This window comes from Neovison vison, chromosome 2 (assembly GCF_020171115.1).
Source record: "Neovison vison isolate M4711 chromosome 2, ASM_NN_V1, whole genome shotgun sequence".
Taxonomy (NCBI): Eukaryota; Metazoa; Chordata; class Mammalia; order Carnivora; family Mustelidae; genus Neogale; species Neogale vison.
Genome location: NC_058092.1, coordinates 187,477,984 through 188,445,043, shown reverse-complemented (window position 1 = coordinate 188,445,043; position 967,060 = coordinate 187,477,984). Strand labels below are relative to the sequence as shown.

The 967,060-nt window shown below is 39.1% G+C and overlaps 11 protein-coding genes, 4 non-coding genes and 4 pseudogenes across 64 annotated transcripts; 11 read left to right on the top strand and 8 right to left on the bottom strand.

The window, feature by feature from the left end:
- Positions 1–44,276: 44,276 nt before the first annotated feature.
- On the bottom strand, positions 44,277–44,719 carry LOC122898917 (annotated as a pseudogene).
- Positions 44,720–50,248: 5,529 nt separating this feature from the next.
- Positions 50,249–605,297, bottom strand: ADK (adenosine kinase). Of its 3 annotated transcripts, none has more exons than XM_044239870.1 (11): positions 605,165–605,296; positions 567,197–567,271; positions 533,256–533,309; positions 421,313–421,391; positions 343,622–343,794; positions 333,453–333,561; positions 228,021–228,191; positions 159,398–159,433; positions 150,146–150,260; positions 91,499–91,585; positions 50,249–51,072 (listed from the first exon to the last, which is right to left on the bottom strand). In XM_044239870.1, exons 1-11 carry the CDS (start codon positions 605,227–605,229, stop codon positions 50,948–50,950), a joined length of 1,089 nt encoding a protein of 362 aa, XP_044095805.1. In that variant the 5' UTR covers positions 605,230–605,296; the 3' UTR covers positions 50,249–50,947. The 3 variants fall into 3 exon arrangements, with proteins under 3 accessions (XP_044095805.1, XP_044095806.1, XP_044095807.1); XM_044239871.1 differs by lacking the exon at positions 605,165–605,296 and adding an exon at positions 582,172–582,332; XM_044239872.1 differs by lacking the exon at positions 567,197–567,271 and having other exon boundaries at positions 605,165–605,297.
- LOC122901640 lies at positions 141,103–141,179 on the top strand. The gene has a single exon (XR_006383630.1). It is a non-coding gene; the product is annotated as a small nucleolar RNA U2-19 (small nucleolar RNA).
- On the top strand, positions 141,338–141,406 carry LOC122901639. Its single transcript, XR_006383629.1, has one exon. It is a non-coding gene; the product is annotated as a small nucleolar RNA U2-30 (small nucleolar RNA).
- Positions 268,975–269,107, top strand: LOC122901605. Its single transcript, XR_006383597.1, has one exon. It is a non-coding gene; the product is annotated as a small nucleolar RNA SNORA70 (small nucleolar RNA).
- Positions 378,867–378,935, top strand: LOC122901661. Its single transcript, XR_006383649.1, has one exon. It is a non-coding gene; the product is annotated as a small nucleolar RNA SNORD2 (small nucleolar RNA).
- Positions 410,723–410,987, top strand: LOC122898535 (annotated as a pseudogene).
- A 358-nt stretch (positions 605,298–605,655) lies between the features above and the next one.
- On the top strand, positions 605,656–627,682 carry AP3M1 (adaptor related protein complex 3 subunit mu 1). Its single transcript, XM_044239869.1, has 9 exons — positions 605,656–605,730; positions 615,323–615,598; positions 616,265–616,436; positions 619,703–619,840; positions 621,221–621,306; positions 622,294–622,427; positions 623,483–623,690; positions 624,932–625,076; positions 625,556–627,682. Exons 2-9 carry the CDS (start codon positions 615,326–615,328, stop codon positions 625,654–625,656), a joined length of 1,257 nt encoding a protein of 418 aa, XP_044095804.1. The 5' UTR covers positions 605,656–605,730; positions 615,323–615,325; the 3' UTR covers positions 625,657–627,682.
- A 1,271-nt stretch (positions 627,683–628,953) lies between these two features.
- Positions 628,954–746,370, bottom strand: VCL (vinculin). Of its 2 annotated transcripts, XM_044239868.1 has the most exons (22): positions 746,088–746,370; positions 706,730–706,800; positions 678,006–678,156; positions 677,711–677,819; positions 675,914–676,036; positions 673,099–673,259; positions 664,601–664,691; positions 663,626–663,773; positions 659,578–659,731; positions 658,731–658,906; positions 654,243–654,433; positions 652,437–652,636; positions 650,966–651,094; positions 646,415–646,564; positions 644,272–644,380; positions 642,863–643,165; positions 641,262–641,386; positions 639,758–639,943; positions 636,466–636,669; positions 634,258–634,461; positions 633,757–633,861; positions 628,954–631,064 (listed from the first exon to the last, which is right to left on the bottom strand). In XM_044239868.1, the coding sequence occupies exons 1-22, from the start codon at positions 746,253–746,255 to the stop codon at positions 630,918–630,920; spliced, it is 3,405 nt and encodes a 1,134-aa protein (XP_044095803.1). In that variant the 5' UTR covers positions 746,256–746,370; the 3' UTR covers positions 628,954–630,917. The 2 variants fall into 2 exon arrangements, with proteins under 2 accessions (XP_044095803.1, XP_044095802.1); XM_044239867.1 differs by lacking the exon at positions 636,466–636,669.
- LOC122900813 lies at positions 692,129–693,360 on the top strand (annotated as a pseudogene).
- Positions 746,371–766,840: 20,470 nt separating the features above from the next.
- LOC122900810 lies at positions 766,841–770,035 on the top strand (annotated as a pseudogene).
- Positions 770,036–816,597: 46,562 nt separating this feature from the next.
- On the bottom strand, positions 816,598–822,287 carry PLAU (plasminogen activator, urokinase). Its single transcript, XM_044239865.1, has 11 exons — positions 822,173–822,287; positions 821,762–821,849; positions 821,238–821,271; positions 820,980–821,087; positions 820,477–820,651; positions 820,202–820,293; positions 819,812–820,028; positions 819,447–819,595; positions 818,739–818,879; positions 818,239–818,387; positions 816,598–817,551 (listed from the first exon to the last, which is right to left on the bottom strand). The coding sequence occupies exons 2-11, from the start codon at positions 821,816–821,818 to the stop codon at positions 817,375–817,377; spliced, it is 1,299 nt and encodes a 432-aa protein (XP_044095800.1). The 5' UTR covers positions 821,819–821,849; positions 822,173–822,287; the 3' UTR covers positions 816,598–817,374.
- A 29,379-nt stretch (positions 822,288–851,666) lies between these two features.
- CAMK2G (calcium/calmodulin dependent protein kinase II gamma) lies at positions 851,667–905,625 on the top strand. Of its 38 annotated transcripts, XM_044239830.1 has the most exons (23): positions 851,671–851,829; positions 853,195–853,289; positions 864,220–864,279; positions 871,325–871,379; positions 872,262–872,327; positions 875,059–875,131; positions 875,276–875,378; positions 875,816–875,899; positions 876,528–876,622; positions 877,203–877,325; positions 880,371–880,454; positions 880,690–880,732; positions 883,268–883,330; positions 885,222–885,265; positions 892,456–892,488; positions 894,670–894,738; positions 895,891–895,935; positions 897,516–897,564; positions 898,772–898,885; positions 900,916–900,991; positions 901,319–901,413; positions 902,891–903,135; positions 903,583–905,625. In XM_044239830.1, exons 1-22 carry the CDS (start codon positions 851,765–851,767, stop codon positions 903,121–903,123), a joined length of 1,767 nt encoding a protein of 588 aa, XP_044095765.1. In that variant the 5' UTR covers positions 851,671–851,764; the 3' UTR covers positions 903,124–903,135; positions 903,583–905,625. The 38 variants fall into 38 exon arrangements, with proteins under 38 accessions (XP_044095761.1, XP_044095760.1, XP_044095764.1 ...); XM_044239835.1 differs by lacking the exon at positions 892,456–892,488; XM_044239839.1 differs by lacking the exon at positions 894,670–894,738.
- Positions 905,626–906,265: 640 nt separating this feature from the next.
- Positions 906,266–914,365, top strand: NDST2 (N-deacetylase and N-sulfotransferase 2). 3 transcript variants are annotated; one of them, XM_044239823.1, is made up of 15 exons: positions 906,266–906,372; positions 907,024–907,161; positions 908,622–909,963; positions 910,156–910,243; positions 910,559–910,713; positions 910,899–911,084; positions 911,353–911,481; positions 911,614–911,796; positions 911,891–911,987; positions 912,363–912,486; positions 912,613–912,787; positions 913,030–913,149; positions 913,261–913,370; positions 913,542–913,644; positions 913,741–914,365. In XM_044239823.1, the coding sequence occupies exons 3-15, from the start codon at positions 908,959–908,961 to the stop codon at positions 913,864–913,866; spliced, it is 2,601 nt and encodes an 866-aa protein (XP_044095758.1). In that variant the 5' UTR covers positions 906,266–906,372; positions 907,024–907,161; positions 908,622–908,958; the 3' UTR covers positions 913,867–914,365. The 3 variants fall into 3 exon arrangements, with proteins under 3 accessions (XP_044095758.1, XP_044095757.1, XP_044095759.1); XM_044239822.1 differs by having other exon boundaries at positions 912,979–913,149; XM_044239824.1 differs by lacking the exons at positions 906,266–906,372; positions 907,024–907,161; positions 913,741–914,365 and having other exon boundaries at positions 907,168–909,963; positions 912,979–913,149; positions 913,261–913,333; positions 913,542–913,603.
- Positions 914,366–914,488: 123 nt separating this feature from the next.
- ZSWIM8 (zinc finger SWIM-type containing 8) lies at positions 914,489–928,699 on the bottom strand. Of its 4 annotated transcripts, none has more exons than XM_044239820.1 (26): positions 928,222–928,699; positions 925,977–926,130; positions 925,637–925,731; positions 925,281–925,453; positions 924,997–925,104; positions 924,800–924,881; positions 924,545–924,665; positions 924,109–924,310; positions 923,814–923,989; positions 922,453–923,446; positions 921,558–921,689; positions 921,245–921,424; positions 920,955–921,138; positions 920,646–920,744; positions 919,929–920,053; positions 918,978–919,218; positions 918,721–918,879; positions 918,394–918,622; positions 917,933–918,222; positions 917,553–917,776; positions 916,505–916,993; positions 916,096–916,279; positions 915,816–915,992; positions 915,522–915,641; positions 915,087–915,197; positions 914,489–914,966 (listed from the first exon to the last, which is right to left on the bottom strand). In XM_044239820.1, the coding sequence occupies exons 1-26, from the start codon at positions 928,427–928,429 to the stop codon at positions 914,506–914,508; spliced, it is 5,718 nt and encodes a 1,905-aa protein (XP_044095755.1). In that variant the 5' UTR covers positions 928,430–928,699; the 3' UTR covers positions 914,489–914,505. The 4 variants fall into 4 exon arrangements, with proteins under 4 accessions (XP_044095755.1, XP_044095752.1, XP_044095756.1 ...); XM_044239817.1 differs by having other exon boundaries at positions 916,120–916,279; positions 928,222–928,483; XM_044239821.1 differs by having other exon boundaries at positions 914,665–914,966; positions 915,087–915,265; positions 916,120–916,279; positions 928,222–928,697.
- Positions 928,700–930,774: 2,075 nt separating this feature from the next.
- Positions 930,775–932,064, bottom strand: CHCHD1 (coiled-coil-helix-coiled-coil-helix domain containing 1). Its single transcript, XM_044239816.1, has 3 exons — positions 931,897–932,064; positions 931,652–931,770; positions 930,775–931,070 (listed from the first exon to the last, which is right to left on the bottom strand). Exons 1-3 carry the CDS (start codon positions 932,018–932,020, stop codon positions 930,960–930,962), a joined length of 354 nt encoding a protein of 117 aa, XP_044095751.1. The 5' UTR covers positions 932,021–932,064; the 3' UTR covers positions 930,775–930,959.
- A 21-nt stretch (positions 932,065–932,085) lies between these two features.
- On the top strand, positions 932,086–933,825 carry LOC122900800 (chromobox protein homolog 3-like). The gene has a single exon (XM_044239815.1). The coding sequence runs from the start codon at positions 933,065–933,067 to the stop codon at positions 933,614–933,616; it is 552 nt and encodes a 183-aa protein (XP_044095750.1). The 5' UTR covers positions 932,086–933,064; the 3' UTR covers positions 933,617–933,825.
- A 1,975-nt stretch (positions 933,826–935,800) lies between these two features.
- Positions 935,801–941,603, bottom strand: FUT11 (fucosyltransferase 11). Of its 2 annotated transcripts, XR_006383310.1 has the most exons (4): positions 940,882–941,603; positions 940,128–940,753; positions 937,855–938,371; positions 935,801–937,610 (listed from the first exon to the last, which is right to left on the bottom strand). XR_006383310.1 is itself a non-coding variant. In XM_044239813.1 (3 exons), the coding sequence occupies exons 1-3, from the start codon at positions 941,587–941,589 to the stop codon at positions 938,224–938,226; spliced, it is 1,482 nt and encodes a 493-aa protein (XP_044095748.1). In that variant the 5' UTR covers positions 941,590–941,603; the 3' UTR covers positions 935,801–938,223. The 2 variants fall into 2 exon arrangements, 1 of the variants encoding a protein (XP_044095748.1); XM_044239813.1 differs by having other exon boundaries at positions 935,801–938,371.
- Positions 941,604–942,792: 1,189 nt separating this feature from the next.
- Positions 942,793–964,941, bottom strand: SEC24C (SEC24 homolog C, COPII coat complex component). 4 transcript variants are annotated; one of them, XM_044239809.1, is made up of 24 exons: positions 964,843–964,941; positions 962,908–963,107; positions 960,709–960,844; positions 953,523–953,698; positions 952,940–953,311; positions 952,293–952,429; positions 951,004–951,072; positions 949,584–949,695; positions 949,134–949,261; positions 947,810–947,948; positions 947,483–947,598; positions 947,186–947,310; positions 946,845–947,036; positions 946,542–946,635; positions 946,215–946,331; positions 945,688–945,858; positions 945,079–945,175; positions 944,831–944,976; positions 944,468–944,606; positions 944,219–944,337; positions 943,945–944,124; positions 943,513–943,704; positions 943,191–943,280; positions 942,793–943,045 (listed from the first exon to the last, which is right to left on the bottom strand). In XM_044239809.1, the coding sequence occupies exons 2-24, from the start codon at positions 963,077–963,079 to the stop codon at positions 942,905–942,907; spliced, it is 3,360 nt and encodes a 1,119-aa protein (XP_044095744.1). In that variant the 5' UTR covers positions 963,080–963,107; positions 964,843–964,941; the 3' UTR covers positions 942,793–942,904. The 4 variants fall into 4 exon arrangements, with proteins under 4 accessions (XP_044095744.1, XP_044095746.1, XP_044095745.1 ...); XM_044239811.1 differs by lacking the exon at positions 964,843–964,941 and adding an exon at positions 964,401–964,681; XM_044239810.1 differs by lacking the exon at positions 964,843–964,941 and adding an exon at positions 963,203–964,381.
- Positions 964,942–967,060: the final 2,119 nt, after the last annotated feature.

Below are 967,060 nucleotides of genomic sequence, written 5' to 3'. Positions count from 1 at the left end.
GAGAGTGGTGCCTGGGTGGCTCAGTCAGGTAAGCATCTGCCTTGGGCTAGGGTCATGATGCCGGCAGGGGCGGGGGTGGGGGGGGGTGGGGGGGGGGTCTCGGCATCCAGCCCCACAGTTGTCTTCTGGCTCCCTGTTCAGCAGGGAGTGTGCTTCTCCCTGCGCCCCTCCCTCTACTCGTGCTTTCTCTCTCTCTCAAATAAGTTAATAAATCTTTTAAAAAATGAATATATTTAAAAAGGGAAAAATATCTTCTTGGATTATTGACCAAAGGACATGATCAGGTGATTAGAAGAAAAGCTCAAACCACAAATAAATGTGCGGAAACGTGTTTGGCTTTACCGGGGATAGAAAAATGCAAATTGAAACCACAGAGAGATATTTTAAGGTCCAGGGAGGCTAGGCAGCAAACGAAACTTCACACACACTGTGCCCATATAAAGTGGGACATGGTCTTTGCAGAGCAACTTGGCAAGAACTAATAACATTAAAGAGACAAATACCCCATAATCCCATAATTTTTCTAGAAAAATTCTCCCACATCAGCTCAAGAGACAAATAAAAAATTGCCCACTGTATCATTATCTATAATAAAAATGGAGATAATTTAATAGGGAGTGAAAAAACAAGTGCATAAGTGTATATCCTACAGTAGAACACCACGCAAAAGTTAAAATGAATGAACTAGATGTTAACAACAAATACCAAATACATGAATCAACATTTAATTTTTTAAATATTTTATTATTTGTCTGAGAGAAATAGAGCACGAACTGAAGGGAGGGGCAGAAGCAGACTCCCCACAGAGCAGGGAGCCTGACTTGGGCCTCCATCCCAGGACTCCAGGATAATGACCTGAGTTGAAGGCAGAGGCGCAACAGACTGAGCCACCCAGGAGCCCTGAATCAACATCTTAAAATAAAAGTCAGATCATCACATCGCTGCTCTGCTCCAAATGCTTCAATGGCTCCCCATTTCACAAGGAAAGAAATATCTTCACAATGACCTATAAGCTTCTCTGTGATTGGCATCCTCCATCCCGTCTATTACTTTTCTTTCTTTCTTTTTTTTTTTTAAGATTTTATTTATTTACTTGACAGGCAGAGAGCACAAGTAGGCAGAGAGGCAGGCAGAGAGGAAGGGAAGCAGGCTCCCTGCTGAGCAGAGAGCCTGATGCGGGGCTTGATCCCATCATGACCTGAGCCCAAGGCAGAAGCTTTAACCCACTGAGCCACCCAAGCACCTCACTTTTCTTTTTTTTTCAAAAATTTTTTAAAAATATTTTATTTATTTATTTGACAGACAGAGATCACAAGTAGGCAGAGAGACAGGCAGAGAGAGGGGGAAGCAGGTTCCCTGCAGAGGAGAGAGCCCAATGTGGGGTTCGATCCCAGGACCCTAGAACCATGACCTGAGCCAAAGGCAGAGGTTTAACCCACTGAGCTACCCACGTGCCCTGACCGTCTTAGTTTTCTGACATTACCTGGAATGTGTTCCATGCCTCCCTCCTTCACCCCATCAAGCCTCGACTCAGATGGCGTCTTTAATGTGAGGCACACCCCAATCCCTCAGTTTAATGTATAGTTACAATGACAAATTACAGTAAAATATGCCTCTCGCCCCGATGTTCAAGCCCACCAGCCCTGTTGTACTTTTCCTTTCTCTCTAGCATGATCTCCTTTTAAATATATGAATCACATATAATATTGTGTGTTTACTTCCCATCTTCCACTAGTAGAATGTAAGTTGCATGAGGGCAGAAATCTTTGTCAGCATTGTTTACTGCTATAGCCCAGACTCCAAGAATGAATGAACACGGCTAAATCTCAAAATTGTATTAACCAATAAAATCATGATGTGGATGGATACTGATGGTATGATATCATCTTCATAAACTTTTAAGATCTGTAAAACAACACTGCATATTGTTTATATATGCATACATATAGTAAAAGTATAAAAATGAGGCAATTATAAATTTAGGATAGTAATTATGTCTCATTTGGGGAGTGAGGGGCATGGATTACCATTGATTTGTAATGTTTTGTCTTAAAAAATTGATCTGAGGGCCACCTGGGTGGTTCAGTTGGTTAAGGCGCTGCTTTCAGCTCAGGTCATGATCCCAGTGTCCTGGGATTGAGTCCCATGTCAGGATCCTTGCTCCCCAGGGAGCCTGCTTCTCCTTCTGCCTACCTCTCTCTCTCTCTCTGAGACAAATGAATAAAAAAATTTTTAAAAATTGATGCGAGACAAATATGACAAAATCTTGACACTTGGCAAAGCTGAGAAAACAGCTTTAGTGTTTTCTTTGCATAGCCTTGAAATATTCCGTAACTTGACAAGAAAAAAATAACAAATGGATTCAAAAAAGTTAGGTTAGCCAGACTCACCTAGACAAGGACAAAAGCTTGGAGAGAAGCTGTGCCACCAGGAAATCACTGCAGTTCCTTTAGCTAAGACCATCCTATTCTGAAAGGAAGCTATCAGCCCTGAAATACTGAGCCACTGAAGGCCACTAAGCACTGGCAAGGATGTGGAGTGACTGACACTCACACACACTGGAAAACTCTCTGTCAGCATTATTACAGCTGAACAGAGGATGTCCAATGATGTAGCAACTCTACTCTCAAGGATGTAACTTAACAGACTTAACAAGACATCAAAAGACATGTACAAGAATATTCATAGCTGCATCATTCATATAATCACCATGTACTGGAAACAACCCAAATGTCCACCACGAGAACAGATATATATGGGGCGCCTGGGTAACTCAGTTGCTTAAGCATCTGCCTTCCACTCCTGTCATGATCTCGTGGTCCTGGGATCGAGTCCTACAACTCCACATTGGGCTCCCTGCTCAACAGGGAGCCTGCTTCTCCCTCTCCCCCTGCCCCTCCACCCTGTTCATGCTCTTTCTCTCACATAAATAAATAAAGTCTTAAAAAAAAAAAAAGGAGAAAGAGAGAGAACAGATATATAAACTGCACTGTATTCATATTGGAGTACTTGCAGGAATGAAAATTAACTCCAGTCTGTAGAGCACCACAGGTAATGTTGAATCCAAAAAGCCAGATACAAAATAAATATATGCTGGATGACTTCATTTATATATGGTTAAAACTCAGCAAAACGAAAACCAGGGTGTTAGAAACCATGAAACTGTTAGTTTGGAGAGGAGGGAGGAGGTAGTAGGTAGGAGGAGTCACAGAGGGTTGGTGCTTACTGGAAACAGGAATGTTGGATTTCTTGGAGGGGTGGCTCCAATGTTAGGTTCACTTTGTTTTAAGATTTTATTTTGTTTTATTTTTTTTTAAGATTTTACTTATTTATTTGACAGAGAGAGAGAGAGAGAGACAGTGAGAGAGGAAATACAAGCAGGGGGAGTCAAGAGGGAGAAGCAGGCTTCCTACCGAGCAGGGAGCCCCTATGCAGGGCTGATCCCAGGACCCTGGGATCATGACCTGAGCCAACGGTAGACGCTTAACAACTGAGCCAAGATTTTATTTTTTAACAACTGCCCCAAGATTTTATTTTTTAAGTAATCTCTACACCCAGTGTGGGGTTCCAACTCACAACTCCGAGATCAAGAATCACATGTTCTTCTTAGCCAGCCAGGTGCCCCATGAATATGATTTAGTTTATAAGGGAGAGAAAGTGCAAGCCACATTATTTGGTTTTTCCATTCTTTGCAAGTTATTCCCTTTCTTTCCTTTTTTTTTTTTTTAAGTGATCTTTGTTCATTTGTTTTTAAGTAGGCTCCACATCCTACGTGGGGCTTGAACCCATGACCCTGAGATCAAGAGTGACATGCTTTACAGTCTGAGCCCGCTTGGCACCCCCTCATTGAAAGTTCTTCATTCATTAACTCAACAGCTATTTATAGACTACCTCCCCTGTCTGAGCTCTCTGCTACACGGAGGATCTACAATGATGAACAAATTCGGACATGGTCCTTGGGTTTGTGGGGCCTACAGACTCATGCTGTAGGCAGCACTAAGGAACCATTCACATAAAGAACACTACTGCTTTACACTATATACATAAACTGGCTGTTGGTTTTGATGGAGAATGCTTTATAAAGAGAGTGTGCAAATTTTTGGTGTGAACATATATTTTCATTTTTCTTACTTTCTTCCTAGGAATGGCTATTTCATATGGCAGCTCTATCATTAACCTTTGGAGGATCTGCCAGACTGTTCTGTAAAGTGGCTGCATTATTACCTTCCCATCAACACTCTACAAGAGTTTTAACTTCACGTTCTTGCCAATATTTGTTATTATGTTTTTTTATTATTATGATAGCCACAATAGTGGGTGTGAGGTGGTATCTGATTTTGGTTTTGATTCACATTTCCATGATGGCTGATGATGTTAAGCATCTTTTCATGTGCTTAATTGGCCATCTATAAAACTTTTTTTTAATTTTGAGAAATATCTATTCATATCTTTTCTCACTTTTAATTAGGTTATCTTTTTGTTATTAAGTTAGCAATATTTTGAGCAGTGTACCATGTTGCACTTCTTTGTTAATTATATTTCTAAATATTTTGTTCTTTTTGAACAAAATTATAAGTTGTAAATTTAATTGTTTCCTTAAGTTCATTTTTTGGATTGGTCAATGTCAATGTATAGAAATACAATTGATTTTGGTATATTGATCTTGTATCCTGCAACCTTTCTGAACTTGTTTATTAGTAATAATAGTTTTTTTGTGGACTCCACAGGATTTCTGTATACAAGATCTTATTACCTGTGAAAGAGATAGTCTTCTTTCTTTTCAAATCTGGATGCCTTTTATTTCCTTTCTTGGCTGGTTGTCCTGGCTACATCCTCCACCACAATGTTGAATACAAGTGCAAGAATGGACATCTTTGTCTTGTTCCTAATGTGTGAGGGAAAGCTTTCAAACTCATTATTAAGTGTGCTGTTAGCCGAGAGTTTTTCACTGATGCCCTTTATCAGAGTGAGGAAGTTCTTAGTTTGGTGAGTGTTTGGATCATGAACAAATGGTGAATGCTGTCATAACTTTTTTTTTTTTAAGATTTTATTTATTTATTTGACAGAGTTCACAAGTAGGCAGAGAGACGGGGGCGGGAGGAAGCAGACTCCCTGCTGAGCAGAGAGCCCGATGTGGGGCTCGATCCCAGGACCCTGGGCTCATGACCTGAGACGAAGGCAGAGGTCTAACCCATTGAGCCACCCGGGCGCCCTGCTGTCATAACTTTTTCTGCATCTATTGAGTTTATTTGTTTCTGGTCTTTTGTTCTATAAATAGATGAGTTACATTAATTTTTGTATGTTAAACCAACCTTGGATTGCTGGGATAAATCCTACGTGGTTGTGGAGTATAATCCTTTTGATATGTCACTAAATTTGGTTTGCTATGTTGTGTGTGTATTGTTGAGGATTTTGAATCTATATTCTTATGGGATTTTGGTTTGTAGTTTTCTTTATGTTGGTTTTGGGATGAGGGTAATATTGATATCACAGAATGAGTTTGGAAATAATCCCTCCTCTTCTGTTTCTTAAAAGACTTTGTGAAGGATTGGTGGTAATTATTTAAAGATATGATAGAATTCACCAGTGAAGCCATCTGGTCCTGGACTTTGCTCTGTCAGAAAGTTTTTGATGACTGATTTGGTCTTTTTACTTATTATGGACCTATTCAAATTCTCTATTTCTACTTGAATAGTTTCAGTGGTTTATTCTTTCTAGGAATTTGTTGATTTCATTGAGTTTGCCTGATTTGTTACCATAAAATTTTTCAAAGAACGCTTTTTTGGATACAATGAGCAATTCATTCTTGATTTTAATAATTAGAATATTGTTTCTTTTTTTTCTCTAATAGTCTAGCTAAATGTTTGTCAATTTCATTGATCTTTTCAAAGAACCAAATTTTGAGTTGTTAATATATTCAGTTTTTCTATTCTCTAATTCACTTATTTCTGCTCTGAATTTTATTATTTCTTTCCTTCTATTTGTATAGAGTTTAGTTTTGCTCTTCTTTTTCTCATTTCTTCAGGTGAAAGTTTAAGTTATTAAGTTGAGATCTTTCTTCTTTTTAATATAGGTACTTAAGGCCATATATTTCCTCCTAAGTATTGCTTGCATTGCATTCCATAAGTTTTGGTATGTTGGGTTTTCATTTTCATTCATCTCAAAGTATTTTGTAATTTCCCCTGTGACTTCTTTGACCCATGGGTTGTTTAAGAATATATTGTATAATTTCAACATATTTGTGAATTTCCCAAATTGCCTTCTGTTATAGATTTGTACTTTCATTTCATTGTGATCAGAGGCATATTTGTATGATTGAAAAAATCTCATGGCCTCACAGATGGTCTATCCTGGAAAATACTCCATGTGCACTTGAGAAAAAAGTGTCTTCTGCTGTTGTTAGTGTATTCTATAGATGTCTGTTAGTTGGTTTATAGTGTTGTTCAATTTTTCTATTTACTAGTTGATCTTCTATCTAGTTATCCCACCCGCTATTGAAAATAGGATATTAAGCCTTCCAATCCACTATTTTAGTGAATTGCCCATTTCTGGCTTCAGTTCTGTTTTTGCTTCATATATTTTGGGGCTTTGTTACACCTATATGTAATCCATAGATCTATACTTATTGTTTTGTCTTTTTAGTGTATTGGCCATTTCATAATTATATCATCTTCTTTGTCTGTAACTACTCTTATTATAAAGTACATTTTGTCTGATACTTCCATAGACATCCCAGCTCTTACGGTTACTGTTTCCATGGCATGTATTTTTCCACCTCTTTGCTTTTAACCCACCTGTGTCTTTGAATCTAAAATGTGTCTCTTTTAGGGGTGACTGATTAGGTTGGTTGGAAGCGGATGTGACTCTTGATCTCAAGTTCGAGCCCCACATTCAGTGTAGAGATTCCTTAAATAAATAAATAAATAAATAGATTTTGAAAAGTTAAAAGGAATAGGGGCACATATTCTTAACCAGTTCGTTAAGCTTCTGATTATAGCTCAGGTCATGATGATCTCAGGGTCCTGGGATTGAGCCCCATGTGGGGCTCTGCCCTCAGCGGGGAGTCTGCTTCTCCCCCTCCCTCTTTCTGTGCCCCTCCCTCGGCTCATGTTCTCTCGCTCTCATATAAATTAATCAAATATTTTTTTGAAAAGTTAAAAAAATAAAATGTGTCTCTTGGAGACAAAATATAGTAATAAATAAAGTATAAAAATATACTTTTTATTTTTTCTAAAATCCTTACCTATTGTTTGGAATGTTCACTCCATTTACATTTAATTTAATTACTAATAATGTAGTGTTTATATCTGTCATTTTGCTATTTGTTTGCTACCTGCCTTAAGTCCTTTTTATTCCTCTATTCCTCCATTCCTACTTTCTTTTTTCTTATGTATTTTCTAGTGTAGCATTTTAATTTCATTGTTGTTTCTTTCACTATGTTTTTTCTGTATCATTGTCTTTTGGGTCATTGTTGTTCCTTGGGAATGGCAGTTCACATCTTAAAGATGTCTTTATTGGGGCGCCTGGGTGGCTCAGTGGGTTAAGCCGCTGCCTTCGGCTCAGGTCATGATCTCGGGGTCCTGGGATCGAGTCCCGCGTCGGGCTCTCTGCTCAGCAGGGAGCCTGCTTCCTTCTCTCTCTGCCTGCCTCTCTGCCTACTTGTGATCTCTGTCTGTCAAATAAATAAATAAAATCTTTAAAAAAAAAAAAAGATGTCTTTATTTACTTGAGAGAGAGAGAAAGACTGTGTGTGTGCCTGATGTGGGGGGAGGGCAGAGAGAGAATCCCCAAGCAGACTCCCCTCTGTGCAGGGAGCCTGATGCAAGGTTTAATCCCCAGACTCTGAGATCAGGATTTGAGCTGAAAAAGCTGAAATCAAGAGTCCTTAGCTGAGCCACCCAGGGACCCCTGCAGTTCGCATCTTAAATGAATGAACCTCATCCCATCCTGGGACAGAAAAAAGTGCCCAGCTGGCCCAAGGCATCTATCTCTGCTCAGGGTTTCCCAGACTTTACAATGGGGTATCAGTATTATTGTCTTATCATTAGCTGAGCTGTACTATTATTTGTGAAAAGCTTTATTTAAATGAATTGCTCTTTTACTTAAATGTAGTCAAAACAAGTGTTTTTTAAAGATTTTATTTGCTTGAGAGAGAGCGAGTGAACACGTGAGTGTGGGGGGAGGGGCAGAGGGCTAGGGAGAGTCTTAAGCAGACTCTGTTATGATCACAGAGCCAGACCCAGGGCTCCATCTCAGGACACAGAGATCACGACCTGAGCCGCGGAAACCAATGGTCAGATGCTTAACTGATTGCGCCACCCACGTGCCCCATGACAGAAGTTTTATATCGATATCATAAGTAGAGAAGCCCATATCACTTGCCTTCATTCATTTAAATATACATATTAATGTTTATTAATTTAAAAAAAAAGATTCCTTTGTGTATTACCTGAAGTGACCTTGGGTACCATACTTTGGGAAACACCACTTCTCGTTCAGCACTCTTCCAATTCTATACACTGCCCGTTTACTTGGCCTGTGGGATTTGTGATCTCTCCCTATCATTTGCCTTCCTAAGGGCAGAGATGCTGTGTCCTATAGAAGACAAAAAAATTATTTGGTTTAATTTGAATTTTATCTGGGCTCCTCTCAGGATGGTGCAGCAGAGCCCATCAGGCGTCGATGCTCGACTGTGTACCCCGGCGTCCTTCATCATTCCCACTCACCGCATCCCCGTGGTGTCCACTCCCGGGTGAAGCTGCCATGACCTGCCTCTAAGTACAAGGCATTAGATTTTAGTGATTTGTAAATCTGATTTCCCAAAAAGGTGAAGATAACGACCTGCGTGAATACTTAGACCCACCAGGACAAAGAACCAGGTCATTATCACACACCACGCCATGGTCTTCCAATAGCCTGGGATTGGTTTTTACGCTAAGGAACCTGAAGTATCTCTAAACATGCTGGGAGAAATTTTTTTTTTTTGGAGAAGTTATTTTTTTGTAGAATGTCTTCCACAATTATATCATTGCTACTGATTTGTAATTTCCATTATATACAAGTTTGCTGAGAGGTTCATAACTCTGCTTTAAGTTTCCATAAAGCGCCTTTTTGGCAGGTAGGTTGTGGAATTGGATGCAAATCCTCTCTCTAAATTAAGTGAAAACTTGTTAAGTCACTTTATTTAGATCAAGGAGGGATTTTGATTTATTTTTGGAGAGGGTACAGATAGTTTTTGATCCTGCCACTTCCTACAGCTATAGAAGGCTGTTTTACAAGGAGAAACTGGGAAGGTTTGCCTTGGGTCACATTTAAGTACTGCTGGAAAGTGAAGGCTCTTTTCCTACTTGGATGCTGAGGGACAGAGTTGCCAGGTGACAGGGAGCTAGAAACTGGTTCCTTTGGGCTCTGTTGGGGGTGAACCCACACCTGCCTGCAGGTGTGTCTTCCTCCTGCAGGTGAGGCCCCCTACTGTCTTACCCCCAGCTCTGCCCCTCCTGCCTGGCTGTGATCACCGCAGTTTAGTTCTGTGATGACGTGGCCCCAAGTGTGAGCAGGCCGGGGCAGGCCTCCAGGCTCCCATATCTTTGGTCCCAACCTCCTGCAGAATTTGATTAGAAGAATCAACAAGCCCCTGGGGGGCTTAGTTGGTTGAGGGAACAGCTCTTAATTTCCCCTCATGATCTCAGGGTTCTGTGATCAAGCCCCATGTCAGGCTCTGCGCTCATGGCGTGATGGGGGTTGGAGGGGTCTGATGAAATTCTCTCTCCTCCCTTTCTCTTTCCCTCTGTCTCCCCAACTCTCACACTCTTTCTCTCAAATAAATAAACTTCTAAAAAAAAACATTAAAAAGAAAAAGAAGAATTTTAGGGGCCCTTGTGAGAGGGATGGGTTCTCTGGCCAATCCAAGTGTCTGGTGAGTTACCCAGTATCGCAAACTGATAAGTGACTGTGGCAAATAAATCAGTCACTCACTTCAAAACATAAAGTCTAAAAAGTCCATCCAGATTCTTGGAAAGAATATTAGTCACCAGTTTTTCTTTAAGGGCTGCAGTGAAGTCAATGGTAAAGTGGTTTTTGGCTTCTCTTGCATAGGTCTTCTCAAGGGGGTGTGAAGGGGGAAGGAAGGTGCCTTGTGACACCTTCTGTTTGCATTTGTTCCTTTGAGCATTTTTGTTTCTCAGTGACAGCAGCTCGGTGACTGCACGGAGAACAGCAGAGGCTGTGCCTTCAGTCTGAGTCATTCCCATGTGCTCACAGTTTCATGGTCACACAGAATAACTCCTATGAAGACGAATTCACTCTCCACTGTTAGCGTACCAGTGATTCCTGCTTCTAACGCTAGATGTTAACATCCTATATGGTGGGGAGGCTGCAGCGGCCTGGGCTGGGGCCGTCCATCATTCTGTTTGACCTACCTGGAAAGTCATCTGTGTTTTTAACTGCCTCTCTCAAATGCCAGATCATCTAGGTTTCACTTTGTGCGTTCCTCCTTGAGCATCCCTCACTCCTCCCACGTGCCAGGCTGCGTGCACCTTGAAAATAGGACCTGTGTCATCTCATGTCCTGAATTCACCCTGACCACCTGGAGGAGATGACTACATGATTCATTGAATTCAATCAAATTGCATCTCTTTTTCTTATATTTTCTATCCACTTCACCGCCCCTCTCCCCCATTAGAACTCTTAGCTTCGGTCTCCCACTAGTTTCTGGATGTACTTTCTATGCATCCAAGTCTTCATTCATTGAACATCTTTGTGTGCCTTCCAAGTATCAGCACTGGACTGGGCACTGGGGAGGTCACAGGAAGCCAGACACTGTCTCAAGTGCCAAGAAGCCCCAGTCTATGGGGAGGGGGCAGGAAAGGGGGAAGGCCACCGTGTGAGGGAGGCCACTGAGGCAGTTTCTGGAAGTCAGGGAGACCTTCCAGGGCTGCGATGTCTAGCCTGAGATCCCTGGCATTTGGTTGTGCATTCCCTCTGCTTAGAGGGACTCTCTACAACTCCTGAGAGCAAATCCATATGGTTCTCTCTCCTCCAAACCCTCTTCTTGAGGGTGGTCTCCTCTCCCAGTTTTCAAGATGGTTGCCCTCTGGGTCCTCTGCCATCCTGCTCTGTCTTTCTCAGGATCCACTGGTCTTGGCGAGGTCTTGTTCTCCACCTTCTCTCCATTCTTCCTGGTTGGGCCTTCATTCGGAGGAGGATGATTTCTCAACCCAAGTCTCCAAACCCTTCTTCTCGGCCGAAATACATGGCTTCCTGCCTGCTGGGTCCAGCCTGTTATAGACGTGCCGTTATAGCCTCCAACTCTGGCCCTTCAAGAACAGAACATGGTGTTTTTCTTCTGAGAAAGTCAGGTGATCGTGGTTATTCTCTAAAGTTTTAGGCTGGACGCAGGGAGCAGGCAGGGTGTGGCTTGCTTTTATTTTTTTATGTAACTGAGTCAACCCTTGTCATGTTCTCTCCCAATGAGACACATTCTTTTGGGACAAATATAAGCATACCATTTTATTATTTGTCTCTATTCATAGGTAAGCATTTGTACCTAGCTCATAGCCTACTTCTCAGATGTGGCACAGTCCTCCCGAGTGGCCGCTGTGGCCTGAGCTCCCACCGGCTGGGTTTGCTTGTGGCCACTGGTCTGAACACCAGTTGGTGCCGCTAGTTTTGGTGGGGGTAGGGGGGTGGGGGCTGGGGGTTATTCCTACTAATCACAAAATACTTCCAGCTCTCTGCCTTTGCAAGACGTGGTCGAATTGCATTTCTCAGCCCCCTAGCAGCGGGTGGGGCCCTGTAGGTAACTGGTAGCTCTGGAGACCCCCAGGAGATTCCGTGGGGCTGAGGTGTGAGTCCCTTTGCGTGCTGACTGGCAATGTTTGCAATGACAGCTGCTTCTCCAGCCTAGGCCCTGCAAGGGGGGAGACATGGGGCAGTGGCTCCTAGCTGCTCATGATAGACACGAGCTCAAGTGAGAACGGAACTTTGTTGGCAGGAACCACAGAGGCTTGGGTTGTTTGCAATGCATCTTTAAATTGACCAGGCTCCTCCTAGTGTGAAATGAAGTGCTATGTAGTGCCTTTCATGCTTCAAGCATGCAACCTTCGATCTTTATAATAGCTGACATATCCATTTCCATGAACTTTGTGGATAAAATCCCCCAAAGCAGTAGGCTTCTGTCTGTCTCTCTAAACAAAGGTTGAAAATATATACACGTTCATAGCATTTTACGCAAACCTAACCTGTGTCCAATAGGACTCTGGAGCGCGCTGATGAGTCAGTAAGATGGGCTGGGCCCACACTTAGCGGCCAAGCTGCCCTAACTAGCTGCCCCAGCCACCTGCCACATGCCCGTCTGCTGTTCAGCGTTGACTATGTGTCTGCGGGACCCGGCGGGTGGTGGCTGCCTCTGGTTCCTTCCTTTCCACTGTCACTCACCTTGACAAGTGAGAAGTGGTGTTTCCACTGGTGTCAACCCCTCTAGTCTTTCTCATCGCTGTTCTAATGTGACACCAGGGTTTCAAGTTAGAAGTGCCCCTTATGGTCCTACACCTACTTCTTGAACCCCAGGACAGAGAAAGGGAAACCAGGTGGAACTACCCCTAAAGGGCAGAGGACAACCCGCCACACCCAGGGTCCAGCCAAGGTCAGTCCTTGCAGATTCTACCATAGACCTCATTCCCTCCGCTTCAAACGCTGCTCCAATCTCTAACCCCAATGTGGACTCGAACTCACAACCCTTGGATCAAGAGTTGTACGCTCTACTGACTGAGCCAGCCAGGCGCCCTGAACATAGATTCTTAATAAAGAAGCTAATGTTGCATCGGAAAGAGGCAGAAGAGAGCATCTTCAGCCAGATCTTCTGACTCCATGATTTCATTGGGGCCCACTAGATCAGGAGACATTCTGCAGGCAAGTGCTGATGGTGGCCATGGCCAACTAGTCCATCTTTTGAAGCTTCTCCATTTCACACCGATTTCCTTCATTCTCTAGAGCATTTAGAATAGAAGAGAACCTCCATACACAGTCTATCCAGGTTTAGGTTGACCCTCCTCTAAAGCTTGAATCTTTCCTACATGATTCTGAATAAATTTTAGTCCTGTCTCTCTTGGGTACATCCAAGGTAAGAAGAAAGACATTGCTTTTTAACTAATAAGTTTGGTAGTGGATGACTTATTAGCAATGGCAACAACAGCAACCACTATGTTTTGGGCCCTTACATCGGGGTCAGATGTATCTTTTCCTTTTAATTCTTACAACCCATCTTCGGAGATTGTTATTGTTAGTCCATTTCACAGAGAAGCACAGAGAACGTACCCGCTCGAAGTCACACTATTATTTTAACAGTGTGGATCTAGGTTCAAACTCCAGGCCCATCAGACCACAAAACCTGTGTTCTTACTAAGCACAGTTCCTTTCCAAATGCACAGTTATGACAGAAAACTGATTTGAGGTTCTCTTCCCGTCTCTGGGCACACAGAAGGACTACGTTTCCTAGAACTTTTTGGTTAGGTGGGACAGAGGTACTATTTCTAGCCCGGAACTTCTAGGCTGAGGCATCTGAGAGCAGGTGTGAGTTCTCCACTTTCTCTTTTCCCTGTTGCAGTAACCCTAGAGGCAATGAGATAGAGGGCCTCTGACATGAGAGGTGCCTCTATCCCTACGGGCCTGCATTTAATTTGCATGAGCAGGATGCGATGTGTTAAGCCTCTGAGAATTTAAGGTTGGTTTGTTCTTGTAGTGTCGACTTTCCCATCCTGAGCATTAAAGCTGCATGTTATAATTGCCTCCCTTTATTTTTCTTTTGATTGGAATTCTGCCTTCTAGACCAGGATCTGCCACAGAATGTCAGTTCCTGGCACCTGCTATCTCGTTTTATTTGTGTTCGTCTCCTATGATCTCATGGCACTGTGTAGTTAGGATCCTCTTAGTAGATCAGAGATTATGTTTTATATTTCTTCTTTATGCTGACGCTCTAGGCACAAAATTAGTGTGGAAGCAATGCTAGTTAACTATTAAATCTATAATACCCAGAAAAAGACTATTTGTATTTATTCTGGTTTATACAAGTCACTGTTCATTAGACTTTTAAGTTCAGTTGAGGACACTATTCTATTTATAAGTCTAGAATATTTTAGCAATTTCTTTTAAGGAACTTTTAAATAATAATTTGCTCCCATTTGCAGATTCAGCTAAATACTTTCAACCATTTAAAACTGCATTTATAAATGTATTATATTCTATTTCCTTTTAAAAGTACTTCAATTGTCTGACAAACCCTCCCTAAGTACCTAAGTAATTTTTATAAACCAAATACATTAAACATACAGCTATGGTGAACCTAATTTCTCTGAAAATGTCTTCTTATTATCTGTAAACTTGGTAAAATGTCTACTTAAAAATCATAAATGTAAATCAATTATCCAATTGCATGGGTTTTTCTTTAAGATTTTATTTATTTATTTGAGAGAGAGAGAGACAGTGAGAGAGGGAACCCAAGCAGGGGAGTGGGAGAGGGAGAAGCAGGCTTCTGGCTGAGCAGGGAGCCTGATGTGGGACTTGATCCCAGGACTCTGGGATCATGACCTGAGCCAAAGGCAGATGCTTAATGACTGAGCTACCCAGGAGCTCAGCGATTACATGTTTTTGATACAAATACAAATTTATATAAAATTTGAAAGGTATGAAGACCTTTCTCTAAACCATTTGAGAGTAAGTTGCTAATCTGATGCCCCATTACCTCTGAGTATTTTAGTGTGTGCTTTCCTACAGACAAGGACATTCTCCTATATAACCATAACATAGCTGTTCAAATCAGGAAATTGACATTGATACATCACTATTGTTAACCCTCAGACCCCATTCAAGTTTTGTCTCTAGTCCCAATGATGTCCTTTAGAGCAAAGGGGTCCTGTTCAACATCTTGTGTTCCAGTAGTTGTCATTGTCTTTGTTCTCCTTCAGTCTGGAACCATTTCTTAGCCTGTCTTTGACTTCCATGTCCTTGGTATTTTTGAAGCTTGTAGGCCAATTATTTTGCAGAATATTTCCTGGTTTGGATATATCTGATCCTCATGGTAGGTTCAGGCTATGTATCTTGGGCAGGAATATCATAGAAGCAACGTTGTGTTCTTCCTACTGCATTCTATAGATTGGTGTGTGATCTCTGCTTTTCTTGTTACTTTTTATCATGTTCACTTTGATTACTTGATTAAGGTGGTGTCTTCACTGTAAACTTAATCTGTAGTCCTTCTGTAACTTTTTTTTTTAAAGATTGTATTTATTTATTTGATAGACCGAGATCACAAATAGGCAGAGAGGCAGGCAGAGAGAGAGGAAGGGAAGCCGGTTCCCTGCAGAGCAGAGAGCCCAATGCAGGGCTCAATCCCAGGACCCCGGGATCATGACCTGAGCCAAAGGCAGAGGCTCTAACCCACTGAGCCACCCAGGTGCCCCATCCTTCTGTAACTTAACAGTATTTCGAAGCTATGCAAATATCCTGCTTTTGTCAAAGTTTTTATAAAACCCTTTATTTGTTTATTTATGCCTGTATGTTTCCTTGTTCAATGGGTTATAATCCATTACTACTCTTCTTGGTTTTAATTGTCATAGTATCTCTAATCAACCTGGCTTGTTCAATTTGACATGCCGCTGTAATTTTTTTGAGCATTCCTTGCTTCATGACCTGATAAGATGTTTCAGGTTTATATTGCACCTTCCCTGCCCTAGTTCTAGAGTCATCCATTTCTCCAAGGAGCCATGGAAAATAGTATTCAGAAGCCAGGACCTACCCTTCCAGGTAGGCTCATTGCCGTCGGGGTAATGCTGCTCCCAGTCCTTCCATTGGACAGGAAACAGAGAGAAAATTGCCTTCCATTGCCCTTCCTATGTTTACTTATTTGTTCAATAGCTATGTATTGATTAATCAATCAATGTCCCACCTGACCTGCTACCCTCTTTCCCCTGCTCACACTCTCTCCTCTGAGCCTCCCCCTGCACAGATCTCTTCCTCATCCCTCTTGGGATCGGATGCTCTGCCCTATCTGCTGCAGTTCCTGAGTCTTTCTGGAGATCCAGCACATTCTTGTCCGAGGTCCTTCTGCTCTACAAAGTTGTTGCAAACACTGAATTAGTGAATACCCAGACTTTGCTCCTAAGGGAAATACAGAGTTAGGTTCCTCAGGGCCTCTGGCCACATTTTTGTCAACTAATCAATACATACCTTGTTTTATGGACATTTTTTATTATTGAAGACATCTTACTTAATTAATAAGATATTGTTGATTCATTAACATTCATCTCACAGCCAACAGCACTATAACCCACGCCTGAACGAAGCTTATCTACCACACATATGTGCTCCATAAGGCACATCACGACCTTCTTGCATTTGGGAAAAGCAGACAGAACTTCAGGACTATACTTGGAGGCCATCTTAAACAGTGAAATCAGCAATAAATAGAACAAAAAATGTGAAACAGGCAGCACTAAGCAGACCAAGAAAAGGACAGTGTTATTTACAGTAGGAGAGCTGAAACAGCAAGGCAGGGCGTTGCCTTGTTCGGCCTCAGCTGGGGAGGGGTTCCTGGGGTGTCTCAAATTTTTTGCCGCTCTGTGTCTGTCTGTGAATGACTGCAAAAGCACCAGGAGTATTGATTTTGAGGTTACAAATGCATTTCAGTTGGTAGGTGAATTTGCAAATACGAGATCCACAAATAATGAGGACTGACTCCGGATCTATTTCTCTCTGCGTCACCTAATGGCTTTCTTTGGACAGACAGGGAAGGGGAGGGAAGGGAAGGAAGGGGAAGAGATTGACTACACCTTTGAAATGACAGTCACAAGGCTGAGACATTACACTAACAGGCCAAATTCCCTTCAGCATGGTAAGTACATAAAAAACTGAGGAAGAACAGACATCTTAACCTGAACATATTAATACTATGAGTTTTCTTCTTTCAACATTTGCATACTTAATTCTAACATAATTATCCATTAAGGGAATTATATTATCTCACACAATTTCTGGAGTTGTCTTCATGTATCATTTTCGAGATGGCTGCATTGACTCAAGGTTGCAAAAGTGCCGGGGAAATGGGCTGTTGAGGGAATTCTTGCCAGGGACCTTGACAGGATTCAAGGGAATCCATACATGCCTGAACCACTTGCCCAAGATCACAAGAGCCGGCTGTGCCGTCTACGATCCGGGCCCTTGTTAGCCGTTTGAAATTGGCCATCTTGGGTGTATTTACACCATGGAGATCAGCAAAGGCTACAAGTCGGGGCTTTTTCAGAGAACCTGGTTGTTAAATCTTAACCAGCATACCACCCCCAAGAGCCCGATTTATACTTGCTGTACCATTGACTCTTATTGCCCAAAAAGGGAATGCTCACAAGGCCAGAGACCTTCTAACCTCTACTCGCAGAAGGCTTCAACCCTTGTATTGCTTGTTTAGATACTGCATTTCTTTGGCTCTTAAGATACGTGACCTCAACTCTAAAGATTTAAATCTGATGGAGACCTAGAGCGCCTGGTTGCCTCAGTTGGGAGAGCTTGTGACTGCTGGTCTCCCAGGGTCATAAGTTCGAGCCCCATGTCGGGTGCAGAGATTACTAAAAATAAACAAACAAATAAACTTAAAAAAAAAAAACCTGGATAAATTTGATGGGTTCTTGCATTCTTTTGTCTTCTTAGGAACACAGCTCTTATACTACGGAATCAAAAATCTGACTGAGGTTAGGCCCTCTTTCTCAGCTTTGTCCGGTTCAGTGATGACCTTAAAGGTGATTCTATGTCCCCCCCATCCCCACCCCCCAACCTGATGTGCCTCCTCCTGCAGGGGCCAGCCCAGAGTCTTTTTCCTCATGTCTTTTTCCCTGTGTAAGATCCAGATCCAAGCTCCTTTTGCAGATGAGCCTCCTGGCTTCAGAGCTTGGGGTGCAGGTCCCCCCCTGCCCTGCCTGCCGGTCTCTGCCATCTCCAGCTCCTTCAACACCTGGCACCAGCATGTGGACAAAGAACTCATGCTGTTTGCTGATCCTGGGGACTCGGGCTGTAAAATTGTAGGCCAAGTTGTTAAACTCAGAGGCAGGTAGACAGCCAAACAGGGCCCTGGCTGCCCGGCATCTGGCTTTTGGCAGACAGAGCGGTTTCTCCATCTGCAGGGGCCTTGGTGTGGCCTTTCCCTCCAGGAGGCGATGCCAGTATAATTTATTGGGCCATAATTGTTGAAAGGAATAGTCCTTCAGGCCATTCATTCAGGCCAAAAATGTTTCTTTATGGAGCAGTCTCAGTGTTCTCAGCCTTGTGCTATGTGGAGTGTGTGCGCGTGCGCGTGTGTGTGCTTGTGTGTGTGTTTGTGAGTGTGCGTGTGAGTGTGTTCAGAGGAGAGATGCAGACCAAGATGCAGTCCCTCTTCTGTGATTTACCAGTTGAGCAACAATAGAAAACAGAATACGCTAAATATAAGGGCATCTAGAGCATGTGACTCAATCTCGGAGTTGTGAGTTTGAGCCCCCACATTGGGGGTAGAGGTTACTTACAAAGAAAATCTTTAAAAATAAATAAACAAGGTGGCTCTGTGGCACAACGGATAGCACATTGAACTTCTAAAAATAAACAAATAAAATGAAGATCTTTCATCCTCCTTCCCTTTCTCCCTTCCTTTCTTTCTTTTCTTAAAGCTTTTATATATCTATTCGACAGAGAGACACAGCGAGAGAGGGAACAGAAGCAGGGGGAGTGGGAGAGGGAGAAGCAGGCTTCCCGCTGAACAGGGAGCCCGTTGTGAGGCTCGATCCCAGGATCCTGAGATCATGACCTGAGCCAAAAGCAGACGCTTAATGACTGAGCCACCCAGGCGTCCGGAAGGTATTTCTTTCTTTCTTTTTTTTTTTAAATTTTATTTATTTATATGACAGACACAGAGAGAGAGGGAACACAAGCATCAGGAGAGGGAGAGGGAGAAGCAGGCTTCCTGCTGAGCAGGGAGCCTGATGTGGGGCTTGACCCCAGGACCCTGGGATCATGACCTGAGCCGAAGGCAGACGTTTAACCATCTGAGTCACCCAGGTGCCCCCTGAAGGTATTTCTTAAAAGGAAACGAAGAATATGCGAAATGCCAAATATGCAGTAGAAACTGAAAACACTAAAGAATTTCAAAGGAAACACTTTTCATCCCCATGATGAACAGCCTTCACAGGGTTGGTTGGAGGGACGGATAGGATTTGGTCAGTGAAGAGCAAAGTGAGAGAGCACCTCACTAGGAGAAAGAGCTCCCAGGATGGGAGTGGAGGCGGCAACTTGTAGACATGCAGTTCCCGAGATTGTGGCTCCTGGGGCAGGTTCTCCCGAGAGAAGATCTCAAGACGTGGCAGAGGCCACATGGGAGAGGACCTCAAATAACAGGCAAAGGAATTTAAACTCCATTCAGTAGGAAACAAAAACCCTCGCCTAAAGTTTTTTTTTTTTTTTAAAGGTTTTATATATTTATTTGAGAAAGGGAGAGAGCACATAAGTGGGGGAAGGGGAAGGGGAAGAAGGAGAGGGAGAAGCAGACTCCTTGCTGAGCACAGTGCCCAATGCGGGGCCTCATTGCAGGACCCGGAGATCATGACCTGAGCTAAAGTCAGACGCCTAACCGACTGGGCCACCCAAGCGTCCCTCACCAAAAGATTTTAAGGAAAGATTGTCAAATGAAGTCAAAATTAGGATTTCTGTTCTTACCGTTGGTGGTATTTTCTCTAAGAGGAGCTTTGGCGATGTTCGGAGGTTGCCAGGCTGAGGAGGTCATGACTGAAGGAAGAAAGACGGGTTTCCAAGAACATCTCTTCTGCACTCACTGGGCTATTCTTGCCTGGTCACCATCTGCAGCAGATATAAGAGATAATACTGTGGTCCATAATATTAATGACAAGCATAAACAATAAGAATAAGTAAAATTTACTGATTAATTTCTATGTGCTAGATCCTAAGCTAAGCACTCTACTATGATTTTGTAAAATACTTATAACAACTGTATGAAGTGGATACTATTATTATTTCCATTTTACAGATGAGAAAATGAAAGCACAGAGAAGTGAAGGGATTTCCCCAAGGTCACACAGACTGGAAGTGACAGTGGGAAGATAAGAACCCAGCACTGTCTGAGCTCTGCCCTCCTACACTGTATAAATTCTCTTCTGAGATGAGTCGCTTTCTCTATGGAGCCATCCCTAGGATATGGAGGCAAGATTGTGAATGGAGGGCTGAAATTCAACCCAAGCAGGTGTTTTAGCAAGTGGTGGACAGACCACATCAGAGGGTGACAGAGAGGGAATTCGGATTGCCTTGGAAGGTGGTTTCTAGGGCACTTTCCAGGTTTTGACCACTGTCCTCACAGTTCAATTAGCTTAAAGATGAATGAATGGGTGAATGAATGACTTGATTGCTAACTGGTGGCCCAAAGGATATCTATTCTACAGATACTTTTGTCCCACATGCTGTTAAAGAAACACATAGAGCCAATGTTTTGAAATCAAATGATTTTTTAAAAAAATCCAGCGTTCTCAATTCTCTTATGCAATTTGGATATCTGGCATGAGTACATTTGCATTTCTGCAGAGCAATACTCAGCTGGGGGAAGCAGCAGCTGTCCCCCCAGCCCCGCCCAGGCCAAGGGGCTTTATTCCCTGTTCACAGAGTCCACGGCCTTCACACAGAGTGTGACTTACACCAGCCTCGTTGATCCATTTATGTCACCTCCTTGGTCTCTATAGGTATTTGATTTTGAAACCCTGTTGACAGATGCCGCCCTAAATAATCACAGGTGAAGTGAAAATGGGAGGAATAGCAAGAAAATGGATAACATCGAGCTCCAGGAAGATTTAATCAATAGATGTCTATCTAGCAAAAGTTTAATCGAGAGAAATGTAAAGTCTTATAACTGTCCATTAAATCAAGTGCTCTAGTGGGGACACGGGAAGATGGCTTAACAGTAATAAAATGATAAAAATCCGCACAAGTTTTAGTGGATGAAAACCTCAATGTGAGTCAACGGTATGATGTAAGTGTCAAAAAAGCTGTGACTTTAGGCTATGTTAACAGAAGTATATGGCCAATGTTTGGCTGCCTCATAACAGGGATTAGAGGTGTACTGCATAGCCTCCCGGGAAGAGTACAAATTAATTTCACAGGGTGGAGGCTGACGGAGGCCTGATATTGACATGGTGGAAGGAAGCTGCCCAGAGCTGCCCAGAGACAGAATAGCTGCCCAGGAGGAGGTCCGTCCCCTGGAAATAGAGCGTTCAAGTGTGAACAGGACGACTGCTTGGCAAAAATCTGGAGTGGCAGACGGGAGCGATCAGAGGATAACTGGTCTCAGAGAACGTCTGGTCCATCTTGACCCTCACCTTCCATGATTCCATGTGCTAGAAGTCTCTTTGGAGAAAGGGAAATGAATAGGAACCTCTTTGAGCCCTTTCATGTGTGAGAGCTACACCTAAGGCACTAGTTTGGCAGAAAGCTCTGGTTACCTGTGAAAGCATTTGGTAAGATCATAGACAGTTGAGGCCTCCCTGACTTAGGATCATCACCCGGCAGGCCCACCGTGGTGTTTCAGATGGGAGCTGGGCTGAAGATGGCATTTTGCCACCTCCTAGGTTTGTGGGATGATCAAACTTGCCACGGAGACAGGGTGCACATTGGGGAGACACTTAGACATTGAGGAATTAAGTGACAGCCACTGTATACAAACAACTTGCTAGTTTTCAGGGGTCCCTGTGCAGCGTCAAACCAGATCTGGAAGTTTGCTCCCCGGCAACCCTTGGTAACCAGTGGGTTAACAGTGGGTCAACAGTAGGTCTGTTGTATCGAATGCCCATGGTTGTGGCACACAAGAGAAGATGCTGAGCAGCGGGAAAGAACGTGGGCTCCGGAGTCGACGGCCAGGGTTCAAATCCTGCTCCAGGTTATCCCTGTGTAAAAGGTGGATAATCACACCCATATACAAGGTATGACATAAAGTGTTTTTAACCTAGGAAACGATCAACAGAAATTAACCAAAGACTTGTCTTTTTTTTAATGACTATTTTGAAGACTGGCCTGTTTTTCTTGTTTCCATCCTGCTGTGCTTCGTCTGTGAGGCCGCTTGGATTTCAGCAGCTGTGGCCCCTTAGAGAAAACGTGTGCTGAGGAGCCCAGCTGGAGGGAATAGAAGACATGAGCTGCAGTTATGGGCAGGATCAACCCGCCGTTCACACCGAGAGATCATCACTGGTAATCTTAAAAGGAAGCTCCTGAGGTGCCTGGTAGAGCCTGCGACTTTTGACCTCTGGGGTAGAGCTTATGAGAAAAAAAATATTTCAAATAAAAACTTCAAAAATTAAACAAAGAAATAAAAGGAAGTTCCTTATTTGCCATCTACCTCAGGATCTCCTATAAGAGGCTCTGTGGGAGGAATTTCTGTCACCAGCTCGTCAAAGTACCACCTGCGGGTCCTCAAAATGCCAAGCACACACACCCTGACTGGGGCCTTTTTGCTTATTGGTTCTTCTTCCTGAAACTCTCTTGCCTCAGATATGTGCATGACTCAGTCTGTTTCTTCATTCAAATATTGCCTTGTTGGAGGAAACATCCCTGAGCAGCATATCTAGAATAGCATCTTTCCCCTCCTCCCGATTTCTCTCTCTTGCCCTGAACACCACCTGACATGTGATGTAATTAGTTATTATCTCTGTTGCCTCTCTGAATGGGTGATCTGTGAGAGCAGGGACTGGTCCTAGACAGATTCCCTTTCCCCAGGGCCTGGAAACTGCTGGTGAACATTTTTGGGTTGGGTACATTACTATGACTTCCTGGGTGACTTTATTGCTTCCCAGAAAACCTCAACCCCAAACCATCCTGAGTTTACTCTGAGTAATGGGTCTGTGGCCAAATAGCACTTCCTGGAGAGAGAGCGCTACCACCACCCCCCTCCCCAATACTGGCAGGGGCCTGTTTTGCGATTGGCTTCTCTACCTTTTGCTTTCCTGCTGCTGCGGAAGGTAAACAGTAACAGCAAGAAGGGGAGCAGGAGCAGGGGCTCCCGGAAGAAAGAGACACTTATTCCAATAAAGGGGAAAGCAGGACAAAGCGCCCTATTTGTATGGAGCCATGCAGAGTAATCCCTGGAAATGGTGAGCACTTACCAGTCCTGTCTTTCAATGGTCCAATTGTCTGGCATCCCAGAGGTGTTAAAGCTTGTTTAGAGATGGGCTTTCACACTCGAGCAAGGCAAGAGTCTACTTCTGAGGGTGCCGCTGAAGGTAGACCTTTAATATGTCTCATCTGTATACGGCCGTCGCATTTGATTCACATGGAAGATCATGTTTACTCCTTTGGCCCTGAAAGGGCTGATCCTGCCGAAGCAATTACTCACCGCGGCTCACGAGCGGTCGAAACCCGGATTTCAAAGCCGTGTTTGGCGGTAGGAAGAGTCAATTGGCTTGGAGGGTTTTTGTGTGTGTGTGTGTAACATTTGGCCTTGTTGGGCAGGGGGAGCTTTGGGGGCTGACAGTTCAAGGAGTTTCTTCTTCTTCTTCTTTTTAAAGATTTTATTTATTTATTTGACAGAGATCACAAGTAGGCAGAGAGGCAGGCAGAGAGAGAGAGAGGAGGAAGCAGGCTCCCTGCCAAGCAGAGAGCTCGATGCAGGGCCTGATCCCAGGACCCTGAGATCATGACCTGAGCTGAAGGCAGAGTCTTAACCCACTGAGCCACTCAGGCTCCCCAAGGAGTATCTTCTGATAGAAAGTCGTCTGAGGGATATGGCCATGGATCTCAAATGAGGAGACATTTCTGGATTTCTATAAATACAATTATGTTTTGCATGATATTGATTCAAAAAATCTAACTGATTCAAGTAAACAGCTCCCAGAGTGGGGGAGTGAGGGCTGAAAAACAACATTTAGATTTTAGTAAGCTGATTAATTCAGCAATCAGCCGTATTTTGTATTCTGTATTTGTCCTTCGTAATATGCTGCGTCTGTGGCATTTGTCCTCGTCACCAGAGCTGGCCATGAGCTCGTTCTGGCCACACAGAATGGACAGAGGAGTCGGCCTCTCCTTAAATATAGGGGATGGAAATGTGGTGAGAGTATGTGTTTGGTGACTCCTGGTGTATTCAATGCCCATGAAAAATGGCCGAGGCCCAGACAGAAGATAGGCAGAGAGCACGGCCTTTTATTAAGGACCTTCAAGCATGTCATAAACCAACTCTGGTACAAGCGTACACATACCTATTTCCATCTCTGTGCTACTTCCCCTGCCTTACTCAGTAAGATAGTGAGTCATTAAATGGCGGAGTCGATGAGTCATTCCCCTGGGTCTAGAAAGTGCCTGGTACAGGGTGCTCAATAAGGATTGTTGAACAGAGTTGATGGGTCACAAAACAGAATTTCAGAAATGGAAGGACTTCAGAGATCATCTAGGCCAAGAACCTGATTTCATAGAGGAGGTGAGAGAATTTGCCTAACAACCCGAAGCCTGACAGCCACTGATGAGCAGGGCTCTTGCTTCCTTGCCAGACCTTTTTTGAAAAACGTGCTAAATGTGGCCTTGGCATTTGTGAAACAGCTTTCAGGGGTGTGTGTGTGTGTGTGTGTGTGTGTGTGTAGTGTGGCAGCCAGAGCAGGGGTCTCCTTCTTCCCTAGGAGGTAAGCCTGGGGTTTTCCTGGGTGACCCAGCACCAGGCTCTCCAGGGCACTGTGAAGCTAGTGAAAAATGCTCATGGGGACGTGAGGCCAGGTCACCCAACCACAATAAAACACTCCCCAGTGGCAAATAATTTATTTGAGACAGCAAAAGAAGGAACATAAGCAGTGGGAGTGAGAGAGGGAGAGGGAGAAGCAGTTTTCCCCCCTCTGAGCAGGGAGCCCAATGCGGGGCTCGATTCCAGGACCCCAGGATCATGACTGGATCGGAAGGCAGATGCTTAACTGACTGAACCAACCAGGCACCCCTTCCCCTACCAAGTGGCGAAGAGTTTAAACCTACGGTAGTGCTTAGCACACACGAGGTGCTCAGAAAGTACTTACTAAGTCAGCCAGCTACTAAGGTGTTTTGAGGTGGACCATGTAGAAAAGGCTATAGAATCCCAGCATAAAAATAGAAAGAAAACATACACTTTAACAGAACATTTATACCTAAATGAAACTTCTCTTCCAAAGAATTCACGTTTCGAGGCTATATACATTTATTTCAATGTGCTGCTACTGTTCAAAACTTTTGAAAGCTCTCTTTTTGGCATTTCCTCCTGAGTTCTCTAATTAAGTCATGTGAAACCAATGTCAAAAAGGAGAAAAGGGGGAGGGCACCTGGCTGGCTCAGTTGGTACAGTATGTCCCCCTTGGTCTCGGGGTTGTGAGTTTGAGCTCCATATTGGATGTGGAGATCACTTACAATAAAATCTTTAAAGAAAATGTGATAAAATAAAACTAGTGTCCTTTACTTTATAGTCACATTTTCTTTTTGACCTAAACATAAGTTTCTTAGTCAGCCCTCCTGTCATAGTCATCATATTTTACTTATTAAGAGATGTCAATTAAAAGGCTTTTGTATGCTAGCATTATGGACTTCAAGATTTAGAATCCAATCATACTACGTATATGAGCAGTGACTACTCACTGTCACTGTGTTTATAAGCACTTCATAGAAAATGATTTATTTACTCCCCACAACAATTTTATTTAATTTTAAACATTTATTTATTTAAGAGAGGGAGACAGAGTGCACGTGTGTATGTGCTCAAGTGAGGGGAGGGGTGGTGGGCCAGGGAGAGGGGAAGAATCTCAGACAGACCCCTGCAGAGTTCAGAGCCCAACATGGGGCTGGATTTCACAACCCTGAGCCCATGACCTGAACTAAAATCAAGAATCAGGCACTCAGCCCACCGACCCTCCCAGGCACCCTTCCTCACAACAACTTTAAAAGGTAGGTATGAAAACTGAAGTTGAGAGAGGTTAAACAGATTGCCTCCTGACACAAAACTTGGAAGATATAGGTTTTGAATATAGGTCTGACTCCCAGCCCAGTGGCCTGAACATTCTGGTCATTACCAAGTCAAAACTTATTCTTCAATGTGATTTTTTTAAAAAGATTTTATTTATTTATTTTTCAGAGAAAGAGAGAGAGAGAGAGCGTGCACAAGCAGGGCAAGCTGCAGGCAGAGGCAGAGGAAGAAGCAGGATCCTCACTGAGCCAGGAGTCTGATGCGGGACTCAATCCCAGGACCCTGGGTCCATGACCTAAGCTGAAGGCAGATGCTTAACTGACTGAGCCACCCAGGCTTCCCTCAACAAGATTTTCAAGGGCTCTGAGGTATTCCAGCATATACTTGACTACAACTTACCAAAGCAGCTTTCTATTACAGAACATTTAAACTATTTCCATTAAGAGTATTTTAAGAACCCCTGAAACAAATAGTACATTATATGTTAATTAAAAAAATAACACCACTGATAATACCACCCCCAAAAAGACTATTTTAAGGAATTCCATAATGAATATCCTTGGACATAAATCTTTACATACATTGTTTGATCTTTACTTTAGAAAAAAAATTCTAGAGAGCAGTATTTTCAGGTTGTATTTTTTTTTCTTTAAGACTTTATTTATTCATTTGACAGAGAGAGAGATCACAAGTAGGCAAGGAGGCAGGCAGAGAGAGAGGAGAAAGCAGGCCCTCCGCGGAGTAGAGGGCCCAATGCGGGGCTTGATCCCAAGACCCTGGGATCATGACCCGACCCAAAGGCAAGGGCTTTAACCCACTGAGCCACCCAGGCGCCCCTCCAGATTGTATTTTTAAAGGCTTTTAACCACCTTCTACAGCATATGAAGTCCTGGCTTCCCACTATTTATATTATTATTATTTAAATCATTGCCGGTCTGGGAGGTATAAAAGGGAACTTATTTTGATTTGTATTTTCATGTTTATTAGTGAAGATAAACATTTCTTTTTTCCATTATTATTCTTTTTTGAATTGCCGTTTGTTCATTTTATCTAAAAGGTTGTATGTCTTTTTACTTCTGCTTTGCAAGACTGTTTGTCAAATTAAAGATAATAAGCCTTTGTCTATCATATTGCCAATATGTTACCCCTGCTTGTGGTTTGCCTTTTCATTTAAAAATATCAAACATATATTTTAAAATTTTATATAGACAAGTCTATGCATCTTTTATAATTTTTTAAAGATTTAAAAATTATTTTTAAATAATCTCTACAACCAGCATGGGGCTCAAACTTACAACTCTGATCAAGATTTACATGCTCTACCTACTGAGCCAGCCAAGTGCCCCCTTTTATGATTTTTGCTTTAGGTACTCTCCTTTGACAAACTTTTATGACTCACAGTTATATAAACACTTTCTATATACTCTAGTTATTTTAAGGGTTTTTTAAAAATTATTTTTTTAAGATTTTATTTATTTATTTGATAGACAGAGATTCAAGTAGGCAGAGAGGCAGGCAGAGAGAAAGGAGGAAGCAGTCTCCCTGCTGAGCAAAGAGCCCAATGTGGGGCTCAACCCCAGGACCCTGGAATCATGACCCGAGCTGAAGGGAGAGGCTTTAAAGCACTGAGCCACCCAGGCGCCCCTATTTTTTTTTTTTAAATAACTCATCAGGGTGCCTGGGTGGCAAAGTCAGTGACTCTTGGTTTTGGCTCAGGCTATGATATCAGGGTCATGTGGTCGAACCCCCGATCGGGCTCCACACTCAGTACAGAATCTGCTTTAGACTTTCACTCCTTCTCGCTATGCCCCTCTCCCTTAAAACCAGTCAATCAATCTTTTATTTTTTTAAAGATTTTTTAAAAAATTTATTTATTTGACAGGCAGAGATCACAAGTAGGCAGAGAGGCAGGCAGAGAGAGAAGAAGAAGCAGGCTCCCCGCTGAGCAGAGAGCCCGATGTGGGGCTCGATCCCAGGACCCCGAGATCATGACCTGAGCCGAAGGCAGCGGCTTTAACCCACTGAGCCACCCAGGCGCCCCTCAATCAATCTTTTAAAAAAAATAACTCATCTATTTGGAGTTTTACCTTGATGATTGACATGTAGTAGGAACTTAAGCTTAATTCTTCGCAACAGAAACCAAGTTCCCCAGCACTATCTGCTAGTGTGTTTTCCCCCCTGATTTTTTTCATTGAGATATTATTGACATATAACATCATATTAATTTCAGGTGTCAACATAATGGTTTGATATTTGTATATTGTGAAACAATCACTGCAATAAGTCTAGTTAACTTCTGTCACCATAGTTACAAATTATTATTAATTTTTTATGATGAGAACTTTTAAGATCTACTCTCTGAGCAACTTTCAAATATGCAATACAGTGTTATCAACTATAGTCACCATGCTGTATATTATATGACTTATGTATTTTATAACTGGAAGTTCATACCTTTTGACGGCATTCATCTATTTCACCCTCTGATTTTAAATGCTACTTTCATCATATCCTAAATACCTGTATATATTTGGGTCTGTTGGAAAGTTTTAAATTTTATTTTACAGATCTATGCCAAATCTTGATGTTTTAATTACTCTGCCTTTTTTTTTAAAGATTTTATTTATTTATTTGACAGACAGAGATCACAAGTAGGCAGAGAGGCAGGCAGAGAGAGAGAGGGAGGAGGAAGCAGGCTCCCTGCTGAGCAGAGAGCTGGATGCGGGGCTCCATCCCAGGACCCTGAGATCATGACCTGAACTGAAGACAGTGGTTCTAACCCACTGAGCCACCCAGGCACCCCAATTACTCTACCTTTAGGATAGGCTTTAATACTTAAAATATCCTCTCATATTCCCCCCCCCCCAAATTCATTGACTCACCTCTTCCAAAATCTCTTGGATTTTAATGGGAACAGCATTACATTTATAAATTAGTTTGAGAAGAAGTGACATCTTTATAGTATTGCATTTTCTTATCCATGGATGTGAAATGTCTCTCATGTTTTTTGTTTTTTTGTTTTTTGATAGGCAGAGATCACAAGTAGGCAGAGAGGCAGGCAGAGAGAGAGGAGGAGCAGGCTCCCGGCAGAGGAGAGAGCCTGATGCGGGGCTGGATCCCAGGACCCTGGGATCATGACCCAAGCTGAAGGCAGAGGCTTTAACCCACGGAGCCACCCAGGCGCCCCGTCATGCATTTATCTTTTTAAAAAATATTACATGTTTTAGTCTTTGTTTTCAGGATCATTTTGGAAATATCTCTTGCCAACTTAAAATTGTATATATTTAAGGTGGGTGGCTTGATGATTTGATACAGATATCCACTGTGAAATGATCACCACAATGAAGGTAATGAACATACATATCATTTCACATAGTTAACTTTTTTCTTTTCTTTTCTTTTTGTGATGAGAACATTTAGGATTTACCACCCTCTTGGCAAATTTCAAGTATAAAATACAGTATTCTTTTAAAGATTATATTTATTTATTTATTTGAGATAGAGAGAGAGAGAGCGAGAGAGCGAGCTTGAGCACAAGCAGGGCAAGAGACAGAGGTAGAGGGAGAAGCAGACTTTCCCCATGAGCAAGGAGCCTGATGTGGGACTCAGAGGGGGGTGGCGAAGCAGGCTCCCCACTGAGCAGATATATATATATATATATATATATATATATATATATATATTTAAGATAGAATTATCAATGTATAATTTATACATAATAAGTTTACCCATTTAAAGTATACAGTTTGGGGACCCTGGAATCATGGCCGGAGCCTAGGCCAGATGCTTAACCAACAGAGCCACCCAGGTGCCCTGTGATATAATATTTTTAACTATAGTTACATTGTTATACATATATTTATCTTCTTTTATGTACCTTGGTAAAATTTTGCTCTTTCCTTCAAATATATTTTAAATACATTTTGTTTATTCCTGGGTGAAACACATACACACAGACACACAGACACATATATACACATATATGCATTTTTATATACTTACATAGAATTGCTATAATTGCTATTTGAATGGGATTTTTCTTCTCATTTTACTTTCAAATGGATTATTGATAGTGAATATTCATTTAATCATCCAGCAAAGACTTATTGTTTATTGTGTGCTAGTCATTATGTTGGATGCCAGGACAATGCTATGTACCAAACAGACACTGTATATAGTATTAATAAATTCTAGAATATTGATCATCCTTGCATTTCTGGGCCAAGCCCTGGTTGGTAATGGAATAATATTAATATACTGATGGGTTAGATTTAGTAGTATTTCATTTAGGATGTAATTTTATTAATTCTATATAAATAACAAGTGAGACTAGTCTGGTCTAGCCTATGTGTGTGTATGTTTTTATGTTAGCTTTGTAAAATAAATTGGAAACCTCCCCATTATATCTATACTGTATATCACATTGGAATTAAATGTCTCATTCTTATTCCTTGACAATCACATAAATCATTAGGTTCAAGCTGGAAGACTAAACTTGGGAAAAGGCCCCATGTTTCCTGAGTCTTGGACCTTTGAAGAATTTATGGAAACAAGACAGAATGAAGATTTATACAGCATTAAGTCAGATGGCAAGAAATGCATTTCATGTTTTGGTCCTGCCCCTTCTCTAAGGAACACTGGACTTATATGTGGACTTCTTGGAAGGACTGGCTTTTTTTCCGGGGAGGACACCAAGTATGCCCCCATTCTAGAGCTTTCCAATACTCTTGGTTGGTGCCACACTGGACTGAGGACTGGAGACAGGGGTGATCAATTGGCTTGGTATGAAGTGAGTAGAAAACGCCAGTGACAGCAAGAGGGGGCAGAAAGCAGCACCAATGGGGTCCCTTTCTTGTAGAGCCTCCCCACAGAAACTAAACCACAGACATGAGACATGAATAAAAGTCCAGTGTCTCCCACTTCTTGTCTTTATCCTCTGCATCTTTCTGAATTTGTACAGCTGTAGCTAAGTCTATCAGGCCAGTTCCATGCCTGCTGCAGAGTCCAATGTCAGAGCCAACTTGCGAGCCAAAAGTCCGAGTTCTGTGATACGATAGGATCCCTCTCATAATATTGGTATTGAATGTGTTGTCCAATGTTAAAATTTAAGCACCACTCCCCTTGCCTTCCCTGACAAAGAATTTTTAACTGCACAGGATTCCTAAATCTTTTCCTGATATCTTCTGTATTGGCTTTTTCTACTGCCATGTAACAAATTGGCAGAGTTGAGAAGCTTGAAACAATACACATCTTACAGTTCTGTAGTCCTTGGTCTGGTGGTACTTCCCTTCAGATTTCAAAATGCCCAAATCCAGCATCTTGGGGGTGCTTTTTTCCTTACTGGAGGCTCTGGGGAAGAATCCTCTAACAAGTTCATTCTGGTAGACAGTCAAATTCACTTCCTTGTGTTTGGAGGGCTGAAGTCCCCATTTCCTTTCTGGCAGTCAGCTTTGAGCCCTGGAGCCCCTCTGAGCTCCTTAAGGTTTCCTGGATTCCTTCTCACATCCTTCTACATTTTCCAAGCCAGCAATGGTGCACTGAGTCCGTCCCATGCTTCAAATCTGCCTAACTTCCCTTTTGGCCTCATCTCTGCTACTTCCTGCTGGAGAAAGTTCTCTGCTTTTATTTTTTTTTTTTATTTTTTATTTTTTTTTTAAGTTCTCTGCTTTTAAAGGCTCACCCAGATCATCCAGAATCATGTCCTTATTTTAAAGTCGGTAACCTTAATCACATCTGCAAGGTCTTTTTTGCCATGTTATATAATATGCTCTCAGTTTTCAGGGATTAGGGTTTGCACTCTGTGCGACAGTTATACTTAAAAAAGCTTTCATTTCTTTATTTTCTATACAGGATATTTTAGGATCATCTTTTCCCCTGAAAAGGAAGACAGTTCCTTCCTTTTGGAAAAAATAAACTGCCAGTCATCATCATGCCCAAAACTCACACCGACATCATGTTTCAGTTTATGACCATAAAGTTATTTGATTCTCAGGTCAAACTCAGTAAAATTCATTTGGTGGATTGAAAGATTTGAGACAGCCAAATATTGACACACCATTAGGTGGCACTTGATTAGAAAGCTTGCTTCTGCCTGAACTTTCCCAAGGCAGCAATCTGACAAGATGGAAAGAAAACTCTCATGTAAATGGAGCAGAGCGGGGATGGCATCCTTAGTCATTACATGAAAATCGCTAAAGACAAAAACTATCCAAGACTTGAAAGTAATTTGTACATTCAAGCTAACTTGAGAGAGCCTAATTATGACTTAGCAAATGTAAACAGGTTATTTAAAATCTTTTACACATGATAATTTTAATAAATCCTGGGGTCAAAAAATCACCTCTAATAATTTTTATTGGCTGCAACACTTCTCTTATGTTAATAATGAGCAAATTTCCATGGAGTGTTTATAATAAGCAGGGAAGGCATATAATGAGCCCTACGATGTCCTACTTACTCTGGCCCATATTTTGTACCAAGCTGTGTTTCTCTGAAACGATACTGTACAACAAAAATATAATTCCAGCCATACATGTAATTTTTAAGAGTTTTTTTGAAACGTAATTTACATGCCATTACTATATGTCATTTATATATGAGATATGCAAGATATAGATAGTAAGCTATATATTGAAGGTTTTTTGGTTTTGCTTTTGCACAGGACTAGCCACTTGTGCCAGCGCCATTTGTTGAAAAACTATCCTTTCTCCACCAAATTACTTTTGGATTTTAACAAAAATCAGTTGCCAGAGAATTAAAATTTCAGAAATAAATCCATACAGTTATATCCACTTGTTTTTTGACAAGAGTGCCAAGACAATTTACTCAGGAGAAAATGGGCTTTTCAATTAAATCGTGCTGAAGCAACTGGATACTGACATACAAAAAATGAAGTTGGGCCTCTACCTCACTACCGTCCAAACAAATTGACTCAAATAACTTGTAGACTTAAATATAAGAGGTGAAACTATAAAACAGTTAGAAGCAAATTAAGAAGTATTTATGACCTTGGGTGAGGCAATGGATTCTTGGATATGACACCAAAAGCACAGTGATAAATGGATAAAAAAATAGATAAACTAGGGTCATCAAAATTAGAAACTTTTGTGCTACAAATAATACCACCAAGGAAGTGAAAAAACAACCTAAAAAAGGGGAGGAAATATTTGAGGATAATATATCTGTAAAGGAATCCATCTGGATTATATAGAAAACACTTACAACTTAATAGTGACGAGACAAATAACACAATTTTTAAAAAATGAACTATAAGGGCACCTAGCTGTCTCAGTCGGAAGAGCTATGGCTCTTGATCCTGGGTTTGTGAGCCTGATGTTGGGTATAGAAATGACATAAATAAGTAGACTTAAGAAAAGTGAATTAAAGATTTGAAAATACATTCATCCCAAGAAGATGAAAGCTGAAAGCACACAAAAAGAAGTTCAACATCATTAGTCATTTGGGAATGCAAATCAAAACCATAATGAGATACCACTTGACATCTACTAGGATGGCTATAACAGCAACAAGACCCAAAGCAACAACAGCCAGAAAATAAAAATATTGTTGAGGGTGTGGAGAGATTGGAGATCTTGTACATTTCTGGGAGGAATGTAAAGTGGTTTGGCTACTATAGAAAACAGTTTGGTGGTTTCTCAAAAAGAAATTGGACAATTACCAGATGACCCTGCAATTCCACTCCCAAGTATATACCCAAAAGATTGAAAACCGAGACTTAAACAGATACTTGTATGATAATAATCATTGTAGCATTTTCCACAATAGCCAAAGGTGGGAAAATATTCAAATGTCCATCAAGAGATTAATAGATAGGGACACCTTGTTGGCTCAGTCGATTGGGTGTCTACCTTCGCTCAGGTCATGATTCTGGAATCCTGGGGTACTGGGATTGAGTTCTGCATCGGGCTCCTTGTTCAGTGAAGGGCCTGCTTCTCCCTCTGCCTGTGGCTCCCCTGCTTGTGCTCTCAATCTCTTTCTCTGACCGAAAAAAAAAAAAAAGAGAGAGAGAGAGAGAGAGAGAGAGCAAGAGCGAGAGAGATATGAATGGCTAAACAAAATGTGTTATATAAACACAGTGGAATAGTATTCAGCCATAAAAGGGAGTGACATTCTGATACAGGCTGTATATACCGTGGATAAACTTTGAAAACATTATGCTAAGTCAAAGAAGCCAGAAATAAAAAGAAATAATGTATGATTCCACTTATATGAAATACCTAGAAGTTAATAGCAATAAAAAGTAGATGACAGGTGTCCAGGGATGGAATTGTATTGCTTAATGGGTACAGAGTTTCTACTTGGAGTGATGGTAAATTTTGGAAATAGATAATGGTCATGGTCACACAACATTGTGAATGTAATTAGATCTGCTAAGTTGTATACTTGAAATGGTATCCTTCATGTTATATGTATTTTACCACCACACACACAAAACATAATGAGATACCACTTCACATTCACTAGAATGGATATAATCAAACAGATAAGGGATAACAAGTATTGGCAAGGATGTGTAGAAATTGGACTCTTAATACACTTCTGGTGGGAATGTAAAACTGTGGCTGTTTTGGAAAACAGTTTTTCAGTTCCTTGAAAAGTAAAACACAGAGTTTACATATGATTCAACAATTCCATTCCTGTATATCTCTCCAAGAGAAATGAAAACATATGTCCACATAAAATTTTGTACACAGATGTCCATAGCAGCATTCCTCATAGTAGCCAAAAAGTGGGAACAACCTCAGTGTCTTTCAACTGATGAGTGAATAAATTAAATGTGCTGTATCTTTATGACATAATATTATTTGGCAACTGGAAGGAGTGGAGGGCTGGGGCATGCTGCAATATAGATGAACCTTGAAAACATGCTAAGTAAAGAAGCTAGTCATAGAAGACCAAGGTGTGTATCATTCTGTTTACCATATGCTGAGAATAAGCAAGTCTGGAGAGAAAGAAAGAAGATTAGGGTTGCTTAGGGTCGAAGGGAGTGGTAATAGGGGAAATGGGGATTGGCTGCTAATAACTACAGGGTTTCTTCCTGGGGGGACAAAAATGATCTGTAGATTGCAGTGATTGTTGTACAACCCTGTGAACTAGCTAAAACATATTGAATTGTACTCATTTGAATGGGTAAGTAATATGGTTTGTAAATTATGTCTTATAAAGCTGTTAAAGAATCACATGTCATTTGTATGTGTCATTTGTATTTCCGAACCCCATTCTGTTCCGTTTGTCTCTCTTGAAGCAGAAATCACACTGTTTTACTTACTGTGGCTTTATAATATATCTGGAATCAGATAATGTAAACCCCTAACTTTGATCTTCTTTTTCATCTATAGATCAATTTGGGGACAAGTGGTCTCTTCACATTGCTGAGTCTTTTGACCTGTGGAGAAGGTAAATCTTTTTATTTATTTATACCTTCTTTAATTTGTCTTGGCAGAATTTTGTAGTTTCCAGTGTAGAGGACTTTCACATATTTTATCGGATTTATCCCTAAATATTTCATATTTTAAAAAAATAACTTTTTGATGATTTTTAAAAGATTTTACCCATTTATTTGACAGAGAGTGAGAGAAAAAGAGAGAGAGAGAGAACACATGCAAGGGAACAATAGAGGCTGCCGCAGAGGGAGAGGGAGAAGCAGGCTCCCCACTGAGCAGGGGGCCTGATGTGGGGCTTGATCCCAGGACCCTGACATTATGACCTGAGCCAAAAACCAAGAGTTGCTTAACTGACTTCATGAGTCACCCAGGAGCCCTGAGGAAGTTCCTTTCTATTCTAAGTTTGCTGAGAGGTGTTTCTTGTGTGTCCAGAATCAGGAATAGGTACTGGATTTTATCAAATGTTTTTTTCTTCTATGTCTATTTAGATGATCATATTTTTAAATAGTTTGTTAATACGGTGAATTACATTGATTGTATTCCTATGATAAACCTCACTTGGTTATAATGTACTAATCTTTTAAAATATTGTTGGATTCAATTTGCTGAAAAATTTTTTTGAATTTTTAAAATCAATGTTCATGAGGGATACTAGTTTGTTATTTGTTTTCAATGTCATTCTCTGCTTTTGGCAGTAGCCTCACAGAAAGAGTTGGGAAGAAGTCTGCTGTCTTCATTTTTTTTTTTTTTTGGAAGAATATATGCAGAATTGTATTCTTTCTTTTCACCTGTTTGATAGAATTCATGAGGGAAGCCATATAGGCCTGGGGTTTTCTTTGTGTGAAGGTTTTTTTAGACTACAAATTCAATTTCTCTAACATATAGATGGCGATTCATGTAATGTTTTTATTTGTTTCAAAGTAATTTTTATTGAGGTATCATTCACAAATCATAAAATTCACCTTTTAAAGTGTAAAATTCAGTGATTTTTTTTAAAAAATATATTCAGTTTGTGCAACCACTCCTGTTTCCTAATTCCAGAATATTACCATCACCCCAAGAAGAAATTCTATAACCATGAGCTCCCCGTTCCTCTATTTTCCCAGTCCCTGGAAACCACCAATCTATTCTCTGGCTTTATGATTCAGATTATTACCAATTTAATTTCAATAGTATCTAAAACTTTTGCTCCTATGTAGCTTTGTCCTCTTTTCTTTATTTTTATTTTCTATGTTATTCTCACAAACTATATCTTTACACATTGCATGCCCATCAACATATACACACACACACACATATATATATATATAATTATTGCTTTATGTAGTTATCTCTCTCTTTTTTAATGAAAACAGAGTTTATTGTATAGTGTAATGGATAGAGTATAGCAGACACAGTGTCTGGGAGACTTGGAAAGGAGAATACTGTGAGTCTAGTCTCTCTGCCATGTGGGGTTAGGGATTTATATTGGAAAGGGGTCCAGAATCCATATTCCTTCAGGAATTCAGGGTAGGGTATAGTTCAATCAAAGGCAAGTGTCTAGTGAATAAAAGGTGTCATTTCATAAACCACTGATATTCATAAATTACTGGTATTGATGTCAGCATTTTCCCAGGTTGGTTTGAAGCTAACATTCTAGAACATGTTTGGGATCTGGTTCTTAGATGTCATCAGGAGCTTATTGGTCTTTTGGAGTAGCAACTTGAGATCTTCCTCAGGTTCACAGGTATAGGTGGATGTTTCTTCTGTGGGATCCTGAGGCACCTGACTGGCTCAGTCAGCAGAGAGATTCCCAACCTCTGGGTTGTGAGTTCAAGCCCCATGCTGGGTGAAGAGATTACTTAAAAATAAAACCTGCTGGCTGTTTGTCAGAAGTCCCAAGGATTTCTTAGCTGCAGCAGTGTCTAGGACGAGTAACGTCCAGTGAGTTAAAACATCTTGCCAACCATGCCAACTGTCAGGGAGGAAGATCTTCCTCTGCCCTGTGGTCCTTATAGCTGGATTTAGAATCAAATTGATATGAGACAGATTAACAGGAGAAAATCAAATTTAATAGGCATAGCTACAAGGAATCCACACAGACATGAAATTCCGTATACAGTTATCTTTTAAATCTGATTGGATAAATTACAATAAAAATACGTGATTTTAAAAAATACTTACCCATGAATTTACCCAGTATTCTTTATTTCTTTGTGTGGATTCAAGCTATTGGCTAGTGTCCTTTCATTTCAGCCTGAAGGACACAGTATATCTTTCAGGGCAGGTCAGCCAGCAATGAACACTCTAAACTTTTGTTTATCCATGAGTATCTCAATTTCACCTCCAATTTTGAAGGATAGTTTTGCTAGAGTCCTGGCTAATTTTGTTTTTCTGTCAGCACTTTGAATATGTTATCCATAGCTTTTTAAATTTTTAATATTTATTTTTTTAGAGCAATTTTAGGTTCACAGCAAAATTAAATAGAAAGTACAGGGAATTACCATATACCCCTGCCTCCCCTCCATGGCCAGCCTCCCCTACTATGAATAGTCCACACAAGAGTGGTACATATTCACAACTGATGAGCCTACATTGACATGTCATTGTCACCCAAGTCTATATTTTACATTAGAGCTCACTCTTGGTGTGGTACATTCTAAGGATTTGAACAAGTATAAATGACATGTATCCATTATTATAGTATCATACAGAATAGTTTCACCTTCCTAAATATGCTCTGCTCTGCTTATTCATCCCACCCCCCCTTCAACCTTTGGTGACCACTGATCTTTTTTTTTTTACGTTTTATTTGTATTTAAGTAAGCCTTACCCCCAACGTGCGGCTGGAACTTACGACCTTGAGATAAAGAGTTGCATGCTCTTCTGACTGAGTTAGCAGAGCACCCCTGGCAACCATGAATCTTTTTATATTTGCCTTAGTTTTGTCTTTTCCAAAATGTCATATAAATGGAATCATATAGTTTGTAGCCTTTTGGGGTTGGTTTCTTTCACTTAGTAATATACATTTAAGCTTCTTATATATCTTCTCATGGCTTGATAGTTTCTTCCTTTTTAGCACGAATATTATTCCATTGTCTGGATGTACCACAGTTTGTTTTTTCATCCACCTATTGAAGGACATCTTGGTTGGTTCTGACTTTTGGCAATTGCGAATAAAGCTGCTATAAACATCCGTGTGTAGGTTTTAGTGTGGACATAAGTTTTCACTTTTTTGAGGTGGATACCAAGGTGTGTGATTGCTGGATCAATATGGTAAGAGCACGTTTAGTTTTGTAAGAAACGGCCAAACTATCTTCAAAAGTGGTTGCACTATTTTGTATTCCTACCAGCAATGAATGAGAGTTCCCATTGCTCCAAATCCTCAATAGCATTTGGTGGTGTTGGTGTTCTGGGTTTTGGTCTTTTTTAAGACTTTATTTATTTGACAGAGAGAACACAGCGAAAGGGGGAAAACAAGCAGGGGGAGTGAGAGAGGGAGAAGCAGGCTTCCTGCTGAGCAGGGAGCCCAATGTGAGGCTCAATCCCAGGACCCTGGGAACATGACCTGAGCTGAAGACAGTGACTTAACCGACTGAGACACCCAGGTGCCCCAGTTTTGACCTTTTAAACTGGTATGAAGTTGTTTTAATTTATAATTCTCTCGTGTGACATTGAACTTCTTTTCATATAATTAATTTTCTTTTTTTTTTTCATATAATTAATTTTCATTTGTATAACTTGTTCGGTGAGATGTCTGTTAAGGTCTTTGGCCCATTTTTAATCAAGGTGTTTTCTTATTGTTGAATTTTAAGAGTTCTTTGTATATTTTTGGATAACAATCCTTTATCAGATATATTTTTTGCAAATATTTGCTCCTAATCTGTGGCTTGTATTCTCAGTTTCCTGACCCATTATCTTTTGGTTTTCCTGATTTCTGATGAGAAATCAGTTGTTAATCTTATTGAGGATTCCTGGTATGTGAGAGTCTCTTCTTTTTTTGCTGCTTTCAGGATTTTTTTTTGTCTGTCTTTTTTTTTTTTTTAATTAATTTATTTATTTGACAGAGAGTGAGAGAGAGCACAAGCAGGCAGAGCAGCAGTCAGAGGGAGAGGGAGAAGCAGGCACCCCGCCAAGCAACGAGCCCGACATGGGGTTCGATCCTAGGACCCTGGGATCATGACCCGAGCCAAAGGCAGTCGCCCAACCAACTGAGCCACCCAGGCACCCCTGGTCTGTCTTTTGACAGTTTGACTTAATATGTTTGATTGTCAGTCTCTTTGAGTTTATCCTACTTGGAGTTTTTTGATCTTACTGGGTGTGTAGATTTATGTTTGCCATCAAATTTGAGATTTCAACCATCATTTCTTCAAATATTCTTTCTCTCTTTTCTCCCCTTCTGCAATTCCTATTATGCGTTTGGTGGTATACTTGATGGTATACCATGGGTCTTCATTTGTCTTCTTATTCTTTCTGCTCCTCAGATTAGATAATCTCAGTTCACCTATCTTCAAGGTCTCTGATTCTTTCTGCTGCCTACTCAAATCTGTTGTTGAGTGAATACATTTGAGTTATTGCAATTTTCAACTTCTTTTTTAAAAAAGATTTTATGGTTAAGTAATCTCTACACCCAGTGTGGGGCTCAAACTCACAATCCCAAGATCAAGGGTCACATACTCTATTGGCTGAGCCTGCCAGGTGCCCTATTTAATTCCTTTTTATATTTTCTATATCCTCATTGATATTCTCTATTTGGCAAGACATGATGCTTTCCTTTAGATGTGTTTTCTTTCAGCTGTTTCAACATAGTTAAACTGGCTGATTTAAAGTCTTTTTCTAGTAAGCCCAATGTCTGGGCTTCCTCAGAGACAGTTTTATTTTGGTTGCTTGCTATACTTTCTTCTTTCTTGCATTCCTCTGAGTGTGGGAGATGGGATTAAGTCTACGTAAAATGCAATGAGGCTCACTCTTCTCAAGATGCAGCCATTTAAAAATTTGATTATAGTTGAAGGATGCAGCCATTTTTCTTAAAAAAGTGCTCCCCAGAAAGGGGAACCCTCCTTCATTGGTGGGAATGCAAGCTGGTGCAGCCACTCTGGAAAACAGCATGGCAGTTCCTCAAAAAATTGAAAATAGAGCTACCCTACGACCCAGCAATCGCACTACTGGGTATTTACCCTAAAGATACAAATGTAGTGATCTGAAGGGGTACATGCACCCAAATGTTTATAGCAGCAATGTCCACAATAGTCAAACTATGGAAAGAACCTAGATGTCCATCAACAGACGAATGGATAAAGAAGATGTGGTGTATATATACAATGCACTGCTATGCAGCCATCAAAAGAAATGAAATCTTGCCATTTGCAACAATGTGGATGGAACTAGAAGGTATTATGATGAGTGAAATAAGGCAATCAGAGAAAGACAATTATCATATGATCTCCCTGAGATGAGGAATTTGAGAGGCAACGTGGGGGGCTTGGAGGGTAGAAAAAGAATAAACGAAACGAGATGGGATTGGGAAGGAGACAAACCATAAGAGACCCTTAATCTCACAAAACAAACTGAGGGTTGCCGGTGGGTGGGGTGTATGGAGAGGGTGGTTGCGTTAGGGACATTAGGAGGGTATGTGCTATGGTGAGTGCTGTGAAGTGTGTAAACCTGGTGATTCACAGACCTGTACCTCTGGGGCTAATAATATGTTATATGTTAATTTAAAAAAAAGTGTTCCCAAGTTCCTTCAAGTTTTTTATTACTGTCCAGAATTCTGAAAAATTCTGTGATTCTCACAGTTTTTGCTAGTTTTTAGTTGCTCTTATAGAGAAGTGGTCTTTTGGCATTCCTTACTTGGTTATTTTCACTGATGCCTCTCTTCTAAATCTTTAAAATCGGCTTGTGTTATACTTGCAGTCCTACTCTTCCAACTTGCCACATTTCAAGGGCCCAATAGCCACATGGGGCTAGTAGTTAACACACTGGATAGTCTAGGTGTATAAGAATATATTCATCATAGTTATTTAAAAAATATAAATGAGAAACAAGGTCTCTAATCTAATTGCTTTCTCGTACCTGAGACAGAATTGATTTCATGGCAAGGTAAGTATTCTATGAACCATAGGTGGCAAATAATAATAACCACTACCTCTTAAGTACTTAATACCAGATAACGTTTGAAGACTTACATGTATTAGTGCTTTTATTCTTTACAAGAAGCTAATGGGGTAGGTATTATTGTGCTTTAAAGAAGCAGAAAACAAAATACCAATAAGCAACTTACCCAATGTCTCACCACTAAAAGTGGTAGAGTCAGGATTCAAACCTCGAAAGTCTGGTTTAAGCCCATGCTGTTAACCACCACTCTATGCTACTTAGCAGACCTAAAAGAAGGAATTCAGAGAAACTTATTTTGACCAAAGGAGAACAGGGTGGGGAAGAAATGCCCTTATACAGAATATGAGAAAAATATTCTTGGATTTTATAATAAAGTCCAAAACACACTTGCAAGGAAAAAACCTCACATTTTTATTGAGTGCTATCTACCAGCACCTAGCACATTACTTGACACTTAAGAAGCAATGAATGTTTGTTGAATGAATGAATGACTCCTGCATATTTATACATTGTGGTAGTTTTTATTTTATTTTATTTTTTTAAGATTTTATTTGTTTGACAGATAGAGATCACACGTAGGCAGAGAGGCAGGCAGAGAGAGAGGAGGAAGCAGGCTCCTTGCTGAGCAGAAAGCCTGATGTGGGGCTCGATCCCAGGACCCTGGGATCATGACCTGAGCCAAAGGCAGAGGCTTTAACCCACTGAGCCACCCAGGCGCCTCACACTGAGCTAGTTTTTTAAAAATGTCTCGCAGGAAGTCATTTTAAAGAGCGGAAACTGAAGCTCAGCCTGGTGTAATAATTTTCCCCCTTAGTTGCTAGCTGGTGCAGGGATTAGATTAGAGCCCAGTTCTCAAATTGTAGTTTCACTATAGCTTTTTCTGGCCTGAGAAAGTATGAAAAAGTTACAAGGGATAAAAGCTTGCACCATGTCACACAATCATGCTTCATTTATATGCACATAGATTGTGGTTGTGATGGGGAGAGAAGGTGGTCCAGCTATGATGCCTACCCTTTTCTTTGAGAATGAGGATAAATAGGAAAGAAAAGAAGGTTCCAGTGTGGAGAATGTGATCAGAAAAATAGGCAGATGATATAAACAATTATCACTGTCCTGGGCATCTAAAGCCCCTGGTGATTTTGCCATTTCCGTCTTTAACTCACCACAGGGATCTGCAGAAATGGGAGAGGCCTTCACTGAGCAAACATTTATTCAGCATTCACTATATAGCAGTGGATAGTCCTACCTTAGGAGAAGGCATGTACATCAGTAAACAATTATATATTATGATTGTATAAGCTACGGTAAGGTACATATAAGGAAATATGCAATGTATTTAAGAGAAAAAGGACAGAGCAGCAATTAACCTGGGGGTGGTTTTAGAGAAAACCTTATTTAAAGGACCTGACTTTTGGGCTGGATCTACAACTGAGTTGCTGCAGAAGGAAAACAGTAATCCAGAAAGAGGCATGAGCACAGTTTTATGTTTGGGCAGGAGTCAGTGTTACAGAGAGAGATGGCATTAGGAAGGCTGTTCAAGTGGTTAAATGGTGGATGGTCAGGGAGTTTAAACAGGCTTGTGGGGCTGGATGCTTCTTGACACTGAAGAGAGCAGAAGGTTCTGAACAGATGAGGTAGACAACTGAAATACTTACCACCCTTCTGGATCCATGCAACCATTCTGTTTTTCACTTTCACTACAGTGTTCAAACGTTACATGAGATATCCAACTTTATTACAAAGTATGCTTTGTGTTAGATGATTTTGCCCAAGTCTAGGCTAAAGTAGGTGTCCTGAGGAGTACACTGAAGGTGGGCTAGGCTAAGCTATGATGTTCAGTAGGTTAGGTTTATTGCATGCATTTTCGACTTACAGTATTTTCAATTTCTGAGGAGTTCATTTGGATGTAATTCCATGTTAAGTGGAGGAAGATCTGTGTATGATTTTGCATTATGTACTGTTTTATCTTCTTCCTGAGGTGCTATTGATCAAGTTTAATAGGCTTTCCTAAATACTTTACATTTTTTCCAATGTTAGGAAAAATTTCAGCCATATGGAAATGTTGAGAAGCAAACATCCATTTACTACCTAGATTCCACAATTCATATTTTGCTGTATTTGCTATCTATCTATTCATCCCTCTTTCCATGAATCTTATTTTTTGATGCACTTCACTGTAAGTTGAAGACATCAATGCACTCATCTCTGTTGGCATGCATATCATTAACGACAGTTCGCTATTTGCTTAGGGTTCTTTGTGTGTGTGATTAAATAATCATGGAACTTATGTAGTACATTCTCTGAGGTTTTGTTTTTTTTTTAAGATTTTATTTATTTATTCGACAGAGCGAGATCGCAAGTAGGCAGGGAATCAGGCAGAGAGAGGGAGGAAGCAGGCTCGCTGCTGAGCAGAGAGCCCGATGTGGGACTCGAGCCCAGGACCCTGGGATCATGACCTGAGCTGAAGGCAGAGGCCTTAACCCACTAAGCCACCCAGGCGCCCCTATTCTCTGTTTTGATGAATACATACATCCCCTATTATGACATAAAACATCACTGTCCGCTTACAAATTTCCCTCATTTCCCCTCCCAGTTTCTACTTCTCTCTCCCACAAAGTCAATCCTTGGTCTAATTTACTCACTATAGGTCGGTTTTGCCTGTTCTAGAACTTTATATGGAATCATATAGTCTGTGCTCTTTTTTTTTTTTTTTTTTTGAAGCCTGGCTGTTCTTTATTGCCTTTCCCTTGGGCTGAGGGAGGAACCAGCACACAATCCTTCTGGAGACCCAGGCCCCACAGCAGGACCAGGGGGTGAGGGGCTGGACCGACAGGAAGCCCTGCTCCAGAGTCTGGGTTGGAGAGAAATTCTCCTATGCCTTGATTGTCTTGAGGCTTGGAAGGGCCTGGCTAGTAGTGACCAGGGGGCCAAGGTGAAGCTTGTGCTGACTGGTGAAATCTTTGGCTCACATGGTCCAGTAGGTGTAGATGAGTGTCAGGAGGAGGAAGATGGCCACAGAGAGCAGCGTGTTTTTCCGGTTCTCCGTAGTTGGAGGCTTTGTTCATCAGGCTGTTTTTCTCCTTCTCCAGAGACTTCCTGGCCTCTGGGCTCAGCTCTGCCCCACAGAGCCTGGAGTTCACAGCCTCCAGGTCTCTCCGACACTGTGACAGCTTCTCCTCCAGTCCATCGATCTCCAGAGCGACGCCCAGATTCTCCCGCTTCTTTTTGGTCATGTTACTCTCCTCGATCCCCCAGTCATTATTGGACGCCTAGTCTGTGCTCTTTCATGTCTGCCTTCTTTCACTCAGTAAAATCTTTTTGAGATTGATCCATGTTGTTTCATCAGTAGCTAATTTCTTTCTTTTGCTGAGTATTATCCCATTGTTTGAATACACCAGTTTTTATCTGTTCTCCTGCTGTTGGACAACTACCCTCTTTCCAGTTTCTGGCAACAATGAATAAAACTGCTATAAATAGTCTAATACAAGTCTTTTTGTGGACATATGCTTTCATTTCTCTTGGGTAAATACCAGAGTGGAATGGCTGGCTGAAAGAATAGGTGTGTTTAATTTTATAAGAAACTTCCAGGCCTTTTTCCAAAATGGTTGTTCCATTTTACACTTCCACTAGTGATGTTGCTTCACATCCTAACATTTGGTGTTGTCATTTAAATTTTAGTCATTCTAGTACAGAGCTAACTCACTGAAATTTTAATGTTCATTTCTCTACGACTATGATACTGAGTACTTTATTGTGTGCTTATTGGCCATTCATATATTTTCTTTTGGAGATCATCTGTCTTTTCAATGTTGACTTGTAGGGGTTTTTGATCTATTCTAAATATAAGTTCTTTGTCAAAGTATATGTACAGTGTATATTTTATCTTGGCCTGTGGCTTGTTTATTCATATTCTTAATGGTGTCTTGATGAATAAGAAATTAAAAATTTTTTGGAATTCAGCTTACCAATATTTTTTCCTTTGTGGTCAGTGCTTTCAAAGCCCTCTCCAAGAAACTTTTGCCTACCCCCAAGCCGTGAAAATATTCTCATATATCTTCTTCTAAAACCATAATAATTTTGGTTTTTATTTATGGGCATGATCCATCTCTAACTTTTATTATGGTATGAGGTAAGGTTCATTTTCTTCTCATATAGATATCAAATTGTTACAGCATTGTCTATTGAAAAGACTTTCCTTTCCCCATGTGTTGCTTTGGTACCTTTGTAAAATATCAAACTACTTTGTATTTAGTTTATCTAACCATTTATAAAATTTTTTTTAAAAGATTTTACTTATTTGACACAGAGAAATCACAAGTAGGCAGAGAGGCAGGCAGAGAGAGAGAGAGAGGAGGAAGCAGGCTCCCTGTGGAGCAGAGAGCCCGACGCGGGGTTCGCTCCCAGGACCCTGGGATCATGACCCGAGCCGAAGGCAGAGGCTTTAACCCACTGAGCCACCCAGGCGCCCCTTTTTATAAAATGTTTTTACATATTTATTTTCTTAACATTTTCTCACTGGGAGTAGATAAGTTTTCTTCATTTTACAGTTGACAAAACTAAGGCTCAGAGTAGTTCAAGAACTTGTCCGAGGAGATACAAAGCTGGGCCTAGAACATAGAACTACTATTGAATCATTAAAAAAAAAGTTTACATTTTAAACCTGTTGTATCTAATGGAAATATTACCAAATGGACAGTTTTTCTGAAGGTGAGATAGTTAACAGAAATGATTAAGTGCAATTTCAACATTGGTGGTAGTTTTAAACTGTCAGCCAAACACATGCCTCCTTTGTAGCCTTATGTATGTCTACCTTATGCATCTTTGTTTTCAAAGGGTAAAAAACTATAATGCTTGCTTTGCAGAATTTGGTAAGAATAACAGCTTTTACCTCTGCCTTTTGTTCAGGTCATGATCCCATGGTCCTGGGATCGAGCCCCGCATCAGGCTCTCTGCTCAGCAGGAGTCTGCTTCCTCCTCTCTTTCTCTCTCTGTCTGCCTCTCTGTCTGCTTGTGATATCTGTCAAATACATAAATAAGATCTTTAAAAAAATAGCTTTTAGCTAAAGTTCCTTGGACTTTAAGATAAGGAATGTATTTCCCTCACTGATCCAAAAAAAAAAAAAAGTCTTACTCTTTTTTATCAGAAAAATAAAGCAGTATTTAAAGGTACATATCATGAAGTCCAGTCTAGTGGTACATGATCAATAGTTTTGAAATAAGGAAGTTTCTCATCAGAAAGAATAGAAAGGCTTACTAGTGTCCCTGCTACTTAAGACATTCTGTAGTACTTTTAATATGATAAAGATACCCTAGTGCTCAAACTAATTGTTCTTGAGAGACAAAGCTATAGGACTTACACTTCCTGATTTCAAAACTTACTCAAAGTTCCAATAATTGAAACAGTATGAACTGGTACAAGACAGACATATAGTCCAATGGAATGGAACTGAGAGTCCAGAAACTGAACCTTACACTTATGGCCAACTGATTTTTTTTTTTTTTTAAAGATGTCATTTATTTATTTATTTATTTATTTATTTATTTGACAGAAAGAGACACAGTGAGAGAGGGAACCCAAGCAGGGGGAGTTGGAGAGGGAGAAGCAGGATTCCCACTGAGCAGGGAGCCCGATGTGGGACTTAATTCCAGGACCCTGGGATCATGACCTTAGCCAAAGGCGGACGCTTAATGAGTGAGCCACCCAGGTGCCCCATAGCCAGCTGAGTTTTGACAAAGGTGCCAGACAATTTAATGATGGAGAAAGTAGTCTTTTCAATAAGGTGCTGGGATAACTGGGATATCCACATGCAAGAAAATTAATTTACCTCACATATATATAAGAATAAACAAAATGGATCAAAGATTTAAATGTAACTAGAAAAATCTCTGTCAGGCTCTGTGCTCAACGCAGAGTCTGCTTTGGATTCTCTCCACCCCCCTTCTCTCTCTCTCAAGTAAATAAATAAAATTGTTTAAAAATTGTTTAAAAAAAAGAGAGCACCTGGGTGATTCAGTCAGTTAAGCACCAACTCCTGGTTCTGGCTCAGGTTGTAATCTTGTTGTCATGGGATTGAGCTCAAATAAATGAATAAAATCTTTTAAAAAATGTTTAAAAAAGAAAAAAAAAGATTTAAATGTAAGAGTCAAAACTAGAAAACTTTTAGAAGAAAACACCAGTGTTATTCTTTGTGATCTTGGATTAGGCAAATGATTTCTTAGATATGAAACCAATAGCACAAATAACAAAATAAAAAATAAACAAATTGGACTTCATACAAATTAAAAACATTTGTGCTTCAAGGAACACCACCAAGAAAGTAAAAACAACCCAGAGAATGGAAGAACAAATTTATAAATCATATACCTGATGAGACGTATCTAGAATATATAAAAGAACTCTTAGAACTCAATAATGAAAGGACAAATCACTCATTAAAGAATGGGCAAGGGAGGGGCACCTGGGTGGCTCAGTAGGTTGAGTGTCTGACTCTAAGTTTAGGCTCAGGTCATGATCTTGGGGTTGTGAAATTAAGCCCTGTGTGGGGCTCCATGCTCAGTGTGGAGTCTGCTTAAGATTCTTTCTCTCCCTCTGCTCCTCCCCCAGCTTGTATGCTCTCACTCTCTCTAAAATAAACAAATTATTTTTTAAAAAAGATTTTATTTATTTATTTGAGAGAGCATGCAAGTGAGAGAGATCACAGAGAGAGATGGAGAGGGAGAAGCAGACTTACCCCTGAGCTGACAGCCCAATGTGGGGCTCAATCCCAGGACCCCGAGGTCATGACCTGAGTTGAAGGCAGACACTTACCCAACTGAGCCAACAGGCACCGCTAAAATAAATAAATCTTTAAAAAGATAAAAATAGGGTGCCTGGGTGGCTCAGTGGGTTAAGCCTCTACCTTTGGCTTGGGTCATGATCTCAGGGTCCTGGGATCGAGCTCCGCATCGGGCTCTCTGCTCAGCAGGGAGCCTGCTTCCCTCTCTCTCTCTCTCTGCCTGCCTCTCTGCCTACTTGTGATCTCTGTCTATGAAATAAATAAAATCTTAAAAAAAAAAGATAAGTATAATAAAAATGGGCAAGGGATATGAATGGACTTTTCTCCACAGAAAAAATACAAATGGTCAATAACCACATAAAAAAGATGCTCAGTGGGCACCTGGGTGGCTCAGTGGGTTAAGCCTCTACCTTCGGCTCAGGTCATGATCTCGGGGTCCTGGGATCGAGTCCCGCATCGGGCTCTCTGCTCAGCAGGGAGCCTGCTTCCTCCTCTCTCTCTGCCTCTCTGCCTACTTGTGATTTCTCTCTGTCAAATAAATAAATAAAATCTTAAAAAAAAAAAAGATGCTCAGTATCATTAGTCAGTGAGGAAATGCAAATCAAAACCATAATGAAATATCACTTCATATCCACCAAAACCACTACAATCAGATAATAGCAAGCACTGGGGATGGTGTGGAGAAATTGAACCCTCAAACCTTGTGGTGAGAAAGTAAAATGGTGCAGTCTCTTTAGAAAACATTTGGAGTTTCTCAAAAAACTTTAACATTGAGTTACCATGTCACTTAGCACTTCCCTCCTAGATATATACATCAAAGAACTGAAAACATATCCACATAAAAAACTTGTACATGAATGCTCAAAGCAACACTATTCATAATAGCCAAAAACGTGCTAACAACCCCAAAATCTATCAACCTATGAATGGATAAATAGAATCTGGCATATCTATACAATATTATTTGGCAAATAAAAAAAGTACTGATATATGCTCTAAGATGGGCAAATCTTGAAAACATGCTAAGTGAAAGAAGCCAGATACAAAAGAACACATGTTATATGACTCCATTTTTATGCATGTCCAGAATAGGCAAATCGATAAAGACAGAAAATAGATTAGTTGTTGCTAGGGGATGGGGGGTGTGGTTAACTGGGAGATGCAGTATTTCTTTTTGGGGTGATTAAAAATAATGATGGATATACAATTTCGTGAATATACTAAAAAAACCCAGCAAATTGTATGAATTATATCGCAATTAAAAAAAGAAAAAGACAAGCAAGTATAGTATACCTTAAAGTTTCCCAAAACATAATAAACAAAAACCTGAACCGTTTTCTATGGTTTGAATTCAGTTTTATAAATGTTACCTTTTCCTTTTCTTTTTTTTTTTTAAGATTTTATTTTTTGATTGATCTGAGAGAGAGAGAGAGAGCACGTGTGTAAATGGTGGGAGGAGCAGAGGAAGACAGAGAATAGGGGTAAGTATCTCAAGCAGGCTCTGTGCACGGAGCCTGATGCAGGGCTCCAGGCCAGGCTCGATCTCACCACCCTGAGCTGAAGCCAACAGTCGGACGCTTAACTGACTAAGCCACCCAGGCGCCCCACCTTTTAATTCTTTAACAATAATAATCATAATGATAAAAGTAGCAGGTGCTTATTAAGCACTTACTAGGCATGTAGCATGCATTTTATACTTGGTATTCTCTCAAATCATCCCAATGATCTTGTAGATGGAATTATTATCACATTTTATGGAAAGGAAATTGAAGATAAAAGAGGCTGAGTAATTTGCGCAAGGTTATACGAAGGTAATTAAGTCTGACTCCAGAGGTTCTATTATGCAATTCCGTTTTAAAACAGTGACTTATTGGTCTCAAATACTAAGTTATTTTTCAATGTGTTATGTTCTTTCTATCACCAGCAATAAATTAGGTATCATTGTGGGGCCTAATATTAAAAAATGATCTTACTTCCTTAGTTTATTGAGTACAGAACAAAGACAGAAAAAATTCCCCATATGACAAGTTTTTATTTGTATCAAATCACAGAGTACCATAGGTAAATATAAGATTATAATTTGAATGTTGTAATATAACATAATTTGGCAAATTATTTAATTATCCAAAGTTTATTACACGTTTGAGTATGTGCGAAAGAGATTATCTGGCATAACTTGGCAAGATATATATTTCTGTACCTTATTTGACCATTTATCATTTATACGTGGTACACATATATGTATATATGCATATACACACATACATATATACATACACACACTCCTAAATTAAATATACTTGTATAAAAGCTGAAGATTGATGTGTTAGAATTAATTCCTGTTTAAAAATCTATTATATTAAATTGCATCTGCATTCAAAGCAGAAATGTAAAAAAACTGATCAATTTGCTAAATATGCATGAATTTACAAAGTAACTGAAAATGAAATAAAAATTTCCATTGAAATGTTATATTCCTGTCTAATCAACATTTAAGTGGCACTATCAAACTACGGAAATAGACATTATTCTTTTAGGTTGTTGAGAGAATAAAGATTCTACTGAGCATTACTGTATTCCCTAAATTAAGAATGAATATTATTATGGTAGGAAAAGATGGCAGATAATTTTCTTCTTTATTAATATGGGAATTCTCAGGAAGCAATCAAGGCAGTGACTATACTCCTGGGCTTGGGTTTCCTGCGCTTCTATCAGTGGAAGTCTGGCTTCTCAGGAAACGTGCAGCCAGTCCGCCTAATTATGACGCTTGCAGCATAGTGGCCAGCACGGATGCATTCAGCCAGGGGCTTGTCAGAGACCAGCTGAGACAGAAAACCTGGAACACAGACAAAAGGGAAGAAAGTGAGTATTGCGTAACAGCATGAGAAAGGTCATTTTGGGTCAGGCCAAAAATCAGTCCATGTACTTATTCCTCTCTTCAGTGTTGATAGTTAAGCGTTAAACCTCAAGACTTAGAAAGTTCTTGCACCATACATCATGAGCTTCCCTCAATACATCTTTTAAAGAGCTCAAGTTGGGATATAACAACTCACCATCCAGGCATTTCTAGTCTTTGTACACCTAAAGCATCATCACGCTTTCCTTTAGTTTTGAGATTAAGATGTGAGTAATTAGTACTGGCTAAAGAATATTATGTTGGGTTTTTACAGCTGAGAAGGAGGTATTAGTTATCCCTCTCTCCGTCTCTCTGGATTCCTCATGTGTTGTTATTCCTAGCACACTGCTTTTGGACAAAATTCTATCATCTGGATGTCTCTCCAAGTACAGATTTGAGAGTTGAAGAATTACAAAGTACCTTACGTCTCCCTTTTACTCCCAGAAGCAACAGTGAAATGATTTCTATACTCAAACACCATGGACCAACTTGACATTTAAAATAAATAAAGTAGATAAAGTAGAAAACGGTATTGAGGACTTCGGTTTCTGACCAAGATGAAATAAAAGGAACCACAATTACCCTTCCTCCAGAAACAACTAAAATAAGGACAAAATAAATGAAACAAAAATTTTCAAATACTGTAAAAGATCCATGAAAAGAAGGGAAACAAATGGGATAAACAGTAAAATTGCTCTAGTTTACCTCCTAGAGAGTTACCAGGCTACAACACAAGGAGCAACAACTTAGGCAGAGCTTAACAGTCTCACTGAGTTGAAGAGATGGATTTGGGAGTCCGAGTAGGACGAAATTAAACATGTAGGCAGAATGATCAGCAAAAAAGAGAGAGAAGACTTAAGTTACCAGTACTGGGAATAAGAGCAGTAATGTCACTATAGAATCTACATTCACTGAAAGAATAATAAAGAGGGGCGCCTGGGTGGCTCAGTGGGTTAAGCCTCTGGTCATGATCTCAGGGTCATGGGATCCAGTTCTGCATTGGGCTCTCAGCTCAGTGGGGAGCCTGCTGCCCCTTGTCTCTCTGCCTGCCTCTCTTCCTCCTTATGATCTCTCTCTCTCTGTGTCAAATAAATAGATAAAATCTTAAAAAAAAAAGAACAATAAAGAAACACTAAGTGATCTCTCTCTATGTCAAATAAATAAATAAAATCTTTAAAAAATTATTTATTTATTTGACAGACAGAGAAATCACAAGTAGGCAGAGAGGCAGTCAGAGAGAGAGGAGGAAACAGGCTTCCTGCTGAGCAGAGAGCCCGATGTGGGGCTTGATCCCAGGACCCTGGGATCATTACCTGAGCTGAATGCAGAGGCTTTAACCCACTGAGCCACCCAGGTGCCCCAAATAAATAAAATCTTTAAAAAAAAAAGAATAATAAAGAAACATTAACAACTTCATGCCAATAGATTTGGCAAGTTAGAGGAACTGGACAAATTCCTGCAAAGACACAAAATATGAAAGCTCAAGCTCAGGAAGAAATAGATAACCTGATTAGCTTTGTATCTATTAAATATATTGATTTTTACAGTTAAAAAGCTTCCCATAAAGACAATTCCAGGTCCAGGTGGTGTCACTGGTGAATTCTACCCAATATTTAAGCAGTAAAAATAATATCAATGCTATACAATAGCCTTTTCAAAAAGCTGAAAACTGAAAATACTTCCTAACTTATTCCTTGAGGCCAGCATTACTCTGATACCAAAATAAAAAAAGGATGCAAATACTTTAAAGAAAATTTTAGCAAATCCAATCCAATAGTACATTTTAAAGGATAACAAATTATTATCAGGTGGGGTTTATTCTAGGAATGCAAGGTTGGTTTAACATTCAAAAATTAATCAGTGTAATTTAGCATCACTAACAAAACCACAAGATCACCTAATGCAAGAAGAAAAGCATCTGACAAAATTCAACATACATATCTAATAACAACTTTAAGCAACCTAGGAATAGAAGGGAGCTTCCTCAACCTGATAAAGGGCACTTATAAAACTTAGAGTTAAAATTATTCTTAATGGTGGATGATGGAATGTTTACCCCTTAAGATCAAGAACAAGACAAAAATGTTCATTCTTAAACGCTGTACTGGACACTTTAGCCAGTGCAATAAGGCAAACAATAGAAATAAATAAAAGGTATCAAGTGCTCACCTTGGTTGATTCCAATATTTATGTGGAAATGCAAAAGACTAAGATTAGTCAAACATACCTTTGAAAAACAAGACTACCTGAGTTAAAACTTATTATAGAACTAAAATAATCAAGACACTATGCTATTGGCATAAAGAAAAACAAATAGATCAATGTAACCAAAGAGTTCAGAAATAAATCTACTTCTATATCATCAATTGATTTTTGACAAAAGTATCAAAGCAATCTATGGAGAAAAGATAATCTTTTAAACAAATGGTCTTAGAACAGCTGGATGGCATATTTGAAACAAAACAAAACAAAACAAAACAAAACAAAACAACAACAAAAAAACCCCTACCCAAACCACAATACAATAACAAAACCACTTCAACCCTTACCCCATATCATCTACAGAAATTAACTTGAAATGGATCACAGACCTAAATGTAAGAGCTAAAACTATAAACTTCTGAGAAGTAAATAGAAAATCTTAGTGATTTTGAATTTGTCAAAAATCTCTTAAGTAAGACATAAAAACACAAACTTTTACCAAGGAAAAAATAACTGGACTTTGCCAAATTAACTAAATCTACACCTCAATAATAAGAAACAACCCAATCAAAAATGGTTTCAAAAAAGCTGAACTAACATTTTAGCAAAGAAGATAAACAAATGCCAAATAAGCTCAGGAAAAGATGTTCAATGCCATTACTCATCAGAGAAATGCAAATTAAAGCCACAGGTAGATACTACTACTAACCCATTAGAATGGCTAAAATAAAAAAACTGACCATAATAAGTGTTGACAAGGATCTGGGTCATTTGGAACTCTCCTATGCTAGTAATGGGAATATAAAATGATAGTACCACTTTGAAAACTGTATGTCAGTGTCTTAAAAAGTCAAACATACCTTTACCATATGATCCAGTCATTCTATTTCTACATGTTAAACTCAAGGTAAATGAAAGCATATATTCACATCAAAGATTTATAGTGAATGTTCACAGCAGCTTTATTTATAATAAATCACTGGAAATGATCCAAATGTGGATGAGAAGAGGAAGGAAGCCAGGATTACAAAAGAGCGTGGGAGTAGTATATATGTCTACAGTGTATATGTCTACAGTGATGGTTTCATGGATGTACGGATGCCTATGTTAACATCTGCACAACTGTATACTTTAAATATATGCAGTTTATTCTTTATCAGTTATAGTAAAATAAAACTGTAAAATTTAAAAAAAAGGGGAAAAAAGTGTTGTAGTTACAAAGAAGACAGTTCAAGAGCAGAAGAATCTAGGGCTACTTTTCCTCTAGGGGAACATGAGCTGCTTAGCAGTACTCAAATACTCAGAAGAACAGATAACGAGAAACTGTTCTGTAGCTGGACTTCCAGGCTATTCCCTAGGCCCGGGCAGCCTGCGGGGGGTGCAGATTAATTGAGAAGCTGTGGTATAATGACCTGTAGAGAGCATTAGAAGAGATTTATGTCCTTTCTTCTTTACTATTCTGACCACACAAGCTTTTTCGCTGTCAGATTTGGGGAATGCTCTGTACCTAACCTAGTAAAATAAGTATTCCCAACCAAAGAATAAAATTAATTTGGTTAATGGAGTGATATATTTTGAAGACCTTTACTTATAATGTGAAATCACTCCCTCAAGAGGTTTAGCAAGAGTATTTTATCATTGAGTTTTCAGGTAACAGTCAAAGGTCAATATTAACTTTCAGCCAAACTGTGAAACTAAAATGCTCAGCCCACACAGTGAATGGAGCAGACACCAAATTCAGAGTCAGATCAGCTTACAATGGAAACACGTCTATGAGAAGCCTTATATGCAACATCTGTTTTCCTCATTCCTTCTGGTATGATCTTTGTGAGAAAAAGAAAAGCTTATGTTTATGAAATATTTCTGTGAAGCACAAGCACCAGCATCCTCTTTCTAAGAGAAGAGCTAGCTGATGTCTGAAGTGAAGTACTCAGAAGAGACATTTGCTTTGACAAGTGGAAAGCCTGAATGCAAAAAAAAGCTAAGTAAGACCTTTGCCCCAGGTGAATAACAGTTTTCAATAATGTATTCTGAGAAACCGACTGAGACAAACTACAGATGTTACATAATCAATTGTAAGTGGAACCTTCATCAAGTAGGGGATGTGAATCTTAAAAGTTTCCATAAAATGCTTTAAACAAAGGGAGCTTATATTTTAAGAATCACAGGGAATCCTATTGTAACATGAATAAACATTCTAAGATAATATTTTATTATATAAAAGATATATAACCTAGCTACCATTTTAAGTGTGCAATTCATGATATTAATATCATTTTGCTAAGTTGTGTAATTGTCACTTTTATCAATTTCCAGAACTTTTTCATTGCTTCAACGGAAACTCCATATTCTTTAAACAATAACTCTCTACTCCTCTACACTTCTGGCCTCTGGCAACTGCTACTCTACTTTCTGTCTTTAGGAATTTGCCTATTCTAGGTACCTCATATGAGTAAGATCACATAATATTTGTCCTTTTATGTCTGGCTTAGTTGACACACTGTAATGTTTCTCAATATAATTTTTAAATTAGAATTTTTAATTCCTAGCTGACCTAAAATGTATTTTAAATAAAATGCTTTATTTGGAAATAATTCCAAATTCATAGAAAAGTTGTGAGAATAAAAATGTGAAAAAATCCACATATCCTTTACCTAGATGGGCTTATCTTTAATGTTTTGCTTCTTTGGTGCACATCGACTCTCTTTTTTTTACAGGTTTTTGCTATATTTGAGAGCAAGTTGCATTTATCATGCTTCTTTACCTTTAAATACATCCATGTTTCCTTCCTGAGGATAAGGCTATTCTCTTATATAACCACAGTCATTAACTTCAGTCACACTGTTAGAATACCATTATCTAATTTTACTCTCCATATCCTAGTTTTGTCAATGATCCAATAATGTTCTTTTCTTTTAAGGAGTCATTTTTATCTTTAAGTAATCTCTACACCCAACATGGGGTTCAAACTCACAATCCCGAGATTAAAAGTTGCATGCTTTACTGCCTGAGCCAGATAGGCATTTGCAAATGATGTTCTTATAGCAATTTTTTCCTTCCAGGATAGAATCTACTGTAGGATTTGTTATGATTTTGGTCTTCTGTACTTTTGAACATTTCCTCAGACTTTCTTTGGCTTTTGTGACAGGGACTTTTTTTTTTTTTTTTTTTTTTTGTGACAAGGACATTTTTGAAGCATATAGTCTTCCCCTAGTTCCTATTTAACAGAATGATTCTCATTTGGGTTTGTCTGATATTTCCTCATGATTTAACTCAGATTATGCATTTCTGGCCAGAATACTAAAATAATTACATTGTGTCCTTCTCAGGGTATCACATTTAGAGGCACATTATGCCCAATTGCTAGTCACTGGTGATGTTCATCTTATTACCTGGTTATAGTTTCCAATGCTTTGCAGTCACAAAGACAGCTACAATGGATAACCTTTTGGATATATATCTTTGTGTTGCTGATGGGTGATACATCTTCAGGATAAATTTCTAGAAGTAGAATTTTGGGGCCAAAGAGTAGATACATAAATAATTTTATTAGATATTGCCAAATCCCCTTTCATAGAAGTTGAATGACTTTGTATTTCCACTAGTAAAGTTTAAGAGTGCTCATTTCCCCACAACCTCACCAACAGAGTGTACTGTCAAGCTTTTGAATTTTTGCCAATGAAGGTTAGGAATTATATCTCAATATAATTTTAATTTGCATTTTCTTATTATGAGTGAGACTACATATTTTATATGTTAAAGAACAAATCTGGTTTGTTCTTATCTTTCACCTACTCTTCTAAAAGATTTTTGGTCTTCCTCTATTTTTAAAAGTTATTTGTATTTGGGGGATATTATTCTTTTTTTTTTTTTTTTTTTTAATTTTTCAATTTATTTTCAGAAAAACAGTATTCATTATTTTTTCACCACACCCAGTGCTCCATGCAAGCTGTGCCCTCTATAATACCCACCACCTGGTACCCCAACCTCCCACCCCCCCGCCACTGCAAACCCCTCAGATTGTTTTTCAGAGTCCATAGTCTCTCATGGTTCATCTCCCCTTCCAATTTACCCAAAAGCACATACCCTCCCCAATGTCCATAACCCTACCCCCCTTCTCCCAACCCCCCTCCCCCCAGCAACCCACAGTTTGTTTCGTGAGATTAAGAGTCACTTATGGTTTGTCTCCCTCCCTATCCCATCTTGTTTCATGGATTCTTCTCCTACCCACTTAAGCCCCCATGTTGCATCACCACTTCCTCATATCAGGGAGATCATATGATAGTTGTCTTTCTCCGCTTGACTTATTTCGCTAAGCATGATACGCTCTAGTTCCATCCATGTTGTCGCAAATGGCAAGATTTCGTTTTTTTGATGGCTGCATAGTATTCCATTGTGTATATATACCACATCTTCTTTAGCCATTCATCTGTTGATGGACATCTAGGTTCTTTCCATAGTTTGGCTATTGTGGACATTGCTGCTATAAACATTCGGGTGCACGTGCCCCTTTGGATCACTACGTTTGTATCTTTAGGGTAAATTCCCAGTAGTGCAATTGCTGGGTCGTAGGGCAGTTCTATTTTCAACATTTTGAGGAACCTCCATGCTGTTTTCCAGAGTGGTTGCACCAGCTTGCATTCCCACCAACAGTGTAGGAGGGTTCCCCTTTCTCCGCATCCTCGCCAGCATCTGTCATTTCCTGACTTGTTGATTTTAGCCATTCTGACTGGTGTGAGGTGATATCTCATTGTGGTTTTGATTTGTATTTCCCTGATGCCGAGTGATATGGAGCACTTTTTCATGTGTCTGTTGGCCATCTGGATGTCTTCTTTGCAGAAACGTCTGTTCATATCCTCTGCCCATTTCTTGATTGGATTATTTGTTCTTTGGGTGTTGAGTTTGTTAAGTTCTTTATAGATTTTGGACACTAGTCCTTTATCTGATATGTCGTTTGCAAATATCTTCTCCCATTCTGTCAGTTGTCTTTTGGTTTTGTTAACTGTTTCCTTTGCTGTGCAAAAGCTTTTGATTTTGATGAAATCCCAAAAGTTCATTTTTGCCTTTGCTTCCCTTGCCTTTGGCGATGTTCCTAGGAAGATGTTGCTGCGGCTGAGGTCGAAGAGGTTGCTGCCTGTGTTCTCCTCAAGGATTTTGATGGATTCCTTTCTCACATTGAGGTCCTTAATCCATTTTGAATCTATTTTTGTGTGTGGTGTAAGGAAATGGTTCAATTTCATTTTTCTGCACGTGGCTGTCCAATTTTCCCAACACCATTTATTGAAGAGGCTGTCTTTTTTCCATTGGACATTCTTTCCTGCTTTGTCGAAGATTAGTTGACCATAGAGTTGAGGGTCTATTTCTGGGCTCTCTATTCTGTTCCATTGGTCTATGTGTCTGTTTTTGTGCCAGTACCATGCTGTCTTGATGATGACAGCTTTGTAATAAAGCTTGAAGTCCGGAATTGTGATGCCACCAACTTTGGCTTTGTTTTTCAATATCCCTTTGGCTATTCGAGGTCTTTTCTGGTTCCATATAAATTTTAAAATTATTTGTTCCATTTCTTTGAAAAAGATGGATGGTACTTTGATAGGAATTGCATTAAATGTGTAGATCGCTTTAGGTAGCATAGACATTTTCACAATATTTATTCTTCCAATCCAGGAGCATGGAACATTTTTCCATTTCTTTGTGTCTTCCTCAATTTCTTTCATGAGTACTTTATAGTTTTCTGAGTATAGATTCTTAGCCTCTTTGGTTAGGTTTATTCCTAGGTATCTTATGGTTTGGGGAGCAATTGTAAATGGGATTGACTCCTTAATTTCTCTTTCTTCTGTCTTGTTGTTGGTGTAGAGAAATGCAACTGATTTCTGTGCATTGATCTTATATCCTGACACTTTACTGAATTCCTGTACAAGTTCTAGCAGTTTTGGAGTGGAGTCTTTTGGGTTTTCCACATAGAGTATCATATCATCTGCGAAGAGTGATAATTTGACTTCTTCTTGGCCGATTTGGATGCCTTTAATTTCCTTTTGTTGTCTGATTGCTGAGGCTAGGACTTCTAGTACTATGTTGAATAGCAGTGGTGATAATGGACATCCCTGCCGTGTTCCTGACCTTAGTGGAAAAGCTTTCAGTTTTTCTCCATTGAGAATGATATTTGCAGTGGGTTTTTCATAGATGGCTTTGATGATATTGAGGTATGTGCCCTCTATCCCTACACTTTGAAGGGTTTTGATCAGGAAGGGATGCTGTACTTTGTCAAATGCTTTTTCAGCATCTATTGAGAGTATCATATGGTTCTTGTTCTTTCTTTTATTGATGTGTTGTATCACATTGACTGATTTGCGGATGTTGAACCAACCTTGCAGCCCTGGGATAAATCCCACTTGGTCGTGGTGAATAATCCTTTTAATGTACTGTTGAATCCTATTGGCTAGTATTTTGGTGAGAATTTTTGCATCTGTGTTCATCAAGGATATTGGTCTATAGCTCTCTTTTTTGATGGGATCCTTGTCTGGTTTTGGGATCAAGGTGATGCTGGCCTCATAAAATGAGTTTGGGAGTTTTCCTTCCATTTCTATTTTTTGGAACAGTTTCAGGAGAATAGGAATTAGTTCTTCTTTAAATGTTTGGTAGAATTCCCCCGGGAAGCCATCTGGCCCTGGGCTTTTGTTTGTTTGGAGATTTTTAATGACTGTTTCAATCTCCTTACTGGTTATGGGTCTGTTCAGGCTTTCCATTTCTTCCTGGTTCAATTTTGGTAGTTTATATGTTTCTAAGAATGCATCCATTTCTTCCAGATTGTCAAATTTGTTGGCGTAGAGTTGCTCATAGTATGTTCTTATAATAGTTTGTATTTCTTTGGTGTTAGTTGTGATCTCTCCTCTTTCATTCATGATTTTATTTATTTGGGTCCTTTCTCTTTTCTTTTTGATAAGTCTGGCCAAGGGTTTATCAATTTTATTAATTCTTTCAAAGAACCAGCTCCTAGTTTGGTTGATTTGTTCTATTGTTTTTTTGGTTTCTATTTCATTGATTTCTGCTCTGATCTTTATGATTTCTCTTCTCCTGCTGGGCTTAGGGTTTCTTTCTTGTTCTTTCTCCAGCTCCTTTAGGTGTAGGGTCAGGTTGTGTACCTGAGACCTTTCTTGTTTCTTGAGAAAAGCTTGTACCGCTATATATTTTCCTCTCAGGACTGCCTTTGTTGTGTCCCACAGATTTTGAACCGTTGTATTTTCATTATCATTTGTTTCCATGATTTTTTTCAATTCTTCTTTAATTTCCCGGTTGACCCATTCATTCTTTAGAAGGATGCTGTTTAGTCTCCATGTATTTGTGTTCTTTCCAAACTTCCTCTTGTGGTTGAGTTCTAGCTTCAGAGCATTGTGGTCTGAAAATATGCAGGGAATGATCCCAATCTTTTGATACCGGTTGAGTTCTGATTTAGGACCGAGGATGTGATCTATTCTGGAGAATGTTCCATGTGCACTAGAGAAGAATGTGTATTCTGTTGCTTTGGGATGAAATGTTCTGAATATATCTGTGATGTCCATCTCATCCAGTGTATCATTTAAGGCCTTTATTTCCCTGTTGTTCTTTTGCTTGGATGATCTGTCCATTTCAGTGAGGGGAGTGTTAAAGTCCCCTACTATTATTGTATTATTGTTGATGTGTTTCTTTGATTTTGTTATTAATTGGTTTATATAGTTTGCTGCGCCCACGTTGGGGGCATAGATATTTACAATTGTTAGATCTTCTTGTTGGACAGACCCTTTGAGTATGATATAGTGTCCTTCCTCATCTCTTATTATAGTCTTTCGCTTAAAATCTAATTGATCTGATATAAGGATTGCCACTCCTGCTTTTTTCTGATGTCCATTAGCATGGTAAATTCTTTTCCACCCCCTCACTTTAAGTCTGGAGGTGTCTTCGGGTTTAAAATGAGTTTCTTGGAGGCAACATATAGATGGGTTTTGTTTTTTTATCCATTCTGATACCCTGTGTCTTTTGATTGGGGCATTTAGCCCATTAACATTCAGGGTAACTATTGAGAGATATGATTTTAGTGCCATTGTATTGCCTGTAAGGTGACTGTTACTGTATATTGTCTCTGTTCCTTTCTGATCTACCACTTGTAGGCTCTCTCTTTGCTTAGAGGACCCCTTTCAGTATTTCCTGTAGAGCTGGTTTGGTGTTTGCAAATTCTTTCAGTTTTTGTTTGTCCTGGAAGCTTTTAATCTCTCCTTCTATTTTCAATGATAGCCTAGCTGGATATAGTATTCTTGGCTGCATGTTTTTCTCGTTTAGTGCTCTGAAAATATCATGCCAGCTCTTTCTGGCCTGCCAGGTCTCTGTGGATAAGTCAGCTGCCAATCTAATACTTTTACCATTGTATGTTACAGACTTCTTTTCCCGGGCTGCTTTCAGGATTTTCTCTTTGTCACTAAGGCTTGTAAATTTTACTATTAGGTGACGGGGTGTGGGCCTATTCTTATTGATTTTGAGGGGCGTTCTCTGAACCTCCTGAATTTTGATGCTCGTTCCCTTTGCCATATTGGGGAAATTCTCCCCAATAATTCTCTCCAGTATACCTTCTGCTCCCCTCTCTCTTTCTTCTTCTTCTGGAATCCCAATTATTCTAATGTTGTTTCGTCTTATGGTGTCACTTATCTCTCGAATTCTCCCCTCATGGTCCAGTAGCTGTTTGTCCCTCTTTTGCTCAGCTTCTTTATTCTCTGTCATTTGGTCTTCTATATCGCTAATTCTTTCTTCTGCCTCATTTATCCTAGCAGTGAGAGCCTCCATTTTTGATTGAACTTCATTAATAGCTTTTTTGATTTCAACTTGGTTAGATTTTAGTTCTTTTATTTCTCCAGAAAGGGCTTTTATATCTCTGGAGAGGGTTTCTCTAATATCTTCCATGCCTTTTTCAAGCCCGGCTATAACCTTGAGAATTGTCATTTTGAACTCTAGATCTGACATATTACCAATGTTTGTATTGATTAGGTCCCTAGCCTTCGGTACTGCCTCTTGTTCTTTTTTTTGTTGTGAATTTTTCCGCCTTGTCATTTTGTCCAGCTAAGAGTATATGAAGGAGCAAGTAAAATACTAAAAGGGTGGCAACAATCCCAGGAAAATATGCTTTAACCAAATCAGAAGAGATCCCAAATCGTGAGGGGGGAGAAATCTCCTCTGATTGGGATCTCCTTTGATTGGGATCTCCCAATCTCTTTTGATTGGGATCACCCAATCTCTTCTGATTGGGATCTCTTCTGATTTGGGGATAAAAAGAGGTTCAAAAAGAAAGAAAGAAAAAAAGAAAAAAAGAATTAAAAAAAAGAGATTGAATTAAAAATTCAATCAAGAATTTAAAGAAGAATTAAGAAAAAAAAAGATTGAAGAGATTAGGATCTCTTCTGATTTGGGGATAAAAAGAGGTTCAAAAACAAAGAAAGAAAAAAAAGAATTAAAAAAAAGAAAATGAACAAAGAAAAGTATAAAAAGAAAAATATATATATATTAGATAATTTAGTTAAAAAACGTTAAAAAAGAAAAGGGTAAAAGTTATAAAAAATTTTAGCAGAAGAAGAGAAAAAAAAATGAAAAAGAAAAAAAATTAAATTAACTGCAAGACTAAAAAATCACAGGCAGAAAGCCATGAGTTCCGTGGTTTGTTTTGTCCTCCTCTGGAATTCTGCTGCTCTCTCCTTGGTATTGAAACTGCACTCCTTGGTAGGTGAACTTGGTCTTGCCTGGATTTCTTGTTGATCTTCTGGGGGAGGGGCCTGTTGTAGTGATTCTCAAGTGTCTTTGCCCCAGGCGGAATTACACCGCCCTTACCAGGGGCTGGGCTGAGTGATCTGTTCGGCTTTGCTTTCAGGAGCTTTTGTTCCCTGAGCGCTTTCCGTAGAGTTCCGGAGGACGGGAATACAAATGGCGGCCTCCTGGTTTCCGGCCCGGAGGAGCCGAGAGCCCGGGGCCCCGCTCCCCTGTGCGCCCTCAGCGAACAGCTCCTAGTAACTCGCGTCTGCCTAACCTCCAGCCGCGCTCCGAGCTCACGGAGCTTGCGACCGGTTCAAGGCAACTCAGAGCTGCGAGCTCACTGTCGGCTCTGTCTCTGCAGCCGGCTTTCCCGTTCCAATATCCGCAAGTTCTGCAACACTCAGACGCCCCCGATCCTTCTGTGACCCCGCGGGACCTGGGGTCACGCCGACCCCGCGTGGGCTTTGCCCCGGTTTAGCCTCCGGAGCGATGTCCCTCAGCGGAGCAGACTTTTAAAAGTCCTGATTTTGTGCTCCGTTGCTCCGCCGCTTGCCGGGAGCCGGCCCCTCCCCCCGGGGTCTATCTTCCCGTCGCTTTGGATTCACTTCTCCGCCAGTCCTACCTTTCAGAAAGTGGTTGTTTTTCTGTTTCTAGAATTGCTGTTCTTCTACTCTTCGATCTGCCGATGGATTTGTAGGTGTTTGCAATCTTTAGATAAGCTCTCTAGCTGATCTCCTGCTAGCTGAGGTAGTCTCAGCCTGCTACTTCTCCGCCATCTTGACTCCTCCCTCTGGGGGATATTATTCTAATGAAGTTTTTTTTTTAGGTAGGGAAAATATCAACAGTAGCAATTTGCTATTAATATATACAAATACTACGTCAGCAAGGAAACAAAGTGATTATTCATATCTTCTTCACTGAATGTGGTGAATTTTAAAAAGTATGGTTGGCACACACTATAACAGATAAATATGGCTTGCAGATATATATCAAAAAAGAAGTTTGCTCTCTTTTAGTAAAGATTTTGGGTCTGTCAGGAATTCAACAAGAAAAATCTTAAATGACTGGCTTGGAATGTGTGCTCAACATGAAAAAGTCGCTTTGGAGCCCTTTTTGTTGGTCCTTTTTCCCTGGTTCCTATGGTCCTCATCAGTATATTATTTTTCAAACAAAGGCTAAATTCTACATATATGCCTTCCCAACATAGTCAAAAGAACAGGAGGCATAACACTGGAGAACAAGAATCATCAACAAAGGCTGCCAATCAGGAACTCATAAGAGTGAATGATTTAGCTTTTCTGGTTGTCATAAAATAAGAAAGCCATGCCACACAGATTTTTGTGAACTTGCAAGAATTGAGGGTTTTTTGTTTCTTTTGTTGTTGTTGTTTGTTTTGATCACTAATTCAATTCATTGCTAGTAATCTGTTCAAATTTTTTATTTCTTCCTGATTCAGTCTTGGAAAGTACCATGTTTTCAGGAATTTATCCATTTATTCTAGATTGTCCACTTGGCATGTAAGTCTTCATAATATTCTCTTTTGAACCTTTGTATTTCTGCGGTGTTGGTTGTTATTTTTCCTTCATTTCTGATTTTATTAATGTGGGTCTTCTTTTTTTTGCTGAGTCTACAAGTTTATTAGTTTTATTGATCTTTTCGAAGAACAAACTTCTGATTTCATTGATCTATTCATTTTTTTAAATGTTCTATTTTTAAAGTTTCTGTTTCATTTATTTCTACTCTAATCTTTATTATTTCCTTCCTTCTACTGGCTTTGGGCTTTGTTCTTTATTTTGTACCTTCTTTAGGTATAAGGTTAGGTTGTTTATTTGAAATTTTTCTCTTCTTGGTTTTGAGGTAGGCCTGTATTGCTATAATCTTCCCTATTAAAACAGCTTTTGCTGCATCTCAAAGATTTTGGACAATTGTGTTTTCATTTTCATTTGTACCATGTATTTTTTTATTTCCTCTTTGATTTCTTGGTTTACTCATTCATTGCTTAGTAGCCTGTTATTTAGGCTCCATATATTTGTGTTCTTTCCAGATTTTTTTCTTGTATTTTAATAAAGAAAAGATAAACAGAAAGGAGTCCAAACATAACACTAAAAAAAGCCATCAAACTATAAGGAAAGAGAGCAAGAAAAGGAGAAAGGAACAGAAAGAACTATAAAAATAACCAGAATACAAGTAACAAAATGGCAAAAAGTACATACCTATCACAGTAATTACTTTAAATGTAAATGGACTAAATCCTCTAATCTAGACAGGGTGACTGAATGGATGAAAAAATAAGATGTATGTATATGCTGCCAACAAGACACTCACTTCAGACATAAAAACATAGGCAGATTGGAAGTGAAAGGATAGAAAAATACTTGCCATGCAAATGGAAGCAAAAACAAAGTTGGGGTAACAATACTTTCATTGGACAAAATAGACTTCCTTAATTTATTTATTTATCTATCTATCTTTTTTTTTTTTTTAAAGATTTTATTTATTTATTTGTCAGAGAGAGAGCGAGCGAGAGCGAGCACAGGCAGACAGAGTGGCAGGTAGAGTCAGAGGGAGAAGCAGGCTCTCTGCGGAGCAAGGAGCCCGATGTGGGACTCGATCCCAGGACGCTGGGCTGAAGGCAGCTGCTTAACCAACTGAGCCACCCAGGCGTCCCAATATCTATCTATCTTTTAAGTAGGGTCCATGCCCAGCATAGAGCACAATGTGGGGCTTGAATTTATGACCCTGAGATCAAGACCTGAGTTGAGATCAAGAGTCAGACACTTAACTGACTGAGCCATCCATGGGCAAAACAGACTTTAAAACAAAGACTATAACAAGAGGCAGAGAAAGATACTACATAAAGGAAACAATTCAACAAGAAGATATAACAATCATAAATATCTATGCACCCAAAACAGGAGCATCTAAATACATAAAGCAACTATTAATAGACACAAAGGAAGAAAGTGATAGTGATATAGTAAGTGTAGGGGACTTTAACATCTCACTTACATCAATGGATAGACCATCCAGACAGAAAAATCAACAAGGAAACAGTGGCTTTGCATGACACATTGGGCCAGATGGACATAACATCTATACAGAACATTCCATCCAAACATAGAAGAATATACATTCTTTTCAAGTGCACATGTAACATTCTCCAGAATAGATCACGTTAGGTCACAAAACAAGTCTCAATAATACAAAAAGATCAAAATCATATCAAATGGAAGAATGAAATTTAATAGTTCACCTTTTACAAGTGTTAGCATCTTGTATTATTCTCAAATTGCTTCTCCAACGATACTGTGTAAGTATATATCAGTGATTATCTCTTTCTTACACAGTTCCCAAAGCCTTTTAATGTTCAGTAGACTATAATATGTATATGAAGAGTAAAGCATTTGAAACCATTTTTTAGAATTTATATAATTTTCTTTAAAAATCACAATTTATGCTAAATTTAGTTCTTATACATATAGATAGTACAGTACTTTGTTTTACCTGACAATATAGACAGATGTATATGTGTTTGAAGTAGTTTTTAAGCCATATAATTTAAAGGTCAGAGAAAACTAACAATGTAGAATAATACCTTAGGTACAAGACTTGAAGCAATAGTGGCTGCCATGGTCATGTATATTACACTTTCTTTTTTTTTTTTTTTTTTAAAGATTTTATCTATTTATTTGACAGACAGAGATCACGAGTAGGCAGAGAGGGAGGCAGAGAGAGAGAGAGAAAGGGAAGCAGGCTCCCTGCTGAGCAGGGAGCCTGATGCGGGGCTCGATCCCAGGACCCTGAGATCATGACCCGAGCCAAAGGCGGAGGCTCAAGCCACTGAGCCACCCAGGCGCCCCTATTACACTTTCAATGACCACTCCTTAGAACTTCACTTAGAGCCTATTTAGTTCAAGAAAGCAAGTGAAAAAATTTTTTTTTCCTGATTGTAAAAGTAATAACCAATAAATGTAGAAAAAGTAGAAAAAAGTAGCATAATAGTAAAATTAAGAAATAAACACACACAGTCCCATTATTTAAAAAAAAGGTATTATTTAATATAGCATGGAGATCCTAAAAAGAGAAATAAGACTAAGAAAAAAATTAAAAAGTGTAAAAATAAAATAAACTTGTTATTTTCAGTTAAGAGGACTGTATATAGAAAACTCCAAATACGGGCACCTGGGTGGCTCAGTTGGCTAAGCATCCCGACTCTTCACCTTGGGTCCTGATCTCAGGGTCATGGGACTGAGCCCCACATTGGGCTCTGGGCTCAGCACAGAGTCTGCTTGAAATTCTCTCTCTTTCTCCCTCACCCTAATAAATTAAAAAAAAAAAAAAGAAAAAAGAAAAGAAAACCCTAGATAATCTATAAATTGTTGGACTTAAGGGACTTTGGAAAGATTGCTGGATATAAGAGAAATACACAAAAGTCAATTATTCATATATAATCACCAATTAGTCATATATTTTTATATATCACAAAAGAAAAGAAATTTGAAAAAAGATACAAAAGCAACATAAATTATATCAGTTTCTAATGAACACAATTATAAATCCTTATCAAGCAACACTACAAAGGACCTCAACACAGAGATATGCCAGGTTCTTTGATAAGAAGATTCATTAATACAAAATCAAAGTCTCAACAAGGTTTTAGGGAACTGACAAGCTGATCCTAAAATCTATGAAAAACAGAGAGTCAAGAATAGCCCAAAATTCCTACCAAAGAAAAACAAGGGAGAAAGATCAGATCCAGCACTTATTATAAAACTATAATAATAAATACAGTGTAGTATTGGCACAGGTATAAATAAACAGTGCAAAGGAAAAGAAGAGATAGTTCTGAAACGAGCCTGTGCAAATGTGGAAACTTGAGGTTCAATGGAATTAGCATTGTGAATACATGGGGAAAGGATGGTTCATTAGAAAACAGTGTTTAGGTAATTGATTTTTTGATTAAAAAATAAAATTTCTTTATTCCAAATTTTAAAAACTCAGATGTATCAAGGAATTAAATGTTAATGGCAAAGCTGTAGGACTTTTAGAAGAAAATAAAGAATATACTAATATTGTAGAGGTAAGATCTTAATAAGATACAAAAAGCACATAATAACTCTAAAGTGAAATACTAAAAAAAAAATCGACTACTCTAGGGGCACCTGGGTGGCTCATTCATTACACGTTTGCCTTCGGCTTGGGTCACGATCCCAGGGTCCTGGGATCCAGCCCTGCATTGCGCTCCCTGCTCAGCAGGGAGCCTGCTTCTCCCTCTCCCATTCCCCCTGCTTGTGTTCCCCCTCTTGCTGTGTCTTTCTCTGTCAAATAAATAAGTCTTTAAAAAAAAAATTAGGGGCACCTGGGTGGCTCAGTGGGTTGAGCCTCTTGCCTTTGGCTCAGATCAGGGTCTCAGGTTCCTGGGATCGAGTCCCTCATTGGGCTCTGGCTCAGTGGGGAGCCTGCTTCCGCCTCACTCTCTGCCTGCCTCTCTGCCTACTTGTGATCTCTCTGTCAAATATATAAATAAAATCTTTTAAAAAAAATCAATCAATTTGAAGAGGGGAGTGGTTAAATCCATGGAATGGAATAATACAAAGCAGTTAGCCAGAAGAGGTAGATCTTTATGTGTTGCTATGAAACAATGTCCAAGATATGATTAAATGAAAGATCAAGGGTATAGGCCAATAAGCACAGTATATAGTATTCTCATTTGATAAAAACTGGGATATTAATACATACACAAACTTGTATATAGGCCAGATATTTCTGGATGGATTTAATAGAAATTAGCAAAGAAAGCTGCCTCAAAGAGGGGAATTAAAGGATTGGGGTAGGACCAATGTTTACTTTTCATTGTATCTATTACTTCTACTATATATGTATATATCCTTTTTGTACTGTTGTATTTTTTACTTATTTTATTATTTCTGCAATAAAAAGTGTATTACTTTCCCATATTTTTAAATATTCCTAGAGACCATACTTTTTAAATGTGGATATAACATAATTGACTCAATAGTATTGGATATTTAGGTTGTTTCTATTTTTTTTTTTTACTATAAATAACACTGTGATGAGTATCTTTATAAAATTTTTTTTCTTTATAAAATTCTTTTTTTTTTTTTTTAAAGATTTTATTTATTTATTTGAGAGAGAGACAGTGAGAGAGAGCATGAGCGAGGAGAAGGTCAGAGAGCGAAGCAGACTCCCCATGGAGCTGGGAGCCTGATGTGGGACTCGATCTCGGGACTCCGGGATCATGACCTGAGCCGAAGGCAGTCGTCCAACCAACTGAGCCACCCAGGCGCCCCTCTTTATAAAATTCTTATGGCATTAACCATTGTGCACATTTTTCATTTCCTTAGGAAAAATGTCTTTAAGGGTAATTAATAATTTTTCAGGCTTTACATATTATTGCCAGATTTCTTTTCAAAAAGATCTTATTAGTGTACATTCTCAATAGCATTCTTGCTATTAAAAAATTCTGTTTGATAATTTGAAAAGTTAAAGGCAGAATCTTAATTTAGTCATTTGTTATTAGGGATAGTGAAAACTTTTTTGTTTATATGCTGACTAGCCATTTGTATTTTTTTTTTAAGATTTTATTTATTTATTTGACAGAGAGAGACACAGCGAGAGAGGAACACAAGCAGGGGGAATGGGAGAGGGAGAAGCAGGCTCCCTGCTGAGCAGGGAGGGAGCCTGATGCAGGGCTCAATCCCTGGACCCTGGGATCATGACCCAAGCTGAAGGCAGATACTTAAGGACTGAGACACCCAGGCACCCCCATTTGTATTTCTTTTTTTTTTTTTTTTCCAATTTATTTATTTTCAGAAAAACAGTATTCATTATTTTTTCACCACACCCAGTGCTCCATGCAAGCTGTGCCCTCTGTAATACCCACAACCTGGTACCCCACCCTCCCACCCCCCCCGCCACTTCAAACCCCTCAGATTATTTTTCAGAGTCCATAGTCTCTCATGGTTCATCTCCCCTTCCAATTTACCCAAAAGCACATACCCTCCCCAATGTCCATAACCCTACCCCCCTTCTTCCAACCCCCCTCCTCCCAGCAACCCACAGTTTGTTTCGTGAGATTAAGAGTCACTTAAGGTTTGTCTCCCTCCCTATCCCATCTTGTTTCATGGATTCTTCTCCTACCCACTTAAGCCCCCATGTTGCATCACCACTCCCTCATATCAGGGAGATCATATGATAGTTGTCTTTCTCCGCTTGACTTATTTCGCTAAGCATGATACGTTCTAGTTCCATCCATGTTGTCGCAAATGGCAAGATTTCGTTTCTTTTGATGGCTGCATAGTATTCCATTGTGTATATATACCACATCTTCTTTAGCCATTCATCTGTTGATGGACATCTAGGTTCTTTCCATAGTTTGGCTATTGTGGACATTGCTGCTATAAACATTCGGGTGCACGTGCCCCTTTGGATCACTACGTTTGTATCTTTAGGGTAAATTCCCAGTAGTGCAATTGCTGGGTCATAGGGCAGTTCTATTTCTTTTTAAAAAGTGAAGACAACTTCTACCCATTTTTTCATTGGAATACCTCTCTCCCTTTTTTCTTTTTTTAAAGATTTAATTTATTTATTTGACAGAGATCACAAGTAGGCAGAGAAGCAGGCAGAGAGAGAGAGAAGGAAGCAGGCTCCCCGCTGAGGAGAGAGCCTGATGCGGGGCTTGATCCCAGGACCCTGGGATCATGACCTGAGCTGAAAGCAGAGGCTTTAACCCACTGAGCCACCCAGGTACCCCTACCTCTCTCTCTTTATTGATTTTTAAGAGACATTCCCAGTTTGTTTACTATATATATATTGCAAATACTTTTCCTTACTTTGTCATTTGTCTTTTATTTTTATTGTGATATAGATTTACCTTTTCTTTAATAAATTTTCCACTGAATTTAGGCTGAGAAAGGTCTTCCAACCATGAGATCAGATAAATATTAGACTACCTTTTCTTTTAGTTCATTTGTGGTCATTTAACTCTATTCCATCTGGAAATTCTTTGGGTATGATGATTGATAGAGACCAACCTTTGTTTTTTCTGAAAAGTTGTATTTTTGTTCCACTACCATGCCTTAAGTACTTCATCCTGTTCCAGTTGTTTTAAACATTTTATTTGGAAATAATTTTAGATTCTCAGAAGAACTGCAAAGATAGTACAGAGTGCTATTGTACCTATCTTACATGTGTTTTCTTCCATTTTAGTCTTTTGTCAGATCCATGTAATACACTTTAGAAACTTTTTTTTTTGGAGAGGCAAAGAAAGCATGTGCATAAATGGGGTTGGTTGAATGGAGGGAGCAGAGGGACAGAGAGAGAATCTTAAGCAGGCTCTACATTCAGCATGGTGCCTGATGAGAGGCTCGATCTCATGACTTGAGCTAAAATCAAGAGTCAGATGCTTAATTGATAGACCACCCAGGCACCCCACACTTTAGAAACATTTTTATTCGAAATAGTAAAAAGGCAAAAATTTTATGTGTGTCTAAAAAGACAACATTATCATTTCCAGATTTCAAAGATGATTTTTTATTTGTTCTCATCTTCTAAATATTCTATAATAAGCAATATTACTTTTATAAAAAAAAGCCAATAAATGTTATTTTAAACAATAACATGGGGATATTTAACTATTCAGATAAATAGTTAAGAATAGCTCATTCAAGAGTTTCAGCTAAGTGATGCCTTTATGCCTTTAGAGTTTTCCACTTATGCCTTTAGAGTTCATTAATAATTACAGCCACTTGGGAACAGAGATTACCACAAGTAAATCAGTATAGTATCAGCATAAGCATAATAAAATTGGTCACTCTTAGAAGATTCCTCAAGAACATAAAGATCTTTACTACTTTCTGTATCCTTACACATAGGGAAACTAAATCTGTGTGAGAGTAAAGTTATCTTAGAAAGTTTCTGAGGAAACTTTAGCCCAGTCTTTCTTCTCCAAATGAAGTCTTCATCTATAGAAACTATAAGCCAAGTAAATCAGTCTGTATCTTTTGAAATGGAAATTCAAGGACCAATGCTTCCCTAGAAGGGATTGCTGGGAAAATTCCTGACAGAATTAAGCAGAAAGGATCACTGTACTTGGATAGAGTGGCTATTATGTGATATCAATGAAAACAAGCTTTTTGGTAAAAACTGTGATGTCACTGGCCATAAGACACTCGGCACCATAGGACACCACAGCTGATGAAGCTGAGATACACAGGGCATATACATATACCGAAGATGTGAGTAAAACGAGATAGGTGGAACAAGTTTTTCCACTTTGGTATTTAAAAAAAATAATAAACTATTTTTGGGAGCATTTTTAAGTTTACAGAAAAATTAAATGGAAAGTACAGTGTTCTTTTAGATCCTCTCATCCCCTCAACCTTCAGTATCTCCTATTGTTAACACCTTGTATTGTTATGGTACATTTGTTACAAATGACAAGCCAATATTGATTCATTTTTCTTTTTTCTTTTTAAGAGAGAGAGTGGAAGTGCCCACAAGTTGAGGAGGGAGAGGCAGAGGGAAAGGGAAAGAGAGAATCTTAAGCAGGATCCACCCTCAGTATGGAGCCCCATGCAGGCCTGATATCATGACCTGAGACCTGGGCCACAATCCAGAGTCAGATGCTTAACCGATTGAGCCACTCACGTGCCCCAATAATGACTCATTATAAACAACTAAAGTCCATGGTTTATATTAGGGCTCATTTTTTGTGTTGTTCATTCTATAAGACTTGAAAAATGTTTAATGATCGGTTTTCTACCAGTAGAGTATCATACAATATAGTTTTGCTACCTTAAAAAATCCCTGTAATCCACCCATTTATGTCTCCATATCCCCCTCCCCAAGTCCTTGTCAACCACTGATATTTTTGCTGTGTCCACAGTTTTGCTTTTCCCAGAATATTATATAGTTGGAATCATACAGTGTATAGCCTTTTCATGATTCACCTCTTTAATTTAGTGCTGTGTTTTTAAGTTTCCTCTGTATCTTTTCATGGCTTGATAGCTCACTTCTTTTTGTGGTTGAATAGTATCCCATTGTATGGATGTGCCACAGTTTGTTTATCCAGTCACCTACTGAAGGACATCTTGCTTCCAAGTTTTGTCAATTAAATTGCTTAAGGCTGCTATCAATACCCATGTGCACCCATTTCAACATGGACATAAGTTTTCAGTTTATTTGGGTAAATACCAAGGAGTATGATTGCTGGATCGTATGGTAGGAGGCTGTTTTGTAAGAAATTGCCAAACTGTTTTCCAAGGTGGTTATACCGTTTTGCATTCTCAGTAGTAACAAATGGGAGTTCCTGCTGCTGCTCATCTTTGCTACATGGGCCATACATATGACCTCAAGAAGTTGGTAAAATGATATGACTGAAAGAATCGTTTTTCCATTAAAAAAAAAAAAGTCTTAATATTTACTTAAAAAGAAAAACCTCCTCAAATAAAATGGACTGTTTAAAAGTACATGCATTGAACCAAACTCACTAATCTATTCCACTGTTTGGTAAAGTTATTTACTTTATTGTATGTTTTTGTCTTCAGAAAGCTATATGGTGGGGAGCCTGGGTGGCTCAGTGAGTTAAGCCTCTGCCTTCGGCTCAGGTCATGATCTCAGGGCACTGGGATCAAGCCCTGCATTGGGCTCTCTGCTCAGCAGGGTGCCTGCTTCCCCTCTTTCTCTGCCTGTCTCTCTGCCTACTTGTGATCTCGCTCTCTCTGTCAAATAAATAAATAAAATCTTAAAAAAAAAAAAAGAAAAAAGAAAGCTACATGGTGCACTTCAGATTCTGTTGGTACTTTCTAAGGCTTTGGCTCAGATCCTTGAGGACTGGGTCAATGATCTAATGAATCATTTGAATTCCTGACTGTTTCAATACTATGATTTCCCTACTGTCTCCATCCCTTGCCCGACCCCAGCTCATTCATTTAAGTTATCAATGTTCTTTATACATGAGTAATATCAAACTACACACTGTATAGTAGTGACAAGTTAATTACATAGTTATTAAGAGATAATGTGGGAGTAGTAACATAAGTTATCATGTAATTTACCTTTGTTCTTTGAGACATTACCATGTAATTAAAGCAAACCTGATATAATATTTTACAGAAACTAACAGTGCTGAACTCTATATTCCCCCTTATCCTTCTCCCTGTAAAAAATATGCTCTCAGTCTTTTCTGGGTCAATTTGATTTTTCAATTCTTTGTTTTCCACCTTTCTTAGATATCTACACTTTAGTGATGATTGATGTGCTTTCTTAAACTGGCCTGCTATATTTTCTAGATCAATAGTTACCAGATACATGCTGCCACAGGGCACATGGGAGAGTCAACTTAATGGCTGTATTTTTTTTTTTAAGGCTGTATTTTATTACATGTAGCTGCTTTAATAGAATAAGATACATACTAAAACTTTGACTAACAGAATCCTCAATTTATTAGACTCATGCTACTACCATTCCTATACTTGATGTTTTATTATAAGAAGCAACTGAAAAAGAAAAACCCAGAATGCCATCAAAAATATTTTGATTTATTCAGTCAACAGCTTTTGAATGCCTACCATTACTAGATATCATGATTCAAAGATGGGTAAAATATGTTTGTCTTAGAAAATTTTATAGTTTTAGGAGAGAAAGCTATATAAATACTTTAAAAACAATACTAGCAGAAGTGTGAAGTATGAACTTACTAGGAAAGAGATTGTTGGCAGAGAGACCAATTTGGAACTTAGTGCAACATTTTAGGAGTGGTTCTCAAAGTGTGTCTCTGGATCACCTAAGTCCCACCCTAGACCTACCGAATTAGAAACTGGATAGGGCGCAGCAATTGTCAATTGCTGGGACAATTTAACAAGCCTTGCAAGTGATCCTGATGCATGCTCAAGTTTAAGAACCACTGTTCTAGGTGGTAGATAATAAGGAGAGGAAGGAGAAAAAACAGGTTTAATGATCTGATGTGGGTGCTGATGAAAAGTGAAGCAGGCAAGGACAATTCTGTGACTTAAGGCTGAGGTAACTGTATGGACAATGGACTATGGGGTATGTCCCAGAGTCAGTTCATGTCAGGTGCTCTTCACCTTCTTACTGCTTTCTCTGGGGAGGATTACTTTGAACTCCACTCCCACCTGTCAGTGGAGGAATACCAGCAAAATCCTAGGTAGGACAGGACAGAGGTATTGTTATTTGATGCACTGGACACTCATGGGGCATTTTGGCAAAGCAAATTTAGAGATCTACAGAGTAATTTCAATATATTCTGTGAAATCTTTTTTTTTTTTTTAAAGATTTTATTTATTTATTCATTTGTCAGAGAGAGAGAGAGAACATGTGCACAAGTGGGCAGAGTGGCAGGCAGAGGCTGAGAGAGAAGCAGGCTCCCTGCTGAGCAAGGAGCCAATACAGGACTCAATCCCTGGACCCAAGGATCATGACCTGAGCCGAAGGCAGCGGCTTAACCAACTGAGCCACCCAGGCATCCCTATTCTGTGAAATCTTGAGTGAAGCCTCTGATCTGTAAGCTACTGCCTATTAGCAGGAACTGATTTACAGATTTACAATCTTGGGAATTAGTTTTCTTACTTGTATTATAAATACTTAGGACAGTTGATATTAGATGTTGTCTTCTTTCCTAACACATGTATACTCTCCATATTTACCTCTATTTTAAAAAATATTTATTTATTTTTAACTTTTTTTAAAAAAAGATTTTATTTATTTGACAGGGATCACAAGTAGGCGGAGCGGCAGGCAGAGAGAGAGGAGGAAGCAGGCGAGGTGGAAGCAGGCTCCCTGCTGTGCAGAGAGCCCGATGCGGGGCTCGATCCTAAGACCCTGAGATCATGACCTGAGCCGAAAGCAGAGGCTCAATCCACTGAGCCACCCAAGTGCCCCACTTCTATTTTTTTTTTTTAAAGTAATCTCTATGTGTAATGTGGGGCTCAAACTCATGAGCTGCCCTGAGATCAAGAGTCACATGCTCTATGGATTGAGCCAGCCAGGCGCCCCTTCTTATTTACTTCTATTTTAAGTAACAGTAAGAAAAAGTTAGTAGTGATGAGTCTCTCTGTCACTGGATTAGTTACATAACATGTTAGCATGGGTTAATCTTTTTTTTAATTAAAAAAGTTTTTTTTTTTTAGCATGGGTTAATCTTTTTTTTTTTTTAAAGATTTTATTTATTTATTTGACAGAGAGAGATCACAAGTAGGCAGAGAGGCAGGCAGAGAGAGAGAGAGAGAGAGAGAGAGAGGAAAGCAGGCTCTCCGCTCAGCAGAGAGCCCGATGCGGGACTTGATCCCAGGACCCTGGGATCATGACCTGAGCCGAAGGCAGCAGCTTAACCCACTGAGCCACCCAGGCGCCCTTTTTTTTTTTTTTTTAAAGATTTGCATGGGTTAATCTTAAATCAAGGTGACCTGATACTAAAGTATGGCCTACTTTGCTATTTCCTGACCCATTCCACACCTTCTGACAAAATCCTTTAATAACCAGTTTGTTAGATACATTGACTAGAATGGTTTTTATTTGATGGTAGGGTGCAAATTTGCTTGCAGCTGGCCATGTGATTGATTGACTAACTGATACAACTATTTACTGGGTGTTTACTCTATTCCAGGCACTCTGTTGGGTCCTAGGGATACAATGGTGAATAAGACATATAGAGTCCCTGTGGGGCCCTGGGTGGCTCAGTGGGTTAAGCCTCTGCCTTCAGCTCAGGTTATGATCTCAGGGTCCTGGAATCAAGCCCCGCATCGGGCTCTCTGCTCAGCAAGGAGCCTGTTTCCCCTTCTCTCTCTGCCTGCTGCTCTGCCTACTTGTGCTCTGTCTCTCTCTGTCAAATAAATAAATTAAAAAAAAAAAAGACGTATGGAGTCCCTGTTCTCTTGAAGCTTATATTTTAATAAGGGAGATAAAAAAAAATCCCAAGTAATAAGTTAGTAATTAAGATAACCAAGATAATAAATAAGTAAATAAGGTAATTCTAGAGAGTGTTAAGTGCTATTAAGGAAAATAACTGTGTGTAGCAGTAGAAAATAAAAGTGAAGGGACCCATATTAGACAGGTTAATTAGTGAAGAGGTGACTTTTTTTTTAATATTTTATTTATTTGACAGAGAGAGAGAGAGAGATCACAAGTAGGCAGAGAGGCAGGCAGAGAGAGGGGGAAGCAGGCTCCCCACCAAGCAGAGAGCCCCATGCAGGGCTCGATCCCAGGACCCCGAGATCATGACCCAAGCCGAAGGCAGAGGCTTAACCCACTGAGCCACCCAGGTGCCCCTGAAGAGGTGACTTTTAAGTTGAAACTGAGAAATAGAAAGAGACAGCCATGTAAAGAGGGTAAGACAATTCTAGGCTAAGGGAGCTCCATGTGCAAAGTGGATAGAAGACCTAAAAGAAGAAGACCAATATAGCCAGAGCATGTAAGGAAAGCTGAGCGTAGCATGAAATACAGAGTCATGGATAGCAGATCATATAGATTCTTTCAGGTCACTCCAGGAGTTTAGATTTTTAGTGTAAGTTCAACTAGAAGCCACTGGAGCAAGGAAGTGAAGTAATTCAGTTTCTTCCTCAAATAGTTATTTTGGCTATTGTATAGAAAGTGGAATGGAGAGGGGCGCCTGGGTGACTCAGTGGGTTAAGCCGCTGCCTTTGGCTCAGGTCATGATCTCGGGGTCCTGGGATCGAGCCCTGCATCGGGCTCTCTGCTTGGCGGGGAGCCTGCTTCCCCCTCTCTGCCTGCCTCTCTGCCTACTTGTGATCTCTGTCTGTCAAATAAATTTAAAAAAAAAAAAAGTGGAATGGAGAGTAAGAAAGAGTGAAAGTATGAAGATTAGTTAGGAGCCACTATAGTAAGTAGAAAACAGGCTTGGCCTAAAGTGTTGGGAAGAAAGTGGATGGATTTGGGGTAAGATCATTTGAGAAGAATTCACTGAAGGTATGGATAGATGGAAAGGAATGCATCACTTGTGTACTGTTGGGAATGTAAACTTTGCAAAACAGTATCGAGGTTCCTCAAAAAGTTACCAGTAGAACCATCCTACAATCTAACAATTGCATTACTAAGTATTTACCCCAAACATACAAAAACATGAATCCAAAGAGATACCTGTGCTCCAATGTTTATAGCAGCATTAATTACAATAGCCAAATGTGGAAGCAGCTCAAGTCTACATCAACAGATGAATAAAGATGTGGTATGTATATATACACAAAAATGGAATATTACCCAGGCATAAATAAGAATGATACCTTGCCATTTGCAACGGTGTGGACAGAGCTACAGAGTATAATGCTAAACAAAGTAAGTCAGAGAAAGACAAATACTATATGATCACTCACATGTGGAATTTAAGAAACAAAACAAATGAGCAAAGGGAGGAAAAAAGAGAGAGAGAGACAAACCAAGAAACAGACTCTTAATTATAAAGAACAAACTAATGGTTACCAGAGGGGAGTGGGGTGGAGCGCTAGGTAAAACAGATAAGGATTGAGGAGGACATTTGTGATGAGCACTGGGTGATGTATGGGATTGTTGAATCACTACACTGTACACCTGAAACTAAGATAAAACTATATGTTAACTATATTGGAATTAAAATAAAAACTTAATAAAAAATTGAATCCTAGGTTTCCAGCTTGAGATTCAGGATATTTGATGTTCCATGTATTGTGTGATAGATGCATTGTGCTGTAGGGAACACTTTTAGGACAATAAGTATGAGAAAAATGATGTAGACAGGCATACAAACATACACATTGACAGAACTCATCCATCCAACCATTACCCTTTTAAGAAAAATCACCTCCTCTCTAGTATTGCTGAGGGGTTTGGTTGATAGATTTTGTGCATGTAAATCAATCCTTCCTCCTAACTGAACCAAGGAGAGGGCATCTGACCAAAGAGCAAATAATTACGGTTCTGCCAGTGTCCTATTTATGCGTTGCGCCAAAACTAAGCTAACTTAGTGTTAGCTAGGGGATAGCAAAGAAAGACCAGCAAGTTGATGGTGAGATAGAGGAAGCCCACATGCAATGGCAGCTGAGTAACATTACTGTGTAAGCACAGGAGTGAAGAGCCATGAATACCTGCTCTTCAGGTCTCTAGAACTGATTTGAGTCTAGAATTACCACCTGGCTCCGCTCTCAGTAAAAACCTGTCCAGTTTTGGCTCCTGTTTGAGATTCCTTTTATTACAGGCAGCACGTAATGAGGCTTTATGATGCTTTACACACATTATGTAATTTAACTTTCATGATAACCCAAGTGAGGTAGGTGCTCGTTATTGTCATTTTTACAGATAAGGAAACTAAGGCTTCGGAAACATTAACTAACTTGTCCATAGTCCTACAACTAGTTAATGGCAGTACAAGGACTCAAACCTGTATTTTATGACCCACTGTCTTAATCACTATGTTACAATGTCTTCCTTAATGCTTGTGTGTTTCCTTAAAAAAATTCCTTATCCTGAGCTAAATGAAATGCATTTCTGTTCCTTTTGTTCAAAGGAGTCAGATAAAACAATGCCTTAAAGCTGATGTATGGCTGCCTACTGTATCTTGCCCTCCCTTCCATGCCAGCAAGCTCCCTCACACAGTTGTCATTCTTAAGAAGATTGAATAGAACAAAATATATCACTGTATAGTGAGGATTTTGAACTGTAAAAAATAGGATGATATGTTATAATCAAAAGTCCATATCCTTTCATTTCCTTCTGTCTTTGAATACTTTAATATACAATAAAGATACAAATATAAATGTGAAGGGGAACCTGGCTGACTCAGTTGGTAGAGCATGCAACTCTGGATCTTGGGGTCATGAGTTCAAGCCCATGTTGGCCCTAGAGCTTACTTAATAAATAAGTAAATACAGGGGCGCCTGGGGCGCCTGGGTGGCTCAGTGGGTTAAAGCCTCTGCCTTTGGCTCAGGTCATGGTCCCAGGGTCCTGGGATCGAGCCCCACATTGGGCTCTCTGCTCAGTGGGGAACCTGCTTCCTCCTCTCTCTCTTTACCTGCCTCTCCGCCTACTTGTGATCTCTGTCAAATAAATAAAATCTAAATAAAATAAAATAAAATAAGTAAATACAACTGTGAGAAGCCAATTTCCTCCTCTATCTTCTGAAAAATTAAAAGAAAGAGCTCTGGTGGTGCGCTCTATAACAAAACTTCATAATCTACTATTTCATGCTTAAAGACTTAATTAACTCAAGGGCAGAATTTGGCTTCTAGCTACATAGCATTTCAAAGGCAAAGAACCACAGCTCTCAGGGATGCCTGGGAGGCTCAGTTGGTTAAGCAACTGCCTTGGGCTCAGGTCATGATCCCTAGGTCCTGGGATAAAGCCCTACGTTGGGCTCCCTGCTCAGTGGGGAGCCTGCTTCTCCCTCTACCTGCTATTCCCCCTTCTATGCCCCCCCCGACAAATAAATAAAATCTTAAAACAAAAACAAAAACAAAACTGCACCCGCCCCAATATCTTTCACTGTCCTTTTTTATTTTATTTTATTTATTTATTTGACAGAGAGAAATCACAAGTAGGCAGAGAGGCAGGCAGAGAGAGAGAGAGGGAAGCAGGCTCCCTGCTGAGCAGAGAGCCCGATGCGGGACTCAATCCCAGGACTCTGAGATCATGGCCTGAGCCGAAGGCAGCGGCTTAAACCACTGAGCCACCCAGGCGCTCCTTTCACTGTCCTTTTTGACAGAGTCTGTTGCTTTTACGTTTTAGAAGAGGTTGTCCCTCAGATTATCATTATTTTTCTTAGTCATTTAAGCAGACTGGGACAGAGGTACCAGAGGTCATGAGAAGTTTACTACAGTGCAGTGAATAAATGATTACAGCTGAGAGGAAGACTAATTTTAAATCTAATGGTCAAACTCATTTTAAATAAGTTTTCAATTTTGTGTTCATCATCCCAGGTGAGTGATTTTTTTTTTTTTTGACTCTGATGTTTTTCTAGCCATTTGCAAGAGGGCAGGTTAGTGTGTTCATATGAATACCTTCCATCAAATTTAATAGCTTGTTCAGTTTCTATAGAAGGTAAGTAATCCCTCAATCTGACCTTTTCTTTTACACAGATGTGCATCAACTTTTATCTTTAAGATGATGACTAACTTATAGCAGCTAGAATATTTTAGATTCTTCTTTAATGAAGAATAGTATTTAGGAACAAGGGTGGCAGTGACAGTTTTATGTGTCTAGGTCATGTTGTGCAACAAAAACACTGAATTTTAATAAAGATTTTAACAGGGTATTTTTTCTACAATAACATGTGTTTTAAATATTTTATAATTGCTTTACTACTTCTTTAAAATTGTTTGCAGAAAAATCACATACTTCTTCTGTTGATATGAGTATAGATCACTGTCCCTTTACATTGTGTTCTGGTGTTAGTCTAATTACTAGACTGAGGAAAAGTCTGGAAAACCTTTACCCACTAAATTCATATATTTAACAAGTCACAACCTTGAAGTCTTGCTCTACCTGAAAGCACTGTTAAAAGTGCTTGGCTATTATTACTGGAGGAAATTTTTAATAAAAGCTAATTAAGCTACAAAACTCCCAAGCGGTTAACTGATTTTAGGGGCTAAATTTCTGGTACTTCTAATTATCCTCTGATGGCTTTACTTAGTGTTTCACAACCATGACAGATGACAATGAAAAGCTGCAGTGAAATTCATCCACCCTGACACCGTGCTAAGCACCGGTTTCTCCCTCTCCAAGTTAAATCAATACTCTGTTTGAGTAAACACATTTACAGCTTTATTAGGATGTCTTGCTTGTTCTGTAACAGCTACTTGAAGCTGTGGTAACAAATCGACTCAACTCAGTTAAACCTAGAGAGCTGGGTAAGAGGCCCATCGATAAGGTTGTTATAAAAATAAACTGCAGGAGATCAGAAAGCTGGAGCAAACAGTCTGGTAAATGTCAATATTTTCCTTTACAGAGGATGACAAAAACAGTGAGATCATGTGGAAAGTCTTTCTTTTCCCCCCTTAAAAATGTTTCTTGTTTCAACTGGATAAGAGCATTTCTACTTTTTATACACAAGTCTTCTGAATGACATTTTTGCTTCCTAATTCCCATGTGTATCCAGAACAGGAAACTGATGTAAATATTTGGTTTTTCCCCTGCCATGTCAGATTCTTTATTTTCCTTCATATTGAGAGGCTTATTTTGGTCGTTGGTGACTTTGAAAAATGACCTCATTCAAGTTATCTGGAGCACCTGGGTGGCTCTTACCATCTTTTTATTAATTAAACAAAACTTCTGTCATCTATGTTTGGGAGGTCATTGCCATGTAGTATTTACTCTTAATATCTGTGAGACCTGATGTTGTACTTTCCAAATTAGGCCTTCCTTATTTATGTATTTAACAAGACCAGTGTTAGCTTCAGACAGGCCACACAACATCCTGACTAGCCATAGTACATAAAAACGTCTGTTACCTCTTAGGAGCTAGCTTCCAGAGTGCCGATAGCCCTACCAAACAAGAACTTGTATACCCTCTTTTAGATGTTCACAGGTTGCTCAAAGGACTAACATCTGCAGGAAATTCCCACTTCAGTTTGGCTAGCTTAGCCTACCCAGATGTGACAAAGCAGTGGTTTCCCCCAGTGGAAAAGTGCTCTACATGTAAACTCTTTTTCTTTCATTTTCTACGTGGTGTTGTTAGTAAACTTTTGTTTTGTTATGGCTTGACTTCATGTTGACTACCAACTAGTCATGAACTCAAGTAACAAGTTATGACTCATATGCTAGAAAACCCAGATTCTTCTGGAAAAAGAAAGTCAACAAATGTTACATTTTGAAGTAACTTAAAAAGCTACTTTGCCTGCCAGGGTAAGGTCTGACTTAGTAGATTTTTGCATAACGAAAACCAAAGCCCAAGTGGCGTCAGATGCTGCAGTGACTGACATGGACAGGAAGTCAATTCAGAGCAAAGGCTCCTTTGCAATAGCTCAGCACCACACATCCTCCCACAAAGTGAGCAACTGAGCAGCACGGTATAACCTATAGGAAAATGGCCAGTGCTATAGCTATGAGGATAACTTACTTCCTTTCTCTGGTGACTGAAAATGGAAATCTGTCAAATTCTATCAACATGGCATGGGATACTGCATATGAATTAAAAAACCCCTCCAGATCCCAAAACTTTTATTTATTTATTTATTTTTAAAGATTTCATTTATTTATTTGACAGACGAAGATCACAAGCAGGCAGAGAAGCAGGCAGAGAGAGAGGAGGAAGCAGGCTCACTGCTGAGCAGAGAGCCCGATGTGGGGCTCGATCCCAGGACCCTGGGACCATGACCTGAGCCGGAGGCGGAGGCTTTAACCCACTGAGCCACCCAGGCGCCCCCAAATCTCAAAACTTTTAAATGGCTCCAATTCAGGAAAGACTCTAAAGAGGACCACGAAACGGTGTATTTTACTCATAGACGTAAGTTGTCCTTCTGCCCCAACCCCTTTCAAAATACTGCTTTAAAGATCATTCCTCCTCATGAAACAGAAATGTACAAGATCAGGTTAGAATTTGAATTTTCAACCTAAAGTGTGATCTCTTGATGTGGTTCCCAAAATATAAGTATAGCATATGCTTCTGTTTATAAATGAAGTCAAACATCTTGGATACCCACATGCCAAGAAAAAGTACATCAAAGTCTTCTACCCATTTGGGATATTGACTCTTGACCTATGTATTTCCAAGAAGACTATATAATAGATTGCTTAACAGACACAACTTTCATTTGGGTTATTAACATGTATAATTACTGGACCATGAATTAATGAGTCAGGAGATCTGGCTCCTAGTATTGCATATTTGCAATTAACTCCCTTTCTTTGGGACTCACTTTCCTCATCCATCAAATAGAGACTGCTGAACAGATCATGGTTTTCATACTCAACATTGCCTATTCCAGGGAGTTATTTTATGAGCCACCAAATAAAATGTAGATGAGGCCAAATGAGGATTTGTTTAATCTCATTTCATTCTGATTCAGATAAGACCTCATTTGAACCATAGTTTCATGACTAAAAACTGTTTAAAAACCTGAAAACCAGAAAATATAATTTTTAAAAATACTCCCTTCCAGAAATGTCTGGGTGACTCAGTCAGTTAACTGTCTGACTTTGGTTCAGGTGTTGATCCCTGGCTCAGTGGTGATTCCTGCCTTCTGGGTCCTGAGATCAAGCCCCGCATTGGGTTCCTTGCTTGGCAGGGAGCCTGCTTCTTCCTCTGCCTGCCATTCCCCACTGCTTGTGCTCTCTCTTTCTCTCTGACAAGTAAATAAATAAAATCTTAAAAAAATATATTCCTTTTCAACACTAACATATTAAATAATACAGTTTAAAGCAAAAGGACTCATCAGGACAAGGTCATAGATGCTAGAATAAGGAGATGATAGCAAGTTTATTTATGCCTTAATTCATAAGCAAGATAACTAGTACTGTTATTATTTAACTCTATTGAAAAACTGTTATTTGACCAATTGACAATTCCTCAAAGCAGGGTGGTTCTAAAATTTTAAAAGCGTTTGATGAAAGAAACTGGCTTTTAATTTGCCATCTATTTCATGGACTAGAAATAAAATAAACATATCTCATCTCTATAAAATATCAATGTTATCTGCATAATTAAAAGAAAAATAAATTAAGAGCCTGTGTTCATACCACAGACTTGGGAATTCATATATCTGAAGTGAGAATAGTTGTAAATTTAGTAATTGTGTAGCTAATTTTTGTTTTATTCAGACCTACTGATAGTAAATAGCTTTATAATACCAGAGGTTATGTTTTATATACATTTTCATATAAGAAGTTTGGCAAGTTTTGTTTTTGTTTTTGTTTTTAAGTTTTTTAATTTTTAAATTTTTTGGCAAGTTGTTTCTAATGACTTATTTACCACAACTAAGACTTCTGTTAGGTCCCTGGGTTAGCTAGGGTATGCATCAGCACTATGAACGTGATTTTATTTACTTTGGTTTTGTTAATTACAAAGCTGATAAGTGATATATTGTGCCAAATTCAAACATAAATGAGACAAGACTTAAAACTGAATACATTTAGCTTCATGAAAACTTAGTATATTGCTCCTACCTTTTTTCATCTTGGTATTGGCTGATAGAATCTGTTGGGTCATAGGCATCAGTCTATGGATGAGTGTTTAGAAAATCATTTTGCTAATTTTTCCTCCCTTGGAGGGGAAGATAAGATGATATACTAATAGAGCAGAGTATAACAAACTAACCAGAGGTTAGAACTCTGGGGTCAAACTTCGAGTATGAAACCAGGTTTTTGCTGTGATTTTAGACATACTTAATCTCTTGTACCTCTGAGACTAGTGGAACTCCAGCTGGGCCTAGGCCCAGTTGCCAATCAACAGATTTGTGGAGCTAAGTAAATGGTGGTTGTTTTAGGTCACAAAGTTTTGGGGGTAGTTTGTTTATGTATACCACTAATACATGTTGTATGAATCAGACAGATAGGGTAGGTAAAATTGACCAAATCCATGTAATAGCAGCTGGGGCCACTAATGAATTTAAGTTAGTTCCATTTGATGCACAATTATTCTAGACCAGGAAAACTGATACACATATATTTTACCATGTCACGATTCTAAGAAAATTAACTTTGCTTATGATATTTCCTCTGGTTCTCTGCCACTAAATATAATCTTATAAAATCAATATTGTTTTCCTGGAATAAATATTTCTTAGTAATCTTCAAATATAGGAAACTTAGGCTCATATTTGAGCTTCAGGTTCTGATAGTCTACATGGCTCAAACTATCTTTGTCTTATCCAAACCTCCAGAAGACAAAGTCCTCTGAATTCCATTATCTATTTATAATTGCCTCTATGTGGAGGTCATCCAGGATACTGAATCTTTGAGGAAACATTCATGTTTGTGAGAGATTCCAGACTTTACAACTTAAAATCATCCCGTATTCCATTTGAACTAAAGTTATTTCTCTTTTTTGTCATGGCTTGAGAAGCATCATTACCTCTTTTAACCAACAAAGGCTTAAATAATCTTAGGAAATGTTCTTGAAATTTATTCCTGGTCCCACATCAGCTTTTCTAAATATTTGGAGGTTAACACTAGAATAGCATGTCATGAAGTGTTCTATGAGTGTGCAAGGTGTGAATCTTCTCTCCACTTCTATGAACTTGAGCTGCTGTCTTTGATGAATTTCATATTCCTAATGATGAAGTCAATTTCATACCTAATTTGATAGTTTTAAGGAAAATTACTGCTTAAGAATAAAATACCAAAGATATCCTACTTAAGACAGGAACAGGTATTATTGTTAAGATACAAGGAAAAGTATTATTGTTTCCTTGGGTATGGATGTGGGTAGGAGTATCCAGTTCTCATCGTGGTTACCATTAGATAAATTCTCTGCATACAGAGGTCCTATGAAAGTTCTGATTTTTGAGTGAATTAGTGTGAGAAACAGCATATTTAAGTTATTTCCTAGTTTTCTGAGTTGGACAGCTAAGAAGAGAGGTGGTACAGAAAAACATCACAACAATTCTGTACCACTTCTTTGCAGAGCACAATTTAGTAGCAAATAAGAAGAATGGGAGAGTAAGCTACACATGTTTTGGGAACATACAAGCAAACAAGGTGAGACTAGAAAATACAGAGATAATTTAGAGAATCCCCATGACTCTCTGCAGTATAGCCATATGCTATAAGAGAAGGAAATAGCATCCTTGTTTTAGAAACTTAAGTCTTTTTTCCTTAACCAAAATGTTTTGAAAATGAATTAGAAAGTAAAATCAATGCTTCTTCTTATTAGATGGGAACCAGGATAATTATTTACATTGGGATTGCTAAGTGGCTTTAATAGTCATGTGTATGCTGTAGGTATTATCTTTTAGCGTATTACATTTTCCCTGCTAAACCTGTCATAAGAAACTGAAAAAGTATTAGAGGTAGCACAGTTACGTTACTGTCATTCAAAAGAAACTGTTCTAAGCTATCTATGGCTCTTAACCACGTTTAAAGAAGCTTTTTTAATCCTAAGAATGTTGGTCTTTGGGTGAGGTCTTCAGTCTTTTATCTGAGAGCTATATATATGTGCTTGGGTATAATCTGTCAAAGGCGTACTCACTTTTAGTCTAAATATGATTTGTAGGTCTAGTCCATATTCCTACAGCTGCCATGAAACATACAACTAAATCATATTAGATTAACACAGGCTGGTATTGACAGCCCACTGGGAACATATTGATTAGGTCCTCTTTCATGTTATTTGTTATGATTTTTCTTCTCAGTTTCATTTACTGGGAAGACACAGGGGAAGAGATTTCACCAGGAACAATGACAGTGCCTGTCACAAAATGTTCTCAATGTTTCCATTTGTTACTATGGCAGTGACAAAGAGGGTTCCAAATGAAAAGGCAGACCTGCTGTGACAAAGCACAGCAGGACAACAGGAAGAAATTTTCTCCTGACCTGGGAAATTAGGAAATCACACTTAGAGATTACAGAATTGTCTCCATTTCCAAGGGTACAATCGTAGCACTTGGGCTTTTGAGGGAGCATGTGAAAAGGGTAGTTCCATCAGGCCTGGCTACGGACAAATAAAGGGCAAATGTTACAGAGTGCTTAAGATCTCCAAATAGAACAAGGAGGCATGCTTGCAGAGGCTAGAGGGAATTGTCACTGTTACTGAACCCCTGAGATGGAACTATGAATTTAGTTTACGTACATTTGGGTACTCATTTTAAAATTATACATGAAAATCTATGAGGTACTATAGTTATATATCTTTTACATGGCTAATAAGAACACATGGCACTCTGGTACTAGGATATGTAATTAGCACATGATAGATGAAGTGATGCTTTACCCAAGAACTTGAAACGGGGACTGGAATACTGTTACGCAAAGTCACAAAAGACAGAAATATTCTTAAGCCAGCAAAACGTAAAAAGTAATAGGAGGAATAGATTATCTAAAGATAGAATGTGTCAATCGGAGAGGAGATATGTTAATCAGGCAATAAAATAGACCAAAGAAAAATAAACTACATAATAAATGCAAAAGTTGCCATTGCCTCTTCATTCATGTTCAAGGTAGAGAAGAATGTTTCAATAGCTGGAGTATTTCTAATCCTAGTAGGAAGGCTTTCTTCCCTAGTGTAGAGATGGAAGTAGGGGTTTTTAACCAATGAATTTTTTTAGTACTCCCAACTGATAAAACCATCTCTATTGTAAGATGGGATGCATTAGCCTGGTGCTATTAAATGGTTGATTCATACAGCTCCTTGTATTTAGATTCCATGCTGACCCAGCAAGTTTATGATCTGTCTTTCTGTATCTCTGTAATGCAATCAATTCTACTGCTTAGCAAAAAAGCTCCTGGTTCAAACTCACCAGGGACTATAGTCCTTCGATTATTTTCCCTTTCCCTTTTTTTTTCCTGCAACAGTCTTACCCTAGAGTCCTTAGAATCCTATCAGATAACAAAAGCTCCTGTTCAATACATGAAATCATCTATTCAGATAACAGAAAGATTCTCTTTGGCAAAACCCAGCTTTTGTTAGTAAGGCTGGTCTGTGGCTCTCTGCCCTAATGATGAGATTGCCCTATAAGTTTAGGGAAGCAATACAGTGCAGTAAGAGCACTGACTCTGAAGCCAGACTGCCTGGATTGAATCTTGGCTCCGCTACTCTCTAGTTATGAGACTTACTGGAAGTTACCTAATCCCTCTGTGTCTCAGTTGTCTCATCAGTAAAATGGGGTTATTAATAGCCTACTGTAGGGTCTTCTGGGTGTCTCAGTCGGTTGAGTCCTAACTCTTGATTTCAACTCAGGTCGTGATCTGAGGGTCATGACATTGAGCCCTGCTTTGGGCTTGGACTCGGTGGAGTCAGCTTCTCTCCCTCTCCTTTTGCCCCTCCCCCCTGCTCGTGCACACATGCTTACTCTCTCTCAAAGAAATAAATAAATCTTAAAAAAAAAAAAAGCCCTACTTCAGTGAGCTTTTATGAACATTAAATGAGTTACTATATGTAAAATGCTGAAGATGCTTACTGGCTAGTAAGTGCTACATAAATGTTTTCTATTGCTATACTGTATAGCTTGACTTACACAGAATGTGCTAAACATGCCAACATAAGTATTTCAATGCTAAAATGACATTAGAGTGTTCATGTCATTGCATGACTCAGTCTTTCAGGATCTGATTATCCTGGAAACTGATCAGAGTAGGGTTAAAGTGAGAAAAACGGCTATCAGTAAAGCCCTGCCTACTGTCAGCCTGCCTTCCACTTTCTCTATAGTGATTTCAACAGCATGTAGTAAAACCTAGTGTTTGGATCCAAGGTATGATGAAAGTGAATTAAGTGAGGAAGCTGCCAACATATTACACAAGGGGTTGACAAATTAGAGCCTGAGGGCCAAATTCAGCCTGTGGCCTGTTTCTGTATAACTGGAGAGTTACAAAAGGTTTTATGTTTTTAGAATGTTATAAAAAACCTAAACTAATAGCAAGCAAGCACACAAACAAACAAAACAAGAATAATATGCAATACAGCTTGTACAGGAATTGCAAACCTAAAATATTCACTATCTGGCCCTTTACAAAAAAAAAAAAAAAAAAAAAAAAAAGCATGTGGCTCCCTGTTCCATACTCTTCCCTTACTACTTACTTCACTGTACCCTGACAATAAATACATAGGCATAGAGTGAGATAAAAAAAAAGAGACTGAAAATCCTATAACAGAGAGCCCAAGTGCTTTGGTGAGGTAGTTCATTTATTATCCTCACCACAATACAAATGGGTAGCTAGCTATTCCACTTCAGTACCTAAGAATGACTTCTCTCTCCCTCAGAAAGTCCATACATTCTTACCTAGTATTGGGAACATTATAGGTAGTTCGATGTTCGTAAAGGAATCTGTTTTTACAGGGCTATGTAGCCCAGGATCCAGGTCGTGACTAATTAGGTCACCATCGTATTTATGATGGCTTCACAATGTACCCTACTAAACATTAAAAAAAAAAAAACAAACCAGAATATTTACTGTTTTAAATATTTGAAGTACTTAAATAATGCACACACAAGTGGTAAGTTTAAAGGTTAGGTACCAAGATTCCTGATTTAATCAATTTTATACAAGAAATCCATAGTGTAGGGGCTGGGAGGGGGAAAAAAAAAGAAATCCATAGTGTTTCCTTAATGTATTACAGAATTTAGTCCAATTCTGGATAAGATATTTTTAGCCTACATGGATTTATAGGTCTGAAGAAATACAGCTTAGGAAAAATAGCTAGAAAACATTCTAATAGATGAGGAGGCCTTTTAGAACAAAGACACAAAAGATACAAGCATGACAGTAAAGTAGAATGTTATCTGTGGTATGTACTCTTTCCAAAGACTGGGGCATGAGGCATGCGATGAGTCTACTGGTTAACAGCTCATTGAAGAGTAGGCATGAAGTTTCAAAGAAGGAAATATGAGAAAGTTCTGTTGGTGAAAAAGATCCTTAAGACAAATGAGTATCTATATTTGAAACAATACTATGTTAAAACTATCAGATAATTTAAATTTCCCATGGCTCAAATTATCTTCCAAGGAAAGAAGGATAATCAATAGTCAATTCTATTTGCCTTTGTTCCTTGTTCAACTCAATGTTGTAAGAAATAAAGAGAGATCAAGAGGGACTCTTCTGGATTATCATTCGGGAATCTAAAGCTTTTTAGGGACCACTATCTAGCTTAACTACACTTAACTAGAAGTGGTTTAGACATATCAAAAGAACTTTTGAACCAGATTTTAGATCAATCTGATTCATCAAGCCAAGAATCTTCCAACTGTCTTCATCTTAGAATACTTGTTCTAAAAATGACTTAGTTCTTACAAATTGTGCCATTTTAACTAACCCTGGACCAGAAAAAAATTTAACCCTTCCTAGTACATTTATGTACACTTAATTATTGCATTAGAAACAGATGTTTTAATCAAATGATACAATCTGAAGACATCATCCTTAGTTAATATTCACCACAACTTCTTTTAAAGAACAACAATGTGTCCACATTTAAGCCTGAAGGCCCAAGAATATACTATATACTGTACTTGATACAGCTTGTTTATGCAATATCCTCCTAGACACAACTAAACTTGTGAAAATGACTGGGGTACAGCACAACTGCAAATTATCTTTGAGCCCAAAATAAGTATTTTTCCTATAGTAAAATATCTTCATAATACAGCAATAGCAGCATATGAAAACAACATTAGGAGTTAATTATTTAAAAGATGAAATTATTAAATTCATAAATCTTGGCTATGTAGTAGAGGCAAGGGTTAAAGGAAATGTTTAACTTATAAGTATGAAATAAATGAATCCTTACCTCCCACAAATGCATCTCCAGCTCCATTGGTATCAACAATTTCTTTCTGGTCTTGATCCAAGACAGCAAAAGCGGTGACTTCACTTTCTGCAAGTAGAGCCAAAGAAAGGCAGACTGACGTGTCTTTGTAACACTCAATACAGAAACTCACCTAGTAAAGTCTGAAGCTCCTTCATCATTCATCATTCAAAGAGAGAAACAGCATGAGTTCCATACTCTGTACATGAGTACTTAGGAATTAGGGTACAAAGTCATCTGTAAACAATGCTTTTTTGGGGTAATTTTCAGCACACAGACACTGTATGTGTTTTGTTAGAGTTTATACCTAGATAGATCACATATTGTGGGGATCACATATTGTGGGAATGACTGTAAACCACAGCAGTACATTTTTGGACAGTATAAATACTTGAAAAGAAACTATGAGGCAAAGAAAGTGTTTGTAAGAACAGGATCTCTAATAAAGCTTCCAGCCTGACTGCATTCTTGGCAGTGAAATCTTGGATACAGTTAAAAAGCTGTAAATTTAAAATATATAAATAACAAGTCTTGGGTGTTTCTCTACAGAAAATCACAATGGCAAAATAAAAACATAACTACTATTCTGTTATAATTCTTTATGCCAATGTTAAGAATTACTGATTTTACTTGGCTATTACAAAAAACTGAATCCAGTTACTTTTTACAAAGGAGTCACTATTTCCTTTACACTATCTGTCAACTAGCAAGAGGGAAAGCCATTTACAACAAAAGGGACAGTGCAATGGGTTCTTGTCTTATAGCAGTCTGGACCAGGGTGGTTGTTTTGACTATAAAGTAGCCTAATACAGTCCTTTAAGCTTGGCACATGACAGTGGAATGGAGTTATCTGTGATGAAATCTGGCCATCTGCAAAAGATTGGACAGTGCTTTTTATTGGTGGCTGGAACTTCTGAAATCACAAATTTGTATCCATCATGGGGACAGATGTGGCCAAAACTTGTAAACTTCAGTCTCACCTAAGATCGAGAGAGAGGGAAAAGGAGATACTGAGCACTGTAGGGTCTTAATAAAGAACCTAACAATCTCAAAGAGCATATTCTGTCCTTTGTTACCTGGTACTAATGGATATTTTCAACAGAGATAAGCATAGATATGATAATGAAAAAAAAATCCTACTGGAAAGATTCACATTCAAGAAGAGGATTCTTCACTTAGTGATCCCTTTTGACTATATGACTGTAGATGCTAAGAAGACTTCATATCAGAAACATCTATTTAAACTCCTTAAGTGGGGCACCTGGGTGGCTCAGTGGTAAGTTAAAGCCTCTGCCTTCAGCTCAGGTCATGATCTCAGGGTCCTGGGATCCAGCCTCTCATCGTGTTCTCTTCTCAGCAGGGAGCCTGCTTCACCCTCTCTCTCTGCCTGCCTCTCTGCCTACTTGTGATCTCTGTCAAATAAATAAATAAATAAATAATCTTAAAAAAAATTAATAAACTTCTTAAGTAACAAACTTTCCACACTTTGTAACACCAGGACCTACATGGTAGTTAGCAGGATTTTGATTAATTGGAAGTTAAGGCATAAATATCCAGGATTAAATTTTCTAGGGAGTATGCAGTACACACTGCTACACAGGAAAAAAAAAAAAAGTAACCAGACTTTACTAGAAGTAATTAAAAAAGGGCTACCGTCTGATTTAGGAAAAAGGACTATATCATAAATATTTATAAAGAAATCTGATTTTATTACTTCCAAATACAAGTCATACTATAAAGAGAATTAACAACTATAAAGTCAGAACAAACAGCCACTAAATAAGTAAAATGAGCTAAGTTAATGACGCTATTTACCATTTATAATAGGGTTACATTATGTAATAATAAAATATGTCTATAAAACACTTTAGGTAACGTAAGTGTTAATTTTAGGATTAATTACTGGATTATAGATTTGAAAAATAATTACATACAAATGGTAAGTAAGCCATAATTAGATATAATTCCTTGAGTTCTTTGTTCAAAAAAATCATGGATTTTTTGTGGGGTAAATCTTTATTCATGAATAGAACCTAATTCAAAATGGAAGAGATTAGTTTGAACTTTGTTCTTGAGAATCATCACTTCTTGGTCTAAACTACTGCAAATTCTAAATGAATGCAGTTTTCTGGATATACGAGTATATTCTTGGGGTGTTTTATCCTTAGGTGACATAAAAGTTCAATTTCTTGTAATATAAAGAATTATTTTTCATCTTTTCTACTTTTTTTTTAATGTTCAACTAGCCAACATCATTAGTTTTTGATGTAGTGTTCAATGATTAATTAGTTGTGTATAATACCCAGTGCTCATCATTACATGTGCCCTCCTTAATACCCATTGCTGGGTCACCCTCTCCTCCACCCCCTCCCTCTGTAACCCTCAGTTTGGTTCCCAAAGTCCAGAGTCTCTCATGGTTTATCTCCCTCTCTGATTTCTTCCCATTCAGTTTTCCTCCTACCCCCATGGTCCTCCATGCTATTCCTTATGTTCCATATATGGGTGAAACCTTATGATAATTGTCTTTCTCTGCTTGAGTTATTTCACTCAGCATAATCCCTTCCAGTTCCATCCATGTTGATGTAAATTGTGCATAATCATCCCTTCTGATGGCTGAGTAATATTCCAATTGTATACATGAACTACATCATCTTTACCCATATATCTGTTGAAGGGCATCTCAGTGCTCCTTCCAGAGTTTGGCTATTGTGGACATCTTTCCAATTTATTAATGCAAATAAATATATAAGAATTTCAAGACTATACTTTTGTAGCAACATGGACGGGACTGGAAGAGATTATGCTGAGTGAAATAAGTCAAGCAGAGAGAGTCAATTATCGTTGGTTTCACTTATTTGTGGAGCATAACAAATAGCATGGAGGACAAGGGGAGATGGAGAGGAGAAGGGAGTTGGGGGAAATTGGAAGGGGAGGTGAACCATGAGAGACTATGGACTCTGAAAAACAACCTGAGGGTCTTGAAGGGGTGGGGGGTGGGAGGATGGGGTACCAGGTGGTGGGTATCATAGAGGGCACAGATTGCATGGAGCACTGGGTGTGGTGCAAAAATAATGAATACTGTTATGCGGAAAATAAAAAATAAATAAAAAAAAGACTATATGAGAGCTGTCATGAATTGGTATGCATACAGTCCAGTCTCTATTATCTTCTATATCTAGAGTTATATTATGAGAGCTCCTTTCAAAATAATGACCCTGAAAGTTTGCAAGATCCTGAAATGTGTTCTAAATTATTGAAGGATTAAATAATATTTAGTAATATTTAAGTTCAGTTACATTGCTGGAACTTTTTTTTTTTAAGACTTTATTCATTTATTTGACATAGATCACAAGGAGGCAGAGAGGCAGGCAGAGAGAGAGAGGGGGGAGGCAGGCTCCCCACTGAGCAGAGAACACAATGAGGGGCTGGATCCTAGGACCCTATGATCATGACCTGAGCCGAAGGCAGAGGCTTAACCCACTGAGCCACCCAGGCGCCCTGGAACTTCTGATTTTTTTGAAATGAAATGACTAAGTCAATTTATAGAGCTATTTATTTATTTATTTAAAAGATTTTATTTATTTATTTGACAGACAAAGATCACAAGTAGACAGAGAGGCAGGCAGAGAGAGAGGAAGAAGCAGGCTCCCTGCTGAGCACAGAGCCCAGTGTAGGACTCGATCCCAGGACCCTGAGACCATGACCTGAGCCTAAGGCAGAAGCTTAACCCACTGAGCCACCCAGGCGCCCCTAATTTATAGAGCTATTTAAAACCCCCCACATGGGGCACCTGGGTGGCTCAGCTGGTTAAGCATCTGACTCCTGATTTCGGTTCAGGTCATGATCTTGGGTTGTGAGATCCAGCCCCACATTGTCTGTCTCCACTCTCAGCATGGAGTCTGTTTGAGATTCTTTCTCTCCTCCCCTCCCCCATGTTCTCTCTCACTCAAATAAATAAGTAAATCTTAGAAAAAAAAAACAACCCACACACAAACCCACACAACTAATTTCACTAGCATAACCTATCCCACAGCCTTCTAGACAATTTTTTTGTATGAACAGATGAAATACCTCACTAAATCTGAAGATACACTCATAGGCATGAATCTTATTCAGCCATTGAGGCCCAGAACACTCACTTGGACCTCATTTTCTTAGGTGTGAAATGGGCCTGGAGTAGCTGTGGGAAGAAGTAGCAAAAATAGCTTTATTAGTTGTAGAAAAATGACATTCTGATCAAATGCTTCTAAATAAGAGTTTAAGATAAGTTAGAGCCTTTTATTCTGGTGATTTATTCATTCCATAACTGAAAGTCTATATGTCCTATTCCCTTTCACCCATTTTGCTAATCCCCCTATCTCACTTCCCCTCTGGCAACCATCAGTTTGTTCTCTGTATTTGTAAGTCTGGTTCCGCTTTTTGTTTTTTTATTCATTTGTTTTGTTTTCAGATTCCACATATAAGTGAAATCATATGGTATTTCTCTTTCTCTGACTTCTTTCACTTAGCACAATACCCTCTAGGTCCATCTATGGTGTTGCAAATAGCCAAAATCTCATTCTTTTTATGGTTCCATAATATTCCAGTACACACACACACACTATGTCTTTATCCATTCATCTGTAAGTGGACCCTTGGGTTGCTTTCATATCTTGGCAATTATGAATATAGTTCATGGTACTGGAATAGTGTTGTATGGTGACAGATGGCAGTTACATTTGTGGTGAGTGTAGCACAATACAGAGCTGTGGAATCACTCTGTTGTACACCTGAAACTAATGTAACACTGTGTGTCAATGATACTCAGATAAAAAGTTTTTGAAAAGTGAAGTGTATAATGTGGGGAATATTACTAATACTATATGGAATTACTAATAAAAAGAATTAGTGACTTTTTTTAGACCTTATGATCTTTTTTTGTTGTTCAAGTTTTTTTTTTTTTTTAAAGATTTTATTTATTTATTTGACAGACAAAGAACACAAGTAGGCAGAGAGGCAGGCAGAGGGAAAGAGGGAAGCAGGCTCCCCGCTGAGCAGAGAGCCTGATGTGGGGCTTAAACCCAGGACAATGGGATCATGACCTAGCTGAAGGCAGAGGCTTTAACCTACTAAGCCACCCAGGTGCCCTTCATTCATTGTTAAAGATTTTATTTTTAAGTAATCGTTACACTCAATGTGGGGTTGTAGTCACAACCTAGAGGACAAGTCGCAGGCTGTACTGACTGAGCAGCCAGGAACCCTAAGTGATTTTTTATATCTTAAAACAACAAAAAAAAGGTAAGTCAGAACCATTATTTCTCAAATCTTTCCAAACTTTTTGTTAAGTGAGAAGAGAAAGGATTGGTAATACTTATTATTCATATTTTCCAGTTTTCTATAAAACCACAAAATCACGAGCTTCCTTAAGCAGACAGGAGATAAAAAAGAACAATTCCGTTGATACCAGAGTTGCTTGGTATCGTTGATTAGATAAGATCCGCAGGGCACCTTCATCAAGAACAATGAAATTTAGCTTACTTAATAACTTACTTTTCACTTTACTATGATGTAAGTTTCACTACCTAACTTAGAAGGGCAGTCTGTGTAGAGTCAAACATCCTCACATGTGTGTAATGTTATGTCAATTATGGAAAAACATCAAGTCCGTACAATATCTAACTGAAAAAATGGTAAAAAAAATTCAGTCACTCAATGCCAAACAACCAGATTAAATGCTTCTGTAGCCTTACCACTACTAAATTAACTATGTATTTTAGCACTGTATACCTATAACCCCATGATAATTAATATCCTGAGAAAACTTTGTTCAAAATATGTTAAAATGCCATGTTTTGTCACTACTTTTTTTTTTTGACATCACCTCTAAAGTGTAGGAAAGATGGATAGCAGGATGAGGTATTTTCAACCTCAAGATAGACTGTAGTCACCATGTCTGCCCCTGCCTCTGATTGAGCATCACTAGGCTTGGAAAAGACAGAAAAGTGATGGCAAAATCTTCACCACAAAGCGAGAAGTATGACTAGGTAAGAAACAGAACTCTTGAGATTGTTAAAAGAGGCTTCTCTACTTTGGCCATTTCTTATAATGAAGTATTTTCCAGAGTGTTAATGTTTTTGTTTGCTTGTTTTTTTTTTTTAACCCTTTATTTGGAATTAATTTTAAACTAACAGGAAAGTTTGATGAAAAATACAGAGAACTCCCATTTAACATTTATCTGGATTTACCAGTTTTTAACATTTTGCCAAAATTTTTTACATCAATCCTTCCATATATATGTGCATATTATTATTTATTCTTTCAGGCCATATGAGCGTTAAGTTGGTTATATCATTCCCTTTACTTCTTAATAATTCAGTGTATATTTCTAAGAAAAAGGATCATCTTTTAGGTAACCATGATACAGTTGATAAATTTAAAAACTTAATATTCACACCAGTCAGAATGGCTAAAATCAATAAGTCAGGAAATGACAGATGCTGGCGAGGATGCGGAGAAAGGGGAACCCTCCTACGCTGTTGGTGGGAATGCAAGCTGGTGCAACCACTCTGGAAAACAGCATGGAGGTTCCTCAAAATGTTGAAAATAGAACTGCCCTATGACCCAGCAATTGCACTACTGGGTATTTACCCTAAAGATACAAACGTAGTGATCCAAAGGGGCACGTGCACCCGAATGTTTATAGCAGCAATGTCCACAATAGCCAAACTATGGAAAGAACCTAGATGTCCATCAACAGATGAATGGCTAAAGAAGATGTGGTATATATACACAATGGAATACTATGCAGCCATCAAAAGAAACGAAATCTTGCCATTTGCGACAACATGGATGGAACTAGAGCGTATCATGCTTAGCGAAATAAGTCAAGTGGAGAAAGACAACTATCATATGATCTCCCTGATATGAGGAAGTGGTGATGCTACATGGGGGCTTAAGTGGGTAGGAGAAGAATCAATGAAACAAGATGGGATTGGGAGGGAGACAAACCATAAGTGACTCAATCTCACAAAACAAACTGAGGGTTGCTGGAGGGAGGGGGGTTGGGAGAAGGGGGGTGGGGTTATGGACATTGGGGAGGGTAGGTGCTTTGGTGAGTGCTGTGAAGTGTGTAAACCTGGCGATTCACAGACCTGTAGCCCTGGGGATAAAAATACATGTGTATAAAAAATAAAAAAATTTAATAAAAAAATAAAAACTTAATATTATTATTTTATCTAATCTATATTCCATATTCCAATTTTATTTTATTTATTTATTTTTAAGGATTTTATTTATTTATTTGAGAAGAGAGAGTGAGAAAGAGAATGAGAGGGGAGAAGGTCAGAGGGAGAAGCAGACTCCCCATGGAGCTGGGAGCCTGATGTGGGACTCGATCCCGGGACTCTGGGATCATGACCTGAGCCGGAAGGCAGTTGCTTAACCAACTGAGCCACCCAGGCAGCCAATATTCCAATTTTATTAATTGTTCTAGTATCTTTTACAGTTTTTTTCCACCCACTACACGATCCAGTCCAGAATCACATATTATTTTAGTTGTGTTTGTTTTTAATTTAACCTTTTGAATAGGTAATGCATACATATAGCTAAAAAATACAAATTTATTAAAAAGTATCCTATAAAAAAAGTCTTTCTCACTTCTTATCTCCTATTCAACCAGTTTCTAATCCTACTGCTTTCTAACCTGATTATCACTGTTACCGCTTTTCTGTATATCCTTCTAGGATTTCTCTTGCATATACAAAAGTAAACACACTTTTCTTTTTTCTTTTTCTTTTTTCAAAAGATTTATTTATTAGAGAGAGAGAGTGAGTGAGTGGGAGACAGAGAGAGAATCTGAAGTAGACTCTGTGCTAAGTGCAGAGCTGGATGTGGGGTTCAATGCCACAACTGCAAGATCATGACCAGAGCCGAAACCATCAGTCAAACCAAGAGTCGAGACTTAACTGACTGAGCTACCCAGGCGCTCCACCTTTTTAAATTCTTAAACAAAAAGGTATCTTTCCATGCAGGCTGCTCTGGACCATGTTTTTTCACTTGGAAATCTTTCTGTGTTGGTAAGCAGGGAATGTCTGCATTTTTATTGCTGCATAATAGTCCACTGTATGGATATACTGTAATTTATTTAAGCAGTCCTTTATTGATGGACTTCTAGGCTGTTGTTTTCAGTCTTCTGTTATTACACAAAACATTCCAAAGCACTAATGTTTTTAAGTAGACCTTAAATTTAATTATTTTACTTAAAAACCAAGTCAATTATTTCATTCCTAATTTTATAGGGACCTGACAGAAGAAAACCAAACTATTATACAAAGAGCATGAAATATTCCTGTGTCAAAGAATAGGAAAAACGTGAGGATCCAGGAAATGCTTTTCTTTTCATTAGGATACACATACCAGGATATGAGCAAAGACACCCTGTTCAGACTGCCCTAATAAACAGGGTAATGAAACAGATGACAAATTTTACTAATAATAGAGATTTATAGAACAATCCTAATTAACAAGGACTTTTGGGGAATGAAGAGCTCTGGGTTAATTTAATTTTCTGGTTAACTAAAGAAAAAGCAGAAAGTCTTTTTAGTTAGAAATCTTTCTAAATGTATTAATATAATAACATACCATGACATCCCTGCTTTAATTAGTTTAGTTTATTGAACTGAATGAAATTTTTCTTTGATAATAGAGAAACGTACAGCACATGTTAATGTCATTATTCTGAACATCAATTCCTATTGTAGCTCCAAAGGTGTAAGTGCTTTCATGAAAGGCAGGATAAATAGAATGGTTAGAAGAACACTGGATTAGGACTCAAAAGACCCACGGTTTTAGTCTGGTTTTGATTCAGCTACTTTATTCAACAAATGCTTATTAAGAGCTTATCATGTGTCAGGCACTCAGAGACTGGGAATATAGATGTGAATAGGACAGACAAAAACCTTGCTCTCATGGGACCTACATTCTCGTGAGCATAGACAGTATACAAGTAACAACAACAACAAAAATGAACAAGATAATTGGAGATAATAATAAATGTCACAAGAAAAACAAAACAGGATGATTTGATTAAGTATGACTGAGGAGGTGAATTCATTTCGATGGGTTACTTCTTTGCTGAGGAGGTGATGTCTAAATTGAGACTTCAGTAGCAAGGAGCCAGCCATGTGAAGATCCAGGTGCAGAATACACAAGAGCAAAGGCTCTGGGCTGGCAACAAGCATAGTGAAGTTAAGCCTGTTCAGGGTTAAGAAGGCCACTCTAACTAAAGTGTAGTGAGTGTGGGGAGATCAAGAGTGTGTGTGTGCATGTGTTATGTGGGGAGGGGGTTGGAAGAATTTCATTCTATGTAAAATGGGAAACCACTGAATGGTTTTAATTTTTTAAAAAGATTTATTTATTTATTTTAGAGAGAGGGAGCATGCATGTGGGTGCGCAATGGGGTGGAAGGTAAGGGGCAGAGGGAGAGAGTGAAAAAGTCTCAAGTATATTCTGCTGAATGCAGAGCCTGATCTGGGGCTGGATATTAGGATCCTGAGATTGTGATCCTGAGATCACGACCTGAACTGAAATCAAGAGCTGACACTTAACTATGCCACAGGCACCCACCATGGTAAGGTTTTAAGCAGGTGAGTGACATGATCCTATATTTGATTTAAAAAGATTATCTGGCAGGGACAGAATGGTGGGGGGTTTGGAGTAGAGTCAATGATGCTACTTTTTAAGACCTTGCACAAGTAACTACGCAACCTACCCAAGTTTAACTATACTTAGAAGATGAGAGGAATGCATGGGTGGCTTAGTTGGTTAAGCTTGGGACTCTTGATTTCAGCTCAGGTCATGATCTCAGGGTCATGAGATTGAGCCCCATGTTGGGCTCTGTGCTCAACCAGGAGTCTGCTTAAGATTCTCTTTCTACCTCTACCCCTCCCCCTACTTGCATACACGTGTACTCGCTCACTCTCTCAAATAAATAAATTTTTTAAAAAAGGAAAATGATAATACTCATTCTAGCTATTTCCTGTGGCTCTTACATGGATTAAGTATTAACATTATGAAAGCACCCTTTCAAATATAAAGTACTATACAAGTTTTTTAAATTCTTCAATACGGTTTAACACTTTTCTCCATTTCTGTGTATCACAACACAAAGATTTTGCTTCTTGGGATCTCTTATAGAGAGAGGCTATGTCCCCCCATCCCATTTATGTGTTTGTAGGTGTAAATGTAATACATGTTGGTATACACTGGTACATAATTTTATAAAGTGTTCTTAGGAGCTTATTTTCTTCAATCAGGTAACACTTATTTGTAAGCACTTGCCATGCGCTCCTTATACTCTGCTAGATCCTTTGGGGGAGATATGGGAGAAATAGCAAGACATCATCTATCTTCTTTTTTTTTATTTTTTATTTATTTATTTGATAGAGATAACAAGTAGGCAGAGAGGCAGGCAGAGAGAGAGGAGGAGGAAGCAGGCTCCCTGCTGAGCAGAGAGCCCGATGTGGGGCTCGATCCCAAGACCCTGAGATCACGACCTGAGCTGAAGGCAGAGGCTTAACCCTCTGAGCCACCCAGGTGCCCCGACATCATCTATCTTCTGAAATAATTTATAATCTAGACAGAAAGAGAAATCTAGCACATGTGAAAGAATTTGTGAATATCATACAATGTAATATTTATTATAACTGCAACAGGAGTTCAAAGAAGGAAAGAAACAATGTGAGTTTAATTGACTGGAGATGGTTTCATGGAGAAGACTGAACTTAAGCTAGGTTTTGAAGATGTGGATAGTGAAGAGGAGAGGAAATAAAGGTATATATATTCCAGGAGGCACAAAGAAAGACACAAGTTTAAATGTAAGGTAAGGAAAGAAATAATGCAAGATGGGTGGGGTCCAGCCATCTCAAGGAAGACAAATGTTTAGATTTAATACATCAAACAATGGGATGCAACTGTAGTTTCTGAGCTAGCAAAGTGACACTGAAATGCTTACTGTGCACCAAGTGCTTTATATGCTTCCTATCATGTATCGTTCACTGCAATCCCACGGGTTAGGTAGTATTGACCTAACTTTATAAATGAAGACACTGAGGCTCACAGAGGTTGTCAACTGCTCAGGGTCCTGTGGCAAAGAATTTTCGGGCCTCCCCCTAAAAAAAATGAGAGAATAAGATGGGATTCCAAAGTTACCATTTGAGCAATGTTGCTATCATTTTTTCTGAAAAAAGGGTGATCATGGAAAAAAACCCCAAGATTTTGATTAAGCAGTATGCAGCAGTTATCTGACATTTAAATTCCCATTCTAAGCCTTGTACTGGTAACTAAATTTGACCAAATTAAGTAGATAAATACTCCACAGAGGACAGAGGCAATATAATACTGTATTAAGAATATATCAGACTGCTTGGGTTCATATTCCCAATTACTAGTAAATTCCCATTTACTAGCTCATAACCAAATCAAACTCTTTATGCCTCAATTTTCTCATGTGCAAGTAGGGACAACAACAGTAATTATCTCATAGCGTTTCTGTGAGGCTAAATCTGTTAATAAATAGAGAACATTTAGAGCAAAAGTTGGCACATAGTTAGCATTTAATGAATAAATGGACAAGAATATTATTAATTTTAGAATAAGACTCTTGGGTATAGGGGATTGAGATCACACTTGAAAATTGCTGCTACTGAAGGCATGGTTTTGATATGGAACACTACTATCGTTGTTTGCAGTAAAGCCTCCCAGTTTGTTCATGTTTTCTTTGAATTTTCTACAAATTTTTCAAGTAAATGTCAGTTAAAATCTTCAGTGCTGAATATAGACAGGTAAGAGAGTAGAAGAGTGTTTGCTTTGAATATGAGAATAGTTTTCCATAGAAAAGTAACTGAAGTGGAGCCTGGGTGGCTTAGTTGGCTAAACATTCGACTTCTGGTTTCAGCTCAGGTCATGACCTCATGGGTTGTGAGATGGAGCTCTGCATGGGGTTCCATACTCACCTGGACATCTGCGTGAAGATTCTCTCTCTCTGTCCCTACTCCCACTCATGTACAAGCGCCTGCTCTCTCTCTCTAAAGTAAATAAATAAATCTTTAAAAAAACATTAGAAAAGTGACTACAGCCAAAACACAATGATAAATGATACCTTTAATATGTTCACTACATGAAGCATATCTCTTTAACTTTACATTAAGCAGTTCATTCAAACTGTTCTCTCTCTGTTTTTTTCTATGCACTTGCTCCATTCTCATATCTATAAAAACTGGCTTCCTCTGTGGCTTAGCTCGTATGTCACTGGTCATCTATGGACTGTCTAACCTTGTTGAGATTCCTAGCCCTGATTCAATCAGTTGTGCCCAGGGGAAGCAACTAGGATTCATGGCACAAACCTTGCCTACTTAGGTAAGAAGGCATACAGAAAGGCAATTTGACTGATGATCTTTAGTACCCAGAACTATGCTTTGTGCATTGTAGGTGCACAATTTGTTGAATGAAGAGACTGACTTTTCATGAGTAAAAATATGATCATGCTATTCTGTTACAAACTCTTTGATGGTCTCTAGTGAAGTCTTAACTCTAGGACATGAATCTAGCCTACTGTTTAAACCTTATCTTTCATCATTTCCTGAGCTGTGTCTGTTTCTTTGTCATGCTCATAATTTTTCAAACATGTCACGCTTTTCAAAATACCTACGTACATACATACCTGCTTTATTACTCAAATCATCTTTCACTATTCATTCCAAATCTCAGTTAGGTTGTCTTCTTGGATGCAGTTTCTGACTTCTCAAGGTCTTGCTTATAAGCAGAGCTAATGGCTTCCTCTTTTATGCCATCATTTATAACCTTCACGTATCTCTAAGAAAGGACTTATCATATTTATAGTTTTACTTTATTTACAATCATTTTTCTCTACTAAAATATGAGCTCCTTGTAGGTAGGAATCACGACTTAATCATAGTTCTAGGATGCAGTAAGTGCTCAAAGACAGTTATTGCTGAATGATTATTTCTACTAGATTTTAATTTCCTTAAGACTGGTCTCTTTTCAGATGTTGGTGAGGATCTGGAGAAAGGGGAACCCTCCTACACTGTTGGTGGGAATGTAAGCTGGTGCAGCCACTCTGGAAAACAGTATGGAGGTTCCTCAGGAAGTTGGAAATAGAGCTAGCCTATGACCCAGAAATTGCACTAATGGGTATTTACCCCAAAGATACAAATGTAGTGATCTGAAGGGGCATGTGCACCCCAATGTTTGCAGTAGTAGTGTCCACAATAGCCAAACTATGGAAAGAGTCCAGATGTGCATCGATAGGTGAATGGACAAAGAAGGTGTGGTATACACACAAACACACTCACACTGGAATACTACACAGTCATCAAAAAACACAAAATCGGGGCGCCTGGGTGGCTCAGTGGGTTAAGCCTCTGCCTTCGGCTCAGGTCATGATCCCAGGGTCCTGGGATTGAGCCCCACATCGGGCTCCCTGCTGAGCAGAGAGCCTGCTTCCTCCTCTCTCTCTGCCTGCTTCTCTGCCTACCTATGATCTGTCAAATAAATAAATAAAATCTTTAAAAAAAAACACAAAATCTTACCATTTGCAATGGCATGGATGGAAATAAAGGGTATTGTGCTAAGTGAGATAAGTCAATCAGAGAAAGAAAATTATCATAAGATCTCTATGATATGAGGAATCTGAGTGGCAGGGTGGGGGTTGTGGGGGGTAGGGAGAGAAACCATAAGAGACTCTTAATCTGAGGAAACGAACTGAGGGTTGCTGGAGGGCTGGGGAAAGGGATAGGGTGGCTGGGTTATAGACACTTACACATCAGTGTAAGACTGATGATTCACAGACCTGTACCCTTGAAGCAAATAATACATTATATGTTAATTAAAAAAATTTTTAAAAATAAATATATTTTTTAAAAAGACTGGTCTCTTTTTCATGTAGTAGAGTATGAACTCATGATGTATTTTCTGAATGATTTTTGAATAAGTGGTACCTAATTATAACATACTTCTCTAGGTTAGTTTATTAAACCAAGTAAACTAAAGGTTATAGTTGTCCATGATCCTGTGTTTTAGAGTTATGAGGATTAATCTAGCATTCTAAATGCTTATATGAAAAGAAATCATGGGGCTCCTGGGTGGCTCAGTGGGTTAAGCCGCTGCCTTCGGCTCGGGTCATGATCTCAGGGTCCTGGGATCGAGTCCCGCATTGGGCTCTCTGCTCAGCGGGGAGCCTGCTTTCCTCTCTCTCTCTCTGCCTGCCTCTCCGTCTACTTGTGATTTCTCTCTGTCAAATAAATAAATAAAATCTTAAAAAAAAAAAGAAATCATAAAAGTACTTGAAAATCAGAGGGTAATATGCTATTTCAATAGTGAATAAATTCCACCTTGTGTAACTTGTCCTAAAAATCTTTCCAGATCTAACTGTGCTAAACACATCCTGGAGAAATAATAAAAATATATGATTGGCACCTTCAAGCAAGTTGCTTTCCATAATTCAGGAATGAAGGCACTTTTATGTATCTTTTTATGATTCAATAAACCTAGGTTCAGATCCTGTTTAAAGATAGAAGGTTCTGATACAGGGACTTGGAGTTAACTTTTAGATTGCATCAAACCAGTGTAATCAAATCGATCATAGTGACAAGGGTAGGGTTCACCTCGTGAAGATACCATATAAGTCCAACCAACATCTGTATGTATACGATTCTTCCTTATAAATAAATCATAGGCTGTTAAAACTAGAGCAGGAATAAGCATTTGTTACATAATTTGGACCAAGGCCATGGTTATGAAAAACGAGTGACCAAACATCAAACGTTTTCTTAAATTTTTTGTGTGTGGTTTAGTCCTAATCACTGCAGTAGGAGGATACAGGACATTACTGATATTCTAAATGTACCCCTTCTTAATGTCGTGTATTTCCTTCAGGTACAATAGTGAAGATTTTCAAAACGATATGCATATGCAAAGCTGTTCTCTTTTATTAAAGAAAAAGCGATCTATGCCACTACTTCTAATCATGGACTTCCTATTAGTAAGATTTCTGTCTGAATTGTTGACAGTGGCAATGGCAAATGTTTATGAAGTTTATGAAGGAAAAGTTGCATCAGATATGACGGGACCAGTGCCTCCTTTTTTCTTTTCATAGACTAGAAGAAATCTTAGAGCAAGAAAGCAATGCTGAAATATCACTGACATTTTAGTGCAATCTGGTTTGCAGGAATGATAATGCTTCAAGGTAGTGTCATAGATTTATGCTGAAAGAAAAAAATTTTTAAAAATATTTATTTATTTATTTGACAGACAGAGAGAGAGAGAGACAGTGAGACAGGGAACACAAGCAGGGAAGTGGGAGAGAGAGAAGCAGACTTCCCGCTGACGAGGGACCCAGATGCAAGGCTTGATCCCAGGACCCTGGGATTGTCGCCGGAGCTGAAAGCAGACGCTCAACGACTGAGCCACCCAGGTGCCCCAAGAAAAAGGTTTTTAAAATACTCTATACTGTACAATAAGGTTAACATTCCCCAAAGTATGAGGTCAATTTCAATGGATGCGCTGACAAACATGGATAAAAGTTATAAGAACTATCGTCCACTACACTAAATTGGAATCACAGATAACTTGACTACTTGCAGTATAGTGATAAACACCAGTAAACAACCATTTTACCCAATTTAAACAGAATACTTTTTTTTATTGAGTCATTTGCCCATCTCTCTTGCACTTAAAAGTAGATTAAAATGTGTAAACGTATGGTTAATTACCTGTTTAAAAAAAACCCTTCTCAAGTACCATATTTTACAATGCTTTTAAAGGTTGGTTGTATTTTTGCAGCCTCAGATATTTAACAGTTGCAGGAACAGTTTAAGGATCATACTCATGCCCATCAGGAGCTTAAGAAGAATGGCATAGTCCTATTTATTAAAATGATAAAGACCCCATGTCAAAGCAGGCTGGTGTTTGTCATCTAAACACTGTGCCAATTACAGCAATTCCTCTCAGAATTGGTCCCACTAATGATCCTTAGCTGGCGCTTCCATTTCCCTCCACAAGGTATCATTTTAAATATCTTCCTAAGTCACCAAATAATTCCCACCCTTAGAGAGAAGAGACGCTGTTAGGTGTCATAACTTTGCCAGTTATGTTGAACTACTAACAGTTCTTCCATCAAACAATACCAGAATCAGTATCTTTGTTTCTGAGACTGGAAGAAGGTGGCAGACAATTCAATATAGCAACACCACATTGCCTAGCTATTATATCACATAGCTATTTATACTTTAGTCTCTGTAAATGGTACCTGTTAGACTTGGCCTATTTTTAGAAAGACAATACTATTTATACTTCCTCAGATGACCCAGAGACAAGAGACAAATTGGTCAAGCTATAGCAGTTAGTGCAGTAAGGCTGGTGTCATTAATTTTGTGGTATGTGAAGTTTTAATGTTGGTTACATCTGGACAGAAGAAATTTGTGCTGTGCCAGTTACTTCTTTGAATAGACAAAGTCCTGTACCCCCAAAGAAGTAAAAGAAGCAACAACAGGGGCACCTGGGTGGCACAGTAGGTTAAAGCCTCTGCCTTCAGCTCGGGTCATGATCCCAGGGTCCTGGGATCGAGCCCAGCATCGGCCCCTCTACTCGGCGGGGGGCCTGCTTCCTCCTCTTTCTCTGCCTGCCTCTCTGCCTACTTGTGATCTCTGTCTGTCAAATAAATAAAAATAAAATCTTAAAAAAAAAAAAAAGAAGAAGAAACAACAGCCTTACAGGTCAGACATCCATTTGTTCATTCTTTTCCTTTTTATTTTCTTTGAGTGGTGTAGCGATGGAGTGAGAGAGAAAAACAGAGAGAGAGAGAGCAAGCAAGCATGAGTAGAGGTGAGGGGCAAAGGGAGAGGGTGAGAGAGAATCTCAAGCAGGTTCCACACCCAGTGTAGAGCCCAATGCAGGGCTTGATCTCATGACCCTGAGTCAAAACCAAGAGTAGCATGCTTAACCAACTGAGTTACCTAGGTGGCCCATTTGTTCATCTATTTTAATACCTCATTTTATTTTATTTTTTTATTATGTTATGTTAGTAGAAAATATTTAGGAAAATGTTCTATGTGAGCTGTAATATATAATGGAAGTATCAGCAATTACTTTTTATTTTACTATAGTATTAGCCAGTAAGGAAAGGGAAAAAACTCCATATTCTGATTAGCTCATTCTGAAAGTCTAGAATTTGAATGTCTAAGGATAAGGTCCACATTTTCTGATAGTGATGGCAGTACCTAAATACTCTGAAAGTGAAGGAAACATATAGTTGACCACAGAGGTGGCTTCTACTCCCTTAAAGCCAGGTATCTTGGTTTTAAACACATGGAGATAGATACAACTTTGAGCCCTTCAGGGAATCATGTGCTCAAGCTTTCATGTTCCTTACAGCATATATGTGGCTGGAAAATATGAAGATGTGAACATTCTATCTAGCATATTCCAACACTAGGAAGCCATTCTAGATATGGGATAACTCTTCTTTCTTGATTATACATTCATGGGTTTAGTGGGAAGAAACGGGACAACTATTGAAAGCTAGAAGAGGGGTACCTCTTGTAAGGTAGCTCAGTCCCTTAAGCATGTGTCTTGAGCTCAGGTCATGATCTCAGGTTGGGCTCCCTGCTCAGCGGGGAGCCTGCTTTTCTTTCTCCCTCTGTGATCTCTCTTGCTCTCACTCTCTCTCAAATAAATAAATAATTTTTTTTTCAAAGAAAACTAGAAGAAAGTCCATCATTTTAGCTACGCAGTAAATACTCAGTGATTGATGAGTGCCAATAGAATTTAAAAGACTTCTAAGCTAGCAATCAAGAACATTTTCTAATAAACTAATTTTTATAATCTTTTTTATTTTTTTTTGAAAGAGAGAGCACAAGTGGGAAGGGGCAGAGGGAGAAGGAGAGAGAATTTAAGTAGGTTCCAAGCTCAGTGTGGAGCGTGATGTAGGGTTCAATCCCATGACCTGAGCCAAAATTAAGAGCTGGATGGTCAACCAACTGCGCTACACAGGCACCTGTAATTTTTATACAGTATTTTATAACAAAGGAGAAAAAACTTCTGTATTCATTAGATATTTTCTTAGAGGATACTATAGGGATTACAACTAACATTCTAAATATATAACAATCTAGTTGGAATTGATACCGACTTAGCTTCAATAGCATACAAAACCTTTCTTCCTATACAGCTCTTTCCCTGCTTCTGTTGGTGTTATAAATGACATCTTTATACATGTGTGCCAATTAATATATACATAAAATTATCATTCAATGTATCTGTCTTTTAAATCATGTATGAAATAGAAGAGTTAAAAACCAAAAATACATTAATACTGGCTATTTTTAAGAAGAATTTATTTATTTATTTGAGAGAGACAGAGCACAAGGAGAAGAGCAGCAGAGGGAGAAGCAGGCTCCCTGCTGAGGGGCTGGGTCCCAGGACCTTGGGATCATGACCTGAGCTGAAGGCAGATGCTTAACCAACTGAGCCACGCAGGCATCCCACATTAATACTGGCTGTTACATTTACCAATGTACTTACCTTTGCAGAGTTCCTTCTTTCTTCTTATGGTTATGAGTGACTGTCTAGCATCTATTCATTTCAGCCTGAAGGATTCCCTTCAGTATTTCTCATAGAACAGGTCTGTGAGACCCGAACTCCTAGTACTGAACTCCTTTAGCTTTCGTTTAACTGGAAATGTCTTAATTTTTTCCTTCACTTCTGATTGACAGTTTTATCAGATATAGAACTTGTGTATTCTTAAGCCCATTTTTTCAGATGTTAAATTGCAAATAAAATATCAAAAAAGCGAATTCACCAAGTAGATTCTCCATTATTTATAATGCATTTTAATATGTTGAAGGCCCTAGAAGATAAAATTGTAGTGTGGCCAAAGCTCAGTGTTGAGCTCAAGATAGGGAAGATTTTCAAAAACTAGTTGCTGATTGTACTTTGGTAATTAAATATATGAACCTATGATCCTTTTAGGCTCACCTAATTAGTATCAAATGAGTTTAATTAATTATAGCTATAAATTAAATGCATAGAGTTTGCCTCATCTCAAAATAATTACATGTGCACTGTAATGTGAATTATGGAACATTAATTTGTAGTTTATCGATTATTCCCTAAACAAAGACTGGGACTCATTAGGACAAAGTTATTATCATAGCTGTTTTGATAAATAACTCCTAAAAAGGTTTCCTGAAAAATATCTGCGTATAAGTTCTTTAAAGGAAAGGTGTACATGTATCAGAATTGGTACTGCACGGACATATATTACAAAGCCGCAGCCTAGAAAAATGTGCTCTCTGAAGTATTCAGGTGAGAGGCATAAATATGTATATGTAGGTTTATAAAATCTCCACCTTCATTCTGCATGGAGCTAGAAAATTTTCAAGTTTATAGTAAAGGCTGTAATTACTTCAAGAGTCTTTTAGCACAATGCTAAGTAATTACAAGTCAAACTATTACCTCTAACAAACCAGTTCTTAGCAACCCTCAGATAGAGGAAATGACAGGTTAAGGATCATGTTAAAAAAGCTTCTGCTATGTTCTTTATACCCAAAAACCACAAAAAAGGGGCCCCAAACTCTATCTCCCTTTACTCTTTGGATACTTTACTATAGCAGTGCTTTCTTCCCTTCTTTATGTGAGCTTTAAAAAAAATCTGAGAGGGGAAGAAAAATTTCCCACTAGAAAATGAATGGAATTATTAAAGGCATAAATACAGACTAATCAGGTAGAGAAAATATTCTAATTCTAGACTTTTTTTTTTTTAAAGGAAATGACTATGTTGATCACTTGGGAAGAAACAGCTTAGTTCCAATGGGGCTCACTCAATTTAAGATATTTTAATTTTTTATAAGGAAAAGGAATCTGAATCACCAATTAAAATATTTCAAATGCAATTTCATGAACAGGCCTCAGTTTTAGATAAAATAAATTTAAATAAAAATATGAGATTTTCCTGTTTAAATGAGACAAGTTTTTCAGAATAGCCCCTTGCTTTATTTGCTTTAAATATACCCACTGTTTTTCATATTTTCCTATTCCTGGTCAATTGTGAGACAACTCCCACTGATCATATCAATAACTTACTGCACTGATATTATTTCCCTTCATTTTTCTTGGAGATATTTTGCACTGTGTGCAAAAAAGGGACTCTGCTTACACACAGTCTAAAGAATGCACTTGGCTGCTTATGGTAAATGTGACATTTTTCTAGTTAGGGGTAGTGGCATTATCAGGCTTCAGAAAAGCAATAGAGATAATGGCTGAATAGGTACATTAAGCCTTTATTCTGCCATTTGGAAATTTCTAACTTTGGCCACCATAGCTTTTTTCTTGCTGTATTTGTAATTTTCTGCCATTTTCTCCCTTTAAATATAGAGGCTGAGGGGGAAGACCTCAGCATAATAATCATGTTTTAATTCGGCCCCATTCTGGCCTAAAGCAAACATCTCATTACTTGTGATTAATTCTAAAGAATATAACCTACTCTCAGGTTCAATGGGTCTGTGTTTGAATGTAACTACTGGCTTCCTCATTTTTCGTTGCCTTTCTTTCTTTTCTCTGTGTTAACTTAATCCCAAGAGTGACTGAGGAATCATAAACTGCCATTCCCCCGCTACACAAAATATCTGTATTATGCAATTCACATTTCAAGGGACTTACATTATTAGTCTTGAATCATGTGTTCAAATTTAGACTTCTGTAAAAAATGACAAGATGCATGAGAGCACTGTAATCTAGGCAACCATAATTATACAATTATTGATGAAGTTCCTGTTGATAAACAATGCAAACATTAGGAAATACTATTTTGCAATTAAATGATGAAGAAAGCTGTTTATTGCCTTCTATTCTATCCTCTGTTAATAAGACTGAAGTTGCAGATGTTCATGTATGCTGCATTGATGTTAAATGGTGCATGATGCTCTAGGTGGTTCCCATAACCTTGCTTTGTCTACTATGAACTGACTCAATTGATATGATAATAGAGAAAAGAGCTGGGCTGAACTGGCACAATTTGCATAGCCTTGAAATTTGCTATTATTGGACAGCCAACTGCTCCTAAAAGTTCTTGTTCAGTTGTCATTGACAACAATATGTTAGACAAACAATATTTTGAAATTAACCACTCAGGTGGGGGCATCACTTATTGAAGTTTTTATCCCATCAAACAAGATACTCATCAATGCACTTCTAAAGCCAACAATGGGAATTTTGTGATCTTCTTTGGGATCAATTACTATTAGATTTAGTACAAAGAGAGCAGACAACATTCAGGGGTCACAAAACAGTGGTAGCACTTGCTGCTTTTTGACATAGGAATTATATTTGGAGCATATCTCTTTCCCTTTCACAGAACCTATATTTCCACCTCATCATTAAATAAATATTATATTTTAGATAAATAATAAAATCTTCAGTGTTGCTTAATATTGCATTTACTCATGAAAAAAACCTATTATATGTAACACTTCACACACGAATAGCAGGAATTGCTCTGATCCATGAAAATGACACAGTAGAAAACCTCAAACACTGAAGCACATCTCAATATATTCCAAAAACATTTTGAACAAGTACTAGGAGAATAGCTAGAAAAGTACTACAATTTTAAGGGAGAACTCTGAGTTTACAATTTATGGGCATATATAATCAATGAAAGGGTAGGAGACAGGAAATGTACCTTTGATGGGTAGGCAATTAAAACAATTAGGAGAAGAGAGAAAAATTCCAAATAAATGAGAATAATGTAATTTAGAGTTAAAACAAACAAAATTGATTAAAAATCCTAGTAAAGGTAATATGGAAAATTGAGTGCTCATTAAAACACAATATAAAATGGAAAACACAACTGGGCCACTCTATAATACCTAGAGGTCAATATTTAAGATTTAACTGCCCAAAGAGCAAATTCCTATATGACCGGTTGGATAAGAGATGGGATAAAGGAATTTAGAGAAATACCAGGTGAAAGAAACTGCACACACAGAATTAATGTTTTAAAAAAGGGCCTAGAGTGGTTTTTAAAACAAACCCAATTCTTTAGCTTAATTCAAGGTTTAAACAATAGTTTGTTCTGATGTTTTGTTTTCAGTTGGTTTAAATACTAAATTACAATAAGACTTTCATTCTAAGCACTAGTTTTAAAATAAGACTAGGATATATATATAAACCTGTAAAGGAGAATGGAGACAATGTACATTGTATTCACTGTCCCCCCCCCCTTACTGGGCTTATCCCTGTGGGAGAACCATAAAATTTATACTTCCTATCTGATCAATATCAGGCCTGGCCATGTAACTTGCTTCAGCTAATGAAATGTAAGGGGAAGTGATGCTAGAACTGTAACTACTATGTAGTTCTTTCATCTTTCCACCTTTAATACAACTAGCATATTCTGGACTGGGCTGTGCCTCAGTTTTGGTCCTAGGATAAATACAACGTGGAGCAGTGCCTCAGCTAACTCAGTGTAGAACAAGGATGCAACAGAAAAATAAATACCTATTATTGAAAGTCATTCAGATTTGGAGGGTTATTTGTTAGGCTACTACCTTACCCTAACGTGGTTAATAAACATATAAAAAAGGCAGCACTGTGGCTTTTAATCCAAACAGAATTAAAAATTATGAGATGAAGGTTACAGAGTAAATACTTATTTGAATAGTGACTTCCCTTTGTCTGAACCAAGTATAAAATCAGACCGAACATTCAAGAAGTGCTCTTTTTTTTTAAAAAAAGATTTATTTATTTATTTATTTGACAGACAGAGATCACAAGTAGGCAGAGAGGCCTGCTGAGAGAGAGGAGGAAGCAGGCTCCCCGCTGAGCAGAGAGCCCGATGTGGGGCTCGATGCCAGGACCCTGGGTTCATGACCTGAGCTGAAGGCAGAGGCCTTAACCCACTGAGCCACCCAGGCACCCCTCAAGAAGTGCTCTTAAAGAGTACTGGGATGAATGTGGTACAGGTAAGATGTGTATATGAGGATGTCCTGGTAAGACATCCTGATCCTGTTTCCTAAGTATCCCAGAAGGCTAGAGAAGTATTAATATTAATTTAAGTAGGTCCTAGGGGCTTTTGATAATGGCAGACTATATAACTTAGACTAACTGTCTCAAGAAGAACAATTAGAACATCTGAATAAAATGTATTTTAAAAATGTCCTTGAAGGCATTGAAGGCCTAATAAAAGAGTGAAGAATTAATACAATGGGATCTCAAAGAAGATAGGGCCCAGAGAGGAGTCTGGTGTTTGGTACTGCTAGGAAGACAGAATTTGGAATCTAGACCCTGTCAAGAGAAATGGACTTTGTAAAATCTCTTTATGCAAGGAAACCGAGAGGGCTGCACCTATGATTAAGGGTGAACAGGAGGTAGACAGGCATAGGCAATGAACCACACCTTAGTTTCCAATTGTGAATTCTTAAACTTACATCAAGATGATTCTAGAGTGCCAGTGTTTCTGCAACTACCAAAAGCAATCATGAATCATCCTATGCTTTACATTATTTCTGCAAATTATTTTCCAAATATACTGTTTTGCTCACAACAAAAAATGAGTAGTAAATAAATAGTAAGTAAGGAGGCAAGGAAGGACAGTATAACCAGTAGAAATTATATAATAGAAAGTAGTCCCAAATAGTTACAGATATTGAATTTATCAAAGAGAAACTTTGAAATAACTATGCTTATTGAACTTTAGCAGAGGACTATAAAGTATAAAAAATTGAAGTTAAGAATGAATAGGTTTAAATGGAAACTGAAGATAAGAATTTAGTGGATAAATTCAACAGAAACTCAGACACAGCTTAGAAAAGAATTAGTGAACTGGAAGAGAGATCAGAAGAAAATATCCAGAATGCAGCACAGCCAAGATGGGTAATATATATTCTACATAGTTTCTGAAAGTGGAATTAGGACAAATGGACAGAAATGTTAAAATAAATTCTGATCAACAGAAGGAAACACTTTCTAACAATTTGGGGTTTATAAAACTGAAATGAATAGATCTGTTAGGTACTGAGTATTTTATTTTATTTTAAAAATTTTATTTATTTATTTGACAGAGAGAGCGAGAGATCACAAGTAGGCAGAGAGGCAGGCAAAGGGGGAGGGGGAAGCGTGCTCCCTGCTGAGCAGAGAGCCTGATGCAGGGCTCAATCCCAGGACCCTGAGACCACGACCCGAGCTAAAGGCAGAGGCTCAACCCACTGAGCCACCCAGGCACCCCGGTACTGAGTATTTTAAAGAGGATTCTTGAATGATTTGGGAATATGATATGATGTCTATGCTCTTTTCAAGACTTTAGGTTTTTGTAAGAATTCAGAAACTTTATTAATTAAATGGAAGTATCTTATGAGATATATTTGGAAAAGTATAGTATGATCCTATATATGTAAAATTATGTAATCTGTGCATGAAAGCCCTCAGTAAAAAGATGTCTGGAAGGATAATCACTAAATTGTTAACATTTGCTATCTCTGAGTGGGAGAATTTCAGTGGATATTTTATTCATGGTCTTATGTTGAGGAAGTTATTGGTAGTCATGAGATCAGAGGATTGCAACTAAGACTGTTACATTAGAGTAGGTATTCTCAAATTTTTCAGTTCTAGGACTCTTTTTACACTCCTAAAAATTGAGAACCTCAAATAGCTTTTGTTTATGCGAGTTATATTTATCAATATTTACTGTGTTAGAAATTTAAAAAGATGTTATTACTAAACCAATTACACTTCAACATATTTCTATATATATAGAAACAATATATTCCAAACAAAAAAATGTGAAAGAGTGGTATTTACATTTTTGCTGATCTCTTTAATGTCTGGTTTAATAAAAGGCAGCTGGGTTTTCATATCTGTTTTAGTATTCAATTTGTTGCTATATCATACATTATGTAGTCTCTGGAAAACACTACTGAAATTGAGAGTCAAAAAAGGCAAATATCTTAATATTATTGTGAAATAGATTTGACTTCATAGGCAAGACAACTTGAAGGAGTCTCAGAGACTCTAATGGGTCCATACTTGGAAAACTGCTGCGTTAACATAAGGGTTATTGCTGTCACCATGCTGAGAGGGTAGACCTGCTTACGTGGATAAGCTGTATGGACAAGAGTATGTCAGTTCTGCTGGGTTTACAGCTGAGTTTAGTAAGGAGTAGGCCAGTAAAGAATTAATGCTCTGCAACTTAAAAAGTAAAGATCCCAAACAGTGCTGAGATGAAAGCAAGCTGGCAAATAAGAGTATTTTAGACTTCTCTAGGCAGATAAAGTGTCACTGTGTTGATCCCTTCATGTAATAATAGGCCTGGATTAATGATCCCAACCCATGGTTGCTTTGTTGTTAGAGCAAACAGAAGTAAAGTCTGATATAAGTGCAGTAGACAAAGTAGATTAGTCGAGGCCTGAGGTGGGAGAACTAACAAAGTTCTCCAAAGTGAAGACAGACTGATTTCCATGTTTGAATCCTGGTAACTTAAGACCAAGACATGAACCCAACCCAAGACAGATGGAGATCTGAAGTCGGTCTAGCATGGAGTCGCTTCTTTCTGAAACACGCATGCACACGCACACACACACACACGCACACACAATCTGAAGCTCACATTATCATGAAAGGCATGATTTAGCTGATTTGATCAGAAACAAAATTAACAGGCATTGAACTCTGGTCCTACTAGGCTCAAAGAATTTTGAAGACTTAAAAGAATTATTAAGTGTTGTAGACACCATTATTCTTCCTTAATTGAGAAAGCTCTGGGTTCCTCAATTGCAGAGAATTTAATGTAACAGTTTGGTGACAGGATATTTTTATCCTTTTCCCATGGTGTTAGACCCTGATAATGAAATATCATTTTATATTTCACTAATCCTTAAAAAGAAAATGAAGGGAAGAATGGTGCCACAGAAATAAGATTTACAGCCTTATTTACATCCCCCAAAGAAGTCTTTTAATTACATTTCCATTATTTTAATATCAAGACCAGGGGTTGTCCAATGGTGGCCTGGGGGCCAATCTGGTTAGTGCCTATTTTTTAAGTAAAGTTTTATTGGAACACATCTACACCCATTTGTTTACATGTATTGTTACATATGTAACAATATGTAAACAATATGTAAAAGAATTATTAAGTGTTATTCAATTCAGTTCAATTTGTTGCTATATCATGCAGTATGTAGTTACATATGTAACAATACATGTAAACATGCTACAAAAACAGAGTTGACAATTGTGACTGAGATTGTCAGTACTGCAAAGCTGAAGATATTTACTGTTTGGCCCTTTACAGAAAAGTTCAGACTCCTGATCTAGATATATAGTCCATTAGGACTGTAAGATACATTTGAGATTTTCTAGTCAGTCCTTTCATTTTACAGCTGAATAAAATGAAGGCCAGAGAATCGAAAAAGCAGCCCAGTGAGCACACAGAAGACAAATGGAAGCACCCTAACACATGGGATTTCTTCTTTGCTATTTTCTAGCCTACTCTTTCCACACCAGGAAAGCTCTGCCTACAGCAAGAGTCCTGCGGAGTCTCTTAAAAGCCACATATGGTCTTGGCACAGAAATCGTTTTTTCAACACCTGGGTAACCAGGCTGTTTGGGTCCCGGGAGTGCAGCAGTGCCCTCAGCATCAGTTCTAGCCAACCCCCGAGGAGTTAGATCTGAGAGAGAGCCACTTTCAACGCCCTGCCTCATTAGTCCCTGCTGCCACCAATCTAGCTCAAAGAAAATTGATCCTTCCCTCATGCCTGCTGCACCAAGGCCAGTCTTGGGAAAGAGGTTTTGTTCATAGAGGATTTGTTAATTAAGTCATCACGGTACTAATGAAACCCCAGAGCTTCAGCCACTAAGTTGTCTATGTTACTTTAGGGTAGCTAAATTTGTTAATTAAAAGGAGTATGTTCTTTTAAAAATGACTAATAATTAAAAAAATAAAATAAAAATAAGCTATGGAAAACACATAGTATTTATCATCTTACCGCCTACCATAATCATTCTTGCTATTTTGCTGGTAATGGTAATTCTATATTCTGATTTTTTTATACTTATAGAAAAGTCCTTCTTAAGTTTTGAGTTAATGAAGTTTCACAAAATGAATGAACCCACTGTTTTGGTTTATTTTTTCATCTAACATACATGTAGTCTCAAACTGCTGCATTATTTTTAGTGGTAGTATCAATAAATAACATAGTTTACCCATTATATTAAAGTTTCTTTTAATTTTTACTATTATATGTGAAAATGACACAACTATATTTTCATTTGTATTTGCTCTCATATTTTTAGTTATTTAGATTAAATTCCATGTTACTATAAAAAAGGGTATAAATACTTTCACTATTTATACTCTAGGAATATTATATTGACTGACATCTGACCACACTCCAAGCATCATACAGCAAATTCTTTTGAAAGTCTCTTGTGTCACATATCCCAATTTGAACTTCTTTATTAAGTCATAGCCAAGATATTATCAGAAAGCCATTAAGGGCGCCTGGGTGGCTCAGTGGGTTAAAGCCTCTGCCTTCGGCTCAGGTCATGATCTCAGGGTCCTGGGATCCAGTCCCATATCGGGCTCTCTGCTCAGCGGGGAGCCTGCTTCCTCCTCTCTCTCTGCCTGCCTCTCTGCCTACTTGTGATCTGTCAAATAAATAAATAAATAAAAATCTTTAAAAAAAAAAAGAAAGCCATTAATAGTCTGATTCTCAAAGGAAAGCTCATTCATAAAGCAAAAGTGTACAAAGGTTAGAAGAAAGTTTTATTAAAAGTATTTATTATGAAAAAAAAAGTATTTATTATGATCCAGGGCACCTGAAACACTGATCATTCTGCGTCTCTCACAAGAAAAAAATATTCAAACTAATGTGATATTGATGTATTCTAAATGCTGCTTAAAAGTTCAGTTTAATGGGATGCCTGGATGGCTCAGTTGGTTAAGTGTCTACCTTGGCTTAGGTCATGATCCGGGGGTCCTGGGATGGAGTCCCGCATCAGGCTCCCTGCTTGATGGGGAGCCTGCTTCTCCCTCTCCCTCTGCCCCTCAGCCCCACTTATGCTCTCTCTCAAATAGATAAATTTCAAAAAAAAAAAAAGAAGCCAATTTAACATCCATTCCATAGATACCGACTCTCAAGAAAAATAATCACCAGAATCAGCATAGATTCACAAACATACATACACAAATGTACAGTTTAATAAAGTATATTATTTTAAGACTAATTAAAAATCACTATACTCATTATAACTTAGGTAGCCTAGGATTCTTCAAGTTGTGTATATGTATTTAAAAATGGCTAACTTTTTTGTATGGATAATGGTGCACGACTAAAAAAATATTGTATCTGACTATTCTAAAATTAAATTAATTTCTTTTATTAATAGTTTTATTGGGGCACCTGGGTGGCTCAGTGGGTTAAAGCCTCTGCCTTCGGCTCAGGTCATGATCCCAGGGTCCTGGGATCGAGCCCCGTGTCAGACTCTCTGTTCAGCAGGGACCCTGCTGTCCCTTCCTCTCTCTCTGCCTGCCTGTGATCTCTGTCTGTCAAATAAATGAATAAAATCTTAAAAAATTTTAAAAAAAGTTTTATTGAGGTATGACCGACATACAATAGATGGTGCATATTTGAAGTGTACAATGTGATAAGTTTGAATATGTATACATCCATTCAACTATCACCACAACCAAGATAATGAACATATCCATCACTTCTAAAAATTTTTTTGTGCTTCTTAGTAAACCCCCACCTCCTTCTGCCCTCCAGGCCCCAAGAACCATTCATCTGGATCCACAGTATCAAAGTTTGATTTGAATTTTTAATCAATTACTCTATAATGATTCAGGTAATGCTGCCTATACTCAGTGGGGTTTTTCTTCATAAATGGATATGTAATTTGAACAACAGAGGTTACTTTCTATGAAAATTTCTGAGCTACAGATTCATTGGACCAATAGCAGCTTTAAGCATTCTGCTAAGTGCTGGTCTTCTGTGGAGATTGCCAGTCTTGTCATATATTAACACATAATTAGAGACTTCCAGCATTAGCTGATAATTGGTGGTTCTTGAAACAACAGTATTTTAAAACAAATGAAAGAGGAATTAATTTGATTATTTAAAACCAAACCTTTGGAACATTCATAGCAATTCTGTTTCTTCTTCAGTTATCCTACATGTATTTCAAGATTTCTTTCCTCTGTGGTAAGAAAAATATTCTTCAGATAATTTTTCTTTCCTCTTATGGTTTATAATTATTTCGGTGGTCAACTGGCATAGTAATCAATTCTAGGTTGCTGGTTGACTGTGAGAACCTACGTGAGTATTAGATATTCGACATTCATTGATTTACTGTTCCTCTTCACACATACTTAAAAAAGACCTAGATATTTTATGACCGCTCATATGAAAACTATCTATACACTGTAATTCCTATTTCTTTGTATTATCATCATCTTTCCAGTCACTTAAATTCAAAATCTTCGGATCACTTTTGTTTCCTTACATAGTCACTAAATCCTATTAAGACTTCTTTCATGATGTCTTTTTGCCTTTAGTAATGTGATCCTTCTTTATCTTTTTAGCTTCCTGTACCTATGCTTAGCTTGCATTGCAGGCATATGAAATATGTCCTCCAGTGCATGATGCCTGACTCTTCTTTGCCTCTGCCTTGGCATCCATTGTTTCTTTTGTGTTGATATTTTTGGGGGGAGGGGTCTTTTTCACTTGTCAAGCCTCAAACACCCATCTAATGTTAAATCTTGTATAAAGCACTTCTTAGAGTCCTCCATGCAATTAATTGTTCCTTCTTCTCAGGTCTCTAACACTTTAAGCATTCATCTACTATAGCTCTTACTACAACAAAATTGTGATTATTTCTTTACACATGTCTATTTCACATATTATGAATTCCCTGGGGGTAGATACCACCACATTTAAAGTACACTACCAGTGCCTGGAATACAGTAGGCCCTTAATCCCTATATGCAGGTTAAATAAATTCTTTTTACCATTCTAATTCAAATCCCTATTGGTGCAGGTCCAAGTTGTTGCTTCCAAAGAGGTCTGCCTGATGATAACCTCTGCTTCTTTCAGGTGATTTTTTATACTAGCATGGAATTTTATCTCCTAAACTGCTGTTTTGGATATTGTTTCTCTGCTCAAAGCCCTTTAATAACTTCCCACATCCTTTCAAATCAGACCCAACTCCTTAATCAAGCATTTAAAATCTCAGTGCAATCCAACCCCAAGTTCTCTCTCCCTCTCTCTTTTTGCTTTATTACCTACTAATTTTCCTTACAAAAACCCTATACTAGTCATATAGACATACTTATATTTTCTGGAACATCTTTCAGTCTATTTTTGCTAGATTATTCTTTAAAAAATAGGTTCTCTATTGTTTGTATCCACTTTGAAAGCAGACTTTTCATTGAGGTATAACACCTATGTAGAAAAGTGTACAAATTGGAAGCCTGATCCTGAAGTACTGACTCAGATTAAATGGAGAGAAAGAAGGTTCTACCCATCCCTAATGAATCCAGCATACAGACAACATGTAGCTAAATGCAACCACACTAGTGGTCACTAAAAAGGCCAAGAGAAGAGCTGCCAGCAGAGTCTAGCCTTGACTGCAGAATTGTGAAAAAATAAAACTGCTATTGTTTTTAAGCTACTAATTTGTGGGGTGATTTTTTTTATGTTGAAATACTCTCTTCTTGCAAAACCAATTCCCTCCAAGGGTATCCTGACTTCTATTTTATATATATATATATATATATATATATATATATATATATATATAATATAAAATACAAAAAATATATATATATATTCCGACTTTATATAAACAGAATCACATGGTATGTAATTTTTGTTTATATGAAAAGGCCTTTATTTTACCTTCCTCCTTGAAAAATTTTGTTGGGTATAGAATTCTGAGTTGGTGGATTTCTTTCAGCGCTTTAAAGATTTTATTTTTAAGTAATCTCCATGGTGAATGTGGAACTTGAATTTACAACCCCGTGATCAAGGATTGCATGCTCTACTGACTGAGCTAACCAGACACCCCAACTTTCAGCACTTTAAAGATGTTGTTCCATGCTCTTTTTTTTTTTTTTTAAAAAGATTTTATTTATTTATTTGGCAGAGAGAGATCACAAGCAGGCAGAGAGGCAGGCAGAGAGAGAGAGAAGGAAGCAGGCTCCCGGCCGAGCAGAGAGCCCGATGCGGGGCTCGATCCCAGGACCCTGGGATCATGACCCGAGCCGAAGGCAGCGGCCCAACCCACTGAGCCACCCAGGCGCCCCTGTTCCATGCTCTTTTGACCAACATTGTTTCTGATAAGAAATCTATAATTGTTCATATAATTTCCCCATCGTATTAGTGTTCTATTTTGCTCTAGCATTCCAATAGCTTTTTATCTTTTGGTTTGGTAGTTTGATTATAATATGTCTAGTTTTGGTTTTCTTTGTATTTATTCTGTTTGTGGCTCACTGAATGTCCTGAATCTACAAGTTCACATCTCTGATCAGAATTGGAAAACTTTCAGACCTTATTTTATCAACTATTTCTCCTGCTCCATTCTCCCTCTCTTTTCCTTCTGGGACTCCACTTATACACACATTAAGCCCTCTGATATTGCCCCACAGGTTACAGAAGCTCTTTTATTGTTTCAGTTTTTTCTTTGTTTTTCACACCTTTGCTCTTCACACATTATCTCTATAGCTCTATTTTCTTCTTCTTCTCCTTTTTTTTTCTATAGCTCTATTTTCAAGCTTGCTGGCTCTCCTGTCATCTCTGAACTGTTGAAAGAGCACCTATTAAATTTTTTATTTCAGAGACTGTACTTCTCATTTCTAGAATTTCCATTTTTAAGTTTCTATTTCTCTGCTGAGATTTTCTAATTGCTCATTCACATGAGCAAATTTCCTTTTACATCTTAGAGTACAGTTAAAATAATTATTTTTAAATTGTGTGCTAACTCCAACATTAAAGTCATTTCTGAGTTGGTCTCTACTGATTTTTTTTTAATCTTTTGAGGTTTTCTCTTTTAAAATTTTCATAAAGTTGACACACAATATTATACTAGTTTCCCACAAGTATAGCTACCATCTGCTATTACACAACACTATTAGAATATCAGTGAGTATACTCTCTGTGCTGCATCTTTTATTCCTGTGACTTAATCATTCTGTAACTGGAAGGCTGTATCTTCGACTCCCTTTCACCCATTTGCCCATTCCTCTACTCCCTTCCCTTTTGGCAACCATTAGTTTGTTCTCTGTATTTATAGGTCTAATTCTGTCCCTCCTTTTTTTTTTTTTTCTGATTCTGCTTTTTTGTTATTCATTCATTTGTTTTGTTTTTTAGATTCTACATGAGTAAAATCATATAGTATTTGTCTTTCTCAGTCTGACTTATTTCACAGAGCATAATCTCTACCAGGTCATGTTGTCACAAATGACACAATCCCATCCTTTTTATGGCTGTGTAATATTCCACTGTGTGTATGTGTGTTTGTGTGTGTGTACTACATCTCACTTGTCTATCAACGGACACATAGGCTGCCTGCCTCTGTATCTTGTCTATTGTAAATAATGCCAAGACTGGGGCGCCTGCATGGCTCAGTCAGTTAAGTGTCTGTCCTTGGCTCAGGTCATGATCTGGGGGTCCTGGGATAGAGTCCTGCATTGGGCTCCCTGCTCAGCCGGAAGCCTGCTTCTCCCTCTGCCTGCCACTCCTCCTGCTTGTGTGCATGTGCACGCTCTCTCTCTCTCTGACAAATAAATAAGTAAAAATCTTAAAAAAAATAATGCCAAAGCTGCAATGAACAAAGGACTGCATATGGTTTTTTGAATTAGTGTTTTCATTTTCTTTGGGTAGATAACTAGTTCCACTATTTTCTTTTGTTCTTCGTTGTGCATTTTTCTTTGTATGTCTTATAATTTTAGATTGTATCCTGAATATTGTAAATGACGTGTTGTGGAATAGGGGTTGGCAAACTACAGCCAGTTATCTGACTTGTGCAAATCAGGCAAGTTATCTGACTTGTGAATGAAGTTTTAGTGGAATATAGTCATGCCCATTTGTGCATGTACTGTCTATAGATGCTTATGCATTATAATGGCATAGTTGAGTAGTTGTAACAGAGACCACTTGGCCTCTAAGTCTAAAATATTTAATCTTTAACCCTTTAAGAAAAAGTCGGTTGACCTCTGTTGTAGAGACCAGTCAACTGTGTTTTCATGAAGAGGGTTATTTATTTATTTCTTTCATAAAGTAGATAGTTAATCTTTGCTAGACTCAAATTCTAACCTGTCAGACTGTATGTTTTCTATCAAGTTTTAGGCATGCCACTTAATGCCAACTTGGGCTTGCCTTAGAGATAAAAGCCACGAAAAGAAGAAATGTATGATCATTCCCTTGCTTCAAATATTGATTCTCCTTCAATTTCTGCCTAATTTTCATTATTTACTAGTGTTCTCAGGTCATTGCTTTTATAATATTTTGTTCAGCATTATAATTGCTTCCTTGAAGAAAGAATGGTCTAAAAGGAACTATTTTTACTCTAAGTTGGAAGTCAGGATTCACTCTTTCAGGTTTGATTTTGAGCAACATTATGTTTGTTATATTCATTTATAATGTTAAGTGTAGTGGTAATTCATTCAATCACTTTTCATTACATGTTCCACTGTATTAATATATCAGTTATTTATCCATTTACTATTTAGTGACATTTGTATTGTTTCTAATTATTTTGGTCATTACAAATAGTACTGCTCTATTTGTTACAGCAAAAGGTTAGAAATAACCAAGATATACATAGGAAGATTAGTAAAATAAATAGTGCATTAATGAAATAGAATATTATGTAGGCCTAAAAACATGGAATGATCTCCAAGATATACTAACTGCAAAAGCAAGGTGTGGAAAAATATGCATCATTGACTTCCAACAGAAGCACTGGTTGACTCTGGGAAAATAAATGAATAGATGAGGCAAAGATTAAGAAGAAAAATTTCATGCTTTGTAAATGTATCATACATTAAAACAAATTTATAGAAAAGCACAAATATATTAAGTATATCTTCCCATGTTAATAAAACACTTTTATGACTAATCATTTCCCATATATGGATATGTTGATGAATTCTCTATGGTTGAATATTTAGACTAGAATGAGCAAGATCTCTGTGAAGTTATATGGAGAAATTTCCTGGATATGTTACAAAGTGAAAAAAAGCAAAGTACAAAAGAGTACCAACAGAGTGCCATCTTTCAAATAAAAAGGAAATAAAATATTCATGTATCTGTTCATTTGGGCATAAACAAATTTTGGAATTTGTCTATCAAATGTCTATCAAATGTCTATCAACTGTTGATGGATAAAGAGAATAAGGTATAATTTATGTAATGGGTAGAACAGTGTCCCCCTAAAATTCATGTCTACCTGGAACCTCAGAACATGAACTTATTTAAAAATAAGGTAGATATAATTGTGTACATAATGAATTAAGAGTATCCTTATAATAAGAGGCAAGGACATACAAAGATACAGCTATAAGCCAAGGAATACTAACAATTGATTGCTAAGAAAGGCTAAGGACTGAATGCTGAGAGCCACCAGAAGCTAGGAAGATACAAAGAACTCTTTCCTATAGACTTCAGAGGGAACTAAGTCCTGTGATATCTTTATTACTCTAAATGCTGATATCTAGAGACTTTTAGCCTTTAGAACTGTGAGAGAATAAATTTATGTTTTTAAGTCACCTAATTTGTAGCAATTTGTTATAATAAGGAAATTATTATGCCATGCAATGGAATATTACATGGCAATAAAAAGGAATGAATCATTGATACACACTATAAAATGGATGAACCTTGAAGACATTGTACCAAATGAAAGAAGCTTGTACAGATTCCATTTTTGTGGAGTTCCAGAATAGGCATATGCACAGAGACAGATTATTGGTTGCAAAGGACTGGCAGAATTAATAGAAACCGAGGACAGAGTTTCTTTTAGGGTGATAAAAATGTTCTAAAATTGACTGTGGTGTAGTTGCACAACTCTGTGCAACTCTATACCAAAAAACTGAATTATACATTTTAAATGAGTAAACTATATGGTATGTGAATTATATTTCAATAAAATGGTTTGGGGGAAAAATAAGATGAAATATAGGAAGGATAAATCAGAAATGAATGAATTCACTTACCTTCCAAGAGGTAAGTGGAAAAAGGATAAAAGATAAAAGAATGCGAAATGGGAATGGAGAAGGGGTTTGGGGAGAGGTACAATTCACTGAGTATAGATTTATAAATACCATGGTATCTGTAGAGCATGGTAACTTTCTACATACCATTTAAAAAGTTAAAATTAACCATGGGGGGAAATGCTGTTGTGTTATATTGGAGTGGGCAATATCAGGATGAACTCAATTTAAAATACACACACACACACACACACACACACAGATAAGAATAGATATAGACAAGTAGATATAGAAATAGAGATGCTTGCATATTTTCATGTATTTCTTAATTCCATCTACAAAGAAGCCTAGGAGAAAAAAACAAGCCAGGAGCAAGGAAAACAGCTAGTGCCAATAAAAGGAATGAGAATTTTGAGAAATGCCTGATTCCATGTTTGGGGCAGGAAAACTTGGAGGATCTTGTGTCAGAATAGAAAGAAGTCAAATTTGATGGCAATATGTCAAAAGGGTATAAGAGCCATCCTGAAGACACTTCCAATGGTCAAATCTAGGACAATGTGAGCAAAAAAATTAAAAATGATAGCACGGAATTGTAATCATAGAATAAAATGAATATTCCACAAGTCCATATTGATATGAATAAGTATATGAATAAACAAATAAATGGGCAAAAGAGAAAGCTCTTCCTGATAATATAATTCTAATTTATAATATATAGGGAATAATTAAAAATAGACAATCATTATTTGGCTAACACCCCAGTAATAATTATTTTTCTTTCTTTCTTTCCTTTTTTTTTTTTAGAGAGAGAGTGAATGCACATGTGAGCGGGGAAAGGGCAGAGGGACAGGGAGAGAGAATCTTAAGCAGCCTTAAGGCTGAGTGCGGAGCCTAATGCAGGGCTCAATCTCACAACCCTGAGATCATGACCTAAGCTGAAATAAGGAAATCAAAAGTTGGATGCTTAACTTACTGAGTAACCCAGGTGCCCCCACAGAATAATTATTACTGATTAATCAATGGATGACAAAATTGACGGCAAAAGTATGACAAGACCAAAAAAGAAAAAAAAAAGATGAAAGACCATAATCTCAAAGTATTTCCCCATAAGATATTTATGGAGAAATATGAGAGGCACCACCTTAGCCAAGTGATCAAAATTAACATCATCACTAAATGAGGCATATTGGTATTATAAGTGTCCTGATATGATATGCTAAGAGCATGATATAATTTCTGTGGTATTCTTGCCTAAATTTATAACCTGAATTTAGTCAAACCCAAACTGAGAGACCCTATACAAAATAACAGGGTAGCACTCTTCAGAAGTGTCAAAGTTATGGAAGACAAAGGTAAAACTGAAGAACTATGCCAGAGTGTCAAGAGAATAAGAGAAATTGACTGACTACTAATGATGCAGTGTGGGGTCCTGGATTGTATTGTAGACCAGAAAAACGACATTAGTGAGAGAACTGGTAACATCTGAATAAGGTATATAGCTTTATGAACAGTACTCTGTCAATACTAATTTCCTGGTTTTGGTAAGTACTATGGTTATATAAAATGTTAGTGTTTAGGAAAGCTGGGTGAAGGATATATAGAAGGTCGTTACTATTTTTGCAATCTCTCTGCTGTAAAATGAGAAGTTAAAAATATTAAAAATTTAAGATCAGTGCTGTTATGAATATCCTTGTATATAAATCTTTGTGCATATGCTAAATTATTCCATAGGATTAATTCCTGTAACTAAAATTACTGAGTCAAAGGATATGCATATTTTAAAGGCTTTTGATATGTATTCTCAAGCTGTCATCCAGGAAAGCTGTACAAAATTTCTTCCACCAGCAAGCAGTGGGTCTCAATTATTTTTCAAATTTCCAAGATGTACCAGATGATCTCTAAGGTCATTTCTAGTTCTTATCTGCATCAAAACCTCACTTACGCTGCACAAACCGGTTTGCATGTCACTTAAAAAAATATACTGTTTTAGTGATCACTAGTGTAAAGTGAACTCATGCTTGCATTATTTCTATAGTCCATTTCTTGGTAAAATTCAAATAATGTTTTCTATACATAGTTTTCTAGTATATTTCTCACCTGCTTTCTTTAAGTCTAAGCTCTCTGAAGAAGGGCCATATACCTTTGTTTTCAATACTACCACAGCATAGTATATATGCTACATACTGCAGTGGTTCAGTTTAGCATTTCAGGAGTTAAGCTGCAACTTGCTGCTTCTTCTTCTTCTTCTTCTTTTTTTTTAATTCTGAAAATTTAAAACTTTTTCATTAGAGTATAACATAAAGATGTAAAGATACACAAGTCCTAAGTTGCAGCTTGCTTCTTGCCACAGACACGTTCAGATACCTTTTCAGCCGATATTTCAAGTCCTGTATTGTTTGCGTGAGGTCCTTCCTCATTTTGTCCTCCTTATACCTTTCCTGGGTCCTTATAATTCAGGCTGTACATGCAGAGCTAGGTACCCCAACTTTAAACTAGTCCCAACAAGGGCAGGATATGTGTCAAGAGTAGGGCATGGAATTACTTTAGACTTTGAGATGTAAACTGTGGTAGCCCAACTGGAACCACAAAGCTTTTGTTTTACTTTAATAAACTATCTTCTGCACTAATCAATCCTGAGAACCGGTCTGGGCTTCAGTCTAGATTGTCTATCCTTAGCCCTGAATGATTATCCTTCCTAACATCCTAGGCTCCACTTTCTAAAAACTAAAGTGCTTGCTAGCTTCCGGTAACCCTTCCTTTTAGAAGACCAGCACAGCTCCTTCTGTGTAAGAAGGGACTTCTCTGAATGATACTGTGTGCCTCCTGAGAAAGAACTTTTTTCCTTTTTCCACTACCACTCCTAGCTCACATAATATGTCGGTGTGTTCATACCAGAATTGCTGAGGCTGCTGTACCTTGGAGTCTTCACTTAAAATTACTTAATGTCAGATTTGCTACCAGCTCCTGTGTCCAGACGCTTTATCTCAACATCTGCCTTACCCACATTAAGTTTTTTCCCAGTCCCTGCTGACTCTGCTTTCCTGACCTTCCTATTTAACCAATTCACTATGCCTCCATCCTGAACCATTAATCTAACTTGCTATAATCTACCTTATCACAGCTTTGGCTTGTAAACTATAGAAACAGCACAAAAGGTCAACACCTGACACCTTTTTGATTGGCATGATTCATCTGGAGAAAAATTATCTCCCCCATAGGATCTATTTAATATTTCCATTTTCCTCTGTTTAGCTAAAATTCAGAATAACTCAAAGGGAAAAGCTAGGTGTGCTCTGAAGCTAAATTGAAACCACCAAATAATACACAGGAACACACGGAAAACTGAGCTGTAAACAGATCCCAGATGAAATGTCAGTACTGTCAATGGTGACAAATGCCTTTATGCTTTATAGATAAGCTTACAAGTGGCATGCTGGGTTGGGATGTTGCTATCATGTGTCAAAGACACCTAATGACCCCCATTATGATCCACTTCATATGCTGACATACCAACGAGCAGATTTGTAAAAATTTACTGCAGCTGAATGTTCACTTAAGCTTTAATATACATATTAAACATATATTAACATATCCATATAATAGGTAATATAAACTAATATATTAATATATTTAACAAATATATTGCATATAATAAGCATTTATTTATCTTTTTCCTCTAAATGGTTCCTTGTACTTATAAAACACCCAATAAAAAAAATCTAAACATAAATATCCTTTATAGAGTAATGTGAAGATAGAAATGTATAAATCTAAGACTATTTCCGAACAAAGCTTTTTTGGTTACCTTTTGTATCATATTCTCAAAGTAGCTATAGCCAAGGCTCTAAAAAGCTTAAATCTATATGGATTTGCTATAATGGCTTAAGGTTTAAATGCTTTAACAGATTCCAGAATAGCTGACTGCAAAACTATTTATTTGATCATAACAAAGAGCACTGCTATTCTTATTTCATAGTAATCATGTTATGATCTGTAATTTATGATGGAAATATAATGGTTAATCCTACTGCAAGTCACAGAAATTCAAGGCCATGGTTTACTTTCTAGGACTCATGGGCATATTCAGATTAGCCAGCAGTTCAGACAGAAATATGAACCTTGCCAGTGATCCAAGTAACTGTTTCATGGAACTAGACCTTTTGTCTAGGCCTCCATTCATTGTTCTCATCCAATCTTTCTTAAGATCTAGATATATTCTAGGTATTTAAGCAACATCTAGAAAGAATAAGACCATTTTAAAAGTTTCTTCATTAAAATGTGAGTCACAGAAGGAACAGTGTTCTCTAGAAAATGCAACAACAAAGATTTCTATGAAAAGTATCACAAAAAATCCACTTTGAATCATAGAATATAACGACATCATACAGCTTGTAAATGTAGACTCTTTAGTGAGGACATATTCCTACTACTCTCAATTTTAGGTAGCTCTATCATTCACTTATTAAACCCTAAACCAGGAATATCTCTTGGAAATGGAGACATTTCTCTAGTGTTACCTGTTGCTTCTAAATAGATTTTAAAATGGGGTGAACATAGTTTATTTAATTTTAACATTATTTTGAACTTCTATTTCTAGCTTCCAGTGCTTATTATCAGAATTTCTATAATTTTACTAAGAGCTATATTATCTCCTAATTTAGTGTCAACTATAAATTTTATTAATGGGTTATTACTCTTTTTCCTTAATCTAAGGAAAAAAAACCACTTACTAAAGCCAGTCCAGCAGCATTTCTTTTAGAAAGCACTTTACTATGAACTGTCTCCATGACTGAATTCATTACCCTTTTGCATTAGTCTTTGTTTATCATCTTTAAACCAAACCAATCTTTATTAATTTTCTAAGGCATTTTCCCTAGTGCTCTTACCATGATTTATACATAGCTCTTTTTCTCTACAATTTTCTTAACCCTATCAAATTTGTCTCACTCTAACCCCATGGGTTTGTCATTTCTAATACCTTTTAGAGGGATTACTGCAGCTTTTATTCTTTGGTATTTAATTAAAAAAAAAGATCTTCATGTTTAGTATTTGTTGATCCCTCTGAAACAGGGCTTTATAAACAAATAGAAGTGCATTATGAGAAACTGATTGCAAGATGTTTCTTAGCCCAAATGATCTCTTCCTTCTCTGTACGCACTTTAAGAATTTATTTATTTATTTTACAGAAAGGAAGGGAGAGAGAGAGAGAGAGAGGGCACCTGGGTGGCTCAGTCAGTTAAGTGTCTGCATTCAGCTTAGGTCATGATCCCAGTGCACTGGGAACAAATCCCGCATTGTGCTCCCTGCTTCTCTCTCTCCCTCTGCCTGCTGCTCCCCCTGCTTGTGCTCTCTCTTTCTCAAATAAATAAATAAAATCTTTAAACATAAAAGAGAGACTGGGGAGAGTGAGAATGAGTAGGAAAGGGGGAGAAGGAGAGAAGCAGACTCCACGCTTAGTGTGGAGCTCAGTCTCATGACCCTGAGATCATGACCTGAGCCAAAATCAAAGAGTCGGATGCTTAACCCACTCAGCCACCCAGGCGTCCCACTCTGTTTCTACTTTAAGCACTTAATCATGTACTGCCCAGCAAAGCATTCAAAGGCCTATCACAAATAACCATTCATGCTTCCCCACAAGTCTCTTCCTAACATTTGATATTCTCTGTGATACATTATACCCTTTAAGGACTCTTTGATTTTTACCTTATTATTCCATTAATTTACATTCTTTTATAATCTCAGCTTGCCAAAAATGAACCACATTCTTCAAAGCCTGGTTAAACCATCACTTTCTTTGTGGAACTTCCCCCAATTCCTTGTGCCTTCTATACTATAAAGGGCAGTTCATTAAAGTCATATACTACTTTTCATAATTGTATATAGGTTATGTCTCTCCTAGATTTTAAGAAATGGAGTTTTGTCTTATTTATCTTTTTTTTTTAAGATTTTATTTATTTATCAGATAGAGATCACAAGTAGGCAGAGAGGCAGGCAGAGAGAGAGGGAAGCTTGAGCAGAGAGCCTGATGCGGGGCTCGGTCCCAGAACCCCGGGATCATGACCTGAGCCAAAGGCAGAGGCTTTAATCCACTGAGCCACCCAGGCGACCTTTATTTATCTTTTTTTTTTTCCAAAGATTTATATGTTTTGTTTTTTTTTTAAGATTTCATTTATTTATTTGACAGACAGGGATCACAAGTAGGCAGAGAGGCAGGCAGGTAGAGAGGAGGAAGGAGGCTCCCCGCTTAGCAGAGAGCCCGATGTGGGGCTCGATCCCAGGACGCTGGGATCATGACCTGAGCTGAAGGCAGAGGCTTTAATCAACTGAGCTACCCAGGCACCTCCTTATTTATCTTTTTAACCGCAATTCCTCACACATAGTAGGCACTCAATAAAACCATACTTATTTGTATTCATTTGTACTGTTATTTTACTGTTTTATGTATTGGTATCTTGCCTCTCTGACCTGTCCTGTTAGAGATTCTCAGATTTCTTTTATTTTTTTTTTCAAAGATTTTACTTATTTATCTGACAGACAGAGATCACAAGATGGCAGAGAGGCAGGCAGAGAGGCAGGGCGGGGTAGGGGGGAAGAGCAGGCTCCCCGCTGAGCAGAGAGCCGGATGTGGGGCTCGATCCAAGGACCCTGAGATCATGACCTGAGCCAAAGGCAGACGCTAAACCCACTCAGCCAACCCTCAAATTTCTTTAAGTTCTATATTACCTGGCATATCCTTAGCACATAATCAAGAATCTTGGATTTGGAAAAAATGTTAGATACAGTACAGCCCCAAATCTCAACCAATACAAGGATTCATTTTACTAAATACCTTTGTTTAACTATCTCTAATAAGGAGCATGACCATATGGACTGGTTTGCTCAGGACAGCCCTAGTATAATTAATGGCACACTCGTTCACTCTCAAAACTATCTGAGTTTTGTTAAGTTTTATGGTCATCTTAATAATGAAAAACTGCTTACTTCCTCACAAGTGGTAAACAGGTGCATAGTCCTAATTATTGTATCTTTTGAATTCTGAACCATGTAGATGTACTGCCTATTCACAGAACACTTTAAAAAATTTCCCCTTTGTTATAGGTAGGTAAGGGTAGAGTTCTAGGACTAAGTGAAATAATTAAGAGTGCAGGCAAAATTTAATATGATAAATAAATCAGGGGCACCATGGTGGCCCAGTCAGTTAAGTATCTGACTTGAATTTGGCTCAGGTCATGATCTCAGGGTCATGAGATTGAGCCCTGTGTTGGGCTCCATGCTGGTGTGGAGCATGATTAAGATTCTCTCTCTCCCTCTCCTCTGAATTGCATGTGCAGGCATGTTCTCTCTCTCTCTCTCTCTCTCTCTATATATATATATCTATATATAGATATATATATAGATATATATATATATTCTCTCTCTCTCTATATATATATATATGAGATAAATAAATTGAATGGGAGCTAAGTGCAAAATGATTAATTTGACAAAAAACTAGGACATTTTCTTGAGACTTTAGATTGCTTATTAAAACAGAAAGGCACTGAATAGAAGAACTTAAAATAGCTTAATAGAAGCAGAGAAAAGCTAAATAAGCTTCATGGGCCAAGATTAAACAACAGGGGAAAATCCTTAGGAATAGTGGCTTCTATTTTGGCAACTTCAAAGGTCAATGAATATAAAAAATGATGTATGCTTCTAAAGAAGTTTAATTAAGATAAACTGTCTTGGCCAAGGTTTAAAGGAATAAGGCAATAAAAAGTCTTCATTTAAGTATAGTTTTACTATCCAATGAGCAACACTTTATTCCTTTTAACCTAAGAAAATTTTAACTGTTAAATTATCTGAATCAGATTTTTCTGCTACACCTCCAGACTTTTATCTGAGCCAAAAACACACATGTCATGTTTCAGCCAAAATAAAATTCTGCCGCCAAGCTGTAATGCTCTGAAAAATGAATTTTAGAGTCTAACTACATTTTAAAAGAATCACTCATTGGGTACAAACAATAATTATTCTGAAAAACATTTGGTAATATACTTCTTAGACAAATATCCATTTGTAATGTATTTTCAAGCGCTCTTAAGAAATTGATTATTTGGAGTTTTAAAATAAGATGGAAACACTCTCTAAGAATCATTTAAGTTAACGTATACATATATATCTATAAAAGTGTAGGTAAATACAGCTCTCATCAAGATATCCATTCACATATACATAATGCAATTATAAGATATGTATACACACCTCCACATGAGAATGTTTTAATCAACTCTAAAAAATTCTATCTAAAGAATTTAAATCTTTATTATTAATATTCTATATTAATAAATTAATATCTAAAGTCTTAAAATTTGAGATTATTTGGCTGAAGCTCTGAGAAAAACAGTTAATCAAATATCTACCAGATCATATATGTACATTTTCTTGAGTCAAAAGGTCTCTGGATGTATATCTATGAGAAGATTTATCCTACTAAAATCTATTGGTATTGATCTAGTGGTTAAATGTAATGAAGAAGCAGAAAGTGATCCGTCAAATATACAGTCTCAGTTACAGTATAAGCCAGGCTTTTCCCAAGTGATATTTTGGGCCAGATAATTCTTTGTTGTGGATGGCTGTCTTGTACATTACAGGATTTTTTAATGTCATCTTTGGCCTCTATCCACTAGATGCCAGTTGAATTCCCTCATTCTCTACTGCCCACCCAGCTGTGACAACCAAAAGGGAGGAGAAAAATTGCTCCTGGCTGAGAATCACTGCTGTAAATAAGTGAGTCAATGTGGTATAGAACAGATTAGACTATACTGGGGTTCAAGAGGTTGGATTCTGCTACAGTTTTTGGCTCTAACTTTGGGATCTTACATAAATCACTGCACCCAGCCATTCTCAAAGGAGGTTATGGATGCTGGTATTGCTAAATCATTTAAGAACCTTCTAAAACAGATAAATTCACTTAACTTTGTTGGGCCATATATTTTTCTATTTTGTAATTAAAAATATTGACTAAGAACTTTGATTTGGCTCTAATGCCATAGCTGGTGATAAACCACTTCCTATACAACTTCCCATACAGCTAGAAAAGCTGTAAAAATAAAAGAACAATAAAGGGGGTATGAGGACGCTGTCAAGGTAGCCAAGACTTGATAAGATCAGATCCCTGGGAGTAGAAAGAGCTAGGCTGACATTTTAAAAGTTGATCTTCCCCTCAGGGCATTTGCAGATTTTTGGTGCTTGGTTAGATGTTGAGAATCTAGGAAGAGGGCTTTTAATAAGAGGTAGAGAAGCCAATAGAGCTTTTGACAATCTCCAGGGTTGCTGAGACAAAAATTGAATTTTGGGGCTGCCAAGGCAGTTAGAATTGAGGTGTCCTGTTCTTGAAGAGAAGGAAACATAGTGGAGTAAGCCTGACACTCAGGGTCTTCTCCTTTGAGGTATTTGTTAAATTTGTAATGTTACAGAACAAGAAGGCAAGACAGTAAGCAAAGGATCTCTAAAAGGCAGAGTAGTATTTTAGCAGTCATATGGTACCAAAGACAACCTATGAAGGAGTATGGACCCTAGTAAACACTGTAGGACCCTACTAAATACTGTAGGATTTCAGCTGACATTTCAGGGGAGCTATAGCATATGAGTGGAGACAAATTAGAAGCCTTACAAAAACTGTAACCCAACCTTGAGCTGGTTCAGTCCTCAACAGAAATGCTATAATTTAGCATGGACAGTATTTAGCATTTAATGAAAATGTATCAGGCAAGCCAAGATACAAGGCTGTCCCAAATGAAGTAAAAAAACCAGAATCAAAGATGACTGAGATATTATAATTTTTGGACATGCAATTTATTATTACTGTGATTAACATGTTCAAAAAATAAATGACAAGGTAGACAATTATAGCAAAGAACTGACAACAGTAAAAAAGAATCAATACAAGAAATAAAAAATGTGACTACTGAAATGATGAACTCAATAGATGTGCTGAAATGCAGATGGGACAAAGTAGAAGAGAGGGTGGGAAGAGAGGGTAGTGAACTAAATGCCAGGTCAGTACAAACATATAAGCTGAAACTTAAGGAGAAAAATGATAGAAATTACAAAAAAGATCATAAAAGACATACAGGACACAATAAAAAGGCCTAAGAAATGAGCAACTGGTGTCCCAAATGGAAAGAGAGGAATGCAATATCTAAAGAGATGATGGCTGGAAAATGTCCAAAACTGGTAGGAGTCTTCGATCACAGATTCAGGAATTACTAAACCCCAAGAAAAACCAGAAACAAGAAAAACCAGAATCAAGTCCAACGTTAAAGTCAAAATCAAAATTCTAGAAAAATTCTAAAAAGCAGACAAAGAAAATAGAAATATATCCAAAGAAGCGAGACTTCTTGACAAAAATAAGAGAATCCAAAGATTATGGAAGGTCATCATTAAAAAATATAACTTCCAATGTAGAGTTCTGTGTTTACGGAAGGCAAAATAAAAGATATCTGTAGGGGCACCTGGGTGGCTCAGTGGGTTAAGCCTCTGCCTTGGGCTCAGGTCATGATCTCAGAGTCCTGGGATCGAGCCCCACATCAGGCTTTCTGCTCAGCAGGGAGCCTGCTTCTCCCACTCTCTCTCTGCCAAATACATAAATAAAATCTTAGAAAAATATATCTGTAGGGGTACCTGGTGGCTTAGTTGGTTAAGCATCTCACTCTAGTTCAGCTCAGGTCATGATCTCAGGGTTGTAAGACTGAGCTCTGTGTTGCACTCTGTGCAGGATGTGGAGCCTGCTTGGGATTCCCTCTCTCTCCTTCTGCATGCCACCCCAACCTCCACACTCGCCCCCACCCCTCTTTCTCAAAAAGACACAAAACACAAAAAACAAAAAAACCTGCAAACAAAAACTACAAGAATTCACACACTGATTGAAAACTAAAACAAGCTGTGTAGGCTGAAAAATGATAAAATAATTCACAATTATCCAGATGAAAACATGGAAATGAAGGAAGAGGAGAAAAACAATGCAAAGAGTAAAATTCAACCGCACAAAATGATAACAGTATTCTGTCAGTACAAGGCATTAAAATGTAGAATTAAGGTGACTGATAACAATTATACAAAAAGTTGGAAGTCTTAATGGAATTAAAATATTCTAAGATCCCACCATTGTTTGAGAAGTGGCAAACCTTATAGTTTATATTTGACTTTAATATGTCAAGGATATATTTTGTAATCTTTAGGGCAAACTTCAAAAGGATATACAACTGCCAAGCAAACAGAAAAGGAAATGATAATAAAAAATACTTGTTCAATCCAGAAAAAAAAAAAAAAACAGGAAAGAAGAAAAAAAAGAAGATAAACATGTGGCAAACAGGAAAAAAAAGTAAGATGTGAGATAGGAATCCAATTATATGAGTAATATATATTGAATATAAATAGACTCCAATCAAAGACAGAATGAATTAAAGAAACAATAAAAGTACATTTCAAGTACAAAAAAATCTTGTATTTAAGAACACAGGTCAAAAGTAAAAGGATGGAAAAACAATGCAAACACTAAAATAACATAAAGATGGCATAGTTATACTAATAATAGACACAAAAGATATTCAGGCAAGCACCATTAGAGGTAAAAAAGAATATTTCCAAATGATAAAAGGTTCAGTCCATCAGGAAGATAAAAGAATTCTAAACTTATAACATGTAAGTTATATACAAGTACATTTAACTTACACATGAAAGATAGCTTCAAAATATATAAAGCAAAATTGGATAGAACGAAAAGGAGAGAGATAAAAATCCCAATCATAGCAGGATACTTTAATAAATATCTCTCAATAACTGATTAAAAAAGCAGACAAAAACCAAATAAGAGTATAAATGATCTAGACAACAAACTCAGCAAACATGACTTTAGTGTATATATTAAGACTATGTTTAAGAATGTCAGCACAGTAAAGAAAAAGAATGTCAGCATATACACTGTTTCAAATGCACAAAGAACGTGAATAGAATTGACCATATGATATTCAATAAGACAAAATTATAACAAATTTTGAAGAACTAAAATCATTTGGCATACTTGACCACAATGAAATGAAACCAAGTAACAGAAACAAAGAGATAATTAGAAAATCTCCAAATATATTCCAGGTATTTAAAAATTAAGCAAAACTTCCTAAGTAACTTACAGATTAAAGAAGAAATCACAAAAGGAATTAAAAAATGTCTGAACTAAAAATAATGAAAATAGACACACCAAAATTTAGAAATTAAATATGCAGAAAATAGAATAAAGAGGAAAGTATCAAAAATTTTAAAAATAAAGAAAAACATTCAATGGAGAGAATTAACAAAGTCAGAGTTGGTTCTTTTCTTTTTTAAAAAATTTTATTTATTTGGGAGAGTGAGTGAGAGAAAGAGAGCACAAGCAGACTCCATGGTGAGCAGGGAGTCCAACAAGGGGTTCGATCTCCAGACCCTGGGATATAACCTGAGCCGAAGGCACATGCTTAACCAACTGAGCCACCCAGGCACCCCAGTTCTTTATAAGACTAATAGTTAAATCTTGTCATGACCATGAAAATGTGCTTCTCAGATGAGCCAAGTGGAGCTATGCTTTGAAATTCACCACTGCATTCATATGGAGGCCATGCTTCCCCTGAGCACAATAGAAATAGCATGGAGTGTGGGATGTGTGGGACTCCTTTGAATAATTTTAGCCTGAGGACTTCTCTCTGGCTTTGTCAAAACTTAATTATATTGCAATCTATGCCTCTTCCTGCCTAACCTTCTTTCAGTTCTGCTCTTCATCATAGGAGTCATACCTGTACTACAGTCAGAGAGGTCTGTCTCCTTGTTTCCTCTGGCTCCTAACTTATCTTCCATTACAGGTGTTTCCTTCAATAAATCTCTTGAATGTCTAACCTCGTTTTGGCATCCATTTTTTTGAAAATCCAATTAGCATAAACTTATATGAAGCATAATCAAGGAAAATGGAAAGGGCATATATTTAATTTTAAAATTAGGAATTCAAAAAGGAACATCACTATAGATCCTATAGTAATTAAGATGATGAGAGAATATTAGAAATAATTTTATGTTAATAAATTTGAATATTTAGGTGAAATAGACAAATTCCGAGAGAAATACAACCTATCAAAACTGACACAGGAAGAAATAGAAAAAATCAGACATTCTTATTCAATTAAAGAAGAATCTGTAATTAAAAGCTATCCAACAAAGTATTCTCTAGGCCCACATATTTTGATGGGTGAGCTCTTTCAAATATTTATGTAAAGAAAAAAGAACCGCAAGCATGGGGCGCCTGGGTGGCTCAGTGGGTTACGGCCTCTGCCTTTGGCTCAGGTCATGATCCCAGGGTCCTGGGATCAAGTCCTGCATCAGGATTTCTGCTCACCGGGGAGCCTGCTTCCACCCGCCCCCCACTCCTGCCTGCTGCTCTGCCTACTTGTGATCTCTGTCAAATAAATAAATAAAATCTTAAAAAAAAAAAAAAAAGAAAAAAAGAACCTTAAGCTTATAAAACTCTCCCAGAACAGAAAAAGGGCCCTTCCTAATTCACTTTATAAGGTCATCATAATGTTCTTACCCAAACTAACAAGTATGTTACAAAAAAAGGAAAATTAAGAAACAAACCCTTTCATAACAACACTGCAAGTATCTGAGAAAAACATAATCCGATCAAATCCAATGGTATATTAAAAGAATATCATGACAATATTGGAACTATCCCAAGAACACAAAGGTGGTCTACCATTCCAAAATCAAGCTGTAATTCACACATTAAAAAGGTAATGTCTAATAGATGCAGGAAAGTTATTTGATAAAATTCAAGATCCTTTCATGAGTAAAAACATCTTAACATCATCAACAACAAAACTCTCTGCAAACTATTACTGAAAGGAAACTTCTTTACTCTGTTAAGGAGGATCTATAAAGGGAATGCAGCAAACTTTATCCTTTCTGATAAAATACTGAAGGTTTTCCACAGGAAACTGGGAATGAGACAAAGACACTTATATAATCACTTCAATTATACTCATATTCATTGTTTTTCACTGTGCTAATAGTGCAGTAGAAAAATAAAAAAATAAATACAAAGACTGGGAAAGAAGAAATGAAACCATCATTATTCACAGATGATATCATTATATACATAGAAAATCCAAAAGAATCAATAGACATATTATTATAATTGATAAGTGGAAACAATGTCATTATAAAAAATTTATACACCAGTGAAACACAAACAGAAACTGAAACTAAAAGGATGCCATTTAAAAATGGATAGCATCATTCCCAGAGATCTGCTCTTACTGAAATGGATCAATATGAAAATAGATAAATTTGTGCATAAAATACCTTCCAGTCTATCTGATGTGTATCTCTGTAGTTCTGAGAAGCAAAAGTATTTAAAACAATAAGGGCTTGTATCTGGAGTTGTGACAGTGCGTGTGCATCTGTGTGTATAAAGGTGACAGCGGGTAACTGAGGACTTGTTGATGGATGATGAGATTGGGTGGGTGGATATGTATGTGTATGAAACACTCATCAGTTCTGAGCAATGACAGAAAGGTTTTCTACTGACCTTTATAACTATGAAGGCTTCTACAGTTGATCTGAGCTCAGAATTAAAAAAAAAAAAAAAGAATAGTACCAAAAAACAAATAATAAGTGGAACGCCTGGCTGGCTCAGTTGGTAGAGCACGTGACACTTGATCTCAAGGTCATGAATTCAAGCCCCATGTTAGGCATAGAGGTCACTTAAAAAATACAAAAAACAAATAATAAGAGTCTTATAAAAAAGTTATATATGAGGCCATTATACTGAAAAAAACTAACATTTTGAGAAAAATTAAAGACCACCTAAATTAACAGAGAAATATATTCTATGAATTGGAAGACACAGTATTGTAAAGATGTTAATTCTTTCCAAACTGGTTCACAGATTCAATATAAAAATTCAATTCAATAAAATTCTAGTAAGAATAAAAAATTTCAGGGGGGCAACAACAATCTGATTCTAAAATTTATGTGGAAATGCAAAGAGCCAAGAAAAGTCAGGACAATCTTGAAAAACAAAGTTGGAAGTCTGGCATTACCAAATAAAAAGACTAATTATAAGTTAAGTAATTAAGAGAATGTAAACTGGTTATAATAAAGAAAACAATGGAATAGAATAGATACTCTAAAAAAGACACACAGATATAAGGTAATGTGAAATGTGACAAACATGTCAATTTACTGCAGTAAGGGAAAGATGTTCCTTTTAATAAATGATGATGGGTCAATTGGTTATTCATATGGGTAAGAGAAATGAATTATCCCTTTATCCCATACCATACATAAAAATTCTAATTCCAGAAGAACCTGTGAATCCAGATGAAAAGAGTAATGTAAAAACTTTAGGGGAAAAAAAGAGAACAGGAAAATCTCTCAATGAGCTAAGGATATGCAAAGATTTTCTTTAAAAGAATATGTAAAATACTATCCATAAGGGGGAAAACATTATTAACTGGACTATATTAAATATGAAAAGCTTTATTTATCAAAAGATACCCCAAGAGAATGAAAAGGCAAGCCACAAGGTAAGAGAATATATTTGCATTACATTTATCTAGCAAAATACTTGTAAGCATACTGCAAAAAGAATTATACATCAAGATGACAATCTAATATGGGCAAAAGAAAGGAACTTTACAAAAGAAGTTATCTAAATTCTAATAAGCAGATGAAAAGGTGTCTCACCTCATTAAATTGGGGAAATTCTAATGAAAATACAATGAGAAGCTAGAGCATACTCACCAGAATAGCTTAAAATAAAAAAAACATGGATGGCAGAAAATGGGGATGAAAATGAGGAAAAATAGAAGCCATTCTATGTACTACTGGTGGGTATAAATTGGTACCACCACTTCAGAAAACTAGAATTGAAAAATGGAACTCTTCTGTTGTGTAACTATGGTGGCGGCTGCATGATCTTACGCATTTGTTAGAGCACGCAGAACAGAGACACCGTGAGGGGTAAACTCTACTTACTAAAAACCCAACCTAGATATGAAAGAAAATCAAAATGGAATACAAACTTAACTGTACCACAATGAATAATGTAACCACACTGAAGTGGATGGAAGAAAAGAACTAACCTGAAGTGACTTTGGATAACAGTATTTTTGACCAGACATCAGAGGGCTAAAGACAAAAAGAACAATAAACAAATATATACTCTAGGAAGTAAATATGTTTTGCATAAGGGTGTGGGTAAGTAATTTAAAACTGGCTTAGGATCGAACAAATAAGTAAATATATTTTAGATAATGGGAGCCAGAACTTTCAATGTCAGAGGAAGAAGTTAAACGGAAGGAAAGGGTGTAGGCTAGAATGAACTCTTGTTGAATTGGAATCAAAGGTATCAGCAGTTTCAACTCATGGAATTCAAATATATAGAGAGATAGATATGGAAATATAGATGGATATGTATGCATGAGTTATTATACGTACATATATTGCCAATCTATTTGCTAAGAGGGTCCCAAAGCAATGATTCTCAATTAGCAAGGAGCATGTCTAGCACCCAGATCTGGGTTTCTAAATACCATTTGCTAATTAAGGGAACCAGAGTTACTTGAAGAAGTGGTTGATTCCAGGACTAAAGCAGGGAAAATACAAGGAACTAAAGCAACATAGTTTGTCAAAAATAAGATAATGCTCAAAAAAGGATGGAGACAGAGCAAGATAAAACATCTATATACTGGGTGATTCTATTTCAAGAAAAGGCAGAGCTAATTGTTAGTAATAGAAACCAAAATAATAAGGGCTTCTAAGTGCTACAAGTGTTCTACCTTGATCTGGTGACACAGGTGTGTTCACTTAATAAAAAGTAGTACTAACTTCATATGCATAAAACTTAAAAACAGTGTAAGATGTCCTATATTTTGATTATGGTGATTATTTAGTGAAATATATGTGTATTTTATATAGATACATATATATAATCTATACCTCAATAAATCTGACTGAAAGTCCCACCAAAATAATGTTATAACAGGATTAACATTTGCCTAGGTTAGTCTCCCAGGGCTTGGTCTCTCTAGGGCTGGGTCTGAGATCACTAAACTATACAAACAATGCCCCAAAGATATTCCTTTGTCAGGAATGTGACAGTTCCACATATGTTATTCTAAAGTATTTTTGACCTCTTGGTTAACTAAAGGACTTTGTCTTTTGTGGTTACAAAGATCTAAAAATGGAACATGACTTAATAACTTAGTTGTTTATATTCCTGGTTAAGAAATATGCATTCTTCAAAATTCAAAGGACCTTTTTCTGTGAATGTCCTATATAGCCATTCTGAAAGAATGCTACTTAATTTGTTCTTTCCACACCATCACCAACCTACGCCAACAAGATCATCATTTAAATGTTTTGGTTGTAGTATAGATAACATTTTCAAAATGACTTATAGCAATATTTTCTAGGAGTAGGAGTTGTGATGATGTGCTGACATTTCTCTTCCAGCTGCTGAAGTTGTTTTTCTTTAGAGTTTGCATTTTCTATTCCACACTCTCCGTACTTTATGTCTACCAGAAATGCAAAGCACATTGACCTTTTCCTATAGAGTAATGTAGAGCACTGAGTACTATCAAAGAACCTAACACTTTACTAGCAAATGGGGTAACAAGTTTCTTTAAGTTCTCATGACCTTGAAGACATGAAGACAAGAAACTTCAATAACTCCACTTACTTATAAAGTAATGAAGAAGGGAACTATGTTGTGATTATCTTAAATTATAAGCAAATCAAATGCGGTTATTATTTAAAATAATATATGTAGATTGCTAGTAATAGATGAGTACTTGACAATTTGTGATTTATCAGGAAGAGAGAAGCATTCACCAAGACTTACTGAAGTACTAGATGCTTAGCTGCTAAAAGGTTCTATTTCTATTGTCCCACAAAATCATAGACTTGAGGCAACCTTATCAAATCACCTAATCCAATGGTTTTTAAGGCAAGAGATGGAGGACAGACAGCATTGCTATATTACCTAGGGGATCTTTTCAACAAATACACAACCCTACACTTCCTAACCCCCACTCTATAACCCCCATTCTCATACATCTTCTTGAGGATGTATATTCTAATACTTTTCACAGGAATGTATCTGGTTGAATTGGACATACTTCCATGGAGGCAGGACTATATTTACTAAATGTCCACTAGGTGACTCTGATATGGCAGCCCCTATCTTCCAGTAGAAAAACTAATGACCTAATCTGTTTTCTCCTGTTGGGCAAAATTATAATTCAAATAGCCCAGAAAGAATTCTGAAAGTATTCAGAAAAATCTACAATTTATTCTTTAGTGGACCTATTTCATTGTGTTACAATGAACCAAAGTGTGAAATGCATTATTTTCAATTTAGAATAAAAATCTTTTTGCTTTTTCCAATTTTTAGGGGCATATTTACTATAGAAACTTGGAGAAATGTAAACTTTCTGCAAAGACATATATATCTGTGTACGTGCCTGCATGTATGTAAATATTCATGCACATAAAATATTTATTTTTACAATTGTTAATATAATAAGGTATTAATATATGAAGACCTCACTAGTAGGTACTATCTGGTAGGTAATAAAAATCTTTAGTCTTAGTTTTTCTACATTTATAGATACAGGAATGACTTCCTTGACCTGACTCTCATGCTACCTAATAGGTTCATTCAATATTTATTAAAAGGATCCAAAAGTACAGAATCATATTTTCTTTCCTGTCATCATTCCTGGCTTCTTACTCTTATTACATTCCAGTGTTCCTTGCCACCCCCCTCTAGTACCCCAGAAAAGCTTAAAACTCAATTAACCTGCAAGCAATGAGACAATGATTGATATGTGACAAAACCTCTAGGATAGATGGATATACATTACTAGACTGACTGAAAAAAAAAAAGGTGTTAAAGACTTTAGAGTCACAATTTAGCAAAGAGGAATTCAAAGGCGGAACTACATACAAAATAACAGAAAGTAGTTTATGGACACCATATCTCAAAAGGAGAAAGGTCTCTAGAATTATATACCAAGAAAACTGATTTTGTTACATTACTGCTAAATGCCAAAAACTTAGCAATGATCATTTAAAAATATTCTATAGTATGAGGTTTAAGGAACAATGATTCCTAATTAGTGTTTTAATAAGTGTGTTAGCACTGCCTTGTGCCATTCTGGGATGTCACTTATGGTAAATTAAGGGACACTTTCCCTCCCTGTCTTCCATTAGTATTTTAATGCTAGGAGGTGGGAAAAAGCTGATCCATATTCAAGAGCAAAGGAGGAAAAACAATAACAAATTGGCATCTCTTCTGTGAATTGCCCCACAGGCCAAGCATTTTTATGTTCTTAATCATTATTAAATGACTTAACATGACACCCAGAGCCTGGCGAATGATTGCATCCTGACATGAGAACGAATTACAAATGAAATGAAAGATCAAGCCGTATTAGAGGATTGCCTCTGGGAAATGAAAATCTTTAATTCTCTTTTATTATTGACATTTATTTGGCTGCCATGAATAACAACATAGCAAAGAGATTCAGCTATGCTTGTGCACTGAATAGCTTATCCCAGGGCTCAAAACTGCATTAACATTTATCATGTTTGCTTTTGTAGCTGACACCACTGAACAGATTCTCTATCCATCTTGTATTTATCATGCATTGCAGATATAGTGCATCCTCTAATTTAAGTTCATTTTCATAGAGTAGGAAGAGCAAAGATTAGCCAATGTCTTTCCTCAAATAAATTCCTGCTATTAAGTGTTCCTAAGACTGGTTTAATAGATTTAATAAAAAACAAAATGAGTTGACAAAGAAATTGAGTTACAGGAAGGGCGGGGGGAATTTTAAAGGTTTCAACTTCGGGGAAATTTGCAAATTCACAATGAGGAAGACACTTGTATGACATGTATATCTGGAATATATAAAGCCTTAAAATAAATGTCTCCATAAAGAGCAACCAAATAGCATTTTATGAATCTGCAGGCTGTACTACAGTTCCTATAAGATAAGAAGTCTGCATGTTTTTCACTTTTCCAAACACTGTGTATTGCTAAGACAGGAACAGGCCACGTACTATAGGAAGACAGCAATCCAGATAGTTATTATCAATTCAGGGATATCTTTTCATGACATTTCTTTTCCCTCTTGCAAAATTAACATGCGGCTTTTTCTGTCATTACAATAAAAGATTATATGGTACCTGATGCCTTTGCTCATATGATCCTCTTCCATAATATGACTGGATTGCCCTCCTTTCTTTAAATCCTTCCTAGAATTCAAGGCTCAGCAAGGATATGAATGTGTCTTGGGAAAATCACTTAGTATCTCTGATTCTTTTTTTTTTTTTTTTTTAAAGTTTCATTTATTTTAGAGAGTGAGAGAGTGTGAGCACGAGCATGGGGAGGGGCAGAAGGAGAGGAAGAGAATCTCAAGCAGACTCCCCACTGAGCCAGAGCCAGATGAGGGGCTTGGTCCCTCAACCCTGATATCATGATCCAGGGAGAAACCAAGAGCTGAACTCTCAACTGACTGAGCCACCCAGGTACTCCCATATCTCTGATTCTTGATTGAAAATTATTTTTTAGTTTTCTGTCTTTCTGTTTAATAATTTTAATCATGGAAAATCTAAAACATATACACAAGTAGAAGTAATAACATAATGACCACCCCTTGTACATCCATCACCCAGCTCTACAATTACTAACTCATGATGAATCTCATTTTATCTCTAACCCCACTTCACTATTTGTCACTCACTGAATTATTATGCAATAAATATTTTTGGAAGTAAGTCTTTGAATCTTGCTTTTGACAATTCTAAAGTAAGAAAGTTGTAATGAATTAATTCTAAGGTTCTTTCTCTCCAAAATTTAACAATAATTTCTTCTTTGACCCTTTTTCAGGCTTATAGATTTAATTCAACAAAAATTTACTTCATAGTCATTATAACATCTTTCTTCAGGCTTAATCAGTTGATCTCCTTCTCTGAGTCAATATAACCCATACAGTTAGTATCAATAATCAAGAAGTATAATTATACTTCTTTGTATTTATATTTTTATGTATATTAGTTTTATTTCCCAGTTAGATGTTTAAGGCTCATATCTTAAATTTCTGTTTAGCAGTGTACTAAAAAAACCCACAAAGGTAATTAATTGCTACTGTTTATAATAATTAATATTAACTGATGGGTTTTAATCTTAATGGTTTAGACAGAATTAACAGGTTTGTATTTGGGGGCACCTGGGTGGCTCAGTGGGTTAAAGCCTCTGCCTTCAGCTCAGGTCATGATCTCGGGGTCCTGGGATTGAGTCCCACATTGGGCTCTCTGCTCAGCAGGGAGCCTGCTTCCCCCTCTCTCTGTCTGCCTCTCTGCTTACCTGTGATCTCTCTCTGTCAAATAAATAAATAAAATCTTGGGGCGCCTGGGTGGCTCAGTGGGTTAAGCCTCTGCCTTCGGCTCAGGTCATGATCCCGGGGTCCTGGGATAGAGCCCTGCATCAGGCTGTCTGCTCAGCAGGGAGCCTGCTTCCCTTCCTCTCTCTCTGCCTGCCTCTCTGCCTACTCGTGATCTCTCTCTGTCAAATAAATAAATAAAAATCTTAAAATAAATAAATAAATAAAATCTTTTAAAAAAAAACAGGTTTGTATTTGGCTTTAATAGTAGATAGCATCATACTGAAAATATTAATCATTTAACCAATAAAATGTTTGTTTGCTAGATAAAATTCCTATTCTATTTCTGTGTAAGAAAATAGATGACTGAGTAAAAACAGAAGTGAGGTTTTCTTCTTAAAATTGAAAGCTGAGGAAGTAACTTATCTCTGGATTTTATTTGTTTATAATTAGATAAATTTATTTAAGTTAAGCATAGGAATTTGCTAAGTAAATTTTTTTTTCAGGAAAGACATTACTAGACTGACAGTATCTCCAAAATATCAGAGCAAATAAACTAAATCAAAGTGGATTTATTCAACTGAATTTTAATAAATTACCTTCTTGAAAATGAAATCTTCTTTACTGAGATAGAAGGTAAGTTTATTTACTAAGATAAAAACACTACAAAAGGTACATTTTCACAGAAATAGAACAAACAACACTAAAACTTATATAGAACCAGAAAAGACCCTTAATAGTAAAAGCAACCTTGAGAAAGAACAAGGCTGGAGGCATCACGCTTCCTGATTTCAAACTATATTACAAAGAGATAGCAATCAGATCAGTATGGTACTGGCATAAAAATAGACACCTGGAAAGGATGGCATCTTCAATGAGTGGTGCTGGGAAAGCTGTCACATGCAAAAGAATGAAACTGGATCGTTATTATGGATGCCCAACACGCACATGAAAAGATGATTAACAGTAGTAATCATGAGGGAAATGTAAATCAAAACCACAGTGAGACATCACCTCACACCTGTTAGGATGCCTATTATCAAAAAGATAAGAAATAAATGTAGGTGAGGACATGGAGAAAAGGGAACACTTGTGCACTGCTGGTGGGACTCTAACTTGGTATGGAAGTTCCTCAAAAAATTAAAAATAGAGGGGCACCTGGGTGGCTCAGTGGGTTAAAGCCTCTGCCTTTGGCTCAGGTCATGATCCCAGGGTCCTAGGATAGAGCCCCACATCGGGCTCTCTGCTTGGCAGGGAGCTTGCTTCCTCCTCTCTCTCTCTGCCTGCCTCTTTGCCTACTTGTGATCTCTGTCTGTCAAATAAATAAATAAAATCTTAAAAAAAAAATTAAAAATAGAACTACCATATGATCCACAATTCCATTTGTGTGTATTTATCTGAAAGAAACAAGAACACTAACTCAAAAAGATATCTACACCCCTCATGTTCATTGCAACATCATTTATAATAGCTAAGACAATAGCTAAGTGTCCCTTGATGGATGAATGGGAAATGTGTTGTGTGTGTGTGTGTGTGTGTGTGTGTGTGTACGATAGAATATATCCAGTCATAAAGGAGAAGAAAATTCTGTCATTCAAACAATATGGATGAATCCCGAGTGCATTATACTAAGTGAAATAATTCAGAGACAGAAAGACAAATACTGTATGATCTTACTGGTATGTGGAAACAAAAAAAAAAAAAAAAAAGCAAAATTGAACTTATAAATACAAGGAACAGATTGGTGGTTGCCAGATGCAGGGGCTGGGGTGGGGAAAGCAAAATGCATGAAGGTGGTAAAAAAAAAGAAAAAGAAAAGTTGCTGTTTTCAAATAAATTATAAAGAATACAGAATTCTGTCATAAATGACTAATCTTCATTATACTGGGCTTTGCACATAATTTCCACACGTACCTGTAGCCATTATAGTATCTTCTCTCCCTTGGGTGAAGATCACGATTCGCTGCCTCTTCTGGTTCACCTTTGGCAGAGCCTGTGTCTTTCTGGCTATCTCTTTAATGTCTTCAGTCTATTAATAAAGAGGAGGAAAAAGTTCTCATAACAGTACAATAAAACAAAAGTTACTAGTAGATTAAGGATTTAGCTCGTCATGTTCAAAATCAGAGGGATACACACCCCCATTATTCAAAACAGGAGGGATACACACCTCTATTATAAGAGTTGTTCTTTTTAAATTTTAACCATATACAAAAGTAAATAGTACAAGGGCCTCCAAAGAACCCACCATCAAGTTGCAATAATTTAAAATAAAATAAATTTTATGTAATCTATAGTCTCACCCACTTGCCTTTACATTATTTTGAAGCAAATTCCAGATACAATATAATGTTACTTGTAAATGTTTTATTATGTACCCCTGAAAGGTAAGGACTTAAACATAACCACGTAACTATTATATTTTTTAAAATTAACAATAATTTCTCAATACAGCAAATAGCCAATTTTCAAATTTCCAATTAAAGAGACAGTTGTAAAAAAAAAAAGAGGTGGAGAGATATTTAATTATTTTAGAGGTTTGTAGAATTATGCTGACTCTGGAATTAATGTCGTTAAAATGCCAAATCTTTCAAAGAACTAAAACGAGAGAAGGAGATGCTGTTTCAAAAAGATAAAGTTAAAAAAACCTACAAATTAATTCTAGAAACCTGATGCTATTTTTCATATCACATACCTCATGAAGTTTTACATCATAAATGTTTTGACTTGAAATCTAAATCTTGAGCTATCATCAGTAGGATGTTTAGAGTCATGTTTTCAACAATGTTAGGTAATTTAAAAATTCATGTCTGAATTCAGTGGGTCTCTAATCCATCTATAGTTTGGGCTTTATTGGTACTCTATCACTGTGCAATTTCAAACAGTTATGGGGAGAGACATACCAGAGGAGAAATATATCTGAGTGGAATCAAGAAAGTTCAATTAGAATATATAGGACAGAAAAATTTAGGTACTCAAGGTAGACAAATCATAATGGTTACAGAGAACATCAGGAACTATGACATTTTTAAAGGTATGAAAATCTTTAGTGAAATATTTGTATGTTGTTTATTCACTACATACTTAAGAAATTCCAGATGATACATGAAGCTAAGCTTCTTTTACACCTAACATGATAATTCCAGACAACCTCTGTTTCTAAAAAGAACAGCCATGTGTGGTAAGACAATGCTGCTGACCTTTCAAATACACTGACTATTTCACTTTTGGTTGCTTATTTTAGAACAAAACTAAGCCTGAAGTCTGATAATATAAGAAAAGAAATTTCCTCAGTTTTGGGGGAACGACTATTAGAAATGACTAGTAACAGCTGAAAGGACCAAAAAAAAAAAAAAATCAGAAAAAGCCACATAATTACAATGTTTTTGTGCTCTCAAATAAATGTATACACTTAATTAGAATGACTGACATATATTCTCCCAATCTCCTTACCACACTTAGGTTTTACAACTGTCGGAGTTCTGCTTATGATCGAGTAGATTCATATTTAATAAAGATAAAGGGGTAAATCCCAGAAACACATTCACATTATCATCTTGGGAGCAGAATGCCATCTATGCAATGTTTTTAAAATAGAGGTCTTTCTTCAGTGTGGTATAAGGAGTAAATTAAGAATGAGAATCTAGGGACGCCTGGGTGGCTCAGTTGGTTAAGCAGCTGCCTTCGGCTCAGGTCATGATCCCAGGGTCCTGGGATCGAGTCCCACATCAGGCTCCTTGCTCGGCAGGGAGCCTGCTTCTCCCTCTGACTCTGCCTGCCTCTCTGTCTGCCTGTGCTCACTCGTTCTCTCTCCCTCTGTCTCTGACAAATAAATAAATAAAATTCTTAAAAAAAAAAAAAAAAGAATGAGAATCTATGGTTGTCTTCTACCATGCCAGTAGGAAGATATATGTATTTTTTATGGGGTTTTTTTTTGGTAACCTATGTCTCAAATGAAATCTTATGTCTCAAATGAAATCTTATAAAAATGGCAATTCAAGATTGAAATAAACTTTCCAAATATAAAACACAAATCTTTACAAGATGGTCAAACTTTATTCTAATTGTATCCATGTCCACAGTTCATAAAAAACTACTCTGTCACTCTGGGATCACGGTCAGTGAAGACCAAATCTAAGTTTCTTACTATGTCTTTGTTTTGGCCTCAATTGTTGATGCCCAGAATCTAGTATGAAAACTTCTCTTTAAGCCTCAATTTTGTCTTTTCAAAGCTAAATATTTCTAGTTCTGCAGCTACCTCGACCTCCCTGTAGATTCTTCTCCTTAATACTTGGGCTAACATCTTAGCAGAATTATGAAATTACAAGGGACTTCAGAGAGTGACACACCTTGAAATTACAAGGGACTTCAGAGAGGGACTTCAAGATTTGTGCATCTTGTGAGCAAGTAAATAAACCTTTGTGAGGCTCATTTCCTCATCTACAAAACTAAGTAAATATTTATATTAAAAGACATTGGGTGGGGAGTGCCTGAGGGGTACAGTCAGTTGAGCATCTCACTCTTGGTTTCAGCTCAGGTTGTGATCTCAGGGTCATGGGATCAAGCACTGCCTCGGGTTCTGTGCTCAGAGTGGGAGTCTGCTTTAAGACTCTCTCTCCCTCTCCCTTTGCCCCTCCCCCCTGGATGCTCTCCCTCTCTCTGTTTGTCTCTCTCAAATAAAATCTTTAAGAAAAATGATGTTGGGGGGGGCGCCTGGGTGGCTCAGTGGGTTAAAGCCTCTGCCTTTGGTTCAGGTCATGATCCCAGGGTCCTGGGATGGAGCCCTGCTGGGATGGAGCCCCACATCGGGCTCTCTGCTCAGCAGGAAGCCTGCTTCCTCCTCTCTCTCTCTCTCTCTCTCTCTCTGCCTGCCTCTCTGCCTACTTGTGATCTGTCAAATAAATAAATAAAATATTAAAAAAAAAAAAAGAAAAATGATGTTGGGGGAGAAATATGCCCAAATAGTGGGCAGAAGTTTCAAGAGAATCTAGATATTTGCATAGTATCTCTCTTAAGATACTTCTCATTACAGGTTAGTAGGTGAAATATTTGCACAGTCCTAAATATCACCCCCAAGATATTTATTAAATACAATGAGAAAATAGTAACTTTATAAAAAATAAACTGGCAAACATCACCTAAACCCAGTAATGAAAGTGAACATCACCAACATTAAGACAATGGGACATCATGCACATCCCCAATATGATGCACTGAGAAAGGCAAATCACTTCTGCGGTATTTCTGGCAAAATGTGTAACTTCAACTTAATTAACAGAAAATATCAGAGAAACTCAAATTAAGGGGCATTTATAAAATGATTGGCAAGTACTCTTCAAAAGGCTCAAGAACATGAACTAGGAAAGAATGAGAAACTGTCACAGATAGAAAGAGACAAAGGAGACATGACAAATAAATGCAGTTTGTTTTCCTGGATTAGATTCTCAAACAGAAAAATGAGTTAAGGAGAAACTGGTGAAATCTGAATAAAGACTGTAGTTCAGTTATTGGTAGCATACTAATGTTAACTTCCTTGTTTTGATCATTATACTTTCCTTCCTTTAAGATGTTACATTAGGGAAAGCTGAGTGTACTATTTTTGCGAATTTCCTAAGTCTAAATTATTTCAAAATAAAAACTTGAAAATAATTGTTGTGAGGATGAAAGAAGATGTGGTAAGTGAAAGACCTTAATGCAATATTTAGCACATGCTACATACTTAGTAAGTATTAATTTCTTTCCTCTAATGACCATCATTTTAATACTCTCCAAAACTGACATATCCTGAGGTTGCCCCAAAATCTCTAGAAGGGGCCTCAAGAGTTTTGAGTATTGGGAATTCAATTATGGTATCTAATAAGGGAGGAGAGAAAATGAAAAAGGGGGAAGGAGTAGAAGAAAGCTCATACAATTTAGCTATAAGCAATGGATATAGCTCTGAAGTGCTCACTAAATCTAACATCTACAGGCAGTAGATATTATTCTCATATCCTCATTTTGTAGGTGAGTAAACTGAGTCACAGGGTAAGAAGCTTCCTAAGGTCATAAATACACTAAGTGGTGGAACCAGGGCTAGCACCCATGAAGTCGGACTCCAGAAATTACACTCTTAACCAATATTCTATGCTAGTCACAGATCGTACTGCCTTTTGAATTCCGGCAGTGTGGTTTCTGTTGTTATCACAAAACTATAGCATGTTCAACTGAAATAATTTTTCTGCCACATGTACAAGTCATTACTGATCTTGTATTTAAGTTTGCTATTTTTTCCTCTTAATTATTCTGGCTTGTATTTTACCCTAGTGATTTTCAATTTTTGACTTCCAAGATATTTCTCATTTTCCAAGGTCATTTGGAAATCTAATCTCCTCCTCCAATATGTTAGGATGTGAGTAAGAAAGAAGTGTAGTATATAAAGAGTACGAGACTTAAAGAGCTGGCTCTGGTTCTGGCTCCATGATATATTAGTGTGACCTTGAACAAGACACGTAGCCTGTTTTATTGTCTGTTGAACTGTTACAGCAATACATGCCCTACCTAACCCCAAAAGGTTTGTGTGAACATTAAATGTATTAATCACATGTTGAAAAAGGTTTTATAAACTGTGAGGTATTTTATAAATGTTAAATTATGCTTTTATTGTTACTGCTGATAACACACTTAAATTTAGCATTGTCTTCCAAATTAAAGAATACACTCTCTTCATTCCATTTTTAACAAGCTGATGATACAAATGTTAATACTGTCATAATCTACCTACTCCTATAGAATACCAATTGCAGTGTTCCCACACATTGCCTCACTTATCCATATCACATTCTTTTGTTTTCCAAATAGAAACTCCTATAATAATTATGGTGTTCACTTGACGCGTCAGTCTCGAGTCTTATCTCCTACTACCTCCTCCTCGCTTACTTCATTCCAGTCATACTGGCCTTCTGTCAGTTCTTGGAGTACACAGCACATTATGCTCTTTCCCCTTTGGGAGCCTGTGTACTCCTGTTCCCTCTGTTTGAAATTTGTTTCCCTGTTGTTTGTTTGTCTTGCTTTTGTCTGTCAATGCTAGATATCCACATTTTTCAAGTTTTACTTTCCTCAGAGAGTCATTCCATGACTATTGTATCTAAAAAAATAGGAACCTCTCCCACGTTTTCTTTCACAGTTCACTCTCTGATCATTTCTTTCTTGTCTTCAGGGTCTATCAAAGTGTTAGGCACAGAGTTAGCACTCAGTAAATATTTATTGAATGAAAAGTGACTAAATGAAGAGAATTAATAGACTACCTTTCTCTTTCTGTTACTTTAAAAACTGTCCTCTTTTGGGACTCAGTCACCTAGAAAAGCAGCATTGTACTCTCTTAGCCAGCAGAACCTAACCTAGTGTCTTATTTCTAGAAACTCTGGGTGATCATTCATTGTATTCTTTGTATTTGTGAGGAACACAAGAACCTTAGAAAAATCCTGGGAGAATTCTTTGGGAATAAATACCTCCTGAATACTCTGTGGACCTTCTCTCCAGTGTTGATCAATGGGATTTTCTGTGATGATGGATATGTTCTACATCTGTACCGTCTACTATGGTAGTCCCTAGCTACATAGGCTATAGAGCAGACTTGAAATGTGCCTATAGAGATTTAGAAACTGAATTTTAAATTTTATTTAGTTTTAATTAATTTGAATTTAAATAGCCATATATGGCTAATGGATGCCATACTGGATAACACAATTCAATACTTTCTTGTCTCAGTGGTAGAAGATGATAGAGTCATCAATGGTCAGAGAAATATTACAAGTCTGAGATTGTCTGGATGGAGTCAGGGTCTGTGGGGGAAAGGTTGGAAAAAGGAAAAGGATTGTTTTGTTTCCTCTGTGGTGAGAAATAATATATGTTAGAGATGTAAAATAAAATAAAAATTTGTTGCTTGGAGTAAACTGAATGAATGACCCCGTAGAGAAGGTATGACTTATCCTCATCATTTGGCATAGATTCCATTGCACAAAGAACGAAAATACAAAGAATACTGTATTTAGGTTTTGGAGGGATTTTCTTTATTTAATTTATTTTTTATCTTTTTTTCTTTACTTAAATCAGTTTTCAATACAGCTTTTAGAAGGTTTCATAATGAAACATATTTTTAAGTACCTTAACATATTTTTAAGTACCTTATTTTTATTTAGGTTCTACGAATACAAACCTTTAATCGCATCAGTTCAAGATAAAGTAGATTTAAAAACACACTGCAGTCTGAACTGACTTTCCAGAATAAAAAAAGGCCTCATGAAACTTTTTACCTCAAGAATTGTCATTTTAAATTCTTAGCAGGTCTGTCATTTAAATCAGGCAGTATGCAATTTTCTATCATATATATATATATATATCCTCTCTCTTTTGCTTTGTGCTCTGCCCAGCTCCAGTTTTTATCTCATTCTCCAGTGCCCTCCTAAGCTCCTCTTCCTACTAAAAATTGCTCAATTCATTTTAAAGATTAAAGATTTTTTTTAAAGAAAGATTATCTAAAATTTGCAGAGAAGCTAACCAGACTATCATAAACAATGCTACTGAAGATATTTCCTGATGAATAAACACTGTTTATTTTTAGAGGCATTTGGACTGGTCTGTTAACAGACATATCACTAGTGGCAATACTCAGTGGCTTTGGGAACTGATTAGGATTTATAATAGAAAATAAGAGTAGGACAGCAGAGCTGGTGGAAAGAAAGAAAATGCTCACCTTTCTTTTTAATCTTTTCATTTCTTTCCTCATTCATGCCCCAATTTAGAGGTAAAATTAAGGTTGAGAGGGATAAAATGCAGATCTTGACTAGTTTGTCACAGTAGACCTGCGAGCACTGACACATTTCTATATGTATTAAACTGTAAAGATAAAGTGATTTATTCTTATTTGATTCTTTAAAAACACCAAGTTTCAAACCTAGGCTTTCCTCTTACTATCTAATGGACTAAAGAAACTTTTATGACATTTTAAAATAACTGAATTCCCCTAGATAGCATTCCATATGTGGTTTATATTTAATAACAAAAATATTCTACTCACGGCTGTTATATATTTTGCAATGCTTATAGTATTTTAGGGAACCCATGAAGGGACACATCAAGACATGGTGTGTTTTACCTAATCTAACGTATCACTGTCAGCATCACCAACAGAGTAGTTTTGCTATGTTAGAAGGTAATAAGATATACTATTATAAACATCATCATGTTTATATGCTGTAATCAATTATGGCAGATTTATGGTTTTAAAAAAAACACTTCTAGGTGTCAGCAAATAAGAACCAATGGAAAGGTTAATATGGTGCAGATAGTAGAGAGTAGAAAAAGTAGTTTGTCCCTAAGATTGAATTTAAAGCTAATATATTCAAAGCATGTAGCTCAAGTGGGCAATAAAAGTATGAATTTGGGTTTGATAAACTATTTAAAAATTATTATCTGCAGGCACTACAGAGTCATGATCATTTGTTACGCAACATGTTATATTTCTAAGCATATACAAAACCAGTTATTTTCCAGAACTAAAATACATTTTTTAATGTTAGCACTGAAAACAAGCTACAAATTTACATTCAACAGGCTATCTATGGAGAATATTGATATAACAAAAGAGAATACTGATTGTTAATATTAAAACTTACCATTAGTGAAACTTTAACTTAAAACATTTACTTACATTTTCATGATCAAAACATTTGAATTGAATATTACCCTGAGTATATTTACTTGTGAATACCAATTGCCAGTTTGGGAAATTACAAAGTGAAACTTAAATTAGATTCAATAAATTCTTGGAAATTTTTATTCCTTCTACATGTGACTCAACCCTATATTTATAAGAATATAATAAAACAAAAAAAGAAAACTCCCAAGCAGCTATCATAGTTCTAATAATCAAGTATTTTGAGGCAAGCTTTTCTGCACTGATAGGGTTTTTTCATAGAATACGTATACCATAAGCTATTGTCTTTCTCCAAGAAGAGGAAGCTTTACATCTGGTTGTCAAGTCCTATGACATGGGTAACGTGCACATGTATTACTTTGTTGCTCGATAATGAATCTGCCTTTAGTACATTTAAATAATAGCTCCCTCACAAATTCATACAACACTTTGAAGAGTTCAAAGTGAGCTTACTGATAGATCTAATCAATGCTCACAGCTTCTCTGGATGGTAGACAATACTGAGCATGTAAATAAAGAGTTTCTATATTCCAGCTCTAGACACTTTAATTTTTAAAATTACTACCATGCAACATTCTAAGTTGCTGTACAGAACACAGCATTCTACATAGTTCTGGCTCATAAATATGATGCTTATAAACTTATAAACTCAGTTTATGAATTCACTGTCAGTTAATCTGGGTTCAGATTAAAGCCAGTGTTTTCTAACAATTACCTAGAAGATGAATATTTTATAGATAAAAACATGGTCTTGTCTGGTATCCTGATTTTGCCAACAACCACCACATGGAGTTTTGAATCTTGACAACTAATATTTCCACTAGGAAAACAGAATTAAGACTTGGAAATTAAAGCCAATTATTGATATTTGGTTTCAGAAAATTTATATGTTTTATGCTATCAAAAAAGAAAGAGAGAGAGCGAGAGAGAGATGGGGAAAAAAAGATTAAAGCAGGAAGTTTATATGAGCAGGATTTAAATTAATCAGTTCATAACAACTGTTAAGTATAACCTTTTGGAAATTAATTTGCATAATGATAATCTACATGTGGTAGGGGTGAAATTATTTAAATAACATTATATTTCACTATTTAGTCTTGCTCCACCACTGCTTTAGCAGTGAATCCTTATGAAATGTAATACAGCTAATGAGGTAGCTTTTTAACTGAACAAACTGACAGGCCCCATATCTGCAGAGGCAGCTTGAAACCGTGCCCAACCTCTTGGCTTCCCAAGAGGCTTTTCAAAATTCAATAAATAACATCTGTAGGCGATGTTGGGTGCAGACCTAGCAGAGTGCGTCATAACACTGTGCTGGCAGAACAAAGAAACCATGACGACTGCCAAGTTTCCATGGCAACTGCTGCGAGGCTCTGAGAGTATAATAGCACATCAATCACTGTCCAAAAGAACTTCATTATCAGCTAGAAAAAACCTTTAGGATCTGTTTAGTGTGCAATTGTGGGTTAACTCACCTCAAAGCCTTGCTCTCTAGCAAAAGTGGCAGCTTCCTGAAATAAAAAAAAAAAAAAGAAAAGAACAGTTAATTATAAAGTGCTAGGTAATGAAGAAATAATCCATTTTGAAATTCATTCAAATAGTCTTCTTTTTACACAATTATCTCAATATACCCACACAGTTCAATTTTTATTCTTACACCAAAAAAGATTTCTTTTTTTCCTTGGCATGAAAAAAAAAGGCAGCATAATGTCAACACACTTCACAAGTTGGAATAAAGAAGATGTAGTACATGTTTTTACTGTAGCTGTCACAGTGAGTTCAGGTGTTTTGACCCCAGCAAAGAAAGACAATCATTTGAAACCTAAGGAACATATTGGTGGTTGTGTTTTTAATTGAAACAATGCCTTTCAGAAAGTACTTCCGCAAAGAAGAATGTCTGCTAATAAATGTACAGATTCAGAGACTCACCATTTGCAACCCCTAATGAAATTAATTCAGGCAAGGATCATCAATGGATGCTAAATTTCTTGGATAAAAGGATGACAGGAAGCTGGGTATTTCTTGAAATCAAAGTATCACAGATTATATGCTGGTCACGGGGAGCAAAGTATAACTTTATAATGGAAGGATCAAGCTGTCATCACCTTAACCCAGTGATCAATCTTAGCATTTTTCATCATTAATAGTGGAATCACCAAATATTCTGTGCCTTCCATTATGATGCCATTAAAAGGACATAGCACTACCCATAAAGTTTACTGGCCATATTTTTAACATTAATTAATCAAAACTTCAATTCAATAACTGCAGTCTACAGGAAATATAGAGGATAGGAGAACAAGTTAAATGATACAATGAGAAAGTAAATGGACAAATCCATAAAGTAGGGACATCCTACAGGACAAATAGTGTGGTCTCTCCAGTAAATCAAGGTCATAAGAACTTGGGGAGGGGAAAAATGACCAAGAGCAATGTACACACCTTAATTGAATCTTGTTTTTAACAAACCATTCAAGAAAGGCATTTTTCAGACAATTACAGAAATTTGACTATGAAATGGGATTGAGATAACATTAGGAATTATTATTTGATAAGTTAAATGTGCTTAATTTTAGAGGTTTCTTCTGAAATATTTAGGGATAAAATGGCATAATATATGTAATTTACTTTAGAATATTAAAAAAATTAAAGTGAAGTAAAAATGTCAAAATGTTATCAACTATTAAATCTAGATGAAATCTAGATTTATCTAGATTTATCACTGAAATTTTCAATATATCATCATACCATTTGTTAGCATTGTCTTTGTTTGATGCTCATTTCAAATTTGTATTTTGTTGCCTTTTTTCCAATCTAAGTTTTTCATGGAGCTAATTGTTCAAAAATGTCACTTTTTGGGATATTTTCTATTTTCTACCTTTTCTTCCTCACTGAGGTTATTCAGAATTATCAAGTCATATTTGGAAGTTGTTTTTCTGGGGGAAAAAATCTAGATGTATTTAGTATTTCTACTTGTCTGTTTGAAAACTTTTATAGCACATAGTCTTCCTCTCCCCAATTTCTCTTTCATATAATATCAGGGTAACAAAGGTTGAACATTTAAAAAAAGTTAAAAATTTAAAAAAAAAAGATTTTATTTATTCATTTGACAGAGACCACAAGTAGGTAGAGAGGCAGAGAAAGAGGGGGAAGCAGGCTCCCCACTGAGCAGAGAGCCCGATGTGGGGCTCGATCTCAGGACCCTAAGATCATGACCTGAGCCGAAGGCAGAGGCTCAACCCACTGAGCCATCCAGGCACCTCCCAAAAAGTTAAAATTTTTATTTTTATTTTGTTTTTAAAATATTTTATCTATTTATTAGAGAGAGAGAAATAGAAAGTGTGACAGGGGGAGGGTTAGAGGGGAAGAGAGAATTTCAAGCAGACTACATGCTGAGTGTGGAGCATGATGTGGGGCTGGATTGTACAACCCTGAGATCACAATTTGAGTGGGAATCAAGAGTCAGACCCTTAACCAACTGAGCCACCAGGCACGCCTAGTTAAAAGTTTTAAATTCACAGTGTTTCTAGGTTCCTAAATATCTTAAGGGCACAATCTGATGAACATTTCTATATCTACTAATGCTCTTTAAACAGGCCATCAAAATGACAAAAACACATCTGTGTAACCAAATCCTTTCCCTTTCTGTACTCTCTGCATATACTTTAATTTTAGGACTGATAGAGAAAATAGAAGCAATATTACTTTTCAACTCAACTTCCCTCTTGAAAATGAAAAAAAAAAAATACTGCAGACAACTGTCAAGAGCCTCTACATCTTAACTTACATTCCTCCAAAATTATCTTTGCCAAGAGATATTAATAGAAGGATGGGATTTGAGCCTGAGTAGTGAGCAGATCCAACTCAACTGAAACGACTGCCGCACCAAACCATGTAAGGCAGAAAGTAAGTCAGTGTCTCCAGCACAAATTTGGGTACTATCTACATGTTAAGGAAAACACTGGGAAAAAGAAGTATGTATGCACTTATGGTCCAATATACTAATGACATAAAGATTTAAAGACCCATTGTGAGGGCTTGAAAGGGTTGAAATGGATGACTACAGCTAAACGCTGAAGTTAATAGAAGGAGATAAGCCGAAAGTACAATTTCTAGGCTGTTCACTAGAGAAGCATAAGGCTGATCAAGTTAGCCTTGGTGATGTAGATTAATGAAAAATTGAATTATGATCTTAACAATTGGTACAAGCAAGGTTGGCCTCTTTGATAATTTACTTACAATATAACTTGATATACCAGATAGTCAATAATACTTGCTGGCCTGGATGTCAAGGAAAAGGACAAGTTTCAAAAGACATCAACATAATATTTTTCCAAATTGTCCAATCCAAGAATTAACCAAGCTAATTCTTACATCAGAAAGAGAACTGAAAAGCTCTGCTACAACTGCTTATTTATACAGAGCTTCATCAGAGGCATGAAAGATGCCCAGAGAACTAGAACACAAAATTAATATGAAGAAGCTGTATGGCTAAAACTGCACTAAGACATAAAAAACTCAAAATTCAACATATAGTAGTTAAAATGCCTTTTTAATGTCCAGTTTTGCTTACAGATATAAAAAGCAATTAATTGTGCTCTGTTGTGGTACAGTGGAACTGACTAATTGTAAGAAGACACATATATAAACGTCAGATCATTATTCTTTAAGGAAACCAGGCTCTAGGACATTTCCACATCTGTAAACTATTTGAAGCGCCAACATATTTCTGATTGAGGAAGGACATGCTGAAGAAAAGTCAACTCAATTTTTTATCTTAGCGCCCCCTCACACAGGTTTGCTGAGCTGTGCCCTATCACTGAAAAGCTAAGCTCTTGTTCCATAGCTTAAAAAGATCTTATCTCCTGACTTCCTCCCACCTTCTTTTGATGTTGAGCTGGTGCCCCCAGTCACTCCATTAGAGAAGGCAGCTGGCTCACATCACTGCAGACTTTCCCACAGCTAACCTCTGATCTGAAGGTGTTTGTAGATACAATGATGGAACAACATTTATTTTTCCCTCCCAGCAAAACAAATAATAAAACAACACAGGGGAACAGTTTGACCTAGGAAGAATTTTAACCAGAATTTTAGTCCTCAGATTCACCGCATGGAGGGACAAAAAGAAAACACATTAGATCTTGGGAGCGGGGAAGGAAAAAAGGGCATGGATGGTGGGCAAAAGCGTAAGGCAGGTTCCAAATATCAGGGTTAATTCCAAGTAAGCTGATCATACTAAATTGAAAAGGACTTTTTAGTGTGTCTTTGCAGTAAAAGTGAGAAAAGAAAACAAGCACGTCCCCATCTGTGCTGCCCCAGGGCGCCACGTACTGAGTTCACAAATCTAATGAAGCAGTCAGGTTAAAATCCAACCGCAGAGTGGATGTGACGTGTGGAGAACAGCTAGGGTTAGAATAGAGAAGCAGGGCGGTTCCTAATGCAGGTGATTATCCATGTGATAATCATTATATTTACAGGCTTTCCATTTTAGATCTGACATCAAAAATCACAAAGGAGGAGGGATTAAGGAAATAAACAACCGACAGAGGCTTTCCTGCTCCCCTGAGAGTGTAGCACTTTCATTCATGCATGACAAGCAACAAAAGAAAACCAAACAGGCCAGAAAGAGTATTTCTGAGAAAGCTGGATTTCACATTAACACTTCTTTCCATTTTGATAACTTTCACTATTATGCAGTTTCCCAGACAGGTCACATTTTCAGAATTAGTTCCCATTGTTGTCTATGCTCTAATACAGTATCATTTTTGGTTTACAATGAATGATACTCACATAATATGTCTTTTACAACAACAGTAAAGTCATTTTTTCCTTCCTGGAATTGAGTGTTGTGAATAAAATGACATATAATTAAACTCTCAGACTCTCATCTACATCACGTTATTTAGGATTTGCAGTAGGCTTGCTGCTTCATTGACCAGGCTAAAAGGGTGCTAGTGAAACAACCACCAAGTAGGGGTTTTGAGGTTTAAAAAAAAAAAGAAGAAGCTGAAATTCATGGGTAATGAAAACTATGGAATACTTCCATTATGAACTATTTAAAGGGATTAGCAAGCCACTATTAGAAAGCACAATCCTCAGGTTATACAGAAAGAAAGGAGAAACTCAGGTGCACGTTTGTGAGTATCAAAGAGCTATTTCCTTTATATTCATTTGAGGAGAAAACTGTTTTCTCTGCAGTTTGTCTGATAACACCTCAGTTTTAATTTATAAAGTAGAATGATCTCTAATCAATATTAAACTAAAATCATAAGTTGTGTTATGGTTTATTATTATTTATTTATTTGACACAGAGAGAGAGATCATAAGTAGGCAGAGAGAGAGGGGAAGCAGGCTCCCGGCTGAGCAGAAAGCCTGATGTGGGGCTCGATCCCAGGACCCTGAGATCATGACCTGAGCCGAAGGCAGAGGTTTAACCCACTGAGCCACCTAGCGTCCCTATTCTTATTTATTCTTATTTCAGTTCCAATTGTTACTAGTTATACGGAAATACAAATGATTTCTCTATATTGGCCTTGTACCCTCTGACTTTGTGAAATGTATTTCTTAGTTGTAGGAACTATTATTTTGCTTCTTTAAAGGAAGGTAGTTTTCTATGGTCCTATTAAACATACCACAAAGTTATTCTGAGAAGTTAGCAAATGCCTTTAAAAACAGTATTTACCTCTCTTCTCTCCAGGGTGATTTGAAGGGTATGACTACTAACTACCACGACTACCATAGCTCGTAATACTTGCCCGTGCACTTCCTGCTCTGCACTTGAAGGCACTGAACCCAGTTAGAACCATTATCTGCTTGCTAACATTACCACTCTATTTTTGATCTCAGATATGAAGGGTCCTGGTATAGGCTGAAACTTCATGGAATGAAACAAAAAGGAGAAGATCCAACTCAGGACCAAAGAAAGGTAACTTCTGACGATTATCCACAGAAAGCAGCTCATCTATCCAAACAAACTGCTTTGTTGCTCCAAAGCATGGAGGAAGTGGAAAATTCACTGGGAGGCTTGCCATGGTCCTCACTCAAGTAACAGGAGTCCAGAGCTTTGGGAAAAGCCATGGGTGTACAGAGCCACCAAATCAGTAATGTTGGTTTTACTTTGTTACCTCTCTATTCAACAAATATTCATCACCTATGTATAGTTTCAAGCTAACAGATACTATTAACCTAGAAGTATATCACCACTATAGCTACTGCAGATCTTACAATGGTATTAGACTTTGATTCAATAATATTTGAAACAATACTGTAAATCCTAAATGGTGTGGTATAGGTGAGAGTCTATAACACATAGTCTTCTGTGTCTAAGAATGTTGTTAAGAGTCTAAGAATATTATCTTTCTATATATAAAATTCACATATTTGTATACACATTTAGATGTATAATGCTCTCTTTGAGTGGCCTTAAGTGTAAGACAGTACTGTTCAGGAGGCCAAATGCAAAGAGTACAGGGGCAGGGGTACCTGACTGGCTTAGGTGGTGAAGCAGGTGACTCTTGATCTTGGGATTGTGAGTTCAATTCCCACATTGGGTATAGAAATTACTAAAAAAAAAAAAAAAAAAACTACAAGAAATTTTTAAAAAGGGAGAGAGTGCAGGGTTTAGAACCAGAAGTCCTATACTAAGGGTATAGTTTTACAGCAATCTTGAGCAAGTCACTTAGTATTATCAGTTTATATCAATAAAATTGATGCCAATAGTATCTGTTGCATTAGATTGTTGCTAGGAATAAATGGAATATTTAATGGGAACCTCACAGGTAAAATAATTTTGCCTATTGAATTCAGGTTCTTGATAAGATCTCAGGATAGTTCAAACAAGTTCCAGGGCATCCAAAGGACATTCAATGATTTGTCTTATCTCTGCATCATATTGTAGTAGATAGCCTCCAGATTGGCTTCCAATGATCCCCTGACTGCTCACACTCAAACTTTTGTATAATTCCCTCCCCTTGAGTGTGGGGTGAACCTAATGACTTGCTTCTAAAAATATATGACAAAAGTGATGGGATGCCTTGTTTATTCTTTTGCTCACATGCTCTCTCTGAGCTCCTGTTCTAAAGGAAAGCTGTCACCTATGGCCCATGGCTAACAACTGGTGAGGATCTGAGGTTTGGCAAGAGACACATGAGTAATAATGGAAGTGGATTCTCCCCCAGTAGTGATATGATTGCAGCCTTCTGAGGAATTCCAAGTTAGAGGCACCAAGCTAAGCTATGTTTGGAATCACCATCCACATTTTATATATGAGAATCCTAAGACTTAGCGAGGTTAAGTAACACATCCCAATTAGGATAATTAAGATTATGTTGGTCCTTACAAAAATTCTCACAAAAATCAACTCCAAGTAAGTGTGGTCAACAGATCAATCACAGGGTGAGCAAATTATGAAAAGATAATTTAGTTACATATACTATCTAAATGCCTTTGTGTAACTGATTATGGTTAATAATTTCTTCTACACAGATAACCAGTGTATATTATCTTTTATATAAAATTTGTTTTTTAGCATCAAGTGTCATTTCAATTAACAATGTCTTTCATTATTCTGAAGCAATGATTACCTTACTGAGAATAAAGTAAGATATTTAAGTAGTGCCAGATCCTTGGGTGAGAAAAATATTATTGAATCAAAGTCTAACACCATTATAAGGTCTGAGACAGCTGTTAGCAGTGATACACTTCTAAGTCATGCTGATATTTAATAATAAATAACTACCTGCTGTTTATTTCTTTTCATACAATATATCATAAAGACTTATGTTGCTTAAGCTTTTATATATTTCCTCATGCTGTCCTTCAGACTAAGAATTACCTTTTCTTTATGCTATCTAAAAAATCATTTATATACTTTTTATGACACTGAATGAATGTTATATTATTTTTAATACACTAGTTTTGATGAGGAAAAGTTTTAATTTGAAAATAAAGTAAATGAAGGGTAGAGAAAAATCTGTAAGTAAATTATGTGTCTGAGAACTGCTTTCTAAAATAAATTTTATCACAAAAATTTCTGTACTGGGTTTTCCAAGGAATATAACACACAACTTTTTGGGGATTTTCAACCTGTGCTCTGACATTTATTACCATATGCTTCCTGTCTGCAGAATGCTGAATAGAAATATTATTTAACATTTATTGAGTGCCAAAAACTCAGTGGGGCAAAGAATAAGCTATAAAGACATTCATGGCCCCTATCCAATAGATTTATAATAAAAGTTACATAGACAGTATATAAATTATACCTCAATAAACATGACTGGGGTAAAAAAACACACACACACATTAGGCAGCCAAAACATAAGCCAACAAAATTAAGTTTAGCTTAGGACATACCTAACCCTTTCACAAAGTGATTTATTAGTTGATGAGTCTATTACAGCAAGGAAAGTTGTTCATTCCCACCTTTAAGTATATTTAATGGTGGTAACTAAAGGAAAACAAAGTTAGGAAAAACACTTCAACAAAATTTGATTGATTAGCTATTTTGGTAACTTCTAGACTAGCTCAGATTTTTCAGATACTGAAGAAAGAGGAGAGATGATAGCATAAGAAAAATCTCAGACCTCTTATTGGGCTTTTTACTGGATATTTCATTTCCATTTTTAATGAGACAACACATGCTTGGCACAAAGGAAACACTCAACAAATGTCTATTATTTTCCTTATCTGATTTGATCCTCATAAAAATCCCATAAAATAGGTTTCTCATATCACAGATGAATATCTGAAGATTTGGAGAAATTAAAGTATGTCCAAGACCAAACAGCAGTAATTGTTACAGGTAGCACTTGGATCTGAGCCTCCTAGATGGTTTGTGCTGATGTTCTACTGATGAACTCTTTCAGCTCTAGTATGTCTAAAAAAGGCTTTGTTTTGGTTTTGTTGTTTTGGAAAAATATTTTTGCTGGGTATAGAATTCTAGGTCATTAATTTTTTTTTCATTCGGTGCTCTATACTTGCATTGTTTCAGATGCTAAGATTGCTGTCATTCTAGTCTTTGTTTCTCTGAATATAATGTGTTTTTTAAAAAAATCAAACTTCCTGCTTTTAAGATGTCATCACTGATTTCATTCCATTATGTTTCTTGGTATGGTTTTCTCCTTATTTTTTTTCTGCTTGTGATTTGTTGAACTTTGGATTTGTGGGTTTATAGTTTTCATCAAATTTAGAGCAATTATGACCTCAAATATATTTTCCTTCACTCTCCTCTTTCCTAAGACTCCAAATATGTATTAGATTCAAGTATGTATTAGATCACCTGATATTGTCCCACAGCTCATTCATGCATGGTTTATAGTTTTTCAAAGACTCTTTTTTCCCTCTCTCAGTGTTTAAGTTCAAACAGCTTCTGCTGCTATGTCTTAAAGATCACTAATTACTGTTTTTTAAATTAACATATAATGTATTATTTGTTTCAGGGATACAGGTCTGTGATTCATCAGTCTTACACAATTCACAGCACTTACCACAACACATACTCTCCCCAATGTCCATCACCTAGCCACCTTATCCCTCCCATGGCAGCTCCCCTCCAGCAACCCTCAGTTTGTTTCCTGAGATTAAGAGTCTCTTACGGTTTGTCTCCCTCTCTGCTTTTTTTGTTTCATTTTTCCCACCCTTCTCCTTGATCATCAGTCTTATTTCTCCAATTCCTCTTATCAGTGAGATCATATGATAATTGTCTTTCCTGATTGACATATTTCGCTTAGCATAATACCCTCTAGTTCCATCCATGTCATTGCAAATGCAAGATTTCATTTTTTGATGGCTACAAAATATTCCATTTATATATATACCACATCTTCTTTAACCATTCATGTTTATTCCTAGGTATTTTATGGTTTTGAGAGCAATTGTAAATGAGATCAACTCCTTAATTTCTTTTTCTTCTGTCTTATTGTTGGTGTATAGAAATGTAACTTATTTCTGTACATTGATTTTATATCCAGCCACTTTACTGAATATCTGTATGAGTTCTAGTAGTTTTGGGGTGGAGTCTTTTGGGTTTTCCACCTAAAGTATCATATCATATGGAAAGAGTGAGAGTTTGACTTTTTGTTTGATGATTTGGATGCCTTTTATTTCTTTTTTGTTGTCTGATTGCTGACTTCAGTACTATGTTGAATAAGCAGTGGTGATAGTGGACATCCCTGCTTTGTTCCTGACCTTAGGGGAAAAGCTCACACTTTTTCTCCATTGAGAATGATATTCGCTGTGGGTTTTTCATACATGGTTTTTATGATATTGGGGTATGTACCCTCCATCCCTACACTGTGAAGAGTTTTGATTAAGAAAGGATGCTGTACCTTGTCAAATGCTTTTTCTGCATCTATTGAGAGTGTCATATGGTTCTTGTTCTTTCTTTCATTAATGTATTGTATCGCATTGATTGATTTGCAGATGTTGACCCAAATTTGCAGCCCAGGAATAAATCCCACTTGGTCATAGTGAATAATCCTTTTAATAGACTATTGGATCTTATTGGAAGTTCTTCCATTTCCATGTTTTGGAACAGTTTCAGGAGAATAGGTATTAATTCTTTAAATGTTTGGTAGAATTCCCCTGGAAAGCCACCTGACCCTGGGCTCTTGTTTATTGGGAGATTTTTGATGACTGCTTCAATTTCCTTACTGATTATGAGTCTGTTCAGGTTTTCTATTTCTTCCTGTTTCAGTTTTGTAGTTTTTATGTCTCTAGGAATGCATCCATTTCTTCCAGATTGTCAAATTTGCTGGCATATAGTTGGTCATAATATGTTCTTAAAATTGTTTGTATTTCCTTGGTGTTGGTTTTGATCTCTCCCCTTTCATTCATGATTTTATTCATCTGGGTCCTTTCTCTTTTCTTTTTGTTAACTCTGGTGTGGGGTTTATCAATCTTATTAATTCTTTCACAGAACAAGCTCCTAGTTTAGTTGATCTGTTCTACTGTTCTTTTGGTTTCTATTTCATTGATTTCTGCTCTAATCTTTAGTATTTCTCTTCTCCTGCAGGGTTTGGGCCTTTATTTGCTGTTCTTTCTCAAGCTCCTTTAGGTGTAGGTGTATTTGAGACCTTCCTCGTTTCTTGAGAAAGGCTTGTATTGCTATACACTTTCCTCTTAGGACTGCCTTTGCTGCATCTTGAAAGATTTTAAACAATTGTGTTTCATTTTCATTTGCTTCCATGAATTCTTTTAAATTCTTCTTTAATTTCCTGGTTCACCCAATCATTCTTTAGTAGGATGCTCTTTAGCCTCCATGTATTTGGGTTCTTTCCAACTTTTGTCCTGTGACTGAGTTCTAGTTTCAAAGCATTGTGGTCTGAAAATATGCAGGGAATGATCCTAATCTTTTGGCACCAGTTGAACCTGATCTGTGACCCAGAATGTGATCTATTCTGGAGAATGTTCCATGTGTACTAGAGAAGAATGTGTATTCTCTTGTTTTGGGATGGAATGTTCTGAATAATCTATGAAGTCCATCTGGTCCAGTGTGTCATATAAAGTCTTTATTTCCATGTTGATCTTTTGCTTAAATGATCTGTCCATTTCAGTGAAGGGGGTGTTGAAGTCCCCAACTATTATTGTATTATTGTCAATGTGTTTCTTTGATTTTGTTACTAATTGACTTATATAATTGGCTGCTCCCTTGTTAGGGGCATAGATATTTGCAATTATTAGATCTTCTTATTAAATAGACCCTTTAAGTATGATATAGTATCTTTCCTCATCTCTTATTATAGTCTTTGGTTTAAAATCCAAGTTGTGTGATACAAGCATTGCCACCCAGCTTTCCTTTGATGTCCATTAGCATGGTAAACTGTCCCCCCCAACCTCATTTTAAATCTGGAGGTGTCTTTGGGTCTAAATTGAGGCTCTTGCAGACAGTGTATCAATGGGTATTATTATTATTATTATTTTTATCCAATCTGATACCCTGTGTTTTTTGATTGTGGCATTTAGCCCATTTACATTCAGGGTAAATACTGAAAGATATGAATTTAGTGCCATTGTATTGCCTATAAGGTGACTGTTACTGTATAGTGTCTCTGTTCCTTTCTGGTGTATGTTACTTTTAGGTTCTTTCTTTGCTTAGAGAACCCTTTTCAATATTTCCTGTAGGGTTGGTTGGGTGTTTGCAAATTCTTTTAGTTTTTGTTTGTTCTGGAAACTTTTTATCTCTCCTATTCTCAGTGACAGACTAGCTGAATATGGTATTCTTGGTTACATATTTTTCTTGTATAGTGCTCTGAATATATCATGCCAGTCCTTTCTGGCCTAGCCAGGTCTCTGTGGATAGGTGTGCTGCCAATGTAATGTTTCTACTGTTGTTACAGACTACTTTACAGACTACTTGTCCCAAGCTGCTCTTTGTCTTGAGACTTATAAGTTTTACTATTAGATAATGGGGTGATGACCTATTTTTATTGAATTTGAGGGGGATTCTCTGTGCCTCCTGGGTTTTGATGCCTGTGTCCTTCCCCAAATTATGGAAGTTCTCCACTATAATTTGCTCAAATAAACCTTCTGTCCCCCTCTCTCTTTCTTCTGGGATCCCAATTATTCTAATTTTGTTTTGTCTTATGGTATCACTTATCTCTCAAATTCTCCCTTTGTGATCTGGTAGTTGTTAATCTCTCTTTTTCTCCATCATTTGGTCTTCTATATCACAATTTCTCTAGAGAGAAATTTATCCTAGCAATTAGAGCCTCCATTTTTTATTGCACTTCATTAATAGCCTTTTTGATTTTGACTTGGTTATATTTTTCCAGAAAGGGATTCTCTAGTATCTTCTATGCTTTTTTAAAGTCCCTTTAGTATCTTTATTATCATCATTCTGAACTCTAGTTCCGACATCTAACTAATGTCTATTTGTATTAGGTCCTTGGCAGTTAGTACTGCCTCTTGTTCTGTCCTCCTGTTGAGCTTGTAGGTGTTCAGAATGGTTTGATAACTGCCTGGCTGAATTTCTGGGACCAGATGAAATTCAGGTCTCCTACTCCTCTGCCATCTTGCTCCTTCCACTATTTTTTTTTTTTCTTCTCCAATGTCTGTTTTCATCTAGTGCATCCTCTTCTCTCTAAGTTCAACCTTTTTTATGTCTCTTCTTAACAGGCTTAGGCTTTCCTTCACCTTCTTGAAATACAGAATATATTTAGAAATTTTAATCCTTGTCATATAGTTGTACCATCTGTGCCATTTAGAAACCCATTTCTATTGATTGATGTTTGTTCCTCATTTTGGGTTGTATTTTCCTGCATCTTTGCATGCTTAATAATTTTGACTGGATGCTGGACATTATGAATTTTGTGTTTTTGGATGCTGGATTTTTGGTATTACTTTACACATTTTTGAGGCTTATTCTGAAATTCAGTTAGGTTACTTGGAAACAGTTTGGTCCTTTCTAGATTTATATTTAAGCTTTGGCAGGTGAAATGACAGCAGCCTTTAATCTAGAGCAATTTGGTACCCTACAGATGTATTATCTTTTTGAGTATTAAATAAAATATCCCAGTTATTAGAGAAAGATTTCTCCACCCTGGCTCTTGGGGACATATACCAGTATTAGCCTATTAAACTTGGGGGAATGTTCTGTCTGCTTCTTTCCAATGTTTTCATCCTTTACCTTGAATACTATCCTCATACACATGCTGACCAGTATTCAGCTGAAGACTGCAAGGAAACCCTTGCAGATATAAAGTATGTGTACTTTGTCTCTTTGCAACTTTCTTCTCTGGTACTCTTTCCTGTAAATTCTAGCCATCTTGGCCTCCTTTAGTTCTTACCTTGGTTTCAGTTCAGTTGGACCCCTGGGTTTGGGTCCCCCCCTTTCCTACGCTATAGATTAGAAACTCTGTTTAAACAGAATGCTATGACAATTGCAGTATTCTCTCACTTGTTACCTTCTCTAAGGGATCACTGTCCTGTGCTGCCTGTTGTCTAACCTCTGGAGACTGTTGTTTTGTTTATTTTGTCTGGTTCTACATTGTTTAAGGAGAGAAGATAAATCTGGTCTCTTACTCAATTATTCCAGCAGAAGTTCAATGTAGGTCCATCTTAAAGTACAGATCCTAAAATGTCCTGGTAAGTTCAACAAATTGGGACTTCTCTACTTAATGGTTAAAAAAGCTTATGACCAAACCAAAGACAAAACAGATTGATCATTTATCTTAAGCATCTCATATACGGCTTTTTGCATCTTGTTGTACAAAGGATACAGTTCCTATATTTAGATCTGCTGCCCTAAATTGTAAACACTCTACTTTATCAATAATCTATATTTGAAACCGTTTGAAGAATAACTCTAGTTCTAAACCCTTTTTTACTTACATATCCTATATAATTGTCACCTTCTTGCTTTTTATCTTACGAAGTAGAAAGCCCCAGATAGGTAGTAACATCTTTCCTTTTTAAAAAATTGGGCGCCTGGGTGGCTCAGTGGGTTAAGCCGCTGCCTTCGGCTCGGGTCATGATCTCAGGGTCCTGGGATCGAGTCCTGCATCGGGCTCTCTGCTCAGCAGGGAGCTTGCTTCCCTCTCTCTCTCTCTGCCTGTCTCTCTGCCTACTTGTGATCTCTCTCTGTCAAATAAATAAATAAAATCTTTAAAAAAAAAAAATTTGTTCCCTGATCCCCTCTTTCAACTAATAGAGAGAGCTTTATTATAATGTAGGATCAACACATTATGCCAGGGTCAACAGCCTGCAAAACAACTCAAACCATTGCCTGTTTTTATGAGTAAAGTTTTACTGGAACACAGCAATGTTCATTCATATACATATTATCTATTATTGCTTTCATGTTACCACAGCAGAGTTAACTAGTTCAATAGAGACCACACTAACTGGACTTCTACAGAAAAAGTTTGCTGTCCCCTGAATTATGCTATTAGTAGGATATTTGTATGATTCAAAAAAGATTTTTTTTTTTTTAATTAAGTTACCAATGAAGAATTGAAGGCCCTATGGAAAGCAGACTCCAGCTTATTAGCCTTGAGAAAAGTAAAATATGTATCTTTTGATGGATCTTATTTCTTTCATTCACTGACAAAAAAAATTAATCAATCAAAAACCTAAATCACTTATGTTTAAAAAAAGGACAGTAAAAGTCAGATAAATAACCAATTCTTATGAGTTTAGATACATACATATGCAGGACAACAAGAAAGGCATTATAAAAAAAAAGAAAGAAAGAAAGAAAGAAAAAAAGAAAAAAAGAAAGAAAGGCATTATGGACCAGTGCTAAGTATTAGACAAAGGGAAGATCTCAGATGGGGAGAGATTAGCATTCTTGTTAGCCACCTAATGATTCCTTTCTCTTAGTTTAAAAGTGTACTAATATCCTTTATATTTTCCATATTCCAAGCATGATTCTTCCCAAGTTGTCAAGGTGTGATACCCCTCCACTATAAAGCTTATCCCCTGGGGCAAATCTAATGTCCCAACTTATTCTAGTCTGGAAGTTGTACAAAACTAACTTTTAGAAACTAAGGTAAAAAACAAAATGAAAACATTATACAAAACACAGAAGTGGATATCTGCACAGGGCAGAGTTGTTTTTATAAACACTTCTGTGAGCAAAATGGAAAGGTGTGAGATATGGCAGAGGAATATGGATGTTACAGAGACCACCAGTTTCTAGTTGTTTTGACTCTTAAGCCCAGACCTATCACAAAAATTCCCTTATTTCTTAGGTCTCTTGGTCTTCTGAGGAAGAAGAGAGAATATTAATATTTATAGCCTATGAAGTTACTGGACTAAGTAAAAAAGGGAATATATAGGACTACAGTGTGATTTAATAACATAACAAAATGTAGTAAAAACAAAAAAGCATTTAGTCCCCTATCTCTAGTAGAAAAAATCCAAACAAACAGAAATTTCTTCCCAGGTCTGAATTTTAACCTATGGATATGTATATAAAATGCCACTTGCAAATATCACCAATAACCACTATTATTTTCTTTCTTTTTGCTAGCTAATGATAATTATATACAGAGTATATTATAATGCTTCTTTAGAAAAAGTCCAACATATAAACAAACTTAAAATTTACACAACAGCAAAAAAGGAGAAAAAGATACACAATGGACAGTGGGAAGTAGCAAGGATAGCAATGAAAGTAATGATCAACACAGGTATCTTCAGAGAAAAGAAAAGAAGTCAAAGAAAAAATCCAATGTACATGAAGAAGAAATTAGCCAAATGTTCAAGTCAGGCTATTAAAAAAAAAAAATCAAAGAAAAATGGTAAAAAACACCCAACAGAGCACGTAGCAGGGTACTCAATAAATGTCAGATAGAAGGTGTGATTTAACCTATCCTCGCTGTATGAAAGAGAAATAAGTTTAAACAGATACTGGATATTTCTGAAAAGCTCATTATTGCATTTGATAATGAAATGGGAGCCAATCATTTAAGTCTAAAAACTAGAATGCAAAAAATGTCTATATTTCTACCTCTTGTCAGAATCTGAGAGAACATATTATCCAACCTTTGAGCTCGCCTGTGGAGTTCTGGAGTCTCCATGACAAAGGATGGGTTTTCACTGGGTATCAACAACACATGGGTAATTGAAGGTAATACAGCACAGAACTACTAACAAAATACTGGCATTTTTATTGCACTAAATGTTATAAAGTGATTGGACTAACAGACGGGATTTGTTAACAGCAATTTTGACTTATTGTACCTTGTATTACATGTATTTGCATCCCTCTACATCCATTTCAGAGACTGTGTTCTCACCAAACTTAGCTTTCCCTCTTGACTTTTTTGAATAGGACTTAATTGCTTTTCTTGAGGGAAGAAGTATTTCTGCACAGTGTAAAATTTAGGAATAATTTTTAAAAATAAAATGAGTACTCACTTCCTTCTATTCTTTTAGACATTTAGTTTTAATCTCCAAATTTCTTTGCATCACCAACTACTCTTCATTTCTTGAGTAAATATTTTCCCTCCTTCGGATCTTTGGACAATTTTCCCCAACTTACTCCTGTATATTCAAGCTCTTTTTTTTTTTTTAAAGAATTTATTTTATTTATTTGACAGAGATCACAAGTTGGCAGAGAGGTAGACAGAGAGGCAGGCGGGGGAAGCAGGATTCCCATTTAGCAGAGAGCGTGATGCGGGGCTCGATACAAGAACCCTGGGATCATGACCTGAGCCGACGGCAGAGGTTTAACCCACTGAGCCACATAGGTGCCCCACCTTAGCTCTTTCGTTTGGATTTCCCAATTCCAATGGGTAACTTAATAGATGAGAAATGAGACTTACTGATATTTTAGAGTTTGAATTTTCTACTCTGTCGAAGAAATTCTCCTTCTTTTCTGTTGTATATCTTTTTTCCTCCTTTTTTTTTTTTTAAGATTTATTTATTTTAGAAAGAGAGAGAGGATATATAGATAGTGGGGGGAGTGGAAGAGGGAGAGAGACTCTCCAGCAGACTCCTGCCTAATGGAGAGCCTGAGGCAGGGCTTGATCTCATCACCCTGAGATCATAACGAAGCTAAGTCAAGAGTTGGAGGCTTAACTGACTTAGCTACTCAGACTCTTCTTTCCTTTCTTCTTTCATCTTTCTGTTGCTTATCATCTTCCTCATTTGTTAAATTTCCTAAAGACAGTCTTTCTCTAGACTTCAGTTACCAATTTTCTGATCTGTTTTCTCTTTACATTTTTTGGGAGGGTAATTTCCTCTATTATTATTATTTTTTTTTATATCATCATCATACATCCTGTCTCACTTCCAGAGTCCCTTTTATACTTTCTCTTTGCATCTGATAGCTTCGAAGTTGTGCCAAGTACATTTATAAGCATAAGGCCTATAGCATCTGTAACCTTCTTTCCGTTCCTACCAAAACAACCCTAGGTCAGGCCTATACTACCTCTTGCCTACATTATATAGTCACTTAACCAGTCTTTGGTACCTGTCACCCTCAGCATGAATGTATCCTTGCACATGACCATTAGATTCACCTTCCTAAATAACAACTTTGATTAGCCTTTGCCCAAAATGCTACCTATTGCTTACTGATAAAAGTTCTAGTTTCACAGCCTGACTTTCAAAGGTCCTCCATAAGTGCCCCTACTTTTCCTTTCTAGCCTGATCTTTTACTATTCCCTTATACATGTACCAGATGCCACTCAAACTAGAATACTTGCTATTCTCTAAACATGCCCCAGGCTTTTTCGCCTTCATTCTACTTTGCACATGTAGGCACTAAATGAATTAGAATACCCTTCAACCACCCTTGTCAAAATCCCACCAATCCCTCCAGGGTTAGTTCAACCATCTTCTGCTTAGTGGAAGCCTTCCTGAATTGTTCATGGTCTCTCCTTTCCTATCTCTACAAGTGGCTTTCTGCATTGCAGAAGAGTTTTACTCAATCTGCAAAGGTTTCTCTTACGGCAATTACATGCAGACCAGAAACAGATATTTGTACAGACAGTTTATCTCTCCTACTAGATTATAAATTCTTAGTGCAGAAACTCTTTCTTACTTTGTATCCTCAAAGCATCTAACATATTGCTCTGCACAGAATAGGTAATAAATCCTTGTTGATTTACCAAATGATAAAGATAAAGCACATGTTCACATTAAGCAAAGAAGAAATACTTTGGCAATAGATTTATACTGACTTGATTTCTTATGTTCATACTTTATTTTTGGGACCAGAGTTCACGGACTTAGTGCTGTGTATATGCCTCTATTATGCTATTTCTTGCACTGCATCATAATTTATTTACATGGTCTATTTTCTCCCCTAGTTTATGAGCTTCATGAACTGGGTTTTATATCTTATCTTAGAACTTTGCCTTGCAGAGAGTGTAATTAAATAAATGTGCACTGGAATGAGTTAAACTGATCAAAAGAATGTTTTTTAAAATGGCCAAGATTTTTGTATGTATGGGTACTGAGATTTTCAAGAATGAGATTTATGATTTGGTGAAATATTTAATAAATTGCTGATCTGCTGTGTTTTGTGAGAGTATTTAAGCAAACTATATCTTGGTCACATCTGCAGTCCTGCCCCGGAAAGTTACCATAAAGGATGTTGGCATTTGCCTCACTACCAAGTAATATACAAATATACAGGGTGATTGTTTTTCCCAAGAGAATATTTTTCTGAATTTTAAAATTATAATTATATTTTCAAAGACATATAGAGTCCAGACATCACTGGCAGATACTGGGTATCAAAGAATACAATACAAGGATAAGTGTCAAAAGATTTACAATAGAAGCAACAAAAATAGCATAAAACAAACCAACAAGTTAACTAAACAAAAACCACAAAACACCCTACATACAGATTAAATAACAGGGGTAAATAGTAAACACAATTCAGTTTGAGGACTTGGTAAGTTACCAACTAAGCACTTTTATGACAAGCTACTATTTTTTTTAAAGATTTTATTTATTTATTTGTCAGAGAGAGAGAGAGAGAGGGAGAAAGAGAGTGAGCACAGGTAGAGTGGCAGGCAGAGGCAGAGGGAGAAGCAGGCTCCCTGCTGAGCAAGAAGCCTGAAGTGGGACTCGATCCCAGGACACTGGGATCATGACCTAAGCCGAAGGCAGCCGCTTAACCAACTGAGCCACCCAGGCGTCCCAACATTTTATTTTACTTTCTTGACCTCAAAGATAATTAGAAAATTTACAGCATGTGGGATAAAAACAGAAGTCTAAATGGGCTTACAATCAGCAAGAAGTCATTATGGTACACTTCACAATTTTAAAATGAAGTCTTTCTTTTTTTTTAACAAATAAATACTCATATATATATTTGTAGGGCTTTTCTCACTTGTGATGATCTGGGTGGATTTTTGATGATCTGTTGTAAGAATAAAAGGGGGTAGCAATTAGGTATCTTCCATCGGTTTCAAGAACTTTAGCAACCAATGAACATAGTCAATCCCACTTATCGCATGGTTATATGGCACTCTGCTAGACTCATCTGATTAACCAAAAATAATAATTAAGATGGATGCAAAAACTGAAGTCAGAGTATAGCAGGTTGCAATTGAAATTGAAAGAAAAGAAAATAAAAGAAGGCTTTATGGCAGAAGGGAAATATTTTTTAAAGTAAACCCTACTTGGGGCGCCTGGGGGGCTCAGTGGGTTAAGCCGCTGCCTTCGGCTCAGGTCATGATCTCAGGGTCCTGGGATCAAATCCTGCATCGGGCTCTCTCTCAGCAGGGAGCCTGCTTCTCTCTCTCTCTCTGCCTGCCTCTCCATCTACTTGTGATTTCTCTCTGTCAAATAAATAAATAAAATCTTAAAAAAAAAAATAAAGTAAACCCTACTCCCAACATGGGGCTTGAACTCACAGCCCCAGCATCAAGAATTGCATGCTCTAATGACTGCAGCAGCCAGATGCCCCAGAATTTGATAAAAATGTAGAAAGAAAGGTAAACATTTAGGTGACTATGTAATAAGGAAGGACACAAAGGTATGAAAAATGAAAGGTGTATTCTGTGAACAGCAAGTGGTCCAATTAGGCTGGATCATAAGGGATGAGCAGAGGAGGAGAAGGCACTACAATTTGAAAGATAGAGTTACTCTTTAATAAATTAAGATAATGGCTTTATTAATTTATTTAACAATGGGCTAGGTGGATGGAGAAGGTGAGAGGTACTAAAGTGTTTGAGGAGGTAAATGGCATAATTAGGACTAGATTTTAGAAAGATGAGCTTACTTAGCAGCATTATGCAGACTGGATATAAAAAGGAAGACAAATGAAGATTCTTAAATGGCAAATCAGAAAACAGATGACTAATACAAAATACTTTAACTCGAAGAATAAAGTATAGAAATGACAAGTTCTGGGCCACTTGGGTGGCTCAGGTGGTTAAAACTCTCACTCTTGGTTTTGGCTTCAGTCATGATCTCAGGGTTGTGAGATGGAGCCCCACTTTGGGCTCCATGCTCAGTGTGGAGTAGGGTAAAGATTCTTTTTCTATTCTCCTCTGCTCATCCCCCTGCTCATATGTTCTCTCTTTCTCTCTCTAAATAAAACCTTTAAAAAATTAAAAGAAATGGCAAGTTCTACGATACATACAATATAATGAATTTTAGGTAAACAATAAGCTGTTTTCCATGTTCAAAAAATAATGGTATAAAAACAGTCCCAGAATTGGAATAAAGAAAATTGATATCCAGTTCTTGCTTTGCCTCTTACTTTACGTCTCATGTGACTTTGGGCAAGACACAAATTGCCTTTCTCAGATTCCTCAACTTGAAAATGAAAGGCTTATAATACTTTCTCAAGTTCTTCTCATTCTAGAATTCAATGACCATAAAAATGATTTTTTGGAAGGACCTTAATAACCAGACAACCTCCTATCAGGGAGGATTTCATAAGCAAAAGTCCAGTGACTTCGACTGGCCTAAATCAGTGAGTAGATTTAAGTCTCTGTCATTTTCTACTGCTTTTATCTCTTTGCAAAAGGTGAAGTAACTTTTTAGAAGACAGGAAAAGATTCATTCCTTCTTTAAATACCAAAATTCAAGAAACCTTTCGCCTTATTCATGGATACTTAAACCCTTGCCAAGAAAAACAAATTGTAAAATGTGGAGGTTGGAAAATGTGAATCATCACTGGTATTAAAACCTACATTTAATAATTTCATTGCAGTTTCAAACTACTGCTGAATCCCATTAGGTTTTTAAACATAAATTCAATAAGAATTTATGATTTTATAAATGGCATTTAAATGTATTCAGAAGTAGAAACAAGAACCATCTGATGGAGTAGTGATTGTGGTTAAAACGAAAAGAAGGAGAAAATAAAGACATAAGGAGGCCAGAAGGTGAAGGAGAGGAAGGAAATAGAAAGTAACGAATCTACGGTTAGAGTTAGGCAAATGCTTATAAATTTATCTTTTGTGTTATGCATTTTCTTATTTGATGAGATTCTGAATTAATACTACAATAAAAGATGAGGCACCTGTCATTTAAGAAGCAGAAATTATTTCAGGAGAACTTTGTGCCAAGTTCTTGAGGATTTTCAGAACATATGGAAATATGCACCACATGACTGAAAATAACAATTTGGCCTTTATTCCACATCCAATTTGGATTTTACTTAACCATCTTCTAAAATTTTTATTCCATCTTAATTTTATCATATTCATTAATCTGAAAACTAGAATTGCAAGTGGGGCCTTATAATATTGTTACTCTTCCTAAAATGAGGTTTATGTCTTATTTTTGATATGCCCACTTGTTTAAAAGATCACCAGTGTCATCGGCAGTAATCCTGAATTGTTAAAATCTTTAACTCTCTTAATTCAGTTGTAGGGAATAGTTTTGCAAATATTGTTTCATCAACTCAACAATACTTATTAAGGATACATTAATGTTCCTGGAGCATTGCTGGAGCTAGACGAAATTCTAAGACCTGTAATTTGATTTTCCAGTCTGTAACTCCTCTTTTCTCAATCTTTTTACTATCACCTGACCTTCAGACTTCCAGGGCTTTAAAACCATATTTTAAAAGGGGCGCCTGGGTGGCTCAGTGGGTTAAGCTGCTGCCTTCAGCTCAGGTCATGATCTCAGGGTCCTGGGATCGAGTCCCGCATGGGGCTCTCTGCTCAGCAGGGGGCCTGCTTCCCTTCCCCTCTCTCTGCCTGCCTCTCTGCCTACTGTGATCTCTCTCTTGTCAAATAAATAAATAAAATCTTAAAAAAAAAAAATTTAGGGCCCCACAAGGTCTATATACTTTTTCTGTTCATGCTACTAAGCAATTTTCTTAGGGCCCTCAAGGACGGAATAGGGAAGGAAAAGAGTAAAATGTCAATCTCTTAAAAAAAAAAAAAGAGCTTATTTATTTATTGATTTGAGAGAGAATCTCAAGCAGATTCTGTGCTGAGCATGGAGTTCAACACAGGGCTCGATCCCACGACCCTGAGATCATGACCTGAGCTGAAATCAAGAGCTGGTCACTTAACTGAGTCACCCAGACACCTCATAAAATGTCAGTCTTGAAGGGCAACAGAATATACCAAACACAGGAAGTTATATTTAAGCTACCATGGCTACCAACCTTGGCCAAGATTCTCACATTCCAGGAAGCAGCAGAGCCACTAGACTTGAAGGGCTAACAGTGGGTCTCTCAGTAGAGCCAATGGGGACAGAAGATACGGTGGTGGGTGGGTTGGGGGGGTGTTTTAATTTCTAAGAACCTTGAGGGGGTGAAGGAAAGTACCCCAGTAATGACTAATATTTAATTTTCCAAGAAAGGAATTTAAAATTGTATTTCATTTAATTCAAGGAAAATAAGATTAAAGTGATTTGGACTGTGTGTGGGGGTCATGTGAGATTAAGGAGCAAGAATACAGCAAATACACACACACACACACACAAAAGCTACAATAAACAAAACTTATATTTGATCAAATACATGGTAGTATAGTGTACAAAAGTTGATAAATATATACTAACATGGTGAAGAACTCAAGAGTTCAAAAAAAAAAAAAAGGAATAGGTTTAGTCAGGAAAAGTTCATCAGAGAGAAAAGGATTTCTGTGTTGGACCTTGAAAGAACATCTTGGGAAGAAAAACACTGAAAGCATAAAAGCAGAAACTATTACAGGATGCTAAGGAAATCACAAGACTAGGACACATGGGCCATCAAAAAGAATAGATGAAATACCATTAGTTTTTAGGTTTTGAAAATTAAAGGTAGAATGTAATATATTTTCTTTTTTTTCAAGTGGCCTTCCTCCATATCTTGATGGACTCATTTAATTTAAATGGTCTTTTCTGGGAGATTTCAGAGATTCTGACTTTTGATTCTAAGCAAAGAACTATTAGAAGCCAAAGATATAAACAGCAGAGAGATGCTTGGGGAAGTTTATACGTGAAATAGGTTTTTTTTCTAGACATAATTGTTAGGCAATTACTGTACAACAGTATTCACTAAAAGTAGTAGCTTTCAAGGTTTCTTGACAGCAACCACAGTAAAATATTCACTTTACTGTGCAATGTGCCATACACAAACATATGTATACATGCATTTATATAAATGTACATCCTTGTATCTTTTATACTTATTTCACTCAGAACTGCTAATTTTGTTCCTTAAAGTAAAAGTAACTACATCATTTACAAAGTAACATGGGCCTTTGAAATTTGGACTTGATAAAGTTCAATTTTATAGTGACTAGAACATAGTATGTACTCAATATATTAATCTATCCTTTCACTTAATAAGCACCCACTATGTGCCAGGGACTGTTAAGAAACAGTGATCTAGTAATATTAAGAGGGGTGTTTAAAACAGTATTTTAAGGTTGGTTGTGGTGCAGATAAAGGAATCTCTACGAGAATGATAGTTGAGGCTTAAAGAAAGAGTAGGAGTTAACTGGGTGAATAATACTGAATAATGGGGTAAAAATAGGTCAAGGCAGAGGGAAGAGCATTTGCAAAGAGACTGTGAGAGGACAGGAGAAAGAGTTCAATGGTTTTTAAAACTGAAAATAGGCCAGTGTGGCAGCAGAATAGTTAGTGGAGAGACAGTGTTATGGATTCTGAATTTTGTTCTCAGTGAAAAAACAAAATAAAGCAAATACCCATAACACAATATAACCAAACAAAGAAAAAATGGTATTTGTTCAATGTAAAACTAAATCCAGAAACCAAATTTAATTTTGCCCTTGACCTGGTTTGCAAGGACAGTTTTAAAGTTATAGAGCATAAAATATAATGCAAGTGTACTTGACACAAAGAACACTGATTTAATTTCTTGCCAAAGCAGGCATTTATTGAAAGCACATGTACTACACTAAAAAGGATCCTAAAATTTTATGTGCCACATTTGATAAGGGATCTAATTTATATTCTGGCATTTAGCTGGAAGCCTGGATTAGTGATGCAGTAACATAATAAGGACCTAATTTTCTCTGTTCTTTTATAGATATGTCATATTCACTTGGTCACTGGCAATTCCAATTAGCACAAACTGATGCACTAATTTCAAACAAAGGTTAAAGGTCATGAACAAGGAGAGTAAGACCGTCTCTAAAGAAAATGAAACAAATTGCTAATCAGTGGAAATGGATTTGCACCCATTCCAATATACTCTAGTCCCTGAATCCATCCCCAAATCAGAACTTGTTATGGCTTTTCTACCTGTTCTACTTACCCAAGTTCTATACAAAGACCCCTATAGGCATATATTTTTTAGAAGTCTATATTCCTTTAAAAATGTCATATACACCTTAGTTATTCAAAAAGTATTTATTAAGTATGTATTATGTGAAGGCAGTTGGCCATAAAGTCATGAATCATATCCTTATATTTCATCTATAATGCTATTTTCCACAATTAATGCTGCTGGTGATTCCCTGTCTTACTTTCCTCATAGACCATCTTGCTCACTGTTTTATCAGGAGAAGTGCTTGGCATGTAGAAGCCAATAAAGTATTTTTTGAATTAATAAATGATTTTAAGGGAACTTTAATGGTGAAAAGTTTGTGTAAATGCTCAAGAACACCAGATATGACTAAGCACCAAAAACCCTTCCAACTAAATGTCACTTCAACTTAACTCTAGACCATAATATCAGAAAGCATACTTTAGAAATCCATTATAAAAAATGATAAGGTAAAGTTGGGAGGCAAGGCAATGGAGAAACCGTAAAACTGTGCCAGTAATCCTCACAACACCTTTTAGAACATGTTTGGACCCTCCAGAGAGTATAAGATTCATTCTGATAAAAGCCATGTCTACAAAATTCATTAAATATCCAGATTTTCAGTTTTTGCAACCTAAGAAACATATTTCTGCAAATATCTCTCATATACAATTGTAATATGAAGAAGCAAGTAGTTTAATTGAACTGAAAATGGAGTACTTTCAGTCCCACCTACTTTCTTAGGTAATTCTTATAGGGCCTCAGGTGAAAGACTAAGTCAACTAAAATATCTTCCTAAATGAGGTATTTCCTTTTGTGGTATTAATAAACAAAAATCAAGTTGACAGCCTTTATGGGCTTCAGATTTTACAACTATAAAATGAAGGGATAGATTCAGACAGCCTCTTAAGGAGACCCTTCTAAGTTCTAAATCTTGCTTTTGGCCAATAATGAAGTTTATTTTTGGAGTGTGACTGGGGTTCCGGTAGTATGATTATATTATATGAAAATATTTGTGGAGTTACCATTTGTGGGGGAAAGTATTTTTTATGAATTATGATCAAGAAAGGAATTATTTAAATGATGTCCAAAGGATTATGATGTTTTTTTTTTTATTAATGTCTGAACTTGGGTTAGGATGAACCATCTTCCCCAGTTAGTCAATCGAGTGCTAACCTAGTTGCTGTAATGATGGAATTTTGCAAATGTAATTAGAGTCCCTAATCAGTTGACTTTAAGTTAATCAAAGGGAGATTATCCCAGGTGGGCCTGACTTAATTGGCTGAGCCTTGTAAAAGAGAACTTAGGCTTTCCCTGAGCGAGATATTAACCAGCTTATATACACAGGGTTTCAACCTATTTATGATCTTCCTTTCCTGAAAGGATTTTGGGTTGATTTTGCTAGCCTCCAGAACTACATATGCCAATTCCTTGTAACAAATTTCTGTATGTACTGGTTCTGCCTCTCTGTTTTAACTCTGATTCATATAATGATGCTTTATAAATTATAAACAGGGAACACCTCACAATATTTAAACATTTCCAATCAATTTCAATAAAGTGAGTGAAGCCGAGAAGCAGACACATGTATATTGGGCAGATGAAGTCTAGATTCAGAAGAACCTCTGAGGTGTTCAACGGTTACCTTTGATGCCCTATCCTCAGATTCAAAATGTTCGTCTTTGCCTCTTACCTCAGACCACTAGTCTTCTCATTGTCTCTTACCTTCCCTATTCAAAACTGAGATGAGGAAAGCCTCTTAAACTTATTCACACTGTGGTGTTAATACTTGGCAACATTTAGAATGCTAAAATTTCCAAGGTACATCAACTTTAATAGAGTAAAAGCTTTAACACAAAGGAGTACCTTGGCAAGTAGTGGAAAAAGCAGACTTAAAATTCATAAACTCTCAGATGACTATGTATTCTGCCTACCTGTAAACTGGCCATGTTCAGGTTTTTTTTTTTTTTTTCTTTTTTGATGATATCCTTTTAAGAAAAAATACCATTTCATTAAAATTAAAGTTTGACTGACACACAATGTTACACTAGTTTCAGGTGTATAATATAGTGATTCAATAAGCCTATACTTGATGCTATGTTCACTACAAGTATACTTACCATCTATTACCACAGAGTGCTACTACAATATCATTGACTACATTCCCTATGCTGTACTGTTTAGTTCATATTTGACTTATCTGTGGGATCTAAAACAAAACAAAACAAAACAACAAATGAATAAAAAAAACAAACAAAAAGCAGAAACAGACCCATAAATACAGAGAACTGATGACTGCCAGAGGGGAGGGAGTGGGGAATGGGCAAATGGGTGAAAGGGAGTGGGAGATACAGGCTTTTTAAGATTTTTTCATTCTACATTCTAGGAATTACTGTAGCCAAAGCTTCCACACCAGTAACATTTCCTTAGCAGATAATACTGGTCTAGAAGAGACAGACAGTTTTTTCTATCATTTTATTATGGTTTTGGGAAGGGGTCTTTATACATCATTGGATAATTATAATTTATTTTATCATAACCATAACTACTTGTTATATGTAGCTTTTTACTTTTCTTTTACATGTTATGTGTTATTTTCACTTTACATTAATATTCAAAAGTAGCTGTTAATAATTCTAGAGAATTTGGTCATGTTATGTGTTAATTTGCTCTACTGCAATATTCAGAAGTACCTGCTAACCATTCTAGAGAATCTGACCTGTTACTATGCTCAAATATTGTTGCAAATATGATTACATCCTGACTGTACATAGAGTATTAACCCATTATTGAACAGACACCTCATATACTAGAGGACTCAGATGGTTAGATTCTATAAACAAGTGAATGAATACGTACATGAGACTCAAATGAAATGTACAATTCAATATTAGTCAAAAAGGGCTAGAAGCTATAAAAAAAGACTAATAAATCTAAATCTATATATAAATTTAAAACCTCCATATACCAGAAAGCACCGAAAATAAAGACACAAGATGAACTGGAAGGAATATTTACAAGTCAACTAGGAATTTTTTCTAGTGAACAAAGAAAAGGAAACATACACGAAAAAAGTTAGTAAGGAAAAAACTGAACTGTCCCAAAGAAAGACGACAAAGAATTAAGGAGAGAACAGAAGATGAAAATACAAATGGCTTAGAAACATGAAAAGATGTGAAACTTCAACAATAACTGTAGAGATACAAATTAAAATGATGAGATGTCATTTAAAATTTATCATTTCAGCAAAGCTTAAATTGGGGATAAGATTTGGTAAGAAACTCAGGGCAATAAGGAAAATTTAAAATTTAAAATATTCATTTCCTAAGAATCAGCAGTTATAGTTCTAGAAATTGAGCCTATACAAAAATTTACATAAAAGTATACAGACATATATTAACATAGCACTATTAACAGTAACAAAAAATTAGAAAACATCCCAATAGCCTTCAATAGGAGAATAAACTATGGTATAGTCATATAATAATACAACTACTATAAAAAATAAGGAAGATAAAGTCTTTATTAACAAGAATAGCAGTTTAAGTTGTTAGAAAAAAGCTGTAAGGCAGAAGTATAGCATGCTCTTAAATGTTTTTAGTACTTCTTATAATAAAAAATAACCTGGAAGGGCATACCCCAAACTAAGAGATTACCTTACTATGAGATGTGGTGGTATTACAAAAGAGTTTCTTTTCTGTATTACCTATTTCTATAGTGTACCATCTTCTTTCTTTTTGGAAAGTCTTATTTATTTTTAATTTAATTATTTTTTTAGATTTTATTTAAATTCGAATTTGTTAACATACAGCATATTATTAGTTTCAGGGGTAGAATTCAGTGATTCATCAGTTGCATATAACACCCAGTGCTTACTACATCAAGGGCTCTCCTTAATGCCATCACCCAATTGCCCCATTCTCCGAGTCACCACCCCTCCAGCAACCCTCAGTTTATTCCCTATAGTTAAGAGTCTCTTATGGTTGGGTTTCCTCTCTGTTTTTATCTTATGTTATTTTTCCTTTCCTACCCTATGTTCTTCAGTGTAGTATACCATTTTTTTTAAAAAGATTTTATTCATTTATTTGACAGAGAGATTACAAGTAGGCAGAGAGACAGGCAGAGAGAGAGAGGAGGAAGCAGGCTCCCCGCTGAGCAGAGAGCCCGACGCGGGACTCAATCCCAGGGCCCTGAGATCATGACCTGAGCCGAAGGAAGCGGCCCAACCCACTGAGCCACCCAGGTGCCCCATTTTTTAATAATGACCAAGAAAAAAAAAATAAGGTTCAAGTACAAGATTATAATGACATATCTGGTCACTTGTTCTACTTTTAGTAAATTATCTGGATAAAAAGTACCCATATTAGATAAGTTTTTTTTTTTAAGTTTTATTTATTTGAGAGAGAGAGAGAGACTGAGTGCGCGTGCATGCACACACACGCACACGCAAGCAGGGGGAGGGGCAGGAGAAGGACAGAGAGAATCCTCAAGTGGACTCCCTGTTGAGTATAGAGTCTGACTCAGAGCTCAATTCATGATCTGAGCTGAAATCAAGAGTCCAACACTTAACCATCAGAGCCAACCAGGGGCACCTACATAGTTTATGTAATACTAAATCACATGTTTTTCAAATTATAAAAGGGGATGAAAAAGCAAACACAAATATTAAACAATCAACATATATCCTCCATTAGTGGTAGCCAGCCAGCCAGATACATATGCCTATTTAGCTGCTGCTGCTGCTTCTACTTCTTCTTCTTTTTAAAGATTTAATTTATTTATCTGAGAGAGAAAGTTCGAACAGGGTGAAGGGGAGAGGGAGAAGCAGACTCCCTGCTGAGCAGGGAGCCTGATATGGAACTGGATTCGGAACTCTGGGATCATGAACTAAGCCAAAGGCAGACACTTAATGGACTGAGCCACCCAGGTACCCAGGCACCCTATTTAGCTTCTTAAATTTACTAATTTGTGTGTGAAGACCTGTGATTCACATTTTACAAAATTTAGTCAAGAGTATAAGGTAATGAAGAAATAAAGCAATGGAGTCCTCCACTATCTGTAGCGTAGCTGTTTCTAGTAGTTTCAGTACACAATATTTAAAAAATTCAATTTATAGTTCTAGTGACAACAGGTGTAGTACAACTGGCAGCTCAAATTGAAATTTATTTCCTAACTTTATTCCAGTGCTTATTTTATATATGTTAAAAATAGTTACAGAGTAGCATCATTCACTAACATGTCAAAGCACTTGGACTATTTCAAGCAAATATATAAGATGCACAGTAATAGGGGTATGTATCCTCCTGTTTTATTTCTTGAGGTCTGACAGTCTACTACATACTCTAAAAGAATGCAAGAGTATGGCAGAAGTGGAGAGACCTGACAGCATCTATCACAGAAATCTGCAGTCCTTTTCTATCGATATACTGCTGTGTAACCTATGCTTAAATCTTACAGAGCAATAATGGTCCTAAAAGGGAACTAATAGCACATTTCCAACTGTGCCTGGCATCCTCCTCTCCTCAAATTCTCAAAAGAATCCTATTTTTTAAAAACTTGATACATAAAAGGAAACAGTAGGAGAAAAGCTAAGATTGGTTAAGGATTGGTCAATAAGACAGAGAAAATGTTTCCATCAATGGTATATATGCCCCTCCCATCTAATCTCCTGAGTGGTACTGATATTCCAGTAGAAGATATTTGGTTAAATATATAATAGCAGAGTCCCTGCTGGTCAAAGCTAGTAAAGCTGTCCTTTTAGCTCAGTGGCAAAGAATATATACCATATAGTACAAGAAAGGTTGGAGACTTGATGTGTACTCTTGCCAATTGCTTTTTACTTTAAAAGCTTTCTAAATCAATGACAAGCTATCTGCACTGAGAAGGGTATGGAATAGCCTCAAGTTGTATATGCAGTCCTTATGTAGAAAATAAGCATGGCTCATATGGCATATTGCTGTTCTCTATTTTAGAACTAGCACAGGAACCATGTGATGTGTTCATTGCTATGGTAACTACATTTCAGTAGTGAACAGGAGAGCAAGCGGGCATGTAAAACATGTATAAGTTGTCAATATTTAAGTAATTGCTGTCCTGGAGCTGCGATAACTTAAATTTCCTTACTGCAAGACTTATTAAAATAAAATTCCACCCCTTACATTTTTTTAAATGAGGTTAATAAGCCTTCAATCCCCATAATACCTTCCCCATTCAAGAAAACAAATGCATAATGTCTTTCAGACAGGGTTTCAGTTGCTTCATGGAGAATTACTGTTATTGTTATCAGAGATCTACGCTTCTACACAAGTATGTGCAGTGTACTGTATGATATAAAGATGAAGGGAGCCTCAGCCTGGTCAACAGAAAAACAGTGCTCTGCCTATCTTCTCTAGGACTTTGAATCTACTGTTAGGACCAACTCAGTCAAGCAGTCAAGTTTTTAGGTTGATTTAGGGGGGAAAATCTCTGATTTGACATTAGAGTTATTTCACTTCTTTGTCTTTTCTCACCAGAGCAACCTAGAAAGAAGATCCTCCAAAGACCTGATTATCTTTGATTACCTTTAGATCAGTCTTTGGCTTTTAATGAGATACTTATAATACCGTAATTTTAAACCTTCTGTATGATGCCAATTAAGAACAGAAATCATACCAAGCTTCTCTCACAATCCTCTCTCTCTCCTCCAGTCCCTCCCTCTCTCCCTCTCTTTTGATCCATGATTCTGATCTGTGGAACAGCAAAAGGGATTTCACACCATGACTTAAAAAAAAGTTAATTATTTATATGAATTAAAAATGTAATGAGGAATGCCTAGGTGGCTCAGTCAGTTGAGTGTCAGACTCCTGGTTTCATCTAGAATCACGATCTCAGGACTGTGAGATCAAGCCCCAAGTTGGAGATGAACCTCCAGTGTGGAGCCTGCTTGGGATTCTCTCTCTCCCTCTGCCCCCGGCCCTGACTCATGCATGCTCTCTCTCTCTCTCTCTCTCAAGAATAAACATAAACCAAAAAGTCAGCCCCAATACAAATTATATTAAAAAGTTAAATTTATACCAAATTTCATATTATCTTAAGCCTGTGGTTACATTAATAAAGGCTAACCACAATGACTTTAATACTATGGTTATGTGGGCGCCTGGGTAGTACAGTCAGTTAAGTGCCTGCCTTTGGTTCAGGTCATGATCCTAGGGGCCTAGGATCTAGCCCCCATCAGGCTCCTTGATCAGTGGGGAGCCTGCTTCTCCCTCTCCTTCCACCCTTCTCCACTGCTCATACTCTCTCTCTTACTCTCTTTCTCTATCTCAAATAAATAAAATCTTTTAAAAAGTACAATGGATATGAATAAAAATAATCTATATCTGTATGTACACAAAATTACATTTTTATGTAAATATTGGGGGTTATTTTATAAAGGACCACATTCTGTGAGAAATAAAACATTGTTTCACTACAATAAATATTAATATCAAAATGGACTATTAAAAAACCCATCAAAATTATGGTTATTTTTTATAGTGAATGACAATGTTATAACTTGGTATTAACTTTGCCCTGCAACTTTTTGTTACAACTTTCAAATTTAGAAAATACAGTAGCATTTTATTGGAACATGGAGGAAAATCACACTAATGTGTGATAAAGAACATTATATTTACAGTCAATGTAATTTATACATATAATTATTTATATAGAAATTTAGCTGAAAAGATAAGTTTCTATAAAAAAAAGAGTAACTCATACTTTGTGCTGTTTCAGCAGTAAGAATAATTTCTTCAAACTCATTGGTTCAGTGGCACCATATGGGGCACGCCGATCTTCAGATACCAAAAATGTCTCCAAGATACATTTCATTCTAGTGTGTTAAAACTTCCTACCCTGCAGCTGTCATTATAACTATATAATTCATACCCTCCTATAAAAATGCAAATCATATAGCTTACTAGGGTTATAGGAATAGAAGGAATTTCTAATGGTATCTATATTTCCAAGTCATAATTACAACCCTTTCTTAGAAGCAGTCCACATATGTGAAGTCACTGATAATTTTGCTGGTTTAACAAGTGGGGTCAAAGGATGAGAAAGGAAATGTGACCAAAAAAAAAAACCCATTTCAACAACAGAAAATTATGTAGCAATGTAAATTAGTAAACTTTAGCTACATACAGCAACATGGATCAATCACAGAAATCTTATTATTGAAGGGAAAGAGCAATACCATAATACACCACTTCTATGAAGCTAAAAGAGAAGCACATAAAATATTGTAAAAAAAATATATGCATACATACACACATACATGTACATATGCAAGGGATAGATATATACACATGAGGAAATGAAAATACAAAAGTCAGACCAGGCATTAGCTCTGCAAGGGATTGCTAAAAGCTTTAAATACTTCAAATGAATTGGGAGGCAGAGGCATCTGCTTTGTAGCATGTGTTACTTATATTCTTTGATACATATCAAATATTTCATTATAAAGAAAAAAGAAAAAATATAAGAGAAGAGAAAAAAGAGTTCATCAATGTATAATTACTTTTTCATGGTCAGAACATTATAGTTCACATTTTACCACAAGAAATGGTAAGAGAACAGAGTGCAAGAGCCTACTTGGGAAATCACCTTTTTCCCTCAATATACATTTATATGCAAGAAGGCAAAATATTCACCTTTTTCCACAGGTAATCTTTAGTAAATTGTTTAAATAACCCTCTTATAATTTATATGCCATATATAAGTATATAAAAATAGCATTAAATAAAATTGTTTTCTTTGTCTAAAGACAGAGAAGCAGGATTTATTTTTCTTATAAAAAATGGTGAGACATTAATAGAGTTGCTTGGTTGGCTTGAAATTGGCTATTACTTATAACATTTTGTATTTTCTTGTTATTGAGGTATAATAAAGATATAAAGTGATGCACAGATCTTAAATGTTCACCCCAAACAAGACACAGAACGTTTCCATCATCCCAGAAAGTTCTCAACTGTCTCTCACTAGTCAAACCCTATGCCTCCTTAACAGAGAAGAAATACCATCTGACTTCTATCATAGATTGTTTACATGGAATAAAGGACACAAATATTCTTTTGTGTATGACTCTTTTGCTCAACATAATGTTTTCTGAAATTTATCCTTGTGGCTGGGGATATCAGTAGCTCATTCCTTTTTATTTTGTAGTAGTGTATTATAATATGAATATACTATAATTTGCTGAAAAATTATTCTGTTGATGGACATTTTGTGTTTCCTGCTATGAATATTTTTATGTAAGTCTTTTTGTGGACATATGATTTTGCTCTTCCTGGGTCATAGGGCAAATGTATGATGAACTTTATAAATCAAACAAAGTAACTCCTGAATATTTTTCCAAATTTGCAAAGAATGAGAGCTCCAGTTGTTCTATATCCTTGCCAACACTTGGTAGTTCTATTAACTGAAACCACTCAAGTGGGTAGGCAATGGTATCTTCACTGTGGTGTTACTTTGTATTTCCCTCATGATTAATGATGTTGAGCCCCTTTTCATGTGCTCATTGGCCATTACATTATTCCTTTTTTTGAAGTGTCCAAATTATTTTGCCCCATTTTTTAAAAATTGTGCTGTTTGCCACCTTACTGATTTGCAGGAATTATTTATATATTCTCCATATAATCTTTTGTCAGATATATGAATTGTAAATGTTTGCTTTTCATCGGTGGTTGGCTTATTTGTCATCTTAGTAGTGTCCTTTTTTAAAAAGTAGCTTTATTAAAGTATCAATTTACACTCTACAAAGATACAGTATCAAAAGTATCAATTTACACTCTACAAAGGTACAGTATGAAGGAGGTTAGGGACCCATGTTCAAGGGTCAACTGTGCTAATATTGGCAAGCAGGTATTATTTATATTATATTATTTATATTACCAAGAATATAAAGTCCTTAAGAACTGATTGTTATCCTGATTCCCTACTACTATGCCAAGGCAACACAAATTTACTGTGTCTCTATTCCAATCTATTAGCCACAATGTGGCCATGTCAAAGCACAGAGCTTGTGATGCTACCACCACTGCTCAAAAGCTACCAGTATCTTCCTTTTGTTGCTGCAAGCAGGAAAAGACCATGGAAGAGCAGTTATGAGGCTATCACAATAATCTTGGAAAGCGATGACAGCATGAGGAACCAGAAGGAAGGCAAGACAAGTGGTAAGAAGTAGTCAGATTTTCAATGAATATTGAAGCCAGATTCAAAAGCAACTGCTTTGATTAAAGTTAATATGTGATAATGGTTATCAAAGCTCCCTGACTGACAATCACTAGACATTCATCCTTGACCTACAATTGCCACTCAAGGTCTATAAACTAAGAATGACTTCTAAACACCATAAACTTCTTCAAGATGCTCAAAGAATCAAGAAATAATCTCTTGGATGTATATGGTATATCTACTGCTATCAAAAGCTCCATCATAATTTCAGTGAGTCAACATATAATTGTTATATACATGAAACTACAGGTAATAAAAATAAATCATAAATCTAAACACCTTTTTGCCTATTCTAATCTCTCCTTCCTCAAAGAATACGTAATCTACCAAATCATGTATATATTAAAATGAAAAACCAAAGCTGTGTAAGAACCAAGTGTGATAGCCTAAAGAGTATTCTATAACCTCAGGGGGAAAATTAGTGAATGAATGAAGATTTCATAGAAGAAACTGGATCTATCCCTTATGATACAACATAACCCTATCCTCACTTAGGTTTTTAAGAATATATGCATATTTTATGTGATTTCAGAACAAAGTACTTCCCTCTCATAATATGTGTGTTTGTAATTATAAATTAGTAAGTGGCTTAATTAAAAAATGTTTGTCACTCTCACTAGACTCTAAAATCCATGAGGGTGGAGGGTAGAAATCTAAAATCTAAAAAATGTTTGTTACCCTCACTAGACTCTAAAATCCATGTCTATCCTTGTTCATCAAAGTAGCCCCAATATCTGATACATGGTAGAAACTTAGCAAATCATTATATTTCCAAATCTGTCTGCCAGGTATTCCAAACTCATGAAAATTTGATTCTTATCAACTGATATACAACTGTCCCAAAAGGCCTGATTTTATTCTAGTGCAAATTCATTCATTCATTCTTTCTTTCTTTCATTCAGAAAATATTTACTGAGTATCTACAGTGTGCAGGCACTGTTTAAAAGGGGTTGGGGATGTAGCAGCAAATGAGACACAAAGTCTTTATCCCTATGAACTACACTTCATAGAAACTATTCTCACTCTTGCTTCAGTGGCATTCTCAAGCCATTCATTCTTTTTTTTTTTTTTAAAGATTTTATTTATTTTATTTAACAGATAGAGATCACAAGTAGGCAGAGAGGCAGGCAGGGAGAGAGGGAGGAGGAAGCAGGCTCCCCGCTGAGCAGAGAGCCCGATGCGGGGCTCGATCCCAGGACCCTGGGACCAGGGCCTGAGCCGAAGGCAGAGGCTTTAACCCACTGAGCCACCCAGGCGCCCCTCAAGCCATTCATTCTATGAAACATTGTCATCACTTCCTTCCATCACGATCATGATGTTTTCCTGACCACTCAATTCTCCAGTAGGGTCAACAAATACAAAATACATAGCTAAAATTGAATTTCAGATAAGCAATGAATAATTTTTAGTGGCTATTCCTTGTGTGTTCCATCTGAAATTCAAAATTAAAAGGATATCCTGTATCTCCATTTCCTAAATCGGGCAACCTCATTATCTAGTAACTTCCCCCTGTTTCCAAATTTCCATTCTAATTATATTCAGAATCATAGAGATTAACATTTAATTATTGTCTTCTGTAGGATTTTTGTTATATTGCTAAATGTTGCAAGCACTTAACAAACACTTGATAGATGTATTCAGAAATTTAAATTACAATGAAGATTTATTTATAAGACATTCTTTACAGCTGTATTAGTAATACTAAAAAAAATGACAAACTGTAAAAATGTCCAAGACCAATAAAAGTAAAAAACATATAGCCACCCAAAATAACTGAAAGAGCAATTAATGACACTAGAAAATGCTCAAAATATAATACTAAATGAGAAAAGGGATATAAGTGTTTTTTAAAGATTTTATTTATTTATTTGACAGAGAGAGAGAGAGCATAAGTAAGCAGAGCAGCAGGCAGAGGGAAAGGGAAAAGCAGGCTTTCCACTGAGCAGGGAGCCCAATGGGCTCAATCCAAGGAGCCTGGGATCATGACCTGAGCCGAAGGCAGCCGCTTAATCGACTGAGCTACCCAGGTGTCCCAAGGATATAAAATTATAATAATGGAAATAATTTTAATTTCTTGAAATTTTGCATATACAGAACAGTTGGCTCTACTTATTAAGCATGCCAGTGTCATGAAAGAGTGAGAGATGACCAAGGAATTGTTCCAGATTAAAGGAAAACAAGACCTATGATATGTAAAGGCAATGTATGTTCCTGGATTGGATTTTGAAGAAGGAAAACAAAATTGCTAGCAAGGGCATTCTTTGGAGAACTAGAAACATTTGACTATGTACTGAGATTAGGTGTACATATGCAGAGAGAGGGAGCACTCAAAGCATAGGGGAGAAATGTTAATTGTCTTCTTACAACTCTTCTCTAAGTTGGAAATAATTTCAAACTAAACAGCTTAAAAATACATATGGATGGGGCACCTGGGTGGCTTAGTGGGTTAAGCCTCTGCCTTCGGCTCAGGTCATGATCACAGGGTCCTGGGATCGAGCCTTACATCGGGCTCTCTGCTCAGCATGGAGCCTGCTTCTCCCTCTCTCTCTTTCTGCCTCTCTGCCTACCTGTGATCTCTCTCCATCAAATAAATTTAAAATAAAAATACATATGGAAAAAGCACCTTAAGAAAACACATGAAAAATTTTAAGTCTTTAATGTTGGTCAACATGATGAATGTTGATTTTAATTTTTTTTGCATGTTTCTATATTTTTCATTTTCTATAATAAACATGATTATTATAGCTGAAATTTTAAAAAATCATTTAAAGCTACTTTGATGAAATATTTAATTCACAATTCATTAATTTGTCAAGTTTATCTATTTTGGTGTCCCATGTTGAAATTTTATAAACCTCCACGATTCTAAATATTTTATTAAATGATCATTATAAAATAAACTACAGGATTCAATATAATCTCAATTATTTTCCTAAGAATTAGAGGTACCAAAAAATGAGTGTCAAAACAGTTTGTTCATCTACTAATATAAATCTACTCTTACTCCACTATCCAGAACATTCTATTTACTTATAATATAGGTAGTTTTTAAAAATACAGGTAATTTTTAAAGGCTCTAACTTGAAATTGATCTAGGTACAAGCAGCCTTTTCAAAATATTCCCTGTACTCATGTTACTTACAGAGACAAAGGCAATCTGAAAACTAAAATCAGCAATGTCTTGAGAATATTTTTCCATTGCTTACAAAAAAAAAAAGAAGAAGAAACACTAATCCTGAGATTAGTTAACAGAAATCTGAAAATATCTAAAGAAATAGAGATGAGAATATATCTAGAAAAGGCTAACCTCTGCCTATGCCCTTGCCACACAGTAATTAATGCATTAAAATCACATTTTTAAAGGCAACCCTGTCTTACAGATTTTCTACTTCTTTCATTTGTTATTTGAAAAACAGTACCAAGTACCATTCAGTTGTGATAATGTTGCTTGGTAAATTTAAATCTTTTTCACCCATTTTGTAGCTGCCGAAATGTCCTCAACAGTAAGCAATAATTCTGCTAATTTATTTTGCAGTGTTCCTTGTGGTGCATTTCTAATCCACATAACAAGAAATATAAACTCTGACTTTAGCATAACAAAGCTGAAGTCAGATTATCAAGGAGTAAATAATGTTTCTCCTAGAAGAGGTAGGAATTGAAGAGGTCATTTCTGAATTAAAGCCATGCTGAGAGAAAGAAAATATGTATTTCCTCATATGGTGAGAAATTAATTGTCTATAACCTATCAACCCAAGTTGGCTTGATGTTATAAATAAAAGAATTCTACCTTAATTTGAATAAATGATTGCTAATATCCACCCTATTAACTAATGTCTTCATGTTTAATATTAGTTTTATTCAGATTAATTACTGAAAAAATGCAGTGCCTCTCAAAAAGAATAATTCATTATTGCTTATAAATAGCTCATATAGCTCAAAAGGAATAGTAGTTTAACATTAAGCAACAGTGGGATGCCTGGGTGGCTCAGCTGGTAAAGCACCTGCCTTCAGCTCAGGCCATGATCCCAGGGTCCTGGGATTGAGTCCTACATTGGGCTCCCTGCTTAGCGGGGAGCTTGCTTCTCCCTCTGCCTGCCACTTTCCCTGCTTGTGTGCACGGCACTCTTTCTCTCTCTCCCTCTCTGACAAATAAATAAATAAAATCTAAAAAAAAAAAAAAAAAGGAAAGAATAAAGAACAAAACCCATTAAACAACAGAAATGGAAATACCATATCGTTAAGCTTGAAAATATCTAACACAAATCCTATGAGCAATCATATTTCTGAATGCATATTAGAACACCCTTCCAAGGAAAAGGAATTAAAAATAGGAGGAACCAATCAGCTCTTGAATATAGGAAACAAAGATAGATTTAAGTCTTCTGTTATTTAGGTAGCAAAATTTGACAACTGGGAGCTAAAGTACTACTCCCCTAGCCTTCTCTACATTACAGATTAAAGCAGAGAGGAAGAGAGCTGACAAAATGCTTTTGGTGGAAACCAGAGTCCCTGAGCTTGTTAAATCAGTACAGGGTTACCACAAGACTTAGACCTTTTAAACTATTTACATTAGCTCGGACCCCTAAGTTGTACCTGAACTTAATGCAGATTCCTAATTTGAAAAAAGCTGAGCAGAGAGACTGTGATAAGTAACGGACTACATATAATAGCAGTGCTAAGATTCTTAAGATATTTTAGAATACCTAGTACAGAATACCATGCCTGACACAGAATATGCTCTCAATAGACTCTGTTCAAATTGAAGGACATGAAATCACTAAGAGAATACCTTAAATTAATAGGAAGAAACTAGAAGTTCAACTCTATTCCTTTCAAAATCTATCACCCAATAATTCTGTGTTTATATTGATGGCTTTAGCAAAGCACACAATTTGGGTATTACAAAAATTGTGAAAGATATTCTTTCATACTTCTGTCTATGCTCAAGATCATATAGATTCTACTTCATTTGCACTGTATTCTGCAGTAACAGAAATAAAAGAGAATATCACTGACTTGTTTTTATTTTTGTATTTCTGAAATCGTATTAACATGTTTTACTTAACACTGACAAAACTAGAGTATGCTTATTATCATTTTTCGGTGAGAAAATTAAGGGCTAGAGAAGTTAAATGGATCTGTCATTGCCACACCGCTTAATCTGCTAAGATTAGATGTTCCACTGACTCCCAGACTTGTACTCTAATAACTATATCGTATTGGAGAGGTCATCTGTCAATATCTATACCCATTAGTTCCTAGAGGAAGAGGCTAAATGGAAATGATATAAAAACTGGGAAATCTATTTGTTCATACTTGAACTCAGGTCCAATGTAGATGAGCAAGCCCAGGATACCTTGCTTCATGACATCCTTCTGATTTTGAAAAAGTGACAACTGAAAGAAATATATAAATCGTAGTCACAAATAGTAATTATCTTTCGTGGTATTTAAAGAAAATGTTGTCATCCTTGACTTTTCCTTTCTTTTTGTAGGATTTTATTTATTTATTTGAGAAAGAGAGAGAGAGAGCACATGTTGGGGGAGGGGAAGAAGGAGAGGAACAAGCAGACTCCCTGCTGAGAGGGGAGCCTGATGTAAGGCTCCATCCCAGAATCCTGATATCATGACCTGAAACAAAGTCAGATGCTTAACCAACTGAGCCACCCATGAGCCCCCTTGACTTTTCCTTTCAATCTATTAGTAAATCCTGTTGGTTCCATCTTCAAAATATATCCAGACTTAATTCTCATTCCTGTTGCCACTGTCACCTTGTCTAAACTTCTGTGATCTTTTGCTTAGATTACTGGTATAACCTAACAATGAGTCTCTTTGCTTTTGCCTGTGCCCCTTTCTAGTGTAGTCTTTCTTACTAAAGTATCAGATTAGGAAGGTAGGTATTTTTGTGTTTTGATTCCAAGATTTTAGCACATAAGAGTCACTAAAAAGTAATTAATTAATAAACATAGCAGTCAGAATAATCCCTTTAAGAGGTAAATCTTACCACTTTACTCCCCTGTTTAAAACCACATCTATTTCCCTCCTGTCTAAATAAAAGTTAAAGTCCTTTAATGGATCTCCAACACCCTGGCTAATCTAGCACCCCACACAGTTTAAACTCATCTCTTTCCTTTCTAGCCACACTGGTCTCACTGAAATCCATTTATTGTCCATCTGCCTGGAATGCTCTTCCCTTGGACATATGTCCTCTAGACCTCTGCTCAAACACTATGTTTTCAGTAAGAAGTGCTTTGATCATCCTACACATGTTTTAGATACATTTTCTTAGTGTCTCAAATAATTATTTTTTAAAACATGAGTACAACACTACTGTCCACGATTTAAAAAAATTAACAGTATTTCCTTAGTAGCGACAAATAATCCAATCACTGTTCGTATTTCCCCCGTTGCCTTGTACATTTTTCTGTTTTGTTTTGTTTTTTCAGTTTGTTCAGCTGGGATTGGGACACAGAGTCTATGCTTCGTCATTGGTTGACAAATCTGTTAGGTTTCTTATAACCTATACATTTCTCTCTTCCTCTTTTAAAATGGTGAGTTATTTGTCCTGTAGAATGTCTCTGTCTTGAATACATCTCTGTCATGTTATTTATCATGCTTCTCTGCCTCTTATATTTACCATTATGTTATAAAGTTTATAGATAAAGGTTTATTTTTGTTTTTCCCCAAGACTTACATTAAGTGGTATTGTACAGTTTTAAGAGATGGTGCATAATGACTGAATAGGTTAAAATTTCTATATATAATGAAAGCATGTCAGAAAGACTGCTCACAAAATAGACTAAACTTGTAATTTACTATTTCAAAACAATTTAAAAGGTTAAGAAAATGATACAAGCCATGAAAAAAAGTTAGAATGAGAAAAATGCAGAAATGAAGTAACAGAATTTAGTAAAGAATTACAATTCTTTTTAAAAAGAATTTAAAAAATGAAGAGTAAACTAGAATGGACAAAATTAAATAAAAATTTTTGTTTTAAGAGAAAAAGAAGACATAAAGAGAAAATTTAAAAACAGAAATACATGAAGGAAGGCCTAAAAATTCTTGAGTAAAAGAAACAAATATTGAAGCCAGGCAAAGAAGATCCAGCATATGGATAAAAAGAGTGCCCAAAAAAAGAAAACCAAAGCAAGAAAACACAGCAAATACCAAAAGCTATATTTTAAGAAAATTGTCCTGAAAACAAACAACAAAACAACATTTAAAACTATGTAGTGAAAAAGCATGCACACTCTGTTTCTGAGAATTTAGATCCAGAATGAACAACACACCAAGACATGCTCTACTGAAATTAAAGAAAGAGCGAAGTGACTTATAAGGGGAAAATCAGATTATCAGACTGTGACAGCAAAGGAATGGAAGCAATATGTTTAAAACACAGAAGGAAAAAATGAGGCAAGAATTTTATATCCACCAAGACTAAAGTTTATGTAGAAAAACTACAAACTATTAGCAACATGAGACAACTCTAGGAATATTTTTCCCATGAGGCCTTCCTGAGGAAACCACTATATAATAAGCTTCATATCCAAACTTTTAAAGAAACATCAACACAGAATAAGAGGCAGTAATGAAATATATAGTTACTTAAAGAACTAAGAATAAATAAGAATTTAACAGTGAGAGAATAACACATAATGACTATATACTCTAAAAACGTAGTGTAACTTGTAAAAATGGGAGAAAACATAGAGATCACAAGCAAAAAAATTAAAAATATTTTTGGTAACCACATTGGTAGTGATGGCATTAAGAATATTATTATGAGACTGTTGTATATGTTCAATAGCATAAAGTAAATGAGTAAGTATGTGGATTTCTACATCTATCATGTCCTGTGTTTTAAAGAACCAGGATTCTTAGTGTGGAAAAAAAAGGGAATAAAATATACACTATAGAAGTTAGGTAAAAGCCCTGTAGCCTGAAAGTTGAACTGGAAGCAAAAGCACAAATTCATGGGTTAGCTATGTTAAAAAACGAAATACACATACAGATATATACATTTATAAATATGTGTGTGTGCATGTGCATATGTAACACCCATATTTCCTAGCTCTGTCCATAGAAGAGGACTACAACAATAAAGAATATTCAAAAAATTTTTTTTAAAAATTGATTTTTAAAAATTCTAGTATAATTAACATACAGTGTTGTATTAGTTTCAGGTGTACAATACAAAGTGATTGAACAATTCTACACATTACTCAGCACTCATTACAATAAGTATACCCTTAATTCTCTTCATTGTTTCATCTACTCCTCCACCCACCTCCTCTCTGGTAACCACAAGTTTGTTCTCTGTACTTCAGTCTGGTTTTTGTTTGTCTTTTCTTCTTTGTTCATTTATTTTGTTTCTTAAATTCCACATGAGTTAGATAATATGGTATTTGTCTTTCTTTGACTTATTTCACTTAGCATTATACCTTTAGATCCATCCATCTTGTTGTAAATAGCAAGATTTCATTTTTTAAATGGTTGAATAATATTCCATTGTGTGTATACTCACACAAGCACACACACACAATACTTCTTCATCCATTCATCTATTGATGGACACTTGGGCTGTTTCTATTTTGGCTATTGTAAACAATGGTGCAAAAACCATAAGGCTGGATATACTGCTTTTTAGTGTTTTCATATTCTTTGGGTAAATACCCCGTAGAATGATTACTGGATCATACAGTAGTTCCATATTCAATTTTTAAGGAATCTTTATGTTTTCTATCGTGGCTGCACCACTTTGCATTCCCATCAACAGTGCATGAGGGTTCTTTTTTCTCCACATCTTTGCTAACACGTTGTTGTTTTTTTTAAGATTTTATTTATTTATTTGACAGGCAGATATCATAAGTAGGCAGAGAGGCAGGCAGAGAGAGGAGGAAGCAGGCTCCCTGCTGAGCAGAGAGCCTGATATAGGGCTCGATCCCAGGACTCTGGGATCATGACCTGAGCTGAAGGCAGAGGCTTTAACCCACTGAGCCACTCAGGAGCCCCACACATGTTGTTTCTTGTATTTCATTTTAGCCATTCTGACAGGTATGAGTTGTATAGTATAGTTTTGATTTGCATTTCCTTGATGATGAGTGATGTTGAGCATCTTTTCATGTATCTATTGGCCATCTGTATGATTTCTTTGGAGAAATTTCTGTTCTTGTCTTCTACCCATTTCTAATAGCATTATTTGGGTTTGTGTGTGTGTGTGTGTGTGTTAAGTTTTATCAGTTCTTTATACATTTTGCACACTCACCCCTTATCGATATGTCATTTGCAAATGTCTTCTCTCGTTCAGTAGGTAGCCTTTTAGTTTTGTTGATTGTTTCCTTTGTGGTGCAGAAGCTTTTTATTTTGATGTAGTCCCAATAATTTATTTTTGCTTTTGTTTCCCCTGCCTCAGGAGACACATCTAGAATAATGTTGCCATAGCCAATGTCCAAGAAATTACTGCCTCTGCTCTTTTCTGGGATTTTTACAGTTTCAGGTCTCACATTTAGGTCATTAATCCATTTTTAGTTTATTTTTGTGTATGGTGTAAGAGAAGTGGTCAATTTCATTATTTTGCATGCAGCTGTCCTGTTTTTCCAACACCATTTGTTGAAGAGACTTTTTCCTGTTTCATATTCTTGCATCCTTTTTTTTTGTAGATTAATTGACCATTTATTTATTTATTTATAAGATTTATTTATTTATTTATTTATTTATTTGACAGACAGAGATCACAAGTAGGCAGAGAGGCAGGCAGAGAGAGAGGAGGAAGCAGGCTTCCTGTCGAGCAGAGAGCCTGATGCGGGGCTTGATCCCAGGACCCTGAGATCATGACTGGAGCCGAAGGCCGAGGCTTTAACCCACTGAGCCACCGAGGTGCCCCTTAATTGACCATTTAATTGTATGTTTATTTCAGTGCTTTCTATTCTTTTTTCTAACTTTATTTAAATTCTATTAATTAATATATAGTATATCATTAGTTTCAGAGGGAGAGTTCAATTACTCATCAGCTGCAAACAACATCCAGAGCTCATTACATCACATGTCCTCCTTAATGGCCATGACCCAGTTATCCCATGTCCCTACCCACCTCCCCTCCAGCAACCATTAGTTTGTTTCCCCCTCTGATTTCATCTTATTTTATTTTTCCCTCCCTTCCTCTATGATCCTGTTTTGTTTCTTAAATTCCATATGAATGAAATAATATATCTTTTTCTGTTTCTGTATTTTCTGTTGTTTTGCTTGCACCATACCCTCTAGTTTCCTCGCCATCCTTGCATCCTCACCAACATTTATTGTTTCTTGACTGGTTAATTTTAGCCCTTCTGTCTGGTGTTGTGCTTTCTATTCTGTTGCACTGATCTATGCGTCTGTTTTTGTGCCAGTACTATACTCTTTTGATTACTACAGTTTTGGAGTATATCTTGAATTCTGGGATTGTCATAGTTCTAATTTTGTTCCTCTTTTTCAAAATTGCTTTGTCTATTTGGGGTCTTTTTGGTTCCACATGAATTTTAGAATTATTTGTTCTAGTTCTGTGAAAAACACTGTTGGGTAATCTCATAGGGATTGCATTAAGCCTGTAGATTGTTTTGGGCAATATGAACATTTTATTAATACTTGTTCTCCCAATCTATTGAGTATGGAATATCTTTCCATTTCTTTGTGTCATCTTGAATTTCTTTCATCTATGTTTTATAGTTTTCAGAGTACAGGTCTTTTACCTCTTTGGTTAAGATTATTCTAGGTATTTTATTATTTTTGGTGCAGTTGAAAATGGTATTGTTTTCTTAATTCAATAAAGAAACAATCTTGTAGCAAGGAGTATCCCTACAACCCACACTGTGGGCTCAAAATAAACTTTCTTACAAATTTCTCAGCTTTCATTATTTATCTCTGTCATTTCAAATTTCGTGTATGTGCACTTGATTATGTGATTTTGTACTTCCTTACCCCAATTATAGAGCTTGTGCAAATGATAATCTATTCAGTATATCCTTAATGTGGTATAATAAAGAATGTATCTGCTCCTTGTCCTAGGTTCCTGGCAGAATTCAAAAACCCTTGAAATTCCCACCACCAGTGTAAGAGGTTTCCCCTTTCTCCACATCCTCACCAGTATTTGTTGTTCCCTGTCTTGTTAATTTTAGCCATTCTAACTGGTGTAAGGTGCTATCTCACTATGGTTTTGATTTGTATTTCCTGATGGCAAGTGATGATCAGCATTTTTTCCTGTCCACTGGCCTTTCATATGTCTTCTTTGCAGAAATGTTTGTTCATGTCTTCTGCCCATTTCTTGACTGGATTATTTATTTCTTGGGTTTTGAGTTTGAGAAGTTCTATATAGATTTTGGATACCAGCCCTTTACCTGCTAACGTCATTTGCAAATATCTTCTCTCATTTCGTAGACTGCCTTTTCATTTTGTTGACTGTATCCTTTGCCATGCAGAAGATTTTTTTTTTTTTAAGATTTTATTTATTTGTCAAAGAGAGAGAGAGGGAGAGCGAGCGAGCACAGGTAGACAGAATGGCAGGCAGAGGCAGAGGGAGAAGCAGGCTCCCCGCCAAGCAAGGAGCCCAATGTGGGACTCGATCCCAGGACGCTGGGATCATGACCTGAGCCGAAGGCAGCTGCTTAACCAACTGAGCCACCCAGGCGTCCCTGGAAGATTTTTATCTTAATGAAGTCCCCATAGTTCATTTTTGCTTTTGTTTCCCTTGACTTTAGAGACATGCCTTGCAAGAAGTTGCTGCGGCCGATGTTGAAGAGGTTACTGTTGGTGTTCTCCTCTAGGATTTGATGGATTCCTGTCTCCTATTTAGGTCTTTCATCCATTTTGAGTTTATCTTTGTGTATGGTGTAAGAGAATGGTCCAGTTTCATTCTTCTGCATGTGGCTGTCCAATTTTTCCAGGACATTTATTAAAGAGACTGTCTTTTTTCCACTAGATATTCTTTTTTGCTTTGTCAAAGATTAATTGACCACAGAATTGAGGGTCCATTTCTAGGCCCTCTATTCTGGTCTATCAATCTATGTGTCTGTTTTTGTGCAAGTACCATACTATCTTAATGATCACAGCTTCGTAATATAGCTTGAAGTCAGGCATTGTAATGACCCCAGCTTTGGTTTTATTTTTCGACATTCCTTTGGCTATTTGGGGTCTTCTCGGTTCCATACAAATTTTAAGGTGAACCCCTTTACACTGTTGGTGGAAAGGCAAGCTGGTACGGCCACTCTGGAAAACAGTATAGAGGCTCCTCAAAAACTTAAAAACAGAACTCCCTGAAAAACAGTATGGAGGTTCCTTGGAAGTGAAAAATAGCCCTACCCTATGACTCAGCAATTGCACTACTGGGTATTTACCCCAAAGATACAGATGTAGTGGAAAGGGGCACATGCACGCCAATGTTCATAGAAGTAATATTCACAACAGCCAAACTGTGGAAGGAGCCAAGATATCTTTCAACGGATGAATAGTTAAAAAAGATGTGGTCCATATATACAATGGAATATTACTCAGCTATCAAAAAGGATGAACTCTTACCATTTACATCAACGTGGATGGAACTGGAGGGTATTATGCTATCTGAAATAAGTTCATCAGAGAAAGATAATTATCACATGGTTTCACTCACATATGGAATATAAGGAAAAGGACAGAGGATCATAGGGACAAGAGGGAAAACTGAATGGGAAGAAATCAGAGAGGGAGACGAACCATGAGAGAGTTTTAACTCTGTGAAACAAACAGGGTTGCAGAAAGGGAGGTGGGTGGGGGGATGGGGTAACTGGGTGATGGGTATTAGGGAGGGCATGTGATGTGATGAGTACTGGGTGTTGTACGCAACTGATCAATCACTGAACATTCACAAAAAATTGATGAGGGTGCCTGGGTGGCTCAGTCAGTTAAGCATCTGCCTTTCGCTCAGGTCATGATTCCAGGATCCTGGGATGGTGCCCCAAATCAGGCTCCCTGCTCATCTGGAAGCCTGCTTTTCCCTCTCCCTCTGCCACTGCCCCCTGCTTGTGATCTCTCTCTTTCTCTATGTCAAATGAATAAATAAAATCTTAAAAAAAAAACAACCCCAAAAAACGAAAACAAGCCCTGGAAATTTTCTGACTGACGAGTGTGTCTTTCTTATGAAGTGACTCATTGTGGGTCCCTACATAGCTTCATGATTGGGCTGGAACTTCAGGTCCCCTCATCCTCCAAATATGGGCAAACCAGAGTTTAATGATATGGCCAATGATGTAATCAATCATACCTATGTAATGAAACTACAATAAAAATTCTGGACACTAAGGATTAGTGGAGGCTCCTGGTGGGCAAACACACTGATGTGATAGGAAGGTGATACGCCTTGAGTATAATGGGAGAAGCCACAGAAACTCTTAAGATCCTCAAAGATCCTTCCCTATGCATCTCAGCATCTGGCTGTTTCTGAGTTGTATCTTTAAAATAAAGCTGTAATTTTAAGTATAGTGCCTTCCTGGATTCTGTGAGTCATCTGGGTGAATTATTAAACCTGAGAGGGTTGTGGGAATCCCTGAACTTGTAGCCAAGTTGGTCAGAAGTGCAGGTGGCCAAAGTTCAGCTGGAATTTTAAGTAGGGGCCGACTTATGAAGAATTGAGCTCTTAAACCCATATAAGTCTGATGCTAAATCTGGGTAGTTACTGTCAGAATTGAATTGCAGCCCACCCTACTGCTGTGGGAAGAAAACTAAGGTTAAAAAGTAATGATCAAGGAAAGGCAAAGTACACAAGCATGCATTGTGCATATTGTCACCTAGTGTTAGTGCCTAGAGGGCAAGAAAAATGTATGCATTCTTAAAATATAAAAATGACAGGGCTCAGTATTCTTCAGTTTTACTTGATACATATCTACAAAATATTTCTTCACACTGTTTCAAGAGTTATGAATTTTAGGGCTGCCATTCAAATTCAAGAGCCAACCTAATAGCCCATGTAATGTACAATGTTCTATTTTATGAAGGGAAAAGAAAAGTATGAATCAGCAGTGAAAAGAACATTTAAGTTTATTTAATTACAGGTTAATTTTAATTTTGCATAGTTTTAGTTTTATGTTACATAGAATACATAAAACTGTCAAAACAAGGGTCAATATTTTATTCTAAAAATATTTTAAATGTTGTCAAATATAAAGTGGTTATAAAATTTAGCTTGATAGATTCAGATTTAAGATAAAATCTTAGATCTTTCAAGATCAAAGTAGTGATTAAAGGGGTGCCTTGGTGGCTCAGTGGGTTAAGCCTCTGCCTTCGGCTCAGGTCATGATCTCAGGGTCCTGGGATGGACCCTTGCATTGGGCTCTCTACTCAGCAGGGAGCCTGCTTCCCCCCCACCCCCCTGCCTACTTGTGATCACTCTCTCTCTCTCTGTCAAATAAATAAATAAATAAAATCTTAAAAAAAAAAAGGAAAAGAAGTGATTAAGTAGCAGCATAAATATTTGTAAAGATAACTATTCTCTGTAATTTGCAAAGATTCAAACTCTCCTTACAAAGGAAAAAATTCTTTCACTTATTTATTAAATATTTAATAATTATATATATATATATTAGGCAATAGGACTCTAATTAAGAATGAAAGTGTACTGTGAAGGAACACATTCTACTGTAAAATAAAACCCATTAAGATGTCATTACTAAACAATGTAAGTCATACAGTGACACACAAAATATTACAGAATCACATTTTAAAGAAGACTAGGTGAGTAATGGTGGAGTGGGTAGAGAAGGAGGGGCAAAGGTGTGAAGGAGGTAATATATGAACTGAGGGTTGGTTTTTTTTTTTTTTTTTAAGATTTTATTTTTAAGTAATCTCTACACACAGAGTGGGGCTTCAACTCACAATCCCAAGATCAAGAGTCCCATGTTCTACTGATTGAGCCTGCCAGGCACTTGAGTATATGAACTGAATTTCAATGGATACGTAGAAGCTTACCAGATACAATTGAAGAGGAATGAGGATTAAGACAGAAGGAACGGCATATAAAAGGACATGAAGCCAAAAGTGACCACCCTGTATTCTGGAAAGTTATGTAGTGCAGGAGAAAGAGGAGCTTTATAGGAGAGAAGTAAGAGATTAAGATAAAAATAAAGGACCAGAAAACAAAACTAAAGAGTATATAATGGATATATAATGAATGGAGTATATAATGAATGAATGGGATTCACTCATATTCATCTACTGTTTTTAAACAAGCAAAAATGAAATGAGTCTTTAAAGTCTATACCTTAAAGAATATCACTTTTTATTTCTTGAATTATTTTTACTGTGTTAAAATGAATTAGCTAACTCATGTTAGTCTTAGTTGTTTAATTACTGCAGCAACTAAAAAAAATTTTTCTAAGTAAGCTCTCTGCCCAACATGGGACTTGAACTCATGACTCTGAGATCAAAGATAACATGTTCTATCGACTGAGCCATTGAAATAAAACTAGATATTTTACCCTTTTAATGAATTCTTATTAGATGGCAATGTCTTATAAACATATGATAACTAAACATTAAAATAACTCCATTAGAAATAGGCATTCACATGCATAGCTGTTGGGAATGAAAATAGTTGTAACTCTTTTGGAGAGCAATTTGGCAATATCTAACAAAACCACATACACACTTATCCTTTGACGCAGCAGTCCCACTTGTAGGGATTTACTCTGGAAAAGAAAAAAAAAAAAACCCCACCTCTAATAACATGAAAATATGAGTGCATAAAGTTATTCAATTAAAGATTGCTTTTAACTGCAAAATACTGGGAACAACCTGAATGCCCACATACAAGAGAGCGACTGAATAAACTCTGGTACATTCACACAGTGAAGTACAAAGCAGCTATTAAGAAAAGTGAGGACGGATTCTCTGAGCTGTTATGGAATGATTCCCAAGATATAATTAACAACAACAAATAAGAGCTAAATGCAAAGAGAACCTGCAGTACACCACATTTCATGTAATAAAGAAGGGATATAAGAAAATAAGAAAATACACATGTTCCTTCTAATTTATGCTAAAAGAAATACAGGAATGTAAGCCAGAAACTAATGAGATTACCCACAGGGCAGAGAGTAGGTGGGAAGATTGGGAGGAGGAAAGAAGGAGATGAGAAATGTCCTCGGGAGTGAGGAAGCTTTTTGTACAATTCTGGTGTTTAAAACCATATAAATGTTCCACATACTTAAAAAGATTTACAGAATTTTGGAGAATCCTAATAGAATGCAAATAATAGTAAATGAATCTAACTGTAATTAAGTATCATAACCACCCTCAGGGACTGGGGGAAAAAAAAGAACTAACCTAAGTCACCTAAAAAGAAGTACTTTGACTAATATACTCTAAAGCTAAAGACAAAAGAGCTATACACAAACAGTGAGGTCTAGTTCATAAATCTTTCACAGTAAGTATTAGTTATCTATTATTGTATGAGAAATTGCTCCAAAACTTAGTAGCTCTAAACAACAAACACTTATCTCACAGATTCCATAGATAAGGAATCCAGGGCTGGCTTAGCTTTGGTGCCTCTTAATCAAGGTCTTTCCAAAGTCTTCCACCATGGCATGGGCCAGGCTTGCAGTCATCACATGTTTAAAGGAGCATGTGCTTCAAACCTCATTCATATGGCTGTTGGTAGCTGTCAAGTCCTCCCTGGCTACTGACTGGGGACATCAGCTCCTTGCTATGTGAGTCTGCTTTTCGAGTTACTCAAAACATGGCAGTTTGCTTTCCCCAGAGTGAGAGTTCTAAGAGTGAGAACAAGAGAAGGAAAATGAGACAGAAATCACAGTACTTTTGTAACATAATTTTGGAAATGACCTATTATCACTTTTGCCATTGTCTTTTTGTTACAAGTCGCTCTACGTAGTCCCACGGGCAAGGAGAGGAGATAGGCTGCCTATCACAGTCTGTCTTCTAGCCCACAATTCATGTCCCTTCTACATGCAAAAATATACTCACCTTCTCCCAAGGGCAGTTTTGCAATTCTGAAACTACTTTATATATACTTTAGATCTGAGCAAATAAGTCATTAAATTGTAGATAATGAAAGCCAGGTTTCTTACTGCCAAAGAAAGGAAATATAAATAAGGAAAAGAAGAAAGGCTAGCTTTAACCCTCTGTGCTGTTGGACTGCAATCTCAGGTATTATTATTATTACTATTTTTTAAAGAGATTTTATTTATTTATTTGACACAGAGAGAGATCACAAGTAGGCAGAGAGACTGAGGAAGCAGGCTCCCCGCCGAACAGAGAGCTGAACGTTGGCCTCGATCCCAGGATCCCGAGATCATGACCTGAGCCGAAGGCAGAGGCTTTAACCCACTGAGCCACCCAGGTGCCCCAATCTGAGGTACTATTATGGTGTCATTTTTTTCCTTTTTTTTTTTTTTTAAATTTAAATTCAATTAGCAAACATATCATTAGTTTCTGGTGTAGTGTTCAATGACTCATTAGTTGTGGGTAACATCCAGTGCTCATCATATCACATGCCCAGGAGTCAAGACTCTTTCATGGTTTGTTTCTCTCTCTGATTTCTTCCCATTCAGCTTTCCCTCCCTTCCCATGATCTTCTGTGCTATTTCTTATATTCATGTTTTTTTTTAAATATAAATAGAGCGGGACGCCTGGGTGGCTCAGTTGGTTGGACGACTGCCTTCGGCTCAGGGCGTGATCCTGGAGTCCCAGGATCGAGTCCCGCATCGGGCTCCCAGCTACATGGGAAGTCTGCTTCGCTCTCTGACCTTCTCCTCGCTCATGCTCTCTCTCACTGTCTCTCTCTCTCAAATAAATAAATAAATAATCTTTAAAAATAAATAAATAAATAAATAAATAAATATAAATAGAGCTACAGACAGGCAGATAGATACAGATGTGTATATTCATATATACGTATTTCTTAGATCTGTTTGTTGAGAATTAAAGACAACCAACCAGTAGCACTGAACACATCTAGTTTTCAGCTCTTGGTTTCTTAATGTCAGTTGCTAATAAATCAGTCTCCAAGGAACCAGGACTCTACAAAGAAACGGATGATTCCAGAGCTGAGACAAAGAAAATATAAAATGAACTTGGAATGAACTGTGGTACAAGAAAGTAAAGTGCTCAGAAATTAATGAGGGTACATCAAAAGAACAGAGGAGCCAACATGAAGAAGCTCCCAGTGCCCAAATCCAGACAACTGGAGAAACAAAAGAATGACTGCAATGGATTATAACCCATAGAATAAGATAAATATCCCTAAATTATAAGTTAAGAAATTAATAACTGGGGGAGAAGGTACAGCACAGAAAAATCACCTTACACGAAAAAAAATCATGATTTGGCAATACCACAATGATTACTAGAGGCAAGAATCATCAGATAGATGCTAAAAGTAGTGAGTAAAATATAATGAAAGAACAAAATATTTACATAGCCTTATGTATTTTCCAGTAGGATACTTATTAAATTACAAAAGGAAAAATAACTTTAAAGTACATAAACCGGGTCAACATCTCCTTAACCAAGTGATCAAAATTAATGTGATCAGTAATGAGAAATGTAGAAATCTTGATACATAGTATGAAAAAAGACGCAACAACATTTCCGAGATATTCTTGCCAAAAAAAGCATTAGTTAGAGGAAATATTAGTCAATCCTACATTGAGGGACATTCCATAAAATAACTGGCCAGTATTCTTCAAAAGTGTCATGGTTGCAAAAGACAAAAAAAAAAAACAAAAAAACAAAAAACCCAAGGGGTATTCTAGATTAAAGAGACCAAGGAAACATTAAATGCAATCTAGGATTCTAGGTTGGGTCTGATTGAGGAAAAAAACAGTAGGAATTTTCCAGATACGATCATTTTATATAACTACTGTAGAATCATCGACGTTCAGAAATGACTGTTGATTAAATACTATTACTAATTTACAGAACTTATTTAAATTTTGCTAATTATCCTCCTAACATCAAAGAGGAAAGGCACAGAAAAAATTTAAGCTGAGTCAAAACCCAGATTTTCTGATTAAAGTCCAGGGTTCCTTCAATTGTCATATAAATTTAGTTTTTATGTATAAGGATAAGTCATTTTCATTTAATAATTTCAATAAGACATTTAAGAATGAATTAAATAAGAACTTTCAATATTTACTCATTACCTTTAAATCATGGCATACTAGACAGATGATATTATAATTGTCAAAAATTTTTAATATAGTAACTGAAATAATCAAATATACAATAAGACTATTGAAATACTGAGTAACATGGTATGTATGGCATTAGATAAAATATGATGATCTCCAAAGCAATTTAAGCTATTTCAGATTACTGGCTTTTTTACTAATAATGGACGGTAGTCTGGAATGACTTAAAAACCGTCCTCTTTGGAGAGGCAATGGAGTTGGTAAGGGGGCAGAGAGAAAGGAAGCAAGAAAGAAGGGTATACTGGTGGGGATCAGGAGAGAAAAGGAGAAAAAGAGTTAAGTAGATGGGAAGGAGGGAGATGTAAATCACATAGTTACAAAGCCTTTGGCTCTTTCTGAATCCTTCCAATAGCATATCTTTACAACATGCTACTGACATTAGGAATCCCCCTTGTGCTACAGTGAATCTTTCTTTCCCCAGACCAGGAAAATATACCAGAAAGACCCTAAGGAGAAAGTTAAATCCAGGAACTAAACAATGATCTTATGGTGCCACAGTCCTGTCTTAATTGAAATTTCATTATCCTCAGCAGGAGATATAAATATGTCAGAATTTTATAAGAACACCATAAGTTTTTATTTATTTTTTGAAGGGGTTACGTATCTTCTCTGAAAACATCTCTTTCTACCTTCCTTGATTGATCTTATAACAACCGTGGATTTTGTCTATATCAAAAGCTCCTGTCATTGCTTTCAGCAAAAAAAGAGGAATGGCATGATCTGTATGAACAGTCTCAGGAAGGTGACTTCCACTTTTCTGTGGAAGAAACAAGGCACTTCTGTATACCTACAAGGGTAGCATTAACATTAACATTTTAGATTACCCACATTCATGATGGGAATACCTTGAAACAAGGGAAAAAAAGACCATCTCTTCTATTGTCAGAATATGGATCTGGTGAGAGGCTGGCTCTCTGCAAATGTTTGAAAATCATGTGTCTTAAGGACTTAGATTTGACAAAAAGATATAAAAATTAAAAAAAGAAATTCTCTTAGAATATACATAGACTTGAGAGACAAAGAACTTCCAAAAATTAAAAATAATAACTTTACAAAGAACAGAAAGTTTCCTAACCAAAGAAATTATCTGAGTGAAGATGCATTCATGTGTAGCACTTATCATATTTGGCACACATATTTTATACATTTACATAGATTTTCATATTGAAGTAGCAAATATCTTCTATTTTATAGATGTACCAAAACTGACAAGATAAAAAAAAAAACGTTTATCAAGGTTAATTACAATTAAAAGTTGCTTTTAAGTTATTAACTGTTGTCACTTAAAGAATCATCAATGGCTATTAGATTAAAATTGACTTAGCAATGTAAACAATAAATACCAATAAAATCCCTACCCCACCCACCAAATGGGTAAACAGAACAGAAAAATCTAACCTATTCCATCTGGTTTGGTAAAAATATTTTAAGAGTTTACTTATAAGGAGACACAGTCATTAGTCAGGTTTAGAAAACATGGGCTCAAATACCTAAAGCCAATTTTACATTTCTTTCAAAATGTCCTGACACATTCTTCCAAAGTAGAATTCCTGGTTTTGGCTGTGTATCACTGTCCTAACGAGATTGAAGAGCTACTCAACAACACCACAACCACATCAACAAAATGCAGAATTATGATCACTGTTTAATGACTCATTCTTTGATAACATAGATACATTTTTTAAAAAGTCAAATCATCACTTAGGAAAGAGTAATTTTAGTTTTCCTGGTCTTTATTAGAGATTTTTAATATGGCAAATCCTATGTAGGGTCAAGAGTTTTAAAATGGACTTCCCTGCAAGACAATGTATAAATAAAATGGGAAAATTGCCAGCAAAAGGACTGATGAAGTAGAGTAATATATAATCTTTATAAATACAAATCATCTGTGAGATTCAAAATACTAGGTATATGAGAGTGAGTTTTATCTAAAATGTTATCATTCTTAATCTGTTTGAAATAATTAAACTGAATTCTTCTGCCTGATTTTCAAGCTGTATTTTATTATTTAAACTATCTTAAAGTGCATTGTATGGGTGACGTGACGTTTCACAGTGGAATTAAGTGGTAATTCTTGACAAAGCAGTTATTATCATGAGATAATTGACCTTATTTGAGAGTTAAGCATCCTGAGGCAAAGTTGAGTGTACTTAATCCTGGCAGGTTAATTATCTAGTGATTATGGAGCCTTGAAAGGTATTACCCTTAAGAACCATTTGCAAAATGACACTATTCAAAAAAAACTTCTTAATTTAATAAAAATGAAAAACAATAATAATCAAGTTCTTTAGTCATGTATTGCTAGATAATGACTACAGAGCAGCTTGCATTAGCAGGCATCAATGGATATAATTACCTGCATGTAGAAAGTTCTTTATTAAGCTGATTACACATGGTTCCAGCTAACAAATGTCTGTTGCTGAAGGGAAATATTTTAAACTTTGACAAGGTCAAAAAATAAAAGAAAAATACAATATCACATTTAATGAAGTTCTATACTAGAGTAATTTCAAAACTATCCTAACAAGAAATTGTTAAATTCAGGCATGCTGTTTAAAAGTACAAAATGCAACATAACAGGGCACCAAAACATTTTGAGGTAAAGAGAAATGTATCTATGCATTTCTGAATGTCAGTTAAAAGTAAACCACACAAATCAAAATCACAAAGAGATGTTACTTCACATCCATTAGGATGGCTACTGTCAAAAAAAGGGGAAAATTCTAAGTGTTAGGAAGGATACAGAAAAATTGGAACTACTATGCTTTGCTGGTGGAAATGGAAATGGGGCAGCTGTGGTGGAAAAGAATTTGGTGGTTCCTCAAAAAGTTAAACACAGAATTATTATCATACAATCTGCCAATTCCACTTCTAGGTAAATACCTCAAAGTCCTGAAAGCAGGTACTCGAACACATGCTTGTACAGCAGTATTCATAGCAGCATTATTCACAAAAACCAAAAGGCAAAAATAAACTGAATGTCTATTAACAGATGACTGAATAAACAAAGACAAAAGTCTGATATATGTTATATGGATAAACACGGAAAACATCAAGTAAAGGTGAAATAACACAAACAGATAATCGTTGTATGATCCTACTAAAAAGAGGAACCTAGAATAGGCAAATTTAGAGATAATATAATAGTGGTTATCAGATATGTGGGGGAATTGTTTAATATGTACAGAGCTTCTGCTTGGGATGATGAAAGGTTCTGAAAATGGATAGTGATGCTGGTTGCACAACAGTGTGGGTGTATTTAATGCTACTGAATTGTACACTTAAAAATGGTAAATTTTCGGGGCTCCTGGGTGGCTCAGTGGGTTAAAGCCTTTGGCTCAGGTCATGATCCCAAGGTCCTGGGATGGAGCCCTGCATGGGGCTCTCTGCTCAGCGGGGAGCCTGCTTCCCTTCCTCTCTCTCTGCCTGCTTCTCTGCCTGCTTGTGTCTACTACTACTGTTCAATGGATAAATAAAATCTTTTTAAAAAAATGGTAAATTTTCTGTAGTGTGCTTTTTACGACAATGAAAGAAAAGAAAGAAAAAAGTAAATTTTATCACTTAATAACTATACTTTGTTTTTAGCATGTTAATGCAGCAATGGATTCCTGTGGACACTTCTACTTTGTGTCTGGATTGCCTAACCAAATATTTTCAGACATTCCCTGGAGAAGAACATCAATTTCCTTGCACAAATCAGATAAAAGAAATAGGATGAGACATCGGAAAAAAGTAGCCTGAAAGGTACTACAGTTGAGCCCGTAACATTAACAATGAAAAAAGAATAGTTACCTAAAATTAAATATGGTAGGCATTTTTTTTTAGGTTTCAGAACAAGGGCTTTGCTGATTTAGAATAAAATTGGTCAGTGCTACTGAATATTAGAATATGTGAGAAAATGAATCCTTAGGTTTTTAAAAAAAACATTTTAAGCTCTAAGAAAAAAATTAAGAATCATTTAGTATTTCTATATAATCCCCTTACTTTACACATCAGGAAATTAAAGGAATTGTAGTTGACTAATAAATCAACAAGTTGGTTAAAATAAGGAAAAATCTATATATGTTATTTATTTATAACTATATATCATTTACTAATATTTAAAGTAGGGTTAAAACTTTGCATGTGTATCTGCTGACTGATATTCTAGAATCTTTCTTATAGAACCAAACCCGTAATTCATAGTTTCTGATTTCCAGTTTAAGTTTCTTCAAACCAGAGTGAAAATTTGTAGACATTTATAAAGCTACTCCTGAGTGGTACATATTTACAGCTTTTTGCTTAATATTTTATAATTTTCATGCCATTGTCTAATTCAAGAGCCACTTTTTAAAACAATTTATCTTTATTGAATTTTGTACCCTGATTTAACTCATTAAGCAAGTCCTCATTTCATTTGTACTCACATTTTAACAGATTATATAATAACTAAATAATAATAAGGACAAGCTGTATTAAAAATGTTTATGGGCAAATAAATTGACTTGACTTTTTATAAACAAAGAACATTGTGGGAAGAGAAGGAAGGTGGCCTACCAAAGAATAGCCTAATACTCACAAGTTTTCCCTCATTTACCTGTAACTACTTATTGTTTTATCAAGGGAATGATGTGTGCGTGTTATCTCAGCAAGCTAGTTAAGTAAAATTTAAGTGGAGGAATAAGATCAGCATTCCTAACAACACCATCAGTACCACCTAACATACACTGAGTACTTTCTATAAGTAAAGCTGAAACTTTAAATGCGTTAGAAAGCTAGCCACAGATTGTGTATATTAAATAATTTTTTAATGATTTTATTTATTTACTTGAGAGAGAGAGAACATGGGTGTGCAAGAGCACAGACTGGGGTGGGCGAAAGGGAGACTCCCCACTGAGCAGGGAACCTGACGCTAGGCTCAACTTGCTTCCAGGGCCCCCGGGATCATGACCTGAGCTGAGGGCAGGTACTTAACAGACTGAGCCACTCAGGTGCCCCTAAATGATGGTTTTTCTGGAAAACATTTGTAACTTTAAAGCATTACTCAGTGGTGGGGTATAATAATTTTTAACAGTCTAGGAGATTAAAACCCAAGACTATCAAAGCACTTCTCCTTTGGCTTGATAATACCATTGAAATACAATTTTTCATAGAAATTTTTCATAGAAATAACAAATTTGATACAGGGTCAATAAAAAAATTAATTGGTACTTAATTCATTTTGACAGTGATTCTTTGGAACTTATTATGTGAGTGACTTGATTAATTTTTGCTACTTTTAAATTTCTATAATAGAACCACACAGCATATATTTTTTAAAAATTCCGATATAATTTTTGAGACATAGTTATTATATTATAATCTGCACAAATTCAAAGTGAATAAGTAGATAGGTATTGACACATGGATCAAGTCCTGAAACCATAACCACAATCAAGGTAAGGAACATATCCATTACTTCCAACATTTTTCTAACGTCTGTTTGTGTGATCATTGCCTCACAGTACATATCTATCCCTAGGCAACCATGGATCTACTGTCACTAGGGATTAGTTTCAACTTTCTAGAATTTAATTTAAATAGAATCAAACAGAGTGTACTTTTGCCTGGCATCTCATCTTTCATTCAGCATATATATTCTAAGATTCATCTATGTAGGTGCATGTATAAATAGTTCACTTCTTTAATAGTTGAGTAGTATTCTACTGTATGGATACCTAACAATTTGTTTATCCAGTCACCAGTTGATGGACATTTGGGTTCTTTCCAGACATTTGATATTACAATTAAAACTGCTATGAGCATTTGTGTATGTCTTTGTATGAACATACACATTCATTTCTCTTGGGTAAACACCTACAAGGGAATAGCAAGGTCATATGGTGGTTGTGTAGATAACTTTCTAAGAAACTGGAGAACTATTTTCAAAGCATTTGTACTATATTGTATTCTCACTAGCTGCATATGACAGTTCTAACTCTATACTTTGCCAATATTTGCCCGGGTCACCCTTTTTAATTTGGGACACTCAACAAACTAATACAGTTGTATGGACTGAAGTTTGCTTTTTTGGATATGGATATTCAATTGCATGACGGATATGGATATTCAAAAAAGCATGGTTTGTTAAAAGGACTCTTCGGGCACCTGGGTGGCTTAGTCGGTTAAGTGTCTGCCTTCGGCTCAGGTCATGACCCCAGGGTCCTGGGATCCAGCCCCATATTGGGCTCCTTACTCATCAGGAAGTCTGCTTCTCCCACTCCCTCTGTTTGTGTTCCCTCTCTCACTGTGCTACTCTCTGTTAAATAAATAAAATCTTAAAGAAAAAAAAAAAAACCTATTCCCCATGGAATGACCCCTGAAACATTCTTGAAAACTCAATTATGGGTCTATTTATGGACGATCCCTTCTGTTACATGATCTATTTGTCTATCTTTAGGCCCATGACACATTGTATAGCTTTATATTAAGTCTTGAAATCATGTAGTAGTAAAGGTCCTCTGATTTTTTTTTTCTTCAAAGTTGGCCTGGCTAGTCTAGTCTAGTCCAGAACTTTTCCATATGAATTTTAGAATAAGTTTGATGACTTCTACTGAAAAAAACTGCTGGGATTTTGATTAAATTATGTAAATACACCAATTTGAGAACTGACACTTAACAGTCTTAAAAACCCATGAACATGCTATTTCTTTCCATTTAATTCTTCTTTCGTTTTCTCAACAGGTTTTGTAGTGTTTAGTATATATATACACTTTGCATATCTTTTCTTAGATTTATTCCAAATATGTCATACATTTTTATGATATCAGAAATAACATTTTTATTTTTTATTTATTTTTTAGTTTTATTTAAATAATCTCTACACCCATGTGGGGCTTGAACTCACAACCCTGAGATGAAGAGTAACATGCTCCTCCAACTGAGTCAGCCAGGAGCCCTGATATCAGAAACAGTATCATAAAAAATTAATGAATGAATTATTATTTATTGATTTCTCTCAGGGAGACGCTTGACTCACTGAGCCACCCAGGAGTCCCAGAAATAGTATTTTTAAATATCAGTTTCTGAGTGTTTGCTGTTAATGTATAGAAGTAAAACTGGGGGACGCCTGGGTGGCTCAGTTGGTTAAGTGGCTGCCTTCAGCTTGGGTCATGATCCCAGCGTCCTGGGACCGAGTCCCACATCGGGCTCCTTGCTCGGCAGGGAGCCTGCTTCTCTCTCTGTCTCTGCCTGCCATTCTGTCTGCCTGTGCTCGCTCTCGCTCTCTCTGACAAATAAATAAAATATTTAAAAAAAAAAAAAAAGTAGTAAAATTGGTTTTTGTATGTTTATCTTGTCTCCCACAACCTTGCTAAACTCCCTTTTAGTTGTAATAGCTTTCTGCAGATTTTATAGAATTAAAAAAAAAAACACAATAATGGTGTTTGATAACATAATTTTACTTTTTCTACTCTAATCTGGATTTTTTTATCCCTTACTGGAACTGCACATTGTTGAATAGAAGCTGAGAGTTTTGTTTTGTTTCTGATCTTGTAAGGAAAATATTCAGTCTTTCATCACTAAGTATGATGTTAGCTGTATATTATTTGTGAATGTCCTTTGTTGGACTGAAATAGTTTTCTATTACTATTTTGAAGGCTTTTATCAGGAGAGGATGCTGATTTCATCAAATCTGTCTTTATTCAGAAGATTATGTTTTCTTAGTTTTATTAAGGTGGATTATATTGATTGATTTCTGCATTCCTGGTCATGGTGATTATCCTTTCTATATACTGTTGCATTTGATTTGCTAAAATTATCTTAAGAGTTTTTGCATTTATTTTTATAAGGAATATTAGTCTGTAGCTTCTTAATTCTTTGTTCGATTTTTGGTACTACTTCTTCTTCTCTTCAATAGTTTGGGATAGTTTATATTGAACTGTTACTATTTCTTCCTTAAATTTGTGCCAGAATTCAACACAGCAGCAATCTGGTGCTTGGACTTCCTTTGTGGGAAAGGTTTAAAGTAAAAATTCAATTTCTTTAATAGGTAACCTGAATAACCCTATTTCTATTTCTTCTTGAGTGTGCTTTGGTACTGTATGTTTTTCAAGGAATTTAGCCATTACATACAGGCTGTCAATTATACTGGAATAACATCGTTAGGAGAAGAACCACAGTATCTTCTACTCTAGTCTAATTTGCCCCATTAGCATTCTGAGTACTCTATCTGGAGCCCTGTGAATTATGAGGTCATTCACTCTGGCTCACAGAACAAGAATGATTACAGGTTCCACATGCACTCTGAACATTACTCCCTCTAATCTTTTCAGGTGGTTCTCAGCCTTCAATGGTTTCCTGACAAATGTGCACTGATTAGTTCTCAGCTGAAGATTTGGGTGGGACTCTGCAAATCTGTGTTCTCTGTCTATGTAGCTCTTTTCTCTCTGGTACTCTGACTTGCAAACTCCAGTTGTCCAGCTGTTAGATTTCCTGAATTTTTAGCTCCCATCTCCTCAGTTCAAAAGAGACTACAGGGGCGCCTGGGTGGCTCAGTGGGTTAAAGCCTCTGCTTTCGGCTCAGGTCATGATCCCAGGGTCCTGGGATCGAGCCCCACATTGGGCTCTCTGCTCAGCAGGGAGCCTGCTTCCTCCTCTCTCTCTGCCTCTCTGCCTACTTGTGATCTCTCTCTGTCAAGTAAATAAATAAAATCTTAAAAAAAAAAAAAAAAGAGACTACAAAGAGGGTCTCCCCCTTTGTGCTGTGGCCTGACAAAGGGAGAGATCCCAGGACCTGGGATCACGACATGAGCCAAAGGCAGATGCTTAAAGGACGGAGCCAACCAGGCGCCCCAATAAGCACAGATTTGATTTTTGTTTGGGGGGTGAGGGGCAGAAAGAAACATAAAACCATCATATATGTTTTCTCCTAGGAATATATTTTACACTTCATTGCATTTTAAGATTTTATTTATTTATGTATTTGTCAGAGAGAGAGAGAGAGAGCACAAGCAGGCAGAGAGAGAAGCAGGCTCCCTGCTGAGCAAGGAGCCCAATGTGGGACTTGATCCCAGGACCCTGGGATCATGACCTGAGCCGAAGGCAGTGACCTAACCAACTGAACCACCCAGCCATCCCTCCATTGTATTTTAGACATAAAATGTCCCTTCTTCTCATGGACCTAAAGAGAGTAAATGATTTAGTAAATGATTACTAAAGTATTCAAGGAGAACAACGAGAGATGAGACTAAAGAAAACAATGCCACAGTTGCTTTTTATATTCAATATACAATCATTTACATTTATCCTTATTAAATTTCACCACTCAACTGATATTTCCAGTGTATTCAAGTTTTCAAAAGTCTCATTTTGACATTCAGCTTACTTGATATTTGTTAAAGTATTGAATTATTTGCGTTCTCTGCATTTGCATTATCTGCAAATACAGCTTTATCTGAATCACTGATAGCTGAGCAAAGCTCAGAGTAAACACTGAAGCATAGCACTACAAAACTATTTATTTATCAGCAGAAGTTTTGAGACTGGTTCAACAAAATACCAAATACATCTAACTGCCCTGTATCTAATATTTATTATCTTATAATCCATATCATGACGGATGGTCTCAAATATACTATACATCCCTTGTTTAATGGTCTGCCATAATAGGTACTACATATCTACTGAAACGAATTCAAATGAATACTAATTACACCAACAAAGTAAAAAGCTATCCTGACATGACTTATAGCTTATAATTTTACATCTTTCTCTTCTAAGTGGGGAAAAATGATTTCTTTAATTATCTATACTATATATAGATTATAAGTAGATTATAATAGCATAATATCTTTACTATTCTATAAGTCCTAGTCTAACTTTACTGGTTTGTAGAATCAATCATTTCAACAGTGTGGCAAAATATATACAAGACAAAATTTTACCATTTTAAGTGTTCAATTCAGTGACATTAAGTACATTCATAATGTTGTGCAACCATTACCATTATCCATTTCCAGACTTTTTGTGTTATCCCAAATAGAAGCTTTGTACCCATTAAGCATAACTGCCAATTCCCCCTTTCCTGCAGGGCCTAGTAACCATTATTTGACTGTCTGTCTCTATGAATTTAACTATTCTAGGCACCTCATGTAAGTGGAGTCCTTATAGGAAACTCCAGGAGTTGTGTATGGCTTATTTCACTTAACATAATATTTGCAAAATTCATTCATCTTGTATTATGTATCAGGGTTTCATTTCTTTTTAAGGCTGAATAATATTTAATTTTACATATGTACCAAATTTTATCTATTCATTTGGCTATTGGAAATAATGCTGCCATAAATATTGGTGTGCAAGTATTTGAGTCCCTGCTTTCAGGACTTCTGGATATATACCAATTAGGAGAACTGCTGGATGATATGGTAATAATTGTTTGACATTTTGAGGAACCACTAAATTGTTTTCCACAGCAGGAGCACCATTTTACCTTCCAATCACCAATGCAAAAGGGTTTCAATTTCACAACCTCCTTGGCAATACTTTTTTTCCCCTCTAAATTTTTGAAAACCACCATCCTAAGGTGTATCAAGTGGTATCTCATTTTGGTTTTTAAATGTATTTCAGTAATGGTTAGTGATGGTAAGCATCTTTTCATGTGCTTATTAGCCAATTATATATCTTCTTTGGAGAAATGTTTATGGAAGGCTTTTGACAATTTATGAACTGGGTTGTTTCCTTATTGAGATATATATTCTGGATGTTAATCCCTTACCAGATACATCATTTGCAAATACTTCCTCTCACTCCATGGGCTTTCTTTCTTTCTTTCTTCTTTAAAATATTTTAATAATTTATTTGAGAGACCATGAGAGAGGAGAAGGTCAGAGGGAGAAGCAGACTCCCCATGGAGCTGGGAGCCCGATGTGGGCCTCAATCCTGGGATTCCGGGATCATGACTTGAGCTGAAGGCAGTTGCTTAACCTACTGAGCCACCCAGGTACCCACTCCATGGCCTTTCAATTTATTATTTTTTTAAAGTTTTATTTAAATTCCCATCAGTTACATACAGTATAATACTAGTTTCACGTGTGCACTATATAGTGATTCAACACTTCATAGTGGCCTCATAGAATGAATTGGAAATTTTCCTTCCTTTTTGCTTTTTTGAATAGTTTGAGAAGAATAGGTATTAATTTTTCATTAGCTTTTATTTTTTTTTAAAGATTTTATTTATTTATTTGACAGAGAGAGAGAGAGAGAATGAATGAGAGTACAAGCAGGAGAAGGAACAGAGGGAAAACCAGGCTCCCCACCGAGCAGGGAGCCTTAAGTGGGGCTTGATCCCAGACCCAAGGATCATGCCCTGAGCTAAATGCAGACACTTAACTACTGAGCCACTTAGGCGCGCCTTAACTTTTCTTTAAATATTTAGTAAAATTTGCCTGTGAAGCCATCAGGTCCTGGACTTCTGTTTGTTGGATGTTTTTTGTTTGTTTTTTTTTAAAAAGATTTTATTTATTTTTTGACAAAGATCACAAGTAGGCAGACAGGCAAGAAGAGAGAGAGGAGGAAGCAGGCTCCCTGCTGAGCAGAGGGCCCAATGTGGGGCTTGATCCCGAAGGCAGAGGCTTTAACCCACTGAGCCACCGAGGCGCCCCTGTTGGAAGTTTTTTGATTACTAAAGCAGTTTCCTTGCTTGTTATGGGTCTGTTCAAGTCTTCTATTTCTTCCTGTTTCAGTTTGTTAGTTTATATGTTTCTAAGAATTTATCCCCTTCTTTAAGTTTGTTCAATTTGTTGGCATATAGTTTTTCATCATATTCTAATTGTTTGTATTTCTTGTGGTGTTGGCTGTTATTTTTCCTCATTTGTGGTTTTATTTATTCATGTCCTTTCTCTTTCCTTTTTGATAAGCTTGGCTAGAGGTTTATCAATTTTATTAATTTTTTCCAAAGAACCAGCTCCTGATCTGTTCTTTTTTTGTTTTGTTTTTTAGTTTCTATATCATTTAATTCTCTTCTAACCTTTATTATTTCCTTCCTTCTGCTGGCTTTAAGCTTTACTTTTTTGATAGTGTCCTTTGATGCACAAAAGTTTTTAATATTGATCAAGTCCAATTATTTTTTCTTGTTCTTGCTGAGCATTTGGAGTTTTTTTTTTTTTTAAAGTGAAGATCATTTTGGTATCATCAGCATTTTCTGCAAACCTAATAATCTGTACCTCTATTTTTTTCTATTCTTCTAAATCTATGCCAAACTTCTAGAATTATTCTCTGGTTCTATACATGCTTTCCACCATTTTTTACAAGTGTTTAGGAGATGTGAACTTTTTTTTTTAGATTTTTCAAATTTATCTTGAGAGAAAGCACGTGTGCACACACAAGTAGGGGGAGGGGCGGAGGGAGAGGGAAAATCTGCAGCAGACTGTGCTGAACGTGGTGCCCCATTTGGGCTCTATCTCACAACCCGGAGATCATGACCTGAGCTGAAACCATGAGTCAGATACTTAACAGACTGAGCCATGCACACACTCAAATGTGAACTCTAATTAAAGAATTTTCTGTGTGTTCTGTAATGTTTTGTTTTTAAGGCTCCTCCCCATTTTCTTCCTAATTGTGGTCATTTCATATTATAAAGTCACAGCTGAAGTTTTGACGGTATTCAATTCTCTCAAGTTATCTCTAATTCTAAAGTCTCATTCTCTGGAATGATACTTATCTTTTTAAAAAAGTTTTAAAAATTTGTGGGTTTTTTTTTTTAAGATTTTATTTATTTATTTGACAGAGAGAGACACAGCGAGAGAGGGAGCACAAGCAGAGAAAGTGGGAGAGGGAGAAGCAGGCTTCCCACTGAGCAGGCAGCCTGATGGGGGGCTCGATCCCAGGACCCCAGGATCATGAACTGAGCCGAAGCCAGACGCTTAACGACTGAGCCACCCAGGTGCCCCCCAAATTTGTCTTTTTAAAGTTCAGAGCATATTTTTAAGTATTGCTGTTTGATGTTTCCTGACTACAAAGAACTCTGAGTTCAAATATCAACTTCTCCTAAGGATTCTTAGACCACCATACTGATGACCAATTCTTTTATGTTATTTTAAAAGGTCAGATTAGCACTTTTACTAGTTATTTCCTTTTTCCTTCAGAAAATAAAACCAGCAATAAAGGAAATGTGAAATGTAGATTTTAATCAAATGAGACTTCCAGCAGATACTCAGTAGTTCAAGGCCATTACCACTATTTCTTGCCATTATGTCAGTTTGTAAATCATCAAGAATGTAGCATTTCCTTCAAAGTGTCTTTGAAGATATTCATACCATATTATTTCTACAAATCACCAAGGTGATCTCATAAATTATGTTGAGGTCAAATTTATGTTATTCTATTCAGACAACACAGTTATCTTATTTGGATTCAAAATCTGTGAGTATAATCAAACTGTGTTATAATGATATAATTTGAATCAAAATGGACTTCTGGGAGAGTACGTGTTCACTTTACACATAAAGACGCTAAGATTCATGAAAGTTAAGTGATACTGCTAAAGTCACAAAAAGATATACTGAAGTATTTTTTTTTCTGTTTCACGGATGTTTAATGTCTACAGGTTAAACAGAAGCTATAAATACTATGTGAGCAAAAAAAATTACTTTCCACTAATTTAGAATAAAAGAAAGTATAATCTTGGTAAAAATGAAAAGCTGTGAAAAAGTTTTAACAAACCCCATTTTATCACCTTCAAATATAACATGCAAATATTAGCAAAAATGATATTAATAAAAAAATTTAATACCAATTATAATACACCAATATCTACTCAAAATTTAGACTCACACTTTTTATAAATAGTTAAATTCATAAAACATTAATTTTAGACCAAATGCCTCTTACCTTATTAATCCATGAAAATTTCAGGGGAAAAAATTTAACTGGTCAGAAGACAATTCAGTTGATATGAAAGGATAAGGTGACAGGTTGATTGAAAAGGGTGACAGAAATGACTTTTTTCTTAATTGTAGTCATGGCTACATGTCAGGCATGCATTTGCAAAAGCTCACAGAAATGTACATTAAAGAGTTAATTTTACTCTATGCAAATTATAAACCTCAATAATCTAACCTTTTAAAAGACCAATTTTTTTTTTTTAATTTTATTTATTTATTTGACAGAGAGAGATCACAAGCAGACAGAGAGGCAGGCAGAGAGAGAGAGAAGGAAGCAGGCTCCCGGCTGAGCAGAGAGCCCGACGCGGGGCTCGATCCCAGGACCCTGGGATCATGACCTGAGCCGAAGGCAGCGGCTTAACCCACTGAGCCACCCAGGCGCCCCAATTTTTTTAATTTGAAAGAAAGGTAGTATATACTGAAGGAAATACGAAAAATACTGAATTAGAGGTCCAAAGTGAGGCAGCTTTGTTGTGTAATTTTCAATTATATTTATGCTAATATTTCAGTTTTTATCTCTAAACTTACACATAAACCAAAAAAAAACCCTCCAACCCCCCCTAAAAAAAAAACAGAAAAAGACCACTTATTTTTTTTTTAAAGTAACTCACCGTCTCATTTCCAAAAAGTATGTCAATATAAGGCATAACTTTCATCAATGACTCCTTGTAGAACTGACTAATAAATGGTGCAGACAAATTCAAAGTGAAAATTCTGTTGTTTTCAGAAGCATGTTTAGCCACTTTTAATACCGACTCTGGAGAAACTGTAAGAAAAAAGCCCTGGATAAAGAAAAAAAGGAGAGGAAATTAAAAATGCCATCTCCACAGAGTCATTCTTGGTCGGAATAAAAGATGCCTATAAAAAATACAAACATCTATAGAATACAAACTTTAAAATACAATTATAAAATGCAAGGGAGAAAACAGCAGCAGCATTTGATTAGAAGAAAAATCTATCATATGAGTACAATATACTTGGTATGTGCCATTATGCTAGAGTATAACACATTACTTATTTCATATTAGATTTGTATACTCAACACTGAAAGAATTCTGGGAATCCACATAAGAAAAAATATTTCAAAGGTCTCATTTAAGACAATAATTACATTTAAATTACGGAAACAGTAATGAAGTCAGATTGGATCTTTTTATCTTCTTATAAATAGTTTGGATTCTTAAAAGGGACATACTTACTATATATTAAAAAATGAAATTAGTTTAGAAATGAAATTAGTTCACTAAAATCATAGCTTGTTAACTTATGCCTAAAATGAATTCTTTAGAAAGATTCTGAGTTGAAATCTTCAAATAATGAGAAAATAATTCAGTGATAATAAAAAAATATTAATTAAAATTTTATGTCAGGAAAGGTGTATTTAAAATGCTATTTATCTATATCTTAAAAGTGTTAATAAAAGCCTTTTAAAAATAGATTTATGCCTTCTAGATAAAAGTATAAGCAAGGACATGGATGCTTACATAGGAAATTGATTTGAATGGTGCACAAGAGAATGAAGGAATACACAAAGAGCAAAAGAAGATAAAGTCGGAAAGGACAGTTAAGTCAAAAATGCAAAAGGCTTTGAGTGGCAGGTGAGGAGTTGATTAGGTGGGGTGAGAACACATGATGGGTAATGAAGATTTCTTTGAAAGAAAGGAATAAAAACCTTATATAAAAATTTAAAGGAAAGTTAATTTAGACAACAAAAATTCAACAACAGTCAAAAGCAGAAAAGAAAAACATAAAGTAGAGAACAAGAGGAAGGCACATGAGGACAGTAAGTGATGACAGAAATCCAGCAGGGAAAGTTTTAAGAAGATATTTAAATGTACCCAATGCTATCAATGGATAGAGAAAGAATGAGCAAAACCCACTGGATTTGATGATTAAGAGAAAGTACTTATGGGATAAAGGTAAAACAAACAAAAAAGTCAGCTGTTAAAGAATGAAAGAATGGTGAGAAAGTAGGGGTAAAGATTATAAATTATTTTGGAAGATTTATCAATGAAAAATAAGACTCATCTGAAATTTACTGAGCAATTATTGTGTTCCAGGCAATACACTAAAAAGCTTTATGTATATTAACCCAGTTGTTATCATTTTCCTTATACCAAACCTATGAGGTAGATACTGTTATTCTCATTTTTATGATGATAAGGGCAAAATGTCCCCCCCCCCCCAGTTCATACAGTTTATATTGTGATGGAGCTTAGATTCAAATGACGAGATATAATGCCCCTAGTTTGAATAGGTAACTGAAAAGAGAAGAGAAGAAAGATATTTTACTGGGGGAGAGGAGTGGAAGAGTTGTTTTTACGAACAATGCTAAGTTGGAGTATTTTTTTATCTTTAACAAGAAGGATCTACTGCAGAAAGAGAAGAATGAAGAAGCAAGACAGGGAGGAGGATTAGAAAGAACAAGGAACCAGAAAAGTTCGGGCAGTGGAAAGAAGCAGGAAAGAAGAGTTAGCTTATAAATGGAAGAAATAACCTTGAAAATGTAAAGGAAATGTCTTTTAAAATGGTAAAAAGGGCTATTGAAATATTCAACTACAACTACAACTGAGGGACTACCACTTCTAACATGTAAACTTTAAAAATTTTAAAAAGAAAAAAACATTTTTTCCTATTACTTTCAAATTGAATATTAAAAGAATATTTTAAAAAATTATGAGGTAGGAGTCATGTATACTTGGACTTGCAGGGCTTATTGCCCTTATGAATTCTGAGATTAAGAGAGAATTCTACAGTACAACTGTTTCTTATTGCTAATGAAATTCTAATAAAAATGTTTCCTTATTATAATAGCATAATATTTTCTCATTATTTAAAAATCTCTTTTTTTTTTTTTTAAAGATTTTATTTATTTATTTGTCAGAGAGAGAGGGAGAGAGAGCGAGCACAGGCAGACAGAGAGGCAGGCAATTCTTTACCAATTTTCAAGTGTTCTAAAAGGTAACAGGTCTTAGTCTTAGGTAACATTATTTTTTAAATGTTTTCACCTTACTTTTTTAACCAACCACCACGTCACTTGCAAACTATGAACATCCAAGCTGTTTCCTTTGCTATTTTTGTCACTTGGAGAATTAAAATGAACAGTTTATATAGCATCTTGTCTCCATAGTAATATGTATGTACTTGCTTTTTAGTCTTTCATTTAATGAGGAGCGTTTAAAGCTAACCTCCCTCCCATTTCTCCCCAAAGTGTTCCAGCATGAAATAAAAACCTCCCAGAGCTAGCATTCTGCCAGCTGTGGATTAACCACAGACAGCCATAGAATGGTCTACACAAATAGTAACCTGGTCAAATAATTAGGCTTCTCACCAACTTTGGACTGAAAATTTGATCTGTGCTAAAATACATCTGATTGTAATTTAAGGTACTGAACAGTATGCCCCTGGAGTCCAAATTTGGCCTCATTCCAAATGTGTGTATGTGTGTTTTACTTTAAAAATGCAACATAAGAGTATTGTGATGTGGACAATATAACTTCCATTTTGTCAGTTTTACAAAGAATATATAAAAACTATCAGCTTTTAAATGAGGAAAATTCACAATTTAAATTAATTCTATTTTTGAATAGTTTCTTGTTTTACTTTAAGTAAATATTTAGTATTTAAACAATTTAGGATTTGTGTTCCGTTATAGTGCAAAGACTTAAAATGGATGCCAACCATAATTTTTCTTCCTAGATTTATATCCTTTGCTAGGCCACATGTTCTAGACTGTATTATCACCAACATAATAACAGTGCCATTATACATTTTTTTTTAAAGTGTCAGGTTTGTAATAAAAACAGGCCAATAGTTTATATGGCTATAGTTTAGAAAAATACTCTATATAATCAACAAATTTTTGTGGTTTTTCTAATTAGGGATTTCAGTCTATATAACAGTTAATCCTATGACTCTTTGTCCATTTGAGCACCCCAAAACAAAGCAGATTCTAACATTTAAGAGATCCAACAATATTAATCAGTATTGGGAGTGAGGCAAGACAATTTTATCTATTAAAATGATAAATAAAACAGAACAAGAAGGTAGGAATAGGAGTGATGGGGAAAGACTAAGGCAGAGCCAAAGAACCATTTTTGCATAGCCAGACTTAATGCTTAGAAATCTCAGATACACGTGTTTGAACTGCACAGGTCCACTTATGCATGGATTTTTTGGGAAAAATGCAGCACAGACCTATAAATGTATTTTCTCTTCCTTATAATTTTCTTAATAACATTTTCTTTTCTCTAGCTTACTTTATTCTAATACGTATTTAATAGACTGTTTATGTTATTGGTAAGGCTTCTGGGCAACAGTAGTTAACTACAATCAGTAGTTAAGTTTTGGGTGAGTCAAAAGTTATATGCACATTTTTGACTGTGCAGGGTGCTGGCACCCCTAACCCCTGTGTTCTTCATGAATCAACAGTATATAAATTTGTCGCCCTATTACTCTAAGGGTTTTTTAGTGTAGTAGTTTGATTTTTTAAAAGATTTATTCATTAATTTATTTGACAGAAAGAAAGAGAGAGAGGGAGTATGAGCACAGGCAAGGGGAGAGGGAGAAACAGGCTCCCCGCTGAGCAGGGACCATGCGGGGTTTGATTCCAGACCCTGGGGGATCATGTCCCAAATGCAGACACTTAACTAACTGAGACACCCAGGCGCTCCTCTTGGTGTAGTTTAAACGCTACACAGGAGGATGTAAGAAATTAAACTGTTTAATATACTAAAGGATAAGAAAAGGAATTGTTCTTGTTCTTTACCAGTATTTACTTCAATTCAGGAAAATGCTTTGGGGTTCTTTTTAATTGTCCCTACCTAAGAGTACAAATCCTTTCGGGGCGCCTGGGTGGCTCAGTGGGTTAAAAGCCTTTGCCTTCAGACCAGGTCATGATCCCGGAGTCCTGGGATCAAATCCCACATTGGGCTCTCTGCTCTGCGGAGAGCCTGCTTCCTCCTCTCTCTCTGCCTGCGTCTCTGCCTACTTGTGATCTCTGTCAAATTTAAAAAAAAAAAAAAAAAAAGAGCACAAATCCTTTTTATTATTTCCATTAACAATTATCTAAAGAATAGAGGTGCGTGTGTATGCAAACATGCTCATATACATTGTAAATTCTAGGGATTTTTGGAACTATAAAAATAAAAGCAGACAAAAGACCACTAAAAATGTCTACAGTAAATAATGCACAGGGTTAATATGTTTAGACTATAAAGAGCTTTAAAAAGAGATGAAAAATTAAACAAACATGAGGACACCAATAGATAAATGAGCCAAGAACATGAAAATGCATTCCATTAAAAGTGAAAAAGAAATACCCATTAAAAGTGAGAAAGAAGAAGCAAATAAATATACAGACAACTATTCCTTCCTAGCAATGAAAGAAACAACATGGTGAATAAAGTTTCCTCAGTGTTGAAGAAAGGTTGGCAAAATTCATACATTAATACGTCGGTGTGAGTGCAAGTGACACTATTTCTCAGAAAATAATTTGAAAATACACATGAGGAACCACAAACAAATTCATACTCCTTGATCCAATAATTCTATTTTATGAGTCTACTTTAGGGGAATAATCTAAAATATGGGAAATTACTCATTCATGAACATATCAGTATATTATTTGTTTTACTCAAAACCTGGAAACAATGTAAATATTTAATGATTGACTATTTCTAATTTTTTTAAAGATTTTATTTATTTATTTGACAGAGATCACAAGTACACAGAGAGGCAGGTAGAGAGAGGGGGAAGCAGGCTCCCTGCTGAGCAGAAAGCCTGATGCGGGGCTCCATCCCAGGCCACAGAGATCATGACCTGAGCCGAAGGCAGAGGCTTAACCCACTGAGCCACCTAGGTGCCCGACTGGCTATTTCTTAACAGGCATGAAAGAACTGGCATATTCCTTCTACTTTTCCACTCTAAACCTGGCTGTTGATTGTTTAAAATGTGGCTAGGTTAAAAAAAAAAAAAAATGACGAGTCCAACTGAAGATCTGAATTTCAAATTTTGTTTAATTTTAATTTAAATATAAAAAGACATGTAGCTAATGAGTACGTGCAATGTGCTCTAGCCAGTGTGACTACGGAATCCGATTTTAATTTAATTTATTTAAGTGTAGAAATAGAAGCTCTGGATAATATTTTTCTGCTAAACATAATTTTGTTGCTTTGGTAGGGCTACAGTTAATTTTGATCATTGAAAACTGAGTGACGGAACTGATTGCTGTAAATTTAAATAGATACCAATTTTAAAGGCTTAGTATGAACAAAAGATTGTCAAAAATATAATAATTTTATATAATTACATGTTGAAATAAAAAATTTTAGATATATTAAGTTAAATAAAACATTATTAACATTAATTTTACCTGTTTCTTTTTACTTTTTCAATGTGGCTACTAGAAAGTTTTTAACTATATGTGATTTATATTTCTACTGGACATTGATGCTCTAGAGAATACTTTGAAAAATTTTTAAATTATGATTATGGGAAAATTATGATTATGAAAACTAAGTAGAAAACATTTATACCACATAAATGTTATATGAAGGATAAAGCATACAAACACTGTGTACAAAATATGGTTATAAACTACACTAAGTCAAAAAGAAAAAACTGAAAGAGAATACACTCAGAGTAAAATGGTTAAATGTGACTAGAAAAGTTACGGATAATTTTAATTTTTCAAATTTTGGTGATGCCATTAAATTCTCTTCTGATAAAAATTATTTAAAAGACAAATTATTTTGTTACTTATAGTAAATTTCTACAGAAACAGATGTTTATAAACGGAGAGACGCTTACTTCAAGAAACAAGAGTCAGAACAGATAAACAGCTGAGAGTAAGTCTATTTTACTTCTATAAGTAGATGGCAGAAAAAGGAAAAAACTAAATATGAGACTGGTAGATTTGGTAAACCTAAATCACTACTTACAATAGCAAAAGAGAAAATTAAGAAGGAAGTGTGGTAACAGAAAAATATTAAGCCAACTAAAGAGTGCCCCCAAACCCAGACTACCAATGATGAGAGGGCTGAGAGTTCCGGATGTTGTGTCTGAAGACATACCACTGTTGTCTGTTCTAAAGAATATACTTAGTCTGTTTTCCATAGCATGAGGAAGGTGCCATAGTAATACCTTTCAGAGAACGAGGTTGAAAGAATGAACAAATGAGAAGCCAAAAAACAAATACAACAACCAAATAGCATGTTTTCTTCTTAATAGGATCTACATGTTTTGTAAATCTCCCAGAGAGTGTGAAATATATTTCCTTATAGGAGAGGGAGGATCAAATATGAATTATGACAAAGCATAGTTCCTATGTGCTTGTAAATACTTACTTTGACAACAGCAAGATAATGTATAAATTGTTTATAATTACAATGTTATGATATGCACTACTTCATACCAATGACAGCAATAGAATCACTAAAAGAAAAGAGCCAGAACAAATGCATTAGCAAATACCTAGATTGAATATAATGTAACAATGGAATGAAGTAATTTACCTAGGCTCTCCCACCTATGTGGCTTCCTTTTGGAAGCATCAATGAAATCACTCATTCTACATATATTTTAGTCTTTTTAGGGATTAAAATACCTGCAATCTTAACTATTCTATGAATGCACAAGTTAGCTTTTCTTCCTTCTGAAATAATCCCCTGAAAAAGCATGTAATAGGAGGCAGCAAGACATAGTGGGAAGAAGATAGGTTTTAGAGGGACATACATAGGATATTAATCACAGCTTTCTGGAAGTAAAAGGCAGTGTCAGGCATCCTGCAAGTCCATTTCTAGGGGAAAAGATAAGGCAAATGTGGTAAATTCACACTATTATATAGAGATTAAAAGCAATAAACTAGAAATATATACACGAGATTGGACAAGCTATATAGTTCATACTTTTATATATTGTGTATAATGTAAACATGCACCTAAAAAAATGATACACTTTTCAAGGATATAAAACTCATATCAAACACATTAGCGTTCCCATGGTGTGAAGAGGAATGGGATTAAGGATCAGGAATGATAGGAAAAATAAAATAATAGGAAAGGAGCCATGTCTAAGCCAGATGAAAATAATCTCACAGGATTTATTCAATTCTCAGCACCAGAGAGTTTAAACAAACCAGTATACTTACTTACTTGCTTGCTTGCTTATTTATAACCATATTATACTCAACATGGGGCTTGAAATCATGACCCTGAGACTAAGAATTGCTGTTCTACCGACTAAACCAGCCGGATACCCCAACAACATATTTCTTTTCAACAGTTTTGCCAATCTGACTACTATTTAACTGTGCTTTGGGGTTATGTAACCTCCCTAGGCCTCACCTCATTGTTCTCATCTGAAAATTGGGAATGGTAATACCTATCAATGTCATCGTAATAACTAAATGAGTGCTTAATACAATGTTTGTCATGTTATATGCACCTCACATGTTTCCATTTTATTATTACTATTTCTATAGTAATATGAAGAGCATTAGAAAGTTCTGTTTTGTTTTCGCATGATGGTGAGTTCTGCAGTTATAACTCTTAGTTACAATACTGAACAAAAGTATGCTCTTTAACATCGATATACAGTTTGGTATTTCCTTTGAAATATAAATACATAAAATCCATCATTCCCTTTCCAAAAGCTTTGCCTCCTCTCTTTCCTTGATTTAATCATCCTATATCCTGCTGACAGATTAATCACCCTAATCACTCTTCTTTTCCTAGCAAATTAAATCCAAATGCCTCACACCCAAGCATTCAAAACTCTCCACAAAATACTCCAATTTCCACATTAAACCAGCTGCAACCTCCATTACTCTACAACATATGTCCTTGCTTCAATCATACAGAATGATTTGCTTCTACCAAAATGAGCCTTCTGAGTCTTTATGTTGTTCTATCAGAAATATCCACTACCTCTACCTGTTGGAATTTTACCCCTCCATCAAGGCCCATTTAAATCTAAATTTAAATATGAATTTCATCCCACAAAGACTTAACTACATTCCCACCAAGATGTACTCATTCCTCTTTGAACATCCTTAATATGTAATATGAATTTCATTTTATTTTTAAACAACTTGCATTTGCCTTATCTCCTTTACCCTGACTGTAAGTAACCTTAAAGGCCAGTGTATTTTTAAAAATGTTTGCTCCAGTACAAAGCACAGTGTGTACAATATACAGATAATTTAAAAATACTGGTTAAATTTTTATTGGGAGTCTATCTAGATTCCCACATAACTGAAATGCTATTTTGAAAAAAAGAAAAGGAAAAAGAACTGCTGAATTTTCACATGTTATGAGTATATTCATTTCAGAGTTGGACAACTCTTTGGTTCATTTTTTTAAAAGATTTTATTCATTTATTTGACAGCGAGAGAAACAGTGAGAGAGAGAGAGAGAGAACACAAGCAGGGGGAGTGGGAGAGGAAGACGTAGGCGTCCTGCTAAGCAGGGAGCCTGATGCAGGGCTCAATCCCAGGACCCTGGGATCATGACCCGAGCCAACGACAGACAATTAATGACTGAGCCACCCAGGCACCCCGCAATTCTTTAGCTCAGAGGATCTGAAACTTTGTCAGTTCCCAGCACCCTTAGGGTATAAGTAATTTTCTTTTCATGGTGCTGTAAGATAGGCCTAACAGTTCTGGTTTTTTGTTTGCTTGTTTGTTTTTAATGTTCAAATAACCTAAGTACGGATAATCCTAACTACTTAACAGCTGGTTTGAGAAAATAATACCTATAAAATTTACAAAACATTTTTTACTTAAAAAATAACCACAATACTAGGAGAAGAATCCATGAAACAAGATGGGATAGGGAGGGAGACAAACCATAAGTGACTCTTAATCTCACGAAACAAACTGTGGGTTGCTGGGGGGAGGGGGGTTGGGAGAAGGGGGGTAGGGTTATGGACATTGGGGAGGGTATGTGCTTTTGGGTAACTTGGAAGGGGAGATGAACCATGAGAGACTATGGACTCTGAAAAACAATCTGAGGGGTTTGAAGTGGCGGGGGGCGTGGGAGGTTGGGGTACCAGGTGGTGGGTATTATAGAGGGCACAGCTTGCATGGAGCACTGGGTGTGGTGAAAAAAATAATGAATACTGTTTTTCTGAAAATAAATAAATTGGAAAAAAAAACAGGAAAAAAAAATAACCACAATACTTATTAACGGGATATATGTACAACTCCTTAAACCCTTGGATTGAAATTGAATAGTGTAGCCCTCATTTCCTGTTCTACCCTGATATTCAGGAGGTACTTGTTTTTTTAAACCATGGCAACCAATCCCAAAACAGGATATCATCCTAAGGAAGGAAAGGAATGTATCACTATCTAATGTTGTAATTGTGTATTACTCTGACATAAAATATTCTATAGCATTCTTGTGAATTTACTGCAGTACCCTGGGGTGTCTCATTGCATAGTTTGGGAACTACGGATTTCGTTGAAGAAAATACCTTGATGAGTACTTTTATTTGAAAGAGCTGAAGTTCTTCTTGGGTATGATTCAAAGTATTGAGAAAATGGAAATAATTTACTCTACACAAGAGAAGTAAATCTGAGTGTAAGGATAGCATTCTGGGGAGCAAAGATAAGAGGATTTTATAGAAATGGACCCTGACTAGATGATGGCTGTGGGGTACCCCGAAAATAAAATACAACCAATGAAAACATGCCTGTGGCTGGGATGCCCTAACAACTTTTGTAATGATGATACCTAGTAACCAATTTTCATTTGTTTTCTAACCTACATAGTGTTATAATCCCTCTCTGCTAACTTAAACCTTCCATAAAAATTAGTTCTTCACCTTCAAAATATGTGTAAATAATTTTTAATTTTATGCTCAATTAAGTTTGAATTTAAGTATTATTTAATTAATTTAATTATTTATTAATTTAATCTAATTATTTGAATTTAATTATTATTATTTTTGTCCTTAAATTCAGAGTTTAATGTCCAATAAATTTTTATAAAATATTTTATTTATTTACTTGAGAGAGAGCAGAATGAGAGAGAGAAAGAACACAGAAACAAGCTGAGAGGGTCAGAGGGAGAGGGAGAAGCAGACTCCCAGCTGAGCAGGGAGCCTGACCCAGGGCTCAATCCCAGGACCCTGGGATCATAACCGAGCTGAAGACAGACTTTTAACTGACTGAGCCACGCAGGTGCCCATATCCAATCAATTTTTAACTCTGTAGTAACTCTTACAACTATGCTATCTTTCTCATTAATAGAACATTAGTACTAACTTCCCATAAATAAACCCTCATTACTTTATAAACACTACTGCAACAGTTTCTTGTTTTGGCAAAATTCCTTTGCTCAAAGACCTTAAATGGTTCATTTCCTAATAATACATTTAAGTTCCTGACAGGGCATTCAAAATCCTCTAATCTGTCTTTCTTATATTACCTCTGATAATTCACCTTCATGAAACTCTTATTCTGATCACATGGGCCTTCTAGGTAGCCTAAGTAGAAATCCTATATTTTCCTATATACTTTCATTTGCTGGTGATATTTATTCACTCTCTAGAATCTGTTTTTAACTTCCACTTAGTCAACAAAATTAAGGGCTGGCAAATGTTTTCTGTTGAAGGCCCAGTAGAAAATACTTTAGGTTGGTGGGGCGTATGACTTCTACTGCAATACTCAACTCTCCTATTGTACCACTAAAGCGGTTATAGACAATACATAAAAGACTGAGGGTAGTTGTGTTTGAATAAAACTTTATTCACAGTAACAGCCAGTGGGTGAAATCTGGTCTAAGGGTCATACTTTATGGACTCTTGAACTAAAGGAAAAGAAAGAAATACATACTACTAAGTAGAAATGAAAACAACCACTAAGATAAAAAGAAAGTTGGTAGAGAATATTAGCAGGAAATCCAATGTTGGGCAATAATGAGATTTAGCTTCCTCTTAATAATAAACAGTGAAGAAAATGAAGGTTAAAGTAGGTTTAGAGAGAGAATGAAATCATAATTACATTTCCTAATGTCCTATCTTGAATTGAGGACATCTGTTTTCTGAAGCTAGCACTAAGACAATACAAGTTGCTCACATCGGAGTGTGACACCCAATTTCAATAGGATACTGATACCCTGTTTTGATAGTTGTTGCTACTCGTCTCCACCCCTCAGTCCCACTCAGTGCTTCTCCCTAGAAGTAGAGGAAGTGGTGGAATGTGTTAATAAGGCTAACCAATGTTTTTGAAGACAATTTTTGAATTTTTAAAACAAGTCATCATTGGAGTGCCTGGTTGGCTCAGCCGGCAGAGCATGAGACTCTTGATCTTGGGATCATGAGTTCAAGTCCCATGTTGGGCATAGAGATTACTTAAGAAAATAAACAAACGAATCACAATCATGGCAGAAGGTTGGGGTTCACAAACCAGGCAACTTCGACTACAATTAAAATACAGGGTGGCACTCTCACCACTCTTGTTCAACATAGTATTAGAAGTCCTAGCAACAGCAATCAGACAACAAAGAGAAATAAAGGTATCCAAATTGGCAATGAAGAAATCAAACTCTTCCAGAAAGGAGTGCTCTTTCAATTCAAACTTTGGTCTGCTTCTTGGCAAATTACTAAAATAAACACTGCTATTCTTGCTTTTTAAAAGAGTAAGTGGCACAAATGAGCTATCTTTATCTTGATTTTTATGTAGAAGTAAAAACTGGAGTAGTACGTCCCCCTAAAATGTAAAAAACAGCAACAGATAATGTAGTAGCATGTTATAGTTTAAAAAGAGAAATGACTAGACTAGAAAGTCTAGCCTAGGTTTTAGACAAGCTACTTTGAAACACTTGTGCAATATATTTAATCTTGATGAGCTTTGGTTTCTTCTATTACAATAGACAAAAGGTTGGCTGGATGATCTGCAGTGGCCCTTCCATCTCAAAAATAACAGAATTCAGGATGTGGCTGTCTCAGTCAGTACAGCATGCAACTCTTGATATTGGCATTGTGAGTTCAAGCCACACACTGGGTACAGAGTTAAATAAATAAAGAGGACATTAAAAAAAAATAAACAAACTCAAGTTTAAAATTAACAACTGTTAACTAAGGTGAAATTCATATAACATAAAATTAACCATTTTTATTTACCTTTTTAAAAGATTTATTTATTATTAGAGAGAGAGAGAGAGAGTGAGAATATGTTGGGGTAGGAGGAGAAGAGTAGGCAAAGAGGGAGAATGAATCTCAAGCAGACTCCTTGCTGAGAGCAGAGCCCAACTCAGAGCTTGATCCTATGACCCTGAGAGCATGACCTGAGCCAAAATCAAGAGTTGACACTTAGGGCGCCTGGGTGGCTCAGTGGGTTAAGCCGCTGCCTTCAGCTCAGGTCATGATCTCAGGGTCCTGGGATCGAGTCCCGCATCGGGCTCTCTGCTCAGCAGGGAGCCTGCTTCCCTCTCTCTCTGCCTGCCTCTCCATCTACTTGTGATTTCTCTCTGTCAAATAATTAAATAAAATCTTTAAAAAAAAAAAAAAAAAGAGTTGACACTTAACCAACTGAGTCACCCAGGTGCCCCCAAATTAATCATTTTAAAGTGAACAATTCAATGTCATTTAGTATATTAACAGTGTTGTACAACTAAGTTTTGAAACATTTTCATCATGCCCAAGAAGAAACCCCTACTCATTAAAAAGTTACTCCTAGCCACTGGCAACTGTTAATCTGTTTTTTGTTTCTATGGATTTATGTATTCTGGGTTTTCATATATCATACATTATATGATCTTTTATATCTGGCTTCTTTCACTTAGCATAACATTTCTGAAGTTCATTCATGTTGTAGTATGTTGTATATTTATTACTTTTTTTGGCTGAATAATATTCCATTGCAAAGATATCTCAAAATGTATTTATCTATCTATCTGATTAGGGACATTTGGCCTGCTTCCATAACTCATTTTTTACCACAATAATTTTAGAAGCAATAAATAATATACATGTACATATCAAAAGTGTACTTCAAAGACAGGAAAGAGCTAAACAGTCAATAAATGCACTTATGCTGACCCTGACATCTTCTCCTTTGTGCTGCCAGTATGTCAAAAGGAAAGGATTGCTTTTAGACTTGAATAATTTCTTTATTGCTGAAGCCAACTCTGATTGCTACCTGATTTGTATACAACCACTCACAACAGTAGCACAAGAAGTAAAAAAGATATAGATAACTCATGACACTAGCTATGAAAACTTTATGATACTGAAAGTTTGTATGTTAATGAAATCTTATTTTTCAGATCATATATTACTTAGACATTGTCTTCTGGCTATTACTAAGTTATATGATTTGTTACAGTTCTTAAGATAAGTGACTAAAATACATTTTTAATACTGATATAGGACAGTAGTTTTCTTTCTTTTTTTAAAAAGAATTTATTTATTTATTTGACAGAGAAGGAGAGAACATGAGCAGAGAAGCAGCAGAGGGAGAGGGTGAAGCAGGCTCCCAGTTAAGCAGGGAGCCCAATGTGGTGCTTGATCCCAGGACCCTGAGATCATAACCTGAGCTAAAGGCAGCCAACCACTTAACTGACTGAACCAACCAGGCGCCCCCAGGACAGTAGTTTTCAAAGTGTAATTCCTGAATCAGCAGATTCTTACCACTAGGAACATGGTAAAAATGAAAAACAGGTCCCAACCCAGACCTATGCAATCAGAACCTGTGGGTCTGTTTTCACAAGCCCTTCAGGTGATTTTCATTCATGTTAAAATATGAAAAACACAGATCTAGAACAATATAAAAGAGCCATTCATTATCCTTAAGACTCTTATCCAACATAGAGAAACTAAAAAACTTTACGAAAATGGCAAAAGAGGACCCACTAAAAATATAAAACCTGTCTGTAGTGGAAGAAAAATAGGTTGTAGCTTTTATTTCTAAGAGGTAACTCTAATATTGTCTAGATTAAAAAATTAGGATTAATTCAAGATATGTTTCCTGATACCAGGGAAACAAAAGCAAAAATAAACTACTGGGAACTCATCAAATTAAAAAGTTTCTGCTCAGAAAAGGAAATAACAAAACTAAAAGACAACCTACTGAATGGGAGAAGATAATTGCAAATGACATATCTGATAAGGGGTTAGCATCCAAAATATATAAAGAATTGATACAACTCAATACCAAAAAAACCCTCAAATAATACAATTAAAAAATGGGCAGAAGACATGAATAGACATTTCTCCGAAGAAGACATACAGTTGACCAACAGACAAATGAAAAGATGCTCAACATCACTCATCATTAGGGAATTGCAAATCAAAACCATAATGAGATATCACCGCACACCTGTCAGGATGTCTAAAATCAAAACCACAAGAAATAAGTGCTGGTGAGGATGTAGAAAAAAATAACCCAATATACACTGTTGGTGGGAAAGCAAACTGCCGCAGCCACTGTAGAAAACACTATGGAGGGTACTCAAAAAATTAAAAACAGAACAACTGTATGATCCAATAATTATATTACTGGATATTTACTTAAGGAATATGAAAAATGTAATTTAAAATGATATATGCAAGTTTATAGCATATGTTTATAGCAGCATTATTTATATTAGCCAAATTACAGAAGCAGCCCAAGTGTCTGATGACAGATGAATGGATAAAGATGTGGCATATATACACAATGGAATATTATTCAGCCATAAAAAAGAATGAAATCTCACCATTTGCAAGAACATGGATGGACCTAGAAGTATGTTAGGCAGAATAAATCAGTCTCAGAAAAACAAATAACATATGATTTCACTCATATGTAGAATTTAAGAAACAAAACAAAGGGGAAAAAAAAGAAACAAACCCCAAAACAGACTCATAATTATACAGAACAATCATATGGTTATCAGAGGGGAGCTGAGTGGAAGGATGGGTAAAAGTGAAGGGGATTAAGAGTACACTTATCTTAATTAAAAAAATTTTTTAAAAAAGAGTACACTTATCTTGATAAGGACTGAGTAATATACAGAACTGTTGAATCACTGTATTATACACCTGAAACTAATATAACACTTTATGTTAACTATAGTATAATTAAAATAATTTTTACCAAAATTAGTTTACCTATAACTATGACACTGGTCTGAGCTCAGTCACTCTACTATTATTTTGTCCATTTATTGGATTTCCAAGTTGTTTCTCTTGAAAAGAGGGTTCTGCAGTTAAAATATTTAAAATTAAACCTTAAAGGGGTGCCTGGGTGACTCAGTGGGTTAAGCCTCTGCCTTTGGCTCAGGTCATGATCTCAGGGTCCTGGGATCAAGCCCTGCATTGGGCTCTCTGCTCAGCAGGAGGCCTGTTTCCCCTCTTTCTCTGCCTGTCTCTCTGCCTACTTGTAATTTCTCTCTCTGTCAAATAAGTAAATAAAATCTTAAAAAACAAAACAAAACAAAAACAAAAAACAAAAAACCTTAGAGAGATTGGTGTACTTGTCCAAGGTCATACAACTAATGATTTGAGGAGGCACTAGAATTCTAGTATACTACGTCATATATTTGCTTATTTGTTTATATTCACTCATGTCATGTTCTATAAATAATGAGACAACTTAAAAAAATAAAAGATCAAGGAAAATAAAACTCAGATTAGGTTAAGTTTGGGGGTAAAATGAAATACACAGCACAGAACTCTTGAATTCATTCTGAACCTAGTTCTAAGTTTCTTGATAACCAAAGCAAAAAGTAAGACATCCAGTTATCTGGCTTTCATTCTTAAAGAGATGAAAAATAACATTTTTGTATGAGAAAAATTTTTTTAAAGATTTTGTTTGAGCAGGGGAGCAACAGGGAGAGGGACAGGAAAAGCAGGGAGTGCAACATGGGGCTCCATCCCAGGACTCTGGGTTTATGACCTGAGCCAAAGGCAGATGCTTAACTGACTGAGCCAGGCACCCTGAGATACATTTGGTTTTAAAACATACTTCTTATAAGGTGCATAACATATAGAACACTAATTAATATAGAAGACTGTGCTGTCTGCAACAACTTCTCAATAGCTAGTTCTGTCTATTTATTGTAACATTCTTCAGTGAAAGACTATAGCCTTGATATCAACACAACTCAGTGAAAGCAATGCAGGGGGGAGAAAAGACCAAGTAAATAGTTCTCTGATGTCTAAGCATAAAATCTGGAGTTTTTAGAGTAAGGATAGACTCTATGTTCCTTACTTAATCCTCTCTCAATATCAATTCTCCAAAGCAGGGTGGGAAAACAGTTGAAGAGTAGACAATTTGAGGCTGTACTTTCTCTAAGAGTCTTCTTCTCATTTGGTACATATTCCGTAACACCAGGCCACCCACTCTATTATATAAAGAATAATCAAATTATTTGTCATGGAAATCTGCTCAGTGGTAAAATCCTTATGATTTATATTAGGTAAATGTCAATATAAGAAGATATACATTACTGTTCTGTAATACAATTTGCTCAAAGATACTTTCACCAACTATTCTAGGTAGTGCTACAATGTACTCAAACTTGTCACTTTTATATGGCTTTATTTATTTTTAAACATAGCGCTCATCACTATCTAATGTTACATTATACATTCACTTATTTATTTTATTTGTTCTTTCTACTATTGGAATGTAGTATCTAACTGGGCAAGAACATCTGTTTTATTCATTATTGCATCCCTAGAGCAATGCCTGGAAAGTAGTTAGAAAAATATTTAAAGATTTTTTTTTGAATGAATGAGTTTACTTAGACTGCAGAGAGGGGCGGAAAAAGAGATGGTATAAAGTTAAAACATACTAATCTGAGAACAACAGTTAGCTGAAGCAATGGCTGCTACCTATGTCTTATCTCTCTCCAAGACCATATGGAACAATGATAGAAAAATAAATCTACAAAAAACACGCCCTCAGCATAACTTGAGGACAAAGACAATGCCCAAACATCAAAATAACTACAACTGAAAAAGGAAAAACCACCAAGTTCTGTTGTAAGATCACTTGCATTCATGTCTCACCACCACACTATCATGAGGCCTTGTGGAGGGCAAAGGTATTTTGAGTAAAACTGTTGGGTAAAGAGAATTTGGTAACTGGGCCTAAGGTCAAACTAAAACTATTGTCAGAAAGATAATATCCAGAAGCGCCTGGGTGGCTCAGTGGTTAAGCCTCTGTCTTCAGCTCAGATCATGGTCTCAGGGTCCTGGGATTGAGCCCCTCCATGGAGGGAGCCGGCTTCCCTCTCTGTCTTTGCCGGCCTCTCTGCCTACCTGTGATCTCTTTCTCTCTGTATCTAAATAGATCCAAGGAGGAAATTAAAAGTATATTACTTTGAAGGGATAGTCTTTAAAATGTACATTTTCTGAGGAAGGAAAAAAAAGGCAAAAAAAGAAGCCTCTTTGGCAACTGAACAATGAAGATGAAAAGAAGGAAATGGAAGTTTTAAGAGTTTTGAAAGAGAACACAAAGTTGGAGAACTCACAATCTTTAACCTATCCCAGAAGAAAAACACAACAAAAACAACTGCTATCTCCACTCCACAAAACAAATCCACCAAAGAATCTTCACTTTGATATACTAATGGAAGAGGGTACTGTTTTTACTAGGAATCGTTTAAAGACCATAATACACCCCCCCCACCACCTCCACATATACATACACACTGAACAAGAGAAAGAGTAACAGATAGCTACCAAGCATCAGAAATGAAAATCAATACTTATCAAGTGAAGAAACTCCATCAAGGAAAATAAATCTGAGGCAGAAGAAAATAACAAGGCAATACCACAAATGGAATGAAATATAGTCAAACAAGCATCTGAAGATATGAAAACCCTTCATGAATCTGAAATTCCAAAATTAAGAACAGAAATAAACAAAACAACTGAAAGAGAGTTTACTGAATTCAGCAAAGAGAAAGGAAGACAGAGATAAAATCAGTTCAGAATAAACTACAGGGTGCCCAAAGAAGAATAAACTCAAATGAAAATTTAATAAGGGACACTGAAGAATGGCAGGAAACTAAAAGAGAATGAAAATGAGATAATTAGAAAGAAAAAAAGAGTCAGAGAATAATAATGGAATATAAGATGGAATATGGATATCCCATATTCCAAATTCCAAATATGGATATTCCATTATTCCAAATAATGGAATAATGGAATATATGACATGGTAAAGAGAAACAATATTCATACTGTTTGAGTACCTCCCTAGTAGAGGGGGACAAAGTTAATATTTAAAACTAATACCCCCCCCCAAATTTTAAGAAATAAGACTTGAATCTAAACACTGAAAGGGCTCACTGGATACCGGGAAAATGAACCCCTAATGAGCAACTTGTAGATGTTATCAGAGTGAAACTATTACAGATTAAGAATAAAAACCAAACCTCCAGGAACAACAGTCAAATAATGTATAAAGGCGGAATAATTTGACTGGTATTAGACTTTTCAAAACCAACATATGACCAAGAAACAAATGAGCAGCAAATTTTTAAAAATTCAAAGAAAGAAAAAGTAAACTAAAGATTTTTATATCCAGACAAGTTTTCCTTTAAATACAATGACTAGAAAAATAGATTTCAATACATAGAATTTAGGTAATTCCTGTGCCCATGAGTTGTTTTGAGGAATCTATCAGAGGAGGAGTTTTGAAATGATGGTAAACATTTAAAAATATATACATTTACATCTATGGCTAAAATAAAAATAGAGGTAAGGGTAAAAGAGTAAAGTACAAATTTTATATGTTAGGAAAAGAAGAAATAATGTAAGTAACTAAAAGTAAATGTAACTAAAAATGATACAGAAGGCAACAGAATAAAATAAAGGGCTGTTGTATACACAATAGATGAGAGTTAAAGCATACCAACCCAAATACACCAGACAGTATGAAAGATTAAGTAAAATAACAGGACACTTAGAAAAGGTCAAGTAAGTGTAAGCAAGGGGCCTGGGTGGCTCAGTAAGTTGAGCAGTTACCTTCAGCTCAGGTCATGATCCCAAGCTCCTGGGATTGAGTCCCGTGTTGGGCTCCCCGCTCAGTGGGGAACCTGCTTCTCCTTCTCCCTCCGCCCCTCCTCTCTACACACTCTTTCTCTTTCTCTTTCTTTTTTCTCTAATAAGTAAATATAATCTATTTTTAAAAGGTTTAAGTATAAAGGTAACCACTAAAACAAAAATATAAACCTTTCTCAATAAACACAGACCACTTTTTTTTAAATTTAAAAACAAAATCGTGTTTTTCATAAGCAAACTTGTTGAATGAACTGAGAACATTCAAAAAGCCATTTCTCGGGGCGCCTGGGTGGCTCAGTGGGTTAAAGCCTCTGCCTTCGGCTCAGGTCATGATCCCAGGGTCCTGGGATCGAGCCCCACATCGGGCTCTCTGCTGGGCAAGGAGCCTGCTTCCCTTCCTCTCTCTGCCTCTCTCCGCCTACTTGTGATCTCTCTCTCTATCAAATAAATAAATAAAATCCTTTAAAAAAAAAAGTCATTTCTCTTGTCTTTAAGAAGGACTGTATTTGCTCCGCGAGCAACAATACTACTGTTACTGGCAAATAGTAGGTGATTAACGAATGTATAAGAAATGAGACTCTTCATGTTTGGCCAAATGTTGGCAGTACGTTATTTTTATTTAGAAATGCTGCTAAAAGAAATGCCATAATTTGCTCTAATCAAATGGAATATTACCTATCTCAGACCATAAAATATTACTGATTCTTAAATACTTATATAAATGGATTACATTATTTATTCATTTATTATAACTTCATTTATTATAACTAAAATCATCAGATGTTTCAAGCTAAAGAAGATTTTGGGATCATTTTCTTGAATCCCACCAGGAGAAAACCAGCAAACATCAACCAACTGACTTGCCCAAGGATCAAAAACAAAATAAAAACAAAGAAGTATGTTTCTAGGCAGAGATGAAAGGTATTGAAATCTTTGGCCTTTTGGATTATTTTGAATAGGAGATTGAAGTTGGAATACTGGATCAAAGATTTATATTTCTCTAGCATTATGGAAATAACTGAAACCATTAAAGCTTAAGTTAGGCTCTGAAGCTTTGTTCTAATTGTGGCAGTGTATTCTGGAGATCATATGCTGCATTGGGATATAATATGGTACCATCTAGAAATAAAGAAAGAATGTAAAAAGACAAAAGATTACATTTTCAACTGCAATTTTCTTCTGTATAATTAAATTTGTGGCTGCTGGTAAATCCCTGGCAATATTTTGTGGGTTAACATAGTTCTATGTTATCATTAATTACATAATATATACCATATGTTGAACCTATTTAGAGTAAGTATTTAAGTATCTTTATAGAACCACACTGATAAAATCAATATTGCAATGAATGCATAAAGAAGTTTTTATTTTCTCAAACATTTTTATCTAATTTAGAAAATCTCTTTTAAAGCATGCTTATTTTTTTTACTTACTGAAATATTTTCCAAAATCAGAATTAAAAAAAGGAGAAATTTGAAAAGAAAGAAAGAATAAAGGGAAGGAGTTTTAAGAATATAGAGTATGATTGGCAAAATGATTCATTTTCAGAACTATTGGTTAAATGCCCTAATGTTTTCAAAAATACAGGCTCAAATATTTTACTAAGTTAAAAATGATGTGGGTTATTTGTGATTTAACAAACTTATAAAACTCAAATCATTTTACATGGTTTTATAGAATTTCTTAAAAAAGCATTTCAAACCCCCCTATATTATTCCCACTTACACAAGACTTTTCTCTACCTGACATTTAGTGGTTTCAGTAAATTAGATCGTGTCTTAGGTCTAAAAAAATTCTATGCATTCCATTTTAACTAGATAAAATGGAAATTGGTTTAATTCTGTGAGTTAGCATTTAGTAGTTATACAAAGAACTTAGGTTGATCCATCACACTGTGATCCAACTGGAGAATAATCAGAAAATTATCCCATCCTGCTCTGAGTCTGGCATAGTAACAGCAGCATTTTTAGATCTAGATATATCCCTATTTCAAAAAATGCTATCAAACCAGGGTGCAGAGGGAAATGATTTCATAACATCAGAATTTAATTCAAATTTAAACATTCCAAAGATTTTTTTCTCATATATGTACATAAACACACACACACACACACAGTCTAGTCCACTGAATATACTATATACTAAGGGTATCTGCACCCTTCCTCAAGTCATTATCTCAGCTGAGAATAAGTCTCCTTTCCTCACTTCTCTAATCTCTACCAAAAATTGATGACCTTCCTTTACTGATATAAATTTGCTGAATTTCTCTGAGTAGTATTATTTTATGCTTATCAGACAAGCTTTCTCCTAAGTATATTCCAATGTGTCTTTTGACTTGATATCTACCTTTTATATTGTAGAACTCAATATGATTGAGAGGATGATTAAGCATATAAGCAAAGTGTTCTTTTTTATTTATTTTTTTAGAGAGAAAAATGAAGTGAGAGGAGGCAGAGAGGAGGAGGAAGAGAGAGAATCCCAAGCAGTCTCCATGCCCAGTGTGAGTTTGACACAGGATTCGATCTCACGACACTGAGACTGACCCAAACCAAAATCAAGAGCTGGATGCCCAACTGACTGAACGACCCAGGTGGCCCACATGTAAGGAAAATATTCTATATGAACTTTCTTGCTATAAAATATGTAATTATCTTCTCTGTGATTCAAACTTTTACACTGTAAACTCAGTGGCAGTTCAGTCTTACACTGTTACTTATTAAAGATCCAGGTAATAAGATCAAGAACTGTACCAAGAGGGATGCCTGGGTGGCTCAGTTGGTTAAGCAGCTGCCTTCGGCTCAGGTCATGATCCCAGAGTCCTGGGATGGAGTCCCACATCGGGCTCCTTGCTCGGCAGGGAGCCTGCTTCTCCCTCTGCCTCTGCCTGCCTCTCTGTCTGTCTGTGCTCGCTCTCTCTCCCTCTCTCTCTGACAAATAAATAAATAAAATCTTTAAGAAAAAAAAAAAAGAACTGTACCAAGAGCAGCAGCTATACTCTTTAGAGTATTATATGTGCCAGGCTCCTTTCTAAGGGCTCCAAATATATTAACTCATTTAATCATTACTAAAACCTTAAGTGATAGGTACTATTATTACCCTATTTGATATATTTTAAAATTAAAATACGATTAACAAAAAAATACGATTAACATACAATGATATGTTTGTTTCAGGTGAACAGTATAATGATTCACCAATTCTATACATTATGAGGTGTTCATTAAGGTAAGCTTGTGTGTGTGTGTGTGTGTGTTAAGAGAAATGTACTCTTGATACCCTGTATTTCCACCCCTCCTTCCTTGCCACGCCTCTGGAAGCCATCAGTTTGTCTTTGGTACTTAAGAGTGTTTTTCTTGTTTCTTTTTTTCTTTTATTTATTTTGTTTCTTAAATTTCACATGTGAGTGAAATCATACAGGATATATCTTTTATGGACATATTTCACATAAGCACTGTAACTCTAGGTCCATCCACATTGCTGCACATGAAAGTATCTCACTCTTTTTTATGGTCGAGTAATATTCCATCACACACACACCCCTCATTTCTTCTTTATCTATTCATCTATGGATGGATGGTTGGGTTGTTTCCTTATCTTGGCTATTGTAAATAATGCTGCAATACACACAGGGGAATGTATATAATTTTGAATTGGTCTTTTTGTAGTCTTTGGGTAAATATCCAATAGTGTGATTACTGGACATATGCTGGTTCTACTTTAAAGTTTTTGAGGAAACTCCATACTGTTTTTGATTGGGGCTATGCCAGTTTATATTCCCAATGGGGCATGAGGATTCTCCTTTCTCCACACCTTTGCCAAGATTTGTTGTTTCTTGTGTTTTTTATTTTAGCCATTGTGACAGTGTTAAGTATCTCATTGTAGTTTTGATTTGCATTTCCCTGATGATGAGTGATGTTGATTGTCTTTTCATGTGTCCGTCGTCCACCTGTTTATCTTCTTTCAAAAAAGTGCCTGTTTAGGTCCTCTGCCCATTTTGGTGTTGAGTTATATAAAGTCTTTATACATAACCTCTTACTGAATACATCATTTACAAATATCTTCTATTCAGTGGGTTGTCTTTTGTTGTGTTGACGGTTTCCTTTGTTGTACAAAAGCTTTTTCTTTTGGTATAGTTCCAATAGTTTAATTTTGCCTTTGTTTCACTCACCTGAGGAGACCTATCTAGAAAAATATTTCTATAGCTGGCATCAAAGAAATCACTGCCTATTTTCTAACTGAATAAATATTTTCAGAAAATTTCATCCAAAAACAGTAGAATACACATTCTTTTCAAGTGTGGGAATCTTCTCCAAAACAGATCAAATGTTACAAAGAACAAGTCTCAATAAATTAAAAAACACTAAAACCATACCATACATATTTTAAGACCACAATGGTATGAAACTAGAAATCAATCACAAGGAAATATCTGGAAAGAACACAAACTCATGGGGGTTAAATAACATACTACTAAACAATGAATAGGTCAACCAAGAAATCAAAGAGGAAATGAAAAATACATGGAGACAATTTAAAATGAAAACACAATGGTCCAAAATCTTTGGGATACAGCAAAAGCTGTTCAAAAAGGGAAGATTATGGCAATAGAGGCCTACCTCAAGAAACAAGAAAAATTTCAAACAATCTAACCTTACACATAAAGGATAGAAAAAGAACAAATAAAGTCCAAAGCCAATAGAAGGAAGAAAACAATAAAGATTAGAGTGGAAATAAATGAAATAGAGATCAAAAACACAATAGAACAGATCAATGAAGCCGGGAGCTGGTTCTTTGAAAGGAACCAATAAAATTGATAAACTTCTATCTAGACTTACTAAAAGAGAGAGAGAGAAATCAAATAAATAAAATCAGAAATGAAGGAGGAGAAATAACAACCAATACCACAGAAATACAAAGGATTTTAAGAGAATATTATGAAAAATTATATCCTAATTAGATAACCTAAAGGAATGGCTAAATTCCTAGAAACATGTAATATCTCAAAGCTGAATCAGGAATAAATAGAAAATTTGAACAGACCAATTACTAGCAATAATATTGAATCAGTAATCAAAAAACTCAGCACCCCCCAAACTAAAGTCCATGTCCAGACAGCTTCACAGGTGAATTTTACAAAACATTTAAAGAAGAGTTAATACTTATTCATGTCAAACTATTCCAAAAATAGAAGAGAAAGGAAAACTCCAAATTCATTCTACAAGGCCAGCCCTACCCTAATACCAAAAACAGATAATGACACTACAAAAAAAGAAAACTACCGGCCAATATCTCTGATGAACACAGACCCAAAAGTCCTTAACAAAATATTAGCAAGCTGAATCCCAAAGTACTTTAAAAAGAATCATTCACCAATATCAAGTGGGATTTATTCCACAAATATAAGTGTGGTTCAGTATTTATAAGTCTACCAATGTGATACATCACATTAACAAGCCAAAGGATAAAAACTGTATGATCATTTAGGTAGACGCAGAAAAAGCATTTGACAAAGTACAACATCCACTTATAATAAAAACTCCTAGTAAAGTATGTTTAGCAGGAACATACCTTAACATAATAAAGGCCATATGAGAAAAATTCACAACTAAAATTGTACTCAATGGTAAAAAACAGAGAGCTTTTTCTATAAAATTAAGAACATGACAGGGATGTCCACTCTATTTTCATTCAACACTGTACCAGAAGTCCTAGCACAACAATAAGACAAGAAAAAGAAACAACAGACATTCAGATGGTAAGGAAGAAGTAAAACTTTCACTATTTGCAAATGAACTGATACTATACATAAAAATACCCAAAAGACTCCTTCAAGAAAACTACTAGGACTGATATATAAATTCAGTAAAGTCATGGGATAGAAAATTAATATATAGAAATGTGTTGCATTTCTATACCCTAATGATGAAGCAGTAGAAAGAAATTAAGAAAACAATCTTATTTACAATTAGACCAAAAATAATAAAATAACTGGCAATAAACTTAATCAAGATGGTAAAAGACCTGTATTCCAAAAACCATAAAATACTGAAGAAAGAAACTGAAGATGACACAAATAAATGGAAAGACATTCCATACTCATGGATTGGAAGAACTAATATTGTTAAAACAACCTTAATACCCAAAGAAATCCACAGACTTAACGCAATTCCTATCAAAATTCCCACAATATTTTTCACATAATAAGAACAAATAATATGAAACTTTGTATGGAACCACAAAAGACCCTGAAAGGCCAAAGTAAGCTTGAGAAAGAAGAACAAATGTGAAGGTAGCACAATCCCAGATTCCAATACATAATACAAAGCTAGAATAATAAAAACAGTGTGGTACCTGCATAAAAATGACACACAGATCAGTAGAACAGAATAGAGAGCCCAGAAATAAACCCATGTTTATATGGTCAATATACAATGGGAAAAGTTTACAAATGATGCTCAGAAAACTGGACAGCTACATGCAAAAGAATAAAATTGGACCATTTTCTGTAACACACATAAAAACAAACTCCAAATAAATTAAAGACCTAAATGTGAGACCTAAAACCATAAAACTAGAAAATACCCCCATCTATTTGATACTTGAGGGGCGAGGCTCAGATATGTCAAATGACTCATCTAAGATCACATATTTGCTAAGTGGTAGAATCAGGCTATAAATCTAGACTGTCTTAGCCTATAAGATTAGCCATGTTGTTATTTTTCTTTTTTTTTTTTTAAAGATTTTATTTATTTATTTGACAGAGAGAAATCACAAGTAGATGGAGAGGCAGGCAGAGAGAGAGAGGGGAAGCAGGCTCCCTGCTGAGCAGAGAGCCCGATGCGGGACTCGATCCCAGGACCCTGAGATCATGACCTGAGACAAAGGCAGCGGCTTAACCCACTGAGCCACCCAGGTGCCCCCCTTTTTTTTTTTTTAAAGATTTTATTTATTTATTTGACAGATAGAAATCACAAGTAGATGGAGAGGCAGGCAGAGAGAGAGAGGGGAGCCATGCTGTTATTTTTCTAACAACTATTCCTTCCTAAACTGAAGCATAAATTCACACAAGAGAATAATCTTTTTTTTTTTAAAGATTTTATTTTTTATTTGACACAGAGAGAGAGAGAGAGATCACAAGTAAGCAGAGCAGCAGGCAGAGAGAGAGAGAGGAGGATGCAGGCTCCCTGCTGAGCAGAGAGCTTGATGTGGGGCTCTATCCCAGGGCCCTGGGATCATGACCTGAGCTGAAGGCAGAGGCTTGACCCACTGAGCGACCCAGGTGCCCCCAAGAGAATATTCTTAATAGCCAATAATACATTTAGCATGTGCAAAAACTAGGTTCAAATCAGTTTAATTACTATAAAATACTATAAAAATGGCTTACTATAAAATATTTACACCTAACCCTTTCCTAAATCAAACTGCATTATTTTCAAGAATATTATTTATTTTGAGGGCTTTTAATTTTTCATCAAGCTATGATAATCAATCTTTACAAAACCACTTTAAAACTATAAGGCAACAATTTGAGATGCATGGACGGGCCTGGAGGATATTATGCTAAGTGAAATGTTAGACTGAGAAAGACAAGATGATTTTACTCATACGTGGAAACTACAAAAAAAACAAATGAATAAACAAACAAAAAGCAGAGTCAGAACTGTAAGTATAGTGGAGTGCTGACTGCCAGAGGGAGGACAGATGGGCCAAATGGGTGAAGGGGATGGGAGATACAGGCTTCCAGTTATGGAATGACTAAGTCACGAGAATAATAAAAGTACAGCACAAAGAATATAGTTAATGACATTGTAATAGTGCTGCATGGTGAAGGATGATAGCTACACTTGTGAGAGTAATATAGTATAAAGTTGTCAAATCACTATGTTATTATACACCTGAAATTAATATAACATTGTGTATCAATTATACTTTAAAAATTTTAAAAAGTATAAAAAAAAAGAATACAAGGCAACAATAGGGCTCTTCTAAAACTGCAAAACTAATCCTGGTTAGGAAGCATTCTGAATAAGGGGTTCCACACAATAAAAAAAGATCCAATGGCAGCCATGACATAAGGCACAACTTGATAAGCTTAAATATAATAAATAGTGCATCACAGATTTGTGAAGTGTGAATACTTATCAGGAATAAAAAGTGTTTGTTGCTCCTGAGAAACATAATAACAAGGATGCATTATCAAGGGCATAGCCTGTGCTGGCAGGATTACATTTGTTATTTCTAATTTCATCCAAACCCTGAGAGGGAAAATTTATTATTTCATGTTACAGATAAAGAAACTAAGAACCAGAATGGTTAAATAACTACCTTCTGACAAGTAGCTAGTAAGTACATGACTGAACTGGGACCTAAACTCAGGTCTAACCTCAAAGGCCATAATCCTCATCACTCTGTGTCTCTCAAGGCAATATATTTTCATTAAAGGAATATACACATATTTACAATAAAGTTTTAAAAACTTACTGAAAGCAGCTTCTGTTTAAAATTAATTAATGATGTACATTAATTTCAACACACTAATCAAAATGGAAGACTGGGATCTGTGGATGCACACCCACAGATTTCTGATTTCCTACTCTCTTCCACTATCTACCGTAGCACCACTATCACAATGTCTTTATTACTTTTTTATCATTTATTGCTCTTTATATAGAGGCAATTAACTTCTTCCATCTTGCTTGTCTTTTTTTAAAGATTTACTTATTTGAGAGAGAGACAGAGAGAGTGGGAGGAAGGAATAGAGGGAGAGAATTTCAAGCAGACTCTCTGCTGAGAGCAGAGTCAGACATGGGGCCCAATATCACCACCCATGAAATCATGACCTGTGCCAAGACCAAGAGTCAGACACTTGATCATCTGAGCCACCCAGGGATGCTCATCTTGTTTCTCTTTAAGATGCTCTTAAATACTAATGATTCTTTTAATTTCCCAAAACATTTAAGAATCCATTTGTCAATTTACACATAGACAAAGTGCTACTTAGGATTTTCACCAGAATTCCACTGAATCTACAGATCAGACTGAGAAGTGATATTACATCTTTACAAGATTGAGTCTTTTAACTCATTATTATCTTAAAAATGTTTGTTTATTGGGGTGCCTGGGTGGCTCAGCGGGTTGAGCCTCTGCCTTCAGCTCGGGTCGTGGTCTTGGGGTCCTGGGATCGAGCCCTGTATCGGGCTCTTTGCTCAGCAGGGAGCCTGCTTCCTCCTCTCTCTCTCTGCCTGCCTCTCTGCCTACTTGTGATCTCTCTCTCTGTCAAATAAATAAAATTTTAGAAAAAAAAAAAGTTTGTTTATTTAAGTCTTCTTTATGTTTATAATTTTTTTTTTTTTTTTTTACAGAGCTCTTATACAGAGCTCATGATATATCAGATACAATTAGTGCCCGAAAGTAACAAAATTTACTGGGCTGTAGTGAATTCTTATCTTTGACCTTAACAAATAATGAAATAGTGTTTTCCAAAGTATTTTTTTTTCCAAAGTATTTAAGAGTTACTAAATTTAATCCTGGGCAGCATTTGGAAGTGTTAAACTTTTAAACAGTCTTTTCCTTTATGTTTTTGGTGTCCTGCTCGAGAAATCATCCCTTATCACCAAAGTCTTACACAGATATTCCTCAATGTTACCTTCAAGAAGCTCTTTTACTTTAACTTATATATTTAGATTTATAGTTCACTTGAAATTGCTTTTTGTGTGTGATATACAACAGAAATTGTTTTGTTCATTTTTCTTTAAAAGTAATTATCCAGCACTACTAGTTGAATTACCAACTATTTCTTCACTGTGGTTGCACTGCTATTTCATAAACCAAGTTACTATGTATGAGGGGTGTGTCTTTGTCCTCACCAACTATTTCAATAGTCTGTCTACCACTGTGCCAATAGCACATTGTCTAAATAACATAACTGTAAAATATTTGCACATATGGTAGTATATCTCCCACCCTACCTTTACTGTGCTTCTTTAGGAGTTTCATAATTATTTTGGCTTTTTGCCATTCCACGGAAACTTATGGTAAAGGTCCCAAAAATCTTATTTGCATGTTTATTGGAATGGCATTGGCTTTATGGCTATGCATTGGAAGAACTGAAACTTTAAATGACATTACATTTTTTACTTTATGAAAGTATTATAAGAATGACTGTTTTGATATCAGACTTAAGATTTAGTAACCAAAAATAAGAGCAGTTCATCAATAGCTGAAAGTCACTAGAAACTATGGCAAATTTTCCCTAGATATCACCAAAGTTTAAAGAAAAGTAAACATGATATAACATTCTTGAGGATAATCACAAGAAAACATAAAGTTATTTTACATTTGTGTTACAGCATTCAGACCATTAAATAAAATAATGCATATTTATGATAAGGAAAAATTCTCCTAGTATGGAACACATTCCTAACCCCTTCCTTATATGAACTTCCTATAAAATGGTTTAGAAAAAAACACACCTTCTTCATTCACAGAAAAATCAAAAGGGGACCAGCTGTACACGGATAAAAGAAAAAGTAAACTCTTAAAATAAATGACACATGAAAGACATATATATATACACATATTTACTTTTATAAAATATATAAAAATTCATAACAGAATACAAATAGACAAATTTCATGAAGCAAAGATCCCTATTAATCAGAGATATGAAGCCATGGAGAAGAAATAATGATAGGCATTAACAAGGGATATATACTGGGTTCAAAGAGAAATGTAAAAGAAAAAAAACTAGAATAGAAACAGACAAAAAACATTAGTTAACAATGTAGTAAATGAAATAGAGGCAGGATGGGGTGGGTAGAGTAAGCAAAATGATTTGGGAATTAATGAAAGTAACAAAATAACTTGGTAAGAAATTAGCAGAAAACCATTGAGAATATTTAGGGCAGTGAAAATACTATGTATGACACTATAACGATAAATACATGCCAGTATACATTTGTCTAAATCCACTGAATATACAACATGAAGAGTGAACCCTATCGTAAACTATGGACTTTTGGTTATTATGATGTGTCTATGTAGGTCCATCATTGTGATAAATTGTGATAAATGTGATAAATTATGATAAATGAGCAACTCTGCTGGAAGATGTGGATAATGGGGGAGGCTATACTTGTGTGAGGGCAGGCGTATGTGGGAAATCTCTGTAGTTTCCTCTGAATTTTGATGTCAACCTATAAGAAAATATGTAAAATAAAAAAGTGCAGAATTTACAAAAAAAAACTATAGACATAAAACAAGTAAATCTATAAGAATGATATTCCTAAATTAGAGTAATAAAATAGATCACAAAAAAGTTGAAAATGTACTAGAAGATAACTGTATTCACCTTAAATGAAATTTCTATTCATAACCTTTCAATAAGCAAAAATAACAAGTAAAGCAAATAAAATAATTCATTACCATTTCTTTCAGCTTTAGTAAGGGAAAGAATTCGGGGAAGAAATGAAGAAAAAGATTAAACTACTGCAGAAATAAATGACAAAATGTTCAAGAGAGATTACATTCATATGAAAATATAATACCAGACACTGAAGAAATTAAGGCAAACAACAAAGAGAATAAATTGAGATAAGAAAGAAAAAGGACCAGAGAGAAAGAGGATGAAATCGAAGACAGGCAAAAAAGATCCAACATATGCACACTTGTAGTACCAAGAAATATAAAACAACTGGATAGAAATAATATTTCAAATATCAGAAAAATTTCCAAAATGAAAGAAAATTGAATCATTATATTTAAAAGACTTAAGACTGTGTACTGAGGGAAACTGACCACAAATAATAAAATGTGAGGCATATCCTGGTAAAATTATTAGACTTTAATGACAAAATATTCTCAGAGCCTCTAAACAAAAAGATACAATTATTCATTAGGCCAGTATAAGAATTCTCAAAAGCTATATATAAAAGAAGAGCTACTATGTAAGAGAAGATAATACTAGAGCAATAATTTTATGAAATAAAGTCAAAGATTTTGTATCCAGCCAAACTGTTCTTCAAATATAAAAGTTATAGGAAACTTATAGAAAACAGGGAATAGTATCTACATGTGCTCCCTTCCTGAGTAATCTATTAGAAGGTAAGTTTCATCCAGGTAAGAGATGATTGGGGAAAACTCCAAGGACTGTTAATGAGGATTTACTAAGTGTAATTACAGAACTATAATTATAAATTAAAAGGATGGGAGGAAGGATCATTTATATATATTATATACTCTGAGAAAACAGAAATAATGTAATGTAATTTAAAAACTGAGAGAAGGGAGAAAGAAGTAGAGGAACACTAGTGACTACTGTATAGGTAATAAGTGGGGATTAAAGGATGTCATTTAAAACTGGTAGACCAGATTGCAAACTGTTAAGAAAAAAAGAGGAATAAGGAACTATAAAAGGAATAACTAAAAGTTCATTATAGAAAAGATACACAAACCTTTCAAAATAAAAACAGCACAGAAACACACCACATGGAGAGAAAAACTGCATACACAATACATTCAGTAACTACCAATAGATAGCATGACAGAGTTGAAGCTAAATAGTGGCTTATTAAAAGAAAATAATTTTTTCCTTCTCTTTTCTTCTTTCTTTCTTTCGAGAGAGAAAGCATGCACATATGTGGGATGGGGGCAGGGCAGAGGGCAAAGGGGAGAGAGAAACTTAAGCAGCCTCCATGCCCAGCTGGAGCTCTTATCTCACATGACCTGAGCCTAAATAAAGAATTGGACGCTTAACTGACTGAGCCACCCAGGTGTCCCTGAAGGAAAATAATTTTCAAATTTCCTCAGGAAGAAAAAGCAAACTTTCTGCTATATAGCAAAGACACACAAACAGAGTGATTCAAAGTAGCTAGAAGAGACAAAGATAAACCAGGCCAATGGGAACAACAATTAACAACAACAACAACAACAAAACCCTGAAGTTGCAATCCTTTTACAAAGATATGAGAAAACTCTGCTGAAACAAAACCTACATCTATAGCTGGAAAGAACGTAACATGGACATGTAACAGTTAAGAACCAGGCATACCCTAGTAAAGGTAAGAAATTCAAATGACAAAAAGAAGAGTTTGGTGAACCAACAAAAAGATCAAGTAATTTATAAGGATGGAGGATGGGACAGAATCAGTCTATTCTCATAAACTCAACAAATATTTATAAGGTATATACTAAGGAGTGAGTACTAACCTAGACTCTCAGAATTCAGCAGTTAACAAATCAGACCAAATCCCTTGATTATTGATTTGGCATTTGGTTGGATAAAGACAGACACAAAGAAATAAAACAAGGATTATATCTATTAGGTGGTAAGAAAGTGAAGCTAGAGAAGAGAACAGAGTTACCAATGAGGAGGAAAGAAATATATGTGAGTGCTCAGACTATTCAAAGCATCACATAAAGCCACAAGATAATGAAGCAATGGAAATCATCTCAAGGAAAATCTAGCAAAGAATTTTATATCTGACTGAAGTGTCAATTAAGTGTAAGTGAAATAATAAAATGATTGAACGTAAAATACCTTGAGGTATATAATTTCCGTGTGGTTTTTTGAGAAAGTCCCTGAGAATAAATTTAGCAAAACAGAGATGAAGTGACTTAGCTATTATAAACGTCTTGACAATGAATGTTTTTAACTGTTAAGAAAAAGACCAAAAATTGTGAGTGGGTCAGAGTGGTTATTCTTATAGAACAGAATGTAAATGTTATAAAGTAGGGCAATAAAGATATATATAAAATACAGTAGTTGAGAGAGGAAGGTGAGAGAGTATGAGATTTCCTTATCTTTTATAGCCTGGGGTCAAAGAGATTCTGAAAAGCTGATAAATCATGTAATTGCAGTTCTAAGTATATGGAGAAGTACAAAGGGAAAGAAACGTTTTGTAAGAAAAAGGAATGAATTCTTCATAAGAATCTATAGTTATCACCTTACACCAGTTAGAATGGCCAAAATTAACAAAACAGGAAACAACATGTGTTGGAGAGGATGTGGAGAAAGGGGAACCCTCTTCCACTGTTGGTGGGAATGCAAGTTGGTGCAGCCTCTTTGGAGAACAGTGTGGAGATTCCTCAAGAAATTAAAAATAGAGCTTCCCTATGACCCTGCTATTGCACTCCTGGGTATTTACCCCAAAGACACAGATGTCGTGAAAAGAAGGGCCATCTGTACCCCAATGTTTATAGCAGCAATGGCCACAGTCGCCAAACTATGGAAAGAACCAAGATGCCCTTCAACGGATGAATGGATAAGGAAGATGTGGTCCATATACACTATGGAGTATTATGCCTCCATCAGAAAGGATGAATACCCAACTTTTGTAGCAACATGGACGGGACTGGAAGAGATTATGCTGAGTGAAATAAGTCAAGCAGAGAGAGTCAATTATCATATGGTTTCACTTATTTGTGGAGCATAACAAATAGCATGGAGGACAAGGGGCGTTAGAGAGGAGTAGGGAATTTGGGTAAATTGGAAGGGGAGGTGAACCATGAGAGACTATGGACTCTGAAAAACAGTCTGAGGGGTTTGAAGTGGCAGGGGGGTGGGAGGTTGGGGTACCAAGTGGTGGGTATTATAGAGGGCACGGCTTGCATGGAGCACTGGGTGTGGTGAAAAAATAATGAATAATGTTTTTCTGAAAATAAATAAATTGGAAAAAAAACAGGAACATGAAATAAATATAAATAGAAACAAAAAAAAATGATTTCTAGAAACCAGAAAAAAAATCTATAGTTTAATATCTTAAAAAGCTTTATTTTATATAAAGTTACAAATCTAAAGGTAAGTATTAGAATAAAAACACAAGCCTTATAAATTATTGGAAGAAACGCAAACATGTACCAAAGGAAGGGGAGAGCACTGCAAAAGGCAAAAACAAAAACCTCTTATAAAACAGAAAGTATAATAAAAAAATGACAGAATTCAGCCCACCAAAATATATTTTACGTAATAAACATGGATTCTTGATTCATACAGCATGAATGAATCTGAAATGCATTTAGCTATGAGAAAGAAGACAGCTCCAATAGGCTACATATTATACGATGATTCTATTTAAATGACACTGTAGAAAATACAAAACCAGAGATGAAAAACTAATTGCTTCCCCAGGATTGTGGATGGGATAGAGATTATCTCTAAAGGAGCCATACTCTTGAATTTTTAGGGTAGTAGTATGGCTCTGCACAGGTATATCTGTGACTATTTGTTAAAACGCAAGAGAACTGTATGTCAAAATGAGTTACTTAAAGGGAATGAAAATGTTAAAATATCAATTAGGATACTGGAAAAACCTAGGATGGAATGCCAACTGTGATAAGTTAACCTAACTATACAACATATGTATGATACAGTCTTATTGAAGGTGGTAGGAAAGGAGTTAAATTGAACAAAAAGTATTCTGTTTAGATATTATAAGCCTAAAGACAAAAAAAACCAACAACCCACCTGTGTATCAACACTGTAATTTGTGAATTTGTTTATCAAAGGAGTATGAAAATAGCAATTTTGAAACTACTTTGCAGGTATACTAGGGTTGAACAAGTTAAGTAAATATATATCAATGAGTACCACCTTTCTCATTATCAGAGAAAAAGGTTACAAATAAGCAAAAAGAAATGCCACACACACACATACACACACACACAGACACACAGGAAATAAATAAACTATGTGCACAATACATGAGCAAATACACAAATATGTTTCCTAGATCTATTTGCTGAGGGAACTCAGAAGCAATGACAACTAGTAGCAAACCTAATATCCAGATATTGGTTTTAAAATATCATTCTTCAATAAATGGAACCAGGGCTCCTTGGAATAACAAAGACTTTGAGGTATGGCAAGTACCAAAAGGTAAAGAAGTGTTAAAAAGGGTAGGAGGTACACAACAGGATACAGAAGCCAGCCTGAAAGAGCTACCAATAGCCAAAGCCTGTACCTGAGCAATAAAATTAGTGGGATACTGGATTATAACCCCCCAAACTAAATAAACATCCATTATCCATATTGATGTATTTTTCCAGTTTTATTTAGATATAATTGATATATAATACTGTGTAAGATTAAGTTGCATGACATGATTTAACATATATATTATGAAATTACTATAAATAAGGCTAGTTAATACAAATATCACCTCATAGTTACCTTTTTTAAAGTCTAGTTAAAACATATAAAGGTGGATAATGGGTACACAGGGGTTGAATATGTTATTCTGTGTACTTTTATGATTTCACATTTTCCATAATAAAATTGTTTAAAAGACTATAGGCTTTTAGAACTGGAAGAGACTTTAAAAATAATCTATTATTCTTCCAATTATAAGAGAAGTATAGGTCCAGAACATTTATTAAACCTGAATATCAGCAGCAAAACTATGACTAATATTTCAAACCTGATTTGCCATCTAGTGCTCTACCTAATACACAATACAGACTCCTTCAGTAAAGATCTATCTATGAACATAGAATATATATCATAAATTTTACTCCTGCCTCTATAGCTAGCTAAAATATTAAAAGCCATTCCATTAACAATTATCATTAAAAATCAACATGGCATGGGGGCATGTAGGTGGCTCAGTGCTTAAGCCTTTGCCTTCAGCTCAGTTCATGATCCTCGGGGTCCTGGGATCAAGCCCCGGGATGGGCTCTCTGCTCAGCAGGCAGCCTGCTTCCCTCTCTCTCCCTGCCTGCCTCTCTGCCTACTTGTGATTTCTTTCTCTGTCAAATAAATAAATAAATAAAATCTTAACAACAACAACAACAATATGACAGCAATGTCATATTTGTAAGGATCACTAGTTTTGAAGGTTTGAAGAACATAACTTTATTAAAATTGTGTTGAATTGTACACAATTCATACTGTACACCTGAAATTAATATCTCAGTGTATGTTAACTAAGTGGAATTTAAATAAAACCTAAAAAAAAAAAAAGTAAACTAAAGGCCATAAAAAAAAAAGTAAATAACCTTTTGGTTCATTTTTACTTGAGTTTCACACCTTAAAAGAAACATCAAAAATATTCCAAAGACATCCCTACTGAGTGACCTCAAAAATAAGAATGGCAATAAGTCAGTTAAGGCACAGCCTTTGTCTGAGAAGGTGAGGGGAGGCTCTCTTTAACAGTCATAACTGTACATCTATCTACTTTCCTAAGGGCCTTTTAATAACACTAGCTATAATACCACCTTCTCCCTCTCCCCAGCCAGAATCATTGACCACCTGGGACCCTTGAATAGAAACAGTACTGAATGGAAAAGGGCACTTGAGAAGAGAAGTATAGTTGTACTTTAACAGTGTAATAAAATACAAAAAGTTAAGAGGAGGAAATTGCCTATACAGTGTAGTGAGAACTAATGAGGAAATGTGGTATAAAGGAAAAAAGATGGGGTAGTACCTGAGCTTGAAACTGGCTGTCAGAGACTAATGAGGTATATGACCTCTATCTAGTTCCATAAAGATGACTGTTACCTTATTTAATCGAAATAAACTGGGACTACAAACTCAGCTCTCATGCAAAAATAAATTTTTATATAAATTGTTTAACATATAATTGTAAATAAAAATGAATAATGAGAATACTGTGATTACAAAATATTTGTTATAAAAAAATCAAATAGAGAAAAAGAGTGAAAAGTTATCTATAACCTACTTCCTAGAGATAAAAATGCATAGTTTTACTATCGATTTTTAACTACCATAAAAAAGAAAAATTTAATATATTATTATTCTATGAAATTTATTCCAATGCAGCACTGAATGTAGTAAGTAAAAAAAAAAAATTGCCTCATTCCCTTGGATTCTAAGTATTAATGACACAATCTAGATTGTGAAGACACAATGAAAGCCCTGGAGAAATATATAATCCATAACCTCAGGTTAAAATTGCTGTGACTTTACATACTATCAACTCAAGATAGAGGTGTCCAGAAATGGTAGTTCATTGTTTTTCACTGCACTAAGTCTCAAGTATGTAGTAACTCAGTTTCTTTGATACAGACTTACAACAGTGATATAGTGTTAGGTTATTCAGAAGGTGAAGGGACCAGTAAAAGTACCCATGAATTTTATTTTAATGCTTAAAGATAGCCACTGTTCTTTCTTTGAGGTCATTTACCTTCACTGTAATAGTATGGTAGATAAAGTAAATGGAAAAAAAAAAAAACGTGGATAATTACATTGCTGGATCAATCAATAATTTATACTTACAAAAGATAAAATTTTGATGTATATATCTTCCTCCTATATTATCTCCTATATTATACTTGTATATTATACATATAGAAACTATATTATACTATCTAAAATTAATCATCTCAAAAAATATATGTACATACAGAGTAATACAGCCATATATATTCATTTATCATTTTACTCTTCTTGGGAAGATCTGCAATTTCGTAAATTAGTTTCTTTATCTAGATTTGTTAAATTGGATTGAGGATTTTATTTATTGCATGTAAATAGTACTAAATCACTAGATGTCTCATGTAACATATTAAATGAAGATATGACATTTCAGCTAATGAAGCAAAGGCATTTATCTTGAAATTTTCTTGCTATAGAAAGAGAAACCTTTAAATGTGGCCTTAAGTTTGTAAAAATCAGCAACTTTAATCTATCCACTTTCTTTTGACCTTTACACTCAACCTCAAAAAAATGTTCAGCAACATAAATTCGATCTCAAAAGACTGCTGCAGATCTCATTTTCTGCTGTTTTTCCATTAGGTATTTATGGGACTTGCTAGTGTTACAAGGGACTAGTAAAACGCCAAAGTAATCCTGCAGTTCCTGTGTATGAATTCAGCTTTTCCCTTTGAGATGATAACTTTTTTTTCCCTTGCCAAGGTCTTTTCAGAATTGAGTATAAAACTAAGACTATAGGTGTAATGTTCTTTTTTAAGAGGTAGGATAGGTGAGTCCAGACAAGGCAGAGGGAAGAACATTAACCAGGGTTAGCAGTTAAACTATTGAAACAAAATAATTTTTTCAAGCCATTAAGGTAGCTTGTTACACATTTGTACTAATTGAAATCACAGCATGATTACATAGGACAGAAACTGAATCCAATGAATTTTGAAGTTTGAAGATCTCAGCTGTGTGCATGCCTTCTCTTAACTACACAGGAAACCAGCTGCTTCCATTTATGAACTGCATTGAACACATGTGCGCCAGTATAGCCATGACATAACACGTAACACTATACTTTCAAATAAGTTTGCCAAGAAGGGGGAGGGTGTACAAATATGTTAGTGAGGCAGAAAACATTATATATGCTTTTTAAAAATGTTAGTAAGGAAAGAAAAGAACTTCAAGTTGTGTTTCTATTAATGTGCTTCATAATTCATTTTAAGTAATGAAATCAATGAACTTAACGAAATTGGTTCACTCATTATAAATATAGAAGTGTATCAAAGTCTAAGTCCAAATCAAGTCTGAGACAAAGAGAAATATTTAATTAGTCAATCCTATCACTCATTACAGACAAGGGACTATATTAGCTATAAGATACTGGGCTATGAGACTAAAACTCTCCATAATTTATATAAAACTAGACCAAATTCTGCCCATTTCCCTCATCTCAGTTAACAGAAGTTCCATCTTATTTCCTTCTCAAATACCTTACTTCCAATCCAACAGGAAATTCTTTTATACCTAGTTGCAAATTATAATCTATTCACTCTTTCTATCACCTTCATTGCTAATAACCTAATCCAGTCTACCATATCTCTCACTTGGATTATTCTAATGTTCTCTAAATTGATTTCCCTACTTCGATATTTTTTAAAGATTTTATTTATTTATTTGACAGAGAGAGAGATAACAAGAGAGGGGACACTAGCAGGGGAAGTGGGAAAAAGAGAAGCAGGCTTCCTGCCAAGCAGGGAGCTGGATGCAGGGCTTGATCCCAGGACCCTAAGATCATGACCTGAACTGAAGGCAGATGCTTAACGACTAAAGCCACCAGGAGCAAATATCCTATTCTCTTTTTCTTTCTTTCTTCTTTTTTTTTTTTTTTTAAGATTTTCATTTATTTGACACAAAGAAAGAGATTACGCATAAGCTGGGGAGCAGCAAACAGAGGGAAAGGGAGAAGTGACTCCCCGCGGAGCAGGGAGCCCAGGGAGCCCAATGCTGGGCTCAATCCCAGGACCCTGAGATCATGACCTGTGCAGAAGGCAGATGCTTAACGTACTGAGCCACCAGGTACCCCGAGTTCCCCACTTTTTCATTTGCCCCATTCAGTTCTTTGTCCACATGGCAACCAGAATAACCTTACTAAAATATGTCAGGTTATTTTTCCTCTCTACACAAAGCTCTCTGAACTCTTTTTTATTTCATTCAGAGTAAAAACATCATGTCTTCAGAATGGCCTATAAAGTCTTATTCAACATCCCCCTCAACCTTTTCCTTCTTTAATTACATCTCCTGCTACTTTTCCCATTGCTCACTCCACTCCAGTCATATCAGCCTCCTTGTTTCCTTTTCATCTGTTTTGTTTCAAGTTGTTATTTAAATTCTACTTAGTTAACACATAGTGTAATATTGGCTTCAGGAAGCCTCCTTGTTTCTTAAATATGCTATGATCCTGGCATAGAGACTTTCTACTTGCTATTTATTCCCTGTGTCTGAATTCTCCCTAATATGTGCATGACTGGATCCTTTAATGTCTTCAAATTTTTACCGGACTGTTACCTTTTTGGGTAAGACTTTCCCCTCATAGTCTTATTTGAAAGGGTAACCCCTCTCTCCAAGCCCCAGCACTCCTTAGCCTCCTTTTCTGTTTTATTTTCCTCTATAGTTCTTATTACCATATAATATACTATATATATATTTTAAAGTCTTTACTCACTAAAATGTTAGTTCCCTGGGGGTAGTAATTTTTAATGTTTCTGGTCACTCCTATATTTTCAACACATAGAAAAGTACCAGGCACAAAGCAAACCTTTAATAGAAATCAATTACATATACAAAACATTTAATTACATTTTTAAAAAGATTTATATATTTATTTGAGAGAGCATGCACGCAAGTGTACAAGCAGGGGAGGGGGAGGGGAGAGAGAGAATCCTCAAGCAGACTCATGGAGCCTAATGCAGGACCAATCCCACACCCCTGAGGTCCCAGCTGAAATCAAAAGTCAGATGTTTAATTGACGGAACCACTCATGTCCCCCTCCCTTTTAAGAGAGAAACAATGCATGTGTGACGGGTAAGAAGAGAGCAGAGGGAGAGACAGTGAGAGAATCTTAAGCAGGTTCTACACCTGATTCGACAGATCGATCTCTTAACTTCAAGATCATGACCCGAGCTGAAACCAAGAGTCAGACTGAGCCACACTGGTGCCCCTGCGAGAACAATAAAATATGTCAGAATGGATGCTAAACAGTTGACTAGGTTCATTTAATACCTAAGATCACGGCAGATGTTAGCCAAGCTATTAAAGCTAAATTCAGGAATGGCAACGAACTATCCTGTAATTTCATTTTGAAGTCAATGGCTCATCATGACTAACCTATAAGACTCTACCTGATGTCTCTGCAGCCAATTAAGCCGACTGTGCTCTTGTCTCTGGCGGCCCAGTGTGCCATGGCTGCAAACAGTAGCCTCCTCGGTAGTGTATGCAGCCTGTTGATTGTATGGGTTTCCCTAAGGGACCTTGGAGACAGCCCTTTTGGTGGATGCTGGGGTCTGACCTCATGGCTATCTCCAATTTAGGCTGCAGACAGGTATGCGGGGTGCCTTTGGAAAGCCCCAGGGCACAGTAGCCAGGGTCCACATTGGCCAAGTCATCATGTCCATCCGTACCAAGCTGCAGAACAAGGAGCATGTGATTGAGGCCCTACGCAGGGCCAAGTTCAAGTTCCTTGGCCACCAGAAGATCCACATCTCCAAGAAGTGGGGCTTTACTAAGTTCAATGCGGATGAATTTGAAGACATGGTGGCTGAAAAGCGGCTTATCCCAGATGGCTGTGGGGTCAAATACATCCCTAACCGTGGTCCCTTGGACAAATGGAGGGCTCTGCACTCATGAGAACCTTAGCACTAGCCCTTCCCGTCCTATTTTTGCCCACCAATAAATCCAACTTCCTGTCCTCCCCCCAAAAAAGACTCTATCTGATGTTGAAAAAACAAAAAATATGTGGATCTTTGAAATTAGATATGAAACATATATTAGTTATTGAATGATTTTCTGAAACTTTAGTAGTTGGTTTTAGGAGAAAATGTAGTCTCTACATTTTTTAAAACTTTCTTTCCTATACTTTTTTTCTCTACAGGTTGATCTACAGTATTTTACAACAGCTCTTTAAATGTATTCTTAAAAAAAGGTTATATTTTTTGTGGGAACACCATGATAAATGAGTTTTTCCTTAATATGCTATATAATTTCTAATTTTTCCAAATTGTTAAAAACATTTTCAGGTTTCCTATAATAGGTCAATAATTTAAAAAATATATTAATGACATAAAACTATTTAAAGCAATGTTATATGCAAATTTGCTGGTGCTTAGAATCTGCAGTTCTAGTATAGAAACAAAACAAATAAACAAAAAGACACACAACAAAGAGATTAGACTGTTCTCAAAACCTGTAAGGCATTTGTATAAGATTTAAAACAGACATGCTTTTAAAGTCAAGAACTTTCAAATGCAACAGTTAATCCACATAATAATTCAACAACCAAGATAGGCTCAAAGTTCTAACAGATACCATATGCAACCTGTAATAAAACCTGAGTTAAGATATTTCAAGCAACAGGATAATTTCATTTTCCATTTTAAGTACCCATTTATTTTTAGTTAACAGGCTATGATATAGCACATGAAAATGATGTAATTACTGTATAATAAAACCCTAGTACAGATAAGATATTTTATTATTAGTTGGGAAGCTAAGACTTGGGGAGCAATATTTGAGAAACATTTTTCTATGGTTGCTACAGATAATGCATACTGAATTTACTATTAATTGGGAAAAGTTGTGAAGTCTAGGAACCGTTAAATTTAGCTAAGAAAGCTGATGAAACAGCAGGAGAGTTATATTTGCCTTGAAAATGTATGTGTTCCAAATCATCATCCACTATATTGAGCACCTCCTGTAAGTAAAGCTGTGTCAGTCTTAAAGGGAATACATGCTTGTAAGATGTTCTACCACTGCAGTGGTAATTACCAAAAAATAAAAATAAAAATAAGAAAAAGAAAGCACTGAGATACAGAAGGGTCAACGATATACTTAAAATATTCCACATTTTAAACTGGAAGGAAACAATTAAATGAAATACAAACAGAATTGTCAGGACTTCTCTCTTTTCCAACATACAGAATCTAAATCTTTGTCCTGACAATTGTCACAGAGGGTTACATAAGCCATTCAGACTAGGAAGGTGAGAAAAGTTTTAAAATATAATTAGTGTGCAGATAAAATCAGATGTTAGCTGAGTAAAGGAAGAAGTATATTTACTGTTTTTTGCTAACAGTTTTTAAGACAAAGGAACAAGTGTCTGGCAGCTGAACCAAGAAAAGTTGGGAACTTAAACAGCATTGTTAAAAGGAAATACCATTTTCTATTTCTGGCTTCTCAAGTTTATAGTTGGTTTACTCTAAGGACTTATTCTAAGTATTCCTCAGTTTAATCACAGAAGATGTTCTGTAAATTTAAAGACAGAAAACTGGCAACCCTCATCAGCAGTATTTCAATATTACAATAGTGTCTTTTATTAGAAACTCAGTACTCCTAATTCATTCATCTGCTAGACAGAACTTCCTGGCTAAGAGTCCATTGTGATGACATAATTTCTGACAAAGCCATTCTCAGTAAAATGGAGACTACCAGGACTAATCATTAGAGTTTTACTTTAAATGTTTTGTTAAGCTGTTTGTAATTAATGGAATAAAGGGAACACTTCACTAGAATATACACAGCACATCATGTCACCCTGAAGGAGTAACTTCATAGAGCAAAAGTCACAAACAGACAAAGATCTTGTTTTCATGTTTTTAAGGGACAACTATGCTTATCTCCCACAGTGTTTGCAGCAGAGTGTGTAAATTGTACATAGTAAGGATAAGAAAAACAGGATAATCTGCCACTCTGAGATGGAAACAGTTACATCGAATACAAAATTCTAAGAAATTTTAGGCACAACTGAGTATCTTTGAATAGGAATCTCTCCATTATCTGCATTATAGAAAAATCAAATAGAATTAATGAACATCTGAAAAAACTACAATCTTTATAACATTCATGTAACTTTGTTTTAGCAACAATACTGTACATGTGAGGTAAATAAAAATCCACCCACAAATTGGATATACAAATGTCCGAAATTTCACAATTGCAAAGTAGAAGCATAAACACAACAAATGAAATAAGCTCCATCCTCCCTACTACCCCCAACAATCAAAATGACCTCGTGTGTGTGTGTGTGTGTTACTACCACATAGCTTATGTCAAAAGGACCTTTTGGTACACAGAGGTATCACAAGGCCTTTTTTGTTTTTCCCTCAAAACCTGCTTTATCTGGGGTAAGCTTGAGAGAATAATGTTCAAAGAGTGCTCAATAGCAGGTGTTCTTTCACAGTATTTTCCCCTTGGGGTAGAAGAACGGTTAGGTAGCCACAGAGAGAAATGAGCTTCCAAAACCAAATCTCTTTCTAATTTGAAATTTGAAAACAAAACAGACTGTCTTGTATTTCTTAAAGTGTTAAGTGTAATTATGGGGAGAAATAGTCTTAGAGGGACTAAAAGCAAGAAGTGCTCATGGGGGTGGGGGTGTGGGTGGGAACATATTTAGATTTATTTTTCTTTTTATATCATTGGGAGACAAGAAAGAATCAATAAAGGTTGGCATGGCAATTAAGCAAGGAGGGAAAAAAAAACCTAACTGCCTTATTTTAGCAGTAAAAATGCATGACTCCTCACTACAGAAAGCTGACTTTTTGTATGGGTATTTTCTAAACTCTGTCTAAACCCTACTGTCCTCTGAGATATAAAAAGATATTTTATGGGAAAAGGGTTTTGTTCCCCAGGAAAGAAATCTGTTCAATTTTTGCCTGTCTTCACATTTGCCAGCTAATTTGGAAATGAAACTCTTCTCATATAATATAATTTGGGGAAAAACTACATTTCTCTATATGTTAAGGTAGGGGATATATGTGCATATTTAAAGAAAAAATCTTTTAATCAAATTCTTTTTAATTATTTCATGTTCTTTCCCATATTAAAACCTAACTGACCAAAAGAACTCTATGGTTAGGGAAGAAAACTAGATGGTCTGTGGGCTAGTCCCAAAAGGTGAGGACATGAGTAATTCTAAAAGCAGCATGGGAAAGAAAGATACTTATTGTTGCTTTTTTTGGCAGCGGAGACAAGCAGAAGCTTGTAGTAGAGTGTAATGTGTAGAATGTCCATACCAAACTGGATCTTACCAGAAGTATGGAGCAATAATAAAATTTTCAAAGCCAAACTGAATGAGAATATACAACTTTTCTTTGGAATAGGTTTCAGAGTATCCACACCTGAATGACAGAAAAGGGGTGTGAGTGGGAACATTAGGGATCTGGGGAATAACTCTAACCTTAAGATTTCTTAATCATCCATTTAAAAAAAAATCATGGAAATACTACATTAAAATGTTCTCATGCAAAATTAAAAAAAATTACTCAGTAAATTGAATGACAGACTGATACTGGAATACTGGCTCAGATCATTAATGTTATTCTCTTGGCAAAACAAGCAAACTGTTTTTGATTTGCTGTTTTCTTAATTGACCTAATCCCCAGCCTTTGAAACTGGCTTGAAAAATATCAGGAGTACGACACATCTTCTTGAATGTAAAATTGGGAGTAATGCTTTGTACATAGTTCTGTTTCAGTGAACTATAAAGAACTGTCATTATACTGAGTAAACTACTAGTCAAATGTGTTATTTCTTTTATATACAGATTGTCTTTTTATTGGGATCCAGCCTCTTGTTGGCACTCCTTTGACTTAACTTTGGAATAAATATATATAAAATTTAACATCCACTCTGGCAAATAACAAAAATACCTTCATAGCAAACATTTGGTGAGCATTTCTGTGAGCCATGCACTGTTCTGACAACTTAAACATGTTACCTCATTTTATCATTATGAGGTAGGTATTATTACCTTCCCCTTTTTGCAGATAAAGAAAGTGAGGCTCAGAAGTTAATTTTCCAATCACACAGCTAGTAAGTACTGAATCTTGATTCTGTGTCCTGATAGTTTTAACTCCAAGATATACCCTCTCAATCAATACAATATTCTTGTCTTAAAATAGCAGAAAGTTAAGTTTCTAATAAATATTATTTTTGTACATATTTTAAAGGAAAAAATAAAATATTAGGGATGTTTCTATAATTGATTTACATCTCATAAACTCATTGTAGTAACTCAAAACCTCCCCCAAGTTGCCTCCAATGTGTTCTACTGATGGTTTCTTCAATAATCAAGTACACTAATGAAACAAATTGAATCAAGTACTATAATTGAAACTATGCCATTAATAAACACTAGGAAAACAAGTCTAATAAACACTTTTTTTAAATGGGGAAAGAATAAAGAAATGGCACCAATGATTCCCAGTAAGTATAAGTTAAACCAAATGATTATTATCTAATCAATGCTGTAGCAGTCCCAAAGACTTAGGTGGTCTTCATTTAACATTATTACTTCTGATGTGCTAAAGAAAGGTCCATTCACTGAAAAAGTTAAGAAATCAAACATATGGGCATCTGCTACCTATGAGAACATTTTAAGGTATTAATAAAACTCAAATTTACAAAGTGTTTGCCTCTCTAAAAAAATTATATATATGTGTATATATTATATATATATGTTTTTAAAGTTTTTTGGCAATTACTAAATAATTTTTAGATTCAATTCTTGTCATTGTTTTCCAAATTCATTATGGCTTCTATCATGAATATCCGTAAGTTTAAAACAGGTCTAATAAAACAAAGTCAAAAATTTCATTAGTCCTTTAAAAATTGTGTTAATTAAAATATTATTAAGTTATTAAATTACAATTTTATGAGTTGTTACTTTTTATGAAATCTATCAATGAAATGGTTGTTTCAATTCTTCTTTCTAGAATTTTATAGGTTGGGGAGGGGAGAGAAATGAGAAGAAAAGGAAATAATTATAAAATGATGAAGTAATTTTTAAAAGCAAAATCACTGAAAGACCACTAATAACTTCAAGTGAAATGCCATATAAAAGCTTTTAATTGCCTTAAATTTGTGAAAAACTACCCAGGAGATCAACAAATTCACATCAATGAACTGCATTATACTAATAAGAGACCCCTGGCCTCTAGCCAGAGAGAACAAACAAAACGAACCATTCTCACATGGCTGCAAATTATCCAAAAGGAAGAGAAAGAGACAGTCAAAGTAACATGTTTGCACGGTGGGAAAAAGATCAAATATTGATCAGTCCAAGCTGAGGTAATTAGAGCCATAGTCAAGGAGATGAGAAGCATGTTCTTAGTCCTAAGAATTGCATCATAAATGTTGAGCAAATTAGTTGTTCACCAGGACTACTGGACTGTCCTTAAAAAAAAAAAAAAAAAATCCATGAAACATCTGTATGGTTCCAGGTGGTCATACTTTTAAAATTTAATAACTTCTTGACCCTTTAAGAAATCATTTCATTTGTGTGCTTTGCAGAAAGATTTATAAGATTTGCTTGAATTTTATCTCTGTTACCATGAGACTAATCACTTGCCCATATGTTAAATCATGGTTTGTCAAATAATCAGAAAGTAAAATAACTGCAAAATGAAGACAACTTAAAATCACTACATCTACATACATCTATAAAGTATGAAGCTTATATAATTTTAAAAAATTTTTATTATAGTGAAACCTAGGCATTTTCCCTTTTTTGTGAGGATATTATCACTATCATTGTTGAAAACTTCAATGGTTATCATAATCTTAAAAAAAAAAAAAGGGAAAAATTCTTTAGAGTCTATGGCAAGAAGTAAACCAGAAATTTGTCTATTACTTGCTTCAAATGAACTTTTTCATTTAAGAGCATTGTAATTATAACCACCTAAGTGCACAAGGCAGTTAAAATCAATTATCTGTATGAAAAATTTGTGGTCAGAGGGGTGTCTGGAAGGCTCAGTCTGACCCTTGATTTCAGCTCAGGTCAAGATTTCGGAGTCGTGAGATCAAGACACCTCCCCCCTGCCCCCGCCACTGGGTCAGGCTCTGTGCTCAACACAGAGTTGCTTGAGATTCTCTCTCTCCCTTTCCTTCTGCTCCTCCCCTCACTCAAGCTCTCTCTCTCTTCCAAAATAAACAAAATCTTTAAAAAAAAATTTGTGGTCAGTCATGACATAAACTAGAATGACAATGTCCATCCAGAATCAACTTGCCATGAAAGATTATTCTCAGAAACACCAGAGTAAGTCATATTACTGGGCACCTGGGTGGCTCAGTTGGTAAAGCATCTGCCCTCAGCTCAGGTCATGATCCCAGGGTCCTGGGACGGAGTCCTACATTGGGCTCCCTGCTCAGCAGGGATCTGCCTCTCCCTCTCCTTCTGCCTACCACTCCCTTGCTTATACTCTCTGTTAAATAAATAAATAAAAATCTTAAAAAAAAAAAAGTCTTATTACTATTTGTAGTAATATGAAGCTCTCATTTATAAAATTTCCTGACATATATCCAAAGGATTGTTCCTATATCTATTTATAAATTCATGGTTTTATAAAGTTGAAATACACGTAAAGCTTATAAATCTAACCTTATTTCTCCCTACCACATTCATGTGTGTTGATGAATTACAGACTAATTTTTAAAATTCTGTAACAAATAGCAAATCACTAACAGTTCTTAAGAAGGCAGTACCACAAAACTTTTTTTTTTTAACCCCTAAATTCAGTATTTCAGAAGCAGTCAATAAGTGGGATGAACAGGAGCACCTGGGTGGCTCAGCTGTTAAGTGTCTGCATTTGGCTCAGGTTCATGATCCCAGAATCCTGGGATTGAGACCCACATTGGAGCCTGCTTCTCCCTTTCCCTCTTCCCCTGCTTGTGCTCCCTCTCCTGCTGTCTCTCTGCCAAATAAATAAAAACAATCTTAAAAATAAAAAAAGTGGAAAGAATGCCTAATTCCACATTCGAGGTAATGACATAATTCATATGCAGATAAAATTTAGGTAAATCTGAACATTTTAAATTCATTTATCTAAAATATATCTTTCATGTTTTCTTATCAACCAAGTCTATTTTGTTAATTGCAAAGTCACTAAAATACTATTTGTTCAAAATAAGGTATATTTTTCTTTTAATCATGCATGATTATCTGTAAATTAATTTTTGTGTAACACACCATATCTACACTATGAACAATTAATTATAGCTGGTCCTCTATGAACAAGCAAAGAGACAATTGAGATATTTAATCAATACACTGGTTCTGATCAAGTTCTTCCATGCTTCTTTTCACAAAATACCAAATACAGAAAAAAGTAAATAAATATTAATATAATCATTATTTTATATTGAGTTATGTTAATATTCTTCCAAGGAATCATGTATTTTTCCCCCCTTTCACACTTTCTAGCATTTTACTCCTTCATTTTAGGATAGTTTTGTTCTATCATTACTTCTTAGTAAAAAGAGAATGAATTACATCTATTTGTGCCATATTCTTAATCCCGGTGAAGCTTTCACAGATGGAATACTTAGTCACCTTAGTAGCTTTGCTATATATTAGCCCTCCCATTCCCATCTTTCTTTTCTGAAATGCTGGAAAAAGTGGATCAGAATATGTGATGAAAATGAACTGCTAATCTAGATGTCACCTCAGAAAAATAGGTTTCATTTCTAAATTTTTCATCACATTTCAAAGAATAGATATACTCATCTTTCATCATTAGCATTTTTCACCATATCCATAATCATGTGATAAAAGCTACCAGTACTCCCCAAGAAAGAGTGCAGTTAGCCAATTGTTCCACAGGAACACTAAATTTATCGTCTCTTTGGGAAAAAGTGAAAAAGTAAATACACTGCTCTGCATTTTGTTACTTAGTTTTCAGATAAACTTTACTGGGTGAAAACAGATAATAAAGCAGTGTTTATCCTTCTAGTAATAAAATCCATCAAAGTAAGATATCCTGTGTTCCCTTCCATTCGCCGCAAGGGAATGTCTGCATCTTATGGGTTGGTATTGTAAAATTAGGCTCAATTGAAAAAAAAAATAATAAAATATGTAGACCTATTACTTAACTTTTACATAAAAATCCCAGGAAAAACTAATTTAACTATGAAAGAAAAAAAAAAAGGCAGTACAGCCATAGTTCTTACAAATTTTAAAAGCACAATAAAGAGAAAGGATATCCAGTTGTTTTTCCTTTGACATTTTTCTAATACCTAGTTAGAAGTGGAAACACAGTGGGAAATGAAGCAATTTCTGTGTATTAACAGACCACTGACCTACAAATGAGATAGGAAGGTAAAAAGATAGCACAGTTAATTAATCTCCAAACTATTTATTTCATAAACCTTTAATCCCCAAACAAATATTTATACTCAGTAGGATACAACTACAGCAGCTTTCCTTTATATTCAACTGCTTTGCCTTGTTCCACAGAAAAGTTATAAAGATGTCTTGTTCATTGAAAAATACCAAACCAGAGAAATTTTATAATGCTTTAAGACAAAATAATTGAACATAAACTTTAAATACATAAAAGGAGGAATACTGAAAAAAAAATCAGCTTACTATTCTCCAATTACATGATATTTTTCAATTACATCTCCAGTATTTTGGTTTCCTTTAGTTTCAAAGGAGACGTATTACAAAACTAAGTTTAGATTTCTTCTGTATACTGTTTTCAGTGGATTTAACAAGCAATATTTATTAAGGATCTTTTAAATGCAAAGCAATAAAGCACTATGATGAGATCCAAAATTACATAATAATTTGCCCTCAGAGGGTTCACATTCTTATGAAGGAAGATGTGTCAGAGGATGGCTTTCTTCAATTTAGGAATTGGGGCTGTATTGATTCTTAACTAAGTTAAATACAGTGCTGTGATTTCAAGTATAGTCACTCTGAATGCATATGGTAGATCACACGGTAACAGACAGGTCTGAAGTTATCCTTTTATTCATTATTCAGTCCACTTAAACAACAAACAATTGCTGAACATTTTGTTTTCTAGGTATTGTGTCAGGCCAGGGTGATACAAAGAAAGCTAACATACAATACCAGCTTTCAGAAAGCTCACAGTCTAGCTATACTCTTGATATTATCATCTTTTTATCCTCTTAGTCACCAAACGTGTTCCCACCTCAGTCTATGCTTAATCACACACTGGAACAGATCATTCCTTTTCTGTCAAATCAACTATAGTTAGGATTCAAGTTTTACCTCTTCTATGAATCCTTAAAATGGTTTCAGGCAGTGTTTGAGTGAACTAAGATTTAAGATTTGGGGGGAAAAAAACCCTAAAGATACCCTGTTTCCTTTTATTTACTTATTTTTAAAGATTTTATTTATTTATTTGGTGAGTGGGGTGAGGGGTAGAGGAAGAAGCAGACTCCCCATTAAGCAGGGAGCCCAATGCAGCATCCAATCTCAGGACTCGGATCATGACCCAAGCAGAAGGCAGACACTTAACCGACTGAGCCACCCAGGTGCCTCCCTCTATTTCCTTTTAAAATCTCAGCAGAATATACTAGGTATGAATAATGGATTCTTAAAAAATTAGGAGGTGAAAAAATCCAACATCATATAACACGCAAAATACCTAAAAACAAAGACCAAATACACCAAACTTGCTGTTTCTTTCACAGAAATGTATCTATCCTCTGTGATGTTTTTGATAGGACAACTTGATTAGGCTACAAACTCTAGTTAGTCAATCAAATACTAACTTAGGTGTTACTCTGAAGGTATTTCTCAGATATAGTTAAAAACCCTTATCAGCTGACATCTAGTAAAGGACTATCCTTGATAACCTGGAAGGGCAGAGTGAATCAGTTGGAAGGCCTTAAAATCATAGTCAAGGTTTCCCTGACAGAATAAATTCTACCTATCTATATCAGAGTGTTTTGGCTGCCGCCTATGGAGTTTGAGCCTGCTGGTGATCTCCAAAGTGATCTTTGTGCTGGTGTCACTAAGAAAGAGGACATGGTTTTACGTAGACGTTGCTTAATATCCTAGAGCAAGACAAGAGGTCAAGCAAGTCTATATGGAAGAGGAGGTGACATAAAAGGAGTATTTGTCATATGCCAGATCATATATCATCACACACACACACACACACACACACACACACACACACAGCAGAATCAGCTATTTTTAAAGTTCCAATTTCTTCATTTGCACTGTAGAGTCTTAGAAGGAAATGATGCCCTAACAATATAAAGAATCATTCTTTGGGCACTTATGATGCTAGACCATTTTATTAAGCATTTAGTGGTATTTTTAATGACATTTTTAAAAAAGATGTATTTATTTGAGAGTGAGAGAGAGCATGTGCACATACACACACCCACGAGTGGGGAGAAGCAGAGAGAGAGAATCTTAAGGAGACTCCCTGCTGAGTGCAGAGCCCCATGCAGGGCTTGATTTCATGACCCTGAGATCATGACCTGAGCCAAAAACAAGAGTCAGACTGGATGCTTAACTGATTGATCCACCCAGGCGCCCCTTGACTTTTTAGAACCTTTTGAGGTAAGTACTATTAGAATCTCCATTTTATAAATGAGGGAATTATGGTGGGAAATTGATATAGGGTAGTAGGATATTAGTCAAAACTTAAGAATCATCTCAATTCAGTGTCCTGGGAGTAGTCCATAGCCAATTTACTTTGTTCTGGGGAATAGGAGAATGGAGGGATATTTAAGTAAATACAGCAAATATTATAGCTGCTAATTTAAAGATCAGTGTGAACATAATAAAGGATGCATGCCAGAGGGTATTACTGGAAAGGTAGATTTGAAATGCTTTCAGTAAAGCATTACAAAAATAAAAATCAGGGATACCTGGGTGGCTCAGTCCGCTAAGCGTCTGCCTTCAGCTCAGGCTCAGGTCATGATCCCAAGATTGTGGGATCGAGTCCTGCATCATCAGGCTCAGTCTGCTTCTACCTCTGCCTGCTGCTCCCCTTGCTGTGCTTTCTCTCTCTAGCAAATAAATAAATAAAATCTAAAAAAAAAAAAAAAAAAAAAGAAAAGAAAAGAAGAAAAAGAAAGAAATTACCCAAAACTTAGTGCAAAGCAAACACCATTTTCTATCACACTCACAGATTGTGTAGGTCAGGGACTGAGATGGAATGGTTTATCTGGTTTTGTGGGACAGAGCTTTCTGGGTCTTGAGGTCCAGTTTTCAGATTAAGAGAAGTCACACCCTAGCCTCACTCTCACCAGTGCGTCAAGCTGGAGCCAAAAAGGGATGAGACTTAAAAAGATAATAATAAAATTAAATTAAAATAAAATAAAACCCCAAAGTTTCCTCAGTATAAATCAGTAAGTGAGGGAGCATATGAGTGGCTCAGAGGGTTAAGCAAAAAACTCTTGGTTTCAGCTCAGGTTGTGGTCTCAGGCTCATGGGCCTTGCAACTGTTCCACACTTGGAGGGGAGTCTGCCTGAGATTTATTCCCCCTCTCTCTCTGCCCTTACTGTGGCTCACAGTCTCACTCCTCCCCAAAATAAATATGTAAGTAAGCAAGTAAATAAATAAATAATTATCAGTGAGTGAGGCTCACAGTCTCTCTCTAAAATAAACAAATAAATATCAGTCAGTGAGGAATATGGGTTGCTTTAAGACTAACCATATGTGCTTTGGTTTATAAAATCAAGGTAGGTTTGCTTAAAATCATTGTAATACATAAACTAGAGCAAATACAGTTGAAACAAGTTTATAACTGTCTCAACATATTTCAAAGCTCCAACATTAACAAGAAACAGGAGACTATTCGAAGATCGTTGTCTTCCTTTTTTTTTTTTTAAAGATTTTATTTATTTATTTGACAGACAGAGATCACAAGTAGGCAGAGAGGCAGGCAGAGAGAGAGGAAGGGAAACAGGCACCCTGCTGAGCAGAGAGTCTGCGGGGTTTGATTCCAGGGCCCTGGGATCATGACCTGAGCTAAAGGCAGCGGCTTTAACCCACTGAGCCACCCAGCTCCTGTCTTCCATGTTTTATTCTGTTTATGTACCTGGAAACCACAAGCATAAAGGGTTAAATGCAAACATAAAATTACCCACCCTCTCACTACTATTCTTCCAAATTACAGTCTCATATCACACTCCTTCTTAAAAGGATTTTATGGTTCCCAACTGCTTACGGTATTTATACTTCTAAGCATGGAATATAAGGAATATAAGAATATAATTCTGACATTTTTACTTTTCTACCATTATCTGCTACCATTCTTCCACATGAAACCTAGCCTTAGTATCTCACAATCTGTTCCACAGGAGAGGTTAGTAAGTTCTCTTTGAAAAAAGCTTGAGTGGCAAATAGATTTTTAAAAGCTGCATATAATATCTCCCTCTGGGAAATTAAAAATGAACATCAGCCTATTAAGGGGAGGGGGCAGGTTGGAAGGATTTAAGAAAATTAGTAAATTACACAAGGGTTATGCAATTAGTGGCAGAACCCCCCCCCCACCAAGTTCAAGTAATTAGAATAAGGAGATAAATTATCCGTCTTAAATCAGTACAAAAGGAGAAGCTGGAGCCCTTTAAAGACATACCCCCCACTTTAGCATTTACCTGACAGAATCTATTCCCAAATTATTTACTGGGTTTTGGCTAACCTACCATTTAAGTGTAATAAAAAATATGTTTAGGCTGCATGCTTCAATTAATTCAAAATCACTACTAAAGTAACAAATCAAAATACTAGATAACGTTTATTTATGTAATCATATTTAAACACCTCTTTTTAAAAAAAGGTAGTGAAGTTTTAAAAATGAAAGAAGTTCATTGAGTGAATTGCAATCCCTGAGAGAGATGAGAGCAGTTATAACTCTTTCATTTATACTTGACATTTTCCATTAGCCTTTCTTAGAATTCTCAGTAAACAATTACTTGCACTCACTTTATGATTTAGGTAAGGCTCAACAGCCACTTCCTCTAAATAAGGAAACCAAGGTTAAGAGAGGTTAAATGCCTCAGAGCAGATCAGAGGTGGAACTAGCTATATAACTGTGGGGTTCTCAGGAAATAATTTATTCTTTCCTTCAAGCAGGTGTAAACATACTAAGACATGTGATAGTATGGACATTCCAAGAAGCTTCTTTTACATTTCAACCATTTTCTTTCACTCAAAGGCACTGAAAAAGTATTGTGTGATAATAGAAAAATATATAAAAAGAATGAATATGAAATCAAGTTATAAACAAATATAGGAATTATTACTATGGTCAGCAGGACTTTATTCTTTATTAAATAAAAACTACATAGCTGCTTAGTTAACTGGAAAATTCTTCATTTAAAGAACGAATAGTAAGAAACATAAGGTGTTAATGAAATTGTATTTACATTAATGATATTCACATCACACTTGTTATTAACATGTTAATCACTAAGTACTCAAGATTTGTCAAGCCAGGAGCAGCTGATTTTAACAGAAGATCTTTTCAGCTGAGGCTCTTTATAACCATCTGTAAATTTCATGTCAGAATATGGAAAGAAAAAAATTAAAAAAAAAACTACTAAGTGTATAAAAACTAATTGTGCATGTAATGAATTAATTCTTTATGAAAATACTGAACAATCTATTTACAGCCCACTATTTATATTTATTTTTCTAAATTAGTGATTATGACATTAAAATATAAATTCTACCAGAATGTTTACTTTCAATGTCTTTCTTTTCTAACCTATATCTTTAATCTTCTGAGTGTATGTGCACTATAATTAGATGTTGTGAAAATTATTATACTGCTACAGGAAATGGATTTTGTGATTTCTGGCAAGAAATTCAGCAATCAGACAAATGAAGCGTTAGAGGAAAAGAACTATTTTTTTTAATGAAAAAATAATGGCTCAAGGTATTAATCACCACCACCCCTAAACTCAGTACTGGACGCTGAAGAAAAAGAATCTAAACCCCTTAAGGCTGAATTAAGAAGGAATGGTTATTTAAAAGACAAAACCTTCTTTATTCCACATTATAAATTATATGTTTATACTACAGTCATAGGAGAGATGTTGCCCTAAGAGAAGCTGCCTTAGAGGATACTTCCTATGTCTCTCATTGTTTTCCATGTCAGCTTACTGAGGTAAGAAAGAACATTTTCATTTTTAGCAGGGAAGACTAGAAAGCAAAGGAAAGATGTTTTACTCTTTATTTTTTTTTTTAAAGATTTTATTTATTTATTTGACAGACAGAGATCACAAGTAGACAGAGAGGCAGGCAGAGAGAGAGAGAGAGGGAAGCAGGCTCCCTGCTGAGCAGAGAGCCCGATGCGGAACTCGATCCCAGGACCCTGAGATCATGACCTGAGCCGAAGGCAGCGGCTTAACCCACTGAGCCACCCAGGCGCCCTGTTTTACTCTTTAAAGCTTCTTATCAGTTATATGACCAGGATTAAAGAGAATATAAGTGAGTCTACTAATCCCCAAATATGTGTTCATCACAAAATGGATATGCCCCATTAACAGTATGAAACCTCAGATAGAATTTACTATCAAGACAGAGACTTCTCTTCCTCTGCTTTCTCTGCTTCCTACCTAATTAATGCTTTAATTTAGCTACATGTAAGTGTTAACCATTTAGAGAGTACTCTGGAAAATTAACCCACATTTGTACATTGGGGTTAATTCCTGTGGGGAAACAAATTTTAAACTCAAATAACTAAATTACAAATAAACTTTGGGTATGTTGTTCATTTGTTCACACTGGATGATCTGATGAAGTGCCCTAAAGATAATCATGTTTATTGGCTGGTCAGTTGCATATACCTCAAATGGAGAGGTAAGTGATAGGTGATGTATAAATTTCTGCTATCAATTCCTGCTTACTGGATTACCAAGTTTCGTTTCATTCTAAATACTGTAATATATTTAAACAATAAGGACTGTGGTGAAATGAATAAGTTAACAACACCATGATGTATGATAAAAATAACAAAATAGCAGCAATAATACTTTTACATTACAAATTTCTTCAAGGTGTCCCTCTCTAAATTTATGCTTCTAATATTACAAATAAATATACTTCTAAATATTAATTCTTTGTTCTTAGGTATGCCAAGCAGTCTAAGTAGTCTAAAAGTTCTGTAACATCATCTTTTCTTATAACAAATTTATTGAGATCTAATTCACATACCATATAATGCACACATTTAAAGTGCACAATTCAGTGATTTTTCATGTATTCACAGAAATGAATACATGTGATCATCACACCAGTCCTACTCTTTGGATATTATGAATAATGCTGCTATGAACATTCATGTACAAATTTTTTTTGTAGATACAGGCTTTCATTTCTCTTGGGCATACACCTAGAAGTGAAATTGCTGGGTCTTATGTAATTTTATATTCAGCCTTTTGGGGAACTGCAGACATACCTACCAGCAGTGTACAAGGGTGCCACTTTCTCCACATTCTTGTCAGCACTTGTTATTATTTGTCTTTTGTTTATAGCCATCTCGGAGTATGAAGTTGAATTGCATTCTAGTTTTGATTTGCTCTTCTCTAACAGCTAGAGATGCTGAGCATTTTTTCATGTGCTCACCTCTGTTTTGTACATGTTTGAGAAAGTGGATTTAAGAACGTGAGTTTGTAAGGACAGAATCAGTACAAAGGTGATAATATTACAGTTGTTACCTTTGACAGCTTACCTGAGGAAACCCTCACATACACTAAGTAAGCATTTACCACTCTTCATTTATATTGTAATAGATCTTATCCTTCCTGAGAAATTGGTAATTCGTAAATACAGAACCCTTGTTTTCTTCAGGTTGGTGCCTGCCACATTACTAACAGGATACTCAGAGCAGGCAGTCTCAATGAATGATGTTTAATACATTTAATGTCTGATCTCATATTACTTTCACAAATCCCTAAGATAGAATGGACTGGTAGTATTCAATCCCCTTTAGAAAAATAATGATCATAAATAATTATGCTTTAGATTAATGAGACATTATGAAACTCCAAATTTCCTAATCCCAAGGTTAGTACTCTGTACGCCCTTGATTAGGCAAGAGACTCTTCATGTTCAGATGATCCAAGTTTTAAAGTATTCATATCCATGATAAAGCAATGCCAGGTTTTTTTGTTTTTTTTTTTAAGGTTTATTTATTGATTTGTCAGTAACAGCGGGCAGAGGGAGAAGCAGGCTTCCCACAGAGAAAGGAGCCCAATGAGGGATTCAATCTTGGGACTCTGGGATCACGACCTGAGCTGAAGGCAGACCTTATCTGACTGAGCCACCACTTATCAGAAGGAGCCACCAAGGCATGCCAGTGCTGTTTTTTGTTTTTGTTTTTTAAGATTTTATTTATTTATTTATTTGTCAGAGAGAGAGAGAGAGAGAGAGAGTGAGCACAGGCAGAGAGGCAGACAGAGGCAGAGGGAGAAGCAGGCCCCCCGCTGAGCAGGGAGCCTGATATGGGACTCAATCCCAGGATGCTGGGATCATGACCTCGGCCGAAGGCAGCTGCTTAACCAACTGAGCCACCCAGGTGTCCCTGTTTTTGTTTTTTTGAAGTAGGTTTCATGCCCCGGGTAGAACCCATTGTGGAGCTTCAACTCATGACCCTGAGACTAAGACCCGCGCTGAGACCAAAAGTCAGATACTTAACTGAATGAGCCACTCAGGTAACCCTAAAGCAATGTCTTTATTTTGGTTTATGAACATGAATAAGTACTTCACATATATTAAATTAAAAAATGCCATCTCATTAAAATATGATAAACTTAATCTTATTATGAAATAACTGATCAATGCAGTCTTTTGTTCTTCACAAGAGGCAAAACTGGGGAATCCTGGTTTACTTTGATGAACCTGTAACAAGGGCTTGAATTTCAGTCCCAAACCTACAATTTATGAGTTGGGTAAACTTGACCAAATTATTTAACTTCTCTGAGCTTTACTTCCTGCATTTTTCACATGGAAAACAGAATTTAATTCAAAGAGCTCTTGTGGGAACCAAGTATGTAATGTACTAGCATGTAGCAAGCCTGTATTGCAATAAACTATCATTGTTCAAGAAAATATCGCATATATATATAATGTGAAATCCGTTTCCAGATAAGAAAATTCTTTCACCTATAACAAGCCAGTAGGATTAATCTAAATATCTTAGCTTGATGGGGAAGCTAAGTATCTTAGCTTCATGGGGAAATCTCTTGAACAGAGATGGGAAAGAGATGAACCTGTATCGTCTGAATTACATATTATTTGCATATATTACATATTCAAGTTAGTCAACAAGACAAATAACAAAACTGCTTTAATTATTTAATTATTAAAAGAAATAATCATGCTATGAATAAGTTATTTCTATACTATGTGACCTAATAACATGGGTCACTAATACCAAATGTATATGTTTATAGGAAATTATACATTTTTATATATTGAAATTCAGCCATGTTGATTTGTTAAGCAAATATGTGATTATTTCAAATTGGGATTTAATTTGAACATTAAATGAACATACAATGGTTTAACACTAGAGATTTGATTTTGTGTGATATACTTTGTATATTTGCTTGATTTATTGCATATTACACAGTTTATAAACATGAAAACCATATTTACTGATATAAGTAAACATTTTTAATATAAAGACAAACTTTCTTTTGGAAGCCAAGACAGATTATAATCCATTAATATATCTTTCAACAAAAAGGATGAAATCTTCCACTGGTTAGGCTGATAAACTCTTTCATGTCAAAACTAAGCCTCTTTATCATGATAACCCAGAATAATGGTCGGCTGCTCTAGGCACTTTATCTACTTTACAGATGAAAAATCAGCTCTACTTTCATGGAATTAGATTAATGCCATAACAGGAAATACTTCTGGCGCTGAACTTGCTTCATGCCTTCAAAGCTGCCTGTAAATTTAAAGTACTTCCTGAATTCAAAAGATAAGACAGGAGAAGGAAAAAGAAAAACAGTATGGTGACCCTTTTACTGAAGGAAAATATTGCTTCCTGAAAAAAGCTGTTGAAAGCTACTTGCTAAGGGCATTATGCTCTAGAAAGCCTAGGGCAAGTCTGTTTTAGTTGAACATGGGGATTCTGGTTATATATCAGACAGTTGTAATAAATCTGCTCTTTCTATAATCCTTTTTGATAAACTTTTTTCAAGTCATCGTGGTGAAAGCTGAAGTAATAACTTTCTCAGCTTATAGAGCATAGAAAATTGCTCACTATTTTACATATAACATTTTATAAAGGATTACAGTTTAACACACTTGGAAAAATGCTGACCCCAAGCTCTAGAATTAAATTTTGGTTCAGACATGTACCAAAGGTAGCAAATCCAGTTAATACTTATTGACAGTCTACTTAACATTAAAAAAAAAAAAAAAAGAGGAAGGATTATATGGAATGAATATAATAACACAAATGATTATATGATCTAAAACAGAAGGGAGAAAGGAGGAAATTGGACAACAAAAACAACACAGTAGGACCACAATGAAAACAACAAAGAAAAACAAAAGAAATAGAACTATCTATTTACCCATCCAGCTGCTTACAATGTGCTCAGCACTGTGGAGTGTACAAAAAGAAAAGCATCAGGGAGCTGGGTGGCTCAGTATGTTAAGCTTCTGCTTTTGGTTCAGGTCATGATCCCTGGGTCCCAGGATCGAGCCCTGCATCAGGTTCCCTGCTCAATGGGCCTGCTTCTCCCTCTTCCTCTGCCCCTACCCTCTGCTTGTGGTCTCTCCCAATAAATAAAATTAAAAAAAAAAAAAAAAAGAAAAAGAAAAAAGAAAAGTATCTATAAATGCATACTGAATGTACATTAAATACTGGGCACTACACTAAGTTCTACAGGTTATGTGGTTATTAAGATAGGCAAGGACTTACTTTATACATTTTCCTGTAGCTAACATTAGAGGAGGGACTAGACAAAGTAATACCAAATGAGATAACTCAATAAAGGCAACTAGCACGGTAGCTGAGTTGGTTGAAAGTGAACAGTGGGGGCACCTGGGTTGCTCAGTTGTTAAATGTCTGCCTTCGGCTCAGGTCATGATCCCAGGGTTCTGGGATTGAGCCCCGTATCAGGCTCCCTAATTGGCATGAGGCCTGCTTCCCCCCTCCCACTCTCCCTGCTTCTGTTCCCTCTCTGCTGTGTCTCTCTCTGTCAAAAAAATAAATAAAATATTAAAAAAAAAAAGAAAGTGAACAATGACAATAGTTCATAGAAAGCAGGACAAGCAATTTTAGATAGGTGACCAGAAAAAGTCTTGCTAAAAGGATGATACTTGAGTTAGAATCCGAAGGATTTCAATGAGTCAGCCCTCAGAACACTTGGGTCAGAAGAGTGAAGGACTTGAGAAGGAAAAGATTTTGGACGTTTAAGGAATGGTCAATGAGAGAAGGAATAGAATAAGATGATATGACTTGTAAGAAGAAGGCATAAGATATTTATGATTTTATATATAACATTGCATGAAGTATAGACTTTATTCTGTGAGCAACCAGCAGCTATGCAAGGGATTTTTTTTTTTTAAGATTTTATTTATTTATTTGACAGAGAGAGATCACAAGTAGGCAGAGAGGCAGGCAGAGAGAGAGGAGGAAGCAGGCTCCCTGCTGAGCAGAGAGCCTGATGCGGGACTCGATCCCAGGACCCTGAGATCATGACCTGAGCTGAAGGCAGCGGCTTAACCTACTGAGCCACCCAGGCGCCCCCTATGCAAGGGATTTTAACACGAAAGCATATTATGATGATTTGCATTTTTAAAAGATCATTCCAATGATTCTGTGGAGAATAGCCTGGAAGAGTTAAAAGTAAAAGAGTGGAGACCAGTTAATACAGTAGGCCAAGAGTAAAATAATAATGTCTCATAATAAAATAATTACTGATAATGGGCGCCTGGGTGGCTCAGTGGGTTAAGCCGCTGCCTTCGGCTCAGGTCATGATCTCAGGGTCCTGGGATCGAATCCCGCATAGGGCTCTCTGCTCAGCAGGGAGCCTGCTTCCTCTTCTCTCTCTCTGCCTGCCTCTCTGCCTACTTGTGATCTCTCTCTGTCAAATAAATAAATAAAATCTTTAAAATAAAATAATTACTGATAAAAGAATTAACAAATTCTAGATATACTTTAAAGATGGAGACTTCCTGAAGGAAAAAGGATAATCAAGGATGACTCCTATGATTTGACCAGTCCTGAGCCTTAGAGTGGTACCATGTACAGAGATGTATTAGACATAAAGCTGACCAGGATCAAGAGTGAACATCAAAATAATACACTACTAAACAATGAATGGGTCAACGAAGAAATCAAAGAAGAAATTAAAAAATTACATGGAAACAATGAAAATACAACAGCCCAAAATATTTGGGATGCAGCAAAGGTGATTCTAAGAGTAAGTTTATAGCAATACAGGTTTACCTCAAGAATCAAGAAAATCCTCAAATAAACAACCTAACCTTACATATAAAGGGGCTAAAAAAAGAACAAACAAAACCCCAAACCAGCAAAAGGAAGGAAAAGCAGAGCAGAAATAAATGATATAGAAACTAAAAAATTATAGAACAAATCAATGAAAGCAGGAGCTGGTACTTTGAAAACATCAACAAAATTGATAAACTTATAGTCAGACTTATTAAAAACAAGAAAACAAAAAGGAAGACTCTAACAAAATCACAAAAGAAAGAGGAGAAATAACAACCCACACCACAGAAATACAAAGGATTTTAAGAATATATTATGAAAAATTATATACAAACAAATTGGAAAACCTAGAAGAAATGGAGAAATTCCCAGAAATATAACCAAAATTGAAGCAGGAAGAAATAGAAAATTTGAACAGGCTGATTACCAGCAATGAAATTGAATCGGTAATCAAAAACTCCCAACAAACAAAAGTCCAGGACCAGATGGGCATCATGGGTGAATGCTACTAAACACTTAAAGGAGACTTAATATGTATTCATGTCAAACTATTCCAAAAAGCAGAAGAGAAAGGAAAACTTCCAAATTCGTTGTATGAGGCCAGCATTACCCTGATACCAAAACCAGACAGACTCCATTAAAAAAGAGAACTACAAGCCAGTATCTCTGATGAACACAGATGCCAAAGTTCTCAACAAAATTCTGAGAAACTGAGTCCATAAGTACATTAAAGAAAAATCATTTGCCATGATCAAGTCGGATTTATGCCCAGGATGCAAGCGTGGTTCAATATTCATGAATCAATCAATGTAATATATCATCTCAATGAGAGAAAGGATAAAAATCATATGATCAATTCAATAGATGCATAAAAAGCATTTAATATATTATATGAAAAAAACCCTCAGCAAAGTAGGTTTAGAGGGAACATGACTTCTGTGAAAAACCCACACTGAACATCATACATGACAAAAGTTGAGAGCTTTTCTCCTAATGTCAGGAACAAGAAAAGGATGTCCACTCTCACCACTTTTATTCAACATAGTACTGGAAGTCCTGGCCACAGCAAACAGAAAACAAAAAGAAAGAAAAGGTATCCAAATTGGTAAGGAAAAAGTAAAACTTTCACTATTTGCAGATGACATGATACCATATACAGAAAACACAAAAGACTCCACCAAGAAACTACCAGAATAAATGAATTCAGTAAAATCACAGGATATAAAACCGTTGTACAGAAATCTGTTGCATTTCTATACACTAATAAAGAAGCAGCAGGAGAAATTAAGAAAACAACTCCATTTAAAATTACACCAAAAATAATAAAACATCTAGAAATAAAGAAGTGGAAGATCTGTATTTCTGAAAACTATAAAAACACTGATGAAATAAACTGAAAATGATATAAAGAAATGAAAGACATTCCATACTTGTGGATTGGAAAAACATATAATAAATGTCTATGCTACTCAAAGCAACCTCGAGATTTAATGTAATCTCGATCAAAATAGCAACAGCATTTTTCACAGAGCTAGAACCTGAAATTAGTAGAGAACCACAAAAGACCCCAAACAGCCAGAGCAATCATGAAAAAAGAAAAATAAAACTAAAAGTATCAAATCCCAAACTTCAAGTTATATAACAAACCTGCATTGATCAAAACAGTATGGTACTGGCACAAAAACAGACACACAGATCAACAGAATAGGATTAAAAAAACCTCATAAATAAACCCACAATTACAAGGTCAATTAATCTTTGACAAAGGAGGCAAGAATATGTAATGGAAAAAAGACAATCTCTTAAACAAATGGTGTTGGGAAAACTGGACAGCCACATGCAAAAGAATGAAACTGGGCCACTTTCTTACACCATACACAAATATAAATCAAAATGGAATAAAAAACTATATGCCAGACCTGAAATGTAAAAATCTCAGAAGAGAGAACAGGTAATAATTTCTCTGACTCTGGCCATAGCAACTTTTTTCTGGATATGTCTCCAGAGGCAAGGGAAATAAATCAAAAATAAAAATTTGGGATTATACCAAAATAAAAAGCTTCTACACAGGAAAGGAAACAACAGAACTGAAAGGCAAAAATCATTTCTGTGTAATGGGAAAAGATATCTGCAAATGATATATCTGATAAGAGGCTAGTATCCAAAATACATAAAGAACTGAGACAACTCAACACCAAAAAACAACAAGAAAAAACAAAAAAACAAAAAACAAAATAACCCCCCCAAAATCAAATTAAAAACTGGGCAGACGACATGAATAGACATTTCTTCAAAGAAGACATCCAGATGGCCAATGGACACATGAAAAGATGCTCAACATCACTCATCATCAAGGAAATGCAAATCAAAACTATAATGAGATATCATCTCACACCTGTCATAATGGCTAAAATCAAAACCAAAAGAAACAACAAGTGTTGATGAGGGTGTGGAGAAAAAGAAACCCTCTTGGCACTATTGGTGGGAATGCAAACTGGTGAGCCACCATGGTAAACTGTATGGAGGTTTCTCAAAAACCTTAAGAAGAGAACTACCACATGATCCAATAATTGCACAACTGGGTATTTACCCCCTAAATATAAAAACTCTAATCCAAAGGGATACATGCATCCCTACATTTACTATATCATTGTTTATAATAGCTAAATTATGGAAGGAGTCCAAGTGTCCATCAATAGGTGAATGGATAGATGAATGGATAAAGAATGGTATATATGTACATGGTATATATGTTATTCAGCCATAAAAAAGAATGAAATCATGCTGTCTTGATGATGACAGCTTTGTAATAAAGCTTGAAGTCCGGAATTGTCATGGTACTGGCACAAAAACAGACACATAGACCAATGGAACAGAATAGAGAGCCCAGAAATAGACCCTCAACTCTATGGTCAACTAATCTTCGACAAAGCAGGAAAGAATGTCCAATGGAAAAAAGACAGCCTCTTCAATAAATGGTGTTGGGAAAATTGGACAGCCACGTGCAGAAAAATGAAATTGGACCATTTCCTTACACCACACACAAAAATAGATTCAAAATGGATGAAGGACCTCAACGTGAGAAAGGAATCCATCAAAATCCTTGAGGAGAACACAGGCAGCAACCTCTTCGACCTCAGCCGCAGCAACATCTTCCTAGGAACATCGCCAAAGGCAAGGGAAGCAAAGGCAAAAATGAACTTTTGGGATTTCATCAAAATCAAAAGATTTTGCACAGCAAAGGAAACAGTTAACAAAACCAAAAGACAACTGACAGAATGGGAGAAGATATTTGCAAACAACATTTCAGATAAGGGACTAGTGTCCAAAATCTATAAAGAACTTAACAAACTCAACACCCAAAGAACAAATAATCCAATCAAGAAATGGGCAGAGGACATGAACAGACGTTTCTGCAAAGAAGACATCCAGATGGCCAACAGACACATGAAAAAGTGCTCCATATCACTCGGCATCAGGGAAATACAAATCAAAACCACAATGAGATATCACCTCACACCAGTCAGAATGGCTAAAATCAACAAGTCAGGAAATGACAGATGCTGGCGAGGATGCGGAGAAAGGGGAACCCTCCTACACTGCTGGTGGGAATGCAAGCTGGTGCAACCACTCTGGAAAACAGCATTTTGAGGTTCCTCAAAATGTTGAAAATAGAACTGCCCTATGACCCAGCAATTGCACTACTGGGAATTTACCCTAAAGATAAAAACGTAGTGATCCAAAGGGGCACGTGCACCCGAATGTTTATAGCAGCAATGTCCACAATAGCCAAACTATGGAAAGAACCTAGATGTCCATCAACAGATGAATGGATCAAGAAGATGTGGTATATATACACAATGGAATACTATGCAGCCATCAAAAGAAACGAAATCTTGCCATTTGCGACAACATGGATGGAACTAGAGCGTATCATGCTTAGCGAAATAAGTCAAGCGGAGAAAGACAACTATCATATGATCTCCCTGATATGAGGAAGTGGTGATGCAACATGGAGGCTTAAGTGGGTAGGAGAAGAATCCATGAAACAAGATGGGATAGGGAGGGAGAAAACCATAAGTGACTCTTAATCTCACGAAACAAACTGTGGGTTGCTGGGAGGAGGGGGGTTGGGAGAAGGGGGGTAGGGTTATGGACATTGGGGAGGGTATGTGCTTTTGGGTAAATTGGAAGGGGAGATGAACCATGAGAGACTATGGACTCTGAAAAACAATCTGAGGGGTTTGAAGTGGCGGGGGGGTGGGAGGTTGCGGTACCAGGTGGTGGATATTATAGAGGGCACAGCTTGCATGGAGCACTGGGTGTGGTGAAAAAATAATGAATACTGTTTTTCTGAAAATAAATAAATTGGAAAAAAAAAAGAATGAAATCTTGCCATTGTAATGACATGAATGGATCTAAAGAGTATAATGCCAAGTGAAATACAACACTCAAAGAAAGATACAATATGATTTTACTCACATGTGGAATTTAAGAAGCAGAACAAATGAAGAAAGGAAAAAGAGAAAGAGAGAGGCAAACCAAGAAATTATTAACTATAGTGAACAAATTGATGTTTACCAGAGGGAAGGTGTATGGGGGAATGGGTAAAATAGATGATGGGGATTAAAGAGTAGGCTTACCATGATGAGCACTGAGTAATATACAGAATTGCTAAATCACTGTATTGTACCCCTGAAACTAATATAACACTGTATGTGAACTACACTGGAATTAAAATTAAAAAATTTTAAGAAAGTGCACAATAAGACTGTTTGCATATAATCAAGTAACCAGTTGGACATTATATTTGGAGATCAGAAAAGAGGTTTGCACCAAAACATATATTTGGAAACCATTACCTTATGAATGGTATTTATAGCCATTAGTGAGGTTCAGATCAAATACAATAATGCATAAATAAAAGAGAAAATTTCTGAATGTGTAAAATTTTTCAATTTATTGGTCCAAATTTCTTCCTGAAACTATTTACTTTTTAGACATTTTTTTCATTTCTAATATTGCCAATTTCTTTTTCTTTCTTCATTTGATTAATCTTACCAGTACTTTGTCTATATGATTAATCTCTTTAAAAAATATTTTACTTATTTATTTGAGAGAGAGAAAAAGAGAGAGTGAGTATGAGTGGGATGGGGAGGGGCAGAAGGAGAGAGTGAAGCAAACTCCCCTCTGAGCAGGGAGCCCCATATGGGGGTCAATCCTAGGACACTGGGATCATGACCTGAGCCAAAGGCAGACACTTAACTGACTGAGTCATCCAGTGGTTGATTTGATTAATCCTATTTGATTAGCCTTATTTAAAAAGCTAGATTTTATTTTATTTTTTTAAGTTTAAATTCAATCAGTCAACATATAGTAAGTACATCATTAATTTCAGATGTAGAGTTCAGTAATTCATCAGTTGCATATAACACCCAGTACTCATCACATCCCGTGCACTCCTTAATGCCCATTATCAGGTTACCCCATTACCCCACCCACCTCCCCTCTAGCAACCCTCTTTTTTCCCCAGGGTTAAGAGTCTCTCATGGTTTGTCTCCCTCTCTGATTTCTTCCCATTCCATTTTCCCTCCCTTCCCCTAAATCCTCTGTTTTGTTTCTTATATTCCCTCATATGAGTGAAACCATGTGATAATTGTCTTTCTCTGATTGACTTATTTTGCTCAGCATAATACCCTACAGTTCCATCCACATTGATGTAAATGGTAAGATTTCATCTTTTTTGATGGCTGTGTAATATTCCATTGTGTATGTGTGTACACACACACACACCACATCTTCTTTATCCATTCATCAGTTGAAGGACATCTCAGCTCTTCCTGCAGTTTGGCTATGTGGACATTGCTGCTATAAACACTGGGGTGTAGGTGCCCCTTTAGATCATTACATTTGTATCTTTGGGGTAAATACCTAGTAGTGCTGGGTCATAGGGAAGCTCTTATTTTTAACTTTTTGAGGAACCTTCTGTTTTCCAGAGTGGCTACACCACCTTGCATTCCCACCAACAGTGTAGGAGGGTTCCCCTTTCTCTGCATCCTTGCCAACATCTGTTGTTTCCTGATTTGTTAATTTTAGCCATTCTGACTGGTGTGAGTATCTCATTGTAGTTTTGATCAGTATTTCCCTGCTGCTTGGTGATGTTGAGCATTTTCATGTGTCTCTTGTTCATTTGTATGTCTTCCTAGGAAAAATGTCTGTTCATGTCTTCTGCCCATTTCTTGACTGGATTATTTGTTTTCTGGGTGTTGAGTTTGGTAAGTTCTTTATAGATTTTGGACAATAGCCCTTTATCTGATAAAACATTTGTGAATATCTTTTCCCATTCTGTAGGCTGCCTTTTAGTTTTGTCAACTGTTTCCTCTGCTGTGCAGAATCTTTTTATCTTGATGAAATCCCAATAGTTCATTTTTGCTTTTGCTTCCCTTGCCTTAAAAAGCTAGGTTTTGATTTAAGTCTCCCAGTCTCATTTTCTACTTCACTACTTTCTATATACAAAATCATAGAGCAATACGATGATACTAAGAGCAATAATCCCATTCATGAGGGCTCTGCCTTCAAGATCTAATTACCTTTTAAAGACCTTAACTCCAAATATGATAATACTAGGGATTAGACCTCAGCAAATGAATTTTGGTGGGACACAGTTTTACTTCTTACTTTCTTACCTAGAAGTCTTTCATTTTTCTTGATTAATTGCTACAGCTAGAACTTCTAGTACAATGTAGAATAGAAATTTGCTTAGCTCCAGATCCAGAAGATTCTCTCCCACATCTTTTTCTAAAAGTTTTATAGTTTTTATTTTACATTTAAGTCTGTGATGTATTTTGATTTGATTCTGTATTAAGTATGAGGTTTAGGTCAAGGTTCATTTTTTTTGCTGATGGATGTCCAATTCCTGAAGCAGCATTTTGGAAAAGACATCCTTCCTGCATTGAATTGGTTTTCTACCTTTGTCAAAAATCAGCTGAGCATATTTGTATGGGTTCTTTAATAATTTATTTTTGTTATTTTCTCATTGGTTGGCCTAAGACTTATAATATACATCTTATCATAATCTATTTCAGATTTATATAAACTTGATTCCAGTAAGATATAGAAACTTTATTCCTATATAGCACTATTCCCTCCTCTCTTGTGTTACTATTATTACACATATTGTCTACATGTTACAATATACATTAAGTCTATATGAATTGCTATTACATATTATTGTATAAAGTTTTATGGATTTTAGAGAAGAAAGGAGGGAAATTATGTGTTTATAGAGTTTGTTGACCATTTCTTCCTGTGGGTTCAGGTCACCATCTAATGTAATTTTCTTACTTCAATACAGCTTTGTTGTCACCCACCTCCTTAGTGCTGTTATTGTTATACATATTACATTCTGATATGTTATAGAGATAAGAATACAACTTTAGGGGGCCTGGGTGGGTCAGTTGTTAAGTGTCTGTCTTAGGCTCAGGTCATGATCCCAGGATCCTGGGATTGAGCCACACATTGGGCTCCCTGCTTGGCGGGAGTCCTGCTTCTCCCTCTCCCACTCCCTCTGCTTCAGGTCCCTCTCTCACTGTCTCTCTCTGTGTCAAATAAATAAATAAAATCTTCTAAAAAAAGAATACAACTTTATATACTATATAAAATTTATCACCCCAAAAGTTTATACATTTTAATATATATATATAGATATATATATTTGTATGAACTTGCCTTTAAATGATTTGAGGAAAATATGCAATGTCTTTCATTATTACCTTTATTAGTACACTTTGTTTTATTGTGTATAAATGAGAATTGTTATCTGTTGTCACTTCCAGCTTGAAAAATTCTCTAGCCATTTTTTGTAAGGCAGATCTGCTAACAACAAATTCTTTAAATTTGCTTATTTAGGAAAGTATTTTGCCTTCATTTTTTAGATCTTTCTGCTGGACGAAGATTATTTATTGATGAATTTTTTCTCTCTGCACTTTAAATATGTCATCTCACTGCCTTTTGGTCTTAACTGATTCCGATGAGATGTGAGCTAAAAATCTTATTGGCGTTCCTTTTACATGATGGCTTTTTCTTCTTTGCTGCTTTCACGATTCCCTCTGTTGTCTTTCAAAAATTTGACTATTATGTGTCTTGCACTTATCCTACTTGGTATTCATTGAGCTTCTGAGATGTGTAGATTAATGTTTTTCAATAAGTTTGGTAAGTCTTCAGCCATTATTTTCCTCAAACATTTTTCTGTCCTTATTTCCAGACTCATAGTAGATATAGTATAGAACTAGGAATGAATATATTTCCAACCTCTCACCATGTGGTCATGGATAAGACACTTAAAATTTGTTGTCTCATTTCTTTACAAGTAAATGTAATGAATTATACCAGTTATATTCCACATAACTGACCAGATTCCTTTGAAGATCAAATTAAATGGTATAGATACCTAGAGATGTTCTAGAGCACACATAAAATATTGACTAAGTGTACATTTTTTTCTCAAGGATAAAGCATTTATCTATATGCCTTTGATCTAATTCTATCCATTAGTTATCATTTTTCCATATTGTATCATTACACTCCTCTGTTCTATCGTATCTTTTTCAAGATATTACAACTGCCAATCTCTTTTGTCTTTAAGTGAAACTACCCTCTCACCAGCACTCATTAACTTCATGCAATCTGGTAAGTCTCATTGTCTCTCTGGTGTAGTACTTCTCAAACTCTCTGTGGCAAAGGACAAATTGGTTATTTTAACCCATTCCAACCTGGACCCATATATGGTGTTTCTGTGTATGACTCATGTACAGATTATGCCACAAGAAGCTCATCACAGGTGTTTTCCACCACTGTAGCTGTCCATTTCCTGCTCAATGAGGAATCCAATGATCATGCACCTGGATGTTGGGGGCAATGTCAACTTGCTAAGAAGTTTCTAAATACTTACTCTCAATTTCTATATTTAACTAACTGCAGACTGGAATCAAATCTTTCCCAGACCATACTTTGGCCTAGTGATTTTTTTTTTTAACTATCACCAGTGGTATAATCAAGGTCTACTACTGAGTTTACTCAGTGATGAACTCTTATCTTTCATAGCTATCATTCTATATCCTCTGTTGGTTTTAATTTTTCTTCTTCATTTAGGAAACATCCCTTGAGGTATTGCTTTTGGTATTCTTCTTCCTATATTCTTTCTCTTGATAATCTCAATACTCTAGAAGCTTTGCCAAATCCACCATTATAGCGGACACCCAAATCTTTGCGTTCAACTGTGATGTACTTCCCAAGAGCCAGAGTTATATTTTAGATTACCTATGGGTAATTTGGCATTTCCATTTCAACATGTCCTAAAATAAACTCATTATATATCTCACAGTGATTTCTTCCTCTAGATTTAACAGAGCCATATTCTCTCAACTTATCCAAGACCATAACCTCTAACTTGTTTTAGTCTGCCACCCACATTCTTTTCCAAAAGCTCTTGCATTCTTTCCTTTCTTACTGATATCTTAGTTAACATCCTTATCTCTCTTGCCTTGACCTAGACTAAAGTAACACTTTTCTAATTAGGGTTCCTCTAAGTCATTTGTCTCAACGCAGGTCAGGTTAATTTAGCCAGCACAGTTCTGATCTTACTACTTCTTACTTACTTACTACTACTCAAAAACTTTAAAAAAAACTTCATTGCTTTAACACTCTATGATATAGCAGTAATTTCAAATTTTACCACTAATTTACATAAATAAGTTTTTTTTTAAAGATTTTATTTATTTATTTGACAGACAGAGATCACAGGTAGGCAGAGAGGCAGGCAGAGAGAGAGAGGAGGAAGGAGGCTCCATGCTGAGCAGAGAGCCCAATACGGGACTCAATCCCAGGACCCTGGGATCAAGTCCCGAGCCGAAGGCAGAGGCTTTAACCCACTGAGCCACCCAGGCACCCCCATAAATAAATTTGACAAGCAACAACTTCCTTAACATACCAAGCAATTGCAAACATCAGTAAATAGTTATTGAATCAATAACTTAAATGATGAAAACATTTAGATTCAAAATAATTTAGATTAAAAATCACTCTCTATACTGTTTATATGATTATATGCTTTTATATTACTATTCTTTTTACCAAAACCATCCATAACCAATGCTATTTTCACATGTCTAATATTGCTGCTGGTTTTACTTTTGGATGAACTACATTCTAGCCTCCTGCTGTTTCTGAGAAATGCATTAAAGCAGGTCACGTGGTTTTCCTCATGTCAACAAATGATGGCTCAATTAGGCAGATAAGTATCTACAGCCCTCAGCAGAATCTTCAGTCCATTCTCAGCAGTTTAGAAAAGCACTCTGGTTAGCATTAGAGCTAAGGAAAGGAACACTTGTAATTCTTTAAGCATTCAATTAAATTTTTAAATTCAAGACTGGCTATTGAATGTTTCCAAACACAAACAGTGTGGAAGTAGACTTTCATCATGAATGAGCACTCTAAAATCTGATGTGTATGTAAATTTCTTAATGAAATAGATTATGACATTTCTGATTCACTGTTTGCAGTATAAACACTTATGGATGATCCATTTTGCTAATTTACTCATCAACACAATAATTCTATGTTGGATTGCTAATTAATGGGCAGTGTTTGCTCGCAATGAAGCAAAGGGCTTCCAACTAAAAAACACATGGAACTCCTGGTGAGTCACCTTGTTGAATAAAGCCTTACAGTTAATGAAAGGAAATCTCAAGATTGCAGAGTACAAATGAAAATTAGGAAGCAGAAAAGGTCCCAGAGTAGTCAAACACCAAAATATTTAGTCCTTGACTTATTTACTCCTTTTTTCCTTTTTTCATAAGGATGGATTTATTTATTTACTTATTTATTCATTCATTCATTCATTTAATTTTTGAAGAGCATGAGCAAGGGGAGGGACAGAGGGAGAAGGAGAAAGAAACTCAAGCCGACTTCGTGCTGAGCTCAGAGCCCAACATGGGGCTTGATCTCATGACCTTGAGATAATGACCTGAGTTGAAATCAAGAGTTGGATCCTTAACTGAGTTACGCAGGTGCACCTACTTACTCTTTTCTAAAAATGATACCTACCTAATAAGATTTCTCACACTCTAAAAAAGTAGAAATAAAAAAAGAAGGTTGTTAATGATGATACACAGCAGGTCCAAAAGTGGTAAAATTATTACAAATATCTATATGCATTTAAAAGACATCAAGGTTTGGAGTCAACTAAAATAAAAGGAAATAAATGTACCATAGAAGAGACCCATATAAAAGTCCAACAAATAACAGATAATGTAAATAAACTTAAGACATGAAGAAGAACTGATTATATTCATGGAATTGATGAAAGAAGACTACAAATTTGAAACATTTTTATATAGCTACATCGATACTAAAAGAATACAATGTAGAGATAGTTCCACTCAATATTTTTTTAAAAGATTTTATTTATTTGTGTGTGTGTGTGAGAGAGAAGCAGCAGGGAACAGCAGGCAGAGGGAGAAGCAAGCTTCTTGCAGAACAAGTAGCCTGATGTAGGACTTGATCCTTGGACACTTGGATCATGACCTGAGCTGAAGGCAGATGCTTAACCAACTGAGCACTTAATATTTTAAGATACACTACTGTCCTTGACAATTCTGGATGAATATCACTAAAAGAAGTTTTAATAATACTAATAGCAGTGTTAAATTTATCCAAATGAAAAAAATTGCCTATAGTTATTTATCACTGTTGTTAGTAAAAGGATGCAATGTGAGACATCCCTCAAAGACATGGAAATAAAGGGGTGCCTCACTGGCTCAGTTTGAAGAGCATGTGACTTTTGATCTCGGGGTCATGAGTTCAAGCCCCACACTGAGTGTAGAGATTACGTAAGTAAACTTCAAAAAAAAGTAAAAACAAAAAAAAATGAAATAAGAAATACTAATACCATCTTTTAGTCAATCATAACACAACAAAATAGGATGAGATATGCAATATGGCCTGTTTGAATATATTCAGAAATCTAGAGAAAAGATTATGCTGAGGTTAGCAGTGGCATTAATGTTGACAGGTTATGAAAGGGGGACAAAGGCAACGGTTAAATACTACTTGTTAAAAACGAGCTCAGGAAGACTTGATCAATGGACATTTGTTTTTTAGGTTCCTAAGGATGAGATACATGTAACATATTTAGATGGTATTAATTTATTCAAGTCCTCTTATTCTGACTCCATAGAGAAAATATTTAGCTTCCAACTTAAATTTATCTACAGAAAGACAATGTGCAGATTAAGCAGACACAAACATTTGGGTTTGTGTGATAATTATATTTTCTACTATGAATGAATAAGGTGACCTACTGGTTTTCACATACAATTCTGACTTGGTAAACTGGATCATCCTTCTTCCTCTCCTTCTCTCATATCCAACAATCAACCCATCAAAAAATTTTGTGAGATCTACTTCACAGTATATCCAAAAACTGTTCCATCTTTAATACCTCCACCAGTAGTGTAAGCTGCCACCATGTATTATGTGGACTATTATAACAGCCCCTAATTGTTTTCCCTTGCCCAAGCGTGATCTATTTTTCTATACAGCAGGTGCAGTGACTGTAAAATATAATTAAGAATATGCCACTCCTTTACGCAAACTCCTCAATGGTTGCCCCTTTTACTATAGGAAAATTTAAAACCTTATATATCTCATAGATCTGACTCACATCTGCCTTTCAGAGCTCATCTCCTTCCATTTTCTTGTTTTGTGCCTCACTGTCCTCCTTCCTGTGTCGCAAATACTCCAGGCATATTCCTACTTCAAGGCACTTGCTCCCTCTGCCTAAATCATGCTTTCCCCAAATAGCTACATGACTTTTTCCCTCACTTACTTTAGGTCTCTGCTCAATGTCACCTGAGCAGCAAGCCACTCTCTATTTACTGAGTGATGGTAGAATGTGATGGATGACACTTAGAGGCATATCAGAGATACGACAACAAATATAAACAAATGTTTACAGCAGCTTATTTGTAATAGTCTCAAACAAGAAACAACCTAGGGGTCCTTTCATGAACGAATACTTAAATTGCGGCACTTCCATACCATGGAATACTATTTATTAATAAAAAGGAACGTGGTGGGTATTATAGAGGGCACAGCTTGCATGGAGCACTGGGTGTGGTGAAAAAATAATGAATACTGTTTTTCTGAAAATAAATAAATTGGGAAAAAAAAAAAAAACAAAAAAAACAAAAAAAACAAAAGGAACGGACCACTGATACATGGAACCATCTGGATAAATCTCCAGAGGATTAGGGTGAGTAAAAAAAAAAGCCAGTCTCAAAAGGTGACATACTACATGATTCCATCTACACAACATTCTTAAAATGACAAAGTTACGTAAATGGAAGATGGATTAGTGGTTGCCAGGGAATGTGCTGGGGGATGGGTGGCCTAGGGGTAGAAGGGAAAAGGATATAGCTATAAAGGGGCAACATGAGTAATATGGACTGGATGTTTGTTTCCCTCCAAATTTATATATTGAAGTTCTAATCTCCAATATGATGTTTTTGAAGGTGGGAGTCTTTGAAAGTAATTAGGTCCTAAGAGTAGGTCCTCGTGAATGGGATTAGTACCCTTATAAGAAGGGCAAGAGAGATTAACATTTCTCTCTACTATGTAGGACTGCAGTAAAAAGACAGTCCTCTGCAAGCTAGGAAGAGAACCCTTATCAGAACTCAACCATGTGGGGCGCCTGGGTGGCTCAGTGAGTTAAGCCTCTGCTTTTGGTTCGGGTCATGGTCTCAGGGTCCTGGGATTGAGCCCCACATTGGGCTCTCTGCTCAGCAGGGAGCCTGCTTCCCCCCCTTACCCTGCCACTCCCACCCCCTGCCTCTGCCTACTTGTGATCTCTCTTTGTCAAATTAAAGAAAAAAAAATTATTAAAAAAAAAAAAAAAAAAAAAAAACCTCAACCATGTTACCCCCCTGATCTAGGACATCCCAACCCTGAGTACTGTGAGAGACAAACTTACATTGTTTCAACTACATCATTTACAAAACTTCTCTGTATTATTTGTTATAACAGCATGTGAATCTTCAATTATCTCAAAATGAAAATTTTGTTAAAAGAAAAAATGGTGGTGCCTGGGCAGCTTAGTCAGTTAAGAACCTGCCTTCAGCTTAGGTCATGATCTTAGGGTCCTGAGATCGAGTCCCACGTCAGGCTCCCTGCTCAGCAAGGAGTCTGCTTCTCCCTCCCCCTCTATCCATCTCCCACTCATGCTCTCACTCTTTCTCAAATAAGTAATTTTTTTAACCTAAAAAAAAAGAAAAAAAGGAAAAAGAGACTGGACACCAGAGGTGTCCCAGTGGTTTCAAATCTTGGGTTGGCAGATTACCAGCTTTGAGACATGAAGCACGTTAACTAACATCTGCATGCCTCTGTTTCTTCATCTATGAAACGGAGGTAGAAATAGTAGTGCCTACTACCCTCATAAGGTTATTAGAAGTAAATTAATTAATATATTTAAAAGTCTTAGAATGGTATGTAGCACAGAGTAAGTGCTATATAAATATCTATTATCCGTAACAATTCTTAACTGACTATTCTAACAATAGTCAGAAAATGCTGACTATTTATTCTCCGTTGAAATATGATTATTATTCACAACTGTATTCTTAATTCCTAAAATAACCTGGTACATGATAAACATTTAATAAACATTTGTTGAAGGAACAAATGAAAGCTCGTGAGATAAGTGCTGATAGTATACTGATAAAATCACTCTTCTAAATCTCCAAGTTTAAGAACACCTCTAATCAAACTTTCTTTTTATATTTGCAAAATTGATTATGGTTTGTAACAAAAATTTTTCCTGTATATTAGAGTTCCTTCTTTTCATAAAAATTTTCTTGGCTTAAAATACATTAATATTACACTCAACATGATTGAAAGAGCTGACAGGTATATTTTTAATCTCTCCTTTCCCTACTTCTACCACAGATATGAATTATGGTAATAAGGACACTTGTCTGAAGAATTTGCAGTTATCTTCAAATAATTCTAATCATATTTCACATGCATATAAAAACAGTTCATATGGAAAGAACACAGATATTTTATTGGAAGATACAATTATATACACACAACTATGTATAAACTACATGTGTATATATTAACTATAATATGCATAGGAACTATATATAGACAACTACATATTGAACTACTATCATGTGTTAAATCTGAAGGTGATTTTAGGTAACATAATTTAGTACTATAAGAGGCATTTAGTCAATGTAATAAGACATTTCATAATTAACACAAAATCAGTTTCCTAAATAAATAGTTTAAAAAATGTTTTCCTAGAAAAGTAGGTGGAAGAAGGGTGGACCAAGATAGTGGCATAGGAAGACTGTGAATTCACCTCTTCCCATGGACACACTGAATCTACATATGGAACTACATACAGCATATACATATAGAAAAATCCCATCTGAAAAAGGCCTGAAAACTAGCTGTAGAGCTTTTTTTTTTTGCAACAAGTGGTAAAGGGACACACTGAAACAGATAGGAGATGCACAGATGCAGCCTCATCAAAAACCCCATCCCTGATGTGGCAACCAATGATTGAGAGGCATCTCAAAAACAGAATTTCTTTGATAAACAAATGAGTTTGTGCCCCATAGCAGGCACCCCAATGCCTGACCTGCAGAGGAGAGATAAGTCCCCAAAATATCTGGCTTTGACAACCACTGGGGTTCACGTCTAGGAGACTCAAAGGGCAATAAAGGAACTTAGATGCTTTTCTTAAAGGGCTTTTCTGCACACTGACCTGCCCTGTGGCCACTGCAACATAGTAGTTTGAAAGTATGTAGGCTATATGTAAAGGAGATTCATTTTGCCAATCTCAGAGTGTCTGCTGGAGGGGCAGGGGCTTGTTGGGACTCTCTCCAGGATGGAAGCTCTGGTAGGTACCATTTTTGTGCTTTTCCTCTACAATGGCAGTGTCAGCAGTACATCCTGGCCCTATGCTTTCCTATAGACTAAGAAAGCAAGCAGGTGAGTGCAAGCCCTCACTTTATTGTTGCCTCACTGAAATTAGCAGGCATGAGCAGACCACACAGAGGACACTCCTTGAACACTTGGCTGTGGTGGCCAGGGAAGCTTGAGCTCCTGGGTTCCAAAGGACTGTAACAATCAGTTACAGTATAAGAAAGTATGAGAGACAGTTTTTGGCAGGCTACCACACCCAGGGCACTACTCAGGCAACAGACTGAAACACATCCCAATCTTTCTGTGAGAAAGGCTTATTTACTTGTCCTCGAGTTTCAGCCTGAGGGGCAAGCTTCCGTTTTGCCACACATCTAGATGCTTTGGAGGTAGTCTCAGGGAAAATAGGCCAGGGGTTCCCATCTTTGAACTGTCTCTTGGCTTACTGGTACCTCCCCAGAAGAAGATTCTCCATTCATCTAAAGCCACAGGTTTTTTTGCAACTGTCACCCAAGGGACACCTCCAGATAACTTGTTCTGGAGGCCAGCAGGGTTTGTGACTAGGGTGCCAAAGGACTGTATATTATTGCATACTTTAAAAGCTGCTGCCTTTATTACCAAGTTTTATACCAAATATTTGGAAGGATGGTACTAAATCTAAAAGCTGCTGCCTGAGGGTCTGGCTTCCAACCTAGGTACTGACTGAGATCCCCCCCTTCTGAACACTGACAGGTGTTGGCACAACCTCAATGACTGGGACTTATCAAGAATAAGTAAGGTAGGTTACACAATCACAAAGTCTTGAGAGACAACCATAAGCTAGGGAAAAGCTCAAAAGTAAGTTACACCTCATAGAGGAAATCATTCCTTCAAGACCGGGAGAGGCAGCTATTTTAGCTAACACATAGAAACTAACAGAGAGTCAACTAAATGAGGAAACCTAGGACTATGTTTCACAATACAGAACTAGAGAAAATCTCAGGGGAAAAAAACAACCTTAATGATAGGGAGATAAGTAATTTACCCAATAAAAAGTTCAAAGTAGGGCGCCTGGGTGGCTCAGTGGGTTAAGCCTCTGCTTTCAGCTCAGGTCATGATCTCAGGGTCCTGGGATCGAGTCCCGCATCAGGCTCTCTGCTCAGCAGGGAGCCTGCTTCCTCCTCTCTCTCTCTCTGCCTGCCTCTCTGCCTATTTGTGATCTCTCTCTCTGTCAAATAAATAAATAAAGAATATTTAAAAAAAAAAAAAGTTCAAAGTAATGGCCATAAAGATGATCACTGACCTTGGGAGAAGCATGAATGAACACAGTGGTAACTTCAACAAAGAGACAGAAAATATAAGAAAGTATGAAACAAAATTTACAGAGCTGATGAGTACAATAATGAAGCTGAAGAATAAACTAGAAGAAGTAAAAGAAAAGATCAGTGATCTAAAAGACAGGGCAGTAGAACTCACCCAGAGTACCAGAAAGAAAAAAAAAATTTAAAAAGTGAGGATAGCTTAAGGGAGATATTGAATGGAATGTCATTTGCATTTTAGAGTTCCCAAAAGGAGAAGAGAGAAAAAAGGGGCAGAAAATTTATTGAAAACATAATGGCTAAAAATATCCCTAACCTGGGGCAGGAAACTGATGTCCAGATCCCAAAGTCCAAGGAGTTGCAAATAAGAAACCAAAGAAACCCATACCAAGACACATTCTAATTAAAATGTCAAAAGTTACAGATAAAGAGAGAATCTTAAAGACAAAAAGACAAAAACAACTTGTTATGCGCAATGAAACCCCCCTAAGACTATATGGAGACTGTTCAATAGAAATTTTGCAGACCAGAGGGAGTAGTAAGAGATATGCATAGTGCTGATGGGAAAAAAACTTCCAACCCAGAATACTTTACATTCAGAATTGAAGGTAAGATAGTTTTCAAAACAAGCAAAAGCTAAAGGAGTTCACTACCACTAAATTGGTATTACAAGAAATGTTAAAGGGACTTCTTTAAGCTGAATGGAAAGGATTAATTAGTAAAAAGAAAATATACAAAAGTAGAAATCTAACTGGTAAGTGTAAATACACAGTAAGGCAGGGGATTAATCATTTATAAAGCTATTACGAAGGATAAAATACAAAAGTAGTAAAAATAACCATAACTACAATAATCAGTTCAGGGATACACAAAATAAACAGATGTAATATGTGACATTGGAATCATAAAATGTTGGGGGAGAGAGAAATAAAAATGTAGAGCTCTAGAATGCATTCAAACTTAACATGTTATCAAATTAAAAGAAACTAATATAAATAAATACAAATAATAAATATAAATAAATAATATATATTTTATGTGTATTATATATTATATTTAATATATATTTTATATGTTATATATGTATATGTGTATATACACATACACATACACACACACAGGCTATTATATGTGAGCCTTGTGGTAACCACAAAGCAAAATCCTGTAGTGGGTACATAAAATATAATATAAAGGAATCTAAGCATAACACGTAGAAGTGGTTGAAGAAAGTCATCACCAGAAGAGATGATAACAAGAGAATAAAGGAATACAAAGGAACTGCAAAACATCCAGAAAACAATTAACAAAATGGTAGTAAGAACATACTTTTAAATGTAAATGGACTAAATTCACCAATCAAAAGACAAAGAGTGGCTGAATGGATTTAAAAAGAAAAAAACAACACATCTATATGCTACTTACAACATACTTACCTAAGATGTAAGGACACATAAACTGAAAATAAAGGGATGGAAAAAAATGTGTTCCATGTTAATAGAAATCAAAAGACAACTACGGTAGCTATAATTTTATCAGACAAAACAGGCTTTAAAACAAAGAATATAAGACAAAGAAAGGCATTACATAATTAAAAAGGGGTCAATACAACAAGAGGATAGAACAGTTGTAAATATTTATGCACCCAACACAGGAGCACCTGAATACAAAAATCAAGTATTAACAGACCATTAGGGAGAAATGGGCAGCAATACATTGGGGAACTTTAATACCTCACTTAAATCAATTGATCTTAAATCAAAAAGATCTTTCACACTGAAAATCATTAAGGAAACATCAGCCTTAAATGACAGACCAGATGGACATAACAGATATACACAGAACATTTCATGCAAAAGCAGCAGAATACATATTCTTTTCAAGTGCACATAGACTATTCTCTAGGATAGATTATATGTTAGGCCACAATACAAGTCTCAATCAATTTATGAACATTGAAATCACATCACACATGTATTCTGACCACAATGCTGTAAGACAAGAAAACTAGAAAAATCACAAACATGTGGAAATTAAACAATACACTACTGAATAACCAATGGATCAACAAAGAAATCAAAGGAGAAATCAAATAATGCCTGCAGACAAATGAAAATGGAAATACAACTTCCAAAATCTAAAGAATGAAAGAAGAGCAGTTCTTAGAAGGAAGTTCACAGTTCTACTTCTCGAATCAATAAAAATACCAAATAATCTAACTTCACGCCTGAAAGAATAGAAAAAGATGACAAATGAGCTCAAAGTTCATAGAAGGAAGGAAATAACAAAGATCAAAGTGGAAGTAAATGAAACAGATGAGGGGTGCCTGGTTGGATCAGTTGGTGGGGCATGTGACTCTTGATCTTAGGGTTGTAAGCCCAAGCCCCACATTGCACGTAGAGATAATTTAAAAAAAAAAAAAATAAAGAAACAGATGAAAAGGATAATAGAAAATATGAATGAAACGAAAAGATAGTTCTTTGAAAAGCTAAACAAGACTACCGTTAGCTAGAGAATTCAAATAAAAGTGGAAACTAAAGATGAGTCTACAACTGAAACCACAGAAATCAAAAGGATCACAAGAAACTACTGTGAACAATTATAAGCTAACAAATCGGAAGTAGGAAAAAAAAATGGATAAATTCTTAAGAACATTTAATTTTCCAAGACTGAATCATGAAGAAATGGAACATCTAAATAGACCATTACTAGTAAGGAGAATGAATCAGTAGTCAAAAACCTGCCATCAAACAAAAGTCTAAAGCCAGAGGGCTTCACTGATGACTTTTACCAAATATTTAAAGAAGATTTAATACCTATCCTTCTCAAACTTAAAAAAAAAAAAAAGGAGGTGGGAAAAAATACTTCAAAACTCTTTTTATGGGGCCAGCATTACCCTGACACCAAAACCAGATAAGACCACCATAAGAGAAGAATTACAGTCCAATATTCTTGAGAACGTAGATGCAAATATCCTCAATGAAATACTAGCAAATGAAATTCAACATGGCACTCAAAGGATCATACATCACGATTAAGTGGCTTTTATTCTGGGGATGCAAATATGGTTAAACATCTACAAATCGTTAAACATGACACACACTAACAAAATAAAGGATAAAAATCACACAATCATCTCAACAAGTACAGGAAAAGCATGTGACATTATTCAACACCATTTATGATAATAAAAACTCTTATAACAGTGGGTATAGACAGAATGTACATCCATACAGTAAAGAGTAAAAACTTTTATAACAGTGGGTATAGACAGAACGTACATCCATACAGTACATCTATACATCCATCCATATGACAAGCCCACAGTTATCATACCTAATGATGAAATGCTGAAAGCTTTTGCTATAATATCAGAAACAAGACAAAGACATACACTCTCACCACTTTTATTCTATAGTGTTGAAAATCCTAGCCAGAGATATTAGGCAAGAAAAAGAAATAAAAGGCATCCAAATCCAAAAGGAAGAAGTAAATCTCTTATTATTTACAGGTAACATATTTTATATAGAAATCCTAATGATTCCACCCAAAACTGTTAAAATTTAAAAATTCAGTCAAGATGGAGGATAAAATATCAATATATAACAATCTGATTTCTATACAGTAACAACAAAGAGAAATTCATTACATATTTACAGATACCCCTAACATAATCCATCCACCACAGTGTTCTTTCCCGTATTCTCCCACTTCATACTGTCTGTCCTTTTTCCACAATGAGAACACAGGCCCCTAATGATATCAACTCATTTACTCACATGCTCAAAAAGTTTCAGAATTAGTTTGCCCATACCGCTAACATAAATGAATGTAGTAAATAGATTTGTTTTTGTAATAATAAAAAAAAAACCCAGGATTTGTTTTTGTAATAATTCTCTCCTTTGCTACTCTGGCCCAAACTGAAGATCTATATAGTCCAACATTGTGCTCATAAAAATTACTTGGATAAGTCCTCCCTTCTCCTTTCCCTTCATTTTTATCTTCACTGTGACTATAGTATTCATTTCACTTTTGCCAATTAAGTTCATTTGTTTCAGTGTGCTTACAGTTTTAGGTCCCATTTCCTACTGATAACATTTTTACTTAAACTTTTGAATATGTATGATATTAATACACTATTGTCATTACCAAAAAATATACCCCCAAGAAGTTTCATGCCCTCCCACATCTTTTCCACTGCATTTTCTTTTCTACCACATGAAATTACTCATTTTGTTATATTCTGTTTTACCCTCCTGCAAATATGCATGTCTTACTTTTCGTTTTTCTTAAATAAAAGGTAACACTATAAATGCTCTTTTGTGCTTTCCTTTTGTGAACTAACATTTCTTGGAAATCATTCCATAGTGGTCTACTGTAGTACCATAGTTTATTCAACCAATCTCCTCATTGGTCATTTATATAGTTTCTAGTATTTTGCAAGTATTAATATGCTGCAATGAAAAATCTTAGGAAAATTATTTTTATATGCTAAAAAGATTCCTGGATTAAATTAATTCTCATGTGTGTAGACTTTTATTTTTACTTTCATGTGTAACTGGTGTGGGGGATATAGTGGAGGAATATTTAATGACATGAGTAAACATTCATTAAATATTAAGAAATAAAAATCATATGAAATAGACAATATGATGCAAATTGTAAAAAACTAAAAAAGACAAGTATTCACAAATATAAACATGTATGATGGGACTGTGGGGGATTTTAACATTCTCTTCATTTTTCTATTTCTGAAGTTTAACGTAATCATCATGTATTATGTTTATAAATAAAAAACAATAAATTATACTTGAAAACAGGAAGAAGGAATTCCATTTCTGACAGTAAAGCTGATTAAGTACCATAACACAGTCGTTTTGCTAAAAACAACAAATGATAAGTTAAAAACTGAAATCAAAAGAATCTTTTTTTGTTTTAAATCGATTTCTTGGTTGACAGAGAATACCCAGAAAGCCAAAACAAAGTAAAATGGAAATCTACAACTCAACACCCAAAGAACAAATAATCCAATCAAGAAATGGGCAGAGGACATGAACAGACGTTTCTGCAAAGAAGACATCCAGATGGCCAACAGACACATGAAAAAGTGCTCCATATCACTCGGCATCAGGGAAATACAAATCAAAACCACAATGAGATATCACCTCACACCAGTCAGAATGGCTAAAATCAACAAGTCAGGAAATGACAGATGCTGGCGAGGATGCGGAGAAAGGGGAACCCTCCTACACTGTTGGTGGGAATGCAAGCTGGTGCAACCACTCTGGAAAACAGCATTTTGAGGTTCCTCAAAATGTTGAAAATAGAACTGCCCTATGACCCAGCAATTGCACTACTGGGAATTTACCCTAAAGATACAAACGTAGTGATCCAAAGGGGCACGTGCACCCGAATGTTTATAGCAGCAATGTCCACAATAGCCAAACTATGGAAAGAACCTAGATGTCCATCAACAGATGAATGGATCAAGAAGATGTGGTATATATACACAATGGAATACTATGCAGCCATCAAAAGAAACGAAATCTTGCCATTTGCGACAACATGGATGGAATTAGAGCGTATCATGCTTAGCGAAATAAGTCAAATGGAGAAAGACAACTATCATATGATCTCCCTGATATGAGGAAGTGGTGATGCAACATGGTGGCTTAAGTGGGTAGGAGAAGAATAAATGAAACAAGATGGGATAGGGAGGGAGACAAACCATAAGTGACTCTTAATCTCACGAAACAAACTGTGGGTTGCTGGGGGGAGGGGGGTTGGGAGAAGGGGGGTAGGGTTATGGACATTGGGGAGGGTATGTGCTTTTGGGTAAATTGGAAGGGGAGGTGAACCATGAGAGACTATGGACTCTGAAAAACAATCTGAGGGGTTTGAAGTGGCAGGGGGGTGGGAGGTTGGGGTACCAGGTGGTGGGTATTATAGAGGGCACAGCTTGCATGGAGCACTGGGTGTGGTGAAAAAATAATGAATACTGTTTTTCTGAAAATAAATAAATTGGAAAAAAAAAAAAAAAGGAAATCTAGGGAGGTAAGCAAACACTCAAATGTCTTTTATTCAGGGGATATGGCCAACCCATGAACTGAGCTTCAGTTTTCACAGCCATGTAGAGAGAACTGGCAGTGGTTGCTGGAGCCAGCTTGTGAAAGCTAACTATACATATCTTTACCCAAATTCATGTTCAGTAACTTCACATTGGTAGCTTGAAATCAGCCATGATATAAAATTCAAAAATATTAAAAATAAGGACTTTTTTTCCCCTTTTCAGAGAACCAGTTTTAAAATACTTACCAGCATACTACAGAGCCCAAGATTGAGGAGTGAAATCCTAGGTACACTAAACATAGGGAATCTAACTGGAGATCTATAAAGCTGCATGCCTAGTAGAACTCAGTAGAACTACACCTACCCCACAGAAAGAATCAGCAAGGAAAGTCACCTGTTTCAAAGTTGGGTGGAGGTAAAAATGTCTTCCCTGAAAATTTAACCAGAAGCCCACTCTCATGAAAGTTTATGGATCTAGAACTCACCCTACCTATGCAGCCCACAGAACATTAAGCCTAAAATTTATTCCACTGTTTCCAGGTTGACAGTAACCCCAGGCTCTTGGCAGATTCAAATGCAAATCCTCTCTTTGGAAACATATCTTCATGTCAGCCTCGGAAATTATCACAAATAATGAACATGAGCTCACACACAAAAAGTGAAGCAGCTTGAAGTAAGAGCTAGCAGAAACAACAGACAACAAAATCAGAACTGCAGCAGTTTTAAGTATCAGGCTAGGCACTAAACAGAAAATAATAAATTTAATATATTTTCAAAAATAAAATGATTATAAATAGGAAAAGAAGTGAGAAGTTTATCAAAATGATGAAAGAAGCAGATCTGAGAGAAAGAAATGAAAACTTAAAAAAACTCAATGGACAGATAAAAGACAATATTAGACACCACTAAAGACAAAAGATAAAGCAGATCTGGAGAAAGTATCAAGAATGTAGCAAAGAAGACAAAGATATGGTAACTATGTCAGAGGTGGAGAGTTGGAGAACTGTATTAGAATGATCAGGGATACATATGTGGTTAAGCTATTAAGTATGGTAATAATAATTATAAAATTCAAGGTCATGGTTACCTTTGGGGTGGAAAGAAACATGGGATCACAAGGAGCACATAGAGATTCAAAGATCCTAATAACATTCTGTTTCTTAAGATAGATGGTAGGTACACATATTTTTTACTTTAAAATAATTTTTTTTGGAAGTAATTTTAGATTTACAATAAAACTCCAAACATAATAAGGAGAGTTCCAATATACCAGTTTGCCCTATGCTAACATATCACCATGGTCCATTTGTCTAAACTGAAAACAACTTTGTTGCATTACTATTAACTAAAGTCTAGACTTAATTTAGATTTCACCAGTTTTTACACTAATATCCCTTCTGGATCCAATCCAAGAAACCACTTTGTATTTAGCTGTCATGTCTCCTTAGCCTCCTCTTGTGAGTGACAAGTTCTCAGTCTTTCTTTGTTTTTTTATGACCTTCATAAGTTTTGAGAAATACTCTTTAGGTATTCTGTAGAATCTCCATCTGTTTGGACCTGTCTGATGTTTTTCTCATGGTCAGATTAGGGCTATGTGTATGGAAAAGGAATATAAGGTACTCCATGTTCATGTTGCATTTTCCCTGCCCTAGCCCTAGAAATCAGTCATTTCTCCAAGAATTCTAGATCCTTTTATTGGAGAACGGTATTTATAAGTCCAGATCAGGCTGTGAGGTATGTTTGTCGCTCACTGCTTCTAAGCCTTCTCAGTAGACAGAACTACGAAATATATGTCTGTATCTAATCCATGTATAAGCATGTATCTGTAAATATTTCTGCATTTATACATTTATATATATTAGCTAAACCTAAATTCACAAGATTATCTCCAACTCTAATCCAGTACCACAAGTTTTTACTCTAGCTCCTCCCCTTGATTCTCTTGTTTATTTGTAATTTCCCTCTCTGACAGTGAGAAACCTAAATCACAACATTCATCATTTATTTAGGTATTTGTTCAGCCCCAGTATACATGCAAAGCAGGTTCAGAATTATTAACCCATACCCTTACAAGAAACAAATTTACCAACTAAAATACAGTGTTTCTGTAACATTCTTTTGTCTTCAGCTTTACATTTTCCAGTCTAGACACCATTTTCCAAAGTTACTTAGGTCAGCTCCTTTTTTTCTCCCACCCCTTCAGTGAGGCAATGTCATGTATTTGCAGTGGAGGTACAGTCATTTGTCACAGACTGCACTACATCCTAAGATTCACAACATTAAAAAATTTTACATATATTAAAGTTAACTCCTTGTGATCTACAGTCCTATGGGCTTTAATAAATGCACAGAATCAAGTATCTACCCTACAGTACTATGCAGAAGAGTTCTATAACCCCTAAAAATTAACATGCGAGTCCTCTTTGTAGTCAACCATTTGACCTGCCTTTTGTAATTTTAACATCTGAAATGGTTAAAAATCAGGGTGTAAAATTAAATATCATGATTCTATACAGAATAAGGCCTAACATTGTAAGGAGAGTCACTGCTTAAAAGTTATTAGAATTGAGGGCTTATAATCTTCACTTTAAAGTTCTAGACTAAAGAAAAGTCACCTAAGTTCTTTAATTAGTTTTTCCATGGCATTGCTATAAAACATGTGAGACTAATAGAGCGGTTCTGATATTGTTCATGGTTGAGAGTTGTGTTCTTGTCCCAAGCACCTATTTTCTACATTTATAAAATGTTCTTCCAGGGAAAAATCCATAATCTATGCCCACACGTATGTTTAGGATTGAATTATTATGGTTTAGTAAAGAGATATTAAAACACAAAACTATTGCAATGACAATCAGCTAGAAAACTATCTTACAGGCTACTCAGTGTTGCTATATCAATTATGTGATTATTTCATCTTAACAGATATGCTCTGATAGCTGCCCAGTATCACAGATCTAAAGCATTCTATTTCAAGAGGATAGTTCCTCAAATAGATTGACAGATAATACAAGACCAATAAAAATCTTCAGGCTGCTTATCTGTACTCTCTCTGTTAAAAACAAAACAAAACAAAACACGAGGTAGGAAGTTTCCATTTTACTTACACTTAAATACTGTGGCAAGTCTGTACAGATTTCACATACAATTTTAGAATCATGTCCCCAAAGGCAGGGTCATCTGTAAGGTGGTTAACTGTATTAGTCTAAGCAGTACAATCCACTCGCTGGCAGTAACATCAGTTAAAGACTTTAAGTTTAGCTTTCTCCCCCTGGTGGTAGTGTCTGTGTTGATAACATTTAAAAAATATTTGTATAGTATCTTAATGTTTATGGCTGCTACAGTCAATTATAGGTAGGCAATTTTGGGAGAGAAGTAGATTTAAATGAAATCGAAGCAGATATCAAAACACTTCTGAAGGAAGCACTTGTCTCCTATAGTTCCTCTTTTTTTTTTTTCCAAAATGCAATTACAACCATTACATCATTGTAAATTACATGCTGGGGTTATCTCAGTAGGTAACTGCCAAATGTAAAACTTACAGAAGGTCTTCAATGTAATAATGATGTTTTATCATTTTAATTACAAACTCTTTAAAAAACTCCCTAAAGTGTACCAATTGGGGTGGTCTAAATTAACACTATCTTAGTAGCCCAAGGGTAGTAAAAATAGAATGAACTACCAAATTTCATCATACTTATAGCAGCTGTCTTCCTGCCTCTAGGAAGCTAAGTATTTAACAAAGCAGACAGCTTGGCATTGGCATCTGATTAGCAGTGTGTGTATTGTCAGATAGAATGTGCTTGGCTCTTTTGTTCCAGGGTTTGATTAGAAATCTGGAGAGCAGTGGCATCATGTAACTTTATTCTTAAGCCTTCTGAAAGGTAAATAAACTGTGATGCTTCCGCTAGTATTGTACATGAAAACTAATCAATGCTTTTCTGGTAACATACTTTATCAAATCCCAGAAAATTTACATAAAAGAATCATTTTTTTAAACACATCACAGACTGAGTGTAACAGGCAGATCTTAATATCATTTTAAATACCTTAAATGTTAAAAATATTTTTATAATTGAGTGCTTTGAGTCACATTGAGTCCTGTAATTAAAATACTGTTGGTGGGTAGGAAATGATCATTTTAGAGCACATAAATAGAAGATCCTATTCCTAAAAATATCAAGTCTAAATGGAGATTCAGAAAAAATTTTTAAAACGCCTATGAACATCTTATTGGAAAAATAACGATCTTGTAAGAATACTATTGTTTTGATGCAGGTGCCCTGACATTAACTATGTAATGGTGACTCTCGTTACCTTCTCCCCACAAATTTCTTTGAAAATTTATTACAAATGATTGTGCTTATTGGCAAAGTTCAAAATCAGTAGAGTCCATGCAAACAATCTACTTCAATGAGAAGTACATTCTTTTACTCTATCAAATCCATCGGAGGTAATCAGACTGGATGTTTTATTCAACAGGGCTGAAGAAAATTGTTCTACAATAGGTTAATTCAAAATGGCAGCATAGAAAATGCATCTGTCAGTGGGGATCAAATTACAGGGCAAGCTCCTCTCAATGCTTAGAAAAACAAGTCTGCAGTTCTACAGATTATGTGCCTGTGTGTGTTTAAAGGGGTGGGAAAGGAGCTAAATATCTGAGCTAACCTCCAATTAAAGTCAATCATAAAAACAGCCAATTTAATGAGTGCGGATTTCTTTGGGTAATTATAACACCAACCACTTTTTTCTCTTTTAAATCTGTAATTCTGCCTTCTTGTTATTGCTTGCTTTGTCATTAATCGCCTCAGGACCTTGATTTCCTAGCAACAGACTGCCACCAAACATTTGGCTCCTGTTCAACATTTTCTTTGTGAAAAATGGCACTGCTGTTGCCGCCTGGGCTGCTGCAGCTAGACTGGCTGTGTAAGTGCTCTAATAATGTATTCCACTGGAAAAAAAAAATCACATGATATGGGGTGCAATGACTGAGCTCAGTTAATTACTGAGCTGGGAAGTTTATCTACAATCTAAAAGCTGTGTTGAGGGGAAGGGGGATATAAGGATTAAAAAGGGGCTCCTTCCATTATCAATAATTTACAGGTGAGAATTTACAAAGAAATATTTTATTCTTGAGTTGACAGGTTTCTGTTTAAGTTTATTTAGAAAGGGGTACAAAAGGCCAATGTCTCTTAAATGTTGCTTGACAAATTCTTTCCCTACAAAATAGCCCCAAACACACAAAAGAATCACAGAACAACTTGCTGCAATTTAAGAAAACAAATTAACCTATGTATCTGTCAGCTGTTTCATTTCTACTTAAGGCAAAAATCATGTGTATATGTAAATATACTATGAGATGGCAGAATGAGGTTTTCATTCACAATATGAACACCAGACACAATGGAAATAGAATAATTCAATAATAATTGTGTTTTGATATACTATATACTTAAATTAACTATTTTTTATTCCATGATAGCAGAAAAAAGATTTTTATCATTATTTTTCAAATCAGTCTACTGAGCTTGAAAAAAGTCATGATTAGAAACCTAATGACAAGGTAGATATTTTACCATTTTTTACTTAGTAGGTTTATTAAGATTTTTTTATGCCTTAGAAATACTACCAACCCCAGTAATAATAGTTATGGAAATTAACATGGAATGTCAGATATGGTTCGCTGATACCTTGCTTTAGTTCTCAGAAATATGGCTATATAAGAATGGCATGTTTCAGGATTGCTGTCAGGATATGATAATTTAATATACCCAAGAGTACACTAAGTATTATGGAAGCATCTGTGAAACTAATAAGTCAGTGGACATTCTGATTCTTAGCAATGTCTATATACTTTATGAAAAACTTCCCACAAAGTATAGTCCCAATTCAGCTCATTTGAAGAAGAGAAAATACTACAAGTCTACCTGAAAATGTCACAATAACTACCATGACAAACTGAAATAAAAATGACATTTGGGAATATTCATAAAAGAGCAATAGCATTAAAAGGCCATTGGTTAATTAAGGTAGTTAAAATATACACATTTGGGGGAGAGCAGATAAGATATTTGAATGATGTTACAGAATTCTGTTTATCACTGGCCTGAAACCACATCACCTTACCACTGAGTCTGACTCCCCACTTTAATATATTTTCACAAAAATCAATTCTTCATTGAAAAAAGAAAGTAAATACATATTCATAATCGAAAAAGTTTTAGAAATTCAGAATGGACACTTTAAAATATGGAAGTGTAATGGAATATGTATCATGTTAATTCACTATTTGCTACAATAAAGATTCTTGAACTGGGCTCCAAGAATTAGCAAAAAGTCTTCTGAAATCTGTAAACTTCCAAAAATTAAATGAAAAACTTTTGAGTAAATAAATTTTTGTGGGAGGGTTCAAAACCAAAAAAAGATTAAAAACCACTACTCTAAGAATATCAATCTACCTGAGAAATGTTAGCTGTATTCCCAAGTAAAATAATATTTTAAAGATTCAATTTAGTTTATTATAGCTGTCAAATTAAATAAATGATAACCTTACAAGAAGTTACATAACTGTAAAAGTAATTTGAGGAATGAATAATGAAATACATGGCACTCTTTAACTTTATTACATGTGTACCCTTTTGGAAAAGTTAAACTACGAAGGTTTTGGTGGGTTATTGTATAGTTTATATTTTATTTGATTGTGACTGTTTCTGTCATATCCCCTAAATTTAATAATACTATAATAATATGATGTGGTCTTAAATTCTTTTTAGAGTGAAGAAAGAAATCCTTTTAAAAGGAATATACAAAACGACTAAAAAAATTGGTCCCAGAAATCTGTATAGAGGACAAGAAAAATGTAATTTGGAAAAGCAGCAATCTATCTTTCATAACATCTTCCAACTATGCAGGATTTGCTAATATCAGGACAATGTCAGAGAAAAAGATAGTATGAGTATGTCATAGAAGTCTGGAGGGTTTCCTCCAGCTTCCAGAAGCTATTTCTAAGGGGTAGAGAGAAAACACATGATGGACGGAAGAGGTTAGAGTCAAATGAGCTATACTAAACAGCTGAGAAACCTGTGTTGGTCTGAAACTGGGTAACACCAAATATAAATGTATATATGAACTTGCCTTCCTGAGTTAAGTATTAGAAGGAAGAAAAAAATTTTTTTTTATTTTTCATCCCATTTTACCAAATATAATTTTTTAAAAACTTTATCTACTGTATGTCATCCATCCAAATAAAAAATTAATTGACATTAAGGAACTGATCCCAAAACATTGTTATATTATATCTAGAACAAATAAATAACAAAAGCCTGAAAGACTTTTTAAAGTGTGTGCAAGAGAGAAACAGGAAGCAGCAAGAAATCAAAATAGACTTATCACAAGTTCCATTACATATGTCAAAGAACAAAAACAAAAATTTGTTGTCTAATTAGGAACAATTATATCATTTGTAGCCACAATACCTGAGTATCACTGAAATTATTATGAGAGGTGTAGATATAAGACTGAATCCAGGGGCCACGGATAGCGGGGAATAACTGCTAATGGGTATAAAGTTTCTTTCTATGGTCATGTGAAATGTTCTAAAATTAGATTATGGTAATGGTTACAAAACTCCGTACATATTCTAACAATCATCCAATTGTACACTTTAAACAGGTGAAATTTATGTCATATAAATATCTCAGTAAAGCTATTATAAAAAGATTAAAACCTATTTTATTTATCTGGGATAGACAACAGAACACATAGTTTAAGTAAGATGTAAGTCTCTATAATGTGTACAGAAAAGTATGTTGAGAAACAGACTTATGCATACAGATACTAGATTATTTATGTCCAGCTTACATAAAATTTTAGATAGGACAACACATAAAAATATATACTGCCATCATAATGTTTTAAAATTTTCCCTCCCTTAATCATGTTTATTAAAGAAATTTTGTGAACATATGATCTTCTTAGTCAATTGCTGACTGGTCTGAAATACATAAATAAAATACATGGAAGTGGAAACATTTCAGTAGATGGTTTGTTAATTCATTTGGGGCTCTGTATAAAGTACTACTGTCTTAACAACTAAGTGCTACACACTTGTTTATTTTCTTACCATTCTAAGGCAATTAGCACATAGTGTGGTTTCTAACCTCATATAAAATTGCAGGGCTTCATTATAATGCCACAAGAACAAAACACAAACATTTTCAATCTTTATCTTTAGAGCTCAAAACGTCTTTAACCAATACCATCTTACTTCTACAAAGTGAAAAGTTTATTCTATTTAACTAAAAATAATCTTACTTTAATATTCCCTCCCCTTATTAGTGTTTTATATTTGATAACAAACTAAAATAAGACAACGAAAATTACAGGAATATACGACTAAACTGCACAACTTGGGAGAAAATATTTATCTACAAAAATATTTACCTACAAAAATTAGCCTAAAAAAGTGACAATGTTATTAGTATTTAATGCACCCCACCCCCCAAAAATCTAGAGAAACTGGAAATGAACAAAAACAGGATTTCCATAATCACACTCACATTTGAAAAACTTTCTAGCAAGAATCGAAAACTGTCCCTATCAAGGAGGAAGTAAAAACATTAATCATTTGTGCAGCTACCTGAACATCAATACACATATGGAAAATTCTTTAAAGTTAAAAATTGAACTCTAATGCTAATTGCTTAAGAAGTAACATAATTAATAGTCTTTTTCTTGTATCTCTCTACATTTAATCTGAGCTAAAGAAAAATGTCTTTACTACATAGTTTTAGACTTTCTTGAAAGTATACCAAATTGGCACATAAAGTTTTAAACCACTGTATGACAAAGATTTGGGTATACTAAGTGTAAGGAGTTATATACAAACAAGAAATACTCAACACAAGAAAAAAAAAACCAACCCTCCACATTTTCTTCTCTCTCTTTTTTTGAGTTTATAATATTTAAGTTCACGTGCAAGGGTATTTTCAAATAAAGACTTGGCAATTCATATTAACCCTTAGTAAAGTTAATGAAGCAGTGCAGAATACAACAGTCAAAAACTAGAGCAAAAAATACAGGAACAAATCCAAATGATGATCACTGATTTCACCAATATAACGAGAGTTCTAATACATAAGAGTTGAAAACTGCATTTAGAACACAGATAAAATGAAGTCAGTGATAGTTCAAACACCATTATCTCCTTAAAATCTCAGATGATTATAAAGATTAATTAATAAATTCCAAGAAGTTTTTTGAATTCTGTTTCATAAATAATTGTGACATCATTAAATCAGATGTCATTTACAAAACAACTTAAATTTTTAAAAATTCCATTAGTTTACTTACTCTGCCAAATTCATTTTAAAAGTAGAGCTTTCAAAATATAATATTACAAAGCCTTTTCCCATGGTCTATTATCATTTAAAACAATGAGTTTAAGTAACTGCCTACAAGTTAGTAAAACTTTCCTATCATCAACTGTACAGATTTGGGGCCGGGGCGGGGGATGAGGTGAGATATAAATCTCAAACATACATATTAAAGTAATAGTTATCTTTCATTTCTTTTTATGTTACTCGTTTCTATTAGGTTACCATTATAAGATTAATTCACTCACTTTCACTAGAATCTTTTTCAAATCTTTTTACAACAAAGCTAAAAATATCAGATGATACATACTAAATTTTGAGCATAATCAAAACAAACTTTAAAATTCCTAGCCAAGTTTTAGTTGCAAGCATATCTTTTGGTAAATATTATCAAAAGAAAACCAAATCCTAAAAAAAATAGTAATTACATATTTTGCCATACATTCATTTCATCAACTAACATTCATAGAAAACATTGCTAAAAGAAAATTTTCAAATATATGATCTCTTAGACTATATTTCTTACAACTTATAACAACACCTCATTTTAAGGATATTAGTTACTGCTCAAGCAACTGACAAAGATATTTAAGTGTAACTGAGTCTAAGTAACAGTTGTACTAAGAAAAAACTATTATTCATGGCATCCTTAAAAATCTTAGTAGAAAACCCAACCAGGCCAAACAAAATGAGATGTAAAACCCAAACAGTGATTATTATTTGTCCTTTATATACAAATACTCTTATTTCTTTCGAAATATGAATTCCATTCCATTCTTCCAAGGTTGTACTCTTCTCCAAACCATGTGTCGTCTACTTATCTCTAATCATACCTTCTTTTATTCCAGAAGCAAACATCAGTAACACTTTCTTGAACACCCTACTCTCACAAAAACCATATTCCTCAAAATGGTAGGATTCTAGGCTGAAAAGAGGTAAGTGGTCAAGAGACCACCGAGCCACCCAGGCACCCCTTAAAAACTATTTTTAATTATCAAATGGTAACTAAAGTATTTTACAAAATCTAGAATAATAGTTTGAGGAACTTATGAGGCTAAATCAAACTCAAAACTAATTTAAAACTCACATCTCAGGGTGGCTGGGTGGCTCAGTCATTTAGCAACTAACTCTTGATTTTTGGCTCAGGTCATGATCTCAGGATCATGAGACTGAGCCCCATGCAGGGCTCTGCACTGGGCGTGGAGCCTGCTTAAGATTCTCTCTCTCTCTCCCTTGGCTCCCCCCGCCCCAAAGTGATAAAATGCGTATCACTAGAACTGAAATTTTTCCTGTTACTTGATTATTCCCTCTCATTTATGAGTGATGGTTTTATCGTTTTAGTTTTCAAATAGTTCAAGGAAGGAAAAATAAAATTTGGAGACAGGAAAAGAAGAAATTAATGAGGTTAACTGATTAAATCTGCATTTTGAAATAAATACCATGTTCCATGAAAGTCAGTACAGAACAATAGACACGGACATAAATCATGGTTAAGTTATTAACAAGTTCAAATTCAAAGAGAAAGTTAGTTAAGCAATCTTCCAGAAAAAGAGAGTCATCTAAGAAAGGTAAAAGACAACCCAATCTGGGGATTTCAGCTTCCAACCAAGACGGAGTAATGGGGAATAGATTCACACTTAATCAATTTAAACTTAAGCAATTATAAAAATGAAAAAAAAAACAAAACCCAGTATGAAACAATCTTCAGGCACTAATAATCAAACAAGGAACAATACCAGGTGATTCCTACAACTGCTCACACTTACTTCCTGCAGACAGTTTCCAAGCTGCAGTTCAGACAGAGAGCCTTAAGGAGAGTCATTCATCTCCACTTCGGGAGGCCATCGTGGCCAGCACATAAAAGGGCAGGTAATGGACAAGACAGAGGTGACAGAAGAAAGAGATTTGAAATGAAAACCTGAAATCTGCAGGGGTTTCCCAATAAGTCTTCAGCACATGTGCATAAGGAACAACCCACTGCTATGGTAAGAACCAGAAAAAACAATAATAATAAAACATGTGGAATAAAATTAGTAGACAAGGATATTAAAACAGCTGTTGTAACTACACTACCTAAGGTAAAAATGAGAGATGGCAATATGACTATGTAGTCATGGCAGGAGTGAAGAAGGCCCAAATCAAATTTCCAGGGATGAAAACTATCATGTCTGAGACAAAATATACACTGGATAGGTTTCATAGCAGATTAGACATTTAACAGAAATGATTAAGTTTAAGACAAAGCAATAGTAATTATACAAAAATGAAGTAGAGAGAAAAAAATGAAAAGGTCATACAAAGGTAAGGGACATTCCAGTGGCTTAATAACAACTGGACTTTCCAAGAGGGGATGGGAGTGGGGAAAGAAAATATTTACAGAAAAATTTCCAAACTGAATAAACCACATTCACAGTGATAGAGAGAAAATCTTAACAAGCAGTTAGAGAAAAAGAGATAGATATGGAGAATCAATAAGGATGACTACTTTCTAAAAACAATGCAAGGCAGAAGAGAGTGGAGAAACAGTATATATCCTCCAACATGAAACAAAAACAAAAACAAACATGATGCATACAACAGTGGTTTTTAAAACAACAGACATCAAGGATGAAAAACAATGATCTTTGAGAGATAGGAAACCATCTTGGTGAGCCCTAACTCCAAATCAGCACACTGCCTTGTGAGAGTTTCGGGACAATAGCACCAGACACCAAAATGGGGAAGGACAGAGCCCAGGAAGTCAAGGAGACAGAACTGAGGGTGGGAAGAATGGAGCAGTTAGAGTGCTGAGGCTAGAACAGGAGAGAAGAGAAAATGTTACAGAGAACACTGGAAATCTGAGGATTCCTCTTGAACATTCATGAAATCAGAATCTGGGAATGAGTCATCCAAAAAAATTGAGAGGGAAAAGGATTAGAGGAAACAGTACCCAAAGCACACCTAATTCTAGGAATGGTGTCTGTTTCCACCATTTAGAGCGGAAGAACTCATTATTAACGGGGCATTGAACAGAGCACAGGAAAGTTGGGCCTCAGTAGTAGAGAACATGAAATTTTAGACCAGGGTATCTTAACCCTGGCTATACTGATAGTTGAAACTGGATAATCCTTTACTGTGGAGTGCGGTCTCATGCACTATAGGATGCTTAACAACATTCCTTTCCTATATTTACTAGTATCAACACTCATTCATCACAATAATAAATATCTCTAGATTTTGCCAAATGTTCCTAAAGGGGAAAATTGTCTCTGGTTAAGAAACCATTGCCGTTGGGGCGCCTGGGTGGCTCAGTGGGTTAAGCCACTGCCTTGGGCTCAGGTCATGATCTCAGGGTCCTGGGATCGAGTCCTGCATCGGGCTCTCTGCTCAGCGGGGAGCCTGCTTCTCCCTCTCTCTCTGCCTGCCTCTCCATCTACTTGTGATTTCTCTCTGTCAAATAAATAAAAAAAAATTAAAAAAAAAAAAAAAAAAAAAAAAAGAAACCATTGCCATTAAATGAATACCACTCTGGAATCACCTAACAAGACATAAAGGCAAGATCAAAATTGCTGCAAGTAACATAACTGCATCCCAGAATAAATCTCAAGATTTATCCATGATATCTAATGATTACTATACCTACAAAGAGAAATGAAAACACAGTCCTTAATAAGGAGGATAGGGGCGCCTGGGTGGCTCAGTGGGTTAAAGCCTCTGCCTTCGGCTCAGGTCATGATCCCAGCGTCCTGGGATCGAGCCCCGCATCAGGCTCTCTGCTCAGCCGGGAGCCTGCTTCCTCCTCTCTCTCTGCCTGCCTCTCTGCCTCCTTGTGATTTCTCTCTGTCAAATAAATAAATAAATCTTTAAAAAAAAAAATAAGGAGGATAAATGGGGCGCCTGGGTGGCTCAGTGGGTTAAGCCTCTGCCTTCGGCTCAGGTCATGATCTCAGGGTCCTGGGATTGAGTCTCACATCAGACTCTCTGTTTGGCAGGGAACCTGCTTCCTCCTCTCTCTCTGCCTGCCTCTCTGCCTACTTGTGATCTCCCCCTGTCAAATAAATAAATAAAATCTTAAAAAAAAAGTAAGGAGGATAACTAATCCTTTAAACTGCCCCAGAAATGACACAGATGTAATTACTAACAGAGAAAGACATCAAAATAGTTCATTAAATTGTATTTTATGTGTCCAAAATTAAAGAAAAAGAAATAAAAGACCCAAATCAATCTTACAGATATGAAAAATAACAAATGAAATGAAGAACACTCTGTATGGGATTAATGACAGCTCAGATGTTACAGGAGAAAATATTAGTGAACTAGAAGGCATAGCAACTAACTATCCAAAGTGAAACACAGAGGGGGAAAAAACAAAGAATCCAAGAAAAGGAAAAGTGTGGCATCACTGAGCTATGAGACAACTTCATGGGTAATTTGAGACCCAAAGGTGAGGCACATTTGGGGAGAAAATATATTTAAAATAATGTCTGAAAACATTCCAAACATAATAAAAATTATAAATCCACAGCTGTAAGAAGTTAACCCCCACATATAAGAAACATGAAAAAGAATACACTAAGGCACAATATAATCAGACTGATCAAAACCAGTGATAAATAAAAAAATTTAACAGCAGTCAGGGTTGGGAGTATGTGAAATTTTACACCCAAAGGAACAAAGGTATGGATGTTAGATTTCTCATCAAAACTAATTCAAATGAGAAGACAGTAAAGCAACATTTTTCAAGTACTGAAAGACAAAAAACTGTCAACCTAGAACTGGCAAAAATCTCTTTTAAAAATAAAGGTGAAATAAAGAAGTTTTCAAACATACAAAAGCTAAAAACAGTCATCACCAACAGACCCAAATATAAGAAATGCTAAAAATGTTCTTCAGGCAGAAAGAAAATTATACCAGATGGAAATCTAATTCTAAGCAAAGGAATGAAGAGAATTGGAAGTGGTAATTAAATGAGTAAATATGTTTTTTTAATTGTTGAAATCTCTTTAAAAGATATCTGACAATTTAAACAAAAATAATGTGTTATAGTGTTCGTAACATGAGTAAAAGTAAAATTTGTCTGTTGTGTGGTATGTCAATTATTTGTTAATAAAGCTGTTTAAAAAACAACTAAAATTTTAAAAAAGGAAAATGTGACAATGAGAGCATAAAGGCTTGGAAAGGAGAAACTGAAATATGCTATTGTAAGATTATTATCCTATATGTAACAGTTTATAGTATTATGTAAAGGCAGACATAGCTCAGTTGGTAGAGTGTGCATCTCTTGATGTCAAGGCTGTGAGTTTGAGACCCACTCTTAGCAGAAAGCTTAGTTAATTAAAAAAAAAATGAAGACAGACAGTGATGAGTTAAGGATGTATACTATCAACCTTAATGCAGTCAATAAAACAAAAATAAAAGAGTAGGAGATACTAAGGCAATGGAAATAAAAATACTGGATTAACCTAAAGAAGGCAGGAGAGCATAAAAACAGAATGAGGGACAAACAGGACAAACAGAAAACACATACAAAGATTATGAAGTAAAATCTAACCATATCAATAATCACATTAATGGAAATGGTTTAAACATCCCACATATCAGATAAAGGAGTAGTGTCCAAAATCTATAAAGAACTTAACAAACTCAATACCCAAAGAACAAATAATCCAATCAAGAAATGGGCAGAGGACATGAACAGATGTTTCTGCAAAGAAGACATCCAGATGGCCAACAGACACATGAAAAAGTTCTCCATATCACTCGGCATCAGGGAAATACAAATCAAAACCACAATGAGATATCACCTCACACCAGTCAGAATGGCTAAAATCAACAAGTCAGGAAATGACAGATGCTGGCGAGGATGCAGAGAAAGGGGAACCCTCCTACACTGCTGGTGGGAATACAAGCTGGTGCAACCACTCTGGAAAACAGCATGGAGGTTCCTCAAAATGTTGAAAATAGAACTGCCCTATGACCCAGCAATTGCACTACTGGGAATTTACCCTAAGGATACAAACGTAGTGATCCAAAGGGGCACATGCACCCGAATGTTTATAGCAGCAATGTCCACAATAGCCAAACTATGGAAAGAACCTAGATGTCCATCAACAGATGAATGGATCAAGAAGATGTGGTATAGGGACGCCTGGGTGGCGCAGTTGGTTGGACGACTGCCTTCGGCTCAGGGCGTGATCCTGGAGTCCTGGGATCGAGTCCCACATCAGGCTCCCAGTTCCATGGGGAGTCTGCTTCGCTCTCTGACCTTCTCCTCGCTCATGCTCTCTCTCACTGTCTCTCTCTCAAATAAATAAATAAAATCTTTAAAAAAAAAAAAAAAAAAAAAAAAGAAGATGTGGTGTATATACCCAATGGAATACTATGCAGCCATCAAAAGAAATGAAATCTTGCCATTTGCAACAACATGGATGGAATTAGAGCGTATCATGCTTAGCGAAATAAGTCAAGCTGAGAAAGACAACTATCATATGATCTCCCTGATATGAGGAAGTGGTGATGCAACATGGAGGCTTAAGTGGGTAGGAGAAGAATCCATGAAACAAGATGGGATAGGGAGGGAGACAAACCGTAAGTGACTCTTAAGCTCACAAAACAAACTGTGGGTTGCTGGGGGGAGGGAGGTAGGGTTATGGACATTGGGGAGGGTATGTGCTTTTGGGTAAATTGGAAGGGGAGGTGAACCATGAGAGACTATGGACTCTGAAAAACAATCTGAGGGGTTTGAAGTGGCGGGGGGGTGGGAGGTTGGGGTACCAGGTGGTGGGTATTATAGAGGGCACGGCTTGTACGGAGCACTGGGTATGGTGAAAAATAATGAATACTGTTTTTCTGAAAATAAATAAATTGGAAAAAAAATTCAATGAATAAGATAAATAAAAGGATGAGAAACTTAAAAAAAAAATCCCACATAAAAGGTAAATACTTTTAGGCCGGACAAAAATTAAGATCCAATGATATGTTGTTTATAAGAGATGCACTTTAAAAATAAAGACATATTATTACACGTCTTTATTTATATTACTTTTACTAGTTAAATAATTAGTAAAAGGGTAGAAAAAATATACCAACTATATCAATAGTAAAAAAAAGTTGGATTGGCTATGTTAATATCAGAATATTGACAAAATAGTCATGGGGCCAAAGTATAACAGCAGGAACAAATATTTCAAAATGACAAGTGGGTCATATAATCAATTCTACATCTTTAAACACACCATTAAACACACTGAAGAAAAATCTGATAGAACTACAAAGAAGAATATACAAATTCATAATAGTAGTAAAAGGAAGATATCTGGGAAATCTCCATATTTAGAAAATAGACAACATGCCTCTAAATAACTCATGAGCCCAAGAAAAAAGTGAAAGTAGAAAATTTTATAAGCTGGATGAAAATGAAAACATGACCTAACAAAATTTGTGGGAGGTAGCCAAATTAATGCATACAGAGAAATTTATAGCACTAAATGTCTATAGTAGAAAAGTCTCACTCAAATCAATAAATTATTCTTCCACCTTAAGAAACAAAGCACAGGTGGAACAGGAATGAGGGGCAAGGATGAAGGATAAGGTGTAGAAGATGAGCAAATTAAATCTCAGGTAAGCAGAAATGAGGAAATAATAAAGAACAGAAATAAAAATCAACCTGGGCTCAGGCTTCCCATAAAAGGTTGTTAGAAAATGAAGCAATATTTACAAAGTAGTACTTTGTTTCACAAACTATTACACCAAACAAATTGTCATTTTTGTATAAAGCTACAAGAAGTAAATAAAACCTCAAGAAAAGAGAAGCTCTGAGTCCTTCCTTGGGGGAAAAAGGTGACAAAATACAGTCAAATGAGGGATATTCAAAATAAACAATAAGGGAATGGGAAGACAGGATAAAATAAATTGGCGGTGGTTAACCATTTAACTCATTTAAATGTAGAAACAAAATTGTAAGTATTATGGTTATAGAACAGAATGCAAATATTTAAATCCTAATGCTAAAATGAAGAGTACCTGAAATTTATTTTTTCAAAAATATAATTAGCTATCACCATAACTGGTAATCCTTTATCACATACTAACAAGGAGTTCGGGAATTTGTTTTAAAGTTCAGAGGAGGTGAAGGTAAAAGAAGATGTAAACACTTATTTAAAGCAAAAGAAAATGCTGGTATATGCACATTCAATTTCAGTTGTTTATCACCAAGTTTTTGATGTGAACTCTGCATTGCAGATATACTAAATTATGTGACAGAGAAAATGATCAAAGGTTTGGATTTTCTCAATGCTCACGACCATTATTAATTTATGGAATAGTGGGAAGAAGAGCTGAGTATGTAGATCTGGTTTACATAATGCAGACAGGGGGTCTTAATTATGGAAATTTGTTGAACAGATATACTGAGCTGCTTCCTCAGACCAAGAAATTTTGAAATTAAAGAGCTTCCAGAATTTCAACTTGTTAAACCTCAGTAGTTGATAATGATAATGTGATAAGATTGCTGTCTCTACAGAACCAATATGAAAGAGCCCAGCTAATTTGTTGAGGTAAGTATTGATCTATTTACTCAATCTAAACTTGTGGTTTGAGCATATGCTAAGAAAAGACTACACGAGATGTTCTAACCTCAAAGGAAATTAATGGTTTAAAAGAATGCAGAGGTGTTGTATGTAGGTGTTGTATGTAAGTGATGAACCAATAATCCTACTCCTGAAACTAATATTACACTATATAGTAAACTAGCTAGAATTTAAATAAAAACTTGGAACTTTAAAACAAACCTAATTAAAAAATAATACAAGAATGGCAGAATATCATTGTACAAATACTACATTTCTGAAATTCTACATTTCAGAAGAGATTTCAAAGATTTTAATGACTAAGAATTATGCTCTTAGTTAACAGCAAAATAAATAGTTGTAGAATATATAGCACCCAAGGTATCCCATATGACTATAATTTTCAGAACTATTTTAAAATAGCCAAACTCCACAAACTATTGATTTACCTGGCAATGTAAAAGACCATTCTTTTTATGAAACTGCTGAAATAGAAACTAAGAGCTAACAACTCAGAGATATCAGCTGGAATTCATTTTGATATTTGTTTCTGTTTTTTGACAAGTTTCAAAAATAATTCAATTTTCTTTATTAATTTGACCCAAAATGATCACTCTCCATCTCATATAATAAAACTGGACTTGTATAAATAGTTAATACTATTATAAAAATTCCAATTTACCCAAAGATGGCTAGACATTATAGTACATAATTGTTAAAACTCCAAGTTGTTTGCAGATTGGGTCTATACTCCTATAAAAATTCCATTTATCCAGGTTTGGCCAGTGTTACATACACATAACTGTTAAAATGGAGTGTTTCCACTCATAATTTGGAGTCTAAAAGCCACATATCTAAGTAGAAATATAATTGCCTGGTAAATGTAGTTTTCTACCATAATATATTGTCATACTTTATAGCCAATATAAATAACTAAATAATGTCAAATTTTAAACCATGTGTTTTAAGAAAATCAGACTTTCAAATGTACAATGGTTTGAAAGAGCACACAAACCCCCGCTAAAGAATTGTACTACAAAAACATGCTCCCAAGATACTAACAAAAATATCAGACCATTTAGAGAAGAATAGAAGATAATCAAGAAGGAATATTTTTTTATTTTTTAAAATATTTCTCACATACTGCCTAAAGAGTTAACATGACTTTCCTCTACAGAATCCTCTCAATGTAAGCACTTACTTGACATTAAAAGAGGGGCAGGATTTGCCATTCAGAAGAATCAATAATAACCTTGTAAAGCCTAAAGCAGTGAACATAAACATGCTGTAGGAGACATTAACACTAGACTGAAAGAAATAATTATACTTTCAATAAACATGCTCCTACTGGATAATCAATTTTTTACACGTCTTTGCAGCTGTTTCACAGCTCAGGTAGTGAAAGGCAGCAGCTGTTATATCAAAACCATATATTATATGCATATGAGCTACTTTTAATTTTTCATGGGTATCTACTTATCTGTGATCATCCACATTTAAATCATATTAAATAAAAACAAGGTATTCATGACGTGATTAATTCAGGAGGATTTTTAGTACCATCTTATTTTAGAAGTGAATTCTTGAGCCAATTATTTTTATGTCAGAATATTTAATAATTCAAATTACATGCTGCCCTTATTCCTAGATTTAAGAGATTTGTCACAATCAATGTTACTGAAATATTAAATTAAAACATGTCATGGTAATTACTATGGAATAAACAGCAATTAAGATTTTTTAGGCAAATAAGCTCAAACTGTTTGCAGTGCATATTTATACCACCAATATTTTCCCACACAATGCATGCATCATTCACAACAAGCAGCCTAAAAATCCAAAATGTAAATTTGTAGAATTATTTCAAAAGATATTAAGATCTTTTGACTTAATATGGAATATGATACATAGTTAAGAAATATCTATGTATAATGAAACCAGAAAGAGGCAGGACTAAATGTTAAGTAATACAAATAATGTTACCATAGAATGATAATGTTTTTGTTCTGTACTTGTAATAGAGATCCTAACATATGCTATAAATAATTTGCAGAATAAGTAAAAGATAATTATTTAAAAATGTAAATCCACTAAAACAAACCATAATTAAGTATAAATATGTACCAGAAATTTGAATTAGGTAAATACTTACTGCTATATAATAAACTCTTGCTTTTTCTACCAATGTCCAGTTTTTCTCCATATCAAGATGTTTTTCCTTTTTATAACAATTGGCAGCAGCAAGATTAGCCACAAGGGACCTAAAACAACAACAAAACACAAGTAGGCTTTAATACTACAGCTAAAGTTGTCATGTACTTTTATATAATTAATTAGCAATACTTTCTGCAAATTCTGTTTTACATTTTAATTCTTAACTTTTCAAAATTGCTATGGATATCCAGTGGATATCCAATATCCACTGATATTAATAAATATAAATAAAATTAATTTGTTTTGAGCACTTTCTGAGACTTCTACATTGCCTTTGAGATAAAGAGATATTAATCCTTGCTCTAAATACCACCTGGTATTTTAAGAAAATAGAAATTATGTTTCCTTTGGTACTAAAATGATAGGATTATCTATTTTCCACTTTTGATAGTTTAAAATACAGTTAAGAAATTAAACTATGTTGTTATGCAAAAAAAATTTGTGCAAAAAAGGTATATACACATACATACACATATAAAACTAAATACTTCAGTTTTTAAGTATCAACATACTATGTACATTGATTATTTACTCTAGTGCTTTAAAAGCCAAGTACGGGGTTAATTTCATAAACACACCTATAAATGTAGGTACTATTTACTATGAGGTATTAATTAGCAAACCAATACATTTTAAAGACTGGAGTAAACTTGGTTTCTATATTTGAAAATTCCCTATACTGGTCCAGTTTTGCAGCTGAAAAATCTAAGCAGGATACTGCATTTAAAATCTTGCTACAAATGCCAGATAGTAATTTTTGTTATTTCCCAACAATTAAAGTTAATAAAATAATTATTTATGTTAAATACAAATTAATAAAAATATTTTTTCTCATTCTGACCCAGAAATTAGAAAATAACTGGCCATTTTTTTATTCTTTCTAGTCAAAAGGAATAGTTATGGTTAAAAAATGGATACATCATTTCATCACTTGAGATTTTTATAATATGATCAGTTCCTCTGTTAAGGAAAAAAAAATTGATTCTCTTCCAAAACATATTTCTACTCATCCATATGCCAACTGACTACTGAAGGATATCAATTCAATTTATGCTCCATTAAATGATTAATAAGAACAATATAAATCAGTAAATTTATACAAAAGTATTACTATATTACCATGTTAAGAATAATTAGTCCTAATTTATAAAAGGTCAGTGATCATGACCTTAGCAAAATTTTGACTGAAATGGTTATATATAAACATAAAAAATAAACACTTCTGCTACCAGTTACTAAATTGTATTTTGATAATAAAAGTACTCTTTGATAGTAAACTACACTGTTTCTCCAAAATATAAGTATTCTCCCTATCCAAATGAATGTGGTTAGAGTTTGGAGAGTGAGAACCTGAATTAAGAAGAATACTGCAGGGGAGGAGTCAAGATGGCGGAGAAGTAGCAGGCTGAGGCTACTTCAGCTAGCAGGAGATCAGCTAGATAGCTTATCTAAAGATTGCAAACACCTGCAAATCCATCGGCAGATCGAAGAGAAGAACAGCAATTCTGGAAACAGAAAAACAACCACTTTCTGAAAGGTAGGACTGGCGGAGAAGTGAATCCAAAGCGATGGGAAGACAGACCCTGGGGGAAGGGGCCGGTTCCAGCAAGCGGCGGAGCAACGGAGCACAAAATCAGGACTTTTGAAAGTCTGTTCCGCTGAGGGACATCGCTCCAGAGGCTAAACCGGGGCGAAGCCCACGCGGGGTCAGCGTGGCCTCAGGTCCCGCAGGGTCACAGAAGGATCGTGGGTGTCTGAGTGTCGCAGAGCCTGCGGGTACTGGAACGGGAAAGCCGGCTACAGAGACAGAGCCGACAGTAAGCTCGCAGCTCGGGGTTACCTTGAACCGGCCTCAGGCTTGGTGAGCTCGGAGAGCGGCTGGAGGTCACGCAGACGGGAGAAACTGGGTGCTGTTCTCTAAGGGCGCACTGAAGAATGGGGCCCCAGGCTCTCAGCTCCTCTGGGCTGGAGACCAGGAGGCCACCATTTGTATTCCCGTCCTCCGGAACTCTACGGAAAGCGCTCAGGGAACAAAAGCTCCTGAAAGCAAACCCTAGCGGATTACTCAGCCCGGCCCCTGGTAAGGGCGGTGCAATTCCGCCTGGGGCAAAGACACTTGAGAATCACTACACCAGGCCCCTCCCCCAGAAGATCAACAAGAAATCCAGCCAAGACCAAGTTCACCTACCAAGGAGTGCAGTTTCAATACCAAGGAGAGCAGCAGAATTCCAGAGGAGGAGAAAGCAAAGCACGGAACTCATGGCTTTCTCCCTGTGATTTTTTTATTCTTGCAGTTAATTTAATTTTTTTCTTTTTCATTTTTTTTCTCTTCTTCTGCTAAATTTTTTTAACTTTTACCCTTTTCTTTTTTAACGTTTTTTAACTAGTTTATCTAATATATATATTTTTTCTTTTTTATATTTTTCTTTATTCGTTTTCCTTTTTTTAAATTCTTTTCTTTTCTTTTTTTTCATTCTTTCTTTTTGAACCTCTTTTTATCCCCTTTCTCCCCCCTCACGATTTGGGATCTCTTCTGATTTGGTTAAAGCATATTTTCCTGGGGTTGTTGCCACCCTTTTAGTATTTTACTTGCTCCTTCATATACTCTTATCTGGACAAAATGACAAGGCGGAAAAATTCACCACAAAAAAAAGAACAAGAGGCAGTACCGATGGCTAGGGACCTAATCAATACACACATTGGTAATATGTCAGATCTAGAGTTCAGAATGACAATTCTCAAGGTTCTAGCTGGGCTCGAAAAAGGCATGGAAGATATTAGAGAAACCCTCATGGGAGATATAAAAGCCCTATCTGGAGAAATAAAAGAACTAAAATCTTACCAAGTTGAAATCAAAAAAGCTATTAATGAGGTGCAATCAAAAATGGAGGCTCTCACTGCTAGGATAAATGAGGCAGAAGAAAGAATTAGCGATCTAGAAGACCAAATGATAGAGAATAAAGAAGCTGAGCAAAAGAGGGACAAACAGCTACTGGACCACTTATTCGAGAGATAAGTGACACCATAAGATGAAACAACATTAGAATAATTGGGATTCCAGAAGAAGAAGAAAGAGAGAGGGGAGCAGAAGGTATACTGGAGAGAATTATTGGGGAGAATTTCCCCAATATGGCAAAAGGAACGAGCATCAAAATTCAGGAGGTTCAGAGAATGCCCCTCAAAATCAATAAGAATAGGCCCACACCCCATCACCTAATAGTAAAATTTACAAGTCTTAGTGACAAAGGGAAAATCCTGAAAGCAGCCCGGGAAAAGAAGTCTGTAACATACAATGGTAAAAATATTAGATTGGCAGCTGACTTATCCACAGAGACCTGGCAGGCCAGAAAGAGCTGGCATGATATTTTCAGAGCACTAAATGAGAAAAACATGCAGCCAAGAATACTATATCCAGCTAGGTTATCAATGAAAATAGAAGGAGAGATTAAAAGCTTCCAGGACAAACAAAAACTGAAAGAATTTGCAAACACCAAACCAGCTCTACAGGAAATATTGAAAGGGGTCCTCTAAGCAAAGAGAGAGCCTACAAGTGGTAGATCAGTAAGGAACAGAGACAATATACAGTAACAGTCACCTTACAGGCAATATAATGGCACTAAATTCACATCTCTCAATAGTTACCCTGAATGTTAATGGGCTAAATGCCCCAATCAAAAGACACAGGGTATCAGAATGGATAAAAAAACAAAACCCATCTATATGTTGCCTCCAAGAAACTCATTTTAAGCCTGAAGACACCCCCAGATTTAGAGTGAGGGGGTGGAAAAGAATTTACCATGCTAATGGACATCAGAAGAAAGAAGGAGTGGCAATCCTTATATCAGATCAATTAGATTTTAAGCCAAAGACTATAATAAGAGATGAGGAAGGACACTATGTCATACTCAAAGGGTCTGTCCAACAAGAAGATCTAACAATTTTAAATATCTATGCCCCCAATGTGGGAGCAGCCAACTATATAAACCAATTAATAACAGAATCAAAGAAACACATCAACAATAATACAATAATAGTAGGAGACTTTAACACTCCTCTCACTGAAATGGACAGATCATCCAAGCAAAAGATCAGCAAAGGAATAAAGGCTTTAAACGACACACTGGACCAGATGGACATCACAGATATATTTAGAACATTTCATCCCAAAGCAACAGAATACACATTCTTCTCTAGTGCGCATGGAACATTCTCCAGAATAGATCACATCCTCGTTTCTAAATCAGGACTCAACCGGTATCAAAAGATTGGGATCATTCCCTGCATATTTTCAGACCACAATGCTCTGAAGCTAGAACTCAACCACAAGAGGAAGTTTGGAAAGAACCCAAATATATGGAGACTAAACAGCATCCTTCTAAAGAATGAATGGGTCAACCGGGAAAATAAGGAAGAATTGAAAAAAATCATGGAAACAAATGATAATGAAAATACAACGGTTCAAAATCTGTGGGACACAACAAAAGCAGTCTTGAGAGGAAAATATATAGCGGTACAAGCCTTTCTCAAGAAACAAGAAAGGTCTCAGGTACACAACCTAACCCTACACCTAAAGGAGCTGGCGAAAGAACAAGAAAGAAATCCTAAGCCCAGCAGGAGAAGAGAAATCATAAAGATCAGAGCAGAAATCAATGAAATAGAAACCAAAAAAACAATAGAGCAAATCAACGAAACTAGGAGCTGGTTCTTTGAAAGAATTAATAAAATTGATAAACCCCTGGCTAGACTTATCAAGAAGAAAAGAGAAAGGACCCAAATAAATAAAATCATGAATGAAAGAGGAGAGATCACAACTAACACCAAAGAAACATAAACTATTATAAGAACATACTATAAGCAACTCTACGCCAACAAATTTGACAATCTGGAAGAAATGGATGCATTCCTAGAAACATATAAACTACCACAACTGAACCAGGAAGAAATAGAAAGCCTGAACAGACCCATAACCAGTAAGGAGATTGAAACAGTCATTAAAAATCTCCAACAAACAAAAGCCCAGGGCCAGACGGCTTCCCGGGGGAATTCTACCAAACATTTAAAGAAGAACTAATTCCTATTCTCCTGAAACTGTTCCAAAAAATAGAAATGGAAGGAAAACTTCCAAACTCATTTTATGAGGCCAGTATCACCTTGATCCCCAAACCAGACAAGGATCCCATCAAAAAAGAGAGCTATAGACCAATAAACTTGATGAACACAGATGCAAAAATTCTCACCAAAATACTAGCCAATAGGATTCAACAGTACATTAAAAGGATTATTCACGGGGCGCCTGGGTGGCTAAGTGGATTAAGCCGCTGCCTTCGGCTCAGGTCATGATCTCAGTGTCCTGGGATCGAGCCCCGCATCGGGCCCTCTGCTCAGCGGGGAGCCTGCTTCCCCCTCTGCCTCTGCCTGCCTCTCTGCCTACTTGTGATCTCTCTGTCAAATGAAATAAATAAAATCTTTAAAAAAAAGAAAAAGGATTATTCACCACGACCAAGTGGGATTTATTCCAGGGCTGCAAGGTTGGTTCAACATCCGCAAATCAGTCAATGTGATACAACACATCAATAAAAGAAAGAACAAGAACCATATGATACTCTCAATAGATGCTGAAAAAGCATTTGACAAAGTACAGCATCCCTTCCTGATCAAAACTCTTCGAAGTGTAGGGATAGAGGGCGCATACCTCAATATCATCAAAGCCATCTATGAAAAACCCACCGCAAATATCATTCTCAATGGAGAAAAACTGAAAGCTTTTCCGCTAAGGTCAGGAACACGGCAGGGATGTCCATTATCACCACTGCTATTCAACATAGTACTAGAAGTCCTAGCCTCAGCAATCAGACAACAAAAGGAAATTAAAGGCATCCAAATCGGCAAAGAAGAAGTCAAATTATCACTCTTCGCAGATGATATGATACTATATGTGGAAAACCCAAAAGACTCCACTCCAAAACTGCTAGAACTTGTACAGGAATTCAGTGTGAAGTGTCAGGATATAAAATCAATGCACAGAAATCAGTTGCATTTCTCTACACCAACAACAAGACAGAAGAAAGAGAAATTAAGGAGTCAATCCCATTTACAATTGCACCCCAAACCATAAGATACCTAGGAATAAACCTAACCAAAGAGGTACAGTATCTATACCCAGAAAACTATAAAGTACTCATGAAAGAAACTGAGGAAGACACAAAGAAATGGAAAAATGTGCCATGCTCCTGGATTGGAAGAATAAATACTGTGAAAATGTCTATGCTACCTAAAGCAATCTACACATTTAATGCAATTCCTATCAAAGTACCATCCATCTTTTTCAAAGAAATGGAACAAATAATCCTAAAATTTATATGGAACCATAAAGACCTCGAATAGCCAAAGGGATATTGAAAAAGAAAGCCAAAGTTGGTGGCATCACAATTCCGGACTTCAAGCTCTATTACAAAGCTGTCATCATCAAGACAGCATGGTACTGGCACAAAAACAGACACATAGATCAATGGAACAGAATAGAGAGCCCAGAAATAGACCCTCAACTCTATGGTCAACTAATCTTCGACAAAGCTGGAAAGAATGTCCACTGGAAAAAAGACAGCCTCTTCAATAAATGGTGTTGGGAAAATTGGACAGCCACATGCAGAAAAATGAAATTGGACCATTTCCTTACACCACACACAAAAATAGACTCAAAATGGATGAAGGACCTCAATGTGAGAAAGGAATCCATCAAAATCCTTGAGGAGAACACAGGCAGCAACCTCTTCGACCTCAGCCGCAGCAATATCTTCCTAGGAACATCGCCAAAGGCAAGGGAAACAAGGGCAAAAATGAACTATTGGGATTTCATCAAGATCAAAAGCTTTTGCACAGCAAAGGAAACAGTTAACAAAATCAAAAGACAACTGACAGAATGGAAGAAGATATTTGCAAACGACGTATCAGATAAAGGAGTAGTGTCCAAAATCTATAAAGAACTTAACAAACTCAACACCCAAAGAACAAATAATCCAATCAAGAAATGGGCAGAGGACATGAACAGACGTTTCTGCAAAGAAGACATCCAGATGGCCAACAGACACATGAAAAAGTGCTCCATATCACTCGGCATCAGGGAAATACAAATCAAAACCACAATGAGATATCACCTCACACCAGTCAGAATGGCTAAAATCAACAAGTCAGGAAATGACAGATGCTGGCGAGGATGCAGAGAAAGGGGAACCCTCCTACACTGCTGGTGGGATGCAAGCTGGTGCAACCACTCTGGAAAACAGCATGGAGGTTCCTCAAAATGTTGAAAATAGAACTGCCCTATGACCCAGCAATAGCACTACTGGGTATTTACCCTAAAGATGCAAACGTAGTGGGGCGCCTGGGTGGCTCAGTGGGTTAAGCCGCTGCCTTCGGCTCAGGTCATGATCTCAGGGTCCTGAGATCGAGTCCCGCATCAGGCTCTCTGCTCAGCAGGGAGCCTGCTTCCTCCTCTCTCACTCTCTGCCTGCCTCTCTGCCTACCTGTGGTCTCTCTCTCTCAAATAAATTAAAAAAAAAAAAAAAAAGATATAAACGTAGTGATCCAAAGGGGCACGTGCACCCGAATGTTTATAGCAGCAATGTCCACAATAGCCAAACTATGGAAAGAACCTAGATGTCCATCAACAGATGAATGGATCAAGAAGATGTGGTATATATACACAATGGAATACTATGCAGCCATCAAAAGAAATGAAATCTTGCCATTTGCAACAACATGGATGGAACTAGAGCGTATCATGCTTAGCGAAATAAGTCAAGCAGAGAAAGACAACTATCATATGATCTCCCTGATATGAGGAAGTGGTGATGCAACATGGGGGCTTAAGTGGGTAGGAGAAGAATAAATGAAACAAGATGGGATAGGGAGGGAGACAAACCATAAGTGATTTTTTTTTTTTTAAAGATTTTATTTATTTATTTATTTGACAGAGAGTGATCATAAGTAGGCAGACAGGCAGGCAGAGAGAGAGGAGGAAGCAGGCTCCCTGCCAAGCAGAGAGCCCGATGTGGGACTCGATCCCAGGACCCCGAGATCATGACCTGAGCCGAAGGCAGCGGCTTAACCCACTGAGCCACCCAGGCGCCCCACCATAAGTGACTCTTAAGCTCACAAAAGAAACTATGGGTTGCTGGGGGAGGGGGGTTGGGAAAAGAGGGGTGGGGTTATGGACATTGGGGAGGGTATGTGCTTTGGTGAGTGCTGTGAAGTGTGCAAACCTGGCGATTCACAGACCTGTACCCCTGGGGATAAAAATACATGTTTATAAAAAATAAAAAATTAAAAAAAAAAAGAAGAAGAATACTGCATTATCTCAATTCTTTTGGATAGTGGTTTTGGATAGTAGTAGTAAGAGTTATAAGCTTTATCTAAAACAATTTATCCAAATCTATTAGGTTCTATAATTTAATTGATAATGAATTTGATAGTGGGAGTTTCCCCCCAGTTTCTGACTTTCAATATTATCTGAACATTAATGAGCACCATAGCCATAATATTAATTAAGCTTTTGACATCTGGGATACTTAATATTATCATAAGTGCTCTTTAAAAATAGCAATTTAGCACAAAAAATAATTTAGCAATTTTACAGTAGTGAGTGGTAGTAGAAGAAAACTTGACCTATTTCTCACAAATGAGAAAAGGGTATCTGCATATTGTTGGTTTTAGGAAAACTGAAAAGGCAGGTCTAAATAAGTGTATTTCAATGTTTGAACAACAAATGGTTTTATTTATTAAAACCTTAAATGATAACGTTCTATACACACACAAAAAAATCACAGGAAAGGTTTAAAAATGGCTTTGGTACCCTAATTATTTTTAGAAGCTATATTTTAGCTATTTAATGACTACTGGCCAGAAGAGTGTCAGGTCCTTACCATACATCTGCCAAAGGTCAAGGAGTAAGCAAACTAAGAAAGAGGAAGGGAGCAAGGAGAAGAGAAGGAAGGAAATAAGGAAAGAAAAAGGGAAAGGACAAGGAAGGAGACAGAGAATGGAGGAGAGGATACACTAAATATTTTTAGGTGTAAGAAAAGTAAAATTTCTAGTGAATCACTAGTTAGAAAGAGATACCGTTGCTGATTTTCATAATATAATAGCTAGAAAAGTTATTTTGTTTTTCCCTTGCAAAGGAGAAAAAAGGATATGCTGATGAGCAACATAGTATGAACTGAAGAAAAACCGCCACATGGCTGCAAAAGGCAAGAATACAACCAATGTACAGAAAGTCCTGAGACACAAATTTCAAGTTCATAGAAAGAATTTTCTAAAAAGTAAAATTATACAGAAATGTAATGAATTGTTTTTTAAGTGGTGCCTTACCCATGACTGAAGCTGTTTGATATGGATAGATGACTATTTGCCAGAAATGCTTTACATGACCTAATTCATCCGACACTGAACATAATGTAGTATTTTATATATGTTACAAAATACATGCATTTATCTGTCTATGTAGCTGAATATTCCAATCTCAGGGTACGGTAAAAAGAGCATTTTTTTCATTCCAGTTTCAGCAAGAAAATATAAGACAATGAATAAAATGTTTTCCTTATTTTCCTTTTCTGATCCTTCTTATAAAAATTAGAGACTGGGATAGATAATCTCAAAACTTTCATCCCACATGCCTCATGAATACAAAAGTAGGTACAACAAGGGTATTTTTTTTAATTAAGAAAAATGATATAAGAGGAGTTATTAAAACACTGATAGCAATTAAAACCATGAGATCTAAATTCCAAATTCAGATTGGAATTCAGATTTTGTGATGGTTTAAATATCCAGTTAGTAGGGTTATGGACATTGGGGAGGGTATGTGCTTTTGGGTAAATTGGAAGGGGAGGTGAACCATGAGAGACTATGGACTCTGAAAAACAATCTGAGGGGTTTGAAGTGGTGGGGGGGTGGGAGGTTGGGGTACCAGGTGGTGGGTATTATAGAGGGCACGGCTTGCATGGAGCACTGGGTGTGGTGAAAAAATAATGAATACTGTTTTTCTGAAAATAAATAAATTGGAAAAAAAATATCCAGTTAGTACAAACCTTCCCTTGGAATTACACTGACCTGTTGCTACCAGTGACGCACACAGCGCAAGTTCCTGTTGTTTGCTCATTTTGCTCATAGTAATGAGCATCCACATGGGCTTCAGCAGCTTTTTTCTTCAAGATCTCTCCAAATGTGTCTGTCCCAATGCATCCAAAAAATGTTGCTGCTTTGTATGGCTGCTGAATCATCCACTGAAAAACAGGAACATAAATAATTTTAATGGCTTAGAAATATGGTACACATAGAATGGTGGCATAAAAGGGATGCTTTGTTAGATGCTGTGGCTATTATGAATGGAATTCCAATTCTGTACTAATGCTTATGATAACAAATTTGGTATAACAACCACATAAAATCTTATTATACTACTTCCAGGGAGAGAAATTGAGCATAGTGGGGTTAAGAACTCAGAATCTACTCATAGAGACTCTAGGTCAATGCTAGCTTGATACAGAAAAATAACAGTGAGTCCTAGGAGAAGTAGAGTAGCATTGTCATTGAAAGCCCAGAATTAATACTGAAGACTGTCTGGGTTCAAATCTTGCCTGTGCTAATTCTTACATGTATGAGTAAGAGCATGTAACTTAACATTTCTATACCTCATTTTCTTCACCTATAAAGGGAAAAATATATAAATATACCTCAAGAGGTTGTTGAGACTTAAACTAAATAAGTTAATGTATGTGCAGTGTTGAGCACAGTATCCAGGACAAAGTAAATGATATATGCTAGCTGTGGCGGTCACTATTATTTTCCTATTTGTTGTAATTTATGTATAAATTAAACTAAACTATGATTAAGTCTAATAAATTGTTCTAAAAATTCAAAAAGTATTAAAAATTCTAATATATCAGTCTTTCAGTAGTCTCACTTTAATTTCCTTGCTATAAATTGACAATGAATTGCTTTCAAAATGTATATTTTAAAATATACAATGAGGGGCGCCTGGGTGGCTCAGTGGGTTAAGCCGCTGCCTTCGGCTCAGGTCATGATCTCAGGGTCCTGGGATCGAGCCCCGCATCGGGCTCTCTGCACAGCGGGGAGCCTGCTTCCCTCTCTCTCTCTCTCTCTGCCTACCTCTCCATCTACTTGTGATTTCTCTCTGTCAAATAAATAAATAAAATCTAAAAAAAAATAAATAAATAAAATAAAATATACAATGAACTATTATCTTTCATAATTATCTCAAATTCCTGAGATTTCTAATACTTATATTAGCTATTCTAAAACTGTCATCTATTTTGTTTCTAAAACCTGTATGAGCAAAATACCCCATATAGTAAGTCAAAAGACATCAAAATCTTACCACACTCTCAAATACTTAAAGTATAAAAGAAATGCATGTATATTTGAGAGTTAAAAGGATGAAGAGACAAAGTAAAAAGAAAACTGTAAGATAAATATACAAAAATTGTCCAGGGATTTGTTCTGAAGATACATGTCCACAAATATGAAACAACATTTGCACAAGTAGTCATTGAGGCATCATTTGTAATACCAAAATGTTAGAAACAACCTAAATGCCCATCCATAGAAGACTGATTGAATAAACTGATAAATCCCCATCAATGGAACATCACACAGAAACTTAAAAAACAATCAAACAAGGATGAGCTCTACAGAGTAATCGATCCATTTATATAGAGTAACTGTCAGTATATAAAATCTATACAAAATCCATGTATACATATAGAGTAATTCTTTTCTGAACATTAAAAAAAGGATGAGTTCAAAAGTGTGTATGTGTACATGTATGTTTTAAGAGACAATGAGAATTAAAATCATATATCCTTTTAGTACATACACATACTCTTAGAATTTATATTGTTTCCTTATTATGTAAAAAGAAACAGAGAATAAACCATGAACTAAAGAAAAATGGTTTTCTATCAGGGTGCGTTGGAAAGGAATAAAGAAACTTAAACATAAGAAAGATGCCTCTGAATGTGCTGCTACACATAAAAAAGTAGCCTTCTGAAATGCTTTTTTGAAAATGTAATTCAATCTGAATTTTAAATGCATTTGGAAAAACATGATAAAGTTCAATCCACAGAAACAAAGAAATCAAAGAAAATATAAAATTGTAACATAATTCAATAGAAAAAGTGTAAATAACTTTCGTATACTTTACTTTTCAATGTATTAATGTAAGGAACAAAAACCAAAAAATTTTGGAGGATAGAATATATGAAATTATTGATTCAGAATAGCAAAAGAAAGAAAAAAATGAAAGCATGAAGAAAACTTATATAACTGAGCGCCTGCTTGGCACAGTTGTTTGAGTGTCCAACTCTTGATTTCAGCTCAGATCATGATCCCAGGGTTGTGAGATTACATGGAGCATGCTTAAGATTCTTTTTCTCTCCCTTTTTCTCTTCCCCTCCCCCCCAAAGAAAAAGAAAAGAAAGGAACTAATATTCACATGAGAATGCAGAAGGAGAAGAGAAAAAAGACAGAAAGTATAGTTAAAGCAGTAATGGCTGAAAACTTCTTGAACACAGAAATAGAAATGGACATCCAGATTCATGAAGCCAAATAGGTTGAATATGAATACAGCTACACTGAGATACAATTAAATTGTCAAAAGTTAAAGACAAAGAAAGAATTTTAAGAGCAGCAAAAGAAAAGAGAGAAGTTATATGCAAGAAAATCCCCATATGATTATGGGGGGATTTCTCAACAGAAATTTTATAGGCCAGGAGAAAATAAAATGAAAATTCAAAGTATTAAAAGAAAAAAAAAAAGCTGTTAATCAAGAATTCTATATCCAGCAAAGCTGTTCTTCAGAAATGGAAGGATAAAGACTTTCCCAAACAAACAAAAGCTGAGGGAGTTCATTACCACTAGACCTAGCTTATAAGAAATGCTAAATGGGGGGCGCCTGGGTGGCTCAGTCCTTAAGCGGCTGCCTTGGGCTTAGGTCATGATCCCAGGGTCCTGGGATCAAGCCCACCATTGGGCTCCCTGCTCAGTGGGACGCCTGCTTCTTCCTCCCTACTCTCCCTGTTTGTGTTCCCTCTCTCCCTGTGTCTCTCTCTGTCAAATAAATAAATAAAATCTTAAAAAAAAAAAAAGAAAGAAATGCTAAATGGAGTTCTTTGAGTGGAAAGTAATGGTAAATATGCCATCAAAATTAGATTCTGTATATGGTAACTGTGGTGCATAATTCACTTAGAACTTGTTTAAGTTTAAAACATGAATGTAGTAAAAATAACCATGAACACAATAATCTGTAATTAGTTACACAATATAAAAATACACAAATCACAACAGCAATAAACTAAAGTGTGAGGGGGAAGAGAATTAAAAGTGTAAAATTTAAGAATTCCAATGAAGTTAAGTTGTTGTCAGCTTAAATAGAGTGCTATAATTTTAACATAGTTTATGTAAGCTTCATGGTAACCACAAGGGAAAAATCTGTAGCAATTACACAAAATAACATAATTAAAAAAAAAAGTCAAAGCATATTGTTACTGAAAGGCATCAAAACATGAAAAATCACCACAGGGTAAGAAATAAGGAACAACTATAAAACAACTACAAAACAATCAAGAAGCAATTAACAAAATGGCAACAGTAAGTCCTTACCTATTGATAATTACAGTAGTCTCCCCTTATTACAGTAGTCTCCCCTTATCTCAGAAGATATGTTCCCAGATCCCCAGTAGATGCCTGATACTGCTGATAGTACTGATCCCCGTATACATTATGATTTTTTCCTACAGATACATATCTATTATAAAGTTTATTTCTAAATTACACACAGTAAGAGATTAACAATAACTAATAATAAAATAGAAAAATTGTAACAATATACTATGACAATATTTATGTGAATATGCTTTCTCTCTCTCAAAGTATCTTACTACACATTACTTGTCCTTCTTGGGATGATAAGTGATGATGAAATGCCTAGATGATGAGATTAAGGTGAATAGCAAAGACACTGTGACACATAGCATTATGCTACTACTGATATTCTGGTGGTATGACAGGAAAAGGATCACCTGCATTCACACCATCATTGACTGTAGGTAACTGAAACTGGGGCTGGGGGGGTGTTGGGTAATACTGTATTTTAAATATAAACAGATTAAATTCTCCACTGCAAAGACAAAGAATGTTTGAAACAAACAAACACAAAGATACAACAAGATGCTGCCTATAAGAGCCTCACTTCAGCCTTAAATACACATAGAGGTTGAGAGTGAAGGGAAGAAAAAGGGATTTCCTGGAAATGGTAACCACAACAAAGCAGACTCATATGCTAATATGAGACAAAATAGACTTTAAACTAAAAATGGTACAAAGAAATAAAGTCCTTATATAATGATCAAGGGGCTAATCCATCCATAAGGTTTAACAATTGTAAATATTTATGTACCCAATGCTGGAGCACCTAAATATATAAGAAAGAAACACAGCTTAAAGGAGTAATGAAAAACAATAATAGTTAGGGGCATTAATATCCCACTCTTAACAATGAATCATCCAGATCATCCAGATAGAGAATCAGAGAATGGAAGAATGAGAATAATGTAACAGCATATTTCAACAAAACTATAGACCAAATGGACCTAACAGACATATACAGAACATTCTATCCAACAGCAGCAGAATACACATTCTTCTCGAGTGCATTTCTAGGCTAGTTCATATGATACACCACAAAACAAATCTTCGTGAATTCATTAAGACTGAAATCATACCAAGTATCTTCTTTGACTACAATGGCTTGAAACCAGAAATCAACAAGAGGATAGCTGGAAAATTCACAAATACAAGGAAATTAAACAACACTCTCCTGAAAATCCAATGGATCAAAGAAGAAATTAAAGGGGAACAAAAAAATTGTCTTGAGGCAAATGAAAATGGCAAAACAACATACCAGAATTTGGGGAATGCAGCAAAAGCAATTCTAACAGGGAAGTTTATATTAATAACTGCTTACACAAATAAGCAAGAAAGATCCTGAATTAACAATCAAACATTATGCCTTCTGAAACTAGAAAAAGGACAAATAGTCCAAAGGTAGATAAAGGAAGGAAATAATACAGATTAAAGCAGGCATAATTATTTTATTGTTAAGAAAACAATAGAAATGATTAACCAAACAGAAGCGTGATTCTTTGAAAAGATAAGCAAAATTCATAATCCTTAGCTAGACTAACCAAAGGGAGAGGGAAAAAAAATACAAATCATCAAAATTATAAACAAAAAAAGGAGGCATTACAACGGATACCACAGAAATAGAAAGGATCATAAGAGGCTACTATGAACAATTATATGCCAATGAACTGGACAACCTATAAAAGGAATGAAAAATTCTTAGAACATATAATTTACCAAGACCGAATAAGGATGAAATACAAAATCCAAATAGACCAATTACTATTAAAGATTGAATCAAAAACTCTCTAAATGAAGAAAATCCCAGGGCCAGATGACCTCAGTGGTAAATTTTACCAAAGTTTTAAATAGAATTAACATTAATCTCTCTCAAACTCTTCCAAAAAAAACTGAAGAGCAGGGAACACTTTAAAATTTGCTTTATAAGTCAGGCATTATCCTGCAACAAAAGCCAAATAAGGACACTACTCAGGGGAAATAATGGCAGGCTAATCTCCTGATGAATATAGGTACAAAAATTCTCAACCAAATACTAACAAACCGAATCCAACACCACTTTAAAAGATCACTTACCATGATCAAGTGGGATTTATCCCAAGAATGCAATGATGGTCTAATAAACACAAATGATAGAATGAAAGAAAAAAAAAATCATATGATCATCTTAATAGACACAGAAAAAGCATTTGAAAAAACTTAAAATCTGTTAATAATAAAAACACTTAACTAAATATAAAAAACATCTCTCAACAACAATATAAAGGCCACATATCGACAAAATTTAACATCTGTTCATGATGAAAACACTTAACTAGGTATACAAAACGTATCTCAAGAACAATATAAAGGCCATATACAATAAGCCCAAAGCTAAAAACCTACTCAATGTTGAAAGATTAAAAGCTTTTTCTCTTGTTCTTGAGAACAAGACAAGAATGCCCACTCTTCACCACTACTTAATACAGTACTAAAAATCCCAGCTAGAGCAATCAGTCAAGAAAAAGAAAAGGCATCATTGTTAGGAAGGAAGAAGTAAAATCATCTCTATTTGCAGTTGATGTGATTTTATATATAGAAAATCAATTTTAAAAAAGCTAGAACTAATCAATTCAGTAAGGTTGTAAGATACAAAATAAACATACAAAAAATCAGTGGTATTTCTATACATTAACAACAAATTCTCTGAAAAAGAATTTGTGTGTGTGTGTTGTGTGTGTTCTGTTTGTCATCATACAGTACACTTATTTGTGGAACATTAAGGAACAGCATGGAGGACATTAGGAGAAGGAAGGGAAAAATGAAAAAGAATTTTAAAAATCAGTTCCATTTATAATACTAGCAAATAACCAATAAAATACTTGGGAAAAATTAATCAAGGAGGTTAAATATCTATTCTTTTTTTTAAAGATTTTATTTATTTATTTGACAGAGATCACAAGTAGGCAGAGAAGCAGGCAGAGAGAGAGGAGGAAGCAGGCTCCACGCTGAGCAGAGAGCCGGATGCGGGGCTCGATCCCAGGACCCTGGGATCATGACCTGAGCTGAAGGCAGATGCTTTAACCCACTGAGCCACCCAGGTGCCCCTATTCTTTTTTTTAAAGATTTTATTTATTTACTTGACAGAGAAAGATGTGGTGACAGAGGGAACACAAGCAGGGGGAGTGGGAGAGGGAGAAGCACGCTCCCCGCTGAGCAGGCAAAATAACGAGCGTCTCAATCCCAGGACCCTGGGACCGTGACCTGAACCCAAGGCAGATGCCCAACAACTGAGCCACCTGGACACCCCAAGATCTCTATTCTCTCTCTCTCTTTTTTTTAAGATTTTATTTATTTATTTGACAGAAAGAAACTGCCAGAGAAGAAACACAAGCAAGGGGGAGAGGGAAAAGCAGGCTTCCCATCAAGCAGGGAGCCCAATGCAGGGCTCGATCCCAGGATCCCAGGATCCCAGGATCCCAACCTGAGCTAAAGGCAGATTCTCAATGACTGAGCCACCCAGGCACTCCAAGATCTCTATTCTTAAAACTAGAAGGTATTGATGAAAGAAATCAACAAGACACAAATAAACAGAAAGATATCCCATATTCATGGATTAGAAGAATATTGTTAAAATGTCAATACTACCGAACGCCATCTATGGGTTCAATGCAATCCCTATCAAGTTTCCAGTGGCCTTTTCATTTTGTTTTGTTTTACAGAAATAAACAATCCTAAAATTTAGATGGAACAAGAAAAGACCCCAAATATCCAAAAAATATCCTAAGACGTACAGAGCAGGAGGTGTCACATTTTCTAATTTTAGGTATTCTCTAAAGTTATAGTAATTAAAACAGCATGGTACTGGTATAAAAACAGATAAACAAACCAATGGAACAGAATCAAGAGCCCAAGAATAAAAACAAACATATACAGCCAACTAATATTTGACAAGGAAGTCTCTCAACAAATGGTGCTAAGAAAATTTGCTATTCACATGTAAAAGAAAGAAACTTGATCCCCTAACTTACACCACCTAAAAAATTAACTTGAAGTGGATTAAAGACTTGAATCTATGACCTGCAGTCATGAAACTCTGAACAAACATAGGTAAAAAAAAAAAAAACTTCCTTGACATGGGTCTTAGAAATAATTTTTTGGAAATCACAACTAAAGCACAAGCAACAATATAAAAAATAAACAAGTGGGACTACATCAAACTAAAAATCTTCTGCATTGCAAAACCAATAATCAACAAAGTGAAAAGACAACCTATAGAATGGGAAAAAATATTTGTAAACCACATATCTGATAAGGGCTTAATATCCAAAACATATAAAGAACCCATAAAACTTAATAGCAAAAAACCAAATAATCAAATTCAAAATGGGTAAAGGACCTTATTAGACATTTTTCTAAAGAAAATATATGATTGGCCAACAGGTATATGAAGTGATGCTCAATACTGCTAATCATTAGAGAAAAGCAAATTAAACCACAGTGAGATATCACCACAGGCCTATTAGAATGGCTATTATTGGGCACCTGAGTGGCTCACAAGGTTAAGAACCCAACTCTTGATTTTGGCTCAGGTGGTGATCTCAAGGTCATGAGATGGAGCCTCATGTCAAGGCAGAGGATTCCCTCTCTTCCTCTGGCCCTTTGCCCACCCTTCCTCTAAAAAAAAAGGGAAGGCCATTATCAAAAAGACAAGAGATAACAATAATGGTGTGGCTGTAGAGAATTCTTACCCACTAATGGTGGGAATGTAAATTGGTAGAGCTACTATGGAAAACTTTTAAAAAGTTAAAAATAGGGGGTGCTTTGCTGGCTCAGTTGGTGGAGCATGCAAATCTTGATCTCCTAGAGTCATGAGTTTGAGCCTCATGTTGGGTGTAGAGACTACTTAAAAAAAAAAAAAAAAGTAAAGTTTTTAAAAAAATTTAAAAATAGAACTACCATATGATCCAGCAATTCTATTCTGGGAATATATTCAGAAGAAATGAAAACAATAATTCAAAAAGATATTTGTAGGGGTGCCTGTGTGGCTCAGTTGGTTAAACATCTGCCTTCTGCTCAGGTTGTGATCCCAGGGTCCTGAGATCAAGCCCCGCCCACACTGGGCTCCCTGGCTCAGTGGGGAGCCTACTTTTCCCTCTCCGACTGCCTCTTCCCCAGCTGGTGCTCTCTCTCTCTCTCTCTCTCTCTCTCGATCGCTCATTCTCTCTCGAAAAAATAAAATAAAATCTTTAAGAAAAAAAAAAAGGTATCTGTAGCCTCATGTTCATTGCAGTATTATTTACAATAGCTAAGACATGTAAGCAACCTAAGTGTCCATCAATGGATGAATGGATATCTATTTTTTTTATTCATGTAGAGAGCATGGTTAAATGATCAACCATGTCTGTTTTATGTGGTAAAATAGAAAACCAAAATCAGTAACAAATTTTAGTATGTTAATTAAAATAACTTAATATGCCAACAAAATAATAGGAAACTTCAGTCAGTGAAAGTGAAGCCATTATGATGTAATTAAGCCTAATTAAATAAAAGTAGACATGTTCAAACTATAGTGTAAAAAAGGGGTGATATCCAGGCTTAAATCTAACTTGTAACTCTTCCATTAGCAATCAATATTATTTAAACCTGCAGGACAAAAAATGAAAAATAATAGAAATTTTCAGCAGGTTGTGTTATAATTCTATTACGGAATATTTCATCACAGGAAACTGGCTAACATCCTATTTCTGATATTAGTATATTGGGACACTGAAAAAATATGAGAACTTTACTCTTGACCAGTGATTTCCATTTAAGTTTGTTAATCCATTGTGAGAGTTTACTAGGCCAAAGTAAACACACAAAACTAATAGAAGCCAGATTCACTGCTTCAGAGCACTTAATAACTTAGCTGAGTCATTAAAGATGTTATAATCAGAAAGCTGAAATAAATTAAAAATAATTTTTTAAAAGCCTAATTTGCTAAGAGTTGTATTAAAATTTTGGTAATTCTCTTTTACCTCAAACACAATGTGTTACCAATACTTCACCAATCGGTTTCCTACCATTCTGACATCCAAACAAACATTTAATGCATGTCTAGTAGAGGATAAGAAGATGAAAGTAACAGTGTCCCTAACACAGTCACACCACTAACATTTTCAGATCTTCCAGAATAGAAATTCAACCCTTTTCATAATCTCTTATTATGCTGCTCCTTTTAGCTAAAACAAATTGCTCAGCTTGTCTGTTTATACTTGTATAGCACATCCTTAAACACCTATCTTTAACTCTCCTAAAGAGTCCAGAATTACATCTATGTTGTGAATAACTAGAAAACAAAATCAGAATGAAATAAGCACAGAATTTTCAGAAACCGGAAAAAGGCAGGGCAGACTGTGATCTCTGGTAGAAAAGAAACAAGGTAGGCCCTTACGTCAGGTAGGCTCCCTGCCAGTAGGCAATTTCCAGATTGTGGTGTGGGGAGAAAGAAGGCAAACAGAGCCAGGCATTCTAGTGAAATGAGGAGACAGAGATAAGTGTTCAAGGAGAGTCAAGAGACTAGAAATTGAAGAAAAAGAAAAAAAAAGGTTTCAGAGTAGTGTACTAAAATCATAACTCTTAAGGCTCTGACTGAATTCCATCCAATCTGTGCATATTTAAGGAATGTTATCAGATCACAAGGAAGCTACATAAATGCTTCAGGATTAAAAACTGAGTTTATCAAGGTCTCAGGATTCAGTAGCAGCATACAAAAATCTAATATAATTCACATACTATCAAGAACAGTTGGAAATTAAAATTGAGAAAATACCGTCATTTATAATCACATTAAAAATGAAACATATTGGGACAAAATCTGAGAAAATGAGTGCAAGACCTAAACATAAAACACTACAAAGTTTGCTGAGGGGTAAAAAATCTAAATAAATGGAGAGCTATACTAAACGTATAGATTAGAAAACTCAATATTCTTAAGATCGCAATTCTCCTCAAACTGACTCACAGATTTGTTGCAACCCCATTCGGTACCTCAGTAGGATTTCTGAAGATACCAAAAAGTTGATTCTATAAATTAAAAGTAAAGGAAGGGGAACTAGAAGAGTCAAAGGTTGGGAAGTATGTCAGTGTGAAGTAAGCCAAAATTACTAAACCCCAATTTCTTGAAATATAAAATGTAGATAATATAATCTATGATCTTGTAAGGATGTTTCAAGAATTAGAAACAGACTAACAAGCCATGCAATTTAGTTCGGTAAATGATACTTATTATAGTTGGATCTCTTTTATACAGAATGAAAGGGCTCACACTATGCTCTAAGTACACTTAAATGGAGATCAAGAAAGCCATAGCCATAATTGGTAACTTTAAATAAATAAGTGAATTAGTTTATTTCAATTTTAAAAGCAACAGTAAAGGCAGAATGTCAACTGAAAAGACCAGGTGGGAGATTAATTGCAGCTGAGGGGATCAGAAAAGGCTTCCAGAGACAAGTGGCATGATCAATTTGTCTATGAAAAATGGGTATAATATTCAAAAATGGCTATAAACTGGAAAGAAACTAGAGACACTGAGTATATGCCTACTTTCCTATCTTAGGAATTTTATCGTAGTGTCCATAAGGCAAAAGAAATTCTAAGTATTAAGTAGTTAGTTCCAAACAACTTAATAAGTTACTTACTTCCTAACAATTTAGCACATGTCACGCACCATAAAATTCTCAAACCTTGGAATCAGATTGAGTGCCACCAATACCATTTCTTGTTTCACATTGATTCTTGTGCAGTACTTAAGGTTTTTTTCCTTTTTTACCACTCAAAACCCAGCTTTGGAGAGTATCTGATACTACCAAAGGAATGTAGCAATCTAATATTAAAACAGAAATATCTGGAGCTAGCGGTTCATGCTGTTTCTGATAGGTGTCACTGTTTTGCTAGAAAATTTAAAATATCCTGTTGACCCAATGTGGGTTTGTTATTGAACCCAAGGCACCTTAGCACAGAGATGGAAAAACAAGAGTATAGTCTTAACAAAAACAATGAAAAAGGGAAATGAAGTACTATTAGGCATATAATGACAGAGCACTATGTGGGAGGGAAGACTATGAGAAAAGATGATCCAGGTCAGATCATTAAATGCCACTTTAAGAAGGTTAGGCAGCAGGGGCAACTTTTGGCTCAGTTAGTAGAACATGTGACTCTTGATCTAGACGTTGTGAATTTGAGCCCCATGCTGGGTGTAGAGATTATTTTAAAAATAAATTTTAGGGGCACCTGGGTGGCTCAGTGGGTTAAGCCACTGCCTTCGGCTCGGGTCATGATCTCAGGGTCCTGGGATCGAGTCCCGCATCAGGCTCTCTGCTCAGCAGGGAGCCTGCTTCCTCCTCTCTCTCTCTCTCTGCCTACTTGTGATCTCTTTGTGTCAAATAAATAATAAAATCTTTAAAAATATATATAAAATAAAAAATTAAAAATAAATTTTAAGGGGGCACCTGGGTGGCTCAGTGGGTTAAGTCTCTGCCTTCAGCTCAGGTCATGATCCCAGGGTCCTGGGATAGAGTCCTACATCGGGCTCCTTGCTCAGCAGGGAGCCTGTTTCTCTCTCTGTCTCTGCTTGCCACTCTGCCTGCTTGTGCTCTCTCTCTCTCTCTGACAAATAAATAAATAAATAGATAAATAAATAAAATCTTAATAAAAATAAATTTTAAAACCCTTAAAAAAAGAAGTTGAGGCAATATTTTGTAGATAGAAGGATGTACAGGAGGGTCTTTGAACAAAGGATTGAGATAAGAGATGATGCCTCAGGGACGCCTGGGTGGCTCAGTTGGTTGAGCGGCTGCCTTCGGCCCAGGTCATGATCCCAGCGTCCTGGGATCGAGTCCCACATCAGGCTCCTTGCTTGGCAAGGAGCCTGCTTCTCCCTCTGCCTCTAGCCTGCCACTCTGTCTGCCTGTGCTTGCACTCTGTCTCTCTCTCTCTCTCTAACAAATAAATAAAATCTTAAAAAAAAAACAAAAAGAGATGATGCCTCATTAAGGTAAGGAAGCAGAAAACCCAACTGAATTTAAATAGGTGCTGAATAAATGACACATTAAGGTTCATTTTAAGAGTCAACATAGAGAAAGACTTCTTGGGGCACCTGGGTGACTCAGTCAGGCATCTATCTCCTGGTTTTGCCTTAGGTCATGATCTCAGGGTCCTGGATCGACCCCTATGTCAGTCTCCGTGCTCAACAAGGAGTCTGCTTGAAGATTCTCTTTTCCTTTCTCTCTGCCCCTCTCCCCACTTGCCTGTGCTCTCCCTAAAATAAACAAAAAAAGTCTTTTTAATAAAAAGGAAAAAAGAGATTTCTAATAATATTAACTGCCTTCCAGATGAATTTCCTCTTTGCCACCTAATGTAGTATTTAGGACAATATAACTGAAAATGATGCTCAAGAGCCAATCACTTCTAAGACAATGCTATATACTTTAATTCAATTCATAATAGAATAATGAAGAATTACACTGAAATAGTTACAGGATAAGCCAAAGATAAACAATTTTAAATCGGAAAACCCAACAAGGAATTTCAGGAAAACTGTAAACCACAATGAAAAGAAATTAAATGTCAACTGGGAAATGACAGTAATAAGCAGATTGGAAAGGCTTATGAGGAAATCAAAATTGAAGTAGTTAGGAAAACAGCATATATCACATGGTTTAAAGGGCTGATTGTCTCAGATGACTGGTAGGCTACTAAGTGACACAGTGAAACACAAACTTTTCATAAGTATTATTACAGAATCTACTCTCCCTCAATAACTAGTAATGTTAGACTCCTTTCCTGACAAAACTGCTGTTTCCCTTGTTGACAGGTGTCCTATTAATAAAAATCATGATAGTCCTATTATCCCCAACAATCTTCAGTTATTTTTCTTGTTCAATATCTGTTAACATCTATTTCTCAGAAGAAATTTTAGGAAACTTTGGCCTAGTAAGAAAAAAGCATAAATGTTAGACTCAGATATATATAAATTCATTCAGTTCTGTGACAGTAAATTATATACTCAACCAGAGGTTTTATTTCTTTCAGATTTATTGTGAGAATTAAATAAGGTAAGCAAAGTACCTCTAGTAGGGCTTATTAAACAGTATTTATAATGACAAAAAATAATAACAGGGCACTGGGATATGATTAAAAAAAAACTTTCAGTCCAATTTCATTCAACTCATTCCTTAAGTGTTCATGATTATTTACCAGTTGGGCATTATTGTAGTAAATAATGGATAAAGCAGTATTTCTCTCTTTTGTAGGCTTCTGTTCTTTTCCCTATCCCTCAGTCTTCTGCAGGCCTGAATCCAAGGATTGTCTGCCCTTCTCAACCCTATACACTTTTTCTGGATATGATCTAATCTCTCCCCACAGTTTAAATTCCAATCTATACACTGAGACTCCTCACCTTTATCTTTAGTTTAGACCTGCCTTCAGATTATTGATCTGAATATCCAAATGCCTATGACCCTATTTTGCCACTAAATCTAGACATTTCTACTTCTCTGTGTCTCCATTATTACCACTTGAGCGCAAGGCACCATCTTCTCTCAATCAGACTACTCTGAAAGATTCTTTAAAAACTTTTGTTGAAATATATTCACATAACATAAAAATTACCACCTTAAAGAGTGTAGTTCAGTTGTCTCCTCTATATTCACAAGGTTGTGCAACCATCACCACTATCTAACTCCAGGACATTTCATCTCTCCAAGAAGAAACCTGTGTCTAGGGGCTCCTGGGTGACTTGGTCAGTTAAATGTCTGCCTTTGGCTCAGGTCATGATCCTGGAGTCCCAGAATTGAGCCCCACATCCAGTGGGGAGTGTGCTTCTTCCTCTGCCTCTCCCCGCACTCGTGTGTGTGTGTGTGTGTGTGTGTGTGCGCGCATGCATGCGCACACACACATTTTCTCTCTCTCAAAGATATACAATCTTAAAAAAAGAAAGAAACCTGTGTCCATTAGCAATCAAGCCCCATTCTTCTCCCCCTCTAACCCCCATGACCATTTGTAAAGGGTCCCCCTGCCTTCAGTTCTTTTGTGTGTGTTTATATTTATTTTGTAATTTTTCAAAATTTTTATTGTAATTCCAGTTAACTGTGTTGTATTAGTTTCAGGTGTACAATATAGTGATTCAACTCTCTGCCTTCTGCTCTGCTTCCTTCCAATTCACTTTACTTTGAGTTATCTTCCAAAAACGTCTTTCAAGCAGAGTTCAAACAATTTCATGATTGAACCACCAAATGCCTCCCCAAGTTCATCTAAAGGTATTCATTCTCCAGAATGCAATGTTCTAGTACCATTCCAATCATATTCTCGTTCCATTCATATTTCATCTCTCGTTCTTTCTAGCTTAGATCACAGGCCTCACTTTCTTGGGTAAGCGATTCTTGAACACTACACTAAATGCCCAAGTTTCATTTTGTCACAACAAAGTGTATTGATTCCATTTAATTATAATTTCCTATTCAACATACTTATTTTTCTAGCTTTTGTGAAATATGGAGAGGGTACATTTCTATATCTAGAAGGGTCCCTCCACACTCTATATACTTAAGTGTCTGTCAAATAAATGAATCAACAGAAAAGGCATAATCCTCTCTTCTTCTAAACTTACAGTTTACAGTTATATATAAAAATTACCCCCCTAAAAGTACATTACCATTGAGGAGTTTTGGGGAAGATGATGGAATAGGAGGATTCTGAGGGTTTCAGAGAGAAGATCACACCATAAAGGGTAGACAGGGGTGCCTGAGTAGTGGAGGCACCTGGGTAGTGCAGTTGGTTAGGTGACCAGCTCTTGATTTCGATTCAGCTCATGATCTCAAGGTCCTGGGATTGAGCCCCACGTGGGCTCCATGTTCAGCAGAGAGGCAGCTTGAGGATTTTCCCCCTCTCCCTCTGACCCCTCCACCACCCTTCCAAATAAATATATCTTTCTTTTTAATTTTTTAAATGTTTTATTTAATTTGACAGAGAGAGAGAACATAAGCAGGGAGAATAGCAGGCAGAAGGAGAGGGGTTAGCAGGCTCCCCACTGAGCAAGGAGCCCGATGTGGGACTCGATCCTAGGACCTTGAGATCAGGACCTGAGCGGAAGGCAGATACTCAACCAACTGAGCCACCCAGGCCCCTAAAATAAAGAAATCTTTAAAAAAAAAGGTAGGAGAGGTGGAGACATGGTTGGTAACCAAACCCCTGTGTGACTAGCCACAAATGAGAGGGATATCACAAGCATGGAAATTGCGGCAAGCAGACCAAACCTCACACCAGGCACTCCAAGCACTGGGGACCTACACCAGTTTGAAAACCAGTGGGCCTTAACTCCAGGAAAGCTGGAGGGCAACAGAAAACTGAGTGTGCACCCTTAAAAAGTCAGTATACTGAATAACTGAGCCCAGAACACAGCACAGAAGCAGCAGTCTGAAAAGTACCTTGAAGGACATATAATGACTAATGTTAGAATATGTGCCTGAGAGACAGGGATCTGCAAAAGAATTTCCCTCATGCACCATGTCTCTTCCCCTCCCCTTAGCCTGGATAGTTGGGGGCTTTCAGAAGTCAGCACCAAAACTCTCCATCTACCTTGCTAGTACCTCATGCCCTCAACCCAGTGTGTTCCTGTGGAGCTGGTCCTTCCAAAGTGGCTTCTGCCCCACTGCACCCTGCAGGCAGGTCCTGCCAGGACAGGCACCACTCCAAAGTCTGGGGAGGGGAAAAGATAAGCCCACACACCAGTGCACCCACATTTCTTGCACCTAAGCCTCTTAGCCCACTATGCAGACAGCAAGCCCTGCCCTACAGTGCAGTAATTTCTTGTACATGGGCCTTGGCAACATCTTTATGGCTATGTCTCCTCAGGCAAGAGAAACAAAAAGGAAAATAGGCTATTGGGACTACACCAAAATAAAAAAGCTTCTGCACACACAAAAAGAAACCATCTACAAAATAAGAAGACACCTACTAAATGGCAGAATATATTTGCAAATGATATAACTGATAAAGGATTAATATGCAAAATATATAAAGAACTTATACAACTTGACACCAAAAAACCCAAACAATCCGATTAAAAAATGGACAGAGGACCCAAACAGACAATTTCCCAAAAAAGACATACAGATAGATGGCCAACAGACACATGGAAAGATGCTCAACATCACTAATCAGGAAAAGGCAAATCAAAACCACATGAGGTAACACCTCACACCAGTCAGAATGGCTAGTATTAAAAAGACAAGGAATGAGAGTTGGCAAGGATGCAGAGAAAAAGGAACCCTTAATGCATGGATGGTGGGAATGTAAGTCGGTGCAACCACTATGGAAAATAGTATGACAGTGTCTCAAAATACTAAACATAGAGGGTCACCTGGGTGGCACAGTTGGTTGGGTGTCCAACTCTTGATTTTGGGCCAGGTAGTGATCTCAGGGTATGGGGATCCAGCCCTGCATGGGGCTTGGCAGAGAGTCTGCTTGAAGATTCTCTCTCTCCCTCTCCCTCTGCTCTTTCTCTCTCAAATAAATAAATGAACCTTTTAAAAAATATATTCAAGCTGAAGGCAGATGCTTAACCGACTGAGTCACCCAGCTGCCCCCAAAACTCTGATCTTGAAAACCGAAGTCTAGAAAATGTCTTCAGAAACAGAATTCAACACAACATCTCCACAACATTAAGTGAAATTACAAAATTCCTTCATATAATGAAATGATGTTATTGATGATGTTGTAAATATATGGCAATATCCCAATGGAGTTCAGGAAACACTACTCCAAATTATGGCAAACTGGCTGAACGAATTTGAGAAAACAGCAGAAGCAGGACAGTCACTCTGACCTTCCTCTCCTTCTTCCCTGAAACAGGTCATAAAACCTTCATGTGAGAGATGCTCTCCCTCTATCTAGAGGAAAAGAGCACCCTCATCTCCAAAGACAAAGGGACCATAAGAATCTTATAAAAAGGCCTTGCTAAATTTCCCTCAGTTTTATTACACTTGCCTCATACTCTCTGACCTATCATGTTTCTACAAAATTTCCCACTATTCTTCAGACCTAGCATAAAAATACACAGGTAAACTGTTTCTTTGGGTCTCCATTTTCTAATGAAGACTCTGTGTCACCACATCCTTATATTAAATAAGTCTGTATGCTTTATCAGTTTAATTTTCAGACCCAGCCAGGGACCTGAGAGGCTTCAGGAATATTTTTTCCTCCCCAACCCAAACAACTTTAAATTACAGGTGAATAAAGGAAGATCTGCAGTAGAGTTTAGGGACATTTTTATTCACCCCTATATTTATTATAATTTAACATTAATTTCTAAATCATATTATGATTTTTTGCATATATTCCAAACACCTTCTCCAAGCAACTTAAGAAAAACTGCACTAAAACCAAATTAAACCAAAGGTTAGCAAAAAACAAAAAACAAACAAACAAAAAAACCCCACTATAATTAGCCAAAGGTGAATTAGAAAAAAAACTGTACTTAAGAGCTTAATTTTACCATGTTTGCTATTATGCTAGTTCTTTACCTAAGTTATCTCTCAGTTAATCTTAACCACCAGGCATAAGGTAAATACTATTCCAATTCATAGGTGAGGAAGCAGAGTCAGTAGGTCAGTGGCAGAACTTAAGTCCTACGATTTCAGAAGGTATACTTTCAATCATTACTCCAGATAGGAGGAAAGAAAGGGAAGTGAAAAAAATCATGGAATGTGCTTTCCTCCCTCTCTCTCTGCCTGCCTCTCTGCCTACTTGTGATCTCTGTCTGTCAAATAAATAAATAAAGTCCTTAAAAAAAAAAATCATGGAATGAAGTGTCATCAGACCTCAGTCATAAAACTAACTGGCTTGAAAAAGAGTAACTGTGTAACCTTGTAGAAGTATTTAGTTTCTCTGGTTATCATTATCCTTCACTGTAAAAGTCAGAACACTATGGTGATTTTCTAAAAGATCTATCACTTCAAGCTATGAAAAGAACTGAAGAATATATGGCAAATACATCAAGGAGAAAATCCAAATAGAACTTTATCATGGCCAATTAAAACTAGTACAAAAAGGTGAGGAGGGTAAGAAACCTTTAGAGAGAAAGCACCATGGTCTTTAGAGGTAAGAATGTCACTTGCTGCATTTGCCCAGAAATTCTACAAAATCCAGAGAGAAGCATGGCAACTAACAACCAAAGAGGAAGAAAAGAATTGAGGAAAATCCTTCTTCTTTACTATTTCTAACATACATGTTGTAAAAAGCAAAATCCCTCAAGGCAGTAAACATCTGCCCATCAACACCTATCAGCAGCAACATCAAAAACATAAGGCAAAGGTCAAGTCAAAGTTTATTGACAATGATGAACTATGACAGCCTCTATTAAATTACCCCTTCCTTCAAGGTATATGTGATCAAAGCAGCAAAGATATTTTCACTCAGTCACATAACAAGCTATTTGTTGAGATTGAAACATCTGGTCAATATCTCCTAACACTGCAATTTCATGCACAGTTAGCATTAGGGCACATTTCTTCTCCTCTTCTTACAGGGTCCATAAGGGTAGCACATATGGCTGATCATTTCATTCAAAAAGGATCCAATTCAAGGCATTACACACAATCGTCTGTGCTTTATGGTGTTTTAAGTCTACCTGCCATCGTTTTCCATCATCATTGCTCACTGCTGTTCTCTTCTACTATAAAAGCCTGCAAATATGACAGAGCACTTAAAGCTTAACAGCTTTCCTCCACTGGAGTTAGAAAGCATTTAAGGCAAAGGAATCTATAAAGTGGCAAGTCGTTTACCATTGTCAAAACATTAAACTGTTTACCACTTTATTTACCATTTAAGCAAAGATCTAATATAGATTTAAAAATAATTTTTAATGTCAAATCAAATGCTTAATTTTCTGCATGCAGAATTATGAAAGTATATTCTTTTGGTATAATTTTAAGTTACAGTAAGTGACATGAAAACAATATCATAGAAACATTTAAAAATTAATTTTAATAGGGGTCTTCAGAATATATTTTTTAACTTGACAAAGAGGAATTCTATACTAAGAGAATAAGAATGCTATAATTTTATCAGTACCATATGCTGAAAATTTTCCTCTTGAAATTCATGCATTTGTTGTCATGGTAACAGGGCCCTTTCTTAAACACTTACAGTAGTAAACCTGAACTCACACCATAGATTTCTCTTTTTCTCTTTCTTCCTTTAGAATAAGGAAAAAACTGAGTGGAGGTAGGGGACATCTTTCAAGCTACTGTTTCAGATTTCTTTTAACCATCTCCCTGACAAGTAGCATAACTGTATGAGTAGAGTTGTCTTCTGAAATATAAGAGCTTGCACAGAAAATAATTAAATGAATTTCAATAATGAAATATTCTTCTAGTGATAAAGAACCACTTATGACCATCTTACAATAAGCAATATGCAATGGCTGATTAAAGAAGGAGAATATCAAAATAACAAGATTAAACCAAAATCTGACTTAGGTGTAATCTCCAGGACTGCTACCCTAGCATATAATATAAATATATTCTTTATTCACTTGTTCATTATTTTTATTGGTCAACCAACTCTAAAGCTATTTGTTGAATGGATCTATAGGCCAGTCACCTGGCTGGCACTGGAACACAAAATTAAACAAGTCATACATGTTGCTGTCTCATACAGATTCCATGCAGAACAAAACATAAGGCAAAACAAACAAAAACATTAAACAAAATAACTAAGAAATGCTATGAAGGAAAAACAAATGGCTGAGAAGGACAATGGGTGAAAGAGATGGGCAAGGAAAAGTATCTACTTTAAATAGATCTAAGGACATTCAAATTGAGACACAAAATATGCAATGAGCTAATCAGGTACAGAGTGAGCTTAGGGGTTGGGGAATTTTCCAACAGAAATACCAACTGCAAAATCTTCTGAGGCAAGGAAGAGGTTAGCATATTCCAAAAATTGAAAAGCAGTGCGGCTAAAGTTCAGCGAGGGAGGTGGAGAGTAGTTAAGATAAATTTGGAAAAATATGTAAGTTTCAGAACATGCGCACCTCGCTGGCAATATGAAGGAGAATAAATTTTATTCAGGGTGCAACAGAATGTCACTGAAGGGTCTTAAACAAAAAAGCAAAATTATCAAATTTAAATATGGGTCACTTCTTCTACTGTATATAAAAGGATTTTATACTGTATATAAAAGTAGAGAAAGTAAAAAAAAAAAAAAAACCAACAAGCAGAGAAATTAAGATCAATTAGGTATTATTCACATCCCTATCCAGTCCTTTGAAAAAGCTTCTTGGTTCTATCCTTACATTATTTCCAGATTTTAACCACTTTTTTCAACACTTTTCATTAATTCCACTGCTAGCAACCATCTAAGTTACTATAACCCCTTGCTTAGATTGTTGCAATAGTTTCCTAATATACTTACTTCCATCCTCAACATTTTCCTTTTAAAATATTAAGTCAGTGGATGCCATTCCTTTGCTCAAATCCTACAATGCTCTCCGTATCACATTAAGAAGCAAAAATCCTTACATTAGTCTATTAGCCCTACAGGATCAAGTCACTCTCCTTTATCTCCTGCTGTCTCTTTAACCTCATCTCCTGCACTTGTCATATTCTGCTCCAACCAAACTCAACTCCTTATAGGATTCTGCAACATGCCAAGCAAGCTCTCCCTTAGCAACTGCTGACATCTCTACTAGACTGGATTTCCTCAGCTAGCCAGATGGCTCTTTCCTCATCTTGAAAGTCTGTATTCAAATCTTTCTTCTCAAGAAAACTGTTCCCACACATCCCACTTAATATTGTAAAATGTCTCTTTTGTTCCAACATTCCCAACACCACATGCTTTTACTTTTTATCCCTATTCTAATTTCCTCATTCACTATGTTTCTCCATTCAATGAAAATATGAGCTTCTTGAAGGCAGGAAATTTTAATCTTTTGCTCAGCAATGCATCCCCAGCATTTGACACACAAGTAGATACTCAATAGATATTTGATGAATTGTATCTTTTTTAATGAATTATATGTTAATAACAAATTAAGAGATAGCAAAAGAGCGATCAAAAGATATCAAACACTTATTTATATGCTATACATCATATATTCCTAAAACAGCATATTTATTTTAAAACAAGAATAAAAAGAGAATAAAATAATTCTTCCACAAATTTACCTATTAATATTACTGAGGGATTCATGTTACCACTGCCACTATTTAATAGTGTTATGGCTAGCATAATTATATCCTGGAACTAAATAAAGCACAAAAAACACTGAAAAGATAAAAATATAATGTCACAATCTGCAAAAAAAATAAATAAATAAAAGGAAAACTTACCAACATTCTTAAGTTCTGCAATACTATGGAAAGCAACTCACTCTTAACTATAAACCATGAGATAGGTACACTTATAATATCCCTTTTACAGATGGAGAAACTGAGGCACAGGAAGTGTAAATAGCCCAGGATTTGAATCTAAACATTTTACAAACAAAGTCCAAGTTTAAACTACTATTCTGTAATGATCCCTGAAGAGGATCCACTGAAAAATTATTAGAAATAGTAAAGAGAGTTTAGTAAGATATTCAGTTACTGAAACACGTATTTAAAAGTTTCTCATATACTATTAATAACTTACTGGAAAAACAACAAGGAAAAATTTCTACATAGAATAGTACCAAGAAGAAATCACACTGAAGCCACTGATCAATATTAGCATCACTGAAAGTGGAATAAAAAGATATGATGCATTACAAATGAGATATAATAAAAATAACAGAGTATCAGTTTTAAGATTCTTGCCAAAGGAAAGAAAAGCTGCATCTAAACAAATCTCTAGCTCTAACTATAACCAAAGACTAAATAGGAAGCAAATAATGAAATACAGAGTAAGATACTTTACAAATGAACCCATTTCTCTTAAAAAACAAAACAACAACAACAACAACAAAACTTTAAAAAGGGGGAAGCAAGGGGCTCCTGGGTGCCTTAGTACTTAGGAATCGGCCTTCAGCTCAGGTCATGAACCCAGGGTCCTGGGATGGAGCCCTGCAATGGGCTTCCTATTCGGTGGGAAACCTGTTCTCCCTTTCCCACTCCCCCCGCTTGTGTTTCCTCTCTCCCTGTGTCTTTGTCAAATAAATAAATAAATAAATAAATAAACAAAATCTTTAAAAATAAATACATGAGAGGGGAAAGGAGGATTACCAACTAAATAATACAAAGTATAAATGCAATGTTTGATTATTATTTAGATCGTGATTCAAATAGACCTATCACAAATATGTATTTATAAAACAATTATGAAAATTTGAATTGGAACTGGATATTAAATAGAATTAAGAAATTCATATTTTAAGGTAATAGTATTTTTTTTAAAGTGTCATTCTTGGACAGGCAATCTGAGGATTAATAGGTGAAATGACCAGAGAAATGGGACTTAACCTCTTAAGAGAGGAAGAAAAAAACTGGGCCACATGCTGATATTTATCGAAGCTAGATAATGGGTACATGAGGTTCGTTATGCTATTCTATTTTTAAAAACATTTATTTATTATTTGAGGAGGGGCAGAGAGAGAGAGAGAATCTGAAGGGGACTCTCTGCTGAGCACAGAGCCCCAATCTCTGGACCCTGAGATCACAACTTGAGCTGAAATCAAGAGTCAGACATATAACTGACTGAGTCACTCAGACTCCCCCATACTATTCTACTCCTGTGTAGGTTTGAAATTTTCTGTAATTAAAAAGTAATATGCATACATACAAAGTGGAAATTAAAATGAAAATCCTGGAATAGAAAAAATAGACAAACATTTACTCTAAAAAGTTTATTATAAAAATATTATCTCACTAGTAAAACTATAAATTCCAACGTGATATTTTGAAAACATCAGTAGGATCCTTAAATTCATCTGAGGGAGTAACAGTAAAGTACATTCTGAAAAGAATGAGTAATAATGATAGCAGAAGGGCACCTGGCCGGTTCAGTCTGTAAAACACATACTTGTTCTCTAGGTTTTGAATTCAAGCCCCATGTTGGGTGTAGAGTTTACTTAAGAAAAAGAAAAAAAAAAAAATCATGTGGAGAGGGCCAGGAAGGATTTACTACCAGGTATTAAAAAGTATTATTTGGCAACTGCAATTAAAACAATGTAGTACTGACACAGAAAGAAATCAATGAGAAAAGACAGAATTCAAACACAGACCCAATGGTAATTACCTATGGCAATATAGTATAGGATTCATAGAGATGGCAAAAGAGCAAATTTTTCAATACACTGAGCTAGGATAAGTACATAGTCATTTGGGGGGAGGAACTCCCCTTACCCATTAACCAAAAATGTGAAAAATACAAAAATGTAGGAAATTCACCAACTTATTTCAAAACTTTAAAACACAGATGTCCTAAATGAACGCTACTAGTACAAAGGAAAATACTGATAGTTGTGACCAGATACAAACCCAAGATCACTACCCAGGAAAAAGTGTGTGTATGTGGCAGGGAGCAGAGGGTGCACAGAAGAGGTCAGTATTCTTAATATATGAAGCACTCTCAAAAATCAATAAGAAAAAGATCTGAAAGTTTGTCACAAGGATGGCAGCGCTTGAGAGAGTAACGACCATAGAGATAGGAAATAATACACATACTCCTTTAATTTAGATAAAGAATATAAGCATTTAAAATACCAAGAAGGCTACACATAGAAAAACTGCAGCACTTTGCAAATACAAGAGCAATCTTCATTGGCTTTCAAATCCGTATTAACGATGTGTTGATGCTATTTCCCGTTCAGAGTGAGGATACCATATGTCTTTCAAGAAGCTCGTTTTGCCATTCTCATCATACCATGAGGTGCTTATGCTATTCTGGCCTCTCCTGATTGAATCTAAGAGACATTAGCTTTGGGCCTCCCTATGCACCAAGTATAAATAAGTGGTAATAACTATATCATAGGACCAAGTATTAATTTGTGAGGCCAGGTGAATCACAGGACAATTTCCCAGGCATATTCATATCTCTGTTGGGCTCACACTGTATCTATTCTTAGAATAAAATAAATAGCAATGAATAATAATCATATACTTTTGCAAAGTAATACGAGATAACTACACAGTAACATCAGACAATTAAAAAATGTAAAGAGTTCTTTCATGAAAAAGATTTACATGCAAATAACTCAAGAAGAATCCTATCAGTAGCTCAATTATAACAGCATCAGTATAAAAATGTTACTGGGCACACACCATGAAATTATATACTTGTTAATCCAATAAACTTCTATTAAACTCTTATTATATCTAAAGTACTCTATGAGGGAATACCAGCTCAAATAAAACCTTAAGGAGTTCACAGTCTACTGAAGAGGCAGCATGGAAACAATTAAAATACAATGAGCAGGGCGCCTGGGTGGCTCAGTGGGTTAAACCTCTGCCTTCGGCTCAGGTCATGATCTCAGGGTCCTGGGATCGAGGACCGCATCGGGCTCTCTGCTCAGCAGGGAGCCTGCTTCCTCCTCTCTCTCTCTGCCTGCCTCTCTGCCTGCTTGTGATCTCTCTCTGTCAAATAAATAAATAAAATCTTTAAAAAAAAAAATACAATGAGCATTACAAGAGGGACATGCACAAAATATTCTGAGAGCACCAAGAAGTTTAAGAGTAATGAAAATGTCAAAGAAAATGACAAGCTGGTTTTTGAAGGTTGAAGATTTGACCAGGCTGAGAACAACTAAAAGAAAAGTACATTACACAGAGAGAAAAATATGTGTAAAAACACAGAGGAATACTATGTTCAAAGCTTACTCAGGGAATTTAGTAAAGCACAGAGTCTAAAATAGCATATTTTACAATAGACTAGTCGTCCGTAATACTGAAAAGCAGGCTGGAATCAGAATTACATGATAAAAATGTATTTTAGGTAGATAATTTTGGCAACAGTGTTCAGAAAACTAACCAAAAAATGTTGGGAGACTATTCTCCATGGGTCTATCATGTCTCTATAGGTCTATCAAATTTTGTTTGTTTTTTTAAATTGCAAACAGCCTTAAAAGATAAAGATAGTGACTTTATCTCAGAGAAAAGGTTGGGCAGGTGTCCAAGAAGCCTCTTTAAAGACTGGGGTTTCTTAAGTTCAAGATTACTGAATTGTGATATAAACTGTGAACACAACTTCCACCTGGGTCAATCTCCACATTGCCCTGAGTGACTGGGGAGACAAGCAGAACCAATGGGAATATGAAACTCACATTTCCTGCTGTGCTTTGAGAAAAATTCATTTGTCTCTGACACAGTGGGCTCTTGTCTTCTGTCAGCATCTATGAAACTGTGGAAGACTAATTTGTTAGCTCGTAAGCGGGGTAAAATCCAAGACAAAAAACAAGAAGAGACCAGAGTGGGTCACAGGAAGACCAATTACCAAACTAGGTGGTATTAAGAAAAGAAAGATCTCAACATTAAGAATTATAAAGAAAGAAGGGGACAGACATAAGAAACATTTTTTTTAGGCAAAAAGAACAAGATTTGGGACTGATTAAATGTGGGATGTGTGGGAGAGTGTAGGTTGAGTATGACTATGATGTCTCTCATTGGATGACTGATGGATGGTTATGTCATTAACAGGAAAAGATAATATAAGAACACAGGAGCTGGTACAATAAAAAACCACAGAGTCTGAATATACAGAATTAAGAAGATATTAATGTAGAGATACCTATAGGATTATGGCAAATTAGGTTTGTAGTTCCAGAAAGAAGTCAGGAATAGAGAAAAATCACTGAGAATCAGCTATGAAAAAGGACCAGAAGACCCCTGGAAGACCCTGAGAACTTGTCAGGGTATCCACAAAGTCAACTTTTTTAATTTTCAATTTTCACAATATTGAGATGCTATTTGCATTTTTACTATGTTGACATTTGCTTTCATACTGCAAATTTCAATATGAAACTCTTGGTACCTAGGAACAAAAAAAGGGCAGTAGAACCAAGCCGTGGTAGCAGTCACCGAATTTATCACAACCTTGTGCTAATTTTAAAAATATACCAACTAAATTTAAGAATTTTTTGAAGAAGCAGTAAAAATCATTGATTTTTATTAAACAATGACCCTTACATACACATCTTTTTAATTCTCTGTGTATGAATGAAATACAATGGTTTCCTGAGGGGAAAAAAAAAAAGCACTTGCGCAGTTGAGTTTCAACATGAACTACTCTTTTTATTTAAAAAAAAAAAAAACTTTTTATTTGAAAAAAATGATTGACAGACAAATGATAGTTATTCAGACATGGGTATTTGGCAGACATTTTTATTGAAAATGAAAAAAAGGAAGACTGCCACTTAAAAAAATAACTGTCAGGAACATTGCTAATAATAAAATTTGAGCTCTCAACTGAAAATTATAATTGTGTAAAACTCACACACCACAGTGAGATTTCCAATATAGAAAAGACCATTTTCTCGAGATTGGTAGTGATACTGACAAATGAGACATTTTACATTTGCAAGATCTTCATTAAGGAAAAAAAAAAAAACAAAAAACTTTGCAAATGACCACAGTAATTCATGTATGGACAGAAGAGTTAAATAGACCAAAGGATTTTTTTTTTTGTTTTTAACATGCAGCTTTGTTGAGATACAGTCCACACACAATACAATTCATATTTAAAGAGTACAACTCAATGGCATTTAGTATATTCAGAGTTGTTCAAGCATCACTACATTCATTTTAAAATATTTTCAACACCTAACAAAGAACCCCTTAAAACTTAGTCATCAGACCCAAACCCCTGTACCCAGAAGCCTTGGGCAACCACTAATGTATTTTCTGTCAGTATACATATGCATATTTAGGACATTTCAGAGACGAAATCATAAAATATATGGGCTTTTGTAAATGGCTTCTTTCATTTAACATGTTTTCAGCGTTCTTCCATATTGTGGCATGAATCAGTTCTTCATTTCTTTTTATGGCCAATATTCTATCAGATGGATGTTCCACATTCTACTTATCCATTCACCAGTTGATGGGCATGAGTTGTTTTCACTTTCCTGCTATTATGACAAATACTGCTACGAACATTCATGTACAAGATTTGATGTACATACGTTTTTGATGTCTCTTGGGTATATTCCAGAATTTCTGAGTCATACAGTAACAGTATCTTTAGCCTTCTGAAGAAATGTCAGACTATATCCCAAAGCAGCTGCACTATTTTTTTGTTTGTTTGTTTTTTAAAGATTTATTTATTTTAGAGAAACAGTGAGCATATGTGTGAGTGGGGAGAGGGACAAAGAGAATCTTCAAGCAGATTCCCCACCAGATGCTAAACCCAAAGTGGGGCTCACCCCATGTCCCATCATGAGATTATGACCCAGGGCAAAACCAAGAGTGAAACACTTAATGACTGAGCCACCAGGTGATCTGCAGCTGCACTATTTTAAAATCCCACCAGCACAATTTCTCAACATCCTAACCAAAAATTGTGCATATGGTGTGAGATAGGGGTACAACTCAATTTTTCTGTATGTAAATACCTCATTTTCTTAGCATCATACGTTGAAAAGGCAATTTTTTTCTTTACTGGACTATCTTGATATCCTTGTCAAAAATTAGCTGATCATGGATGGGTAAATTGCAGGACTCTTGAATCTATGACAACTAAACCTGACAATGGTGCAAAAGTAATTCACTGGAGAAAGAATAGTTTTCTCAACAAATGATGTTAGAATTACCAGATGGTCATATAAAAAAAAAATCTTCAACCCATTCTTTATAATATAAACAAAAATACTTCAAGCTGGATCAAAATCTAAATGTAAAATCTCTGTGATCTTCAATTGACTTGGATTAATACATTTTTAAACACAGATTTAAAATATATAACAGACATTCACTAAATAAGGTATTTTAACTTTTTATCTTGGTCACTTAGTATTTCATATATAGATATATCATATTGACTATAATTTCCTTCCCTGCTATTGAACATTTAGATTATCTTCAGTTTTCTAAATTATAAATACTGGCTTCATATTTTCACTAATACTTATGCACATAACTATTTTTATTGGATAATTTAACTAGGAATTACTGGGTCAAAGATTATGTGCACATTAAATTTGTCAATACTGCCAAATTGCTCTATCATAAGGTGTACCTTATGATAGGTGTACCTTACAGAAGAGTATACAAGGGTATACAAGAATTCTTTTCTTTTTATCTTCTCTAACACTGAATTCTAATCAGTTTATTTTTAACAATGTGACAACAAATATGGTAAACTTTTATTTTAACTTGTATTTTTTATTATTAATTAAAGGAGCTTTTCATTTACTTATAAACAATTCATATTTCTCATATAAACTGAATTACCCATCATATCTCTGTTTACTTTTCAGTTGGGTTTTTCTTTTCATCTTAATGATCCCAAGAATCCAAGAATCTGTTTTCATATTAGGGACATGCTCTTTGATATATCTTGCAAATATTTTCCTTGTTTCCTTTCATCTTTGTTTCTTTTCCTTTACCTAAAATCTTTTTGGCTTTTTAATGTATTTTATACCTTTATAATTTGTGAGATTATAAATACTGAAAATTGACAGAGAAAGATAATCAGTAAAGGTTACAGAGAAAGGACCATCAAAGAGTTAATAAGCAAAGAATGAAGAGTGTCACTTTTTCATGAAAGATAATGAAAGAAAGTTAAGTTTCAAAATTGAGGGACTAATCAACAAATTAAATAACCTCAAGTGGGTCAATTAGGATCTGGATTTTTAAACATTTGATTTGACAATTATATTATTATGACCTTTGTAAAAAATACACGTTTCCAAAGAGAGATAAGACTAGGTGTTATGTGTAAACCTGGCGATTCACAGACCTGTACCCCTGGGGATAAAAATACATAATATGTTTATTAAAAAAATTAAAAATTAATTAAAAAAAGACTAGGTGTTATATGCAGCTAATGGATCATTGAACACCACATCAAAAACTAATGATGTACTATATGTTGACTAATTGAACCTAATAATTTAAAAAAATTGAGATCCCAGACCACAGTCATTGAATAAACAATGAGTGGGAGGTTGAGTGGTGGTGATAATAAATGTATAGTACTGGGATGCCCGGGTGGCTCTGTCGATTATGGGTCAGAATTTTGATTTCCACTCAGGTCATGATCTCAGGGTTCTCAGATAGAGTCTAGCATTGGGCTCTGCACTCAGCAGGGAGTCTGCTTAGGATTCTTTCTCTCTCTCCTTTTGCCCCCTGACTTTAAATATATTTTATTTTTAAATTTTTTTAAATTTTTTAAAGATTTTATTTATTTATTTGACAGACAAAGATCACAAGTAGGCAGAGGGAGAGGAGGAAGCAGGCTCCCCACTGAGCAGAGAGCTCAATGCGGGGCTTGATCCCAGGACCCCAGGATCATGACCTGAGCCGAAGGCAGAGGCTTTAACCCACTGAGCCACCCAGGCACCCCTGCTCCCTGTCTTTAAAGTAAATAAATAAATCTTTAAAAAAAATTAATATGCTCTCTATGCATCTGGCAGTAAAGGGAGAGGGGGATAACAGTTTGAGGTTCTAGAGAATGAAAAAGAAAATGGAATAAAGCTCAAAAGACACAATTATACAAACACGTTTGAAGACAACAGGGAGAAAAGGTTAAGAAGTTGAAATCTGATGATTTCTATTATATCTGAAGAGCTGGATATGAGGTTGCTTGCTGAGAACAGGGTAAGATGATATAGGAAATAAAGCTTTGAACAAATACATAGAAAAATTACAATTAGAGAATAAACAGAAAGTACCCTAGATGCAGACATGTGTCACTCCTTATAATGCCTAGAAAAATGTCTTACACATAAATGGACTCATTGAATGGGTTTAAAATTCAATTTTAGATAATTAAAAAACACACATTCTTTAGGAAATTTAGTTTTCATATCAGTTTTTATATATAAATTTTATATAACTGGTATGCTAATATGATTACACTGTGATATGATTTCCCAAGGGGAATAAATAATTCTATTTATTTAATTTCTTTAGAATTACATTAAAAAATTCAGAGTAAGGGGTTGGCAATTTGATGAAGTGACAGCAATTGAATTTTATATTTGAAGTACAGCATGAAAGATTTACAAATGTCACAAAAATGGAATGTTTAAAATTTCTCTAGGCATTTAATAAGTAATAATATTTTTATATATATAAGAAATAAGAAAAATTTTTAATATTATAATATAAAATATAAGAATAATAAGGAATTAGTCAAGTTTCTATCTAAATTATATTAACAGGAGTAATTGTCAAATCACTTCCAAAATAAAAGGAAAAGTAAAAAGTACTAAAATTGTTAATCAATGGGAAAGCTTGTATCTAAAGAGTTAGAATGAATAATTTACTAAACGTAGTCAGCTATTATAGGTGCTCTGAAAATGATTTTTTAATTAATTAAAAAAGGGGGGAAATTAGGTAAGAATTACATGGGAACTCTTATACTACCTTTGAAATGTTTCCAAAACTATTCTAAATAACGAGTTTATTTTTAAAACAGACTTTTTCTTACTTTTTACTTATAATTTTATGCCTAGAGAAAAGTTGCAGAATACAGAGAATTCCCATACACCTTTTACAAAGCTTACCCTACTATCATCATGTTACATAATGAGAATTATCAAAATCATGGACTTGCTTTCACATTTTGAAGTGCTTAACCTTAGCATTTCATAAAACACCTCTGTGTCATAAAGTAGTATGTTTATTGCAGATTTTCTTTCACATAGTTTGTTCTACTCATCTCAGGTGATAAATAAAAGAACACATTTCTATTTGCAAGTAGTGTAAAACAAAATAGTGTTTTCACCTATCAATTACATTCCTCAATTTCCTAGAATGTATTCCTATTTTAGAAATGAGTATCCTTCAAGTGGATGAATAATAAAGTATTTACTTAAAATTATATAAGACATACTAATTTTCAAAAAAATTTCTAGAAAGAAATCTACAATTTTCAAAAATGTTACAGGACGATCTAAGTAAGGGTTTGAAGACCAAGAATCTGTAAAAGGACCCACCAGTATAATATTATGATTTTCACCTAATAGTCTCAATATCCAAGGAGTAAGAGTGGTGGATGGTAAGTCGGACTGATCTAGAATTGGTGGATAAGCATTGTAAAATAAAAGGACTGACAAAAATTGAGAGAAAAATTTAAGTGATGTCAGATGCATTATCCAAGTGCAGTGGAATGGCATTATCTGAAGGCAGTGAAACTTAGAGGTACAAGGGGTAGGAGAATTTACATAACCAAAAAACTGAAATTATAAGAGAAAAGTCAGGGAAAGATTACAAAGGATGAGAAGCTTTAGTTACACAGCAGAATATTAGAACTTTAGGTTTCATACATAGAAGTATAAGGGATAATGATGTACAACATGAAGATATGATAGAATGAGGCTAAAAAAGAACCAAGTTCAACAAACTCTGAAATTAGGATGATTACTGGGCTACAACAATGAAGCCAGGCCACCACCAGTTAGATTATTCCTTATCTTTCCAGCTTGGGAATCCTTGCTAGATACCTACATGAGTCACGATTAAATTCACTTAAACATCTTTAGACTATAAAGATATAAAAATTATAACAATGTACATATTATCCAGCTTCTGCTGGACCCAAATAAGTAACACAATTTAAAAAAAAAGATTGCTGAAGAAGAAATGTTTAATTATCTTGGGAAGGGTATATTAGAGCAGGACTGTCATTTTACATGAGTTTTTCCCTAGTTTTTCAAATAATGTCTACTATTATTAACTTGAACTGGAAGTAATACAGAGTTAATCATTAAAGTTTTATTTCTTCAAAAAGTAAAATCAGAGATTAGAAATACTTTAAAATTCAAGAAACTTACTCTAAACCAATGCTATAAAGAAATATTAAGCATTCAATAAATGCCTACTAACTCAGCATGGAAGGATCTGAAGTACATGTAAAAATCATGCTGAGATTTAATATAAAGTCACTGTTCTGAGGAGAGTAAGAAAAAACAATGACTGAGACTATAACTGATGCGAAAATATGAGTGGAATTTTTATTAAAATAAGAAATACTGATTATCATAAATGTCTCATTTATTAGACAGTAATAGGATTTAAATAAGAATAACAAGTGATCATTGAGGCACTAAGTAACAAAAAATATAGTAAAAAACACAGGCAACTATTACTTCAAAAATTGTAAGTCTTCATTTAGTTCACTTTTAACAGCTATAAACACTATGTGGGCCCCCAGGAGTCAATCAGTATCAAAAATGACAAGTTATTAATAGACACACAAAAAAGTTTAATATTCAGAGAAAACTACTTTGTAAGGTCCATAAAAATTAGAATATTTCAAAAAAAATTAGAATATTTCAATTCCAAGATAATTCATTACTCATTTCTAAGAAATAATTGGTACACAATGAAAATTCTTTGAGAGCCAACACATGTACAAAATAAAGCATATAACTAATTAAATGTATAAATTCTCCCTTCCAAAAAACAATCACTTTCATACATTGATTATCAATGGATATGCCAGCATTATGGCTAAACCTCCCAGTTTTTCCTGAATATAAGTAAACAATAAATACACATCATTTAAAATTCATATGTTAAAAATCTAAACCACTTTAGAAAGTTGATGGATTTGACTTTATCTTTTGGTGTAGGTGGGGCAGCGAACTTGAGATTATTATTTTTCTAATACATAAACATGATTGATTTTACATTTTTTCCAAACCACAAATATGTAACTGCTAATAAACACATTTAATTGTGAATTTTTCATTATAATGCATTGTTTGAAAAGGAAATATTATGATTAAAAATTTACTAGGTGATCAATAAAGCTATGCTGAAACTAACAGTTTACCACATCTCCACAATACAAATTGCAAGAATATTTTTAAAATACCTCAACATTACTACATATAATCTTTAATTCTTAGATACTTTCTATCCTAAACCTGCATATCCCAAACTCATTTCTAACCATAATCTATTGAACCAATTGTTTATCAGAAGAAACTGAAGAAAAAAGTTCAAAAGATATTGTTCAGATTTTGGAGTGCTAATATAAGTATTGTGGTAGGTAAATGTATTTTAACAAGTAATGAAGTTGGTCAAGCCTGTGAATACTTAAGCTAGATCTGATTTTCAAAGAAATAACGCTACTTGATATTGAATAATCTATACTATACTCATTAACTTTAGTTCAGTGTTGTTCAGTCATTTTTAGTGGTTTATCGTCTGATTAAAAATTGAGTTGACTTCAGACAACCTATTCAGTGTAACATGGTCACAAATTCCCTTAGCTTTTCTGTTTGTTTGTTTGTTTGTTTGTTCATTTGTTCTAATAGCTTTACAGATGCTTAAATGATGGAAACCTATTTGTACAAATTTAAGATATAAAATTATGTAAGTTTTGACCTAGGTATATACCCAATATACAATCAATCAGTTTTTTCTTTTATGGATCATTCTACTGGTTATGTATTTTAGAAATCTGTCCACTTAACTTCATTCAGTAATGTTTTATAGTTTTAAGTATACAAGTCTCATATATTTTTTTGTCAGATTTGTCCCTATATTATAGATGCTATGGTAAACACTGCTTTTTGTTAAATCTCAAATTTTTTATTACTAAAGACAAATACAGTCAATTGAAAATACTGATCTTGAATTCTGTAAATGTGCGAAACTCAATTATTAGCTCTAGGACCTTTTTGTAGATTCTATAGGGTAATGTGCATAGATGATCATATCATTGGTGAATAATGACAGATTTACTTCTGCTTTCCTAATCTAAATGCTTTTCTTTTTATTGCTTAAGGACTCTGGCTAGAACCTCCATCTACTACAATGTTAAATAGAAGTGTTTGTGAAAGCAGACATTCTTGTCTTGTTCCTAACCTTAGTGGGAACACATTCAGCTTTTCAACAGCAAATACAATGTTATCATTAGTTCTTCATAGATGTTATCTATAGGGCTGGAGGTTTCCCAATATTCCAAGTGTGTAGAGTGATTTTATGAGGCATCAATGTTAGATTTTGTCAAAGGCTTTTTATGTATCTACAGACATCACCCTATTGCTTTTCTTTTATTATTTCAGATGGGAGGATAAATCCAGTATTTATTACTCTGTTTGTCAGAAAGAGGGATCTTCAAATTCCTTTAGTGCTGAATAATTTGATTCACTGAATGTAGTCAAGTATGCAAATATACAGTTCATAATTATTAAAGATCTGTTTCTAACTCTTTATCTATTAATAAATTAGCAAGGAACTCACTGTAAATATCGTTACCAAAATCCTATAGCAAAATATGGTATTATATTCCAATATATGGTGAACAGTAATAACATTTCAGGAAGAAATCTGAAGCAAACCAATGAATTCTGGCAGAGCTAAAAAGTATAAATATGAGTCCACTTAAATCAATAGCAGTTATCATGTTATCTTAGAAGCATGTGATGTGAGATGTTAAGAGATGAATGATGCATAGCCTGATTTAACGTCACGAAATGTTCACAAAAAAGTAAATCAAGGAATATTAAGTTTAAATAGAAAGACTTCAGTGAAATGATGGCAATGATCTTTCAAGACTGACCTGAAATGAAGAGAATACTCATTGCTGATCATTTGATTATTTGGGCATAATTAATGTTCCAAATGGAATACACGGTGTGAACAAGAAGTTGTGATTTGATGTGGGATTGGTTAAATTAAAAAAAAAAAAAAGACTTCAAAAGGTCAATATAATTTATCCTCCTCAGCTTTAATTTGTGAATACAGAACAGTTGCTCCTAGTGGAAATACAGGGTTAGGGTTCTGCAATGCCTTCCTTGCATTCTTTGTCAAAAAGTTAATATCACTATATAACTATGTTTTTTGTGTCTTTTTGTTTAAAAAGAAATTGTTTTATTTATATACATACATATAAAAAGCTATATAGAGAGCTATGTATGAGGGTACACACACACACACATACACACACATATCAATATTTGATTTGTTAACACTGAATGCACGATCAAAAGCACATGCCAGAACTAAGCATGTCTAACAAATTTTTCTCTAAGGCACCTAACAGCCCTCTAGCACCTAGGAACACTAGACTGCATTTCAGTACTATGCTTGGTGGCCTTTTTAAACAATAAAATCACCAAAAAAAAGCATAAAAATGAAAAAAAAATGGCACTAAATACATCACGCAAAGGATACTTGTTTTATACTACAATGAAACAAGAAGGCAAAGTGTTACCTGTCATGATAATGTGCACATCACTTGATTTCTTTCTTTCTTTCTTTCTTTCTTTCTTTCTTTCTTTCTTTCTTTTCTTTTTTTTGTGCTCTATTTATCTGTGAATGACTGCAAAAGTGCCCTGAGTACTGATTTTGGGTTTGCAAGTAAATTTTTACTGAGTAGGTGAACTTGAAAATACAGTATCTACAAATAATGAGGATTAACTGTATATATAGTGAGACCCCCTGTGGTCTTTATCAATGACTTTAAATCAGTGGTTTTAAACCATTTTTGAAGTCTGGAATTTTTTGAGAATATGATAAAAGTTAAGTATCCTCCAAAAAAAATATCACACATTAAAAAATTATGATTTTAATGGATTTATGGACCTCCAAAGGTCCATAAACTGACCTACATTCCAACTGATAATACATGAACCACAGTTTAAAAACTCAGCTATAGGGGCGCCTGGGTGGCTCAGTGGGTTGGGCCGCTGCCTTCGGCTAGGGTCATGGTCTCAGGGTCCTGGGATCAAGCCCCACGTCGGGCTCTCTGCTCAGCAGGGAGTCTGCCTCCTCCTCTCTCTCTCTGCCTGTCTCTCTGCCTACTTGGTATCTCTGTCTGTTAAATAAATAAATAAAATATTTTTAAAAAATTCAACTGTAAAGGTTATGGCAAATTTTTAAAGCATCCATTGACTGTTTTAGATTTCAACTAATGCTTAAAACTTCATATTTACAGAACAGCAATCATTTTACCTTTTGGCTTATATTTTCTGAATGCATATTATAATAATGATTATAGCTTACCACCTAGATACAATATACAGTGTCAAAGAACATAAAATGCATTTGCAGGTTTCACTATTTACAAAGCAAATTTTCTTTGCCTTTCTTGCAGAATTACTATTTAAAAAAATCTACAGTATATAACCAGAAAAGCAATACATAAACTTATTTGGAGAGCTCTTCATGCTTCTTAAAACATTCCAATTTGGGGACATGAACATATAAGTGTGAACTTTCATAGCACACTGATATTTATATCAACCTTATAATTTTAATTGGTTCTCTACATATGAAATATCTAAAAATGCTGATTGTAATCCAGTATCCCTTCACTTTCAAAGAAAAAGTTTTACTGCCCAAAACACTGTCATTTGAAATTTTTTTTCTTTTTTCAAGAACAATCATATATCTGTTTCATAACTGACACATTAACTTGGTAAATGTTTTTAAAGCACTAACTAGAAAGCAAAAGGTATTTTTAAAAAAAGGGAACAACAGAGAAAACATACCAGCAATTACTTCAGCATCAAACAATAACAGTTAATCAACAAAGAAAATTATACCCATTCCATATTATGTATTAGGGTATGAAGAACTGCTAAGTAAAAATGTTCTATTATAAATATTAAAAATATTTATTTTCAAAATTTCAAAAGGTACTGAATATTTAGTATGAAGACTAAAAAATAACTTACTGCATTTTAAGCACAGAGGGTTCAGACAATGAGAACACTTTTTAATGGCTAAAATGATTGCTTAGTAGGAGAAGTTGAGAAGTTGTCTCCTGATAAAGGGATTGGAGATTGGGCAGGGTCCTGAAGACTGGAATAAATTATTCAAATAAATTCTGAAGAAAATAAGAAAGAAAGGTGACGAAAAGCAAACAAAAGAATTGAAAAAAGTCAAGGCCCCAATTTCATTTGAAAAACTGGGTTATTCTCTCTGTGTACGAACAGCATGATTTTATGCAAATTTCTATCCATCACTTAAATCTGTTATTATCTTGATTTCTTCTGGCATGATATGCAATCTGGAATAACTATGATTCAGAATATCCTAAGTAACTAGTCAATATTTACAAATTATGTATGTTGTTATTTTTTTCCATAATTATCCATGTCAGACAGTTCTAGGTATACTTCAGGAAATGTCACTATATTTGTGAATGGATATGTAAAGGTGCAGTATCTGTAATAGATGTCTGTTGATGATAGCTTATATAAAACAAGAATACCTTCATCTTTCTCATGTAGCCAAACACAGGATAAAGAATTCCTACCTCTGGGAATGAAAGGCTTAGTTTGTTTCTTATCTCTTACTATGAAATATATGTAATGCAAATTACATACACATTTAAAAGGGTATGAAGGGGTTTTTAATATAAAACTACATTAAGGAACTAATCCATATGCTTTTGCATAAACTATTTTATATTCTCCTATGTATATAAATTTGAAATAAATGAACAAATTTATATTAGACATCGATGTTAATGTTAGATCAACTGTTCTATATATCACATAGAAACCTATGTTAATGCTAAATGAAGGAATTTCCCTTAAATGTTCCACAAAGTCAACTTACATTCTGAGTTACTCCTTAAAATACAGCATTAATAAATAATACCCAAAGGATTACAAAAATCGTGTCATTTGAAATCAATTTTTATGGATATGAGGCAATTTCATAACAAGTAATACAGATATACTCTAATTCTGCATCTGTCACAATTATGAGATAGATTTAGTTTTTAAACTTCTGTCATAAATAAATGATAAGTTAAGTCCAGTTTTTTAGTTTGCATTATAATTCTACTTAGAACTACGTTAACTTCAAAAATTCTAGAATTATTTTTATTCTCTGGGCATGAAGTAGATTCTTTTAATGAATTATTATTAAAGGTGATTATACTTATTTTTCAATGTATTATGAAATATATGTACATATATACATAATATTCTATCCATACAAATAGAATTTCATCCCTAAATATCCTAATATCAGTCTACCACCTTCTTTTAGCTTAACATATAGGGTTGGAGAGAAAAATATTCAGTCATATATAATAATGTGCAAATGTGAAAGAAAATATTTATGATATCTGCTTATGCCAACTTGTAGTCATTAACACTATATTTTCTACTTATGTTATCCACCTATGTAATGCTTAAGGCCAAACTACAGTTCTGCTTTATTTATTTATTTATTTATTTATTTATCTACTTGACAGAGAGAGAGAGAGAGGTGTGTGTTACAATGAGGCAGAGAGAAAGGCAGAAAGAGAGTGGGAAACAGACTCCCCGCTGAGCAGAGAGCCTGATATAGGGCTCAATCCCAGGACCCTGAGGATTATGACCTGAGCCAAAGGCAGAGGCTTAACCCACTGAGCCACCCAGGCACCCCTATGGTTCTGTCTCTTACTAACAATGCAACCGTGCACTTCCTATTAACAAGTATTAATTCAGAAACCATCAACGTTCTGATATTCAATCCTATTTACATTAAAAATTAGCCAGTGTCTGCCTGTTTCTCCCTCTTTTTCTCTACACACACACACACACACACACACACACACACACACACGTACTCAGTGATATAAGGACATGAGACCTCTGGATCAGAGACAATTTATTGCTCATGGCAAAAACAGCAGCCAGAGCAATAACTTAGTGCTATTTCCCTGAGTTCCAATCCTCACGGGACAATGCAGTGAAGGCTGGATATTACTGGCACATGCAGCAAAGAACAGCATAGGAGAGTAATCCTAAAACTAAGAAACTCTGATCTTCTGAAGGCTCCTACTCTGCTCCATAAAGAAAGATTACTCATTACTCTAGTATATAAGCAAATCTCCTAAAGGAAGGCAAAGGTAAGGTCTTTTATTTTTAATTTTGGGATGTCTCCAAGGAAGTACATGTTGCTAGTTTGACTATCCAGGAATTTCTCCTTATATAAAACACTGGCAATGTAAATGCCTTTGCTTAGAGACTGTTCAGGCATGTGAAAAATCTTTGAGCTATTTCCCAACACTCAGTTTTCTATCTCTAAATGGGGAGAATAACAGATGCAATGAAATTATATTTGAGTATTATAAGGTTTAGAAGGAAGGTGCCTAATGAAGTGAACAGCATATAGAAGAACTATTTGAGATAGAAAGACCTGAAACAGGGAACAACTGGGTGGCTCAGTTGGTTAAGCGTCTCCCTTCAGCTCAGGTCATGATCCCAGGGTCCTGGGATTGAGTTCCACATCAGGCTCCTTGCTCAGCAGGGAGCCTACTTCTCCCTCTGCCTGCCACTCCCCCTGCTTATGCACGCTTTCTCTCTCTCTCTCTGACTAGTAAATAATAAAATCTATTTTTTTTTTAAAGAAAGACTTGAAATAGTCTTGCTAAAGATGTACTGAATAATAGAGGGCACAGCTTGCATGGAGCACTGGGTGTGGTGAAAAAATAATGAATACTGTTTTTCTGAAAATAAATAAATTGGGAAAAAAAAAAAAGATGTACTGAACAGGAGAATTCTTGATTCACCTGATACAAAATTTTAAAAATATGAAAACCCCAATATTTATAACAAGATATAAACCATCCTAGGAAATGATATTTTAGAAAATAACCCAATAATACCTACTATGTGAAGAAGATGGAGAAGATTCTTCCATTTATGCTAATCAACATCTTTCAGTGGTTTTCAGGCAATAGTATGCAATGCACTAATGATGGATGATAATGAAATGGGTCACAACCATCATTTTTATATCTAATAGAATAGAATAAAAAACCAAAGTGCCTTGCAATGTACTAAGGGTAGAAATTATTAATGAAAATTTTCAGTTAAATATATACACAGAGGCATCCTCAGAAGTGATGTAAACTGCATTTCTTAGTGTGGATTGGCAGACATATGTATTTAGTTATATGATAAGATAAATGAGTAATTCTATAAACCAAGAATTGGAAATTTATAAATAGTACCTCATATTTACCAACATATGACTGTTAATAAACTAAAATTGAGGAAAACTCAGTTTTAAACATAATGAAAATTAGAAAGAATAGAGACCCATCGTCCAATCTGAACTGAAGACAAGGTAGAAGGAACTAAATTGTAATAGAAAAAAAAAAAAGATGGGCCTGAATGAGGAGAGCTAAATATCTTAATGAAAAATTTGAATATTAAAAAACCCTTCTAAGGACAGTATGTTTTTCTGTTCAGCTTCTGAAAATTCTATCTGTAAGTCTTCCCCAACTTATCTGGCCCCACACTCTACACTTCTAGCAATATACTAAGCATGAAAGAAGAGAAAAGCCACATTAGATAACCACTACCCTGAAGGGACTTATAATAAAACAAAATTAAGCCTAGTCCACAAATACTATCAATTAACTCTTGATTGCATAGGACTAAGTATATACTTTATATATTACCTAAGATGTTGTCCTTCCTTTTTGGATCATTTTATTATTCCTCCAAGTGACAGAGAAGTTTTTAAAAAGCTGACATATATATATATATGTATATATATACATATATATATATATAGTTAATAATTCTAAAAAGTGAAATGATGAAAAATGTTGAACTTGCAGAAATAAATTTAGTCAGGAAAAACTAGGCTTGAACACTTAGCCTTACTTATCACAGTATGTAGTCATGTGAGTCTGGCCAAGTAACAAACTCTCAAGATACGCATATAAAATTTGAAAAAATTTGACCACAGTACAACCAAATCCACAGAGTGGATAAATACTTATAATGAAGTTCTGGTGATTTACCACAGTCCTCTACTTACGCTTCATGCAATAAGTGCATATGGCTTAAATAATCATCACACACAGTGGAAGCAGTGAGTGTAAAGTGAGAAGCAATAAGATATCTAGCAACTCAAATTTAATTTAAGTGCTAATAGAACTTTCCCTCTGAATCCAATATGGGTTTTTACTTAGATTAACAAAAAACAATATCATTAAAAATGGAGAGATGCCATGAAATTTTGGAACCATAATGAGCCTCAGTAATCAAGACTAAAATAATCAATTAATAGATTAAAGAAGCTGAAGCACTTCCCCTGCATCACTTATCTACCTGATGACAGAGTATGGAGAAGACCTTCTATCTTGGGAGCTCCCACCATACCTGTTACTTGTCATGACTCTTTCTATCAACCAAGAGGTTTACAAGAGCCACAGAAGAATTGAAGTAAACTTCATGTTTTTACATTACCAGTATTCAGAGGTAATATTCATTCAAAACAACAAATATTTTAATAACAATAATAATATAATAATATTCAAGGGCTTCATGGATAATTATCAAAAAATGTTAAGGTTGAAGGATCTGTGTGATGGGGAAATTTTTATTATTTATAAAGGAACTGTGTAGGAGTCAAAGACATGCAATTTTTCCAGCAAAAGAAATCACACAAACACTGGAATCTTTCTGTGAGAATCAATGAGTGTATGCATGTGATTCACTTCAGGGCAGTATACTGATAAAAAGATAAAAATTACTATCTTGTTTCTGGCAGGAACTTATTCCAGATGCTCAGGGGAATGATGAGTTCACTTTTTCCTACTCCCATATGAAACTTCTTACTCAATAGTAGTAATCAGTAAAGAGACTAAGTAAAGCCAGAGAATTAGTTGCTTATATTATAATCCATACACCAATTCATTGAATACATATTGTAAATACTGTTTTTAAGTGAGGCTTTTTTAAAAAATGAAAACCTTTTTTTAATGCAAAAGGATTTAGAGCATTTTTAAAGCTTTATTTCTGTTTTATGCCTTTTTAAAAAAAAATTCAGAAAAGCATTTTTTAAATCCCTAAAGAACTTTTATACACAAAATCAAATAAACTGAACATTTCAAAAATAAGATTGCTTCTTTTTTTTACATTACAGAATACTTTTAACTTTGCATTTGCGTAATTTTAGTGTTTTTTTAAGGCAAAAAACCCAAAATATAAAAACTATTGTTTCAAGTCAGATTGTTTAGAAACTGAAAATCAATAAAAATTAAGACTACTTTAAATTAGGGTGCCTGGGTGGCTCAGTGGGTTAAGCCACTGCCTTCGGCTCAGGTCATGATCGCAGGGTCCTGGGATGGAGCCCCGCATCAGTCTCCCTGCTCAGCGGGGAGCCTGCTTCCTTCTCTCTCTCTCTGCCTGCCTCTCTGCCTGCTTGTGATCTCTCTCTGTCAAAAAAAAAAAAAAAAGACTACTTTAAATTAATTATAAGCTAATTAATCAATGATAGATGAGGACCACCCATATTAATATATTATTGTAACTATAAATGACTTATCAATATCATTAGTGGCATACAGTTCAAAATGGTAATAAACTTTCAATACAAAAACTTAATCTATCAGAGAAAGATGAAATGAAACATAAATTTAATTAAAATGTTATAATACTTGTATCTCCATGACAGAAGATAACCTTGTAAAATATACAACCACTACCTAATAAGATTAAAATCTAGCATTCATGAAACTCCAAATAACTATTTTTGGTTTTGTGATCTGCACCATGACATGAAAATGAGGGGAATAAACATGAACTTTTGATGTATTCGATAACAGGAATTTTTAAATGCAATGAAACTAAAGCTTATTCATATTTTTTTTCAAAGGCCTTAGTAAAAAAACAAGCTGTGTTTTATATACAGAGTAGAAGGTATTTAATGAAAGAGCAAACTGACTCCATGCAAATAATACAAAGGGATAAATTTCACACTGTCATATCAAGAGTTATGATAACTATATCTAAAAGACAAGTATGGTGCCTGGGTGGCTCAGTTGATTGAGCATTCGACTTGGTTTCTGGTTGGGTGGTGGTCCCAGGGTCATGGTGATCTCTACCGTGGGTCGCGTTCTGTGTTCAGAGGGGAGTCAGCTGGAGATTCTCTCTCTCCCTCTTTCTCTCTGCCCTTCCCCTGCTTGCACCCACACTCTCTCCCTCTCTCTCAAATAAATAAATAAATCTTAAAAATAAAGACATATATTAATGTCTACAGAAGACATACTTTAAAGGTTACAAATAGACTAAAAGTAAAAGGACAGAAAAAGATGCACAAGTTTCTCCCAGTATCGGAAAGTGGACTGTTTCTATGAAACCTTTCAAAAGCCAAAATGGCAAGAAGCAGAGTATTCTCTACTATTGGAAAAACTGTGCTATGCTGCTTCGTTTTTATGAAAGACCTACGTTAGAAACTCTTTTTCCTACCCAAAACAGCAGCTTAATTTCCCTAAGGGGAAGGGAGTTTATAGAAGTTACCAAGGAATGGTGACATTTGTGCTAAGTATATGCTTTACATTTTTCAAATCTTTAAACATTTGAAAACACACATATAGCCAACAATTATCCACAACAGCACAAGCCTGAGCATGCTGCTCTTGCAATGCATATTTCTGCTCTAAGAAAGTTCATAAATGAACAACTGTCAAAACAATTTTCAATACAATGACAGCCAAATAAATACACAAAACTCCAAGAATAGTTACTTGTATTATGTAAGCAAATACATGAGAGCCAACACATGGTGGAGTTTGGATTGAGGACGTCCAAACATAAAAAACTAAGCCATAAGTAGAAAGCAAAAGAAAACAAACGAACAAAAACAGAGAGAGCAAGAAACAGGGTAATGATTATAAAAATGGGGGAAATCAGAGGGGGAGACAAACCATGACAGACTGTGGACTCTGAGAAACAAAGTGAGGGTTTGGGAGAGGAGGGGTGTGGGGGGTTGGGTGAGCCTGGTGTGGGTGTTATGGAGGGCACGTATTGCATGGAGCACTGGGTGTGGTGCATAAACAATGAATTTTGGAGTACTGAAAAAAATTAAGTTAAAAAGAATCTGTTGAAAATAGACTATGGCAAGTTTAAGAAATATTGGTGATATCACAGTAAAAACGAATTTAAATGTTAAAGAAACAAATCCAGGACATCACTGAATATACCTTGGTAGTACACTATCAAGGAGAAGTATACATCTTTTGATGTCACAAGGTTATATATAGCACAAGAAAATGAGGACAAGTGTTCAGGAGTAAGGGCAGGCATAAAATTGTCTTGCTTGAAATCTCTGACATAAAGGATAAGAGTATATATTTGAATTAGCTTAGCTATAAGATGCAAAGTCTGTGATAAATAGAACTTACTGAATGACCAAGAGTTAATCTTAACAATCACTAAGAAATATTTGTTAGTGAAGAAGTTTTGTGTTTTCTTTACAAGTATTTGAAAGGCACTGTTCAATGTTATACATATTGTACTATTACCAGTACAATTAAAGTCTGCAAATTGACAATAATTAAATATTGATTAAACAAACTGCTACTACATAAATATGCTAGCCATTTTAGCGTTCCAAAATTAAGTATTTATTTAAATTGGTAATACACAGCACATTATAAAAATGATTAAAACAGTAAGAAAGCACATTTAGTAGAAAATAATTCTCCCCAAATACCAATGCCTTAGTTTTCCTACACCGGTTGCCAGTTTTTATATACTTCTACTGAATTTCCATTTCTACTCATGTTTATTTCTTCACTCTGTTCTGATCCCCTAATCTGTCAATCTATATACTGAGATGATATATATACATTAAAAACTACATATCTGAAAATTCCCAGAAGAGTGCAAATGTCTATTCACTTTATCAAAGCAAACAGTACTACCCCCTCATTTTCACAAAACATCTATTGCTTACTGTTTTGAATAGTAACATTAAGAGTTCCCAAACTAGAAATCAGAGTATATGATCTGAAATCAGATTTAGAAAATATTTTAAGATGAAAAGTCACTAGGTGCAGAAATGAAAACTGTCAACATTCAAACTGTCAAACAGTATATAGGAATATAGGGAAACAAGTGACTTTTCCTCATATAATAGTATAAACAATGCAAAATGTACATACATGGTAAAACATTAAAAATACTCCTTAGCTTTTTAACCAGTATTCTACAACATTTCCTTACCCTCACATGTCCCCCCAAAACACTATTTCTCTGGTCAGTAGAGTTGAATCCTAGAATTCTGCTAAATGAACATAAATCAGTAGGTATTTTTAAAATCAAAGTATAGACAATTTATAGTAATAGGATGCATTAATATCAATTCAAATATTTAAAATTCTCTCATATGTAGGAGAAAACTGGCCCTTCAAAATGGAAAAGAATTTCATCAATGGGTTTTAAGATAACAATGAAATAAAGAGCAGAACAGACAAGACTACTGTTGGCCTGGCTTCCTTCAATATAGAAGTATTATAAAGGGAAGAGTAAGGCAGCACTGATATAATAAAGAAACTTCCACTTTAATAAATCATTTTTTTCAGGAAAAGAAGAAGTCTGCAAAATCTGTGAAAGTGATTTATCTTCAGGTGAATAAAATGAACAGCAATTGATCTCGCACCTAGGGAGTGATTCTTCTTCCACCAGTTACAAATATATCTCTGTTAAATATCACTAGAATGGGTCAGGTGGTCTCATGTTTTGAATAATTTATTTGTTCATTTAAGATTTAGGATGTATTCTGGAGTTTTACACCGAATGCCACTGTTTCAGCTGGGTGATTAACTTGCCTATTATTTGGTCTTTTTGTACATGTGTAAAATGAATGCAGCCTGGTATAGGAGCGTATGAATGGCACTGAGCAAAGATTTGAAGAGGAGTATCAAAGGTAAGAACTCCATGAGAAAATGATGTTTAAGCTTGAGACACATTAAATGGGTACAAACTCGTCAAATGAAGGAAAATAATTTTATAGGCAGAGGAGATTTTATGTTTGTGCCAATGAGATAGGTGACCACCAAAAGTTTCATTTCATAGCACAGAATTCTGAAGAAATCATAAGGGCCCCTCTAGTTTTGTCTATAAAGTAGATCATTTTGAAAACAAAACTATTTTATTTACATTTGCAATCCTGAAATTTTGTGAAGGTAAAAAATAAACAAAGGAGAAATAGCTCACAAAATTTATTTTCATGCAATTAGTTCTGTAGTCTTTTAAGCCCTTGCTTTGTATTGAAAAAATGAAAAGATACACATCAGGAGATTATTCTGTCATAGAGACAGAATTAGCTTAGATATAAGATGCAAATTATATGAATAAATGGGACTTACTCAATGACTACATACTAATTTTAGATTCACAACAAATTATAAAAATAGTAAGAGGGCTCCCATGTTACCTTCTCCCAGCCTGCTGTAATTATAATATATTACATAACCACGGTCCATTTTCAAATCCAGGAACCTGACATTGGTATAGTAGCAAATTACTAAATCCATCCAGATTTCACTAGATTTTATATGCATTCTTGCTTGTGTGAGTGTATTTACAGTCTATGAAATCTCATCAGCTGTATAGATTTGTGAAACCACCACCACCACAATCGATATATAGAACTGTTCCATTACCAGCAAGAAGACTCCTTGTGCAACAACTTTATATTCACACTATCTTCCTTTCCCCTTCATTCCTACCTTCTGGCAACCATGGTTCTGTTTGCTAAAACTAGATATATACGTTTTAAATTTTAAGAACATTGTATCTTGAAACCATGCAAAATGCAACCTTTCAGATCTTTTTATTTTTAAACCCAGTGTGATGCCCTTAATACCCATGCAAATTGTTGTCTGTATCAATGTTATTCCTTTTTAAAGCTGAGCAGTATTCTGTTGTATAGAGACATCACAGTTTGTTTATCCATTCACCTGTTGAAGGTTATTTGGATTATTTCTAATTTGGAGGAATTACAAGTAAAGCTGCTATAAATATTTGTGTATCAAGTTTTTTGTGTGAACATAAGTTTTCATTTCTCTATGATAAGTACTCAAGAATTCTGAGTCATATGGAATGTATGTTTAATTTTATAAGAAATGCCAAACTGTTCCTCAGAGTGGCTACGTTATTCTATATTCCCATCAGCAGTGTATGAGAGATTCAGTCATTCCACATTCTCACCAGCACATGTTATTGTAAGCATTTTTTAATTTTTAGCTATTCAAATATATATGCAGGGATTTCATGTACTTTCAATTTTTACTTTTCTGATGCCTAAGATATTGAAAACATTTTACATGCTTATCTGCCATCTTAGATATCCTCATCATTTAATATTTAAAATATATGATCTGGGGCACCTGGGTGGCTCTGTGGGTTAAAGCCTCTGCCTTTGGCTCAGGTCATGATCTCAGGGTCCTGGGATCAAGCCCTGCATCGGGCTCTCTGCTCGGCAGGGAGCCTGCTTCCTCCTCTCTCTGCCTGTTTCTCTGCCTACTTGTCATCTCTGTCTGTCAAATATATAAAATATGTGTGTGTGTATGTGTGTGTGTGTGTGTGTGTGTGTGTGTATATGATCTGAAGAGGGAAAGTACAATAGTATCTCTCAATGTTCAGTTAGGAAGCTCTCCCAGGTAATCAAATAGTATGATAACAGGGATTAATATACATAAAGTTAATGAAACTCTGTGAATAAAAAGTAGAGACAAGCATAAGTATAAAAAATTTAATCTAATTTATCTAGAAAATATCATTACAAGGACGATATGATTATACTTATTTGTCATAATAATCCAGGAAGGGCATTTAAAAGTCATAAGGGTATGCCTTTAATGCTGTTAGTGCCCTTCCCCTATCTTTTGGACCTACCCGTTTTCCCTTGCTCCCGTTACTTCTAACAGCCAGTATCTTCCTGTTTATGCCTAAGAGCTTTTCTCCTGAACTGGTGAAAGCTGCTACGACCACCTGAACACTAGACAGATGAACAATTCTCCAACTGCAGTCCACAACCATTAACAGGAAATATATTCACACTTCTATTGGTTCATTTTGAAAAGCAATTTTGACACTGATTTTTCTCAGAATTTCCCCAAAGCTAAAGCTCCAGCAACCTATCATGGTATCTGGCTTAATTACTTGTTATTAGTTGTACTGTCTTCCCTGAATCACCTCCCTGCCACCCCTGCCAGTGTTACCTATATCTCTCATATAGACAGACCATTTGTTCTAAACTCTGTGTCCAAGGTTATGTTGCTGGAAAAAACCTATAAATATCAAACCACTCACCACAACAAAATAAGGCTCCTTTAAAAATAAATATTAGGGGCACCTGGGTGGTTCAGTGGGTTAAAGTCTCTGCCTTCAGCTCAGGTCATGATCCCAGGGTCCTAGGATCACACCCTCCATCAGGCTCTCTGCTCAGTGGGGAGCCTGCTTCCCACCCCCTGCCTGTCTCTCAGCCTACTTGTGATCTCTGTCTGTCAAATAATAAATAAAATAAAAAAAAAATACAAATAAATATTAAAGCAGAAAGTGAAAAAAAAAGTGGTGATAAGATATATAAGCTTTCCTTTCACTATCTATTTACTTTTCCTTATTAGTTAGTCCTATTATTTCAGAATCCCCTTCAACTAAGTTAATAGCACTTTCCTCTGCATACTGAAAAAACATTTTCTAACATGTACATTATATCAAAATCCAAAAAGTGAAAATTTATATAACTATAAATAAAAGATATTTTCAACCTGTAAAATGTATTAACTTCAACTTCCATACTCATTTTAACATGATGATAGAGACAAAAAAACAAAAAAATCACAAATACATCAAGGGTTACTATGAAACTGCAGTAATCAGTACAGCATGGTATTGGAGAAAGAATAAACACAGAGTTCGACAGAACAGACTTCAGGGCAACAGAAATATAACCATATAATTCATTTTTGGGAAAAGCACAAAGGCAATTAAAACAATTTTTAAGGGGCGCCTGGGTGGCTCAGTGGGTTGGGTCTCTGCCTTCGGCTGGGGTCATGATCTCAGGGTCCTGGGATGGAGCCCCGCGTGGGGCTCTCTGCTCGGCGGGGAGCCTGCTTCCCCCTCTCTCTGCCTGACTCGCTGCCTACCTGTGATCGCTCTCTCTCTCTCAAATAAATAAACAAAATCTTCCAAAAAAACACATTTTTTTAAAAACTTCAGGAAAGGGTATGGACTAGAACTGGATATCCATATGCCAAAGAAGGAGACAAAGAGGAACCTTGTTTCATATCTTATCTTACACAAATATTAATTCAAAATGGATCAGAGACCTAAATATAAAAGGTAAAACAATAAAATTTTTATTAGAAAATATAGGATAGGGATGCCTGGGTGGCTCAGTTGGTTGGATGACTGCCTTTGGCTCAGGTCATGATCCCGGAGTTCCAGGATCAAGTCCCGCATCGGGCTCCCAGCTCCACGGGGAGTCTGCTTCTCTCTCTGACCTTCTCCTCGCTCATGCTCTCTCTCACTGTCTCTCTCTCAAATAAATAAATAAAATCTTAAAAAAAAAAAAAAGAAAATATAGGATAAAATCTTTCTGACCTTACATTAGGCAAACTATCACATAAAAGCATAATCAATAAAAAAAAACCAAACTGATAAACTGGTAAGAATTTTTACTCATTGAAAGACACTATTCAGAAAATGTAAAGATAATAACAGATGGGAGAAAGTAATTGCAAATTACATATCTGATGAAAGACATGTATTCAGAATATATAAAGAACTCTCAAAACTCAGTAATAATGAAAATAAATAACATGAGGTTAACACAAAAACTTACACACAAATGTTTATAGCAGCTTTATTCATAATCACCAAAAATAAAAACATTCCCAATATTCCTCTACCAGGGATGAATATAGAAACTGCAGCACATCTATATGACGGAATACTAGTCAGCTGTAAAAGAAATAAATTACTGATAAACAACAAAATGGATGAGTCTCAGATGCACTTATGTCAACTGAAGGAAGCCAGATTCAAAAGCTATACACTGTATGATTCCATTCATCTATGTCAAGAACTTCAGTGAGCTGGAGAGAGAGCTGAACTGCTGGATTAGTTATTACTGAGTCCATTTAGACAAGACTAAATGTATCACTTACTATGATGCAGTAAGAGGCTAAACCAGAGGAAGTGCGAGCTCTCCACTTCCATCTTCCCTCAAGGGCCAGCATACTGGCCAAGGATTAGGTATATCAGCACAGATGTGGGGGTTGTTTCTTTGTCCAGAGAGACCCTGGTAAAAGGCTCTTGCAGCTTTATGATCCTGAGTCCCAGGGAAGGTAGAGGGGGAAGAGCTAGGAGTAGAAGAGTCCTGAGTACTAAGTTACAGCAGAGAAAGGGGTCTTCAAAGTCGCCCTCACTTCCTCAGGAAGAAGCTGGTGACAGAGGCATCTGAGACGGGCCTCTCTAAACGGCCCAGATAAAGAGGCCACCGAATGAAGATGCAGGGCTAGGAATGCAAGTATATGGAAGAACACAGCTGGCTAGTGGGGGTCCTTGACTAAAACCGCCTTCAGAAACTGCAATGAGCTGGCTTTGCACTTGGCTTTCCCACTAAAATCGGCTACGTAAAACCTTTGTAAATGCCTCTAATTGGGCTGAAAAATCACATGAAAGTTTTTGGCCAAGAGCTGGGTTCCTCTACATGAAACACTGAAAAAGGGAGAACCATAGGGATGGAAAAATATGAGATATGGGATTTGATTTTATCCTGTTTAAAAGGTTAACAAAAAGTTCGGTTACTAAATTCATAGATGAAGCAGAAGGCATAAGTCTCACTCCTGGGTCAAACACAAAATACTTTATTATTCATGGCAAAATATAAGAATACAAGCATATTTGTACCAATTTACCCTTTCCCCCACATCTTATGGAGGTGAGATAATATGGTTCAAATACATGCTATGTATGCAGTGGGTTTGCACCCGCGGGTGAGGAACATCAAGCCTGGGGAATCCACCAATTTTATAGCAAACAGTAATGAAGTCAGTTACCTCATATCTTAAGTCCACCAGCTGTATAAACAATGCTCAGGAATCTCCAAGGAAAAGAACAGTTAGAGCCTTAGTCTTGGCACACCAACCAAGGAGCACTATCTCTACCAACAAAAACATAGCAGTTGCCAGGAGCTGAGGTGGGGGAGGGGTTGACAACAAAAGGGCACGGGGAAATTCTACGGGGATGGAACTATTCCATATCTTATTTCTGGCGGTGGTTACGTGATTGTCTGCATGTGTCATAATATTATTGAACTGTGCACTAAAAAGGTCAATTTAACTATATATAAATTATAACTAAAATTTTTTTACTGGACAAAAGGTAAATCTTAAAAAGAGAAAAGAAAAGATACTCAGGACCTCAGGTTAACATCCCCATGCAGCCCCTTCTATATGTCTACTTTCAACTGCCAACTGCTTAATGTTTCCAACATTCATTTAAAGTTAATTGATGATACTTTTATATATATTTAAACCACTTATTCAAAGTTATTGAATCTGGACTCAGTTTCTAAATCTCTTGTTTTTACAATTCTTGAGAAAGATATAGCTTAAATTTGCAAAACAAAATAAATAAAATAGTAATATAGTTTACTATTGCTTTTCTACTTTCTAAATTAAGACATCCAAAATACAATAACATTTGGCAAGCTTCCCTTCACCCTCCCTATCACCAATATTCACTGACAAACAGAATAAATTTTAAAATCATTAAATTGCCATTGTTCATGTTTTTCCTATTGACCAGTGATCTAAACATTCATTTTAGTTAAGAACGTTTTTAATAGAATGTAACATCTGTTTTATGTTACATGAGAGACAGCAAAATTCTTCCTCTCTGACTGGATTATTGATGTTCATGCCTTCTATGGAGTTATTCTCTTCATTCAGCAGCCCCACACTAGCTCTCTAAAGTGCAACATACCCCCTGATGTAATACATTTTCCTGCTAACTGCACAATACTGTGGATATCATAACTTTAATGTGACATGCTGGTATTTCTTTTTTAAACCACAAATGCATTTCTTATTCTCAATCACAAATTTAAATTTCCTGTATATTCCCAGACCACCAGGCATTTTTGTTTTAAAACAGCTGAATAAAAATAGATGATTTCTATTTTTTGATTTGTCATCTCCTTTTTTATAGACCTCTCCAACTCTTAGAAAGGAAAAGTGGAAAGATATTTGTTTTTATGCTTTTACTATTAAATCCACTCAAGCTTCAGAAAAATTTTAAACTAGTCCATGACACATAAAATTATTTAAAATAATGTTTGCAATTAAATTCATAACAAATCCTTTTCAGAGAGGCACTGTTGCAGTGTTCAACTCCAAAATTATTTTAACATGAATGTTTTTGTTTTAATATTCCTCATTTTGTTTCTGAAATTTACACCAAGATTTATCTGAGGCCATCTTACATTTCATGGATTAAAATGAAGGTAAAGTAACAGACCACATGAAGTTATTATTGTATTTATATTACCATTAGCTTTTCTTGTTTTGCAATATTTTGTTCATTATGAATAAATTCTGACAAAATTGAGACAAACCACATCACTACTGATGATTCTCAATTAGTTCTTCAGTTCATTTCCCCTGCCTAACTCTAAGAAAACTACATATGGTTTTAACCACTGGTATTTTTTACTTTCTGCCAATACACAAATCATGCTTTTTTTGTGTTGAAAACATTCCCATGAATAATTATAATAGTCTCCAAAGAGACCAGATGGTAATAAACTCTAGAGCAGATCTGGAAGCCAACCATAAATTTACCTTTTCATAGTCTCCCCACCATAATACAGTTCTTTGTGCTATGTCATTTAAAAAAATACTGGTGATAGGAACAATATGAGTATGCTTTGTACTTAAATAAAAAGATATACAATTATGTTAGGGTCTTTCGTAACTATACACCCCTCATCTTATACTGTTATCAGAAATTTTTAAGAGAGCATCAACTTGATAGAGTTATGACATTACTAAACGCATTATAGTGATATTACATTAGCAAAATTACTATTAAAGCAAAACACAAGAAACATGATCCAGTTAATGGTAATAAATGATTTGAAGTTAAAGAAACAGAAATATATATATATAAGCTAAAGTTAATATAAAATTGCCATTGATACTTATTTTGTTATTCATCTGGGAAACATAATTAAATCATTCTGGCCATGCTTTCAATTTAAGTAAAATGTCTTATATAATCACTTATCACTCCAATTATTTAAGAGTACAACATTTGTGAGAAATAAAAATCACCGGTGCTTTGCAAAGATAGAAGCATGATTCAAAATTTTTAAAACACACCATGGTATATAGATTCAAATTTTACGCACTTCCCTGTATCTGTAAAAACTAAAAGTTAGCCAAGAGCCAAAAGTTACTTATTTTGTTACTTTTTGATTTAAGGTACAACATGAATGCACAATATTTCCAAATTCATTGCAATATATAATCTGTAATGTTTCTGTTATTTTTCTTATAGCTCAAAATAACCAAGATCTAAAATTACACAGAGAAAACAAACAAAAAAACAAGAGACAAGAAAAAGTTTAAAAAGGAAACACAAATTGGGGGGAACAGAGATAATAGACAACACAGATAAACATAATAATATGCAGGAGCACCTGGCTGGCTCAGTCAGTGGAGCATGTACCTCTTAAGCTGGGGGTCATGAGTTTGAGCCCCACATTAGGTGTAGAGATTATGTAGATAAATAAATGCTAATAATAATAATAATAATATCTGTCCAAAAGTATTTTATCTTTTGTTTGCTACTGTAATGAGTTTTATAGTTTGTATATATAGTCTACTAATTTTAGTGCCTTGATACTGTATTTTAAATCTAGCTAATTTATTGAGTTTCTGTTTATAACTTGACTTTATTCCTCCGGGGTTTCCAACATATAATAAACAATGATAGTGCTAAATCTATTTTCCCATTTTATCTATAAAATATAATGCTGGCATTGGAATTGAGAGAAATATAATCTATCATGTTAAAGAATCATATATCTATCATCATCAATAGATGCTGCATTACAATCTCCAGAAAAGATTCCATTATTCTTTTTTTTATTGGTATGTGACCAAAATAATAGATTTTATATTACTGAACCATCCTTGCATTCCCAGAATAGTCCTACTTCCCAACTTGGTCACTATTGTTAATGTGGTACTAGATTCTATTTCCAAATATTTTGAGATTTTTACAATAGTCACAAAGAGAATTAATCTATATTTTCCCTTAGTTTTATGCTCACTTTTTTTTTCTTTCTGCTATCCATGCTGTGTTACAGAATTGATGTGAGACCAGCTTGAAAAAAAAAGACCCTGAAAGCTTTTTTTCTCATATGCTACCAAATTATTTAGAATTTTCTCAGAATTATCTGTCCCACGTAGGTTTGGTGTATTTTCCTAATGAAGTCAACTAGAACTATTACTCTTGTGGGGAGAAAGTTCTTTGATAACCTCCTCTATTTCTTGTATGGGCATTATTCCATTCAAAGTTTTCATCTCTTTCTAGAGTGAATTTTGGCAATTTATTTCTCTTGGAAAATAGTCCACTCCATCCAAGTACTGCATTTCATCCATGAAATGTAAATGTAAACTTTCAATGGGATATTATTTTTCACACATCATATTGATAAAGACGATTCTGAGTAATATTCTGAATTAGTAAGGCTGTATTAAAACAAGTGCATTCAGGGCACCTGGGCAGCTCAGGTGATTAAGCATCCGACTCCTGATTTCCACTCAGATCATGATCTCAGGGTCCAAGGATGGAGCCAGCAACCCCTCCACCACTGCCCCCACTCCACTCCCTGCTAAGCAGGGAGTCTACCTCCCTTCCTCCCTCTCTCTCTCTCTCTCTCTACTCCTCCCCCTGCTTGAGCTTGTGCTCAGATGCACTCTCTTGCTCTCTCTTAATTAAATAAATAAATCTTTTAAAAAATGTTCACTTAGTCCTGGTAGAAATAAAAATTGATAAAATTTTTACATGGAAAAGGCTTGCAACCTCTAAAAATGTACCACATCAATGCTGTTTGAGTCAGCAATTCTATTTCTAAGAATAAATGATAAAGATATACTTATACAAGTAGAAAATGTTACCTAAATTAAGATATTCACTGAAGCGCCTTTGTAGCCACCTAAATATCCAAACACAGGGGATTCATTAGATAAATGAAAATGCTGTCACAGAATGGGCCATTATGGCCATTAAAAAGAATCAGCCAGATCTATTTTGTACGGTAGGGACCAATCTCCAACACATGGCCAAAAAAAAAAAAAATCCAAGATATGAAACTATATATATAGTATAATGTATGCAGATAACATACATTAATAGATATGCACATAGATATAAAGGAATAGAATATTTTTGGAAGCATGTACAAAAAACTTGTTATAGGAATCACACATAATGACTTCAACTGAGCAAGTAGAGTATGGCCAAAGGAAAAAAAACACTGTACTCTTCAGTATACGCTCTTATGACCATTTAAAATTTTGTATTTTGTGTATATCAGTTACCCGTGGATGCCAAACATGGTGGAAATACAATCTTACATAGTTTTTATGGTTCAGGATTTTGAGAGTGGCTTAGCAGAACAGTTCTGGCTCGATATATCTCATTAGGCTCCAGTGAATAAGTTGGCCAGAGTTCCAATCATTTGAGGATTTGAATAGGGCTGGCTCTTTCATGTGGCTAGCATTTGGTGCTGGTGGGAAAGATTTAGTTCCACCCTATATGGGCCTTCCCATAGGCAGATTGAGTGTCCTCATGACATGGTGGTTGACTTGATGGGCATTCCAAAAGAAAATAATGTGGAAATAACAATGTCTTTCATAATCTAACCTCATAAATAGCACACAGTCATTGTCACACTTTTTGTTAGAAGCAAGTCACTAAATCTGGCTCGTAATCAAGAGCAGGGTAACTAGGCTCCACCTTCCAAATGAAGGAATGTCAAAGAATGTGTGAACATACTTTTAAATAACCAAAAGTATATGTATCACATTTTAGAAAATAAAAATAGAAAAATTTCATGAAATTAAAGCAAAATATTCACTTAATTTTGTTAAAGACAAGCTTTTACCATTAATCAAAAAAATGATGGAGAGGACTTGGGGATTTAACTTTATGAAATGATAACACTATTTCAATCCAAGATGAACATATGTTGACATCGAAAATTCAACCCATAATATGTGCCTCTGAGAAGTCACAGTAGGCAGAGCAGCAATTTAATAAATATGTAACTAAAAACAGAAGTCTTTGGGAATATGAATACAGGACTCTTTCAAAACTGGCTTTGTCCAGGGATGCCTGGGTGGCTCAGTCGGTTAAGCGGCTGACTTCGGCTCAGGTCATGATCCCAGCGTCCTGGGATGGAGTCCAACATAGGGCTCCATGCTCTGCAGGGAGCCTACTTCTCCCTCTGCCTCTGTCTGCCACTCTGCCTGCCTGTACTCTATCTCTCTGAAAAATAAATAAACAAAATCTTTAAAAAAAAAAAACTGGTTTTGTCCAGTACAATTTATCTACGTGTCCCACTACTTCATATAAATATTTTGTGAAAATACAGAAGAATTAAATCACATAATCTTTGCTGATGATGTGGACATAGACATCTAGTAACATCTGCCATAACAAAGTTTTTATGAGCCAGCACTTTAACTACTATTCATACCTTTATTTTACACTTTACTCACATCCCCCCCGCAAATGTATAGTGTACATTTTACAGTGTACAAATGAGCAAAGTGAAGCACAGCAAGGCTATGTAAATTTGCCCAAGGTCACATGCAGCAAGTAAGAAGTCTGTTATATATTTTAATTGTAAGTGTCCCAGAAATAAGCAAGCACCCGAGTCAAGAAAGATATTGTACTAAATCCATTTTCTTTTATTTGGAATACTATTTTTACATTTACATTATTTTCCCTAAGATTGTGTTTTGGTGGCTCTCTAAAACTACATGAACAAATAAAATAAATTTACTTGAAAAAACAAAGCAAACTGTTTTCTCCCCCAAATATAAAATTGTAGAACTACATAAACACACACACTGACTCACATAGAAAACAAAACAAAAAGGGTTTTTTTTTTTCTGATGTGCCCATTTTTTCCCTACTTTTTTACTTTTCAATTTTCTAACATATTATTAAGTTTAACAATTAAAACCAATTTAAAAAATTTAAGGTTTCCTACATATATGCAGGTATCAGGATAAACTGTAAATCTGCCAAAACTTCTGAGATGCCAGGTTTAATTACCTGTAAAAGAGCCCAACAGCCAAGCTTGCTTGTATACCTACCAGATAATCTCTCCAAAAACATAAGCCCTGTCAAATCTGAAGCTTTATACATGTCCCAAGTTGTGTATATTACTTGAAGCCAATATGGCTACAAAATTAAGATTCATCTCTGAGGGACATAAAGGAGATGGTTAAGAATCCACAGTTGCTGCTTTAAAAACTGCAACACTAACTACAGTATTAGTGACTATGATCTCTCAACATTCAGTAGAATTCTCCTCAGGGTAGGATTAAATCTTCAAGTTTTGGGAAGGGAAAATGACCCACTTTAAATAATTTAAAGAAGTGCTCTACATATTTAAAGTTTAAAATTTTTCATCATTTAAGGCACATGGCACATTTATATAAATGCTTCATAGAGATATTACTTCTCATTTCCCCAACATTTCTAAATAACTCCACATTTCAAATATTAGTTTCCTATACTGTATTAATCTACCTGAAGAACATTTCCTTTGATTTTTAAAACAGAATACGTGAGAACTATTATATAAAGCACAAAACCCTGGTGGCCAATAAACATGAATAATTGCTATTTTTAACAGAACTTAAAAGTAATTTGATCTTTTTAATAAAACATATTATTGTAATTCTTTATATCTACATAAATGGTATGCCGTCTTCATAAAGGACTGAACTGGTATTGCTTTTATAAAACCAAAGCTAAGTTTCTTTAATTTTATTAGAGCTCTAATTTTTAAAATTATCAGTATTTTCACAGTTTTCTATTATACATTGTTAAATCACTTTTAAATACATAAATAGTAAATGGCAAAGTTTTTTTTTTTTTAATGGCAAAGTTTTTAAGCTTACCTACAGATAATCTACAACCAACCTTTACTCCTACCAAGACCACAGTTTCTCAGTGGTTAGCTAACATCTACCCAACCAACCAATTTTCTTTTTCTTTTATTCAAGTCTGCTGCATAGCTGCTAATTTTCATGTGGAGACTTCTGGGAAAGAAGAAAATTCTGGTTCATGATGGAATGAACAGCAATTACTACCAGGTAAAACCTATGAAAATGAGGCCAAGGATTATATCACTATATACTGAATTGTAAATGCTTTACATGGATGGATTCAAACAGGAGAGAAGAAAGTGATAGGGTTCCTTGGGCCAATTCTTCACTCTACCTTACAACATCTTTTATATACACACACAGATTTGTCTTTAGGTCCAAACATATTCAGAGTTTAATTTAAAATCAGAGAAGAGGTACCTCAGCCTACTTTATACCTTTGTAATTATTTCAAATTCCATTAACAGAAGATCAGAACTTTTTTTTTTTTTAAAGATTTTATTTATCTATTTGACAGACAGAGATCACAAGTAGGCAGAGAGGCAGGCAGAGAGAGAGAGAGGAGGAAGCAGGCTCCCCGCTGAGCAGAGAGCCCGATGCGGGACTCGATCCCGGGACCCCAAGATCATGACCCGAGCCGAAGGCAGCGGCTTAACCCACTGGGCCACCCAGGCGCCCCGAAGATCAGAACTTTTGTTTCTTAATAATATAAATTTTAAACAGGTACATATTTAAATAAGTTTAAAAATCAGTGTGAATACATTCTCTTGAAAATGCCAACGATGGAATGAGACTTTAGACTACTAAAGGAGTAAAATTAGAAAATAGGAAATCTGAACTTCATTCAGGATTCTGAATGCAAGGCAACAAGGCCTTGTTCTTTCAGTATGCAGAGGAAAGTGCTATTAACTTAGTTGAAGGGGATTCTGAATAGGACGAACTAATAAGAAAAAGTAAATAGACAGTAAAAGGAAAGCTTACACATCTTATCATCATGACCTTTTGCATGTGCCTGTCAAGATTTCCCAGCATCATTTATTCCGAGTGTCCTTTCCTCACTGACTTCTTTATTGTGAATTAATTGACCATATATGCATGAGTTTGTTTCTGGGCTCTCATCCTGTTTCATTTATCTATGTGTCTGTTTTTATGCCAGCATCATATCTATGTGTCTGTTTTGATTACTATAGCACTGTAATATCAGTTTGAAATCAGGGTGTGTGATGACTCCCAACTACATTTTTGTGTACTTATTGTCTTTGTGGCTCCAAACATATAACTGAATTATTTGTCTATTTCTGTAAGAAAATGCCATTGAGATTTTGATAGGAATTACATTTAATCTCTAGATCCCTTTGGGTAATTTGGACATTTTAACAATATTCATTTTTCCAATCCATGATCAGAGAGTATCTTTCCATTTATTTGTGTCTTCTTAAATCTTGCATTAATGTCTTATAGTTTTCAGTGTACAGGTCTTTCATGTTCTTGGCTAAATTTATTCCTAGGTATTGTATTCTTTTAGATGTAACTGTAAATGAGATGGCTTTCTTAATATCTCTTGATAGTTCACTACTAGTGTATAAAAATGTAACAAATTTTTATATATTGATTTTGTATTCTACAAACATCTTAAATACCAACTTATAAAAGGGTATAAAAGGGTATTCATTTACTTTACCATATCATCTAATTAGGTAATAAATCATCATTATAATGCATTTTATGTATGAGTCTAACAAATCAGAAATGAAAACATAACAGTATATATAACACACATTTTTGGAGTATCATTGAAATGATTGCTTTTATATAAAGCAAATAAGATTTCATAACCCCATATAACACACCAAAAATCAAACCCAAAGTAAAGTAATGATAGGACAACAACACACCTAAGGCTTTTAGATCATTTACTACGTGCCAGTCACTATTCTAAGTAATCTATGTGTATTATTACATTTAATTTTCTTAAACTATAAAGTTGGTATTGTTATAAGTTATCATCCCATTTTACTTGTGAAGAAACTATTAGTCAAAGAGCGTAAGGTCACTCAGTATGTAAGCAGAAGAACCAGGACTGGAATCCATGCCTTTGCCGCTAAAGACTATACTCTTTACTGCTTTGTTTATACTGCCTGTCAAAATGTATAAACGCATGGTATTCAAAGAAAAGAAAATTAGTAAATACATTAAAGGAAATACTTATGTTTGTATAAAAAGCTACGTTTGGGCCGGTCAAAAAATTAAATAAAATTAATACAAATCATACAATCAAGCAGTAAAGAGAAATACAGCTTTTCCACATAGGGTTATGTCTACTAATTGATTAAATCACTTAAAAAAAATGTTCATTGAATATCTTTGAAGCGACAGATTGCCACTAAGGATAAACAACACAAAACAAAACTGACAAAGTGCCTGCCGTCATAATACCTATATTTTAGTAAACACAAAGGTTATTTTAAAAAGGGGGGGAAGTATTTAAATTATGTATTTTAACGATAGGATAAAAAGGGAAATAAATTATGTAATGAACTCCACACCTTTTCTTAATATAAGTTGTAAAACTACCAGGATTAGAGTAATTCTTCCCTAACATAGAACATATACCTTTAAAAGCTAATACTAAAATTCTCCAGAGTTTTTGAATTCTTTTTTGTTTTTAAAGACATTTATTTAACAAAATGAGACAGAGAGTACAAGCAGGGGGAGGAACAGGCAGAGGGAGAAGCAGGCTTCCCTGCTGAGCAGGAAGCCCAACGCAGGGCTTGATCCCAGGACCCAGGGATCATGACCTGAGCTAAAGGCAGATGCTTAACTGACTGAGCCACGCAGGTGCCCCAAGTTTTTGAATTCCTGATACTGCAATAGCATATGAAAAAGAGTTAAACGAAAGAAAGGAAGAGAAAACAGTTTTCAGGGAACATAAGTAACAGAAACTCAAAGCAAGATATGAGCTAAAAAAGTAATAGAATCGGTAAAGGAATGCTGTATCTGAGCATAAAATAACCAGATCTCTTCTATACCAGCAATATCACCTGGAAAGCATAATAAAAAAGACATATTATTTTAAAGTTGTAGGAATAACAAGAATAAGAATGATAACACACTACACAATATTTAACAACATATATGAAAGTGTGAAGATCTTTTTTAAAAAATTATAAAACTCTATTAGGTAATTAAAAAAACACATATTTGACTCAGTAGAGATGTTCTAATGTCATTCTACCAATCAAAACACAACATAAAAATGTGTATTATACCTAAATTAATCTATGATGGTACAAAATTCCCATCAAACCTCAGGAGGTTTTTTTTTTGTTTTTAAATACATAGATAAAATGATTCTAAAGATCATTCTAAGGAAAGACCAAAGAATAGAAAATAAAATTTTGTGGGAAGAATAATGTGCAACTACATGGACTAAATATTTTAGCAATAATTTAAAACTTACTGAATTAGGAGAGCCAGGGTAGCTCAGTCTGTTAAGTGTTTGACTGGTTTTTAGCTCAGGTCATGATCTCAAGACCCATGTTGGGCTCAAGCTCAGTGAAGAATCTGCTTGAGATTCTTTACCCCTTCTTTTCCCTTCCCCTCTGCACCTTCCCGCACTTGCAAATTCTCTCTCTCCCAAATAAATAAAAATCTTACAAAAAAAAAAAAAAAAGAAAGAAACAAAAACAAAAAAAAACCCTTTCTGAATTAGAGAGATCAGGTTTTCTAATTTTTCCCTGGGGCTGGGCAATGGGGCCGAAGATAAAGAGAAGGAGGAAGTGACCAAGACAACTGTGTTAGAAAACATGTTTCCAAATTCCTCTTTCAGTGTTAGCTTTACCCCAAGCCCTATGATCCTGGTAACCAGAGACAGTTGAAGAAATCTCCCCATGCCTTTGTGTTCTAAAACAGTTTGCTACAAGGGACCATTTTTCCTCGTATGACTAGAAAAAACACACATAACCCCTTTGTTTGCCTTATGACAAGGCCAGACACAGACCCTCCAAATTCCCATTCTTTGCCCAAAAGTGATTACTTGAACTGGTTATACCCAATGATCAATCTCAACAAAATACCTGCTACCTTGACTTACCAAAAGTCAGTTAAAAAGCTTCTCTACTTCTTTGAGAGACCTGAACACTGACCCATCCTCAGCCTGAACCAACATAAAACCTAACTGCCCCTCCTGAGGGTAAGCTGATCTCAATGTAAAACAGTCTCTGTACTATCCCATCACTCCACCTCTACCCACCTACATCTATTAATTCCACTTCCACGTACCAGGTTCCTTCTAGCTTCACTCTTTCCTTTTGAAAGAAAAGACTTTTCTACCCAACTTTTGGGAACACTGCACACCTCATGGTGGGAGCATTTCCTTTATTGCAGTAATCCCCATCCCCCTATTACAAAGGTCCCTTTCCCCACTCTTGCAACAACTCTTGTGAATAAAACCTCCCTTTAAAGGATTTTGCATGTGGCTCTAATTCTGATTCAGATAATAAAGTTTAAGGGCAGGCATAATCTAGGATCAGCTTAACTAGAGGTACAAGTGTTCATAATCAGAGGATCAAATAAATAATACAGAAGGGAGTAGAGAGCCATTCATTTATCTGCCCATTATATGGTAAATACTGTGTTATGTAAGTTAATCCAATGATGAATAATGGAAAAAAATGATCAATGATTTATATGTAGTTAAAAATGATGTTGATATTATTGACAGAATATCATCAACAAATGCACTCAGTTGGGTTAAGCTATATAAAGAGATATATATGCTCCAATAAGCACTTTTAGCATGGGGAAAGCAAAAGTCAGAAAGATCATTTATCTCTGGAAATGACCAGTAAATTGAGAGGGATGAGAAAAAAAATGGCACGGTAAACAGCACTGTAGGCAGAAGAAAGTATGCATGGAAAAGTGAAGACTAACAAACATCTAACTAAGATTAAATAGAACAAACAGGTTCACAGGACTTGATAAAAGGTGATGTTTGGAGTGATTCTTGATTCATTGGCATCCAGAGGCACCAAGACACTCTTATATACTTCTAGTGGCCATGGGAGAATAAGAGACTGATTAGAACAAAAAACGGTCTTCGAGACTGTGCTCTGAGCTTTCTGTGATGTTTAAGTGGCTTAAATGCAGACATAAAAACCAGGAAAGTATAAGAAAATCACTGAATACATACTGTGATTAAGACTGTGGCATGGAAGATAAACACTTATAAAACTTAGATGCAGTAATTAGAGATTATTATCTTGTTCTTTAAAAAACTATTCTTTTCTTTTAAGATTTTATTTATTTATTTGACAGAGAGAGAGAAAGATGACAAGTAGGCAGAGAGAGAGGGGGGGAAGCAGGCTCCCTGCTGAGCAGAGAGCCTGATGCAGGGCTCAATTCCAGGACCCTGAGATCATGACCTGAGCCGAAAGTGGAGACTTAACCCACTGAGCCACCCAGGTGCCCTAAAAAACTATTCTTTTACAAAGGAATTTACTACTAATTTCATTAAATGAAAACTTACGGTATTTAATATTTAACATAAAATGAAATTAAATTATATCTTTATGTAAGATGCGTAGATACAAAAAGACATTTCTTTTCTTTTGCATTCAATTAACTATCGATGTATAATCCTTATTGATGCCAATCAACCAATAAATCTTCCAACAACTGTAGACAACAAAGAATTTCCAAGTCACTAACCAAAACAATCACTAACCAAGTAAAGCATTCAAGAACTCAGAAGATTGGGCGCCTGGGTGGCTCAGTGGGTTAAGCCGCTGCCTTCGGCTCAGGTCATGATCTCAGGGTCCTGGGATAGAGTCCCGCATCGGGCTCTCTGCTCAGCGAGGAGCCTGCTTCCTCCTCTCTCTCTCTGCCTGCCTCTCTGCCTATTTGTAATCTCTCTCTGTCAAATAAATAAATAAAATCTTTTTTTAAAAAAAAAGAACTCAGAAGATTAAACTTTATTTATTGAACTTTATTATTAAAAATTTTTTTTTCTTTTCAAATTTCTATTTAAATTGTTAGTTAACACATAGTGTTATATTGGTTTCAGGAGTAGAATTTAGTGATTCCTCACTCACATATCACATGTAGTGTTCAACATGACAAGTGTCCTCCTTAACATCCATCATCCATTTAGCCCATTCTTCACCCACCTCCTTCCATCACCACTCAGTTTGCTCTTTATCATTAAGAGTCCCTTAAGATTTGCTGGGGTGCTTGGGTGGCACAGGTCAGGATCACAGGGTCATGAGATGGAGCCATGTGTTGGGCTCTACACTCTGCATGGAGTCTGCTTGAGATTCTCTCCCTCCCCCATTGCCCCTCCCCTGACAGCACACGCATGCGTGCATGTGCACTCTCTCTGAAATAAATATATATTTTTAAAAAGCCTCTTATGGTTTGTTATCCTCTTTTTTTCCCCTTCCCATATGTTCATCTGTTTTGCTTCTTAAATTCCACATGAGTCAAATCATATGGTATTTGTCTTTCTCTGACTGACTTATTTTGCTTAGTGTAATACACTCAAGCTCCTCCACATCATTGTAAATGATAGGATTTCATTCTTTCTGATGGAGGAGTAATATTCCTTTCCATATATATACCGCATCTTCTCTATCCATTCATCAGTCGATGACATTTGGGCTCTTTTCCCATAAGGACCAATTCACTAACCAGTTTTAGGCCCCACTGCCTTATTTTCTAATTTTGAAAGATTTTGTTTTTAGACAAATAGGTGTGAAGGAAGGAATATCTGGCATATTTTATTGCTTTAAATACATTCTCAACAAATTGCTGGAATTACACATTAAGTTTAATTCAATTAATGGAAAATGTCTGCCACATACATACAGCTATAATTTATTGAGCTCTTGTTATATATAAATACTGAACTAGGTATATTGTTTATACTTTACCATTAATTCTACCAGCACACTATATTGAGTTAAATACCATCAAAGAAAAAAACTGTAAAAGAGTTTGAAATGGTCCCAAAAGACTGGAGATATTTGTGGAAGCCTATGCCTTTTTTTAGAGCATAGACTTCTAGATTTCTGATTGTATGTGGCTTAAACCTTTCATCATTTTCAAGCTATTTTGTAAGTCTATACATTACTTACAGCAATAATTCTTGTGTATAATCAGTAAATAAAATCTGACCCTACAGAGAGAATTAAAACTTGCCACCCCAACAAAAAGTCAGTTTTATTGGGGGTCCTGGTTGGTTCAGTTGGTTAAGCGACTGCCTTCAACTCAGGTCATGATCCTGGAGTCCAGAGATCGAGTCCTGCATCTGGATCCGTGCTAGGCAAGGAGTCTGCTTCTCCCTCTGACCCTCCCTCTTCTCGTGCTCTCTCTCTCTCTCTCTCTCTCTCTCTCATTCTCTCACTCTCTCAAGTAAATAAATAAAATATTTTTTTTAAAAGTCAGTTTTGTAATACTTGTAGATTTATTTCATCGACTACACATGTCTCTGGACTTCTGAGTTTTCTTTTAAATCAAATGTAACATCTTATCTGTTCATTCATTCATTATGAGTTAAATAAAATTGTTGACATATTCATTATCTATGAGATTCATAACTTTACTCTTTTGAAAATATTAGGCTATGAAATTATTATAATTATTCTCATTTTTCAAAAAAAGAAACTCAAACTTGAAAAAGTTAGCTGATTTTGCCCGAGTTTTTTCTTGCCCAGCTCTGCTTAATTCCACAGCACATCCTCTACACCCCTAATCACTATGCCCTGCTAAAATTTAGACCATTTGGCTTTTTACTTTGTTATCTCAAGTACCTCACCATCAAAAACACCAAAGAACATAGAAATACTCTAGAAAAGCTTTTCTTTAAAAAAGCAGGCATCTTGACAGTACCACTATATAATTTATGCGACAAAGACCATCCTTACTGTCCAACAACTAAACAAATGAGACATTTTTTTCTACCCAAGAGGTCTGACTTTATTTTTCAGTTCAAACAAATGAATACATTATCCATAAGACATTTATTTTTAAAGTTTCTGAATGCTAACTCTAAAACGGAATGAAAAGGAATGGAACCAAGGCAAGCGTTTCATCCCCTGGATGAAATTAGAAACTGTCACTTGTAGCATTTCTTACAGAAGTCTCTTTGTTTTCCTCTTACGCAGGAGAAACAACCTCCAATTGTACCCATGTTTAATGCTGTAGCATGGAACAATGCACCACATTGAAATTTATAAGGTTTAAACTGGTAAAATAATCTCTTAATATAAGGTATAAAATAAAGTTTAAGAAAAAAGGAAGAAAGGAAGCATAAAGAGAAGGACTAAAGGGGTGAAAGAAAGAGAAAAGGAAGGAGAAGATACATGAATTTGCTTTACATTAAAAACCTGACAGCCTTTCTGGTGGTGATGAGTTCTCCGTGAGAACATGCCCCTCACAAAGAACCTTCTCCACCCATTCCCAGAATAAAAGAAGAGGAAGCACAAGAATAAGTGCACAAAGGCCCAAATCCTCCCTCATGGATATGAACTGTCCAGGATGCTACAAAATCACCACCGTCTTTAGCCATGCACAAATGGTAGTTTTGTGTGTTGACTGCTCCACTATCCTCAGCCAGCCTCCAGGAGGAAAAGCAAGGCTTACAGAAGGATGCTCCTCTGATGGAAGAAGCACTAAAAGCACCCTGAATTGAGATGATATCCCAGTAAACAGATGTTGAATAAAGTTAAAAAATAATAATAATAAACAAAAATAAATTTTAAAAAATTAAAAATCTGACATAATATAGAAAAATGTCACAAATCCATTAAAATACCACTTAGAAAAACAAAACACTGCTTTCCTCACCTTATTTAGCTACTAAAATCTCTCACAATCTAATCCAACAAGGAATAAAGATTACCAAAGAAAGGAGGTATTAATTCATATTTAAATTTTTTCCAGCTGCAGAAAGAACTATTTTGAATAGTCAACTTTATTTTGTAAGCCCCAATTACTTAAAATTATTCATTAATCTTATAAATGGCACCAACAGGAACCTCCTTTTTAATGACGTAAGGTTTGACAAGCCTATGTGTTGCATCACCATCTGCCACATCCTGCTCTGATATTTATAAATACTGCTGCGCTACTGACATTTCCACAACTGTTCCAGGTGTAAGACATTAGAATGGAGAATTCTCTTTGATCACTCCAATGTCATTTCTACTTTTTAAATGTAAGGAGTCGGGACAGCTCCCAGATTCCTGGAGGTACATCTAATAAAAAGCCTTTTAATCTCTAGCTGGGTTTTTTTTTTTTTCCCAGGTAAAATAGGTCACAAAAAAAAGAGATAATCAGAAAAATCTATAACCACACAGATTAACAATTTTTTTAAAAGAAAAGAAATATGAAGGTCTTGATTTTCAATTTTAATTTCTAGATAACTATGACTCATTTGGAAATGCCACATGGTTCTTGAAATACCAGCTTTACAATTTTTGGTTCAACATGTTTTTATTCATCCAAATATAACTCTTGAGACTTAAAAACAAAAAAAAGATTTTAGGAACTCAATGTACATAGTTCGGGAAAGCTTTAAAACACAATTCTGGGAACTAGTTCCTAACATGACAGTTGCATCAAAGAAAAAAACCAAAGCACTCCCCCTCTCCTCCAGGTGAAATCCTGTATAATTATATAAATATAAACACTGGTACTTAGTTCTCTCAAAATTTAATTAAAAACAAAACAAAAACCTGGTTAAAATTTCATTAGTAGCTAAATATAAATATGGAAGATTATCTAACTAGGAAAAACATGAGAAATTGGAAAAACCAGAAAGCTGATGATCAGAGAACCAAGTTAGGAATTAAAAGACAGAAATAAGGATCTAAGAATTCAAGAAAAGACCAAGGTAAATGTTTAATGCTTATGTGAAGAAAAAATTCAGGTCCATTACTGATGGTTTTGTATATATGATTAAAGAAGAAAACCTGTAATTAGAGGCATAGGTTCATCTCTACAACCTAAAAACAAATGAGTTAAAAGGGTAAAGAACATAATACACAAATATAATAGTTTCTATAAAATAATCTGGAGTACAGCAATGAAAGGAGTATTATTTTGTCTCAAAGATCTCTGCTTTAAATCAGAGAAAAATATACTTTATTTACAAAAATGGCAATTACTAAAGTAACAGAAAAATGGTTACTTTTTATTATTGAATAGAGAGTCATAAAAATCCACATAGCCTCAACATTTTGGAGGATGAAAGGGAGAAGAAATTTATTCTATTAAAAAGAAAACCAAAATAAGTCAATCAGAGAAAGACAATTATCATATGATCTCCCTGATATGAGGAATTTGAGAGGCAATGTGGGGAGAGTCAGGGGTAGGAAGGAGAACATGAAACAAGATGAGATCAGGAGGGAGACAAACCATAAGAGACTCTTAATCTCACAAAACAAAACAGAGGAGGGAGGGGGGTATGGAGAGGGTGGATGGGTTATGGACATTGGCGAGGGTATGTGCTATGGTGAGTGCTATGAAGTGTGTAAGTCTGACGATTCACAAACCTGTACCCCTGGGGCTAACAATACATTATATGTTAATAAAACATTAAAAGTTAGGGGTGCCTGGGTGGCTCAGTGGGTTAAAGCCTCAGCCTTCGGCTCAGGTCATGATTTCAGGGTCCTGGAATCGAGCCCCACGTTGGGCTCTCTGCTCCGCGGAGAGCCTGCTTCCCCTCTGTCTCTGCCTGCTTCTCTGCCTACTTGTGATTTCTATCAAATAAATGTAAAAAAATATATTAAAAAATTAAAAATTAGATTATAAAAAAGAAAACCACAGGTCCAAAATGAAGTCACTTACATTAAGAGCCCCACATTAGCAAACCAAGACTTAATACCTAACCTAACTACAATTTCAATACCCCCAAGAATGTAACCTTTTAACCAGTCAACATGGAATTTCCTGGTCAGCACTAGGAAATGTAATGATAGATCCCTTTCATTGCCCTCAGAAGGACAACATTCTTTCCTAATAATTTCCTTTTTTCCATTCCCTTTCTGCTTTTAAAAACTGTTGCTTTTTGGCAGCTCAAGAGAGCTCTTCTTTACTTTTAAGATGGGATGCTGCCTGATTCACAAATTATTTAATAAAGCCAGTTAGATCTTCAATTTCTGTTTTGTTCTTTAACAATGATAATGATGATCTACTTATAGTTCAGTTAACAAACAATAAGACACTTACAAGATTTGATTAGATACTCAGAACAAATAATGACAAACTTTTAACAACTGCAAAACATTAGAAAAATCAGTAAATCAATTTGCAAGAAGCATAAAAACAAGCAAATTTATATAACTTAAAACAACAGAAGAAAACCACATGTAGCTGGTCATCAGGCTTCTGAAAAATTCGATAATTAAGAAAAAAGCATAAATGTCCAAGGATCAAAAAAGGTATCTAAACATCAAGGAAAACCACTGTCCCTAAGAAGCATGAAAGAAAGAGTTGGTTTACTCAAAACTATATTTAAAATGATGGATACTTGATTTTCCCTGACAACCTCCAATTCTTCCCAAATTGAAGCTGACTATAAGAAGTGCAGAGAGTATGTGAAAACACTCAAAATCTCAAACATAGAGACAAGTCAAAACTGAAGTCTTCTAAGGAAGAGGGGAAAACCTCTAGTAAGGAGATGAATCAGAAGTTCCAGTTAAAACACCTGAGTTCTAATTCTATTTTGCTTAGTGACTTATCATGGCATTTTTGTCTATCTTAATCAGAATCCTCATTAAAATGGAGACCACATTGTCTTGCCTATCTAATAAGCTGTTGTGAGGATCTAAAAAATAAGGATCGCAATGAAGTATTATAGGTAAGTTAAGTAGGCCAGGTTTAAGAAAACCAACAGCTCCAGTGTGGAAAAAGAAAACAATAGGCCACTGGCCTTAATGTAAAGTAACCAAGATTTTAGAATGCTGACCCAAGAATGGACATACCAGACCAAATATATATAATGATATAATAAATAATTATGGAGCAAACTAGTAGATAGCTCGAAACTCATTCAACAGAAACATCAAAAAAAAAAATCACCAAGAGCAGACCAACATATGTATTATAGAACTATCCAAAAATTTCTATAAAAAGAGAGAAACATAGAAAAAAAAATCTGAAAATACAATGGCCTAAAACTTCCCAAATTTGATGAAATACATGAATTTACACATTAAAGCCCAATGAATTCCAAGGAAGAAAATCAAAGAGATCCATACTAAAAACGTGAGCAAATTATCAAAGACAAAAAAAGAATCTTAAAAACAGAGTGAGAGAAGTGACTTTTCATGACTAAGGAGGGGTCCTCAATAAGACTACAAGCTGATTTCTCATCAGTAACAATGGAGGACACAAAGCAGTGAGATGACATATAAACTGCTAAAAGAAAGGTCAGCCAACAGTTAGGTATCCAGCAAAACTACCCTTTATGAATAAAGAAGAAATTAAGGCATTCCCAGATTTTAAAAAAAGCTTAAGAAGTTTGTTAACTTGTCCTATAAGAAATGATAAAAGGAGTCCTTGAGACTGAAATGAAAGGACACTAGATGGTACACTGAAGACAAAACAAGAAATAAAGAACACTGGTAAAGGTAACTACATAGATAAATATAAAAGCCAGTACTACCACACTTGTGGTTTGTAACTCATCTTTTATTCCTGTAGGAATTAAAAGGCAAATGAATGAAATAATAATTTTAAATCCATATTAATGGGTACACAATGTATAAAGAATTACTGATGATAACAATATAAAGGGGGAGGATGGAAGAAGTGTTTGTATGCCACAGAAACTAAGTTGGTACTATTTAAACTGATTGTTGTAAGTTTAGTATGTTAATTGCAAGCACCAAAGTAATCACTAAGAAAATGACTAAAACACATACACAAGAGGAAATAGAAGAAAATCAAAATACTACCAAAATCAAAATACTACCAAAAATAAAAAACATAAAATGAAAACATAAAAATAAACAACACTACCAAAAATAAAAAACATAAAAATGAGTACTTGACATGCTCTGAATTGTGTCCTACCCAAATTCCTATGTTGAAGCCCTAAGCCCCAGAACTTAAGAATGCAACTATTATTTAGAGATAGGGCCTTTAAGTTAAAATGAGGCCCTTATGGTGGATCCTAAGCCAATTTTACCATTGCCGTTATAAAAATAGATACAAACACAGAGAGAGATACCAGGGGTATGCAGAGTGACAATTATGTGAAGAGAGAGCCAAAAGGAGAGAGGATTCAGAAGAAATCAAAGCCAGGACATATGGGTGGTTCAGCTGGTTAAGCAGCTGGTTTCCACCCAGGTCATGACCTTGGAGTTGCGGGATTAGGGCCCCCCAAGTGGGGCTGGGGCTCCATGCTCAGCATGAAGACTGCTTGGGATACTTCTCTCCCTCCTGCTCTGTCCCTTCCCCTGATCCTGTGCATGTCCAGTGCACACATGTGCTCACTCTTTCTTTCTCAAATAAATAAAATCATTTTTTAAATGATTTTACATATTTATTTGAGAGCGAGAGAGTGTGAGAGATAATGAGAGAGGAGAAGGTGAGAGGGAGAAGCAGACTCCCTGTGGAGCTGAGAGTCTGATGTGGGACTCGATCCCGGGAGTCTGTGATCACGACCTGAGCCAAAAGCAGTGGCTTAACCAACTGAGCCACCCAGGTACCCCTAAATAAAATCTTAAAAAAAAAAAAAAAAAAAAGTATAAGAAATCAAAGCTGCAAACACCTTGATCTTGGACTTCTAATATCCAGAACTCTGATTAAACAAATTTCTCTTGGGTAACCACTCAGTCTCTGGTATTGCTATGGCATCCTGAAAAAACCAATACAGACCTATTTGAAAGTATTTATTATTCTGTATTATTTACTTTTCTGTTATGTAAGTGCTACTTTTAAACAATAGGAGAAATTAACAGTGGAAATTAGCAATTTTTAAAAGTAGGGCTAATTAAATAATATCTATAAGAAAATATAATAATCATTATTTTCATTTGTTAAAATACGACAACTTAAACATTTTAAATTCTTTATTAGAATTTAAATTTTATAGGCCATATTGTATATTCTTTTTTTTTATTAAAATTTTTTATTTTTTATAAACATATATTTTTATCCCCAGGGGTACAGGTCTGTGAATCGCCAGGTTTACACACTTCACAGCACTCACCAAAGCACATACCCTCCCCAATGTCCATATCCCCAGCCCCCTTCTCCCAACTCCCCTCCCCCCAGCAACCCTCAGTTTGTTTTGTGAGATTAAGAGTCACTTATGGTTTGTCTCCCTCCCAATCCCATCTTGTTTCATTTATTCTTCTCCTACCCACTTAATGTATATAAATGTAAGATTTTTTTAAAAGAAGATTAAAAACAGTTGGATTAATAGTTTTATGTTTGTGTCTCCTTTCCAATAACACTTCTCTGAACTAAATAGAACCATTAGGACAGCCTTCTTTTTACTGTGGTAAAACTGAATATAGTTCAATATAAAACTTCATTTTGACTGCTCTGCCTATATCAAGGCCATATTCTTGGTGTCAGTCCTGTGATGATATCAAGCTAAATATCTCTCAATAAAAGCATTTGAGCATGGAATACCTAGGATTATACTTACTAGCAATGACAGGTAGTTAGATATGTTAAAATTAGTTTCAAACTCTACAAAATATCCACCTACTTTGAATCTAAATGCTTGTTTGGGTATTCCAACTGTTTATCAATCATGTCCTTTGGATTGATGGATTAAATTATATATGCTTTCCATGTGTAAAATGAATATCATTTCAGAAGCACACTGGTAATTTCAATTTATATTGTCAAAGTTGCAATCCAAATGAGTTACAGTTTTAGTAAAGAAATTGAGAAGGTCTTATTTAATTTGGCTGCCCTTTCATGGTGACTTTTTTTTCCCCCACCTTGAGTTATGAAGCAGTCAAATCACACAAAAATGAGACATTTGTTTGTTGTGCAAGTTTTTTCTAGTCTCCGTATGGCTTCTTCAAATACCGTCAAACACTTTTGGAGAAATGGCATATAAATTTGTTTCAGTATAATCTTTTTCTCTATTCTCATCCTCAGTGTATTGCCAAATTAGACAAGGACATTCTTCTTGTCTCACACTTTAAAAATATTTTACTGCAGGATATCTTTTCTAAGTCCAACAACAATTATAGCCGTTTTTAAGGCACATGTCCAAGGCGGCTACCTCCTTCCATTGCTTTAAGTTCAAAAATCACGTTAAGTGCACCTGTACATAGTGAGAAAACTGAAGTGTCCCAAAATCTTCACTATGAAAGCATCAATATCACAGGTAAGCAAATCATACCACTTTCTGACAGAGGTATATAAAAGGGGTGCAGAATACTTTTCAGATAATATTTTTGCATTTTCATTAAAGAGAAGTTTACAATGAATGAAATTTTACAAAATTTAAATTTACACTGTCAAACATGTAGGTGAGGAAAGTCTAGAATTGTATTTGGACATCTCAACAATTTTGTTTTATATTGCCTGTGGTTGCATTAAAATCTCCAAGAATTTAACAAATCAAAGTATCAAAGAACTAATGAGAACATTTTCTTGTTGACATGATTTGCAATATCAATTGATATATGAAAGTATGGTTGTTGGTCAGATCTGACAGAATGAGCTCTACACTGACTGTAAAGTGTTAACGTTTACTCTCTGTACGACTTTTAGTTTGTCTTTCATAGAAGTGTTGATCTTTGCAAATAATGCTCCCTTTTGAATGTTTCTGCACATTTTTCCATGGCTACCATGTAAGGTATTATTAAACCATGGAACAGGGAGAAATCCACTTAAACCTAGTATTGTGTGGGAAAATTACCTTGAAACAGTAGTAGCCTCCAAATATGTAAACATGCCAGCCATCCCAAAAGGAAAAGAACAAAAAGGGCCTACCAACCAAATGCAGAGGTTGATACTACACATTTATCCATTAAAAAGCAAACAAACAAACAAAAAATAGCAAGAAGCAAGGGGAAAAGCTAAGAATCATAGTGTAATGATTGTCAGGAGGCAATCAAGTTATAGGGATTTCACTAGCTTAATGTTCAAAGCCCTGTCTACTCACCTCATCAGGCTCCTCTGATGATGATGGCGTACTTATAAGAAGACAATCACAGTTTAAGCAAGGTGCCACAAACAGTAGTGCTTAGGATTGCACATACACACTCTACTTGTTTTCTGAGAGAAACTCAAGAGCAAAGAGGCTGAAGCTTGATAATTGGTCTGCTCAACAGTCAAGGTTTTATTTGCCTTTCCTGGGTAGTGTGTATGAGGCCAGAATGAGAACACACTAAGTGTCACTTAACAAGGGGTCTATTTGGGGTGATATTAACTATTAGCCCAGTGGTACATGCTCTTGATACAGTTTTCCAACCCTTTCTATAAGTGATATTCTGATCTGTTACAATTCAGTTTTCTTTAGTCTAACCTTAGCAGTCTTGCAGGTTACAAACTTACTTGCTATTTATATACAGCACATCAGATTTGCCTATTTCCCAAGATACTTGATTATTTATTGTCTATACTTTAAAACAAGTCCTATGACTTTGGCTCAATCTTATAACCTATCAGTTCACAATATATGAATTCCATCCACCTGTTTTTTTTTTCTTGTCTTTACAGAAGACTGAATATTTTTCAAAATATTTATTACATAAAACACACATAGATACAGAAAATACATATTTCACATGGTATATATGATTAAGAACTATGTAGAATTATAACATGATCTATGAAAACTTAGATGATCACTAAATTTTTACCCTTTGAATAGATATTATCCTATTTCAGAGCTACAGTTCACAGCATTTGGCAGACATTAAGTTAGTATAGCTCTACTAAGTTGTTAGCTGCTACCTAATACTTGCTTCTTTACTAATGTAGAGTGATTAAAACAATGGAAACCTATAATCCAGTTGTTTGCTGGAGTGAAGAAGAACTCAAATGGCTAAGAAAAGTCCCAAACCAACCAAACGCTAACACAAAACAAAACCCAATACTTTCCCTGGTAGGCTATATCCCTGTCAACTCCTTTCTGTTGTATTTGCCTACACTTTTTAGACCGCTCTAAGCTCAAACTTGATGTCCTCATTGAACAAGACTATATCAGAATTAGATACAACTAAGACTATATCACTGTTGTTCACTCTAAGGCTCTATTTTTTCAGATTTTTCTCAAAATTTAGACTGGAGAGCTTAAGTTACCAGTTACTACCTATCACAATGACAAGTACATAGCAGACACTCAATAAGTATGCCTTTTAATCTACAAATGAATCATTTTTTCCTATTATTGTCTGCCAAGGAAAATCTGAAAAATCATCTTTCTAAAGGAAAGTACTTCTAATGTACTATTTTTGAAAACTGTGTGGCTATCTTAGACATAAATTATAATTTGGCAATTATGTAGTTGGATCATCAGTCAGATGGAAAGGAAACGCAGTCTCAAAATATTAGGGAAAATGGAAAGCAAAACAAGATGTTCAATTGAGAGCTAGATTGGAATTACTATTTTTAAGTGGATGAGAGCCACAATTCTGGTTGTCCAGTCCATAAATGGGTAAATTTAAGTTTTGTTAAGATGAAGAACATTCAGAAAAATGGCAAAAAAAAAAAAAAAAAAAGCCTTCAACCCTAGTGGTTTCCAAGCTTTCTTTTTAAAAGTAGTATAATTTTTATAAACATTATCACATTAATCCTTACAACTTCCAAGATAAACTTTAACTACCACATTTACAGATGAAAGGCCAAGGAAAGCTGAGTAGATTGTTCATAGCTTCAAGGGCAATAAAGTGACAAAGCTTGAATGCAAACCCAGTTCTAACGCACTCGCACGGTCCCAAAAATAAGCCCATGCTCTGAAGCTGTTCTGTTGCCTCATTGATTGCTGAATAAGCCAATGAAATCTTTAACTTGAATCATGCTGGTATCATTAACTACCGAATAATTTCTAGGATCTATTTTTTTTTTTAAAGAATTTATTTATTTGCAGAGAAAGATCACAAGTAGGCAGAGAGGCAGGCAGAGAGAGAGAGAGAGGAGGAAGCTCGGCAGAGAGCTCTGCTCGGTAGAGAGCCCGATGTGGGACTCGATCCCAGGACCCCGAGATCATGACCCAAGCCGAAGGCAGTGGCTTAATCCATTGAGCCACCCAGACGCCCTCTAGGATCTATTTTTAAATTTATTTTTTAATTGTGGAAAAACAGACATACATAAAATTTACCTTTTTAATCAGTTTTAAGTGTATAGTGCAGTGGCATTAAGTACATTCACATTGTTGAAAAATCATCACCACTATCCATTCTAGAACAGCTTTTCATCTTATAAAACTGAAACTCTATAATCATTAAGCAGTAACTCTCCCTTCTTGCTAACGCTTGGCAATCACCATTCCACTTTCCATCTCTATGAATCTGACAACCTGAGGTATCTTATATAAGGAGAATCATCAGTACTCAGCCTTTTGTGACTAGGTTATTTCACTAAGCATAATGCCCTCAAAATTCATCTATGTTGTACTATGTGTCACAATTTCCTTCCTTTTATAGCTCTGTGTTTTATTTTTAGCTATTGTGAATAATGCTCCTATGAAGACGGGTATACAAATATCTCTTCAAGACCCTTCTTCCAATTCTTCTGGGTATGTAATCTATCTTAGTCTGCTCAGGCTGCCATAATGAGATACCACAGACTGGATGGCATAAACAATAGAAATCTATTTCTCACTGTTTTGAAGGCTTGGAAATCCAAGATCCCGGTACAGTCAATTTGGTTCCTGGAGATGACTTTCCTCCTGGCTTGTAATTTTTGATAATTAGATGTGCAGTGATTGCTAAAAACCCAATTAAAAACCGACAAAACAATTCTATAGCAATAAAATACAGTCTAGAGTCACTTTGAATCCATTTCTTTATAACTTTTAAAATATTAACCAACCTGTGCCACTTTCATTGAATTCTGGGTAGAGCCACCAGCATGATATTCGACCTTGAATTTTTTTACAAGTTCATCAAACCTACAAAGAAATCACAGTAGAAAAAAGTTAGCATCTGTCAGCTGTCACAATGAACTTTTCTGATTAGAAGTACATTAAATCACAATAACTAAAATACTTTGAATTACATAATTATGTTGTAAGAATTGAAATATGGGTGAAAAACTTTGCTGAATTTCAATACTTATGAAATTTCTTGCACAAATCTATAATTATAAAAATTTAAAATATATAAGCTGTCCATAAATAACCATTAAACTAAAAAAGGTAAAAATAAAAATTCATAATTATAAGTAATGCATATTTTCCCGTGTTAAGTGTTCTCTAAATTCCTTATAGATATATATTGTAATAACTTTAAAGTTCTAGATATCATAAAGACAATCAGCTTATAACTTAAAGAACTGGAAAACTACATTGGGTTTTATGATTCTAAGCAAGTTGCTTGGTGATGTGATTTCTGTATCTGCCAAACAAAAGCACAAAGAGAAACGATTTAAAGCTTTGATACTTCATTATTTTGGCATCTGACAAAAGCTATAGAACTTCTTTCCAGAATAATATGTATGTTCACTACACATGAAGCTTTCCATTTAACATGATCCATGTACATCCCTCCTACTACACATTTCCAGCCAAAGGACTATGGACAGTGATTTGAATAAATCTCTAATTAGAGGACGCTTATTAATCTGGATCTCAAATCAATACTCCCTACATGTATCTAACATGTTAGAGTCTATGGGAGAAATCCAAGGGACATAAATATGCAATTTAATTTCAAAAGACTAACAAGCTTTGGAGGGACAAAAAGATGAATACATATGAGAAAATTAGAAAACATTAAATTATTGAATAACAGAATATATGCAATGTAGGTAGCAAGTGCTACAGGAGGTTAGTTGAAAAAGAGAGAGATTGGGATATGAGGAGAATATTCAAGGAAAGTTTCAGTCTTGAAAAGTATTTTTAAACCTTTAAAAACTTTAAATATAGAAGTAGATCCTTTCACTGAAATGAAACATTTTGCAGAATCTCAAAATAAAAAAAGACAAATATAGAGATAGCTATATTAGGAATAAGAAAAATGGAGTTATACCCACTCCATACCTCCAACTGCCTTGGAATTCTATCTATAAAACCCTGAGATGCCCATAAACACAATTAGCAAACCTGCCCAGAACTCTGACAGCAGGATTTGTATACCACTAATAATACTAACGTAATAATAACAGTAGAGAAGGCAAAGTATATAGGCACAGATGCAGAGGTGGGTAGTTGCAGTAGGTTCAGGGAAGTTCTCTTCTCCTTTGTCTGAACTAGGTATCATTTAAAGAGAGATATTAGAGATTAAAGATTTATTTATTTATTTATTTATTTTATTTATTTTTTGACAGAGAGAAATCACAAGTAGACCGAGAGGCAGACAGAGAGAGAGAGAGAAGCAGGCTCCCTGCTGAGCAGAGAGCCCGATGCGGGACTCGATCCCAGGACCCTGAGATCATGACCTGAGCCGAAGGCAGCGGCTTTACCCACTGAGCCAGAGGAGAAAGGGAGAGTCACTGGATAAAGTAATCTTACAGTGATCAACTGCTATCCCTCCACTTTCAAAAATCAATTCCTCCAAAGGTTTTGAATCATATTTGTAATGAGTTGAATTACAAATGGGTGATATCTAAAAAGACATGTCCCCCAGAACAAGTGAATGTAACCTTATTTGGAAAAAAAGAGTCTTTGCAGATACAAGATAAGGTTCTTGATAAGAGCATGTCTCCTGTATTACCCAGGCAGGCTCTAAATCCAGTAACACGTCTTCTTATAATAGAAGAGGAGACACATAGGAGAAGATCATGTGAAGATGGAGTCAAAGAGTGCGTGATAAGCCGTAAGCCAAAAGCCAAGGAATGCCAAAACCTAGAAGAGGCAAGAAGGATTCTCCCCTAGACTCTTCAGAAGGAACACAGCCATTCCAACCCCCTTAATTCAGATGCCTACCTTCCAGAACTGTGAGAGAACAGATTTTGTTATAAGCTCCCTAGTTTATGCAAGTTACAGCAATACCATCCTTTCTCACTTTCTCAAGAATCTCTTTCCTTAAGTTATAGCCTTCTTTAATCTATCATCAATTTCTCCCTTCAACAACTACTAATGAAATAGCTATAATGTTTTGGGGGAAATGAGATGGGCATAAATTTGTTATAGTTACTAAAATCATAATAAACCAACTATAGTATATTACTAAGAACTTACGAAAGTTTAATGGAATATATAAAATGAAATGTCTATCTTATAAGGCATACAACATACTGCTCAACAGCAGTCTGACTACACATCAGAATGCAGGTTGTACTACTTCCTGTGTGTTTTTGGCCACATCTATGAATCCTCTGTGTTTCACCTTCCAAAGAGCAAAGTAAACAGGAGCTAAATAGTACCCACCTCATAAACTTGTGGTAAGCATTAAAAAAATTATGATTTGAGGGGCACCTGGGTGGCTCAGTGGGTTAAGCCGCTGCCTTCGGCTCAGGTCATGATCTCAGAGTCCTGGGATCGAGTCCCGCATCGGGCTCTCTGCTCAGCGGGGAGCCTGCTTCCCTCTCTCTCTCTCTGCCTGCCTCTCTGCCTACTTGTGATTTCTCTCTGTCAAATAAATAAATAAAGTCTTTAAAAAAATTATGATTTGAATAAAATGTTTAAAACAATAACTTTAGGCATGCAATATGTATTCTATGAATGTTAGCTCTGGAACCTAACCCTAAAACCTCAAAGGGTTCTGAGTACCCATAAGTTTTAGGAAAACTGAGCGATAGTTAAATAGTCTTTCTTTTGAATATATCAAGGCGTTTAATATCCTGATATGCACATTAACATTCAAGATGGATATAGTACACATATTTCCTAAGCTTATTTGGCCATGTAATCCTTTTTCTCCAGATCATCTAACAGAATTAATGTTTTTTAAACCAGAATAATCTAGAACCATATTGGTCTAATAAGGTAGCTACTGGCCTCCTCTAGCTATAGACATTCAAATGAAAGCTAATAAAATATAATAAAACTTAAAATTCAGTTCATCGGTCACACCAGCCACGTTTCAAGTGCTCAAAAGCCACTTGTAAATAGTGATCATCATACCAGATATGCAAATAAAGAAAATCCCACTCTTACACAAAAGTACTATTGGATGGTGCAGGGAGTGTTCAATAACAATCAAGTAAGACAGAATAAAAGTTTTTACTAAAAATAAACAAAAGAGTAAACGTGATCAATTTTAGAGATGAAATGGACCTAAAAGAATGTCTTCCTTTAAGAAGTGGGAAAAGTTGGGGGCTCCTGGCTGGCTCAGTCAGTTGAGCTTGTGACTCTAAATCTCGGGGTCATGGGTTCAAGTCCCACATTGGGTATAGAGATTACTCAAACTACTGTTTGTGAGGGGTTTGAAGTGGCGGGGGGGTGGGAGGTTGGGGTACCAGGTGGTGGGTATTATAGAGGGCACAGCTTACATGGAGCACTGGGTGTGGTGAAAAAAATAATGAATACTGTTTTTCTGAAAATAAATAAATGGGGAAAAAAAAAAGAAAGAAAGAAAGAAAAGAAAAACAGAAATGGGAAAAGTTAGGTATAAAGTTTGAGTGGATTGCCAAACAGAGGTCACAGATGGCACAATAGTGAATCAAAAGCAGAACCCTAGTATCAAAATTACTTGTTAATTACAAACACACAAAAATCAGTGTATAATTCTCCTCATTCCAGCCAATGAAGAGAGTTTTTTGTAGAAACCAAATTTGTGTTTATTAACATTACTTTTGGAATCAGTTCAAAAGGTACAAAAATATCAGGACCTCACATGTCAAGATGGTTGACGAAGCATATGTTTGCTTCCTCTTCCAAGTCTTACTGGATGTCAAAAAACGTGTTTTATATATATTTATACATATACATATATACGAACAAATATATAACAGCACCATTAATCAAGTGGAGGCCACACACAGACCATAAATTTGAGAAATAATAAATCTAGCTTACAGAAAGAAAATATAATAGCATTCACAAAGCAGTGATAGGAGACATAAAAATGAGAGTAATTCCTTTAAATACTACTTGGAATATGGTCCAACCGCTTCCACCTTATCCACAAGAGTAAAATGTTTTTATATGTTCCAATATGTTGTTGTAAAGTCTTTCATATCCTGATAATTATGTAACTTTTTAGCCTACATGACAATTTTTTTTCTTTAGAAATTTTTTATAACAGCTTTATTGAGATACAATTCACATACCATACAATTCACTCATTTAAAGCCTACAATCCAATCATTTTAAATATATTCATAATTGTGCAACCATCACCACTATCAATCTTAGAATATATTCATTAACTTATAAAGAAACCCCCATACTTTTAATTATCAAAACCAAATATCTCCGTGCTCGCTTCGGCAGCACATATACTAAAACCAAATATCTCCATCCTTAAGTAACTTACTATCTCTGTGTTTTTGTCTATTCTGTACATTTCATATAAATTGAATCAAAAATATGAGTATGATTTTGTTAACCAGATTCTTTCACTTAGAATAACGTCATCTGTGTTCATACATGCTAGAGCATCTATCAGCACTTTATTCCTTTTTATGGCTGAATAACGCTGTGTTATATGGATATAGCACATTTTGTACATTCACCCATCTCTGGACACATAGGTTGTTTTCATCTTTTGGCTATTATGAATAATACTGTGAGGAACACTCACAGTGTTTTGTGTGGACATACTATTTTCATTTCTCTTGAGCATCTACCTAGGAGTGGAATTGTTGGGTCAGTTTAACTTTAAACTGTTAACGCTAACTGTTTAACTTTCTGAAGAACTGCTGCACTATAGTCCACAACCTGCCTAATTTTTTCTCAGAGACAATATAGAAAACCTGTCTCCCAACTATATGAAAAAGAAGTTACCAGAAAATAAGTTTCTATAAATTAGCTTAACTACTGATGAAATTTTTACAAATATCAACAGTTGAAAGGATGACCTGAACAATAAAAATGGATGTGGATTAAAAACAAGATGAAAGTAAAAGAGCTGAAAACACCCAGGAAAGAAACCCCAAATCCGCAGGAAATATAAGAGATGAAAAGTATGAAAGAAAAATTAAGAGGCACAGAGAACAGATCAGGTGGCCCAAGGTCCATTTAAGAAGAATGATGGGAGGGCATCTTCCAGAAGAGAATCAATAGACGTAAATTTGTTAAAGAATGGGACATAACCACATTAAGTAAATTTATAATGATAAATTAAAAACATTAACTGTTAATATTTGTAGCTCCATGGAATGGAGAAGGAGGGAAGTTACATCATTGGGCTTTCTTTAGTTTTGTTTTTTATAAATTTATTAAGGCTATCTAAAATAAATATGTAATTTTAAAAAGTTATAAAGTGAACAACTGTGTAACCTCCGGAACCATTATCACTATTCATACATACATGCATACATACATAGACAAACAGATAATGATATATGTATGCTTGACCATCTCTGGGCTCTTAATTCTGATTCATTGATATGTATGTCTACCCTAAACAAACTGCATTTTGTCTTAATTACTATTGTCTTATACGTCTTAATGAAAAACAAATACCTTCACTTTGTTCTTCTTCATGAGTGCTTTGAAAATTCTTTAAAAAAAAAAAAAAGATTTTATTTATTTATTTAACAGAGATCACAAGTAGGCAGAAAGATAGAGAGAAAGGAGGAGGAAGTAGGCTCCCCACTGAGCAGGGAGCCCAATGCAGGGCTCCATCCCAGGATCCTGGTATCATGACCTGAGCCCAAGGCAGAGGCTTTAACCCACTGAATTACCCAGGTGACCCTGAATATTCTTGGTCTTTTGTACCTCCATATAAATATGTCAATTTCCAAAAAACAGTTTTCAGAGATTTTGACTAGGAATGCATTAAAATTAGATAGATAAGTAGATATGGCAAAGTGATAACCTTTCCAATATTAAACTGTCTAATCCTTGATCACACTGTACATCACAATACATTTATCTAGGTCTTTTATATTTCTCAATTAGTTTCATAATTTTTGCCAAAAATCTTGCATATCTTTTATTAGAGTCATTATTTCATACTTCCTTTGTTTTAGTACTACTGTGATATCTGTTTAAACTTAATTTTTATTTGTTGATGGTATTTAGAAATAGAATTCTTTTCTTCTAAAGACTTATTTATTTATTTTAAAGAAAGAGAGCAAGAGTGGGGGAGGGGGGCAGAGGGGAAGAGAAACCCAAGCAGACTCCGCACTGAGCATGGAGCCTGACGTGGGGCTTGATCTCATGACCCTGAGATCAGACATGTGCCAAAACCAAGAGTCGGACACTTAACGAACTACACCAACCAGCAGCCCCAGAAATATAATTGTTTATAATTTTTATCTATCCAGTGGCTAATATCTCTATTTAATTCCAATAATTAATGTTTTTGCCATATATACGTAATAATTTGTGAACAATAACAATTTTTTTCTCTCCTTTCTTCCCTCCCCCTCTCTTTTTCTTGCCTTAGTTCAGATTCAGGACCTCCAGCATAACACACACAAATAATAGTGGGTAGTAATAGTTATAAGGGGGCAAACTTAGTCTTATTCTAAATTTTGACCTAATAAATTCTAACGAATCCTGATGAAAGGTAGGGTAAATCCATTTCCCAAAGCTATAAGTCTTAGAGAAAAGTGTTTAATTTTTCACTTTATTTTTGCTGTATGTATGAACTGCTTCTACTAAAGAGTTAATTTTTTTTAAATGTTAGACCTGTATCTACTGATATTTCCATATATTTCAATTTGGAAATATTAAGTTATCAAAACACACAATGTAATCCAATGATGAAAATATACCTGTGTATATTACAAACAAAATCCCCCCATACACACACACTAATCTGGGAAAGTACAACAAGGTGTTAACAGTGGTTAGCTCCAAAGTAGGAACCAGTATGGATATTGTAGACATTTATTTTGAGTGTGTAATAAGCATATAAACTGCTTTGCCACAATAATATTTTTTTAATCTACTTCATTTTATAATGGAAGAACATAAACAATTTTCCATACAATTATCTAAAAAGAACTACGTATAGAACAAAGCTGAATAAAAAATATACAGCAGAGAAGTGAGTGATTCTGAAAGAAAGAAGCAGGGAAAACTTAACATTTGAACTGAAATTGACAGATAAGGGAGAAAAAATATTCAGAACTGAGGGTAAAACAAAAACATGACATGTGCTGAGGAACAATTTAAACACAGAATAAAACATAGGCCAAAATCAAAGTAGTAAAAACTGGCAATGAAAATGCAACTGTCTCTGCCAGGCTAATAAATTTAGCATTATTCACTAGGCAAGCACAAATTACTAAAATCCGACTGCTAATAGTGTGAAAGGCAGACTTGTTTTTAAAAATGGTGACAGCACTATTTGGAGAACAATGTAGAATAAGAGAGGCAGACTGTCACCTTTCAAATAGTTCATACCAAAGTTGAGCTATTGGCTAAAAGCACTAGAGAGAAATTAAATTGACAAAGCATTTCTGAGGTTGAAGACATAACATGTGATAAATAGCTGGAAGTGGAAGATGTGGTAGAGGGATGGCAGTTCTGAGATTTCTAGATTGGATGACCAGGTGGATGATGTTGAGAAAGGAAATACAAGAGAGAAGAAAATTGTACTGAGCAAAGAGAATTCCTACATAGGGATAAACCAGGAAACATTTCTATTTAGGGAAATGATTCCAATGAGGCAAGATTTGTTACCTTCTATCTCTTGCAGGGAAAGGATACGTAAGTTACATCTTGGTTTTCTCCATAAACTTTTCTAGCCGAAACAAAATTTTCTGTTTGTCTGTGAATTGTCTACCTTGTCTGGGTCAAAATTGTCAAGGTGGCCAATGGAAAATGCTGGGGAAAGATGAAGGACTGGGTATCTTTAATGAAGAAAATAAAAAATTCGGCTGAAACACTAATGAGCCTCAAAACTCAGAGTATAACTTGATTGGTAAATAATCTAATCAACTGTGTAAAAATCTTAAAAGTTGTTTAGGGATGAAATTATTTAATAGCTTTACATGTTACGGAAACTTCAACGTGTTTCCATTATGAGGGGTGTGTGTGTGTGTGTGTGTGTGTGTGTGTGCGCGCGTCTGTATTTTTTTAAAAGAGAGGGAGAGGGAGAGAGAGAATTTTAAGCAGGATCCATGTCCAGTGCAGAGCCCAACATAGAGTGCAGTCTCACCACCTGATATCATGCCTTGAGCTGAAACCAAGAGTCAGACTCTTTTTTTTTTTTTTAAGACTTTATTTATTTATTTGACATAGAGAGAGATCATAAGTAGGCAGAGAGGTGGGGGGTAGGGGAGAAGCAGGTTCCCTTCTGAGCAGGGAGCCCAATGCCAGGCTCGATCCCAGGACCCTGAGACCATGATCTGAGCTCAAGTCAGACGCTTAACCCACTGAGCCACCCAGGCGCTCTAAGAGTCAGACTTAAGAGTCTGTCTTAACTGACTGGGCCACCCAGGTGCCCCTCCATTATGTAATTTCTTTTCTGCAGGGGATAAAGTGTGGCAATTTTAGTACCTGATAAATTCATTCTTACTTTCTCCTTTTGGTTACATTTCTTTGTCTGAATGGAATGGGCATATCAAACACTTCAATCAAATGACTGACAAGAGTGAAAGAACAGTAGCTGATCCATTTTCCTACTAGCACTCTATTTGTGGAACCCAAATTAATAAAAATAAACAGCTTTCATAATGTTTAAAAACTTCCTAGAGGAAAAACTGTATTCAGCACTTATCAAACTTCTAGATGACAGATTCCAGATAATGGAAAGAAAAAAAGAATAAAAACAAATTTGATAATATAAAAATATTTAAACTTGATATATTTTCTATATGAAAGCAAAACTGAACAAATAAAAAATTTTAAATATAAAGATGTTTAGCAATATGGAAAATGGTTATATTTACTTATATATTTTTTAAAACATTTTAAATATATTTTACATATTTTAGTTTTAATTTATTAGTTCAATTTTTAAATGTTCAATTAGTTCAATTTTTAAATGTTGCAATCAAACAACAAAAGAAATAAAAGGCATTCAAACTGGCAAAGAAGAAGTCAGCCTCTCATTCTTCGCAGATGACATGATAGTTTATGTGGAAAACCTGAAAGACTCCACCCACAAATTACTAGAACCCATACAACAATTCAGCAATGAGGCCGGATACAAAATCAATGCATAGAAATCAGTTGCTTTTCTATGCACTAACAATGTAACTGTAGAAAGAGAAATTAAGGAATCAATTCCATTCACAATAGCAACAAAAACTGTAAGACACCTAGGAATAAAACTAACCAAAGAGGTAAAGGATCTATACTCTAGAAACTACAGAACACTTATGAAAGAAATTGAGAAAGACACTAAAAGATGGAAAAACATTCCATGCTCATGGACTGGAAAAATAAACATTGTTAAAATGTCTATCTTGCCCCAAGCAATTTATACTTTCAATGCCATCCCTATTAAAATGCTACTGGCATTTTTCAAAGAGTTGGAACAAACAATCCTAAAATTTGTATGGAACCAGAAAAAAACCCCAAATCACCAAAAGAACGATGAAAAAGAAAAACAAAGCTGTGGGTATCATGTTACCTAACTTCAAGTTACATTACAAAGCTGTGATCAACAAGACAGCATGGTATTGGCATAAAAACAGGCACATAGAGCAATGGAACAGAACAGAGACTTTAGAAATGGACCCTCAACTCTATGGTCAACTAATGCTTGACAAATCAGGAAAAAATATTCAATGGAAAAAACAGTCTCTTCAATAAGTAGTGCTGGCAAATTAGACAGTTACATATAGAAGAATGAAACTGGACTATTCCCTTACATCATACACAAAGATAAACTCAAAATGGATGAAGAATCCATGAAACAAGATGGGATAGGGAGGGAGACAAACCATAAGTGACTCTTAATCTCACGAAACAAACTGTGGGTTGCTGGGGGGAGGGGGGTTGGGAGAAGGGGGGTAGGGTTATGGACATTGGGGAGGGTATGTGCTTTGGGGTAAATTGGAAGGGGAGATGAACCATGAGAGACTATGGACTCTGAAAAACAATCTGAGGGGTTTGAAGTGGCGGGGGGGTGGGAGGTTGGGGTACCAGGTGGTGGGTATTATAGAGGGCACAGCTTGCATGGAGCACTGGGTGTGGTGAAAAAATAATGAATACTGTTTTTCTGAAAATAAATAAATTGGGGGAAAAAAAAAAAAAAAACCTCAATGTAAGATAGGAATCCCATCAAAATCCTAAAGGAGAACACAGGCAGTAACCTCTTCAACATCGGCCACAGTAACTTCTTTCAAGACTTGTCTCCAAAGGCAAGGGAAGCAAAAGCAAAAATGAACTTTTGGGACTTCATCAAGATAAAAGCCTTCTGCACAGCAAAGGAAATAGTCAACAAAACTAAGAAGCAACCACAAAATGGGGGGAGATATTTGCAAATGACATTACAGATAAAAGGCTGATATCCAAGATCTATAAAGAACTTCTCAAACTCAACACTCAAAAAAACAAATAACCCAGTCAAAAAAATGGGCAGAAGACATGAACAGACACTTCTCCAAAGAAGACATACAAATGGCTAATAGAAACATGAAAAAATGTTTAACATCGCTCAACACCATTAGCCATCAGGGAAATACAAATCAAAACCACAATAAGATACTACCTTAAACCAATTATAATGGCAAAAATCAACAAAACAGAAAACAACTAATGTTGGCAAGGGTGTGGAGAAAGGGGAACCCTCCTACATTGTTGGTGGGAATGCAAGCTTGTGCAGCCACTCTGGAAAACAGTATGGATTCCTCAAGATGTTAAAAATAGAGCTACCCTATAACCCACCAATTGTACTACTAGATATTTACCCCCAAAATACAGATGTAGTGAAAAGAAGAGGCACATGTACCCCAATGTTCATAGCACCAAAGTCCACAACAGCCAAAATGTGGAAGGAGCCAAGATGCCTTTTAAAAGATGAATGGATAAAGAAGATGTAGAATATATACACAATGTTATATTACTTAGCCAACAGAAATGATGAATACCCACCATTTGTATTGACATGGATGGAACTGGAGATTATGTTAAGTGAAGTAAGTCAAATAGAGAAAGACAATTATCATACGGTTTCAACTCATATGTGGAACATAAACAATAGCACAGAGGACCATAGGGAAAGAGAGGGAAATCTGAAGGGGGAGAAATTAGAGAGGGAGACGAACCATAAGACTATGGACCCCGGAAAATAAACTGAGGGTTTCAGAGAGGAGGGAGTAACAGGGTGAAGGGTATTAAGGAGGGCACATGTTATGATATGCACTGGGTGTTACACATAACTAATGAATCATTGAACACTACATCAAAAACTAAGATGTACCATACAGTGGCTAACTGAATGTAATAATAATTTTAAAAACAATAGTAAGGGATTGTATAAATACATTTGGTAGTTTCCTGTGATCAAGTAGTACATGGCCATTACTTGATGTAAAAAAATTAGTATGGAAAACTTTTACAATATACATCTGGAATATTTACACCCAAGGATTAATAGGAATTAACCCTTAGGAAATATAAAATTTTGTTCTTTATGTTTTTCTGTTTGCATCCTATAGTAAATGCATATTACTTTTAAAACAAAAAAAAATTTAAATATTATTTTATGTATTTTAGTATTAATTTAATAAATTAGTTCAATTTTTAAATGTTATTTTAATATTCTCATACAGAAGAGAAATTAAAATGTTAGGCTCAGACAAGTGGACAAATTAACAAAAAACAAAAGAGAAATGATAAATGTTCAAAACAATCAGAGATGCATTTAACACATCCATTATTTTTCTTTAGAAATTAACAAAATGACAAGAAGAAAATACATTAACATGCCAATGGCATTCTTAATTTATTTTTTAAAAAATTTTATTAATTTGAGAAAGAGAGAGAAAGCCTGAGCAAAGAGGACAGGGAGAGGGAGTAGGAGAAGCAGGCTTCCCATTGAGTGAGGAGCCTATTGCAGGGCAATTCCAGGACCCTGGGATCATGACCTGAGCAAAGGCAGACTCTTAACCAACTGAACCACCCAAGTGCCGCTGATATTTTTTATATAAGCCTTTTCCTTTTTTTTATTTCCTACAATGTGATCATGTGCTTATATTCATTTTATAATGACAGTATTTTTACTAAAGAAAGCTTTACATTACAAATTGTCACTGGAATGAATTCGGAATTTCCTTTGGACTAACCTTATGGAAAAAGCAAAAAGCAACATACCACATACACTTAAAGAAATTTGAATACTTATTCTGACAATGAAAAGGAGAATTTAAATTATAAGTAATGTTTTCACTCTCATATTACATATTATTAAATACTTTATAAACAGTTGATAATTCCTGACAATTAATAAGATAGCTATCTTTGTATCTGTTCTGTTCTTTGAAAAAAAAGTAAAATATAAGGAAGTAGAGAAGCTTTCAAACACTAATATTTGATAGGTAGGCAAAGCTATGACTAACAGTTTTCTGATGCTCAGATTAATATTAAATCCTTTGAGATACAGTACCACCACAGCATGGTACTATACAAAAGAAAAGGTATCAAACGAAATGATCAAATATGGAAATTTAAAGTCTACTAAAAGGCAGTACTGGCTTCTGGAAAAAATAAAATAAATATTGATGATCATAAGCATGCTACCAGCACAGCACACAGCTTCCAGTTGTGGAAAGTTGGGCAGTAACTAAATGGCTAACTTAAACACAAGCAAAGTAACATAATCTGTCCATTAGAATGAAAGCCCCTTGCATGTACACCCTAACGTTTATAGCAGCAATGTCCACAATAGCCACACTATGGGAAGAGCCTAGATGTCCATCAACAGATGAATAGATAAAGAAGATGTGGTCTATATATATCCAATGGAATATTATGAAGCCATCAAAAAAAACCCACAAAATCTTGCCATTTGCAGTGATGTGGGTGGAACTAGAGGGTACAAATAAGTCAACCAGAGAAAGACAATTGTCTTATGATCTCACTGATATGAGGAATCTGCGAAAGGAGGGAAAAATAAAATAAGATGAGACCAGAGACGGAGACAAACCATAAGAAGCTCTCAATCTCAGGAAACAAATTGAGGGTTGCTAGAGGGAAGGAGGGTGGGAGGGATGGGGTGGCTGGGTGATGTATACTAGGGAGTGCATTTGGTATGGTGAGTGCTGTGAATTGCGTAAGACTGATGAATCACAAACCTGTACCCCTGAAACAAATAATACATTATATGTTAACAAATAAAAATTTTTAAAAAGAATAAAAGCCCCTTTAAGCATTAAAATCAAGGTACAACTATTAATAGAAACAAATGTAGGAAGGTATAATACAAAGAGATTCACCTGGGTGGGGAGGAAGGGAAGGGGTGGCTAAGTTATGGACATTGGAGTATGTGCTATGGTGAGCACTTGTGAAATGTGTAAGACTGATGATTCACAGACTGTACCCCTGGGGCAAATAATACATTTTATGTTAATAAAAAATAGAAATTAAAAAAAAAGAAAAAAAAGATTCACATTTCCAAAGCAGTAGCTGTACTAAGTACAACATGAGCAGAAAATTATGAAAGGTCCGTAACTGAAAATTTTAATGGAACAGAATTAATTGATGCTATACTGAAAAGATAGCAGCTAGACTTCACTGCTTGTCATTAAAGTGCCCTGACTGTTTCCTAAGACTTCCAAACAGCTTCCACTTTACAGAGTGAGGAACAAAATGTAATTGATGTTTCAATGCATTTTAAGAGGTAGATTAGTAACAGCATAAACACACGCAAAGTCTAACACAATTAATATACTGAAATAAGCATACTCTGCTTCGAATATCTAGCACTCATGAATAAAGAATACCCAGTACACAAGAGTAAAGGAAATCAGGAGTCTGAAAGGTAAGGATGACACCATTTGTTAGAAGATCATAATGAAACAATGTATATTCACTATACTACAGGAAAATAATCCCAGGACACTTAATTCCAATGACCATGATCCACACACAAAAATCTAAATGAAAAAGTAAAGCCCTACTCTTGCAATCTAAGCATCAAAATTCTCTAGTTCAATTTCAATGCAAGTTTCAAAATCTATCTTCATTCAGTTCTTAAAAGGTTAAGAAATTTCTTTCAAATAATCTCTTTTTTAAAGCCTAAATAAATTACCCCGGCAATACTGTAAGCTAGCAGGACAAATGGCAAACAAATAAATGTTAGAAATTTAATAAGAAATTTTGAAATATAAACTTTTTATTTTCTGACATTCCTGGAAACAGTGACTTATTATCAAGCTCTGGTATTTTTTTTTAATGTTATGTAACATTAATTCCTGACAAGTCTGACAACCTATATTTACTCTAAACAGGTCATAGTGAGTCTATAAGGTACCAAAACACTGTTCATAATTTGACTTAAATATGATTGACCTAATGTTTCAAGAATATTGTTATAGACTCTTTTTTTTTAAGATTTTATTTATTTATTTGACACAGAGAGAGATCACAAGTAGGGACAGAGGCAGGCAGAGAGGGAGGAGGAAGCAGGCTCCCCGCTGAGCAAAGAGCCTGATGCAGGGCTCCATCCCAGCACCCTGAGACCGTGACCTGAGCTGAAGGCAGAGGCTTAAGCCACTGAGCCACCCAGGCGCCCCTGTTATAGACTTATTAGTATTTATTGTAAGTATTAACATTGAGAAGGATATACTATCCCATCAATATTTTAAGAAACTCTCTAAACTCAACAGTGAGAAAAAAAAATCCAGTAAAAATTGGGCAAAAGATTAATAGAAACATTTCCAAAGAAAAGATACAGATGGCAAATTTAGCATAGATTTTAATATCATTAGTATCAGGGAAAATCCAACTGAAAACCATAAGGAAATACATCTATTAGAATGGCTTAAAAAAACCTGGCAATACTAAGTGCTGATGAGGATGTGGAGAAACTGAAACTTCCATAAATTGCAGATGGGAATAAAAAATGACACACCCTCTTTGGAAAACAATTGTTTTAAGAAAACAATTTCTTAGAAAATTAAACCTACAACTACCAGAAAACTAAGATACATGACTGTTTAGAACAGCCTTATTTATAACCACCAAACACTTGAAATAACCCAAATGTTCATCAAGTAGTGAATGAATAAACAAATTATGTTACATCCACGCAAAGTTAAGCAATAAAAACAAACCATACATTCAAGAACATGCAAAAACATCTCCAAAGTATTATGCAATGTGAAAGAAGCCAGACATAAAAGGGCTACATACAGTATGATTCCATTTATTTGACATTTTGGATATGGCATATCTATAGGCAATTAAAGGGGGGGAAAGACTGTATTATCTAGAGAAACAAACAAGGAAATTCCAAAAGACTATCTTTCTCTGCATGTACATATGTGCATATCTACCTACTACCTCCTCAGAAAGATATACACATGAATGCAAAGAAATACATGTGAAACACACCTGAAACTCAAAACAAGCCTATGAGACAAGTAAGATTCATGCAAACATCCCAATTTTCTAAGACACAGAGTTTTAATAACTTTTGATTTAGAAGTAATTTCAAACTATGGAAAGACTACAGTATAATACAGAGAGCACCTGTATACCTTTTACCAAGATTCCCCAATTTTTAACAGAACATTTATCCCTTCTTCTCTGTTGTTACACAGATATTTAGTCTTTACAAATCATTTGGGAGTAGGTTATATATATAATGCGTTTTTATTATTTGCAATACCTCAATGAAAACTTCCTAAGAAGATGAAGTTTGCATCTGTGAAGTCAAATTTATGGGTTCATATTGCTATCTCCAATTCCAATCCAACACAATTCAAAGCCATTGTCTTCTCTCATTCTTTGTCATCTTTTTTTCATTATGTGTCTCTCCTTCTCCTACAGTGAGATTCCTTGCTCTGAGGCCCAGGACATGGTCCAGTACCTACACTGGACAAGTGCCTTCCAGTGCGAAAAAGAGAAATCTAACTGGAATGGATTGGGGATGGTGCAACGGAAAGAGGGCCTTGCTTGATGCTGCTCTGACCTGTGCTGGGCCTTTTCTTTTCAGAAGTGATTGTGTCTTCTTTTGAACTACATTCTCCACATCTCTTTCTTCTTCTTCACAGTCTCTTAAGCACCCCTACCAAAGTCCTGCTCTCCAAAGGTATAGAAACTAGAAGCAGTAAGAGCCCTACTGGAATATGAGAGGTTTCTTCCTCTGCTTATAAGAAATTTGATTTCTAGTATATTCTATCTCCTAGCAATTCTGAAGGTGCAGGTTGATGTGTGATTCTGTTTGTATCCCTTGTTTTTTCTTTTTTTAAAAATATTTATTTTTTTTAGAGATAGAGAATGAGCATGAACAGGAGGGGCAGAAGGAGAATAAGGAATCTGAAGTAGATTCCGTGCTCAATGCAGAACCCAACAGAGGGCTTGATCCCATGACCCTGAGGTCAGACCTGAGCCAAAACCAAGAGCTGGACACTCAACCAACTGAGCCATGCAGACACCCCTGCATGCCTTGTTTTAAGGATGAGGAAATTCAGATTCATTATCCTCCAAGCCCAGTTTAAGTGACTTTTGATGGATTTCTCACAACTGGTAAGTAGCATACTAAGGACTGGGAGATCCATCCAAAAATTAAGAAAGCCTTACAATCATATATAATAAAAAGAAGAATATTTAGAATAAAACATTTCATGGCCAAAACTGAATGAATTTCTTCTTAATTAAAGATTATTAATGTTGGCTTAATTATTTTTAAGATGCATACAGAACATGCATTCTATAAAGCCAGAAAAATGAAAGAAAATGGGAATGATGATGAGGGAAAAAAGGAGAGGAGAAATAAAAAAGAAATAGCTCATTAAATTCTAATGTACCACTTTTTCTAGCTATCTGATATGAAAAAAATAAAATGAGAAAGATTTCATGACTAGATCCTGTAACTGAGCACCAATTATTCTTATATGGGAAAAACCATCCTTATAAAAAAGATATAGTAAGCATTATGAACAGGAAAATGTCCACAAAAGCACCCTTTACAATTTCTAGTTCTAACCTAGTTTAACTGCTTCCTACTTTCACAGTAACTAAAGCCTCTTTTTTCTCACTCTTGGGAAAAAAAAAAAAGAGAAGTAAGCATATACCAGGAGATAAAGAAGATCTCACATTGTGTTAACATCACCACACCGCAGAAACAAACATCAACAATTTTGAACATTTCATAGAGAAAGTAAAAGAAGCAAGTTAAAACCTTTACAGAAAAACTAAAAAAAATTAACTTTCTTAAGAAAGCATTCACAACTGCGAAGAAGGGTTTTTGATGAAGTTCTTTCTTAAACTTCTCATCTAAACAAATAATAAAATGAAAAAATCAGTAATTCTAAACAGATTACACTTATTAAGACCAAATGGTAATAGAATAGTGCAGGGGACAGGGCGAATCCATAGGCAAATTGTAAGACTCAAAGCTTTGAAATCTTTTACCACAAATGTTTAGTAGGGTTGAAAAAATTTGCTTAAATGTCAGTTTGATAAAAGCCAAAAGAACATTTCCCACATGTGTTTATATTTAACCATATTTTTAAAAGATGGAAAAGTAACAGTCATTCAAAACTAAGGTTAAGCTATTAGTTCATAGGAATTGTAATTTAAAGGTATTTCTCCAAACTCTAATTTTATTTTCTTTGATAAGAAAGCACTTTTAAGTATGTATTGCTTAGGTGAATCTTTATTCCATTCTAAAATGTTTAGAGGTTTAATTCTTTTCATTTATAACCCTGAAGATTTTTTTGCATGTAAGATAATACAAATATATTGTTGAATAGCACTTCATACTTGAGTATAATTACAATAAAATGAATTATTCCTAAATTCAGATGTATATGTGTATTCCGTTTCTGCCCATTATAAAAACAACAAATTTCACTAAACCAATTTATAATTTTCATTAAACAGTAAAACTGTATGACATGTAGTTTTAAACCATACCCAAAAAAAGCCATATGAGAAAAAGAGAAAGAGTGCAGGACAGTGGTTCTCAAAATGAAACATGCAGCTTCCTGGTAAACCTAGAGGGCCATCCATATGTCTACAGGCAGTTTCAAAACATAAATTATACTTCTTCCCTCCTTTATTGGTTTGGTTCAGCTGTTATTTCTATCACAGAATCCATGGTTTATTAAAAGGGGGCCTTAGTTTCTCTGATCATAGAAAAATTCTACAAACATGTAACAGATACAAAGAGAAAATATTCATGCAATAATTAATCATTTTTCTCTTATCAAACTTTAAAATACATCACTCATCAGAAACACTCAAACACTTCAATCTCTTATCAAAATATAACATATGGAACTTATTATTCTGAATAGCATATAGCAGGTGACAGCCAGCATTCATAGTGAGAACAACTCAAAAAGTCATATAAATTATAAAATACAAATCATAAATCATTAAAGGTACCAAAAAGCTGTGGAGGGAATCAGATCAAATGAATACATTTCCAAGAAGGTGAGAACTGTTCAGAGGGCAGCCTAGAACTGACAGATGACTGTCCGACCTGCCTGAATTTGTAGTCGGTAGCATGGGGTTATAGAGACAAAATCTGACATTTGGGGAACCTCAAATACACAGCTGGTTTGTCCTATAACAGATCTGCTGAATTCTGAACTGAATGGTAAGTTAAGAAGGTTAACCAAAATCACCTGAAAAGCAGAAAGTTCTTCAAGTCTGGCAAGGCTTAAAAAACAAGGACAGGAATAGAGAAAGAAATAAAAACATAACAGGCAAAAAAAAAAAAAAAAAAAGAAAGAAAGAAAGAAATCCCTAGGAGGAATGGAGAATAAAATCTAAATATAACACAAATACTTTTTCCCTGGGGACTGGGAGAGGGCATATATCTATAGTGCTTACAACTAGAAGCTGGAAATTCAGGCCTTGGGCTTAACAGAACAATATTGAGATGAGGGTGGAGGGCAAGGGAGTAAAAAAAAAAAAATAAGGGGGAGATGGGATTTCAGCCACTATTAGTACTAAAGTGATAAAATTGGAAACTGAGGGTCTAAAAAGGTCTGTTTCCCACTTGAGGTATATGCCAAATTTTCAAGTGGATTAGGCTGAAGAATAAAGAATTAAGCTGGAAATCTCTGAGAGCAGTTCTGGTGCCATGATCCAGAGCTGACGAGGCAAAGACCTAATGGCCTCAATTAAAAGTCTAAGAGGGTCAAGCTCTAGAAACAAAGTCAAACAGGATAGACTGAACATATCAAACCTGAAAATCAACTTTGACCTAGCTTAATCTTTTATTTTATTAAGGCAACCAACCCTCCCATCCTTCGTATCAGCCTCATGGGGAAAAGGGTAAACACTCTGGTAGATGATACAATCTAAAGGACCTACAGCTCTTATATAAATAATAGACAGCTGGTAGTTATGCAAAAAGGTAAAATAATCTGACTACAAACAAAAAGGAAACAGCAAGAGAAAAAGTTTCAGAAATACTATAGACACTGGAAATAATGAAAGGGACTTCCAAATAACCATGATTAATATTTTCAAGGAAACAAGGAAAGAACACATAAACTAGACAAAAGAATGGGGAATGGCAACAGAGAATTAAAAACAATAAAATAAATATCTAGAACTTAATCTGACATTTGGGTTTAAAATTTCATTAAGGTTAGTATTTAACACAACCCCTATCAAAATACCAACAGCATTTTTCACAGAACTAGAACAAAGAATTCTAAAATTTGTATGGAACCACAGAAGACCCTGAAAAGCCAAAGCAATCTTGAAAAAGAAAAGCAAAGGAGGCATCACAATTCCGGACTTCAAGCTGTATTACAAAGCTGTAGTAATCAAGACAGTACAATATTGGCACAAAAATAGACACATACATCAATGAAACAGAAGAGAAAACCCAGAAATGAACCCATAACTATACGGCCAATTAATCTCTGACAAAGCAGGAAGGAATATCCAATGGGAAAAAGACAGTCTTTTCAACAAATGGTGCTGGAAAAACTGGAGAGCTTCATGCAAAAGAATGAAGCTAGACCACTTTCTTACACCAAATACAAAACTAAATTCAAAGTGGATTAAAGGCCTACAAGTGAGACCTGAAACCATAAAAATCCTAGAGGAGAGCATAGGCAGTAACCTCTTTGATATCAGCCACATCGTCTTCTTTCTAGACATGTCTCCTGAGGCAAGAGAAACAAAAGCAAAAATAAACTACTGGTACTTCATCAGAATACAAAGCTTCTGCACAGCAAAGGAAATGACCAACAAAACTAAAAGGCAACCTATAGAATGGGAGATTTGCAAGTGGCATATCTGATAAAGGGTTAGTTTCCAAAATATATAAGAACTTAAAAAACTCAACACCCAAAAAACAAATAATCCAATTAAAAAACGGACAGAAGATATGAACAGACATTTCTCCAAAGAAGATATACAGATGGTCAACCAACACCTGAAAAAATGCTCATCATCACTCACCATCAGGGAAATGCAAAACAAACCTATAATTAGATATTACCTCACACCTGTCAGAATGGCTAAAATCAAAAACACAGGGAACAACAGGTGTTGGTGAGTAGGTGAAGTGCACTGTTGGTGGGAAGGCAAACTGGTGCAGCCACTCTGGAAAACAGTATGGACGTTCCTCAAAAAGTTCAAAATAGAACTACCACATGAGCCAGTAATTGCACTACTGGTATTTACCCAAAAAACACAAAAACATTAATTCAAAGGGATACATGCACATCTATGTTTACAGCAGCGTTATCTACAATATCCAAATCATGGAAGCAGCCCAAGTGTCCACAAATTGATGAATGGATAAAGATGTGGGGTGTGTGTAGGGGTGTGTGTGTGTGTGTGTGTGTGTGTATTACTCAGCTATAAACAAGAATGAAATCTTGCCATTTTCAATGACAGGGACAGAGCTAGAGAATATAATGCTAAGTGAAATAAGTCAGAGAAAGCCAAGTACCTTATGATTTCACTCATAAGTGGAATTTAAGAAACAAAACAAACAAGCAAAGGGGAAAAGAGAGAGAGAGATAAGACAGACACACAAACCAAGAAACAGACTCTTAACTACAGAGAACAGAGGAGAGGTGGTGGGGGGAGTGTGTTAAATATCTGATGGGGATTAAGGAATTAACCTCTAATGAGCACTGGGTGATGTATGGAATTAATGAATCACTATACTGTACACCTAAACTAATATAACACTGTCTGTTAACTAACTAGAACTAAAATAAAAACTTTAAAAAAAGAATTCATGAGTAAGTTTAAATTTAAACTGTTCTCCCTGAATCTCCCTGCTACTTAGCCCCCAGACATGGTATCAGTCATGGAAGCATGTGGCACAACTGGAAAAATAAAGCCCCAGTTCTCTGGCTAGAGGACCAAAGACAAGAACTCCAGAAAACCACAAAGTACTAGGGCTCTTCACACATCTGGAAAAAACCAAAGATTAAACAAAGATATAGAAGATATAAAGAAAACTGAGGGAAATTTTCAATAGTTGAAATTTTAAAGCTCATTAGCTGGGCTCAATTGAAAAATGGAGAAGACAGAATTGAGACTCCATATACTTGAAGACAGATCAACAAAAATGTTCCAGTCTGAACAACAGAGAGAAAAATTAGTTTTAAAAAATTAAGACTCAGACACCTCTGAGATAATACTAAAGCCTCTAACATTTATGTCATTACAGTACCAGAAGAAGAGAAAAAATACAGTGCAGAAGAAAATTTTGAAAAAACAATAGCTTAGCTTTCCAGATTTGATTAAAGACACACTCCTACAGGCTCAAGAAGCTCAGAAATCCCAAATAGTATAAACTCACAGAAATCTATGCCCAGACACATGAGAAAAACCCAGATGGTGGATCTGGGTGGAATATCAATATTTAAGGGGAAAAGGACCAACAGAGAGGAAGGAAAACACCCACCTACCCCTCTCCCCTCCAAAAAAAGAGAGAGAGATTGAGATATCAGGAAGGACGGAATGAGGGAGGGAAGAAGGAAGGAAGGAAGGAAGGAAGATACAGCATAGTCAGATTCCTTACTAAAGGACAGGATCAAAACAGGATTTCATATTGTAAGTCATTAGTGTAGGAAGCATTCCTCAATGGTTTAAAGCAAAGACTCTGGTGTTAGACAGACCTGGCTTTAATTTCATGTTCATCTAATTATCTGACATAGCACAAGTAACTAAAATTCCCTGAGATTAGGTTTCATCACTTGTAAGACATGGTATTAAAGACAGTATCTGTTTTTGCATTCTATGATATTTAAGTACAATGCCTAACAGATATATACCCAGTACTTACTGGGTATATACATGCCAGAAAAAAATTGATAAATAAATGAATGATGTTAATAAAATTAAGTTTTTCTTAAATATTTTTTAGGAGAATTTGACATTGATTTGAATTTTGCCCCTGAGATACCTATAGGATACTAGATTTTTTAAAAAAAAAATGCAAAAGAACCTTAGATCTTATGTAGAACATTGTTATTAGTGAAAAATTTAAACAATAAGAAGCAAATTTTAGGTTAATAATTGGACATTATGTTATGAAACAAAATCAAATTATTTCTGAACAACTGAGATTAGATTAAGTGCTCTGAGCTGTTTCTCCTACAAAAGGCTCAAGATGAGAAAGTGTGTGTCCAGTATACTATTTCATATTTTACTCTTTCATTTCTTTTAATAACTTATCTTTCTTTCAATTAATGCAAAGCAACACCACTCAGTTGCGGTATGCAGTGCCTTGAATATAGTAAACACTTAAATGTTACCAACTACTTTTCTAATTGTGGAGGAACAAATTGCTGATTTTTGTAGAGAATGTTCAATTCTCTTTAGTTCAAAAAAAAAAAAAAGACTGACGCCTTTGTAATTTTAAATTCAAACTTCCAAAATTCCTGGAAAATATCTGATGCAAAATATTTTCAATCCCTACTTTATTGAATAAGGAAAAATAAAATCTATTGCATAACCAAAAGTTACAGTTATACAAAACCAATACTAACCACATAACAATGTGGATTCAAAAGCACATAGAGGCATAAAATATTGTTTTTTACATTACTGTTAATAGAATTCTCATTTTGATATTACTTTTTAAAAGCAAGGATTTTGAAAATTTATCAGTATAGTTTTATCTTATGCATGCCTTTGCAGCAAAAGATATTAAAACCAATATGAAAAGTGTTTAGATACTAAGGAAATGTTTTCTTTCATCTTGCGAATACTACAAACAGAGATTCCAATAAAGAAAACCACAAGTTTGCTGAAGTTTAAAACATCTGGGGAATATCTTAAGATATTCATTCTTAAGAGCTCCAAGTTAAAGAACAGCCTGAAGGGTAGATGATAAATCTGCTCTAAAAGTGGAAGTGTGTTTTTAATCCCTTTGAATATAAACAGACTTTTTAAAAAAAAAGAAAAAAGGAACTATAATTTGAAAGCAAAGTGGCAAGAGACAAACTCATCCATAAAAGGAAACTTTAAATATTAGGGCTCAGTTATAAAATAAAAAGAACTTAATTATTAAATAATCATGAGAATATAATGATTTTAGGACATTAGCAACCAGAAAGTAACTGTCAATAATCCTTTGTAATTGCTATTGAAGCATATTGGGTGACAGGTTCAAATTACAAATATTCTTTTGTAAAAGATTCTTCCCCAGCTGTAAATTCTCATATGATAATAAACTCTCAGAAAGCTATTGCAAGAAAGAAATGGGATAATTTATATTTTAAAAAACTGAAGATATATCTTTTTTTTTTTTAGATTTTATTTCATTTATTTGAGAGAGACAGACAGTGAGAGAGAGAATGAGCGAGGAGAAGGTCAGAGCGCGAAGCAGACTCCCCATGGAGCTGGGAGCCTGATGTGGGACTCGATCCCGGGACTCCAGGATCACGCCCTGAGCCGGAGGCAGTTGTCCAACCAACTGCGCCACCCAGGCGTCCCAAGATATATCTTTTATATCAAGTTAATATTACTGCAAAAGTCTGTTACATTAAAAAAATGTTTGCCAAAACACACAATACAGAATGTATCAAGGCATGATACATAAGATCCTAAAACTCATACATAATTTTTAAAGTAAGCTCTATGCCCAACATGGGATTGAACTCATGACCCTGATATCTAGAGTCATATGCTCTCCTGCCCCTTAGAGGCACCTGACTGGCTCGGTCAGTAGAGCATATGACTCTAGATATCAGGGTCATGAGTTATATTTTATATTTTATTTACAGAATTTACAACAAAACTGCCCATAAAGCTTATTAATTTGAAGAGTGTATTCATGCTATTTTTAAAACCACCACCAACACTGGAGTCAACACAATGTGAAATATCTTCTTTTCAGTACATACTGAATAGCAGATGTAAAAACTTTGAACAAACATCATCAGCCAATATCGAAGCAAAGGCAAACAAGACAAGATAAAATAGGCAAAGCCTTGAATTTCAAAGTTATTTAGCTACTGCAGAAGAGTGTTACAATACTCTACAGGATATACTGATAAATAATTTATAGGTAAATCTGTTTCCCTCATTTCAAAGATTTAAATTACATTACATTGATAATAAAAATTCACCAATTTTGAACATTTTTAGTACTTTCTAAATGCAGTAGCTCTAAAATGAGAATAAAGGACAATTAGCCCCATGCATAACTCATTTTTTTTTTAAGATTTTATTTATTTATTTGAGAGAGACAGTGAGAGAGAGCATGAGCGAGGAGAAGGTCAGAGAGCGAAGCAGACTCCCCATGGAGCTGGGAGCCTGATGTGGGACTCGATCCCGGGACTCCAGGATCACGCCCTGAGCCGAAGGCAGTCGTCCAACCAACTGCGCCACCCAGGCGTCCCAATAACTCATTTTTAATAAGACATAGAATTATTCTTTCTGGAGGGGAGGGGAGGTCAGAAAGCTTTCTCTATAAAAGAGCAGGTAGTAAATAATATAGGCTTTTGTGGGTAAGGAGAAAACTCAAGGATATTTTTTAGGTGGTTAGAAAACAAGAGAGAAAAGTAATTTCCAAAAAATGTTTTGCTAATAAAATTAAAAATATAATTGAATAGTATTTTATTTTTTGTTAGTCTGTTTTGTAATTCAGGTCTACTAATAAGAAGAACATAATTCTTTTGGGGAGAATAACATTTCATTTAAATTAGTGTTCAATGATACTGTTCCCTATCATCAAAAATGACTGCAAATGTTCATCTGTTAACACTGATCGATTATGAGATTTTACATATTTCAACTTTGAAACTGTCTTTTCACACAAATAGATACTGCCAATTACTGATATCAATCTATAAGCATATGATTTTTATTGAGTATATTTATCACGTAGAAGGCACTTATAAAATTCTATCACAGGAGTCTCTTGATATTTGCCTTTTAGCATGTCACTACCTTGTAGATTAATCACTTCCAAATCAAAATTAGGTAAAGGTTCCTCAATTGCATTGGTAGAGGATTTAAAATAAGAAAGCATCCTTTGCACTACCATCAAGGTCTGATAAATACTCCTGGAATTATTGTCCAGCCTGAAAATTGTATCTGCTATAAATAGTGTGAGAATTGTTTTAACTTCTGACACAATAAGACATATAAAAATAACTTCACATTATTCATGATTCAAACTACAGTAGTTTCTGTCAATGACCACCATAGTGTAAGTTTCAAATGTTTAAGTGCTATAGGCCTCACAATTAAGAAACAATATCAGTATCATTAAGAAACAATAAAGACTGAAGCAATAGGTAATTTTCAAAGCCATTTCATGTACTACAAAAATCATTTAATGGAGCTTATCTTGAAAACTTTGATTCTTGACTGTGAACCTAAAATAATTGCAGCAATCATATGGTAGGGCAAGTCAAATAGCTTAAATTTCTGACAAAAACTTATGGAGCTATCTCTTCATGAGATCAAATGAAGCTCACTGCTTATATTACTAGTTCAATAATAAATGACAGATCCAAATATTTTCTACAATTTTGTAATTATGATAACACATTGAATAACATAGGCCTTAAAAACTACATTTTCCCAAATTTTGTAAATATGTCCAATTAATTCTTTTTTCTGTTCCACATGTATTTTTACCACCATCAGCTATAACATCTCTTAACAGATTATACTTCAGACTACATACACTTCAGAATATATACTGAAATTGTGTTTTCTTAACTTCTTTGAAAATTATCTTTCCTCCACTTGTTTGATTGAGACTTTTCATGGAAGCTAATTAATTCTCCAAATACACTGTATCACCTCTTTGAATTAAAAAAAAATTAAAAACCTGAATACTGTCTGTAAATATCTATTGACTTCCCAAAAGCTAAGGAAAACTACTCAAAATCATTATCTCTTTTGACTACTGGCATTATTACCAATGTCCTCAACTCTTAAAGCAACTACTGCCACCAAAAAACTGATAGTTCTAAATTTATTTTCTCTAAACCATTTCTTTGGCTACTACAATAAAACACAGTTTAATTAAGTCACCATGGTAAATAGCTCTCATTGCTTGGCTAAGAAATAAGACACTCCCAAACCTTACTTTGAGTGTAGCCTCATTTTGCAATCAAATGCTCTACCACTGAGCTATACCCCCTCATTTTGATTATTAGTGTGTATGTGTGAAAAATATCTGTTGTGATGAGCTATTACACTTTAAATTTTCTGTCATATGAATTACTTTCTTGTGGGTTTAAAATACTGTAAGTGCTTAGCCTGGTAATGGCAATGTGTATGGTAGTCTTTTTTTTTTTTTTTAATTTAAGATTTTATTTATTTATTTGACAGACAGAGATCACAAGTAGGCAGAGAGGCAGGCAGAGAGAGAGAGAGAGGAGGAAGCAGGTTCCCTGCAGAGCAGAGAGCCGGATGTGGGGCTCGATCCCAGGACCTTGGGATCATGACCTGAGCCGAAGGCAGAGGATTTAACCCACTGAGCCACCCAGGCACCCCCGTATGGTAGTCTTTTAATAGCGCTTAATAAATCTAATGTTTTACTACCTATTTTAATAAAATTATTCACAGTCCACTATCTCTTAAAACCCAGGAGACTCAAAGTCCCCTTTTCTCTCCTTTTCTTGTTTTGACATGATGGACATGCACTAGAAATAAAAAATAAAGTGTTATGGTGCAGTAACACATGTGACACTTAAAACACCAGGGAATAACTGTTTCACTGGGATGTGTAGTATGCCAAGCAGCAGTGCGAAGCAATGAGATTACCATATCAAATCTTTTGTAACTATTTAACTCTTCTATAGTGGTGGGAAAGCGGCCAGAGATGATACAGTAATAAACGAGCATGAGTATCTTCTAATAAACTTTAATTATGGACAATGAAATTTGAATTTTAATAACTTTCACATCATAAAATATTCTTTTTCTTTTTATTAATCATTTAAAAATATAAAACACAGGGTATCTGGGTGCCTTAGTTCGTTGAGCACCTGACTCCTAATTTCAGCTCCAGTCATGATCTCAGGATCCTGGGATCAAGTTCGACCTGGAGCTCCACACTCATCAGGGAGTCTGCTCAAGGATTTTCTCTCTCTTCCTTTACCCCTTCCACCACTCATGCACGGGTGCTCTCCCTAATCTAAAATAAATAAATTTTTAATATACGTATATTAAAAATGCCATTTGTGTGTGTGTGTGTGTGTGTGTACACACACCATTCTTAGCCTATAGACCACACAAAAACAAGTGGTAGGACAGATATGGCCCACAGGCTGTGGTCTGCCAAACCCTACTTTAAAGAAGTCACTTATTTTCTTGGGTTCAGTTCACTCTTCCACAACAGGTAAATAAAATATTGTTATACCTATTTACCACAGACAGAAATTAAAAGGATCATCAAAGATAATATGTGAATAGGTTCTGAAACTATAAAACAAATGAGTATCAACAAATTCTATTTTACATTCACAAAATATTGATTATACAACATTCAATGTACTATGCAGTCAATTCAATTCCATAAAGGTAACAAAACAAACACTAAGCACTTACTCATAAAATAAACAAGACATTTCAGAAATACACTATGTATACACAAAACAAACACTTTAACTACAATTGCTCTTGATGAATGTTTTATTTCAGTAACCAGTCTTTCCTGGAGTTTGTTCCACACAACCAGCACCTCAAGTCTACCTCATTTTAGTGGGTTCATAGTTTTCTACTGTATAGCTACAACTTAATCTCTAGAATAAACATTAGGTTTTATCTAATTTTGTTTGCCTTTCCAGATAATATAAAAACAAATATCCTTACAGATCAAAGGGCATTTAAGACTTAAGATTTGATAAATAATATAAAATGTGGTAATTTATACTCCCACATTATGAAACTGCCTATTCCCTATAATCCTTGCCAATATAAGAATTATCATAACAGATTTATTTTTAATTCCTATGACCAAGGATGAACATCTTATCATGTTTCCATACCATTAATATTAACTTTTCTATCCATCACCACTTCACAGACATTGTTCATTATTAATATATAATTGTTGTTCTTATTGATTTCTAGAAGCTCTTTACATATAAAGATCTTGGACTCTGATGTATTTGGCAATTATTTTATCAGTTGGTAAAATGTCTTCTGACTTTATGCACGCCTTTTTGCCATGTATAAAAAATATAATTTTATAAAATTTTATTTATTTATTTGTCAGAGAGAGAGAGCACACAGCAGGGGGAGCAGCAGGCAGAGGGAGATGCAGGCTCCCCATTGAGCAAGGAGCCCAATGCAGGACTCAATCCCAGGACCCTGGGAACACGACCTGAGCCAAAGGGAGACACTTAACTGACTGAGCTACCCAGGTATCCCCAAAAATATTTTTAATATGGGCAATCATCCATTACAAGAATGTAAAAATAAAAGAACTGCAAAATAAACCCAAAGATTGCTGAAAGAAGTCAACAAGGAGCTGAATATGTAGAAATAGAAAACAAGCCTGCTCGATAGGGAAACAACAATGCCAAAGTTGGTTCTTTGAAAAGGTTAATAAAATTTATAAGTACCCCCTCACAATAACAAATAACCATTAGCAGAAATGCAAAAGAGTACTTTCTCCTGGTCACTTAAATATTAAAAGATGACATAAAGATATTATGAACATGTCTATGTACAGATTAGACAAAATGTACAAATATTTATAAATACAAAGCTTATCAAAGTTCACATAAGAATAAGTGGAAAAATCTAAAAAGTTCTTAGTTTTTTTTTTTTAATGGAATATTCCCAAGAAAGAAAACTCCAGGTGTAGATAACATTATCAGTGAATTCTACCAAATATTTAAGGCATAGACAAACCATAGGCACAACAGTCCAGAGAGTAAAAAAGGATGGGGACACCATTAAGAGTATCCACATTAAAATGAAAAAATCTATTCATGAAATAATGTCATGATAAGCATGAAAGAACCAAGTCAGAGAAAGCATTTACCAAATAAGTCATAACCTGAATATATAGAGAATTCCTATGAACTGTTTTAAGAATTATTAATAGAAAACTGGAAAAAGGAACTTACAATTCACAAAGACATTATATCAAAATGGTCAATATACAAATAAGAATATGCTTAACTTGGGGCACCTGGGTGGCTCGGTTGGTTAAGCCACTGCCTTCAGCTCAGGTCATGATACTGGAGTCTCAGGATTGAGTCCTGCATCGGGCTCCCCGCTCCACCAGGAGTCTGCTTCTCCCTCTGACCTTCTCCCCTCTCATCCTCTCTCTTTCTCTCTCTCTCTCTCAAATAAATAATAAAATCTTAAAAAAATATGCTTAACTTTATTAGTGGTCATGGTCAAGGAAATACAATTAAAACTATAATGAGATGCCACTAGTTACCCACTCACCATTATGGCTAAAACAAAAATTTTAAAGACTGAAAAAAACAGTGGAACAACTAGAATCCTCAGTCCTGCTGATGGGAATATAAAACTCTGAAACTTTCTTTTCATAGTATCTAGTAAAGTTTAAGACAAGGACATCTAGTAACCCAATATTTCCATTCCTACTTATAATTCCAACAGAAATTGTATGCACATGAACACCAAAAGACACAAGAATGTTCATTACTAGTATTATTTGTAACAAATCCAAACCCTACACAACCCAAATACACATCAACAGTAGAATATAAAATTAAATTGAGACGGATTTGTACAGTGGAATTGGATAGAGAAAGGAAAATGAACAAAGCACTACTACATTCAATGATGTGGATAAATCACACAAACAGAGGTGAGCGAGAGAAGCCAGAAACAAAAAATACATACTATATAATTCCATTTATTTAAAGTTCAAAATAGCAAAGCTAATCTCTGGTGTTATAAGTCAGGATAGTGGATACCTTTAGGGAAAAAAGGAGGGGGGCCAAGGGTGCTTCTGGGCTCCTGGCCAAGTTCTATTTCTAGAACTGGTTGGTGGTTAAACAAGTATGTTTACTTTGAGATAATTCTTTCAGCTATACACTTATGATTTGTATACTTTTCTATGTGTGTTATACTTCAATTCATAAAAAGTTAATAAAAGAAGAATGAATGTTGAGTTTTGCAAGTGCATTTTTAGCATCTATGAAAATAATCATATAAAATTTCTCCAAAAATCAAATGGTATGCTGGTCTGGCTCCAATCAAAAGATTAAAACCACACAATAAGTTAAACAGGGAAATTTTAACATAAAGAATTATTAACTATGATAAAAAAGAAAGCTCCATATGGTTCTCCAGGCCTGACTGAAGAGTACCCAAGGAAGGAAAAATTTATAAAGGATCAGACTTGATTTGAGAAAGTGTGGCTCAGCCACCAGATAGCAGAGTTCATTGGTTTAGCTGGTCTGGTGTTGCTAAGCAAACAACAGAAACCCTCTGGGAAGCAGTTGGAGAAGCATGGTAAATCATATTAATAGATTCCCTAATTCTGAACTACCCTTTCATTTTGAAATAAACTCGGCTTGTACTCGTCTCTTGATATCTGACTGTATTCAGTTTACACTGCTCTTAATTTATCATTTGGAACTCTCTGTATTTGGAAAAGTATTAAAATATATTTTTTGTATGTTAATTCTGTAATCACCCATCAAGTCAATGTTATTTCTAATTATTTTTCACTTGCTATTTTTTGTTTTACAAAAGTATGGTAATTTCATCTGCAAATAATAGTGCTTTTTTTAAAAGATTTTATTTGTTTATTTGACAGAGAGGCAGACAGTGGGAGAGGGAACACAAGCAGGGGGAGTGGGAGATGGAGAAGCAGGCTTCCCACTGAGCACGGAGCCCAACACGGGGCTCAATTTCAGGATCCTGGGATCATGACCCGAGCTGAAGGCAGATGCTTAACTGACTGAGCCACACAGGTGCCCCCACAGTTCCTTTCTTTACCATTTCTATGCCTGTTTTTATCTGAGTATCACGATCTGACTTACGTTATTATAAAGTCAACCCACCTGCTGGGCTGAGAATATAAGGAAAGCAGCAAAGGTGGATGGAGAGAGACTAGGTAAGTAGCCATGGTAATAATTCAGGCAAAGGATGACAGTGACATGAAGCATGGAATAGAAGATTACAGTAGTGTAGATGGTAAGAAGTGATTAGAATTAGGATATATTTCAAAGTGGTCCAGTAGAATGTGTGAAGGGCTGGATATGTGTTACAAGAAAAAGAGAAGAATAAAGAACACCTTTAGGGTTTTTAGCCTAAACAACCAGGATAAAGTTGCCATCAAGTGCAACAGAGAAGCCTGCAGGGTAGAACAGATTTGGGGAGGGAGCAAGGGAGATAGGGAGTTCAGTGTGGATTTGTTGAATTTAGACTATAAAAAATACATTTTTTTAAAGATTTTATTTATTTATTTGTGAGAGAGACAATAAGCAGGCAGAGGGGCAGAGGGAAAGGGAGAAACAGACTCACTGCTGAGCAGGGAGTATGATGCAGGGTTCGATCCTAGGACCCTAGGATCATGACCTGAGCCGAAAGTAGATGCTTAACTAACTGAGCCACCCAGGTGTCCCAAAAGCACATTCATTAAATAAGTCCTGAAAAAACAAATCAGCCAATCAATCTCTCAAACACAACTGGTTCTCCAATATTCCAAATTTGCCATGATTAAGGACACAAAGAATTACGCCACAGGGAACACTCTACTTCACTACAAAGAAATGATTCCTTGAGACCCACAAAAAGAATAGACTTCACAACAGGAACTATTCTCCCGTAGCAGAAACTGGCCTATATAGCCTGATGTCATATTCAAAAAGAACCAAAATGCAGGCTTTCCTAAGGTAGAACCTAAAGGCCGAAATTCCCCTCCAGTATATTATACATGATCTTAGTAAATTAGAAATATGGGTAAAGAGCTAGCATTCTTTGTATAGCAGACCAACAGTAAGCTCACAATAGTTCTACAAAGACAGAGAGTGAAGACAGAGTTAGACATACAGATCCACATTAAATAAATAAATCTGAGAAAAATGGGGGAAAAAAATCCCATAGGTCATGGTGGTAGGGATTTCGTCCTTTTATGACCAAGTAGGAACTCTCAAAGTTCATCTCAGAAAAAGACAATTTGTATCAATAATCAGAACTGTAAGATTGTCATATTTTTCAGTATGATATACTTTTCATTATCCCATGCTATATCCCTTCATTCCTGCAAGGAAGGTCATGAGGGAAAAAAATAATGTGCATGTGAGAAAAATTGAGTAGGCAATCACTGTGCCATGTATAAAGGCAGCCGATATTAGAACTGGTATCTCCCAAGTCCCTTGCCAACTACCCAATTTCAAAAAAAATTCTAATTTGTAAAGCTGTAGTACTCAATTAAATATGAGGTAACAAAAAACTATAAAAATTCAGCACACTATCAAAATTCCAATGACTTTTTCTAGAAAAAGGAAAAAAATCCATCCTAAAATTCATATAGAATCTTAATGGACCCCCAAATAACCAAAACAATCTTGAAAAATAAGAACAAGGCTAGAGGACTCACATTTCCTGATTTTAAAACTCACTATGAAGCTAAAATAAGCAAAACAGTGTGTACTGGCAAAAAGACAAGACATATAGGCCAATGAAATAGGACAGATAATCCAGGAATAAACACTCACATATATGGTTAAATGATTTTTGACAAGGATGCAAAGATCACTCAATGGAGAAACAGGAGTCTTTTCAACAAATGGTGCTGGGAAAAGTGGGTATTTACATGCAAAAAAATGAGATAGGACCCTTATCTAAAAACATACAGAAAAATTTAACCCAAAATAGATTAAAGGTATTTTAAGAGCTACAGCTATAAAACTCTTAGGAAAAAAACATAAGGTGGGCACCTGGGTAGTAGAGTCAGTTGAGCCACCAACTTGAGCAACCAACTGAAACTCTTGGTTTCAGTTCAGATTGTTATCTCTGGCTCATGAGATTAAGCCCTGAGTCAGGATCTATGCTCAGCATGGAGTCTACTTCAGATTCTCTCACCCTCTCCCTCTGCCCCTTCATACTCATGCTCTCTCTCTCTAAACTAAAGAACTAAAGCTTTAAAAAAAAAAAAAAAAAATGGAGCCCCTGGCTTGCTCAGTCAGTTAAACATCTGACTCTTGGTTTCAGCTCAGGTCATGATCTCAGTGTTGTGAGACTGAGCCCCATGTGGAGTTCTACACTCTTCTTGAGATTCCTCTCTCCCTCTCCTTCTGCACCTCCCTTAACCCTTCTCTGTCTCTTTCAAAATAAATGAATAAAAATCTTAAAAAAAAAAAAAGCAAGAAAGGAAAAATAAAAGGCAAAAGCTTTATGACATTGGATTTGGCAATGATTTTTTGGATATGACACCAAAAGCATATGCAACAAAAATAGACAAAGTGGATTCCTGAAAGTTAAAAACCTTTGTACCAAAAAAAAAAAAAAACAAAAACAAAACAAACAAAAAAAACCTTTGTACATCAAAGACAGTACCAACAAAGTAAAAAGACAAGTCACAGAATGGGAAAAAATATTTATGAATCATATATCGGACAAGAAAATAACATCCAGAATACATAGAGAACTCTTAAAAACAACAAAACAGTCTGATTCAAAACTGGGCAAAGGACTTGAATAAACATTTCTCCAAAGAACATATACAAATGACCAATAAGCATAAGATAATTCCAACATCACTAATCATTAGGAAAATGCAAATCAAAATTACAAGATCTACCCCACACCCATTAGGAAGCCTGCTGTCAAAAAAAACAGAAAACATGTATTGGGAAGGATATGAAGAAATTAGAACCCTTGTGCACAGTGGGTGGCAATGTAAAATGGTACAGCCTCTATCCCTCTATTAAAAATAGAATTAACATATGATTCAACAATTTCACTTCTGAGTATATATACAAAAAAACTGAAAGCAGGGTCTCAAAGAGATATTTATACATCCATGTTCAAAGCAGTATTATTCGCAACAGTGAAAAAATAGAAGCCACTTAAGTGTCCACTGATGGATGAACTGTTAAGCAAAATATGGCATATATGTACAATGCAGTATTATTCAGCCTTAAAAAGGAAGAGAATGCTGACATAGGCTACAACATGGATGAACTTAGAGAATATTATACTAAGTAAAATCAGCCAGACACAGAAAAAGACAAATACCATATAATTCCATTTATATGAAGTACTTAAGTGTAGTCAGAATCACATATATGGCAAGTAGAATGGTGGTTGCCGGGGGCTAGAGGAAAGAGGGGAAGAGGAATGAGATTGTTTAATGGGTATAGAGATACAGCCTTAAAAGAGAAAGGGTTACCAAATGGATGGTGGTGATAGCTGCCCAACAGTATGAACGTATTTAATACCACTAAACCTACACTTGAAAATGGTTAAGTTGGTAAATTTTATGTTATGTATACTTTACCAAAATTAAAAAATAGGATAAAGTTATGCAAATGTAAAACAAAAATACTTTAAAAAATTAATATCTCAATAATCATAAAACTTTCTTTCCCCAGTTACTAAAAATTATTATTAAGATTTGACCACTGCTAGGTTCCTCAAAAATTAAGAAATAGAATTGTCATATAATCCAGTAATTCTACTACTAGGTATTTATCCAAAGTATATGAAAACACTAATTGTAAAGATATATGCATCCTTATGTTTAATACAGCATTATCTACAATAGCTACCTTATGGAAGCAGCCCAAGTATCCACTGATAGATGAATGGATAAGGAAGATGTGGTATGTATACATAATGGAAAATTAGTCCGCCATAAAAAGAATGAAAGCTTGCCATTTGGAAAAACATAGATGTATCTGGAAGGTATGATGCTAAGTGAAATAAGTCAGTCAGAGAAACACAAATACTGTATGATTTCACATGTAGAATTTAAGAAACAAAACAAACAACAACAAAAAAGTGACAAACAAAAAAAAACAGACTCTTAAATATAGAGAACAAACTGATGGTTACCAGAGGGGAAATGAGTGGACAGAGGAGTGAAACAAATGAAGGAGATTGACAGTATATGTACGAAAATGATGAGTACTACTATGGAATTGTTGAATCACTATATTTTACCCCTGAAACTAATAAAAAACACTGTATGCTAACTATACTGGAATTAAATTTTTTTACATACATACATACATACATACATAAAGCTTTTAAAAATTATTTGACCACTGCTCTATTTCCCATATATAAAAGAATTTCACTGAGTGTATCCTAGATTCCTACTTCCCTGTATGTCATGACAATCTATACAGTGCTTTGATAGAAAATGCTTTCTTTTTGTTATATGTGACATCAGAGTTGTTATTTTTTTGTTTTTATCAGCTGAGGATAATAACGAGAAAATGCTTCTATATCCTTTAGCATATTTTACATATGAGCAATAAAATGTATTATGAAACAGTTTCCATTTTAAGTTTGTTATTTGGCAGAAAATCTCCTAAAGTGTTTAACTTATTATTATTATTTGCTACAGACTCTTCCTAAAAGCAAGAGGCAGCCCATTTTCTCCAGATGACTCATTAACAAAAGTCACAGTAGAATGAAGTGTTCCAACTTGAAATACCAACAGCTAAATATAACCCCTTCCACAACATTAGAAAATGCAGTGCCTCTCTTTACTCTATAAACGCAGTCTTAAAGGGTCACCTTAACAAAACACATTTAGCGCATTAGGTGATCAACAAGAAAAACCTAAAACAATGTACAGTTTGTTAAAAAGAAAGCACTGAGCAAAAATGGGGAAAACTTTATAAATCACAAAAAAATGAAACTAATTTTTCTGCTTCTGTAGGTAAAACACATCTCTTTCATAAAAGCATTAATGCCTTAGAGTATGAATACTCGTCACAAATATTAAAATTTATCTCCTGATACCTGGTATAAATTGAAAGGTTTTTTTAGTCATTAAACAAATAAACTTATCAGAGATGTTTCATTTGAGATTACTCTTTACATTGTAAGTCTTACAAAAATATTAAACCAAACTATTTTTTTTTTACTGGATACTTATCTTGCATATAAATAAAAATGTAAAAACAATATATGAGATCACTAGTTAATCAACAGTTCTAATAATTTTTCAAAAAAGCAAAAAGAAAACCTAGCATAAAACCAAGAAAACACAGTAAGTCAAAGTAAAAAAAAAAAAAGATGAAGTAAAAAAATGCAGTTTACCAAACTGAAGATACCTTTTCAGAGACAGATAAAGGGAAAAACTGAAGGGAAAACAAACAAACAAAAAAACTGACAGCTTTTGAGTCCTTAGACTTAGTCCTCCCAAAGGCCCAACTGTACACATATTTTGTGTGTGCATTTTAATGATGACTTACTAAATTCCTTTTTTAGCCTAAACTAGTGTGTGTTAGTTTTCCTGTCACATGTACCCAAGACTCCTGATAGAGTTTAGAAATATTATTTTAAGAACAAGTAAACTAATTTTTCATGTATCTACAGAAATACAGCAATTTTCAGGTATATTATGACATCATACATTTTGTCTTCTCTCCTTTTTCCATAAAGGAGAATTTTCTTCTCTTTATTTTAGGGGGTAGAGGTCTTTTAAAAATCATCAAAAGAAGATTCTTACAGGAGAATACTTTAGAGACAAATTTTTTGAAAAGCACCAATATAATAAAATAAACTTGATAGCAAACTTTCCTGAATACTCATCTTTTTAAAAAGTGTAGTACTGTTTTAACAGAAAAAAACAGTTAAAAGGAAATACAAATGGTAATCTCATTTTACTCAGTGGAATTACTGATTCTCTTTATATTTTTCATTCTATTTTTATGTATTTTCCAAATTCTTACCAATCAGAAAGAATCATTTTTTTTTTTAAATAAGGATAAATTTTAAGTAATTTTAACCTTCATCACAGTTCAAAGGACGTATTTGGTTGAGGCTTCATCTTCACACAGTTTTGAGAGATAAAATACATATTCAGTTCAATTCAACAAATACATGTATCAAATACCTACCATATGTGAAGCAAAGTGTCATAACAAAAATAGTACGTAGTTCATGAAAGAAGGCATAAGAAAGACTTCAGTGAATGTAGAACTAATGTAGTATAGATACGCATTGTATTTGTATGTGTGTGTGAGATATCTGAGTTGCAATAAAGCTTAATCCAGGCTCTATGTTAACAACCTCATGGTACAATTCATTCTGATAGTTTCATTTCCTAGCTACCAACATAATTTTCAATGTTCTCATCCTCCCCCATTCAGCTGCAATACAAGCTTATAAAACGTTACTTACTTTTCATATAAATAATCTCTTAAATAATTTAAGGCAAAGTAACTTCCATGGATATTAAGAAAGAAAAATGAGGTGACAATGTTACCCAGTTTCCATCCCGTTTTCTACGGCATTAAATAGTTATCACGGTTCCATTCTACAGGTATATAAAGATATACCATTGGTATAACTTAACCTCACTATAATATTTGAACAGTCAATAAATAGGCAAAAAAAGATTTTTAGGTGAAGAATTCTATAGTCAAGTTTTTAAAGTTCACTACTATTTACTATGGTCACTTGTTTTATAAACCACAATACTGATTTATATGACCCCTAGCCAAAGTTTGTTTTCAGTGCTGGAGAATGTGAAAACTTAAAGTTCAAAAGCTATTTAAACTCAAGAGATTCTACTAGATGGGCAAGTTCTAGAACTTCCACTGTCCCTTCCTCCCAGGAGCCAGGATGTAACTGAGCTGTTGGGCATTCAGGTAAGGCTTGATAAATGAAAAGGTCTCCAAGCTCACAGTTGGCCAAGGTTATTTAAAAAACATACTTTGGGGCTACCTGGGTGGCTCAGGGGGTTAAGCCTCTGCCTTCAGCTCAGGTCATGATCTCACGGTCCTGGGATCGAGTCCCGCATTGGGCTCTCTGCTAGGCAGGGAGCCTGCTTCCTCCTCTCTCTCTGTCTCTCTCTGCTTCCTCCTCTCTCTCTCTCTCTCTCTTTCTCTATCTCTGCTTGCCTCTCTGCCTACTTGTGATCTCTCTCTGTCAAATAAATAAAATCTTTAAAAAAATAAAATAAAAAACATACTTCAAAATAAATTTAAATCTCACACACACACACCTATATCTATATTTATGTATCTATATTTTGAATTGGCACAACTACTCTTCCAAGCTGAGTATAACTGGAGAAATCATTCTTCTCACTCACTTTTTACACCACTGTGTCCATTGACTCCACCTCCCAAAGAGTCTTCGAGTTCTACCTTTCTTCCCCTTTGATCTCACTGACATATTTCAGGACCTCCTTATTTCTTATCTAGGCTATTCCAATAAACTAATAGGCCTTTATGGTTTCAGAAAGACCTTGTTCTAATCCATTCTTCACAATGTTTACTCAATTAACTCTCCTATTTAAAATCATCCCTGTCATCTACTAAAAACACATCTAAACTTACCAGCGCATATATATAATACAACCTGGTTTAATGCCTTTATATCTGCTGAACCCACTCAGTTCCCCAACTCAGGCACTATCGTCCAGTCATACTGAGGTCTTCCCATAAAATGTTTTCTCATGTCTCTGTACGTCTTTTGCAAAGACTGTTCACAAGTACAACCATGCCACACACATACCTTCCCATCTGTGCATTGTTTTGTTTTGATTTTAAGATTTTATTTATTTACTTGAGAGAGAGCAAGAGAGTGAGAGTGTGACTACACACACTAGTTGGGGGAAGAGTAGAAGGGGAGGGAGACAGAAGGGGAAGAAGAGAAAGAATCCTCACACAGACTCCCGACTGAGCACAAAGCCCAATTCAGGACTGAGATGCAGGACCCACCTTAGGTCAAATCAAGGGTCAGCCACTTAACCAACCTAGCCACCCTGGTGGTCCTCAGTGTATCATTTTTTTCTAACTAGTATCATACCTGTCTTAAAAGATTCCACTTAAGGCATCATCTTCTCTGTGAAGCCTACTTTAATCGTTAATCTTCCAATCCGAAATTGGATATATCTCCTCTGTGCTCTCAGAGGTCCTTTTTCAAGTAATTATCATAAAACTTATCACTTTTTTATAGAATCACTAGCCATGTGATTGCTCAGAATTCTCTATGATTCAGTTTGCTTGACTAATAATGGTCTATATTGAAGATCTTTTATAAGAATAAATCCAGGAAGTGCCTAACACTTAGTAAAAGTTCTAGCAAATAACAGATATACTTTGTCATTAATTTTTTTCTCAAAGGCAAACACCTCAGCATTCATCTTCTTTACTCTAATAGCTAATCCAGTACTTGGCAAAAAAGTAGGGTGCCTGGGTGGCTCAGCTAGTTGAGCTACTGCCTTCAGCTCAGGTAATGATCCTGGAGTTTCAAGACTGAGTACCACATCAGGCTCTCTGAATAGCAGTGGGTCTGCTTCTCCCTCTAACCCACCCCCTTCTCATGTCCTCTCTCTCATTCTCTGTCTCAAGTAAATAAATAATTTTTTTAAAAAGAAAGCGCTGTACATTTACAAAGTGAATAAATCCACGTTTCAGAATGATGACTCCTGTAGCTCTATTGAAGGTAGAATCGAGAAGTCCTACAACAGATCCCGTAGGACCTCAGGATGAAGGAAGGAAATCACTTTTAGGGTCTTTCCAAAACTGAATACATACTACACAGAGACTCAATACTTGGTGATTCAGTTGAGAATCACTCCTGAAGGGAGCTTCTCTTAAATAAGAAGGGGTGGAGGTGGGTGCATGGGAATCCAGTCCCTAATGTGTTGATGGGCTAAGAAAGCCAGAAGAAAAGGGCCACTGAAGAAATGCAGCCAGAGAACAATGGGCAACGGGACTCAATGCAAGAGATGATGATGGGGCAATAAACATGAGGGTAGTAAAGAAGGGTGAGATCTGAGAGACATTTCAGATGATAAATAAGAGCTGGCAAATAATCTGCTTGTGAAGGTTTAAGGAGTAGGACCAAATATGACTGAAAATGTCAATTATGACCAAAAAAAATAAAAATAAAAGTGATAAAAAGTCAAAAAGAAAGGCATGCAAATAACTGACCCATGTTTAGAAACTGGCAAGGTCAGGGACGCCTGGGTGGCTTAGTCAGCTAAGCGTCTGCCTTTGGCTCAGGGGCTCAGGTCGTGATGCTGGTATCCTGGGATCAAGTCCTGCATCGGGCTGCTTACTCAGCAGAGAGCCTGCTTTTCCCTCTGCCTGCCGCTCCCCTTGCTCGTGCATGCTCACTCTCTCTCTTCCTCTCTCTCTCTATGGCAAATCAATAAATAAAATCATAAAAAAGAAGAAGAAAACCAGCAAGGTCAAAAGTGAGAAAGAACTGAAGGCAATGCAAAATGTAGTTGAAACAACCAACCATGCCACTCAGGCTAAACAGAAGAGAAAAAAGTAAAAATTAAAGAAGCTAAACAGGAAGCAGATACAAAAAAATTTAAAGCAATCACGGCAGGGACTAGGCTCAGAATAGGAAAGAGGGTTGCTCAAGTGGAATGGATATAAAGCTAGTTATAATAGAGGAGTTTAAGGAAGTGTAATAATTCCTTATTACTGGTGCTGGAAATATCCACATGAGAACTAAGAAGACAGAAGAAAAAAGAATACTTGTAAAAGGGGTACCGAAGTTTTCAAAGAATGTAAAGGGGTATAAAAGGATGACACTCATAAAAAGCTTCCCAACAACCTTTCTTAAGCATGATCTACTGTTTGCCTTATTAACTTAACAAAGTTAATTAAAGTTTGCTTCTGTTTCCTCTAACTTACCACTGTCTTCCAATACAAGATTTCCCTAACTATTTTCTGGTATTCTTTCAACAGAAAATTTTGTTTTGTCATGGCCAGACAGTACATCCTACATGAGGTGACTTTCACATATTGTCAAACAAAAGTAACAAAACATCTGATTTGACACTAAACAATACTTATTTAATAATCTTATAGTAGACTATATCAATGAACAATTACTCATTCTACAGGTTCTGGTAAGAGAATAACTTAATGAAAACAAGAAAAAACTTCATGTATATATTTGATACAGTTGTGAACACATATAAAAATACATGTTATCTGGGAACCTTCAGTTGGTCATCATCATACATCAATGATTATTCTTATTGTTATGTTTTAAAAGCAACAAAACAATTTCTTATGAAGGTAGTTAAATCCAACAAAGGAATAAAGCTAAATCTTCCAACCCTTAAAAGCTTAAGGGAATTATTACAATTTAAACCCACTGATAATATTTTAGTACATTTTAAATGATCCAACTACAGTGTCTTTTCCTAAGTACATTGGGATCACCATGCAATTTTAATCCATATGCTTAAACCTCTTTCACAGTTTACAGGAACAAAGCAGTTTTGATTCACAAACAATGCCCTGCAGTCAAATACGCTCATGAGGTATTAATTTACAACTTCATCTGTAATCAGTTAAACTCCATGTGAAATCTTAAACATCCTTAAAAAGCTCACCACAAATAGTTCAATAAGAGATTTTTTGGTTAACATTACTTTAACAAAAAACATATAAGATTAAATTCTATTGTAAAATAAAACCAAATGCCACTTGCTTTTAAGGATAAGCCACTAACAAAACAATCTTTTAAACTGTCACCTTTTGCATCTAAAATATTAATTAAAAATGTAATGTCAGTATCAAAAACATATGTTTCAAAGTTTTGGCAAGACAAGTCACAGATAAAAAGAAAAACCAATTTCATGAAGAAAATGTACATATTTCAACAAATAAGATATTTCTTTAATCATTCCTAAGAGCCAGACTTATTAAAATGCCAGGTCAACCTGAATCATACAAAAACAAAAGATTAAAATTACCAGTTTTACCAAATAGCTAAAATGTCAGATCCACAAAAGTTATGGACAAAGACAACACTAATGAAAGAACATGATATAAATATCCAATTCAGCTTATTTTAGTAAAACACAATAATTACTAACTTCTCAGAAAACTGCAGTTTTGAGCCTTAATATTTATGTAATTTGAACTTGAGAACATTTATTTACTTAGGATTTCTTTTAGCTGGATACAAGTAACATTTTATTTTGATTGTTTTTTTTAAAGACATTCAGGAATTATTACCGCATATAGCAAAACATCCAGGGCTAAAACAGTTCTGGGATTAATTTACAACTCAAAATCATTTGAGGCCTAGCTTCCAGCCATGTTCTCCCTATGCCATCCTTAATGTGATGACTTTTTGTCCCTTAACGGTTCAAAACCAGCTACAATTGTTGCAAGTATCACTTTACTTAATGTCCAAAGTTCAGAAGAAAGACTTCCCTTTCTTTATATCTAACAAAAAAAAAAGGGAAAACTTTTCCACTAAATGTCAAGTGTTGCTGGCCCCTTGTTACTAAATAATAGCTGGGAAAGGGAATTAAATAGCCATGATTGGTTTAGATTAATTCAGATTTCCCCCTCTGAAGGTAAGGAAAAACCCAGCTTCCCATAAAGCACCTTGATTATCTGGTAAGCTTTAAAAGCTGAAATATCAAGTTAACGGTATCAAAAATGAAGAATCAAATCAATGTTATTCTCATACATTATATGTATAATAATACACAAAAGTCATTATTTCCTTTACATGGTTCAAATGTATATTATATATGCCAGTGGGACCAACACTTTTTGAAACCATTAATACCTCAATCCTGATCAACTGAATATCTCAGCAGGAAACTATTATATAATGCAATAATTTTCCACTTACATTAAGAAAGACAAAATAGGATAAAAGCAATAATTCAAAATATGTCACACTTTAAGTAAAAACCAAGGGACTGAACACACACACAAACTTCTGATTCCTCCTGAACCCCGCTCAATGACAAAAAGTAAACACTGGTGACAAAAATTTGGGTACTGTAAAGCAGGGTGAGGAACAGTGATTAACTCAACAGTCCCAAGAAAGCTGAATCCTAAACAGAAGTGGAGAAAGTCAGAAAAAAATTGGTTAGCAGTCAAATTTACACTATCATACTTCCTAAAGGCACTGATTGGCATTAGGAATCTCTACGAATGGGAGTGAAGGCAGGACATAAATGAGTTTAAGATGCAGGACGACTTCCAGATCCCATCCTGTACTCAGCACATCAAGGCAAATAACCTCTTTCTTAACCAGGCAGACGACCAAAGGTCCATTTTCTGACGAGGATAAAAAGAGGGCAAGAAAATACATTGAAAATATGAGAATTAACAGAAAGCTGACACACTAAACTTTGGGATCTCCCGATATTCTTCTCTATCTTGATTTAGAAGGCAATTAGGAAAGGAGCCTTCCTATAATATAACTAGTTTAAGAAACAGCCTAATGATAGCAACATGGAATTCTGCCACAAAACAGCCCAGCAAGATCATTTAAGAGTGACATACTCTGCAATTTCTACACATCCACAGTACATTTACTATCTTTCCACAGTACATTTAATATCTTTCAATTTCCCCACCCTAAAATAAGCAAAGAGACAAATATCACCAGGTACTTAAAGAAAATCTCTACTGTGAAAGGCTGAGGCCAAAATAAACAAAAATTAAAAATGACAACTTGGAGGAAAGGGAGACATATGATGGGAAAAAAGCTTGAGAACAACTTTATCTTATTATTAATATCTTCAGAGAGATGACAGGAGATATTGCAACCATGAGACAAGAACAGATGCTACTAAAACAAAACAAAACAAAAAAAACACTATTAAATAAAAACCCCTTGAAATAAAAATGACAGTAAACTTCTCAGAACCCAAAATAAAGTTAGAAAAGTAATTTAGAGGACCAGTCCAACATGTCCAATGACCAAATAACTGGAGTTCAAAAAACAAATGGCAAGACAGAGAACAAACAAAATAGGAAGAAATCAAATAAATGATTCCAGAAAATTTCTCAGAACTAATGGACATGATTCATGTCAAAAGAATCCATCACCAACCAGTCCAGCAAAATGGATGAAAAGAGACCCCTACAAAGACATTATCAGGACAAAGAGCCTAAAAGGCTTTTCCTTTTGTAGAATAAAACAAATGTTTCAAACAAAGGATCAAGAATCAGAAGGGCATCAGATTTCACCACAGCAACACTGGGAAGCTAGAAGATAATGGAGCACTGCCTTGGAAATACAAACACAATTTTGATGAAAAATAAATAAACAAATAATAGATAAAAATAAAACTAACTAGAGAGATTTAAAATAGCCTTGCGCAAAAACGGTCTGCTTTAAGTAAGCTGGTTTTACGACAGCCACCACCCTAAGTGAAGAGTAGGATCACTCAAATCTGAGCAACTCTATTTCAATTCTACACAAAGGGAAAAAAAAAGTGGAATTGTAGTTCAGATCAGGATGCTTCCAACGTTCACTTTGAAATGTCTGAGAAGAACATCTAAAGTTCATGGAACACTTTCTTCTTCCTATTGGAAGTCATACAAAATAAAGGAAAATGAAAACAGCACTTTATTTTCAGTAAAATTAGGGACATATCAAAAGGTATTGTAAATTAATGAGGAAAGATGGAATAATCAATGATGGTATGGGACAACCATACATGTACACTGTAAGCTCTGTCAGAAGCAGCTGCCATGCAGTAGGAAGAAAAGTAAAAAGTAGCATGAGTCCAGTGATAGGAATTCACTAAAAAGAGACAATGAAATAACAATATTTGAAGGTGAGGGGAGTACCATGAAATGCATAACTATACCACTAATTTGCCAAGTGAGAACTAAGACAAGAAACTCCACCTATCACCACTAACATTTACATCACACTGGAATACTAGCCAACACCATCAAACAAAATGAAGGAAACCAGAGGAATAAATATTGGGAATCAAGAAATAAAACTATTACTATTTAAAACTGTTATTATTGCACACCCTAAAGAATTTAAGAATTAAGAATTCTTAATTAACAAAATAAATAATTTTGTTAAATTTTCAAAAACATTAAGAGAAGGTGGTAAGGTACATGGGTAAGAAAGATAATGCACATAGGTCAGGAACTTTCATTTACAGAAACCAAAACCACTTTAAAAAGATCTTGATTCGCAAAACCAACAAGAGATAAACTTCAAAAATATATAATACCTATAAGAAAATAAATGCAAAACACTTCTGAAGGCATTAACAGAAAACTTGAAGCAAAAACTTACAAACTTTGCTTTTGCTTAGCGAGACTCAATACTAGTATGTCAATTTACCTTCATTTAATTTCTAATTTTAACATAATAATCATATCAAGAGCAATAGGTTTTATTTTTTGTTTTTGTGGGATGAGTGGTACAGATGAAATAACACAATAAAGTCTTGAAAAATAAGCAAATAAGGATAAACTAGATAGTTGTAAAAACAAATGAAACAAGGGACAATAGTCCAACTGGAAACAAAACTTTCATGATATTTCAATAATTAAACTGGCACACAAATGAGCCATATCCATGGAACATAAGAAACAGTCCAAAACAGACCATAATAAACATGTAAATTGGCATATGACAGTAACATATAGTTAAAGTGATATCTCAAAATAACGAGAAAGAGACGAAATAGTTAATAAACAGCATGGGAAAACCAAATAATCTAATATTAAAAATAAAACAGGGAGCATCTGGCTGGCTGTTGATAGAACATCTCAGGTTTAGAAGTCTGAGCTCCATGTTGGATGTAGAAATTACTTAAAAATAAAATCTTTACAATAAAATAAAATAGGATCCATCAAATAAGAGTAAGAAACCAGATTTAGAAGTCTCAAGTAAATTTCATTATATAATAAAAATAAAATTAGCAAAAGAAAATCTGAATTATAACCTTGTAAAAAAGTTTGCAACTCTCATCACAAAAGGATTTACATTCCTAGCGTACAAAAACTCCCAGAAATCACTAAAAAGACCAATAATTCCCCTAAAAAGTAAGTGTGGTGCGGAAGATATGAACAGACATTTCATAGAAAGAGAAAAGCAAATGGGTTTTAAATAAGATGCTCAACTTCACTTGTAAAAAAAAAAAAAAAATACAAATTAGACATAGGCTAAAACATCACTATTTAGTGAGTAAGGTGCTTTCCCCTCCAAAAGCCCAGAAATCAGGTTTAAGTTCCAGGTAAAGCACTCATTTTAAAAAAGGCAGAAAAGGAGGAAAAAAGGAAGAGGATGATTTCTAAAAAGCACAATTAAGGGGGTGCCTGGTGGCTCAGTCATTAAGCTTCTGTCTTTGGCTCAGGTCATGATCCCAGGATCCTGGGACTCAGCCCTGCATCGGGCTCCGTCCTCAGTGAGAGGCCTCCCACTCCTCCTGCTTATGTTTCCTCTCTCACTCTGTCTCTCTGTCAAATAAATAAATAATATCTTTTAAAAAAGAAATCATAATTATGCTAAAAGAGAAAGATTCTGTTTAGATTTTTAAAATCAAACTAATGGCTGTTACAAAAGATATCAGAAGCGTAAGGACACATAATGTTCTAAAGTGAAAGAAGAGAAAGAGCATACTGGTAAAACGTTAAAGAAAAGAAAGAAGTTGGGCAATAATTACCATTAATTAAAATAGAAAGGGATACTACATAATGATTTTTTTTAAAAGTTCAGTATACCAGGGAGACATAGTAATTCTAAAAGTACGTGTGCTTAATAAAAGTCTCAAATATATTAAGCAAAAGTTTAAAAATCTGAAAAAGAAATTGACAGCTCTGGCATCCCAGTAGATTTCTACATACCTCTTTTCATTATTGACCAGTCAAGCATAGAAACAAAAATTATATGTAAAAAATAACAATTTATAAGTGAAATCATGAGATCATATAATGACCTAATTAAATGTATGGAATTCCTCATCTAACAATTAGAAAGCACATATTCTTATCAAGTACACATAAAACATTACAAAAGATATTAGAAGAGGAACAACAGATTTAGCCCAAGGAATGTAAAAGGAAAGAAATAAAAGCAAGAACCAATCAAATAGAAAGCAAAGGTACAACAGAGATCAGTTTATAAACGCACACATGTAACTATAGGTACAGTGGAGATTAAAGAGATAAAAGACCCATGAACAACAGCAAGCAAGCAAACGGTGACCTCAGCCCTACAACGCCAAATAACTGAATTTGGCCAACAACTTGAATGAGCACAAAAGCATTCATCCTTAAAACCCCCAGAGGAATGTAATCCTGCCAACACTTTGACTTCAGCCTATAAAGTCTCAAGCACAGAAGAGCAGAGTTAAGACACACTGCACCAACTTCTGACACAACTATGAGATTATAATTGGTTTAAGCTGCTATATTCATTGCAATCTATATAGCAACAAGAGAAAACTACTATACCATCCCTGCTTGACAGTTAGGTACTGCTCCCTGGCCTTTATTATTCTAAGATCCTATCATTCCCCTTGCTACTAGATTCCAGTTTTGTAAAAGCATCTTCCATCAGCTTTCATCTACAGTAAATAGCCACTCTTGAGGCTTCTCTATGATGCTGGTGCTCCCTTCACTCTACATTTCCTAATTGAATCACTGACAAGTGTCCTGGTCTTAATACAGTAGATCCATTCTAGCTTGCTTCTCTGAGCCTTTTGATTCCTTGCTTTACTATCTGCCAGGCAGCCTTGACAGCTCTACTTCATTTAATAGACGCCATCACTTCTCCCAAGCCTCCAAGAGCCATCATCACAGCAGCAGATTACAACCAGCTCCAGTGGCCTATGGCAGGAAGTGAATTGCTGTGTCACTGGAGAATGTTCCCATATCAACAGAACTTTGGCTTGAATGCTGACCAAAATCAAAGGTTTACAAAATTTAGTTTGACCCTAAATCCAAAAAAAAAAAAGACAAAAGCCTTTCCTTCTTAAGTTTTTGATGAGAAAAACATGTAGTTTTCAGTCTATCCTTAAGATTACTGTGAAAGGTATAGACCTATAGACCTTGTCAGAATAACACATATCGATGGGGGGAAAAATTACATAGAATTTTACAAAACATTAAAAAAAAACCCTCCCTATTACAATCTAGATTCTCTAAAAAAAGACACTGATATAGTTTGGGATGCAAAATATTTATTAAGGACCAACCCCTGTGAAAAGGGAAGCAGGACTGCAAAACGGGAAGTCATATTACAGTACAGACCTCATAAAGCCTTGGGCAACCTGGCAGGGATCTCTGGAAATGTATTATTTGTCAGAATTGTCTCAGGTATGCACAAAATGGCTGGGCCCTTATATTTCTGTCTTTCTCGATCAGTTGTAGGATGGGAGCTGCCCTGGGAGGGCTGGGGTTTATTTAGCCAAGGCAACAGTGGCAGAACCTGAAGAACTGAGAGATGAAAGCTTTCTGATTACTTTCCTCCCCACGGCCAGGCTGCAATTCCTTCCTGAAGGAGGATCTGGGCTGCACAACTCTGTATCTAGCACGCTTTTCCTCAGAAACCTATTTTATCCATCCTAAAAGTCCTCTCCTCTCTTCTATTTTCTACTTTTACGCTTTTCTACTTATTCTGATTACACTAGTGTGCTTTCTTAAGACAAAAGTCCAAATATTTGCGGCCAAGTCTGTGTACTATAAAGGTCTTACAAGAGGTCTACTATAAATCATGGACAGACTGCTGGATATAGGTAGAAGCCCCACTCAGAGAAACAGGACCTCAATTTATCTGTAAATTGCTAAGACTGTAAATTAAATAATTAGATAGGAATACTGACAAAATGATGTAACAGCAAACCAAGTAGTAGATGTCTACCAAACTGAACTGGAATTAAACACAGGATGGCTTATGATTCATCCACTACAATAAGAAGCAATAAGATATCACTATTTGAGGGCTATAAAATTAAGCATTTATAATAGCATCTTTTTATTATAATTAGAATTAGAAAATAGGCCTATTTTTAATGTTTTCATCACATACTGCATTTAAATACCACCTTCATATAATAACATTTAAGTTCCTACTGTGTTTCAATCGCTCTTAGGAGCTGGATATCAAAGTCAACAGGACAAAGCTCCTGCCTTCAAGGAGCTTCTACAATCTAGTTAGAGGAGTTGGATAATAAGAAAACAAAGTCATTTCGGATATGACTATCTGCTATGAGAAGTGTCATTTGAACTGAGAACTGGAAGAAGTCCAAAAGAACCATAAGGAAGAGCATTTCAAAAAGAAGAGACAACATACACAAAGGTCTCAAGGTAGGAATGAGTACCTGTTCAAATAATAAGACAAGGATCAGTGTCACTGAAACATTACACACAAGGGTACTCGTACAGGAGGTAAGAGTTATATTCAGTGTTTCAATGTCAGAATCAATCACCCTAATCTGTTTATTGTTGATTACTGCTAGAGAATTATGAAAATGTTTGAGACAGAAGGCTGATAAGCAAACACTTGCAGATCTTGCCAGTAACTAGTAATACTTCCCATCATTTGTTCTACTCCTCTTACATTAAAAAAAAGATAAATCTACATTTTCATAGAAATGGAAGAAACAGAAATAAAAAATGAAAAAAACCTCACATCCCTTGCAAGCAAAACTAATTTTATATGTAACATTCTGTAATGCAAAAGATATTAGCAATACTTCCCCTTTATGCAAATTATCTACATAGATTTTGACTAAGTCACATTAAAGACAGTAAACAAATCATTTACACATCATAACATAAGTATATTCTGAATAATTAAGCTTTCCCTACATGTTAAATCTCTGTAAATAATGAAATATCAATGGATTTGCCCTGTCGGTTGGTTTCTACACAGAAGAAACAAGTACTCGCTTGCTGGACTTAACAAAGAGAAGGTAAAGTTAAATATGACAATACCAAGTGGCTTTGTCATACCAAACAATTGCAAATATTAGAAAAAACAAATGACATATTTAAAACAAAACTGCCTTAGGGACGCCTGGGTGGCTCAGTTGGTTGGACGACTGCCTTCGGCTCAGGGCGTAATCCTGGAGTCCCGGGATCGAGTCCCACATCAGGCTCCCAGCTCCATGGGGAGTCTGCTTCGCTCTCTGACCTTCTCCCCTCTCACGCTCTCTCTCTCTCTCTCAAATAAATAAATAAAATCTTTAAAAAAAAAAAAACTGCCTTAAATTATATCTGAATGAAAGTATAAAACAAATACTTTTAATTTCTAAGCGTGAATATATAAATGGCTAAAATACATGATCAGTGGAGTTAGACCTAAAATTTCCAACATTAGAAATGACAATTACTATGAGATACTGTCTCCAGGCTTCACATTAACAACTGTCAATGTGGAGGTAATATAAAAACCAGTAACTTGATGTCAGGGTGAATATATGGTATACTAAGAAACCTTCTCAATACAGAAAGAAACCCTATTTATAAGTAGGCTAAGTCTCATTTGTTCCTTAATCTAACATAACCAGTCCCTACATATAGTCCTGTCAGAGAGAAGATTACATTGTTATCCTCTACTCAACTTGATGGTACATGCATTCTACTATGCTTCTTTCTCCAAAATATTACAGCATTGTCTATACTAAAAATTGGTTGTGAGAGATAATTTCTCTCTTCTTTATGATCTCTGCACAAGTGTCATAAGAAAATTTTATCAGCTATGGTATCCAAAATTACTGCGCTGCCACTTACTTGGTTATCACATGGATTTGAAGGGCCTTAACACCACAGAACTAACTCTAGCTATGACAAGCTTGATCACCAGCATCTACACTGCTTTAGACTTTAAATTCTCAAACACTCAGACTCTTAACATAAAGTCAGTAAACATCCATTATTATAATTCATGAGGCTCAGACAATGATGCTCAGACTCTGCTGTAAATTCAAAAGAATTTCAATATTTCTTATAGATTATTTTTAATTCTATAGACCAGGAGTTCTCAAAGCACATTCCATGAATCACATGGCTGTAAAATTCTTGCAGGGAATCCATAGGTTGAAAGTATCTGACTTTTTCCAATGTTATTCTTACACATCAATCCAGTGAAGTTTTCCAGAGTGTACATAATATAATAACATCATTCTGGTGCTTAATGGAATGGATGCTTGTGTATTTTTGTTATGTTCTGTTTTGAAAATTTTTTAAGGTAATACATCAGAGGTATTAATATATGCGTTTTCAGAGATTAACTAAATTTGTTCTCCAAACTTCTGTTCTCTTACTAGCTCTATCTCTTATAATCTAAGTATCTGTATGATGCAATATTTCAATCAATATCAATATTTGAACATACATATTTTTAGTAGATACTTTAATCAATATATTGCAACAAACTAAATGCAGAAGCAGATGAGACTCCAACTGCCTTCTATTAAGTTAGACATTAAAGAGATTTGCGGGACGCCTGGGTGGCTCACTGGTTAAGCCTCTGCCTTTAGCTCAGGTCATGATCTCAGGGTCCTGGGATCAAGCCCCACATCGGGCTCTCTGCTCAGCAGAGAGCCTACTTCCCACTCTCTCTCTGCCTGCCTCTCCACCTACTTGTGATCTCTGTCTGTCAAACAAATAAATACAATCTTTTAAAAAAAAGATTTGCAAAAATGTAAAACAATACCACTCTTTTTACAACATTTTTAGTTTGTGAACATATAGGTATTTTTAACAAAACTATGTTATTTATGTTACTCATGTTAATAATGGATTCATACAATTATCTTTAAATGTATTAATAAATATTTTCAAATGTCTCCATTTAAATTTTTAAAAAAGATTCTTTCAAATAAAAACTGAAGTTTTGACCATACAACTCTATGATCAACAGTCACTATAAGTTAGCCAGTCTGGTGCCCCTTTTTAAATTTCTGATATGGTAAATATAAATAGCTATAACCCACTAAGCAATATCTCTTGGGCACTGGCACACCATTTTATACATGCTTAATCAGTTTCTGGTTTTGTTTTTCAAAGATTTTTATTTATGGATTTGACAAAGAGAGTAAGAAGGACAGAATGAGATGGGGGAGGGTCAGAAGGCAAAGAAGACTCCCCTCTGAGCAGGGAGCAGGACACGGGACTTGCCCGGACTCACTGGGACTCTGGGATCATGACCTGAGCCAAAAGTGGACCTCAACCAACTGAACCACCAGGAGTCCTAATCACTGGTTTTGTCTTCAAAATAGTTCCTGTTGTTGCATAAACCAATTTTTCACCATTTTCCACTTTTAAAAAAATTATCTACTTTTAATCACCATCAGATTGATCTCTTATTAGCATTTCATATTCCTACTGCTTTCACACAAATACAATATTCTTAAAAATGAATTGCAATCAAAACACAAAGCAAACATAGTACAGAATAATGAACAATAACTAACAATAAAATGACAGGGCCACAACTGTTGACAACATTCTTTGGTCCAATGTGACTTTATTTACAAAATTTCACATGGTAAAATCTGATAAAAAAACTTATTATATTTTACATTTGTATTTATGAATTATGAATGAGAAACACCAGTATAATAGAGCTTGTATCTAATCACATTTAAATATGCTGTAAGTCAAATAATGATGTACCACTATGTTATTTTATAAAGAAAATGAATAGTTGTGTTCCATCATTATCAAGTGTTTCACGTGTCTTGCTGGCTATTGGAAATGTGGGTTACTAAATATCTAATGTGCAAATAGTTTAAAAACCATTATAGGGTTTCCTTCCTTGAGACTACATACCAGTTAACGTAAATGGATTACAAAAGCCCTATAGTTGGTGAAAAAAATTATGATATATATAACCAATATTTTCTAATAAAGATAAATGGTAATTTAAAAATTAATGTTACATTTAAAATACATTCTGAATTTTGTACACAGCAATGAAGCACTTTAATTAAAAAACAAATTTAAACAATATTTAATCATTCATCTTTCTCTTCTGCTGCCAACTTCCTTCTATTCCTCAAACACATGAAGCTGTTTATATCTGCCCAAACAATAAAACCATTTATCATAATCTTGCTATATTTATTGCTGTCTTTAAAGATAATTTATATTTTCCAACATAGATTAAAAATCTTATATGAACGGGGGCGCCTGGGTGGCTCAGTGGGTTAGGCCACTGCCTTCGGCTCAGGTCATGATCTCGGGGTCCTGGGATCGAGTCCCGCATGGGGCTCTCTGCTCAGCAGGGAGCTGCTTCCCTTCCTCTCTCTCTGCCTGCCTCTCAGTCTACTTGTGATTTCTCTCTGTCAAATAAATAAATAAAATCTTTAAAAAAAAAAATCTTATATGAATGAAATCTACACACTCAATACAAGTACAAAAATACAAATAAGTCATGAATAGGACAGTATCTTTCAACTGTCATATTAAGCATTGAAAGTGGTAATCAATAAATTAAATTAATAATCTTTAAATTTTTTCATTAAAAAAATTACTACATTTGAAATATTGACAGAGTACAGACAAATATAAAACATAGCAATGTTGATAAAACCCAAAAGTGTCTGGCTCATAATCAGGCTCAGAGGTGAATTAACATTTCTAGAATATCTAATATATGCCAGGCACAAGGCTAGGTATTTCGCACACATAATCTTATTTCATCATCACAATAACTATAACCCCAACTTCCCAATAATGAAACAGATTCCAAGAAGTCACATAACTAATAAGTAGCAGGAATGGGATCTAAGTAAGTAAGACAAATTCTACTGAAATAAAATGAAAACAGTTTTAAGATAACTTTCTTAATATAAATGTCATTTTACAACCATTCTTTATTCCTAAAACGAGACCCCAAATTTGCTTTTGGGGAACCATCTCTTCAACCATTCTTTATCTCTACATTTCCAGCAGTGCTAATTCTATCTCCAACTACAGAAGTAGGTAGGTAGCTCAAGCCAAGCTAAACAGACCTAGTATGACCAAATACCACAACTTTTCTTGGAGCCACTAGGACAAATGCAAGAAAGTGAAAAGGATGTAAAACGATAGCTGCTGGCAGCCACCCTACTACCTCCAGGAGATGAGAGCCTGTTTGCCAAAGGAGCCAATACCAAGATAAACAAACGGAACAGTTGAAGAAAGTCCAAAAACATTATTTGAGCCACTGGATCAAGCTTCACCTGAAATTGGCCACACCATGATCTTTTAAAGTATGTGGCCCAATAAGTTTCCATTTGCTTAAGCCAGTCTAAGGTGGGGGATTTCTGTCACTTGTTCAGTGTACCTATCAATAAAAATTTAATGGTGTAGGGGCCCCTGGGTGGCTCAACCATTAAGTGGCTGCCTTCAGCTCAGGTCATGATCCCAGGGTCCTGGGACTGAGCCCCATGTTGGGTTTCTCCCTCTCCCACTCCCCCTGCTTGTGCTCCCTGTCAAATAAATAAATAAAAATCTTTAAAAATAAAAATTTAATGGTGTACATCATCTGCAGAAATCAAATGATATACTTAATTATTCTCAATCAGGAACCTAAAAAAAACATTAACAGGAATCAAGGAACTAATTTCAGTATTTCAAAAGCTTCATGGAGTTGCACACTGACCTGGAATACAGCACCTAAAGCTTAATAAAATACTAAGTTCTCTCTGACTACATCATTTCAATATGAAAACTTCAGCTACCTTGTTTTAATGAGTTCTAAATAGAAATAGATTTCTATATATAATCTATTTTTAAATTGGAAGCATTTTGTTATTTTTATAATACAGTTTATTTCAAAGACAAACCTGTTTTAAAACAGGAAAATTTTCAAAATGATCACTGGAGGAGGAAATGTGAAAAACTATCATATTACTTCAAAATATACTTAATAATACAATTCACACCTTTACTATATTAGCAATTCCTGACTAACCCCTTAATTTCTGAATGTCTTTCTATCTTTTACCCTGAGGCTTTTCAGCCCTCTAACATACCAAATAAGCATTCTAGGCTAATGGCACCACCTAGTGTCCTGTACTGGTCACTATCCGACTCACTATTTTTCACTTTTGCTGGTCAAAGAAGACCAGCTCTGTCTCCCACTGTTGTTCTCATCTATAAAACGTCCCAGATCCAAGTCTTTCTTATTCATTTGTACACACACTTTATCCTAACTATCCTCTCATGCCTCTCTCAACAACTGTCCAGTTACTTTAGAAACAACTATTTAGTATACCCTTGATCTTTGCCAAGTAACCAGTGCTTAATGTGAGTTAGCAGAAGCACTTTCTAAAGTGACTTCTAAGAGTATCCCCTTCAAATGCCAAAGCTCACAGATCACTGGAAAGATAGTGTGACTTTAAAACTCATTTTCTTAATTACTAGTCATAAGGCTCATAAGGCTCATGCTGCTTTTTCTTAATTCTTCATTTCATACTTGGCCAGACCAGTTTTGTTTTGTTTTTTAAAGTAATCATCTAGTTCTTGTCCAAGATGGCGACATAGGAACACCCCGAATCGATCTCCTTAAAGGAACATATGAAATTACACACATTTATGAAATGATTCCTCCTGAAGAAGAACTGAGGGCTGAATGAACAGCTTCTAAACAACCAAAAACAGAGAAAGGCAAAAGAGAACAGCAAGAGAGACAGAGACATGATCTCCAGGAACACCCATACCAGATGCTACAAATAGCAGTGGGGAAGGATGTTACTGAGGGACCAGGAACAGATTCCTCTGCCTTTGGGCACAGAAAGAAAAATAAAGAAGCCCAGGTTTAAACAAGTAACTATCCATTTTTTAAATTCTTTTAAAGTTAAGCAAAGCGTTTCTCAAATACCATCACAGAAAAATGTGTTCTTGTTCACATCTGTTAGTTGTACTAATATTATTTGCAAGTATTTTATACTAGTATTTGATGATAATTCTCCAGCTTATCATCAGTTAAATCATTTTGAGGGGGGAAGACATAGACCTAACCACCACTGCTCCCTTTATCTTAAGAATATTTAATATGCACACACATATAGAAAACTCAACATCTCACAGTGGACTATTCAAAAAAATGGTAGGGGTGACCTGGGCAGCTTAGTCAGTTAAGCGACCGCTTTCGGCTGAGGTCATGATCCCAGGGTCCTGGGATCTAGTCACAGACAGGGCTCCCTGCTCAGTGGGAAGCTTGCTTCTCCCTCTCCCGCTCCATCATTCTGCCTACTGGTGCTCTCTGTCAAATAAATAAATATATTTTTTAAAATCAGGATAAATGGTTATCCATATGCAAAGTCTCAAATTCTACCTTTTACACAAAGATCATATTCAATTGGATGAAAACATCAAACTCTATAGAGCACATATAGGAAACTTTTTTACTTTGGGGTAGGAAGGAATTTCTTAAGGTGTAAAAACATAAAAGAAAAAGATAGATTTGATTACATCAAATTGTAAAACTTGTATGAAACAAAGACACCACAAAGTTAGTCACACAGAGAGCACAGATATGTGCAACAAATACAAAGAATTAGTATGCAAGATATATAAAGAACTTCTACAAATAGTACTTTTAAATATTCTAACAGAAAAAAATTACCAAAGACACTAAGTGGCATTCACAAAATAGAAACATTTAGGCAAACAAACAAGAAAATGTGCTCAGCCTCACATTCTTTAAAAGTGCAAGTTAAAATCACAAGGACATACATTTCACACCTGCCAAAACTGAAATAAAATGTCTACTGATACCAGTTCTTAGCAAGACAATTGAGAAACGGAATGCTCAGATACTGCTGGTAAGAAAAATTTTGTTATCTAGTAAAATGTAAGAGGTACCTGACCAGCAATTCCACAGGCACATATAAATCTCAGGCAGCACTGTCCAAACAGAGCTTGCTGGACTAGCAGAAATATCTTTTATCTTTTATCTATAATACCCAATACACTGTTAGTTACATGTGGCTACTGACCACTTCAAATGTGGCTAGTGCAATCGAGGAACAAAATTAATTATATTATATTTTAATTGACTTAAATTTTAAAACCTACATGTGACTAGTGGCTACTGTACTGAACAATACAGCCCTAGAAAATCACTCACATATACATACAGAAATAAACACAAGAATTTTCATTAGAGTACTTTTTCTAATAGTGAAACATTTGTTAGTCCTCAATAGAATAAACTGGCATATTCATACAATACTATATGGGAAAAAATAAATTGTTATAATCATGCTAAAAAATAAGTATGTATTAACATATATATATATCAAGAATACTGCATTTAAAAAGCCATGTGAAGACAGACACACTAAAAAAGCATTTACATAATGTTTTAGAACGTGCAAATCAATCTCTCATATTGTTCATGGATACACACACACACACACATATATATACATATATATATATATGTGTATATATATATATATATATATATATATATATATATATATATACAGTTTAAGCACTAAAAAAAGTATTATAGTTAAAACACCAGAAACAGATAAAAATACCAGTCACCTTTGGGTTAAGGAGGTGAATGGGATTGTAGAGAAGTAGACAGAGGGCCTCAACTGTATCTGTAATCTTTTGTTGCATACCCCCACCACACTCAAATCTTCAACAAATAGAGCAGTGTTAAGACACTGGGTACATGGGTGTTGAGGTATTGTAAGATTTTACTAAATACTTAAAATATTTCATAAGGAAAGTCTAAAAATTCATGCTCCAAACTGTGGACACAGCCACTTGAAAGTTCTAAAGTTCCAGTTTAATTCTTTAATTTCTCTGCCTCTCATACGCTACTAAAAACAATGAAGTCAAATTGGTGAAGGCCTAAAATACCCAATTGTATTTTCATGATGAAGCATAGACTATCACTAAAACTGTTTCCTACTTCCTAGTAAAAAAGTAAAAATGCAAGGTTTCTCTTTTTTTTTTTTTTAACGACTTTTTGACTTCTTATTCAATTCCTCTATGTAGTGTTTGTGAAAATCAAGTATCTGAGCATGAAAAAAACAAAAAAACAAAACAAAAACTTTGCCATATAAGAATTACCCTTAGGATAATTCATGGATTCCTGAACCAGGCCATTTAGCCACGAGGTCAATTAAAACATATGTTTCAAATAACATCTAATCTACTTTGCTGAACCCTTTATTGTATGTTTATGTTTTGCAACAATTGAAGAACTCATAAGGATCTCATATTAGGTCTTTCTGCCAAAACATTCTGCTCTCTTCTAGTTTTAAAATCGAAAGCTAATAAATGTGTTCAGGAAAACAGAAACATAGCATTACATTTAAAGAAAGACTGTCTCTGAATTCAAAAGTTTTCTTGAACTATTGAATCCTACGGTTGAGAAGCACAAAATACACGTTTTATCAATTAGACTCCTATCAATCCCTAGGACTGTAAGTTCCATGAGAGCAAGCAGAGTATCACACTGCATCCCCAAAGTTTAACACAATATGGATGAATAAATGAAGACTCAATGAATAAAACTACCTATTTACATTTATCATTAGTATCTAATATGTTCCACATTAGTTAGACTTCATGACTTGATAAGACAAAGTAAAATGAAAAAACTGGAAATAAACTTGCTTGAAAAAGCAATTCTAAATCTTAAAGCTTCACACCAGAATTTGAAGTTCAGGTAGGAGAATCTCAAAGCTCCTCTCTCCCTCTGCTTTAATGGAACTCACTCTCCTTCCTCCATCAAAGGAAGCACTGATTAACAGGATGAAGGCCAAATCCAAATTTTAAGGTTAAAATCTTATGCCTTATGGCAAGGTCTTCTCATAGTGCTCCATTTGGCCGGGAACAAGCACCTCTGTCTACAAAATGACAAAGCCAGAAAAAGAGCTTGGAGTGGATGGCGTAGGCCAATCATTATCAGCCAAAAGAAAAAGAGATCTTTTCCTTGACCCATTAACCCTTGAACTGATTCTCTCATGCCCTGTCTCTCCCATTAGAATATTAAGATTAGAAAGACAAAATATTAAGGTATGAATGTAGGAGAAAAAGGCCAAACAGCTCTGTCTACAGAATGACTACAAAAGGAGCCTTTGTAAAATATACTAAAAATGGTCAATAAAACAAAAATGCTCCCAACCTCAGCAATAATTAAAGAAAAGCTTATGAGAACTATTAAATGTCATATTTGCACCTATCTCATTGTAGCATATGTAAATAAGTACTTACACTCTATCATAAGTAACTGATACAACTTAGGAAATTTGGCATCTCTCAAAAGTTAAAATGTGTATTCCTTTTAGTTATATCTTATTTAAAACACTGACACAAGGGGCGCCTGGGTGGCTCAGAGGGTTAAAGCCTCTGCCTTCGGCTCAGGTCATAATCCCAGGGTCCTGGGATCGAGCCCCGCATCAGGCTCTCTCCTTGGTGGGGAGCCTGCTTCCTCCTCTCTCTCTCTCTGTCTGCCTCTCTGCCTACTTGTGATCTCTCTCTGTCGAATAAATAAATAAAATCTTTAAAAAAACAAAAAACACTGGCACAATTTTTTAAAGTCCATGCAAAAAGATTATAAATGTGAGTAGTTTGGGTAGTGAAAAATTAGAAAAATCCCAAGTATTCATTATTAGGAACTCATTAATAAAAATAATTCACAGTTCTAGAGAGAACAAAGGAAAAAATGGTGAGGTGGAAATTATCCAAAATGTATAACAAAAATGGCAGGAAGGACACTCAAGTTTCCAGAATCTAAGGGCAAATCACATGCTTAGCAAGGTGAAAAAAAAAAGAAGAGCCATCCTAAGAAAATCACATAAAGATCTCTTAAAATACCAAGGGAAAGAAAAGATCCTAAGAGATTCCAAAGAGAAAACACCAGATCACATACAAAAGCTCAGAAATCAGTACATCAGTCTTTTCATGGGCATCACTGGCTCCTAATGGAGCCAGACCTTCTAATTTTTAAGGAAAAATTATTTTCAACCTACAATTCCATACCTAGTTGAAATACCAATCTAATCTGAAGATTAAAATAAAGATATTTTACAGGCTTACAAGTACTCAAAGTTTTCATTTTCCATCTTTTCTTTTTTCAGCAATCTCTGGAAGGATATGCCTTAGCAAAATGAGGGAATAAAAAAATAAGGGAAAAACAAACAAAAAGCAATTTATCCAACAAAAGAGCAACAAAGGGAAGTGTGATCAGGGAGCTGTGAAGAGTGAAAACCAAAACCAAACAAAAATTGATTGAAGCAAGATAGAGGATTAAGGGAAAGAAGTCAACAGAAAAATATGTATTGAGCTTTGGGGCCTACGTTTAAGTACTTGAAAAAAAAATCAATGAGCGATGCCTGAGAAAGCTGCTGAAACAGAGAGGGAAATTAGCAATTTAGCCCACAGGAAACTACGCAAATGAATAAGCAATGCAATAAGTAATATGGGATGGAGGAAAGACCAAAAAATGTATTTAAGTAAATACACATAATATAACGCATTATGTTATTTAGTACTTACATGGTCATTATAATATAAAGTATAGATTGGTTATAGATTTAACCAAAATTATTACATAATTTCCCAAAACTTTAAGCAGGCGTAGGTATGCAATATAATCTGAATCCCAAATTGCCATAAAAAGGGCAACAGATAACATCTAAAATTAGTTAATCAAGGAAAGCTGAATAAGCATATTATTAGACATAGGGTAGTATCAGAAGGAATAAACCAATACATTAAAAAATGGTTGTTTCTAGAGAACTGAGAGTGTTACTGAATGATCTCTCACAGCTTCTGACTGAGGGAAGGAACTGGTAAAGCGCTTGAGTGCTGCCATAGCCAAGTGCTCCAACCTGGGTAATCTCAAAGAAGCTGGTCAAATCCAAAGCACAGCTCCTGACCGGGTTTGCCAACACTGTTGCCAAACAGAAGATAAACTCATTTCAAGAAAAGCCAAATTCAAGAGACAAGGGTTTAGAAAAGAGAAAGGGAGAAATTTATTTCAGGTACCAGCATCTGGGAGAGGTGGCAGACTCAAGCCTTAACAACAGGCCTCTCCACTGGCAATAAGGACACCCAGAGTTTTATGAGGAGAGGCTGAGTGGGTACATGCAAGAAAGCAGGCAGAGGTCACATGATCCGGGGTGAGGGCTGGCATGTGTTCAGCAGTAATCATGGCAGTGAAGGGGACGTGGTCAGGTGTGGTCTTCTAGACTTCTATCGCTATCAGGGCTTTTCTGGTCTGGTGGTTGGAATGCTCCAGTTATTGCAAACACCTTCATCAATTAGACTCCTATCAATAATAGGATGCAATAATGCGATAAGAAATAGAACAACAAAGGGTTTTAGTTGAGCATGAGTTAAACAATCTTGGCTATTTCTGGTTTTAGCTGTTGGGGTCTATTGTTGAGCAAGAGGGCTCACTAACAAGATGAGGGCAAGAGATTGCTGTATCTTGTGTAAATCTTTTGACGACAACCTGTTTTTTACCCATATATGCAAGAATTACTTTAATTAAAAAAATGTTTATGCCCCATTGGGGATACACGAAAAAAAAGAAGTTCCTAGTACAATCAACTTTGATGATGTTACAATTAAAAGAAGCTGAGAGGTGCACCTGGGTGGCTCAGTGGGTTAAAGCCTCTGCCTTTGGCTCAGGTCATGATCCTGGGGTCCTGGCATCAAGCCCCGCATCGGGCTCTTTGCTCATCGGAGAGCCTGCTTCTCCCCCTCTCTCTGCCTACCTCTCTGCCTACTTGTGATTTCTGTCTGTCAAATGAATGAATAAAATCTTTAAAAAAAAAAAAAGAAGAAGAAGAAGCTGAGAGACAGGAAACAGGGAACACAGTTAATAAAACATGAAATATATATTTAGAGATGTAAAATAACCCATTAAGGAACTGAAATAGTGATTCACCTAATCAGAGAAGAACACAGCAAAGCAGAAATATCAAGAAATATTATATAATCCTATTACAGGTAGAGATAACCACAGTAAGCACTCAAAACAGAGTTGGTTAAAAGTGGCTGCCTCTGTTAACTAACAGAGTTAGTTAAAAGTGGGAATGCCAAAGGGGAAATGTGGAGCAGGATTTCTCTTGTTTTGCATTGTAAGACCATCTGTTCTATTTGATTTCTAACTATGTACATATATCACCTTTGAATTTTTAAAAAGTGGCCATGAGATACAATGGATCAAAGGCCCATGGGAATCCCTGAAACTTGTTACCAAGAATAACTTTCTCAAAAGGGTGAAATGCATTTAACATAGTCTTCATAACCTAGAAAAACTCCATGTAGGACATTCTTACAAAAAAATACAAAATGTGTGAACAAAAGAATACTACTTTATTGAGAAGAAATCAGGGCAGGGCAAGGAGAATTCCTCTATGAACATAAGGAGGAAGAATGAGTAATGAAATTCCTAAGAATTCTAAGGCACACTTAATATCTTTTTGCAGTGCTGAAAAGAAAATACCTGAGCACATGTTTGTTTACATGTTCAAAACAAACTTCTAATAAATATTCTGTGTGAATCATGACAAGAAAAAGGTTGAAAAGCAATGAATGCAGGTATACATATCCATATGATTTTATATATACAACTATCCTACGGAAAATTTGGTAACATTTGAAAAAAGGTAAAGGCTGGCTGGCTCAGCTAAGTGTCTGACTCGTGACCTCGGTTCAGGTTCTTCGACCTCAGAGTTTAAGTTCACACTTGGCATGGAGCCTACTTTTTTAAAAAGTTAATCAATTAATTACTTAAAACTTTAAAAAGCTAAAAATTTAAGGGAAAAGGTAGAATAAGAAAACTATATTATTAATATCTAAAGATATTACCTAATCACCATCTCATACCATGGCATTCAACAATGAATATAAATGGCCAATGCACAGCTTCATTTTTAAAAAGATGGATTTCTTAGTTTATCAGAGTTGATATGTGAATTACTTGACATTATGATCCTTCACTTTTTCCCAGCTAAATAAAGTGCTTAAAATTTTGATCACTTCTAAATCTGTTGTATTAAGGCTGAAACCAATTAATGATGCACTGTACCCGGATAAGTAGAATTAAATTAGCGTATAATTGATTAGTGTATAATTGAAGCAGTTGTAGATTTACCAACTTTAATTAGGATGGCTTATTACAGATAATTTACACTCTAAGAGAGAAAATAGAATCAAGAAGTTCATCAAAAACCTTAAATTAAGATCAGAGATACAAGATTAGAAGTGGCTATATGCTAATACCAAAACTTTGAAAGTAAATCATTTAGCCCAAAATCCCTTAACAGAAGAAAATTAATTATTAACCTTTTAGCCTAGATTTTTCAAGTTATTACACTATTTATGGTAATCTACTATAATAGATTATGCTAACTTATGTGAGTGAATGAAAGTGTACTGATAATATTTCGTCTACCTACAACACTAAATTAGACTAAAAAGAACACATAAAAAATACTTAAATAGTTCTCATAACTCCTTTAAAAGGTATTCAAGCAAGTTAAAAATCCCATATAAGTCTTACCCTAAAAATAAATAAAAACTAATTTACCAACAAGAAGCAAGTAAGGAGAAAGAGCATATCAACCACAAAACACAGAAATAATGTTTGCAGTTCTCTCAATACCCTTGTGGGTGGTAACTACAGCCCAGAAAGTTCCACACATAAATTGCTAACTCCCCCGAGTTTAAAGCCATGGTAATTAGGTTCATTATCTTACATGTTAATGACACAGAGATAATAAGTTTGCAGTGAATAATTCATATATTACCAGCTCTCACTGTGATGCTCATTGCTAATAGTTTATTTACAGTACAAGTGTACAAGTTACGCTGCATTTTTTTCTGTAGTTTAAATTTATTACCTAGATAAACAGGAATCATTTAGTGTGGAAATCTAATTTACTATCAGTAAATGGTAACAATCTTAAGCATATATTGGTTTGTATATTTGTAGTTTGATTTTTTACTCATTATTCATAATTAGTTATGATAATAATCAAAACACCAAAAGAGTATCGTATAGAAAGATTAAGGTACTTATATCTATATAGATGATTATTCCAACAGTACTGGATAATGATGATTACTCAAAACAATTAATTGATGTCAATGAGTTTTGAATTGCTTTAGTAATTCATATTTTCAAATAAATAGTAATATCACCACATTCTCATAAAAAATATACATATAGATTATTTTAGAACTGTGAATATTAAAGTACAAATGAGGCACTTAGGTTTCTTAATATATAAATACTTAATGTAAAAAAAAATGCTAACATGCAGTGTAAGATTAAATTCAGTGACATACAATAGCAGTTGTCTTCAATTTTTACCCAGTTTTCTAGTGGATTCGTACTGCACTTGCTGTATTTTGATCAATAAATTAAAGGTAATTTAAATCTCTTTCAAAATGACTTTCTTATAGATACTTGCAATAACTCATCTCATAGATGCCACATATCACGAAAACTTCTCCATTACTATCTATATGAACTACTGTGGTTTCAGTATCTCTAAATCAGATTAGGTAAAATTTGTTCTATAATTTTTATACTTCTACATGATTCCTTCTAAAATAACTATTTCTAAGCTAAGACTGTTTTAATATGCAGGTTGCATCAATGAGGACAGGTCAGGTAAGGTCCAGGCAATATTTATCAAGTAATAAGTACAAAATCTCAGTAGCTTAAAAGAACAAAGTCTTTTTCCCATTTACAGTAAATGTCCATGGGTCATCGAAGGGTTCTACTCCATGTCTTTTTATTTCAGTACCCAAGATGATGGAGCAGTCATCACCATCTCAAATTCCATCAGTCATCAGAGCAGATGGAAACAGCTCTGTACAGTCTTGCACTGGTCATTCAAACACTCCGACCCAAAAAACCCCACATTTCACTTCTGCTTTTGATATATTAGTCCAATTATCTGAGAAAGTAAAACCCTGAAAAAAGTTTAAATCTTCAAAAAAAATTTTTTTAATTTTTAAGTAATCTTTATACCCAACGTGGGTCTCCAACTTCTACCCTGGAGATCAAGAGTCACAGCCTCTGCCAACTGAGCCAGCCAGGTGCCCCCCCATTTTTTTTTTTTTAATCTCTCTTGTTATAAGCACTGGGTACTGTATGTAAGTGATGAGTCACTAAATTCTACACCTAAAACTAATATTACACTGCGTGTTAACTAACTGGAATTTAAACAAAAACTTGAAAAAAAATTTCTCAAAGACACCTACTTCAGTAATTGAGTTACGAAGATGGGTTAGATAATGCTCCTAAAGGACTACGAATACAAATAGCACTCCAAATTTCTTTTTGTATTACTTCATTATCACATTACAACAATCTGTTCTTGCCAAATCTGCCAAAAGTATAACTAGGGTAATTACCAAGCACCCTTTCAAAACTGCAAATTTGAACAGACCACCTGCTTAAAATCCTCTAATCACCGTCCATGAAATGATCCCTGCCTGCTTTTCTGCCACGGCAGAACACTCAATAAAACATACAAACTGCTCCAGGAAGACAAAAACTAATAAATATGCTGTCCTAGGGCTTCTCCATCTTTTTTTACATGCTGGCCAAGTCAGAATGTCTTCTCTGCCATCTCTACTTGATGAAATCATACTCTTTCTTCAACTAAGCTTAAGCCCATCTCTACAGTGAAGCTTCACTTGAGTCTGACCCCAGCACCCAGTTTTGTACTTCCTCAACAGTGATTCCACATCTCCACAATGACTGTTCCTCAGCTATACACTAGATTACTAACTCTTCGAAAGCAGACTGTCGTATTTACCTCTGAATCCCTAGCCCCTGACATTTACTGGCGAATCAACAAATAAGTATCTAGAAAAATAACTAACATCCCATGGGCTCAAATGAATAATCTGAAAAGAAAGTAACACGTTTTGATAAATAAGGGTCCTGTCACAGTTCATGAAGTTATAATTCCAAAAATAAGTTTGCTCAGTGAGCTTCTTGCAGTATCTAAATGTTGGGGTCAGTTTGTTGGTAGCAATTCTGATAAAATTACCTTAAAGCTGTAGGATATTCAGTTCATTTCTCCTTCATCCATTCCCCAGCCTTTAATTTATTCAACTAAGACTTACTGAATGCCAAGAACTGTGGAGGTTTGAAAGATGGCATTAAATGTCAGTGGAGCTATTGTCATCAATATGAGACAAAAATAGGTCAGTTCAATATTTTGCTCAGTGATGTCTCACCTAATTTTTTCACTGTTCACTTTACCATCACTATAACAGGAGGGCTAATACTACACAGTGTAATTTTATGTTAACATAATTCACTGTAATTATCAAAAATTTTGGAACAAATACTATCCATTGGCCATAAGACTGTCAACTACCTTTAGCTTAAAATCTTTTTTTGAAGTATATTATAGAAGAACATCTTTCAAGTACACAATTTTAATATTAAACACTTTAATTAAACAAGAGAAAATTCTTACATTAAAATAGATGGCTTTGGGGAGGGTATGTGCTATGGTGGGTGCTGTGAATTGTGTAAGACTGATTAATCACAGACCTGTATCCCTGAAACAAATAATACATTATATGTTAATTTAAAAAAAGACAAAAGCTGAAATAAACCATATTCCCTCACCCCCCCAAAAAAAAAAGATGGCTTTATTTTTAGAAACAAAATGAGGAAGTAAAAATATGAAGGCATGTTCAAATTCAGTTGTTGGATCTGAAAAGGTCTACAACTGAAAATGCTGCACACAAAACATAATAAAAATTATAAACCAAGTATTATTTGTAATGATACCTAACAAATGAAAGATTAAAATCTTCAAAAGTTGTAAAACACTTAGAAAAATAGCATGCTCTACATTCCTGGGATATTTTCAGAGAAAGAAAAAAGACAAAGTTATCAGTCCAGTACTTAGTCATTCTAGTTATCACCATTTAGTTGCATAACACATAGCAAAAGAAAGTGACTCACATAGCCACTGAACATTTTTTTACGAAACATTGTGCAGAGAATGTATTTTTTAAGAGCATATTTGTTTTAATCATAAAAAAGCTGACGAATTACAAGCTGTATCTTTTGGTGATGATATACTATTATATAACATCTGTACTACTGCACAAATAACAAGAAGCAGTGTTACTCATTTTTCATCATATAAATTTCCTAACCTAACTTGATAGGCATTTTTTCAATTTATGTCAGATACATATGGGAAGACCATTTAATACAAGATTTTTCTGTGATGTGGTATATATACACAATGGAATACTATGCAGCCATCAAAAGAAATGAAATCATGCCATTTGCGACAACGTGGATGGAACTAGAGGGTATTATGCTTAGCAAAATAAGTCAATCAGAGAAAAACAACTATCATATGATCTCCCTGATATGAGGAAGTGGAGATGCAATGTGGGGGGTTTAGGGGGTAGGAAAAGAAAAAATAAAAGAACATGGGATTGGGAGGGAGACAAACCATAAAAGACTAAATCTCAAAAAACAGACTGAGGGTTGCTGGGGGGAGGGGGGACAGGAGAGGGTGGTGGGGATATGGACATTGGGGAGGGTATGTGCTATGATGAGTGCTGTGAAATGTGTAAACCTGGCGATTCACAGACCTGTACCCCTGGGGATAAAAATACATTACATGTTTATTTTAAAAAATTAATTAAAAATATATATAGATAAGATTTTTCTGTATTGTAGGAATTTTATTCTTTTTAAGATTTATTTATTTATTTATTTGACAGAGAGAGTGAGGGAGATCACAAGTAGTCAGAGAAGCAGGCAAGAGAGGGAGGTAAGCAGGCTCCCCGCTGAGCAGAGAGCCCGATGCAGGGCTCAATTCCAGGACCCTGGGATCATGACCTGAGCCGAAGGCAGAGGCTTTATTTAACCCACTGAGCCACCCAGGTGCCCCTGTATTATAGGAATTTTAACCACTCATTTAACTGGCTTAAATATATTTATAGAATTATGAAGTATGCTGCTGATCAATAGAAATTCAGCTAAAAAAAAAAATTACAAGAAGTTTAAGTGACAGAGCAGCAAAGGATCATTCTTAAAAATTAGGAGGCTACTAAAACAAACAGTTGGTTAGAATCATTGTTTTATATAATAAAGCTTTAGCACAGGAATTCCACTAGATCTCATGGGTAAAGTGTAATAAAAGCTGTTAATGTAACGAAAGGAAGCTCACTGAATAGCTGACTTTCTAACGTATTTTTTTCAGAGACTAGAACTAACCATACCCACTTATAATACAATATTAAAGTGCATTTATTGGTTTTTGAGAAAAAAGAATGCTAAGCAGAGGAAATGGTATGAAATGCAGGAAAAAAATATATACCTTTTTATTCAAGTGAATAAAAAAATCTCAACTGGAAAATACTGTCAAAAAATTGGGGGACAAAATGGCACATTTAATGGATTATTTTAAACACTCTTAAAAGAAATAAATGTCAAACTATAGGTAATAATGATATATTTTAATACATCAGACATACCCAAGGATACCAAAAGACATTAATATTATAGTAAATAAAACTTAAAAAGAAAAAATCTAGTCACCATATGTTCCCAAGCTTAATGAAGAGAGTATTATTAACAAAGACAGGTTTGAACTAAATGATAAATATATTGTAACTTCGAACCTCCCTGTGTAAAATATTTCACGATTAATTTCTGAAAGAGAAACTTGAAACATTAAAGAAAAACATTTGGATAAAAGATCCAGTTTTTAGACTGTGAATCAATAATTATATTAAATTTGATACCCAACCAAACAGAATGAATTCTTTTAGATTAGGAAATTTCTATTGCTAAATAGAAAGAGTATATTACCATAGACAACAACCTACTAGTACAAAAAGGATTCCAACTGTGACTTAATGAAAAACATAGAAAAGCAACAGGCTCAACAGTGTACCAAATAAACACTTTGCATTGTTCTGTATGCAGGGAACTGAAATGAATTTATGAATAGGCAAGAATACAATTCATAAAAATTTCCAAAATTGTATAAATATTTCTAAAACAAATCTTTTTTTAAAGATTGTATTTATTTATTTCACAGAGAGAAACACAGAGAGAAAAGGAACACAAGCAGAGGGAGCAGGAGAGGGGAAAGCAGGCTTCCTGCTGAACAGGGAGCCCGATGTGAGCCTCAATCCCAGGACCCTGGGATCATGACCTGAGCTTAAGGTAGCCGCTTAACGACTGAGACACCCAGGTGCCCCCGAAACAAAATATTTCTAAAGATGCATGTTTTTATTGCTCATTTTAGAGACTGTTAAACTGTATTTGTTATTAACTTTCTTAAATTTTTATTTTATTATGTTAAGTAATAAAAATAATATTTTCTGAAATCTGAGTTTCAATCACAGAAGGGTGTGTTTGTATACTTTTGTGTGCCTATTCGGGCACTTTAATGTAAAATGTATTTCTTGCTGTTAGTTGCAGTTGACAGTATTTTGATAGCCACTACCTTAAACAGATTCTTGCATATGTACAAGAGGCACGTTTAAGAATGTTCATAATCACAAAGCAGTTAGAAATGACATAAATGTCCATCAGTAGGTGAACAGAAAATAAATGATGCATATTCATGCAGTGGAATACTATTTTTTCAATAATGAAAATCAATGAGCTATAGTTACATGTCCCAATAATGATAAATCATAGAAATATACAAACATGCATTATTTTTATACATTTTAAAAACAAAACTGAAAAACCTGTTGTTTAGGAATACATATTCATGGTAAAACTATTAAGAAAATGAATTTTATTTAAAAAAAAAAAAAACCGAATCTATACTCAGGAGGATGGTTACTTCAGTGGGGGATTTGGAAGAATGAGATCTAGGCAGAGTACAAAAGGAGTCTCAAAGCTACTAATAACATTTCATTTCTTAAATTGGGTGATGGGTTCATAAGGTTTAGTTTCAGTGGTATGCTTCACGACATGATACATACTCTTTTGTTTATATCAAATACTCTTTAAGGAAATGTTGGAAAAATATATACCAAATTACTGGTATTAGTTATCTCATGGGTAAGGAACCGTGAGGAACTTTTGTTTTCTATATATTTATGAATCATTTTGATCTTTTATAAGGAACACGAACCAAAAATGAACACAGAACCAAAAAAGGATGAATTTGACGATAACTAAAAAATGTGAGGGCACCTAGGTGGCTCAGTGGGTTAAGCCATTGCCTTTGGCTCAGGTCATGATCTCAGGGTCCTGGGATCAAGTTCCGCATTGGGCTCTCTGCTCAGCAGGGAGCCTGCTTCCCTCTCTCTCTCTGCCTGCCCCTCTGCCTACTTGTGATCTCTGTCAAATAAATAAATAAAATCTTTTTTTAAAAAATGTGAAATCGAATAATAGCTTACTGAAGTTAGAGCCTCCAGAAAAAAAGTTAAGAGTTTATTAGTTATTGTATTAGTTATATTAGTATTTCTCAAATGTATAACAAAACTTTCATGTATATGTTCAGTACAAATGCATTTAAAATAAATTTCAGGGGCACCTGACTGGCTTCGTTGGTAGAGCATGCAGCTCTTGGTCTCAGGGTCATGAGTTTGAGCCCTACATTGGGTGTAAAGATTACTTAAAAATAAAATATTTTAAAAAATAAAAAAAAATTGTAAAATTATATAACATAGTTAACTGGAACAAAGTGACTCAAAAGTCTAGATTTTTTAAGGAAAATTACACTTTTAAGTATTTAAAAATTACAGTTGTTTGTATATTTAGGCACACAGAGAGAAAGCAAGAGAGCATGTGATAAGTGATAGAAGCAGAAGACATTCACTTTAAGCTCAGAAGGCTGACCTATAGTCTGCATAGTTTTGATATGGATCAAATAAGTGCTGGTTGCAACATTCTTAAAGGTCTCATGACTGTAGATCTCACCAATAGTTACTATCGAACTGAATGATAACATCAGAGAAATCTAGTTTTACTCATAGAAACTCGAAGGAGATATTTATGATCTAATACTCCCTGCATGTCCCCTCCCCCTTGTTGCACTATAAAATGTCTCAAGAATTTTTTTCTTGACTGTTGCCCTCAACAATCCCACAATACATGTGCAGGTGAGGACACTGCATTAAAAAAATTTTTTTCCTGCAAATGTTTTCTTATTTTCGGTAGAGATGGAAGAATTAAAACAGTTTCTATCTTCAGATAATATACAATTTATAGGAAGTGGCAAACCAAAAATAATTTTAATTCAATACAGAAAGTATTAACATGGGAGGTCTGGAGATGTTAGCATGACAGAGAGGGGGATCAGGAAGGTTTTCAGATAACCTTTTAAGGAATCCTGAATTTAAGGCAAACTGAAGTTAGCATACTGGCCAGAGCAAGAACTTCCAGACAGAAAACTACGTAAGCCCTGAAGGCAGGGAGGGCACAAGTAAGAAATTGTAAAAAGAGGGGCGCCTGGGTGGCTCAGTGGGTTAAAGCCTCTGCCTTCAACTCAGGTCATGATCCCAGGGTTCTGGGATTGAGCCCCGCATCGGGCTCTCTGCTCAGCAGGGAGCCTGCCTCTCTTGTCTACTTGTGATCTCTGTCAAATAAATAAATAAAATCTTTAAAAAAAAGAAAGAAAGAAAGAAAGAAATTGTAAAAAGAACACCTGGAGCTAACCAGAAAACTAAAGCCTGAATAAAAAGGAGGTTCAGGGAGAAACTAGATAGGGATTCTCACAGTCATCCAAAATTTTATCTTACTGATCTTCAATACTGACGTTACTCGGAGTTAACAGTTCCCTCCTCTAAACTAGCTCTGTATCTTATACAGACTTTTTTCTATTATTCCCTTTAGCACACTATATGATTATCTTACCATTTATTTTGTGAAAATTCATAAAGGGAAAACTCACTAAAATGGAGTGAGGTGGGCAGATGCGGAGTTCTCATGCCCTACCACTGGTGGTCAACTGCATTCCAACAGAAAGATATGTGCCATGCAACACCATAATACTTTATTTTTTATAAGATTTTTATCTATTAATTTTAGAGAGGGAGAGTGAGAGAGAGAAAGAGAAAGAGTGAGCACAAGCAGGGCAAGGGGCAGAGGGAAAGGGAGAACCGGATTCCACCCTGAGTGGGTAGCACAGTGCAGTGCTTGATCCCAAAATTGGGATCAAGACCTGAGCTGAGGCTAAGGCAGACACTCAGCTGAATGAGCCATCCTGGTGCCCCCACACTGCTTTAGCTACTACTTTACTAAGCTCGCAGGAGGAAGAAGGTTTTCCTCCACCCCAGGCAACAGCCCAGCCAAAGAGAGATTGTCACAACTCAGCCAATTAAAGACATTATACTTCCAACTCCCAGTTTACCCCAATGGATTTTTTGTTTATAAAAGTCTTCCCAACTTCCCCCTTTCCCCTATAAAAGAGCAAAACTCTCCTTTGGTCTCTGGACTCGCCTATGGTTTTGCCCCAGCTTGCCAGTCCTGAATTTCTATTCTTTATTCCCAAATAAACCCATTTTTGCTGGTAAAAATAGCTTGCAGCTTTGTTTTTAGGGTTAACAGTTCGAAGTAAATTCATTCAAAGTTTTCATTATTTTATTGCTACTAATCTATCCTATTCAGAAATCCCCTCTATCCTTCCACAAGAAAAGCCACTCATTTTGTTCATTAACAAGAAGTTTCACTGAGCTTCAATGTCCAGAGTTTTTACTGGGATTTCATTACAGTGAGTGAAAGAATCATTGGCCTTACAACTAAACTCAATCTCCAAACCCCTTTCCCAGAAGTTGGGCTGGCTCAAAGTCCCAACCCTCTAAACAATCACATGATTTGGATCTTCCAAGGTAACCAGCCCCCTCCCAAAGTGATCAAGGGGCTCACCAAGAGCCATCTCATTAGCATAATGGCAGTGATAGCACAGTGATCCAAGGAGCTCATAAACAACAAAGACACCATTCTGTCACTTGGGAAATTCCAAGGGTTTTAGTTGCTTTGTACCAGGAACCGGGGCAAAAACCGGTTTATTATACAACAAGGAGTGATTCTGTCTGTTCTTCATTAGCTGGTATAAGGTAGAAGCCTTCATCCCCCTCATCAAAGCTCTCCCATTTAATTTCTGAAGAACATTAATGAAGAAAATATCATCAAGGCTGTCAAAGCTATGTACCAGAAGGAATCTGATAAAATTTTAAGGGAAGATATCACTCTAACCCACTATAGACGTTAAAATAGCTACATTCTATTCTACCCCAAATCTCTGTTCAAGTTTCTTTTTTATCTTTATCTTCTAACACAATACTGAAACATGGAACTCCCTTAACTGTCGCTTGACTTAACTATTTCAACACTTACACAAAATAAATCTTAGCTTTTGTTTCCTTTGAAGAAAGGATCCATGTTTTATGGACCAGTATCTTTTACAACTTAGGGAACTCTTTTTAAGGAACAGGATACCAAATTAGATGTGACGTAAACATTTATTTAGAATATGAAAATAAACCACAACAAATTACAATTTTTTTTTAATTTTTTAAAAGACTTTACTTATTTATTTGTCAGAGAGAGAGCAGAGGCAGGCAGAGCAGCAGGGAGAGGCAGAGGGAGAAGCAGGCTCCCCGCCAAGCAAGGAGCCCGATGTGTTACTCGACCCCAGGATGCCAGGACCATGACCCAAGACCAAGGCAGTAGTCCAACCAACTGAGTCACCCAGGTGTCCCTAAATTACAAATTTTTAAAAGCTGACAAATATGACGAACATCAGAAATTCAGGAAGACTGGTATATTTTTACCAACTGCTTCAACAGCCTCCATATTTTCCTACAACTTCCTTATTTTCTCTTATTTGGTCTTATTTTCCTACCTTTCTGGCTGCATACTTGATTGCCTTATCATATTAAAATCTTATAATATTAAGAAAATAAAAACATAATTCAGTCTTTCTGCTAATGTTTGATCAGTTTTTATTATGGATAGTTTAAAAGTTTTTTATCAGTTTTAAAAGTTATGATAAGGTCATATACATTTTTAGGAATGTTGTCAGACTTAGGAAAACTCCTATTAAGTTTCTTTCATATATGACTTTAAAGATTTAGAAAAATTTTCCAGACTAGCTTCTGACTCCATATACTTAAACCATGTTTCACTTCCTCTGCCTAAATATTTCTGATACCAGACCCACAGAACTTATTTAGATTGCTTTAAGACCCCTGGCCTTTACATCTACATATCACAAAACCATCAGCACAGTGGACAGTAAGAATATTCCTGGGGGGCACCTGGATGGTAGAGTCAAATAAGCATCTGACTCTTGGTTTCAGCTCAGGTCGTGAGCAGGGTCCTGTGATTGAGCGCTGCTGCATCAGGCTCTGTGCTCAGTACGGAGTCTGCTGAAGACTCTCCCAGAGCCTCTGGATGGTTGAGTCAGTTGGGTGTTGGATTCTTGATTTCAGCTCGGGTTGTGATCTCAGGATCATAGCATCAGGCCCCAAGTCAGGCTCCGTGCTCAACGGAAAGCCTCTGCCCCTCCCTCTTATGTACTCACTCGCTCTCTCAAATAAATGTATAAAATCTTTTTAAAAGAAAAGAAAAAGAATATTCCTGTAAGTCATAACTACGCCAGAACAGCTAGTAAGAACTTAATAATACACAGAAACAGGGGCGCCTGGGTGGCTCAGTGGGTTAAGCCGCTGCCTTCGGCTCAGGTCATGATCTCAGGGTCCTGGGATCGAGTCCCGCATCGGGCTCTCTGCTCAGCGGAGAGCCTGCTTCCCTCTCTCTCTCTCTGCCTGCCTCTCCATCTACTTGTGATTTCTCTCTGTCAAATAAATAAATAAAATCTTTAAAAAAAAAAAAAATACACAGAAACAACTGCAAACCATGTACTCCATCTAAGTGTATCCCCTTAACCAGATCCCCAAAATGCCTCTGGCCACTCTAATGCCTCCCAACATGAGGGTATGATAGAGGGAAAGTCAAAGTGAAAGAAACAACAATTTTAATTGGTTAAAATATCTAACTTTGGGGGTGCCTGGGTGGCTCAGTCCTTAAGTATCTGCCTTCGGCTCAGGTCATGATCCCAGGATCCTGGGATGGAGCCCCACATGGGGCTCCCTGCTCAGCAGGAAGCCTGCTTCTCCCTCTCCCACTCTCCCTGCTTGTGTTCCCTCTCTTGCTGTATGTCTCTCTGTGTAAAATAAATAAATAAAATCTCAAAAAATAAAATATCTAACTTTTGTAAAAACTTTATACCCCCCATCTCTCTTCATTGACCAGTCACTAAATCCCATCAATTCAAGCCTCTGAATTATATTCTGAATCTACCCTCTTTGTTCTGAAGTCACCACTACCTCATTATAACAGATCCTCTTTATCTTATTCATATCATGAAGAATTTTCAAATTAGTATACCTGCCACCAGCCTCAACTTCTACTTCATCCTATATTCTATCAACTGTCTTAGTAAAATGCAAACTAAGCATGTTTTCTTCCTTAAAAACCTTCCACAGATCCAAAATACCTCTTATATAAGCACCTAACAACTTTGCCCAGTATATAGGACCTCTCAAAATTTGGCTCCAACCCACAAGTATAGCTTCTTCTCCTACCACTCCTTAGTGGTATACTAAGAAGTGGTATACCACTTCTCCTACCACATTCCTAGTGTTTTAACCAGACTATACAACATTTCATCATTCTCTAAATATACTTTACTCACTCATGTTTCTGTGTGTTCATGCAGATCCCTGTAATGGGACATAGGGTAACTCCTCCTTTGTCCATGTTGATTCCTCTGTTCCCAAACTAATTTCTATTCACTCTGCAGGTCCCAGCTCAAATATCAGCTCTTTGAGAAAACTTCTTGCAATCCCTCACAGCTAATCTACTTCTAAGATTTTATCCATAATTTAATCTTCACAGTTATCATACTATATGATAGCTAGCAACTGCCTGTCATCATCCTAAAGTGACTGAATCTTAAGGTATGGTTATATCTCACTAATCTCTACATTTCTGATATAGATAATAAACATTTAATATTAATGTTAGCTGAATGAATAAGCAGTAGCAGAGTAAGAACTCAAGTCATTAGACTCCATGTTGTAAGCTATTTTACTAGAAATACTTATTGAATAAGAAATTTAATTCTCAGATCTGTCTTCACTGTTAGATTGTGAGCTCTGTCATTGAAGGAAAACTCTGATGCTCTGTATCCAATGTCTAAAGTGAAGTTTTATACATAGTTAAGATTAATATTAGTTAAATGAAAACATACATGAATTAATAAGTAAAAGAAAAGATCATACTTACAAAATTGGATGATCACTTAATTTGTCTGATGATGACAGGTTAACCAGGAAACCCTTTCATTCAGTTCTGGTCTCATTTCTCAACTATTTTAATATCATACATAGCAATCTTATTTACATGGCATAACTGAAGGCAAGATTATATAGTGCTATGGATCTGATTTTGAAAAGAGGTTATAATATATCTATCAATCAATATCTATTGCTTCAAATTGGCTCATTTCACTCACTCATTTTCCACCTGACTTCAGTAAATGTCTGATGAACAAATAAAACTCTGTGTGTATGTGTGTGGTGTGTGTGTGTGTGTACAAGAGGACTTTAAAGATCTCAAATTCTTTTTGAAAGTATTAAGGATATAAATGATATATAAAGATACACGCATACACATACAATCACAAACACCTACTCCCAAATTAAAATAAAGTCAAAAAATTTTTAAAGATCGGGCACCTGCGTGGCTCAGTGGGTTAAGCCGCTGCCTTCGGCTCAGGTCATGATCTCAGGATCCTGGGATCGAGTACCACATCGGGCTCTCTGCTCAGCAGGGAGCCTGCTTCCCTTCCTCTCTCTCTCTGCCTGCCTCTCTGCTTACTTGTGATCTCTCTCTGTCAAGTGAATAAATAAAATCTTTAAAAAAAAATTTTTTTAAAAAGATCTTTATTTATTTATTTCAGAGGTTGAGAGAGAGAGAGAGAGCATGAGCAGGTGAGGGGCAGAGGGAAATGCAGACTCCCCACTGAGCAGGGAGTCCAATGTGGGGCTCAATCCCAGGACTCCGGAATCATGACCAAAGCTGAAGGAAGACACTCAAACAACTAAGCCACTCAGGTGCCCCAAATAAAGTCAAATATTTTACTATTATCCATTTACTTCTAGTAATAGGTAAAAATATGTATTTCCCTCTAGTATGTCAAGAAAAAAAGAGTTAAAAATATTAGGGTAGACCCTTCTCTCCTCTTCTTCCAAAATACTCTGTTAAATTAGGAAGTTACACAACATGTTTTAATGCAGTCATCATTTTAGTGATTATATTACAAAGGACCCTACTACTTATAAAATCACCAACAACTGAGGAGAATTTTAGACAGATTTAGTTATGGATAGTTTAGTTTGTTGGAATTTATGGAAAAGAAACAGACAAGAAAAGAGTGGTAATAGAAGGCAGAAAATATCTGTGATCATAAACAAATAAGAAAATAAAATAAAACCCAAAATATCAACTCAACGTACATCTTCAAAATGCCTTTAATCAGGGAGCCTGGCTGGCTCAGTCGGTAGAACATGTGACTCTAGATCTCAGTCAGGGTTGTGAGTTCAAGCCCCATGTTGGTTGTAGAGCCTACTTAAAATAAAAAATTTCTTAAAAATGGAAGTATTTTATTTTAAAATGGCTTATCTTCCTTTCTAGTGCTTATCATTTTTTTCTCTTCCAAATTTTTGCTACCAATCAATCGTCTCTTCAAATGGCTTGCAGTGAAAGGAACAAACAAAATACACTCTCTTAGGAAAATCAATTAAATTGTTTATGGCAAAACCAAAGATCCATAAAGTCTTCAAGTTTATTGATTAGTTGATATAAGAGTAGAATATTTCTACTAAACCAATTGTCTTTTTAAAATTAACTCTTATTTTAAGAATAAACAAACAAAACTCTTATAAATTATTTCCACCAAGTATACCGAAGCACATAAAAATAAAAAGGGTCATTTAGCCCAATTAATTATATCTTCTTGATTCATGTGCCAACTTAGTTTAATTTCTGCCAACTAATCTGATCTATAATACCTCCTGAGAAAGGGAATTTGTTACCTCCAAAACAAGCTTACTCTACTTTTGTATTTCTTTACTACTAGGAAGTATTCCTTTAATGAGCTAAAATGATTCAATCTATACCATCTACTCATTGGTTCTTCTATCCTTGAGGTTTCACGAATAAATCAATAGATCTAATCTCATTTCCACATGAAGAAAGCTCATCAAATGGAGGAGGGTTATCACATATACCCGGGTTTTCAAATAAAAACTACCCAGGTTTTTCAATCCATCTTCATGACATGATTTTAAATTTCTTCAACAACAAAAAAAGAATGTTTCAGAATCCACCCTCTCAATCATGAGTTTCAACATGAGAAATAATATACAGCTAATAAAAGAGCAATACAGAATTATTATCCTCTTAATTTTGGGAACCTAAGGATAAAATAGTTTGTTTTTGTAGGAGTGGACTGCCATAAATGTCCAGGGAAGCTTGTAACCAATGTTTTATTGTTGATGAAGGAAAAAAAAAGTAAAGAAGATAGTGAAAAAGTCTCTAAAATACAAGAGGCTACCTCTTTGCCCTAAACTTTATTTTTTTTTTACACTAAGGCTATATATTTCATATATCAATTCCCTTTTCCTACTACAAAGTTCATACTTTATAGCAAGGTTCTTTCATGTGTTAAAAAAAAAAAAAAAGAGCAGCACCTGGGTGGCTCAGTGGGTTAAGCCTCTGCCTTCAGCTCAGGTCATGGTCTCAGGGTCCTGGGATCAAGCCCTGCATAGGCCTCTCTGCTCACCAAGGAGCCTGCTTCCCCCTCTCTCTCTGTCTGCCTCTCTGCCTAGTTGTGATCTCTCTGTCAAATAAATAAATAAAATCTTTTTAAAAAAATTTTTTAATTAAAAAAAAACACCATTTTATTGTAGCTGAAAAATCAGGTCAATGTTCCCAATTTGTCCATGTACTTAATAAAGTTAAAATATTAAACTAATAAGCCAAAAAATGACTGAATGTATCTGACTAAACCATTTAACCCTTCTGAGCCTCAGAGTACCCTCACTGATGAAATGAAGATGAAGAATTAGAATCAGAAGATTTCATACGCTTTGATGTCAGCACCTCTTTATACTTTAAAAAAGGTATTCATTACTTAATAGAGTTTATATATATATATATATCCCTGTTTACCACACTAAAATTAAAACAAAAGTTTAAAAGGTTTATTAATTTTTTTAAAAGATTTTATTTATTTATTTGACAGAGATCACAAGTAGGCAAGAGAGGCAGGCAGAGAGAGAGAGGAGGAAGCAGGCTCCCTGCTGAGCAAAGAGCCCCAAGTGGTCTAGATCCCAGGACCCTGAGACCATGATCTGAGCCGAAGGCAGAGGCTTTAACCCACTGAGCCACCCAGGTGCCCCAAAGGTTTATTAATTTTTTTAAATAGAACATTAAATGTCAACTTAAGTAAATTTTTTAAGTAATTAATTTGTATATTAGGAAGAAAGTAGTAGGTTGTGCACTGTTAATTTAGACACTACAATTGAATGACTATCCATTATAGTTAAAAATGATGGGCTAATGAAATATACTTCTCAGTGAAGTACAGAAGATTCAGCCAGTATTCCTAGGATTTTAGTCTACTTATTTTTCTGATCTTATTATCACTTCCATTTTTATTTGTATCTGGCCATGAGACTGAAGCATGAGAAGTATGCAGGTGCTATTATAACTATTTGCCAAAGTCATTGTTGATTATGGCCACAATGATTTTATTGGAATGTGTGAAATTAGAGATTGAAGTTGCTTTTATTTCTTAAATTTGATTTTTTTCCTCTGGAAAAGTACATGTGTTACTTTGAATTCAGTGAATAAAACATACCACTCACTATAAGGCTAGTAAATACAGATAGATTTTCTTGTATTCCTAAACTTTGTGTATAGTTTAATCATAATTATGTTAACATCATCTTCATAATACTCTCTCTCTCTCTCTCTCTCTTTTTTTTTTTTAAGTAGGCAGAGAGGCAGGCAGAGAAAGAGGGGGAAGCAGGCTCCCCGCCGAGCAGAGAGCCCGACGCGGGGCTCGATCCCAGGACCCTGAGATCATGACCTGAGCCAAAAGCAGAGGCCTAACCCCCTGAGCCATCCAGGTGCCCCCATCTTCATAATACTCTTAAGATTATGAACCACCATACTGCTTTCTCTAACAACATTTATCTTTTTTTTTTTTTTTTTTTTTTTTTTACTTTTTCTTTGTATTTTAGTTTTGGAATCCTACAGATATTTCCTGTAAGAGTATAAAGTTCTCCCTACTATAGTTTCCCTCATTCTACTTAGGACAGTGCTTTACATATAGTAGACGATCTGTATATATTTCTTAAATAAGAATTAACTTGGAGGATGCCTGGGTGGCTCAGTTGTTAAGCATCTGCCTTTGGCTCATGTCATGATCCCAGGTTCCTGGGATCTAGGCCTGCATGGGGCTCCCTGCTCAGCGGGCATGATGCCTGCTTCTCCCTCTTCCACTCCCTCTGCTTGTATTCCCTCTCTTGCTGTGTATCTCTCCGTCAAATAAATAAGTAAGATCCTTTTAAAAATAAATTAATTAAATAAAATAAATAATAATAATTATATTTTCATGCATATGGAATTATGATAGTTAATAAGATTTACTTTATGTCAACCTTAAGAATATCTACTTAATTTTAGACTACTAAATAGATGTTCTATGGCATATAACTCTAGCAATAGCTTCTACCTCTAAGATAAAATTCAGAAAAAATAGATAAAATTCAGTACTGAATAAGTTTATGTTTCATTACTTTCCACTGAGATCCTCTATCCCCAAAATATGCCCTAAAAATATTAGAAGATCTTCTATACACTTCTTAAAAGTTCTGTATTCTTTTAACCTCTGTATTTGTACAAACAAAACAGGCAAAACAGCACCATCTGGTGGGTATCACCTTAGTTTTAAAATAATTGTCTAAATTTACCTTATTAATACTTCTTTGAAAAAACTGCCTAATAGAGGGGCACCTGAGTGGTTCAGTGGGTTAAAGCCTCTGACTTCGGCTCAGGTCATGATCCCAGGGTCCTGGGATCGAGCCCCCCATCGGGCTCTCTGCTCAGCAGGGAGACTGCTTTCTCCTCTCTCTCTGCCTTCTTGTGATCTCTCTCTGTCAAATAAATAAACAAAATCTTAAAAAAAAAAAAAAAACCAACTTACTAGTAGGGAATCATTTTAAAGTACTATGAATTAGGGCGCCTGGGTGGCTCAGTTGGTTGGACGACTGTCTTCAGCTCAGGTCATGATCCTGGAGTCCCGGGATCGAGTCCCGCATCGGGCTCCCAGTTCCATGGGGAGTCTGCTTCTCCCTCTGACCTTCTCCTCACTCGTGCTCTCTCTCACTGTCTCTCTCTCAAATAAATAAATAAAATCTTAAAAAAATAATAATAATAAAATAAGGTACTATGAATTAATGATGAAAAGTATCTTAATTAGCAACCAAACGTACACTTTAAAATTGAATCAAGGTGGCAGCATTGTTTCTTATTTACTAAGAAGTTAACTGTTTCTGTGATGCTATTAAGGATAAAATCTCCTCAGAACTTAACCTTGTGGTCCTAGCTTAAAAAAGAAGTGTTCATATTCAATACAAAAATAATTTGTCTTTTTCATACAATACATCTATACTATTCATTGAAAAGGATGAGATGTGAACATAATCTTCACAAAAAAGATAGTATGGTCTTTTTTTTTTTTTTAAAGATTTTTATTTATTTATTTGACAGAGAGAGATCACAGTAGGCAGAGAGGCAGGCAGAGAGAGGGGAAGGGAAGCAGGCCCCCTGCTGAGCAGAGAGCCCAACGCGGGACTCGATCCCAGGACCCTGAGACCATGACCTGAGCCGAAGGCAGCGGCTTAACCCACTGAGCCACCCAGGTGCCCCTGATAGTATGGTCTTTTATTTACACTTTATTTTAGAGTTAATTTTTTATAGGTGTGTGTCTAAATGAGCTGAAATTAGTAAAGCTAATCTCAAGCTTATTAACAATAAAAGCTTTCTGTGTACTAACAATGTACTATATAATGGTTAGAACATAAATTAACTCCCAATTTTAATGAGCCAAATAAACATGCAACAACTATGGAAAGTAGTATAAACAAACAAAAGACAAAATCAGAAGAAATTTTTTTTTTTAAATTTTGATAATTTTCATATCAGGCTTTCCAAGGTGAAATGGAGAAGGAAAGCAGGATCAAAATACTAAAACCAGGGGTACCTGGGTGGTTCAGTGGGTTGGGCTGCTGCCTTGGGTTCAGGTCAGAATCTCAGGATCCTGGGATCGAGCCCCGCATCAGGCTCTTTGCTCAGTGGGGAGCCTGCTTCTCTCTCTGCCTGCCTCTCTGCCTACTTGTGATCTTTCTCTGTCAAATAAATAAAATCTTAAAAAAAAAAAAAAAAAACTGAAACCAAACAAAAAGTGAGCATATCTCTTAGATGCACTTTTATCTACAATGATAAAAATTACAAAATATGGCTTTCTAGTAACTAATGGTTAACCACACACTACCTTACACCATAGTAGGCACTGTATTTACAATGGAAAGCAAATACAAATAGAAAAAGACACAAACCCATTCTCTTATGGAGCTTACAATGTAGCTGCTGCTTTTCCTACTCTCTGAGCACCTTCCAGATGTACTAGTTCTTGCCCATTTTAATTATACTGTTGTTTTCTAATATAAAGAAATTGAGCATCTCAATTTATACAACTTTTACACTAAAAATTGCTGACCATTATTAACTTCTGCTTCAGCACAAAAGATTTAAAGTTTATCTCTGTTCCTTGCACTAAAATGACAACAAATTCACAAGAACAATATTTTTGGTGAAAAATATCCACAATATATTTAAGTCTTTAAAGTAACAGAAATACTGATGGCTGAACAAGAACACCAAAGAAGGAGGAAGAGAAGAAGAAGAATCAAGTAAGTTTATTTGCAGAATTGCCAAAGAACTTGGAAATTTCTGGAGACAAAGGCTCTGTATCCATATTTAAAAGCAGAGAAATTAAAGTCTGCACACAGAAGAATAAAATAAACACACCCTTTTCTCTCACACACTACTTGTACACACACGCACACACACACAACACACTTCCCCTCTTCCTTACTCCTTTCCCAACTCTCCCTCTCTCCTCCTCCCCACTCCTCCTCTTTCTCTCCCTTACCTGACAACAAATAAATAAGATGGTAAGATGACATCAGCATGGGAATAAAGTAATGCTCTAGAATGTTCTGATAATTAACTCTATTTTTTAAAAGATTTTTTAAAAAATTTATTTGATAGAGATCACAAGTAGGTAGAGAGGCAGGCAAAGAGAGAGAGGAGGAAGCAGGCTCCCTGCCGAGCAGAGAGCCTGATGCAGGGCTAGATCCCAGAACCCTGGGATCATGACCTGAGCCCAAGGCAGAGGCTTTAACCCACTGAGCCACCCAGGTGCCCCATTAACTCTATTTTTAAAAGAATTAAGTTATCGAGCAAAATCTTTTTCATATTTTCCCAGAACATTCAATACAAAGAAATCAGAATCATTTTAAATTATCTAACAGTCCTTCTATAAATAAAAAAATTTCATTTTGGATTAATGATTTAAATATTGATTAATGCTTTAAAACGTCATTTTCCTAAAATTCCTGAAGCATCATTTTCTTAAAATTTAACTTCCAATTCAAGTAATATTTATTCCATATGCTACAGACATTCAGTTAGCTTCAACAGCATTCAATAAGCAGATCTATGTACTAAGACAAGCAGAACTGGAATATGAAATGGTCACAGGCCTCAAGAAGTTCAGTCTAATACAAAGGTTAACACAGACAAATTATATTATACAAGAGAAGCGAATTTATTAGAGGTGAAGAGGGAGCTTTCTGGAAGAAACAGCAAAGTTTTGAAGTTATCAGCTAAGATTTGGGAAGGGTAGAACAGCACATGCAAAGGCACAGATACAATAAAAAGCAATTAATTCTTACTAGGGCTAAATTCTAACTAGGGCTGTTGGCAGGGAGCAGTGCCAATGGGAAAACATGATCTGCTTCCAAAGTCGTGCTGTAGTAACTTAAAATTCATCCTGTAGGCAATGGGAGAACTATTTAAGTATTTTAATAACATGGTCAAGTAAAAGGACAAATTAGTATCTCAGAAAGATGGACAATTAGTAGGACAGAAATAAAAGTACAACAAAAATTAAAAGAAGAATGTAAAGTAAGGATAGAAGAGGGGGTGAGACCGGAGGCAAAGTTATGAGGTGCAACTGGAACATCCCAGGCAAAAACTATGGAAAAAAAAGAACAGATAAAGTTGGACACAAACAGGCATGATCTACATTCATTGACATGTACTAAGCTCCTAGAATATGTTTGGTATAGTGCCAAGCCCTAATGATACAAAGCCTTTGGGTAGCTCATAATCTAGAGGAGACAAAAGAAAACAGGAAATTATAAAATGATCTAATAATTCCAGTAACATAAAATCTGCATATAACCTAGATTTAGGAGGTGCCAAAAAAGAAGACAACAAGCCTAAACTGGAGTCACTTATGCTAACTTTCACATCACCAAGATTTACTTACAGTTTTAGCTTTCCCAGAAACAGAATAGTTAACCAATCAGGAATGGCCTGATCATTACTAGTTAGGTAACCTGCCTAATTAGACCGCTGCCATCCCCTAAAAGGAAGCTAACTACAAAAACCAAACTGCTTTTTCGTCTGGTAAAATATTCTTGTTCCCACTCCTTTCTGCCCAGAAAAGTCTTTCATTTTGTATAGCTCCTTGGATCTCCTTTTTCTCTCTGCTAGACTGGATGCACCTATTTCATGAATCACTGAATTGTTAAAAACAAAACCACAAGATCAAAATGGAGTCATTTAGTGTTAAGCCACCACATCAGTAAACCAAGACTTAATAAGCAAACCTAACTAGAGTTTAAAGAACACCCCTCCTTGTCCCATCCTCCCCACCAAGAATGCGACATTTAACCAGCTAACCTATAGTTTGCACTGTTTTAGGCAAAGTTGTCCTCCAGCTGAGAATACAAGCAGAAAAATGTTCACCCTTAACCCAGAAGGCTGACCTATAGCCTGCATAATTTCGATAAGGATCAACTAAGTGCTGGTTGCTACATTCTTAAAGGGTCTCATGACTGCCTGTGTATTCCACCAATAGTTAATATCGAAATGAATGATAAGCACCAAAGAAATCTTGCAAAAGTAGTTTTACAAGTAGAAACTAGAAGATTTATGATCTAATACTCCTTGCACATTCCCTCCCCTCTTGAGCTCTAAGCATATAACCGCCAGCTTCATAGAGCGAAAAGTGCAGCCCTTTCCACCCACAGGTCCTGTCCTGGTGCTACTTAAATATATCTACTAAGTTGCATTATAGAAAGTCTTGAGAGTTCTTTCTTGGCTGTTGCACTCCAAGATCCACAAACATTTTTGGTGGCCATTGTACGGGAATTTCAGAATAAATCCAAAAGCCTCGATGAAACTTGGTAAGTCATCTTTATCCCAGTCTTTGTTTCTTACCTCTTCTTTTTCCTTCTTCAGAGATGTCCTGAATAGTATGACCCTTCAGCACATGTCTTCAGAACGTGTCTTACTCAAGTGGTTCAGGAGAGAGCCTCTTGCCTCTGGTGGCTACACCATGGGCAGGAATGGACTACTACCAACCAGCTTGGGACTAGTACCTTGGCCAATAACGGAATTAGGCTCAGAAATCAGACTCTCCTACTTTTTCCTGTTCTTTTAATGCATATATTCTTGTTAGGCATAGGACAGCTACATTTTTCGTTAGGATGGCCATCAATCCCAAGACTCCCAGGTAAGGTGTACTCCTATATAACCGGGCATGATCCCTCGATGAACATAAAATCCAAGTTGCGTCTCACTGTGGGCTTCCTGAAAGGGACTAGAGCTATTACCCAGTTAGGAAACTCATCTAAAGGGGGACCATTCCCTTGGGACCAGATCATAGATTGAACTCATGAGAAAGTTGCCTGCATTAGACAGGAGTTCCAAACTTTCATTTCTTTATGTCTCTCATTTGTCCTTATCCACAGGCTATTTAGCATCCCCAGTCCTGCTTTCAGAATGAAGGTACTTTTAGCTTAGATATATGATGTTTAATATAATATAAAATGGCTGCCCCTTCTTAACAAAGGCCAGGACTCTACCCCATCCATTAATACTAGATCCAGAGGCTTTCAAAAGGTATTATTATTGGTTGCCAAATATATCGGCTCCCCGAAAATGGAAAGAGGCAGACCTAATCTCTGCAGCGAATCAGTCATTTTCCAGCACCTGTTTTGGCTTAGGATTTAAGAGGGAAACAAAAGGAGGTTAACATTCCTTCTCAGGTAGTACAAAAGTACCAAAGTGGTCAAGAAAGAGAAATGCCTCCCACCACTGTGAATCCCAGAAACCTTTGGCAATATTCTAGATGGGATATCATTCGAAGCCAAGGGGGATTTTGGTAATGGACTCCTAGGTAGTTAATGTACTCTCCTCCTTTTATAGGAATTGACTATGGGATCAACTTCCTCAATTCAAAGGATTCCCTTTGGGCTGTCTCCTAACACACTGAAATCAATCTGGACAACAGGATTTAAAGAAGTGCCTTATGTTCTTCTATAATAATTCCTGGCCTCAATATTCTCTGGAGGATGATTTTTTTAAAAAAGGTCCATTAATGGGTCCTTCAGCTTCAATCCTATTTAGCAATTAGACTTTTTTTGTAATCAAGGAAAATGGACCAAAATTTCATAAGGTCAGGACTTTATGGCCTATACCAAAACACTAACCTGTCCTATAGTCCTCTAGGGGGCCTAAGGGCACCCCTCTCCTTACCCTTTACCCCTCAACCCACCATTAGCTCAGCTGCCTCAAGCCCTTCCACTGTTAATCTACAACTTTACCTGTGTTCTCTCCTGTTCTCTATGTGCACCCTCCCCTTGTTTCTCTTGTAAACAGGCTGCTGCCAACATCCTGTATATGCATCCCTCTGTTTTTCCAGAGTGATTTGTCTCCTCTTTTTTCGCTTCTTCTTTTGTGTGTCAGATATGAAATATAACTTGACAGGATTAGATGAATGTTATCTGATTCTTACTGCATGTGGGGTTTTTGTCATCATTCATTTCCCAGGTTAATAGCTAGGATAATTGAAGCCAGTTGTTTGGCTAGTGTTCTTCAGGATGGGGACTTTAAGGAATATTCCCAAACAGCTGCTGAAACTTTTCTGTTTCATGGACTCCCCAACAACTGTGTAACTCAACTATCACTTTGATAGACTCTATGTGGCTAGGATAACAAAACTGCTCCTTAAAAGTCAGAGCGTACTCAACTCCATGGGGTAGCCATAAACTTGTACAGATAATGGATAGCCCCACTTTCCTTTTTTAAAAAAGATTATTTATTTTCAAAGAGAGAGGGAGAAAAAGAGAGTGTGCGAGCAGGGGGAGGGGCAGAGGGAGAGCAAAGAATCCTCAAGCAGACACCCCACTGAGCGTGGAACCCAACAGAGCTCCAACCCGGGACCCTGAGATCATGACCTGAGCCAATATCAAGAGTCTGATCCTTGAGACTAAGACACTCAAGCAAGCGCTTAGTGGTGCTGTACTTTCCTTTTAAGTGGATTGGGGAATGCATATAGAGATGCCCTTATCTCCCCAAGACAAGTCATCTTCCACTTGCCAGCAATTCCTTGTAATTAGAATAGTGTTAAGGCTAGAGTAGTAAAGATCTGAGTAGTAAAGATCATCTGTTGGCTCCTTAATGGTTTTATTCCTTAGCCATATTTATACTGGAAGCCACCTCTATTGAGGGAAGAATTACAAATAGAAGCGTTAGCCAAGAATACAGCAGCGACCTTTAATGAAACCCAGCATGAAGTCACCCACAAATTCGAAAAGTGGCACTCCAAAACCTAATGACCCTTGATACCCTGACTGAAAATCAGGAGGGAAGTTGTGATGCTAATATTGAAACTAACTATTGTATGTGGATTCCCAAATGACTAATGTATCCAAAGCTTTAGCTCATACACACCCAAATTAAGGCAATGCCTAACTCTTAGTTCTCTCAATGATTAGTTTTTAGTTGAGAGGTGGACTATATTCTAACTTAAAGGGTCTTATCACACCTTTACCTTTATTATATTAATCCTAAAGTGTTGTCTCTTTCAATTTGTTCTCTCCTATTATCAAGATATATGCAAGCAGTTCCTGACTCCTTCACCCAGCCAACAGATGATCTTTACTACTCAGAACATATTCACCCCAATGTCCACTCTGGATTCTACAGCAATGGCCTTTCATAGTGGTTACTGGTATGAACAGATAGTAACCAATTTCAGGCCACAGGCAGGAACACCTCTATGACCCTGACCCCTGTAAGCTTAAAGAAGTTATAAGAGATGAGTCTTTTGCCCTGCAACAACATTAAAGATTTAAGTGCCAAAGCTGGCCAGGGTGAAAATGATTAAGGATAGAAGCAAGAAAATGTTTACCTTTAGCCCAGAAGGCTGCCCTATAGCCTGCATAATTTCTTTTTTTTTTTTTAAGATTTTATTTATTTGTTTGACAGAGAGAGAGCATGTGCACAAGCAGGGGGAGCAGCAGAGAAAGAGGGAGAAGCACAGCCTGCATAATTTCAATAGAGATCAAATACGTGCTGGTTGCTACCTTTTTTAAAGATTTTATTTTTAGGAGCGCCTGGGTGGCTCAGTGGGTTAGGCCTCTGCCTTCGGCTCAGGCCATGATCTCAGGGTCCTGCAATCGAGCCCCGCATCGGGCTCTCTGCTCAGCAGAGAGCCTGCTTCCCCCACCCACCCACCCGACCTGCTTGTGATCTCTCTCTCTCTGACAAATAAATAAAATCTTAAAAAAAAAAAGATTTTATTTTTAAGTAATCTCTATACCCAACATAGGGATCAAACTCACAATCCAGAGATCAAGAGTCCCACACTCCACTGACTGAGCCAGCTAGATGCCCATTCTTAAAGGGCTGCTACATTTTTAAAGAGTCTCATGACCACCTGTATGTTTTATCAATAGTTAATATCAAACTGATTAAGCACCAGAGAAATCTTACAAAAGTAATTTTATAAGTAGAAATTCGAAGAAAACATTTATGATCTAATACTCCTTGCACATCCCCTCTCCCTTGAGCATTAACCATATAACTGCCAGCTTCATACAGCAAAAGTGCAGCCCTTTCTGCCCATGGATCCTGTTCCTGTGTTACTTAAATAAACTTACTAAGTTGTACCATACAGGAAGTCAAGAATTATTTCTTGGCTGTTGCATTCCACAGTCCAGCAATACTTCTAAGGAGAACAGAAGTGATTTATCAGTAGATTACCTTGTAGTGTTGATCAGGATTTTTGCTAATAATTTTCCTTCTTTCCGTTCCCTGTCTGCCTTTAAAAATCTTTCCTTTCCTGCAGCTCAATGGGGCTCCTTTGTATTGCCAGATATGATAGGGAAACTAAAGGGATCCCATGAAAAACTGCTGCCCCTCATCCCCGCTCCTTTTCCTGCTTCTATTTTTGTTAGGACCTACACCCCATGCCTTACACACACCTTATAGAAGAAATAATGTATGTCCTCCTTGTAGAGGTAAAGGATTTCATAATTTCTTTGGAGTCTTCCCACACAATACATAACATCTAAGGAGTCACCGGGCGGGGTCGTCATGAACTTTCCAAGACCACTGATTCATCAAGACCCTGACTCCAAGGTATATGTGATTTATGGAGGATACCTAAACACTTTTCTTTGTTCCTCAATTACTGAGAAGACCAGGGGCACCAGACTATTATCCTTAATAAAACCCAGGCCCCAAGCAAAAAACAAGACTCACTTTTTTCTTTTCTGAGTCTTCAGACTCTCTGTATCTACACTCTCTCTGTCTTCAATAAGCTCTGCTCTCACCTCCTCTTGGCTTGCATTTGATTTCTATCTTCTGCAAAGCCATGGACCATCTTGGCTATTCCTGTGGGTCACTCTGAGTCCTTAGACCCAGCAAATCTTCATCAGATGGGATGCTGCCAGATTCATAAATCATGAAATAAAGCCAAGATGACTTTTAAATTTACCCAGATAAATTTTGTTTTTTAACAGAGATCAAAGTTTTCCAGATAAAGAGCTGAATCTTGAAAAGGATTTGGAATGGTGAGAGACCTACAAGGAGGTGGTTTTTAGAGGGACAAATACATGGGAAAATACATGGATAAAAGGGACAGGTTCAATGAACTGCAAAAAGATGCTAGAACTAGAGATTAAAAAGCAAAACAAAGTTCTTAGGTTTCATCACGCAGAGAAGACATTAAAAGGTTTTTTTTTGCAGTATTCTTTTTTTTTTTAATATTTTATTTATTTGACAGAGAGAAATCACAAGTAGATGGAGGCAGGCAGAGAGAGAGAGAGGGAAACAGGCTCCCTGCTGAGCAGAGAGCCCGATGCGGGACTCGATCCCAGGACCCCGAGATCATGACCTGAGCCGAAGGCAGCGGCTTAACCCACTGAGCCACCCAGGCGCCCGACATTAAAAGGTTTTAAACTTGGAAGAAACAAGATCAGATTTTCAACTTACAAAAATTATAATAGGTCAAATATAAATAATGAACATATTTGCATGTCCCCATACTTGAGAACTAGTTAGATGATTCACATGAATTACCTTACATTAACAATACAAAGGGTGACAAGAGCCAAAAAGCTATAATTGATTTCAGTATTCTCATTTCAACACATACACTGTGACCTTGAACAAGTATGTTAAATTTCTAGCCCCCTATTTGTCACAGGAGGAAACACTACTATTACTTCAAAAAAGGTCATGACAAAAAAAGGATAGAATATTCAATAACTGGGTAACCAGATAACCGGTATGCAAACTAAAAATCCACAGTATACAAATAAAGAACAAATCTGCTGCTTTTCTGAAAGGGCATCAATTCAAAATGCAATGTTTCCATAATGCATACATTGGGAAAATGACTACAATATCTGGTAAAATGCAAATAAAGAGAAGACCCAGTAACAGCCTTTTCCTTGCCGAGTATGATTTCTATAGCAGAAGACATTCAAGAATCTAAGGGACATTTTCATTACTGCTATAAGAGAAGAATGGCATAACCTAAAACATTAAACCTTATGATTAACTTTGTGGACCAGAAACAGAATCATTCATTGTAATCAATCTTTCATGATAAAACACAATTTTACCACCAAAAAGATTTGTACATAAAAGACCATAAGCAAAACAAAAAAACATAAGCAGAGGGACTTAGAACTGTAACACCCTAAGTCTTAAAAAATTTTTTTCTAAATAAAATACCTATAGATTGACAGTAAGCCGTATGCTAAGTCATTCCTAGAATTAAACCTGCATAATGGCCTTATTTGTTCTGCCATACAAATGTGGACATGAGGGGGTAATGAGTGAAAACAATGATAATGCCGTCAACGATACCATTATCAAAGTCAATGGCATGATCCCCAGAATGTAACAGAACCTTAACAGTCTTACTGATAAACTCTGGTTTACAGTATCAATAAATCATTACAGACAGAACAAAGAAGACCGTTAATAGACCTATACTTTCACATAGAGGTTTCCCAGTGTAACCTGAAATTAGCAATAAAAAGAAGTGCTTCATCTCATATAATATTCACTTTTTTTCAAATCACTAACAATGGGTTTACAAGGTTAAATTATTATAGTTTTAAAATAAATACTTGATTTATTATGCAAGCCCAGGTAAAATGATTATGTGGAAATATATATATAACTTTAGAGTATACTTTTACAGACCACAAATCTAAGGTAAGAACAATAAAAAATTCCCTCCATTATATAAACTAAGACAATGAAATACTGATACACATTAAGTTCTAAATCAAGTCAGTCAACAAATACAATGGCCTACTCAGTCCTGGAAACACAAATGACAGTTTCTACCCCTAAAAAATGTTTAATCACCTTTAAATATCTGAGGAGATATCCTATAGAAAACATAAGAAATTTACAATATGTTTGCAGGCTTCCAGTTACAGAATAAATAAGTCATGGGAATAAAAGATACAGCATAGGAATTCACTCAATGCTAAGGTAATAATGTTATATGGTAACAGATGGTAGCTACACTTGTGATGAGTACAGGAAAACATATAGTTACCCAATCACTATGTAGTACACATGAAACTAATGTAATATTGTATGTCAACTATACTCAAATGAAAACATTAAATAAATAAATAAATTTATACTATGCTAACTTCCGAGGGCATAATTAGAATCAACAAGAGAAATAAGAAACATACAAATAATAACAATGACAGTTAAAAATAATATGAACGTCTTGAAGAGAGGCTGAAAATTACACATGTCTCAGGAATACTGTAAAATTAGATACTACTATAATCTTTAAGGAATTGCAACATCATTACTATCATTTTCCAAGATTCACATTAACAAAAAAAGCTTTGCAGAGAAATTAAAAACAAATATATATAAACATTATGAAAACTAAAGCAGCGCTTTCTACATAAAAAGTTCTTCATATGCAAGGGAAATTGAATTTTTGTAGTTTGACTATTATAAACTGATTAAAAGATACCTAAGTTAGAATATTTTAATTATACAATTACCTACTAATATTAAACATTCTTACACAGAGTAAGTACTAGAATGACAGACCATCTTGGTTTTTCCAGAGATGATTCAATTCTACTTTTATTCTTTCTTCAAGGTGGATTGAACTAAGTTGTTGCTTTCATCAATGGCTAATCCATACCTCTTTACATTGGAGTGAATATTCTTATAGAGACGATCTAATCCAACCTTTGTTAAGTGACTCAGTAAAATAATTCTAAACAAGTTACTGAGTAATGATTTATAGTACCCTAGAATAAAATACCCCAAAGTACTAAGACTTTTAACTATCCCCCCCAAAAAACTATACGTAATGATGTTTATTCAGGAGGCAGTAGAAATGCGATCAGCTTCTCCATCATGATGCCCTAAAACTACGCAGCGTCTCTTTTCAAATACAAAGCCCTAACCAAAGCAGTAGTTTACACAGTATACCATTCTTCTGAATGTATTTTTCTACCTTCCCTGGTTTAGAGACAGTAAATAATTTTGTTTGTTTCCTTTGAAAGTTGCCTGCTGGGTTGTTAAGGATGAAATTGAGGAAGAGGCTAAAAATTCTATTCAGGAAGAAAGGGCTTCCTGATGATGTTCCTGAAGCACTGAATTACTCAAGCTTTACCTCCAGATTTATTGTGTTAAATAATAAAATTTTCCATTTATAGATTAGGTCATTTTGTTTTGGGTATCTGTTACTTACATAACCGAAGGCACAAGTAATATATCTCCCAACTTTGAAGAGTTTATGCTCTTATCTACCACATACTTTAAAAAAGGAAAAAAATTCTAATTAAAAAAAACTAAAACTGACATTAAAAAATTCTCTCAGAATCCAGACCTAAGGGGCAGTCACACAAATTATTCCAAACTTAATCACCAACACCAGCTGCTTACTAGAATTAGAGGCACTTATATACAAAGTCAATCCAAACGTTAGAGAAAAAAATGGAAACTTGTTTGCTCTCTACTAAGGAAACTTAGGTTGATAATATTTAAGGAATAATGAGAGAAGCACTTAACTCAGGATTCCTATTTTCATAAGGAGCCTGCTGTTAAATTTGATTACATTCATGAAGACAAAACTTGGAAAACAACTATTTCATTAATCATCAACCTTGTAGTAAAACCCAAACAACCAAAATTACTGTAAATAAACCCACTTACTGGTAAAATAAACGAATAAACATATGAATTGAAAACATCACAGATACTCCGCAGACTAAAATAGTCTTTAAATATTCACAAATATTTACTAAATTTCTACTAGGTGCCAGGTACTGGGGATACAACGATGAATAAAATAGGGACCTTGTGCTCAAAATACTGAGTCTAGAAGAAGATAACAAAAAATAAATAAAAGTAGAAGCGGTTATTTACATGCCAGGCATAATGTAATTCTCTATATGTATATTACTTAATCCTCACAATAATTCTATAAGGTTAAGCGTCCTCATTCTCATAATTTAGATGAAGAAATATTTGAGGCACCTGGGTGGCTCAGTGGTTAAGAGTCGGCCTTCAGCTGACTGAGCCTTCAGCTCAGGTCATGATCCCAGGGTCCTAGGATGGAGTCCTGCATCCAGCTCCCAGCTCAGCAAAGAAGCCTACTTCTCCTCTCCCACTCCCCCTGCTTGTGTTCCCTCTCTCGCTTCTCTCTCTCTCTCTCTGTCAAATAAATAAATAAAATCTTTTTTAAAAAATAGATGAAGAAATATTTAAAGGAATAAGTAACTAACCCAAAGTCTCACAACTAGTAATTATCAAAACCAGAATTTTGATTCTGGTCTACCTAACAGCTTACACCAATCTAAACCAGAGTACAGAAGAGTGTACAATAGAGAAAGCTACCAAAAAGAATTAATATTTGAGTGAAGCCTTAAAAAGATGAATAGGGGTGGGTTGCCTGGGTAGCTCAGGTGGTTGAGCAACCAACTCTTGGTTAATCTTAGTTTCCACTCAGGTCATGATCTCAGGGCCTGGAATCAAGCCAAGTCGGGCTCTGCACTCAGCAGGGAGTCTACTTGTGCATTCTTTTTCCCTCTGCCCCTCCCCTTGCTCGGACCTGCTCGCTCTCTAATAAGTAAATAAATCTTTAAAAAAAAAAATAAAAATGTTTTACGTGTGTAAAAAAAGTACTCAGTAGAGGCCACTACTGACCATATGGCCAAGAGATTCCCAGAATATAGTATGTGAATCACTGGTGATACTTGAGACAATTTTTTTGAACTTCCTACTTTGAAATACTTTCTAATTTATAAAAAAAAAAAAAAAAAAAAGCAAAAACTATACTAACTCCTGTATACTCTTCACCTAAATTTACTTAACATTATAACACAGTTTGACTTAACTCTCACTGTATATTACTATTTATTATTCCTCATAGTTATTGCTAAACCATTTGAGTACACTGCAGACATTGACACTCTTTACCCCAAATATCTGTGTTATTTCCTAAGAATAAGACCATTGTATTTCAAGGTACATTTATCAATTCAGGATATTAAACATTGCTACAGTATTAAAATTTACAGTCTGTACATAATTTTGCCAAGTGTTCCAACAATATACTTTAAAATATTCCTCCTTTGTTCCCAGGATACAATCCAGGTTCATGTATTACATTTACTTGTTACATTTCTTTGATTTCTCTCAATCCAGAAAAGTTTCTCAGTCTTGATCTTCTACAAAAGTGACTCTTAAAGAATAGAGGCCAGCTGTTTTGTTAAATTTGGGTCTCATGTTTCTCTCACAATCACATTCATGCATTTTTTAGCAACACTACATATGTGATATTCTGTCCTCTGTGGATCACATCAGGAAGCACATGATATCAACTAGTATTTCAAACACTATTGAGTGGCAAATATTTTTTTAATAGTTCTATAATTAAATGTATAAAACTCATAATTTCATGAGTATTAATGAGATGAGGCTAATTTTTCAAGTTAACACTTAGAAAACTTTAAATAATAAAGGAAATACTAACATCGGAAAGCACTACTACTATATATGTGACATGCAGGTTAAATCAAATTCAAAACGACACGGACTTAAACATAGTCGATAATAATATAATGGGAAGTTCACTTCAGATTTTTTCAAAGATTAAGGAGAGATCGGTTAGTTCTCCATAAAGACTGAGAAGACAACTGATTAAAATATTAAAAACTAGGGGTGCCTGGGCGACTGGCTGATTAAGCATCTGGGTCTTCGTTTCGGCTCAGATCATGATCTCAGGATTGGGGGATCAAGTCCCTCCTCAGCTCTTCACTGAAGCTCAGCACAGATTCTGCTTGAGATTCTATCCCCCTCCCTCTCTCCCCTACTCCTCCTACCCTCTTGCTTTAACTCAGAAACAAACATTAATATTTTAAACAAAATATTTATATATTGATGCAAAGTTTTTACGGACATAAGAAAACATTATTACTATTTCAAGGACATAATATATGCTTTAAACATAACAAAGGATGGGGGTACCTGGATGGCTCAGTGGGTTAAGCCTCTGCCTTCAGCTCAGGTCATGATCTCAGGGTCTTGGGATCAAGCCCCACATAGGGCTCTCTGCTCAGCAAGGGGCCTGCTTCCTCCTCTTTCTCTCTCTGCCTGCCTCTCTGCCTACTTGTGATCTCTCTCTCTCTCTCTCTCAAATCAATAAATAAAATCTTTTTAAAAAAGAAGATAACAAAAGATGGATTTGTTATATTAATAAAACTAGTTCAATTCTATTCTTTTAAATAATCTTATCTAAATTCAGCTAAGGTCAACCAATATAAAAATGAATAAAATGAATTTCTTCCTGCCACCATAATGCATGCCTGTGTTTGTGTAAACTACATTACACTTTAACAGAATAATAAATGTGTTTGGTATTAACAAAGGGCTCAAAGATAATTATCCCACAAAATTGTTTAAAATCATATTCATAAATGATCCTAACAATCTTCAATGCTACTTAGTAAGAGTATAGTTAATTTTTTTATATTTTTTATTATGTTCATACAGTTAAATTTTTATAAATTCAAAGAACACATATACTTTAGTGCTTTCCTATCTTCATTGCTTACATTTTAGTACCTAGTTTTATGGTTGATATCAGTTTGCCTATTTTTCTAAATTCCATCTTGGAAGCCAATCATATTCCCTCTACCCTCATTCTAGAATGGAAAATAACTTTGAAAAAGTAATTATACAATTTATATTTTATATTTAAATATAAAATAGTTTGGGAAACAAGGGAGAAAAAGTAGTTGGCAGAAGAAATATACATACTCTTGCAAAGGGAAATCAGCAGTAGGAGTAGATAACAAAGAATTATTTTTACAAGAGCATAAATTTACAGAAATTATATATTTCCTACATTTCTTTGTTGAATATTGGGATCCTACTAAGATATCTCCCTTTGCTCTTTCAACCAAGCAGAAATGTTGTCTCTTTTCAACAAGACAAAAAAAGCTTCATAAATTTACAGAAATTATATATGTAAAAGCTATTTCCTACATTTCTTTGTTGAATATTGGGATCCTACTAAGCTATCTCCCTTTGCTCTTTCAACCAAGCAGAAATGTTGTCTCTTTTCAACAAGACAAAAAAAAAGCTTTAATTTGTTAAAAAAAAAATTAACATTTTCTCACCCAATTCAACCCTGAAAAATAAAAAACAAAACAAAAAAAACCCAGAAAACCATAAATTCACACTTCAAAACATTTTGTTTTCCAAATCTTCCATTAGGCTTTTTTTTTACCTCCTGTCTAACCTAACACAGAGCTACAGACCTAGAACTTACAACTATTTTTCTGGTATTCCCAAACAAAAAAGCACAGAAGCTGTGGGAATATTTGAGGAAGGTGGTTTCATTTTGCATGTGCTATTAAAACTCAATATATACAAAGCGAGGCATATTTATAAAAGCAACACTTTCATAAGGAAAACACTAGGAATTATCAGGCGATAAAGTAGAATTTTACAAGGAAAATTTAAAATCTATTCTAAGTGCTTCAATCATTTTGCTAAATAATCAGAAAAATCAAGCTGCAATCATAATGAGGTTCCACAGAGGGAGCTAGCTCACAAAGAATAAATGTATCATATGCCGAACTTCAGAAACCACCTAGTCTAGGAGAACTATCAGATTTCCATTCACCAACATGAGCTCAGATTATCTTCTAAGATTTTACCTTAGACATTAACAACCTCCCAAAATACAGTATTACCTACAAATTTTGGCCTATTTCTACTAAACTATATTAAAACTTATGAAATGTAATATCCATCACAAGTACCTTTAAATACTTGTCAAGTAGGCATATACATTTTTTTAAAAGATTTTATTTATTTAAAAGATTTTATTTATTTATTTGACAGAGAGAGATCCCAAGTAGGCAGAGAGGCAGGCAGAGAGAGAGAGAGAGAGAGGAAAGCAGGCTCTCCGCTCAGTGGAGAGCCCGATGCGGGACTCGATCCCAGGACCCCGGGATCATGACCTGAGCCGAAGGCAGCGGCTTAACCCACTGAGCCACCCAGGCGCCCCGGCATATACATTTTAAATATTATTTCTCCCAAAAAGGAAAAAATATTCTTTCTCCTAAGGCACTGAATTTAGCAAAGTACAAAGCAATAAAATAGACCTGAAATCAAATCACAGTCTCTTCTACTGTAAGACAAGTTATAGGGTTGTTCCAAGCCAGTTTCCCATAAAATGGGAATGATTATATTTATATTCTTTTGCTGTGAGGATTAAAGCACAAAAGTAAAAAATAAGGTCCTCTTTTCCCTGTTTTTTTAATACATAAGTGTTATTTAATCGTTCATATTTTACAGAAATAAATCAGTAAGTGTAGTAGTAAAGAAATGTTTTCAAAATGTTTTCAAGGGTTAGATTAGCTGCTAATAAATACTAAAAGTTCCCCAAACTCCCAAATCCATATCATTCCCCAAAAGTCGCCTCAATCCTTAAGGAGATATAGACAGTGTTGCCAAAACCCTTATATTACTTTTCAGGTAGAAATCTGTCTTCATTCTCAAAGTAATCTTGTCTGGTATAGACCAAGGAAAATAAGATTTCAACATATCAGCAGTTTCTGCTCTCTCCATCCCATATTGGTCCTATTGAATATTCACCCTGTAGATATTACATACTGAAATACTGTCAAGTAAACTATTTGCAACAAAGGGTCGATGAACTATAGTTACACTAAAATGCTCTGAAGTTTCAGGAAACACCTCACCCTTACACCCAAAACATCAAAGAGAAACAGAACAAAATAAATAATAATAATAATACATTTAAAACAACAAAGAGAGGGTGCCTGGGTGGCTCAGTGGGTTAAGCCGCTGCCTTCAGCTCAGGTCATGATCTCAGGGTCCTGGGATCGAGTCCCACATCGGGCTCTCTGCTCAGCAGGGAGCCTGCTTTCTCCTCTCTCTCTCTCTGCCTGCCTCTCTGCCTACTTGTGATCTCTCTCTGTCAAATAAATAAATAAAATCTTTAAAAAAAAATAAAACAACAAAGAGAAAACAACTATTTTTTTGCCTAAAGAATTTCAGGCTAGAAAATCAGAAACTATACAATGGGATTATTGAATAGACTAAAAGAAAAGTAGCTAATTAAAGATATCATTTTGCCTAATGGATAATAATAAAATAGCAAAGCACTGATCTAACCCCATCACGATATTTGAAAAGCAGCTACTCCAAAAGCAGAAGCCAGTTCAAGAGTTTTCAAAATCATCACATTCACAAAAACTTTCATGACACAAGTAACTTTATATACCCTTTCCATAGTTTAAAACTTTTTCACATATATAATTTCATTCAACCCTCACTAAACATAATAATACAAACATGGAACTATCACCATTTCACAAATAAAGACATTAAATTCAGAAAATTAAATGATTAATCTGAGTATAGCAGGTTTTATACTGTGTCAACTAGAACTGTATTTCCCAGAATTTCCTTCCCTGTATGGTTTCAGATTAGGATTAACCACACACACACAAAATGGTGTACAATTTAGGGGATGTAAGTGAAGCAGCAGCCATTTTATTCTAGTTATTGGTTACAGGTAGTAAAAGACAGCGAAGTATGGGCAGAATTCAAATTTGTCCTTATTTATCCCCACTCCACCTCCAGCTCACCTTCCCAAATAGTCCAAAGCCTTTCACCAGATGTTTCACTGAAAATTCAGAGGTGGTAGCTGCAAAGAGCCAACAACCTACAGCTTCCTTCACAGTTTACTCTGGGAGGTGAATTCTTAAAAGCTTCAATTCATGAACCTATACCAGGAATGGATTTTTCTGATTCTTTGTGGGCCTTTACTTCCCTAGTTTTCCCCACACTGAATAAGGTTTAATTCCCATAATATATTCCTTATTTCTTAATACTTATAGTGGAACTGATACACCATGGTTGTAGTTTATGTAAAACTAATACATAAGTTTCTTCCAATGCTAAATCCAAGGCAGCACACATTTCTTCAAAGCAGAAGGTAGCAAATTAGGATTAAGATTTCACCAATAATATTATATATTTTTCAGTCAACTATCATACATACATGAATATAAATATAATTTTCTTCTAAAGGTTATATTTAATTGAGAGAGAGAGAGAGAAAGCACAAGATGGGGGAGAGTCAGAGGGAGAAGCAGACACCCCACTGAGTGGAAAGCCTGATGTGGGACTTGATCCTGGGACTCTGGGATCCTGCGACTCTGAGCCATAGGCAGACACTTAACCAACTGAGCCACCCAGGAGTCCTTAATCCAGTTTTAATCCTAAATTATCTCTTGTAATGACTTATTTATGACAGGGTTAAAAGTTTTATTTCAAACAATAAAATATTTAAGCAAATCTTTCAGAAGTTTCATAACCCAGGTATTACAACAAATAAGAAGAAAGCATGAAATCCTAGAATTTTAAAGTGAAAGCAATCAAAAGTTCACCAAAAAGGATAAACTCTGGTGACAGACAAGGTGAGAACCAATTGTGGAGGCCTGGAATAAATTCAATCAATGCAAGCTTGGAATTCTCACAGAATACACCTGATGGTATTAGTTTAAAAAAGGAACCAAAAAATCTAACACACATTTAGTATGTACTCCTGGAGGCATAGCTTCATAAACACAAATGGTAAGCATTACAGCCTTTAAAGATCAATTTAAAAAGCAATATAGTAAACAGTTACCTTACAAAGATCACGACTAGATATCAAAATCAATTTAAAAAACACTTTTCTCATGTAAAAGGCATTTATAGCTTAAGATAAAATTTCCAATGAAAGTATCATACTAGAATCAAACAATTTAGATCAAAGAAGACTAATGTATCCTAGAGGAAAAGGTTCTAGTGGTGACAAAGATGTTGATGATGAAAATTCTGAATGCTCTAAGAAATCAGAGTAAAAAAAGAAGAAAGTACTTTAAAATTATTTCACATAACATGTAGTTAGACTGTGAATGTTCAAAGACCTAAAGTAAAAAAGAAAAAAAAATTTAATTATTTCACATAATACACAGTTGTAAATGTATGATGTAACTAAATTATAAATATAAAATTGACTTATTTCATACATATCTCAAAGCTTGTAGAATCAAGTTGGCCAAAAAAGCTTTGTAGTGGGGCGCCTGGGTGGCTCAGTGGGTTAAGCCGCTGCCTTCAGCTCGGGTCATGATCTCAGGGTCCTGGGATCGAGTCCCGCATCGGGCTCTCTGCTCAGCAGGGAGCCTGCTTCCTCCTCTCTCTCTCTCTGCCTGCCTCTCTGCCTACTTGTGATCTCTCTCTGTCTAATAAATAAATAAAATCTTTAAAAAAAAAAAGCTTTGTAGTATACCATTTCCTTGGAAGAACAAGAAGAGCCTCGCATTTGGAAGTCAGGCTTACATATATTTGACTAAGTTTCTTCAACTCACTCAACAGTGGCTATTGGTCTGAGCTGATTTCTAAAACCACAGTACAATACTATAAAATCAATTAGTCAGTGAGTCTTGATAAAGCTACTGAGTTCTTTATAATCAGTTACTGAGTCTTGCAATGGATGTCAAGCCTTTTTATCAAAACAAAACAAAAAAAAAAATCACTGAATATTTAGTGAGCTGATTAGTATGACTAAGCACTTAAACGGAAATCAGGAGACTTGAGTTCTGGTCCTGTATTGTCAGTAAGTAGCAGTGTAGCCTGCAGGAAGGCATTTTATCATATAAACCTCACACAACTCATTATAAAAAATGGATATTAGTTCTAAGGTTTATTTCTAGAATCAAAGTTCTGTAATTTAAAAGATATAAAAGAAAGTGGCCCTTGAGAAAGGGGCCCTGGGGCACCTGGGTTGTACAGGTGGTTGGGCCACAGACTACCTTTCAGCTAGAGTAGAGCTCAGGGTCCTGGGGTTACGCTCCAACGGGCTCCATGCTCAGTTGGAGTCTGCTTGAGATTCTCTCTCCCTCCCCCTCTGCCCCTCCCACCCTGTGTACCTGAGCCTGCAGACATACTCTTCCTCAAATAATTAAATAAATCTGTTTTAAAAATCCATATTTAAAATGCTATCTTCTTTACGAATATTGGTTACATTTAACTTGGTTAAATGGTTACATTTAACTTTGTTGTTGGTTCAAGATGTTCTTATTCACATTTTTAAAATTTCTTAATGGACATATAGTTGACACTAGATTCTCCATTTCTTTTTTTCTTTTCCTTTTTTTAAAGATTTTATTTATTTATTTATTTATTTATTTGAGAGAGAGAGAGAGAGAGCGCACAAGCAAGAGGGATGGGCAGAGAAAGAAGCAAACTCCCGAGGAACCGGGAGCCCAACCCAGGGCTCCATCCCAGGACCCTGAGATCATGAGCCCAGCCAAACGCAAACACTTAACCAACTGAGACCCCCAGGTGCCCCAGATGTTCTCTATTTAAATTTCAAGTTTCTACTTGCTAGTTTTTTTTTCCCTCTCTACAGGCATCAGTTCTTACCTTATTCTTACAAAACAATCTTGATGTTTTCAAAGAACTAAGTTACAACATTAATACTGGATTTAAGAGTTTACTAGATGTTAATGATTTTCTCTAAGGGCTCTGAAAGTGAATTTCTTGTTTTTGTTTTAAGTAAAATCTAGACCCAACAGAGGACTTGAACTCAAAACTCTGAGATCAAGAGTCACATCTCTACCAATTAAATGGCAAGGTACCCCTGAACATACTGTTGAATGTAACTTAAATACTTATAAATCTCACTTGCAGAGAAATTGGGAGTTGTTCTCTAAGACATTACAAAATTTTTACACTAAATCAAAGAGATCAAGGTGTAACAGCATTCTTTCTAATACTTGTGCTTCATACCCCTTGCATAACTTTATTTAATCCCATTTCATCATAATCTGAATTGACAAAAACTTAAACACAATGTAAGTTTTGTAAGACAAAATTTAAAAATTTAAGGGGATACTGAGACAAAATAATTTAATTTCTGACATAAAAAATAGTCATTAAAAAGAATTCATTCAATATGAGATGGGAAAACATTCTTTGTATCTAGAACAACATACAATGCCTGTACAGATTCACCCACTATCTTGGCAGCTATCTTGAAAAGTCAAGTAAACAAATGTGAATCTCTTTTAAACAAGTTTTCCCCATGTCTTCTATAGCACAGCGAACTGACAAAAAATCCTCAGATTAAGTTACTTCTGTCTGTATGTAAGTGGCATGAATACTTCTGAATTTATATATTTGCCTTTAGACTTTGTCCCTAATTCCCATCAATTTTAACTTTACTTATCTAAATTTTTATGATATTATCACAATATTCTATTCAAGGTAATATAAAATTCAGATATTCATAAAAGGAACAAATACTCATAGAACAAAATAGTTCTATTTTCTGTAACTACAGATATGTCCAACAATAAGAAAATCCAGTATTACAGAAATCTCCAACTTATGAAACTGTTTTATGGTATAAAGTATTATTAAACTGGAGATTAAATCTCCCTTTAAAAATGAAGTCAGTATCTTTACTATAAATAGTACCCAGCATGGGGCAGGTAAGTAGGTGAAAAAATATTTACTGAATGAAACAGTGATGCTTTTCTTTTTTATTTTAAATTATTCCATTTACAAAACTAAAACTATGACAGACTGACAAAGTGCCACAGAAGACTAATGAAACCATTTCATTATTGGACCATATATAGAGCAAAGTATAAATTTCATAGCTTTGAATTAATTGGATCCCAAATTTAGTTGGCCTTTCCTATTTAGAATCATCTTTCAGAATCCTCAGTATGTAGAACATTAAAAAACAGGAATTTGAGAAAGAACATTCTGCTTTAAAAAGACAAGGGTCGAAGGGGCACATGCACCCGAATGTTTATAGCAGCAATGTCCATAACAGCCAAACCATGGAAAGAACCTATATATATATATATAGAAATACTATGCAGCCTTCAAAAGAAATGAAATCTGGCCATCGGCAATGACGTGGATAGAACAAGAAGGTAATAGGCTGAGCGAAATTAGTCAATCAGAGAAACACAATTATCATATGATCTCCCTGATATGAGGAATTTGAGAAGCAACATGGGGGGTTCGGGGTAGGGAAGCAAAAAATGAAACATGATGGATCAGGAGGGAGACAAACCATAAGAGACTCTTAACCTCACAAAACAAACTGAGGGCTGCCAGGGGGAGGGGGTAAGGAGAGGGTGGTTGAGTTATGGACATTGGGCAGGATATGTGCTATGGTGAGTGCTGTGAAGTATGTAAACCTGGTGATTCACAGACCTGTACCCCTGGGTCTAATAATACATTATATAGTAATAAAAGTTAAAAAAAAAAAAAAACCACCAAGGGTCGTGGACATTGCTGACGAATCTTCTCTGTTTTGCTATATGTCCTAATTCCCCAGACAGAGAAATAAAAGGTGTTATCTGTGAAGCGTAAGTAACAAAGTTTTATAGAATCTGAATCATCACAGTTTGGGAACTAAGAATATTTTAAATGAAAATATAGTTAATATTTACCACATAAAGTAATACCAAGATATTGTTATCATTGTACTCACTTATTGGTATACATAAAACTACATTTTCAAAAAGCTGGCTAATATGAAGGTGCCAATGCATCTTTCAATATCATGATAAACCAAACTGTCTTTAATAGGTTAAAATTAAGAAGCAATAATGTATGAGAATAAACCATGGAATTATTGATTGAATAATTAAATTTTGTTTTATATCTACATTTTTGCAGTATTTTAAAAAGTTTGGCCTTGAGCACAAAGAGATCTTAGTTAAGTTTAACCGTGAAGACAAAAATAAAATTACTTATGAGGAGCCCTCAAAAAGGGCTGGTGTTGAATTTTTAAAAAATTAACAGTCTGCTCTAAAAGTGGCATATTCAACTGAGAGTTTTCTAAAGTATATAGATCAAAAATTACAGGGCAGAGAACCAACATCCAAGGAATTAAGACAATCAACTAAGGCTAAAACAATAAACTAACAATACTATCAAGTATAAGACCCCTGGTTTTATATATATATATACTATATTTGGGACCTTTCAGCCCTTTAGACCCTCATCATGTTTGCCCACTTAGTTACCAATTATAATTAAAAAAAAAAAAAAAGCTGAAAAAGTGTATCTTGTACATCTTGTAATAGGTAAGTATATTGATTTAACAATTTAATTTAGGGACTCGATCATCTCATTCATTAACTTCTTTTTTTCTTTTCTGGTCCCAGAAATAACATAATCCATTAGAGAAGATTTAAAATACACCTGGGGTGCCTGGGTCGCTCAGTTTGTTAAGCGTCGTGACTCTTGATCTCAGGATTGTGGGTTCAAACCCCTCCCCACAGTGGGCTTCATGCCAAAAAAAATTTTTTTAATAAATAAATAAAGTACACATAAAAGAACAAGAAGCAAATAATATTCATCCATAATTCAGTCACCCAAAAATCTACTATTCTGTAATGTATAAGCAAGCCTTTTCACCTACTTAATCATCATGATATTAAATCTCTTCCTAAACATTTTGCATAAACATATGCATAATATTCCATACAGTTACTTTAATTGCAAAGGAAAACTAACACCATTTAAGATTAATCTAGTTGTATAGTAGCTCCCATTTTATTTTATTTATTTATTTTTTTTAAAGATTTTATTTATTTATTTGAGAGAGAGACAGTGAGAGAGAGAATGAGCGAGGAGAAGGTCAGAGAGCGAAGCAGACTCCCCATGGAGCTGGGAGCCTGATGTGGGACTCGATCCCGGGACTCCAGGATCACGCCCTGAGCCGAAGGCAGTCGTCCAACCAACTGCGCCACCCAGGCGTCCCTGTAGCTCCCATTTTAAAATGGCCAACAAAATTTGTGTTTTCTATAAAATGTGTATATATTAAATATTAAGACACAAGTCATGTGGCTATTGATAAGATTCTAGACCTTTTCTACCACCTTTTTAATTGAAATAAAATAAGTAAAGCAAAGAGTAACCTAGAGAATGTCATTTTTATTGCTTTTTAAGCAGTGATAACAGAAAAGGTCTAATAATCTAAATACTCACTCCAATCATTAATTTTTTATTCCAAAGCAATCACATTAGTTTAAAAATTTGAGCTATTAACCTACCATAAGACTACACACCTTGAAGAGATTTTCTAATAATTATTGTAGGTTAAGTTAAATATCTACATTTCTCTCCCAGTCTCCAGTGTGACCAATGATACCCATTTGGATCACAGCTGGCAAAGATTAGGAACATACTCATTTTCCTCAGAATGAACATAACACACAGCTAAATAAATGTGGTGTTAGGGGCGCCTGGGTGGCTCAGTGGGTTAAGCCACTGCCTCCAGCTCAGGTCATGATCTCAGGGTCCTGGGATCGAGTCCCACATCGGGCTCTCTGCTCAGCAGGGAGCCTGCTTCCTCCTCTCTCTCTCTCTCTGCCTGCCTCTCTGCCTACTTGTGATCTCTCTCTGTCAAATAAATAAAATAAAATCTTTTAAAAAAAAGTGGTGTTAAAAAAAATAGCAACTCCAATATAATCTTAGTGGTATTAATTTATAAAATAGTTACTATATAGCATATTCAAAGAGGAAAAGAAATCTGCAAGAAGAATGATAAGAACAGGTATATAACAAATTCATAAGATGTTCCAAGTAGCCTGAAAAAAAAAAAAGAGAAAATTCTGAAAAAGTACATATTATTGACATTGCAAACCAATATGTTTTATACTTGATACTATTAATGAGATAAGACTGCACTATCTAAGGTCTCTTTTTTAAGATTTTATTTATTTATTTGAGAGAGAGAGAGCACACACACAAGCAGGGGGAGCAGCAGAGGGAGAGACAGCAGCAGATTCCCCACTGAGCAGGAAGTCTGATGTGGGGCTCAATCCCAGGACACTGGGATCATGACCTGAGCAGAAGGCAGTCACTTAACCAAATGAGCCACCCAGGTGCCCTTAAGGTCTTTTGTAATATATACAGAAGACATAGAAGGGCCGGTATTCATTTAGGCAAAGATATGCAAAACAAACCTTCTTCACTGAAAATGACAAAGAACTGCTAAGAGAAATTTAAGAAGGACTAAATATTGTTAAGATGCCAATTCTCCCCAAAATAGATTCAATATAATCACCACAAGGACCCTAAAAGGCTTCTCTGAGAAAACTGACAAGCTCATTCTAAAATAAAGGGTCTAATACAACCAAAGCAATCTTCGAAAAGAACAAAGTTGGAGGACTTAACACTAACTGGCTTCAATATACTGTCAGTTACTGGACCAAAGAGTGGGAAGTGAGTCGGTGGAACAAGAGACCCATATTCCTATTGTTATTTCATTTCTACAAATCCACCAAAGCAATCCAGCGACAAGCAAAGTCTATTCAGCAAATGGAGCCGGAATAACTAGATATCCTGGAATAACATAGATAACTATCCTAGTTATCCATGCAAGAAAAAAAAAATGAACCTCAACTTCTACCTCACATAATATGCAAATATTAATTCATGATAGATCATAAACCTAAACATAAAAGGTAAAGCCATACAGCTTGTAAAGAAAACAATATGAATACTTTCACAAATTAAGGTTTGTTAGATAGATCAAAGAAAGCAATAATCATGAAGAAAAAACTGATAAATTAATTACACTTCATCAAAATCGAAAACTTGCTACTCAAATAAAAAAAAATTTAACTTAAAATTTGCTTATCAAACACCATTAAGAAAAAAGCTAAGCCAGGAACAGGGAAGAAAAAATTTGTGAAACCTACATTTCATAGTGACTGGTATCCAGAATACATAAAGGATTTTTTTTCTAAAAGATTTTATTTATTTATCTGAGAGAGAGAGAGCAAGGGAGCAAGCATGAGCTGGGTGAGGGACAGTGGGAGAAGCAGGCTCTCCACTGAGTAGGGAGCCCGAAGCAGGACTTGATCCCCAAATGCCAGGATCATGAACTGAGCCGAAGGCAGTTGCTTAACTGACTAAGCCACCCAGATGTCCCTAGAATATATACTCATCAATAAAAAAAAAAAGCAACCCGATTTTTTCATATTGGCCAAAGATGTGAACACACTCACCAAAGAAAATACAAAGGGCCAATACACAAATGTGTAAGTGTTCAATGTTATTAGTCATCACGGAAATGCAAATTAAACCACAATGAGATACCACTACACACACCCCAAAATAGCTAAAATTAGAAAGACCAACACCACCAAACATTGATGAAGATGCAGAGCAACTGGAACTCTCACATATTGCTGGTAGAAATGTAAAATGGTACAACTACTCTGAAGAAAATCAAGTAGTTTCTTATAGAACCAAAACCACTACTACCCTATTGACTTAGTAATCTACTCCTAATTACCCAGCAGTAAAATATGTTCACAAAAACTTGTACAAAAATGTCAATTGCAACTTTACTCATAGGAGCCAAAAACTGGAAAGGAAACAGCATAGATGCCCACCATAAGAGAAGGGATAAACAAATGGATTAGTAACAAGCAATGAAAAGAAATTAACTAATATATGGATAAATGTCAAAAACATTATACTGAGCGAAAGAAGTATTATACAAAACAGGATATAGATATATATATACACATATATGATTCCATTTATAAGAAATTCTAGAACAGAGAAAACTTAATCCATGGTGGAAAAAATCATAACAGTTATCTCTGGGAGCAAAAGAGCAGAGAAACTACAAAGAGGCATAAAGAAACATTCTGGGGTGGTGATGAAGCTTTACATCTAGAGGTGTGGGTTACAAACATTTATTTTTGTTAATTTTTTTTTATTTAAGATTTTATTTTTTTAAGTAATCTCCGTACCCAACATGGGCCTCGAACTCATCACCCTGAGATCAAGAGTCATATATTCCACTGACTGAGCCAGCCAGGTGCCCCAGGTTACAAACATTTATGCACTGGTCAAAACTCAACAAATGTATACTTAAAATGTATGCATTTCATTGCATAAAGTTTTCATGTAAAGGAGAAAAATTCTATAAAGTATTGACCTGTAGTTGATGATACACATTTTAAAATATTTAGAGGATAACATACTGATGTCTGCAGTTGCATTAAAAAAACTGATAAAGAAATGAATGGATAGAAGAATGAACGGACAGGTAATGCTAATGATAAAATCTAGTTGGTGGGTATGAGTGAATAAATACTGCATATTTAAAATTTTTCAAAATAAAATCTAAGTAAAAAAATCAGTCTACCCATAGGAGTACCCAAAGTACCCATAGGAGTGAACTTTACCATATTTAGTATGTGAACTTTTAAATGAATTAACACACTATATAGGTTATATATGAAATAATATGAATATATTCTTTAAAAGCAGTTTTCTGTTTTTAGTATTAATCATAGCCTACAAAGCCCAAAGGAACCTTAGATTGACTACCCAATTTTCAAACCAAAAGAACTCTGTTATCAGACCTATAAATAACAAGTAACCAACCAATGGTAGAGTGAAAATCACCTACCCTCACTAATTATACTTGGCCACAAAGAAAGAAACTGAAGAAAATTTGACAGTATACTTGACAACCCACTATGGAGATTATAATCAAATGAGGACAGAACAAATATGAAAAGTAAAAAACTAGCATAACAATGGGATATACCAACTGTAAAAATTCTTGAAGAAAACATCTCCCTAAACATTGGTCCTACCATTTTAAGACTAACACTTATTACAATGTCTTCAATATGAAATAAGAAATAAAATAATTTGGAAAAGGTTTTTAAAGAGTAATTTTTAAAAGTACTTTAAGGAATAGATTTTAAAGAATTTATTTTTGAGAAAAAAATATTATGTAGACTTTTTATTTGAGTACAGTTGACACACACAATGTTACATTAGTTTCAGCTGTACAACAGTGATACAACTTTATAAGTTTTTCTATGCTCACCTCAAGCTTAGCTACCATCTGTCACCACACAATGGTATTAAAATATCATTAACTATATTCCCTATGCTGTGTCTAAAAATAATAGTCTTAAAGAACTCTATCACAAAAGTTATTCTCCATACAGGTGTATACAAATTGAAGACTGCATTAAACTAAACCATAAGGGACCTGAGTTCAATGTTAAAATATCTTTAACATTAGGGATTATCAAACATTAGGGAAATCCCCAAGCAGCATATGAAATTCACCAATGTATTTATTAATTGGATAGAACCCTAACTATTACCAAGAATAAGCGTGGTCAAACCTGAAGGAGTACAGCCAGCCACAGATTCCTCAAATTCTTAATTCTACAGTATTATTTGACATTCAGTGTTTGCATAATATTTAAGGTCATCAGAACTTTCTTACTTCACAATGGGAAAAAGAAAGCAGACTAACTAGAAAATAGAAGCATATAAATTCTTTTTTTAGCTGTCCTCTTTGGACAATGTCATGATACTGAAAAGATTAAGACGATTTTTTAAAAAAATTCCCAAACCTGTCATTTTTAAATAAACCTCCAAGTTTCTATGAAGTAATAATCTTTGAAATACTAAAACAGAGCAGAAAAATAGCCATGGAGGTATCCCAGAATCATAAGTTCAAGTTATTTCTACCTGAAAGAACCCTAAGAACATTAAAATTTTAAAAAGGAACAAAATTTTGTATATTTAAAGTGCTTTGCCTTATGCCAATCAATACTAGGCATTTAACTTTTCATAAAGAAACAAAATTAGATTTCACCATCTTAAGCATGAGGGTGGGGAAGTCAACTGAGTAAAAGCTAAAACTAGAAACAATTTAATATTTTATGTGGGGAAAGATCATGAAATTACATTATTTCCCAATATGCTCATGGTCTAGATGATAGAATAAAATATTACATGTTTTAACATGCATGCAGGAAGAATTATTACCAATGTTAACTGTATGTAATGTAAATTATACTATTTTTACTAGAATTAAGGTCAGAGTGTTAATTATATCTTTATATTTCACATAATTTTAAAGATCAGATTGTTGACATACATCTCCATAGAGGAGTAAACTATGTACCACCTAGGGCTTAAAGTACTTACAATTCCTTGTGTTTGTCCTCAGCCAAAATCTGGTCATTCGGCTTAAGAGAATACCTGTAAAACAAAACAAAAAAATACTGGTCATATAAACATATAAGCACATTTGGCTCATGGACATCTCACTATGGTTATCAACATACAGTCATTTAAACCCCATCAAACAAGCACTACCATAGTGTTACAAGTCTCTCTCTTCACTGATAAAACATTAATGTCTAAGTTCTTTGTTGTTCTGTTAGTCACTTCTGCAGACACTATCCAAAGAACTGAAGTAGGATCAACCTGACCTTCAAAAACACAAGTTATCTTCAGTAGTGAATGATCTGTAATGTTACATTCATCCAGCAGTTCAAAATTCAAGAAACTGCCACAGTAAGTATTTAAGCATTCACAAAAGAATGTGCATTCATTCATTAAATACACAGTAAAAATCTGTGTACCACACTATGTCCTAGGTAGTGTGACTTAGAAGGAGAAATTAGTTTCTGAGTTCCTTGACTAAACCATTTATAAGCTTAATAACAACAGGCAATTATTTCATTTCTTTAAATCTCACTTTCCCCGTCTATAAAACAGAGGCTGCTATAAATATTAGAACAGGTATCTTCCAAATTACCATATATTTGTCATATTAAAGGTAAACGGATTTCCGAGCAGTACACAGAAAAAAATAAACGGACTTCAAATTCCACTTGTATTCAACCCTTTCCTAAAAACTAAGCTCCCTGACAATGGGTCAGAAGTTCAAGTGGAAACGTTGTGTAGATTCTCCTTTCTTACCTCCCCTCTCATAAATGCCTTTACTCACTTGACAAAAAGAATGGCATCCTGAATAGACCTATACTGCAGTAACTGGGGTATATAAAAAGCTCTTAAGTGCTAAATGAGAAATGGTTCATAATATTTTTGTCTGCAAAATCTCTTTAAAAAAAAAAATCTCTTTAAGTACCATAAACTGACTACAGAGTTTACTGTTTGACATTATTTCTATAAATAACTAAGCTACAAATTATAAATGGGGAGCTGTCACAGGATGTTCTATTTTCAGATATACTACGGAATGGGGCACAAGTTGATTATACTTTTCTTTAAAAACTTTATCTTTGGGCACCTGGGTGGCTCAGTGGGTTACGCTTCTGCCTTTGGCCAGGTCATGATCTCAGAGTCCTGGGATGGAGCCCCACATCGGGCTCTCTGCTCAGCAGGGATCTTGCCACCCCCTTTTTCTCTGCCTGCCTCTCTGCCTACTTGTGATCTCTCTGTCAAATAAATAAATAAAATCTTCAAAATAAAAAAAAGTTTATCTTTTCCATTCCATTTACATGATTAAAGATTGCATTACTTGTCAAGAAGAATCCTATAAAGTAAAGCTAAGAGAGTTTCCAAAAAAAAAACAAGAAAGAGTGTCAACTTATTCCCTCCAAGCAACAAATTAAAAACAAAGTTCCTTGTCTTTCATTTATCTACTGAGGATTAAATATCAGAACATGGTTGTCACAGAAACACAAGTCAAATCATTTATTTGACTTTATCAAGAAAGTAAATCTGATATGTTTGACAATGAAGAACAATTGTACCAATGACTCCAACGCAGACAACAGTCTTCAACTGAATGAATGGTTTTGACTAAAACATGTTTAAGGCACTCAGTAAGAACATATTATCAAGAAAAATCCTTTTGACATAGGTATCAACAATATTACAATCAACAATATTTAACTTTCCCTAGCATCTCCTAAAATGTTTAGGTAAACGATAAGTAAAACACTAATAGATATAATTACTAGCTATTTAGGAAGCCTTATTAAAGTCTTTTTCAGTGTATTTCTTAAAACTAAATGTCTCTAATGACTCTAATGACTGGGAAGTCCAGTGGTTTTCAATTCTTTGCTTCTAACAAAACTGAGAAAGGACCTAAGAAAATAATCAGCTGTAGACAAATAAAAATAATTTTTGTTGATAGGTCATTTGATAATAGAGAAGCTCAAACAACTGAGTGCTGCTGCTGAAATAAAACTCTGCTCATTACCAACCAATTAATTATGTGAACACATATCTCAGGACTTCCACCTGTCAGGGAGCAAGAATTCCTCATCTGTTTCTCAGGGGACAAGAACTCCTGTCCCCTTAAAGGTCCTTCTAGATGGACTAAGAATCAAATTGACAGATTAAAAGAAGAAAATCAAATGTAATGGACATACATATGAGGAATTCACATAGACACGGAAATGCCAAGGATGTCAAACAAAATGAGGTATATGTATCATTCTGAAATAAGGAGAAGGAAGTAGGGACCTGGGATTACAAGGAAAGAATGCACTTTACAGGGAGATAAGAAGAGATGCTTGGGGGCACCTGGCTGGCTCAGTTGGTTAAGCGTTTGACTCAATTTCAGTTCAAGTTATGACCTCAGGGTGTTGAGATGGAGGGCTCTTGGCTGAGCATGGAGGCTGCTTAGGTTTCTCTCTCTCCTTCTCCCTCTGCTCCTCCTTGCTTTCTCTCTCTCCCTCCTTCTCAATTAAAAAAATATATATATGTGTCGTAATTTGATGTTTTCCCTATCATATAAATGTGTCACTCAGATATAATTTATCTGTTAACGACTCTTATTCTGGGAAAGATTCCCCAGTTCAGACTCTTCCTTGAGGTTAAGGGAGGGACAATAGTTTCTCATGAACCCACAGGGTCTCAAGTGCCTTCAACTCAAAATAATTCACATGCCAAAGTGGCACATTCTGAGGAAGCGCCTATCTGAACCTCTTCACATTTCAAAAAGAAAAAAAGGGAAATAAAAATGATGCTGAGCAGCACTGCATATTATTATCCAAGAAAGGCTGAACTAAATGAAAAAACTTAGTTTCACTCACCTCATTAAAAGATGCACTTCCAATAAAATGTTTTGTTTAATAATTATTTAACAAAATTTTAATACATTTATGTTGTTTTATGAAGTATACATTAGTTATAACTTAATGATTAGGAGGTATTTTAAAATTCAATTTACATGCATAAAAATATATTATCTTCATTATATATGCATATTATATTAAATAAAAAGATAATTTGCACACAAAAATACATTACAGAAGGATAAAATCTGGTGGTAAAAAAATTTATAGAAATACATAATGAATACTGTTTTTCTGAAAATAAATAAATTGGAAAAAAAAATTTATAGAAATACAAATTTAAACAGAGAAAGGAATATGAAATTTTTCAGGAGAAAAAAAGAACTTATTTTTGTCTTTTTTATAAATGGATGATGGTAAAATAAATTTTTTTAAATAAATGGATGATGGTAGATAGCAAACATTACAATAAAAAATCATAAATTTTAACTTAATGAGTGAGGAAGTTTATTAAAGTTTATTAAAACATTTTTATGAAAATTAAAATGTTTGAAACCAGTGGATTTGATATCTATGTCTTAGCAAAGTGTTTTGAAAATACACAACTCAACAGCAACTCAACCAATGTTACTTTCCCTCTCCTGCTGGCTAGTGATAAAGAATAACAAACATTTCCTGCACTTAAGGACCTTGAGATTCAGTACCTGATCAGAATAAAAATAACTGCTTGTGGTATGATAAGGTTACAATAAAATGAAGCACAAGGTACAGTGTTAAAACAAAACACTGAGTAACAAGACTTCTTCCTAAGAGCATCAAAAAAGGAACAGCTTTTATCTATTCCACAACTTTCTCTTCCTTCCCCACTTCATCTCTCTTCTCTGTTTCTTTACCATTAAAACAAAACAAAACAAACAAAATACTCTTCCCTTTTAAAGTCTCAGGATAAGAATTTAAAGGGAATGGTGAAGCCAGGAAAAAAAAAAGGGTCGGGGCGGGGGGGGGGTGGAGGGGGGGCATCCACATAGCCAAGAAGCAAGCAAGGAAAGATAGTCTGATTTTTTATCAATCACCAAAAGGGACATTTTACTTTCCTAATTCACAGAGTACCTGTCCAGATCCTCAAGAATAAATGTGCAAGATCCATTCTGGACTATTCTCCAAGCAAATTAGTTCCCTAATTCCAAACTCCAAAGCAGTCATTCTTCCCATAGCATTTCTTTTTCTCATCTGATTTCTCCCTATGTAAAACCAGATAACTTTTCATCTTATGTCAATAACTTTAATTTTTCTTCATCTTTGCTAGTTTTTTTAAATCAGTTTTATCTTCCTTATCTCTTCCTTGACTCTTACACACTGCAGTTTAGGAAACTGGACCATACATAAATATCCAAAGTTGACCAAAATGCAAAGTTTGAGGAAATAGTACCTAATACTACCCTCACTTCTGACACCAATTGCAAATTCAGGAGGTTCCCAAAACCACCGTCGGATTCAGTAATTCATTACAAGAACTTACAGAATTCACCGAAAACTATTACACTCATGGTTAAAGATTACAAGGAAAGGATACAGGTCAAAGACCAAGGGAGGACCCATATGGAGCAGTGTCTGGGAGAGCTCCAAATGCAAAGCTTGTTCTGGCATCAGTACTGACAATCCAGCACGTTGCTGGTATGTGACAACGTGGTATGCAGTATTGCCAACAAGAGAAGCTCACCCAAGCTTCAGTGTCCAGATTTTTTTACTGGGGCTTCATTACGTAGGCATGATTGATCAACTGACTGCCCAAGTGGTTTAACTTCGTTTTCGGGTCAACTGATACCAATTGGGGTGTGGCCAGCGCCTATCCTAAATAAAACATGCTTCCATCAGGTATGATGTAGATCACCTCTCAGAAGTCAAAGGTAAAATCCAAACATCTCTTTGAACAAGACCAAAATCTTTACTACACATATGCTTATGTGTGTTGATTTACATATGTCCATAAATATACTGACATGTACATGTATTTCTTTATTCATAAACTTCTATCTAGATCTACTTTTTTCAAAGAACTTTCCCTTATTAATACTCACATTACCCAATTTCAGTTGGTTAATAACTATATGAAATGCCACTAGAATAACCTATAGTCATTAATTATCTATCTCTCTGCCTAAAAGAATAATATTCTAACTTATAAAATGGAGCACTGTTCTAGTTCGCAAATTTTTTAAAAGGCACTAGTAGAGCAAGGTATTTGTTCCTCCATGCAACTTAAATACATTTCCAAAGCTCATAAACTATAACCAAACTATTTATTTATATAGATGTTTATTCATAAGAGAATAAAAACTTTATACAACTTAAAAATATACACAAAAATAGTATACACCTGTAACTGTAAAAATTGTGTTTTAACTAAGAAATACTTCAAATTTATCTTGAAAGTAAGTAAAGTATAAGTATAAGTAAAGTATAAATTATAAATGTAAAGGTAAATATATCATCAGGACCATAACCCCTACTAAAATAATGGAGCTATTTCTCAATGAAATGTACAGTTGGATGTTTATTTACATTTGGAATTATAAACACATGTATTTCTCATTTTCATTTAGTATGTCCTATTCTGCCAACCTAACTGTTGTTGACAGAAGATATACAGTGTCTTTTAATCTATCACATTTAACTTACTCTCTGAACATTGTTTTTTTTTTTAAGTAAGCTCCAAGCCCAATGTGGGGCTTGAACTCACTACCCTAAGATGAAGAGTTACATGCTCTACCTACTGAGCCAGTCAAGTGCCCCTCAATGATTTAAATTAATAAACATCAGGGGGAAAATCCAACTTAGTGGGAATTAGAAAGTAGAGAACCATATCTCAACTTTCTACCATGTCTTTCCCAGAATGATAATAAGTACAGCCTATTCGTTAGTTGGGTTTTGTTTCCAAAAGACATGATTAGATAGATGTTCTGCTTCTATACACATTTCTTAATTTAAACATAAACATGGCCCCTAAAAGGCCAAACGCTGCAGAATGTATAGTGGCAGTTCTCAATCTTTTTTCTGCCTAACTTACAAGAGGATAAAGACAAGCACTTATTCCAATCAGCAAGAGATAAGAAAGCTGGTGAGAATACAGAAAAGCACCTTCTTTATCTGCCTCAAGCATCCACAGAGCACCTCTGAGTGAAAGAACATTAGACTGAAAGTCTAAGATCTGCGTTACTGTCCTGTGTTACTGTCCATTAATTAGCTTTTTGAAGTGGGCAAGCCATTTAATTTCTCTAAGAAGAATGAAAGTACCTATGCCACAGGGTTGCTATGTGGATCAAATAAGAAAATACAAGAAGTGTTCAAGTGCCACCACATGAGCATGTAATAAATACTCACCTCTCCCGCCTTTCTTGTAATGCATCTACCTCTGTAAAATGACTAATTCAATTAGCTCAGATAGGGAGGAAAGGAAGTGTAAAGTGTTCACATGTTTTGAAGCAAATGGGTAACTACAAATTTCCATCAAGATAACAACAGTGTTGTGTACAAATATGTCGATGAGGGAATTATTTATGGAAAAGTAAAATTGTAAGCAAACACTAAAGAAAGTAGCAGATTTATAATCAGTAAATTTCAGCATGATAGGAAAATGGTTCAAGATTAAGCTTTAAAAAAAAACTGGTAATATTCTCCCAAAAAGAACTGGAAACAACTTAAAAATACTATATAGATTACAGATTTTTTTATTCTCCTTGTGCTTTTTTTTGAAATAAGCAAATTACTTTCGAAATTAGAAAAAATATATTAAAAACAAATACATATAGCACTTTAGAATCCAGTCATAATATTCACCTGGATGTAATTTTTACTTAAACTTTTCAACCAATGAACATTTAAGCCTCCAAATACTAGTTCAAAACTTTTCTTCTATAGGGACGCCTGGGTGGCTCAGTTGGTTAAGCAGCTGCCTTCGGCTCAGGTCATGATCCCAGCGTCCTGGGATCGAGTCCCACATCGGGCTCCTTGCTCGGCAGGGAGCCTGCTTCTCCCTCTGCCTCTGCCTGCCTCTCTGTCTGCCTGTGCTCGCTCTCTCTCCCTCTCTCTGACAAATAAATAAATAAAATCTTTAAAAAAAAAAAAAAAACCTTTTCTTGTATAAATTTTTAAAATAAATTTAACTAAATATTTTTATTGTATAAATATGGACAGCAACAGATGACAAGTGGGTAGGAGGACAACAATAAAATACTCCATAAATACTTGCAACTAAGATTGCCCTCTGAGAATTAAACAAGTAAAATTTCAAGAAATCTACAAATATTACCACATGGTCCAAAGAATCCAAATAGTAGCATGCAAAGTTTTACAGAATTAGCAAATTCAATCAGAGACAATGTGGGTGTGGTAAGATTTTAAACAACATGGTTAATAATCCTAGCGATTAAAAAATAAACATATTAAATACATTTGAAAGGGAAATAAGGGAGACCAAAAGTGTTAATCACCACAGCAATGTTTCAGACTACAGTTGCAATTTAAGAGGCTTACAAAGAAACAGATTAAAGGGTAAACCAGAGTTAAAATGAAAATAATAGCAAAAAAGTAACAAAGTTTATGAAAAGATATTTTAAATCCTTATTAGTAAGCTAAATGAGGATTATAACTGAATTATAGAAGGCTAAAGAAAAAGAATTAAATCAGATTTACACTTAAACAAATAGAACTATATTCTTTGTATTGTTAAATTTTTTTCTTATGTTTTTATCTTAAAAAAATCATTGATAAATATTCAAAATGATTAGGCACATATTTTCATTAAAGGAAATTTTAGAATTCAGCTTGAAGATGTCACTGCTTGGCTACTGGACCACAATGTGAAATATTGGGGCTCAGAAGCAAACAGTCAAGAAAGAATTCTAGAGATGTCTTCAGCACAAAACAGGTGGTTTTATTACAGCACAGGGAAAGGACCAAGCAGAAAGAGCTGGACTGGGATTGGGAGGTGTGACTGATTACATATTTTTAAATTGGGAGAGGTTAGAGATAGTGTTAGTCTCTAAGGAATTTGAAAGCAAGGTTTCCAAGACCTTGAGGGGCCATTTACTACTGTCCAGTAAAACCTCAGTCATGAGACCCTTCAGTGTTATCAGTGGGCCGTATGTTTGGAGGATGACTGCTAACAGAAATAAAGGAAGAAATATAAAAATAAAGGAAGGAAGTTTCCAAGGGATTTTTATAAGTTAAAGGGGACTTCACTTATAACCTGAAGCTCACCCAAAGCTGAAGTTGCCTTTTATCCTTACCAAAGTATTAACCTTGCGGCAGTTGAGTTCGTGGAGGAAGGTCACCCTGCCTGTTTCAAGTACTTGTCAATGGGCTGTCAAGGAAATTTAATTTTTTTCTACATTTCTTTTGCCTTTTTTTCTCCAGATTAAGCCATATCCAAAAACAAAAACAAAACAAAACAACAACAACAAAAAAAAACACTTCACAACACACTTCCCATTTCTGTTTTCTTAAAGATTTATTTATTTACTTACTTACTTATTTAACCGAGAGAGAGAAAGGGAGAGCACAAGCAGGCAGAGCAGCAGGCAGAAGGAGTGGGAGAAGCAGGCTCTCCACTGAGCAGGGAGCCTGACATGGAGCTCAATTCCAGGACCCTGGGATCATGACCCAAGCCAAAGGCAGATGCTTAACTGACTGAGCCACCCAGGCGCCCCACCCCCTCATTTATTTCTTATATGTTCCACTGTGATGTACCTAGCTGAGCTCACTGCTGACATCCTATCATCAAATCTAGTGAATTCTTGTAGGCTTTATGTTACTAGGCATCTCATCTCTCCTACATGTGATATTATTAACCACTCTGTCACACAAGCTCACTATACTGCATAAGACCGTGTTTTATTCAGTTCTCCTGCTAAAAACTTGTTATTTCTTCTCTATCTCCTTCCATAATTTTTTTCACTTACCCAATCTTCTAGTCTACCTTCTTTACTTTTACCCTTTCTTTCCAAAGGCTCATCCATTAGTTGCTTTAAGTTAACTAGTTAGTTTGTGTATGTATGTAACCGTTACATAATCATTACACCCAACTGTGGGGCTCAAACTCATGACCCCAAGAGATCAAGTTATACACTCTCCCAACTGAACCAGCCAGGTGTCCCTATTGTTTCAAATATCACCTATTTAAGGGCGCCCTGGTGGCTCAGTCACTTAAGTGGCTCGGGGTCACGATTCTGTGGTCCAGGGACCAAGTGGCAAGGAGCCTACTTCTCCCTCCCTCTGCCCCCCTGCACCCCCGCTTATGCTCTCTCTCATAAATAATCTTTTTAAAAAATAAATAAATATCACCTATTTTAATGATGATGATGATGATGGCAGAATAATAGCAGCAGCTAGTCTTTATTGAATGGCACTGTATCAAAAGAAAAATTAAATATAATTGTTATTTATTATACACCCCTTCAGTCATGAGATCTCTACCCACCAGAAACATAAATCAATTACCTTCTAAATGGGTCTACCTGGATATCTCATATTCATCTCACGCATGAGCAACACTGAACTCAATCTCTCCACTTTCTCTAACGTGTCTTTCTCTCATACTCCCTAACTCAATTGTAAATAGCACCATCTACTCAGTCACCAAAACCTAAAAGCTGGAAAATCATCCCTGATTCCTCTGCACTCTTTGTTAATCAGTCATTAGCCTTACCTTTGAAACAATAAAATATTACTGCACTTTCTCCAAACCATCATTTCCTGAGTACAATGATCAGGTCACCATCCATCAACAACTCTACCACCACAGCCTTCTCTAATTTATCTCCTCAAATGCACTGATCTGCTGCAGACACGTGCTTTCTGTAAATCTAAATGTAAATCTGACCAGTCATTCCCCTGCTTAAAACTCCCTCAAGTGCTCTCCCTTGCCCATAAAAAAGACACGAGGGACATTCCAAGCTCCTAAGTAGCCAATAACACTAGCTAACATTTGACAAATACCTAAATGACCTCAATTCAAATCCTCACATTATAACAGTCCTATTCTAATATTCCCCACCCTTTTTTTTTTTTTTTCACAAGAAAAGTGATTTTCCATAGATTAAGAAACACAATCAAGGTCACACAACTGCAAGTGGCTCCAAAGCACACCCTTAATCTTTAGTCTATAATGCCACATTAATGAGGTGATTTCATTCTACATCTGTAGTTTCAGTCAGACTTACCAGCTGCTTAAAGGCAAGAAACTTACCTACCTCTGCACTCCTAGTACTTGGCAAAATGTTGACGACAAGGCAAGTGCTCCAAAACACTTGTACTGAACAACATGAACTATTAAAAATGAATCCATATTTAGGTAAGCCTGAGGAATACCATTTTCTCAGTATTATAAGTCAAATCTGAGAATCCACGAGGAACACCATCTTACGATACATGGGGCAAAATAAAAGCTCCATAATTGAGTCTGTGTTCATTCAATTTCAACAGTTTAGATCTTATTGGAGGAAGCCTCAGAGCAATTCAAGACTAATCACTTAGTGTGTGAAATAGTCTAAAATTTCAAATCAAATGCCAGTTTATCCCAAATCTAAGAATCTAGAATTCAGAAGAGTCAAAGACCATCTTTCTTTTAATGCACAAGGTAACCAAGTTAAAGAAAATATTCAAAATTTAGTAGCATTTCCAAATACCAGTAATAACCTAAAAAATATTATTAAAAAAATATTCTACCCACAATAGCAAATTTATTTTTTAAAAACCTAGAGTCAACCTAAGAAAAAATGTATACCTATGAAAAAAAAATACAGTTTTGTAATAAGACCTAAGCTGCACTATATATGTAACAACTAATCACATATGACTATTTATTGTTTTTTAATGATTTTATTTAACTTATCTGTCAGAGAGAGGAGGGAGAAAGTGAACATGCACAAACAGTGGGGAGAGGCAGGCAGAGGGAGAAGCAGGCTCCCTGCTGAGGAAGGAGTCCCATGCAGGACTCAATCCTAGGACCCTGGGATCATGACCTGAGCCCAAGGCAGATGCTTAACCGCTGAGCCACCTAAGCATCCCCATATATGACTATTTAAATTTAATTAATTAGGGGAACCTGGCTGGCTCGGTCAGAAGAGGGTATGATTCTTGATTGTGAGGCTGTAGGTTTGACCCCCACATTGGGTGTAGAGATTATTAAAAAAATAATAATGACATTTAAAAAATAAATTTAATTATTTAAAATTAAATAAAAATTTAATTCAATTCATCAGTTGTACTCACCACACTTCAAATGTTCAAAGCTAAGGCTACTGATTATCATACTATACAGCACAAATACACAACACTTCCATCATTACAGAAAATTCTAGGGGGGAGTGCTGCTATAGAACTAATAACTTACTCTAGATTTTGCTTTTAGTTTAGTCACTTCTACATAGTTTAGGTTTTTTCCAAAACACAAGTATTTTTATAATTTTTGAAGTTAACAAATTTAGTAATGATCATACCATAAATGTTTAGATCTAAAAAAAAAAAAACTAAGCATTTTGTAACCCTGTATTAAATGTACTTAAGTCCATCTGTTACTAAAATATATAAAAGAGTGCTTTTAAAAAAATTGAGATGTACATGCAAGAATAGAAACTTATCTGGTAAAGATCTCATTTTTCCAAATTAATCTAAAAATGCAATGCAATCCTTAACAAAATCCCAGAAAGAATTTTTTTTTTTTCCAGAAAGAACTTTTTTAGAACTGGACAAACTCATTCTAAAATTTATGTACAGGGGCGCCTGGGTGGCTCAGTGGGTTAAAGCCTCTGCCTTCGGCTCAGGTCGTGATCCCAGGGTCCTGGGATCGGGTCCCGCATCAGGCTCTCTGCTCGGCAGAGAGCCTGCTTTCTCCTCTCTCTCTGCCTGCCTCTCTGCCTCCTTGTGATTTCTGTCTGTCAAATAATAGATAAATAAATCTTAAATAAATAAATAAATAAAATTTATGTACAGGGGTACCTGGGTGGCTCAGTGGGTTAAAGCCTCTGCCTTCGGCTCAGGTCATGATCCCAGTGTCCTGGGAGCGAGTGCGAGTGTATTGAGTGCGTCCTGCGTGTCAGGCTCTCTGCTCAGCAGGGAGCCTGCTTCCTTCTCTCTCTCTCTCTCTGCCTGCCTCTCTGCCTACTTATGATCTCTGTCTGTCAAATAAATAAATAAAATATTTTAAAAAATAAATAAATAAAATTTATGTACAAAAGAAAAGAGCCAAGAATTACCAAGAAAATTTTTGAGTAAGAACAAAATATAGGGACTTGCCCTACCAGACATCAAGATTTATTTTAAAGCTTTAGTAACAAAATAAAGACAGAGCTGTGTTAGTTCAACAATAAACAGAAAGCAGAAAAAGAATTGGGATAAATAAAATAGATAAATAAAAATTGGCATTGCAGAGGCGCCTGGGTGGATCAGTCGTTAAGCATCTGCCTTCGGCTTAGGTCATGATCCCAGGGTCCTGATACTGGGCTCCCTGCTCAGTCTCCCACTCCCCCTGCTGTGTTCCCTTTCTCGCTGTCTCTCTCTGGCAAATAAATAAATAAGAATCTTTTTTTAAAAATAGCATTGCAGATCAGTGGGGACAGCTTGGACTATCCACAATACAGTGAAATAACAGCTGATTTCCCTTAAGAAAAAAAAATTTAACGGGATTCCCTACTTCACATAATGAACAAAGAATCAATTCAAGTCAATTAAAGACCTGAGTACACAAATCATACTTAAAATTCCTAGAAGAAAATACTGTGAAATACCTTTATAAAGAATTAACTACAAAAGTGTCAGAGCATTTCATAATTAGTTTTAACACAAAACAATTACACCTTTTAACCACACATGTAGAGTGTCACCTGACACTCCAAATATTGTTTTACTTCAAACCTAATACACATTCATTTATTGAAATAATTCCTCTTGATTTAAACAAATAATCCAGTTGTAAATTTTTGGTATTGAATAATCAGCACTGAAATTTACAACCAACTATTACAATCCTGAGTATTTTTGGAGTGAATGTTAAGTAATATCTTTCTTTTTTTTTTTTAAGATTTTATTTATTTATTTGACAGACACAGATCACAAGTAGGCAGAGAGGCAGGCAGAGAGAGAGCACGAAGCAGGCTCCCTGCTGGGCAGAGAGCCCAATGTGATGCAGGGCTCGATCCCAGGACCCTGGGATCATGACCTGGGCCAAAGGCAGAGGCTTTAACCCACTGAGCCACCCAGGCGCCCCTAAGTAATATCTTTCATTCATGCTTACATTAATCAAGACCTACCTAAAGTTTGTACAATTGTATTACTAAAGATTTAGATTGTTAAGAAAAACATATTTCCTCAACAACTCTAACCTGCCTTCTTAAAACTATTTTCTAATGATGGTTTTTACTTCTCAATTACCATGTCACTAATTCTCTTCATACCTCTTAGTTCTGTGGTATTTACCTAGTGTCAAGAAAAATAAAAACAAATCTTTCATATATTCCTTTGCTTCTCTTTGTATAGACTTCTTCCTTTACTCTCCATAACTAGGTCAACACTTACCTGGAAATATTTATATACTCCACAATTTATCCTCCTCTCACACCCAATGTGTCTCTTCAATATGCAAGAAAAGATTATTTTCAATAGCTTACTTCCTGTCTCAATCTTTCCTACTTATTTTCAGTTACTATATTTTGGCAAAATGGACACATCAAAATTAACTAACTTAATTCTCCTTTTCTTTCAATTAAATAAAAGTCTTACATTTTTTTTTTATCCCGGGGGAAAAAACTGGTTTTATTATCTTTAAATAAACAATAGGATATTCTAGAAGAAGTTTAATTTTTAAATACAAACAATTACCTAATTGTTATTTCTGAATGATGGCAATGCTTGTTCTAGACCGGAAACAGGTCAATTGTAAGCAACATGTCAACTCTCACATAAAAAGTACACTGTTTTGGAAAACTTAGTCAAGAAAAGAATTGTTGAGAGTTTCAATCTCTCACACAGGACTTATTAATCTACTCTAATGCACTAATTAAAACTAAATATTAGGGTACCTGGGTGGCTTGGTCAGTTAAGCATCTGCTTTCAGCTAAGGTCATGATCCCAGGGTCTTCGGATCAACTCCCACATTGGGCTCCCTGCTAAATAGGGAGTCTGCTTCTCCCTCCACCCCTCACTCCTGCTTGTGTTCTCTCTCTCTCTCTCTCTCTCTCAGCTCTCTATCACACTGGCTCTCTCCCTCATGCTCTCTCTTTTTTTTTTAAGATTTTATTTATTTATTTGACAGAGAGAGACACAGCAAGAGAGGGAACACAAGCAACGAGAGTGGGAGAGGGAGAAGTAGGCTTTCGGCCAAGCAGGGAGCCCGATAAGGAGCTTGATCCCAGGATGCTGGCTGGGATCATGACCCAAGCCAAAGGTACAGGCCCAACCCACTGAGCCACCAAGGCACCTCATGCTCTCTCTCTTTAAAAAGAAACTAAGTATTAACAACTTTTAGAGAAAATTACACACATTTTTCTTACCCATACACTACTGAAGGAAAACATAATTTCATTGAGTTTATAAACATTTACATACCTACCATAATTTACACCAAAAATATCTGGATATGTAATTGAATTTTTCAGTTCCAAATTAATACTTCCATAGCAAGGTAGCAGAAAATAATGAAAATGGATTTTACAATTAAAACAAACCTGTATTTCAAATCTCTGCACAAGATTTATATGTCTTTTTGGACATGAACAAATTTCTTAAGATCTAAATCATTCCTTATGACATATCTAACTTATAAAGTTGTCAAGAGGACTAAACTGATACCATATACATCTACTACATGCTAAATAAGTGTTATTTTTATCAGACAATAATCTTAAATCTTATTATATTCTTTTTTTTTAAGGTTATTTATTTATTTATTTGACAGACAGAGATCACAAGTAGGCAGAGGAAGACAGAGAGAGAGAAGGAAGCAGGCTCTCTGTTGAGCAGAGAGCCGGATACGGGGCTCGATCCCAGAATGCCGGGATCATGACTGGAGCTGAAGGCAGAGGCTTTAAACCACTGAGCCACCCAGGCGCCCTATATTCTTATTTTTCTCTGTGCTCTTGAATGTTTTTCATTGGATCATCCACAACCCTTCTTTCAATTCAACTTTGTGCTGCTCGGTCCTATATGCCAGGATCATTAGCATCTGATGGATGTAATTCTTTAAAAAACTGCTCTGAAAGCTGGACAAACACATTGTATGAAAAATATATCTAAAGGCAAAAAAAAGGGGCACCCGGTGGCTCAGTGGGTTTAGCCTCTGCCTTCGGCTCGGGTCATGATCTCAGGGTCCTGGGATCGAGCGTCACATCGGGCTCTCTGCTCAGCAGGGAGCCTGCTTTCCTCCTCTCTCTCTCTGTCTGCCTCTCTGCCTACTTGTGATCTCTGTCTGTCAAATAAATAAAATCTTTAAAAATAAATAAATAAATAAAGGCAAAAAAAAAAAGGTATCAACTCCCTCATTAATTTTAAACACTGAAGGGCGCCTGGGTGGCTCAGTGGGTTAAGCCGCTGCCTTCGGCTCAGGTCATGATCTCAGGGTCCTGGGATCGAGTCCCGCATCGGACTCTCTGCTCAGCAGGGAGCCTGCTTCCCTCTCTCTCTCTCTCTGCCTGCCTCTCCATCTACTTGTGATTTCTCTCTGTCAAATAAATAAATAAAATCTTTAATAAAAAAAAAATTTTTAAACACTGAACACTTAAAATCCTACTTTTTGATTTTTAAAGATTTGACAGAGAGAGAGAGAGAGAGAGAGAGCACACGCAGAGGGAGGAGCAAAAGGAGGGAGAGAAAGAATCTCAAGTAGACTCTGCTGAACATGGAGTACAAGATGGAGCTCGATCTCATGATCCTGAGATCATGACCTGAGCCAAAATCAAGAGCTAGCCGCTTAACCAGTGGAGCTACCCAGGCACCACTAAAATCCCACTTTAAAAAGAACTTCTCAGAAAAAAAATTTTTAAGGCAGATGTTATTTCCCAAGTACCTAACATGTACCCAGCACAATGCTATCACATACCAAAAACACAATGCAGTTCCTTTACACCAAGAGTTTACTGTACATATAACAAATTTACTAAGATATTTTCCCTGATTGTATCTCTCTCCCCAACAATGTTTCTAAAACCAGTATGCAAGGCTTATACTATGGATATGTAATTATAAACCTAGTATGGGGTCTCCTGGGTGGCAGAGTCAGTGAAGGGGCTCTTGATTTTGACTCAGGTTGAGATCTCAGGGTGGAGGCTCCAGGCCTCTGTCGGGCTCAGTGCTCGGCACCGAATCTGCCTGGGACTCTCTCTCCCTCTTCCTCTGCCCCTCCCCGCTGCTCACACCCCCCACAAAAATAAATTAAAAAGAAAAAAAAATCAAAAACGTAGTATCAAAAACAAGAACAAAACAAACTGAGTTTCCTTTCAATAAGAAATCAGGAAGCAGAAGAGTAAAACTAAATGAAAGCCAAGAAATCAAAAGGAAATTGTAAATTAAAGGGAAAAAAATCTCTTTTATTCTAAACACTGCTGGTTTGAGAAATTATAAAATCACATAAATTATATACATTATTAAATACTTATGGAATAAAGCCAACAACCAAAAAAAAATCTAAACCTAAGAAAAGTAAGATATTCATCTATTTATCTAGTGATTGCTTTATGAGGTAGAAACCAGGCCTACTCATTTAAAATTCCCAAAACCTGGCATGTAGTTATTATTAACTCATACAATATGTTTTAATTATCAATAATTTAATAATCTAGTTAAGAAATAAAAGTAGTTAGTGTGGCATGGTGGAAAGGAAATGAATAAGGGTCAAGAGATACAGATTTCGTCTTAGGCTTACACTGCTAACTATAATAACCATGGGCAAAACAGGGAACTTCTCTGAGCCTGTTTCTCAGTTATAAAATGAATGAATAGGATTAAGTTATCTCCAAATTCCAATCCATCTCAAATATTCTATGAATCTATAGTTACATATTTTCTGCTATTATACATATAATAATTTTGAAATATTACATAAACACACAAACACATACACCCCTTGGACTTCCACTTAAATATGGAGAAAGACTATTCTTCCTTCCATGACTCTGTTAAAATAATAATAAAGTTACAAAAAAAAAAAAAAAAAGGTAAAGGTCTACAAGGTCTAAAAGAATAGCAATGTAAGCATTAATGGCCAAGAGGTTTCTATGAATCTTCAGAAAAAGAAGAGGAAGGGGGGCCTGGCTGGCTCACTGAGTAGAGAACATGGCTCCTGATCTTGGGGATTTTTGTTTTAGTTTTGTTTTTTAAATTTTTAATGTTTAATTTTTTATAAACATATAATATATTTTTATCCCCAGGGGTAAAAGTCTGTGAATCGCCAGGTTTACACACTTCACAGCACTCACCAAAGCACATACCCTCCCCAATGTCCATAACCCCACCCCCCTTCTCCCAACCCCCTCCCCCCAGCAACCCTCAGTTTGTTTTGTGAGATTAAGAGTCACTTATGGTTTGTCTCCCTCCCAATCCCATGTTGTTTCATTTATTCTTCTCCTACACCCTTAACCCCCCATGTTGCATCTCCACTTCCTCATATCAGGGAGATCATAGGATAGTTGTCTTTCTCCACTTGACTTATTTCGCTAAGCATGATACACTCTAGTTCCATCCACGTTGTCGCAAGTGGCAAGATTTCATTTCTTTTGATGGCTGCATAGTATTCCATTGTGCATATATACCACATCTTCTTTATCCATTCATCTGTTGATGGACATCTAGGTTCTTTCCATAGTTTGGCTATTGTGGACATTGCTGCTATAAACATTCGGGTGCACGTGCCCCTTCGGATCACCACGTTTGTACCTTTAGGGTAAATACCCAATAGTGCAATTGCTGGGTCATAGGGCAGTTCTATTTTCAACATTTTGAGGAACCTCCATGCTGTTTTCCAGAGTGGTTGCACCAGCTTGCATTCCCACCAACAGTGTAGGAGGGTTCCCCTTTCTCCGCATCCTTGCCAGCATCTGTCATTTCCTGACTTGTTGATTTTAGCCATTCTGACTGGTGTGAGGTGATATCTCATTGTGGTTTTGATTTGTATTTCCCTGATGCCGAGTGATATGGAGCACTTTTTCATGTGTCTGTTGGCCATCTGGATGTCTTCTTTGCAGAAATGTCTGTTCATGTCCTCTGCCCATTTCTTGATTGGATTATTTGTTCTTTGGGTGTTGAGTTTGCTAAGTTCTTTGTAGATTTTGGACACTAGTCCTTTATCTGATATGTCATTTGCAAATATCTTCTCCCATTCTGTCAGTTGTCTTTTGGTTTTGTTAACTGTTTCCTTTGCTGTGCAAAAGCTTTTGATCTTGATAAAATCCCAATAGTTCATTTTTGCCCTTGCTTCCCTTGCCTTTGGTGATGTTCCTAGGAAGATGTTGCTGTGGCTGAGGCCGAAGAGGTTGCTGCCTGTGTTCTCCTCAAGGATTTTGACGGATTCCTTTCTCACATTGAGGTCCTTCAACCATTTTGAGTCTATTTTCGTGTGTGGTGTAAGGAAATTGGACAATTTCATTTCTCTACATGTGGCTGTCCAATTTTCCCAACACCATTTATTGAAGCTGTCTTTTTTCCATTGGACATTCTTTCCTGCTTTGTCGAAAATTAGCTGACCACAGAGTTGAGAGTCTATTTCTGGGCTTTCTATTCTGTTCCATTGATCTATGTGTCTGTTTTTGTGCCAGTACCATGCTGTCTTGATGATGACAGCTTTGTAATAGAGCTTGAAGTCCGGAATTGTGATGCCACCAACTTTGAATTTCTTTTTCAATATCCCTTTGGCTATTCGAGGTCTTTTCTGGTTCCATATAAATTTCAGGATTATTTGTTCCATTTCTTTGAAAAAGATGGATGGTACTTTGATAGGAATTGCATTAAATGTGTAGATTGCTTTAGGTAGCATAGACATTTTCATAATATTTATTCTTCCAATCCAGGAGCATGGAGCATTTTTCCATTTCTTTGTGCCTTCCTCAATTTCTTTCTTGAGTACTTTATAGTTTTCTGAGTATAGCTACTGTACCTCTTTGGTTAGGTTTATTCCTAGGTATCTTATGGTTTGGGGTGCAATTGTAAATGGGATTGACTCCTTAATTTCTCTTTCTTCTGTCTTGTTGTTGGTGTAGAGAAATGCAACTGATTTCTGTGCATTGATTTTATATCCTGACACTTCACTGAATTCCTGTACAAGTCCTAGCAGTTTTGGAGTGGAGTCTTTTGGGGTTTCCACATATAGTATCATATCATTTGCGAAGAGTGATAGTTTGACTTCTTCTTTACTGATTTGGATGCCTTTAATTTCCTTTTGTTGTCTGATTGCTGAGGCTAGGACTTCCAGTACTATGTTGAATAGCAGTGGTGATAATGGACATCCCTGCCATGTTCCTGACCTTAGCGGAAAAGCTTTCAGTTTTTCTCCATTGAGAATGATATTTGTGGTGGGTTTTTCATAGATGGCTTTGATGATATTGAGGTATGTGCCCTCTATCCCTACACTTTGAAGAGTTTTGATCAGGAAGGGATGCTGTACTTTGTCAAATGCTTTTTCAGCATCTATTGAGAGTATCTTATGGTTCTTGTTCTTTCTTTTATTGATATCTTGAATCACATTGATTGATTTGCGGATGTTGAACCAACCGTGCAGCCCTGGAATAAATCCCAATTGGTCGTGGTGAATAATCCTTTTAATGTACTGTTGAATCCTATTGGCTAGTATTTTGGTGAGAATTTTCACATCTGTGTTCATCAAGGATATTGGTTTATAGCTCTCTTTTTTGATGGGATCCTTGTCTGGTTTTGGGATCAAGGTGATGCTGTCCTCATAAAATGAGTTTGGAAGTTTTCCTTTCATTTCTATTTTTTGGAACAGTTTCAGGAGAATAGGAATTAGTTCTTCTTGAAATGTTTGGTAGAATTCCCCCAGGAAGCCGTCTGGCCCTGGGCATTTGTTTGTTTGGAGATTTTTAATGACTGCTTCAATCTCCTTACTGGTTATGGGTCTGTTCAGGCTTTCTATTTCTTCCTGGTTCAGTTGTGGTAGTTTATGTTTCTAGGAATGCATCCATTTCTTCCAAATTGTCAAATAGGTTGGCGTAGAGTTGTTCATAGCATGTTCTTATAATTGTTTGTATTTCTTTGATGTTAGTTGTGATCTCTCCTCTTTCATTCACGATTTTATTTATTTGGGTCCTTTCTCTTTTCTTTTTGATAAGTCTGGCCAGGGGTTTATCAACTTTATTAATTCTTTCAAAGAACCAGCTCCTAGTTTCATTGATTTGTTCTATTGTTTTTTCTTTTGGTTTCTATTTCATTGATTTCTGCTCTGATCTTTATGATTTCTCTTCTTCTGCTGGGTTTAGGCTTTCTTTCTTGTTCTTTCTCCAGCTCCTTTAGGTGTAGGCTTAGGTTGTGTACCTCAGACCTTTCTTGTTTCTTGAGAAAGGCTTGTACAGCTATATATTTTCCTCTCAGGACCGCCTTTGTTGTGTCCCACACATTTTGAATCATTGTGTGTTCAAAATCATTTGTTTCCATGATTTTTTTCAATTCTTCTTTAATTTCCTGGTTGACCCATTCATTCTTTAGAAGGATGCTGTTTAGTCTCCATGTATTTGGGTTCTTTCCAAACTTCCTCTTGTGGTTGAGTTCTAGCTTCAGAGCATTGTGGTTTGAAAATATGCAGGGAATGATCCCAATCTTTTGATACCAGTTGAGTCCTGATTTAGGACCAAGGATGTGATCTATTCTGGAGAATGTTCCATGTGCACTAGAGAAGAATATGTATTCTGTTGCTTTGGGATGAAATGTTCTGAATATATCTGTGATGTCCATCTGGTCCAGTGTGTCATTTAAGGTCTTTATTTCCTTGTTGATCTTTTGCTTGGATGATCTGTCCATTTCAGTGAGGGGAATGTTAAAATCCCCTACTATTATTGTATTATTGTTGATGTGTTTCTTTGATTTTGTTATTAATTGGTTTATATAGTTGGCTGCTCCCACGTTGGGGGCATAGATATTTAAAACTGTTAGATCTTCTTGTTGGACAGACCCTTTGAGTATGATACAGTGTCCTTCCTCATCTCTTATTATAGTCTTTGGCTTAAAATCTAATTGATCTGATACAAGGATTGCCATTCCTGCTTTCTTCGATGTCCATTAGCATGGTAAATTCTTTTCCACCCCCTCACTTTAAATCTGGAGGTGTCTTCGGGCTTAAAATGAGTTTCTTGGAGGCAACATATAGATGGGTTTTGGTTTTTTATCCATTCTGATACCCTGTGTCTTTTGGTTGGGGCATTTAGCCCATTAACATTCAGGGTAGCTATTGAGAGATATGAATTTAGTGTCATTGTATTGCCTGTTACTGTATATTGTCTCTGTTCCTTTCTGATCTACCACTTGTAGGCTCTCTCTTTGCTTAGAGGACCCCTTTCAATATTTCCTGTAGAGCTGGTTTGGTGTTTGCAAATTCTTTGTTTTTGTTTGTCCTGGAAGCTTTTAATCTCTCCTTCTATTTTCAATGATAGCCTAGCTGGATATAGTATTCTTGGCTGCATGTTTTTCTCGTTTAGTGCTCTGAATATATCATGCCAGCTCTTTCTGTCCTGTCAGGTCTCTGTGGATAAGTCTGCTGCCAATCTAATATTTTTACCATTGCATGTTACAGACTTCTTTTCCCGGGCTGCTTTCAGGATTTTCTCTTTGTCACTAAGACTTGTAAATTTTACTATTAGGTGATGGGGTGTGGACCAATTGATTTTGAGGGGCGTTCTCTGCACCTCCTGAATTTTGATGTTTGTTCCCTTTGCCATTTTGGGGAAATTCTCCCCAATAATTCTCTCCAGTATACCTTCTGCTCCCCTCTCTCTTTCTTCCTCTTCTGGAATCCCAATTATTCTAATGTTGTTTCGTCTTATGGTGTCACTTATCTCTCAAATTCTCCCCTCGTGGTCCAGTAGCTGTTTGTCCCTCTTTTTCTCAGCTTCTTTATTCTCTATCATTTGGTCTTCTAGATCGCTAATTCTTTCTTCTGCCTCATTTATCCTAGCAATGAGAGCCTCCATTTTTGATTGAACCTCATTAATAGCTTTTTTGATTTCAACTTGGTTAGATTTTAGTTCTTTTATTTCTCCAGAAAGGGCTTTTATATTTCCCGAGAGATTTTCTCTAATATCTTCCATGCCCTTTTCAAGCCCAGCTAGAACCTTGAGAATTGTCATTCTGAACTCTAGATCTGACATATTACCATTGTCTGTATTGATTAGGTCCCTAGTCTTCGGTACTGCCTCTTGTTCTTTTTTTTGTGGTGAATTTTTCCGCCTTGTCATTTTGTCCAGATAAGAGTATATGAAGGAGCAAGTAAAATACTACAAGGGTGGCAACAACCCCAGGAAAATATGCTTTAACCAAATCAGAAGAGATCCCAAATCGTGAGGGGGGAGAAAGGGGATAAAAAGAGGTTCAGAAAGAAAGAAAGAGAGAAAAAAAAAAAAGAAATAAAGAAATAAAAGAATTAAAAAAAGAAAACGAATAAAGAAAATTATAAAAAAGAAAAATACATATATATTAGATAAACTAGTTAAAAACATTAAAAAAGAAAAGGATAAAAGTTAAAAAAATTTTAGAAGAAGAGAAAAAAAATGAAAAAGAAAAAAAATTAAATTAACTGCAAGAATATAGAATCATAGAGAGAAAGCTATGAGTTCCGTGCTTTGCTTTTTCCTCCTCTGGAATTCTGCTGCTCTCCTTGGTATTGAAACTGCACTCCTTGGTAGGTGAACTTGGTCTTGGCTGGATTTCTTGTTGATCTTCTGGGGGAGGGGCCTGGTGTAGTGACTCTCAAGTGTCTTTGTCCCAGGCAGAATTGCACCGCCCTTACCAGGGGCCGGACTGAGTGATCCGCTCGGCTTTGCTTTCAGGAGCTTTTGTTCCCTGAGCACTTTCCGTAGAGTTCCGGAGGACGGGAATACAAATGGCAGCCTCCTGGTCTCCGGCCCGGAGGAGCCGAGAGCCTGAGCCCCCAATCCTCAGTGCACCCTCAGAGAACAGCGCCCAGTAACTCCCGTCTGCCTGACCTCCGGCTGCGCTCCGAGCTCACCGAGTCTGCGACCAGTTCAAGGTAACCCCGAGCTGTGAGCTCACTGTCGGCTCTGTCTCTGTAGCTGGCTTCCCCTTTCTAATACCTGTAAGCTCTGCGACACTCAGACACCCCTGAACCTTCTGTGACCCTGCTGACCCCGCGTAGGCTTCACCAGGGTTTAGCCTCTAGAGCGATGTCCCTCAGCGGAACAGACTTTTAAAAGTCCTGATTTTGTGCTCCGTTGCTCTGCCGCTTGCCGGGAGCTGGCCCCTCCCCCCGGGGTCTATCTTCCCGTCGCTTTGGATTCACTTCTCCACCAGTCCTACCTTTCAGAAAGTGGTTGTTTTTCTGTTTCTAGAATTGCTGTTCTTCTTCTCTTCCATCTGCCGATGGATTTGTAGGTGTTTGCAATCTTTAGATAAGCTATCTAGCTGATCTCCTGCTAGCTGAAGTAGTCTCAGCCTGCTACTTCTCTGCCATCTTGACTCCTCCCCCTGATCTTCGGTTTTTATTTTTTTTAAAGATTTTATTTATTTGACAGACAGAGATCACAAGTAGGCAGAGAGAGAGGAGGAAGCAGGCTCCCCGCCGAGCAGAGAGCCTGATGCGGGGCTCGATCCTAGAACCCTGGGATCATGACCTGAGCTGAATGCAGAGGCTTTAACCCACTGAGCCACCCAGGTGCCCCTGATCTTGGGGTTTTGAGTTCAACCCCTACACTGGGTATAGAGATTACTCAAAAACATTAAATCTTTTAAGAAAAAGAAGAGAAAAATGAAAGCAAATGAGAAACTTAGCTGAGCTGAAAAAATTAAAATATCAGTTGCAACAGATAGAGGCTACAGAAGCACCTGTGCGGCTCAGTTGTTAAGCATCTGCTTTCTTCTCTGGTTGTGATCCCGGGGTTCTGGGATCAAGCCCCTGAGTCAGACTCCCTGATCCGCAGGGAGTCTGTGTCTCCCTCGTCCCCTGTTTGTGTTCCCTCTCTCACTGTCTCTCTCTCTGTCAGATAAATAAATAAAATCTTTTTAAAAAAAGAAAAGATAGAGGCCATATACATATATATATATATATGAAAAGCAAGCCCTGTCTATTAGGAGAAGCCCCAAGTCTCAGAGGACATGAATAAGACATGGAGCTAAAACTACAGAAGCAGACTACCATCTCATCAAAACAACTTACAATTCCTAAAATAGATTGGAGATTTCTTCTCTGAAGAAACCAAACAGAAGCATCTCTTGCCTGAGAGACAACAGGCAAAACAGGAAAGATAAGGAGCGAAAGATCAAACCACCTATTTAATTAAGGTAGTGTTAGCCCTTTTAACTTGTCCAACTCTAAGAATAAAGCAACCAGGCTTGGAAGACTTTTCTGTGAAGAAACTGAACAGACTCAGAGAATAGCTTTCCAGATACCAATTTTAGGGGTCACCCCCTAAAAAATAGGTTTTTAGTATAAATCAAATGTAATCAAGCCACAACAAAGTCCCAACAAAGCCCATCCTATGTATACCAATCTTTCAGTGAGGTTTTGAATGTGGGATATGAGCTGTGTGTGAGTGTGTGTATTTGAAAAAAAATTTTCTTTTTGCTTTATTTATTAGTGTTCTTTGGCTACATAACAAATTCACCCAAAACTTGGCAGATTAGAGACTCCTGCATGGCTCAGTTGGTTAAGCATCCTACTCTCGATCTTGACTCAGGTCATGATCTCAGGGTTGTGGGATCAAGCCCCATTCTGGGCTCTGCACAGAGTCTGTTTGAGATTCTCTCTCTCAATCCTGACCTCCCCCCTCCACCCCACTCAAGCACGCTCTCTCTCAAGTAAAAGAATAAATAAAATCTTTACAAAAAAAATTTTTTTTTTTTTTAAATTTTAAAAGGGGTTCCTGAGTGGCTCCTGAAGGCTCAGTAGGTTAAGTGGCTGCCTTCAGCTCAGGAAATGATCTCAGGGTCCTGGGATGGAGCCCTGTGTCAGGTTCCCTTCTCAATGGGAAGTCTGCTTCTCTCTCTCTGTCTGCCTGTTGTCCCTGCATATGGTCTCTCTCTCAAATAAATAAATAAAAGTTTTTTTAAATGCTTTAAAAAAAAAAAAAAACACTTGGCAGATTAAAACAACATTCATCATCCCACACAGTTTTTAAGGATCAGGAATCTGGGAGTGGCTTTGCTAACTGATTCTGGCTCAAGGTCTCTCATGAGAATATAATCAAGCTGTCAGCCAAAACTGCAGTCATCTTCAGGCTTAAAAGAGGATGAAGAATCTACTTCTAAGCTCCAGTATGTAGTTGCTGGCAGGTCTCCATTCTCTACTGGCTGTAGAGTGGAAGCCTCTTATCTCCAGCTGCGTGGGTCTCTCCTTAGGATGCCTGATTGTCAAGACAGGGCAGCTAGCTTCCCCCAGAAAAAGCAATCCAAAAGATAGAAAGAGAAAAGTGTGCATACAAACAAGTCAGAGAACACCCAAGATGGAAACCACGGTCTTTTACAACCTAATCTATCAAGTAGCATATCCTCACACCTCTGCTGTATGCCATTCCTTATATGGCTCAGCCCTGGTACAGTGTGGGAGGAGACTACTCAAGGGAATATCAGGAGGAGGGGATAACTGGGAGCCATCTTGAAGGCTGACTATCACAATGTGTCCTTTGCCTGCCCCTCCCCCACCAAGGATTCCTGCTTCTTGTTTCTAATATCCATTATACCAAGTTTGGTCTGTACGACCAATAGCAAAGGTGATTATCACATCATTTCTAAGATTAGGTTATAAAAGAGACTAGCTTCTAACTAGCAAAAATGATTCTCTCTCTCAAGTCATGTGTTGGCCCATGAGATGAGGAACTGAGGCCCTCAGTTCAAAAGCTCTTAAGAAACTGAGGCCAGCCAGTAACGAGGCAGGTGGGAAGCAAATGCTCCAGCCAAAGTGAAGCCCTGAAATGACTGCCACCCTGGCCAAGAGACTGACTACAACTCGATCAGAGACTAAGGAAGAACCACCCAGCTGCGCCACACTCTCAAATCTCAAACCCTCAGAAACTGTGAGAGAAACTAAATGTGTATTACTTGAAGAAGGCAACTTTGGGGGTAACGTGTTATACAGCAATAAGTAACTTAATTAATTTTTTTTTTAAGATTTATTTATTTGAGAGAGAGAGTACAAGCAGGGAGAAGAGCAGGACAAGCAGACTCAGCCTTGGGATGGGAGTCTACCAATCCCAGGACCTGAGATGGTAACCTGAGCTGAAGCTGGACGCTTAGCCAACTTAACCACCCAGGCACCCCAAATGCTTTTTCAAAAAATTCTAAAAAACAATTCGGGGGCACCTGGGAGGCTCAGTGTGTTAAGCCTCTGCCTTCAGCTCAGGTCATGATCTCAGGGCCCTGGGATCGAGCTCTGCATCAGGCTCTCTGCTCATTGGGGAGCCTGCTTCCCCCTCTCTCTCTCTCTGCCTAACTCTCTGCCTACTTGTGATCTCTGTCAAATAAATAAATAAAAATCTTTTTAAAAAATAAAATAAGGGCACCTGAGTGGCTCAGTGGGTTAAAGCCTCTGCCTTCGTCTCGGGTCATGGTTCTGGGGTCCTGGGATCGAGCCCCGCATCAGGCTCTCTGCTCAGCAGGGAGCCTGCTTCCTCCTCTCTCTCTCTCTGCCTGCCTCTCTGCCTACTTGTAAACTCTGTCAAATAAATAAATAAAATTTTAAAATAAAATAAAAAACAATTCAGAATTGTTATAAAAGTCTTGAACTGTACAGAATATTGAAATATATGTACCTACCCTATCCAATCTACCCTCCCACAATTATTATTGTTTACAACATATCCTTCCATATTTTTTCTTATTCCTATACAAATAAATGGAATGAACTTTTTAATGTCTTACCCTTAAATATGAACAGATGGCCAAAGATCACCTAATACTGGAGGAAAGTCTCCACTGTGAAGGGGAAAGACTACAATAAACAATCAGAAAAGAGGAATCCACAAAAAAACTGAGCTAAAGCTGAAAATAGAAGATAAACCTTTAAAAAACAAATAAAACCATCTCTAAATAATATGCTTAGGCAGGAAAAAAGCTACACCCATAATACAAGAATAAAATGTTACATAATAATAATTTACTAACAGCAAGAAAACAAAATAAAACAACAATGCAAAAAGCTTCCACAGAGAAAAAGACTGGTGATCGATAAAGGAAGGAGATGCATTTGATGCTCTGGCAGACAATGGTACATGCCTTCAAAATTCACAAGGAAAACCCTATCTAGCCAATCAACAAGGTGTGAAGGAAAAAATTTTTTAAAGATCATCACACATATGCAAGGATTTATAAAAATGTACTACATGTGTACTCATGCACTCTTTTTCCTTTTACCTGTTCTTTTTTCTTAATTGACATATAATGTATTATTTGCTTCAGGGGTACAGGTCTGTGAATTATCAGTCTTTTTTGTGTGTGTGTGAATTATCAGTCTTATACAATTCACAGCACTCACCATAGCACATACCCTCCTCAATGTCCATAACCCAACCACCCTCTCTCTCTCCCCTCCCCCAGCAACCCTTAGTTTCTTTCCTGAGATTAAGAGTCTCTTTTGCTTCGTCTCCCTCCCTGGTTATGCACTCTTTCTCTTAGGAAGCTACCGAGGCTAGGCTACACATACAAACACACAGGAAATCAATTAAGACGATGTGAGGTTTAGAAAAAAAGAGATCCGGGACGCCTGGGTGGCTCAGTTGGTTAAGCAGCTGCCTTCAGCTCAGGTCGTGATCCCAGCATCCTGGGATCAAGCCCCACATCAGGCTCCTTGCTCGGCAGGGAGCCTGCTTCTCCCTCTGCCTCTGCCTGCCATTCTGTCTGCCTATGCTCGCTCTCTCCCTCTCTCTCTCTGATAAATAAATAAATCTTTAAAAAAAAAAAAAAAAAAAGAAAGAAAACAAGAGATCCAAAACAAGCAGACTCAGCCAAGTTCAAGGAAAACTCCTGTTTAAAAAAAAAAAAGGCAACACCACAACCAGTTCAGTTTGGGTCACAAAGATGAAGAACTCTGAAAGGGAGGTTCATCAGAGAAAAGAGGTTGACAGACTTAGTGATTTTGAGGAATGAGGAGTCTGAGGAGGAGGGGGAAGGTTAACAGGCATGTGGCAGATTTAAGAGAGTGGTTTGAAAATTTCAGTAAGCATACAAAAAGTGGTGCAAATAAATACAAGATACAATAAGTAACGGGAAGAAAAACAAAAAAGTTTTTTAAGTAATCACGGTCCACAACTTTGTTCAAATGATTACTGACTTGTTTTAACATAATTTGACAACATGGCTAAGATAAAGAGGAAATGGGGGTAGGTGAAAGAAAGCTAAAGCTTTCATAAGCCATCACAACAGGCAAGTTAATACACAATATCTAAGAGTGACAAATCCAAGGGGGTTCTCGCTGGCTAAGATGGTAGGTAGAACATGCAACCCTTATCTCAGCGTCATGTGTTTGAGACCCACCTTGGGGATAAAGTTTTTAAAAAATAAATTCTTTTTAAATTTTTAATAAATAAATAAAAATGATAAACTCAAGAAATACCTAGTAATATAGACCCCAAACAGTCCCTAAGCTTAGACTGCTTAACAGATGGTTTGCATGATAAATTAATCTTTAATTCATGTAGCGTCATAGTAAACATTCAGGAAAGTATACCAGTTTTTACCAATTACTAGAACTTGGTCATCAAGGAGGTAAGTAATCAGAGACTCTTCAATAATTAAACATCAAGAGATTATAAAAATCCTGGTAAAAATGGCAAAAGCAAAATTCTCAGACAGCCAGAGGAAATCCTCTCCAGTATCATCAGGAACATTAGGTTATCTCTTCCCGCACAGGAACTTGAAGATCAAGTGTGCCCCTCCAGCAGAATGCTGAGTTCTGGATACCAAGCTAATGGAATCATGATCTTGTATCCTTTCCCTACATTAAAGGGATGTTTATCATTTGCCTCTCCAATCAACCATCCTTATCAAAATCACGCACACCAATATTACTGTATTATTTAGAAACAACCAGATACCAGGAAAAAATAGCTAACAGAATTAAAAATGGTTTCCTTTGGAAAAATGGCACTTATGGGGGATAGGGAAAAAGCAAGGAGAGAGATAGAAGATGGAACAAAGAACTAACACTACTCCTTAAAAACCTTCAGTACCAGGTCACTTTTTAAGTAGCTCTAGTTGTAAATTGATAAGTTTTTTTTTTTTAATTGAAAAGGCCAGGAAGTTTTCTTAAAAATCAGAATAAGAAAACATATTTTACCCATAAAATGTTTATGGTTAATTCATTTTCATAGTGTAAAATACTAATAAATATATATTTATTTCCTTTGCTTTGTAAGTATTCCTGGAAAATCTATTTACATAGTTTCAATATAAAAAATACTTAACTAAACATGGTCTGAAATGTAAATTAAACATAGTCTACTGAAATAATAAGCAACATTTTCAAAATATATTTTGGAAAAAAATGATCAGGGAGGTAAGAATAGGAAGTCTTTAGTTTGTGATTAGGGTCCAAACACTTGCTTATTATCTCTAAGCACTAATTCAAAAATAAAGGTTAAAAATAAAAACCCTCCCAAAATAAAAATATTAAGCTTCAACTGGCCATTCAGGATCCGCTGCTAATGAAACAAAGAAGCTACTTGAGCTCCCTGTAGTATCAGCACACAGCTGCCAGATCACAATCTGTTCACATTAGCGTGAACTTTTAAAAAAACATATCCAGGGCCCCCTGGCTGGCTAAATTAGTAGAGGATGCAATTCTTGATCTCAGAGTTGTGAGTTCAAGTCCCATGCTAGATTAGAGATAACTTAAAAAAAATTAAAAATCTAAAAACAATAAGTAAATAAAAATAAAAACAAATATCCAAAATATAGTACAATAAGAAAAAAGCAAATTACCTAAGACTATACCTAGTATTATCCCATAAACACAAAAACATACCTCTAGGTTACATATGCCTAAGAGATGTGTGGAGGCATGTTTATCAAAATAGCACCACTGGTTACCACATATCATAAAATTTCAGATTTCTTACTGTTTTTTTTTTCTTTTTATATGCCATTTTAAATCTTTAAATAGCAACCATTAATAAGTAGATTTCCTGAACAGAACATCCCACAAGGAGCTCTAACTTCAAGCTCATAAATTCATGTTCAATTGGTTTTATTTTCATATTATTGTTTTGTTTATAAAGCTTTGAGATATAACTGACATATAATACACCGTACATATTTTAAGTGTGCAATTTGATAAATTTTGATACATATTTATACTCATGAAATCATCACATAATAAAGATAATGAACATACCCCTAAAAGATACCTCCTGTCCCCTTATAATCTCTGCTCCCCATGTTCTACCACACCCTGTCCCATGCACAAGAAACAAATGATCTTTCTCTATCACTACATATTAGATCGCATTTTCTATAATCTTATATAAATGGAATCATACAGTATGTATTCTTTTTTGTCAGGCTTCTTTCAATGAACACAACTATTCTGAGTTTCATCCAGTCAATATTCCATTCCTCTTTCATTTGTAACTAGTATTTCACCATTTGGTTGAATGATCCACTTAATGATTCACCTTCTGATATTTAGGTAATATCCAGATTGTAGCTGTTAAAAACAAAGTTACCATGAACATTGGTGAGTAAGTTTCTATATGGACATATGCTGTCACTTCTGTTGGATAAATACCTAAGAAATGGATCAAATAGTTGACGTACATTTAACTTCTTAAGACTATCAAACTCAGTGCAGCATTTTATATTCCTATGAGGAGAAAGTTTCAGTTCCTCTACATCCTGGTCAACATTTGGTATGTTCAATTTTAAAATTTAGTCATTCTAACAAATGTGTGGTAGTATTTCATCACAGCTTTAATTTGCATTTCCCTATAGCAAAAGAGGTTGAGTATCCTTTCATGTGCTTACTTGTCATCTATATATCCTTGGTGAATGTCTCTTGTACATTTTTTAATTTGGTTGTTTCTTTTCTGATTGAGTTTTGAGAGCTCTTTCTATGTTCTGATCCATGGTCCTCTGTGAGACATATGCTTTGCAACAATTTTCTCCCAGCCTGTGGTTTGTCCTTTTATTCTTTTAACAGTGCTTTTCCAATAGCAGAAATTTTTCATTTTGATGAAGTCCAAACCATCAATTTTTCTTTTCTAGAACATGCTCCTGGTGTCATATATAAGAAATCACGGCTTAAAACATAGTTAGAAAGATTTTCTCCTGTGTTATCATCCAGAAGTTTTACGGTTTTAAGTTTGACATTTAGTTTTACCAGTTAATTTTATATATGGTGCAAAATATGGATCCAAGTTGGGGTTTTTTGGCATGTGGATATTCAATTGTTCCAGCACCAGGTCTTCAAGAGACAATCCTTTCTCTACTGAACTGTCTGGCATCTTTGTCAAAAACCACTTGTCCCTTTGCATGTGGGTCTTTTCCCAGATTTTCAATTCTATGTCTATAATATCTTTATGGTGGTATCACCATTTTGATTACTGTAAATTTGATTATAAAATTTTGCTATAAAATTGATTACTGAAAAGTATTAACTTTACAATAGCTCTTAAATTTAGTAGTAGCTTTTTTATAGATTTCATTAAATACTCTACATGTCTTTTCCTTCTTTTTGACTGATTGGCCCAATTAGGATCTTTAGGACCACTATATACACTTTGAAGTGGTAAGAATCAACATCCTTGAATTGTTCCTAATCTTAGGGGAAATCATTCAGCCTTTCACCATTAAGTGCTATGTTATTTACTAATAGGCTTTTCCCTAACCTAACTACTTCAAAATTTAATACAATGCTATAATAATCAAGACAATGCGGTACCGCCTAAAGGACAGACACACAGATCAATGGAATAGAATTGGTCATCCAGAAATTAATCCATAAGTCTATGTGCAATTGATTCTCATCAAGCGTACCAAGAGCATTCAAAGGGGAAAAGAAGAGTCTCTTCAAGAAATTGATGCTGGGACAACCAGATTTCCACATGCAAAACAATCAACTGAATCTTTAACAGGCATCTTATACAAAAATTAACTCAAAACAGATCAAACACCTAAACTTCAGTGCTAAACATACTCATGAATCTTTGTGACCCTGGATTTAGAATGAATTCTCAGATAATAAGAGCAAAACCACAAGAAACAAAAGAAAGAAAAAGACACACTTTTGTGCATCAAGGAAAACTATCAAAAAAGATTTTATCCTTTAAGTAGTCTCTACATCCAACGTGGGGCTTAAACCTACAACCCAGAGATCAAGAGTCACAGGCTCCATTGACCAAGCCAACCAGGCAGCCCCCCCAAAATAAAAACTTTAAAAATAAATGAATGAATTAAGAAAAGAACAGAACAAGTTTTGGCAAGAAAATGGAGTTCTCCTATGACACTAGTAGGAACACAAAAGGGTACAACCAGGGTAGAAAAGTTAGGTATTTCCTTAAAAAGTTGAACAAAGAACTACCATACTCAGCAATTCTACTCCAATGCATATATCTTAGAGAAATAAAAACATACGTCCAGATAAAACTCATACACAAATGTTCACAGACGCTTGATTCACAATAGCCAAAAAAGGAAACAACCTAAGTGTCCAACAATCGATGAAAGGATAAAATGTGTATGTATGTATGTATTTATGTACATACAATGGAATATCATTCTGCCATAAAAGGAATAAATTACTGATACATGCTACATCTTTGATGAACCCTGAAAAACATCATGCTAAGTGAAATAAGACAGACACAAAAGGTCACATACTGTATGTTTCCATTTATAAGAAATAAAATGTCCAGAATAAGCAAATCCACAGAAACAGAAACTAGAATGGTAGTTCCCAGGAGACCAGGGAACAAGGCAGAGATAGGGAAGGGCAGGCAGGGATAGTGAAATTGGGTACAGTTTTCTTTTTGGGGTGATGAAAATGTCCTGGGATTATATAGAGGTGATGACTGCACAACACAGCAAATGTACTGGCAGTTACTAAATTACACACTTAAAAATTTTTTTAATTATGAATTTTAAGTGAACTTTACCTCATTTTTTTAAAAGTGGTTGCCCTTGGGCACAGAACTTGCTTTTTCATTATTAATCCTTTTTTTACTACTCAATTTTTTCCTTGTACCAAATGGTGTCAGACAGCCAGAAAAAGAAACACAAACTGATTTCTCAGCTAAGTTAAAAACACCAAAAGGTACTAGTAACGGAGAAATAATATAGATTCCTGGCCTCTGAATTATGTCCTGCATATTCTTCTTGTCTTCTCTAATCCTATTTCTTTTCCCATTTATGTTATAGTACCATGACAGATGTAGTTCACTGACAGCAATCTAAAAATTTGGGAATTAAATCATTAGATAAATCATATATACTTCTTCCTTACACAGAATAAAAAATAAATTTCAAGTGAAACCAGCAATAGGATTGAACAAATGTACCTCAAGTTTTCCCAGGGAAAATTATAGTCAATTATTCAATAAATAATGATAGTGCAACTTGCTATTAATGAGTTTAAATTTCCTGAGTTTTCCTCCAATTGAAGGTTCTGGAGTCCTTAGCTTTCACTAGTTTTTCTTTAGATATAAGTCATCAGCTCAATCGGCTAAGCATCTGCGGGCTAAGCATCTGCCTTCAACTCGGGTCATGATCCCAGGGTCTTGGTATGGAGCCCCAATCGGAGTTCCTGTTCAGCAGGAAGACTTCTTCTCCCTCACCTTCTTCCTATTGCTCTCCCTGCCTGTGCTCTCTCTGTCAAATAAAGAAATAAAATCTTAAAAAATAAATAAATAAATTTCACATAGTACAAATGAAGAATTTAATACTTACTTATCAAGGAAATCTTTATCCACTACAGCAGTGATGTCAAGAAGAGGATTGCCCATTCCAAAGAGAATATTTTCACTAATAAAAAAAACACAAACACACACACACAGAAGCAAGCATAAGTTAGAAATACTTCTGAAAGCTGATGTATAAAATGCATACAAATATAAAAATAAATATCTTCATTTTACCTTGAAAATAAACCCAACATACTAGTTTATTAAACCTTTGCCTTTTATATTTCAGGAAACATTTTGGAGCTATTAAAAGCCATTTAGAAAGGATGGTGACTTTTTTTTTTTAAAGATTTTATTTATTTATTTGACAGAGAGAAATCACAAGTAGATGGAGAGGCAGGCAGAGAGAGAGAGGGAAGCAGGCTCCCTGCTGAGCAGAGAGCCCGATGCGGGACTCGATCCCAGGACCCCGAGATCATGACCTGAGCCGAAGGCAGCGGCTCAACCCACTGAGCCACCCAGGCGCCCAGGATGGTGACTTTTAAACTGGATTAAGTAATAGAGGAAACCAGGTCCTGTGATCTTTTTTTGTAATATTCAACAGCTAATCAATTTTAATTTTTTTTAAAAGATCTGTCATAACAGGGGCACCTGGGTGGCTCAGTGGGTTAAAGCCTCTACCTTCGGCTCAGATCATGATCCTAGGATCCTGGGATTGAGCCCCACATCGGGCTCTCTACTCAGTATGGAGCCTGCTTCCTCCTCTCTCTCTGCTGTCTCTGCCTACTTGTGATCTCTGTCTGTCAAATAAATTTTTTTAAAAAAAGATCAAAAAAAGGTCTATCATAACAAAGTTCTATACTCAACAAACACAACAGATAATTAACTCTTTCTAATTAGTAAGATATCCAACTACCAAAAGTTATTGAGGAGGTTGCAGAAAATCCTACAGGAGTCCAGCCAAGAGTCCTATACTTGACAAACTGGGAATGACTATGGTGAGACCAGCTCAATGGTTATCAAAAATGGTGTAATTTTCAATTACATTTAATAGACTTTAAAGAAGTCTCTTTTCACAATGATTACAGTATAGGTCAAAACCAAGCGAAAGCTAGAATCCCACCACAAATGATGCCTTAAACGGAGAGCAGCCCAACTGACAGCAAGAAATGGACCAGTGGCATGGTTGGGTCAGCCTTGATGGGAGGAATTCTTCTAGGTTTTTCAACAAAACTTGCTTCTGTGTAACTTCCCACTGTTCTCCAGGTTGCTTTAGATCTCTTCCAGTTGCCTCCAAAGCAGTTACCATCTTCACCATTTGGAGATCAGTCATATCAACAGGATTAGTACTCCAGAGTTTAAGAGAATGGGATATAATCTATGATTATAGTCTATCATGATTTAGAAGACTAAATTACAGTATTGTATTAAAACCACAGATTGGGGGCACCTAGGTGGCTCAGCTGGTTAAGCGTCTGCCTTCTAATCAGATGACGATCCCAGGGTTCTGGGACTGGGCCCAGTGTCAGGCTTCCTGCTCAGCAGACAGTCTTCTTTTCCTTCTCCCTCTGTCCCTTGCCCCGGCTTGTGCTCTCTCCCACTTTCTCAAATAAATACATAAAAATCTTCAAAAAATAAATAAATAAAACTACAGATTGGGCAACTATAGCTGAATATACAATGTTATTTGTCCCTTTTTTTCTTTTTAAAGCTGAATGGGGAAGAGTGAAAAGAAAATACGTTTATTCAGACTTAAGTTGTACTTATAATCAGAATAAAAATTTAATATAAAAAGAAAATAACTGCTTAGGAGATAAAGGATCAACAGGCAGATACAGTAAAACTTGATAATCATTTTATTAGAAACTTCTCTGATTGTGCCTGGGTGGCTCGGGGGTTAAAGCCTCTGCCTTCGGGACAGGGTCCTGGAATCAAGCCCTGCATCAGGCTCTCTGCTCAGCAGGAAGCCTGCTTCCTCCTCTCTCTGTGCCTGCCTCTCTGCCTACTTGTGATCTCTGTCTATCAAATAAATAAATAAAATCTTAAAAAAAAAAAAACTTCTCTGATTTATGTATTGTTACTCAAACAATAAAAACTCCTAGAACTTGATTTTTTTTTAAAAACATGGGGTGTTACTGGATTCCTTGGCTCTTTTTTTTTTTTAATATTATTTTATTTATTTATTTGACAGAGATCACAAGTAGGCAGAGAGGCAGAGAGAGAGGAGGAAGCAGGCTCCCTGCCGAGTAGAGAGCCCGATGCGGGGCTCGATCCCAGGACCCTGAGATCATGACCTGAGCTGAAGGCAGAGGCTTAACCCACTGAGCCACCCAGGTGCCCTCCTTGGCTCTTTTTAAAATATAGCCTTTTTTATTTTATAGTGTTTGATTCAATGTATACAGTCATCAAACTACCACCAGAATCAAAATATGACACATTTCTAACACCACAAAGTATCTTGCTTCTTTCATGTCAATCTCTCCACCTCGACTTGTCCCCTCTTGGTTTTAAGGACTATAATTGTGACATTTCTTTTTCAAAACTCAATCCTCTGAACATCTCCTGCATTCCCAAAATAGTTCATTGCATTCCATTTGAAAATGTAGTATAGTATTAGTAAGTCAGTGAACTCTCTCTGGGCCTAACGTTTCTTTTTTTTTTTTTTTTTTTTAGATTTTATTTATTTATTAGAGAGAGAAAGAGAGAGCATGTGTGCACACACACAAGCAGGGGGAGCAACAGGCAGAGAGAGAGGCAGGCTTCCTCCTGATCAAGGAGCCTGATATGGGACCTGATCCCAGGACCCGGGATCATGACCTGAGCCGAAGGCACATGCTTAACCGACAGAGCCACCCAGGTCTCCGGGGCCTAAGGTTTCTACAGTCAAATTAGTATGGGAAAAAAGATGAGTACACTGAATCACAGAACCCTGTTTAAACTTATATTCCTAAACCTATTTGTCCAGCAAAACTTTTTTCCCCTAAATGCAAATGGACAAGAAAACTTTTACGCAAAGAACAAGAATATGCTGGGGCTGAATCACTCAAATTTAAGACTGGAAGTAAATTTTTATATATTATTAAGAATAATGATGAGGAGAAACACCTGGGTGGCTCAGTCGGTTAAGCATCTGCCTTCAGCTCAGGTCATGATTCCAGGGTCCTGGGATCCAGCCCCACGTCCAGGCTCCCTGCTAAGCGTAAAGTCTGCCTCTGCAACCTCCCCCCATTCATGCTCTCTCTCTCTCCAATAAATAAATATAATCTTTTTTAAAAAAATAATGATGGGGAAAAACCTTGTTCTTCTTACAAATATATATATGTATTTAAAGAACCAACTTATATATGTAAATATAAATTATATTTAAATGTCTGGGGCACCTGGGTGGCTCAGTGGGTTGGGCCTCTGCCTTCGGCTCAGGTCATGGTCTCAGGGTCCTGGGATCGAGCCCCGTGTCAGGCTCTCTGCTCAGCAGGGAGCCTGCTTCCCTTCCTCTCTCTCTGCCTGCCTCTCTGCCTGCTTGTGATCTCTGTCTGTCAAATAAATAAATGAAATCTTTTTAAAAAATTATATTTATATGTCATATAAATACATGACAACTTTTGCCTTGTTATTGCCAAATAATATTACAATTCAGTTAACGTCATTTGAAGTCATTCTAATAATAAACTAGATTTGTGTGCTTGTCACCTATTCCTTATCATTTTCCTACTTTCACCCCAAATTTCCTCCTTCAAGAGATCTGGGTGAAATTGATCCACTCCAGTGTAAGGGTCTGACTGGTATAACCTTGAGGCACAGCGCAGACTAAACAAACTGCACAATGTATTTCTCTACCTTTATTGATCAGAGATGGACATATAACCTAAGCCAGTCAAATAAAAATGGACTCCAAGATTTTTTTCTAGGAGTGCTCACATACAAACTATCTTCCTTCCTACTAGATATAAATGCAGGAGGTATAGCACCTTAAGTACCTCAAGGTCCCCAGATGAGCTACCTTGGGATAAATCACAGAGGACAGAATGGAAAAACATAAAGAAACTAGGCCATTAATGAAGTTGGACCAATTAACCTTCACCTAAAACTTATACCCTCTTTGGGCTTCTCAAATACGTGTAGGTTAGTTATTTTGTTGATTCCAATCTCATATTTCTTTTCTAATATTAACAGATATAAATTGTTGTATTTGATTTTGTGAATCCGCTTTATTTTGTAATTCATTTTTATTATAAAGCCAGCTGCTGGCCAGAGCGCCTCATCAGCAAACTAAACTTTTGTGTTCCTATAACTGGTTCAATTGACCAGAAATGTAGTATATCCAGTCAGCTATTCCCCTAACACCAGCCAACTCTATACTTACTTCCTTGTTCCTTGATCTTTCTAAATAAGGTCAGATATGCAACCCTAGTCAATCACACCGTTCCCAAGTTGCCCCTTTTAACACTCTATAAAACACACTCTTGTCAAATCCCTTGGGAGGAGTACTCCATTGCTTGTAAGGCACTGTACTCCTTGAATTCATGGAATTTTCCCTTGGGTAAAGGACATCAAACTCATTACCAAATATTCTAGTTTTGTGGTCTGACAATAAGTAATCCAGTAAATAAAATGCTTCTCTAAGTTCTGTGAGCCATCCTGCCAAATTATTGAACCCAAGGAGGGGTCATGGCAATCTCTGAACTATATAATTGGTTGGTCAGAAGTACAAATAATAGGGGCACCTGGGTGGCTCACTTAGTTAAGTGTCCAACTCTTGGTTTCAGCTCAGGTCATGATGTCAGGGTCATGAGATCAAGTCCCGCATGGGACTCCATACATAGCATGGAGTCTTCTAGAGATTGGTCCTCCCTCCCTCCCCCTCTGCTCCTTCCATTTATTCCCATAAAGCTCATGCTCTAAAATAAATAAATAAATAAAATCTTTTTAAAAATAAAATAAAAAGAAGTACAGATAATAATCTGGACTTATGATTGGAATCTGAACTGTGGGAGGGGACAGTCTTGTGGGACTGAGCCCTAACTTGTGGGATCTAACACTATCTCCATGTAGATAGTATCAGAATTGAGAAAATTGCTTGGTGGTGTTGAAAAACCCACACATTGTACTTGCCCTATGCATCTTCCATTGGCTTTATACTTCATGATAAACAAGTATACATTAAACGGGAAACATAAGAGGTATCATAGTTTTGGGCCACAGACCAGACACCATTTTGTTTACATCTCATATGACACCTCTTTCAGATAATCTTCTCTGCCCAACTCATACCCAAAGGTTCCCATGTAAAGGTGCACAAGTTGTCCCCTGCACAACTCCAGTGGGTGATGTACACAGTATGGATGATAGCTTCTGGAGCTCTGTGTTAAGTACTGCTGTCTGTCCTCCCCAAGTTTTCTCCATTCTTTCCCCCTAGATTCTGTAAGGTCTTTGATAAATGTTTTTAAGAGTGAAACGACAAAACACTAATTCAAGATAGGTTGTGATAAGTGAAAAAGGAATGTTGCACTCCCTAGAGCAATCACTACACAATAATACAACAATATTCAATAGAGGATAAAAATGAAAAACTACAATATACTCAACTTAGAAAAAAAGGCAGAGAAGACAAAACAACATAAAGGGTAAATGGAAAACAAAAGGAGGTACACTAAAATCCAGCCATATTAGTAATTATATTAAATGTAAATGGGTTAAACACACCAATTAAAAGATGAAGACTGTCACACTGGATTAAAAAACAAATTAAATGGGGGCACCTAGAGGGCTCAGCTGGTTGGGCATCTGACTCTTGACTTTTGGCATGATGGTATTTTTAGGGTCGTGGAATGGAGCCCCCCAACAGGTTCCATGCTCAGGGCAGGATCTGCTTGGAATTCTCTCTCTCCCTTTTCTCTGCCCTTCCCCCAACTTGCATGTGCTCTCTCTAAATAGATAACTAAAATATTTAAAAACAAAAACAAAAACAAATGTGACATAATTTACTAGAGATGCACTTTAAATATAAAGGCACAGAGAGTTTGAAAATAAAATACTGAATAGAAAGATACTCTATGAAAACCCTAATTATAAGAAAATTGCAGTGGCTATATTTATAGACTTCATTAAAGTATAGCTGACATGCAATGTTATATTAGTTTTAGATATACAAAACAGTGATTCAACAACTCTATACATTATGTTATGCTCACCACAAGTGTAGCTACCATCTGTCATCCTACAATGCTACTACAATACCATCAATTTTATTCCCTATGCTGTATAGACAAGGTAGATTAAAATAAGGAGTGGCACCGTATAAAAAGGATTTCATACAAATAATTCATTTCATCAAGAAAAGAAAATAAATGGTTTCAAAACACTAAGGGAAAAAACTTGAGAGAAACAGATAAGATAAATGCACAGTCTTAACGCTCCTCCTTTGGTAATTAGTAAAACACAAAATAAGGAAGGAATCACACTATTGGACATTTATCCTAGCAAAATGAAAACTTAAGTTCACACAGAAACCTGTACACAAATGTTCACAACAGTTTTATCTGTAGAAGTAAAAGAAAAGAAAAAAAAAAAAAAAAGAATTGGAAATGACCAAATGTCCTCCAACAAGTTAGTAGGTTAAAAAACTGTGGTACATCAATACAATAGATGAACATGGAATAAGAAAAAAATGAACTATGATACAATTTGGATGTATCTCCAAGACACATGCCAAGTGAAAATAAAAGCCATATCTGTGTGTTACATACCCTATGATTCCATTTATATAACACTCTCAAAAGCCTACACACACACACAGTGAAAACCAGAAGCACAGCAGCTACTAGAAGGGTCAGAAGAGGACTGGAGCTCTTTCAAAGCCCTTTTTCCAGATAACTGCTATTATCTGAGCTCGCAGGCAATTTCATGAAAAACCCCATTCCTGAGGCTTCTTATTTTTTGACCCAACTCAGAGCTTACCCAGCTCTAAGAGCCTTTTCCCCAGGGGAATTTGTCAAAAACAATCAACTGCAATTGTTTAACATCCCAGCTTCTGAAGCAGTTGGTACAAACAAGAAACTAGCCAAAAAACTTAAATGGAAAAGTAGAAATGGAATCCATAAAGGGTTCTGAAAAGTTCTGAATAGTCCTAAGAATCTAGAAGGCCATGTACATGTGCCCAGAACTGTGGCATGCTCAACACCTGAAAGGTCCTAAGCAATCATCTCTGAGCCATAAGACTCAGCACAAACAGGAAATAAAGGTTATGGCAGAGTTGTATTCCTGCCTGAGCGTTAAACATATGCTTCTGCAAGCAGAGCCTCTCACCAAAGACTGGGAGACCATAACAATTATTGGCAAGAATGTGCAGAAATTGGGGTACACAGGTGACTCAGTCAAAGAAGCTAGCTATCGATTTCAGCTCAGATCATGATCTCAGGGTCCTGGGACTGAGCCATCATGTTGGTCTCTGAGCTCAGCAGCAAGTCTGCTTCAGGATTCTTTCTCTTTCTCTCCCTCTCCCTCTGCCCCTCACCCCTGCTCACATGCCTGCATACCCTCTTTCTCTCTCTCTCTCTCTTTAAAATCAATCAATCAATCTTAAAAAAAAAAAAAAAAACTTTTTAATCTTCTACCCTTTTACCCAAAAAACATTCCAGGTCCATTCCAGGCTTTATTACTCTATTCTAGAAAAAAAATTAAAGAAACAACAAATTCAAAACTACATTAAGACAGTGAGGTATGGGGGCTCCTGGGTGGCCCAGTTGGTTAAGCAACTGCCTTCAGCTCAGGTCATGATCCCAGGGTCCTGGGATAGAGGCCTGTGTTTAGCTCCATGCTCAGCAGGGAGTCTGCTTCTCCCTCCCCTTCAGCTCATGCTTTCTCTCTCTCAAATAAATAAATAAAATCTTTAAAAAAAAAGAAAAAATATGGGGCACCTGGGTGGCTCAGTGGGTTAAAGCTTCTGCCTTCAGCTCAGGTCATGATCCCGGGGTTCTGGGATCAAGCCTCACATCGGGCTCTCTCCTCAGCAGAGAGCCTGTTTCGTCCCCTCTCTCTCTGCCTGCCTCTTTGCCGACCTGTGATCTCTGTCTGTCAAATAAGTAAATAAAATCTAAAAAAAAAAAAGCCACCAACATTTAAAAAAAAGAAAAAATATGGAATAACTGGTAGTTTTATAACACCATCAGTAGGAATGTGGAATGTGCTCAGTTTTCCACTTTGAAAAAGTTCAGTGGTTTCTAAAGTTAAACAGACATCTATCCTAGGACACAGCAATTTCCACACCTAGGTGTTTACAAAAGACCAAAGACTTAAAAAAAAAGTTCATAGCAACCTTATTTATAGTAACCAAAAATTAGAAACAACCCAAAGTCCACCAATAGGATAACTGTTACTATCTCTGTATAATGGAATATTACTTAGCAATGAAAACGAACAAGCTGATACACACATCAAAATGGATGACTCTCAAAATTGTTATTGAACAAAAGTAATCAGATAAAAGTAAATAAACACAAATAGTGCTTACCACAGAATTCCACGTATATGAAGTCCTGCAACAGGCAAACCAGTATCTACCAACAGAAGTCAGAAAATGGTTGCCTGGATAGTACGGGGAGTAGAATTGATTGAAAAGAGGCAGGGGAAATGACCATATTTTATATATTGACCTGAGTTGTGTTTATACAAATAAATAAATATATGAATATATATTCATATTCAAAATTCAGTGAACCTAGGATCTGTGATTTTTCTCTACATAATTGTATCACTGGCATTTCTTTTCACTAGCTAAATGGATAAACAAAGGAAATATTTGTGTCCCTTAGGCTCCGTAAGGCCAATTCTTGTATTTGTATTCTGAATATGCCTTCCTGCATACTCAAGAAAATTATCTCTGATACGATAACTTATTTAATAAAGCTCATTTTTTTGATAAAAAAAAGTTTACAGTCTTTCACACTAAAGAGACACTAATTTACGCAGTAAGTCTTCTCTCTCTCTCTCTCTCTCTCTTTTTAAATTTACTTGTTTGTCGGAGAGAGCACAAGCAGGGGGTGCAGCAGGCAGAGCAGGAAGCAGGCTCCATGCTGAGCAAAGAGCTGCACGTGGAACTCGATCCCAGGACCCCGGGATCATGACCTGAGCCAAAGGGAGACACTTAACCAAGTGAGCCACCCAAGCATCCCAAGTAATAAATCTCTCTTTGAACCCATCCCAAGAAAACAAAACAAAACAAAAAACCCCTCTTCGCTCTGTCCAGCATCATCTATTTCTCTGTTTCCTAAAGGATTATTTTTTTCAACATACAAATAATGTTGAAATTTCAGCCCCCCTCAAAATCTCCATATATAGCTTCAACTACTATTAATTTCTTGCTTCCTGTTAACAGGAAAACACTTCTAAAAGGTAGTCTATGCTCTGTTAAATAATAAGTTCCCTTAAACTAAACAAAATTGTTCCATTTTATTTAATCTTTTAAGTTATCTCTACACCCAACCTGGTCATGAACTCATGACCCAGAGATCAAGAGTGGCATGTTCTTCTGACTGAGCCAGCCAGGCACTCCAACAAAATTGCTCATTTTAAATTCAATTTTCAGAAACACATATGTGATATCACTAATACTTATAATTTGTAGTTTAAACATTTTTATATGTTACTGTCTTTTTTTAATGTTATTGTCTTTAAAGTCTCACAATAACCCCATAGGGTAGGTATTGCAATTATCTCTAACAGAAATAAGAGGTTCAGAAAGGTTTTATAACCTGCCAAAAGTCCGACAACAAATAAATGAGTCCCAACTTCAAATCATGTGCTTTCATGTTTTATATACTATATCTGGACATCTAGAACTCTCAGTACAATAAAAATGTCTGACCAATGAAAAATACCCAAACTCAGCCAAAATATAGGCTAATATTCCATTATCTTATGGTCCTATTTCAAATCTACTACAACAGAATTTTTACAGTGTATAAGTAGATGACCAGATAATTTATTACCCAAAGAGGACACTTTTGAGAATAAAGGAAGAACTATTAATAATTATGCCAGGATAACTAGCATGATCCAGGATTGTCCTGGGCAAACTGGGACATATGGTCATCCTATTTATAAGCTAACTTTGATATTTGAAAATAAAAACCCATATTTATGTTTTATTATAGTATTTTATTTTTTTATTTTTTAAGATTTTGTTTATTTATTTGACAGAGACACAGCTAGAGAGGGAATACAAGCAGGGGGAGTGGGAAAGGAGAAGCAGGCTCCTTGCCAAGCACAGAGCCTGATGCAGGGGCTCCATCCCAGGACCCTGGGATCATGACCTGAGCTGAAGGCAAACACCTGATGACTGAGCCACCCAGGTGTCTCAATTATAGTATTTTTTAAGTAACAATTTAAAAAGGAGTAGGCATGAAGAGGTAAAGAAACAAGATTGTTAACCAATGTTAGAGGAAAGGGTTAACATTCCAACAGTCTAGGCAATCATTTTGGTTCCCTTTTATCTTTGACAGTTCTTAATGTAGCAATACTGTGGCTGGAAAGATTTGTAGTTAGGAGGCCTTACATGCTTTTTCAAACAAAGATGACCTATTTACAAATATGAGCATTAACAACTGACAACACTGCACAGTTCTATATGAGAAGGATTTGTTTTCTTCTTCGGTATATTTCATAAATGAAACAATTTTATTTTAAAAGCTCATATGCCTAAGAAGTCCCATAGCATAAAAAAGTTTGCATAGTAATCTGAAATTCACAATTCTTATAAAAGACACAGGTCCTGCAAGGAGTCTAAAAATTCTATTTAAAGGTTCCAAAGAAACTAACTCAACAAAGCAAGGCAGCTTCGATCTCAGCCACATTTTAGTCTCCATATGAATGTTCTCCATCTGAGTGGCTTGGCAGATCTTATTGGACGCATCTCAAAAGTCTTGAGTGTTAGAAGAAAAATACCCTAGGACCCAACTCACAGCCCACATAAATTTTCCAATGTAGGCCTAACCCACAAAAGTAGTTCCAGAATCATCATGTAGGCCACAGTCATGTCAAGTCCCAGAATAGACCAAATCTAACCTGTCTGGACAGGACAAAGAATAGGGTTCCTTAGCTCTATAGCAAACACTGTCTCCCTACCTAATTTTCCTAGTCTTTCCTGGCACAAAATCAAGCTCTAAAGCAATGTCCAAAACCAGTCTAGGCATTGATGTTAGGAAAACAAGGCAATATTCACAGCAGTATTTTGAAACAGTGTTGCTCAGTGTAAAGTACATAAAGTAGGAGTCAGAAGACCTAAGTTCTATCTTAAGCTCTACCACTGCCTAACTAGGACATACCCTTCACTTTGAGCCTCAAGGTCCAGTACAGAGAAAAAAAAAGGGTAAAATGCCCTCTAAGATTTCTCTCTTTTTTTAAGATTTTTTTCTTTATTTAATTGAGAGAGAGCAGAAGCAGGCAGAGGGGCCGAGGGAGTAGCAGACTCCCCACTGAGCAGGGAGCCCAAAGCAGGGACTTGATCCAGGGAACCCCAGATCCTGACCTGAGCCGAAGGTGGACGCTTGACTGACTGAATGACCCAGGTGTCCTTTAAGATTCTCATCTAGGCCAAACACTGTACATCTTTCAATGTCTCCTGAATTTAACTCATTATCAACTTTCCTATTGGGCCAGTTAAAATGACAAAACCATCAACTCATCAAATATGCTTTATCATTTCCCGAAAAAAGACCAGTTGGAATCTGATATATTTAACAAAAAACAAAAGTTATTCTTCAAGGACTATTGGTTTTAGAGGCTGTAAATTTAGACTCATCAGTAATGGTGTAGCAGAGTGGAATACAAAAAACAAGTCGAAAAGACAGTTATCGCCAGCTAAATTCATTCAAAGATCTTAGATTTTTTTAAATGCTTTTGATTTAAATCATTATTTATGAATCCCTAATAGTTGAATGTTAATTTGTAAAGGGCACTGAACCGGGTGTCTAGAGATCTGAATTCTAGTTAAAGATCTGCAACTGTTTGCTTGAGCTTAAACAAATCGCAGTTTCTTTTGGCTTCAGTTTCTTGAAATGTAAAACGAGAGAATTGGTAAGTTTGCTTCCTATTTAAAAATCTAAAATTCAGGGGCGCCTGGGTGGCTCAATGGTTTAAGCCTCTGCCTTCAGCTCAGATCATGGTCTCAAGGTCCTGGGATCCATGCGGGGCTCTCTGCTCAGTGGGGAGCCTACTTCCCCCTTTCTCTCTGCCTGCCTCTCTGCCTATTTGTGCTCTCTCTCTCTCTCTCTGCCAAATAAGCAAATAAATTTTTTTTAAAAAAAGACATTTAAAAAAATTAAAATTGAAACTTTTTTTCAGACAACAGTCTCTAAGAGATTCAAACTGCTTTAATGAGAGAACACTGCCTTTACAAAATGTCCTAAAACTTAAAAGCACTTTCATACCTATCCAACGACACTGTGGGATACACATTAGCATCATCACCACTGAGTATTTCATTAAACAAATGTCCACAGAAAAAAGAAAAGGAAAATCAGTTAATTCAAGAAAAATGACTCAGAACCCTGGCATGCTGACCACTAGTCTGGTTTCCAATCTTATATTCTGTCATTAAAAAGGCACACATTACTATAATTAGCAACAATTATTTTAAGTGTGGTGTAAAAAACAACACTGGACATAAAATCAGATTTGAATAATTTTGTGATCTTGATCACTCTCATCGCCAGTAAAAGCTGGTTAATTAATACCGATCTTTGGGTTACTGTTAGACTTGGCACAAAATGGGAGCAAGCCTAACAGCATGTCTGTGAAAACTAAAACTGGCAAAATTCACTGAAGGCAGTCCTCAGTGGAAAGTAGCTGCTTTCTGTAGGATTATCGACTCATTCAACACTGCCACCACTTACAGAGAGTTGCTTCAACTTCAGTCTCCCTGCCTACTCGTGAATCTAAGTTCTAAGTTATTAAATTCCGTAGAGAACTAGAGCAAAGCAGAAGAGTTGCTATAATTGTTTCTCATGATACTTGACAATTTTAGTTCATAGAAGCAGCTTTTTCAGGAAATTTAAGTTAAGGATATTGTTTCTATAGAAGCATCATGCAGTACACCACATCATGGATGTCTCGATTCAATTCCTAACTACTACTAAATGATTTCGCACAAGGCACTCAACTTTTATTGGTCTGTTTCCTCAGGTGTAAATGTGGTATCTGGTTTAGATAACATTTCAAAAATTTGGGGGGAGTCGGAGTGCCTTCAGCTCAGGTCATGATCCCAGGGATATGGGATAGAGCCTCCCATTGGGCTCCTTGCTCAGCAGGGAGCCTGCTTCTCCCTCTCCCTCTACCTGCTTGTGCCCACACACCCTCTCTTTTCTCTCTCTGCCAAATAAATAATTAAAATTTTTTAAAAAAATAAAAAAATCTGGGGGGGTCATCACTATAATTCAAGACTATGTAAAATACAACTAACATCTGAAGAAACAACCATAAAATTTAACTATTAGCAAAAATCAATCCTTCCACAAGTCGAATAAGGCAGATGTCAACCTTTCCTTCAGTCTTGAACACAATGGCCGTTCAACCCCTACATTAAAACAGCCATCACTTGCTAGCAACTGAGGCTTTAGATTTGTGTTTCTCCACTGAAGAGCAACCAGGAAGACAATGGTCAATTAAAACTGAGCCCACATTAAGAACTGATTCTTAACATAGAAAAGTATCTAACCCACACTCCTAATTAGCGGCAGACTGCATGTATGGGAATGGAAGTGGGAGTGAGGTGAGGGGATATTAACTTGGTTTGACAGCATAATGTTAATTCATTCGAAAACACTCTTGGCATTAAAAGCTAGACTCTTGTGTCCCAATATAACTTACTGTGAATCCTTTCCAGGTGGGTCTCCAAGTTTTAGCACCTGGATTTCTCCTTCCGCATAATGAGGTAAGTAGTCGTTGTCTATGTTAGTATAAAATTATATAATTTAAGAAACTGTATCCAAGTCAGCACAGTTGCATCTTATCTTATCTTACCTGAGGATTAGGTTCCCAAGTCATCTCTTGAATATTATACAGTCAAAATTAGCACTGAGATATCATCAGGGCTTAGAATGTTGAAAGCTCACGGACCAAAAATTAATTTATTTTATTCTCTTCCAATTTGTGTTAGAGCCTCCCTTTCCCTGGGACAATGAACACCAAGGTCTCTTTTGAAAGAGGCAGTTCAGAACACTGGGTAAATAAAGCAATTTATCTCTTTTTATAAATAGTCGCATTAGCATAGTTCAACATTCTGTCAATGCTACCTGCAGAAAGTGGAGCGACCCATTAAGCGCTTACCATTAACAAAACAAAAACAAACAAAAAACCAAACCTTCACAACTTTGGGAAAGCAATTGGGGTGAGTCTCCTGTTTTTTTGCTCTCGCTTTATACCTCTACCTCACAAAAGTCATTTCACTTGCGACTCTCAAATAAAAGTAGGTAAACAGATGGTACCTTTGGCAACCAGAATATGAACTCCAGTCAGAAGCAAACATTTTAGGGACACACACAATTTCGCAACCTAGGGGCTACGTATCTACATCAGAGCAGGGCCAAATATGCTGGTCTGCTCATGGCCACCAACGAAGTTGTCAGAAGGCATGACATGCAGGCATGGCCACACATGGTCCACGTCACACTTTCTCAGGCGCTGGGTCACCCCTGGGAGGGAATGGTAGCTGCATTCTTTTTTTTTTTTTTTTTTTCCCTCATGAGAAATCCACTACACACACAAGCAAGCTTCACGCTCTGGAATCTGGGCGGGGGTCACCTCACCGGTGCGGCTAGTTACTGGGCTCCGCCATGTGCCAGAGACCCAAAAACTTCTGAGAGCAGCAATGACCAAATAAAAAGTGCAGAGAGAACCTCCAGCGTAAGGGGGACCCGTGCCACGGGGAGGCTGCAGAACACTCAAGAGAAGGGGCGACAGTTCTCAGCAGTCAGGAGGCTAACGCCCAGTAGGCAAGCACTTCAGGCTGCCGCCCTCTCTCATTACCTGATGGACGTCATGGCTTCACTTTCCTGCCCCACGCACCAGCGCTCGCCTCAGATGCTCTGCGTCCGCACCGGCAGCAGCAGCAGCAGGTACCACGGCAACTGCTCCTCTGCTCGGGCACTCGGCGACCGGGAGCGCGTCCTCACACACCCCGCACGCCAGCGGCCCCCGCCGAACCGGCCCCACGTGCTGATTGGCCGCGCCGGGAGGGGGCGGGCGCTCCGCCCACCGCTGGAGGCCGGAGATGAGCCCCGGGCGCCTCCGGGCGAGGCAGCCGGCCGCGTGTCTTGTGTCCGCTCCCTGGCGCGCCGGCTAGCGGAGTGGCTAGCGGGCGCGGTGGCCATCTTAAGTCTTGGTAACAAGGTTCCCCCTATTCCCGGCTTGTGGGGCATGAGGCTGGTGCCCGCCTCAAAAATGGCCGCCCCAACTGGCAACCAGTTTGTCAGTCACATGGCCACGTTCTACCTCTGCAAGCTCAGGTCGCTTTAACAGGACTTGGGACAGGGACGCTATCAGGGCAGTCTGTGGGGATGCAGTTTAACAGCCTGGAAAACCCACCTGCAGAAGAAAAGCAGCAACCTCCTGGGAAAACCTCTCAGCCTGGGGAAAACAGAATGCGTGGCAACAGCAGCAGGATGTATTAAATTCGAACTCGCAGCCTTTAAGTATTAGTTGCTCACTTCAGCGGTCTCCAAACGTTCTTCGACTTAAGAAACACTTAGAACGGCTTATTTAATATGGAACTGCCCAGGGCCCACTGTAAACTTTGTGCATCATTATCTAGAAAGGTGGGGTCCAGATACTGGTATTTTTAGCGAGTACCAGGTGATCCAGGTACACATTTAAGTTTTAAAGCCTCTGGGCCTATTTAGCCCACTCATACTATACTGCTAACCATACTTCTCTTAAAAGTATACAAAGCTCCGAGCAAGTATCTAATGCCACAGAGGGGCGGGAAATGGAAGAACCCGAACTGCTGGCCGTAAACGTAAAATTTAGTGTGGCCAAAAGGCTGAGAAATTGATTCTGAACCACTAATAAGACAGGTAAACGTCAACTGCGGTAAGGACCAGAGGCAGTAAAATCATAAGCTTTATAACCTAAATAGCTTTAACTCCCTCTTTATTCTCTGTAAAGTAGTATTTTTTTTTAAAGATTTTATTTATTTATTTGACAGAGAGAAATCACAAGTAGATGGAGAGGCAGGCAGAGAGAGAGGTAAGCGGGCTCCCTGCTGAGCAGAGAGCCCGACGCGGGACTCGATCCCAGGACCCGAGCCGAAGGCAGCGGCTTGACCCACTGAGCCACCCAGGCGCCCCAAGTAGTATTTTTTTTAACACACTACAGCCCCCAGTGACATTCACTTACTGACCATATAGGATGTGATCAGTTCCATAGGTCTAAAATCAGTTATATTAGAAACACAATCCCACATACACTGAAATATGCCCAATGTGATCAAAATGAATGAATTTATTTTATTTTATTTTAATTAAAGTTTAAAACCAAAGCAATAATATATTTTCCATCAAACACAATTTTGTTTTTATTGGACTGTACTTCACTGTTTAACTGCTAAAAATTAAGCACCCAAATTGAGACACTGTAAATACAAAATACATACCAAAATTTTCAAGACTTAGTACAAAAAATATTTATTATTTCAGTAATAATTTTTATATTGATTACATGTTATGATACTTTGCTACACTGGGTTAAATAAAATATATTAAGATTAATTTAAGCTGTTTCTTTTTACTTTTTTAATGCGGCTACTAGCAAACTTAAAACATATGCATCTTGCATTACATTTCTACTTGACATTGTTATTCCACTGTCCAAGTTAGACTTCCTTCTTACCTATCCTTGCTCCTCTGACAGAATAATCATGTTCACAAAATGAATCAGTAGGGAGACCAGTTTATACAGATCTGTAATACCTTGCTAACCATCTAAAACATCAACTATTTCAAGATGTCCAGTTTTATTCAAAAACGTTTTAGCATTGTTCTCTTTAATTTGGTAAACGACTAACAAGAATGAACTCATGGAATATAAATCTTTGTGTTTAGTCCATGACTAAAGACTGTTAAAACATAACTATGCTTTGCTAAGTGAGACGTTGACCAAATGTCCACAAGTAGACAAATCAGTTGTTTCTCTGGATTAAAAAAATCTGAATCAAAGAAGCTGCAGAATAGCAATCTGAAGTGGAGGAGACATGAATAATTTAACAGTTTCCCTCCTCCTCTTGTGGAAAATGCTGATAGCCTACATGAACTAAAATCAAATCAGGAATAATCCTTGGGAAGGATTTCAAAACCGATGTAATTTTTAATATGCAATATAGTATAGTGCTACTTTATTATTCACAGACATCATTTGAGCGATCTTGTTAAAATAAGGATCTAACTCAATAGGTCTCTGTGGCCAAGAATTTGCCCGTTCTTTATGCACCCAGATCTCATCAATTGCCTCTTGTCCATGGGCCATATTAAGTAGCAAGGTTGTAAAGGTAGCAAGCCAGACAGTATGGAATCTCTGCTTGACTCTACTAACTGCATGACCTTGGGCTGGTCCTTAACCTATCTGTCCCTCAGTTTACCCATTATATGCTTTTCAGGGCATTGTGAAAATTAAAATTTAATTCTAGTGAAGTGTCTATTGGAGCCCTTGGCACGTGAGGTAAGTACGACTTTGTCATAATCACACTGGTTAAAATTACATCACTGGAAAGCATAATATGAAATGAACATGAGGAGTTCCTGGATGGCTCAGTTCGCCTTCAGCTTAGGTCATGATCCCAAGGTTCTGGAATCGAGCGCCATGTCCAGGTCCCTGCTCAGGGGAGAGTCTGCTTCTCCCTCTCCCATTCTCCCTGCTTGTGCTCTCTCACCTGCTCTCTGTCAAATGAATAAATAAAATCTTTTTTTTTTTTAAGTTTAAGTAATAGTTACTCAGTAGCTGTGTGTGTGTGTGTGTGTATTTGCATGTGTGATAAAGACAGAGAAGGAGAGAGGGAGAGATGGGAAAAACCGGATGAATAGAGGGTAGGGAAAAATGAGAAGAAAAAAAGGCCTAGGGGTGCCTGGGTGGCTCAGTGGGTTAAAGCCTCTGCCTTCAGCTCAGTTCATGATCTCAGTGTCCTGGGATGGAGCCCTGAATAGGGCTCTCTGCTTAGCGGAGAGCCTGCTTCTTCCTCCCTCTCTCCCTCTCTCTCTCTCTGCCTCTCTGCCTACTTGTGATCTCTATCAAATAAATAAATAAAATCTTTAAAAAAAAATAAAAGAATAAAAGATCTAGGAGAGAAAGAATAAAAAGATCTGCTTTTGCATGGAAAAACATGTCCTTACTTTTATCCCTACCTGACTCTGAAAGAGCAATCACACAGAAGCCCTGTTTGCTGAAATAACATTTTTATGTTACTATACCTGCTGAAATGAACTGGTACCTAAACACATTTTAAAAAACTAAACTTTCTGAAAGTTGCATTGAGGGTGCCTGAGTGGCTCAGTCAATTAAGTGTCTGCCTTGGGCTCGGGTCATGATCTCAGGGTTCTGGGATCAAGTCCCGTTGGGATCTCTGCACAGCGGGCAGTTGGCTTCTTCCTCTCACTCTTCCTTTGTCCTCTCAAAGTACTTACTTACTTACTTACTTTCCCCACTCAAGTAAGTAAATAAAATCTTTAAAAAAAAAAAAAAGAAAAGAAAGTAGCATTGAATGATTATGAGTAAAAAACATTTAAAAGTTTTGATTATTAGATGAAGAGGATGTGATATGGCTTTATTTTGATTGATTGAGAATTTGAATATTCCAGACTCTTATCTTCCCTTAATGATACAGAATTCAGATGCTTCAGAAGCCAGACGCTTAACCAACTGAGCCACCCAGGAGCCCTAGTTAAACTTTTTTGATCAATTTTTCAACTAACTTACTTCAAATGTAATCTTTTAATTTTAGGGGAAAAATAGCCAACTGAAATTCCTAACTTCCATTAACCTCCTTATAGCTTCAATCATTGCATCAAGATAAGTGGCAGAGTAGTTTGCTCTTGGGTAGATAAGTAAATATTCTATTTTATTTAATAGTTTGGTTAGGGGGCGCCTGGGTGGCTCAGTGGGTTAAGCCGCTGCCTTCGGCTCAGGTCATGATCTCAGGGTCCTGGGATCGAGTCCCACATCGGGCTCTCTGCTCAGCAAGGAGCCTGCTTCCCTCTCTCTCTCTCTCTCTCTCTCTGCCTGCCTCTCCATCTACTTGTGATCTCTCTCTGTCAAATAAATAAATAAAATCTTTAAAAAAAAAATAGTTTGGTTAGTCAGCCACTATAAAAGCAAATAGATAACTAACTTCAAACAGATAAGTGCCTCTGGGTACCATAAATAAATACACAGACCCCCCTCCCACTCTATTTTTTTCAACAAATGCTTCAAGCTCCAAAATGATAGCCAAGTTCTCTTCAAACACAACCAGTTTCTCTGTTAAGGGTGCCATAAAACAAGCACTTTCATACATTGTTAGTGGGAGTATAAATTAATCCATTTCTAGAAAGCTTTTTGGCAGTATGTGCCAACAACTCCTTTTTTAGGGAACAATCATAAATAAAATAGAACAATGTGAACAAAGATTTGTACACACATTTATTCATTTCAGCATTAATAACAGAAAAAATTTACGATATTCTAAAAAACCAAAAATAGGGTAATGGTTAAATAAATTGCAGAAGAATGTTATGGAGCTATTATAAAATGTTTTCATAGACCTTTTAAGGATGTAGGAAAATACTCATGATATGTTAAATGAAAGCAAAATAAATAAACAAAAGGAATGCAGAGTATGATCTTGACTGTATTAAAAAAAAATACATGCCATTATGCAAAAAAAAAAGATGGGAAAGAAATATACCAATATGTCATTACGTGTTTCTCTGGAAAGTAGGGTTATATGTAATTTTTACTTTCTTTTTCATATTGATCTACCTTATAAACTTTCTACTATATATTGGTTTTACTAATGTAAAATTTTCATATTATTAAATTTTAATTCTTTCTGAAATATTTTAAAAATACAAAACTTATTCCTTCTGTTTTTTAAATGAATTTTTTAAAATCACAACCCATCAAAACTACACTTTATTTTTAGAGGAAGTGAGCTTATTTTACACACCTTATTTTTCATGTATAAAGACTGTTTAAAAGAGGAATAACAAAAATAAAATGTCTTTATGATTTTCTTGGTTAATTTTAAATCTTAACTTGACAAAAATTAAAGCATAAATACAATATTTAGAGCTCTGCATAGCCCTTATGAGGCCAGCTGTCACAACACTGAACGCCTTCCCTGCATATTACTTAAAAATACATCTCCTCGTTTCCTATAAATTAAGATGCTATTAAAATAATGCTTCTAAAACAATCTATATGCTACTCCAAAAAGAGAAATTTCCTAAGACCTATCTCCCGAAAAGTAAGTAGTGTGCCACAGAATAAAGTTCAGGAACCTGGAAAAAGGAGATAGGAATTCTTTTTTTTTTTTTTTTTTTAAAGATTTTATTTATTTATTTGACAGAGATCCACAAGTAGGCTGAGAGGCAGGCAGAGAGGCAGGCAGAGAGAGAGGGGGAAGCAGGCTCCCTGCCAAGCAAAGAGCCCAACGCGGGGCTCGATCCCAGGACCCTGAGATCATGACCTGAGCCAAAGGCAGAGGCTTTAACCCACTGAACCACCCAGGCGTCCCAGGAGATAGGAATTCTAATCCCAGAACTAACAAAGATGTTACTACCTTTAGCCATTAGTTTTCTTACCTGAAACATAAGGGAGTTTGTTATAGGGGACATCTCAAGTCCTTAAGTTTCAGTTTTATTGGTCAACAAAAGAAAAAAAGTTCACTTATGTCTCAATACAACTTGGATTGTTTCTTCAAAGAGCTGATCAATTTTAATTCAATTTTAGTTAGCTTCCATTATGGACAAGATTATTCTAAGAAACGTTGCTGAATGTATTAACTCTTCCCCAAAGACATTATATATAAAAGGTCTGCTACTCTTACTTTAATTATTACCTGTAGATCCTCATGTCTGTCACATTTCATTTAAACATTACATATTCAAATAATATAATCTTTTTTTGTTTAAGATTTATTTATGTATTTGACAGAGAGAGAGATCACAAGTAGGTAGAGAGGCAGGCAGAGAGAGAGGGGGAAGCAGACTCCCCACTGAGCAGAGAGCCCGATGAGGGGCTGGATCCTAGGACACTGAGATCATGACCTGAGCCAAAGGCAGAGGCTTAACCCACTGAGCCACACAGGTGCCCAAAATAATATAATCTTTAAATGGAACCTGACCATTTATTTCCCAGGAGAATTTGAAGAATATAATAACATTTGATTGACTGAACTATATTTAGTAAAAATTCTTAGCAAAACTCCTTCCCAGGAACACCTACACCGTGTTTCTTTATTTCCAGTGAACTACAAATCTCTGAAACTCAAAGAAAACCTCTAGTCTGAAGTATAGGACAACAGTACTACCCAATTATTAATGCTGCCAAGAACACGCATTTTTAAACTGTGCAACTGACTATCACTACCACTTCATTAAAGAAAGAGCATTTTGGGGCACCTGGGTGGCTCGGTGGGTTAAGCCTCTGCCTTCAGCTCAGGTCATGATCTCAGGGTCCTGGGATGGAGCCCCGCATCGGGCTCTCTGCTCAGCGGGGGGGCCTGCTTCCTCCTCCCCCTCTGCCTGCCTCTCTGCCTATTTGTGATCTGTCAAATAAATAAATAAAATCTTGAAGGAAAAGAAAGAAAGAAAGAAAGGGCATTTTAACATAAAAATGTATGAAGGAGAGGCTTCTGGGTGGCTCAGTTGATTAACTGTCTGACTCTGGATTTCAGCTCAGGTCATCATCTCAGGGTCATGAGATTGAGCTCCATGTCCCGTGGGCTCCACACGCAGCAGGGAATCTGCTTGTCCCTCTCCCTCTGCTCCTCTCCCCGCTCACTCTCTCAAATAAATAAATATTTTTTTAAATGTATGAAGGACATCACAAAATAAAGAAGAGCTCTTCCCAAAGTATTATTGGAATCTTATGAAATATAGTCTCTATAGAATAGATTTTTCTTATTTTTATATGACTTCAGATCTGGTCTATGGTACTTAGAAACAAGCTTTTAGGAATTATTCACTATTAACTCAATAGATATTTATTGAGCAGCTATTCAACTGCTCAAGACACTAGAGATTCTGGGCGCCTGGGTGGCTCAGTCAGTCATTAAGTGTCTGCCTTGGGCTCAGGTCATGATCTCAGGGTCCTGGGATGGAGCCCCACATCAAGCTCCCTGCTTAGCGGGAAGCCTGCTTCCCCCTCTCCCACTTCCCCTGCTTGTGCTCCCTCTCTCACTGTGTCTCTCTCTTTCAAATAAATAAATAAAATCTTAAAAAAAAAAAAAGACATAAAGATTCAGCTATAATAAAGAACATGAACTGCCTTTACATTCCAGTGAGGGTATATGGATGAATAATCCAACAGTAAAACATCCAGTGATCATAAGTGCTATGCACAGAATTAAAAACAGATCAGTGTAGAGAATGGGTTTTTAGATAGTCTGGGAAGGCTTCCAGCAGAAGAAAATGGAATGACAAGGAAAGGACAGGTGGAGGAAGGTCATTACTGATAGCAAGAAAATGATGGCTAGAAAAGCAATGTGAAAAAGGCAAGCAAGAGAAGAAATGCGGTGGTTGAAGCAAGAAGCAGATCATGGTATCTTCTATGAGCCTACGAAGTTTTTATTTTGTTATAATAAGCATGACAGGAAGTCACTGTTTTAAAACCTGTTTTTGTGTTTTAAACAGACAAATAACATGATCTAATTGTTTCCAAAGATCACCCTTGGCATTTGTATAGCGAATGCACTACAGGAGCATGAAAGGAGAAAAACCAAATTAGAAGCCTATTACAGTAATAGAGCTGACAAATAATAGTGGCAGCCAGAAAGAAGAAGATGGACATTTTAAAGACAGAATGACAGAACTTGCAGGTGCACTAGATATGAAAGACTAAGGAAAAGGAAGGAATCGAGCAATTCCTAGATTTTGGAATATATTGAGTAAATCTGGACAAAACTGAGTAAATGGTGCTGTTTATTAAAACAATGAAGGCGCAAGAGAAGCTCAGAAGACTGGAGCTCTGGGAGAGGTCAGAATTGGAGATAGAGACTTGCCAAACAGATATTTCCTTCTAATTTTTCTTACTTCGTGGCGCCTATTGTTTTCTATTGATAGACTACACATAAATGTCCAGAATGGAATATGCAGTTTCATTTGAACAACACCCAAGAGAGGAACCATTCTTGGAATCAACTGATAGCATCTATAGGTACATATATAAGTAGAATAATAAGTAAAAGTTACTGAGTTCATAGTATGTCCCAGACAACATGCTATGTATCTTTCAAGTACTAGCCCACTTTATCTCTCAAATGTGAGGAGATGTTTTATTATTGCCATTTTACAGATGAAGAAATTGAGGCTCAGAGTTAAATAACTTGCCCACTCACACACTATAGAAGAGAATTCCAAACTCTAGTAGTTTGACTCTAGAACCGGGGCTAATTACCACAGTACATACCTAGTGTCACTAGAATAAACCCTAAAGTCTGCTGTAAGTCTGAGGCTTTTATAAATATCCAAATTTCAGACCACCATACTATGATGTCACCCATAAGATGCAGTGATCCAGTGATATCTTCCCGATTAGCTAAAACAACTTCTGAAATATTATTCAGAAATTGCTTCCTTTGTTCCTAGATATGCTTAAATAGATTAAATTTATTTAATGAATGAATGAAAATGCGCTTTTAATCTTTAATTTAACCAAGACTCCTAATTAACACCAAGAATCATTTCTTAGATCTCTTAATTTTTCAAAATCTCAAACACAATTTCATTTCTGCCAAAATCACAAGAATGAATACCCAGTAGTGCAACTGCTGGGTTGTAAGTCAGCTCTATTTTCAAGTTTAAAGATACAAATGTAGTGATCCTAAGAGGCACGTGCACCCCAATGTTTATAGCATCAATGTCCACAATAGCCAAGCTATGGAAAGAGCACAGATGTCCATCAATAGATGAATGGATAAAAAAAGATACACACACATACATACAACAATGGAATATTCTGCAGCCATCAAAAAAAGAAATCTTGCCTTTTGCAATGATGAGGATGGAACTAGAGGGTATTATGTTAAGCAAAGTAAGTCAATCAGAGAAAGACAATTATCATAGGATCTCACTAATATAAGGAATTTGAGAAACAAAACAGAGGATAATACAGGAAGGGAGGGAAAAAATCAAACAAGACAAAACCAGAGAGAGAGACAAACCATAAGATACTCTTACTCTCAGGAAACAAACTGAGGGTTGCTGGAGGGGAGGTGTTGGGAGGGATGAGGTGGCTGGATGATGGACACTGGAGAGGGTATGTGCTATGAGGAGTGCTGTGAATGGTGTAAGACTGATGAATCACAGACCTGTACCCCTGAAATAAGTAATACATTATATGCTAATTTAAAAAAAAAAAAAGAAAAGAAATGAAGTTTCTCTCAAAAAAAAAATCACAAGAGTTATTTTTTACAAAAAAACATGTTTTAATCACTCTTCTAGAATTTAGGGGTACACGATGAATAGCAAGTGGCTGAGTTTACTATCAAGCTAAGTAAATTCCCCATCCTAGACATTCAGCTATGTGAATCGAAGTTAGGTCTTTCTGAGGCCTTGCTTATCAAGATCTTTCAAGACTCCAGAAGTTGAAATCACAAATGTTCACAAAAGGTTCCAAAACAAATTCACTTATATAGCCCCTAGGTATACCATTTTACTAACTCCTAGTCCCTACCATTTTCTTTGTAACAGTAAAAATAAATATGGTCTCAAATTGAATATGCAGTTTTATCTGAAAACTGTCCTAAGAAATAATCATTTCTACTTGGTTGTTTTATAAATATTGAACGGTTTTCTAACGTTTTCTTTTATTCAACATTTTTGTTTTCTTTACTGAAAAGTATGGAATGTGTGTGGGGAACAGAAGCAGATTTCTCACTCTTTCTGTTTTCAACAAAAACATAACAGCCTCAGACAGCCTGTATGTGAAAGGAGTTATTAAACCCAAATGTAATCTTTAGACATTGTAAGAAGGCAGCTCCTTTTGCATACCAAATAGACTTTTTCGGCAGTGTCAGATAGCAAACTTAAGACTTCACAGAAATTTCTGAATCTTAAATCATTTCCTCAAAAACCAAAAACACTCAGTATTTCATGGAAAAATAATATATACATTTAAATTAAATTCTGAACTTTGAAACCAAAACTAGACATATTTTCCAATGGGGAAGGGGGGACTATAAAAAGTAATCACCTCTCAAGGGGCAATAACAGAATTAAAAGCTTGGAAATATAATTCAGTCATGTTTTCCAAAATTATTTTACCATAATTGTAGCAGATTAAGAAGGCCTCAGTTTCCTGGAGACAAGAGTTTATGTCCCCTCCCCTTGAATTTGGGCTAGCCTATGACTCCTTTGACCAATGGGTATAGAAGTGATGCTGTAACAGATTCCAGGCTATCCTTAAGAGGACTGCCAGCTTCTGTCTTGGTCTTTCGGACCCCTGAACTGCCAGGAAAGAAGCCCAACTAAGAGGCTGAAGAAACCACATGCAGAGGTTCACAAACTACATAGAGAGGAAGAGAAGCAGGGTTGAGCCAAGCTTTCCAGCCATCCTCAACAAGGCATCAGACAAGTAAGGACAATCCAAACCCTCCAGACCAGACCTGTTGTCAGCTAAATACCTCCAAGAGATCCTAGTCAATACCACACACATCAGAAGACTCAATCAGCCAAACCATGTCTGAATTCCTGACCCATGAACTCTAACAAAATGATTGTTATTTTAAGCCACTAAAAATTTTGGGATAGAAAACCAAACTCACTGTGAAAAGCATATTTTGTATTGCAACCAAATATGCTATACTTATACCTAATTGAACAATGTTTCACAAAGCAATACTAATGCTTACCATATTCAATGCAATGATATTTTCTATTCTATTTTCCTTTTATAAAATACTAATTGTGCTACAACCAAACTGACACATGATGTAGTTTGAAAAGCATTTTAATCTATACCACTCACTTCACAGGTACATACACAAAGATAGACAAAAACGTTAATAGCACCCAGCTCACAAACTCTCATTCACAGCTCAGAAAGGAGTGAAAAGCTGAAAAGATGAGGTATCTGAGGTTAGAAGTTACACAGAAATCAGAAATAGCTAAACGGAATTGGGCCTTTTTTTTTTTATCACCTCCTTTTATCCCCCCCTTCTTGTTCACAGATCTCTATTACCCTCCCCCCACTTCCTTTTTCCTATGATTATCAAGCATTATGAAATTGAGGTTTTTAAATATCATTTGAATTTAATGAAATGTTGTGGTCCTATTCTTAAAAGACTAACAGAACATTTCATTTCTTTTAAAAGGTTGCCTTTATTCTTATTTATATAGGTCCAAGGCTAATCATGACTGCAGTTCATTTTTAATGAAAAAGTGGTCTCATTACTACCATCTCAGATGTGGTAGAACATTTTCATAGGATTTCAAATTACTAATAGTATTAAAAGATTAACAGCTTTTTAGAGGATTGCTAGTACTTTTTTCATGTATAATGTAGGACTACTTTTTGAAGCAAAGGGTGTGCTTAATTTTTTTAATCATACAAATCACCAATGATTTCTGTTGCTGTTGGTTATACAATATCTGAATACTATAACTAATTATGAAAAATCTTTAATAAGACAGATTGAGGTTTGAATCCTATCTCTGCCACTCACTAACTGTATAGTCTTGGGCATATTAAACTTTCTAACCAATATTAGTTATCTCATATTATAATAATTGATAATGCTAAAGATCGAAATTATTAATAACAGGGAAAAATGCAAAATCTCCAAAGTATATTAAAACTTATTAGAAATTGCTCTCTTAACTGAACATTTTAACTCTTAGACATAAGCAAAATTGGTTTACTCAAGGCTTTTTAATTAGAAATCTGCTCAAAAGTCAAGTTCAAGGAGTTAACCCATTTACAAAGCATACCATTAAGTATATCCCACAAGGGACTACAGTATTTATTCTTGGAGGAGGGGGGGAAAGGACTACATATGTGTCAATAAGAGAAATTTTAAGACTAAAATCTAAACAAGGTTACTAAACACAGTGCCACAGAATTTATTTAAATAGTGTGCTTATATAGCACACACAGAATTCACTTTGACAAGTTCTCAATCTACAGCTTTGTAAGTGTAATGTAAACAGCAAGAAATGTGAGTCCTAAGTCCTGAGTGTGAATTGAGAGCTCACTACTTAGGAAATCTTAACTTCTCTGTGTTGATTTCCTCAGTAAAGACCATTACCTTCATGTGAGGATCAGTAAGAAAAGGTAAGGGAAAGCATCTGATAAAATCTTTAAATATGTTGTTCTTATCTCAAAACAAAAAACTTCAAAGAAAGCAGATACTTCATTTCTTGTTCCAGAGGGTAAATACAATGGAAAGTTCTATCGCTTGAGATCAAATCTCAACTCAAATACTTCATACCTTTAAGTAACTAGCTGTGTTACCTTACTGATATCAGTTAACCTCTCTGGGCTTCAATTCTCTCAACTGTACAATGTAAATATTAGACTGATTTTAAGTACCTCATCAGGCAGTAACAATCTAAAGATTCTAAAACATGTTCAAAGAGTTTCTAAAAATCCCATGAAATTGTAAATTAAAATTTCAGAGGCACATCTTGGCTGAGATATTTTATTGTTTTCACATCCCAACTCCATAATTTGCAGGAAACCCCAGGTACTTCTGGGAGTTACCACACTACCAGGGAATTTGGACTCAGTCATCACCTCCCACCCCTGTTCCTACCCCCACTTCCATCAGCATTTTCCATCAGTCTCTGGAAACACTTCTAAAAAGGAAGAGCTTCTCAAAGGGAAAGGCTAGAGAGCCTGCTAATGAGTATAGACCTGTTCTAAGAGTGAAAGATGCAACATCTTGGTCAACAGATCATTTAAAGAGCTCTGAATTGGACTCGGTATCTACAAGGTATTAGCAAATCTTCTCAGGAATGTAGTTTACTCAAGCTTCAAGAAGTCAAAGGTCTCCGGTGTCTATGTGTTTCCATTAGTGGAAAATGTACTCCTCTTCCTTTATTTGTGCTGAATGGGGGAGGAATGGTACACAAGTAGAGGAAGAGGAATGCTAAAGAAGGGATTCCTGCCTCATGTAGTAGGCTGGGCCAAGAAAACTTAGTATCTCTCCCAATTCTAAGGACCTGTGAGTGTATATCTAGAAGTTTATATATTTTTCTACAGAGCATCCCTACAATATTCATACATAGGGAAAGACCCAAGGAAGTCAAACCTACCATGGAGAGAAGAACCTATACTCCCCACACACTGCCCCCCCCACAGAAAGACAAATCTTTTCCTTTCTTTTTTACTAAAAATTATTTCAATACTAAACATTGAGTACTACTTACCGAATTCAAGTATAACTACCCAGTTTTATACATTTGGATAAGAAAGTGCTAAGTAAAATACACAAGACAAAATAGAATTTTGTCACTATACTTTCATGTGCATTAACATGCCATCCCATGCTAAAATGGAATATAGTCAGTTCATCCCGAGTGTGTGAGAACAGAGACAGAATTGAGGGTGTAAGCCTTAACACTTCTACAGCTTAACAGCTTTAATCTTCAACAAAATTAAAAACTAAAAGTGATAACTAAGGTCTCATCTCTCTTTAGGAAAAAAACTTCTGAAAAAAACTTCTATTTTAGGAGGAACCGAAGACTTCTCTCAGTTATGCCTATAATACAAGAAAATGTTCAATTCTCTAATGTGGTTAACTTCAAAGACAACATATTTTAACTGTTTATTTTTGAAGGAAATAATTTTCCGTATTTCAATTTGTTTACTCAAAAACTTACATGGTTTTTCAGACTTCAGCTCTAGGACTCTGGGAATAAAACAGTTTATATTGCTATATCAAGCTTAATGGAATTTGAGAAAACCTAAGATGTCTGAATTTCATTCTTTTGCTATATTTTGTTTTAAATGACCACCTCCTAGATGAGTCAACAGAGACAGATCTTTTTAAAAGACCAATTTTGTGGTATTATCCATTGTTACACAGTACATTATGTTACAGGGTATGCTACAAAATTAAGAACAGTATTCATAACAACAGAGTTAGCAATTAGAGTTCTGATTATACTGCAAATAGTATCACTAATTAAGGACTTGTTAACCCAAAGGAAAAAGATTAATCATTCTGATAGGCGACTGGTATCTTTGTAAATTTACTCTTCAGAAAAGAGTATTCCTCTGCCAAATAAGCAATTCTGTATTTAAAAAAGAAAGAAAACACTGACTACAGGGCCTTAATAAAATGTTACTGTTTATGCAGAAGTATATATATATTTTTTACTTTTGAAGGAATTTTCCCCATGAACAAATGCAAGAAATTATTATTGTAGTCAAAGTTCACTACAGTCACCAGAAAGAATAGAAATGCATCTAAGAGTGTACCTCTTGCCTCTACTGTCCTGCACTACAGGATTTCTTTTGAACAAAGCTCACTACATATAACAAAAAAAATAAAAGGTCCAAAAACCATCAAGTGTTCTCAGTAAGGACTCTATCAACTCTTAGAAATAGGTAAGAATTTACCACTAATACATGAATCCATTTTGCAATAGTGAGTACTACAAACATAATCATAAAATATCTTTAAAGAGTTACTTAAGAATTCATTCATTCAACAAAAGTTTAGAGCCTGTTATACTGCAATTAAGTAATTAATTATGAGGCACTAAGAGTAACTCAACTAGCTTCCTGACTTCAAGCAGCAGTAAGCGAGATAAAACATGTACATTATGCACAGCAATAATGCAAAGTATAAACTACAAACAGCCAGAGGAGGTGTTTCCAAGCTGGATGATTAGGAGAGTTTTAAAAAGAAGATACACACTTTGGCTAGACCCTGAGAAATCAGATTATCAATAGGTGGGTGATTCCTTTGTTTTCACAGATATTTTCTATTCATGCTATAGAAATGGATTTTTCTATGCTATGGATTTTTCTCATGCTGAAGGAATGACAGCACTGGTGGAGTTATTGACTAGAGTGTCTCCCTGAACTCCATCTACTACCCCATACATACAAACACCACAGGCTCACACACACCCCCACACCTACACAGGCACACGTGACACAGAGGATGAGGAGGAAGAATGTATCCAAGGCTGGCCAAAATCTCCACCCCTGATAAAGTAACTGGCTCAATAGTGGGTATGTAAGCTAGACAGTTCCAATCAAAGTATTTTCAAAACTGATACATGGATGTGGAAAATCCCTTCCACTGGGCTCAGAAGATTTTGGCTTGGGGCCGAGAAATGCCATCTTCCTTGTTACATTAAGATGGCTTATGTGAGAAATCCAATATACCCCAGGACAATGGAGGCAAAAGATGCATTCCTAGAATGAGTTCTATTTGGCTGGAGTTTCCAGTTATGTTAACTGAGTCTCTTAAAGACCTAGAAATTGTTCTACTAGGGATGCACTGATAAAGTCCAGCCTCAGCCTCTAGAAGACAAATAGCCAAGTAATCACTTCGATATCATTTCTCATCATTCCTAATTTTGTGAGTGATCAATGATCATCAGCTACATTCATATCTATAATCCTGCATTTGCAAGTAACAGCAAAAGTAACAGCAGGATTTACTAGTAATTAAATGTGGCTAAACAGCGCCCATTGTTACAATCAACCAAACTGATGTGCCTTGAGAAGGTAAGAATTTCTTACACAAAAATTGCTGTAGAGATTTTCTTACTCTATTCTAGAAAAGATACTGAAATCAGCATGCATGCAATGAAAGCCAAAATACAAATGGAAATTTGCATGTTCAGATGTTCTTTTTTTTTTAGAGATTTTATTTATTTTGAGAGAGAGAGAGAAGGAGAGCACGCATGAGCAGAGAAGAGGAGCAGTAGGAGAGGAAATAGCAGACTCCACACTGAGCAGGGAGCCCTGATGCAGGACTAGATCCCTGGAACCAAGTTCCTGGGATCATGAACTGAGCTGAAGGCAAACTTAACTGACTCAGCCACCCACGTGCCCCTGTCCAATGTTCTTATGCTGAAAGCTAATTAACACTACTCTCTAGATGAACACGAATCATCCAAGACCACAAGTACAAACAAGTACAAGCAAAAACATCTGAAATAAAACACATAAGAGCAACAACTTTAAATCAGCTTTGGAAAATATTCAAAAAGTATCTTTTTCCAGCAGTAGGTGAAACTTCAGTCTGTGAGGCTACTTCAGTGAAATAAGCGTTTCAAATCTTGAGGTCCAGAAGTTTAAGAAAAATCTTTCATCAGTCAGTATTAGAGAAGAAAAGCCTAATAAGTCAATGACATAATCAGCACCAGTATTATTAAAGACTATGTTATTATATTTTATATATAACATATCTTATATATTATTTTAGTATTACAAAAGAGATCTTTGAAATAAACATCTATTTAAAATCATAAATGTGTAGAATGGGAACCTCAGGAAAAATACTGACTGATGAGAACTTAGTGTTTCTGAACAACACCAAACTTTTAAAAGCAATTAAAAATTTTAATAAAGGTTCCCCAATCCTTTTGCTGATTTATTTGGGCAAGATGTATTTTAGGGCCAGAATTTTATGAGACTCCAAATTTTACAGCTTTTAGGAAGATAATACTGTTTTGTAAACCACCCAGAGCTTCATGCAGCATGCCATTAACAAACAGATTAACATTTCTACAACAAAACATACACATTTGTGTAAGACAGATAAACACTATAAAGAGCCTCATATCAAGTTTTGCTGACAAATTAATTCATCTCAAACTTTTTTTAAAACTTCCGGTTTTCAGAGCTTTTGGAATTTCAGATATATCGATGAAAAGATTATAATAAAATCATACTACTATTTATTTTATAAAGTTCCAGATCTACTAGTATCCCAGAGTTGCATTCTGTAATGGTAATATCTAGCCACTTAGCATTCACCCAAGATACCTATTTAGTGCATATAGTTTCTCACCCAAGATTTAGTGCACATCATTTCTCCAGCTTAAAATCCTGAGTCCCAATATGCACACACATGCAGTATAGAAAAGTTGGAAAACACCAAAAAAATAAAAATAAAGAAAACAAAATAATCACAATCCTTCCACGTAGAGATAACTGCTATTAAATGTTTGGTGTTGTCTAAATGTTCAGATTCTTTCTATATACATTAATAATTAGGATCAAAATCTCTATAATTTTAGTATGGATTTTTGTTTTTACCTTACTGTGTATATGGAATACCCTTTCAACCTGAGAATATTGATCTTAAAAGTCTGGAAAAATTCTCAGCCATCATCTCTTCGAATATATCCTCTTCACCATTTACACTTGTTTCTCTTTGTGGGATACCCAGTTAGCTGTTAAGTTGTTGCCTATCAATTTATATTCGTATCTCTTTATTCCTCTTTATTTCTCTTTGCTACATCTGGGTGAATTATTCAGTACTATCTTCCAACTCACTAATTTTCCCTTAAAATAAGTTTGATCAATCTAGTTTTTTGTTTTAATTTCAGTAACTCCATTTACTCTTTTACATAGCTATTTATTTCATATTTACTTTTTGTTCATAGTAAGTTTTTAATAGCTACTACTTTACCTTTTTAAGATCTATGAAATTGTTGAGTAATTCCATTAGATTTTGAGTGAATTTACCTCCTCATTGTTGTGCTTATTTTCTAAATAATGTTCTTCCCCTCATTATATTTGCAGGCTCAAACTTTCCCTTCCTTTTTTCTGGTGGTTTGAGATAGGTCACCCTTCTTCCAGATCACATGACCTCCAAGCTTGGTGCTCTTGAAGCACATGATAGTGTGGAAATTACAGTTCCCAACTCGGAGCCATCTGACAGCTCAGCCATTTCTGTGCCACCTCATCAGGTCCACAGCTTCTTAGAGCAATATCCAGGAGCAGAGGATATTCACTTAACTGTGAACATTTTGCACACAGGCAGGATTTTCACTGATGGAAGGGAAGTGGAGCCATATTCCAGGTAAAAGTAGCATATCAGCCTCATGTTTTATTTAGTGTTGGCCAGTCTAGACCTATACCTAAAATGAGAAACGGTTTTCAATGCCTATCTTTTTTCCTAGAGCCCTTTCCACTTTCCCTGAGCTCTAAGAATTTCACACTTACCTCTAGTCACCCAGGACCATCCATACAGGCTTTCCCATGGCTCTCTCTCCACCTCCCTCACTCTGTCCTAGCACATAATGCCCAGGAAAGCAACTTATTTTGACATCCATGAAAAGTACCTCAGGAGACCTTGTTTTCTACTTTCCTTGATAGTCCAAAGCCTTAATCTTAAAGGATTACATTTGTGAATATAAGGAACAGCATGTAGTATCACCCAAAAAAGAGCCTCCAACTTCAATTTTAGGCTGCGTTATTAAAAATACAAGGTCTTAAAAAAGTGAAGGTTTTCAGTCCCGCTCTATGCTGTACTAATAATTCATTCAACAAACGTTAAGTCAACAGCTCCTAAGGACTGAGCACTGTGCAATACACTAGGGACACATGATCATCCTTGTTCCTTTCCAGTCTGCATATATTCTCATTTAATCCTCACAACAGACCACTCCTGGAACAGTGTGCTCAGTGTGTAAAAATCATCTTCCAGAGAATTTTCTGAAAGAGAAAAAAAAATGTGTTTTAGAAGAAACGGGTACTAAAACCGTTACTTGGTCACCTAAGATACAGACTTTTCTGCCTATATTTACTATGCAATTTTAAAACACAGTGTCCATAGTGAGGTAGAACACACATGGAAAGAATAAAAGGAATCCAGGGAAGTGAAATGGTTAGGAAGCAATAATTTGAGAAAAGCTCAATATTTGTAGATTGGAAAATTACAGTTTGTTTTCTTTTTAATATCACTAAGATCATGACCTGGAATGATCTTTAATTGCTAATATCAGAGAGTTATGAACTAGGCTCTTAGGATTCAACCCTTCCTAACATCAACTTCAGAGCTTACAAGTATTTGTTATGATGAACAAGTAGAGCTATATCTGAAGAACATTAGGAAGAACTTGACATTGGAGGGAGAGAGACTAGTTGGGAAGCCAAAAAAGTCTAAGCAAAATAAAGTCTATGCTTGGGTTGTGGCAGCAGGAATGGAAAAGGAAAGGTTTTGTGAAACATTACTGAAGAAGACAAGACCAACTTTGATAACTATATGCGGATGGAAAATTAAGCAAACACCTAGGTTCCAAACTTTGGAGAAAGAGAATTTAGTGAGCCATGGAAGAAGGTGCAGATTTAGGACAACAGATGGATTTAGTTTGATATATATGACTTTGAAGGGTCAGCAGAACACTCAGAGGAGATAGTGAGCAGACAGTTAAAATTAGGTTCTGCAAAAGTAAGGATCTAGCAATAGATCACACATATGATCCAGTACATGTCCACTGTACAAAGCCTGGATGCCCTCTACTTTCTCCTCCAGTCAGATCAAACCATCTGTAGTTCCCCTACAGAGACAGTTTTCTCCCATCTCTACCTCCTAACAAACTTCCCTACAGAGCCAAATACCTACTTCATTCCTGGTTAATTCCTTGTCATCTTTCAGAATGCTCAGGTATCATTTTCCCAAACCTTACTCATTTCCCACCAGGAGGACGGTACCTACATCTTACCTCTCTATGTTTTAGCACCTAATTTTTAGCAACATGCCTAAAATAGCAGCCATTTAAAGACAGAATGAAAAAAAGGCTTGGCATGTGTTCAATAAGCTTTAAAAGGAGGAGGATCCTCTTAGAGGTGACCGCTAAAGAAATGAACTAGGATGAGATTTTCGAAAGAAAGAAAAGAAAGGGTCCTAAATACAGGTATTCGTCATGGAACATATTCATTTAGGAGTCAGTTCCTGAAAATGCTTCTCAACTTCTCTCAGCCCCAAATACTTCATCTGTAACACAATTGTTACCTATCTCACAGGTGGCTGGTAAGATTAAAGGAGATAGCATATATAAGGCACCTAGAATCAAAAATGTCTGGCACTCAATTATTGTTCCCTTCTGTTCCCCATCCCAACCTGAAAACATGTTAGAGCCTGCTTGTTTCTTTGCAACTTTAGTAACTACTACAACGTGAAAAGCAATCTGATATAGAAAAATTAATGGATATTTGAAAAAGGGAGGCTAGACTTGTCAGATGCTCTCCCTTAGAGCAGTTTTGTCCTATTTCAACACTATTGTTAATTTTGGCTAGATAATTCTTTATTGTTCTAGGGAGCTTCCTGTACACTGTAGAAAGTTAAGCAGCATCCTGCTTACTAGGTGCCAGTAGCACACCCTACCAAAATGTCTCCAGACATTGCTAAATGTCTCCTGGGAAGCAAAATTTCACCTGGTTGAAAACTACTACCCTAGAGCTAACTGAAATTCTCAAAGTCCTAAGTCCTTTACCTGACATCTACAAACATGTCTCATACATTTATTTTTTCCCCACTGATTGATTCTACACATTAAATTTTGTTTAGGCTTTATAAGCCATTCCCCTTAAAAATCAACCAAAACTGGTAGCTAGCCCTTTAACTGTCAAGCCAGTCATCACAGATAATGCATGCAGTCCAACCACTCAAGGCATTATCACACTGCAACCCTTAAAGCCAAATATAATAAAAGCAGGAAGAGCTAATCCCAAAAGGTCTTCACACAAAATTAAGAGATACTCAAGTACTCAAGCATCTAATCTTTTAACTTCATGTTACAAGTGGCCCTAAGTAGATATGATATAAAATGAGTTTTATATAAAGAGTTTCCAAGTCTTTGTTTTTAAGTAAGCTCTTTGCCCAACATGGAGTTTGCACTCACAACCCTGAGGTCAAGAGTCACTTGCTCTAATGACTGAGCCAGCCAGGCACCTCAGAACTTTCATAAGTTTTAAGTAAACACTAATGACGCCTATGATGTATTCTGTATACTTAAGATTAAATATGATATGCCTATATGTTGCAACAACAGAAAAAGTTATGTACGTTAACAAAAAAAAAATAAATAAGCAAAAGTAGAGAAACAAAAATTGACTTAACATTTCACAAGAGTTTTTGGATAACTGTTTGAGGTTAGTTAAGTATAGCATGGTAATTAAGAGCATAGACCTAGAATCAGATTACCTGGATCAAAATCCCAACACCATCACTTACTACATGGGTGACGCTTCATCAACATCTCTGTCGGTGTTTCCTCCTTGGTAAAATGAAGATAATTATGGTACCTGCCTTCTAAGGTTGTTGTGGGATTGAATGAGTTAAAATAGGTAAACTGCTGAAACGGTGCCTGATACATATGTAAGTATTAAACATTATTATCATTGTTTTTAAGGATACATAAGCAGAGAGAAGTGTTTCTTGGGTGGCTATATAAAAGTAGAAACAGTAGTCAAAGAATGGACTTTTACCCAGACACTCTGGATTCATATTTCTTTAACTAATTATTTCATTTAGGCTTCAATTTCCTCATTTGTAAAATAGGGAAGTGCTCTGAAAATGAATTAGCATAAGGGAAAACCTAAGGGCCGTATGTTTAGTGGGATAGTGGGGGGAAAATTATATCCGTCTTCCAAATTGGTAGAGGAAACTTTGTGAAGGATGTAATTTTAAAGAAATAACTCTAATAATGTACAAAGAGGGAAAGCACATGCCTTGAACCCAGGTAGGTCTGATTCAAAAAGTCTTTGCTTTATTTACTCTATGATTTGAAACCTTAAAGTAAAAATAAAACATCCTGAGTTGTCATAAGAAAAAAAAGTTTATTTTTTTTTATAAGGTAAGCATACTAATTAAGGGTAGTAGGAATACATTAAAGGCACTGGCAGGGATTTGATCACCATCTATTCAAAAGAGCATGAAAACACGACCAGAGCCCTAACTGACCTTTTTCATTTATGAAAGCTTCATTCTTTCCGGGGGTGAAGACGGATGATGTTGGAAAAAATGAAACTTGTATCATCAAAAAACATACCAATACTTTTAAATCAATTTATGTCTATTTTTAAGTAGAAAAATCAATGTCTTCCAACAAACATTTCAAAATCTGTACATTACACTTATTGGAGAGAACACTTTAACAATTTTTGTAAGTTGCAGCATCACACGTGAGGCAAGTCGGTGTTTGGGGCAGAACTGTTTCAACTGCTGCCAAAAAGTGCAAAGAACAAAAGAAAAATCAACACTTCTTATCTGTTCAGCCAAATTCCGCCCCCCAAAGACTCGAAGGCGGGGTACCTGGGTCCCTGCAGAGGGTCTTCAAAGATATCAACTTTCAGAATATATACAATAGGAAGGTCAAGGCGCCCTTTACGAAAAGTCCCCAAGAATTTGGTCTTCGCCCCACGATAGAGCAGTCGCAGGGCCTCCTGCTCGTTAACCCCCCACCCCGCCCCCCGCCCCAGGGAATAGAAGGTGGCAGCAGTGGACTCTGCTCTGGTCGGGTCTGGTCCTCCAGGGTCACACCAGCCCAGCCAGGAGAAAGCTCCCACGTGGCGCCCCGAGCCTGCCCATAGGCGGCTAGGTTCTCCCCAAGCCGGCGTTCTGATTGGCCAAGAGCAGCCGGAACCGCTCCGGAGCAGGCAGCTATTCGACCAAACTGGGCTGGCGCCGGGCGAAAGGTCACAGCCTTGCGGACAGCTCCCCAGCAGCCGGTCCTCGCGCGTTGGCCCCACGCCGGCAGCGAGAACGCCATGCGCTGGCAGACCCGCGCAACCCCCACGTGGGCCCTGGTTAGCTACCGGCGCCGTCACCCTCCACCCTACGTCGAGTAGCGCTCACCTCAGCGCTCGGGGCGCCTCCACCTTCAGCTTTTTGGGCTTCGGCTCCTCCTCGGCCGCAGCCATCTTCGTGCTCCCACCCCACTTATGCTTCGACGTGCGCCCCACCCCTTCTGCTCTTTGACCCCATCTCCTCCCCTTATCACCGCCTCCTTCTCCCCGAACCCCGCCTCTCTTGACTCTTTCCACACGGCGTCTCTCCCTTCCACAGCCATTGGCCCAGCCCCTCTCTGGCCCCGCCCACCCGGCAATAGTGGGACCCCAGACTGAGTTAGGCTGCGTACGAGCGCCTGAGTCCACATAGTGCGAAACCTCCCTTTTTTCTAGGTTCTGGGTGATCTAAAAGATTTAGATCCCAAACCTCACGAGACATCTTTCTTCTCATACAATGTCTTCCCGCTTATTTAATCTTTACAGTACTGTAGCCCCAGTCGGTTTGTTTGAAGCTGTTAGGCAGGCAATCTATTTGGGCAACCCAGCTGCGGGGTCCTCGCGGCCTTCTCAGCTGCCTCCGCCAGGGTCCGGAGTGGACCTGGCGCCGAATCAGTGGCTGGCCCAGGTGTCGGGGTGAGTGTGGGGAGGTGGGGAGACGGCTGACAGGGAACAGCTCGAAAACTGGGGAGCAGGCTGAATAGCTGGGGCTGCAGACTTTAGTCTGAGCTGCGGGAGAGTCTCCGATGCTGACCGCGCCTCTCTCTCGGCCTTCCGGGCTTTCTTGCCGGCAGGGCCGGAAGGGAGAGGTGCACCTGCAGCCTGGCCTTCTCGGGTCCCAGGCCCAAGAGGTTCAGATTTATTGGGGTCCCTCTCCGTGCTTCGGCGCGGGAAATAGGTCTTGTCACCCACGGTGAGCTGGAGTTCCAACAACTTGGACGTCAGCTCCAGGCTTCTGATTTGGAAGACAAAACCTAGCCTAACTAACCTGAACAGATGTCCTGTTAGAGGGTGGCACCTGAATGAGCTTGGGGTAGGGAATACCGTGAGGAGAATGTTGCAGTTCTTCAGGAAAGGTGACAGGAATCTAAACGGAGTATGGAAAAGTGAAGAGCTCTGTGGCCGGTTGGATTTGTTGGATTTGGATTGTGCCCGAAGTTGAAGTTTATAGCCTATATGATTAAGAAGGTGGTGCCATTAAAATTAGGAGACCTTACATAAGGAAGAGGAATTTTGTGGAACTTGGGATATATCCAGTTCGAAACCGTGGCTTAGGTGTGGATGGTAGAAAGATTATAAGGGGGGTCGGGGGGGAAGGCTGGGAAGTAAGCTGAAAAGAAACTTTCAAGGTAATAACCAAATCAAGTGATATTTCACGTAATAAGGTAAGAAGTATTTGTTTTGGTTTGGTTTGGGGAAAGTTAATAATGACATGAAATGCTGCAAGGGCCAAAGGAGCAAGTTGAAGTCTGAGGCTAGGAAGCTGGATTTGAGAATTAGGAAGTCGTTAGGCCAATAGGCTTTAATGCAGTTAGTAACTGGTAGGAGAAACTGCAGGTGTAACCTAATCCTTCATCATTTGGAGCAGGAAGCAAAAGATTATTGGGGATGTCAAGTCCCTAAGAGGATCGGGTTTTTTTTAAAGAATATAAGGCGCATTGTGTTTTGGGACAGAAAGCTAGTAACCAATGTGTAAGATTAAAGATTCAAGAAAGTGGAGATAAGATGCAAGAAGAGAGAGAATGGAGTCGGGTCAAAATTACAAATGGAAGGATTAGTTTTGGAGAGAAAGGAGAACACTTTCAAATGAGACCATAGGAAAAGCTGGGGAATGAGGTGAATGAGGAATTACCTGAAATTTACATGTCTTTGGTAGGGAAGCTCTCTTTGTAGTAAGGTTAGTTTTTCTTACTAAATCTTGGGATTTTTACAATATTTCTAAACATTCGCCGTAATATGCTATTGGAGTTCCCTGCAGAATAGATATTTTTTAAGCAGCCCAATAATTATTTCAATGCATGAGTGGCAAATGGCTTTTATAGAGAAGAGGAATTCCCTCTTCCTCTACAAATGATCTCACCTGTTACACAGAGAAATTAGAAGCAATCATCTTCCTACAACCAAATGTACAAACCTTCTTCCCTTCCAGTTTAAAGAGGAAAAGTGTCCAGGGGTACCTGGGTGGCTCAGTCAGTTAAGTGGCTGCCTTCAGCCCGAGTCATCATCCCAGGGTCCTGGCACAGAGCCCCCCACCCCCGTTTCTTCCTCTTCCCCACTCCTCTCCCTCTCCCTCTCCCCCGCTTGTGCTCTCTCACACTCCCTCCCTCTCAAATAAATAAATAAAATCTAAAAAATAAAAAGGAAAAAAAGTGTCCCTTACTAAGGAAGGCATATCCTTTCATCTAGTCTCCCAGTACCATCCTTGCTTACCCTATCAGTATCTTCTTTTTTTTTTAAATTATTTCCTCTCCTACATTATCTACCTTTCCCCTTCTACTCACACCTTTCCTTCAGCAATTAGAAATATTCTTCCTTGGGGCGCCTGGGTGGCTCAGTGGTTTAGGCCTCTGCTTTCGGCTCAGGTCATGATCTCAGGGTCCTGGGATCGAGCCCCACATCGGGCTCTCTGCTCAGCGGGGAGCCTGCTTCCCCCTCTCTCTCTGCCTACTTGTGATCTCTGTCTATCAAATAAATAAATAAAAATCTTTAAAAAAAAAAAAAAGAAAGAAAGAAATATTCTTCCTTAACTGCGTGAAATACTCCCATTTATTTTCATGTCTTTTCATGCTCTTCACAGCTAGAGTTCTTGAATGTATCATCTACTCTCTTATCTCTGATTTTCCCACTTTTTGTTATTTATTTCTTAGCCCATTTCAGCCTGTGTTGTTCCTGCATTCTACTGAACTATCACTAAAAGTACCTTTGCTAAGATCACCAATGTCCTCTATGTGTTAAATCATAAATTCTCAATAGGGACAAAAATTGCTTCGTGAGGTGCAAAAAAAGAAAAAATCATAATCTTTATTTATAAAACAGTATATATATATAGTGCATAAGGAGATGTACAGATATATATTATGTAATATTAAAACCTTATGGGGGAGGATATGATTGAAGGGGAGTCCGAAAAAGCCCTCAGCAGTTAATTTAAAAAACAAAACAAAAAACAGACATTTTCAGTTCTTTTTTTTTTCTTTCTTTTTTGTTCAGTTCTTCTTGTAGCTTGACCTCTTTGTGCCATTTAAAATGTTTAGTATTCCATTCTTCTGGAAACACGTTAACACACGTTGGTTACTAAAAATCGTTACCCCCCCCCATCCTTTTTTATTGCTCTTTGGCCACATATTCCCTGCTTTTTTTTTAAGGCCTACTTCCTTAACCCACTTGTTCTTCGGGTGTTGGAGTTCTTTCCATAGCTGTCTTCTTAGTATGTACATTCTCTCTTTGTAGTTTTTTTTCTCCTTGTAGCTATAATTCCCATTAACAAAAAGTCATGTTTACTCCTTAGTGTGTCTCCAACTCAGCTTCTCTTTGTAGCACTAGACCTACATATCTAATAGTCTTTTGAATATATCCATTTGGGTCAAATATATCCAGAATTGGGTCAATATACAGGACCCAGAGCTAAGTGCCTTATTTTTCCTCTCTTCTCCCCAAATCCACCTAATCTGCTCAAGCCTAAACATTTCTCTTATCTTTTTATTTTATCCATTCCTACTGCCAATACTGTAGTCCAGGCCATTACCATAATTTATCTCTGAACTGGTGTCCTGTTATTCAATTTCCACAGTACAATTTCTCTTAAAACTGTAAATCAGATTTCATGAGTTCCCTGCTTAGAATCCTGCTTAAAACCATGAAAAACTGCACTGAGAATTAAGTCAACCAATCTCCACTTATCTCCTTCCCAGGCTCATCTCGCCACTTCCCTTCACCTCCTAAAATTGCTAAATTTATACTGGATTTTTTTACTTGTGTTCTTTCTCACCTCAAAGATTTGTGGAATTTTGAAGGACACTGTATTTCCCCCATCGTAGGAATTCCTTCTTACTGTATTAAGTTGTTTGCCTTCTTTGGTGAACTTTAAACTGTCTGAGTTCAGAGACTTTGTTCACCTTTCTATCCCTATTACTTACCATATATAAAACATAAAACTACTTGTTGAATGAATAAATGGTCAAAATACTGCCTGAGAATCAGAGAAGCTAGATTCTTCCCTGGTCTCATTCTCTTACCTTGCCTATCGGCCCTTCCTTCTATGCCTCTGTTCTGTTTTATGTAAAAGGAATACATTTTCTTTTTGAGACATTATTCCAAGGACATTTTGACTAGTGGTCTTCCTCGACTTATGCTGAGGTTATGTCCTGAAAATACTGTAAGTCAAAGATGCATTTAATAGACCTAGACCTACTGAGCCTCTTAGCTTAGCCTACCTTAAATTGCACTCAGGACACTTAACATTAGCCCATAGTTCAGCAAAACTACATAACACAAAGTTTATTTTATAGTTAAGTGTTGAATATCTTGGGTAATTTGTTGAAAACTGAAGTGAAGAACAGAATGGTTTGCAAATGTATTTGTTGTTTACTCTGGTGATCAGGTGGCTGACTGGGAGTTGAATCTTGCAGCCTCTGCCCAGCATCTCAAGAGTATTGTGTCATTCTCCCAGAAAAATCAAAGTTCGAAGTTGAATGTGTGGATTCTAATGGATGCATATCACTTTTGCACAATTATAAAGTAGAAAAGTCTTAAGTCAAATTGTAAGTCAGGGACCATTTGTACTATAATTGCTTTGTTTATGAATCATCAGGTTGACTATTGAACATTGGGTAGGAAGGATTTATGAAATATTTAAGATGCAAAGTTCTGATGGAACTTTCTCACATGGCTTTAACATAAGCTGGTAGCATTCTGTTTTCTGATTCAAAAGTCACTAAAAACAACAAGATGGTTGTGGTTGCAGTGAGTATGCAGCTTTCCCGGTACATTTATTAGAATGATGAAAGGAGTAACTGCAGCTATTAAAAGGATAAGCAACTAAAGAAACAGGTTAATTTACACTGCCACATGTGACATTTATTTGATTGTTATATGCATTAGGCTCTTGATCATAAAGGAATAGAAGAAATAAGCTCTCTTATCTCACAATAGAAGGGTAAGGTGGGTTTTAAAGCTAAACACTGTTGAGAGCTACACGTGTTTGTGCTTTCATCTGAGCCTTAAGGAAGCAAATCCAGATGGCGGGTAACTTGCTGTATTCTTCAGAGATTAGAACTGTTGCCAACAAAAACAACTTTGGTGCAAACTTCCTGGAAAGAATTTTTCACCAGTTTAAGAGGATGAATAGGAAACTGGCCTCCAAAATAAAGGAACTGTGAAGTCACTTGCTCCAAGAACTTGCTGCAAGAACAAGCAGCTCTTCTAGGGAATACTGTGGCAGCAAAGTTCCACAGATCCATACGAACTATACCTTCTATAGGATGAATGATTTAAGAAGATAACTTATGTCAGCTCTTTTAAATATAATGTCTGCTCTAAATAATTTATTAGAACACATTTTGGCTTCTAACTACATTAAGAAGCCCATCCGTCAGATCTTCTTAAATTATAAACTCAAAGAGCATATTTGTTGCTCAGTCCTATATGGTAACCACCAGCTACATGTAGTTATATACATTTAAATTAGTGAAAATTAAAACTTCAGTACATCCATTGCATTAGCCATATGTCAAGTGTTCAGTGGCCACCTATGACTAGTGGATACTATATTGGACAGAGAAGATACAAGACATATCCATCACTGCAGGAAATTCTGTTGCACAGTGCAGCATTAGAGTATGTTCCTAATAATTATGTATGTACTTATAATTAGTCTCCAGGAGCCCAAGATTCACCCAGACCTGGGTTTGAACCCTAGCTCTTATACTTATTGTGTGATCTGATTTAACATTTCTAAGCCTTCATGATCTTATCTGTAAAACGGGGGTAAGCGCAATATTTATAACATCGAGTCGTGAAGATTCAGTGAGATAATGTAGGGAAGTGCCTAGCATAGTGCCTGGCCCACAGTAAGTACTCAGTATCTTTTAGATATTATTAATTTATTTATTCTTAATGAATAAAAAATTTGGAATAGAGCTAAAAATTTAATTTTGTAAAGAATACCATATTCCATAGCTGGCTCACTTGGCACTCTCAAATCTGAGTCTCTGAGTAGGTTACAGTGTTCTCCTTTCAGCTATACTTCATATTTTAGATGAGATTTTATTTTAAGAAAATGTGTTATAATATAAATTTAGTTGCAGATCTTATCATTGGATATTCCTGTTTTTTTTTTAAGTGTATCAACAGAGGTTATAGTTAAAGTCAGTAGCTTTATACAAGTCTGTATTCTAGTGACACTACTTAACACTCAAATAGAAATATAAGGCTGACACAAAGCAAACCTGTTAAAGCATCTGACTAGATAAAGAAGAAAAATTTAACAAGTTTCAGTATTAATCTAGAAAAATTTAGTAGGTCCAAAGCCTAAGGGTTTATTGCTGCCAACACACAGTGATTGCTTGGCTCAATAGAGATGGCTTTGAACAAAGAAACATTGTTTGTTTCTAATGAACAAGAACGTAAAAATGTTAACGGCATTCATAGTTATTAATACAGTAATTACTAAAATACATATTAGTAATTAGTAATTACTTAGTAATTAAATAATTTATGTAAAAATTTCTGAACATGTGCCAACCAGGAAGGGGAAATCATCACCAGATAGTCCTTAAATGTCAGCTGCTTTCATAAAATAAATTACTTGCTCTCAAAAAAACTGGTCAGGTTGGTGTCATTATTTTATGAACTGAATGAATCCATTCTGTAAAGTCTTCCTTTCCTCTTTGGGATTTATCTTCATCAGAGAAGCTGTATGTATTCATTTTAAATGTTTTACAGTTGGACTATACTTACACAATACATAATTTTGAATTACTGGACCACTAGGCTAAACACCTTTATCTACATAAAAGAAGGGAACACCTTAAGGTAATTAAATAGTTTTTTACTGTCCCCCATTTGCAAGGATAATAAAGTTTTTATTTGAAATGTAGTTAACACTCAAAAAATTACATGTCACAATGTAAAACCCAGTGAATTATCACAAAATGAATACAACTTGTAACTATCATCTTGATCAAGAAATAAAACATTACAAGCACCTTGGTAAATATCCCCCATGCCTCTCTTAGTCACTGTCCCCACTCTCCATAAAAGATAGCATTTGATTTCTCAAACCATAGATTAGTTTTGTCTGTTCTAGAATGTCATATAAATAGAATCATACTGTATTATCATTTTATATTTGGTTTTGTTTGTTCAATATTGTGTTTGTAAGTTTCGTCCATATTTGCTTCATGTAGCAGTACCTTGTTTTCATTGCTGTATAATAATTCATTTTCATAGTACACTATAGTTTATTTTTCTATTGTACTGTTAATAAATATCTGAGTTCCAGGTTTTCACTATAACAGTATATTTTTACACATGTTTTTGGTGCACAGTTGTACACATTTATGTTTAATCCACCTGGAAGTAGATTCATGTGTCACAGTTATTAAGAATATTTTTAAGCAAAATATAATTCACATGCTATGGAACTCATCATTTTAAAGCATACCGTTTAGTAGTTTTTAGTATATTTTTAGTATATTCACAAAGTTGCATAATCATTATCTCTAATTCCAGATGTTTATCACCTTAAAAAGAAATGGCAAACCCATAACCACTAACTAACCCATAACCACTAACTCCACATTCTTCCCTCCCACCCAACCCCTGGCAACTACTAACTAACCTAATTTCTGTCTCTGTAGATTTGCTTATTCTGGACATTTTATAAAATGAAATCATACAATATGTGACATTTTGTGTCTGGCTTCTTTTACCAAGCATAATGTTTTCATGGTTCATTCCTTTTTATGGCTGAATAATCTTCCATTGTTAGAAAATTATTTACCCATTCTTCAGTTGATAGACATTTGAGTTGTCTCCACTTTTTGACTATTCTGAGTAATGCTGCTTGGAACGTTTATATACAAGTTTTTGTATGGATACGCATTTCCAGTTCTCTTAGTTTTATACCTAGGAGTAGAATTGCTGAGTCATTTGGTAACTCTTACCTTTAACTTTTTGAAAGAACTCACTGTTTTCCACAGCGTCTGTACCATTTTACATTTCTGTCAACAATGTATGAGGGTTCTAGCTTCTCCACATTCTTGTCAGTACTTGTTATTGTCTGCATCTTAATTATATCTAGCCTGTGCTCGCTTCAGCAGCACATATATTAATTAGATCTAGCCTAATGGATATGAAATGTTACCCCCATTGAGATTTTGATTTACATTTGAAAAGATGTTGAGCACCTTTCCTTGTGCTTATTGATCATTTGTGTGTAAATCTTCTTTGGAATAATGTTTTGAAATTCTTTGCCCTTTTTTTTTTTTTTTTGGTATTGTGTTGTCCTTTTATTAAGTGTTCTCTTTATATTTTGGATAATAGTCCATTATAAAATATGTGTTTTCAATTATTCTCTCATTCTGTGGGAGTCTTTTTATTTTCTTGATAATGCCCTTCAGAATACAAAAGTTTTAAATTCTGATACAGGTTATCTGTTTCTTCTTTTGTTGCTTGTGCTTTTGGTGTCATCTTAAAAAATTATCTAATCCAAAGTCATAAGGACTTAATAGATACCTTTTTTCTAAGAGTTTTTAATAGTTTCAGCTCCTATATTTAGGCCTTGATACATCTTGAGATAATTTTTGTATATGACATAAGTAGAGGTCCACATTCATTTTTTTGCATGTGGGAATCTAGTTGTCCCAGCACCATTTGCTGAAAGACTATTCTCTCTCCCACTGAATGGTCTTGGTAATTTTATCAAAAATCAATTACCATATATATATAAAGGTTAATTTCAGAATTCTCCATTCTATTCCATTGATCTGTATGACTGTTCTGCCAGTATCACATAGTACATTTGTAGTAGCAGGTTTTGAAATCTGGGAGTATGAATCCTCCAGATTTTTCTTCAAGATTGTTGTGGCTATCCTTGGTATCTTTCATTTCCATATGAATTTTAGGACCATCCTGTTAGTATCCACAAAAAAAAAAAAAAAAAGGGCAGCTGGCCTTATAGTAGGGATTACATTAACTCTTAAGCCAATTTGGAGGATATTGCTGTCTTAATGATATTGTTTTCTAATCCATGAATGTGAAATGTCTTCCCATGTTTTAGATACTTTTAATTTCTCATTTCTTGCAGTGATGTTCTCTACTACTCAATGTATACTAATAGTGCTCTGTACTGTTCTATATTAATGATGCTCTAATACTATTCAATGTACTTGCTCTTGTGTTAAATTTAGTCCTAAATATTTTGATCTTCTTGTTGCTCTTGTAATTGGAATTGTTTTCTCAATTTCATTTTCAGATTATTTATTGCTAATGTGTAGAAATACCATTGGTTTTTAAAAGTATTAATCTTGTATCCTGCAACCTTGCTGAATCTGTTTATTAGCTATGATTTTGTGCATGTGAGCATGTGTGTGTGTGTGTGTGTGTGTGTGTGTGTTGTTCCATAGGACTTTACATAGACAAGATTTTAACATCTGCAAATTGAGGTAGTTTTATTTCTTCCTTTCCATTTTAGAAGCCTTTTGTCTCATTTTCTTGCCTGATTGCCCTGGCTAGAATCTCTAGTACTATACTGAATAAAAATGAGGAGAGTGAACACCATTGTTTATTCGTGATATTAAGGGGAAAGCTTTTAATCTGTAGTCATTAAATATGATGTTAGTTATGGGATTTTCACAGATGCTCTGTTCTCTTGAGGTTAGAATATTTCTTTTTCTAGTTTGTTTTTCTTGTAAACAGGTGCTAGATTTTATCAAATGATTTTCCTGCATGTTTTGAAATCATTATTTTGTCTTTTGTGTAGATTGTATGTTATATTGATTGATTTTCATATGTTGAACCAATCTTCCATTCTTGGAATAAATCCCATTGGTGTATAATCTTTATATAGTGTGGATTCAGTTTGTTAGTATTTTGTCAAGGATTTTTATAGCTATTCTTAAGTGATATTGGTCTATAGTTTCTTCTGACGCCTTTCTCTGGTTTTGGTGTCAGAATAATACAAGGATACTTTTTGATGTACACTAAATTTAAACTTTTTTCCCCCCAGAAAATGATCCACAGTCTATTTCTCATAAACTGTTCCGGTGACATATTTCTGGAGAAGCACTGGAAGAGTGTTGTGAGCCAGTCGGTCTGTGATTATTTCTTTGAAGCTCAAGAGAAAGCTGCTGATGTTGAAAATGTACCACCTGTCATTTCAACACCTCATCACTACCTCATCAGTATATACAGGGACAAACTCTTCTTTGTGTCTGTCATACAGACTGAAGTGCCCCCTCTCTTTGTAATTGAGTTCCTACATCGAGTTGCCGACACTTTTCAGGTTGGTTATTCATCAACTCTTTTGAACTTAAATTACTCAAGTTAGTTGGGGGTGGGACACCTAATCTTATTCTTTAATTATCCAGCTTTTGATGTGTCTTCGGTCTCTCTTCTTTTCAACTAAGCATAAATTCATGAACCCTTTTTTTGTAGGGTACACAGCAGTGCACATGGCTACTCCATTCACTGTTTCAGTAGAACCCGGTAATCTCATGGTCATAGAAACCATATTTATATGTATTACAGATTATGTCATCAGGAAACTGTAAAGCCCTCTACATACAGTTCTTGAATGGTCCCAGGATTTTTATTGGTTATGTAATCTTCTAATATTTACATTTTATTATCTTGCTAAGTATACCAAATAATTGAAAATATACCTGTGTTTTGTGGGGTATCTAATCAGGGCAAATTAAGTTTATAGTTCACATCCTAGTTTAATGTTTCAAAGTCCTCTCTGGATTAATATATAATAGGAATTCAGTTCAGTCTAAAAATATTGAGAAAATATTGAGGACTAGAACTATAGAGTTTTTTTTCACTCTGACATATTTTCAAGATCTTAATCAGTGAATTATGCCTCTGTAAGTTTATCCTTCTGAACAGAGTGTTTAGAAAGCCTTTCTCCATGCGTTCCATTTTGCAATATTATGTACATTTTGTTAAGGACTACTTTGGTGAGTGTTCGGAAGCTGCAATTAAGGATAATGTGGTCATTGTATATGAGCTCTTGGAAGAAATGTTAGACAATGGATTTCCACTGGCTACTGAGTCTAATATTTTGAAAGAACTGATTAAACCACCAACAATTCTCCGTTCTGTCGTCAACTCTATTACAGGTAAGGTGAAAACATGCTGCATTCGGAACTGAGCAATTAAAACTTTATAAACAACTCCTTGTTGCTTATGATCTTGCAGATACTAAGGTAGTCCAATTTGGTCAGAATTAAAGTTAGTGCTATTGTTAAAATGAATGTGTATTTCTTTTCATGAGGAAACTAGATCTTAAATGATAAATAAAAACTTGATTATTACTCTTTTATTAAAGACCACAAAAACATTATCACTATTACTTAACACTAAATAATATGACTGAATAAATTTTCCCTGCTAATCCTAAGGAAGCCAATATAGTGAAGCTATAAAAGGGAAGCCTATATGCAAGGCTACTTAGAACATCTAATCTATTTATAGACTGCCATTTTACTATTTATTTATTTTTTTTAAAGATTTTATTTATTTATTTGACAGAGAGAGATCACAAGTAGGCAGAGAGGCAGGCAGAGAGAGAGAGGAGGAAGCAGGCTCCCTGCTTAGCAGAGAGCCCGATGCGGGACTTGATCCCAAGACCTCGAGATCATGACCTGAGCCGAAGGCAGCTGCTTAACCCACTGTGCCACCCAGGCGCCCGCCATTTTACTATTTAAATTAGTATTAGTTTGGGACGCCTGGGTGGCTCAGTGGGTTAAGCGGCTGCCTTCGGCTCAGGTCATGATCCCAGCGTCCTGGGATCGAGTCCCACATCGGGCTCCTTGCTTGGCGGGGAGCCTGCTTCTCCCTCTGCCTCTGCCTGCCTCTCTGCCTGTGCTTGCTTTCGCTTCTCTCTCTATGACAAATAAATAAATAAATAATCTTTTTTAAAAAAAATAGTATTAGTTTATGTAATGCAATGAAGATGTTAACTAACACTATACTCAGTAATCATTATAGTATATAAAGTGTATCAAATCAACGTGTTGTACACCTTAAACTTAACCCCATGTTATATGTCAGTGGTCTCTCAATACAAGCTGGGAGAAAAGTAAAAATTAATAAATAGCATTATAAAACTGGCTACCCAGTATAAAACGGTTGCTACCCCCAAATTACTAGGAAATAGAAAATTTAAGACTCTCTACCACAGAGGACATATTGTCTCCTCCAAGTCTTTCTTTTATACACGTAGAAGATTTATTAAGCCAAAAAGAGATAGGAAATTAATCTATTTGTGAGATTTCATGCATTGTGGGCCTTGTACTTGTGTTACAAGTTTCTAATTTTTGTTTGTTTTTTGAGTATAGCTAGAAATAGGTACGTCCAGATGACAATATTTTTTGAGAGTATTGAAGTCTTCTAGAGAAAGATTACTGTCAGATGTTACATGCCACACCAGCTACACTTTCTACCATTTTAAACCCCTCTCCCAAGTATAGTTGACCTTAAAATAGGGCAAGAGAGGCCTATGATAAAGCGTTATTCATCTTCCATATAAGGCTGAGCACTGGGAGAATTCAAGGAAAGATGAGATGGAGTGTATGTGCCTAAAAGTTACACTCTGGATGGGAGATTGGGGGGAAAAATTAAAGTATGTAAATAATATAAGATTATAAAAGGCAATTCCATACTTTATGAACAATACAGTGCCACTGGAAAGTACACATAATATAGTACTAAGTGGAAAAAAAATAATATTTACCAAAAACTCTACAAAACTATAAAAATTTCTCTTAATTACACATAAACATTCATACAGACAAAAAAGTTCTAAGATGTTTTCAATAATGACCACCTCCAGCTAAGGAACTACATATAGTTCCTTACGTAGGAAGGAACTTTTTTTTTTTTGCTTCTATACTTTCTAATTTTTTTTTGTTTTATACTTTCTAATTTCTAAAATAAACATGTATTTCATAGTTACTAAAGTACAGAATGAAAGTATATAGGTTATTAAGGCAGTGCATTATGGAATTAAAGAGAATGGTTCAGTAAATGAATTGGGGTGCTTGGCCCAAGTGCAGGGCCCTAGAGAATCAGCAGAATTTAGGGAGAGCGGGAGGAATAACAGCATTTTGTAGATGGAGTTATATGAGAAAAAACACATACAAAATGAAAAACGTTGATTTGTATGAATTCATTTAGCAGGAACAGAGCTGTTTTTTTAGCTGAATATTGAGATCTAAAACTTAAGAGTTAAGTTGAGGAAGTTCTTGAATAGTCAGCTAAATATTTAGTTTTTATCATAAAGTCAGTGTGGAAACATTGTAAGTTTGAACAGGAAGGTGAAAGCAGTGCTTTTAGAAAATTCTGGGAAGCTAAATGTTTGGAGAAACAAACACCATCATAATTAGACTATAAAGTTATATATACAGTATGATTGCAACTCTATTTTAAGGTGCAGTTGGAAAAAAAGCATACTTACCAAAATCGAAAAAAATAAGTGCAACTTATTTATGAGGGAAATGTTTAAAGAAATATACCAAAATGTTAATGGTAGTTGTATTTTGGTAATAGGAAGCTAGATTCTTTTTAGCCCCTTTTCTGGACTTTCCATGTGTTATGTACTACTTTTTTGAGCATGTACTACTTTTGAGTTGGAAATGTAAATTAACCAAAATGTTAAATATGTCACAGCTCAAGGTTATGTTTTGGACAACCAGACTGATTTTCAGACGTATGTCAGTTTACCAGTAAATTAGCCAGATATTAAACATTAGCCATATTGCAGCCATATGGGTGTGCTGACCTTAAAATGGGAAAAGGCCAGAGTGTGTTCTTCATCCATTTACTCCGCTGAGGCCTGCTTGGCAGCATGTCATGTAGAATTTAAGCTGAATACCAAAGGGCCTACTTAGCACTCTGTATTCTCAGTGGAGACATTTTATCGGCAGGTTTTAAAACAACTAGCCTCTTTTCTTCATCAGTGGCAGCAGGACGAGATTTGTTGTTGAGCCACTGGAATTAGGTTAGGTTACTGTTAACACACAGGAAGCAAAAGATAAGTAAATGAATTTAACCTGGTTTGGCACATAGAGGACCACGTGGCCTATTTCTCTTTTCTAGAAATAGGCTATATCTCCCAACAGTTCTGGAAACTGTCCACAACTTCAATGAAGAAAAACCCAGACATTAAAGAAGCAGCTATAGTATTCTTTTTTTTTTCCTGTTAATTGCTTTTCTTTTTTCATTTTTGAAGTGAACTATACATCCAATGTGGGGCTAAAACTCATGATCCACAGGTCAAGGGTCACACACTCTACCAACTGAGCCAGCCAGGCACCCCTGTTTATAGCTTTCCAGATCACCATTTTATGCATTACCTTTGCTTTCTCTTTTTCCGGCTTTCTAGGCAGTAGTAATGTTGGGGACACACTCCCCACTGGGCAGCTGTCCAACATCCCATGGCGCCGGGCTGGGGTAAAGTACACAAACAATGAAGCCTATTTTGATGTCGTTGAAGAAATAGATGCAATTATAGATAAATCAGGTAATTGCGTGCATGTGGTCTTATTTGGGAAAACAGTTGAGCTGACATATGCTGAATAGAAAATTGAAATCCCTTGGTAGTGTGGTTTCAGCAGAAAGGCATTCATTTCCTAATGGCTTAAAAATCTGTTTATTTTGCCCAGAGGTTACATATAATTTTCATAACCACTAGCTGAGATCTGCCAAACCTTTGTAAATCAGATCTCATGCTGCCTCACTTTAAACTAGCTATTACCCTGTATGCCTCTCCCTCTTCCCATTTTTTCAGCATTTATTGTTTATCTGCCATGCACCATACTTTTGCTACCACTGTATATGCAGTACTTGTAATAAAGACCCCAGACAAAACAGCAGTACTGTATTAGAACCATAAAATTTTATTAAAACATCTAATCCAACCCTCACATTTTATACCTAAGGAAACTGAGGCTCAGAAGGGTTTAGTAATCTGCTTAAGGTCATACAGCTAGTTAGTGTATGAAAATGAGCTATCGCGAATTAATAGCCAGTATCTTTTCTTCAGTGGGTACCCTTTTCATTATAAAATTCCATCATACAGAGTAATAGCTGTACTATTATGGAATAATGGCTCCTATTTCTTAAAAGTTAACAGCTTAGTCTATTTCAATGAGAAATTTTCCTTATTTTTAAATTCCATCAAAAAATATTTTAACTTCAAACACTTTTTTTTTTTTTCTAAGAGGGAAAGAGTTGGGGGAGAGGGCCAGAGGCAGAGGGAGAGAGAGAGAATCTTTTTTTTTTTTTTAAAGGTTTTATTTATTCATTTGACAGAGAGAGATCACAAGTAAGCAGAGAGGCAGGCAGAGAGAAAGGAAGGGAAGCAGGCTCCCTGCCGAGCAGAGAGCCCGATGCGGGACTCGATCCCAGGACCCTGAGATCATGACCTGAGCCGAAGGCAGCAGCTTAACCCACTGAGCCAACCAGGCACCCCGAGAGAGAGAGAATCTTAAGCAGGCTCTACACCCAGCATGGAACCCAAGGCAGGGCTCGATCTCATGACCCTGAGATCATGATCTGAGCTGAATCCAAGAGTCAAGACTTAACTGACTGAGCTACCCAGGCATCCCCAAAATATTTTAATTTCATATCCAGCAGTCTTACAAGGTTGACTCCACAAAGAGGTAGTTTTGACATTCCTTAGAATTACCACAGTCCTACCAAAGTTAGGCGTGGGCCATGGTACTTAGTGAAGAAGCTGTCATAACCAATGTAATGGATCCCCTGTCCACTAACTTGTTAGTAGATGTGTAAGTTTCATTATGTCTGACACCCAGAAGGTGTCTCCATTACCTCAGATACAGTGATTTCTCTAGTAAAGACTCAGAGTCCAGTGACATTATCACTTTCTTTCTTTCTTCAGGATCTACAGTCTTTGCAGAAATTCAGGGGGTCATTGATGCTTGCATTAAGCTATCTGGAATGCCTGACCTTTCTCTTTCTTTCATGGTAAGTTTTGTTCTCCTGTCACGTAGCTCTTTGCATGCCTACTATATATGAAGTACTAAATGAAATGATAAATACTGAGAGATGTTTGTATCTTAGATTATAAGGATTATCTCAGAAATTTTCTAAGATTGATTTATTTAGAGGGAGAGATAAAGAGCGCACACTTGAGCGTGAGCAGAGGGAAGGGTAGAGGGAGAAAAAGAAGGAGTCTCAAGCAGACTCCATGCTGAGCCAAGAGCCTGATGTGGGGCTCAATCTCAAAATCCTGAGATCATGACGTGAGCCAAAATCAGAAATCAACCACTCAGCTGACTGAGCCATCCAGGCACCACCTATCTCAGAAATATTCTTAGCCAGCTTCCCAAGACAGTGGCTTAGGTAATGAGCATGGCCTTTATAGAAGGTTGAGGAGAGGTCTCTTGAGTGTGTAAGAAGAGGCTTAAACAGCTGGTTGGCTTTCACAAATCACTTATTGAATTATTATTTGCTTTGCTGGTATGAAAGGTCATTGATCTTTTGCATTATTTTAGACTCAGCATGATACACTACTAAGAAAAGAGAACAGAGTTCTGATGCTAACTTGTCCTGTCCCACATATAAAATATTTGTGGGACTTCTGGGTGGCTCAGTCAGTTAGGCAGCTAGTTCTTGATTCTGGCTCAGGTCATGATCTCAGGGTCCTGGGATCGAGCTTCACATCAGGCTACATGCTTGGTGGGGAGTGTGCTTGAGGATTTTCTCTTTCCCTCTCCCCCTTGCCCCTCACGCACGCATTCTCTCTTTCTGTCTCTCAAATAAATCTTTAAAAAAAAAATAGATATATTTGAAAACCTTATGAAACCATTAAGTTTATGTTACCGTGGTCATAGTAACAAACTCTTAACATCACTGTTTTATCCTTAGGGAGTATTTAATTTCTCAAATATCTAAGTAGAGTTGCCATATTCCATGCATTCTGTGAATATTGCCTTCTTGTTTTCCTGGCAGAACCCACGGCTTCTAGATGATGTCAGCTTCCACCCCTGCATCCGGTTTAAGCGCTGGGAATCTGAAAGAGTTTTGTCCTTCATTCCTCCAGATGGAAATTTCCGGCTCATATCATATCGTGTCAGCTCACAAAAGTATGTGATGCATCAGCTAGAAATCTGCTATCATGTATCTGTGATGGGTAGTCACCTTACCTTTTTCATTCTGACAGTTGGATACTTGAATTCATCACTGCCCCCATTAGCTATGGCTCACCAGGAAACCTAGGAAGAACTGGTGAAAATACGTATCTAAAATAATCAGTATACCTTAAATATGAGAATATAAAGTAGTAGTAAAAGAGACTAGTAAAACATATACCTGAGAACAAGCAAGCATTTTTGACTTTGCATTAGCTATGCAAAACCTGGAACCCATGCCATAATTTTACTGTGTTCTGTAGACTTCAGAGCTGACAGAAGGAGCTCCAGCTCTCTAGGCTATCTCCCAACTAACTGGCTTCAGGTCACCCTTTTGTGTACTAAGGTTTAAATGAATTGGAATTATGGGTTGTAAATGGTTTGTCCCTTGAAAATATCAGAAGGTATTTGGGTAATATCAGATGGGACTCAAAAGCAGAGGAATTATTTCTTGGCTCTAGCCACATAGGGACTATTTTATTTAGGATAATTTAAAATTATCTTTTCTGTGGGATCTTAATTTCTTCAAACGAGGGCTATTTGCCCCAGTTGTTTATACTATCTTTTTTTTTTTTTTTTTAAGATTTTTATTTATTTGACAGAGACACAGCGAGAGAGGGAACACAAGCAGGGGGAGTGGGAGAGGGAGAAGCAGGCTTCCCGCTGAGCAGGGAGCCCAATGCAGGGCTCAATCCCAGGACCCTGAGATCATGACCTGAGCCAAAGGCAGATGCTTAAGGACTGAGCCACCCGGGCACCCCAGTTTATATTGTCTTGATTCCTATCTTAATGTGCATACTTGTTGCTCAGAAATTGTGTGATTCCTCGTGTGGTGGTACTCATACCCTCTGGTAAGTACCAGTGCATGCTGAGTCTCCAGTTCTAGGGGGTATATGGCCCTATAGTGGAGTCAGAGTTCGAGTAGGATACTCTGGACTGAGATTTCCAGTTCTCTCAAGAGCTGTCTCACACCATTAATTATGTTTGTGGTTCTGTTTTTCTCTTTTCAGTCTAGTGGCAATACCGGTGTATGTGAAACATAGCATCAGCTTTAAGGAGAACAGTTCTTGCGGGAGATTTGATATTACGATTGGACCAAAGCAGAATATGGGGAAAACTATTGAAGGAATCACGGTAACAGTTCACATGCCAAAAGTTGTGCTGAATATGAACCTGACGCCAACACAAGGCAGCTATACATTTGATCCAGTTACCAAGGTACAGCTCCCTCTAATCAAGAGTGAGCAAATGTTTCTGCAGTCTTTATTTATGATGGCAGGGAGGGCAGAAGGAAGGGTTTAAAGTTCCGAACAAGACCTGGAGAGCATACTGAGCTGTGCTTTCGCCCCTGGCTGCAGAGGGAATCCCATGTCTGCTGCTGAGATGAACCGAAAACTAAGACTCAATCTGTTATCCTTCAGAGTGTGCCTTTCTTCATCCATTGGTAATCTAGAGACATACTCGCTGAGGAAGATATAAAAACCTTTTTAGAAAGAGAAAAACAGTATCTGGATATAAGAAGTTAGTATTGTAGTTTCTTAATTATTAAATTTTCTTTAGTAAATGATCATTACAAACTTTCTTTTTAATTTAAAAGCACTGTTCATACTCTTCCATAGGGGATGCTGGCTAGGAAAGCTGCTTCTCACCATATAAAATAAATGTGCCTCTAGCAACGGGTTTTCAGAGAAATTATAAAAGATGGTTTCCTCTCAGCTTTCTGCTTTTCTCCTTTTCAACTGCCTGCTAAGTGAAAAGGCGTATTTTTAAATAAAATCATTGAATGTTAAAGATCATCTGTCTAAAAATCCTGTCCTAAGGATTTGAAGAATCTCCCCAGAGATTACCCAGGGCTGAGAAATGAAGGCAGAGCTCCAGATCCCTGGCCCATCACCTTGGCTTTCAACTGTAATAGTCTCACTTTCTTGACTAGTACTGAGATTCTGAACTAAAGATTTTACTTGACCAAAGAAAGCTAAAAAGTTTAAAAAACACCAATTTAGGTTCCATTTTCTCATGTTACAGCAGAGTAAACTGAGGCCCAGAGACTTACAGTGAAGGTGGTATAGTAGAAAGAACATTTGAAATCAGATCAGGTTCGAATCCCAACTTTGCCTCTAAACTAGCTGTGTGACCTTGAGCAAGTCATTTGACCACTGAGCCTAAGTTTCTTTTTAAGAAGAAGACAAAAGCTACATCACAGGCCTCTTTGAGATAACGTATAAATAGTGCTAAGCGCAGTGCTATATCCAAAAGTAGGTAGATGCTCTACAAATGTTGGTTCTCTGCCCTTGCCATTCAGAGTCACAGAACTGATTTGTGGTAAAATCCCATGAAGATCCCAGGTCTCTTGTTTCCAAGACACTGTACTTCATTCTGTACAGAAGTTTATGGTGCCTTTGAACATTTGTGCTTAGCAAATGGTTCAGATCATATTTGTTTTTTTATGCCTTTTTAAGGTACTAACATGGGATGTGGGAAAAATTACTCCTCAAAAGCTCCCAAGTCTTAAAGGACTGGTAAATTTACAGTCTGGAGCACCCAAGCCAGAAGAAAATCCAAGTCTCAACATACAGTTCAAGATCCAGCAGCTTGCTATTTCTGGTAAGTACAAGTTTTGACTTGTGTTTAAGAGTGAACTGAGTTCTGCTGAGGTCAGCTCTCAGGAGCTTCAGAGGGTAGGAGCGTTCCCTCTTTAGAAAGAACAACAGCTTGTTTGCCTGCCACCCTGGGCTGTGGGGCCATCCTCTCAGGTACGGTGATTTTGCAGAGCTCCTTATTTCACACAGCTTTCTTCCACCAGACCCTCCTCATCCAAGCACGAAGGAAGGAGTCATTCATACTCACAGGAAGGACTATCCTTCAAAGACATTCCTGGCCCACATGGGAATCTAAACTAAAAACATCACCCCACGGTGCTGTAACACATGAATAGTAGAAGGGAGATTGCTTCCAAATGGTAGAAGGGACACTGGGTTAATGTCAGATTTACTGGGTAATGTTCATTGCTAAACAAGTAATTGTTGGTTGCTGTGGCCAGGAAAATAATTTGTTCCTTTCCTTACCTGTTCTTTTTGACACAGGCTTAAAAGTAAACCGCTTGGACATGTATGGGGAGAAATATAAGCCATTTAAAGGAGTCAAATATGTCACGAAAGCTGGAAAGTTCCAAGTGAGAACATGAGAAGAGGCCAAAATTCCTCAAGATCTGTTTGTTTTCCTACTGTCATTATAGTTTATTACTGTTAGGTACCAAGTGGGTGGGAATCCATATTCTAGTCCAAGTTCCTGTTGAGCTACACACAGCTAACGAAGTTGCTGAGTAATCAATGTAGGGTTCTGAAGAGGTCTAAGCTAAGGAAACTTTGAATGACTTAGCTTATTTTTTTATCTTTTCAGTTAGGAAGATTCTGGAGGTGATTGCCTCTGGGGGGGGGGGGCTCAACTGGAGGCTCCACATTGTAACAACAGTAAAGGCAGAAAGCTGCAGTGATAACCTCTCCCCTAAAACAAGTGAACTGATCTCAGCAGGAGCTGTCTCCATCTGTAATATGATGTATCACAAGTGCAGCCCAGCGTCACACCTGATCTAAGCCGTCCCAAATCAGCATCTGTCCCAACAGAGGAAGTTACCCCCACCCCAAGAAGTTTACAAAAAACTGCCTCTTCAAGTGTTTGCCTTATTCAGCTTTTCACTTGTGCCATTAAGCAAGCACTGTAGCAAAAGCCACTTCCACTGGCCCAGGCAGGGAGCCCCATGGCTCCAGGCTCCATTCTCACTGTACTTGGTCTTGTATTTTTTATAAATAAGATTTTTACGTAAAGCTCAGATTTTGATTTACAGGGACCTTGCTGCAGGAAGTACCATCTCCATTTCGTGCCACTAGTTCAGCTGTTAGATAGTATGGTCAATATCATTTGTATCAAAGGGGCGAATGCTTTATTAAGGCAATAAAAGGGAACACTACTTCTGCTTTTAGGAAGTTATTGCAAGCACAAGCATTTGAAATTTGAAGCAAATTAAACATCAAAGCAAAACTGAAGTGAACTTTGCCACCTTCATGTTTTATAAAGATTATCTACACCACTTAAACCATTGTTAGCCTAAAGTCCTCAAGCCCTCCTTCAGCAAAAGCAAGAAAATGTGCCTGTTTCACTGTCTTCACTTTTTTTTTTTTTTTACTCTTTTATCTTTTTTATTGTTGTTCTTAAGGTCTTGAATTTATCTGCATCCCTTGTCTTCAAGGGGAGCTCTCTTTTCATTGTCTGTGCTTCCCAAGGCTACAGTGGCCAATAGGTTCCTTCCTGAAACTTGTCATAATTGTTATTTGAACGTCTCCACTATACTGACAAAGTACTTGGAAGTACATGATATTGAGGCAGTAACAAGATCCTCGGTAACACTGACAAAACCATCATCTTGGTTGGGAAGTCAGTCTAGGGTTGTATCCTTTCACTCAGCTTACCTGGCTTTGAAGTCCTTGCCCAGTCATTTTGCCTCATTAGACACAAAGAATGGAAAAGGCTGAGAGATACAAGTGCTTGTTCTTCATGGTTCCCACTTGTTCTTGCTTATGCTGTTAATTTTCTTCTTATGACGGACTCCATTCTCTTCTCCCGTCTTGGCTTATAACTCCCTTTTCCCTGTAATGCTAAGAATGGCCCTTAAATTCATCCCATTCTGCTTTCAAGGGCCGGTGGTCGCTGCTGCTACAGAGAGCCCACCAGACAGCAGCCTTCTTACCTTTGCCTGCCTAGGGTACCCAGCCTGCCTTTCATCTAATAGGAAATGGCACTTTTTGCAAATTTGAAATTTCTTGGGTAACCAAATCAGCTTGGCAGCTAAAAGCAAGATGTTGCCAAATATTTATTTCCTTTGCCTAAGGTTAATTACCCAGTCTGATTGCTTTAATTTTTAATGTCTTTTAATGTCCTATCTCAAAAGAACAATCAGTACATTTGCTTTTCTTTCTGCGTAATCCCTAATCTCAACCAGGTATATCTGGACTGTCCAGTTTTCTTTCTGTGCTACCTTCTCTTATATATAAAAAAGCAGGTTACATGCCAAGAGTCCGTTGTCTCTAGCAAATTCTGCTATAACTTCTAAGTAGGCTGTTTCCTTTTACAATTAAATTATTGTATTTATTAATTTGAATCCAGCAAATCCTTTCTCTAATCTGGCTATACTGTCAATAAAAAGGTGAAAGCAACAAGTTGATTTTTTAGCTTTACTATTGATTGAGCGTTCTCAGATGGACACACGTCAGCGTCACAGCAGGCTAACCATGACCGGATTCTGTTCTGTATCATAAGGTGTAATGGTTGCTGCGAAGCACTTGCAAGTGCTCCTCTCTTCACCTCAGTGTGTCAACAGCCACGGATACTTTCTCTGAGCATCACCCTCTGGCCAGAGACTGAGCAGCAAGTGATCAAAGTTACTCTCCCTATCACCACCACCACCACCACCTACTAATAACAAAGATCCACGAATAATTAGTAGTAGCAGATATTTTTCAGACACAGAATCCAGTTAATCTCAGAATGGTCCCTTTTTATAAATTCTTAAAGGAGATCTAAGAATTTTTTGCATGAGGAAGTTACCATCATTCAGAGAGAATTCATGTGATGGATTCATCCCTAAAGTACAATAGAACAACCCTTGGAAGATGCTGGTCTTCACTGTTCTTAGAGTCCTCTGATTTGAGAAAACAACTAAAAAATATAGTGCAGCAGGAAGGTGGCACCCATGAACATATGGTGAGTAACAAAAATGAGACCAGAATTTGTTTTCAGATATTGCCGAGCTCATTCTGTAGCCTTGGACATTTTTCTTGAACTCCAGCAATCTGGAATCTTGCCTCCCTGGTCAGCAACACTTCTAAATCAGAATAAATGTAGTCCGCAGCACTCTTTCTCTTTAATGATCCCCTTTCAGATCCAGAAAATCGGGCAAAAACAGTGATGTGTCCCTTCTAATCCCAAGTACCTACTCCTACTTTTGGTCTGTGCTTCCTCAAGCAAGAGGAGTATGTCCCCAAGCTAGTTCGGCCTTATAGTCCTGGTGGATCTCTGATAGCCCTATCGTTCTACCTTGGGCTTTGAAATATAAAAGCAATAGACCTATGGTGTTCTTGTACACGTAACAGCTGTGGCCCTGTCAGGGTGACGGTCCCCACCACTAGCTGGGGGTGTTTAAAATAACAACTTAGGAATGATCCACATCTGGTGTTTTCCTCCTCTTGTTTACGCCTGTCACCTCCTCCTGGTGTAAAATCCCCAAAGCTGGGCTTCAGTACACGGACCCTCGTTAGGTAAATACACTGGTGCTATACAGTTACTAGTACGCTGTTCATCCAGTTCAACACATGGATTAAATAAACCTCTTTGGTTTTGAGATCCTGAGGATTAGTTTCATTGGCTATTTTTCAAAACAAAGAAGAAAGCTGATCTAAATGTTTCTACTAAAATAATATACCCATCATTTAAAGCATTATTTATACAAATGCACTTTATTGTTTTAAACAGAACAAAAGAAGAGGCAGAAAATATTTGCATATAACAAATCCTAGCTTATAAATGTCGTTTTTTGTGATGATGTCTCTAATCAGTCTTCAGGGATTTTTTTTTTTTTTTTAAATTTGTTTCACTGTGTCTTGAGCACTGATACTAGAGAAAAGCACATCGGCATAAAGTGTAAACCAGTGTCTCAAAACACTGGAAGAACCTGGAGAGCAGACATGATTTTTCTTATTTCCTCTAAGTAATCTTTATAAAACAAAAAGTGATCTTTGGCATAGATTCATACTTTAAAGGCATTAATATTGCATTTATATCAGGTAAGCAACTATACAAATATGCTGAGGGCCTTGAAAATAATATTCATCAGTTAAAAGAAAATAGAGGAAGCCTGAGTGTACAGTACCAACTGAAGACAGGTTTTACACAGTAGATGTTGGGATTTAACACACATTGGAAGTGAGAAGAAAGGACATTCAGGCAACGGTTCTTACTCCTTTACTCATCCAGTTCTGGCTTTGGGAAGAAGTAGGATTTCATGTGCTGGGCAATGCTTAGACAGCAGTGATAATGCAAAACAGGAAAAACTCTTCTCTCTCGCTTTGCTATTAGGAAACTTGTGGTGATAATTAAATATTATATCCATTACTCATGAGCATTGGTACTTGGGAGGGAGGTGGGGATAACAGGGACTTGGTTAAGGGAGGTAGGAATATAGAGCACTATTTCCCACTGATTCATCCCCAACGGTGCCAGAGTTCCAGACTGCAAGTACCAATCTCCCTTAGGTAGCAAGTGCCCTTCAGACAGGATTGCCTTTCTATTAAACATTCCTGGGGGGCAAGCACCAGTTCTTAGGTGAATTTCCAAAGGATAAAAAGGATCTTTCAAAATTACAATGAACAAACACATATCTTTAAAATCTTGTTTAGGAAGGGTATGAGGGAAGAATACAAAAGCCAGGATTGGGGACATGATTTGGTTAAAAACTAAATGCAGCATTACAGCTCAGAAAGAACAGTAAGAGCTAAGAATGAATGATAAGGCCTCAGCATAGATCTCTGCAGGCAGTGACAAAGCATGAGGTGCCTGAGAGTGGCCATGCCGGGAAGAAGGGCAGGGCCTCGCCCGGCTACTCTGCCCCTCCGGCGGCAGAGAGCACCAGGACACACAGTGTGTGGGATGGCTACCTTCATAGGCCGAGGCGGGATATAGGACAGGAAGCTTCCCTAGCACAGACGTTGCTCAGGGGCAAGGTAAAGACAGAATCGTGTGATTCTGTGATTTCCTCCTGAGAGTGAAATTTGGTTTTGCACTGTGGGAAGTGAGAAGGATTAACCTGGGGAAGGGCAAGAGGTGAATCCAGGCCCCATGTGCTGGGGCTCCCCAGAGGCCATCTTCCCTTGTAGCAGCAAAGCTCACTTCTAAAAAGGACCCAGATAGCACAGCCAGGGTCAGGAGCAATATGGAAAGCCAAAACAAATTTTGGAGGCACAGTGATTTCCTTCTTAACTAACTTGCCTGGGCCTGGGTCTTGGGACCTTGGTGGGGAGGATTGGAGGGGAGGGGGAAGAGAAAAGGAAGCAGAAGAGGAACTGTCCCCTAGGGAACGAGGGCAGAGCAGGGTGTTAAATCTTGGCTTCTGAGCTTTTGTGAAGTCCATGGGCTAGAAACCCAGCCTTCCTATTGGGATAGAGTGTGCACAAGTATAACTGTGTTGGAGAATACAGGCTTTATACGGAGAAACATTTCAACGTGTCCATGACAAGAGTATAAATGGTTTCTAAAGTGAAGAGGCCCCATTCTTTCTGTTATGTCAGGCCAGGATGTGGCCAATAACCCCCTAGCAATTCTCGGCATCTTCTGGGACTCAGATCATTTCATTCTGTTTAGTAGGGGTTTCTGTGCCAACCAGGTTTGGCCAGGTGCCTACTGGTACCAGGGAGTCTTTCTAACCCAGCGTAGTGTAAATCCAGCATCTGTTCGAATTTTGATTGAAGCCGCTTCTGCTTCTCGAACGGTCTCCTTCACAGACTGCATAAGGTTCTGGGCATTGTGAACCAGCATCTCTGTGGCCTGCAAGGAAAGAGAAACTCTCCATTACTTGTCATCCCAGAGGCGGCCCTTCCTTCAAAACCAGCCCAAGCTAGGCGTGGGCTGCAGGTCCCCCTGCCTGCGGCCGGGATCCCCATACTTATCGCATCACTGGGAGGTTAGGGGGAGCACCAAAAAGAACCCCAAAAAACCCACCCCTGATTATGTACTATACCCTCAACCGGCCTCTAGCATGTACTCTTGCCTGCTCTTCAAACAAGCTTCTGCCTCGGGCTCTCACTATTCCCTTTACCTGGAATGCTTTTCCCTTGTGGCTCAGCCCTCACCTCCTTCAGATTTTCGCTCAGAAGTCACTTTGGTGAGGCACCCCTTGCCCACCTTACTTTAAATCACAAACACCTTCCCAAGTGACAGCATTGCTCATCCTCCAAGTCTTCATTTTTCTCCATAGAACCCATCCGTACTAACTACTACACTTTATGTAAATTTTACCTAGTTTGTTTTACCTGATTTTATTTAAAATTTAAGTTCCACAAGGGCAGTGATTTTTGTGAGTTTTGTTCACTGCTGTGCCCCGTGTTAGGCCAGTGTCTGGCACAAAAGGGTATTTCATAAATATATAATTTTAACAATGAATGCAATGAATGAAGAAATAACCAAATGAACAAACCAATCATTTGTAAATCCATGAAAATCTAAATAAATAAATCTCCTAAGCACACAAGCTTACAGGGCTAGGATCATATGAGGACTCCAGCACAGAAAGTCAGAGAACGTATTGATTCATTAGCTCCCAATTTTTAATTCTTATCTCTTCTTGAGCCAACAAAAACCAAACAAAACAAACTATTTTTGAGCCATAGACCCTTTGAGGATTTTGTGAAGTCTCTAGATTCTTCCCTGGAAAATGCTCACATCTGTAAAATTTGTCCAGGCAGTTTCTAAGGGTTCATCAGCTCTGAGAGGCATAACTATGGGCTTAAATTCCCGGTCAGCTGATCTTTTCACTCAGTCAACAAAGAGGCTGAGGCCCAGATAGGTTAGGAGATTTGCAACCAAACTTACACAGTAATCAGGATGAGGACTAAAAACTTCTAACTTGCAGTCCTGTGTTTTTGCATTCTTCCACACTATCAGTGTCTATCCTTTTTTATTAGAATATGAGGTAGAACGTAGTAGATATTCTCAGAATACATTTGTGTTGGTTAATTAAATGACATGGTCTGAAACTATGAGTTCTATCCTTTCTTCTCTGTTTCCACCACTTCCTTTTCTTCAGATGAGACCACATGATGGGAAACAGCCCAGTGCCCACACCCTGCCTAGAATACATGGAAGTCAGGGGTGAAGATCCAATACCCATGGTGCACAAGGAGGGTGAGGGTGAGAACTACTGGATGAAAACTGCCATGAAAGCACCACTCGTCCTAGACCGTAGCCTCCCTGTCTCCTCCAAAGTGCTCCTGGCCTGAGATCAGGGTGGTCTCCCAAACTACCCTGTGAGTTCCCCAGGGAGAGGAACTCTAGACAATCTTTTATTTTTCCTTTTTTTTTTTTAAAGTTTTTATTTGACGGGGCACCTGGGTGGCTCAGGCAGTAAGTGTCTACTTCAGCTCAGGTCACGATCCCAGGGTCCTGAGAACGAGCCCCACATCGGGCTCCCTGATTGGCAGGACGCCTGCTTCTCCCTCTCCCACTCCCCCTGCTTGTGTTCCCTCTCTCAATGTGTCTCTTTCTGTCAAGTAAATAAATAAAAATCTTTAAAAAAAGAAAAAAGAAAAAAAGATTTTATTTGACAGAGAGAGACACAGCATCCTTGGCAGGATGCCAGGCAGGGAGCCCGACATGGGGCTTGATCTCAGGACCCTGGGATCAGGACCTGAACTGAAGGCAGACACTTAATGACTGAGCCACCCAAGCGCCCCTCTATTTTTTTTTTAACTCCCCTACTCAGTGCCCAATACAGTCCCACATGCATATCTGTGTGAGCCCATCTGGGCAGTTCAACGAAAGACGTGCTACCTACAGTAAGAGGACGCTAGTAGACTGGCTCACAGTAGGGCTGACTAGAGAGGAGATACGGAGGAGAAGAGATGCCCAAAGGAGGGCTTTCGCTATAGTCCTGGGCCACGTTTCCAGGAGGCAGCGAAAGAGGACAGACTCCAAAAAGTGGTTGCCAGCCCTTAAAAGAACCCTCCCACCAACTTTATTTCAGTGTCTGTCAAAGAAACCAGGAGAAGCACCTCCTTTGAGCCGACATTTCAGCCTCAGCACATGCCTGTCTCAGGCCCCTGAAAAGCCGACGCTCTTCACCTCCCCAGGTACTTCTCACCCGGTGAGCTGGGAAGCACAAGTGCTTTCCAGCTGCAAAGACGCAACGGGCAGGAGTGGACAGGAACTGGAGGCCTCCAGAGAGTCAACGCCTATTCCACAGAGACAAAGAACTGAGCAGAGTCCCAAGTGTTAATTGGCACGTCACCCCAAGCCTCAGCTTCCGCTCTGTGAAGTGACAAAAGTTGCACAAGAACTTTCCTTCCCCTTCAAAGTTTCTGACGCATCTGTGCAACACAGATGCCCTTCTTAGAGAGTTAAAGAGTCCATTCCACATACTGAATATTCAACTCACAGGTCAGATTTTCCCCAAAGCTGAGTTAAATCGCTATAAAGGGGCTCCAAAACTATTGGTAAGAAACCAAAAGCAGCGGACACATACCTGCTCGGACTCCTCGTCACTGATGTTGGTCCGGCCCAGCATAGTGGCCTTCACCGTGGACAGGATCTTGAGTTGGGTGCTTATGGTTGGGATTCGCTCGCATACCTAAGAAGCAAACTTAATTTAGCATGTTTCTAATGTTTTCCTTGCCCACAAGCTCTTTGAGGACACGACTTCTCTACCTCTGATTTCCTAGAGGCTGGCATGCAGAAGGCACCCTGTAAATTAGCCACAGAATCCCACTTGGTTTCTCCCTAGGATCAGTACAGTCCCTCTGTTCAGAAAGGAAGCATTTTAATTTTTTCGAAGTTTTCCTGTCTTTCCCAAATATACATGTGTGTTTCCCTTTCTGCTATTTCTTCAGAGTTCCTCCACCTCCTCCTTGCTCATCCAGTTTTCTCTCTCCTGCTTTCTCCCTCCCATGCCCCCAACTCAGACACAAACACACACACACACACACACACACACACACACGTGTGCGTGCGTGCTACCCTTGCGTACCTGTAAGAGGTTGGTTCTAATCCGCTTATCTGTGCACTGCTTGGCAACCTCCTTGGCCAACCGTGTCACCTCATCTGAGGCCTTGGCAATGTCCTTGGCACACTGAATCAGTGCCCGCTTGGTACCACTGCCCCCTCTTACCAGCCGAGACATCTCAGCCATCAGCAGAGCCATGCGCTTGGCTGCTGCAATGATGTCATTGCCCTAGAGAGAGAAGCAAAGATATAATGTGAGCTCAGCCCACACTGTGGCCAAGTTAGGGAAGGAAGGAAGAAGCGCAGAGAAGAGAGGAGGGAGCCTGCTGCTCTAGCAGCCTCTGGAAGGGTGAGGAGAGAAGAAAAGGACTGTTCTTGAGTGATACAGACAGTACAGGAGGACAGAGAGAAGAGGGAGCCGGGGGGCTCCTCCCAGCACTCCGTGAGAGAGACAGAGAGAGACGACCCTACTGAAAAGAGGAAGACCTGCAGATTAGTCTGGAAGGGCAATATGTGCTCCCCGCATAGCACTGAACGAGCACTTCATCTCCAGGTTAATCATGTCAATCAAAATGAGGATGGGTCGGAGAAGTTGGTTAAACAGGCATTTTCCTTTCAGGAGGGGACAGCAGGAGAGCTTGCTTGAGGGGAAAAATACAGAGGAGCCTTTCCAGATGCTGAAATCATCCTCTTCACCCTAACCCTTGTTACAAATAGCAGCCAAGGACTGTGGCTGCTGAGCTAGAATTTAAACCAAGTAACTATTATCAGCTTTGGTGAGAAAAGATCTATTTTCTCACCTAGACTGTTCCTGCCCTCCCTGCTACTGTGTCTTATTTGTCCTGTCGACCTCAGGGAACATGTTATTTTAATTTGTCACATTTTAAAAGGCCAAGAATCAATTCCTCAGCCCTCTCAGCTAAGTGGCTTCAATTAAAGAGACCTTCAGCCAAGAGCAGAAAAGTACAAATCACAAGTCAAGCTGTACATGGAGCCCCCACTCCAGCTCATAGCGGTTTACCTTCAATGGGGTATTTGGGTTCATTAAAACCCTCATGGGTTGTAATAAAGAAATGTATAAGGAATTTACTTTATGCCCTCAAAAGGTGCACCTTTTGGCTGCTAACAACCAGAAACAACAATCGCAATGTTCAAAACTACCTAAAAGGTCAGGCCCTACTCATTTTTCCCCTCACGCTTTTCAATTTTCTGCACAAGGCAGTGAGGCATACACAAACCATGCCCTGCTGGGCGCCCTGTGAGACACCCCCACAGGCACCCAGAGATGGCCGAGCGATATGCTGGGAGGCGTGTGACATCTCAGGCAATCACGGAGGCCACAGAGAATATGGGGATGGGAAAAAATCACGAGAACAGGGGCAGGTTAGACATGGCCGTCTGGGCCCATCTCTTCCAGGATAGACCTGGGATCGTTCCAGGATTCATGAACTTGATTAGAAAACAGTGTGGTGCTGAGGTTAGTTATTATCCATCACTCTTCAAACCCTTTCTTCTTGCAACATGCTACCTTCAAAGGGAAAAAAGTGATCACCCTCCTCCTCCACTCCCCACACCAGAGTTGGTTCAGTCCCAAGGCCAAAGCTCTGTGGCTGCCCATCCTGCAGCCCTGAGTGCTCTCTGCTCTCCACCCCCAGCCCATCCCCCTGGAACACCTGGACAAGCAGTCAGTGAAGCCCCCTTCCCTGTGGGTTCCCGTCAAGGCCAGCATCTGCCAGGCAGCCAAGTGCAGGGCAGCAAGCAGTCCGCCCCAGAGACCCTGCCATATAAAGCTGCTTCCCACTCCGGCCCACTCCACCTGAGCCATCCGTGACAGGTCAGCAGAGGACGGGGTGGCAGGCCAAGCTCCATGGTCAGGCCAGGTGACCTCTTAATGGTCTATAGTGGTTCCTGACCTGCAAGTCATTGAGAGACCCAGAGCTTCCCAAGGGGTTTAGGGATCTAATCGTGGCCCCGAGGTCAGTAAGAAAACGAATCCTTTCAGAAAGTGACCCCATCTCTACCCCCCACTGGTCATAAATGCAATCCAATTAATCGGGCATTAGCAGACCTATTAAACTCGTGAAGCCAGTCCTGACAACAAGGTGCAGACAGACAGAGGCCCGCCCCGCTCAGACTCACAGGACTTGCACAGATCATGAGTGATGCAATGTGTCAAGGCTGCACATGGCCAGATGCATACAGAGCAGCCCCGCCGGGGGTGCTAGATCAGTACCTTACTAGACCACTTGGTAGCTTCCCGATGCAGGGACTGAGCCGCGGCCAGAATGGGCTGGTTGACCGGCTGATTGGATGGCATTAACAGCAGCTCAGGTTCGAAATCGTCTTCCATGTCAGGGGGGACAGGGAACCCAACAGCATCAGCCGCATCTGCCTCAGCTACAACACCTACACCCACCTCAGCGGCCCGGTTACCCGGCTTTGTCGATGGCAGGGAGGATGAGAAACAGGGACAGTGTTAGTCAGAGCAGTAGGACAGGGGAGCTGAGCATCACTTGGTTTAGTAACCAAAGCTTGCCTAAGATGGGAAAGAAAAACGGCACCTCTCCAGAAGCCAGACGAACCAAACTCCACCGAAGGGGGATTCTCAGCCTCCAGCACCAGCCAGAGTCCCCACTGTTGTCAGTGAGGGAAAGAAAGAGACTCACTCCAATGGCAAAAGGTTTCCCAAGAAAAATGTAAACCAAGAAAGCAAGTGGCATTCCTTTTTTATCTATACACTTACCACCAAAGTTAAACTTGCCAAGAATAATTTTCATGTCATAACATTTCTGAGGAGCCAAACAACCAAACAACAGTAGCTGATTACCTTTAAAAGGAATCCAGAGGGAAAAAAGTAAATGTGGCCACACAACTTGCTCTGAATGGAACAAAGTGATACCCACCCCCCAGCCCCCACTAGCTTCTATGGAAACTGTTCTAGATCTTCTGGGACACAGGAAGTGACCTGGGTCAGCTCAGCAAGTTGCCAGACACAGATCATTATTTCCAGCAGGAGTTAAAAGATCCCAGCATTTAAAAATGCTACAGCAGAAGCCACGGACAGCAAACCAGGAAAGAGGCACAGAAAACGAATGCAGTGATGAGTGAGGAGGACTTGTCAAATCTCCCACAATCAGCCAGCGGAAAGGAGCCTCCAGACTGGGCCTCACCCAGCTTCCCATCTCAGGGAAAACCCACACTTCAGACCAGTTCTCTCTATCCCCTCAAGGCCTTTGGACACAAACACCTCCATGACCTCCTCCTGCACCCACTGCTACTACTGACCCAGAAAGCTGTTCCCGGGGTACAACTTAAATCTCTCCTGTTGCACAGCAGGGTTCTCAATCCAACCTTAAGGTACATACTTCACAGATAACCCAGGAACATAGCTACTGACCAACGCTGAGTTCAGAGGAGCCCAAATCAGTACCCATGAGAGAACAGGACCTGTTACGGGGAGAGAATGGATTTAATACCATGGATGGGGATTCCGAAAGGCCAGGGCAAGTGGCAGTGTGATCAGATGTGAAATAGGCAGAGGGGAAAGCAAACAAAAGGAACTGCCTAAATGAAGCCAAGCCAAGTATATGAAGAATGGTAATGCACGTCCTTCTTTAAAAAAAATAAATAAATAAAATTTAAAGTAATCTCTATACCTAATGTGGGGCTTGAACTCACAACCCCAAGATCAAGAGTCACGTGCTCTACCTAGTGAGCTGGCCAGGCATCCCAGAACACGGGTTCTTTATATCAAACATCTCTAACCAAGAGGAAGAGTTTACTTTTAAGTTTATTTGAGGTTGCTATCGCTCCTAAAATTCTTATCCTGCACAGGAAACCTGTCTCCAAAAGGTGATGACAAAGTTGGAGAATTCAGAGCAAACAAATTTCAGGTACATTCTAAACCCTTTCCCTAAATTCTGTCTCAACCAGGACTCATCAACTAGGACTCCTTAGAGGAGAGGCCAGCTCACTGCTGCTGGGGAGCAGAGTCTCAAGGTGTGCAAAGACAGACACACAAACACATACCACCCTCACCACCCCAAACACACACGGTCAAGGAGCTCCTGACTCACAGCTCAAAGTCGGCAATTCTCCAATGCTCCAAGCCTCCACACAGTCAGACCTAAAGACTGCTGGCCACAAACGGCAAAGTGGGGTAAACATGTAGGCCGATGTTGTCTGCCCCCTAAGTTTGTTTATAATTAAGTGTATTTTGTGTCCTGCTACACGATATATCTGGGTTTATTGTAACGAAATTTATTTATTTACTTATTTATTTTTTAAAGCTTTTATTTCTTTATTTGACAGAGAGCGAGCACAAGTAGGCAGAGCAACAGGCAGAGGGAGAAGGAGAAGCAGGCTCTCCACTGAGCAGGGAGCCTGATGCGAGGCTCGATCCCAGGACCCTGGGATCATAACCTGAGCTGAAAGCAGCCACTTAACCAACTGAGCCACCCAGGTGCCCCATGTTGTAATGAAATTTAGATTGCCTTTACAATCTTTGAGTAAAACCAAGCTCCACTGTCCCTTCCACCCCTCTTTCCACATGCACTGGGACTCTGCAAACGGTCCTGGAGGTGTGCACGGCCCAGGTGGAAAGGTAGAATTATAAATAATTCCACGGCCAGGCCCAACACCAGCAAGGTCATTATTCATTCCTTCTTAGAACCTAGGTTCACAGGTAACAGCACAAAAAAATAGAGAGTTTCAAAAACCAAGGTTGATTTCCCAGCCTGGAAAAACCCAAGATCAGCTGCAAGTAGAAGGTCCCCCAGAAACTACAGTTAATACAAAAGCCTGAGATGGCCAAGGGCAGGAAAAGGCAAATAAATGGTGGGAATAAAGATCTAGAAGAGGGGGTCGTATTACAAACAGTTGAGAACTGAGTTAAAACTACATTTCACCACCCGGTGAGCAAGAATATTTAGTTCTTATCTAGAAAATCTACCATGCACTTTTTCATCATTTCAGGGGAAATAGGCAAAAGTTATTCACGGGGCCTGACAGGTGCAGCACCCACATTTTCACCGACCACATGAATATTTACACTTTCAGATTTGTGGAGCTAGAGTTAGCCTGGAGGGGTCTTGAATTGGGAGGTGAGATGATTCTGAGAAAAGGACAAAGCACAAAGCTCCTAAGCACATACCTGCTTTCATAGAAAACAGAAGGAAAATGCAAACACTTCAGCCAACTCTAGCAGAGCCCACAGAAGACTGTTTCACATCTGGAGTACTGATACTTAGCAAGAGAACACTTAAAGACATTCAGCAATCCTGAGAAAGAAAAACAATTTCTAAAAGACCCCGAATGTCGCAGGTCGCAGCAACGGACACTTGCATGGACAGAGGAAAGGAACCTCCTCTCTGACATCTCACTAAGCCACGAGGAAGAAGAGGATCGTGTTATTGGCGACAGCAGGAACCAGAAGCAGAGAGAGGGTAACTTTCCAATCAGACTCTTCTTCCTGGGCTGTGTGCATGTCTTCATCCTTTTCCAACAAGAAAAGCCTCATTACTTACCTTGCTGGACCACTTGCGAGCCTCATCGTGGAGCTGCCTGGCAGCCATCATCATTGGCTGGTTGATCACCTCCCCGGCTTTCTGCTCAGGAAACTCTTCATCCTTCTCCTCTGGTGGTGGGGGCCTGGGCGGAGGGACCTCACCCTCAGGCAGAGGTGGTTTGGGAGGAGCAAGCTCATCAGCCAGCTAGAGAGAGAATTACTGGGTTGTAAGTAAAACCCTAGGAACTACTTCTCCTCTAGAACTCTTTCCTTTCCTTTCAAAGCATCCCCAGAAAAGCCACCCACGTTCATTCCATATAAGACCACCCGCATGGAGCACAAGGACCACCTGCCTGAATCGCCACAGATGCATATTTTCTTCCTTGCTTCTCCACAAAAAGCCAGCAGCTAGAGTTCTGGATGAATCCCAGGGAGGCACACACAGTACTGCTAGACCAAGGCTCCTCAAAGAGGATGGATCTCATTTGTGGTCCTGACTGTTTCAGGACAGTTGCACAGGTGACTAACTTCTCCCCGGGGCCTCAGTTTCCTCATCTGTCAATGAGGGGTAGCTAAACCAATTGACCTCTAAGATCTTGATTCTAAGTGTCAGGAATTTGCCGATCCCATAAGAAGCAGGCCCTAGAATAGCCCTTCCACTGGCCCCAACCATCACCAAGAGCCCAGCTACAAAGAAGCAAATGAAGCTGAAACGTTGGAGGCTAGAGAAGCACTGTGCCTCAGCTTGGGCAAAAGGACCCAATTCTGTCCTCAACCAACTTAGAAACTTCCATCTTTTACTGACATGAAACACAGGAAAGTAAGTCAAGGAAAGTAAATCAAATTATTGCCTTGATGAGCTATTCCCAAAGTCCAGCTGTCTCCAATACTGTTAATTAGAACAATTACCATTTCCTATTCTAGGATTTGTATCTATAAGTTATTGCCCAGCTAAGCCTCCTCCGAAACCATTTATCTACGGAAGAATAAATTTATGGCACTTTGGGGAACATAAAAAGAGTTGAAATTACAGTTGGAGGAAAATATACTTTTAAAAAACAGACTATTATTTTTGTTACTAAACAAAAAAAGAAAAAACAAAAAAAGTCAAGTAAAGAAGACTGTACACAAATCTAATCACCTCAGTTTTGCCCTTGTCAATTGGGAACACAAAAAAAATCTCCTCACCACCAGGTCACTTTCCCTCTCCTCAGTAACTCATCCTATGACCTCATCACTCATCACATCCACACTTCCCAAAGCCAGCACCTCTGCTCCAGTCAGTCCCCATCAGAGCAGGCCAGGCCCTTGACCCCCACCGACCCAGCACGCCCTGCGCAGAAGCACGGGCATAGGACTCTACTGGTTCTGGAATGCAAGTCAACTTGCGTGTCCGAGGAAGCTTCAGGTAAAAGCCAAACGAAGACACCTCATCCACGAGGCTCCGAGCACAGCTTACCTCCCTCTTGCTACAGTCCCAGCCCCCTCGGCTCAGTTCTCCCCGTCACTCCAAATCTACTTACACGGAGCTGTTCAAGATCCGGAGGAGGAGGTGGGAAGTCAGGCTCCTGAGGTTGGAAGGCTTCTCTGACCTTGGCCACAGCTCCAAGGATCCGATAACCCGAGTCCAGGAAGCTCTTTTGCAGGCCTAAACACAAGACGCCCTCACTTTCACTAGGCAGGTCAGTGCCCTGGAGCACCGTCTGTCCAGCAGCAGAACTGGTTTCTATGAACAAAAGCTGCATGTGAAGCTGCCAGGAAGCACCACAGGCAGTGACTGAAGGGGAAGGGCCGGAAGGGCCAGGCAGATGCCATGAGGCCTACAGAGAGTCACAAGGGTCACAAACCAGCTAATCCCTGTGGTGTGGGCAGGGTGCCTTCTTGCCTGCACAATCAGCAAGTACTCAAGACGTTCCTGGGTGTGATCACTTCGGGCTCAGGTGGTGCTCATCACCCCTTGACAGTGAAGCTGTCAAGAGATAAGCCTGCCCAACTCAGAACAGGGAAGATGTCGTTTCGGATTGAGCAGACATCCCCGGAGGACGTCTCACCTTTCTCCCGACTCCTTCGCTCACCTTGGCAGTAAGTGTGTTAACCCCTAGGTTGAGCTACCACTGCTACAGTGCCTGGTCACCTGGGATTCAGGAATTCTGCTCAAACTTTTAGAAACTCCAATTAGGAAATGGAGCGTGTCCTTAGTGACGGTAGCTTGAAGATGTGAGAAAGATCCTGCCTGGGTTAGGGGTGAACAGGGCAGCTCTTCCCACTCCCTAACGGTGCCTAGATTCCACTCATGTCCATCCAGACACACTGGATGCTCCCAACAGGAAGGAATTCCGATGTTTCTAACCAAAGGAGTGGTAATATCTTCAGTAATACTGAAAACATGCTCACAATTCAGCTAAAGAAAATCCAGATTCTTTGGTGTAGGATCAGGATATTCACAGAGGAGATCTATAGGTCAATTTAAGCCCTCCAGATTTGACAGAAACCGAAAATATCTTACAGAGAAAAAAGCATTTTAAGAAAAGCAGAAGAGAAGATATGCCCATTACATAAGCTAAATGGTTGATAAAATGGTTTTCATGCCATTTTTGAGCAATTTCCAAAATAATGACTAAATGGAGCCAAGAGCCATCTAGTCAGACAACATGAAGAAAGCACAGAAAAGTCGGTCCAAAGCAACTAACTTGCAATGAACCTTCCAGTATTGCAGAAAATATTCTGTGCCATTATATATATATATATACATAGTATTTTTTTTTTACATAAAAAAATTAATCTAGGGGCACCTGGGTGGCTCAGTGGGTTAAGCCGCTGCCTTCGGCCCAGGTCATAATCTCGGGGTCCTGGGATCGAGTCCCGCATCGGGCTCTCTGCTCGGCAGGGAGCCTGCTTCCCCTTCTCTCTCTGCCTGCTGCTCTGCCTACTTGTAATCTCTCTCTGTCAAATAAATAAATAAAATCTTTAAAAAAAAAGATTAATCTGGCATTCTCAAACTAAGAATCTGCAGTGTTTGCCCCCAGACGCAGTACGTGGTGGTGGCAGGGTGGGTACAAATCATCTCAGCACCCTGTCAGCTTCCTGAGGTAACCTCTCAAGTGAGGTGCCAGGCACTGCTTACCAGGGTCAGAGATGTTTCCAGCCACAGCCTTGGCGTCCATCACCATAGGGGAGATGGTCTTGCTCAATTCGTCAGAGGCGGCTTTCACAGCCTCGCGGAACTTGGGATCCTCCGAGTTCTCCACCTCCCTCTTGGCCACCAGCAGGATACGGTTGGCCCGACGGGCAATGCTGGTGGCCCCGGCAACCAGCATCTGTGGCTGGATGTTGGCCATGGCTACTTTACACTTGTCCAGGTCTTTTTTAATTGCTTCTTCAGAAGCATCCAGTAGAGATTTGGTATCGATAGCTTCATCCACCAGCCCTGTCAGAACAGAAATGAAATTTTGTTTCTGTTTTAGAAAAGCAGAGATTCAAAAACCCTCTTGTCCACTCAAGGTTCTCACGTGAAAGTAGAACACCCGGAATTCTCTCCTTTAGCTCTAAGTCCTTCCTAAACAATCAAAAACTTCCAGGTGATTTACCTTAGTTCAAAAAAAAAGTGAAGATGTCATCCAGGAGGCCATATAGATTCACGACACCCATACCGACCGTGGTCACCGGCCTTCTCGGGTCCTCTGCGGCCCACAGGAATCGCAGCGACAACAGGAGGACAGCGTCTCCGGCCTTCACCGCATCTCCACATTATGCTAATAACATTTTCTGCCTGCCCGGCTCACTCCACAGCCATCTGTTGCTTGTTGGCAGCTGGCCTTGCCCCAGACGAGCCACGAGGAGGGTTCTAATAACCTTGACGGCTTGCTTCTTGTTTCGGTTACCTTTCTTCCAACACCCCGGGAGCTCCACTTTCATCTCTGGCTGCTAGGGACCCTGTCACGGCAGGTAGTGCAGGGACGCCAAGGAGCCCACGTTCCTCATCTCCTCCCTCCTCGCCTATCCCTCCCTGCACAGACGGTGAAGAAGGTTTGGAGGTGCCACTTCCCTAGCACAGACACACGTTTGTTGGCGGTTGGTTTCTCCTTTTCTTGAAAAAACTACGTAGTTGACAAGTTGAAGGAAACTCTGAGACAAGTTGTATTAAATGGTAGCTATTGTGGTTCCTTGAAATGTGAACCCACTGAAAATGACAGGGACACTTACTGTATCCACAAACACTGCCTCCAGCTCTGAAACCAAACCCTGGTTCAGGCTGAGCAAAGGCACTATTCAAAGGGAAGACAGGAGCTTTGACAATGAGCATCGCACAGGGAGGGCAGAATTAAAAGAAAAAGAGACTCAAAGAGCCTCTCTTCAAACAAAGTTGCAAGGCCTGAATGAGAAGCCTCAGCCTTAATCAGGGCCAAGTACACTGTCAGGCACATGACCATCCCTTCATCCAATTACAGCTGAGTAACATAACCCGTCCTGCTTGAGTTTCTCAGAACTCATTCCTCTAGGACTAGACAGTAAGAGCTTCACACACAACTCTACCTGTCATTTTTTCGACATTATCGATCCACTGGTTCTTCATGGTCTCAAAATGTTCGTAAGCAGCTTGATTTCCAGGATTCCTAAGTAAGATGCGAGCAGCTGAGATGACCTGTCAATGACAAAACAACCTTTAAACCCCAGGGCGTCCTCCCACTGGAATACATTCAGCGAAGCTTTCCCCTCTCCACCTACAGATGGCACTAGAAAGCCAAAAATGCGCAAATCTTCGCAGGCTGAACACCGGAGACTTAGGTCTCCTAAGGACCTCACCCGCAGAGCCAGTGCAGAAAGCTATATAGTCAAAGCCTGATTTTTGAGCAGGTAACAGAATGACAAAGGAAATGGCATTCACTTGATACCTCAGAACCCACACAGAACTGACATCAACCCTCGATGTGGACTCTTCCATCTTACCAAGCACCACCAAGAAAGATACTAAAAATTACTTTAAAGTAATATGTATGAACATTTATTAAAAAGTAGCTGTCTACAGTTAACGAAGTACTTTCACATCCATTATCTTACTTAATCCTCACAACAACCCTATGAAACAGGACAGGTAACTTCTCCAACTTTACAGACTCAAAAACCAAGACTCAGGAAACGTAAGTGACTTGCTCAAGAGCTCCCAGCAAACCAGTTACAGAAATTAAGGAAGGAACTAACATTTACCGAGTATTTGGTAAGTTACAGGCTTTAAGTATATCCTCTCCGTCCTCCAAATTACCCATTAGGAAGGAATTCTCTTCATTTTACAGATGAGGAAATTCAAGGTCACAGAGGATTCAGGTCCAGATCTGTCTCCAAAGCCTTACTCTTTTTTTTTTTTTTTTAAAGATTTTATTATTTATTTGACAGAGAGAGATCACAAGTAGGCAGAGAGGCAGGCAGAGAGAGAGAGAGGAGGAAGCAGGCTCCCTGATGAGCAGAGAGCCCGATGTGGGACTCGATCCCAGGATCCTGAGATCACGACCCGAGCTGAAGGCAGCGGCCCAACTCACCGAGCCACCCAGGCGCCCCCAAAGCCTTACTCTTGCTGAAGCTGGTATCTGTAGTTTTCTGTTTCTCTTTTTTAGGAATCTCAGTTCTGTACAGAAATACCTATGTTCTATGTCCCACACTTTATGGAAATTTTTAAAGAAAATTATACATGTTCATATTTTGTGGAAGTATTTTTAAAAAGTTGGACACGTATGATTTTTCAAGAGAACCTAACTTGTTAACATGCCATGTGGGCAAAAGATAAATAATAAAGATGTGTATTTTTTTTTCCCATCCTTTCCTGCAAGTTCCCATCAAAGGGATACATTAGCCAGTATCACAGATGTGTAAAGCCTAGCATGGGTCTTGATGTACTACAGGTACATAATACACATCTGCCAAATAAATCTATTTTTTAAAAACGAATTTTCTATAATTTGCTTAGGGAAAATGTGCAAACATCACACTAAATGATGTTGAACTGATATTCTTAAGAACACCTCTCACAGGGGCGCCTGAGTGGCTCAGTGGGTTAAAGCCTCTGCTTTCGGCTCAGGTCATGATCCCAGGGTCCTGGGATCAAGCCCCACATCGGGGGTCTCTGCTCCATGGGGAGCCTGCTTCCTCCTCTCTCTCTCCTGCCTCTCTGCCTACTTGTGATCTCTGTCTGTCAAATAAATAAATAAAATATTTAAAAAAAAAAAAAAAAAAGAATACCTCTCACATATTAGAACTTAAATTCCTGTCCAATTTGTTTTCTTTTGTCCCCATTCTTCCGATTTACTGTTCACAGCACACTGGCTATAACTTGATTATTTAATGAAGTAGAAAGAAAGCAAGTCAGGAACACAACCTCAAAGAGACATGGGGAAAGGCATAAGCTGTACTATGAAAACAGACTAACGTCTCGAGATTATCCAAATATTGCCCTAATTATGGATGCATGTGAGCAGAGGTTGCTTTACCAGTTTTTTCTACCCTCAAAAGTTATCTATGATCATTGTAGGAAACTAAAACATAAAAATGATTTTGACACCTTGTGTTTCTTTCGTGACAATATTTAGTAAGTCTTCAAAAATGTACAGAAACTGTTCTGTAATTGACCTTTACTGAACACTACATGGTTGAGTATTGAAACAATGACGAGTGAACAAAATTCAACCTGGGGTGTGAGTTCTCGGGCCGTCTTTACTGATGCCTGAATGCCTTCCACTGTGGCTTTATTAGCAGTTCCAACAGCAGCCGCCTTCTCCGCCGTGGCACCAAGCCTTCCTGAATGGTGCTCGAAGTTAGCCGCCCTCTCATCAAATACCTTGAGGAAAAACAAAGACATTAGGAAAACTTATTTCAATAAAATGAGTCAGGAAGCCTAAGAAAAACTCTTTCTTAGCCTAAGAAAAACTCTCTCTTGAGCAGCAACTGCTCAAGCAAAGACTTGACAGATGACATCAAACCCTAGTGACTACGACCACAATCTGGCAATTGCCAGGCCCTGGCCTTGCTCTGTCTCCTCAGAGGCTTGGCCATAAGCATCATGCACACACTTGCCTTTCCGTTCAACCAATGCTTACCAAGTGCAGAGAGGACACACAGCACTGTGTCATCTGCAACAAGGAGTTCACAGAGTGTGAAGACTTCAAAAATCCCTGTTTCCAAAAGTCTTATCCTGTGAAGAGGACAGGCAAGCCCACTCCAGGCTCCAGGGTGCGTGGAAAACTCAAGAATATCCACAGTCCTAAGCTGAACTCCAGCTTCCTCAAGGCAGCATCCCTCACATATCCATTACCATTAATGTTGTAAAAACTCTGCCCCTGACCTCCAGGGGAAAAATGATAGCTGGTGCTCATACTCAGGCCCGACACTAGGGCAAGGAAGGCTGCTTTTTATTCCCCTGCATACAAAACCGTCTACTGAACTGTTCATTCACCTCTCAAATTTAAAAAAAAAAAAAAAGAAGAAGAAGTTTGTTTTTTCCTTTGACATGGTTATTATGTGAGGTTGCATTCAATGAAGGGGATTATTTAACTCCAATAAAATGACAAAAGCACATCTGTCACTTGTTTGGATAACAAGGCTTGAAAACACAAGGCATCCCCAACAGTGCTGGGTCAGGTTTACACTCTACACAAAGCATGTCAGGAATGGCCATGGAAGGATCCATCCTCTTCCTTGCCTCCTTCTGAGGGTCTGCCTGCCCTACTCGGAGACAGCTGTCTAGCTCCTGGAGGACCACCTCGAAAGCCCTAACAGGCTCCTGGTTCAAGAGCAGACTCCAGTCGCATTGCCAGGGCACTGTGTTGACCCACTCAAGTCTCTTCCCCACACTGGCCCCTTGTTTCAGTTCAGTCACCTGCGTTCTTGCCATTTAATGCTCAGAATCTCTATCTCAATCTCTGATCTCCTAGTCCCCTTCACCCAGCCTGTCCTTGTTCCTCATCTTGGCTGGTCTCCTGCACTCTGGATCCACAGGGCTTTCGCTTATCCTAGTTAATCCACCCAGTTCCAGCCCTGTCTGCTGCTCCCTCTGATTTAACTGGCTGCTTAGCCCACTTTTCTTATCACTGAGTCAACATTACTGAGCACCTACTATGTGCCGGACCCTGGAGTCAGCACTGAAGATATAAAAATGAGTAAGGCACAGTTTCTGCACCTCAGGAGCTTACATCCTTGCTTATGAGCCAAAAGACCCATAAGCACTTATGATACTTACGATAGAGTGTACTGTGTACAATTATAAAGCTAACACTGCTACCATGGGAGCAAAGGGAAAGGCGCTTAAACCTATCCAGGACATAAAGGATAAAAGGATAAAGGATACATAGGAACTAGCCAAAAAAGAAGAAGGGAAAGATAACAGAGACAGAAAGAACAAGACATGGAAGGGAGAAAGGACAGAGTCTGCACAAAACTATAAGCAATTAAATACTGCTGGGGCACTAGCGGAAGGGCAGGGGTTTGCAGGAAACAAGTACAGAGAGAGTATCAGGAACAGATCCTAGCACTCTGGCTTTATCCTATAAGAAAGGGAAGACCCACTGAAGGGCTTAGCAGTAAAACAAGGTCAAATCTTTCTTTTATTGGTGGCCGAGTGATAGATTCAAAGACCAGTCACAGCTGTGCAGTCAATTAGGCAGCAGGGGACACGGATCAGAACTAGAGCTCGAGCAACATGAATGGAAAATGTGAAGGATTCAAGAAATGTCTGTGAGATCAAATTAGCTTGCCTTAGTTACTTCCTGGCATGGGAAGAGTCAATGGCAACTCACAAATTTCCAAGAGGGAGAGAGAGAACAGCAGGACAACACAGCCTGATGTATCAAGGACTCAGAAGAGACCCTTGAGCTACTGGTCTAAAACTCAGAGAAGTCTGGAATGAAAAGAATAGCACATCATCCTAGTCTAAGGGGACCATGAGCTGAACCACGCCATGATGTAGACTAGAGAAAGAAATGGGAGTCATCAGCAAATAGGAATTACACAAACCTCTACCTACCAATTCCACTGGTCTTAGGTGTCTGACCCAACAACCCCTTCTTCTCTGCTGCCAATACTCACTTTCCTAGATTCCTCTACAGCTGGAGCAGCTTATGAAACATAAGCAAAGTCTCCTGGAGGATTTCTGGGAAAGCCTTTCCATTCAGCATCAATAATGTGCCAGATAATAATGTGCCAATAATTGTTTTAAGAACTGGGAATATTCTTTCCTGCTTTGTCGAAGATTAGTTGACCACAGAGTTGAGGGTCCATTTCTAGGTTCTTTATTCTGTTCCATTCATCTGTCTGTTTCTGAGACGAGATGTCCATCAACAGGTAAATGAATAAAGAAGATGTGGTGTATACATACAATGGAATATGACTCAGCCACCAGAAAGGATGAAATCTTACCATTTACATCGATGTGGTTAAGAACTGGAGGGTATTATGCTGAGTGAAATGAGTCAATCAGAGAAAGACAATTATCATCTGATTTCACTCACATGAGTAATAAAAGAAACAGCGTAGAGGATCATAGGGAAAAAAGGAATGGGAAGAAATCAGAGAGGGAGACAAAAACCATGAGAGAGACTCTTAACTATGGGAAAGAAACAGGGCTGCTGCAGGGGAGAAAGGGAGGGGGATGGAGTAGCTGGGTGACAGGCATTAAGGAGGGCACATGATGTGAAGGACACTGGGTGTTAGATATAACTAATGAATTATCGAACTCTACATCTGAAACTAATGATATTCTATATGTTGGCTAACTGAATTTAAATTTTTAAAAAAAAATAAGAATTTTTTTTAAAAAAGAACTGGGAATAAAGGGGCGCCTGGGTGGATCAGTCGGTTAAGCATCTTCCTTCAACTCGGGTCATGATTCCAGGTTCCTGGGATCAAGCCCTGAGTGGAACTCCCTGCTTGGCAAGGAATCTGCTTCTCCCCCTCTGTACACCCTCACCATGTTCTTGCTTGCTCTTGCTCTCTCTCACTCACTCTCTAATAAATAAATTAAATCTTAAAAGAATTGGGAATAAAGTACGACAAAGTCCTTGCCTGCATGGCCTTTCATGCTAATGTGAAGGAGAGAGACAAATAAGAAGTGAGGTAAACACGTCAAATGTTGAAAAATGCTGAGGCAAAAAGTAGGATATGGAGATTAGGAAATCCCTGGGGTGGGGGGAGGGGTTGTATCTTCAGCAGTGACCCAAAAGTGACATTTCAGTAGGCGCTGATGAAAGGGAATGAATAACACAAGTAATTCTCTGTGGGAGGAACAGAGAGAACAAGCACAACGTTCGCAAGGTTAGAATGCAGTAAACATAACCGGGGCACACTGGGAATACAACACAAGGCAGTCAGTGTAGACCGAGGCACATAAGGGGTGAGGGTGGTAGGACCCAGGGTCGGAGAAGCCAGAGGGAACCAGATGCAGTGGTGTGCTGAAGCCATGGTCACAACTCCGCCAGCCCCTCAGAGCCAAATGTGCTGTCTCTTCCCAAGTCTATATTCAGTGACCCTGCACAGAGACACCCACCATGGTAATATTTACATCATGGAAACAAACTTGACAAACCAGGGCTTTCTGGGTTTTAGACTTTTTTCCTGGAGTGCTGCCCCAAGCACAGCGCTGGCCTCACTGTCATTGTAAGGACTCTGGCTTCTCTCGGGGACAGGAAGGAGTCGTCAGAAGGGGTTGAGGAGGAGAATGACATCAAATCATTTACAAGGACTGCCCTGACTTCTGTGTTGAGAATAAACTGTCCTGATAAAAGGGACAGTTGGGACTGGAGTGCCCTATCCCTTGTTTCTTACAGCCCTGAACATGGTGCATGGGGTTATAACAGCTGTCTCATACCAGTGCGGAAAGACCAAGAAAATTCCAGGCATGCCAGTTCTCGTGGTGTCAAGGGTTGCCTATCTCCATGTTTCTTGTTACACAATAAAAAGAAAACCCATTTGTTTTGGTCTCTGAGAGGCAGGTCTTGAACAGTTTACAACTAAAGACATGTCCTGCGGACTTTCCTGACTGATGCACCTGGTGACTAAGGAAGGGGGGCAAGGCCTTCCCTGCTCTGCCCTTGCACCCTTCATCCACAATTTCCTAACCACCCCGGAAGCACGTGGGAATCACATTTTACCTTTACAGATATACAAATAGATATAAAGTGCATGTGTGTGTGCGCATGTGCATGTACACGTCTGCCAACAAAAGATATAAAAGACCTCAGATACCCACTTCCTCCCTACTGGGAGCATCAGGAGGCGCAGTGGCCGCCACCGCCAACAGCTTGATGGGAGTTGTGGTATCGCTGAAAACATCGGACACCTCCTGAGTCATCGCCTCTTGCATCCGGGTTTTCAGATCCTTAAAAACATTAAGAACAAAAATTATCAAAAATGTCCAAAAAGCGCATCTGTCAATGTCCTCACTTCAGTGACACATTCATCCGTTCATTCAGTCTTTCGTTCAGTAAGTATTTACAATCAACTATGTACAAAGTACCGAGCCAGCACGAACCGGCGTAAGCTATGACTCCTGCCCTCACAGAGATCAGCCTCTAGCAGGAAGGGTAAGACAGGACCCACAAGTCCCGGGAGACCGCTCCACCCAGACAAGAAATCTTACTTCCTTTCCTGGTGGCTTCTAAGAAATAATCCTGAGATTCAGGGGGTAGAACCCAAAGACGACTCTGAAATGAAAGATTTCCTCCCCACTCCCAAAGCTGGAGGAGCCTGATAATGACCACAGAAACGGTAAGGATCATTTGGGGGATGCAGTGCCAAATTTCTAAGCATTTTCTCACATTAAGAGTAAAGTAATTAAGGATGGCAATTTTTTTTTGGGATACATGTGTTTTCAGTTAAGTTTCTCGGAAAACTTTGATAACCAGTATATGTATCTATTTCTTAACATGGGTCTAAAGAGGGTTCTGAGAAGTCATGAAGAGGCTCCTTTTCATAGTTGTCATACTTAGTCCAATCTAAGTTTTCTGGATTTATAAAAAGAAGCCTCAGTCACTCCCATTGTGTCTCAAGGTGGGTGGTTCATGATACCGGAGATGATTTTAGGTGTTAGGCCAATGTTCTTATTTTAATAATTACATGTTTTCTTTTAAAGAATATTAGGAAAGATATAACTAGGTCATCAAGCGCATCATTTCAGGATTACTATGAAGTTATCATTTAAACAGATCCTCTCAAGTTTACAAAGGGAAGGGATGCCTGGTAGCTACCACAGAAGAGTTCTCAGTGGACTGAAACTTGGAAAACGTCAGCTGTCGTCAAACACAGGTGAGCTTTTTCCTAATCAGCTCTGGACTTCTTTATACCCTCCTCGATCCACCCTTCACTTTCCCTAGACTCAAGAAATTATATATTTTTAAAATCTCTCTCTGTCCCTAGTCTGTCCATAACAGGAAGCAGAAAATGAAATACGATGGGACTGGAGAGGGAGACAAACCACAAGAGACTCTTAATCTCAGGAAACAAACTGAGGGTTACTGGGGGGTCGGGGGATAGGGATAGGGTGGTTGGGTTATGGACACTGGGGAGGGTATGTGCTATGGTGAATGCTGTGAATTGTGTAAGACTGATGAGTCACAGACCTGTACCCCTGAAGCAAAGAATACATTATATGTTAATAAAAAAAAAAAAATACAAAGAAAAACAGGAAGTAGAGAAATGTCATATGTGCTCCGATGTTGTACCTTTAAGGAGTCTTGGAGCTGAGAGGCAAGGGCTCTCGCCTGAGGACTCTCTCCTTCCCCTCTGGCAGCCAGGTCAGCCAACTGGGCCGTCAGCTGGTCCACGCGGTCACACTTTGCAAGAAGATCTTGGCGATATGGCCCCATCATGACATTAGCCAAACGATGCCCTTCGGCCACAAGGCCCCGGATGGCAGCCTGACCTGGATCCAGAGGAAAATGCTGTAACTTACACAGACTCAGAGAAGGCAACTGAAGTGCCTTTGTGCTAAACTACTCTGTTGTTGTTTGTTTGTTTGTTTGTTTTAAACAATAACATTTAGTGGAGTTTTTGTCCCTAACAATAGAAAAATTTAGGGAATTCAGAAAAGTATAAATAAGAATAGATAATCCACCTATAATCCTTAGAGATTGACACAGCTAAACATTTCCTTCCTGTCTTCTGAAAAAGTATCTTATTCATATTTATTTACTTAATTTTAATTCCAGTCAAGTTCCCAATCAGTGTTATGTCAGTGTCAGGTATACAAAATAGTGACTCTAATTCTACACGCTACTCAGTGCTCATCACTTCAGCAAACCCTTAATCCCCTTCACCTGTTTCACCCATCCTCCCCCACCAACCTCCCCTCTGGTAACCATCAATTTGTTCTCTACAGTGGTTTTTCTGTTTTGTCTCAATTTTTGTTCATTTGTTCTGTTTCTTAAATTCTATATATGAGTGAAAGCATACGGTATTTGTCCTTCTCTGGCTGACATATTTCACTTAGCTTTATACCCTCTAGATCTACCCATGTCATTACAAATCTTTCAGTCTTTTTTAATGCACTGCACATTCCTAGACAAATATACATTTCTCTTTTACAAAAATGAGATTATACATTACATTTACATATTCCTTGCTTTTTTTATTTAATGGGAACATTTTTGCACATCACTGAATATTTTTAAAAAATCATGATCTCAAAACCTATATAATATATTAACTATAATTACTGATCACTTACTTACTATTAAACATTTATGCTGCTTATATACATTCTTGTATGTAATCATTAGAAAACGTCTGATTATTTCTTATAATAAACTCCTCAAATTGCTAAGTCAATGAGTATGAACTTTTTTAAAGCTCTTTACATGTAATACTAAATTGCTGTTCAGAATGTTTATGCCAATTTATTCCTCCCCCAGTAAATTATACATCTGTCTGATTCTTCAACACTGGGAATCACCAATTTAAAAATTTATCTTTTTATCCAACAAACACAGTAAATGAAGTAAATAGATCTCTCAGCTTCAGCTGGCTTGCTATCATAAAATGACCTAAATTCTTACAGATTCATCCCTAAAATCTCCCCAAAATCAAAACTCTAGGTTATCAATTCTACCGGTGACTGTGTGGTGCAGGAGCCCTTACAAATGAAAATAACCTCGGTAGCTAAGTGTCCCTTACTTATTTTCAAAAATTACATTTAACTGGATATTTTCCAAGAACTGCAATCGAAATACAACAGAATGGAAGTAGACAGAGGCTGGAAATAATTAGTTCAAAGTTTCAATTCCAACCTGAGGACCTTTCTATTTGCCCAAGGCAAAATCGTTTATTTGCTAATTCTTTTTTATTAAATCACAAGAATCATGTTGGCTACATTTGGAAATGGAGTCCCACTGTAGAATGACTTACTCACCAGTCGCTGAAGAACCCAACCCATTCTGCACCCAAGTGCAGATGAACAAGATCTCTATCAACAACTTCTTCCTTTTCCCTGAGACCAGCTTAATGAGGATTAAGTGCATTTATGGCCTTACCAACGCCCCGGTCATCCACTGTGGGATTATCAATCCACCGCTGTGCCTGCTCAATCTTGCCCTCCAGGTGGACAGCTGCCTTGGCGGGCCTGCTGTTGGCCACAGCTCTATTGGTTTTGGTCTGCAAGTTCTGCAGGGCTGTGGCCACCTGTTTGGCCAATGCTCGGGCCTCTGGGGAATCTCCTTTGCCCCTTTAAGAAAAAAAAAAGCCATCCTGTCACAGACACTATTTACATTGAGATGATTTGAATTGCTCTACAAATGCTAATGGGATGACAAATTGCTAATGATTATTATTAGCTTAGTTTGGAAGGAGAGTGGTTTATTTGGCACTAAAGTAAGAAATTAATTATTTAAATTCAGATTGCATTATCCCAGTTAAAACATTAAATATGAGTTTAAGTCCGTCTACCTCAGTCAAGCTCAACCATTTGGTCAGCTGAGCTAAATCAAATATCACTCAGTCAGCCATCATGGGAAATGCTAGTTCCCTCAGAAACTAGGTGGGCCCAAGTAGCCATGTATGTTGTATAACAGTAACTGAAGTAGTTATAGAACTAGTTATAATAGAACCAATAATAGTACAATCTTTTTTCTTTTCTTTTTTGAGAGAGTGAGCATGAGCAGGGGTAAGAAGGTGGGTGGGTAGGGAGATGGAGACGCAGACACCCCACTAAGCAGGGAAACTGGTGCAGGGCTTGATCCCAGGATCCTGAGATCATGACCTGAGCTGAAGGCAGACACTTAATCCACTGAACCACCCAGTCGCCTGGAAGTACAGTCTCTGGAGTCCCAACTCTGACAGGTACTATTGCAAAGACTCATATTATTTAATCCTCACAACGACCCTTTGAGGTAGATACCAGTATTATCCCATTATTCAAAAAGCAAAACTGAGGTGCTAAAAGGTTGGACAACTCACCCAAGGTCCTATCACTTCCTTCGGTGGACTCAGAATTCAAACCCAGGCACTCCATCTGACCTCCCGAGTCCTCCCTCTTAGATACTTACATTGCTATCAAGTAATTCTCTCGTCTTCACCATAACTGATTGAACTGGTTATCTAACTCAAAGAAAACATGGCCATAGTCAAGCAAGTCACCTACTTCTGGTGTGCATAAGAGTTACCTGGAATCTTAGCTTTAAAGGCAGATTGTTAAACCCACCATCAAGAAATTCTGATCAAGGGGCACCTGGGTGGCTCAGTGGGTTAAAGCCTCTGCCTTCGGCTCGGGTCATGATCCCAGGGTCCTGGGATAGAGTCCCGCATCGGGCTCTTTGCTCAGCGGGGAGCCTGCTTCCTCCTCTCTCTCTCTCTGTCTGCCTCTCTGCCTACTTGTGATCTCTGTCTGTCAAATAAATAAATTTAAAAAAAAAAAATCTTAAAAAATTTTAAAAAAAAATTTAAAAAAAAGAAATTCTGATCAAGTATGTTGGTATAGGGGCCAGGGTATACATTTTTTACAACCTTTTCCGGTTGATTCTAGGGTAGGCTGTCCATACTTCAAAACTTCAAAAACACTGCACAGTCAACTAGTGGTAGATCTGGAAATAGAAAGTAATACTAAGCCTGGGACATGGTAGGTCAAAGCTAGATGGAGAACCCAAACAAATTCAGCACACAGAGTGAAGGAGACAGCATACCATACAGCTACTAGGAGATGGAGGAAGAAACTTAGGGCTGCCCCCAGACCTGGCCATACTTCAAACAATTATGTTCCATTAGATGCCTCTACACATTTCTAAAAAACTTCCACTTCTTACTTGAGTTAGTTCCTTGCAAGCAAAGAACTTCAACAATAGCATCAACACAGAAATAAAAAGAAAAACCATAATATATATCACGAAGAGAGATTACTGCCCCCAAAATCCCACTGCAAAGACTTCAGATTCTAACCATTATGAACATACAGAGAGTCTGATGCATTCTGTATCTCAAGTCCACTTCGAGAGAATTTCAGGCTAATCTTATCTGTCTCACCAATAAACATAAACATATTAGTCTACCTGCCAAAATGACTAATTTAGAGACTCTCTTAAGAACTCCTTTGTGAGGGGCAGCTGGGTGACTGGGTTAAAGCCTCTGCCTTCTGCTCAGGTCATGATCTCAGGGTCCTGGGATCGAGCCCCGCACAGGGCTCTCTGCTCAGCGGGGAGCCTGCTTCCTCCTCTCTCTCTGCCTACTTGTGATCTCTGTCTGTCAAATAAAAAAAAAAAAAAAAAAAAATCTTTAAAAAAAAATCTTTAAAAAAAGAAAAGAACTCCTTTGTGACTTTAAATTTCTATATCTTCTCCATTATAAAGCTGGACAAAGAAGGTGTTTACCATGGCTCTGATCATGTACAGGAAGCTATGTACATGCATACATTATAGTAATAAGTAATTATGGCGTGCCCCTGGGTGGCTCAGTGATTAAGCATCTGTCTTCAGCTCGGGTCATGATCTCAGGGTCCTGGGAACAAGCCCTGCATGGGGCTCCCTGCTCAGCGGGGAGCCTGCTTCTCCCTCTCCCATTCTCCCTGCCTGTGTTCCCTCTCTTGCTGTGTCTCTCTCTGTCAAATAAATAAAATCTTTAAAAAAAAAAAAAAAAAAGTAATGATGGCATATGACCACATAGGGAGGTTTGCCTTTAACACTCTTACCATTAATTCTTTCTTCATCATTAAGAAACATTAATGAGTATCTGGTATGTATATGAAATTGTGGAGGATCTTTAAAACAAATTTTCTCCTTGAGTTTTTTATTTTTTAAGTTTTTATTTATTTATTTATTTATTTATTTATTTGACAGACAGAGATCACAAGTAGGCAGGGAGGCAGGCAGAGGGGCGGGTGGGGGTGTGGGGGGAAGCAGGCTCCCTGCTGAGCAGAAAGCCTGATGCGGGGCTTGATCCCAGAACCCTGGGATCATGACCTGAGCTGAAGACAGAGACTCTAACCCACTGAGCCACATAGGAACCCCTCCTTTGAGATGTTGTGTTGTTGTTGTTGTTGTTGTTGTTTAAATTTGACAGAGAGAGAGAGATCACAAGAAGGCTGAGAGGCAGGCAGAGAGAGAGGAAGGGAAGCAAGCTCCTGCTGAGTAGAGAGCCCGATGCGGAGCTCGATCCAGGACCCTAGGAACACGACCTGAGCCGAAGGCAGAGGCTTTAAGCCACTGAGCCACACAGGCGTGCCACCTCTGAGTATTTTTCAATAAGAATCCAAACAGATTATATAAATGGATTAAGAGTAAGAAATAGAAATAGATCTAACTCTATAGACATTATATTTTACAATTGTCAAATTATTTCTTTTCTCCACCTAAACAATTCAAGATTTGAGGTATAAAACAGTGATCCTCAAATGATCGAGCTCGGTATACAATCAAACTTGAGCTGTTATTTAAGTTGGTCTCCATCATAACCTCCTGCCTAAAGTGTATCTACTCTGCTCCCACCCATCTCCTATTTCACAGTTCTAGCTACGCAGGAATGTGCCTTCTTAACCAACATTGTCCCCTTGGTCAGTATAAGACTTGAAAGAACTTTAAGGTACCAGTCACTGAAGAAAGAGTAGGTACTTTCCCATGGAAGAAAAGGGAATGAAATATGCAAGTTACATGAAAAGCCAAATCTCACAAAATACTTGACTATGGTTACCCCTGGAGAAGGGCTGAGGCTGGAGGACCGAGGTGGGGAAGAAGCAACTTTTACTTCTGACGTTGTATTCTTTTTTAACGTTCTTTTAGCACGTGCTGCAGTTTGTTTAAGAGAGAAAAATATTGGTCAAAAGAACAAAAGCAACACTTCTTTTCTATATAATCAAAGTAGATGCCATCAACGTCTTTAAAAAGCAGCAGCTGTGGTGAGGACATTGTATTTAAGAATCTTTTATAATGTTTGCATAAGAAATAACATTGCTGGGGAAAGAAGAAAGCATCTTCTTGTGCCCCACCCTCCTCCACAGAATCTTTTCTTAGATAGCCACAGAAAGTATTTCCCTCATGCCTGGGAAACGGTTATGCCACAAACATGATATAGCAGGGAAAGTCCTAGCTTAGAAATTAAAAAGTAAGGGCGCCTGGATGGCTCAGTTGGTTAAGCAACTACCTGACGGCTCAGGTCATGATCTTGGAGTCCCTGGGTCGAGTCCCACATCCGGCTCCCTGCTCAGCAGGGAATCTGCTTCTCCCCTTGACCCTCTCCCTCCCAAGCTCTCTCTATCTCTCATTCTCGCTCTCTCAAATAAAGTCTTTAAAAAAAAAAAAAATTAAAAAGTAGATCTCAAAAAAGGAGTTCTTTTGAAATTTATTCTTTTAAAACCATGTAACCAGCAAGAAATCATTTAACCTCAGTTATGTCAATAATAAAATAGAAGTAATATTTGACCTAGCCATGTCACACAGAATCAATGAGAATATAGTGGAATAACATCATACATGAGCTTAACCTACAGCATTCAACTATTTATGTGCCTGGGGAAGAAAAGAGAGAAATTAAATACATACTGTCTCCGTAGATCTGCTAATTTAGAAGTCAGAGCAGATATTTCCCCAAGAGAACGTAGAATGTCATCTCTCTCTTTAGGATCATCACATAATTCTGCTATCTTCCGAGCCTCAGTCAAAGCCCCTCGAATCTGTTCTTCTCCTTCTGGCCCTCCATTTGGATCTGCAAGCCAATTCTACATACACAGAAACAGAAAAGAAGCACATTGAGACCTCCTCATAAACCAAGGCATCAGAAAGATTTCAAAAGTAATCACAAGGAACACCAGTAACCATTTTATAATGCTGATTCTAATTCTTTTACCCAGGTTCTTAGCTCAGGTAAAATCAGATTGATCCTTCATCTTCTTTTAAGTGATTTTCATCCCCATAAGAATAAACACTTTCACAAGCTTCATCTTATCTTTGACTTATATATTAATTGAACTTCCCAAACATTTGTGTTTCTCTGTGAAATGCCTGAAAATTGTTTTATAGGAAAGCAGCAGCAGAAAACTTTAACCCTTTAGCATTGCTATGACCAAACATAGCTGGGAATTTTAAGATGAAGACCAGTTTTTGTACACTGTGATCTATACCAGGAGCTAGTAGTATTCTCTCAGTATTCAGAGTACTTCCTTTTAACTAAGCAAAGTATTCAAAACTAAGATCTCTATTTCAAAGTATAGACAAACAGGAGTCTAAACTTGTGGTGGGAGCAGAAGGGTTAACATTAGTAATTGCAGGGAATCGGTCATCCCTTAGAAACACCCGTCAATCACCCACAGTAAATGAGACAGACAGAGATGCAGGATAGTTATGGAACATTTGTCATTTATTGCCCACCTCTCCTGAAAATCGTTACTACCTGAGCAGCATCAATCTTCTTGGCAATGCTCTGCTTGGAGTTGGTCATAGCTTCCAGCTTGCGAGCTGCATTTTCCACTTTTGCTGTGAGCACATCCAGACCCTGCGACACCTGCTGGGCTTTCTGCATGGCCACGGGTGAGGCCCCTTGTCCTCTGCTCAAAACAGATGCTGTCACTGTACTCTCTCAAATACTTACTGGCAAGATATCATGAGATGCACAAATATGCCATTTTTGTTAACCTGCTTGTCTTTCTCCTTTCCTCCAGTACATCTGGGATAGCACAAGAAAATGCAGAAATAAAGCAGAACACCCAAACCCTCTACTTTCTCCTTCCACTTTTAAAAATATGCATTAGCTTTCTGGAACGGCAGTACCACTTTAAAGACCAGCCTGCAAATTTTGGTAATAATGATTCTCCTCTTGATGGTGATTACATAATCAAGTCTGAACTTAAGGGGGAAAATGTGCTTGTGATCTTCTTGCTATGGAGGGTTTGTTACCATAGTAATGTGTGCTTTGGGGAAAAAAAAATCCCATTAGACTGTCTTATATATGGGCAAGTATACACTGAAAATGTTTCAGGAGGTAGTATGCACAGTCTTACTGAAAGCACACCACACTGGGACCAAACAGATCTGTGTTCAAATCCTTACTCTTGGGAGCAATGAACCTTGTTTACGATGGGCTTCAGCTTTCTAACTTATAAATATGAGGGGTGGGGAGGTAACAGTTCTCACCCTGCTTACCCAACAGAGTGGCTTTAAGCAAAAGAATTAACCTGGAAACACTACGGCAATAAAGCAATACAAATATATGACTACTGCTGTTATTGAAGTCTCATTATTATTATAATAAACCTAATAAGAATCTTAAATGTCTACCTTCTGCTCCTATGCAATCTATAAGTATCAAAACAGTTGGTACAGAGGAGGGGGAAAAGCACTGTTGACAAGAAACTGGTTTCCCGTCCCCCCCCAACAAATTCCTGAAGAACTAATTTTACTATTTTCCTCTTTCAGAAGTGGTAGGCTACTAAAAGTGATGTGCATTATTAGACACTTGTTTTCTCTTTGTAAGAGAATGTTCAAGTTAAAATGAAGTAAGATTTGCTACCTTTTCATAAGCTCAGGTGTTTTAATCCACTCGGCCTAGGAAACTCTCCATGACAGGATGACAACTTGATCAGCCGGTAGAATGGCAAAGCTTATATTCCTAACCTGACCTTCTGACTGTAGGATGAACTCCACAACATCGCTGCTTCTCTTAAATGCAGCATGGACCAGTCATTCATTTACTTGTCCTCTTAAAATTCATCTTTATTTTTCATCTACACCAGTATCTGAAATACTGAACTCAATCATATTAATTGCCAGGTATTTATACTTGAGGCTTCCCTTTTATGTGCAGAGGAATGGAAGACTTTTGGGACCTTTTACAAGGTCCCAATTTACAATTTAATTTGCTTTTTTCCTTCAACTCTAGTAATTCATGATGGAGAAAACTTTTTGGTATAAAAGTCTGGCTGTGGGCGCCTGGGTGGCTCAGTGGGTTAAGCCGCTGCCTTCAGCTCAGGTCATGATCTCAGGGTCCTAGGATCAAGTCCCACATCGGGCTCTCTGCTCAGCAGGGAGCCTGCTTCCCTTCCTCTCTCTCCGCCTGCCTCTCTGCCTACTTGTGATCTCTCTCTGTCAAATAAATAAATAAAAATCTTTAAAAAAAAAAAAAAAAAAAAAGTCCGGCTGTGAAAATATAAAAATATTTCTGGGCTACATAATTTTTCATTCAAAATAAAAGTTTACTGAGTCCCGTGGCAGGAAAAATAGATCCTTACAACCTAGAAACCCTAGGTGACTGAAAAGAAGCTTATCAACGAGGAAATTGTTGCTGAGCCTCAGCCACGAAAATGTTAAACATGGAGGCGTATTTAACAAGGGCTAACAGGGAGATAGCTTGCTAATCTCTCATCAGGAAAGGACACTGCAGGCTCCAGTGTGAAGGAGGCCCGTAACTCCTCATCACTGTGTGAGTCTTCTCTCTTTACAGACTTATGGTCGGTCCCATACAGCAACCACCTTGTTCTCTTGCTCAAATTCATCTTTCTCTAAACACATACAACTGTGTATTTGAGAATTCCAAGTGAGAACTGTCTACCACACTGTGAAAAGGCTGCAGACAAAAGAGCCAGCAGTGAGAAATCAGAAGAGCCAAGAATCTTGTCAAGCTGCATTGGCATTTTTCCGAACAGGAACAGAACTCCTTTTTGTCCTCTCTGTAAAATTCTTGTCATGCTCATGACAGGGGAGACTGCTTCCCAGCAGGAGAAAAAGGCCCATTGAGCTCAATGAGATCACATTTATTTATGTAGTTCCTTCTCCCTAAAAGGTAGAGACTCTTGACCTGAAACCCCCGGAGCTTCCAGCCCTACCGTGAATCCACGAACCTCTGGAAATTCTATGTAATATTATATGGCACATTTATGGGCCTCTTTTTAGGTACAGGTTAATGGCTTTCATCAGATTATAAAAATTACTTTGACCCAGAGAAGGTTAAAGAACCACTCCTTTAAGAACTTGTATTCTTGGGCGCCTGGGTGGCTCAATTGGTTAAGCGACTGCCTTCAGCTCAGGTCATGATCCCAGAGCCCTGGGATCGAGTCCCACATCAGGCTCCCTGCTCCTTGGAGAGTCTGCTTCTCCCTCTGACTTTCTCCCCTCTCATGCTCTCTTTCACTGTCTCTCTCTCAAATAAATAAATAAAAATCTTAAAAAAAGAAAAAACTTGTATTCTTGGGGAACCTGGCTGGCTCAATCAGTAGAGTGTGCAACCCTTCATTTTGGGGTTGCCGGTTGGGTGTAGAGATTACTCAAAAATAAATAAACTGAAAAAAAAAAGAACTATATATAGAGAGAGATAGATACAGATTTTTTTTTAAGTAATCTCTTTATCCAACACGAAGCTCAAACTCACAGAAAGATCAAGAGTCTCACACTCCACTGACTGAGCCAACCAGGTGCTTCTTAAGTCTATTCTGCTAATACATTTGAAACCAGGTCAAACAGTGCACGTTAGTAACATGTCAAGGGGCATTTCTGAGGCCTGTCTCTGTGGAGACCCTATACCTTCTAATTATCCAAAAATGTTTCATGACATTCTTGAAGCCAAATTAAACTTCATCTATACTAGTATCTCAGCAACATTTCAGTTTTTCCCTAAACTCATATTACAAAATTCCATAAAAATGAGGATCTTTTAGGCACTTCATTGACGCTGTGGATGAGTTCCAAAAAAGCCTATATTATTCTGAGTTTTCTTAATAGCGAACTATATATATTTAGTTTATAGCAGGAAAGTTCTAAAAGTCAAGTCTTGAAGTAGGTAAAAGAATTATGAAACCAAATGAATAATGATGAAATAGAAACTCAAAAAAGCCTAGAAATAACCAACTTACACGATAACCCACTTAGCTGTTTTCTTTAAAATAATGTGAAATAATTCCAATGTTTTCACTCTTTGTTTCTTTTTCTTTTTTTTTTTTAGATTTTATTTATTCATTTGACAGACAGAGATCAAAAGTAGGCAGAGAGAGAGGAAGGCAGAGAGAGAGGAGGAAGCAGGCTCCCCGAGAAGTGGAGAGCCTGATGCGGGGCTCGATCCCAGGACTCTGGGATCATGACCTGAGCCGAAGGCAGAGGCTTTAACCCACTGAGCCACCCAGGCGCCCCTCTTTGTTTCTTTTTACCCATCCTTCATAAAACATACGCCTACCCATGCCAGACTTCACCACTTATTCATCATAAGTCTACAGCTAGAAACTACGATACTAGATTTCTATTCCAATTTCAACTACTACAAGGCATCTACCTATTTTAAAAGTTTATCAAAGGAAAAGTTCACTTCGATCTCAAAAGAACAGAATATAATAATTTGTGTTATCCATTAGTCCAAAAGAACATAGTAAAATTAGCAGAGACCTGCTCTCTAAACAGTCTATCGAAAGTTCCACCTGATCCATCACCTAACTAGGGTAAGAGCAGAGCAAATTTACCTGGCTCGGAGGTCAGCCACTTGATCAGTCATCTGCCCCAGCATTTTACAGGTTCCCAGGATCTCCCTGCGTTCTTTGCCTGCACAGAGTTCACCGACTTTTCCAGCTTCATCTAAGATCTGTCTGATGGCCTGCTCACCAGCATCCCCTAAAATAAAGAGATATTCAATATCTACACTGTTGATGCATTAATTATTTAGGAAGGATGCTTTACAAGTCATCTCATTCATGAAGGAATGGGTGATTTTAAACGACAAGACAAGTGAATAGAAGACGATACATACGATCGCTAACAGCCAAGCAGTGCCCTTAAACCAGAGGGTGAGGTTTCAACCACAGATACTTCTAAAAAAGACATTTGGAATCATATCCATCTGAGGATGATAAGCAGCTTGTGGTAAGCATATGGATGACAAAAATAGGCTCTACTCACTTAATACTATTTAGCACCTCTAACGTCCATTAAGCTTTTTGTATTCATTCAAATATTAATCTAAAACTGAATATTAGATCAGAAAATCCATAAAACCTAGCTCAATAATCCATTTGGGTCCTTACATAAGTCAACTTTGCTTTCTAATTCTTATTGGCATCACCATTTAATCCGCTTAATTAAGTACTTTGTTGACATAAATGGAAATCTGCCCAATGGGGACTAGAAGAGTTTTTATTCAAAATAATTACCTTTCCAATTCAGAGAAGAAGTGAACCAAGAATCTGGCAAAGAATGCCCAGTTCAGCTTGGCTAATTCCTCAATGGTGAGGGGTGACTAGTCATTGTCCTTTATCCTTCTAAGGACCAGTAACGCTTCAATGAGTCAAAACTACCAGAACATGCAGCATGTTCCTAAAAGTTGCAGTAGTTATCTCAGAATTATGAGATTACGGGAAGATTCATTTCTTTCTTTCTTTCTTTCTTTGCTTGATTTTTAGCTTTTTATTGTATCCATCAGAAAAGCAGAATCAGAGGATTACCTGGAGAGGCACTGGGGTCACGGAGCCAACCTTTGGCCTGGTTCAGTTTGGAGTCTATGGAGGCCAGTGCTCTCTTCATGGCTTCAGTGTCCTTTTGAAGAGAAATACAATTACATTCTTTGCAAAAACGGAGATACCATCATACAAAGTAAGACAGAGGAAATGTTACAGCACTTAACATACAATAGCTAAGGGAGTCCTACGACAGCCTTAAAAATACTTTCATCACACCAGAATGCTTATTTCTGTCAAAATGCAGCATGGTGCATGCAAATCTTCAGTTAATTCTATTTTGTTTTCTGGTCTCTCTACTGCTAAACTGTGAAAACTGGTAAAAATCACTCAAGCCAAGAGATGCTTCATGTCTGCAGCAGGAAAAAGCCCTGTAGTCACATGCCTCGTTATCAGCCTTCCATTCCACATTCATCTACCACAGCCCCCCCCCCCCCCCCCCCCCCCCCCCCCCGGCGCAGCCCTCCCTGCATCCGGGAAGCCTCATTAGCACGTGGCACCACAAATCACAGTAGTTCTACATCTTGCTCTGAAATACACAAACTCTCGGTGATATTTCGCTACACTTGGCATCACTGGCTGGCAAAAAATTTGAAAATTTTAATCTAGCAATTTAGTTTTAATTCCACAAATAAACCACTCCATATAATGCAAGAAAGAGAAAGTGTTATTCTGCCCTTCCCTGCCCTCCTCATCCTCCTCCTTCTTGGTTCCCTTCACCATCCTAACTCAGAAGAAGAGGCAGGATAAAATAAGTGGGTCTCAGGTGACTGTTTACAATCAGGATGCAAAATGGTTAGCATTAAACCCAGGACATAAGCATGAAAAGCTGAAGCAGACTTAAAAATACACCAATTGTTTGCTGAAGTTTTTAAAATACAGAAGAATGTAGAGAACAATATAATAAATACTCGTGTTCACTCGCACAACTGACAGGCTGGCTATCTCGTAAGTCTCAATTTAACACTTTAAAAGACAAGTGAGTGGGTGGCTCAGTAAGTTCAGTGTTAACTCTTGATTTCAGCTCAGGTCATGATCTCAGGATCCTGGGGTCAAGCCCCAAGTCAAGCTCCACGCTCTGCACCCAGTCTGCTTGGGTGGGATTCTCTCCCCCCTCTCACTCGGCCTCTCTACCTGCCCGCACTCTCTGTCTCTCTCTAAAATAGAAAACAGAATAAAATAAAACAAAACAAAAAGACAATTGAACTCCCTTCTGCTCTAGGGAACTGACTCTTAACAGAGTTCTATGCACAGAAGAACAGAGTTAACCTCTAAATTCTAGGCAATGCCCTGAATCCCTAACTTTTTTTTTACTTTCTGGTCCTGCAAAACTGGGGTTCTTAAAGGTGTGGTACCACAACTCTTCCACATGGGGGCATGAGGAGCATCCCCACTTCTGATCCAAACAAGACCCAGCACTAGGACAAAATAAGCTGAGGATAGCGCTCAGAGGCTTAATTTAAGGTCAGTAGCCTGACCACAACTTTTCCAACAGACCTATTCAATTTTAAGGACTCTCAGCTTTAGGATTTCCTCCTTTCCAATCTAAACAGAAACAGATCGTTCTCCTGTTTTAACCTCGGCTATCAAAGGCTTCTAAACAGCAAATTCTCAGTCTCGGCAACTTAACAGAAATGAATTAAATTACTGAAAAAAAAGTAAATAAAATTATGTTTTATTATCAAGTTATATGGAATTATGGAGGTTATCTCTCAAAAGAAGGCATTGAGTATCTATTTTGAAATCCATTTGTAATTAGTGCAAGTAGACAAATGGCATTTTTTAAGTGCTTTCATTCTCAAATGGCTCAATTATTTCCCTCCTTCATCTTGTCCTACGTTAATCTGCACAGCAAACCCTGAGTTTAAAAGTCAGCTTAGGCCTGATTCCAGATTAGCAAGACCCAAATCAATACCTGTTTAAAGAGAGACTCAGGGAACTCCCAACCTCAGAGAATTAGACAGCCTTTAGGGTATAATACAAATTACAGGACTTTGTCTAGGTACAGTAAGAAAAAAATTCACATCTCTTACAAGGGAGGTATGTGCACACTCTAAAGAAAAATTATATCCATGCAAAAAGGATTTAAAATCTGTTAACCATTTCTCTAGCACATTATTATTTTTTAGAGTGAAAAAAATGAGATTGATTTCATTTCAAAAGTCTGAATTCAAGGGGAACAAAGAGTAAATATTTTGTGTCTACTCTAGCATTAAAGGCTATTATTTGGGGGCACCTGGCTGGCTCAGTCAGTACAGTACGCTACTCTTGATCACGGGGTCATGAGTTCGAGCATCATGCTGGATGTGGAGCCTACTTAAAAAAAAAAATAAATAAAAAAGAAATAAGGCTAATAGTTTGGAAACTAATTTTAATTGAGGATTTCTTACATATTGGGTTCTGTTTTAGATATTGTTACCCCCTCGTTACTTCATTGAACCTCAAATTTAAATATAATTTCATTTTACAAATTAAGAAACAAGGGCTCAGTCCTACAAACTCAACTGATCTCAGGTTTGCTGGCATCAAACCTATCTATTTTAGATTAAATGAAACTCATGAATTTTTTCTTTTACCGGAAAGAGTGGCTGAAGATTCTTCTAACCTTCTGTAATAGTCAGCAAGGCTTTGTCTTGTTGATTTTGGATTTGGTTAATACTGCCCAGAAAATAAGCTCTAGAAATCAAATTCTTAAACCTCACTACCCAAAATGACTTATTTTATTCTTCATTGCCCAAAAACGATTTGGAACATAATGGAAAAATTAGCTTTGCTCTATTTGGTATCCTCAAAAATCACTGTATTTTTTCCTCCTACTAAAGCATGACTGGCCACCACACTTCAAGGAAAAAATCTAATTCTCAGGAAGTGAATAATTTACTTCTGAGTGGGAGATGATGTGACATCAGTAAGTTAAAATTAAGAGGTGCTCATTTTTCCCTAAAAATGACCCATGGCAAAGTTGAAATGAAGTTGCATTTTTTAAATTGGGAATTTCAGTTAGTTACCGAAGTTTTTAATAGCCTCAATTTTAAACAATTCTGATGATCTAAAACACTAAAACACTAACTGAAAGGACCACCTTAGATTCTTTTGTCACAGAGCAAGTTTTGAGTAATCATTTAAACATATTACACTTTAGGGGCACCTGGGTGGCTCAGTGGGTTAAAGCCTCTGCCTTCGGCTCAGGTCATGATCCCAGGGTCCTGGGATCGAGCCCCACATCAGGCGCTCTGCTCAGCAGGGAGCCTGCTTCCCTCTCTCTCTCTCTCTGCCTGCCTCTCTGCCTATTTGTGATCTCTGTCTGTCAAATAAATAAATAAAATCCTAAACATATTACACTTTAATGTCATATCTATTAAAGTAAAAAATATCTGTGGGAACAAATATTTTGGTCTTCTAAGAATCTCATATACACTTCTTTTGAAGGGTAATATTTATTATGGAATTGACAGAACTGTCATCAGCAGCATAAGAATCCTAGATATACTATAAACCAATTCACTGAACAACCAGGACTAGAAGTCAAAATTTTTTTTAAGATTTTATTTATTTATTTGACAGAGAGAAATCACAGGCAGGCAGAGAGGCAGGCAGAGAGAGAGAGAGGAGGAAGCAGTCCCCCACCAAGAAGAGAGCCCAACGTGGGACTCGATCCCAGGACCCCGAGACCATGACCCGAGCTGAAGGCAGAGGCCCAACCCACTGAGCCACCCAGGCACCCCTAGAAGTCAATTTTGAGATATATTTATAAAGAGTGAAATAACCACAACCTTGTGGTCAACCATACTATGTACCACAAAGCTTTCAGTTAAACTATGTCACGCCTAAGTACCCAGAGTACAATGTGGGTACAAAATAGGAGAGAAAAACACATCTTCATTTGAGTATTTTCTCTGTAAAATCTCAAATTTGGGAAAGAAAGAGTCTCCGCCAATCTCTTCTCTGGGTTTCTGTTGTTCTTCTTTTTCCCCCCCCTTTAAAGAGTGAGTGTTTAAAAGACCAGATTTAGGCATGCAGCTTTGGGGACAGCTGGCAGGGATCTGGTCACCCTCTCCAAGGTCCCCTTTACAGTAAAGCTCTTAGGAGGTCAGGCTTTAAATGAAAAACCACACTGGCTTGGCTCTGTCCCACATACACCAAAAGGTGGAAGGACAACCTTAAAAGAACTCCTTTTTATATGCTCTCCCAGGACCGAAACACTCCTAAAATGTAATACAGAGTTCGATCTAATGAACACAGAATAGTACGGAGAACCACAGATTTCCTCCTAGAGATAATCAAATGGAACTTTGGTAGAAAAAGTGAGGTCCTACAATGCCAGGCTCTAGAAAAATCTCGATATGGGACTAAGGACTCCCTCTTGTTTGCTGCCCAACCTACTCTCCCTTTTCCCACTGATACTTTCCCTCCCTACCCTCCCCACTCTGATGGCATTTCCACCCCTTAATCAGTGTTGTAAACAAAGATGTTTCTGGAAAGAATAAACAGTGGAGTAGAACAAGATCTTACAAATTACAATGAAGTGACGAGAGAAAGTTCTCTACCCCTGGACTTCTGGTAAGTTACCTTCCCAGGCTTTAGTTCCTCCTCTTTAAGAATACCTTCCCAGCTCTAAAATTCAATGCCAACTGTATGTGAACAATCAGATGTACCAACTGAAAGATCACTGTTTCAGGAGAGAAATGTCAATTGTTCTAACATTTTGGGCTTTTCTCCAATTTGAGGGGAGGAGCTAAAATATTATAAATGCCTGAATTTAACTTCAAGAGCTAAGTCCTTTACTATATTAGCTGCTAAAATAAAACACTCCTAGACTCATTAATAAGCTTACATATTGTCAAATCACTATGTGTATGCCTGAAACTAATAAAACATTGTATGTCAACTATATTTCGGTAATAAAAATAAAACACCTAAAGTAGAATCATTTTAATTAACTGATTCAATCTTAAATCATGTTTTATTTTCATAGTAGACATTCTAATAATAAAGAAAAAACCTCACATACTTATTTTTTCAAAAATGAAATAAAAATCAACCTTGAAACCTCAGCTGTCTGTAGTTAAGAACGAGTATTAGAGGCTCACATGTTCTAACCAATATTTCCTTCTTTGGTAGGTTACAGAAGTCTTCTGTGCAAGACATCTGAATCAGTCACTACATTTAGCCCACCACCAGCCTAGGCCCTCAGTGCCAGGAATTCACCACAAGAACTAATTCCGAAAAAAAGCAAGTACTGACTCAAGGTGCAGTTTGTAGAAGCGCCTACATAGGGTTCGAAAAATACTTAGCTTAAAAATTTTCTCACTTCCTCTTAATTCTCAGCATGCATCAAGAAACAACTAATATAAATACAAAAACAAGAGGGATTAAGTATAGATTGCTAAATTTACAAAGGGCAGAATTAAAATTGTGTGTAATCCACAAATTAGTTTGTTTCATAATGTACCCTAAATTAATTTTTAATGATCACTATACGATGACTATTATTTCAGGAGGGGAAAATTGTTATTTTCTTTTCTTTTTTTTTAAAATTGTTATTTCCAAAACAAAATGAGCTGTTTAAACTCAAAGTATACCTTTAAATGTGTAACTCTGTCATTTGAATGTAGGTATAAAAAGTAAAATAATCACCCACTGCATTGCCTCTTTAAAAACTTAACTTATTCGGCAAGACGCGCTTTTACCAAAAATTTTTCCACTTACTTTCTTCCCCCACTTTTCTAGAGGAACCATCACTTTCCAGGAGAAAACTGCACCAATGGGGAAGCATGAAACAAGTATGGTAAGACAAAGTTAATTCTTAATTGGTAGGGTTGAGAGGAGGTAAAAGATAGCATGTGTTAAATAGAAAAGGGACCCAGTGGCCACAGACAGACACAAGGTCTGATTAATTTACTGCTTACAGTCAAGCAGTGAAAGATGCATAATGTTATTAAACTGAAAAATAACCAAAATTCTAGTTACCAGTTTCCATTTTCAAGGTAAAAATTTTTTTCGACTTACTCTTACAACTAATAAAAACAATCACACTTAAAGGGTAGGGGAAAGTAGAGTGGATGGGGATGGGGTGGGAAGTAAGATTTGTCATGTGTATCTTTTTATAGCATTTTTATTTTTGAACCAGGTAAATGTATAACAAAAACAAATTGAGATTTAAAAATAAACATTTCTTGTTCATTCTGATGTTATTATGTACTTGAGCTGCTTTGGGCCAAACTAATTTTATTTTCTTTCTTTCATTCTGACCGTTAAGGGTTGCAGAACCTGTCAACTGTCTGATTCCTTCCAGATCAGCATAAAACTGAGACAGCTACAAGAATGTCCACAGCAGGGACCAGGTCCATTTCCCTTGTGTATCTCCCCAGGTGCCTCATCCTTGTCCTGAAAAACTCAACTGACCACATTTTTTGTAAAAAAGAAGCATCTCTCAATGGCACTGGCACTAAATAAAGCTCAGCAACCCCTATTTACTAGATGATGGTTAACTTTCCCCCTCCAAACACAGATAAACATTGAGAGTGTAAGGCCTGCTCCTCTTTTTTGCTATTTCTTTTCTTTTTTTTTTTTTTCTTTTTTTATTTCTCATCTGCTAGAAGCAAAGGAGAGAGAATAAGGAAAGAGATTAGGTTAGAGGAAGGTGAGGTCATAGAGAACCATGGCTGATTCACAGCTTAGCAGAACATGCAGTGAACCACAGACTGAAGTTAGGAGAAACTTTAGATACACTTAACTTGTCCCCTTTTGATTTTGCAGACTAGGATCACTGTGAAGGACAGGTGCCCCATCTAAACTCCTGAGCCTATTCATTTTCACAATAGGTTGAAAACCTCAATGACACATCTCCAAAAGCAAAATTCCAGAGCCTGCAAAGGAGACCAGGAGGAAATGCAAATAGAGAGATGACATCGGCAGGAAGTTTCATTTCCCAAGAGCAGGGTCCACACAGGCCACCTGGAGGTCACCCAGCTTACTGAGAGAAACTTGCCCCTCAAATGAAGTCAGTGGGAATGACCTGGCCAAAACGGTTCTTAGGAGCCTGTTCAAAAAGATGAAAGCACCCACCAAATATAGGAAGCCTGATATCCCATCGTCACGTCTTTTCTTCTGTTTTCTCTAAAGAAATCGCTCAGTGTGAGCCAGAGTCACTCCACCCGGCACAGCCCCGAGTCCCAGATGAAATGACACTCGGACGAATGTTCGAGCACAGTGTTACACACCGGCACACGGAAAAAGGCACAGCACACAGCACAAGAAAACCTCACAGACATGCTTTTTTCTCTTTTGAAGCGTAAAAGAGACTAGAGGGCAAGAGAAAGCTTACCTTCTAAATGTGAGAAAAAGAATAAAACAAACAAGAGAACAAAAAAAGATGCATAAAGAAGTCATAACAGGGAAATGAAAGTTGTCAAATATGCAAAAGCAAAATTAAGTAAAATACCAAAGACTTAAAACGATTTCACCATCTAGATTTAAAACACCATCTGAAAACTCATTCAAGAACTTTGTGCCTCTGTGAACAAATCCAGAGGTAAGAGAAGCTAATTTCCTTCTGCATATTTAGATTCACTTTCTGGGCAATGTAATTTTCGGACCCTGGCTCTGATCTTACCTTACTGTTGCCCTGGAGAACAAACAAAACCCTATTGGGTACCTAATGAAAGTCATACGACAAATCCTCTCTTTGCTACCAGCCTGCTGGGGGGCCCATTTGGGTCACAGGTGGGGAAGCTGGATCCTGGAGACAGTGTGTTTCCCCTGCTGCTCATATCCTGGGCCTACAAGGAAAGTGTAAACCCAAGTGCCTCTGTTCTCCCAGTCACTAGACAGGGAGAAGGAGACCAGAGCTGCAGCCGCACAAGACCACTGCAGTGAGGCTCTAGCAGGAATCCACCAACCTTTTTGGAGGCCAGGAGGAAATTCAAGATAAAGGGTGAGGGCCCCTCAAACTCACTGACAAATGTGAAAACTAAATTTTAACTAAGCTTTCCTTAAGGAAAATGGGATGACAAATGCACACAACTAGAAATGCCAAGAGCTTCCCCTGTAGATTTCTTAGGTCAAAGATTAGCTAAGGAGAAGTTTCCATAAAACTCACAGTCATATTCTGTATCTTACTTAGTCACCTAGCAACAACCACCCACATAAAAAGGCAGGGTTCCCACCCAGGGGAGTATCCACCATACAAAAATTCCTCCACCAGCCCAATGAGTGTCCAGCTGGAAGAAAAGGCTACACATCTCAACCTTCAACCCCACATATCTATTATTTGTTCTAGCTTAGGGCAAAGGGAGTTTGCAAAAGCAGCAAGTAACCCGTGGAACCCATGAAAAGTGAAGTAGAAATTATTTCATATATAATTTCATAAATGAAATTATTTCATTTATTTCATATCTGAGAGGTCTTACGCTACCCACAATTATAAGATAAAGGGTGAGAGGAGAATTTGGGAGTTTGCTTCTTTTTCCTCCAGGAACACTTACCTTGCTGGCCCAGGCATCTTCATCCCAAGAAGTGAGTTGTAAGACACGAATGATTTCATTAATTTCAGCACTCATCTTCTCTACAGTAAAATTGCGATTTTTCAAAGCTTCTTCTATTCCTTGGTTTTTTGAATTTTTAGTTGTTACAAAAATCTTCATAGCTGTAAAAAATAAACAAATGATCAGAAACGAAGCTGGGAATTTAATCTTGCTGTAGAGCAACATTCACACAAGATGGTCCATACTTCAAGTACATGTGCTGGGTTTCTAAGATCTTAAAAAGAATATACTGGACTGGCTTAGTCTAGACCATGTGACTCTGGGCCTTGCAGTTGTAGGTTCAAGCTCCACAGTGGATGTAGAAATTACCTAAAAAAATAAAATCTTAACAACAACCAAAAAGAATATATTAAAAACAAAACAAAGAAAAACACTGCAAGTGTGCCAATAAAGTTCTAATATCAGCAACTTTAAGGTACAAGACATCACTAAAACATGACCAGGGAGCTAATCTAACACACGTATACTGATGACCTATAATCACAAAATATCCGATATCTGGGGCGCCTGGGTGGCTCAGTGGGTTAAGCCGCTGCCTTCGGCTCAGGTCATGGTCTCGGGGTCCTGGGATCGAGTCCCGCATCGGGCCCTCTGCTCAGCAGGGAGCCTGCTTCCTCCTCTCTCTCTCTGCCTCTCTGCCTACTTGTGATTTCTCTCTGTCAAATAAATAAATAAAATCTTAAAAAAAAAAAAAAATCCGATATCTTTCTAAATCAGTTATCATCCCATTCCTGACACTGGCCCCATCTAGCACACACCTAACAGGACAAGATGAAAATAGTCAGTAAAACTCTAATTTAAGTATCCCACTGCACCCAGTCCTAATGGAAGATCCCAACATGTCAAGTTTTTCTTCCAGAATTTCTCTCAACATGTAGCAGGAAATTTCTAACCCCCAAGAGTCAAGAAGAAAATAATAATAATAATTTGAAGTGGGCGCCTGGGTGGCTCAGTGGGTTAAAGCCTCTGCCTTTGGCTCAGGTCATGATCTCAGGGTCCTGGGATCAAGGCCCGCGTCCGGCTCTCTGCTCAGCAGGGAGCCTGCTTTCCTCTCTCTCTCTCTGCCTGCCTCTCTGTCTACTTGTGATCTCTCTCTGTCAAATAAATAAATAAAATCTTTAAAAATAATAATAATAATAATTTGAAGTATGGGAGAAAGAGAATATCTTCTCAAGAAATCACTGAAATTGTTAAAACAAAGATTGATCAACGCTTTATTGAGTTACCCAGATCAGAAAGAAATCTTACTCCCCAAACCTTTCTATCTCACAGAAAAACTGTCCTCAAAACATATTTCCCGTGGAGATTTTAAGACTCTACTTACAAATTTGTTTTTATTTTCTAGTTCACAAAAGAGCTTTCTGAGCTCTTCCGCTCACCTCTCCTTTTCTAGCTACTCTGTGAAACGTCAAAGCAGGAAGGCAGGAGCTGGGGGTGGCAATGACATGTCTCATAAGATTCTGAAAATAGAGTGGCCCTCTGGTAGTTAAACTAATTAACCCATAACTTGATTAAGACAACTTATGTAAACCAGAAGGTGTCTGGTACAGACCAGCCAGTCACCCAATGAGTACAGCTCCTTTTGCTAGCTGAGAGAGAAGCCATGAAGTTCTACCCATTGGGAAGTGGTCCCATGTGGTACAGACCACCAGCCCTGTAATATAAAGAACAGTTAAATTTCTTTCTTTCTTTCTTTCTTTATTTATTTATTTATTTATTTGACAGAGAGAGATCACAAGCAGGCAGAGAGGCAGGCAGAGAGAGAGAGGAGGAAGCAGGCTCCCTGCTGAGCAGAGAGCCCAATGCGGGACTCGATCCCAGGACCCTGAGATCATGACCTGAGCCGAAGGCAGCGGCTTAACCCACTGAGCCACCCAGGCGCCCAGAACAGTTAAATTTCTTTTAGGAAAAACAGTGTTAGCATAACACTGAAAAGGGCTTTGGGTTCACTTCTTTATCCTGTAGTACTCTATAATATCCATTTCAGCTCCTAATTTCTTTTCATAATACAAGTAAAAGTGTAAAAATTCCTATGTCCAAGAGGCGCCTGGGTGGCTCAGTCGATTGAGCATCTGCCTTCGGCTTGGGTCATGATCCCAGCGTCCTGGGATCGAGCACCACATCAGGCTCCCTGCTCAGTGAGGGGCCTGCTTCTCCCTCTCCCGCTCCCCCTGCTAACGTTCTCTCCATCAAATAAATAAATTAAATCTTTTTAAAAATTTTTTCATATGTCCAAGACTAAAGTTTCTAGATATTCTGCATCCCAGCAAAGGGGCCTACTAAAAATTCAGAACAGAGCGAGGCAACAAGAAAGGCAGCTTCAAACAGAGAACAGGAGGGGCGCCTGGGTGGCTCAGTGGGTTAAAGCCTCTGCCTTCAGCTCAGGTCATGATCCCAGGGTCCTGGGATTGAGCCCAGCATCGGGCTCTCTGCTCAGCGGGGAGTCTGCTTCCTCCTTCTCTCTCTCTGCCTGCCTCTCAGCCTACTTGTGATCTCTGCCTGTCAAATAAATAAATAAAATCTTTAAAAAAAAAAAAAAAAAAAACAGAGAACAGGAGCAGGAGAGCATTTCAGGAGACAAATACTGGTTCTTAGCCAATCAGCTGCAGTCATCAGGTAACACCCAATCTATCAGGCCTCATTTTTACCCAGCCTGAAGGACATGCGACTAAGCAGCAAAAGAAAATTAACGTCAGAGTTTAGAATACATTGACTTTTTTTTTTTTCTGTAAGATCATATACAGGCAGAAAATACCTGAAATGAGAACTGGCAGCAACTCTTTCACGGTGTTCATGGAGTTCACCAACATCACTCGGTGCTCCTGGTGAGTCAGTTCCTGCTGCCTCTCATCAATCATCTTGGCCATCTTTGTCATTCCTGAGGCACAAGGAATAAATTGTGCAGGGTGAATAGTGAAATGTCCCAGACTCTGGTGTTCGGAGCCTAAATCCGTTATGAATGACTATGAAAATCCAAACTGATTGCCCAGATAACTACCACTGAACTGTAGCATTCATGACATAAATGTTCCGGACAGATCTAACATAATGCAACTCCATTCCTTTCAATTAAAGGTAATTTATGAAATGTAAATCCTAAAAATGACATCATTTTCACATGTTTGACAAAAATATATTCACAAATACAAAAACATACTGAAAACATAAGTATATATTTGTAAAAAGTAAATAGAAATATTTTTCCTGGTTACCATGCGTACAAGGTGCGTGTCACTTATCTGGCCATTGTGCCTACTTGAGAATCTCATGCAAGCCTAGTACTGAGAAGCCAAGGGCTGAATAAAAATCTTAAGAATTAAAATAATGTGTTTTGTTTTCATCTTTATATTTTTCTGTTCTTTCCAATTGGTCCAAAATAAGCATGCACTATTTTTATAATTAGAAACAAACAAAAATATTTTTTAAATGAATATAGTTAGGACAGCAATCCAAAGCAGCTGGGTGTTCTGGAATCAGACTGCTCGTCCTTTTTGTTTACTTTGGTTATTATTCAAAGGTGCTATGTGATTGTCGAAAGCTTTGGTTTTCATACTGCTCATAGGATTTCTTAAGTAGTTTCACAGATCATCAAGGGGGTACCAAAGGTTGGTAGACATGGAGGGGTTGCCCCTGCTCCATCCAGAGGACTTCCATTTTTGTCTTTTATATGTTGAGATTTTGCATAAGATTTGATTTGAAGAAATAAACTTCTTTTCCCAATGCTATGGGAAAGTGTAAGGAACACTGCTCTAAAGGCACTTCCTGCTGATCTTCAAGGACGGCTCAGAAAAATTCTTAAAAGCCTTAAGTTTAAAGAATGACTATATTGGAACCTCAGGAAAATACTGTTAAGAACTATTTTACCTAAGACAAAAGACTTTTATGAGGTGGTATGTGATCTTTAATACTGATAAGTTAAACATATGATGTGTCTTGTGGTTGGTCTCAGTCATACTTTGAGAACCCTCCAGGTATGTGGCTCTCACAGAAAAAGCTGGTATCTGTTCATGTATTTTGAGCATTCAATCCTGATCCTCAGGTGACTAAACAATCATTTCAAAATGAGATTTAGCCACAGCAATTCTTCTCCCCTTCTAGATCTCATTCTATTATGCAGCCCCAGGCTAGGGCATGAATCCATAATAGTAGGCGGGCTAATTAATGAGCTAAGAGGTCATTAAGAGCTACAGGCCAGCTGGCAGACAGTGAAGGAATGCTGTATAATGTGGAATGGAGAGGTCAGAATTCAGGGTGGCCTTATGCATTACAGTAATAGAAAAGTATTTCCTACATTCTCCAGCAACATTTGCAATGTCTAGCTTAATTCATTAGGCAGGGCCAGGATTTGTAGAAAGCAGATTCAGCTTTCAGAGACAATAATATCTCCTCAGTAGAAACACAGTGTCAGCTCCAACAACAGACCAGGGATACATCAAAGCCCCATGCATCATTACTTATCTTCTGCAAAAAGCAGGGGGGAGTCCTCCTTTCATCTCAATCAGACATGGACAAGCCATAAAAAACTATATTATAAAAACTGGACATGACTGACCTGGTCCAAGATTCTTTGTGTAGGTGACCAAATCTTCCATGGTTTCCACCACCTCTGCCACTGTAAGATATTCCAAAATTCCTTTGCAAACTCTAATAATTTTACGAACCTGAAAATATATTTCAGTTTTTAGTCGAGTGAGTGAACAATAAGTGGAAAACATGCTAATTCAGCTGGGCACCTATTCAACATTTTCACATCCTAAACCATGACCAATCCTCCATTATTACCTTTAAGGCTATCTTTAATAAGACTTCTGTCTGGAAAAGGTCTGCATGGGCCTCAGATTGCCTACCTCAGCCTCATCGAAGGTGAGAAGCAGGTCTGATGTGCCAGAGAGGATGCCCCTTGACCCATCAATGAGATAATCTCGAGCGGGCACAGAATAAGGATCCGACTGAAGCATCTGGGCTGCCTGCACGAGCTTGGTGCAAGCATTCTCAACCCTGTGGGGAGGGACATGGAGTTAACTCACTGACAGAACCAAGCAGAAGAATAGGACATACAAATGCAAAGAATGTAAATGGACACCGTCACTTTTTTTTCAACATGGAAAACAGCCAAGACCAATTTACAATTGGACTTTTTAGCTCTTAAATTCTACGATTAAGGGCTACACATCCATTCATCCATTCACTCATTCATTTACCTCATTCACTGCACTAAGTCCTTGTTCTTTATTGTATCTTGGCAACAAAAAATGATGACAAAATGTTTTAGACCTTTCACTTTAGGTTGCTATACATCTTTGCAACTCCTTTGTTTTCTTTTTCCTCACCCTATACACATTGCCATTAAAAGGCATTACACAAAGAACAGAAGTCATTGACAACAGTTTTGGATTTAATATCTGGAACTAATAAGCCAAAGCATTATGTTAAGTGAAATTTAATAATTGGATAACACAAAGGATTAGGAGGAAACAAAAAGTATTAAGTAATGCATAAATTTCCCATTCATCTAGCTAAATGGATTTGACAAATCCACTGGACTGTTTGAAAACAACCCTGTAAAACTATATTGTTAATTAAAACATCACTAGCATTAATAACTGGACCAGTTATTAATAGTTCAATGTTAATACAGTTTAATAACATAGACAACCCGATCATATGTAACAATGAATGAATGAATGAATGAATGAATGAATCAGTAAAGAGCAAGACCTCACAGCTAAGGTTTTGGATCAGTATTAAAGGGCTGGTTGTTTACTGTGCCTTTTTAATTTTTAAATTAAATTTTAAATTTAATTTTAACTTATAGAATATATATATTCATATTTATGAGTCCATGAAAAATCACCTTCTTTCCACTATCTCCTAGGCATTCAAATTCCATCTACTTGCAACCAATGCTATGAGTCTCCTCTATATTCTTCAAAGTGAGACACTTTATACATACAGAAACAAAAACAGGCTTCTACCTTTTTTAAACAAATAGGATCATACCAGGCATACTCTGCATTCTGCTTTTCCAACTTAATTTAACTTAGAGATATTCTAATAAAAGTACATAAAGAGCCTCTTCATTCTTTAATATGGCAATATAACTAGTCCATAATTTATTAGCCTGCTACATAAATCACCTTGAAAAATGTCATTGTAAAAGGTATATATCTGTAGGACACAGGCCAGAAAGGAATTGCTGAATCGAAAGTGTAGACACTTACAGTTTTGACAAATGCTGCTATATTGCCCTCCACAGAGATTTACATTCCCCCCATAATGGATGACAGCAGTAGCTGCTTCCTCTATCTCAACAACTCGGCATTTAATCAAACTTAAGTTTATCCTCACCAATATGATAGACCAAAATTGGATCTCAATATAGTTTTTTAATTAAGGTAAAATTCACATAACACACAATTAGTTGCTCTAAAGGTACATACAATTCAATGGCATTTCGTGTATTCACAATGATGAGCAACTACCACCTCTCTCTGGGATCAAAACTTTTATCACTTCAGAAATGCACCCTGATCCCACTATGTAATCGCTCCACATTTCCCCCTTCTCCCCCCATCCCCTGGTAACCACTAATCTGCTATCTGTCTCTACGAATTTATTTATTCCGGATATATCATATAAAGGAATCCTGTGACTATGTAACTTTCTGTGTCTGGTTTCTTTCACTGAGCATAAATGCTTTCAAGTTTCATCCAGGTGATAGCCTGTGTCAGTGGTTTGTTCTTTTTCATACCTGAATAATATCTTATTATATGTGCATATGGAAAAATTTTAAAATTTGCTTATCCATCCATGTATTGATGGACATCTGGGTTATTTCCACCTTTTGGCAAAAATGCTGCTACTAACAGTTATACCAAATTTCCACATGGATCTAGGTTTTCATTTCTCTTGGATATATACCTATAAGCGGAAGTCTATGTTAATTTTTTCTGAGGATGTGCCAACCTGTTTTCCACAGCAACTGCACCACTCTACATTCCCACTGGCTTTGTTGAAGAGTTCCTATTTCTTTACATCTTTGCCAACACTTGTTATTTTTTGGTTTTTAAGGTTTGGGGGGTTAAACCCATCCTACTGGTTATGAAGTGGTATCTCATTATGGTTCTAATGTGATTTCTTTACTGACTGTAGCTGTTGAACAACTTTTCATGTGCCTGTGGGCTATTTGTATATCTTCTGTGGAGAAAATGTTTACTGAAGTCCTTTGTTCTTTTTTTTTTTTTTTTAAAGATTTTATTTATTTATTTGTCAGAGAGAGAGAGTGCACAAGCAGGCAGAGTGGCAGGGAGAGGCAGAGAGAAAAGCAGGCTCCCTGCTGAGCAGAGAGCCCGATGTGGGGCTCGATCCCAGGACCCTGAGACCTGAGCAGAAGGCAGCAGCTTAACCCACTGAGTCACGCAGGAGCCCCCCTTTGTTCATTTTTTAATTGGGATGTCTGTCTTGTTGAGTTGCTGAATTATTTATATACTCTGAGTATTAAATATTTATTAGATATATAATTTGCAAATATTTTCCCCTATTCTGTATGTGCTTTTTACTCAATATAGTTTTAATTTGCCTTTATTTTATTATTAATGAAGTTAAGAATATTTTTATTTTTTTTAATTGCAAAATAAAATTACACAGACTGTTAGACAATTATGCTCAAATACCACATACACAACAATCAGACTTCAGAAATGAAATATTACCAAGTACTTTAGAAGCCCTACCCTAACCAACAGTTCCTTATTTTCCACAACTAATCATTATCCTGATTTTTGTTAATTAGTCTCTTAATTTTTTTGTATACTTCCAGTACCTATGTATCTATACATACCTAAACAATGCATCATTCAGTTTTGTCTATATTAAAGTCTTAAGTAAGTGTAATTACACTGTTCTATATGCTTCTGTGACTATTCTTCTGTTCAATATTACAATTTGAGAACTATACCTAATATGTCATACACTGTATGGATATACCATAATTTATTTACCCATTTGACTTCTGGTTATTATATTTTTTACTGGTGTTTATATCAATAATACTACTATGAGCGTTTTTTTTTAAGATTTTATTTATTTATTTGAGAGAGAGCATGAGAAGAGAAGAGCATCAGAGGGAGAAGCAGACTCCCCACGGAGCTGGAAGCCCAATGCAGGACTTGATCCCGGGACTCCAAAATCATGACCTGAGCCTAAGGCAGTCGCTTAACCAACTGAGCCAACCGGGCACCCTTCCTTGAACATTTTTGTACTGGCTTCTGGTGTACACAAACAGCAAATCTAGTAGTGGAAAACTGAGTTGCAGAAAATGCATATATTCAATTCAACCAACAAAAGCCAGTTTTCCAAAGTGGTTACAGCAGTGTTCACAACTGCTCTACAACCTTACCAATACTTGGCATTGTGAATTTTTAAATTTGCCAACATGGTCATTATGAAATACTAAATTATTGTGAATTTAACATGCATGTCCCTGTTACTAATGAAAATGTTGTGGGTAGTTGTTGGTGTTTTGTTTTGTTTTTTTAATTTCTAGTGTTTATGGGCCCCAAAAGTTTTGACAGGTAGCATTTTTGTTGTCATCCAGCTCTAAGTAATTCTCATTATGACATCTTTGACCATGAATTGTTTGGATATTTTAAAATATACTTCAAAACATAAGGGACTTTTCTAGTTATCTTTTTGCTATTGATTTATCATCACATGCATCATGCCAGAGAATATGGCCTGTAAGATAACAAGGTTGTAATGCATTAAGGCTAGCTTGATGGCTTAACACATGATCAATTTTTATAAATTTTCTATGTGTGCATGAAAACAAGGACATGCTCCAATTTTTATGTGAAATATTTTACATATTTCATTAGCTCAAGCTTGTTAATTAAAATTGTTCAAATTTTCTATATCCTTGCTGATATTTACTATCTATTTCATCTATCAATTACTGAGTGATGAAACTTCCTAAAATAACAACAGATTAGTCTGTATCTCCTTGTAGTTCTATTTGTTTTATATATATATGAAGATAAAATTTTTTTTTTAAAGATTTTACTTATTTATTTGAGAGCAAAAGCGAGAGAGATCACAGAGGGAAAAGGAGAAGCAGACTCACTGCTGAGTGGAGAACCCAGTGCGGGGCTCACCGAGGACCCTGGGATCATGATCTGAGGCAAAGGCAGACACTTAACAACTGAGATACCCACGTGCTCCCAGCTAACTTTTTAGGTACATATAAGTTTATAATTATTGTATAACCTGACCCTATTTGTCATTATGTAACACCTCTCTATGTCTCCAGTAATGTTTGTCGCCTTAATGTCTATTTTGTCTGACATTAACATTCCGAATCAGTTTTCGGACTATTTTCAATCTCTCTGTCATTATGTTTTACATATATCTTTTTAAATAACATATAGCTATATATTTTTAATCCAGCTTAACAACTCTTAACTTAATGATTTAGCCATACTTGGCACAGACCCCGACTTGGGGCTCAATCCCACAACCCTGATATCATGATCTGAGTGGAAATCGAGAGTCAGACACTTAACCAACTGAGCCACCCAGATGCCCCTAGAATTATTTTCATATCTTATTACTCATTTTCCATATTTAACTTATTTTTTTCCCTTTTTCTTATCTTTTTTTTCGGGTGGGGCGGGGAGGAGAAGATTGCTAGTTTTTTCTACCTTTTTCTTACTCCCTGTACTAATTGTGAAGGTTACACACTCTGTTCTTTTTGAGGTTACCCCAAATATTTTAGCATGCATATTTGGCATGTTAAAAATCTAAAATAAAAGCTGTCCTCTTCACACAGTTAGCAGTTCATCAGTCTCATAAAAATCTAAAATGAGTCAATATTTTTACCTCCTTCCCAAACAAAGAATGATCTTAGGATATTTAATTCCCAATCATCCTTATCCTGAGCTTTTTGCTATTGTTTTCAAGTTTTGCTTGATGTTTACATTGTTTCCATGTATAAAATGTTTTATCTTTCATTTTAAACACTTAAATCTTACTAGATATTACATTGTTATATTATATAGGTCAAAGTTTGTTTATATTTACCAACAAAGTGTCCCGTATTCTGGCTAATCATTCCCTCTTGTATCTCAGGCTTTACATCTAGAATCATCTGATTCTGTCCAGATTACATTCTCTAGAATTTCCTCTACTAAGAGAATGACGATGATAACATGTAAATATTTTTGATTGAAAATGGATACTTTGTCCACTACTTCAAAGACTATTTCAGTAGTTCAGATTTCTAGGTTGACAGCTGTTGTATTGCACATTGAAGGTATTATTTCTCTAATATAATAAAAGAAGCAGAAAAAGATATGATGACAGAAGCAGAGGTAAGAGCTTAAGCAGCTTCTAGAAGCTGGAAAGGGCAAAGAAACAGGTACTCTGGAATTTCCAGAAAAAAAAAAAACTCTACTAACCCAGAACTGGAAGACAAAACATTTGTGTTGTGTTTGATACAACAATGACATGACACTGGCCTCCAACTGTAATTTTCCAGGCATACAAATAAGCATGAAAACACTACCCACAATGAAAAGAAAAAAAATAATAATTTGAAAACAATCCAGAAATGACACACATGACAGAATTAATAGACAAGAACATTAAAACCATTATTAAAACTGTATTCCATATGCTCAAAAGGTAAAGCAAAGTTTGAGTATTTTTTTAAAGATTTTTATTTATTTATTTGACACACAGAGAGAGAGAGATCACAAGTAGGCAGAGAGAGGGGAAGCAGTCTCCCCGCTGAGCAGAGAGCCCAATGTGGGACTCGATCCCAGGACCCTGAGATCATGACCTGAGCCGAAGGCAGAGGCTCAACCTAGGTGTCCCAAGTTTGAGTATATTAAACAAATGAGTATATTGTAAATTATAAATAATTTAATATATAAAATATAGTATTTATTTAATAAATAAAATTATAAATAAACTGAGTATATTAAATTAAATAAAACCTGAGCCACCTAGGTGTCCCAAGTTTGAGTATATTAAATAAGTGAAAGATTAAAAAAAAACAAGCCTCAAACAGAACAACTGGAAACGTGTCTCAGATACAAAAATGCACTCAATAAATTACTAGCAGATAAGATACTGCATGAAAAAAAGATTAGTGAAATTCAAATCATAGCAATAAAAATTATTCAAAATGAAGCAGGGAGAAAAAAAGAATTAAACAAAATGAATAGATCATCATTGAGCTGTAGTACAACTTGAAGCAGCCTAATATATTTGCAATTTGAGTCCCCAAAAGAGAAGGAGGAGACAGAAAAGAATATTTGAATAAACAATGGCCAAAATTTGTCTATATTTAATGACCACTATAAAGCCCCAGGTCCAAGAAGCTCAATAAACTCCAAGCACATAAAATATGAGGAAAACTACAACAGGGCACATAAATTGCTTAAAGGCACATAAACAAAACTGCTTAAAACCAAGGTTAAAGAAAAAATATTAGGGTGCCTGCATGGCTCAGTGGGTTAAGCCTCTGCCTTCAGCTCAGGTCATGATCTCAGGGTCCTGGGATCTACCCCACATCGGGCTCTCTGCTCGGTGGGGAGCCTGCTTGCCTCTCTCTCTGCCTGCCTTTCTGTCTACTTGTGATTTCTTTCTCTGTCAAATAAATAAATGAAATCTTAAAAAAAAAAAAAGAAAAATATTAAAAGTAGCAGGAGAAAAATTACACTTTAAACACAGAGGAACAAAGAATAACAAACTTCTCATTGGAAACAAAGCAAGCCATAGGGCAATGAAAGTACTGAAAGAAAAAAACAAACCTGTCTACCTCAAAATCTATACCCCCAAAAATACACATTTCAAAAATCAAGGTGAAATAAAGACTTTTTCAGATATGTAAAAGCTGAAAGAATTAATCAGCAGCAAACCTGAACTATAGGATAGGTTAAAGGAAATCTTCAGGAAGAAGGAAAATTATACCATCCAGAAACTTGGATTTACAGGGGGGGGAAATGACAACTAACAAACAACAAAATGACATAAATAACAAAATGTTAACTATGTGAGTAAACATTAAAAAATTCTTATTATTTAAATATGTTTAAAATACAACTGACTACACAAGAACCTTTTAAAAAATGAAGTTTAAAAAGGTAAAGTTGGTTCAGCTGGCTAGATTCACAGGAAGGACTGGCCTGGCCAATGATTATGCCAGATGTTCTCCATAAATCAAATGAACCACAATTACATGGAAACATATTTAAGACAGGTATACAATGCACAATATGGCAGAAAATACATGCTGTGCAACTAGTTAAATTTATGATTAAAAATGTTTCCGGAATTTAAGAAACAAATGAGCAAGGGGGAAAAAAGAGCAAGACAAGCCAAGAAGACTCTTAACTGCTGAGAACAAACTGATGGTAATTACCAGAGGGTGGGGGTGGGGGGGGATATGAAATAGCTGATGGAGATTAAGGTGTGCTCTTGATGGGCACCAGGTGTTGTATGAAAGTGTTGAATTACTATATTGCACACTTGAAACTAACATAACACTATATATTTTTTTTTAAAGAAGATTTTATTTATTTATTTGGGAGAGAGAGCACAGACGGAAAGGGAGAAGCAGATTCCCCACTAAGCCAGGACCTGATGTGGGATTCGATCCCAGGACCTTAAGAGCATGGCCTGAGCCAAAGGCAGATGCTTAATGACTAAGCTATCAAGGCGCCCCATAACACTATATGTTAACTGTACTGAAATTAAAATAAAATAAAATAAAATTGTAAATTAAGTTTAAAATATTCAAAAGAATATTTTATATTATTATAAATTATAATTTATATGATATTATTTATATAATATTAAAGGAATATTTAAAAGGATATTTCAAAAGATCTTTAGGGATGGCCAACCACTCACTGAAAACCATTAGTTGAAAGAGACTGACATCTTGCTTCAAGATTTTTTATATCCACTCCTGCCAAATCAAACACCTCTCTATCTCCCCTCTTCTGCTTGTCTAACCACTATTTATTATCTTAGATTCTGCCTTTAAATGACTCTTCCTTCAGGAAACCATCCCAAATCTACAAGTACCTCTCCTACATACTCCCACGAGATTTATCACACCCTCTCAGTTTACTCTATTTTCCACAAGATTCTAAGTTCAGCAAGGCCAAGAACCTTGTCTATCTTGTTCATTAACGTATTCACAAAGCAGAGTGCCTGACACATAACAGATGCCCAATAGATATTTGTTGAATGAACAAATAAATGAATTTTCATCCAGTACAGGCCCGTAAAGATCATTAATTTTAAAAAGTCACAAAACTTGATTTTATTTCCAGGTACCATGAATGCTGATCAAATTAAAGCAAACAAACCTAAGAATACAATGGTTGTGCTACACTTGCTTGCAAGGATCCAGTGACTTCATAAGTGTTTCAAATGTGGAAAAAAACAAAAACCCATCACGGAGAAAAGAAACAGAAAAAAAAAAGATGAAATCGAAAAGCTCTGCAGGAATCAATTTGATTCTCCACTAATGGTTCCCTTGTGTGGTAAAATGATAGGGCTAAAACAGACACTGTACCATTTTTTCTACAATAAGACATCTGATCTGTACATTAAAATTTAATGGCATTCATAAAAGCCAAACAAATCCCACCATGACTAACCGGTGGTTAGAAACAGATATGAGTCTGTTTTGACTGCTGAAAATGAGATTTTATTAAAACATTCTAGCTGCCTTCTTCTTAAAGTGATCTTCTACTTTTTAAGACAAATTTAAATTTTTTTAAAAACATTTTAAAGAAAGACAGTAGGGAGAAATTCTGTTTCCTAAATAATTATGTATCTTGCCTATATCCTAATAATATTGATTTAGACACTTTAAATCAATCAACTACCAGTTGATTGTTGAAAGAGAAGTTGAAAGCTTCTCTCTGCCTTTCAGTCTTCCACTTAAATTAACAGAAAATTCTTACGCTTTAGATCAGTAGACCAATGACAGTCCCACAGGACCCAAGAAATGCTCACTCGTAAACCACTAATCCATTCTTTCCAGGATTACACATGATTTAACTTGATACAATTTAAGATATATATATATACAAAGACCCCTAGCTACTCAGTCCCGTGTGATTTCAATTATCACTAATCAAGGAGATTAAGCTTATGGTGAATTTTTAATTAAAGAAATATAAGAGAAAAACAGATCCAGATATTACAGAGACTGATTGCCATAAGTCATTTTGCAGGTTCTACTAGACCACATCCAATCTTAAATTCCTTTAGTTTCATTCATTTATGTATTTATTCCTGTAACTAATGAGGACCTGCTATGAATCCTAGGAACACAAGGTATTTTTAAGTCCCTACCTTCAGAAGGTCACCACCTCAGGAGGAGAAGACATACAGGTAAACAAAAATGCCTCAGTATTTAGAAGGACATCGAGCACATGCCAAGGGGACATAAGAGTGGGAAGGGTCATTTTCGCCTGAGAGATTAGGAAAGTAGTGATGGGGAAGGTGCAGACATCGCTCCTGTCTCAGAAGCTCAGGTCTACTCACAGAGATGATCCTCTGCACAGCATCTCTCTGCATTGTTTTTCCAGTGGAACAATATTCTCTATCACACACACACACACACACACACACGTAGTCCTTTCTGTGAAAAATAACATGCATTTGTCATAGACCTGGTTTGACTAGAGAGGGCAGTCTACTCTCACAAAGTGCGGGGAACCCATCCACTCTGAAGCCACACACCCTCAGTCTGCTCCTCCAAAAATCACCTAGCAGGGGAGACTTGGTGACTCAGTCATTAAACGTCTGCCTTGGGCGCAGGTCATGAACCCAGTGTCCTGGGATCTAGCCCCGCACTAGGCTCCCTGCTCGCCTGCTTTTCCCTCTTCTACTCCCCTTGCTTGTGTTTTCTCTCGCTGTGTCTCTCTCTGTCAAATGAATGAATAAAAATCTTTAAAAATCACCTAGCAAATCCCAGCTCACTGCTTTAGCAGAGGGAAGAAAGAAGAGAGAACTTTGGAACAAAATAATGTAAAGGAAACAGTGCACTGGGCCTAATTAGACATATACTGCTCCATAATATAAACTGAAAGGCTCTCTAAAACATCAACAAATTAAACGTCTACCCGCTGCAAAAAAAAAAAAAGAAAGAAAGAAAACAAATATGTTGGGGGTGGGGGGGGGAAACTATGAATATCCTTGTTTAAATAAAATCTGAATTAAATCAGTATAGCCATTTAGACTATACACACTGTCACACATACACACACACGCATGCATGCATTCTGTTTGCTAAAAACTTTAGTGCTGTGAAACAGAACACCTAAAAATTTGATTTCACGGAAGTCGGATTACCCTGGAGCACACCCAAGGAAGCAGGTGTTAACATTTTGGATCTGTCCTTTCACGAGAGAGCGAGTTGGTCAGGCCACACTCATATCCATCTCACAAAACATTTGGAAGACAGGAAGGAAAGAGGTGAAAGAAGGAGATCATGATCAACTGTCGGGTGAGGCTCCCCACCCCCACCCTGCCCCCATGGCCACTGTGCTCAGTACCTCCATCACCTCAATTTCCCACCAGGCTGGCCTTGGCAAAATTATTTGGCAGGCAAAATTGCCTGTCAAGGCTATTCCTGCTCTTATCTTAATCCTTGCTGAGACTTCCTTTCCTTCCCATCTGTGTAGGGTTTCTCAGAGGTCAAGAAAGACCCAGATCACTTCCAAGTCTGAGAAGCCTATCATATTTCAAAATTAAGAAATGTAAAATCAGGGCCATAAAAATGGTGGTACACTTAAGTGTTTATATCTAATAATTTTAATTGCACGATAAACACCTTTTTTAAGGATTTTATTTATTGGGGGGGGGCAAGGAGGAGGAAAAGGAAGAGGGAAAGAATCCCAAGCAGACTCCATGGTGAGCCCAGAGCCCAAGACACAGGGCTTGATCTCGTGATCTAGAGATCATGACTTGAGCCGAGACCAAGAGTCAGATGCTTAACCAACCAAGCCACCCAGGTGCTCCAAACCTTCTTTTAAGAACTCCTCTTTTAGGGGCGCCTAGGTAGCTCAGTGGGTTAAAGCCTCTGCCTTCAGCTCAGGTCATGATCCTAGGGTCCTGGGATCGAGCCCCGTATCGGGCTCTCTGCTCAGCAGGGAGCCTGCTTCCCCCCGTCTCTCTGCCTGCCTCTCGGCCTACTTGTGATCTCTCTCTCTCTCTCTGTGTCAAATTAATAAATAAAATCTAATAAATAAATAAATAAATAAATAATCCCTCTTTCGGGGCATAAAAGTAGCCAGTCAATTAAGCGTCAGCCTTAGGCTCAACTCATGGTCCCAGGGTCCTGGTGTCGAGCCCCTCATGGGGCTCCCTGCTCAGCAGAACCTGCTTCTCCCTCTGCCTCTGCCTCTGCCTGCCGCTCTGTCTACTTGTGCTCTATCTCTCTGTCAAGTTTAAAAAACAAAACAAAACCTGTAAGGCTCCCTCTTTTTCTCTATATGTGGTATCATTCGAAAATAATATTACAGTCCAGACCTGAGCCCGAGAGAGAGGCCAGGGTATGGGGTCAGGGTCAGGTCTTCAAATTCTCTCTGTTTTCCCATATTAGGAGTCTAGCCTCAGTTGAACATATGATAAGTGAAAATGACTGCTGAAAATTCTCCCTTCACCAAGCATTTAAGCTTTGAAATCATTAACCTAAGGAATGAGCTCCTGTGAAATTTCAGGCATTGGCAACTGACAGTTAAGCCTATTTCTAGCGTCCCTCCTATAGGAAGCCCTGCCTCTATAAGCAATTTATTTCATCCTCAGATCTTATTGTATATATACACAGGATTGAAAAGTAATAATAAAAATAATGGATGTGAATGGGATGCCCAGGTGACTCAGTTGGTTGGTCAAGCATCCAACCCTTGGCTTCAGCTCAGATTATGATCTCAGGGTCCTTGGATGAAGCCCTACAGCAGGCTCCACACTCAGCAGGGAGTCTGCTTGAGGATTCTCTCCCTCCCTCTCTCCCTGCCCCTATCCTCACTCACACTCTCACTCTCTCTCTCTAAAATGAATAAATTCATCTTTTAAAAAAATAATAGATGTGAAGATTACAAAAGTCTCAGGAAGATGTGTGAAAATACATTTTCTTCTATATACTCGCCATCTGGCACAAACTTTTACTTCAAAACCTCAAAAGTAGAATCATTCCATGGCATCCCAGGACTAGGACTAGCCAATATGCTTTGGTCCTGGTGTTGCCATTTTGAGAAAGGTCAAGGATCCTCAGCCATTAGTCATCTAGAAACCCGAGTGAAGGCCACAAGAATAGTTAGAGTTTTTAGGAGGGAGTTGGGAACACTGAGTACAATGACAAACTTTAATCCAGTTCAAGTAGAAAGTACATGGTAGCAATTCACCCACATGTACACTGTGATAAAAGCAAAACAGGCTGTTCCAGCCCCATGCTCCCAGATTTACAGATCCTCTAGGCCCCCATCCACCAATTACTCCTGGCCTTTTCTTAACTCAGTGATAGTATAGGACACTGCATGTATACACCCAAAACTAAAATTAGAAATCACAATGAGTCATATTTAAAACATCCAAAGCCTTTTAAGGGCCACACCAATCTCTCTTTGCTGAACATGTACACTGAGATACCAAAGCTAAAAGATACACAGAAATAGCAGTGGCTCACTAAATTCTTTTCTTTCAGATGAGAGTAGGAGAGTAAGTGACCAGTTTTAACTTAGTCTTCAAACAAAACAGGATTCTGCCAGAGCCGAAAGATTAACTGAAGAGGAAGTGGCTTGTTGGAAAGGAAGGTTAAGAGTGTCACTAATGCCCAAACCACATGCTCTCTTCATTCTTGGTAGGCAGCTTATTTGAAAGGTAGAGTATGAGTCATACCTTTTGAATCCTTTAAAGCCTGAATGATTAGTAATAGTCTTTTTCCCTACTTCCTTCACACCCTGTTCAAATCTGTCTGTGAAGGGAGAGGAGATTTGAGCCTGCAAGATTCAGGCAAGAGCTCTGCTACCTCTAGATCCATTGGCTCCTATGGTCCTATGGTCCTTCCTCCCTACCCTGCTGGTAGGATTACAGCAGAAACAGAAGACTGCAGAAGCAAGTGTGTCTTACAGATACTAGTAGGTTTTTAATGTATCTTAAAGCTATTGTGATGAATAAAACAAAATTTTATTTTAAAACATTATAAAATCACTGCATCTTTCATTCTTACCCATTTTTAAACAAATGGTAATAAAAATCTCACTATTATTATTTGAAGGTCCTTATGCTTAAAAAAAAAAAGTTGATAATCACTGTTCTACAGCAGTAGTTCTACACCCTCTCTCTAATGAATATATAAATCTTTTTTTAAAAAGGGTAACAGGGTGCCTGGGTGGCTCAACTGGTTGGGCTACTGCCTTCAGCTCAGGTCAGAGTCCCCCCGATCGAGTCCCTGCAGAACTGGGAGTCTGCTTCTCCCTCTCTTCCCTCTCATGCTCTCTCTCACTCTCTCTTGCTCAAATAAATAAATAAAATCTTTTTTAAAAAGGGGGGGTAAACAAATAACAAAATACTTGACAGAATTTAGGACCCAGGAGAATCATAACCTTGTAACCACTTACTACTACTAATATTGCTTTGAGATATATAAAGCTAAAGCTGACAATTATGAGAAAAACTGACAAGCCTACAATTACTGTAGGAGATTTCAACATACTTCATCATAGACTGAGAGTTCAAACAGACAAAACAGTAAGGCAATAAAATTTTGATTGGTAATATTTAGGGGCTCCTGTCTAACTCAGTCAGTAGAGTGTGCAACTCTTGATCTCAGGGTTGTGAGCTCAAGTCGACTCCATGCTGGGTATAGAGATTACTTAAAAATAAAATCTTAGCTCTCTGCTCTTCCCCGTTCGACAGACAGCTGCATCTTCAGGTGCAGTGCCAGCCACGTGCCCGAGACACGATGGTGAAGGTCGGAGTGAACGGATTTGGCCGTATTGGGCGCCTGGTCACCAGGGCTGCTTTTAACTCTGGTAAAGTGGATATTGTCGCCATCAATGACCCTTTCATTGATCTCAACTACATGGTGTACATGTTCCAGTATGATTGTACCCACGGTAAATTCCACGGCACAGTCAAGGCTGAGAATGGGAAGCTTGTCATCAATGGGAAGTCCATCTCCATCTTCCAGGAGCGAGATCCCGCCAACATCAAATGGGGCGATGCTGGTGCTGAGTATGTTGTGGAGTCCACTGGGGTCTTCACCACCATGGAGAAGGCTGGGGCTCACTTGAAGGGTGGGGCCAAGAGGGTCATCATCTCTGCTCCTTCTGCTGATGCCCCCATGTTTGTGATGGGTGTGAACCATGAGAAGTATGACAACTCCCTCAAGATTGTCAGCAATGCCTCCTGTACCACCAACTGCTTGGCTCCTCGGGCCAAGGTCATCCATGACAACTTCGGCATTGTGGAGGGACTCATGACCACCGTCCATGCCATCATTGCCACCCAGAAGACTGTGGATAGCCCCTCTGGGAAGCTGTGGCGTGACGGCTGAGGGGCTGCCCAGAACATCATCCCTGCTTCCACTGGTGCGGCCAAGGCTGTAGGCAAGGTCATCCCTGAGCTGAATGGGAAGCTCACTGGCATGGCCTTCCGTGTCCCCACCCCCAACGTGTCTGTTGTGGATCTGACCTGCCGCCTGGAGAAAGCTGCCAAATACGATGACATCAAGAAGGTGGTGAAGCAGGCATCAGAGGGCCCCCAGCATCCTGGGGTATACTGAGGACCAGGTTGTCTCCTGCGACTTCAACAGTGACACCCACTCCTCTACCTTCGATGCTGGGGCTGGCATTGCTCTCAATGACCACTTTGTCAAGCTCATTTCCTGGTATGACAATGAATTTGGCTACAGCAACCGGGTGGTGGACCTTATGGTCCACATGGCCTCCAAGGAATAAGAGCCCCCTGAACCACCAGCCCCAGCCAGAGCAAGAGGAAGAAAGAGGCCCTCAGCTGCTGGGGAATCCCTGCTCCAACTTACCCCTAAAACACTGAGAATCTCCCAACCTCCACTGTTTCCATCCCAGACCCCCTGAAGAAGGGGAGGGGCTTGGGGAGCCCTACCTTGTCATGTACCATCAATAAAGTATACTGTACCCAGCCAAAAAAAAATAAAAAAAAAATAAAATGTTAAAACAATTATAATAATAATGTTTATATGTTGACTTAATGAAAGCAAGAAAGAATATACTTTCTTTTCAAGTAAACATAGCACACTTAGCAAAACTGACATATATTATATCACAAAAGAATTTCCAAGAATTGATATTATATCAATCAAGTTTTGGGCACAATGCAATTAAATTAGAAATAGAGCAATAAAAAGATAGTAAAAAGAATTTTGAAAATTTTAAAACGTACTCCTAAATAAAGCATATCATTAAAGATGAGATCACAACTATTAAAGTTTCTAGAGCTGGAAAATTCACAATCCCATCTACAACTGCATCAAAAAGAATAACAAACCTAAGAATAAATTTAACCAAGGAGGTGAAAGACCTATATATTGAAAACAACAAAACATTAATGAAATAAATTTAAGACACAAATAAACAGAAAGATATCCCACATTCATGGCTTAGAAGAATTAATATCATTAAAATATCCATCCTACACAAAGTAATATACAGATTCAATGCAATCCCTCTGAAAATTTCAGTGGCATTGTTCACAGAAATAGAATAATCCTAAAATTCGTATGGAACCAAAAAAGATCCCAAATAGGCAAAGCAATCTTGAGAAAGAAGAACAAAGCTGGAGGCATCACACTCCCTGATTTCAAACTATGTTACAAAGCTATAGTAATTAAAACAGTATGGTATTGGCTTAAAAACAGACACATAAATCAATGGAACAGAGAGTTCAGAATAAACCCACATATGTATGGTCAACTAATTTAAGGCAAAGAAGTAAAGAATATACAATGGTGAAAGGACAGTCTCTTCAATAAATAGTGTTGGCAAAACTGGAGAGCCACATGCAAAAGAATAAAAATGGACCTCTACCTTTTTTTCTTTTTTTAAGTAGGCTCCATGCCCAGCACAGAGCCCAATGCAGGGCTTGAACTCCCAACCTCAAGATCAAGACCTGAGCTGAGATCAAGAATCAGATGCTTGGGGCGCCTGGGTGGCTCAGTGGGTTAAGCCGCTGCCTTCACCTCAGGTCATGATCTCAGGGTCCTGGGATCGAGTCCCATATCGGGCTCTCTGCTCAGCAGGGAGCCTGCTTCCCTCTCTCTCTCTCTCTGCATGCCCCTCTACCTACTTGTGATCTCTCTGTCAAATAAATAAAATCTTTAAAAAAAAAGAATCAGATGCTTAACTGACCGAACCACCCAGGTGCCCCAAAACTAGACCCCTATCTTCCATCACTCACAAAAATTAACTCATAATGGACTCAAGACTTGAATATAAAACCTGAGACCATGATACTCTTAGAAGACAACATAAGTAGGAAGCTCCTTGGCACAAGTTTTCATGATTTTTCTAATCTAACAACAAAAGCAAAAGCAACAAAAGCAAAAACTACATCATACTAAAAATCTTTTACACAGCAAAAAAAGCCATCAACAGAATGAAAAGGCAACCTAGTGAACAGGAGAAAATATTTGTAAATTGTATATCTGATAAGGGGCTAATATCCAAAATATATAAAGAACTCCTATAACTCAAGAGCAAAAAAAACCCAATCAATCCAATTTAAAAATGGGCATTAGATATGAAAGGACATTTTTCCAAAGAAGACATACAAACAGCCAACAGGCACATGAAAAAGTGCCCTAAATCACTAATCATCAGGAAAATGCAAATCCAAACCACAATGCGATATCCCCTTACACCAGGCAGAATGGCTATTATCAAAAAGACTAGAAATAACAAGTGTTGAAGAGGATGTGAAGAAAAGGGAACTCTTGTACACTGTTGGTGGGAATTCAAGCTGATGCAGCCACTATGGAAAACAGTATGGAGGTTTCTCAAAAAATTAAAAATAGAACTATCATATGATCCAGCAATTCTGCTTCTCAGTATTTACACAAATAAAATGAAAACACTAACTTTAAAAGATATATGCACCCTTATGTTCACTGCAACATTACTTATTAGAATACCCAAGATATGGAAACATCTTAAGTGTTTATGGATGGATAAATGGATAAAGAAACTGCTTTATATAATTAAATATTATTTGGCCATAAAAAAAGAAAAAACCTTGCTATCTATAACATGGATGGACCTCAAGAGCGTATGGTAAGTGAAATAAGACAAAGAAAGACAAATACCATATCACCTCTTTTATATGTGAAATCAATCAATCAAATAAATATATGGATGGATAAATGGATGGATGGATGGACGGATGGATGGATGGATGACCAACCAACCAAGCTCACAGATAAAGAGAAGAGACTGGCAGTTGCCAGAGGCAAGGGTTGGGGATGAGAGAAATGGATAAACTGTTTTTGTCCTTTTCTTTAGTTTAAGTACACTGAATAATAATACAACATACCAATAGCTGCTTCCAAACTTGTAGTAGAACTTAGAATAAAATTAAGAGCCTAAAATATATTTATTTTTAAAAAGAAAGCTTGAACATGAAGACAAATATTGAAAATAAGGTATTTAAATAATAAACAATATGAAATGAATAAGTCATGGGAATAAAAGGTATAGCATAGGAAATATAGTCAATGGTGTTGTATGGTGATAGATGGTAGCTACACTTGTAAGCACAGCACAATGTATAAAATTGTCAAATCGCTTACGTTGTACACCTGAATCTAATATAACGTTGTGTGTCAACTCTACTTCAATTAAAAAAACAAAAAATAAAGTTAAGGTAAGTAATTAATATGAAAGAATTTAATAAAATAAACCATACAGGGAAAATAATAAAATATAAATCTCTAGAAGCATAATAAGAAAAAAGGCAGAAATACAAAATACTAAACAAAAAAGGTGATATAACTAGAAATGTTACAGATGAAAATAACAGTAAGTCACTATGAACTTCATACTAATAAATTTGTGAGCTTAGATGAATGGGTAACTTTTAAGAAAAGTATCAGATTAACAAAGTTGACTCAAAATGAATTTAAGACTGGAATTACATAAAGAAAAAAAAAGGACGGGACACCTGGTTGGCTCAGTGGGTTAAAGCCTCTGCCTTCAGCTCAGGTCATGATCCCAGGGTTCTGGGATCAAGCCCGCAATCAGGCTCTCTCCTCTGTGGGAGCTTGCTTCCCCCTCTCTCTCTGCCTGCCTCTCTGCCTACTTGTGAGCTCTGTCTGTCAAATAAATAAATAAAAATCTTAAGAAAGAAAAAAAAAGGACACTGAATGAGTAATCAAGTTTCTTCTACCAAAAGATACTAGACCCAGGGTTTTATAAGCAAGTTTGGCCAAACTTTCAAAAAACAAATAATGTTGGGGCGCCTGGGTGGCTCAGTGGGTTGGGCCGCTGCCTTCGGCTCAGGTCATGATCTCAGGGTCCTGGGATCGAGTCCCGCATTGGGCTCTCTGCTCAGCAGGGAGCCTGCTTCCTCCTCTCTCTCTCTCTGCCTGCCTCTCTGCCTACTTGTGATCTCTCTGTCAAATAAATAAATAAAATCTTTTTAAAAAAAAAAAAAAAACAAATAATGTTTATTTTATGTAAACTGTTTCAAAAACTAGAAAAAGATCCTATTTTATGAAGTTAAAATAACATTGACACCACAACTGGATGGGAACAAACCAAGAAAATTATAGATCAAGATACTTCATGGATAAAGAAGCAATATCCTTTTGAAATATTAGCAAAATTGAATTTAGCACTGTATTTTCTTTTTTAAAATCACAACCAAGTAGGGTTTATCCTAGAAACACAAAGATGGGGGTGCCTGGGTGGCTCAGTGGGTTAAGCCTCTGCCTTCGGCTCAGGTCATTATCCCAGGGTCCTGGGATCGAGCCCCGCATCGGGCTCTCTGCTACCTAGAGAGCCTGCTTCCTCCTCTCTCTCTGCCTGCCTCTCTGCCTACTTGCGGTCTGTCAAATAAATAAATAAAATCTTTAAAAAAAAAAAAAAAAGAAAAGAAACACAAAGATGGTTCACCATCACAAAATCTATATTCAGGGATGCCTGGGTGGCTCAGTTGGTTAAGCGTCTGCCTTCGGCTTAGGTCATGATCCCGGAGTCCTGGGATCAAGTCCCACATCGGGCTCCTTGCTCATCAGGGAGCCTGCTTCTCCCTCTGCCTACCTCTCTCTCTCTCTGACAAATAAAGACAGAAATCTTAAAAAAAAAAAAAAAATCTATGTTTATGAGTAGACCGGCTGTCTCATAAAGGATAAAAAGTGTATTATCATCTCAATAGGTACAGAAAGAGCTTTAAATAAAAACAAGCAATTTTGTTTTGTTTTGCTTTTTTTTTTTTAAAGACCTTACCATAGGAGACCGAAAAAAAAAATGGGGGGAAAATGTTCTCTGAGAAACGCTTAAAAAAGCAATTACTTTATTTGAAGAGAAGAACTGAGAAAGACTGAGAAGCTAAGGAAGGAAACTAATAATCACCAAATGTCTTTTTTTTTTTTTCAGGTACTTTCACATACATTATCTCACTCATTTAAGCCTCACAAAAGCTATTAGCCCATAAGAGGTCCTTGTAATGAAGTGAGAAAGAGTCTAAGCATACTGGAATGAACGCAGCATAGGAGTCAGGCCAGGGTTTGAATTCTGCCTCTGCCATTGGCATACTGGGAGACTTTGCAACAAGTTCCTGAGTTTCCTTGGGTCCTAGCTTCCTCAACTACAAGATGAGGTGAATTAAGGATACAACTTAAAGTACCCAGTTCATAAAAGGTATTCAGGAAATGGAGATATTTTTATAAGGCTCTTTTGCTGTACTAAGGAAAGAACAATAAAGATTTTAAACAGATGTGGGGAAAAATTTTTAATCTTGAGGGGTGCCTGGGTGGCTCAGTGGGTTAAAGCCTCTGCCTTCGGCTTGGGTCATGATCCCAGGGTCCTGGGATTGAGCCCCACATTGGGTTCTCTGCTCAGCGGGGAGCCTGCTTCTCCCACTCCTTCTCTGCCTGCCTCTCTGCCTGCTTGTGATCTCTGTCAAATGAATAAATAAAATCTTTAAAAAAAAAAAAAAAAAAGGATGCCCATTATTTAAAAAAGAGTTTTTTTTAATCTTGAGAATTTCTTGATTTGGGACTTGACCTAGATAGGAGCAGTCAAGGTAATAATTAAAGGAATACTTGTGTCTAATTATTTATAGTATTTCTGTTTGGTTTGGAGCAGCAAGGCAAACACAGCCAATGACTTCCATTCATCTACAAAATAAAGCAGTTGGAGTAAATAATCTCTAGGATTCCTTTTAACCTTAAAATGTTATGACTTTAACTTCTTTACAGTTTAAGAGTTGCAAGACACTGCAATACATCACAAACTACATCAGTAATATTCCTTCTGTGGAAATACTTGGGAAAAGTGTAAACTGTTATCATCTATGAGTGGTATAAAATTAGCACTGCCTGAGAGAGAGGGATGGACCACATGACTTCATGGAAGGTCAGATGGTGGAAAGAACATGGAATCAGAAGCCACAAGACCACCAACAGGAAGTGTCCTGCCACATAAGAAGCTGAGCTGTTCATGGGTGAGTTAAAGTTGGTCAAACCTCAGTGTTTTACTGTAAATCAATTTATCAATACTTGAAGTTGTTGTTCTCAGAAGACAGAAATATGTAAATACCTGGCCCAATAGTATGTACTTGATAAATGTGAATTCCCTTGGTCCCTTTTCTTTCAATCATATGATTTTGATTACTCTGTAGAAATAGAAACCAAAGGGTTACACATTTAAAGTTTGATTTATTTCTTAATCAGAAAGTATACAAAGTAAACCAAGGATCCCTGTCAAAGTGTTTGGAACTCTTCTGCAAATTAATAATCCTGACTCAGAGTTCATTACTGAAAAGACTTAAAACTTAAATCATTTTTGTTTGAGAAACTCTGTGAAACACAGTAGTACACAATTATGTTTAATGTAGCAAGTTCAAAGGTGAACTATTTAAAGTATGAGTGTTTGCTCTAGGTCAAAAATGCAGTAAGTCAGCCAGCAGATGTGAATAACTGTCTCACAGAACCTTGATTATCTATGTTAAGAGACAAAAATCTTCTCTTAAATAGCAATGGAAAGGATCACCAAAAAACTCAACTTAAAAAATAAAACATTAGAATCACACATGAGCCCCAGATAAGCAAAGTGTACTGAGTGGTATGATCAAAGAATTAATTCTAAAAAGAGATATTCTGGGCACTTTCACTGAGAAGAGTGGTTAAAAATATAAATTTCACCACAGATTATTCTGAGTGTTCAAGATCATAAGCAAAGGAAAAGCTAAATATAAGGGCTGGCGATCTAAAAATATGACACCACTATTTTAGGTCTAAAGAGATCTAAATTAAGTGAAAGCATGTTTCAACCCTTTGTAAATTTCTTCGTTGTAGTACACAAATATCAATCAAGGTAAAACTGTACAAATATTACTGTAATTGGGGTTACTAACAAAGTTTAAGAGTTAAAACAGGGCAGTTCTCTAGGAAATATGATTAATGGTAATCACGCAGATTGTTAATAGTACATAAACCCTTTCACATGGTATTTTAGGAACATTCTTTTATTCAATAGGCCTAGACATTACAGTATGTTTCAAAAATAATCCAAGCTGGTGAATCAACTCAAGTTTTGATGATTTCAAGCAGACTGTTCAGAGGCACACTGAACAGAAAGTGGCAACCCTTTGCAGTTCTAAATCAAACTATCATTTGCCTGCCAATAGACAAAGCCACTGATGCCCTTTTCAAGGAGTTCATACAACAAGGACCACCTCACAAGTGACTCATTTTCATACATTCAGATACTGAACACCCTTGGATAGGATCCAAAAACTGCCTCCACATTCATTTCTGCCCTGCTGCAGAAATAAGAATGAAATTCCATTGTACACTACCACAGCAATTTTTTCAAGCCAAATAAAATAGTTTGCCATAAACATTTTTACCTATAAGGAATCCATCTGGAAGTAAATCCACACTGGTAGAAAATGAATGTGGTAGGTTCATAGAGCGTACTCTCCTTCACTAGCCCCTATTATCCACCCAGTATTTGGCTATGGTAAATGGTAAAAAACCACTTTCAGCTTGTCATCTTACTGCTCAAGAACTGCAAAGCTTCTGGACACCTGGGTGGCTCAGTTGGTTAAGCCACTGTCATCAGCTCAGGTCGTTATCTCAGGGTCCTGGGATGGAGTCCCACTCCAGGCTCCTTGATCAGCAGGGAGCCTGCTTCTCTCGCCTCTGCCTGCAACTCTGCCTGCTTGTGCGCTCCCTCGCGCGCGCTCTCTCTCTCTCTCTGACAAATAAATAAATAAATAAAATCTTTATTAAAAAAAAAAACAACTGGAAAGCTTCTCTGCTAACCAATTCCAAATTCCTCTGCCTGGCTTCCAAGCACCTTTATCACCTGGCAGAACTTACCTTGGCTTAGTTTCTACCACTCCCAACATGACTGTCCCTCTCCTCACAGGCCCTATGACTTGCTTCTGCAGTGCGTTCCACCCGGAGTATTTTCCGTCTCCCCATATCTATCTTTCCCAAATCCCACTTCCCACATGCAACCTCTTTCTTCTGTTCCTGCTTACGGTGATAGCACTTTCTCTGCATTGCTATTATATAGTGAAAGTCGGTCTGCATTACAGCTCTTATTTATTTATTTACTTACTTACTTGAGAGAGAGAGTGTGTAAGTGGTGGGGTAGGGGCAGAGCGAGAGGGAGAGAGTTTCTCTCTCCAAGCAGACCCCACACTAAGCAGGAGCCAGACACCAGGCTCAGGTTCACCACCCTGAGATCAAACCTGAGCCGAAACCAAGAGTTAGACACTTAATGGACTGTGCCACCCAGGTGCCTCTCCACATTACAGCTCTTCAATTTGAAACTTCTTAAAGCATTTTTTTAAACTTTTTCTTTTTTTAAGATTTTATTTTTAAAAAGCAATCTCTATACCTAACATGGGGCTGGAACTCACAACCCTGAGATCATGAGTTGCATGCTCTACCAACGGAGCCAGCCAGGCACCCCCTTCTTAAAGCATCTTAAAAGAATTTCTCTGCAACAGAAATTTGTTCCTCCATGATACACAGAAGAATAAAAACCACATGGGAGCACCTGGGTGGTTCAGTTCATTAAGCATCTGCCTTCGGCTCAGGTCATGATCCTGGGGTCCTGGAATCAACCCCAAGTCAGGCTGCCTGCTCAGGGAGAGTCTGCTTCTGTCTCTCCCTCTGCCTGCCAATCTCCTTGCTTGTACTCTCAATCCTCTCTCTCTCTGTCAAACAAATAAATAAAATCTTATAAGAAAAAAAAGAATAAACCCTTATGTATGACATTCCCCCACGTGTGTACCTGGAATTACACACAATTTCCAGCCATAACAGCTATAATTTCACTAATATCTTTCTTATTAAAAAAGCATAATATAAAACAATTGAATATAAAAATAAAAATTAAAAGAAAAATTTTTCAATTTTCAATTTTTCAATAAAAATTAAAAGAAAAAAAAGCAATTACCTAGTAAGCAGGGAAGAGAAGGATGTCTTTATGCATGTGACTTGAATATGCTCAATTTATTTTAAAAAAATAAAGCATTTGCAAATTTTGACATTTTATTATTGCTAACAAATAACTTACAATACATCTTACATGTGATCACTCAAAATACACTGGTAAGAACTACCATCTATGTAGCATGTGGTATGCTAGACATAATAGAAGGTAATCAATAAATACTTAACCAATTAGTATATCTAGCTTATTAATCAATTACACATAAATATTGCTGCTGCCTGATAATGATGATGATTGACAATGATGCAAAATACTCTTCTGCTGACAGTCTCTAAAGGAACAAATGACTTTTTACAGGGAAAATCTAACCAATATTATGCAAATCTAACCAATATTATAACAGTACGGCATGACCGTTATACTCCTCACGTTTATGAAGATTGAGACAGTTTCTTTAGCAATCATCACGCAACCCTACACCTCCTGTGCAACAGTGTGGCTATTATTACAATCTTGGGTAAAATTAGTAAATTGTCAATGCTATCTGCTAGGGCAGTTAGAGATCAGATAGCTTTTGCTCCACCCAAGAGAAAGCCTTTCTGTAACAGTGCAAATTTTGCTCTATATTATAATGTTCTCACTTTTACAATAAGGAATTGCCCAAGCACAAGAAGGCCCTCATTGAAACTTGTAACTCAGATGTATAATTTTTAACTGATATTAAACCTATTCTCCAATATATCCATATGACCTTAACTGCCAGTCTCTCAAATAGACCATGATGTGATTTTGACAACCCCCCCATCCTAAAAATGTAAAAAATCCTGAAAAATATATCTTTCCCTAAAAAATCTCTAAATGTATTATCAGATTGCTTAGGTATAAATCTACCTACAGGCAAGGAGTCTTCTGTTTTGTCTAGTCCTGACATTCTAACATTCTAGGAGCAGAAATTAATCTAAGAATAAATTTTTAAAACATCTTTTAGCCTTTAGCCTTGCCTAAGCAGACACTATTTAGAAGTCTTTGTAAAAGTGGATGACAGAGGAAGCTCTGTCATGCCCTGGAAACCTCCAAACATCAACCAAACAGCCCAAAAGAATGTCCTACTCAACAGTTCCAAGGATGTCATTAACTGCTTCCATCTGTTTCCCCTCTCTGTCCCCTCCCCCTTCAAGCCAAGGCATCTACTAAAGTTATTTTCGGCTACATTTTGCATTCTAAAGAAAAGCAAGAAAAGCATGAAGAGCCATAATATTTTAAATTATGGAATATTTGCCCCCCAAATCTGTTTGACAACCATAGCCATTTTATTTATACTCTATCCTATTTCCAAGTAACATATTAAGTTATGTACTTTTTAAACATTGCTCAGTAAATTTTTCAGTTGATCATAACATAGTGTTTTTCCCTGATTCCCCACGGAGACCAGGATTTCCCCCTCCATGGTGGAATAAATGTTAAAACCTCTGAACGGTTTCATCTATTGATGATCCCTATCTAAATCAACTGTTTAAAATTGCATAATTTTATTATGCATAATTAAAACTGCATAATTATGACTTTCTAATTCTGTCATTAATTCCACATTTGTTGATTAGAATTCCCTTCATCAACTAGGGTTATTAGGCTACTCTGAGATAGTCTGTACAGGGGGCAAGACAGTTACAATACTGGAGGAGGGGAGAGGATAACTTTTGACATCTATTCCCTTAGCAACTTCCAAATATACAGTACAGTACTGTTAACTATAGTTACTATGCTGTACATTATATCCCCAGAACTTATTTATCTTTATAACTGAATTCTGTACCTTTGAACCACCTTCTTTCACTTCCCTCCATTACTGTGTGTGTATACACACACACACACACACACACACACACCATATTTTCTTTATCCATTCATTCTGATGGACATTCAGGTTGTTTCTATGTCTTGGCTATTATAAGAAATGTTGCAATGAACATGGGAGTGCAGATATCTTTTTGATATAGTGATTTTGTTTCCTTTGGATGAATATACGGAAGTAGAATTGCCAGATTATACAGTAGTTCTGTTTTTAATTTTTTGAAGAACCTCTGGAAAGGCAAGATAAATGCTTAATTTTTTTTCTCTAAATTACCAATTACCAATAAATAAATAAATTATTACCAGAGTAGGGGACTGGTGTCCGGGTTACCAAGGGCAATCAATGAAGTTTTATTTTGTTTTAAAGTTACCTACTTTTGGGGCGCCCGGGTGGCTCAGTGGGTTAAAGCTTCTGCCTTCGGCTCAGGTCATGATCCCAGGATCCTGGGATCAAGCTCCGCATCGGGCTCTCTGCTAAGCAGAGAGCTTTCTTCCTCCCCTCTCTGCCTGCCTCTCTGCCTAATTGTGATCTCTCTCTCTCTCTCTGTGTCAAATAAATAAATAAAAATCTTTTTTAAAATAAATAAATAAATAAAGTTACCTACTTTTAAAAAATATTATCACAACTAAGACACACTCCTTAATTTTTTTTTTTCCAAGTCCCCAAGGAAGCCTGTGAGAGCACATAGCATACTTCAGGGATATATCTCTGGGAATGAGCAGAAATGAGTTTCCTAAAGAAATTCTTTACCAAATGATATTCATAGACTTAAAAGATAGGGCTGAAAGGAACTTTCTAAGAGGTTATGTAGTTCAAATATCCACCTGATGTTGAAACCCTCTGTACATTATCTGCCCACACCGTGTACCTTCCAAGGGGCTGAGGGGAAAACAGGTACAAGTTAGACCTGTGTTTCTATTTCTAAAAAATGTAAGTTTAACTACAGTGTTTAATGACAGCATAGGACTCATCTTAATATTACCATGCTGATGAAATGGCATGTAAACAAAGTAGGCTCATATTGGTTAGAACTGGAAGAAGCCTTGGAGGTTAATGAATCCAATGAAGGCAAGTCAGAGAAGATACTCCCACAAAACAGGCTCTACAAAAAAAAAAAAAAAAAAAAAAAAAAAGATGCTCTGGCCCCTTACTTCCTGACATATGAATATTTTGCAGAATTAACAGAAATACCGTTATGTAGAAGCACCCACTCAAGTAAGTTAGAAATAAGAAGACATCAATATGGGTGAAATTTTGCATCTGTTCAAAGAAAACAGAACATAAGGAGGATAAAAATAAAGGAATACTTCTCACATTATTTAAAATTGTGATATGTAACATACATACTGAAAATTGTATAAAACATATGTATAATACAAAGAATAAAACAACCACCTATATAATTCAATACTTATATCAAGAAATACACTACCATTTTATTTATTTGTTTGTTTGTTTTTACATTATTACCATTTTAGAAGCCCCTATGTGCCCCTCCCCAAGTATAACCCTCTTCCTTCCTCCCAGAAATACTACTATCCTGACTTCTACAAGCATTATTTTCTTATCTTTATCATTTTATCACATAAGCAGGCATTCCTAAACAATACAGTTTATCTCTACATGTTTTTGCACTTTAAATAAATGGGATCTACCTACATATCTACCATTCATTTCTCTCATTTTTTAGATTCATTCATTTTTTAATTAAATTTAATTGAAATTCATGACATAAAATTAACCATTTTCAATCCTTTTCCTTACTGATTAGTATTCTAATTTATAACTACACCATAATTGTTTTCTTCCATTCTACTATAAATAGATCAGAGGGTCATCATGAGCAATGTTGATACCAATATTTTCATATTTAGGTCCTAGTGTACATGAGCATAAGTTTCTCTAAGAATTGCCTATCTTCTACTTTACTAACACCAAACTGTTTCCCAAAGAGGCTGCACCACTTTACATTCCCAGTCGGAGTGTATGAGAATTCCATTGTTCCACATCATTATCAATAACTGATATTACCAGACTTCTTAATTTAGAGGTCCTAACAGAATAATTTGCACAGCTCTGATGACTAATGAGATAAATCACCTGTTCATCTTTTTTTGGCCATTTGGGTTTCCTCTCTTTTGAGGTACCTATTCAAATCCTTTGCCCTTCCTTTTTGTAACTGAATAGACTTACCTTACTCTTGACTTGCAGAGGTCCTACTTTTTGGGGTTTTTTTGCCTTATGCATCAGCCTTTACTTTTACATAGTACTTGACTGCCACAGAACAAAGCCATTGATCAAAGAAAACATAATCAAGAACTTAACAAAGTTTTAACTAGTCAAAAGTTAGCATCTCGGGGCACCTGGGTGGCTCAGTGGGTTAAAGCCTCTGCCTTTGGCTCGGGTCATGATCCCAGGGTCCTGGGATTGAGCCCCACATCAGGCTCTCTACTTGGCAGGGAGCCTGCTTCCTCCTCTCTCTCTGCCTGCCTCTCTGCCTACTTGTGATCTCTGTCAAATAAATAAATAAACAAAATCTTTAAAAAAAAAAAGTTAGCATCTCTGCTTTTACTCAGGATAGGCCATAACACCTGAAAAATGGTTTGTAGGAGTTTGGGTGATATGTAAATATAACTTAAATTTAAAATGCCACTGAAATACATTGCAATTAATTTTTTTGAACTTTGTATCTATTGTTATTTCCTTATCTTCAAGCGAAGGTGTTCAGCATATTACCCAGATAAATGCCTGCTAAGGTCAGAATGTTTCTAAATCCTTCCCATTCCAGACAATGAAATTCAGAAGTCATAGTTTTATTAAAAATTATTATGTCAAAAATGCTTAACAGCAATGAATACAATCAACAGTAGGAAACCAGAGTGTTAAAAGATCAAAAGTCAAATTTCAATTGTAAATACTTAAAAAAAAAAAAAAAAAAAAGCTGTTCCTGGAATCAGTTAATTTTCTTTTCTAACAAGAGGATTATTCTGCTTAGCAAGAGAAGAATGTTTTAATTACTCACTTAATAAATGCTGGTGGCATATCTCTCTTCAAAATTTGATCCTCAGTGGTTTGAACAGTCTCTTTTCCAACCTACAGGAGAAAAAAAGATTCACAATTCAATAATAAATTCTCAGACTTCTAAAAACTATTACTTCAACATATTTGAAACATATACTTTACATATAATCTATCCTTGAAGTTTCTGGATTCAAAAAAAAATTCTAGATTTTTGAAATTATCAAGTCTGTTCCCATATATTCTTCCACAATACTCCTGGACAACAATATGGAGTACAAACATAACGTATTACCCCTTCTTCAGAACCATTCATTTGAAGGCATCCCTGAGCACAGTTAAAAAAAAAAAAAAAGAGAGAGAGAGAAATGCATCACTGAGATTTATGTATATATGTTTAATTGACAAACTGCTATCTCTCTCTTTTTTTTTTTTAAAGATTTTATTTATTTTTTTGACAGAGAGAGAGATCACAAGGAGGCAGAGAGGCAGGCAGAGTGAGAGAGGGGGAAGCATGCTCCCTGCTGAGCAAGGAGTCTGATGTGGGGCTTGATCCCAGGACCCTGAGATCATGACCTGAGCCGAAGACAGAGGCTTTAACCCACTGAGCCACCCAGGCGCCCCTCTCTCTCTTTTTTAAAGATTTTATTTTTAAATAATCTCTACACAAATGTGGGGCTTGAACTCACAACCCCAAGATCAAGAGTCATATGCTCTACTGACGGAGCCAGCCAGGTACCCCATATCTCTAAAACAATGCATGAAGTACATGAATCAAGCAAGGTAAGTAGGCCAAAATGTCTATACAGAAAAAAACAGATGTTACTGGAACTGAAGAAATATGAAGAAATTATGATGCTGAAACTAGAAACCAAACATACAAAAATACACAACTTCACCAGTCATCTAATAAATTCAAAGTAAAACAACATGATTTTTCCCCTAATTATAGAACAACTATAAAAAAATAATATATAATGCTGAATTCTACAATGGAATAGTTTTATACCTTTCTGGTGGAATTATAAACTGGCATAATCTCTTTGGAAAAGCATTTGCTGGTATGAATTAAGAAATAAAAAAATATCTAGGAATTCCCCTATAAGCAATAACACCAAATGTGGTAATAACAATATTTACAAAAATATTCATGATCATGTTAGTTATAAAAGCTGAAATGTTTTTAAACAATTACCCCAACAATGAGGAACAGTTAAGCAAATTAAGATCTATCTTTAGGTAGTGTACTATAGGGCTATTAAAACAATGGTTATAGGGACGCCTGGGTGGCGCAGTTGGTTAAACGACTGCCTCCAGCTCAGGGCGTGATCCTGGAGTCCCGGGATCGAGTCCCACATCAGGCTCCCAGCTCCATGGGGAGTCTGCTTCTCCCTCTGACCTTCTCCTCGCTCATGCTCTCTCTCACTGTCTCCCTCTCTCAAATAAATAAAATAAAATCTTAAAAAAAAAAAACAATGGTTATAAAGACTCAACACTACAGGAAGATGTTTATGACATTTTATTTCATTTAAAAGTTATAAAAATAATAAATACAGAATGATTAAAACAAACCAAAAAAATCTATATGCATGAAGTAAAACACTGAAAAAATACAAAACAAAATATTAACAGTGGTTATAATGATGCTTAGGAAATTCTGTACCTGTATATCCTATATTCTAATTTTCTGAAATGAGAAGATACAATTTTTATAATTTAAAAAGTAATATTAAAACATTACTTTAGGTTATTTAGATGCAATTATTTTCCATCTAATAGCTGTAGTAATTACATCATTTCATATAAATCTTCTAAACAGTAATAGCTAAAAATATAAAAATATATCAAAATACTAAAAGTTACACTACCCAGATTTTGTTTATGTGCAGATACACTTATTATACCACAAATAATACATATACTCACTTTCTTCACGATTATTCATATGTAGGGCTTGGATGTCAATTTTTCTTTCACTACAGTTATATCATATATCACAAAGTACTCTTAAAAGAGGTTATACTTGAATATAGTGAATGAGGAAATTCACTCATTTTATCAATATAAAGCTAGGTAAAAGTGCTAAATCACAAGTATAGACCATAGTATAATGCAGAAATCTGAAAATTTTTTAAATCCGGAATGGAAAGTATCTCCATCCTACTATTTAACCATTTAACTTTCCATTGAGTTTAAAGAAGAAAAATGAGTAAGAAAAATCCCTAAGTGCACAGTAAATCAGCTAAAGAAAAATAATACAATAAACTATTCTCCCAGAATACAAGTCATGCATAAGTTAATGAATACAAGTTTTTTTTCTCTCAAGTTAAAAGCTCAGAAAAAAGCAAAACACATATACCACTGTGTAATAGCCAGTACTTTTGGAGACAATAGGCTGTCTGTATCATAATAAAAGCCTTTCAAATCAGCAGCTGGTTCTCTAGAGTTTCTCAGATCAAAACATGACAGAATATTTCCAGATGTATTGTTCACTATATTTTGCAACTAAAATCAACCATTCAAAAAGCTGTGGGCCATGATCTCCCAAAGTAAAAAATGAAGTTCAGCAAAAAAGTCACTGGTTCATACTAAGTATAAAGGGCCTAAAAGGACATTCACATTTAGACACATGGAGATTTCTTTTATTTGACACACACATAGACAGAGAGAACAAGGGAGGAAGAGGAGTGAGTTCCTCTTATATCTCCTTTAAGAAGCATTCGGTTATTCAGCATTATTAAACATCAACTGAGTACAGTTATGTAAGCCAGGCACTGTTCTATCACTGTTCTAGGTATAGCAGGGAGTAAAAATAAGTCTCCTGCCCTCATGGAACTTAAATTCCAGTAGTAGCTAAATAAATAAAGTAAATAAATAAACCAACAAAATCATCCCAGATAAGAGCAATGCCATAGAGAGTAGGGGGTAGGAGTAGAGAGAGCCTACTTCAGAAAGAGTAGATAAAGAAGGTACCTCTCTGAGGAAGTAACACTGGAGTTGAGGCCCTGAAGCTGAGATGAAACCATTCACGCCAGAGCTGGGAAAGAACCCTCCAGAGGTAGAAACAAGGAAATGACCCTAGGGCAGGACAGTCTGAGTATATTCAAGGATGTGGAACGAGGCCAGAGTGGCTAAAGCTCAGTGAGGGGAAAAGGTGTGGGGACAGGGTTGGAAAAGAAGGTTGGATAAGAAGGTTGGTAAGAAGATAATAAGTTGGATAAGAAGGCAAGTACCAGATCACAAAAAGCCCTTTAAGTAAAGTTAAAATCTGTGGAATCTTTTCTAAACACAGTAAGAAGCAGGAGTACTAAACAGGAGATTGACATGATCTGACTTTTTTTTTAAAAAGTCATTCTGCCTGTTATGTGGCAAAGGGATCTTAGCGGGCAAGGGAAGGCATGGTGACCAGTTAGGAGGCTACTGCAGTCATCCAGGGGAGAGAGGGCAGTGCCTTAAAACAAGACATAAAAGTGGAAATGGAGAATTCATTCTTTTGGAGGAAGAAGTAATAGGATGTGCACTTAGACTGGGAGGTACAGTGGAAGGGGAATAGATTGAGGGGGGAAAAAGTCAGGAATGACTTCTAGATCAATTAAATGAAAAGTCTTTGAAGGCGGCAATACTAGAAGACTGATAGACTGCTACAATTTATTACCAAAAAATAAAACAGGGGCGCCTGGGTGGCTCATTTGGTTAAGCGACTGCCTTCGGCTGAGGTCATGATCCTAGAGTCCTGGGATCGAGTCCGACATCAAGCTCCCCGCTCAGCAGGAAGTCTGCTTCTCCCGCTGACCTCTCTCCTCTCATCTCTCTCTCTTTCACTATCTCTCTCTACCTCTCAAATAAATAAATGAAATATTTTAAAAATAAATAAATAAAACACTCATGAGTAAACCAAAAAAACCCATTAAAACATTTTTGCAAATAGCCTATATTCTGACCCCAGGGGAGGTATTTACTAAAGAATATTTAATTATTTTATGTCTCTATTTTTAAGGGTAGGGGTAGGTGGGGAAAGAAAAATAGATACTAAAAATTTACCCAGAGGCGGGCACCTGGGTGGATCAGTCAGTTATGCATCTGCCTTGGGCTCAGGTCATGATTTCAGGCTCCTGGAACTGAGAGCCCCAAGTAGGACTCCCTGCTTAGCAGGGAGTCCTGCTTGTCCCTCCCCCTTTTCTCGAATAAATAAATAAAATCTTTTTTAAAAATGTTCAAGGCCACTTATCCAGAAGCTATTTTTAAGTATTTAAGTGACAGACACTAAATTTGATTCACTGTTCTAAGCTGCATTCATATTGTGGTGATATCCACAATCACTCCAATCTTCATACACTCAGTCCAGAATTAAGTTAGGGACAATGAATACATGATCCCATTTTTAAGGCACAATACATAAAGCATGACTATGTAGAATGAATGCCATTTCCCTTGAGGAATTGAGTTTTAGCAATGCTGTCCAATGCAAACTTTAAGACAGAAATGTTCTATTTAAATTATCTTACCCAATACAGTAACCATTAGCCACATGTGGCTATTGAGCATTTGAAATATGGCTAGTGCACCTGAAGAACTAAGTTATTACTTTTAATTCAATTTTAATTAATTTTAATTTTTATAATTAAGATTTTTTTTTCTCATAGCATTTTAGATTCAGAACAAAATTGAGGGGAAGGTGCAGAGATTTCCCAAACATTCCCTGCTCCATACAATAACAGCCTACCCCATGAACAACCCCTGCCAGAGAAGTACATTTGTACTAGCAATAAACCTACCACTGACTACATCATAATCACCCAAAATGCATAGTTTACATGACCGTTCATTTGGTATGGTACATTCTATGGGTTTGACAAATCCACAAGAACATGTATCCATCATTATGGTATCCAAAAAGAGCCATGCCAATAATCCCTGTGCTCTGACTATTCATGCCTCCCAGCCCCCAGATCCCTGGCAACCACTGCTTTTTTCACTGTCTCCACAGTTTCGCCTTTCCCAGAATGTCATATAGTCAGAATATCCAGTATGTATACCTTACAGATCAACTTCTTTCAATTAATTGTAATTTAAATTGCCACATGTGGCTAGTAGCTACTATATTGCATAAGTCAGGTCTGTGGGACTTTCACTGTCTCCTAAAACTGGCCTTCCTGCCTCCAGACTTCCTTCTTCTTCTTCTTCTTCTTTTTTTTTTTTAATTTTATTTATTTATTTGACAGACAGAGATCACAAGTAGGCAGAGGCAGGCAGAGAGAGAGGGGAAGCAGGCTCCCTGGTTAGCAGAGAACCCAATGTGGGACTCGATCCCAGGATCCTGGGATCATGACCTGAGCTGAAGGCAGAGGCCTAACCCACTGAGACACCCAGGCACCCAGACTTCCTTCTTCTAATTCACTCTTCACACAGCTCCTAGATAAACTTTCATTTCTACCTTTGTTATGTATTCTCTTCACAGAAGAAAGGAGCTGGGCCTGGAAAGGCAGAGGTTGCCAGATGGAGAAGAGAAGGATCAGACAGACTAAGCAGAAAGGAGAAAACAAGCAAAGGCTCAGAAGTGTTTGAGCACGTGGTTGACTAGACAGGAAAAACAGGCTGTTTGCGCCTCAGCAAATGAAATGAGGCTAGAAAGGAAAGCTCCACAATCACCCTGGGAAGGTTTTTGTATACCAAGCAAAGGCAGAGAAGATTATGTAACTTAACCTGCCTATTTATTCAAAGGTTGTCATTCTTTTTTCTAGATCTTTCCAAATCAAGTGTTCTATCACTAAAGGATCAATTCAAGAAATTCCAAAGAAGCCAGTTCCTGAAGATATGCAGGACCAGAAAGACATCTTTTGTTTGTGATCAACTGGCAATTCTGTCTAGGAAAGCCAAGACAAAACTGGACATTTTTAAGCCATCACCAGGAAATGACAGGAAATGCACTTTTCTCCTCCTTCCCCACACTATCTAAAGAGAAATAGTTTTTTCAGCACCCATTTTTTTCAAATAAAAAGAGCAGAACAATTAAGAAGGGGATTAATTCACAAAATGCTCTTTGTTAACTAGCAGGAATCTTCATGGCTTCAGAAAAACATATTCCTGGAGTTCAGCCTTAGAATGGGGAAGCGTATGATTCATAATACAGACTAAACTTTGCAAACAAGCAGGTCAGTAAGATTTTATGTATTTATTTTAAAGACAGAGAGGCAGACAGAACATAAGCAGGGGGAAGAGCAGAGGGAGAGGGACCAAGAAGACTCTGCACTGAGCACAGAGCCTGACCCGGGGCTCAACCCCATGACCTGAGATCACAGCCCTGAGATCATGACCCTGAGAACTGAAATCAAGAGTCCCAGGCCTAACCAACTGAACCACCCAGACTCCCTTGGTCAGGAATAATCTTAACAAAAGCTTCTCAAACCTGTACTGCACCAGTCACCCATACACTTGACTAGTGCAAGACAAATGTTTTTGTTACACACATATAAGAACACATTTGGTGATTTGGTTTCCAGTTCCAGCTTGGCTAATATTGTAATGTGACCTCAAATATATCATGTTAATTACTCATATATTTCTTCTAAGCTATGTGATCTCTTTAGGTATCTCCTTACTTGTCTACTGTAGGATGGCCAAACTCCCTTTTAACTCCGACAAAGGAAATTTACCTTTATCTTTTCTACCTTAAGTCCTCATTAAGACCTCAAATTCTTGGGGCACCTGGGTGGCTCAGTGGGTTAAACCGCTGCCTTTGGCTCAGGTCATGATCTCAGGGTCCTGGGATGGAGCCCCGCATCGGGCTCTCCATTCAGCAGGGAGTCTGCTTCCTCCTCTCTCTCTGCCTGCCTCTCTGCCTGCTTGTCATCTCTCTCTGTCAAATAAATAAATAAAATTTAAAAAAAAAAAGACCTCAAATTCTTTTTAGGAACAAGGCAAGGTATGGAATGATTAACGAATGCAAAATTTAAAAGCTCTCACTGCCTATATATTTTATCTATACACTTTACGATTGTGAGTAAAAGGAGATGCCAGAATTTCTAACCTTAAATCTTATTATAAAGACCCATAGTTAAAGGGTTAAAAAAAAAAAAGGCAAAGAAAAGAATGACAAATAGTCTTAGTTATAGTTTAAGTTCTCAGCAGGTTTTCTAGATCAGCATTTAAAAACAACCCTTTCGAAGTAATCTAACTTTACAATAAATACATTTTATTACTTCCAAGCTTTATTCCATTGCTGAAATTAAGATCTGTTGGTTCTATTCTCTGCTAAAACGATTTCTCTTTTAATTTTTTTCTTCAGAGAATTGCCTCTAACTCTTGAGGCCCAATTCCGCTCTATTCAACCAACATAAGTGCCAACTATGTGTCCCCTAGGTTGTGGGAAGAGAATGAGATAAGAAATAAAGCATCCTTAGACAGATAAACTGAAATAATGGTAGTGAATGAGTAAGAGGCCTAGGGGCAATTTTTACGGGGCTTGGCAGGAAGCCCTGTTTCTTTTGAAGAGCTCTTACTTTGTTCAGTAGTTAATTTAAATATCTTTTGTTCAATATGTGACTTTAGTTCAAAATTCCTTGTGAGAGGCCTTTTGTCTTCTACTGTTGTTATTATTACTCCTTTCATCACAGTCTACTCAATTTAGTTCAGTAATGTAGAGAGATTTGGTTTCTTTCCAGCAAAAAGAAAAAAAAAAAAAAAAGAGCTTGGCTGGTTCAAGTCATTACCCAGACTAAAAAAAATATGTTAATGCAGATGTCGCCCTTAGCTAAACTAAGAAAACAGGAAGACAAAACACATCACGGAGGACTTGGGTTACAGATTTGTACAGTATAAGTGTATAGAACAGAGAACACCTATAGAACATCACATTTAAAGGAAGCAGGGAGATGGTAATCAACACAACTTTCTAATGTATTTGGACAAGAAGATGCAAATGATGAAAATGTAAGCCTAATGTACAGTTAAAGTTATAGTAGGCCAACTATGGAGCTAAATGATGGAAACCAACTGATTGGGACCTGACAAGGGAATGTGCATCCTTCTGCCTATACTTAGTTTGGTAGGGCGCCTAGGTGGCTCAGTGGGTTAAGCCTCTGCCTTAAGGTCAGGTCATGATCTCAGGGTCTTAGGATCAAGCCCCAAATCGGGCTCTCTGCTCAGCAGGGAGCCTGCTTCCCCCTTTCTCTCTGCCTGCCTCTCTGTCTGCCTACTTGTGATCTCTGTCAAATAAATAAATAAAATCTTAAAAAAAAAAAAAAGTCTTATACTTTGTTTGGTTCAAATCACTGTTTCTACAGTGTAAGCAATAGGCTGATCAATCCATTATACTGAATGGCTATTATGATACACAGCTGTGTCCAGTACCACATCTGGGTAATACAAGGACAATGATAACATACGTGCCCACCATCAGCAACATTTTTGGTTGTTTTCCTGCAGTGGGGATGGACTTGGAATTCATCCACCCTCACGGTACCTTTTGCATCATTCACAGATGATATACTACAGTTGGGTATTTAAAAAGCTGTATATCCAGAAAAACTAGGACTCTCTAACCTACTCTGGTTTCCAACTCACTCACTTACTCAAGAACTTATTGAGTACTTCCTATGTGGCAGGAACAACACTGTGTACAACACTGTGTGTGACGGCAATACAAAAATAAATGAGACTCAGTCCTTGCCTTTCAGAGACAGACAAGACAAATGCTTAAACAAATCATTGTAACGCAGTGTAATGTGTCCTCTAATAGAGTTACATCCAAGCTTCAGCTCTGTGTCAGTGAGGCAGGAGAGTTTTCACAGACGAAAAGAAACTCTAGAAAGGCGGGTAAGAGTTCTCCAAGAGTTATAGAATTTGGGGAAGAAAGGATAGCTTCCCAGTATGGCCAGTTCGGGGAACACAGATCCACAGGGAGGAAGTATAGAGAGGATGAGAAGTTGGAGAGGCAGTAAGGGACATTAGGGAGGGCTGACAAGGATTTAGACTTTATTCTGTAAGCAGTGGGAAATTATTTAATAGTTCTAAGCAAAAGACATTATTAGGTTTCCATCTCAATAAGAGAAATACAGCAGCGGGACGCCTGGGTGGCTCGGTTGGTTGAGCAGCTGCCTTCGGCTCAGGTCATGATCCCAGCGTCCTGGGATCGAGTCCCACATCGGGCTCCTTGCTCAGCAGGGAGCCTGCTTCTCCCTCTGCCTCTGCCTGCCATTCTGTCTGCCTGTGCTCGCTCTCTCCCTCTCTCTCTCTGATAAATAAATATAATCTTTTAAAAAAAAAAAAAAGATAAATACAGCAGCAAAAATGAACCAAATATTTTTAAAAAACTACAATGACAAGTTGATGCATTAGTTCATTTATTTGATCAAATATTTATATAACATGCAATGTCCTGGTATTATAGACAGTAGTGAAGAAAAGACATGTGGTCCCTGACCTCGCAGAGCTTAGAGTCTTTGTGAAAGATAAACTACAGATGAGCTAGGGTACAGATGGATACGAGGGCAGCCTTAAGAGGTGCACCTACATGACACTCCAGGTGGAGAGTAAGGGAGAAATTTAGAATGACTCTCAGCCTCCTGACTCAAATAGACTTGGGAGTAGAGATAATATAGTAAAAGCAAACCACATCTGAGAGGAAAACTCATTAGGACCCACGGGGTGTTTAGATGGAGATAAGCAAATGTTCCATAAGCAACTGAAGAGATGGTTCCTCCGTTGACTAGCCTGGGCTGAAGAAACAGACTGCAGCTGGTGGAAGAGTAAGTTGGTGAAAAGAGCTGAGAAGGAAATGTCTGAGAGCCATGTGCAAGGAATGGCAGAACGATGCCATGAAAGCCAAAGGAATCGAGTTTCAAGGATGTGAGAGACAAGTCATTAGTGTCAACTGCCAGAGTTAATGGTTTCTGGTATAATCAGAGAGTTGTGCAACCATCACCACAATCAATTCTTGAATATTTTCATCACCCCTTCAAGAAACCCATTAGAAGTCACTCCTTTCATTTATCCCCAATCCTTCTCCAACCCCATCTAGCTGTAGGCAATCAGTAATTTACTTTCTGTCTCTACAGATTTGCCTATCTTTGATACGAATGAAATCACACAATATATGACCTTTAGTAACTGGCTTCTTTCTTGTTGGAGTATGTATCAGTACTTCGTTTTTATTGACAAATAATTGCTTTTTATTAACAAATGTGGCTATACCACGTTTTGCTTATCATTCATCAATTGGTGGACATTTGGATGATTTCCACTTTTTGGCTCTTATGAATAAAGCTGCTATGAACATTAGTGTACATGTTTTTTTTGTGGATGTTTGTTTTCATTTCTCTTGGATATATCTAGGGAGAGAACTGCTGGATCACATGGTAACTCTATGTTTAAACTCTTGAGGAATTGTCAGAATGTCGTCCAAAGAGGCAGTACCATCGAACATTCCCACCAGCAACAGTAATGTGTGAGGGTTCCAATTTCTCCACATCCTCAGCAATATTATTATCTGTCTTTTTTGTCATAGCCATCCTAGTGCAGTGATGTCTCAATGTGGTTTTGATTTGAATATCCCTGATGGCTAATGATATTGAACATCTTCCTATGTGCCTATTAACCATTTGTATACCTTCTTCAGAAAAATGTTTATTTAGATCCTTTGCCCATACCTTATAAACAATTTTAGTTCTGTGTCTTTTGCAAATACTTTCTCCCAGTCTGTGAATTGTCTTCACTCTCCTGAGGGTGTCTTCTATAGCACAAAATTTTTAATTTTGATGAAATTCAACTTACCTTTTTTTTTGGTGGCTTGTGCTTTTAGTTTAATATCTGAGAAGGCTTTGCATAACCAAGGTCATGAATATCTACTCCTATATTTTATTCTAAGAATTTTATAGCTCTTACATTTTTAGGTCCACAGTCCATTTGAAGTTTATTTTTATGTATGCTGTAAGGAAAGGGTTACTATTTTGTTTAAATAAGAGAAAATCAAGCATGTTGATAGGCTGAAAGAAAGGAAGCAGGAAACAAGGCACTGATTATGAAGCAAGGTCTCTGAAGACGCAGGGAAAGAACCTGGAGAACAAGTAGAGAGACTAACATTTACCAGGAAGAAATCACTTCTTCCTTGGAGACAAGAGGGATGGTGAGGTAAATGAGTAAAACAAAGATATTAACTGTGCTGTGGGGTCTATGAGCTGTGTATCTTCTTAGGAATTTACAAAACACTAATTTAAGGATCTAACGTAATCTTCAGTCAGGAAATGTTTAATTTTATTTAATCCACCACTTTCCAAATTCTTTATTTCTTTTTCTTTTTAAGATTTATTTATTTACTTATTTGACAGACAAAGATCACAAGGAGGCAGAGAGAGGAGGAAGAAGGCTCCCTGCTGAGAGCCAAACGCAATGCAGGGCTTGATCTCAGGAAACCTGGCATCATGACCTGAGCTGAAGGCAGAGGCTTTAACCCGCTGAGCCACCCAGGTACCCTATTTCTTAATACCTACTAACCTGTGATGGAATTTGGATTTGTAGGATATACTTAGGGAGACAGTGATCTAGACCACGAGTTACAAGCTAGTAGCCTTTGTGCAGAATTTGGACCAAGGGTAATTTTTGTTTTGGCCACATTTTTTTTTTTTTTGAAATCAAGAAATTTCATAAGGATAAAAATTCCTGATGTCTCTCGAAATATCAAAAGATTTGGCCATATCAGATCACATTTCAGAAAAAAAAAAAAAAAATTTGCTAGGACCCAAATGTCCCCTATAGGATGTATACTCTCTGTATCCTTCCCTATAATCTTAACATCCAGACCTTTTCACTCATTTATATCACTTCCTGGTCCCTGTGGGTCTTTGGGTTTATCATTTCTACACTAGGCAAACCTCTCAGTGTCTATACAGAGTGAAAATTCCTGAAGCCACTCTTAGAAATTCCTCATCCCAAGTCCTCTAAATATTTTCTCTTATATAAGTGCTCTTCTCGTGAGAGCTATGAGAGAAAGACCAAGAGATGCATTTACATCAGGAATGACATAATGGCAGTGTATGGGCCAGGTGCAATCCACAGACCTGTTTCGTTTGACCTGCACAGTGTTTTAAATGAAAACTTCACATTAAAAAGAAATATAGGGGTACCTGGGAGGCTCAGTCAGTTAAGCATATGCCTGCAAGTCAGGTCATGATCCCAGGGTCCTGGGATGGAGCCCCAGGACCAGTCCAGATCCCTGCTCAGCAGGGAGCCTGCTTCTCCCTCTCCTCCCAGCTTGTCCTCTCTCTCACTATTTCTGTCACTATCTCTATCTTTCTCTCTCAAGTATATAAATAAAATCTTTAAAAAAATAAAAAGAAATACAGATTTCTAAATTTTATTGGTTATCAGGAAGATCCAGTAACACGAGGCTCTGTTTCCATATGGTAACAATAAGCTGGAGATAAAAGCAGTTTTCTCCAATCTTGTATTTTTCTTCAGGTCTTGTATTTTTCAGTTTACCACAGTCTCTGCCACTCCCCAGTGTCCTCTCGCTGGTCTGATTTACACATTTACCTATCTGGCTGTGTAGGCATCTGAGTTAGTACCACCTAATTTAACAAAACATTCGGTTCTTAATTAGCATAATACATGAGGCAAGATTCCCAACATCATGAGTGTCATGGGAAATTCTAGCTATCTCCTTAATGAAATACCCCACTCTCCCCCCCCCCCAAAAAAAAAGGACTAGAAGGAAACACAACACAGAAAGTAGAATTTCAGATAATCTCTATTTTCTTCTTAATCTTTTTCTGTACTTTCCAGATTTTTAAAAATAGACTATGGGGGTGCCTGGGTAGCACAGTCAGTTGAGTGGCTGACTCTTAGCTTCGGATAGGGTTGTGAGATCAAGCCCTGCAACAGGCACACTCCACCTATAGTCTTCTCTCTTCCTCTCCCTCTCTAAAATAAATCTTTTTTCCCTTCTCTCCTCCCACTCGTGGTTGCTTTCTCTCTCTCCCTCTCTAAAATAAATCTTTTTTCAAAATGACTACACAATGCTTTCATAATCAGAAAAATATAAACTAAATTTCTAAAATGGGTCAACAATATTCTTGGTAAGTAACAATCTATAAAGTAATAAGAAATCACCAGTGCCCAAAAGGTTCAATTTTTGACCAACTGCCAAAAACTGAATTTACATGTGTATCAATGATAACACAATCCCGTGAGATAAACAGTAGATGAACCACGTCAGTGGCAAGCTCTAGTGTCAAGCAAGCTTATTTGTTGCAACATACTTTCCTTAGATCTAGTGTTAAGTTGCCTTGGCAGCAGCTGTTAATTGTAACCCAACATAAGATTGACTGTATCAATTAAGACTAGATAAATGTTAGCAGGGCAGCCTGCTCACCAGATTCCTATTTATGGAGATGCTACAGGCAGGCTTCCAATTTGCAAATACCATACTTCGTTCTCTCCCTCAACTCCAGATTCTTCTGTATACTTCACAATTACTTACACTTGTGCTCTGGATGGCCACTAATTTAATAATAAACCATGTCATCAGCACTGGGAACTTCTTCTCAACACCACTTTCTCTCACGCCCTCTCAAGTGACAAAATATGCTCTTCCATTTCACAGAAAATTTCAGAGTTAAAAAGAATCTGGGGGGCACCTCTGTGGCTCAGTCAGTTAAGCGTCTGCCTTCAGCTCAGTTCATGATCCTAGGGTGCTGGGATCAAACCTGGTGTTAGGCTGTCTGCTCAGTGGAGACTCTGCTTCTCCCTCTCACTCTCCCTCTGTGCTCTCTCTCAAATAAATAAAATCTTAAAAAAAAAAAAAATGTGGCAGTCTAATCCAAATACATCACACAAGAAAGGAGGCTCAAAGAGTTAAGTTCTCTAAGACAGTTGCAGAACTTAAATGTGAATACAAGACTCTTAACTCCATTTCCCATGTTTTTAGGTACTTCCTAACTTGTGAGCAAGACATTAAATGACAAATATTCCCACACCCATTTCCAGCATACCAAATCCTACTTAAAGCGATTTCTATTTTGTTTTGAAACGTACAGAAGCAAATACTACATCACACAAAGTTTCACCTATTCTTACCCTTTAGTCCTACATTTAGGAAAAGGAAAGTAAGCAATAATTATGGGAAAATAAAAGGGTTGTTTTTCATTCGATCTGCTTTAGTTTTTCTAATCTTTTTAGTTATTAAAAAGATTACTTAAACAAGAACTCAGTAGTAGTCACACTAGTCTTATAATTAAATAACTATTGCAATAGTCATAAATACTGGTGGGGAGGAAAATATCATCCCATGACCTGAATGTAATCTTCAGCAGATGCTTCATGTAAAGAACAAATTCCACTGGGGTCAGGTCTAGATTGTTCTTTTCTCATAGCCTTGATACACAGTGACAGACAAAGTGCTCAAAAAAATAGTGCCAACTAGGGACTCGAGTAGCTCAGTCTGTTAAGTGACCAATTCTTGATTTTGGCTCAGGTCACAATCTCGGTGTCCTAGGATCCAGCCCTGGATCTGGCTCCACGCTTCTCAAGGAGTCTGCTTGTCCCTTTCCCTCTCCCTCTGTCCCCCACCAACAATGTGCAGGCATGTACAATCTCTATCTCTTGCTCTCTCTCAAATAAATAAAATATTTAAAAAAAATAAAAATTGCCAACAAAAACAAAACAAAACTAACATTTAATTCTACCATTCTATTCATATCTGCCCACATATACTCTTTACTCCATTCTAATTCATTCTATTTCTGCACAATTAACTCAGGAAGATCTACATTCTTTTCTTTTCTTTTCTTTTCTTTTTGAAGGTCAAGAAAGCTTTATTTCCTACATTCTTTTATTTTCATTCAATCCTCAATACACTTACAAACTAATCCTCTATTAAAGTGACTAGCAGGCTCCTTTAAAAAAAAAAATCATGGATGAAATCACACAAAAAAGAAAGCTAACTATTGCCAAGGAAAATTAGGTCGACTCTACCACCTGTCCTATATGCCTCATACACAATTATAAGGAAATAATGCATAAGAATGTGCTTTGTACATCATCAAAGTGTTATCAAATATAGCTGTCTCTGAGCTATAAATGTTTAGTCTCTCAAAGCATCCCAGAGGCCCCACCAGCATCAAAACAGTCTCCATTTTCTTCTTACTGCTCTCTAACCAAATCTGCTTTTCTCAAAGAACTACTGTTCCACAGAATTTAAAATATACATTTTTTTTGTTTTTTCTGCCTTAACAGCCAGAATTGCAAATGCATTTTTTCCTAACAGTTTTAGTTCACAAATATGCAGAATTTCAATAACAATGTAGCTTTTCCAGAGAAGTCTGGGTATGTAGCTACCATTTGTAACTTTGTCCCTATGGAAAAATAACTCCAAACCAATTTGTAGATAAATTCTCAAAATGCAACCCATTTTTACGTAGGGAAAACTGGGGACCTACTGGAAGGTAACATGGGGCTGCTGTGGGAAAGGTACTGGGGCTTTGGAATGAATCTCTCCTCCTCCTCTGCTATTATTAATACTGTCCTTGGGCAAGTAACTTAATCTCTTCGAGTCTCAATCTCCTAACCAGTAAAACGGGAAAAGCAAAATCTCTCTCAGAGCTAAAGAATGTAATACATATGTAAATATACTTAATACATATGTATCTTCCAAAGCCTGGAAGATAACAGGTACCAAATAAATATTAGTCCCTTTCTTCCCCTCTGCTTTTGTGGTATTCATTTGTGACTTCTGTTTTCTCTTTTAAAAATTTTTTTGTGGGGCACCTGGGTGGCTCAGTGGGTTAAGCCTCTGCCTTCGGCTCAGGTCATGATCTCATGGTCCTGGGATCAAGCCCCACATTGGTCTCTCTGCTCAGCAGGGAACCTGCTTCCTCCTCTTCTCTCTCTCTGCCTGCCTCTCTGCCTACTTGTGGTATCTATCAAATAAATAAATAAAATCTTTAAAAAGTTTTTTTTTTTTTTAACTGAGCACATGCTGTAAGTTAGGAGCTCTTCATTACCTCACTAAATCTTTATAACAACAACCCTATGAGTTAGGTACCTTTTATGATCTAGTTTTACAGATGATGAACAGAGGCACAGAGAGGTTCCTTGATTTGTCTAAAATTACTTGATGGTGTGGACTTCAGCATATACATTCTCTAATTCTAAACCACTCTACTGTGTGTGTGTGTGTGTGTGTGTGTGTGTGTGTGTGTTTTAATGAGGGAGAGGGATCCAATGATGTGTAATGCTTCCCATTGTTATATTGCATGATTCTATAACTCTACGAAGCTATCAGTTGGCAAGGACAAGAAAACCTTCAGGCTCACAACGGGCAAATATAAACCATCAGGCTGCAGTCTAATCAGCCCATACCCAATTGTTCTGGTTTCCCTTCCCAAAAGCTGGAAGGTTTCCACAGGCAGGATGGGTTAGACTCACTAGGCTGCAGCCGCTTCTGCTCTGTAACTGTTATTGGCTTAGAAACCATCAACTGAGTCAACCTGGCCTCCATTCATTTTTAAAATTGAGCCAGGACTAACAAATAACATAGCTTTTTACCTTTTTTTTTAAAGACTGGTTTATTTATTTATTTAGAGAGTGCACAAGAGTGGGGAAAGGAGTAGAGGGGAAGAGGAGCAGGGGGGATAAATGGGCAGAGGGACAAGGATAAAATCTCAGGCTCTGCACTGAGCACAGAGCCCGATGAGGGGCTCAATGTCACAATCCTGAGACCACAACCTGAGCCGAAATCAAGAGTTAGACACCAGGGGCACCTGGGTGGCTCAGTGAGGTAAGCCTCTGCCTCCGGCTCAGGTCATGATCTCAGGGTCCTGGGATTGAGCCCCACATTGGGCTTTCTCTTCAGCAGGGAGCCTGCTTCTCCCTCTCTTTCTGCCTACTTGTGATCTCTCTCTCTGTCATATAAGTAAATAAAATCTTTAAAAAAAAAAAAAAGAGAGACACCAAACCACCTGAGCCACCCAGGTGCCCCGCTTTTCATTTTTCTTTTTTTTTTTTTTTTTAATTACAGGTGTGGTCAAAATTTGAGATAGTTTAAAAAAAATTAAAAATTTAAAAATTAAAATTTTAAAAAATATAATAAAATTTTTAAAAATTGAAATAGTAATCCAATGGCAAAAGTCTTTAAGTCTCTTTACTCATGTTGGGAGCCATCCTGCTTGCTAACTGGAGATCATTCAGAGTCACTTTTACAGTTTAGTAATTAAATTTGGCTCCAGACTGTAATAGACACTCTGACCCATTAAAGTAGGACCAGAAGCAAAATTACTCTATTTCTCCACTCAAGCCACAAACACATTTCTCACAAACAGCCAAAACTGGAAATCCAATGTTTCAGAGCATTCACAAGGCAAATGGTTAAGGCTACCGATTTAAAACGCCCATAGAGGGGCACCTGGGTGGCTCAGTGGGTTAAGCCTCTGCCTTCAGCTCTGGTCGTGATCTCAAGGTCCTGGGATCGAGCCCCACATCAGGCTCTCTGCACAGCAGGGAGCCTGCTTCTCCCTCTCTCTCTGCCTGCTTCTCTGCCTACTTGTGATCTCTTTAAAAAAAAAAAAAAAAATGCCCATAGAAAAGACCTGTTTATTGGTATCCACACTAAACAAAAGCCTGTAGGCTTTTGTTTTTCATGTTTTTACCTCTTCTTCTCAATGACTACAAACATAGTCAGTGTGACTACATATGGGCTGAGCAGGACTGAATTCTAAACTAACTGAAAAGTGAAATAAGAGCACAGACCAAACTGGCCAAGATGTACAGACAGAAAAAAAGTTGTCAACCAGCCCCAGTAATAGTGTTTGTGCCTCTGGCAGACTGTATTTCATCACTGCTCCTCATACAACATGAATAGATTAGACACAGCCTCAGTTTAATCAGAAGCCTTCTGCAGGAATATTAAGTTTATTTCCTTTTGTTTGCTTGCTTACTAACACAAAAGATCAGTACTACAACCTACCTATTGAATAGCCGCCATAGATAACTAAACCCTTTGGTAAGCTCTGGCTCTACCATCTTAGATAACTTATGTCCAGTTGGGCAAAAGCAAGAAACACAATTAGTCAGAATTGAAAGAATTACACTATCCTGGGAGACCATTCATCTATTTTTTTATTGTTAATGTTTTAAGTAAAGTATTAAAAGTCAATGCTAGCAAAGCACCTATACACTTCACTACAATCCTTTTATCTTCAGTCGCCACTAAATATTAAGTTCATTCCTAATGATTCATTACAGAACAACAGAAGTCTGTATTCGTTCACAATTGGAAAACTTCTGAAATTGAATTTATGTGGAAGATAAGACAGCAGAGAATCCCTGGAGATCAACAATGTATAAGGTTATCATTGTTGAATTTGAAGTTAATGTGTGAATTCCTACCTTCACAGGCAAGTTTCCATAAGCCTAGCAATCAAATATAATTGTGTTGGGGCAACTGGATGGCTCAGTTGGTTAAGTGTCTGCCTTCGGCTCAGGTTATAATCCTGGGGTCCTGGGACAGAACCCCAGATCAGGCTCCCTGCTCAGCAGGGAGTCTGAGTCTCCCTCTGTCCCTCCCCCCTCTGCTGGTATTCTCTCTCTCTCTCTCTCAAATAAATTCATAAAATCTTAAAAAAAAAAAAAGATTCTCTTTCTCCCTTCTCTCTCAAAAAACACAATATATATTTAGGACAAATCTAAGTTCTCTGTAGGGTATACATCATCGATTGCTAGGTAGATAATGTGTAGGTAAACTCACCATGAATTCTTCTATACAGCTGATGCCATCAAAAATATTACATAGTGGTGCTGTATTTTCTTTTCTTTTTTTCATAGACATAAACTAGAGATGTTAAAGGCACCTCTTGTGTCCTGAAATTTTTAGATTAATTTATTCTTTAACTTATGTCCTGAGAATTCTATGTGGAAGATCATGTGTAGGTGACGCAAAGATGCAGCTAAGGAGTTTATGGCCTGGAAGAGCATCAGCACTACACAAATGCCAACAGGGAGATCGAACTTAGCACCACCAGGGGTAAGTGGACAGACAGTATGAGCAGTTGTTGAGATTAAGGCAGTCTTTGGTATTTGAGCTGAGCCTTAAAGTGTAGATATAATTTCTGGAGGGAAGAAGGTATCTTAGATGGAAGAAAATGCAGTATATGCAAAGAAACAGAACTGAGAGGGGCGCCCGGGTGGCTCAGTCATTAAGTGGCTGCCTTCAGCTCAGGTCATGATCACAGGGTCCAGGGATCAAGCCCCACATTGGGCTCCCTGCTCGGCAGGAAGCCTGCTTCTCCCTCTCCCATTCCCCCTGCTTGTGTTCCCTCTCTCACTGCATCTCTCTCTCTCTCTCTGTCAAATAAATAAATAAATAAAATCTTTAAGAAAGAAAGAGAGAGAAAGGGAGGGAGAGGGGGAGGAAGAGAAAAAGGAAACAGAACTGAGAAGGACTTGAATTTGCTCAGAAATGCCAAGGAGTCTTACTGGGCTAGCAGAGGCTTTGAGGGAGTGGCACTATGGTGGGGTAGGACGAGCAGTGGAATCTGATTTTGACTTTTCCACTGTTCCAGATACCTTCTTCAGACACCCTGTTGATCATGTCTGAGAATACAACTTCTCATTTTTAAAATGATAGCCCTCAAGAGTTAGAATAAGGAGATTAGATTAATTTAGAAGACAACTGGAGGAGGTACACCCTTGTGAGCAAGAAAAGTGTTAAGATCAGAGCTGTACTTAGATTTACTAAGTAAACTGGCAGTAACGGATGGGAGTGAACGACTAGAAGGTAACTATCAAAGAGGGGTACTATTAAAGCCTAATCTAGACTGGTAGCTTTGAGGAAGGAGAATAAGAAAAAAGACATGGAAGGAAAAATCAACAGAACACTAGTTGGAAAAAAAGAAAAGAAAAGAACAAGAAAAATAAGAGAAAAAAAGAAGAGGAAAAGGTTTATCTGGCAAACATAATAAAAGGACTTGATTTCTGGACAAGGGGGAAGATGGGGATTTCGCACTCTCATTACTCGGTACCATCAATACATGACCACCATAGACTGAGGAAGTTGTCTGTGTACGGAAACTTCAGAACAAATAACCCAAGTTGAAGCTCCCAGTTCAAAGATAAAAGTTTTCTGGTATAATTCAGGTAAAATGCAACATTCAAATTTCCATGTTAGAGATGCAGTGGAGAGTTTTAGAGATGATGTTTATTATTTATGGCTCCTTGTTCTCCAGAGACGTTTCAGCAGCCTTCTGAAATTAGGAAACAGGATTCATCTGCGGTATATAGATACATCGTTGCACTCAGAATTTTAAAAAATCACTCTGCTGACTGTGACTTGGAACGTGTATCTATTTTTTTCTCCCTCTGACAGAGAAAAAACTCCAGTGCTGCAAAAACAACTGATTTAGCATTACACTATCTCCCAAGTGCAAGTAATCCCACTGTATGAGAGTACTGCATGCCTTCCAGGTATCATATTGTAAGGTAGGTGAGCTTGGAGGGACGACATAAGTAGCTCTAATTCGTGACAGCATCTGAGAGGAAACACAGGCAAGCCTTAAGGAGAGATTAATTTCCACTGAGCAGCCTGGAAAGGACTTCATGGAGAAAGTGACAACCACATTTTAACAAGAGAGGAAGGGTGATTCCAAGCACTGAGAACAGTGCAAACAATAAGAAGAAAAAGATGTAAGAAAATACTGGATTTATCTTTTTACTTCAAAAGTGATACAAGTTCATTGTTAAGAGAAAAACATGAATTATGGTAAGAAAAAAACTGTGTACCCTGAAATCCCACTACTCAATCCCACCACATTTTAGCGTATGCTCTTCCACACACAGGATAATACAAAATGGGATCATTCTAAATATATACCCCTACTGTTTTTTGCCTAACATCTTAGCACAGGTATCTGTCCATGCCAACCTGGAATACACACTGGAGTGATTAAAAAGCCCTGGCAGGGGCGCCTGGCTGGCTCAGTTGGTTAAGTGGCTGCCTTCAGCTCAGGTCATGATCCCAGGTCCTGGGATCGAGCCCCGCATCGGGCTCTCTGCCTGGCGGGAAGCCTGCTTCTCCCTTTCCCACTCCCCCTGCTTGTGTTCCTTCTCTCTATGTTTCTCTATCAAATAAATAAAATCTTTAAAAACCCCTGGCATAGCTGAGTTCAAGGCCAAAGTATAGTCCCTTCCTCAGAGCTCTCACTTCAACTTGATCTTTTTCTGTTTTCTTCCAAGATCTCTACAGGTAGATCCATGCTACTAACAACTGTATTTACTTTTCTTTCTTCCATATGAAATAAAAAAGATACGGGTATGATGAATTTAATAAAATAATTCTTAAAACCATTTTGTTTTACTGGTGCATTTCTGAAATTGAGAATACTGTGAATTCAACTGTAAAGTAATAAAGAGCCTCTCTAGAATTTGCCCTCATCTTTCTCTGTTTGCAGTTCCCCAGTGCTTGAAGGCAGCCCTCACTGGAGGGAGAGTGTGTCTCACTCTCCAACCTATCTTTCTCACGACTACCAGGGTGATCTTTACCAAACCCAAAACTGTCCATGTTATACCACGATTTAAAATCCTTCCATTGCTGGGGTGCCTGGGTGGCTCAGTCGGTTTAGCGGCCGGCTCTTGATTTTGGCTCAAAGTCATGATCTCAGTCATGATCTCAGAATTGTGGCGTTGGGCCTCCTGCCGGCTCCAAACAGGGCATGGAGTCTGCTTAAGATTCTCTCTCTCCCACTCCCTCTGCCTCTCCTCCCCTTCCCTCATAACTAATATATATATATATATATAAAATCCTTCCATTGACTAACATCCAGTGCTTGGAATGGTCCGCTTCTAGAAATTACCCTACAAATATACCTGCACAGGCATAAAATTACCCAGCTTTGTCATTCATTGCCACAGTCAGAAACAGCAAAAGATCACAAATAACCTAAAGTCCTTCCATAAGGACCTAGTTACATAAATTATGTTACAATCATCAATGGAGTATTATGTAACTGTCAAAAGACTCAATATGCATTGATAAAAAATGTTCTCCAAAGTATGTTAAGGGGAAAAAAAGAAAATCAAGGAACAGGTACAACAGGTCACCATTCGTATAAAAGGGAAAAACCTATCACCTGAATATGGATAAGCCATCTCCAGAAGCATACCCAAGACATTGGGTTCGTTCGTTACCTAAGAGGAGGGAACCTATTAGTTTCCTAATGAAACAGTGGCTGGAGTTCAAGGGTGGAGAGAGACTATTTACTAAATCCCTTGCGGAAACTTAAATTTGGAACCAGGTGGGGGCGCCTGGGTGGTTTAGTCAACATACCGTTGGCTCAGGTCATGCATGATCCCAGGGTCCTGGGAGGGAGCCCTGCATTAGGGTCCCTGCATCTCCCTCTCCTTCTGCCTGCCCCCTCCTGCTCCCTTGCTCATGCATGCGTACACATTCTCTTTCTCTCTCTCAAATAAATAAATAAATAAATAAATAATCTTTTTAAAAAGTTTTGAACCAGGTGAATTTTTTACTTACTCAAAAATTAAAGTGGGGTTTTATCTGATTGGTTAATATGGCACATAAGTCCCTTCCCAAACTAGCACAAATCTACCTTAGTAGTCTCTTTACTAAAGCTGCCCCACTCCCTCACTGCTCATTCACACTCCTGCCCTGCACAGAAGGATTTCCCATTTTTCTCTGGCTGGCAAACTTCGTGTTTCAAATACTGGCTCTCTAAGACAGAATGAACTTCCTCTCCTGTCTCCTGCCATTTGGTGCAAAAGGCCCTTTGGCCTGATTTGATTACATGTTTGCTCCCTGGCATCATTGGCTGGGTTCACAGTCTTACCTGACTCCATGAGAACATTCTATCCCTCAGGGACAAAGTCTAGGTCTCAGGGCAATAAAAAAATGATGAAATAGCAGGATTACTCATAGTAGCCAAAAAAAAAAAGGAACCCAAGTGTCCATCAGTGGATAAATACATAAGCAAAATGCAGTACATACCTACAATGGAATATTACTTAGCCTTCAAAAGGATGGAAATTCTTTTTTATTTTTTTAAGATTTTATTTATTTATTTGACAGACGGAGATCACAAGTAGGCAGAGAGGCAGGCAGAGAGAGAGATGGGGTTGGGGGAAGCAGGCTCACTGCTGAGCAGAGAGCCCCATGTGGGGCTCAATACCAGGACCCTGGGATCATGACCTGAGCCGAAGGCAAAGGCTTTAACCCACTGAGCCACCCAGGCACCCCAAGGACAGAAATTCTGATATAAGCTACAACATGGATAAACCTTGAAGACATTATACTAAGTAAAAATAGGCCAGTCATGGGGTGCCTGGGTGGCTCAGTCATTGGGCATCTGTCTTTGGCTCCACTCAGGATCCCAGCGTCCTAGGATCGGGCTCCACGTCAGGCTCCCTGCTCGGTGGGAGGCCTGCTCCTCCCTCTCCCACTCCCCCTGCTTGTGTTCCTGCTCTTGACAAATAAATAAATAAATAATTTTTTTAAAACAGGCCAGTCACAAAAGGACAAATACTGTATGATTCTATTTATATGAGTTACCTAGACAAGTCGAGCTCAAAGCAATAGAAAGTAGAATTGCAGGTGTCAGGGACTCGGGGGAATAAGAAATGGGGTAAGGGTTTAATGGGTGCAGAGCTTCAGTCGGGGGCAATGAAAAGGCTCTAGAGGCAGAAGGCAGTAATGGCGACACAACAATGTGAATGTACTTAATGTCACAGAACTGCACACTTAAAAATAGTTAAAATGGTAACTTCCCTGTTATATATAACTTTACTGCAACAAAAAAAATTAAAGAAGGGGCACCTGGGTGACACAGTCAGTTAAGCATCTAACTTTGGCTCAGGTAGTGATCTTGGGGTCCTGGGACCAAGCCCTGTGTCCAGCTCCGTGCTCGGTGGGGAGTCTGCTTATCCCTCTGCCCCTCCCCCTGCTGGTGCTCACTCTCTCTTTCTCTCAAATAAATAAATAATATCTTTTAAAATGTAAAAGAAAAAAAGAAAATAATCAGAGACTTCTACAGCCTCAAGATAGTAATATTATCCTGACATTTCTTCAGATTATTTTTTAAGATTTTATTTATTTATGACAGAGAGAGATAGTGAGAAAGGGAACACAAACACAAGGGAGCTGGAGAGGAAGAAGCAGGCTCCCCACTGAGCAGGGAGTCCTGATGTGGGGCTTGATCCCAGGACCCTGGGGTCATAACCTAAGCCCAAGGCAGATGCCCAGTGACTGAGCCATCCAGGTGCCCCTTCTTCAGATTTCAAAAGTACCTTTCTATTCTCATCCCAGTATTAGCTCTTACAGGCTCTATGCTCCAACATATATTTTTACCAAACCAAAAAAAAAAAAAAAAGAGAGAGAGAGAGAGAATACAAACAATCTTTTTCAAAATGTTTGATTAAAGAATGAGAGACTATCAGAATTGCTAGCAGATTTTGAAAAACGTACAAGCAATTCTAGAAGTAAAAAATACAGTCATTTAAATTTAAAACACAGTAGATAAATTAAATTACATTAGACACAGCTATATGAGAATTAGCAAACTGGAAAAGCTGAAGAAATTACCAAATGGAAAATATAAACTGAGAAAAGATATGAAGAACAGAGTGAGAAAGTACCTTTTTCCAACTAGAGTTCCTAAAGAACAGAATAAAATGAGGGAAGGGGTAAAAATTCAAAAAGATAATGGCTAATAATTTTCTAGGACTGATTAAAAGAAATCAATCTGCAAAAATCAGGGAGCCCCAAAAAATCCTAAGAAAGATATATAAGGTGTTAAAACCTCCAGAGAAAAAAGTCATAATGTACAGCAAAACAACAATTAGACCAATGGCTGATATGAATGCAAAAACACTGGAATAATATTTTCAAAGTGCTGGAAAAAAATTACTATAAGCCCTGATTTGTTGATCTAATGAAATTATCTTTCAAAAAGAAGACAAAAGGGCGCCTGGGTGGCTCAGTGGGTTAAAGCCACTGCCTTCGGCTCAGGTCATGATCCCAGGGCCCTGGGATCGAGCCCCAAATTGAGCCCCACATCAGGCTCTCTACTCAGCAGGAAGTCTGTTTCCTCCTCTCTCTCTCTCTCTCTCTGCCTGCTTCTCTGCCTACTTGTGATCTCTCTCTGTCAAATAAATAAATAGAGGGGCGCCTGGGTGGCTCAGTGGATTAAAGCCTCTGCCTTCTGCCCAGGTCGTGGCCCCAGAGTCCTGGGATCAAGCCCCACATCGGGCTCTCTGCTCAGCAGGGAGCCTGCTTCCCCCCCCTTTCTCTCTCTGCCTGCCTCTCTGCCTACTTGTGATCTCTGTCTGTCAAATAAATTAAATAAAATCTTTTAAAAAATAATAAATAAGTAAATAAATAGAATCTTAAAAAAAAAAGAAGAAGAAGAAGAAAGATATTTTAGACAAACAGAAACTGAAGAGTGTGGACTGCCCAAAGATCCCATTAAAGATACTATTGTAGAGTGGACCTCAGGAAGTAGAGAGATACACCTAGAAGGATGAGCTATTCATCATTTCTCCTATATCTCAAAAAAAATGGTAAATGAGGGGAAAAGCAACAGTATAAGAAAAAAATAGTATCTAATTTATGGAGTGAAGAAAGAAGACAGAACAAAATCTTAAACAACCATATATAAAGGAACCATGGAATTGAAGTATTTTACAATCTTTATATTACTCAGGAAGACAGTAAAAATGCTAACTAATTTAAGACTTTCGAGTTAAATACACAGGGTAAAATTTTTCCAGAAAATCGGGGTGCCTGGGTGGCTCAGTGGGTTAAGCCTCTGCCTTCAGCTCAGGTCATGATCTCAAGGTCCTGGGATCAAGCAGGGAGCCTGCTTTCCCACCCACCCACCCCCGCCTGCCTCTCGGCCTACTTGTAATCTCTCTCTGTCAAATAAATTAATAAAATCTTTTTAAAAAATTTTCTTCCAGAACATGACTATCAGACTAGAAATAATAGATATACCTTCCAAACTAGTAGTGTGACCATCACTTTTAACACGTACTCCCATGCTGACAGGACACCTGAAATTCTAGCCCTCCTTTCAGGCAAAAGATACTAAGCCCATCTAATGTCTACCATAGTATGTAGTCATTACATATTTGTTACATTAATTTGGCTGTTCCAGAATTAAATGAATCCTATTCCACACGTTGATTATACTTCTCAACACTACCTAGAAGGCTGATTCCATCTTACTATTTTAGTGAGTGGCCTGACTATCCCTTCAATTTTTTTCTTTTTTAGAAAATGGGACAATGAATGCTTGGGATAAAATACCAAATCCTAAGCCTCTTGTTTCTAAGCCTCTTGTTTCTTCTTGTTTCTAAGCTGGAAAAAAACGTATTTATATAGGTTCTATATATATATATGCTTTTTCCCCTTACTATGACTCCAAAGGAGATATGAATCAAAAATTTAGATGTTTGATTTTAATCATGGGAAAATGGCAATCAAAAGCTCAGGCACCTAAACTGTAAGTGATATTTTCCCCACAGTTGGTAAAACTGTATATCCCACAACATATGGAATTCTACTGAAAGCTTTCACTGGCACTTTGCCTTGTTAAGCAAAAGTTAGAAGTTATGCTGAGACATTTTTTAAAAAGTGAACACTGCCTTTTCATTAGACTAACATTTAAAATAGGACTTAAATACCATGGAAAATATACTAATATATCTAACACTCACTGAGCTCTTAACTCTATGTCAGGCGTAGTTCTAACCATTTTCATGAACTCATTAATCCTCCCCAAAATACATGATGAGTCAGGTAGTAGGGGAGTAGCTTTACTTTACAAAGGAGGACCATGAGAAAGAGATTAAATACTTTCCCCAATTTACATACCTCAAAGGTGTCAATCAATATCGGGATTTGAACCCAAGGAGTTTAGCTCCAGAGCATTTACTCTTAACCATTACACTGTACTGCCTCCCCAAGAGTCTTGTCATGTTTATATGCTGATTTGCCTTGTATCTGTATCTAAAGTCTGACTTTGAGATTTGCTAACTCATACCAGATACATTTTGCCCAAATTTTCTATTCCATTTATTTGCAAAGGATTAAAACTAATAGAGAATTCCAAATCCATGTTAAATTTTTACTTATACTTATAAATTCTGCATATTCCTTTGTTGGGCAGGATTATTCTCATCTGCACCCCAGGACTTCATGCCTGGAATTTATTCATCCAGGGAACAGGAATTGGATGGTCCTACCACATGCGATGCCCTGTGCCAAGCAACAATTTACAGCTACTTCCTAATTGGCAGTTAAATTTCACCAAGATTCACTCACAGCATGATATGTATTTTTCCAAAGAAGCATAAAACAGTTTTGGTAGGGAAGCAGTAAATGGCCTTCCCATTTGTTCATCAACAGATATTCTTCAAGACTCTACTATGTGCCAAAGTACAAGTACAATCTGATGGGTGCTGAAAATTCAGGAGCAAACACAGTAGAATCAGTATTTGCCCATTAGGGATCTAGCTGGGAGAAAGATATTAAATAAGTAATAACCACACAAATAATTACATATAACTGTGATAAGCAAAATAAGGGGAAAACCTAGGAATCATATGATAAGATGGACCTAACTCAATTTTAGAGGTAAAGTCAGGGAGGTAGTCCCGAAAACACTGACATTTAATATGGAAGTTGAGGATGCATAGAAATTACCCAAATAAAGAAGTACTGGAGAGTAGTTCAGGCAAAGGAATAGCACTGCACTTTGGAGGAAGTGAAGTGTGCCCGGAGTACCACAAGAAGGTAACAGCTGAGGCCAGTGCTCAAAGGTCTTTTCCTCACTATGAGGACCACAACCTGATCATTCTGCCACTGGCCCACTCTTATTTCCTCCATGGCTCCAAGGAATAAATTATTTGCAGTACTAGCGCACAACCCTTTAAAATGAATAACTTAAATTCTGCAAACAATTTCACCAGTAGAGAGGATGTGGATAAGATACATCTTTTATAAGATTATAAATTTCATCTGTATTTTAACAACCTGAGGCCAGAGACCACATCTTATATAATATTCCACCGTCATTCAGAACACCTAGCAATGTATATAGCAAGGGTCTAATGACTAAGTCTGCCATTTGGGGAGAAGAGCTGTAAGATAAGAAATTTACGTGTTAGTGTTAGTAGTCTACATTTTTTCCTATGTTAAGAATTACTTCCGCATTCATATATCCTTATCTACTTTAATTGGATGAATAAAAACATGTTGTCTACGTTACAGATGAAAGATGAGCCAGTTCTTCAGAGATGGGCTGGAGAACGAAAGAAGGCTTGAAATATCGGGAGCTAGATAATAGAGGTCCCTCACCTCCCAACTCTAAGAACAAATGTGCTATTTCTCTTTCTTTTATGGGAATAAGTTAAACTTATTTCAAAAGAAAAAATGACTTTTACTTGGATTGTGGCCAACTACAATGAAATTCAGCCACTTTCCTCTTAAAAGTCATTCAACTGGAAATCTTATCAGTGGGAAATTCTCTAAGGGCCAAAGATTCTATTTTCTGTAACTTAACAGTATTTGTATAACATTTTTACTTCTAAGATTCACTATCTCTCATCCTCTGTACACACATACATCCCACAATCACACCAACCCAATGAGCTGACTCCTAACAGAAGTGACATAAAATTTTTTGGACTCTAAAAGTCCAAATAGGGGCACCTGGATGGCTCAGTGGGTTAAAGCCTCTGCCTTCAGCTCAGGTCCTGGGATTGAGCCCCACATCGGGCTCTCTGGTCAGCAGGGAGCCTGCTCCACCCCACCCCACCCCACCCCCACCTGCCTTTCTGCCTACATGTGATCTCTGTCTGTCAAATAAATAAATAATCTTTAAAAGTCCAAATATGTAACCACACAATATAACATCATTTACAAATCTTTGTTTCTCGTATATAACAACACTGGAGGGCAGGAAAAGAGCATAACCATGCCTTCCAAAGGAGGCAAGAGATAGTGAGCTATCCTCATCAGAATGACTAGTTGGGATAGCAAGTATCAAAGCACAACACACCTATGGAAGGAATACCTTGAGCAAGGGACTAGGATAAGAACAGCACTGGAAATATCAAGAATATAGCCCAGTCCTTGCCCTCCAGAAACCAACAGTCTAAAATGGAGATACCCTGAGGGAGTGGGGTTAAGTGGAAAGAAAAGTCACAAATCAATCATCAAAAAGACTAATGATCCAGCATACCAGGACACAAAATCTACAAGGAACTGGGAAGAAGGCAACAAATCCCCAACTTTCTGAGTGTAATTATCCAAGTCCCCTTTCATTTATTACTCTGTCATATTCTCTCTCTCTGTCTGCACATAATCCACATACCTAAATAGACTTAATCATACTAAAGCCCCCATATCTTTAACAAGCATGTCCAGATTAGAAATTCTAATCTAACCTAGATTAGGTTAGGACCGAGCCTATTATTTTGAAGTCATCTCATTCCATATTTACTGAAACAAGCAGTTAGCTAAGTACATCATGACTCCTTAAATGGCACAGGACAAAGTCTTGGGATATTGCATCAGACTCTGTTTCCTCACTTTTCTTGGTAAATTTTTTTTTTAAGATTTTTATTTATTTATTTCAGAGACAGAGATCACACGTAGGCAGAGAGGCAAGCAGAGAGAAAGGAAGGGAAGCAGACTCCACGCCGAGCAGAGAGCCCGATGCGGGGCTTGATCCCAGTACCCTGGGATCATGACCTGAGCTGAAGGCAGAGGCTTTAACCCACTGAGCCACCCAGGCGCCCCTGTAAATTTTTTAAGATTTTATTTATTTACTTGACAGAGAGAGATCACGAGTAGGCAGAGAGGCAGGCAGAGAGAGAGAGAGAGAGAGGGAAGCGGCAGAGAGCCCAATGCGGGGCTCGATCCCAGGACCCCGAGACCATGACCTGAGACGAAGGCAGAGGCTCAACCCACTGAGCCACCCAGGTGCCCCTCTTTGCAAATTCTTAAATGGGAAAGTAAATTAAAGGGTTTGGGGTTTTTTTAAATAGTGAAAAAGGATAAGAACTGGTGCATCTATATATAGTTTAGTTTGTATTTATATCCAGGGAAACACAAATTGGTTGGGAGTAGAGAGAAAAGGAAATGAGAGAGTAAGACAAGTCAAGTTCAAACAGACTGAAAAGGCTGAGAAAACTGAGAGAAGACAGATTTTCTAAATTTCAACAAAGAAAATGCAATACTTTTGTAATAAGAAAAATGTTGTTCCTTTTGGAAGACTATATGAAGGCTCAGCATGATAACAGTATACAGCTCAATATTATTTATATTACTATATGAAAGATATAATACTTCAATTATGATAAAATACATTGAAAAAATTCAGTACCTATATATATTTTTTAAAGATTTTATTTTATTTATTTGACAGAGAGAGAGAGACAGCAAGAGAGGGAACATGAGCAGGGGAAGTGGGAGAAAGAGAAGCAGGCTTCCCGTTGAGCAGGGAGCCCGATGCTGGGCTCCATCCCAGGACCCTGGGATCATGGCCTGAGCCCAAAGCAGATGCCTAACAACTAAACCACCCAGGTACCAGATGATAGCCTTGGTACCTACATATTAATCTCAACCTCCTTCCCTAATAAATATTTTTGTAAATTACTAAGAAAAACTGAACGGGGGGAGAGGGCCCTGGGTGGCTCAGTCAGTTAAACGGGCAGCTCTTGGTTTCAACTCAGGTCATGATCTCAGGGCCATGGGATTGAGCCCCAAACAGGGCTCTTCGCTCAGCAGGGAGTCAGCTTGAGGATTCTCTCTCTGTCTCCCTCTGCCCCTACCCTCACTCTCTCTCATATAAATAAATAATCTTTTTTTTTTAAAGAAAAAACAGGATTAAGTTCAGATAACATAAGCTTTTTTTGTTTGTTTTTTTCAGATAACATAAATTTTGAATGATCAAAGTGTTTGCTTCTCTGTCTTTTACAGCCATTTTAGCACTTATTTAGTTTTCACTGGGAATGGTTATGGAGCAGAAGACTGTCTTTTTTTAAAAAGATTTTCTTTTTTTTTTTTTTTTTAAGGGAGTACCTCTCATCCTCCAATACATTCACTTTCTTCTCTGGGTGTTTCAGAGTCTTATTACATAGTCAAACTTTACTCTTTAAACCTCCCTTTGATATATTTATACTAGATATACAGAACTGAAGGCTGCTGAAGCTTACAAAGTTAAGGCTGAAATTTATATTTTCTCCTTCTAGACCTGTCTATATGGGAAGGTTTAAGGGCAGACCTGCCCGAAAACAACATGAAGTAACTGAATGACCCTTCCTCGGCAAGAATACTGAGCATATAGGATTATTCTAGAAAGAAATCCTGCTGTGATACCAGCTGATCACTAACATTTGCTGATTAAGGACTAAGACCTCTTTTGATACTGCTCTAATGCTGGTTTATTAGGTAAAAATGTACCCCACTGTCATGACCATGACATAAGGTTCAATGAAAAGGCTGGGCCAGATCAGTCAAAAAGCAAAAAATAGACAGGTCAGCTTTATGATAATCTTTGTCTCCTGCCATATAGTTCAAGGAAGTGAGGATCTTTTAATGAGGAATTCAGGACTCACAGTATGCTACCACACTGTAACCAGCAGGACTCCAAATAATGTATCAACACCTGGTCTAAATTGTTAAATTTTAAAAAGTAACTTCCAATGTTAAAAGAATGCAAGATCTCAATGTCTCTTCGGATAGCAACATATTCTCATTTATGAATTTAGAAGGTGGCCTGCATAGTTGAAAGCACTCTGAAACAGAGAACCACAACCCAAAATAGCCTGAACACTTTTGTTATCGTAACCAATGGGCAGTTAGCCATTTATGCTTTCCTCTTAGTATATATATTTGTTTCAGACACAGCCCATAATAAATTCAATTAGAATGTTCAAATTCAGCTGTATCAGATGTTTAAAAGCTGGAGAAGAAAAGTATTCATTGCACAAAATTTCTATTACAGTATTCTGCACATAAAAAATAGATACTATATATATGTTCACTTAGTTAAAAAAAATCATACTGTACAGCTATGGTCACGGCCAGCCACTGGAAATTAAGTAATGAACACAAAAGATGTGGTCCCTGACACTGAGGAACCTACAATGTAGCAGAGAAAACAAACCCTGACCAAGTATGGTAAATATTACCAGACCATGTATACCTGCTATGCTGAGCTGCATTAAAAAAAAAAAAAAAAAACGAAAAAAGAATAATAAAACCCTCTTAGTTGTGATACATGTAAAGCATAAGCATTTTATATGTATATAAATGACCAGTAATTAAATAAGTATCTGAAATGATCAAACTCCTTTTTTAACAAATATACAAGGAATATTAAAATCCAAATAGTTCCCATCCCCATAAAAGTAGTTGTTTTAGGGGCACCTGGATGGCTCAGTCATTAAGTGTCTGCCTTCAGCTCAGGTCATGATCCCAGGGTCCTTGATCCCAGGATCAAGCCCCACATCAGGCTTCCTGATCAGTAGGGAAGCCTGCTTCTCCCTCTCCCACTCCCCCTGCTTGTGATCCCTCTCTTGCTGACTCTCTCTGTCAAATAAATAAATAAAATCTTAAAAAAAAAAAAAAAAAGTAGTTGCTTTAATGCTGCCCTTATTCCTGGACTGTAACAGAAGGATGCAACTTAAGATACTGTGCTTAATACCAATAAGACTTTTACTCTAACTTTTATTCTGTCCTCTTAGAGTTATTCCAGTGCTATTTATATAACAACTTTGGAAAAGCCCAACTTTCTACTGTGCAGATATATAAACAAATTTTTTTTTTAAAGATTTTATTTATTTGAGAGAGAGAGAGAGAGCACACACACACACAGGCAAGCAGGAGAGGCATAGGGAGAGGGAGAAGCCAACTCCCCACTGAGCAGGGAGCCCAACAAGGACATGGAGCTGGATTCTAGGACCCCAGGATCATGGCCTAAACCAAAGGCAGATGCTTAACCAGCTGTGCTACCCAGGCACCCCTAAACGAATATTTAAATTGGGGCTCTACTAAAATTAAAAAGATGGTTGTAGAAACATTATTATCTTCAAAACTCTTCTGTTCTCTCAATCACATGAGTAAATGTTAAGTATTATTAGAACAAAGTTCACAATCTGAGTCATTCGTTTATCTCTTTTGATTCAAGGTTTTCATTTTTCAAATGAAACTTCATGACTGCCCACAGAATCCACAAACCTACCTTAAATACTATGTAAATACAGAAATCCTATAAAAGTACTTTAAATACTATTAGTTCTAAGAGGCTTTTGAGCTGAGCAGCCATATATACTATAAAAAGTCTTTATCTGTTTTGCAGGCATTAATACTTCTTTGCTGATCTGTAGCTACTCTTGTGGTTTTTTCTAAAGAAAAGCTGCAAAATGGAATGTTGCTGTGAAACAGAACCCTACCTTCACACCATTCTTTTAATACATGGACCCTTCATGCAGGCCTTGCCAAAGCCAGGCTTTTAACAGGTAATTTTGTCAGGCCCAGGTCACATGGAAACTCTATGACTAACAGCATTCTTGTTGCTTCAAATTCTAGGTGGAAACCTTCCACTGATATTTAACAGCTTTGCTCTAATTGGACACAGAATAGTGCAGTAGAGAAAGCAAAGGGTACAGAGTAAGAGAAACAGATATTGGGTTCAAGCTCTCCGACTAACTAGCTTCGCCACTGAGGGCAGATTACTTAAATTCCCTAACCTACAGTATCCTCATCTGTAAAACTGGGACCATCACAATATCTACCTTAAAGGATTACTAGGATAGTGTAGATGAAAGTGTTTTATTAACTATAAAGGATTATACAAATGTTCTTTATATTCACTTGATTACTTTTTTCCTTAATGTAGAAATATGTTCATTTTAAAAACTGGAAAATACAGAAAAATATTAAAAAGGGAAAAAAATCACCCAGAGGCCTATCACCATTGTTGTTATTTATTTATTTATTTCTTAAGATTTTTTTTCAGGGCACCTGAGTGGCTCAGTGGGTTAAGCCTGTGCCTTTGGCTCAGGTCATGATCTCAGGGTCCTGGGATTGAGCCCCACGGCTGACTCTCTGCTCTGGAGGGAGCCTGCTTCCCCCCTTCTCTCTCTGCCTGCTGCTCTGCCTACTTGTGATCTTTCTCTTTCTGTCAAATGAATAAATTAAAAAAATATATATATTTTTTTTTAAATATATATATATATTTATATATATATATATTTTCCCCCCCTACGTAATCTCTAGGGGCAACATGGGGTTCAAACTCTACAACCCTAAGATCAAGAGTCATATGCTCTTCCAACTAAGCCCAGCCAGGTGCCCTGTTGTTATTTATTTTAACTGAAAAATATCTAACATCAACCAAGAAAAAAAAAATTAGAGCAAAAATAATTTCAGATGCTAATATCGATCATTTACAAATGACAAAATAAATTGCCGATCTCTTTTTAAGAGCAGAACAGTCTTCCCCATCTATCAGGTTAAAGACAATGCTGCTATTTGTACCAGAGCTGGTCTCAAGAGGGTATGATATATGGGTGAGGCTCATAAAAGCCAAGGCCACAAAAACTCCCAAAATAAATATTTCATGAGCCCAAGGAGAAGTTACAACACATGCCCTCAGATGCAATGGAGCAGGCAAAGGGTCTGAAGCCCCATTAATAAAACTACCACAACTACAGGGTCACAAAGACTGACAGATGGCCATGGGTCATTTCAATAGAAAAAAAAGAAAAATTTATATACCATGCTACAAGACAGGCAGTCTAAGACTTCTGACTTTTTCACACTGCTCATAGAATCGCACCCTTGGAACTTCTTACCCTTCCTCTGTTTTTCCTTCTTTCTCTTAGCTCCCTTCCTTGTTTTATTATTACATTAGAATCACTCTCTGTATTTAAAATGGCCTTATTCCATATAATGGAATATTATTCAGCAACAAAAAGGAATGAAGTTCTGATACATATTATATGACCCCCTGGAATAAACCTTGAAAACATGCAAAGTGAAAGAAGTCAGACATGAAAGACCACATGTTTTATGATTGCATTGACATAAAATGTCCAGAATAGGCAAATCCACAGACACGGACAGTAGACTAGTGGTTGCCTAGGACTAGGAAGGTGGGGGATGGGAGAGACTGAGTGACTTGGGTATGAGGATTCTCTGTGAGGGGACACAAACTTCCTAAAATTAGATTGTAGTGATGGTGGCACAACTCTGTCAATATATTTAAAAAACAAAACAAAAAAACCCATTTAATTATCTACTTTAAATGGGGAAATTGTATGGTATGTGAATTATATCTCAAAAAAACTGTTTTTTAAAAAATGGTCTTGTTCAGGATTGAGTCCTGAGTTGAAAAAAGGACATGTGAATAATTTCCCATCCTAATCCTCCCTAAGTGTGCAGTCAAAGTGATGACTCCGTTGTGAAAAGGTGTGTGCGTTAAGTGACCAGACTACATTGTTTAGCAAATACACATGAAGTTGTAAATCCAAAATGAGTTTTGCCCCTCCAAGTAGTCACCTGACTGACGCCTTAAGTCAAAACGTGGTCCTCAAATGCTCAATAATTCTATGCCTTTGTCTGGGTAGTTCTTTCTTTCTTTTCTTTTCTTAAAGATTTTATTTATTTATCAGAGAGAGAGAAGGAGAGAGCGAGCACAGGCAGACAGAATGGCAGGCAGAGGCAGAGGGAGAAGCAGGCTCCCTGCTGAGCAAGGAGCCCGACGTGGGACTCGATCCCAGGACGCTGGGATCATGACCTGAGCCGAAGGAAGCTGCTTAACCAACTGAGCCACCCAGGCGTCCCTGGGTAGTTCTTTCTGCTTATAATGCCTTTCTTACCTCGTCTTTAAATCAAATCCCACCTGTCTCAAATGTTACATCCTCCATATAGCCTTCTGGATTCTCCCCTCAAAAGTAATCTTACCTTCCTCTGAACTTCCAGGGTACTTCACTTCCTTACAGTCGCTTAGCCCTTTCAGTCCAGTATTGTACTTACTTTCCCAGAATCCTACACTGCTTTGACATTAAAAGGGGGTCTCAATAAATACCTACTTGAGAAAGGAAGGATGATGCTTAACAACTGACAATTTTATCTTCATCTGGTAAACTCTAATTCTGGAAAAATCCAAAGCTCATTTAGACTCAAGAACAGCACATAAAATAATAGGGCTAATGGAAAGTCCACTGCAGATGAAATTTTCTTGACTAATTTGCCATAGGTATGTAAATAATCTGAGAGAAATTCTCAAACAGAAGCACTGGAATAAAAATATAATCTCCTCCCAAGGTAACTGAAAGAAACCTGAATTATGTAAGTTCCATAATATTCGTTCAAAAATCCGTTTCCTTATTTTATAATAACACCATGTTTTTTCCTAGAAAAACCTGAGAGTTCTTTTTTTTTTTAAGATTTTATTTATTTATTTGACAGACAGAGATCATAAGTAGGCAGAGAGAGAGAGAGGAGGAAGCAGGCTCCCTGCTAAGCAGAGAGCCCGATGTGAGGCTCAGTCCCAGGACCATGGGATCATACCCGAGCTGAAGGCAGAGGCTGAGCCACCCAGGCGCCCCAAAACCTGAGAGTTCTATCATCAAGTTCTATTAATTCTTCCTCTACTATATTTCTAATTAATTCCTTCTCCATTTTTCCTGCCACATCCAAAGCCCAGGGCCTCATTATATTCATGACCAACCAGTCTAAAAGGTCTCCTAATTTATCTTGCCTCCCACAGTTCCCTCTTTCCTTCAGCAATACTTATTGGGCCATCATGTGTGCCAGTGTTGAGGGGAGGAACCGGGGAGCACATAAAGAAATATCAAATGAGGCCTGTTCTCCAGACACAACCTAGTTGGGAACTTGACACATGTACATAATTCATCACAATATTCAGTAACATACATAAGGGCCACAACTGGCACTGAGAATTTCAAGCAGTGGGCAGGTCGTCCAGCCTCCAGAGAACACAACCTATACAGTCTCCCTGAAACACTATTCTCATCCCCTCTCCCCTCCCACTGTCTTTGTTCATCTTATTGGATAAGGCCTTCTGTTAAAGTGCCCATATGTCATACACTGACTTCGTCTCTAATTTCTCTCCAACTTACTTCCTGAGCTAGTCCAGACAATATACTTGTTGTAACCTGGAAATGACTTACCAGTACCTTTGTTCATTATTGACTAACAGCACAATCCTCCCAACTTTCTCTCTGCTAATTCAGATCTACCAGCAATCCCAAGTCCCTTTTCTTGTATGTACTGGGATATAACTATACGTAATTTTTTTTCAGCTCCTGACTGGCCTTATTTCTTTAGTATTTGTCTCACAATGTCTTCGCAGTGTTTCCTAACAAAGCATGTATCACAACCACCTATGGAGCTTCTAAAAAATACAAAAGGCCTTGAGACTACCCCATGAAGAGCTCCACAGTTAAGTCTAAGATGGGAGTTGGACATCTTTATTACTAAAAAGCCCCACCGGTGATTCTGATGCACAGCCCAACCTAAGAACTGCTGATTTATTACAATGCTCCCTACGCAGCATTCAATTCTTATTAATTCATGCAATGAAGCTCATAAATAACTTTTCTCTAAATAGCCTAACCAGATATCAACCTCTAGACTAAACTAGCTCTGTTCCAAGTGCAACATGTGGTTTTAAGATTTCATTTCCTGAAGTACTCCATGGAGGGACACTATTACCCTGTCTCTTTACATTGTTTCCTATTTGTTGAAAAATGGAGGCCTGGAATGCAGCCATGTTAGACAACACTACATAAGAATGTACTCTGGAGTCTTAGATTAAAATTAGATATAAAAAGAACAAGAACAATGTAGAACTAGATGTTCTGAATGAAGACAGTATTCTTACTGAATAGATTCTTTCTAAATCTATATAGAAAGAAGAAGAATTTGGTCAATAGAGTCCCCCCCCCCATCTTCCTAAGGATCAGTCTCTCCAAATGCCTGAGAAGGGACCCAAAGACTTAAGACTTTCAGCGGCTACAGTGCCCCTGGTGCAGTCAGGGCTCTAATCAGATAAGTAACCCAAGCCCCACCCAGACCCACAGTTGCCTCCCAACCTGCCAACTACCCTGACACAAACTATTTACACAGCTCGGTGGGGGAGCAGTATGAACTTTTTCCAAAGTTGTCCCTCACAGGCAGCAGCGGGTCTGAGTCACCCACCCAGGGTGGGAAAGAGAGTGTGATATTAGTCAGGGGAGTGTTAAAAGACTGGTCACAGCACCTCTTTCCCCATTTCAGGAGTGAGCTCCGCCTCCCCTAGGCACCACCTAAGTTATGAGTCATAGCTCTGGGCTACAGGGGTCTGCAAGGGCCACTCAGACACCCACGAAAGTTGCGGGTGGGGGAGGAGACGCCCCGTCCTTCTCTCCGGCAGGGGCCGCAGATCCCAGATTCCACAGGCCTCTCCCAGCACTCCATCTTGCTTCCTGCCAGGAGGAGGGGCCGAGGAGGAGGGCCCCCGAGGCTGGAAAGGCCCCAAGGGGCGGAAGCCGTTTGACAGCAGGTAAAGCCAGGTGGAAATCTCCACGGGAGGGAATAAAATGAAAGGCGGCAGGTGAAACGAAAGAGGAAAGAGGACTCGTGGCATGAAGTACTGCGTAAAGAAACATAAAGAAATTAGCCGGTGTTTGAGAGTGCCAGAGGTGTGAGCCGAAGTAGAAATGCCTAGGCAGGAAGGAGGAGCCCGGGAGACGAGTGGCCAGGAAGACAAGTGGACAAAAGAGCCAGACTCGGGGAGGACGGGGGGGGGGAGGGTGGTGGGGGAGGCAGGTTTCAGGGTGAGGGGCAGAAGTACTAGAAAGGTGAACAGCGCGGCGCAAGTAAGAATCCCTGGAAGGAAAGGCGGGGAATCCGTAGGGGAGCGCGCCAGCTCATAGGCCAGACTGGGGAGGCCTAAAAAGGAGCTGAGAGCAAGGCTGTCAACGTGAGGGGCGACAGCCTGCTGAGTGAAAGGGGCCATCAGACACCCTAACAACTATCATTTACGGAGCGCCTACTATGGGTCACAAGCTGCGCTGGGCACTTTACAAATACCCACCTCGCTGAATCTTCACAACAAACCCGCAAGGCAGGCATTTTTATGATTGCCCCCATTTTAGAGATGAAGAAACTGAGGCCCACAGAAGCTCGGGGGCTCGCTCAAGGTCACAGAGTGGGGGGAATCGGCGTTCGAACCCATGACCATCTGGCTCCAGAGCCCACGCGCAAAGCTATAGGGAGCTAGCCCGCGAAGGGGACCCACTGGGATGTCTCCTGACCCCGCTCCCGACCCCAGGCCCAGCGCGCTCACCCGGACAAGGTTGCTGACGGCCGCCTGCACGGCGGCCACGGGCGCGGTGAGGTCAGGGATGGCTTTACCGTCCACCTCGCCTTCCTCGTGCATGATCACCAGGTGCGAGATCTGCTGCGCCACCGGCTCCAAGATGCTCTCGATCGTGCGCGTATGAAACACCGGCATCGCGGCGGCTAGCGGGGCGGCGAACCGCGGGCTACAGAAAATTGGGAACGGCGGGGCCGGGAACCCGCTGAAAGACAGACTGCGAGCAGCAACTACCGAGTCCGGGCTTCCCTCGGCGTAACCAGCCCCGCGGGCGCCACGCCCCCATCGCGTCGTCGCACCCAATGGCAGCACCGCTCAAACCGGGGCCGCCACTCCTATTGGTCCTGCTTCGAGATGCTCCGCCCTCGCAACCTCGCCGCCAAGACCCCGCCCCGCCCCCATTCCCAAGGGAGGGGCCTGGGATTGGGGCTGCGCCGCAGGGATTGCAACCGGATTCCGGAGCCCTAACGCGGGGCGCTCCTTATAAGGACATGGTGGGAGCGGAGCGTGCGACTGGAATCAGTGGCCCCGCCCCCAGGAGCCACCTCCCGCTAGGGCTCTGCAGAGCTCCGCCCCTCTGCAGAATCACCTCAGCGGGGCGGGGTCTCCTTACCTCAGGCGGCGCTGGGGTCTCAGGAGACCACGGAGCTGTAGGTCTCTCTGCCCCGCCTCCTCAACTTTTCCCTTTGCACAATGCCTTCAAAACAGTCTTTCCATTTCTTCTCAGTAATACATGAAAATGTTTTTGGTAAAACATTCAAATAATAGAAGTGCATAGAGAAACAGAAGTGTCCCATTCATTCACACACACGTTCCGCCGACTCCCTCAGAGATACTCACTGTTAACAGTTTAGTGTGTAGCCTTCTAGACTTTTGCCTATTCGTTTTCTTGTACATATATACTTCTAAGTAAGTGGGATTAAACATTTCCTGGAATTTTATATTTTTCCCCTTAATTAAAATCCCCCGGTCATCTTTCACCATTGATACAGGTCTACTTCACTCTTTTTTTAGTGGCTGCATGGTATTCCAGTGAATGAAATCAAACAATTTATAGAACTTATTTCCTAGTAATGGACATTTAGGTTGAATCCTGTTTTTCAGTATTAAAAAACAATTCTGCATGAGCATCATTGTACTTGTCTCTGTATTGTGCACGTGTGTATTTCTCTAGGATAGATATCTAGAAAGGAAGTGAAAATTTAAAAAGTATATACATTTTGTATTTTGATAGGATCAAATTACTAATCCTCTCACAGTGCACTTTGTGTACATCTTATGAATGTCTTCCTCATCTCACATTCTCTCTTGCCCAAGCTTTCCCATGCAGATGCAACACTTTCACTAATACATCCAAGCTGAAGATCTTCAAGTCAAATGAAAGTAGTTGTCAAGGTGCCTGGGTGGCTCAGTTGGTCAAGCATCTGTCTTTGGCTCAGGTCATGATCTCAGGTCCTGAGATGGAGTCCCACATCCAGCTCCCTGCTTAGTGGAGTGTCTGCTTCCCCTCTCCCATTCCCTCTACCCTTCCTCTATTCATTTTCTCTATCTCTCTTTCAAATGAATAAATAAAATCATTTTTAAAAAGGGTGGAAAAGGAAAATATTTCTCAAGGTCCCACATTTTGCGAGAGGCAAAATAGTCTTATAGACAATGGAATTCTTTATCCCTCTATTTTAAGTTAACATTTATTAGTACTCTGTAAGTACTAGGCATTGTATAAGCCCTTATTCAAATTGAGGTATATGCAATATATATTATTTTATTCTCCCTCATTTTACAGATAAGAAAACTAAACTCTGCAGTTTACAAAATTTCACAAGGGTCAAGCTACCCAATTTGTGGGACCCAGTGCAAAATGAAAACATGGATCCCCTTGGGGAATCTAGGGAAAGCTGCCGTTAAAGACACCTGGGTGGGGACGCCTGGGTGGCTCCGTTGGTTGGACGACTGCCTTAGGCTCAGGGCGTGATCCTGGAGTCCCGGGATAGAGTCCCACATCAGACTCCCAGCTCCATGGGGAGTCTGCTTCGCTCTCTGACCTTCTCCTCGCTCATGCTCTCTCACTGTCTCTCTCTCTCAAATAAATAAATAAAATATTAAAAAAAAAAAAAAAGACACCTGGGTGTCTAGGGGCACCTGGGTGGCACAGTCATTAAGCACCTAACTCTTGGTTTCGCTCAGGTTCTGATCTCAGGGTTGTGAGATCGAGAGTTTGCTAGAGACTCTCCCTCTCCCTCTCCCTCTGCCCCTCCCTGCTCCCTAAAATAAATAAATCTTAAAAAAAAAAAAAGATTCCAAAATATAAAATTTGTTCCTTTCTTTGGCAGTTTCTCTCTCAACCTGTAATGGTATTTTTTTTTAAAATTTTCCAATTTATTTATTTTCAGAAAAACAGTATTCATTATTTTTTCACCACACCCAGTGCTCCATGCAAGCTGTGCCCTCTATAATACCCACCACCTGGTACCCCAACCTCCCACCCCCCCGCCACTTCAAACCCCTCAGATTGTTTTTCAGAGTCCATAGTCTCTCATGGTTCATCTCCCCTTCCAATTTACCCAAAAGCACATACCCTCCCCAATGTCCATAACCCGACCACCCTTCTCCCAACCCCCCTCCCCCCAGCAACCCACAGTTTGTTTCGTGAGATTAAGAGTCACTTATGGTTTGTCTCCCTCCCTATCCCATCTTGTTTCATGGATTCTTCTCCTACCCACTTAAGCCCCCATGTTGCATCACCACTCCCTCATATCAGGGAGATCATATGATAGTTGTCTTTCTCCGCTTGACTTGTAATGGTATTTTTAACTTACTATTTAATACCACATTAACCTGATCGGAGAGATAACTTTTAAATAAATACAGAACCCCACAGGAACTTGGGGGCCCATGCAACCCACTGGCTGCCTGGAGCCCCTTCCTGCCAGCTGCTAGACTAATGTACTGTTCCCAGCTAGAAGCATGGAAGCCAAGTCAGGCATCTCCCCTTCCCACAGGACTTCCCCCACAACCCACAGCAGATGCCTGATCTCAAAAGGCATCTTTCCCTCCACACTGAGGCTTGCTCAGTAACTGGATCAAGGGAGGGAAGGAGGCCCACTGCCACCTAACAACTGCCAAACATGCTTTAGCACTAATAGCCTGAGTTGAGAATGACCACCATAATGCCTCACCCCTAGACACTATGGGGAGCACACTTGAAATCCTGCCCAAGAGGAGAAACCAGCTGTGATCGTTGGACAGGAGTAGGGAGAGGGAGGTGATGTGGGGTGGGAATAGGGGACCAAGACATTGGGGGAGATGACATATTCACAATCTCCAAAAATCACTGATGGAATTTCTCTTTTGAGCTTTTGCCTATATTCTTTCTCAACTAGAAAGCTTTATCTGCTTGTCTAAGTCTTACCTACTGTGGTAGGTAAAATTCTAAGAGGTCTGCCTAGATTTCCTATCCCTGGTATAATCTGCAGGACTACAAATGTAATGAATTTCACCTCCGTGGAAATGTTTGATATAGCACAGTTGACCTTAAAATAGGGAGAGTATCCAGGCAAGTCTGACCTAATTACATCAGCCCCTTTAAAGCAGAAAGTTTTCTTTAGCTCTCCACGGAAGAAGAAGTTAAAAATTAGAACCATAAGGATTTAACAAGCTGTCGCTTGATTAAAGTTGCAGAAGGCCACATGTCAAGGAATGTAGGCAGCTTCTAGGAGCTGTGAGTGGACTCTGGCTGACAGACAGCAGGAAAATGTGGACCTCATTCCCACAGCTGCAAGGAACGAAATTCTTCCAACACGAAGAATGATCCTGAAACAGATGTTCCTGCAGAGCCGCCAGACAAGAAGAGTCCATTCAACACCTTGATTTCAGACTGCTTCTGAGCATTGAACCAAGCCACACCATGGAGGACAAATGTGTGACCTTTACAATTGTGAGACAATTCATGAGTGGTATGAGGAACTTGTTACATTGCAATGGAATACTAATGTACCTACCTTCAAGGCCTACTTCTAGTTCTTTCAATATGACTTCCCACCACAAAACCCTGGCATAAACTATTGGTAACAATCCTTTTTCCTTCATAACACTTGCCACAATTATCACACGACCATTTTACACATTTCTCTCCTCTATTACAGAGACTGCTAGATGTCCCCAATATTTGTTCTATTCTTTCTCCACAGGAACAAAACCCCAGATTTATAGCTAAGCATTTACCCACACCATTCCAATTTGACACATGGTGAGTTACAAAGCTTTGGTTTTTCTCATCTCCAAAACAGGGATAATAATCTTTTCAATCTTTTTTTATGCAAAGGGCTTAGCACATAGTCAGCATGAGAAAGATGTTAAGTGAGATCAATTCACAGCCAACACTGGACTAGGAACCATCGTGAAACTAAGTCACAAATAATGTGGTGAAGACCATGTAGTCATGTACCAACTAAGAAGAGATCAGCATGGCCCTAAGGATAAGAAAGAATTTATGGGACAGTGAAACTAAATCTGGCCTCAAAGGAAGAATACTGTTTGGTTAGGCAGACAAGAGGCAGATGTTCCAGAATGAGCAAGCCTGGAGGTGGGAGCACATTCCGGGACAGTGATTAAAATACAATTGTCTACCCTTTCTCATGGGGGAATACATTCCAAGACTCCCAGTGGATGCCCAAAACTGCAGATATTATCAAACCCTATATACCCTGTTTTTTCCTACACGTACATACCTATGATAAAGTTTAATTTATAAATTAGGCACAGGAAGAGATTAACAACAATAGTTAACAATAAAGTAAATAATTATAACAATACAGTACAATAGAAGTTTGTGAGTGTGGTCTTTCACCCAAAATATCTTACTGTACGTTGTTTGCCTTTTCTTTTATGGTGCTATGAGATAATCAAATGCCTACGTGATGAGATGAATAAGGTGAATGGCAGGCAACTATCAACCTTCTGTCATCTGTCAGAAGGAAGATTAACTGCTTCCACAGTTGACAGTAGATAACTGAAACCCCTGAAAGTGAAACTTTGGATGACAGGGACTACTGTCACCAGAGTACAGTGAACGTTCACCCAGCTCAAAGATAAGAATGAAGGTAAATTTCCACAAGATTATAACCTACCAAGGTTAAGGACTGTGTGACATTTTCTTGTGGTCACAGCCAGCTCAGCATCGCTCTGCTGCCATGCAATTAGTCTGAAGGCCACCAATGATAGGGAACCTTGAACGAGATGTAAAAATTTAGCATTTCTCAGTTAAAAATAATCAGGGGAGAGTTTTGGATGGTGGCAGTTATTTTACAAAGTGCCCATTGGCATGGGGAACTTTGGATTCTCAGCAGTTCTCTCAGACAGGAGTACAGCTTTCTTTTATTACACAGACTGGGAAATTGAGACATAGTAGCAACTGTCAGTAAGAATACAGTTTGCGGAAATTTTAATCAAGGAAAGAGCTGGATATAAAATCTGAGTCTTCTGTATTTACTCGTATGTATTTGTTCAATTTCTGTGCTCTCCTCCTGATTCCCTCTTGGGCCACTTTACTTCAGTCGTGTGTCTGAGGATTAGTTCACACCTTCTCAGTCCTCTCTGGTATACTTCACACCCACATGAGTAAGTCAACTCACACACACACAGCATCCCCAGCGCACCCAGAGGGACCTTCACTCTTCAGACCACCTCATCAATCTCTTCCCCCACATTGTCCCCACATCAGAACCACACAGTAGCTCATTTAGAACTTCTTCCTTTTCTTCCCTAAATGCTTCATGTACACCATACTCCACCCCGTAACCCCACCCAAAACCACAACCACTTCCCCCATCATTGTTTGAAAGCAACATGTATCTTCTTTTCTTTTTCTACCCCTCTTTACTGAGGTGTAATTAACAAAACTTTACACACACACACACACACACACACACACACACATATACACACACACATAGTGTACAACATGTTTTGAAATGATTACCACAATCAAGATATTTCACACATTCATAATCTCATATAATTACCATTCTTTCCTGTGTATGAGAATACTTAAGATCTACTCTCTTAGAAAATGTCGAGTATACAATGCATTATCATTAACTATAGTCACCATGATGTATATTATGTCTCTAGAAGTTACTCATCTGATAACTGAAAGTTTGTACCCTTTGACAAACATCTCCTCATTTCTCCAACTATCCTCCATACCCCATTCCCTGGTTATCACCCTTGTTTCTTTTCTTTTTTTTTTTTTAATTTTTAAAACTTGATTACAGTTGATACACAATGTTACACTAGTTTCAGGTGTACAACACAGTGACTTCACAAGTTTATACATTATGCTATGCTCACCACAAGTGTAGCTACCATCTGCCACCATAAAACACTGTTACAATATCAATAACTACATTCCCTATGTGTACCTTTTATTCCCACACCCTTTCTACTCTGTTTCTGGGTTCAACTTTTTTAGATGCCACAGATTGTGCATTTTATCTTTGTGTGTCTGGCTTATTTCACTCAGCATCACAACTCCAGATTCATCCATGTTTTCACAAATGAAAGAATTTACTTCTTTGTTAAGGGTAAATAATATTCCACTCTATACATATGCCACATTTTCTTATTCTTTGACAAGCACGTAAATTGTTCCATGTCCTGACTGTTGTGAATAATGCTGCAATGAACGTGGGAGTGCAGACTTCTCCTCAAGGTCTAGATTTCATTTCATTTGGATATACACCCAGAAGTGGGATTGCATTTTCCAAAGAAGACAGCCAAGCAGTCAACCGGTATATGAAAAAGTGCTCAACGTCACTAATAATCAGAGAAATGTAAATCAAAATCACACTGAAATATCACTTCATATCTATTAGAATGACTATTATCAAAAGGTCAAAAAATAATAAGTGTCGGTGAAGATTTGGACAAAAGTGAATCCTAATTCACTGTTGGGAATGTAAATTATTACAGACATTATGGAAAACAGAAGGGAGGTCCATCAAAAAAACAAAATAAAACTACCTTATGATCCTGCTTGTCTCCTTTTTGACCAATTTTTGAAAAATTCAATGTGGTTTTAAATCATTTTCATCTTCACACTTTTTCTGGTGTTCTCACTGTTTTATTGCACTTCAACCTTCTACCTTGTGTGAGAAAGCTACCAAGAAGGCCATTAAAAACTATGTAAAATTTCAGCTCCTAGAGATAACTGCTAATAACATTTTAACATATTCCCTTTCAGCCTTTTTTCTGTTCATATACATTTTTATGTATGTGTTCATTTTTTTCTCATACAAATTTTTTACTGAGATAATTTACACATTGTAAAATTCACCCTTTTAAAGTATACTGTTCAATTTTATTCCTGCTATTTTCACCTTAACATTATTATATCAAGAACATATGCTCATGACATTGAATATTCTTCAAAGCTTGATTTTTATAAAGTTATATTTAGCCATGTCACATTAAAGTGTGCAAGAATCATAACTTATTTAAACATCTTCTTACTGGACATTTAGGTTGCTTCCAACTTTTCATTGTTGTGAATAATGCTTTGAAAAATAGCCTTCAGTTTTTATTTTTATAGGCACTGAATTATTGTTTTAACACATTTGTTACTTATGAGAGGGGCAGACACCATTGGTTGCCTACCCAATAGACATCCTCTCCTTCATCTTTAGCTTATAGAATCTCACAGTTGGAAGAGGTATATTACTTATCTGTCATTGCCTATAAATTACTCCAAAACAACAATCCTTTGTCCTCTGTCATGTTTTCTGTGCCTTAAGAAATTGGAACTGGCTTGGCTGGAAGGTTCTAGTTAGGAATCTCTCAAAAGGTTGCAGTCAGCTGAAATCATCTCCAAAGCTCCCTTAGTCACATGTTTGATACCTGGACTGGAAAGATGAGGAGAGCTGGGGGCTTAAATGGTAGTGCCTTTCAAGAAGCTCTTTCTAGGGGCGCCTGGGTGGCTCAGTGGGTTAAACCGCTGCCTTCTGCTCAGGTCATGATCTCAGGGTCCTGGGATTGAGCCCCGCATCGGGCTCTCTGCTTCTTGGCGGGGAGGCTGCTTCCTCTCTCTCTCTGCCTGCCTCTCTCCCTACTTGTGATCTCTGTCAAATAAATAAATAAAATCTTTAAAAAAAAAAAAAAGAAGAAGAAGCTCTTTCTATTTCTACATGGTCCCCCCACCATCACCTCTCAAGCATGCCAACTTCAGGTAGCCAGACTTCTTATACAGGAACTCCGTACTACAAAGGCACATCTCTCAAAGGACAGGAAGGCAGAAGCTGTCTCACCTTTTCTAACCTAGTCTTGCAAGTCACAAAATGCACTTCCCACCTGAGTCATGCATAGGCCTACCCAGATATCAGAAAAAGAACACAGAGAAGTATCAATGTCACATTTAAGGAGAACATTTTGGGCACCTAACCTGCCAGAAGAGGCAGACATGCTCAGAAAAGGTGGAACCCTTCCCAAACCTAAGGGAAGAACCATGCATTGTCTGAACCAAATATGCTAATCCCACTCTTTGTTATTAGTATAGACACTGCTAGCTGTCCACCCAAAATGTATTTCCCCTTCCTCCTATCAGAACGCAGCTAAACATACCAAATGACCAAGGCAGTCTTGCAGCTAGGATAGCAGAGGGATAAATTCGGCCTTAATGAAACCAAGTTAGGAGATCTAGGAAACCTTTCATTTTTCTGATGTAGTTGTCCCTTTCTGATGCACAAGAATACACCTCCAGGGATAGTGCCTGATGGGCATGGGCCAATCAATACTGTCTATCTACCTGCTCAGAGTGGGTGGTTCAGGAATGAGCATTTGATCCAATCTGGCCCAATGCAAGAAAGAGTGACTCCCAAGTACACAAGCTCCCAAAGACATGTTTTCTTTTTCCCTCAAGGCATGATGTGAAAATAGAATCTACAATCATTTTGCTTTCATTAAGTGAAAGTTTGAGCTCTGAGGAACACCGTAGGAGCTTGAATTTGAAGGCAATGTCAAGAAGTGAGAGGGAGACAGAGAGAAATATGTCTGCAGTGAAATTTTTTTTTTTTTTTAATTTATTTGAGAGAGAGAGACAGTGAGAGAGAGAATGAGCGAGGAGAAGGTCAGAGAGCGAAGCAGACTCCCCATGGAGCTGGGAGCCTGATGTGGGACTCGATCCCGGGACTCCAGGATCACGCCCTGAGCCGGAGGCAGTCGTCCAACCAACTGCGCCACCCAGGCGTCCCTGCAGTGAAATTTTTATTCTAGACTCAGTCCTCTCCTAAAGCCAAACTGACCTCAGGATTTTTCAGTTACTGAAGTCAGTTACTGAAGTCAGGGCTCTCTTGAGAAACAGAGCCAGTAGGAATGAAAGAGATTTTATTTTTAAAGAAAAGATTTTATTAATTTATTTGTGAGAGAGAGGGAGCACAAGCTGGGGAAGTGGCAGGAAGAGGGAGAAGCAGGCTCCAGGCAGAGCAAGGAGCCCAATACGGGACTCTATTCCATGACCCTGAGGTCATGACCCAAGCCAAAGGGAGATGCTCAAACAAGTGAGCATCCAGGTGTCCCCAAAAGAGATTTATTATAAGGAATTGATTCATACCATAATAGAGAAGGGCAAGTCCCAAGATCTGTAGGATGACTGGCTATCTGGAGACCCAGGAGAGCAATGTTTTCATTCTAGTCTAAGTGTGAAGGCCTAAGAACCAGGAGAGCTGATGGTGTAATTCCTGTCAAAGGCTGCCAGGCTCAAGACCCAGGAATAGGCCATGTTTCAGTTTTAGTCTGGAGACAGGAAAGAAGCTAATGTCCCAGTTGGAAGGTAGTCAGGAAAGAAAGAATTCTCTCTTACTTGGGGGAGAGTCACCCGTTTTGTTTCATTCAGGCCTTCAGTTGATTGGATGAGGCCCAGTCACATTAGAGAGGGCAATATTGCTTTAAAATAAATTGGTAAATTTATTTTTTACTTATGTTTATATATTTATGTATATTTATATATGTATTTATATTTTACATATTTATTTTATTCTATTTCTTAAAGATTTTTATTTTTTAAGTAATCTCTACACCTAATGTGGGGCTCGAACTCACAACCCTGAGATCAAGAGTTGCGTGCTTTAGAGACTGAGCCAAGTAGGTACCCCTTTTAGGTTTTTGTCTGTTTTTTAAGTAAACTTTATGCTCAATGTGAGCGATCAAGAGTTGCATGCTTTACCCCCAGTCTACCAATTTAAATATTAATCTCATCCAAGAACACTCTTCACAGAAAAACCCAGAGTAATGTTTGACCAAATATCGGTGCACCCACGGCCCAGGCTAGCTACACAAAATTAACCAGCACACTGAGCGAATTAACTCTTCTTGTGGTTTAAGCCAGTTTGATTCGGGTTTTCTTTCACTGGCAACCAAAAAAGACTGAACTGATACAGGGAGCCCACTGTGAGCCAGACTGTGCCAGGTGCACCAGAACAGTGAATAAGACAGAGCTTCCCTTCTAGCAACATGTGTAGGGAGACCATTGCTTTTTCTTTTTCTTTCTTTCTTTCTTTCTTTCTCTTTCTTTCTTTCTTTCATCTTTCTCTCTTTCCTTCCTTTCTTCCTTTCTCCTTTCTTTCTTTCTTTCTTTCTTTTTTATTTGCTTAAGTAATCTCTACACCCAATGTGGGACTCAAACTTGAAACCCTGAGATCAAGAGTTACACCTTCCACTGGGTCCCAAGACCAAAGCTTTTTTTTGAGAAATGGTATGAAAGCATAACATTCAGATGACCGCAAGTTGGTTGATATTTTGACTGCAGGCTCATGAGAGACCCCAAACCAGAACCACCATGATAAGCTGCTTCTAAGTTTCTGACCCACAGACATTTATGTGAGATAATAACCATTTTTGTTGTTATGTTGTTGTTTAGAAATTTTATTTATTTATTTGATAGAGCAAACTAGAGAGCACAAGCAGGGGGAGCGAGAGTGGAGGAGGGAGAAGCAAGCTCTCTGCTGAGCAGGGAGCCCAATTCGGGGCTCAATTCCAGGACCCTAGGGTCACCACCCATTCCAAAGGCAGATACACTTAACTGAATGAGCCACCCAGGGGTCCCTATTTTTTCTCGTTTGATGCCATTAAGATTACAGGTATTTTTTTTACTCAGGAATAGATATATAATACACCCCTTCCCCAGACATGTCCACTGATCTATCTCCTATCATCATCATAGGTGACCTTTGCTTGTTTTTGAAATTTATATAAAGGAATTCATACAGTATGCATTCTTTTGTTCTTGGCTTTTTCTACTCACCCTGATAGCTGTGAGATTCATCACATGCTTACATCTAGCAATATTCTGTTGTTTGTTATTGTCCTATAAATATACCAAAATGGGGGCACTGCGGTGGCTCAGTCAGTTAAGCATCTGCTTTTGGCTCAGGTCATGATCTCAGGGATCCGTCTCTCTGCTCAGCGGAGAGCCTGCTTCTCCCTCTTCCTCTGCTTGCTGCTCCCCTTGCTTGTGTTCTCTCTCTCTGTCAAATAAATATAATCTAAATAAATAAATAAATAAATAAACCAACATGTATCCTTTCTACCGGTGGTGGACATTTGATTTTTTTCCCCACATTTTGACTATATAAATGAAACTTCTATAAACATTCATGTAAGTCTTTTAGTTGGATACATCTCTACTCCTTTTTCTTGGAAGCAATTTTTAAAATTGCTCAGTGGGTGGCTCAGTGGGTTAAAGCCTCTGCCTTCAGCTCAGGTCATGATCTCGGGGTCCTGGGATCGAGCCCCACATCGGGCTCTCTGCTCAGCAGGGAGCCTGCTTCCTCCTCTCTCTCTGCCTGCCTCTCTGCCTTCTTGTGATCTCTGTCTGTTAAATTAAAAAAATAATAATAAAATAAAATAAAATGTAATATTTCTTGCTTCTAACTTCCCCATACTACTGCCTACTCCGATATTTTATTTATTAACTTGTTCTGCTGTTCTTTTGAAAATAAATGAGAATTCAATATCCTCTTTTAAACATCTCCAAAGAACCTTTAATTTGTAAATCTTACCTACTTATAATGGCAAAGGAATAATCAGAGGACACTATTTTCTTAGCTGTGTGATGACTGAGTTCTATCTCCCTCATTCCCATGCATTTCTGTAATCCATCAAATGGAAATTTTATTCCCAGATTTTTATGTACAGAAAACTTGTTTCAGCGATGTTTTGCAGATCACAGAATTATGCTAGTGAGTAAAACCACTACATAACAACATTGATGAATGGCTCATTTTGCATATGACAGCAGTTCTCAAATGTTTTGATCTCAGGACCTCTATGCACTTCTAAAAATTATTGAGGGCCCCCCAAAGATCGTTTGTTTATGTGATTATATTTATTAATATTTTCTGTTTTAAGTAATTGATAAAACTTTTACATATTTATTAATTCATTTTTAAAATAATGATAAACCCATCATGTGTTAACATAAATGACATATTTTTATGAAAAATAATGTGGATCTCCGGTAAGTTTCTCAGAGACTCAAAGCAGTCCCTCGTCCATGCAATGAGTTCTTTTACCCCATCATATCATTTTGAAGCAATCGTCTTTTATTTTGACTTTCCAACATCACATTCTTCTTTATTCGGTGACAAAACACTTCTTTTCTTTTTTTTTTTTTTTTTTGAGTTTTTTGTATATGGTGTAAGGAAGTGCTCCAGCACTAGTCTCAGGACTGCCTTTGCTGTAGCCCAAAGATTTTGAACAGTTGTGTTTTCATTTTCATTTGTTTCCATGAATTTTTTAAAAAGATTTTTTAAAAATTTATTTATTTGACAGACAGAGACGACAAGTGGGCAGAGAGGCAGGCAGAAAGAGAGAGGAGGAAGCAGGCTCCCCACGGAGCAGAGAGCCCAAAGTGGGGCTCGATCCCAGGACCCTGGGATCATGACCTGAGCCGAAAGTAGAGACTTTAACCCACTGGGCCACCCAGGTGCCCTGTTTCCATGAGTTTTTTAAATTCTTCTTTAATCCTGGTTGATCCCTTCATTCTTTAGTAGGATGCTCTTTAGCCTCCATGAATTTGAGTTCTTTCCAACTTCCTTCTTGTGATTGAGTTCTGGTGTCAAAGCATTATGGTCTGAAAATATGCAAGGAATGATTCCAATCTTTTGATACCAGCTGAGACCTGATTTGTGACCCAGCATGTGATCTGTTCTGGAGAATGTCCCATACGCACTAGAGAAGAATGTGTATTCTGTTGCTTGGGGATGTAGTGTTCCAAATATGTCTGTGATGTCCCTGTGGTCCAGTGGGTCACTCAAAGCCTTTATTTCCTTGCTGATCTTTTGCTTAGATAATCTGTCCATTTCAGGGAGGAGGGTGTTAAAGTCCCCTACTATTATTGTATTATTGTCAATGTGTTTCTTTGATTTTATTATTTGGTTTATATAATTGGCTGCTCCCCTGTTAGGGGCATAGATATTTAAAATTGTTAGATCTTCTTGTTGGACAGACCCTTTAAGTATGATATAGTGTCCTTCCTCATCTCTTATTATAGTCTTTGGTTTAAAATCTAATTTATCTGACATAAGGATTGCCATTCCAGCTTTCTTTTGATGTCCATTAGCATGGTAAATGGCTTTCCACCCCCTCACTTTAAATCTTGAGGTGTCTTTGGGTCTAAAATGAGTTTTTTACAGACAGCATACTGAGGGGTCTTGTTTTTTGTTTGTTTTGTTTTGTTTTAAGTTTCTGCTTTTTTTTTTAAGATTTTATTTATTTGACAGAGAGAGATCACAAGTAGGCAGAGAGGCAAGCAGAGAGAGAGAGAGAGAGGGAGGAAGAAGCAGGCTCCCTGTCTAGCAGAGAGCCCGATGTGGGACTCAATCCCAGGACCCTGAGATCATGACCTGAGCCGAAGGCAGAGACTTAACCCACTGAGACACCCAGGCAGCCCCTTTGTTTTTGTTTTTATCCATTCTGATACCCTATGTCTTTTGATTGGGGAATTTAGCCCATTTACATTCAGGATAACTATTGAAAGATATGAATTTAGTGCCATTATATTGCCTGTAAGGTGACTGTTACTGTATATTGTCTCTGTTCCTTTCTGTTCTGTTCTTTTTAGGCTCTCTCTTTGCTTAGAGGACCCCTTTCACTATTTCCTGTAGGGCTGGTTTGGTATTTGCAAATTCTTTTAGTTTTTGTTTGTCCTGGAAGCTTTTTATCTCTCCTTCTATTTTCAATGACAGCCTAGCTGGATATAGTATTCTTGGCTACATATTTTTCTCATTTAGTACTCTAAATATATCATGCCTGTCCTTTCTGGCCTGCCAGGTCTCTGTGGATAGGTCTGCTGCCAATCTAGTATTTCCACCACTGAAGACCATTGTATGTTATAGACCTCTTGTCTGGAGCTGCTTTCAGGATTTTCTCTTTGTCATTGAGACTTGTAAGTTTTACTCTTAGATGATGGGGTGTTGACCTACTTTTATTGATTTTGAGGGGGATTCTCTGTGCCTCCTGGGTTTTGATGTTTGTTCCCTTCACCAAATTAGGGAAATTTGCTGCCATAATTTGCTCCAATTAACCTTCTGGTCCTCTCTCTCTTTCTTCTTCTTCTTCTGGGATTCCAGTTATTCTAATATTGTTTTGTCTTATGGTATCACTTATCTCTCAAATTCTCCCCTCGTGGTCCAGTAGTTGTTTATCTCTCTTTTTCTCAGCTTCCTTATTCTCCATCATTTGGTCTTCTACATCACTAATTCTCCTGCCTCATTTATCCTAGTGGTAATATCCTCCATTTTTTATTGCTCCTCATTAATAACTTTTTTTAAATTTCAACTTGGTTAGATTTTAGTTCTTTTATATATCCAGAAAGGGATTCTCTAGTACCTTCTATAGTTTTCTTGTTTTTTTGAGCCCAGCTAGCACCTCGATAGTCATCATTCTGAACTCTAGTTCTGACATCTTACTAATGTCCATATTGATTAGGTCCCTGGCTGTTGGTACTGTCTCTTGTTCTTTTTTTTTTTTTTGAGGTGAGTTTTTCCACCCTGTCATTTTATTCAGATAAGAATAGACAAATGAGAGAACAAAATACTAAAAGGTTAGCAATGACCCCAGAAAAATATACACTAATCACATTGGAAAAGACCTGAAACCGGGGGGAGAAGAAAGGAGGAAAAAAAAAGAAAAAAAAACCATATATATATACTAGACTGGTGAATAGAACAGAGCCACACACTTGATTTTGGGTGTATTTTGGTCTGTTAGAAGAAACTGCCTCCCCAAATTTTAAAGAAAGAAAAACATATATAAACAAAAATAAGGGTAAAGACAATGAAGGGATAGAATATGACTGTAAAGATGAAAATTTAAAAATATTCTAAAAAAGGAATTGATAAGAAGTTGGTTGAAAAAAGAAAAAAAAGAAGAAGAAAGAATGTGGTCAGGCTGGAGACTAGAGCAAAGCCATGTGCTAGATTTAGGGTACACTTTGATCTGTTAGAAGAAACTGTATTAAGGAGGACACATTTTGCATGGAGCCCTGGGTGTGGTGCATAAACAATGAATTTTGGAACACTGAAAAAATATCTATAAATTTAAAAAGGGGGCACCTGGGTGGTTCAGTGGATTAAGCCTCTGCCTTCAGCTCAGGTCATGATCTCAGGGTCCTGGGATTGAGCCCCACATCAGGCTCTCTGCTCAGCAGGGAGCCTGCTTCCCCCACTCTCTCTCTCTGCCTGCCTTTCTGCCTACTTGTGATCTCTCTCTGTGTCAGGTGGATAAATAAAATCTTAAAAAAGAAGAAGAAGAAGAAGAAGAAGGAGAAACAACTGTATCCCAAAATTTTAAAGAAAGAAAAACCCATATGTATATTAAAAGTAAGGTTAAATACAATGAAGGGATAGAATATTACTATAACAATGAAAATTTAAATTTAAAAAGATTTTTTGAGGGCACCTGGGTGCCTCAGTGGGTTAAGCCTCTGCCTTTGGCTTGGGTCATGCTCTCAGGGTCCTGGGATTGAGCCCCACATCAGGCTCTCTGCTCAGTGGGGAGCCTGCTTCCCCCTCTCTCTCTGCCTGCCTCCCTGCCTACTTGTGATCTCAATCTCTTCCTCTGTCAAATAAATAAATAAATAAATAAATTTTAAAACAAGTTTTTTAAAAAGGTATTGATAAGATAAAATAGTTTTAAAAAAGGTCAAAGTAAGAAAGAGGAAAAAATAAAATAAGAAAAAAAATTTTTAATTTAACTTTGAAAGACTAAAGAACCATGAGGGGAAAGCCATGAATTCTATATGCTGCATTCCCCTAGCCCTGGAGTTCTGCATTCTCATTGATAGGCTGGATGTTCTTGCTGATCTTCTGGGGATGGGGCCTGTGGCAGTGATTCTCAAATATCTTTGCCAGACCACCCTTGCCAGGGGCCAGTCTAAGTAATCTGCTTGGGTCTGCTCTTGGGAGCTTTTGTTACCTGAATGCTTTCCATACAGGTTTAGAGGAGGAGAACTGAAAATGGCGGCCTCCCAGTCTCCAGCATGGAGGAGCCGAGAGCTCAGGGCCCCACTCCTCAGTGCTCCCACAGAGAAAAGAAGTCAATCCCTCCTGTCTCCCTGGTCTCCGGCCACACTCTGAGCTCACCTGACTGTGAACGAGCGTTTCTATCTCTGACGCATAGTCCCATTTGGAGTCTCCAAATGCAGCAGATTCCTGCAACACGCTCCTGCCCCACTACCCCTTGGGCAGAAAGGTGAGTTTTCCCAGGCATGCCACTTGTGGGGTCCCTGCTCAAAGAGTAGGGACCCCAACTGTGCCTCTGATCATGGTTTAAGGTAACCCCGAGCTGGGAACCCCTTCCTCGGCTCCGTCTCTGCAGCTGGCTTCCCCGCTCTGATACCTGGCAGCTCTGCCACACTCAGACAACCCTGGCTTTTTGTAACCCAGCGGGTCCTGAGACCACACTGTCCCTGCAAGGGCTCTACCCCCTGCCTAGCCTCTGGAGCAATGTCCCACAGTGGAGCAGACTTCTAAAAAGTTCTGATTTTGTGCTCAGCTGCTCTACCACTTGCCGGGGCTGGCCCCTCCCCCAGCAGCCTATCTTCCTGTATATCACCTGAGATTCACTTCTCTCACATCCTACCTTCCAGAAAGTGGTCACTTTTCTGTTCCTAGAATTGCTGCTCTTCTCTTCAATCTCCTGTTGAGTTTATAGGTGTACAGAATGGTTTGATAACTATCTAGCTGAACTCCTAGGACCTGAAAATATTTATGTCTCCTGCTCCTCCACCATCTTGCTGCTTCCCCACTTATAACTTTTAAGTAATACTTTTTATTTGAATTAAAAAATTTCAAGATCCAGTTTTTATCAAGGTAATCCATTGTATATATGTTGTTTTCATTTAGTCCAAAAAAACAATAATGTCTTCCATTCATCTCCATTTTACAGAAGAGGAAACTTAATTTCAGAGAAATTGGTAAATTTACTCAAGGTTCACTGAGTCTTAGAGACAGAAATTATACTGAGTTCCTTCTAGCTCACAATCTCATTCTTTTTATACTTTTTGAGATGCCACTGAAACTCGAGTTTGCTAAAATCTTTGTTAATGATAATAATACGGATCTTTAAGCAAATTTGTTTGTCCTTTTTGTTATTTTTTTTTTCTTAAGAGAGAGCTCATGAGGTGGGGGAGGGAGGGGGAGCAGAGAGAAAGAGAATCTCAAACGCCACACTGGGCTCGGTCTTAGGACCCTGAGATCATGACCTGAGACAAAATCAACAGTCAGATGCTTAACTGACTGAGCCCCTCAGGTGCCCTATCCTTTTTGCTATTTAAGAAAATTGAACTGTGAGGGGTGCCTTGGTGGCTCAGTGGGTTAAGCCGCTGCCTTCGGCTCAGATCATGATCTCAGGGTCCTGGGATCAAGTCCCGCATCGGGCTCTCTGCTCAGCAGGGAGGCTGCTTCCTCCTCTCTCTCTGCCTGCCTCTCTGCCTACTTGTGATCGCTCTCTGTCAAATAAATAAATAAAATCTTTAAAAAAAAAAAAAAGAAAGAAAAAGAAAATTGAACTGTGAACTGCTTGGTCAAAAATATGTTTACTATATGTTGCTCAAATTTCCGACACATATTTTTTAAAAAAGCTTTTCTTTTCTCTTCCTCTTTCCCTTCTTTGCAGCTGATCTTTCTACTGGTATCCAGTAAGAGGTGGAGGTTGGCATGTCCAGGGTTAGGCAAATAAATAAATACAGATTTTTCACTATCAGAAAAAAGTGTTACAACTATGGAAGTTAGGAAGTCCAGAATATATCCTGGAGTATTGCACAGGAATTGGAGATATCAGTATTATGGCCTGATTAGATAGATAGATAAATATAATTGTGTGTAGGGCATCTGGGGGCAACTGCCTTTGACTCAGATCATGACCCCAGAGTCTGGGATCAATCCCCTGTCTAGCTCCCTGCTCAGTGGAGAGTCTGTTTCTCCTGTTGCCCCTTCCCCAATTCATACATGGGCATGCTCTCTCTTGCTCCTTCTCTCAAATAAATAAAATCTTTAAAAATGCTATAAAAATAATACTAATTCTGGTGAAAAAATAATGAATACTGTTTTTCTGAAAATAAATAAATTGGAAAAAAAATAATACTAATTCTGTGTGTATATGTGTGTGTGTTCTAACTTGTTCACTAAGAGGGTCTAGAAGCAATAGTATTCTGATAACAATGAGATCAGATATTTAGATCTTGGTTTCTAGATAACATTATCCACTAAAAGGAACCAGTTCTCTGCCAGAATGACCAACTCTAGGGGAAATATAAGATGTATGTATTTAGAACATTTTATGACACTAAAAAGTTAAAAAAAATGTTTGAAAAATGATGGAGACATGTCCGTAAGACATAGCAATCAGTTTGAAGGGGCTACTGCTGGTCAAGTCTGGGATAAAGTGAATATCAAAATAAGTAATAATACCGGGGCGCCTGGGTGGCTCAATGGGTTAAAACCTCTGCCTTCAGCTCAGGTCATGGTTCCAGGGTCCTGGGATCGAGCCCCATATCGGGCTCTTTGCTCAGCAGGGAGCCTGCTTCCTCCTCTCTCTCTGCCTGCCTCTCTGCCTGCTTGTGATCTCTATCTGTCAAGTACATAAATTAAAAAAAAATCTTAAAAAAAATAAGTAATAATACCAACAGATTGTAACTCTGTGAGTAAAAGAGAAATCCTGAAAAAAAAAAAAAAAGAACGAGAGATCCTGGGTCCATATTGACATTAATTAATAGGAGAGAAAGGAAATTTCTATCCTACCTAATAAATCTAGAAGGAATAATAAGTTTAGAAAAATCCCTATTTCATAATCATCAGAATAATTTATTCAGGTTAGAATCATTAATCAATGCTTAAACTGATGGAAATTTGATAAGAAACAAGATATTCAAATGATCTCAAAGATTCTTCATACAAAATAATTAATAATTATGTTACAGTAGAGAACCTGGCAGACACCATCTTAACTAAGTAATAGCAGTTGACATCACCATTAATGGGACAAATTGACATCACATCATATGATTCCAGGAGACTCACACAGCATTACTTCTATGAGATTTCTGACAAAATGCATACATTAAAAAGAAACAGCAGACAAGTTCCCATAATTGAGAAACATTCTCAAAAGTAATTGGTTTTGGGGCACCCGGGTGGCTCAGTGGGTTAAGCCTCTGCCTTCAGCTCAGTCATGATCCCAGGGTCATGGGATCAAGCCTCGCATTGGGCTCTCTGCTTAGCGGGGAGCCTGCTTCCTTCTCTCTCTCTGCCTGCCTCTCTGCCTACTTGTGATCTCTCTCTCTCTGTCAAATAAACAAATAAAATCTTAAAAAAATAAAAAAAAGTAATTGGTTTGGGCTCTCCAAAACTGCCAAAATCATGAAAGAAGACTAAGAAACTGAGAAACTTCCAGGTGAAGAAGACTAAAGAGATAGGACAACTAAATGCAACATGAGATTCTAACTCAAATCCTAGACCTATAAGAGACATTACTGAGATCATGGGTAAGACTCGTATGGGGTATATACTTGAGATGATATTATTGGATGGAGTTAATTTCCTGATTTGGATTGTTGTACTGAATCCCTGCATTCACGAAATACAAGACTGGAATATTAAAGGGTAATGGGGCATCATGTCTACAATTTATTCTCAAATGATTAAGAAATAATAATAATAATAAGTGGAGGATCAAGATGGAAGATATATGGACTGTCTGTGTACTATTTCATCACTTTTTTATAAATTTGAAATTATTTCCTAAGAACTACGGCAGTTTCTTCCCCCAAAGAACTTTAAGAACAGCAAAGTCATGAACACCTGTGGGATTAGAAGATTAGAAGAATACAAACCAAGGGGCGCCTAGGTGGCTCAGTGGTTTAAACCTCTGCCTTCTGCTCAGGTCATCATCTCAGGATTCTGGGATCGAGCCCTGCATCAGGATCTCTGCTCAGCGGGGTGCCGGCTTCTCCCTTCCCCTCTGCCTACCTCTCTGCCTACTTGCGATCTCTCTCTCTCTCTCTGTGTCAAATAAACAAATAAAACCTTAAAAAAAAAAGAATACAAACCAAAAATATTCATTTCAATTATTTATGGCTACACAATAGAAACACTCCAAAATTCAGTGGCTTTATTGTCTTATCTGTCATGCTTCCATGGATTGACCGGCCTCAGTCGGGAGTTTTGCTCCATGTGATGTCAGATGAAGCTGCAGTCATTTGGGTCTCCATTAGACCAGAACATCCAAGATGGCGGACCTACATGCCTGGAACTTTGCTGAGGTTGATTAGGAGGGGAAGGGGAGAAATGGACTGCTGGGATGGCCGGGCCTCTTTCTCTATCCAGTCCCAGGGTCTCTCCCTTTCTACCTGGCATCTCCAGATCACTTCTCTATGGGACTGTCCAACTGGGTGGAGGCCAGTAGTGTGAGTGGTAACAGAATTTACACAAGACAGAACAAAGGAAATAGGACAGGACAGTAAAGGAGACACTGTCTGGCAGGAGGCAGTGGTGGGGGGAGGGGCTGCAGTTAAGAGGGAAGGTGAGGAGCTGTGGGAACTACGGAATTTTCCTTTTTTGGTAACTGTGTTAAGGTGTAAGTAACTCATTGGTCAGCTAGGGCTTATGGATATTTTGAGGTGGGTCACCTAATGGGCCTGTTTGTATTCAACTAGGGTTTCACTGTGGGCCCTTCTACCCCACTCAGGTTTTCGTTGTTTAAGTAGGTTGCCTAAAAGTGGTCTCTACAATCTCTCCAGCAGGGCAGCCAGACTTTTTACATGGCACTTTAGGACTCCCCAAAAGTGCAAAAGCAGGGTGCCTGGGTGGCTCAGTTGGTTAAGTGTCAGACTTGTGATCTTGGTTCAGGTCTTGCTCCCGGGTCTTGAGATTGAGCCCCACCACCACCCCACCCTGGTGCTGGGCTGGAGCCTGCTTAAGATTCCCTTTCCCTTTCCCTTTTGCGCAAAAATTGCCAAGTATTTGCAAGGCTTAAGTCTAGAACTGATGTCACTTTCACTGTAGTCTACTGGTTAAAACAAAACAAAGCAAAACAAAAAAGTAGAAAAATGTAGAGAAATGTTCAAAGATACAAAAACTGTATCATGCACCCATCATCGAGCTTCAAAATTTTGGATGACACTTTAAATCTAATTTAAAATATTACTAATTTTAGGGGCATCTGGGTGGCTCAGTGGGTTAAAGCCTCTGCCTTCGGCTCAGGTCATGATCCCAGGGTCTTTGGATCGGGCCCCAAATCAAGCTCTCTGCTCAGCAGGGAGCTTTCTTCCTCTTCTCTCTCTGCCTATTTGTGATCTCTGTCAAATAAATAAACAAAATATTTTTTAAAATAAAATTAGTATTATTTTATTTTTTAAAAATTTTAAAAATAATATTACTAATTTTATTTTTTTTAAAGATTTTATTTATTTATTTGACAGAGAGAAATCACAAGTAGACGGAGAGGCAGGCAGAGAGAGAAAGAGGGAAGCAGGCTCCCTCCTGAGCAGAGAGCCCAATGCGGGACTCGATCCCAGGACCCTGAGATCATGACCTGAGCCGAAGGCAGCGGCTTAACCCACTGAGCCACCCAGGCACCCCATAAAATATTACTAATTTTAAAAAAGAGAGTGATGTGTATCCAGATTCTATGTGAGAGGGGACCATACAAAAGCATATATAATAGGGAGCCCTTATCAATCAATAGTTTATGGATATTTTAATTGTTTCCACTTTTTGACTATTATGAATAATGCTGCTATGAGCGTTCACATACACGTTTTTATGTAGACATTAGTTTTCATTTCTCTTAGGCAGACATCTGGGTCCATGAATATTTAAATATATTTTAAAATAATTCTATATATTTAATTAATTCTATGTAATTAATTAATTATATTTCATTACATGTATACATTTAATTAATTTTATATCATTTATAATCTATCTGATTCATTGATATTTTCATGAGAAAACTAATGGTTATTTTCCAGTTATTAAACTTTATCTTTCTAATCTACAGTGAATAGTAAATAATAGTTCATTTGGGGGAAGACGATTAGAGAATTTGATGGGTCCTTTACTTGAAGGATAAAGGAGTTTAAGAGCTTAGACGCTGAATGCAACTGCATGGTTTAAAATCCTGATTCTAGCTCACTCGCTGCAGCCAGCCTGCACTCCAGGTTCTCCCGCCACCTTCACTGATCCCAGTGGAAAAGGAGATCCCAGCGCTTGTCATTGACAATGGCTCTGGCAGGTGCAAGGCTGACTTTGCTGAGGATAACACCTTCTCCTTCCCCCTCCGCCAGTTGTGTCCTCATCCATCATCTGGCAGCCCCGACATGAGGGCATTACCGTGGACCTGGGCCAGAAGAACCCCATTGAACACAGCATTGTCACCAATGGGGACGACATGGAGAAGATCCGGCACCGCACCTTCTGCAACAAGCTGCGCATGGTCCCCGAGGAGCACCCCATGCTGCTGACTGAGGCCCCCCGAACCTTGAGGCCAACCATCAGATGACTCAAATCATGGACACCTCAACACTCCAGCCACGTATGAGGCCATCCAGGCTGTGCTGTCCCTGTATGCTTCTGGCCACACCACTGGTATTGTCATGGACTCTGAGGATGCAATATCCCACACTGTGCCCATCTATGAGGAGCACACCTTACGCCATACCATCCTGTGTCTGGACCTGGCTGGACAAGACCTGATGGACTACCTCCTGAAGACCCTCATAGAGGGTGGTTACAGCCTCACCACCACCATTAAACAGGAAATCCTGCATGACATCAAGGAGAAGCTCTGCTACATCGCTTTGGATTTTGAGCAGGAGGTGGCCACCATATGTCTTCCTCCTCCTTGGAGAAGAGCTATGAGGTGCCAGATGGGCAGGTGATCACCAATGGCAGCAAGGGGTTCCACTGTCCTGAGATGCTCTTCCAGCCTTCCTTCCTGGGTATGGCTACGGAGACCACCTTCAACTTCATCATGAAGTATGATGTCAACATCCAGAAGGACTTCTACACTGACATGGTGCTGTCTGGCGGGACCACTGTGTACTCCAGCATCACAGATAGGATGCAGAAGGTGATCATAGCTCTGGAACCCGACATGATGAAGATCAAGATCATGTCTCCTCCTGAATGCAAGTACTCTGTGTGGGACCACCATGTACTCCGGCATCACAGATAGGATGCAAAAAGAGATCATAGCTCTGGAACCCAACATGATGAAGATCAAGATCATCTTTCCTCCTGAACGCAAGTACTCTGTGTGGTTCAGAGGCTCCGTGCTATCCTCACTGTCCACCTTCCAGCATATGTGGCACGTCAGCAAGCAGGAGTGATGAGTTGGGCCCCTCCACCATCCACCACAAATGCTTCTAAATGGACTGCAGGCAGATGCTTAGCATTTGCTGCATAAATGAACTCCAGAGTACAAATTTGTTCAAGCAAGTGTGTATACCTCATGCTAGCCTCAGGACCCTGGAATAAGCCTTTGAGAGGAAATTTGTCCTTGAAGCTTGTATCTGATATCAGCAGTGGATTGGAGAACTTGTTGCTGATCTTGACCTTGTATCCAACTTAACTATTCCCTTGGTATATGTTTAATACCCTGCACATATCTTTGATTTAAACCCTTAGCACGTGTGGCTCAGTCTCTTCATCCTGAGGTTGAAGATAACATGTTTATGGAAGAGAAATCCATTGACTTGAGAATCCGCGAGAACATAAGGTTCTTTTTTTTTTTTTAAGTTTTTATTTATTTGATAGGGAGCACAAGTAGGCAGAGTAGCAGGCAGATGGAGAGGGAGAAGCAGGCTCCCTGCTGAGCAGTGTTCAATCCCAGGACCCTGGGATCATGACCTGAGCTGAAGGCAGCCACTTAACGACTGAGCCACCCAGGCACCCTGAGACCATAAGGGTCTTGATCTGTGCAAGGTATTCATGTGTAAGAGCTGCTTATTCTCTAGAATGTCTTTAGAGGCTGGCAAGAGTCCTGAACCAGTTGTCATTTCTGTCTGGCTGGTCTGACAGGGTTGGCAAGATGTGAGCTTTAGGTAAACGCACTTTCCTTTCTTTCTTTCTTTTTTTTTTTTTTTTTTAAAGATTTTATTTATTTATTTGACACAGAGAGAGAGAGAGAGATCCCAAGGAGGCAGAGAGGCAGGCGGGAAGGGGGGGTGGTGGTGGTGAAGCAGGCTCCCTGCTGAACAGAGAGCCCAATGCATGGCTCAATCCCAGGACCCTGAGATTATGACCTGAGCCAAAGGCAGACACTTAACCCACCAAGGCGTCCCCCACTTTCCTTTCTTAACAGATGTTTTCCTGCCAAAGCATAGTGGGTTGTTAGTTGCTTTGAGTTGTAAAATGGTTTGTATTTCCAACTGTAAATTTATTCATCCTTTTTATTTATGTAAGGTTTTTACACACAATACTCAATTCTTTAAGAGAGGTCAACAAATTTTGGTTTTCTACTGTCATGTGAAAACATTAGGCCCCAGCATGCCTCACTGTAAATGAGCAAAATAAAATAAAGTGGGAAATAAATAGTGTTCAGTTAAAAAAAAAAAAGTGCTGCAGTAAAGAAAATTAATAAATCAAATCAAATCAAATACTGTTCTACTATTTACAAGATGTATGACCTTAAGCAAGTTACTTTACATCTCTGAACTTCACTTTCCTCTTCTGCAAAGTGGAGGAAAATATCATAATTACTTTATCAGGTGATTGTGAGGATTAAATCAGAGACCTCTAAACCTAGTGCTAGGTACTTTGTAAGCATATATTAATTGTTAGTAATTATTAGTAATAATTTATATGCCACTGGATTCTTACATTTTTAAAGAAGATTTATTTAATTTAGAGTGGGTAGAAGGAGAAGAGGAGAGAATCTTCAGCAGACTCTGCCCTGAGCATGGAGCTGAGATGGGGCCTGATCTTATGACCCTGAGATCAGGACCTGAGCCGAAACCAAGAGTCAGTTGCTTAACTAACTGTGCCACCCACGCACCCCTACATTCTTATATTTTTATAATGAACACACTTTGCTTTAGAAATTCCAAAAACAGTTTTTAAATGTGTGAAGTCAACCTTACTTTTGAGTGTTTACTAATTTAAATGTTTTCTTAAGTTATCAAATCGTGCTTTGAGCTGTAAAATTTGACCTTACTCTCTCGGTATTTCAGAGAAAATGGAGTTGCTGGCAAGGTCTGAAATGTACTTTATTTATTTGTTTCCATTTTATAAATCAAGGAGGGAAAATTTCCTGGGCACAAAAATTCATGAAGTCATGGTACCAATTTTTATCAAAATTGATCCTGAAACAATGACTAGCAGTATTAAATTTTCTAATCTACAAAGAGTTCCTTTTATTAGTCCATTGGTCATTTAGATCTTTGAAACAAAGCAGTTTCAACTAAATTTCATGTTGACCCCTAAGGCTTTTTGTTTTAGTGCAAAAATCTCTTAATAATCAAGCATCTTTCCCAAGATCCTGTCTCATTTCCCTTTGGCTGATTTGAGCATTCCATTTTAATTCATTGCCTGTGGAATTAGTAATTATATGATTTCTCTTGTGACTCCAATCTTAAATAATGATATCCATTTAATAAGGCTTGTTCTATTTATATGGTCTAAAGAGAAATTTTATTTTTAAGAGAAAACAGCAGCAATACTAGAAAGAACTGTTTTTGGGGTTTTTTTTAAAGATTTTATTTATATGACACAGAGAGAGAAAGAGAAAGACAGTGAGAGAGGGAATACAATCAGGGGGAGTGGGAGAGGGAGAAGCAGGCTCTCCACTTAGCAGGTAGCCCAATGCGGGGGCTTGATCCTAGAACCCTGGGATCATGACCTGAGCCGAAGGCAGATGCTTAACAACTGAGCTACTCAGGTGACCCGAAATAACTGTTTAAACGTATTCTAGAAGCCATTTTCTGGCCTGTTTTTATTGATTTATTCATGTTTCTGGTCAAAAGAACCAGAATGCAAAATGAGGAGCTTGTAAGGTTCTCAACCAGCCCCTCCCACCAATACTTGGACTTAACTAGTGGCCACTCCCTAGGATCTCCAAATGGATACCAGGGCCATTTTCCAGACTCCAGGAGTCCTATAGCCTTTAACCAACCAAACTCTAAGTACCTACAAATAACAGCTACTTTTTTTGAGGCTATCTTTCTGTGTATGTGTAACCACTTTGTTGAGATACCATTTATAAACTGTGTAATTTACCCATTTAAAGTGTACAATTGATTTTTTAATATATTCACAGAGTTGTGCAATCCTTACCACAATGAATTTAGAACATTGTTGTCACCCTGAATAGGAACTCCATACCCATTAATAACACTCCCCTTTTTACATAATGACAACAAAGCTTACCAAAAATGTATTTAGACTTACCCTACTGAGACAAAAGAGACAGATCAGAAGGAAAGCTCAAACTGTGCACAGTGGTCTAATTTTTAAATTCTATAATTGTGTTTTGTCCTATCTCAAATTGTGGAAAGAATATTTTTAAGGATTTTTAATTTTTTTTAATTTGGGAAATTTACATTTTATAACCCAGAAGATTGAAATTGGGAAGATACAGAATTTTCTAGCATCTAAAATTGTTCAAATGGGCACCTAGGTGGCTTGGTCAGTTAAGCACTGACTCTTAATTTCGGCTCAGATCATGACCTCAGGGTGAGGAGATTGAGCTCTGCCTCGGGCTCCACCCTGGGTATGGAGCCTGGTTAAGATTCTCTCTCTCCCTCTGCCCCTTTCCCCAACACACACAATCGATCACTCTCTAAAAAAATGAAAAAACAAACATAAATAAATAAAATTATTAAAAGAATCATAGAAATAAAGGAAAGCCCTGCCCTAGGCTAGTACTAATCTTTTTTCTGTCTCTATGAATTTGTCTATTCCAGAAATTTCAAATAAATGGCACCATATAATATGTGGCCTTTTGTGTCAGACTTTTTTCATTTATCATAATGTTTTCAAAGTTCATCCATGTTGCAGTGTGTATCAGTACTTCATTTCTTTTTATGACTGAATAATATTCCATTGTAAGGATGTGCCATGTTTTGTTTATTCATTCATTAGTTAATGGACATTTGGATTGTTTCTACTTCTTAGCTATTGTGACTAATGCTGCTATGAACATTCATGGGCAAGTTTTTGTGTAAATATATGTTTTCATTTCTCTTGGATGTATACCTAAGAGTAGAATTACTGGGCCTTATGTTTAACCTTTAGAGAAATTGCCTGATTGTTTTCCAAAGCGGCTACACCATTTTCATCAAGGCTATCTTAAGATCTGCTTGGCCTTGGATTAATTGTTGTCCTATTTGTGTACGACCTTGGGACAACATATACCTTACTGTTCAGGTAAGAAACTTTTGTCAAAGATTCTCACTATATTATGATCTGAATTTAGCAGTCTAAAAGAGTATGAGTTTTTGAACATTTTTGACAATATGATGATGAGCATTCTTCTATCTAGAATGGAAAAAAAATGATTCTGTTTATCAAGTTTCCAGAATTATATAGACTCTTACGGAGCACTTGCTTCTTCTGACCCTAAAAGGCTGAGTAAGGCTTTAGGAACAGGTGGAGCAAAGCATAGTGGTATAAATTAAGGAACATCACAAAAGAAAAAATGTCTTCATTACAACAAAGAAATTCTTCATTTCACTTACAACAATATCCTTGGTTATAGAAGTGAGAAATTCATATGCGCTAATAAATTTTTGGGGCGCCTGGGTGGCTCAGTGGTTAAGCCTCTGCCTTTGGCTCAGGTCATGAGCTCAGAGTCCTGGGATCAAGCCTCACATCGGGCTCCCTGCTCGGCAGGGGAGCCTGCTTCCCTGCCCCTCTCTCTGCCTGCCTCTCTGCCTACTTGTAATCCCTCTCTCTCTCTGTCAAGTAAATAAATAAAAATCTTTAAAAATAAAAAAAATTTAAAAAATAAAAAAAAATTTTTGTTGTAGTCACTCACACCTTAGCATAAATTATTTTAATAATCACACTTTCAAAAAAAAATAATCACACTTTCCTCTTTTTTATTTTTTTTTTTATTTTTATTTATTTATTTATTTTTTTTATTTATTTGAGAGAGAGAGACAGTGAGAGAGAGAATGAGCGAGGAGAAGGTCAGAAAGCGAAGCAGACTCCCCATGGAGCTGGGAGCCTGATGTGGGACTCGATCCCGGGACTCCAGGATCACGCCCTGAGCCGGAGGCAGTCGTTTAACCAACTGCGCCACCCAGGCGTCCCATCACACTTTCCTCTTAATCCTTGGTTCAGATTAAGGTAGCAGAGGAGGTACTTTAAAAAGGATAGAAAACAAGTAATTGTAGAGCCTAAGAATGGGAATTAGGACATACTACATATATTACATTTATTAGGTTATTTACTGCTTATAACAATGCCATGAGATAAACAGTATCATGTTTATTTTTATTTCTTTTAAAAATTGTGTTTATTTATTAGGGAGAGAGAGAATAAGTGCACAAAGAGGGGGGAAAGGTAGAGGGAAAGGGAAAAGCAGACTCCCCACTGAGCAGGGAACCCCACACGGGCCTGGATCCCAGAACCCTGGGATCATGAGCTGAGCCTAAGGCAGACTCTCAACCGACTGAGCCACCCAGGCACCCCTCATTTTTATTTTAAAAGAAAGGGAGGAAGCTAAGAGCACCTGGATGACTCAGTTGGTTAAGTGACTGACTCTTGATTACCGGCTCAGGTCATGATCTTAGGGTTGTGAGATCAAACCCCTTGTTGGGCTCTGTGCTCAGTGCAGAGTCTGCTTGGGAATCTTTCTCTTCTGTTACCTCTGCCCCTCCCCACTCATGCTGTCTGTAAATAAATAAATAAATATTTTTAAAGAAAAGAAAAGGCAAAGTCTAAAAAAGTTAAGTAACTTACTGAAGATCACATTATATGTGGGGAGCCAGGATTTTAACTCCTATTTTTCTGATTCCAATAAATTAGAGCATCCACTTTCTGTCCTGAACAAAGAATAAACACTTGGAGGATGCTGGGCTGGGAAGGAGGGAATGTGGAGAGTAAGGGTGTGTCGAAACCAAACTTTGCCTTCTCTACAAATTTCTTTTTCTATGTCGTTCCTCGGGTTGCCACAACCACCTGCTGGCAGCTCCCCTGACCCCAGTGGTTCAGCTCTGCGTACATGCTAATGGGTCCCTAAATGCTTCCAGGCTTTAGTGGAGAGTGGAGCTACTGTATTTGACTAAGTTAGGATGGCAGCAACGGCTGCTGCCTGAGCCACACACACTCCAGCAAAACTTCCTTATTTGGAAAAGTCTTTTCCATGCTATCCGGGCAGAAAGAATACAGACCCACATTTAAGAAAAACAAAATGCTTTGACCTACATCAGAAGGGACACTTGAAAACACTCAAAAACAAAGAAATTCTAAAAAGATCAAGTGTATTTCTTTCTTTCTTTTTTTTTTTTTAAGAGTTATGTATTTGTTTGAGAGACAGTGAGAGAAGGCAAGTACTCGCAAGCAAGCAAGGGAGGGGCAGAGGGAGAGAGACTCCTGAAGCAGACTCCCCTCCCCCAGTGCAGAGCCCAGTGCAGGGCTCAATCCCAGGACCCTGAGATCATGAACTGAGCTGAAATCAAGAGCTGGCCTCTTAACCAACTGGGCCACCCAGGCACCCCATGATCAAGTATATTTCTAAATATACTTGATCACTGACTTTTGTCAAGTGGAAGGGGGGAGAGGGGTGGAAAATGCTGCATCAGATAGCTAAAAGAACATTCACGAAGCCCTTTTCTTCAACCCCAGAAGCTGTTCTAGTTAGCAGTAAGCTTTGTTTCTCAGTTATATGAAATTTAGCACACTTCTTACTGGAACGAAGAAAAAATACATTTTGAAATTATTTTTGTGTTCAACCCAGGAGGGACCTCAGTGGCAATACACCATAGTATCTCAGGCAAGATTTAGCATTGCTTCTCCTCCCCTGTGCAGAGGTTATATTTGAAAAGGGAGAACCAAAGGGATATTTGCAGAATTGGCCAGGGAGGTCAACCTGAGTGTTAGCTCCTATGGTTCCTGGAGCAGCTTTCTAGAGAGATGAAGAGCAGAAACTTTAAGTCTCAACTCTGTCACTAACTCACTGGGTGAACTTGGGCGAATTACTTAACTCACTGGGGAGACTTCAATTTGCGCTTCTTTGAAGAGGGGTTGGACTAAATGATCTCCACCAGCCTTTCCAGAATTGACTTTTTATTTTATGATTTCCATGATTTGGAAAAGGGCTTGTTTAAGCTAAAGTGTGCAATAGAAACCATGGCTTTCCAGTGTCCTCTAGACACACCCCTCTTTTCCTAACTTCTCTCCTGGTAGTCCCTCCCAAAAGACCCATTGGTATGCAAAGCACAATAAGCTGAATATCATTCCCAGTGCTTATCAAATTTTATCTGTCCCATGTTCCATTCCCTCAGAGTCTGCTTTCAACCACCTGGCCCTGAGTGACGGTGGATTAAATCGGATAAAATAACCTCATTGGCTAACACGTAACCCTCACCACAAAATGCCTTAGAAATAATCAGAATATACCTCCACCCCTCCAAGGTTCCTAATATCTGCATTTTGTGGAAGGAGACTACCGATAGGAGGGGTCTTCTCATGCCCCTCAAGTTGCATTAATGTTGGATTGCCTTCTCTGACCAGTGACACTTGGAGAAGTTGTCCTATCTTGGCAGGAAGATTGTAAATTCAAGATGGAGATTTTGTTTTCCTCCGCATTAATCTGCAGCTAATGCCAGTGAACATTATCCTTGTTTAATTACATTCACTAACCAACTGACACAACTTCCCCTGGGAAGAAGCTTATCCGACTCTGACTCATGCTTTACAGCATGTTGGATTTGAGGAAATGGATAATATACGCCCCACTGGCTTTGGAATTTTAAACAGAAACCCACATGCCGCCAAGTCTCCAGCTTACTCCCAAATATGGGAGAATGTGTGCCCCAGCCACGATTGCAAGAGGCACGCTCAGTGTGACAAAAGACAAAACCCACGATGTATGCCGAGTGCCAGGCCAGGCATGGAGAACCAAAGCAAGCATCCACTTAAAGGAGAAGGAACCCCCCCACCTCAGAGAAGGGAGGGAGGATGCCCACTTTAAGGACTAGGTCCCTTTTCTAGAGCTATCCATTTTTTATTATGTATTACTTGTTTCATAGGTATAAGTCTGTGATTTATCAGTCTTACACAATTCGCAGCATTGCCTGTAGCACATACCCTCCCCAATGCCCATCACCCAGCTACCCCATTGTTCCCTCCCCTCCAGCAACCCTCATATCTGATGATAACATAGCAGTGAATGTCTTCTTAAACGTGAAATGAATCACCAGCACCAGGGACTAAAGAGGTGTGATTTCAAGGGGCCAAGCTTTAGAGGTTTTTAAAGCAGTACTCACAGACACAGCATGGCAGAACAGGAGATAAAATGATAGGAGCTTTTTGCTGAGCTGGTCAGGTCACCCTGCACCCAGACCACCGCAAGAAACCCTCTGGTAGCCCGAGTGCCCCTGGATTCTCTAGAATCAGAGATGTTGCCAGAGTAGAGCTAACTGGGGCAATTGTCCTTGTGTCTGAGCTTAGGGTGCAGGAGGCAGTGACCCATAGCAGGAAGAGATGGCTCCTCAGCTGGAGGCCAAAAAAAGAAAGGCTCCTGGTCTAATTCAACCCCTAACCCCGGTTCCATGGCTGAGGCCCACCCTCATTTGGTCCCGCACCCCCTAAGGCTCTATATGCCCTCTTACAAACTGTCTTCCCTTTCAGGGCAGTCCCTGTTTGTTTTGTCTTGTTTCATTTTTAAATTAAAAAAAATCTTTATTATTTTTATTTTAAAAATGTGTTTGTTGAAAAATATCAAACAATAGAGAAGTATAACAAAAATTGTACCCATTTACAGAGTATTTTCTTTGCATAAGACACTGTATGAAAGCATTTACTGGGCATTATTTACTCAGGTATGTTTATTATCGTCCCCGTTTACAGATAATAAGATGAAAGTTCATAGGGGTGAAGCCAGTTGCTCAAAGTCACATGGCCAGTATACACCAAAGCTGAGATTCGAAGCCAAGTGCTTATTTTCCAAAGGCTGTGTGTTTATTCCACAGGCTACTTTAAAAAATACAAGAAAGGGGGAAATATCAACCCTAATCTTCTACTCAAAGATAACCACTGTATTATCTTTCCAGACCTCTCTTTACATAAATGTTTGTGGTGTTTATTTCTTTTTTTTTTTTTAAAGGATTTTATTTATTCATTTGACAGAGACAGATCACAAGCAGGCAGAGAGGCAGGCAGAGAGAGAGGAGGAAGCAGGCTCCCTGCTGAGCAGAGAGCCCCATGTGGAGCTCAATCCCAGGACCCTGGGATCATGACCTGAGCCGAAGGCAGAGGCTTTAACCCACTGAGCCACCCAGGTGCCCCTGTGGTATTTATTTCAACCTGATTTTAGGAGAGTAAAATCTGGGGTTGATTGGGTTTCCAGGAAGAAGGAGAATGAGTAACCCACCATAATTTATCCAGATTTCTCTTCCTCTTAAAAAGCTCTAGTTCAGGGAACTTGCACTTGGCTGAGTCCTGAGCCCTCTGCTGGTCTCCAAGAGGCATGGGTGTCATGGTGGGAGCTTCATGCCAAGCACACAGTAGGTATTCAATTGTTTCTCTCCAGTGATATTATCAGGGACAGGTTTTTCTATGATTCTTGGCCTCTGTTCCAGTGCAGGTTTTTAAGAACTATGAGTTCCTTCCCCCTCCAGATGGTGCTGGTGTTGGTGCTGGAGCCAAATAAAGAACCAACTGCCCAAGTGAACCTAGAAATACAGACATGTCAATGCTCTGAAAAGCAAAATTGATGTCACTACTGTTGTCCTGGGACTGCCCTTTAGTACCCTTGCTGAAGGCGCCTGGGTGGCTTAGCTGGTTAACTGTCCAGCTCTTGATTTCTGCTCAAGTCATGATCTCAGGGTTGTGAGGTCAAGCCTCATATTGGTCTCCACACTGGTTGTGGAGCCTGCTTAATTAAGAATCTTTCTCTGCCTCTCTTTCTGCCCCTCCCCTCGTCCCCCTCAAACCAGCAAACAAACAAACAAAAAAATCCCTTACTGAATTTGTAATGTTGGTCTTTCTCATGGCTGCTGACGAAAAAGAAGAGCTTCGGGGGTAAAGATAGTCAGAGGCAAGGTCAAACGTGTGTGTTGTGGTAGTGGAGGAACAGAGTGGGATCTAGATTCAGTGACACTTCTAGAGCCCATAGGCTCTCCTGTCATCAGATCTCTCCTGACTTCAGGGGGCTGGAGACTCACCGACAGCCAATGAAGGGACTGACTCCCTGCTTGGTCATGAGATCTCAGAGCAAGCAGAGCGAATGAAAGCAGGCATGATTGCTTTCCTTGTCACTTCTCACTAACCAGCACCTTCCCTACAACACATACAACCACACATATCCTCCGAAAAAGAAAACCAAAACCATTAAGTAGTAAATTTTATGTTGCATATATCTTACTGTGATTCAAAAGAAGATACCAACCCAGGTGAAATATTCTCTCTCCTTATTCCTATGTCTTTGTATTCCTTCGGTGTTTTTCCCAAGCACTGTAATCCACATGATTGCATTTGAATCCCTGACATTTGTGATATAATAAGAGTAGTTACCACTAGTTTCCTAAACCAGGATTACTAAATTTTTTTTCTTTTTCTTTTGGCTAACTTTTCGTGGAAGTATAACATATACAGAAAAGTACACAAATCATAAATATCCAGCTCTATAAATTTTCAAACAGCAGACACCGTCATATAACCAAAACCTAAAAGAAGAAACAGAATGTCACTAACCTATCAGAAACCCTCCCTGGACCCCTTCCAGTCACTAGTCTTTCAAGGAAAATTCCTGTTCATAGATTAAAACCATAGATTAATTTTTTTCTCTTTTGGAACTTGACATAAATGGAATTATAAGTATGTATCCTTTTCTGTCTGGTTTCTTCCACTTAACACTATGCTTGTGATACTCACCCTAACTACTGTATGTAGTTATAGATTATTTTTTCCCCATGTTGTATAATACTCCATCATATGAATTCACCATGATTTATTTATCCATTCTCTTGCTGGTGGACATTTGAATTGTTTCTGACTTTTAGCTATAACAAATAATGGCACTATGAGCATTCTTGTATATCTTTTAGTGAAAATATATTTTTCTAGAAAGGTAATTGCTTATCATAAGGTATGCATATATTCGACTTTGATAGACATTGTCGGATATTTTTCTAAGGTGGCTGTAACCAATTTACACTCCCACTAGCAACATAAAAGAGTTCCAGTTGCCCTATAACCTCACCAACATGCACTGTTTTCTGTTTTTTTTATTTTCACCATTCTGTTATGATGCATAGGGATATCCTATTGTAGTTTTAATTTGCACTTTCTGGCTGATTAGTGAATTGAGCATTTTGTCATGTATTTATTAGCCATTTGAATATTCTAGAGACTTTCTAAAGTTTTGTTTTCCCAGTTATTAAAGTAATACATGCTAACTGAAGAAGGTTTGGCAAATACAGAAAGGAATCATGATGTCTTTGTACTATGTCAACTCAGCTAAACTGGAACTATGTTTTTCAGAATTTTTTCCTTGTCTGCTTCTGGGCTAAGGTTGGCCACAAGAAAATTTACATAAGACTTGAAAGGCAGATGGAAAGCAATCATGGTTATGCTCAGAAGGTTGGTATAGAGGCAGGCCCTCGTGCACCTTGCACGTGTCGTCTCAGATCTGCTGGTTAACCTTGTGGGTGTGGGGGGGCTGTTGAACCCACCAGATCTCGTCCTTCAACCTGTTCAACTCCTGGGTCAAATGTGTGTTTAGCTCCATGCCAAAGGACCCAGCTCTTTTTGCAGGTTCCGGACATCACTCAAGTTGGAGGTCGAGGAGGCAGTGAGAGACTGATGCAGGTTCCACATTTGTGGGTGCTACATTTTTGTGGGTGCCACATTTTTTTTGCAATTTCCGGTTTGCCCTCACTTGCCCATATTTCATGTCTCTTTATTCTTCCGGACTACCTACCCTCCTGATCTCAGGCCCAGAACCAAAAATGTAAGCAGCAAGTGCACACAAGCTGTTCAACTAGTGCCCACAATCGCATAACATCAAATCCCTTTAATAAACCTCTGACCCTATGTCATCCTTAGAAGTTCTGTATCTCTAATTAAACCCTGATACCAGTGTTGAAAAGAAATCAACATTATTACCTATAATCCCACACCCAGAGAGGACCATCTCAGTGTGTCAACTCAGTGTGATGACACTGGGATGTCAACATCTCAGTGTGTATTTTTCCTGCCTGGAGCATTTTCATGGAAAGAATGGAGATCTGGAGAGGGTAAGGGCTGCTCAGAGCTCCACTGGCAAAGTCGCAGAGCCCTGCAGTCAGAGAGCTGGTTTCATCCCTGCCAAGGTGGCGTTGTTTGCACTGGGTCTCAGAATCCCTGTGGGACCCTTGCCTCCTCCAGCTTTCCTGGGGCCCTCTGTCTGAGCATGAGCTCTGTGCCTGGGAGAGCAGTTTTTAAACACATCTTCTTGGGCTTGACAGCCACCTGCTTTTACAGCTTCCCCATTTTGTTCTGACCAAATTATAGGAGTTCCACCTTTCTGTTCCTCTTCAGAAAAAGAACAGTGTTTTATAAAACGAGTCATGCTGTGTCATCCACATCCCAGAGAAGCGGCGGCCACCAGGGGGCCAGGGAGAGTCCTAAGGCCTTCCTCTCCCCACCAAACCCAGCTTGGGGGAAGTCATTTAGAGATGGAGTCCTTTGATTTAAGCATTACTTGTCTTGAGAATTCTCTTTTAAAATGTAAGTGTTCCTGAGAGAGGCAACACATGAAATCCATAATCCTTCAGAATGAATTTCCCAGATGTCTTCGTAAGTGACAACGCATCACGAAAACTTTGGTGGAGAACGGGCTGGGCAGGAGACGACTGGCGGGAGGCAAAGCCAACAACAGACTGCTTACTATGCAATTTGGCCAAGAGCCTCCTGGACACTAAGTCTTTAAAAAAATGAATCAATAGTACTTTTTTACTCAAACCTGAGACTTGGGCCTGGGCTCATGGCTTCATCTGGAGTGTGAACCCACTAGGACAGATCAGCTTCTCTGAGAAGAATAGAACCAGAGGGAAGCATCGGAGATGGAGTGCAATGTAGAAACTAGTGACGATGAAAAGAAACTGTTGACACATACTCTCCGAGTGTGTCAGTTCTGCCTGGCTGGTTTCTTGAAGAAGAACAAAAAGTGGATGTTGTAGTTAAGGTTTCTTGCTTTGCTTCATTTCCTCTTCCAACAGCCATCCCTCCTGTGGGTCTCACTCCTGGTTTATTCCTATCACTGCCACCCAAGGAGAGGGGACAATTACCCCACAGGTTGGCTGCTGAGCTGGGAGCCCCAGGGAGGCAGGGAAGCCACAGCCTGAAGCCCAGGAGTGCCCAGGGATATCATTATTCCACCACAGCTAAACAAGGAGCTGAGTGTTTAGAATAACTTCAAGAAAGTCGTGGGTGTTTCCTCTGTCAGAGAAACAAGAAACCACAGTGAGATAATGGATGACTATATTCAGTTACAGATTATCAGCTGCCATTGCTGCTTCCTGTTCAGAATGCGATGAAACTTCTTTCTAGTCACTGGAGTCACATGGATTCTGCAAGTGACAGCATTTAGTGATGTGAGGCTTGGGAGCACTACTAATCAGAGGTGGAAGTGGGTGCTTTTTTTTTTGGACAGTGGGGACTGAGGCTCTACTTCTTCTTGGAAGTGTAGGAGGTGAGTTAGAAACCAACGGTGAGAATAATTTTTGCCAAACTCTTGGTATTTTTCAGACTTTTAGACTTAGAGATTTTTATGCATGATTGCATTTGACTCTTGATTCTTAAAGACTTTATTTTTAAGTGCTCTTGACACCCAACATGGGGCTCGAAATCACAACCCCAAGATCATGCTCCACCAACTGATCCAGCCAGGCACCTGTCATTTGACTCTTAAAAAACAAGTACTATGCAATAGACAAGTATTGGTGAGGATGCAAAGAACTTGGAACCCTTGTATGTTGTTGGCAGGAATGCAAAATGGTGTAATCACTATGAAAAGCAGTGTGGAGGTTCTTTAAAACACTGAAAATAGAATTAACCCCCAATTATGTGATCAACTAATCTTCAACAAATCAGAGAAGAATATCCAATGGGAAGAAGGCAGTTTCTTCAACAAATGGTGTTGGGAAAACTGACCAACAACATAAAAAAGAATGAAGCTGGACTATTTTCTCAAGCCAAATGCAAAATTAATTCAAAATGGATCAAAGACCTAAGTGTGAGACCAAAACCATAAAAATAACAGATAACAGAGGCAGTAGTCTCTTAAACATTGACTATAGCAACTTCCTTCTAGACATGTCTCCTGAGGCAAAGGAAATAAAAGCAAAAATAAACCATTGGGGCTGCATCACAATAAAAATCTTCTGCACAGTAAAGGAAACAATCAACAAAACTAAAACGCAACCTACTGAATGGGAGAAGATATTTGCAAATGACTTATCTAATAAAGGATTGGTATCCAAAGTATATAAAGAACTTATCAAAATCAACACACAAAACAATGAATAATCCACATTAAAAAATGGGCAGAAGACATGAATAGACATTTTTCCAAAGAAGACATAGATGGCCAACAGACACACGAAGGCGCTCAACAACACTTATCAGCAAGGAAAAGCAAATCAAAACTACAGTGAGAGGTCACCTCACACCTGTCTGAATGACCAAAATTAACAACACAGGAAACAACAGAGGTAGGTGAGGATGCCGAGAAAGGGAAACCCTCTTACACTGTTGGTGAAAATGCAAACTTGTGCAGCCACTCTGGAAAATGGTATGGAGTTTCTGTAAAAAGCTAAAAATAGAACTACCCTATGATCCAGCAATTGCACTACTAGGTATTTACCCAAAGAATATTAATTATAAATATATAAAAAGGGATACCGGGGCACCTGGGTGGTTCAGTTGATTAAGTGTCCTACTCTTGATCTTAGCTCAGGTCTTGATCTCATGGTTGTGAGTTCAAGCACCGTGTTTTAAAGGGGGAGGGGGGATTATAAGCACACTGATGTTTATAGCTGTATTATCTATAATAGCCAAATTATGGAAACAGCCCAAGGGTCCACCAAGATAAAGAAGATGTGGACGGGCACCTAGGTGGCTCAGTCAATTAAGCATCTACCTCTGGCTCAGGTCATGATCTCATAGTCCTGGGATCAAGCCCATGTCAGGCTCTGTGACCAGAGGAGAGCCTGCTTCTCTCTCTCCCTCTGCCTTTCCCCTGTCTGGTGCTCTCATTTCTCTCTCTTCTCTCTTTCTCTTTCTCTCTCCCCCTCTCTCTCAAATAAATAAATAAGGTCTTTTAAAAAAAGAAAGAAAAGATGTGGCGCGCACGCACACACACATAAGAGGAATATTACTCAGCCATAAAAAAAGAATGAAATCTTGCCATCTGAAATGACATGGGTAAAGCTAGAGAGTATTATGCTATGCAAAATAAGTCAGAGAAGGGCAAATATCATATGATTTTACTCATATGTGAAATTTAAGAAACAAAACAAATAAGCAAAGGGAAAAAGAGAGAGAGGCAAACCAAGAAATAGACTCTTAACTACAGAGAACAAACTGATGGTTACCAGAGGGGAGGTGGGTGGGAAGATGAGTGAATTAGGCAATGGGGATTAAGACATGTACTTTTTTGTGATAAAACTGGGTGTCATAAAGAATTGATGAATCACTCTATTGTACACCTAAAACTAACATTACACTGTACATTAACTAACTGGAATTTATTTTTTTAAGATTTTATTTATTTATTTGATACATAGAGAGATATAGTAAGAGAGAAAGCACAAGCAGGAGTAGCTGCAGGCAGAGGGAGAGAGAGATGCAGGTTCTCTGCTGAGCTAGTAGTCCAATGAGGGGATCTTGGGATCCCAGGATCCCAGGATCATGACCTGAGCCAAAGGCAGACACTAAATCGAATAAGCCACCCAGGTTCCCCAACCAACCGGAATTTAAATAAAAACTTTTTAAAAATTGAAAATAGAACTATTGTGTCATCCAGTAATCCCACTACTGGATATTTATCCAAAAGAACTGAAATCAGGATCACAAATCAGTATTAGCCCTTCTATGTCCATTGCACCACTGCTCACAATAGTCAAGATATGGAAACAACCTAAATGTCCACTGACGGATGGATAGAAGGATAGAGAAAATGTAGGGACATCTGGCTGGCGCAGTCAGTTAAGCCTCTGACTCTTGGTTTCAGTTCAGGTGGTGATCTCAGGTTCTTGGAATTGAGCCCTGTGTGGGGCTCTGTGCTCAGTGTGGAGTCTGCTTGGGATTCTCTCTACCCTCTCCCTCTTCCCCTTACTCTCCAACTCCCCCCGTGTGGGTGCTCTCTCTCTGTCTCTAAAATAAATATTTTTAAAAAGGAAAGAAAAGGGCACCTGGGTGGCTCAGTGGGTTAAGCTTCTGCCTTTTGCTCAGGCCATGGTCTCAGGGTCCTGAGATTGAGCCCTGCATCGGGCTCTCTGCTCAGCAGGGAGCCTGCTTCCCCCCCCCCTCTGCCTGCCTACCAGCCTCCTTGTGATATCTCTCTCTCTGTCAAATAGATAAATAAAATCTTTTCTCAAAAAGAGGAAAGAAAATGTATATATACATACAACAATATTATTAAGCCTTTAAAAAGAAGGAAACCCAAAAAATATGTGACAGCATGGTTGAGACTTGAAATAAGCCAGTCACAGGACAGATACTGTATGATTACACTTATACGAGGTATCAAAAATAGTAAAACTCACAGAAGCAGAAAACAGAATAGTGGTTGCCAGGAGCCCGCTGGGAAGTTGCTAATCAACAAGTTTAAAGTTCTAGGAATGCAAAATGAGTAAGTTCTAGAGATCTGTACAACATTGTGCCTAGAGTTAACAGTATTGTGTTGCACACTTAAAAATCTGTTAAGAACGGATATCATGTTAAGTATTCTTACCACAATAAAATAAAAATACAAACTAATTAAAAAACCACCCTGAGTCTGGGTGGCTCAGTTAAGTGTCTGCCTTCAGCTCAGATCATGATCCCAGCGTCCTGGGACTGAGCCCTGCATCGGGCTTCCTGATCACTGGGAAGCCTGCTTCTCCCTCTCCCTTTGCCCCTCCACCCCCACCCCATGCTCATGTTCTCTCTCTCTCTCTCCCCACCCCCCGTCAAGTAAATAAATAAATAAATAAATAAAATCCTTGGGGGGAAAAAACACACCCTATAAGAATGGTACTATTATTATCTCCATTTTATAGCTGAGGCAAGAGAATCATAAATGTTTAAGTAATTTGCCCAGGGGTCACAGTGGTAGAACTAGGAACTAGAATCAAGACTTGCTTCTCTCTCCCAGTACTTAATTGAACTATCACTTACATACACTTAATATGTATATACCCATGTGGCCACCACCTAGATTAAAATCAGAACATTAATATCATTCTGAAAAGTCCCCCCAAACCCCCTCCCCAGCAAGTACCCACTCCTCCTAACTTCCAAGGTAACCAATATTCTGATTTCTATCTTCATAGATTCATTTGACCTATTCTTAAACTTCATAGGAATGAAATCATCCTCTTCTCTCTGGCTTCTTTTGCTCAGGATAGTGTGTCTAGAATCTGTCCACAGAGTCATGTGTCATCAGCAGTTTATTCCTTTTTATTGCTGAACAGCATTTTATTCTATGAATATACCGCCCAATTTAATTGTCCATCCTCTTGTGGATGAATATTTAGGTTGTTTCCAGTCTTAAGCCCTTTTGAATAACAGTGTCATGGGCATTTTTCTTAAGTAAGAAGTTTTACTTTACTAAATACTGCCACACAGTCTGATTACTCCTCACCCCTGCCCACACATGGCATTGGTGGCCTTCTCATTTTAGCCATTAGGATGAGTGTGAGAATCAGCTCTTTCCGATTCCAAAGGCTGGCAGCCTCATAAAGCCCTGGGTCTGAGCTCCTGCTACATGCATGGCTCTCTGTCTTGGGTGGAAATAAGTGGCCTAAGTACCACTTACATGCTGGCAGCAAGAACGGAAAGTGGCTTTCCAGAACAGCCAGGTGCCAGGAGATCTGCCTCCTCCATCATTTCTGAGGCGTGCCTGTCAAATTCAAGATTGAGTGTGCATGCCATTCTCTAGGAAAAACTCTCTTAGAGAAAGCTCTCTATAGCTTCAGGGACAAGGGTGTGCCAAGGGTGTGCCAAGTGTGCGGCCAGTGTGGTCAGAGCCTCCTGTAAGGTTGGACCATTCTTCACTGTTAACAACTTGGGGTGGTTCAAGCCAGAACATCAGAAGGCTCTCAAGGATGTCCTGGCCCAGGAAGCACTGTAGCCAGAAGCACGAAAACTCTAGAATTACTTTGTAGCTTGATGTTATCCCCCAGTGTGGCCTCGGGCAAGTTATTTAAACTTCTGTGACTCAGTCTTGTCAATTCTTAAATGAGGTATTAATGCCTGCACTTATATCTCACACAAGATTCTTCAAGAGCTTCTCGCTGTTCTTCATGGGTCTATTTTTCCAGCCCCTCTTTCTCGAATGTCCCGTATACTTATATCACACTGACCTATTTAATGTTCATGAGCAGGATATCGTCTTCTTCTTCTACTCCTCCACGTTTTTATAAAAGCTGCTTTTGTATGGGATATTCCCTTTCTCTGGAATACTTCTTCCTGCCTAGTCCAACTGGCAAACTTCTCTTCATTCTCCAACACTCAGCATAAACAACACCTCCTCTGTGAAGCCTTCCCTGGGCATTCCTTGACTCCTCTGGCAGATGGATTGCCCCATAACACTTGGTGTTATATAACCACTTATATTACATTGTTTTCTTGTGAGTCTTCCCCATCAGACTGTGAGCTCCTTATGAGGAAAAACTCCTAGACCTGTGTCAGGCTGAGAACAGTTGCTCAGTAAACATTTAGCGAATTAATGAATAAATCTTGAAAGAAAAAAGAATGTGGAAATAATTTTTTAAAGGAAATTAAGCCTTCATTAATGTCTTCATTCATAAAAATAAATTATGCATATTATAAGATATTCAAGCAAGAGAAGTAGAGGTTTCCCCTAATCCACCCCACATTCAGGGACAACCCTATTAGCATTTGCTTTTAGACCTTTTACTCTATGTATACAACTTTTTTTTTCCTAAAACTGGGGTCGTATTGTTCAGAACCTGTTTCTATTAATTATATCTTGAACACTGTTCAGAAATGTCTTCCTTGGGCGCCTGGGTGGCTCGGTGGGTTAAAGCCTCTGTCTTCCGCTCAGGTCATGATCCCGGGGTCCTGGGATCGAGTCCCGCATCGGGCTCTCTGCTCCGCAGGGAGCCTGCTTCCTTCTCTCTCTCTGCCTGCCTCTCTGCCTACTTGCGATCTCTATCTGTCAAATAAATAAATAAAATCTTTAAAAAAAAAAAAAAGAAATGTCTTCCTTTTTTTTCATTATTATTCAAATATAAGTTGGAAGGACAAGTCTCAGTCTTTGTAAATGGGTCAAGGATAGAAACTTAAAGACAGAGTTTCCTTTTTTTTTTTTTTTTTTGCGTGGAGCCCACTACAGGACTTGAACTCATGAAATGACCCGGAGATCAAGACCTGAGCTGAGATCAGGAGTTGGACACTTTAACTGACTGAGTCACCCAGGTGCCCCAAATCCTTTGTTATTTTCATTTTTTAAAAAAATTTTAGGGAGGTTGGAGGGAGAGAATCCAAGCAGTGTCCATGCCCATCACAGAGCCCAACATGGGGCTCAATCCCACAACCCTCATGACCTGAGCCAAAATCAAGAGTCAGAGGCTTAACTAACTGAGCCAACCAGTACCCCAATACCTTTGTTCTTTTTTTTTTTTTTAATTTAAGATTCTATTTATTTATTTAACAGAGAGAGAGAGAGCACAAGCAGGGGAAGCAGCAGGCTGAGGGAGAGGGAGAAATAGGCTTCCCACTGAGCAGAGAGCCTGCTGTATGGGATTATGACCTGAGCCAAAGGCAGACGCTTAACTGACTGAGCCACCCAGGTGCCTGTCCTTTGTTCTTTTAATTACAGAAGTAACATGCGTGCACTGTAACAAATTTGGACAACATAGAAATGCATAAATAAAAAAGTAGATGTTTTCCATATATGTATGTGTATAGGTGTATGCACAATTTTTAAAGAAGAAAAAGAACACTGTATTATAGGTGTTGCTTTTTTTCACTTAATAGCTCATGAACAACTTTCTATATCAATAAATATATATCAACCACATTCTTCCTGATGGTTGCGTAGTGTTCCTTTGAATGACATACCGTGATTTAGATGTTTTCTAACACTCTGTTGATACAATATATCCATTTCAAAAATACTTATGGAGTGCCAATAGGAAAAATTAAATATCAGGGTAGAGCTCACTGGACAGGTTTATCCCAGGATGCTGAGGGAGCCCAGAGGAAACAGAGATGGGGAAGCCTTTACCTGATGACACCAGCAGCATTGGGGATGGAATAGAAAGCGTGACTCTAAAAGGCCAGCTGCCCAGCACTCTCCCTCCCATCCAGGCCTTGCATCTCATTGGCTAGAACAAGACAGGATCCAGGACCCCCCAGAAGAAGCTTCCAGAACACGAGCTGAATGGAGCAAGCATAGTTTGCTTTAGATGAACAAATTGATTTTGCAGAAACAGGAAATTTCTCTCATACTTTAAGTCCTAAAATAGAAGAAACATGCTGGGATGCACAGGGACTTAGGGAATTTGGTTAATGTTGTGAAGCAAAGTTGACGTGCACTTTGAATCTCACAATCTCAACATGAGCTCTTCCTCACTTCTCAGAAAGGCTTTTACTGAAAATCAAGCAATGGCAACAATCAAGAAATGGTCACACAGTAACAGAATGGGGTAAGAGAACACTTCTGTGTATTGCCGGTCTCAAAGCTGTAGGAAATGGAACCTTTATGCTCTGTTGGGGAGACTACAAATCCAGCAGCCTAGAGAGCCATCTGTGGCCTGACCCAGCATTTCTCTTCAGCCTCGACTCCAGATTTTGTCCCTGACACCAGCCCTTGTGTTCCTTCCAACTCAGCACACTGTCCCCTGAGGGTCTCTACACAGGCCTTCCTTGTCTGGAAAGCCCCTTCTGTCTCCATCTTCCTCCAGAGCCCCAGTCTCTCTGGTCTTCCTATTCTCAGCTTCAGGGAGGCTGTCTCTAAACCCCAAGTATGAATTAGTTTCCTCTGTCTACATTCTCTAACAACCCTGTTCTTTTTCTTCAAAGAGGTTACTGCAATCACCATAATACATATCAATTCCTGTGATTATTGGCTGAATGATAATGCTCCTTTAGTGACACAGGATGAACCTCTGTCGGTTTGCTCATAGCTGAATTCCTAGGGTCTCATAGATGTCTGACACAAAATTATATCCAATAAATATTTGTTGAATAAAGGAATGCTTTTAGAGGGCGGTCTCTATCAAAATTGTAAATGGATACTGTGTGGTTCAGCCTTCCTGCTGAAGGAATGTACCCTGTGGAAGTAGCAGGACTGAACTAAGACATAGAGGCAAGTGCCTCTGGTGATGCTTCATCTGTATTAGCAGAGGTTCAGACAATGCCTCATATGGTACATCATTCAGTGGAACACTACGTAACCATTCAAAGAAATGCCATATACACATGTGTGTGTGTGTGTGTGTATAGTAGTTCAGTATATAATTGAACTACTGATATGAAAAATGTCAAGGGAGGGATGAATCAGTACAGCTCAAAGGATTTTTAGGGCAATGAACCTACTCTGTATGATACAAAAATGACGGATACATGTCATTATGTATTTGTCGAAACCCATGGAATGTACAACACCAGGAATGACCCCCAACATAAACTCTGGGCTTTGGGTGATAATGGTGTTTCAACATAGGTTCATTGATAAAAAATAAAAAAAATATACTACTCTGGTGGGGAATGTTGACAGTGGGGAGACTGTATGGGAATGGGTATAGGGAGTATATGGGAAATTTTTGTACCTTCCACTCAATTTTGCTGTGAACTTAAAAATGTTCTTTTAGAAAGCCTATTTTCTAAAAAGAATTCCTTGGGCCATATATGGAAGATTCCTACCTTTTCATTGACACATTTATGTTTCCTGAATTTGTTACACTGCACATATCTATTAACTACTTTATAATCAAGAAATACCAAAGATCAGGGGTGCCTAGGTGGCTCAGTCGTTCAGTGGCTGCCTTCGGCTCAGGCCATGATCCCAGGTTCTGGGATCGAGCCCCAATTTGGGCTCCTGCTCGGCGGGGAGCTGCTTCTCCCTCTCCCACTCCCCCTGCTTGTGTTCCCTCTCCAGCTGTGTCTCTCTCTGTTAAATAAATAAATAAAATCTAAAAAAAAAAAAAGAAGAAGAAGAAGTACTAAAGATCAAAAAGAAAGTAAGAGTAAATACTATGAGTCTATCTATCTATCTATATATACACACACACAGTCCATACTGTACAATTGCATACAGGCACAGTAACGAGCAGATGTGCAAACAGGCCCAGAGCCCTCTAACCACCAATAACAGTATCCAAGCTTTTCCCTGAACATCTGCAGGGCCACGCATTTTCATTCAGTGCAGACATTGCAGAGGGAGAGGAAAGCTGTTCAACTCCAGATTAGATCAAACCTGGTCCTGGGAGAGCATGAACCTGGGATCCAGTGGTGGTTGGAATCTGCAAGACATCCAGGGAGGTGTCTTCTGAGCCTGGCACCCTGTTCTTTCAAGTGGGCCCAAATGAGGGTTGTCTTGTTTTTTCTTGCAGTTATAACATTTACATAGTTTTTAAAGATTTTTTTATTTGAGAGAGAGCAAGACAGAGAGAGAGCAGGGAAGGGGTGTACGAGGGAGGAGCAGAGGGAAAGGGAGAGAGAATATCCCAAGCAAACTCAGAGCTAAGTTCAGAGCCCAACACAGGGCTCAATCTCACGACCCTGAGAGCATGACCTGAGCTGAAATCTAGAGTCAGATGTTTAACCAACTGAGCCACCCAGATGCCCCAACATTTACATATTTTTATTGTAAAATTGAGAAAATTCAAAAAAGTACAAAGAAAAGAACCAATAAAAAAAAAAAGAAAAAGAAAAGAACCAATAACCTATAGTTCCACTATGACCATCTAGTTCCACTAGAGATAAAAACACTTTGGGGTAAATTCTTCTAAACTTAAAAATTTGGACATTTATAAACACATATGTATGCAATCATTGTATACACGACACAAACCTAATCGATACATTTCCCTATTTTCATTTCTTTTTATATGCCTTTGCACTGGAGCTCTCTTTCACTTTTCTAAAGAAACGTTTTATTTTGGAATAATTTTAGATTTACAGAAAAGTTGCAAAGATAGTCGGGGGGTTCCTATATAACTTTCACACAGCTTGCCCTAATATTAACACCTTACATATGCCAGAAGGTGGCCGATAATCAAAACTAAAAAAATTAACATCAGTATACTATGATTAATCTAAATTTAGACACTTTTCAGATTTTACCAGTTTCTCACGTATGCCGTTTTTCTACTCCAGGATACCACACTGCATTGAGACACGTAAGTTTTCACAAATTTCACTTACTTCTTAAGTTGCTACTTCAGGGAGCACTAACATGGGTTCAGAGTTCCTCCTTTATTTTTCTATCTCCTTGCTTTCAAGCCAAACATTGGCCTTTCTTATATGCCTCTCCATAGACTGCCTTTGGGAACCCCACAGACGTGAGGTCTCCCTAAAGACTCCTTTGGTCAGACAAATTCTGCTCACTGCCTTTTCCCTGAGTAGGGTTATTGCAGCCGGGAGGCTTGCCTGTTAGGAGGCATCTCACCCAGGACTGGATTGGATCCTTTGGGTTCTGGCTTCCCGCATTGTGCATCTTCCCTATGACTTCCGTTGTAATTCCAACACTGTGACTTCCCTGAGTGTGGCACCTGGGAGCCTAAGCCTTTACCTGCTTTCTCACTCACATAATTCCCTGTGTCGCTTTTAAATGCCTCCAAGAGTTCCTGGGAGGCTCAGTTGGTTAAGTGACTGCCTCTTGGTTTCTGCTCAAGTTATGATCTCCAGGTCGTGAGATGGAAACCTTGCTGGGCTCCATGCTGCGGCGTGAAGCCTGCTTATGGTTCTCTCCCCTTGGAGCACCTGCGTGGCTCAGTTGGTTAAGTGACTGCCTTCCGCTCAGGTCATGATCCTGGAGTCCTGGGATCAAGTCCTGCATCTGGCTCCAGCTCCATGGTGAGTCTGCTTCTCCCTCTGACCTTCTCTCCTTTCATGATCTCTCTCACTCTGTCTCTCACTCAAGTAAATAAATAAAATCTTTAAAAAAAAAAAAAAAGATTCTCTCCCCTTCCTTCTATCCCCCCCACTCCCTCTATCTAAAAAAAATAAAAATAAAAATAAAAATAAAATGCCTCCAAAATGCCTGAAACATTTTGTGATGACCTTCATGGGTCTTCCTTTGATATGTCTATCCAGTTTTATATAGCCGTCTTCTATAAGGGAAGCTCCAGATGCCCTTATTATTGGCCAACTTTTGGGGGATAACTTTTGTCTCTGGTACAGAAAGTTGGGCAAACCTCTTCAGTTCATCATTGTACATTATTTCATCATTTGTAAGGTGCCTTCTTTTATTTTATTTCCCCCATTCATCCCCCTACTCACTCATCCTTCTCCTCACCCCAAAAGGGGCCTCACTGTAATGCATTTAATACCTGTCCTTGGGAGGTTCCTGGATGGCTCTGTTAGTTAAACGTCTGACTTTTGATTTGGGCTCAGGTCATGATGTCAGGGTCATGGGATGCAGTCCCATGTTGGACTCCCCACTCAGTAGGGAGTTGGCTTCAGGATTCTCTCTCTCTCCCTCTGCCCTCCCTCTCTAAAATAAATAAATCTTTAAAAAAAAGGAAAGTTACAAATCAATATCTAACTCTTTTTTAAAAAGATTTTATTTATTCATTTGAGAGAGCAGAAGCAAGGACAGGGCAGAGGGAGAAACAGACTCCCCATCGAGCAGGGAGCCTGATGCAGGGTTTGATCCCTGGACCTCTATATCATGACCTGAGCCAAAAGCAGACCAATTGAGCCACCCGGGCACCTCTGTAACTCTTTTTTAAAAAAAGAAAATTGTTGTTAAAAAAAAATATATGTTCTTGGGTTTGTAGGCATTCTTAAAAGATAACATAGTGTTCTTTTCTGGATAGGTGTGATGTTAGCCTACATAAATGGTATTATGCCATAAATTTTAGTGTATTTCTTCCTTACATGACACATGTTTTTAATATTGTTGTGTGGCTCTAAGTACATTTGGTTCATTACATCTGACTACTGCGTAGTACTGTAAAATGGCCATCCATACACTTCACTTCATACTTTCTCCAATGATGAACTCCTAGGTTGCCTCTTCACACATTCCTCTAACAAATATGCTTGCTTATGTTCCATTAGGGATGTGTCTGCAAGTTTTTTCCAGGGCACTATACCCAGGAGTGGGATTGCTGGCTCTTTGGGTATAGCATATTTAAATTCATGAAATAGAGTCAGATGGCTTCTAGAATGGTTCTACAAGTTTATACTCCCCCCCTCCTGTGGTTGCCTTTTTCCCACATCCTTACCAACAACATACGAATTGTCTAACTTTTGCTACTCTAATGAACACAAAGTGATATCATGTTTTAATTGACATTGCTCAGAATGCTCCTAAGGTTGAGCATCTCTTCACACACCGGTGAGCCATTCTGATTTCTCTTCTGTGATTTCCTGATCAATCGGTTGTTCACTTCCCATTGGGTTTCTGGTCTTTCTCTTGTTGATCTGTGGGAGTTTCCTATACATTCCAGATAGTAATCCCGAGTCTAAGCAAACTTGATTCCTAAACACAGACTGCTCTAGAAATTGGCTTTTTCAATGCTTACACATATTCATTTCCTCTTTACTGTCCATTGATTTAAAAAAACCCAACCGCCCTCTTATGGTGGAGCCATAGTTTCTGGCCTGTGAGGTCCACAGTCATGATAAGGGTCTGTGGAGAGGCCAGCCAGGGCTGACCTGGGCATACGAGTAGAGGGAGGCACGATTTCAGGAGCTGCTGAAACTGTCTCATGACTGGGTAATACACAAAAAGAGAAAGAGGACAGAATTGGGGACAACTGTTACCACTGTCAACTTAATGGCCCCAAACATCACACGAGAGAGTTCTTAGTCCATGTGAAACTGAGCTGTTTTTTCTATAGTTTTTTTTTAAATATTTTCTTTATTTATTTACTTGACAGACAGAGATCACAAGTAGGCAGAGAGGCAGGCAGAGAGAGGGGAGGAAGCGGGCTCTCCGCTGAGCAGGGAGCCCAATGCGGAACTCGATCCCATGACCCTGGAATCACGACCTGAGCCGAAGGCAGAGGCTTTAACCCAGTGAGCCACCCAGGTGCCCCTTTTCTATAGTATAAAGTTTCTATCTGCGATATTGGATGAGAAACAGTGTGAAGGGGGTAAAGCAAGCTGTGGTGATATAATCTGCTTTATTCATGATGACTACAACCTCTGTCTGGTTGAAGTGAGCCTTTGCTAGACCTAAAAGGCTCTCTTTTCTCAACAACCTGATACCAGCTTCTGTCACGAGCCCCGGCAGCTGCAGTAAGCTGTGGGCTCCCGTGTGTTATTTTTATCCTAAATACTCACAGGATCCCACTCGGTCACCAGTATGTGCGAAGAAGAGTTTGGGGACCTGAATGCTTCCATCTAGTTCACAGGGATGAATGCCACATGGGCAAGAAGAAGTGTTTTTAGTAAGTGGCCGTAAGGCTCTCGCGTGCCCTCAGAACAAGGGTCTTCAGTAAAAGTTGGATCGGAGAACTCAGCTGTGGCCAAAAAGCCTCAGCGGGCTTCCTATTCCTCTCTCTGAATCAGAGAGTTCATGACCCAACCAGCTGCATGGAGGAGGTCTGACCTTCTCAGAGAGGGTCATGATCCATACGGAGATAAGAAATAGAAGGGCAGAACTTGAGTCATTCATCCCCACCCAGCAACAGATCATTTCTCTCCCTGGGCTAAGCCAGCTTGCCCTCAGACCTGGACTTCCCTCCCCTCCTCAGCACCACTGTCCGAACGATTTCTAAAACCCAGAGTGTGTCATAAACAACCTTGAGGTAGCCAGAGCTTATCTTCTCTGAGCCCCCTTTGACAGCAAGGTCCACACACTGCCCCTCAGGCCATCTCACCCAGCCAGAGCGGCGGGCGCTACCCTATCCCGCCGCTTTCACGCCCCCAGCCCAGCAGAGGCCGCTAGAGGAATACGGATGGAGCCAGAGTTGGCCAGCGCAGGGAAGGAAGAACTCCCAACAGGGCCTAGGGGCTGGTGTGATAGTCTGTCCTTCAGAAGCTCAGTCCAAGCACCCAGCTGGGACAGCGCTCTGAGCCTCCTGCTTGGCACTCCCCTTATCCCTCTCACAAGTGAAGATAGGGCCAGAGTACTTGCATTTTATTATTTTTAAAAATATGTTTCCTATTTCCATTTTTATGGTTCCTGATTTTTTTTTTTTAAAGATTTTATTTATTTATTTGTCAGAGAGACAGAGCGAGAGCGAGAGTGAGCACAGGCAGACAGAATGGCGGCAGAGGCAAAGGGAGAAGCAGGCTCCGTGCCAAGCAAGGAGCCCGATGTGGGACTCGATCCCAGGACGCTGGGATCATGACCTGAGCCGAAGGCAGCCACTTAACCAACTGAGCCACCCAGGTGTCCCCTGATGTTTTTTTTAATGACCCCCCAAACTATTAAAATTGTGGCTTATTTCAAATATTTATACTTAGCAAATTAAGTCTTGTGATACCCCCACCCACTCCCTACACACACACACTGTAACATAATGGTACCATTCACAAGCTGTATGAAAAGAATTTACAGCACACTGCAGTGGTGGACGTGGTCTGGTAATGGGACATGCTGGGGATGCATGATTTCTACTGATCCCAGTAAGTGAGACTGAGGGAAGCTCTGTGCCAGATACATAAGCCCCACATTTCAGGTCTGTATCTGAGGCCCTTCAAAAATGGGAGGCCCTAGCCAAATGGGCCTTCTAGTCCACTGTCTGCTCTCCACCCCTACCCTCCAAGGACTAGGCCACAGTGAAATATTACACTTAGTGCAGAGTGCAGAGGAAAGGGGGTTTCAGAAGTCACCGGTACCCCTCTTCCAGCTCTCAGCCTGTCACCCTTAGGTGAAGGAATGCACTCAGTGGGCTTCAGGAATATAGCTGATGCCAGGAGGGAGGCTCCTCTGCTCCCAGCTGCTCTCTGTACAAGCCTCTAGCCCCTGAAAACCTCCTGCTCTGGGCCATTATTCCCATCCCATAGGCAGGCCCCAGAGCCTTTTCCTGTGGTTGCATTGTTTTTCTCAGAGCAGGAAGTCTTCCTGGAAATTCTCCAGGAGTCCAACATCCTCCTCCTTACCCAGGGGACACTGGCCTCAGGCGTGCAGCCCACCCCACCCACCCCACCTCCGCTCTGGGCTGGGACATGAGGCCTGGATAACAGGAAGTTATCTTCCCAGAGACCTAGTATCTTGCCCTCAGAGTGCTCTGGGCCTCTTCTCCTAAGCAACATTCAGAACAGCCCTTTGCAGTTGAAGAGAAAACAACAAATCATATTGCCACAGGGCTGCTTGTCTGAATGTCCCTTTTGTCATCTGGAACCTAGAAGCTGAGCACCAAGAACCCCGGCACCACCCCCCCCCCACATCCCCTCCACCCCCACAAGATCTATGGCTTCTGCTCTGGTTCTCAGCACTTTCAACCTCTTCCTCTTTGTTCAACTGTCAGAATCCCCATCTCATCTGGTTGGCATGGGAAATGATAAGGCTAATGGGAAAGAGTGGTTGGACCCCAGTGTGTTCCCTGTCCTGGAAGGCTGTGTATTATAGACTAATAGCTCAGGGTATCCTAAGAGTCTATACAATGCTAGTCCTCCTGGATATTCTTGAAAAATGGGATTCTGTGGTCAAATATGTTCGGGGGACATCATATATGTATCTATGGTCCTTTATTCACAATGTTGAAGTTTAAAAAAAGTCCTGAAAACAAAGGCTTCATCACTCAGGGGTAAGACCTAAACGATGTGTAGTTTTTCTGATTCTTTATTTAACCTACTTGGTGTGACTGTCCATATGTTTTGTGCAGAAGTATTTGATTGGAGGGCCTGTTCCACTCCACTGAAGAGGCTATGGAATAAATAGCATGTTCACTGTATTATCTTATTAAAATATGAAAAATTCCAAATTCTGAATACATCTGGCCACAAGGGTTTTGGATACTGGATTGTGAATGCATAGATCCCCTCTACTGGATATTTATCCTATCCATAGCATTTCGAGGCTCTGAGCAACCTTGTAGCCAAGAAACTAAACTTAGAGCATTCCCCAAACTTATTTGGCTACAAAACTCTTTGTTCCATTTCATATCTATTAATACCTCACAAAATTTCCATGTGGACACACGAGATGTTGAGAAGAATTTGACTAACAGTGGCCTCTTAGATGTAGGAAAAGGTGGGTCTTCTGGAAAGCAATTAGATCCGAGGCCCTAGGGATAGTTTTTTCTTATTCTCAGGGCTAACGCTGGGGGCAAGACACAAAACTGGAGTAGGGTAGACTGAGGCAAAACTTTGATGACTCATGTGGGCTTGGGACAAGGACAGGGATGGCTAGAAAACCCAGTTAGGACAGACACATGTGTCAAGAGTCAAACCAGAAAGCCAGACAAGAACCAGGAGTGAAAGAGTTTAAAGTTCAGCTAAAGATCAGAAATCAAGAGATACGCAGATTTTAAAGCAATCAGGAGTCCAAGTACCCAACACAAAAGTCCTGGAAACTAAGACAACATTTTGCCCCATCCTATGAGCTTTTACATGCCTCCTATAAAGACCCATACTCATTCTAGGGTGTACAGGTAGAAAGGCACATGAAAGCTCCTGGTGGTGTGTTAAATCAGTGAATAGACAGCTAACCCACTTAACGTCCTTTCCTGACCCAGTGGAAGGAATACTAAGGGATTTGTAAGAATAGCAAATCCAGGGGCACCTAGGTGGCTCAGTTGTTAAGTGTATCCCTTTGGCTCAGGTCATGATCCCAGGGTCCTTGAATTGAGCCCCATGTCAGGCTCTCTGTTCAACCGGGAGCCTGCTTCTCCCTTTTCCATTCCCCCTGCTTGTGTTCTCTCTATCTCTCTGTCAAATAAATAAATAAATAAAATCTTTTAAAAAACAGCAAATTCAGGCAATAAGAACTTCCAAGGTATTTCTTGTATCTCTGGCTTCTGGTTGCTGCTGTATGTTACCATTCTTTGAAATTAAAGATTGGTTTAAAGGGGCGCCTGGGTGGCTCAGTGGGTTAAAGCCTCTGCCTTCGGCTCAGGTCATGATCCCAGGGTCCTGGGATCGAGCCCCACATCGGGCTGTCTGCTCCGCGGAGAGCCTGCTTCCTCCTCTCTCTCTCTCTGCCTGCCTCTCTGCCTACTTGTGATCTCTGTCTGTCAAATAAATAAATAAAATCTTAATATAAAATAAAATAAAGATTGGTTTAAAAAAAAAAATGTGGGGCTCTGTTACCCGTGGTAGTAGGACCAGAGCTGGGAGCGTCTGCCTGTCAGAATATGCTAGTGATGAGGCAGTCATTCCCTTAGCAGTCTTGGGTCTGTTGGATGTCAAGAAACTCTTCAGAGTTGGCTCTGGGTAACTCTAGGATCACTCAATTAATGGCCATCTCTGCACTCTTAAGGCTGTGCTCCGAGCGGCAGGAACACACCAGGAAAAGCATGTGCCCAAACCACCACAGGCTTTGTTGCAGCTGACCCCTGCCTCTTGCTACTGTGAGTACAGTATGTTTAAGGCCTTTCCAAAAATGTCTCTTCCAAGTCTCATGCTCACCTTCTGACTATCTCCCTGTCCTCGATGGCTCATTCTCAGTGTCAGGATTTCTCAACCTTGGCACTACTGACATTTGGGGCCAGATAATTCTTGGCTGTGTGTAGCTGTCCTGTGTATTGAAGGATGTTAGTTACCCCCTAGATGCCAGTAGCACCTCCCCAGTTGTGACAACCAAAACTGTTTCCAGAAACTTCCAATTGTCTCCAGAGGGGCAAAATCATCACTTCCTGTTGAGAACCTCTGCTCTACACAATTGAGGAGGTAGCATGGCAGACTGAGTGCCTGGGAGAGACCCCAGTTCTGTCCTGGGCCAGCTGTGTGCCTAGAATCTATATGATTTCCTATGTGACCCTATAATATTTCTGGCTGAATTTAACCTCTCTGATCCTCAATTTCCTCATAAAAGAGAGAAAAATGATAATAAATATCTCACAGTCTTGTTGGGAGGGTTAAATGAAACAACTCATGTAAAAAGATTAAAGTGCTTGGCACAAAGGAGCATTCCAAGACCTGTGGGTTATTATTTACCCCTCAGGGCTCCACACCTGCTTTGAGGGTGACCACTAGCTGCCTTTAAAACCCCTTATGAAACATTTCAAAACATTTCATTCTGACCTTCCCTCTCAAACTACACATCCTCGACATTGCCTCCAACTCAACATTCCAGACCTATTGACTACTTGCCATTCCAGGGAAGCAGCCAACCTTTTTAAGGCTCCTGGGAGGGGCGCCTGGGTGGCTCAGTGGGTTAAGCCGCTGCCTTCGGCTCAGGTCATGATCTCAGGGTCCTGGGATCGAGTTCCGCATCGGGCTCTCTGCTCACCAGGGAGCCTGCTTCCTCCTCTCTCTCTCTGCCTGCTTCTCTGCCTACTTGTAATCTCTGTCAAATAAATAAATAAAAAATCTTTAAAAAAAAAAAAAAAGGCTCCTGGGGTCTTTGTAACGCAGGTAGCAGGTAGGTTGCTCCTTATGCCTGGTACTCTCCTCCCCACCCCCTGACTAATTGCTACATTCCTTTCAAGTTTCTGTGTGAAAAGCACCAAGTCCAGGAAGGCTTCACCTTCCAAGTCAGGGCACAGGAGTGTCCTTTGCCCTCTCGTTGTGAAGCTTCTGATAGTCGTATGGTCATCGCCCAGTTCTCTGAACTACTCTCCTGACAGGGATCCCTGTGAGGCCAGGGATGCTATGTTGTTGTATGCAGGCTCCAGAACTCTGCATACAGCAGGACTTGATGTCCAACAGGGAGTTTGGGATGTGTGTGCCGTCAATAGCTAATTCCATGAACTTCTTCAGCGCTAATACAGAAAAAAAAACTTTCTCTCTTCCTTCCCAGATAACTACATATTATCCTTTCCACTTCAATAGATAGTATTTGAAAGTGGAACAAAATTCGAGTTATCAAAAGGTATATGGAGGGGGTGCCTGGGTGGCGCAGTCAGTTGAGTGTTGAATCTTGGTTTTGGCTCACATCATGGTCTCAGGGTCCTGGGATCAAACCCCTGGCAGGCTCCATGCTTAACAGGGAGTCTCCCTCTCCCTCTGCCCCTCCTACTCATTCTCTCCCTCCCTCTCTCTCTCTCTCTTTCTCTCTCATATAAATAAACAAAATGTTAAAAAAAAAAAAAAAAAAGGTATATGGAGAAAAGTAAGGCTCCTTTTCCCATCCTCCAGCTACCTAGTCTCTCTACCCAGAGGCCGCTATAGGACCATGCAGCCTTCCACTGACGTCCCACTATGTACTCTAAATAGAGTTTTTGTAATTTAGTACCAGGATTTCCTATGTGCTACTCCAGTCCAGGAAGCCAGCATGAGTCCTCCCCATTCCCCAAATCCCACTTTCCATACTCAAGAAAATGGATGCATTGGGCAGGAAGCAAACTTTTTCAAAGGCAGCAAGGCAGGAGGTGGCAGAGGGCAGAGGTGACAGACAGCAAGGGGGAAATCTGGAAGATCCCAGCATGGCCACCACCCCAAATCTCCTGACTAGACACAGACACACACACACGCACGTACATACGTACTTGTACCCAGAATAAAAGCAGAAGCTGTGGGGACACTCTAAAGGGCCATCCCCTGGAGCACTGTCACCTGCACAGCCTCACGCTCTCCCTCACTACCTTGAGAAATCTGAGGGAGAGGGAGCGTCAGGCCCAGCTTCAGGCTTCCTCCTCCCACCCCAATAAGCGGAAGCAAACTTCAATGCTTAGTCATTTCCCATGGGGTTGGGCTTTACCTGGGGGTCTGAGTCACCACACAGGTGTCAGTGAGGGAGAGGTGCTCTCCAACATGACACATCTGCTTGCCCAGGAAGGACATTAGCCACTGGAAGTTGCGGGGACCACTACAAATCAGACCCCAGATGCTAAGAACCCATGCTGTTCTGTGAAGGACTTTGTATTCCAGGCCAAGGGCAAGACCTTTGCTTGTCTAATACCTTTTCCTCTCTCCCTCTCATCTCCCTCCATGGGGAACCAGCCATCCTGAGTTGCAGCTCTCAGCACTTCAGTGGGTAAAGCCACAACCCTCCAGAGAGAGCAGGGGTAAAGTCCGCTAGAGTCCCAGGCACTTGGTGGGCCTTCAACAAATGTTATTTGCCTTTCCCTCCCTGAATTGAGGAGAAAGTCCAGGGCCTGAGGGGCACCAGTACATATACTGATCCCATGGGAGCCTCGGCACCTGACCAAACATCTCAACCATGCCAGGGGCTTTCTGAAGCTGGCCAGAGGTGACCAACCAAACCCTGGGAAAGGCTGGATTCTGTCCTGGGAAACTTCACCTTGGCTTGACTTTCACTGTGCCTACAGCAACTGTGTCCACTCCTGTTAAGCTGTGCTAACCATAGTAGGCTAAACAAGGACTCCCCAAAGATGTCCACATCCAAATCCCTGGGACCTGTGAATCTTAGCTTACATGGCAGAGAGGACTTGCCAGATGAAGTTCAGTGAAGGATCTTGAGATGGGGAGATGATCCTGGATTAACTGGAGGGGCCCAATGTCATCACAAAGGTCCTTGTAAGAGGGAAATGGAGGAACCAGAGTGAAAAGAGGAGATGTCATGATGGAAACAGAAGTCAAAGTGATATGGGGCCCCTGAGCCAAGGAATGCAGGCAACCTTTAGAAGCTGGAAGAGGCAAGAAAACAGATTCTGGGGCACCTGGGTGGCTCAGTGGGTTAGAGCCTCTATCTTCAGCTCATGATCTCAGAGTCCTGGGTTCGAGCCCTGCATCGGGCTCTGCTCAGCAGGGAGCCTGCTTCCCTCTCTCTCTCTGCCTGCCTCTTTGCCTACTTGTGATCTCTCTCTCTACCAAATAAATAAATAAAATCTTTTAAAAAAAGAAAACAGATTCTGCCTAGAACTCCAGTCTTGCTGACTCATTTTGAACTTTTGACTCCGAGAACAATAAAATAATACATCTGTGTTATTATAAGCCACTAATTTTGTGGTCCTTTATTAGAGCAACAGTAGCAACTAATACAGATTTTGGTACTAGGAGTAGGGTGCTGATATAACAAATCCCTGAAAAACCAAGTGGCTTTGGAATTGGACAATAATGAGTGGACAGAAGAATTTTAAGAAGAATGATGGAAAAATCCTAGATTGCCTTGAACAGACTTGTTAGTAGAATTATGGGTGTTAAAACTCTGCTAGTGAGGTATGAGAAGTGAGGAACACAGTAGAGAAAACCTATGTTGTCTTAGATAATATCTAAATATCATAAACAGAATGTTATTAAAAATATGGACATTGAATGTGAGATGCTGGTGAGATCTTAGAAGTGAGGAATATTCTATTGAAACCTTGAGGAAGGTGAGGAGGGGTTTTTGTTATTAGTGGTGGAAAATTTATCTGAATTGTATCCTTCAGTTCTATGGAAGGCAGAACTTGTGAGGAATGAACTTGGATATTTAGACTGAGAGATTTCCAGGCAAAATATTGAAGCTGCAACATGGCTAATTTTTGTTCTTTATGGTAAAATGCGAGAGAAGAAGATAAATTGAGGGAAGAACTATAAACAAAAAGGAAGCAGGACTAGTAATTTGGGAAACTCTCAGCCTATCCAGATTGGAAAGGATGCTAAAATTAGGAGATTCACTGTCAGAAAGGAATACTCTGGAGAGAAAGCCAAAGGTGTGACTAGACAACCTTTTGTTAATGCCTTGAAAGGGTCAAAAGGTATTCATTTACACAGAGGACTCTTCGAAAATTTTAGGCATGTGACTCATGAATCCCCACAACCATCTCAGGGAAATCCAGAAATAGAGGTGGGATCATCCAGGAAAAATCTGTGGAGGAACCTTTTGGCTAATGAACTGAATCGCTGTGACATACATTGGAGACCCACAAGATTCTTGTTAATTTTACACCAACATAAACACTGTCAACTCGGACTGAAAGGGACAGAGAAAAAACAAAATGAAAGGAGATTGACAGACTCCCAACATTCTACAGGCAAGAAACAAGACTCCCAACATTCTACAGGCAAGAAAAATTACTCAGCTGCAAACAGAATTATCTGTCAAGAAAAACGTAGAACAACAGAGAGAGAGAGGGGTAGGCCCAGAGGCTAGAGTCTCGAGCCACAGAAGATTACTTCCAGGCCTTGAAACCTAAAGGAGTTTACCCAGCTATATTTTAGAATGTCTTGGGACCGGTGACTTCTTTTTTCCCTTCCCTTTTCTCCCTTTTTTGAGCAAGAATGTCTAGAACTATTATTCAGTGCCTATCCCTGGAAGCTGATAATTTGTTTCTTGAGTTTCACAGGTTCTCAGGTGGAGGGAAAATGGTCCTCAGGATGTATTGTATGCAGTGTCTCACCCATATCTTACTTAGAATATTATCATGGTGAGATGTGAGGATTGTGAGCTGATGAGGATTAGATCAGATTTTAGACTTGAGTTGATGCTCTAATGGGTTGAGGTTTTGCAGGAGGTTGGAATGGAGTGAGCGTATTTTGTATATGAGATAAATGTGAAACTTTGGGGCCCAGAGGGCAGACTGTGGTAGGCTGAGTAATGACCCTTGAGAATATCCACATCTTATTCCCTGGAATCTGTGAGTATGTTGGCTTACAGGGCAAAAGGGACTTTGCAGATGTGATTAAGTTAAGGATTTTGAGGTGGGGAGATTATTCTAGATTATCTGGGAGGGAACAAAGTAATCACAGTGTATAAAGGCGACCCTCATAAGAGGGAAATAGGAGGTTCAGAGTGAGAGAAGGAGATGTGATGACAGAAGCAAAGGTTGGGATGATGTAGAGTCGTAAGCCAGGGAATGTAGGCAGCCTCTAGAAGCTGGAAAAGGCAAAGAAACGGACTCTGCTCCCCTAGAGCCTCCAGAAGGGATGCACCCCTGCGGACCCATTTTGGACCCATTCTGACCTCAAGAACTATAAAATAATACATTTGTCTTATTTTAAATCACTAAATTGTGGGAATCAGTTGCAGCGGCTGTAGGACACTCATACACTAGCCCTCCTTCTTCACCAAGCTCCGTATCTCCCAAGCCAACCTACTCACTCTTCCACCTGAAGCACTTTCATCCTTTCCATCTCCTCTAGACTTCCAACTTGACCTTTATAACTAATTTCCACCACCCCCCCCCCAGGCTTCCACCAACTCTTTCCTTGGCACAGCTTCACTTTTTCCTGTTTCCTGACCCTTCCCAGATCTGCATTATCCTTTAACTGGATGGTTCAACCTTAACAATACATTAAAATCATGGGGATGTGGCTGGGCAAGGTGACAGGTGAGGGAGGGGGAAGACTTGTAAAAAGTAGTGAAACTCCAGCCCAGATGGATTAAAGCTGACTCAGGTATGTCATGATTAAAGTTCCCAGGTGATTCTATGTGCCATACCATCATTGAGAACACCTGCCCACCTGTTGCTCCAGGGTTATCAAACTTCCACATACATACGAATTACCTTGAGAACTCTGAAGGTAAGTGCCTGGGCCTCAGGCTCGGAAAGTATGGTTCAATACATTACTCAAATCTTACTCTTCTAACAGGCTCCCCAGAGGGTCAGATGCAGTTGACCTTTGGAACTTGGAGAGACATTTCCATAGCATTCTGTCTGCTCTCTCCCCAAGAGACTCAGCTAAGTGATAAGATGAATTCCTTAGATCAAGGATTCTCAATCTTTGATGAATATCAAAATCACCTAGGGAGCTTGCTAAAAATAGTTTCCCAGACACCAGTCGGGTTTGTTTAACCAGGTTATGGTTAACAAGCTCCCTAGGTGGTCTGGGTTCCTACTGCAGTCTGAGAATCAGTGCCTTAGATCAGAGATTCTCAGACGTGAGTATGGAACAGAATCACCGGCAGGGCTTCCTAAAACGCAGATGGGTGGGCTCCCCCTCTAGAATTTCTGATTCAGTTGATCTGGGGTAGTGTCTGATAATTCACATTTCTAACAAGTGCCAAGTGATACTGAAGTTGCTGATTTGAGAACCATCGTGGAGGACCACCACTTTGTTCGATTAAAACAAGCTAGACGCCCAACATGGGGCTTGAACTTGAACTCACAACCCCAAGATCAGGAGTCCCATGTTCCCTGAACCAGTACCCTCCCCCACCGCCCTGAGAACCACCACTTTAGATTGATGTTCTAAGCAAAGTGTTTATCTCACTGTGTGTGTCTCTCTCTGTCCTTTCTCCTAATTCTCTCAGCCATGAGAGAGTCTAGCCAAGGAGAAAGGAAGGGATAAAGCAAATGGCCAAGCAAGTCTTGACTTGAGGGAGGTACATGAAGGGCTATCAGAGAAGGGTTTCTGGTAAGCTCACCGTGGGCCATCCTGGCATAAATCTTATAGGTCTCCAAGGCCAGGGATGGTGGCCAAATTCCAGTGGAAAATAAAAGTGATATGATCAATAGCTGTTAACTCCACATATACATTCAGCCCCACTGGGACTCAAGGGCTTAGAGCTTCCCTGGCCTCTCAGCCTGGGATGGTAAAGGTTATGCAGGTGTAGCGAGTAGTAAGAGAAAACCTGAGGTCACCTCTTTTACCAAAGTAATTAGGGGAAAAGCCAAGCTGAGACTATAGAGTCCTGCTCACCAACAGTACTGACCTCAGCTTATACACATGCTTTGGAGAGGAGAGCTAAAGAGACCAAAAAGCGAAGATGGAAAGAGCCAGGTGAGAGAAGAAAGTCATTCTCAGTCCTTTTTATTAAGAGGGAGTGAATAATTAAGGGCAACTGGGAGGCCACAACTGCCAGGGGGATGGAGGGATTGGGCTGGGAACCCAACCAGACAAAGTTCTTACAAAAGCCACTTCATTTTCACACTCTGCATGCAGATCTTGGCTATGTGCTAAGTGCACATGACCTGCTCGAACACCAGAAGTCACATTTCAGTTTTAGGAAGCCAGAGGGCAAAGAGCCAGATCCAGTCTGCAGATCCCCTTAAACACGCCACGGATCCATCTACTAACTCACTGACTGTGCATCACAGGACTAGAGGTTTTAGAGAAGTTCCTGGAATCAGAACTACAGTCACAGGACTGAACAGATTTGGGATGTTTAGGCAACAAGCATCAACGCCTGCAGGGTTAGATAACATCACTACTTAGTGATTTTGGTGACCGGGAACTTCTCCAACTGGGTGGACAGAGTCCCAGAGACCATCAGCAGGGCTAGCTTGCCCTGCAAATACTGATTCCCCCAAATTCCACCCGATAATAACTCTAGTTTGTTCAACTACCTACTGGATATGGCTTTAGGGAAATCACTTATGGTAGAAACTCAACTATGAAATTATGCACGTCTTACCTGTCTGAAAGCAGGAGGCTAAGACAAAGGATACTTCCTTCTCCTTCCACACACCCCTCTCCACCCCGCTCCTGCAGCCAGGCACCAGGTTAATCCTATTTCACAAAATCTCCCAGATCTTCACACTCTCCTTGCAGGCCACTGCCACTTCCCGGGTTCAGGCCCCCTCTCCAACTCTCATTTGCTTCAGCGTTGTCTGTTCTCCTTGTCCATAATATCACCTAGGCTCAAGAATCTTCATTTAGGGGTGCCTGGGTGGCTCAGTGGGTTGAGGCCTCTGCCTTTGGCTTAGGTCATGATCTCGGGGTCCTGAGATCGAGCCCCGCATTGGGCTCTCTGCTCAGCAGGGAGCCTGCTTCCCTCTCACTCTCTGCCTACTTGGGATCTCTGTCAAATAAATAAATAAACTCTTAAAAAAAAAATCTTCATTTAATCCATCGTTCACACTGCTGCCACATGCCCCAAACTTTTTACTGAATTTACACCATAATAGAGTCCAAAGTTCTTCAAGTGGCCAGCCCAGTCCTCTAGGCCCTCAGGTTGCAGCTCTCATCAATCCCTCCAGACAAATCTCCTTGCCAAACTGGCTTTACACCCCATCCACTTGAACCACCTGCAGTTCCTTGAGTGCCCCCTTGCTTTCTCCCTCCTCTTTACTTTTGCACATACTCTGTCCTCTGCTCAGATTGTCATTTCTCCTTTCCATATTTGCCCTCCAAGTCCGCACTCTTAGTCATCCATGACCATCTTGTACCTCCTCCTCATAGCTATGCTCTCACGGTACTCCATTCATTTGCGTGTCTGTTTCCCCACGTAACCTTTTATCCCACTGAAGCTGAGACCAGAGCTCTTACCTCCACAGCCCAGTGCCAGGCCTGCAAGCAACTCTCAATGAGTGTTTGTTAAATGAATGAAAGATAAATCAATGAATCAATACATATCTTTGAGTCCCCTCTCACCTTCCCAGAGCTCATCAAATTGGCCTGAGTGTCCTTCTGTTAGAAGTCCTTTTAAAAAATGCAAATGTCCTTGGGCTGGTAGCATATAAAAGTTAATGAGTTATTTTAGACTTTAACTGGGTGATCAGGCAGAAAAAGAGCAACAAAAAAAAAAAAAAAAAAGCCTCAGGAAAGGAGGTATAAAGGCAAGGGTAGGGAGGGCACCTACATTTCCTTTTAAATGCAAATAATATTGCCTCATATGAATATACAGTTTACAAAGAATGTTCACATACTTTATCTATGACACCTGAATCTAGAAAGGTAGGTTGGTGAGTGTTTTTATCTACACTGTACATATAAGCCTTGGAGATGTTTGTAACACCATAGGAAAAGACTTAGGACAAAATACCCATAGGAAAAGGACAAGATACAAAGTTATGTATAGACGGTGAACACAACTATGTAAAAAAGAAGGAAATAGGGGCCACCTGGGTGGCTCAGTCATTAAGCTTCTGCCTTTGGCTCAGGTCATGATCTCAGGGTTCTGGGATCAGGCCCCACATGGGGCTCCATGCTCAGTGGGAAGCCCGTTCTCCTTCTCCCGCTCTCCCTGCTTGTGTTCCCTCTCTCGCTGTGTCTCTCTCTGTCAAATAAATAAATTTTTAAAAAATGTTTTTAAAGAAGCAAATAGGAAAGAAGGAAGAAATACAGAAAAATGCATCCATTCAATAAATATTTATTAAATGTCTGCCATATTCTAGACATGGTGCTAGATTTAAAAAAAAAAAAGCAATGATCAAGACACATCGTCCCTCGGGGCGCCTGGGTGGCTCAGTGGGTTAAGCCGCTGCCTTCAGCTCAGGTCATGATCTCAGGGTCCTGGGATCGAGTCCCGCATCGGGCTCTCTGCTCCGCAGGAAGCCTGCTTCCTCCTCTCTCTCTGCCTGCCTCTCTGCCTACTTGTGATCTCTCTCTGTCAAATAAATAAATAAAATCTTTAAAAAAAAAAAAAAGACACATCGTCCCTCATAGAGGTTATAATCTGATGAAAAGGTGAACATTAATCAAATACTCATGCAACAAAGGTAAGATTGCAACAACTGCAAGTGCATCAGAGAGGTGGTACTTGTTGCCATGAGACTATCAACAAAATAGAGGGATCTTATATAGATAGAGGCAGCCCAGGAAAGACTCCCTTGAGGAAATGATCTCTGAAGCACAAGGAAAAACTTAACTAGTCAAAGAAAGTCCCAGGCAGAAGAAACATCATGAACAAGAGCCCCGTGGTAAGAGAGGGACTGATGAGTTAGAGAATGGCACAGTAGGTCAAGACTGAGAGAGGTTGCTGCCAGGTGGAGCTAGAAAGGACATAGAGGCCAGACGCTGCCCAAGACAGCCAGCCAAGAACAACAGGAGTCATTAGGCACACTTGTGTTTTTCAAAAGATTTCTCCAGAATGGATTGGTGGGGGTGTAGGAGGAAAGGGAGTAGGGATAGAGTCAATGGGGGAGGCCAACTGGGAAGCTTTTGTGGTAGTCCAAGCAGGAATTGATGGTGGCTCAACAAATGGTGGGGGTGTAAATGGAGAGAAAGGGAGGACTTCAAGAGCTATGAGGCAAATTGCCAGGATGGGCTGAGGGGAATGAGAGGAGAGAAGTGTCAGGATGACTTCTAGATTTCTGGATGTGAATGGGGGTGGTGCCATCATCTGAGACAGAGAGTGATGGTAGAAGTTCATCAGGTTGAGACTTGAAGAGAGGGCCAATTTGGGGCAGGTTAAGTGTGAGATGCCCTGCAGGTGACCACCAAGAGGGGGTGTCAAGTAGACATCAGGAAATAAGGGTAGGTCTGGCTGGAAATAAACATTTGCAGTCCACTGTTTACTGGTGGTAATTTAAGCTTGGGTGTGAATGAAACTGTGTAAGAGAAAGTTTAGTGTGGGAAAAGGAGAAGGTCTAGGACGAGGCCTTAGGGAACCCAATGTTCAAGGCCAAGTAGAGGAGGTTGATTGCAAAGGAGACGCGGGAAATCAGAGATGTTAACAGCAGCTATGAAATACTATGAGAGCATTTTACTTTTACAGTTACTTTTTTAAAAAGATTTTATTTATTTATTTGAGAGATAGAGAGAGTGAGAGAGAGCATGAGAGGGGAGAGGGTCAGAGGGAGAAACAGACTCCCTGCTGAGCAGGGACCCTGAGGTGTGTGGGACTCGATCCCAGGACTCCGGATCATGACCTGAGCTGAAGGCAGTCGCTTAACCAGCTGAGCCACCCAGGCGTCCCTATAGTTACTTTTATAATTGGGCGGAATTTTTTTTTCAAGATCCATCCATTTATTCTGGTGGTGGGGAGGGACAGAGGGAGAGGGAGAGAGAGAATTCCCAGGCAGATTCCCTGCTGAGAGCAGAGCCCAACATGGGGCTCTGTCCCACAACTCTGAGATCACGACAGGAGCCAAAATCAAGGGTCCAATGTTTAACAGACTGAGCTACCCAGGTGCCCCTACTGGGTGAAAATTTTTAGTTAAGGGAAAAAAAAACCCTTTTTATGGCTCCTTGAACTTAATTAACTTTCTAGATTTTGAGAAAAACAGTACCTGAGGGCAAGAGGTGATATTCAAAATATATAAGTAGCAGGACTTTAGAGTACCAATACTTGGATGGCAGCTGGAGGAGGAAGGGGTCTCCGAGGCTCCTGCTAGGGAGCCCTCTGCCCAGCTGTAACCCTATGGTTGCTGGATCACGAAGTAGAAAGAGGCTGGATGGCAGGAGGAAATCTGGAAGGAATCTTGGAAAATAGCTATTTCATGATTGCTACTGATTACCAGCCCTGCCTAAGGGTCCTCACCTAAGGATCCCACCAGCTCCTTCCCCCGCTATTGTCTGCCTGCTCATGGCCAACCTCCAAACTCTTTTCTCTAGCACACCAGTTGATTCACCATTTCTTCCTTTTTTTAAAGTAATTTCCATGCCCATCATGGGCTTGAACTCACTACCCTGAGTTCAAGAGTCACACGCCCTAATGACTGAGCCAGTCAGGCACCCCTGGTCATCATTTCTTGAGAATGCCTCACCTTTTCATGTCCTCATGATCTTCCCTATGCCTAGAATATCTTTCTCCCTCTTGTTTGGCAAATGTCTTTGCATCTTGATAGGCCCAGGTAAAATATCTCCTCCTCTATAAAGTCTTCCCTGACTTCCCAAGGCAGAATTAACTGCCTCTTCATCATTGTTCCTTGCACTTTATACATACTTTTATCATAGCATTTTCACACTGAATTGTGGTCTTTGTTCTGTCTCCTTTACAAAGTTGTGAACTCCTTGAGGACTAGGACTATTCCCATTCCCATGGGACTATGTCCCATTCATTCTTGTACCCCAGCATCTAAAACAATGCCTGGTGTGCAGGCACCTAAAAGTTGTTTGTTTTGTTTATTTCTTGAATGACTCTCAATGGGACTGCAAGGTTAGAAGAAGGCCTAGTCTATCCTTTCACCCAATCTGCTATTTAAAACTCAGCAACAGGGAGCCTTGGTGGCTCAGTCACTAAGCATCTCCCTTTGGCTCGGGTCATGATCCCAGGATTTTGGGATCGAGCCCTTCATTGGGCTCCCTGCTCAGTGGGAAGCCTGCTTCTCCTTCTCCCACTCCCCCGGCTTGTGTTCTCTCTCTCACTGTCTTTATCTCTGTCAAATAAATAAATAAAATCTTTAAAAATAAATAAATAAAGCTGAGCAACAGTCCTGATGCATGCTACAACATTTATGAAACTGGAAAACATTATGACAAGCAAAAGAAGTCAGTCACAAAAGACCACATATTATATGATTCCAGTTTTATGAAATGTCCAGCATAGGCAAAGTCATAAAGACAGAAAGTAGATTAGGGGGTGAGGGGAAGGGGAGAAAAAAGGAGTAACAGCTCACAAGTATAGGATTTCTTTTTGAGATAATAAAAATGTTCTAGAATTAGTTGTGATGATGGCTGCACCATTCTGTGAATATAAAAATTATTCAATTGTTCACTTTAAGGGGGTAAATTATATGGTGTGTGACTTATTTCTCAATAGCACCGTTCTTTAAAAAACACCTCAGCAACTTCTCCCACTGTGTCTGATTTAAAGGGAAGGTTCAGATGTTTGCTGCTGGGGAGGAAAATGGACAGCCTGAGAGTGAATGTGGAGGGTAAGTGAAGTGTGTGGTTATTGTGGGGGTTGACATAAGTGGAAATCAAGTTGAGCCCTTGTGATAGAATGGGCCACAGAATATTTCAGAAGGAGGGGTTCTGGTGAAAACGGAAACCACTTCAATGAAATCAGGTTTCAGCAAAAAAGGATGAGGTTAGCTTGAGAAGAGTGAAATTTTACTTTGAAACTCGTGACTGAGTATGGTCTCCTCACTTGGTCTGGGAATCGTTAAAGAGGAAAGAGTTATAATAGATAATATAGCATATCCTATAACATATCCTATAATACATAATACAAAATATCCTATAGACATGGGTGGCAATTCTTATACACTTAGCCTAGAAACCCAGTATCTCTAAAGTAGGGAGCTTAAAAGGGGGGCTGTTCTCCTTTTCCCAGGTTGGGTCCTCCTGGGAGGTCAGATGTCACGGTGCTGGGTCTATGTACTCTGAAGCCATCTGAACACTGAGTCTGCCACTTACCAGCTGTGATGCCTCAGGCAAGTCACTCAATCTCCTTCTGTGCTTCCATTTTCTCTACTGTAAAGTGGGGTGATGATAGCACCTTCCTCACAGGACTGTTGTAAGGATTAAATCAGATCACATATGAAGAACTTAACACAGTGTCCAATGAAGGGGCGCCTGGCTGGTTCAGTCGTAAAGCATGGGGCTCTTGATCTTGGGGCCATAGGTTCAAGCCCCATGTTGGGAATAGAACTTACTTAGGAAACAAAACAAACAAAACAAAAGCAAAACACAGTGCCCCTAACACAGTGAGGACTAGAAGAAGGCAGTCCCCAAAATGAGTGACAGCTTAGTATCTAGAGCTGCGATTGTTGGAGAAGTAGCTGTTCCCTGGAGAGCCTGAGAGAGATTAGGGAAGAGGTAACAACGAGGCCTGGTGGCAGCTGGGGCTGCGGTGGCCCGTAGAGGCAACGGGGAGGTGGGGGTGTCAGGTCTGGGTGGTGGCTGGGAAATGGTCTGAGAAGAGTTAGCAGTGTCATTGCTCAACCCGGCCAGTGGGGCTCATACTTCCTGTTTTCAGTGTCTGTGAGCCCTGATGCTGGAACAGCTCATGTTGGAACAAGATCTGTCTTGGCCCCTGGATGGGTGGGGGAGACACAGAGGCTGAAAAGCAACTCAGCCTGGGCTGGGCCCCTTAGCTTCGCATCATGCCTTTTCTTTCTGACAAGTTCCAGCTCCCACAAAGCCCACTAATGCAGTCCTGGGGTGGAAGAGTAAAGGAGGTTCCCACTCGGTTCTATGAGAATTTACATAGTTTGGTAATAACAGCCATCGTGTCTTTGTCTTTACTAGCTTCCGGGATTTGTGAACTCATGCATCCTTATAACATTCCTAGGAGGTAAATATTATTATCTCTTTTTTACAGATGGGGAAACTGGGGTCACAGAGACGTTACAAGTCTTTCCCAAGGCACACAGCTAGTGTTGGAACCAGGATTCTAGTCCAGACTACCTGACTATGAAATCCATGCTCTGAACCATTGTATCACAATAAATAAGACAACATGTTAGGTTATAGGGATGAAATGCAGAATACTCTGGATCCCTGCCCTCCAGGGGCCCATGGTCTAGGGAACCTCTGAACAGGAAGAACTTGCACTCTCAAACTCCACTCAGGAAACTGACTCTTCATGCAAAGAACACATACTGACTGTATCTTGAATTTACTTGGCCCTTCACATATTCTGGCCAGTTGTCCCCGAAGGATCTCAACCAGGAGTGCTTATCAGAACCACCTGAGGAGCTTCTGTAAATTCACAAGCCCTGGCACCAGCCCCAACCTGAATCACCCACAGTCTCTATGGGTGGGGCATCAGCATGCATATATTTTTTAAAAAGGTTATCAGGTGACTTGTTAAGAAACACTGTCCAAACCCAATAACATAGCTTGGAAACTCCAGCATTTTAACATCCAGCTGTATCTCCCCATTTGCCTTCTTTTTTTTTTTTTTTTTTTTTAAGATTTTCTTTATTTACTTGACAAAGAGAGAGAGCACAAGCAGGGGGAGCAATAGTGGGAGAGAGAGAAGCAGACTCCCCGTTGAGTAGGGAGCCCAATGAGGGATGTGGGACTCAATTCCAGGGCCCTGGAATCATGACCAGAGGCAAAGGCAAATGCTCAGTGACTGAGCCATCCAGGCACTACTTGCCGCCTGCTTTCTACACCCTAGTTCTTCAGAAACCTATGTTTGATTCAAAATGTGTGGTCACCTCCATTAGGATAACACCTAGCTTTAGATTCCGAGTCCCCTAATATTAGGGATCATAGTGACTGGTCATGAGCTCCGTCAACACACTGAGGAAAATTAGTACCAGCTCCTCACACAGATGATGGGAAATTGTTTTCTGTTCCCAGAATGCCACACTCAAGCTGGGCTGGGTTTGAGATCAGCAATTTTCACTCATGCAGGTATTCTCCTTGGTTGAGGTCAGCCCCAGGATTGTTATGGGCAGAGTGAAGAGAATATGGCAGGACTTATCCTAGAGGATTACTGTGTACAGCTGTACAAGATGTGCACAAAGGCATCAGGCTAAGAAGGGAATTCATGGTTGTTATGTAGCCCACACACCAGGCTGTACCTTATGTGCTATGGAGAACCTACTCTACAACTCTTCTAGCCTCTATTCCCAAAGCCCCACTAAGTACAGAGATTCAGCCCCCAAGAAACTCTAGGGTACACGCTACCATCATTATTTTCCATTTTATGCTCCCCAACTCCCTCCCATACAAGTACCAAGAAAGAACAAAAGTCTTCAGAAAAATCACATTTTATTGACCTTTATTCAAAATTATAAAAATAGATATAAATAAAAATAGCTGAATATAATTATTAAATATTCAGTGTATAGGAGTGGGCCTCACCTCACCCAGTGAGGATTGGATAAACTCAGACAAAAGGTCAGAAGGGATAACTGGCCAAGAAAGAACATCTATGAAAAGTGAAACTGAAAATTTATTGCTGATCACAGGCATGCCCCAGAATGATATATTCATGGGCATGATCACATGACAGACCCAAGAGGCCCTAGGAGTGGCCCAGGACCTCTCCAGACAGACCCTTCTATGTGTCATCACAGTCCATTCAGTTTAGGGAAATAGATTTGCAGTCACACACAGGGACACCAGCTGTTACACTGACAGCCCCATGCACAAGTGTGCACACATATACACCCATATATAATATTTCCTGATACATTCATGGAATGTCAGAGCCCTTCCCTCAAGTCATTAGTGTCTCCACTCCCCAAGCCACTGTTCCACAGTGGCCAATCTCCCTCAAGAGACCTCAGTTCTTTTCGGCTTCCTAATTGAGAAATTATTTGTTTCCCAACAGTAGGCCTCATGAATGCCCGCTGTTGGGGGTTCTGGCTCTCCTTCTACCCATGCACAGGAAATGGCATTTTTTTCTCTCCAGGAGGCTTCAGTTCAGAAAAAGATAAACAACTGATCAACAACCGTCCTGGGTTAGGGCCATCCCTCCATCCTGGCCCCGGGGACTCTGGGCACTCAGCACCCAGGCCTGTAGCTGAGGATCAAGCTATTGTTGCTCCCCCTGGGGGGGGCAGCACACATAAAAACCATCTCTTCGAGAGCCTGTCTTTCTCAGGTTCTCCCTTATATAGAGCCGAAGCAGATGCTTCTGCTGCAAAAATGACAGCCAGCGTGGGAGTGGGTGGTACCCCTCGCTTCCCTTGGCTCCCTGGGGAGCCTCAGAGGGTTAGGCCATTCTGTTGCCTGGAGTGCATGTGGATCCAAGGCAGGAAGTGTGAGACCCTTGTGTAGACGCCTGGCTTGTCCTTCATGGCACAACCACTGCCCCAGCTCACAATCCCCGTCAGAGTCAGGCGGCCTTGGATAGAGCAGACCAGGGGGCCCCCGGAGTCTCCCTGTTAAGCCAAAGACACATAAGTTGAGCCCTGGGAAAAGGGAGGAGGGGGTCATCTGATCCAATCACCCAGTCATGCCCGAGAGAGAGAGAAAAAGGAGAATATCTTAGAATCCCCAAGTCCTTAGTGGCTCCCCATTTCCTACCATATCAAGTTTAAAATCCTCCGCTTGGCTTTCAAAGCCCTGCTATTTGCCACAACTACATCTACACTCTCAGACCCTTTTCCTCGCCATCCTGGAATACACCATGCTCAGGCTTGTTTTTGTATCTTTCAACTGGAACGGTCTCCTTTTCTTCCCTCTGCCTCCCCAAATTCTTCCAGTCACCTTCTCTCTAAAGCTTTCCCTTTATGACCACCTCACTGGTACTAACCTCCAGCTCCTAAACACTGATCATTTACAATTCATACCATATCCTGAGCACTGAGTTGTATTATTTTCTAGTGTTTTCCTCTTTCTTATGGTCCTATTCCCTTCCCTTCTCCAGTCTGAAGTGCCTAGCACAGAGCCAGGCTTATGACAAACGTTTGGTAAACGCATAAAAATTAGTTTAAACTAAGACCTAAGCTCCTAATTCTGACTTCTTGGGGCTTTGGCTGGAGAGGGGCTCTCGGAAGCTGGCAGGGATAGGCCCAGGAGGCCAGGGGAGATTTGGGGGTGACAGGAAGAGAGACTGGAACTCTCACCTGGCAGGAATCTGTTTCCCACTGTGGGTCAGCGGCACACAGCATTTTGGTGGTAACTTCGGAGCCATAGTAGTGTGGCTGCTGACACTCCTGGTGGGAAATCAGCTTCACAACAGTCATTTTTAGCTGCTCTGGATAGAGATAGTCAGCTAGATGGAGGAAACAAGGAGAAGTTTACTTTAAGATGCGTACAGCCTTCCCACAGGGACTCTCTGCCAGGGAAGGGACCAAAAAGTGTCCCTACCAGGGAAAGACTTTATTCTTTCCCCCACAGATCTGAGTCTTTACCTCATGTATACCCCCTCACACACACCCCCATCTGTTTACCTTTAGGGCCCATCACTCCCTAAACGGTGCTCCCCACTCCATCCCTGGACTATCTACTACCTCCACAGCGCTCCCATCTCTATCTCCACAGTCCAGTCTTGATCAAGTTGAGCTTACTTCCAGGTTATAACACTCGCCCAGGGCCCTCTGAGCCAGCCCCAAATGTCACTTACTGTCATTCTCTTTTCCAAAGCCAGCGATCTCACAGCTCATGCCGAAATTAGCATCTCCACGCACTGGAGGCAGGCAGATGGTTTGTATGGACCTGGATGGATGTGCACACTGGTCCGTGTTGGAGCGGATCTTCAGCAAGGCTGGGGGAAGAGGGAAGCAGGGGAGGTCAGGGGGGAAGATCTCTACCTGGCCAGGTGGTCACCCTCTCTCCCCTCCAAATGCTGAAGGACTGGATGTCTATCCCCAAATCATTTAGGGTCAGAGGCCATCCTGGAAAGTCTGCTGGCAGCTTATTACCTGAAACAAGCCTCTCCTGTCCCATGCCTCAAGGGTTTTGTTCCAGCTGCTGACATGGGCCTTGGCCAGCCAGGGCTGGTCTATACAGATGTATGGGTGGCTGAGGCAGATGGGCTAAATTCAGCTCACTGCTCTAAGTTCCAGATCCTGGAACAGGCAGAGGTTTTATCCAACAAAAGAAGGGGCCTCCCCACCCATGTCACATGCTTACCGGGCCATTGCCATCTAGAGGAGGCTAAATGTTTGGAAATTCAAGGTTTCTGCAGAGGAACAGTAGGCCTCTCCCATATGTCCCTCTGCTGTATAAAGCAGGATCTCTAGTTCCCCTACAACCTCAGTTGGTTGGGTCTCTTCTTGGATGCTCTTCCTCCAACCATCATCATTATGGCAGATAAGGGCTTTCTACTCACCAATATCATTGTGGTGAGCAAGGCTGTCAGCACTGTAGTCCTCATGCAAGATGAGCTTCTCCACCTCAAACATCATCTCCCCAGGTGTCCTGGAGTTAAGCTTCGACCTACCCAGGTAGACAATGTAGTCCTCCTTCTTCGGGTGATTACTGTGGGAGGGGAGACTTGTCAGATAGTCAGATCTCATGAGATCTCATCTCGTCCCCTCCCCTCAAGGTGGCCTCAGAGCATGACTTGCACCCAAGGTCATGGCCTGCACGGGAGGGGCCCAAGGTGGTAGAATTTAAGTGGCATCCTTTGCTGGGAAGGAGAAGATGTGTTTGGGGTAAGACAGGAGGGTCAGGGAGAAGAGATGGAGGACGTACATGAAGCAGTGTGTGGCGCTGAGCACCCAGCAAGGACTGATGAGGCTGCCACCACACAGGTAGGTGACAGAGCCTCCGTGGTGCCTCCTGTAGATGGCGGCAAACCACGGCTGGTTCTCGATGGTGGTGAATTCTCCGCCAATAATCTTAAAGCGAGGCCTCAGAGCCTTCTGGCCACATTGAAACTCAGCTTTTTCTGGAGTGAGGGGATTTTTTCCTGGAGAAGAAAGAGAAGGATGTCTTGGGGAGGCAAGTAGGAGAATGTCTCTCTCTTGTCTTCTAACCTCCCAGTTTTCCAAGGCCAGGCAGGGTCCCTCCTCGACCCTCCTGTGATGGGATAAAAGGACATATGATCTTCCCTACTGTCACAAACAGGTCAGTGACACTCACCAGAAGAGCATTCTGGCACCATGCACTCCCGGACAAGCTGCTTTAGGCCAACCTGCACATAGCACCAAGGCCTTCTATGGTTGTTTGGGTTCCTGGTAACACAGAAAGGTGGGAGGGGGGTGTCATTCCAACCCAGAATATATCTCTTTCCCCTCCAGGGAAAAGTCAACCAGAGACTTGCTTTCCTCAGGCTATGGACAGCACTCTAGAAACACAGGGGGTGGTAGCAAGGGATCCTGGGGGGCTGTGAGAGGGTCTTTGCTGCCACCCCTCACCTGCAGTAGTTGTGTTTGCCCAGGCCCAGATGAAGGGCATCGGGTCTGAGGGCGTGGTACTCTTTCAGAAGAACAGTGGCAGAGTTCCAGGCCAGGCAGGGCCGGCCTATGATGTCAGTGTCGACCTTCCCTCGGTAAGAGTGACCATTCCCCTCAAAGCAGGTTTTCGTTGTATCTAGGGAAGAATGTGAGGATGAGAGATAATAGAAAGAAGAGGAAATTCAGACTGGCATTTTAGAGATCCTGTCAGGCCTCACATGAAGGCCCGGCAAGGAAACGCCAGAAAGGGTCTCCTTCCATCCCCGTCTCACATTTGTGTGCCGCCAGAGATGCATGAAAGAGGATGGGGCAGTGTTTGACTGTGTATCACACCCAGGGGTGAAAATGTCCCCCACTCCACCTCCAGCTCCTGACTCCCGCCTGCTCTCCCACCCCACCCATCTCTCCCTGCCCCCAAATCTCTGGTGCCCCCTCCTGCCCAGTTAGAGTCAGGATCCCCATACCTATCTCGCAGTGTTCCCCTTGGAATTTCTTTGGACAGTTGCATCGATGAATGTTGGAGAAGTACTTGTAGGACACACATGTTCCTCCATTCAGACAATGGCAGTTTGCTGGGGATCACAAAGGTGGCGTGGTCAGAAAGGAGGGTGGGAGGAGGCAAGGGGGAGTCAGCCCTGCAGCAGGGTCAGGGAGGGGCTGCCCCCTGAGGCTTTTCCAAGAGGTCTGTATAGTCAGATATTATGCAATGGGTGGATACTCACATGCACTAGACCCTGGGTGAAGTTCATGGCTTCCCTGGAAGAGATGGAGGGGAGGAGAAAAGTTCAGCAAAGGTCCCGCTGTCCTGGGACTCAAGGGAAAGGACAAACTGGCCCCAATCCCAAATCTCACCCTTTCCTCCGGCTCCCTCTTTCTTCACCTTGTTCATATCTAACTAGCCCTCACAGGAAAGATCATAGGTTTCTAGCAGAGAGAAAGCACACTTCACATACAGGGTGCAAGAAGGCGGGGGTGGGGCGGCGAACGACGTCTCTACGGCTTCTTCCTCCCTTCCCTGAAAGTGCGAACTCTCTTAGTTCTCAGGATTCCCACTGCCACACCTGGCCTGTTTTCCCCGAGATGGTCTGGTCCCGCCGTTGATGGAATCCAGAGGATTCCAGCTCCCTGTGCAGCCCCGTCCTCCCCCACACACACACCCGAGTGCCACCCCCCCCCCCGCGCTGCTCGGGATCCTGCAAGCCCCCTCGGAGGGCCCGCTATAGGTCAAAGCGGGAAAGCCACTTACTTCGGAGTCGCTCACCACTAGGGCACAGAGGAGCAGGCACGCCAGCAGGATTCTCATGGTGGCGAGGCTGGGGCTCTAGGCAGCGGCTCTGCAAGGGAGGGAGAAAGTCAGCTTGACACAGAAGCCGAGGAGCGAGAAGGTGGGCCGGCTGGGTTAGCGCGGTTCAAGGCAGGAATCCCTAGGTCTCCTGCGGGGCGCACCGGCGGTGGCCAGGGCCCCCAGGCCTGCCGTCTCTCCCCGCTGGGGGCTCAGGGGTCCGAGCACCCACAGAGGGTGCACAGGCACCGCAAGCGGTGAGTCAGGCTCGGCCGCGGCGGAGCGGGGGCAGCTGGGGACCGCCGAAACAGCCGGGGTTGGGGGAAGGGACGCCCGCAGGAGCAGCTCTGCGCAATTGGGGTGGCCCGCACTCACCGGTAGCTGCGGCAGGAGGGACACCGAGCAGGGACGGCGGGATGGGTTGACACTCTGACAATCCGCGGGGCTCTGGGGCTTCCAGTCGCCGCGCTGTGCTGCCGGCCGGCTGCGGGGCTCTATATCAGGACCCGCCCCAGCCTGGCCCCGCCCCAGCCCGGGATCTCCCCAACGCTTCCCTTTCCCTCAGCTTCCCTGGGGACTGGCGCGACCTGGACCCGTGGGCTTCCACAGCCTTGACCGAGAGTGAGGGGCTGCGCGGTCGCCAGCGGAGGGGACGAGCGAGGTCTGAACAGAGAGAGAGACCTAGAGGCATCTCAGTTCCTCACCCCCTCCTCCCATTCACCTGGCTTGGGTCCCACTCCAGGGCAGAGACCTCCGAATCGCGCTAGAGAGGCTCCCCTCCAGCTCTGCTGACTCTTCCCAGATCCCCTAAATCAGCTCTTCTCCAGTCTTTCCACCTTTGGCCCCCAACCGCCTAAGAGAGTGATTCCAAACGCTGGGAATAGGGGCATAGTGTGCAGCTCCTAGAGCTAAGCCTCTTTCTCAACGTGAAAATGCACTTGACAGGGGCACCTGGCTGGCTCAATCCGGGGAGCAAGGGGGCTCTTCATCTCTGGATTGTGTGTTCCAGCCCCAGGTTGGGTATAAAAGATTACTTAAAAATAAATCCTTGAAAAGAAAGAAAGTACACATGACACACGCTGGCTAACTCCTGCTGACACAGGGTCTTCCAATACTAGCTCCCCAAAATTCACCAACATAACCAGTGGATAAGACAAAGTTGAGTTCATTGCTCACGGAGGTAAGGGCCTTTGGTTGTGGCTGGCAGGGGCAGCGTTTAGGCAAGATGAGATTTTACTGAGAATTTGCCAGTTTGGTTTAAGGGTGGTGTTTGAAAGTGACAGCTTGATAAGGATTGGCTATGGATCATGGTATAATATTATAGGATTGTGAGAACAAGTCTAAGGGCACAAACTATTGATGATTTTTACTGAAATGTTGATGGATCTTCCAAAAAGCTCCTATAACAAGCAATCCCTTTATTTGCCTGGCCCAGAGTATAGGTAGTTAATAAAAAAAAAAATAATAGGAAAGCCTTGTTAACATAGGCAGTAAGCTGTGGAGGGGTAGGAAGTTCTGTTTTCGCATCTGAGGAGAGGAACTGGGGAACTGGAGGACAAGAATGAGATTTATTTTTCACTGTATGCCCCTTCGTGCTGTTTAAATTTTTTGAAAGCTTACCTTTGTATCCCCCATTCCAAAAGTCTCATGATAGGTCTTTAAAAAATGCATATGTATTCTAGACTTCATCCTAAAGCCTTGCTTCTAATAAGATAAAATAATTGTTTATCCAACAAGATTGGCCTCCAGGAAGACAGATCATGTGTAAAGGACTCCACCCGCTCTTCCTGCCTGAGGGCAAGCTCACAGAGCTGTATAGACACGCACAAGCACATATTCCTCAGACACAGCTGAAGGAGCCCAGCAGGGACTTGGAAGCTCAGTCAACCCCATCCCTTTCCCCTAGTGTTGGGAATCAGGGCTTGGGGGGAGTCACTTCTTTCTACGCAGAAGGACTGTTCCCCCAATGGGAGGAAAGGGGGCGAAGTCCCTGTAACTCACCAGGGCCCTAAAGCCAAGCCCAAGGCTTGGTCCCTTTTTCTGCCTAGGCCTACAGCATTTTGTTGCTTGGACCTTGGGTCTGGATCCACTTGAGAGGGCCAAGAAGATGACGGGGAGAAAGCCATCAGAGTAGGGAAGAGGAATGCTTCTCTGCTCTGCTCCTGTGAGAGGTATCAGGACGCCAGCCTCTGCTCCAGGTAAAGTGCAAGTTAACCATCCAGCTTTCGTGAGGAAGGTGACCAATTACCCTCTGTAGAGAGTTCTTCTGTGCCCAGCTGAGCTGCCAGCACCTCAGGGAAAGGACTGAGTCAGAGGTGCTATAGATCTCAGAGTGGACCTCACTACTTCCTCTAAAAGCCTGAAGCATGTTTTGTTTGGATTTAGAACCCATTAATTGCAAATAAACGTGATCAAAATGTAAACAGAGATGTTGCAGCCTGAGGACTTACCCTGAAACTACTAGGTTAAGTATCAGGAAATTCCCAGCACACTGTCATGATTCATAGAGCACCCCCAGCAGCTCTCATGACTCCAGATTACTTGGCTGGAGGCTGTCATGCTCATTCTTGAGAGCAGGATGACCTCATTTCCTTCTGGACAAAGAGGCTTGGAGACCGTTATGCAGCTGACACTCTTCTTCCCCTTCCTTCCTACTACAGTCCTTCACCTGGTGAAACCATCCAGAAATCTCCGGCTCTTAACTTTCTTTCCACTCTGCCATCTTTGGTGCTTCCTGAAATCTTCATGTCCGTCTTTTCTTGCACAGCTGTGCTGGTCTTTCCCATTCTTTGAGGACAGGGACCACATCTTAAATATCTTTGTCTCTTCCTCAGTACTGGGCACAGGCCTTGCTCACGTAGGTGCTTCATGAGGGATGGATCAACAAACAAGTGGGAACAGAGAGCTTTGAGGCATCCTGTTAGTTTCCCTACTCTCTTTTCCTCTTGCCATAAAAAAATAGTACTGGTATTATTCCTGTCTTGTGCTGAAAAGCACTTTGATACAATCTATTCCTCTTTGTGGCATAGCTGGAAACCATTATTCCCATTTTGCAATGAGGAGAATGAGGTAGAGAAAAGATACAGACTAGATGAGTCAGCAAAGCCAGCACTAAGACCCAGGTTTTCTGATCCTTGTTTCCATGCTCCATACAGAGGGGTACAAGAGGTGTACAAGACAGAATGCTGTGAAGATGAGGGCCAGGTGATATATACAATATTCCGGCTCAGGAAAACCTCTTGCTGCTTTTGGAGACTGCCTTCCAGAATACTCCTCAGGCTGTGGGGCCCTAGTTCCTGAGAAACCCTTGGTATAGTATGATTTAATTGCTTGCCTGAGTTCCAGGAACTAACCTGGTGATCTAGGCTATCTGAAGTTTTTGTCAAGGGTAAGAGAATAAGGAACATAATTTCAGAACTTCATTCCGTTCCTGACTCACAGAGTCAAACCACCACTCTGCCTCTGTGTTTCAGGGGACCAAGTCGGATGTGGCAACAGAGACTAATAAAGAGGACCCTTTCCTGAAGCTTCTCATAAAAGAGCAGGCAGATGCCAGCTGTGCAAAGAGAACCAGGATGTCCAGACTTGACCCTGAGACTATGTTCAGGAAACTGGGCCCCTGAAAAGGCTATTTTCTGACCAGTGGGACCTAAGGGAAGTTCACATCAAGTCACAGGATATATTCCTGGGTTGCTACACCAAGAGTGTTCAACATGGTACTATACCAAGAGTACAGTATCTAGTCCCAGGTCTACCACATCCAAGTTCAATAACCTTAAGCAAGACACTTAACTCTCTTGCTTTCAGTTCCCTTTCTGCAAAACAAGGCAACACCCACTCTGCCTGTGCCTCACACTGCAGATTGAATGGGATCATGCTTGTGTGGGAAAGCATCCGTTCATTCCTTTATTTATAAATATTTATAAATTTGTAAATTTATAAATACTCAGTATTTATCGTGGGCCTACTATGTGCCAGACACAGTTCTAAGATACCAGACATAAAAGGATGAACTTCTAGAGTGCCTGAATGGTTCCATCACTTGAGTGAAATCTGACTCCTGATTTCAGTTCAGGTCATGATCTCAGGGGCCTGAGATCAAGCCTGGGTCTACGCTGGGCATGGAGCTTGCTTGAGACTCTCTCTACAACCCCCCCCACCCCTCCCTCTGCTTGCACATGCATGTACATATGCTCTCTCTTTCTCTCAGAGAAAAAGAAAAAAGCAGGATGAACTTTGTAAACTACAATTCCTACCCTGAGGACCTGCCTTGCCTTCTTGACTATGGCTATACTGGTCGAGAAGACCAGCAATTCTCTGGAGTGACTCCCAGAATTCCAGTCAAGTCGGGATGCCGTGTCCTTAGCCAATTCCCAGCAGCTGGCCAGCTGCATGTGCTGATCACACCCCATCGTCCTGATTCCCATTCCCTCCCACCCTCATCCGCTGTCTGTGGCTTGAAGCTCTACTCTTTTCCCCTCTATACCCAGGGCAGACGGATTCCTCTGCAGTTCTGGGAAGGAGGCCCTGAATGCTGGCCACGTAGCTTCCGTGTGTCTTCTGTTCCTCCCTGCGTTTGGCTTAGTGCTCATGGAAAAGATGCTGCTGTCACAGCAGGCACTGAAACACGATGGGGGAGGTGCTGGAACTGCTAACCCCCATCAGCCTGCAGAAAGAGTGGAAAGAGCAGGGCAGAGGAAGCCACATACTTGCTTCCTTACTCATGGAAAATAGAGGGGGGGGGCTGCACCCTGAGGTTATACTCTGTCGTCAATAATGCCCTGAACAGAGAGGCTGAGTTGGTCCCTCCAGCTCCAGCCTCTGACCCCTACTCTTTCTCACCCTTCCCTGCCTCACCATCTCTGGCCCAATTCCGAGTCCCACCCAAGCCAGCTAGCTCAGATCTCTGCACGAATATTTTGAGCCCTGGCCAAAATTGTCTTTGTCATTAATCCAAACCCAGTTACTTCCTCAGTCAGGAACTTGTGACCTTAAAGGAGTGTTGGTCATGGGTTTCCAGACCTAGATCTTGAGTTCCCTCCAAAGCTAGGACCTCCAAATCTAGGTCCTGGTCCTGGAAGTTCTGCTTGGGTTACCATGGGGGATGGCAATGGCTACTTACCTGGAAGCTGAAGGGGATACCCAGGAAGAAAGATTAACAAGGCAAACTGAAAACTGGTAGGTAGGGCCGGGATTGATGTTTAAGGAAATACTTTCAGTCAGGAGCTAGTGTATATTCAAAATTTTTGCATAGAAGCAAAATCACATAACATCCATAGCTCATATGATGTATAATTTCATGTGTTATGGAGGGCTAATGAAGGGAAGTGAATCATCTGATTTCATTCACTGAAAATGATGAGATTCAGAATTCACGGATTTTGAAGAAACTCATGACACATTTCCACCTTCTCCTCTCCTATGTCTGAATCCTTACTCCTCCCTTCCTGACCAGCGTCAACCCCCACCCCCAGTCTCTTCATCTTCCTACCCACCTGCAGAAGGTACTTCTTTTCTCCAAGCGGTGATTGGTAACAGTGTGATGAAGCAGCCAAGTCCTGGGGGTCAGGGGCAGGTATGTTTCTTTTCAGAAGGTATATAGGATGAGATGTATGGAGGTCTGTGAGAGGAGGGAGCAGAGACAGAGCTCGGAGCCCTTGAGATAGATGTGTTTGCAGAATGAGCGGAAAAACAGCATGAAGATATTCTGACCAGGAGGCTCCTCTTTACTCTGTGGGCAGTGATGGTGGGAGGTGTGACCGCAGTTCAAGAAGGGGAAAGCTGGAGGTACCATGCTGGCTCAGTCAGAAGAGCATTTGACTCTTGATCTTGGGGCTGTGAGTTCAAGCCCCACATTGTGGGGGAGAGATTACTTAAACAAATAAAATGAATCATTTAAAAAAAAAAAAAAAAAGAAGTGGAAGGCTGCTTCCCACAAGGAGATATTATAATCTATCCTTTGTTAAAGATAAATGATATAACTGACTTGTATTTGCTTAGCATTCATTTCTTTTTCAATCTTAACACACAACCTTTAAGGAAGCTATTATTTTCCCCATGTTGTGAATGAGAAAACAGAGACTCACAGAGTTTAAGCGGTTTACCCAAGGGCACGCGGTAAGTGGTAGACTTGGGACTTAGTCCCCTACTTGCTCGATTCCAGGAGGTAGAGACCTATCTCTGATGCAGTATCACATTCTTTTGGGAATGTGGGGATGCTTATTCTTATACCTGGGAATCTTCCTACCTCTAACCAATGGTGCCATCCCAGGGCAGCCCTAACTGTCTTAGTCATGTCTGTGTCGGTTCCTGCCTACTTAGGTCGAGCCAGACTTTAATAAAAATGCTCTTCCTTTTCCTTAATATAGCCAGCCACGCTGAGGCTGGTCAGAGAAGCCATCACTGGGTCTTCTGGCTGTGCTTATAGCTATGTGGGTCTCTGGGAACATCAATGGCCAGTTTTCCTTGTTTGCAACCATTATTCACCCATATTAAATGATGAGGATAGCCTAGGGTTCTTCGTGGGGAAATGACAGTAGCATCTCTTTTAATGCACTGCATTACGTGCATTTTACTTAGCAGGGCATTGGGCAATAGTCATGTGCATTATCTCACTTAATTCTCAACGAGGGAGATGCAACACCATCCCACTTTATGGATAAGGAAGCAAAGGCTCTGAGCAGTTAAAATCACACGCCAATACCTTGGAAGTCAAAGCTGGATTTCTGACTCCAAAGACTGTGTTGATTATCACTATGATAGTGTTATCTCTTTACCCCTCCCCGAGGGAAAAAAAGTACCCTCTTGAATGCATGCCCAGGAATCTGTAATAATAAATATTCACTAATGTTGGGTTTTCTGACCTTGTTTGATTATAACAATCACCTGGCTTCGGAGTGCCGGGATGGCTCAATCGGTTAAACATCTGCCTTGGGCTCAGGTCTTAATCCCAGAGTCCTGGGGATCAGGATCAAGCCCTGCATTGTTGTTGTTGTTGTTGTCTATTGTGGGGTTCCCTGCTTAGTGGGGAGTCTACTTTTCTCTCTCCCTCTGCTCCTCCCCTCCCTGGTTCCCCCACTTGTGCATGCCTGCTCTCTCTCTCTCTCTCACTCTCTCTCTCTCTCTCTCTCTCTCTCGTTCACTAGCTTTTTAAAATTTATTTGACAGAGACAGAGAGCTCAAGCAGGGGGAGCAGCAGAGGGAGAGGGCTCTGCAGACTCTCTGCAGAGCAAGGAGCCAGATACGGAGCTGGATCCCAGGATCCTAGGATCATGACCTGAGCCGAAAGCAGACTGAGCTTAACCGACCGAGCCACCCAGGTGCTCATACTCACGATCTCTCTCAAATAAATTTTTTAAAACTTAAAAAGAAAAAATTACTGGGCTCGAAGGTTGAAAAAATGTAGATTGTCAGGTTACTTCCTTGGAAATTCTGCTTCATTAGGTCCAGGTTGGGGCCTAGGAGTCAATTCTTAACACGCATCTTAGAAGAGTCTTACCACCAAACAAGCTTGGGGAAAATGTCAGTCGGTGCTTATCTAGGGAGTGTTGATTAAATTTTTTACCCGGGAAATGCCCAATTAAATCACAAACTTTCTATTTACTGGGGCTTCTACTCCAATCCTATCCTTTGAAATGAGGGCCCGTATAGAGGTGGGAAAGATCCAGGGCTGGAAGGCCAACTTTTGGGCAGAATTTCTCAGACAAGGATGAATCAAGAAGGGAATGTACACCTGAGAGTCTTGTGCAAACCCAGCTACCCTGAGGCAACTTTTCTAAAGAATCTAGTCTCAAAAAGTAATCGCTTCGGCACTCTTGTACTTTGTTCTTTTTTTAGATGCTAATGATCAGTTCATTTTTAAAATGCCAAATGGATGGCTAATGGAGGGACTTTTCCATATAGAAATTAAAAGAGTCTGGGGAATGAGAGCAACCCTCAAAGTCATGGCAGTGGATGAGAATTTGGTTCCTGAGGACCTCAGGAAAATTGGGAGAAACTGGGTAGAGGAGAGAACAAAGCAGAATTGAGACTAGCTATACTTTCTGAAGAATAGTTCCTGACCGTTCCTTTGGTCATAGTTCCTGCAGGCAACCTTCCGAATGCCTCAATTTTTTTTCTTCCTCTCTGGGATTTTCTGGTTCCACCTGAGTAAAACAGGGTTTCCAGAGCACTGTCCCTTGGGACAGTGGGAGTGTGGGTGGGAGAGGGTGGGAGCACGGGAACTATCCTCAGCAACAATGGGCCCAGCAACTTGTGGGATGACCATGATGTTTGCATTTTTAGTCAAGAAGGAAGCAACAGTGACATGTGACATGAGCAGACCCTCTGCTCTATGGCATACTAACTTAAGATTTGTTCAGTCTATCCTGGCAGTCAGCTCATTCTATTTGTAAAGTAAATTCTAGGGGGACCTGGGTAGTTCAGTTGGTTAAGCGTCTGCCTTAACAAAAAAAAAAAAAAAAAAATTGTCTGTCTGTCTCCATTCAGGTCATGATCCCGGGGTCCTAGGATCGAGCCCTCTATCAGTCTCCCTGACAGAATAAATAAATAATAAATTAATTAATAAACAAAATCTTTAAAAAATTCCACCCAAAGTTCAAAAATAAAAGAATTAAGCTCAACTCAAGGTATTAATGTCATTCAATCAACCAAAAATTACTTGTAAATACCTAAGGTGGACCTAGTGCTGGGCTGGGCCCTGAGGGTACACAGAAGAACATATGTGATCTGTACTCTGAAGAGGTTTAAAATCTGGTAAGGAAGACAAAATGAGTGTACATGAAACAATTAAAATGCCATTAAGCAAGATGGGTACTATTTTAAAAAAAAGAAAAAAGAAAAGAACAGTGTTGGCAAGCTGTGGAGAAACTGGAACCCTTTGGCACTGTTGGTAATATTGTAAAATGGCACAGCCACCATGGAAAAAAGAATGGAAGTTCCTAAAAAAACTAAACACAGAATTGTCATATGATCCAGCAATCCCAACTCTGGGTATATATTCAAAAGAATTGAAAGCAGGGTCTCAAAGAGATATTTGCCCACTGATGTCACTGAAGAATGGTTCACAATAGCCAACAGGGAGAAGCAAGCCAAGTGGCCATGGACAGATGAATGGATACAAAAAATGTGGTCTATACACAAAATGGAATATTATTCAGTCTTGAAAAGGAAGGAATTCTTGTCACATGCTACAACATAGATGAATCTTAAGAACATTATACTAAGTGAAATAAGCCAGTCAAAAAAAAAGCAAATTCTACATGATTCTACATATCTTTAGATATAGAGATTTCCAAAGTAGTCAAATTCGTAGAAACAGATAGTGATAGTTACCAGCGGTTAGGAGAAATGGGAAGTTGATGTTTAATGGGTAAGATGACGTTCTGGAAATCAGTTTCACAACAAGGGGACTATACTTAACACTACTGTACATTTAAAAACTGTTAAGATGGTAAGTTGTATGTGTGTTTTTACCATAATTTAAAAAAAAAATTACAGGGCACCTGGTTGGCTCAGTCAGTTAAGCGTCTGCTTCTCCTCAAGTCATGGTCCCAGGGTCCTGGGATGGAGCCCTGTGTCAGGCTCCCTGCTCAACAAAGAGTTTGCTTGTCTCTCTGCCCCTCCCCACTGCTTGTGCTCCGGCTCTCTCTCTCTGTCTCGCAAAAATTAAATAAATACAATCTTTTAAAAATTAAAAATAAAATAAAATAAGTTACATTAAACACTCTGACCACTGATCAAAACTGCAGTAAAGACAGAACAGACACACTGAAGTTAGAGACTTCCTAGACCTGACCAGATCATAAAGGATGTGTCATGTTGGATTGGTAAAGCACGTGGGGAAAAAGAAGTTCCAAATAAGAGTCCTGGAAGATGAGAGAAATTGCAATAAACTTTGTATATATTCTGGAGAGTAAATAACTGTGGGTGTGTGTGTGGGTATGTGTGTACACATGTATACAAGTAGTGAGAAATCTGGCACAATTAGGAAGAGTTTACACTGAAGATCAGTGAGAACCAAGTAGAGCTAGGAAAGTTGAGGTCTGATGGTAAAAGTTCTTAAAAGCGGGACGCCTGGGTGGCTCAGTTGGTTGGGCAGCTGCGTTTGGCTCAGGTCATGATCCCAGCATCTTGGGATCGAGTCCCACATCGGGCTCCTTGCTTGGCGGGGAGCCTGCTTCTCCCTCTGCCTCTGTCTGCCTGTGCTTGCTCTCTCTCCTTCTCTCTGACAAATAAATAAATAAAATCTTTAAAAAAAAAAAAAAAAAAAGCCAGGTGTAAGTCTGTACCTGATACCATAGACTCTAGGAAGGCACTATTGGTTCTTTTTGTTTCTTTTTTTTTCTTTTTTTCTATTCTTTACTTTTTTTTTTTTTTTTTTTTTAAAGAAAGAGAGAGAAAGTGTGTGTGAGGTAGGGAGGGGCAGAGGGAGAGAATCCCAAGCAGACTCACACCAACCGGGGCTCGATCTCATGACCCTGAGAGTTGGACCCTTAACCAACTGAGCCACCTAGGCTCCCCACGGCACTGTGGGTTCTCAAACAAGGATGTGTATAAGGTTTCTAGTAAAGCTGAAAATCCGTACAGTCTCAACTGAAATAAGTGAAGCAAAAAAACAGTGACTTGTCTGGGCTTAGGCTGGAGGGAATGGGAGAATGAAAACTCCCCCAGGGCTGGGTGCCGGAGCTGGATGGAGAATTGAAATGAAAGGACAGCAGAAGGGAAGTGAGAATGAAGGGGAAGAGAGGAGAGCTAAGCTGCCTCCTCATTCTTGGTCTTCAGGAGCTTTGTTTTTCCAGACTTGCAAGATCATGTGTTCTGATTTAGAAAGAGCCTTAGAAATTTCCTTTCAACAGCTGTACCATGAAATCCATATTTGAAAATCAACACAATAGTCTCATGGGTTAGAGTGGGAAGAATGAAGGTAGAGAGTTCCACCACCCCATTGCAGTGGCACCTGTCAAGTACAAAGGCCCTATCTTGGAGCACAAGCTGAGAGTTTTATCATGAGGAAGAGGGTGACCGCTCATGGTGAGGACTGTGGTTTCAGAGTCAGAGAGTGGAACCCCATTCCCAGCTTGGTTGCTGACTCCATCTCTGCACTGGGGTGAATCACTTCCCTCCGTAGGTCTCTATTTTTTTCCACCTGCTTTCACAGAAAACAGAAAAGTTCAAAAGAAGAAGAAATGTACATGGGCATCAAATTTGAGCAAAGAGGTAAGGCCTGGGCTGTAACAAAGATCAGGATATGCACCATGTGGGAATCAGGTCTGACGTGCTCTGCTCTTGACATCAGAAGTCCACGGAGAGGACGTAAGTATTAAACAATATAAACAAATGTTGCCCCAGAGAGTCTGGGTTCTGGGAATACAAACTGGGAATCCCAACCAAAATTCCAGGTCTCCAAGTTCCCCTCAAGGAGTCATAAGACTTAGGCAGGAGGTGAATCACCACACCCAGGATCTGTCTTGGAGACCTAAACCACCGAATCTGAGCCCCAGCAAAGGAAAGGGCTCGATTCAAATAGCTTGAGGGTTGTAACTAGAACATAAGTGGTTCCCTTGGGTCCTAGTGAGACCAAGAAACATTTTTGCCCAAGGATCTGGATGCTGTTCTGGTTCTGAGGTCAGTAGCAGGTCAAAGCCATAAAGTCAGTCCCCGTGGAGTCCTATGGTCTTTGGTCTGGAAGTCCATGAATTAAAGAGCTCAGAACACATGGGCCTAAAGATATTGAGTTTGTATTCCTCCCAAAGCTGATATTATTTCTCAGTCCAATTCTCCATAAGCAAAAGGCAGAGAGATGGGCAGCAGCTTTTTACAGTTTAGAAGAAAGACCAGAGGGCACATGGAGAAAAACGTGTGTTGGCCGCTTTTCAGCGATGGTGGTTTCTCTGCCACAGGGAAATGCTAATCCTCACGGCCAGGGGAAGTTGAAGAGCCCAGGGGGAGGAGTGGACCCTCAGAATCTGGAATGCTAGAAACATTGTGTGCAAAAGGGATTTCACATACCACTTTGAAACTATTAGGATGGCTGTTCTCAAAAAAAAGTGGAAAATAACAAGTGTTGGCAAGGATGTAGAGAAATTAAAACCCTTGTGCATTGCTGGTAGGAATGTAAAATGGTGCAGCCACTATGAAAAACAGTTTGGCAGGTCCTCAAAAAGTTAAACATAGAATTACCATATGATTGAGCAATTCCACTCCCAGGTATACATCCAAAAGAACTGAAAACGGGGCCTCTAAAATATACAGCACACCATATTCACAGCAGCATTATTCACCATAGGTCAAGCCAAAAGGTGAAACAATCCAACTGTCCACTGACAGATGAATGGGTAAACAAAATGTGGCCTATACATACAAGGGAGTATTATTCAGCCTTAAAAAGGAATGAAATTCTGATATACGTTACAACATGAATGAACCTTGAAAACGTTATGTTTAGTGAAATAAGCCAGACACAGAGACCACATATCATACGATTCCACTTCTGGGAGGTACTTAAAATAAAAAAAATCATATAGACAGAAAGTAGAATAGAAGTTATCAGGGCAGGGGCACCTGGGTGGCTCAGTGGGCTGAGGCCTCTGTCTTCTGCTCAGGTCATGATCCCAGGGTCCTGGGATCGAGTCCCGCATCGGGTTCTCTGCTCAGCAGGGAGCCTGCTTCCTCCTCTCTCTCTGCCTGTCTCTCTGCCTACTCGTGATCTCAGTCGGTCAAATAAACAAATAAAATCTTTAAAAAAAAAAAAAAGAAGAAGAAGAAGAAGAAGAGGAAGAAGTTACCTGGGTTGAGGGGAGAGGGGTTGGAGAGTTATTGTTTACGGGTACAGAGTTTCTACTTGGAAGGTTGAAAAGTTCTGAAAATGAGTAGCAATGATGGCTGTACAACAAAACGAATGTACTTGATGCTCCCAAATTGAACACTTTACAGTGGTTAGGAAGGTAAGTATTATGTCTATTTCACTATAATAAAGATTAAGTGATTAATATTTTTAAATGGTTAAAATGGTCAATTTTATGTTATGTATATTTTACTAAAAAATGATTGCCAGAAAAGAGGGGGTACACAGGAATCTACCCGGCACTGAGAATAAGATTCAGAGAAACAGGGCATGGGAAGATGGCCACAATGATATTCAGACTCAGGAGCTGAGATGGGGATAGGGACTGGAGTGGAAACAAAGAGCCTGCCCATGAAGAAGAAGGATAGAGATGAGATAGGATAGGATAGAGATAGAGTCAGAGATGAAAGACAGAGAAGTTGACCAAAATGGAGCCCTATTAGGGAATAGGGCTGAGTATGGAGAGACAAAGGGGGATTGGCAGGTCTAATTTTTTCAATGAGTCTGAAGTCTGGGTGTTTTCTTTGGCAGGTACATGGATTTCCATGTTTAACCGCTGCAGGGCCTGTGCGTGATGCCTCCGGGACCTTCATCCCCTCCGCACTGGTCATCGGGCTGTTACCCTCTGAGGTTTCTTTTCCTGTCTTCTTTTAGAGCTGACAGACACCACAGTGAGTCAGTTCTACCAAGACTTGACTCATTTTTGACCCAGTTTTGGTGATTAAACATAGAACCCTGGAATTTGGCACTATGGCTCAAAAGGTATGGGGGGTACATGGTTGCAAGACCCAGGTTCCTAGCTGCTTCTGTTGCCTTCCCATTTCTTTGTAAAGGTTGATGTGAACTACGTTTAGATATTTTATTATTTTTAAGTAATTTCTACTCCCAAAATGGGGCTTGAACTTACAACCCTAAGGTCAAGAGTCGCAAGCTCCATGGACTGAGCCAGGCAGATGCCCCGAAGTGAAATACATTTAAAATCAGAAATTCTTGAGTCCAAATTCTGGCTTGCCTCTAACTAGCTATGGGACCTTGGGCAAATTACTTAACCTCCGAAAGCCATGGTTTCATCACTTGTAAAATGGAGCTACGCTGCTCTGCAGCCTTTTGGTGGGGATTAGATGAGATAATGTACGGAGAGCTTCTCAGCACTTTGCTTGTCACAAAGAAATTGCCCAGTAAATTAAGGTATTATTATTACGACTACTATTAGTACCCCGAGATCTTTGATTATCTAGGATTGCTTTGCCACAAAAGCAATGAAGATTTATATCTGGAGAGTCAGTAACCCTGATTCCTATAGCCCTGGATTTAGAGCAGGAAGATCTGAATCTGATCTGGGATCCCCAGTTACTACTTGTGTGACCTTGGGCATTTTCTACCCTCTTGATTTCCTCATTTGTAAAATGGGGATGATTATATAGAGTTGTTCATTTCAAATTAAACTCTATGTGTAAAGGCTTTATAAATAAAAACCACCAAAAAAAAAAAATCATGGATGTATACTGTACTCAGGATCAGAAGCAAGCTATATCTGGGCCAACATTAAGGTCAACGTGGGAATCAAGGTTGGGCTCAGCACAAGAGCTATAAAACAACTATGATAGAAATCAGTGCTGGCCTTGGAGTCAAAAAAACTTTGGGGCTAAAATAGGGAGGGAGTCATGAACAGGATCGCAGTAGGGGGTTGGGCGGAGTTTTTAGTTTGGAGCTAGGAATCATGCTGGATGGTGCCCATTGTCTGAGCCCTGAGGGGTACAGCAGTTCTGTGCAGTGATTCAGAGGCCGCTGCACTCCCTGGGATAAGGCTCTAATCCAGAGAATTTGGTTTGGGGGAAAGTAGAGTACAGGACTTAACAAATCCTGAGAGACTTATAGAAGAGTAAGCTTTTAGGCAGGTAGTCCAACTGTAGTAGTTCAGCATCCTCATCTCCTTCATTCTTCTCCCAGCAACCGGGGAAGTAGCTAAGTCTTATTAAGTATCATCCCATCTCCAGGTGTGTCCTGCACAGCCCTGGTCCTCACAATCACCCCTCCTCCATTACCCATCTTCTGTCATCCATCAACTACCCATCATCCTCCGTTCAACAAAGATTTATTGAATACTTACTATGGGGCCAGCACTCTGCCAGACCTTGGGGATCCAGTAATGGATGGAAGCAAGCATGTTCTCCGTCCTCATGGAGCTTCAGTCTAGAAGGAGAGACAGATAATGCAGCTGACTGCCACCTTCTACATTTGTGTGCATTAGTGGGTGGTGGCGGATTCTAAAATCAGTGCATGAGGCAAAGATTGGAAAATTATTCTTGAAAATGCCTTACGTTGCCAGCACCTTGGCATTTAGAAGCACAAAAGCCAAGAAATAACATCTATTTCTCTTTGCACCTTGGGTGTCACCCTGAGATAGTAAATGTCAAGGTCTGGCTTTAATGGTGGAGTATGATTTTAAATAAAGGGATTTCTTTGTTTCTTGATCTTTCAGCTGAATGTGGATAGTTGGGTTTGCATAAATTAATGTCGTTAATGATGGGACTCCACCATAAATACAAATTACACCAATATGTATAATAATATATATAATATGTATGTAACTATTGTAAATAAGTAGAGGAAGAATACAGTGCACTGTGAATATGTACAGTGGAGGGACATAACCTAATAAGGGGTAGACAAGTGAATGATATGGAAGGCTTCACTGAGGAGGTGACATTAAACTGAGTCCTAAATGGTGAATATAAGTTAGCATGTCATAAAGGGAAAGAAAGGACTTTCCCGGGATGCCTGGGTGGCTCAGTCGTTAAGCGTCTGCCTTCAGCTCAGGTCATGATCCTGGGGTCCTGGGATCAAGTACCACATCAGGCTCCCTGCTCACCAGGAAGCTTCAGAACCAGAACCAGGAAGCTTCTTCCTCTCCCAATCCCCCACTTGTGTTCCCTCTCTCGCTGCCTCTCTCTCTCTCTCTCTCTCTCTCTCTTTCTCTCTCTCTCTCTCTGTGTCAAATAAATAAGTGAAATCTAAAAAAAGAAAGAAAAGAAGGAAGGAAGAAAGGGAGGGAGGGAAGGAGGGAGGGAGAAAGAGAAGGAAAGAAAGAACGGAAGAGGAAATGAACTTTCCAGGCAGGGGTATTGACCTGAGGCAGAAAGGAGCTCAGTGCATCTTAGGAACTGAACGCCAATTAAGATGATGTTGAAGAGATAACAAAAAGGCCTCCCCAAGTCAGCCCCCAAAGTAAGGACCTATTCAACATGCTCTAAGGCAGTGTATAGAACATCACAGAGGTAAGGAAGCCTGAGACTCAGAAAATTCAATAATTCAGAGTACAGGGCTAGAGAAAAAAAAAGTCATCAGTCAGTATCTTTTGGAATCACTGGGCAAACTGCCCTGTGAGATGCAAAGAAAAATAAAAAACAGGTTATTGGAAACAGGAACAGTGGGATTCACAGTGATAGCTCTGAAGAGCCTATAGAGAGACCTAAACCAGGAGTCATAAATGCAAACACCCCAGAGGCAAAGCAGTTCCCAGCCAGTGACTGCTGGGTTTGCTGGATAAACATGCTAATACCTTTGCCTCTTGGGTGAGAGAATTTTGAGGCCTATGTCCTACACTGTTTCTCTGAATTCCCCAGGAGAATTAAGCTCCAGACGTCCAGATGGTAATTTCCTTAGTAACCTTAACCTTATCCCTTACCTTTCCTGTCTCATTTCCTTACTCCCTACCTGGAGTTTCCTAGGATCACCTTCCCAATAAACTACTTGGAACTAAAGACTTGTTCTGGGAGGAACCAACCTAGGACACAAAATGTTAAGAAACATTTGAAATCTGGATTTTTTAAAAAAGATTTATTTATTTATTTATTTTAGAGAGAGAACAAGTGAGGGGGGAGAGGGAGAAAGAATATCCAGCAGACCCCTTGCTGAACACCTCTTGGTCTGTTGACCAAGAGTCCATTGCTTAACTGACTAAGCCACCCAGGCATCCTGAAATCTGGATTGTTTTATGTTAAAACCTCCCAAATGAAATTGTGCAAGTCAACAAAAACAGGCTGAAGGGCTGGATTTAGCCAATGGACCATCAGTTTGGGATTCCTGACCTAAACTAAGACTTCATCTTTTTACAACAATCCCCCAGGAGAGGAATACCTTGGCTAGAGAAAAGTGTTTAAGGCAGAGTTGGATGAGAAAGTTCTAAGGGTGAGACTCAGTGCTGCATGAAAATGACAGCTTCCAAGATGGGGAGTTAGGGAGGTCTCAGCGATGAGGAACGCTGCTCTGAGGTCTGGCAGCTCCTGCCCCTGGCTCCCTGCATGCCTCCTCCTTTGAATACACCAGGTCCCCATGCAAAGTCTCAGAGCAGAGTCAGGCCCAGCAGCTGCCTATCCCAAACTGGTTCTGCAGCAAGAGTGACAAGCCAGGGCCTGCTGGCTGCAGGGTCCTCAGAATCCGACTCTCCCGGCTCCCAGTCACAGCCCTTCCCGGAACTGTAAGACAGTTGCCTTTCTGCACGATCTTAGCCCAGCTTGCCTCTGGTGCAGGGAGAGGCCTCAAGAGTGTGTGTGTGTGTGTGAGGAGCTGCTGGGGAGAGCTGTGAGCCCCCACTCCCAGCACCTCTAGCCAAGCCAACTTTCTAGGCAGTCATTCCAACTCAGCCACCTAAAGTGCTGACAGGAGGCACTGTCATCCTCTGTTGCATGGAGGAAGACACACCAGGCCCTAGAGGGGTGAGGGCTGCACCTGGCCGGGATGCCCAGACAGGCCCACGGGTGACAGGCTACACCTTATGCCCCAAGCTGTCTCCAGCCGTGTTTGCAGAGCCTGTGCTATTTTAGGTTCCTTTGTCATCACTGCAGGCAAACTGGACTGGAGGAGTCTGATTAGAAGGGAAAGAACCTGTTCAACAGAGCTGGGCTGGGGGAGGCTGCTTCCCTAGGTTGGCACCATAGCACCCTGCAGAAAAGCCTGTGTCGCTGCCTCTGAGACTCAGGCCTGGGTTAACAAGCAGCAACTTGACAGACAAAAGAGGCAAAGAGGAGGACTTTGAGGTTCAAGGGCCAGTGGCTTTAATGCCCGTCTTAGGAATAACCATGACAATAATAATACCTTATTATAAACGAGCTGGAAAGTATTTAAGTATCCTTCAGAGAGATGATCTTATTTGATCCTTACTGCAGTCCTTTGGGACAAGCAGGCATTACCCGTCCCACCTTAAATATAAGGAATCAAAAGACTCACCAAAGTCAAAGTGGCTTGCTCAAGGTCACAGTCTTAAGGAAGTGACAGTGGCAGGGCCTGAAGTAATCGCAGCAGGGGGTTTTGGGAATCCAGCTTTGCACATCTAGAGGTCTTTGGAGGAAAGGGGACTGGGGGGGCGGGGAGAGGGGGACTCCTGACCTCCTGCTGGGGGCCCCAGGACATGTGGTGCTTGGTGGTTCAGTGGCTGAGGAGGGGACCCTCCCACAGAGCCTGCTGGTGGTCTGCGCTACAGGACACTCACAGCCAGACTCGGGTAAGCTGCACCTCCTCTCTTAGCTGGTGGGTGAGAAGGGTTTTTCTCTTCCCCTCATGCCGCCCCCTGAGTCAGCTCGCTGGCATTGCCCTGGCATGTCCTGGGCCCCACGCCCAGGCAGTGAGAAGGAGCTGGCAGATTGCCCAGGGAATGCTGCTGTCTTCCCTCCAGCCAAGTCCTAGTTAAGACCCCTTCCCGGAGGAAGCCCAACAATGGCTGCACTGGGAGCTTTGACTTGTAGGCATGGGGTGAATCTTCCTCACCCCTTGGACTTCCTGGCATAGATGGTATGGGGCACATGCCTTTACCCAAGGGCTGCAGCCTAGGACGGGATGCAGGGACCAAAGGCATTTTATAAACTGGCTGAGCCAGGCTGCCACCCCAGAGCCCTGCTTGGGTTTCTGGTCACATCCAAATAGCTAGGGAGGGAGTTGCTTTTGGACAGAAAAGGGGAAAAGAGAGCCAAGACTCCAGCCTGAAGCTGCCTCAGCTGTTTCTGGGGCTCTGACTCAGAAGCTGCTTCTCAGGAATGTTGAGCACATGGGCCTCTGAGCCCCTTGTCCAGGCACAGTGGAATGAACAGCTGGGGCATGGGGGCTGTTTTATCCTCCCCTCTGTTCTCTGAGGATGTCTCTCACAGAGAAACCCTACGAGGATAGATTGAGGGCTCATCCTGGAAGGCCCTGGTCTCCCTGTCTAGGAAGGAAGCCTCCCCGGACCACATCAGCCCCAGGGATTGACCCCAGCAATGAGTGTCTGTAGCCAACGATTTGTACTTGTCAAAATGCTGCGTTGCAGGGGTGTCTGTCTCTTCCCCCTCTCTAATTATCTCATCTCCCTAACTGTTGCAACTCCTTGACTTCATGCTTCTGGGTAAAAAGAGATAACCTAAACATAATCTTCATTTGATAAATATATTGGTTGACAAATAATCTGAGAAAAAGGAACAAAGAAAAGAAAGAGGCAATGAAAAAATAGTGAGAAAACCTGCAGTCTGGGTCACACCCCAAAATCTGGGGACTCTCCTTTCCTTTCCAAGCAAAGCTCCCAGGTCACTTGGAAAAAGGAGAGAAGAAAAGCTGTGGAGAGGTGGCCTGGCATTTCCTTGCCCCAGCACCCACCCGAACCCCAAACACCCTCAGATCTCCCAAGGTCTGCCAAGGAGGGGGGCTCCACAGTGATTCTCCAAATGTGGACAAAGTTTCTTTTCTCTGCCTCTCACCTTTATTTATCTCATTTCTCTAAAGCAGGTAGATATCCCATGGGATAATCCACACCGAAATGAGACCCAAGGAGAACTAATCCTGGAACAGAAATCATGTTAGCCACTTATAATACAATACAATGTTTTTAGGCTTGTCTGTGTACCTCCTTAGATCATAAGAGCTGGGAGGGCAGGAACAGAGTCTGTCTTGTTCACCAGACTAGTCCCAGAATCTAGCATGCTGCGTGGTACACAGTAGGCGCTCAGTACGGTGCTCCGTGCATGTTAGTTGACTGAGCTAATTGAGGGGCATCTGGAGCCTGCCAGCAGCTGCCATCAGCACCTTTTATTTTGGAGCTAACTTATTCCAGGTCCGCGAATCTGAGGAACTACTGGAAGGAATTGGAGCCAGATGCACTGATAGGCTGTCTCTGGGCCTGTGGGCTCTCAGACAGATTTGGGACTGGAAATGACTCCTGGGGTGGGGTCTGCTGAGTAATCTACAGCCCTGATGTCTCTCTAAACCCGAGCCTACTGCGGCCTCTAGTGGACAAGCCGAATCACTGCCCTTTTGGGGGTGGAGGTCCAACTTTCTTATCTCTTTGTGCCCCAGGATCTTCAGGTTCTCCACCTGCAGGCCCAGGGTCAAGAGTATACACGATGGCACCACCAGCAAGACAATGAACCATATCATAACAATAGATCAGACATGGAACGGACCAATCCATTAAAAAGCACCCTTTACGTCCAGTACATAGTCGTCTGATAAAAGCATGAGGAGGGAGGAAGAGGGAGACATGAGAATAAGTAAGGACTCCGCCCTTAAGAAACCTATGCTTTAACCAGAAGGCCAAACTAAAATTTAAAACAAGCAAACAGCGAGCCTGTCCTCAGGTGCCAAACATTTCAAGAGCTGAGTTCAGAGGACTAGCTTAACTTCTCTGTGCCTCAGTTTTCTCATCTGTAAAATGGGGATATAAAATATACCTTGCCAAAAAAAAAAAAATTTACCTTGCAGAGTTGTACGAAAATTATAATAAGACGACGAGGAAGAAACGTGGCATTGTGCTTCTTGCTGTTATTCAAGTAATCTACTTTCAGCATAAAAAAAAATTTAGAAAGCAAACCCAAGGAAGAGGAAGAAGTTCACACTGATACCACAATCAGAGATAAGTACTATTAACCTAAAGATATACATTCTTAATGTGTTAAGCATGTCTGTAGAAGCAGGGGCATTCTGGGAGCTGTATAAAATCACAAAACCAACTAGAATTACAGAGGTTCTGGGAGGTTATGCATGAGCATTCATGCTTAATTCTGAAGGAAACAGCATTTCAGCAAAGACACGACCTACTGAAAGCAACATTATTTCCTGCAGCTCTCTGTATATATGTTCATCTTAGCAGAGGGCCTTCCCTGATTACCCTATGTTAAATAGCACCTCTACCCCCTTTCCCCACCTTGATTTCCTTCATAGCATTTATCGCCACCTGATATATTAAATATTTATTTGTTTATAGTTTGTCCCTTTCGCCAGAAGGTAGGCCTGCCAAGGGCAAGGACAGCATCTATGTTGTCCCCTGCTCTACCCGCAGCACGGAGACAGTGCTTGAAAAAGTAGGTGTTCAACCAATATTTCTAAAAAGAAAGCGCGAGAAAGAAAAGTGAAGTATAAAATGGAGTTGGCGGGGCGCCTAGGTGGCTTAAAGCCTCTGCCTCAGGCTCTGGTCATGATCTCAGGGTTCTGGGATGGAGCCCTACATTGGGCTCTCTGCTCAGCGGGGAGTCTGCTCCCCCTCTCTACCTGCCTCTCTGCCTACTTGTGATCTCTCTCTATATATCAAATAATAAATAATCTTTAAAAAATTTTTTAGAATATCTTTAAAATGGAGTTGGCAAAGGTAGGAGAGCTACTGCAGCAACTCTGGAGGGTGAGGTGGGCCAAGTCTAGGGTGGTGGGAGGAAAATGCAAAAGAAGGAATGGGCACAAAGACATTTAAAGCAGAAAATGTGCTGGTGTGATGATCATAATAATATCTATGATCACAGGATGATCATAATAAAAACTACCATTTATTTGGCACCAGGAAGTGAGCCATTAACCTACAAATATTATCAGTAAATTATTATAACCACCCTCTAGTGAACATTGCAACATCTTTATTTACCAATGAGGATCATGAAGCTCAAGGAGTTCAAGTAACTTGGCCCAGGTCACACAACTAGTGAGTGGCAGAATTCAAACCCAGCTCTGCCCTCTAAGTGACATAAGGGATGAGTCAAAGTTGACTTGGAGATTCTGAACATAGGTCATTGGCGGGAGAGCCATGTCATTGTCAGAGCCAAAGGAACTGGAGAAAAAAAATGGGCAAAGCAAGAGATGCAATTATAATAGTTAATATTTACTGAGCTCTTGATATGCAAGGCACTGTTTTACTTTTCTCATGTACTAGTATGTATTCCATAGACCTCTGTGAGGTGAGTGCTATTGTTATCCCTATTTTGCAGGTGAGAAAACTGAGGCCCAGAGAAGTCATAAAATGTGCAGATTCCCAGGCGCCTGGGTGGCTCAGTGGGTTGAGCCGCTGCCTTCGGCTCAGGTCATGATCTCAGGGTCCTGGGATCGAGTCCCGCATCGGGCTCTCTGCTCAGCCGGGAGCCTGCTTCCTCCTCTCTCTCTGCCTGCCTCTCTGCCTACTTGTGACCTCTCTCTGTCAAATAAATAAAATCTTAAAAAAAAAAAAATGTGCAGATTCCCATAGTTAGTAAGAGGCCAGGATTTGGCTTCATTGTTTTTAACTGCCATATTATACTGCCTCTCAATCTGACGAATTTGGATTTGGATCATTTTTTTTTAAAGATTTTATTTGTTTATTTGACAGACAGAGATCACAAGTAGACAGAGAGGCAGGCAGAGAGAGAGAGGGAGGGAAGCAGGCTCCCTGCTGAGCAGAGAGCCCGATGCGGGACTCGATCCCAGGACCCTGAGATCATGACCTGAGCCGAAGGCAGCGGCTTAACCCACTGAGCCACCCAGGCGCCCCTGGATCATTTTTAATTTGGGGGGCCAGCAGGACATTCAAGTGGGAATATCTGGTAAGTAATCATCTCTAGCCAAGGTCTGGGATCTAAGAGCCTCTCACCTGGTCTGGTCAGAAAGTTGGACATTGGTCCTTCCCAAAGCCCATCTCTGCCCTGCCCAGAGCCAAATACTGTTAACATCTGGCTCATCCCCAGATTTATGTTCCTTTCCTGACCACCCAGTTTCCCATACACCTGCCAAGCCCTCAGCATCTCAGCACCTGACTTACACTCTCTTTGCTACCAGCAATGACCCCTCACTTACAACTCCATCTGCCAACATCCTTCCCCTCCTTTCATCTGCTCCAGTTTGTCAATTGTTTCAACATGATCTACTTACCCCCCTCATTAAAAGTCCCATAGTACTTTGCTTTTACCCTCTGGGCATTTACTGAGTACCTACTAGATGCTGGGAACTTAAGAGGATACTAGGATGAACATGAACAGACACAGACCCTACCCTTGGGAAGTCTGTAGTCACACAAACGTATATATAAGATTACACTTGGGATAAGTGCTTTGAAGCAGTGGTGATGGAACTTTGGAGGGCTGTCATTCAGGGATCTGATCTGGTCAAGAAATCAGGAAAAATCAACTCTGAGATGTAACACCTGAACAGGCAACTGAGGTTAGGCAAGGGGAGGGCCATGTGATTCAGGTAGCCATTTGTACTCATACTAATCTTCTGTTATATCATTGTTTTATTATCATGCTTATCTTCTTGCCTCCAGTGGGTAAAGCTCCTTCAAGGCAGGGCCTATTTCTGGCCCATCTTTTTATCCCCTCTAAGAATTGGGCCTGAAGCTTGCCCAGGGCAGTGAGACTGTTGTCTAAATGGACAGAGGGATATTGGCTCTCTGCAGAACCCCTCAGCACAACACCCGTAGTGCCCCAGTAGTGCTAAGGGGTCACCCTAAACCCACCTCCGTACCTTCCTTTGTGGTAAACAAGGAACAGCATCACTTTCAGCTTCGGGCCCATTTTTGTGTTCACCCTTGATAAAGGTATCTTCTGGCATTAAGCTGGGGTTTCAGGTGTCCTGCCTTTGTAAGTATGGAGGCAGCCTGCCCTTGTGGACTCCCTGTGACCCACAGTTTGGAAGGAGCACCAGGGGGCTTGTACCAGGACAGTGGGGTTTAATGGGGCCTCCAAGTCCTATTAGCATATGCCTTCCCGCTTGCCCACTCTGTTCCTGCCACACAGCCCTTCTTTCCACCCCTCAAATATACCGTGACCATTTTCATCCCAGGCCTTTGCTGCAGTTCCTTCCACCAGGAATGCTCTTGTTCCACACCTCCAAGGACTACCTCCTTATCATCATTTAGGTTTCTCTTGTAAGTCCCTTTCAAGGGCAGCCATGCTCGAGTACCTCATTTAAAGGAATTATCTATTCCTCTCCCACTCTATCCCATTGCTTTATTTTATGTTCTCTGTAGAACTTACTCTAAGCTAAAAGGACCACTTTCTAGGTTCATTGCCTGCTGGCAATACAGACCCTATTCCAATATAAGTTCCATGAGGGCAAGAATTTTGTCAAATTGTTCTCTTGGGTTTCTAAGTGACAGGAATAGAGAGGTGATCAAAAACCTAAAGAAATGAATGACTGAGTAAGTATCTGGATTCAGAACTAGGATTAGATTGGGATAAATCCACCTTGGGTTTAAGATTCCAATCTAGATCCCATTGTTGGTATGAGTACATCTGAATTGAACCACCCCCTTCCAATACAATTTACCACTCACCCACCTCAATACCTATTTCTATTCTCTTCAGTCACATCATGTCCTACAACATGTTAGTTCTTTGCTCTTAGGCAATCTACTCCCCCCGTCCCCGCCCTCCGCCACCTTTTTTTAAGTAATCTCTACGCCCAAGGCGGGGCTCGAACTCATGACCCCGAGATCAAGAGTCAGGTGTTCTACTGACTGAGCCAGCCAGGTGCCCCTAATTGCTTTTCTAAATTCCAGTCTCCTTTTCTGTAAAATAGGGCTGATGGCTCCTATATTCAAGAGTGTGGTGGTGACGGTGAAATGGAAAAGGGTAAGCTAGAGGGCTTAGTGCCTCCGCCTTTCTTACCGGCAAGCACTCCCTAAAGGTTAGCTACAATTGAGGTTTTATTATCCTTACCGCACCTCTCTTTCTTATTTACATTCCTCCCGCTCTCAGCCCCTCCCTTGAGCACCCTGTGAGCCTCAGGTCTGCCCACCAGGGGGCCCCACATGCCACTCTTTCTGCCCTGACTGTCCCCGCTAGTGCCCTGACCGTCCCCTTACCCCATTATCTCCCTTCTTTCTCTCATGACAGTTTTGTCACTTCTCTTCAGGTGCCCCCTCTTCATCCTAAATATCTCAGTCTCGTGGCCCCAGTACTCCAGTTCATTCTACAAATAATTATTGAGCACCTACTATATGCCAGGCTTTGCTCAACCCGTTAAGGATGCAAGGAGAAAGATCAGGTACCCTCTGTCTTCAAGGAGTGCACAGTCTCTAGGGGGATGGTGGAGAGGAGGAGAGGCAGAGGGAGCCCTGACCTGGAGTCGGGGGTGGGAAGGCGGATATCAGCTGCCCTTTGGAACCAGACCTCTAGCTGGAAAATGGAAGAGAGTTTGTCCTGGCTGGTCCCTCAGCACCTCCCTCCCAATACCACAGCTCCTCACAATATATACTCCCACAACTCACCTGAAATTCTGAACTCATCTCATCCCCAACACCTCAGACCCTGTTCCAAACACTTCAGTTCTTCACACCAAAGTTTTCCGCCCACAGCCTGAATGTCCCTAGCCTCTCACCCCAAAAGTTCATCCCCTATGCCCAATCTTTCAGACCTCAGCCCCCCACTTTAAATTCCTCAGCTCCTCTTTTAAGAAATATGTTAGCTCTTAGAAGCAGCACGGATGGGAAAACACTACCACTAAGGACAATGGTTGTTGGGAGTAGTTACTGAGAATGGGGCATATCAACTATTCCGTGCATGGTTGTGATTTCACGTGTTTTCCATAGAGAGAGGAGCATCTCTCACTAGACCCCCCCACCTCGTTTAGGAATCATTTATTTAAATGTTTTCATTTGTCGGAGTGTCTTCCTGGCTCAGTTGGAAGACCATGCAACGCTTCTTTTTTTTTTTTTAAAGATTTTATTTATTTATTTGACAGACAGAGATCACAAGTAGGCAGAGAGGCAGGCAGAGAAAGAGGAGGAAGCAGGCTCCCTGCTAAGCAGATAGCCCGATGCGGGGCTCCATCCCAGGACCCTGGGATCATGACCTGAACCAAAGGCAGAGGTTTTAACCCACTGAGCCATCCAGGGCCCCAAGACTATGCAACTCTTGATCTCAGGGTCATGAATCTGAGCTTTACAACAGGTGTAGCAATTACTTAAATAAATAAAACTTCAAAAAGAAATTTAAGTGTTTTCATTTATCTTTCTTACTCTTTTTTTAAAGATTTTATTTATTTATTTGGGAGAGAGAAAAAGAGAGCATGAGCAGAGGGAGGGGGACGGGCATAAGGAACGGGAGAAGCAGAGTCCCGGCTGAGCAGAGAACCCAACAAGGGGCTGGATCCCAGAACCCTGAGATCATGACCTGAGCTAAAGGCAGATGCTTAACAGAATGAGCCTCCCAGGCATCTCTTTCTCATTCTTTCTTATCCCCATTATCATATCTTGTCACTAGTTTCAAATATCTTACTACTAAAAATTTTCTCAGAGTCCTTGGGGAGAGGCTATGACCTCATCACCCCTAATTCTCCAAAACTAGCCATAGAATCTTAGAGTTGGAAGGGACTTCAGAAACCACTGGTCCAGTGATTTTCAAACTTATTTCAGGGACTATTTTTAGCCAAGGATTCTTCTTCAAGAAAATCTTATGCAGAACCCCAATATATAGGTTGAGTGGCTGCTGAGGCAAAACCATATAACCTGTAGGTTTCTTTGGAACATGGATTGAAAACCCCTCACAGGCACAAGACTAAATTGTCTTCAAATGCGTTTTACAGCATCCGTCAATAAGCAGGTTAACTATTCTTTGTTTCTAGGAGCATCATTCCCCTTGCATTTAAACACCTCACTTTCAATTGCCCTATTTTCCTCAGATCTGAAGAATAAGTACCTTTACCATCTAAAATCACATTCCAGGGTGCCTGGGTGGTTCAGTTGGTTGGACATCTGCCTTCGGCTCAGGTCATGATCCCAGAGTCCTAGGATCGAGTCCCACATCTGGCCCCCTGCTCAGCTGGGAGTCTACTTCTCCCTCAACCTCTCCCCCCTCATAATCTCTCTCTCTCAAATAAATAAACAAAACCTTTTTTTAAAAACTGCATTCCAAAATTAGGGAGGGAAGCTTCTGGCATTCAGGGGGCAAGTCCCATGGTGTAATTTTTGGAGACTTCGTAATTTTTGGAGTCCCACCCAGTGGAGCACCTCTGGTGATTACTGGGGCATCGATTTCTTGTGTAATCCCCTGTTCCCCATGCTGTGGGCACTGAGTGCTGGTGCTACCCAGGGGACTGGCTGCAACCGGAACAGCGCAGCTCCAGGACCCCATGAGGTTGCCATAGATACTGATGCACAGGGAGCTGGTGAACTCATTATTTGTATGTATCTTCCCTCTAATTGCTGTGGGGTAGCTGGAGGTTGTGTGGGTGCTACAGCAATGGGGATCAGGAGGGTGTGTACCAGGGTGTGTATTTGTGTGCGTGCACACAAAGATGTCTATAGGCTCCAAATGGCCACTCTGGCCACGTCAGAGTCTGACCAGTTGACAGAAGTAGGGAGAGAGGGAGAAATGAGGTAGACGTAGAAAGAAAAAAGGAGAGCTTGATGTAACTTTGTTTTCATTGTGAAGTCTAATTTTTCACTTTATTTGGACCTTTTAGAAAATGAGAAGTAGTGCCCAGCAAACAGTATGCAGTGGATAAACATTCATTGAAAGGCAGTCAGGTCCACTTACATGCAGTGTGGGTCCTCCCCAAGGCTTCCCCCCACTATTTTTTTCATCACTCTTCCTTGTACCCACAGACTCAACGCAAAATGCTTATACAGTTACCCTCTAAAACAAAGCGTGGAAGGCTCACCCTCGGTGGGGAAGATACCCTTCTCCCAGTGGGCACCTGGGAGTTGTAGTCCTGATTTTACGTTTCTCCTTGGGATAGCCAAAGGGACGGCACTGCAGCTCTAGTTTGTTCTGATCTCCCTCCATCTTCTCACTGCACCTTACGTTAATGAATATAAAGTTTCAGCAGGAGGAGGTCAGGAACCAAGTTGTCCTGAGGGCTCGGGAAGGGCACACTGATGATTAATACGCAGCCCCTATTTCTGGAATGCAAACTAGCCATCACTGCTGCCTTTAAGGTGGATGACAGAAACTCAGGACTCACTGTCATCCCGACGCATAATCTCATTGCCTTGACCCACGCTGGGACTTGGAACTCGGCTCTCACCCCAGTGCTTTGAGATAGGAAGTGGCCTTACTCCCCAGCGTCTCACTTCCTGTTGCCCTGGGGACGGGTGGAGCATGATGTTCTGTCTTCTCAGCCCTTTCCTCTGGCCCTCTCTGCCCTCCACCAGGCAATCCGTTAAAGTTTTTCCTCTCCTATTCCCTTAATCGCCCCCACTGGGCAGTCTGGTTTTCCCCAGCTCCCAGGGCTGTTGGGTGAGGAAAGGAGGGGAGACTTCTTTGGGAGCTTTGCTCCACCCACCCCCCCACACCCCCAGGGAGGCAGCCTGGGAGGCTGGGAGGCCTCTCAGCTGCCTTCCCGGTGAGCCAGCCTGCTGACAATGGAGGCCTGACTCCCAGTGGGCGTCCTGCTGTAATCAAGACTGAGCCGCAGCAGTTGGCCCAACTCCATCCTGCCCAGTTGGGACTGGCCCCTGACTTGGGGGTACAGCTGCCTGGGCAGGGAGGGTTGGGAACCTGCCCAGCTTGTTTCTCCTTCACAGAGACAGTTATGTGCCTCAGTCCTACTGTCCTCTGACAGTGGCAACAGAGGAAGGGATGGTAACTCCCCCTGCCATGGCCCCAGATAGTCCCTTCATTCCACAAATGTTTACTGAGGGACTGGGGCTACGTATACAATGGGCAACAGAGGAGGCAGAGGCCCTGCCCTGTTGGAGCCTACAATTTAGTGGGAAGGCAAATATTAAACAAATAATAATAGCTACCTCTGTTCTAATTAGGTGCCAGGAGCATTCAAAGTGTTTTATGTGATTTAGCGCATTTAATACTCACAACACTGTGAGGTAGATAATATTATTCTTCTCAGTTTTCAGATAAAGTATTGAAGCACAGAAAGGTTAAGTGACTTGCCCAACATCACACAGCTGGGTCAATGAGTTGCCCAGAAATTCAAGCAGGCAGTCTGACATCAGAATTCACTCTTCAGACAACCACATTCTAGCTCTACTAACTCTCATAACAGTAAATTAAATATATCATTACAAAATGTGATGAGCGCTATAAAATAATGCAGGGTGCCCTACAAGAAAATGGGGATTTTTTTTTCCCTCTTTCCTTCCACTTGTTCTTCTAGCCCACAACCGCACAAAACCTTTCTAATCGTTCCCACCTCATCCCTTTGGTTACTGGCCTGAGAGAGAACATTCTCTCATCGCCAAGGTTGGAGTGCGGGAAGGCAGAGCTCCACCTGCGTCGTTGGCCCTGGCCTGGTCTCCCTGAACAAACCGTGCCTGAAGGGTTTTATCTAATAATGGCCCTGATGCTTACACAAGTCTAGACTGTCCGCTTCCAGAGGGAAGGCTGTTGAGGGAGCTGGCTCTGCACAGGATGGGGGCGCTTCCCGCGTGTGCAGTCTGACAGCGGACTTTTTGACCTTGGCCCTCTCGCCACATCCTGTGAGCCGGACTGGGGTCTAAAGACGGCTAGAAAACTCGGTGGTCCAGACCCCCTACACACTCCCAACACACACACATAGCATGCACATCCCCAGCCCTTTGCAGGGTCTGCCCTGGACAAACCCCACAGGTCGTGAGGCTTTCAGCTCCCTTCGGGTGGCCCCGGGCTGGGACCACCCCCCTCCCTCCCGCCTCCGCTACGCGCGCGGCCCAGCCCGGGCGGCTCCCGGGGCGGGGCGGAGCCGGTGGCAGGAGGCCCCTCCCCGGGGGCGGTCCGGGGGCCGGGCGGGGGGCCGGCGGGGCTGGGGGCGGGGCAGGCGGGCGGGCGCGGGGGTGTCCCTCCCTCCCTCGCTCTCCCCGGTAAAGTCTCGCGGTGCTGCCGGGCTCAGCCCCGTCTCCTCCTCTTGCTCCCTCGGCCGGGCGGCGGTGACTGTGCACCGACGTCGGCGCGGGCTACACCGCCGCGTCCGCCCGCCCGCCCGCCAGCATGGCCACCACAGCCACCTGCACCCGCTTCACCGACGACTATCAGCTCTTCGAGGAGCTCGGCAAGTACGGCCCGCCCGCCGCCAGCCGCGGCCCCCCACCCTGTCCCCGCCGCCCGGGCGCTATGCGGCTCCTCGCCCCGCCCCCCGGCCCTGCACCGGCCGCTGCAGCGCCCCCTCGGCCCGCCCCACCCCCAGCCTTTCCCGCCCGCCGCCTCCGGGGCCCCCTCGCCCCAAGCTCCCTGCCCCGCAGCCCCCTCCGCGCCCTGCAGCAGCTGCCCCGGCTGCTGCACACCGCGCTGCCGCGGGGACTGCAGCCCCCGGACCGCTCCTGGGCGCCCTCCAGCCCCGCCCCTCCCTCACCCTTCAGGCGCCCCCCATTCTGACCCCACCTGCTCGCTGCGCCCCCTCCTCACCCTGCTCGGGAGCTCACTCAGCACCCTGTCCCATGTCCCATGCGCCTGGCACTCTAGACCTTCCCCGGCCCTGCAGCTCCAACCCCGCTGCGGTGCCCGAGTGCGGGGGGATGTTGGATGTCCGGCCCCGCCCCCCGTTAGTGATGCTTCCAGGATCCCAGCCCTGCTGCTGGGCAGTGCTGCAGCACCCCCTTGTCCCCTCCCCCTATCCCTGCAGTGGTCCCGGGAGCCGCGCGCCGCAGCCGCAGCATCCCCCTCCCCTCTGCACTGAGCTGGCCGCCGCAGCAGCCCCGGCCCCCCCCACCCCCACCCGCGGCGCCGAGCCCGGCCACTGCAGCCCCCGCCCTGCCCGCCCCCCTAGACGTTTCCAGAGCTAGAGAGTGCGAGCTCCCATTGGGGGGGAAAGTAGTGGGGGAAAATCATGGGGTAGGGGAGCTATTGATGTCTGAGACCCACAACTGGATCCTCTGTTTCCCTGCTGTCAGTTGAGCCAGGGATGCAGTGGGATGAAGCCAGTCCTGGGGTGTGGGGGGGTTTGAGCCTCACTTTCCTAACCTACCCCCGTGACTGAAGGAGATTCCCCTCTTGGAATCATACCCTCTTTCTAATCTCTCCTTCCCCTACCCTCAACTATTCCTGCTGAGAGAAGAGCAGGGTCTCTGTCCCTTCTCCTGGTTCTCTTGGCTGGGACTGCAGGGCTGTCCCTGAGATGCAGCAGGTGTGTGTTTTAAACATTGCCCACCAGCTCCTGATGTACAGTCTGAGGTTGGGGCTGTTGCTTTGTCCAGCAACTAGACATGGGGGTGGGATGGGGTGGTCCTCCACCCACATCCGTTCAGTGTCATGCGGTGGCCACATCCTTCTGCCTCACATTAGAGGGTGATGGTCACAACGCTGGTGTATATGATTTTGACTAAGGGGCTGGTGATGGGAGCATCACTGTTCTCAGACCCGAAGTGTGTCTGTGTCACTCTGCTCTGCTCCGTGTCCCAGTTCTTTCCCCCTTCTCCCTCCAGGGGTGCTTTCTCTGTGGTCCGCAGGTGTGTGAAGAAAACCTCCACGCAAGAGTATGCAGCAAAAATCATCAATACCAAGAAGTTGTCTGCCCGGGGTGAGTGTTCCCCCATCTTGGTCTCCATAGGCTGCTTCCAAGGGCTGTAGCTCTGAAGATGCTCCAGGAATTGGGAGTTGTGTATTTTAGCACCTGCAGAAGAAGTGGAATTTCCGGGTTGGTTGACTTGGAAACCAGACACAGAGTGACATGGGGAACCAGAAGGGCTCAGGTAGAAATGAATGAGAAAGATATGAGACATGTAGGTAGCGACAGGGAGGAATGGTACCTGAAGGCTCCAGGGAGTTTGGTTTTTAAGGAAGGTGGAGATATGGGGAATGGTGGTAGCATGGAATGGAGAGCTCTTAATTTGGAGTCTCTGTGTTGCAGGCAGTGGGCAGCCCCTCCAGGCCTGTCCTTGTCCCCGTGCCCCAGGGGTGACTTAGGATGGAAATGCAGTAAGTGAACAGCTCTGACAAATCCAGCCTCCCCCTGCCCACCAGGCGGCAGAACAGACTCCCAAGGGAAGGCAATCTGTAAACATCAGGGGAGGCTGCTACTGGCGAGGGCTTCTCGGGAACAAATCCTGCCAGATGAACTTGATTGCTTTTTTGATCAAATTACAAAGTTGGTGGTGCAACAACAGATGCAGCCTGTCCTGGGTGGAGGGTGATGCTTCATGGTCTGGAAATCTCAGTGGCCTGGCCGGGGTGGGCGCAGCATTGCCTCCAGGTCCAAGGATTGTGAAGGCCCAGGCGTTGGAGCTGATTTGGGAGATCCTCCCAAGTACCTGAGACCAGGAGGGTGAGGCCCTGTCTTTCACACCTCAAACCTACACTCCTTGAACCTTCTATTGGGTGCTTGCCAGACTCACCTCATCTGATAGGTATAGACCCAGCAGTGTGTGTGTGAACAGGTCTGGGGAGTACAGAGGTATGTGGACGGGTTGTCATTGAGGGCCGCGGGGTGCAGCAGGGGACAAAGGTTTTTAGACCCAGAGAAAGGCGTTAGTATGGGGCAACAGGATGCCATACATATATTAGGAGCCAGGACCGATGCCCTGGGGAAGGTGAGGGCTGTGGCTTATAGTGACCCAGGCGACTCCGGGGTAAGAGATGTAGTTGACATCTCTAAGCATCAGAGAAGCTATTAAATTCCTCGGAGATCACAGTGGGCACCTGTCATGTGTCCAGTTGTTCTGGGACCTGTTTAGCAAGGCTGTGTCTGCCTCCTGGCTGAGAGGGCTTCTCTTCATTCCCCACCAACAGGGCTTGTCTTGCTGTCCCCCTCCCAGCTCCATCTCTTGCTGTTCCTCTACACTGGCTATAAAGTTGACTTATTTGTTTGTTTGCTTTCTCTCTGGGTACCTTGCGTCGGAGGCGACGGTTGCCATAGAGATGTGTGGGCAGTCAGATGCCCTCCTCTCCTGGGGTAGGGGGATGACACAGTGGGCTGGGCTCCTTGGCAAACATCCTGTGGCCAAGGGTGTAGGGCGCAGGCGGGGACGGCAGCTCAGGAGTGGACGCCTCCCTGTGCCCACACAGCCGAGCCCTGGTGCAGCAGAAGTGGGGCTGGTGTCTGGTGTCTCCAGTTAATGACACAGTGCTTCGTGTTCCTCATTTCACCAATGTCCCCTGACCCAGGGGTGAGGGAGGGAAAAACACCGGGAGCCGCACTCTGGATTTTGAGGCTCACTGTCGTGGTGACTTTGTGGAGCTGCCTGCCCTCGGCTCTCGTTCTATCCTCCTTCCCTACCCACCTAAACTTCCCTGACCTGTGTCATTATGTCCTATTCCCTTCCCCACCTCCTTTCAACCTTGTCTTGTCTTTTCCAACTGACAGCTTTCTTTCCCTGCCCAAACTGGATGAGGTTTGATTTCTCTTTGATTTTTTTTTTTTTTTTTTTGGTCCCTCAAGGATTCTTGTGTAAGATCATATGCTTCAGACATCAACTCCCCCTCTCTCAAGATGCTTATGCCAAAACTGGGGCTCTGTCGTGTGGCTTGCGTACCAGGTTAACCTAGGGACAGAGGCCTGGTCCTGGCTGACGGGCACAGATGCCGACAAGACGGGTCAGGAATCTGTCAGTGCCAATACTGTTTGGAGGTGGGAGAGTGGGAGGGTGTTGTCTTGGAGATGGAGGGACCAAGCTAGGGGCTGTGCCGTAGGTGTGGGCCCAGGGGATGTGAGCTCCTGGAGAGTTGGGCCAGGGTGCCCACTAGGCTGCCCACGGGGTTAGGGAGTGAGGGCCCATGGTTTCCCTGCAGCCTCTCAGTTTACGCTGTATATTTTATAAAGGTGCAGCAGCTGGGGCTGGGTTTCACTCTTCGTTGTCTGTCTGTCTAGGGCTCCGCAGGTGTTGGATTTCTGTGTCTGGGAACGTGGTGGTCCCACCAGTCATCCTTGGGGGTCTGAAGGGGTTCGCTCTGTTTGCTGAGTCTTTCTGCCTTTTTTTCTTTTTTGTTTGTGATTTTCTGTGCTGCGAATACGAAGGGAAAGAAAAGGGTATCAAGCTGCTTCTCCTTGGCATCCTCGGCAAAGTGCTCAGGAGGCATGGGGAGACATCACCAGGTCTTACCGGGGAGTTTGGATCTGGGTGGGAATCCTTCTTTGGCTCCGTTGTTTCTTGTCGATGTGGCCTCAGAGGCCCACGTTCGTAGCTGTGTTACAAGGTAGGGAGTTCGTGTGGCTGGGCATCGAGCACCATTTCTGTCTGCAGGCCTGTCTATGTAAAGTCACTGAAAGTCATATAACGTCACTCCCTCTGCTTGGAACAGTGATAGGTGTGGAGCTGGGCCTCTTAAGGGAGCCCGCGGTTCCAAGCTTAGCTCTCCACTAGGCTGAAGGAGGCATTTAAAATAGGCTTGGATGCAGGAGCTAGTGGGCCAGGTGATGGCAATGATAAGTCGTTATTTTAAGATTTAAGAGCATCCCCCCAAGGAGCCTGAGCCCTTATGTCTTTTTTTATTTTTAAATCTTCAGATTCCCTTCTTATCTTTATTCATATGCATATAGATTTTCACCTCGTGGAGCATAACATTTTATATCCTGCTCTCTTGCTTACATCCAAAGCGTTTCCCCATATTGCTATAGTTGAAGGGCAAATGGTCGTTTCTTCTTCCGTAGCTTAGGGTTTATCTTTGGAACAGTTAGCATCATAAGGAACCTCTGTATTTGGACCATTTATCTGGAGTCCAGTTGCTGTTACTACTATGGATACTTGGCCTTACTAAGAGGTGCTATCAGAAACAGTATTTTGAAATCTGTTATAGCACTTGCTGTGTTTATTTATTTAATCTGTATATGCCATGTGAAGAAGTTTCTATAGAGGCTACATGTAAGCAAAAGCTTTCCTCTTCCTGAGGACCGGGGAGGTAAAGGGTTGGGACCATATCTGTTTCTTTACCTTGGTGTGGGCAGTACCCAGCCAAGTACCTGACACATACCTAGCCTGTACATGTCGAATGGATGGATTCAGAACACTATGTAACTAGTCATGGTTACTTCTTGGCTTTGGCTCTCATGAAACTCAGAGCCTAGTTATAGGAACGCTTATACCCTGGTGCTGGCTTGGGTTCCTCCCTTTCTGATTCGTTGAACCTGGCATAGGCGTGACATGGCTGTTGGATAGGACACATGAGGTTAAAGACCTGTGCTTGGGGCATATATGGTGGGTGGGAGACGTAGGAACACAGTGTAGCTTGTGATTCTTTCCTCCCTGTCAGTAATGACCTTATAGGGCAATGTTGGGACTTCCTTTCAGCAGCGATTTTCAATTTTAGTGTGCATAAGGATCACCTGAGTACTGGTTAAAAAATACAGATTCCTGGGTTCTATCCACAGGGGCCTGGGGTTGGACCCTAGAATCTACACTTTAAACAAGGGCCCTAGTGAATTTCATACACGGGGTCCCCCAGCCACGCTTTAGGAAATGCCATCTGAAATCAGCAAACACACCACCAGTCGCTCTGGTCATGTTCTCTGAGATTTCCCAGACAAACCTTGGCCCAGCCTTCTCCAGGTGGCATCTCTGCCAGTATGTGGCCATCTGTGCCCATGGGTTTTTCTGAGATTAGGGGCCTTCTTCTGAACCCCCAGACTGGGGTGTCAGCCTGTGTCCAAGGCTGTAGCAGGCTGAGTGGCTAAGGTTGTGGCATGTTGGCCACCAGAAGGGCAAAGGCTGTCCCTTTCTGGGTCCAGCTGGCCCTAGGGACTGAAATCAGATCCCCCTGGGTGGTGCCAGCTGTAAGTCCCCACCCCCTTAGTGCTGGCCTGAGTAGCCCCCATGACATTTGTGTCCCCTGTGGTATCTCCAAGTGAGACTTTCCTGTTAAGGATCTGGGTGAAGCGAGGGGAGGCTGGGAAGGGAGGGTGAAGCAGCAGTGCAGGGCTGGGGTGGCAGGGTTGGGGCGGGGAGGGAAGAGCAATCTGTGCAGCGCTGGAACGCTGGGACTCTGCTACTTGAGGAAGCATTTAAAGAGGCTGTATGCAAAACTGTGCTTTCCTCCTAAGGATAACAGGCCAGTCAGTTTCTGTTGACAGAGAAATGGGCATCCTGTATATAAATGACTGAGCTTCCACTGACTTATCCCCCTAAGAGGATGAGAAAGCAGCCTGAAGGCCCCTTCTCTGTGCCAAAGGCTTCTTCTGGGTTGGTCTTGTCATTCAGTCACGCTGTGAGCGATGTGACTTAGTTCATACAACACTGGCCTGTCACCCTGCCATTCCACCCACCTTCCCAGAGCGACTTTGGGTACTGGCCTCATGGAGTGGGGATGGCGGTTGGAAGGTGGCCCCATCCTTGCTCTCTCCTGGCTGCTTGCCCTGGTCTCTTGTCAGAAGCTGTGCTCTAAGCTTCGAGGCTCTGCTGAAACCCTAGAGGTGAGTGGCTGACCCCATTCTCTGCTGAGGCTGGAGACCGGGAAGAGGAGGAGTGGGTAGGACAGACTTCTGCCCCCAGCTCTGTGCTTGCTCTCTGGACAGCCTTGGCAGGCCAACAGGGCCCTGATCCCATGGGTGCCAAAAGGGTGATGACAGGAAGAGATGGGCACTTTGCACCTCTTGAGTGCCTCTCGGCAGAGGCCTTTTGTCATCTGCCCGTGGCCAGAAGGATCTGCCCCAGGGCCAGTGGGGAAACCAAGGCACAAACGATTGGTCTGTTTACTTTGAGCTATAGGTATGCCAGTGATTTTGCCAGTGCTCAGACCCCAGCATCCTCCAGCAGTATGGTCTTCACCTACCCCGTGGCTCCTCCCTTGAAAACACAGATTCTGGGCATTTTGTTCTTGTGATACATGCTGCTCTCTCATCCCCACACCTCCAGCTAGGCCCAGAGTGCTAAAGCCTGGTGGAGCAAATCCATATCTTTTGCTGGCTGAGGCCCTGCTCTCATCTGTACCCACCTCTCTGGGTATAGACCCCTCTGTGGTGGGGATATTTCCAGCCTCTCCCCCTACCCTCCCCACACCATCTCTACTTCCTGGGTCCTATCAGCAACAGCAGCAGCAGCTTCCCATCTGCTCCCCTCTTTTCTCCTCCCTCTTTCCCCTCCCCCCCGCTTGCTGCTGCCCTGGGAGGAGCTATTTTTAGGGGCTGCTTCCTGGGATGTTTTACTTGGGGCTGGTTACCATGAAGGAAATGTCACCAAAACAGTGGGCAAAGGCTGCAGGCACCCAGATCCCTGCCGTGGGCATGGAGAACCAAGCTGCTGACCCTGTTCTGGCCCAGAGAGAATCCAGAGTGTCCAGAGGCAGAACTTTGCCTTCTTGGAGCTTGCAAGTGACCCCACAGGGATTTTCTCCATCCAGGCTGGTTTGGGAGACTTTCACTGTGGGGCACTTCTTAGCTGCCTCTCTCCTCTCCCTTCTTAGTTAAAGCTTCTCTTAAGAGACAGAGGCCACAGTGGGGCTTGGGTCTCTGTGTCTCCTGGTGAAAGTTGCTTGAATGAGGACTGAGGAGAAAGGGAGGATGCCAGCTTCAGAGACAGAGCCTTAGGGGTTCATGCGAGCTCATTTTGGGCCCCGTCCCACTGTCCTCACCGCGCGCGGCTGGTCCCGGGTGTGTGAGTGTGAAAGAATTCCAAGCCGTGACCCTGGCGCGGACATGGTGGGTGGACTTTGCTCTTAATTGGAGACTCTTTGCACCTTTGGAGTGAGACTCAAAGAGGAAGGGATGTGGCATCGCAGCATCAAGATGAGGTCAGTGGGATGGTGGCCTGGGATTCCCACTGGTCCGTGCCCAAGGCCAGGGGCTGTTTATAAGCAGCTGGAAATGTACACTACAACACCAAATCCCCATGGTGCCCTTGTTCCTTCTCCTGAGAGTGAGGCCCTGGGGGCCAGACAGAGGCCTCTGTCACTTGGGAAGGAGGAGGAGGGCACTCCGGAGGGCAGCAAGAGGAGACGCTCCTCGTGGGGCATCTGAAATTGGGTCGTAGGAAGCTGTAGGAATCTTCTCATCATTCAACGGGATCACAGGCACAGACCCTTGAAATACTCTTTGAAAAGTCAAGGTGTCATTGGGATTGGAACTTGGGGAGGGTCCTCATAGCCGGCATAGGGCTGTGTGTTCTTTCCCATCACAGAGGGTGCTGTGTTTGGGTGGCAGGAGGCTCTTAGGTGAAGCTAGTGCTGACATTTATGGTTTTAGAGAAATGTCACTAAAGCAGTCATGTCCCTTCAGGGCCATGGAGATCAATGGCCAGCCTTCCCTGGCCCCTTGTCCTGTTGGGGGAAAGGCAAATACATCTGGAGTAGGCTTCTGGTTTGGATTTTGGGGAGAGGTGGTTCTAGAACCCTGCCTCCCCTTTGCCACATGCCATCTCCTCACTGCTTCCTCTTTTGCTTCCCTTGGTACCAACTACCTGGTCACTCCTTGCCGCTCTTCCTGTGATGGGTACTTGGCTTGGACCAAGGTTCAAGGTGCTGGGGCCAAAGGCAAGAGAGGCAAGGCCTCCAGGGATGCTTGTTTCTTGGGCCTGGCTCTACGCTGGGTGGGCTGTTGGGGAAGGCCTGAGCAGGTCCCTGATAACGGCCACTTCTGCTTTCTGCTCCTGTTGCTACCTCTGCTATTGAGGGGGAAAACCTTGCAGAGAGATGTGGTTGGAGCTGGGCTGAAGGTCGGCAGGGGTGGGTCTCTCCATGGCAGTAGCACACAGGCGGGCAGGAAGTGGCCCTGTGCAAAAGCGGGAAGTGGCTCTTGTCAAACAGGAAAGGGGGGCTGGGCCACGTGAGGGGGCGGGGAATAGCCCAGCTGAAAGGTGGGTGGGAAGAGGATCAGCCTTGGAAGGTCTAGGAAGAGCGAGCTCTGGGGTCTGTGGTAAGAGGGGTGTCTTGAGGGAGAAGGCCATCTTTGGGACAAAAGCACCAGCTCGTGTGTTATCCCCTCAGGATACCCAGACAAGCCCTGGCGTGGCCACTGTGGACTGACTCAGTTCAGTGGCTTCACCCTTTTTGGGGCTGTGATGCTGTGCTTTAGCTGGGACAGCCCTTGCCATTGGGAAAGATACTCTACAAACCATATTTGTTCCTGAAATACCACTCTGCTGCTGGGGTGGAGCCCTCTGCTTTTTTTCCCAGACGGCCCAGTCCTGGAGGGGACTCCAGGACAGGAGGTATGCGGGGGAAAGGGGCTGGAGAAGACAGCAGGGAGCCTGGGGCACAGTATAAGGATGCAAGGAGAGGATGGTAGGCAGAAACCACATGGCTCGTTGACCAGAGCTTCTGGAAGACAGGATGCCACAGCCACCAAGCGTGAGGCTGAGGAAGAGGAGGGATCCTGCAGGCAGTGGCACTTCTAAGCTGTCCTCTCTCGAGAAGCCCCCGTTGCTAACCTTTCCCCAAGGTGGGCCCCAACCAAAACAGGCAGGAATATCTCCCCACTCAGGATAGCTGCAGCGAGCCAAGGCAGAAGGCTCTGCTCGTGTGCTGGGGACTCTGGCCGCCCAGGCTGCGGGAGGCTTGGTCCGACTCGCTGTGTGTCTCTGGCAATAGCCACGGCTCAGATTCTCCCTGGGTGCCAGGCACTGCACTGAGCATTTACCCAATTACCGCATTTAATCTGCAGAGAACACCGCCTCCGTTTTCAAAGCGAGGAAACTCTTTCCCAAGATACGTGGCTCCTTTTGTCACCTCCTTCAGGTCCCAATCAAACGTCATTCCTTGCTGAAGCTTTCCATGACCGTCCTATTTAAACGTGTGCCATGCCTCTTCCCTGCTTTATTTTCCCACATTGCACTTGCCACAACATTTCATGTCCCATCCCCTTCTTCTCGTCTGTCCCTCCCCCAACCCAGCCCTGCTGGAATATCACCTCCATGAAGGCAGGGATTTTTGTCTTGTTTTGTTCAGGGCTGTAGCCATAGCATTTAGAACAGTGTTTTTTGAAAAAATGAAGGAGGGTCAGATGGCTTTAATAACTCACCTGTCATAGACATGCTCAGACTCACCCTGGGGCTGTCTGACTCCAAAGCTGTGTGTTCATGGACGGAGTACATGCTAAGGACTGGCGCCAAGACCAGGAGCAGCCTGGGATTCAGAGAAGACATGGGGACTCGGCTCCTTGGAGACAGGGTTGAAATAAGTGGCTGACAAGGACCCTCTGGGCACTGGGCAGCTCCTTCGAGGAGCTCGAAGTATGAGCCTGTGTCTCTCCTCTCCCGGCTCTGAGTCACTGGTGAAGCCGGAGCACCCTTATTTTTAGTGCTGTTGCTCTTATGGGCCTGCAACCATTAGCCAGTAAGAGACTTAAGGGAGGAGATAAACATTAATCTTCCAGGCCTTCCCCTCAGCAGCCACCTCCGCATTGCAAGATACTGTTCTCCTGCAACTGCCTGGGCAGCTAAGCCCAAGGCTTTTGGGTCAGAGGGCGGCGAGGTGAGTGGTCAGAGGGTGGAAGCTTTGGGGCTCCCTAGCTTGGTACTTCCATCCCAGGTCCAGGAGCTGGGAGGAGGGTGGGTAACCTTGACATCTTACCAGCCAGAGCTGGAAGAAGCAAAACCTCTGTCACTGGGCAGGGTTAGCCCTACTTCCTCAACCCCAGGGTCTGAAGATCCCCAGGAATGATGGATCCCAGGTGGTATGGGAATGTGGGGTCTACCTGTGGTTCTCTGGCTGCATCCTGGTTAGTGGTAATGCCAAACCTGAGGATGGAAAGGAGGGCCTGACCCAGATCTTTGGGCAGCTGGGACGGATTAGCTGGGCAGCAGGAACTAATCTCTGCCTGTCCCCACCTCCTTCTTCACAAAGCAGAGCTATTGCTAGAGGGAAAGTTTAAGACAAAACTGGGGGTGTCTGGTGAAACAACAAGTATGAATTCCTTTTGGTCTGTAATCCCTGCATTATCTCAGACTACATTATTTTGCCAGGCCTGGGTTTGAATCCCAGTTCTTGCCATTCCCCGCTGTAGGGCCTCAAGCGAGTTATTTAACTTCTGTGGGCTTCAGTTTTCTTATGTGTGAAATGATGACCATCATGGCACCTACCTGGTAGGATGGTTGTGGGGGTCATGGGGAGCTCTGCAGAGGCTCTTTGCTGTTGAGCTGGAGGTAGGATAGAAAGAACCCCTACCATGGGAGGCCGGAAGTGCCTGGCAGGTGTGGATATGAAGGCACTTGCCTAGACCTGGAGAAATGCCTCCCCAAACCCAGAGTCATTACCAGTTGCTCTCACTCTGTCCTGTCATCCTAGCACAGTGATGGAGAAAGGGCTCCAGGCTCAGACTGCCTGCATCCACTACCTGGGACCTTGGATGGGTTACTTCAACTTGTTAAGCCTCAGTTTCCTCATTTGCCGTGTAATGGAGTTCATCCGATCCTTTACTTCACAGGGTCTCGGTGAGGATGATCAAGTAAGATCACCCATGCTTCTGCCTGGCATGTAGTGAATCCTCAGTAAACAACACTTGTTAGTACGATTGGTGTTATGGAGAGTCCAATACAAAGCCGCTGTTGTGGCAAGACCTCTAGGAAGCAGCACTCAGAAAGGTCCCACCCTTTGAAGAGCTTGTGACCAAAAGATACTGGACATACTGTATGATGTGACAATTCGAAGACATGTGGTGGAGGATGGGGGGATGCTCAAGAGCAAGGAGAGGTCACACCTGCCGGCCGGAACAGGGAAGATTTTGTGAAGGAGGGGACTGTTGGGCAGGGTTCCAGCAGGTAGAAGGGGAAGGGCTGCTAGGCCGCGCTGCTTTGAGTAGTGGTGTCCTCTCTTTCTGCTTCCTGGAGCTCTGCCTTCCTGTGGAAGGAATTGACCAAGGCAGCTTGTTTGCACCGGGGGACTCCTGGATTCTGGTCCTTTCACCCGAACAGAATAACCCCCGTGCCTGAGTGCCAAGAGGCAAGCACTCACAGCAGGCTGTGGCCAACAGGATCCTGGGGAGAAGCAGGATGACCGTAAAATGGGCATCATAATAGCACCAGCCTCGTAGAGTGGTTACGAGAATAAATTAAAAGATGTTTTTCCCTGGTATAGAATTAAGCTCTCGAGAAATGTTAGCTCTGCTTATCATTTTGTCAAATCATTAGCCTCCTCATCGTTATTTTGGTTGTCAGCCTCATTATGTTTCAGGGATACTCTGAAGACCAAGTCAGAGGATATTTGCACAGTTCCTAGCACAGTGCCTGGTCATGTAGTTGGGTGCTCAGTAAAATTTAGTCATTAGTAGCACCTCTATCAAGAAAGAAATTCTGGACACCCTGGCCCAGTGAAATCCCTGCCGTAGTGAAAAGGGTACCGGAGTTATAGTGGAAGACCTGGATTCAAGTTCTGACTCTGCCTCTCACTAACTTGAGGGACTTTCCTAGTGCATTTCCTCATTTGAAAAAAGTCATAATACCTGTCTCTGGGATTGCCGTGACTTGCTCCATTAATTTGGCAAATTAGTAAAAAGTGCATAGTTGGTGCCTAATAACTGAAGGACTGTGAATAGCCAGGTGGCCACAAATAGAACAGATGGCTGATGAGTTTTGTCTTCTCTCTTCTTTTAGATCACCAGAAACTAGAACGTGAGGCCCGGATATGCCGACTTTTGAAACATCCAAACATTGGTAAGCACTTTCGCTTGGGGTATTTCTTGGGCATCTGGTAGAAGGTAGGGAGAACAGAGATCCACTGCTTTGGTGTCTGAAACCAGTTCTGACCCTGGACCTTTGCCTGGTATAACTTTTTTTGTCCAAGTGGGATAGCAGTTGTGTCTTGCTCAGAATTCTGGAGCCTTCTGCTATAGACACCTGAGGGTCTCCATCCTTCCAGTGCCATTCAGGATGGGAGGTACTGCAATCGGTTTCAGACTCCCTTTCTTCCCCTTCTCCTTTTGTCTTTGGGCTGAGGTCCAGGGTCCACAGCGTGTGAGGCTCCGGGCTAGTAGCCTGCCAGCATCTCTCACCAGGGGCCTTCCACAGCCATCATAAAAGGGTCCGGATTTTGTTTCTGGACTTGAAAGAGTTTTGTTCCTATTACGGTGTCGTGCACACTCTGGGGGTTTCCATGGTGCTCCCGTTTGTATTCCCCCAGAGCCAGGAAAGCAAGCTGCCCACCCGCCTGGCTTCTCTGGAGAAGGGATGGCAGGAGCCACTCTCATGGGGAAGGAGGAAAAATTAAGAGGATTTCTCCCTGCTCCCACCCTGACTTGGGGGACAAGAGCACATTGTTGGTTGTTCTAAAGCCTGAGGAGGCTTGCCTGCCACAACCCACTCCGGCTCAGTTTTACATTGTTCAGCTGAAATAGTCTTTGCCAAAAGCGTTGGCCCTGATTTGGTGCTTCTTGCAGTGGGGACAGAAACCGGGCTGGCTGCAGTGTCTGAGCAGAAACCCCAGTCTTGACTTGAGGCAGGGCAGGGAGCATCTCCTAGGTTTCTCCCTGAAAGCCCTGAGTCATCACAAAGAACAACACGTGTTCCTTGCTCCTCAGGCATGGCCTAAATATCGGGACTCCCACAGTGCCCCGGAGGCCGCCTGCTTTGCTCTGCTGGAGGCCAGGGCTGGGAGGTGACTTGCTGAAGTTCCATGCTTCCTCCGGAGCTGCCCAGCCTCTGGTCTCCCAGACCTCAGGCTGGGAAGCTTAACATGAGCTCTTACGTGGGAGAGCTGAGGTCGTACTCCAGCCCAAGGGGAGAGGAGCAGCTCTGAGGTACCAGAATGCCAACCATGCAAGGCTTTACAGATGGCAGGTAGCAGCTTGGATTATACCCGAAGCAGACTGGCATAGCCAGGGCTCAGCTCTGCTGGTGCGGTGTGTCCCACTGAGCCAACACCGCTCAGCCAACGGGCCCCGGGCTGAGAACTACTGGAGCTCCCTGGGTGAGCTCCGAAGTCAGACGCTCACCTGTAAATAGCACGATGGGGACCAACATGTCACCTTCAGTAGGAGAGAGACAATGAGAGGAATGCCTAGAGCAGCAGTCGCAAATCTGGGTGTGTTTTGTTTGGCCAGCTCAGTGGTCTAAAAATATTTTATTATTTGCCAGTATTTAAAAATGAGATTCCGCATTTTGGGGGAAAAAAATTGTTTCCCAGTCTTGCGAATCAGACATCAGGGCTCTGCTGAGCCTGCCTCTCTGTGCCGCCATAATCGGCTCAGGCTGGGCAGTGGCTGTCCCCGTAGTCTGCCGGCCAACCGTCCTTTGCTAACTCCCCGTTACCTCACGTTTGCACTGCCTACCTGGAGGCTTTTGAGCTTGTGACCTCTAACCTGGAAGTTTCAGAACAGGAAGAAGGAACATATGGGTGACTAGAGGCATCCCTAGAAGGATTGGGGTAAGGTGTAGTCGGTGGAGAAGTGACCAGGAAGGACAAAAATGGGATTCCAGGTGAAAACAGTCGTACCCTTCTTACTGTGCCTTTCTAGAAATTAAATACGTACTTTTGACCTTTTAGACCTCACTTGGTTTGGTACCTCTTTCCTTTGTATCACCTGCCCCCGGCTGGACCCAGGGACCTAGCCGTTGGGGGACTGTCTACCCCAGCCATCTGCCCTGTTAGGGAGCCCGAGAGATCCAAGCCAGGCCAGGCCAGGCCAGGCACACTCCCTTCATCAGCATCTGATTGCCCAGAGCTGTGCTTCATTTCACAGCTGCTCCCAGATCCTGAGGGATGGCGGTCTGAGGCCTTATTCTGGGGTCAAGAGCAGTGAGAGCGAAGAGGGAGTCAGGACTGTGTCCTGGGAGAGCTGGCAGGTCAGGCTCTATGGCTTCCGGTGGGAACCGGGGCTCCTGGAGATGTGGTGGGGCACTGGATCCGGGAGGCTGAGGTTGCTATGGCTCCCGATCTGGCTTGTAGCAGAGAGGAGGCCGTTCTGTGCCCTAATTCACTATTCTTCCACTCTCTTCGCTGCCCTGTCCCTCAGAGCTGTGGCCCTTTTGGCGCCAGCCTCTTTAACTCCATCCTGCAGGGATACAAGTGGACCAGCCCACAAGGGGCGCAGACTTGAGGAAGCTCAGAAAGAGAGCACATGTTCCCCTTCTGGCTACAGTCCGATTCAGAGGCACTTGAACTGAGGAGGATATTTGGCGCAAGGAGCCAGGCATCCCCAGTTTTCTTCCCTAATCGATATTCTATCCCAGAAGTTAAAAAGCTGCTGGAAGAGCAAACTGCTCATGTAAACTACAGAGTCTGGGTGACAGCGATGTGTAGTGTAGGTTCATTGATTGTAACAAACGCGCTGGTCTGGTGGGCATGCCGGTGATGGGGAGGCCGTGCGTGGGGAGGGGGCGGCAAGTTGTATGTGGATGTTTTTCGGACTTCCTACTCAGTTTTGCTGTGAACCCTAAACTGTTCAAAAAAAATAGTTTATTGATGGAAAAAAAAAAACAAAGCTTTTCAGTTAGGAGGCGTGCTGCAGAACCTCAAACAACTTGGGAAAGGTGGCCAGAGGTGTGGAGTGGAGAGGAGGAGCCGGCAGTCGTCCTGTCTCCAGTCTGAATGGAGCGTGTTCTACCTGTGATCTGCTTGCCTCCCTGCTTTAAATTCCTCTAATGAATAGACTCTGTCTTCCTTCGTGCTGAGTTGCCCCAGCAGGTTCAATTCCAGTCTGGCGTGATGATTTAGAGCAGCACTACTGAGACTTTCATGTGCTCAGACATCACCAAGGGATCGTGTGAAGCTCCGGTTCTGATTCCGTAGGTCTGGGGAGAACCTGAGCGGCCCCCGGAGTGTGGTCTCCAGGGCATGCTCCCGCTGCTGGCGTGCGGGCCGTGTGTCTGTGGCTTTGCCATCCTGTTGTCCAGGTTTGCATGTGGGATTGGCTGGTCTGTAGCTGTGACCTCCCTCAGAATATTTAGCCTCTTCGTCAAGTTTGAGGGTTCAGCGGGCAAAGGAAGCCTCGGCTTGGAAAGAACGGAGGCGATGAAAAGCAGGACCGCAGCTCCTGGAAGGGACCTTGCCTAAATCCTCAGCGCCCCGGCTCAGTTCACAGGGTATTTACGCCAGGCTGCCATTTACCTCGGACCTAGAGCCCATTCAGCTAACAGTAAGTGGAGCAAAAGCAGGGGCAAAGAAGAAGAACACCTTGAATCCTGACCAGGCCCTCCTGCCCACCTGCTCCTGGGGGGCAGCCTCGGTCCCCCGCCAGCCCCCCGGGAAGCAGGACCTCCTTTCCACTGTGCTCTTGCTGCAGACACTTTTAACAAGGACACTTTCTCAGAGCTTTTTGAGCCAAGATTTGCTAGTTAAAATGTGGCATATTGCTGGGTGGTTTCTAGAAACCGGAAATAGCCACAGCATTTGGGTTATGGCGTTGTTAGTCCTTGAAGGTATGAAACGTTAAGTTAAGGTATTTAGGTGTTTGGACCATTTTTCTCTCCACAGTTTTTAAAGAAAAATATCTAGTTTTATTGCTGAAGTGCAGTAGATGCTTTTTAATCCTTTTCCAGGTCTTTCTGTCTGAGGAGTGGTCTGGCCCTCCTTGGCCACTTCAAGCCTTCTAATCACTGTGGAATGGACTGGGTGTCAGATTTTTTTTTTTTTTTTCCACACCTCCATAGCATCCTTTACTTCTACTTTGTAGCCCTTTCCGCAGTAGGGCGTAGCAACATCTTTGTGTAAGTGCTGGTTTCACGACCGTCTTCCCCATTGACCCGGAAGCTCCGTGGCAGCGGGGCCAGGTTTCTCTTCCTCACAGCCGAGTCCGTGGCATGTGCAGCCATGCCTGCTTCCAGAAGGGCACCTCATGGACACTGTCGAGCAGATCAGAGCAGCCAGAGCTACTGGGGACAGGTTGGAGTTCCTCTGCCCAAGAGGACAGAGAAAGGGTCTCCCTTGCAGGCAATTCCACAGTGTTAAGGATCTTGATGTTAGTTTGTTTTGACTTCAGGTCTCAGTTCTGCCACATGGGATGACCTGGGATGAGTTCCTTTCGGAGCCTCAGTCTTTTCTTCTGCCAGATGGGGGTAATAGAGGTGATGTGAGAGCTTAGAAACATAATGTAGGTAAAGCACTTGGCACAATGTCTAGCACCTAGAAACAACTTAATAGTAGTGATCACTTGGATTGTTATTATCAACATGCTGCTGGGTAGGCACTTAGAGTGGCACAGTCAAGTTTTTTCTCTTGTTCTCAGTTCTCTTAATTTTCTTTACAAATGGAAAAAAAAAAAAAAAAGATAGTATCTTGTTCAGCTATGAGGCCTTTTGCACCTGTCCCTTCTTGTCTCAGTGGTACCTTGCTCTGGGGCAGACATCAAAGCCATTCTCTGGGCTGGGTGTCCTGGAAGGATTAACCTGCTGCTGCTGCTCTTCTCTTCTGATTCCCCTGCCTTGCTTCCTCCCACCTGAGCTCTGTGTGTGGCCTTCCTGGAGAAGGGCACATGCCTGTGCCTCCCTGCGTTGGCATAGGCCTGGGCACCTGGACTTTTTGCAGCACTATCAGCCCCGCTGTGCAGACCTGGGGGCCGGGGGGCAGGGAGAGGCAGGGCCAGGGAGCAGGACTCCCCTGGGAGTGGTTGTTAGCATCATACCTGCTGTACTGTTAGCTTGCCATCCTGCTACTGTTAGTCACCTCCCTAATGAAGCTGGTCTTTAGCTTCTGGGACAGCTGATTTCCAGGGGATTATTTGTATTACACACTTTAATGCTTTTTAATAGCAAATTTTTAATTAAATGGAAAGTCCTTTTGGAAGCGAGGGAGCAGCAGCTGCAACAGGACTCCCGTGTGCAACTCCGACTTAGACAAGAGAAGCACACATGAGGAGGGGGCTGGCAGGCTGTGAGGGAGCTCACTTGAGCATGCCTGGGTTGATTGGGGGGGTGGGATGGGCTTGACTGTAGCTTCCTTCTGTCATCTGGGGGCCTAGAGAAGTATGAACTTGCTTGCCCAAGTATTGGAGAGAACAGTTGGAGGAGGAGGGCTTTTGAAGTACCCCCTGCCCTTGATGCCATTGGTAAATCACAGCTGGGGGTGGAATTTGGGGCAACCAGATCAGAGTTGAGTGACCAGATCAGATTAAATAAAGCAGGCAGTAGGAAGCGTTCAATAGTCAATAGGCCCTCGATCCAGCCCTGTCAGGCCCAAGTCCTCATTTTTGTCGGCTGAGAACCACAGAGCTGCAGGAAAGGCCAAGGGCCTATTTTGTGATCTTGGGGTGGTGGGAGAGGCTGCAGGAAGGCACCCCAGCCCTGAGGAAACAGTCTGACACCAGAAATGGAACCTCTTGTGTGGGGCAGTTGGCAGCCTGGGGTCCACCAAGGAAGAGACATGGTGACTCCCGTGTATCTGAGAACTTTGCGGGTCTTTTTGGTGTCAGGCCATTCCTAAAGTGCTCTGTGAGGTGCTCCTGAAAATGCCTAGGGCTGGCGTGAAGGTCAAATAGAGGTTCCCCTTCAGGAGAGTTCAGGTGAGGGAAGGGACAGGGACTGCCTTGCCACAGTATCGCCTTGTGTTTGCATGAGAATGGTGCTCAGGGGTTGGCATTTAAGCCTGAGGTGTCTTTGTGGGCAGAAGCTTGAAGAGGAGACCTCGGAAGACATTAGGTTGGTTTTTTGCCCAGGAGCTCTGGAGGCGGGGAGTGGGAAGGGATTCTGCTTGCCAGTGTTTTCCTGCAGCTGGTGAGATGCCCCCGTCTGCTCGGTGCCGGGGCCTCCCGGACCTGTCCGTGCTGCTACTGCAGCTGCATTCATGGTTAGTCTCTCTCCCAGGCCCCATTGCTCTGGTGCCTGGCTGTGCAGCCTTCACCACATTTCTTAGAGGGAGCAGTGGTGTAGACTCATCTTTGGAGTCAGAAAGAGCTGGACTGATATCTTAACCTATTGCATCTTCGGCCTTCAGTAAGATACGATGTCTCTGAGCCTCCACTGTCCTCTTCTGTAGAATGGGAGGACTCTTCCTCTCGGGGTGGTCGTCCAGAAAAATAAACTCCTCAGAGAAACCCGCTGTGTCCTTCCTGAATCCCACCATCTAGCATGGAGTCTGACGCTCAGCAGGCACTCAGTAAACCCTTGTAGAATAAGTCGTGTCTGCCGAGAGCCTAACCCCAGGCCTGGCATGTAAGAAGCACCGAATAAACAGTGATGGTTGTCGTTGCCTAGTCTGCATGTTGCTTCCCACCCTCACCATCCATTAGCCTCACTCCCCATGCCTTCCTGCTGGACGCTACCTTTCCAGCTTCTTTCCTGCCCTTTAATTTCCTGTCTGCCATCTATTCCTGTGGAAGGGCTCTCGGGCCCTCCCGGTCTTACCATCCTCTATCCCTCCATGGTCAGCCTCCCTCAGGCACCCCCACTCTTGTCCCGAATTACACCATCACACAGCAGGTCCCAGGACCTCCTTCTCCGGGACTAGACCCTCTGGGAAGGTTCTTGCTTTTCTCTGTTTTGTCTTATTTCTTAGCCACAAACCTTCTCTCTCTTGCCTCCGTCTGAGGCAGTCTGAAGTGGCAGTCGGAGCACTGGACCCAGGGTCTGGTGGTTTCTCTGCTCTGCGGCCATGTCACCTCGCCTTGGGGGTGGGGTGGTGATGGGCACGTTGCCACTTCTCACTGCTGTCAGAAGACCATCCAGGGAGGCTGGCAGGCTGGGGCAGGGGTGGGGTTGCTGAGCAGGAGAGGAGTAGGTTTCCGAGGTTTCTCTCTGTTAATCTCTGTCCCCCTCTCCTCTCTTGCAGTGCGCCTCCATGACAGTATTTCTGAAGAAGGGTTTCACTACCTCGTGTTTGACCTGTAAGTGCCTCTTTCTGAGGGTGTGGGGGGCCTTTCCCTCCACCTGGCTCACCATGAAGGCTTGGAGAAAGACCTGAACTAGGTCTTCAGCTTCTGCCAAGGCCCCTCTCCTTTACCCGAGGGAAAGGCTTTGATTTTTACCTTCCTCCGGTAATGGTCAGGCTGCGGAGAGGACTGCATTGCTCCCTCACGGTCTCCCCAGGGCTCGAGACCCCGGAGGGCATTGCGCTCGCATTTCTGTTCAGCAGCACACCTCGTGCAGACGCTTTTTTTCTTGTTTCTTGGTGTGTTGTCTTCTGTGGAGAAACAGAATAGAGCTCTTCGCATGACCTTAAAAAAAATTCTGGGAAATTAAAGGTGGCTTTTATTAGTCATAAACTGGACTCCACTTGGTCTCTCCTCCACTTTGGTTGTGGTTTAATATCTCAAAAGTAGCTCTTCACCTCCTGAAAATGCCTCTCCAGTATTTTCGGGATTGGGTCTCTGTGTCCTTGATCTCATTATTCTTCAGCTTTAGGAGTAGGTCTGTCCTTCTTGGGCAGCTGTGTAACTTAGTATTCATATTGGTCTCAAATAAAGCTATGACTTTCGGAGTAGGTTGACAATTTTCTCTTAGATCCCTGTATATTCATCTTTGCCTGAGTATTAGCTGATCTGTGGGTAACGGCAGAGACATGCGCAGGAGGAAAGGAGGGCCCATATTACCCCAAGGAGAAGCCCCATGTCACTGAAGGATCAAATACTTTCTGGGCTCTTGGAAAGAATGCATGTGGAGTTGGGATTTCCTTAAAAGCTATTCCGTGGTGTAACCTGTTGCCTGCTGGATGCTGGGGTTGGCCCCCTGACCTGCCTTCTCTGACACTCTCTGTCTGTTGGTTGCAGTGTGACTGGCGGGGAGCTGTTTGAAGACATCGTGGCCAGAGAGTACTACAGTGAAGCTGATGCCAGGTTAGGCCAGGGCCCTTGAGTTCACTATGAGTCTCAGCCACTTCGTGGGGGGCAGGCATTGGGCCTATTTGAAGAGTCTTTGGATATAGATCAGAAGAGCTCCCTTCTGGACAAAGGTTCCATACAGCTGGACCTGAGCTGCATTTTATGGGTGATGTTAGAAGTTAGAGCCATTTTTTTTTTTTTTTTTTTTGTGAAGCAATTACAAGCTTCCTCTACCCCTTTACCCCAGAAATACCTTTTCTTTGCACTGCTGTGTACTTGCCAGCCTGCCCAAGGGCTCCTCCTACTCCTGCTTCTTTCCTCTGACCAATTTGACTGTGTGCAGGGCACCCTGGGAATGTTCCAGAGATGGAAGAAACGTGGTTTGCGTTCTGAAGGAGTGTAAACATCTGGGCTAATGAACCAGGAACCTTCTCAAAAGAGATTCCAGCCTGAATCCCTTAGTCTCTTGACCACCACGACCAGCCTTGATGTGGGACTCCTCCGGCTGGAGAACTGTTCCTTGGCCACATCCCTCAGCCCTCAGCCGCCCCTGTGGAAGCCCTGGCAGAATTCCGCCCACACCACAGCTCTGGGGTGTTTTGTGTGGCCGGTCCTTCCTGCCTCAGCTCCTCCCCCGGCCCCGAGTTTTCTCTGAGGGTGATGTCCATACAACCTGGTTTTGATCATCCTGCCTGCAGCTTATCTGGCATATGTGGCAGCTCTGGCTGCCTCTAGAGAGTGGGGGAGTACAGCTTCCTCACAAATTTCTCAACTCTGAGAGGCCAGTGTTTGCTGATCAACTTCAGATGCTTCAGCCTCAGGAAAAATTCTCAAGTGGGGAGATGAATTCCAGTGCCAGCAGGGGAGGACCGGACTTCGGGGCAGGAGGAGGCGGTGATAGCTCTGGGAGCCCGGCGGGGAGGAGGGCGAGCTGGCTAGGGGGAGGGGAGGGGTGGTGTGTGACTGTACCAGTGGGCTTGGCCTGGCTCTGCTGGGACACTTCGCACTTTTGCCATTTTTGGCCAGAAGGCTCTCCCTGCTAGCCTGGCTCTGTTCTAATTATATATTTCTGTGGAGACTTGCCTCTTCAGCTCGGTCTTAAAGTCTCTTTGGCCTACTCATGGGCTGTGTCTTGAAAGGAGGCCTGAGCCTTAGCCTACACGAGCCCGGTAAGACCCCTTGGCTCTTGTGAAAGCCTGAGAATCAGATTTTAGAAGAAGAGTCAGAAGTCCAGGTCACCAGCCCAGCACCCCTGCACAAGCCTGCTCCGCACACATGCTAGTACCTGCGAATGGGGGCCTCATTCTCTAGGCCAGTGATCCTCAACCTCAACACTACAAATATTTGGGGCCAGATAACTTTTTGTTGTGAGGGCCCCTCCTATGCATTATAGAGTTTTAGAAGTATCTCTGGCCTCTACCCACTGGATGCCACTAGCATCTCCACCTTAATTGTGACAGCCAGCAATGTCTCCAGGTATTACCAGATGTCCCCCCAGTTTTTACCATTGCTCTAGATCGCTAATGCTCCCTGCCAGGAGTCTGACTGCAAGTGTGGTCAGATGTTTAGGAAGGTGGGCAGCCTGATTAAAGAAATGGCAGAGAGGGCACCTGGCTGGCTCTGTTGATGGAGCATATGACTCTTGATCTTGAGGTCATGAGTTCAAGCCCCATAGTGAGTTCAAGCCCTACATTGGGTGTGGAGCCTATTTGAGAAAAGAAAGAAAGAGAGGGAGGGAGGGAGGGAAGGAAGGAAGGAAGGAAGAAAGAAGGAAAAGAAGATACGAGAGGAAAAGGAGAGGAAAGAAATAGGAGCTGTAGGTGACTCGGGTTAGTTTATCTTTTTCTATCAAAAATCATTACCAGATCCTCCTCAGTTGCCCTGTTTGGAACCTTCTTAAGGACATCGTTTCTTTTTCTTTTTTTTTTTTTTTTTAAAGATTTTATTTATTTATCAGAGAGAAAGAGGGGGAGAGAGCAAGTACAGGCAGACAGAATGGCAGGCAGAGTCAGAGGGAGGAGCAGGTTCCCCGCGGAGCAAGGAGCCCGATGTGGGACTCGATCCCAGGACGCTGGGATCATGACCTGAGCTGAAGGCAGCTGCTTAACCAACTGAGCCACCCAAGCGTCCCAAGGACATCGTTTCTTAAAAATGTCTGTGTGCTGGGTCTTATCTCCTCTACTAGATGATAAACCATGGCAGGCACAGGGTTTTACTGATCTTCAGAGTCTGTGTGGTCCCAAGCACAGTGCCTGGAGGTAGTCAGTAAAGGTTTAAATAAATGAATGAGTGTGCCCCCAGCGAAACAACTGAGGTACAGTTGTATTCTCCTTCCTAAGATGCCATCGCAAGCCTCTTCTCCAAGGAAAGTTACTAAAGGGGAAAAAAAAGAAGGAAGAGGTTAGATGGTATCTTTTGCTTAGAAGTGTCTCCAGTCTCTTGGAAATGGACTGGTGATATTGGGCCTTTACCGTCCAAGGAGGTATGGTGAACTCTGTTCTAGTATGTTCTCAGCCATTATCTAGTGGGAGACCCCTGATAAACCACTTAATATGCATGGCCCTCAGTTTCTTCTTCTGTACAATACGTTGAACTAGATGATGTCCAGAGTCCCAGGCTTTTAGCTGTTGTTCAGGGATTCCCTGTGACTCTGGAACCCAGATTTCCATGGTTGTATCCGTAGTGTGTGGTTGTGGATGAGTGGCTTAACCCTGCACTGACATTCCTTCTCCTTGTGCTTTTGCAGCCACTGTATACATCAGATTCTGGAGAGTGTGAACCACATCCACCAGCATGACATCGTCCACCGGGACCTGAAGGTACTACCCAGGCTCCCCATTTGTCTCCTGCTTGTGAAGCGTAGGCGCCACCTGGTGGCAGGTGATGGGACTGCGGGGACCCAGACTAGGCTTCCTCAGGGTCTGAGGGCCGGTGCCTCACGAGGTCTTCTCTTCCTTATTCAGCCTGAGAACCTGCTGCTGGCGAGTAAATGCAAGGGTGCCGCCGTCAAGCTGGCTGATTTTGGCCTCGCCATTGAAGTACAGGGAGAGCAGCAGGCTTGGTTTGGTAAGAGTGACCCTGTCTTCCTGGAATGTGGCCCCCGCCCTTCCTCCTCTTCCTGATCTGCTTTCCTCTTTCAGAACTGGAAGCCAGACCCTTCACGGCCCGGCCCCTGTCTCCTCAGAGACTGGAGAAGTGGGGGAGGGTACAGAGTGTCCCCTGGCCCTAGGTGACTCAGTGCAGTGAATCTAGCTGTTGTCAGCCCGCATTCTTGCTGCCTCTGGGGAGAAATGGGAGTTCCTGGTAGGCACTTGGACTTGCCCTGTGATTTTATTCTGGGCATTACAAGAAACCCAGTCTGCGTCTCTCAGGCCGCCCATGTGCTGAGAGCTTATATACCCAAAACAGCAGGAACGAGGAGGGACCTGGAGGAAGATTGCTGATGTGGTTTTAACAAGAGAAAAAGCAGGTTCAGTGTGCCTCTGCCCTCTCTTCTGCTACAGGTTTTGCTGGAACCCCAGGTTACTTGTCCCCTGAGGTCTTGAGGAAAGATCCCTATGGAAAACCTGTGGATATCTGGGCGTGCGGTAAGCCCATTCCACACTCTCAGCTTTTTGGTGTTAAGGGCCCTCAACTTCCAGCGGTGGTGAAAAAGAGGCATCGCTATTCCTTGGGGGCCCCACAAGTGTCTGGTGTCTGTGAAGTCACGGTGTTGGCTCTAGGGCCCCTGGGATGTCTGTTCTCATCACATGCTCCTCCCCAAGTATTTCCTGGATTATACTGCAGCCTTCCTTTTTTTTAAGATTGTATTTATTTATTTGCAAGAGAGAGACCACGAATGGGGAGGAGAGGGTGAAGCAGTCTCCCTGCTGAGCAAAGAGCCCGATGCAGGGCTGGATCCCAGGACTCTGGGATCACGACCTGGGCTAAAGGCAGCGGCTTACCTGACTAAGCCCCCCAGATGCCCTATGCTTCATCCTTCCTAAAGAGGGACTGACCCACACCTAGAGGATGGGGTATGCCTAAAGACATCCCCGATGTGGCTTGCTGACATGGGGGAGGAAGCAAAGCAGAAAGCACCAGCATTTTTAGCTGATAGCCACTTCCACCTCTGGTATAACCTTGACTTTTCAGGTGGCTGAGCCCTCTGTGGCTTTTCTTGGTTCCTCAGTGGAGTCGGTTACTGACCCCAGTGACCTTTGTTCTGTCTCATAGGGGTCATCCTGTATATCCTCCTGGTGGGATACCCTCCCTTCTGGGATGAGGATCAACACAAGTTGTATCAGCAAATTAAGGCCGGGGCCTATGATGTAAGGACTGGTTTGTTCTTGACGTTCAGGTTGTTTCCACAAGAGGGGGCATATATAGTGTGTTGTGGGGTACAGGGAGTGTCAGGGAACTTTGAGGACCCAAGGATGGGCATACAGGTCTCAATTCTTGCCACACCCTATCCCAGGAACAATTCTTTTCACAGTCTTTCTTGGTACCTATAAAATCGAGAAGCCCACCGAAGCTCTTTGATCCATTATTTGCAGAGAATGGCCTGAGAAGTGTGGTGTGCCACCAACATAGGGGCGAGAAGTGGCATGGCTCCCTCCACTGCAGTGGGCCCTTCTAGTAAGGAGATGGGGTTGAACCAGGACATGTTAAGAGTCCCCTTCCTGCTCTGACTGGATATTCTGGCATTCTAACCGTGATTCTGTCTTCCTCTCCTAGTCCTTTAAGTTGACACAGGTACTGGGATGCCCCAGAGCCTCCCCAGTTCTCTGTGGGGCAGGTTTAGCTAGCACAGAGTATTCCGATTATAGGAGCTGGGAAAAAGACAGAGCCTCCCTTTCAGGGTGTGAGGCTCAAAGAGGTTATATGCCTCCTTTCCCTCTTCCTGCTTAGTTCCCATCACCAGAGTGGGACACGGTGACTCCTGAAGCCAAGAACTTGATCAACCAGATGCTGACCATAAACCCTGCAAAGCGCATCACAGCTGACCAGGCTCTCAAGCATCCGTGGGTCTGTGTAAGTGTCTTCACCTGGGGTAGAGCAGCTCAGGGATGTCAGCCCTCAGTGTGCCCTCTTACTGTCTATAAGTCTATAGCTACTGTCTATAGCTACTGTCTATAAGCAGGGAATGACTGTTCTGGGCCCTGAGCAGGGACCCAGCAGAGAGGGAGGGGGACTGAGTGGGGCCCTGGAGGGATTCAAGGAAGCAGGTGGCCTCATTAGATTCAACCTATCTTGCCCTCCACTCACTTGTCAGGTGTGACTTAGTTCTGATCTTGGATGAAGGCTTAGGGTAACCCTTTCGGACTCTGGGTAGTTGAAGATGGAAAGCAGCTGGCAAAACCCAAACTGAATTGCCAAGTTGAGGGTACATATTCAGATCTCAGCTGTCGCACGACTGTAACAGAAATGTGACCAAGATCCAACAAATAAACAAAAGGGGCCTCTGGGAGTTAAAAAGAACATCTTGAAGTTCATGACCGAAAGAAAAAAACTCACCCTAGGAGAATTGCACCCCCCCAACCAGCTGTCAGTGTGGATCGACATACTCTGTTTTCATAAATACTTCTGTAAAATTATATAAAGTGAAGTGTGATTTCAAACTAAGAAGAGGGTCTGCTACAGTTAGGCCTTCTGACAACCAGGATGCATTTATGTATTTGTCCTTTCCCATGTTTACTGAATGCCTCTTTGGTACCAGTCACTGCCTGGGTCCTGGAGATAGAAAGATGAGTGAGGCGTGGTCCTTTCCTCCAAAGACCTTAAAAATCATCTGGGGAGGTAGGCACTCAAACAGGCAACCATTCTGCAATGTGAGAAGTACATAAAAGAATCTAACGAGTGCACAGCAACTCTTGCTACCTGGTGAGCTGTGAGATTACTGAAGGTTGTATGGAGGAGGTGACCCCATCCTGGTTCTTGGCAACTGACTGGGAGTTCCTCAGGATGATAACCTGCAGGCAGAGCTTAGCATGAGCCAGGGTGAAAGGCCATGGGAAATTGTGGCAAGTTGAAGGAATGTTAAGTAGTTTAGTTGTAGATGAAGATACGCCTACAAAAATGCAAGAGAACAAAGCCAGAAAGATTCCATGACATACAAGTTTCTGTCTAATGAGTTTGGATTTTATTCAGGAAGCATAGGGAACCATTTAAGGGATTTAAAGAGGGAACAAAGGGGAGCCTGGCTGGCTCAGGCCGTGGAGCATACAACTCTTGATCTCATGGTTGTAAGTCTGAGCCCCACATTGGGTGTCAAGATAGCTTAGAAAAAAATAAAGTTTCTCTCTCTCTCTTTTTTTAAAGATTTTATTTACTTACTTGACAGAGAGAGAGAGAGAGCATGCACAAGCAGGGGAAGGTGAAGGGAGAAAGGGAGAAACAGGCTCCCCACTGAACTCCCTGCCCAGTGTGGGGCTCAGTCCCAGGGCCCTGGAGATCATGACCTGATCCAAAGGCAGACACTTAACTGACTAAGCCACCCAGGTACCCCCAAAATAAAATCTTTAAAAAAAAATAAATTAAAAACAGGGATACCTGGGTGGCTCAGTTGGTTAAGCTGCTGCCTTCAGCTCAGGTCATGATCCCAGGGTCCTGGGATTGAACCCTGCATCAGACTCCTTGCTCAGCAGGGAGCCTGCTTCTCTCTCTGCCTCTGCCTACCGCTCTCCCTGCTTGTGTGCTCTCTCTCTGACAAATAAATAAATAAAATAAATCTAAAAAAAAAATTTTTGTCTTTAAATCAATAAATTAAAAACAAAACAAAGAGGGCATAAAATACACAGCTAAGAAAGGTCACTTTGGAAGCTGTGTACAAAATGGAACTTAAGAGGAGGCTGGGGCAGGGAGTTCAGGAAGCTGTTGTAATTGCCTGAGCAAGACCGGATGAGGTCTCAGCTAAGGGTAGTGATAGCCTGGGTGGCGTGGCAAGGAATAGACAAATTTGAGACATGTTTGGTAGGTAGACTCAAAAGGATTTAGTGACCAGTTGGATTTAGGGAGTGAAGAAGAGCAAGGGACCCACGGGGACTGACAGATTTTGAGTAGGTAATAAGCAAAGGTTGTGCCATTTACTAACTCAGGAAACCGGAGGAAGAGCCAGTTTGTGAGAAAGGATGATGATCTTCGTTTGACTGAGTGTGGTGTCTGAGGACCTCTAGCTGGAGACATCAGTTGGGTAGTTAGAAATGTGGTTCCAGAAATTAGAAAAGAAGTTAAAATTGGAAATGCAGGTTGTGGTCATTTCTGTGTGGGTGGTATGGAAATAAATGGGATTGTTTTTACACTGATCGAATTCCCACTACGGGCTTGTATTTGCTTCAGTAAGAGAAGGAATGGCCACCAAACACCAGCACGTAAAGACAGGCAAAGTTAGAGGCGCCAGCAAAGGAGGCTGGGAGTGAGAACTTCTGTGGCAGGAGGAGGTTCAGGAGTAGGAGACCCTAAGAAACAGGTGGTCTCAGTAAGGGAGCATCTGTAATCAGATGCCACAGAATCCCTGATAAAGACGGGAAAGACTCCATGGACTCTGACCAGTTGAAGACCAGTTTCATTATTTCGCTGACAGACGCAGTGGAGTGAGAGACTGAAACCTTTCTTCAGTGAGGTGAATAGGACATGAGGAGGAAGAGAGAAAGAAATGGCATTATACAGAGAAGGTCATGAGTCAGGGGAGTTTTTAAATTTTTAAGGAGAGGCCTAGGCACGCAGTAGGGGCTCAGTAAACAGTTGCTGAAGGAGGGACTGTGTGAGGCTCGCAACACACAGGATACTCTCTTCCGTTCCATAGCTTCCATTTCCCAAGGAAGGGGAGAGTGCTGTCTCACGCACCCTCCTCATCTAGCATCAATTCTCCGTGGTGTTTTTGTGTTTGGATTGTTGTCCTTAAATAACCTTGAGTTTGGGGTAGTGCTTTTCTTGTAAAAGCATTTTCACATCTATGACTTCATTTTACCTTCAGATCAACTCTGGGGTGGCTGAGCACACAGCCATCAGTGCTGGGACTAGGGTGAGGGGCAGGGGGCCCGGCTGGAGGGCTCACAGGTGTGTCTGTTTGGCTTCCAGCAACGATCCACAGTGGCATCCATGATGCATCGTCAAGAGACCGTGGAGTGCTTACGCAAGTTCAATGCTCGGAGAAAACTGAAGGTGAGTCTTGCCTTTCCAGGCTGCCGACATCCTGAAACCATAGCTATTGACAGTCCACCCCCTACCCCAGCACAAGAGAAAGCTCCCTTGCGGCTGGAGCTGAGCTGTGAAGGTTATACCTGTTGGGGGGCCCCAAAGACCTGAGGGCTTGAAGCTCTGGCCAGCAGCTGCCCTCTGCCTAACTTTTGCTTTTCTAGAGTCCAGCTGAATTCACAGGCCCCTCTTCTTTCCCCAGGGTGCCATCCTCACGACCATGCTTGTCTCCAGAAACTTCTCAGGTATGTTTCCCCAGCTGTGCACTTTAATTCTACTGAGGTGAGTGGGTCAGAATGGGGTGTTGCCATCCCAGTGCTGGGTGTCTCAGGCAACACCTTGACCAAGATGAAGAAGACCCTGTTTTAAGGGGGCTGCTACTGCTGGGTCCTACAACTTGTCATTCTGGGGGACTCCTCTTGGGTTCACATTGATGAATTCTATTCCCTACACCCTCCCAAGGAGGAAACTGCCCAGCCTTCCATCTCCCTTGCCCCTGGGGATTCTTCTTTAATTCTCTAAAGACTCTCAGTGCTTTAGGATTTTAGCCAGTCGATAGGGTATTGGACAATGGGCTGGGGAAAAGAAAGAGATGAGGTGTAATGAATCTTCTCACCCACCATTAATTTGTCTACTGGGACGATTCTCTACTTCGCTGTGTCTAAGTGGAGATGACTAATAGAAATTTTTCCAGATGTTTAAACATTTTACAGAGACCGTGCTTATAATATGCTTTGCGATACTAGCTGTAAAAGTGAAGAAAGAGAGAGCAGCAGGATGGAGGGAAAGCAACTTACTTAAATTTGACGGAGAAATTGGGGGAACTGGGACCAGTCATTTGTAAATCACTTGGCCTTTCTTTTTAAGATGCAAGACACTCCACCCACCCACCCCACCCCAAACCCCCATCTTGTTTGCCCTCAGTAGGGAAGCAGAACGGCTTTCTTGTGAGGAAAAGGTTAATGTCAGAACTTAACTGAAGACAGAAGGTCTCTTCCCACCTTGCCCACCACCCCTCACCCAGTCTCCCCAGCCCTGCAACCCCCTAGCCCCACTGTTTTGGTTGAAGACTCCCTTCTCTCATTTCATAGTGGGATTCCTTCCCTTGCTTTCCTTCTACACTGATATGGAGACAGGATTGTATGGCAGCCGCCCTGGGCTAAGGTTGCTCCCTTGAGCTTGAGGGGTTTGTCTGTGCTGGTTCAGGGTAACCTAAGGGCCCTGGGTCCGAGGATACCACAGGTGAGGCTCTAACCGAAGCAAGAGCCCCCCAGGCACCAGAGGGGCATGACTGGCGAGTGAGCCAGGGATGTGACCCACCTCAGGTCCATTCCCTGTGCTCCTGGTTTGGGGCTCATTCTTATGTGGGTATCCATGAGGGGAAGACTATTGTTATGGATTCAGCTCTCACAAAGGAGAGCTGGAGGGCACAGCTTGGCTGCCTCCAATGGAGATGGAGCTGTAGTTCCACATCAGGCTTGTCCTCAGAATTACTGGAAGCTTCTACATTCTCAGAAGTGTGAGAGCCTTTCTAGGGGACGCTCGAGGGCATTTCTGTGCCCAACTAAAAGGGTGATCTGTTGTATCTCTGAATAGAAGAAATGTGATAATGGGCTACTACTTCTTTTCTAGACTGGGAAATCAGTAGCATGTGCCCTGTCCCATGGCCTCCATATACATCAACCTCCCCCACCTCCATTCCATTTCAGGAAACTGGTATCCTGGTTTCAGGAGACTGGCCTCTCTGTGAGGACAAAGCACTTTCACTCATCCCTAAAAAGCCTCCTCCTGTCCTTGTTGCCCAGACCCTGTCTGCCTTTGAGCTCACTTTGCCCTGGGTCAGAGGAGACTGAAAAAGTGCTGCAAGCTTTATAGGATGCCCTCTGCTGCCCTGACTCTGGAACAGTTGGGGGCGGAGCCTATCTCTAGAAGCTTCTCTAGAAAGAGGTGTCACCAGGTATAAAATCAAGAAGAGCACCTGTGTGTGTTTTTTAAGGCATGAACTAGGCTGTTTCCTGAGTCTACCCCAAATAGGGGGTGCAATCTGGACTCTAGCAAGTTGGCTAATTGTGGAATCAGGGCTTCTAGAATGTATAGCTTCAGCAGCTTTTGTTTTCTTTCTGGAGGCTCATTTATTGGCATCGTCACCCTTGGAATACTGAAGTACAGGCTGAGAAAAACGGTCTGTCCTGGCTACCTGCCTTGAAGAAGGAAAGCAAACCATGTCTCCAAGGAACTGGAGGATTAAGAGAGGAATAGGGAGCTGGGGCCCATCAGTGAACTTTAGCTGCATGAGGGCCATGTGCCCTCCGTGGGCCCCAAATGTTTGGAATATGGCCAGAGGAAAGGGCTCTCTGATAATGTCGTCATTTAGGTCCCCTAGAGAGGGCAGTTCTGAAGCTGAGGCTCCTTTTCCTCACAACCTCGAGCTAGCTTGGCTGCCTCAGAAAGGACCCCGCCTCTCCCTAGTTCAGGCTTTCCCTTGTAGACCCTTCCCTAGGCGCTCCCAGGCCAGGTGCTAGAGCTGTGGTGATCCCTACACCCTGACCGAACCCCATCCTCTCAGGCCCCCAGACTGCTGCAGGGCTGGCCGCACCTGCTCCTCAGCCTGCCCCCGGCGCCTTCGCTCCCCCAGCTCGGCTGGCTTGGCCACGCCGCCTGGGCCCTGCTGTGCGTGGGCGGCCAGCGGCTCCCGCGCCTCGTGCTGGGGCATGCTCGCTGCTGACTGGCCCCTGTGGCTTTGCGGCAGCTCTGTGCACTGAGAGATTGTATCCCCTCAGTTGGCAGGCAGAGCTCCGCCCCCGCCTCGCCTGCCGCGAGCGCCGCCGGCCTGGCCGGGCAAGGTACGTGGCATGAGTCCCCCGACCGCCTGCCTCGGCTCCCTGCCACCCCACCAGGAGGGCCAGCATGCCAGGCCCGCTCACCAGGGAGGCGAGTCCCATGCTTGCGGGCTGAGATGGGCATGCCGGACGGACCACCTAACTTGGCATCTGCGAGCGCATTGGTGTCACAGAGCCCCCTAACCAGCCGTGCATGCTGGGCGCTTGCCAACTCTCAGGAGGCAATAGCCTGGGGACGTGGAGCTGGGCAGCAGGAGGCTTTCCTCCGGAGGGCCGAGAGCCTGGCCTGCCTGAGGGTTGTGGCCAGTGGCAGCCCCCACAGAGACAGTCCTGGGCGTGGCTGGAGCTGCCCAGTGCTAGGACTAGGCTACTTCAGCACTGCTGGGAGACCCACAGGGGAAGCCGTGCCCCTTGAAACTGTGAAGTCTGACATTTGCAGGCCTCCAGGTCTGAAAGGCTGTGGAGCGTAGAAGCTGTGGGGAGATCATGTATGTCAAAGGCTCTCAACTCTGCCTGTAGAGGACAGTTTGTCAAACGTCCTAATGCGGACACCCCTACCCCAGACCAATAAAATCAGAACCCCTAGGGCATGGGATAGGCATAATGATTTTTGTTAAGCTCCCCCAAAGTGATTCTAATGGGCAGCCAGAGTTCTGAACTCTGATATATAAAGCACCTAACACAGTAGGTGGTCAGGCATCATAGTAAACACATTAAAAAAATAAGTTTCAGATCACCCCAGCATGACTGGAGATAGGATCCTAGGCCATTTGGGGAGGTTAGAATTCTTGTGAGGGTGGGATCCCTGTTCTCACTGGAGAGAGATGGGCCCCAACTTGGGTAGGAATTGCCACCTAAGGGAAGAACGGCAGCAGTAATAGTGACAATGGTTTACACTTAGTGAGTACTTGTTACATGCCAAGCACTCTGCCTAGTGCTTTTCATTCATGGTCCCCTTAGGTCCCCACCCCTGTCCTGTTACCTAGGCCCTATTTTATCCCATTTTCCAGATAAAGAAACTGAGGTTCAGAGAGGTTAAGGAACTCACTCAAGGTCATACAAGGAGCAACTGGTAGAGCCAGTGAAGTCCAGGTGGCTCAGACATTTGGGCTCTGTGCCTCCCAGACTCCCCCATCCACTGTCTGCTACATACCTGTGGCCTTGGTGGCCAGCTGGTGTCACCAGCCTTCCTACACAAAGCCTATCAGCCTTGAGCCTCTTCCTGTGCCTGGCTAGAATCGATTTAATACCTTGCTACTCTGCCCAGCCTTTCCTGCTCAGTGAGTCCAGAGAGTAGACTGAGGAAAGAGGGGTGGATAGGACCCCGTCATCCTGGTGAGGACCTGCCCAGTCAAGGCTTCAACCCCCCGGCAAAACCCTCCTGTAGGTGGTCCTGGTCTCTGTGTCTGTGTCTGTCTGTCCTCACGTCTGGTCTCCTTTGTGAACTGTGACACTCACGTTTCTTAAGAGCTCTCAGGAGATGTCTTGCATCCTTCCAGCTTGGCCGTTCTGAGGAACTCCGTGGCATCTAGGGACGGAGCCCTCACTTTTCACCCTGGCACTCTGCTTCCAGACGTGGGTGGAAGCGGTTGAAGGCAGAGTTCCCAGTACCCCAGGCAGCTCCTGTACTGAATGTGGTTTCTCCTCCCATGTGCAGTGTGTCCCTGTCCTCTTCTGTGGCAGGAGAGATCCTGGGGTGCCACCCTGAGGGTCTGAAGCAGCTTGAGATGCCCTTCTTGCTTTGGGGCTCCCAGGAAGGGCCTCTTCCAGGGGCTTCAGGAGACTCCTGGACCCCTTGTCAGACACAGCAGACTCTTGCGGATCCGGCTGCCAGACTTCAGGCTAGGGAGAGCGTACAATGCAAGAGGCTTGATTTTTCTTTTTGTTTTCACAGCTGCCAAAAGCCTACTGAACAAGAAGTCGGACGGTGGTGTCAAGGTAGGTGTCTGCATCCCTGTAGCCCGAGACTGGCCTCTCTCCCTACAATCTCTTTGGGGGGTTCTTAGCCTTGTTCCTCCTTTCCCCCAGGAACCTTCCTATCCTTGCTTTTCTGCTTTAAAACCAAAAACCTTTGTGCTCAGAACAGCAGGTTCCATTGGCCTGAGAGGGCAAAAGAAAGATGCGTTTCTTTTGACCTTAGCTTGAAAGTAAAGACTCAGGGGAAGTGATCTAAATTTTGGTTTACTAGAGCTCAGTCCTGAACCTCAAGGCAGACACATGCCTCCTCTCCACGACTTTACTCTCAGGGTTTTTGAGGTCATTTGGGTAATCTTTTTTCCTTTTTCTTTTTGGAGCACAGACCCTTTATATGAAATGAAAGCAAAGTAGGCCTGGTTGACTCAGGGTATAGGGCTCGGAACCTGAAGCCACTATCCTTTTAGTTTTTCTGTCTCATCTCCAAAGCACTTCCAGAACCCAGCTCAAATGCCACTAAGTGAAAAGTGTGTTAAACTTTCTAGAGGCATAGGCTCCTCAGAAACAGGCAAAGGAAGTGGTATATCACAGCTCATTCCCATTTGGTGAGGGAGCTTTTCCTGTAGGATCACAACAAGAGGAGAGAACGGGGTCCCACGGGGACCAGCAGAAAGCCCTGGGGGTGGGGGTGGCTGTTTGGTGAAGGGGAAGGAGAGGTGGTTAGGGGTCCTCACAGGGCCCAGAGTGTTCTGTAAATGCTTTGGGGGCAGAACGGGTCCTGGGGCTAGGGCACTGGATAGGAATCCGTACCATCTTGAAGCCTACCAATTTACACCATCGAGTATTTCAAACGGTGAAATTATCCAAACCTTTATATTCCAACAAAAGCTTAAATTGGGCCTTTCCCCAGGATCGTCTGTCCCCAGCTGAGATACACACTTGTGCCCCATTCCCCTCCCCGCTCTCCTTCCTCTTTCCCTCATTCTCTGCATGCCTGCTTCTGTGTGCTTCTGCACCAAGGAGGGGAGCTTGAGCTCCACACACACCAGCTGACATGGATCTGGGGGTGACCAGCAGCCTCCCAGTAATAGGGACGTGAACTGGAATGGGTGGAACCAAGTTAGGAAAGGGTGCCAGGCTTAGCTGGAGAAGGCATTTGCATATTTCTATCCAGGAAAGAAGCTAGAATCAGTTATTCTTTACAAAGTGTTAGATAAGTTCCTATCAGAGGCCCAGGGCTGTACTCAGTTCTAGGGGCACACCAGAAGGAGAAGAGGTTGATGTAGTTTTCATCTAGTTTTGAGAAGTTGCAAGGTTAATTGAAGAGGAAATTGGACACACCTGGAATCAGCTAAGCACTGTCTGGTCTGTGGTACTGGACCCTACATTTCATGGCTCCGTCCAAGAAACTACTGGGCAAAAACTTACTGGAGAAAACTTAAAGGATGTAGGAAGATTGGAACACAGTCGGCGATTGCCTCGAGAGAATGGGATTGGAGGCGAGGACGGGGTGGAAAGACACACCTTTCATTTTTTACCTGGTACACTTTTCTTTAAAAGGAGAAGGTGTTCCTGCTATAACTTAAAAGCAACAAAATATTTTTATGGATTCTGTTCTATATATTGATGTTCTTTGTCCAACTGGAACATGGTGTTTGTGGTGGAAGGATGTCGAAATTACAGCTGGATTGGTCTGGTTGGGTGGTGGGTTTGGAGTTTTGTGTGTCAGACCACAGGAAATGTAGGCCACTGAGCAGGGAAGCTATGGTGAGAGCAATGGTTTCGAAGGATTTGGCTAAGGGTGTGAGGATGAATAGAAGAGGGTGGGAACTAGACACAGAGGTCTCAATTAGGATTTGTTGTAATCTGGGCATAGGGTGAAGAAAAGGTGGTTAGAAATAGAAAGGACTGGGGCGCCTGGGTGGCTCAGTGGGTTAAGCCTCTGCCTTCAGCTCAGGTCATGATCTCAGGGTCCTGGGATCGAGCCCCACATCGGGCTCTCTGCTCAGCAGGGAGCCTGCTTCCCCCTCTCTTTCTGCCTACTTGTGATCTCTCTCTATCAAATAAATAAATAAAAATCTTTAAAAAAAAAAAAAAAAGAAAAGAAATAGAAAGGACTGATGTTGAAAATATTTAACCACGAGAAGAACCCAGGAACTGACCAACGGGAACAGGCCCTACCTATGGAGAACTGACCCAGCTATCACCAGGGATGCAGGCACTGACTAGATATTAGCTCCCCGTAGAGATGTGTCAAAGTTCACACCGGATGTGTTAGAAAGGACCCATCAAGGATGATATCAAAGCTCCTTGGATGTTGGAAGGATTGGCGGTACCTCTGCTAGAAATGGGAGTGGTTGTGAAGGAATGCCCATGATGACAGCAAGAGTTTTACTTGGACCCCCCTGAGATGAAGAGACAGGTGGAGATCTGTGGGGAGAGGACTTTTAAGGTGCTGGGAAGTACCTGAGGTGGCCCAGGAAAGAGGTCAGCACTGGACATGCTGATGGGGACTCATGTGAATGAATCCCATGAGTTCACTTCCTCAGCCAGTTCCATGCTTTGGGAGCTGGGAAGACAGCGACATAATTCACCCTTTAAGGTGTTCAGAGACCTTAAAGGGGAGGGACAGGGGAACCAGCAGTGCTGCGTGCTGTGGGCAGGTCTGTCAAAGGAGGTGTGGTAAGGGTGGGCCCTGGAGGAACAGATACCAGAATTCATGCGGAAACAGGAAATCTTCCTGAACGTGATGGCCTGTGAACTGAGTTGAAGGATCTTGCTAGGTTGAAGTGAGCAGGAAAGGGGGAACAATATTCCAGGCAGAGGGAATAGCGTAAGATATAGAGGTTTGAAACTGCGATGATTCTGGGAACTTCAGTAGCTCTGAAAGGCTGAAGGAAAGACTGATTTCACTACTTTGTGAAATAAAATTAAATAAATAAATAAGATAAATTTCACTATTTTGGACCTGAAATAAAGCAGTACCAGCCAAGACAGTGGTGAAAAGATGGATAAAGGAGCCATTGAAGGATAGGTTTCTGATGGAACTTTCTAGAGGGCTGGCCCCAGAGATGATTGTCAGGTGCAACCATGCAATATTAGTGTAAGGAGCTAATTTAAAAAGATACAGCTCTCAGGGTCCAGCCTGGAATTCAGATTCAGGAAGACTTGGGTGGGAGGCAGAATCTGAATTTTATTAATACTCCCTTTCTCCCATATGAATCTAAAGTGTGTGAAGGTTTAAGAGTTCAGTAAAGACAAAATTTCAGGGCCATCTGTCATTGAGAGACTGGAAGAAGAGTCATCAAAGGAAACAGAAAAGACAGAAAAGGTGGGGGAAGAACAGAAGTGTGCAACAGTGTTGGACCTTACGGAGCACTGAGAAGGATGAGGGCAGGGCCAGCAAATGGTTAAATAAATCACTTCAAGCAAGAACATGTGTGGGGAAGCTAGTGTCTGACCCTGCTATGCACTCCTCGAGTTTTGTGCATAAGAAAAGACTTTGAATATAGTGGTGGGAACAAAGGCAAAGATGCAAATGTTTAAGAAGGGAATGACCAACCGAAATTGAAAGGCCAGCAGCAGGTTGAGGAAAATACTCACAGCGGTGTGATGGGAAGGGTTAATATTATTTTTCTACAAAAAGCTCTGCCTAGCAGACAAGAGTTCCCCCTAAAGCCCAGTAGACAAATGGTCAGAGAAGTTGCTCTGACAACCCAGAGAAGAGGAGGTAGAACTGGTTAACAAATGTGGAGGTTTAGCCTCACTAGTATCAGTGAAATGCAAGTTGAAATGAGCCTCTACATTTTGACTCTTAAGTTTGGGATAGTAGAGTAAATTGCAGTGGCCCTTTTGGAAACAGCCTGCATGTCAAAAGCTGTAAGATTATTACTGCTGGTTTTACCCTTTAATTTTCCTTCTGGGAATTTCTCCCAAAGAAATAACTCAAGGTCACACCTGGCTGGCTCAGTTGGAAGGACATGCCACTCTTGATCTTGGGGTCGTGAGTTTGAGCCCTGCACTGGGTGTAGAGATTACAAAAATAAATGAACTTTAGGAGAAAAAAGAAATAATTCAAAATATGGAAAAATTGAAAGCAGAAGGATGTTCAACATAACATTATCTCTAACTGAAAAAATTGGAGACGATTTCAAAAGTCAATAAGATAATGACTAAATAATTACAGGAAACCCATGTACTAGACCTTTACAGAGTTATTAATTTTTTCATGACTATATAATCATGTGTTTTATATCAAGTGGTCAAAATGGGATATAAAGCAGTATGTACACCATCATCTAAATTTTGTTTAAAAAAACAATATGTTTGTTGATTATATTCAGTATATATTATGTGGATAGAAGAAACCCCATGAAGTGTTAATAGTAACTTCACCGGGTGATGGGAATTTGGGAAACTTTTATTTTATGTATTTTTCTGTGTTTTCTACCTTTTTTATGTAGACCTTGCATTGCTTTGAGAACCAGAATAAAAATCAAAATGCTATTTATTTTAAAAGTAAGGCATCAACTTGGATGTAGCTTATAATGATATTTTTAAATTATTTAAGAAAAAAGACTAGCAAGAGAGGTAGGATTATGGATGGGTTTTATTTTTTCCCCTTCTTTGTTTTCCAAGTTGCTCTTAATGTGGCTGCAGAACCTCTTAGAATGGGGAATGTGTATATAACAATGAATGGCATGGTTGGACGGAAGTGCTGCGAAAGGTAGCGGGGGACGACAAAGCAAGACGTGTGCGGTTCAACTTTTCTGGACTCTCTTGAAGGTCAAGGTGATGACCAGTGTGTATGAGAGAGGCCTGTGAGTTTGCTCAGAAGATGCTGACCTGTGAGCAGCCTGGGTCTTTTAGAGACCACACCTTGCTTTCCCAGCATCTCCCTTCCCAGTTCCTGGTGCTTAAGGTCTGTAGGAAAGTTTCCTCCTAGCTGTCCAAAAGTTTTTACAAGATGCTGGAACATTAGCCCTGGTTTGAGCATTGAGTCCACTTTGTGCTCTTGAGTGTAAGGACCCCAGGTTCTGATTCGGTTTCTTTGAGAGTGGATACAGGGACCCAGGGTCTGTAGAAGAATGACAGCCACTTGCGAGGACAAGACTGGAGGGGCCACAGACTCTCAGATCCTGAGAGGCCCCTAGCTGAGGACAGTTAGTGCATTTTGCTCGTCCCAGGCCAGAATGGCCATCCAGTCTTTAAAAAAGTAATAAAGGAAGAGAAGAAAAGAAAAAAGAAAAAAAAAACAACAGAAAAAGGGATATAGCCATTTTCTTAAGTACTCTTTGAATATTTGTTTAAGTGTGGAAAGTAGGTTTGAATCCTTTTCTGGCTTCCAATTTTAAATAAATATTTAATTTGTAAATAAAAGTGAGATGTGGTTCTTTATAAATGATGTGGTATTTAAACAGTGCTGCAGTGTGCTGCTTGAGAGGGACTCAGCTGCACATGGCTGAAGTCAAAGCCCTGAGAAGATGGAGAGAGGAACTGACAGAAGTCTACTAACCCAGTAGAAACCAACCCTTGAGTAGAAAAGGATTGTCTTGGGTTTTCCTGCAGGACAGTCGAGGAAAAAGAGAGCCAGCAACAATTGGGACTCTCCTCCCCATGAGGTGAAGCAGAAATTTTTTAAGTGTTTGGCTGCCTACACAGGCCTTTCACAGCAAGTGCCTAGAAATCACGAGGACCAAGGGTGGGCCTGGTCTGTGCTCCCAGAGTTTTCACTCCATTGATTCTGGGCAAGTTAGAGACCTGTGCTCTGGTTTAGCCTGAGAGAAAACCAGAGTCAGCAAACCCAGTTCAACTCAGCAGAAGTTTGTCGATTGTGTGCTCCCTTTAAGGGATTTTGCTAGACACCAAGGAGATGACAGAGGTGGACCTTCCCTCACACTGTAGACACTCTAGTTGGATAAAAGGCTAAGTATGAAGGTAAAGCAACTTCCTCTTTTTGAGGAATATCTTTGGAAATAAAATCCCACATTGGTCATAAACAAAAGGCTAATGCAAAAGAAGCCCAATTTGGGGGCTGGCTGGCTCAGTCAGTAGAGCCTGCAACTCTTGATCTCAGGGTCACAGATTCCAGCCCCGTGTTGAGCATAGAATTTACTTTAAAAAAAAGAAGCAGCAACCCAATTATTTTTAGGCTTTCTTTTTCTTTAGATATAATTTTAAATTCTTTTAAATACTTCTAGTCCTCTTATTATGAATTAAATATTTTCCTGAAAATATTCTCTAAAGCAGGATGTCAGCCTCTGGAGGGACGAAACATTTATCTGACACGTTCACTGTGCCTACAACAGTAGTTAGACAACAGATAGGCAGGTTCCAAGGGTACTTCTGTCTCCCAGCAAGCTAATTATAAACTTCTTAAGTGCCTTTCACCTTTTAGACAGTCTCTGAGATGTATTTTCAGTGTTCCATGTGGTCTTTATTTTTATGCTCTTGTTTCACATCTGAACCTAACGTCCGTGAGCAGCTGGCCAAGACAGAAATCACTGCTTTCAGCATTCCCCCCCTGGTTTCCGTCTTGACGTCTTTGTGATCACTCCACTTTTAGTCACCAGTACTCCCGTTCCTCTGTGTCCTGCTAGTTGCAGAATGCAGTGAGATACTGAAATTTTCTGGATAAGCACGGCCATACTGACAGGGATGCCCCCAACTCACCGTTTATCAGATGATTTTCTAAAGCGCACCGTCTTTATCTGAAAAGCAGTGTAGGGAAACAGCAAAAAAGGTCTCGGTTAAGGAGCCCAGGGCTTCCAAAGCCGAGGATGGCCTCGAGTGGCTTTTACTATTTACCTGGTAGCTGCTCAGCCAAATTTCAGGCAGACCTAGTAATGAGAGAAAATAAAAAATCTTACAGGGAGCCGGCCTTAGAAGCTCAAACCTATAACTTTGCAGCCAAATGTTACCTTCATAAACTCATGACTTCACCTTCACAAAGCTTTCTATGAGCAAAGCCGAGAGAGAACCTTAGAATATACTCAGTCCGTGTCTGTGAGCCTGACGGCAAAGGGCCCAGAGGCATGTGTGTGCCTGGTGGGCTAGGTGCTGTGTGAATCCTGGTGCTGGGCTCCAGGTCCCCTTCTTCTGCTCTTTTCTCCGGACGCAGAGCCCACGCTGGTGCACTAACTTGCAGCATCTCTGTGCTTCTCTTCTTACCTCCTCTTTCCCCTTCTCTTTCCCTTTCGCTGTGGTGTGTCCAGAAAAGGAAGTCGAGTTCCAGCGTGCACCTAATGGTGAGCCTTGCCTGCCCACCCATCTGCCTAGTCCATGCTGCCTGTGCCCGCCTGCCGCCACGCAACCCCATTCCGCCATGTGCGTGTGCTCCACTCATCCTCACTGCATGTCTGTGCTATGCGGGCAAGCGCGGCCTGTCCTGACAGGTGGGGGCCGTGGCCCAAGGTCTCCTGGTGGCCTAGTCAGTGGGCATCGGAGTGCGCGGTGTGGCACCCCCTCCCTCGCCAGCCCCCTGCAACCTGAGCTTGGACTGCCTCCAGCAGCCCAGGGCGGGAAGTGAAGCTAGCAGGGACTCGGAACCAGGTGGCAGTCCCAGGGAGAGACCCTTGCTCGCTGTTGCTCAGGAAGAGAGGCCCTGCTCACTGGGCACTTCCCACACACTGGCAGCTGGTGGGTATCTGTCTGGTGGGCAGAGGAGCTGGTTGCAGGCTCACAGCCCCAAGCCTCCCTCTCCAGGCCTGTGCCCCTGGGCAAGTGCCTATGAACAGGCCATGCCCAATGTTTCATCCATCCCACCCACCCCTCAGGGGGACAGCTGAAAGACTGGAGAGGACGCATCTTCTTTCATGTGGGACACAGGCCACCAAAAGGAGCGTAGCAGCCTGAATCGTTATGAAACCGTGCTTTAAAGTCAGAGGTGGGGCCACGTGAGTGACATCTCCGCCCTCTGCAGATAATGGCAGTTTCAAGGGTGCCCTGGAATCCTCGCCCCCTGCCAGGGTCCCTGTCTCATCCAGGCTTTGCAGGCAGGACAGCCTTATCCAGTCAATCCAAGCAGGTCGGACTTAGTTGCTGAGCGAGGACAGCTCTGCTCCTTCTGGGGTGGAAATGAAAGAGAGCAGAGGTCATGGGAGTTCAGACCCACATCCTGACTCTTCCTGGGACCCCTCTTCTCCAGGCTGCAGGGTTCAGTGGGGATCTGGTGGCATTTGGTCCCTGGCTTAAGGTTCCATGCTAGCCCTGGGTTTAGGGACATCTCAGCCATTGACAGCAACCTAGGACTGGATGCCTTTAGGTCTGGTCCAAAGAGCCATAAAGGAAGCCTCCAAGCAAGAAGAAATAGGACAGTCTGGATAGCTTTCCGTGTGTGTCCTCAAAGAGAAGAAGCATATCCTACTTGCCAGGGTGTCATTTGTGCCCGGCTGAGAGATGGTAGCTACATATTTGCCTCTCCATCTTCTGAAGAACTTGCAGGCGTCAGGCTGTTGTTCCTCAGTGGCCACTGGTTCCACTGGGACTCCCAGTGAGACCCAGTACATTGGTGAGGGCATACGTAAGAGGTTCCCTGCCCTGGAGATCAGTCTCCTTCTTTCCTTGCCATCCTTCCCACACCCTACCTTGCTGTGCCACTCAGCGTCACGTTTCAAAAGGCAAGAGATGTCCCAAGATACCCTGGTGGTCTGCTGCTGTTAGGAATGTTGGCCCGTTGGGCAGCCTACTCTCCCAGGGGCTGGGTTCTGGGACTGCAGCCACAGCCACCCCCAGCCTCGGATTCACCTGCCCCTCCTTGGAGCTCTACCCTCACCCCCAGTTGAGCAAGTTCATGATTTACCAGGCAGAAAGGCCAACAGCACAGCCTTGTGTCTGCTCCCTGGTGTCAGTGGGTGCATTCCGTATCCAAAGTCACATCCCTCCGTTTCCTCTCTCGATGCCGTCTTCTAAGCAAGGTTCTCCTCTTCATGTTCCTCCTCTTTTCAGATCAGGCTTCGGGCGGGTGTCTTAAGGGAAAGGAAATGCAGGTGGCAGGTTGAAAGGGCAGTGGGAGCCTACCCATGGATAGGGGACCCAGAGTGTCTGCATTTTGTTCGGCTTCCTTACAAACTGCCCTTCTTTTTCCCTGTGAAGTGAGAAGATCCTGAAGTTCTTTGGGTAAAACGTGATTGTGCAATGACATGGCATCTGGCATAAGCAGAGATTTCTGGAGACATGCTTTGAAACAAGTCTTTGGCCCAGTCCCACCTTAAGGATACCTCCAGAGTTAGGTCTCTGGGCCCCTCCAAATACTCCCATCCTCCAGTGGATCATCTCTCCGACCATTGCTCCCATCCACACAGTATTACAGAGGCCAGCTCAGTCCTAGCTCCTCCGGGCCAGGCCGGGGGGCAAGGGAGGTCTGGGAGTCGAACCTGAGCAGTTTTGGCGACTCTAGAGGAACTAAACCATCTGTTTTCTTGTCTCAGCCACAGAGCAACAACAAAAACAGTCTCGTAAGCCCAGCCCAAGAGCCCGCGCCCTTGCAGACGGCCATGGTACCTCCTGACTCCGGCTTCTCCGCCCCTGCCCCTGGCTGCCTCCCGCTCCTTCTCCCTTCCTCTTCTTGCCCTCCCTCCCAGGCCTCCTTGGCCTTGACCTTCTCATCCCTGTAGAGCAGGCTGCTTTGTGTCCTGCCCCGTGGGCCCCTTCCCCCTCATTGTCCCGTGTGCCATGCTCCTTCCTGCACTGCGGAACTACCGCTCCTGCTCCTTCTGCTGTGGAGGGTGGGGAAGAGGGGTCAGGGCTCTCAGCTAAACCTCTTAGCCCCACGCGGGGCCCCCTTGGGTCTGCTGTGGGGGCCGGGAAGGTGAGTGGCTTATAAAAGAAGAGGGTAGGAGCTTTCTTGGGACCTGTCGTTCATTTCCTGGAGACCTCCTTGTAAAACCTGCCTCACCCTCTACTTCGCAAAGCTACGAACAGGAAGGAGGACTGGGGTCCCCCACCTCTGGATGGTGCTGAGGTCTCTAAGGTCCTGGAGAGCCCCATGCTGGGGGCACCATGTGCTCCCAGAGCTCTTTCTGTTGGTAGTGACTAAAGAGAGAGTTGGCAGGGGGGATGCCTGGGAGAGAAGGAGGGGTAATTGTGCCTGCTGCTCCTACCACCTGCAGCCCTGGACCCTCGCACTGCCTCAGGGCACATCAGGGATAGGAAGTCTGGGGAACACAAAAGATGGTAAAGCAGGCAGTTCCCTGGCTCAGCTTGCTGAGGGGGCATTCTGGGTCTCTCTGGGAGACTTTAGTCTGGTCTGAGGGACACACACACCTACACACCCTACACACCCCTTGGTGAATGCTGTTGGCAGGGCCTGGCCTGTGCCCTCAGCCCCATGGCTCCTCCAGCATACTTGTTCCATGGGGAAAGAACCCTCAGATCCAGCAGGAATCAGGGGCAGAGGCTCTTGTCCTCTCCCCTTTTCTGGTACCTGCCCTGTCCTTCTTACTCAGTCAGTACTGTCCCCTAAATCTGGGGCTTCCCAGCTGCTTGGGACCCAGATGAGCCAGGATATTTTGTCTTATAGGAATAGCTGGTGGGCAGCCTCAGTGGTCATCATAGAGTCTATGAGGGACTAGGCTACAGATGGGGTCCCTCAGGGAAGAGCCATAGGTCTCTCCCCAGGTCAGGAAGATAATTTTCATCTTCTCTCACAGGAGCCACAGACCACCGTGGTACACAATGCTACAGATGGGATCAAGGTGAGTGGCACATGAGCTGGTCTCCTGCTTTACGGATCAGCAGCAAACAGGGGGACTGGGTCCCAGGGTCTAGGGTCCTGCAGATGGCAGCCTGCAGGCCGTGCCTTGAGGCCAAGGTGTGTGCAGAGTCTAGGCTGGGGATAGCGTATACCTGTTTGTCACTCTGTTCTCTGGAAGGGCATTATACTTTACACCCTCTAGTCACACAGGCCAGGGTTTGAATCCTGGGCCACTGAGTCAGCCACTATAGCACTCTGCACCTCAATTTCCTTATCTGTAAACGAGGGATAATAACAGTGGAGTCTCCCTCCATGACTTATGAGGCTTAAATGACAGCAAACAGCTAGAAAAACAGACAAGAATATAATCAGACCCTAGAGCATCCTCCATTGCCTCGCCCTATTATCCCCTCAATACCCTTGTTGTCTTCTTGGCACCCCCTTAGTAAATATTTATTGAGCCATACCATCCATGGGTCTGGAGAGATTTACAAAAATCTCTCCACAGGTGTAGGGGAGGCAGATGATAAACCCCAAACCAAATAAGTCAGATAAAATCCAGTAGTGGTAAGTGCTACGAAGAAAATGACACAAAGAAAAGAGCAGTGCTTTTCTTTAGGTGGTCAGGGAAGGACCTCTCTCAGGAGGCGAGTCTTTGAGCTAAAAACTAAATGGTGGGAAGGAGATACCCGGGAGGACTCTAGGGCAGAGTGCCCTAGACAGGAGAGCTGTAAGTGCAGGGGCTTAGCCTATACACAGAACAGAGGAAATGAAACAGAACCTACAGCGTGGGGCCAGGGGAAAGTGGCAGGAGGGGAGACGCTGGAGAAGCAGGCAGGCCCTCTACATAGGACCACATGGCCGGATGCATCTTCTTCCAGCAACAAGGAGAAGCTATCCCGATGTTCTTTGCCGGGGAGTAATGTAGTCTAATTGACACTTTGGAAAGCCCCTCCGGCCATGTTGTGGGCAGGAACTTTAGGGAGGAGGCAGGCATGGGTGCAGGGGGACTGGGAAGCAATTGTAGTCTGGGTGCCAGACACTGGTCACTTGGACTCAGCGTGTAGCTTTGCGTTTGAAGAAAAGACGTAGGGGTGCCTGGCTGGCTCAGTGGATAGAGCATATGAATCTCCAGCACAGGGTGGTGCATTTGAAGCCCACATTGGTTATAGAGATTGCTTCAACATAAAATCTTTAAAAAAAAAAAAAATGAAGAGAAGAGGTAGGAGACAGGAGGTAGGACTGACAGAGCTGAATTTAGATTGTATGATTAAGATATAAGGGAAAGAAAACCAAGATTCAACCTAGAATCAAACCTAGAAGAGGACTCTAACTTTTTTTTTTTAAGACTCTAACTTTTAACAACAGGATAGATAGTGTCATTTACTGAGTTGGGGAAGACTAGGGAGGGAGTTTAGGAATCCAGGGTTCTGTAAAAAAAAGTCAGATGGCAAGGGTGAAAATCAAACCTTCTCTGATTCTTCCTTACATCTCCTACAGGAGTACACTTTGCTTTTGTTCTGTTTGGTTCCTCTGGTGTAGGGCTTGAGTGTATAGAATCATGTTCTTTTTGGCCTACAGGGTTCCACGGAGAGCTGCAACACCACCACAGAAGATGAAGAGCTCAAAGGTAGGTGCTGGCCCTTGGTGGGGAAGGGACCCTAGCAGTGTCCCAGGTACCTTGGCTCCAATGGGCACCTGTTTTGTCTGTCCCCAGAACTGAGAATTTACTCCTTCTACTCGAGGAGAGGGCTTGGCATAAGAGCTCCTTTCCATGGGCTAAGATGTGAGGTCCCTGGCTGGCCTGGCTGGGCTGGGCAAGAGGCTTCTCTTCTTTGACCCCCAAGTCTAGAATAGCTAAGCTAGAGCTTTACCTGAGGCTTTCTGGGGCCAGGGCTCAGAGAACTGTCCCTGTTGCCAATAGTGATGTGACATCCCAGTATAGGAATGTCCTGAGTCCCTGCAGAAGTAGCCCACAAATACAGTAAGTCATTAGGAGGGTGACCCACCGTCCTGATTTCCCTAGGACTGAGGCGATTCCCAGGATGTGGAACTTTCAGTTTTAAAACCGGAACAGTCCTGGGCACACTGGGATCAGCAACTCTCATCACAAAGTCTTGGCATGAATGGTGGAGTCAGAACCACATTTGGCCATGTCCTGATGGTCCCATGAGAACCACCAGCCTAAGTGTGGACCTGGCCAGAGGGCCAGGGGGTGTGGGAGGGCATGGCAGACCAGACCACCGGGAATCTCGGTTCTGCTGTTCCGTTTGGTCTCCTGGAATTGCTGCCTTTGCCATCAATAAGTGACCCGAGGCCAGGCTCGCAGAACAGATGGAGAAATGTGAAAGGACAGAGCTGAGAGAGCACACCCAGGGGCAGTAGAGGGCCACTAAACCGTTGGGAACCAAAAAATAGAAAGCATAAACATATAAGGTAGTGAAGAACAGTACCTCTAGGGCTGCTGGGAATTGGGCCAGAGCAGTTCAGTTCTGGGGGTGCTATGGAGTAAGTAGCTCCTTCATGGCTCTTGACTTTGTAGCCTAGCCCCCTACAACATCTTCCCTAGGAGCAGGGGTCCTTGTAACGGGCTATTTGAAGGCTCTGGGAGCCGCAAGCCCAAGTCTGTGTACCTTCCTGGGGCTGTCAGCTGGGAGGCCTCTCCGGCAGAGGCGGCAGTGTGGGATGTGGTCCAGTGTCCACAGCAGCCCGAGGCGTTGCCTTGCCCCGGCTCTGCAGTGCCACGGGCTTGGGTCCTGTCTGGCTTGCTCGCTCACCTGCCTTGTTCTGTTTGTTTTGGCTGCTCTGCCTTGCCCTGCCCTGCCCTGGCTGGCTAGCTGCCCCGCTCCGCACTGGGAATGGCAGCTCGGTGCCTGAAGGACGGAGCTCCCGGGACAGAACAGCCCCCTCTGCAGGCATGCAGCCCCAGCCTTCTCTCTGCTCCTCAGCCAGTAAGTGTGAGGGAGGCACAATCTGGCTTCTGTCTCCCTGGCTCATCCTGAAGCCCCTCAGGGATCCCCCACCCCCAACCCCCACCCCGAGCTGTCAGCCCAACTCAGCTGTCTGTCTTAGTAAGCTTGGGGAGCTCAGCCTCTGCTGGGTGGGGGAGCTGATTGGAGGTGCTGTTAATAGCAGGCAGGGGCCCCTGAGACCAGGGCCCAAAGACATAAAGAAGAGTGGGTGGAAGAACAGGGCCTGGTGGGAAGGAACAGGAAGCCCCTGGGATGTTCAGTGGGCCTCACCTCAGCAATGAGCCAGGAAGAAAGGCCGGGTCAGAAATCAGGTCAAAGGTGGTGGGAGCGGGGGTGGTGATGAAATTGCTGTAGCCAAGAATCATGTTGGGATGTGGTGTTGCCTGAGGCTCAGCATATCCTATTAAGAGCAGGAGGCTTGGGGTGAAACAGACCCCAGTTTAAATCCCAGCTACGCTACCTCCGGAAGTGTGTGAAGTAGCTTACACCTCCCAGAGCCTCGGCCTCCTTATCTATGAAGTGGGAGTCAAATAGCACGTACCTCAGAGCACTGTCATGAAAAATAAATGAGATAGTAGAATGTCTTGAAACGATGCCTTGCTGGGTTAACGGTAGCTCATATTTATATTTTAAGTTGTGTCTGTGTAGAGAATGCCTTTGTCTGCTTCTTTTCCTTCTACCATCTGTCCTTTTAGAGTTAATGAATACAATCCTCTTCACCCATAGGGCCCCAGTCAGGTCCTGCAAATGAGTTTGGTGGGGTTGGAGAGGGTGTGTATGTGTGTGTATCTATGTGTGTGTGTGTGTGTACACACTTACCTGCTTGCCTCTGGGAAGTCCATAGAGCTCGTTTGTTCCCCTAACATGCTGCTTACTCCCCGGAGCTGTCTCCCTGACAGTGCTGGTGGCTGTGGGGCCCCCACCCGGCTGTGTCTTTGGCTGCGCTGCCCTCTCCCAGCTGTGCCTCTTGGCCGTGCTGTTCTAATGCTCACATTTGTCTCGCAGCCTCTCGCTCCTATGAGGAGAGGCTTGTGGCCTGGGCCAGCCCGGGGCTCTGGTCAGGGTTAGCCTGAGCTCAGTCTTGAGCCCTCACTTACCCTAGCGGTGCCCCTGCTGATAGTGGTGCTCCCTGTCAGGATACAGCCAGCAGCAATCCCTTGGCTTTGGATGGGGTGGGGGTGGGGGGCTTTGAGGCCACCAGTCTGCCTGCCTATCATTCTGAACCTTGTCTTTGTTTTCTTGAGGGACACATCCTGGCATGAGAGCTGGTGTGAGATTTAGAGCTTTCCCAAGGCTCGTCCAGGGTAAATGGAGCCATCTCCCCAGTGGGAAGTTCCACTTTAAAAAAGTGTTTATAGTTCCAAGATCCTTTATCCCAGAAAAGCCCTGTGGAGGAGATGAGCAGGGTGAAGAGAATTAAGCTTCCATCCTGGGGCTCTGTTCATCCTTTTAGCGCCCTTATCCCTGGCTAGATTCTGCTCTCAGGCTGGCTGCTGCCCAGGGCTAGGTTCTGGCCCACTGAGTGAGGGCTGGGGCTGGTGTGGTGGTGCTGGTAATTGAGACCTGACTGAGCCCCTTCAGGTGAGAGAAGTAAACAGGCAGTGGAAACAGCCATCTCGGGAGATGCTTCTTCGAGAGGCTAAACATGCTGGGGATGGGATACATGGAATCTGGGCAGAGTATTAATGATGGCCAGATTCCTCAACTGTAAAAGATAAGAATGTTTTCTGCATCCTGGTTGTTGATGGAGAGGGAGACAAAGGCTAGAAAACCATACCTAATGGGTAGGCTTCAGGAGGAGGGGACTGTTAACTCTGTAGACAACTGAGAAGGAATGAAGAGAAAAGTGGGCTCACTCTTCCTGCGGAGGGACTTAGTGTTCAAGACAGGGAAGAGGGCTGTTTGTCACAGAGATCACAGGGGATTCTCTGAAGGATTGGGGAGGGCTCTCTGTCACTTGGGAGCTCCCCAGTCCCAGGCAGGTAAATTGCTGGATTTTTCCCCCCCAGTGCGAAAACAGGAGATCATTAAGATCACAGAACAACTGATTGAGGCCATCAACAATGGGGACTTTGAAGCCTACACGTGAGTAGAGACCCGTTTCCTTGTGACCTAAGTTGTTTCTAAGTGACCTAAGACCTCTTGAGGCCTCCTCTGCTCCCCAAAATCAACTTGGACCCTGGGAAAAGGGAAAGCTGGGCCTTGGGCACAGTGCCTGAATTAAACACCCGGCCCTTGGGCTGGGGTCTCTCCCGGGCAGATACCCTGTGATAGTACTCCGCACCCCCTAAGGTCTTAGCCATCTTGTCAGGCCTAGCCCACAGCTAACCTGCTGCAGGACAGATGCTACTGACAAGAAAGAAACACAGGTCATCCCTGTAGGAGACTGACAGGCTGCTTTTCTTTCTGCAGGAAGATTTGCGATCCAGGCCTCACTTCCTTTGAGCCTGAGGCCCTCGGTAACCTCGTGGAGGGGATGGATTTCCATAAGTTTTACTTTGAGAATCGTGAGTGGGTTCGTGCTGCTGATATACTCCTGCCTGCCCCTTCACCCCCTTTGCCTCTATCCCTGCTCACCTTCTCCTCTTCCCAGTTGCCCGCTTTTCCCTTATTTGACCTGCTTGGCTGCACCCTGGTCTATGCGTTTGCCTCCTTATACCCTGAGGATGGTCTTAAACTGACACCTTTGAAGGACCTGCTCCAGAGCCCCACGTGCGCCTTCATCCTGCAGCGGCTTTGTGGCAACACTGGTTTCACAATCAGGGTCTCTATTCCTTTAAGCCTCACCTCTTTCTGTGAACACTGGAAACCACTGAGATCAGGTTGACATGATGTCAGCAAGTAATAACGAAGCTCTCTATCTACAGGTTTCACAGTAGAGGAAAGTAAAACCAGGATAAGGATGTACAAGCAAGTAGCAGGGCACTGTAGGTGATCTGTGAGATTAGAAGTTGTGGCTTGAGTCCCTCCTGAATATGGAGGGAGACAGTCCTGCCTGAGGGGCTGTGCACTCTGTACAGTTCTTGGAAGTCCCAGGGGAGAAGATGAATCACCACCTCTTCCTATCTTTCTCTCCACTCTCTAGCACCCTCCTCCTCCCTGTTTTTTTTTTTTTCTTTTCTTTCCTGCTTTATCGTAGGCCTTCCCTGTCCTGCCCCAAGTTTTATTTTGTCACTGTTTTCTCTACTAACTACCATCCTCTCCCTGTCTCAGCTACAAATGTAAGCCTTTGACTATCTAAGTAATTCTGTTAGCCAGAAGTAGTTTCAGAGTTTATAGAAGCCCTAGAGTGAGTCTCAGGTAGCCCCTATCCAACATCTGAAATGAATTAAAATGTGAATCTCATTTAAACGAATTCAATCTGCCGTGTTTGCTGATAATGGCAATACAACTTCTTCTGGCTTTCCCCCAGAAGAACCTGGGAACCCTGGGAACATCCTGAGCTTGGTGCTTTGGTGATTCTGTTTTAACTTCGGGCATTTTTTTTTTTTTCTAAATCACAAATGCACTTTGAAATCTTAAGCTCTGGATTTTGCTCTGCAGCCAGTTAGGGACAAGCCAACCCTTACGAAATCTAAACATCAGCCTGGAAGAGTGGAAAGATCTTAGGCTTTAGTTAAGAGTCAGCTGGTCCTGAGTTCAAATGTTGTGTGATTTGAGCAAATTACTTAACTTCCTTGAGCCTGTTTCATTATCTTATAATAAATATTGACCAAGAAATATAGCTTATGTATGTAAAAATCCCCAGCACAATGTCTGATTAAAGTAGCAGTTGTTATTATCATCGTTCTCCACCTCTTTCTTCCTTTTGGATAACTGAGACTAATGTTCTGGGATTTCCTGGCCTCTGGTGTGTGGGGGACTTAGAGACTCCCAGAATGGTTGCTGGAGAGAGGGTGAGACCCAGAAGCACAGGCTGGGAGGGAAATCAGTGCCCAGGCCTGACGCCCTCCTGCCTCCCACACTCTGCCTTGCCCCCTGCAGTTCTGTCCAAGAACAGCAAGCCCATCCACACCACCATCCTGAACCCGCACGTCCACGTGATCGGGGAGGACGCAGCTTGCATCGCCTACATCCGCCTCACCCAGTACATCGATGGGCAGGGTCGGCCTCGCACCAGCCAGTCGGAGGAGACCCGGGTCTGGCACCGCCGGGATGGCAAGTGGCTCAATGTCCACTATCACTGCTCAGGAGCCCCTGCCGCACCGCTGCAGTGAGCTCAGCCACAGGTGCACCTGGTAGGGGGGCGAGGAAGGGGACAGATGGGATCAGAGAAGGGAGAGAAGGTTGAAAAGTGGCACTGGGGGAGGAGACGTGGACCGTCCCAGGAGAGTGGCAGAGGCCATCAGACAAACTTACGTCTGGCTCCAGAACTCCGAGTTGAGTGACTTTGGGCAGGTGATATCCCTACCCTAAGCCTCAGTTTCTTTAACTGTCAAAAAAGAGAGAGAGAAAGAGAGAGTGGTACCTACTTCATTGAGGATTAAATAAGATACTCCTAAGTGAAGCATTTGTTCAGCAAATGTGAAGCGATGTTATATTTAAATGCTAGCTTCTCCCCCATCCTCCACCTTCTCAGGCAGACTTGGCCACGTGTGTCGTGTGTTGAAGTCCCCAGAACTCATCTGTGTGCTTATTGTCCTTTGTTCTGTTACCACGTCTGTCCTCTTTGACAGGGGCATTAGGAGATCCCAGCCGGAGGTCAAACCTTCGCAGCCAGTGGCTCTGGAGGGCCTGAGTGACAGCGGCAGTCCTGTTCGTTTGAGGTTTAAAACAATTAAATTACAAAGCGGCAGCAGCCAATGCACGCCCCTGCATGCAGCCCTCCCGCCCGCCCTTCGTGTCTGTCTCTGCTGTACCGAGGTGTTTTTTACATTTAAGAAAAAAAAAAAGAAAAAAAGATTGTTTTTAAAAAAAACAAAAAAAAAAAACAAAACAAAACCGGAATCCATACCATGATGCGTTTTAAAACCACCGATAGCCCTTGGGCTGGCAAGAAGGCAGGAGTTTGTGTGACACCCGTCCCAGCATGAGCAGCCGGCTCACCCGCCAGCCCTGAAGAGGTGAGCTCGGCCTCTGGCCTCCGTGGACCCAGGGGACCAGGCGAGAACTCTGACAGAGCTCTGGGGGCTGTGATGTGACTGCAGCCCCTGAGGTGGCCTGCCTGCCCCAGGTCTAGGAACGGACTTCTTCTGAACTTGCATAGCGCCTAGAATGAGGCTGATGAGAACATCGTGGCCATCAGACCTACCTGGGAGAGAACACAGAGCTCCCAGCCTGCTGTGGAGGCAGCTGAGAAGCAGTGACCTCGGGACTGAGGGCCTGGACATTGCTGTACTGTTTCGTTTAGTGTAGAAGGGAAGAGAATTGGTGCTGAAGTGTGTCCGCTGCAAACCAGATGAGAAACCTCGTGTTAGTCTGACATGTACTCACTTACTCATCCATTTCTCTAGGATGCACAATGCACGTGGGCCCTGATACTGAGGCCCCATACCTGCAGCTGGGAAGAGGGAGGGGTTGCTGCTTTGCTTTGTGTTTGTTTTCTTATAACTTAGCAAGGAGAGAGCCAGGCCCTGGCCAGGGCTCCCCTTGCTGCCTTTGGCGGTTCTGTTTCTGTGCTGATTTGGGCCATCTTTGTCTTGCCTTTTCATGGTGGTGGTCCCCGTGCTGACCCTCATCTGGGCCTGGGCCCTCTGCCAAGTGCCCCTGTGGGATGGGAGGAGTGAGGCAGTGGGATTGAGTTGATGGTTGTTTCTATGCATTCAGGCTGACCTCAGGACTGCCTCCCTTCTTACTCTTCCCTTGCTGCACGTCCATCTCTTTTCCTGTCTTTGAGACTGACCTGACTGCTCTAGCAAGAAGAGGTGTTCTCTTTAAAGAGGCTTCTCTACTGACCAACTGAAGTATATGACTTACTGCTGGACAATCTGCATGGGCATCACTCCCCCCCCACCTGCATGTACCCAAAAGAGGTGTCCAGAGCCAAGGCTCCTACATTCATTGTCCCTCTTTGTGCTCAAGGAGTTCCATTCCAGGAGAGAAAGATCTATACTAAACAGTTAGGAGAGAAGATAATGGAGGAGCAATGGGTCATGGCCTCGGTTTCCCCAAAACAACTCTGCAGACTTATCTGCACAAATATCTGCACTATTGGGGGAAAGGTGGGTAAACCCAGCTTCCTGGACTACGTGTAGGAGGCACAGGAACTGGGAGAAGAGGCAAAGCTACAGATTTACCTTGGAGCCAGCTGAGAAGAGAGTAGACTCACTGGTGCTGGTGCTTGGGTTTAGCCAGGTTCCTCTGAGCACCTCATGCATGCCTCAGCCCCTGGGCCCTAGCCCTTTCTTGCCCTGCAGCCTGCAGTACCAGCACGCAGACGCCTTCACCACAGGGTTTGGTTTTGCTGGCTTGAAGACAAACGGTCTTAGAGTTCATTAAGACCCATAGCTTCATATGGCTGCTCCAGCCCCACTTCTTAGCATTCTTACTCCTCTTCTGGGGCTAATGTCAGCATCTATAGATTATAGACTATTAAAAAAAAAAAAAAATCACCTTTTAAACAGGAAATGGAAGGCATTTGATGCAGAATTTTTGCATGATGACATAGAAATAATTTAAAAATAGTTAGTGTTTGTTCTGAATGTTGGTAGACCCTTCATAGCTTTGTTACAATGAAACCTTGAACTGAAGATATTTAATAAAATAACCTTTAAACAGTCCATTGTGTTACTGCTGTTGGAGGCTTATAGCCAAAGGCTTAAGAGTTTAGCAGCCTGGGTTACAAGGCTTCAGATGGAGAGATGTAGCTTCTCCCACTCCCTTGGGGCCCATTTTTGAGGCAGACCTGCTCATAAACTTATCGGCCACCAACTGGCCCACCGGGCTGCAGAGATGAGTGTGGGGGTGGGGGTGGGGGTGGGGGAAAACTGCGGGCCCTTCACTGGTGGGCCAGGGGTCTCGCCCCGCCCCCGGGCCCCGCCCGCGTCAAGGACTGCCCCGCCCCCCGGCCCCTCAGTGGGCCGACTCGGCTCCCCCTCCGCCGGGCTGAGTGGACGAGCCCGCAGCCTGGGCCCGCCCCTGCCCGGGGAGTCGCGGCGCCCGACGCTCGCCAGACTGTGCCACCGGGCGGGGAGGAGGGGGTGAGCCTCTGCGGGCGGGGCGCGTAGCCCACCGTCCCGGAGGCTGAGGTTCCACAGAGCGCTGCGGAGGACCGTTCGGCTGCCCGGCATCTCGGCAGTGCGGCTGCGAGGCCCGGACTCTGAGGGGACCTGAGCGGGCGCCGCGGGTGGCAGCGCGTCGCCTCCCCCCCGGGTGGGAGCGGTGGTTGGGTCCGGCTGCGGCAGGGCGTTCGCTCGGAGATGGCGGAGCCGCCTCGACGCGGCCGGAGGCCCGGAGAGCGGGGAAGCCGGGCAGCCCCGGGACGCGGCGGAGCCCGGGGCCAGCGGGGACGCCGCCTAGTCCGCCGGGTGAGCCGCCCTTGAGGGTAACCACCCCCACTCAGAGTGTGGCCCCCACCCACGGTTCCCGCAGTTCCTCCCCTCACAGACTTCCTCTCACTGTAGCCACCATAACCACCCGCGGGGTTGTCCTGGGCGGCCCCCAGTGCGGCCCAGAGCGCCCCGGTCGTGCGTCCCTTCCACTAGCCTCCCTCGGAGTGGCCTCAGGGCCCTTCATACGGGGCTCCTCTTCCCCTTCGGGCTCTCCCAGCCCAGCGCCTGCCTCGATGTCACGCCAGGCTCTCCTCAGCGCGTCCCTTGCCTGGTCCCCAACTAGCGCTCCCTTCATATCTACCTGTGACCTCATGTTCCCCCTCAGCAGGTACCCCCCTCCCGGGATGCCAGCCCCGCATTCCCGTGTCGCGGCTGGGTACCCCCTCCTCCCACGGCGTCTGCACCGCTCGTCTCCCCGCGCGGGGCCCCCAGCCCTGCCTTCCCCAGTCCCTATCACTGTTGCTGTCGCCCAGCCCGAGCCTGGGTGACCCCATTGGTTTCTGCCTCAGAAACCTCCCGCTGTTGCCCACGGGTACAGCATCCCCTACCCCGCGCTCCTATCCCATCCCACACTCTACCCCATAGCTCCCTCAGCGCCCCTTCCCTGAATATTGCTGCTGCTTCTAGGTGTGAAGCCAACATGCAGTGGTTTAAGAGCCCCGGCTGTGGAGCTTGGCAGGCCTGACTTTGAATCCCAGTTCTTCCACTGACTGAGCTGTGTGATCCTGGGCAAGTTTCTAAGCTTCTCTGGACCTCAGATTACTCGTATGTAAAATGGGGGTAATAATAGTCTCTACCTCTTACCTACCTCCCAGGGCTGATGTGAGCATTAAACATATGGGAAGCTCTTAGAAGAATGTCTGACAAAGAGTAAGCTATTTACTGTTTACTGTAACTATTTACTGTTATTCTTAACATTAAGGGGTGAGTATCTCACCCCATTGATGACTTTGTACTACTGTGTTTCCCCCCCAGGAGTTTCCTTTACCTCTTAAGAGTCACCCCTTTCCATCACCATTTTGATCCTCTCCCAGCTTGCTTTTCACATCAATTAATTTGGCCCAGGCCAAAGCTGAACTGTTTTTAAATTGTCTCTCTCAATTCTGAGGAACCGTGTCTCTGCCTAATCACCCCTGAGATGTGTATGTCTGGGAGGGGGTAGTAGAGAAGGATTGCCAGCCACTGCCCTTACTAGGAATGGCTAAGCTGGAGAGAGCAACGATACAGCTTCTAGAAGCAGTCTGTCTATTGAAGAAAACAGTCTTCAAAATTAGGTCTCCCTGAAACTGTTTTCTGATCACATTGTCCTTACCCGTCTCTTATTGGTTGGATATGACTTAAGCTCCTGTTGCTCTCATCCAGCCCCACACAGTTTGCTCTGTTTTTTTGTAACGGGATTCAGTCCCTCATATCTCCACAGGGCTGGCTCAGAACCTTTCTGAACTGTTCCGTGATGGGATATAACTCACCAAGGCTGAGTTAGGAAGGAAAACTGAGGTGATAGGGAGAGGGACTCTGACTTAGAGCTTATCTTAGACCCCAGTGATGTGGCCTGCCCTGGGGGTACATTTTTATCACCTCTCCCACACTGGTGCAGGTGAGGTGAAGGGCAGGAGATGAGTATTTTTCGAAAGCCATGGAAAATAGAGTTCCCAGGTTCTGGGTTTGGAAGCGAATAGAATAATTAGCTAGCAGCATTTCTCTGGCCTCTTCAGCAACCCCCACCATAGTGCCCTCCTGACTGAAAGTTCGTTAGTGCTTTTAACTTGTGATGTTGGGTTTGATTGATGAGGAAGATTAACAGACTCGTGAGTTTCCTCTTATCTGATATTTCGTTGGAGCACAGGACTTGTGGGTCTTTCCGTCCTTTCCTCCCAGGCTGACCACCGACCCAACTGCTCATTCGTGGGCTAGAAACTTCTTTCAGAGCAGGTTCATTTTCAGCCTCCTGGGCTGTTTGGTCTCTTGCTGGTGGAAGATTTGTTCCCTTCCAACCCTTGGATATACTCCTCAGGAAGGAGAATTTAGACAGTATTCTAAGAAAGGGAACAAGCTATGAAGTGAAGATGTGAGACTCAGTGGTGTTCTTCTACAGGAGGTTTTTTTTGGTTTTTTGGGGGTTTTTTTTGGAGAACAGATCATCCTGTGAGCAGGAGGTAAGAGAAATGGGTGAAGAGGGGAATGGATGAACGAAGTAACCTTTGATTTCTCTGTCTTACAAATAGTGAGAGCAGAGATGATGAACTTTGTTGACCTCTGATGTGAGGAGCTCAGCAGGACCAAGAGTGGAGCCTGGCTAGATTTGCATCCTGAAGCCATGGACCAGGGGGCCATGGTGACCTGATATCAGTGGACTTTGTCCAGTTGCCCCCTGTTGCCCCTTCTAACTCCCCTACACTAAAGTAAGGGAACTTGACTCCCAACTTTTCAGGGAACTGACCCTGAGGAAATCCTTTTCCCTTGTTTTTCTATCTTTCTACCCTCCTACGAGAGCCCCAGCCTATAGAACTCCTACCTCCCATCCCCTGAGGTAGTCCCCATCCCTACTTCCCCTTCCCCGCCATGCTCAAGCTGTGGAAGGTGGTACGCCCAGCTCGGCAGCTGGAACTGCACCGCCTCATACTGCTGCTGATCGCGTTCAGTTTGGGCTCCATGGGCTTCCTGGCTTACTATGTATCCACCAGCCCCAAGGCCAAAGAGCCCTTGCCCCTGCCCTTGGGAGACTGCAGCAGTGGTGGGGCAGCTGGCCCTGGCCCCGCACGTCCTCCAGTCCCACCACGGCCCCCCAGGCCACCAGAGACAGCACGAACTGAACCTGTGGTCCTTGTGTTTGTGGAGAGTGCATACTCACAGCTGGGGCAGGAGATTGTGGCCATCTTGGAGTCTAGTCGTTTTCGTTACAGCACCGAGCTAGCACCTGGCCGAGGGGACATGCCTACACTGACTGATCATACCCGTGGCCGCTATGTCTTGGTCATTTATGAAAACCTTCTCAAGTATGTCAACCTGGATGCCTGGAGTCGGGAACTGCTAGACCGGTACTGTGTGGAATATGGTGTGGGCATCATTGGCTTTTTCCGAGCCCATGAACACAGCCTACTGAGTGCCCAGCTCAAGGGCTTTCCCCTTTTCCTACACTCAAATTTGGGGCTCCGGGACTACCAGGTGAATCCTTCTGCCCCCCTACTGCACCTCACACGCCCCAGCCGCCTGGAACCTGGGCCACTGCCTGGTGATGACTGGACCATCTTCCAATCCAATCATAGCACATATGAACCAGTGCTTCTTGCCAGCCTTCGGCCAGCTGAGCCCCCTGTGCCAGCACCAGTGCCTCGCCGGACCCGGCTTCCCACCGTCATACAGGACCTGGGGCTTCATGATGGCATCCAGCGGGTGCTCTTTGGCCATGGCCTTTCCTTCTGGCTCCACAAACTTGTTTTTGTTGATGCTGTTGCGTACCTTACTGGCAAGCGCCTCTGCCTAGACCTTGACCGTTACATCTTGGTGGACATCGATGACATCTTTGTGGGCAAAGAAGGTACCCGCATGAAGGTGGCTGATGTTGAGGTCAGTCTTTTTCCTGACTCAAGTTTCTTTCCTCAGAAGCTGTTTCAGGCTCTGTCTTTTCAGACTGCCTTGACTCTTAGCTTGTCATAGGTTTTAATCCCTGCCCTTTTTGGTCAGGGAGAGCATCACTTTTCATTTTTCTCCTACGTAGTCTGCTCTCATGATTTCTCATGTTCCTGCCACCCTTCCCAGGCTCTGTTGACCACCCAGAACAAACTCAGGACCTTAGTCCCCAACTTCACCTTCAACTTGGGCTTCTCGGGCAAGTTCTATCATACTGGTAAGTGTATTCTCCTGCTCCCTCAGCATATCAAGCTTAGTTTGATCTGACCCCTCACTGTTCATCTTCCTAGGCAGAGAAGTTGGAGGAAAGGGTCAGGGCTTGGGGCCCAAGTGTTGTGAGGAGCTAGCAGTGGATATGAATTTAGGTTAGCATGGGTGGCTGGAGAGCAAGTCAGCAGAGAGGGCAAATCGGCTTAGGTAGTCAGAGGTCAGCAGTCTTGTCCCAAGAATGGGAGGTGGTCAGTATTATTACAGAACAGAGGAGGGCACATGGCCTGACTGGCTGTGGTCAGTGGTCAGTGTGTGATCATAGGGACAGAGGAGGAGGATGCAGGGGACGACATGCTGCTGAAGCACCGCAAAGAGTTCTGGTGGTTCCCCCACATGTGGAGCCACATGCAGCCACACCTGTTCCACAATCGCTCCGTGCTGGCTGACCAGATGAGGCTCAACAAACAGTTTGCTCTGGTGAGACCCTTGGATCTCTTTCCTATACTTTTTCCCAGAGATAATGCTTCCTTTTCAACCTTCCCCTAATGGGGTGCCCTCTCCCTACCCTGTCCATTTTTCTTTCTGTGGAGGCATCCCCACCCTCTTTACCCTCTACTCCCTGAACCTCACCAGGTCCTGGTGAGAGTCTATGCCATTCCCAGGAGCATGGGATTCCCACGGATCTGGGGTATGCTGTGGCCCCCCACCACTCGGGTGTGTACCCCATCCACACGCAGCTCTATGAGGCCTGGAAATCTGTGTGGGGCATCCAGGTGACCAGCACTGAGGAGTATCCTCATCTCCGCCCTGCCCGCTACCGCCGTGGCTTCATTCACAATGGCATTATGGTGAGGGACCCTCGATACAAACTTGAATCAAACTCCTATGTTTAGACAGCCACCAACCTGCATTGTCCTATGTCCTGTCAACTTCTAGTCCAAATTCACATAATAGGGGGTAAAGGGATAAAAGTTATAACGCATAGTAAGTTCTATTGGTATAAGTCAGTCCTCTGCAAACCCAGGGAATCCTGATGCTGTAGGGACTTTTGTCCCTTACCTACTTTTCATTCCACCTTTCAAACCCCATCTGTCTCTTTCTTTTCCTGCTTTCTAGGTACTGCCACGGCAGACGTGTGGCCTCTTCACTCATACAATTTTCTATAATGAATATCCTGGAGGCTCTCGTGAACTAGACCGGAGCATCCGAGGTGGAGAGCTCTTTCTGACAGTGCTGCTTAATCCGGTAAGGTGCTGAAAGAAAGGGCTAGAAGACTGGCAAGCCAAAGTGTATGTAGGCTAGGACCTTTGCTCACCAAGCCTGATTCAGAGGTGGGGTAGGCTCTCCCACTTCTGACATGCAGGCACCCCCTTGCAGATCAGCATTTTTATGACCCATCTGTCCAATTATGGAAATGATCGGCTGGGCCTGTATACATTTGAGAGCCTGGTGCGCTTTCTCCAATGCTGGACACGGCTGCGCCTGCAGACCCTTCCTCCTGTCCCTCTTGCACGAAAGTACTTTGAACTGTTCCCTCAAGAACGGAGCCCCCTTTGGCAGGTACGGATGGAGCTCTGGCTGACCAGAGAGACATGCTAAAGGTGGTAAGGGTTGAAGGAAAGATTAGACATCTGATTCTTTGCCTCACTTTCAGAATCCCTGTGATGACAAGAGACACAAAGATATCTGGTCCAAGGAGAAAACCTGTGATCGGCTCCCCAAGTTCCTGATTGTGGGACCCCAGAAGACAGGTGAATCATCTCTAGCTAACTATTCTTCCCCTGGCTTAAACCCAAAGGATTCTTCCGCCAAAGAACTCCCTTCTCGTACCCACCCCTCCTTGATCCAGTCTCCTGAGACAGTGATTCTTAATTCTGGTGGTACCTCAGAATCATCTGTGGATTTTTTTTTTTTTTTTAAAGATCCACAAGTGATTCTAATACAGTCAAGGCTAAGAACTACTATTTTAACCCTTCCTTGGGCCTTTCTTAGTCTTTCCTTCTCTCACTGTAGTTTGTCCAAAGGGGCTATTACTACCCAGAGTAGTTATTTTCTCACCTCCTTAAAGCTCATGTTTTTGATCTGGCTGCTCTCCCACAATAGTTTGGACTTTCTCTCCCGTTTAGGGACCACAGCTATTCACTTCTTCCTGAGCCTGCACCCAGCTGTGACTAGCAGCTTCCCTAGCCCCAGCACCTTTGAGGAGATTCAGTTCTTCAACGGCCCTAATTACCACAAGGGCATTGATTGGTGAGACTGAGACCCCTTGGAATGCTTCTCAGAGGAACACTCTTCCCCACCCAATACCCCATTCCAGCTTCCACTAACACAGCTTACTCTACAAATTATCTGCCTCATATCTGTACTACTTCCTAGGTATATGGACTTCTTCCCTGTCCCTTCCAATGCCAGCACTGACTTTCTATTTGAAAAAAGTGCCACCTACTTTGACTCAGAGGTTGTACCACGTCGGGGGGCTGCCCTCTTGCCACGAGCCAAGATCATCACTGTGCTCACCAACCCTGCTGACAGGGCCTACTCCTGGTATCAGGTGAGCCTGAAACTAGGGCTACATTAGGGCTTAAGGGAGATGGTGACTGCTAGACAGGAAGCAAGAAGGTAGGGAAACTAAACCAGTTGCTTTGGGGAAGGATTCCTATGCTGTTTATTCACTAGATCAAGAGTAGGGCAGAATAATTGTCACATCACCCATCCCTTCCCTTCCTATTCCTTGTCCTTCAGCACCAGCGGGCACATGGAGACCCAGTTGCTCTGAATTATACCTTCTACCAGGTGATTTCAGCCTCCTCTCAGGCCCCTCTGGCACTTCGCTCCCTGCAGAACCGCTGCCTTGTCCCTGGCTACTATTCTACACATCTGCAGCGCTGGCTGACTTACTACCCCTCTGGACAGGTATGATCCCCCGGTAGCCCTTGTTAGGGTCCCCCTTCCCCTCCTCTTCCCCTTCAGCCTAGAGGCTTCTAAGGAATACAGACAGAGGGAACCACATCCCTGTCCCTTTAGTTGCTGATTGTGGATGGGCAAGAGCTGCGTTCCAACCCAGCTGCCTCAATGGAGAGCATCCAGAAGTTCCTGGGTATCACACCCTTTCTGAACTACACACGGACCCTCAGGTGGGAGAGTATGACCCAGGGGAGGAGGAATCTGGGGGAAATGGGGAAGCAGGTTGACCATGTCTGCTTGGAAGAGACATGTGTCCCTATGAGCTGGGAGAGGTAGTGTACATTTATGGGGCTTGAATTTCCTTTCTTCCTACCAACTAGTGGCCTCTTCCTATTGAGCAGATTTGATGAAGATAAGGGATTCTGGTGCCAGGGACTTGAAGGTGGTAAGACTCGCTGTCTAGGCAAGAGCAAAGGCCGAAGGTATCCAGATATGGACGCTGAGGTGAGTAAAGCCAGGGATAAGGTATCCCCCTCTGCCTCTAAAATCTCATCCTTGTTCCACTCCTTACCATTTCTGCCTCCATTTTTTTCCTGTTAGTCCCGCCTTTTTCTTACGGATTTTTTCCGGAACCACAATTTGGATCTGTCGAAGCTGCTAAGCCGGCTTGGACAGCCAGTGCCCTCATGGCTTCGGGAAGAACTGCAACATTCCAGTCTGGGCTGATGTCCGGGCCTCCTGTACCAGCAGAAGCCCCCTGGTTCCCTAAAGGGCAAGCCCAGAGCAGGGCCCACAAGGGGGATTAGTGGCCCAGCCCCTACCCCTTCTACCTCAGTGGCCCCGAGGCCTGGGATGGCTGAGAAGGGAAGGGAAGTCCTTTCCCCATAGCTCTGGGGTCTTCTAAAGGGGCTTTCCTTGATATCCCACATCATGGTACTAGGCACCTTTGACCCATGGTCTTGGAAGGTGGGCAAGAATGAAAGGGTCTAGGCAGGGTGTAGAGGAACATATTAATCCAGTGATTTCCTTCTTCATCCTCAGCAGTACATCTATACCTGACTGTGGGAGGAACCCCCTACTGTGGGATCAATGGGATCTACCTGTGGCCCAGCCTCCCTACTGTCATTCACATTGAATGGGGATGAGGCTGGACAGTGGCTCATAGAGCTAAGTATGAGCCCTAGCTGTGGGCTAGAAATATCCTTAATAAACATCCTTATTTTTCTGTTTTGTCTGCCTCACTGGAGTGGGAGAAACTGAAGGCTAAAGCAAATAACAGTCTTTCCCCCCACATCGGTTCAAAGCTCATCTGTACATGGAGGGAAGGAAGGCGAAGTCCCAGGCAGACTAGAGTAAAAAAGGAGTTTATATATTTATAAATGCCAAATAAATACCAGAGGCCACCCAATGCCCCCTCCCAGACAGGACTGTCTCCCCCAACCCTAGGCTTCTAGGGTCTGAGACATCTTGGCCCCAAGCTACAGCCCAGGAGCAGCTGCCAGTCTGGGCTACCAGAGAACTGAGTGGGGATGATCTGTCCAGCCAAGATTCACTCCCTCTGTGTGAGGGGCCCCCATAGCCACAGGCCTGTGTCCCCGTGTAGGACCCTAGAGGGGCCAGATTCATGGGGAGAAGGTGGTCATCTCGAGTGAGACCCGCTGCCACAGCTCCTTGGTCTGTTTGCTGCGCTTGAGGTTCTGCAGGATGTCGTTGAACTGCATCATGCCCATGGGTGTCAGGCAGAAGGCGCTGCGGGCACTGCGGATCGCGTTCACAAAGTCGTCGTAGTCGGCAGGGGTCAGGTGAATCAGGCGGTGGTGGATGTACTGCAAGAGGATGAGCCACTAAGCACAGAACCAGGCCTGTCCTCCCTGGCCGGTGGGGGAACCTGTTCCCTGCCTGCCCAGGAGGGGCTCCCCCATCCTCCATCCATCCTGGGTTGGCACCTGCATGTATGCCTGCTGGCAGCGTTGCACCAGTTGGTGGAAGGCCGGGGCACGCAGGTGGTTGTGGGCATGAGCAGGGCTCAGCCGCTGCAGCGTCTCCATGACGATCTCCTGCAGCACAAACGGGCTCAGCACCCCCTTGGCTGCCCCCACACAGAACTGGTGCACGTAGTTCACTCCTGGGGGGCAGGGGGAGGGGCATGAGACGGGGGTGGCCACCTCTGCCCTAGGGACCCAACTTTTCTCTCTCAGCTCTGGCCTGGCAGAGAGCCTCCCTCCACCCCAGGAGCTGAGGTAACCCCCCACCCCCCGCGCACGCACACATACCCGACCAAGGCCTCAACTCTGAGCAAGAGCTAGGAAGGAGGTCTGGGATAGGAAGGTGGGGGAAGTGGGTGGGGGGCGGACAATGGTCCTGGGGAGAGGAGGTGTTACCCAGCTTTGCTGCCAGCCCCAGCAACCATTTGACATCATCAGTGTAGGGAGGGGAGCGGGAGAAGTTGTTGGGGTGATCATTATGTGCTCGGCGACCCAGCATCTCCAGTGCCAGCATTCCTGGGAGAAAAGGGTGGGCACACGGTGGGGGTACATCCTTTCCCTCCTCTACCCCAACCTGGTACACCTGATCCCACAGGAAACAAATCAAGAGCTGAGGGGAGGGAGGGAGGTGTCACCAAAGAGCCTGTGGCACAACTGCAAGTGGGGGCACAAAAGGGGACCTCCTCTCACCAACACGGTAGGCAGCGTGCAGGTGGTGTAGGCTGTGTGGGTTGACAGGCTGACTGTGTGTCTCCTCCTCGGGTGGTGGAAACCCCCCGCTCACCAGAGGGCTGGGCTGCGTAGTCAGGGCAGGCAACGAGGCACCCTGGATGGCTGGAAACGTGGATGCTGGATGGACACTGCTCACTGTGGGAGGGACAAAAGCCATATGAGCAACTCACAGCCCACAGAGGGACAGAGAGGGTTCCTCCCCCATCTCCCCTGCCCAGTGGACCTCCCCTCCATTCACCTGTTCCCTGTCCCCACAACTCACAGGCCACACTGGTGGGCAGTGGGAGCCCTGGCTCTGTGTGGTAGGGATGTACTGTGATGGGCGCCATGGAAGGGACGGGGAAAGACACAGCAGTGGCAGCAAGTGAGGGGGGAGTCACTGAGTAAGGGTACTGAGCCCCCAAGAAGGCAGGATGCACACCCTAAAGACAGGGAGAAGAGAAGGAAATTATGTTAAGATGCAGTTCTCCCTCTTCTGCCCACAACTGGGTGTCTCTACATTTCTTAGATGGCCTGGATCACCCAGACATCTACTACCTCACCAGGACAGCCCTATTATTCTCCCAGAGTACCCCACTCCAACCCCACATGAACTCACAATTCTTCCACATGCCCAAACCCACCCCCCAGTAGAACACTGGTCTCACCTGTGGGTATGCAGAGCTGGGCACAGGGAAGACGGCAGGCCGGGGCATGTGAGGCATTGGGTGGGCAGGGTGAGCTGGGTGGGTGAGGTATTGAGGGCTGCAGGGCAGGTGGGGCTGTAGAGCAGTGTAGGGGTGCAGGCCAGGGGAATGACCATGCCCCAGTCCTGGACCTGGATATAAACTGGACCCCACTGAGATGACTGGCACCACTGTGGCTGCTGCTGTCACTGCCGCCGCTGCCACTGTAACCGGCTCAGTCCCTGGGCCCCCCCTGCCCTCAGGCAGCCCCCGCCCAGCCTCCCCAGCTGCCCTGATCCCACTGGCACTACAGCTTGTAGCCCCTTCCCGGGCTGTGGATGAGCCACCTGCTGTCTGCTCATATAGCCAGAACCACTGGTGAGCAACCTCAAACAACACTTCGGGGTATACACCCCCACCCTTAGCCGCCTCTTCCACTGCCATGCAGGCCTTCTCCAACATCAGGTTATCCTGGAAGGAAGAGCACAGAGGGTTAAGTGGGGGAGGGTCTTTCCTCAAGCACGGTTTAAAGTAACATTCCAACATCTTCCTCTCAGTTGGCTGGTTCCCAAGGAGGCATCAGAGGTTAGGGCCAATGCTCAGAGTCTGTGTCAGAGCAGCAAATGTTTCACACAGGCACTGAACAAAACACCTGCTGACCAGTAGAAGACCCAGGTTATAGTCCCAGTTCCAAACTAACAGCCACACACTCCCATTCAATTCCACTGTCTCCCCAAGACCTGCTCTAAGGATTCCAGCCTGGTGATCACCTTGGTCCCTAAAGTATAGGCCTCCATTTCCTTATCTATAAAACAGAAATAATCCTAATCCCAGAGTTACAAAGCAAAAGAAGTAATGGATATTGAAATGCATTAATATTAATATGTCAAGTATCACCATAGCAGGACAAACTGGACAATCTGTGAACTTCAGGAAATGGGAATTAAGAGCTGGGCTGTTAGTTTTCCCCATGCACAGTGCCCCTGCACAGATGCCTCAAAGCAAGTCCCCAGATTGCCTGTAGAAATACCTGCTCCTTGCACTGCACCAGGGCCCGCTGGATCTCATTGGGGTTCAGTGCATGGGCATGAGGCAGGCAGCTTAGGGCTAGCTCCGCTGCCGCCCTCACCATATTGGAGTCTCGTGCCCGTGATGCCCTGTCAGCCAGGGATGCAACCTCAGGGGGTGTCAGGTGACCATCCCAGCATTCTACCAGTATAGTCAGAGCTGCACTGCCAATCTCCATTGCCTGACCTTCAGGGAAAGGAGCAAAAATCAGAATGGGGTTAGTATGGGCACCAATGGGGAGCAGGAATGGTGTCTTTTATCAGATCAGTAATTCCACAAGGATAAGACTCCGCTCTACCAATTAACCCCCCTCCCATACCCAAGTCAAGCCGCTAGGTTTACCTGTAATCCAGGAAACGTGGGAAGAGTAAGTACGTGAGAGCCAGTTGGGAGAAACAAAGTTGTGCAGGCCAAGGGCATAAAGCCCAATCTCGAAGGCGCAAAGGTGCAGGTTGCGGTGAGGACCCTGGTGGCCCCCTGAGGAAGATGGATGTGTGAAAATGGAAGTGCTGCTGTTGCCCCCTGCCTTGATCAGCACCGTCTTCGCCAACTCGAAGTAGAAGTGTGCAGCTGCCTCTGATGGCTGATTGGGTACATGAGGGGCATGACTCTCGGGACGGCGGCCCTTGTACCTGAAGGGGCAATGGGGTAGGGACGGGGGTTGGGGTTTCTCTGAAACGGGTATCCAGGTAGGGTGGGAAAAACCAGGGTAAGTAGGGTCACTGGGGGAACAATAGCTAGATTACACTAGGGATGTGGCTCTGAAGATGGGCCAGATGAGAGATGGTATTTCTTACACTAACCTGCCAACTTCAACGGTCTTCGCCCGGGCCCCTCCACTGGCACTGGCCCGGCGACTTCCACTGGAGGACGAGGAGCCCAGAGAGTCCGAGGAAGAGCTGCTAATGCTGTCACTGTCCTGTCCTCGGCCCCAGGAGGTGGGGGCCCAGCCCCCTCGAAGTGGCCTCCGGCTTAAGGTGGGAGAGCTATCCGATGTGGTTTCAGGGGCACTGCTATCAATGCTGGCCATACCTAACCCCCCAAGACAAGTGAATCTCAGAGGCTAGAAGTTCCAGAATTCAGACTTCAGGAATATCCTTCCCTCCATTTCATCCCACGGGTTCTCATACCTGTGTGTTTCTTCTTAGGCCGCCCTGGGGAGCCCCAGCCCCGTCCATTGTAGCCTCCACGACTGCCAAGTGCCAGACGGCTGGGAACCTTCCCTTCTGGCCTGGGGGTCAAAGCTGCCTCAGATGGGAGACCCTCACAGGGAGAATGTGGGGAACTTTCTAGGTGGGGAAAACAGGACATTGGGATGAGCTCAGGAAAGAGGACCCCAACACCGTTCCACACCATTCATCCCCCCTGCCCAGTGCCCCCACCTCACCAGGCACATTCTTCTCTGTGAAGCCCTCAGTGGGGCCTGGCCCAGTCCCTGCCACACTCCCTGGCTGAGTAGGCCCAGCAGAACCCGAGGTCAGCGGTTGCAAGGTCCCTGGGGCAGATGGGCCCCCATGCTTTGAAGGAGACCTCTGGCTGGCTGTGGCTGGGCGACTAGATGAGTAGAACGAACTCAGTGTCTGGGGCTTATGCGTCTGGCTCTCTCGGTCCAAGAGTTTGTCTAAGATCTGGAGAACAGAAGCAGCGACAAGATGCCCTTTATCTCCTGACTTCAATTTCTATTACCTTCCTCTCTATTTGAAACAGCTTAATATTAACCTGTTCAGGAAGCCTTCCCCAGTTACAACCACAGGAGAACCATTCCCCCTGACCAGGATTGGGGCTAGCTTACGTATCTTGATAGCCTAAGACTTAATCACAGGACTGAGTATATTGATATTCAATAAATATTGAAATAAATGTATAACTAACTCTATGCCCTCTGTTTCTCTTCTTCCATCCCCTGCTCAAGCACTCCTGAGAACCACTGGTTTTTTGTTTTTTTTTTTAGTTTTTTCTTTTATGGTTGTTTTGTTTTTTAGTTTTGTTTGTTTTTAATTTTAGAGGGAGAGTGTACATACAAGCGTGGCAGGGAGGGGCAGAGGGAAGCGAGAATCCCAAGCCAGCTCTACACCCAGTGCAGAGCCCAGTACAGAGTTCAATCTCATGACCCTGCGATCATGACCTGAGCCGAAATCAAGAGTTGAATGCTCAACTGAATGAGCCACCTAGTCCCCCCGCCCCCAGCAATTTGGTCTTCGTCTTTATGAAATGTCTCCAAGATTCTCCCATTAATCTCCTATGAGCAATATAGCCCCTTCGTCATTGTACTGGAATTCTGAGAAAGGTGGTCAAATTTGCTCTCTGCCTGTCAAAATCCCAGTACCTCAGTCCCTACCTTTTTGAGCTTGGCTTGGTCATCCTTGTAAGTGATCATTAGTGCCAGTGCCAGGTCACCCTTCTCCCGACGTGTGCCTTCACACAGGAGGGGATGCTCTGCCTCACTCACTGTTGTCTTCATACCTGTGAGAAGAAGGGTCTCATAGGGCCTGAGAATGGCAATAACTCTCAAGACAGCAGCAAAGGTGGACAGGCCAGGGCTGCGAGCCACCAGCATCTGAGCTGAGGAGTTCTCCTGGACCAAACCATAGCCCCTGTGGAAAGTCCCCAGTGCCTATTACATCCAGCCTTAGCTTCGATCTGCTTTTTAAGACCTTCATAACCTGACCCACTCTACCTTCACAGCATACCCATCACTTCAAGGATGTTGGACTCATCACTCTCATGAAGACTTGATTGCCCCTGTGTCTTTATTCATGGTGTTTTGTCCACCTATCAAAAACTTAACTGATCTTTTAACCCACATTCCATATTCTACACCCTCCCTGAGTCCTTTTCCTAGATTTTTGTTTCTCTGCCCTTAAAATACCCAACACCCAAAGCACATATTTTGTTCCTAAATTCTTGACTGTCTCATAGGCACTACTTGGCTTATATAGGTGATTCTGGTTGTCCCACTACCCTACAGTCCCTTCAAAACATGGCCATGTCTCACACCCTTCATGGCCTGGGCCAGGCTTAGCTCACAGATGTGCTCAAGATATGCTAGACTCACCTAAGGCAGCAACTGCTGCTTCAAATCCCAACTCCTCATCCCCAGGCATCTCGTTGTTCCAGTTACGACTCGGAGGCCGGGAGCCCGTGGGAGAAACCACTAGATTAAAGTTGGAGTAAGTTAGCCAGACAGAAGCATCACGGGAAAGAATGAAATGTAGGGAACCCAAGACCCTTATCATTTCAGACCTCTCATGAAGCTGCCTGATGGGTCCTAAAGGCAATTAAGAGCCTTGGGGCTCTTAGTTTATCCTTAGAGAAAACTACTCCTACCCAAGATTCCTACTTGCTGTAGAGTCACGCGCCATACCTGGAGCACAGAGAACGTCAAAGATGAAACTGGCCAACATGAGAGGCAAAACGGGCCGATAGTCACAGAGCGTCCCCTCCCGAAGCTCTTCTGCCCGGCACCGCATGGTACTCATCTCATTCGGACCCAGAGGAATCTTCTTGAGCAGGGCAGCCACCTCAGACTCCTGGTATGCCAGCTTCACCTAACAGTGTAAGCAGGAGCTCAGACCTCCAATACTTCCATGGAGATCAAGCTGCATGGCTCTGAGGAGATGGCAATACAAGGCTCAAAAACAAAGAACCTCTGACCTCCAAGGCCTTGGTAGAAGCCGGGGGCCTCTGCAGCTCCAAGGCAAACATGCCAACTCGGAAGGCCAGGTTGTGGTGCTCCGGACGCTCACTTAGCACTGTCAACAGGAAGGCTGCCTTGGTCAGGGTGTTGGTGGCCACCCAGGTCTGACGGCTCGTAGACACCTTGTTCTTCTTGCCCTGAAGAAGTACAAGGAGGCAGGCAGATGAATCTGACTCATCTTGGTGGAGGGAAGAGGATGCTCTCACTTGGGATGGGGCATAGAAGAGGGTTAGGGGTGAGCAGAGAAGGAGGTTGGTGGGGGTCTCTCACCTTGGCAGGGGGCGGCTCTACCTTGAGGTCGGGTGGGTTGGCTAGCAGGTCCTGGGCAAGCTCCACGGTGAGGCGGGAGGCCTCACTGCTGTAGCCGTGCGCATGCAGGGCCTCAGCGCAGGCAAACAAAACCTGGAGAGCACATGGGCAGCACGCAGATTGAAGCCCTACCTTCCAGTGGCAGGGCACCGTACTCACTCACGCAGCAAACATCCTGTGAGTACTTGTTACATGCTAGGCCCTATACTGCTCCTGGGGACACCACAGAAACCCCCGGTCTGATCAGAGAAACAAACACACGAACACACAAACCAGCGTGAAGCCAGCTACCACAGGGAAGGGTCAAGAGAGAAAACAGGTGGGGAAGATACCTCACTGGGGCCTGGGGCAGAGGAGCAATCTCAGGGAAAACTTCCTCGAGGAAGTGATCTCTAAGATATCTGAGACCTGAAGAAGGAACAGGAGCTGACCAGGTAAGGTAAGGGAAGAACATTCTAGGCAGAAAGGCCAATCTGTGCACATGTAAGGATGCAAAAGAAAGCACATGGCAAGCTAGAGGAATGGTTCAGCTGACCAGTATGAAGGACGGAACAGCTAAATGAGTCAGGAGAAGCACACAACGATCAGAACAAGTGGAGCCTCACAGGTCATGCCAAGGACCTTCATTTTTAAACTCAGGGCAATGAAAAATACTGAAGACTTTTAAGTATGAGAGTGACACCATCAGTTCAGGAAAATCAATACTGAAGCAGTGAAGAGAACGGACTGTAGGCAGGGAGGCCAGCTAGTGGCCCACTGCCAGATTCTAACAGCCATGCTCTACACTCCTGACACCCCCAACTACAGCCAGCTGGCCTTGCTCCCAGCTGTGGCCAAGGAGCACCCTCCTGCTCACCTCCATGCGGCTCTCCTGCTCCAGTGGCTTCAGCCCGGCAAACAGGTCGTGCTCCTCCCCGGCCCCGCCCTCGGCCTTCTCCTCCTCGCCCCCAGCCCCATCCTGGGCATTCAGATAATATGCCTGGTAGTCATCATCCTCCTCTCCGACTGCGGTGGTTGCCTCTTTAGTTTTGGGGAGCCCACTGCCACTCTCATCTGTGGAAGGGAGGTCGTCCCGAGTACAGACCTCCCCAGGCAACAGGCCATGGGGGCCAGCAGAGGCTGTGGGAGGCTCAGGCCCTTCTGAGAAGTACACACCACCATCTTCTTCGTAAGTATCTGGGGGTTCAGGAAGGAAGGTGGAAGGACCTCGGGAGCCACTGGGAGGAGGGCAGGGTGGAGGGCTCTCAGGGAATCCACCAAAGGTGCTGGCCTCTGCACCCAAGGCCAGGCTGCTGTCATCCAGGCTCATCTCGGCCAAATCTGGCTCCAGGGAGCTGTCTTCACTGCTCAGCCGTCGCTTGCTCCCACTGCCTGCTGAGCCCTTGCCCCCACTGCAAGCCCCACCCAGTGCCTTGGCTTTGCCCCCACCTGGACCCATCTTATGCAGAACCTTATCTCCCCCCTCAGCAGAGAGGCGGCGTGGCCCCCGCTGCGATGAGGGGACCCCCTCACCCAATCCCTTGCGCTTGGCCCCAGGCTCCTTGGGCCGCACAGCTGGCTCAGAAGGAAGAGGTCGGGGACGCTCCCGTGATTCCTCCAGGGCCCCAGATCGGGAGGCACCTGGCCGAGGTGGCAGGGCTCGGGCCCAGCACAGTGCCAACTTCCGGTCCGTGCCACTGTAGGTGACACCAGGAAGAGGGTAGGCCTCTTCCCAGTTGAAGTAGCATGCCTCCACTGCCGGCCGGAAGCCAGGGAAGAGCCGCTCCAGGGTCTTTTTGTGCTGCCCCCGCTTCACGTTCTCAATCACCTTCAGCTGCCACTGGCGTAGCTGTGCACACAGTTCCCGGCGGCTGTGGGAACAAAGTTGGGGAGGCTGCGGGGGGCGGCTATATTCTGCCCTGAGAAGCAATGGAAGGAGACAGAGGAGGCATAAACCCCAGAATGGGGGGCCCAGGGAAGGGCCCAGGAAAGCACTTCTTGAACGAGCCCACACACATCACTCCAACACTCAGATACTAGGGAAAGTGGGAGCTTTTAGGGGAAGGAAGGAAGAAAGCCTCTCAGAAAAAGGACTCCTAAATCACTGGTAACCCTAATGCTCAGCACCTGCCGTTTCCCAAGGGCTAGAAGAACAGGGCATCTCTATGTGTGCACGAGACGAGGGCCGGATCTGTCCCAGACTGTCCCAGTACCTGCACTGCCCAGGGAGAGACTCACCGCTGAGGGCTGAGTGCAGGGTCTAGAACAGCAAGCCTCCACAGTGTGACCATCTCATCGCACATGCTGGCACACGCGTGGGCTGCGACCTCTGACTGCCCATTGCTACGACCCGTGTGCCCACTGGCACTGCTGTGGGAGGCGGAGGTGCGCACGCTGTACCACCAACCTGTTATCTGGAAACAAAGAGAAAGATAGAGCAGCCCTCTCCTGCGACCCTGTCGGCAAGAGGGAAAAGAGGTCCAGGGAAGGAGAAAATGAACCGCAATGGGGCTAGCCAACTCCAGAGGGTTACCTGTTCGTAGGTGAGGCACTGGTCAGTGAGGATTTCCAACAAGGGGGCAGCATTGCTGTCCCTCCGTTTGAACATCTCCCGCACAATGCTAAGCAGGTTCCAGACCCCCTCTGGCTCGCGGCCCCTCAGAGGGCGCAGCAGACATGCCCATTCAGCAGCAGCTGGAGGCTCCGTGGAAGACAGGTACATGGAGTTCACGTCACTGTGAAGGCAGTGGAGTGGAACATGCTGACCCCGAGATGGGGCTGCCTTTGACAAGTCAAAGTGCACATGAGCTTTGACCCAAAAGGGGTCCTGACCCAAAATACAAGGTGTAGGGGGAAAAGGATGTCCAGGACAAAAATTCTTGGAACATGGGTATTCACAAAACAAAGGAGCTCTCAAAAGCCTGAGGGATGCTCCCTTCTGCACGGATGCAGGCGTGCATCCAAGGTACCTGAAGACCACAGGCGAGGGTCCACAGAACTTGTGTAGAGTCTTCTTGATGTTGTCGGTGAGTGTCGATTCATCCAAATACCAGGTACTCTGGTCAGAGGCGGATGGCCCTGCTGTGGGGTCTGGGGGTGACAGGCAGTCAGTTGCCTAGAGATAGGGACCTGGACTCGCCTGACAACAGCACACTTTGAGGAAGTGGTGCTCTGCGCTACCCGCCTCCTTCCCTCCTACCACCCTGCCTTCACTCCACACTAACCGGGGGCTCCACACACGGTATTGATGGCTGTTGACTGGGAAGAGAGAAGTTCATCCAAAAGCCGCTGGGCTGTGGGGAGGATCTGAAATCGAAAGGGACAAAGGCATCGGTGACCCAACGAGGCAGTGTCTAACACGAAGGCTCACATGTGATCCGGAGCCTGGAGTTGGATGTGAGGGTGTGCCAACCTCACTCACCTGCTGAGGGAGCTCACTGATGAGGTACTGAGCAAACTTTTGCAGCTGGTCCCTCTGCAGCCGAGATAGGGACTCTGAGACCGGGGCACGCAGGCAGACTGCAGAAGCCTGCAGGGGACACAGAGAAATAGAACAAGCTGAGAAAAGGCCTGCTATCGCTGGAGCTGGGTAAAGAGAGGCAGATTAAGGGGGGGGCAAGGGGGCTCACATTGTGGCCAGGCATGCAGCGGAGAAGGGGGGGATGGAGCGTAGGATAGGACCGGGATAAATTGGGAGGGCCTCACGTTGTGGATGCGGAAGAGACAGAGTGCCACGACGTGAGTGCACCATTTGGCCCCAGCCCCACAGGTGCAGCTGCAGGAAGTGACCCGGCAGCGGTCAAACATCACAGCCACGTTGTAGGCCCCTTTGGGGGGGACCATCTGAGGTGGCACCACTGTAGCACTCAGGTGGAACCCTGGGGAGAAACACAGGCATGGTCAGGGAGAGCCAGCACGACAACATTCTCTGTCCGCAACCCTGGCCCTGCAGTTAGTCTGAGAACCTGCTCTAGCTCCTTGCAATAGGTCCTTCATTCTTAACGGGGGGGGGGGGGGGGGGGGGGAGAAGGGGCTGCCGCAGGGCCAGAAGGCACCCTTACCTATCTGCAGGGGGTCTTTCACAGCCCTCATGCGGAACAGCTGGTCCCCTCGCTGGAACTCATCCGCACTGCCATTGGCTAGGCACGAATACAGCCTGGTAGTGAAGAAGATCACAGCCACAACTCAGCGAACAACTTTCTAGAGACCCTGACAGAGACCACAACGCCCTGGGCACTCTCTCCCCAGTGTCACTCCCTCTTGGGGAAAATCCCAGGCACTCTCCTCCCCTTGTCTTCTTACCACAGCCCCAAATACAGTATCTCCTTTGTTCTGTAGGAAGCCCAGTACACAGTGTGGAATATCAGGACCCACTCCCCACCATCAGTCCTTTAGCCTCACCGGATATCCTCTTCATTCTCAGGGAAGCTCCAAAAAGCAATTCGGAGCTGTAGCTGCTCAGGCACTGGGGGATAAACTTTCTCCACCACTTCAAATGGGATATGAAATGCCACCTGCTTTGCTGATAGCTCCACCAATGGGATCACCAGTCCATCTTGGAAACAAATGTTTGGGTGAGGGTAAAGAGAAGGGGAAATGAAAAGGGCCATGATTACTTGGCACCAATGCCAATGCCTAACTTCTTGGGCCCCACATCACTAGAAAGAAAGGGGAGAGCTGGATGAAAAACCAAGGGACCCTCCTGTTAGGATTCATTAAGCCTTATGACTCCCATCTTGGGGAGGGGAACTAATTAACTGCAGCCCACAGCCTGCTACCTAAGGTCTAGAACAGAGGATACCAGGGATATCCTAGAAACTCCTGGCCAAACAGATGTGTTCCAGAATCCTAGCAAGTAACCCCTCTCACATGGCTCAGCATCTAATTTCTCTTATATGTTGTTAACATCTCTCCTCTGACGTTCTCTTCTCTAATTGCTTTTTTACTATCCCTTTTTCTCTAGATGACTCTACACCTCTACCCAAGGAGTGAAGATGGGCCAGAGCCCAGAGGAGTTAAGAAAGGGAACTCCAGCACAAGACAGGCTGCTTGTCCTGTGGCACACCTGAACCTTGGCTTCCTACAATGGAAACCTGGGAAGGAGGGTGGGGAGGAAGATGGGTTATCCCAAGGGAACCTAAGTGCTCCTGTTATCACCTGGAGTAGGATGGAACTGCCACTCAAGATTTCCTACAATGTTTTAACCAAATAGTGGTAAAACACAATAGACTGCATGCATATCTCCCCAAATTGCTAGTCAGATTAGAAAACAGATCAGAAAATCACGGAGCTGAAAGAAACCTTTTTTTTTTTAAAGTTAATCTTATTTTACAAGTGAGCAACTGAGGGGAGCCCAGGAGGGCACGGGGCTTGGGCAATGTTATGCTTTCCTAGATGTTAACCTATTCAGGAAAATATCTATATGCTGAAAAATTTCACCAACATGACTTGGGTTACTTCTCTCAAAGCAAAGGAGCTCTAAACCCCAAGGCTACCCACACATGCAAATGTGAAAGAAGCAAGGAGACCGTAAAAGACCCACAGTGAAACTGCCTATGATCTCTGTGGGCGTGTGGGTGTGTGTACACAGAACATATGCCACCGCTCCAAATGAAGTTGAACACTACCACTCTGAACAAGTGACAAGTGTAGATTTCTCTCTGTCCCAGAGGGGTGCTAAAAATCTTTGTAGGACAGTTTGGAAAACAGGATTCTTGGAATGGCCAGAGTAGAATCACAACCCCAACTGCTGAGAAAAGTCAGCATGCATTGAGGCCCAGGACAAAAACTGTGCCATGAGGAAGGCAGGGAAAGGATGTGGTGAGTCTTGAGCCTGTGGAGCTTCACTTATCATCACTGACCCCTCAATCCCCTTTCATAAGTGGAAAATTCCTCACAGCACTAATCGGTTAATTTACTGAAAGAGTGAAAGACACAGCAAAAAGCAACAAGAGTGTTTCATAAGGAGATCTAGAGGCAATTACCTGCACTCTTCTCGGGCCCCAGATGATAAAAATGTAAGGTTCTAATCCAGTGGTCCCAGCCTCCGCTCCTCACAGATGTTCAACATGGCCGAGAACCAAGCCTCTGATATGAACCTATGTAACTACGGAATTTCCTCTCACAGGCCAATTCACCTCCACTTTCCTCTGGATGGAATCCGCTCTTGGTGTACCCAGATCAAAGACCGTCATCACCCTTAAGAGGAAGCTCCCAAAGCACTTTGCAATGGAGCTGACACACCTCAAGTGGTCCCCTCTTCACAAGACACCTCTTACCCACCTTCTTTTCTGTTTTCTGGCTCGCCACGGGCTGAACTCGGTGAGTATTCCCAAGTCAGACGAGTTTTTTCTCCTACCCCATCTCTAAGGCAAATGAACCACAAAAGATCTACTTTCTGTCGCTAATCCTATCCAACCCAGGATTTCCCAGCCACCACTCCAAAACACACACATGCGCGCGCATTCGCGCGCGCACACACCCTGATGTGGAGAAGCCAACCCCAGGAAGACTGGAAAAGCGAGTCCAGAAGTCCGTTCTGAGCTTGGGACAGCTCGCGGTCCGGGACAGCTCCCGAGCACGGACAGCTCCCCAGCAAGGCCTGAGCAGAGCCAGCCCGCTCCCTTCCCCCTCCTCTTACTCTCACCTCGCATTCTGGTACCGCCACTGCCACCTCCGCCACCGCCGCCAGTGGGGGAATTGGGCCCCGCGGACTGTTTGCGCCATCCCCGCCAGTTCTGGCAGAGGCTCTCGGCCTCGGAGATGAAGGAACAGAGTGAATCCTCCTCAAAGCGGTCCGAATCTTCGAATGAAAAGCGCTCTCCGTCCTCCCATTCCGCGAACATCAGCTCCATGGGGCCTGCACCCCCCGGGGCCGGGTCCCCCCCCGCGGATCCGGGGCCTGGGCCGCCGGCCGGGGGCTGAGGGGAGGCCCGGGGCCTGAGGGGCGAGCCGGGGCTGGGGGTAGCCGGGGCGCTCAGGGCGGCCGTGCCGGACGAGGATCTCAAGCCTGGAAGGGATATGGAACCGGGCCTCGCCCAACTGCGAGGTGCGAAAGGGGATTGTGGCCAGTATCCGAGACTCAGGGCCCGGGCGAAGCGCTCGGCAGCCGGGGCCTCTGGGCTGCTGCGGCGCCGCCTCCCCCATCAGCTGATCTGAACTTCCGGCCGCGCCGGCCACCACCACTTCCGCCTTCACGCGCTTCGGAACCGGACCCTGTACGGGCAGATGTAGAGGACCTGTTTGTTTAATTGCTGCATTTCCTGCCTTTTTTTTTTCCCTCGAACCCACCCTCAGATACTGTAAGAGGAACCCAACCCCCAGAAGTATATAAAATGACTACAGATCCCAGCAATAACTCGGCATCCATACTGTCTCCAAGGAATAAACAGCCGCCATGAATGCTGGGAATCGTAGGCTGTCAAGCGATAACACAAGAACTATTGGGTGGAGTTACTGTTTTAACTCCGGATAGGCCCTGGGTCCGCATCACCTTCTGGGAGTTGTAGTTCAGAAGCCTACATTCCATTAGGCTTGTTATAGGGTCTCCTCAGGGAAGCAACGCGAAAAGAATGCACTTGATTTCAGGAAATGGTTGTAGTGTTTTGTGAGTGGGTCCTCTGAGTTCAGATGTTTTTAGCCTTTTTTTATGTGTGCTACGGACCCTTTGGCAGCCTGGTGAAGTCTGGAACACTTCTCAGATTGTTTGTAAATGCACAAAATAAAATATAAAAATTAAAAAGGAAACCAATTATGTTGAAATACAATTTTTCAAATAATAAAACAAATTTGTAACATAGTAATACTTGTTTATTTACACATTAAGATCGATCCAGCAGTAAATCCATAATTTTGAAGCTAGTGATGGGTATGATACCAAGGTATCTGCAAACAACTATATGAAAATATGATCTCACATAAGAATTGCTGATACTGTGGTTTGTTTTCCTCAGTCCTGAGACGCTAAATTTCAGTTGTGGCTAAAGATAAAATCTGTTTTCTCATTCATGTCCACAGACCTGTTACTGGGAATCTATTGACCCTAGGTTAAGAACTCCTGAGTCCAGTCCAAAGTGCCTAAGCACCGAGCTTCTTCCTACAGCTAAAAGCCTCAGCTCTCAAAACCAAGTAACTGCCCAGTGCTATACCCACGGTCTATGAGGACTATGGGAAGAGGTAGCTGTGGGGGTCACGGAGGCAAGACCCTTTCTTTATCTGATTAATTATCCCACTGGAGATTTAGAAACCCCACCAATCCCTTTGTCTATTTATTTTATTTTATTTTATTTTATTTTATTTATTTGACAGAGAGAGATCACAAGTAGGCAGAGAGGCAGGCAGAGAGAGAGGGGGAAGCAGGCTCCCGGCTGAGCAGAGAGCCTGATGCGGGGCTGGATCCCAGGGATCCTGGGATCATGACCTGAGCTGAAGGCAGAGGATTAACCCACTGAACCACCCAGGTGCCCCTCCCTTTGTCTACTTAATCCTCTAACGTATATAGGAAACGTTAAGTTAGTTATGCCTGAAAGGGCAGAGTATACATTAAATGCTATACAATTGTCTCAAATATCAAGTGGTCACAGAAGTTAATGCCTTCAGCAACTAGGTAGATAACTTAATGAGAGAAGTGAACAGGTGATAAAGAAGATAATTGCCAAATAAGTTTCAGTTTCACCATTTGAGAAAGGCCAACAGGTACCTGGAGAACAGAGACAATGATAATCAGCTCTACTTGATTATTGCCATGCAGGAATAAGAAATCAGTATTGCCAGATTTTTTTTTTTAATGGAAAGCTCCAAAGTGGTTTTTTAATGATATTTTTTTCCTATTTTGAAGGTGGTCTTCTAATTTAAAAAGAAATTTTAAATTGTGTTGGCTAAATAAAATACATCTGCAGCAACTTTGGTCACTAGTTTGTGAACTTCTGATTATTCTGGGAGCATCTTGCAGGGGCTATGCACGAAATAGGCAGTTACGAAATACTTACAGATGATGGTAAAAAAAATTCTGCATATAGGCAACTTCAACTCCCTTATTGCATCCAAAGGCAAGAATACTAAATGGTGTAAACTTCAAATGCAGAACAAGAATAAATATGTCCTGATCCTGGAGCAAATCAGGGAGCAGAGAACTTCCAGTCTCAGAAAGGATACAGATTTCAAGTATAGAAGGTAAACCTAATCTACAACAAAGGCCAACTTCTCTTCAGAGGATTTTATTTCAAGATAAAGCATAACTTCCACCCTGACAATGATTACAAAAGAGGAAAAGATATCTTGCCTCCTTTCACCTTTCAAATAGAGCATGGCAGTGCAAACGTCTTAAAACACCTCTGCATAGTTCTCAGTAGCTACAGTCCAGTCATAGAAAATGCTTCTCCATTTTCAACTGACATGAGATTTGTTAGGAAATCTCTGTAACAACTTATTGAGTTTCATGGGGGGTAAATTCCCAGATTCTCCTGTATCCTGGATTGATCTCATCTTTCGGGCCCCCTGAAAAGACAGAAAAAAAAAAACAAAAATGACAGCTCTGGAGTTTATCCTGACCTAGGCCAAAAGTTCTCACAATGCCGCAAACCACAATAACATATTAACCAGCCTGGAACTATCTGTGTCATCTATCCAGTCTCCTTTCAAAAGGGACTTGGAACCTACAGATGACAGTATGACCTGAGCTACCATGCCAGCTAGCAACTAATTTTAGGCTAAAATCCAAACAACCAGCCCTTCACAATATTTAGCTCTATTTCAGACAATAATATCTATTTGAGCAGCATTTAAAATTTTTCCATTCATTCCTCCATTTAATACACCATTCTGTAAGATGGGTATTAACATTAACCTTTTACATCTGGTATAGCTAAAGCCTAGAGCAGTGAAAGAAATCGCTCAAGATCACAATGCCTTCAAAACCTAACTTTTTCCACTGTAGGGTGAGTGAAATCGCTCCCACAACTTTCCTCGCTTTTGTAGAATGAAAAGGTTCTCCTATCACCTAGCAAGAGGCAAGAACAATTACTTGTATCCCCGCCCCCATTCTCCTCCCAAGAGGACACCCAAGAGCCTTCTGTCACCTCAGCCCTAGAAGCACAGTCGAAGAAATCCTGGATCTCTTTTCTGCACGCTTCGTCGCGGAATTCATTCTGCTTCCAACACGCCATCATCACCGACATCTCTGTGATACAAGTCGCCTCTGGAGGAGCAGAAAGAGAGCACCGTCAGTCACAAGGAAACCTTTTACCTTAAGGCCCTCCCACCCAGCCGTCCGGTTCATCCCTCCGGTTTCCTCTCTGGAGCCTCCCTGGCTCCGACTGCTCACCGCCCTTGTCCCGGCGTCGTTCCCCAACACGGTTAGCTAGAATGAGGGGCTTGTTGGGCTTCAGTATAGGCTTCCGCGGGTTTCCCAGCCGCGGTAAGCGACCCCGCAGGCTGGGCGTCGCCATTGCGCACCGAGCTCCCGGCAGGCTCTGCGTCGTCCCGTACGTGACCCTGCGTGACCCCAAAGAGCTCGACGAGCGTAGGCGCGCAACCTGCGGGAAGCTGGGACGCCTGTTTGGTCTCTTGGCCTTGTAGGCGGGACGCTGGGGTCCAACACCAGTCGTTCGAGACCTGTGTGCAGGTTAGGAGAGAGTCTTTGGGGCTCGTTCGCAGATCTAGACCGCTCTTTTGTGGGCTCGCGGCCCGGAAGTTTCTGGGCGGTACTAAGCAGGGAACATCTAGTAAAGGACCTGATAAAAAGGACCCTCGTTTATGGTGGGAGCTGGCTGAACTAGAGAATGATTGACATAAGCAAAGGCAGAGGATGGGAGCGAATCAAAATATGAGACTTAAAGATGTTTGGTTTGGACAGATTTTGTGTTTTGGCAAGTCTTCAAGAACTGTTGGATTTTACTACCTTTAAAACCACCCCAAAACTGTAAAGAAAAATTAGGATCTTTTAAACAGTTGCTATTACTGGGACAGCTGGGTGTCTCATTCAGTTAAACGTCCTGCTCTTGATCTCAGCTCAGGTCTTGACAGCGGGTTGTGAGTTCAAGCCCTTCATTGGACTCCACGATGGGAGTGGAGCCTACTTATAAATAAATAAAAATAAAGTTGCTACTACTTATGTATCTTATCTATATATCCTTTGCTCTCCTTTGTAATAATCTAATTGGGTAGGGTGGGGTTTAAGCATTTTGGCATTTATCATCTAATTTAATCTTCTCTCCAATCCTGTGAAGATACTTGGTGGTATCATTCCTATTAATAGACTGGACCCATCAGTTGTGATGCGTAGCTTCATCAGACTTGGTTCTAAGTGTCTTTAAGCTATTTACAAAACTCAAAGATGTGCCAGGGATTCTCAAGGCCTTTAAAAATAAACTTCAAGAAAGGTTCTGGGGATGTGGCGGGAGCTTGAGGCACGCAGGGCCGGAGACGCCGCAGACCCGGGACCCGGAGCAGCTCGGAGGCGGTGAATAATAGCTCTTCAAGTCTGCAATAAAATGGCCTCCAATAAAACTTCATTGCAAAAAATGGGAAAGAAACAGTATGGAAAGAGTAAAAAAGTAGAAGAGGCAGAGCCTGAAGAATTTGTGGTGGAAAAAGTACTGGACCGACGTGTAGTGAATGGGAAGGTGGAGTATTTCCTGAAGTGGAAGGGTTTTACAGATGCTGACAATACTTGGGAACCTGAAGAAAATCTAGATTGTCCAGAGTTAATTGAAGCATTTCTTAACTCTCAAAAAGCTGGTAAAGAAAAAGATGGTACAAAAAGAAAATCTTTATCTGACAGTGAATCTGTTGATAGCAAATCAAAGAAGAAAAGAGATGCTGCTGATAAACCAAGAGGCTTTGCCAGAGGTCTTCATCCTGAACGAATAATTGGTGCCACAGACAGCAGTGGAGAATTAATGTTTCTCATGAAATGGAAAGATTCAGATGAGGCAGACTTGGTGCTGGCAAAAGAGGCAAACATGAAGTGTCCTCAAATTGTAATTGCTTTTTATGAAGAGAGACTAACTTGGCATTCTTGTCCAGAAGATGAAGCTCAATAATTGTTTGCATTGCTATATATATATATATATGAAACCTGGGTCTTTGTTTTTTGATTTATTAGTGTGAAGAAATAACATTCTAATGAAAATCAAGTTTGATATGTTTGTTTTGAAGTAGTATTGGGGGAGTTGTTGGGGGTTTTGCATCTATAGCACTGGTTACTTTAAACAAATAAAAGCTTTCTGTAGTTGCTTCCTTTATCGGAAAAGAATATTTGAGACCATGATATATTATCCCCCTGCATTAGAGAACCTTTTCTAAATGTTGGGGGAAATCTTCATAGTCAGAATTTGTCAGAATTCTCAGTCAGAATTTGTGTTTAACTCCTATATGCCTAAGGACCATTCTGGGTTTTTTGTTTATTTAGGGGGTTTTTTGTGTGTATACTTAAAATACATAAGTGGTTTTTGTTTTTAACATTCACCACAACAAAAACAGCATTTTATAACCATGGATAAGCCCATGTTTCCAGAATGCTATCATTTTCAGCATTTTAAGAAATAAATCACTTAAACTGAAGTTTTTCCTGAGGCCTTAATCTTTCAAATTTTGTAATTAATTGGACAATTTAAATATAATGTAAGCAATTTAAATTGGACAATTTAAAAGCAGCCATATCAGGGGCGCCTGGGTGGCTCAGTGGGTTAAAGCCTCTACCTTCGGCTCAGGTCGTGATCTCAGGGTCCTGGGATCGAGCCCTGCATCGGGCTCTCTGCTCAGTGGGGAACCTGTTTCCTCCTCTCTCTCTGCCTACTTGTGATCTCTGTCTGTCAAATAAATAAATAAAATCTTAAAAAAAAAATAAAAGCAGCCATATCAGAATCTATATCCTTCTCTATAGCCATATAAATTCAAGTATATTTGCAAGATCCCTGAAAGGAAAATTTTACCACTACCAACAACCTCCCCACCCAAATGACAAAACTAGACAAGTCCTTGTGTGTTTTACTTAGGTAAGCAATACTTTAGTTAAATGGACATTTAAAGGTTCCTTCTAGTGAACCATTCCTTCTTAAGAAGTTGACAATTCTCTGTGCTGTATTGACTAAAAGGTCATGATTCATGGACTGTCTACAACTTCCTTCATGGAAGCTAATCATAATCAGATGGTTAGAGATGTTGGTAGTTTAGCACCTGCTGGAGTACATGGGTGGACAGGCTTGTATAATCCAAATTCTTCACCTGCATGTTTTTTCTTTACCCCAGTTCATTCCTGACATGCAGGCTCAGTCTTTTCAGTATTTGAGTTACTGGTTCAGCAGAAACCAGGAAAAACAGTAACTTTGTAGTCAGAATGTTATCCAACTGTATATTGTTTACTTTATTGTAAATACTGGTAAACAGTGGTCAATAAATAGTTTTATATTCCTTTAAAAAATGGTTCTGGTAATGGAAGCTTAACTTGAACAGCTTTTAGTTCATATGAGGACTACTTCAGAGGAGCAATATTTATTTGGTTGTATAAAATTTAGTGTGCTAAAATTAAAAAATCATTTTATCGCTGTTAAAGTTAAAATCATTTATCACAGATGTTTAATATTCCCACTGATCTCTGCAAGACTGGTTCTTTTTCTTCTGTTGAGTCTCAGTTCCTGTCGGAAAGGCCTTCCCTGAGCCCGCCCCCCCACACCAAGCTGTTGTATTTTTTCCATAGCACATATCACAGTCTGAATTATCTTGTTCACTTATTGTTTGTGGGAGGCCATGGTAAGGTTTGAGAGGAGGACCAAACCAGGCCCTGACTTGTGCCTCCTTTAAAGGAAAGCTTGAAGGATTTTCTGTGCATGTTGCAAACTCTTTAGTAATCAGCTAAAAATAGATACTTTTCTTATGATTGTTTCTGTTCGCTATATAATGCCTCACACCCTTGAATAAAATTGGCACTGTTGGACATCCTCCTTGGTGCTCCTCCTGCCCCCATCTCTTTGTCTCTTAATTTCTTTTCACCATCCTCTTACCCTCTCGACCCTGGTCGGTTTGTCGCGCTGGCCATGACAATTGTTTATTTACAGCTTTGCTTACCAGCAATACCCATTTAAAATAAGCACCATGAGAGAAAGGGACCCTGTCTTCCTCAATCCCTAGTGACAGTAAATACTCGTTAAATGAACAAAGGTTTTGACATGTTTTTCCAAGTCTCCAAGTGTATCATACTCAGCCCAGAAATATAACCAAGCAGAAGACACTGTTTAAAAAGAAGTCATTTATTATACAAAATGAAACGTAAGAAAATAGAGAACTGCAACATACAGATTAATAAAGGCATCAGTCCCGTACTCCACTGCCACCCCAGCAGCACAAATAAAACTGATTGCTGGTCAGACACTTCTTCCACCAATAATCTTGAGCCTGTTGCTGTTCACAGAGCAAGCTGGGCCCAAACCAGAGAAAATTCACATTGTTTGCTTTCTCTTCATATTGGTTCTGCTTTCTCTTGCGGAAACATAGCACCTGGTTTACCGTGGTCTTTTATGAATACTTCTTTTGTGATAGGATTAAAGGAGAAAGTCTGGGAAGCACTATCCACAAAGCAGGCATGAGTCTCCAGCCACAATAATTCATAAACAACTGGCCCACTTTGTACATAAAAGTGCTAAGGAATGCCAGTGTGAACTGGTCTAATTAGGAGAGGTAAGGATGGTTATACACTTGGCACTTACCCATTTTATTGCACATCATGAAACTTGATTCCTAACCTAAGTTTGCTCTTGAGTAGTATGTAGTTTGCTTAGTTTGCTCTTGAGTAGTATGTAGCACTAGAAATCAGCACCTGCATTTAAGTAGATTGCAAATTCAGAAATCAGAGTCCTGAATTTGACTTCTTTTGTGGGTCGCTATTTTAATATAAGTATGTTTGAAGGTCTGTCTTTCCCTCTTGTTCTTTTCTGAACAAGCTCAAACAGGTTAAGCAAACTTTCCATGCTGTTGTGAAGGGTATTTTTTACTAAAAAATAAAATGGAAAAAGAACCACCCTGGCAGTGAAATCCAACCCCAATTACAGCTGCCACATCCTTAGATGTCACAATATTAAGGGTGGGACCCTAGTTGTTGAAGCATCTACCATACATACACACACACACACTTCTGGTTGTATATCAGTGTGTATACGTGTATATAAAAGTACATACATTAATTCCCAAACAGATAAACTGATAGGCTATGGAACTTCTCTAGTGATAATTCATTAATATATTATACAATCAGAGTAGCGCTAAGATCCAAAGTATTCTTTCTTATTCCACTGGCCCAGAAAAACCTAATGGTCTCCCTGCCCATTAAGCTTTATATTCAAACCACAGCGATAAAAGGGTTTGGCTATACCCCAAAATCTGCCTAACAATTTTTTATTTAGTCAGCCTCTTGTGGCTATCTCTTGCCTCACCTGCCCTGGAGAGGACCTTAGGTGGGCTCCATCAAAATGCAGTCTCAGTAAGTACTACAAAGTTGTACAGACAGATACTGGTAATAGAATGATGTTTGAATATTCATTCCACATAAAGTGAAAAATGCTACATAATATGAGGTAATGACTACAACTATATTGCTGGGCTGTTTTTTCCAACATAATTTTCATGACTATTTGGGGAAAACGAGACTTTGGTAGCATATAAAAATAGTAAAATAGAAGAGTTCATTAGGCAGATAGAAAAGACAAAGACCTATAAAAATCTGCAGTTTGATTTGCACTGGTCTATTTTAACATTCCAAAATCATTTAAATATATATGAATGATATATACTCTGTCATCATTTCCAGCCTGAGTCTCTATCTGTAACCTAAAATAGAGCAGGACAATTCATTAAATTGACATGGCATATATTAGCCATTGAATCTTCATGTTTATGAGATGAGAAGGAATTCATGATATGCTCCTAAGGGGTAAAAAAAAGGCAAATCAGGAGTAAAAAAAATCTGTCAAGTCTATAGTCAGTTTAATGCAGGGGAAAATGAGTGTGGGGATGGTGGCAAGGCTCCTGCATCTTCATCAGCTACTGTGGAAAACCAAGAAAGAAAAATCCATTTAAAATAAAAAGTTTGACATCGAAGACAAGTAAATGATATTAAAAATACAACTCTAAGAACCAGAATACAACCCACCAAGAGTTCTGCTTCACCACCAACATAACAGTTTATAAAGCAGGAGATGAGGAAAACAGATTAGGAAAGGTACTGAATAATGAAAAGTTTTAAAGAATAGCATCGAAGTTTTAAGATCTTAAATCTGACCTATCTTACCTCATTCTTAGACAAGTACCAAGGTGTTGTTCCAATCACAGTTGAGAGAATGAGATGGCTAGAAAAAGATGCAGTTCTTTTAAAATTCTGTTCAATCAGCACTTTGAAACAAGTGGGTGTTTCAGGCATTTGCTTCCCACTAATCTAAGAACTGGAGACCTCCACCTCTCCTTAAAGACAGGCCCTATTACCACAAGCTGAAACAGTGGGTACACAACATTAGGATAAAATATCAGTGGCTATAAATGGAATTCCTTGAACATGAGTTAAGACAGTGTTCATTAAGGTTGTGCAGCAGACGCCCCTGATAGTAGAATAAGGACTTCTGTCTCCTTAACTCTACCAAGTTAAAGGCTCTTGCAAGGATAATTAGAGATTTTGGTTCCTTTTCATGAAGATCTCATGTAGATAATCCCAAAATTTCATCTGCTTTGTCTCATTGTTGTGGATCATGGCAGTGAGAGCTTCCCCCTGGTCCAGACCTTGCCAATAATCTTGCAGCCACATCTCCTTCCAGCTGAAACATCAAAATGGGAGTTGGATTATGGAACCTCTGCACAGCTATGGTCCTGCCTTCTCTGAATGGGTCAAAGAATCTTAAACAGATACAATAATCTCTGGCTGGGACAGGGCACTGCTTTGAAGAGAATGAAATGCGAAGTAAATCTAGTAGTAGTATAGGTGACAGTAAGCTGCAAACACGTTATCTATCACACAGCCCACCCACAATGAGTGAAACTTCCTGACTTGCCCACTCCAGGTTCCCAAATGTGGAAGGAGTTCAGAGGAAGGCAGGGCAAGAGTTCTCTTTAAGAAAAGCCAGGGAGCCTCTAGATGGTTACCTTATTAAGTTGCACCTTTATTTCCATAATCAAAATGAAGGTGCTGTGATGACCAATGTCTAGATAAAACATATATTTTTTTAATGTTTTACATTTTTCTTCTAGTAAATCATACTATGTTCAGCATATACTAGATACGAATTACTTCATGGAAGGCTCCATTCCCAGAAGAAAAAAAACTTTGCCAGCAGTGTATATAAACGGCCCTCTGCTGCCATCTACTGTGCAAGTCGGTCTCTGCAGGCCAGTCTAGCAGCCTTGCTTTCTTAAGCTTAATAGTCTTCTTATCACCTCTCCCCAAACAGATGTGGTTTGCTGCACGTTGCTTCAACATTTTCACACCTCCCATGCTGACCTGTTTCCCAGTGCACCACCTTCTGCCACTTACTGCACAAGCTTCCTCACTTTTCTAATTCACACTGCCCACCACTGTTCATTATTATTTATTGAAAGCAGTCCTTCTCTCTTGTTTAGGGCAAATGTGTAATTTATCACCCAAACCAGGGTACTTTTTTTTTTTTAAGATTTTATTTATTTATTTGACAGAGAGAGATCACAAGTAGGCAGAGAGGCAGGCAGAGAGAGAGAGAGGAGGAAGCAGGCTCCCCGCTGAGCAGAGAGCCCGATGCAGGACTCGATCCCAGGATCCCGAGATCACGACCTGAGCCGAAGGCAGCGGCCCAACCCACGTACTTTTAAGAGTGAAAGGAGATGCTATTAATAATTATGGCAGGTTATGGGTTAAAGCCTCTGCCTTCGGCTCCGGTTCATGATCCCAGGGTTCTGGGATGGAGCCCCACATCGGAATCTCTGCTCAGCAGGGAGCCTGCTTCCCTTCCTCTCTCTCTGCCTGCCTCTCTGCCTACTTGTGATCTCTGTCAAATAAATAAATTTTAAAAATCTTAAAAAAAATAATTAGGCCAGGTTAACAGATGTAAACCCTACTGCAGACAAACCTCTCTCAAAATACCCATCTTTGTATTGCTCATCCCCACCCCCACCCTTTAGAAGGTGCTAAATAAACAGCTGAGTTGATTTTCAGGAGAGTCTAACTCCTGAGCCTGGTATTCAGGCTATGTATAGCCTGGCCCCAGTTTATCTGCCCAACTCTGTCTCTCATCACTTCATCTGAATAGGCCCCCTCTACTCTGATCGAAGCCTTTTTTGACCTTTTGCAAACACTGTTCACATAAGCTGATCTCATGTTGTCGCCTTGAATGATATTTTGCTTTGCATCTTTTACTGAGCTTTTTCAGTTTGTCTTATCTCCCCAACCAGACTCTTGACACCTTAAAGGCAGAATAAGTCCATGTCATAATTTCCTTATACAACAATCCCTTAAGTATCTAATACTAGTTCACTGCCCACAGCAAGCAAGTCACTCAATCAGTCATTTGATTCAATGGCCGCAGGGTCCTCAGCTATCCTTACCTGTCATTCTCAGGAATCTCTTCCACACTGCCAAAACCAGGTGTGGGCACCGGGCAATCCATGTGTGAGGGCTGGGCAATGTGAGGTTCAGGGCCAGGGATATCCCCAGGAGAGGCTGCGTGAGCTTTCTCGGCCTCCAGCCGAGCCAGTTCATGGTCACAGACGAAACACTCGAAGCCATTGAGGTAGTTAGGCAGCAAAGGATCATTCACTCCCCACTCCCGATGCTTCAGACTATCCAGAAGGAACTGGTTGGTGATGCCCCCAGGTTGCTTATATGCCAGGTATTTCATGTATTCCTCATCATTCTTGTCCAGAAAGTCAATAAATTCTGCCAGCTTCTGAGGTGACTCAAAGTCATCAATGAGGATGATGGAGTGATTGTTGGGCATCCAGTCCCTCACAGAAGGAGAGCCGCGATACACAGGCACAGCCCCGAGATGCATGGGGCGCCACAGTTTTTCTGTCATGTAGTCATCACAGATGGCATTTTCGAGGGCCAAGTGGAACTTATAGCGAGACAAGAAGGCCAAAAGCTCTGGATCTTCGGTGGTGGCTGTCGCTGTGTCCCGTAACCGCGAAGTGGGCAGGTCCCGATTTTGCAGGCATTTCCCATAGGAGTCCACCTGAGCGGGGTAGAGTACGGCCGTCAAGTGGGTGCTGCATGTCCGCCGGGACGCCAGGGGTCCCGGCCTCAGCCGCACGCGCCCCCTCGCCCCCACCACCAGCCCCGCCCCGGCCCCGCCCCACCCACCGGGATGTAACGCATCAGCTCGCGCACGTAGCGGTCCCGGTCCGCAGGCACGTCGCAGTGGGACTGCAGATAGAGCAAAGGCGCGTAGCCGCGGCGGCGCCACTCGGCGCGCTCCTGTAGCGGAGGCGCCGCGCGGCGCAGGTAGGCGGTCCCGGGGAGCCACTGCAGCGCCAGCGGGTAGTCCGAATGGCGGCTGAAGGTGGCAGTGAGATTGAAGAGGCGGATGCCGGGCCCGTGGCTCAGCACGAAGTTGTTGAGGGGCGATTCCTCGTGCAGAAGCGCCCAGCTCTGATGTGCCAGGCGCGGCAGCGGCGCCTCAGACGCGCGAAAGTCAGTGCCGTAAAAGAGCAGCGCGCGCGTCCGTGAGTGCCCCCGCACCCGTCGGTCCCGGGACGCCAGGCACGCACCGCGCGCGCACTCGATTTGCTCCGAGTCGCCCGGAAAGTGAGGAAATAGGCCTGGGCTCCACCACAGCAGCACCGGCAAGTCCACCGCCTCCTCCCTCCCTGGCCGCGGGGTCCCTGGACTGCGCGCCACCCCGACCGCGCCCAGCGCTGAGGACGGCCGGAAAACCGCACCATCCCATGGCTCCGTCCAGCCCGCCTCCCCGCCGGTCTCCCTCTCAGCCACGGGCCCAGAGCCGCTGACCGTACAAATACTAAGCACTCCGAAGACGGCAAGTACAACCCCGCTGCGGCCCGCCGCCATGTCCACTGACAGCTGCCCCCTAACCGCCCCCCCCCACCGCCCACCAAACCCGCAACTCCTCCCGGCAGCACTAGACCCCGCCCTGCGGTGAGTCGCAACCCGACTGGGTCCTACGCCCGTGGTGCGTGTGACGCATGCGCAGGTCTGCTCAGCCAGCCACTTCCTGGGAAGTGCTAGGCCTAACCGGAATGAACAGGGGGAACAGTGGTAAATCACAAGTAAAAATGAGACTAATTGTTACATCTTAATTTATTTTATTTCTTTACAAATTAAAGATGCATTGAAAAATAAACCAATGAGGAGAAATGAGAGGTCCAGAGCAGGGGCATCCCAGGCTGGGAGCAGACAAGCCTGGCCACCATCAAGCCTAGCCCTTGTCCTGCCCCAGCCAGTTCAGGTTGGAAGGTAACTATCAGCCACTCTGTCAATACCAAAGCTGGAGTGGTGTCCCGGCAGGAGAGAACAGAGCTCCAGCAGCCATTGACTCTCTCCCCAACAACTACCAGCTTGGAGAAGCAGTGTTTCCAGTGGGAACTCAGAGTGGGATAGGGGCTGGCTCTGTGAGGTATTGCAAGTTGATGACCAGGCTCTCTACAGAACCATCCAGTGTTGGAGCCTCTCCAGCTGGAAAAGAGGCTGGTACCTCTCCCATGTCTTAATATGCTTTGCAACTCATTTCCCAGGCTCATTCATCTCTGATAATGTGCCTCTATCCACTGAGTGATCAACAATCATTGCAGGAGAGAGAGAAAAGCTAATCAACCACTCCCCTTACCCTGACTTGGTTGCCGACTTCCAGGCCCAAGTAGGAATGACCAGCCACTTCTCTCTCCACTGTATACCCCAGCTCTTGTGCACCTGTATGTTTCATCCCTAATATAGGAAGCTGTTGATGACACTGAGCTGAATTAGTCCCTCCCCCCCATAGTAACCCTGGGATTCCCACTCCTTCCTGCCTGCCCCTCTCTTCTTGGAGGCTGGTCCAAGGGGACACATAATATTGCCAGAGTCTGGGTGCCTCCAAATCCCCCAACACCGAATCATATACAGTGAACTGAGAAACTACATTCATTACGACAGGATTAGCAGGAAAAGGAGGGTAATGCGAGGAGATAGGGGCACCTTCCATCAGCAGGACATGACAGAGTGGTTGGATACTTGATCCCAGAAAGGTGTCTCCTTATACTTCCCCCTCCCCCCAAAGAGATTGAGGTCAGCTTACATGACTTAGATATGGAACTGTTCCAATTTCTCTGCCATCCTGGAGTACTTTCTGGAAGCTGGCCTGGCACCCTATGCCATTTACCCACTTGCTCTAGCTCAGTAGCTGCCGAATTTCCTTGTGCATATGACAGAGAAAGTCCACATAGGATGCTCCCCCGCTTAAGCTCTTGTCTTCCACCAGGAAGTGCTTGAACAGCATCTCCAGCTTGTCTTCCTGTTTCACCACGATAAGCTATGGCCAGAAAAATAGGGTCATGAGGCAGGGCCAAAAGAAATTAAACATGCCCTAAATTCCCATTATCCAATCACTTATTCCCACTCCCCTTCTAGGAGAGGACTTGACAAGGTAAGAAATCCAGGATTTAGGTCAGTGTTACCTTCATGTACCGTGATCTCTGTGCCCTTAAGCTATCAATGAGGCTTCGCACCTTCTTGGACAGCGGATTATCCAGAACTGGCAGAACATTCTGCAACACAAAATTAATTTATCCTTATAGTAAGATATTCTGAGTCCAGTAAAAAATGGGGCAGCACAGATTTATTCATCATCTGTAACAAGCCCAGGAATAATGATAGCACCATCCCTCCTCTTCAAATGTTCCCTGCTATTAAAGTAGACGAGCACACACTTTACTGGCTCCCACTCATATCCAAAAATGCATTTCCACACCCATACTCCCCTTGACTCCCTGCCCTCACCAAGCCACTGGTGATCTGACTGAAGGACGAGACACTGAAGAGGCTCTGGACAACACCCTGTTGGACACTTGCTCCCACCCACAGGAAGAGGTTGAGCCCGTTCTCCAGCAAATATATATCCCCATTGCTTAGACGCTCTTCAGATGCTCGAACTGCTGGTGGTTCAGTGGCACTCTCAATGGGAGACTTTGTCTAGACAAAAGGAAGGGGGCAAAGGTTATTTACCAAGGACTGAGGACACATTTTGTGGCTCCTCCCCATGAAATTTCAGAAAGCTCTATCTCTCAGTAACTTCTTCAGTGTGAAAATTACATCAGATAATGCAGGTTAAAAACAAATTCACTAGTGTCAGACAACAGATAATAACCCTTCCCTTCCTCCTCTGATGCCCCTTTCTCAGGACACAATGTCTCATCCAGCCCTCAGTCGCACCAATGGTAGAAGCCGAGGATAAAAGAAGACATTGGTCTCAGCCACATCCATGGAAGTAACCAGCTGTCGGACATAGGCACGGTCATCAGTAGTGACTTCAGCTCCAGGCTGCAGGACATCACTCTTCAACACACAGTTCAGGTAAACTGGGAGTAGCTTCATGCACTCAGGAAGGATCAACTGCAGGGGTTATCAAAATAAAGTTAATGATCATGAACAATCTCTCCCAAATGCAAACATTTGTCCCAACAATTCCTCCAGGGTGCTTGCCCACCTGTCCCGCTGAGGAGGGGCTGGCACAGTTCTTTCTATAACAGGCCAGGATCTGGGCACACTGAGTGATGAGAGTATCACGAACAGTCTTCACGGGGCTATTGAGGACCCCCCGGTATGCTGGATGGGAAATGGAGACAGCACAGTCACTGGCTGGCCACCCCATCGCACCTACCTTCCTGCCACCACACCTGAATCATGACAATCACCCTTCAGCCCCAATCCCACTTCACCCTGCCTCTACCCTCACCAAACTTGGCCATGTAGTTGATGAGCGTGTCAGTCTCACAGTTTCGATACAGATCAGCCAGCTGTGTGCAGCAGTTCAGGGCCAGATTGTGGATGCGGAGCCGTCGCTGCCCAGCACAGCTGGTGTAGAGCAGGGCACACTAGGGGAAGGGAGAAAGGGAGAACTCATACCCCTCCCTCACCAAAGCCCTCTGTAAAACTGCTCCTTTGCTGGATTATTAAGCTAGAAGAAAGACGAGCCATCCCTTCCCCGGCCTCTTCTAGTCCTCTCCACTCACCTCCTACCCTCTTCCCTGCAGCCTATTTATATCCAGTACAGTGATACTTGACACTTTCTCCCCAGGCCCTGCCTCCCGCCCACTACCTGCAGGAGGGCTCCACTCTCTTCATTGAGCCGATCGTCATGCTTGAACTCCACAGTCACCGTCTTGTCCCCATCTAGCCCAGCCAGCTCCACATCTGTCGTGTTGCTCATGTAGAAAGCCCCGAAGAAATCTACAGCACGAATACCTGAGGCCACAGGGATAAGGTCAGGGCTACAGATATCACAGGTGTCACTTGTCTCCCTCCCAGGTTTAGTCCCCCGCCTGCTCTTCTCTAACCAGGACTGACCAGTGCTTGTCCGAACGCGCATCACAGCATCAAAGCCAACAACCTTCTGTACATCCCGACGCAGGTCACTCAGGAACCGTTCCTGGTCGTTCTCCACCTGCAGCCCCCCAGGCGCAGAGTCACATCACTGACTACATAACAACCTGCTGTCTATCTCCCTGTATCCCCTCCACGCTACAACCTGCTGAATCATAATAATAGCAGTGAAGAGGATGATAATAATGATAATGACACCTTTTAAGCATTTACTATGTGCCAAGTACCACATTAAGAACCTTACGTATAACTACTTGATTCTAATGCCAAATCTTAATTAAGAAGTATTAAAACCCCATTTTACAGATGAAGAAACAAAAGCAATAAATGAGTAATTTCTCCTAGGTCATATTGCTAGTATTCTGGGAAGGCCAGAATAACAACCCAGGACTGTTTCCAAGCCCCATGCTCCTAACCACTACCCTTATGGCTCTCTTCTTTAGATTATAGGGTTTTCTCCGCCACCGGGATTCCTATTAAGGAGTCAGTAGCTAAAGAGCTGCTCCACATGTAAAGCAGACATTCCCACCTGCTACCCAGAGCCCACCTGCTACCCAGAGCCCCATGCCCTACCTGAAAGCAAGCGTATTTGTAGACAGAGCCACCCGTGAGCTGGGGTACAACAGAGAGTGTGGCCACATCCACATACTGGTTAGGGAAGAGAAAGAGATCTACACAGCAGCCTTGGGCCACACACTCTTTGGCCAGGGTCTGATAGGCACCTGTCTGAGGCTGGAACAGAGTCTGTAGAGGAACAGAAGAAAATATTCAAATAGCTCCACCGTACTTGAGAACTATGTATTTAATATGGGATATTCAAATATATGCACAACTTCAGATCTACTTCATAGGTATTTGCAACAGTAGTAGAACATTCTCTTTAAAAAAAAAAAAAAAAGAATCTATCAAGGGCTTTGGGATGAAATGGGGCAGAGAAGTGCAGGAGCATTGGACAAAGTTGGCAGTCATGGACTTGACATGTGAAAGAGCAGAGTGTCTAGTCCTAGTACCCCATCAAGAAAGTTAAGAGTATTGCATTGCAAAGAATCACCACTTTCCTCTGTCATGGAAAGTCCTCCCCCCATCTCCCAATCCCATACCTTCTCCTTGTCTGTGTTGATCAACTTCCTATCATCTCTGTTCTTCAGTTTCCCTGGGGCCTCTGCAATGGGCAGGGAGGTATGGAACAGAAACAGCTTCCCTGCACACTCAGCAGCCTAGGAAAGAGAAGACTACTTGTTCATTCTTTTCTTTATTCAGCTATTATTCATTCATCCCTTCCCTTGTCGTTATTCAGTGCCAGTTATGTCACATATGCTGACTCACTGAACAGTCTTCAATCACTAAAGAAACAGGAATTATATCCCAGGGTATAAGATGGTCAGAGGAAAGCAAGGCAGAGGAAGTTGTCAGGGTTCTAACCTTACCTTTAGAGCCTCCATGCCAGCCTGGATAACTGGGGCAAATACTGTCTCTGTCTCCCTTGTGTCTGCAAACATTTCAGGAATCTGATCCAATAAGCTGGAGAGACAGGTGATGGGAAGCAATCAAAACTGCTATCCAGACTCAATTCCTCAGTCCTTAATCCTCTTTAGAATCATGTGGCCCCCTAGACTGAAAACTCCTGAGGCACAGTCCCTGTCCATCTGCTGACCCCTCTGCTCAGCTGTCTGGCTTCCTGTGTTTGTTTCCACCCCACTCCCACTTTACCTCTATAATCTGGCTCTTACCTGGTAATGACTGCCCGAGACTCACTGACATTGACAAGGAAGCCATCCAGCAGTGGCACAAACATGTCAGCCACATCAGATACAACCATCATCTGTGGCTGGGCCAATGAGCTCTTCACATTGTAGAAGTGGAGCACCTTATTATAGGTGACGAAGCCAACTCGGATTGCTGACTCTTCTGCTCCACCCTCCCTGTAAAAGGTAACATCGTTACCCACACTTGCCACCTTCTTCACCAGCCAACGTCATGACCTCAAGCTCTACTTATTGAGTCAACAACCCAGAACCACCCACACCCCAGTGATTATCCAAGGGATGCACCTTGTCTCCATAAATCTCACCTAGGTAGAAAGTCTAACAGTGACTTGAGCTCCTCACAGAGGAGCCTAACAAGACCACTCCTGATGGCATTGTAGGAGACATCAATCATGAAGATGAAGGCAGGAGGGCTGGGGAACTTATTGTTCTGCAAAGGAAGGAAACGTTGGGGAGAGAGGGGGATTGGTAAGCTTGCTAGTTGACTAGAAAGAAGTCAACATCAAAGGGGACAACGAAAGAGTAAGGTAAGTGAACACAGCAATTCTTAGCTGTCTCACTGTCTGCCACCCGCTGCTTCTCCCCATGCTACTTTCCCTTACCTTGCAGTAATCTACAGTGGCCAAGAATTCATAAGAGCCCAGGGATAGCTCAGGACGGTCATAAGCATCCACACGTTTGCCAGTATGATCCAGATGTTGAAAATACTGGGGGGGAACTGTGGGAAACATGACAGAATACTACTCAAATTCTATCTCAATCTTAGTAAGTCTGGCTTGGCTGAGCTCACTCTACTGCCCCACATCCCCATACGTGCCCTACTTCCCCAGTTCCTAAATAAGGGAACCTCACCTATCTCACTAGAAAGAGAGTAACAGGAGACGCAATACAGAAGAACATCCCCCCAATCCCAGCCCTCGTGAACATACCATCATTGATACAACTGCAGAAGCAGCACTGGAAGCGCCTCCCTCCCTCAACGAACTGCATGAAGGGACACATATATGCTTTGCAGCGGTTGCAGCGCAAAGGGCCAGATTCCCCGTGGTCCACGACATACGGTGAAGCCTAAGGAGCAAAAGGGAGGGGCTCAGAGAGTGGAAAGTTACAGTGGGTTGAGACACATGGCAAGAGATAAAGAGGAACAACCTGAAGGGAGGGGGGCATGGCTAAGATATTTTGCCTGAGGAGAGTACAGTAAAGGGGAATGAAGACAAATGATGAGGGTACTGGTCACAGGAACGTCCTTAAGAGTTCAAATTCTATATTTCCCTCTACTTATTCCTCATCTCCAGAATTCCACTTTTTGAAAGAAAAGAACTGTGAAAGTGGCCCGACCCCATAGGCATGTATGGAGAAATAAGGAGCTGCCATAGGCATGTAAGGAGAAAGCCAAAGATAACCTAGGATTCTCATTTCTGGCCCTGTCTTCAATTCTCCTCACTTTCTGCCCTAGGGATCTTAAGTCTGCTTCCTTCCCCAGCCAAGCATCTCTAACAATGATCTCCTCCACCCCTGGGTTTCTGTGACAACTACCAATGTCCCAAGCACATGTCCCCTATAGATAAGAGATCAGCACCCAAGTGTCTAACCATCCCCATTGAGACCCAGAGACAGGAAAAAAAAAAAAAAAAACAGAGCAAGATGGAAAGAAGCAGGATATAAACTGCATCTTGAGCTTCTAGTTACAGAGAAATCTACCCTAAATTCAGTAAGCTCAGAATAAATATGATGGCATCCTACCAAAGCCTGGCAGAGCAGCTGATAAGCTCACTCTCTCTTTTCATGCTGATTTCAGGTACTGAGGTGATAAATCAGGGCCCAAGTCAGGTAAGAAAAGGACTATTGGACCCTAATCTACCTTTTTTTCTTATATGCTGTCCTAACATTCCCAAACTTTGCTGGAACGACAAAAAGTACAGAAGATAAACAGGATAATGTACTTGTAATCATCTGGAGATGACCATGCCATGAGAGGCCTCTGCATTCCTCCCCTGTAAGCTGGCCATACCTCTTTTCATAGTTTGTCTCCCATAAGGCCCCTGCTCCCCTCCAACAATTTCTTGGGCTTTTCCCTTCATCCCAACCATAACTGTCAGGCATGGGCCCTGGGAGAGAAAGCTACTGAAGATACTCTCCCTTCTTGCCCAACCAAGATTTCTTCCATTATGACTGCCAGAATCATTTCTAGTAATAAGTCTTCTTCCCCCTCTTCCTCCCTTTCATTATACTCTAGTCCCTTCCCTGACTTACCTCCTCTGGTGGCAGCCTTGCCAGTGGCTTGATGACAGCCGCCAAGGGCACCTGAGCCTGCTTAGCCATGTCAGATGTGCAAGGGATATTATAGGATGTGCATCGGATATATCGGGGACTTGCATTCCCTAGAGGAGGCAGAAAACCAGGGTCAGATCAAAGAATCCCTCCAAACACCAGCTCTCCGTTGCTGATCCACCCATTGCCCCCCAAAATGCTAAATGGTCAGTGAGGCCATGATCTCACAGTAGAGCCGCAGGTTGGGTTCCATGCTCAGAAGGAGTCTTCTTGAGATTTTCTCCCTCTCCCTCTGCCCCTCCCCGTATGCACACTCCCCCCACCCCAACTTCTCTCTCTCAAATAAATAAAGCTTGAAAAAAACCAAAAAACTGATCAAAGTTTACCCATAGTAGAAAAAGCCCTCTAGAGAGAAATTAATACCCTCCTTACCTTGGTCTTTCACCAGGAAGTTGGTGGTGACTAAGGGTGGCACCTGTCCCCGTACTCCAGTAACAAATGGCTCTGAACCCCGGTTGTTCCTGTCATCCTCAATAACCTGAATCTGTAGGGAAGAACTAAAATGAATGAGGTGACAGAAGAAAGCAAGTACCAGGTCCTGGAGAGCCAGGAGAAAGGCTAGAGCTACAGCATGGAAACTAGTAATCTGTCAAGAATACCTCATGCGCCAGGTATGCTCTCCTTCTGGAGATCACATAAGGTGCTACAAGGCCAATCTTCCATTCTATAATCAGCAGCAAAATGCTCAGCAGGCAACACTGAGAATGGGCTTCTTTATGAATTACCCTGATCCCCAATCTGTGGTGACCACCCCACTATACCCCCCAGTCCAGGAAAGCTCCAGGTCTCATCACAAACCTTCCAACATGACTGGATTCCACTTCCCTCCCCCAGCACACCTCCCCTCCCAATCCTCTCACCAAGACACATTCTGAGTCAGAGCAGGAAAACAGACAACGGTAACCATGTAAAAATGAATCTACCTGGAATGACTCTAGACTCAATGAAAGTAGAAGGGACAGGGTGAGAAGAGGATTAAACAGAAATGACCAGGTAAGGTGAGGAAGCAGATGCTGCCTTATTTTCAGGTAAGCATCAGTGTGTCAATATGGGAGAAGAGGATTAAGTACCTGATCTTTACAAGCCCAATCCTCAGTCCCCCACATTTTGACAGACCCAGCAAAGGGGAAAAAAGAAAAAAGAAAAAAGATTTTACAAAGTTGGCAATCAGAACTTTGTGTAGGCTGATAACCTTTGGTCAGTTACTTTAAGATGGTTTGGTAAAACCAGAAAAAGTAAACGGAGAATAAGACTCCATATCCTTAAGAGTTGAAGCTTAGAAATGTATCAGAGTCAAACAAACTCTCCCAATGAGAAAGTGGCCCACGCTTTCCCAAACCAGCAGTCTCTTCCCCTGTGAGAAATGCCAGTATCCCAAACTTATACATTTGTAGTCACCTACCCAAAGTTTCTCCATAAGCTGTAGACAAATCAATCCCAAAGGGGAAGAACCTATCACTCCACTTTGTCCTGTTCTATCAAATGTCACATGCAGGCCACCGGAAGACCCAACCGGACTAAAACCAAAGCTTAACATGCCACCTGACCCCACCCTTAGAGCCTGATCTACCATCCCATACTCAAAGCACTGCTAACAGCTTGTCATTTCATTACATGGTGATTTGAGACATGCACATCCTTCTGGTGGGTAAAAGCGAGGGTCTAGAAAAACTAAGGGAAGAGGATGGAAAGGGATGAACATGGTGGTTGAGGTGAAGATGAGGTCACAGGCATGCATGGGTGGCATTAACACAGGGATGACACGCACACACATACCACCCCCTGCACTTACTGGACTAGGAATGGCATCAGGGTCTATTCTGTGCCTGGTTTTCTGCTGAGGAGGCAGCTCATTGAGTTGCTTTTAGTGTTTTAATAATAAAGGCAGCAGGGGAATACAGGGAGGGAGACAAAAGAACAAGAAGCAGATGTTACTTCTCTCAACCCTGATGAGTTAGACATGAACAGCTGGAGCCCAGCTCACACTGCTGAAATCAGGCCCTCTCTAGGTCAGAAATTCCAAGCCTCTCCGGCCCAACACATAGGCTTTAATGGCTCAGACTATGATGTACAAAGATAAGGGGGCAAACAGGAAGCAAGCAGGGGTTTTAAAGGGAGGGGCTGAAGGGGAGAAGCCTTAAGAAGGAGGAAGAAGGATATTCCTTCCAAAAAGCCAAACCTCCCATATAAGGACTGTGCTAATGCTTAAAGAAGCTTTTCCTTATACCAGACCAGACTCTTGTTCTCCCTGAAGGAGGGGAAAAGGAGAGGCTGCTTAATCCTCTACGGTCCCTCTTAGCCAACAGGGTCCTTCACCATGGTAATTCCCCAAAGGAAGAGGGAAGAGAACAGAATGGAATATGACAATGGCTAAGCATGGTGAGGTAACTGACAGAGCAAATGTTGTAGACAGAACTATAAAGTAGCCCCTACTTAGGAGTACAGTTCCAGCCTCTATTTCAAGGAGGATAAGGAAGGCCTAAGGATTCTGATGATGGCTCTAAGGGTGACAGTCACCCTCTTCCTGGGAAAAAACAGCTTCCCCACATTGCCCTTATAAACTGTAGATCACTTCTCATCTACACAGCAGGATTCTAGCCAACAAAAGTACTGGAGGTTTCCTCCTAAAACACTGTCCAACTAGAGACAGAGAGAAACCAGTGAGCTTTCCTTCTCTTAACACCTACCATCAGCTAATTCCCACCAGCTCCACCCATTAAGAAGACTGCCATCCTACCAAATCTAAGAGGATAAGACCTGGACCCCCCTACTACTCCAAGGGCAGAGGTTACCATGCTATGTCCAATAGTGACAGAATGCAGCACTCAACCAGTGCTCTACTGACACTACTGATCACTCTTGGCTTCCCTTCCTTCCCTGCCCAGCTATGGAGCAAAAGTGCCCCCCAAAAGACTTCTGGGGCCTCAAGTTCCAGTTCAAAGGAACTGGTTCTATACCTACAAGAAGATGAACGAAAAGGGAAAATAATCAGAAAACACTAGGCAAACATCTCATCTAGGTTGACTCACTTATCTGGCAGCCAAAAACTCCGTCCCTAGGACCACATAAGTATTGACTTACAGGGCTAGGGATGGCATCAGGATCCAGGCGCTTAGGAGGCAGTGGTTGAGGAGGCCCAGGCTGACTGCCAAAGGTGGGTGCTCCTGGGTAGGAACTTCCATAATTGGGTTGAGGGGCCCGGGCTGGTCCAAAGGAACCTGAGACACAAGGGCACAAGGTTGATAAATTCAAAATCCCCTCCCTATCTCTTACGGCCGCAGGAAAATGACCAGACTCCTGTAAGTGTAGAATTATGAGGTAATAACCATTCAGAAAAAGACCACACTATCTGAACTAAAAGAAAAAAGAGGGGCGTCTGGGTGGCTCAATGGGTTAAAGCCTCTTCCTTCGGCTCAGGTCACGATCCCAGGGTCTGGGATAGAGCCCCGCATCGGGCTCTCTGCTCAGCAGGGAGCCTGCTTCCTCCTCTCTCTTTGCCTGCCTCTCTGCCTGCTTGTGATCTCTGCCTATCAAATAAATAAAAAAATAAATCTTATAAAAATAAATAAAAGAAAAAAGAATGTCTTATAAACCCTACCTCCTAGTAATAATGCCCTGAAACTGTCCACCTAATTCACAACCTAGCAAGCAATACTAAGAGCAAACAAACAAAAACACCTGACTAGCTGAAGGCTTTGGCCCCTAGACAGACCTTGCGGAAAACTCACCGTTTTGTTGCAGCTGATAGCCTGGCTGCTGGGAGGAGTGCATAGGTGGCGGTGGTCCTGGGGGCCCAGTCATCTGAGTGCCAGGGGGCAGAGCTTGAGGAGGAGGTGAGGACACATGGTTGGGCTGGCTCAAGGAGGGCCCCCCAAAACCCTGTCCAGACAGGAGTGGACCAGTCATCGAAGGCATCCGAGGACCCCCTGAAGCTGGAGATGTGAAGCTGGAGGCCTGTGGTGGGGCAGATCGCTGGGGAGGCTGGGCCCCAAGATGACCCTGGGCCTGGCTAAGGGGAGGAGCCTGGCCCTGAGGATAGGAGCCATACAGACCAGAGTTGGGGAAACTTCCTGAGGCTGAGGCCAGCGATGTTGGTGGGCCTGAGAAGTAGAAGAGGTAGAATCAGATCTCTAGTCATTTTGCCTTCTTATTCAGTAAATCGCTCCCTTTCCACATGAGAGGGGCAGGAATGATTGTCCCATCTGCTGGCACTCAGAAGCACAAGAAATAAAAGGGATGCAGGTATACCCCAGAGTCTGATGCTTCTAAAAAGAAGGGTACAGTCACATTCCTGTGGTCATAGCTACTCACCATAGCCCAGCCCCACTGGGGGAAGGGCTGGGGCCACAGCACCACTGATCTGCATTCCAGCCAGCTGGGCGGTCACCTGTGCACTCGTTGGCGGAGGGCCATAGGGCTGAAGCACAGTTGGCTGGCTGACCACAGGGGCCAGTGGAACTGACCCAAAGGGCTGAGACCCAGGGAACCTGTGAAGACAAGGAAGGCAGAGGTGACACGTAGGCTGGGACCCCCTTCAAAGCTGGCAGGAGCTCCACATCATATAAGAAAATGTACTGTTCTACGGCATCTTACTATCATCTGGACTCTTCAATGGCTTTGTATTTTTGTATACTTGTAAATATGTTATGTTCCTAATGATCTGCACTATGATTATTCATGGCAAATCTTGTTTTCCATTAGGTTCACTCCACAAACATATGCCAAGCACCCTCAGACCAAATGTTTACTAGATTATCACCTCCTCTGACTTAATCCTTTGTGTTGAAAAACCACCTCATAAACAAACAAACAAAATACCTCAGTACTGTTAAACAGAAGCCCTGACGAAGTTGAAAGGGAAAGTGTGCAGAAGCATTAACACACTAGGCACTTAACCAATGTGGGATCAAACAAATGCAGTTTGATTGTTTAACTTTTAAACCAAAGTACTTAACTACTTTATCATGGCAAAGATGTTAAGAGCAAAGTAGGTCAGCTGACTTTGACATTTTGTACTAATTAGAAAGATGATGCCAACTCTACCAGAAGGGGAGTAGAGAAACAGGACATAAACCAGATAGCCTTCTAGCTGGGTTTATCTAGTAAAAGCCTCATTACTTGGATAGCTACACTGGACATTCCCATGGCATTAGATGGCACATTAATATAAATACAGAATCATTCCAGTATCACTACATATCCATGAGGAACTGCACTGATGGTGTTTTATGGTGTTATTACCGTAGAAATCTACAACACAGATTATTATACATAACAAGCTCCATATGGGATTTCACGAATGAATCAAATTCCTCAAAACAATAGTCAGTTACACTGAAATTCTGATTTATCCTTTCTGCTTATTTTGTCTCTACTAAAAAACTTTTATTTTATTTCATTTGTTTAGTTCCTACAGTGTTGCAGTTTAACACTTTTCACTCATTCATTCATTCAACTACAATTTTCTGACTGTTATGCCAGTGAACCTCACACCTCCCTAAGCTCTTTGATGGGCTTTGCTTTTTTTGTTTTCCATACCACAAACATACTATTAGCTCCATGGCCAGTGCTCATAAATCCTTGTCAGAATAATTATATTCCATGGTTACTACTTCATTAATATGTATAATTATATCAACTATATCAACTACCCACTGTTACTCCACCACATGCCCTAGTAATATTATCTGTAAATAGCTTTACAACTTACAAGCATCTCTAAGTGCTTTAATTTAATCCTCATAGTAAAATGAGGACAGAGCAGATAGAAAAGTAAGACATGAAGAGTATAAGCAGCAAAACAAGCTAGAACTATACAGCCCAGATCTGATCTTAGTTCAATGTACCTTACTTTTTAATTGTAAAATATAATGGAAATAGAAATAATACATAAAACAAATATGTATTAATGATTATACAAACACCAATGTAACTAAAAAGCAAGTCAAGAAATAGAACACTAGGACCATCTCCTCCATCACAGCTCCCTTTCTTCTCCCAGAGGTTAACTACTTTCCTAACTTCTTAATATTCATTTCCTTGTCTTTAAAACAACATAGTTCAGGAGTGCCTGGGTGGTTCAGTTGGTTAAGCATCTGACTCCTGATTTTGGCACAGGTCATGATCTCAGGGTTGTTAAGATGGAGTCCGAGGGTCAAGCCCTGCTCTGGGCAAAAAGAGTCTCTCTCTCTCTCTCACTCTCTCTCTCTCTCTCCCCACTGCCAAAACAACAACAAACCATAGTTCAGTTCTGTAACTTTTTTAAACTTTTGTAAATAGAATCACATCATACATACTCCTTGGGTTTGGCGTCTTTTGTTCAACCATGATTTTGAAATTCACCTATAATGGCATTGCCTGTCATTACTAAATGCTATTCCACTAAATAAATGTCATAATTTACTGAAGTATTTTAATGTAGATGGATATTTCAGTTTTTCTAATTTTTTAACATTACAAATAACATTGCTATGAACACTCATATACTTGTTTATATATACCTGAATTTTTCTAAGGCATATATCTATAAGTGAGTTGCCAGATCACAAGGTATGTATTTCTTTAATTTTAACAAATAATTCCAAATTATTTCCCCAAAGTAGTTGTTCTAATTTGCATCCAACCACCAGTGGGTAAGAGATTCTACTACTCCATATCCTCGGCAACATCTGGTACTATCAGACTTTTTAATTTTGCCACTTTAATGGATACATAGTAGAATCTTACGCTTCTGATTTGTACTTTTCTCATTGCTTATGAAGTTGAATAGCTTTTTAATATGTTCTCTTTATCTTATTGTACTACTAACCCTCTGATAGTACCTCAGAGAGAGGATCATCTGCTTATGGATTGCAGAAAGGGAAACTACTGTAGTGGTTGCTTAGGGTTGAGGGGGGAATGAAGGACTAGCAAAATAATAGTAACTACTGAGCTAAAGGATATGGTGTTTCTTCTTGAGGTGATGAAAATGTTCTCAAACTGTGGTGATGATTTCACGTATCTATGAATATACTAAAAACCACTGTATTGTACACTTTAAATGGGAGAACTACATGGCATGTCAGTTATATCTCAATTATGCTGTTTTTTAAAATCCAGTAAGGGTACCTGGGTGACTCAGTCAGTTAAATGTCTGCCTTCAGCTCAGGTCATGATCCCAGGTTTCTGGGACTGAGTCCCACATCAGAATCCCTGCTCAGCAAGGAGTCTGCTTCTCCCTCTAACACTCCCCCTGCTTGTACTCTCTTTCTCTCATGCTCTTTCAAATAAAATCTTTAAAAAAAATAAAAAATAAAAATCCAGCCAAATAAAATTGCCCTAAAACCTCATACCTCCCTCAAGCTTTTGCTTCTCCTTTAGCCAAACATTACCAAAGAATTGGTATGTCTATGCTCCATCTCTAGGTCTTTAGTTCTTATTTCCCTTTCTTTCTTTCTTTTTTTAAGATTTTATTTATTTATTTGACAGAGAGAGAGATAGATCATAAGTAGGTAGAGTGGCAGGCAGAGAGAGAGGGGAAAGCAGGCTCCCCGCTGAGCAGAAAGCCCAATGCTGGGCTCAATCCTAGGACCCTGAGATCATGACCTGAGCTGAAGGCAGAGACTTAACCCACTGAGCCACCCAGGCACCCCTTCCCTTTCTTTTTAAAGAACCTTCTTGGGGTGCTTGGGTGGCTCAGTCATTAAGCATCTGCCTTCAGCTCAGGTCACGAACCCAGGGTTCTGGGATCGAGCCCAGCATTGTGCTCCCTGCTCAGCAAGAAGCCTGCTTCTCCCTCTCCCACTTCCCCTGCTTGTGTTCCCTTTCTCACTGTGTCTCTCTCAGTCAAATGAATAAATAAAATCTTCAAAAAAGAAAAAAAAAAAAAAAGATCCTTCTTTCTGGGCTTATCTTCCTTTTATTCCTTAGCCTATCCCTTAATAATTTTCTCAGCCAAGGTCTATACATGGTAAACTCTGAGTCTGTTTGTAACTGTCTTTATTTGTGCTTTCTCTCAGCTAGGTACATAATTCTACAATGACAACTGTATTCCCTTAACACTTTCAAGGTACTAGTCCACTATCTGCTTTCCTCTAATAGCCTCTGTTTAGCCTAATCAATTTTCTTTTTTCCCTCTGAGAATCCTTTACAGCCCGAGCTGAGGAAGTGTGGTTGTTTCACATTTCCATCTATAAAATACTCCAACAGTACTGACACCAAAGATGACATTTTTTTTTTTAAAAAAAAAAAGCTTTGAGGGGCGTCTGGGTGGCTCAGTGGGTTAAGCCGCTGCCTTCGGCTCAGGTCATGATCTCAGGGTCCTGGGATCCAGTCCCACATAGGGCTCTCTGCTCAGCAGGGAGCCTGCTTCCTCCTCTCTCTCTCTCTCTCTCTGCCTGCCTCTCTGCCTATTTGTGATCTCTCTCTGTCAAATAAATAATAAAATCTTTAAAAAAAAAAAAAAGAGCTTTGAAATACAATTTCCATACCATTAGATTTATTCCTTTTAAGTGTACAATTTAATGAGTTTTAGTAAATTTTATAGAGTTGTGCAGCCATGACCAGAACCTAATTTTAGCACACTTTCATTACCCAAGAAGTTCCCTTGTGTCCATTTGCCATCCTAAGACGTTCTTCCCACCACTTACCCACAGTCAGCCCACAAGAAATAAGATTCCTTAATATCAACCAGTACCAGTGTGCAGATTTTCTTCCTAGTCTACCTGTTCATTGAAGGTGCGGCCCAGGACCACACTTCACAGATAAGGTCTCAAGTCCAAACACCAGCGCAGAAAAGACCAAGGACTTTTCTGGACCCTCATTCCCAGTACCTCCTTAAACTGAAGTCCTCAAGTTCTTTTTTTTTTTTTTAAAGATTTTATTTATTTATTTGACAGAAATCACAAGTAGATGGAGAGGCAGGCAGAGAGAGAGAGAGGGAAGCAGGCTCCCTGCTGAGCAGAGAGCCCGATGCGGGACTCGATCCCAGGACCCTGAGATCATGACCCGAGCCGAAGGCAGCGGCCTAACCCACTGAGCCACCCAGGCACCCCTGAAGTCCTCAAGTTCTTAAAATGATCATTCCTGCCCTCTCCACAGGCAGCCACGGTGTCTACTTACCACTCTGATTTTCAGTTCTCACTTGGTCTCTAGCACATGAGGATTTCACTTTTTCTTTTTAAACTTGATTATGCACTTGAAAAACATTTTTTGCTTCTATATCCTATCTCCTTTCTAGATGTTTGTAGCAAAAGGGTTTTCAGATTGTATTAATCTACTACCCAACTGAAACTCTTTGACTCACTCTAACTACATAGCTGTCTTCATATCTCACTGAAACCACATTTGTCTATGAGGCCAAACCTCACCCAACATAACGATCAATTCTCAGTCCTTGTCTTACCTTTCAGCAGCAAATAACAGCTGATTACTCCCCTGCCTTCCTGAAATACTTTCCTCACCTAGTCTCAGGATGCCACGCTCTCCTGGCTAATCTCTGATCTCACTACTGCTCTCATTGTTGTTGGTTTTTTTTAAGATTTTATTTATTTATTTATTTATTTGTCAGAGAGAGAGAGAGAGTGCAGGAGAACACAAGCAGGCAGAGCGGCAGGAAGAGGCAGAGAGAGAAGCAGGCTACCCACTGAGCAAGGAGCCCGATGTGGGACCCTTGGGACCCTAGGACCCTAGGACCCTGGGATCATGACCTGAGTCTAAGGCAGCGGCTTAACCAACTGAGCCACCCAGGCATCCCTCTCATTGTCTTTTCATGGCCCCTCCTCAAACCTCCTTTTAAAATGCTGGTAAGCGGGGCGCCTGGGTGGCTCAGTGGGTTAAAGCCTCTGCCTTCGACTCAGGTCATGATCCCAGGGTCCTGGGATCGAGCCCCGCATCGGGCTCTCTGCTCAGCAAGGAGCCTGCTTCCTCCTCTCTCTCTCTACCTGCCTCTCTGCCTACTCGTGATCTCTCTCTGTCAAATAAATAAATAAAATCTTAAAATAAAATAAAATAAAATAAAATGCTGGTAAGCTTCAAGGCTCTAAGGCTCAGTTCTCACTTCTCTTTTTTTTTTTTTTTAATGATTTTATTTATTTACTTGTCAGAAAAAGAGAAAGCGAGTATGCACAAGCAGGGAGAGCAGCAGGTAAAGGAAGAAGCAGGCTCCCTATTGAGAATAGAACCCCATACAGGACTTGATCCCAGGACCTGGGATCATGACCTGAGCCAAAGGCAGACGCTCAACTGACTGAGCCACCCAGACGAGCCCACAATTCTGTTCTTTACTGTCAGTGATCACTTTCTAAATGACTTCATCTAGTCCTATGCCATTAAATAACATCTCTATGCTGAAGACTCCCAAATTTTTATCTCTAGTCCTGACATTATTCCTCACCTGCAGATTTGTATATACAACTACATATTCAATATCTCTACTTGGTAGCTAGTAGCTTCTTAAACCTGTAATGTACAAAATAAAACCCTTCAATAAACCCCAAAATCTGCTCCTCCTCAAAAATACCTCACTTCAGTAAACAGCACCATTTGCTGTTGCTTAAGCCAGCAAGTTAAAAGACATCCAGACTTATTCTTTTCCTCTTATCTCACATCCAATCCTATTGACTCTACCTGTGAAACATATCCCAGATCTCTTTCTCACCACCTCTACCACTACCATCCTAAACCTGAACTACTGTAACAACCTCTTAATAGGATTGATTCCCTACTTCTACTCTTGAATCCATCAAGGTCACCTCTTTTTAAAAATAAATATATTTTTTTAAATTATTAGAGAATGAGGGCAGTATATCCAAAATTTTTAAAATATACTGTTTTTAGTAACCACATTTGTGATTGTGTTAGTATTACTGTACTGAGACCACTGTATGCAAGAGATAAATCTGAGATCCCCTTTTCCTGTTTCTCCCTGAGGATAGGTTCGGTAGGATTATAACAATTATTATTATTTTTTTTAAGATTTTCTGGCAAATAAATAAAAAATCTTTATGAGAGAGAGAGAGAGAGAGAGAGAGAGCAAGCGAGTACACACAAGCAGGCAGAGAGGCAGGCAGAGGCAGAGAGAGAAGCAGGCTCCCCGCTGAGCAAGGAGCCCGATGCAGGACTTGATCCCAGGACCCCTGGATCACAACCCGAGCCAAAGGCAGCAGCTCAACCCACTGAGCCACCCAGGTGTCCCGGATTGTAACAATTATTGAAGATATAGGTCTAGTCCAGAAAAAACTCAAGTTCACAGAAAGAGAAATAATACACAAAAGAATACACAAAAGAACTTAGGTATGAAGATGGGTTAATGATCTACAGAGTGGACAACAGTAGCACCAGTAACCTGGAAAAATGAAAACAAAATACAAAAAAGTGGAGGGAAGTGAAAAGAGGATCTAAGAAAAAGGCAAAGAGGATCTAAGAGAAAGGCAAAGAAAAAGAAGAGGAAACAGGCCCTCATCCATTCCTAATTCTTCTAGTTTCATCAAACCAATTTTAGGTTGACCTAAGTACATACCTCTGCATCTGAACAGTGGAGCTTGGCCCATTCTGTACATCTCCTTGGCCAAACTGGCCATATGCAGCCTGGCCAGAAGGGGCCTGTGCTGTTGAGGCTGGAGGTGCCTCTGAAGAAGGCGGGGCTCTTGACACACCTGAGGGTAAAGGACAGAAACTAAATGATTGGGAAATAACTTTCTTCTCCACCCTGAGCAAGGAATGTAAAGCAAGGATAAATAAGCTCAGACCTTCGCTGGCCCAATACTATAGCTTTGCAATCAAATGGAGAGAATGAACATGTAACCTTAGTTACAGCAGATTCTGAACATGGATGATCAGTGTCTCCACTCTCCTAGACAGATATACTACAGGTGAAGCTGTAAGCAGAGCTACAAGAATGTAGAGGCTTCCTGATCACTATGCGCTCTTACTCAATCCAGATCAGTCTAACGTTTTTACCCTCAACCAAAAGTCACCTCTTTAAAAAAACAAACAAACAAACAAAAACTTTCATTTTAAATATTCTCCACACCCAACATGGGGCTCAAAGTCACAATCCCAAGATCAAGAGTTATATGCTCCACCAACTTAGCCAGGTAGGCACCCTAGAAAGTCAACTCTTTTAAGGAAAAGATCCGACTCCGGAACTCAGAAACTTAGAGCTTATGGGAAAGTTGATACAGAAGATGATCAAGTAATCTATTGAACAAGATCGTAAAGAAAGGCTCCTCTTGGGGAGACCATTCTGTCAACCTCTTTTTCATATATTCTAATTATCTTAACCATCTTCTTTTCATCCACTTCTTGAGTGTTGATGCTTCCAATATCACATGGCTCAGGGAAACGTTCTCACAGTTTGGAGATTTTGCCCAGTGGTTCAGTCAAGACAACTGATTTGCCTTCCCATTAGTCTGCCACCTTTGTCTTCATAAAAGCTGTACTCCATCCTTTTGCTCATCAGAGATGCATCAAAGCTATTTCTACTTCCCGCAACAATCCTTTCTGCATACCATCCCCAACCACCCTTCCCACATGAAATGCAGGGAATTAGTAAGTTGGTACACCACTTTGGAAATATTGCTGACCCCTGTTCAAACAATTGATTTTCTTTTGCTCTGTTAATCGGTAGAGATTTGACAATTTAGAACCTGCCTACAGGTTTATTAATCTGAACCTTCTCACTAGCTATCACAGAACCAGATACGTTTTCCTTCCAATAACAAAACTTCCTCTTGAGGCAATACCAAACTCCATCTTGATAAGCCAGGACTTGAGAGTTTGGAGATGGACTCTGTCCAGCCAAAGTCTCAACCCAGAATAAGGCTCTTCCAAAGACCTGAGACCTAATCTCACCGCTTTACAAATTTTTTTCTAAATTATAATTAAAATGGTAATACTTCATTCATTTCCCAAATTTTACTTATGCCTCCTTGGTGTCTTCTTTTCCCCATATCCCTGCATGGAACTTACTATCTTAAAAAGCATAAAATGTTTGGCATACCCTAAGTCTTCTGCTAGCCTAATCAAAGATCTACTGTTAGCCATTTCCCAAAAAGCCATATGGACAATCCATAGAGTACCAGCTGCTCTTCTTGAAAAAGTAATGTAAAAGCCAAACACTGATCCTAAGGCAGGACCAGATTAGTCTTCTCTTATTGCCCTGATATTACAGAGCATTTAAGAAGCAAATGAAACTCAAGCAAAGGCAAAGAATGATATGAGCAGAAAGATAGGAGATGCACACAAACACCACACTTTTTATCCATGAATTAGTTTCTCTGTCACAGGGTCAATTATGGATAGAACCATTAATTCAGTGAGAGGCATTATCAACATATATGAAGAACAAGTGATTTCAGGGAGACTTCAGGTCAAAAGGAAACATTCAATCCTGGTTACAGGCTCTGGAGGAGCTGTGACCACAGCCCTGCCCTCCATCTGTGAACAAAGCAGGCAGTTGAGGCTGTACAGGGTGACACTCACATGAGGTGAACTGCCCCTGAAACTGAAGATGTGCTTCCACTAGATGTCTTAAGGCAGAACTCCATAAAAACAGGAAAGGGCAGACTGCCCACAAAGTTCTCAATGCCTGAGAGCCAGAGTCATGTTCCTCAATCCCAGCCAACCCAACTCTCTAGGCAGCATAGGTAGAGCAATACCACCCAACCTGAACACTACTGATTCCCATCCTTAGCTCAAAGGAAACTTGGAAACATACCTGGGGGAGGTGTTTGCTGATAGCCTGGTACTGGGCCATTGTAGGCTCCATAGGGAGTTGGGGGGGCTGTGGATCCTGGTTGCCCACCATAACTGGATGGATGATACCCTGGGTAGACAGGCTGGGACTGCCCAAATGGCGGCAGAGGTGGAGCTGACTGGTTGACATTCATTATGAGTGCATCCCCAACTCGATCTCACCTAAGATGAAACAGAAGTGAGAAATTAGTCGAAATCAACTTTCTAAAGACAGAGCAACTATAGAAGGTAGGAAGTAGACACAAAAAAGGACTGACCTTATCAGGCAGTTATCAGCCTAATTGGTCCCATACTACCACAGGATCTTTATCATTTTCTGTCCCAGCCAGTAGCCAGATTACCTCCTCAAAGTAAAGATTTGTTACTGTGAACCCCATGCTTTATCACTGCCAAAAGGGTATAAATTTCAACTTCAGACATGCCCAATGGAATGGGGCAACAGCCTCCATTTCCCAGTGGTAATGATTTCTAGTGTCTAGTCACACAAGTAATCCTGCTACTGATGAACTACTGTGATATTAAGTAACTGAAACTATGTTCCCACTTCTAACTCATTCACTCTAGCATGGGTTCATTCAACAAAAACTGAATACCCTCTAATGTGCTAGTCATTTGTAATCACTCAGGTTACACATATAAAATGTATCAGCTAAATTCCTTCCTCCTCAAAAGACAAATTTTAGAGTAACTGATTAGAGAAATGAAATTCTTTGGCTGAACAGCAACAATTCAAATGCTACTCCATTTCCAGTCTTTCCACCAAAAGAATGTTGGATTTGAGAACTGAAGCATTAAAATCATTAAATGCAAAGGATACCCCAAAACTCTAGTAGGGTACCAGACACTATTAAGTGCAGGCCAGGCACAAAAACTTCTCACAATTACCTAGGAAAAGAGTTCAAGGATCAATGACAAAGTTAAATTTCATGTAAAAAGATCATTTATCTAACCTTCAAGCAGAGGAGCTAGGAGTATCCCAAATCCCATGCACTCCTCCAACTATTCTGTTTCTGCTTTCCTTATTGCTTGTCATGAATCTAGGCCACCACTAAAGTTATTACAATCTTGCCCAGGAACAGAGGAATGAATTAGAGGGCCTTTTCCAGGTCCTTCCAAGAATGACTGTCTAATCACATCTAAACAACCTGATCATTCCCTCTCTATAGACAGATGGGGCACAAGAAGCAGGACAGTTCACAGCTGCTGCAGTAGAACAATGGGCCTCTCCCATTTGTTAGAGAGGGTCATCTTGATTATAGAAAAACTGAGCTGCTTCTGGACTAGAATTCTTTAACCTTACAACCATCCCAGGAACTGTTCTTCCAAATCCTAAACCTTGCACAGGTCACAACACTAAGCTTGACGGATGACCCCTTCCCCTCTATCTTCCTAAAGTCAGGGTTGGGGGTGGGGGTCGGAGGAAAGGAGCTTCTTCGCCAGGAAATAATCTCACACCCAAGAGTTTGGAGTAAGGCTCAAGTCTGGACTCCATTCTGGGTAGACAGCCGAGGGTGACAACCCAGGGGGCGGGGCAAGCTTCCTAGAACTCTGAAAGTAGTCGAGCTGTGGAGGCTGGGCGCGCCAGGTATCAAGACCAAGAAGACAAACTAGCTTCTCGGGCCATGACGAGAGGGGTGGTCCATTAAGCATGGAGATCGAGCGACTTGCGCCCTTCAACAGGCTCCGGGCAGGAAGCGGGAGCCGGAACCTGGGCCTGGAGGAGAGAAGGGATGGTCCAGAACTGATCCAGGATTATGGATGCGTGAGGCGAGGGTCTCTCCCTGTGCCCCGCCCCCAGGCTCCTCCCTTCCTTCTCAGACCGGACCCCGATCAGGCCATGATATTCCGGCCTCTCCCCTGCTTTCCTACCCACCAACCTCCCGATGCCACTCCTCACCCGGCTCCAGATCCAGGTTCGACTTCGTTCCTAACGTCAAGGCTCCCAGGCCCAACTTCCGGTTCCGAGGGGGTCGGAGCGTCGTCCCCGGAAGTTCCTCCCCCACGCTCCGGGGCCGAACACTCCTTCTGCCACGTCTGCAGTAGACGCGAGCTTAAGAACCCGGATGCCGCGCATGCGCCACCGCCCCCTCCCATCATGGCTGATCCCGCAGATTCTTATGCATTTTCGCCTTTTATTTACCCCCAGATGTTCTGGTCACTTTACGGTCCCACTAACCCATGCGCGATCGAGAAGGCTAAGTCAAACTATCTTTAGCAACAACCCCACAATCCTCCTATGACGCATTAGTGACCTCTGACCTAGAATCCTGTAGCCACTTCCTGCTGACCCCTGACCCCACTGATTTCCGTCTACAAAGTTGCTTTCACCTATGACTTTTGCTGGTTACGAGGTTACGGAACGTAATATGATAAAGGGTACTAACACTGCTTTCAGACTTCATGTGTTCGAGTTCTGACTCTGCAGCTCACCAGCTTCGGCAGCTATCTCTGCCTTAGTTTTTTTCATCTGTAAAATGGGAGAGAATATGAAATACACTTCAAATAATAATTTGTTGAGAGGATGGATTTAGACAAGTCACATAGATCGCCTGGCACCATAGCAATCGCTCAGTAAATGTCAGATGTTGTTAATTAACCATTTTTATACAGTGGCTTAGTTTAGATGCAAAGCTCTGCCAGAACCTAATGATCTCTGCACTCAGAATGCCCCCAGCCTGTTGGAAGAGCTACAATTCCTGGAGTAATTATTACCCCATTTAATGAATAACAATATTGTAGCTAATCGTTGTAGGATTTTTAAAAATACACATGACTTCACTTAATTCTTTGTATAACAGTTACTCATTTAACAATTTTCATTTTATTTTCTTTTATTAGCACTGCTGTGTGCCAAGCCATGTTCTTGGTTCTGGAAATACAGTAGTAAACAAAAGTTCTTGCTCTCCTATGACTGACAGTAAGTAACAGTTATTGTGAGTCATGAAGTGGTTCATTCATTGAAAAAAAAAAATTGCACCTCTGTTCTGTGCTGGAAGCTATATTAGGCACTGAGCATGCTTTAGTAAGCAGGCCAATTACTCCTGTCCTCAAGAGTCTATAGTTGAGCTCAGTGGTTCTCCGAGTGTGATCCTAGGATCAACAGTATCAGTATCACCTGGGAACCTCTTAGAAACACAAATATCAGACCCATTGTAGACATATTGAATCAGAAATTTGGGAGGGGAAACTCCGCAAGACAAGGTTTTAGGCCCTCCAGACAATTCAGTAGCATACTGAAGACTGAGGCCTACCAGTCTAGATTAGTAATTTGCCAAATTCAATTAATATTTGTTGAGCACCTGTCTTAGGCTATGCCATTTGCTAAGCATTCTCACATAATTTATCCCATTTAATTCTCATATCAGCATAGGAAAAATATTTATTGTATTTATAAATATATATGTATATATTATATGCATACTATAATATATGAATATATTAGTAGATTATTTCATTACATAATCATCTAATCCTGTACATATTACTATATGTAATTATATTACATATTACTATATGTAATTACATATTATTACATGTAATTGTATTACTATTATAATTAATTCATATATTACATGTACATATATTACTATATGTGATTAATTATATTGCTATATGTATTAAATATACAAAATATATTAGTAGATTTTTTCATTACACAGTCATCTAATCCTGTATACACTGTCTTATTTTAGGGAATTAGTAGCTTTAAAATTTTTCCAGGTCTGGGTGGCTCAGTCGGTTAAGTGTCTGCCTTTGTCTCAGGTCATGATCTCAGGGTCCTGAGATCGAGCCCCACATCCAGTTCTCTGCTCGGCAACTGCCTCTCCCTATCCGACTGCCTGCTGCTCTGCCTACTTGTGCGCGCTCTCTCTCTCTCTCTCTCTAATAAATAAATAATATCTTTTTTAAAAAATTAAATAAATAAAATAAAATTTTTTCAGGTGAGGGGCACCCGACTTCCCCAGTCAGTAAGGCATGCAACTCTTGATCTCAGGGCTGTAAGTTCGAGCCTCACACTGGGTATGGAGACTACATAAACATAAAATCTTTTAAGAAAAACTTTTTTGCCAGGTGATTCTAATGTGCACTCAAGGTTAATTGAAAGTCGCTGGTAT

Bases quoted from the DNA above. Each gene is read 5' to 3' on its own strand.
- ADK (XM_044239870.1), bottom strand. From the start codon at position 605,229: ATGGCTGCGGCCGAGGAGGAGCCGAAGCCCAAAAAGCTGAAGGTGGAG. The intron at 343,795-421,312 runs GTTGGTTAATAT...CCTGTTTTTCAG, and splicing joins ATTCAATGAAAGTGGCACAG to TGGATGATTCAGCAGCCATA. The intron at 91,586-150,145 runs GTACGTGTGGAA...CTCTACTTGCAG, and splicing joins AGATACTATAATGGCTACAG to AAAGTGAAGTCACCGCTTTT.
- AP3M1 (XM_044239869.1), top strand. From the start codon at position 615,326: ATGATCCACAGTCTATTTCTCATAAACTGTTCCGGTGACATATTTCTG. The intron at 615,599-616,264 runs GTTGGTTATTCA...CATTTTGTTAAG, and splicing joins GAGTTGCCGACACTTTTCAG to GACTACTTTGGTGAGTGTTC. The intron at 622,428-623,482 runs GTATGTGATGCA...TTCTCTTTTCAG, and splicing joins TATCGTGTCAGCTCACAAAA to TCTAGTGGCAATACCGGTGT.
- VCL (XM_044239868.1), bottom strand. From the start codon at position 746,255: ATGCCGGTGTTTCATACGCGCACGATCGAGAGCATCTTGGAGCCGGTG. The intron at 706,801-746,087 runs GTGAGCGCGCTG...TTTCTCCTGTAG, and splicing joins CCGTCAGCAACCTTGTCCGG to GTTGGAAAAGAGACTGTTCA. The intron at 658,907-659,577 runs GTAGTAACGATT...CTGTGTATGTAG, and splicing joins AGAAGATTGATGCTGCTCAG to AATTGGCTTGCAGATCCAAA.
- PLAU (XM_044239865.1), bottom strand. From the start codon at position 821,818: ATGAGAATCCTGCTGGCGTGCCTGCTCCTCTGTGCCCTAGTGGTGAGC. The intron at 820,294-820,476 runs GTGAGGGGTGGC...CTGTGTTACCAG, and splicing joins GGCAAACACAACTACTGCAG to GAACCCAAACAACCATAGAA. The intron at 819,596-819,811 runs GTACGTCCTCCA...CCCCTCCCACAG, and splicing joins AGCGCCACACACTGCTTCAT to TAATCACCCGAAGAAGGAGG.
- CAMK2G (XM_044239825.1), top strand. From the start codon at position 851,765: ATGGCCACCACAGCCACCTGCACCCGCTTCACCGACGACTATCAGCTC. The intron at 864,280-871,324 runs GTAAGCACTTTC...CCTCTCTTGCAG, and splicing joins TTTGAAACATCCAAACATTG to TGCGCCTCCATGACAGTATT. The intron at 895,936-897,515 runs GTGAGTGGCACA...TTTGGCCTACAG, and splicing joins ATGCTACAGATGGGATCAAG to GGTTCCACGGAGAGCTGCAA.
- NDST2 (XM_044239822.1), top strand. From the start codon at position 908,959: ATGCTCAAGCTGTGGAAGGTGGTACGCCCAGCTCGGCAGCTGGAACTG. The intron at 911,085-911,352 runs GTGAGGGACCCT...CCTGCTTTCTAG, and splicing joins TCATTCACAATGGCATTATG to GTACTGCCACGGCAGACGTG. The intron at 913,371-913,541 runs GTGGGAGAGTAT...CCTATTGAGCAG, and splicing joins AACTACACACGGACCCTCAG to ATTTGATGAAGATAAGGGAT.
- ZSWIM8 (XM_044239820.1), bottom strand. From the start codon at position 928,429: ATGGAGCTGATGTTCGCGGAATGGGAGGACGGAGAGCGCTTTTCATTC. The intron at 924,666-924,799 runs GTTAGTGTGGAG...TGTCACCCCCAG, and splicing joins TACCGTGTGTGGAGCCCCCG to ACCCCACAGCAGGGCCATCC. The intron at 915,993-916,095 runs GTGAATGGAGGG...TCCCTCCCACAG, and splicing joins GTTGTGGGGACAGGGAACAG to TGAGCAGTGTCCATCCAGCA.
- CHCHD1 (XM_044239816.1), bottom strand. From the start codon at position 932,020: ATGGCGACGCCCAGCCTGCGGGGTCGCTTACCGCGGCTGGGAAACCCG. The intron at 931,771-931,896 runs GTGAGCAGTCGG...CTGCTCCTCCAG, and splicing joins ACGACGCCGGGACAAGGGCG to AGGCGACTTGTATCACAGAG. The intron at 931,071-931,651 runs GTGACAGAAGGC...CTGTCTTTTCAG, and splicing joins ACTGTGCTTCTAGGGCTGAG to GGGGCCCGAAAGATGAGATC.
- LOC122900800 (XM_044239815.1), top strand. From the start codon at position 933,065: ATGGCCTCCAATAAAACTTCATTGCAAAAAATGGGAAAGAAACAGTAT.
- FUT11 (XM_044239813.1), bottom strand. From the start codon at position 941,589: ATGGCGGCGGGCCGCAGCGGGGTTGTACTTGCCGTCTTCGGAGTGCTT. The intron at 940,754-940,881 runs GTGGGTGGGGCG...TACCCCGCTCAG, and splicing joins AGCTGATGCGTTACATCCCG to GTGGACTCCTATGGGAAATG. The intron at 938,372-940,127 runs GTAAGGATAGCT...TTGATGTTTCAG, and splicing joins GAGATTCCTGAGAATGACAG to CTGGAAGGAGATGTGGCTGC.
- SEC24C (XM_044239809.1), bottom strand. From the start codon at position 963,079: ATGAATGTCAACCAGTCAGCTCCACCTCTGCCGCCATTTGGGCAGTCC. The intron at 949,696-951,003 runs GTAAGTGCAGGG...TCTTCCCTACAG, and splicing joins CTGATGCCATTCCTAGTCCA to ATTCAGGTTATTGAGGATGA. The intron at 945,859-946,214 runs GTATGGGATTGG...GTTCCTCTACAG, and splicing joins TCAACACAGACAAGGAGAAG to ACTCTGTTCCAGCCTCAGAC.